We start from the raw sequence: 1,153,433 nt of genomic DNA, 5'->3' as shown, positions 1-1,153,433 counted from the left end.
ACCATATAACGTAATACGTTATAACGTTATACTGTATAACGTAATACGTCATAACGTTGTACCATATGGCGTTATACCATATAACGTAATACGCTATAACGTTATACCATATGACGTTATACCAAATAACGTAATACGTTATAACGTTATACGATATAACGTAATACCATATAACGTAATACGTGATAACGGTATGCCATATAACGTAGTACGTTATAACGTTATACCATACGACGTTATACCGTATAACGTAATACGTTATAACGTTATACAATATAACGTAATACGTCATAACGTTGCACCATATGACGTTATACCATATAACGTAATACGTTATAACGTTATGCCATATGACGTTATACCAAATAACGTAATGCGTTATAACGTTATAAATAATAACGTAATACGTCATAACGTTATACCATATGACGTTATACCATATAACGTAATACGTTATAACGTTATACCATATGACGTTATACCATATAACGTAATACGTTATAACGTTATACTGTATAACGTAATACGTCATAACGTTGTAACATATGACGTTATACCATATAACGTAATACGGTATAACGTTATACCATATAACGTAATACGTTATAACGTTTTACCATATAACGTAATACGTTATAACGTTATACCATATAACGTATTACGTTATAACGTTATAAGATATAACGTAATACCATATAACGTAATACGTGATAACGGTATGCCATATAACGTAGTACGTTATAACGTTATACCATACGACGTTATACCGTATAACGTAATACGTTATAACGTTATACCATATAACGTAGTACGTTATAACGTTATACCATACGACGGTATGCAATATAACGTAATACGTTATAACGTCATACCATATAACGTAATACGTTATAACGTTATACCATATGAAGTTATACCATATAACGTAATACGTTATAACCTTATACCATATAACGAAATTCGTTATAACGGTATACCATATAACGTAATACGTTATAACGTTATACCATATGACGTTATACCATATAACGTAATACGCTATAACGTTATACCATATAACGTTATACCATATGACGTTATACCATATAAGGTAATACGTTATAACGTTTTACTGTATAACGTAATACGTCATAACGTTGTACCATATGACGTTATACCATATAACGTAATACGCTATAACGTTATACCATATAACGTAATACCTTATAACGTTTTACCATATAACGTATTACGTTATAACGTTATACCATATAACGTAATACGTTATAACGTTATACGATATAACGTAATACCGTATAACGTAATACGTTATAACGGTATGCCATATAACGTAGTACGTTATAACGTTATACCATACGACGTTATACTATATAACGTAATACGTTATAAGGTTACACCATACGACGTTATACCATATAACGAAATACGTTATAACGTTATACCATATAACGTAATACGTTGTAACGTTATACCATATGACGTTATACCATATAACGTAATACGTTATAACGTTATACCATATAACGTAATAAGTTATAACGTTATACCATATAACGTAATACGTTATAACGTTATACCTTATAATGTAATACGTCATAACGTTATACCATATGACGTTATACCGTATAACGTAATACGCCATAACGTTATACCATATGACGTTATACCATATAACGTAATACGTTATAACGTTATACTGTATAACGTAATACGTCACAACGTTGTACCATATGACGTTATACCATATAACATAATACGCTATAACGTTATACCATATGACGTTATACCACATAACGTAATACGTTATAACGTTATACTGTATAACGTAATACGTCATAACGATGTACCATATGACGTTATACCATATAACGTAATACGGTATAACGTTATACCATATAACGTAATACGTTATAACGTTTTACCATATAACGTAATACGTTATAACGTTATACCATATAACGTAGTACGTTATAACGTTATACCATACGACGGTATGCAATATAACGTAATACGTTATAACGTCATACCATATAACGTAATACGTTATAACGTTATACCATATTATGTTATACCATATAACGTAATACGTTATAACGTTATACCATATAACGTAATAAGTTATAACGTTATACCATATAACGTAATACGTTATAACGTTATACCTTATAATGTAATATGTCATAACGTTATACCATATGACGTTATACCGTATAACGTAATACGCCATAACGTTATACCATATGACGTTGTAACATATAACCTAATACGTTATAACGTTATACTGTATAACGTAATACGTCATAACGTTGTACCATATGACGTTATACCATATAACGTAATACGCTATAACGTTATACCATATAACGTAATACGTTATAACGTTTTACCATATAACGTAATACGTTATAACGTTATACCATATAACGTAATATGTTATAACGTTATACCATATAACATAATACGTTATAACATTATAAATAATAACGTAATGCGTTATAACGTCATACCATATAACGTAATACGTTATAACGTTATACCATATGATGTTATACCATATAACGTAATACGTTATAACGATATACCATATGACGTTATAGAATATAACGTAATACGTTATAACGTTATACTATATAACGTAATACGTTATAACGTTATACCATATGACGTTATACCATATAACGTAATACGTTATACCGTTATACCATATAACGTAATACGTTATAACGTTATACCATATTACGTTATACCATATAACGTAATACGTTATACCGTTATACCATATAACGTAATACGTTATAACGTTATACCATATAACGTAATAAGTTATAACGTTATACCATATAACGTAATATGTTATAACGTTATACCTTATAATTTAATACGTCATAACGTTATACCATATGACGTTATACCGTATAACGTAATACGCCATAACGTTATACCATATGACGTTATACCATATAACGTAATACATTATAACGTTATACTGTATAACGTAATACGTCATAACGTTGTACCATATGACGTTATACCATATAACGTAATACGTAATAACGTTATGCCATATAACGTAATACGTTATAACGTTATACAATATAACGTAATACGTCATAACGTTGTACCATATGACATTATACCATATAACGTAATACGTTATAACGTTATACCATATGACATTATACCATATAACGTAATACGTTATAACGTTATAAATAATAACGTAATACGTCATAACGTTATACCATATTATGTTACACCATATAACGTAATACGATATAACGTCATACCATATAACGTAGTACGCTATAACGTTATACCATACGACGTTATACCATATAACGTAATATGTTATAACGTCATACCATATAACGTAATACGTTATAACGTTATACAATATAACGTAATACGTCATAACGTTGTACCATATGACGTTATACCATATAAGGTAATACGTCATAACGTTATACCATATGACGTTATACCATATAACGCAATACGTTATAACGTTATACCATATGATGTTATACCATATAATGTAATACGTTATAACGTTATACCATATAACGTAATACGTTATAACGTTATACCATATAACGTAATACGTTATAACGTTATACCATATAACATAATACTTCATAACATTATAAATAATAACGTAATGCGTTATAACGTCATACCATATAACGTAATAAGTTATAACGTGATACCATATGAAGTTATACCATATAACGTAATACGTTATAACTTTATACCATATAACGTAATTCGTTATAACGCTATACCATATAACGTAATACGTTATAACGTTATACCATATGACGTTATACCATATAACGTAATACGTTATAACGTTATACGATATGATGTTATACCATATAACGTAATACTTTATACCGTTATACCATATAACGTAATACGTTATAACGTTATACTGTATAACGTAATACGTCATAACGATGTACCATATGACGTTATACCATATAACGTAATACGTTATAACGTTATACCATATGACGTTATACCAAATAACGTAATACGTTATAACGTTATAAATAATAACGTAATACGTCATAACGTTATACCATATGACGTTATACCATATAACGTAATACGTTATAACGTTATACCATATAACGTAAAACGTTATAACGTTATACCTTATAATGTAATACGTCATAACGTTATACCATATGACGTTATACCGTATAACGTAATACGTCATAACGTTATACCATATGACGTTATACCATATAACGTAATACGTTATAACGTTATACTGTATAACGTAATACGTCATAACGTTGTACCATATGACGTTATACCATATAACGTAATACGTTATAACGTTATACCATATGACGTTATACCATATAACGTAATACGTTATAACGTTATAAATAATAACGTAATACGTCATAACGTCATACCATATGACGTTATACCATATAAAGTAATACGTTATAACGTTATACCTTATAATGTAATACGTCATAACGTTATACCATATGACGTTATACCGTATAACGTAATACGTCATAACGTTGTACCATATGGCGTTATACCATATAACGTAATACGTTATAACGTTATACTATATAACGTAATACGTCATAACGTTGTACAATATGACGTTATACCATATAACGTAATACGTTATAACGTTATATCATATGACGTTATACCATATAACGTAATACGTTATAACGTTATACCATATAACGTAATACGTTATAACGTTATACCATATAACGCAGTACGTTATAAGGATATACCATACCGAGTTATACCATATAACGTAATACGCTACAACATCATACCATATAACGTAATACGTTATAACGTTATACTATATAACATAAAACGTCATAACGTTATACCATACGACGTTATACCATATAACGTAATACGTTATAAGGTTACACCATACGACGTTATACCATATAACGAAATACGTTATAACGTTATAAATAATAACGTAATACGTCATAACGTTATACCATATGACGTTATACCATATAACGTAATACGTTATAACGTTATACCATATGATGTTATACCATATAATGTAATACGTTATAACGTTATACCATATAACGTAATACGTTATAACGTTATACCATATAACGTAATACGTTATAACGTTATACGATATGATGTTATACCATATAATGTAATACGTTATAACGTTATACCATATAACGTAATACGTCATAACGTTATACCATATTATGTTACACCATATAACGTAATACGATATAACGTCATACCATATAACGTAGTACGCTATAACGTTATACCATACGACGTTATACCATATAACGTAATATGTTATAACGTCATACCATATAACGTAATACGTTATAACGTTATACAATATAACGTAATACGTCATAACGTTGTACCATATGACGTTATGCCATATAAGGTAATACGTCATAACGTTATACCATATGAAGTTATACCAAATAACGCAATACGTTATAACGTGATACCATATGAAGTTATACCATATAACGTAATACGTTATAACCTTATACCATATAACGTAATTCGTTATAACGGTATACCATATAACGTAATACGTTATAACGTTATACCATATGACGTTATACCATATAACGTAATACGTTATAACGTTAAACGATATGACGTTATACCATATAACGTAATACTTTATACCGTTATACCATATAACGTAATACGTTATAACGTTATACTGTATAACGTAATACGTCATAACGATGTACCATATGACGTTATACCATATAACGTAATACGGTATAACGTTATACCATATAACGTAATACGTTATAACGTTTTACCATATAACGTAATACGTTATTACGTTATACCATATAACGTAGTACGTTATAACGTTATACCATACGACGGTATGCAATATAACGTAATACGTTATAACGTCATACCATATAACGTAATACGTTATAACGTTATACCATATTATGTTATACCATATAACGTAATACGTTATAACGTTATACCATATAACGTAATAAGTTCTAACGTTATACCATATAACGTAATACGTTATAACGTTATACCTTATAATGTAATATGTCATAACGTTATACCAAATGACGTTATACCGTATAACGTAATACGCCATAACGTTATACCATATGACGTTATACCATATAACGTAATACGTTATAACGTTATACCATATAACGTAGTACGTTATAACGTTATACCATACGACGGTATGCAATATAACGTAATACGTTATAACGTCATACCATATAACGTAATACGTTATAACGTTATACCATATTATGTTATACCATATAACGTAATACGTTATAACGTTATACCATATAACGTAATACGTTATAACGTTATACAATATAACGTAATACGTCATAACGTTGTACCATATGACGTTATACCATATAACGTAATACGTTATAACGTTATACCATATGACGTTATACCAAATAACGTAATACGTTATAACGTTATAAATAATAACGTAATACGTCATAACGTTATACCATATGACGTTATACCATATAACGTAATACGTTATAACGTTATACCATATGATGTTATACCATATAATGTAATACGTTATAACGGTATACCATATAACGTAATACGTTATAACGTTATACCATATAACGTAATACGTTATAACGTTATACGATATAACGTAATACCATATAACGTAATACGTTATAACGGTATGCCATATAACGTAGTACGTTATAACGTTATACCATACGACGTTATACCATATAACGTAATATGTTATAACGTCATACCATATAACGTAATACGTTATAACGATATACTATATAACGTAATACGTCATATGGTTATACCATACGACGTTATACCATATAACGTAATACTTTATAACGTTATACCATATGACGTTATACCATATATCGTAATACGTCATAACGTTATAAATAATAACGGAATACGTCATAACGTTATACCATATGACGTTATACCATATAACGTAATACGTTATAACGTTATACCATATAACGTAAAACGTTATAACGTTATACCTTATAATGTAATACGTCATAACGTTATACCATATGACGTTATACCGTATAACGTAATACGTCATAACGTTATACCATATGACGTTATACCATATAACGTAATACGTTATAACGTTGTACTGTATAACGTAATACGTCATAACGTTGTACCATATGACGTTATACCATATAACGTAATACGTTATAACGTTATACCATATGACGTTATACCATATAACGTAATACGTTATAACGTTATAAATAATATCGTAATACGTCATAACGTCATACCATATGACGTTATACCATATAAAGTAATACGTTATAACGTTATACCTTATAATGTAATACGTCATAACGTTATACCATATGACGTTATACCGTATAACGTAATACGTCATAACGTTGTACCATATGGCGTTATACCATATAACGTAATACGTTATAACGTTATACTATATAACGTAATACGTCATAACGTTGTACAATATGACGTTATACCATATAACGTAATACGTTATAACGTTATATCATATGACGTTATACCATATAACGTAATACGTTATAACGTTATACCATATAACGTAATACGTTATAACGTTATACCATATAACGCAGTACGTTATAAGGATATACCATACCGAGTTATACCATATAACGTAATACGCTACAACATCATACCATATAACGTAATACGTTATGACGTTATACTATATAACATAAAACGTCATAACGTTATACCATACGACGTTATACCATATAACGTAATACGTTATAAGGTTACACCATACGACGTTATACCATATAACGAAATACGTTATAACGTTATAAATAATAACGTAATACGTCATAACGTTATACCATATGACGTTATACCATATAACGTAATACGTTATAACGTTATACTGTATAACGTAATACGTCATAACGTTGTACCATATGACGTTATACCATATAACGTAATACGTTATAACGTTATACCATATGACGTTATACCATATAACGTAATACGTTATAACGTTATAAATAATAACGTAATACGTCATAACGTCATACCATATGACGTTATACCATATAAAGTAATACGTTATAACGTTATACCTTATAATGTAATACGTCATAACGTTATACCATATGACGTTATACCGTATAACGTAATACGTCATAGCGTTGTACCATATGGCGTTATACCATATAACGTAATACGTTATAACGTTATACTATATAACGTAATACGTCATAACGTTGTACAATATGACGTTATACCATATAACGTAATACGTTATAACGTTATATCATATGACGTTATACCATATAACGTAATACGTTATAACGTTATACCATATAACGTAATACGTTATAACGTTATACCATATAACGCAGTACGTTATAAGGATATACCATACCGAGTTATACCATATAACGTAATACGCTACAACATCATACCATATAACGTAATACGTTATAACGTTATACCATATGACGTTATACCATATAACGTAATAAGTTATAACGTTATACCATATAACGTATTACGTTATAACGTTATACCATACGACGTTATACCATATAACGTCATACTTTATAACGTTATACCATATGACGTTATACCATATAACGTAATACGTCATAACGTTATAAATAATAACGGAATACGTCATAACGTTATACCATATGACGTTATACCATATGACGTTATACCATATAACGTAATACGTTATAACGTTATACCATATAACGGAAAACGTTATAACGTTATACCTTATAATGTAATACGTCATAACGTTATACCATATGACGTTATACCGTATAACGTAATTCGACATAACGTTATACCATATGACGTTATACCATATAACGTAATACGTTATAACGTTATACTGTATAACGTAATACGTCATAACGTTGTACCATATGACTTTATACCATATAACGTAATACGTTATAACGTTATAACATATGACGTTATACCATATAACGTAATACGTTATAACGTTTTAAATAATAACGTAATACGTCATAACGTTATACCATATAACGTAATACGTTATAACGTTATACCATATAACGTAATACGTTATAACGTTATACCTTATAATGTAATACGTCATAACGTTATACCATATGACGTTATACCGTATAACGTAATACGACATAACGTTATACCATATGACGTTATACCATATAACGTAATACGTAATAACGTTATACCTTATAACGTAATACGTCATAACGTTGTACCATATGACGATATATCGTATAACGTACTACGTTATAGTGTTATATCATATGACGTTATACCATATAACGTAATACATTATATCGTTATACCATATAACGTAATACGTTATAACGTTATACCATAAAACGCAGTTCGTTATAACGATATACCATACCGAGTTATACCATATAACGTAATACGCTACAACGTCATACCATATAACGTAATACGTTATAACGTTATACTATATAACGTAATAAGTCATAACGTTGTACCATATGACGTTGTACCGTATAACGTAATACGTTATAACGTTATACCATATGACGTTATACCATATAACGTAATACGTTATAACGTTATACCATATAACGTAATACGTTATAACGTTATACCATATAACATAATACGTTATAACATTATAAATAATAACGTAATGCGTTATAACGTCATACCATATAACGTAATACGTTATAACGATATACCATATGACGTTATAGAATATAACGTAATACGTTATAACGTTATACTGTATAACGTAATACGTTATAACGTTATACCATATGACGTTATACCATATAACGTAATACGTTATACCGTTATACCATATAACGTAATACGTTATAACGTTATACCATATAACGTAATACGTTATAACGTTCTACCATATGACGTTACACCATATAACGTAATACGTTATAACGTTATACCATATAACGTAATAAGTTATAACGTTATACCATATAACGTAATATGTTATAACGTTATACCTTATAATTTAATACGTCATAACGTTATACCATATGACGTTATACCGTATAACGTAATACGCCATAACGTTATACCATATGACGTTATACCATATGACGTTATACCATATGACGTTATACCATATGACGTTATACCATATAACGTAATACGTTATAACGTTATACTGTATAACGTAATACGTCATAACGTTGTACCATATGACGTTATACCATATAACGTAATACGTAATAACGTTATACCATATAACGTAATACGTTATAACGTTATACAATATAACGTAATACGTCATAACGTTGTTCCATATGACGTTATACCATATAACGTAATACGTTATAACGTTATACCATATGACATTATACCATATAACGTAATACGTTATAACGTTATACCATATGACGTTATACCATATAACGTAATACGTTATAACGTTATACCATATAACGTAATACGTTATAACGTTATACCATACGACGTTATACCATATAACGTAATATGTTATAACGTCATACCATATAACGTAATACGTTATAACGTTATACAATATAACGTAATACGTCATAACGTTGTACCATATGACGTTATACCATATAAGGTAATACGTCATAACGTTATACCATATGACGTTATACCATATAACGCAATACGTTATAACGTTATACCATATGATGTTATACCATATAATGTAATACGTTATAACGTTATACCATATATCGTAATACGTTATAACGTTATACCATATAACATAATGCGTTATAACGTTATACGATATAACGTAATTCCATATAACGTAATACGTTATAACGGTATGCCATATAACGTAGTACGTTAGAGCGTTATACCATACGACGTTATACCATATAACGTAATATTTTATAACGTCATACCATATAACGTAATACGTTATAACGATATACTATATAACGTAATACGTCATATGGTTGTACCATATGACGTTATACCGCATAACGTAATACGTTATAACGTTATACCATATGACGTTATACCATATAACGTAATACGTTATAACGTTATACCATATAACGTAATACGTTATAACGTTATACCATACGACGTTATACCATATAACGTAATACTTTATAACGTTATACCATATGACGTTATACCATATAACGTAATACGTTATAACGTTATAAATAATAACGTAATACGTCATAACGTTATACCATATAACGTAATACGTTATAACGTTGTACCATATGACGTTATACCATATAACGTATTACGTTATAACGTTATACCAGATGACGTTATACCATATAACGTAATACGTTATAACGTTATAAATAATAACGTAATACGTCATAACGTTGTACCATATGACGTTATACCATATAACGTAATACGTTATAACGTTATACCATATGATGTTATACCGTATAATGTAATACGTTATAACGTTATACCATATAACGTAATACGTTATAACGTTATAAATAATAACGTAATACGTCATAACGTTATACCATATGACGTTATACCATATAACGTAATACGTTGTAACGTTATACCATATAACGTAATACGTTATAACGTTATACCTTATAATGTAATACGTCATAACGTTATACCATATGACGTTATACCATATAACGTAATACGTTATAACGTTATACCTTATAACGTAAAACGTCATAACGTTATACCATACGACGTTATACCATATAACGTAATACGTTATAACGTTATACCATATGACGTTATACCATATAACGTAATACGTTATAACGTTATACCATATAACGTAATACGTTATAACGTTATACCATATGACGATATACCCTATAACGTACTACGTTATAGTGTTATATCATATGACGTTATACCATATAACGTAATACATTATGTCGTTATACCATATAACGTAATACGTTATAACGTTATACCATATAACGCAGTACGTTATAACGATATACCATACCGAGTTATACCATATAACGTAATACGCTACAACGTCATACCATATAACGTAATACGTTATAACGTTATACTGTATAACGTAATACGTCATAACGTTGTACCATATGACGTTATGACATATAACGTAATACGCTATAACGTTATACCATATAACGTAATACGTTATAACGTTATACCTTATAATGTAATACGTCATAACGTTATACCATATGACGTAATACTTTATAACGTTATACCATATGACGTTATACCATATAACGTAATACGTTATAACGTTATAAATAATAACGTAATACGTCATAACGTTATACCATATGACGTTATACCATATAACGTAATACGTTATAACGTTGTACCATATGACGTTATACCGTATAACGTAATACGTTATAACGTTATACCTTATAATGTAATACGTCATAACGTTATACCATATGACGTAATACTTTATAACGTTATACCATATGACGTTATACCATATAACGTAATACGTTATAACGTTATAAATAATAACGTAATACGTCATAACGTTATACCATATGACGTTATACCATATAACGTAATACGTTATAACGTTGTACCATATGACGTTATACCGTATAACGTAATACGTTATAACGTTATACCATATGACGTTATACCATATAACGTAATACGTTATAACGTTATAAATAATAACGTAATACGTCATAACGTTATACCATACGACGTTATACCATATAACGTAATACGTTATAACGTTATACCATATGACGTTATACCATATAACGTAATACGTTATACCGTTATACCATATAACGTAATACGTTATAACGTTATACCATATAACGTAATACGTTATAACGTTATACCATATGACGTTATACCATATAACGTAATACGTTATAACGTTATACCATATAACGTAATAAGTTATAACGTTATACCATATAACGTAATACGTTATAACGTTATACCTTATAATGTAATACGTCATAACGTTATACCATATGACGTTATACCGTATAACGTAATACGCCATAACGTTATACCATATGACGTTATACCATATAACGTAATACGTTATAACGTTATACTGTATAACGTAATACGTCATAACGTTGTACCATATGACGTTATAACATATAACGTAATACGCCATAACGTTATACCATACGACGGTATGCAATATAACGTAATACGTTATAACGTCATACCATATAACGTAATACGTTATAACGTTATACCATATTATGTTATACCATATAACGTAATACGTTATAACGTTATACCATATAACGTAATACGTTATAACGTTATACAATATAACGTAATACGTCATAACGTTGTACCATATGACGTTATACCTTATATCGTAATACGTTATAACGTTATACCATATGACGTTATACTATATAACGTAATACGTTATAACGTTGTACCATTTGACGTTATACCGTATAATGTAATACGTCATAACGTTATACCATATGACGTTATACAGTATAACGTAATACGCCATAACGTTATACCATATGACGTTATACCATATAACGTAATACGTTATAACGTTATACTGTATAACGTAATACGTCATAACGTTGTACCATATGACGTTATAACATATAACGTAATACGCTATAACGTTATACCATATGACGTTATACCATATAACGTAATACGTTATAACGTTATACTGTATAACGTAATACGTCATAACGTTGTACCTTATGACGTTATACCATATAACGTAATACGCTATAACGTTATACCATATAACGTAATACGTTATAACGTTATACCATATAACGTAATACGTTATAACGTTATACGATATAACGTAATACCATATAACGTAATACGTTATAACGGTATGCCATATAACGTAGTACGTTATAACGTTATACCATATGACGTTATACCGTATAACGTAATACGTTATAACGTTATACCTTATAACGTAATACGTTATAACGTTATACCATATGAAGTTATACCATATAACGTAATACGTTATAACGTAATACCATATAACGTAATACGTTATAACGGTATGCCATATAACGTAGTACGTTATAACGTTATACCATACGACGTTATACCGTATAACGTAATACGTTATAACGTTATACCATATAACGTAGTACGTTATAACGTTATACCATACGACGGTATGCAATATAACGTAATACGTTACAACGTTATACCATATGACGTTATACCATATAACGTAATACGTTATAACGTTATAAATAATAACGTAATACGTCATAACGTTATACCATATGACGTTATACCATATAACGTAATACGTTATAACGTTATACCATATGATGTTATACCGTATAATGTAATACGTTATAACGTTATACCATATAACGTAATACGTTATAACGTTATAAATAATAACGTAATACGTCATAACGTTATACCATATGACGTTATACCATATAACGTAATACGTTATAAGGTTACACCATACGACGTTATACCATATAACGAAATACGTTATAACGTTTTACCATATAACGTAATACGTTATAACGTTATACCTTATAGCGTAATACGTTATAACGTTATACCTTATAACGTAAAACGTCATAACGTTATACCATATGACGTTACACCATATAACGTAATACGTAATAACGTTATACCTTATAACGTATTACGTCATAGCGTTGTACCATATGACGTAATACGTTATAACGTCATACCTTATAACGTAATACGTCATAACGTTGTACCGTATGACGATATACCATATAACGTACTACGTTATAGTGTTATATCATATGACGTTATACCATATAACGTAATACATTATATCGTTATACCATATAACGTAATACGTTATAACGTTATACCATATAACGCCGTACGTTATAACGATATACCATACCGAGTTATACCATATAACGTAATACGCTACAACGTCATACCATATAACGTAATACGTTATAACGTTATACTATATAACGTAATAAGTCATAACGATGTACCATATGACGTTGTACCGTATAACGTAATACGTTATAACGTTATACCATATGACGTTATACCATATAACGTAATACGTTATAACGTTATACCATATAACGTAATACGTTATAACGTTATACCATATAACATAATACGTTATAACATTATAAATAATAACGTAATGCGTTATAACGTCATACCATATAACGTAATACGTTATAACGTTATACCATATGATGTTATATCATGTAACGTAATACGTTATAACGATATACCATAAAACGAAATACGTTATAACGTTATACAATATAACGTAATACGTCATGACGTTGTAACATATGACGTCATACCAGATAACGTAATACGTTATAACGTTATACCTTATAACGTAATACGTTATAACGTTATACCATATGAAGTTATACCATATAACGTAATACGTTATAACCTTATACCATATAACGTAATTCGTTATAACGGTATACCATATAACGTAATACGTTATAACGTTATACCATATGACGTTATACCATAAAACGTAATACGTTATAACGTTATACCATATGACGTTATACCATATAACGTAATACGTTATACCGTTATACCATATAACGTAATACGTTATAACGTTATACCATATAAAGTAATACGTTATAACGTTATACCATATGACGTTATACCATATAACGTAATACGTTATAACGTTATACCATATTACGTAATAAGTTATAACGTTATACCATATAACGTAATACGTTATAACGTTATACCTTATAATGTAATACGTCATAACGTTATACCATATGACGTTATACCGTATAACGTAATACGCCATAACGTTATACCATATGACGTTATACCATATAACGTAATACGATATAACGTTATACTGTATAACGTAATACGTCACAACGTTGTACCATGTGACGTTATACCATATAACGTAATACGTTATAACGTTATACTGTATAACGTAATACGTCATAACGTTGTACCATATGACTTTATACCATATAACGTAATACGTTATAACGTTATAACATATGACGTTATACCATATAACGTAATACGTTATAACGTTTTAAATAATAACGTAATACGTCATAACGTTATACCATATAACGTAATACGTTATAACGTTATACCATATAACGTAATACGTTATAACGTTATACCTTATAATGTAATACGTCATAACGTTATACCATATGACGTTATACCGTATAACGTAATACGACATAACGTTATACCATATGACGTTATACCATATAACGTAATACGTAATAACGTTATACCTTATAACGTAATACGTCATAACGTTGTACCATATGACGATATATCGTATAACGTACTACGTTATAGTGTTATATCATATGACGTTATACCATATAACGTAATACATTATATCGTTATACCATATAACGTAATACGTTATAACGTTATACCATAAAACGCAGTTCGTTATAACGATATACCATACCGAGTTATACCATATAACGTAATACGCTACAACGTCATACCATATAACGTAATACGTTATAACGTTATACTATATAACGTAATAAGTCATAACGTTGTACCATATGACGTTGTACCGTATAACGTAATACGTTATAACGTTATACCATATGACGTTATACCATATAACGTAATACGTTATAACGTTATACCATATAACGTAATACGTTATAACGTTATACCATATAACATAATACGTTATAACATTATAAATAATAACGTAATGCGTTATAACGTCATACCATATAACGTAATACGTTATAACGATATACCATATGACGTTATAGAATATAACGTAATACGTTATAACGTTATACTGTATAACGTAATACGTTATAACGTTATACCATATGACGTTATACCATATAACGTAATACGTTATACCGTTATACCATATAACGTAATACGTTATAACGTTATACCATATAACGTAATACGTTATAACGTTCTACCATATGACGTTACACCATATAACGTAATACGTTATAACGTTATACCATATAACGTAATAAGTTATAACGTTATACCATATAACGTAATATGTTATAACGTTATACCTTATAATTTAATACGTCATAACGTTATACCATATGACGTTATACCGTATAACGTAATACGCCATAACGTTATACCATATGACGTTATACCATATGACGTTATACCATATGACGTTATACCATATGACGTTATACCATATAACGTAATACGTTATAACGTTATACTGTATAACGTAATACGTCATAACGTTGTACCATATGACGTTATACCATATAACGTAATACGTAATAACGTTATACCATATAACGTAATACGTTATAACGTTATACAATATAACGTAATACGTCATAACGTTGTTCCATATGACGTTATACCATATAACGTAATACGTTATAACGTTATACCATATGACATTATACCATATAACGTAATACGTTATAACGTTATACCATATGACGTTATACCATATAACGTAATACGTTATAACGTTATACCATATAACGTAATACGTTATAACGTTATACCATACGACGTTATACCATATAACGTAATATGTTATAACGTCATACCATATAGCGTAATACGTTATAACGTTATACAATATAACGTAATACGTCATAACGTTGTACCATATGACGTTATACCATATAAGGTAATACGTCATAACGTTATACCATATGACGTTATACCATATAACGCAATACGTTATAACGTTATACCATATGATGTTATACCACATAATGTAATACGTTATAACGTTATACCATATATCGTAATACGTTATAACGTTATACCATATAACATAATGCGTTATAACGTTATACGATATAACGTAATTCCATATAACGTAATACGTTATAACGGTATGCCATATAACGTAGTACGTTAGAGCGTTATACCATACGACGTTATACCATATAACGTAATATTTTATAACGTCATACCATATAACGTAATACGTTATAACGATATACTATATAACGTAATACGTCATATGGTTGTACCATATGACGTTATACCGCATAACGTAATACGTTATAACGTTATACCATATGACGTTATACCATATAACGTAATACGTTATAACGTTATACCATATAACGTAATACGTTATAACGTTATACCATACGACGTTATACCATATAACGTAATACTTTATAACGTTATACCATATGACGTTATACCATATAACGTAATACGTTATAACGTTATAAATAATAACGTAATACGTCATAACGTTATACCATATAACGTAATACGTTATAACGTTGTACCATATGACGTTATACCATATAACGTAATACGTTATAACGTTATACCAGATGACGTTATACCATATAACGTAATACGTTATAACGTTATAAATAATAACGTAATACGTCATAGCGTTGTACCATATGACGTAATACGTTATAACGTTATACCTTATAACGTAATACGTCATAACGTTGTACCATATGACGATATACCATATAACGTACTACGTTATAGTGTTATATCATATGACGTTATACCATATAACGTAATACATTATATCGTTATACCATATAACGTAATACGTTATAACGTTATACCATATAACGCAGTACGTTATAACGATATACCATACCGAGTTATACCATATAACGTAATACGCTACAACGTCATACCATATAACGTAATACGTTATAACGTTATACTGTATAACGTAATACGTCATAACGTTGTACCATATGACGTTATGACATATAACGTAATACGCTATAACGTTATACCATATAACGTAATACGTTATAACGTTATACCTTATAATGTAATACGTCATAACGTTATACCATATGACGTAATACTTTATAACGTTATACCATATGACGTTATACCATATAACGTAATACGTTATAACGTTATAAATTATAACGTAATACGTCATAACGTTATACCATATGACGTTATACCATATAACGTAATACGTTATAACGTTGTACCATATGACGTTATACCGTATAACGTAATACGTTATAACGTTATACCATATGACGTTATACCATATAACGTAATACGTTATAACGTTATAAATAATAACGTAATACGTCATAACGTTATACCATACGACGTTATACCATATAACGTAATACGTTATAACGTTATACCATATGACGTTATACCATATAACGTAATACGTTATACCGTTATACCATATAACGTAATACGTTATAACGTTATACCATATAACGTAATACGTTATAACGTTATACCATACGACGTTATACCATATAACGTAATATGTTATAACGTCATACCATATAACGTAATACGTTATAACGTTATACAATATAACGTAATACGTCATAACGTTGTACCATATGACGTTATACCATATAAGGTAATACGTCATAACGTTATACCATATGACGTTATACCATATAACGCAATACGTTATAACGTTATACCATATGATGTTATACCATATAATGTAATACGTTATAACGTTATACCATATATCGTAATACGTTATAACGTTATACCATATAACATAATGCGTTATAACGTTATACGATATAACGTAATTCCATATAACGTAATACGTTATAACGGTATGCCATATAACGTAGTACGTTAGAGCGTTATACCATACGACGTTATACCATATAACGTAATATTTTATAACGTCATACCATATAACGTAATACGTTATAACGATATACTATATAACGTAATACGTCATATGGTTGTACCATATGACGTTATACCGCATAACGTAATACGTTATAACGTTATACCATATGACGTTATACCATATAACGTAATACGTTATAACGTTATACCATATAACGTAATACGTTATAACGTTATACCATACGACGTTATACCATATAACGTAATACTTTATAACGTTATACCATATGACGTTATACCATATAACGTAATACGTTATAACGTTATAAATAATAACGTAATACGTCATAACGTTATACCATATAACGTAATACGTTATAACGTTGTACCATATGACGTTATACCATATAACGTAATACGTTATAACGTTATACCAGATGACGTTATACCATATAACGTAATACGTTATAACGTTATAAATAATAACGTAATACGTCATAACGTTGTACCATATGACGTTATACCATATAACGTAATACGTTATAACGTTATACCATATGATGTTATACCGTATAATGTAATACGTTATAACGTTATACCATATAACGTAATACGTTATAACGTTATAAATAATAACGTAATACGTCATAACGTTATACCATATGACGTTATACCATATAACGTAATACGTTATAACGTTATACCATATAACGTAATACGTTATAACGTTATACCTTATAATGTAATACGTCATAACGTTATACCATATAACGTAATACGTTATAACGTTATACCTTATAACGTAAAACGTCATAACGTTATACCATACGACGTTATACCATATAACGTAATACGTTATAACGTTATACCATATGACGTTATACCATATAACGTAATACGTTATAACGTTATACCATATAACGTAATACGTTATAACGTTATACCATATGACGTTATACCATATAACGTAATACGTTATAACGTTATACCATATAACGTAATAAGTTATAACGTTATACCATATAACGTAATACGTTATAACGTTATACCTTATAATGTAATACGTCATAACGTTATACCATATGACGTTATACCGTATAACGTAATACGCCATAACGTTATACCATATGACGTTATACCATATAACGCAGTACGTAATAACGTTATACCTTATAACGTATTACGTCATAGCGTTGTACCATATGACGTAATACGTTATAACGTTATACCTTATAACGTAATACGTCATAACGTTGTACCATATGACGATATACCATATAACGTACTACGTTATAGTGTTATATCATATGACGTTATACCATATAACGTAATACATTATATCGTTATACCATATAACGTAATACGTTATAACGTTATACCATATAACGCAGTACGTTATAACGATATACCATACCGAGTTATACCATATAACGTAATACGCTACAACGTCATACCATATAACGTAATACGTTATAACGTTATACTGTATAACGTAATACGTCATAACGTTGTACCATATGACGTTATGGCATATAACGTAATACGCTATAACGTTATACCATATAACGTAATACGTTATAACGTTATACCTTATAATGTAATACGTCATAACGTTATACCATATGACGTAATACTTTATAACGTTATACCATATGACGTTATACCATATAACGTAATACGTTATAACGTTATAAATAATAACGTAATACGTCATAACGTTATACCATATGACGTTATACCATATAACGTAATACGTTATAACGTTGTACCATATGACGTTATACCGTATAACGTAATACGTTATAACGTTATACCATATGACGTTATACCATATAACGTAATACGTTATAACGTTATAAATAATAACGTAATACGTCATAACGTTATACCATACGACGTTATACCATATAACGTAATACGTTATAACGTTATACCATATGACGTTATACCATATAACGTAATACGTTATACCGTTATACCATATAACGTAATACGTTATAACGTTATACCATATAACGTAATACGTTATAACGTTATACCATATGACGTTATACCATATAACGTAATACGTTATAACGTTATACCATATAACGTAATAAGTTATAACGTTATACCATATAACGTAATACGTTATAACGTTATACCTTATAATGTAATACGTCATAACGTTATACCATATGACGTTATACCGTATAACGTAATACGCCATAACGTTATACCATATGACGTTATACCATATAACGTAATACGTTATAACGTTATACTGTATAACGTAATACGTCATAACGTTGTACCATATGACGTTATAACATATAACGTAATACGCCATAACGTTATACCATACGACGGTATGCAATATAACGTAATACGTTATAACGTCATACCATATAACGTAATACGTTATAACGTTGTACCATTTGACGTTATACCGTATAATGTAATACGTCATAACGTTATACCATATGACGTTATACAGTATAACGTAATACGCCATAACGTTATACCATATGACGTTATACCATATAACGTAATACGTTATAACGTTATACTGTATAACGTAATACGTCATAACGTTGTACCATATGACGTTATAACATATAACGTAATACGCTATAACGTTATACCATATGACGTTATACCATATAACGTAATGCGTTATAACGTTATACTGTATAACGTTGTACCTTATGACGTTATACCATATAACGTAATACGCTATAACGTTATACCATATAACGTAATACGTTATAACGTTATACCATATAACGTAATACGTTATAACGTTATACGATATAACGTAATACCATATAACGTAATACGTTATAACGGTATGCCATATAACATAGTACGTTGTAACGTTATACCATATGACGTTATACCGTATAACGTAATACGTTATAACGTTATACCTTATAACGTAATACGTTATAACGTTATACCATATGAAGTTATACCATATAACGTAATACGTTATAACGTAATACCATATAACGTAATACGTTATAACGGTATGCCATATAACGTAGTACGTTATAACGTTATACCATACGACGTTATACCGTATAACGTAATACGTTATAACGTTATACCATATAACGTAGTACGTTATAACGTTATACCATACGACGGTATGCAATATAACGTAATACGTTACAACGTCATACCATATAACGTAATACGTTATAACGTTATACCATATTATGTTATACCATATAACGTAATACGTTATAACGTTATACCATATAACGTAATACGTTATAACGTTATACAATATAACGTAATACGTCATAACGTTGTACCATATGACGTTATACCTTATAACGTAATACGTTATAACGTTATACCATATGACGTTATACCATATAACGTAATACGTTATAACGTTATAAATAATAACGTAATACGTCATAACGTTATACCATATTATGTTATACCATATAACGTAATACGTTATAACGTCATACCATATAACGTAGTACGTTATAACGTTATACCATACGACGTTATACCATATAACGTAATACGTTATAACGTTATACCATATGACGTTATACCATATAACGTAATACGTTATAACGTTATAAATAATAACGTAATACGTCATAACGTTATACCATATGACGTTATACCATATAACGTAATACGTTATAACGTTATACCATATGATGTTATACCGTATAATGTAATACGTTATAACGTTATACCATATAACGTAATACGTTATAACGTTATAAATAATAACGTAATACGTCATAACGTTATACCATATGACGTTATACCATATAACGTAATACGTTATAAGGTTACACCATACGACGTTATACCATATAACGAAATACGTTATAACGTTTTACCATATAACGTAATACGTTATAACGTTATACCTTATAGCGTAATACGTTATAACGTTATACCTTATAACGTAAAACGTCATAACGTTATACCATATGACGTTACACCATATAACGTAATACGTAATAACGTTATACCTTATAACGTATTACGTCATAGCGTTGTACCATATGACGTAATACGTTATAACGTCATACCTTATAACGTAATACGTCATAACGTTGTACCGTATGACGATATACCATATAACGTACTACGTTATAGTGTTATATCATATGACGTTATACCATATAACGTAATACATTATATCGTTATACCATATAACGTAATACGTTATAACGTTATACCATATAACGCCGTACGTTATAACGATATACCATACCGAGTTATACCATATAACGTAATACGCTACAACGTCATACCATATAACGTAATACGTTATAACGTTATACTATATAACGTAATAAGTCATAACGATGTACCATATGACGTTGTACCGTATAACGTAATACGTTATAACGTTATACCATATGACGTTATACCATATAACGTAATACGTTATAACGTTATACCATATAACGTAATACGTTATAACGTTATACCATATAACATAATACGTTATAACATTATAAATAATAACGTAATGCGTTATAACGTCATACCATATAACGTAATACGTTATAACGTTATACCATATGATGTTATATCATGTAACGTAATACGTTATAACGATATACCATAAAACGAAATACGTTATAACGTTATACAATATAACGTAATACGTCATGACGTTGTAACATATGACGTCATACCAGATAACGTAATACGTTATAACGTTATACCTTATAACGTAATACGTTATAACGTTATACCATATGAAGTTATACCATATAACGTAATACGTTATAACCTTATACCATATAACGTAATTCGTTATAACGGTATACCATATAACGTAATACGTTATAACGTTATACCATATGACGTTATACCATAAAACGTAATACGTTATAACGTTATACCATATGACGTTATACCATATAACGTAATACGTTATACCGTTATACCATATAACGTAATACGTTATAACGTTATACCATATAAAGTAATACGTTATAACGTCATACCATATGACGTTATACCATATAACGTAATACGTTATAACGTTATACCATATAACGTAATAAGTTATAACGTTATACCATATAACGTAATACGTTATAACGTTATACCTTATAATGTAATACGTCATAACGTTATACCATATGACGTTATACCGTATAACGTAATACGCCATAACGTTATACCATATGACGTTATACCATATAACGTAATACGATATAACGTTATACTGTATAACGTAATACGTCACAACGTTGTACCATGTGACGTTATACCATATAACGTAATACGCTATAACGTTATACCATATAACGTAATACGTTATAACGTTTTACCATATAACGTAATACGTTATAACGTTATACCATACAACGTAATACGTTATAACGTTATACCATATAACGTAATACGTTGTAACGTTATACGATATAACGTAATACCATATAACGTAATACGTTATAACGGTATGCCATATAACGTAGTACGTTATAACGTTATACCATACGACATCATACCAGATAACGTAATACGTTATAACGTTATACCATATAACGTAATACGTTATAACGTTATACAATATAACGTAATACGTCATAACGTTGTACCATATGATGTTATACCTTATAACGTAATACGTTATAACGTTATACCATATGACGTTATACCATATAACGTAATACGTTATAACGTTATACCATATAACATAATACGTTATAACATTATAAATAATAACGTAATGCGTTATAACGTCATACCATATAACGTAATACGTTATAGCGTTATACCATATGATGTTATACCATATAACGTAATACGTTATAACGATATACCATAAAACGAAATACGTTATAACGTTATACAATATAACGTAATACGTCATGACGTTGTAACATATGACGTCATACCAGATAACGTAATACGTTATAACGTTATACCTTATAACGTAATACGTTATAACGTTATACCATATGAAGTTATACCATATAACGTAATACGTTATAACGTTATACCATATGACGTTATACCATATAACGTAATACGTTATACCGTTATACCATATAACGTAATACGTTATAACGTTATACCATATAACGTAATACGTTATAACGTTATACCATATGACGTTATACCATATAACGTAATACGCCATAACGTTATACCATATGACGTTATACCATATAACGTAATACGTTATAACGTTATACTGTATAACGTAATACGGCATAACGTTGTACCATATGACGTTATACCATATAACGTAATACGCTATAACGTTATACCATATAACGTTATTACGTTATAACGTTATACCATATAACGTAATACGTTATAACGTTATACGATATAACGTAATACCATATAACGTAATACGTTATAACGGTATGCCATATAACGTAGTACGTTATAACGTTATACCATACGACGTTATACCGTATAACGTAATACGTTATAACGTTATACCTTATAACGTAATACGTTATAACGTTATACCATATGAAGTTATACCATATAACGTAATACGTTATAACGTTATACCATATGACGTTATACCATATAACGTAATACGTTATACCGTTATACCATATAACGTAATACGTTATAACGTTATACCATATAACGTAATACGTTATAACGATATACCATATGACGTTATACCATATAACGTAATACGCCATTACGTTATACCATATGACGTTATACCATATAACGTAATACGTTATAACGTTATACTGTATAACGTAATACGTCATAACGTTGTACAATATGACGTTATACCATATAACGTAATACGCTATAACGTTATACCATATAACGTAATACGTTATAACGTTATACCATATAACGTAATACGTTATAACGTTATACGATATAACGTAATACCATATAACGTAATACGTTATAACGGTATGCCATATAACGTAGTACGTTATAACGTTATACCATACGACGTTATACGGTATAACGTAATACGTTATAATGTTATACCATATAACGTAGTACGTTATAACGTTATACCATACGACGGTATGCAATATAACGTAATACGTTATAACGTCATACTATATAACGTAATACGTTATAACGTTATACCATATTATGTTATACCATATAACGTAATACGTTATAATGTTATACCATATAACGTAATACGTTATAACGTTATACAATATAACGTAATACGTCATAACGTTGTACCATATGACGTTATACCTTATAACGTAATACGTTATAACGTTATACCATATGACGTTATACCATATAACGTAATACGTTATAACGTTATAAATAATAACGTAATACGTCATAACGTTATACCATATTATGTTATACCATATAACGTAATACGTTATAACGTCATACCATATAACGTAGTACGTTATAACGTTATACCATACGACGTTATACCATATAACGTAATATGTTATAACGTCATACCATATAACGTAATACGTTATAACGTTATACAATATAACGTAATACGTCATAACGTTGTACCATATGACGTAATACGTTATAACGTTATACGATAAAACGTAATACCATATAACGTAATACGTTATAACGGTATGCCATATAACGTACTACGTTATAACGTTATACCATACGACCTTATACCATATAACGTAATATGTTATAACGTCATACCGTATAACGTAATACGTTATAACGATATACTATATAACGTAATACGTCATATGGTTCTACCATATGACGTTATACCGTATAACGTAATACGTTATAACGTTATACCATATGACGTTATACCATATGACGTTATACCATATAACGAAATGCGTTATATCGTTATACGATATAACGTAATTCCATATAACGTAATACGTTATAACGCTATGCCATATAACGTAGTACGTTATAGCGTTATACCATACGACGTTATACCATATAACGTAATATGTTCTAACGTCATACCATATAACGTAATACGTTATAACGATATACTATATAACGCAATACGTCATATGGTTGTACCATATGACGTTATACCGTATAACGTAATACGTTATAACGTTATACCATATGACGTTATACCATATAACGTAATACGTTATAACGTTATACCATATAACGTATTACGTTATAACGTTATACCATACGACGTTATACCATATAACGTAATACTTTATAACGTTATACCATATGACGTTATACCATATAACGTAATACGTTATAACGTTATAAATAATAACGTAATACGTCATAACGTTATACCATATGACGTTATACCATATAACGTAATACGTTATAACGTTGTACCATATGACGTTATACCGTATAACGTAATACGTTATAACGTTATACCATATGACGTTATACCATATAACGTAATACGTTATAACGTTATAAATAATAACGTAATACGTCATAACGTTATACCATACGACGTTATACCATATAACGTAATACGTTATAACGTTATACCATATGACGTTATACCATATAACGTAATACGTTATACCGTCATACCATATAACGTAATACGTTATAACGTTATACCATATAACGTAATAAGTTATAACGTTATACCATATAACGTAATACGTTATAACATTATACCTTATAACGTAATACGTTATAACGTTATACCATATGACGTTATACCATATAACGTAATACGTTATAACGTTGTACCATATGACGTTATACCGTATAATGTAATACGTCATAACGTTATACCATATGACGTTATACCGTATAACGTAATACGCCATAACGTTATACCATATGACGTTATACCATATAACGTAATACGTTATAACGTTTTACTGTATAACGTAATACGTCATAACGTTGTACCATATGACGTTATAACATATAACGTAATACGCTATAACGTTATAAATAATAACGTAATACGTCATAACGTTATACCATACGACGGTATGCAATATAACGTAATACGTTATAACGTTATACTGTATAACGTAATACGTTATAACGTTATACCATATGACGTTATACCATATAACGTAATACGCCATAACGTTATACCATATGACGTTATACCATATAACGTAATACGTTATAACGTTATACTGTATAACGTAATACGTCATAACGTTGTACCATATGACGTTATACCATATAACGTAATACGCTATAACGTTATACCATATAACGTAATACGTTATAACGTTATACCATATAACGTAATACGTTATAACGTTATACGATATAACGTAATACCATATAACGTAATACGTTATAACGGTATGCCATATAACGTAGTACGTTATAACGTTATACCATACGACGTTATACCGTATAACGTAATACGTTATAACGTTATACCTTATAACGTAATACGTTATAACGTTATACCATATGAAGTTATACCATATAACGTAATACGTTATAACGTTATACTGTATAACGTAATACGTCATAACGTTGTACCATATGACGTTATAACATATAACGTAATACGCCATAACGTTATACCATACGACGGTATGCAATATAACGTAATACGTTATAACGACATACCATATAACGTAATACGTTATAACGTTATACCATATTATGTTATACCATATAACGTAATACGTTATAACGTTATACCATATGACGTAATACGTTATAACGTTATACAATATAACGTAATACGTCATAACGTTGTACCATATGACGTTATACCTTATAACGTAATACGTTATAACGTTATACCATATGACGTTATACCATATAACGTAATACGTTATAACGTTGTACCATATGACGTTATACCGTATAATGTACTACGTCATAACGTTATACCATATGACGTTATACCGTATAACGTAATACGCCATAACGTTATACCATATGACGTTATACCATATAACGTAATACGTTATAACGTTATACTGTATAACGTAATACGTCATAACGTTGTACCATATGACGTTATAACATATAACGTAATACGCTATAACGTTATAAATAATAACGTAATACGTCATAACGTTATACCATACGACGGTATGCAATATAACGTAATACGTTATAACGTTATACTGTATAACGTAATACGTCATAACGTTGTACAATATGACGTTATACCATATAACGTAATACGCTATAACGTTATACCATATAACGTAATACGTTATAACGTTATACCATATAACGTAATACGTTATAACGTTATACGATATAACGTAATACCATATAACGTAATACGTTATAACGGTATGCCATATAACGTAGTACGTTATAACGTTATACCATACGACGTTATACGGTATAACGTAATACGTTATAATGTTATACCATATAACGTAGTACGTTATAACGTTATACCATACGACGGTATGCAATATAACGTAATACGTTATAACGTCATACTATATAACGTAATACGTTATAACGTTATACCATATTATGTTATACCATATAACGTAATACGTTATAATGTTATACCATATAACGTAATACGTTATAACGTTATACAATATAACGTAATACGTCATAACGTTGTACCATATGACGTTCTACCTTATAACGTAATACGTTATAACGTTATACCATATGACGTTATACCATATAACGTAATACGTTATAACGTTATAAATAATAACGTAATACGTCATAACGTTATACCATATTATGTTATACCATACAACGTAATACGTTATAACGTCATACCATATAACGTAGTACGTTATAACGTTATACCATACGACGTTATACCATATAACGTAATATGTTATAACGTCATACCATATAACGTAATACGTTATAACGTTATACAATATAACGTAATACGTCATAACGTTGTACCATATGACGTAATACGTTATAACGTTATACGATAAAACGTAATACCATATAACGTAATACGTTATAACGGTATGCCATATAACGTACTACGTTATAACGTTATACCATACGACCTTATACCATATAACGTAATATGTTATAACGTCATACCGTATAACGTAATACGTTATAACGATATACTATATAACGTAATACGTCATATGGTTCTACCATATGACGTTATACCGTATAACGTAATACGTTATAACGTTATACCATATGACGTTATACCATATGACGTTATACCATATAACGAAATGCGTTATAACGTTATACGATATAACGTAATTCCATATAACGTAATACGTTATAACGGTATGCCATATAACGTAGTACGTTATAGCGTTATACCATACGACGTTATACCATATAACGTAATATGTTATAACGTCATACCATATAACGTAATACGTTATAACGATATACTATATAACGCAATACGTCATATGGTTGTACCATATGACGTTATACCGTATAACGTAATACGTTATAACGTTATACCATATGACGTTATACCATATAACGTAATACGTTATAACGTTATACCATATAACGTATTACGTTATAACGTTATACCATACGACGTTATACCATATAACGTAATACTTTATAACGTTATACCATATGACGTTATACCATATAACGTAATACGTTATAACGTTATAAATAATAACGTAATACGTCATAACGTTATACCATATGACGTTATACCATATAACGTAATACGTTATAACGTTGTACCATATGACGTTATACCGTATAACGTAATACGTTATAACGTTATACCATATGACGTTATACCATATAACGTAATACGTTATAACGTTATAAATAATAACGTAATACGTCATAACGTTATACCATACGACGTTATACCATATAACGTAATACGTTATAACGTTATACCATATGACGTTATACCATATAACGTAATACGTTATACCGTCATACCATATAACGTCATACGTTATAACGTTATACCATATAACGTAATAAGTTATAACGTTATACCATATAACGTAATACGTTATAACGTTATACCTTATAACGTAATACGTTATAACGTTATACCATATGACGTTATACCATATAACGTAATACGTTATAACGTTGTACCATATGACGTTATACCGTATAATGTAATACGTCATAACGTTATACCATATGACGTTATACCGTATAACGTAATACGCCATAACGTTATACCATATGACGTTATACCATATAACGTAATACGTTATAACGTTATACTGTATAACGTAATACGTCATAACGTTGTACCATATGACGTTATAACATATAACGTAATACGCTATAACGTTATAAATAATAACGTAATACGTCATAACGTTATACCATACGACGGTATGCAATATAACGTAATACGTTATAACGTTATACTGTATAACGTAATACGTTATAACGTTATACCATATGACGTTATACCATATAACGTAATACGCCATAACGTTATACCATATGACGTTATACCATATAACGTAATACGTTATAACGTTATACTGTATAACGTAATACGTCATAACGTTGTACCATATGACGTTATACCATATAACGTAATACGCTATAGCGTTATACCATATAACGTAATACGTTATAACGTTATACCATATAACGTAATACGTTATAACGTTATACGATATAACGTAATACCATATAACGTAATACGTTAAAACGGTATGCCATATAACGTAGTACGTTATAACGTTATACCATACGACGTTATACCGTATAACGTAATACGTTATAACGTTATACCTTATAACGTAATACGTTATAACGTTATACCATATGAAGTTATACCATATAACGTAATACGTTATAACGTTATACTGTATAACGTAATACGTCATAACGTTGTACCATATGACGTTATAACATATAACGTAATACGCCATAACGTTATACCATACGACGGTATGCAATATAACGTAATACGTTATAACGACATACCATATAACGTAATACGTTATAACGTTATACCATATTATGTTATACCATATAACGTAATACGTTATAACGTTATACCATATGACGTAATACGTTATAACGTTATACAATATAACGTAATACGTCATAACGTTGTACCATATGACGTTATACCTTATAACGTAATACGTTATAACGTTATACCATATGACGTTATACCATATAACGTAATACGTTATAACGTTGTACCATATGACGTTATACCGTATAATGTACTACGTCATAACGTTATACCATATGACGTTATACCGTATAACGTAATACGCCATAACGTTATACCATATGACGTTATACCATATAACGTAATACGTTATAACGTTATACTGTATAACGTAATACGTCATAACGTTGTACCATATGACGTTATAACATATAACGTAATACGCTATAACGTTATAAATAATAACGTAATACGTCATAACGTTATACCATACGACGGTATGCAATATAACGTAATACGTTATAACGTTATACTGTATAACGTAATACGTTATAACGTTATACCATATGACGTTATACCATATAACGTAATACGCCATAACGATATACCATATGACGTTATACCATATAACGTAATACGTTATAACGTTATACTGTATAACGTAATACGTCATAACGTTGTACCATATGACGTTATACCATATAACGTAATACGCTATAACGTTATACCATATAACGTAATACGTTATAACGTTATACCATATAACGTAATACGTTATAACGTTATACGATATAACGTAATACCATATAACGTAATACGTTATAACGTTATACCTTATAACGTAATACGTTATAACGCTATACCATATGAAGTTATACCATATAACGTAATACGTTATAACGTTATACCATATGACGTTATACCATATAACGTAATACGTTATACCGTTATACCATATAACGTAATACGTTATAACGTTATACCATATAACGTAATACGTTATAACGTTATACCATATGACGTTATACCATATAACGTAATACGCCATTACGTTATACCATATGACGTTATACCATATAACGAAATACGTTATAACGTTATACTGTATAACGTAATACGTCATAACGTTGTACCATATGACGTTATACCATATAACGTAATACGCTATAACGTTATACCATATAACGTAATACGTTATAACGTTATACCATATAACGTAATACGTTATAACGTTATACGATATAACGTAATACCATATAACGTAATACGTTATAACGGTATGCCATATAACGTAGTACGTTATAACGTTATACCATACGACGTTATACCGTATAACGTAATACGTTATAACGTTATACCATATAACGTAGTACGTTATAACGTTATACCATACGACGGTATGCAATATAACGTAATACGTTATAACGTCATACCATATAACGTAATACGTTATAACGTTATACCATATTATGTTATACCATATAACGTAATACGTTATAATGTTATACCATATAACGTAATACGTTATAACGTTATACAATATAACGTAATACGTCATAACGTTGTACCATATGACGTTATACCTTATAACGTAATACGTTATAACGTTATACCATATGACGTTATACCATATAACGTAATACGTTATAACGTTATAAGTAATAACGTAATACGTCATAACGTTATACCATACGACGTTATACCATATAACGTAATATGTTATAACGTCATACCATATAACGTAATACGTTATAACGTTATACAATATAACGTAATACGTCATAACGTTGTACCGTATGACGATATACCATATAACGTACTACGTTATAGTGTTATATCATATGACGTTATACCATATAACGTAATACATTATATCGTTATACCATATAACGTAATACGTTATAACGTTATACCATATAACGCAGTACGTTATAACGATATACCATACCGAGTCTTACCATATAACGTAATACGCTACAACGTCATACCATATAACGTAATACGTTATAACGTTATACTATATAACGTAATAACTCATAACGATGTACCATATGACGTTGTACCGTATAACGTAATACGTTATAACGTTATACCATATGACGTTATACCATATAACGTAATACGCTATAGCGTTACACCATATAACGTAATACGTTATAACGTTTTACCATATAACGTAATACATTATAACGTTATACCATATGACGTTATACCGTATAACGTAATACGCCATAACGTTATACCATATGACGTTATACCATATAACGTAATACGATATAACGTTATACCTTATAACGTAAAACGTCATAACGTTATACCATACGACGTTATACCATATAACGTAATACGTTATAAGGTTACACCATACGACGTTATACCATATAACGTAATACGTTATAAGGTTACACCATACGACGTTATACCATATAACGAAATACGTTATAACGTTTTACCATATAACGTAATACATTATAACGTTACACCTTATAGCGTAATACGTTATAACGTTATACCTTATAACGTAAAACGTCATAACGTTATACCATATGACGTTACACCATATAACGTAATACGTTATAACCTTATACCATATAACGTAATTCGTTATAACGGTATACCATATAACGTAATACGTTATAACGTTATACCATATGACGTTATACCATATAACGTAATACGTTATAACGTTATACCATATGACGTTATACCATATAACGTAATACGTTATACCGTTATACCATATAACGTAATACGTTATAACGTTATACCATATAACGTAATACGTTATAACGTTATACCATATGACGTTATACCATATAACGTAATACGTTATAACGTTATACCATATAACGTAATAAGTTATAACGTTATACCATATAACGTAATACGTTATAACGTTATACCATATGACGTTATACCGTATAACGTAATACGCCATAACGTTATACCATATGACGTTATACCATATAACGTTATACTGTATAACGTAATACGTCATAACGTTGTACCATATGACGTTATACCATATAACGTAATACGCTATAACGTTATACCATATAACGTAATACGTTATAACGTTTTACCATATAACGTAATACGTTATAACGTTATACCATACAACGTAATACGTTATAACGTTATACCATACAACGTAATACGTTATAACGTTATACGATATAACGTGATACCATATAACGTAATACGTTATAACGGTATGCCATATAACGTAGTACGTTATAACGTTATACCATACGACGTCATACCAGATAACGTAATACGTTATAACGTTATACCATATAACGTAATACGTTATAACGTTATACAATATAACGTAATACGTCATAACGTTGTACCATATGACGTTATACCTTATAACGTAATACGTTATAACGTTATACCATATGACGTTATACCATATAACGTAATACGTTATAACGTTATACCATATAACGTAATACGTTATAACGTTATACCATATAACATAATACGTTATAACATTATAAATAATAACGTAATGCGTTATAACGTCATACCATATAACGTAATACGTTATAGCGTTATACCATATGATGTTATACCATATAACGTAATACGTTATAACGATATACCATAAAACGAAATACGTTATAACGTTATACAATATAACGTAATACGTCATGACGTTGTAACATATGACGTCATACCAGATAACGTAATACGTTATAACGTTATACCTTATAACGTAATACGTTATAACGTTATACCATATGAAGTTATACCATATAACGTAATACGTTATAACGTTATACCATATGACGTTATACCATATAACGTAATACGTTATAACGTCATACCATATAACGTAATACGTTATAGCGTTATACCATATGATGTTATACCATATAACGTAATACGTTATAACGATATACCATAAAACGAAATACGTTATAACGTTATACAATATAACGTAATACGTCATGACGTTGTAACATATGACGTCATACCAGATAACGTAATACGTTATAACGTTATACCTTATAACGTAATACGTTATAACGTTATACCATATGAAGTTATACCATATAACGTAATACGTTATAACGTTATACCATATGACGTTATACCATATAACGTAATACGTTATACCGTTATACCATATAACGTAATACGTTATAACGTTATACCATATAACGTAATACGTTATAACGTTATACCATATGACGTTATACCATATAACGTAATACGCCATAACGTTATACCATATGACGTTATACCATATAACGTAATACGTTATAACGTTATACTGTATAACGTAATACGTCATAACGTTGTACCATATGACGTTATACCATATAACGTAATACGCTATAACGTTATACCATATAACGTTATTACGTTATAACGTTATACCATATAACGTAATACGTTATAACGTTATACGATATAACGTAATACCATATAACGTAATACGTTATAACGGTATGCCATATAACGTAGTACGTTATAACGTTATACCATACGACGTTATACCGTATAACGTAATACGTTATAACGTTATACCTTATAACGTAATACGTTATAACGTTATACCATATGAAGTTATACCATATAACGTAATACGTTATAACGTTATACCATATGACGTTATACCATATAACGTAATACGTTATACCGTTATACCATATAACGTAATACGTTATAACGTTATACCATATAACGTAATACGTTATAACGATATACCATATGACGTTATACCATATAACGTAATACGCCATTACGTTATACCATATGACGTTATACCATATAACGTAATACGTTATAACGTTATACCATATAACGTAATACGTTATAACGTTATACGATATAACGTAATACCATATAACGTAATACGTTATAACGGTATGCCATATAACGTAGTACGTTATAACGTTATACCATACGACGTTATACGGTATAACGTAATACGTTATAATGTTATACCATATAACGTAGTACGTTATAACGTTATACCATACGACGGTATGCAATATAACGTAATACGTTATAACGTCATACTATATAACGTAATACGTTATAACGTTATACCATATTATGTTATACCATATAACGTAATACGTTATAATGTTATACCATATAACGTAATACGTTATAACGTTATACAATATAACGTAATACGTCATAACGTTGTACCATATGACGTTATACCTTATAACGTAATACGTTATAACGTTATACCATATGACGTTATACCATATAACGTAATACGTTATAACGTTATAAATAATAACGTAATACGTCATAACGTTATACCATATTATGTTATACCATATAACGTAATACGTTATAACGTCATACCATATAACGTAGTACGTTATAACGTTATACCATACGACGTTATACCATATAACGTAATATGTTATAACGTCATACCATATAACGTAATACGTTATAACGTTATACAATATAACGTAATACGTCATAACGTTGTACCATATGACGTAATACGTTATAACGTTATACGATAAAACGTAATACCATATAACGTAATACGTTATAACGGTATGCCATATAACGTACTACGTTATAACGTTATACCATACGACCTTATACCATATAACGTAATATGTTATAACGTCATACCGTATAACGTAATACGTTATAACGATATACTATATAAAGTAATACGTCATATGGTTCTACCATATGACGTTATACCGTATAACGTAATACGTTATAACGTTATACCATATGACGTTATACCATATAACGAAATGCGTTATAACGTTATACGATATAACGTAATTCCATATAACGTAATACGTTATAACGGTATGCCATATAACGTAGTACGTTATAGCGTTATACCATACGACGTTATACCATATAACGTAATATGTTATAACGTCATACCATATAACGTAATACGTTATAACGATATACTATATAACGCAATACGTCATATGGTTGTACCATATGACGTTATACCGTATAACGTAATACGTTATAACGTTATACCATATGACGTTATACCATATAACGTAATACGTTATAACGTTATACCATATAACGTATTACGTTATAACGTTATACCATACGACGTTATACCATATAACGTAATACTTTATAACGTTATACCATATGACGTTATACCATATAACGTAATACGTTATAACGTTATAAATAATAACGTAATACGTCATAACGTTATACCATATGACGTTATACCATATAACGTAATACGTTATAACGTTGTACCATATGACGTTATACCGTATAACGTAATACGTTATAACGTTATACCATATGACGTTATACCATATAACGTAATACGTTATAACGTTATAAATAATAACGTAATACGTCATAACGTTATACCATACGACGTTATACCATATAACGTAATACGTTATAACGTTATACCATATGACGTTATACCATATAACGTAATACGTTATACCGTCATACCATATAACGTAATACGTTATAACGTTATACCATATAACGTAATAAGTTATAACGTTATACCATATAACGTAATACGTTATAACGTTATACCTTATAACGTAATACGTTATAACGTTATACCATATGACGTTATACCATATAACGTAATACGTTATAACGTTGTACCATATGACGTTATACCGTATAATGTAATACGTCATAACGTTATACCATATGACGTTATACCGTATAACGTAATACGCCATAACGTTATACCATATGACGTTATACCATATAACGTAATACGTTATAACGTTATACTGTATAACGTAATACGTCATAACGTTGTACCATATGACGTTATAACATATAACGTAATACGCTATAACGTTATAAATAATAACGTAATACGTCATAACGTTATACCATACGACGGTATGCAATATAACGTAATACGTTATAACGTTATACTGTATAACGTAATACGTTATAACGTTATACCATATGACGTTATACCATATAACGTAATACGCCATAACGTTATACCATATGACGTTATACCATATAACGTAATACGTTATAACGTTATACTGTATAACGTAATACGTCATAACGTTATACTGTATAACGTAATACGTCATAACGTTGTACCATATGACGTTATACCATATAACGTAATACGTTATAACGTTGTACCATATGACGTTATACCGTATAATGTAATACGTCATAACGTTATACCATATGACGTTATACCGTATAACGTAATACGCCATAACGTTATACCATATGACGTTATACCATATAACGTAATACGCTATAACGTTATACCATATAACGTAATACGTTATAACGTTATACCATATAACGTAATACGTTATAACGTTATACGATATAACGTAATACCATATAACGTAATACGTTATAACGGTATGCCATATAACGTAATACGTTATAACGTTTTACCATATAACGTAATACGTTATAACGTTATACCATATGACGTAATACGTTATAACGTTATACCATATAACGTAATACGTTATAACGTTATACGATATAACGTAATACCATATAACGTAATACGTTATAACGTTATACCATATAACGTAATACGTTATAACGTTATACCATATAACGTAATACGTTATAACGTTATACGATATAACGTAATACCATATAACGTAATACGTTATAACGGTATGCCATATAACGTAGTACGTTATAACGTTATACCATACGACGTTATACCGTATAACGTAATACGTTATAACGTTATACCTTATAACGTAATACGTTATAACGTTATACCATATGAAGTTATACCATATAACGTAATACGTTATAACGTTATACTGTATAACGTAATACGTCATAACGTTGTACCATATGACGTTATAACATATAACGTAATACGCCATAACGTTATACCATACGACGGTATGCAATATAACGTAATACGTTATAACGACATACCATATAACGTAATACGTTATAACGTTATACTGTATAACGTAATACGTCATAACGTTGTACCATATGACGTTATACCATATAACGTAATACGCTATAGCGTTACACCATATAACGTAATACGTTATAACGTTTTACCATATAACGTAATACGTTATAACGTTATACCATATGACGTTATACCGTATAACGTAATACGCCATAACGTTATACCATATGACGTTATACCATATAACGTAATACGATATAACGTTATACCTTATAACGTAAAACGTCATAACGTTATACCATACGACGTTATACCATATAACGTAATACGTTATAAGGTTACACCATACGACGTTATACCATATAACGTAATACGTTATAAGGTTACACCATACGACGTTATACCATATAACGAAATACGTTATAACGTTTTACCATATAACGTAATACGTTATAACGTTATACCATACAACGTAATACGTTATAACGTTATACCATACAACGTAATACGTTATAACGTTATACGATATAACGTGATACCATATAACGTAATACGTTATAACGGTATGCCATATAACGTAGTACGTTATAACGTTATACCATACGACGTCATACCAGATAACGTAATACGTTATAACGTTATACCATATAACGTAATACGTTATAACGGTATGCCATATAACGTAGTACGTTATAACGTTATACCATACGACGTCATACCAGATAACGTAATACGTTATAACGTTATACCATATAACGTAATACGTTATAACGTTATACAATATAACGTAATACGTCATAACGTTGTACCATATGACGTTATACCTTATAACGTAATACGTTATAACGTTATACCATATGACGTTATACCATATAACGTAATACGTTATAACGTTATACCATATAACGTAATACGTTATAACGTTATACCATATAACATAATACGTTATAACATTATAAATAATAACGTAATGCGTTATAACGTCATACCATATAACGTAATACGTTATAGCGTTATACCATATGATGTTATACCATATAACGTAATACGTTATAACGATATACCATAAAACGAAATACGTTATAACGTTATACAATATAACGTAATACGTCATGACGTTGTAACATATGACGTCATACCAGATAACGTTATACGTTATAACGTTATACCTTATAACGTAATACGTTATAACGTTATACCATATGAAGTTATACCATATAACGTAATACGTTATAACGTTATACCATACGACGTTATACGGTATAACGTAATACGTTATAATGTTATACCATATAACGTAGTACGTTATAACGTTATACCATACGACGGTATGCAATATAACGTAATACGTTATAACGTCATACTATATAACGTAATACGTTATAACGTTATACCATATTATGTTATACCATAAAACGTAATACGTTATAATGTTATACCATATAACGTAATACGTTATAACGTTATACAATATAACGTAATACGTCATAACGTTGTACCATATGACGTTATACCTTATAACGTAATACGTTATAACGTTATACCATATGACGTTATACCATATAACGTAATACGTTATAACGTTATAAATAATAACGTAATACGTCATAACGTTATACCATATTATGTTATACCATATAACGTAATACGTTATAACGTCATACCATATAACGTAGTACGTTATAACGTTATACCATACGACGTTATACCATATAACGTAATATGTTATAACGTCATACCATATAACGTAATACGTTATAACGTTATACAATATAACGTAATACGTCATAACGTTGTACCATATGACGTAATACGTTATAACGTTATACGATAAAACGTAATACCATATAACGTAATACGTTATAACGGTATGCCATATAACGTACTACGTTATAACGTTATACCATACGACCTTATACCATATAACGTAATATGTTATAACGTCATACCGTATAACGTAATACGTTATAACGATATACTATATAACGTAATACGTCATATGGTTCTACCATATGACGTTATACCGTATAACGTAATACGTTATAACGTTATACCATATGACGTTATACCATATGACGTTATACCATATAACGAAATGCGTTGTAACGTTATACGATATAACGTAATTCCATATAACGTAATACGTTATAACGGTATGCCATATAACGTAGTACGTTATAGCGTTATACCATACGACGTTATACCATATAACGTAATATGTTATAACGTCATACCATATAACGTAATACGTTATAACGATATACTATATAACGCAATACGTCATATGGTTGTACCATATGACGTTATACCGTATAACGTAATACGTTATAACGTTATACCATATGACGTTATACCATATAACGTAATACGTTATAACGTTATACCATATAACGTATTACGTTATAACGTTATACCATACGACGTTATACCATATAACGTAATACTTTATAACGTTATACCATATGACGTTATACCATATAACGTAATACGTTATAACGTTATAAATAATAACGTAATACGTCATAACGTTATACCATATGACGTTATACCATATAACGTAATACGTTATAACGTTGTACCATATGACGTTATACCGTATAACGTAATACGTTATAACGTTATACCATATGACGTTATACCATATAACGTAATACGTTATAACGTTATAAATAATAACGTAATACGTCATAACGTTATACCATACGACGTTATACCATATAACGTAATACGTTATAACGTTATACCATATGACGTTATACCATATAACGTAATACGTTATACCGTCATACCATATAACGTAATACGTTATAACGTTATACCATATAACGTAATAAGTTATAACGTTATACCATATAACGTAATACGTTATAACGTTATACCTTATAACGTAATACGTTATAACGTTATACCATATGACGTTATACCATATAACGTAATACGTTATAACGTTGTACCATATGACGTTATACCGTATAATGTAATACGTCATAACGTTATACCATATGACGTTATACCGTATAACGTAATACGCCATAACGTTATACCATATGACGTTATACCATATAACGTAATACGTTATAACGTTATACTGTATAACGTAATACGTCATAACGTTGTACCATATGACGTTATAACATATAACGTAATACGCTATAACGTTATAAATAATAACGTAATACGTCATAACGTTATACCATACGACGGTATGCAATATAACGTAATACGTTATAACGTTATACTGTATAACGTAATACGTTATAACGTTATACCATATGACGTTATACCATATAACGTAATACGCCATAACGTTATACCATATGACGTTATACCATATAACGTAATACGTTATAACGTTATACTGTATAACGTAATACGTCATAACGTTGTACCATATGACGTTATACCATATAACGTAATACGCTATAACGTTATACCATATAACGTAATACGTTATAACGTTATACCATATAACGTAATACGTTATAACGTTATACGATATAACGTAATACCATATAACGTAATACGTTATAACGGTATGCCATATAACGTAGTACGTTATAACGTTATACCATACGACGTTATACCGTATAACGTAATACGTTATAACGTTATACCTTATAACGTAATACGTTATAACGTTATACCATATGAAGTTATACCATATAACGTAATACGTTATAACGTTATACTGTATAACGTAATACGTCATAACGTTATACCATATGACGTTATACCGTATAACGTAATACGCCATAACGTTATACCATATGACGTTATACCATATAACGTAATACGTTATAACGTTATACTGTATAACGTAATACGTCATAACGTTGTACCATATGACGTTATAACATATAACGTAATACGCTATAACGTTATAAATAATAACGTAATACGTCATAACGTTATACCATACGACGGTATGCAATATAACGTAATACGTTATAACGTTATACTGTATAACGTAATACGTTATAACGTTATACCATATGACGTTATACCATATAACGTAATACGCCATAACGATATACCATATGACGTTATACCATATAACGTAATACGTTATAACGTTATACTGTATAACGCAATACGTCATAACGTTGTACCATATGACGTTATACCATATAACGTAATACGCTATAACGTTATACCATATAACGTAATACGTTATAACGTTATACCATATAACGTAATACGTTATAACGTTATACGATATAACGTAATACCATATAACGTAATACGTTATAACGTTATACCTTATAACGTAATACGTTATAACGCTATACCATATGAAGTTATACCATATAACGTAATACGTTATAACGTTATACCATATGACGTTATACCATATAACGTAATACGTTATACCGTTATACCATATAACGTAATACGTTATAACGTTATACCATATAACGTAATACGTTATAACGTTATACCATATGACGTTATACCATATAACGTAATACGCCATTACGTTATACCATATGACGTTATACCATATAACGAAATACGTTATAACGTTATACTGTATAACGTAATACGTCATAACGTTGTACCATATGACGTTATACCATATAACGTAATACGCTATAACGTTATACCATATAACGTAATACGTTATAACGTTATACCATATAACGTAATACGTTATAACGTTATACGATATAACGTAATACCATATAACGTAATACGTTATAACGGTATGCCATATAACGTAGTACGTTATAACGTTATACCATACGACGTTATACCGTATAACGTAATACGTTATAACGTTATACCATATAACGTAGTACGTTATAACGTTATACCATACGACGGTATGCAATATAACGTAATACGTTATAACGTCATACCATATAACGTAATACGTTATAACGTTATACCATATTATGTTATACCATATAACGTAATACGTTATAATGTTATACCATATAACGTAATACGTTATAACGTTATACAATATAACGTAATACGTCATAACGTTGTACCATATGACGTTATACCTTATAACGTAATACGTTATAACGTTATACCATATGACGTTATACCATATAACGTAATACGTTATAACGTTATAAGTAATAACGTAATACGTCATAACGTTATACCATATTATGGTATACCATATAACGTAATACGTTATAACGTCATACCATATAACGTAGTACGTTATAACGTTATACCATACGACGTTATACCATATAACGTAATATGTTATAACGTCATACCATATAACGTAATACGTTATAACGTTATACAATATAACGTAATACGTCATAACGTTGTACCGTATGACGATATACCATATAACGTACTACGTTATAGTGTTATATCATATGACGTTATACCATATAACGTAATACATTATATCGTTATACCATATAACGTAATACGTTATAACGTTATACCATATAACGCAGTACGTTATAACGATATACCATACCGAGTCTTACCATATAACGTAATACGCTACAACGTCATACCATATAACGTAATACGTTATAACGTTATACTATATAACGTAATAACTCATAACGATGTACCATATGACGTTGTACCGTATAACGTAATACGTTATAACGTTATACCATATGACGTTATACCATATAACGTAATACGCTATAGCGTTACACCATATAACGTAATACGTTATAACGTTTTACCATATAACGTAATACGTTATAACGTTATACCATATGACGTTATACCGTATAACGTAATACGCCATAACGTTATACCATATGACGTTATACCATATAACGTAATACGATATAACGTTATACCTTATAACGTAAAACGTCATAACGTTATACCATACGACGTTATACCATATAACGTAATACGTTATAAGGTTACACCATACGACGTTATACCATATAACGTAATACGTTATAAGGTTACACCATACGACGTTATACCATATAACGAAATACGTTATAACGTTTTACCATATAACGTAATACATTATAACGTTATACCTTATAGCGTAATACGTTATAACGTTATACCTTATAACGTAAAACGTCATAACGTTATACCATATGACGTTACACCATATAACGTAATACGTTATAACCTTATACCATATAACGTAATTCGTTATAACGGTATACCATATAACGTAATACGTTATAACGTTATACCATATGACGTTATACCATATAACGTAATACGTTATAACGTTATACCATATGACGTTATACCATATAACGTAATACGTTATACCGTTATACCATATAACGTAATACGTTATAACGTTATACCATATAACGTAATACGTTATAACGTTATACCATATGACGTTATACCATATAACGTAATACGTTATAACGTTATACCATATAACGTAATAAGTTATAACGTTATACCATATAACGTAATACGTTATAACGTTATACCATATGACGTTATACCGTATAACGTAATACGCCATAACGTTATACCATATGACGTTATACCATATAACGTTATACTGTATAACGTAATACGTCATAACGTTGTACCATATGACGTTATACCATATAACGTAATACGCTATAACGTTATACCATATAACGTAATACGTTATAACGTTTTACCATATAACGTAATACGTTATAACGTTATACCATACAACGTAATACGTTATAACGTTATACCATACAACGTAATACGTTATAACGTTATACGATATAACGTGATACCATATAACGTAATACGTTATAACGGTATGCCATATAACGTAGTACGTTATAACGTTATACCATACGACGTCATACCAGATAACGTAATACGTTATAACGTTATACCATATAACGTAATACGTTATAACGTTGTACAATATAACGTAATACGTCATAACGTTGTACCATATGACGTTATACCTTATAACGTAATACGTTATAACGTTATACCATATGACGTTATACCATATAACGTAATACGTTATAACGATATACCATAAAACGAAATACGTTATAACGTTATACAATATAACGTAATACGTCATGACGTTGTAACATATGACGTCATACCAGATAACGTAATACGTTATAACGTTATACCTTATAACGTAATACGTTATAACGTTATACCATATGAAGTTATACCATATAACGTAATACGTTATAACGTTATACCATATGACGTTATACCATATAACGTAATACGTTATAACGTTATACGATATAACGTAATACCATATAACGTAATACGTTATAACGGTATGCCATATAACGTAGTACGTTATAACGTTATACCATACGACGTTATACCGTATAACGTAATACGTTATAACGTTATACCATATAACGTAGTACGTTATAACGTTATACCATACGACGGTATGCAATATAACGTAATACGTTATAACGTCATACCACATAACGTAATACGTTATAACGTTATACCATATTATGTTATACCATATAACGTAATACGTTATAATGTTATACCATATAACGTAATACGTTATAACGTTATACAATATAACGTAATACGTCATAACGTTGTACCATATGACGTTATACCTTATAACGTAATACGTTATAACGTTATACCATATGACGTTATACCATATAACGTAATACGTTATAACGTTATAAATAATAACGTAATACGTCATAACGTTATACCATATTATGTTATACCATATAACGTAATACGTTATAACGTCATACCATATAACGTAGTACGTTATAACGTTACACCATACGACGTTATACCATATAACGTAATATGTTATAACGTCATACCATATAACGTAATACGTTATAACGTTATACAATATAACGTAATACGTCATATGGTTGTACCATATGACGTTATACCGTATAACGTAATACGTTATAGCGTTATACCATACGACGTTATACCATATAACGTAATATGTTATAGCGTCATACCATATAACGTAATACGTTATAACGATATACTATATAACGTAATACGTCATATGGTTGTACCATATGACGTTATACCGTATAACGTAATACGTTATAACGTTATACCATATGACGTTATACCATATAACGTAATACGTTATAACGTTATACCATATAACGTGTTACGTTATAACGTTATACCATACGACGTTATACCATATAACGTAATACTTTATAACGTTATATCATATGACGTTATACCATATAACGTAATACGTTATAACGTTGTACCATATGACGTTATACCGTATAACGTAATACGTTATAACGTTATACCATATGACGTTATACCATATAACGTAATACGTTATAACGTTATAAATAATAACGTAATACGTCATAACGTTATACCATACGACGTTATACCATATAACGTAATACGTTATAACGTTATACCATATGACGTTATACCATATAACGTAATACGTTATACCGTTATACCATATAACGTAATACGTTATAACGTTATACCATATAACGTAATACGTTATAACGTTATACCATATGACGTTATACCATATAACGTAATACGTTATAACGTTATACCATATAACGTAATAAGTTATAACGTTATACCATATAACGTAATACGTTATAACGTTATACCTTATAATGTAATACGTCATAACGTTATACCATATGACGTTATACCGTATAACGTAATACGCCATAACGTTATACCATATGACGTTATACCATATAACGTAATACGTTATAACGTTATACTGTATAACGTAATACGTCATAACGTTGTACCATATGACGTTATAACATATAACGTAATACGCCATAACGTTATACCATACGACGGTATGCAATATAACGTAATACGTTATAACGTTATACTGTATAACGTAATACGTTATAACGTTATACCATATGACGTTATAAAATATAACGTAATACGCCATAACGTTATACCATATGACGTTATACCATATAACGTAATACGTTATAACGTTATACTGTATAACGTAATACGTCATAACGTTGTACCTTATGACGTTATACCATATAACGTAATACGCTATAACGTTATACCATATAACGTAATACGTTATAACGTTATACCATATAACGTAATACGTTATAACGTTATACGATATAACGTAATACCATATAACGTAATACGTTATAACGGTATGCCATATAACGTAGTACGTTATAACGTTATACCATATGACGTTATACCGTATAACGTAATACGTTATAACGTTATACCTTATAACGTAATACGTTATAACGTTATACTATATGAAGTTATACCATATAACGTAATACGTTATAACGTAATACCATATAACGTAATACGTTATAACGGTATGCCATATAACGTAGTACGTTATAACGTTATACCATACGACGTTATACCGTATAACGTAATACGTTATAACGTTATACCATATAACGTAGTACGTTATAACGTTATACCATACGACGGTATGCAATATAACGTAATACGTTATAACGTCATACCATATAACGTAATACGTTATAACGTTATACCATATTATGTTATACCATATAACGTAATACGTTATAACGTTATACCATATAACGTAATACGTTATAACGTTATACAATATAACGTAATACGTCATAACGTTGTACCATATGACGTTATACCTTATAACTTAATACGTTATAACGTTATACCATATGACGTTATACCATATAACGTAATACGTTATAACGTTATAAATAATAACGTAATACGTCATAACGTTATACCATATTATGTTATACCATATAACGTAATACGTCATAACGTCATACCATATAACGTAGTACGTTATAACGTTATACCATACGACGTTATACCATATAACGTAATACGTTATAACGTTATACCATATGACGTTATACCATATAACGTAATACGTTATAACGTTATAAATAATAACGTAATACGTCATAACGTTATACTATATGACGTTATACCATATAACGTAATACGTTATAACGTTATACCATATGATGTTATACCGTATAATGTAATACGTTATAACGTTATACCATATAACGTAATACGTTATAACGTTATAAATAATAACGTAATACGTCATAACGTTATACCATATGACGTTATACCATATAACGTAATACGTTATAAGGTTACACCATACGACGTTATACCATATAACGAAATACGTTATAACGTTTTACCATATAACATAATACGTTATAACGTTATACCTTATAGCGTAATACGTTATAACGTTATACCTTATAACGTAAAACGTCATAACGTTATACCATATGACGTTACACCATATAACGTAATACGTAATAACGTTATACCCTATAACGTATTACGTCATAGCGTTGTACCATATGACGTAATAACGTTATACCCTATAACGTATTACGTCATGGCGTTGTACCATATGACGTAATACGTTATAACGATATACCTTATAACGTAATACGTCATAACGTTGTACCGTATGACGATATACCATATAACGTACTACGTTATAGTGTTATATCATATGACGTTATACCATATAACGTAATACATTATATCGTTATACCATATAACGTAATACGTTATAACGTTATACCATATAACGCAGTACGTTATAACGATATACCATACCGAGTCTTACCATATAACGTAATACGCTACTACGTCATACCATATAACGTAATACGTTATAACGTTATACCATATAACGTAATACGTTATAACGTTATACCATATAACGCAGTACGTTATAACGATATACCATACCGAGTCTTACCATATAACGTAATACGCTACTACGTCATACCATATAACGTAATACGTTATAACGTTATACTATATAACGTAATAAGTCATAACGATGTACCATATGACGTTGTACCGTATAACGTAATACGTTATAACGTTATACCATATGACGTTATACCATATAACGTAATACGCTATAACGTTACACCATATAACGTAATACGTTATAACGTCATACCATATAACGTAATACGTTATAACGTTATACCATATTATGTTATACCATATAACGTAATACGTTATAACGTTATACCATATAACGTAATACGTTATAACGTTATACAATATAACGTAATACGTCATAACGTTGTACCATATGACGTTATACCTTATAACGTAATACGTTATAACGTTATACCATATGACGTTATACTATATAACGTAATACGTTATAACGTTGTACCATATGACGTTATACCGTATAATGTAATACGTCATAACGTTATACCATATGACGTTATACCGTATAACGTAATACGCCATAACGTTATACCATATGACGTTATACCATATAACGTAATACGTTATAACGTTATACTGTATAACGTAATACGTCATAACGTTGTACCATATGACGTTATAACATATAACGTAATACGCTATAACGTTATAAATAATAACGTAATACGTCATAACGTTATACCATACGACGGTCTGCAATATAACGTAATACGTTATAACGTTATACCATATGACGTTATACCATATAACGTAATACGCCATAACGTTATACCATATGACGTTATACCATATAACGTAATACGTTATAACGTTATACTGTATAACGTAATACGTCATAACGTTGTACCTTATGACGTTATACCATATAACGTAATACGCTATAACGTTATACCATATAACGTAATACGTTATAACGTTATACCATATAACGTAATACGTTATAACGTTATACGATATAACGTAATACCATATAACGTAATACGTTATAACGTAATACGTTATAACGGTATGCCATATAACGTAGTACGTTATAACGTTATACCATATGACGTTATACCGTATAACGTAATACGTTATAACGTTATACCTTATAACGTAATACGTTATAACGTTATACCATATGAAGTTATACCATATAACGTAATACGTTATAACGTAATACCATATAACGTAATACGTTATAACGGTATGCCATATAACGTAGTACGTTATAACGTTATACCATACGACGTTATACCGTATAACGTAATACGTTATAACGTTATACCATATAACGTAGTACGTTATAACGTTATACCATACGACGGTATGCAATATAACGTAATACGTTATAACGTCATACCATATAACGTAATACGTTATAACGTTATACCATATTATGTTATACCATATAACGTAATACGTTATAACGTTATACCATATAACGTAATACGTTATAACGTTATACAATATAACGTAATACGTCATAACGTTGTACCATATGACGTTATACCTTATAACGTAATACGTTATAACGTTATACCATATGACGTTATACCATATAACGTAATACGTTATAACGTTATAAATAATAACGTAATACGTCATAACGTTATACCATATTATGTTATACCATATAACGTAATACGTTATAACGTCATACCATATAACGTAGTACGTTATAACGTTATACCATACGACGTTATACCATATAACGTAATACGTTATAACGTTATACCATATGACGTTATACCATATAACGTAATACGTTATAACGTTATAAATAATAACGTAATACGTCATAACGTTATACTATATGACGTTATACCATATAACGTAATACGTTATAACGTTATACCATATGATGTTATACCGTATAATGTAATACGTTATAACGTTATACCATATAACGTAATACGTTATAACGTTATAAATAATAACGTAATACGTCATAACGTTATACCATATGACGTTATACCATATAACGTAATACGTTATAAGGTTACACCATACGACGTTATACCATATAACGAAATACGTTATAACGTTTTACCATATAACGTAATACGTTATAACGTTATACCTTATAGCGTAATACGTTATAACGTTATACCTTATAACGTAAAACGTCATAACGTTATACCATATGACGTTACACCATATAACGTAATACGTAATAACGTTATACCCTATAACGTATTACGTCATAGCGTTGTACCATATGACGTAATAACGTTATACCCTATAACGTATTACGTCATAGCGTTGTACCATATGACGTAATACGTTATAACGATATACCTTATAACGTAATACGTCATAACGTTGTACCGTATGACGATATACCATATAACGTACTACGTTATAGTGTTATATCATATGACGTTATACCATATAACGTAATACATTATATCGTTATACCATATAACGTAATACGTTATAACGTTATACCATATAACGCAGTACGTTATAACGATATACCATACCGAGTCTTACCATATAACGTAATACGCTACAACGTCATACCATATAACGTAATACGTTATAACGTTATACTATATAACGTAATAAGTCATAACGATGTACCATATGACGTTGTACCGTATAACGTAATACGTTATAACGTTATACCATATGACGTTATACCATATAACGTAATACGCTATAACGTTACACCATATAACGTAATACGTTATAACGTTTTACCATATAACGTAATACGTTATAACGTTATACCATATAACGTAATACGTTATAACGTTATAAATAATAACGTAATTCGTCATAACGTTATACCATATGACGTTATACCATATAACGTAATACGTTATAACGTTACACCTTATAACGTAAAACGTCATAACGCTATACCATACGACGGTATACCATATAACGTAATACGTTATAAGGTTACAACATACGACGTTATACCATATAACGAAATACGTTATAACGTTTTACCATATAACGTAATACATTATAACGTTATACCTTATAGCGTAATACGTTATAACGTTATACCTTATAACGTAAAACGTCATAACGTTATACCATATGACGTTACACCATATAACGTAATACGTAATAACGTTATACCTTATAACGTATTACGTCATAGCGTTCTACCATATGACGTAATACGTTATAACGTCATACCTTATAACGTAATACGTCATAACGTTGTACCGTATGACGACATACCATATAACGTACTACGTTATAGTGTTATATCATATGACGTTATACCATATAACGTAATACATTATATCGTTATACCATATAACGTAATACGTTATAACGTTATACCATATAACGCCGTACGTTATAACGATATACCATACCGAGTTATACCATATAACGTAATACGCTACAACGTCATACCATATAACGTAATACGTTATAACGTTATACTATATAACGTAATAAGTCATAACGATGTACCATATGACGTTGTACCGTATAACGTAATACGTTATAACGTTATACCATATGACGTTATACCATATAACGTAATACGTTATAACGTTATACCATATAACGTAATACGTTATAACGTTATACCATATAACATAATACGTTATAACATTATAAATAATAACGTAATGCGTTATAACGTCATACCATATAACGTAATACGTTATAACGTTATACCATATGATGTTATACCATGTAACGTAATACGTTATAACGATATACCATAAACCGAAATACGTTATAACGTTATACAATATAACGTAATACGTCATGACGTTGTAACATATGACGTCATACCAGATAACGTAATACGTTATAACGTTATACCTTATAACGTAATACGTTATAACGTTATACCATATGAAGTTATACCATATAACGTAATACGTTATAACCTTATACCATATAACGTAATTCGTTATAACGGTATACCATATAACGTAATACGTTATAACGTTATACCATATGACGTTATACCATAAAACGTAATACGTTATAACGTTATACCATATGACGTTATACCATATAACGTAATACGTTATACCGTTATACCATATAACGTAATACGTTATAACGTTATACCATATAAAGTAATACGTTATAACGTTATACCATATGACGTTATACCATATAACGTAATACGTTATAACGTTATACCATATAACGTAATAAGTTATAACGTTATACCATATAACGTAATACGTTATAACGTTATACCTTATAATGTAATACGTCATAACGTTATACCATATGACGTTATACCGTATAACGTAATACGCCATAACGTTATACCATATGACGTTATACCATATAACGTAATACGATATAACGTTATACTGTATAACGTAATACGTCACAACGTTGTACCATGTGACGTTATACCATATAACGTAATACGCTATAACGTTATACCATATAACGTAATACGTTATAACGTTTTACCATATAACGTAATACGTTATAACGTTATACCATACAACGTAATACGTTATAACGTTATACCATATAACGTAATACGTTATAACGTTATACGATATAACGTAATACCATATAACGTAATACGTTATAACGGTATGCCATATAACGTAGTACGTTATAACGTTATACCATACGACATCATACCAGATAACGTAATACGTTATAACGTTATACCATATAACGTAATACGTTATAACGTTATACAATATAACGTAATACGTCATAACGTTGTACCATATGATGTTATACCTTATAACGTAATACGTTATAACGTTATACCATATGACGTTATACCATATAACGTAATACGTTATAACGTTATACCATATAACATAATACGTTATAACATTATAAATAATAACGTAATGCGTTATAACGTCATACCATATAACGTAATACGTTATAGCGTTATACCATATGATGTTATACCATATAACGTAATACGTTATAACGATATACCATAAAACGAAATACGTTATAACGTTATACAATATAACGTAATACGTCATGACGTTGTAACATATGACGACATACCAGATAACGTAATACGTTATAACGTTATACCTTATAACGTAATACGTTATAACGTTATACCATATGACGTTATACCATATAACGTAATACGTTATAACGTTATAAATAATAACGTAATACGTCATAACGTTATACCATATTATGTTATACCATATAACGTAATACGTTATAACGTCATACCATATAACGTAGTACGTTATAACGTTATACCATACGACGTTATACCATATAACGTAATACGTTATAACGTTATACCATATGACGTTATACCATATAACGTAATACGTTATAACGTTATAAATAATAACGTAATACGTCATAACGTTATACTATATGACGTTATACCATATAACGTAATACGTTATAACGTTATACCATATGATGTTATACCGTATAATGTAATACGTTATAACGTTATACCATATAACGTAATACGTTATAACGTTATAAATAATAACGTAATACGTCATAACGTTATACCATATGACGTTATACCATATAACGTAATACGTTATAAGGTTACACCATACGACGTTATACCATATAACGAAATACGTTATAACGTTTTACCATATAACGTAATACGTTATAACGTTATACCTTATAGCGTAATACGTTATAACGTTATACCTTATAACGTAAAACGTCATAACGTTATACCATATGACGTTACACCATATAACGTAATACGTAATAACGTTATACCCTATAACGTATTACGTCATAGCGTTGTACCATATGACGTAATAACGTTATACCCTATAACGTATTACGTCATAGCGTTGTACCATATGACGTAATACGTTATAACGATATACCTTATAACGTAATACGTCATAACGTTGTACCGTATGACGATATACCATATAACGTACTACGTTATAGTGTTATATCATATGACGTTATACCATATAACGTAATACATTATATCGTTATACCATATAACGTAATACGTTATAACGTTATACCATATAACGCAGTACGTTATAACGATATACCATACCGAGTCTTACCATATAACGTAATACGCTACAACGTCATACCATATAACGTAATACGTTATAACGTTATACTATATAACGTAATAAGTCATAACGATGTACCATATGACGTTGTACCGTATAACGTAATACGTTATAACGTTATACCATATGACGTTATACCATATAACGTAATACGCTATAACGTTACACCTTATAACGTAATACGTTATAACGTTTTACCATATAACGTAATACGTTATAACGTTATACCATATAACGTAATACGTTATAACGTTATAAATAATAACGTAATTCGTCATAACGTTATACCATATGACGTTATACCATATAACGTAATACGTTATAACGTTACACCTTATAACGTAAAACGTCATAACGTTATACCATACGACGGTATACCATATAACGTAATACGTTATAAGGTTACAACATACGACGTTATACCATATAACGAAATACGTTATAACGTTTTACCATATAACGTAATACATTATAACGTTATACCTTATAGCGTAATACGTTATAACGTTATACCTTATAACGTAAAACGTCATAACGTTATACCATATGACGTTACACCATATAACGTAATACGTAATAACGTTATACCTTATAACGTATTACGTCATAGCGTTCTACCATATGACGTAATACGTTATAACGTCATACCTTATAACGTAATACGTCATAACGTTGTACCGTATGACGATATACCATATAACGTACTACGTTATAGTGTTATATCATATGACGTTATACCATATAACGTAATACATTATATCGTTATACCATATAACGTAATACGTTATAACGTTATACCATATAACGCCGTACGTTATAACGATATACCATACCGAGTTATACCATATAACGTAATACGCTACAACGTCATACCATATAACGTAATACGTTATAACGTTATACTATATAACGTAATAAGTCATAACGATGTACCATATGACGTTGTACCGTATAACGTAATACGTTATAACGTTATACCATATGACGTTATACCATATAACGTAATACGTTATAACGTTATACCATATAACGTAATACGTTATAACGTTATACCATATAACATAATACGTTATAACATTATAAATAATAACGTAATGCGTTATAACGTCATACCATATAACGTAATACGTTATAACGTTATACCATATGATGTTATACCATGTAACGTAATACGTTATAACGATATACCATAAACCGAAATACGTTATAACGTTATACAATATAACGTAATACGTCATGACGTTGTAACATATGACGTCATACCAGATAACGTAATACGTTATAACGTTATACCTTATAACGTAATACGTTATAACGTTATACCATATGAAGTTATACCATATAACGTAATACGTTATAACCTTATACCATATAACGTAATTCGTTATAACGGTATACCATATAACGTAATACGTTATAACGTTATACCATATGACGTTAAACCATAAAACGTAATACGTTATAACGTTATACCATATGACGTTATACCATATAACGTAATACGTTATACCGTTATACCATATAACGTAATACGTTATAACGTTATACCATATAAAGTAATACGTTATAACGTTATACCATATGACGTTATACCATATAACGTAATACGTTATAACGTTATACCATATAACGTAATAAGTTATAACGTTATACCATATAACGTAATACGTTATAACGTTATACCTTATAATGTAATACGTCATAACGTTATACCATATGACGTTATACCGTATAACGTAATACGCCATAACGTTATACCATATGACGTTATACCATATAACGTAATACGATATAACGTTATACTGTATAACGTAATACGTCACAACGTTGTACCATGTGACGTTATACCATATAACGTAATACGCTATAACGTTATACCATATAACGTAATACGTTATAACGTTTTACCATATAACGTAATACGTTATAACGTTATACCATACAACGTAATACGTTATAACGTTATACCATATAACGTAATACGTTATAACGTTATACGATATAACGTAATACCATATAACGTAATACGTTATAACGGTATGCCATATAACGTAGTACGTTATAACGTTATACCATACGACATCATACCAGATAACGTAATACGTTATAACGTTATACCATATAACGTAATACGTTATAACGTTATACAATATAACGTAATACGTCATAACGTTGTACCATATGATGTTATACCTTATAACGTAATACGTTATAACGTTATACCATATGACGTTATACCATATAACGTAATACGTTATAACGTTATACCATATAACATAATACGTTATAACATTATAAATAATAACGTAATGCGTTATAACGTCATACCATATAACGTAATACGTTATAGCGTTATACCATATGATGTTATACCTTATAACGTAATACGTTATAACGATATACCATAAAACGAAATACGTTATAACGTTATACAATATAACGTAATACGTCATGACGTTGTAACATATGACGTCATACCAGATAACGTAATACGTTATAACGTTATACCATATGACGTTATACCATATAACGTAATACGTTATACCGTTATACCATATAACGTAATACGTTATAACGTTATACCATATAACGTAATACGTTATAACGTTATACCATATGACGTTATACCATATAACGTAATACGCCATAACGTTATACCATATGACGTTATACCATATAACGTAATACGTTATAACGTTATACTGTATAACGTAATACGTCATAACGTTGTACCATATGACGTTATACCATATAACGTAATACGCTATAACGTTATACCATATAACGTTATTACGTTATAACGTTATACCATATAACGTAATACGTTATAACGTTATACGATATAACGTAATACCATATAACGTAATACGTTATAACGGTATGCCATATAACGTAGTACGTTATAACGTTATACCATACGACGTTATACCGTATAACGTAATACGTTATAACGTTATACCTTATAACGTAATACGTTATAACGTTATACCATATGAAGTTATACCATATAACGTAATACGTTATAACGTTATACCATATAACGTTATACCATATAACGTAATACGTTATACCGTTATACCATATAACGTAATACGTTATAACGTTATACCATATAACGTAATACGTTATAACGATATACCATATGACGTTATACCATATAACGTAATACGCCATTACGTTATACCATATGACGTTATACCATATAACGTAATACGTTATAACGTTATACTGTATAACGTAATACGTCATAACGTTGTACCATATGACGTTATACCATATAACGTAATACGCTATAACGTTATACCATATAACGTAATACGTTATAACGTTATACCATATAACGTAATACGTTATAACGTTATACGATATAACGTAATACCATATAACGTAATACGTTATAACGGTATGCCATATAACGTAGTACGTTATAACGTTATACCATACGACGTTATACCGTATAACGTAATACGTTATAATGTTATACCATATAACGTAGTACGTTATAACGTTATACCATACGACGGTATGCAATATAACGTAATACGTTATAACGTCATACCATATAACGTAATACGTTATAACGTTATACCATATTATGTTATACCATATAACGTAATACGTTATAATGTTATACCATATAACGTAATACGTTATAACGTTATACAATATAACGTAATACGTCATAACGTTGTACCATATGACGTTATACCTTATAACGTAATACGTTATAACGTTATACCATATGACGTTATACCATATAACGTAATACGTTATAACGTTATAAATAATAACGTAATACGTCATAACGTTATACCATATTATGTTATACCATATAACGTAATACGTTATAACGTCATACCATATAACGTAGTACGTTATAACGTTATACCATACGACGTTATACCATATAACGTAATATGTTATAACGTCATACCATATAACGTAATACGTTATAACGTTATACAATATAACGTAATACGTCATAACGTTGTACCATATGACGTAATACGTTATAACGTTATACGATAAAACGTAATACCATATAACGTAATACGTTATAACGGTATGCCATATAACGTACTACGTTATAACGTTATACAATATAACGTAATACGTCATAACGTTCTACCATATGACGTTATACCGTATAACGTAATACGTTATAACGTTATACCATATGACGTTATACCATATGACGTTATACCATATAACGTAATGCGTTATAACGTTATACGATATAACGTAATTCCATATAACGTAATACGTTATAACGGTATGCCATATAGCGTAGTACGTTATAGCGTTATACCATACGACGTTATACCATATAACGTAATATGTTATAACGTCATACCATATAACGTAATACGTTATAACGATATACTATATAATGCAATACGTCATATGGTTGTACCATATGACGTTATACCGTATAACGTAATACGTTATAACGTTATACCATATGACGTTATACCATATAACGTAATACGTTATAACGTTATACCATATAACGTATTACGTTATAACGTTATACCATACGACGTTATACCATATAACGTAATACTTTATAACGTTATACCATATGACGTTATACCATATAAAGTAATACGTTATAACGTTATAAATAATAACGTAATACGTCATAACGTTATACCATATGACGTTATACCATATAACGTAATACGTTATAACGTTGTACCATATGACGTTATACCGTATAACGTAATACGTTATAACGTTATACCATATGACGTTATACCATATAACGTAATACGTTATAACGTTATAAATAATAACGTAATACGTCATAACGTTATACCATACGACGTTATACCATATAACGTAATACGTTATAACGTTATACCATATGACGTTATACCATATAACGTAATACGTTATACCGTCATACCATATAACGTAATACGTTATAACGTTATACCATATAACGTAATAAGTTATAACGTTATACCATATAACGTAATACGTTATAACGTTATACCTTATAACGTAATACGTTATAACGTTATACCATATGACGTTATACCATATAACGTAATACGTTATAACGTTGTACCATATGACGTTATACCGTATAATGTAATACGTCATAACGTTATACCATATGACGTTATAACGTATAACGTAATACGCCATAACGTTATACCATATGACGTTATACCATATAACGTAATACGTTATAACGTTATACTGTATAACGTAATACGTCATAACGTTGTACCATATGACGTTATAACATATAACGTAATACGCTATAACGTTATAAATAATAACGTAATACGTCATAACGTTATACCATACGACGGTATGCAATATAACGTAATACGTTATAACGTTATACTGTATAACGTAATACGTTATAACGTTATACCATATGACGTTATACCATATAACGTAATACGCCATAACGTTATACCATATGACGTTATACCATATAACGTAATACGTTATAACGTTATACTGTATAACGTAATATGTCATAACGTTGTACCATATGACGTTATACCATATAACGTAATACGCTATAACGTTATACCATATAACGTAATACGTTATAACGTTATACCATATAACGTAATACGTTATAACGTTATACCATATAACGTAATACGTTATAACGTTATACGATATAACGTAATACCATATAACGTAATACGTTATAACGGTATGCCATATAACGTAGTACGTTATAACGTTATACCATACGACGTTATACCGTATAACGTAATACGTTATAACGTTATACCTTATAACGTAATACGTTATAACGTTATACCATATGAAGTTATACCATATAACGTAATACGTTATAACGTTATACCATATGAAGTTATACCATATAACGTAATACGTTATAACGTTATACTGTATAACGTAATACGTCATAACGTTGTACCATATGACGTTATAACATATAACGTAATACGCCATAACGTTATACCATACGACGGTATGCAATATAACGTAATACGTTATAACGACATACCATATAACGTAATACGTTATAACGTTATACCATATTATGTTATACCATATAACGTAATACGTTATAACGTTATACCATATAACGTAATACGTTATAACGTTATACAATATAACGTAATACGTCATAACGTTGTACCATATGACGTTATACCTTATAACGTAATACGTTATAACGTTATACCATATGACGTTATACCATATAACGTAATACGTTATAACGTCATACCATATAACGTAGTACGTTATAACGTTATACCATACGACGTTATACCATATAACGTAATATGTTATAACGTCATACCATATAACGTAATACGTTATAACGTTATACAATATAACGTAATACGTCATAACGTTGTACCATATGACGTAATACGTTATAACGTTATACGATAAAACGTAATACCATATAACGTAATACGTTATAACGGTATGCCATATAACGTACTACGTTATAACGTTATACAATATAACGTAATACGTCATAACGTTCTACCATATGACGTTATACCGTATAACGTAATACGTTATAACGTTATACCATATGACGTTATACCATATGACGTTATACCATATAACGTAATGCGTTATAACGTTATACGATATAACGTAATTCCATATAACGTAATACGTTATAACGGTATGCCATATAACGTAGTACGTTATAGCGTTATACCATACGACGTTATACCATATAACGTAATATGTTATAACGTCATACCATATAACGTAATACGTTATAACGATATACTATATAACGCAATACGTCATATGGTTGTACCATATGACGTTATACCGTATAACGTAATACGTTATAACGTTATACCATATGACGTTATACCATATAACGTAATACGTTATAACGTTATACCATATAACGTATTACGTTATAACGTTATACCATACGACGTTATACCATATAACGTAATACTTTATAACGTTATACCATATGACGTTATACCATATAACGTAATACGTTATAACGTTATAAATAATAACGTAATACGTCATAACGTTATACCATATGACGTTATACCATATAACGTAATACGTTATAACGTTGTACCATATGACGTTATACCGTATAACGTAATACGTTATAACGTTATACCATATGACGTTATACCATATAACGTAATACGTTATAACGTTATAAATAATAACGTAATACGTCATAACGTTATACCATACGACGTTATACCATATAACGTAATACGTTATAACGTTATACCATATGACGTTATACCATATAACGTAATACGTTATACCGTCATACCATATAACGTAATACGTTATAACGTTATACCATATAACGTAATAAGTTATAACGTTATACCATATAACGTAATACGTTATAACGTTATACCTTATAACGTAATACGTTATAACGTTGTACCATATGACGTTATACCGTATAATGTAATACGTCATAACGTTATACCATATGACGTTATACCGTATAACGTAATACGCCATAACGTTATACCATATGACGTTATACCTTATAACGTAATACGTTATAACGTTATACCATATGACGTTATACCATATAACGTAATACGTTATAACGTTGTACCATATGACGTTATACCATATAACGTAATACGTTATAACGTTATACCATATGACGTTATACCATATAACGTAATACGTTATACCGTCATACCATATAACGTAATACGTTATAACGTTATACCATATAACGTAATAAGTTATAACGTTATACCATATAACGTAATACGTTATAACGTTATACCTTATAACGTAATACGTTATAACGTTATACCATATGACGTTATACCATATAACGTAATACGTTATAACGTTGTACCATATGACGTTATACCGTATAATGTAATACGTCATAACGTTATACCATATGACGTTATACCGTATAACGTAATACGCCATAACGTTATACCATATGACGTTATACCATATAACGTAATACGTTATAACGTTATACTGTATAACGTAATACGTCATAACGTTGTACCATATGACGTTATAACATATAACGTAATACGCTATAACGTTATAAATAATAACGTAATACGTCATAACGTTATACCATACGACGGTATGCAATATAACGTAATACGTTATAACGTTATACTGTATAACGTAATACGTTATAACGTTATACCATATGACGTTATACCATATAACGTAATACGCCATAACGTTATACCATATGACGTTATACCATATAACGTAATACGTTATAACGTTATACTGTATAACGTAATATGTCATAACGTTGTACCATATGACGTTGTACCATATAACGTAATACGCTATAACGTTATACCATATAACGTAATACGTTATAACGTTATACCATATAACGTAATACGTTATAACGTTATACGATATAACGTAATACCATATAATGTAATACGTTATAACGGTATGCCATATAACGTAGTACGTTATAACGTTATACCATACGACGTTATACCGTATAACGTAATACGTTATAACGTTATACCTTATAACGTAATACGTTATAACGTTATACCATATGAAGTTATACCATATAACGTAATACGTTATAACGTTATACTGTATAACGTAATACGTCATAACGTTGTACCATATGACGTTATACCTTATAACGTAATACGTTATAACGTTATACCATATGACGTTATACCATATAACGTAATACGTTATAACGTCATACCATATAACGTAGTACGTTATAACGTTATACCATACGACGTTATACCATATAACGTAATATGTTATAACGTCATACCATATAACGTAATACGTTATAACGTTATACAATATAACGTAATACGTCATAACGTTGTACCATATGACGTAATACGTTATAACGTTATACGATAAAACGTAATACCATATAACGTAATACGTTATAACGGTATGCCATATAACGTACTACGTTATAACGTTATACAATATAACGTAATACGTCATAACGTTCTACCATATGACGTTATACCGTATAACGTAATACGTTATAACGTTATACCATATGACGTTATACCATATGACGTTATACCATATAACGTAATGCGTTATAACGTTATACGATATAACGTAATTCCATATAACGTAATACGTTATAACGGTATGCCATATAACGTAGTACGTTATAGCGTTATACCATACGACGTTATACCATATAACGTAATATGTTATAACGTCATACCATATAACGTAATACGTTATAACGATATACTATATAACGCAATACGTCATATGGTTGTACCATATGACGTTATACCGTATAACGTAATACGTTATAACGTTATACCATATGACGTTATACCATATAACGTAATACGTTATAACGTTATACCATATAACGTATTACGTTATAACGTTATACCATACGACGTTATACCATATAACGTAATACTTTATAACGTTATACCATATGACGTTATACCATATAACGTAATACGTTATAACGTTATAAATAATAACGTAATACGTCATAACGTTATACCATATGACGTTATACCATATAACGTAATACGTTATAACGTTGTACCATATGACGTTATACCGTATAACGTAATACGTTATAACGTTATACCATATGACGTTATACCATATAACGTAATACGTTATAACGTTATAAATAATAACGTAATACGTCATAACGTTATACCATACGACGTTATACCATATAACGTAATACGTTATAACGTTATACCATATGACGTTATACCATATAACGTAATACGTTATACCGTCATACCATATAACGTAATACGTTATAACGTTATACCATATAACGTAATAAGTTATAACGTTATACCATATAACGTAATACGTTATAACGTTATACCTTATAACGTAATACGTTATAACGTTATACCATATGACGTTATACCATATAACGTAATACGTTATAACGTTGTACCATATGACGTTATACCGTATAATGTAATACGTCATAACGTTATACCATATGACGTTATACCGTATAACGTAATACGCCATAACGTTATACCATATGACGTTATACCATATAACGTAATACGTTATAACGTTATACTGTATAACGTAATACGTCATAACGTTGTACCATATGACGTTATAACATATAACGTAATACGCTATAACGTTATAAATAATAACGTAATACGTCATAACGTTATACCATACGACGGTATGCAATATAACGTAATACGTTATAACGTTATACTGTATAACGTAATACGTTATAACGTTATACCATATGACGTTATACCATATAACGTAATACGCCATAACGTTATACCATATGACGTTATACCATATAACGTAATACGTTATAACGTTATACTGTATAACGTAATATGTCATAACGTTGTACCATATGACGTTATACCATATAACGTAATACGCTATAACGTTATACCATATAACGTAATACGTTATAACGTTATACCATATAACGTAATACGTTATAACGTTATACGATATAACGTAATACCATATAACGTAATACGTTATAACGGTATGCCATATAACGTAGTACGTTATAACGTTATACCATACGACGTTATACCGTATAACGTAATACGTTATAACGTTATACCTTATAACGTAATACGTTATAACGTTATACCATATGAAGTTATACCATATAACGTAATACGTTATAACGTTATACTGTATAACGTAATACGTCATAACGTTGTACCATATGACGTTATAACATATAACGTAATACGCCATAACGTTATACCATACGACGGTATGCAATATAACGTAATACGTTATAACGACATACCATATAACGTAATACGTTATAACGTTATACCATATTATGTTATACCATATAACGTAATACGTTATAACGTTATACCATATAACGTAATACGTTATAACGTTATACAATATAACGTAATACGTCATAACGTTGTACCATATGACGTTATACCTTATAACGTAATACGTTATAACGTTATACCATATGACGTTATACCATATAACGTAATACGTTATAACGTTGTACCATATGACGTTATACCGTATAATGTACTACGTCATAACGTTATACCATATGACGTTATACCGTATAACGTAATACGCCATAACGTTATACCATATGACGTTATACCATATAACGTAATACGTTATAACGTTATACTGTATAACGTAATACGTCATAACGTTGTACCATATGACGTTATAACATATAACGTAATACGCTATAACGTTATAAATAATAACGTAATACGTCATAACGTTATACCATACGACGGTATGCAATATAACGTAATACGTTATAACGTTATACTGTATAACGTAATACGTTATAACGTTATACCATATGACGTTATACCATATAACGTAATACGCCATAACGATATACCATATGACGTTATACCATATAACGTAATACGTTATAACGTTATACTGTATAACGTAATACGTCATAACGTTGTACCATATGACGTTATACCATATAACGTAATACGCTATAACGTTATACCATATAACGTAATACGTTATAACGTTATACCATATAACGTAATACGTTATAACGTTATACGATATAACGTAATACCATATAACGTAATACGTTATAACGTTATACCTTATAACGTAATACGTTATAACGCTATACCATATGAAGTTATACCATATAACGTAATACGTTATAACGTTATACCATATGACGTTATACCATATAACGTAATACGTTATACCGTTATACCATATAACGTAATACGTTATAACGTTATACCATATAACGTAATACGTTATAACGTTATACCATATGACGTTACACCATATAACGTAATACGCCATTACGTTATACCATATGACGTTATACCATATAACGTAATACGTTATAACGTTATACTGTATAACGTAATACGTCATAACGTTGTACCATATGACGTTATACCATATAACGTAATACGCTATAACGTTATACCATATAACGTAATACGTTATAACGTTATACCATATAACGTAATACGTTATAACGTTATACGATATAACGTAATACCATATAACGTAATACGTTATAACGGTATGCCATATAACGTAGTACGTTATAACGTTATACCATACGACGTTATACCGTATAACGTAATACGTTATAACGTTATACCATATAACGTAGTACGTTATAACGTTATACCATACGACGGTATGCAATATAACGTAATACGTTATAACGTCATACCATATAACGTAATACGTTATAACGTTATACCATATTATGTTATACCATATAACGTAATACGTTATAATGTTATACCATATAACGTACTACGTTATAACGTTATACAATATAACGTAATACGTCATAACGTTGTACTATATGACGTTATACCTTATAACGTAATACGTTATAACGTTATACCATATTATGTTATACCATATAACGTAATACGTTATAACGTCATACCATATAACGTAGTACGTTATAACGTTATACCATACGACGTTATACCATATAACGTAATATGTTATAACGTCATACCATATAACGTAATACGTTATAACGTTATACAACATAACGTAATACGTCATAACGTTGTACCGTATGACGATATACCATATAACGTACTACGTTATAGTGTTATATCATATGACGTTATACCATATAACGTAATACATTATATCGTTATACCATATAACGTAATACGTTATAACGTTATACCATATAACGCAGTACGTTATATCGTTATACCATATAACGTAATACGTTATAACGTTATACCATATAACGCAGTACGTTATAACGATATACCATACCGAGTCTTACCATATAACGTAATACGCTACAACGTCATACCATATAACGTAATACGTTGTAACGTTATACCATATGACGTTATATCATATAACGTAATACGTTATAACGTTATAAATAATAACGTAATACGTCATAACGTTATACCATATGACGTTATACCATATAACGTAATACGTTATAACGTTATACCATATGATGTTATACCGTATAATGTAATACGTTATAACGTTATACCATGTAACGTAATACGTTATAACGTTATAAATAATAACGTAATACGTCATAACGTTATACCATATGACCTTATACCATATAACGTAATACGTTATAACGTTATACCTTATAACGTAAAACGTCATAACGTTATACCATACGACGTTATACCATATAACGTAATACGTTATAAGGTTACACCATACGACGTTATACCATATAACGAAATACGTTATAACGTTTTACCATATAACGTAATACGTTATAACGTTATACCTTATAGCGTAATGCGTTATAACGTTATACCTTATAACGTAAAACGTCATAACGTTATACCATATGACGTTACACCATATAACGTAATACGTAATAACGTTATACCCTATAACGTATTACGTCATAGCGTTGTACCATATGACGTAATACGTTATAACGTTATACCTTATAACGTAATACGTCATAACGTTCTACCGTATGACGATATACCATATAACGTACTACGTTATAGTGTTATATCATATGACGTTATACCATATAACGTATTACATTATATCGTTATACCATATAACGTAATACGTTATAACGTTATACCATATAACGCAGTACGTTATAACGATATACCATACCGAGTTATACCATATAACGTAATACGCTACAACGTCATACCATATAACGTAATACGTTATAACGTTATACTATATAACGTAATAAGTCATAACGATGTACCATATGACGTTGTACCGTATAACGTAATACGTTATAACGTTATACCATATGACGTTATACCATATAACGTAATACGCTATAACGTTACACCATATAACGTAATACGTTATAACGTTATACCATATGACGTTATACCATATAACGTAATACGTTATAACGTTATACCATATAACGTAATACGTTATAACGTTATACCATATAACATAATACGTTATAACATTATAAATAATAACGTAATGCGTTATAACGTCATACCATATAACGTAATACGTTATAACGTTATACCATATGATGTTATACCATGTAACGTAATACGTTATAACGATATACCATAAAACGAAATACGTTATAACGTTATACAATATAACGTAATACGTCATGACGTTGTAACATATGACGTCATACCAGATAACGTAATACGTTATAACGTTATACCTTATAACGTAATACGTTATAACGTTATACCATATGAAGTTATACCATATTACGTAATACGTTATAACCTTATACCATATAACGTAATTCGTTATAACGGTATACCATATAACGTAATACGTTATAACGTTATACCATATGACGTTATACCATAAAACGTAATACGTTATAACGTTATACCATATGACGTTATACCATATAACGTAATACGTTATAACGTTGTACCATATGACGTTATACCGTATAATGTACTACGTCATAACGTTATACCATATGACGTTATACCGTATAACGTAATACGCCATAACGTTATACCATATGACGTTATACCATATAACGTAATACGTTATAACGTTATACTGTATAACGTAATACGTCATAACGTTGTACCATATGACGTTATAACATATAACGTAATACGCTATAACGTTATAAATAATAACGTAATACGTCATAACGTTATACCATACGACGGTATGCAATATAACGTAATACGTTATAACGTTATACTGTATAACGTAATACGTTATAACGTTATACCATATGACGTTATACCATATAACGTAATACGCCATAACGATATACCATATGACGTTATACCATATAACGTAATACGTTATAACGTTATACTGTATAACGTAATACGTCATAACGTTGTACCATATGACGTTATACCATATAACGTAATACGCTATAACGTTATACCATATAACGTAATACGTTATAACGTTATACCATATAACGTAATACGTTATAACGTTATACGATATAACGTAATACCATATAACGTAATACGTTATAACGTTATACCTTATAACGTAATACGTTATAACGCTATACCATATGAAGTTATACCATATAACGTAATACGTTATAACGTTATACCATATGACGTTATACCATATAACGTAATACGTTATACCGTTATACCATATAACGTAATACGTTATAACGTTATACCATATAACGTAATACGTTATAACGTTATACCATATGACGTTACACCATATAACGTAATACGCCATTACGTTATACCATATGACGTTATACCATATAACGTAATACGTTATAACGTTATACTGTATAACGTAATACGTCATAACGTTGTACCATATGACGTTATACCATATAACGTAATACGCTATAACGTTATACCATATATCGTAATACGTTATAACGTTATACCATATAACGTAATACGTTATAACGTTATACGATATAACGTAATACCATATAACGTAATACGTTATAACGGTATGCCATATAACGTAGTACGTTATAACGTTATACCATACGACGTTATACCGTATAACGTAATACGTTATAACGTTATACCATATAACGTAGTACGTTATAACGTTATACCATACGACGGTATGCAATATAACGTAATACGTTATAACGTCATACCATATAACGTAATACGTTATAACGCTATACCATATTATGTTATACCATATAACGTAATACGTTATAATGTTATACCATATAACGTAATACGTTATAACGTTATACAATATAACGTAATACGTCATAACGTTGTACCATATGACGTTATACCTTATAACGTAATACGTTATAACGTTATACCATATTATGTTATACCATATAACGTAATACGTTATAACGTCATACCATATAACGTAGTACGTTATAACGTTATACCATACGACGTTATACCATATAACGTAATATGTTATAACGTCATACCATATAACGTAATACGTTATAACGTTATACAACATAACGTAATACGTCATAACGTTGTACCGTATGACGATATACCATATAACGTACTACGTTATAGTGTTATATCATATGACGTTATACCATATAACGTAATACATTATATCGTTATACCATATAACGTAATACGTTATAACGTTATACCATATAACGCAGTACGTTATATCGTTATACCATATAACGTAATACGTTATAACGTTATACCATATAACGCAGTACGTTATAACGATATACCATACCGAGTCTTACCATATAACGTAATACGCTACAACGTCATACCATATAACGTAATACGTTGTAACGTTATACCATATGACGTTATACCATATAACGTAATACGTTATAACGTTATAAATAATAACGTAATACGTCATAACGTTATACCATATGACGTTATACCATATAACGTAATACGTTATAACGTTATACCATATGATGTTATACCGTATAATGTAATACGTTATAACGTTATACCATGTAACGTAATACGTTATAACGTTATAAATAATAACGTAATACGTCATAACGTTATACCATATGACCTTATACCATATAACGTAATACGTTATAACGTTATACCTTATAACGTAAAACGTCATAACGTTATACCATACGACGTTATACCATATAACGTAATACGTTATAAGGTTACACCATACGACGTTATACCATATAACGAAATACGTTATAACGTTTTACCATATAACGTAATACGTTATAACGTTATACCTTATAGCGTAATGCGTTATAACGTTATACCTTATAACGTAAAACGTCATAACGTTATACCATATGACGTTACACCATATAACGTAATACGTTATAACGTTATACCATATAACGTAGTACGTTATAACGTTATACCATACGACGGTATGCAATATAACGTAATACGTTATAACGTCATACCATATAACGTAATACGTTATAACGTTATACCATATTATGTTATACCATATAACGTAATACGTTATAATGTTATACCATATAACGTAATACGTTATAACGTTATACAATATAACGTAATACGTCATAACGTTGTACCATATGACGTTATACCTTATAACGTAATACGTTATAACGTTATACCATATTATGTTATACCATATAACGTAATACGTTATAACGTCATACCATATAACGTAGTACGTTATAACGTTATACCATACGACGTTATACCATATAACGTAATATGTTATAACGTCATACCATATAACGTAATACGTTATAACGTTATACAACATAACGTAATACGTCATAACGTTGTACCGTATGACGATATACCATATAACGTACTACGTTATAGTGTTATATCATATGACGTTATACCATATAACGTAATACATTATATCGTTATACCATATAACGTAATACGTTATAACGTTATACCATATAACGCAGTACGTTATATCGTTATACCATATAACGTAATACGTTATAACGTTATACCATATAACGCAGTACGTTATAACGATATACCATACCGAGTCTTACCATATAACGTAATACGCTACAACGTCATACCATATAACGTAATACGTTGTAACGTTATACCATATGACGTTATACCATATAACGTAATACGTTATAACGTTATAAATAATAACGTAATACGTCATAACGTTATACCATATGACGTTATACCATATAACGTAATACGTTATAACGTTATACCATATGATGTTATACCGTATAATGTAATACGTTATAACGTTATACCATGTAACGTAATACGTTATAACGTTATAAATAATAACGTAATACGTCATAACGTTATACCATATGACCTTATACCATATAACGTAATACGTTATAACGTTATACCTTATAACGTAAAACGTCATAACGTTATACCATACGACGTTATACCATATAACGTAATACGTTATAAGGTTACACCATACGACGTTATACCATATAACGAAATACGTTATAACGTTTTACCATATAACGTAATACGTTATAACGTTATACCTTATAGCGTAATGCGTTATAACGTTATACCTTATAACGTAAAACGTCATAACGTTATACCATATGACGTTACACCATATAACGTAATACGTAATAACGTTATACCCTATAACGTATTACGTCATAGCGTTGTACCATATGACGTAATACGTTATAACGTTATACCTTATAACGTAATACGTCATAACGTTCTACCGTATGACGATATACCATATAACGTACTACGTTATAGTGTTATATCATATGACGTTATACCATATAACGTATTACATTATATCGTTATACCATATAACGTAATACGTTATAACGTTATACCATATAACGCAGTACGTTATAACGATATACCATACCGAGTTATACCATATAACGTAATACGCTACAACGTCATACCATATAACGTAATACGTTATAACGTTATACTATATAACGTAATAAGTCATAACGATGTACCATATGACGTTGTACCGTATAACGTAATACGTTATAACGTTATACCATATGACGTTATACCATATAACGTAATACGCTATAACGTTACACCATATAACGTAATACGTTATAACGTTATACCATATGACGTTATACCATATAACGTAATACGTTATAACGTTATACCATATAACGTAATACGTTATAACGTTATACCATATAACATAATACGTTATAACATTATAAATAATAACGTAATGCGTTATAACGTCATACCATATAACGTAATACGTTATAACGTTATACCATATGATGTTATACCATGTAACGTAATACGTTATAACGATATACCATAAAACGAAATACGTTATAACGTTATACAATATAACGTAATACGTCATGACGTTGTAACATATGACGTCATACCAGATAACGTAATACGTTATAACGTTATACCTTATAACGTAATACGTTATAACGTTATACCATATGAAGTTATACCATATTACGTAATACGTTATAACCTTATACCATATAACGTAATTCGTTATAACGGTATACCATATAACGTAATACGTTATAACGTTATACCATATGACGTTATACCATAAAACGTAATACGTTATAACGTTATACCATATGACGTTATACCATATAACGTAATACGTTATACCGTTATACCATATAACGTAATACGTTATAACGTTATACCATATAACGTAATACGTTATAACGTTATACCATATGACGTTATACCATATAACGTAATACGTTATAACGTTATACCATATAACGTAATAAGTTATAACGTTACACCATATAACGTAATACGTTATAACGTTTTACCTTATAATGTAATACGTCATAACGTTATACCATATGACGTTATACCGTATAACGTAATACGCCATAACGTTATACCATATGACGTTATACCATATAACGTAATACGATATAACGTTTTACTGTATAACGTAATACGACATAACGTTGTACCATATGACGTTATACCATATAACGTAATACGCTATAACGTTATACCATATAACGTAATACGTTATAACGTTTTACCATATAACGTAATACGTTATAACGTTATACCATACAACGTAATACGTTATAACGTTATACCATATAACGTAATACGTTATAACGTTATACGATATAACGTAATACCATATAACGTAATACGTTATAACGGTATGCCATATAACGTAGTACGTTATAACGTTATACCATACGACGTCATACCAGATAACGTAATACGTTATAACGTTATACAATATAACGTAATACGTCATAACGTTGTACCATATGACGTTATACCTTATAACGTAATACGTTATAACGTTATACCATATGACGTTATACCATATAACGTAATACGTTATAACGTTATACCATATAACGTAATACGTTATAACGTTATACCATATGACGTTATACCATATGACGTTATACCATATAACGTAATACGATATATCGTTATACCATATAACGTAATACGTTATACCGTTATACCATATAACGTGATACATTATAACGTCATACCATATAACGTAATACGTTATAACGTTATACCATATAACGTAATACGATATATCGTACTACGTTATGAAATTATACCATATAACGTAATACGTTATAACGTTACACCATATAACGTATTATCATATAACGTAATACGATATAACGTTATATCATATAACGTTGTTACGCCGGGCGACTCTCTGCCTGGCAAAGTTCACACACCGCGGGCGAGACGGACACCAGATGTCCGCTCTTCCGTACGGCGTACCCTCAATAGCCTTAAGCACCCGTCATAAACCCGAGTCACTTGCTTGCTAAGGACCTTCAGACCCAACAAATGTCTTTTCTAAAACAGTTTCCAAAGACTATTGCTTACTACGGCTTGACACGGGAAAGTTAGTTTTTCGCACGTACGATGCTTCCTACTAGCAACTTTCTATCGAGGGCGGTTAAGACCCTTCCTAGTCCACCAACCTTCGTTTGTCCAATCCGAGGCAATGTATACTGCCCTCACTTCCAGCCCTAAAATGGCATGAACAAATCCGATGATCCCGTGCGCTAGACACACCCATCACTAGCTTTCCTCCGACACAGCATCGTCACTCAACTTCAATTCTTCTACATCGTTGGAAAAGTCAACTACTAAGTCTAACGCTAATACCTATCGGGGCAGTCTAAGCATAACGCGAGAGTCGGTCTCGGTATTGCCGAGCATACATTTTCTCTCCTAAATATCTGTCGGAGATAAGAGGACACCGATGCCTTCCGTCTGAAACCTCGGGTAAATCCATAGAAACATTGTAATTAAAATGCACAGCTGTAATTAAACGATTTGCCGTCACTCTACCCAATTGTATTCGTTTGAGACTTGTGACAATGAGCTTGGGCTCAAGGCGACAATTAGTCGCCGAACGTGGCCGCGGTCAACGGGACGAACTCTCCATCTAACAAAGGCATTGAGTAACCCTATAGCTCTCCTTAAAAGAAAGATTTATAGCGGCACGTGGCAGTAAACATTCCAACGGTTTCTGTCCCGTAGCTCGCCACACGCAGATCCTATTCTCCGGGCAGGATGTTTACCAGATGTCAACGCCTCTCTGCAGTACGTGATCGGCTAGCCCGAGGACCGTTATAAACACTAATATCTAGTTACCTAGAATCCCTCAACAGATACACAGTCTTTGTCCCAGTTACAGGAAGACAGGAGAGACCTATTTTTCCACGAACGACGTCTCCCACTAGCAACCCTCTCTCAAGGGCGGCTAGCATCCTTTTCTAACTACCGATATGGAGATTGGCCAATTAGCAGCAACGTCAATTTCCCTTACTTTCCGAACGTGTGATATCCCCGACGAATCCGATGATCTCGTGTCCTTAGACACACCCCGTCATAGTTTTCCTCTGGGGTATCACCGGAACGGAAAGTCATTCTCTCTTGCGACCTCACCGACAAAAAGAGACTAACGCCTTACGGCCAGTGAATATCAATACAGAATCCGACTTAGATTTTTTTGCGAGTGCGTACGATTACCGTCCCGTTGTCCGCTGACTCGTTATCGAACCTAAAACCATTGTCACTAGCATCGCGAGTGTGTGGTCATTGTGAGTTTGTGTCAACTCTGTAACAATTTCGTGTGTGTCAATAAAAATAACTTCAGTGTAAAAGAAAACATGGATAGCTTCAGTGAGGAATCCTTACCTGTCCCAAGCCCCCGCAACGAGGACGACTCGGGCCCAGACTCGGTATTTGACACGACATCAGAAGGGGGATCCGAACATACGTTGTCGATGCGGGATCATAAGAGCATCGTACGTGAGCTAATCCGATCGCTAACGGAGAAGAAGGGACACTTGGTAGCCAGGGTAACGTTACCGCGCTTTAACCCCGAAGCCGAGAACGCAGATCCAGCCGCCTGGTGCGCAGCCGTTAGCCTGCTTATGAGAGATCACCCTCTGAAGAACACTGCGTTATATTCTGCGTTGAACCGCGCCCTGGAGGGTCCGGCAGCGTATTGGCTTACGCAGATAATGGATGGCGAAGAGATCACATGGCCAGCTTTTAAAGAACAATTCACCGCGCAATTCGGTGGCCAAGAAACAGCAGCTTCATCGTTAATCAAAGTATCCAAGGAACTACAGCGGGAGAACGAATCATCGGGGGCGTACGGAAACCGTCTTATCTCCCTCCTGTATTCGAAGTGGCGAAATTCGACAATGGAGGAAGTAGCTACCGCCACCGTTCTCTATCTAATGGGCTTACGCGATAGACGCTTTAGACGACTAGCACTCACAGGTGATATCAAGTCGGTGAAACAATTTCAAAAAGAAATGAAGCCTTTCCTCTACGAGGAGAGGCGGACATCTCCGCCACGGAGACCATCATCGGGCCCCGGAAATAAACGAAGCAGGTCACCCACCCCCCGGGAAAAGTGCCGCCACTGCGGTGCCTATGGACATACGATATCTGAATGCCGCAAAAAGATGAGGTTGGAGTCGAAGAAGGACCCCCGACGCCTGGAGGAAAGCCGACCGGCCGCATCGCCAAAAACAACGTGCTTCAAATGCCATAAGTCAGGACACATCGCGCCGCATTGCCCGCTGCTGCGAGAAGGGAAACGCCGTCCCGAGGAAGAGCATCGTGTCGATGCCTGCGTGGTGGAAGCCCCCACCGGTAGATTAAGTCAGCGGGGTGAGTCGTTCCCATTCTATTTCGATTCTGGAGCCGAGTGTTCGCTAATTAAAGAGTCCGCAGCCTCGAAATTGTCCGGCAAAAGAACGACGCACGTAGTAACACTGCGAGGAATAGGAAACACTTGTATTAAAAGTACGTCTCAGATTCTGTCCACCGTAGGTATTAACGGTTTTACATTGAAGATAACTTTTCACGTCCTTGCGGACAGCAACCTAAAATACGATATCATGATTGGTCGTGAAATTTTAAGCCAGGGTTTCGACGTAAACATTACACGAAACAGCGTTGATATTTGCAAGAGCAAGGTGGTTAACGTTTGTAGTAAAGTCGCGGAGGTTGCGGTCGATATTAACGAGGTCGACACCGACGTGATTGGCAACGATAAAGATCGATTGATTTCCGTTCTCGAAGGTTTCAAAGAATCATTCATTACGGGCTTCCCGCGTACTCGCGTAAGTACGGGCCAGTTAGAAATACGGCTAATTGATCCTAACGTCACCGTGCAAAGAAGCCCTTACAGGCTTAGCGAGGAAGAGCGCAGGATAGTACGTGAGAGGATAGGCGAATTAATTAGAGCAAAGATCGTAAGGCCTAGCAATTCGCCATTCGCGAGCCCCATGATACTCGTGAAAAAGAAGGACGGCACGGATAGATTATGCGTAGATTTTCGAGCACTAAATAAAAACACCGTCGCGGATCGATATCCCTTACCCCTCATAGCAGATCAGATCGCGAGATTACAAAACGCGAGATACTTTATTAGCCTGGACATGGCCAGCGGGTTTCATCAAATTCCCATTCACCCGAACTCGACAGAGTATACCGCGTTCGTCACCCCCGACGGTCAATACGAATACGTAACGATGCCGTTTGGATTGAAAAACGCACCCTCCGTTTTTCAGAGGGCTATTCTCAAGGCCTTAGGCGACCTTGCTTATTCGTACGTTGTTGTTTACCTGGACGACGTCTTAATTATTGCCGACTCGATAGATCAAGCGCTAGAGAGATTGCACACCGTGTTAGATACTCTCGTAAAAGCCGGATTCTTCTTTAACTTTTCGAAATGTTCCTTTCTAAAGACATCGACACTCTATTTGGGATATGTAATTCATAATGGAGAAGTCCGCCCAAACCCGGGTAAAATACAAGCCCTGAGTTCTTTACCTGCACCGTCGACCGTCACACAGCTTAGGCAGTTCATAGGTTTGGCCTCGTACTTCCGAAAATTCATTCCTAGATTTTCACAAGTAATGAAACCCCTGTACGCACTTACGTCTAGTAGCAAGAATATAACTTGGACAGATAGGCACGAACAAATAAGACAGAAGGTAATCTCCGTCCTGACTGACGCGCCGGTGCTAATGATATTTGACCCCAATTACCCCATCGAATTACATACGGATGCCAGTTCGGAGGGATACGGGGCTATCTTAATGCACAGGGTCGAAGGTAAAAATAGAGTGGTGGAGTATTACAGCAAAAGAACGAGCCCCGCGGAATCTAGGTACCATTCGTACGAATTAGAAACTTTAGCAGTTGTAAACGCCGTCAAGCATTTCCGTCACTATCTACACGGACGAGAATTCCTTGTTATCACCGATTGCAATTCTTTGAAAGCATCCTGTAATAAGGTACATTTAAATGACAGGGTCTGCAGGTGGTGGGCTTACCTGCAAAATTTTACCTTTGACGTTATGTATCGGGAAGGTAAACGAATGGCCCACGTAGACTTCTTCTCGCGGAACCCCGTAAACTTAGATTACCGTGCGACCAGCAAAATTGTCGAGAAGGAAATTAACCTGGCCGAAATCTCCGGCGACTGGCTACTAGCGGAACAACGTCGCGACCCACAGATTTCTGAAATCGCCAATAAATTACAGAACGAAGAGCTCGCGGAAGACGTCGCGAACACGTACGAAATACGGTCCGGTACCCTTCATCGTAGAATACAAAGAAAGGACAGAACTCTCTGCTTGCCCATTGTCCCGCGAGGCCTTAGGTTATAAGCCACGTGCACCAGTCCATTATGCACTTAGGGTGGGATAAAACGCTGGAGAAGCTCTACGAGTATTACTGGTTCGAAGGAATGGCGAAGTATGTTCGCAAATTCGTGGAGAACTGTCATGCTTGTCGAGTTTCAAAGGCAAGCTCAGGAAAAATACAAGCGGAATTACATCCTATACCTAAGACCAGCATACCTTGGCATACGATTCATGTGGATATAACGGGCAAACTAAGCGGCAAAAACGACTCTAAGGAGTATGTCGTTGTGTTAGTCGACGCCTTCACCAAATTTGTATTGTTAGAATTTAATCTTGGAATTAGGATTAATATTCTGTGGAAGACACAATGTTTATGTTGAAATAATACAATGTGATATTTATTAAACAATTATTTCGAGAGTTATAAATGTGCGTTCTGGAATGTAGACAGTTGGCTAGTTATTCACAGACTGGCTTAGTGACCCATGGCCCTTGAAAAGGTTTAGATCCCCACTTTCTATGCAGTAATGAGTGTGACCTGTGTGGGTGTCTGTGTGGCGTCACATGTGCCACAGAACCTTCTAGTAGCTTCTCGACGTGCTCGTCTAGAATGTTCCATCCATATCCTCACGCTTCTTCCGGCGTCCTTTTGAAAAAGCATGCACGTGCTAACTGCCGTGGTGCATCTCACGAACGCACGCTGGTGGGGATGGCGCTGGGCAACAAATGGAAGAATCTGTACGATCAAACACTCTATCCGCATGCGACTGATATCGTTGTATTCCAACACCCTTCCTCAACGATATTAGTCGCTTGATCATTGATTCTGCAAATTGCACTTCTGTAACAGAAAATTCAATTTAGTTGCACTTAAACCTTTCGCTCTTTAGGTGGAATCATGAGGTCCCAAGTCTTGTTATTCTTCAGCGAATCCATTTCCTCATCCATCGCCTTTATCCACAATTCTGCATCTGGCCTTGATAGTGCCTCCTTTCGATCCTTTGGCTCTTCTAGGCTAACTGTCATGTTTAGTGCTCCCATGTACCTATCAGGAGGAATTCCTTTATTTAGTCTTTTTGATCGCCTTGGCTCTGAACCTTGAATATCTTCGGATTCATCTTTGGGTCCTTTTTCTTCAATAATTTCCTTATTGTTATCTCCTGTTTTATTTGCTGTACCTTCAGTAACGGTCTGTTCTTCAAAAATAATTTCTTCTGTCCCGGGTTCCTTATGAGTTTCAAGAAAGATCACATTACGGCTTATCTTTACTCTATCTGTAGCTGTATCGAGTAGTCTGTATGCCTTTGATTCTTCCGAATATCCGACAAACCTTAATTTTTCTGCTTTCCCGTCTAATTTTTTTCGACACTCTTGAGGTATATGTGCATATGCCATAGTACCAAAAGGACGAAGATTTTTGACGTCAGGTAGTTTAGAATACCATAATTCATACGGCGTCTTACCTGTGTGCTTTGTGGGTAGGACATTTTGCAGGTAGTTGGCTGTGTGTATTGCCTCACCCCAGTACTTCTTGTCAATGTCGGCGTCAATAAGCATACATTTAGCCATTTCTATTAGAGAGCGATTCTTCCTTTCAGCGACTCCATTTTGCTGCGGTGAGTATCCTGCTGTATATTGAATCTTTATACCTTCATTATGCAAGTAATTCCTCAGGTTGTTGTTGACGTATTCCCTTCCTCGATTTGATCTTATTGCTTTAGGTACCTTATTTAATTGATTTTTCATTGATTGCACAAATTCTTTAATATATTTCGTGGTTTCATGTTTTGTTTCCATCAGATATATTTTTGTGAATCTACTGAAATCATCAATTATGGTTAAAGCATACCGTTTCTTACCTGGAGTTGCAGTCTGCATTGGGCCACAAACATCTGTATGTATGAGATCCAGAATGCTACTCGTCCTTGTCGTTGATTCTTTAGAGAAAGGTTTTTTCGTCATTTTCCCTTTTATACAGCACTCGCAAATTTCCCTTATTCCGCAGTCCTTTATCTTTATCCCGGTCGCAAGGCCGTTTTCTAATTGCTTTATCGCGTTTATATTTCTATGCCCGAAACGCTTGTGCCAGGTATGTTGACAGCTTTCGTTGTGTTGCTTTTCTTTCGTTGTACATGCGCTTTCGATGGTCGGCAGTAGGTATGAATTGCTTGAGGCTTTAGCGAATATTTCCACTACTCCATCTTTTACAATACGACAACCGTCATTCTCGAAGCTTACTTTATAGCCGTCACCCGTTAGTTTTTTCACCGAGAGTAGGTTTGAGCTTAGCTCAGGTATGTACAACACATTGTCAATATGCATGTTTGTTATCTTACCGTTACTTGGGTGCTTTATGATACCTGATCCTTTGCCCTTTATTTGGACTGCTCTAACTTCGTCTGCTAGTAGTACAAAACCCTTTTCATCTGGATTGAAGCTGCTGAAAAAGTTTCTGTCTGCCGTCATGTGACTCGTGGCCCCTGAGTCAATAATCCATACATGCGTACGTCTTGTATCTTTATCACTCATTCCGAGGCAAAGTTCTTGGGAAATTTTCTCAGATGCTCTATGTTCTGTACTCACGAAAGCTTGCTGTTCTTCATCGGATCTATATTCCATTACCTTATTCACTTTATCCTTCTTTGTTTTCCATTTGGCGTATTTACGGCAATCCTTCTTCACGTGCCCGGGTTTTTTACAAAAGAAAAATTTCGTATTATTGTTTCTACCATCACTTGCTTTCATTGCCGTTTCATTTTGGTCTGTTGTCCATCCTGAACCTCTGCGCCGCTTATATTCGTCGATGAGCTTTCCTTTGATGAATTCCATAGTGAGATCTGATTCCGGTCTACTTTCCAGGCTGCTAATTAGGGGACTGTATGACTCTGGTAGACTACGTAGAATCATTGCTACCGATATCTCCTCATCCAAGGGTTTTCCTAATGCTGTTAGCCGATCGAACATGTTCAACATTTCTGTTAAGTGTTCTTCCAAATTTCCGCCTTCAACTAAGTTCATTCGACATATATCCTTGAGCAGAAATACTTTATTCGATAATGATGCTTTCTGATGATAGTTCTTCAGGGCCTCCCATGCTTGCTTCGCCGATCTTGCGCCCCGAATGTGAATAAGCTGACTATCCTCGACAAGTAACCCTATTGTCGCACGAGCCTGATCGTCTTTATCTAGCCAATTTTGATCCATCTTGTCGGGCGCTGGAGTTGGATCTCTGATCACTGTCCAAACTTTATCTTTAATTAATAACAATTCGAGTTTATCTCTCCACGTCTCGTAATTGCTACCGTTAAGTCTTTGAATCTCGAAACGTGCACTACCTGCCATTGTTATTTTGCTTTAGTCCGCACTTATACTCTTATACACTTATATCTCACTGTAATACTTTATGTTAATTGTTTAATATTAACTTTAGTCACGAACTTATTTCAACACTAGCACATTGGGTCTGGGCCCATAACCTGTTAGAATTTAATCTTGGAATTAGGATTAATATTCTGTGGAAGACACAATGTTTATGTTGAAATAATACAATGTGATATTTATTAAACAATTATTTCGAGAGTTATAAATGTGCGTTCTGGAATGTAGACAGTTGGCTAGTTATTCACAGACTGGCTTAGTGACCCATGGCCCTTGAAAAGGTTTAGATCCCCACTCTCTATGCAGTAATGAGTGTGACCTGTGTGGGTGTCTGTGTGGCGTCACATGTGCCACAGAACCTTCTAGTAGCTTCTCGACGTGCTCGTCTAGAATGTTCCATCCATATCCTCACGCTTCTTCCGGCGTCCTTTTGAAAAAGCATGCACGTGCTAACTGCCGTGGTGCATCTCACGAACGCACGCTGGTGGGGATGGCGCTGGGCAACGAATGGAAGAATCTGTACGATCAAACACTCTATCCGCATGCGACTGATATCGTTGTATTCCAACATGTATACTTGTACCATACCCGTAAGATAGATTCCTTAAATACCATTAAAGCATTAAAGTCCGCCATATTTTTGTTCGGCAGTCCCTGCCGGATAATAACGGATCAAGGAAGATGCTTTACGGGTAAAGAGTTCCGAGATTTTTGCCAAGATAGGAACATCAAACTCCACTTAATAGCAACCGGTGCTAGTAGGGCCAATGGACAGGTAGAGCGTACTATGAGTACGCTAAAAAATATGTTCACGACGGTAGAAACGACCGGGCGGTCTTGGCAAGACGCGATCGGGGAAATACAATTGGCTTTAAATTGCACCACCAACCGTGTAACTAAATCAAGCCCGTTGGAACTGCTGATCGGGAAAGCAGCAAGGCCATACGGCTTGACGCTACCCGATAATATAGAGGAAAAGATAATAGATATCTCCGATGTAAGGCGCCAAGCCATAAAAAATATAGAGGCTAGTGCCAAGTACGACAAAGACAGATTTGATAAAACTAAGGCGAAAGTGGTTAGGTTCAACCTCGGCGATTTTGTGCTACGGAAAATTGAAGAGAGAAACCAATGTAAACTAGATCCGAAATTTAAGGGTCCATTTAGGATAGCGGAGATTTTGAAAGGGGACCGATATATTCTAAAAACGTTAGACGGCAAACGCTCTTACAAGTATAGTCATGACAGGTTGAGAAGGATGCCAGATAGTCGCATTCCTGCGGATTTGGACGTTGTTAGTGGTGGCGAGGACAGTGACCCGAGCGATATGAGTACCCCGACCCCCGAGGGTCATTAACGCAACGCCAGGAGGCCGAAGCGGTCGTGTATTCACATGCACCGCTAGCGGCAACGTCAGGAGGCCGAAGCGGTCGTGTATTCACATGCACCGCTAGCGGCAACGCCAGGAGGCCGAAGCGGTCGTGTATTCACATGCACCGCTAGCGGCAACGCCAGGAGGCCGAAGCGGTCGTGTATTCACATGCACTGCTAGCGGCAACGCCATGAAGCTGAAGCGGTCGTGTACTCGCACGCACACCCAGCTGCAATGTTACGAACCTCAATCGGTCGTATGTTCCCACGCACCGCCAGTGAAACTCTGTGCGGTCGTGCGATCTACAAAATCAAGGTTCATCTGGGTGCAAAATCGCAAATAGTCCGTCACGCCACTACGACCCAACTGATAAACCACAGGATGCAACTAATATTTCGAATACGAATCATAATGTTAATAATTCTGTCCTTTTATTTTTGTTACCGAAACCTCTGGCAAAATCCTGTTGTCGAACTGGACCCCTGGTTTATTTGACATTTGATTAAGTTGTAAATAATGTTGATTGTACCAAATCTAATATTAGGAAAACCCAATATTTTAGCTACACCCGAGGACGTGTGATAGTCAGGATGGCCGTGTCGGAGATAAGAGGACACCGATGCCTTCCCTCTGAAACCTCGGGTAAATCCATAGAAACATTGTAATTAAAATCCACAGCTGTAATTAAACGATTTGCCGTCACTCTACCCAATTGTATTCGTTTGAGACTTGTGACAATGAGCTTGGGCTCAAGGCGACAATTAGTCGCCGAACGTGGCCGCGGTCAACGGGACGAACTCTCCATCTAACAAAGGCATTGAGTAACCCTATAGCTCTCCTTAAAAGAAAGATTTATAGCGGCACGTGGCAGTAAACATTCCAACGGTTTCTGTCCCGTAGCTCGCCACACGCAGATCCTATTCTCCGGGCAGGATGTTTACCAGATGTCAACGCCTCTCTGCAGTACGTGATCGGCTAGCCCGAGGACCGTTATAAACACTAATATCTAGTTACCTAGAATCCCTCAACAGATACACAGTCTTTGTCCCAGTTACAGGAAGACAGGAGAGACCTATTTTTCCACGAACGACGTCTCCCACTAGCAACCCTCTCTCAAGGGCGGCTAGCATCCTTTTCTAACTACCGATATGGAGATTGGCCAATTAGCAGCAACGTCAATTTCCCTTACTTTCCGAACGTGTGATATCCCCGACGAATCCGATGATCTCGTGTCCTTAGACACACCCCGTGATAGTTCTCCTCTGTGGCATCATCGGAACGGGAAAGGCATTCTTTTTGGCGACCTCATTGACTAAAGAGTAACGTCTTTACAATCAGCAACTATTCAGACTTAGATTTCGTGAGAACGTTCATCTATCGTCCCGTTGACCGCGGATTCGTTATCGAACCTGAGATCATTGTCACTAGTACCGCAAGCGCTTAATCGCCGTGTTTGATCGTCGAACCTGTGTTACCCATACTTGTGTTAATAAACCGTACTGTTACTATACCGCAACAATGGCTAATTTCAATGAAGAATCATCTAACGCTCCCAACCCCATCCTCGACGTTTCTCCGACATGTATATATGAATAATGTTACTAGTCACATTTTTAAAAACACTATTATATTTTTCCTACTTCCTTCGGTATTCTTTACAACTCGGGCATCTTCTTCTACGTTGTAAGTTGTGTCTAAAATTTGTTAATAATTATTTTCTACAAATTAACCGCTATCATCCGATTTCGGATTGTTCTGTTATATATCAAGAATGAGAAGCAAGTAAGATACAACTTACCACAAGTTTAAAAAATAGAAGTTCTTTTAAGTATTGTCATATTCAGTATCATTTTGATCGTAAGAATCTCAACAATCCAAGTAAAACAATCTTATAGCAATAAAGTAAAAAATATAGAAACATCATTTTTCTTCTTCCTAGTTGCAAAAAATTATTTTTCCCTTTTTTATTTATCAACCATTGTGTTGTAGCGTAAAATTAAGATAAAAATAAGAAGCTTGTCAATTTCCGAACAGGAGATCGAGTTCTTTTTATTTTTACTCAATTTGTACGGTATTATTTTCGGTTCGCGATGATACACTTTTGATACTTGGGTTAGTTAAGAATTTTTCAGACTGACTGGATGATTTTGAAGGGAGCATTTATATTCTTTTATTCGTTGGAGTGGGAGAAGGCTTTGCTCGTACTTATCATATTTCGGAGAACGGCTGGAATGACCGAATGCCACCCAGGCGGCTGAGAACGGGTGCTGACCGGACAGTCACACGTGATAAGGCGCTCGGAATTTTGGTTTATCATATGGCTGCTCGAATTTCACCTGTGACAGTGTCATTTCCGGGACATATCATAAATAACATCGGAAAATGTTCCCAGTGAGTAATAGAAATAGCTCATATCCATTTGAAGGGACAAATTCGTTTATTTAAAAGAATTTTGTGCTGACTATACTTTGTTCAACGAAAACAACTAAGTCAGGAGCGTATTTATAAATTTCGGATACTGTGCCACTTTTTGGACGAAATTTTTGTAATGAGTATGTCGGAGATGAAAGAACACCGGAGTCTGTAATTGAACAATTGTAGTTATTCAATCCGATTGTAATTGTTCGAGAGTTGTGATAATGAGCTTGGGCTCGAGGCGACAGTCAGTCGCCGAACGTAGCCGCGGTCACGGGATGAACGCTTTGCCTAGCAAAGGTATGGAGTAATTCTATAGCTCTCCTTAAAGGAAATATTCGTGGCGACACGCGACAGTAAACATTCCAACGGTTTCTGTCCCGTGGCTCGCCACACGCAGACCCTATTCTTCGAGTAAGATGATTGCCAGATGTCGATGCGTCTCCGCAGTACATGTTCGGCTAGCCCGAGGGCCCGTTATAAATCTTAAGGTTTAGTTAACTAAAGTCCTTCAAACAGACAAACAGTCTTTGTCCCAACTACGGGAAAATAGGGGAGACATATTTTTCAACGAGCGGCGTCTCCCACTAGCAACTTTCCCTCGAGGGCGGCTAGCATCTTTTTCTAACCACCGATATGGAGATTGACCAATTAGCAGCAACGTCAATTTCCCTTACTTTCTGAACGAAGGCTTTTCTCGACGAATCCGATGATCTCGTATCCTTAGACACACCCCATTATAGTTTTCCTCTGTGGCATCATCGGGACGGGAAAGGCATTCTCGTTCGCGATCTCACTGATGAAAGGAGTAACCCTTTACGACCAGTGAATATCACGCATCCGACTTAGATTTTGTGAGTACGTTCATCTATCATCCCGTCGACCGCGGATTCGTTATTGAACCTAGGATCATTGTCATTAGTTTCTCGAGTGCCTAACTACCACGGTTACTTGTCCGGCTCTATAATAATCGTATTTGCACTAGTCAATGTCTTCTCTATTGCATAACGACAACGTGTAACCCAAACGAAGATTCGTTTCACGCCCCTAACCCTAATTCTAATGTCCGCTCCGACAAGTATAATAGACACAAAAGTGCTTTGTTAATTTCTTATATGTGTATATAAAACAAATAATGCAATAAATAACATATACTTACGACATATTATCTCGATGAGTATTCTCATCAAGATCTCAAAATCACATTGTTAAGGAAATTCGAGGATTTGGGAATACAAATTATTTACTATATTTCCCACACAACAGTTATACATCTATATTACTCTCTGAAGAACGTCTTGCACGCACGCTGGTCGCCAACCGACTATCCTAGATTCTTCTAACATCTGGCAACAGTCTTTTGTCTCCACTAAGACCTTGACGCCCTCTAACCCTTACACACACACTCTCATGTACAGTGTAAATGTATCACTTCCCTAACACGCCTCCTTACATTTATACTGTACACTTAATTTTATTTACATACTTGTCGAATTAACAAAATATTTAACATTTATCGCTTTATTTACATTTCTCTTATTTTACATTCATCCATGACCTAAACCTTTCAAATTTCTCTCTACACAGTGCCTTCGTAAAAATATCCGCAGTGTTTTCTTCTGTACTTACTTTTATTATGTTTATCTTATTTTCCTTTACGTACTCGTGAATGTAGTGGTAATGAACTTCGATGTGTTTAGAATTTTTTGTAAAAGTTCCGTATTTTGCTATACTCATTACTCCAGAGTTATCCTCATAGATTTTTACAGGGTTATCGTCTACATTTACATCGAAGATTTTCATTAGTTCTCTGATAGTCATTACTTCGCTCACCGCTTCCGATAGAGCAACATACTCTGCATACGTCGAGGCTTTTGTCACACACCTTTGTTTTTTAGACTTCCATCCAATTACATTTCCATACAATCTAATTACATACCCAGAAGTCGATTTCCTATCTATATGATCTCCTGCCCAATCAGCGTCCACATAACAATCTATCGTTTCGCACTTTTCATTTCTTTTATAATGTAGCCCTAAATCTCTAGTCCGGTACAAATATTTCAATATTCGCAAGGCATATTTAAAATGTGTCTCGTTACAACAATCTTGAAATCTACTCAGATAATTCACACTATAACTTATATCGGGTCTGGTATTTACACTAATATACAGCAATGCGCCAATTAAATTCTTGTATCCAATGTCCTCTCTATTTATCTCAGCTTTTTCAATTTTTAAGTTGGTCTCCATAGGTGTACAGTACAATTTGCTGTTATGTAATTTATATTTGTTTGCTAATGATTCTATGTATTTCTTTTGGCTTAATCTCATTTCATTTTTTAAATAATCATACTCTATATTTATTCCAAGATATTCTTTTACTTCACCTAAATCTTTCATTTCAAATTTATCAGTTAATAATTTTTTTACACTTTGTATCTTCCCTTTGTTTTTACTACAAATCAACAAATCGTCTACGTATATTAACAAATAAACAACATTTTCTCCCTCTCCATAAGTATATAGGCACAGCTCTATATTGTTCTTCTTAAAACCTAATCTCGTCACATACTTATCAAAACACTCATACCAGTCCCTCGGACTTTCTTTTAACCCATAAAGCGCTTTCGATAATTTACAAACTCTATTCGTTCCGCCCGCATATCCCTTTGGTTGATTTACATATACCTCCGAGCTTACTTCACCATTTAAAAAGGCAGTTTCTACATCCATTTGCTCAATTATTAATCCATTTTGACAACAATATGATAGCAATATCTTAAAGGTCTGATTACTCGCCACTGGAGAATATATGTCATCGGCTACGTTTCTTTGTTGAAATCCCCTTACCACTAATCTAGCCTTATACCTGTCCTCTGATTTTTTCGTGTAAACCCATTTTACATCTAATACTTCTTTGCCTTTTACCCTTTCTACCAATTTCCAAGTTTTATTCTTATAGAGACATTCTATTTCCTTATCCATAGCCTGTTTCCAAACTTCATTATTTTCGCAACAAATCGCCTCCTCAAATGTACGAGGGATATCTACTTTACAATAATTTGCATGCATCTCGCAAATATTTTCCTTTTCTGGATACCTTACTGGAGTTTTCTTAATACGTGTAGATCTCCTAGGAGTGTTTGAGCTTTCAATACTACTATTATTTTCATCTTTCCTACCTTCTAACTCTTCCTTATCCATACCGACCAATGAATAGTTATCTTCGCTATCATTTCTATCTGCCTCTGATGAATTTTCCTCAAAACCGATACATTTAGTGTCTGTCTCTATGACCTCTACATGTCTAGCTATTGTTATTTTCCCACCTAATAAGACTCTGTATCCTACTTCACTATATCCTAATAGAATTCCCATATCTGCCTTCTTGTCCCATTTGGAAACTCTTTTTTGTTCTGGCCTTCTTACAAAAACTTTACTTCCATATAGATGTAGATTTTTAACACTTGGTTTTTTCCCGAAGAATATTTCAAAAGGTGTCTTTCTTTCTATAGTATTCGCTAATATTCGATTTTTCAAGTATGCCGCTGTACAAACTATTTCCGGCCAGTACCTTTTATGTACTTTCGCTTCCGCTAACAGGCAACGCGCCATGTCCATCACTGTTCTATTATACCTTTCCGCTGTCCCGTTTAATTCATGTACGTATGTTGGGCAATTATTTATTCTTATACCTTTATCCCTAGCAAATTTATAAATTCGATTATTTAAATATTCTTTACCATTATCGCATCTTAATATTTTTAACCTCTTGCCCGTTAAATTTTCGGCTTCATTTACGAACTGTACGAAAGAATCAAAGACCTCATCTTTTGATTTTATACAATAGATCCTAGCTATTTTACTATAATCATCGATAAATGAAATGAAATATTTTTCTCCATTGAATCCGGTGGTCTTAAAGGGACCACATACGTCCGTATGAATAATTTCCATTATTTCCCTAGCCTTAGTTCGATTATTTTTGAAAGGTAAGTTATGCATTTTGCTTTCTATACACACCCTACATTTCAAAAGTTCCTTTTCAAATTCATTCGGTATGCCAGTCACTAGCTGCTCTTTACCCAAAATCTCTAAATATTTAAAATTTACGTGTCCTAGCATCCTATGCCATCTTTCCTTTTTACTCATACCACTACGTTCGGCGCTGTTTACTAAGTGCTTCTTCCCTTTCAATATACTTTTTATTCTATATGTCCCATTCTCTTTGAACGCTACAGCTGTAAGTTTATTATCCTCATCTATTACTTTCGCAATATTTCCTTTGGAAATAACCGTATTCTTATTGTCTGTTAGTTTACCTAAACTAATCAAATTTGCGGACATTTCTTTCGCGTAAAATACTTTCCTCATATTTATTTCATTTTGTTTTCCGAATGCTTCAAAATAACTTATAACATTCCCAACTTTTGTCGCTTTTATCGGTCTATTATCGCCTAAATATATATTTGCCGGTTCTTTTAGGTCGATAGATTTATCGAAATAATTTATATTATTAATTATGTGATCGGTACAACCGCTATCTAATAGCCACACTATTTCGTTCTTACTTCTTTCATTCGTCTCACTGCTGTTTGCTGCGTGCGCCGTTGCTGTCCATATGCCTGCTCTTGAGTTTCCATGCTCGCCCGTGCCGGTTGTTGATTGACGATGAAAGTTTCCACGTCCTCTGCTCGTATTGCCTTTGTTCCCTCTTCCTCTGTTTCGACCACGTGTTGGCCCATGCCAATAGCCGTTACTGCTTCCCGCTTGGACGCCATTTTGACACTCTCTCGCAAAGTGTCCTAATCTTCCACATCTGAAGCATCCTTCCTTTTTTGCAGAAAAGGCGTTGGTTTGCCTTTCTCCTCGATTGGATTTATTTTTCTTCTCTGCTAACTCTATTTTATTTTTTACATACGCTACCGTTTGATCCTCTTCTTTCAATGCGTCTATTATGTCCGCTATGTAGCTGTATTCTTCGGGTAACGTATTCAGCATGTAATTCAGCTTTTCCCTCTCACTTACTTGTGCGCCCGCACTTTTTAATTCATTGATTAATTTCTCAAAATCGTTAAAGAATGATGCTGAATCACTGTAGTTCTCCAGTCTTATGTTTTCCAATCTCCTTCTGCATACGATCTGCAGTGCCGTCGACTCTTTCAAGTACATTTCATCGAACCTTTTTATTATATCATACGCCGTTTTTCCTTCCCTAACATACTCCAATTGTCTGTTCGATATTGCACTATAAATTATATTAATCGCCTTCAAATCCTTTTTGTCCCAGTCTTCATCGTCTCTTTCGTTCTTCATTCTAGTTGTAACAACCTCGCATTCCTTATATTTGAGAAACATCGTGATTCTTTGCTTCCACATTCCATAATCTTCACCATCGAATATAGGTATCATGATTTCCGATCTCTCCATTTTAATTGATTCTTCTTTTTCTTCTTTTCTTACTCAAGCGTTCCTACGTGCTCGAAGTATATTTCTTTTTTTTTTTCTCTGAAAGTTTTTTTTTTCTTTACTGAAAACTCACTCGCAAGATCGTAACCACGCACTAAATATCTTGCAAAACTAGTAACCACGCTCTGCTACCATGTTAAGGAAATTCGAGGATTTGGGAATACAAATTATTTACTATATTTCCCACACAACAGTTATACATCTATATTACTCTCTGAAGAACGTCTTGCACGCACGCTGGTCGCCAACCGACTATCCTAGATTCTTCTAACACCTGGCAACAGTCTTTTGTCTCCACTAAGACCTTGACGCCCTCTAACCCTTACACACACACTCTCATGTACAGTGTAAATGTATCACTTCCCTAACACACATCATCATTCACATCATCTCAAAAATAATAGAGTTTTTATGTAGGACCACTCGGTATATCGATCGCAAAATTGTATCTGATAAATCAGTGAAAATACTTTGCTCAAAAAACAATCTTTTTTTCAAACGATAGAATTAAAGGTAAATATATCTCCATGCTTCGTAATGTACTTACTTGACACTGCTATCGTCCATATCATAAGTCCGAGAAATCAAAAGGAATTCTAGTAATGACCTAGGGTAAATCTGCTCCTGAACTCATCATCCTCTAGTCAATACCTGGCGCCTCTTTTGTCTACATGTGATCATTCTGTTTACACATCTCTGCTGACTCTTCTGATTGAACAGAATATAGGTATGTACGGGTATGCGAAATTATAACTTGGATGGACTTGGAAAAAGTCGGGTAGTCTCACTCGAGTATCTCTACTCTTTGGCAACGCCGTGGACCTTTTGTATTTTGACAACTTTTATGGTACCAGAAGTTATTTTTAAAGGTCTTTGTAAGCTTTTGCAAGCCAAAAAACAATGAAAATGCATTACGTTGTAATATATTGTTTAAACAAATGGCTTTTTAAAAAATCTGTCCATTGATACCATTCCTCTATGTCCCTAAAATATTTTAAAATTTAGCTGTGTGAATAACTTTTAAATGAATTTCATAATGCGACTTGTTATATCTCACTTGCTTCTTTGTTTTTCATTCTCGACAAATTTATAGCAGACCGATCAGTCAGATAATAGCAATCGGAGAGGAAATTTCCTCTCTGTAGCTATCAATTTGTAGAAAGTTAACAAATTTTAAATTACAACGTAAAAGAAAATGTCGAAATAGTTAAGAATGGAAAATACCGAACGAAGTAGAGAGAGATCATGATGTTTGTAAAAATGCAAGTAGTGGCATTGTTCATATATTTTTTCTTATTCAATTCAAAGGTTATGGGTTTATTCTAGCTCATACCCCGATTGTAAACAGATTTTACGAGTAAACATGTGCCATAATGACCGGTGACACCAAACTCCCTCTGCGTTCTTGTCTATAACTAATTCTAGTTCTAGCAGCAACGTATAGATGGTGCGTATCATGTTTTGATTGGAGTAATAAGTGTAGGAAGTATGGTCTTATACACATGTTTGAAAACTCCAGTGGAAGGGGTAAGATTACTAATGTCAAGCGTTGTGCTTTACAAATCGGCCACCATAGAACGCTGCTATTGAGAAGTTAGGATTCCGTATGTAATGCCATCTTTCTGTGAAATCATTGAAGGAATTTAAGAAATTTAAACTAAGCCATTAAGATTACTCAATGACTAAACTAAACTAATTTTCATAATTTTTTACCATCTATTTAAAGTAAGTATGTACATCCATAGTATTTCATTTGATACAGAAAAATGTTGTTTAAATGAATATTAATTATGAATTATTTTATTATGAAATGTATATTATTATTTCCAACAAAAACGTTTAACAAAATTACAGCTTCCAAATCAATTACGTGCACATGTTTGACGTGTATATTGGAAAGTAAACTTGTTTTTCTATATTTTTAATGCATTAAAAAATTGTATAACTATTAACACTATCTATAGTATATGTAAATAATGTCATCATCAAAATATTATTCATGATTGAAACATTCCAATATAATGAAATTTTTTATTGAAAAAGCAAAATTACTGTATAATTTTAGAGTTTACGAAGATTTTTAATAAGAGGAAAGATTTTATATTATATAATATTCATTAGACAATAGTTAGATACAAAATAATAATAATATAATTATGATAATCATATAAACCGCCGTTTCTTCCTTCCATTTGCGCTGGTACTTGGTCCGCCGTGAGTCCAGTTCACGACAGCATTAAGGAAAGAGAAAAAGAGACAGAAACAATCAGATCCGGGCTATTTTTACATGATGACGTTAAACTACGAATCCTACCTTCTCAATTGAAGCGCCTTGCTGCAGACAAATTGACCAATATCGTCCGATTATTAAGAGCTTTACCCCCATCCCGGAGTTTCCAGACTTATATATGACCGTGGTATGAAGTGTAGATATATGTGGCCATTTCCTAAGTTCTCGCGAACGCGGGTTTTGATCTAAGTGAATTATATATGTACATAGAATTAACAAAACATAAATATTATTTGAGATTATCGTCTTGAAGACAAGTAAGTAAAGTCAGACAAATGAAATAAAGATAAATTTATGGATGTCAATTTCAAATATCTTATTAATCAGGTAGTGGACTTTTTTGTAGAACTATTAAAGAGCTAGAGCTTTTTGCAGTGCATTTAGTTTTCTATGTACTTTTTCCCCAACTTGTCGCGCTTTTATGTTCATTCCTCAGCTTCATAAAAACTAATTTTAACCAAACAGCCTAAAATTTGACAAAAATGATCAGATTCCTACATAGGAAAGAAAACTGCATAAAAATCGGTTCAGCGGATCTCCAGTTATAACATAACAGACAGACGTTGCGTTTTATGTAATATAGAGATAAATATGTAAATAGATGGTTATACGCGTATGATTGCGAATTCATTACTTAAACGAACTTAATATTTTTAGGTTATGTAATCTACTCATATTTGTCCTTTGTACTTGATTGTCTTCAGCAATGATGATGTCTTATGTGCATACATATGTGACGCTATAATCCGAAATGATGGATTTAATGAATTATTATGACATACTTGGTTGTACCAAGGAATCAACATTTGAAGATATAAAATGTGCATATCGTGCATTAGCTTTGAAATTTCATCCAGATAAAAATGCAACAGAATTTGATAGTATAAAATTTCAATATGTGTTAAAAGCTTGGCATGTTCTGCGCGATCCAAAGTTGAAAGAAGAGTATGATGCCATACTAAAGCAAGAAGAATTAGATTTGGAAAATATTTTAATATATGCAAAAATATGGGTGAATGAATTGGAAGAAATGGATAATAATAAAGACATGTTGTCTTATCAATGCAGATGTGGGGGATTATATTGTATCGAGAAGCAACATATTCAAAAGAAAAATCAGATGATACACGTTCCTTGTTCAGAGTGTACTCTTTTTACTATCATTGAAACGTAATACTTGTATGTAACAGCTAATGACATTAGGACAGACACAAGGTGAAAAACATATAATTTAAAATGCAGCAACATTTTCTATTTCTTATAAAAAATGATACAACAGATAACACATCATTACAAATATAAACTATTGAGCAATATACAAATAAAAACACGATTCTTAAAATATCCTAGGTTCAATAATAAAAATTGCATTTACACAAATTGTGTCTTGCATTAATAATTGAATTTACAAGACTTATTGTCAATCAGAATTAACTGTTTGTATAGCTTATGTAATTTCTGTAATGATAGAGTTTGTATAAAAAAACTAATTTACTATAAAAATCTATAAATTTGCAAATTTACAATACAAATTTCTTAATATTTCTTGCTTTGGAAAAATTTGTAATTTAATTATGTTTATTCTTGCATGATAACTGATTTTATGTTATTCAGTTGATTCGTGCATATTGCACAGGATAAATTTGCAACTCTTATTATTGCACCATGGCAAAACCAGACTTGGTACTAATGTCGAAATCAATATTTTATTTAAATATAGACAATCCAATTAAATTACTATCACGAATATTCGATTAACCCTGGTTGTTTAATCGGCGAACAATAAATAGCGAATGATTTTTGAACATGTTACGCATGGAAAATTAATCAAATACTATAGTGGTAAGTATTTGACAATAAGCAGATACAGGCGCGTAAACTTTTTTGTATTATTATATTATAATCATTCTTCTTAATTATATTTGTAGAATGATTATAGAAATAATAAAACATCTATATTGTTTTACAATATAGAAAAACTAAAAAGAAGTTTAATAAAATTTTTTTATACAATAATTTCATCTTGCATGTATGCTTTATACATTATGAACAAATTATATATTATTTTCTTCTTGCAACGTATATGTAATTGTATTTATAAGATTCAAAAGAGAGAGAAAGAGAGAGAGATGCAACATATTATTCTGCGTGTATCTTTAAGAAATCTCTATCTTATGTTTTACAATTCAAGGACCCTTGTAACGTGTATAATATAACTGATTACTGAAATTCTCTTTTATACCTGAAGTTAAAACATGAATAGTTGTTTCCTCTACGTAACACGTTCCCTGATATTCCGATTAACGAGTAACATAAGAAACTGGTCCAAGTTCCAATGTAATATAACATTATTATTAATAATGTAGTAGAAATCGTTATGATTCCTCCAAAATATACTTTTGAGTTAAAAAATTAATTGTGATTTATATAATTGTATGATTTTGTACGAACAATTTAGATGATAGAATAAAAACTGATACAAATAAAACAAAATGAATAAAAAGCAACAGCGTTCATTTCGGTAAAAAGTCATTAAATATTGATTATATCATCCAATAAATTATGCACAATTCCCATGACTAATTTAATTAACATAAATGGAAAATTTAAATAAGCTATATAAAGTACAGCAAAGAAGAACTTATTGTACAAAGGATATTTTTACCATTATTTTCTTTTCTTTTTCTCTCATCTTTTCATTCCTTTTATTTAGATCTTTTATTTATTTTTTTCTTCCTTTTCTGTTTCTCTTTTTTTTCAAAATGTGAGATTCTTTAAGCAATTTTTTTGTCTATAAGCTTGACAAATATGGTACGAAATTTTTCTTTTTCTGTAATTTAAAAATACTTTCCTAAACGCCCATACAAATCGTTATGTGGAGTTAATGTTCATAGTGGGCTACCTCCCATGTAAATTACTAGCGATTTCTTTTAAATTTTATAACAGCAGTAATACAGTAATACATTTATAAGCTCCTCGTTCTCCGTAATTTGTTGAGTCTTTAAAATCTCATATTTGTACACCACGATTAATACACTCCATAATTAATATAATTAATGCCTTCGGTTTAAATGTTCTACCACTTTGGAGATCATTTATAACAACTACCGATTCAGCGTCTGACTTTTTACGATCTCTCTTCAAATTTTCGACATACATTCTTATCACAATCACACCATGTAATACATGTATCATTGTACAGTAGATTGGTTACGCTACCTAGTTAGAGTATGTACAGAGGTCGTAGAAGAGGGCAGTTTTATCCACTGAAAAGTACACTATTTTACCTCTACATCAAAATCGAGAACAAGAAGTTTGGTCTCCTCCGTTCCGTTACGGCTACCTACTGCACACACCAGTTTTGTATCACTTGCACGTATCCTCCACACAACACCACCACTTCCGCCGCTTTCCAAAGCAACCAAGTTTCTGATAAAATCACCTAAAAACATGATAAAAACTTTAGGAATTCGTCAAAGGAATAATTCAGGAAAACAGAAAGAAGAGAAAGGCAGTAATGCAGCAAGGAAAAACGCACCAGTTTTAACATCCCACAGTTTAACTGTACCATCATCAGATGAAGTAATTACAAAATGGCTGTTGAACTGAAGGCAAGTGACAGCAGACTGATGCTTATTTGGACCAGACAAGGTTTGAAGGCAGTGACCACTAACAATATCCCATACTTTAACAGTTGAATCTGCATTTCCAGATACTAAGATATTATTACGCAATTCCATTCCCGAAGTGAGCGACTGATGTCCCATTAATGTATGTCTACATGCACCAGTTTCAACTTCCCATACTCTTATGCTTGTATCCAAAGAACCGCTAACAACATGTACACCATCAAACTAATAAGAAGAAAGAAAGAAAAGAGTGTATTAACACTTCTTCATATATCTATATTAAATAAATTTAGTGCTGTCCAAGGTATGCTTGCAATGTAAAACTATTTGTCCAATGAAATGACAATATCTAAAGAAAACCAAAATTTCATTACAAATAATTATTTCAATTGTGAACAGCATCAATTTAAGAAATATTATAAATTACATATTTTTCTTAATATTAGATTGCCCGAAAAGTTTCTTTCATTTTATAAAGAAATAATATACGCACAATGTTTTTTATTTTATATTAGTTTATTCAATTATTCACGAACATAATAATAGGAATATAACGAAATGGATCATACCTAATTCAATAAAATAATATAAAACAGAAATTGTTGTTCATCTATTATTACCTTATGAAACGAAAGAAACTTTTCGGACAATCTAATATATATTGTATATTATTGCAATATATTGTATCGCATTAGTTTGTGTATTACTTTTATATAATTCGTATATACAATTTAATTAACGCTTACTTGGAGAGAATAAACACGATTTGTATGTCCTTGTAAAGTATGAAGGCACTCCTCGCGTTCCGGATTCCAAACCTTAACCATATAGTCGTAGGCGCCACTGACTACTAATTTTCCATCATATTGCACACATCTAACAGCTGCCAAATGGCCCACAAGCACGTGTAAACATTCGCCAGTATCCACTTGCCACACCCTTAAAGTCGCATCTCTACTACCACTGACTACTTTATTACCATGTAGATGCATACATCTTACTGTTGATGTATGTCCATATAAAGTATGAATGCATTGACCAGTTTCAGCATTCCATACTTTCAAAGTACGATCTGTACTACCACTAATTACAGTAGTACCGGACATTTGAGAAGACCATACACCACCAGTATGTCCAACTAATGTTCTTAAACACTGCAAAAAAAAATATAAATTACAAAACAATGTTATATGATAATTTTCTATCTTATTTCCATAATTATATTCTTCAACTTACCTTGCCTGTAACGGCGGACCATACTTTAAGAGTATTGTCATCAGAACCACTTACTATACGATTACCAGAGAACTGAAGACAAGTAATAACATGGTCATCGTGTCCTTTTAAAACCTTTGGTGTACGAATAGGTTTCGTTCTCCAATTCATTTTTATATTATGTTGTCTCATATATGCTTGTTTCCATGGGGATGAACAATTACCGGAATTTCTACCATTCTTACGTTTTATTTGAGGCAGATCCTTCAAATCTTCTATACCAGCTGCTCTGCATTTCTCTTTCCATAGTAGATTATCATCCGCGAGAAATCGCCAATTACGGCATGTTTGAGCAGCACGTAAAAGATCCCTGGGTTCTAGGAAAGCTAATACCGACAAAGCCAACTCTTTTGGCAACAACGATATAAAGTCCCTTTGAAATTGAGGTTCAATAACCTGCATCATATGTCGTACCTGTGTTGGTTCACACCGTTCAATTAATTCATCTATAGCTAGCATTCTCTCTGCATTTGACCATCTCTGAAATTAGAAGCAATATCTTTAGTATTTAAACAATTAAAAAAAAGAACAAAGAATTTTCTTAATCAAACTACTTAAGTTTCTTATACCTGAAACTGAAGAAGCCAATTACTCATTTCTGGCGGAGGATTATCTTTTGTTGGAATAACACATCTCATATGTTTACTTTTATCATCCAATTTCTTAACAATCCTGCAAATAAAAAAACTCATGTACCACAAGCTATCTCCTTTTGAAAATTCAAATTGCATTTCTCAATGCTCTTTTTTAATTTATACTTACATCGAATGGGATTTGTCCTCTGGGTTAAGTTTTTTACAAGGTAAACTAGATTCAGTATCACTTTTGCGCTTCCTTTGTGGCTGAACAACATCCAAAGGAACACAGGTATGTAAAATGGGACTATGTACTCGTTGTGGAAACGACTGTGGTTGAGATGATGAAAGCGAACATGTATTACTATCAAGGTCCGGTTCACATTCTGCATCGCAAAATATTCCTGTATCACTGATCTAAAATTAAATTAACCTGGCTGTATTGAGGTGTAAATCTTTTATAATGTGCTGTAGTTCACATAAAATAACTCACTTCACTTTCTTCTTCACTACTGTCATCTTCATCTTCTTCCTCACCATCTTCCCCGTAATCTTCTGATTCTTCATCTTGTGCTAATAGAGAATGCATAGGTTCTAAAGAACTAGGTCCTGGAACACCTTCAATGCCCTCTATAGGACTTGGACTTGTACCACCTGGTTTATTATCAGTTATTTTATTAGACGATGAAGAAGGGACAGACATCACTGGCTTATGTCCAATATATATTATCTGGATATAAAAAAAATTGTTTTATCTTCTTTTTATAACAGAAGTAATTGTATTACTTCTAATGTACATAATAATTTAAAATCAATTATGTATAACATAAAAATTTATGGAAACAAATTATGCATATCGCTTAAGATTTGTGGTATTTGTATTTTCATAAAAAATGATTTTCTTGTATGTAGTATCTCAAATTATATTTGTAATACTTTATATGTATAAGGAGTTATGTTAAATATTTCCATTTAATAGATTATGACCTGTGAATTTGAGCAGCCTGAAAATTGATTAATTTTTGTAATAAAAGATTGTCTCAGTATATATCTAAGTATATGTTACATTATAATTGACATTTTATCAATTGTCTAATATAAATGAATGTAAATTTGAAATACAAAATTACCAAGAAATTATAAATTATAGAACTTGGGGGAAGAGAAATTAAATGGAAACTATATTGGTATTTTAATGTCTTTTTCATAAGATTTTTTAATTGAAGAAGAAATTTAAACAAAGTATTAATAGCATTTCACTATCAATTATGTTCACGGAGAAAAAAAAATAATATTCGAAAGTATGCAAAACTCCTAACCTTAGACGAATCCTAAAACCAAGTTACATTTGGAACATAGCCTAGAATAATAAAAGGAAGGACCGGTTAGCCACACCCTTAATTTTCATTAGATTTTCACAAGAAGCAAATAAATAAAATAGAAAGTTAGGGTTGAACAAACAATTCATACTTAGATCAAACGTTTCTCCTCAGTGGCTTCCTTATTGTAAAACTACTATACGACGATGATCCAAGTTTCTTAGTTTCGATTACTGTTTCTATCATATGGTGGCGGTACGCATTTTTCGTATGTCGGTATTTTGTTAGGTTAGAATAGAATAAAGTTAATTTTTGGGCTAAAGATTTAGGCCAACACAAATGTTGAAACAAAAATAAGTAATAGGTATAAACACAGAAAAAGATCCATCGGTAGCTCTCGGTAGCTCCGAGGTTTTTATCTCTTCGGACTCGGTGCTTCGTAGACAGGTAGCTGTTGCACATGCGTTCCCGTTTATAAGCCGCATATTCATTGCTGTCCTATGATTCAGTTCATACGTATGAATCATACCATATTTTTCGCAAACATAAAAATCCAGAATCTAGACAGTAAAGTTAACAATCAATTCCGGTACCTTTTCTTCTCGTCTTCAGAATCTTCAGTGATCAAGGAAAGCACTTTCAAATTCAAAACAATAATCAAGTCAAATACTTATTTATTTTGAATTACTGACCTTTTATCTTTCGTTTATAAAATTTTCATATATCTATACAAAACAATTCGTTAAAATTCGTTTGAAGGTATTTATAACAATTTCTATAATATTATTTGCATATTTTACATATATACATATGTACTTAAGTAAGTACGTAAGCATATTGTTTCGTATATTGTATTTTATGTAGTATCGTAACTATATCTTTAATTGATTCGGTAGAACATTCTGTGAACGGGACATTATTTAATGTTCTGTATGATTAAGAGTGCGACGGTTTAAACGGTGTGGAGTGTAGAAGATAGTCTACCTTCAAGAATTTGTTTAAAAATGTGTTAGTGAGATATGTGATATGTCAAGCAGTGACGTTGGACAACCTAATTTTGAAGGTTATCAAACGAAATAGAATATCTTTTTGATGCGGTAGGTCGCCGTCTCGATCGCTGTTTCTTTTTTCTTTATTGAGACGCTGCGTCCCATCGTGACGGTGAACTACCGTGTAGCAAAGGTTAGATACAGCTTAAAGTAATATTAGAATGGCTTCAAGTACAATATTGCAGGTGAGCTATTTAAACATGTTATTTTCATTGTTTTTGTTTCATGACTAAGTTAACAATTGTAATTACAAATGTATTTGGTGTGTTATAGAAAGCTATAGATCTGGTGACTAGAGCTACTGAAGAAGATCGTAATAAAAATTATGAGGAAGCACTTAGGTTGTATGAACATGCTGTTGAATATTTTCTACATTCTATTAAATGTACGATTGTTATCAGGTTTCTTTTATAATATCATTTTTCTTTTTTCCCTTTTTTATAATAGTATTATGACAAAAATGAATGTGAAGTTATGCTATTGTTTTTATTTTCTAGATGAAGCACAAGGTGACAGAGCTAAAGAGAGTATAAGAGCAAAATGTACGCAGTATTTGGAAAGAGCTGAAAAATTAAAGGCATATTTGAAAAAAAGTAAGAAGAAACCTGTAAAAGCTGGTGAAGATAATTCTAAAACTGAGGATAAGAAGAGCGATAGTGGAGACAGTGATACAGATAGTGATCCTGAAAAGAAGAAACTTCAAAGCAAACTGGAAGGTGCGATAATTATTGAAAAACCAGATGTTAAGTGGAACGATGTTGCCGGTCTTGATGGAGCCAAGGAAGCTCTAAAGGAAGCTGTTATTTTGCCAATACGTTTTCCCCATCTGTTTACTGGAAAACGGATACCATGGAAGGGTATCTTATTATTTGGGGTAACTTTTACATAAGTACAAAATAACTTTTAGGTAAAAATTAACTATAAAACATGACTTATCAGCAGAAGGATTTTGCAATTTTGTCTAAGTAATTTACAATCATTTTTTTCAAGTAATTTCAAGATATTTTCAGCCACCAGGTACTGGTAAATCCTATCTAGCAAAGGCTGTTGCAACTGAAGCTAATAATTCAACGTTCTTCTCTGTGTCATCCTCGGACTTGGTAAGCAAATGGCTTGGAGAATCTGAAAAACTTGTCAAAAATTTGTTTGAATTAGCTCGTCAACACAAACCCAGTATCATATTTATCGACGAGGTGGATTCACTCTGCTCGTCACGTTCCGACAATGAATCCGAATCTGCAAGAAGAATAAAAACAGAATTTTTAGTTCAGATGCAAGGTAAGCGAAATATTCGAATAAATTGTTGATTTGTACATATGTTGACATATGTACTAATTTCTCCGGATACGCGTTGTTATGTACATAAATAAAATATGACATGGTAAATTGATTCATTAGGTGTTGGATCAGATAATGACGGTATATTAGTATTGGGAGCTACTAATATACCATGGGTGTTAGATTCTGCTATTAGAAGAAGATTTGAGAAGAGGATTTACATTGCCTTACCAGATGAACAAGCTCGTGTTATAATGTTCAAACTTCATTTAGGAAGTACTTCTCATTGTCTAACAGAAGAAAACTTTAAAAAATTAGCAGCTGCTACTGATGGTTACTCTGGAGCTGATATAAGTATTATCGTACGAGATGCTCTTATGCAGCCAGTTAGACTAGTTCAAACTGCAACACATTTCAAGCGTGTAAGAGGACCATCACCAAAAGATCCTTCTATTATTGTGGATGATTTATTGACACCATGTTCACCGGGAGATCCAGCCGCTATTGAAATGAACTGGATGGAAGTTGAGGGTGATAAATTGTATGAACCACCTGTAACTATGGTAAATATAGAATGTTTTTTATTTCCATTGAATTATTTCAGTCTTATCTTATAAAATTTTTAATTGTAATCTATTATATGGTATAATTTACTTTTCATATTTAGAAAGACATGTTAAAGTCATTAGCGACTACCCGTCCCACAGTGAATGAAGAAGATATGGCTAAATTAGAAAAATTTAAAGAAGATTTTGGTCAAGAAGGTTGATACTAAAATTTTTTTAATCAAGTTGCTATATACTTCCAAAAGTATCTTTCTGTTATACATGCACTTGCCTTATGTCTTGTTTGATTATCGACATTGCGATACGTAATATTTATACAAAAAGTTCAAACATACATTGACTCAGGCTTTTATTTTCAAACTTTCTTTTCCTTCAACAGTCATTACACGATAGCAATGCCAACATTGCGAGCTTGATGCTTATTTACAAATACTGTTTGTTAAAATATAAAAATCGCAGAATGAACGATATATATTTTGTGATGAAAATTAGTTACATTTTAATCTGCAAAAAAAAGAAAACAATAGACTATTTTTTATTCAAAAGCGCGAGAAAAAGTTAAAATGCTACCGATCCATAACGTAATATGTAACGAATTCTGTGCGTTTTTAACTTATATAATTATTGCTATACTTGTACCTAACAAATTAATTGTACAATACATATGTAGGATTAATAAGTATTTCTGAACAATGTTTATGATTGTAGATTAGCAATTCATTTGTATGTTTTGTAATTTTGATTTTGCTTAAACATCAGCGACACGTTATCAATGACATTTGCATTCATTTTCCTCAGTAAGTATAAATTATACTAATAATCAATTTGAAACGATTCGTTAAATTACGTGAACGCGATTACATGTAGTATGTGATATACATATGTGTACGTATATCAAATAAGCAAAATACCATTTCCATGTGTAAATTGTTTTTATTGTTAATTAAATAAATAACAAGCTGTACACAATAGAATTTCAGTTTTTCCTTCAAGAAGCCTAGAAACAATAAGAATTGTGAAAGATCTTATAAATGTAACAAGAAAGTTTTCTACTGATTCACGGAGGGCAGTGTCTTAAAAATTCAGAGTTCATATAAACCACTGTTATTGTAATATCGTCACGAAATATTCGTACAACTTCTCCTGGTAGTGTCAATAATTGTGACAATTTAACATGATCGATTCCGTATTCCGTACCACCGAGTGCGTTTCTCAATAAATGTGTCGCTGCATTACTATCAAGAGGTTTCTTTTTCAAGCCTTCTTTACGTTGCAACAACATTTTATGTATTTCTGATAATTTCATATTTTTACGGGGCAGCTTCAATGGGCTCAATGTTACTTTTCCACTCATATGCTCACCTACTAAACGTACAGCTTGTAAGGGTGACATTAAATCCCATAGACCATCGCTAGCTATTATAAGAAATTTATCTCTTGGTGTTAATCTATGATATCTAACTTCTGGTTTCGCTGTCAAGTATGGAGGAGTATAATAATTCGGTGGAATTGCTGTTTCACCGAAATATGGCACCACTACTTTCTCTAAGATTTGTTTGCTCCATTTGTAGCGAAAATCACCTAACGAACGAAGGGGCGCTAATTGTCCAAGTAGTCGTTCCAATTTAATTACAGTTGATTTTTCGTTCGATGGATGCTCTGATAGAATTCTTTCGACTTCTGCACGATTGTCGGTATTATGTTCGACGGTCATTAATTTTGCAGACCAATCATCATTTTCTATAATGTAAGATAATAATACTAATAACAGTGATGATAATGATGCAGATATTAAGTAGTAATGACAACAATAAGAAAACTGTATATCCATTTCTCATAAAATTACAAAGTCTGATAATTACATCTCATACCAGAAAGTATGCCGAGTACTGCTTGGCAATCACCCACTCCAGTGACATGAAGATGTGGACCATCTATGTGTGCAACAGCTGCTACAGCACCAGACATTGCAACAGCAAGAGTTGTAGCAGCACTGCTTTTACCTAAATTTAAAAGTGCTTCGTTCGACAAATCATTATCTAATCTGAGAAATGCATTCTCTAAAGCTGTTTCCATTTGAAATTCTTTTGTACATCCCATTTCTATTAAGTCCTTGACAAAAGTTAAAAAACTTGCTTGATAAAGATCTCTAATTTCAGAAATAAATTCCACTTTATCATTGAACATTTGAAGAAGTTCTAATTTATTGCTGGAGTTAACTGTGTTGAGATACTGTTTTAGTAATTTTGTGGGCAACAAACATGCTGATATATAATGAAAAAGTCTCTTTGAGATAATTTGTGCACATGTACGACCTCCATGACCATCAAACACACCTAACAATATTCCTAAAATAAATTTGTGCTTTTGTTGTACATAATATGAAATTCGTTGTGTCACTAATTGTAAAAATATAAAAGTATATCGAATAATTTGTGTATGTATAAGTTGTTTCCAATGTTTTATACAACTTCTGTACCTTTTGTAAGTAAACATTGAGCCTCTGATCGAGTATCTTCCATAGGATTATTGGATGCCAACTGATTTGAATCGTAATATTTTATAGAACTTTCACCATCAAATTCTTTGGTATATTCATTAGCTTGCAAAATTGCTGTAACCTACAACATATTTATAAAAAAGAGAGTTTGGAAAGAGTTTGATAAGACTATATTACCTCTTGTGGTGTAAGCCGTGGCAATGCCATATATAATCTGTGAGCACATTTGTTACTACTCCATTCATTATGTCTAATGCATACATTACTGACAGTTTTAATTAAATTACTGCCAACGTTTTGTAAAACCATTCTATTTCTGCGGTTTTGCAGTATATTTGTACTAGCACATTTTCGTGCTTTTACTTCTACAGCACATTTTGTCTGCCTCGCACTCGCAGGTTATGTTAAGCTCCTATCTTTTGCAATGTCTTTCTAAGAATAATTGTTGTTATAGCAGCCGCATATACGATATATGCGCACGCGTACAAATACGGTCATGAACAAAAGTATTAGTATACTCTTTAAAACAGAATAACTTTTTTAAAATGGAACCAAATGACTTAGAAGAAGTTAGAAGGATTAATTTATTTAGATGAAAGAAGTTTTTCTAAAATTGCAATTCAGGATTGCGAAGAAAATAGTGAAGGTCACTCTTTACAATTTTATTATTTGAGGCTGCAATAAAAATTAAAAAAGTACATTTTTTAAATTTATGTTAGTTATATGCCTAGATAAAAAGATTGTAAAAGCGACTCTTCGGTATTTTCTTCGCGACTCCGACCAACTGTAATTTTTTAATTTCATAATTTCATAATATCATAACTTTTGAACCAATAGATTTCCCGTCTTAAAACTTCTATTCTTGGATTCTACACGTCGAAAACTACACAAGTGCAAAAAAAGCCAATAATTTTTGGTTTCCTAAAATAAAATTTAGCCGAGATTAGTATTACGCTTATTTTATATGTATGTATTTAGTATATGAATCTGCATACGTTAATAGACAAGGACATAAGAGACCTCTATGCAGTGTTTTCTTTTTCTTTTTACATATATTGCTTTCTCAGCTCGCTTACACATTTTATCTTTATATGTGTCTTTATGGTCAATATTTGCGGTATTAAGAATCTAGAGGTGATTATGACTAATGCAGGTAGACTGCGCGTTCCCAGGCGTAAGAGGCAATAAAGAGAATACAAGAGGCAGTAAAGAGAACACAAAAGTGAAAGTGTTATATTCAGGTTATCCTTTTTTCTCTTTAATGAGTGTTTAGTGAGAGGAAGAAAAGAGAAAAGAGAGGAAGAGCTTGTGTAGTGGATGGCGGATCGCCCCACTATTTGTATTCTCCTTACTTTTTGCACAATCTGAGAGAGAGCGCAATACCTCGACACTCGGCACCACAGTCGTATGTCGTGTGGCACTATTTCTGTCCTTCAATATAATCTTCAGCTTACCTGTAAGAACACGCTATCTATCTGTATCAGTTATGAGAGAACCACACTGTATCAATGTTATGTTGAGGTTATGTGATAGAGGAACGCGTGGATGAATTTATGATAGAAATATATATATTGAAGTAAGCATAAGTATAAGTGTATGCTGATCTAAATCCTCATTCTAGCAGTGTTACATTACAACAACTGACATTACTAAAAAATTAACCTTGGTGTGTAACTTTAGCTGAAAGTTACAAAAAACAGCAATAAAAATTTACTTATGGCTCTTCTGTTTCTAGACATTGTAACCCAAAAACAACATTCATATTCAAGGGCACAATAATATGGACCTCTCCATTTTTAATTTTTTGCTTCAGTAAATTTTATTTTCTTCGTAACGGCCGTTTCCAGGTCACGGGTATACAAAAGAGAAAGATTTGGAGTTTTCCTAGAAGTAATTATTTCAACAATATATATATAGTATTTTTCTCAATATATATATATAGTAATACTATATATATATAGTAGTATATATATAGTATTTTCAAATTTTAATGTAGAAGACTTATATTAATAATTATGTTAATAAAATCAAATGTATCATTTTAGTGATTATTTTTATTAAAAGCAGTTAATTAATTAACCGTTTTAGTGTCAGGGGTTTTTAAGAATTCGTTCGGATTGTCCCATGCAGCGCGATAGCGTTTCGTTTATTTATTTGCGAGAAATGCCGATCGACGCGATCGCGCTACTCGTTTTTTTCGTTAAAATATTCGCTCAACGCGCTCGCGTTTCGTTTCATCAGTCATATCAGAAACGTTATACTAAACATTCAAAAGGTTGCGAAATATTCGTGCTTTACGTTTTGTTTGCGTGATAACATTCTATAATATAGGATTTGGTTTTTCAATTCAAGAGGTAATTTATACATTAGTTTTTTTTAATTAACACTAAACCTACCGACACTTTGTATATACCTAATCCTGCCGTGTACAGTCAAAATGACCAGTGATTAAAGAAGTAATAGTTTTTATGATTTAACTTAGATAATGGTTAATTTATAACTGAATGTATATAAAATGATGAACTTTCAAAAAATTTCGGCCAAATTTACTTTTGTTTAATTTCAACTATAGACAAATAAAATTACACTTTTGTGTATATAGAGATATATCTTATTCAACTTCGTTGCATTTTTTACAAATTATCTTATTATCAAATGTATATTTGCCGCATACATACTTCCCGCATCTTAAACAAATTTTTATAATTTTGTAACCTTTACAATTTTTTACTTGACAAATCTTTTGTAGTAATGAATCTGAACTTGTTGATAGTTTTATTGCATGGTATTCTCCCGCGATTTTTTATACAAAAATAATGTGTGCAGCAGGTTTATAACAATTTTGTGAATTCTCTGTAAATCGGCCCCATACCATTGCAAATTTATTGGTTCATAAATGCTGGCTTCTTTCGCTCTTCTTATCAAATCGTATAAATCTCATAATTTCAGCAAAATCATTTTTGTTCATTGTTTTTGAAAAAATGCAGATCTCCAAATTTTATTCCATAAATATGAGACATCTAAATTCTTTGCCTGATATGCACCGCGGGTATATATCAGAGCAATAAATGCATCTAGTTTTGTTGCATCTAGCTTCCTCTTAGCCTCCAATACTCCAAATATATACGGTGATCGATGATAAGATAAAATGCCATCTTTACTTGTCCTTTCATTATATGCCGTTTAAAATATTCCTAGAAATGTTATGAACTGATGTCCTGCCAGATTTGGGACTTGCATCTATTTCTCTTCAAACTATCCCATCGGGCCCATTTTCGTTACGTTGGTTCTTTACATCAGTCTCACTCTTTGCTGTCAACGATAATTTCTTTCCTCTTTTCTCTGGACGTGAACGCTTATTTACTAATGATATTCAATTCTGATTCGATTGTAAATAGTTTTCATGTGTTTCCATGCCGTTTTCAGTTGTTGAAGTTTCTTGTTCATCGCACGCTGAACAGTCTTCTTCTATGTCTGTTATTTTTTTTTTACAATTTTATTTTGAGAAGTCTTGTCATTTTTAGGGTAAATATTTATCACAAAATAACGCTATGTACGGAATACAAAATTATTGTCAAATTTGATATGCTTTACTTTTCCCTTTATAACAGCTTTACACAAAATGCTCTGAGATGCTTTCTGTTTGAGTTTCAGAGATAACAAGTTTAGATGTCGACTGATTGACTAACAAACTGAGATGTATTCTGGTCGAAAGGATGATAGCAAGTAAGAATATGGTCTGTGACGGCGATATTTATACGAAAATATTGATGAATATTGGCCGTTCTCCACCAACGGTTACTCGAGGGTGGAGTTGAGAAAACCCCGCTTTTCCCTTGTTTTATCGCAATGAACAATAACCCTAAGAAACTTCTCAACTTTTAAAATGTTTATAACAATGGACTGTAAAAAATGCTAAATTTTATGGCGGTTCCTTAGGATTATTATGGGCCTGAATTGATATGTCTTGACAACTGGTGGTCATCTTAATCGAGGGATGCGATTATGTTTTATGACAAGATTACAGGTGTAATAGCTATTATTATTTGTTATTACTGATTTTGTTTGTCATCTGACTTTGAGATAGTCTTTTCTTTGTACTGATTACAAGGCAGGATACAAATTTTTCTTAGAAAATAAAAGAGCAAACTAAAAGTAAATATCGAAAAATATATTGTATGTATGTTTTAGGAAAAGTCAGAAATTATGAAGCGATATGATAACGTTTAAATATGGTTAAATTTGTGTAGAAGTTCGAGAGCGGTCAATTTAACCGACGCTGGTAGGCTTAGTGTTAATTTGATTATTCATTATTCGTGTATTCCTTGTAGGGCAATGGATACGAAAAAGAAAAGAACGAAGTCAAGTTGGAGACCTAATTCAACTTCTGAATCTGACGATAGCAGTAGTAAGATCGTTCCAGTTTCAAAAAGAAGGAGAATAGACGTTTTTGATACATCTAGTAGCGAAGATAGTATTCCATGCAGTTTTATCTGTTCTGCTACATCTGCAAGTGCTTCTATTAATGATATAGGTGAACAAGAGAATTTATTTTCCTTTACTGAAGGCACTGGGCCACAGCCATCGCTAACTAACAAATCTAAACCTATCGATTATTTTAATTTGTTCATCGATTCATTCCTGCTAACATTAATGGTTCGCGAAACGAATAAGTACGCCGAACAATTAATAAAATCACGTAAAATCACCCAAAGATCTCGAATGAAACTATGGAAACCAGTTACTTTGCTCGAAATAAAGGCGTTTATAGCAGTTTTATTGGAAATGGGGATAACGAGGCGACCAACGATATTTTCTTATTGGACCGAAAATTCAAGGAGCATACCCTGGTTTTCAAAAATGTTTTCGCGAAATAGATTCCAGCTTATTTATCAATGTTTTCATTTAGTCGATAATAAAGAATGTTTCCCACCAGGCCATGAAAAGTACGACCCATGCCTAAAATTTATGCCAATAGTTGAACACGCGAATAGAGTATCCAAATTAATTTCGACGCATGCTTCAAATGACAATACCATAGTAATTAAAAAACGAAATGAAAACGAAAGAAGTGGAGCAAAACCATACATAGGTTATGATAGTTATATGAGGGGAGTTGGCAAATCGGACAAAATGTTATACGTCTATCTTGATGAACGCCGCACGGTAAAATATTGGAAAAAAATTACGTTTCACATCATTGCCCGTATGGTATTAAATTCCTATCTATTTTATAAGGAAGTTAGCAAAAAGAAGCCAATGACTCGATTGGAATTTACATCAAGTATTATATCTGAAATAGAGCATGAATGGATGCAAGTCAAAAAACAACATATGGTAAGTGATAATGACAGAATATTTGGCTTAATGAAACTACCAGGTAGAAATTTAAGACAGTGCGTAGTTTGTAGCAGTAAAATTAACGGTATAAAACGATCGAATTTAATTTGTATGCAGTGCAAAAAAGGGCTTCATCCATTATGTCTTCATAAACATGTCTGTTTTAAAAATAATGAATGTCATGATCCTGTAAAACCATGACTATAATTTTAATGTCTTTGTGTGTTTACATCTTTGTGTTCTGATTTAATATATATTGTTTATTTGTTTCATTTATCATCCTAATGGGTGAACTAAATAAAAGACTTACTTCTAAATATGACAATGAACATTAGTAATCTAGTTTTATATCTACTATAAATAAAATATTATATTGTTTTTTTATATTTTCAAAAATTTGTACTATGCAGAAGTATATGTAAATAAAAATAAATTCAACAAAAACAGCTTATTTATGCAGGTGGTTTACGATTATTTGAAAAAAAAGTAATTACGAGAGGAAACTCTGATATGACTCGCAAGGAGCTACATTCGGAACCGAGCGTGTTGCGAACTGACGATCGTGATCAAACATCGCGACACATTTCACCACAGTACGCGAATAACGCGATCGCGCTACGTGACGCTAAAACGGTTAATTTAATAATAGCAGTTAATCTCATAAATTTAACAATAAGACAAATGTATTTTCAGCATTGCCAAAGAGAATAAAAATTGAAACTATAGAATAACCGAACGACTGTAGTTTATAAACAAGATAATACTTTGGGTAGAATAAGAAACGTATATATGTATCTTTCGTATAGTTAAGTGGTGCATATTATATATACAAATGGTACTCTGTGCATGAACAACAATGAAAGCATAAGCAATATATTTAATTTTTTTACGACAATGGTTTTCCCGAAATATATTCATATGAAATTAATTCACCAAATACAATTTTATTTTCTGTAAGACGGGAAGTATCATTAGCATCCACCACATATATGTATGTAAACAACTTCTCTTTCTTAAACAATTTACAATTAGTTTAACGAACAGGTTTTAATTATTAGTTTAACAAATTTTACACTTTTTAGTGTTTTTCGTTACAAGACATATATAGTACAAGTGGAATAATAGCACATAGACAGAAAGCACTGCATCACGTAACGTTCCGTTAAGGGCCGTATCGAATTAGCAACTGTAGGACAAGTCACCTAGAATCTTTGGAAGAATCTAGATTTTCTCGAGATCTTTTCTCTTTACCAATTCATGTAAACTTTTCTAAGTTTAAGTGTCTTCCATGTCCATGGGCTCAAGAGCGGATGAATCTCAAAGATAGTACTTCGACGAGCAATTTCACCCATCAGGGTAAGCAAGGAAGGATATCCAAGAATAGAGAAGAGTGGACAGGCGTCGAAATTGCGATCGAAGATGAGTTTTTTTGAGCGGATCAATTTTATCTATTTTTGAGAGATAATTTTCTTGTATTCTTGACAAGCTAACTTCTGAATAAATCTTAGCTTTAAAATAAAAGATTTTTCAATTTTCGCGCACTCCAGAGAGCAGGGCGGTTCAGAGCTCCACGCTCCAACTCACTCACCATTTTTCCCCAAAACCGCAAACGTAACATGACAATTCAAAGTTGAATTTTTTTTTTTGGTGTAATATTAATGTAGATAGATATTTGGGAAATTAACACTAATATACTGAACACAGCCACATAAATAGGTCTTAACACTAATATACCGAAAGCATAGAAAAAACCATCCGATAATTGAGTCGTGAAAAATCGACATAGTAGATAAGAGGTATCGTTCTGTCCATGCATAATATGTACTGAATTTATCAGACAGAACCAGAGACCCTCTATTTGTCCCTGTTTGAACAACAACGAAAACTTAGTTGCCTTCCATGTTGCTTTTTCATGACCCAATTTTCGGGCACGTTTGATCTCAGCACGGCCCATAATGTGACATGAAGTGGACAAAAATCAAAATAATTATTATTCGATTTTGATCTCATTATTCGATGATATCATCAGTCTATAAGTAAGTAATATAAGTAATACTGAAAGAAAAATAAAACAAACTCAAAGTTGAATTTCTGTTTGGAAAAATTCCCTAAAATGTCACTATAAATATGTTTACTATTGTCAAAACTGTCTTTGAAGAGTTCAGGATGCAGAAATTTAAATTTGAACACTTAGTTTACATTCAACGGCCAGTAATGGATGTTCGTATGTAAGTTAGTAAAGTTTACTATGGTGTTTAATAAAAGAGATTTGGCGAAAGCATTTTCGCCAAACAAAGTTAAAAAGTTGCCAAAGAAACGAATTTCAAACAATTCAACAAAGCCAAGCACAAGTGGAAGCCCAAGTTTATCCATACAAACTGAATCTGGTTCACAGACGAGTATTAAAGTAATCGTAAGAATACGACCGCAAAATGAGCACGAACAGCAGGGCAATTGTAAAACTGTTTTGAAGATCGTTGACGATAAAATGCTAATTTTCGATCCTAAAGAAGAGGAGAATCCATTTTTTTATCATGGTGTTGCTCAGAAAGGTCGTGATTTGCTTAAGAAACAAAATAAAGAATTGCAATTCATCTTTGACAAAATATTTGACATGACGTCGAATAACAGTGATGTATTTGAAGGAAGTACGAAAGATTTGATTTGCAATCTTTTGGATGGTTATAATTGTTCTGTATTTGCATATGGAGCAACTGGTGCTGGAAAAACTCATACTATGCTTGGTAGTAGCAATGATCCTGGTATCACATACAGGACAGTCGCAGAATTATTTTATCAAATAGAACAGCAGAGTGATCAACGTGAATTTAATTTAGGTGTAACGTATTTAGAAATTTATAATGAAAATGTGCAAGATCTTTTACATAAATCTGGTCCTTTGCATTTAAGAGACGATGGTAGATATGGAGTAATTGTTGCTGGTCTTAAAATAATTGCTATTCAGAATGCTGAAGAATTATTGACACTTTTAGCAAAAGGCAATAAAAATCGCACTCAACATCCTACTGATGCAAATGAGGAAAGTAGCAGAAGTCACGCAGTTTTTCAAGTTTATATTAATATCACCAACAAAATGGATGGTCAAGTACGACAAGTTAAACTGTCTATGATTGATTTAGCTGGTTCTGAAAGAGCTTCTGCTACAGGTTGTAAAGGGGCAAGGTTTAAAGAAGGTGCAAATATTAATAAATCTTTATTGGCTCTAGGCAACTGCATTAATAAGTTAGCAGATGGTGCAAAACATATAACATACAGAGATTCTAAATTGACTCGTCTCTTAAAAGACTCATTAGGTGGAAATTGTCAGACAGTTATGATAGCTAACATAGCACCTTCTAGCTTTAGTTATGAGGATACATACAATACATTGAGATATGCAAATAGAGCAAAGAAGATCAAAACTCATATAAAGAAAAATATTCTATCCTGTGAAATGCATGTAACTGCATATATAAAAATGGTTGAAGAACAAAAGAAAGAAATAAATTATCTAAAACAAAAGCTATTAGCATTTGAAAATAGTTCGCAGCATGTATTACCACAGGGTCAAGGTAATAACATTAATGAGGAAATAGATAAAGCTGCACTAATTGATAGCAATAAATTAATTGAATTACTTCAAAAAAAGAGAATTCTGAATGAAAAAGTCCTTTCATTAGAAAGCGCAGACAAGATATTATGCTGTAGAATTCAATATAAGAAAGCAGCAGATGAAAGATTGCATAATCTAACAGCAGCTGTTGATACTTTGACGCTTGAAGAACAAAATGCAAGTGGTAAATCAAGAGTTAATAAATCACTGCATTACTTTGAACGACAAAGAGATTCGTTAAAGATACAGATGGAAGCAGCATGGGAAGAACTGTGTTCAGTAGAAACAGAAATACAAAAACTGTATGCGGAAGCAAAGTTAAAGAAACTTATAAAATTAGAAGATATGTTTGCACTACAAACTAGTGAAATAGAAAATTCTAGATTACAACAACAGTATGAACATGCAAAGAAAGTAAATAATCTTCAACAATGTGAAATAGAGTCTTATTATTCAATGATTAAAATGATGAGTACAACATTACAAAATTATTATAACATGATGAGAGGATATGGAACCATGACAGATACAATGAAGGAAGAATTTAAACAGCTGATCAAATTATTGGAAGGAGTGAGAAATATAAAATGGTCAGATATGGAAACAACTAAACATGAGGAGTGTTTTTATAACTTGACATGCCTTAGTGTACCCCATTTAATGGATCCCCTTAATAGTAAGATACCTATATATGTATTACAACCTTTAAATGATCAAGATGCATTGGATGCAACTTTCAATACATTTTGTTCTGAAAAAGAAGTGTTTGATACACAGAATGTAACTATCACATTGGAAGAAGAATCAACCATGGATTGTAATACTGATATGAAAGTAATAAAGGAAAATACAGAAGAAGGACAAAATGTAAATTGTATACAAGAAAAAGTTAAAAAGCGTGTCCTTTCAGATAAAAATAATATGAATGTAACAAAAACTCCTATCAAACAAGCAAGGAAGATATCCCCTAAATGTAAGGATATTACAATCTGTACAATAGGAATTCAAGATAAAGAAAATAAAAAGTATATGCAAAAGCCACATGTAACAATGAGCGCTAAAAGTATAACCATATTAAATAAGTTAAAAGCAGATAAACTCAAGAAAGAAAATCTTGATATAAATACATCAAATAGAGGATTGAAAGCAGTAAGGGAGAAAGAAAGAAGGAGATTAATGTCAACGCATCCCTATCAAAAACTAAAAGAAAAACAAAAGTAAGTGTAGGTTTTAATAAATTGCAATACAATTATTGGCATTGTTTAACAAAAAAGACTCGATAAGTCTTACTAAATTAGTATATTAAACTATAATGACAATGGTCCTAAATTATTAAAACAAAAATTTTTTGACATTGTTTAAAGAGATAAATTTCCAAATTTTTACAAGTAATTCAATATTTTTCATTTGGAATAAAAATTATGACATTGTTGCAGATTCTGTCCAGTTCTACCTTCGTCAAAAATTCCATGATAGCGATAGTAATAATATGAAAAGTAATTTAACAACAAACAAATGTATATGTAATCTTTTATGTTGGAGCCAGAAAGACAATAGATGGAGGTCTGACTAAATATTTTATATTTTTAGTGACATATAAGTACAAAAAATTTATAGCATAAAGTAACATTATAATAAGCATAAAAATGACATTGTAATAAGAAAAATAATAATTATAAAATCTTGAAGATGTTAGTTATAAAATTGAAATTATATAAAATTATGCAATGTTATAAAGGTGCGAATGTACCTTCCAATTGTATTTGTTTAGTAAAAGTATTTGTGGATTTATGTTGCTTTTTAATGATATTTTAATAAATGATCATTTATAGACTGAATATCGAAAAAAGAACACAGGAAAGTAAAATAACATCAATTTACATTTATCTTATAAGGTAGCATTTACATAATGTTTCATATTGTGGTGCAATAGTCAGAAACACCTGCAGGAGAGAAACTAATTTGTGGAACATTGTTGGATAAGAATGTATGGTTACATCAATGAATATTGCAAATGAAAATTGTTTGCCTCTTAGTTGTGGTATGTTTAATGCATGACTATCATAGGTCAGAAATGAGATATGCTGTAATTTATGAACTTAATTGCTTTTTAAGTTATCAAAGATGCAGAAGTATTTTTAATTTAAATGAAATAAACGTAATTGAACTTAAATTTTAGGTTTTTATTTGTAAATATCCTAAATTTATTTTTTCTTTTTTGTATTGCATAATGCAACCTGTATTCCAAATATATGGTATAGCACTTAACGATATGTCTTTATATACCATAGTCAGTGTCCGGCGGTAAACAATTTTGTCGAAATAAAAAATTATTGTACAACTACTTCCATAATCCTTTAATTTTTTATATAATAAAGTATAAAAACTTACCTTTTCAATTACATTATATCACATTATCACAGTTTTATGTTTTTTTTACACATGAACGTTCTATAACAGTTAATACAGTTAAACTAGGAATGACAAACATTACAAACTCAATATTTTTATTTACTTATTCTTTACTTATTTTTAAAATCATAAGATTTTAGGTTTAACACATTTTTAACAGCTTGTCTGTATTTATTGATTGAAAATTGATCTTCTCCTTTATTTATTAAATCAGAAACTGCAATTTTATATTCTGTTACATGTGGGATGTATTCATAGTTGGAATCAGTTGGCATGTTTGGCCAACTATACATAGATGTTAAAGATTTTCTGCTTTTACTTTTATCCCAGTCATAATATTCCATATCTACTTCAGATTTTTCTGTTTCCCATGGTTCAAAACGCTAAAAACAATTCTTGTTTGATTTGCTTTGCTTGTATGCTATATTTATCAGAAAATTGATATAATTAATGGGAAATGACTTACCCAAGATACATGAAACAATGCAGTTAGTAGGTACTTTACATAATCTAAATTCTGTTTTCTAGATGGACATCTGTCTGCAGTTATTGTTATCATATCTGTGTTAGGATTATACCTATCACCCAGTAACCTAAGTATTTTATCTTTAGCATGAGTATTTAAATGCAAAGAGGATAGTCTTACTCTCAAATTAACTATTCTAGCAAGAGGTTCTCTTATTGTAGGAGAAGAATAGCAATAATCAGATGTAATTATTTCAACAGGAAAGTATTTTACACATGCTTCATTTGTTTCCAATTCTTCTGGCCATCTCGTACAAAATTTTTTTAATGCTTCGCAATGTTTTTTAATAACAGGTGGAGTAAGGTGTAAGAAGTTTGGAATTTTCATTAACTCTGCATTTCCATATTTATTAGGACGTATACCTTTTGTATTTTTATATCCCTGTTGTAAAGGAAATGGTACGATATCAGGATGAAATGTTCGTGCAGCAGGCCAAATTGTCTGCCAATCTTGATTAGCTGACATTTCACTTCTTTTTTTAATTACTAAATCCACAATTGCGTTTCTTTGTAACTTTTTGTTTGTAACTTTCTTTTCACTTGGCAGTAATTGCAATACCCGAAATTCTATGAAAGAAAGTATATATAAATTAAAAATGCGCACGAGCACTACATAATAAAAATATGTTTATGCTTTTGTAAAAAATTATATTTAATAGGAAGTTTGGTTAGAAGAACGTTATAATACCTATATCATCATCGATGCTCGCAGAAGATGATAACGAAAGTTTCATGATTTTTAATGGCGTTATAATATTTTGGGTTTCGTAACGTCTTATTAGCGATAACATTTTAACAATTATTTCTTGATACTTTGCTAATAACCTTAAATTACGTTTTACGGTTTACACAGCGCAGAGACCTATCTAAGAAAATAGTTCCTAAACGGCTCAATTCTGTATATACATATATGCGCATGTGCATATTGTTTTTAACTGTATAACGAATGTTGTTATAATATAATACATAATTAGATAGAAATTTAATTTTATTTATTTTTTATTTAACTTCAAATACAAAATCCGTTTAAGTAAATGTAAACGACATTTTTGTGTGAATGATAATCTACTCTATAACAAATAATCTTTCTTTATTTACATATAATCTTTACATATATCTTTTTTTATATGATCTGAAGTTCTGAAGAATATCCGAGGAAGTATGACATATTTTAAATGAATTAAAACATTTCTAAAGAAAACCACGATTGAAATGTATGTATATGCTACAGTAGATGTTACTATATGATTTCTATGAATTAAGATGTCAGCATGTTTTTCGAAATAGTTTTACTTTTAAGGATATGTGTAAAATAATTAAAGATTACAAAAGTTGATAATTATGAATCTATGCAACGATAAAGACGTAAATGTACTTAAAACTGATACTTGCAAAGTTTGTTTCAACATAGATGCTCAAAAAAGATCTGAAGTACACATGCATATAATATAATGTATGCATATACAATCGATGTTTGTAAATGTGGTTAAAGGTTGGTATTTCGAGAGATGACATCCTTCATTCTTCGGATTATTTTTGATGAACGTTGGTGTTGAATATGTCGTCTCCACGTCCAAAATCTCCACGACCTCCTATTTCTACGAGGAAGGATGAAAAAGAAGAAAGTTTCTGGGATAAGATTGGGACCTTGGGTCGAAAAAAGCGTATCAAAGAAGGTATCATACTGCGTTTACATTACGTTGTGACAAGTTAACTTTGCTTATGCTTCTTTTACGAGAATTTACGGGATATATTTCCTTATATGGTACGAGTAGCTTCAAACTTTAAAAAATGATATTGTTGGTAATGTCGATGTTCGATTTGTATTTTGTAAATGTTTTTTCTTAAAGTTACTGTTTATGTTTATTTTGAATTTGTTTGATATAGTGCAAGAAGTACAGGAGGAAGGGAAGTATGCAATTGATTCACCAGGATTTGCAGCCAATCCAGAGATGCCACCAGAAGAATATGCATTAGATGAAAACGAGGAACGTTCAATGATAGAGCCTAGGTCTTTGGAAGATTCTAAACTCAAAGAATTAATATTTGTCCTGATTGAATGGATCAACGATGAATTAGCCGACCAGCGGATTATTGTTAAAGATATTGCAGAAGATTTGTATGATGGACAGGTACTACAGAAACTATTGGGTATGTTATATAATAGCAAAATTGAATAGAATTCTTCTAATACATGGAGTCTAAGTAGGCATATTTTTTTTATTAATTTTAGAAAAGTTGACGGGAAAGAAGTTAGATGTACCTGAAGTGACTCAATCAGAAGAAGGTCAGAAACAGAAATTAGCAGTTGTGTTGTCAGCTGCTAATCAAGTATTAGGACGCCATCCTCCTTACAAGTGGAACGTAGAATCTGTTCATTCGAAAAACATTGTTGCCATTTTACATTTATTGGTTGGTTTGGCAAGGCAATTCCGAGCGCCTGTTAGATTGCCAGAAAGAGTAGCTGCTCAGGTTGTCGTTGTGCGTAAGAAGGATGGCCAGCTAATACACAGAACGGTTAGAGAAGAAATTACATCGACGTACGATGATTTGGGAATGCGTTGCGAACGGGACGCTTTCGATAGTCTTTTTGATCATCCGGCTGATAAATTAGCTGTAGTTAAAAAGGTGTGTTGTTCATTTGTGTTATAAAAAATTATATGCTCTCTACAATGCAATACATAGTTCTATTTTCTAGTCATTGATTTCTTTCGTCAATAAACACTTGAGTAAAGTTCATTTGGAGGTGACAGATTTAGATACGCAATTTCATGATGGTGTTTTTTTAACTCTTCTACTTGGACTTCTCGAAGGTTTTTTCGTACCTTTAGGTAGTTTTCATTTGACACCTAAAACACATGATCATAAGGTACATAATGTTTCATTTGCATTTGATATTATGCAAGATATTGGTCTACCAAAACCCAAGGCTCGCCCAGAAGGTTGGTATTGTTGTTAACTGCAATACTTATGAAATATCGGAACTAAATGAATGTGACTGGTGACATTATATTTTGTTTGCAGATATTGTAAATTTGGATCTAAAATCAACTCTACGAGTATTGTACAATTTATTCACAAAATATAAAAGCATGAATTAAGTTAATAAATAATTTAAAGGAGGATAAATATAATAAGATTTGAACAAATTAATGAGAGTTAATTAGTGTTGCTAATGTTACTAACGTTACTAACCAAAGAATATGGTTTTCATAATTGGTACGCGAGCAATGTACTTTTGCATATGATAATGAACAACGGACAAAAAAAGTGAGGAATAATAGATGTAGTAGAAGCGAAATAGAAAGGATGTTGTCATGTCTTTAAAATCTAATATTTCTTCAAAATTATAATCCTTATGTTATTATTCAAATTTATTCAAGTTAAATATAGTTGTACGAATTTTATACATTCTTATGAAGATTCTAAGAAATATAAAAATTTTACTTTTTAAATCTATCTGATATTTTTTATCCCTGATTATCCCTGATAAATTGTTTTCATCGGCGCCTAGTACAAATTTTAAATTCTTTTTCTTTCCTTTTTATTATTATTAATGCTCGTACAAGGAAATGATTCTTAGAAATTTTACAAGTTTCAACGCACATTTTCAAAATTGCTTTCGTAACGTTTAATTTAGCTATGCTTTACGCGACAGAGGATGCGAAAGAACAAGCGCATAAACTGTTGGATAAAATATTTAGCATTGCTGATCAATTTCAAGCAATTTACCAACTTCAGAAGATAAATTATACATTGTTATCAAGCGGTCGATTGATATATAATGGCAAAGCAGAACAGCGTAATATGTATCGATCGATCGTTATTCAGATGTAACTTGTCTTGGGAATGATGCTTATGCATTGATTCAGGTAGAATTGCCGTCGCAATTTCAACGATGTCGAAAGAACTAAAAATATATAGAAAGTATGCTAGTTTCGTAAAACGTTTTCTCCTACTTAGTGGGATGTGTCCGATTACGAAGAAGCGGGATGTATTTTATCGGTGCATATCAATTTGGTCGATATTTTCCTCTTTCATTTCACTCTGCGTCGTAGGAAATTTTTGCTCACAGAATGTTCAGAATATCGCTTTGCTTACCGCTTCGTTTTCCCTCTTCTGTGCCATATTGAATACAACTATGAAGGTTTGTAAGTTTATCTACATATATTTTAAAAGAATCCATTTCATTCATATAACCGAATTGTCACTTCTAATATTTAAATGTGTCATACGTATCCTGCCTTCAAATTCAACGAATCCGAGTTGTAGGCAAACAAAGATATTCAAGATACGTGATTCAATTTATGTAATTGAAACATGAACGATCGAAATTTTTTATCGACATTTTACAACAAGATACTTTTTGCTTTTTTAGGCTTGCTGCTTTTTCATCTACCAAAATAAACTGCAACAAGCAAATGATATACTCAGTTCTATGTTGGAACAAGCACTAAGCGAAACAGATATAGGATCAATAGCTTTTTCCTGGGTTCGAACGTTTTATCGATTGATTTATCTACAGTTTACGTTAATGGCAATCAACAGCACTATACACGCATTTAAACCGTTGATTACGAGAATACTTTACAACGCGAATAATACAACAAATCTACAATATCCTTTACTCTTTCCTGCAAGTTATCCTTGGACGATTGATTCAATGTTAGTCTGGCAATTGCATTATCTCTTTGATTTGAATATTGTTTGGAATATAATCTCTGTATCTACCGGTGTAGATGGATTTTTCAGCTTTTGCTTATTTCGTATATCGGTAATGTTACGTTTGTTGGGTTTTGAGTTCGAGATGAGATTTTCAACTGACGAGAAGAATAAGGCGAATAAAGAGTATGAGGAGAATCGTAAACGGATCTTTCAAGAATGCGTCAACAAGCACGCTCTGTTACTGAAATGTCGAGACATTGTTCAAGAAGCTTACGGACCCGTCATACTATTAACGACAATAACGAGCGCAACGAGTCTATGTACTTTAATATTTCAGGTTTTGCAGGTGAGAGTCCCGATAAAGATAATCGAGAAAATACTTTGCACAACATCTGTTTACTATTTACATATTTAAGCTCAGTTAAATTTGAGATTCTATCGATTTTCATTTGGCCTTCTTTCTATGCATGCGTAAATATCTATAATAACTAAAACGATTACTTAACGGGTTGGTTGTTTGACAGGTTAAAGGACAAATTATGGGTAAAATCATAATGTGTACTGTTTTCATTTTTATGAAATTATTACAAACGTTCCTGTACGCCTGGCCTGCAGACGTAATTCTTATTGAGGTTCGTAGATGTACTTGCTTGTTGTCGTCTCGAGTTATCGTCATCTCAAATTGTTCCTTAAACTAGCGAACGTCGATTATACGTAGACTTGCAATCAGCCTCCTTAATCTTCGTTTCCTTCGTAGAGCGATCGTTTTCGTCACAAGGTTTATTTTAGCGATTGGTACAAACACAAGGATACTAGTTTCGCAAAAGGCTTTACGCTGATATTAGCACAGAGATCGATAGTTCTGAAAGCGTGTGACTTGATGCAAGTTTCATTGGATCTTTTTGTTAAGGTAATCTATCTTTCGATTTAATCATTTTCAATACACCTGTCTCGTGTATATTTCCAGGTTTTGAATACCGCAGTATCCTACTATTTCTTGTTAGAAACCATTGATAAGGATAAATAATATAAATGAAATTGGTACTGATATAGTATCACGATAGTAAGAGTACCTAATAATGATGATTACGATGATAATAATAGGGGAAAAAGACATCGAAAAGAAAAAGCATAATAGCTTTGTAAAATACAGTTTTCGACGATCTTTAAGCTGCAAAACGATTTGTACGAATTGTGTATTTGCCTAATCATAAGTAGAGCAATAGTAAGCTACCAAGTCAACGCTGTTTTTTCTCTTCTTTCTTGGTAGATGGTAAATAAAAGCAAGATAATGCGTATTGCAAATATATTTCAAGTTTGTAGTCTATTCTTTGAAAGTTTACAATCAAACCTAATCCATTTTTTATATTCTAAATGGATTAAGATAATAAGTAAAAATATTTTCTTCCGTTCATTTCGTTGCTTGCTTTCTTTCTTTCTTTCTTGCTATCTTCCTTTCCTCCTTCTCCGTTTTTTCTTCCTCTCTTTTCGTAATGATTAACAAATTTCACCTTTATGATTATCGTTCTAGAAATCTGCAAGGATAGGTTCAAGTTCGTACCAACAAGTACGTACCGTTTTGACATTTATTGGTCTGTTTGTGACATGTTGTGCGACGCTCCAGTTATCCATTCGGTTATCTACAAACATATATGTACATACACGTATATAGTATATATCTAAGTATACATGGATATTTGATAGAGAATGTACGGAATAAATGGGGTGATGCACGGAAGAGACACGAAACAGGCTGAGAAGAATTGCCGAGGAGGTCGACTTATCGTGATCGGCTCATTGCGAATTGCGATTTTCGTTTATACTCATGTAAACTGATAGACGCGATATCGAGAAAGATATTACCGAATCACGCGACGTTGCGGCGCGGGACGTTCTTGTACTTTCTTTGTTCTCCTCTTTAAGGCCTGTGGTATTCGACCGCGTGCCCGCCATACCATATCTCTCGTTCTACACTTAACCTGCGTTTTCTGCTCTTTTTCGCCTTATATTTTTTCCATCTTCCGGTAAGTTAATTGACGTTATTATTATTATCTTTATTTCTATTTTTCAATCTCTCAATTGTGTTATATTACTTTATGTATGTTTTATTCTCTTTTACAATCGTCATTATTATTCCTTCTCCCTCTTTGCTAACTATTTCTACATCTTTTTCCTCTAAACTCTTGGTCCTTTTTTTAATTCGTCACACATTACATATTTACCTTTTACTTCTAAGTATTACAGTTTGAGACTGCCAAGACTTAAGAAAGCAGGGATATTTCGCATAAAAAAGTAAATTAATTTTCATCGTTTACATTTTCTCGTTAAAAGGAAAAGATCGTTTCTAACGAAGACGAGAGACTCGTACAGTATGAATAATAAAGAGGACGATGAAGATGCGAAATTAGACGGTTGTTTAAAGCTAAACATCTGTTCTCGCAAAAGGAACATGTTCGAGGAATACTCTAAGATCTTTCGTATCTTATTGGCAAGTTGGAAAGAAAATTACGGTCAACTTCGCAACGATGAATTTAACGAAAACTTAGAAGACCTGATTTTACCGAGCAACGAAGACTGGCGTTACCGAGTCTATTATCGACTGGTTGAACTGCAAAGAGAATGCGACGTCGATTTTGTAAAAAGAAGGTAATGAAGCTATCTTTACGGCCGTAAACGATGAGTTTACGAATGAGTTTTCACTTGAAAAGGATCGTCAAAAACGCGTGCACATCGATCAGTTACTCCTACTCGAAGAGGTTGCTTCTACTTATAAATAGTTGTTAATCATTTTATGGCCTTAGATACGTAACCTGCGCTTTGCAAATTCAAATAACGATACGAATGTCGCTTTTCTTTTCCAACCTGAATTCGTTCAATATCGATCGATCTGTTTCTATATTTTGTCGATTTAATTTTGGACTGTGCGCATTCGACTTGATTTTCCTTTTTAACCATTAATCTTGACACGCTCATGTTCGTTCCGTATGGCTGAAACTGTAGAGAGATTCGAATTAATCGGACCATGTCGATAGTACGTTTTGATCTTTGTACAAAAGTACAAACAAACGAAAACTACAAATAATGGAGAAGTAAGTAAGACGCGTTTCGCGAAACCCTGTCGTGAACCTAATTCAATGACAATAAGGGAATGGTGTATACATAAGTAGTAATGAAACCGAAGGGTCGAAGAAACCGGATTGGGGACGGAAGTGGAAACGAAGTTGGAAGCGGAAAGGAATCGAAAGAAGAACGATTGGGAATGGGAGCCAAAGAAGCATGGACACAGTTTGACGATGGTTAAGCCTAGAAAATATGGAAGCGAAGAATCGAAGGGAGGATCGTTGATGAGCGTCGATAGGATCAGTGGTTCGATGATAGAATCATGCGTTCAACCAGGTTGGCGCGTTAACGATATTCTGTTAGCCGCGAAAGTTCTTCGGAAAGTGCAGCCTTCTCCTATGTACTCGGACGAGGCCGAGATGCGTCGTGTGTTTGGACTTGTCTACGACGTTCTCAGATGTAAGTCGAGGAACGAGTCCACGCGTTCTCATCCGATTACGAATTTCACGTTCGAATTTTTCTCTCGTCGCATTCCATAATTTTCTGTTCTTTCGTATAATTTAGACAAAAAGATATTCGTTCGTGCCTTGGAGGATATAGGATTTTGGCAGCACAATAACGCGATCAAAGATCGAGAAAAGATCGTTTGGTTGTTGCTGTACGATTTACAAGGAAGAAAATTTGCGAAGCCACAGTTCGAGACCGCCAATTTCGAAGAACGCGAGAAGATCTTTGAGGTAGGATTTCTTTTTTCTCCTTTTGCTTCGTTTCATTCTCCCGCGCTTTTTCACCTTTTACTCTACTTGTCTCTCTGTTACCGATCTCCACCCCTGCATATGTACGCGTGTATTGAAAATGTATTCGACACGTTGAAATTGTACGTATCAGGCTGCTGGCTTAGCGGATGTCGAGAACGCTCTTCTGAATGTGAAGACTCGCCTCGCGGCAAGTATTTCCAGGCTACGGATCCGCGGCTCTGCCCTCAACCTCGGTGAATATTTTTCCTCCGACGTGATAGAACTTTGGTAGAGACTGACAATGAGTATCTAGCTAAAGAAAACAGCGTCTATGTATGTATTTATTATTACTGTTATATTCCAAATCTGGAAGATGAATTGTTGCCGAGCCGATTGCGCGTCATCGAAGGCGTCGCTTGGGGTGTACAAGCTAGGATCGCTTCCGGATGGATAAACAGCATGAAAATCGTCAACAAGATAGAATTCCTGGAGGAAATGTCGAAACTGAAATTGACGTATTGCGAAAGCAAAGGAGCGAAGGTAGAACTTGAAGAGAATGAGTATGCGTTCGATCCTATTTGTCCGAAGATGGTTCATTTACACGAAAGCATGCGGGAAATGCTGGCTGTTTCCAGTATCGTTCGTGATCACCGTTTCGTATTTCTGGTAGGTAGCCGAGAAACCAAGAAGATGCTTTAACTTTAACGATGGCTCGTTCGAATGAACAGGAAAGATCATTGTGTATTGGCGCTGCAGCGTTGGTACAGGCGATTCGCGTCGGTCGAGTCTACGGCCCGGTCATTTTAACGCATTCCCTCGCGCCTCGACACACTGGATATCTGGCTGGTCTTTTGGCCGATATCGAGCACGCTGGTAAACTCCTGGCCTTTGGAGCTGGCGATCGTCGTTGCGAGTACGAGACTTACCTGAAAAACCTCGGCATCACCTTGCAACGGTGTCGCGTCTTCTCCGAAAAGTATCTTTCCAATTTCTTTTTATTGAGTATGAGTTTTATTAAAAGTATCTTTTTATTCATTCGTAGACTCGATATTTTCGAGTTAACACGTTCGTCGCCCAGCGTGTTTCGGCTATGTTTCCTGCGGGGCCCAAATCCGACCGTGGCTACGTCCAGTGACCCGCTATGTCACTTCGAGCCCGAACCCATCGTCATAAGGCCAGATTGGAACATTAAAACTATTTCTTATTTTTATTACTTAAGTGTAGCTATGGTAAAAGTCTGGACTAGGGTATTGGGTCTTTTCCCAACATTCCAGATGGGAAATCTCGATGTTCTTTCATCTCCGACAAATATATTTAGTTCTGAAATGGAGAAAGCGATAAACTTTCCAGCTAGAGTATTCCGAAGGATCTCATGGCAGATATCTCAGATCTTTGATTTAGTCGAGAAGCATACTTGTGAGACGTACATCAGTGATTTTTTCATCCTTAAAATGTTCAGTAAACAGTGTGAAGATATATATGAAGATATATTTGAAAGTGAGGAGAGTAGTGATGACGAAGTAGTGAATTTTAGAAAAAAAATTATAAATAGAATTTCATCGAGTTCGAATATTGAGGAAGCCACGGTCGGATTTGGGCCCCGCAGGAAACATAGCCGAAACACGCTGGGCGACGAACGTGTTAACTCGAACAAGAAGAGCGTCACCATACCCCAACCCCGTTGGTAACGGGGCCCCCACGGAAGTATACCCGTCGCACGAATATGTGCAACGTGGCGACGAACGTGCCTCGTTCAGTGCGGACATGACTCAAATACACGCGTTTCGTCGATGTATAAAACTTCGCATTGGATCTGTTAAACGAAACGTTTTAAGACACGAATGATTTATATTTCCTTAGATACGCGTCTCATCTGACGACGAGCGAATCAGAGAGGGCCACCGTAGTGTTAGCGGTGCCATCGTGTACCTACACAGGGGTCAGAGATATCGTCGATCTTGCAGTGGCACGAGGTGGAGACGTGGATCTTCTCGAATCGTTAACGGATGGCCATACTAACAGCCTTCACGACGACATTGACGACAACTACGAACGACAGGATAACAATTGCGAGGACGAAAAGAATTATAACGATCATGAACAGTGGCGTACTTTCTTGACCGATCAAATGTCCACTTTGAAATATACTTTGACCAGGCCGAATGTACAATTCGTCGTATACGAAGTGCACACGATTTTACCTTCAGAGACAACGGAGATGGTTCGGCAGGTGGTAGACTGCGTTAATCGGATGGCCATGGAGAAGTATATTCGCGAACATCCGGTAAGATATCCATAAACTCATTGCTTTTAGCTTGCTAGTTCGTATCGGTTATAACGTGCTTCGTTATTTATCGCAGAGGAAAGCGCCGAAGGAATCATCGAAATTGGTCAAGATGGATGAGGAATTGCGAAAAGACGATCATACCTCGACACTGTCCGCGAACATTACCGTAAGGTTTACCTTGATGTAATATAGCAGTACGATAGGTTCTATCCGCGCTTCCTTTCATAAGCTCGTTGAAAGATTTTTCTTAAAATATAAGATCCCAGACAGCGATCTCTTCGAAGTGAGCAGCATCGACGATATTTACGGAGAGAACGTTAGTGATATGTTAAATCCAGGATGCTTTCTCGTGGTAATAAAACGAAAAGAAATGGTGCAATTCGACTCGCTGTTTATGATCAAAGTAGCAGAATCGAAGGGTTTGTTCGGCGATCCGAAAGCGCAACAGCGATCGAAGCAGGAGTCCGTCATCGATCAGTCGATTCGGCAATCCTTGCAAACAGGCGCACAAAAACGAGCAAAGCGTGTCAAGGTTGGTTTCGCCTTTTTAAATATTTTTAACTCGACTACTCTATCTTACTATATCTTCCTTTTCATTTCGAGAATCTCCATCGCAACAAATATACGTATACAATCAACTGTGCGTATGAACTTCTTAACATTTGAATTGGAAGAATACTTCACGCGCTCTTGGTTTCTCTTCTCTACTTGTAGGTAGAGATCGAGCGTATAATGGCACATACGTACTCCTCGTTATCGAAAAGCGTACAAGAAAATCAGATTTGTCCACGGCACAAACGATGCGCCAGTTGGGAGGAGGCGACTGGATTGCAGGTAGAGGAAGCATGCTCCATTCACGATGATGGATAGAAACAGAAACGTTTACGTTCGCGTTTTAACCACGCATGAGTTTGCAGTGGTAATCGCGTATTGGTAGAAAGCGAAATTTCAATTTTTCAATATGCTTAATTTATTTAAATGTACAGCTACTCATCTTCCGTTGACTCTTTTTGCTTAATACGCAATTTCACATCCTGATTTTATCGTTAGCCGATACTTTAACCGATATTGTACGTCCATATATCTACAGGTATTCGAAAATGCAAAGTTGGACGTTAAAACGTGGCGAAAGCAAAAGAATAGTGCGAATCCTTCGAACACACCTCTATACGCAACTTTGTCACGGAAAAAGGTAGCTAACTATTATAAGTATTAATATAAGTACTTGTAATTTTACATTACAATACATATGATCGCTATTTTGAAACATCCAGGAATTAGAAGCGATACGCTCGATCTTTTCACCGCAATCCGAATTCAAAGCGTCCACGTTGCATACAGAGCCGAAGCAAAAGAGATCTTCGTCCACATTGACTAACTCGCTCAACATCGAATCTCTGCCCCGGTAATTCTCATCTCGTTAATTCGATTTCTTCTTCTTTAGATCGATTTCTTTTTCTTTTCGTGAATCACCTAAATGTCTTTGTCATTCTCATTAAATTGTTTTATACTTATCGACATATAGCGAGGAATGGAGCCATGCTACTTCGTCGATTTTGAGGTCACCGATTGTTGCTAGAGCGGCGCGTCTTATTCGTCTGGAGGATTCCATCGATAGCGAGAATTACGAGGAAGCGAAGAAGCAGACGCGATCAAAGACAGGCCACCGATACTGGGCATCGAGGAAGACGTCTCGTCTATTACATCCTGTCGGATCACCATCCAATGTGTACAGCTCGCTCTTTGATATCGTTTAAGATAATTACCGGGACGCTTACACATGTTCGAGACGTTGTTCGCTCGAAGATATATCGTTTCTGACCTTTTTTCGAATTTCTAGCTATTTAAAATCAAGATTGTACGAAAATATCCAACACGAAATGTTCAAAGCACACCGGTTGCGGTCAAACATACAAAATAAATCAATTATTCGTAGTATTGAAAGTTTAATAAAGTCGCAGTAATGGTTCCGCATATTATACATATTATATTTATCGGTGACGATAATCTCTTTAGATATTCTGAATATGACAAATCAAATGGAAAATTTCGCAGTATGGAAATAAAAGAAGTTAGAAGAATAGCGTGTGGCGTGCTGTTATACGAATAACGAGAAAGGAGAGAAAGTTGACAGCAAACAGAGTTTCGTTTTCATTGAGAGCCTGTTAGCGTATAATTTATACGTACAATTATATGTAATGTTGGTTGCTATGAGATCCATGGTATTTATGGAATCTATGGGAATGGAATTGAAGGATGTAAATGTGGATATATGAACTATGCATTTGTACGTTTGGATGCGAGTTAAGGAAATTGCCACCAGTGAATCGTCTTCTAGCGTCGAATACGGCTGAAAAGGTGTTGCAAATGTGATTTCGAAAGTAACCTGTTTGGAAAAATGAAACTGAAACAGAAGAACTACCAATAAAAGAAAAAGTTACAATTACGTTTCGCATTTGTTTCCAATCTTCTTCGATCCGTAGAACGATATTTACGATGATACGAAAATTGCAATTTTGATTAATGTTTGAGAAAATTACGAAATCATCGCTTGAAACTTTCATCGATGTTTAACACAGGAAACATCGGACGGCAATCTTAATCCAAATCGATGAACGACAAAAATAATGAATCTCGAATTAAATCTTCGGCATATGAAACAACGAGACGTTATAACTAAATGGTAGCTAAATAGAAGAAGAATGTATCTCTTGAGATTATTGAGAAGTCGTCTGAATCTTCGATATCTCTTTTTTTCTCAACGAAGAAACGTAACTAAAAATGTGGTGTCGGAAACGGTAAAAAATCGCAATTTGCAGTTTCTATACTCTTGAATAACGCCAATAACGAGACAGCAATTAGGATGATTTGGTGGAATTACTGGGGGCTCCTCGTTTTCCACTTCACCTAAGACAATAACAATCGTTTGATTTTATTCGTCAAATAATGCACATGCATACAAACGATTAAAAGAAAACTTACGAAATACATATCCATATATTACATAATATACATATATATAGTATAGTACATAATATAGTATATAGTATATATATATATAGTATAAAGGTGCCGTCAGGCTATCAATATATATTGTCAATATTTCAATGTTCTCAATTAGAAGACGAATCGATATGTATTGTCAATACAATATTGTCAATATTTCTTGACAGACTACGTCTTTGTTGAAAACATTGGAATATTGACAATATTACGGATTGTTCAAGGGAACCCAAAGTAATAGATGAAAGTAAAAGTAAAATCGCCTGGAATTCAGGTGAATTTCTGTGCCCTGATTGGGGTTTGGTTAGTTGGCAAATAGCAGCTCTGATTCGATCTGCAAAAATTGTATAAAAATGGCGGTAATACTTTCGAGTTGATCCTTTTGTTGTTGCGTCTTTTTTAATAATTATTCGTTTTTTTTTTAACCGATAAGAAAGATCTTCATTTAGACACCGGTTCAGACAACAATGGAACGAACACGTGCTTTTCTTGTGTTGCTTAGAAATATGAATTGTATCGTTTGGAGAGCGGACCCTCGGAGAAAATGACAATGAACGAAGAAGAAGCAACTTACGCGTTGAAAACGATGATCTACATCAGACGAATGGAAAACAAGGCGGCGGAATTATATAGATTGCGCTTGATCAACGGTTTCCTTCATTTATATTCTGGTCAGGTAGAATTTACGATTAGCCGGATTAACCGGACGTCGCGTCATCGCGAGGGCGACGATAACAGAAAAAGAAAGGAGAAGAGAGCGAAAGAGAGGGAAGAGAGGAACCATCTGTAAAAAAGAGAACTATGTGTTTGCGCAGGAAGCAGTAGCCGTTGGTACAAAGATGTCGATAATGGAAAAGGACAGTTTGATCACAGCTTACCGATGTCATGGTTTCGCAGTGGTATTCGGTGTATCGGCACGAGAAATATTCGCGGAGCTGATGGGTCGTAGGACTGGAATTTCGAAAGGAAAAGGTGGATCTATGCACATGTACGGGAATCAATTTTTCGGAGGCGACGGGATCGTCGGCGGTCAGGTAGAGAAGTGTAACGCTTGTCCTTCTTGATCGGCAAATTAGCGTCTACTTGATAGATACCGGTTGGCGCTGGGTTGGGATTCGCTCAAAAATACAATGGCACGGGTGGAGTTGCTTGGGCATTTTATGGGGATGGTGCTGCGTCTCAGGGTCAAATCTACGAAGCATATAACATGTCGAAATTATGGAATCTGCCGGTGGTATTTGTATGCGAAAATAATAAGTACGCGATGGGAACGGTAGTGCAGAGGCATTCGGCTAACACCAACTTCTACACGCGAGGAGATCTAATTCCAGGGGTGAAGGTAAGGAAGAGTGGAGAACAAAGAAGAGCAACGCGTTCGTTTCTTTCGCGTGTTTTTCTTATTTCAGGTAGATGGCATGAGAGTGATGGATGTTCGCGAAGCTGTGAAATTTGCTAGAGACTACGCTCTTAGGAACGGTCCGATTCTTCTTGAGATGGTCACCTATCGATACTTTGGTCACAGCATGAGCGATCCTGGCACCTCTTATCGTACCAGAGACGAAGTGAAGAAAATACAAGCTGAACGAGATCCTATCGAGTTATTGACCAAACTGCTCGTGGAGAATGGTGTGAAAACCGAAGCGGAAATTCTTGTAAGACCGCACGCGCGTGTCCGCCTCACCTTCCGTCCGTTACCCCTTCCTCTTCTTTTCACTCTCGCTTGATCCCAACCCACTCCCTGTGCATTAGGAAATTAGGAAAAGCACGTACAAAGCAGTGGACAAGGAAATGGAACAAGCTAAAGCCGACCCGTACCCGGAGATGTCAGAAATCGCAACGGATCTTTACGTGAAACCATTGGAAAAAACGCGCGGCAAAGCACCTTGGGAAACTCATTAAAAACGGAATCAAATTTTTCCTCTATACCCTTTTTTGTACTGGTTCTAGATTTATCAGTAAAATAAAGTAATATCGAATCGAAGCATTTTACGTCACGAAATTGGTCGAAATTCATAGAGAAAAAAAAAGAACACGTCGTAGAGTATGCTATGCGAGTAGCTATGTTTGTTTCTCACTGGTTTTCTTACTCCGCCAATTGGAATGATCAATTAAAACATATCGCGCTGCGTCAAGTCACGATCGAGAAAAGGAAAGCATGAAGCAAGGAGAATAAAACGTGACGAAGACAGAAGGTTATTACAGCAAAAGGGAACGGTTGAAATAGAGTGAGTCAATCGTTCAGAGGAACATTGTATGTATATATGTATGACAGAACGAGAGTAAAAGAAAGAGAGGGAGGAAAGATTCCAGCGAGTAGCGTTAACGAACGACAGCGACAGTCAACGAGACAGTCTTTGCGGGAGCCGCCTTCGGTTGCTCCCACGTGCAGTTCAGCTCGTTGAATCTTAACGAGCTTACATCGAGAGGTAATTGTACATTTTCTGCGTCCAGAAGATACTCTTTAAAAAGATTTCGTTTGGGCAATAAAGTTGTCGATTGATAATAGCGATCGAGTCGAGCAGCACAAGTGAGAAAACTTAAGAGAATCTGCGTAATGTTTATCGCGAAAAATGAAGCAAAATCAGATAAATATCAACCGTTCCTCGATACGACGATTTGAAACGATTTAAGATACGGCAGTAGACACAGCAAGAAACTTACAGGTGAGATTGTTTGACCATCGATTCCGTCATACGATAACCACGACTCAGGATTTGCTTATCATTTGTATTTTATTCGAATGTTAGAACAAACGTAAATGTTTAAGAACGTCATTAAACGATGTTGTTTCGTTTGCTCGATCAATGACATTGGGATTAACGTCACTAGTCCTTTAAAAGGGAGAAGGTACGGCAAATCATATCGAATCAGATCGAATCGATCAGAAGTCCTATGCTACAAAAGTGTCAAACTCGAAATCATAATTAATGAAAGCAAATTCCGTTGAACATGACACAAAATTATTATTCATTCTTCCTTTCTTATCACTTATCTTATTTAACCACATTTCCTGATGAATTTCAGTAGGAGTGATGGTTCGATAACTATTACATATACTGAAAGAGTCGATGCGAAATCGTTGCTAGGAAACATATTTTTTTATCCGAGAGATCAACGATCGAGAAAGAGAGGAAAATCGAATAAGGAACGAAATTACGATGGGGCTCAACGCGGAGCTTACTGCTATTCTTCGAGGTAAATGAAATGTTAACAGACGTCACATATATATTATGTATATATATATTTATTACTGTAATCGTTTTAATCAACATCGACCGGATCGACATGAAACTACATACGTATATTTATTCACGATAGATGTAGTGCAATTTTTGGAATGTCTCCACGATGTAAAACTCCCATTGAAATTAGAGAACATTCGAGACAATCTATTGGTACGTTCGAAAGATACGCTAACGATGTTCGTAATAGAGAGAATCGGAAGACCGGCATCTCCAGAACCGTATTTAAATATGAACGCAACCGGATCGAAAGGTTTGATGGCAGCTACACTGAAAACGGAAACCGAGCTTCAAGAATACGTAGGAGCAGAGGAATACCATGAGATGCAAAAGCCACAGCAACAACAAGATTATTACGAGACCTTTCAGGGTGTCGAATCGACGAATAATACTATTGTACTCTCGACTCATGAAACGATCGATAATATTCAAAGTAAAGGAGAAGAGGTTGAAAATACGCTGATGGACATTTACGCGAATTTCTCAGCAACGGAAACGAAAAGTAAATGTAAGATGTGTGGCCCTCTTTATAGGAAGGAAGGAAAGAAATTGTTCGTTTTCGAACAATATCGAGCTTGTTGGGTTGGTAAGTTGAATTCTCTCGATGATCGATATCGATGTGATCAAAACATTGCATGTAACGGAGCAATTTCTATGCAAATGCGATAGGTTTGGTTGGATTGCATCTATTAATTTACGGAAACGATCGTGACAATCGGCCGTGCACGATTTTGCCAATTCAGGGCTACATGGCACGAGCTGCTCCAAATGCGATTCCTCGAGACCAACGTCGAAGCGAATCTACTTTTGAGATTTTCCGTCCTGGTAATAGAACTTTCCAGGTACTCAAATATTTCTCATAAAATATACTATAGATATAGAAATGGAAATAAATGAAAAGGTTAATAAATTGAATGTAAAGTTCAACGTTATTTCAGTTTTCTGCAAAAACTCGGAAGGATATGGAACAATGGGTAACGAAAATTTGTGAATTAGGAGGCGGGAAGAATGATTATAAAGAGACAACAAAACAAATGGACACGAACATCGTCGCAAATGGTGCTACCAAGCAACCGAATGACCAAGAAGACTCGAGTTGCAGGCAAGAGCTTCCCGATAAATCTTCGACCGATCCAATCGTTGATCGATCCAATGAAGATACTAATGAAGGAAGAGGACTGGATGATTCTCACGAATCGGCCAATATTTCTATTCCTTCGCCTGCCACTGGCCCTTCCGAAGCTATTGTTTCTATTTCTTCTCGCCCACATTCCTCAACTCCTCCTCCGTTACCAGCTCGAATCTGCCGAAAATTACCGATACCGTCCCCTCAACATTCGTCTTACGAACTTCCTGACGAAGAGGAAGACGATATTTACCATAAGATCGAAGATTTTAGAGAGACGATACAATACGCAAACGTCAAAAACAAACATGAATCTGATGAAAAAGGGAAAAAAGGAAATTTCGAAATTGTTACGAAAAAATCAATTGGCTCGCGAAACGAATTAACGTATGACGATACCATCGATAACATTGCAGCGTTGAAAGATAAAGTTGTAGATGAACAAAGTAAATTTCTATCGTACGATCACGGCGAGGTGATTATAGTATATTTTGCACACATTTATTTCTTTATTCGTTTTTTTATTCTTACCTGCTCTGTTACTCGTTCTTTCTTTTTTCTTACTCTATCATCTACATTTTTATATTATATTTATGTATGCATTTCACAATTACATCATCTTCCGTATATAGACTGTAATTCGCAACTCAAAATCGATCAAGGTTCGAACAACGGAGAAAGTGGAGGAATCGGCAAAGTCACCGCAAAAGAAATCGTTTTTGGACAGAGTGAGAAGTAAAAAGGAATCTCCGAGAAAAATTGAGAAAAAGACGAAGCATAAAACTGCGACCTCTCCATCGCAGCCGCCGGCGCCGCTCTCGCAACTTTCATTGTCATTGGCAAACAATCACGAATCATCGAGTTACTACGATGACGTATCTGAGTTGATAAATGTTGAGCAAGAAATTAACCGTTTCGAAGAAGAACAATCAGAGTATACTTGTCCACCTCCTCCCAGGCCGATCTATGTGAAACCACCGATAATCGAAAATGTAACCGATGCGGATGAATTTTATGATGACGTCGCGTATCGCGATAAATCACATCAAGTAAGAATTTTCTATCTCTTAATCTTTCCGTTTTATTTTTTTTCCTTTAATGTCGCTTGCTTCGATAGCATTATTTTTAAAGACATGTTCAATGAATTTACAGCAAATTACAAAGAAATCAAATCTCTTTCACAATCTCGTTCGCACGGATGCTGATCGGCCTGCTTTCTGCGAGAACTTAGACGTCTCGCAGCAATCATTCGAAGATAACGAGCATTATAAAATGCCACGACCCGAATCGCATTATCCTAGATGTCTTCCTGTTGATCAACAAGTTGACGATTTGTATGACGACGTTGCTATACTCGCAGAATTTACGGCACGACAAAAGGAAGTTCTACATAACAGAGATAACGAAAACGCAACAAGATCTCAAATCAGTCCCGAAAAAAAGGCGTGGAATCGATTTGTTAGCGGGAAAAGATCAAAAACGGTTGATTCAACGGTTACCGAAACGAATAGCCGAGTTTTAAACGAGACAGAGGATTCATCGGATGACTTTGGCGAACAACAAAATACTTCGAGAATGAATACCTTTCAAAAATTGATTAGTAGAATGGAAAACTCTCTTGGCAAAGCACCCTCTAGGACAACATCGTCGATATTATTAAATAAAACAAATCTCACAAAATATGTGTAGCATAAATAATAATTCGAAAAGAAACGTGTATTCGCAGTTCACGTATTCAAATATATGACCAAAGAAATAATACGTTAGTATATTTAAAAGTAAGTAGTATATTTCAATATATCTGTATTGATAAGAATCTTTTATTTTTTAAAATAAATAACATTCTTTAACTTGCATATGTAATCCTAATATGACGTACCGTAAATATTCGGATACACGATCGAATTTATAAGTTTCAACGATGATAGATTTCATTCGTTATTTATAAGTTGTACTTCAAAAAGTAATTATGCCCAATACATTTGATCGTATCGTTTTATCTTATAAAACGCTTATTTATTCGCTGGAATGTCCATCTCTGTTTTAAAATTTTTCTCATATGCATGGTATAAATTATCGCAAATATTAATCACTGCTTGTATAAAAGAGTCAAATACATCGGTACTATATTTCTGAAATGCTTTTAAATGTATACCTGTCTTAGATTCTATGTACTCTATAAACAATTCTGACTGTTTCGAATACAATGGAAGAATCACAATCATCAATGTGAGTGCTAAACCAAACAAAAAAAGCCATGAGATCATGGACATAAAAAATCGATGTGCATTTCCTAGAACATCAATCAAAATATTATAAAATACTATTTGCATTTCTAAATTGTTCGGTACAACACATCTTGTTAGGTACGTTACCTTTAGTTTCATGTGTTTTATCAGCTTGGTTTCTATTGTGCGTGATTATCAGAGGTTCTATTTTGTCTTCATCTATTAGTGATACCTCGCTCGATTGATTAGATCCATTTTCATCTAAATTTTGCTTATTATTCTTATCCAATATCTTCTTCTTCTTTTTCCTCCCTCCTTTTTTTGTTGGAACAGTACCTGTTTCCATATCTGCTATAAATAAATGTGTTAATAGCGTCTAATATGTAGGAGCTATTTTAAGAGACTGGTATATTTTAATTTTGAACATTACCTGTAATGGCATTTAATCTCCGTAATTTTTCTTCTTCGATAGTAAGTTTCACACTTGACAAATAAGTGACAATGTTACGAGCACAAGCTTGGCATTCACTCAAATTACTACAAGGACCAGCAACACTAGCCACAGCAGGAGTTAAAGGATTTTCCTTTAAATCTAACCATCTTAAACTTTTTAATTCGCTTAAACTAAGTGGTAATCTGCTTATCTGTAAGATCATTCTACTATTATTTACATGCTTAACATTGTTGTAACACAGTTTAACACTGTTCCAGTCTTTCAGATAAAAACCATGTCCTAAAGGAATTTCTTTCCGATGTTTTGATAGCATTGCAATTAGTTTCTCCAGGGTCTAAAAACTGAAACTGAGTTTTAGAGAAAGAAATTTCTTTTGTCACTGCTTTTATTCAAAAGCTTCAAACAATATATATGGAACAGTCTCAAGTGTGACAATTCAGGCTGTGAAAGCCTCAAATCTCTTATTATTTACATGATCTAGATTTATTTAAAAAATTTATGATGTAATAGTTTTGATTTACTTGATTTGCATAAAGATCTAAATGTTTCAGTCGCTTCAGTTCTCCAAAATTTTCAGGGATTTCTGTCAACATGTTTCTACTAAGATCTAGTATGACTATTTGCTTAAGGTCAACAAAAGTACTCTGAAATAAATTATTAATAAAATTACTTTAAAAAGTAATATTACACTAAGTGAAAGTAACAAAATTAAAAAACTTACAGATAAAGAAGTTAAAAGATTATTTGATAAATCCAAATGTGTTGCTTTTTTAATAGTTGCCTGAGAAATATAAGACACACATTTTAATACTTTAGTTTAATGTATACAGTGATGTACGTTTTACAGCGTAAAACGATTTAAAGTTATCAAATAAAACATATAAATGAAATTTAATAATTTATCTGACATTTGTTAGATTAGGTAAAATATGTATGTATAAGTTTTTGAACGTACAATTTCTCGAATAGGCACTTCTTTAAGGTCACATAAACTAAGATCTAGCTTTTCGTCTTTTAATCTACTTTTAACTTTCTTTAAATTCATTTTGGTACTGGAAAAAAATTAATTACACACAAACGTCTGGTATTTATGATTTTTTGTGGCGTCACCTTCTGGTAAAGGACATATTGTCTCAAAGTTGAGGAAATTTAATATCACATATTAAAACGGTAAAATATTTTTTGATCTGTCAACTGAATGATACAAAATTTCATACTATTAGTAATGAACAAATTTTTAATAAATATGTATGCACACACGTGGCTAATAAAGACCAATACAAAATGACCACGCATATGTCATTTTCAATTTTCGACTTTTATCTGACAATTCAGCAACTTTTAAAATCACACGACTGTTGGCAGAACTTGTTAGCGATTGTAGTGAGTTTAGAACTATCATGAACGTAACATGACTCATAACGTGACGCGTCTAACAATCTTGCAGTAATGGTAATGAATTCATTTCTATACATTTATAGCAGTTATGCTTATACTTGAAGGGAAAAATTGATAAGTGAGGAGTCAGGACAAGTTCAGATTGTAACGAGAACTTTTGGCAGGCAAGGGGGAATTAACAATCACGATTTACTTGATTCTTAAGATTCACAGAATTTCTGATTTAATCTGAACAGCTTTTACCTCGATTTGTCTACTTTTAGGTTAAAAATTAATTCTATTCAAAATGTCTACACGGTATATGAAAAAAGTATATGGGAGTGATGTATTATTCGAGAAGGGTAGTGAAAATGAGAGTGAGATGGAAAACTCGATAATTGGCAACGTTAAACCAAAGACATTCAACTTCTTTGATGTAGTATGTGTCCAAATACTTTAATAAGTATCTTTCTGTTTAGCACTTCCATTTTGTATCATTATCATTTAAATGATAATGTAATCAAATTTTTTCCTAATTTTTTGGATATTTATTATATTACTTAATGTTACTATGAAATTTATTTTCCTTTCTTTTAGTTGAATCAAAATTCTGAAATTAATGAGGAAGAAAATGAAGAAGAACAAGCAGCGGATGAAAATAGTGTTGATGAAGCTAAGCGCAAGAAAAAAAAGAAAAGACGAAGAAAATTAGAAGGTTGTAAAGCCCAAATTGTTGAATCAAAAGAAGAAAATATAGATGAAATTGAAAGAACAGTGAGGGAAGTGAATAAATTACTTGGGGAACCACTTCCAGGTTGTAGCTCTCAAAGTACAGATAATTTTCAGTGGAGCCAACAAAAGTCTAAAGAAAATATTTTGTTAGTGCAACATAAGCACTTAAATCCGTATAATGAACTTAAGAGAATTTTTGGTAGCAAAACAGTGCAAGCAGAACAAAAGTATGTTTTTAATGAAACGTGTGTTATGTAAATAGATATAAGATAAATAGTGTAATTAGACCTTGTATCATAAATAGTTACTTTCAACAGCAATAGGAGAAATAGAGGACGTGTGGGCCATTTAAAGAAAACCTGGTTGGTTTCTGCTAGAGATAATTGGCCACCAATTAATAAATTTGGCCTTTCAATGTCTTTGGATCATACTATACAAACAACCAATAATGTTCAATACTTTGTGTATGACCACAGTCCATCATACAGACAAGTACAATTAAAATTTTTAGAAGCTGTTGAAAGCTCAAATCATGAAAATATCCTTGTATGTTATGTTTCAATTTAAATACTATATTTATTATGAATACATAAAAAGTACTTGAAATAAATCAAATTTTCATGTCTTCTTTTAGAGTATAATCAACATGCATTCTTATCATGTAGATGCATTATTACAATTAGCCGAACTGTGTAAACACAATGATGATTTAGCAATGGCTGCACAATTGACGGAACGAGCTTTGTACTGCTTAGAATGTGCTTTTCACCCACTGTTTAATTATACAACTGCTCTTTGCAGACTAGATTACAGGAAACAACAAAATCGTGCTTTATTTATAACTTTATTTAAACATATTAATTTTGTTGGTGGACGTGCATGTTACAGGTAAAAAAGCAGAACTTCTTTAAACCTCTAATAACGCTTTCTTTAATTTTCTTCAAATTTATTTATATTCCAGAACAAGCTTGGAGTTTTGTAAATTACTTTTGTCACTTGATCCAGAAGGTGATCCATTAGCCGTGGTTCTTTGTCTTGATTTCTATGCTTTAAGAGCAAAGGAATACGAATGGTTTATAGAATTTTGCAATCTTTGGGATAGTACAAGAAACCTAACACAGTTGCCAAATATAGCATACAGTTTAGCTTTAGCCCATTTTCATTTAGGCAACACAAGTATTGCTAACGAACTATTACAAAATGCTTTAATAATGTTCCCGGGTGTTTTGATGCAGTTACTAGAAAAATGTGGGATACAACCTGATGAAATGGTATTTTCATGTTATTATAGTGATGAGCAAATGTTTCAATAAATTTTTATATGAAATTAAAGAAAAATTAGAACCTATTATACGAAATTGTTTTGCAGATACGATCCTATGATTTCTTTAACACTAAAGCAGTAATTTCAACTTCACCACCTCTAGAGAAGCTACAAAATTTATATGTCGATCGTAACTTTCGCCTATGGAAAGATGTAGATCTTTTACCGTGGCTACGTGAAAATGTACACACTGTACTAAATCGTGTTAATTCACAAGATGATTACGTAAAGTATTGTGAGGTAAAACGAAGAAAACGTTACCAAGGGAGATTACCAAAGAATATTTTACGATATATTATATTGTCTGATATAAGAAATATCAATGTGAACTTTCATGAGGTATAAGCACTTTTATGTTATAATTTTCAAATTTTTTCATCTGTACTACATTCTTGTATGAAATACTAGGTACAAATTGATGGTTCCATTCTTTCGCATGATCCTCTACCACCTGTGGATAGTATTGATATTTACAAACGACCTGCCACAAGTACAAGATCAAACAGAAATAATGCCGGTTTTTTATCTCTCTTTCTTTCATATTTATCCAGAGATATTAGTAGAGATGTTGCGGAAGTTCTTGAAAATACAAATTTATCGTAAGTATCTAATAGTATCAGTTTTAGTAATGGTGATAGTAATAGAAGTAATAACAACAACAACAACATCAACAACAACAGTAATAATGTTTAAATTAATATAAGCGGATAATTATTACAATATATAATGTTATGTAAAATTTTTAGCTATGATAATGATGAAGAAACATAAAATTGATTTCAACTATTGATTACTGATTATATCGTGGAATAACATGTCAGAGTACAGGAAGTTTGCTTTCAATTAAATAACATAAAAATGAAGTTAATATGTGTATAAATATTTTTCAAACAACAGCTATTTTTATGAAAATAACATACATTTCATGGCAGGTAATATATATAATATTTAGTAATGAACACTACAAAAATTATAGTCCTTTTCTATTATTATAACTACTTTCATCATCATCATTATCACTATCATAGTTGTATAATATTTTATTATATGTACTTGAAGCTTGATATACTCTGATTATATTTATATATTCATATGTAGTATGAGGTTGTATACATTGTACAATCCTGTATGCTGTATTGTAATTTTTTGGTACTTTTGATGCAATTATTACATACCCAATTTTTGCGAAGTTTTAAATAATAAAAAAAGAATAAATATATATATATATATACATACACATACACATATACATACGTATATATACACATATATTAATAAATAAATTATATTGTTGAAATACTTGTATCAAAGTGTTATTTGTCAATTATCATTTATATTTTGTTGATACATAAGCTCATTATATATAGGATAATGTAAAGCACATACTCTGTGAATGTAATTCATTAAAAAAGAATTATTATTTTCAAGTTGTCTTATGTTATGTACAGATCTATACAATTATTTTGTATTATCATTTTTATTAACTATTCCTAGTCATTGTTTCTAATGCAGTGTTACCTTCATCTTTTTGAGAGATTTTCCCTGTATCTTTATTACATATAAATATCGTCATATATTATTGTAATAATTAATGAGCATAAAAACTTTTGTGTGCGTTTACTAGTGCAATACTGGGCGTTCCTCTGTAATTATTTCAGTTAGCAATTATGTAATAAAAACACCCATTCCATCTAATCAAGTACATCATCATTTAAGATAAAAAATTAGAAATTCATTAAATTGTTGATACATCATTTAGCGTTCAGAGGGACCATTGGTCCATAATAATGTAATTCCTTTTAATTCCACTTGCATTCTTATTTATTTTATACCATACTATGGAATACGGGATTATAACGACAAATTCCAGGTCCATATTCTTGATAAGCTTTTTTGGTATGACAAACTGTATAAAATTCTGGATCGCTAGCTAATAACGCACCTCCGTACCATACTGCCCAACGTTGTTTGTGATGCGATATAACATGAACATCTATAGGTTTTGGCTAAAATAAAATTAAACATAAATATTAAGGTTACTCTTCTTCTTTTTTCATATTGAAATATATAAAAATACATATTACCGTAATTAGACTTCCACTTAATGTTTCGCTAAGTTTGAGACGTGCATCGACAATTCGTTTTATATCACGTTGTAATCGTCTGCCAAAGTCCTTGAACATCGTAGAACCACCCGATAATACAATATTACTATATAATGGTCTTCTAACGTCTATTGGACAATTTTGAATTACATCATCTACGATTTCGCTTAGTGGTGTCGTGAAATCTGGATTAGAGAACTAAAAATGTGATAATAAAATAAAATGTACATGTAACAAACCTTTCATGTTTTATAACTGAATTTATATGCTTAAATTTAAATGGACATACCTCAGGATGAAAGAATATCTCTGGTCCAAGAAACCTTTCATATCCAACATCTACTACAAATGGTTGCTTTGTAATACTATTGACACCTTCATATTTTTTTATTTTAGTAGGGTCACTATCGTATTTAGCAAATTCTTTTGAAATATCGGGGCATATATAGCAATATTTTTCTTTTATTGCTTTAGCTGTTTCTAATGATTGTTCAGGTGGAATTCCGATTTCACGTTCTCGTAACAAACTTTGAATGAAATATGTAATATCACGACCGGCAATAGGAATATGCTTTATACAACTTCCTATAACAAAACCTTCTGCCTAAATGACAAAATAAATTTGTTAATTGCAACAGGTTACAATTTATGTTGTATGTTCATTTTATAATTTTATATTCTTCTTCTTTTACACATACCACTGGTATTACGTGAGTTACGCCATCTCCACTATCGACAACAACACCTGTTAATGTCCTATCCTCTATTGTTTTAGCTGTCCAAGAGGCAGCTAATGCTAATACTGCTTGAACAGCAATATAAAGACCTGGCACATTAAATGATTCAAACATTATCTCTGCTGTATATTCCCGATTTTCTGGAGTATTTAATGGTGGTTCTGTGAGTAAAAAGTAATGATCTTCAGGTTCTGCCCTAAGATATTTGAAAATACATTGCTGTAGGAATTTTTCCATTAAATCCCAGTCTTCCACTAATCCATGTCTAACTGGATACTAAGCAAAATTGAGCGTAAATTATAAGGTAATTTGAAAAATATGTATTTTAATAAAAATATAACCGCATACTGATGTATCTACATACTTTCACAGAATAACCAGTAGCTTCAAAAGCTTCATCTCCAATATAAGCATCCAAATCTTCGACTCCTTTAGTAACCCTTCTGGCATTATTATCTCCAACCTTTGCAGTTTCTTTAATAGCAATTGCAGAAGGAATTATAAGCTGAGGTTCCTTATTGCCTGCAAACCCTAGCTTTGTATATCTGTAAAGTTACAAATAATAATGAGAAAATATTTTTTTCTTTTTGATAGAATAAATAAACAAAATATATAATTACTCTACTATTAGTACATGTTTGTTTCATTAACTACTATATATGTACATATTGAATTCAAATTTTGTTAGAAATAGTGCTTTACTAATGTAAATTTATAGCTTGTTATTACTGAATGTAAATAACGAATATTAGTAGCTGTGTTTCTAACAACTAACTATCAATTGATAAGACAGAAAAAGGAATAGTTAATTATGTTACATTTTTTTAGTATAATTTATTTAATACGTGGAATGACATGTGTCATCAAGTCACGCTTCAGCTCATTTATTTTAGTTGAGATTAATTTTTTAAATTACATACCCTGTACCCACATCGATTACACATGCAGGTAGACGACCAAGCATTGTGCCCTTTTCGTTTCTGTTTTTGCTTTTATTCGAAAGAAAAATATCTTCTCTACAATACAAACTGAACACTCATCCGTTCCAATTAACCACACCTCGCTTTACAGATAAAGCAGAAGTGCACTTTAAGCGGCGTGTTCATTGAGCGAAATTTTCTTTGATAGATTGTCAAAAATGGGAATTTATAGGGAAGATCATCACAATATCTATAAATAACCGATTTTATCGTAAAGTTTATTAAATATATCTTGTTTTAAATTTGTTTTTTAAAAACAATCGAATATTATAATTAACAAAAAATCTTGTATACTTAACGAAATAATGTATTATATATTGATCCGACGCGAACTGGTATCGAAGTACACAGTCTAGCTGGTTACTACCAAAAGGTTCCGGATTCGATTCTCGGCGGGCGTACCGGTCTTTTTAAAGAATTTATTACGTATTGTAATATGTAATAGCAAGCCTGCGGTTTAGGCACATAGTTAACTGACTCGTGGTGGGTGATCATGTGGTGTTGGTACGAGTAAGAGAGAATGAAACTAAAAAAAGAGAAAATTTGAAAATGAGAAAAAAGAAGATAACGAAATTCCGAAAAGATTTTTCCGTTGGATAAAATAAAGAACAATTAACCCCTGCACACTTCATCTCTTGACCCCAAGAGAAATTTTAAACGATATATTGATGCGTGTATATACAATGTACCCACGAATTCTGTCTACATAGGATTTAAAGGAATACATAATATTATGGTAGTTAGCGGTTTCTTGATAAGTGATAATGCATACAGGTTAAAAGTCATTTTTGTTTTTTTAAATGGAATCATATGTTTTTTATTACGTTAACTGACTAATCTCGGCGTTTTCTACAAAAAATTACTAACCTATTTACATATGTTGAAAAACTATTAGTTTTCATGCGTTTCCTTGTCTCTCATGTGTTAAATATGACAAATTAAAATATCACTAAACCAATAGTTTTTCGAGATAGATTAATACTTTTTGATGGATTGCATTTTGAGATGGATTGACTAGCATATTAAAATATATATGATTCCATGCAAAAAAACAAAAATAACCTTCGTGTCTCCTCTATGCATCCATTTGTCAAGAAACCGCGATTATCATATTATGTATTCCTCGAAATTCTATGATTTTTATTAGAAATATTTCTGCTTATTGTTTGAAACAACAAAGATATTCCAAATGGATAGAGTTCATGCGATTTGCATATTTACATGTATGGTATAATGTGTGTACATATGTTTATCAAATAGACATATATTTTCAATATTAGTGGTTATATTGAATGGCTAATTGTTACATAATGATAATTTTATTCAATTAATGATAAATTGCAATGTAATACAATTGAAAGAATCGCCCATTCTTATTTAATATTGCAGATAAAGAAGAATATTTATTGCTGGAAAAAGAGGAATTGGATGTAAAAAAAGAAAATGTGTGTGTGAATACATACACTGAAATATACATATACACTATGTATTATAACATATATGTAGTATCAATATATAAATACAAACAAATTACATAAAAAAGAAATACAAAATATTATTTGAATCTCACACATTATATGTATCACTTTCTGCACAAAGAATATTCTTGCAGTATAAATGCAAATGTAGTATAAATGCAATGTAGTAAAAATGCTTTTGCTAAAGCAGAAGAGGCTACTTAAATATTTCTTATATCTATTTGTTTATGGCAGTGTTTATGGTATTCATAGATCTTCGCGTTTCGATTTATTTATATTTTGGTCGTTAAATATAGTCGTAGAATTTTCTGTATCGCTAATGTATCCTTGTTCACCAGTGTAATGCGTCGGATAAATTAATAAAGGATTTGCGGAAAGTAATATTAAATTTCGTTTTGTATAATGTACTTTCCAATCATCCCTATATATAGAAAGAATAATAATAGTAAAATATGATTAAAGTATTACAAAAGACTTATTTAAGAAAGGAGCATGAGAAAATATTTTAAGTTTCCCTCCTTTTACCTAGGATGAACATCAGATAATATAGGAAGATATTCATCGACGGGTAATAATTGTTTTAACGGCATTGCTTCTATTAGTTTCTTTGCACCACTTGTAGATAAAATATATCCTAATGTCCAGTAACTGTAACCAGCATGTACCAAATATTTTGATCCATCGATCCAAGATTCAGCACTTTCTGCTAATCTTTTTCTTCCCAGATAACTAATATATAATAAAATAGAATTTCATATTTAATCAAACCAAATTTTATAATTAAGTTTGGTATTAAAGAAATTTTCTATATATTAAATACGTACACCAAATCCCACTCAAATTGAAGGTCTTCCAATTCTCTTAAAATGTAATTTACTTTTTGACGGAAGAACGGTTCAAAACGAACGTCGTCTTCTAAGACAATAATACTTTTAAAGCCATTTTCTATTACCTAATATAATTTTCCAATTGTTTAATGTAATTTTAGCGTACTAATAACTTGATTACACAAATTTGATGTGCAATTACCTTATTCCAGATATTGTAATGGCTTAAAAAACAACCAATTTCACCCATAGTCATTGGTCTATAATTATTTTTCTTATCGTTAATTGTTTATATTAGTTTCAAGGTATTTTTAATACCTTATTTTTCATTGTAACTTACCGATTATGATAAGGATCAGTGTATCCTGCCATTATCTCTATTCCCAATTTCTCAATAACAGACTGGTTTAATATCCTGAATAGACAAACGCGTAAATTATAATATAAAGTTATTTATAATGGTATTGAAAACCAACGACTTTCAATCATTATTAACAAGAATATTCTAATATAAAAATGAAAGAAATATACAAATATATAAATTGCTAACGTGTTCACGACTTACCTACCGTCAACAGCATCATGTGTTTCTACTCGAATTCCAAGTTCTTTAAAAAGTTTGTGCATTCGCTCGCGTCTTTCTGGTCTTCTTAAAAGGTTTATCATATAAATATTGTCCACTTGCAACGTATCCTCGGTAGGATATTGTACAAATCGCTCGAGATGCATTGACAATGGAAGGTAATTATTGTCGGCTGAGAAAAAATAAAAATTTCACGATGTAAGGTATAATTCAGTTTCCTTTTTCACGATTGGTTTAACTTACATAATATTTCTGTCTTAATATTGGTCAATCTTTGTAGATCTTCAGTGACCGTTTCTTCTTCTTCCAACGGAACCATGATGAAGCCATAAATATTATCGTTACAAATAAATAATGGTATATCTAGTATAAATAGAAGGAAGAAAAGATTACTTATGGAAAGCGCCCAAAAATGAGAAAATTTTATAAAAACTTAAGCATTAGTTTACCAGAATTATTAGCACCGACGGCAAAAGTTATAATGTCGTCGATAGGACCGCTGTACTGATTCAAATTTTTTGGATCATATGTTAAAAGGTCCGAAATATGTTTTCTTAAATCTATAAGGACGGCGCTATGAATCATAGGCACGTTGAAACATCCTTTTATTTCCCGAAATAAGATAGGTTCATACTTTTCTGTTCGTAAATAGTAGAAATCACTGGTCATTCCAGCCCAAAAATTGCTATATAAGCCATCAGACTTCAATAACGGGGCAACTACAGTTTCGTTTTTCAAGATTAATTCGTTAAGAGTATTCGGGTTTGTTAGAAAAACATCTGCATCGAGCATCTAAAATTGAATATAAAGAGAAGGAGAGAGAGAGAGAGAGATTCATACTAGACAATCAAAAAGATAAGTTTTTTAAAAACGTTACTCAATAATTGAAAATTGTAAAACCTTATCAAAATTTAATAAAAATGAAAAAATGAGTTTTTACCCAAATGAAATCTGCCCAAATATTTCTTCCAGCATGAAGTGCCTCTTCGCGTAAATTTATCACATGTAAAAATCTTTGTGGTGACCAATGGGAAATTTCATTTTCGTCCTCGAATCCGTTTGATTTTTCATCAAAATTTATTTCAACTCCATGATACTTGCTCTTTTCATTTTTTAGCCAAGCTGATAATATTTCGATTGAGTTATCAATATTATTATCACTACATATCCTTAAACAAAGTATGTAATCTTAGTTGTTACAGCTTAAAAATAATTCAAAAGTATTAAGAAATATATATATATTAAATAAGTGAAGCATCCATAATATTTAAAAAGAATTTAAATATGATATATCGGTATGTTTCAACTTCAATTATTGCTTCTGCATTAACATATTTTACATAAAGTGATCAAAAGATATTAAAAATATTTATGACATTCAAACGCATTATTGCTATTAAGCAGTATTTGCCCATTAATTTAAAATTTGATCTAACTGAAATGCTTTATACTCGAAGATAATATAATAAATATACATTTATTTCTTTGTGAAACTAAAAATTATTCTTTGTTACTGTTCTGGTATTGTAAAAAATTGCATTTACTTTCAATTTTGCTCATTTGGTTAATCAAAGATATAATTCTACTCCCCTTATCTATGTAATTATATATTATGATTTCTACAATTGTCGTTTAACAATTTTGCTGGAATAACAAGGTTAGAATATATGTATACTTACCAGAGATGTATTCGTTCTTTAGGATAAGTCAGTTGTTCCAAGAAGGTTAAGAAATATGGTAATGTATGTGCTTTGTTACGTACTAAAATTGTTATTAAAACTGTCGGATTTTTTAAATTCTGCCCAGAAATTTCAATAAACACGATAAAACACACCAAGGTAACACAAAAAAAATTCACTAATTTCATCTCCGTTTCGAAATTTATTAATATCTTCTACCTTTGATTGTTTAGTTATTCACGATAACATATACAATAAAAGATACAGTTCCTAAAAGCGTTGTCTTCACCATGTTATTCATTAGATTAGTTCATCTCTTCTGATATAATTTTACTACCCACATGTGCCCACGTGAAAAACATGTAGTCGGCAAAGCAGAGAGTTGCTGTATTTGTATACACATCCGATTATCCGTAAAAACAAATACATATAACTACTTAGACGTGTTCACGATACTTTAAATTTACAAGTAGGAATACAGAAAGTATGTACAAATTAATTTGTAGGAGAATTTGTAGAAAACCTACTTCGATCCGATGATTTCTAAATATATTGTAAAGTTCAACATTTTGAACAACTTTTTTCTATATATAACCGGTGATCGACTTTAGTTTCCGAGATATTTGCAAAATACTGCCGATATCACTATAGTGTATTTCTACTTATAGTTGTGCGTCTGTGACAGTGTATGCGCCAGTTAGATTGCCGGATGCCGGCTGCTTATCTTTTGTTTATAAACGAGGTTCCGGCAAGCTTAAAGGCCCTGTGACAATGTTCATATGCGAGATTACAAGAAATGTCTATTATAACTTATAACTCAATTAAAAATGAATATCATCAATGTATTTGGTCTAGTTTTGGGTTAATTTTTTCATCGTAGCGATCGGCAACGCTTGCGTGAAACAATAACAATTATTCTTTTCGTAAAATAATATCAATTATTCAATCGCCTTCTATTCTTTCAATTAACTTATTATTTAATGCAAGCGTTGCCATCAGGCAGCTGGATTGAAAAAATTAACATAAACCCAAACCCAATATATTGATGATATTCATATTTAATTGAATTGTAACAGACATTTCTTGCAGCCTCCTATATGCAATCGTACACGGGACCTTTAAGCTTATAAACAAAAGATAAGCGGCCGGCATCCGGCAATCTAACTGGCGCATACACTGCACAGACGCACAACTATAGGTAGAAATACACTATAGTGATATCAGCAGTATTTTGCAAATATTTCGGAAACTAAGGCCGAAAAAAAAAAAATAGGAGAAAGTTGTTAAAAATGTTGATTTCTATAACATATTTCAAAATCATCAATATCGAAGAGGAAGTAGCTTTTTTACAAGTTTACCAATTCGTGGAATAACTAATTTTTGTACCACTATCTTCCTCATGTTTTTCTCTAGATTTTTCATTCATATCGATATGATATGATGACGGTAAATATTAATCTGATCTAAAACTTTAATTGCAACATTCACGTATGTATCGTAAACAAAAGATTGAGAGAGATATTTTTTATATGACCCAAGAAACTTATTTGCAGTAGAGATTATTTCTGATCATATTAAAACCCACAATTTTCTCTTTAATAATTTTGCTATATAATTAAAAAGAATAAAAACATTTTCAACGGACATACTAAATTAAACGTTGATGTTTGATAAACATACACATGAAAGCATCTTCCACAATAATCTTTATTTACTGTTTCCTTTGTTGACAAATATTTAATTTTTCATTACTTTTTTCCTTACCTTTTAATCTTGATGTATAACTAAGCTTTGATTTATCAAAATCTAATACCATAACACCTAAATCACCGCTGTATCTATTTTTAGCTATCTACAAATATATGTACACCTTCAGATAATTAATTTTCTTTGTTATACATATTTTGTTTTTATATACATACTTGCAAATATTTTTTGCCCCGAAGAGTGTTGAGTCTATTATCTTGAATAATAAGCACGTTATCTGCCTCTTGACTTGCTTTTGCACTCCCAAAAATTGATGAAGTTGTTAATTCTTCGTCGGAACGTTCTTTTCGCGGATGTATTATCATGGTTACATGACAATTGTACATGGTAGCAAAATTTCTAAATTTCCCTACTATTTCATCTTGTTTCCAAAACCTAGAGTATAACTTTATTATTTTAAATGAGTGAAAAACATGTCTTACGTGGATGTTATTCTATAATACCTATCCATGTATTTCGAATCATTACATGTTCCCATCATAAACTGAACGTTATCAATTACGACATGAGCTATGTCGTGTATGTATGTTGCATGTTCAACTGCCTATAATAAAAAAATATCATAATTTCCAATTTGGATAAAGAAAATCAATTTGTACAATTATATTTATACTCACATCCATTACTACTTTGATGTTTTGTTGGCCATGAAATGTCATAAAATAAATTGGCAACTTTTCAAACGCATTTGCATATGAATCAAAATTTTCGAGGTTTTCATCTAAAGGTACTCCTGCCATTTGTTGTAGCATTGTTCTTGCTAATCGTGCATTTCTTATTTCAAAACTGCCCCATAAAGTATTAACACCTTGCATTGCCAAATCTAAGGAATATTCACTCATAAAGGTTGTCTTACCACATCCTGGTAGGGACAAAACATTCACTTATACAAAAATATTATAGTAAAGATCGGATTTATAAATATTACATTATACATATATTACCAGTTGGGCCAGTCAATACAGTGAATTCACCTCTTCTATGACCTTTCAATATACGATTTAAAGTTGAATATCGCTTCCATTTTACTCCTTGTACTTTATCATTGTTTTGCAAATCGCATAAAATTTCTTCTTTAAGGTCTTGAAAGGTAATTATACTTTTGTGCCATAGAGGTTGAGCATTTCCAAGAATATTGTTGAGATTATAATTCATTTCGGCAGCCAATTTTGGTCGAGGTTGTGAGTCTGTTGGTCTGATGAAATAACATCGCTTTTCATTAAATTTTTTTGCAAACTGTTTAGCAGTATACCAACTTATTTCATCATTCCCAAACCATAAAATTAATTTTTTAAAAGATTCCATGTATGGTAATAATTGTTGAGGTAGATTCTTTAGATTATATGGGAGACATATAATTAAACTTGCAGATTTCTTTGATATTAAAGCTAGCAAATCATCTATCGTTCCTACAATTACAGCACTATTATCATTTTTACTATGGTATTGTTTGTATTGTATACATCCACTAACACCAGAGACAGGAACTGTTTTTTCTTTTTCTGGATTGATTGAATGTGTTTTATATCCAACTATAGAATTGTTTAGTCCTACTAATGGAAAATATAATACATTGGTGGCCTTGTTGTAGAAACAGTTTAGCTGAGACAGGACTTCTTGTGAAATGTGCTACAAAAAAGTTATTTAAAATATCGTTATAACTAGGAATATTTGGTAATTTACTTTATTTTATTACAGGAAATGAAAAATTGTTGAGAACAGTTTTATATTCTTCAGCAGATAAATCTTTAATGCTTTGGCAATCATTTATTACATCTTTCCAAGTCCGTTGAAAATTTTCGTTCACACATCTATCTTTTAACATATTGAATTCATTGACATTTTCATCTGACTTTTGTATTGATAATAATCTCTCTAATATATTCCAAGAACCCATAGAATTACATTTGTCACACATAAAAAGACCTATGATAAAATTTTTTAACTACTTACTTGGAATTTTACCATAAAATTAGTTTCATAACTTTAAAATTCACATACCTGTTGTTTTATTTACATAAAGCTTTGACTTTCTTTTTGTATTGCTACATATAGGACAGTCTGTTATAATGCATGTGTATCCTTCTATAATATTTGAACATTGTTGCTTGAGAAAGTGTTTTAAATGTGATACAGACATATTCAATAAAGAGTTTCCACTGTTTATATGTAAATGCTGCTTATTGTAATATTTAATACATTCTCTTTTTCTAATACAAGTACACAATAACTTAAACATTTTAAACATACAAAACTAACTACTTACTAAGTATTTCCCGAAATAGAAAGTAAAACTTATATCAACTAGTTGCTTTTTTTATTATGTCCATCTGTGCATAAAATTTATAATTTATATTTGTGAAGAACAAAATTAATCATACAAATTATTTTAAGTAATTGTCAACATTAATAAAAATTTATAACTTGAAATTTTGATTGTAAAAAATGTATGAAATTTCTTTATTATTTGAATAATATAAATTTAAACTCTGATTATAAGAGAAAGAGGAATATAAAATATTTAATATTTTTTAAATATTACATTAGCATATTCTTATATTAATATTTTTTTGTTTTATTTACTTTCTATCTGTATTTCATTTTTTAATGATTATATATGCTTTCGTATATGTAAAATTGCATACACTTATGAATTTGTTGTTTATTTCAAGACAATATACAATACACGTGCTTACTGAAGCATGCAGAGACATCTAACGGGAAAATAACGAAATGTCTATGAAAAATACTACATATATGTATAAAATATGTATAAAACCATTGTTTGAATTCATAAAGGATGTAACACAACCTCTAATTTGTCTCAGTTCAGATAACATAAGATCTGACAACTATGTTTATGTTTGTTATATTTTTGTTTATCATTGTATGATGATCATCAACAAGAAAATGTATTTAAATATATATGCGTATATATGTATACATTTTTTCTACCCTTTGCTACTACTTGTATTAGGATATGCATCACGTGTTAATATCTGAAATACTTAGTTTGATATTTGAAATATTTCAGTTTCTTGTTGTGTGTCGTGTGCGTGTGCGTGTCGTGTGCGTCTGCGGAGGTGTGTTTCTGCGCGTGCGTACATTTGTGCCTCCTTTTCGTTCTTAAATAATACTAAACCATATTTAACTAATTACAAAGAGTGTATTTCTTATACATATTTTATTCTGTGGCAGAATATTGTTTTATTGAATATGCTATTAGGAATGTAAAAGCTTATTGTATTTCTTTAACATTAAATTGTTTATTACAATGAAATGCGCGTAACGGTGTATAGAATTCTATGATATATAAGAGGAGAAAGTTTGTTTTACATTTATGAATTAAAGTATTAGTTTCTTTTCAAATATCCTATACTAAATCAAACAAAGAAAAATACTGTACGTGTGAAATCAATTACAATTAAAATGTAATCTTTTTAAAAGTATTTATTTGTTATACTTCATTACATATATTAAAGTAAAACTTTATTAACAATTAAATTTTCCTACAACAATTACATTCTTTGATATAAATTTCATTCAAATGTTGATGTAATATCAATTTGAACTTTTAAAATACATGAACAATAGATGACAATAGATAACTTATATCAATGATAGATAATATCCTTCTATGATGATCCATTGTCCTCGATAGGAGAGTTATAAAATGAGAGTTTAACTTCTTGCCTATGAATAAAACAAAATAATATAAATGTATGTTCTTTGTAGGTTAAATAAAAAGAAGAATTAATGTATGATATATAGTATTAAATTTAAAATTAATATAACAGGATAATCTTGTTTTGTATCATTTTTCAAGGTTTAAGGTGTTAATTCAGACCTTTTAAGATTAAGAACTACTGGTATTCATTTTGATATTACCTTTCAGTAGTATCGTTAGTTGCATTATCCGCATCCGTTAATATACCAATTTCATATACCATTGCTTTTATGACATATCTGTGGTATAAGAATAAAAGAAAGAGAGTAAGTAGAAATTAAATAAATAAGTATAAATACATGCAAAGAATTCTTAATATTATATGTAAAATATTCTTACAAGTCATCACCAACTGGATTATTTGATGTAATATTCGTTAACATAGTAGTTGTTGCATTATAACTCGTATCAGACACACATGACGTTAACTGTACAGATATACAAAATAAAAACAATGATAAGTACAATATTTGAGAAGTTTTAGAGCCTCGATTGGTTTCACTGTTACACAACATTTTTAACAGCACCTTCGTATTTCGAGCAAGAACTTTTATAGTGAATGTTAGAGCCTTGTTAGCACCACCCCCTCTACTAAAGTTATGACTACAAGATACGTCATGATATATATTTTCATCTTGTTCATAAGTAAGAGTGGAAAATTTGTAAGACAAAATTCCTCATAAATCATGAACTTGAACCATATACATGTATGTACATGAAATATAACAGATATTTAGTATTTGTGCATTTGAAAATAAATGGAAAACAAGGGTCAATTTAAATAAAATCATAAAAATATTACTTTACAGGATAGATTATAAGAAAAATTTATACACAAATTATCAATTATAATAATCTAATTAAATATTTAAAAATGTAGTTTCTGTACAAGTTATGGATTTCTTGTATGAATGATGAAAAATATATTTTTAGCAATTATATGATCATTTAGTTATTAATTTTTAATATTAATTCAATATATTATCTTTTTAATATATATTATAAAAAAAATTATTTTTACATTCATAATTATATTAAACGAATATTTATTGTATGTGAATAGAACAAAGCATATGGAATATTCTTATAGCAAGTTGCAATGTAATGTAAGTTTCCATACTTATTAAATTAACACTTGGATGTAAATAAAGTGCTTTATGCAGTGCATATTATAGATACATATTTGAATTGTCAAAGAAATAAATTTGTTTAAAAATAATAAAGTATAAAATTAAAATAGAATTTCTAATATTTATTTCATTGCAGACTCAATTTTTAATATTCAGATTTATTCATATTCAAATATAAATGATGATAAATGTGTACTCATTATGTGGTAACATTATTCAGCATTTAAAAAATATATTTAGCTGTTCTTTGCTTTTAGAAATATATCAAAGTATTTGATTAGAAAAAGGGATGAATTTCTATTTAGAGTAGAAGAGACAAAAGAAAAAGAAAATTTTATTGAAAGAAAGAAGGCGGAGGTGTTGTAGGAATAAGTGGAATGTGGAATGCGTGAATTAGTATAATATAAACCAAGTCCATTTCACAGCAGGCGAGGCCGAAATAAATAAATAAAAAATAACCAAAGATATTTGATTTAAAAATATCACATTTAGTAAATGCTTTATATAAAATACAAAGTAATATTCGAATAAATAGTATAGTAATAGTAAATAGTATATAATAATAGTATATAAATAGTATATAAATAGTAGTAAATCGAAGTAATATCGAAAAAATCGATATACAGATTTCAAATTACATTTATACATCTTGATTATGTTTGAATTTTCTAACAAATTACATATCTTTAAAATAGAAGCAATGAAAATAAATATATTACAAAAAGAACCATGACTTTTAATGAAATGACTAAATGTTCACGTACATAATTATTTTTATTAGGCGTTTATTTTTCAGATTTGACATTATTAAACTAATCAGTTAACTTGCCATAGATAAAAAAATATAAAAACTGTCAATTATTAGATAAACAAGTTAAATAATGAATTTTAGACATTTAGAATTAGGTATATACATAGATATTAACGGACATTTTCTTTATTAGAGGAAATTTCCTTTATTAGAGGAAATTTCCTTTTTGATATTAGTAAGCAGTTATTATAATTTAAATCCACTTCCATACATATTTCCTCTAAAAATCACATTGTTGTGTTCGTTTAGTGAACTTGGAAGAGTATCATTTAAAATTACCCGCTACTTATGATATACTAAAATGGTGAAAGCACATTGTGCTTAATTTGCCGGAAAAATATTACCCATGCAGTTAAACAAAGTTGTATATAAGGAATGATGTATAATGTTTGAAAGTAGTCTATTGTTATCTTATTGTATTAAATAGTATCAACTATTGTTGGACAGGCAATCAGTCATTATTGTTAACATAATATATGAAAGCTTTTCCCTGGTTACTCATTTACTTTATTGGCTATGATTTTTAAACTCTTCAGTTAGGTTATACGGAAAGTATACAAATAATCTATTAATTTTATTAATGATACGTAATTCGGTATAAATTATGAGAATGTCTAGAGGAAACGAGGAGGAAGAATTAAAAATGTTGCAAGAATTGGTAAGTACTTAAGTTTAAAAATTACATAGCTATTAATCATTATACCTAATCATTATTCTATGTTTCTAGTTGCTGTTTAAAAATAATATTTATGATAAGATTACATTTTATTAAGAGAAATTTAATAATTTTTATATAAAATCAGGATAAATATTTACTTATAAATCGTAGGTTCCTAACGCCACACCAGAATCATTGCGAATTTTTCGAGACTGTATGAAAAGAGATGCTTTTTATAATGCTTCACTTCCTTATGGGATTTTATCCGCAGCAGCTGCATATATATTGATCCCTAAGACACCAGGAATGCTAAAACCTATTGTAACAACTGTTATAGGTGTAACAATGTCCTTCGTTGGAAAACTATTTTATACACCAAAATGTTATCATAAAGCATTCGGTAATAGCATCGATCCATTTCCAAGGTGTTGCTTTTTTTTGTTTTGTGTAGAATTATATAATATATTGGCTTTTCATAATGGGTCAGTAAAACTAGTTATATAAACTATATTTAGGAAGCAATTACATCAAGGTGGCAATGTTAATCGACAAGAACAACAGAGTAAATATCTTGTATCTTCCGTTGATAATTTACAGGAAGAAAAACCAGTCTGGGATAATATTGATACCCAATTTGAGAGCTATCGTAAGTTTGTTAAGGGAATAATTGATAATCTTTCGATGGTTAAATTAAGTTTATGAATTATGTTTCAAGCAAATGAATTCGATGATATAAGTGGTAATTTACAAGAAGAGTCAACAAATGAGCAACAAGGAAAGAAGCGTGTGACATATGATGACTTATGGATGCAGCACAGAGAACAACAAATGAGGAGCCAGTATAGTGATATTCAAAAGTAAACTTTTTTTGTTTAGTAGCCATTAAATTTAGGTTCTATATGCATAAACTTCTCTTCAATTTTATAAAAAAATAACTGTTTCATTTTATGGAATATAATTTCATTTACAGTTACTTCTCCACAAATAACACAAGGAGAGAGCCAGTTCAAAGGCAACAGACAAGGCATTCACAAAAATCAGCAGTTCCTGAAACAGAATTCGATGAGAAAGAAACGTGGAATTGAAGCCAAGAATTGAAACGTATTTTCGAATACATATGGTTATGGGCAATTGTCGCATAATAAGAAATTTTGATAGTAATAAAGATAGCAATAAAGTTATAAATGTTGAAATTCTTAGAATGCTAACATTTTTTAAATATATCATGCACGCTTTCCTTTTTTGGGTATTAAAAAGTGACATATAGGCTTGAAATAAAAACTTACAATTTATTAAAACAATGTGGAGCAATTATATGGAGAATCAAATAAGACATTGCAAGCTTAAAATGTGATAGTATCTGCTATAAAAATATACTTGAAATATGATATTATGTGAAAAGTACTATGTATAAATATAAGTATGTACTTAACTCAATGAAAGTAAAAAAGTGTTTCATGTGCATTTCTGGAGGCCATAACAAGACAATTTCGTGATGATTTTCTTATCTCTTTGGTAAATTATTGTTATCTTTCTTTACATTTAACGTTACTGGATTTGATACAATATTTACTAGTCTTTTGTCCGCGATGTTACTACCTTTTTTATCGACAATGACTGACACCAAACCTATCACATTTACACTTTCTTGCATGCATAAGTTCCTTTCCTTTTCATTATAGTGTATTAATACCTCTGTGAGCGTATTGTTGCATACATATATATAAAAATATATATATACATATATGAACGTTCTAATTTTAACACGTTCGTATTCCTAGCTAGAATTATTCATTTGTTATGAGTTTTAGCTTAAAAGATCATATTTACGCAATATTTACGGTCCGAAAGAGAATGATATTCTGACACTTGAATGTACACATACATATATTATGTATACATTATACATGTACTACCTGTCATTCACTTATAGCTTTCTGTTCTATTATCAAATTTCATCTTTCCCGACAGCATAAAGAAATTAAAGAGAATAAGTAACGGATGATGAATTGTATTTGGATTATCCCGATAAATGTAGGTAAAACATGTTTGTTGTTCTTTTATGCCAGAAGACGATCATTGAACACATACGATGTATTTGACTAAGATAAATATAATGCATGGGAATTTAGGAATAATATTGCTTTATATATATAATTATATAATAATATATAAAGCAATATTATTCCTATATATAGTATATTCAGTATATATATATATATAATATAACATTACCTGGCATAAAGTGTGGATATCACGCTTTCCACGCCTGTAGCTGGAAATTTTGTAGGTTGCTTTTGCATATCGAGACAATAGATATAAATAAGACGAAAGATAAGTACAAGAACTAATTTAACTATCTAGTATGAAATCATTTGACGGTCACGTCATAATAAATGGCAATTCCAACATGGTCAACATAGTTGCAGAAACGAACAACAGTAAAGTGATTATCGAATCTACGATATTTATCCCTTCTTATTGTGAAACGCATAGAATATAGCTGATTATTACATATAACGATAGTATATGTGCTCTATCAGACGAACAATAAACGACTGATCGAATAAACGAATTGAAATCTCGTCTTTATCCTTACTGTTAGTACTAATTCTTTCTTATATGTACGGTTTATAAGTGGCAATACACTTGCGTTATGAAGTTGAAGAAAAAAATGATACATTTTTAAATATATTCGATCTGTAATGTTGGAGGGTTATTCGACTTAAAAATTTGTCGCTAAAATTAGGATCTTTTCATTTGTTCGCAAGAGATTAAGCACCCGATAGGAAATCTTTAATACATGGTAAGAACTAAATGACAGAATATAGATAATTGAATCAGATCTTTTTGTGATACGTTATTTACGTTAATTAATTATATTTACCATAAGAAACGTGGATTTATAGCTCGCAATACTCGATATAAGCAATAAGGAATAAAGCGATTATATTACAATAACTAACTGCTATTTTTCTAGCAGTAAGAACACAGTTAATTACCAGAAGCTAAATACGATACGATAATCGGAAAGGAAAGAAAGATGTTTTTTCGAAGAAATGTGGAAAATATTTGTCAAAGGAAGTAAGAAAAATCGTCTTTCGAGATTTCGATATAAATCGTAAGACATTATAGGTGAGGGTCAATGAATCGAAACGTTTATCGGTAGTCGCTTGATACGCGTTAATCTGACCGAGAAGTTGCAGAAATCCACGGGGAGTCGCGCAAAGAGGGCCGCGCGTACAGCCAGCCATTGGCTATCGAAGGCGACCAATGGGCGAGTACTCCCATTCATAAGTAGCGTCGCTTCCGTCCTGATACTCTTGATAGTAGGGGGTCTTGTCTGTGATGCAATACGAATTCTAGCTGTATGTATATGTACATACTTACATGTATAAATATACGTAGTACGTAGCTGCTTCCATGATCCTGCGGACTGACCCTTGACTCCCGACTCTCGACTCGCTCGTTCCTTCATCCTACCATATTTTCTTTTCTCCTGCTGCCACATTTCTTACTCCGTAAGCAAGTATACACATACTTATATACTTGCTTACTTAAGTACTTTGTCGTTTTCAACAGCTATTTCGACAGGATCTCGCTAGTTTGTCTTCGACAAAACTATACCAGACTCATGTAACGATGGCCGTGAATCGTTATGATTTGTTGGAAGATCGGAGCAATTGAATAGCATAGAAAGATCGTGGAAAGATCATCGAAACATATTTCTACGCAAAAGTTATACCTTTGTTGTCTTATATATCTGCGATCCATTTACTTGTTCGTTTCGTGTAGAGTTCACGCGTTTCACCAACTAGTGTATAAATACGTATGTGATTCGCCGAGGACCGGAGAAAGGACGAAGAACGGGATGAAACACGAACAACGGGACGGAAGTTAATTTGTGATTAACAAGAATACATATACACAGAGCGCTGACATATACGTATTATATACAAGAGAAATAATATCGACATTATCGAAAAAAAAGCAAGGAGAAATTTCATTTGGTAAGATTCTGTCGCACGTTGGTTGAGCTGAACCGAATGTTCGATTTCGTACATTACCTAGTTGATTGTGACTTAAAGACGAAGGAATTACGATACAGAGGAGACGCGGTTCCCGGTTGTGATTCACGTGTCTGCTCGGTTTAAATGATCGCGCGTAGAAAGGGGAGTCATGCAGGTGCAGGTCATGTGAAATATTTGCACTTTGTCGTAATTTGCGTAACCCGTTGCATATATAATAAATCCGCAAAGCTAAAGCGCCACGATAGAAAATCGTTTCACAATCTAAAGAGAAAGGGAATCTCTGGTTCCGTGGGAGGGGAGAGATTCGAGATGCCTGTTGTTGCATATAAGTATCACCTACAGACATATCTCGCCTTGTCCTCTTCATCAAAATCGATGGAGTTGCAAGTTTACCGGTCGAACATACGACATTTTTCTTCATTACCCCCAACCGATCGATACTTTTTATTGCCGAAGATGTCGGTACATAGATACTCTTTTCTCCAAGAAACGAATGGATCAGGCCGGTCGATAGGAAAAGAACGTTTCTCATCTTTGTTCGTTGTGAAATTCATCAGACTCGGATTCATATGTATTTTTTGCAGAGATGGTGTTTGGCGAAGATTATCTATTATCCGCGTATTTACGGGCGACGGATAATATACGAAAGACGACGTAGAGACGAGACACGACGCGTCGCGTCGAGACACGTTAGTAGTCGTAATACGATGACGTCAGACGAGCGTTGGCGGAATGGCTATGGCCGTTCCCGTTCTCTAACGAGGAAGATCGAGAGAAGGAGATGGAGACGACGAAGGATCGCGCGACTACCAGCGCAACGGGACTCGAACAAATAAAAGAACAATTTCTTTGTCATGTATCCGCGTCGACTTAAAGACCTAGCATTGTCCCAACTTTGAAATCGAAGTCGCGTTCGAACAAGACACGGAGATCCTTGACGAAGGAATCAGACTGAAGAATCAGAATTTACATAGGTACCGGCGATTAAATGCAATCGTCACGATATCAAATCGGTACGAAAATATCAACTACGATCAAGACAAGTGAATTTGATTCTGTCTCGTTTCGTATATTACCAGAATACTATATATATATATCATAATCGAACGTCTCGACGCGTCATCGCCGAGATAAGGACTATCAAAATCGTTGAAAGTAGAAGTTTTCCGCTACTTCTTGGTAATAAATCGTGCCGTTTGATCAAGGTGACACGGAGAACGAGAGCGCGCGCGATTTTTTGCGCAAGCCGAAGAATGAGAGAAAACGCGAAACAGCAAAGAGGGCGGTTACGTGTAAGGATGTAGAGTGTAGAGAGTCAGTGAGCTAAGCTAGACAGCTGGGATCAGTCGCGCTTTGGGCGTGAGCCAGTCATAAGCAAAAGGCAGAGAGGTTGATACGAGGGTAAAGAAACAGGGAAAACGAGCGAGCGAGCGAGTTGACGAGGAAAACAGAGATCGAGCGTCGTTGGTGCCGGAGCGGGGTGGGGTAGAGATAGAGAGCGTGAGCGAGAGGAGGAGAGAGCCAGGAGCATGGTCTGTGGACTGTGGAGGGCTGCGTTCACCGGGCAGTTACTCCGGAACCGTTGCCTTGACGACACGCATCCGCGCATGCGCGTATGCAACGCTACGGGTGCACCACGATCGCGTCACGAGCACCAGTTGCGTTCGCCACCCTCACTTTCCTCGCTATTACAAACTTTTCTCCACCTCTGTTGTTATCGTCCGGCCCGCTGGAACCACCGCTACCATTATATCCGTTACACCGCTAGTGTCTCGCAACCATTGCTCGTTGTCTTGCCCGCTGCCATTGTTCTTCCTTCCGTTGTCATCGTTGTTACTGTTGCTACCACCACCCACCATCGCGTCACCACCACCTCCACCACCACTGGCACCACTCTACCGCGTTACAGGTTGCCACTTTTGATGCTGTTATCGTCGTTTCCCGGTCTCTCGTTATCTTCCTCGTTATCATTCGCATCTTCCGTGATCAATTAATTCATTCAGCGATATTCTACGATTTTCCTATTCTCATTCTCAGCCTCTTTCAACGTTAGCGTTCTTTTTTTCTCGTAATTGCACGAGCAAAGAAAGATATTACTCGAAGGGAGAGCACCCTGTATTCGTATTAACCGAAGGGCATGCGTACCGTTCCGAACAGAGAACGTTGTTTACACATGTCTATGCGTGTTTTATTACGTCGCACCGTCGTCGCGGTCGTCGTTGCGTTTTCTTTGAATAGTTCGACACGGATAGTTTAGAAGCTACTAGGTACCTACTGTTCCATTTCGAGATTACCCTCTACCTTCCGGTGATTGCATAGCTCGACCTTCGATTCCTCCATTTCACCGTTTTCTCCTTCCCCAGCTGCGCCGCCGCCACCACTACCACCACCTTCGTCGTTACCACCACTTCCGTCACCTCCACCATTTCCACCACCATCACCACCTCCGCTACTACCACCTCCAGCTTCATCTCCACCTCCATTTCCTCCTCCTGCCGATTTTCCCTCTCCTATTCTATCGCATTCTCCACCTCTTCCTGTTCCTTCTGCGCGGTTCGCGCATACCCTTACTACGAGCGGCTGGCTGTCATGCGTCGACGGTGCTTCTGATAAGGCGCGACCGTATCGGACCGTTCTTGTCGATAATCCGTGATCGACTCGTCAACGTTCTGTTTGCTCACGGTTTGCGTCGACTCTTTCGTATCAAACCGCTTGATTTCAGTGATTTTACGGTGAGACCGTGAAATTTTTCACGAGGCAAATTCTCCGATAGTTTCTGCTAGTCGACTGGTTCGCGGGACAAGCAGCGTAGAAATTTACTCTACGAGCGTTGCCCGATCGATTCGCAACGTCGATGCTCTATTTATCGTTTCGTGCAACGCTGTCGTCCGATCGTTCATCGTACGTTCCTCAAATTTCGACCAACGATCGAGTGTGTCGCTGTCACAGCGATAGGAAGAATCGGAAAACTAAGACGGAGAAAAGGTGGTTTGAGAAAGAAGCAAGGGAAAATCGAAAAGTGAGAAGACACCCCTGGGTGATCGATTCGGCTGTTGATGTATGGTGACCGTGACCGAGAGCGGGACCGGGACCGGGACCGTGACTGTAACCGTAATTGTGACTGTGACGTCAAATTTTGGTGTATTTCGATCGAAAAGGAAAATACAACTGGCTGGTGTTGATCGATGTTTCAGCGTGAACACGTTACAGCGAACGATCGTAAGAATATTAGCGATAGTTAGTGGAGGAACCACGAGTGCACTGCCGTTCGATGTTTTGCTGTCGTCGCGAAACCTGCCGCTGTACTTTAACGTTGGAAAAAGCAGCGGCAGGTCGTCGTCGTTTTCGTTTGAGTTTCTTTCGGAGAGCATGATGCGATATTATATAGCAAACTGTGGAAACTCGAGCCGAATCGATTCGTCAACATAGTGCACACGATAGCAGAACGAAAGGTCAGGCCGTACCTACGACCGGAGAAACCAGAAGGAAGAGAAAGAAAGCAAGTGGGATTAGTCGCGTGTAGTTAATTCGAAGAAAACAATCGGCGAAAACATGGAATTCCTTTGGACAACTCGACACGATTACTCGTTGCTCCTGGAACGCGCCGCATTTGCTCTCTACTTTCAAATCAAATAAGATTAATACCTTCGCTGTCTTTAATTAAAAAAGGTTACAAAGACGAAGGAGATGATTCTTTGGGAACGTTGAAGTCGACGTTGATCGAGAAACACGATAGACTGGACACGATCTCGCCAAGGGTACCGCGAAAAATGACGTTGCGTGTGATTACTCGAAGCGATTGTCTAACTGTTGGATTCGCGACAGAGGTGAGAAACGGATGATCGTTTTCGATGTAGAACCGATGCGACTCGAATAGCGGTGCGAGTTGCGTTTGCATTTCGTAGGAATAGACGCGATTCACGCGTGTATAGCAGTCGAGGGTGAACCGAAAGGCGATCCGAGATTAATCGCGGAGCATGATCGTCCAGGAGGAAGACGCAAGGTTAACTACGCTAACGCATTTCAAAAGTTTCCGAGCATCGTCGACGACGTCTGACGAGGAACTCTGTCGAGAAATCGGAACGTTGCGGGATAAACGAGAAGAGCGAGTCGCAACGTTTCGTTGATCGGCTGTTTGTTATCGGACGAGAGGAATCAGCACAAAGGAAAGAAACAAGGCGTTTGACCGGCGCATACACGACGGTTTGTTCCCGTGGCTGTTCCTCTCTATGTTGGATCGAATCAGGGCGCAAAGCCGCGCGATCGTCAGGGCGAGAGGTTCCTTGATTCGCTTTAGTGTCGTGGGCACCGAATAATCAACGTCGTTGTCTTCAAGAGAAAGAAAGGAAAATCGACTGATAGCGAGGGAAGCGTGGCGTGACAATAGTTGGTGTTTGTCGGAAGCGAAAGAACGAATAAGAAGTGGAAAAAGGACGTTGATCACGAGGTGGATGGTTAAACCTCGGTAGGTCGCCAATTCGGGAACAGACACAGTTTGGAACCAGAACCAGGACCAGAGTCGGAGCCAAAGCCACAGGAAGAGACGAAGCTTGAGTCAGAGTCTCGAAGTTAGAGTCGGAGTCAGAGTCAGAGTCAGAGTCAGAGTCAGAGTCAGAGTCAGAGTCAGAGTCAGAGTCAGAGTCAGAATTAGAGTCAGAGCCGGAGCAGCAACGTTTCTACGATTCTCCGCCACCACGAATGGACGTGAGCGTGTGCTGCTTGCCCGCCAGTGCCGGCTCGGGGGCCCAGCACCCTCATCCAGCGAGTTTGCCTTCCGGCGGACAGCCGACGATTCAACCACCCTATCAATATGCCGATCAGATAGTACCGGATCGGGGTCAACCCGACGGATTGCCGGTACTCGGTTGTACCGGTCAGGATAACTGGCAGCAGATCTCATCCGCTTCGAACGTCGTTGGTGCTGTCACCGCTGCCGCCGCCACCACCACCACCACCACCTATATCGATTACTCCTGGTTGCAGATGCAGGTGAGACGATCATTTTTTCCCCTCTCCTCCCCTTTCCTTTTCGTTCCTTCCCTTTGCTTCGCTTTGCTATGCTTTGCTTCGATCGCCACGCGGCTCACAATTTTATCATTTTCTAGCTTCTTACTCGATCACCCGCGTCGTTTACAATTCGCTTCGTAACTCTTTTTCCCTGGATCTATTTCGTCGATCGTTTGAAAGAAACGCAGGGCTTAACGATCCTTATCTCATCGAGACGATGAGTCATGGTATCGATGACCGACTCGCGGCGATCGTAACCGTTCGTTGTCTGTCAAAAAACTGTCAACAAACGACGAAGAATCTCGCGGAATTGATCTCGCCCGTGATTAACGAAGAAAGCAACATCGCGATGTGACTGCGGCGATGAGGATACCGCGATCGGATATTTTCGTGGAATACGGTTTTTTCGCTGTGTTTCACTGAACGCCAGGCCGCATTGCCTCGTAAAAGAATACGTGGACGCGTGTTTGCAGATCGATCGTGTCGGAGAAGGAGTACGAGATAGCGTATCGATTCCGAGCCAGCGTTAGATCGTAAAATAATAGAGCGAAGTAATAACGGCCATTACTATTATCTTGGCCCGAGTAATCGTTTTTCCCTTTTAGACGCAGAGCGGTGTTTCCACATAAAGCCGCGCGCGTTGTTGACAGGGCAAATATCCTTTGATACGCCGTCCGTCTGGGACACGCGTCGCACGCCTTTCCACCTTACCGACGAACTCGATGACTGTACGAGTGCTCCCTCCCCGGCTCTTTGCTTCGACCTTCGTCTCACTGCTCTATTTACATAAACCTACGGTTCGACTTGTTTCGCGAATTAGACTATCTCATTAATTTCTACGTTGGGATTGGCTCGGCCTGCCTAGATTCGATTCCATTCGATTCGACGCGGTTCGATCGCAAACCGTTCTCGCTTGTTCGTACCGCGTACAGATTCTCGGCAAGCGAGCAGACGTTTTCAGCGACGTTCCAGCTGCGCGTTACTTACGTTTCTAACGTAACGTCCACCTTCCAAGGCAAAGGAATTCGACCGATCGAAGAATAAAATGACAAACGACGGTGGAGTCCGGGTCGGGTTGCACCGTTTGGCGATTTCGTTTCGAAACGGCTCGTCGATGGTGTTCGGTGCTCGAATAAGACTAGAATAAAGCTATACGAAGCTAATTAAAATTCGGGAGCTTTTTCTTTTCGGTCGTAGAGAAGAGTGACGAAGACCGATCGGAAGCAAGTCAGTTTTTTCGACTGACTTTCGAGCGCCAAACGTTCCTCGCTTTTTCTACGCGACGACGAGAATAGACACGCGTCCTGACTACAGTAGGAAACCGGTTCTTCGTACCGTTATCGATACTAAGTTTTGGTAAGCGAAATTTGCACCGACCAATCGTTCGACGATCGTGCACAGGTCGGTCTGCCGCATATCCGCTGATCGGCAACCTCTACGTATCAGTATCGTACATATTCTTCGGATTGTACGGTTCGATCTCGAAACAGAGACAGAGAAAACAAGGAGAAAAGAAACTGTAAAAACGACCGGACCGTGGTAAAGAGCAAAAAGTCGCGGGTGCAGAGAATGGGTGACTGTACGTTTCTAATTAGCCATCACCGGAACGCAATCTAAACGTATTGTGACGCGCGTAAGATAATAAGCGGACGGAAATCCACGATTATCGTGGTCAGGCAGAAAGGGCATCCCGACGACGAGCACCGGACGAACCATTTCCACGGTTCACCGCCCTTCGTTTCAGTTCTGCGTATGATTATCGTTCCAGTGATTATTTTGCTCGATGTTCGAGTAGAAAACAAACGCAATTAACATTAGGCTCGAAGATCGCTCGACTCCAGCTAAAATGTAGTATGTGGACGATCGTGTTTGCTCGAAGGGAAACTCTCTCACGCGTTTAACGTTACCGAACCGATTGTTCGTTCGCTTGTGCTTTTTTACTCGTGTACACGTGGGCGGTTACGGAAGTTCCAATCCTTCACCGATCGTACGCTTCAACGTGTCTGCGTTATTACTTTTCGTAGGTTACGTGGTTCGCTCGCACGTCGCCCAATCACGACACATCTCTACCTGTAAAAGATCTATAGAAACATGGTTGAACGTTTGAACGGTCGAACGTCGGGACACGTTCGAAAATAAACAGAGGAAGAGGGAAACGCGTCCGATATCGGACGTATCGCGAACCGCGAGTACGTATCGGACGAGCATCGAGTCGCTCTGTTCTCTTCCACTGGTAGTTCGCAGTTCGCAGCTCGCAGTGAGTCACAGCGAATCGCGGACGAATGCGCGAGTGGGTGGCCGTGCGGTTACTCGCGTCTTATGCGTTAGATGTATCTGCACAGGACAACTACGGTCGGATGAGAAACCTTTTTATTTTTTCCCTAACAAACGTCTCTCTTGTCCTGTTTCTTTTTATTTCCGCGTATAATTAGCGAGAAACAGCCAGCTAGAAGGAAAGAGGTATTATCCTCTGGCTATGGGGACAGTCGCGTTTCGATCGTTGGATCGCCGAGATTTACGCATTGTCAGGAACATTGGCTTCCTTCGTTTGGCAACCTCGATTCGTCGTCGTTATATTTAGTTACGTTTGAACTGCACCAAACCAATGTTACGGACAATTTACTCGCGAAATTAGTTACAAAACGCTCGACCTATCTACCCATCAGTCACTTCCTCTTCCTTCACGTTAAATAGATGGACGGCCATTAAACGCCGAGAGTGGAGGAAGAGTTATTGTTCGCGAGTTACCATAATACATTCGAACGCATACACCACGAATCGTAGGCTGCACGTCCGTTCGCGTTTCCCCCTCCCTTTTTTTCTTCCAATTCTTTCGCGTCAACTATAAAGAAACTATAAAGAAAACCAGCCGCACAGGACGAGAAAAGAAGGTCTTAACGAATCGATTCGCGTTCGACGAAGAAACGTCTTCCTTCTCGCTATCGTTCGTAATATCGTTTCACCGTTTCGGTAGCTCCAAGTCACGGGCTACGATCGCCAGGAAACAGATATGACGCGCGTCGCGAAGCGTGAAAAGCTCGAACGCACCCAACGATTACGTTCAAATGCACGTGGATATACGTATCCCTGCGTAAATGGATACATATAACCCGAATGGTGGGAACAATCGGCCGACGATTTACGTGCCGTCCGATCACTCGTACGATAACGTTGCAGCTTTTCTGGGTATTTATCGACGACGATGGTCAATCTCGATCGAACGTGGAGGAAATGTCTCGTGGATCTTTTCTTGAAATTACGACGATGACCACGTCAGCGACCGATGTGTCGCGACAAGAATGACCGACGATCGAGAAAAATCATTTCTAGGAGAGATAGAAATTAGCGATTGGTATAACTGCAAGAGAGGGACGTATATTTGTTGATACACTCGGCAGTGATCGGCGCGGTGTACGGTGCGGTAGGCCGAAGGCGACGGCGCGGCGGCGTGGCGCGGCGTGGCGTTTCCGCGTAGAGACGCGTTCCAGTCGAGAGGATCGAGAGGGCAACAGGTCGATCGAGAAGGCGCTGCTTGGCTGGCCGGTGCTGGTATTCCGGTACGGTTCGTCACGAGCCGTATCGCGCCAGTCGCCGCGAATCGTATCGCGAATCGTTCGATTTTCTATCGATACGCGCTACGAGAGGTCCGAGGTGCTTCGCACTTACCGGCTGTTTCATCGACCACGTGGAAAAGGAATATAAACTTGCTACACCGTTATTCGTTCGACATACGCTCTGGTAATTTACTCCCTAGAAGCAGCACGAAACCAACAAATTTCCCGTTACTACCTGTCGAAACGCTTCGATGATAATTCACAAATAGAATCATTTTCTTTCACTGCCGCGATTGACATGCTACCGTTTAGTCCGCTCGCGGTTGCAGGCGAATTACGTTTTACGAGATCGTTGGAAAGAGGAAGGGAGATGGCGCGAAGAGGATCGACGAGGATCCACGCTCGTATCTACGTTCGAGTATCGTAGTTCGTAATCCGCGAATGTCTCTGCACGACACGTCATTCGCGAGGACGGTCGGAACGATAAGTTCGAACAGCGTGTTCGTTTCAACGCTTTAAAAATATCGTTGATCGAACGACGAGAGAATGGAAGAACTTCGACCGCCATACCGACGATCGGTTATCCACGAAAACGGATAATCGAAGACGCGAGAATGATCGATTAGAATGGAACGCGACAAGAGGAGGGGAGTAGGATAGAGCGTATAGAGTGTGGCGGATCGACCGATGGCAGTACAATAAGGGTGTTGTAAGTAAGAAGCAACGAAGACCTCATAGAAGGTAACCTCGTGGCATTGCATACCTGATGTTCGCGAACAAGCTCTTTGTAGCTGGTACGGAAGTCTCGACTATATAACACATTAGCATTACGAACTAACACGGGAGACGGATTGTAAAGCAACGGTGTATCTGCTGTAATAACTGTGAAATGACTTTGCGCTCCTCATACCAATGAGATGGATTTTAATGGCTCGACACACGACCGTGTCTTCCTACTTCAAGCGCGTGCAAAAATTTGACTTTTCTAGCCGAGAATGGAGTAGCTGTTGTCACTTTCGTGTTCCTTCGTACTTTCTTGCCCGCATATTTTATGCAATCTCATTTGACAACGTCGTGACGACAACGTTATCGATCGATTCGATCGCTGTGTATCTTAAAAAATCGTCTCGTTACGCCAATGTCTCGTAACGTTATCGACGGCTAGTTAGTTTTAACGGGGAAAACAATCGACAGAGGGTGAAACAGAGGCGACAAGGCAGACGAAAGAGACGCGAATCGTTTTCGGTTGGGCGGATGCTAGTTGATTATCTGTTTCTGTTGCGCTCTCTCGCCAAGTACCGTTATACTTGCGGCGCCCGGGGCCTCCAAGATCCCTTCTTTCCTCCTTTCCTCCTTTCTTTCTCCTGTCTACTCTGCTCTTCTCTGCCTTGCTTTACCTCACTATACTTTACCTTATCGTTATCTTCTCCCTTCTCTTCTCTTCTCAGGATCTTACTCTGGCCTAGCTTGGCCTGTCTTGCCCTGCCCTGCCATGCCCTATCCAGCTACCCGATTAATCGCGCTACGCGGAAACAGATTTCTATCCGGTGCAACCAAATTTCGAATAATAGAACGATATGTAAACACACATATACACACACATACACACACATATATATATATATGCGGTTGATTCATCGTTGACACATCGGTGTAATTTTAACTATGTCGTGTTAGTTATTTTTTCAAAACTCGTCGAACAAATCGTCGTTAGATGTGATCGAGAATGAAAAAAAAGAAAAAAGGGCGGGCAATAGGAAAGTTTGGCTTATTTGCATAATATCGTCACGAGTCAGAATTAAAAGATCGGATCGGTGGAAAGAAAGAAGCGCAGTGGCGGTGTTGTTGAACGGCTGATTTATCGCCGGCAGACTTTGGGCTACTTTCTCGAGTCGGTCATTACGTAAAGGTTGCCGGCCGTCCGAACGTTTCGCGCTGCTTCGTTTTCGCGAACGTGTCGCTTCGATAAAACCGCGAAACGTCCCACCTCGTCTGGCTGTGGTGTCGCGTCGTTCGCAGCGTAGCCGAATTTGCGACCGATCGGCCGAATTGAAATCGAGATCGCGTTAACAAAAAGAATACCATCGTGACTCAAGGTTCGCGCGTCTTCGTTCAAGGACAGGATTCGATCGCGGTTTGCTATCCAATTGGAATAGAAAGTTGAATCGCGTTGACGCGAGCGTGCGCTCTCATTGGTACCGATCGCGTGCATAGTATAGTCGCATGTTGGCAAGAGAAACAGAGGGAAAGAAAGAGACAGACATATATATGGAGAAAGAGAGAATGAGAGAAAGAGGCAGGACAAGGAAAGAGGAGCGCTGGATGATGAGTCTGACTGGAATCCTTTCTGAACGTTGACCTACGCGGTACTGAAGATCAGGGAAACGTAGGTATATCTCTACGTCGTCGTTTGCACGCATCGTGCATCGCAGCCAACACCAACACCAACCAACAACGCTTAGGTCGGGTCGGTAGTGAATCCGTTATGAAATATGAAGTATTAACGATGATTATCGATATAAACCTATAATCGTGCGTCACTTGCAGCGTTGAATACGAAACGATAGCTCTCGTGTATGCCACGACGCGTGAAGCTTTTAATCGTTTCTCTTTCAACCGTCTGTCACAGTATCCAGAGAGATTTCGGTGTTGGCACGGAATATCAACGATATCGTTGATATTGGCGATCTCGTAAACCGAGCACTGGATATATCCGAAGGAATGGCGAGGAAGCGGCAGGATAAAACACAGGAATTGACATTCTAGGCAGGGTTTTAGCGAGAAAAGCTAGCTGCTCGCAAGGTCTGTCGATTCGTGATATACGTGATATACGTTATTAAGAAGTTCCGAAAGGGGGAGCGCAGCGTGTCGCGAGTCGGCCGATTCGAAAATAGTAGCGGCCGTTCGAACGAACCGACGAAAATCGTTTAGTGGACGATACATAGATGGATACGTAATAGAAGAGTCGCGTGCTCCAGGGGCGTTTCTCGCTAGTAGAAAAGTTCCGAAGGAGGTCTTTAGCCTTCGGCGCGTACTGTGCGGCCTGCAGGAAGACCGGTGAACAGCAGTGACTTTTAAGATGCGTACCGACACGCATTCTACGTGTCTCTCGGCTGCGTGGCAATCGTGTCAGCAATGCCGGGAACCGTGAAACGCATGTAAATCCTCTCTTTGCACAGTCAGGGGACAAAAGTCGATGTAATGCACGTTCGCTAGAGTACTTTCGAACCAGCAGGTACCACGCTACTACTTTCAGTCAACATTCGACCGAATTTTCGAACGCGATCGCCCGCCTCTTCTTGCTAACGAATCACACTTTTCCAACCACGCAAGGAAGATGACGGATACAAGGGAACATGGAACGTGGGACGAGTAAAAAGTTCGCTGCCTCTCGTTCAGAGACGTTGCATTTTCGAAGACACCTTTCCAACGTATTGCGCAACGCCGCAAAGGCGGATATAGGTCAAGAAACAAGATTAGTATCTGCGGAGCACGACGTGCAAGCATAAACCGCGGTCTCCGTTCGGTTTGTAACGCCGCCGTTCGGAGAGAGCACCGGAGACTTTCGCGATAGTGTTCCATTCTATTCCATTCCATTCCGTTCCCAGTCTCTTATAAAGCGATAGCATTAGAACGACGTATTGGATGCGACGCGATACTCGGCCGGTAATTCGGCAACGATTCTTATCGAAGGAGCTGACTTTTTTAAAAGAATCTGGAATATCAGGCTTAGTTCGGCCAGATCTATGTACGTTATAACCGTGATACTACCCGAAGAACGTTCGATAGTTAGGAAAGATAGTTGCAACAGTCGATCGAAGACCGTTCTTATTACGCAAGGTATAACAAATCGATAAAATTATTGGCCGAGCGTTGGCAAAGGTCACGACCCGTCTTCCGCGATTTACGTTTTTCGCAAAGGCGCTGTAATCCGTCGTCTTGTACGATAGTAAACACGCGTTAGCTATTAGGTGGAAATTTAATGGCTGGTTACGTAATATTCAGAGAAATCGTCGATGTGGGACAATTTATTTTCGATAAGAAGTTTTTGACGGATTCTTAAACGAACACACAAGTCGTATCTTTAGATAGAGGAACGGAACGTGGATATCTATTTGCGGTGAAATGATCGCGTGCATCGATTAGAACGACGCAGACGCAAATGTGAGAACGACACCTGAAAAGCAAACGGACGCGATATTTGCTCGGCCTTTTTCATTTTTTCTCTTCTTTTTTTTCGGCTTGATCCGTGTTTGACTTCCGATGACGTTTGCGAACCGCTTCGACACCGATACGGCGTTTAACGTAGCCGTTATCTTCCTCCGCGAATACCGGTTTGTATCCCTTTTCTCACGGTTTTCGCACAAGCTGCGATATTTCGCGATTCTGCGCGCAGGCAAAAGCCGTCGAACGCACACCGCGACGTTCCGCAACCAAAGTACGTAGAGCCGTACAAGTTACGTGAGAAAAAATGACGCGTCGCTCATACAGCGTCAAAGTTAAATACGAAATACAACGAAACGACGGGTTAGATAGTAATAAGGTAGAAACAGAGTAGAATAGGTCACGTAAATAAGCAATTAGTTGACTGGTAGAGCGGTAGCAAGCTATGACAAATATGGAAGAACGAACGAAAAGAATCGTAGAGCAAATCTGTTTCTAAGCTGGTGAGACCGCGATTACATAAATAATAATAATAATAATAATAAGAGAAGAAAACGACAATCGATCAAAGGATGATACAGCAATGGGGAAACAGAGTGAAATCGAAGAACGACGTATGGTATTTTGGTGTTGCGAATCGTTGTCAGGCAACGAGAGTAGGTCGGAACGAAGAAGGTAGGAAATGATCGGCGTTCGTTTACAGAGAGTGAAGCGTCCGCGAATATAGAAGCGTGAATTATGAAATACGCGGTTGGCTGGGCTGCGTTGGTTTTCTCAGTTTCCCTCGTCGCTCGTCGAGCGTCTTATCACCGGTAAACACATTCTTGTAAAAGGTACACATCGTTGCAGGTTAGATCGGCACTGCGGCCAATGTCACATTGAGATTAGATTGTTTGCAATTACTTGCTTTTCGTATTTACACGGATTATCCTTTCCTGTCGTTATCACCAGTCGTCTCGAAAATCGAACGGCATCGGCTTTCGAACGAACCGTGCATCTTCTTACGCAACGTGCGTAACGTCTTCTCGAATTTGATGGCGCGAAACTTCGAAACGGATCGACGCTGCCCTTCAAACGACAATCGAAACATACGATTTCAAGGTGAACATTCCAGGCAAACTAAACCCTAAGCGTTCACCATTACGATGAATCGGTTGGCCAAATTCTCGAAGAACACGCGATCCCCGTCGAAGAAGAGACATATATCGGGTGTCGAACAAATTGCACGAGCAGCTGGTCGAGCAGGCGCGGCCGCTCGTGATTTCTTCGGCGCAACGGTTTATACAGATTATTAGCCAGACGATGCGTTAGAGCGGATTATCGTCGTGTTCAGAGGCTATAGTTCTATCTCCAGAGAGGATGCAGATTTCTCGTAGTGGTGGAAACACGAGCGAGAGGGAGGAAAATCAGGATAAACGGAACAGGGAGGCGTCTGAGCGGCGCAGGACGACGCGACGAACGTGGCGTGGCATTGAAATCGAGAATGTCGTCTGACTGCGAGCGGCTGTTTTCACTGTCGCTATTCGCGCGTGGCGCGTGGCGCATGGCGCGTGGCGCATGCCGCGCCACCTCCGGCAGAACCAACCGCCGCGCCACGCCAGTTTCACAGCCAGCGAGAAGAACGTGGATGTTGCTCGCCGCTTGGCTACGTTTAGGCGACCACTGTCGCCGACGTCCGATCTATCGTACCTTCTCTGGGCCGAATATTTTTGGAACGCGCGCTCTGCACGCTTGCCGCGGTTGGTCAAGGTTGATCACTGTTGCGTCGACAGCGCTTATAACTGTAACGATAGTTGTTACGATTTACCGCCGGTTTCCTTTTACGGTTTTGCGGTTTGCCTTAGACGAGTCGAATCGCCGGCTTATTCTTTAAATCCGTTTCTTCGATTCCGAGCAATGCTTTTGCCTCGTTTTCCGTAGAATCGTTCTCGAAGGGAAGAAAACGGCGACTACGAAATTGCGCGTACGGCCTTGGCCCTCGCGTGCCTCCCAACGTTCCCGCGTGCTTCCTGGAGAACACGCGCTCGGTTCCACCGGCCATCGACGCTGTTCGTCACAGCATCGAGAGCGAAATGGTTATCCTGACGTTTAGACGCGACGGAAACCGCGCGAAGAAGCAAAAAGACACGTAGCGGTTGATGCAGTCGCACGAACCAAGTGCAGCGCAAATTGTATTCGGTTGTTACGTAAGTTTGCTTAAACTCCATATTTTTTTTATCTTCCCGAACTTATCTACGTTACAGCCCGATACATTTATGGGCATGCGAATTTACATAGATGCTCGGTTTCAAGGTCGTGATTTACGGGAACAGGTATACGTGTCGCTTATCGTATTAGGTTATGCCAAAAGTTTCTTTCGTTTCATACGGAGATAACAGACGCACAACATTTTTTGCTTTACGTTATTTTACTGAATCGCGTATGATTCATTTTGTTCTATTGGGATCCGGAATATTCTTCGAAGAGAAAGCCGCGATTTCTGACCCGCGCAGATGGCATTGGTCGAATGATAGAAACTTGTATCGTTCGATGAAAACGTCGAGTACATTGTCAAAATTACGTGGTTGCCAAATTTACAATTTCGGCGCGGACACTGTTGAATTTGTCACGCTCATTGTATGAGATATTAGTATTACAGAGTATCTTATTATTATTATTAGTATTAGAGGTATTATACTCTACCTTCCTACGACATCTACCTTCTTCCCTATGACTCGCCGCGCTCATAAATTGCCGTCAATTATTCGTTTTCGATTACAAGTTGAGCCGCGTTGCCTCCTTCTACAAAACTCGTCGAATCGATTTGAACATAGCGCTCGGACAGTCGCGTGCGTACAGATCCGCGCGCTGTCACTCTCATTACCATCCAAAGATGTCTTCATGCGATAACATGCGATCAAGCCAGCGCATTGCTGTTCGCTGCTCCTCGCAAATACTCCATAAACACGTTTCTGTTATTCCTTCGTTCTGTGACTCAAAATGCGTTCGCATTCTCCGATAATACTGCAATGAGATACGTCCAAGTATACGTACGTACATTCAAGCATATACACGGACGTCCAAATATATGTACGTACGTCCAAGCATATATACGGACGTCCAAGTACATGTACGTACGTCCAAGCATATATATGGACGTTCAAGTATATGTACGGACGTTCAAGTATACGTACAGACGTTCAAGCATATATACGGACGTTCAAGCATATTCAAGCATGTATACGGACGTTCAAGCATATATACGGACGTCCAAGTATACGCACGTACGTCCAAGTACACGTACGTACGTTCAAACATATATACGGATGTCCAAGTACATGTACAGACGTCCAAGTATATGTACGCATATTCAAACATATATACGGACGTCCAAGTATACGCATGTACGTTCAAGTGTTCATACGTTCAACTGATGGTTCTGCTCGCGATACATTTTTAGAAGGCGGAGGCGCGTTCGAGAGGAAAGCTTCAACATGATCGTTTTAAGAGGAGGGAGACTCCTTTTAACGTACAGGTAGACGCGACTTTGCACGCTTCTTATAGCAATTGAGAAAGAACCGTAGGAAAATAGGTAAGGTAATGGAATCTTCGTACGTTTTGCTGTGGTTCTCTACAGCAACAGCCACTCTACTCGAATATGTGTCTCCGCCATTTCCCCCGCCTTTTTTGCTCGTTCTTTCTCTTTCTCGGTTTCGCGTCAGCTCCTTGTCCGCAAGAGGTTTGCCGATCGTGAAGTTGACTTTAAACGATACTACGTTATCGCATAGCGTCGCGTCCTGTGGTCGCGTCGACCCGAAAGGTGGTATGCGAGGAAAAAACGAAAGAAAACGTGATCGTTGGCATGGGACGTTTGAAAGGACGTTGGCGAAACTGCGCGAAGTAAATCGTCCCGTTGCGGGAAAGAAAAAAAGAAAAATATACGAGTCGTTTAATGCAAAAGTGGTGTAAGTCAACTTTTTGTCTATTTGCTCGAACCGCGCATCTCGAAAGCATAAGCATCGTTCTTCCGTTTTCCGCGGCAACCGTGTAAATATATCTTCATTAGTTGGTCGCTGATAATAACGTGATAAGCGAGAATCGGCCACTCGTCCTCTTACGGAATTTTTAGTTTATCCTACGTTAACGAGTAATCAACTTTTTCGACTTACACCACTTTTGCATTAAACGGCTCGTACGTGGTGGAAGGAATGAAACAACGTCTTGTGAGAATGCAAGAAAAGGGGAAGGCAAGAGAAGATGTACCCTGGTGCGACGGATCGGCGAGGAAAATCGGAAAAGGAATTGGCAACAGCGCCAAGCAAGAAGGAACTTTGAACGCGTGTTTCCCCGAGCGTGCGCGTGTTCTTCGTCGTTTGTCCAGTGGCCGTGCTGCTGGTGAATTTGCAGCGGTGCAGCGCACAGGCACACGGGCGAACGTGTTCACGCAGGTGAGTCCCCGTGTCATAGGTAGCCGTGTTCGTATAGAGGTCCGCGACGTACGTATACATCTAGACGCGAAACACTGCGATGAGGCGAATGTACGTGTCAGGTACACGCGTACGTGTTCGTTATACAACTTTTCCAGCAGTCACGGAGGCGTAGAGGTGAGCCGGTGGCTTGTGGACGATGGAAAGTGGGGGAACAGAATGCGGAATAGCCTAGAATGTGATGTGAGCGCTCTCCATACCACTCCTCTCACTCTTCCTTATTTTCCTTCTCTTTCTTTGCCTCTCTACCATTTCTTTCTCATCCCTCTCTCTTAAACGCACATACACACACACACACAATCCCTATCTTTCTTAGGACACCACTCGTCCGAATCACTCGTTGTTTGCGTTGTTTCTCCGTCTAACGCTTGAACAAATTCTATACAATTCTATACAATCGTTTAGTCGTCGTTATGTTCCACGAAGAACATTGTACACGACAGTGGCACCTTGGAAACATCGGTGAAAAAGTCGGTTGAACAGCCCTTTATTACACGTTGTATACTTTCTGGTCGATGTGACCAACGTTTCCATACGACCTCTTAAACCATTGCGTTAACTTACGTAACCCAAGCAAGGGACAAGTGTCAAAGATTGACCGATCGTCGTTAAAGGACTACCAGTTTACCGATAGGAAAACGATAATCGGCTGATCCCTTCGGGCCAACCTCGACCCCAGCTTCCACTCGAAGGAAATTGTATTCTCTTCCTAGAAGCATGAGCATCGCAGGTCCGGTAGAAATGCATGACTCGGTCGACAGGTGGGCCACCTGCCAAAATTCCAGGACAAAGGGAAGCTTCGGAAGATCGGGATATCGGGATAACGCGATTACCGATCGCAACGTAGCACGCATATATTTATATATATATATATATATATTAGAAACCACATAATAAGAACCGCTAATACTCTACCTTTACGAAAGATTTATTTCGATCTAAGTAGTCTTTTACTCTTTTTTTTTTTGTTAATTTATTTATGGAATGTAGTTATCGGACGCAGAAAAGTAGGAAGAAGAGAAAAGAAAAGGATATTTTGAATGAAAATTTTGCGCAATACAGATGAAAAGATATGGTTGAACAGTAAAGCTAGGATCAAGATAACACCTCATAAATCGCACGCTTGAACGACGCATCACTCACGGAGAAGAAATGTACGCGGCTGGAAAAACTGTTAGCTAGATAGCAAATACGATTCAGGGTATCAAGATAGGAATATTTAGATTTACAAGCATGACAGTGAAATGGTAACGGTTTTCTTAAAGATTTAACAAAGCAATGACAAGAACTGCGAAATCTCGAATGAATTGGTTGTATGTACGTTCGATGCTTTAGGTCGATGGTAAAGCAACCCCAAATGGATTTGCGCGCATGGTTCTTTATTTTCGAGAAACTAATAAGTATTTTTTATACTTTACTTTATAAATTCCTTTAATCAATTAATTAATATTGCGTTCCTTTTAACATTACATTTTTACAGTTTATTTTCATAAATTTTTGATTATTTTTATTTATTATACTACCGCTACGTGTTTTTACAAATTTGTGGATCGAGATAGCAATCAAAACATTCGAAACGCAAGAGGTTGCTTCACCAAGAACGTAATTTCTCCATTAATTTCTCGAAAACAAAGGACCATGCGCTCAAATCCTTCTGGGGCCACTGCTTATTTTACCTAGCAAACACGTATCAGCGACGAATCTACGTTCATCCAGAGACTTTAGATCGAGCAATAACGTTATCGATGAATAATCATGGCACGTTCCGCTCATGGGTCCGTGCGATCCGCTGTTTGCGAAGCGTGTTGAATTCTTTCGGAAGTTGTAAAATAATTGCGATCCTAAACACGCAACGTTTTACCAATCGATGATAAAACGATATTTGTCAAGATGCCGATTACCGGTGGCGCATCGATATACCAAATTTCGCTTTCGTTTCGCGTTCACCAGCTTCGCTTCGCATTATTCCAATCATTCGCAAGTTCTTAAACGATAGAATTAGCGCGTGAGCGTCGGCGAGGAAATAATTATTCGCGATAGAATACGCAAAGCGTGCGGGCGAGGGCACCTTCGCTCTTTCCTTTCTCGTCTCGCAATAGCGATGATACGACAATGACGATAATACGGTAATAGTGGTGACGCTACGATAATTATTTAATGACATACGTTGAACATACGCCGCTAAAAATCGACGCTGAAACCTTTCGCTAAAAATGACTCGCTTGACTGAAGCATTTTTACCGTCCAACGGTTACCAGCCTTTTGCCGTACAAATTGAACGTCCGTTCGCGTCTCGTAAACGCCGTTTACGTTAAAAATACATCGCACGGAATAGATCTAGTGGACAGAATGGTTGCAGTGGAGATAGAAGACGATGGAAGTGGGCAGAGCGAACGAAGGGAGGCGGATCGGGCGGATCGGGCGGACAGATTTTCGGTAAACGCTGGTGAAGCTGAAGAGCTAGTTATTCCGAGGAAGAAGCGTGTTAAGCGCGAAGAATGGGCAGCATCTATGGATAGGTCGGTGGGCAAACGCGATATATCACAGGATACGGGTCGCTGGTTTTCCGAATGACCGTCTAATGGCGTCGAGGCGTGGTGGGTCGAGGTTGCGCCGGTGTCCGAACAGAAAATTAGTGGTCACAAATCAACCACCGTACGACCGCCATTGTACAGCATGGTGCGCGCTAGGTAGAACGTAGGAATCTGATCCTTCCGAAATTCTGACCTTTCCTATTTCGATGCGCTCTTTTCTCGACTGGCGCGTAAACTCGGCAGATCGGAAAGCTACGACGAGCAGTGAAACCCGGTGTTGCTAAAATCCTCGGCGAAGGATTCTGGCGACCTGGCGGCGCGATAGTTGCGCAATGTGGTTGGCATGCGACTTGACGCACATGCATCCGTACGAGATTCAGTGACGTACGTAGGTATACGATGACAGCGTTCGTGAAACCGGCTCGCGTATTCTTGAAAGAAAAGGTTATGGCTATGAAATTCTGACATTTCACGATTGTTTCGCACCTAAAGAACGACCGACCCGCGGCCATATCTGCGACGGTGGTTCGACACGCATCGCGTCGTAGATGGTTTGGCGACGCGACGTTTTGACGTTCCACGGGAGTCGATTTTGCTGCGGCGGACTTCTCGCCAGCGGTTGCCAGCCGAAAAGCCAAAGTTGAACGTTAACCGGAATGTTGAGGTTCCGAGGCGCGCGTTTAGATTGCGCTGGAATTCGGACAAGTTTTTGCATCTCTGCTGGATGCGGCATGGCACGAAGTGGATTGGAAAATAGTGGCGCTATAAAATATCACGTTGCCGTTTCCAGAATCAACGACGCGGTGAAATGTGTATCGGCTTTGCAAAAACGTCCGGTTGAACGACATCTCAATGACACAAAGACGAGGTATCGGCGCGCGTACTTTCCATGCGGCAAAGATTCGTCCTTGCGAGAATTTCGCGAAAGGGATATTCCGAGCAGCGCGCACGGAACACGCAGTCTGACGATAATTTTATCGAGCCGTGTACATTGATAAATTAACCGAGAGCAAGCTTTTTGTAACACAGCGTTCCTCGATCTTTGCCATTGTCGCCATTGCCGATACGATACTTGTCGCTTCGTCGTAGCGTCTGATCCGATAAGATCGATCACGCGTGGTTCTTCGATCGGGCGAACATTGGTTTGAGAGAGAATTAAAGGAGAAATCAAGCGAAACGTATGGATTCGCGTAGGATCGCGCGGTTCTTTGCGGCGGTGACACGCAGTGACGAGAGTATTTCCTTTTAAAGAACTCGCTCCTTTTACCTGCTCTGTCGATCTTATCAACGACTAATCTATACCGTGAGATTCGGCAGAAGCGCGCGAGGAATCGGCCGTTTTATCGAGAGAACACGAGTCTTGGATATTAATGTCCTGCTGAGATTCCATTCTTCCTGTTCGTTTCGTCTTGCCTCGTCTCGCCACGCATCGCGTCAAATTTCTGTGACTGCCGATGGGACGCATCGACAAAATTCGTTGCCCATTGGCGTCGAATGCACACAATTTTTCTTTAGCTGCCCCTTCGCTTCGCCTTTTACTTCGTTTCACGCGAACCGAACGACGTACGAACCGTATGCACTGCGATACTATGATACGATTTACGTATATTAGAAATAAATAATGGAAACAAAATCTGGTATATTTGCTATGCAGAGTGTAAAGCGCTCGGCAACGAATTCGACGTAAAATCTGTCGCAGGTGAAAATATCATGAAATCTTGGAAAGACAGCGAAAGAGAGCGAGAGATTCGATTTGACGTTTTTTGACGCACTGCTCGGCCTTTCTCCTTCTACACCGTTGGATGAGAAAATGAAATGGAAGGTCGACAAAAAGCTGTCCATGATAAATACCTTGGATATTCGTTTGCGAGTAAACACTGATTGGAACCTGCCGGCCTACCGGTGGGCTGTCGTCTAATCCGTTTCCTATCTTTTCCTTTATCTTCTGCCCGTAATTGTCTCATTGTATTCGGTTAAGCCAGGAAGAGATCGATCTGCCGACGAATTCCTATTAGGCGAAGCGAGTCAATTTCTGCTTTTCCCAAGAAAACAACCACCAGACGAGATATAATTTCTTGGCAAAGTGAGAAGCTTGCCGATAATTATTCGAAAAGCAGGCGGACAAGCGTATGCTTGCCATAGCGAAGTAAGACAAACACCGTAAACACGTCGTTTGTACGTTGTAGCCTCTCGAAAATCCTCCATTTGCCGGTTTTTCCTCTGTTTTTCAACTATTTTTTTTTTTTAGCGGAGATAACCAGCTATTGGATTGGCAACTAAGTGGTTGCGGATTTTGTCAATACCACCTAATGACAAAATCCGCAATCACTTAGTTGCCAACCCAATGTAACATACGTAGCTATGCTTTGCATTTTCGCGTGCTCTGTCATATCGCGTCCAAACCGATAGATCCACCGTCTGAAACCGTTTGAGTCTCTGTTTTCCCTTTTCGCCGGTGCGAACAGAGGGGGAAAGGTGAGAGGAACGACAGAGCGACGGATCTACGAAGCCAGGAAATGAGAAAAGGGCGAGAGGATACAAGACGAGACCAGATCACGGGGGACAAAGCAAAGAAAATTGAAAGAAAACGGGGGAGGGTGACGGGACGAAACGAAAAGGAAAGGGAAGAGGAAGAAGGCAGAGACGAGAAAGAGAAAGGCTGACTGAGTCAGATGGAAAGGTTGGTAAAGAAGCGCACGTGTGCGTGTCATACGAGTCCACCCAGTATGTTAATTCGCGCTGATGACCCCATCAGGAAACATGCTCACCGCTGAGTGGAGTAGTGGAGGAGCCGAGTTTTCGTCTCGTCCATGGCTCGTGTATGCGCTTACCGGCGCACACACGCGCATCCCTACACACGCACGTGGATATACCTTGCTGCCTCCGAACAATCGTCATCCCCGACCACGTTTCACGCCCACGCACTTGCTCAAACATTCCAGCCGCACAAAGCGCGTCAGGCTAATCGTAATGGAATTGCTATCCGCTCGTTAGGAACCATTAATAGCAACGAATTCATGAGCAGCAAACGTCGTTACGACGAATACAAGTCGATCGTCGTACGATCTGCGAAATCGGCGAAAGTGGCCGTTGCGTGAACTAAAAATCCTACCAAGCAATTGGCCGAAAGGTAGAATTTTGCTGCTGGTATCTTACCAGCATTCCATCGATCATCTTTATCGACGTTTTTCAATAGACAAGTTTTCACGAAATACACCGCTTTACGACCGTTCCACGACCTGGATATTTGAAACTTGTAGTTTGATCGACGGCAGGATCGTTAGGGGGATGAAGCGAACGAACAGTTTATATCGATGAATACGCTGCTTGACGCAAGGATCACGTTCCACGTATTGTGATGCGACACCGTCTTCGCCTTACCGAGATATCATCGGATTCTTCGTAGTATTAAAACTTTCCGATCGCTACCGCCTCGACCGAGATGTTGATCCTGCAGATGGCTGGCTCCCTGGGTCGCCAGCTAAACGAGTAGCGAATCAGGGGTGGCGATTTCCCGTGGCCAATGAAAATCACTATGTTCCAGCTTTCATCGGCTTTCTTCGTTCTACGTGTTTCGCTCGCGTTGCGAATTTCCGCGAAAAGTGTGTCATCCGTTACGGCTACGGGGCAGCTTGAGAGACGCGCGTGCGCACGGCTTTGCGAACGTTCCGCCGAGATACGAGATACGGTGTCGTTTTCCACGAAACTACGAATCCAGGAACTGCCGTATTCGAACTCGATCGCGCCATTCGACGAACACGCAGCTGCCTGCAAAGTGGCGAATGATCGAAAACAGCACGCGATTCGATCGGTCGGAATCGACGTCGTTTCGCCGATGCGAAGCCACGTAGTTTCCTCGTATCGAGAACCGAACGAGTGAAGTTTCATGGGCCGGTGTCGTTAGCCGTGTCGTGGCGAACAAAACGAAGGCCGCGAGTGCGGAGGTCACAGGCTAATAAATTCTTAGGCGAATCAATAAAAGCGACTGCGATAATTAGATCCGTCTGAAAGCGGTGCAAGGGCAGACAGGCAGAGAGAAAAAGGGACGACGAGCTGGAGGAAGGGGGAGGGCAAAAAGGTAGAGGAAAAAAGCAGGCTCGTTCGAACCGTGTCAGCTCGTGGCTCGTTTATTTTCGGTGGACACGAACAAAGCCGCAGCACGGCACGGGTCGACGAGCGGGATCGGGCACGAGCACAAGCGCGTGCACGGCCGAAGGAACACGAACCGAACGAAGAAGCGGCCGCTGGATCAGCATTATTCGGATAGGCCGATGTCGCGACCGTGAGCAGTAGGTTTTAGATTAGCCACGGTTAAAGGAGAAAACGGGGCAAACGAGGCTCGCGAGCACATCGGAGAGAACCGGCGAAAGGGAGAGCTGTGATGGTGAAACGATGCACGGGATGCGGAGGTCCACGGGATCGGTGGTCCCAGGTAGCGGTAGGACGAGCTAACCCGAGTCCACGTATTCCGCGCCTCCTTGCACCTCCTTACACCCCCTTGCGTCGCGCCGAGCCGCGTCGCGTCGCGTCCGTTCCAACGAGCAACCTGATTTATGGCGGCCATTCATTCTAATCGTCTTGCATCTCGCAGCCCCAAGCAACCCTATCTACCGTGTATAGTCGCGCTTTTCGAGACATCGCCCTCGGCGACCCGTAACTAATTGAATGCAAAGATTCGAATATTTAGTCAAGCTTATAAACCATTTAATTAACGAGACTGTAACGGTCACCTCTCTCTCTCTCTTTCTCTGTCTCTGTCTGTCTGTCTGTCTGTCTGTCTCTCTCTCTCTCTCTCTCTCTCTCTCTCTCTCTGAGCCGTTCTCTAGCCTCGTAAATATCGTCGTGTCTTTCGATTTCGATACCTACTTTGTCGATTGTTCGTCGCGCCATCGTTTCCTTCGTTCCAAGAAGAAGACGCAATTTCTTCGTGAACGGTCGCGGTTAACAGCCGCGAGTCTTTCCGGTTGGAGCGTGGTGTGGGTGGAGTAGGCTTGTAAATAGCGAGGAAAATCGTTGGGAAAAGGAAGGATGGTTGGCGAATCGTGTTGCGAGCAGAGACCGGCCTACGAAACGGATTAAATCGCATCGTTTAATTCAGCTTGAAATACATGTAATTAACTTTAATAACCGGTTTATAGCCTTAAACTGGCAATGATCGTAATAGCGGCGATCGCGGTGCTCGTAAACTAGGCACAAGGTGGATAACGATCGATATTCGAACGTAAGATTGCGTTAACAGATTCCAGGCTTTTGTATAGGTTAACACTAGAACTACCGATAGTAACACTTTGACTGCCACGCCGAGATCACATGTTTCGCTGAGGGCGCCACGGGAGTATTCTTATCATACAAAGCATATAATGGTACAATAATAATAAATTGATGACGTAAGACAACATTCTTCCCAATGGACCGTTTATCTTATTGGTGGGTGATCACTGTGGCGCCTTGCTAACAGTTGATAGCGACATATTATAACAAGGCTTCGTTTATTTCAACAAACTATTCGCATTCGTTATTTCGTCGTAAGCAAAACGTGCAGAATATATTGTCGAAACGTGTAGAAGATATTAGTAAACAGTATTATGATTATTTTTATGATTTCGACGAAACATTCGGCTGAAATGGCAGCGGTCCGGAAAAAAATTATGTTTGTGATAAAGCAATGGTAGTTAGTGGTAGATTACAACAGAGGAAAATGTGCTGTAGATTTATCAGATCGAACGATAGCATATTCCATACTACATAGAAGAAACCTCGAGTGGTATATAAAATTAGCTTTAGAGTTATTATTAAATACATCAATTTCAAACGCGATGATACTCTATAATCAAGCAAAAAAAAAACAAAAATCGAGGTATCAGATTTTAGAATGACACTCGCAACGCACCTTACACAGTGCCGTTCACCAGAGCTGTCAAATATACTTATTCCACAAAGATGGCGATACGAAACGCAGAAGAAAGAAGGGCAAGCGTACCTGGCACGAAAATTTTGCAGAGAGTGCTGTAAAAAAATGTTAAACAGTTAGGACGAAAAATTGCTAAGAATCGGACCAAAAGGATGACCACCTATCGTCCAGATTGTATTGACGAGCCACATTTATGTTTAAAGTGTTTCAACACAGTGCACCGTTAGATGCAACATTTGTTCTCATTTTTTTTTATCGATGTTCTAATAAAAACGTTTAATCGTTCAATGGGGCACTTTTTATTTCAAAGTATCTTCTATTTATCGGTTATGTTCAAAATACCCCAACTGTCAATTTTCATACAATTTTTACAATTGTAAGAAGTTCAAACGCACCGGCCACCAATGACCAACGTAACAGTCAAAGTGTTAACACGAAGCTGTTTCTACCAAAACCAGTCGAAATGACTGGTCCTGAAAAAATACGTAGTAATAGAATATTTGTATATTTATTGATTTATTACTTTCTTGCAGAAGGAATTCCATGTTATGTAGTACGTTATGTTTTTAACGAGGGTTGACACATTTATAAAATTGTAGAATCAGTCGTTTTGATTACTGTGGTATTTCTAGCGTTAGCATCTAGCGATCTAGCGATCGATCCGAAATTTTCCTGACAACTGATATCGTCACATCGAATGATACACGATAAAAATTGTAAAAACGCGTGGGAAGTTGTACAAAACGAGGAAACTGGTTAATTGGTGTTCGATAAACAGATTACAGTACCCTTTTACACTTCGGCAAACACCAGTCATTTTGTCTGGTATTGGTATAAGTAGCCTTGATACAAAATTATTTTCAGTTTGAATGCATAGAAACCAAAACAAAAATTCATTATATTATTCATTTAATTATTGCGAAAGTCATTACATCATTGCGGAAAAAAGATATAACATGAAGTAGGAATTTAAAAATAAACTTGTAAAACCAGTCAATTTGACTGGCGTGATAATTCTAGTGTTGAAAAATATCGGTATACCTGTACCCTTCTTTTCTTTCCCGTTTTCTTTCTTTCTTTCTCTTTCCCAGTCAATTCGAAGAAACGAGGATTGAAATTGATATTGATACGCGCGTCCAAATCGAACACGAGCGGACACGATAGCTAGGAAAGAAAAGGATCCACGTGATTTGGAAGAGGATCGCGCGGCTCGTTTGTCGGCTAAAAGCTTTTAAGCTAGGGTTATATCGGGCAGTAACGGAAGCGCGAGGACAGTTTGAAAGAGAATGAAAAAGGACGGATCAATGGGGCAAGAGGGTGGGAAAGGGAGTTCTCTCTCCGGAGGGATGAGTTTGCACCTAGAGCGGACAGTCGACACGCGAGGTCGGCACGAGACTACGAAGGAACAGGGGCCGCCCCATTGGCTCGTTTAATTAATTAAAAGTGCATTAGCGGCGGGGGTTAGCAGCCGAGTTTACGTGAGTTTCTACACACAGAGCGAGCGAACGAGCGAGCGACAGAGAGAAAATATAAAAAGAGGGAGACCATAACGATGTTCTGAGCGGAAAGCCGCGATATAGCCTTCGTCAACGCAACAACGCCTTCGTAATAGTCGATCCTTGTAACGTATACGAACGAACCGCGAGCCGACAAGATGATTAAACGGTTTCTTCCATTTTTTGATTTATAGCATCACCCGTACCTGGCTGGCCGGCCAACGCGTTTCCTTCTGTTTAACCGAACGATGAGAAACCGCGGTAAGAGAACGCGAACGAAGGTAGCCACAGCGATCGTGCAACGCGAATGGAACAGCGACTATGGAAAAAGTTGGCGACCGCTTGCGTCCCTGTGTGTTAACAGCTTCGAAGCGGGGGTGGTATTATCGGGATTACGGCGCACAGAGTAGATAGAATCAAAGCACCAGGTGCAAATTACAAGGGGGATGGCCAGGTAGCACGGAAGTTGAACGCGCTACCAGCTGACTCGTCCGCGAGCGAAGCGTGTAATCACGCTAATGCGGCACGTCGTTGCCAAGAGTGATCCCGGTTTTGCCACAGGGATCACCCTGCAACGACTTTTCAGTGACTCATGCGCGTCATTGCGTAACTGCTCTGGCTCGATAACGATAATCTTCCTCCTCCGAGCGACCATGATCGTCGATCATCGTGCGCGTGGAGCAGCGGCGATCGTGATCACAAGGGACGAGCGAGACGGCGAATCATCCGACCGCTGCACCTGGAAATTTAATAAGGTACGATAATGAAACGGTCAGCGCAAAAAGCACACTCGCTTAAAACGCACGATGCCGGCCGTTTAATCGCCACGGAATTATCGGCGTAATGCCGCCTGATTCTGCGCAACCCCTTCAACTTGAAACGATGATCCTTTCGTTGCTACTATGGCGCGCGTACGTCTCCGAAAGAAAAACCGTACGGTAAGAATCATGGCAATCGACGCGATTCGAAAGAAACAAGACGAGTTTTTCTTAGCAGCGGCGAGGTTTCGTGGCCGAGCGAGGAAAGCCGGTCGCTTCGATTTAATGGTTCGATTTAATGGCAATTTGTCCTTGCGCGTAGATTTATGCGTTGGCGAGTATGCGGCATGTTCGTGTAATATACGACGCGTGGTTCCTAACGAGGGGAGTGGATTCACAGGATGCGCGAATCGCGTGAGACGACCGTCTAACAATGAGATCGATGATGAAGCGGCAGGCGAGCCAACCGGCCTACCAGCCGTGCCGTAAGCCCTAACGATATATCCAACCGGAGATCAGCCACGCGACTTGCGCAAATTATCGATAGAAACGTTCCACATCGATCGGGCCACGTTTTTAAAAAGAAGCAGCGTGTAGACGTTCCAGGCTGAAACAGCCGTAAAACCGGGCCAATTTAATTTGGGTGTTTCCTACGACCAGAAGGCGTCAACGAGAATCGGGGCGGGATAGTTGACCGATCGAGCCGAAAGGGGAGAAAATTCGACGAGAATTTGATTACGTTCGAATGATTGGCAGAGGCAGGTATCGACGGCCGTGGTCGATTCCAAACGTGGCCCCCCTTTTCTCGTAGGTAAACAGCGTGAAATGGTATCTTGTGTAGCGCGGTTAGGCTTGCGCGCGACCCTTCACCGCTCCATGCAAAGGTTAAGGGAAGAGAGGGGTGCGTTGGTTCGTCGCGCGTTGACTAACGCAACGCAAACTGTCGGCTGTCAAGCAGCGCGATGGGAGGGCACGAAACAACGAAGATGTGCCCACGCGCGCACGTGCGCACGTGCCTTTTAATATCCCATAATGCGTTGCATGTCCATATTCATTAAGTAATTTTCTGGTCTGAAAGTCACTGTCCGGTCGACCATCGTCGTCGTTTCGTATCCGACGTCAAGGATATCGCGATCCGCTTCGCTTTTCCTCCCTTCGTCTCTCTAATAACGCGAGTATTCGTGTGGTATGCGCAGCGTGCAGGCTGAGAAGTAGCCGGAGAGACATCGCTCGGTGCGACGTATTATTTCGTCCGGCGCATTGTCGCCCGAACGTCCTTTCGTTTCCTCTGTTTCATATTTATGATACGCTTAACGGCAGGAGAGCGCAGTGGGTCTGCGCGCATAAATTTTCCTGCCCTGTGGTTACGGTGAAATCGTGAGCGAGCGCGTCGAGACGCGGCGCGTCGTGTCGCGTGATTTTCTTCGACGCGATTGTCTCGCGCCGTTCAAAGCAAAAACACCGGCGAATAATTTCGACCACGGCAATTTGTCGGCGGCCTAACGGTAACGCCACGTATACGCCAGGTCAGCGTTACGGGGCGTGGTAACCGGGCTAGTTCAATCCGCAAAACGCGCGTATTTCGAATTTCCTTTGCATTTGTAGGAGGTGTAGTTGGAGCTAGGTGAAAAGGTTTCGTCCTGGTACTACCGGTGGACTCGTCAGTAAGGCTATGTCTGGTAGTCCCTGTCTTAGACGTACAGGGAGTCTCGCTAGATGCGGTATTTGTATCGTGACATCGTATATTCGACCGCTAGCGAGATAGACAGACTCGTCGTCGTAGTAGCCCTCTGGTGTTGGCGGTTGGTACCCGCGGATCGCCCGGGAGGTGTTGCGCCGCGTTGATGTCTCGACCTGTCGGCGTCCTGTTGGTACCGATCCGCCACACATTCTTCCAATAAGAGACGCATTTTTCCGGAAATCGAGTTCTTTTGCTAAATTGCAACCGATAGGATTAACAGATCTCTACCATCGTCGCGGCCACTGCAACCTAATTTATCAACCCTCCTATACACCTAAATACGGCCACACAGACACCATTGGTAGAATTTGCAACACGGATTTGCGCAATCATTTTGATCTTTCCTGCGATACTGTCGGTGAAGTTAAATATCCCACGTATTGCTTTCCGCACTAATTTCACTCCGCCTCGATGTATTTTAACCGACGTATTAATTCGCCGTCACCGCCGATACGCTAACGTTTAACTTGCGTAACCTAAGCGTAACGCGCATGATGCAAGTGCGCTCCCTTGCGAACTAGCCACTTGTGCTTCTCATCGAGCGAGGCATTTCGTTTCCGTATCGTGCGTTGTGATTTGTTCGGAAAGAGCTTGGTCCGTTTACTGCAACAAGCAAACGGAAACTTTGCTCGCCTGGTGGAGTCGCGTCCGCGAGGATCGTACACGCGAGATAGTCGGAGCCTTCGATAGCGTGACGACGATTTGTCGAGACGCGATATCTTGAGGCGGCGCAGGTTCTAGGAAAGAAAGAATAACTCGATTCGAAGGTGATTTGTCGATCGGCAGGTATCGGAAATCGCGCAGTTCCAGGCCTTAATGCTCTTACACTTGGAACACGGAGCGTGTAGACAGGCGCGTACACCACCTAACACGTAACACGTAGTATCAAGTAGGTGAACGAGGCAACCGAGAAGCCGAGTTCTGAGATCAAGTCACGCGTAGCCTAAAGAAAGTTGTTTAAAGGTCAGTGTAGCTCGACTTGCATCAGAAATGCCAATCTAGTTACGAAATATGTATAGGGAACAATGATACCCTCGTGGAAAGCAATTCGTTCGCTCGCGCGCCGTCTCCTTCCAGTTGTCGTCCGTACGTCTCTTCGTCGTTTCCAGCGACCGCGTGGAACTCGAGCGAGACCCTCGCAGAGAAAACAACTTTCTTTCTCTTCTTGCTGAACTTTTGAAAATTTAGCGAATTATACCGCCTATCGGTGGGTCGTATCTCTCGCGTTATTCATATCCGCGGAATAATGCTGAATAATTTCACCATAAATACGTGGCGCGTCCACGTGGGCGTAAAGTAACGATAATGCAAGTAAATAATGGACGCGAGAGTTTTATTACCTAGGCGGTTGAATGGCAAGATAGAATCTACGTGTCCGCGGCAGTACAGCCCCCTCGAACACCGAACGCCAAGAGGAGAAAGAGAGGAAGAGGAGAGAGCCAGGATGAGACCAGGCGAGAGACGCTTCCCTTTTTGCACGAACATCGAATCCGAAAATTCCTACATAGGCGAATGAATGGTATTTTCCTTCTCTCTTTGCCAAACGTAGTAGCCTTCTCTAGCCGTTGTTCCGCGTTTCGCGATACCGTTCTTCGTCGACCGCTATCGTTTCTCCTCTTTCGTCGTTTGGATAAATCCTCACCTTGCCTCGCCTAGCTCCGCCATCACTCGAACCACGTAGCTGTCTTCCTTTACGACTTTGTACGTGCAGACTCCGCTCCTTTGTCCGTAGCACGAAGCAAATTCACGTTTCCCGTGTTCCAACTACTCAAACTTGCGAAATAAGTAGTTGGCTACTCGATATGTAGGTCATCGGTCTGACTGGCAGCTTCCTGTTCTTTTCTACGGTCGCGATCTTTGGTTATCTTCCGAATGGACGTCGCCTCGTTTCGATATCGCACGCGACGATATCTGAGGTGGATTATTATACGCGTTGGTTTGTTAAAGAGACGAGTGATAAAATTGCAATAGTCAGTCGTAAGTTCAAACGTAACTCCGGATGAATTTTACAATCAAGTCTCATTGAGAATTATAAGTAAGTTTTTGGTGGGGCATCCAGCTACGCTCGTTAAGGCCCAGAACTGAAAACGACGCGTCGCGAGGAGTTCGAATCCTCGGCAAGAAGAACTTTTAATAAAAGGGACGGAAAAACCAAAATTTCTCTTACAAGTAAGTTTTTCTCGCGTGGTACTATGTCGTGTTTAATAAGTGTTTATCGTGTGTTTGATTCGAATTGAATCTAGTGCTTGAATCTAGATGTCTTTTTAGCCTGCGGATCTGATCCGACGTGTCGTGTAATTGAGTAGCTAGTGGGTTTTCGTGGTTGTTGACTCTTATGCTATATCTATTACTGAATTTGCATATTTCTTCTTTGACTGTGGGTATCTTGAGGTGGCGATGTATTGTTTCGTTGGTAACATACCCAAGGTGCATCTATTAAGGATCTTAGAGTTTTCCATTGGAATCGTTGAAGAATTTCTATGTTGGAATTACTTGCTGTTCCCCATAGTTGGAGTAACTCCGGCGATAATATTTTGTCCGGAGTCTACCTTTAAACCTAGCAAATCGAAACAACGTTGGCACTCCGAGGCACAAGAATATGAGTCTCTACCGATTCGAATCTTCCATCGACTCATGTGCCGCTACATATGAAATTTGTGAACGTGATGGACGAAAGAAGGACGCGGGCAGCTTGTCGAAACTGCAAAGTTGGCGAACCGGAGCCGAGGGATTGATCGATTTTCGAGGGAGGAGCCGTGGCAAGTGGCATTCTCGAGAAACGTAAATTTGCATCTGAACTTAATCCTTGATTGTGCCACGCCCCCTCAGTTTCTTTCTTTTCGCCTTGGTCCCAAAACTTTCTTTCTCCTCTTCTTCTTCTTCTTCTTCTTCTTCTTACTCGAATGGTAGGTTGTTCGGGCCACAGGCGTCGCCCATCTCGCGCCATCATTTAACTAAATTACCGGCTTGCCGTACGAGAAAGGACACTGTTGTACGGTCACCATTATTTTCGTACAACTTGCATACGCATTCCTCTTTCTCGAGTCCTGGTGACGCGATCTTAGCGGCAAGTTGGCTGCGGAGCGAAGTCACAGACGAGCTGTTCCAGTCGAACGTAGCAGCCACGTGCACGGATTTTCCCTGTGAAGTCAGATATTTGCGCGTCCCTTAATTTCCATCGTGTTGGCTCCTAAATGAAGCTTCCTCGAGTTCGATTCGTAGCGCCATTAAGCGCTGGTCGACCATCGCGTTGCTCGTTCGCTGTTTCGAGTCCTAAGAAAGCGACGCGAGGACGAGACAGCGGAGCGAGCGAGCGAGTAATCCGCGTGGCGATAGTCGAGGACGCGAGTACGGTCGCGCGAGGTCGATGCAACGATTTTGGCAGGTCGTTCGTCGAAAGCTTTGGAGAAAAATGGCCGACAGTGCGCACGGCTGACATTTACCCGCGCATTTATCGCGATAATACGGCTTTAGGTCAGAGGGTGTGGCCTCGCCAGATTGATTCGGCGAGCTCGCTTCTGCGCGCTACGCTTCGTTACCGCCAACGCTATGGCCGCTTTCCTGCTCACGGCTTTTCATTCATCTTTCGCCTTCCATTTGCCTCGGCACTCGATAAATACACCGAACGATAAACCTGTCGATACACCGTTGCCGATCTCGTTCTATCATTCGTTTCCCATAATTAGAATATACGACGCGAGAAACCGGAAAACCGCGCGTTTCCCTCGTTCGCGCCTTCGTCGTATCTCATAGGTTGGCAACTAAGTGATTACGGATTTTGTCATTAGGTTGTATTGACAAAGTCCGCAATCACTTAGTTGCCGATCCAACGCATCTTTGCGTCTTCGATCTCTGGAACCGAGCCGATCCTGCAAAATCTCGTATGCGCAATGTTTTTCCTCGTGAAGGAGCTGCAAAATGTCAGAAGATCGAGGCTAACGCGGTTCGATTGAAGAGCAGATGTTTGAGTTTAGTTAGTCGTTACTCTGCGGGAAACTCGGAACAGAAAGTGCGCGAATTGGATAATTAATCGTGGAATCGCGGTAAATGGGGGCAGAAGGCGCGCGTGCGCTTGCGCGTTCCTTTGCGAGTCGCGAGGCCGCGAAGCTGCGATTGGTCGGAATAAAAAATACTAGGCGGCACGAGCGAACGAACACGGATGCAAAGGTTTTTCATCTTACACGCCAGCTACGATGACGACGCGCTATCTATCGACTGCGTGGGTGTTCGTTCTCGCTCTGACAGATTCGAAAACGCATTATTAACACCGACGGCCCTGACTCTATGATTACGCGCATTAATAGCCGGATGGACGAACTTTGCTCACGCTCCGCACTATCATTATCGCAACGCGAAAAAGAGACCGACGCGACGCGACGGCGTGAGTCAAGAGACACGCTCGGACCGACCTGAACGACCAGAGAAAAAGACGAGAAAACCGAGAGCGCAGAAGGGCGGCACTTGAAAAACAATATCAACGACTATCGAATTCCTCCTAATAGTCTCATCAATAGTCAATCTCAGCTTCGTCGCTCAGCGTCGCACTCGGCGCATTGTCTGTCGAAGATTCTGCAAAATTTGTATCCAACGTTTTTCTTAACTTCGTGTGTCTCGCTAGGTGCAGGCAAAGACGACGAAGAACGCGAGACGAAGGAAATTTGACGAGGATCCATCGACTACCGTTTCACCAATTTCCCCTCTCTCTTTTTCTTCTCTTTTCTACCGTTTTCGCCGTCGTTTCCTTTTACACGCGATATAACAATACGACGACGAAAGCAGCAGTTTGCGATCGTTGCTGGTTATTTTATCGATGAACGCGCACGAGAGCCCGCATCCATCCTGGTCGAGACGATATGGCATTTAAATATAATGTTTCGCGCGCAAGCGCGCATATCGTACCTCGCTACAAACTCCTTTTCAAATTGCATATCAGGTACGATCGAGTGTTGCGAGTATACCAATCTTCCGACGATGAATAATTCATTGTGTAAATAATTCATAAATCACTATATAAGCTTGCCGGACGGTGAGCCAGAATCGTTCAAAAATTTCCAATGAGATTTTTTTTCATCCATTCTTCCATCATCGAGATCTTCTTTTATCTTCTACCTTCGATATCGTCGTAAAAGGGCTTCGGCTGTTTATCGCGTCAACTTCACCATAGATCTTGCTTCGTTAAAACATGCAGAATTTCCCCATTTGCCAAACAACAGTTTCCCACTTATCCGCGATATTTGCCAATTCGTATCTCGTTGATACTCTTGTTCCGTGTGTAGCGCGCGCGATACTCTGTCATTTGCGACGAATCTTTCCGGTTCTACGTCGCTCTTCGTAATTACTTAATCGCGGTAAAGTGGTAGAATCGGGGGCAAGTTCAACCTGTTTTATCTGCGATCTCGCATCGGTGTACCGCGAACGCTATGCAATAGGAATTCTTTACGCCTCGATAACAAATCCGACCCACGAGGATGACGCTTAAAAATTCACCTTACGTATTCCATACCGTTTCTTTCGATCCGCGTCGTAACGGAGCCTGACGGGGTACTTCGAAATTCTTCGAGCTGAACTTTCAAAGTGTACGCCCGCCTGATCTCGTTTCTATGCATATGGAAACATATAGGTAAGTACCTACCTACCTTGTGCCTCGTCCTTCGTCCACTTTCCGAGGCATCGTATTTTATCGAACCGGCGTGAAAATGATAAAGCCACTGCTCATGCACGCATCCAGGTGAAAGGAAGAGGAGAAAGAGAGATAGAGGGGGGCGCGAAAGGGGCGTTACATATAGCGATTGTATAGCGACGCATTAAAATATTCGGAATGTTATGCGGTCTGAGCGAGCAGAGTACGAGCAGTCGTCGAAAGCGTGGAGAGCACGGCGAGGCAAGGCAAGGCAAGGCAAAGGCAAGTCGAGGCACAGCATGGCCCGCACAGAACGGCGCACGAGGGCGGCGCGCGTTGCGCGTGTACAAATCATGCAAAGAATGACGCGGCATTGGCCCGCTCCCTCCCATCTTCGAGACGAAACTGTGCTGTCTCTACTCCCCTTTCTTTCTTTTCGTCTCCTCTTCTCTCCCTTCGGCTGTGCTATACAGTCGTTATATGCATCATAGAACTGGCATACGAAGGCGTGCAGTGTGGGAGACCTCATGCTGCACAGCCCTCGATGCGGTCGTTGCATATTAACCGAGAACAACGTGCCGCATGCGCTTTCGTGAATCAGCATATCGCAAGTCACCCGCTTGTTTACCTGTTTGCTGCTTGCTTAAGCTACACCGGCTCCGACTGGCCCCAAATATCGTCCTTCCCGACCCATCGCGCTATTTGCTTGTTCGGCTTTCGATTCGCACGAGCGACGATCCGACATTGCCAGGCGAAGACGGAGCATCGTGATGGTGCAAAATCGCGCGCAAACGCAACTGAAACTCTCCACTCGTATTCTCCACTTTGTCCGTCTTCTATTTCCAGCAGGCATCGGACCTGGACACTTTGCTATGTAGACAGGATCTCGACCGACTGCAGAAGCTCGACGAAGATGACCCGGAGAAGGAGCCGAGGGAGTCCTCGGTGCAAATGGAGGACTTCTTCGAGGTTGGTGGGCCGGTGTGTCGACCGCAGGCGAGCTTCGTCTCGTCGAGGAGTCAGCCCGCGGGAAACGACGACGACGTGTTCCTCAGGCCGCCGCTCTGGGAGGATATTACCTCGAGTATACAAAAGCTGGACCCGGAGAACGCCGATATGCTCGGCTCGCAGTCGCACGTCAAAATGGAGACCGACGACGTCTCGTCGCCGGTATTGTCGCCTGTCGAGATCAAAACCGAACCGCTACCTCCGCCACCGACCTTGCACCTCCTCGAAGGACCCGCTTCGAACTCGGTGTCGGGCTACGCGAACGGTCATCCGAACCCTCCAACCGGCCCGCAAGTCGTTCATCACCGGACCGCGCCTGCCGCTTTCAAGACTTTCCCCCCTAACAACAACAATAACAACAATAACAACAACAACAACAACACGAGCGCCAATAACAACAGCACCGGTACCGCCAACAACGCCAATGGCAACGGTAACAACAACAGCAACAACAACGCCAATGCGAACGGTAACAGCAACAGCAGCAACAATAACGGTACCGGGAACAGCAACAACAATAATAACAACAACGACTCGACGACGACTCACCACGGAGGCGGGAGTCAGATCGGTGGCAGCGCGACGTCACCGCTCTACGGCTCGATGACTAGGTTAATGTACATTTCCCCGCTCACGCCGCCGATTTCCGATCCTGGATCTCCGATAGGGGCTCCACCGAGACGGACGCCGCCTCCACCCTATCCACAGCCGTCCATTATGAATGCTCCTCATAGAATTCAGGCTCCGAGCATCACCACGAAATTCAACAGGCGAAACAATCCCGAGCTGGAAAAGAGACGTGTTCATCACTGTGATTTCATAGGTAAGTGTTGCGTTGCTTTGGTAATCGTCAACGTACTTGTATACGCTTCGTCGAGTCTTTTTATCCGCAGCAGATGTATTGGTAACCGACTCCTAAAGGCGCTTAATGGCACACATACGGTACATAGCGTACGTGTATAATATCATAGTTGTGAGAAGTCTAAACGCGCCGAGCGTGCGAGCTACGGGTACGATCGGATGACGCGATGCTTTCATTGTCAGAGAAACGGTAGCAACGCTCACGGTATTGGTAACTATTTCGTTTTGCAGGTTGTACAAAGGTCTACACGAAGAGTTCGCATTTAAAGGCGCATCAGCGGATACACACAGGTAAGTCGACTGCTTTCGCTGAACGTGCGAGCTTGCCGGATAACGGTTCGAGCTGCGTTTTAGGGGAAAACGGCATGCCGATGGAAAAAAGGAACGAGCGTGGAAATTAGATATGTAGCTCATCCACGCGGAGCGAAACGAAACGTTTGAAAGCGCGCGAGGTCGAGCGCTCGGCGTGGGCAGGGCGCGGTTCTCGCAGCCTCTCCTTCTTTCCAGCCTCTTTCTTCCTTTAACCTTCGTCTTCGTTCGTCTCCCTTGTCCCCTCTGTTTTACCTTATCTATCTTATTCTCGTACACAGTGTATATTCGCTTTCGCAGAGTCTCCGATCTTTCTGTGCGTGCGCGCGGTGTCGCGCAAAGGAATCTCTATCATATGTAAACGTATAAGGAACGCACGAAGCGTGGTATGCGACACTCCGTTTCGTAGACTCGAGCTAGCGACCCACATCCTGTCCGTATCCAAACACACAGCTCGCTAACGCGCTCGTACCTACACCTACGTGTATTTGTACATGGTCGAGCATGAAAGGGGTTTCTGGCTGTCTGCTAAAACCACGCCACGCGCAATCTTCTCCAAAGCTGTTGTTGCGTGATCTCCCGTCGTCGTCGCTTGATCGGGCATCGATGTTTCTGCATCACCGTCGCCTCACGTCGAGTCTGTTTGTTCAACTGTTTCATCGCGTATCAACGAAAAAGCACATGTATAGCGAAATAAAACACGTTCGATGAGTCTCGTCCGTTTTCTAAGCGAAATCTGCACTCGTTTCAGTTTCCCGGAAGCTGCTTTCTTCGTAACGTTTGTCCTTAACCGTTTGAGTCGCAGGGCTGTTTGAAAAAACAGGATCGAAATATCAACAACAGCGCGATAGCGAAGAGAAACAAACGGCGCAATAGCGCTCGTCATATTTGTTAGGTTTATGAAATACATCTATATTATTATACAGGGTGGTTGGTAATTGGTGGTACAAGCGAAAAGAGGGTGATTCTACGCGAAAAAGGAAGTCGGAAATATAGAATAAAAATTTTTCGTTTGAGGCTTTGTTTTCGAGAAAATCGACTTTGAATTTTCGCTCGGTACGCGTGCGCTTTATCGCGTCTCGTTATGACGGATCTCACTGTAGATCGTTGTCTCGATGAAAAAATTAATAAAAAAAAAGAAATTAAAAAAACCCTTTTCCGCTTGTACCACCAGTTACCAACCACCCTGTATATGCGTACTATTAGTTTATAAATATTTCGAGTTTTGTTCGATAAAAATTATTGAGAAGATAACAATGAAAAACAAAATACTGTGAGTCGTCCGTTCAAATATACTCGGATTTTCCCATACAAAATCTAAACAGCGCGATCGCGCTGCTTGCAACCCAAACGGTTAATACGCCTAATCGAATCTTCTTCATCCTTCTTCATCTACCCCGATATCTACATCGTTTCTCTGCTAACACGCCTTTTCGCGAACGAAACGCAGCAAGTCGCGCGAAACCATCGATCAGAGTATCGAGGGACTTCTAAATTAGCGAATTCCGAGAAATCGACGTTCCAACATAACGATTTGTCGTAAAATACCGATTAAATGGTAAAAAGTCCGCTTTCGAGTACGTTGCTCGATCAGTGGATAGTCAAAATCTCGGCGATAGAGGCGCGTAAGTACGTAACATCAGTTCGAAGCGGGAAAATTGGCGCGCCAATTCGAGGTACGCTCGTCTTCTGTGTAAACACAAACGCGAAAGCGGACGTATGTACGCGCGTACAGAGACGCGTATAGGCTCGCGCGAAGAAGGAAGGACGAGAGAGAGACGGCGAATGCACGCGTGCCTGCTCGACAAGCTATCGCGGAATGCCTGCCAAAGACGTTCGAACCACGATGTACCACTTTCCAATTGATACGTCGAGGTTTTGCGGTAACTCGTCATCGAGTACGCGAATCTTTCAATTGCGTTTCGAACCACGGAACTCGACCAACGCAGCGAAATTTCGACAATCTCGGCCCGATCAAATCGATCCGAGTACGCGGTTACTTCTACCTTCCCCCTCCCTTCCTCCCCACCCTCGTCCGCCTGTCGAATTTTCTGTAGCGCGTCAATTTTACCGACAGACTCCAGAGAGTAGGTACGGTTTATCCTGGTTTACTTTCGTCGAAATGCCGCGCGTATATCTTGACGTTCGTTCGTCGATTTTCCGATTGGAAGAACAGAGATTTCATAGAAATCGCGATGATCGCGTAGCGGAGGAAAAGGTAGCTTGAAATTCGGAGCAAGTAAAAACAGATCGCGAGACGAGGCAGAAGAAAGGAAAGGCGAGAACGCGATCGGTCGCTGAAATCCGAAAGGTGAATCGCAAGGGGTAAAGCAGTGGCGTAGTTGTCGGATTGGGAGCCTCGGGCACGTGGCTCTCGTCTTGAATGAACGAACGCAACGCCGAACCGCTCGCGCATAGGTCTCGGCGAGCCTGGCTTTCACGGGCGCTTGTCCTCCGGTCCGATGCACCTCGACACACACGCGCGTGTAAATACGCGTACACGTGCGTATGCGTTTCTCTCGTCCCGTCCCGTCCCGTTACCGTCTCATCTCGTCCCGTGGCGTCTGGTCCCGTGCTATCCCGTGCGTCCAGAAAAGAATATCGGCCGATCGCTCGTAAATTATATACCGTTCACGATGGAACGTCTATATTCGAGGATTGTTCGACCGGTCGTGAACGAACAGCGCGTCGCGTCGCGTTCGATTCTTCGATCAACGCGAAGGTATTACGATATTAGTATTCTACTAATGTATTCGAATGCGTTATACCGCGTGTAAGCTGTACACGTTGCGTGCTTGTTAATAGGAAAATTTCGTGCTCGTTCACCGATTTCAGGGTTTCGCGCGAGACAACCTTGAACAATTGTTCGTTCTCGTTCGTTTGCAATATGTGTTATCAAAATTACAATGTTCTGTACCGCTATAGGACGAGCGAACGAGACGTTCTCAAAGATGTTCTCAAAGTCATTCTGAAACGATTCGATCGCGCTCTTTGAAAATACCATCTGTCGCAACGAAAATTCTAGTCTCATTGGACGAGGTATGCATAAACTCTGGAAGGTTCGAGAAACTCTCGTAAGACGAGCCACACGTAAGTAAGTACGTGGGATGAAACGTGCGCGTACCGTTCCCCGCGATATTCGCAGCCGATCATTCTACTCGTATAACGTTCTCATCGGTTATATCTGTTAGATAAAGGTTAATTTCCTAGTTTGCCGACAAATGCGGTCATCTTCTTAGCTAAGAAACTGGAGGAGGAGAGTGTGACGATATTCGAAATGATATGGACGCGCGCTGCACTTATACGCGTGGATACGTTCGCTGGAGGTCAGAGTGTTGGTTGCACGTCGAATCGTGGAAGGAACACGCAAGCCAACGCAAGGCAACGCGACGCGACTTTACGCGCGTGTATACATACTTACCGACCAAGTACCAATACGTGGACGGTAGAAGCACTCACGCGTATGTAGAGACAACCGATTGGCACGTATGCGAGGCTAAGTCTCACGGTGTAGGGTGCGCGAACACGAGGCGAGCAACATTCCTGCCTCATCCATGCTTTCAACTTTGGCAACCTTCTAGCCTGCGTGTTTGTCCGCTGTCGTTTCGCCGCCTCTAAAACCCGACGATCGGCCTATTGCAGCGAAACGTTCGCGATCGCCGCTTCTAACGGTGTTTCTCGATCGTGAACGAGCGACCGACGAAAATCGAACTTACGAGGAAACGATAAAGAGAAAGAGAAGCAGAACCGCTGCGCGGATATATACGGGTTATACCGTACGAGTTTCGAGAACGAGACCGTTGGGGATCGTGAGACGCTGCGAATGCCAGACACCGTACCGCGGTGAAAGTGATCCGAAATTAACGGGGACGCCTCGAGGTTCGTAGGCGTCGTCGAGCCAACGGGCACACGCGATTCAACGATACCTTCCATCTGGAACGTTATCAACATCGTAAAAATTCGTACCGACCGGGTAGGCACACGGATACGATGAACCGATCGAGTCTCGAGACGATCGCTGTTTCGTTTCCTATTTCCATTTTGTTGCGTAGAAAGTCGCGGCAACGATGCTGCAAAAAGACACATAAAGTAACGCGACGAGTATCTGCTCTCGAGATGGAGCTCATGCAGTGAGGCGGGAACACGTCTCGTTGAACATCGCTGAGAAAAACACGATCGTCGGACAAAAACGGAATTGGCGTTAAACTCGTGTTATTCGCTGAAAGCGCGAAAAACTGGACTCAGTCCCAACCACGATCCGAGAGTAATTGATCGAATGACTTAATACGAGTAACTTGTCGATTAGATGACGACACGCGTGCAACGCGTATCGTCCTTGTCATCGTCGTTGTCATCGTCCTTCGATCGCTCTATTTCGTTTCTCTCGATCGCCAGTACATTTTCAACGGTACGATTAATTCTCCATTCGAAGGATAAACGCGCGAACGCAGGACCAAACGATAAATCGATTGCCACGAATCTCGCAACGAGACTCGTGTCGCCGAAGATGCTACGATACGAAGACACGGCACGCGACAGACACGGCTAGACGACGAGAGAAAAAAGCTATTACCGGAAAGCTGGTTCGGGCCTTTTCTCTTCGGTGCAGCCGACGCGGACACGATGTCTCGAAGAAATCGCCGCGGAATTCTCATGAACGAGCAATACCGTGAATGGATGCCGTTCGTGGTGGTAATACCGATTATTGTATGGGAGTCGTGCGTGTGGCTAAGACCGGTTGGGGTCGTCTCCATAGCGAGACCGAGCTGTGTTCCATACGGCAGAACGAGTCACCGGCATGCGTGGGCGTATTTCTCAGCTATCGAGTCTTCTCGCTCGTTATTTTCCGATGCTTACTTCTATTGCCGCCCCAAACGATTTTCTCGATTCCGTGCCGAGATTCCACGTGTCTCCGACCACTTTCAATACGGCCTTACCAAAATGCCTTTTATCGCCTTTCGTCCAATCCTGTTTGGTTTTTTCTTTGGTCCACTTATCAACGTCGAATTCCGAATTCGTGAACGTTCGGCATAGCTCGCGAGAACTATCGCCGGAATGCGCGAAAGCTGTAAAATACTCGAGCGACCAAGAGCGATCGTGGGATCCTTGTCTGCGAGTTCCGAGCACATACCTGTTTGTTGACAACAGACGCGGCTCGGAGAAACTCGTCTAAATAGCGTTTCCCGCGTCAGCCGTGAAAGGACACGTTCCGCCAAGTTAATTAGCACGGATAATTGGAATGCGAATAAATAGAATGATTATCGGTCGTACAATCGGCATTTACACGTTTACAATTTACTCGACGGATTCGCTTGCTTTCTGTTCGTTTCGACGACTATCGGGGAAAAATTGGTCGATCGATGATTAAATGTAGAATCGTATGTAGAAAAGGCAAGTAAGGGTAGGGCGTACGTGAAAGAGGACACGAAGGAGGAAGCGTGGCGCGTTGAATGATATCGATTGAAAGGAAAGAGAAGAAAAGGGGGCGAAAGGGAGACGACGCGATGGGTTGCAAGCGCACGGCGAAGAGAATTCCAGAGATTCGGAGAGAGGAAGCGCGAGGTAAGGGGGCGAGATCGGTCGAGACAGCAGCGGTGGTGCACGATTCGTCGGTAGTTGGGCCAAGGAAAGGGACCTATTAAAGAACAAAGCGGTGCTCTTTGCGACGGCGATAGATGTACGAAGTACCTTAGGCTACGGGAGATGCCGCGTTGACCTTTAACTGTACCCGCATGCCGCAATACGCTCACCTGTATTCTAGCGCAATCCGTTCGCGTTCTCGCTGCGCCGCGCCGATCCTGCTTCTGCTCCTGCTCCTGCTTTTGCTCTTCGCCTCGTCTCGTCCCACCTCGCCTCACCTCGCCTCGCCTCACCTCGCCTCACCTCACCTCACCGCGCCTCACCTCACCTCACCTCACCGCGCCTCACCGCGCCTCGCCTCATCGCGCCGCGCCTCTCCTCGCCTCACCTCACCTCACCTCACCGCCGCGCCGCGCCCCGCCCTGTCCCAACTGTCTTCACCTCTCTTCATCTGGCCTCGCCTAGCTACAGTTCGTTCTATCTCACCTCACCTAGCTTCGCTTGGTTGCAACCGAGGCAACGGTCTCAAGATGCATACGCTTCGAGTCCAGTTAACTTTTCTCCAGCGCGAAAACCGCGCTTTCCTTCGAACGAAATCCCGCTTCGCCCCGTTAACCCGGAAAGTTACGCTAACCTAACCAATTACATACGCGGTATTCGCATATTAAAGGGTCCAGTGTTTGAATCTCATCGCGTTAATCTAGCAAATTTTAATCGGTCATTCGCCCAACGGTATAGAAGGTCGTTTTGTGCCGCGTTACAAACGCAAACGCAAAAAATTCCTTAAATTACGCCCCTAGCAAAAGTTACGAAGCATCGATACGCATTGTATCCGTTTTTGTTCCAGGTGAAAAACCGTACCAGTGTCAGTGGCCAGAGTGCGAATGGCGATTCGCCAGAAGCGACGAATTAACTCGTCACTATCGAAAGCACACCGGTGCGAAGCCCTTCAAGTGTGCCGTGTGCGAGCGTTCCTTCGCCAGAAGCGATCACCTAGCACTCCACATGAAACGGCATCTTCCGAAGCAGCACGCCAAGTGACCATACCGCTCTTCCGAGATTCCATCTCCGTCTCCGTCTCCGTCTTCGTCTTCGTCTTCGTCGAACGACTCTTCGAGTGTACGCGTTCCTAACTATGCCGATCTCTTCGAGCCTCTCCCAGATTACCAGGAAGAAATTTGCAAACTTAACTCTTTCTTTTAATCCAGCTCGAATTCGAGTATTGGGCCGAAAATCCTTGGAGAGTCTCTATGCGCGTTTCTCTTATTCCTAATTATATTTTCGTTTGAACTGATTTCGCGATATTCCGAATCGTCATCGTTACTTTCTGTTACATTTTCGTGGACAGTGATTGGAAAGTAATCGTATAAACAAACGAGTGTCGTGGCTAACGAAGAATCTTTGATTGAATCTTTCGCTGACTTCAACGATGCGTGAGACGACGAGAAGGGTTTCGATAGTTTCGATCGCTGCTTTTTACGAATGTTAATCGCTTGTCTCGATACACGATAATCGTCGAGATAATAGCTTATTTACCGCTCGTGATTACGAATACGTTACCGTGTTTGTTCGCCCGATACGATGAAAGGCATACACGCAGTTACGATCGTAGTGGCTGGACCACTACCGATGTACTACTACGTGTTTTCTGCTGTTTCAAGATAGTCGTTTTTAAATAAATGTTAACGATAAATATAAATTGCATTTAGCGCTGAGACTTTAGATTTCGAAAGCTTCGTCGCATTGCGAAGTTTCGTTCGTTGCCCGAACTACGCCATAGACGTAATAAAAACAAACGAAATGTCAGGTACGTAATTTGCAGATTCGTATATCTATCGACGTTGGAGCGAACATTTCTGTCTCAAATTCTCTTGAAATGCAAAGTAAATCTTTAATTGGTAGTGTTCATTGGTGTGGACGACTCGTGAGTAAAATCGTCTAATTTTAATTCGGCCTGCGTTCTATAGTTGAAAGTTTTCGGCAATTCCACCCGTCGCTAACGTGCACGTTCCGATTTACTACGATATAATTATGTAGATCGTTCTACTTTCGGCCGTATAATTTACAATTTACAGAACTCGTTGACGTGTAAAATATCTTCTTCTTGAAATCCGATGTTCGTGCAAAGGTCAACTGAACGCGCGTCGTTCAACCGACGAGACGACATTGCAGCAGAAATGTAATTTTTCGAGAATGTGAGTAATTTTGAGCAACTGTATCGTTAGAATGTTCGTCGGTGATAGATATTAAAATTCTGTCTATTTCGTTCGTGCGAGACGAACGAGTAAATCGAGCAAACGTTCGAACACGGAGCAATCAGACGTGAGAAAGGCTAAATTTTTTGCGAGAACGGCTGCTGCCAGCAGTATAATGGCATCTATTTTGTACTAAGCTAACCACAGTAGCGAGGGAGCCGATTGCAAGAGGACGCGAACGTCGATAAGAATGCGCATAGAAAATTCTCCGCTCCGAAGAAAGCGTTAATTTATTTGTTTGTGTACATAATGAGGATATGTCTATAACGAGTTAAGTTGAGAAGTGGTTTGTTCACTGGTGATCTTTTTATCGCTATTTTCCGTCGCTCGCATTCGTTTGCATCGAATCCCCTCCGTTCCGCAACGAGGAGAGTCAATCTAGGTTTTGTCGAACGATCGCTAGATCCATAACCATGCTCTCGATACGACTTACGCGAGAAGAGTCGACTTATTATAGTGATGCCTTATGTACAAATTCGTTTAGGTACGTTTCGTCTACGTATATGTGTATATTATATGTATGTATATGTATATTGTATACGTGTATATGTACGTATACACATGTGTATGCATATAAATATAAATATACGTATAATCGTCGAAAACTGTCACGCCGCATTCTTTGCGGCTGAAAGGTCTATGCACTTTTATGTGTGTATACGTGTAAAAAAGCGATGCATATCCAATACGTATGTAGTTAGTGTAATATTATCTGTATAATATGCGATTTAAATATTTGAACCGGTAACTTTCGCGTCGATTCTGCGATTTTATCTTATTTACATTCGCGAAAAATGGTACGCGTAATATATACATACGTAGATACGATAGATAACAAAACTACGATTTTCCTTAATCGTGAGTTAAAAACGAAAAAAAGAGATTTTCGCGAAGCAATGTAATATCTTCCCTTTTGTTCCTCGTCGTGTTTTTTTGATCTCTTTATTCTTTTCTTTTTTCCTTCTTTCCTTTCTTTCTTCTTATTCGGCTATCTTAAGTGAAATGTGAAAGGCTAACGCACAACTAGTTGCAAAAAACGTACGTATTATAACAATTATTCTATGATTTACCATTTTCTGCTACGGAAACAACTATAAATGTTTGCGTTTAAAAGTTAAAAATGTCACGTCTCGGTTTCCAATTACTTCCGATAGCAAATTTTGCCTTCCTCTTATATTCGAAAGTACTATTTGAGAAACAACAAATTCACAAACGTATATAAATATTCACGAATCTATGCTATTAATGATGCTAACACTCTTCGAGATAAAGGGTTAAATCTGCTTCGCGACTTTTTAACCCGCATTACCTCATTTTTTCGGCACTCTTCTTCCATGTCTGATCTTCGATCAATCCGTTTGCTATGCCAACATTAATCTTAACACAGATATACCTCATTTACCGAAATAGAAAATTCAAGGCTGTTGTGACGAAATTTCACGCATTTTCCTACACGATTTCCTAGAATTTTGTTCATAATGTTTGTAAATCGCTGTAATTTGTGTGTTGTGTAATTTAAATATATCACGATATATACGTATTATATTATCGCAAATAAACGCGTTTAATTATCCGCATTTATATTCATTATCATATTCAAAGTCTGTTACGATTAAGAATTTCATCGCAGCTATTTCATGAAGTATGTAATAGACAATGATGTAAAAAATTACTTTGCGGCGGAGGTATGTATATACCACTACACTTGATAAGCATCTATTTCTTGCAGCATATACATAAATTCATTTTTTCATTTGCATGCATAGAATAACGGTTTGTTTTTTTCCACAAACAACATTTAAATAACGCGCAAGTCAAAACGAATCTTCCACAAAAACTATATTATGTGAAATTTACATCAATCTGCGTAATACAACTATGTAAATTGTATCATCGATAAACAAACCTTTTGGTTGAAATTTTTGATGTGTTATTCGATTCGATTCTAACCTATATTTGATACGAAACTCGATGCTCGGAGCAGGATAAAGGTAATAAGGTACGATGTCACTCAATGTGACCATATCTGTATAAATAAAATATGAAAGCCCTAGCGAGAGACGTATATTTCTCATTTGGGAATATTTGAAAGCGCATTGCAAATTTCCCCTAGATTTCTAGTTAGTTGCTGGACGAAAAACTCGCAGAATCTAATCGATGAGAGACCTAATGCAGCAGGTGGCGCCATCTGAAAAATGGTAGAAAGATTAGAAAGTATTGTATTATAGAAAGAAGTAAAACATGGATGTGGATACAGCGAGCGATAATACGTCCATCGATGACAAGATAGACGATTTTTGTGAGAATCCAACGAGAGATGCTCTAACAGAAGGTCTTATGAGTCTTTTGAAACCTACGGTGGATCAATTAGACGAAAGAATTCGTGCCACAAGGTATGTAACGTTTTTCTCTGAAATATGTATTTCGGTATAGATGTAAACATTCGACATGTTATTGATATAATGTTCCAAAGCTTTTCGAAATACTTGAGTATTGCATCGGCGTGTACGATCTTTTGACATTTTACTTATTTTGAAATTCATTGATTTCCACAGAATATGTCAAATAGAATTAAAACAACGAATTGAATCGTTGACGGAAGAATTGCAGAGGATCAACGAAGTATTGCAGTGTCCACTGGAAACAGATTCTTATGTTAAAAAGTTGATTAACGCTAAACATAAAATCACAATTGTTAGTAACATTTTACAAAGTACGCAAGAGCGATTGAATAAAATTCACCAAGCAGTGGAGAAAAATACAGTAAAAAGGAAAGCTTTACTGGATCGTAGCTCTCCATATGGTAATGCCTCTAATATTTTAAGTACAGAAGAACAAGTGGAAATAGAAAAAGGGGCTAACGTTTCTAAAGAATATGAATGAGGCACGATAGTACGTGTAAAACAATTGTGATACGTCCCTCTTTAGCTTTGTCTTTAATTTAGAAATATCTAAGAAAGGAACAAATTGTACAAAAATTCTTCTATATATTTTCCATGTATCATGAATACACCAATAGTTAGATTATCGGATAAAGATTTGGAATCAGTTTATGAACCTTCAGAGGATTCCTTCCTCTTGATAGATGCCTTAGAAGCTGATTTAGAGGTCCTAAAAGCTACAAAACCTGTGATGTGTTTAGAGATAGGTAGTGGATCTGGTATTGTAATTACTGCTCTGGCAATGGCATTGAAGAAACACTGCCAGTCTTACCATCTTGCGATCGATATCAATATCGATGCATGTAAAATTTCGAAGAAAACTGCTGCCGAAAATTTGGTAGAGGTAGATATCGTACAGATGGATTTATTAAACTGCATACGTAGCGATAGCGTTTTTGATATCGTGATATTTAATCCACCGTATGTGGTGACCAGCGACGATGAAATTTCTAACGAGCAGATTTTGTTCAAAGCTTGGGCAGGTGGTACAAATGGTAGAAAAGTTATGGAACGAGTGTTTCCTAAAATTCCTGATATTCTATCGAACACTGGAATATTTTATCTGTTAGTTATTAAAGAGAACGATCCCGAAAACATTTTACGTACATTTATGGATTTGAACATGGTAGGCAAGATAGTAGCAGAAAGAAAAATCAGGGGAGAGCATTTGTATATATTAAGTTTTACGAAAATAAAATAGCAGTATATGTGTATATATGTATATCTTGTTTGTGTATATGTTTGTACCTGATTGATTAAGGGAATTCCTTTAACGAAAGAAGTGGTAAAAGAGCGTTTCATTTTTCGTTGTTCCATTTTTTATTTCATACGGTCGATAATTATATGACACATAACACGCATGATTGATGAAATTTTGTACAAATTTATAAAGTATGAATATAACTCGTCGGTTAAGAACTAAAATCTGAACAGACGATAAAGATGTAAACATAAAGTGAGAGAATTATTTGTTACTACGTATGATTTGCATACATATATTATACTTGCCATATTGTATAGTTATTCTTAATCGTAAAGTTTGTTGTACTTGTTAACGATCGGTCATATCTCTAACAATGCGAAGGAAAACGACAGTTCAGCGAAACATGAAAACAAACAAAAAATACTATAAGCGTACAACGATTTTCTCGCTATTGTTATATATATACTTATGTATTTGCGTACCATTGTCGAACGGCGTTTATCGTCAAAACACCGTTGTAAATAACAGGCATATTTGACAATTTACAAATACTATGTTGGAAATTTGCCGTCGCTTCGTGTTTAAAATAAAAAACTTAATTTTAGTTTTATTGAAGTACGGCAGTTGGATATCTGAAACTTCGGCACAAGAGAAATATGGCGTGAAATTGACATTACCAGTATTAAAACGAAACTATGTGATATAACCGATATAAATAAAGTGAAAATACGTGGTTATTACCCCCCGAGAAATGTCGCAAGGATGCTATACTGCGATAAAATGTTTTTCGCGTCATCGATTCTCTCTTGTGTGCAGCTTGTCATTCTAGATTACAAGCGATGAAGATGAAACCTAATACGAAAGACAGGCACGTTAGGAAGCCGATAGCTTGTAACGAAAGATACGAACGCTAACGGATAGTCGTGATCGTAACGTCAGTCGATCAGCCGTGACCATTTGTCGATACCGAGTGAAATTCCTACGAATAGATGACTTTCGATTCGTATACTCGTTGCAACTTGACGTAAAGCGTAACCGCACTGATAGTAGTGACGAGAATGGTAGTCAAGAAAAACGAGATCGCGGTATAAAAGCCACTGTATGTCATGCAAACGTTCATTGAGCTTCTTGCAACTTCCTCAACGGCAGTTTCCTCGAGCTGTTCCAAAACTTGGTTGCTAGCTTTGCTCAAGTCCTCCACCATGATTACTTTGAAGCCACGAGCGACGCGTATCGGATCCGAGAGTGGCACGGCCGAACTGTTCGATGTCGTGTTTGTCGATGTCGACATTATCGATCGTCGCCGTCTACCCGGTTCGATTTGCTGAAAAGACCAAGCAGCATAACGTTTTGATTTAAACTGATAACGAAATAGGTAAGTTACGAGAATATACATAATCGATTATTATGTTTAATTATTACGATTACGTTGTAATGGGATTACCTGATTGGTATTTGAACATGGTTCGCAATCGGTCTTGCACAATTCCACGTTGCATTCGATGAACAGGTCCATCACATCGGGGAATTTAAAAGCTTGAAAGTACGCGTACGCGATAATCGATGCCCCCGTATTTCCCGTATCGTTCGTCTTTTGGAATGCACCGAATAATTTAGGTTTCAATATACATCCCATTTCGTCCGTCAGTTGTAACGTGTTAGTGGAAGATTCGTCGCGAGCGATACAGTCACGAACCTTAAAGCATACACATCCATCAGTACGATTAAGAAAGATAAAAACAGAAAGCGTTTTCGTGCGCATTACGAAACCTGGTCGGTACCTGAAGATCGAAGGCGGGATCTCCTTCTACGGAAACGACCAAAGTCATGGTCTCTCCGATCTTAACGAGGCCATCGGCAGTAGGCGCGAACGGTCCCCTTCCCACTTGTATGTCCAACTTAGCGCTCGCTGTGTCACCGCTGAACGTTACTGTTTCTTGATTCAACATGTCCACGGAGAAGTTAACCGTCAAGGCTTTATTGATGTTTCCTTCCCAGAGGCAACGAACTCTGCGTACCGTGTCCCAAACTTCTTGTATACCTGGTTCGTTCTGAATGGAACGAAACGAAGAAAGAAACATAGAAGGAGAAGTAAGTGACACGAACGTCATCGAAACGATGATAAGGAAGCTTCGCGTCTACGGATCTACCTGTAAGACGAGTACGTTCTCCAAGTATGCTTGGCCAGCTTGCCCCGCGAAATCGTTGATGAATTGGGTGCCGCAGGAATTTAGATTCAACGTGAACGAATATCGAGTTTGTCCGGAATTCTGTGCCACGTACCTGCAATCTGGATTCGTATAGAATCCCTGCAAACGTACATAACGATGAATATCAGGCATCCCGTTGTTTACAGTTTACAGTAAACCATACGTTGCTCACCTTAGAATAAATGACTCCGTCAAAGACGCGGTTGAACTCAATGTTGATAGTCATCATAGTCTTGCCACACTCGACATCGAGAGCGTGAATATGCGGCGGGTGTTTCAAGTCATCGTCTTCCGCGTTTCCCTCGCCCGTTCCAGAAGCGCTCGATTCTACGACAGCGAATGAAATTCGATTACGCTCACGTTATTCCGTGACTCTCGGCGTTTCGCTCTCGTCTCTGTAGTTTCATCGAGAGGAACAAAAAGCAACAGCCAAAGCTAACCCAAACAAGAAAAGCTCACCTTCTCCGCCAGGGCCGGTAGCAACTCCGATCGAAGAGGTTCCAGGGGGTTTCACGACATTGGTTCCGCTGGCTGCACTGCCGGTATTTTGAGGAGGAAACGCTCCGCCAGGAGTAGAGGAAGGGTAGCTACTCGGCGAGGAAGGATATCCAGCCGTGCCACTTTGATCGTAGGAATTGGCCCCGGCGCCAGCGGTCGGATAACCGTTGGTTATGGTATATCCATCGTTAAAAGCTGATCCTTGCGCGGATGGCACGTAGGTAGGACTCGGCCTTTGAGTCGAATAGCCATAAGTAGTGGAGAAACCGGATGGCGTGGAGAATCTACCGGGTGCACTGGTGGTGAAGCCTGGTGTCGAGTAACCGTAACTGGTCGAGATTCCAGCGGAAGCGGAGGGTTGCTGAGGAGTGGAGCTATACGGCGGGAAAGCGGAAGAGCCAGCGTTCGAATAGGACGGTGTCGTGGTAGGACGAGGATTGTAAGAGGATGGTACGTAGGGTGATTGGTTGTTCGGTGGAAGATACGTCGATCTTTGGGTGGAGAACGGCGATGATTGTACGGTCGACTGACCGGATGACGAATCGACGTTCGGTGACGGTCTCTGGTAAGGATAATTCGTCGCCTGGTTCTGAGTAGGAGTCGTGTAGGTTGGTTGCTGGCTGGTCGAGGGCGCTTGGAAAGGTCGAGGTTTCTCCGGTGGTCTTTGCGTGCTATACGGCGGTAGATATCCTGGAGGATCCGACTGCTGACGGGCTGCAAAACGAACGATCTCGGCTGTGAGAATTCTTGATACATCGGTGTGTCGCGCAGAGCATTTGAAAAGCCTCGCGATTCGACGTTCAACGACAACCTTTAAATTCAAATGGTACGAGTCGCTGTATGAATGTTCGGACCGCGTACCTCGATATTTGCGTTTAGTCTCTCGTACTAGTAACACGCGCCTATTCTCTAATTCTAGATGCGTCGTTACACGTGCTTACGAGCGCAACGCTCCTCGTTATTATATTGGAAGTTCGATTAAAATACCTCTATTAGATGTGAGTTCTGCCGTGTGATTCTTATCGGTAATATGCTGTGAAACGGCTAATAAGCGTGCATTAGTGCGGATCCACGTTAAAATGTGGTTAATTGCATTTTCAAAATGACGGTTATTCTTCCGAACGATCTTACTACGATCGTCGAAAGTTTCGCAAGTATCTTTTCAGAGCTTCCGGGTCACTGACTCGTCCAAATATCAGCACCGTTTTCGTTCGCCCTTAAACACAGTTTTAACCTCCTCAGCGTCTCTCTACTTTTACACATGCATATGTATGTCGAAGGTATCCGTAGCAAAGTGACCTAATTATCATCGACGATTAACAAAATCGTAGAGCTGATTCCTCGCGGAGGTAAAAAGCATGATTGGCGTATCAGAAGACTGAAGAGGTCGAAAGAGGATCGGTGAAAGGGTAAAGACTACTGGAGAACGCATTGCTTTGGAAATTGCATTCTTTGTGTTCTAGGGTTTGCCTCTCAAGAGAGTAAGCTCCTTGTGGAGAACGTACGTTTACGTGCGCCCTGTCGGTAGATCCCTTGAATCCACTCTAGGATATTTTGCGCCATCACGTCTGCGGCCGATACCGGGGCAGCTCGCTGGATTCTCGAGTGTGCTAATGGATTTTAAACGATTACTTTGATCAAAACATTCGCAAACTTGTTATCCTACGTTATCGCTTTCTTTCCTCCCGATCTTGATCGTAGTCGAGGCAGACTCGACGATTCGATCTGTATCTTTCTTACCGACTGCGGATGATGACGTTCTCACGAACAACGCATGTCCACCTGGCATGTATTCCTGGCACACGGCTACGGCCACGAGACCAGCAACGGTCAGCAACGCTGCGATCTTCTTCATCCTCTTTACCTGTAACCTGTAACCAATTCTTTGACGACTCGTTTCTTCTCGTTCGTGGAAATATTTCAATGGGAACAAGTATAATCGATAGCTATTCGCCAATCGGAGAAATATCGAACGAGGTCGTTAACGAAGACACGAAATCTTATGTCTTTCGCGTGTACGTTCCAAGGCCGCGAACTCGTTTCCTGCCATACGAGTAAAGACAATGGAGGGCGCAACCGGTTGTTATCCGGTTCGCTTGCCTTTGTGACGCGAAAGGCTAACGAGCGCCGCCCTAATTTACAGTACGTAGCATTTTATCGCGAATATCGCGCGAAGCATAGGACTTTCGCAGACACGATGTCACGTGAACGATAATTTTGTCTGATGCCGTTTGGTCGAATCGACGGTATCTCGGCTCGTTTCCACATAATTCATCGTTTCGACAGAAAGCTTAACGAGAGCATCTCGCAAGGTACAATCGTTAAATAGTTTTCTGGTCCTGAGAAAGGCCGTTTCCACCATTGTTTCGCTCTTCTCACGTACGTGTGCCGGTCTTGCGACGTTTCGTCAGATCAGATTACGAGGAACCGGCAATCTTCTAATCTCCTATCCGTGCTGTAATTCGAGAAATTCGGTCGGAACACGAGTACGACTCGACCCGTGGCTAATCCGCTGTCGTTTGCACGCAAAGGAGAAGCTTTTATACGAAGAGAAGAAGCTTCTTTGTTCCATTCGCCTCCGGGTATATCTCAATACTCTGACACAGTGTTTTGCCGAGTCAAGCGATTCTACGTAACTTTGCCTATTTCGGCGTTTGAAAAAGGTCGGTTTTCTCTTTTTTCTTATTTTGGACGGTATTCAACGACGCAGAGAAAGTAAGCATAATCGGTTCGGATAGGAATCGTTTTCGTGAGAAAATCAGGAACCGTATTACGCGCACGTGTTACGATCGCCAAGGTGACGAAGAGAGGACGTTCACAGCTTCTGTATGCCGGACATCTCGAAAGAAACGAAATCATTAAGATTAACGGGACGTTTCGTTTTCTCCTCGTGACTCGAATCGACTTGATCGCGCTAGTACAAGTTCGTGCTCGGTAGGAAAATTCGAAACACTATCGCTTTTCACGAGTTATGAGAGGAATACCTGGCTGCATCCCCGGATGCTTTCCATCGATATCTCTCGGATGCGGATTCGATTCGTCGCGGCACGACGGTGAAACCGAATCGTGACGGTACCGTGCATACTCGGTCGATCGATCGTGCGCTCGTCACGCTGATAGCGGACGTGTTCCGATCACGACGCGCTGTTCTTCCCTCACAAACACCCGCACGTTGTCCACCGTTCCTTGTTCGCCGTTTCCCGTTTCTCGTTCGGGCAAAGGTTCGAGAATTGAACCGGCGCGCGGCGCGTCGTCGTGCTTCACCGAGGTGAAAGGTGAAAGTCGCGCTAGCCTCCAGGATAGAACACGCCGCTGATGCTTTTGCACAGTCCGCGTGGTCGTCGTACGGCGTCGCGTTAATGCGATACGCGCGCCGTTTCTTCCTTCCATTTTCGTCGATGAAATCAGATTTTCTATTTCAATTTTCATCCGCATTGGTGGAACGCGGTGTGTACGTACGCGCGGGGACGTAGCGCGTGCAAACAGTGCCTTCCCCGCGTCCTATTCATTAAAATAATATCCGCGTGGGAACAGCGTGGAGGGGACTCAACGACGTGTTAGGAATTGCGCTCAAAGTTCGCTAAACGATGCGTCGAGACAACAGACTGTACCGACGATTAGTCGCATAACGCGAAATTAGTAATACGCGCTAACCGATGAGCCAACCGTGTTTACGAATCGATCGTTAAAACACGTGCTTGATCGATTTTGAACTGGCCGTATTGTACGAGGTTTCTCAGTAATTTCCTTACGAAACGATGTCTTGGTGATTGTTAATAGTATAATCAATATATTGGGAAATAACACAGAGGAAACGACAGGTGGATAAATTATTTGATTCCGTGGGACGTTGGTCTGATTCGCTTCTTCATCGTTCTTTTTTTTTTTAATGGAACCTTATGATTTTTGTTCGATATCGTTTTAGATCATAAAAAGGCAAATTCATTGGCTTCGTTAAGCATACCGATCATTTAATCCGAAATTATTGTAGTTGACATATTTCGAACAAAAATTATTTCTCTGTAATTCGTTTGTTGTGTGGGAATAATGTCTCCGGCATTTGAATAAATCCATTCGAAGATTAATACGATTTCGGTACGTTCGAAATACGTACGTCGATCGAAATAACTGCAAGTTAAATGATCGGTTCGTCAGGTTAACGAGATCGGTGAATTTGTTTTTCAAGCTCTGAAATGATATCGAACTAAAAGTATAAGGTTCGATCAAAAGAAAAAGAAATTATAAAAATAACGAAATCTCGAAACATATGAGCACGATAAAAAAACCGAGTCACGCCGTAATCATTTTTTCGTGTTATTAATAATTACAGAGATATCCCTTTGTAACAGGTTCACCGAGACACCCTGTATATCGAACGCATAATTGTACAGCATTGCGCGCTAAAGCTATCGCGGCCGAGTGGAAAGAAATGGAAAATATATGGTAATGATATGTGTGGGAACGTCCCAATTTGTAAATATTCATATAGAAATTAAAAGAAGAGCGTGTTGCACAAATGAGATTGCGATTATATTAGAATAGAGCGGCGCATGATTTCGTGACTAGCTGATCGACAACGAGCGCGATGGCGATACAGATACACAGATGCGATTGTCCGGTATTCTTATATCTCCGATATAAGTACATCTGACAACGTTGTCCAGCGAAATTTCTATCATTTTCCCGATCCCCGGGTAGTTTTTGTCCCGTTCCGCTGACATTGAAAATAAAAGGAACAAGAAGATGATCGGAGAAAGTTTTTCTGATATTCTCTTTTTTTTTTTCATCCAAGATGATGGAGAATTCGGCTAATGGAACTCGTTATCGGATTCGGACAATCTGGGTATCACGTTTCCCAGGCAAAATATTTCAGGAAATTACGACCGCCATCACCCGTCACGAAACTCGTACACACTCGCCTGATGATTCTTTCATGTCATACCTATTAGCAAGGTAATGGGATATTTGATCGGCCTTTCTCTTTTAACGTGCAAACTTAATATCGTATTATCGCGAACGATTAAAATCGATGACGATGCGTCGACTGTTTACATACACATCCTCCGCATGTGTGTAAATAATTTGGCAATATCGTTCAGACGCCATATACGGTACGAGCGATACGCGAACAACGCGGCTGACGTTCGGAAGCTGATTCGTCCAATTCTAAACTCGTCTCGCTCGAGAAACCAGGAGAAGCCTGCGGGGTATGCAGCGCGCGGTAATTGCGAGCAGCGGTTCACGTTGGTAACGCAGTAGCGCGATTATCGTAGGGAAATTTGTCAGGTTTGTAAACAGCGGTTTGTAGAGTTTGCAAAGTTGGTAGGGGCAAAAGTGGTCATTTGCGGCAGCGCGATTGAGCAAGTGTAACGTGCACTTGAGATGCTGTGGTTTCGCTTCTGCGCCTCCACTTTTCGACTGGATGCGCCAGCTTAATAAGATGACGGAACGTTGCTCGTTCATTATCCGCATTTCGTAACAAGCCTCGCGCTAGACACAGGCTGCGCCGACCGAGATCGACCCAACGACCGTTTTTTACGCGTTAACGATACAGCTGATCGACGCACAGTGCACGGAGATCGCCGAATCATCCTCGAAAGCGAATCCTCCAACTTCCCGTTGCGTTAAACCGAGCAGCCTTCTTTTCAAAATACCCGAACGCTTTAGTTTGCACGCCTAAGCGGAAACCATCGGCGCATCGTAAACAAGCGGTGAAAGCGAACGACGTTTCGAAGATTATCTAGAGAAAAAAAATTATTGTAGCGCTATCGGATGCTAATCATGCTAACGAGAAGGGACAAGAGCGGAGAGCAGAAGAGCGTTTGGAGGTAGTTGCGAGTTGCGAGAGATCTGCTAGTGAAAACTGGCAGTTACGTCCGATAGGTCTGGGTTACGAGGACATCGATTGCCTTACGAGTCGTGAAACGCGATGCGCGCGGGTCTTTGTGTGCATGCGCGCGCGCAAATTGTTCCTCGTGGTTTCTACTTCGCAATGTCAGCCGGAGGCGGATCGACGACGAGGTCGCGTCGAACAGCCGGTTCGAACCTTTTTCTAAAACCGGTACGCGAAGGCGTATTCGTCTCTAGCTGCGGTGTGGCCATCGTGTAATTCGATAGAATTCGGAAACGCTGCGGCAAGTTGAGCGTTAATCGAATGTCGCAAAAAAGATTTTCCAGATATCTGACCGAGTCTCTTTAGAAATGACAAATGTTTAAAGCGTAACATAGGTTAGGCGTCGAGCGGAACTAAGGAAACTGTTTTCGTGTTCTACGGAAGCATAGGCTCCGTGGTTTCTCGATCGATAACAATTTTCTCGCCGAGTTGCGACAACGTTCGAATCGTGTTTCGCAATTCGAAGATTGTCTGTGATTTTCAGAGGGAACTCTACCGTCTCACGTTCGCCGTGTTACAACGGTCAAATCGTTGAATCGTTGAAACGAGATATTGCCGGCTAATTAGGGTAATTACCTTCTGTTGGTTCTTACCGGCAAAAGATGACGTACCGTGAAACCAACGAAAGATGATATAACGGAATCTAGTAAAACAGAAAACACGTTCGGATTATACGCGAAGAATTTAATTGTTCTCCGTGAGTATCGCACATATCGAGGAACATTGATTTTTACATGGAAAAAGTACCGAGAAATCGGCCTTCTCGCGACCTTCGTCACGGAGAAAGCCGAGAGGATTCGACTCGCCAAAAGCATCGGCCACGTTAGAAGGCGGCGATCATCCACGCAATTGCGATCCGACAAAATCACACACTCGATTACCCAAATATTTCGAAAGATCTCATGCTCCTTCGTATCGTTTTCGGAAAACTTTCCCTTTCCGCTTCTTCTCGATGATATATGACTTTCTCTATAGGTGTGGACACTTAGGACTTGGGACTCGCTCCCGGCGACGAGAAACGTTAAACGAAGATTGCAGCATCTACGCTTCGAGTTCTTTCTACAGCCAATGAAGTTGCGTCATTTTATTGGTTAAAGAACGCGCGGAGGAATTTTTTCACGTGTGTTTTGCTACCTTCGACCTGGATTCGAACGAGAGATGCCAAGGGTCGGCGAAGGAGGAAAAGCCTGAGTACCACTGATCTAACGATTATCGTGGAGTCGCGGACACATCGCCGATGTATAGCGTAAGTATGCATACAGCGCGCTTTCTTCGGGATGCGGCTACCAAAATCAACCGTCTTCGTTTTGTCTCTCGCTCACGCTTTCGCTCTCGCTCTTACTCTCACTCTCGTTCTCGTTCCGCGTTCTCGCGTTCGCTCGTCTGTCAGATCCTCGCGTTTGCTTATCGTTATCGACACCGCTTTCTTTCGTTCGGTGAATATCGGTCTTGGTGGAACCTGAATTTTGCACATTCTCAAAGGTATGTTTATATCGCGTGCACGCGTCACGAACTCCCTTTTGTAAAATAAAGCAACTAAACCGTAACTAAAGCAACAGCTCCATGCGTTGTGAACGTGGAGGCCGCGCAGTATCGAATCGAATTCGATCTCAGCCTCTGCGAATTCCTCGTGCTGCGACTTGTAACTTTCCCACCGTTTTTCGTTACATCGACGTCGAATTTGTACGAACGACATAGCCGTTAAAAGGAAGAAAAAGCGAATCGATATACTCGCGTTTCGTTTAAAGTTGCGTGTAAGTTTTAACGTAAATAGTCTCGCTCGGTGTAGACTATAGTCACGGGCAACATCGGTCATTCCGCACACGAAACGTGGCTTTCTTCTTCGCGGTGCAATGAATTTGTATCTCTCCTTCCAAGTTCCATGCGTTTTCTACCGTGTGAAAATGCAACGCGTGCTCGTAAACGTCGCTGCATTCGCTGGTCTTCGTTCTAAACATCGATCGATTCGAGCGATTCCTATCGAGAGGAGTTTGCGAATATCGCGGACGATGCTCCGTGCGTTTGTCACCACGACGCTTTCTCCCCAGAGTTTGCTCGTGGTGGCGCGAACCGCGGACGATCGGGTTGAAATTTTCGATGAGAAAAGAAAAAGAAAAAAAAAGAAAAAATAAAAAAAGATAAAAATAGGAAATTGTAAAGAAATGGACGGAAACGAAATGCGAGCAAAGTTCAGACACTCACCTCGCAGCGAAATCCTTTTGACGGGAGACGAACACGAAGCCGATCTTCCCTCGTGATTCGTGCGGAAGATTTGCGTCGTGCACACGCTTGTGAGAAAGGTGAGAGTGAATAGCTGGGAGCATCTTCATTCAAGCTTTATATAGGTATTGTACCCCCTTTCCTAGCCGGTTTGTAGAAAGAGCGTGCCATCGCTGTAGCCTAGCGTAATTGTATCGTCAACAGGAGCAGCGACGAATCAGAAAAATGCATCAACGAAATTACGCTATGCGAAAATTCCTCCAATTTCCAGGATTCGTTTTAACAGCTGAACGAGGTGCGAAGCTGGTTCGTGCGGTCTTTCCAATCGAGTTTCATCGTCCACGGTTCTATTGAGTTGGCAACTAAGTGATTGCGGGTTTTGTCATTAGATGGTATTGACAAAATCCGCAATCACTTAGTTGCCAAGCCAATACATTCGTCGAAATAGTTTTTCTTTTATCTCTGGAACGCTCGCCGATTAGTGGTCTTTGTTGGAGTGCGTGCGACGATTCACGTTTCTCCTTCTAAAATTGTAAAATTGGTTATCGAATAATCGATTATCGTCGTGCTCGGTCTCACGTGTTTCCCATTTATTACGCAACGAACAATTACATTGGCCACTTCTCGCGACGCTAACCTCACATAGAGCGGCAAAAATGTTGGTCGCCTCGTTTCCACTGGTACTCCGGTTAAATCGAATCGAAGGAATTACGGTTGCCTGGCAAACGTTCGCCGGCAACTCGCGAGAGTCACGTTTTCTGGGTTCGCGGCACGCGTATACGCACTTACGCGTGTTTATCTCGCCGACTCTCTTCGATGTCGGGCAAATCCATAAACCATGGTCCGCGTGAACAGACGGTAACTTCGTCGCAGCCGATGCACGCATACCGCATCCGCCGGTATTACCAACGAAAGAAAATATTTTTGTTAATTACGATCGAGGCTAACCGCGTGCAAAATTATGGAAAATGAAGAGAATTTGTCAAAAGTTCAAACGTTCAGTTTCAAAAAATACGAAAATACGCTGCGTAATGGCGAAAGTTTGACAAAGAGAGATACTGTACTTGCCGGATTTTTCGTGTTTAAAAGGTCGCTGTAATCGTGTTATTTTTATTACCAGCTTTCTACCGGTGCTCGTAAGAATTTTAACGTCTCAAAACTTTCATGATTTATTAGATGAGTTACGTCACAACCGTAGAGCGAAGCGATAATCGAAGCGCGCCAAACCTATCGATAACGATTATAGCACCGAAAACGGGATGGACAATGGCGAGCTTTTAAAAAGTCTATCGATTTCGTACTCCTTTCAACGTGAGTATTTTCGTTTAAAGACACGTTTAAAGACAAAGCAAAGAGAAGGAAGCGGAAGAAAGTCAAGTTTCCGAATATCAGCGATGATTGATTAATCGGTATCGATATAACTGTTTGGTGGAAGGAAAAGTAGCCAGAATGCTGAAAATCGTCCTTTTGGATGAGGACTTATGAGAAACTGCAACGATTTTTCGATATATTTCGCGGTATGTTTAATTGCATGATCAGTGACAGACATTTGGATCGAGGGGATTGCGCGGTGAATATTTTAAGCGCAACGATAATTTGATGGCAGCTACGAGCCGTATTAGCTGGATTAGCTGTATTAGCTGGATTAGCCGTATTAGCCGTGTTAGTCGTATTAGCCGAATCGATGAGAAAATTTCAGGCTATTAAATCTGTTACGTCGTGCGGTGCATGAAAACAACGGACGGCGATTTACTGCTTTTCAACTTAAATTTCAGCTTTATATCTACGGTTACGGTCTGTCGTTATTTTTACGACTTACGCCATAGTTAATTTCCCTTTTTCTTCTCCTTTTTACTACTATTATTATTCTTCTTATTATTATTATTATCGTTCTTGTTGTTGCTGTTACCAATATAATTAATTACAATCCGAATTAATTTTGGGATTAAATGGAAGTATATATAGTTCGACGTTTCTTAGTTATATAGCTATTTGGTTTAGACGCACAGAAGAACTACGATTATATGTATTCCGCACCTTGGAACGTTTGAATCATCGAGGCAAACGTAAGAATGAATAGACGAGCGAAAGGTTCTCTTAATGTTCGAACCCAGACTGACCCGTTTGATACTTCTTTAGTTTGTCCGTTACGCAACGAAGAATGCAAATTCGTTGTTGACTAAAGCAACGGATGGTATTCGTCATAAAAGAGTGACCAAGTTTCAGAACGAACTATTTTTTATGCAAATACAAAAGGATAACGAAGGAGAAAGTTTTGCGACGCAGCAGCACCCTGAATAGTCGTGTAACTCGCTTTGGGCGCACATTACGAGGCAAAAAGTGCTAGGAACGATTGATAAGAAAGGAATAAAAATTTAACGGACAAGAAGGACACAGAAGTACATAATTAGCAATTGGAACGATTTGAACGTAGCAGGCTGTGACGGAAGGCAGTGCGGCTGTTTACACAATAGTTGGTAAAGGTGGTATCCTACCTTATTGACGTTCGTGGACTTACCGTCGGTTTCTTCGATCTTCGGAACACCGGTGCCACCTTCGCAGAAGATATCATAAACCAACTATTTCCATTAAGCTGCAACCGATTGATTCGACGTTCTCTTCTTTCGATTTGCTCGTTTGAAAATGTATGTGCACACACACACACACACACACACATATCGCATTTGTATGTATGAATACTCTCGGTCTTTTGGGAAATTTGTTGCGAGTAGCACAGTGTTCTAAACAGAAATCGAACAGTTCAACGAGATTGCGCAAAGCGGTAGCGAGTAAAACACAGATGACAGGTATTCAGCGGCGAAACTACTCGGTTAAAAGTGGAGTTGTAGCGATCTGGTGCAAAGTTAGTAACACGCAGCTAGAATCACGCGTAATTAGATTCGCTTACAGATAACTTTTACCGTAACCGTATCTACAGATTTCAATAACCTTCTCTCTCTTCCGGAAATCTTACTTGTCATAATTTTTCAGTACTTTTCGTTTAACGACTGTTTTATGTATTCGGTGTCCGGCGAACAAGCAGCTTTCTATGTTTCTTTGTGTATTTCGCGCGTCTTGAAGTTCGAGCGCGAAAACTCGATCGTTTTGTATGAATCCTGAAACACGAGTATTGTTTTTCTTTCGTGTGATATTCGTCGCATCGAACCAGACTAACGGTACAGGTGGAATCTCCTACATTGACTATCGATATAATTGAATCATATCAAATACGAGGCGAATGTGGGGGGAAAGAAAAGACAGAAAAAGAGTATGTAAGAGATCGACGAGATAGCGTAGCCATGTCCCATACGAGACTGCAAGTTATCTCTCGTTCACGAGTTGCGGATATATCGGTCAAAACGGAAATCACATCTATGCGTTTCATGCTTCAGCACCTTCTGTGACTTTTTATTTCGGCTCCACGTACTAACAAACGGCGCTACTTCGTTTATCGCGTTTACCATCCATCAAAACGTATATTATATAACGTAAATGAATAAAATAAAAATTGACAAATGTTTTATTATTATTTCAAAAGAAGAAACGAGCAAAATGTAGCGTGGAAAGAGACAAATAAGGTTACTTTGCTAAGTTGTAATTAAAGAGAAGCACGAAGAATACGTTCGAAGGAAATGTACATTGATCATCAGGCAATTTGTTCGTTTGTATTAATATTAATATCGTTGTTGGTGTGTCTGTTTGATCGCGTCTTTACCTTGACAAATATAAATGAAAATATCTTTGACCGTATTTCCTACGTCAATGTCGATCGCATGATTTATACGACTCGGTTAGCCAAAACAACGTAAATTAGCAAAAATAAATATCCTCTGGCTACGTAGGCAGCGATTCGACTCGACTCGCGAGACGAGCTTCGCTTTGTTCTCGCAAGGGTGTTCGGAGAAGAACAGCCTCGCTCGTAACATGTATTTGTAACATAACGTTGTTCAAGCGGAACAGCCAGTGTACAGGCGTGTTTGCGTTTCGTTATGAAAAGCATCGTGAGAAAGCGACGGCGCTGTTCGTGCAGCAGCAAAGGTTGTAAAATGCGTTTGCGTTGTTCCAACTGTAACCAGCACATTCGTTGATTAATTACGTATTTTCTCTTCGCGGTACTTGACTGGAGTTTGCATAATCTTGCGGCTGGCAGCTGGTAATCTCGAGAGCGAATCGGTCCTCGCTTCTATCGAGTTTAGGGATTTTACTCGACAGTCGCGTGTGGTTTCACGATCGAGATTTCGTGCCACGCCGAAACCATAGAAGAGAGAATTTTCCTCAGATCCAAAGACCATAGTTATCGACTGCATCCACGGATACGGATACGAGATCTCGTTCCCTGTCATAAGTAAATATTTGAAAGAAAGGCCTGCTACCTACTATCACTGACCACTCGTCGCGAGCGTTTCTCTCCACGCGTAAAAGTGAAATGCTCCCGTGCGCGAACACGCGCCGTCTCGAGGAGAAGTCGGTTGGTTCGTTGACTTGGAAATTCGTACAATTAGTGGCGATAGCGAACGCGCGCTTGCAATTTGTTTCCTTCTCGGGTCGACGAGGCGCTTAATTTCCCATCGACGAAAACTTGTCGAGGTCTTAATCCGCGAACTGAAATATTTGCTTAGTTTCGTGTAAACAAAGCGAATCTTGTTCTCCATCTCGACACGGATGGTTTGCGTAAATTGCGCAAACTCGGCTGGCGCGGGTTGCCGCTCGTAAATATTGCGCAAGTATAGCCGACGGCTAATCGCGAAACAAGCGCGACAAAATTTAAACGATAGAAAGTTAAATGGTTTACACGTGCATTACGAATGTATATACCGAATAAGAATCTGTACACGTATGTATCCATATGTATCTGTAGATACGTCCGCGGTTTGTACACGTAGGAGAAGAAGCGCAACCAGTGCCACGCGCGATATTTTATTTCTTCTTCCTTCAGACCGACCATCCTGCACGATATTTCTAACGCGATAAAAATTAATTAGAAGCTGTATCATAATAATAATAATAATATAATAAAATAATACAAGTAAGTTGAGACAATAGGAGACTTGCAATCGCAACGAAGGTCATCGCATCGCGTGGAAAATGTAACGCGTCCAATCGCCGTCAGTTCGCTATCAAAAATTTATTCGAAGTCTAACGTCGCGTGAGTACGTCCGTTCCATCGATGGAAGAATTTCGCGTGATTTTCGCTACGATCGATGTTACATTAAAAGGGCGCGGTTGCGTGGAATTTGAAATTAATTAAAATGAATTGCGGCGAAATAAAGGTGAAAGAAGGTGGAATGGAGAAGAGGACAGCGCAGAGTAGGAACCGAGAGTGCGATGTTTCTCGCGGCGAGCAAGCGGAGAAAACAACGTGCAAAACTACTAAGGACTGTACGCACCGCGAAAAGAACGACGAATCGCGGCGATCTGTTTTGTCGAAACAAAAGCGATCGCACTTCTGCCAAGATAGTCTGCGTTTCTCTAAACGCTTTCTTACGATCGTACGCGTTCTTGCGATCCTACGTTCTTACGTCTTTAAGCGTTCGTTCTCGATTGCTCGAGCAACAGCGATCCAATCGGCGAGCCCCCCGCGCCCCGGCCAACGATACATCGCGATCGATCGACGCCGCACCGTATCGGTTTCTCATACAGTTGCTAGCCGAGAATGCCGCGCAATTTGTCGGAAGCCGACAGAAAGAAGAATCAATTCGACAAGGAAGAACGAGTTCATCTATTGGCTATAATGAAGCAGTACGCGCCTCTGTTGGACAAGAGCGCTTCTACCTTGGCCCGTAAAAAGATTTGGACGACCATCGAGGACGAGTTTAAGAAGGCCGGTTTTACTCGCAAAACGTCCGCTCAATTGAAGAAATATTGGCAAAACTACAAGTATCACTGCAAGAAGGCTATGGCGTTTGGCAAGGTATTCTCTTCAGGTTTTCCCTTTATCCATCGAATTCGCGTTAAAACGTGCTCGCTATCTAAATCCCATCGACATTTCAACGAGATCGAAGGTCCGCGTCAAACCTCGCACTTACGCGTTCACCTTCTTCCGTAGCTTCGCGTACCTTCTCCTCTTCCTGAAACAGCTCTGACATATAATGGACACATTGTAGGAAAATAAGAAGTGCATAGAATCGGAGACGAGCGAGTGCCTCGAGTGGAATAGATACCAAGTTTTCGTAGAGAATCGGTCGCCGGCTAAGTTTTCGCAAATTCCTGACGTTGTTCGATCGCTGGCCGATCATTTGCAGAGGTCGCCGACGAAATCAGGTGGCCGGTTTCGTGACAAATACGAAGACAACGCAGCCACCGCTCACCATTCCAACAACCTGGATGCTTTCATTGGTATTCTTCTCATATTTTTACCTCTTGCCTCGGTAGTTGTCCATCTGCCCGTTTATCGTTCGCTCGCGTAAACCGTCTAATATCGTGGCCCGTGCAAAGTCCTTGCAGTTGCATAGTCTTTCGTTCGAGTTGTTTAAAACGGCGATCGAAGCTCGTCGAGGAAACGATGGACAAATAAACGGTTGGCCATTTTAAGATCTGTCGCGAGTCAAAGTGGAGCGGAACGACGACCAAGCGTCTGACGATTCCAAGGCGGAAGGCACGAACGCATTGGAGAATGTAAGCCTTAAAGAGGACATCAATTTGGAGGAGAGAAAGGAGATCCTTGCGAACGAGGATCGTCTGGTGGTATCGACATCGTCGTCGTTGTCGTCATCGTCGTCGTCGTCATCGTCGTCGTTGTTATCGAGTAACGCGACAGAATGCAAAACTATGAATCGGATCGTTGTGTCCAACGCGCGTATTTCCAACAACAGCGTCACCGTGTCGGTGATTTATCCCGAGAACGACAACTCGTACTTTCCCACAAACGCGATCGACGGGACGGTGCAGACGTCTTTGTCTTCCAGGCGGACAGGTAAAAAGCAAAAAGATTGTTGTTTGTTACTTGGAAACAACGGTCAACGCGTCCAACGTTTTTTTCATTTTAGCGGACGCTGTGTGGAACGAACAGCAGGCGCAGCAAGGCGACTGGTTGAATTCGAGAAAAACGCGCGCCACGAACGATGGTGCACGCGCGATGCCATTCGGTTACCATCACAGTTTAGCGGAAAGTAAAAACGACCGAACGCGTTCGAAGGAAACGAATGCAAGTAAGACAGAGAGAAGGGGAATCGGTGCGTGGATCGTCGATGTTGTGGATCCGATGAAAACGAGATATTTTTGCAGACAGCGAGGTATACGGTTCGTTGGAATGCAACGCGAACGACGATTCATCGCGCGATAAGAAAATGGAAAAATCGTCGAAGGAGGATGGCGACCTGATCGCGACGGAGAGCGACGAGAACGAGGTCGGTGGTGTCCGCGCGAGAAACTCGACAACTCGAAGGGACCAGAGCTTCGGAAAGGGCTACGTTTTTCTCACGGATTATCGTAGTCGATTGAAGCACCGGTTGCTTCTGCAACAGCTCGAAGTACGTTGATGGTAATTTTAACCGAGGAAATTGGGCGCAGAAACAGCGTTAGCGGTACAAGACGTTTGTCGGTTCGGTTGGTTGCAGGCGGAGGAGAAACGGTTGAAGATCAAAATCGCGGAAATGGCCATTCAAGAGGTGCAGCTGAGGATAAAAGCATTGAGCGAGGATATGCGACGCACGGAGGAGTTGCATCGGTTGCGTCTAGCGCGCACTGCAGCTGGAAATCGGCAAACGTTCGAGTAGCCAAACCGTTGCTGAAAAGACAAGAAAAGGTGGAGGGCAAGGTGGTGCGTTCACGTGTGCTTCAAATTATTTTTATTAATCACCATCATTATCGTGTGTTACGATGTCGTGGTTATTTAGAAAAAACGCCTGGGACCATACAAAATAACAATGCGCTTAGATTTTCGTGGTAACCGAGCAACCTAGCTATGTATATCGAGGTCACGATGTTCGTCTCGGTTGCTTCCGTCGTCCATTCGTCGTACGACCGTCCGTATCGTCGACGAACCAGCCGTGGATCCTCGATCAACCACGGAACACGGATAACGTGTTATCGCGTAACAACAACGTTTCTTCCGATCCGATCGTAACTGTCTGCCCCCTTTTCTGTCTTTCTCTACTCACCGCAGTCGCGATTATCGCAAACCCGCCGTCGCGTTTATTTACAATTTACAAGCATGTCCGTTCGTTCCCTGCCACCTCGCAACTAACGATTTTCCTCGTATTTAGTGATTGTTAATAATTATCACAGAAAGTTCGTAAAACAATGACCTTGACGTATGTCGGCGTGTACGCGTGTCTGCTGTGTGTTTCGTGTTCTCGTGTGAATGTCACGTGTGTCCGTGTAGTATGTACCCATCGAGAATCGTTTCTTTTTCGCTTTCTTCCTTTCCGCCGCGTATTTTCTTCTCTTTCTCCGTTTTCTTTCTTCCTATTTCTGTCTTCCTTTCTTTCTTTCTTTCGTTCGCGTTTGCTCGCCGAACGGGAGAGTACCGTACGCGTTCTAGACGGAGAAGTTTGTCACGTTGCTGAGTAAGTAGAGTAGAGTAACAGTAGATTAGCGTTTAGTATATAACTAGCGATAATAGCGATACGAGTATAGTGGCACGCATTAGAATAGCCCTTTTAACTTTGCAGCATTTCAAAATATCGAGTAACGCTATAGTAGAATAATTCTTTTTAATCGTACGCGTGAAGAAATTCATTTTCTTTTCATTCGAGTCATCGAACGAGCGAGAGCGAACGAGCGAGCGAGAGAAAAAGAGAGAGAGAGAGAGTGAGTGAGAGAGGAGGGGAGCGGAACCGATCGATAGTTTAACTCTCTCGTATTTTATCTTATTTTTGCGAATCATCGAACGTTGGAAAAGTGATTTTCCTTCGGTTCGATACAACTCGTCGGAAAAACTTGTCGTTTCCCAAACCAAGGGCAGAACGTTGTAAACCTTATAAAGCCGTTTTGATTGTCGCGATAAAGTTGCCCGTCGAATGGAATTCGAACTCGATATCCTAACAGCTGGTCCGCGTCATACGACACGAACGAACACGACCGTGTTTCCATCGCGTTCATCACAATTTTCAATATCCACGTGAAATGTTCTGTTCAAGAAGCCGGAGAACTCTCCTCTTCTCTTCTCTCTCTCTCTCTCTCTCTCTTTCTCTTTTTCTCCCTGCGGATTTACTAATTCGTAAAATATTTATAAAAACGAGCTTTCGCGACGATAAACGCGCGAAAAGTAGTAGTAGTAGTAGTAGATATATCTTGCGGAGGAATGCAAAACTTCGAAGAAGATATTTCAACGCGCGTTACCACGTATTTTTACTTCCTCTTTTCCACTCGCTTCCTTGTGCTTCTTCCTTTCCTCTCTCTCTCTCTCTCTCCCCTTCCTCTTTTTTCTCGAGTTTCGTCGTATCACTCGTTTCGTACCACTGGCAAGTTAAAAGGAGGAGACTGTAGCTCGACGAAGCTTTACTACACGAACTTTACACGGAAAGCATCTACAAGTCTCAGCTAAGCAAAAATCCTTTTCCTACAACGTCTTTTGGAAATGTAAAAATTACTCAATCGAGCCAATTGCCAGTCCATGATTCGCCGGTACACGAACAAGTCGCCGTCTTGTCGAGCCACTTCTCCGATGCACGCGCTGTTACAGCCGCGGCTTCGACAATCCATTTCGAGTAACCGGCAAACATCCAAAACGAATTTGCCGATTCTTATCCTTCGCACGGTTGCTTGTACGTCGGCTATCAACGTCGCTGGATTTTCACGTTCTACGACTGTGTAGCATGTCGGTGGAACGCTTGATCGGAAAAGCTTCGGAAAAGCTTCGGAAAAGCGAAACGAAACGAACTCGAGAATATCTCGGAGAATAAGAAATTGTCGCTGAACGAAGTGCACGAGTAATGCGAAGAACAAAGCGTCGGTTAAATCGCGACAGGATTTTCGAGTATACGCGTCGTCGATTTCTGTCCGATCCGATCGAACAGGTTAACAATCTGCGATAAGAAAGATGGTTAACGTTCGGTCGACGCGAGCAACGGGGATATCCGGATCAATCATACGGATGAAAGAAAGCAAACGTTTCGCAATCATCGAATTGATATAGTTGAGCCGACGACACAGCACGAGTTAACTTGCCAACGATCGATCGGCGTATACGTACGATATGATAGCACAGAGCCGGTGGTTCTCCTGTTCGGTCCACCTCGGTGTACCTCGATTCAATAAATCTGCTTGCGAAGATTTATCGCTCCTTATAAGCTTCTGCTTGGTTTAAAGTCGATGGAATAACGCGAGGATCGCCGAAGTAGCGTTGAAACTCGAAAACATCGGCGTTGACTCGCGGCCGATCTGCTGGTACAGCGAGTGCTGCTGCGAATTCGCTGGCTTTTTACATTTATTCGTCGGTTAAAAAATGTCTTGTCGACAGCGCTAACATAGTTCTTCGATTATTGCTACTGTTTGACAAGGTTCGACGAGTTCGTTCAACAACCTCCGTTCGTTTTCTCGCGTCCGTCCACGTGTTTCCTCCGATCGTTCGTCCAACGATCGAACCTTTGGAACCTTCGATCGGAGAAACTCGGCGATCAGCTGAGATTCGCGCTGTCATCGATCGTACAGTTTCGATTAAAAAGAAAAGGTGGTGGACGAGTTGCCGAACGTAGCACGCATACAGGTACATCGCCTTGTAGTCGCATGCGACTCCATGCGAATCCACATTCTACAATCTACCGGTTTTCGTTATAAATGTAAACCGTTGTTCTTGTGCATTGCACGTGGAACCGGTACGATGCATTGCGTGTAATTTCCAAGGAACAAGAGTAAACGCTAATTCTATCTAAAATCGTTTAAACTTTCTTTCTCGCTACGGATCGTAAAGTAGATGAGAAGGTTACCTTCTAACAAGAACAACTTTGGTAATACGAACGACAAACGGGACGGTTCTTCCCACTTTGATTTAGCTGTTTTAACGTTCTCGTAGCCTGGAACTTGCTCCGTGACAACTAGAAAAAAACCTGTCAAATGTCACGGCTATTGAACTTTTGGCAAATACCAGCTACGTACGTTGTATACGTTGCATCACGCGACAGACGTTCGCAAAGTGTCTCCCATCTCGCCCCTCTTCCCATCGAAAGACGCAGCTGGTAGGTTTGCAAGGGAAGGAGGCGATCTACGGAAGAATTTCGAATTTTTGGCGCAAGCGAGAAGAAGCAGGAAGAGGATCCATCGCAAACCCGCGTTTCCGCGCTGTCGCCGCTATCCTCCTGCTATTCGTTCGCCTCCAGGTTTTATATCGCTCGTCTCCAACTGTGCAAATTGGAAAGGTTTTTAAGCCAAGTAGCGTACGTAACAACGGGAGAAAAGAGCATCGAATCGGAGAATGTGTCGACGCACAATTTGGCAGAGACTTCTCATTGACCCTCGAACGAAGGCGGCGTCGAAAATTGAGCGCAGATCGTGCGTGTTTATCCACGCGAGAGTTTCCTTGCGAAATATTTGTTACACTTGAACGACCTGTGCTTCCCATAGAAATACAGGGTGGTTGGTATCTGGTGGTACAAGCGGAAAGGGGGTGATTCTACGTGAAAAAAGAAGTCGAAAATATAGAATAAAAATTTGTCGTTTGAGGCTTCGTTTTCGAGAAAATCGACTTTGAATTTGCGCTCGGTACGCGTGCACTTTATCGCGTCTCGTTATAACGGATCTCACTGTAGATCGTTGTCTCGATGGAAAAATTTAAAAAAAAAAAAGAAATTTTTATTCTATATTTCCGACTTCTTTTTTCGCGTAGAATTACCCTCTTTCCGCTTGTACCACCAGTTACTAACCACCCTGTATAACACGATCGACGTAGGTAGAAAAGAACGAGCCGTGCGTCATGGATATCGCGCGCCAACGTCTTTTAAAACGTATGCGACGCGCGTCGCACGCACGTTCGGTTAACACTTTTCCAACCGCTAGCGATTCAACAGCATACGCACGTCCGACCGGCAGTTCAGGGGCAAATTCTCCCTGGCGCCGGCTCTGTTTCGGTTTAGACTTTCCAATATCATTCTTTTCGTTCATCGCGAACGGTAAGTTTTTCAAATTGGTATAAAACTGTGGGAGCTTACAAAGCAACGCAACTGACGCAACTGAGCAAGCTACTTTAGTACTAAATAACAAATTACTGCTCAAATAATGAGAAAGATTGTCGACAACGAAAAGTCGATTAATAGGCTATTGATCGGTAAGCGTCGGAGACAAAAAGCCGATTAATAGGCTGTCGATCGGTAAGCGTCGACGATGAGAAGCCGATTAATCGGCTATCGGTCGGTAAAGTGTTAATCTGTTAACGTCGAAATCTATCGCACGACCAAACTACGGTCTGCAGCGAAGTACCAAATTACCAAACATAATACAACGATGTAATTACAATAATAATGTAACAATAATGTAACATAACAGCCAATAGGAAAAAGAAGGAAATAGGGCAAGTTAATCCGACCAAAGTAGATCAATGGAATCGTGGAACGAGAAAAACACGCGTAACTTAAGTAGACGAGCGAATTAGGCGTGAGAGGAACTGGCTTGGATTTATTTTCGGAGTTGTTTGTCTCTGAACTTCCTCGACGACCTTAATCCTGGGGGCGCGTACAAAGGCGTGGTCGTTTAGTCGGTCGTATAATTTTTGCTGCTGCTATATGTGTACGTATATGTAGATATGTGTGTGGGTATAAGCGCCGGGATGGCGACGATAGCGTCGATATAATTTATGTAACAGCACGAAACGAAGGATGTAAGACCGTGGCGTCGCGACGCCACTCGTCGGATGTTAGGCATAGTGGAACGAGTATTTTCATTCTCGGGAAAGTTTTGCGTGTTTTGCGTTCACGTTTATCACCGACGCACCGATCTGTAACCCGTGAACGATCGATCGCACAACGTTTAGGAAAACGTAGGCAGATCTGGCGATTTGTACGCGCGTTTATGCCGAAACGATAGTCGTAAGACGTCTGGAAGAAAGTGAAACGAAATACGTAACTTCGGGCGAAGCTTATTAAAATTCGTCGCTGCAGAGTTTCAAGAAACGAGAAAGGTCAGGGCTACCGGTTTATGTAAATTTGAGTTAAAAATAAATATGATTTATCGACTGAATTCGCATACAGCGTTGTTGCGTAAGGTCGCTTGTTAACCCTTTGCACTCCGAATTTTATTTCAATTTCGTTGCCAGCAGCTCCCACGCTTTTAATTATTTCATTTGAAATTTACTTTAACCAAAAAATAAGACAATTTAAATAAATAAAGGAAGAAAGAAATTCACTTAAATACCAGTTTATTCACACTATTGTTGTATTTTGTAATTTTTAAGTGTACGATATATCTTGAAACAATTTCCAGGATCCAATCCTGCTTTTCTTTCGCACGTTTCACAAAAAGAGGTGGGACTCGACAAAGGAGCTCCTGAAATGAAAACTCATGTCGAGGCACACTCGACATAAGAGTGCAAAGGGTTAATGGAAAAATAAAGTAGGCAGCGGGTCGCGAACCAGCTATCCGCGATCAACGTCGTCAATTTCAGTGAAACACAGCGGAGAAAATTGATTCCAACGATCATCGCTCATCGTCGGTCGCGTCCAGTACGCTCGTCCAAGTCGAAACACGAAGGCGAACGTTTAACGTGGAAACGACGTTGAAACGGGTCAGGTGTTTAGGGAGGCTCCAGGGTAAAGAGTAACGAACCTCGACGACGAGGGTCGACGCGTGCTAACGAGCCGCGTGCTTCAGACTTCGTTTCACGCTTCGTCGTGTCGCGTGTGTTGCATGCCATTGCTTCGACTTTTTCAGAAACATATCGACCCGACATCCACGAATTCTTCGTTTCAATTAGATCGCAGCTGGTTTCTCGAAACGACGCGAGAACTTATCTCGGCCTACATTCTGCTCTCCTTCTTAATTAATGCTTTTTATTTATCTTACTTTTTCGTTTGTCCGTCTGGGTGGAATTCCTGCAAGCGAAATTTTCTGCCAAGCAATTTCAACGATTCGAAATTGTCGGACGAGCGAAAGGGATCGAAGGTTCGTTAGAATCGGAGAACCCGGGCGAACTGTTCCGCGGCGTCGTTCTACCGACCGCGTTTGAAAATTGAAACGAGAAATCGCTTTGACGAGGAAATGCGGCCAGTCGATAAAACGCTCGTCCTTTCCGCTTTCCTCTTATTTTAATCATTTCCTGCCCGCTCTCTTTCACCTTTCCTTCCTTTTTCTCCGGTTGCTTTCCACTCGACGCTCGCTTGCCGCGGTATCGAATCGACGATTCCAAAGTATCGCAAAATTCTCCACGCCCCCGCGTTTGCGAATCCATCGAATTCTCGTTTCGTTCGTGCCACGTAAACTGCGTGTTCGCGAATATCGAAACCTTCCACGAATATCGTCGCCTTCGTTCTACGCGTATTCTTTGCTCTATTGATCATTCGCTCGTTCTTCATACGCTTGGCAGCCTGTGGCCATAATGTTTCTACTGCCGTGGTAGGTTCCACGCAGAGAACACGGCCAGCGTCTACGGGAAAATTAGTTTCCTTTTTGCGTTCCGTCGAGCGTACACCGATCGGAGGATCTCGGCAATGTCGGATCTCCGCCTTTTAACACGTTGACTGCAGCGTCACCCATATTCGGGTGACAGCAAAGTTTCCAATAGAATCGCGTCACCCGTATTCGGGCGACACCAAGGCCTCCAACGGAGCCATGTCACCCATATTTGGGTGACACCAAAAGTTTCTCGTAGGGCCGTGTTACCCGTGTTCGGATAACGCCAAAATTTCTAATAGAGCCGCGTCACCCATATTTGGGTGACGCTTATTTGACTACTTGCGAAGGATCGTCGTAGGTATTTGAAAAGATATTCCACAGAAAGTAATAAAACTATTGAATTGTTATAAAAATAATACGGAAATGGTTTATTAAGAAAATTATTTAGAACGTAAAACTTTAAAGTATTCTATACAAAGCTGAGGTTTGTCGGGACATTTTGGACAGTAAGTTATTCTTTTCTTTAAATTCTCTCGTGTCTTTTATGTGCGTAACATAGCTTGCATGCGCATCTATTGATTCCTTCGAAGACAAGGATTTTTTGTATTCTCAGGCAACCGTAATAATTTTGCAGCTAATAATTCTCTAAATCTTCTAATATTTACATGCTTCCTCGTTGCAATTTTGTAAACCGTCAAAGCGTTTACAACAGAAATTCCCAGAAGGAGTTGAATGCCAAGTTTTCAGTACCATTTGATTCCTTTTCTAATTGCGATGGCATAAAAAAACCATTTGGTCAAAATAATACATACTCGTGGCCCGAAGGAGATTTCATTGTAAACACGCGCGGCAGTCAACGTGTTAAAGTCAATTTCGCGAGGACTCGATTTTTCCTGATTTTGTCGTCCGTCCCTGTTGTCGTTCGCACAAACAAAGTGCAGAGAGGAAGGGAGAGAGAGGATCGCGTCATGTCGATTCGCATTATGTGCTACCTACGTATGCGTGTACGCCGGACTGCGTGCTTATGGTTATCGAGCCGCCCGTTTTCCTTATCTGTTCGAGCGATCGATTTCTCTCTCTATCCGTTTCGACGACCGGACCGAAGTAACGAGACGATCGTCCGGCTTGAAACGATCGACGACGCACGGTGCGGTCTCGACGGGGCTCGAGGTTACTCGCCGCCTAACGACAACGCTTGCACGATTCTAGGATCGGCTTTGCTACCCTCCCGGAACTCTTCCAGGGTTAATTTGTCGTCGTGGTTTTTGTCCATCTGATCGAAGATCTTGTCCACCCTCTTTTGTGGCGTGTTCTCGTCCTCCGCCTGCGGCTGTTGCCCCTGAAACACCAGGCGACCGATCTATTAGAAACAAGCTCGACATTTCTACCGCGCTTCGCCTCCTCCGAATCTGCCAGCTTCCACTGCGAAACTTTCCGCAGAATCGTTGGAATGTTCAGGTCGCGCGAGCTCTGAAAGCAACGCGCTTCCTATCGCGCGTATACGCAGCGTAGGATTACGAAGAAAGGAACCGGCGTATGATTAACGCGCGTCGTATGACGTTACCAAGTCGTAAGAGTATTGTTCCAAGTTCACGTTATGCACGCGCGTTTATCTCGGAAATGGAGAAGATAAAGTCACGGAAGGCCGCTTAATTCGAGTTTCTCGTGTCGGCAAGTTTTCAGATAAAGCGTTTGGAAAAAGCGGTGGATTTAACGCAAATCGAGTCGGTCGATTTTTTCCCTCTTCCGCTGCTTCCACCGAGTTTCTATAGCATCGCGTCCTTTTTCCATTTTAATATTTTCTACGAAATGTACGAACTCGGTGTACTTTCTCTTACGTTTTTCCACAGTCGCTCGCAATTTCATCTTTTTCATATCGCACGTGCGTAATCTGCAACCGTTTGAGTCGCAGGGATATTCGAAAAATCCCCAACAGCGCTCGTCGTATTTCTTACTTTTATGAAATACATCTATAATATTATATTTGCGTACTATCAATTAATAAATATTTCGAGTTCTGTTCGATAAAAATTATTGAGAAGATAATAATGAAATTTACCATCTAATGACATTACCATTACCATCTAATGACAAAATCTGCAATCACTTAGTTGCCAACCCAATGCAAAATACCGTGAGTCGTCCGTAGCGTTCAAATGGCGCTTTTCCACATGAAACCTAAACAGCGCGTTCGCGCTGCTTGCGACTCGAACGGATAACGAAGAAAGAAAGGGACAAAGCGATGCGTACGATTAACGCGCGTCGTACGACGTTAGCGAGCCGTGGGAGGAAAAAGCACGAACGACGAGAAGCTTGTAAGGCGATACTTGTCGATGACGAAATTTTTTGAACCGCGTCGGCTGTAGCATCGACGATCGTGGAAATTTTTCCGCTAAATTTTTCATGCGCCGATCGCGATAGCGGTAAACGCTTGCACAACAATGCACGCATTACGTATTCTGCGAGCAAACCTATCTTGGATCTCGCGTTACGTTGCCCCGACGAAGAAAAATACGTGCATTGCAACGATCCGTGTACCATTTACATTAACCGTAGCAGTTTAACGTAGCAGCCATTTAACGTGCTTTACGAGAAAACGCAACGTATCGCGCTGAACGTTTATTTCTGGTGTATAGTACACGGTGTTGCGCGTCGGCTAAGAGAAATCATCGGATTAAAATGTTTCTTTGTTGTCGGTGTCCCAGTTTCTTCGCGGAGCTCGAGCTCGCGCGCGTCCGATTTGCGGAGGATTCGAGGCTCGCCGTTTCGTTTAACGCGAATGAAAATTACGTCGGTCGCAGTGCATAGTCTTTCGTCGACGTGCGTAACTCGTTTATCGAACGCTCAACTTCGTTTGTTTCCGTCGTTTCCTAGATATAATCGCGTTTTAATAAATCGCTCCACGCATTCCGCGTCACGTAAACCGGAGACTTTCGTTCGTCCGCCTGCCTGCCGTCTTTCGTAAAATCAACTCGCAACGAATCGAGTTGGTTGGACGAAAAAGTTGGCGAAATGGTTGGCGCGCTAAACACAAGCGCAAGCTAAGATACGATGCGATAAAAATTCCACGAGTTTCGTTGATCACCGATAAGGGATGCGTTTACGCGCGGCACAGCTGTCGTTCCGGTTGCATACGCTCCAGGCGACTAGTTATTAATAGTAATTAATGCGTGAAATATTTCTGCTGGTGAACTTTCGGTGGTTTAACGATAAAATTAGGCCGTGAAACATAGGGTCATTAACGTAGACTCGCGACAAAAATGCTCGAGATAGGGCCGAAAGCACGGAGTTGGGCGCCTGGTAAATGCCAGACGCGATTTCGTTCAAAATGAGCAGGTTGCCGTACGCAGGCGTTTTTACTCGCTATGTGCTCTTAGCATACGGATACCACGCGCATAATTTAAAGCTGGGGTTGAAATAAAAGGTGAATAATGGCCGGCCGTATGCTCGATATCTCTGATAAGAAAAATAGCAGTGGTCAGTGGGCATAGTACGCTTTTCTTTCCTTTTTATTTTATTGTCGGCTAACGATTGCCTGTATCGACCTCGCCTTTTGTATATCGTCCGTGCAAAAAAAAATTTAGCTCAAATGGTCGTTGAAAATTCTCGATCGGTTCTCGAACGAGAATCGAGCTGATCGGTGACCGATTCGAAATATTAATCGATTCGTAAGCAACGAGTATTCATCGACGATTGTCTCGCAGGCTAATTGCAGTATTCTTGTAGACAATGCTTGAAATGGGAAAACCTACGTGGCAATGGTATTGAATTATAATTAAATAATATATAGCATAATATGATAGAATAAAAGTTACAATGGAATAGAACGGTATAAAATTTGAGATTTTTCATTCGTAAAAAATTACTACTGGCGTTAAATGATGATAATACTGATACGTCCAAAGTTTGTATGTATAATTATATAATATCCAAGCGAATGTATGGATATTAAATATCATCAATTATAAAACAATTCTTACTCCGAGCATTGTAAAATACACTTTTGTAATAAAAGTGAAAAGAACATCTTGGAAAAATATATTTTCTGTTTTTATACGATTTACTTAGTGAGAAACAGAGTTGATACTTTCAGTGCTTTCAAGTTTAACCGAATGGCGCATTTAGCTTTCTCTACAATTAAGAGTTGGTACATACAAGATTTTCTAAAAATATAATTCATTTTTCCATGAATATTGACTGTATTAGTATGTTATGACGCATTTGAATTATCGCACACTTAGCATCTTATCTTCAATTATTTACTTAGTTATTGGTCATAGACCTGTAGCGGTACTTGATAGTAATCTTTCCAACGGTTTCTGTCCGGTGGCTCGCTACGCAAAGACCTTATTCTTCGGACAAGATAATTACCAGATGTCGATACATCCACACAGAATATTTTCAGGTAGTCTAAGGATCCGCTATACATCTTATGATTTAATTAGCTAAGGTTTTCCAAAGGAACAAATAGTCTTTGTCTTAACAATCCCTAAATCTATTATCTGCTACGGGAAGATAGGGGAAATCTGCCTTTTTCACGTACAATGCTTCCGACTTTACAATGCGTCCGTACAATGCGACTTTCTTTCAAGCACGGTTAGCATCCTTCTCCAACCCCCAAACAGAAATTAACCAATTAACATCAACGTTCACTCCCCTCACTTTCCGAAACAAGGCTTTCCTCAATGATTCCGATAATCTCGTATCCTTAGACATCTTTGACAATTATACGTAACGGCGACACCTCTGTAGCATCATCGTAACGGAAAATCAGTCGTTAAACGCGAGTCGATAGTTGGTAGTTAGCAGTAATAATTGATCCGAGTTTCTTGACATCTTAAGCAATCATCATCCGCACTTGTATCATGCGTCATAACGCATCGACCAGAAGTCGAACTTGTAATTGCGAGTCCTACGCATAGTGTACACATAGAGTATATGTTAATAAATATACAGGGTGGTTGGTAACTGGTGGTACAAGCGAAAAGGGGGTGATTCTACGCGAAAAAAGAAGTCGAAAATATAGAATAAAAATTTCTTTTTTTTAATTTTTTTTTTACATTTGTAGGAAGTGTAGTGGAGTAGTTGCTGCCAGGTGAAAAGAGAGTCGTGCGTTTCGTCCCGGGACTACCGGTGGACTCGTCAGTAAGGCTATGCCCGGTAGTCCCTGCCTTAGACGAAGAGGGAGTCTCGCTAGGTGCGGTATTTGTATCAATCGCTCGTATATTCGACCGCTAGCGAGTTAGACAGACTCGTTGTCGTCGTAGCCCTCTAGTGTTGGCGGTTGGTACCAGCGGATCGCCCGGGAGGTGTTGCGCCGCGTTGATGCCTCGACCTGTCTGCGTCCTATTGATACCGATCCGCCACAAATTGTTCCATCGAGACAACGATCTACAGTGAGATCCGTTAGAACGAGACGCGATAAAGTGCACGCGTACCGAGCGAAAATTCAAAGTCGATTTTCTCGAAAACAAAGCCTCAAACGAAAAATTTTTATTCTATATTTTCGACTTCTTTTTCGCGTAGAATCACCCCCTTTCCGCTTGTACCACCAGTTACCAACCACCCTGTATATTGTTAAATATATTCAAGTGTTTCTTCGCACCTATCACGACCTATCCACCTCAGGCTTTTCACTGTCGGATGAACGAGTACCTAATGAAGCATGAAACGAAGTATAAAAGAGCGAGCACTAACTTTAAGACACGATTCGTGCAGTTTCTCACATCTCACTGAAAGTAGATGTTTCAAAGGAGGAGCATTTTTGACTTTGAGTTTTGAACGAAAAACTCTAACCGTTCGTCTATGCAAATACAAAAATACAAAAGGAGTCTAATAAATTAAATTTTTAAAGTGTTATTTCGATCTATCAGAGATGCAACCAAATTATTGTCAGAAGAAATATCTGGGACCCGTGAAAGAAATCGATGATTTTTCGCTAACGTCGCTCGGAATTGAGCAGTCTATCGATACGATCGAAATTTTATAATTTCAAAAGTTCAACAATTTTTAGACAATCAACGAACTGATCGAGGATCTTAAAACAAACGTCAAGTCCGCTATGGTTCCACGCTATTCAGGATTTTTTTTTTTTTTTTTTTAGTTATTTATTTAAATTTTACAATTTGTCCAGTACGACATTTGGTAAAATATTATAGCTTAGTGGTATAATAATATAACATGTGGGTGCCTACCCCCAGCGGGGTACCATCTTCGTGTTTGTTAGGTTATATCCTTTATGAGATCTGCTGGGTGTTTCCTTTCTAGTCTTCTTTCTATGCTTGATGTGTTGATCGTTTCCGCTGCTAGCCGGTTTGGGTGCGTTGCTATTCTTTCTCTGTCCTTCTTGCGCATCTGCTAATCTCCTCCTTGACCGTTGGTATTCTCAGGTCTTTCCGAATATCTTTGTTTCTAACGTACCATGGGATATTTACTATTGTTTTAAGAATTTTAGCTTGCATTGTCTCTATTTTGCTTATATGGCTCATTGCTGCTGTTCCCCATAGTGGTATTCCGTACGTCCAAATTGGTTTTATGATCGTTTTGTATATTTTTAATTTATTTTTTATGCTTAATTTGGATTTTCGACTTGTTAGCCAATGCATTTGTCTCTGTTTGGTGATATCTGTTTTCGCAGTGTGAATGCAATATGGAGGAGTGAGCATATTCACATTATTGTCATAATTATAGCAAGTTTTGAATATCGGTTTATCAATTTTGAGAACGATGTGTGTGAGAAATTCCTATTGCACGCTTTCAAGCAATTTCATGATATGCGACTGCGCTGAATTCTATTTTTCAAATGCGTATTCCAGGTGTGACACGATTAGAAACGAGTATATTTTACAAATTTCGTTGTAAACATATCATTCTAAACGTTTCATTGTGTGGTTTTTTAACGAGATCCAGAGATTTTGAGGTGTCGTTTTCTAGAAATTTGTAGAAGATAACGAGGAGGAAAAAATACCGTCAAAATAAGTTTTTGTTTTTGTTTATCCGGCGGTGTACCATTTATGGAGTTATCATTGATCGAGTATTGTTTCATTTTCCACGAGAAATATATAGCATGACATTTCGAGATAGGAACAAATCACTTCAATTGTCCAAGTCATCGATTAAGGATTTCTATTGAGATATGTGTAATTTTGTGTGCTACACTAGATTAGCCACATTTAGTAACACACATATATGAGTATGAGTGTGTGAGAGTATGTGCGTACACAGCGTCTCGTAAAACAGACGAATGCAACTGTTTCGTTGGTAATGCGATATAGAAGATGGCGAGAGAAAGAGAGTGCTGTGACGCGTGCAAATATGCATCGATAAATATCTTGAAAATCACATACTAAATAAATCTGAAACTATTTTGATATCAATTCTAAGTATAATCTAAGTATTCCTATACATTTATTTCGGCGATTAAGATCCACAATTCTCAACAATTTCATCCTGTTACGAGTTTTTTAATCATAAGAACAAACGATAAAGAGGTTACCGTGACGCAAAAACTTTCGATATTTTATCTTTGTTACTAGTTTCACGGGGAAGAAAAATCCCTTTAGCGAAAATGAAAAGATACAGTGTACGGAGTGAAGGAAAGATAGTAAAACGCAAAATAATTGTTAGAAAATAGATGTGTGTACATCTGTATTGTACGAGCGAGGAATAAAAAAGGGGAAGACAAAAGGAAAACGCCATGAGACGAGTGCATCGCGTATGTGTCGAATGAATGAATGTGCAATAAACCAAATTCATTTCTGTTTGAGATGTATAAGAGAATAGGGCGGTGTTCGTTAATACTTCAATTTTTTATGTTACATATAAAATAGTTATTCTGTTATTTAATAAAACCTTATATATCATTACTTTAATAATAATAAAAATAAAAAAAAGATAACAAGTAACAATTAAGAAGAAGCTAAAATTAAGGATTAAGATAAGAAAGTTATAAAATCCGTCCTGAAGAGAATCTTGGAGATTCCATAGATCGACTAAAATACATCAATTTTGTGGTGGACAGAGTCAGTGAAATTCATCGTCCTGTTAAAACAGTTACGACAGTCGAAACGGTTGCAGTTGTAAATGTTGCTTTAACAGCAAGTAATTTCGCATTCTTCTGGAGATTACATTTACGTTATTACATTTACCTTATTATATTTTTCGTTTCGAAATATTTACAGTCGCCTTAGCTAAATTCTGTATATAACTCCGTAATGATCAACTCAATCCAATCATTCAACTTCTACCGTTATATTTGCAAACATGTCAAATAAGAGGTACACTCGTTTTTACTACATTCTTGACTTAGGACAGTTTCATCGTCACGGGCACAAGCGTACGGTCGAGGGACAAGTTATGGAATCTCTAAGAATTTCATATACGAATGTAGTATCGCATATGATTCGCCTATCGAATAGAGTTTGAACATTCAACCTCCTAATAATATCATCGCGATTGTGGCGATTAAACGATGTAAAATTGCCGCAATGTTTGGTAGCCAATTTTAACAATTTATGTTGTTCTAAATATGAAACATAAATGTTATTTGAAAATTATGTTTATCTCTGATGTGAGATTTATAACAAGGAGATAATCCGAGATAACACTACTATATTATTGACAAGGAGAATGAAGAGAAGAGCACCAAAGTGGGATTCTCGTGAATTACCAACTTAACCTTAAATGATTTAAAAGAATGATAATAGAATTTAACAACCAGGTGACGACCTTAGAGATAGCTAGCTTTCCAGGCGATGCTTCCGGAGAAGCCTATAGCTCTCAGTTTACGAATTAGAATACCATGGTTTATTTAGCCTTTTGGTATACACCGAATCAACCTGGTAACCATTGTTAAGCTCCTCTGATAAATAGCGACGATACATCAGGAGATTTGTCACAACGAATCTTCCTGAAACGAAACCACTTTGCTCAGTTTGGTATAATGTAATTTTCGATGGGCAAACGGGGAAATTTGATCTACGTATTAGCCTCTTGAGTACGATGCGCCACTATAGTGGCTTTCGCGGATGTCATCTTAGATTACGACGCGCCACTATAGTGACTCACTGTACTATTCATTATTCGCTTGCCGTTTGAACTAAATGATCTTTTACATTTGTCTTGCTTCACACTTCTTTTGCCCTCACAACATTTTATAACTGTAGCGGCACATGTGTCATAGGACGTTTCGATTCGAAGATGCCTCATGTAGTTGTTTTGCCACAGAGGATTAACACAGTACGACGCACAAAATGTAACAAACTCTGGACAAAGCAATATTGTTGCTACGTGCAATCGTCAACCAGAGTCAAGTTCAAAATTTTCGGTACACTCGCGACCAGTATAAATAGACAACCATGCTTTCCAGACATGAGTCGTCGAGATTATCAGTCGAGCGAATAGGTATAGCGAATCAGTCTAAAGAATCAGCATAACGAGTAGTATCGAGTATGCTTGTAACGAATTGCATCGAGCGAGCGACGTTTACGCCTAGCTCCGTATTCCACATTTAAATATACTTGTAAATACATTTGACGAAATCAACTCGTCTTGTTATTAATTTAACCAACAACACGTCTCACCGTCCATCACATGCCTTTTTTTAACATGCCGATCCGTATTTTTCTAATTTTTTAGAATCTTCAGCCTCAAAATGTCGCTTGAAAATAGAAAACGAAGAACAATTTGAAAAACACTGTCGCGTTATGAGTGTGAGAATTGTGACGTGGGTCTGTGTCGTACCGTGCTTTAAAATATATCACATGCACTTGTATTGTTAATTATTAAAGTAAATTATTCAGGTTCAAGCATATACATCATATCTTTAGGAAAAATTACAATTTAGATATCAAACACTTCGTTCCAATGTGATTGGTACAATTCAACCGAACCTGAGAGGTTAACTTTCCTGAAATTTTGCCCACGACGATGAACACACAGATTGATCCGCAATTAGAGATGGCGTTTCTATCAGCGGATTTAATTATAAGCGTAACGATACCCGTTTTCTGAAAGTGCGAAAAAATACCTGCCTTCATAGAATAATATTATAAAATATATAATAAGAATATAACAATTCTGCATATTATGAATTTGTAGAATTCAAAGAAAACGAGAGACGATCTCTGCCTCTCAGTTAGATGATCGATGAAGCGTGCTGAAATGACTTTCTCGATCGACGTAATCCGCGTCGCGGCTGCAATTTTCCCGCTTTATTGCCGCCAATGCGAAGCCGACGTTATCGATAACGTCCAGTGGTTGGCGTCGCAGCGCCGGCGTCGGTGTTCCGCGAGGAAATTCGGCTATCGATCGGCCAATATTTTCCACCAGTTTCGATCAGCTAATCGTGCGATTAATCGCGTTTCGCGGATCAGGCCAGAAAAATATGCTCCTTCAATCTGTCCAATGGGTGGAACTTCTCAGCGGACGTTTCACGCGTTTCACGTCGAAAGCGCGTTGCGTCGGCGGTTCCAACGTCGTTATTATTCGACCGCGCGTATTCGATCGACGACTACGCGCGTACTATGTAACGCGTTAGCGCAATGGATAATTATCGACTATGTTTATTCGATCAAACAAGGGATGGCGCGACAATTACGAAATTTAATTTATATTGGATGTAACGCGTATTCTACTTGCAATAGAATTAACCGAAACAATTGTTCCGCGTAATAAACGACGCTGCGTTCAAGTAGTGCGATTCTCGGTCGGAATCACATCAAACGTCCACGTTCGCAACGCATGCGGCGAAGAAATAAATTTATATAGTCGACGATCGTTACGGGAAATGTTTGCAGCTCGATTCAGGTACGTTTTTCCAGCTGGCGAAGATAGAACAACGCGCAAGTACCTGCTACGAGAAGGTATAAAGCGACAGTGATGTACCTACCACCATCTCGTACATCGCATCGACGATATTGTACATCTCCTCCCTCGTGATGAAACCGTCGTTGTCCACGTCATACAGCCGAAACGCCCCTGAAAATAAGAAACAAAACTCATATGGTAACTGCCGCGAGATTACTTGGTGCAGCGATTCCAACGTTTCGAGTGCCTACGTCTAGAGTTTTGAAATTTTCAAAGATTTTCCGAGAGACATTTCAGCCATAAACCATTGCCATGGTCGTGCAAGTTATTCAAAACGTCGATCTCGAAGCTTTTAATTCGAAGCTGCCTATCATTGTATTCGTCAAGTTTTTTCAGATGCCAACTGGCTATGCTTACTTACAGTGAAGTTTCTCGTCCAGGTTGCCGCGCGACGTTACCGACAGCGCCCTTATAAACTCTTCGAACTCTATCGTGCCATCCTGAAAAACAATCGTTCGTGCAATTTGCGTTACAGCGGATCGGAAGCGGGATACGTTGGTTCGGCTTTCGATCGTTGAACAAATTTCGTAGCCATGTGTACGCTGTATGTGGCGAATTTGTCACGGAATTACCCAAATCGTGGAGGCGATTGCTTGCGTGTGAAATCTGGCCGATCGCGTTGGTCGTTTCGGAGCGACGTTCGCCTCGGAGAAAGCGAGATCGTAGCGTCGGGAAGTAGTACAAGCGCGAAATTAAGGAAACAACGGTCGCGTGCTGTCGTTTAGTATGGAAATGATAAACATGGAAATTCGGCTAACGGTAAATCTAAAACAACAAGAATATCTAAGAAGTGAAATCTAAAAAGAAAACGAATTACCATCAATCGATAAACCAATGATTAATGGATATTCTTCGTTCGAAATTTCTTGGTCGCTTCTCTTTTAAGGCCGAATTTAGTTATTCTGATTTAACAGCGAGAAACGGGAACCGTGCATAGGTCAAAACCATTTATAGAAAATCGATATTACACAAATGCTTGAGAAAAATGAACTCGCCTCGTCTAGCGATATATTCGAATAGAGACGATAAGTGTTTGCTTCTTTGTCGCTTGTGATTTTCGTGGTCAGAGTAAGGTTCGTAGAAGAGTAGAGTTACCGATAGCACTCGAACGAACACGTTAAAGCGCGCGGATTAAAAAGGCGTTACGAAACTTACGTTGTTCTCGTCGAACACTCTGAAAACCAGCGTGGCAAATTTCGATGGATCGCCTTGTGGAAAGAACTGCTTGTAGATCTTTATGAAACCCTGAAATCACGCAACAGGCACTCTTATCTTCAAACTTTCTCTTATCTTGGCGTACATATTGATTTTCGTTTAATTAACGTGCCAGCTGAAACCAGGTCATACCTGTTCCGTCAGCAGGCCATCGGGACAGTCTTTCAGGAATCCTTTGTGCCTAAACAAACGATCGTCAAAGTTATCGAATGTACGTTTACTCGCTCCCCTTCCAATCTCACTTTTCTTTTCCACGAACGAACCAGCAAATTGATAAAACATTACCGCGAAAGCCGGATAGACGAAGCCACGTATCCGACTAACGTAACGTTACTCTGACTTTTTCACCATCTGACTACGCGTTCTATTGGGTTGGCAACTAAGTGATTGCGGATTTTGTTATTAGGTTGTAATGACAAAATCCGCAATCACTTAGTTGCCAACCGAGTACCTATATCGGTCACGCAAACGCTAGTAAATTATCTTCGAACACGAGCAAAACATAATCGACCGGAGACGAGGAAATTTACTAGAAATTTTCGAAAGCTTTCGTCTCGTCGATGGCTTCGTAAACCACCGAACACAACGTGTACGTGTAATCTTTTCTTCTCATTGTCCACTGGACGTGCTTGTCGCGCCTCGAAAGCTTCGCGGTTTTATACATATTGACTCGTGACGTCGATTTCCATAGAGCGTCTCGACAGGACGAGCTGGTTCGATCCGAGATTCCGGTCGAAACGCTTGATCGTCGGTGACTCACCATTGTCGAATCTCCTTCTCGGTAACTGAAACAGAAACGAGCGAAAACGCTTTTAATCGAGTGCGGGCTACAGACAGTAACGAGGAGCAAAGGTTGGTGGAAAGTGTTCGACAAACAGAATGGGCAAAGCTCGAGTGGAAATTGGAAACTAAGGGAGCCGAAGCGAGAGGAATTTCGCAGCAACGTTCGCTACTCTCGTTACAGATGCGCACTCGGTTAACTTGCTGATAGAAAAATCCTTGGGATCGTTGATAGCGGGAAATTTGAATACACAGTTAGCTAATTATTATTTATCTGTTTGTCAGGTTCAATGAAATATCTATTATTTATGTTTCAACGGCGTTGTAAGCCCCGATGTCTTGTAGCTTGTTCAACTTAGGCACATCTCGACCCTCTGTTAGACGTCGCCCTTTTCTAAAACGGGAACCGCGCTGCACTTTGCATGGCCAACGTAACTGGGTATAAGACTGCTGATCGTAAACGTGAATCTTTACTGCGAAGAAAGTAACTTTTTCCGTACTTCGTACACCTTCGGGCGTAATTTGGTTTCTGTTCTTCCGAGATAAGCTTTTACTTCTTTTGTAACCATTCGTATGGGTACTATAGAGAGGTGAACGCATGAATAAATAAATAGATAGAGAAAGAAAACTTTCCGAACAAACACCGTTTCACGACAGTGGAATATCTGTTTAAATGATAAAAATGAACATATTAATCAGCAAGCAATAAATTACGTGAATCGTCGTTGGAAAAGCTTGAATGAAAAGCTATGAATCTGTTTAAATTTGCTCGTTACAAACAATTAACTACTCGATAACAATCGAAAAAGATTTTTTCATTAATCGAAATCCAGATCTTAATAGCTTTATATTTCACATTTGAAATTTTACCGAATTTATACCGAATATCTAAATATAAAATAACATGGTATGGAAATAACATGGAATTACGATAAATAATATCCTAAAATATAAACTGTACATTATTCGAAAAAAGTGTTTCAGATAGAACTTGTCCTATTTCGAGAGGGACACCTGGCAGAGGTCGCAAATCTTATCTAGGTGGACGCACCTCCGAGACTTGAGGATGGTCTTTGTTTTTCTAAATGGTATGATACGTTTTTTAGACGCCATTCAATACAGTTTTTAATTCTCTACAGAAGAGTATACAAGTACCTGATTCGAAAAATGATTAGTTTAAAAGATATTTTAAATTTAATATTGTAAGACTTGAATGAACAGCAAGGAAAAATAAGCCAACGTTTATGTTTTTAAGCTTTTATTAAATAATAATACTAATACATATATATAAAAATGAAAAAGTATACGCAAAATCACATACATATAAGAAATAAAAAAAGAGTTTCACAGGTGTAGCGATTATTCAGGATCGAGGCATCCCAGCCGCAACCAATGTGCTCCCAAGTCTCTGGGCGGTTTTCCTTCCCTCCAATCCAACAACAATCTTGCGGACATTGTTTCTCCTGGAGAAGTGTCGATGTTGAATAGGCGTCCTGACCGTTTCTTCAACGTGATAAGTCGCGCCAGGCGGTGTCTTAGTGTTTGTTGCCGTTGGTCCCGCACGCCTCGCAGGCGAATCCTTTTCACCCATGGTGGCGTTATTCTATATCTTTCTGGTAGCAAACGGATCGAATCAATGGTATAGTGGGTTACTACCGCCCAGTCTATCAAATATACGGCGTAATCCGTCGGCGTTCGTTCTAAAATAATTCCTCTGTCCCAAAAACTGGTTCTTGTAAAATTCACTACGACAGCGACGAACGTCCCTGGTGTCAAATCTCTGGTCTCTGGCAAGTACGTCAGAGGACGGATCAACATCTCCCAATTGAGTACTTCCGTCATTCTTGGCCACCCACGTATTCGTACCCATATCGTAGAAAGCGACTCGACACGAACAATTTTGACACGAACGCCTTCTTGAAATGCTTCGTTTGTTCGTAGCAAAAGCTCCATCTTTCCAGGTTTCTTCAGAAATCTCAAATATCAGTTTTTGACTACTGCGGCTACCTTACTCTCTCCTCGAGCAGAGACGACAGATTGAATTTGCCGGAACTCGGCCGCTCTTATATAGGGGGTGCATGTCATTGTCTATTGGGACGAAAGTAGGGTTACAATGGCGCATTCTCCTACTTATTTGCTTACCGTTTGAACTAAACGACCTTCCTCATTTGTCTTGTTTGTCAATCATATTCGAAGATGGTACCTCACTGGGGGTAGCCATCCATATGTTATATTATTATACCACTAAGCTATAATATTTTACCAAATGCCCTACTGGACAAATTGTAAAATTCAAATAAATAAATAAAAAAAAATTTGTCTTGTTTCACACTATTTTTGTCCTCGCAACGTTTTATAACAGTGTTAACAATATACAAACAGAATATATAGTTTTTGTTTTTGATACGCCAGTATCAGATATCAATTGTTGCTTTTTATTAAAATAAATATACCATTATTAAATGCTCTCTTTAACGAGCATTTAACGAAAATAGAAAACGAAAAGCAATTTAAAAAACACTGTCAACGATTGTGACGTGGGCCTATGTGTCGTAGCGTTATATCTTTAAGAAAAATTATATTTTTTATTATCTTGTATATATCTATTATAAATTTAATTATCAAAATACTTCGTTCCAGTGTGTTGCAACGCGTGAGATGGTCCTCGCGCCCTCCCTCATTGTCTGCCTGCCAAGGGTCCGCGTACCGTTATTCAGACCCTCATTAAGCCTCAGGCCCCATCATTAAGTTAAAAGATTCAGTATATGCATCTCTAATCCTGAAACTATTTTCGGTTTATGAATAGTCCTTAGAAAAATCCTTAGACTTATTGCACGCTCTTATAAATTGGTTTATGAATGGTCCTTAGAACAATCCTTAGACTTATTGCACGCTCTTAAAAATTACGGACAAAGCGGATATTTGTCTAACGGAAAGGCGGATTTTTCCCATAAACAATGACACCCTCGAGCTAAGTTGGCAGGAGATTTCCTTCTCCTATCTTCATTTATTAACAGTAGAACTATCGGCATTTGAGACGTAGCTATCTCTACCAAAGCCAGTCGAAATGATTGGTCTTTAAAAAATACGTAATAGTAGAATATTTTTATATTTATTGATCTATTATTATCTTACAAGAAGAATTCCATGTTCTGAGATCATAAAAACTGTACAATAACAACTTTAATAATAACAGTAAGTACAATAATGAAGAATATTCAGTATCAAAACGTTTGGTAAAAAGAATGTTAAAATAAATTTCCATTGGTAAATATAAGAAGTATAATAATACAGGGTGGTTGGTAACTGGTGGTACGAGCGGAAAGGGGGTGATTTTACGCGAAAAAAGCAGTCGAAATATAGAATAAAAATTTTCTTTTTTTAATTTTTCCATCGAGACAACGATCTACAGTGAGATCCGTTATAACGAGACGCGATAAAGTGCACGCGTACCGAGCGAAAATTCAAAGTCGATTTTCTCGAAAATAAAGCCTCAAACGAAAAATTTTTATTCTATATTTTCGACTTCTTTTTTCGCGTAGAATCACCCCCTTTCCGCTTGTACCACCAGATACCAACCACCCTGTATAACAGTAAGCGTAATAAGCGTAATAGAATAAATAAAATACAAATATGACTTATTAGGTACAAAATTTATTATTCATCACATTTCTTATAAACGTAAACTTTCTTCTGCCAGCATTTTCCGCATACATATTTTTCACAAAAATTGCAAATGGTGGTAGTCTTATTATTATTACAGTACCGTATCTGACACTATTTGCGAGAATAAGGTGAGTTCTTTGACGTACTTCGGATCCCATATGTTCTATGTTCTATCAGTGATTTTTCATTGTCAGCGGCAAGTTCATCTACTAATTGAAACATAAAATCTTTTCTGGATATCTGCTGACCTGTGGTTTTCTTATATAAAATCCAGGCAATTATGCCAGCTAAATCTAAAATATTAAAAAATATTTGAAGTGACCATCTCCTTGAACCCGATTTCACGCTATATTTTTTTGTCATTTGGTCTGCTATATCTACCCCAAATTTTGTTTTATTATAAAATTAGACCGTTTCAGGTAGGCCCTTTTCCCTTTTTCCTAAATAAGGAAATCCATTTGCGACATACTTTGTTTGAACATCAGATGCCAGCCAAAATTTAATTCCGAATTTGTCGGGTTTATTCGGTAAATATCGCGTAAACCTGCATCTGGCTTTGATTGGGAAAAGTAGCTCGTCTATTGTAACATTTGCAGCAGGTTTATAGCAATTCTGACTGTTTTCAATAAACTTATCCCATACGGATGATATTAGTACAAATTTGTCATTTTTCAAACGTTGATTTCTATCATCTTTTTTGTCAAATCCAATAAATATCAATATTTCAACACACTCATTCCGACTCATTGTGCTGGAAAAGAAGCTTGGTCCCCATTTTACATTCCACAAATATGAAAGTTTCAAATTTTTCGCTTCGTATGCTCCCCGTACAATATTTTAAGGAATGTTTTCAATTTTTTTTCTTCAATTTTGTTGTTCAAAGATCCATTTTTTACCCAAAACTCGAGAGGCTTCTGATTCGGTGCAAGATGTACGTTGCAACATACACCTGTCGATCAGTAAGGAAAATGTGCTAATTACTTTATCTTTCATGATACTTTTTTTGCATATCCTGTGAGCCGGATGTGTCTTTGAATATATTGTGCAAGGGTAATCTCCCAAAAGCTGACCCTTTTTGAATTCTTTCCCACTTGGTTCCATTTACGGTAATTTCATTTGGATTAGCTTGTACATATGTACAAAAATTCCAAAACAAAGGCCCCTATTCGGAATTTTAGTTGGCCGTCCGTTTATGGCACGGACAGGCCTCTTTCTCTCATTAGGAAATTCCGAATTATCGGTCCTCCCAGGGCTGTAATTCGGAATTTGAGTGGCCGTCCGTTTATGACACGGACAGGCCCATTCCCCCCGTTAGGAAATTCCGAATTACATGTTCTCTATTTTATTCTGTTGACGTATTTCTTCGAGTTCTCGTCTCTCCGTGAACGGTCGAGAAATACAATATATTTGCGCAGAGAGCAACATCGCAGTGCTGTATCGTTTACGCATAATTCGCGTCAAACTTTACAGAGAAACAGCCCCGCACAAAATTCATTCGCATCTAAGAGATTAAGGACCGAACTATTTACAAATGACGCGCCCGGGCCAGTGCAACACGAAGAGAAGGAAACGTCCACGTTCCGAGTTCGACGAATTGGAAGAATTCGGAAACGGCGGAGAGTTCGATCGCTCGATCGATAATCCAATAAATGAAAATTCTTATGGATGAGAGGAATCGAAGGAAGTCGATCGGATCGAAGGAGAAGCAGAAATAAAAGATAAGTAAATCGGATTCGCTGTTTCAAGGAAAATGAACGTGCCTCAAAGGAGAAGGTTAAGTTGAATGCGTGGCCCGCTTCTTTCGTTTGTAGGCCGCCGAAAAACTAACCTAGATTTATGGATGGACATTATCGGATGCACGTACGTTACAGCAATGGCTCAGAGAAATTTCTGTCGCGTTAAAAGACGATCGATGACCCGAAAAAGGATGACGTTTTCCCAATTTTCGGTCGGATTTAGTCAAACAGTTTAGCGTGACACGACGCTCTTGACTATTTCTCGTAGTTCATGCGTGTTGCAATCGTCAGAGTGAAAAAAGAAGGTTGTCGATTCGTTTGCAAAAAAATATACATAATTTTGTGAAGGCCTAGGCTAGCTCAACGTACCATACGAAAATCGTCGATTTCTTCGATAACTATTTAAGTTTTCTTTTGATAAATCGCGCATACATAATGTTTCTGGTAGGTCGGTTTGGTCGCAACTGACTTTTATAACCTTCGATAAATTTGCGCATGGTTTTCGAGGTAGCACGCAGTGACCGAGACAAGGCCAACCCACGTTTTCGTACACGGCTCGCGTTCCACCTTTTCTTCGCTTCTCTCCGTACCGTATAACGGATCGCCTCGCAATTATGCTCGGAACGCCACCTACGCAATTTTATTTCATTCTAGTCCTTTGAGTTTCGCTCGATTCTTGCAATTTATTACTCGAATTTCATTCCTATCGTCCCTCTCACTGCCGAGATCTTTCCACAAGACTGGAAAGGAGTGTTGCCTGCAACGTGGCTCGAGAAATACTTTCATTTCGGTGCTTTCGTGCTGCAATGCCCTTTCGTTGCACCGTATCGTACGTACCAAGCGCTAGTACCGAGTTGCTACATACCGGGTGATTTGGCCAAAAGCGATGAGAACGTGGCGCAAAACAGACGTAATTGACAAATTACGCGATAGGAAAAGCGCGTTGACATTTCGATATCCGATTACAAAATGTTCCCCTGTCGTCGTTATCGTCCGCCAACGTACGCGTTCCGTTCCATTTTCCAGAATCGACCTGCTCTGTAAAGTTCGACGAACTGCAAATACAGTCGACCCTCGCATAACACGGTTAATTGGTTGCAAATTGGCGTTGCAACGAAACCGTGTTGTATAAGAATATCGCGTTAGTCTTCAGTGTACCGTGTCGTAAGAGGGTTGAGCGTATGTGAATATCATCGACGCAAGCTACGCGAATCAAATAAATTCGAGGTACGGTTGCTTCTGGTCGCGAAATGAATTATCGTTCTATTTCGTGGTTTCGTGATTCGCCGATGCGCTCGATGTTCATCGACGAGGAAATGGAGTAACGAGAGGGGAAAATGCACGTAATATATTTTTCATTTCGTTGTTTCGCTATCGCTGTGACGATCTTGATCGCTGGCAGCGATTAGATGCGCGATCGCGTTTGCCTGTTGCTGTATCCTCGAATACGATAGAAATGTACAGAGAAGGCACGCGTCGAAAATTTGCATCTTCACGGTGAATAGGAAACGACCGAAACCTGTTGAGTTTCGATATCGTAAAATCTGGTTACGCGTGGAAAGTAATGACACGGCGAGGGAAAAGGCGATTAAAACTCTGAGAACCGAATGCACGAGCATGGTACGTTCCACGAGTCGAAGAACAACGTCTTTTCTCTCTCGCAAACTTTTCTCTTTTGCAAATTCGTTTACTTGCAGATTTTTCAAATGGACGTGAAGTTTGTCCGTGAACGGAACACGCGACAAGCAAAGCAAGGGAGCACAGACTGAAAAACGAACGAGTTTACAAAGCGGGGCGCTGCTGTTCTGCAGTGTCAGCACGTTCGAACGGTATTTAAGGTTGGCAACTAAGTGATTGGAGATTTTGTCAATGCCACCTGATGACAAAATCTGCATTCACTTAGTTGCCAACCTAATAGCTGCAGCGGAAAAAATTCGACCCTGCAGCCCCATTATGTTCTTGTCGGATCTACGACTGCTTGAGAAAAGAAGGGTCAAGTCTGACTTGTTTTTCCTTTACAAACTTAACAGTAATGTTGTTTTTTGTCCTCGACTCCTTCAGTTTATAAATTTTTATGCCACCAACAGATCGTTTAGATAGTTTAGGTTCTCCAGATCTTTTCTACCGCCGTGACTCCTTACTTGTGAATTCACACCCAATAAAGTGTGTCGATGTTTTTGGCGTTGGCATCGGTAGCTTTAGAAATTCGCTTCGTGAAATTTTGTGAGGTTACATGCTGTTACATGTCTTTTGTACTTTATTTGTATCTTTCCTATGCACTCTACGTAGCTCCTTTGGTTCTAGCATCGCACGTGAATGGAGATTTATCGTTTATTCATCCTGTCCCATTTATTTTTAGATAAATAAAAAATACACGAATAAACAAAATTTGAAAAAGAGCGTAATCAGCCGGCGCAGGAGACTCGTTGTTGGAAACGCTACGAAATCTATCGATTTTCTGGACGAACGGCTGACGCGTAGCGGAAATTAGCCGACTACGATTCGACGTTGAATTCGAGACAAATGGAAATTTTATTTCTCCGCTGACATCTTACGACGAAGCACAAGTGAAAAAATTGTTTTAGAAGAAGATTTAATATTACGGAACTTCTTGTCGCAAGGTGGCGCAGCGCGTATTTCTTGCCTGTTGACTATTAATTATGACGCGTGCACAGCTTGACAGCTAATTACGAAGAAAACGTCCGGCGAAGCTTGAAACGCTTTTTAAGACGCGTAAAACCACCAAAGCCTTTAGCAAAAGGACGTTGAACGTTTTAACAGCGCTGTTTCAACCTCACCAGCGTGTAATGAGGCGGAGAGAAAGTGAATTACGCGCGTCATGAATCGTCTCACAGTGTATAACGTTGATGTAATAAGGTGTATCATGGCGGCTGCTTCGAGGTAAAATTTCATCGACGAAGAGAGGCGCATTTGTTGCGGAATACGATTTCGTGGCTGATTGAAGAAAAACTGGAGCAAAAAGAGGCCGGCCCGTCGAGTTCTCCCGTGGACAGAAGAAATGATAGGCCGTAATTCAGTGGAAAAGTGGTAGTTACGTCGACGACACGACGTATTGAATAAAAAAAGGGATTATCCCTGTGCAAAAGACGATACGACGAGCTAACGCCACCTAGAAAAGCGTCAGCGGCTGGAGAATAAAGCATGGGAAAGATATTACAAGCTAACGATAATTTCAGCCACGTGGCTGCCACTTTATTGCTCGACGATGTACACCGCGTCGTCACACCGAACGAATAATTTATACCACCACGTATACGCGACAGCTGACAGTGTCGGTCAACTTCCAACTAGCTTTCTACCGAATGTTGTTCGCGTGTTTATCCGCTCGACTCTTTTTTTAACAATTTTAGTACATACGTTGTTCAACTGTACACGGTTGGGTAAAAGTAATCGCAGCACAGTCTGGTGGAGAGTGATTCTGCGTGAATAAATATGTCGAAAACGTGGAATAACATTTTTGTATATCACGCTTGGTTGCTGAGAAAATCGGATCTGAAAATTCGTCAAGTATATTTCAATTTGGCTAATTATCGACCAGGTATGAATAAACAATCGGCAGCAGGTTGTTATACACGCAGAAACGAGTAAAAAATGTACAATAGAATTTTTCCAGTGAAGGCCACGCTTTCAAAGATACGAAGTTTGAACGCGTTTCATTGAAAACGAACTGGTCTGCCGTGCACCTGAAACAATTTCAAATTTAATTTTCTCGGAAACGGAGCATCTTATGAGAAAATTTCATTCTACGTTTTTCACTTGTTTTCTTGTGTAGTTTAAACCTCTGTTGATTATTCACTCTCATTCGGTCTGGAATTAGCCGAATTTACGTCCACTTGTCAAACTTGCAGGTCGATTTTCTGGGAAACGAAGCCTCAGAGGAAAACATGTTTTCTTCAAATTCATTTCTTATTTTCTCACGTAGAATCGCCCGCTGCTCGGCTCTACTACGATTTCCCTCCTATTTATTCGGATCCTTCTGTGCGAAATATTCTCGAAATTCTAGTGCAGTTGTCAATCGTGGATGGCTCGCGTTATCGCTGCTCGACGCGACGCTTTCTAATCTCCGCTATACGACGTTTCGATCGGTCGATGGATTCTTTGGTCCACGCGATTTTATCGGGTTGGAAACGAAGGAAGAATCTGTGGGATCTACGAAAAATTGGTCGATTACGTAGAATAAATAAATACGCATCGGAAATTGGAAGACCGTTGGTGAGGAAGAGAAAGCATGACAAACGTGACTATTGCCGAGTTTCTGTTAGCCGAGTTTGCAGGACTACGCGCGTTGTTTATCGAATCCGCAACGTCAAATATTTATCCGAGAGAGGAATAGCATAATGGTTTCGTAGATAACGCATTGACGAAAACAGCCTGGAACCAAATGCCTAATTAGCTTATTAGTTCGATCGTTTTAGCGAACAATTTTCACAGTGCTCGGAGGAAGTTTCACGCTAACCGTTAGGACTTGGCGGTTTTCGTTGCGATCCAGCCGATATGTCGTGTATCTCACGGCGTATCTGCCAGGCTTCGTAATTGGTTCGAGGCCAAGAAGCCTTAATTAGAAACTTCGCGTCCATTTGTTTCCCTTTCCCAGGCCCCCTTCTTCCTTTCCCTTCCATCATCTCCAACGATCTTTATTTCCGTATATTACATTAAATTCAATTAAATGTTCATTTTCCCTGCGTTCGTCGTTTCTGCTATTTTTCACCTTTGCTTTTCGAATAACCGCGCTCGTGAATATTTCCCAGGATCTTCGCATTTCTCTCCCTTTCTTTAATATCGCGCTCGCTCCTTTACTCGAATTCTTCGATTCTCCAACCGTCTGCCGATTTTCTCCGACGTTCGCTCATCTCATATCCGACATTTTATCCTATCCATTTGGTTACATTATTTCGAGCGAGTTTCCTTGAAGCTTTTGGCAACGGTTCGGCTGGCTTTTCGCGTCTCTTCTTTCTTCGCGTAACGCAAGAGACAATACGATGTGTATAAAATGTAACGTAACAAAATCGGACAATTCAGAGTAAGAGTTATTTTGAACAATTCTTGGAAAAGATTCATTGAGTAAAAATTAACATTCATTTTGTAGCGGCACATGGCCGTAGGAAAAATTTCAAGTTGAAACGGAAAATTCAAATCTAGGAGAGGCCCATATTATTGTGACTTTGAATACTAACGTTATTTTCGATTGCAAGGTCTAGAAGCAAAAGAACTTTGAATAGATTGTTATTGCTGTTTCTTGGAATCTTCAGCCAGAGTTACATGAGAAGGTTAACTTTTTGTGGTAACGTCCGTCGATATAAATGCATGAAGGTGCTGTCTATAACATTAGTATTATTATTCTTTCTTCGGTTGGTATAGTAACATTGCGCGAGCGATGATTAAAACCTGCATATGCTATCTCTGTACTTGTATTTGTATTTATTTTAATACATCTGACTATTAGAAATTCATTCACTCGTTACTTTATTAAATACACATACACGTTATAATCATCTCAATTTAAATGGGAGGCGGTTATCGACGAATTTTTTTTTTTATTTAATATTTCACATTCACAATTTGTGCTATTTGGACATTTGGTAGAATTTTTTAACTGTTTGATTATCATGTGGGTAGCTACCCCCAGCGGGGTACCATCTATCGACGAATTTGAAGGAAATTTGTCAGAAAATGAAATGATTAAAAGATATCAATTTTTGTATTGTTCCGATTACGGATAACCACAATTAGAGTGATTACTATCTTTTTCTTTTTCGCTACCTTTTTTCGTAATCATTATTGCTGGCGGAAATTTCATTTTCGCTACCAGTAACCAATAAAATAATTTAGTTAGTGAGCATTATTATCGACAGCCAGAATTTTATTTTCGTTACCGATAATCATCGATGGCTGAAACCTTCTTTTTGCTTATCTCTAACTGATATCAGCGACAAGAATTTTCTCCGTTCGCATTTTATTATTGTCAACTGTTACTAACATTACTCGTGATTAGTATTCATTGGATGAATTTCATTACTTATGATACTTGTACGTTCTATCATTTTTTGCTAAAAAATGATATAAAAATACGTTATATCAAAGGAAGGATAGAACAAACGATATTATAACAGTTTTATTAATTTATCGTACCACAATATCTTTTATTTTATTTTTTCTTTCATATATTCTCATGGCGTTTCTTTTTTGCTTAATAAAATACACGTTTCACAATTCATTTCCTTTATGTTGTCAATGAACATATACTAATTACCGATAATGTTGATAACAACTATCAATATTCGAACGTAACCAGGAAAAATATTTGCCAACGAATAATCGTCGATATCTAAAATAAAATTCGGGCTATCCATAATATTTATTGGTAACCAAAAGAAATTCCGGACGTTTATATTGCTTACTATTAACCAAAATTAAACTTGCCTCGTCGATACTGCTTATTCGCAAGCGAAATAAAATTCCCCTCGTCGATAATGTTTATATCGATGATCAAACAAATTTTAATCATTTATATGATCGTCTGAAACCAAAAGTTTTTAATTAAAGATATTAACTCGTATATTAAAAATTTAAAAATTTGTCTGATATAACTGTTATGGTGTCTGAATAAAATATAATAAAAGCGCTTGCCAAAAGTATACTACACACAGAATGTGTCTCGACTGATCAAGTACGTGAAAATGTTTGGTTTAGCCGGCAAATCGTCAGATTTATCGGCCAATGTCGGTGTAAGTCGGAGATATTATGTAATCAATATTTTCTGCTTTTACGGAAATTGATTGGCAAGTCTTAAAGTTTGCTACTAAGTTGCGGTAAATGTCATAAGTTTCACAGGGACCCGTACTCGCACCCGCACCGTATCACAAGTCTTTCTGTTTCGATTTGCACATTACCGCTGCTCTTTTCTGCTACTATCGAAATAAAGTGAGCGTAAAGGGAAAGATTCTATGAATTACCATTCGAGTCAATGCAAACTAAAAACAGCAAATTTCACGTTGTCGAATAGAAGCGAGTGGAAGGAATCGACCGTGTCGTTCGCTCAAAGAAACAGTCGAAACCAATAGAAATTAAAGGGAGGGTGGCGATTTTCGGTGAAAACGAAGTTTTTTTAAATTTACTCGCGTGTGGGATTGGTATCGATTTGGACTAGATTTTTTCGTGCGAGCAACGCGTATGTACGTTTGTCGCGTCAATGTTGCACACGTACGGTCAAAAATAGTACAAGCGCGTTGCATATAGTACAATGTATAGCTTAGAATGCTTCCTTTACACTCATTTTGTGTCGATAATAGCAGAAACGAAAGCACTTTGTCCGTGTCTCTTACACTTTTGTACGCGAAGCTTTTGACATTTAGCGTAGCCCAGTAGCAAACGTTAAGATTTGCCAATTAATTTCATTAAAGCAGGAAATAAATATTAATTTTATAATATTCCGGATTTATATCAACGATGACGGTAAATCTTAAGATTTGCTGTAAAAATCTAACATTCTTCGATATTTTACAAGAACATATGAGCGTGCTACAGAGCCATAAATTAGCAATAGAAAAACCAAGAGGGCGTAACGAACATCTCGCAGGCCATCGAAACAACAACGTAGACAGCGTCCCAGTGTGAGAAAACAAAAAACAAAGAAGTCTAAAAATTATTTAAGTGGTTAATTACATTTTGCGCTAATGATTTTATTTAACGATTTCACATATTGTGACAAAACATCAAATTAAAAGTATACAAAAATATAGGTAAAATTAAGAACATTAAAAATGACTAAGGATAAATAACACGACTTGAACGTGAAATTAAAAATTCATAATACATTTTAATATTTTTTTACAGTGTGCTGTCGTTCGATTATAACTTCATTTAGTCATAATCGATAGCGTAACTTTTTCATTAATTTTAACAACACTAAATTGGTGTATTTTATTCTATTGGGTTGGCAATTAAGTAATTACGGATTTTGTCATTAGGTGGTAGTTGCCAATAGAATAAAATACACCAATTTAGTGGTTTCAATTCATTAAAATTAATGAAAAAGTTACATTATCATTAGGTGGTATTGACAAAATCCGCAATCACTTAGTTGCCAACCTAATATACTGTACTTTATAAAAGCAGAAAAAGTGGCGTGATTAGTTGCCAACAATTCCAAGTAAACAATAACTAATAATAACAACAACAAAAAAGAAAAACAAAAAGTGAAAAAGGGCGATCTCCCTGTTCGGTCACGCAACGATGTTCTTCACACAGGGCAGGCAGATCTCCCTATTGGGTTGGCTAGTTGTTAAACGTCAGTCTGTTGGATTCCCATAATAAACTCTGCCAGTATATCTAAAGTCTGTTTTTCGACTTTAAACTTACGCGAAATTATTCGAACGATCAGTGATTTCTTAATCTCACCACTCGCTGTGTCTTCGACGGGACAAGTGCATACGTGTCTCATTTATACTAAAAGAGTCGAATTATCTCAATAAAAGGACTTCTCTTTGTTTTGCGAAACGCGTCGTTTCACGACGTATGTTCCATTCGTCTCGTTATTTACATTTGGTAATGTCTTGTTGGTGTTGCTTTGTAGGGTCGTTGGACACGGTACATATCCCGTCGTCGTTCTGGTAATAAAGCTGGAAATCTCTGGGTTTGAGGAGCAAACGCCGTGCCACTAGAAGCACTGGCTTCTCTAATCCTCGCCTCGGCTTGTTCAAGAGGCAAAGAAGACGAAGAAGGGGCGTTACTGGCAAGGGTTTTGCTCAGAAAGCCGCCTAAGATGAAGAGGATCGCTTGGAATATTCACCGATATTGCCGTCACTGGTATAACACCGTCTTCCTCCGTTTTCCAGCGTGGTAGAATAATTTTCAAAATACAATGAGCACCTTGGATGAAGAATAAACCAACCATTAAACGAATGTGATTTTACCATTTTATTTTATTCTTTTGCGTTTGATCGAGAGGATCGCCGGCGTTCGAAAGAAGGAAACTTTCGATAAATTGAATTCGATGTCGATGCGACGCACCATGTGACGTTTGCAACGTTCATTGACCACCTCGAGTTTTCGAAGCAGAAACGAGGCAGCTGATTGGTCGTTGATTACAGTAATTTAGGAAATTTCATCGATCGCAGCTAAAGGCGACTGGAAATTGTCTTTAAACTCGTCTCGTTTTTCCAGGGCTCGACATGCGCGGTGTAACCTTGAAAAAGGGAGGAAAACGACTAGTTCGTTCGACTGCAAGCGATGCAATCGCCATCCTAAGATGTAAAACGGACGGGGCAGGAAAAATCGTCGCGTGGAAGGTCTATCGATTTGCAAAGTACCGCGAAAGAGCTCCGGGTCGCTCGAAAATCCGGCCGGACGTCATTGAAAACGGCCGATGTGACTGCAGCTTTCGGAAGAATTTCTAACCGGAAATGCGAAATGCAGCGCACGAGCATAAAACTGGAAACGAAGGAAGAAATAATACGCGGTTCTTCAGGCTGTATGCAGCAGCCCAGGGAGAAATGAGGTAAATTCCTCGAGGGGAATACGCAATCGCGAGAACCGTGCGAACTCCACGAGTATTGCAGTCGTCGTCGTCGTGCAACCTGCAACGTTTAAACGTGTCGTTAACGCGCTCGTGCACGAACGCGGTTCGCCTCTTTTCGAAGGTCATTGTTTGCCGACGCGGCAACGGAACGAAAGTTTCAAAAGCTACAGCCATCGAAACGTCGAACACGATATTTATCGCGAGCCGGAGAACGTAACGTAGTAACGTTATGCGAGCGAATTTCGCGGCGCAAGATTTAAAGGCTCGCAGTGTCGTGTTTCGCGGAGTACAGCGTAACGACCACGGCCAATTTAGCTGCGTTGTTTCGAAGCCAGCAGCGAGGAATCCGAGAGAGGCGCACGTTCGTGAAAATATGGTTATAGCTGGGAAAAGTTGAGCGCATACGGTCGAACAATACACGCGTTAAAGTTGGAAAATGCAAGTGGAACGACGCGCGACGCCCAGCACAATGACGTTCGTAAAGACGATCGCGCCGTCCTGCTTTTCTTTGCTGCATCGCGCAAAACATCATATATATGTCGAGTTATCGTTAGGTTTACGGGCGTGTAACGAATCTTCATTCGAACTAGCCATCGTTGTTGTACAATAAAGATTATATCTACTGAACTAAATATAATTTTTACAGAGTTTGACAAATAACCGTGGTGATTAGACACTCGAGATGTTAATGACAATGATCTTAGATTCAATAACGAATCCACGGTCAACGGGGTAACTCTTTGTTAAACGTAGAATATACGTAACGTAAACTATACGAATAATACTACACGTAAATAGGATGTGATCCTTTTGAATATGTGAGTGAGGAGAGTGATATTATATTTCCTGTAAGAAAACGTGCACGAAGATTAATAATTGAAGATGACTCCGATGATGAAGACAGTGAATATAGGCTTCGAATAGTTGAAGGAATATTACAAACCGTACCATCGCAAAATTATAACAGACAAGGATCATTATCGAACGAGGATATACCAATGAGGCTAAAGGCGCAACATTGTGGTCACTTTCCGAAACATATAGATCCCACGCCATTGAAAAAAAATCCAACAAGAGCTTGCAAAGTATGTACGAAACATAAGAAAAGGAGTGAAACAACGTGGGAATGTAAAAAGTGTCGAGTTGCGTTACATGTACCTAATTGTTTTGAAAGATACCATACAGTTGAAGACTACTAATTTTCATTAAATTAACTAAGTATTAATTTACAAATTGCTAGTGATTCATTATCCACTTTGAAATAATAAATTGTTTTTGTTAACTGATCAATTGATCATGATTACGCCTTAGACGTCCTAAAAACACTATTTGTTCTCAAACGTTGTTTATTATTTCACAATTCCTTTTGTAGCCTCTAAATATATATGTCATAAGAAGTATACATCTAGCGCCAGTTCGGGCACACGGCTGAGCAGATGGCACGGCACGCGACCGAACTTCTTGCTTACTATGGCTCGCGCGATCGACAAATGGCGTGTAGGCCAAGGGGTTAAATAATAAAACTTAGAAGTAGTTGTTTATGATTTAATCCAATTATGTGTGCCCGAGATTTATGACAGTAGGTTTGGACTCGAAGTGATACATCTGGTCGATAAACCACGGTCGCGAGATGGATGTTTTTGCCAAAAAGAGGTATGACGTAATTGCATAGCTCTCCTTAAAAAGATAGTTGAACCAAGGGGTACAGAGAGATACATAGAAAAGTACATAAGTTCAGTTTTGACTTGGACTTTGGACAAGTAAGTAAGCGCATTTGTTATCCTGTTGACTGTGTATTCGTTATTGAACCTAAGATTATTGTCATTAACATCTCGAGTATCTAATCGTCACGGTTAATTGTCAAATTCTGTAATAGTCATATAATCACCTTGTGAATTTATTATTATATTCACTGAGTGACTAAGTAATCATTGTTATTACAATGTAAGTCTTTAGTGAGAACTTACTCTTGTGTAGTGAAATGGTTTATTGCTAGTGAACTTTATTCTGTAATAATCGTATTTGTACCATTAACTGTCATCTATATGGTATGATACAAAACAGCTAATGCAAATGAATGTTCGTTAAACGCCTCTAACTCCATATCGGCTCGACATATACAGAGTGGGTGGTAACTGGTGGTACAAGTGGAAAGGGGGTGATTCTACGCGAAAAAAGAAGTCGAAAATATAGAATAAAAATTAAAAAAAATTTTTTTTTTTACTTTTTCCATCGAGACAACGATCTACAGTGAGATTCGTTATAACGAGACGCGATAAAGTGCACGCGTATCGACCAAAAATTCAAAGTCGATTTTCTCGAAAACAAAGCCTCAAACGAAAAATTTTTATTCTATATTTTCAACTTCTTTTTTCGCGTAGAATCACCCCCTTTCCGCGTGTACCACCAGTTACCAGCCACCCTGTATATATTGATATTGACAAAATCCGCAATCATTTAGTTGCTAATCCAATACATTAGGTTGTCCGGAAAATATCTTTCTTTCGCAAACGTGTTGTTTACAACAATGCACCTTCATACAAACGTGAAACCAAGTCTGTGAAATGTCTCAGTGTTTGTCTCAACAGAACAAAATGGATCGTACGTAATTCGACGAAATAATATAAAACAAAAAACGTTGTGCATCTATTATTTCTTCATAGAACGAAAGAAACTTTTCGGACAACCTAATATATGCTGCAGGTTCTACGGTGTGTGAAATTAACACACCGCGCTGAGTAGGTGAACTTCTACAGAGTCCGACCGAGTAAAATGTGAAAGCGGCCACGACGTAAATCCTTGTAGAAAATGAAGGAAAAGATATGCAGTAAAATTTGTTCGTTCTCGACTTAGTTTTCGAGAAAATCAAATTTGAAAACGTACCAGGTGTACTTGAACGTGGCTAGTTTCCGGAGTAAACGGAACTAAATAACCGACAGGAAGTTGTTGTATGTGTGAAAATAAGTGGAAAATGTAGAATAGAATTTTTCCACTTAGGGCTTCATTTTCAAGAAAATGGAGTTTAAACGCGTTTAGTTGAAGACTGGTTGTATAGAAAACGTCAAAATTGAAAAACTTTTAGCTTTGGTTGGGGAACGTTCTACGTACCGACGAGAATGCTGTAGCATAGAATTTAAGCGCAACTTCTCGTTCTAGATAGTTTCTAATAACGCCAGACGATGACTTCGCAACGTCATCTTTATAGAAAAAAATATAACTTCCAACAAACATCATTAATTATCCTTTGGTTCTTGCCTACACCATCCATCTAAATAAATGGAACAGTTTTCGTTTCGACTAAGAGGCGACCCGTGCAGGCTTCCCTACAGGTACACTTTTTTTTCTCATTCATTTGGACTACATTAACGCGTATCTTCCCTTTTCCTCCTGAGAAACTTGTGCCCTGGTATTTACAACGTTTCGTACGAGCGCTCTTCGGTTAAGAATGGACTAACTACGCGAGATAAACCAAATTTACTTTCCTCGGGAGCAAAGCGACTTGTGAAAAGACGTTATTCTACATCGTCGACTTATTTTCACACGTAGAACCACCTCCTGACGATCGTTTAATCCTGTCCAGTCAGGAATCAACCATTTTCAAATCTACCTGACATACTACTGGCTTGGCAACTAAGTGACTGCGGATTTTGTCAATAGGTGGTATTAGTTAGTTAGTTGCCAACCAACACAAATTTCGAAACTCGATCTTCTCGAAAACCGAGCCAAGAACGAACAAATTTTATTCCACGTGCGTTTGTCATTCTTCCGCAAGGAATCGCATCGTAATTTTACACGTTGTTCAGACGGATTCATTATACTAATTAATCGATAGTAACATGGTCCCAAATGAAACGATGACAAACGTGGACGCGTAAAACCGATTGGCCGTGTTCCGGATTTTCGAACGTGGTCTGTGTGGTAATTCCAGTGGAACAATGTGATTCCTACGAACGATTTGCACTGAAATTTTGCCAACGATTACGAACGCTCGAGAAAACTTATCGAGCGGCGCTTCGAAATTTTCCACCGCCTCGGGGAAAGAGCAGCAAAGTGGAGAGTTTTGCAGAGAAGTTTGAGTCGTGCGGGCTACTTCAACACTGGCACGATATTTCCGCGCTCAACGATACCTTTCAGCGAAAAAAGTCTGGCCCGTTTAAAAGGACAAATGATCCAAACTGACTGAATGCAGCGATATTAATTATCCGTTGCAACAACCGAGTATTTTCAATCAGATGGTATCGCGGAACCGTCGTTTATCGCAACGCTGGTCAATGGCAATAGTCACTGTACCAGTCATTACTGCGATGTAACGCGTCGTATCGATGTATCGATAAATAGGGGCGTACAGTTTCGTCGATAGCGTCGATATATGGCTGATAATCAAATTATTTTCATTTCCCGCGGTTCGCTACACATGAGAAGATGGATTGGAAAATGAAGTACCAGCAGATTCGATACAACGTGAAATTGCTTTCCCCTCGAAAGCGCCTTGTTTCTCCATGTATTTATGTATTTACGTATACCGGCATCGTATGCACCGGAACCAACCGGCTGCATCGAACGATGGCGAGTGAGTAAGCAGTCGTTTAATCTTCGAGTGCCGACATGCCTCGGATGTATCGTCGATTTATAACGCCGTATCCGGTGAAGACGACGCACGTGTTACTCTGCCCGTTCCTATTTCCTCTTCTCACCGTAGCTTCTCGGTAGTCCAATTACAATTTACAATTACGCTTATAATAATTTACAATTAGAAGGGCGCGCCTGCACGCTACCGGAAGATTACGTGGGAAACGCGGTGGTCACGAAACGCGCGGCGACTCACCGCTTTCGATCAAACGCGATTTAGCGAAAATCGATCCACTTTACGCGGCCAAAGAATTCTACCGCTTTTTTCCATCTTGTCGATAAAATCGAGCGAACGCGATTGAATTTTACGTGAAAAACGAGAATTGGAAAAACAGCGGTATCGACGATGCAACAGTAGCGACGACGCTTTAGCAAACCGAATGTCAACGCATCCATCGATGTCGCTACTTGGCGATTTAATTTCCCATCGATATACAGGGTGGCTGGTAACTGGTGGTACACGCGAAAAGGGGGTGATTCTACGCGAAAAAAGAAGTTGAAAATATAGAATAAAAATTTTTTGTCTGAGGCTTTGTTTTCGAGAAAATCGACTTTGAATTTTCGATCGGTACGCGTGCACTTTATCGCGTCTCGTTATAACGGATCTCACTGTAGATCGTTGTCTCGATGGAAAAATTAAAAAAAAATTAAAAGAAAAAATTTTTATTCTATATTCTCGACTTCTTTTTTCGCGTAAAATCACTCCCTTTCCATTTATACCACTAGTTACCAACCATCCTGTATATCGCGAGAGTTGCTAATAAGAATGTGTGGGTTACGTTTGGTCGCGTTGCTGCGTTTCTTGCGCATCGCAGCCGATTAGGCAAAACACGCGCACGAGTATTGCAGCTTCTTCAACGGTGATGAGAATTTTCGCCAAGTTTTCTTGCTTTTGAAAGCTTCCGATGGTTATTTGCTCCTAACCAGCGTCGCTCTCCTTCTTCTGTTTACTGTTGCACACGTTCTTCCATATTGCACGATACGTCGAAAATGTCATTCTTATTTTACTATATCTTTGTCTGTAACACAGAGAAGTCTTGGCTATTCGACTGCCGCTTAACCGAAGTTCCGTATTATCCGAGATACTTTAGACTTTGCAAAGTTTAATATGAAAGAGCAGGAAAAATAATAAAATGTAAATAGTTAGGTAACAGTTGCTCGAACTTTCGCTTAATTTTTCGAATTACACTGAAGTACGCGTACGGTATTATCGAAATGTTTTTTACAATTTTATTGCACGATTTATTAGCAGCCAACTATCGGATTGTTTGAGATAGCTTCGGAAATTGAAACTCTACTGTACCCTTTTCGCGCGAATGAACCGCGTACTTAGTTCGCTAAAGTGAACTATACGCTGCGCACAACAAACAAACAAGTCTAAAAATTACTTAAGATTAATTATATTTTGCGCTAATGATTTTATTTACCGATTTCACATATTGTTTATACAAAGCATCAAATTAAAATTATACAAAAATATAAGTAAAATTAAAAACATCAAAGACGACTAAAGATAAATAAGACGACTTGAACGTGAAATTAAAAATTCATAATGCGTTTTAATATTTTTTTACAGTGTGATATCGTTCGATTATAACTTTATTTAGTCGTAACTGTTAGTGTAACTTTTTCATTAATTTTAACATCACTAAATTGGTGTATTTTATTCTATCGGATTGGCAACTAAATGATTGTCAATACAACCTAATGACAAAATCCGCAATCACTCAGTTGCCCAACCCAATATACTGTTCTTTAAAAAAGTAGAAAAAGTGATGCCAGGTAAGCAATAACTGATGGTGACAACAAAAAAAAAGAAAGGAAAAAAAGGAAACGCGTTGCGAAAGTCAAAAAGGGAGATCTCCCCTTTCGGTCACGCAACGATGTTCTTCACAGAGGGGAGATCTCCCTATTCGGTTGACTAAGTGTTAAAAGGATATCGTCGAGTAATAAATTTTCGCGTTTGCGGCCAAACGCCACAATAATGCGGCCATCATCGAAATGAATTTTCAGTGATTCGCTGGAATCAGAGGGACGGCGACAAAGACGAACGCGGAGCGATTGGCTTGAAATGGCACGGAAAGGAGCAAAAGCAAGCGCGTGGAACGGAAATTCGGTTGGCAGAATAAACTTTTGGTTAGCGGGAATTAGCATTCGCTCGCGTTAGTTTCCATGAGCGTAATTGCGTTGTGGTGTAGATGGAAGGAGAAGGTTGGTCTTAGGTTTCGGTGGTTGCGCTTCAGCGGAAAACCGGATGCCCTCGCTCACATGTCACACCGATCTTTGTACCACTGCACTGAATTAATGGACCGACTGTAACGTCGTTGTAACGCGATTACCTGCAAGTTATGCTAGTCGCGTTCTTCGCGAACAATAAATCCTGCCACTCCATTGTTGGAGATTATCCCCATCGCGATTATTTATTTAACGATAAATGGGATAAATTCCCATTGATAATGTACGATGCTGGAACCGAAGAAGCTACGTAGAACGCGTGGCAAACCTACAGTAACAACGGGCCATTACATGTAACGGCCATTACAAAATACAGCGCAGCAAATCTCTGAAACCATCGATGCCAACGAGGAAATCGGAGCAGGTGCGGTAAGAGTTGGGTGTATCGCATACGTGATTTATTATATTCGAGTTCACCAGGAAGGATCTGTAACGGTGTAGGAGAAAAGACCTTGTGAATCTAGACGACAGGCATAAAAATTTATAAATTGACGGAGTGGTGGGCAAAAAGCAACGCTATCGATAAGCTTATAAAGGAAAAGCAAGTCAGCGCCGATTCTCCTTGACTCGAATGATCGTAGATTGAACAAGGACACAACAGGGCTGTGAGTTATTTTTCACGTTGCATGACTTGAGCCTTCAGTGACTTCCCACAGTTCTTAAAACGCGCACATTCTGCGGCGCAATTCGAGCGAGCGAAAGAGTCGTCGGTGTTCCGGTGACCATCCGTTTTTCAACCGCGTGAACAGTTTCGAAGAAAAAAAAAAAAAAAATGCCGAGAGGTGGCGCAAATATTTTCGTAAATGCCGTAAACGATGGGACAGTTTGCCGGAGAGTGGTAGAAAATTTAGCATTCTGGACGAATTTATTCGTTCGATATGTCAGCGTCTCAATGCCTAGGGCAAAGGGTGGGGAGGGAAATTAAAGCGAGCGTAGCTTACTCGGTCGAATCGAAAGATCGTAATCGCGTGCAGAAGAGAAATAGGAAACGGCGAGGAAACGAGGCAGAGAGTGAGGAGGATTTGATCATGGAAAATGTCGAAAATCCGATTGCTCGAGTCAATTAAAGCCCATTAACCGGATCGAGCGTCGATTAATCGACCCTGACAGTTTTGCAGTTTCGACGATGCGCGCATCCCAGCCGTGTTTCGTTAATTTGTTCCGCTCGCCTATTTACAACTCGTCCGCATCTCCTCGTTACCTCGTGCCACGGATATTTCATTTTCTCCGGGATAATTGCCATCTTACTTCCAATCGATATTCGTATAGCGAGGCGAGGAGATTGAGAACATCGTTGAATTTTCGGGTCAGCCCACTCCATGATCGAACGATACGTGGCATCGACGACTAGAACCTTTTTCGGTCGTCGTTGCTGCGTCGATCGTCGATCGATAATTCGCGCGCGTTACCGACGATGATCGGAGCGCTACGAGTTCTCGGACGTGTCGCAAGCAAAGATATTGCGCGATTTTCCTACGGTTATTGCCGTTACTGTCTTTATTTCGATATCGTGACTGTGAGAAATTTGGGCCGGGAAATTGATTGTGAACGTTACTCGAACGCGTTGCGTGTCACGGTACCCTCGAAACGGAGATTTCTGAATAAGCAATCGGCTGGTTCCGCGTGTCACGAAAACTTTCGTTCGATCGGTAAATGCGATGTCGAGACGAAGGGCGCACCGCGAAGATAAAATCTTTGCTTGGTGAATTTTAACGATTTCCTTGTGCTATATGTATAGCAGGTAGCTGTATCGACGCGTGGTGTCGCGACGGAAACGGCGGATATCGAACGCTTGTGTGTGTGTGTATGTGTGTGGAGCGGCGCGTTTAATAGGACAGCCACCAACGAAACGAGGAAATGCGATTCCACGGTCCCGTATGCCCGCTAATCCCTTTGAATTTCGAGATTTCGCTTGCTCCAGCCACGGGAAATAGGACGGAGATGTTTTTCAAGAGCAGACCGCATCGAAATTCCCGCAAATTCCGATCTCGTTGATTCGTAGCGAATAAACCGAACGCTAATAACTCTGTCGATAACTTCCACCAATTCCAACTTCCATGGAATCCCATCGATAAGCTGGCAACGTTATCGCGTTACAACGATCGCTCTGTTATTTTCTCGAATTTACGTTTACACTGTCTGTCCCGCCTCGACGACGAACGATCGGCGATGCTCGACGCCAACTGTCGTGTTCCGCGTCTCGTGGATAATCTCGTCTAGCTTATACGAGAATAAATTGATCGACGATAGTAACCTTCTTACATACGCGTTAGTAAACTGCAGGTCACTGGCCTAGAAATTAAACGTTGCACCAATGGACTCGTACCGCTGAAACCGACGTACACCATCGGTGAGAAAATCTCACCGGATATCATCGAACGATAATTCTCGCCAGTTTGTTCGTCTAATGAAAAGTTATGCCTCGTGCAAACGATAGATCACACGAGACTATGGCCCGAGTAACGTAGATCGTATCGCGAGAGCGCTGACAGATAGAATCGGAATGAGAGGAATGGCGGAAGGGTTGCCAGCCGGGAGAAAATACGCGCAAAGCGTGACGGAGCGTGTCGGTAAGTGTGCGTGCAGCGGCCAAAAAAAAAAAAGAAAAAGAAAAAAGGCGAAGCGCGGGAAGCGGAAAAGCATCGAAATCGATTGGACCTACAACGTAGAACGCGCGACGAGACACCGCGTCCAATGTCGATGATCAAACGAATGATTCCTCTTACGGTGCATTTACGCCAGGCGGACGAATCCTCGTTTACTCCGCGTTCTGGTATATTAAGACTTTATCTCAGAATAGAGAGAGCAAATGCGTGGATGAATGTATTATAGAAATTCTTTATTCAGGAATGTTAGGAATTAGGATTTCCAGTGGTTTCTATCCTATGTGATAATGTATTGATTTATTACAGTGGATTAAACAGAGAAACGTTGATTATTTAACTTAAACTCAATGCAGTAGTGTGATATCACAACTCTCGATTAACGACTCTTCACTCTTCACTCTGCGGCTAACTGAAGACGAGCGGCTGCGGTGCCGAAATATATTGATGGTTGTTAAGTTTTCCGACCCTTTTGACTCGTCGGCGTTTGCGCTTTATCGTCGAGATTGTCGGTATTATTGGATCGACAACTAAGTGATTGCAGATTTTCTCATTAGGTGGCATTGACAAAGTCCGCAATCACTTAGTTGCCAACCCAATATAACAGAGACAAAAGAAGCCGCTGTAAAGAGAATCGTTGTGCCAAAAACTAAACACTAGAGGAGATGTAGAGTTTTCTTTGAAGCGAGACCCACTTCAACGTGGTAAAATTAAAAACTGAATGTGCGCACGTGTATTAGGTAATGGCTTCAGGACGTAGACGCGCGGACGTTCGCAGAGATTACACCGAGCGTTCTTGGATGCTTCGAAAACGCTTCGACAATTCTCGTCGCGGAAAGAACGGGCGAATGATCTCGTAGCGTATTCCTGCGAATGTTTCGCTGGCTTTAAACGACGTTTATCGACTATTGTATACAATAAGGATCATCTATACGCGTGTCACCGAGCGAGATAAATTAGCGATAGAAAAACCAAGGGGGTCTAACGAACATCCCGCAGGCCATCGAAATGACAACGTAGAGAATGTTCCAGTGTCAGAAAACAGTAACGAAAATAAATCCAGTCAAATAACCTTCACGCTGTGAAAACAATCCTGCCCACAGGTGACCATAAACAATGCACAATTACAATTCCAAACAAAAATTCAGTCAAATATTTGGACACGATTCTGGACAGAAGAATGACATGGAAACGACACATGGTAGACAAATCCAAGCAGCTTAAATTAAAATTAAACAAATTCTACTGGCTCGTTGGCAGAATAATTTACTTATAATTCTCAATGAGAATTGATTGCAAACTACTTCCAAATAAAAAAAAAAAAGAAAAGGAGACAGTAACAGCACGGCCACCTCTGACCTGGGCTCCGGCGACATTCCATAGGAGGCAAACCCACAGTATATAAATCCTCCTAAAATCAGCTCTCGAGATTCTATGTTCTAACATTCTTAACTGTCACTCTGTTGGATTCACGTAATAAACTCTGCCAGTATATCTAAAGTCTGACTTTTCTTCTTACCTTGCTCGTGAAACGTTTAAGCTTACACGAAATCATTCGAACGACGCGAGAAAACGACCAGTGATTTTCTTAATTTCACCATCGCCCGTGTCTCCGACGTGACACGCTTGTAGAAATAATACAATTTACTTTATTTCCACTGATTATGTGCACGTTCGTGCGGCTTAAAAATCGCGTGCAACGTTGCACGTTGTTGATATCGACGATATCAGCGAAGAACAATTATCCTGCTGTGTAAACGCACCGTTACACCCTTGTAAAATGCCAGTCGACAAAATCCAGGAACCAACCGCGGATTTGTATTTTTGCGAATTGATGTACCGTGTGAAAAAAGGCATACTCGATTTTAAATGAAAGATGAAACACTGGCGATCCAATTACAATTAACTATCTCTATATCGTTTTGATTTTCACTGTTCTGTTTCGTTTTAATTTCCACCGTTCCCCTTCGTTAGAGCAGAGAATCGGCCACGAAATGGATAAATATTGGCTTTAGTAATATGTACACGAGTCACGGTGAATATAGCGCGGAGAAGTTGATATAACGTGGTTCGATTACCTCGTGTTGTACTTACGCGTTTCCACGTTCGAATAATCGCAATTCACACCGAGTGCGTTGAATGTTAGGGCAACTGGCAGCAACGCAGTCTTGAAAAATGCACGTTTCCATGGGTCCGAAAGAAGGCAGCGATCAGAGAGCCATTTCCTTGCGAGCCTCGATAACGATAATTCCAAACTTGTTTCGCCCGAAGGCACTCGTATTTTACGGACATTTCGAAAGGCAAGCAAACCCCAACAAATGGAACAATATTAGATTTACACTACGAAAACGGAAACCACAAATATTCAATTGAATGGCACGCACATAACACAAACAAGGCAAGTTAAATACCTAGGACTCCACTTAAACACACAACTTACACGAAAACAATATACTAAATCAATTATAGACAGAATACGGATAAAATGTACTGACCAACTAATCGAGGCTCTAAACTGAGCATAGAAAATAAAGTAAAAATCTAGAAAACGATAGTAAAACCAATTTGGACGTACGGAATGCCACTATGGGGGACAGCAGCAATGAGCCACATAAATAAACTAGAGGCGCTACAATCGAAGATACTAAGAACAATAGTCAACGCCCCATGGTATGCAGAACCGAGGGTATACGCAGACTTAAAAATACCAACGGTCAAGAAGAAACCGACAGGTACGCGGAAAAATATAAGGAAAGAACGGCAACACATCCAAACCAGCTGGTTGCTGAAGCGAGCAAAACTCTCATAGAAAGAAGACTAAAAAGAAAACACTCCACTGACCTCACTAAAGAAATAAAATAGTCAAACTCGAAAACGTATTCCGTTGGAGGTAGCCATCCACGTGTTATTTAGCAATTAAACCATAAAAATTTACCGAATGTCCAACTGGACAAATTGTAAAGTACAAATTAAATAATAATAAAAAAAAAATTTCGTAAGGATCGTAGCGGCCCATGGCTGTAGAAAAAGTTGAAACGAAAATTCAAATCTGCGAGAGACTCATATTATCGTGCCTTTGAATACTAACCAAACTAAATTGTTTGGTTTGCAAATGAACTCTGAACAGATTGTTATTACCGTATATCGATATAAATTTATGAACGTGCTACCTATGAGCAATTAGTATTATTATTCTTTCTTCGATTAGTATAGTGGCATTGAGCGAGCGACGATTATAATTGGCATACACTATCTCTTGTACTTATACTGATTTTAATACATCGGATTATTACGAATTCATCCACTCGTTTCTTTATTAAACAAATCTACACGTTATAACGAGCTCAGGATCGAACAATACTAAACTAAAGGAAAGTTTGAGGCAATTCGTGGCGATAACGAAGTCGTAAAAACGGCGCTGATAGATAACGTTCTCGTTAATGGCGAACGATAATTACGTCGCGGCAACGTTCGTAAATCAATTTACGTTTCGTAGACGCAAGAAAAGAAAGCAGCTAACTTGATTTCGTGCGGGGATGTGTATCGAAGCTTCGATATACAAAAATTGATAAACCATGCGATACACTGCGACATTAATTACGCGCCGCGATCTACCGACCAAGATAATTGTACGAGCAACTGTCTATCAGATGGACGTTTATCGTGAAATCGTGCGATAAATTCCTATCACGTAACCGATTCTACGAATCTTCTTGTTCTCGACGTATGGGGCACCATCCATCAATCAGAACGGTTCTGTTTTTCTTCCAGCTCGCTCGTTCGATTTTATACTTTTACGGTTATTTCCACGTTTTAGTTTTCCAACGAATCACCGAAAATACATTGCGACCTGTTCAGTGGACCGATCGGTTTATCGCGACGCCGTTTTCCATTCGAAACGTCGATATTTCTAACGACACTTGAACGAAAGTAGACGACTTTTAGTGGCGACAACATTCTGGGCCAACGGTATCGATTTTTGCAACGGTGCCGTTAACAGGACCTTTTCTTTTCGAAAGTTTCCCGGACTCGCGTTGCGCGATGGTACACGCTCCAGATTGATGAAATCTTACGAGAACGCTATTTACCGAGCCAGCATGTTCTACCTCGATACTCGCACTCGTAGTTCACGAGTTGCTTAACCGTTTCAGTCGCAGGGGTGTTTGAAAAAACAGGGACGAAAAATTGCAAACAGCGCGATAGCGCTTGTCTTAATCGATTGCGAAGAGAAACAAGCGGTGCAACAGCGCTCGTCATATTCGTTGTTTCTATGAAATACATCTATGTTATTATACAGGGTGGTTGGTAACTGGTGGTACAAGCGAAAAGGGGGTGATTGTAGGCGAAAAAAGAAGTCGAAAATATAAAATAAAAATTTTTTTTTTTTTAATTTTTCCATCGAGACAACAATCTACAGTGAGATCCGTTATAAAGTACCGCACGCATACCGAGCGAAAATTCAAAGTCGATTTTCTCGAAAACAAAGCCTCAAACAAGAAATTTTTATTCTATATTTTCAACTTCTTTTTTCGCGTAGAATCACCCCCTTTCCGCTTGTACCACTAGTTATCAACCACCCTGTATATGCATACTATCAGTTTATAAATTTTTCGAGTTTTGTTCGATAAAAATTATTGAGAAGATAACAATGAAATACAAAATACCGTGAGTCGTCCGCAGTGTTCAAATGTACTCGCACTTTTTCACATAAAATCTAAACAGCGCGATCGCACTGCTTGTGATTCAAACGGTTCAAACACTTTAACTGCCACCCCGAAATCAGATGTTTCGCTCAGGACGCCACGAGAGTATTTTTATTATTCAAAGCATATAATGGCACAATAATAATAAATTGATGATGTAAGACAACATTCTTGCCCAATGAACAGTTTATCTTATTGGTGGCCACGGGTGACCACCATGGCGCCTTGGTAACTTTTGATAGCGACATATTATAACATACATATTTCAACAAACCATTCGCATTCGTTATTTCGTCGTAAGCAAAACGTGCAGAATATAGTGTTGAAACGTGTAGAAGATATTAGTGAACGGTATTATGATTATTTTTATGATTTCGATGAAACATTCGGCTGAAATGGTAGAGGTCCGCAAAAAAGATTATGTTTCTGATAAAGCAATGGTAGTGGTAGATTGCAATAGAGGAAAATGTGCTGTAGATTTATCAGATCGAACGATAGCATATTCCACACTACATAGAAGAACCCTCGAGTGGTATATAAAATTAGCTTTAGAGTTATTATTAAATACATCAATTTCAAACGCGATGATACTCTATAAACAAGCAAGAAAAACAAAAATCAAGGTATCAGATTTTAGAATGGCACGCGCAACGCACCTTACACAGTGCCGTCACCAGAGCCGTCAAATATATTTATTCGACAAAGATCGCGACACGAAACGCAGAAGAAAGAAGGGAAAGCGTACCTGGCACGAAAATTTTGCAGAGAGTGCTATAAAAAAATGTTAAACAGTTAGGATGAAAAATTGCTAAGAATCGGACCGAAAAGGTGACCACCTATCGTCCAGATTGTATTGACGAGCCACATTTATGTTTAAAGTGTTTCAACACAGTGCACCGTTAGATGCAACATTTGTTCTCATTTTTTTTATCGATGTTCTAATAAAAAGTTTAATCGTTCAATAGGGCACTTTTTATTTCAAAGTATATTCTATTTATCGGTTATATTCAAAATGCCCTAACTGTCAATTTCCATTCAATTTCTACAATTGTAAGAAGTTCAAGCCACCGTGGCGTCACAGAAGAAACCGTGGCCGGTCAAATATGACCAACGTGGCATTCAAAGTGTTGATAATTTAAAAAAAAGCTCGATATACGCGAGCAAACCGGAGAAGGAGAAGATCGTGTGGTATCTGTTACGAACGAACCCAACTAGGGACGTTGTCTCGGTAACAATAAGAAAGCTGACGTTGGATTTTCACGTCCACGGTATATACGTGAAATTCGTCGTCGCTGGATTACGTCTCTGTCATAGTCCTGATACGTAGTGGTATTTCCGCGATCATCCTATCCGCAAAATTATTCCATCCTCCTAAATATTATTATATCAAGGATAGCTTACACTGTAATCCTACAATATTGATAATAATATAATAATAATAATACCTATGCTGTTAAATCGTAATCGCGATTGTTTCTCTCATGAGTGCGCTCACGAGTGTTTTATTTGGATATTCCATCGCCAAGAAGATTTCTTCGCCTCGTAAAAATAAAATTTAACGACCGGACCAGACCAGTTAAAACTTTAATCGCTGATCAAACGTCGAAACTTTCGATCTCATCGATAATTTATATTGTGTATTTTTTTTATGAGGAAGGGGGAATGAAAGCCAAGCGAAAGCTTCGCAAACGAACTCTAGGCATTTAATCACGTGCATCTTATCGTTGTCCCTTTCGAAATACGATTTCTTCGATCGAAATTATCTCCGATCTCGGATCATTAAATGGAACGCGACACCAACAGTCTGATCGTTCTCATTGTCCGCTGATAATTCCAACGGAGCAGCGAAACTTCCATCAAGGATTTCCTTTATTCAGAGGTCGTCCTTGCATCGGCAGGCCAATTTACATATCTATTCTAACGTTGTTGATCGTCGTTGATTGAAAGCTCGTTGCGATCAACGAACCTCCATTCTTTGATCGCTCGTTTTATTAAGATTCTTTAACGATCTAGCAGAGAACGCTTCTTAACGATTTAAGCGAACCCGTGCTTTGACGAAAAAACGTTTCGCCGATGAAACGACTGTTTCCCGAAGATATAAGGATTTGTCGATTCCGTGACTTTTCATTTTTCCGATAATCGCTACCCGCTTAAACGGCATCAAACGAAAGCATTGCAGAAAGATCTCGGCTTCCAGCAACGTAGAATTATTAAATCATCAAATTATGAAAAATACGTAGATCTAAGCTAGCGAGTTGTTCGTAACTCCAAGAACAGCGCGAGTGACTCGGTACGAATGACGTTCAGATCCGATAAATCGTCGTTTCCTCCGGCGATGAAACGTCGCGTTTCTCGTTAAACAGGTGGATACGTGGCGTGGCGTCGCTAGAAAGGGCTGCGGCTGTCAACTGGGCGGCGTGCTCGGGGCGTGTAAATATGCAAAGGATGCGACGTCGAAAGAGAAACGACGTGGCGGAAACGAAACGTTGAAGGGGGATCTGTGACGGGTAATTTTGTAAAAAGCATGATATAAGCGGCTACAGTCTGTCTTTGCAACGAAAAAGTAACAACGATACTCACAATACGTGTCATTGGTGAGTCGATCGATGGTATCCTGTTTCAGCTTGCTGTTCTTCTTCCCCATGTTTCTCCACAGACTTCTTTCGCTTCGCGACGATCAACCTTGCTCGCGCTGTAGCTTTCTAATTTTCCTCTGTATCTTCCAACACCGAAACCGTCTCACCGCCCGTTTTGCATCTTTCGCGTTGTTCAAAGGTCAACCGGCCGAGTTTATTCCAAAATAATTTAAACGTGTCTATAGAAAGGAAAGAAAGCGCGAGAATGTCTGTCCCTTTGTCCACTTTCTCTTTTGCGGATCAAGCAACCAACGGTCTCGTGGGAAATCCTCCACGTTGTCTCAAGGTCGCTTCGAGTTTGCCGGCTCGCGTTCGTCCGCGAGATTTTTCTCTTTGAAAATGTAGCAGCTGATAGTCGCTCAGATTCGTTCGCAAGCGAACACCACGGACGAAACTCTGTTCCGCGTTGAAAGGCTCCTGATTCCGGATTCACCTGGTTTATATTCGGTTTATAGCCGAAGGAACTCGCGCGTCACACCAGCTCCAGTAGATGTCTGGAAAAGTCGGTTTTCGTTGGTAGCGTTGCAGACAACGGTTCGATGCGATATCGTTCTACATATTCGTTTTTCTTCCGCCGCGCCGCGCCGTCGCATCTCTTCGAAGCGAGACGCGAATCGCCAGGGACTCCTACGTTCGTCCTTGAAAAATTTACTTTGCGGACAAAACAGAGCAGACCAGCCGGGAGCGAAATGGATTTCTGCTCCTTTCGCGTCGCGTCGGGACAACCGGCGAGTGGATTTTCTTTTCAGTTACAACGAGCTTTCGAGAATTTATATACCGATCGAAATGTTGGGAAATCCGCAAACTCGTTAACCTACTCGTTAGAGAAAATATCAGGTCGCGTTTCGAGGCTTTTTTTCTCTCGCAGATCGTCGAAAATACGTACGTGACCCAGAAATGGCGATGAAAATAGGAAAATGGTTTTTAAACTGCTTGGACGAAGTATAGCGAGAAGATCTTCGTTTAACACTCCGATGAAATCACTGTGCCTGGTGCAAAGAGAAAGTACGTGTTGAAAGTGGAATGATCTGAGCGGCTGTTTATAGTCGCAAGTCGTATGAAACGATAGGAAAAATAGCGAGAAACGATTGCGGTTGTTAAACGACGTTCACGATTATTTGCGAATAGAATGAAACGATTAAATCGCACGACGATCGTTTAATGCGTTCGGTAGATCGTTGACCCGATCGTCGCATCGTTCCAAGATTCTACGCAGGAATTTTCCCTTTTTCTGTTCGTTCGAGAAGCATCGAGCAAATGAATTTCGATTGAAGTTCATCGAATCGGCAAATGCGTTCCGTCGTGCAACGTAATTCCCAACTTGATGCGACAACAGCTCGCGCACAGACTGTTGTTTTCCTATTCGCTTTCCGTTATTGCGTTATCCTATCTGAGAATAATTGCTTCGTTGTTTGTTGCATTATTCACCAACGTTTCCTTAGGTAAAGGATAACAGACTTACGACGTTACGTAAGTTATAATCCCCGGATAATTTGCATGATTCGACTAACGACCGATCTATTTCCAGTCATCGATACCGCAATCTCGACGAAGAAGAAAAAGTGTTGCTCGACACAGGGGCAACGGTTGTTCGTGATCGCGGAACACGATGTTTCGCCGTATCGTGACAACTAGGCGCCACCGTGTCCATGTAAACGCTAGGAAACGTTTTCAGAAGCGAGCATGCTTCTTGCCACGCTTATCGAGTTTCGCGAGAAGGTTTAAAGTATAGCCGTGCCGCCTTCAATTATTCACCTCAACCTGCAGGGTCAACCAAGACCCGGCGACTATCCTTGGCCTCGGCTCACACCGTCATGTGGTCGCGAACAACACTCGGAATGCGCGTTTTTCTCTCGTTTCCTACACTTCACTCGCTTATCGCGAAGCATCGGGAAACCGAAAGTATCGAGACGCCGATCTTCGTGTCGCGTCGCTCTATGCGAAGTTGCAACTTTCGATTTTGTTAGAAAGTAAATGAGAAATCACAAAGATCGAAGTGTATTGGATGAACGCGCCAGTCCAACGAAATAAACGAAGGCTTCGCGTATCACGAGCAAAGCCCATTCATATCGGAAAATGAATTTTCCTTTCGACGAAAGCGTAACGATACTCTTGCGAGGAAGAAATCCGATTATCGGACAACAGCGTGGCGTCTACGGTTCGTAGTTTATCGTTAAATTTTCGAATCTCTATCAAGTGCGCGACTAATTTCCTTAAGCGCGGACGAGATATCTCGCGGGCTGCTTCTCCGACGCGATATATCTTTGCAAAGAATCGATGGTAATACGATAGCCGACCAACTATTCGCCTGGAATTTAAACGGCAGAATTTTCTGGCCACTGTGGATCGTAAAAGTTATATTTGCATACGAGTGGCATCCGGCGTGCGAAGGGTCGCACGGTTACGATGCAAAAAACCAGTCGCAGACGCGTTAGGAAAATTAAATTGGCCGAGGGGACGACTGATCGAAGAGAAGGAACGTGCTCGAAGAAAATGGGAAAAAAGATAAATTGATAAATTGGAACGATCCGGCACCGGGACTGCAGCGTTATCGAATCACCGTGTATTGCCAGAAGTAGACGACGCGACGTTAGCTGCGCGCTCTCCACGCATTGTTTCGGCCACGTCGTTGTGCTGCGAGTTTCGCCGATATCGTCGACTAATTTTAATCGATGCGTATCGAGTATCGCGTTTCCGCTAATGAGATGACCAGCGGAGAAGAGAAGAACGCGGTTCATCGCATTCGCAGTTGGTTGCTGTCGAAACCACAGCACGAAGAATCTGACAGACACCAAGGATCTTTCGTTTTTATTAAAAACTCGATTGTCATTGCTGCACGATGATCGTTTACGACGTATAACGCGCGTATAATCTAACGAAAAGAGTATTCTTGCGCCGATCACACCGATCTATCGAAAACGAGGTCCGTCGCGCACCATCGTCGCTGGAAACTGCGGTGCAAGACGCGAAATTACTATACGCATACTAGCGCATTTGCGATACCGAGCGCGAGAAACTAAACGATCCCTCGTTCGAAGAAGTTTCGAAGAACAGACTGTGTCAGTCGGACAAGCTGTCGCAGAGAAGACAGAGATAAAAACGAAGGAGAGGCAATTGGAAGTTTGCTGAACGTTTTCCCGCAGGAAGAGAGAAAGAGAGCGCAAAGAGGACAACGCGTATATGATCGAAGTGGAAACTCGCGTGGAAAGACGAACAAGTGGCAGGTTAACGAAAAGGCTGGCAGCCGCACAGGTGCTGGCCGGTGAAGGAGGCGTTGCGGAGATTTAACTGGTCGCAGCACTGGGTCCGTTCCATTTCGCGTATCTGGTCTCTCGTGCAACGAATCGAGAAATCGATCGACGCGGTTGATCGTCGGTGGCACGAGCGGACCACGATTTCCCTGGCGATTCCACGTACGGCAGGCTCGTGGATGCACGCGAGGTTCGACGGAAGCCTCCAAGTTAGCGGTTTTCATTCATGAATTCTCACCGCTGTGGTGAAACGATCGGTGGAAAAACGCGGACCAGTGACGTCATAGCGTCGCGGTGCCTGGCGTCAGACTGGCTCGCCGATGGCATTACGTACCAGTGCGTTGCTACTGATTCGCGCAAGCGCGAGCCACCGCTCAGACCGGAGAATTCTCCATGTTCCCCTCTTTCTTTCCTTCCGAGCTGCTCCGTTCGTTCCATCTCGTTTCATTTTCCATCTCGTTCCCCTCGCAACCCTTCGCGCTGCTCCCACTTCCTTCCACATCTCCTTCTCCGACTCCACTCTTCCTCTCTTCCTCTCCTTCTCATCCCAGATATACCACCTTCACTCTTTGCTTTCATTTCTCTAACCACGATAGAATATCGCGAGATCTGTTCACCTCTCTGTATTCCTTCTCCTCCCTCCTGCTCCCTTTCCTCTCGTCTGTCGCTGTATTTTCGTCTTTCTTTTCACTCGCGGTCGAAATACCGTCGTCGTTTATCGCGAGACACTTCGCTTCCTTATTTTCCGTCTAATCTACGATTTTCCACTGTCAAGTCCAGTCAAACGTTGCGTCTATCCGAATCCGCAGATATTTCATCTCGTCTGTCGCTCTGCTTCTGTCTGTCCGATTTTTCTTCTATTTATTCGGTTGGCAACTAAGTGATTGCGGGTTTTGTCATTAGGTGGTATTGACAAAATCCGCAATCACTTAGTTGTCAACGCAATAGTTCTAGCAAATGTACGTTTATCGAAATCGTTTGCAATTCTCGTTATATCGATACTTGCGTTGCTGGCTCGAGTATTTTTCCTTATCGGCCGAACGATGTTTCAATCGAGCAGCGAATGCACCGTCTATCTTGTTTCCTGTTTCGTAAACGGATAATCGAATGTAGCGCGCGCGTTTCGCTGGTTTCTTTGAAACGAACCTTTGCCTGTAACCTTGTGGCGGAATAGTTAACGTGGTTTCCACATCTTGTGCGTACAGGCGGCGAGAAAATTTGACGACACATTTGGAATTCCGTGGTTGGTACACGAGAAACGGCATTGATAAAAATACCGCGTATTTCTGTCGGTGGCGACACCGAACGAATGATTTATTCGCACGGTGTGCTCACACCGAACTCGCGTTACCAACCGAATTGATTTTTCCCATTTTACGTTCAATGGATTTTCGCTGTTCGCGTTCGGTTATTCTAACGACAGCAAATCTGTTTGCGTTAAAGCGGCAAGATTCGCTTTATCGCGGTGAAGGAAACGACGCCAACAGTTGCTAGAAAATCCGGCCCTGCTTTAACCATATGCAAATTACGGCCGCGCAGCAAGATGAAAGATTTTCGAGTCGATGAACGATCAAGTAGCGCGATCGATATCGCGTCAGACTCGGGTCGCCACGTGTTCCACTTTCGATACGCTTTTTCTATTTTGCACGCTCTTCGCGCACTCGCGTTGCAGTGTCGCTCGACGCGAATGTACGCGTGACGATAAATAAATAAGTGAATTAATTAACACGTTGGCTAAATAATTCGGCTAAGTTCCCCGCGGGGTCCAAATCCGATCGTATTCCGAGGGATCTCATGGCGGATATCCCAGATCTTTCATTTAGTCGAGAAGCGTACTTCTTGTGAGACGCACATCGGTGATTTTTTCATCCTCAAAATGCTCAGTAGACAGCGTGAAAATATATTTGATAGTGAGAAGAGTAGTATAGAATAATGGAAAAACTGGTATCGACAGAAGCGACCAGATGGTCTCGTATGTCACTACGATACGGAAAAGCATCAAGTGGTATCCGAAATTAGCACTACATTTCCTCTTAGAAACAACTATAGCAAATGCTCGTATTGTGCAGCAAACAGCCACAAGCAAAAAAACACGGATAAGAAAATTTCGGGAAATTCTCGTTTCCGAATGGTCGGATGTGTCGTGAGAAAATACCGCGCCCGACACCATCGCAAGAAAACGAAGAAGGCGTCCCGCCATCTGGAGATTCGTAAGAATCAGCAGGACAAGCCTATAAGAAGGATGTGCACCCTATGTTACGAGAAGAAGAGGCAAACTGTCGCACGCCAAGAGGTGAGAAAAACGTAAAAAAGCCCGAAACATATTGTTCGAAGTGTCCAAAATCACCCGAAACGTGTTTGGAATGTTTTAACGAATACCATGCGACATAGCATAATGTAATATTTCATCCAAAATATAGATTGATAAAATGTATGGTACAATGTGTTTTTGATATTTTTATATTGTATATCCTACATTTAATTAACTCGAACAAGAAGAGCGTCACCCGTATTTGGGTTACGGGCCCCCACGGAAAGATGCCCGTCACATAAATATGGGTGACGTGGCGACCAACGTGTCGACGACCAACATGTCGCGTCGAAATTTTCCTTCTGCATTGCTTCGTCTTCTTCCATCGCGTGTATTCCTTGTTTCTCGAAAAGATATCGAAAAGATATTGCGAAAAAGACATCGTGACGAGCGTAGCTTCTTTCGGTAAATAAGAACGACGATACAGTAGAACATACGGACATACAACAGGGGCACGCGAGTTCCTGATGCATTTTCCCGTGTTTGATGAATTAGTAACAAGGAATAATTAGCGTCGCGCGTGTTCTATCTTACAAATTACGCTGTCTGTCCAGTTGTTCGTAGTTTACCACGAAATCGTTACCTACGGTGTATTGCTACGCATCGCTGCCGATGACTCACATCGGCAACTTTTTCAACGGTTGATTGTGATTATGGAGTGCGTTTTACCCTCGCCAAATGGAAAAGGGAAACGTGCTTCATTTTTTATCGCCGCTGTAAATGCTTAAACTGGCACGCGAGCGCGATCGATTGCTTGGACGAAGCGACGAAAAATTCGATTTGGTGTTATTTATCAGTACTCGAACCCTTTGGTATAGGAAGATATAACGTGAGAAGAAAGAACGCGATATATTCGCGTGTGAAAAAGGCAGAACAGTATAGTCTAGCGAGGATAAACTACTAATAAATAGTAACATGTGCGTGGTAAAAAGTGTTTCAAGGACTCGACAAAGAGATCGACCAAATGGAATAGAGTTAACGTGCTTAGAGATTCGATTAAAATATTCGGTGTGTCACGCGTTGCTGTTCCAATTTCTATGTCGGAGCTTGCAGAAAAATATCCATCTTGTGAATTCGATTGCGGATAAACCAGACAGTCTGGTGGCGAGTACGTAATTAGCCGCAAAAGGAAAAGCAAGTGTACGGGGTAAGATAGAAGAGGCCAAAGGAAGAACACGGTGAAGTTGGATAGCGGCAATTGTGGTGTGCACGATTTAAAGAAATACACGTGGCGATTGCATTTCCTTGCGGTAACGTAACCTAGCTCTGACGTAACGTGGACGTAACGCTATTCGCACGCAATAAAATTCGCTGGAAAGGCAAAAATTTGCTGTTTCACGCGATGCCTGTCGTTATCGACGTTATCGAGGAAATTACGAGCGAAGGAACACACAAGCTTGTTCGTTCTTCCCAGCAGACAGTTAGACGCGGTGTCCGCGGAAAATTACGTCTTTCGTCGTTGCATTTAAACTTGCGTTGCTCGCTGCGCTCGTAACCACCGCGTGCTTGTCTCAAGCACAGGCCGAGAGTCGTTGAAACGTTGTGCAAACGACGTCGACTCGCCGGCGACCATGTTCCACGGATTTTCTAACGAGCTTTCAACGATATCTCCGATGGAAAGGCATCGCGCACTCTCCGCTCAAATTCCAACGAGACTGTCGCCTTAAAAGAAACGTACTTTCCTGTGTTCCGATGGTTCTAATCGGACTCGGCTCGGGGTTTCCGCTGCAGCGTTTTTCCCCCAAAAAGCTGAAGCGATTCCTACCGTCTGCTTCTGAACGTCTAAACGACTAAAAATCGAGCGGACAAGACTGCGATCCAGGGTCGTAACAGGCGACCAATTTGGCCTCCATCCTCGCAAGTACGGAACACTGCTAACTCCGAGTACGTGCTTACACTCGAACGTTTTGCAGTTTAATCTTCCTCGACGAGTTGGGGATAGTAACGATCGTTATCCGTCGACGCGATCGAATCACGCGAGTCTTAAACGTTGCGAGTATCGTAAACGTTTGTTAGCGGGAAACAGCCTTCAGTACGTTAAATACGAAGAACACGGGACGAACAGAGCAATCGGAGAACGAAGATAATAAAACGAGATAAAGAAACTAATATTTGACGAAGCTAATTGTCTTACTACAATTAACAACCGCTAGCGATGGCTCGCTTCGAGGATGTTACACGACGAATGAAAAATATCAATTGCATTATCATGTTGACTGATATACACATTCGGTTAATAGGATTAAATTTCCCCTAAGAGGTACCGTATTGTTGCACAGAAACCACGAATGGGATTTACAGACTCTGCAAGGAGCATAGATTCCAAACGATTCGACAATTCCCGCATAATTTATGGCATCGCTTAAGATACTACGAACAAAACAATGGCACACCACATGCGACGTCTTGTTCGTTCGTAGTATCTTGAGCGATGCTATATTTAAATTAAAATGTCGCGAATGTAACGTAAGGGTCCGATACTTCTTTATCCTTAACGTATGTACTTATTTACGTATATCTGTCGGAAAGGATTATCGGAGCCGACGAGGGTCCGACGAACAAAGCGGACGACAAACCATGTTAACGAGCGCCGCGCGTTATTTCGTTGCTAATCTATTGGGATGAACGCGAATAAAACGAGACAGTGGTATCGGAGTAATTAACGTTTACCGATAATCGACCGCACGCTTGTCGCATAGTCCCAAAAGCGTCAGTAGTGCGAGTAGTTAGCACGATAAATTAAAGAGGAGGAGCAACGCGAAGGGCGCAGTCAGTTCCATTCGTCATGTCCCGTTACGTCGAACACAGCATCGCTCGAGAATATCGGTAAAGCAACGCCAGAAGGTGCTTTCCACTTTTCGTTTTGCGCTGTTCGTTTTCCGCTCGCCGCTACGAGCTCAAATAAACGCTGGGAACTGACTTTGCGACTCAACGTTCCCAAAGTGAAATTACATCCGACTGGATCGCTTTAAGATCATCGATTTCCTAATGCAACGCTGATTCGTTTCAGACGACCGTGTCTCTCACGTTATTCGAAATGAGAGCGCGTAGCTCGTCATTGATCGGCTGAGCGTGTTTCGCGACGCGAAAATCGAAACATTCGAACGTTTAAATCTGCAACGATTTTATTCATCCGAAGCTCGCGCGCCGTGAAGACGATGACCATTCTCTCATCCGTCTCGCTGATTGTCGATACCGTCCGCGATTTTTACGCAGCGAGACTGGCGGAATTTTGGGAAAGGCAAATGAGAAACGGCGAACGAGTATTCGTTGCTGGTCCCGTCGCCGGCCCGTTGCGCTTTCCTTGCGAGCGGCGACGGCGAAGCCACCCTGTATCGACCCAGCAACGCCCACCCAAACAGTAACCCCCACCATAGATGACCCTGTCTACTATCGCTCGCTGCCATCTCGCGTCCTCCAAAAATTTCTCGACGCGGTGCACGATATCCTTTCTTGCTCTCCACTCCCTTCTCTTTCTGTCGGCTTCTTGGACCACCCAAATTTGATCGACTGCGGACAAAAGAGGCTTCGGACAGGATACGTCCGTCCGCCCCACGTCGCACACAACTCGAAAGGGACGGTTTATTCGATGTGGACGTGGAACGTGACGCGTCGAGTATCGACTCCGCCGAAAAGTCGTCGAAACGCTGGATGACGAGCGCTTAGGAGACGAGCGAGTCAGGAGATTTACGCGGAAAACGCGACCGCGCGATTTCGTTTAAAACCAGATGCGCTTTCCGATCGAAATTTAGCGTCTGCGTATATTCGTCGTACAGTTTCAACGAAATCCATTCTAAGGTCCATGATCGTCCTAATAGGATGGATGAAAACGTAGCAAACAGACACGTGTTCTCTGTTTGCACGCTTTTTATGTTGGTCGATTCAAAGGGAAAACATCAAATAGAAGGTGGCAAATAGAAGAGTGGAATGGCTTTAATAGGTACGAAACGAATACCTGGCAAACAATAAGAAGATATTATTTAGCTGGAAATAATCGTTTCGTCGCGACGAGGACGAGTCCACCGAACGAGTTTGGCGCTCTTCCGCGTTGCGTAGGTTGACGCGATGATATGGCACATTCTTAAGAACGCGTGATTTATTTTCTTAGTATATTCTCTGAGCCAATTCCAATGGAAATATACGAATATTTTTATTTATGATCGTAGAATCCATTCGTGAATTAATCTTTCGCCGTGCTTTCTATAGCTTCGACTTCGGCAATACACAGGTTCCGTGGTAAACAGCGTGTCCTCGACAGCCATGTTTGCAGCTTTGTACGCGTTTTGTCGTGTTTTGCCGTGTTAAAAAAATGGCTGCTTTTAACCCTCTGCTCCTCTTCTACCTCTTTCTTCTCTTCCACTAGCTTTTCAAACGCTTTTGTCTCCTACGATAATCACAACGACAGTTGTTCGTTGCTCGTTGAACGAGATGAGAAACGAACTAGTGGCGCTTCTTTTTTTATTTTTTCTGCTTCTCTCCCGTAACGTCGACTGACTTTTATCGTTAATTATCTGCTGACTCGCTAAGCAGAGACGCGATATCTCGATCCTTGGTCACGCAACTTACCGACATTCGAAATTATCAAGCGAATTTATCAACGCGAAGCCTTCGTACGCTCGACTTTACCCACGCGGCGCAGACAAATCCGAGTCATGTTCTCGATATAACAAAAGGCATGAAGATTGTGAACACGTTAGTGTTAGGAAACGTGAGAACAGGGGAAACGAATTTTAGCCAGCCTTCGAGGAACTAAAGATGGAACCAATGCACGCGTTTAATTCGAGCTGTCGCTGAAATAGGGAGGATCGATCCTGCTCTTATTTTAAAATAAATCGGCGTTTTCGATATTTTCGGAACGTTGGCAAATACCTTTTATTAAATCCGTTCTCTTACATTTCGAATACATTTCCGCTCCATTCTTGACGCATCGCTTTGTGTTCAGAACTGTTCTATCGCGGAAGTATCGAGCTTGCTTGTCGCACTTTGCGCGTACTCTTTTTACCATCGTGTCATGTATAGAAAACAAGATATAGAAGCGCAGAATCGTCTGCACCTTCGTCGTAGAACGATCGGAACGAAATTTGATTTGAATCTCGACAAAATAGGTTTGCTTTCATAACAGAGCGTAGGAAAGTCTCCTCGGAAATGCGGGAAGATCTCAGTGACAAAAAATGGCCGCCAAAATTTTAATCTATGAATCGGTAGCACGTGCATATATTAGATTGGCAACTAAGTGATTGCGGATTTTGTCTATACCATCTAATGGCAACATCCGCAATCACTTATTGCCAACCGAATATAATTCGGGAAGGTAACGGTTGTAACCAACGCGATATCTCCGCTCTGTTTCGTTCCGTTTCGTTCCGTTTCGTTCCGTCTCGTTCTGTTTCGTTCCGTTTCCTTTCGTTCCGCGTCGATATTAGCACGAGCCGATCTCGCTAGCGATTGACAAGATCGTGGAAATATCAGTCGGAACTGTAAATTTGTGGTTCGGTCGCCGAACCGATAAGGGTGGAATGCATCACAGTGAAAAATTGGTGAATCTTCTTGTTGGAGAGCTTCGACGGCAGAAACGATAGTTCGATATCGCGTTGGTTCGAGTTCGTTCCATAAGCGAAACGCGAGTCGCGATATACTAATATCTGCCGATGTATCCGATATCGCGTTATGATATTTAACAACCGCGGGATGCTTGTTAAAGCATTGCCGGAGGAAGTAGACTGATATACCGCGTCGGAGTTTTGCGGTTGGGAAAATTCGGTTTCGCGCGGTTTCTCTCCTTTTAGATGACTTTGATGCGGATAGGATAGGAAGAGAGAGACTAAACGCCAGTAAACGCTGGCACGCGTTAAATGACCAGGAGTCGCAACAGCGGTTGTCGGTAGTGTGGTGGTGGTGATGGTAGTAGTGGTAGTGGTGGTGGTGGTCGGTCTCGGTATGGAGGAACGTTTCATCGGAAGTCCTCGTCCCTCGTGGCTGGTTTTCCTGCAGGGCCACTGCAGAGTGCGGATCAAGGTGTTTCGGAAATCCTCCGAGAACATGCAGTAGATGTAGAAGGTAATCGAGTAATTAATTACCTCTAGCAAATTGGCCAGAGCGCGAAACACCTGGAAGACAGGATTGCCATAAAAATGGAGATCGGTTTCCGAGCGAAGTGAATGGAACCGTGAACGGTTAGCGAGCGTAGCCTGGAACAATTACCTGGTAAGGATAGTGACTGAGATTGCTCTCCCTCAATGTGACATTCAGAATTACCATAGGACTAACGCAGACCAGAAACAATATGCTGGTACTGCCTAGAAGAAGCACGAGTCTTCTCTCTTCCGCGAACGTTCTCGGATCTTCGTCGTTGCTCGCTGTCCTGGACAGTGTCATTCGCCGACGACGTTCGCAGGATCGCCGATAGACTATCATTATTCGAAGATTGAAGCCAGCCAGAAGTATCGTCGGCGCTACTTTGAAAACGATCTCCAAAATTACCTTGTATACCTGCGCAGAAACGACGATGGACAAAATTAGGAAAGGTTACGATTGCGAAGGCCAAATTACGCGAGTGTTAAATACCTGATAAAACATCGAGTCGAGATACGACTGATTTTCCCTCTTTTGATAAATAACCGGTCCATCCGGTGCCAGAAGACAAGTGGTAATTTCTTCGCGAAACACACTCGGAAGATAAACCAGAAACGTTGCAAGGGGAATGAGAGCCACCGTTAAATGCGGAGGCCCACAGAGCGGACGAGTGTGCTGACCAGGCCGACAAACGCTAACGTAACGTTCCACCGTCAGTGCTAGCAGCATCATCACTCCAACCCCTGGAAGAACGATCGATTCGTAACCGAACGTTTAGCGATAAGACATTTTTCGTTTACCATCGAATGATATGTTGTCGGTAACTCGATCGATTTTTTCAAACACCAACGTGTTTCGCTTATAGATATTACGTATATATCGTATTCGTTTATAGATCTACTATGTGTACATCGAAAAGACTAGATCGCTGCAACGAAGCATTTAAAACGTTACAAGTTCTTACCTAAACAGCCATTCCCTAAGAAAAGTTCGAGATGAGTATGATAGAAAGCTTGCATCCAATTTCTCCATCGGCCTGTTTCTTTATGAATAAGGACCCTGAGTGCGAAAGGGATGCAGAACAAAATTGCGAGAAGCGCGGCTGCTGAATAACCTGCAACAAAAGGGTAACAACGTCTTTACAAAACAAACAAGTACTATAGCTGGAAGTAAAGATAGACTATCATCTATGTGCGTTATTACTTCAAACTCTGCGCATTCTATGCACGCACTGTGTCAGATAATCTATGAACATCGTCACAGCCAAGATACGCGATGATCTTATTACCCTACGGAACTTAGCGTCCGACGTTCTGAAATACCGATCGTTCAAAAACACCAAAGCTTTTCTTATGCCCTCTATGATTTAAAGCGGTGAACAATGAAAATACATGACATACATACATATGTAGGTACATGACCTACAACGTACATTTCCATGGATCCATTATTTGATTTGAGATATACACGCAGTTGCAAATTACTTAAAAAGCACTGTGATAAAAAAGTATTATACGTACACTATATATCGATCACTGAAACCAGATATAGAAATAACAATTATTCGCTAACAATAATTAACAGAATTGTTCTACTGACAATTATTATTTCTATCTAATTCGTTCATAGGAAGTCAACGCACTTCAAGCATTGTATATATCGCGTTTTAGAATCACCGTATATAGCATACGGCATGTTTGCTATGAAAATATTTGCTAAAACACTTGACTTCTCCGGGAAATCGCTTGTTCGCGTGCGTCCTCGAGTCTTTCGCCGAGCAACAGGAAAAATATTGAAACTTCCTATCTATCTAGCAATTTTCATATTTCATTTACCGAGAAAATTTCCATGACGTACACTATACAAATCTGAGTGAAGCTGTGATCGTGTCGTTTCAGCCAATCGGTTTCGTCTGCAGTTGTTAGACAAACCAGGGTGGTCGATTACGTGGATTCGCACGAAATGAATTTCGCCTTCGAAAATGAAAGAGAATCACGTCATAAAAATCATGGTCATTCGGACATTTCGATTCGACAGATCTCGTCTGCGCCATCGTCCACAGGTTTGTCCAAGATCTCGTTTCTTTAATCGGCCGCGATTGATTCAATTGACTCGATTGAACGTCGAAAAATAGGATAACGGCGAGAAAGAGGAAAGTCAGATAAAAAGCGAAAGACAGGGAAGATTCCGAATTTCCATTGTCCGTTCTTCCAGACCATGTTTCCTGTGACAAAAAGCGAACTATAGGGGGTGGATAGAAAAAAGGGAAAATACATAGATCACAAGAATGTTCCCTCATTGTCATTTGAGTTGCCAACTCAATATACCAAAGATACAAAAATATACGAAATACCCAAAGAAAATACTTGTTATAATATTTCTCACACAAAAAAGTATAAGTCAAATTTTTGTCAAGACAGAATACGTTTATATATTCTATATAATTTTCTTTTGCTTGCGGTTCTAATAACATAATTAATAATATGGTTCTAATAATATATTCAAAATCCAACAGTTGATGTTACATCGCACTTTACATATTTTAAGTGCACTTTTGCAATTCTGACTTATATTGTTTCATCTGCTGACCACAGATTTAGTAGGTAAAATAAGGAGCCCTATTTAAGTTTCATTTCTCTGGTTACATTTCTAAAAGTACGAAATTCCATAAACATCGATTAATATTTATTTATAGTATTATTTTTCTTTTGTCATAATAAAGACTATGCGTAATTCGCGATTACATGTGCATTCTATAATTAGCATATGAGCATTGCCATTCCGAAATATGCTGTTCCAAAAATCACAAATCAATGATATGTATGTAAATCATTGAAAAATTTTGCTGCATTAATAAATTTTCAATATCTTGTCCATTAATCGTATGAATAGAAAACTAAATCATTACATTATTATTTAAAATAATTATACAATAAATTGCAAAAAGAAAGAGCTTTAACTTTAAATTGATTTTCAACGAGAGAAATTCGAATGAAAAAAGTTATACCAAACCGCGAGTTTCGAGTGAGGTTATCTTGATAAACTTTATTCTATGACTATGGATGACAGCATTGAGTAGCGTGAAATGGTGTTGAACGATTATGCGCGTGATCACGACCGTTAGAAAATTGCGCCATTTTTTAGTTGTAAGTAAGATCATTTTCTAACATTTTTTGATATCATAGTGAAACATTCATGATATCCTGAGAGGTGAGACACGTGTGGTTTAGTGATAGTGTGAATTTTCCAATTGCACGACTGCCTTTGGACAAAACTCGTCACTTCATAGAAGTAGCTAACAAGAACTTCGCGCACGAGGCAACATTTTCTACTGGGTTCTTTTGACAAAAACCGCTTTTTGACTGTAAACAAAATGTCGGTGGATGCCCTGAGCGATGCGGAATTGCGTAGCAAACTGATGAAGTATGGATATCCAGTGAGCCCGGTAACACAAACCACTAGAAAGATTCTAGAAAGCTAAAAAATCTCATGGAAATTCGAGGCGGTACAGAGTCACGACATTCATTGGCTGCCAGGTACTTTTATTTTATTGTATTCCTTCAATTATTTACCATTTATTATTATTATTTAGTATCTTTGCAATATCTTAATGTTTCTTTAAATCATTTGTTTCATTAAATTTTTCTATTATCTTTGACTTAAATGTCGTAATGTAATAATATCAATAAACATAGAACATTTTCAATTTGTAATTGCTTTTGTTTACCTTCACTGTATTATTCTTCCAATGAAAATACACTTTCCATGCCACTATACCACTATACCATTTCATATATATATTATTCTTCACATATATATATTATTCTTCACATATATTATTCTTCATGCATCTTTATATGGTTATGCATTACTTGAGATAATGGTTAAGCTTATGAGTTTTGTAATAAAATTTTAGGTACAGCAGTGAGGATACAGATGATGACAAGTACAACGACTAGTAAAAAGAAGAAGCTAACAAATCCTATAGGTAATAGAACCGGGACGATTAGATTCGACGCTCGTACATATCGAGCGTTAGGAAGGATACTTGTCAAGGGACAGACAGAGAATGAGACAGAGAGAGAGAGAGAGAGAGAGAGGGAGGGAGAATTTGCCAGCAGCGTTTAAGATTCTGGCGGTAGTCGAAGCAGCAACGAACCGGAACGTCGCGCGTCTTTCTTTACGACTCGTTTCGCCCATTTGTCGTACTTACTCGAATTCACTGTGAGAATGTTATTCGCCGAGTTATTGACAACGGTATTCCAGGTTCGGGGGCAAACGCACGCTTTAGACGACGGACTTCGTGACGAACAGGTAAACCGGTAGCTCCGACCTCCGTGACTTTTCACCTTTCACACGGTGCCATATATCCGTAGGAAATCGAACCGTTTCAAGGAAAACGCAGCAAGACAATAGCTGCGCTCGGTGGAGATTCGACAGCGAAAATCCAAAGGTGTCGTATGCACAGGTAGAAGAATCGGAAATTCACGAGGAACGAATAATTCGGACAAAAGAGGTGACCGAGGATGATAAGAAAAGGGAGAAAAAGAAGATGAATCGCAGAGACGTTCTTCTCGTTATCCTCCGATACCAAGGACAAAACTTAAGATCGGGGCCACTGAATCTGCTTAGCTACCAAGGGAAACGCAACGACGACGGCCCCGCCTTCGCTCCTTTCGTTCCTCTCGCCTGCCGCTTTGCGTCTCGCCCTCTTCCTTCCCGGTGTCATGCAAATTCCGCTTCATGCTCCTGATGAACATCCATTGCATCCGGCGAAAACGCTGCAAACCACGGTTTTGCCTGTCCGTTCATTCGCGATTTTCTTTCGCCGCCAATCAATTGTACTTATAGGCAGATGTATTTAAATATTTCGAGCGTCGCGCCACGTTATCGAGATGTATGGATAGAATATATCGCATATGTTTGTCATTGTGAGAAGGACATTCCGAGACGAGAAGGGGTTGATGATCGATTTCGGGCGTCGTTGTTCGCGTTTGCACCAACAACGACACCTTCGACAACCCGATGACAACTTGGTTCGCGAATACGGAAAATTATTCGTTTCGAAAACATCAGCGAAACCGGTGACAAAATGTCACCGCGGGACAAGCTGGGGACAGTCGACCTACTTTTTCAAACTATCGCAATGGCCACCTGATTCCTATTACTATAAAATCATACGACCAATTTCTCGTGCAATTCGGATACGGCCAACTATCGAACGACGCTTCCCAGACTACCGACTAGGGACCACATCCTTTTATCGTACTATCCAAGCTCTTTGCGTTTTATCGTTGCGCACGTTTCCCAAGTAGCCGACCTTAATTCCACGTATACTACGAGAAAACCGGATAGAAATATTCGAATGGATAATTCGTGGTTACGAGCGACGCGACGTTACACTTTAAAAAGCGATTTTTTTCTGGTCGATTGGAAGAAAGGGAGGAATCGCGTCGCAAAGCGTAGAAACGCGATGCGACGCGAAGTAACAGGGCAGCAACGTCACTGAACAAGGCAGAGGAGATTCTAAGCGCGTTCGTTCTCACTTTCTGGCGACAAAGTTGCGCAGAAAGCGGCTCCTTTATTATCGAGAATGCTTTGGTAATGCGAACTGCTTTCGATATCTGGCGCTTTGCGTGCCTTTCGAACCATCTTCTCGCCACAGCTATGCGCCACCCAGATCATTTGATCCTTCCGCTCGCTTTGCTTTCCGCGATAGGCAGACGAGTACATCTGTCAAGATACTCGAAAATCGCCTCTATTTATAATACGTAAATACGGGTAAGAAATCTAGCGCGGTAAAATACGTCGCTGAAACGGACGCTACGAAGTAAACAACTTTTCGAACAGCTTCGATAAACAACGTGTTATGTAGGATCGTTTCTTGCTTGGCATCTATCGCCTCGAGAGACGACAACCGCCTTTGCAAATTCGAGTTTCATTCTATAGAGAAAATAACCAACACCAACTGTAGCGATGGATACGAGGCTCGGCCGGTTTCTTAGAACGACGACAAAATAACGCAGGGGTCTCGAACAACCTTCATGAATATTTATCCGTAATGTTCTAATAAACCGACAGACGCTATACCAAATTCGATTAAATAGCAACGATAAGAATAATTGACTGGTAATTGGAACGAATGTTTGCCAATTCACATATTTCCGTCTTTTTCTGCAAATTTCGTATGTCTGTTATCGTGTCATAAAAAAAAAAAAGAAAAGAAAATATATAAAGACAGCCGCCGCAGAATTTTCGAGACTCAAATTCAGGAGTAAAGGTCGATATTATCCGCGACGTGTTACTCAGTCTTGGCTTGGACGGTTGTACGTAAGCACGAGCTACGTAGGAGAGTGAGTAGATCGTTAAATCTACCGCGTGTCCTGGCATCAAGTTGCTCGTGTTCGAGACGCAGACGTTTCGAGACGGTGGCAAACTCGATTAAACGCGCGCTCGCTGCTTCCGATTTTTCCAAATATTCGGATTGTTGACGTTCTTCGCGCAAGATTTTCATCGACCACGAGTAATTACATAGATATCCAATTGCATACGTAGTGTCCTCGCAATTTCTTTGGTTCAACGCTCGGTCCTAATGATAATGTGCCACCTGCTAAAGTTAGCCGGAATAGCTTATCGTCCGAACATGTTTCGCAGTTCCATCTAACAGTAAGTTGGGCCAAGCTAAAAGAAGCTGTCAGACAATCGTAATTCACTGGTTCGCAAGCCCAATTGAACCGTCATGTGCAAGCGACTACCTTGGGTCAAGGAACCGACTGTCCCGAATCCTTGCCAGATGCTGCCAGAAGACGATGTCCATTTTAACTGCGACTCGAATGCGCTCGAACTTTGACCAAGTTTCGACTATTCCTTTAACATTAGAACTACCGATAGTTAATAGAAAGCAATTTCTATTAAAACAATCAAAATGGCTGGTCTTTAAAGAATACGTAATAATAGAATATTTGTATATTTATTGAGTCATTACTTTCTTACAGAAGGAATTCCATGTTATGTAGTATATTTTTGGTATTATTAATCCATCTGGGACCATGATCCCTAAACGAGGGTTGACACATTTATAAAATTGTAGAACCAGTCATTTTGACTGGTGTGGTATTTCTAGTATTAGCATCTAGCGATTAATCCGAAATTTTCCTGATAGCTGATATTATCATATTGAATGATACGCAATAAAAATTATAAAAACATGTGAGAGATTATCCGAAACGAGGAAACTGGTTAATTGGGTTTCGATAAACAGATTGCAGGACCCTTTTACACTTTAACAAATACCAGTCATTTTTGGTATTGGTATAAGTAGCCTTGATACAAAATTATGTTCAGTTTGAGTACATGAAGAACAAAATAAAATTCATTATATTACATAATATGAAGTAGGAATTTTAAAATAAAATCGTAAAACCAGTCAATTTGACTAGTGTGGTAGTTGTAGTCCTAACTATTATCCTACTTTCGCTGTAGATGGCGAAATGATTGAACAGTTGTGTCCACCGAGCGATGCCATAATACCTGGTCGACCTTTTAAATTAAGAGCAAGTTGTCGATAGTTTCGTAATGGTGGCTAATGGTGTCGGCGACAGGTGTGATGACGAAGCAGTGACATGTTTGAGGAGGCTAGCGTTCGAAACAAAGTGACGATGGAATAATCTTCGTCTGATTTATCGTGTTGGTAGGACGTGCAGCGATAAAAACGTTGACTGGGAATTCGATCCGCCAGTGGTTCGCAATTCTCAATACGACCGCTTTCTATATATCGCGCGAAGAGCCGCAATCGAAATCGAAATCGAAGATCACGCCGTCCCGTATAACCGAGATTATCTACGAGTTAGTCTAATTTGCATAAAACCGAAGCCCGTTTCCCATTTCGATTCTCTTTCGATGAAATCGCGCAGGCTGCATACAGCCAACGTACAACTTTTTCTCTGTCGCAGACGCTAACTCGATCTATCGCTCTGATATACAGGTGTTCGGGTAGAATGGCCAAGGAAGCAATTTAGCTGTCCTTTTGAAAGCCGGATCGTGGAAAACGAACTTCCAACACGATTAACGATAATTTGTGATCGACAGTGCAGTTGCCGAGATTTTGCGACAACGTAACGGCGCATGATGTAGGTACGTGGATTTTTATCGTTGAAAGGCTCACGTCCGAGGAATTCGTCGAAACGTGTGACGGTTTATTTAATGATAAGAATAGAACAACTTGATATTGTTATTATTATAACAAATCTTTTGTTACAGCATAGATCACATAATCATAAGATACGTAAGTGAAGAATTATGCGAATATCTCGATTGTTTCGACGTATCGCTTTTAGGCGCTGTCATCCGCACTTTGCATCGAAACACACATCGCCTATGATCGTAAGCAGTTCGTACGTTAAAGGGTTTTTAACTCGTCGATTTAATTAAATTGAAAAAGAATTTAACCCTTTGTACTCGAGAGACGATTCTCAGTCGCTACGTCGTAACCGTGTGGTAAATCAAGAGGAGAATGGGAGGCAACAGTCCCTGTTTATGAGAGCGCAGTATTAGTTCATCAAATAGATTCCTTAGCTCTTTATATTGTTTGTTATGAAGTGTGAAGCGTTACAGTTTAAGATGCAGGTGAAATATTTATGCTCAAATTCTTCCGAAACTATGGTTCTGGCAACGTTAGTTCACACTCGACGACCGTGGTACAAGTATTATAATTTCGTAAATTTAGAAGTTCCAAAAAATGGATTTGGAAATTTGTTTAATTAATTCATATATCCTGTAAAAAAGCAAAAGAACGAAAGGCCACTTAACCACCTGTGATTTATAAAAACTTTTTTTTCAAAAGTAGACCAGTTGGAGATATTCGACAACCGCAAGATCGAGCTTCGACGTCCACTGCTAATTGCGATGAAATTCGGTTAAATGAAAAGCTGCGTGTAATTTTAATAGGAAGAAAAAAGGATTAAGGCGTGTTCTTACCGAAACAAAGCAGGAGAAAGACAGGAAGCAACTTATTATTGCGATACTTGTGCCGACAAGCCAAGAATGCATCTTGCCAGATGTTTTACAAATTATCGTAAAAAAAAGTACAAAATAATATTAAAAAATGATATGTTCAAAGATGTAAATATTGTAGTATGGTGGACAAATGGCCGAAGAAATATCGGGTGAATTATAAACAATATTGCGGGAAGGCCAAAGTGCCGTTAGGCTAAAAAGGCCTGGCAGTTTTACCGGGAAGTCGAGTGGTAAGAAGTTGAGTTGTGAGGAGTCGAGAGTTGAGTTGCCGAGTTGTTATGAGTTGTAAACTATTAGTTGTGAGTTATGAATTAACTATTTAGTTATAGCACATTACTGTATTTAGTTGACGTTAAGTAACCATCGTTTCCTGTCTAATCCATTGTAAATAGATCTATCGATCAATAAACTTATTATATAGGATAAATAAAAAAAAAAGAATCCTATAATATATATATAACTTTTTTTAAGTTAATTTTTGTATAAAATCATTTTACATTACCTACAAGACACTCGTCACATACGCGCAAAATCACCTCGAGTTGCTGCTAGTCGAGTGCAAAAGGTTAACAGAAATTGAAATTAAATGTAAAAGGAAGTAACCTAAAATACGGTTACAGATAGCGAAACAGAAACAGAGAAGTGGCGCGAGATGGTCGCGAGGCGAACGTTGCAGATAGAAATTCAGTCGAGCGATGGATAAAGATTGGTGGAAGGTAGGACGCGTATCTTTGTACACGCGAATATGCCATCTAGATATGTATTCGAGTCTGTTTTACATATGTATACACGGCGTTGGGCCGTAGCTTTCGTCGTTTCCGAGCACGTCTCAAATTGCATTTCCTTACGCACAAATTCTTGCGCCCCAATACCCTAGGATTCGCAATATTTCCACGCTCAAAGGCACGTCCTTTTAGTCCGACCTCATCCTAATCCTCGATCTCACCCACCGCGTGTTCCACATCGTGCATATCGATAGACTTGCGAGAGTTGGTGCGATGCGCGCCATCCGCCACCGCCGCACCTTCCTTTCCCTCTTTCCTTCTCACCTGCCACCCATTCCACAATCTCTTGCTCGCTCCATCCTCTGCCTTTCTGCCCTTTAACCGATTCCTACCGTTTAATCGCACGTCTGGTCGCGCGTCGCGCTGCATCGCAATATGCAGTCGATATACTTTCCAACTTTTCTCTGCTCTTTCAAACGAATCGAAAGAGAAGCTTTTTTCAATATCCACCGACTTAACGAGAATAAGAAGAGAAGAGAAGAAAAAAACGTTTGCGAGCAGTTTCGCGTTGATTACTCGCGCCCGACGAAGGTAGACGTGGAACGTGAGGTCGTTCTTTTCGCGGACAAATCAGTCAACGATTTAGTCGCCTTAACGGAAAGACGGATCGAAGCAAACTTGTCGATGAATGCCGATGGATCGATCAAGCCGCCACGAAGCTTCGAAAAGACACGGTGGACAGGACGAGGAAAGGAAAGATACTCGCGAAAGGGGACGGAGACGAGGAAAAAAGTAGAATATGAAAAATGAATGCGCACAAGGAAAAAATGATAAATGAGAAACCGGGAGGCTGAGAAGGCGATTACGAACAGCAAGGGCGTAATCGTTTAGCGACGAGAAAAGGGGGAGAAAACCGAAGGTAACCGCTCGTTAACCGCATCTGGTTATCGAAACTTGGAAGCTAGGGAAGCAGAAATCAAGTAAGAAAATAGACATTGGTGATGAAGAATAGAACGAGAGAGCAGCTTTTTTCGAAATGGAACGGTAGCGAAAGCTATAAATCGAGGACGCTGGACGCGCGGCTCTTCTTTTCTACTTTGCTACTTTTCGCAGTTGGGTTAAAGCGATGCGCGCAGTTTCAACGTCTCGAGGAAACCGAGTAAACCTCGAAGGAATCTCGATAGAATTTTTCGCATCCGGAAGCAGCGCAGCAGACATTCCTCCCACCGGGTGTCGATGTCGCGCATCTGATTGGAGGTCCTCTCTTGCTGATTTACTCGATTTCCGGCTGATTTGCACGTGTTCTCGAGGAACAAGCAAGATAATTTCTCGCGGTGCCTAAAGTTCTAGTGGCAGCTAAACACGCTTCTCGTCGCGGTATTAGATTCAAGTTCGATCGGGTGATTAAACTTGCAAAAGCTACGTTCACTGTACAAATTTTCCGAGTAGCGTAAATTGGAGGAATTGCAGGTGGACGCGCTTTCATACAGCCACGGTAATTGATCCGTCGCGAACGCTCGTTTGCTCGACTTTCCGTAAACATGACGCAAATTAATGATCCGTCAACGTCCAAAAGCAAAACGTAAACTTGCCAGGGTTACCCTTCTGATACTACGCGCATATCTCCTTACTATGTATTCGAAGATATTCCGTTCGATCGCGTACCAAATCGTTGGTAATATCGCAGCGGTACATGAGTTAACAGAAGGTTTGAATCTGGAGAGACTGATATTGTTGTAGCTTGGAATATCAACGTTGTTTCGGTTTACTAGGTCTAAAGGTAAACGAACTGCGGACAAAATATTCTTGCCGTTATTTATAATCGTCAACCGAAGTTGCATTCGAACTTTTTATAATAACACCTGTCGATATTGTTGAAGTTTTAGGTTAGCGGATTTTGTCAATACCACCTAATGACAAAATCCCCAATTATTTAGTTGCCAACCTAATAATTACTTCAAGAAAAACTCTACACCTTTTATTTTATATATCCGTCACATGAAGACCACTGTTACGAAGAGAATAGAATTTAGTGAAACAAAAAGTTGGAAATAAGGAGAGGTCCATATTATTGTGCTGTTGAATATAAATTTTGTTTTGGACTACAAGGTCTAGAAACAAAAGAACTATAAGTAGATTTCTATCACTGTTTCTTACAACCTTCAGCTAGAACTACAAGATTAACTTTTTGGCAATGTTCTTTGCTATAAATATATGAACGTGGTGCCAATCAACCTCTTCTTGGTGCCTCTTCCTCTATTGTATTGTAACACTGTAAGAGCGAGGATCTGGATCATCATACACTATACTTATACTTCTTTCAATATATTTTTCTATTATTAGGTTGTCCGAAAAGTTTCTTTCCTTTTGTAAGGAGATAATACACGTACGATGTCTTTTGTTTTATATTAGTTTACTGAATTATGCACGAACATAATAATAAAAATATAACGAAATAAAATAATATAAAACAGAAATTGTTGTTCATCTATTATCACCTTATGAAACGAAAGAAACTTTTTCGGACAAATTAATACAAATTCATCCTTTCGTTCCTTTATCAGTTAACCTCAACAAATATAAATAGACGAACGCGCTGCCTAGGACAGTGGAATAGTCGAGTAGTTAAAGAGTAGATGAGTTGAATTGTTATAGGAGTTTCAAGCGGCATACACTGCCTCTGTACTTGTACTTATAGTGATTTTGATATAATTGACTATTACAATTTATCACTCGTCTCTTTGTTAAATACACCAAAATGTTTAACACTTAACGCTCCAAGTGTGCCTCTCGAGCACCATCGATGTGCGGTGCTCTACTCCAAATGTATTTTTGGGTCGTTATCGATAATTGTTTACAAATGAAAAATAATACTCCTCAGTGAATAAAAATAATCTTTACAAGCGATCAGTAAAGACAGTCAGATCTGAACCTGTTTTATCGTAAACCCATCTATTTGAATTATGTCGAGAAGAAAAATGAATTATCTGTGTGAGGAAAACGTAGATAGTGACGATGACAATTTTGATTTTCGTATCTATAACGATGTAGCTGTTTACTTGGATAGCAGTTATAGTGAGAGCAGTGATAGTGATATTCTTGTTGCTGGAAGAAGAAGAAAAATAAGAAAACTTTCATCGAGCGAGAAAAGTGCAGATGATGGAGAACCACAGGAAGAAAATCTAACCAAGAGTATTTGTAACGTAAGATCTTCTGATTGGCAGGAATTTTTTAACGAAGATATCATTCCACAACGATATAAATTTTCGACTGGTAGAAAAACTCCTGGTCCGCGGGTACACAACTTATGCGAACCTACTCAGTACTTTCAATTATTTTTTATTAATGCCGAAAGGGAAAAAGAAAAAGTGTCTTGTTTGTTTACCAAAAGCAAGTAACGCGGTAAAAAAACAAACAGTTTTCTACTGTGAGACCTATAAACGCAAACCCGGTTTGCATCCCGATGAATTTTTTAAAAAATTCCACAAATTACTCAATTATAATTAATATAAATATTGTAATGAAAATTATATTACTTCTCAGATGTGTAAAGATTGTTTTCAATAACTTTAATGTCATTATTTACGTCATTGTAGCATTTCAAATCTGACGCTTAAAAACTTGCAAGTCCAAGTATGATGAGAATAAGTTGAAGTTGCCGATCGATATTCACAATTAAAAATCGGACCGTTAACCCTCTGCACTCCGAATTTTATTTCAATTTCGTTGCCAGCAGTTCCCAACGCTTTTAAGTGTTTTATTTGAAATTTACTTTAACTAAAAAATAAGACAATCTAAATAAATAAAGGAAGAAAGAAATTCACTTAAATACCAGTTTTATTCACACTATTGTTGTATTTTGTAATTTTTAAATGTATGATATATCTTGAAACAATTTCCAGGATGCAATCCTGCTTTTCTTTCGCACGTTTTACAAAAAAAGGTGCACATGAAAGAATGTCGAGTGGGAATCGACAAAGGAGCTCCTGAGGTAAAAACTGATGTCGAGTCACACTCGACATGGGAGTGCAAAGGGTTAAGTATTAATAAACCACCTCAATGTATTTCGCAAATATACGCGCAACTATATATCTAGAGATTAAGAAAGAGGCTTGCCGGGAATGGATGGTAAGTATCCCGCGGAGCTTGGTGAATTCGAGCGTGGCCGAAAGGACAGAGTGCCGGAGAAACGAGGAAAATATCGAAATTGAATTGTCCTGTAATTTCCTCCTAATGTATCGACCTCGCCTGATCGGAAACGAGCGTCTACTCGAAGGATACACGTCGCAAACCACCGAAACCTTCGATACGAAATTCTTTCTGTAGACGAACTTACACGACGACCAACGACTTGTTCCACTTCTATCGTCGATTCGAGATACGGTCGTGAATAAATTTTAGCAAGAAACTTAACGACCGAGGCTGGATCCAGTCGATAAGCTACTAACGCAAACATGATTTTAGCTTTACGAAGCGAACGATAGCCCTAAGACGGCCGGCGAATATAACGAGAAACGATAAACAGATCTTGCGAAGCGTCGCCGAACGAAATAGGACATTTCTTGAAAAATGACGACCTGTGTGGCCGATGAGTCACAGTGGCATCAGGTCGCACAGTCATAGGTCACAGCACAAAGTCTCCGATAAAACAAACGATTATGATTCCCCTTTGCGGGATTCCTCCGAGAGAACGTCGCGACAGTCGGTCTCTTATCTACAGCTGTAGCCTGTAACGAGAAAAATTAATGAAATTACTGTAGGAAAATCGTGCGCGAGTCTGTCTCTGCTCTATTTCTCCCTTGTTTTCTATCGCGCGCCAATTGCTAAACGAATGTCCGACGGAGAATTTAGTTTACAAGTTGTTCGGGAATTATCACAGTCGCTGTTATTTTGGCCTAGTATCAAGATGATAAAGCCGGGCGTTCCACTTGGCAAAGGTCTGGCGTCCTTTATCAAGCTAGTTAAACGTCCACGAGTTATTTCGTTATTTAATTAGGTAATCGTATTTATTTCGCCAAATGTTCGGGTCACGTGTTTCTTTACGATAAAACTCGAGCAACGGAAGATATTGGATGGAAGGTAAATCGTAGATCTCGTTTAACAGTGACGCTCGTGTACGAATGGTTGCCGTCGACGAGGCGTTCGAAGATCGACGTGGCCGTACCTTTCGCCCCAATATTACGTAAACATGGAATAACTTTATTTCAAGATATCGCGTCTCGGTTGGCTAATGATCTTACTTGTCTGCGCTTTTTCTTTATCCTGTTGAAACTTGGTCACGATCCACGATAATTACACTCCTCTTACACATTATTCCTCGAAACGTTCGTGCAAAAGTATAAATCACCTTCTGTCTTTTTCTTTTTTTTTTTTGTTTCTTCTCTTGCACGCCAACACGTGCCGTAAAAACGTAAATACAAAGCGTTAGAGCGTCCACGGAGAACGACTTACCTCTCATGTAGATGTAAGCGGTTCCTCGCATATTGCGTCTGGTAAGCACTACCAAGTTTAAAATATTGCCGACAATTCCAAAGCAACAGATGGTAGGCAGGATAATGCCGTAGCTGATTCGTCTCAAAGACGGAGTTCGAGGATCCTCCGATACTTCGAAATCTTCCACTAGGCATATTCGTGTCCCCGCGCCTGTTACGTTCACTGTATCCATCATTTTGCTTCTGCCCCTCTCTGCCACGCACTCTTTTCCTCGCTGTTTCTCGCATTTACAGCTGCCCCAACTTCGAACCAAATCGTTCATTTCATCTTACATCTGGTGAATCTATACGTCGAACATCGAGCGTTGCACGTGTTAGCCGGCTTGGTCGCGGCTTCCGTGTGTCTCATCGGGTGTTCTCCTGCGGGTTCGCAAATCTCAAGCCAACTATCGTGCAACTGGATTACGTAGAAAATAGTTGGCGATGCAACAGGTGCAACGGTGACTCGCGATTCATTACGAATAAGCACTCGGACATTGGAGGAATCCGCACGCGTGATTAGTCACTGCTCGCACCTACGATAATTCTCTCTCTTCTTTATTTCACCGAGGAATCCGAACGTGCTCTTCCGGACAACTTATACGCAGCCATTTTCTATCCGCCGCCGAATTCTCTCATCTTCTCACCTAAAAACAAAGAATCGTTGTACAGTGGGATATTTCCTATTTTATTAGGTGGAACGTCTATTTTCTCACCAACTTAATCGGAAACGAGGGGAAGAGCGGACCAACGGTGATGGAATGAGATGCCGGAAAAGGTCTGACGGTGGTTCCCTGCCGCGGCAAAAAGATCGTCACGAGTGGCGTTCGTGAAAACGGGTAACGACGTAATAGAAAAGGGAGAAGAAACGGCCACACCACATGCAAACGGATATAATTCACGTTTCGCCGTAATGACAAAGCTGTGCGTAAGAAAAGAACCGGTGGCTTCGTATCTCGACTGGCAATTGTACGTTTGCAGCGGTTTAGGTTTACAAGCAGCTACGTCCGTCATCCTGCGATCCGTGCGCTATCAATTCCAAGTTTGAACTCTTCGCACTCGAGAGGCGACTCCCTCTATTTATGTTAGATTTTGATATGTCCAATTGATAAGAGTGCAACATCGGTTCGTAAATTGGTTCCTCCGCTCTTTGTGTTCTTTGTTAGGAAGTGTAAAGTGTTAGACTTTAACTTTAACATAACACAGCGAGCTATACGTCTCCACCGCGCAATTTTTCAAATATCGAGGACTAATATTCGCTACTCGAAAAAACAGAGAAGTCTAGAAATTGTTTAAGTGGTTAATTATATTTGCGGTAATGATTTTATTTAACGATTTCATATATTGTTTGTACGAAACATCAAATTAAAAGTGTAAAGACATATAGGTAAAATTAAAAATACTAACCCTTTGCACTCCGAATTTTATTTCAATTTCGTTACCAGCAGCTTTTCCCAACGCTTTTAAGTGTTTTATTTGAAACTTACTTGAACTAAAAAATAAGACAATTTGAATAAATAAAGCAAGAGAGAAATTCATTTAAATACTAGTTTTATTCACACTATTGTTGTATTTTGTAATTTTTAAATGTATGATATATCTTGAAACAATTTCCAGGATGCAGTCCTGCTTTTCTTTCGCACGTTTCACTAAAAAAGCTGGACATGAAAGAATGTCGAGTGGGACTCGACAAAGGAGCTCCTGAGATAAAAACTGATGTCGAGTCGCACTCGACATGGGAGTGCAAAGGGTTAAAGATGACTGAAGATACGTAACGCGACTTGAACGTGAAATTCAAAATTCATAGCGTATTTTAATATTTTTTTACAGTGTTGTATCATTCGATTATAACTTTATTTATAGTGTAACTTTTTCATTATTTTTAACACCACTAAATTGGTGTATTTTATTATATACTGTACTTTATAAATGCAGAAAAAGTGCAATTATTTGACAACAATTCCAGGTAAACAATAACTGATAATAACAACGAAAAAGAAAACGCGTTGCTAAAGTCAAAAAGGGAGATCTCTCTATTCGGTTGGCAAAGTGTTAAAATGTCTTCAACGTTAGTTCGGATTCGACGATCATGGCAAAAGTTAGCATCATGGCAGAAATTAGCTGAAATGAAGAAGAACTTAATCTTAAACTGTTGAAAAATGAGATCAATTATATTCAAGAATGTATCTTGGTGAGTGTTTTATAAATTATTTTACAGCAAAAATACAGAAATTAATATTACAAAATTCTATTTTCAAAGATGTAGATATAGATAAATTATTAGAATATAAAGGTTTGGTAAGTTAATTTGCATATAAAAGCATTTCACAGTAGCTGTAAGACACGCGTCGCGTATACGCTGAATCACCCGGAGTAGTCGCTACGTCCAGCCGAAAAAGTCCTCGAGTGCAAAGGGTTAAACGAACTCTGGGAAAATAGTTAAATGTATATTGTACGAGGACGTGCGCCGCTATTGCTGTTCTTTCTTTACGCTTGAAGATATTTCTACATGGCGGGAATTTTGGTATCTGTTCGCTTGTACGATCGTTCGATTCGGATGCAGAGAGCAACGCGTTATAAAAATATTTCACGAGTATGTTTACGCAAGTAAGTCGACAAACTTTCCTTGCAACGCGGAGATTTTCCGCGAGAAACGATTCTAAGGAGCCGAGCGAAGCGCGAGATGTATCGTGACGGCAGAAAGAGTTAGAAAGATAAAATATGAAAAGCAACGAGGCAACCGTAACTTTACGTCTTTCGTAGATTTCATAAAGATTCTCGTTTGTACAAGATCTCCGCTTCTTTCTTTACACCACCGTAAACGCTCGTATCTCCTCCACTTGCTCCATTCCCTAGGTTCGTAAAATTACCCTAATAATTTATTTACCAATGCCCTGAAATCTAATCGCTTCTATCGAACCGAATATACGAGTACCGCATTAATAATCTCCGTGACATCGATACGTTTTTCCCTGGTGAATGCGCAATTTTCAGAGGGATTCCGATGAAAGTTCGTTCGACCGCTGTGTTGGGTAATGTTTCCTTTGAGCCGATCTCGCACGATCGTTAACCGAGGGAAGAGCAGAAGAGAAAAAGTGTGGTAAGTGGACGATAATAGCGGTATTATACGACGTGGAAAAATAAAGCTGTCTGGAAGAGGAACGTAACGTAATGTAACGTAACGTACGACGTATACGTAACGTAATAGACGAATTTTCGAGAAAGTAAAATACATGGCTTTTCTTACCAACCGACTGTCATCGATCATGCGTGTTCCATAGATTGTTATCCACGGTTAACATTTTGACTGCCACGCCAAAATCACATGTTTCGCTCAGCATGACACGGGAGTATTTTTATTATTCAAAGCATATAATGGCAAAATAAATTGATCATGTAAGATAACATTTTTCCCCAATGGACCGTTTATATTATTTGTGGTCACGGGTAGCGCCTTGATAACTGTTGATAGTGACATATTATAACAAGGCTTCGTTTAATTCAACAAACCATTTGTTACGCCCGGAGGCTCACTATAGGCCGTGTTCCCAAACGTCTCCCTTGGTACTACAATGTCGCAGACAGATCGTCTTACATGGCCGTCGAGATATACACAAAGTAGCGATAAACACATAGTTGACGTCAAGCAGTGAGTTCTAGAAACATCGATACGCCTTCGGTCCGTTATTTTATCTACACAAAGAAGGTGACATACGTGATCATAGGCGCGAACGGTTGCAAGAGCCGAGCGCGGTGGGGCTCGTCTCGCAGAGAGGACAAAGGAAAAAATCAAAGGGCAGTCAGTATCATTTGAGGATTCAAACCGAATGTATCGAGAGGTTCAGAGGAATAAAATCAAGGTCGAGGAATATCATAAAGTCGAGTTGGATTATAATAACAAACTAATTGGTATCATCGTTAAATCATTTGTAACGTGTTAATTCTAATTTTAAATATTGTTAAAAATACAAGACTATATTAATCCTGTTAATTCAGTGTTACAATCATTTGAACTACCTCTGTTATCCTAATCGAAACAGGGGAACGACTGATCCGCGGCGATCGATTATCAGAATCGTAGCGAGAATTTACGCCTCTCGTTGACGCGTTTCCTCGCGATCGCGTCTCTCCGCGAACGGTCGTAACACCATTCGCATTCGTTATTTCGTCGTAAGCAAAACGTGCAGAATATATTGTAGAAGATATTAGTAAACAGTATTATGATTGTTTTTATGATTTCGACGAAACATTCGGCTGAGATAATAGAGGCCCGGAAAAAAAATTATATTTGTGATAAACCAATGGTAGATTACAACAGAGGAAAATGTGCTGTAGGTTTATTAGATCGAATAATAACATATTCTACACCACATAGAAGAATCCTCGAGTGGTATATAAAATTAGCTTTAGAGTTATTATTAAATACATCAATTTCAAACGCGATGATACTCTATAAACAAGCAAGAAAAACAAAAATCAAGGTATCAGATTTTAGAATGGCACGCGCAACGCACCTTACACAGTGCCGTTCACCAGTGCCGTCGAATATACTTATTCGACAAAGATGGCGACACGAAACGCAGAAGAAAGAAGGGCAAGCGTACCTGGCACGAAAATTTTGCAGAGAGTGGTGTAAAAAATATATTAAACAGTTAGGATGAAAAATTGCTAAGAATCGGACGAAAAGGTGACCACCTATCGTCCAGATTGTATTGCCTAGCCACATTTATGTTTAAAGTGTTTCGACACAGTGCACCGTTAGGTGCAACATTTGTTCTCATTTTTTTTTATTGACGTTCTAATAAAAATATAACATTGTTCAATGGGACACTTTTTATTTCAAAGTATATTCTATTTATCGGTTATATACAAAATGCCCTAACTGTCAATTTTCATTCAATTTTTACAATTGTAAGAAGTTGAAGCGCTCCAGTCACCAATGACCACCGTGGCGTCACAGGAAAAACCGTGGCCGGTCATATATGATCAACGTGACAGTCAAAGTGTTAAGTTATTACCGTAGTATCGCGGACGTTTGTCTATCTCGAAATGGCGTGAGAAACAATTTGTACAAATGTGGAAATATCGTAAGACGCGCGTACCTCTTTTCCATTGGTTATGGCTCTGCTTTGATTTTGTCGGAGACGCCACGACCGAATGAATTACATTTTGATTAGTTTCGCGACGCGACCACTTGGTCGTAATGTTTCTCATACTCTCGGTAAGATTTCTCTCGATTTAAAGGCGAAATATCTACGTTACTTAATTACGTTGCAACGAGTCGACAACTTTGATCGATTATAGAGGTCAGCCGCTAAAAATTGATACACTGTGGAAAGTAAGGAAAGAAAGTTTGCAGCCACGTGCAACATGCCTACCGAAACTCTAACGAATTCTTACGAGTTTTCTCCACAAATCTCGCTTCTTCTGCGTCTAGCCAACAGCTGTGTGACTTAATGCCGACCCTGCATTATACATTCCTGTCCCTTTCGAGGATTTATCGAAACGCAAAACCTATGTAATAATCGACATCTCGTACGTTTATTCAATTCAACCGCAACGTTTATTCAATTTGACTGGACGAAAAGGGGAGGTTTAGTAACGTGCACGTATTTTCCCAAATAAATCTCGTTCTGTGGACTAACACCACACGTGTTCGTTTGTAGTAGCGAAATGTGCGCGGGTCGTAATACGAAACGCGCGTTACTTGATTTTAATCCGATCAAATTGAAGAAATTTCTCGTAAATTCCTTCGACCACGATAAACCAACGTTCGTAGTATTCGCCTTGAAAGCTTCGGTATATCGCTAGCTACTTCTCCTTTCTCTCTCAACATCCTTGCGCGTCATATATTAGCGAAACAGCAGTTTACTATACTGTGTACTGTGCGCCATGATCATCGTGATCTAGAGATTGTCTCTACGTTTTTTAGTGCTCTTTGTACGGCGTCGGTCGTTGGAATCGCGAGTAGATATCGAAAGGATTTCTGGAACGTTGAAACTTGGGCAAACGTATGTGGCAGTTTTAAAAGTGGAAATGCTTCCCTTGGACGATGCCACGCCACTGGTCACCGTACATTTGTCTTTCATCCACGTCCCAGATGCATTTAGCAAATATTTACGACTTCGTCTTAGGCTCTTTACATTATCGAGGACGCAACGTCGAAACGAACGCGACGTTTCAGTGATAAAATGATTGCAAAAGTGCGTCCTACCGATGATGGTATTTGCATCGCGTTTGCACAGCGGAAATACCACGAACTTAACGTAAAGAGTCGAAGATTTTTTTTAAGTTGTTCGAACGATTAGAAACTTCTTCCTGGTCTAAAGATAAAACGAGTTTATTTTCAAAAATAAATGAGACGCGCACAGTTCTCGCCAGTTCGTACAAGCGTTAATCCAAAGAAACGGCGAAGGAACGAACAAAGGAAAGACGGTGTCCGTGATAAATTCGAGATAAAAATGGAGCAGATTCGTTAAGGATCAATTTCAGCGTAATTTCCAACAAACCAGGATAAATAAGTAGGTACAGGTTACTTTGCGAGAAAGGAAGAACAGCAAAGTACTTCGAGTCATCGGAGCATAATCATTATATTGGGTTGACAACTAAATGATTGCGGATTTTGTCAATACCACTCAATGACAAAATTCGCAATCACTTAGTTGCCAACCTAATAGACCTATCTGTGTCTTCAAGCACATGCTATATCGGATGAAAAAACATTTGAAAGCTGATTTCTAACAGATTCGAGATCCTATTTGTCACTTTTCTTTTTACACTCGACGCTTCTCGGGTGCTTTCAAAAGCAAAAGAAAAAAAAGAGAACGACGTTCAGCCGAGAAAAGCAGCCCTGGAAATTACTTTCAAGATCGTAGCTAATGAAACGCGACTACCGCGAGGAAGCTTCCATATCGCGACTGTTTCCAGTTCGGCTTTTCCAATCCTTAGCGCGTCACGATCTCAAAGACCGATTAATTGTTGGAGATTTGCTTCGCGATGCGTGTGGCGGTTAACTGTGGCACGAGTTCCATCTTTTGTCAATGGCTCTGCCTTTCATTTAGATTTATGCGTTGAAAAACGCGACGTTGAGATTCAACAAGGCAGAGAAATTAATTAAAGGAGGAACGAGATTGAAACAAAGCGATAAAGAACGAGACGTGAGAAATGTGCAGCCTGTAAAAAGGAGGCAAGATATCGTTGGTGGATGATATTAAAGCGATGAAATCAAACGTGGTGGGATCTTCCTGATCTCTTTGGAATTTAGAAGGCTGCGTCTCCTTCGTGTCGCTTTGAAACGGATACGCAAATCGTACGAGATCTCATCTTACAAGGTAATTTGCCGCTCGTAGAGCGTTGAGAAATAAATTCGAATCTGGTTACGGCGGTTGCACTGTTTCTTTTTACTAAGAAAACGGAAACCACCAAATATTCAATTGAATGGCACGCACATAACACAAACAAGGCAAGTTAAATACCTAGGACTCCACTTAGACACACAACTTACACGAAAACAACATACTAAATCAATTATAGACAAAATACGGATAAAATGTACTGACCAACTAATGGAGACTCTAAACTCAGCATAGAAAATAAACTAAAAATCTAGAAAACGATAGTAAAACCAATTTGGACGTACGGAATGCCACTATGGGGGACAGCAGCAATGAGCCACATAAATAAACTAGAGGCGCTACAATCGAAGATACTAAGAACAATAGTCAACGTCCTATGGTATGTCAGAACCGAGGATATACGCAAAGACTTAAAAATACCAACGGTCAAGAAGAAACCGACAGGTACGCGGAAAAATATAAGGAAAGAACGGCAACACATCCAAACCAGCTGGTTGCTGAAGCGAGCAAAACTCTCATAGAAAGAAGACTAAAAAGAAAACACACTACTAGCCTTACTAAAGAAATAAAATAGTCAAGCTCGAAGATGGTATCCCGCTGGGGGTGGTCATCCACATATTATTTAGCAATTAAGTTAGAAAAATTTACCAAATGTCCAGCTGGACAAATTGTAAAGTACAAATTAAGTAATAAAAAAAAAACTGTTTCTTTTGCCCGGACGAAACGTGTCACAGTATGTTAGACGTTGCTGGAATAATCGTGGCGAGAATCTCGGCGGACGAGTTGAATCTCTGCAAAACTAGCGAGAGATCGCGGCAATTCGAATGAAATAGCCGATGAAAGGATTCGCCAGGACCATCCGGCATCTGAATTTGATCTTTGAACGCGGTCATTTCGAATTAGCACATTCACGTTCCACCAATCGTATCAGCCATATTGCGAGCGAATTTCCTTCCAGGCACCGACTGCAAGAAGATTAACACAGCTCTGTCGTCTGTCCTTATTTTCCATCCAGATTTTCCAGAGAAAACGAACAATCGAATCGAACAGTATCGGGCTAAAGTCTAACACGGTTACCGATCTAGTTGATCGTCTGAAATTCTGCTATTTCCAACTTTCGAAGTAGCATACGAACTTTTCGCTTTTGAAAGAAACAGTACAATTTTGAATTTCCATACTTGGCAATCTTTTCGGGTTATGGACACGATAATATTCACTGCGATTGGAAAAACGTTCGTTCCAGTAAATCGTCGTTGGATTAACGTTGATAGATGTTATCAACAACAGACAGATATCGCTTATATTATAGCTATGTACTGTATATGTACGATGAGAAAGCTTTACGGAGAAAGTTTTATGAAACTACACTGCAAATTCTCTTCCAGTAGAATACAGCCTTTTTTACTCGATTTCTTTGGCCAATGCGTTTGCAAGTTGGCCGGGCGTGCATCGAGTTTTGTCAAGTTTCGCCGGTCTTTGTGCTCGTGTAGCCATAAATATTAACTGTAATCTAGTCAGCGATGTTCGAGATATCGTAAGTTCGCTACTCACTGGTTATTTCCATTGTAGACGGTCTGATTCGTTTGGATTAGAATTATTCGCTGCACGTCGCGCGCCTGCAACATTTTTAATTTAAGTTCGACGAGTGCCCGTACTGTTTTTCCTCAGACACGTTACTCGTGAATGGATTTCAAATGGGATCGAGACGCATCGGTAATAACGGTGCCGCAACAAGATCACGTCGTTTCATCGAATGAAAGAACGTCGTCGATAACGTATGAATATTAAAATCGAAATTTCACTCGCGTCACTACAGTTGCCGGTGCCGTGACCTGCTCTCCGCAATGGCTAAACGTTCTACTCCTCGGAAGATCGGAAACACGGGATTCAGAGACAGGGTTTACAGACAATTGCAGGAGGATCAGGGAAGAATCGTGCCCGGAAACAGCAAACGCGGGTCCTGTTCTTCCCATTCTGTATAATAGAAAACACGACAGCGTGTCAGACAAAATTAGAAATATCGCAACGCGGTAGTTACGCGACAGCGTCAATTTTTGTTCCTTCGTGACACGCATACACAGTCGCTAATCTCAATTACAATGAAATTATAACGTCATCTTCCTTCTACCGTCAACGCTTTTCAATCCGCTTGTTCTCATCAACGTCTTAACTTTTGCAAATCTATGTCAATTAACGATTCATAGTTACCGATTCGTATTTATATATATTGGGTTGGCAACTAAGTGATTATGGATTTCGTCATTACCACCTAATGATAAAATCTGCAATCACTTAGTTGCCAACCTAATATATACATATTGTATATATATTTATTTGTTATATGTTAAATATATATTTGTTCGATTATATCAGCGAAATAAATCCAAACTTCCTAATCCTAGACACTAAGGCAGATATGGTTGACAGACGTTCGCAAATATGCTTGAAAAATGTAATTTCTAGCGGATTCATAACCGAGTAAATGCTTCTCGCCGAAAGTAGCTGAGGTATTTGTGTGGCGTTTGACATCCACTTGCGAGAGAGAGCTAGAACAGATAGACGCAGAATAACGAAGCACGTTAGCGAAATACGTTAGCGCGGATCAACGGTAGCCGGTATTTGTTCGTCGTAGAACTGCAGCCTCTGCATTCTTAATATTCCCGTTTAATATTCTCTTCGTTTTTGATATTAATATGAAGGCGAGTGGAACGTGCGATGTAAAACGACCTGATATCGTAGGGGTAAATAAATAAGCTTGTACGTAACAAACAATTATAGCGAACGATCGCACGTTATGTTTGTAATATGATCGTACGTACCTTCGGAGACACATTTAATAGTACGCTTTAATAGCACGTGATCGTTACAATCGGAAACAATCGTTAACGGCACAGTTACAGGTAAAAATGTACGCGTATTGAAAATTGTGCAAGTTGTCGATCTTGTACCGATTTCCAGTCGAACGAACGAAAAGACGTTTGCAACGCGTCGCGACGCTGACTGAAGAGTTCCGCGACGAGTTTCGTAGGCACGTCGCTTGGATGCCGGGACGCCGCGCCGCGCTGCGCTGAGTCGGGGCGACGCATGCTCCAGGATATCGTTCACGACAAAACGGATGTACTTTAGAAAAATACGAGAATTTAATAAACATCAAGTTCGTTAACACGATCGATTTCAAGGGAAGCGTGAAGTTCTATCGAACTATGTGACGCGGCCAAAATCCTCGAATCGTTCTTAAAGGTTATGATAAGTTAAAGGAGAAATGTTTTTCTGCAACGTTGAGTAAATATTTTCAGGCGGATCAGACAGTTATTGTCGGCTATGTTGTCTCGCGTACTTGAGAAATATCTTCGTAAAGAAGATCGGGAAAACGATACCAATGGGAGTAAACGCAGGAATATTCAATGATACGAATGCACTTTGCGACTCGGAGAAACTAGAGATCGTTGAGAGTCTCATCGCATCTTCCAGAGATCCTCCCATTGCGCCACACTGGACTAGGACAATGGCTATGTCGAGCAATTTATTATTCTCACTCTTACTTGGATTAGTTTGTGATTCAATGGCATTTTAGTAATTCAAGATTAACAAACCGATTAGTTAACGCAACGTGTACGTCTAATAGCCGAATTATCCGAAAAGTTGTTACAATAAACACAACTTTGTTTTAGAAATCCACATTTTTATTTGTAATTATCACCTATCCATTCGATATACTTTCGTCGATGTAATACAAAGATATTTATATTAAAGAAAAAGCTGTCCTAGACTAACATATTTCTGTTTAAACATTTTAACACTATCGTCTAAAATGGTTAAAACTATTCGAAGGTTACGGCAAAAATCTATCGAGATTATTTGGAAAAATCACACGCGATTACAATTATCGTTGGTTTTCCTTCGCTTTTGATCCTAATCCTAACTATTATTACCGCAAAGTTGAATACTTACTCGTCGCACTTTCTTATCATTCGTTTAGGTAACAGCAATTTTAACGCGCTAAACGATACTTTGTTTCGTGTGTTTGTTATCATGAATTTTTAATAAAGTATTTATCGTTATTTGTTTTTGTAAATGCGTAACTTTGAATCGTTTGTGTTCAAGACTGATACGACGCGATTTTATGGTTAAACAGCGTTGTTTAACGTTTTTTAACGACAATATAGTAGACGCATTGTTGGTGGAGGATTTGTTTGCTCGTTCAAGATAATCAAAATTTATAAACGTAAAAAAATGTTATATAAAGATTTAATGTTATCGGGAAAAATGTTCCACAGTAATTCGTCGATGTTACTGGCTCGATGCCATTAATTAATTTATTATTCAATTTAAGGTCGATATCGTAGGGGTAAATGCATTTCTTGTCATAATTCGTCAACCCACAGTGTTCTACTCTGTAAATCGGGCACATCCATGCGTGTGTAATTGTTCGATATTGCATGACGCGTGATAGTCCGTGTCGCTGCTATCCATAGCTTAAAATTACGTCATTAAGATATTATTCATCGTGAACATTCACTATATTCGCGTTGTTAGAAAATTAGAAATAAACTATCAAGTTTCAGCTTTGTTAGTTGCTGCTGCTTAAATTACTTTGTAATTCCGTGTTCTTTTTTCTTTGAATTAAACTCACGGTAGTATAACTTCCTGCTCAAAATACGAACATATTAACCGATTTTTTGAGAATCCTATGCTCGTCACTGAAGTATACTAATATTTGCTTATATCACCGACGAAGATTACGCTAGAACTTTTAGTACAGTACGTACTTACTAGTTCTTATAAATGCTACTCGAAACAGAACGCAAAGAGTAGTATAAGACATTAAAAATCATAAAATCACAAATTTGTGTGGTATATGTATATATATAGAAAAGAACCTAATAAACCATTTCATGGAATAATTATTTTATACCTCTCTGAGTCTAAAAATACCATTTAAATTAAACTATTGCACAATAATAGGGAAAAGTATAATAGTATCAAGAGAAACGAGACATTTCATAAAAATATCCATTTTATTTCTCAAACCTCGTTTCTTGCGTGTCCCTTTTGTTACATATAATAAAGTACTAATAGTAACAGACATAACGATAATTACTATAATATACATTACGGAGAATAGTAATAATAACCACAGTATTTCGTAATGGGACACAATAGATGTTTTAAAACATATGACATTTTTTTTGACACAATAATTATTTCTATATAAAAGGTTATCAAGTGCTTTACAAAAATGGATCATGATACACCGAGTTTGATGCATCAATTATCACAAGATTGCTAAAGCGCTGAAGCGCGACTCCTTCTTTCGAAGAAAACTAAGTTTATTGTGGGAAACATAAATGGAAATGTCTCCCGTTTTGCTAAATGCCTAAGAAAAATCAGCTACAACAAGACGCATATCAAAACACGAATTTACTCTCATTGAGCTTGCATTCAAGTATGATTCTAAACGTATAATCACATTATATCGCGTATCGAAAACATTAAACTTTTAAAACCACCTAGATTAGCTCTGTCCAATATCTATAATACTTCTCTACCAGTATTTGTGAATTACGTTAAATTTTAAACTCCAATTTGAAGTTATATATTGGAAAACAGATAATGTTGTACACTTGCGTATACGCAGAACAAATTCTATTGCGTGTTAAATAAACAAAAAAGACGAATAAGAGACAATTTTTCGTTAATTGTTGAACCCAAAGGTTCTCGTGTAATATTAAATACAAATTAAAATGAATTAAAAATATGTTCTGCAATTCTAGGACAAAGAGGAATAAAATGTGTAACCATTTGATAAATAAAATATCGGTTTCTCTGCTATAAAAAAAATATATGAAACAAACAATAGGATGCTACCTTTAACTACATATTTTTGTTTTCGTTTGACAGCTTTCAAATGTTATTCACGATAAGTGTTATTGTTGACTGCTGGCACTCCTTTGAAGTATCACACGACAGAAAAGTAGTCTTTTACGTTCATCCATACTGAATCATCGTTGCATTACGACCAACTCCTACATCGTAGATAGTTCAATCATAGTCGTGAGAAGATTCTGTCTTATTAAACAAACAGTCTCTTTCTTCCTGAGTGGATGGAACATCCGAAGTAATGGGCTTCAAAACTTTCGGCACCTTGCTCACTTTACTGAGACCTTCGGTGACACCGCTACCTCCGGAAACACTGGAAAAAAGACTGAGATCGTCACATTAGAACTGGCCAAAGTATAAAATAGTTAATAGAGTAAAAACTGCTAAAAATATTTGAAAATAACGAATGAAAATAGCTTCTTTTATATGACGGTAAGATTTTTCATAAGTAGGAGAAAAATATCAAATACGTGAATACTCACACGACATCCATCTCGTCGTCCTCGTCAGCCTGAGCTGTTTCATCGTTAGTTAATGTAAAATACGGATTCGCAGATGCTGCTCGGAACTTATACCCGGTAAGAACAAAAAAGACGTATGTAAACATTTCTCGGAACATTTCATCTAACCATTCGTATTGGAAAGGTACTGTAATCTATAAAACAGAATAACAGAAATGAAATCTCTTTTGTACAAAGTGGTCAAAATAGTGGTAATGTAACGAAAGCTATACCTTAAGTAAGTACACTATGATTCTGGTAAAGTAAATGTAAGAAAATATCATAATATAGAAATGCTTAAAAAGCTTGAGCTTGCGTAAGTTGATAGCTGCCTTGCCATCTATGTGTGCAGCTTCCTCTACGTGCTTAATACTCCAAACTACTGGAAATATAATAGCACCGCAACAAAGCAAGTCCACGAGAATAAAAACATCTCGCCACGTTCTATACTCGATATCTCCTTCTTCGCTTTCTTCGATTATTATTTCTGCCACGTTTGCCAATACCTGACAGATGACAATATGTCATAATGTATCTACCTATATCGATTCTTTTTTTCTCCCTGTGTCTCGTATAAAAATACTAACCTGTAATGGTATTGCTATCATAAAGAGCTTCTTATCTTTATCAGCTAAAATATGTTTAATAAATGTCCATCCAGTGCCAATTAATACAATGGTGATAAAAAGTACGGCTCCTTTCAATAAATGTGTGATATAATATAGAATTGCCCAAGCAGCAACATGCTCCCCTTTTGTTTGAATAAAATGATAATTAATCCCATGGAAGAGTAATGACATGGATTTCAGGTACACCAAAACCGCCATTAAGTAATGAATCTTAAAAACAGGGTGCCTAAAAAAAAACATCCATGAGTTTCGAAGGAGAGAAGGACATTGTCATATTGGTGAACCTCTGCTGTACAAATGTAGACAAAACTCTTACTTGCTCTTCTTAAGAATAAATACCCAGAAACAACCTGACAGAAAGAATAAAAGTGCCATCATGAAATATAGAGCTGGTAAAGGCATTTCACCTGCACTGAGGAAATTTCCATTGTTAATTTCCGATATTTGTATCTGTAAATTATACATCGTATTTATCACAATGTCACATTCAGTAAATTAAGATTGCTACAAAAAAAGAAAAAACAAATTCTTACCGTGAAATCAAATGCTACCTGGGAATCATATTTATAATTCGGACAATTATGGAAATAAAGAGAATAGAGACCTTCTTCTTCCGCACTGGCAATATACATAGAAAAACTTGTATTGTAATACTTTTCTCCTTTCACGGTCTGTACGGTCATCGCGAACGGGGTCGTTTGACCAGAACAAATGTTACCGTCTGACCCCGTCTCAGATTCATCTTCGATATTAGTTCTTTCGTTGCCTGTGGAAAAATTACGCTATAAGTGATACGTAATAGTTTCAGAGATTACCAGAAGGAAGAATATATGAAAGAAATTGTTATTTTATTTGGAAATCCATTAAAACGGTTTAATTTAATATTAGTCGTAAGTTTGGTATAATCCAGTTGAAATATTATTGGCATGAAATGTAATACTCTAGAAGACAGTTACCTAACCAAACCCTCAAAAATACTTGAGTTTCGAGGTATTTATAACATTGAGGACGAGTCACGTTAATTATAGCGACTCTCATCTTAGTGGTGTTCGATCACCGATGTCGCTTCAGGTCCACATTCCATAACATATCGATCACATTCGTTTTTAGTTCTACGACCATGCGAAACTAAGTTAAAAGTTTGCATTGATAGCAATGCAAGTTCAAATTTCGTATCTAAATTTTTATTTATCAATTCTTATAATGAGTAAGAAGCAGAAGTCTCTTGTTAAGATCGAAATCAATCTAACATTGAAACGTTACAAAGTGCTGTCATATTTCGCTATCATCATCGAGCGATCAATTCGTAGAATCAATTCGACAACCAATTAAACATGTTAAATGTCAGATAAGATAGATACGCAAGTCCAATGTTAAGCATGTATCAGTACAACTGAATGAAAATATCTGATGATTCGTAGTGCTATCTTACCGTTAGTTGGGTATATATGTACACATACAATACATACATATATAGTATGCAGTATGAGTAAATGCGTATACACAGGAGCGAATGATCTAGTGGGTTAAAATGTAGAGTGAACTCATGCTGGTATCAAGAGAATGCATACGTCTATTATATGCAAACAGTATAACAAAAATTCAAATAACAAGAATAAAAAACATAGCAATTAATGGCAGATGGCATTCGATTTACGTCATTCATAAATTATCGCAATAATATAGGTTCTTATGATCGTTACAACTATAAGCTACAGTATAAATAAAATTATGCGATACACACGAAATATTTATATATCGTATACATCGATAAAAATTTCTTTGTAAAAGAAATGTTACATACATATATATGTAGCGGCACATGAGTCAGAGGATAATTCAAATCATGTTGTTGTTTTGCCTCGGAGTATCAAGACCGCTAGGTTACGAGTAATGTAAGAACAAAATTGATTCCGGGCAAAACAATGCCGCCGCTACAGGCAACCGTCGAATGAAGATGAATTTGAATTTTCCGACTCTCCCCCGACCAGTATAAATAAATGGACGCGATCGCGAGCGAGAGAGTATCGCAGAGTATCGCAGAGTATCGAAGAGTATCGAATATTATCTACAGAGTATTTATCGAGTTACGCGATGAACATTAACGAGTATTTATTCCGCGACTTGTATTTTATACCAACGTATAAACGGCTGTAAATTAATTAATTTATTTATTCGAAATATATTTGACGGATTGCGACAGCAATATCTCGCTCTCGTTATTTCGCACTATCTATCCTCGATCAATCCTCCACATATACATACATATTCTAAGGTCGCGATCAATGCAATTCATGCCAACTTGTTACTTTCCACCTGTTAGTCTGCGTTACGATTGAATCAAGTTTCTAATATTAGTAGCAAACTGTGTCAAAAATAACTTGTAACAAAAATAATATACTATTTAAGTTCGTAGGTTGACGTTGTTTAAGATTATTCAGAAATTTAAATCCTTCCTTTCATTGATATGTAACAATCTTTTAATTGAATATTTCTAAATGAATAATAAAAGGAATCGTCATACTTATTGTAAAATTAAAATCTTTAGATAATTATGTGAGATTGATAATTAAAATTAAACACAAATATTTTATCGATCGGATAAGAAAACAAAATTAGATAAGACAAATAAGAAATTTGCGAAAATTATGACATACTACGAAGTAATACTTCATCCATTTAATGGTATCTTTCCCGCAACTACTATAAACATACATACTTACGTTTGGATGCTTGCCAAAAATAACAGTGTACTACAAGATCGACATATTAAATCCATTTATCCACTTTTGAACACTGTTCATTTTTTACAACAATGTACCTCTCTTTTCCGAAAAGAAGTAAAAAAATACAAGTTTTTTCAAGAAATCAACGAAATTTTGTTAATTTTCCGAAACCGAAGAAAGAAAGATTTGTTTGATAGGAGGAACAGTTCCAAGATCTTGAACTTTTAACTACAATGTTATTTTAAATATTCTTATAACATAGTTAAATATAACTTGACATTCTGTTTTCAATTCAAATATAATATCTTAGAGTTTTGTTTGACAAAATACTGGATTAACGGCTGCAATGGTTACAGCGGTTGTAAAAGCAGTGTTTATTGCAATAAAATTCTATTATAAATTAATCGATAAAATTAAAATAATTGGAAAATTTCAACTCACCCGGAAGACCGTTATCGCTGAACCTGGGTGGAAAAGAATCTCTGCTTTCCCGAATTAGAAACACGTTGCTGAAATCTTTATAAATATGTGCGATGTGTAAGTTTCGACTACAGTTTATCTTCAACCTAAAACACGTTTTCTCATACATTTATGTTATCGAATTTCCGAAATAAATGTAAAGTATCGATACTTACAAGTTGTTCTTGAGGTCCATTGTGAAATATATTACGGCGCTGTCATTTCTTTGATCGAAATCGGGCCTGACGCTCGAAATGTCTTCGAGTACACATCTTTCCCAGTGACTGTCTAAATATGGATTCATCGCATCGGTTAGGGTACGATCCAAGGTGAACCCAAACTAAACCATAAAAGTATAGAGTGCACAATTATAAGAAGAAAAACAGGTTTTGGATTTTTTCGAAAAAGCATTTTGTAATTAGAAATGGTAATCTTTATAAAATAGGCTGAAAATACGTTAATAAGCGCTGCTGTATTGTACCCTTGAGCATGAACGTAATCAGGATTATAGCCCCGAGAGCATGTTAAAGAACTTGAGTTTACCGGGTTTAATCAAATATTTATGAAAAAATGTACATATTACGAACGTTCACATTTTGTTGTCTGATTATGGCTATGCATTTAAATGTTATGCGACGGCAACCTAATATTCGACGAATTAGCCGATATGATCCTATACCATATATCGAGACGCACCAACTGATTGATTAGATGAAGTGCGTATCACACATGTGCGCATTTTTATTGACAGTTACATGCGAAGCATTCTCCGTTGTGAATAAAGCACTGACGGCAGTGCAGCAATGAGAATGACGGAAATGGAAACAGGTGTTTGTGAATGAATGACGCGTGAATATATTCACATTGCGATTACTTACCACGGCATTCTCGTCAAATGGGTCAACTTTGAAATTTGTTAAATTTACATCGAGAGTACCACCTTTGTAGAAACCAAAGGTACTTAACGCAATGTATCGCCGTACGTCTTTCTGTAACATACAATATTACAAGTACATATGTATAAACATAACAAAATTCCGTAACCTATGATTAATCGACAAAAGGAAAGTGTTCTCTAAAGACAATAATTTATACAATTAACGCAACTGGCTATAACCTATATGCTGCAACTTTTTAATAAAGTCTTTGCGGGAATCTTTTATATTGTTTACTACGTTTGCAACCATTTAGATAATCGTAACTATGAACGTAAATGTCAGTACGATATTATCGTATGTAATATATCGTTCGTTTACATAATTAACTTATTTTATCTCAGTTTAATGTGATTATCACTTTATACGTGTAAACCGAATAACAAAGTTAATTTTAGTGGCCGGTTGAAATGCGATTGACGTAGCAAAGGAATTCTAATAAAATAATGGGTAGATATACAGATATACACTACACGGGTTATAGCTGAAGATTCCTTGAACTAACCCGTAATTCGAGTTTGTGAATTCTACCCGCTGCTAATACGAATATTGACATAGCCCAGAAACATCGTATCACTAGTTGCGTCGATTGCATCTTTGCTGCTTTTCACCAGAAAAATGTCACATCACGAAAATACAAAATAATCATATCTGCAACACACAACCTGCGGTCATCGATACACGAGCAGAAACTGAGCTGGAACAGCAGGAATATCAACGTGATAGACGGAACGGATGAATTGAACTACGCGCGATTTTTTAAATCTTCTTTATGTATCTTTAAAGCAGAAGTAAGATTATTGTCTTATTATTATAACAAACATAATATACATATGAATATATGTATATATATGTCGTTTATATCACTTAAACTCAAATAAATTATTTTCTTTCTTAGTAATGTAATCTATAACAAATATAAGTTTATCAATGTTTATAATTTCCATGTAATTTGTTTTTAAAATAATGATTAACAATGATTTAAGATTATCGACGAAATAGACAATCTCAAAATCGTAGTGTAATACATAAATTGTATTAATTTGTTTACGTTCCTTTAGCGGAAATGTTTTGAATTTCAGGTTATGTTTCATTTGCCAATGATATTGTATAGAGTGATTTGAGTTATAAGTATTGGTATGGAAAAACATTTTGCATCATTAAAATTATTAGATTCGGACACTGATTGGAAAATAACAGAAGATGTTAATTATTCGCAAACACCATCTTCTCAACGAATCTCCATAAAACAGATGTATCAATCTGAAACTCAGCCTAACTTGATTAGACAATACAGTTACGACCACATTTTTAATGAACATGTAACTGCAAGGTAGATATTATTGTGTAGATTTGATGACAGCACGAATAATTATTTTTTTAATTTTAGACCAGTGGAAACGTCCGAAATTAAGCGAACCGATAATAAAACTTTTAACGAGCATCAGATGATAACAGAACCTTGTTTCGACTCGTTTACATCTCTTAATAGGCAATTCTGCAAAAATAGCAATATATTACAAGCACCAAAATTTATACCAAACAAACCATTAAATGAGATACTATTCGATGAAGTTGAAAATGTAAATCCTACAAATGTATCCCGATTTTCATTGCATTGCCCAGCAGCAAATGCAAATACAATAAATCAAGAAGATCATTTTCCTTCTGTACAGCTGAGAAATTGTGAGAAAACAACTGCTGAAATTAAACCAAACAGTGATACAAAAATTATAAATAAGAAGACATATCAAGACATAAAAAATAAATGTAGGCCACTAGTATTAAAAAACAAAATTTCTCCAAAAAAGAAGATAAATATGTGTTACTGTGGTTGTTTAACTTTGAGCATATTACCAATAATTGCAGTAATAATTGCAATGTTTTTAAATTTGAATATACCTACAGTTTGTAATCGTGAAACGTTTTTCTTAAATGCTACTCAAGAATTACAGCAAAAGATAAATGGACAAAGAAATGCAATGTCACAAATTACAACTCATTTAAATCAGGATATTTTCTATTTAAAAGTTTTATGTCTTATAGGTGGAACAGGTGTTGGGAAATCTTACACTGCTCAAATCATAGCAAAACATTTTCCTCTGAAAGAGAAAATTTTTATATATGATATATTGTTGAACCATCATACCGATGCATACTTGTCAAATTCACTTGATTTGTATCAGTTAATTATACTGGAAAATTTAAAAATGCAAAATTTAGATATTTTTTCTAATATAATAGATGTATTAAATCAAACAAAACCTAAATGTGTCACCGTAATAGCAATTTTCAACATAGAAGAAGTGAACAATAATCTAGAACGAAAAATAGATTTAACACAAAGCATAAATACGATTCGCGAAGCACTGGTCCATAAAAAGATTGATAGTTTAATTGTTCCTTATGAGCCTTTAAACGAAGAAGCATTACAAATGTGCATAGTTGAGGCGGCAACAAACAGTGGTTTGACACTTACATTGGATCAAGTAAATGAAGTCAAACAAAATTTATTACTTTTTGGCAGTGGCTGCAAAGGGGCATATGCTAAGGTACAAGTTGTTGGTAGACTCTAAATTTAATGTAATAATTTATTTATCTTTACATATATGTTCCTTTTTCTTTAAAATATAGAAAATTTTCAAGACTAAAATATTAGCGTTAATTACTCAGAAAAAATAAATGTACAAAATTATAATATCTTAAAAGCTTATTATAGGTTTCAATGTGATCTTAGATTTAGTCTTAAATATTACAGATGTTATTGAGATATTAACCTTTTTAAACTAATTATTATATGATCAGTGATATTTATGTCAACTATTTTCGCTAGAATTTTATACAAAGTGTAGCATTATCACATCTATAATGGTTGATTGGAAAAAGGAAATACTATAAGAATTGTATAAAAAATAATTATTTTGATACACTAAATACAAATATGTAAATCAACAATTAAAATAATATAATAAAAGAGCATCAAAGTAACTATAATATTATAAATTATAGCATAAATATACGTATGTTATAAGAACAATTTTATTTGAAAAGCAGAGCCAAATTTAAACATTTCATACTTTTAATAAACTGTCATTTTTATCATTATATTTTATTATAACATTTTTTAATACTTCATACATTTTTAAATAATAAATCATAGTAAATACCTTCGATCACTTTTTATTACACATATACATTCCTTAGTTTTCAAAATACATTCAACACAAACACCAAGTTTACACAGTTTAAACTGCTAGCTAAAGCTGTTATTTAGTTTATTTAAATACCATCTTGATTTTGTTCATTGCATTTCTTTCTTACACTTTTCCCCCCTTGCCTCATTAAAAAAATTGTTTATCCCTCTGCCACAACCACTGCCAAAAAGAAACTAATATTAAAAATAAGAAGAGGAAAATAATATGTGTTAATAAGATGAGAATTTGTGATTTAAAAGATATATCTCCAATATAGTTATTATTGTAATCCTTTGTATTTAATCTGCTTTATTCATTCCTTTTTTCATTCATTAATCAATTAAGAACGCCAACGATACGTATAGGTGTTTTATTTTGTAGAAATTTGCAGTACATTACATATATTGTACATAGTATGATATAAAATATTATTTATTTTTTTCATAACTTGGCGCTGCAGATAATACCGTTCAATTATTGCTCAAATCTTAATATACGATGGATAACGCGAATTCATGTCTTTTTGAGATAATATAATGTTGATTTAAGTGTATTACGAAAGTGTAAAAATAAAATGTTTGATAATAATTCATATAGGGGTAATTAGAGAATGAAAATTCGATGTGCGTCAGTCTAGTTATTACTTTTTACAGTGTACGTATTTTATTCTGCACAACGTGGCACGTTGAGTATTTTTTACACTTTTCTTATGAAATTACATAATATGTTTACGTCTGTTATATGGTTCGTGATATAATCTTTAAACTTATCCTAAATCGCGAAGAACACAACAAAACCTTGGATTTTTTCTCCAAGATCGGTACTTTACACTTTACGTGACACGATATCCCATAAGATGTTATGCCTGCGCTACATTTTCTATATCAGGACGCTTCTTCACGTATGATCACATTTCACTTCCTGATAGTAAGTGCTCGAACCATTGCATGTCATAGCTTGGTAAATAAACAGCATCGAAACAACTATTACGTACACTCATGTGAGTACGACCGCTAGCGTTATGCAAAACCATAACAATCCATGTAACTCGCTATACATTTCCAATATATTTTCATCTTTGTTAATTGCTATAGGAATATCTACATATTTAAGAATTTTTTAGAATTGTAAATTAGCTTTAAGTTTGAGTATAATTATTAGTGATGATATCGACAAGAAAATAAAATGACAAAATAAAATTGACAAGTGTAGCGTTTGTTAATTGTCAGTGCGTAATACTAACGTAGTATAGCGTCCAATATAATTCGTCCTGGTTTTTTAAAAATATATATATAATTAATCTCGATGCGTAACTGTAAGACATATTCGAGATTAAGAGTAGGAAAAAAAGAAATTTCCTAATTATTTGTTACGTAGATCGGTGATGTAAGATAGAAACAGTTACCTGGAATACAGTGATTGATTAGAAAATAAGATATGATTATATATTTTTAATAAATTTGAACAATATTGTCGATTAATAATTCACTTGTTGTTCGAAATATTACACGATGTCATCGTGTTTGCTTTACTAATGTTAAATTATTGAAAGATAAGAATTATTTAAATTTCCAATTAATTAATTTCTTCCAACTTATGTATTTATATTGACCGTGGACTTGTAATATAATTATCATTTGATGAATTACCAAATTTAGGATACGAACTGTAAGGGAGAATATGTAGAACTTTCATTTCTATGTGGAGCCACAATTTTCGGGACGTTTTGTAAGAATTGTAGAAAAGTAACATAGTAGAGAGAAAAAAAAAGAAAAAGTTGTTACGAAATGTACTACTACAGTGCATCGTTTAAGTTTAAGCGAACGATGATATCAACCGACGTACCTATAAAAGACAAGCAATTAGGTGAACCATGGTATTCGATGGTTTGCTGCAAAGTGACGGAACAGTTTTTTACGTATCTTTCGTTAGGCAATTTATTCGATCCATTTAACAAAGAAAAGTATTTAAAAAAGGCGAAATTCGTCCCTGAAAGGGACTTTGTTTCTTTGCTTTGAGTCTGCTGGTATAAGCCATAAGGCCCATAAGCTACCGCGTGAGTACCGAAGGCGGAGGTAGAAGAAAGGTGCAAGTGGAAATTATAAAAGAGCGGTCGCAAGCCAAGAGGAAACAGTCTCCTCCAAGTGTTCACCTGCGCAACTACAACTTGGGTATGTTACATGGCTTTCCATTAATTCCATAAGTTATTAATAAAATTGTTTCGTTTGGAGACGCAAGAATTTATTTAGTAAGAATCAAAGCTTGAAATATTGTTGAAAAATTGAATAACGTGTGCTATCGGCTAAAGTCAGAATCATATCATTGAGAAGTTAGCAGTTCTTGAAAACAAAAATTTTTAAACAAATTATATCAATCGCATTATCATGTATTGCTTAAATTTCATATTATATTAATTTCTTAAGAAACATTTTAATACGATCGACTTGGTTTTTAAATTCTAGAAAATTAGAAACTTTATTAGTTTATCACAATTTTACTATCTCAATTTACTATCTCAAATATATCAATTTTGTTCGTCACATTAGTTTATCTCGTAGCAACAGTATGCCAATAACTCATTCCGGATACCTTCAAATGGATCTCCTTGTTTGTACGATAATTCACCAAACTTATTATAAATTTTAGTCGCGTCTGAAGGAACTTACATTGTTCTTCTCGTTGTACTTCATCGGACCGATGTCAGGTGAATACTAAGTACCAGTAATTGTATCCTAACCTTGTTTTCAGAGGTCAGGAATTTTGGAGGCCAAGGCCTCGCATACAACAGATTTAATTTGATTTTGAATGTGTAAAAGCGTAAATATCTAAACGTGATGTATTTTTCTTTTTTTTTTTTTCTTTACTGCAATTCAATGTCATCTGACTTTGATCAACAGAAACCAATAGCCAATAATGTTGCATGTAACCGAATTAATATACGAAACAGTGTTTAGTTGACGCGCATTAAGGTAGAGTAAATTGTATACTTTACTCGATTTGATAATTCTTCTGTCTATATTTGATTACACAGACTGTTTATCCTTGACAATTTATTGGGTTGACAACTAAGTGATTAGGTGGTTACCGCCTAATGGTAATGACAAAATCCGCAGACTTCTTCCTTTTTCCCTTTATCGTTCTCCTCTTATAGCATTACCACCTAATGACAAAATCCGCAATCACTTAGTTGCCAACCTAATATGTCATAGGTACTGTTCGATACGAAGTCTAGTTTTCGGTACTTGAACTCGTGAGAAACATAAAAACGTAACTATAAGAGGAGAACGATAAAGGGAAAAAAGAAAGAAGAGGACGCGGACAAATCTGTCGACATAACTGACGTAATGCTTTATAGCAAAAATACTTAGATTGCTAGATATAGGGTGAACGGCAGTCGATATTCGAGAAAGAACTTGAGTAATAATAAGACGATAAGTGGCACTTTCTACACGGAAGATAGTTACGTGGTTTATTCCGCCGGTTGCTCGATAACCCCATTCGTATTATGCTAGTTCATGTTAACGTAGACGTAAAAGAAACCTTCTGCATCCATAAATTTGCCTTGACTGTTGAAATTTCCCAACCAATAAGAACAATACGTTGTAGCTAGTACAACGAAGAGACGCTGAATAGGCACAGTCGGCAAAAATGTGGCGATTCTAATGATTCAATTGACTTATCTTTGTTTCGTCCCTTTCTATCCGAGTTTCACGTTTCAAACCTGTTGATTCACTAAAAGCGATAAAATAAAAGCATCAGTCTTGTTCTGTTTACCAACGATCGTTTCCTAACGAACGTTACAAACTCCACGTCGATCAAATAACAGCAGAATCCTTTTACGCGTAAGGTTATAAGAGGATGATGAACGACAAATGATTGATAGAAATAATCCGCTTTAGAATATGGAATCGAGTGGACCGTTAGAAAGGTGACAAACAAAAATGATTGTTTACGATGATGATAGTGAGATATTACGCGAACGATGTTAGTCGGTCGTACAAAATTCGAGAACAAAGATGGGCGCACAAGCTGGTCGATTACGTAATCGGAGAAAGTGATTGCGAAACAAGTCACTCGCTCACAACACGGCACATGTTGCTATCACGGAACACGTAATACTTAGCGGTATTCATACTTGGTCAAACATTATATCATAAAACGACGAAATTGTTATGTCACAAAATCACTGTTAGCTTATAATTGGCTAAGTTCTTACGAAATTACGCAAGACGTGGCGTTACGCGATCGAAAGAAAGTGTTTCAGGCGTGTTCTTTCTCACCACGATGCTTTCATTCATGCCGTGACTTTGAACGATATTAGGGAACTGTGTCAGCGGTCCACTAAAGAAACGAATCGCTCGACGATCGAAAATGTGAATGCAAAAGAATGCCGTTTCACTGAAAACAAAGATCGCGATCAAACTTATTTCGAATATCGCGCGTCAAACCTGTAACTATCGCGGTATATTTACCGATTAGGGAACGTAAGATGGAAAATGGGACGATAGATGGATCGTTGGTAAAGAGGAACAAATGATTTTTTAGAATTTCCACCGATCCGTTATACTTTGGATATCGAAAATTTAAAACTGCCTGTTGTTGGAGACAAATCAAAGTAACGAGATGGGCGCGATCGAATGGGTAACCGAGGGCGATGACTACGAATGCAGCCTGTCGACGGAAACGCAGAAACTGGCGAAGGAGGAACTCAGAGAAGATAAAAATACGAGAGACCAAGCTCTTGAGCAAATACGTAATTGGATAAAACTGAATCCGCGTATACAAAACTGTCGCCTCGGTGAGAAATTTTATTTTCGAGTATAGCGTTTGCACAGTTAGTACATACATACGTACATGTAGGTATAGTCACGCGCGAAATTATCGCGCGTCGATGCTACTGACACACGATCTCGTTCGACAGATGCGCAGTTTTTATTAAGATTCCTAAGATGTAAAAAATTTAACGTTCCGATGGCGGAAGAGGCGATCGAAAGGTATTTGCTACTGCGCCAAGTTTACCACCCCGCGTTCAATAACTTGGACATTACCGAACCAACTATGGACGAGCTATTATCTTTGGGGTGAGATTAAACAAAGTACTAACTAAGCGTGATACGACCTGATATAACGATCGCATAACTTGTGCTTTTCCAGATATATATTCGCTGCACCTGGACGTGACGCCAAAGGCCGCCGTGTTATAATTGCCAGACCAGGTAAATTAATGTCGGTTTACCCTTAACGCTCCGACTTTTAATTGTGAATATCGACCGGCAACTTATTCTTATCATACTTGAACTCGCAAGTTTTTAAGTGTCAGATTTAAAATGCTACAATGACGTGTAAATAATAATATTAAAGTCATTGAAAACAATCTTTATTCATCTGAGAAGTAATATAATTTTGATTAGAATATTTATATTAATTATAATTGAGTAATGTGTGGAATTGTTTAAAACATTCATTGGGATGCAAACCGGGTTTGCGTTCACAGGTCTCACAGTACTCACTGAGGAGTATTATTTTTTATTTGTAAACAATACCGATAACGACCCAAAAATACTTTTGGAGTAGAGCGTCGCACATCAGTGGTGCTTGAAAGGCACACTTGAAGCGTTAAGTGTTAACACGTTGATTGACCCAGTCGAGTTTCATTATATGCTGGACAATAATTTTCATACGCGCCTTATGCAAAATATTGTGAAACTCCTCTTTCACAGTTTCGCAATTTTAGGTTTGCGCCATTCATTCGAACCGATATTATGCACATACCCTGAACATAGCTGCTGACGCGGGGTACCGCGTGTGTCCTGTAACGTCGTTCAGGCGACACGGCGAACGTGTCAATTTCAGCATTGCCGATTGTCATTGCGAAACTTGATTATATATTTGAACGTGGATAATTTGTGAAAATACGCGCATAATAATAGCTATCTTTGCCAGTTACAAATGTTTCCAGGCGAACTTCTTAACAAATCCAAACAATTGCAACGGATGTGTTGATTACCTGTCATTCCGTGTAATTTTATTCCGCTATTAAATCGTCGCTTCTACTTTCAGAGCAATTTCAGACAGCATGCACGTCGTTTCGTTGCAACTGTTATTATACGGTTTTGAAAAGTAGTTGCGGAAACGTGTAACCGTAATCTTACGAATGTTTGTTTAAATGTTTATGAATGTATATTTACTTTCTATAACTGCGTGGAACGTGCACTTTCAGGCGTCTTTGATCCCCATAAGTATACCAATGCCGACATGTGTAGAATTCACGCGATAACATACGAGTGTCTGATGGAAGACGAGGAAAGTCAAGTACGGGGTTTCGTTCATTTCGCCGATGGAGCCGGTGTCAGTTTCCCCCATTTGACGCTTTTTACACCGAAAGAGGCGGTCCGTATCGTGAAGAACGGCGAGGTACGAGTTTTATAAACCCTATGTTTTTCCATAATTTCAAATTGTTCGACGAAGGACGTAGAAAATCTCACGACTGTTTGTTTCACATTCGTTGAATATCCTTACGCGATGTTTTTCATTCACAAATAATAACAAGTTGCAACAGCTTCAAGCGAGACAGAAGGCTGCAACTATCTTTATTTTCGTCAAATTATTAATAAAGTCTAGTTATATACGCGTTCTCTAACAAGTTGGATAACATTTTACTCGTAAGGATACGCAACTTCTTACGAAACAGTCGGAGAATTTCTGATATTGCGTAATTCCGAGAATGTTCTCAAAATGATATAATATATTCGAAATTTAATATCTCGTATAGTAAACCAACGAAATGATGGTTTTAGCGAACTATACCCATGCGGCATAAGGAAGTTCACGCGATTAACACACATCCTTCTTTGAAATTCGCACTTGACTTTGGTATGTCATTGATCTCCGAAAAGATAAAAAAACGCGTCAAGATCTACACCAGTCTAGAAGATGCTATCAACCATAAAATGGATACGAGTATGTTACCTAAAGAGTATGGCGGTACGATGCCTATGAAAGAAATGATTGGTAAGTACAATTTGATAAATTGCGAAATTAAACGTGCTCCAAATTAAGTAACAATGTTCCTTTTAACGTACAAATCGACTATCTCCAATTAAATGAAACTGACACGTGCTTACACCGCGAAACGAAGAAAATAAACTTTTATTTGCGCAGAATTATGGAAGAAAGAGTTGCTAGAAATGAGACCGACGTTATTGAGCCACGATAAGATGAGAGTGTGTTTGGATTTATACTCGGAGAAGGCTCGGGAAGGTGCGGTATCGGCCTTGAAACAAGGCTTTGGTTGTTCCGATATCGGTTCCAGTGATTCCACCATGTACGGTATCACGGGTTCTTTCAGAAAGCTCGAAGTCGATTGATTAAGCCGTGTTATTGATAATAATAAACTTCATAACCGATATTTACCATATCGATAGGATAAAGTCATCGATACTTTTTTTGTAGCGAATTATCAGGGCTACAACAAGATACGTTATCCTAGCGATTATTGTAGCTGTAAGAGCTTATTAAGATATTATTCAGAAATGTAAAAGAAACAGCAATGAAATTTCGATCTCGATCGACGCGACTAAGTTTTGTGCTCGATGAATCTCAATATATAAATGAAATAATTGTAGTCCTCAAACCTTAGGCTTACGTTCGATAAAGTATAAGTTATATGTCGTTTTATTTTCGTAATTTGTAAATAAAATCATATTATTGGAAATAAATATTTTCTTACGCATACTTTATTTAATAACAATTTAACAAACGATTAAGAAGAAATCCAAGTCCCAATAATTTTACGTACTCTTGCTCTAGCTCGAATAAGATCTTCAACATCCGTATCCAAATCGCTGTACAAATCACGACAGTGCGATGATCCTGGGGACAATGTGGATTTATTAGATCGATCGACGTTTGTCAATCTCCGATTTTTTTAACAATACCTTTGATGAGTATGGCGGGAGAGAATTCATTTAAGTCCTGAAGAACAGAGAGAGCATGCCACGGATCGACGTCCCCGTTAGTAAAAATGACGTTTTGCAAATCTGGTCGTAAACCTCCGTACATTGTGTTCGTTCTTCCAATTCTGGTATACAAGAATCTGTTACCGTAGCTGTAAGACAAACGAGTTTGTGTACTATTTCTCGAGAAAATATCAAACAATACATTTTACAATACGTACTAGTACCCGTATAAGTCGGTACAAAGACCTGTAAAATAAGGCAACGGGAATAAGCTTCCAAAAACCGACTTCCTTGAGTCTGTTGTTTGATAATAACCGTATTCCGTGCATGTCTGGTAGAACCATAATCTCACTGGAAACACCGATATGTGAAGATTAATAATAAACAATTCACAAGCGCGAAACCTCCTTTTAATTGCCGCAAGTAGGAAACGTACTGATATCAGGTTGCGAGTCCCATATTTCATTTTTGTAAACTTCGACAAATTTGTTGTAATTATTTTTCAAGCATTTATCTTTGTTCGACACGAGATGCGCCAATCTCTGGAGAGGGCTACCCAGATACGAAGCAGTCATGTTTTCGCAGCAAGCGGCGATTTTTGTTCGATTGTTCTCCACTTTATCGTATTGAACGATGCTAGCAAATTCCTGATTAGAAAGATATTGATAACTATGATTAGAAGCAGTTACTTATCTTTTATTCAAGATGCAACAGCGTATTCTTCGAAAAACTATACCTCTGCTAGAAGGTTGCCCAAATGAGCCAGATCCTTGAAGGAATGTACATCGGGCACATCGCACAAACTACGACAGTTTCAAGTGTAACTTAAACAAATATTATACACGGCGAATTATGTTAATTTCCTACGAACGATAATTACTTGAAATACTCTTTTAATTTCTGTGCGCCTCCTTGAATGGCTAGTAACTCTTCGACATCGTCAAAAGCAGCTTTAACTTCGTCCATGCATTTCTGACTGTGTCTACGGAGCGATTCCGTCACGACTTCGTAATACTCTAAAAAAGAAGCCTCCTTTTCTATTTATCTATTTTTTTTTTTAATTGATAGGAATTACATGGAACTGCAAAAGAGTTTATTCCTCACCATAGAAATCAACTTTGGCGAGAACTGGCGCGCTACTAGCTAGCGCACCCTGAACGAGGTGAGGGTATTTCAATCTAACCCATGTTGCCACATTTCCAGCATAAGATCCACCGAAAACAATCACTTTACTATTACAAAGTTTCTCGTCCTTTTTCCTCGTTTCGATGAAATATGCCAAGTCCGCCAGTGCTTGATCTACGCTTAGATATTGCAAGTTTCTTGAACTAGTGTCTCTAAAAGATTCGAAAGGTAATAGAATAATAGAAAGGTTGTGGCAAACAAAAGTAAAAATATACTAGCGCTTGAGAAGAAATTAACTTACTCGGTCGGTTTACTTTTGCCGTAATACCGATGTTCGGTATAGTACATGATCGCGTTATAAGCGGATGCGAGCTCGTACATTAAACCAGCCTCTAAGAAGCCTTTAGATATTGCCCATTCTCCTCCGATCATAATCAAAATCGGTCCGTTTTCCTTGAAATATCTTGAATTTTCATAGTAACGCTGTCGAAATATACGATGCATAATACGATGTACAATACGATCGAGATATAAATAAGCATTTTGTGTTTTTAAACGGCGTAATTCCACTTGCAACATACCATCAACCAAGTGCGATTGTCGCGGACATTGAAATGATCGACGGGTTGTCGAATCCATAATTCGGTTATATTTTCACAAGTCGATTTGTCCAAAGAACGTGGCTCTTCCAAACCGTGAAAATGAAATCCATGGAGACCAACGCCATGGCCGAGGCGACAGGTAAAACATAATAACACGAGAAAACTTAAGATCATATTCGGTTTTCGGAACCAAGACAAGTTCTATTAATTTTCATTCGTTCAACGAGTTCCACTAGATTGGTTCGCAAGACAATGGTACATAACATTTTATAGCGAGATATAGAACGAAATTCTCTTAATACTATATCATATTAAACAAATTTATCTGATAAGTTGATACAAATTGTCCCTAATCACCGCGGAAGGTACACATTCTATACATTAAAAAATATCAAATTGTAAATACGGATATTAGTGCTAGAAAGATAATATCTACCGCTTGATTGATTCCAATAATATTTATCTTATTTATTGAATATTTCAAAATCAGCTTTGTATTACGTAACTCTCGAATTCGAGAGTAAAGAACTTTAGAATTATTTTCAACGACGATTAAAGAGTGAAAAGAAAATAGAAAGGATCTATTGCGATAAGTATGTAACGTTTTATTATTAAATATATTTTGGTATGAAAAAGTACATATTGTTCACATTATATTTGGTTTCCTTATATAGCTTTCAACAAAGTCACGATGAGACTTTACACAAATTCAACGTCTATTACGTCAATTCTCTTTGATCTTTATTTCGTTTTCAGAATCAGTCGTAGCCCACTCGTCGTCGGATATTTTTTTAGGAAGTTTCCACAATGTTTCCGATTTGTCAACATCTTTGTCTTCGACAACGCCAGAGACCTCAGAATCGGAAGAACCCATACTTTCGGAATCAATTTGTTCCGAATTTTCTTTATCCCATTTAGATTTTACGCAAGGCAGATTTATCGCGTCGACTATTTCTTCGATATTCGACTTTCCGGACGTGCCCTTTGATTTTCTTTCCCAAGAAATTTCACACGACTCACTATGACTTTTCAATCTGTATCTATCTTTCTCGACATCCTCTTTGTCTCTTTTAGAATGTTTATCTGAAAACTTATGACTTCTCGAACGATAATTTCGATCGCTGCTTTTCAAGTGTCTTTTATGCGAACGCCTCGGCGACGTATCATCATCCTCTTCTGTCCTTTTTTTGTATTTCTTTGAGCGTCTTCTAGAATAGTCGCGATCGTTTGAAACATCATCATCTCTGATCTTCTCATCTATGTGTTTTCTAGATCTTGTTCGATGACGTTTGACCGGCGGCGAATACTCATGATCGATAGATCTATTCTTGTCGAGTTGTTCGTATCCTTTGTCGCGAGTCGATTTCTGTCGAAAGTCCCTTTCGTCGAAATAATGATGGCGAGTTTCAACATTCCTCGAACGATGACCTATCTCGGGCTCGGGGGATTCGGACCACCTCCAATTTTTATTATCTTCCACGTCGCTAACATCTTCCCATTTTGATTTATTTCTAAACAAAAGACATCAAAACAATATATATCAATAATATATGGTAACGATATAATCTATCATTTATAAACAATACCTGTGTTCGATTTTTTTATTGCTCGTAACTTCCTGAGCAGACGAAGACAATTGTTTCACCCATCTCGGCGGGCTTTTGATGTCATATTCGTCGTGTGGATTTTTAAAAGTATGTAAAAAATTACATGCCCTTCCTTTGGGACATTTCGACATCCCACAGACAGCACTCCTCCATGATCTTAGGTTGACAAATTCGCAATTAAGCTGTCGGCCGGCATACCATCGACCTTTCAGTCTCCTCAAAGCCCTAGCAGCTTCCCTTTCGGTGTAATATTCGACATATAAGTTGCCCCGCAAGTGAACTTCGGTGTTGCAACAATATTTTAAGGTTTTTATTTTTCCAAACGATTCCAGTTCCGGGACTACATCTTTGTAAAATTCGCGGAAATGTTGTCGTGTTTCCGAGCTTTCGAATTCAAGGGCAATATCAGTGTCGTATTCCGCAGAATTCTTCTCCAGAGAAAAATGCGTATAAAAACCAGGTACTAATATGACTTTACTTAAACATACCCTGCGATGATTTCTCGAACAAGTGTCACCGTATCTGCAAACATATACGTATATGACTTGTTGGATATCATACTTTTATTTAACTGCTTACCTAATAAAGATTGAAAGGTTAAGATTTATTTGCTCACCTGCAAGCACCTGTCTTTGTGAAAAACGGACAAAGCTCTTTACCAGGTTGACTATCGATAACCTCACGCAAAGCCTCCGGGGTTTTGATTCCATTATCGATGTAATCGTCGATCTCTTTAAGTAGCTCTTCCCGCCTTTTAATTTCTTCTTCTCTCCTACGTTTCTCCTCTTCCTGTTTTTTGCGAATAACCTCCTGTTTCGTTTCAAATTCTTGGCGAATTTTCGCCTCTTGCTCCAATTGTAACTGTCGAGCTTTTTGCTTTTTCTCCTGCAAAATTTGCCATTCTTCTTGGGCTTTCACCTAGGGAGATGAAACATAGTGTTACGTATTATCTATATATTTTACTATTAAGGCTTGACTGTTTAGTTTATAGGAACCATGTAGTAACTAGCAGGCTTTGGTATCCACATTTTAACATTATTTTCAGGGTTATAACTCATGTGGAAAATTCTTGCGAGTAACTTTATAATTAATCGAACGTATGCTATCGATTCCGAAAACAAAATAATTTCGACATATACGTTCGTTAATCAATTGCTTGCTAATAGATTCCATAAATTAAAACGACCAAATAAAAGAAATAGAATGTACACTTTTAAAAAGGAAATTCACTAAGGTTGCATAAATAGTATGTTTCGCTTTTATTATATATTTACCTCTTCCTCTAACCATAATTTTTCCCGTTGATCGTGTTCTTCTTTTTCCCGAGCTTCTTTTTCTCTGTCCTCAACTTCACACTGTTCCAGCCATTTTAAATATTCCGCACTTTTTTCAAGTGCTGCCCTCAGCTGTTCCTCGGTCGCTTCTCGCTGAGCGGCCGCTTTGCGACGCAGACGTCTCCGACGTTCCCTTTTTGCTATATTGCGCCACTCTTTGTGACTATATTTCGTTAAACGACTTCCTTCCATTACTGTGCATTTTCCACAAGAAATTGTACTCATGCTACTTCCGGTGATATTACAGTATCACAAATTTTTGGGAGTTGTGAAACGTATTTGTCATGCGTTTGACAACCATTTTCAATGAAGAAATGCAGACAACATGTACGCGCCGCCATGTTGAATTTAGAACGAGAAGCTCTGATCTGGATTATCCCTATCTGTTGAAAATGTACGAAATTATATAATAAAACACTATTTTTGTTAATATTTTTACATCATTGAGTGATAGACTGGCGACGCGAAAATTTTTAATATGTATAAATGAAATTGAAAAAATAATTTGATTTTGTACTAAAGCTAACTAAACATTTCGGAGGAATTGTTAAAAGATAGTTCACCGTTTATATCGGCCATTATATTACCATTATAATAATATTAAACAAACGAACGTATGAAAAAATGCAGTTTGATGTGTGGTGAAGTAAATCATATAATTCTCGACAGTTGCTAGGGGAAACCGTTCGAAAATTGAGTCGTGAGAAATCAATATGGACGACGACAAAGTTCTCGTTCGTGCGAGACAGATAGATGTCGCAGTCAGGTTGGAATTTTGGGGCGTTCGATGAACCTTTACTTACTTTACCGTCGCGAATGTAGCCAATATTTATCAGTACGAATATGGAAATGATGGTGACAACGAATTCAGGTTCGATAACGAATCCACGGTCCACGGGGGGACAAGTATCAACGTGCTACTCGATTCGGGTAACTTCCCGATAACTCAATCGGCAATTCGTCCAACGACTCACTAACAAACTAACTAACTCCGCTAATCCAAAAGAGGCTGCCCTTCTCGGGTTAATCTTTGTTTTTAAGGAGAGCCATATATAATCATTTCATACCACTGTCAGATACGTGTCCCTTCCGGTGACCGTGGCTATGTCCAGTGACCTGCCGTGTCACTTCGCGCCCAAACTCATCGTCATAAAATCAGATTGGAACATTAAGACTATTTCTTATTTTTATTACTTAAGGGCGGCTATAGTAAAAGTCTGGACTAGTGTATTGGGGTTTTCCCAACATTCCGGATGGGAAATCCCGCTGTTTTTCCATCTCCGACAAGTAGAATATGTCTGTCTCTATCTGAGACATTCATAGTATGTTACACATGCGCAGAACGAAAACCTTGTCTTCCATATTTAATTCTCACGACTCAATTTTCGAACAAATTTTCGTATACTTCGGTATAAAGTGTCAAGACTTGTTTATATGATTGCGACTATAAGATAAACATTAGGTATATAGGGAATTTATTACTGACATAGGGAATCACTTCTCTTAGGGATTTTTATTTCAATGTCATGGTCACGTTTGTTTATTCAAAGATGGAATTTATTTGTGAACATGAATGCTCGTGAATTACACACTCCGTTTCTTCAAATGTTTTATTTAAGTTATACCCATATACAAAAGGAATTTTACGAATGTACGTAATGAGTATTTTACATGTAAATAATCAGAAAAGAATAAATTATATAGGGGTATGCTTAATATACTGAACATATATAAAAAAATATCTTCGTTTAATTTGCATAATTTCACTTAACAAGCAGAATTAGTATCGAAAGTAATATCTCGGATTGATTGTTTCATTTTTAAATAAAAGAAGTTGTTTCTATCCGTCGATAAATAAAAGGTTCGATAACATAATAAAAGGAATTCTCTCTCTCCAGCTTACTGTATCAAAAGTTGATCGTACAATTATATGTTACATTCTATTTTGCGATTCTTGTTAATATTTACCGTAGACATTTGGTATCATGAATTCTTGATATGAATTAAAATACATATTGTACATATATTCCTGACACCTACGAGAAATACAAAAAAGACATATTAACAAAGGAGATACATTAAGCTTTCGTTTAATCAAATCGAGCCTTTTACATAAGTGCAATAAATAAGAATCTTATCTAATTTAATAAATACATTTTATTTATATGTTATATATTTGTTTTTCTATTATTTACTTTATACAAGACGACAAAGCTGCATCATTCTGAAAATAAATCATTAATTACAAATTGGTACGTATCTGAATTCGTAATCACTCTATTTCTAATCGATTTCAATCGATCATCTGTTACGATTGCTAATTCGCATTGTATCCATTTGAGGTTTGGGTTTGCTTTCATTGCTACGGTCCTGTTAAAGTACCGTTATATCTGACAGAGCGTTGAACTACAAATGGTACGCATCAGTGTAGTAAAGCCACCTGTGGTATTTTTCGAAACGATATCGACAAATACACTTCAGCCAATTGTTTTATTTTTACAAAAGAAACAATTAAGTTGAACTAATTATCGACAGACACAGTAAACGTGTAAAAAATCGCTATTGTTTTAACTATACTTGTTATTCATGTTGCGAGAATAATGAGGAAGTACGTGATAGCCGATGATACCAGGATACGTTGCAAATAATACACACGTAGCTGTTAGTGCAATCGTGAAACTCAAAGCCGGTAGTGTAGTGTTACCCGGCTCGTCAATGTGCATCTAACTCTCAGGTATTTTATTTAATACCGGTGTGTATTAATCGTTAAACCGTGTATAATGTGTAACTCGATGCATAATTAGATTATAATGCAAGGAATAAAAATGGATCTGAAGAATGGTGGACACTTAGAGGAAAAAAATAAAAAGTTAAAGAAAAAAGAGAAGTCGGTATTTTGGACGTACGTGCTGTGGATGTTTGGAGGTTTAGTTGGTGCGCATCACATATACCTAGAACGAGACGCACAGGCTTTCATATATTTTAGCACTTTGGGAGGATATCTTGGTCTCGGATGGCTTCGAGATATCTATCGGATTCCCTCGTATGTCCAAGATGCAAATGATCATCCTAACTTTCTGAATGATTTTAAGCAGAAAGTTCGAAACAATCGTAGGGTAGGTACATTAAAAACTATCGACGATCGATTTTAGGGATTCTTTGAATAAGCATTCAGAAGTACGGTTAATCGTAGGGACAAAAAAGAATGCATACTTTTGTTAACAGTCGAGGCATAAGAAATTTTCGATTGTATAAGCATAATATTAACGCAACGTGTCATTTGATTTCAGCCGCCATTCTCGACAGTGCGATTCGCTACCGAAAATGCGGTTGCATATTTTTGGGCGGAAATATTTCGCAATGCGATTCCAGAGGACGAAGTGTTTGGAATAAATTTTAGGCATTTACTAATTCTGACACCATTGGTCATTGCTTTAGGTAAACGGTTGAAATATTTTAGAACATCAACGATAAAAGTATTGCGGTGTATTTAAATTTCGTTCGACTTATCATTCACCACACATTTTTCGCCTTGTTTTCTTCGCATAATTAGTCGATAAGGTTTTTTTACGAATGCGAGTATCGCATTGGAAACATGTTTAAACCGATGCACTATTATCTAACGAAATAATTTTACGAACACAGTATTTTATATTATATTGGTAGTTAACGATTCTCTAATCAAACCAACTTTTCTCTGTTACTTTAATTGTATTTAAAATTGTATTTAAATTGTATGTAACCAGGTGTCTGGATAGTTGGGAATATAGGCAGGGAGCAGGGTTCCATATGGATTGCTCTTTGTTCTGCATATTTATTATATCCAACGCTATCCTATATCGGAGACGACAGCATGTGGATATTTTTGATGGTCGTTGCTGCTAGTTTAGGCTTCGATACGTTCAGCAAGCAATGGAGGTTAAAGCCAAGAAAGAAAAGACACTTCGTTCAAAGGATTTTTTATCTCACTATAGCTGTCGCAATTTACGTGTCTTTACTAGGATCGTTCTTATACTTTAATGCCGTTGTCACCGACAGCGAGGGTGAAGAGATTAAACTATCGGAAGCTATCCAACACTTCTTAACGTCTCCTATATGGCTGGATCTTAAGGTTAATTAAAATCACGTAGAACGTGCTTAATCGAAGCAACCCACTGGATGTTTTGCAAAATTTGAAATTTTCCAGGCCAGTCTTGAAGCAACCTGGAATCAGGCGGTACATCAAGGCTTTTGGGCAACATGGGCACAACTGATAGATCTCACAGATCCTCGGGGAGAAATAAACGCCTACAAGGTACGCCTCGAAGCTCGTTATATGTAACTACTACATCTGAATGCAAATTTTGTAGATTTTAGGCCTTTCCCAAACGGCTACGCAAACAGAGGTAACGTCTCGTTGGAGAGCTCTCTCGAGGGACAATCATCCCGACAAGATAAAGGGCACTGAGAAGGAAAGGAGACAAGCTCAGGAGAAGTTTATGGAAATACAGCAAGCGTATGAAATTCTTTCAAAGGCTAAGAATCGCAGACAACGTCGAAATAGAAAATCCGAATGACTCGTTTATTAACGTTACCGTACACTTTGACTTCAAAGATCGAGAAGAATCGTTGTAAATCAACTGAAATTATTGTGACAATCATTTTGATACTTCGTAGATTAGCGATAAACGAAGGTTTGTCGTATTAAGAAGATGTTGCGCGCCTCGTAAATGTTTATTCTAAAAGATACATTTTTTACAATATTCCACTAACAATAAGACGAGGTACGACGAGACAAACCGTATTTATTGATCATACAAACCTGCGTTGTAAAGCGTTCCTTTTACCATGTTATTTCTTACTATAGCAGCGTGCTCTTTTGTCCAAGGCATTGCTGATTCGGAAAATTTGGCACTACGCGTTCAAATACGAAACACATAACGTGTACATGTATAGGTAAAATTTTGCACGATGTGTTCTATCTTTGTAATACGAATACTGTATACATACATATATGTACTTACGTAAGTACCTATTGTACTGTATTGATTTGCCTTAATAAGAAAGATTGTTTTCGCTCTTAATAGTGAAAAAATATCGTACAAATAATACGAATCTTTTTATTCAATATATTTATTTATAAATCTTTTCGGCGATCATCGCGTAATTAAAAAAATGTTACTTTGTGCTTTACGATACGTTTATATCTTATAAATTCAAAAACCGTAAAGTGAATCTTTCCATCGCTCTCCTTCTCTCTCTCTCTCTCTCTCTCTCTCTCTATAGAAGAATATTTAAGATTATTTAAAAATTATCCCATCGATTCGACGAATGAGTGTACATAATTCTTGTTGATCTTTTGATGTTCGTGACAGTCAGTTAAAAAAAATTTGTCTATCCGCACATGTTTCCAAACTCTGGTAACGTTTACCCAGATCGTAAGCCAAAAATAAGTTCAAAGTAACGTAAGAAGAAAGATATATATGTATACGTATAATCTACAAAAGGTAGCAATCCCTTTTCCGCAATACGGTTTCTATAAACAAGTTTACAAGGTGAAAAAGTTGCACTTTGTATTTTGGTCTAATAGAAACGAGAATGTCATGTAGGATTTTAACAGTATAGATAGTATTAGAATTAGAATGAGCGTTGATCGATAGGAACTGTAGCCAGTGGATGAGTGGAAAAAGATCGAAGATCCTATTGATGTACGACGATCTAAAATACAATAAAATGTATTTTTTTCGAGGAGGGAAGACGCCTGCGATCTTTATCCGCACGTTTATCCGCAAAATGATTGGCAAACGAGATTTATACATCTATTTGTTTTTATTCTTCGATCGCGAAGGCTTTCCAACTATATTCTCGATCTTTTCTGTAAAATTGGGCCCATACTTGTCCTTTGATTGTTCAAGAATATCTTGCGGCGAAACTAGAGTCACCCTGAAACAGTCGGAATACGAGAAATAAATGCGTCTGTCATTTGCAATGTATGCAACGTGAAATTTGCAAAGAACCAGAGCCATCACCTTAACTGTGGAACGCTTAAAGGTCGAAGAAGACTTTTAACCACGGGTGGAACTTGGCTGGATTTTGGTAGAGCTGGACTACTTGCACAAAGAGCGGCGCTAGTTAATTGAGAGACCAATGAAAAACTTCGGTCTGGGCCGGATGTCGTGCGGAAAACTTTTCTTATCTTCGACTTGAATCCCGAAGATGGTGGCGACAGGGGTGCGGTCGGAATGGGCATCACCTGCGCATTAACCAACATTTTTCGCTATCCTCCATGATGTTCCTACTCGATCGTAAGAGACGTCTTCGTTAGAAGTATCTTTACCTTTCCTTGGAGTACTTTCGCTGCCAGTTCGGGTTCACTACCCCACCGACAAGAAGTTGACCTCTCCAGGAGCCGATGTCTCGCGAACCTCTCGATTACTTCAGCGCACACGTACCTTCCACAAAATCTGGCCCACTGTTCCGCTCTCAATCCTCTCCCTTGGTCTCTCAATGTCGGATTCGCACCTGAAAGCCAAGCGTCGATCCGTATGCTCTTTTCTTAACTCGTCACCTTTTGAAAAAAAAAAAAAAAAGGAAGAAAGATGACTCTGTTTACCGGCGAATAGGAGAATTTTGGCGCATTTGGTTCTTCCTTGAAGTGCTGCCTTCATCAACGGAGTAAAGCCCGATGCGTTTCTCGCGTCCACTTCGATGTCCGGACACCTCTGCAGCAGTATGTTCAAACATTCCGTTTGCCCTAGATCAAACGAAACGAGACGGTCATTAAGTCGAATACGAAACAAGCTCGCGTCCTTCGCGACGTTGCAAGAGTTGGCGTATTTCGAGTAACGTATCGTTCGACCATGTTTTGGCTTGAAACGTCCGTCGGCGTACGTCACTGTAAACCACGCGCGTTTCAAGTACTCCAACACTGGGTTATTTCTGGTATCGATGACGCGGTAGAACCCTTACGGCTTACGGCATCACGAGCATAAAATTTGACGTCCGTTTATGTATGTATACTTGTATTACATGTAGATATATATATATATACATATATATGTATATAGTAGTGGAGATTTTCTAACGATGGGAGAAGTGTTGTGAACTTACAAGATTTATGCCCACCACGTGGCTGCATTTTTCCGATTACGTACAGTACGAGCACAGACAGGATGCTGTCCTTGAAAGATTTCAGCGTAACAGATTTTATTTTATCTTTTTCGAATATCCTCGTTCGTGGAGGAAATCGCTGAACGAGAGCCGATTAATTTGAATTTTCCCGTACGAGCCAATGTCATCGTATGGATCTCGATAAAAAACCGCGACGAGCGAAAAATCGCGACCACCTTCCCTCGTTTTTTAAAGTATAACGAAATTACTTACCGGCCTGCGCGGCAAAATGTAGAGGCGTGTTACCCTCGTTGTCCGGAGTATTCGGGTCCACCCTTTCGTACGACAGAGCTAGCTCCAACATGGTCGCGGCACCGTTTCCCGCCATGTAGCTGATGGCAGTCTGGCATCGTAAAGAAATAATCGAAACTGATCGATTTATTCGAAGAATAAGTTGAACTTGTCGAAGTGGCCGTTTACATAAAATTCTTTCTCGCGCGAACGATCACAAACGCGCGTATTTTACTTTTCAACCGCAGACGTGAACATCCTCGCCGCGCCGGACGTCTCGTTCTATCACTTTTCATTCTTTCCCTTTTTTCGCTGATCGCGCACGTTCACCGATATTGGCTTCCGTTTTCCGCAACGCGTTTATCCACGTTATTCACGTTGGAAAAAGGATTGCAAAACTGTTCTTCTTTCCGGAAGAAAATGAGATTTGCCCGGCGACTGTCCTACTCGCGGTATTCTTTGCCTCGGAGAGGCGCACAAAGGACTGTGCGGTAACAGTCAATTTATTAAATGGTTACTGACGTTGACGCGTTACCTATTACTTCGTGTGCGTCACCATGGCAAACACTGTGCGAAGCAGCACTCGCACGTGTTTTCGTATAAAGAACGTACGATGCTCCTCGAGCTGGCGAAAACAGTGCGATCTGTTTACCGCACGCGCGTTCAGAAAATATTTCCTTATAAAACAGTAGCGATTTAGTGGTATATGAAGCTTCGTTTTGCTAGCAATAGCGCGTCAGCGTTGAACATTTGGTAACTAGAAACTTGATACGTATCGATATGAAAATCTAAGTTTAAAAATACAGCGATCGAGATCGATGTTAAACACTGGCCGATTTGATTATTTGCTAACGGAATACAAAAAGCAGCAATCCGCTATTCACGCCATTGGAAATCACAACTCGATACAACGATCGTTTTTAATTTAATTTTAATTTAAATATATTCGACCGGCCGCAACAGCAAGTTGTCGTTATTCTAACCTAACCTCAATCCTCCACAAGTCATCTACAGTTCTTAGTTCCCTCCGAAGTAAGCTGTTGCTTTTCGAAACTATCTTTACGACAAAAATCTATTGTTCCGTAAGCTTAGTATCGTTTTACATCGTGTAGATATCTCATTTGCTGTCTATTCGCTACGAATAATTCCCACTGAAGGAAAAATTGAATTTTCTTTATGATCTAACGCACTGCATAACTTGAGTATATTAAATTGTACTTAAACGTCTTGAGATCGTAAAAAATCGCACGATTTACATATATGTACGTATGCTTAAGAGCAACGAGCGTCACTTCTTTCTAACGCGTCACGTCTCACATATCTAATGAGGAAGCTCTTTTTTCCGCGACCTTCAATCAATGATCCCGTCTTTGCCATTTGGAAAAGAACATATACGAGATAACGAAGTGCCAAAACTTTTATCGTGCCTCTGCAAATACATTGTTATTACCGATAACCAAAATTCAACGAGATACGTTGATAAAAGCTGAAGCATGTAACTAGGTAAAAAAATGTTTACTTAATTACACGAATATCATCTGTTTCGTAATATTTCTAGCGAAATAGCGAGATCAAACCCGATTGGAAATAGACGTAGAAATCCTGAAGCTTTACAAATACTTGAAATCTTTTTCACTAAATTTCACTTTTTCTTGTAAATTGTTAACGAGCCAAATACGACGAATCTTTTTTGTTTTTTTATTACAGACGAGTAACTGTTAATAACTTACCCTGCCGCTGCTATCAGTCATATTGACGTCCATGTCTCCGAATCCAAATTTTCGCACATGGGCAGCGATTTCATCGAGGGCTGCGTCGTCGGCATCTCTGGCTGCCCTGAGAAGGGCCGATGCGCCCTCGGACGTTACTTCCCACGAGGACGGCACTTTTCTGACGATATTCACCTCGGCCACGCTACGATCTGCGAAACGAGTCGAATGTTTTACATCTGGTAAGAAAAACTTGTACAAACGGCTCGTTTCGCAAGATGTGAAAATAGAAAAGATAATAAATAGGCTGTCGGGTAAGCGTTGCCTCGATAGTTTACAGCCACGACAGACGTATTTGTAATAAACTATAGTGGAAAATATCGGTAACATTTTCATGAAACCAGTGCTAAACAGAGAGTTAGTTGTTAACATAATCATTTACATAGTAGGTAGAGTTCCGATAACAAATCGATGATTCTACGTATATCCGGTGTATTTTTCATCGCGTCGTATTGTCTGCATTTCTGTTTTCTCCTTTCGTTTATTCGGTGTATCGCGCGTGTGTGCGCGTTCTTTTTGACGAATTCCCAAAGAAAACAGCGATAGTTACGACGAACGAGCTTCGAACTTTGAACGTATCTGCTAAAGATTGGAAAATCGGAAAGTCCGTACCGGTCGGATGCAAACAAATTCGAGGGAAATAAAACGAATAAGACGAAGAGAAGGAAGAGATAGACGCGTACCTTGCAGAACACCCTTGTGATAGACCTTAGCCTCGTGTATGGCGGCTCGTTTGTAAGGTTCGCGTTTCTCTTCGAAACTCGTATCCGAACTGAAGGACACCGATTTCTTGACGCGCGCGCCGCCTTTCTTCCTCCGTTCCACCGGCAACGTTTGAACTCCTGACGAATGTTCGAAAGGATCGAGATCGTTGGCGACTCTACTTAAAATCGAAAAGTATCCCCTTAGAGTTGGATGCTTGGCCGAACAGCTTTTCTCGGTGCAATGATTATTTGGACAAAGTGTGCGCTCTTCGGGATAGTTTCCGCTTAGCTTTCTCTCTCTAAATTTATTCGCAGAATGGGCGAGATTCGACAGGAAAGTGGAAGATCTTTTGAAAATGCTCTCCTCGGTTCCTCTGCGATCAACTTGCCGCGTCGCTGGAAAACCTGCAAAGACAGGAATTTCGTAAATATTTCCTCCACTTTGTACGCGTTCGATGACGATAGACAATTATCGATTCGATCAAGCGGAACGTTCGAATAAACGAAACTATACGCGCATCGTCGATCGTTTGAAACACGCGTTTCTAAACACTTTTTTAAACACTCGGATTAAGATATCTGAATATCCGATTGATAATAGAACATAGAAAATCCGATGGATTAGATACGCAAGTACCTTCTCTGAGATAGTCCGGGACGGAAAAGGATTTGCGAATAGGCCGCTGAGACTTGCCAAAGTCCGTGGGTCCTGCGAAATCCTTGGACAACTGTTTGCCCGAGGACTGTTCTTTGAGCAAGTCGTCCCGAAGTTTGGGGCGAGTTTCGCTACCCGCATTCACGGCCGTCTTGTTCCTTTTGACAACGATGCACTGCGCCGACGATGTCTCTCTCACCGCATAGTTATTTCGAGCGAGCTCTCCTCTAGATGCGACGATGCTGTAGTTGTTCACAGGACAGGTATTGCCCTTTAGCAAACAATCGAACTTTAACCGCGCGGTCTGCACGTCGTTTGCCTACCAGTGATCTTCCGATATACGGCCAACGTCCTATTTCGATCATTCGCGCATTAAACGAGTCTTTGTACACCGCGCGAACGTTGCTCGCAGCATGCAACATTCAGTGTACGTGCGATATATCGAGGAAAGAAATTGAAACTCATCTTAACTAGCTGCACGTCCTAACAGGTAAATAAAAACCACAAGAAAATGAAGAGGAGACGAGCCGAGTGCCCAGCACGTAGACATGTGCAACGACAATGTCGATACACACGTATACGTTCGTGTAACATTGACGCGATTGTGGCGATATTTGTTTGGGTATAATATTACCAGCTTAACGTTCGTAGTTCATCGGATACTACGAATATCGTTCGCCGAGCGAATACACGTACGAACGTACGTAAACGTTGTAACGATACTCGCGAAAAAAAAATTCGTTAACGAAACGGTGAGAATTAAAAGCGTGGTTTCCCGAAAGAGAAATCTAACGAGCGAGAATGGTTTGAATGGAAACGAGAGAATAAGAAAGGTTGAAAGACTTACGAGAAAATGGAGAACTTTTGTTTCTGTTTAAGCCGACATTGGAAGAAAGGAGGGCGAGAATGAGTTGGCGTGTTGAAAATCGATCGTTCCCGCGGAAACTCTCGGAAATCACTGACGGTGTCGCGGATCACGGCACAGCGAGTGTCAGTACTCGGAGTAGGAGAAGTTCCTTGAAAAACGAATCGTGCCTTCCGGATCGCCCCGTAAGACGTGCACGCGAGTTCTACCGCGTCCGTTTCAACTAAACGCTATTTATATGTCGGTTAAGTCGTTACGTCGGTCGGTCTGTGGCTCGTCGACGCGTGTACGCGCACTATCGAAGGAGCTGTGCGAGAGCAATACGCGTGTAGTACTTTTGTTCGTTCGCGCACATGTCGTCAACCTGTCGCCTCTGGCCATCATTACGCCTTCTCCTTTTTTTCTCTCTTCGATTAACCGGCTGCGATCTCTCGGACGAACGTGTTTGCATTTCATATTTTCGCATTTAGTCGCGCTCGTGTTCACTTCCAACGTGTAAAGGTATAAACGAAACGATGACTCTCGGAACGAAACTCGCGTAAATCGTCTGGCGAGATTCGGGCGTAAAAAAAGAGGAATCGTTTATAAACGACTCGTAAATCAGTCGATCGCTGATTACAGTCGGTTGATTTTCGAAGACGTGCGAATAGACCGAAACACCAGAAACCTATGCTAGGTGGCACTCGAGTTTCGTTGCGTGGAACAAGGCGAAACATAAAAAAGGAAGCAAGGACAAAGAGAAACCGCTCACCTGATTGACGTTCCGTCCTATATTGGATATACGATGAAACATAGTGTCTCCGACCATGCAATTCATTCCACTGGATAGGCAGACTCTTGTGGAGTAAGTCGCGTTATTCGTTGGCGATCTGTTTCCTTCGTTCTTTGTCATCGTCGTTATAGGCTGCATCGTAAAAGCAGGTTATCGATGAAGGTACGTCAAGTCGATCGATGGTCTTTGATTCCACGTAACATCTCGCTACGATGCTCCGTATTGAAAGCTGTTATATTTACGTGTATATTATTTACGAGGTGAACATTTCAAAAGCTACGGGCAAACAATTTTCGAGAAGAACTGGTATGGAAACTTCAACTATTCGTCGACACGTTAGTTTCGTTTTTTACGTTTTCGAAAGCGGCATTCGTAAGTTTAAACCTGTCGATCGAAGATGCTGTTTTGTATCGGAGGGGCAAGCGGCGACACTCTCGTTGAGCGAACTTTTCGCAGTCGTGTACACTGGTTCTTTTGCTAGGAGACCGCGTGCTTATTTTGGCGGCGTTACATTTACCCGACAGGCTTATCGTCGTCGCCTCTGGCGTTAAGCCAATATTTTGAATTCTCTTATGCACGAGAATCTATCGATTATCCGATGGTCGAAAAATCGCTGGGCTCCGAACTGTTTATCGATTTTACAAAATTATTGCCCTATCTGCCGTTTGAAAGAGCGCATATGGCGGCCAAGTTATTTTAGCACAAGTACCAGATTACAAGGTTTTTTTACGTACAAAGTATCGGAAAAATGGAATGGTATCGAGGGAATATTTACGGCCCGTATCTGGCCTGCATGTTAATAATTCAGCCGATTCTTTTATACCACGATTCAGGTGAATGCCTAACAACGATAAGAAAATGCATACTAATTAGAACAAAATACACCGGCGAGTAACGATCGTTGCTTGCCAGTTTCGGTAATTTAATCTCGCCGACGGAAATATAACACATAAATGTTAGAGCGACACGAGCCCATCTCATCGAAGGATTTCAGAAGATTCGTGAAACGAAACACTCCGTCCGACTACGACCTACCTATCAGATATTTTAGAAACAGCTAAGTGGTTTTCATAAACAGCTGTGTTGAGGATCGAACTTTCTAAATATGTGCAACGCTCGATTAATGAAAATTCATAGGAGAACTCGGTAAACCGACGAAGGTTGTCAACGTCGACAGCATGCACGCGACATAATCAAAAATTATGATCATGTTTCGTTGATAATTCACGCGCGACATTGTGTCATTGACACATTTCGAAGACGATAATGACCTCGCTGACGAACCTTTGTCAACTCTCCTGTGCGAGTCTTAACGTATCGCTTACATGCATCGGTTTTCCTTTCTACGCAACAACATTCTTTTCCATACTCTACTGACCGGCTTCGGTTTAATTTTAAACCAGATTGACATCAAACTGCCGACATTCGATAAATTTCTTGCTTGATATCGCAACTGTGATTTGTTAACCGATCTTTGGTCCACGACGAAGTGCAGCAAATAGACGAGCTATTTCGCGGCGAATAATTTCAGTATCTGTTTACAAAAACCAGGAGAACTCTAACGTACGATCGGTAAATCCTGTATAAATCTGTAAACTTCGATTTCCCGAATTCTCGTATACTCCAATTTTTTATCGTATCTATCGATGGTAAGAGAAGAATATATTCAGCTGCGCTATATCTTGCGTTATCTAACGTCGCTCGTGTAACAGCGAATTTACTGGTTCTCTGTGCCATTTTAAGAACCGTTTCAAATAATATTCACCTACCTGTGTTCATCCGTGCTTATCGATTTACGGTATAAGCAACGGAGATCTTCTCGCTGTTTGAAATTCAAGCCCCTCGCCGTATACCTTGTCTTCGCTATTAAACTCCGTGGAAAATATTTGCACATCTTCTTGGAAAAAGTTCGGCGAACGTGGAGTAGTATCGCGTTTGTAGTGGTCGATCGCGTATGGAAAGTACAAGAAGAACGATAATCCGCGGCGCCGTTAATCCCATCGAGCAACTTTTCAAACTAATCTGTTCGCATAAGGGTTAATTGGATACTGGGCCAAAGTTTAATTCACACCCTCACCCTGAAAGTATCACGGCAGTCGTATCGCACGTTGCCTGATCCGCGCAGCCGCGGATTTAGGCCAGGTGTTACTCCTCGATGAATAATCAACGAAATATAATGGACCAATTGTGAAATAATTTTTGCCAAATATTTCCCTGTCTTTCATTAATTAGTCGCCACCTCCGAGCGTTACTGGCTGCAAAATTTTCAAGATGAAACGAAAAAAAGTCCGTTGGAAGTTTCCTAGCTCCTCGTTCGATCTATTTTCGTACGTACGGTAACGCGCGGCCATCCGATGGGACGCACACACGTGTTCGCAACTTCAGATGATTCAAGTTCAATTAGAAAACCAAGACTGCCAAAAATAGTATTTACGATATCCTATATAAGAAGTTTGGCGACTCGCGGTAAACCTTACGTACTACACGGATATAATTCCAAAATGGTCTGTCGCGAACCGATGTTTTCCGGTTGAAGCGCGCGCGCGCGCGCGCGCGCGTTCACTTTCAAATATCTTCCTACGAATGTAAAATAATCGCTTAACTAGCAATACGTGGTCCTAAAATGTCGAGATAAAAACATCTCGTCTTAATATTTTTTAGATTATAGACAGGTCATTAGGCGGTAATAACAAAATCCGCAATCACTTAGTCGCCAATCCAATACATTGAGACGCGCTGAAAAACAGGAATCGACAGAGATCGATGCGCGAAAACGCAAAAGTTTGCATATAAATATTCATGAGAGGATTATGCTATTGACCGGCGATACTGATGGCCAACGAACAAACAGCATTTTAAAAGAAACTTATATAGTACGATGCGCAAAAAGGAGAGCGTTTGTGACTGCATATTCGTGACGCCGCGTCTTATCGATGAAAAGAAAGGAATTATCCGCATGCAATTTATTCGGCGTAGTTTACGTCCTAATTCGTCATTTCGTAGATTTTTCCTGGATTTTAATGTCGATACTAGAGTTCTTGTTTTCGTTATTCCAAAGCGGACAGATGCCTTAACTCTTTATTTTAAAGACAAAGCCATCTTTCACAAAGGTACTCTGATTTTTGTCTGTAGCATTAAAAAAGGCAAGCTAATATACATATATTACGTCATCGTTACATCATCGACCGAAAGATACGCGCAAAATGATCTTGGAAATGATGAAAAATGGGGAAAAGACAATACTACGTACTTGAAAGTGTAATGCTGTATTTCGATAACATATAGAGTTTACATCGAGGATGAACTATTTGATGCAACGCCAGTAGAGTATAGCGTGCATAAATCTTGCTCATGCTCTGGCAGCCCTTTAATCATGAAAAAAATAGCAATATCGTGGCAATGCTGATCAGGTGGAAAATACAATAAAACTTTAAGGTGATTCTCATCATGTTCTAGGTATACGATACTTATTTGGCAATAATCAACAACAACTGGGATCAAAGGTCACGAGTGGTGGCAACAATTGCTTAACATTTCAAAGTTTCGATTTACCAAATTTCGAAGGAATTTTTCGACTCGTCACAGTGAGGTTTACCATTTATAATCGTTGATCCCAAAATTACATAATAACTTTAACACTGTTTCACCCATTTCTCTCTTCAATAGCCTTCTTTTAAATTTCCCCGTAGCAATGCTTCCTCCTTCGCCGCGAGATGCTTTCGATTCGTGGCAGTAAAAATTCTAGGATCGCGCATCGTGCCCGATGATACGTTAGAAAACAAGGTGGAAAAATGATTAATTCGAACGCTTAAAAACGAGATCGCTGCAAAAATATGAACGACTTTCTCCTTTCCAGTTACGTGCTACGTACCGGTTGCGGTGTATCTACATATATCTATACGTACGTATAATTCGAAGAACAAGTAATATTCCCGGATAGAAAAAGGAGAGAGAAAACAATGTAATAAACAAGACGAGCCGAGTTTCACAACTATCGACGCGTATCAAACACGTATATAAATATCTAAGGGCAAAAAGGCATCGATATTAGTCTCATGGAGAATACGCGTCAATTCGAAATGCTATAGAAGAGGAGGAAGAAGGGGACGCGCTTCGCTAAAAAAGTACAGCTTGGAAAATTTGGAGAAAAACATCCGCCGAACGTCGTGGTATCGAACGTGCAACGTTCCCAAGGATTTCTTCTGTTTCTCCGTGAACCATCGATTGAAGCGAAATTTATTGAACCCACGAAGCAGGTACCCAAAGCGGTTCCGACTCGACTCGATGAACAGCGTTCACCAGTTGCTCGAACGCCATTGAGAGGTCGGCATTTACGATCACTTCGTCGAACAGATGATTGTAAAGGAATTCGATTCTCGCAGCGTTGTACAAGATTTCGTGAAATTCCTCGTCCTGCAAACGATAGAACGATAATCCTATGTTGATTCGGTGAAAACGTAGGATGCACACGATTGCCAATAAGATTTTTTAGTTTACCGTGAAGCCCCGAGAGTTGCTTTCGTCGAAAGTCGATCTTGCTCTAACATCGTTCCTCGTTTCTTTCAATATCTCGAACTTTGGCGGCTTTATATATATCACATATGGTTTTGTCTGCGGAGTTCGAAGCATCTTCAGGGCTTGATAATGAGAATTCAATAGACACACGTATCCGGCGTTTATCAACGAGCTAACGCTCTCGGAACTGGTACCGTACAAGTTGCCTTTATACTCGCCGTATTCTATAAGCTTGCCAAACTCGATATACTCTTCCATCTTTTTTCGAGTAACAAAATGATACTCTACACCGTTGATTTCACCTGGTTTCCGTGGTCTCGAGGTATCTGAAGCCAGTCACGAGAATTTCATCAAAGAACGAACGATTAAAGTAAGTAACGCTACTTGATTGTTTGCTGAGTAAAGTTACTTTTAAAACAAGGAAAGCAAGAAGCGCGTGGATATAATGGAGAAGCTGAATGGAAACTTACAAGGAACAGGTGTCTTGTACTTATCGGGATCGGTGGCTATAAGCCGTCTCTTCAGCTCGTTCCTGCCTACACCCGGTGGCCCGATCAGAACCACCGGTCGGTAGTGGCCCGGTCTCGGATAGAGCTTTGCGACCTCTTCATAGGTCAGTATTTCTTCCCGGTCGAAATCGTCGTTCTCTGCAGCGTCATACATGATTTTTTTAGTTTTTACTCCCTGCAAGTTGCACTTTGTTGACGAGGCGTGTAAAGAGGTACTGGGACGGGGGCACAATGCGGGCAAAGGCACTGGAACAGAACACAAGCCTAACCGACGGTTAGGTCGTCAGGCCAACATTCGTTAAGAAGAGCAGCCGAGATCAATTCATCATGGATTGTTTCCGTGTTAGAGGCGACGATTCTTATTTAACGCTCTACTACGATGGATTGCGATCTATCCTCGTCTCGAGTTGTTTCGCCATCTTACATCGTACGTGGTTACCAAACACGTGTTGCTAACAGATGGCGTGCGTCTTAATTACGATGTAACAAAATAAGATGTAACTTTCAGACGCGACGATGAGATCAAAGATTGCAAATAAGATGACAGAGATTATGAAATGAAATTACGATGGCGATAGTAGCTCAGCATACGTCGGAATTTCCGAAACGCTTTCACCAATTGCACTGCGTTTACATGGATCACAATCGACAATCGATGACGTGATCCGATCGCGTTTTGGAAACAAGGACAGTATCGTATTTTAAAGCGTTGTATTTTATCTATACTCTGTTGCAAACGCTATCACTTACTTATATTGTCGTCGTCGGTCTTCTCTTTTTGTTGCCTCTCGAGTATAATTCGTGTTTCTTGTAAGGCTCTGCTGGGGATCAAGCCAGCTCTCATATTTCGGTCACCCTCTCGTCTAGCTTGCCACCTAATTTCAATAAAAAATAATTTAAATGTACTACGTATGGATTGCATGGTCAAATGAGAATTCCAGTCCTACCAATAAGCATCATCCTGACTGACGATGTGGAGAACGTCGTTCTTCGAAAAATCTAGTCCAGCCTCCTTGCAAGGTATGTACGGATCTTCGGCAGCTTTATACGAAAAGTGCGCTCTAACTCGTACCTATTAAAATTGCAATAACGATATTAAATGCACATAAAATTGTCAGCAACTATATTAAACGATATTAGAAGTGGAAATCGCCGGTCAGAAATTCCTTCCTATTTGACCAGAATCGATTATCGATCGAATAACCTAGCATTTTAGGACGTACCTTGCTCTCACGAATTCCCCCTTTACTATCGGCAGGCACTATCTTAAAAGTAATCGTACCCTCTGAATTTTGCTGAAAGAGAACATGTCTTTATACATATATGTATCTTACGTGCGATATAAATGGTAAGAGCGATAAATCTCGATGAGGAATCTGCAGCGTACAGATCGATCGGCAAAGTAGTACACGTCGCGGGAATAAAATAGAAGCTGCGACCTACCAATATTTTAAGAACACAATTCGGAGTCTTTCCCTCGACGCTGATGCCGTTGACCTCGCAAACTTCGTCGCCAACGTGAATGAGGCCGGATCTATCAGCTGCACCGCCATGCATTATTCTCGCTATCACGATCTTGCCGGTGACCTCGCATGTTTTTATGGTCGCCCCCTATTGTCAACGTGTAAACTAATATTTTGATTGCGGTTGCGAGGTGAGCGTGTTAGGTAGTGCCTTCGTTTTTCTTAAAAAAAAATAAATAAAAACAAAGAGAATTCATCGCGAAGGCATAAACACACATTCGATCGAAGCAGTCGACGCTTATAACGTTGTACGTTCCTTGTACATGACTGCGTTTCAAGCGTTATTCAACGGCTACGCTCTGCGTCTTTTAAATATCTCGAGATAAATCGACAGCGGAAGATCGTTCACGATCGTGGAAATGCAAAAATACAGATTAATCTTTCAACGGTATGCTACGCGCCGTATCGTTGAATTTTATCTCGAGAGATTTTCCACATTCAACACAAGGGCATGCGGGACAATAACACAAGGTACAGTTGTTATGATAGAGAAATTGTTTTATTCACAAGCAAAAATAACAAACAAAAAAACATAAATCAACAAGGATTAAAACGGACGCACGGTGTATAAAGTAAGGTATAAGCAAAATTAATAAATTATGTGTAAGGAAATGAACAGCGTTCTATTTACAGCCTAGTTTTACAGGAGCTCTGTTCACTTCGGTGTAGAGGGGAAATCGCAGAGTCAGAAAATAAAAATTTTTCTAGCGACTAGATGTCTGATAAGTTGAAACGAAAGAAACAAGATTAAACGAAACACTACGAAATCGTTTTGCGTATCGCTAGATACGCATGGAACGCATTACAGGCCTGTACATGTTTCGGCTTGAAGTCGACTTACCACGATCGGTTCAACGCCGGCGCCACACTTCGAAGCAAGTTTGACGATGAAAGAAACACGTGATTACTTAAGAAACTGTATTGAATATCGCGCGAGCGATACGTATTCGATACTACGATACTTGTTACAGGAACACGAGGTATCTAAGTCGATACAAAGGATTAATCAAGATCAAGTCCCATGCAAATTGTTGTAATTACTTCAAAACAGTTATGTTCTTACTCATTCTTTGTTTTCTGCATACACAGGCAGTGACCCATTATAGTACTTTCGCGTAAATACAAGGTAACTTTCGAGAAAACAGAACTATCCTTCTTGGAGGTCAAACTGCACTGGAGGTCAAACAATAGACTGCACATCTACCCGAAATAACGAATAGCGCGAAAGATATTCGTGGGAAAATATTACGATGTGTCACCCTATACCGGTATGTGGAAACTGAGAATGAGGAATATAGTTATATGTATAATATATACAAAATATTATACATATATATTGTATAATTATACGTATGTCTATATATAGAGACACACAACCTCTTTCCATTAGATATGAGTATCAATTTGAACTACGTTATCAAGCTTTCCTCTTTTCTTATCGTGTTAATTGAGCAAAAAACTTTAATATAAACATTAAACACGGAACACGTGCGACCTGTCTGACGTACCAGAGGTTCGTTCGATTTCACCAACTGTACGATCTTGACCGTCTCTTCGTCTTCGTCGACTTCCAGAGGAATCTCCGGTAATCGGGGATAGTAGTCTTTCTGGGCGACCGCGTCATGAGCGCACAACAAGCCCTATGACAAAATATCTCGATTTCTTTTCGGTTGACTATACTGCTTTTTTAATTGCCGCGAGTACGCTACCTGTATGTGTGGTTTTTGAAGCAAATGGAAAAGTTCCTTGCAGTCCTTGGAAATGTGCGTTTTTGTTGATAACAGATCGAGAACTTCGATGTCGATATCCATGGAATTGGAGAGTACAGGAAAAAATTTGTCGTCCTTGACATTGTTCAAAATTTTATTATGAACATTCACTAAAGCGTTCAATTCCTTCGATTGCAACAATTCGCTCAAGAATCCGAATTCCTCGTCGGTACAACTTGGTATTTCACTTTTGCTCTCCTGTAGAGAATTCAGCAGCTTGGATAACGCTGGAAAAGAAAAAAGAAACAACGATCGTTCAACGAATACCGGCAAGGTTTCTATTGACGTGACATAGAGAGATTTGCAGAATTCAAATATGAGGGCCTGCGCAAAAAATGTCACGTTTAGATGTTCCTTTCGTGAAATCGCGCCACGATCTTTCAACCAGTACCTATATCTATGTATTTCGATATTTTTCTGGAAGTATCGAATTTACAAGACGTGTATTCTCCGATCGATCAATGAATTTTCTGCAAACGCCTTCATGCGATAATCTACCGTTTTAATAACACAGCAGCAAGTCAACTCGGACATTTTGTCGAAGAAGTTGCTGCCAGGTAAAAATAGACGTAGTGCAAACGGTACAAAAACGGTACGATTCTATTTTTCCCAAATATCGCGTTTATCAAGCCGGTGAAGTTGTACATCCCGAAATCGCAAATATTATTGTGATTATTGTAATTCATGACATTCTAGAAGACAATGCTTAAAGACTGAAAAGAGAGAACGATATAAACTATAAACGAAAGGACAGGCAGATCGTGGCAAAGCACACGTAAAGTAGTCTACTCACCAGAATCCCAATTTGTGTTTTCCATGACGAGCGCCGCTGTCATAATTTATCAAAACGCGATCCAATATTATTTTCCAGCGTGCTGGATTAGAAGGTAGCAGGGTGTATATACTCGAACAGTCGCGTGGTACGATATCAGAACGACAGAGAATAAGTAATCAGGTCAGCCGCGATGCGTATTTCTAGCGGATTGGTGCGCAGCGCCGCGAATAACCCGGTAAAACAGTTTCTTGTTTCGCATTCGCGGCTGGAGTATCGTTATCATAGCGAGAATAATCGTTACGTAAGCCACTGTCACTCGACACGGGGTAGGATGACTACCACCGCTAGACAGATCCGTTCGTCTCGCATCTTGTCAACCTTTCGGTTTTCAATTAACCAAACACTCTGCAACACCAAACATCTTTCCCGACAGTCACCGAACGATCGTACCAAACGTCTTTCTGATCACCGTACGATTCGATTTAGTCAGTATGCGTGATTCGATAAGGGTTTTCGATCATTTTTCGACATAGACGCGACACGGCGCGTTGCGTCGGGTGGCCATCTTTAAAGGCAGCACTGTTTCTTCCACCGTCCAACCTAGAGGTTCTCCCTCTCCCTCGCCCTTCCATTTGTGCATTGTACTTCGTATCTATCTCACCATCCCTGTTTTCCCAAGTACATACTTTGCTTTTCGAGATATTGCTTCTACGTTTTTCTCACATTCATTGGTTTTTCTCGATTATTTTTTCCATTCTTTCCTTATTAGTCCCTTCCTTTTCGATCTCCTCGCTTCTTCGTCACAATGTTCAGAAAAGAGACAAAAGATAAAGCATAAAGAGCGAAATAGGGTGAGGGAGGCGGAGAGGGAAGAGGCTACGTAGAAAATATCCTAACCGTTCTATCTTAGCCAACGAGTTATTTTCTACTTTTAACGTTTTATCACAAGAGAGTTACATAAAACGGGTGCCGTCTTGATGTAGTAAATAAATGAAAAAGGCGAATGTAACAAGTTTTTATAAAACAAGTTATTATAAAAGCTGTTGTACGCAATTAAGAGGAACAATAATTACAACACGATCGTTTATAATTTGTAGTATCGAGTTTCGATAGGAATATTCGTAAGACGATTCGAAAAAGCGCGGTCGTAAATTTGTTTCTGGTGGTTGGCGTCGTACCGAAAGCGGCAGCACCGTCAACTGTGTATACATGCAGTTGTCCACACGAAACATCTCGCCGCTAGCTTCGGAATATTTTGTGAATTTTGTGTCGTTTTTCCCTTGTGAAATTTTCATCGAAGATTACTATAAACAGTCTGTAATCCTCTCTTTGAAAAGTTTTGGTAAGATCGTTGATTTCTTTTTACTTTACGCAAGTAACACTAGTTAAAAATTTGACATGGCGTTGACACACGGATTTCGGTCGAAATTTCTATAAAAATTCACAACCATTTAAGATCGTTCGATTCAGTATTTGTTTTCAAGTATCGTTGCACGATGATATTCGTTAACGTCGAAAGTTTATCGGTTTGCAGCGGGTGCAACGAAACCGCGTTCGCTGACGTTTACACATGTATCTCTCGTGGCTACGATCCACAAGTGGTTGCGTACCGCGAATTGTGCATAAACTCGATCTTTCCAAATTTGACGATGACCAATTTATTCTCGATTCCCTAGCGATAGATGATTATTTCTGAATTCTGGCCGATACGTTTGTACATTTCGATCCTAATCTGTAGTAGATTTACGAGCGTATTATAAACGAAGACGTATTCGAGAATTTGTAAATATTTTTGGGTAGAATAAAACCAAGTTTTAACAATTTTCGGTAACGTTCATTGAAACCGCCAACTGCAACCAGTTTCGAGTCAATTTAAAATATACTCTTTGCAGAAATAAATTGTATATCACGTCAATTAAGTGTGTTTTTATCGATAATATTATTTCCTAATACGATGTGTAAATAATTACGCGAAATATGTTGGTAATAAAGAAAGTTGTATACAACAATTTAATATGTTGTATTTATTAAAACACATCCACGTTGCCATTTATATTTTATTTGAATCACTTTTTTTCATTTGTTACAGTTACTTCTGTATCCCTTGTTTATTTTCATTCAACGTTCCGGTAAGTTCCTTGATTTTTCGTTCTTATTTTTACCCAATTTTTCCCTATTATTTTTCATTTGCTATTGTATATGTATGTATGCATATTTTAAAACGCAATTAATTTGTACAAAGATAGACGATGGTCGATAGGAAACACTAGTCGGTTACCTGCATTATCGGCTGCGGTTGAAATTGCAATTATTATTCGAGACGACAGGTGGCGATAGTAGTTACTCTCTAACGCATTCCACTATACGTGATTTTTAAGCAAATTTCGAGAAAAAACGTCGAACGGTACAAAACGTAAAACCGTCTATCGAATCTAATCGGTTCGAAAAGGAAGTCGAAAGCTTCGCAGGGATATCTCCAGTGTGTAAATACAACAGATATCCGTGATTTACTCTAGGATTAGTATAGAAAGCGTAGCAGAACGACAAAATTCAAATACGGTTGAAGATCGAAAACCTGGTTAGTCTCGTCTTTGACAAGTAACAGGATATCGACTAACGATACAAGTAACGACGCGCTGTTAATCCAACCTTGTCCGGGAAGAATACTTAACATTCGCATAAAGAAACGTCATGAAGTTACAAAGAATCGTCGAAAATAAGGAAGAGAGTAAAGAATTGGCGGATCGGCGAATCGAGCGTGCAGAAGAAAAGCACGTTAGGCGGTTGTCGAAAGCGTACGAATCGACGAGAAAAGTTAGCGAATAGCATATCGTTGGCAAGTCATATGTAATGCGTTGGAAAGTTGAATGTCGAATGTCAAGCCGTAGTCGGAGAGAGGGTTGCGAGGGAGGTAGAGTATCCGTGGGGTAGGTAGGGAGGGGGTAGGGCAAGGGGTGCAAGAGATGTCAGGAAAGTGTTTTACTAGCCTTAATTTCGTGTGCTTTCGCAGCCAATATGTCGAGCAGTAAATTCCAAAGTTTGCAGCGGGTTTCGCGTTTCCATGTTGCGCGTTTTAGCACTCGCGGTTTTAACGACCTCGTCCATCCTTCGTCCCGCATCCTCCGGCTCAAGGAACGCTCGTCGGATATTAATCCTGTAAACAAGCACGCTTCTTGCCACGCTCGCGGAATCGCTTGCTTTTTCGAAAGCATTTTCGTTCACGCGCCACGCTCGCTCACGACAACTCTTCCCTCCCTCTCCGCCATTGAGCGCTCGAACTGCACCAAACCGACTACAGTTATCCGCCGAGCAGACCATTCCGCCATCCGCGCGATATTCTTAGATGGAACGTTTAACGCAAATTGCGGTGCAACGAGAGCAAACAGAAGACGACGATTAAATATTCGAGGGGCGGCGTATAAAAATTTACGATATCCAGAGAAGTCGGCACGTGCGAGAAAGTAGAGGGAGATTATCGAATAAGGCGGAGGTTATCGAAAGAGGAAGGAGAACGAGACGGAGAGAGCGAGAAGACGGCAGAGACGGTAAGAGAGGGACGACAAATCGACCGAACCAACGTAAACGCCGAAGAACTAATAATAAAAAAAAAAAAAAAGAAAAAAATAGTAATTTAGTTAGTAAAACATAAAGCCACGTTGGTGGCCGGAGAGAAGGAAGGCAAACACATTAAACATTTAGAGGGCATAATAACCCGTGGCATACGTAATGCGGCTGGCGCCCTTTTCACCGATGGCTATGAATAATGTACATACGCCAAGGTATGACGTAGGCTCGCCGAGCTGTGTGTATTTCACGGTGGGGTAGATCGACCAGACTATTTCCAATAACCGCCGCGTAACGTTATCGCGAGACCTGGAGAACCCTTTTGTGTCGTTCTCCGTTTCTGTCCTCCTCCCTCGTTGCCCTCGTTTCGATTCTACTTTCTTCGCGGGAGCACCGCGATCACCGAAACTTCTGCCTCTCCTCTTTCTCTCTCTCTCTCTTTCTCGTTTTATCGTCTCTGAACGTTCGACTGGAACGAGCCACATGTAGATACGAAGGAGTCTTACGTCCTGCTCTTGTTCGTCTCAACGACGGAATCGCCAGTTCAAACAAGTTGCGGCGGATTCGAAGCTACTACGGTTACGCGAACGAGGCGATTAGGTTGAAAGGAAGCGGAGAATTCAGCGAACCACGTCGGATAGGATGGAAATGACGCGATCGCCGATCGATCTCTCGCGACAAATGTGACATTTACGCTCGCAGAGGGCAGAATTTCTACGAAACGAAGAAAGACGTTTATTCTCCGCGCGACGCAACCAGTCGTGCTCGGAATACAAGCGGCGCGCGGCCAGCGCGAGCCTTGTTTTCACCACCGGACAATACCAGCGGAATTCCTGCCACTTTAAACAAATACGCGATCGCGATTACCGATTATTGAAAGACAGGTGGACGATGTTGATGAAACAGCGCACAGGCGTTCGCCATTGGCGTCGAACAAAGTCCGCCGTCGTCGGCGACGATCTCGTTGGACGAGTGGCAACCAGCGTTCGTATGCAGCGATCTCCGCCATCCATCCCGTTCAACTTGCCAAAAATTAGACGTTACGAAACGATGGAAACGCGTCAATCCGCGGCAATTGGCGCGTGTCCTTCGGTCGGTCGCGTTCACACGGTTGACACGAGCGTTCGAAACGCTTGAAAATCTGTCGGAAGAAGGACGTCGCGCGTTGGCGGGAACCGCGCGCCGCCTCCGGCTGTGATCGCGCGACGAAAAGGTAGACGGGCAGGCGTCACGGTTTCGATGACGGGCTATGACCGGACCGAACGAAAAATCGCCAGGACACGCGTTCGCTGTCCGATAAATCTACTAGAGACGTTTAGGGAGGCGGGAGGGGGAGGAGGAGGCGGGATGGGGAACGGATTCGAGCGCTGGCGCATTCGTTGGCGCAACGAATATCGCCATAAAGGCCAGCTCAAAAGTCAATCAAGCGGGCCGAATTACGTGGAAAAGCGCGGAGCGCGTGCGGGGCGAGCGCGCCCGCCACCGATATACAACAAAATGAAAGCTATCAGAGGTGACAATCCGCGGACGACAAATCAGCGTGTATATTTAATGCCCGTGGTGCCACCCTCGCCCCCGGATAACCTGCCGACGCTCGAGATGCAACGCGTTCGCACCCTCTCTTTCTCGCCTGTCTGCCCATCCTCCCTCTGTACTATCCTTTCACCGTTTCGCTCGCTCTCTCTCGCCTGTCTTGCTTGCTGTCGTGCCGACAGTCCCGTGTCCGTTCCGCTTCTTTCTCCTCCTCCGCTTGCCGTTTCGTTTTTCTCTGTCACGCGTTAGAATCGTCGCGCTCGGATATGTCGCTGTGTAACATAACGTAGAACGAGCTCTGGTCGCGCCTGTTCGCCCTTCGTTCGCCTCATCATCCCTCGTTCTCCACTGTCTCCACTACCGATGCGTCGTTTGTAGTTTTTCTCCTTCTTAGCATCCACCGTGATCTGCTACAATTAACAACGATATTATATTAGGTTGGAAAGTTTCTTTTGTTTTGTGAGGAAATAATAGACGCGGAATGTTTCTTGTTTTGTATTTGTTTATCGAATTTGCAGGAACATAATGACAGAAATAGAACGAAATGGATTAAGATAATGTAAAGGGGAAATTGTAGTTCATCTATTGTCACCTTATGAAACGAAAGACACTTTTCGGACGACCTAATGTCAACCCTGAATTTTTTAATATACACAACTGCAACTTGTTCTCGTCATACTTGGACTTGCAAGCTTTTAAGCGTCAGATTTGAAATGCTACAATGACGTAAATAATAATATTGAAGTTATTGAAGACGATCTTTATTCATCTGAAAAGTAACATAATTTTGATTAGAACATTTCTATTAATTATAATTGAGTATCGTGTGGAATTTTTGAAAACGTTCATTGGGATGCAAACCGGGTTTGCGTTCGCTGGTCTCACAGTAGAAAATTGTTTTTTTACCGCGTTACTTGCTTTTGGTGAACAAACAAGGCACTTTTTCTTTTTTTCTTTCGACATTAGTAAAAAATAATTGAAAGTACCGAATAGGTTCGCATAAGTTGTGTACCCGCGGACCAGCAGTTTTTCTACCAGTCGAAAATTCATATCGTTGTGGAATGATATCTTCGTTAAAAATTTCCTGCCAATCAGAAGATCTTACGTTACAAATACTTCTGCGTAGATTTTCTTCCTGTGGTTCTCCATCATCTGCACTTTCCTCGCTCGATGAAAGTTTTCTTATTTTTCTTCTTCTCCCAGCAACAAGAATATCACTATCACTGCTCTCACTATAACTGCTATCCAAGTCAACAGTTACATCGTTATAGATACGAAAATCAAAATTGTCATCGTCACTATCTACGTTTTCCTCACACAGATAATTCATTTTTCTTCTCCACATAATTCAAATAGATGGGTTTACGATAAAACAGGTTCAGATCTGACTGTCTTTACTGATCGCTTGTAAAGATTATTTTTACTCACTGAGGAGTATTATTTTTCATTTGTAAACAATTATCGATAACGACCCAAAAATACATTTGGAGTAGAGCACCGCACATCGATGGTGCTCGAGAGGCACACTTGGAGCGTTAAGTGTTAAACGTTTTGGTGTATTTAACAAAGAGACGAGTGATAAATTGTAATAGTCAATTATATCAAAATCACTATAAGAAGTACAAGCACAGAGGCAGTGTATGCCGCTTGAAACTGCTATAACAATTCAACTCTTCTACTCTTTAACTACTCGACTATTCCACTGTCCTAGGCAGCGCGTTCGTCTATTTATATTTGTTGAGGTTAACTGATAAAGGAACGAGAGGATGAATTTGTATTAGGTTGTCCGAAAAAGTTTCTTTCGTTTCATAAGGTGATAATAGATGAACAACAATTTCTGTTTTATATTATTTTATTTCGTTATATTTTTATTATTATGTTCGTGCACAATTCAGTAAATTAATATAAAACAAAAGACATCGTACGTGTATTATCTCCTTACAAAACGAAGGAAACTTTTCGGACAACCTAATAATAGAAAAATACATCGAAATAAGTATAAGTATAGTGTACGATGATCCAGATCCTCGCTCTTACAGTGTTACAATACAATAGAGGAAGAGGCACTAAGAAGAGTTGATTGGCACCACGTTCATATATTTATAGCAAAGAACATTGCCAAAAAGTTAATCTTGTAGTTCTAGCTGAAGGCTGTAAGAAACAGCGATAGAAATCTACTTACAGCTCTTATGTTTCTAGACCTTGTAATCCAAAACAAAATTTATATTCAACGGCACAGTAATATGTACCTCTGTTTATTTCCAACTTCTTGTTTCACTAAATTCTATTCTCTTCGTAACAGTGGCCTCCATGTCACGGATATACAAAATAAAAGGTGTAGAGTTTCCCTTGAAGTAATTATTAAGTTTTTCTTATAATCCTCAATGAGAATTGATTGTAAAATTCATCTAAATAAAAAAAAGATTATCAGGTTGACAACTAAGTGATTGCGGATTTTGTCATTAGGATTGATAAAACTTCGACGATATCTGAGGAGTATTATTTTTTATTTGTAAACAATTACCGATAACGAACCAAAAGTACATTTGGAATACTTTAAGGGTAACTATCCCCTCGTTTGACGTAGAAACCTAGCCATTTGGCGATCAGTGATATTGTTGAAAAAGTAGACGTCTTCGAGTCGACTATCGTTGGTTTTCCATTAGCTTGGCTTCTCTGCGCCGATTCTCTCTACGCTATGCGATCTCTTAGCGCGAAGAGAGAGCGATCGCGCGAATATTTTGTATAACATATTCGTTGGCCTTGCTCATAGACGACCTATTTACGTAGTATGTAAATATATGCGCGATAGATTCGATTGTATGTAAATAGTAATAGGCATTCGGATGCTATGCGCAACAACGAACATTCCATCGCTTTTCTTTTATTTGCTTGATCACGCGGTTTTCACGATGTCGCGTGTCGCAACGGCAACCAGTTTGGTTTTCGGCCGATTACTCGCGTAATCGAGACACATTTGCCTTTGTCGCGTCGCCAATCCGATTTATGCTCGTTTCGTGCTACGCGAAACCTTTCGTTCGGCTTTCGGTCGACGATTGATCGGAGAACCGGCCCAGCGATCCATCCCTTAACCGAATAATCGCGTTTTCCTCTTATCCACCGGGGTTCCAACCACCCGTCGATTTGCTCCCCGGGGAGGTTCATTCTCTCGAGTAGCGAGTGAAGCAGCGACTCGCGTAGCGATAGTCGTAGATACCAACTGCGATCGCGAGCAGTCGTCTCATCTCGAAACAACGTGCCTTTCAAAAGTGAAAACTAGTTGCTTCGTTTGCGTTCGCGAACGTACGCTTGCCGCGTGCGTTTCGTCGGATTCGTCGACGAGTTGGTGCGATGTCCCGTGGCGCAAAAATTGCCGCCTAATGCGAATCGTAGGTTAGATTTCTGCGGGCGGTGACGAGGCTGTTTCATCGATCGAAATTTCATTTCCGATCTGCGAAATTGCCCACCCGGGGCTCCCACCCCATTCGCCGCGCTTTCTCTTCCTTTCAAACCAACTTACAAAGATAACCGCGTACATTTCATTGTGCGCGTAATAAGCGCAAATATCGGGGGGTTGTCCCCTTCGACCGGGCGAGAAACGCCCAGCCGGACCGCCGATCCTGCCACTGTAATCGTCACGTTTCTCCGCCTCTCAACGACGCACCACGTCTCGTCGAACGTCGCGATAGATCCGTCGATCGAATCCCGCGAGACGACGAAGACCAAGCGCCAGTTAGAAAGCGCGCTAAAGAAGAAGAATGGGCGACAGGGAAAGGAAGACGCGAAACCGGTCCGCTTCGACGGTGGATGATTTTCGTGATTTCGTGGTATTGGCGATACCACTGAGAGCATCGTCGGTAACGAGTCGATCGTGACTCGCCACTTTCGCGCTACGCGGCACCTTATTCGCGGCTTGTTGCTGCAGCAACTGCAACTGCAATGGCAATAGCAAGCGGAGCGAGCGGCAGCGATGCGGTGAGTTGTATTGGCTGGTTGTGCGAGCGCAGCAACTGCCACTTATCCAGTGGTTGGCCGGTAAATCGGTCGAACGATAGAACCGAAACGGTTTTAATGCTATCTAGACGCAACGAAGCCGCGGGAGAACTGTGCGAACAAGCAGATTACCCTTCTCTCCGGTTTCCTTTCTTCCGTTTCTTCCCTAACTCGCTCTCTCTCTTTCTCTCTCTGTTCCTCTGTCTCTGTCGGTTCGTCCCTCGAGCGCGAACGCAATGTTCCCCTCTGTCCTCTTTTCTGCCTGTTTACACACTGCAAAGCAAACCTGAGAGGCCGCCTCGTCGGCCAACGATGCCTACGATGCCTACGATCGATCGGTTCTCGTGCAACGTGGAGGATGGAAAAAGAACGCAGCAGCGTCCGCTGGAAGAACGCGCCGTCGCGTCCGTCGAGGTGTTGCTGGAGTTTCGAAAGAATTCGTTGGCCGATTGTGCTTTCCGGTGTTTCCTCGATGGCAAGGGACGCGCGGCAACGGACGAAACAACGATTGTTTCTTCTAGATCGACAGGGCTGATGATACGTTGTTGTTCGGCAGGGCATCGGTAGGGAGAGCACAGGAAATCGGATCGCATGTCTGCCTCGAATCTTTCCGCCATCTTGCGAGAATTCTTTCCACGGTAGCGAGCGACGAGCGGCGAAAACCGAGCTCTGCGATTACATTCCCTTATAAATATGCAAATATGGCGGCACGGTGCACGTAGGGAGAAGAAACGGAGGAGGAGATGGAGGGTGGAGGAGGAGGAGGAGGAGTAGGAGGGGTGTAAGGGGAGAGAGGGAGAGAAGGGGGTGGAGGCGGAGGAGGAGGAGGTGAGAGAGCGGCGGTGGGTTCGCGGTCTCCGGCAAACGAACGTTTCGCCGGTAGAACTGGCGAAGGGGGCCAGGACGCAAAAATAGAGAGTATCGCGGTAATAATTATTGATTAGGTATTCGTGACCGACTCGCCATCGCGAGAACCATACGGTGCACAGGACGGACCAAGTACTTACACGTACCACGATCTTTCCCTTTCCCCCCTTTCTTGTCCATTTTCTTCTGCCACGGTAGAGCGATCAACGGGCTCGACGCGCCGACTAAGTTCTGCCAGCGAACCGGTCTCCGCTGTTCGTATCATCGACTCCACCGAACGATTCTTCCACTCGAGAGTGGCGCACGATTTTCCTGTGGCTATCAGGTTGGCAACTAAGCGATTGCGGATTTTGTCATTACCGCGTAACGACAGTTAGAAGAATAGTTTCCCAGCGCCGTCCATTCTCATCGAGAACGCGACAGTTTTCGTATTTCGAAGCGGACGAGACACCGCTGGCCTGGTTCTTTCTTTTTTCTTTTTCTTTTTATACGCGGTGGCCCTTAAACTCTGTCTGTAAGGGGTGATCGAGTAAAGAGAAAAAAGAAGCAACAGCGCGATACGCCTCTCGCCTCCCTGCCACCGGTGCATCGTGTCCATAATTTTCGTAATTCTGGGGTTTCGAGAAGCGGCCGGCTGTATTCTGGCTACCAGTCTTTGCTCGCCGCTTCTTGTTGCTCGCGTTATCGGATTTCGGATATCTGAATATCAAGGACGCGCGTTCTCACTCCGGCTAAAGTTGCAGCGAATCGTCGCAGCATCTCGTAGGAAACGTAAGCGCGAGCGTACGAAGAACAACGAGCACGCTGTTGCGAACAGCCTCTAGAGTCTAGAGAAACGCGATGCGCAGGAAGCTACAATGTGCACGCGGCATTATCATTCACCCTGGCCATTATCCATCCTACGGTACCACCACCGCCGCCACCACCATCGGCGACCCAACCCCTATCCACCGCTGGTCCCTGCTACTACTATCCCCTTTCGCATTCGACGAGATGGAAATTTAGCGGAATCATTCGCGATTTACGACGGGGCAAACGCGCCAGCAGCCCACCCCTCGGTACTTACCTCGGTTTATACGCGAGAAAGATGAACGCCGTTATCTCTCGCTGCCGCTTCTCGACAATGTTACCCGACATCCTAGTTTATTCGTCGAGCATAGTCTCCTTCTATATCTTGGAGCTTCCCCGACGATGATTATCGCGATAATCCTGGACTAACCGAACGAACGAAACGAGTCTACTCTGTGGCTTGTTACCCCACTCTCTTCCGTTTCCGGTCTTTGTCTGCCGCCTTTCGTCTCCTCTCGTTCCCCGGCCGCGTTCTCGGTTCATGCGGCAATAATCGCGCCACGATACGTAATAATTACGCAACGATTTATAAGGTATCGACGTTTCGCGGCATGCGCGACGCGATTCGGAAAATTGCCCGAAATCGTTCCGCTGCAAATTCGTAAATAACCCAGCCGATGAATCCTGTTGAGCCGCGCGAATCGATTCGTCACTGTGCCGCTATTCAGACGATTCGTCGTCGAGGATCGTTCGGCTCTTGTGGCGAGAACGCGAGCGAAGCGACGAAGACGAGGCAAAGCGCCGGTTATCGCGAAATATTTGGTTGCTCGCGTTGCGTCGCCGGTGAAATTCCGACGCGGTTAAATAAGCGGCTCGCGCGGATTTCGACTCTCCTTTCCCTGGCGTGCTTGCGGTGTTAACGAGACGAACGATCGTTGTTTCGTTTGTTCGCGTGCTCGAGCTCGTGCCCGCGTACCCTTGTCGCCAGCGACTCTTTGACGCGCGAACGAGACACAAAGACCAAAAGTGTAAATTAACGCAACACGACGTAGCGTAACGCGTACCGCGGTGAAAAGCTCGTCCGGTCCGACCTCTCTCGACCGAGCTTCCGTATTTTATCGCGCGGTTTACGCCGCTGCGTGAAGCGCAAACACACCCACGAATCGCGTCTATTGCCAGCGCGGTTGTTAAATTTAATTTACTCGCTTATTTGTCTACAACTTTATATTTCCCATTAGCTTATCCCGCTGGATAAACTGACCTAATTCCGCAGCCGCGTCGCCTGGATAAAGGCGTACGCGTGGCTCGCTTTCCACGCAGAACCAAAGACGATGGAAAGAGACCGCATGCTTGCTCCACTATCGCCCCGATCAATTACGCGTCTTCTACGCGTCTCGCGGAACCCAGCTTCAGGGTACAGGTACACACCTCCTGCTTGGTCGCCGTGTTACGCCACGCGACCACGCTTGCAATACGACGTTGGCCAAAAGCTTTGTGGAAAAGACAATCGTCTGTCTTCCACACGCTCGGTTCCACGTTGATGTTAACGTTAATAGCGTTGTAACAATGTACGGGGACGCGATTATTTACCTAACTGGATGGTTTAACACCAGTCAAATCGACTGGTTTTACAATTTTATTATAAAATTCCTACTTCGTGTTATATTTTTTTTACTTTCGCAACGATAACTAAAAGGATAATATAATGAATTTTATTTTGTCTTTTATGCATTCAAACTCAAAATAATCTTGCATCAAGGCTACTTATATCAATACCAGTCAAAATGGTACTTGTCGAGGTGTGAAAGGGTCCTGCGATCTGTTTATCGAACCCCAATTAACCAGTTTCGTCGTTTCGTACAACTTTCCACGCGTTTTTACAGTTTTGACTGCGTTTCATTTTATATGATGATATCAGTTATCAGGAAAATTCCCGACCGGTCGCTAGATATACCACAGCAGTCAAAACGACTGGTTCTACAATTTTATAAACGTGTGAACCCTCGTTTAGGGATGATGGTCCAGCTGGATTAAAAATACCAAAAATGTGTTACATACACATAATAAATCAATAAATCTACAAATATTCTATTATTACGTATTTTTTAAAGACCAGTCATTTTGACTGGTTGTGGTAGAAATAACTTTGTATTAACTATCGGTAGTTCTAGTGTTAAAACGTCGATAGCGACGGCGGCTGAACAGGTCTGATTTTCGAGAACCCGAGATACGAACGTTTGAACGAATCCTCTTGGCTGACGACGAATCAGCAAAAAAGGTTTCCAAAGTCTTTCACGAACCTACCGGTGAAAAGAGCACCGCGTTTTTCTTTGAGTTTCGACCAGTTCGCCTATGTTGCCTATATCGTAGTTATCAGGATAAACAAGGATTCTCTCGTTACGTTTCTAGAAACGACATGGTTGTGTTGAGATCGAGTAAATTTTCGATAGTAGCCATACTGTTACAAGGTTTTACAAGGTTTAGCCACGATGAATTTTTTATTGTGCGATACATATAATGTTGAAATATTACCTACAAGAGATATGTTACGATGTATAATCATCATTAATGAATTTATCTTACTGGGGTCACCGATGACCCCCATCGCGCTCTACTGCAATTTCGCTCGATTCACTTATTTTTTGCGATTATCAATTATCTCGTATTGTTTGTTCGCGTTGCCAAATAATTGTCCTATGTTGTTACATCCTGGGACCTACCATAAACTATAATCCATCCCTTGGTCATACTTATTCGATCCCCGCAATAATCTTAAAGAACCGTCACAAGATTTGGCATGTTTTACTTTACTGTCAAGGCTATTAATTGCCATCAAACATCTTTCAAGTCGAAACGTTGCCTATTGTTTGTTCAGGTAAAACACGGGAAAAGCGGGTTTTCCCATGTGCGACAGTCACTGGTGGGGGACGCACATAATAGATCTATATTCCATGTATAAATAAAACTATTTTTGTATGTTTTATACTGCAATAGTTTCGTCGCACCATTGTAGTAACGATGGTAATAATAACAAATTTATAACTATTGACATTTGTTCAAATTATGTATTTCTACTAATCTGCACTTGGTGCGCGGATCATCGATGACCCCCACGGCGCCAAGTCGAGTGCCGGTCACCGGTCACTCCGATGGTATTCAACGTGTTAAGGTTTTATCTCGTAATAGAAAGCAAAACATGAATGTATAACAGAAACATATTTAAGTAAGTTTAAGTATTAGGTCGTCCGAAAAGTTTCTTTCGTTTTATAATGGATGCACAACATTTCCCGTTTTATATAATTTGTATCGAATTATGATCCATTTTGTTCTATCAAAATAAAGATCACAACGTTCGACAGATTAGGTCTCATGTTTGTATAAAGATGCGTCGTTGTAAACGACGCTGCAAAAGAAAGACACTTTCCGGACGACCTAATACAACGTGCATGCTAGTGCAGATCCGTAGGCTGGCAGCGTTACTTTACGAAACAGTTTCGAATTTTCGAAAAAAAACAGCCTGTTTGTACCTCGCAGGGCACGTTCCTAGAAAACTACGAGACTGAGAGGCCCTTCAAATAGATTTAGCGCTCAACGATACTCAATGACTTCGAGTACTAGTTTTCCTAAATTTTCCTTCAAATGAGACCCGCTTCGACAGATACAACAGAAGAAAGTAAATCGTGGAATCGTTGGAAGACGAAACCGATGCTGATTAGAATTCCTGTCGTTGGTTCCGATTGCTTGCGTGAAATCAACTGGCTGGTTGGAGCGATGCCACGATGAACGTAGTGTGTATGATAGACGCGTGCACGGGGCAAGCACGACGACCACCATAGCGCCAAGGACAGTTGTGTCCAGATACCGTTTTGGCTACAAGTGCGAGACCGGCAATCCGATCCGCCTTTCGTCTTTTCCGCGCAACCCGTTGCCGGTATCGACATTGATCCGTCTTTTATCCGAAACCGTTGGCGGCGTCAACAGGATCCTCGTGCTGACCGAAACAGCTACGAGTATCAGTATCGCGTACAATGGCGAACGAGACGAACCTCGTATTTCATGCGTCGCCGATCCCCGTTGAATCGCGTAGTAACGAGAAACGGCCGATAATAATTACACGATTGACGAATGGAAGTGGCGTAGGCGCGCAAAAGTAGGTAGCTTGGTCTGTCCGGCTTGGGAAAAGATCCGTAACGCGTCGTCGCGTGTGCGTGTATAAGCGTACGCGTGTGCGGTGTAGGTGCGCGCGTGGCTGACACAGGCGTGCGAGGTAATTAGTTTACATCGTGCGAATCGTGTAAACTTCGCTACGCATCGATTAAATGCCGCTGCTGGTGGCGTTGTCGAAGCCACGGCCTATCGTTCGTATAGATTTGCCTCGATCGACCTCACCGCGTCGCGTTTCACCTTTGCATGCCGATAGAAATTGGCAGGCCGAGCGACGCCCGAAACCACCTCTCGAAAAGCCATCGATGTGGCGCTCTCCACCGACGACCTGGTATCGCGTCAGGTTCTATCGAACCGCCAAAACGATCGCAGATATTCTTCTTTGCCGGCAAACCGTCGTCCAGACTGTCGCCGATTTTCCCCTGCCGATCGTTTCGTTCCGGTTGCCGGAAAGGCAATTTCGAAAATTCACCAAGCGAAACAAAGTTGGACTAGGAAAGCGCAAAAACCATGATTTTCCATTACAGCCTTTGCGAAAGATAGAAGCTGACGTTTGTATAGAGAAATATAGACGCGTAGACGCGTGCACGTGTAAAAGGGGTGCGAACGAGCGTGAACAGGAATAGGCGGGGCTGCAGATGCGTACTCGTGTGCATGCCTGGCTTTCTAATCAGGCATAGTAGTTCTCGGAATCCCTCTGCCTATAATCGATCAGTCGGGTTATAAATTTTTCCTGAACCTTCTCTGCTCTGGCTGTGGCTCTGCCGACCGATCGATCCTTCTCTCTTCTCGTTCGTCAAATGACGCGTCTCGATCGAACCAGCTTACACACGTCGTGCACACCGAGGCCTCCGCTCTGTCCACTTTGTCTCGTACGATCCACGTTTCCTTATCACCTCGCGATAAGGCGACGACAACGAGCGCAGCGGGAAGCGCGAACGTTCGACGCCTGGAAACGCGTAACCGTGAAACACGGCTGGGATATACGCGAGGAAAAGTTGGACGCGGAAAAGACAGTCGGGCGGCGTGAGACTGGCGGTGCGCGCGCTGTAGCTTTAATTAAATTCCGAGCGAGCGAACGACTGAAAAGGCGGCTACAATGCCGCGTATAATTCACCGCAAAGGTAAGGGTAAAGGTAGGTAAAGGTTCCTTTTGGCTCGCTGTAACAGGAGAGCGGCAAAGTGCGACTGTACGTTCGCGAGATACGAGTGGAGCGGTGGCGAGGCGAGGCGAGGTGCGAACCGCACGGTCCGCGGTGTTTACAGCCGCGCGATTAGCGGCTCTCGTCGCGCACTACGCTCAGCTCGGCTTCGCTTCGCTCCGGTCGGCTCGTTTTCCACTCTTAGTTATAACCCCGTGACGTTCCCATGGCATAAACAAAGCGTAACCGCCAATTCCGACGATGAAATATTATAAGTAATAACATATATAGCTATAGGGAGAGCAGACTACGTGTTCTTGACCACGGCTTCTCGCGGGACTCGAAGAGAACGAGATAATAACACGGCACTAAACTATACGCTCGATACGCCGTACCTACATGTAATTGTATAATTATTATTAATGATATCGGGTCCCTTACCGGCTTAAACGCGCCAACATAGCCGAGGTACCGATCGAGCCATACTTGTACTTGCTCGCGTCTTACTTTGCTGCTCGTTCCGCCTCCCTTACGCTTTCTTTTCTCCCCTATGAGGAGTCGTTTCGTTTCTTCCTATCACCGCGCTCTCTGTCTTTCTCCTGTTGCCTGTGTCTTTTTCCTCGCGAGTTGCCGGTCGCGCCTACCCTCGCCGACCGGACCGCTGCGATTCTCGCGCAGCGGCAACGAGCGACGATTATCGCCTGGAATCGATCCGAGAGACATTCGATGCTCCGTGCCGCGATATCTTTCGCGAGCGAATCAAAGCGACTTTTACCTGTTCTCGAGACGGTATTACAATTACAGATCGGTTTACCGAGGAAACGGCGCGGCGCCGTGCATCCTCGATATATCACGCGTCTCGCTAACAGGCAATCACGTAATTCCTCGCTGTTATTTATTGGCATCGGCTGACGCATCGCGTTTTTTTCACTATCGCAACGTTTTTTCGACACGGGCCAGGGCCAACGGGAAAGTAGGCGGCGCAAGCCGAACCTTCTTCGAAAGGCAATTTGCGAGGCATCGAGAGCGTGTGCGTGATGCAACTGGGCGAACGAACGGGCTACGGAGAATGCGAGAGAAGACGTTTCGGCCGACGAACGAACGAACGAGGCAACGTGCACGCGCTACGACGCGAAACTCGTGTGAGGACGCGTGACTCGTGTCAGCGCCGCGATTACCAACACCTTGCGAATAAAGAGATCGTCGACCGAAGTCGCTCGTAACATCGCCGCCCGAACACTTTGCTTTCCATCAAAGATTCGCAGTGGCCAACGTTACCAAACACCGTAACCTGTCGCGGTGCAGTCTATTCGCGAAAAGCGAGTCGATCGGAGCGTAGCGAAAAAAAGAGAGCGGCCAACCAGTGGACAGGTAGAAAGGGAGGGATGGAAGGGAGAGAAAGAGTAGCGCGGCGGGCAAAGGGAAAAAGCAAAAGGCGAAGACGAAGACGACAAGGACGGAGGAGGAGAAAAGCGTGCGCGTGGAATATTAAGAACGGATTAACATAAGGGGACAGAAGCGTGCGTGTCTTCGCGATCGTGACGACGTTATCGATTGTCGTGGAGTTCTAGGTTCAGGCACAGGTATCGCATACACGCACTCGCGAACCGACAATGAAGACGACGAGGTTAAAGACACGCGCTCGCGACGAGTCGGCGTTTCGGGAAGGGGGTACCTGGCAGGCTGAACAAAAAGAGAATCACGCGTGCAAAAGAATCGGAGAAAGGAACGAAAGAAGAGGAGACGCTCGGGGGACCACGGAGAGAACTCGCGGTATTGTCAACCACGAGGCCATATGCCGACGACGCGACGTACCGCGTTACTGGTAACCATAACTGTACCTGCATTCCGATCTTCTGAATAACGCGGTGGAATAATACAGCTGGAAAAAGGATGCCCCGGCACGAGTTTCTACGATAACTTTTTCCTCCACCTTCTCCATTCTCTTCCTTTCGTCTCGTCGTTTTGTCCCACGAAACGTCTAATTACGTTTACACCGTACACGTCAGGACTCGTTTCGCTGGGAAAGGAAAATAGAGGAGGAAAAAGTAGCAAGAATCGCGTGGATAGAAACGAAAGCGCGAATATCGGCGTAGATTCGCATCGATTTGCAGACGTTCACCGCGTTCTGCGAACGCGTAGCAGAACGGAAGAGATGGAAACGACATTGGTAATACGAAACGGAATGAAACGAAACGCGGGTCGGACCACCGGCCAGGGTGCTCGAGGCATCATTAAGACGGATTTTCCGGCACGCAGTCGCCTGATTGCCTCACGTACAACGGTTACGCGCGATCATTTGCTTCGATGATAATCCCTTGGGTAGTCTGGCGTGGCACGTCTGTCGGAGCGTAGAGAGCGCGGCACGAAGCGGGACGCACGAAGGAAACGGACAGAACAGACGGTTGCGGACCAAGGGAACGATCTCTACTACGATCATACGCAATTACATGCTGAATCTTTAATGGAACGTTTCGAGGCTGGAATTACTCGAGCACCGGTGGAACGCCATCGCCACGTAATGCAAGCATTGCCGCGACCAGAGCACGCGGGTCCCGCGCTTTCTTCCGTCCAACTGGTCGTGTTCGACTGGCGACCGACCACTTCGCATCTTTGTGTCCCCGTGTTCGTCCCGCCACGGTGTGTCTGCTCGGTGCGTGCTCGATTCTTCTCTAGAACCGATATTTCGTGCATGAATATACGTACGTTATATGTTTATCGACGTATATTTATCGCCACGTACTTACGAATTGCGTCCGACCATGATTCGTCCATCTGTGCCACGTGTAATCGTGCGAATGGCAGAACGCGAGCCTTCGTCACAAGCCACCGCGGTGCCATTTAGTTTCGAAGGAATCGGACGAATCCTCTGATCTCGCGCGAGATCATCGAAAGCTGTTCCGCGATGCGTGTTATCGTGACGAACGTTAGGGAAACGACCGGTCGTCGAAGAACTGACTGTGAGAAAGAGAGAGAAGGTGGTGGAGAGCCCGAAGCGAACGTAAAATGACTTTCCAAAATTCGAAATTCTGGACGAGAACCGAGCGATAAAGCGGCCCGTTTCCAGCGGGCACTTAGATACCACAATTTGCTAGATGGTCGCCCAGGGCGAACCATCCACTCGAGCAACCTTTGCTTTGTGTCTCCGCCGGACGGGACAGCGAGAGAATTCGATTTAACTACCACGTGGCCAGAGAAATGCTTGGTGTGCGTGAGCACCGGTCTTCCCACGACACGCTCCGCGTCTATAGGGTGCGCGTGAATTCGAACGTCTTTCTTTCCGTTGTTCCGTGCTCGTCTCAAACCTTCTTCGTGGCGATCTCTGACATCGTACGCGAGCCAATCGTCGATTCGCCCGAACAGCACGGTGAAATCGCAGAGACGCACAAATGGAAATTCGGTCGGCAGGAGATCGGCGGCAAGACAGCGAATCGAAGGGCGAGTTTGACCGAAGGAGAAGGCAAAGCGTAGATTCGCGAGTACGCGTTCGCGAAGGGACACCCGTTACGCGGTTTTGGCGCAGCGCGTCGGACAAAGGAACGGTATGCATATGCACCGCGTCCCTCGTCTATTCGCCATGGAAATACGATGTAATTTAATGCGGGACTTTTGACGTCGGCACTCGATGTCTTTGCGACGCGCGCCTACACTCGCACACGGCCCCGTTCTTGCCCTGTTCTCAACGCACAAGTTCTCAAAGGGTCTCGGTAGATCGAAATTGCGTTAACTCGTAGCGAAAAGGGTAACGGCGAACGCTGCGGCCAGCAGAAATCGCTGGAAGGACGGCGCGGCCGAGGAACGAGCGAGTTCCAGCTCCGAAGATGTCTAACGTGTCCGGGCAAGACATATAGAAGGGGGAAAGGTTTGGTCGGGAGGCGCGACCAAAGCCGTGCTCGAATTTATAAAATATCATTAATCTTGGAGCGTTCGGACTGGCAACGTATACCCGAGGCCCGATCGAAACGTGTGTTTATGCCATCTCGCGGCACCGTTTAGACGTGATTTATCGTAAGAAATTATCGGAATGCTAGAAATACCGTATCATTATCGTGCATCTCGCATCGTGCGGCATCGTCTCGCGCGTACACCGAGAATTTACAGCTAGAAGACGAACGATTCACGGATCGAGAATCGACCGTGACGGAACAACACGCGGTTTTCTCCTAACTTCCAAATTCCTCTTCGAAATAGAAATACGATCGTACGATTCTTTCTTTTATTTCTTTTTTTTTTTTTTTTCTCCACCACCGACCAACTAACCAACCGACCTACGGAATAGTCGGCCGCGCTCTCCTTCCATTCGAACCATTTACCGTGAAAAGAACGTCCGGTGGACCGATTAATTCCGGGAGCGTTTAAACACGCGTTGAATCGGCGTTTTCCTTCGTTGAAAAAACCGTACAGTCGTGTAAAATTCACGGCCCCCGCGATATTTCTAAAGGTACAAGCCGGGAAATTTCCACGGAACACGGTTTGGTGAAAGGCGCGGTCTCGCGATTCGCAAAACACACTTGCGTACCGTTCGTTTGTTACTGGCACAGCGACGGGTGAGAAAGGGCGAAAAGTTAATTTGCAATTTTAATGGTTGACTTTTTGTGTGGACAAAATTGCGAAGAGGTAGTTGGCCGGGGATTTAATGAAACGATGTTACGTTAGGAAGAGAGAAGCGGGGCCCGATACAAGGCCCTGCGACACCGTATAATACTCTACCGTTGTTGTCGCAATTGTCTTGTTACAAGTAACAATACGCCTCGACTGACCTAGAATTCCTACCGGTGTCTATTGAAATCTGCATTCGCGAATCGAGCCGCAATCGCGGCAACATGCAAATGTTCCTGGTCGTCGACCAGCTTGCGAAATTCCTCGGATCGCAATTAAGGTTGTCCACGCTGTTGCTCGTTCGCCGTAACCACCGTTCGATCGAGAAAACGTTTCGACTCTCGCGAAAACCCTCCTTTCTCCAATATCAAAGCATCGTTGTCGTAATCGACCCGATTCCATCCAACCGTTCGTTCCAACTCTATGCGCGATCGTTGATCCTATTTCTGTTCCGTTTAACCCTTTGCACTGTGAATTTTATTTCAATTTCGTTACCAGCAGCTCCCAACGCTTTCAACTGTTTTATTTGAAATTTACTTTAACCGAAATATAAGACAATCGAAATAAATAAAGGAAGACAGAAATTCACTGGAATACCAGTTTTATTCGCGTTATTGTCGTATTTTGTCATTTTTAAGTGTACGATATATCTTGGAACAATTTCCAGGATTTCAAAAAAAAAAAAAAAAAAAAAAAAACTGGAACTCGACAAAGAAGCTGCTGAGATAAAAACTCACGTCGAGTCACACTCGACATAGTGCAAAGGGTTAAGCGTTCCCGTGTTCTCGTACGCTCGTTTCCAACACATCGTTTACGATTCGCAAACAACATTTTTTAGACGCCAGCGAGTTGGAACGCGATCCGACTTCGTCGAATTAACAAAACCGAAATCGAAGGCAATTTTCGTGGAAAGAACCGTGATGGTTCTTGGTCCAAGGGGCGTTCTTTTCGAATCAAATGGCTGGCAGGAGTACGCGATCCCGAGGACGAAGCATCACTTTCCCCCTCCGTCGACCCCTCGTCAAAGGGCACCGTTCGTGCCTCGTCTTTTCCGCGACCACGTCGAACTCGCGTATCGATTCGTTGCCGCAGGTGAGAGACCGATGATTATATCGATCGAGTCTTAGGTCTTTAGAGGTTGAAAGGAGAAGCGAAAGAAATAGACAGAGAATCGAAGTGTACGAGGGAGATGGCAATACGAAGGGTGAATGGTAAGAGGGCGGGCTAGGAGGGGAAGTAAAAGAAAGACGAGGAGAAAGAGCAGAATAGAAGGGAAGAAAGAGAAAGTAGCTCGTGGAGCAAAGAGGAGAAGTTTAGGGGGGTAATTTCGATATTCGGTGATTCGGTACCCGGTAGCATGATCGGCATAACGCTTATACACAAGGTCTGGATGGTGGTTGCCTCGAGGCACTGATATTACCTAGCCCCGTGATCAGCGCCTACATCGAAAATCGCAACGCGCTACAGCGAAAGAGCGCGTTTTATTCCAACAGTCGACGTCGACATTTTTTGCGTCTAGCCGGTAGTAAATGCAGGGTGTGTGCCTTTGCACACGCCAGTAGAGCGGAGTAGAGCGGAGTAGCGTAAGGGGACGGAGGATAGTATCGAGAAGCTACGTATCGTTGGGTCGAGAAATTCGGAACCTTGAAAAAAGGGGCGAAAACGTCGGAAATTGCACGTTTCGAATGCAAATCTCAGCAGCGGCCCCGTCTTCCTTCTCAGCCGTCGCATCGCGTCGCGTCGGTCCGCCGGTTTAGGCCGCGCGTTCTCGCGCCCCGTTCTTGCGCTTCTCATCCGTTTGAGACGGTCGCGCCGCGTTCTTCTTTGCTCGCAGCGACGATACGATATCGTTCCGACGCAGACACACGGATGCGTAGACGTTGGAATCTGGCGCATCTATCCCATTGCGATAGGTAGCCGGCTACGTGGATGTAACACAGTCATTAACTTTTTGTTGAGCCATCGTCGAACCTGCGATCAAGAATTCTACTTTTTTCGTTCTCGCTGTTTCTCTTGCTCTTGGAAATTTGAGATCGAGCGTGCCGTGCCGTTGTTTTACGACGCGCACGCTTCGTCCGGTTGGCCGCGTTTCGCACGATTCGCACGTTTCACACGCGACCTTGAAAACATTCGGATATAAACGCGCCTCTGGATATATAAATTCCGTGACGCGGAGTTGTACAGTCGCTTGTACGATTAAATAGGCTGGTGTGGGTGCGCGACCGCGCGCGCGCCTGTGTATGTAAATATGTATAGGTATAAATATATATTCGTTGAGCGGAGGTATGGAGGGTAGGTAATGCAACAAGTGGCGGTTTTCACGGGTTTTCCAGGGGATGAAACGGAACGGGCCGGTGGTGGATGGAGTCCCACGCCACTTCCACTTCCACTTCCACTTCCACTTCCACTTCCACGGCAAAACCGCCGACACTTGCACCCCCTCTGTACCTATGCCACCCCTTAACGACCACAGAGCTCCTGTCGGGAATTTAAGGGTGGAAACCCTTACGGCACTTGGTCCCTTCGTTGTTCGCGTCACGAGTTGAGATAGGTCGAGCGACGATCGAGCCTCTGCACTCGACCTACCTACCTCGCGATCAGGGGATCACCGAGCGTCGATAGAACCATCCACCTTAAAGGAAAATTCCAGACCAGGAGAAAATCGTAGATGCGATAAAGGTTATGTTTATCGAGAAGAAGAATTGATCGTGTCGCGCGAACGAAACGACGCGAACGATACGCGAACCGATTTCGCGGAAGCGAACGAAATCGTGATGGATGGTTCTTGCGAGCAAACGATCTGCTCCAGACTCGCAATTTTCTCCGAGTAATTCAAATTCTCGCTGAAAGATTGGCAGCGTTTTTACGCTCGGCCAATCTGCTCGGTTTTTTTAATTTTCTATTTAACGTCAATTCCACGAATACGAACGAGTAGCGAATCGCTGGTCGAAAGCAGTTATAGTTTCTTCGAGCGGCTCCGTGCCAGTATGCATTTCCGAGTTTAGTGCGGTGCCGGTGGAAACCATTATTTGAAATCGGCTGACGCGATTGGCCGGCACGAAGGCACGGAGAGCGGTTCGCATGATTAAGATCATCCAATGATTCCTTCTCTATAATGATAGGCTCTGGCGCTGCTGCTGCTGTTTTCTGGGTAGTGGGGCAGCTCGCGGAAGGGGGAGGCATTACGCGAGATTACTAAAAAGAATCTTATGCTAATGAAAATGCCTCGCATCTCTCCCCCGGCTGCTCTTACTCGGGAATCTCGGTCCTCGTCGTTTGCTGCTTCGTTTCACTCTCCTAACAAATGACAACCTTTGCGAGTACCTTCCCCTTTGTCCGGTTCTTTGGACGAACGGAAAAAATCCTAGCTAAAGCCTTCGATTCTCTGCGGCTATCAACCGCCAGATTGGCTTACCGAAAAGTCTTTCTTCGTCGCGTTGTTCGCCTTTACAAGATAACGTTACCTCGACTCGATTCCATTTTCTTCCTCTTTTTCCTCTTCCACGAAGAAATAATAATCACGCGTTAAGCGAACACCGCGATACCTACGTGCATTTCGGACGAATCGTTTCAGTTAGAGAAGCAAGGCAAAGAAAGGAAGAAAAATATCGGATAGATAGCGTAGGCAGAAGGTCAGGACGGTTCTTATTATTTTCATTACGTGGTTATAATGAAACATTAACGGCGAGGTAGCTAGAAACGGACCGAGCCACACGGGTGCAGCGGATCCGAGCCAGCGGATGGCGAAGAAAGTAGGGAGGAGAAAGGTTGGTCGTGGAAAAAATCATTTAGCAACTGGCTATTATCATAGTACGTGATTCGTTTATCTCGTCTTCGTACAGTCTCGTTCGGTCGAATCAGCGCGCCGTTCTGTCCAATGTACCCGACGCGTCTCTACGTTTCGATCATCATCCACGCGATCTTTCCACTGTCTTCTACATCGCTCAAACGTTCCTACCATTCGACGCTGCTTTCCTCTCTTCTCGTTGTCATCAGCTCGTCCGTCATCGCCCGGCGAAGCTAAGAGAGTGGAAACGAAGAAAGGTCACACGTTTGTCCCGCACAGGTTAAGATCGCGGACACGAAGATTGGAAAGTGGCTGTCGGTGTGGAAACGAAGATACAAAGTTGGCGTAGTATATCGTTGGCTGTCGCCGTGCGGATCGAAGCTGCTTCCGTGGGTAAGTTGATTTCGTGCTGGAAAGCATGATCACGGAAGTATCGTGCTGCTGCCGCGGACTGTACGATAATGCGGCAGGATGGATACCTCCGCATTACAATATGGACTTGGATCGCTTCGGTCACGTTCGCTGCATGTGTGTGTGGTCCACCTCTGGTCCCGTCCTTTCCTTCCACCTTTTTTCTGCCTCTTCTTCTCATCTGCCTTTGCCTTTCCCCTCGGGTTCTTTCCTCGACTATCGGTGGTACCTTCCCTCTGTTAACCTTTCTTACTCTTCGTCCGACTCGATTCCTGTTGCTCGCGTTGCACCGCAAAACGACGGAAACTCATTATCCATACGAGATTTTACGACCGATGAATTCGCCTAGCGTTCCCCAACCATACGGAGAAAGCTTCTGCAACGAGAACTCTGTTAGAAACTGACAGCGAGAATCGTCTGACCCGTAACATGGATTTCGCCACACGAATCTTTCGGGATCGGACGAACAGCCAAGTTGAGACGGAGAACTCGGGCTTCTAAAAGTTTTTTCAACGATGAAATTGTGTTACGTTGGCTACGGTGCTGGTTGATATTTAATTGAACGGCGAACGCATCGATATAAATGTTGAAATACGTCAGGAGGTCGCAACCCGATGGGAAAAGTGAATCAACTACTTAAAAACACGCTCATTATATGTATGAACATCTAATATCGATAAACTGCCGAGTAATTTCCGATTTCGAATAAATTGAAATTGCACGCTATTTGTTACCGCTAGGTTGTCCGGTCGTAGCTGCTGATACGTCGTTTTCGTGCTAATAGCCGTTGCTCCGTTACGTCCACCGATGATCGTCGTCGCGACCATCTTTTTGCCAACTGCCACGATAAACAACTGCGAGAACTCGAGAGTTTTTTGTCCCCGTGTGCAGCACAACGTTCTACTCGGAATATCGAAACCTAATCGAGATTTACGACGGCCAACCGAAGACAGATGGAGCAAGAGGAAAAAATGTAATCGCGTAATGACGGTTCGCCCCGACTGACACCTCGTGATTGGCGACCCTCCGCTAGTTTCCTACGCGTCGTTGCCTCCATTTTCGCCCGGTGGTAGTCAGTTTCACCGTGACACCCACTCGTCGGTCAACGGCCAACGACTCCCTCCGCCGTGTCCTTTCTTCGTCTTAGTTTCGACTCGAAGGCTTTGCTGGCATCTTTGACCGCAGTTAGTCCCGCAACTAGAAACATCGTGTTTCTCGTGTAGTCGATCAGCATGAACAGAGTGATGGACTTTGATTCGCTGATCGATACGAATCAGGCTCTCTGTGGAGATAGAGAGTCGAAGGAGCAGAGCTGAACAAATGGTTGCGAGCTCGTAAATACGGAAGCGTGTAAAAGTATGGTAGGGCACGGCATGGATTAAAACGCGCGTGCTGGGTTACGGTGGTTGCGCTGGGGTGGTCCGCCGACCCCCGTTGCGAGTAATGTCGATGAATTATACCCATAAGTCTGTGCCAATGTGCGTGACGTGTCCTGCGGGGAGAATAGCGAAGCGACCGGTGATGTCGATTCGTCCAATCAGGCTACGCCCTGTAAATGGAAATCCAAAAGTTCCTCTTCCTATCGCAAATCCACCGATCTCGAATCTCGTACGCATTTTGTATTCGAGCTGGCCACCCGAAATTTACATCCGAAATGATATTTCGAAGATGGACAATCCCGATGTACCGCTATCGCGCCACCGTCCCGATATCCGCGAAACTGCCTTCCAGGATTTCGTTTCCGGGTTCCGACCGTGTTCTATCGCCGTGTCGTTTCGAAGCTGCGGCGCGACAAACAACGAACGAAATTCAGGCAATCGCGATTTCTGAAAAGTTCTCGCCGCGAACGTTCTCGCAAAGCGAACAGGCAACCGCGATGTTCCAACGTTCTATTCTGCCGGTTAAATTTGTAGCCCGAGAAGTGTCGCGCCGTGAAGAGTAACAGAGAGAGAGAGAGAGAGAGAGAGAGAGAGAGAGAGGAGGAAAGAAGGAGCGAATTCGAGGTATACGCACCCGGTAACCCAGTGCCGTGACCCACCGTTGAAAACGCCGAAACCCTCCCCTGTTTGGAATTGATTCGACCGACTACCCCTCGGTTTTTCATCCCTCGGTCCTTGGGGTGCGGCCTTTCGAAAGGGGAGAGCAAACTCTCGAATATTATTGCGGTAGCGAGCGGAGGAACGGTTCGATCGAGTCATAAAACGCTTCGCCACCGGTCCAAGAATTTCGACCAGTGTCCTGCCGTTCCATCCGTGGACCCATCGGATTCGTCAACGTTGTAACCTGTTCGTGATAAACCGTTGAGAATAGAAGACGATGAAAGTAGTTAGAAGGTCGTACGGCGAGAGCAGGTTTAGTTGCGCGGCGGGTGACGTCGCGACTGTACGAATAAAAGTGATTAGCGTTTCGTTCTATCGAGCACAATGAAGACACTCGGACACTCATTGCCCTTTATGATTTCCCACATGCAGAAACAATCGATGCAATGACGTGTGCGCGTACTGGCTTCGGTTATCAGATTAGAGACCGAGCGGGAATAATTCGTCGGATCTTTGTCCCTAATCACAATTGATACACCAACAACGTGGCAGAATGGAGGCGTACACCCGGTATACATACATTTTACCATTCGCCGCGTAACACGTCGGGCCCGGTTGTTTATCGCTCAAATAGCCGCCTATAGGCGTGATCCCACACGGTGGCTAGTATATTTAGGCTTTCGTTAGGTGTGTGCATATAATATAAACATTCGATATGCGTTATACGCGCACACCCACCACTTGCCCGTGTACACGCACACAACACCGCTACGTAAATACCTGTACGAACTACGTGTCCAGCTGCGTACGCGTATCATGCGCTTGCCTGTTATATAGCCGCGCGCCTACACCGATATCGATGGACGCCGGCTCGAAATCGATGGCCGCTTTATTACGACGAACGATGTATAAGCGGTATTCCAGCGCTGAATCCTATTATTATACCGGACAATTATAATAATTATTTGCCTTTCTCGTCGTAACAATTAATACCGCGCGGACTGGACGCGATATCGCGTGCGTATGTGCCCAGACGGTATAGACGCGTTATACGACTATACCTCGCCACCACTACGCTCCCAACTTCCTATCTATGAGAGCTCGCGAGCGCGCTTCTGCCACTGCTCCTGTCCTATTCCCGCTTGCCGATCCGTCGTCGTTGCACTAATCGCGCGCACGCTTCTCTACTTTTTACCGTGGACGCGCGGATACGCGTCGAGTTCGTAGCGGCGCGTTCTCTTGACGCGCGTAAACACGTACGCGGTAAGTTACAGCGGCTTGTGCACGCTATCGGGCGAGTGGTTTGCGCGCGCGTCAGGCGAACCGCGCGACCAACGCTCATCAACCAGCGCAGCATCTACGTATTACTTGGTCGTTTGTCTAGACGAAGTTGCAATATTATCGACGGTATTAATTAATATTGCCGAGGCATCGGTAATTAGCATAAATCGACAGAACATCGTAACAAATTTCCGGTGTGCAGGGAAAAAAAGACTCGTGGCGGCAATTAGGATTTCAATTAGATTTCAACGATGCGCGCGTATCGTGCCGATTTACGTTGACAAATTTGGCCGCGGTCGTCTGCAAGGGCGAAATTTTAGAGGCACGTGCAGCAGCGCGCGCACTAAACGGCCCGTTTATTTACCGTTATTTACGAAGTAAATTTGACCGGTGTCGGTATTAAATTATACCTTGTAATTTCGACGATCAACTCGTTAACTAAATACCTACGCGAAAATTAATCGGGATACCCGGACTGCCTTTTTTCGTGTCGCTTCAGCGCGAAAATAAATCGAATTTCACCCGAAGCAAAGAACCGTCCGGTGTCCTCGTCTATTGGCGTTCGCCTGGTAGATCATGTAGCAAGCGGCGATACGCTCGTACGGTTAGTCACTCTACGTTTTTTCGGCCACCAAGAAAATATAAGGTGGATATTAGGGGCGATAAGCTAAGAAGAAACGTTCGCGGCTGGTATACGAGGTAAGTGGCGGTGAGTTTAATGGTAAAACGGATAGGGGAGAGCGCAGGCAAGAGGCAAAGCGGAGTGACGGGAACGGGTAGCAGCGCTGAAGCAGGCGTGTAAATAATTTCTGATATAATACGGTTAAAAATTACCAAGTTTAAAATTAAATAATTCATTTTAATACTGGCTGGCGGCTGGCCGGGGGTGGAGACTGCCGCCGCCGCGCCGTGGAGACGGTGAAACCTAGAGGCTGAGGCGGTGGGAAGGGGCACGGGGCAGGAGCGTATCTACTCGCAGGGGGTCGACGGGGCCCGCGCCCAGGAGGCATCTATAAATTTCTAAACTTAATAAATACCTAATGGCCAGACCTGCTTTGTAGCATAGCGCACTGTAGATTTTACTTTACTGTAAAGGTAGCGGTCTCTTCCACCTCTGCTCACCCCTGGTTCACCCACCCCTTCGCTCCTCGTACCCATCCCCATTCCCCTCCCCCGCTCCCTCCCTCCCTCCCCCCCTCTCTCTCTCTCTCTGCCTCCCTCGTTTCTCGTCTCTTTTCGCTTCACCTTTCGTCGTTCCTTCGCCGTTTCCTCCTTTTTTCGTTTCTCCTTTTCTCGCCCAACGTTGGATTTCTCGATGTCGTAAAACTTTTACGAGCGAAATTTCGGCCGTGCGTGTCTCTCGCTGCTTGTCCGTTGACCTTTTCGCGTGTCTTTCGTCACCCGTTAATCTAAGCAGCAGCGTACGATGACGACGTTCCGTGAATCCGATTTCCATGGAATACCTTTTGGCAGTCTGAATCCGTTTGGCTAGGCGAATCGACCCGAGGACGATTCGAATCGCGCCGCGACGGCCAACCGCGCGGTTTGAAAAGTCTGTTGCAACAGCTCGGCCAACGATGTCGCACTTCCTCGAACGATCTCGCCTGTGAAAAAGTGGAAATATGCAAGACACGCCAAGGTTTCCGTTTCCAAACGAATTCCATGTCTCGAGTAACGACGGAACGAGGAGGGGTCAATAAAAATCAGGCGAGCGCGAATGGAAGAAGAAAAGAAACATTAGTTGGCATTATCGCAACAACCGAGGCACGGTCGAATTCCTGGAAAAAGAATGCAAGCACCGTAGCATGTATTACGATACTACACGGTACACGCCGCTGGACTTCCATTGTTGCACCGAGTAATATAAACAATTGGCCCTGTCCATCTCCTGGTTTCCGGCCGTCACTCGGAAGCCCCGACATTTTTATGGATCGCGGCACCGTGCCCACCCGCTTGCCTACCTACCTGCTCCCTCTTTCCTTGCCTGCCTGCTTACCTACCTACCTGCTCCCTCTTTCCTTGCCTGCCTGCTTACCTACCTACCTGCCTGCCTGCCTGCCTGCCTGCCTGCCTGCCTGCCTGCCTGCCTGCCTGCCTGCTTGCCTACTTGCCTGCCCGCCTGCCTTCCACGAGTTTCTTCTTCCTTAAGACCTCCGCGAGCCTGAATATTAATGCGACTCTCAGTTTACATATTCCCCTCCACCCACACGATGTATTCGTATCCGAACCGCACGACAAAATCCTTCGAGATTTCAAACTTCTCGATTCGCTTCCTCCGCGTTAGTCGAATTTCGTTATTTATTATTCAGCGATTCTTAAAAAGTTTCGCGAAATTAATCGTCAGAATCAATATTGATTCGTTTCGAATCGATTTCGTTTTCTCCCACCCACTTTTCTCCCCCCTTTTTTTTCTCGCCGCAAACTATCAAACTTCTTCGTGACAAATTATCCCGTAAACCGTAAACCATCGCTACTAGAGTCGGTTCATTGATTTTTCGATGCTAGGCGTATCACCGATAGAAAATCCATGTGTACGTAGGTCTAGCGTTGGACAGAGTAGACCGGCGGCTAAAGCACGTCTTTCAGTTTTAATTCGTAGTTGCTTCTCGTTAACGAGGAATTTGCCTGTAACGTTGATACCGATGGTATAAATTGTCGGCGAAGCAAACAGGAGTGCAAAGAATTATTCCCAGTCTTAAATTTCACATTTTTCTTCCCATGTAGCCAGCATCCATTCTCTCGATAGTATCTACATTGTAAGCAAGACTATACGAGCCTCGTGGATAGTAATCATTATAATTAATTTAGCACCACGCGTTAAACCAACGTCAACCTTGTAAACGTGCAGCCGTTATCCGGTAACACTCGGCTGATTTTAATCTATGAATATCAATTCATCGGTATACCTTATAACTATGAGTATCTAGACAAAAAAAAAAAAAAAATCTGTAATCTGTGTTCCAGTATACAAATGTATGTAAAGTCCGTATAAATATTCTATGAGTATCGTGTGCGCTATAATCTAACGAAGAAAAACGTCGCCCTCGATCGATTGACATTTTTTCTGCGTTATACGAGCTGGATAGCGCAACGATAAAACACGTCCGAAGAAGATTCGCCAGCAGCTATCGCTCTTTTCTATTTTTCTCTTTTCTTCGTCGTTCGTCCAAGAAAAGTGCTCGACGAATTTTCCCTGAACCAGAGCAAAAATATCGAAGAGGTATCGGCCCATTCGGTCGATCTTGACGCGCCGCCTTAATTCTCTCCGCCACGCAGCAGCTATTAATTTCTGCGTAGGTTACATGTACGCCGCTCGATATGTAAACGCATGTTTCTCGATAATTAATTCCCGTTTCTCGGCTGCAAGCCATTTGAGGACACGTAACGCGCTGCAACGCGATACGAAAGATCTTCCCGTCCATCGCGAATCGAAGCTGCGGTATCGATCTACGAACGCATTGCCGGAACCTCGAAGGTTTCGTCTCTGACAGCCTAAAATACAGAACGCGCGTACGCTTGCACAGACACGATGTGTAATCCACGATCTCCGAATTTGAACGTACCGGGTGTGCCATTAGCTACCGATTACCATTCTCGTTTCGCGATTAAATCGATCGGACAAACGGCCCTCTTGGTTCGTCACCACGCTTTCCTAAACGTATTAAATTTAATATCTCACCCCAACTAATCTCCACTCGACTTTCTCCAATTTCACCTGCTGTCCGATCGAACGTCAAGAGCCGATCGGCTCTCGAAATCTTCCAAATTTCAATAAAATTATTGGAATAAAATCGTTCGGCGAGAAACTGGCTACAATTGGCAAACAGCGTTTTATACGCGTGGCCGATGGATTAATTTGTCGTGGATCGAGCAGAGGCAGGAAGAAGTAAGTTGTGCCGGTCGATCTCGGCCTCGGTGTTTTCTTTCAGTGTCGGTCGTTCCCGCGGCTACGAGTCAATCACGGAGTATACAGGAACCTCGCGCATTGCCGTGGAACAGGCTGCGGCATACATTAATCACTGATGCTAATGGTATCATAGCCAGCATAGGTGTTTCGTACTTGCGCGCACTCTCGGACACACGCAAATTCCGTGCACCCGGCTTCCAGAGGAAACAGGAGAAAGGGAGATAGCACGACCCATATAAAACGCGTGCATGCGCCCAGTCGGGCTTTCCTATCTTGACTCTCGGCTCAACTTTCCTTCGCGCGCACACCTACACAAACACACGGATTTCCACATGCGCCAGCGAGCTTGAACAGTTGCTAGATGCAACGCGAAATGGCAGCCAGTCGAATGTTGCGTCTTCATTATTTCGTGTTCTGGCTGCGATTCCTTTCAATGGTAACAGCCAAGAGGATAAGTGGCGTCGCTTTTTTTCGCATTTATCATCTTCTCGGTTACAACATATATATATATATATGCAATATATATATATATATATGTGTGTACCGTGTCTTCTTTTCTTTAGACGATCGCGCTCCGCGGTAATTGTTGCTCACTCGTTGGTTGGTTGCGAGAGGCGATAGAAGATACATAAATAAAGCGACACGCTCCGGTTCGCTTTAGCTCTGCTTCAGCGCGGTTTCGCCATCGTAATCAACTCCGTTCGAAACAAACGAAACGTCGATCGTGAGTTACGACAGCGACGACGCGGAAGGAAGGCAAGTTTATCGCAGTCGCCTCGTTGACGACCAGGAGAAAGAATCCGGCGCGTTCGAGCGACGGGACGCGAAAAACGTTGGTCCCATTGACGCTTTCTGCTGGCAAAGCGTGAACCGAATTTCAAGAAGAGGCGAGAGTGATTCGTTGGTCCTGCGCGAGAAGAAGGCGAGCGCGAAAAACCGCGAGAAAGGAACGTATGTCGAAAGAGACGAAAGGAGGTTAGAAAGGGCATGGCATGGCGGCGGGCAGGAGGGGGAGGGGGAAGAATGGACAAGAGAAAGTCAGAGGGGCGCAATGGCCGCACTCTCGAGGGGTGGAACGTTCCAGGTTTCGAGGAGGCACTGGCAGAGATGGATGCGGAGGCGGTGGCGGTGGCGGTGGCGGTAGAGGCAGAGGCAGAGGCAGAGGTACAGGCACAGGCAGAGGCAGAGGCAGAGGCAGAGGCAGAAGCAGAGGTATAGGTAGAGGTAGAGGAAGAGGAAGAGGAAGAGGAAGAGGTAGGGATTCGCTAGAGGGTCCGAGGGGTAGAGGTGGCGGGGGTGGGGGTGGGAGGTTGTAGGAGGTTGTACGAGAAGGTAGAGATGGAGGTGGAGGTGGAGGTGGAGGCGAACGAAGAGAAGGGACGGGGTTCGTCCTATCAATCACGGTATTATTATCGAGTCCGTGATTAGCAAGGCATGCTAACGATATCTCTGGCCGGAGGCAGAGGGCAACGCTAGGCCGCTGTGCTCTCGCGTATGCGCGTGTATGTACGCATCGTTCGGCGAGTTGCTCCGGCTGGATGGATATGCGTGCGCCGTACGTATTTCTCCGGTACATGTGTCGACGAGCCGGACCCTGTGTTGTGTGCGGATCGGTGTTGGCCGCAATGCAACTGGAGTGGCCGCGATGCGATTCCAGAGTAGTACCAGAGTGTACCGTGTATACGGTGCTGCTGCTGATGGTACCGACGATGGTGGTGGTGATTTCAACGACGATGGTGGAGAAGGTCGATGAAGAGGGACGAAGGAAGGGAGGAAACGAGGGCCAGAGAGGAACCGAGAAAGATAGCTAGACAGCTGACTAGATAGGTCGGGGGACATAGGGGAAGGCAAATGGAGAACGACGAGGAGCTAGCCACTGTTACTAGTGCTTGACTGCTGTCTAGCTACTACTAGCTACTAACTACAGGCTGCTGTTGCTGTTACTACTACCACCCTTGCTGCTGCTACCGCTTGCCTGCCTGCCTGCCTGCCTGCCTGCCTGTCCAACGGCCTACCTAGTTGCCCGTAGCTCCTGTCCGTTGTCTGGCTGCTGCTTGGACTGCTGGCCTTCTCCTACCGTCGATGACGTTGCTACTCCAGCGTTTCCCTCTTCGATACGGTTGCTAACCGTGGCCAGCTAGTGGCCAATATTTCGCACAGAGAACGAAGCCTAGTCGTGGTAGACTGGTGAAGTCTCTAGGATGGTGAGTCTCGTTGCTCGTTCCATGGACCTACCTTCGATGCACGTCGATCGAAGGTGACCCTGCCCGTATACCGGCGTATCGACCATGCCGGAATTTCTGAATCGAGAAAACCAAGCAAACATGAAAAGTACTAATCGAGAAGCGGCAGGAAACGCCGGAAAGCGATATTTTTCAGCGGTCGTTCAGGTTAAAACGCAGTTTGCCGGTTGCGCACGAAAGAATATTTGCCGAACGTTCGATAGGATGGAACTCGGAGGGCAAGATCGATGATGAAAATGGAGTGCGAAGTCTCTCATCGATGGGTGTAATGATCGTTCCTGGACGAATCCCTCGGTCGGTCGGTCGGTTGGTCGGACGGTCCTGTCCTATCTCTGGCGTGCGGCCGATATTCGGGTTATACGGATCGCTCGCAATGCGATTCGCGGCTAAACGCGTTACGGGGAACGTAATTTAGTCCCGGTTGCATAGCCCGTCGTACACCGTGTTCGCACACGTCCGTGTGCAAGCTCGCCAATGTGTTTTTCGCTATACGTACACGCGCGACACGAATCTACCGGTCGGTTATTCGTCTCTTTCCTTCTCTAGGCTTCCTCGTGTTTCCATCCATCTCTCCGGGTCGGTTCTCGTTGCTGTTCGCGGCTCTCTCTCTCTCTCTCTCTTTTCGTTCGTCGCTGCTTCTGTCTGTGCGGGTAATATTCGCGATGCGGGGAGTCACCGGCGGCGAATTCACCAGGGATGGAGACACGTGGGGTGTGGGGTGGGCTCGAGTGGCGGAGGGTGTCGCACAGGCGGCAGGTAATGATATTTCGCGCCCATTATGAAATATTCGAAATGATTCGCCGGGATTGTGCATTTTGATTTGACGTACATCCGCGTAACACACAGCTCTGCAACGTGTGTATGCCGCATCGTGTTAGAATGCCGATCGTTCGCTCGCTCGATCGTCGACCACGCTGCGCTACCCCCTCGTTTATCGCTTTCTCATTCGACCTTGCTCCGCCCCCTCTTCTCTTTCACCTTCTTCCGTCTAATCCGCAAAACCGAGGAAGGAGAAAGAGCAGAGAAAGTAGAGAAACGTCTTGGTGCTATTCTCTTCGAAAGTTGCCCTGCATTGGTCGCGATCGCCTGCCAGGACGTCCGCGTTCGATGAAATCCGGTGAAATGTGAGTCTCCGGGGGGTCGTTAATACCGTATTTGATGCAATAACAAAGCAATAAATATTTAATAAAGTATTAAAACGTATAATAATAATGTAATTACGTGACAATGCCCAAGTCATAATAATACTAATTTAAATTGTAATTTCACGCAGAGACGATGTTATTCTCGTTATCTTTCGCAGCTTAAATGTTTATTCCGTACCCGATCGATGCTCTTGTCGTGTAAATCGCCTTCCTTTTTCCTTTACGTGCCACTTCTTCTTGTCACATAAATGTTGTTCAACATGAGACTTCTTCTCGTTCAGGCCGCGAACGTGTTCCTTTTCACGTTGACGGTTCCGCCGTGGTTTAGCATGCAACGAATTCCTCGTCGATGGCCAAGAGTGGCAAAGACGTTTGGTGATCGCGCGAACGGAATAGCGGCGAACGAAGATAAGAGCAGGGAAGATGGCGATTGGTTGGAAGGAGAGTGGCGAGAAAATGGGAATTAGAGGGAGAGAAAAGCAGACGGTAGAGGATAGATCGGAGATAGTTGGTTTAAATTCTCTTCTGCTACCGCAAACATGCATAATGCAGCCAGGCGGCGCGTGTAAACGCGTGAACGCCGGACGGTGCCAACCGCTAAATACAAAAATCCCCAACCACCTGTGAAGCACGCCGCACCGTCCGGTGCCGGCGGTATGTGTGCGTTTGCCCGGGCGTTGGTGTGTTTTTGTTGTCGGTGTGAGCGAGCAGCCGCGCGCTCGTGCTCGCTCTCCAACGGGTTACACGTTTCCGCGGCTCTGTCCACGACGTAGCTGAGGGGATTGTGCGTGCGCCCGTACGCGCGCCTGTATGTGTACGTTTCCAAGTTAATTACAGCATAATTGCGGTCGACATTTTGTTGTTGGTCGTTCGTCGCAGTTGTCGGCCGGCTGACCCGCGGATCGCTTTCGGATTTTCTCGCTGGAAAATTCTTGCGATATCACGCGCGCTTATTAGCATTGGTCGTCGTGCGCTCGAATTTCGGCTCGTTACGCCGAATTACACTCGTTTGCGAATTATTCGCGCCATCCGAAGCCTTCGGCCGCGCGTTCTTCTTTTAATTCTACTCTACCCTCTATCCTGGTACAGTAGGGTAGCGGTACGATACAAGTCAGCCTTCCCCCAAAGAAATTTCACCGCGATCCCATCCTGTTGTAGGATTTCCTTTGTCGCGTAACAACGGAACGCAAGGTTTCCGCTCGGCTCGAGGAGATCCTCGACTCGATCGAACGATCGAGGGATCGGCGTCGCGTCGCGGTCGAGGTCGAAGCACTCTTTGAGATGGTTCGCGGCGAACGACCAGATGCGAAACGATACGAGGCACACGCTGAAGAAGAGCGGAGAGCGGTATAACGCGAGACAGAAGAAGACGAGAACGGAAGGGAAGAGAGGAGGAGAGAAACGCGGAAGAGAAAGCATACGCAAGAAGATAATGGGAGAAAGGGCCGGGAAGGGGGTGACGAGATGAGACGAGGCGAGGCGAGGCGAGGCGAGGCGAAACGAAGCGAGAGTGGCGGAGGCTCGTTGAGAGAAAGACGAGCAGAGATGGAAACGAGGAGGTGTAGATGGGCACAAAAGCACGAGATATTCAACCCTATCGGATCGTATATATCTGCTGCACCCTCCCACCCCATAAATTGATGCCAATGTACCTACGTGGCCCCGGTACGTTATACGTTATACGTCTGAATATTACGCACACTCGGCCCTATGGACATCAGGGGTGGTAGCGAGGGGGCAACGGGTGGGACTAGGGTAGCAGGGAACAGGAGGAAGAGGAAGAGGTGGAGGAGGAGGAGGAGGAGGAGGAGGAGGAGCAGCAGCAGCAGCAGCAGCAGCACCACCAGGAGTACGAGGCGGGGGGTGGTGACGAGAGGGCGGCGAGGGTAGAGGAGGGTGGGCGTCCGGGGGGCGAGGTGGGACAAGGCGGGGCGGGGGAGAGCAATGCTCCGAAGGGTGGCCAAAGCGGCGAGGCACGGTAAGAGGGGTGTAGGCAGCCGCGTACCTACACGAGTCGCACAACATACCTCGGTTATACCGAATAGAACACAATTAAGTAAATGAGCACGGGTTGCGCGCGCTATAGATACCCTCTATTATGTGTATTGATCTCTAGCACGGACTCCAGTTACACGTAATACGTGTTTTGTCATTTGCGCGTTCGTACGTACCTACCTGCCGATCCTCTCTTTCCCTCTCTCTCTCTCTCTATCTCTCTTTCTCTCTCTTTCTCTTTCTCTGCACGAGAGACCGTGCGTGCAAGAACACGGAATAGACAGGTATTGGGTAGGAGAAAGAGAGAACCGTGGAGAATCGGATGGAAAGGACTGAAATCGGTAGTCGAACGGCGAGTACTCCGAACGCACTCCTTACGCAACGTAATGCAACGCGATGCGACGCAACGGCTTTCCGATGTGTAACGTCTTGGAAGTAGCTTGGCAGCCAGTCGGACCGCGAACTCGATTACTTTGTTTTCGGGAACGAGGACGCGAACCGTGTCGCTGTTCTCAGTTTTTACGACTTCCGAGCTCGTCCGCGCACGAATAATTTGCGTTAATTCTCGCCTAGAATGCTGAAACGCAGGATATACGCTCTCCGTAGCATCGTCCGATTCTTCGACACTTTTGCTGCCACGCGTGAAACTTCTTCTTCGGAATCGCGTAACCGAGTAGCGCTAGACGATCCGACGCCAACTTTTTTTCAACGCACGTTCACAGTCTTCGCGAGAACGTTGCTACTTGATAGAGAAACGTCGACCAGGAAACTGTAAACAAGGAAAAATGGAACGAACGTACGTACGTTCGTTCGGCGCCGTAACCTACAGGTTGTTACCTGTCGGTGGAATGAAATCGGAAATCGTGCCGAGATAATCCAATGATTATAATTATTTTTGAACAGGTCGATTTTCGAAAATCGCAAACACACGAACGGTTGATCGTCTTGGGGAGAAGGCCAGGGATCGTTTGCTCGATTCTTTGTTCCTCGTAGCAGTGGCACGATGTACGTGGATATACGCATAGTTACCGCGACCCGTCAACAGGAAACGGAAAGATAGTTATCTAGCGAATAGGTAAAAAGAGTAAGAGGGGCGAAGAGAGGTGACCATGTAGACGCCGTAGTTATTTATTTTCACGAGGCTGATTATAATATTACGCAAGTCGGCGGTATACACGGTCTCGTAATGCGGATGCAAATGCCGCGAAGAACGACTTGGCGACTCGGCAAATCTTCGGCTAGGAACTGTATTTTATTCATACGTTCGTCCACCTGCGGAAAAATAGTTGCACGCATTTGCACGCGATAGTTGAGCCTACGCTTAACAGTCGATTCCTTTCGCGCGCCAACCTCCGCCCAACCAACAACGGGATAACGATACATTTACAATTTAAACGTTGGCTGTCGAATCGAAAGAGAATCGCGTCGAAGTTGAGGAGACCAACCATATAACGGACAGAAAGACGGAATAAGGGAGAAAGGAGACAGAACCGGGAACGTAACTGCCGCGACGTATCGGCAGAAAGAGAATCCAAGCGATCACGTTTTCAGACACGTGAGAATTAAAAGGCATTATGCGTGCTAACATTCGCCGCGTACCATTGCAAATACGCGGAGTTTCCGTTGCGAGATCGATGTTGTAGGATACGGATCGTTGGCGAAACGAAATCGCGCGACGAGATCGCCAATTGAAATAGAAAATAAGGCGGAACTTGGAAACGCGTTTGTCCAGCGACGATCGAGAATCGGCGATGCGTATCGTTTACTTAGAGAGTAAACGAATAAGCAGAAAGGAGCGCGATACGCGGAAGTGAAAGAATTACGAGCGATGCGTCGTGCGTTGGAAACATCCCACCCACGCGCTAACGTACACGCAGGTGCGGACACTCATACGCACGCACACACCTTTACAATTTCATACGGTGTCTTGAACATTTTCCAACGAACATTTAGGAATGTAAATTTTGATTGATACTGGAAGCGATGCGTAAGATGGCAGAACGCGGCGAGTTAATGACGGAAACGTAGCCTCGTAAAAAGGAGAGTTAATTTATGCGCTCGAAGGAATGGTAGTTACGTCGATAGAACCTATTCTTATGTCTGTATTATATTGTATGTATATTGTGAGAATGTCGCGCACCGATTTTCCTAATAACGGATATGCAATGTCCTCGCGCGAATTTTATTTCATTTAAACGCTATTCCACGGATAAAGATATTACTCTTTCGCAACGATTCGTTCGTCGATTTACTTAACAACGGAAGACAAGCGTCACGAGACCATCTTATTTAATTCGTACGTCGCATGGAATACCAGTCATAACGATAAAGACATTATAATACTTACTATTCGTACAGGCTGTGCATCATGAGACCGCTATCGTGTGCCGATTTCCTTCCAAGTTGTGTACGTTCTACTCGTATTCACCTACGTATATATCGGTTATCGTGTAGAGTGTACGGGATGCACTTACGTAACTTGCTGCAAAGACACGTGCATCGGACACGGACGAGCCCCATCTCTCCTCCTCTCCTCTCTTCTTCTCGCTACTCGCTTATGCGCTCTTTCGCATAACGATATATTATTTATATAAGCGGAGCTGTCCCGGCAAATCGTTCTACTCTTGCAAATTACCGCCAACGTAAACCGCTAACGCGAATAATGGCCATCGTTGTAGCTCGCATCGAAATTTCCCAAAACCATCTCTTCTTCTTCGTTCGATCCGACCTCTCTACCATTCCACGCTACGTTCGATCAAACGTCTACTTTTCTATATCACGCGGCTATCTTCCGCCACGGAAGATACAAATTATCGAAATAAAGACGAGATCGCGAATATTCAGGGACATGTTCGACGATAGATTTTGGGGAAAAGAAGATGAAAGAGAGAAAAGAGAGGGAAAAGGTAGGACGAAGGTTCGCATAGTACACGGTAGGCACGAGCGACATCGTGGAACACGTATGTAAGTACTTGGTGGAGCGGTTCGCGAGCACATTCCCCCCGTGCACGAGCTGTCCCTGGCGGAAGTGCGCGGCCTCGCGCGCCGTAACGTTATTTTCTGATTTCCCATTCATGGTCTACCGTTTAGTTTCGATTTGCCGCTTCGTTACAACGGCCGGAGATTTACACCGTCAGATAGGATTGTTACGGGCTCGCATCTCCCTTCCGCTCACGATCGCCTCTTCCTCTTTCGCTAGCCGCTAATACGCTCTTCCTTTACGCCAATTCGTTGCTCCTGCTGTTGGTCGAATACCGGTACCGCCGCCTACCGCGGTACGCTACGATGCGCCATGGTGCGCCACGGCCACGACACGCTACGATACGCCACGGTACGTCGTATACGTACGCGTACACGTTTCTCTATCTTTTATATAACCGTCTGTCGTCACCGACTGCGATCTCCCTAGATATCTCGCTTCGTAATCAGGTTTTTTCCTCCGCCGGTTGGCCGATCTTTCCTGTCAGATAATCCGCTTAGCGTGTACTTTGCATTTCAAATAGCCCGGTCGAGTCGATCGCCACCGTTCGCTCTTTCGGCTGTTCATCCGTTCGACCACACAACCATCGAACACGCGTGACTATTTTGGATCGATGGTCGGGTCGCGTGGTCGCAATTACGCGCCGCTTTTCCTCGCGTTACCCTTACGCCTGGCAAATACCGAGAAACATTGGGCAGGATAATGCCGTATGAAATTTCGCGCTACGCGTAGATATCCGCCACGTTCAATGGAAATTTTCATCTAGACTGCGGTAGGAGGAAAGCCGGTCGAAGGGTAGAACGAACCGGTCGGCAAGGTGAAGAGAGCGAAAGGGGAAAATAGAGAGGGAAAGAGAGGATATGCGTACGCAAGGGGCCGACGAAGCGGGAAGACCCGAGCGGAGAAAAAAGGAGAGAAAAAAGGGGAGAAAAAGGAGAAAAACGTAGAGAGCGTGGTGCACCGTGCCCAGCAAGTAATAAGTTAGTAATAATATTTTCACAATATCTCTCCTGGATTGGATGTTATTTCATTATATTTTATTGCCTCTTACTATTACTCTTGCCGGTGTGCAACCCCCGCACCCTCGCCATCCCTCGTCCACCAATACTATCGCAACTACCGTTACTACCACCGTCGCTCGGTTGCGTCCCAGTCGCTCTGTTTTATTATCTCGAGCCTCTCCGTGCCGAGGGAATTCACTCGCGGAACTCATTATTGAGGAGTTTATTCTGCTGTAACCATTGCTACTCGTACCTCCTTCTTTCTTTCCGCTAACTCCTGCCTCCCGTCTTTCCTTCTCCTTTCTTCCCTTCGATTTCTCTTTGCAGCCTAAAATCTTGCCAACTCGAACCTCCGACGTCCTCTCCTTCTGCCCCGTTTCTCTCGACTTTTTCTCGAGATCGCTAGATCGCTAGATTATCCAGGAAGTATTTGTATTTCACTGGAAATCGATCGATCAGAGGGCAATCGGCGTTTCTTCGACTACTTAGCGTCCGCGCGATCGGACATCTGCGAAATAGCGGACAATGGAAAAGGGTTGGTTGCAGCTTCTGCTTCTTTAAGAGCGTCGTTAACGCGGCGATAACGCGCGTTCCAGTTCGCCGTTTCTATTCTCACGTTCTCCGTCGATCGGTCGACCCTTTTCCACGTTAATATATGCGAGAAAATTCAAGGATGGAAATTGCATCCGCCGGCTATATGAGCCAGCTTCTTTCTCTTCGACCGTCGTAAAAGCCGTTATTGAATTCGTGTTTCGCGCTCCTCGGTCGCTACCCTTGCTTTTTCACTTTCATCCCTCCTATATTTATCCCTATCGTTAACTCGCGTCGCTCGCTTTTCCAAACAGGGCGAACTATCGCAGACGAAAACTAACGATTGGTCGTTTCACGTTCGAACAGGTGATCGAGAAAAGGCGTCGCGCTGCGAATGGACCTGCAGCAGAGCGATGTACCTGTCATGGAGGAAACGCGACGTCTGTTACCAACGGTATCGACGACGCTCGAAATCGCGTAACGCGCCTACAGGTAAGTCGCGGAGTCGATCGTGCGTTGCAATTTCGGCGAAAGAATCTGCGTATTCCCGGCGTCGATGAGAAAATCGATCGTAAAATCGGCGAACGAAGACGTTACTCGATATCCATAGCTCGCGATGTAACGACCGTTGCATATACAAAGCCGACGACCGAAATAGCAAATGTTGTCACCGATAAATTGCAGCCAACGATCATAAAAATATTACGTCAGACGGCTGTAACGCGCGCACACCCATACGCACGCACTCGAGTTCGCACACGCGTCGTTGCTGTGCGTTCTCTCGTGACGTGTCGCAATTCCGATTCTGACGCGATCTCGATTTGTCGCAGTGACGCGATTAAACGCACCGATTATTCGCGTCCTTCTGCTCGATCATCCGCCGCTTTCCACCGTTTTACGATCGCGATCACGTTCCCATCGCGTTATTCTTCCAGGCTTTCGCCTCGAGCAAACGTCCGCGCAACGCAACAGAGTTTAAGCGGCTACGGTCAGACGATAATAATAAGCGGACGGTAGCCCGTGGATGACTCGGCAACGAAGTAAATTCGCCATCGGCCGGTACAAACGTGCAGGAATATTGATATAAACTTGCCGTGACTAATACAACAATTTATCCAGCCGCGAGCATTTAAATGGTTACAACCGGCTCAACTATCCGTCCGACCGAGTCGACCCGAACGACGATTCCGTCGTGCGTTAACTCGCACGCGTTTAATTCGTCTCGCCGCTTTCGCGAATTAACTCACTCGCCCACATTTCTCCTCGCTTTTCTCTCATTATCGACGTTACGCTCTCCATTCTTCTTCACCTTCGACGATCGCTCCTCTTCTCTGCCTCGTTCGTGTCCCTCCCTCCTTCCTTCAATTCGACTCGCTTTAATCTAATTTAATCTAGTTTATTAACTCCGTGCAATTTAATTTCGTTTCATCTAATCCCACTCGGCCTATTTTTTCCCTCCTCGGCATCTTCGAAAGCGAAACTCTGTGTTTAGACTTCTCCGTTGATTACGCATAGACGCTCGACGTGGAAATTCTACGTGGTCCTGGCTTTGCGGAGTAACAGAATTACGTAACGTGTGTGTCAGGTCGTGTCAAAAGTTTCCTTCGTTTCATAAGTGAAATAATAGACGCGCAAGATTTTTTGTTTTATATTATTTTCTCGATTTATGTATGATCGATTTTGTAGTAATAGAATTAAATTGGATCAACCGTAATTCAATGAAATAAAATAAAAGAAGAAATATTGTGCTTCTACTCTACTTTCTTGTAAAGCGAAAGCAACTTTACGGGCAACCTGTGTTGTTGGTTAAATTAATAACGAGACGAGTTAATTTAATGAACTATATTTACAAATATTTTAAAATGTAAAATACAAAGTTAATCGCAAGCTTGATGATACTGCGGTACTGATACTAATTGTAATGCTGATTCGTTTACTTATTCCCTCGACTGACTGACTCGATGACTCGATACTGATATCGATTCGCGCGACTGACTGACTTCTACAGAACTTGATCGTCTATTTATACCGGTCGACGGGTACCGAAAGGTTTGAACTTGTCGTCGGTCGTAGATTGCACATAGCAGCGAAATTGCTTTGTCCAGAGTTTGTTTATTACATCACGTCGTACAGTGTTAATTCTCTGTAGCAAGACAACTATGTGAGACATCTTCGTATCGAAACGTCCTGAGACGCATATACCGCTACAAACCTGATAAAACGACGGATAACAGTTATGAACGTTTGAATTTTCAATAAAATTGCTTACGTCAAGCGTAACTCGACTCTATAAAACGACGATCGCGCGGTAAACAAATACTTTTGAACGCGTTTTCCCGACCAATTCTCTTTCGTCCGATGTTTAGGATGCCATTCTCGTGTGGATCGGCGCAGCGATGTTACGTGCCATCTCCTCTCACGATCGTCTCCTCTCTGTCCTATCGCTGTCGTCTCTGTCGTGTCGCGACCCTCATATTTAATTATTGTTATATTTATAAAGGGGGCCAGGCTTGGCGTGCACGGCGATACGTGGAAGGGACACCGGTCCGACGACAGTTTTTCGGACAAGAGAGGACGCGCAACCCCTCGGTTCTACAGATCGATATCAAGCCGAAACGAATATTATTCGATTTTGCCGCGTACTCGATACCAGACAATGGCCAAGGTAGCCGCGAGTTCGCCTTTGATCCAACGTGCTCCGGTTGCTCCGAATCTTCGCAACAGCCTAACAAACCCAACTATCATTTCGCCTTAATTTTACAACGTTATTATTTTTTTCCATTTATTCCACGAAACGAACGTTCGATGGACGAGCGAGAAGCTGAGCGGAAACGGCACCGCCACGACCATTCAAAGATCATAGAGAAACAAGGACGAGCGAGAGGAAGATAGGTTTGCAGAGTAGGATGGATCGAATATTGGACAACTAATCACCTAATCACTCATTATCTACCGCAAGCTCGGAGACCGGTAGATCGGCGCTACATACGCGACTAGAGGTTGCTAGGTCGTAGAATAGGTTGCCCAGAGGGCCATTGTGATACGCGAAGCAGAATCATGCAGGATCGTATATTATCGATTGGAGGAGGGGTTCAGGCCAGTAGGCCCTCAACCCTTAACACCCCGTGTCTCCGTTAGCGACGCCGATACCAGCAGACAGATTCAACGACGCTGAAGAACGCGTGTGCAATACCGCGGCAAAACACCGAACGATCTTACCGATCGTCTAATCCCACCGCGCTCGTACCGGCTACTGTATCGCGAATTTCTTCATTTTCTAACTTTTTATTTTCCATCGGATTCGACTTTCGTCGCTCTGGCTGCTGGATATCGGTTACGTAACGCAATACATCGAGCTTCTTTCTAATAGAAATCGAACGGTTACTAGCTTTCGGAGTACAATGTTCGCTATTACGATAACGACGTATAACGGCCGGTGATTTATCAATATAGTATAGAATTGTGTCTAGCGGATCGGTTTGCCGTGGATCTATTTTCACGACGGTGGAAATCGACTATGCAAACTGCGGTGGTTCTGAAACACGGCCCTGTTTCAGAAATAGATAAACGTTCCGTTCGAATCGCGTGCTTGCTATTTTAATCTCCTAGCCGACGATCATTTTCCTCTGCACTTTTGATTTTTCGGTTATCGGAGAATCCGTTTGACGAGTGTCGCGTGCTCCTGGCTACGATTATACGATAAATACGTAGTCGTTTTCCGGACTTTCGAATGAGATTCAGTGATCTGACTGTAATGAAATTCAGAGTACAGGACGACACAGAATCTTTCTGTTATTTGCAACAATATTCGGCCGATGTTCGCCATCTCGAGGTCTCGGTCGCGTGTGATGTGATCACCACGTCCCACCGACGACGTGGCTGCTCCTGTCCGATACAGCTCCGTGACCACCCTTAATCCTCTTACGTGCAGCGTGGCACGACTAAATATCAATAGCCATTTCGACGTGTGTGCTTCTTGCGAGTCGATCAAAAGTCGCTGGAAATCTGAAAATTCCTTCGATATCGCGCGTAGTCGCGCGACTTCTTTCAACGACGCGACGCGTCAGCTGCTTTCGACCCTCGATCCGCCGTTCTATCGATCGCTCGCAGTCTAACGTCTACGACTTATGCCTGGTAATTGTACCTGTAAGCGTGGGGCTGGCCGAGGAACCGGCGACCAGACGAAAAGTAAACAGCGTGTAGCTGGAAAAGGGTACGATTTAAGGTCCCGGCCGAGACAAAGGCCCTGTTCAAGCAGTTACATCTCCACTGTCGCTGACAACCAATCTCTCTAGGTATTTCTCGTCGTATTAACCTCACACGGTTTGCTTGTTTCCTAGCGACGCGCCAATCGTCGTCCGTTGCCTCCGTTGTATCGCAGCCGCGCGAAAGTGGAAATGCGTTCTCCGAGCGGTGAAGAAATATATTTCGCTTGGCAACTAAGTGATTGCGGACCTTGCGATTAGGTGATATCGGCCAAATGCGCAATCACTTAGTTGCCAGGCCAATATAAGAAAGAGAAAAAAATGAAGCGGCGGAGAAGCAGCGCGAATAGAAGAGGAGACGGCCGAGCGATCGGAAATAAGTGATACGATCGGGCTTTCAAGCTTTCTTGTAGCGCGTTTCGCCCCGACACGGGGATGACAGCCGCTGAATAATAGAAGCAGCCACGTCGAGGTTAGATATTCTTACGATCACCGAGAACCCTTCTCTTCCGGCGATACACAGCTAAATCGTTAATAATTCAGTCTTTGGCTCGAGCATTATCCCTGTTTCCGATTGCATACAACTATATACGATATTTGTGTAGCGAGCTGTGCGTCCACGACGAAACTCCGCCGCTCGTCGCAATGCTTTTCCACCGAAACATCGATCGTCATCTTTCACTCGGCGATCTTCACTCGGCGATCGTACGTCGTCGCGTTTCTCTCCGTTCATTGCGCGTTCTTACGCGTTACAGCTTCGCGAGAGAAGCGGAAACCAGGTAAGAAACTGGAAACGTCGCGGCGAGTTCGCTTCGATCCGCGTAAGATTCGTTCGAGTTGCGCTCGCCGGCCGACCGGGTTAACGAGATCGACAGACATTTTAAAAGGATGGAACATCGCTGTCGAGTAGCGACCGCCTTCAATTATTCAGGCGCAATTAACACGTCAATAGGTCCGTCGCACCTGGCTGCCGGTGCCGTGTTGCGCCAAATGCGTAAGCGTGTACGTGCGTTGGTGAAATGGTAGCCCGCTCTTATCTCGTTTTCTCTTTTCCACCTTTCCTTCGTTCTTTCGGTTTCTCGAGCAGGACGAGTCGCGCGCCAACATCCGTCAGTCAGACGATCGTGCGCGTTCGTCGAATGCACGGTGCAAAGTAAACCGGAAGGAAAGCCAGAGAAATTGGCATTTCAGCGAATTCACGCGCAACGATTTGGTATTAACGCGGTTTGTATCTGGAACGAGCAGGCAAAGCGCGAGAGGAAAGGTCGGCTGGTTGGACAGCGCGAAAGTGTACTTGTATCGATAGCTGTGTGTAGCCGTTTGGCTATGTACGCGTACCTAACGAACGTAGACGCGTAGGTATAGTGGATCGGTACAGGTATAGAGAATGGCGCAAGGGAAGGGGACGAGGAGAGAAGTGAGACGGGGGATGAAATGCGGGGTCGCAAGTCGGTATTGTCGTCGGTTACAAATCAAATACCCGATATCATTGTTTGGTACAAGCCAGCCACCCGACCACCCACCCACTCCCCTTTTATACCACCCCTTTCTGCAACGTTAACCTCGCCCACAACCTGTATGCCCTGCCGCGACTACGACTAATAACTGCTGGTAGAACGCGTTGTCTCTCGCCCAATTATCGCCCAGGCATCGTCTCTTGCTTCTTACGTACGTCGTTCGCGTCGTCCACGCGCTCCTTTTTTCTCTCCCATCGTCGTTCGAAATATTTTTCTCTCGCGTCCAACTCGCTGCCTTGTATTAACGGAACGTGCTTCGCTTTTAACATTTTCACCGCCACGCCGAAATCACGGGAGTATTTTTATTATTCGAAGCTTATAATGGCAAAATAATAATAAATTGACGATGTAAGACAATGTTCTTGCCTAATGGACCGTTTATTTTATTGGTGGTCACGGGTGGCCACCGTGGCGAATTGGCAACAGTTGACAGCGACTATTGTAACAAGGCTTCGTTTATTTCAACGAACCATTCGCATTCGTTGTTTCGTTCGTAAGCAAAACGTGCAGAATATATCGTTGGAACGTGTAGAAGATATTAGTGGACAGTATCATGATTGTTCTTATGATTTCGACGAAATGTTCGGCTGAAGTGGCAAAGGTCCGGAAAGAAAATTACGTTTTTGATAAAGCAATGATAGTGGTAGATTGCAACAGAGGAAAATGTGCTGTAGATTCATCAGATCGAACGATAGCATATTCTACACCACATAGAAGAATCCTCGAGTGGTATATAAAATCAGCTTTAGAGTTATCGTTAAATACATCAATTTCAAACGCGATGATATTCTATAAACAAGCAACAAGAACAAAAATCGAGGTATCAGATTCTAGAATGGCACTCGCAACGCGCCTTGCACAGTATCGTTCGCCAGAGCCGTCGAATATACTTATTCGACAAAGATCGCGACGCCAATCGCAGAAGAAAGAAGGGCAAACGTACCTGGCGCGAAAATTTTGCAGAGAGTGCTATAAGAAAAATGTTGAACAGTTAGGATGAAAAATTGCTAAGAATCGGACCGAAGAGGTGACCACCTATCGTCCAGATCGTATTGACGAGCCACGTTTATGTTTAAAGTGTTCCGACACAATGCATCGCTAGTTGCACACGTTCTAATAAAAACGTTTAATCGTTCAATGGGGCACTTTTTATTTCAAAGTATCTTCTATTTATCGGTTATATTCAAAATGCCCCAACTGTCAATTTCCATTCAATTTTTACAATCGTAAGAAGTCGAAGCGCTCCGGTCACCAACGACCAAGTGTCAATACGATGATAGGAAGAAACGTGCGCAGAGCGTGCGTTTCGAAGCGAGTAGAAGCAAAAACGTAGCAACTTGCGAGAAGAAACGCGTCGCGTCGAATGGAAAAATTGGTACACCGTGTCTCCGAACGACGTCGAAACTGCGCAAAGTATCGATAACGTTTTATTACGTCGCATGGCGAGAGACCATGAGAGAAAGGAAGCTCGAAACGGTCCAGAAGATACACGACGGAGGCAGTTTTCCAGAGAAAACGGAGCTTCTAGGAAATTTTAAAACGCAATCTTAACTCGCCGAGATTTTCGTACGGAAGAGGAAACGTTTCGATCGAAGAAGAAGCCAGCGACGGTGGAGTGTAGCTAAACGAACGACATCGCGATCTTAATCGTAGAAACGAGAAAGGGTAGCTAATCGGCTGATTAATTACAGCTTAGTCGTCGAGTGTACGACTAGGCTTGCGAGGAGCCGAAATATCCAGGCGTTAGGATGGTTTTCTAGTCTCGCGGAGAGGAAGAGATGGAGAGAGAGAGAGAGAGAGAGGCGCGAAGAGAGAAGAGATGGTGTGTAAGTGGTACGGGGGAATAAAGAGGGTGGTGAAAGTAAAAGGCAAGAGCGAGAACGAGAGGAAAATGAAAAGGGTAGGAGGAAAAGGAGGCGAGACTCGGCTAGGCACCGCAACGGTAGGCGATTAATGATTCAGGGGCAGAATTTCGCAATGCTAAAATATTAAGCACATAACTCTTTCTCTCTCTGTTTCTCTTCTTCCGTTAACTGGTCTTCTTCTCCTTCTGTCATTTCCCCCTTGCCGGTTCTTCCTGTGCACCCGTCCCCTTCGTCAACCACCCCTCCTCCATCTTTCTCTTCGTTATTACCCTCGTACTCGCTTCTCTGTCTATCCGTCGCGTCGTTGCGTACCTTCTCGCGTTCCGTCTGCCTCTTTCTTCCTCGTTTGTCTACGGCTCGATGTGTACGCACGGTCCTTTCACGTTGCACGTGCGTACACGCGCGCACACGCACGACCACTCGTTCGCTCGCACGCTTAGCCACACGGTAGTAGCATCATCAATATTTCTCTTTGCTCACAGTTCTTGTACAATACGTACAAGGCTGCTGCTGCCGTCCCTGTAATTCCGCGAGAAACGACCAGAGACCTACCAAGCAACTATTATCTACCCTGCAAATGGCTAACTTCGAGTCACCCTGTACGCAGCGCCACTCGTCCCGATCTTTTCCACGGAAAAACTCGCCACACACTTGCTGCTTTTTTACCACCGGCGTGTTTTTTCGTCAAACGTCGCTGCAGATCGAACGCGATCACGAGATCGCGTTCTTGTTCGCCGACGGTGGAGAAGATCGCGGCAGCCGGACGGAAAGGTGAAAAAGGCGGAAAGGCGGTGGAAAAGGATCGCGCGAATGATTTTACGCGGCGCGGCGTGAGGCCCTGGCAAGGTAACGGGGAATGAAACCGCGGAAATCCCAACACCGATACTTTACGGGTTTATTTCGCAGTACGCTGCGGCCTGGCTCACCCGTTTCCGCCCATTTTTTTCATCTCGTATTTTTTCATAACTGGCCTGCGAGAGTGCGTGTTGCCGTCGCGAAAGTACTGTCGGCTGTTGCGAATCGCGCGATCCCGTCTCTCCCAAGGCCGCCGTCCGGTTTTCCCGAAGATTCGCAAGTCGTTGGCGAACGACGTACGGTGGCCAATCTCCGACCGATGTTTCCCATCGCCAGGAAACCGTGTCGAACGATTCGAGTTTTCTTCGCTGGCGTCTCGCGCTCTTTCAGTCGAAATTTTTCCATTCCGCCGGAACGTAGGCCGTTAGTATACCGTTTGCAGTTAAACAATATTACGTAGTAAAATTTATGGCTGTGCCCCCTTGCCGTAGCCAGCTTCGCACACCCTTACAATCCTCTCTCTCTCTCTTTCTCTCTTTCTCTCTCGGTGCGCACGGCTGAAAGTATCAACGATATGAGAAATACGAGCGTTATAGCCGCTGCTACCCCTGCGTTACCAGCCTACGATGATCCACGGCTTAACGGATACTACCCTAAACCAGCTCGTTCCCTTTTGTTTTTTCAAAAATCTCCGCTCGTTCGAATGGCTTCGTCGTTTCCTACCGAATATCTCGTTCTCGTGCGGCGAATTTCACCATCTCGTCTTTCTCGCCTAGAGTCCTCGTTTAGAATTGATCGACCGGTCGTCGACGATTAGCCGCGTGTTCGTCGCCGGCGCAAAAGGAAGCTACGACGAACTAACGCGTATTTACGCTTTTATCGCGACGCAATCTCGCGGCATAACCGTAAAAACCGAACGATATTCTTCTCCGGGAATGCCGCTAGTATCGTTGCTCGCCAGGCCAGGTTCACGCTTTTAATATGGCGGTCGTACTCGAGCGACCGACTCGACGACGAAAGTAACGGCGGAAAATCGTGTTTCTAGAAGCTAGGACCCGGTATCGAAGTTATTAGCGGCGAGTCGAAGGTTCGTACGAATAGGAGACGGAAAATTGGTCGTTAAAGGCGGGTTGAACGAATACGGAAGAAGAAATTGCGTGGCGATCGAGCGATTTTCAGGAGGAAAGTAAGGGCAGAGACGAGATAGTCCCAAAATTCGCGTTAATAGCCATTTAGGAGTGTCTGGTGGAGTCGGAGGGACAGACGCGAACCGTCTCTTTGTACCCTTCTAATTTCATTAGAGCGGCCATCTCTCCTTTCTACCGACGAACCGTAACTCCGTTATCGGGAAGCAGGACTCGCTAAATACGACCGTTAATATTTTTGCTTGTCTCGAGGAAATGCCAGGTTTCGTCGCGTCCTTGTCGTTAAATAATCATCTGCTCTGTCGCGATCCAATTAGGCCGTTAGCAAGCGTGCACCGACCGAGACGCCGGCGTATTCTCTTTCCTTCTTAATTCTTACACGCGTCGTTATTGCCTCTTCGTCACCGAAATCCACGCGAAACATTGCAATCTGTCCCGTGTCGCTCGACACGGAAACTCGCAACGAAGCGTTTACCGAGACCGCGAAACGTTGGGCGAGAGAGCGACGCGGCAGAATTTTGCAACGTCTTGACCGCGCGATCCACTCGTTTAAGTCTCAGAGGATGTCGGCGCGAAACGCGCGATCGCCGCAGCTCTGGATCGCGATCCTTTGTCGTGCGCGTTGCCGCCACTAAACACGAAGCACAGAGAGTCTGACGTGTGGGAAAAAGCGAGGATCGGTAGCGGCACACGCCATCGACGCGAACGTGCACGTCGCGATCGACATGGAGCGCGCGACACGTCCAAAGGAAGAAGAGAGAAGAGGATTGGCTATCGAGGGGGAAAGAAGGAGAATGCGGGAAGAGAGAAGGACACGGTAGGACCGCGAGAACGGGCGCGAACGCGAACCGGAACGGGAACGCGAGCCACGGCGGCGGCGGCGGCGGCGGCGGCGGCGGCGGCGGCGGTGGCGGCGGTAGCGGCAGAGGCAGCGATAGCGATAGCGACCACCACCACCAGCGGCATCGGTGCGGCGTGACCTCCTCTCGTCGTCATCGGTGGATCGGAGTTTCGGGAGGCCGATCGGCGGCGGCGGCGGTGGGCCTCCTCTCCGATCTGCCACGGCAGAATTTCTCTTCTTCTCGGCGAGAGAAGCGAGAGGCCGCTCGCGCGAGGAAGAAAGAAGGAGAGGCGGTATGAGGCGGTCTCCGGGGGCGGCGCCTGTCGGCGCGTCCGATCGGAAGGTGAGCCTCCCGATTGGCCGATGCGACGGCGGAGCGAGGGGAACGCGAGGACGCGCGAGCTACGTTGCTTCCTCCACCCGCACCCGTTCTCTTCGCGGTCTCGACGCGGTCTCCGTCGCACCGCGTCACCGTTTCGCTCGCGCCGACGCCGCCTTCCTTCTTCGTCGCTCGCCAGCCGCTCCACTCGATGGTTCTTTGTTTCGCCGGTGGTCGTCCCTGTCGCTCCGACTAGCCGCCTTGGCCGTTCTCTTTTCGCCCTCGTCTCTCTCTCTCTCTCTGTCGCACCCACGCGCCACTCTCCCCGTGGCTGCCGCGCGTCTCGCGTCTCTCGTCCATCGTCTCTCGCCCCTCGAGCCTCGAGTCGGCGCTGGCACCGCTGCAAACACACGGTATCGGCGCTCGGCCGCCTCACGGACCTCTCTACTGCCGTTCGAGCGAACCGTCGCCGCCGCGAGTCTCTCAGTTGCGACGCGCTCGTCACGGGGTGCAGATCGTGGGCGCTTCGTCGTGTCGCTCCATCGGTCCTCGCAACGCGCGCGGCCACGCATTATCGCGCGTACACGTTTTTCCCTCCCCGTTTCAACAGAGAGAGAGAAAGAGAGAGAGAGTCATCGTGATCGAGCTCGAGGCTGCCGAGTGCTACTTCGTCGATTGTTTTCAGTGCTTTCTGGTGTGTACTCGGTGAGACTTGGTAGAAAATATTAAGTACGCGAGACCGGTGCTTGGAATCGCAACGCTGCTGCGTACTCTCCTTGTCATCGCGATCTTCCGACCGGGACGACCTGTCAACCGAAATACGAAGGACAGCCGCGTGCTACCGTACGTCCGTCGATAAAGGGGAGGGAAGTGGACACTCGGAACGAAGTAAACGCGAGAAACGTTAAGCAGAGTTCGTTGGGTGGCGCGCGCGCGCGGGAACTCGTTACGGTCACCCTGTTTTCGAAAGTCGCGCGCGTGCACGCGCGCGCTGGCGCACGCCAGCCGTTTCTTCGGTTCGAGTCGACGCGACGCGACGCGTAAATCTTTGGTCCGTAGAGTTCCGCAACGATGCGCTCGATGGATCGCGTTCGAACGTAGCGACGCGCGATCCTCTCCGATTGTCCGTGATCGCGATCGAAAGAGGCGGTGGAAAGAAGAGAAGAAAGAGAGAGAGAGAGAGAGAAAGAGTGAGAGAGTGAGAAAAACCGAGAACACTGTGAAACGAATCGAAAGGAAAACGGCGATGTTCGATCGCGAGATCCTCGGCGGAAAGATCGCGGCGGCCGCGCACGTTTGACGTACAGGCGCGTGCGTTCCCACGAGAAAAACAGACGCGTGGTTCGCGCGTAATTTTGCGCGCGTGCTTGTGTACGTGTGTGTTCCAGATGCGGTCTAGCTGTTGATTCGTTCGCGACCACCGATCGGTAAAAGCATCGACGAACAGAGTTTCGTTGATCGAAAAACGGAGGAAAGAGACGCGAAGGGCGTAGAGGAGCGCGCCGAAAGTTGCGAAGAGGAGGCGGAGGAGGAGGAGGAGGAGGAGGAAGAAGAAGAGGAGACGGAGAAGGAAGCGACAGTGGCGAAGAAAGAAGAGGTGGAGAAGAACGAGCACGAGAGCGAGAACGAAGAGGAGGAGGTGGAGGAGGTGGAGGAGGTGGCGGTGGTGGAGGACGCGGTGCAGGCGGAGGAGAAAAAGGTGGAGAAAGGGGAGGAGGAGAGAAACGGAAACGGAAGAGGAAACGATCGAGACGCTACGACCAGATCCTTCGTGGAAAACATGACACAGCAAAGCGGCGCTGGGTCGCCCCAGCAATTTTGCCTCAGGTGGAACAACTACCAGACGAATCTGACCAACGTGTTCGATCAGCTGCTACAGAGCGAGAGCTTCGTGGACGTGACGTTGGCCTGCGACGGACACAGCGTGAAAGCTCACAAGATGGTGCTATCCGCCTGCAGCCCGTACTTTCAGGCGCTTTTCTTCGACAATCCTTGCCAGCATCCTATCGTCATCATGAAGGACATCAAATGGCCGGAACTGAAGGCCGCCGTAGAGTTCATGTACAAAGGAGAGATAAACGTGTCGCAGGAGCAAATCGGGCCGCTGTTGAAGGTCGCGGAGAGTCTCAAGATCCGCGGCCTGGCCGACGTAAACAACGAGCAAGAGCTGACGTCGAGATCGAGCTTGGAGGAAGCGGCGAACGCGGCAGCGATGCACAGAAAGAAACGACGTCGAACGTCGGACGAGAGATCGCCGCCGCCGGCCTGCAGCCCAGACCGGGTCGCCTCCGGAAGCATCCCCGATGATCAAGATCCGAGCCAAGGCGGCGGAGGCGTGATCGTACCACCTGACATTCACGGCATGTTGCCCAGCAGCTCGACTCCGCGATCCCTCGGATCTCCCGGAACTCCCAACGTCTCTGTCACGCCGCAGATCAACCTCCAGGAACTTCCGGTATCGCTGCCCCTGCCGCCACCGCCACCGCCGCCCCCTCAGCCCGGCCAGCAGAGCTCGCACTCGATATCCGCACACCACGTGCCTGGCCACGTGACTTCCGGTCCCCACGCCTCCGTCAACCACCTGACCGTACACGGCCAACAGCTCTCCGTTCAGCAGCAACAACAACAACAGCAACAACAACAGCAGCAACAGCAGCAGCAACACCATCAGCAAGGCGCTGCCGGTCAACCGACTCCCGGGGACGATCTCGAGATAAAGCCTGGCATCGCCGAGATGATTCGCGAGGAGGAAAGGGTGAGTGAGCACGATTTTTCCGCTATTTTTCCTTTCCTACTATCTCCTCGTCTTTCGCGACGCAACGCGTCCACGGTCGTCGACACGACGACGTTCCACTATCGCAGACACCGTGTCGTTCACGACGATCGTTTACGTTCGCGTACGCAGTCGAATCGCGTCGAACGCGAGCGCGCGAAAACTCGACGCACGCGAGCGTCCACAACGGGCATTTTATCGAGCGCGATCGAACCGTTTTATCGACGCCCGATCGAGACGTTGCAGGGAACGCGCGACGTTCCGCGCGAATCTTCGAAACGAGGGTTGACAGAGGAGGGGGGCCAGGGAAAAAATCGATGGGACGTGAAAGCGTTTTTGAAAGTTGTTAATTAGGTTTTGCCACGTTAACGAGATTCGCGGCGGTCGCCGCTTTAGCGGCGAAGTTTCCTCACTGTCGGCACGCGTGGCAGCCTGCATTCCAGCGAATTCGCGAGAAACGACTTTGGAAAAACGACAGTCGACGAGTTTGCCGACTGGACAAAGTCCCGAGGAAAAGGCGTCCTGTTTATAATTGGAGGATGCTGGTCCGCAGAGTTTCGACAGACCAACAGCTACACAGCGAAGAATCGCGCAGGTTAGGGTCGACGAAGCTGCCAATTACGAACGGCCGAATGTTTTTACCGGAAACGTCGTCTAACGGGAAGACCGAGCCTTTGCCGGAGAGGTCCAATTACCCGGCGATCGGCTTCGACAGTGTGCACTAATTGAGAGTATCAATGAACGTCAATGAGCATAGTCAATATTTGGACGCGGAGCATTCGACCGTTTTGTAACGTTCTTTTTGTTAAAACGAATGACAAATATTGACTACGCGCTCGTTCGCGCATACGTGACACACACCGGGTATCGACTGTTCTCGTTAATTACATCGGGACGACGGTGTCTCCTGCATTATTTATCGTTCGCCACCGGCGCAAGTTATTAAACGAACAGCTAGTGGCCGCGCTTCGTTTCGCCACTCGTCCGTGTCGTCTACCTTGCCACGCGCTTCCAACGTTCAGGTCCGCGTTCCACCACCTTTCGCAAACTTCCACGATCGTGAAATCGCTCGTCTTCATCGATCTTTGCCATCCATCCGACCTCAACAACCTATCAATGTAACGTGTTAACGCGTTGACTGCCACGACACTCGTGTTCGGGTGACGGCAAAGTTTCCGGTAGAATCGTATTCGGGTGGCTCTTATTTGACTATTTGCGGAGGATCGTCGTAGGTGTTTGATAAGATATTCCAGAGAAAATAACGAAGCTATTGAATTGTTACGAAAGTAATACGGAAATGGTTTATTGAAAAAATTATTTAGAATGAAAAACTTTAAAGCATTCTATACATAGGTGAGGTTGGTCGAGACAATTTGGACAATAAGTTGTTGTTTTCTTTAAATTCTCTCGTGTCTTTGTTCCGTCCATTCGACGTCTTTTATTTGCATAACGTAATTTGCACGCGCGTCTAATGCTTCTTCCGGAATCATTTTTCCCAACGGCGATACTGTGCTGACTGCGTGGAAGACAAGGATTTTTTATATTCTCAGACAACCCTAATAATTTTGCAGCTAACGATTCTCTAAATATTCTAATATTTATATCCTTCCTCGTTGCAATTTTGTAACCCGTCGAAGCGTTTACAACAGAAATTGCGAGAAGGAGTCGAATGCCAAGTTTTCCGTACCATTTGATTCCTTCTCTAATTGTGGTGGCATAAGAAACCATTTGGTCGGAATAATCTATACCACACTTTCCTTCGTTATATTCAACAACAGCTAGTGGTTTTAACGTTGCAAATGTCTGTTGGCTTGGAGAAACAGCACGAATGCTACGATTTTTTTTTCTACTTGGTACCACGATGGCAGCCTGTTTTGTCGATAAAATTCTCACATCCCGTGTATCTCTCCATTTGAGTACGACGATCCCGTTATCATCTTCTTCGGATACTATCTGCCCTTTACTTAGTTCGCAACGAAGAATATCTTTCGGGAGGAATTTTTGTTATTCCTAAGTGTTGCCACTACGTGCGTCTCGCGGTTTAGTCATAATATCGCTAATTCATAGCTCGTGTAAAAATGATCAGTGTATAATGTTCGTCCTTGGTAGAAAAGTTTCTCTGCAAGCTGTAGACGTACATCGTGTGCCAATGCTGTTTCTCTAACACCGTCAGCTGATCTACCAGAATAAATTTTCATTGCCCACGTATATGCCGTGTTTGAGCATAATTTGAATAATTTGATCGCGTATTTGTGTGCTTTGTTTGCTATATATTGTTCGAAGATGAGTCTTCCGCGCCATGGAATCAACGTTTCATCGATAACAACGGGTTCTCGAGGCGTGAATATTTTTTCATACTTCCTTTTCAGTCTGTCGAAAATTTTGATTACTAAAATATCCATGGGAGTACCAATCAGAGAGCGCTTGGTACCGCGGCACGCGTGGCCCGAAGGAGATTTCGTCGAAAACACGCGTGGCAGTCAACGCGTTAAACAGATTTTTACCTCGTTCGACGACGAACAAATAAATCGGAATATCGTAAAAGCAGGTAGTTACAATCGATAGTGTGCGAAAGCCGTAAGAAGCAACGATTTGTCGATCGATTGGCGAGAAAATACAGACGGATCGATGATAGAGAGAAGGAAAAAAAATGGTCGGTAAATTTCGACGGAGATTCGTGGTTTGTCGAGCACAGCGGAAAATTGAGGCCGAGTATTATTTTTCTATCGTGGCTATACGTATATCGGTGTGGTGACGCAATCGGCTATGTATAATGGCTATAACATTCCGCGGAATTCCATTATGTTAACGCAACCACGTTCCAATTCTCCGGGCATGCCTGCTCGTATCGTAATACGCTAGTGTATCGCGACTGTTCCGCGATACCGGCGCGAAGCCTCTCCGATTAAAATGCCTAATTGATGCGGGTTCGCCTAATAGGAGATGCGTGCGTTTGCAACAAGAGCGCGCGGCCTGCGTGAAAATCCGTCCAAGGGTCGTTCACGACCGACCATGGAAAATTACACGCGATAAAACCAACACCTGCTTACCTTTTCCTCCAGTTCTCGTACGTACGAACGATCTGTGTGGTTGTGTATGGGCGAGCGCGCGCGTGTCTGCACTTGCCTTGCCAACCAACGATGTATATAACATGGTGAAAAATACTCCCTGGCGAGAAGCGCGCCACTCAAGGATGGATTATTAAAGATTTAGTCGCCGCAAAGGATCGTTCTCAGCGTTGCAGCTGGATTTCCTTCGGATTAAGAGCTTTAATGAAACGAAATTTAAATATAAATTGTCTTTTAACTCTGGCCGATCGGTTGGAAATTCGCCGGCGGCAGCGTGCGCGTACCGCACCGCGATACGAGGCAATCCGATCTTTCGTTGGAATTTCGCTGGGCGATCGTCCGACCCGAGTTATCGCTTACCACGGCAAGAAGCACGGAACGCGTGGCAACGGACGGCAGAAACGCGTACACGACGTGGAAAAGCAGCAAACTACGATCACGCGGTCGGTGAAGGCTGAAAAGTCGGGCTGGAAAAAATTTAATCTTTGCTCGCGTTATCCTTTTTGGCAATAACCGCTTCGCCCCTCCTCTTTCTCTTCGCGTCGTCCGTTGTACGCGGTTCGTAAGAGCGAGTTAGAGCGATCGCTGTCGCGTCGAGAGACGGAGAGACGCACGGACGGATAGGCGAAGAGAACGACGGAAAGAGAGGACGAGGGAGAAGATGGGTGGGGAAAAAAAGTGGCAGAACGGTAAATCGTGAATCGTGAATCGTGTAGTAACCGGGCAAGCGCCATTCATCCTGATACGCAACGGATGCGACTACATATTTCCTTCGTTCCGTTTAAATTAGTGTTTTTGCCGTACGGTCTTGATTGTGTTTTCGCGGGCGTGCGGCGCGCGCTGCGACAACGTCCGCGTCTACCTTCGCAGCGGACACCGTCTACGCGCGTACACGTGTACGCACGCGTATCGATTCCGCGTTGATGAACGCGTAACGGCCTAGCTAAGCGATATATCAGGAGCGTCATTTCGACGGGCAGAGAGTGGCGCGCGATACGAGCCGCGGCAAAATTGAAAAGTTTGATGTATTAAAATGCGACCCCTTCTTCGAAACGTGGAGAAAAAAAGCCGCACCATCCCCGACGCGCGTTCACCGTCTGCGCTCTCGCCTACTCGATTACGCCGCCCGTCAAAAAGTGATCGAGAGTTTTCGTCTATCGCCGCTTTCATCTTAAGTCGCCCCTTTCGCTGTCCGTCCAATTCCAAACCCGACGCGCGTCCTGTCGCATAACCGTCCGTAAAATCGAACACGCGTCGTACGAAACTGACGTTCAGGTACTTTGGTTCGCCTTTTCTCGATACCTGCGCCAACTTCTCCGCGATACGGAAATTCCACGATGGTCTTGTCCTCGCTAGCTTCTGGCGATGGCGGTTGGCAAAGCGGCAACGATGAACCTGAAGAAATTGGTAGGTACCTTGGTGCGTGACCAACGGTTATAATTTCGTCGTGCGATCTCGACGAAAGGAAGAAAGAGGCGAGGCCGATGAAGGGAAACCGGGACGCAGTCGAACAGACTGGAAACTCGGACGAGTTGAAACGGACAGAGTGGAAGCGTAGTAGCCGACTCGACTCGTTGTCGGTTCTGTGTTACGTAGCATCCATCCGCACACACTGTTTTATAATAAGGGACGGCATAATGCTATGTGTTTGAAATATTTCAAAAATTGCCTTCCTAGGAAACTCTCGGTATAATGGCAATACTTGGAACGTAATCTCAGGCTAACCGAACCGCATACACTTAACTTTGCCTCTTCCCGTCCTTTCCCGTTGCTATTTCGTCCCCTCGTTGCTGCCTTCTCGCTTAGCTTCGTTGCTCGGTCGATCGGTTTCTCCTCTCGTTTCGTTCCCTTACGTTTCGCCAAATCGGCGACGTCGTCCGAAACCGTTGAGTTTCCGCGAATTTTCCACGTGTTCGTCGGCGACGCGTGTCTTCAACAGGAGGAAAAAATTGGCGATGTTTTTGAGAAACATTGGCTTGGCAACTAAGTGATTGCGGATTTTGTCATTAGGCGGTACTGACAAAACCCGCATTCGCTTAGTCGCCGACTCGATAGATCGCCAGACTACAATCCGGGGTCTTGTTTAATTCACCGAATTCACCTAATTTACTTGCTGAAAGATGGGTGCTTCGATAGGACAATTAAAGCGAGATTAAGCGAGAAGCAAAATACGGACGTAAAGTAACGTCGAAACGCGTAATCGCCGGCGACTATGCGCGAAAAACCGAGGTGAAAGATTGAGCCGCGACGCCTGTCCGTGGCCGCCAACCGCAAGCTGCAAATTCTCCTAAGGAGTCTCGCGTAATAACAAGGTGGAACGTTAGACACGGCGCAAGAACGAATGGTTTATCTGGACACAAAAATCGTCGAAAGAACCTTGCCGCGTACGGACGTCTTCCTACTGGAAACGTGGCGCGACGTTGCAGCGACGCGCGACCACCGAATCGCGACGTCTGACGATTCGAAGGATTGGCGATTCCGAGGCGAAAGCAATTCGTCGGAAAACGGAAAGGGGAGCAGCTTTGCGGTTGTTAGCCAGCGGCGATAAGCGTCGGAGGAAAGGGTGAGCAAGTAGACCGGGCCCGAATGGGCGGAGGGGCTGAAAGGGAGGGTAGAAACGAACGTTTCCATTTTGAAAATGCGACGCAGGATGGATCTGGTGGCGCTATGTACGGCAGGCGACAGCTCCGACGAAGCCGCGGTAAATCAGAAATTATCTTGCGTCGCGTCCGAGTTGCGCGCTGCCTTTTCCCATCGAAACGCGCATAAATATACGAAGCGGCGGGCGACGAGGAAACACTGGAAACAGAGGAGAACCAGTGCGAGAAAGAGAGAGAGAGGGAAAGGGATGGTGGCGTCCCGCGCATCGTGCATCGTGCATCGTGGTTCACCGTGCATCGCGCGTCGGGCATCAGCGACGTACGCTGCGATGTATACCGCGCACCGTGCACCGTGCACCGCCCTATGCCCCGTACGATATTCGTATCGTCCACTATACATCGTACGCGATACACGATACACGACGCACGATGCACGGTGCACGATACACGATACACGACACACGATACAGCCGCAACGCGGTCCGACCGAAGCAGCGTCGACTGCGACGGAGGCGCGCGTCCCTAGCCGACGCGAGTGCGTGTGTGTTGAGCAGCATGCGCGCGCGAATCTCCGCTCCGGCCCGCAGATATATTAATACGTAGACTGTACGTCGCGGTACGCGTGACTTGATGGACGGATGACCGGACCATTCCGCAGATTGCTTCGCTCCCGATTCCGACCGGAAGCAGATTTATAACCTCTCGTCGTTATCTGCCGCGCAACGCCACTCGGGCCCGGACATTCCGGCTCCTCCGCTTCCGCTCGATCATCGATCGATCGTGTCTCGTCTTTGCGAGACTCCTTTTTTCTTGCATTTTTTACTCGCCGGCCCGTGGCAAACGTTTTTCGATGCTTTTGTAGCGGCATTCGACACCAACTAGGGTGGGTCGACGGTAGCGCAGTGGTTAGCGCCTTAGGTTACGAACGTTCGGGATCCGGGTTCAAATCCCGGCGACTGTAGTTTCGATTTTTCTTTCCACGGCATCTAATTGGAAAGAAAAGCAGCGGTTCCTTCCAGCGTTATCTACATCAGCAAGTAGCACTATCACCACAATTACTACAACTAACGCTGCTACACCTCGCTTTTAAGTTTTACTCGGCGGCGAATCGAAAGGAGGGAAACGGCGGGGCAAGACAGGCGCGCGCGGATACGCAGAGGGGAAACTCGTGGCGTCTCGCGAAAGAACGGAAACGGTGGTGGACGAGGGCGAGAGAGAAGAGAGAGAGAGAGGAGAGAGTGGGTCTTTCGATTTGAATCGAATCGTGGAAATCCAGCCTCCCTCGTTTCGGCCGGTACAACATCCCTGAAACGCGACGCGGGCGTCGCGATAAATTAGATTTAATGACTGTCGCAAAAAAGCGCGATATGAAAGTCGAACGCGCGGGACGAACCGATAGAATTAAATTCTAGGATATTCGATTACATTCCCTCTCCCCTCCCTCTGTCTCTCTCTCTCTCTCTCTCTCTCTCTCTCTCTCTGTCTCTCCTCGCCTGTTTCTGTTCGTCCTGCTCTCTTCGCGTCCCGTTCGTCCTATCCTCCTCTCTAGCCAATAAAACGATCGCTGTTCGTTGCTGCACATCCGAGTTTTCAGCGGCGTCGACGTGCAACCGAAAAAAACCCTCGATCGCGTATAATAGGCACGCGCGACCTATAGAAATAAGACACGCGGCGATGACGCCCGTTTAATTCTGACACGAAAGCCGAGCGACGTTTCGTCGAGTTTTCCTCCCTCTTCTGCCGGCGTCGCGCATCCTACCGCTTGTTTTACGCTTCAATGCCTCGAACGTTGAATCGCCGAGCAGCGTTTAAATCCGCTCCCTCGAAACTCGCTACGCTTACGCGTCGATTCCACCACCGGTGTTACTCGGATTGCCGCAGCCTACGCTTTCTCTTCTTTTCTTTCCTTTCCCTTTGTCGTTCCGTCATATTTTGTTTCTTGTATTTTCGCCTGCTGTTGTCTTTATCTTCTTCGTTCGTCCTTTCGAATCTAACGCAGAACCAACGACAGGCTGGAAAATTCGGCTAAACACCGACGTATTCCGCTTGCCAACGTACGTTTATACGAAGCAACAGCCAGCGACGTTCGATCGTGCTTTTGCTCTTGCGAATCGATCAAAGGAGTTTGGAGAAACGCGCGTGAATCTCTTACGCGCGTATATTTGTACATATTACATAGGAGCTGGCTGAGTCACGCGCTCAAATTTGTTTGTCGGAACGGCGTGGCGAGTCGGTTAATGCCGAGCGTTACACTAATAGGAGGTAGAATATAATCTCATTTACGTCGATGACTCACGTCGCGATACTTGCAGCGAATATGATTCATTCGATCCGATTTGTACGATCGCCGCTCCCTCGTTGCTCCAACGCAACTCCGGTTCCATGCGAAAGATATTTAGGCAGATTGGCTGTACAGGTCGTTCACCGATTTTCTCAAATAACCGTGAATTTCCTTGAAAGGATGATCCGTAAGAGATTAACACTGGAATTACCGATAGTTAACACACAGCTATTTCTACCGAAAGCAGTCAAAATGGTCTTTAAAAACTAATAGAATATTTGTATATTTATTGATTTATTTCGTAGCACATTTTTGGTGTTTTAATCCAGCTGGCACCATCATCCTTAAACGAGGCTTCACACGTTTACAAAATTGTAGGACCAATCGTTTTGACTGCTATGGTATTTCTAGCGTTAGCGATCTAGCGATCGATCGGGAATTTTCCTGACAACTGATATCGTCATATTAAATGATACGCAATAAAAATTGTAAAAACTCGTGGGAAGTTGTACAAAACGAGGAAACTGGTTAATTGGGGTTCGTTAAACAGATTGCAGAACCCTTTTACACTTCGACGAATACCAATCATTTTGACTGGTATTGGTATAAGTAGCTTCGATACAAAATTATTTTCAGTTTGAATACATAAAAAGCAAAATAAAATTTATCATACTATTCTTTTAGTAATCGTTGCGAAAGTAAAAAAAAATATAACATGAAGTAGGAATTTTCAATTAAAATTGTAAAAGCAGTCAATTTGACTGGTGTGGTATTTCTAGCGTTAGCATCGAGTGATATAGCGATCGATCGGGAATTTTCCTGATAACTACTATCAGCATATTAAATGATACACAGTGAAAATTGTAAAAACGCGTGGGAAGTTGTACAAAACGGGGAAACTGGTTAATTGGGGTTCGTTAAACGGATTGCAGGACCCTTTTACACTTCGACGAATACCAGTCATTTCGGTATAAGTAGCCTCGATACAAAATTATTTTCCGTTTGAATACATAGAAAACAAAATAAAATTCATCATAGTATTCTTTTAGTAATCGTAATCGCGAAAGTCGTTACATCATTGCGGAAAATAATATAGCATGAAGTAGGAATATTATAATAAAATTGTAAAACCGGTGAATTTGACTGGTGTGGTAATTTTACTGTTAAGCGGATACTCGTCGGTACGGGCGATCGATTTTCGAAAGTCGAGCGAATATAACGAAGGACATCGGGATGGTTAGAAGGAAGCGTTTAACAGCGGAGGAAGTTTCTTCGCGGAAGCTAGATTAGTCGAGTTGCAAGAAAATAGCGGGTCGAGATAAAAGCGAATCGGTCCCGAGAAACCCATTGTCTCGCACCTCGTTTCGTATTCCTATCCGGCCGTTAAAAATTCCGTGTTGCATTGTACCGTTGAGATTGCGTCTCGAAGGAGAAAACCGCGCGTCGATCGTCGACGTCCGTCGAGTAGTAGTCGGCCGACTCTTTCGAGTTTTCGCACCTGTCGCTCTGCCTTTCGACGATCGAAAATTTCGCGCCGTCTTGCAGGACGAAAGCGCGGAACCGGTGCAGCGTAAACGAAACCACGTAATGCTCCGTGTCTGTCGCGTATATCGGCTAGAACTGTAGAGATGGCGGCCCATTGTCTGGACTACAAATTAATCCGGCGATCGATACGTAGCAACGTCTTGGCCGGGTACACGCGGTGTGCTGACTCGCGGAAACAAAGTCGATAGAATGGCCGTGCAGTGCTGTGCTATGGTATGCGGCGTGACGTGACACGACGCGCTATGTTGCGCGATACAACGAGCTGTGGAATCGGTTGGCCGCGAGCAAACCTACGCTCGATCGAAGACGAAAGTCGATCGGGCCGCTTCACCGAACGTGTCCCGTCGACCACTTTCGTCGTCGTTTCTTGCACGCTCCTCGTGGTTCCTTGCACCTTCAACGCCGATGGAAACGCGGTACGGCAAGGTCGAACTGGAAATTCTCTGGAGACGCGATCGGACCGACGCGCGTCGACCTCGTCTTATCCTTCCCCCACCAACTGACTTTCCACGAGAGCCGGTAACGCGTTAGAATATTCAGCTAGAAAATAAAAAAAAAGGTTCCCGGACGATGGAGGGTATTGCATTAACCAAGATTGCTGACGATAAAATGAAAATAATGCGGAATGACGTGCGCGCTGGCGAGGGAGGATGAGAGCGGGCCGAGCCGAGGCTGAACGAGGGGGTGGAAAACGGATAAAGATAAAGTACGAGGCAAAGTAGGTTCGCGAGAGTGTGCCGGCTAGAGAGCCAGGATCATCGGGGTAGGAAAGAGAAGGAAAGCAGGGTAAGAAGGGGTGAAGGAAGTAGGCGCGCGAAGAGTCGGCGGTGAAGGAGGGACGACCCGACTGCCACGCTGTTAGCTTGCAGCGTAGTGGTAGAAGTGCAGTAGCTGGGGCGCGAGAAAGAGACGACGTCGGAGGATGAGACGTTGGGTGAGAAGCGAGAGCGCGAGGATAGCAGCGGAGCTAGACGAGGCGACTGCAAGGAAGCCGCGAGTGCGAGAGCGAGAGACGACGAAGGAGGGCCGGAGTAGCGGAAAGGCGTCAGAAGATACTGATAATTGCGTGAAAACTTGTTTCGCGCGAACAAACGTTTCGGAAAACGCGTTTTCGATCGCTGCGAGCAAAGTCGTCGTCGCTTTATTCATTTTCAAAACGCGTTTCGATTTGGCGGCAGAGGTCGTTTGTCCTCGACGAATGCTCGAAGCGAGTCTGTCTGTTACGTTCACGCGAGACCTCGAACGAAAAGGAAAGGGACACGTAGGTGGTTGATAGAGACGCTGGCGAAGGTGAGAGCTGATCGTAGACAGGAGCTGGGAAAAGTAGACGAAGAGAGAGAGCGAGAAGAAGCGACAGAGACCCCGGGGGTGGCGGATGAGGCAGCGGCGATGACGATGCAGCAGGAGGTTGATGTATTCGGTCGTGGAGCATAAAGCGGCGCTGTGCGGCGTTCGCCACGTAGCGCGTAAAACGTGCAAGTACACGTGTAAAACCCACGTACGTACACGGTTGACACGGTCGCGTGGCACACGAGCTTCTTACCAACGGCAGGTAAAGTACTCGCGAGTCTCTGCCGGGAGAAGTTTCATCTCGCGGATCAATCCGTTTGCCGCGTTCCCACTGCCGGACGAAAGTGTGCTGGCGGCAGAGGAAATTTTTAATATCGCGACCGGACGACGATTAACGAGATTTGGCGTTGGAACGCGCGGCATGAGCAGTGGCAATGGTAATTTAGAAGTTTAATATCGGTGGCATGATTTCTCACCGGCTGATCGATAATCATCGGCTGCGCATCTTTTGTTTCGCGCGGACGGTGACAGCAGCCTGGAGGAACGCGGTCCAGTCCCTCGTTGGTTGGCAAATCGTCCGCGCGCTAGGGAACCGAACGGAATGGTTTCGAGCGGCCAACGAACGCCCACGCGAATTCGGTCCACGAACGGCGCACCGCCGGCTGCACGACGGGTGGCCAATCGGTGAAAAAAACCGGGACTAAAAACAGAGGGCCTCGTACACAGGGGTGGTTCCATAATCCTGCGCCCTGCGACGCGGAGGTGGGGTAAATGCGCGGGTGCGACAGCGCGAATTCCTGCCGCCCCACTCTCGATGCACCTGCACGTGCATCGCATCGACTGCACACACGACTCATTCATCGTCTCCTCCTCCTCCTGTTCCTCCTGCTCCTCCTTCTCCTCCGCCACTCCACCCCATTTTATTCCATCCCATTCCTCCGCCAATCCCACCCCCCCTCTCGCTCCTTCCGCCCCCCGTCCCTGCCCTCTTCTGCCCTGCCCTGCCCTGCGCTACCCGTCCCTCCTCCCCCCTCCGAATGCTTTCCACGGCTCGCCTTACGCCGTTTCGCCTTCTTCTAATCTTTCTTCTTCTTCTTCTTCTTCTTCTTCTTCTTCTTCTTCTTTTTCTTCTTCACCTTCTTTCTTATTCTCGCGCTCCTCTCTCCGATATTCTCTCGCGACGTTGTTTCGCCGATCCGATTATACGTATACGACCGGTAGCTCTCAGAGTATCGCGTTTTGCTATTTGATCCCGTTACATGGCATTCGCCAAATGTTTAACGTTCGCCGATCCGTTTCCTCGGCTCCGATCGATCGGTCGATTTTTCAGCCCGGGCCAACGTTTCCTTTTGAACGGTCGGCATTTGCTTACGCTGAAAATTACGGCCCCTTTACGAAAGCAGCGGTAGAAAGGGTGTAATCGAATTGGAAATCTTTGCTGGTCGTTTGTTGGAAGCAGCGTGAGAAGCAGCGGCGATACAGGCGGAGCTTTAACCAAGAAAAAGGAGAATCGAGTTAGGAAAGTTGGGTTCCGTTAATTTGTAACAGTAGTGGCCATGGATCGTCGATTGCTCGACGACGCACGAGTTGCAGGGAAATCCGAAATTCCTAGCACGAACGGCCGATCCTCGCTGCATTAACGTTTCATCGCGCTCGGTACATACGCCAGGGTGGCACATCGATCGTTACAAAGTTCGGACTCGAGCGTCGAAGAGACGCGCTCTTACGCTAGAAAGAGAACACGTAGTACAAGAAGAAGAAGAAGAAGAAGTAGAAGAAGAAGAAGAAGAAGGAAACGGAGAAGGTGGAAAAGAGATATGACGCGTCCGTGATAGAGGAACACCGACACCGTGTTAGACAGGGACGGTCCGGCGAATCGTCGCGTCGAGACGTACAGTGAAAGAACGAGAGAGAATGGGAGCGGTGAGTGGCACGGACCGGCTGGAGTGTAGAACGGGGGAGGACCGACGGCGACGCTGACGGAGACGGTGAAGACGAAACGAAGACGAAGATGGCGAAGCAAGGAGCGAGAAAGTTGGAAGAAGGTGTGCGAGGGATGGGCAAAGGGAGAGAACGGCAACGAGCAAAAAGAGAAGGCAATGAAAGACAGAGAGAAAGAAAGACGCGTAGAGTGGGACGAGAGGAGAGTAAGTTGACTTTGCATTATTTAAACGGCGTCCTAGCACGGTAACACGTGTTCTTTTGAAGTCTCGCCCCCTTCAAATATTCAGACTGACGTCACCGCCGTCATATTCTTCGCTCGTGGAAACCCAGCAAAGCATATACGCTTGGAATACGCGCGTTCCTTCTATCGTCTTTTCGCCTTCTCTAGTTTGTCTCGCGTCTCTTCCTTCTCCCTTTCACCGCCTCTCTCTCTCTCTCTTTCTCTCTTTCTTCCTCTTTTTTTCAGTCGATCGCGCGTCATCCAGCCAGGCGCCTTCCGATCGTCCAGCTTTCGTCGTCGCTTTCGCCCTTCCGTCAGAGTCCTGGAAAGAGGCCGTGTTTCTCGCCATCCCATAGCGAAATACGGGTTTCCTCTATGTACGATTTTTCGTCTCTGCTTGGCGTTCGAAACCGATGCTTGTCGGGAGAATGGCGAACAAACGCCACTACTCGATCGTTTGCTCGTCGCCGGACCACCGGTTGCCGTTTCTCGGACTTGCCGACGCATTCCGGAAAAACTGAACGCGCCTTGGAAATAAATATTATTACCAGGCACGAACGATAAAAACGATATTGTTTCGCAGACCGAATTATCGCGCACCGGCGAAAGCGTTTTACGCGCGCTTTTATGCTCCGTTATTTTTTCCCCTCGGCCGAACGATCGTTCCGAGAATCGTTGACCGCTATGAAAATCGCTGCCTTCGTTCCGACAGTTTTTATTCGCGAATCTTCGTCGTCGTGCCTTCTCGCTCGCCGCTCCGAATTTTCCACCGTAAGACGCGATGAAATTCCTATCGAAATGTACGCGAAACGAAAGACGCGTGGCGCGGACGTTGACATCGGCGCAACTTGACGCAAGGTCCTGCCCTTGAAACTACGGTCGATTTCGAACGTTACGTCCGTTAGGACGCGCGGCGCTAGATTCACGCGACAGGGTTATCGCGCTCGGTTAACGAGCTCGTAATCGCCGTTCTTCCATCGTTTCGTCGATCATCGCTTCCGTCTTCCCCTCGTCTCCGCCATATCGAACAGTCGAACGTTCGCTTCTATCGCCGAAAAAGAAAGTAACATTGCCGAGGGAGTTACGGCCTGCGACTTAAGGAAACTTGGATTTTTTATTATTTCCCATCTTACGAACAAACATCGAGTTAAGCTAACGAACGTTCGCTGTAGCTAAATCGAAGAATGAAAGCGTTTGTCTGCCGCGCTGTTCCACGGAACAATAATAATCGAATGATTTCATGGCGCATTTCAGCACATGTTTGGCTAAGTATAGACTACGAGTAAAAAAGCTTTTTTTAAAACAGCTTCTCGCTGATCGTTTCGTTCAAACGAGATAGTTTGGTCGATCGTGAAACCGATAGCAGATAGGATAGTTGGTTGGCACTTTCGTTTTATCGTATTCGATTAGAAGGTGGAAAGCGCGAACGTCGGTGCGTAAACCGATCGGAAGAAAGGAAGTGCCGAACGTCGCAGCTTCAACTTACGTCATGTCCGTACGAAACACGCTGTTTATTATATAACACTGGAGAGCGTTCAACGAACCGCTGAATAGACCATTCAACGCGTTTCTAAGGGACCGTTAAGTTATTCCGCGGATATAATTGACGCCGAAGTCCGCGTGGGACTGTGGCTGCGCACGCTCTCGTAACAAACTGCTTGCAAAACATTTCGTTCAGCGTTTACACGCGTCCTCTGTCCTTGTCGCCTCGGTTTTCTTCTTCCTGCTTTCTTTTCTGTCGCGCCACCGTCCCTCGTTCTCTTTCTCGGCGTCGTTTCTTATTCCCTTCCGAGTTTGTTGCCGGCGCGGAGCAACGACTAAAGCGGCGGCTGAAGAAAAGGTACAGGGCAAAGCGGAAGGGAAAGCAGCGCAGGAGAAAGGAAGACGAAAGAGCGCGCGCTTACAGATGCGACGGTGGAAACTCGGCAAAGAGTGGAGAGTCGAACTAAAAAGAGGCAACTGGGCGATACTAGAGCGTAATTGAAACTTTGTTTCGCTCGCGACAATGCCGGAAATTGTTCCTACCAGCGATTCGACGAGGGCTCTCCCGTCTTGTTCTCGGATCGCTTACCGTCCGGCCGACCGTTTAAATCGGAGAAGAGCAAGTAACTCACGGCCCCGCGATTCCTACCTTTTTCTTCTTTCCCCCTCCCTCTTTGTTTTCCTTTTTCCACTTTTTACGCTTACCACCTGCGATTTCAAACGATTCTCGCCTTGCCGCGAGCTCTCATCGTCTCTGGATACTCCAGCGCCAAGAGTTTTTCTCTCTTTTCCTACGTTCCTTCTTGCTCCTCTTTTTCCATCTCTTCCTCGTTCTTCTATATCTTCCGTTTTTCATAATAACGCACGGTTCGGATATCCTGCAGCGGCGCGAATCCAACCGAATAAATTCCACTTCTCCCTCGGGAGGTTTCCTTTCGACGGTTCGAGACTGGGCGCGATTCCCTCGCGCCACGTGGCTTACGCACGATCGGCAAACAAGGGCTTGTTCCGTTTAGTCGTGGCAGATATGATATATGGGAAAGGCGAAGGCAACGTGGTGGGCCGCGTCGAGACGGGGTTGCAGCCACGGCCACGTTACAAAGGGTCGGGTGTTATCGGCGACGCGCGGCCACTCTCACCACTACGCGCGTCAACTTGTACAAACGCAACGACGTGTCATCTCGAGAGAGGGAAAGAGGCGAGCGAGAGAACGAGGCGGAGAAAGAAAGAAGAAGGGCAAAGTGGCGCTCTCGAGAAGCGCCTGTCTGCCGTAAAGAATGCAGCCGGCTCCTCGTTTGCTTAGCTCGCTAGAAACGGCCGGGACTGCGCTTTCAGGAGGAACAGCAAGCAGTGCGAGGCCGCTACCGCGTCAACGAATCGGCGCAGCCGGCCGAAAAACGCTCGGTTCCGGCGAAAACGCGGGCCATCTACCGTCTTCTTAGTCTCGTTTCGTCTTCCCTTAACACGTCGGTCGCCGCGTCACCCATATCTGTGTGACGGGTATGCTTCCGTGGGATCCCTAATATGTGCGGCGCTTTTCTTCTTCGAGTTAATTAGATATAGAATATACAAAACATAAAAATATTAAAAACACTTTGTACTGTTGAAGTGGTCACCACTTCTAAGAAAACTCTACATCTGGTCTTTTTAGTTTTCTCAAGCACCGAAGCCATCGACAGCGCGTAGACAAAAGACCGCGACGAAGTCAGACCATAAACAGTAGACAGGCGACGTTGGCTTCGGGGTTTTCAGTTATTATACAGCCAGCGTGCGGATCTGGACCAGCTGAAATTGTATTCTTACTTATAATTACACTTCTATTTAAATATATTTTCTACCTTACAATTTATCCAAGTGTTTTCTCTGTTTACACATCGAATAACCTCAACATTTACCATACCTTTTATTCATTTATATTCTGGATGAAATATTGCAGCATTCGTTAAAACATTCCAAACACGTTTCGAGTGATTTTGGACACTTTGAACAATATGTTTCGGTCTTTTTTACGTTTTTCTCGCCTCTTGGCGTGCGACAGTTTGCCTCTTCCTCTCGTAACATAGGGTGCACGTACTTCTTATAGGCTTGTCCTGCTGATTCTTACGAATCTCCAGATGGCGGGACACCTTTTTCGTTTTCTTGCGATGGTTGTCGGGCGCGGTATTTTCTCACGACACATCGGAAACGAGAATTTCCCGAAATTTTCTTATCCGTGTTTTTTTGCTTGTGGCTGTTTGCTGCACAATACGAGCATTTGCTATAGTTGTTTCTAAGAGGAAATGTAGTGCTAATTTCGGATACCACTTGATGCTTTTCCGTATCGTAGTGGCACACGAGACCATCTAGTCGCTTGTGTCGATACCATTTTTTTCATTATGCTATACTACTCTCCTCACTATCAAATATATTTTCACGCTGTCTACTGAGCATTTGGAGGACGAAAAAATCACCGATGTGCGTCTCACAAGAAGTACGCTTCTCGACTAAATGAAAGATCTGGGATATCTGCCATGAGATCCCTCGGAATACGATCGGATTTGGCCCCCGCGGGAAACTTAGCCGAATTACGCTGCGCGACCAACGTGTTAAATACCTCGCCTGACAACACTTTCGTGTCGTCTTCTCGCGCTATTTCCATCGTAACGATGCCACTTAATTGCAGTTTCGTCGCGCCGCGAAAACAAAGGGTTTCGCGTACAGGGGCAGGCGAAACTCGACCGGAGGTCGATATCGTTCGACTTTTCGCTTCGCGTTACGGACTCTCGAGAACGCGAATCCAGGCAGTTCGCCGACATCGATCGAACGAGGGTTGCCGTTATACGTGTGTGCGTATGTAAGCACTGAACACGGTGCTGTCCACAATCAAGACGTTTCTAACGACGCGACGACTCGCTCTCCTTCGACTATTCTCATTATTATTATTATTATTATTATTATTATTTGGCTAAATCTTTTGATAGGAAAACGAGAGGAAAGAAATAAAAAAAGATACACAGCAGTATACGTAAAAGTCGAAGTATACGTTCCATGGAGCGGAACTCTCGGAAGAACTGGCCAGATGAATAGACGTCACGGTGAATTGGCAATTCGATTGAACGCGGTTAAAACTCTTTCACTGTCACGCCGAAATCGCACGTTTCGCAAGATTTGTTCTTCCACGAAAATGTTTAATCCTTCGAAGTGTCGTCTATTCATCGGTTATATTGAAAGTACCCTAATTGTCAATTTTCATTCAATTTTCTGAAACGCTCACCAATGACCAACGTGGCAGTCGAAGTGTCAAAACAGCGACAGGTGGTGATGCGCGTGTGGAAAAGAGCAGTTTCTCAGTGACGTAGGAAAAAAGTAAGGACGGAACGGACGATCGAACGATCGGCTGTTTTTCCTACGAACATGACGACCACGATTCTTCCGCCACTCAATGCCAGAAGATTGAGATTATTTGGCGCTGCGCGTCATAGGACCAGCACTGTGTTCTTATGTGAATTTGGTTGACGTAGGAATTACGATACGCAGAGCGGATCAGTACGTTCGTATTATGAAACAGCCTAATCGCTGGATAATGGAACGCTGCAATCGTAAGAGCGTGGTCGGTATCAGCGGAGATTTTAGGAATAAAAAAACTTGGAGGCGTCGAGAGATTACGAGAGACGACGTTACACTGTGTCGTAAATGACAAGTTGGAACTGCAAGTTGACACTTGCACGTTCTTTTCGTTGCTTAACGTGGACAACGGTGTTCCATTTATAGCACGTAGCACGATCGAAGAGTGAATTATCTTTGTTGAGAATTTTCCATCTTAATAGCCGAAATAATGCTATAGGAACACTAAATTTACACTTTGAATTTAGATTGGAATAATTCTACAGGATGGTTGGTAACTGGTGGTACAAGCGGAAAGGGGGTGATTCTAGGCGAAAAAGGAAGTCGAAAATATAGAATAACAATTGTTCGTTCGAGAAAATCGACTTTGAACTTTCGCTCGGTACGCGCGCAATTTATCACGTCTCGTTATTACGTATCTCACTGTAGATCGTTGTCTCGATGGAAAAATTAAAAAAAAAAATTTTTATTCCATATTTTCGACTTCTTTTTTCGCGTAGTTACCAACCACCCTGTATACCCATTTGATAAACGATTTCAAAGATATTCATCGATGCACACTTGCACACGTCTCAGCGTTTTCTTCCATATCCGACTGTTAACCGACTGAACAGTTTACGTTCATTTGTTTTCGAGACACATACTTCCACACACTGATATTCCCATACAGGTATCGCTACTACGCATCTAAGGTAACCTAACACATCAAATTCTACATATTTGAATAATCTTTCTTTAAATCTGTCGAAACGATGCCAAATTAATTGGATACACCGTTGCGGATGCCATCAGAGATTTTCGGATCATCTGCATACGATAAAAGTCTAGTATGGTTATTTTCGAACGGGGAACAGAACAGAGGAGGGAAAAGCAAGAAGGATGGACAGGGAAAGTAACCTTTAACACGGGATACGTGTCGGGTCGGCTGTCCGCGGATAAATATGTATAAACGCGAGACGAACGACAGCGTAAATACGCGTATGCGCCACGACTTTCATTATTCATTACGCTCACGTACCGTTCTATTTTAACATACTCGGTGATGCGTAACTCTCGACGATTTTACGATCCGCCGGTGTCTTCTTCGCAGTCTCGTTTACGAGCGATCCGTTCGATCGAATGGAACGTGATCGGTGCGATGAGAATTTAAGTTTGGCGACTCGCCGCCTCCGCTAACAACGTGCGCGATATTCTCGTTGAAAGTTACTCGTTGCATCGGCATCGGACACTCGGTACGTGAACTTTTGATCGAGCGTCCAGACATTTATTTGCTTCTGAAAAATATATATGATTAGAAGAAATTGAATTTGAACGTCGGGCAGGAATTTCGTATTGGCCGGGTTCGATGAAACCTGGCGTATCAAAATATCAATTATCCGTCCTTTTCCTTTTCAAAACGTACTCGTTAACGGTAATGAAATATCGCCGGCATACGTCGTTAACTCGGTCGATGATCGCGTATTTCTTCTCGGATTTTGTTCGTCCGATCAACCGCTCTGTCCCTTTATACGTCTATGACGTAAATTACCGCGATCTAATAACGATGAAAAACTGGTGACAGATGACGGGGGCTGGGCGGGCCGAGATGCCACGGGGCGGAACAGGGCGGGACGTTGGACTTTTGCTTTACGCTGTATCGATTTCACGCAGCTTTTAAATATTCCATTTTGTCGTTAACCCTGGTCGCGGCCTTGCGTCTTCGCCGTCTCGTTCTCGGTATACGTTGCGATTGTTTCGCACGTTTCATCGATCTGCCTCGTATCGACGAATATTCATCGGACGTTGGCGCGCGCGTCTTCCATTTCTCCAAGCACGTGCTTTGCAAAAGGTGAAAAGCGCGTTTAGTTAGGCGATCAAGACCACTCGAACGTGTACGATAAGTTGGCGTGAATTACTCGATCGAAGGATTGCGGTGACTGGTCGGTGGAACGAACGGATCGCGAGTCTACCGACCTCGAGACAGCTCCGCCGACGCTCTCCATCCGCCTCTCGCCTCTTGGTACGCGCAACTTTTCAAACGATGCTAACGACAGTCTCGTTATTTATATCGGACCTCGTTAGACTATGGTCGGAAAAGCTGACAGGATGCGAGTTGCCTGGCGTCGTCTGCTTCCTTTTCATCGTCGTCTTCGTGATGGTCGTCGGGCGAAACAGCCGTACGCACGGTTTTCTGCTGTTAACCGTCTCTCCGTTCCATTCGTACAAGAGCACGGATTTTATGTCTTCGTCCGAGTGCCAGCGTATTGTAGTACGCTCTCGAACGAATCTGCACTCGAATTACAAGGTGGGGAATAAATTATGACGCTGCGCTGCGCGTTTAATGGACTAAATGGAACGAGTTACGAGTAATGCGAGAAATCGTCCACTCGTTGCTCCTCGACTCGAAGGCAGAAGGACGCGAGGAAACGAATCGATCCGCGCACGAATCCTAACCCGAGTGCCTTTCTTTCTGTCGCGTTTCAGCGTGTGGCGGCACGTGGCCGACCGGGCCAAGCATTTTCCTCCGCCGTTTCCACGGCCATTCATCCGCCTTTTCTCCATCTCATGGTCGCGGTCGCGGTCGCAAGACGCGCGATACAGGCGAATCGCTGCTGGTGTCAGTGTGCGCGACTGTGGCAGGCCGCGTATCCGACCAACGCAACGCTAGCGTGATTACGACTTATTAAATGGGTTAAAGTTGCAAATGCGATAACGATAGTAATTAGAATCGTACGCAGTAGTCGGCGGAGCATCTGTGGTCCTCGCTGTCCACCCTGATTCTCGCTGACCCCGTTGCCATCCTCGGCTATCACCGTTATTAGAAAGGAAAAGAGCGCCAGGCAGTTGCACGAATGCCGCAAGAGCGAGAGCAAAGAGCGCGCGTTCTTTTCTCAACGTGTGTGTGTACGCGCGCGCGAGCTGGAGAGAGAGAGAGAGAGAGAGAGTGAGAGAGCGGAGGGGGTGGCGGGAGGAGGAGAAGCGATAATGAAATTCATTACCGTAGCGAGGCGAGGGTCGGCGTCGTCTGTGCCGTCGTCGCAGGCGATGTCGTCGCTGTCGTTATTATTATCGTAATACGCATATAATGCCGCATAATGCGAGTCGTCGTGACACAACGTGGGTCGTCTAACATCGCTGTTGCACGAACTCGCAGCTCCGCGCACGATTATAAATCCTATTAGGATCCTACGGTCTGTACAGATCATAGCCTACATGCGTCTAGCGCGCCACGTGTTTCGCAGCCGGCTTCTTCGTCCCTCGTCGTTCGTTCGACCGGGAAGAAACGGAATGGAGAACCGTCGATTGCGAAATAAAGCGGCGCCGACGATCAGCCGCGAGAAATACAGAATATTAGGTTGTCCGAAAAGTTCCATTTTATACGGACGCAATGGACGCACAATGTTTTTCCTGTTATATCGGTTTATTGAATTATTCAGCCACATAATAGCAGAAATAGAACGAAATGGATCGCAACTCATTCGATAAAATAATATAAAAGAGGAATTCTTGTTTATCCGTTGTCACCTTACGAAACGAAAGACACTTTTCGGACAACCTAATAAAATTGGCTTGGCGACTAAGCGATTGCGGAATTTGCCGATGCCACCTAATGACAAAACCCGCAATCACTTAGTTGCCAAAGCCAATATATTGTATCATATTGTCTTTCTGTCGCAAACGTGTTTCTTACAACAGTGCAACTTCGTGCGAACGTTGAACCAAGTCCGCGAAATGTCGCGTTGTTTATCTCGACAGAACGAAAGAAACCTCTCGGACAACCTAATACACAAGTGTAACGAGTACGCAGCACGAGAAGGTCGGTTGGACCGAGAGAAGATGCAGAACGAGACGGGGCGAAACGCGAACACGAGGGTAGAAAGGGAGTAGCGGAGCAGCAGGGTGGCGAAGCAGCGATTAAGGTGGATGGAAACGCGAAAGCTCGCATTATGTAATTTAAATGCGTTCAATTTCGCGTAATTAATAAAAATTGAGTTTTACGCGCACGAGTACACCTATCGATTTTTCTGCTTTACGTAATCGTCGATTGTACTTGATCGAGTGCGATACTCGAGGATAATAAAAACGACGCGTATCGGTTCAGGGCCGTACCAAGTTAATATCTGCAGGATGGCCCCATCACGGCAACTTATGATTCTCTAATTGAACCGGTCCATTCAGCCGCCGCATGCAGAATAGAGCTCACATCCTAGACTATGCCGTCGCTATTCTAATGGCAAATTGCATCAATATTATATGCAGATTTCACCGTGCTGCTTTATACGTAGATAAGTACGTACAGCTAGCTGTTTCTCTCGTTCCCTAGTTCGTCCAGTATCCGCTAAATCGATCCTTCGTCATCATCTCCGGTTGCTCTTTTCCTCTTACCAATCGTTGTAGTCATCGATACGGTGCAATCGATCGGACGGTATATCGGCGATTCGACAAATTTCCTGCGCCGGCTCGTCCTTTGGGACATCGACGAACGCGGCGAGTTCGTAGCGTCGAAGGAGTTTCAAAGGATTTTTCGATGGTCGAGCTGTCGCGCGATGCGTAGAACGATCGGAGCTGAGCTTACAGCGAGAAATAGGTTGGATAGGAATACGCAAGTACAAGGAGACTGTTGGTTCGGCGAAGGAAGGAAGGAAGGTGGTGAAGGTTGGACGATGGTGTGACGCTTATACGTCGAGATACTTCCTACCATCGCGAATAATATAACCTAGATTCGCGGCAATAAGTCACATCCTACCGCGCACGCACGGCTGGAACACGCGCGGCTCGTCAGCTACGCACACACAGAGGCAAGCTGGCATATAAAGTAGAAATAATAAGGCGAAGAGTAAATTCGACCCACTTAACGTTACTTAGCGCTTACGCTGAATACGTTATGTTTTGCACAATATCGCATCCTCGAGTGACTGTGCGGCTCGTCTTCGTAACCGTTGCGTAATTTCCCAGTTTTCTCGTTTTCTCGATACTCCACACGACCGAGTAGAGTTGACCGTGGTCGTAGTAGTAGCAGCCCTAGTCGTAGGCATCGCCGCGTTGGTCATCGACGCGGCGCGGCTCATTCGATCAAGCGTATTGTGTCGAATCGACGATAGAAGAAGGAAAGAAAAGGAGAATTAGCGAGCGTTGAGTGGATTCGACCAAGTGCGCGCCGTGTATAAAAAAAATGTTATCGACCATCGGCGTTTATTTATTCAGTAGCCGCACACTGCCTATAGCCGGGCATCAAGGTAGAATTGAATGGAGAAGGAACAGAGGTGGAAGCGTATCGCGAGCGAAACTCGTGAAACGACACGAGCGCGTCCGAGAGGTATCCCTTCTCGTTCCCTCTAAAATTAGAGGTACAATGCCGCGTGTAATTTATCCGGTGCTGAAAGAAGCGCGTCATTCTGGTTATAAAAGAGACAATAAAGAGTATTAAAAGCGGAGAGGCAACAATGCGGATTGCGAAGGCTGCAATAATACGGTAACCTTCGTAACTGTAGTGTACGCGCGGTCCGCCCGTAAAACTTTCGACATAATGCGCGTGTTATTCGTAACAGTATCAATTTTATTGCGCCAGATGTAGGATTCGCTGTGGTGGCCGTAGAGAAATGCAGGTAAAACAAGGAATTATTTATTGTCTGGAACGCGGACGAGATAAGAGAACGCGTTCGAATTCGTGGAATAAAAATATTCTTAAGAAAGAAACGACGCGTCGATGCGACGAAAGATTATTCTCGATGCGACAGGGCTATTGCTCACCGATAGTTTAGAGAACATTTGCAATTCGAAAAATAGAAATACCGGCAGATACGGTGCCTTTTCTTTTCGTTCCGTCGATTGTTTCGCACCTTTCGTTTCCGACGATTTCTCATCGCCGCCTCCTCCGCCCCCGTCTCTCCACCTTTGCTCTCACGAACGCTCCGTAAATTCCGCGAAGCAACGGCGTGTCCCGTCCCATTTCGTTCCGTTCTCTGGCCTCCGCTTTGCGCGCGCTCTGCGCTTCGCTTCTCTGCTTCCCTCTCCTCTCTGCACTTGGCCGGTGGCGGCGACGGCCGCGGCCGCGGCCGCGTCCCGCGTTATATAATAAATTATTTCATAAATTAAGAGCTATTAACGCGTAATTATCCTTCGCGTGTGCGTGTTTTTCCATGACTGCGGTTATAGACCGCGTTACGCGGAATATGCACGCCACGGTAAAACGAATAATATGCCGGCGCGGCGTGGCGCGGCGTGGCGCGCTCACTTAGGGGTGCATGCGAGCACCGACAAGCCCCGGAACATCCGTCAACGTTATTCATCCTGAACAGATAAATTCGGCTTTATCGCGACCTAGCGCAACGATATTTTTTCCCAACCGTCCTCGTTTCCATCGCACCTCGCAAACCCGCTGCTGACTACTCTCTCTCTGTCTCTCTGTCTCTCTCTCTCTCTCTCTCTTTCTCTCTGTATCTGTATCTTGGAGCGAACCAATTTCAAGAGTGTATCGCCGATTTCTCAGCCGTATCTGGCCTGCGCGTAAAAACAATAGAAGAGGCTGTACGATAGACGATTAAAACGAAGAGGAAAAAAAAAATGCTAACCGTACGATAACGTAGAGTGTAAGTGCGCGATAACGATGGAAATGTGTTTACACAATGGCACAGTTCGCTGACGACGTTGCTTGTCCCGTGCCAGCATTTTGTATATTTTGTACGAATAGAAGCCGATAATATTCATCGGTGTTGTAGCGTTTTTTGCTCTTTCTTTTTGCTCCGCGTTTTTTTTATTTTACCACGCGTAGCCAGGAAAAATAACAGCAATGGAAGCAGTCAGCTTACTCGTTATTACGATTATTATTGTTGTTTAAATAATCGGAGCGATTGCGCAATTGACGCGAGTCAGAGCGATCTACGTTGCCGGGGAATCGCATTGTCTGTTTGTCGGAGTCAGTGGTCGCGCGCCGTTCTCTCCTTCCTTTTTGCTTGTTAATTTATTTGAAATACCGGGACGAAGCAGGCCGATACGTGGCGCGCCGCTCATCGTCGCACCGCCTTCCACTCGCCCAGCGGAAATCACTGATTCCACTAGAGCCGTTTACCGGTCGTGTGCCGGTCGCGCGTACCGCAAGACAACGACTCGCAATCGGCTGCAGGCATCGACAGCAGCCTGTCCGACTAGCGAAAGCCGCGCCAGCGTGTGATATGTATTTAGATGTCGTCTGCCGACCGAACTTGCGTCGCGCGATTTCCCCGGCCGACTTTGTTATTTTAATTTTCCCTCTGTTTACCGTTTTCCCTTCGTGTATTTACCCGCGATGCGAGCGCCGCGATGACTGCGGTCGCATCATTTTGTAAATATTGTTTCGCGCGCTAAAACGCGCATGTCGCTCTGCCATTCTCCGCGTGTCACACTCCCACCAGCCTCTCGCCTCTGCCGCCTTCCTCGCTGCTCGCACTTTTTCCCAATGAAAATTGCTCGAGAGCCGAATGATCGGGCGAGGATGATGGTGGTCGCCGCTGCCACCCATCGACCATCAGCGACCAGTACACTCGCCTGCGCTCGTTCCATCATTATTAAATCGCGCAGCGAGCCGTGCCGCGGATACATACGCCGAATAAATTAACAATGCCGCGTTTTTGTCAAAAATAACACGACGTCTCTGGATTCGACCAGCGAGATCTAACCGTCTGTCCTATTCTTATCGGACGGATGTTAGCTGTTTCCTTTCTACTTGCAAATTCGCGACGAAAATGTGGAACCACGTGGATGATCCAAACGCCGCGATTCATAGTCGTTCGTGCGGAAACTAGGCTAAGATAGTCGATTGCGGCAAATAGTCGAAATAGACAAATGTCGGTCTCGCATCTGTTGATCCATCAGCTTGTCCGAAATGTTTCTTTCGTTTTATAAGGAAATAATAGACGCACAATGTTTTTTGTTTTATATCAGTTTGTCGAATTATGCAGGAACATAGCAATGGAAATGGAACGAAATAGATAATGATTAATTCGATAAAATAATATATAGCAGAAATTGTAGTTCTGTTATCACCTTATGATACGAAAGAAACTTTCCGGACAACCTAGTATATTGGCTTGGCAACTGAGTGATTGCGGGGTTTGTCATTAGATGGTATTGGCAAAATCCGCAATCATTTAGTTGCCAAATACAAGATATTGTATCAGGTTGTCCAAAAAATGTCTTTCTTTCGCAAACGTGTTTCTTACAACAGCGCACCTTCGTACAGACGTTTAACCAAGTCTGTGAAATGTCGCGTTGTTTATCTCGACAGAACGAAAGAAACTTTCCGGACAACCTAATATATTGGGTTGGCAACTAAGTGATTGCGGGGTTTGTCATTAGGTGGTATTGGCAAAATCCGCAATCACTTAGTTGCCAACCCAATATGTTAGGTTGTCCGGAAAGTGCCTTTCGTGTCTTTTACAACAGTGCACCTTCGTGCAAACGTGAAACCAAGTCTGTGAGATGTCGCGATGTTTATCTCAACAGAACGAAAGAAACTTTCCGGACAACCTAATATATTGGGTTGGCAACTAAGTGATTGCTGATTTTGCCAATACCACCTAATGACAATCCCCGCAATCACTTAGTTGCCAACCCAACGTATCGTATCAGGTTGTCCGAAAAGTGTCTTTCTTTCGCAAACGTGTTTCTTACAACAACGCATCTTCGTACGAACGTGAAACCAAGTCTGTGAGATGTCGCGATGTTTGTCTCAACAGAACAAAATGAATCGTACGCAATTCGACAAAATAATATAAAACTGAAATTATTATTTCCTCATAAAACGAAAGAAACTTTTCGGACGAGCTAATATTATACGCGATCGGTTGAGTGTCCGACAGACTTCACAGACGACGTTTATTAAGATTATGATAATTATCCTGCGGCCAGTTTGCGATCGCTCTATTAACCTCGTCGATGACCACGATAAAAAAAATTCTGAGTATTCTAACTGCAGATCTGACGCGTACCATCTCAGCCCGAGTCATCACCACTTAATGACAAAATCCGCGATCATTTACTTGCCAACCGATAGATCGCATACGAGAGCAAGTGAGCGATATATTCGCGCCAATCCGACTGTCCTTTCGTTTTCCTACGACGCAACGCGTTGCGAATTGTCGCTGCCGTGCGTTACCGCGCAACGCCACATTTCGATATCGCTAGATTGCTCGGAATAAAATCGGCCGAGCCTCGGTAATTACGCGTTCCAGTCATTCGGAAACCTGAGAATCCAAAGGCCGGCTAATGCGAGCAATGTAATGGGAGGTGTACAACGACTCGATGCTACTCGATGCTTCCATTTAAGATATGGCCGAGCGTGAATCATTGCTCGATATTGCAGCTACCATACAAACGTGTTAGGATCGCGACAGGCAACTTTTTCGAGCATCGCGTTGATATTCTATCGGATTGGCAACTAAGTGATTACGGGCTTAGTCATTACTACCTAATGACAAAACCCGCAATCACTTAGTTGCCAACCCAGTGACTCGACGATTACCCGTAAAGTTTCACGTGCAGAGAAACCGTGCGATTAGAATTTTCGTCGGAGATAGATGTCGTCGATTAAAATCAGCGAGAAAATGAAGCGTTGTCGACTAGCCGGCAAAAGACCGGGGCGATCAGTTCGACTAATCCGGTTCAACGAACGAAAAATGTTCCGGGTTCCCTGGCGACGATACGATAAAAGCGCGGTCGATTCTTTATCGCTGGAATCGAGAACACTAGCGAGATACGGTTGTTAGAAGTCAGGTAACTCGCGATACGTTGTTTGGGCGTGCACGGCGGAAAGCGCACGTACGCGCGCGCTATGCCACGTGTAATTCATTGTAATTAGCTTGCTGGCATAACGGTCATTTAATGGAGAGAAATTCAGCTTCGCTTGGTATCCGTCTTTCCCCGAGACGTCATCGCCGACCTCTTTAACGTAGATTTTTCCCATTCTAAGCTGGCGTGTTGTATGCGCCGTATGGGCCGCCATGGGCCTTTACCTCGAGCCTTTACCTCGAGCTCGCTTCACCGGTATAATTAGCCCTTTCCCTCTGGACAATACGGTCATTGTGTCACGATTTTTTTGATAAAGCGCACACGGATGGTGGAGTAGTCGAAGCGCGTCGGTAGCCCGCGCCGTTTCGCCTGCCACGCACTCTCGATGCTCATTACGGGACGAGCAGCTCGTGCGCAGCTCGCGAGATCAAAGCGAGATGGTTCGTAAAGATTAGCGCACGTACACCAAGTGTATTTCTAGAAAAAAGGATCAGGTTCGTTGCTGAAATCCCAATGACCTTGGACGATGACGACGTGCTTTGTCCGAGCCGAAGGAGGAAACGTGCACTCACGAGAAGCGAGATCGCGACGAACAGAATTCGAACCGAAAGACGAGGGGAAGATTTGTCGTGGCAAACGGCGCAGTTTCGAGATCGAACGATCGATTCGTCGTAAATCGCTGCGTGACGGACCGCGTTGGCCGAAAAAGAGAGCGCACTGGCGTTCGAGTCTATCCGGCTCTCTCGCTTCTTTTCTCGCACGCTGCTCTCTCCCACGCCCCCTTCTCTCCCTTTCTCGATGACTTTGCCCTGCCCGTGTCACGTAGGCGCACGCGAATAAGCCAGCTCGGAACGTGGAAACTCCTCTCCGTAGCCGAAACGACGCTGCTCATGTTCGCTCGTGTAACGTTTCGCCCGTAAACCGTAGACCGATGCTGCCGAGCTACTCGATAACGTCCATGTGAAATTCCGATCGCCTGCGTGGCGTCGGACGGTACCGCGAAGTCGTAAAATCAAAACCGGCGATTTTCTTCTGTTCGAGCGCGAGGGTCAGCGATCGGTCCAAATTTATCCGGCGTCGACGTCTGCCACACGGTCGGCGGTACGAGCCGCTAACGAAACACGAGTCGATCGTTCGAGTAATCCAGCCCGCGCTAAGAAGTTCGTCCTTTGAATCGATCGGCGGAAATGCTTGAAATCGGAAGCGAAATGCTCGTTGCCGATCGTCGACGTGGTTCGTCCGGGTTCTGGAGTAATTGGAAGACGCGCGTGGCGCGGCGCGTCGGTCGAAACGTAGCCGCGTCGAAGCGTGGAAACGCGCGCGGCACACAAGAGAAGTCGGCGGTGCCATAGAAAGGGAAAGAAGTCTGTACAAAGAAGACGCGGCGAGATAGAAGCGGTCGGCGGGTGGAGCGGTGTGGCGCGGTGAGACGAAGCGCGGCAAGGCGCGGCCGTGACGAGCGCGGTCGAGCGGAGGAGCGGAGGAGCGGGCGAACGACGGGCATACACAGGGAGAACGAGGCGCGTTCATTATGATTCGTGTATTTATATAAGGTCTAAAAATATACGCGCGCTGTGCCGCCGGGCCCCACCCGGTATTTCATCTGAGAATAATATTTTAATGTACATACGTCCCCTCTTTCTCCGTCTTTCGCCCCGTCCTTCACCCCGCTCCCCTTCTTCCCTACCCTTTGCCTGCGTCTCTGTCTCTCGCGCTTACTCTTTGCCCGTTGCGCCCCCCTCGGCACCAACTTACACATCATCCCGCCACCGCTGCCACACGCGTTCTTCCTTTCGTTCTCTCTTATTCCTATTTCTTTCGCCACTGCTGCTTCTTCTCTCTAGGACCGTCTCTGTTGCACGATAATCCTACTGCCCTTACCGGCTGTCTACACGCCTCGCTCTTCATCCTTCTCCCTCGTCGTTCCTCTTCCTCTTTCTATTCCAACTTCCTAGCTTTCGCGTCCCTTCGTTTCCCTCTTCGTCTCCTCGCTGCCCTTCTCCATCTCGCTTCCTCTGCTTCTCGTCACGGATGCTCCTCGTCCCTGTACGCGTCGCTTTGTGCTCCGCGCGTTTTTTTGATGTTTCTCCGCGAGCGCGCGTTCGTCGTCGGAATTGTGCACCTACGAGTTTCCGGGCGGCCAGGCAGGCGCGCGCGTCTGCATTCACGCGAGTGTGCGTGCCGCACGAATTCCCTCGTTGCGCGCACACAGCCAGCCTTCCGACTTATCCTGCCTGCCGGCTTACCGACAAGGACCTCGTTTTGTCGCTATTCGGCCGAATCACCGACTTCCTCGCGCTACCGTGGCCGCAACAGCGGCATATCGACGCTCTTTAAATCGCCGTTCGTCCATTCGTTCGCATCCGAAACGATAAATAAGAGATATTGTATGAAAGAAAAATCATTGGACGCGTACCAATCCGACGCATTTGTCAAGCCGATTCTCCCAAAGGGCCGCGGTCGTTTAAACTCGTAAAACGAGGAAATCTGGAAACGCTGGCTAATATTTTTCATTCCGCTCGATCGATCTATTTTTCAGCGTCGTTGCCGTGCGTACGCGTCGGCCAGCGGCCGGCAAATTGCGTTTCGCAATTTTTCCCGCCGCGAGTTTCCGCGAAGCTTGAGAAGAGCGACGGTTATGCGGAAATCTAACGGATGCCCGTGGCAAATTTCGATGTAATCGAAATGGCGCGCACAGAAAATAATATATACACGAAGAAACAGGCGGGGGCCGGAGCAGCGACGCGCTACCGTGCTTCGTGGAAACAAGATCCATCGTATTTCAATTGTAAAGATCCGCTGCCAGCCGTAAGTTTTTCTCGGGCCAATATCCGCGAAAGCATCGAGGTTCTGGCACCTATGTCTCGGCCGTGCCGTTCGCTTCTCTCCGCTATATTTATTCTTTCACGTCGGCCTTCCACGGCCGGATCTAGCGAACGATCGCGCGTATCTTCTGCAAGGATCGTGGCCCTCGCAAATTTACATTCTATCGGAATCGGCAAGTAGCTGGGTAACGCGGAAAGCGGCGAAACGATAGCTCGTGAACGAATCGATCGATTTCAAAGACAACGACCGCCTTCGGTCGTTTCGATCGGCGTCTACAACGTTCGCAGTTTTTCGCCTTCTCGCGCCACTTTCACGAATCGATCTCGCTGCCAGCGGAACCTCGATCGACGAGAGCAAAACGCCAGGAGTCAACTGGCTCGAAAAAAAGATCGATCGTTTCGTCTGTTTCCGCGCCATTCTCCCGATAATCGGAGATTCTCGGGGAAAGAAATTAGCGCGAAGAAACAGCGGCGATTGATTGGTGCAGGATACGAAATACTCGGGACACGAAGGCAGCGGATTCGTTACGGCGTGTGTGCGTTACTTGCGGCCACTGTACGTGGGTGCACGCGTGTGCGTCGAAGCTCGGGTTACGAATGTACCGGTGCACGGTACACGCGGCGTAATATATTGCCTGGTACGAACGGTAATCTATAGGGTTTTAATAAATCTTATTCTTCGTATGAAATACGATAATAATAATTTATAACGTAAACTATAAGCTCACTGTAAACCGCATGGCTGCGATCTCTCTCTCCTGGCCCCTTGTCGACCTCTCGCAGCCTCCTCGCCAACCCCTTCCCTCCGTCTCTTTCACTCGTTCGACGCGCGTCGAGCTTTCGCGTTTCTTTCGGCGTTTCTGTTTCTCTCGTGTGTGTGTGTGTGTGTGTGTGTGTGTGTGTGTGTGTGTGGCTGGCGTGTACCGCACCGCACCGCGTCGCTAACCTATGAAACGCGTAGCCCTGCGACTACCTACGCTACACGGCTCGGTTCGGTCTCTTTCACCCTCCTTCTCGTCGCTCCTTGCCCCGTCTCAGTCCCTTTTCTCTCTGGCGATCGCGAGCGCACTGTTACGTACGCTACATCGTGTATACGAGCGTACGTCTTTAAATAAACTTTTATTTATACGACCAGTCGCCGAGATGAATTTGCGCGATTCCTATCGTACACGGCCGGATATGCACGATGGATTCGAATCGCTTTCGTTCCCACCAAATGTATTCTCCGAAGTCATTGACCGTCGAATGAACGCTCCTCGGAATACGCTGTGTGGCTCTCTGATCGGGGAATTGGCGAAAAATAAACAAGCGGGGAAAAACGAGCCCGGAACGCGCTCTCGCGCACCGCGTTCTTCGCCACGCTTTCCATACGCGACGTCTCGCGACCAACGATCGCGTGAAAATCTCGCCACGCAGAAGAGAAAACGAGGGAAAAATAGTGGAGTTTTTGGTCGCGTCGCCTTCCTCCTACCATCCGTCGTCCGTGCATACGTACGTTCTACGTGATATACGCGAATGTGCGATTAAGAAAAAGGAAAAAGAAGAGAGAAGAAGAAACAGGCAGAAGGAAAAGCGCAAGATAGATAGAGACAGAGATAGAGAGAGCGGCGGTGTCCGATCGGACACGCGGATCCGCGAACGGTGCGCGTTCGCTTTCTGGATTTAGCACAGAGAGCCGCATACGGCATGCAGATTATACATAATATATTATTCGCGCGTATAATATGTAGAAGTGGAGAAGCAAAGAAATGTGTGGTACGTGTGGAGCGCATATGTGCTCGCACGCAGCAACTGGCACGGCCGCCTAGCAGTGTACGCGCTCGTACACGCGTACGCACGCAGGCATACGCACACACGTAGCCACACAAAGGCGAGTAGTCATAAATTTCAATAAAACACTCGGTGTGCGTAGAGAGCGCGGCAGAGGAGAGACGGTGGGTGGGGCGGTCGGAGAGGCAGAGTTGGAGAGAGAACGGCCGGGGAAGGAGAGAGAGTACGTTCGACACGACTCATATACGTTCATTACGAATGCATACGAGCACGTTAGATTGTACGTTAGTGCCTTGTAATAAAATATTGTAATGGTGGCCTACTTCTGCACCATACTGTAGTCGCCGTATAATATCTCCCGCGGCATTCTTACTACGGCGTTATTTATTCTATGCTGTGCACAATGGCGGCACCGTCGGCAGCGGCGGCGGTGGCGGCGGCGGCGGCGGCCGCAGTCTTCGTCCTCGTCTACGAGGTGCTCTCGCGGTGCGTTGCACTCGTCGCATCGTTTCCCTTCGATTCTTTTACATCTTTCGCTCTTCCATTTATCCTGTCGCGAATTGACGAATGAAAGAGGAAAGAAAGAAAAATATGCGAAATGTTTCTTCCGTCATGAACCAAAGACAAACGCTGTCACAGACTGATAACGAATTTGCGATTGGTCAGGATTTATAGGTCGTTGCCGCGAAGCGACCAGGTTTTAGGGCTGACAGATTTTCCACGGATGATAACGATCGCCGATACGCATCGCCATTTCAACGTTTATCCGACCGCGTTGAAATTCCCAGCGCGTAGTGTCCAAGATTTTCAAACTCGCGATGCAACGTGGCAACCGATCGGAACAAGGAAAAAGCGTAGAATAGTGGCGGAATCGACGTTCGCGGGGTTGTTTCTCGAGTCGCGGCTAAACGATCAGCAACGAACGACGCGTTGAAAACGAACGGAACGCGTTTCCATTTCCATTCCCGTTTTCTCGGCTTTGCTTTCCTTTCCATTTCGCTATCCGCCGCTGCTCCTCCTTTCCCGACGTATAGTCGATGCAAGCGAAACGACGTTATCGCGAACTCAGTCAGACATGAAAAAACCTGCGTTTCATACGTTAAAATGGTAATTTGCCGCGATTTTGTTTGATCGACATCGCGTGCTCGCCGATGTCGATCGGCCCAAGCATCGGCATTAACGCGATCATTTTCCACTACTATTCTCGTCTCGAATTACTTTGACACACGGAAAGCGCGGTTTTCGTGCTTTCATCTCCGCGACAACTTTCTTTCGCTCACATCGACTATACGCTTCAATCATCGCCGATCTTCAGCGTTGTCACGCGCGTACAAGTGTTTCTACCGATCGTGCGTTTCCGCCCAACGAACGAATTCTTCTTCCCTCCTTATTCGTTTGCATTCCTCTCTTCTTCTCAATTCGCAGACAGCCGAGTTCGACGAGCTCCAGGAGGTTGCGCGTCGTATTTCGTGGAAGCCGATTCGGTCGTTCGACGAACGAATCTCGATGAAGTTTTTTAAACGAAATAATGGAACCTCCCTCGAGGAGAAAGGGAGTGTGTGTTAGGAGAAAGTGCGCGAGTCTTAACACTGGAACTACGGATAGTTAACGCGGAGCTATTTCTGCCAAAACCGGTCGAAATGACTGGTCTTTAAAAAATACGTAATAATAGAATATTTGTATATTTATTGATTTATTAATTTCTTACGGAAACAATTCCATGTTACGTAGCACATTTTTGGTATTTTTAATCCAGCCGGGACCATCATCCCTAAACGAGGGTTCACACGTTTATGAAATTGTAGAACCAGTCGTTTTGACTGCTGTGGTATTTCTAGCGTTAGCATCTAGCGATCTAGCGATCGATCGGGAATTTTCCTGATATCGTCATATCGAATGATACGCGGTAAAAATTGTAAAAACGCGTGGCAAGTTGTACGAAACGTGGAAACTGGTTAATTGGGGTTCGATAAACAGATTGCAAGATCCTTTCACACTTTGACAAGTACCAATCATTTTGACTGGTAAAAACAAGATAAAATTCATTATATTATTCTTTTAGTTATCGTTGCGAAATTCATTACATCATTGCGGGAAAAAAAAGTAGGAATTTTAAAATAAAATTGTAAAACCTGTCAATTTGACTGATGTGGTAGTTTTAGTGTTAAATGAATATCAAAAGACAGTTTTTTTTTATGAAAAATAATCGCGCAAAATATGATTTTGGATAAACATGGTACAAATTCGATGCATCGCCGATTAGAAACGATGGAGAAGAAGCGAAGGCCAGGGCGCCTACTTTCGCGACACCGCGTACACCGTAGAATGTAGAGGATCGACTGTAGGTGTTCGAAGCTCGCGCGGCATTGCGAATATTTTATTTGTATATCATTATGTGTACATACAGCGGCCTCGTCCTCGTCTTCTCTTTGCAATCGCGTCTTTTCCTCCTCGCCCTTTCGTTCCTTTCTCGTTACAGGTTCACCCTCCTACCTTTCGCGTATTTATTTCTCTTGCGTCTCGACGGATCGCGCGATCCTATCGCGAATTCCGAATCCGAAGGAACGTGTGGCGCACGGAGATTCCGCCCGTGCGGTTTTTCAGAGCGGAACGGTGAAATCGAGTGCGCTTGCCTTAGCCGTGGCAGTGGAGCGCACGGAGCGAACGATTGTCGAGCGCGCGGTTGCAACGTACGGAATCGCGCGTTACGCTAGTCAGTCGTTGCGAACGTCGAGCGCGGCATCGATAGCGGCATCCTGGCGTTGCGCGATAATATCTAGAAAAATATTTCGTTCGCCCGAGGGACCGATATTCAACGGAAGGTATTACGAAAACGTTGATTTACCGCGACACAAACGAAAACGTTTCCCAACGTAACGGACAACGCGCGGCGTTCGCTCCACCGCCCATTGAGAGACAGCGGCGGGGGGATTAATCGGAATTCCTTTCCTCTTACTCGGTGATTCCGGAGCGAAGGTAGCAGCGCGCGTGCTGGACCTCGAGCCACGACGCTCTCCGTCGTGGAAGCGGACCGTGGTTTACGCAAGTAGTAAACAGAGGAGAGTGGAGAGGCGGATTCGCCGCGTCGCATCTGATCCGGCGTGTTAAGCCGGTGGAAAAGGGTCGAGCGGCGAAATTCGTCGGACGGGTGGTTGTTATGGTAAAGCGAGGCGCTGTGCTTGTTGCGCTTGCAGAGGTGTCGGTTTGATCGCGTGGCTTCGTTTACCGACTTTTTATTAACGCGCATTACGTACGGGCCATTTTCAAATTCTGCGTAAACAGAAATTCTCATTGGCATTAAAATGCAAATTTTCCGCGAATTACTCGATCAATTATAAAGTGCGGAAAAAGAAGGGGGCGCGCGCGCGTTTCCGCGCATTCATGAAATAAAAGATCCGTTATGAAATGTATAAAAATTTTAATGAAAATCAATATCGCTTTCAACGCGGCGGCACTGGCCAGAAACGCATAAAAACACGCGATCCGTGCGTAATGCGTTAACGGACGGTGAAGCCTGGCTTAATCCACTGGGACGGAATTTATTTTACTTTAATATGTAAAATACATAAAACGCGACAATTTTCGTTTCCGGTTGTTTTGCGTCGCACACGCGCTCTACCGTTCCTCTGCGCGACCGCATGATTTTTATACTTCAAGTATTTACGACCGACTTGCCTCTCTCTTTCTCGCCAGGCAAATTATTTACGACCTCGTCCCTGAGTGGACGCTCGTAATTGGCCCTAAAATCCTTTGGCAGCTGCCTTCTTTCAAACGGTAGACGGTTTCCACGCTCGTAACTCATCTTTCCGCTACACGCGTCTTCTCCACCGTGTAAGATATTTTCGGTACGCCCGGCCCTTTGTTTATTATAAAGTCGCGTATCCTTCCGATTTCCTACGAGATTGCTTACCCGTCTACGGCGAGCTGTTCCCCGTTTCATCAAAAATTTCCATCGGATTTGACCTGGCCTGCCTCACCTTCCAGCCATATTTATCGTATCTCGTTCTCGTTTCGAAACGAGGACAGGATTCGGAGGTGTTTCCGGGCCGAGCCCGACACACCAAAACATCGCCGCTCTTACCGCGCAGATCGGAACGCGTCGACAGAAACGCGACCGCCAGCCAAGCGAACGCGGCGTCCGAGGGTTTGCAAGGAGAGGAAATCGGCGAACGCAGGAAACGGCGGTGTGCGAGCGCCAGGGTACGAACGAACGAACGAACGAACGAACGAACGAACGTGGAAGGAAGGAAAGAAGAGAGGAGGAGAAGAAAGAAAGGACAGATGGAAGAGGCGAGCCGCGAAACATCGTGAAAGAAATTCGCGGCGAAAAGCGTACGCGCTGCCACGCTTTAGCAGTAATTTCGTATTAAGGCCGGCGTGACGTGTGCCTCGTCGGAAAGGCCGGGGGAGTATTTGCGAGGGCAATGCACTCTGGAATGCACGAGTCGACCAGCCGGCGGTACGACGTAATATTATATATTTTATCGCTTTATTTGTTCTAACTTCTCCTCGTAGCCCCACCTCGGCCTCTCTCGCACCGTGTCCTTCTCGCGTTGCGACGAACCGCTTCGATCGTACCGAGTTTCTTTCATCTGCCCCCGCTCTGCTACTCTGCCCTCGTCTTCTCCATTCTTTCCTCTCCTTTGCTCTTCTCCATTCTCTTGTCTTTGCCGTTCCTCTCCTCGCCTCTTCCGTGTCCGCTTCGGCTCATCGCGTAGCTCGACGTACGTAGCTCGACGTAGCATCGCCAACGTACGCCGCGCCGCGTTCGTTCCTCAGTCTGGTTAGAGACCACGATCTGTTTTCTATTGGATTCGTGAAAGAATCGCGTGTTGGCGACGATTTCGACACCAGGCAAGGTATCGTCAGCTTGTTATTGACCGGACGGTACGCGATAACGCGCGATATTTTTATAGACCCACGGGGTTACGTGCAATAATAAATATCGTGACGCGAGATTAAATAATAAATCTCGGCGCGAGATAGCGCGCGCGCTAGCGTCCGACGACTACGTACTGTACGTACGGATCTCTCGATTTCTCGATACGCGTTCGAGGCTCTGTCCGTCTCTTTTGCTGCCGTGCATCCAAGTTTCGCTAGGAAATTTCACGCTTCGAGAAACACGCCTAGGTCACTGTCGATCGTTTCTCGTTTCGCCGAAACCCAATCGCTTAGCGTTATCGCGTTCGCACACTATGCTCGCGCCTAACTCCGAACTCACACGTCCAACGACCGTTCGGTGTTGCGTGTCTCGTCGAGCGGCCACGGAGCCTGTGTCCGAGTGTCGAAAGAAAAGAAGGATGGTTTTCGCTGGAACGAGGATTTTGATGGATCGCGATCGGAAAAGTTGTGTGGAGGCAGGGGCGCGGCAGCCAACGAGACTGTCATTATGCTTTTTAATGTCTGTTTCGCGAACGATCGAACCGACTAGCAATTTTTTCGGCAACGTCCGGCTCAACAGCGACTGGAAAATGACACGTTCGGGGGAAATTGGAAACAACGGTTTGGCAAGCCGAAAAATCGTGCCGGATGGTGAAGGCACGTACGTGGTCGCACACACGCGTTCCTAGCCTCACCTGGGGTGAGGGCGAATGCTAAAAAGCCGGACCTGAATAAATAAACAGTTTTTAATTGCGGCCCGCTGCTGCCGGGTAAAAACAATAATTATTGGCTTGCCGTAGCAACGTATCCGCGTGTTACGTCCCCGGATGCGATGCGACTCGACGTTCGCTCTGCCGACCCCTTCTACAAGCGTCCGAGGAGAGCTCGCGAGAATCGCAAGCCGGACATTCCGCGAGTTCCCTGCGTCGCCGGCTAATTATCCGCCAACCCGAAAACGCTTGCCAAGGAACTCGAAACTCGGCATCGTTCACCGAAACCCGCACCTACTCTCCCGCTATTCGTCCCGATTCTTTCGTGTCTCGGTAAACTTCCATTCTCGATGTCGATAAACGGGCCGCTGGCTTACAACCTTGCGTTTACCGAAAAGAAATTTCCCGTTTGGAAAGGCGAGCCGCCGTCGCCCGTCCATGTCGATCCGGCCGGGCCATTCCGCGAAGGAAAAACCATTTCGCGAATAATAACAGCGACGTTACATTGCGAATAATTAGGATCCGTCGGATACTGGAGAAGGTAACGGCACGAACCGACTGGTTGGAGAACTTTGGCCGAGGATTAAGCAATTTCCATGAAACGACGAGTTATTTCCAGACCTACCACCTTCTTTCTCCACCTTCCCTCGTCTGCCGTACCTTTTTTTCCTTCTTTTGGTTCTCGGTTGCACCGGTCCTCTCCTTCATTTTTCTTTCTCGCGACTACGAATCTGACGAAGAAAGCGGACGAAATCCATACGACACACCTGTATAGTCGAGCTGGTCGGCGATGCCAGTTCGTAACGCGCGCACGTTTATATTTCCCTCTCGCGTCTCGTTTATATTTCTGTTGGTGCTGGTTCTCGCGAGAGACAACTCGTTCCAAGAACAAGAAAGTAAACGATTTATCTATCTCCGGTAGCTTTTTTCCCTGCTTCCTGCAGGGCTTTTCTTCTTTCTTCGGGTCGGCCGTAGCCAACAACTCGCTGGTTCCCGCGGTATTTCGTACAACGGCCTCCTCTCCTAGCGGGCTCCGTAATAACCGGCGCCGAGTACAGACGAGCGCAGCTATAAATATCGTATAGTAAACACGAGAACAGATAAGGGAGAGCGTGAAAACTTCGGGTATAATAAAATACAGATAAGTCCGCGAACAAATAGTCCTGACCGTAGAATTTTACGGGGCAGAGCGAGGGGAGGGAGAGTGAGAGAGGGAGAAGGAGGGAATGAAAAAGAGGAATGCGGGACCGTGGCAGTAGGGTAGGAGAAGGCCGACGGGGCGGTTCGAGCGAAGGCCGAGCACAGCCGGAAAGGGGAATAATCGTGAAAATTACTTACGGACCAACTTCTTTTATGCATGCGGAAGAAGAAGAAAGCTTCGGTGGAGGGGGAGGGGAGAAGATCGCGCGATATTCTTTCCTCTGCCGACTTTTAATTATTTCTCAACTCGGTCGTCGAGACTGCCTTTGCTCCCGATTCTCTCTTTCTCTCTCTTTTTTTCTTTTTTTTTTTTTTTATCGAGCGTGGAGACATTTTCGGATAGGAAAACGACGGGGAAACGCGACAAAGACGTCGACGATGTTCGAACTCGCTGTTTCATGCGACGAGGAAACGCACGATTGTTCGGCGAATCGGTTTCTCCGCTCGATAGTTCTGCGAAAGAAATTGCGGAACGACTTGGAGATGGCACAAGGGAAGAGAAGGAAAAGTGGGAGAAAAAAGAGGGGAAGGAAAGCGTGCGTTGGCGATGGGGTGGAATGTAACGGCGACGAAGTGAAAGGGAAAGAGAAGAAGGGGAAGAAAGAGCGAGGAACGGATGGACGAGAGTAGAACGGAGAGCTGCGATTAACGCCGACGTTTTCTTGCGCTCGCTCGGCCAGAGCGATGTTTGTTCTGGGAAATGCAATCACGCTGTCATATAAAATATAACTTGCTTCCTTTTCCTCTCTGTCTCCGCCTCCGCCTGCGCCTCCGTCTCCACCTCCTTCCCGACCTCTCCGCGGTACCTCGCGCCACACCGCACCGCACCGCACCGCACCGCGCCACGCCGTCGTTTCTTACTCTGCTCCGTCGACGCGCCTCCTCTCGATTTCCACGCTAACCGGAGAACACTGACATTAGAAGCGGCCGTGCTTCGCAGATTATGCGAGACGTATAGACCTTCGCTGTTTTTCCCGATCGCCCTTTTCCTCCAACAAATCCACCAATTTTCTTCCCCTCGGCCGTTGTCATGGCTTCCTCCTGCCGCTCTTTGTCTCTTTCTGTCTTTGCGTACGACCTGTTAACTCTGTCGACTCGACCCGTTACTCCCCCTTTCTCGAAGCCGCTGGAAAACGCGGTCGCGGCTACACCTGTTCCGCATCCTTTTACCCTTCTTCTATCCTTTGAGGGGGGATTGGCCGGACGTGGATTAGAATTCGCGTTTCTCGTTCGCAAGAGGAGGAGGAACAACAGGGTGGAAGGATCTGAGGACGCGTTCGATGAGTTTGGCGGGTAGGAGAAGGCGAGGTACGCGATAATCTCGGCGAATTGGCAGGCGGAAAACCGACCACGCCAGCGATAAACACGCTGCGAACGATAAAAATCGCAATCGTAGCTCGCGTGAGAACAAGCCGTTGATTTTTCCGCGCGTTAGTCAAAGTTTAGTTCGTTTAAAATTTTTAACGGCTCTCGTACTGGTCTGGTTCTGGTTGCCGGCGGGCAATGATTTCGCGCCGGGCCGCCTGAAACGATGATACCGGCGCGATTACCGTGGCGCACGGTTGCTCTTACTCGTCGAATAAACGCCACGTGGTTACTGGGAACGCGTGCCTCCGCAGAGAAGAAGATCGATTCAGATGCGATTTCGATCGAATTGAAGGAGGCGCGCGCGCACGCTGTTAACGCAGCGTGCACTCGCGTCCGTTTGGCGTGGAGAGAGCCGGCTGCGCGCGTGGTAGGAAGAAAGGGAGAAACGAAACCAGGCAGGCGGTGGGGCTCTGACCGAAGAGAAACATATTTCTTTATTATTACTCCCACCAAGCTTATTTTTCTTACCCACCGACTTGGATTCCAGATGGTTGGCTCGCCTCCTCTCCTCTCCTCTCTCCGCTTCTTCCACCTTTCTCTTCCTGCCTACTCTCCCTCTTTATCTGTTCGCCTTCTTAGACAAGAAAAACTTAACCCCGAACTCGTCGTTCCCTTTTTGTACGCGCGCTGCCGGCAGGCGAGATCCCTCCGCTGCTAGTCAAGGAAGAGACAAGACTCGACGACAAGGACGAACGAAGGAGGAACACATTGGGGGGACGGAGAACGGAAGCGAGTGTATGCTGTGCGTGAGTGTGTGTGCGTGTATGCGAGAGAGAGGCGGCTAACGTACGGTATTCTCCTATGCAACGGATACGGGACAAGGATCGCGTGGTTGGAAAAAAATCCGCATTGCCCCGCTCCCTTCCACAAAATTCGGCCGTCGTGTTTGTTTTGTTTGCTCGTTGGACCTAAAGTGGCCCGAAGGATCGGATGACCACGACGAATATAAAGACGCGCGAGCGGTATGCGTTACATCGTCACGCGACATCGGCTCGAATTCCGGTCAACCCTCGGACTCGTGCTCTTACGACTCTATTAAAGAGCTCGTGGCGGATCGCGGCGGCAGCCTTCCACCAATCGAATATATAGAATTGGCGGGCTTCGGTCACGAAACGCGATTCGAAGCCGGGGCCGCTTTCTCTGTGCGGTGATCCGAGTTGCACGGCACGGCCACAACGAAAACTTTCTCGAGCAACTGTACTGGCGTCAGACTGCCGGTCTGGCTGTTATTATTTGTATATTATAATTTAGATACAATTATATCGGTCTCCTCGTCGCACTCGCTGCGCAACCGATCTATCCTCGTTCCTTCTTCTTTCTCGGTCGCGTTCCGTCGGTCCGTGTCTCTACCGTCCGATTGCTCGTCTCTCTCGTTCCCTCGCTCGCAGCTGCGACGGTCATCCTGCTCGACGTTCGTCTCTCTCCTTGTTCCACTCGTGCAACACGACACGGAACATCGAACGAAGACGCGGCTGCAAGAGGGAGAAGGCGAGCTCGGCGAGATTCGATACGCGTTTATACGTGCGCGCAAAAGAAACGGAAGATCCGAAGGAAACAGAGAGCGCGATACCGATGGTGGGAACGCGGTGGCCGCGCAACGACGAGGATAGAGTAGAAAATGGGCGAGGTGGAGGAGGTGGAGGGGAGGGGGGGGGATCGGAGAACGGCGGTGTCAGGGCGGGAAGAGAGAAAAGAAAAGGGACAGAAAGGTATAATAAAGCCGAAGGAACGGCGAGGGGAGCGCGGAATCGCGTTGCGTAGTGGTGGAGAGTTTCGAGCGAAGGTGTTCGTAGATGCCGCGCGAGCGAGCGAGCGTGCAGCGGAGGAAACGGAGGGGCCAGGGTGAAACGCTTGCTCGGAACGGCGAGGGGGAGGAGGAGTGTCGGCGGTCGGGAGACAGGTGAAGGAGGAGAAGCCAGTGGTCGCAAAAGCGCGGAGGCGAAGGTGGAGATGGAGGTGGTGTTGTGCAAGCGAGGGTGGAGGTGCGGTCGTTGGCAGCGTCGGCGATGGTGCGAGCAAGACCGAGATAGCAATAAAATATATTAGCGGAGAAAAATGATGGCATTGCGAGACAAAGAGGGCCGATGGCATTAGCCGCGGCAGCCTCGAGGAATTCCAACGGCGTTATTCCGTTGCGTTACCTGCAACCTGACTTACCTGCGCCTGCATTCGGCTGAAAACGTATCTTCGAGAGATATTTCTGTGCCGCGGGCACCTGCGCTGCGCGGCCACTTCGTTCTCCACTCGGGCTGCTGCACCAACCCTCTCGGCCAGCCGTCGTTCCCTATTTAACTCCACCACGCAGCGCCACGCTCCGTCATTTTCTTCTCAACGCGTCTTATCCTAACCTTCGCCCTTGAAACGATTTTCCGGTGTTCGCGGCGAACAGGAAATCCATCGTTTCGTTCGTTCTAATCGAATCGCCGCGGTAAAGTCTCGCCACGGTTTGTCGAGTCTAGTCGACTCGAGCCGAGCTGAGTCAAGTACGTAGAGCGGCGTAAAAAGGACCGACGTTTCCTGGAAAGAGGTACGTAGGAACGAAACGCTGGCAGGCGTTAGGGAGAAAAGGAAACGGCCAATGTTGGTCTACGGGGTGACGAGAGGGGAAACGGAGGTTTCGAAAGAGCAGCAAGGAAAGAGAGAGAGAGAGAGAGAGAGAGAGAGGGCGAGGATCGAGTGGAGGCGGAGGAGAAGGAGCCAGGAGGGGCGAGGGCGTTTTGTAATTTCTATAATTTAAACTCCGCGGCAGCTGGCGTGGCTCGTAATTGCTCTAACCCGGAGGAACGCGTGAGCCTGCGTGTTTACTTTTAATTCCTTCTGCTAGCGGCGCAGTCGCTACTGCTGCAGCCTTTTCTCGGTTCGACGTGCTACGTATCAAACGAAACTTCGATCCGTTAAACGTCGGGTTAACCGCCAACTTTCTGTCCCTTCTCGCGGATACCGTTCGTTCCCGCGATACTCGTTGAGCGAGGGTCGGAAAATTCCAAGTGGCCGAAGCCTTTCTTTTTTGCATCTCGTACACGATGATGTATCGACGATGTATCTCGGTGCGTTTCTTGCGACGAATCACGCGCGTGCAATGACGTGTCCTACCTCCGCGTTCTCGCTTCCTTCTGTCGGATCTTTTCCGTGTTCCGGCCACGCCGAGAGAGTGCCACGACTTTTTTACCCCCGTTTCACGATGTGTTCCATCCTCTGCTTCGTTCTAACTCCGTCTCTGTCTTTCTGTGCCGTCGCCTTGGCTAGCCTCCTCTCGCCTCCTCGTGCCTCGTCTCGTCTCGGCTCGTCTCGGCTCGCCTCGCCTCGCTTCGTTTCTCCGACTCGTTGAAAAATCGTCCGTCGTAAACGGGAACAGCGGTTTTATTGTTCCACTGCAGACAATGCCCGGGAATATTATAAAAACTTTCCGACGGAATATATTAATGTTAACTCATCGCTTTACCGTTAGGCAAACTTTTCGGTCGAGCAAGCTTCTGCGTCTTTGTGTCTGTCTCCGTTGCTGTCTTTCTTCGACTCTCGTTCGCGGCCCCTCGCTCTTCCTCTTTCGCTCTGGCTTCCTTTCGACTTCCTAGTCGTTCACGGCCACCCATCCTTCTGCTCTTCCTCCTCCCCCTCCCCCTCCCCCTCCTCCTCCTCCTCCTCCTCCTCCTACTCCTTTTACGTTCGTTCCATTTCGCGACTTTAAATCATCGCAACGCCGCTACGCGTTTTTCTCGCGACATCGCTGTCGATCGCGGTATAATTCACCAACGAATTTTCTAACCAAAGTTTCTCGTCGACGACGAGGACCGTGGCAACGCCCGAAATTTCCATTCATTGGCTCGGTTGGTCGTAGCCGGACGCGGCTCTTTTTACCAGCCAAACATCCACGTTGATTTCTTCCTGTGGATTTTAGTAGGCGATCGATACGATCGAAAGACGCGGCAGCGTGGAGGGAAAAGCACGGCCGCGAAATGGAGACACGTCCTTGTAATTATTCGAGCGAAGCTGCGGGAGCCGAGCGAACCGCTCGGATCCACCGGTTGGAATTCAGCTCGTTTTGGGGCACTTTGCGCTCGAGAAGCGGAACGACTCGACACTGGCCGGCCGGCGATAAACTTTAATGTATTCGAAATTATTAAAATATATTCCCGGCTGCGTGCCGTAGATATTTTAACGAGCCTCGTTGCGCTAGCGTCTCTAGCGTCGCGGTGCCAACCGTACAAATTATACTTATAACGACTTATTTAAATTTATATCGCGCGTAAATCTATCCCATGTACTGCCTCCTACCGCCTCCGTCCAACTCCAACAATCTTCTTTCTCCTGATAATTCCATTCGTAAAATCTTTTTCGCCTACGGAATAACCGTCTCGTTCGACCAACAAGATTTCCGCGAGAAACGTTCTCCCGTCGTGTTATCGAAGAGACGAAAGCGCGCGGAGCTGCGCCGCGTTGTTGATCGAAAAGCGCGCGCAGCTTCTCCTCGTTGTAGATATTCCGCGATCGAGCGATGATTTAGGTAGGTAATTATATTCGGTACCGCGAAGTGGGATTGCTCGCGCGGCAAACAATTAATTGCGAACGAATAGGAAGGGGCTCGGCCCCGCGGAATATTACCGTGCTTATTTTTCATCCGGCCTCTACGGGCGCGCATTTCGCGCCTGTTTTTAATATTACACCGTGGTAGCGAATGTTTCAGCTCGCCCAACCCCCGGTACTTTCGGGAAGCGGTATCGCGTCCGTAACGAATTTACGATATTAATTTGGCGTGCCGCCTTGGCGATTTATTATCTACGCGGTGGCGGTGGCATCGTAGGGAATGCAAAAAAAAAAAAAAAAAAGAAAGAAAGGAAAAAGGAAAAGAACGTATAATACCGAGAGAACGGCGCCGATTTGCCCGAGAATGGACGCTGCAGATCCGCGGCAGTTGGATGGTGACGAGCAACGACTCGCAAGGCAAAGGAGCAAGAGAAGGCGTAGCACTGGAGAGCAAGCGGTGAAAACTGGCGCGCAGCACTCGAAAATGTATACACGCGGTACCGGTATATCTATACACCAGCCACGGCGATAAAACGATAATTCTATAATTTATTCGCATAGTATGCGTGTACGTGCGAACGAGGTTGGATGGTGCGCGCGCGCGTGCACGCGCGTATATGGGCCGCACAGTTGGCGTTAATATATCATCGGACGCATCTGCCCCCAACGACGCGTTTCAATATGTTCTACGAGTGTATAACCGTTTCTATAGAAATATTCTGGCCGCCTCGTGTGCGCATGGATACGCGCGCATCTGGATATAAATACGCACGGCAGACCGTCCCTCGCAACTCTGTTCGCGGCTCTCCGCGCTCTCCAGGCTCACTCTGTTTCTTCGCTCGCCGACGAAATATCATCGACTAGGGCAAGGCGCTTGCTGCGACGGTCCACGTTCTCCGTCTCGTCCGACTCGTCGAAAACCGAGCAGAAATATTTGATCGTGCGAAACGCGATAAGACGAGCGACTGGAATTTTTTGAAGAAGCGTCCGGTCGAGCAGCGCACTCGTCGGACGCAACGAACATCTCTTTGACGTTGCCGAACGACCTTACTCGCCTTTCCCGACCAGCTTCTTTTTCTCGTTGTTTCGTGCTTAGTAGCGGGAATTTTGTATCGACCATTAGCGCGAAGAACTGGGTGTGCGGCTTGATGGAAATTTATGACAGCCACTTGATTGGGTTCAACGTCCCCCGTATTTCATTCTCTCTCGAAGCGCTTCTTTCTTTCGGCCGAGCTTCGTGGATTTAAGATTTAAGACGCTTAACGACTGAGACGGCGATTAAAACGCGTACCTACGCGTATCAGATACGCGCGCGGTTTAACGATTTAACGTCGCAACGATGGCGCGATCCAGCGATTTAAGTCCCTTCTCGGTTTTCTTCGCCTGTTTGCGCCTTCGCCACTCAGATTCCATCCCTCCAGGGATCCAGTTTTCCCATCGTTTCGAAAACATTGGCCGAGCATGCTGCACGACGATCCTACGTGGCTTCGTAGCGAAGCGCAAGACACGGAAACGCGCGCTGGTATAGCGAGACGAAGTTTTGGAGCAACGAGGACGCGGTTGATTTGAATTTGAATTTGAATCGATTCGAAAGTGCGCGTTGTTACAATTATTATTTTTCCAGGAGTTCACGGTCGTAGATTTGGTCGTAGCGGGAAATCGGTCGGCGAGCAGGGGCCGTGTTGTCTGTCGAGAACGGGGCAGGAATTCGCGAGTTTCTTCGGCCGTTAATGGAAACGTCGTTACGGTATTGGGTGGAATTAGCCGATCGAACGATTAATTCTTCGGCGATTTCATTTAATTAAACTCTCTTTGCCGGCCGTCGGAATTAAACGATGTTAAATTATCAGCGGCGTTTTCTTAGCGACGTCTCGAGATTACGTCGTCGCGCGGATTAACGACGTTTGCTCGTGCCGAGGTAAAAGAGGAAAACTCACGACGCTCCGCCGACCAATCTTGTTCCTTCGATGACTCGGCACAGAAGCCGCTTGGACGCCACGCAAAACCGATATATCATCGTCTGCTTAACGCGGGCTGACGATACGTAACAGTAGGTGGTTGTTGGCGTATATTCGCAGGCGTTGGCGACGTATGGAGGATCGAGGATCGTTGGGGTCGATATCGGTGGTCGGGGGCAGCGCGGCTGATCGAAGGCGCGAGGTAGGCAAGGTGCGAGGGGTGGCCATAGCCGGAGAGCCTATACGGAATGTTCCTGGAATCGAAATGAAAACGCGGCCGGGCAAGCATCCATAAAAACCCTTTCGCCCCCGGCAATTAGCAATAAAGTTTTCATCGTTTAATAAAGGTCGGTACAAATAAATGGGACGATAAAAAATCGACATACAATACGCGAGGCTGCGAGAGGTCGGCTGAGCCATAGAGCGCGACAGACATATAATTCTCGGATGTACGTGCAGAGACTGTATCCTGTGAATGTGCAACCGTACCGCCAGATTTCCCGTGTCCGTTTTATTGTAGCCGCCCGGCTTTACGAGATCGACGTTTTATTTCGTTTATCGTATATAAAAAAAAATATATGCCCGTGCCTATGGCCCTGGTTTTCCGGCGTATCGATGGAATCGCTCTTCCGCCGAGAGCAAAATCGATGCGACGTAATCTTCTCGCTGTAGATTACGGGATCTGGTGACGCGCGTCGACCCCAGCCATGTCGATTTATACCGCGCGCCGCTCTCTCGCCCTCTTTTCCAGCGCCGCGGATTCATTTTCCGACCGCTCCGTTCCTTCCGACTCTTTCGCCTATCGTTCGCGAATCTTTCCTTTTCCCTTTCGATCGTCAGACGCTGCGATGTTGTCGTCCGGCGATCGAGGGGATCGCGCGCGTCACCACGAATGCTGGAAAAACGAAGGGGAAAAGCCGTGGACGTTGAACGGTTTAACGAGATAGGGAACGAGAGGGAAATGTCGAACGGTTTGGCAAGAGAAAGAAATGTAGAGGAGAGCGTGCGGTAAGCGGAGGAAAAAAGGTAGAAAAGAGGCAGTGGATGGTGGGAGCGCGGGGTAGGAGACGATATTGCGCCCGAGGCAACGCGAATGCGCGTGCGTCCGTGCGTGCATCCGTGCGGCCACGGCCGAGAAACAGAGGGACGAAGCGAGGAAGCGTGAATGGAAGAGCCGCGGGGCACGCCGGGAGTGAAAGCCGGAAAAATATGTCATCGTTTCATCGACAGTCATCACAAAGAACCGAACGAACGAACCAACGTACGTACGTACGTACGAACGTATGAACGGACGGACGGACGGACGAACGGATCGACGAACGAGCGTAGAAGCGATCCGTGACAACGAAGCACATATATCGCGTGCGTCCACGTATGCGTAGACGCGGTCGTATAAGCCTCCCCTTCCTCCGATTTCTTGCAACGCGTACCAGCACCCTCTCCTGCCCTCTTTTTCCCTTCTGCTGCTTATCCACCTTCGTCTCCGGTCCGCACCACGCTCCACCTCTGCATCTCCGTCGATGCAGTCATTGTGCGCTGCTCATCCCGGTGTATTGTCATTCGAAACAATGATTTCATAAAAATACACGTGAATATGCCTGGCTGGATGGCTGGCTGGCTGGCTGGTTGGATAGCTGGTTTCGTGCCTTCTTGCGTGCATGCGTGCGTGCGTGCGCGCTCTACACTGCCGCCGGCAGAGAGGCAACCCACGGGATGTGCGACTCGCGCACAGAGGAAGCCAAGAATACCGATCGAGGAGCGGTCGATTTACGAGAAAAATATTCGCCCCACTCTGGAGACACGATGCTGCGAGAAACAGAAAAAGTGAGAGAGAGAGAGAGAGAGAGAGAGAGAGGGAGAGGTAGGTGGAGTGGGATCGCGCGCGGCACAGAAGAACGCGGGAGAAAAGGATGAAAAAAGAAGGAGGAAGAGAGAAGGAGTCGTACGGTTGCAACTCGAACGCATACCGAGACGAATGTCGCTAACAGATTTTACCGAATTGCTAGTATCCTAAATGTCGCGTGATTTTTCTTTCTTTTTTCTTTTTTTTTTTTTTTTTTTCGCGAGCCATAGAGCCGAAAGGAAACGGGACACTTGGGAAAGAAATAGCTCGGCGCGGATGTCGCGTCGATTATTCGATCGTTTCGCCGAAAACACGGAGGCCGTTTTCAACGATACATCGGACCTCGGTTTTTTTCAGCTTTTTTCGTTGTGCTCTTTTTATCTGGGAAATGCATCGGCCAGCAAAAAGTAGAAAATGCGAAACCCGGTACGGTGGAACGTGGCCGATAGCTCGATATCGTGAATATCGGGATATCGAGTATCCGACATCGAGAAATTCTTCGGTTTAACACGGTGCCGCGAAAAGTTCGGCTTGACACAGGGGCGGAAGGTTAAGGGGGTGAGTCGAAGGGACGAGGCTAGGGGCGTTTTTCGGGCTTCGTGACGCCGTGTGCAACAGGTTATAGTTTTTGGCACACACCGTCGCTTCGCCCTTTCCTTCCGTTTCTCTCGCTCCCTCTCCTCCCATCCTTTCCTCGCTCTCTTTTTCCGCGTTATTCCGCTCACGGAATTTCCCTTCCTCGTGTCGCGTTTACCCACACGCTTGTCTTCGTGTCTCTCGCGTGATACTATCGTCGCCTCGTTGCCAACCAGTTTCACGTTTACGGGGTTGAACGTGCCACGATCGAGTCGCGGAGCGCCGAGTACCGCACGCTGATCGAAACGTTTTCGCATGCCAAGTTGGATCCGTTTGCAAGACGAACCGAACGAGCGACGATCGAGAACACGCAGGGCCGTGTAATTTGGCGGGTCGGAGCGTCTCCGTTGGGCTAAAAGGACGCGAAACGTAGGTCCATAGGGGAAGGTATGGAAAGCGGCGCTTTTGGCAGGTCCTTGGCGCGCGACCGGGCGAGAACGCCGAAAAGGGGTAGGGGGACGGAACCGCGCGGAACGCGCAACACCGAGAGCTGAGTGGATCGTCGAACCTCGAATAGAACTGGAATTTTCGTTTGTCCCCTTTTCCGCCCTTGCTTTTGCTTCTTTTTTTTCCTTTTTTTTCGCCGAGCGAGCCCTCGCGGCACTGCGCCGCGTCGAAAAAAAAGCCCGATTTTTTCCTCGCTACACTTCTGTGTTATTTGCTTTATGGAACGCCTGTTACAGATAAATATAATAGGCATTCATCGCCGCGTATTGTCCCCGACGAAGCGCCCTGCGCGCCGGGGCTTTTACATTTTTTCCACCCTCCACCTCCTCCTCCTCCCCCCCGCCCACCCTTCTACCCATTTTTTTTGTCTCACCGCCGCCACCACTACCGCTGGCAGCATCGCATCAGCGTCGCACTAGCATCGCGCCGTCACCGCCACCGCCGCCGCCGCGCCGCCGCTGCCACCACGATCGCGGGACTCACACACGCGGTGCACGCGAGCTCTCATTTTTATTATTCGCGTTTTTTGGAATTTTTCCAGTGGCGCCCAGCATTGTTTCACGGTTTGTCATTGTTATACGCCTACATCCTGCCAAGCGAGAGAGAGGCGAGGGCTCTAGAACCGGGATCCACCGAACCCTACAACGCCAAACCCCCATCCTCCTCCCTTATCCTCCCCCATTGCCTCCTGCTCTGCCTCCGCCTCCGCCACCTACTCTGCAACCTTCGCCTATCTCTCACCCCGATCCCCATCCTCCGCCTCCTTCTCCTCTGTACCCTTGCTGCACCCTATTCCACTCCCTTCCTCTCCACCTTCCTCTTTTCCGTCATCGTCCCCGTCCCTCCTCTCTACACTTTCCGTTCCCTCTGCCTAGTTCTTCCTCCCAGTTATCCTACCGTTCAGCTTACCCATACGGTGTACCCAGTACCGTGCAACCCCTGTGTCACGGATACGGCTGTTCTGGCGTTGCTGCTGTTCTCAGGGATCGCGCGGTCGCGATGACGATGATGACGACCGTTGCGAATACAGAGAGAGAGAGAGAGAGAGAGAGAGGGAGCGGCGCGATGACGCGAAACGCGACCACCGAGCACGAGCACACGATGACGAGGTTGTGGATGAGCTGGCGAAGGACGATGACGGGTGTGCGAGGGTGCCAGTCCCTGGCGAGCTAACGGGAGCCTCTGATGACTGTCGAATGACTTGGGGCGTTATCGATTGCGGCACCGTACCGCGGAAAACGATCCTTCCTGCTCGCTACCGATCTCTCTATGGTCGCGTCGTTCTCTGTGCCGACTCGTCTACGCACCCACCACGGACTTCCTTTCGCCCCGTCTCCGATCGCTCGTCGATGTTCCTTTTGTCCGGAACCGTCGACGCGAACCCCGTCCCCATCGCGAACGATCGCAAATCGTCGTTTAACGATCGCTGTTCCGTCGGCCGACGATGAAATCAACGAAAAAGCCGAACGTGCTTTTTTTTCGTAGCGTGGCAACGACGCGACAAAGATCGGAGCGCGGTATCGATAAGCCGAGGAACGAGGACGAAATCGAAAATAAACGATCGAGGCGCGTGAACGAGATCGGTCGTTAAAACGGTCGATGAGCAACGGCCAATTAAAGTGACGATTCCGCGCGAGTAACGCGAGGTACGCGACCCATACCGCGCGGTATCTACGCTCGATGCCCGATGGCCGTATCCAATGTCGAACTCGGTATGGATCGAACGCGTATGATAAATACGATTCGAGCATCGAAGCGACGGTCGAGGGCCGAAACGATAGCGTACGACCCTCTCGCGTCCCTATCGTCCGTAGCCACGAAATACACGCGAGCCGCGCGATAAACGCACGCGCTCGTTCCTCTCGCTCTCATTCCGCCTCGCGCCATTAAGTATTCCCGTTGCGTTTATCATTTCGGCTTTACGTTTACGTCACCCTTTACGTTTACGGTTACGATTACGATTTCACCGGTCACTCGCATATCCCGTTTTTCCGATCTCTGCCTCCCCTCCCCTTCGCCCGCTTTTAAAACCTCCTACCCACTTTACCGACAGAGTTATCGTCCCTCGTCGACGACTCGGTCGTCGATTCGCGATCGCTGCGAGCTCGCAACGATTCCATTCGAGGAATAGGTTTTTGGCCAAAGGGACTCGGTCGCAGCGTGAAACGCTGTTTATTCGCCGCGTGCAAGAATATCTGTGGTCCTGGCTTCTCGCTGATTCTGGGCAAATATCAGGTTGTCCGGAAAGCTTCTTTCGTTTCATGAGGAAATATAATAGACGCGCAATGTTTCTTCTTTTATATTATTTCGTACGATTTATTTTGTTCCGCTGGGATAAACACCGCGACGTTTCACAGACTTGGTCTCACGTTTGTACGAAGGTGCACTGTTGTTAAAAATCGCGAAAGAAAGACACTTTCCGGACAACCTAGTACGTCGTGCAAGTGGTCTTGAACGATATCGCAATTCGGACGATGCGACGACGCGCGTGAAGAAACAGAACGCGTCTGCGTGGAGGAAACGAGATCTACCGTTGCGGAGAAGCGAGCTCCGTCGTGGATAACGCGCGGTCCAGCTCGATATCGATCGACGCTTGGTGCAAGCTTTCTTCTCGCGGCACTTAATTAGAAATCAAGCGGACGAATGTGGTCGCGCGATCGCTAGGGTAACGAGGCGTTGGACGAGAGCAGCAGCTGGATCCTCTCGGAAATGGCAGAGAATCGACGAGGGTCGGCACGAAGAGAAAAACTTTTGTCGCGTAACCGTGCGACCCGATCGTTCGTGTTTGGACGAGATCCGATCGGCCAACGAGCTGGATTTTTTTTCCAGCGGAACTTGCCCGATCGGCTCTTTGTTTTTCTTTGGTTCGGTCCGGATCCATAATTTCGTTGGAAAACGCTTTTTCTCGAATCGAAGCGGGACGAGAAACCAGCGTTTCTCTTTTCTTTGCTTAGAGAAGCGGTCGGACTGCAGCGGATAGTCGATCGAGTCCTCTCGATAAAACTGCACGGCAGAGAAAGAGGCGGAGGATATGCGGTGGCGGCTACGTCCGAACGATCAACGTGCCTGTTAACCAGCTTTTGCTTCCTTGTGAGAGTCAGGGCGCGCGAGCCAACACGGCGTGCTTTTCGCTCCAATTTCCAGCCGTTCGTCTATCGCTCGTCGATTGCAAGTAACGCCGTGCCGTAGGGAACGAGTCGAGAGGTTTGAACAACCAAGATGCGGTGGGAGAGAAAGAACGCGGGGGAAGAGAATCGACCTCGCATTATCGGTCGGCCGATATTTGCACTCCACTCGTACTCTCGCGCGCGCACCCACGCACCGCCGCAGGTTGATTCTCGCCGTCCAGCTGGATCCGCTAGTCAGCGTACGCATTTTTCTCCGGTACAACCTTCCTGCTCTCCTCTATCTCGCCAAACTATCGCCTCGCGTAGTCCTTCGATCCGCCGTCATCGTCGTGGTCGCACTTGTACGCGAAGATGCGGACGCGATATCGCGTTGCTACGTCGCAGCTGGCGGCCACAGCCGTGCACGCTGCCACGGCCACGGCCACTGCCGCCGTTCCGCTACTACCAGTACTTGCTTTCTCTGCTCTCTCTCTCTCTCTATCTCTCTCTCTGTCTCGATCTCCCTATCCTCTGCTATCGAGCAACCGTATCTTTGGCTCGTAGTACGCGCGACCTTCTTCGCCGGTGAGTTACACGCGGCGAAACAAACGAACACATCGAGAGCGAACGGGACAAAGGTTGGCGTGGGTCGCGAGAAATCGGCGATCACCGGCCGACAGACGCTGCACGATGGGAAAGAGAAAAGCGGCTAAAGGGAAGGACTCGCGTCCGTGTTGGTTCGCTGCGTGTTCGTCTGCGCGGGGCCGTTCCAGCTTACGGGTTATTCAAATGAACGGTAAAAATCATCCATAACCGAGGGTAGAAGGCGCACCCTGGTATTGGTTATATTTAAATGGGTTTAATGCCCCGACCGTACCCTCGACCAGCCGGCAACCATCCTGGCTCTGTCCTCTGTTCTCCCTCGCGATCCGTTCTCATCCTCCCTATCGTCGCCACCTCTGTTCCATCGTTTCCTCTCGTGCCCTTTCTCCGCTCGCGGTCCGACCTCCACTGGCACCCACCCCACCCACCGCGCGGCTCGAGGGTTAAAGTACGCCGTCGATAAAAAGCAAGTGTGCCGGCAAGGCGGCGGGGCGCGGGGATGGGAGCGGGGGTTGGGCGATGAAGACGGACCACGGTGGTCGGGACGGAACGGGGTGGTGCAGCGGCGACGGCGCCGCTGGAGAGACGAGACGAGGTGGCTGCGTGCGACCGAGAGACGATGAAAAGGGTAAGAGGCAGAACCGGAGGAAGGGACCCCGTGGCCACAGGGAAAGGGGCAGGGGGGCGTAGAGGAAGGGCTGGAGAGAAGTCGGTGTCATTTTCATTCTTCCGCCTTTCTCTTCCTCTTCTCCGGCACCTTTTTTTTTCCTTCTACGCCGGCTGTACTCTCAACAATTAGGTATATCTCGGGCCACCCTCGACATTGTTTTCGCGGCATCTCGAGTGAGCTTTTCGCTCGAGATTCTTTCCGCGCGTCGACGAGCTTGCATCCCTATCCTTCGCCTCTCCTCTTTCTTTCCCTTTCTATCCGGCCGTGCGAGTGCCGCGGGTATCGCGCGCGCACCGCGCTCTTCGACTTCACCAACGCGGAATCGAGAATCGCGCGACCACGAAACTCCCACCCCCTGGTCCTCTTCGCGTTTCGCTGTTTCAACGAGCTGGATACTTTCCAATTATTTATTCGTTTACGTTTTTCACGGACGTAGGCTGTTTGGCGTGCTGAGTACGTGGGACGAAATAGGTAGAAAATAGCGAGCGCTGATTTGAAATTACGATTTATTGCAATTTCATTTGCTTTGATCATCTAATCTCCGAGACCAACCGGCTAAACCTGTTTGCAGTGCGGCGGAAAGAATACGATCAAAGAGAAGAGTCTTTTTGCGGGATAGAAAAAATGCGGATACGTAGGAAATTAGTGTAAAAAGCGAGAAAATTGTGAGAAATCTGTAGAAATTATTCGTATCGATGGATATGCGGTTTAAACAGATAAACTGGTTATAAAGAGGCCTGTGCTGTCGCTGGCGTAAAAGCTAATTGTGTCTTTGTCGTGGATCTTAATCGCCGAAATAAATGTATAGCAACACTTAGATTACACTTAGAATTGATATCAAAATAGTTTCAGATTTATTTGATATGCGATTTGCAAGATATTCGTCGATACGCATCAGCACTCTCCATGTCTCACCATCTTCTTTGCCGCACTACCAACGGAACAGTTGCGTTCTTCTGTTTTACGAGACGCTGTGCGCGTACATACTCCCACACACTTATTCTCATATATGTGTGTCACTACTACGCGGCTAATCTAACGTTGCACACAAAATTACACATATCTCAATAGTCTTAAAGCTGGCCAAGATCACCACGAGTCCGCAGAAGGACAGAATTTTGGAACAAGTGGTTTTCCGCTGTCACAGCGTCGAACAGTGTGTTCACTGTGGTAAACCATTCAATTCAAACAAAAGGCATAAGTTTAGTAGAGACAGCATCGTTGTATAGTCGAGATCATAGATTAACATACCACAGTCTATATCATAGACAGCTATGGGTAGGAATTTATGATGAACGCTGTTTATCTCAGTGCGTATGTTACGGTGCCCAAACAGTGAAACAGTTTTTTTTTATTATTATTTAATTTGTACTTTACAATTTGTTCAGCTTCTTCATTTGGTAAATTTTTCTAACTTAATTGCTAAATAACACGTGGATGGTTACCCCCAACGGGGTACCATCTTCGAGTTTGACTATTTTATTTGTTCAGTGAGGTCAGTGTGGTGTTTTCTTTTTAGTCTTCTTTCTATGAGAGTTTTGCGCGCTTCGGCAGCCAGCTAATTTGAATGTGTTGCCGTTCTTTATTATTATCCCGCGTATGTGTCGATTTCTTCTTTCGTAAAACTGAACAGTGTGTCTGAAATGTGAGCGAAATAAAGAACAAGACGATATTCTTAACGCGCTTACGTTCTCAAAAAATGTAGATGCTCTGTTTTAATAAAAGCCAAAGTTCTGCAAGCAACAAGGAAGACACTCGTAGAATGTTTGAAAAACGATAAATTGGATTAGAATGTAGCACCTAAGTGACAAATATCTTCTGACGAGCATAATGTAGTATTATCGAGAGTATTATGTAATTGTACACTTGAAGAACAAAAAGCGCATAACAGTTAATTATTGAGTTGGCAACTAAGTGATTACGGGTTTTGTCATTCAGTGATATTGACAAAACCCGCAATTACTTAGTTGCCAATCCAATAGATAAAAGAAAAATCAGAGAAAGAAGCAAAGTATTTCGAGTCATCGGAGCATAATCGTTATATTGGGTTGGCAACTAAATAATTGCGGATTTTGTCAATACCATCTAATGACAAAACCCGCAATCACTTAGTTGCCAACCCAATAGATAAAAGAAAAATCAGAGACAGAAGCAAAGTATTTCGAGTCATCGGAGCATAATCGTTATATTGGGTTGGCAACTAAGTGATTGCGGATTTTGTCATTCAGTGATATTGACAAAACCCGCAATTACTTAGTTGCCAATCCAATAGATAAAAGAAAAATCAGAGACAGAAGCAAAGTACTTCGAGTCATCGGAGCATAATCAATATCATCTTATAACAATATAAATATCCATAATAGGTTGTTTCGCTGTCAAATATTCGTACGAGTTGCTATCGATGATTCGAAGGAGCTGACGGATCCCTGAAAGAAAGTCGACGATTGTGCTCGCAATTGAGCAACGTCTATCGGTACAATTACCCGCATTATAATTAATAACATTATAATTACCCACGAAATTACCTAAGCTAATTCGATATGTAGCGATACGAAGAAAAGTTGCCACCTTCGAATGATCATAGGATCATATAGCGATCATATAAAATATAAGAATTTTTGGACAGTCATCGAACCGATGGAAGATTTGAAAAAATAAGGTCAGATCCGCTACGGTTCCACGCTGTTCGAGATTCGTCGTATTCGAAGCGTTGAGAATATTTTCATGGCTGTGGCAAGTTTTGGCTATCGGTTTATTAATCTCAAAGGCGACGTATTTTAGGAATTTCTGTTGCACAAGCAATTTGACGTGATTCGATTGTGCCGGATTCCATGTTTCAGATGCCTCAAAATTATCCCGCGTAACGCGCTTCTCTGTCCTTTGAGGACGACTGAACGCAGCCGTTTCGAACATCGTCAATTTTTTAAAGCGCGCATTTGCGCGTTCTTACGAGAACCGCCGTGTGTATAACTCGCCTCGTGGACGTTCCGCTCAAACGTCGTTCTCGAAGGAAACTTTCGTCGACGCGGGATATCGGCGCTACGTGGAAATCGAGGTGGAAGAACGCGGTGAAAAAAGGAAACGAGAAATCAAATATTTTTTCATCGAAGCCGTAGCCGGTGCCCGGCAAATCGGTAGCGCGATCTGCCGCTAATCCGGGCTCCGCAAAACGGTATCGGATTTTTGCGCCGTTTTGTGGCTCTGGTAAAAAAGGCGGAAAAATCGGCGCTCGCAAAAAATCGAGAGATAGGCGAAGAGACGCGATCGACAGGGACGGCTGGGAGTAGTTCGGGTGGAGCGGGGTGCAGATGAACGAAAAGCCGCGATCGGACGTGCAACAAAAATTGCGTGTTGTTGCCGGGCGACAATAATTGAAACGGTGCGTAACACCGTCCGAATCCTCGAAACCCATTTTATATTTTAATCGCACTTCGATAGGCTCGTCGCGACCCGCTTCACCTCTTACACCCTTCTACGTCGTCTAGCTATTCTGGCTCGTTGTCCTCGTTCCATTCAACGCTATTTTTCTCTCTTTTTTTTTTCTTTCCAAACTCTCCCTTCGCTTCTTCCAAATTGCCCCACACATCTGAAAATTCTCCATTTTCCACGTACCCATCGATGACTAAGGAGAGTTGCCATTCGAAAGATCCGCGGAACCTGTTGTCCCGGAACCGTGACAACGTGCCGTGCAACGTACGTTGCATGGAAGCATCGTGTCATTACGATTTCAGCATTCGGGTGTCACTCGTATTTGCACGGATCACGGAATTTCGTTCGATCCAGTACACGGTACTCGGAGGTCGGCTATAAATAATCGCTGGCGCCAAGGATCGCTCGGTAATTTATGGTTCGTTCGACGTCAGTTTTTCGTCGATTAATCGCGGCCACGCGATGGCCTTGGAGCGGCGCGCGCCTTTTATCATGTTCCCTGGAATTTTAGGACGATCCTCCTTTCCCGTCGGCGAAAGCTCTCGGTCGAGCGTATCGAGCGAACACCGACGACGAGACTCGACGCGAACGAGAATTCATACAGGCTGCGGGTAATTTGCTGTAATGTTACTGGTCGCCTGTCGATTTCCTAATCGTTGCGTTTAAACATCGAGGGAACTCGTAATAAAGTTGCGCGGGGGAAAAGACGCGAGGAAAAACTCTGCCGGGATTACGGAATACGTTTCGAGGGCCGTTGAAAACGATTTCAATGTGCCGATGATTGCACGCTGGTTGCTGCTAGTTGAGAAATGCAGCGCGTGTAACACATAATTGCGATAATACATATTTACGGCTGTTCGCGACTCACCGTAATTTATTATTTCTGCGCAATATTATACTTATGTATATTAGCCTCGAGGTCGATCGCCACTGTCGAGTTCCGATCGTGTAGGCGAAACTATACAACTCGGTGAATCGTTTGTCCGCGTTTTGCATCGCGTCCCGTAGCCTGTGGCACGTTCGCCGCTAGTATGTCACTGGCACGCCCGTAGTATAAGACGCGGCCGTCAATCGATAATCGTTTAATCGATCGATCGTTTACGTTTTTTGTTGCAGGTGAGTACGCTACGATGGAATGTGTTAGTTGCGAGTGACGCGGCGACCGATCGTCCACGTAAGTAGGAAGCCAGCTAAGGGAGTTTCGCAAAGGGCGGCGGAATCGACAGTTGCCGCGATCCTACGGATTTCGGCGCGCCTTTTCATTGGCGATTTTTAGGTCGCCAAGAATCGCAGCCTGCGCCGCCTATTCACCAGACCGTCCCTTTCTTTCGCCTATGAATAAACATTGAATTTCTCGTTACTCTTTTTAATAACTTTTTATACTTGATATTTTATTAATGCGAGACATTCCGATCGGGTCCCGCTACGGCTGCGAGTTGCGCAACGTGATTTGCGTTTCAATAACGCGCGTACGTAGTACTCGTTGTTCAGACTTTTCTTCTTCCTCGTCTTCGTCTCTCTCGCGCTCCCTGTCCCCCTCTCTGCCCGCCTTCGCCGCGATCCTCCTACTCTTCTCCGCTCCACTTCCCCCGTCCCCCGGGTCCTCTTCTTCCACCCCCGCCTCCACAAACGCTGCTTCGATCTCTGTGTTCGGATACTCGCGGATCTTCTCCCGCTCGTCTACCGAATCGCGTGCCATCCGCAAACGGGCGACGGATTTTCACGCTTTTCTTAAATCGCCACGTCGTCGATCCACGGAACCGGCGGACGATGGCTTTCCCGTGCGAGGTGACTTTCTCGCGAGAAACAAAGGATCGGAGAAAGGAAGAGAAACAGGGGAGAGGTTTGCGAACGTGTAGATGCGTCTTTTATCGAAAGTTGTGGGGGAGGGAGAGAGAATAGCACGAGGAGAAGCAGAAAAGGTGGTGCGGAACAGGGCACAAGCGGCGTAACTGTATTGGCCCTGTACGGTGGCTGGATTTTAATCGAAGCGCAACGTATAAAGTTGCTGAAAATCAGATTATCCCTGCTCGTCCTGTTCCTCGTCCTCCTCCACTTGCCGCGGCGCCCTCCCTTCCCCTCCTCGATCTCTGCTTTCCGGTTGGCCACGACTGCGAACCATTTTTTATTCGCGAGTTTTTTATCTCGCGGATTTTTATTGATTCCTGCAAATCAAACGTTCTATACGCGACGGACGAGCCGCGGAAGCGGCCTCTCCAACCAACTTTGACCATCCGGACTAACGAGAAATCTCTATCGTACGCTATGCGCTTCGCGGTTGCTTCGCTGCCACGTCGCGCCGTTCCACGTTCATCGGGTCGTGTCCGAATCCGCCACGCAGGCTTTAGCTTTTCCGTTTCTGTGGAGAAAAAAAAAACGACTACTGTCGCGCGGCAAAACGAGTACGGGACGTCTCGTTTGCTTTCTCAACGTTGACGCGTGCCGTTTTCTCAGCGCGGCTTCCGATTCAAACGGTTGAGGAATGTCGCGCGTTGTCGTCGACCTTCGCAACGATTCCCGTTCCAATGCGAGGGGAGCGATCGTCTCGAGATCTGCGTTGCACGCTCGATTTGCCGAGCCAACACAATCGCCAGCCGCGTTACACGAAAGAAATACGATCCGTTTCGTTCGATCTGTTCTCTCGTCTGTTCGGCCATCGTTCGCGGACTCGAGCACAGGTTTCCGCGGGACGAGAAACGCGGCGAAGAAGAATGGGTCGTGAAGGCGTTTCCGGTTGTTGGTCCAGGGTAAAGCATTCTCGCGGGTAATTACTCTGGCGTCGAAAATCCAGCAGGCAATAATTTCACGCGAGAACGCGAGAGCACGCGAGAGAGGTCGGGGGAAGCTCGCGCATGAACGTTACAGTATTATTTTTAATAACGGCTGCTGAGAAGTGGGGACCCGTTTGCCATTACGTTACGCGGTAAATAATAAACGTTTATAAGGCCTTGGAAGTTATTATACAATATATACGTTCGTATACGCGCTCGATGCCATTACGGGTATCGTATATTATTAATGCAGCGGCGCTCAACCGCCACCTACCGCCACCACTGAAGCTACAATAGTTGGCGCGCTCGTCGCTCTTTCCGATTCCATGCGATTGGACGCGACATCACGTTCGATTCTTCTTGCACCGGGATTGTCTCCAATTCGAGACTCTTCGTTCCGTGTAACGCGTTCGCCGTGTTGCCGCTGTGTTTCTTCGTTGTGACTGCACGCAGCTCTGTGCTCTGTTTTCGTCGACCACTTGCCACTTTTGGCAGCCACTGCGCTGCGAAGCTTCTAGCGATCCGCGTTCCAACGTGTGACCATCGAATGGCGCGAAATCGCGTTCCACGTAGCCGATAGCTATGATCGGTTATACCGCGACGACTCAGCAACGGAAAATATCCGTCAAGGTGACTCGGCCGTGAAACGGCGCTCGCTCTCCGCCGCCTATGTTCCCTTCCGATGTAATTACCATGCAGTGGCATAATTTCGCTGGCGGATAATGAGACGTTTGAAAATAATACCGGCCGTCTGTGGCTGCGATCGGATGCTTGTGTTGTCGATGCAGCGCGGCGGTTCCGTCGGTTCGCGAAATTCAACCGAGCGGCGTAAAAACTGGACGAGAAGACGGGGCGCCACGGTGTAGAAGAGGCTGGCGGACGTTGAGTTTCGGTAGAGCCGCGGCACACGCTAATTGCGCAGTTATTTCGTCGAGATAAGACTCGCGATTCATGGCCGTTTTCGCTAGACGGAGATTAGGCGAATTATATTATTTTACGTGTAGTATCGCGCGGAGACGATAGCGCAACCAAAGTTTCGTATCAATATTTATTGTAAACGATAAGATTAAAAGGAATTTGTTAATGCGCGGCTCGTATTTATATTGTTACGTCATGTGCCAGTTCGAGCCGACCGTATGGCGAGACACACGCTCTTCTCTCTATCGAATGAAACAAAGCGGTTCTCATTTTATTCTCGAGCTTGCCGATCCTTCTCTGTCTCTCGATTTCCAGCAACCGTGTACCGCGTATAGATCGAGCAACGCCAAGACGCTCGTCGTTCTATCGGGACGATCGAGGAGCACGCGCGTCGTCCCCGTTCGTTTCTCAGCGGAAAGGTAAAAATATCGTGCGAGAAAATGGCCGTATACCTCGACGCTCGTAAAACGTCGAACCGTGCGGCATTATTTAACAAACGTATAGTGTTTCGTTGCGGTAACTATGGTCGATCCGTGGTGTCGATTGTACATAAGCGCGCCACGTTGAGAGTGCGAAACAGAGAGCACGAGAGAGGAGAGAGAGGGAGCATGGTGGCGTGTGAAAGGACAGGAGGGGTGGATCGGTGGCTGGAGTAAGATGATAGAGGGAGTTATATGAGTGTGTATCGGCAGGAAGAAGGAAGGAGGTGGGAGGAAGGAAGGAGGGTTACATACCGTTGGCAGGAACTGGTCGGTGGTGAGACCGCGTCGCGTCGTCCGTCGTCGTCGTCGTCGTCGTCGTCGGTCAATCGAATTCTAGTCTAATTAAAGGTCGGCTGTGAACGCGATCGGAGCAACGTCTTAACGAGGATAATTTTCCGGCGAGTAAATAAAAAAGAAAGAAAGATGGACTGGTAGTTCTGACGCTTTTTCACCACCGAAGAACTTCATCCGGTGGCTTAAAGAGACTGTCGGGCCGGCAATAACGAGGCGCTTATCGATCGATAATAATTTAACGATAGATATTCTCTGTCAGGCTGTTAGTTGTGTGGTGTCGTGGCCCTGCTAAAATATTTTCGTATCGTTCTGGTCGCCAACTGGAAAGTCGGTTCGTCACGACCTCCGCTTAGAAAATATGCTACTTCATTCTCGTCGGAGAAACACAGGGACGAGAGAGCCGCTCCGCGGGAGTCCGTGTACGTACACGCGGCCAGAACGATGCACACACCCCTACACTCGCACACGCGGCTCTACAATCTACAACGACCGCGAAACAGAGGCAAATACGCGAACGAACACCGACGCGGCCAGATCGCTGAGAAAAAAGAAGGACGGAGACAACGAGGGACACCTACGTCTTCGGTTACGCCGCTACGTACGCGGCCGCGCCGCACCGCGCCGCACCGCGCCGCGTTCTTGCTTCTCCGTTTCTCCGTGTGTGAGTGCGTATGCGCGCGCGCGCTCGCCGCCGCGTGTACTTATATATAGAATTAAATATACGATACATTATTCATTTTAAGTTCTTTCTCCTTGCTTGTCCGGAGAACGTATGTATTACCCGCACACTAGCCGCTCCCGCACACTCACGCTCCCCTTCCCTTTTTCTCTCCCTCTTTCTCCCTCTTTCTCTCCCTTTTACCCCCTTCCGGCCCCCTTTCTCCCCCGTGCCCTCTGCTCTCTTTTTCCTTCTCCGGCTCCTTCGACTCCGTCTCCTCTCTTCTCTCTCGATCGCGTTCATGGACGTGCGCGCACGCCTACCGCCGACTCTTCTACCAATACGTATATATGTACACGCTTAAACGCGCACCGTCGAAACTTACGACCGCGGCCGCGCGCGAGCTCACAGTCATAACTTTTTCCTTTTTTTTTTTTTTTTATTTTAAAGATGGCAGCCTCTCATTTGCAATTCTATGCAGCACGTCGATACGCCTGATTTATCGTTACTATACTTGTAACGAGTCCGCGCGATTCTGCCACAATTTATATCGACGTACGTCTCTGCGCGATCCACCTTACGCTTCTTTGCCGGATCGCCACGAGAGAACCACTTCCGGTTGGTCGACTCCTTTATCGGACGATACTATCGGCGATACGAGGAAGCTTTCGTTCGCGTTTCACATCCAGTCGATCGGTTGCCTCGAGTGTCTACGATATTTCGGTAGCGGACCGATATCGCAGCGAGTGGGTGGGGTGGCGGTAGCCTAGTGAGCGTGAAAGCTCGACGATGTTGGCGACTAAGGTGTTCGTAGCGCGGTAGACGTGCAGCAGCAACGCGTTTCGGGTGAACGTACGAAATCGAAAGCGACGAACGTTGGCCGTTACGACACGGTAATTACGTGGTAACACGATGATAAGGATGATTAGCCGCGCGTTAACGTTCCAATGATTCCGCGTGTGAAACGAGTTCTGCGCGCGTGCCGGCACCTTGAAACGAGAAAATCCGGTCGAAGAGTAGCTCGTACCCGGCGTGTCGTTAGAAGGCGGACAGTTTGCTCTAAAGATGAAACGACGGATCTCGACCAACAGCAAGGCAAGGACGAAGGATACGTGAGGTTTTCGAATGCCGGGATCTTCTTCGGCTGAAAGATGGTTACACAGCGGCGAAAGGTGCGTATTTAGCGGGCAAATAAATTCGACCTTGATCGATGTTGGCGAACCGGGCATGCGCCAACTCATAAGAGAAGTAGATCGTAAAAAAGTCAGCAATAAAAATGGTAATGCAGCAAGTAATACGCGCATGATACCAGCCATTATCCACGCGCGTCTTCCTTTATTATCTTCTTTATACTCGATACAGCGCGGATCGTAAAGATCGCGGTAGTAAAAAGTATTATTTTGTACCGTACGGCTCGGTGGGGACACGAGCAACGGATCGCGGCTATTCCAGACGACGACGACGACGACCACGACGACGTAGAAATCGAGGCGAGTCGCGTGGCTCGTTGCATCGTCGCCTGCACGGCCAAGCGCGTATCTCCTTAAAAAGCAACGCGTTTTAATCGCGCGTCATCCTCGTCGGCAACTTTTCTTCTCGGCTTGTCGATGGCTAAGCGAGAGTTTAATCCGAGCGAAAGGAAGAAAGTGTAGCGAAGAAGATAGAGAAGAGAAGAGGGGGAAAAAAGGAAACAAACGAACGAACGAACGAACGTGTAGAGAAACGGGAATACGGAGAAGACTAAATCGGAAATTGCGGTGGGAAGAGAAAGCGAGGAATTTGAACGGGAGCAGAGAACGAGCGTCGAAAAGTCGCTAACCCGCGTCCCGTTTGGCGCGAGCGCACACCCATTGTTCGACTTATCGGCCTCCACCACGTGCTTTACATAATGGTAGTGTCGAAAATGCGGTTTAACGATATCTAAACACGAGTACTCGGCCGTTTTAACTCGAAACGCGCCGCGGCATGGGGTGGCCCTGTTGCGCGAGAGAGAACGCGCTAAGCGTTCGTTGTGTTTTCCACTGGCAGAATCCCCTTTGCTACGGAATATTCTCAACTGGAACATACATACATTCTCTCTCTCTCTCTCTCTCTCTCTCTCAATCACCCTCGTATTCTTTGTCGTGCACACGCTGCATGCCATGGAAAAGGGAGGAGAGACACACACACACACACAGACGAGTACGCGCGGGAATGGGAGAATGCATTTGCAGTGATGCGCTGCGAAAAGCAGATATCGGTTTACATCCGAACAATTACAGCCTTTTGCCTGGCCCAAAACGTTATGCTAATTGATTCGATATTCGCCGGATGGTGGACCGCGGCCGGAGAAGCCTTAGCCTCCTTCTCGCTCCTCCGCCGATGCTCCTATTTAGTTTCTTTGTCATCCGGACGAGTCCTCGCGTCTCTTTCCTCGATTTCCTCGTTCGAGAAAGAAACCGAGAAAACGGCGGAACGCTGTAGCCAAGTACGCGAATATGTGTAGCATTGTAGTAGTGGTACGCTGTAGTTGTATTGATATTGCGAAAGGAGTAGAAGCGTAGCGTTCTTTCCATAAATACGCGATCGCGCGATAAGACGATAAGAAGATAAATATTTTTGTAATGGTGAATTACGGTGAAGTAAAGGCAGTGAAGGAGCGGCTGAAATTGGTTGGACAGTTTCATTTGCGTATCATTAAAATAGCGAGTAACAATAATATCGGTACACGTGCGTAAACATTCGTATAATAATTATTCTGTTTAACATGGTGTCGTTTTGCGCGTCGAGTCGTATTTTTACGACGAACCGAACGACACGATTATAAAGGCAGCGATGGCTCGTCGTCGCGGCGACAACGGCTCCGGATAGTTGCATTTACGATTCATTAAATTACGACATTGCACCAAAATATATAAATATTCATGTAATCGCGAACTGGTGACGCGTAACTGGTTAGCTATATACGTTCTTCGCTATACACATATACGTTACAATGTATAGGAAACTACTAGCCAGCGCACTTCGGCACCGATTTTTCTCTACGTCCGGCTAACTAATATAAAACGTTGATACGTGGCTCGATAAACAACGACAATTAGCCGCATACAAATATTTGTTAAACGATTATCGTGTTAACGTTGCGACCAGCATTATACGCAATTACGTACGAGGGTGCAAGCACTTATCGTACGAAGCAACTTACGTGTAATTACGTTGGTCTCGGGGCCTGTGCGTAGCGTAACGCGTGCGTAACTAGACGCGTTTCAACGTTGTAGAGGACCGGGTCACGCGAGTAGAACTATCGTTCTCCCGAGATCTTTTTGCCGTGACCAGATTCAACGCACGATACGCATCTCGAAATAGTTTCCTAACACGTCCCGTTTTACCGGATTTACCGTATTCCCGTGGAGAGCCACCGCCCGCCCAATCATCGTCCGACGCTAAAGAAACTTACGGCCGTCAAGCAAGATCGATGCACGAGTCGCGTCGTTCAACTTTTCCTCGAAATAACGCGACGATTCTGCTTACGAAGAAATCGTTGCTTACAGACCATAATAGCTACGATTATCATATCCGATGAAATATAGTGGACGACTGGGTGTACACGCGGCCGTACGAATTGCAGCGACAAAACTAGTTTCTCGCGCGCGTACATCGAGCGCACTCGCAATTCTGAACGAGCAATTTACGAATCGGAAATTGCCGAAAATAGGCAACCGTCCGCGATCGTCGCTCTTTTCCGCTCTCGAATTCCCACTTTCATTTTATCTTTCGCCTTGCCCTTTCTACTCGCCTGTCTTTCCCATCCGCAATTCGTCGGATTTATTAGTTTCTAATTAATTATCGGAACGTTGTACGAGCGTATTAAACACCGGATACTGAGACGCGCGGTGTGACGGACGCATGGCGAACAGGAGGACCGACCGATCCAGCGATCGTAAATCTCGTTAAGTCTCGAGTGGGATCTCGAGAAACATTTCGTAATCGATTAGCGGGTCGCCGCACGAGGCGGTAGGGCCGCTTAAATTACGCTCATCTGCCGGCCCGGTCGACCAATTATCTGTAATTTTACGTCGACCCAAATATTACGTTGTATCGGGGCTTTTTCGTTTGTTCGCTTGGATCCGTAGATTCGTCGTTATTACCAAACGCTGTGTGACTGACCCGCGCGTCATTTCTCCTCCTCTTCTTTCTTTATCTCTCTGCTTTGTTCCCTCTCGCTCTTTCCTTGCGTACAATACAGCTGACACGCGATCGCGCGATTACAAGGATCAACGCCGATTCGACCGCAAGACGGAACGCGACCAACGAGAAGAAAGTGTATACGTAACATGTACGATGAGGGAAAACTCGATTATCAACTGCTGCAATACGCGTTCTCTCGTTATCTGCTCTTCTTTAGCACGTTGACTGCCACGACACCCGTATTCGGGTGACAGCAAAGTTTCCGGTAGGACCGCGTCACCCGTATTCGGGTGGCGCTTATTTCACTACTTGCGAAGGATCGTCGTAGGTGTTTGAAAAGATATTCCAGAGGAAATAACGAATATATTGAATTGTTACGAAAGTAGTACGAAAATGGTTTATTGAAGAAATTATTTAGAATGTAAAACTTTAAAGCATTCTATACACAGGTGAGGTTGGTCGAGACAATTTGGACAATAAGTTGTTGTTTTCTTTAAATTCTCTCGTGTCTTTGTTCCGTCCATTCGACGTCTTTTATTTGCATAACGTAATTTGCACGCGCGTCTAATGCTTCTTCCGGAATCATTTTTCCCAACGGCGATACTGTGCTGACTGCGTGGAAGACAAGGATTTTTTGTATTCTCAGACAACCCTAATAATTTTGCAGCTAACGATTCTCTAAATATTCTAATATTTATATCCTTCCTCGTTGCAATTTTGTAACCCGTCGAAGCGTTTACAACAGAAATTGCGAGAAGGAGTCGAATGCCAAGTTTTCCGTACCATTTGATTCCTTCTCTAATTGTGGTGGCATAAGAAACCATTTGGTCGGAATAATCTATACCACACTTTCCTTCGTTATATTCAACAACAGCTAGTGGTTTTAACGTTGCAAATGTCTGTTGGCTTGGAGAAACAGCACGAATGCTACGATTTTTTTTCTACTTGGTACCACGATGGCAGCCTGTTTTGTCGATAAAATTCGCACATCCCGTGTATCTCTCCATTTGAGTACGACGATCCCGTTATCATCTTCTTCGGATACCATCTGCCCTTTACTTAGTTCGCAACAAAGATTATCTTCCGGGAGGAATTTTTGTTATTCCTAAGTGTTGCCACTACGTGCGTCTCGCGGTTTAGTCATAATATCGCTAATTCATAGCTCGTGTAAAAATGATCAGTGTATAATGTTCGTCCTTGGTAGAAAAGTTTCTCTGCAAGCTGTAGACGTACATCGTGTGCCAATGCTGTTTCTCTAACACCGTCAGCTGATCTACCAGAATAAATTTTCATTGGCCATGTATATGCCGTGTTTGAGCATAATTTGAATAATTTGATCGCGTATTTGTGTGCTTTGTTTGCTATATATTGTTCGAAGATGAGTCTTCCACGCCATGGAATCAACGTTTCATCGATAGCAACGTGTTCTCGAAGCGTGAATATTTTTTCATACTTCCTTTCGAGTTTGTCGAAAATTTTGAGCGACTCGCATTACTAAAATATCGATGGGAGTAGCAATCAGAGAGCGCTTGGTACGCGTGGCCCGAAGGAGATTTCATTGAAAACACGCGTGGCAGTCGACGTGTTAGAAACTTCAACCTCTCGGTTTCCTCGATTCTGCATTTTTTGTTACAAACGCAGCCGTGAGTCGATGCTCTCCCGCGACTCGCGTTTACTTTACGAATAATCGATGAGCACTTTATCGCGAGATAACGCGCAGCTTGACGTAACTTGCGAGGATAGGTAGAACAATGAACGGGTTTAGGTAGAGGTAGCGATAAATCTCAATTAGAGAAAGAGAAGAGGAACGCAGCGAGGCGAGGCGAGGCGATCGACGTGGCCGTGCGTTTAATTATTCTTTTTGACGCGGTATCGCATCGTGCCCCTCGCGTTTCCGGCATCTCGGACCGGTCTCGACGTTTCCCTTCGAACGGCCAGGCTCGGCGGATTTTTTCCATCGATATTTCCAATTTCGTCGAACTGGCTGGAACAAACGTGGGAAACGCGAAAACGCCGAAACAAGACGAGTAGCGTTCGAATCGAACTCTTAAAAAATAACCGGCCACCGGGGCTTGTACTCTGAAACCGGCGCGTATTTTCCGCGCAAGCCGGAAACGTTGGGCAACGCGTTTAGCCGACGGCCAGCGAAATCCTTGCGCGAGATCGACGGGTGGAAGCTCTTCGGTGATCGGCGAAACAAAAAATTTCCCCGCCGCGTACCAGTCTTCCCACTGACAGATCCTCTTCGAAGACTCGCGTGCCTGTCGATTCGCCAGATTTAAATCGTGAATTCGTTTAAAACGATCCGCTGGTTGTCTCGATTTCGAGGCTGCTGACGTAGAACCGCGGCTGGCAAAGTCAATTTGTAAAGCAATGGCCACCGCCGCTCCGATTAAGTTCGCAACGAGCAAAAGTAATTCCGAACGGCGAGGCAAGAAAGTCGTTGCGCTCGTTCCCTCGCTGGGAATATCACGCAAATTTCTAAACGTTCGATCGTACGTTTCGTTCCTCGCTCGCTGCGAATAATAATAATAACAATAGCAATAATGATAAAAATAATAATAATAATAATGACGACAATAATAATAATAATAATAATATAAATAATAGTAATAGCTGGAGCAATAATAACGGCAATAATAACGCTCGTAATAATAGCAATAACAATAACAATAACAGTAATAACGACAGAGCGTTATTACGCGTAATAATTTTCAACGGCGTAATCGTTAAGAAAGGACGACGTCCCAGGGTAACTGCGCCTATAATCGTTATCGTTACGGTTTACGTCGCTGTGTTTCCTCCTGCTTTTCCCTATCTTCTCATCTTCCCCCGTCTCTTCCCTCTTTTCCACAGCCTCGTCTTCTTTTTGCTCCTCTGCCTCTCCATCTTGCCGCCACGGATTCGCGTTGTGCCGCCTACAGTTCCACCCAACCAATTCCAACAACGTTCCAAATTATCCAAACTTTCTGCCCTCTGTTCGTCTAATCTTTCCATTCACCCGATCGATCGAAACTTATCGAACCGTGATTTCTCACTGTCTCTGTTTGTCGAAAGCTGCGTCGGCGGTGTGACGACAGTGTCACGTCGGAGACACAGTAAATCGCGAAACCGATAGATCGCCGGCGATCTCCTCGCGTCGCAATTCGAACGTTTCACGAATAAGGTGACGAAATTGAACTTTGTATATGATAATAGAATTTATTATACAAATCCAGCAGAGTTACGGTCCAAAATGTTACAGAATGATTCAAAGTGTTGCAAGAGACTGAGTCAAAATATTTTAACTGACCGATTCGGGCGCTTATTTTGGAGGGTATACTGTGGTTTTGGTCCCTCTGGAGGGGCGATTGTCGTCTGGTGTACCTCAGGGGCGCCTATTTCGTTATTATTTGCTTATTGTTTCGATGGCTGTGGTATGCAGCATGTCTAGCCTATTCTGTTACTGTTTCTGAGCGGTTTTCTTGAACGTGTGTCAACAGCAACGATAGCAGCAGGTTAAACAGCGAGAAAGCTCGGAAGACTAGTTGTGGTTTCGCGAAATTAACTTTCTTCCCTCTGCTCGTCTAATTTTTCCATTCACCCGATCGATCGAAACTTATCAATCTCTCTGTTTGTCGAAAGCTGCGTTGACGGTGTGACGATAGCAACGATAGCAGCAGGTTAAACGACGAGAAAACTCGGAAGATTCGTTGTGGTTTCGCGAAATTATCCAAATTTCTTTCCTCTGTTCGTCTAATTTTTCCGTTCACCCGATCGATCGAAACTTATCGATCTCTCTGTTTGCCGAAAGCTGCGTTGACGGTGTGACGATAGCAATGATAGCAGCAGGTTAAACAGTGAGAAAGCTCGTAAGATTCGTTGTGGTTTCGCGAACCAGTCCACCTGGAAGCAGGCTGCAAGCTCGCGTCTATCCTCTCGAGGAAGACGTTGCGAGAGAGCGAGGCGATTCGTAGTGGTGGCACACGTACTCGAAGGAGAGCATTAGTTTCAACGATTATTAGAGTTAGTTCTGGCCGAATGAGTTTCATAAATGCCCGGGGAAAACTCCAAGCGTATACTTGTATTTATACGAGTAGGTAGACGGAGACGGGAGGGTGCAGCAGAGCGGAGGAGGGCGTAGAAAGAGGGCACACAGAGGGTGAGGAGGTAGTATGGGGGAGGGGGAGAAGGAGAGAAAGAGAAGGACGGTATTCGCGGAGCCAAAGTATCCGTCGTTCCGCTTCGTCCCCAGGGGTTGGGCGCGTGCTCCCCCTTTCTCTCTCTCTCTCTCTCTCTCACTCCGTCTTTTTCTCTTTCCTTCCGTACTCTCCGCTCGGCCTCCTATTATTATTATTTTTTATCACAATATTTGCTTTTCCCACATTCTGTTTTATGTTAATGGTCGCTGCCTGCCTCCCTCCACTCGCCTCGTCCTCGCTCCTTTTTCTCGCTGGTTCCCGCTTCGTATGCATGGCCTCGGGGAACTTTTAGCATTTTGTCTCGAATTTAAAAAGTTTTTCCGCCGCTCTCGTCCTCCTGCCCCTCATCTTCTTCGTGCAACCCCCGCGCCGCGGTTCTCCCTACATTCTCCTCACCTGTGCACCACCTCTGCCCTCTTTCGCGCGCATCTCCGTCTTCCTTCCGTTTGCTTCCTAACGTATTTCCACGTATCTGGCGACGATTCGTCTTGGTAATCGGAGTAGGTGCACGCGGCCGGAACCGTCGCCTTGCAAATAGTTCTCATCCGTCGTGCATCCGAGAAGAACAACGAACGTACACTGGACGCTCGGAGTAAACGGCTAGTGGAGCGCGAAGAAGGAAACGAATGGTCAGCGTTGGACGGAACAAGAGGTTACGAAGTTTCGTGAAACTGATTTCCCGTGCAATCGATCGGTTACGATAGAAAAAGACGCGCACGCGAGGCAAGGAAGAAGAAGAGGAAGCAAGATGATATGCGTTCGCGCATCCTGCGGTTTTGTATCGCGAAGCGGGCAAACAGGCGTAGTAGTTTCTCTGGAGGCCGAAATCCATAAGTTAAGAATTTTTCGCAGAGTGGAAAACTTTCGAATAATATAGCGTTCGGTCTCCACATCCGAGTTTCGCCGCCAAGTTTCGTAATATATTACGCGCTTCTCTGGCTCGTCGTGGCTTTAACGGCGCGCACACTTCCACAACAAATTGGAATTTTTACGTTTGAAACTCGGTCGCCACGTTGTACGCTCGATCGTCGCGTTGCGCTTGCTTCTTCATCGACTTCTTAAACGACCCGTTTCCACCGATCCGACGTTCCCCCGTTGTCACGTATCCTTTAACGCTACAACTACCGATAGTTAACACGAAGCTATTTCTATCAAAACAAGGGAAAATGATTGATCTTAGAAAAATACGTGATAATGGATATTTATATATTTATTGATTTATCATCCCTAAACGAAGGTTGACACGATTATAAAATTGTAGAACCAGTTATTTTGACTGCTGTGGTATTTCTATCGTTAACGATCCAGCGATCGATCGGGAATTTTCCTGATAACTGATATCGTCATATCGAATGATAGCGGTAAAAATTGTAAAAACGTGTGGCAAGTTGTACGAAACGAGGAAGCTGGTTAATTGGGGTTCGATAAGCAGATTGCAGAACCCTTTTACTCTTTGACAAATACCAGTCATTTTGATATACGTAGCCTTGATACAAAATTATTTTCAGTTTGAATGCATAGAAAACAAAATAAAATTCATTGTATTATTCTTGTAGTTATCGTTGTGAATGTCATTACATCATCATGAAGCAGGAATTTTAAAATAAAATTGTAAAACCAGTTAATTTGACTGCTGTGGTAGTTCTAGCGTTAGCATCTAACGATCCAGCGATCGATCGGGAATTTTCCTGATAACTGATATCGTCATATCGAATGATAGCGGTAAAAATTGTAAAAACATGTGGCAAGTTGTACGAAACGAAGAAGCTGGTTAATTGGGGTTCGATAAGCAGATTGCAGAACCCTTTTGCACTTTGAGACAAATACCAGTCATTTTGATTAATTAATTTTGATAAAATAATTTTGTATCAAAAATTATTTTCAATTTGAATACATATAAAACAAAATAAAATTCATTATGTTATTCTTGTAGTTATCGTTGCGAATGTCATTACATCATCATGAAGCAGGAATTTTAAAATAAAATTGTAAAACCAGTCAATTTCACTGCTTTGGTAGTTCTAGTGTTAACGTTTCGTCGTAATACAAAGACTAGCGATGGAAGCAACGCGAGTGCTGAGACGCGTGTCGTTCGACGCGACTAGAACCAGATCGTTTACGCGGTCGTTCTTTTGCCTCGCGTCTTTCTTCTTAAGAACATGAACGCTTCACAGCGATCGGTGTAGTTGGCGGAAATAAAGTTGCCGCGATTTCTTCGGACAAAAGTGACGGAAGGAAAAGTTTTCTTCCTTTTCGGTTCTCTTCTAGCGGAATTATTTCGTTGCTGTTGATTCTGTTGGAACGAGCAAGGGGAGAATCGGTTTCGCGGTGGGTAGAAATAGCCGCTTTATCGACTCGAAATCGATCGATTCGCGCATCGCAGCCTCGCGCGAAATATTAAAAAAAAAAGAGACTCAGAGTGAGAGAGAGAGAGAGAGAGAGAGAGAAAGAGAAAAAACCGGAAAAAAGAGAAAAAGGAGAAAGGGGTAGAGAGGGAGTAGAATAGAATTCCTCGTATCCCCGCTCCATAACTTTTGACGAGTTTCAGCGAGTCGAAACCGTGGCGAGATGTGGATATAATTTTATCCAGTTTTTTATTGCGGACATGTTGAACTGGTAAGGGCTTCGATAGCGGCAGCTGAATCGGAAATATTGCCCATAAATATCGGAGATACCCACCCAGCCACGTGTAACTTCACGCACGTGCAGTCTCGCGCGTACGTACGCGCGATCCTCGCCTGTGTGCCTCCGCGCGAATTCCTACACGCGTGCATCGCGGCACACACGTGAGCTCTGCCTCCTCCTCCGCCCCCTATCCGCCGCGTACCTGCAGATAGCCGATTCGTATCGTCAATCCTGGCTACCCTATACCCTGCACGGTATAGGGCCTACGCCGCCGCGTCCCGTATCTATTCCGCGACGGCTCTATCGCGAAATGGATTTTTTTTCAAAATCGTGAAAGCGCTGCCGCTCCACCCCCGCCGCCACCTCTGCACTCCTGCCGTCCCTCCTTCTCTTCCGCCACCGTGCACTCCTCCACTCTGCTTCGCTTCGCATCGCATCGCCTCGCATACTACTCTGCGAACCGCGGTTACGCTGCAAAAAATGTTTCGAATTCCTCGAATCGCCGCGATTAGTTTCCGTCTCGATTGTTCGATCAGCCGGTCATTCGCGGCCGATCCTCGGTGCACGGTGTATGGTGGCCAAATATAGCGCCGTACACAGCGTTTCATTCGTTGTCGTCCTCCGTCATAGCGAATTCTTCGCGCGAAAAGGAATCTATTGGCTTGGCAACTAAGTGATTGCGGATTTTGTCATTAGGTGATATTGACAAAATCCGCAATCACTTAGTTGCCAAACGAGCCCGTCAGCTCTTCCAGAGCAAAACGCGTGCCACGTACGTTTTTATCGCGACGCGTGTAACGACGCACGGTGCGTGCCGACCAGAGCAGCACGGCTTGCCGCGTGGTTCGAAGCGCGTGCGAAAGGACTCTCGGCGCGGTGGAAGCGCGACAAAAGGCGAAGTGGGTCTTTCATTGGCCGCGGTAGAAAGTGCGAAATAAAAAAGAAGCGAGGAGAACGAAGTGGCTGGATCGAGACCGCATGGGCGCGGGAATCGTGGGGGATGAGCTCTGTACAGTGTGGAGGGAGATAGCAGTAAAGGAGGATTCGCATTATTTTAAACGCGCACCTCCGACTCCCTACCTCCGTACCGTTCGCTCTACCTCCCTTTCTCTGTGGCCGCGTCTCCCTTTCCTCTTCCCGTTGCCGCTTTGCCAGTGGTTTTCGACCGGGTTAGGCTCTGGCGGATAAACGCGGCAGAACAAATCGCCGAGAACAGCACGCAAAAAGTGTCGGAGAAAATTCGTCGCATCGCCGAGACGGATACGCCCGGAACAGAGGAAACGTTTGCCGCTTTCGAGGCTGTCGGCTTTCAGCTACGCCAACCCCCTTCAACCCCCAACCTCTCGAATACCGCGATCAACCATTCTTTTCTTTCTCTCGCACCGTGTCCAATTTTTTCTCCCGATTTTGTCACGAGGAGGTCGCTTCTCGTTTCACTTGCGAGTCGAATCACTCGAAACTGATCGATCTTCTTCCTTTCGCGTAGTCGTCGTCGTAGCGAATAAACTGTCACTGCTAGTCACGATATTTCGGTGAGTTTACTAAATTGGAGCCATAGTTCAACTTGTTAAATTCTGTTACGAATTATCTAAAAATGATCGATGTTACCTCGGAAGTAACTCGAAGGGTTGAATATATTTTTATTTATTTGATTATAATATAATGAGTATTTCTTTAATTTGTAGGAAAAAAAGTAATTTTATTTAAATATATAAATTTGAATAAATTTGAACTTATATTATATAAATATTGTATTATATTTTAAGTATATTGTAGTATTAGTATGTTAATATATTCATAATATAGTTTCGTTTAGGCCCATTACCATTTCTCATGTTTATTTACGTTACGTGTATTGTAAACTTTTATCTTTAGAAAAAGATTTCTTCTCCTTCTCGTTGATCTGCATATACATAGTTTCTTAGATATTTTTATTAAACAATTTAAATATCATTAGAATGCTTGTATTTAGCGATTCGACTGTCTTAATATGAAATTAATAATGAATTTCCATTAAATTTTGAATTATTAGCTCGATATTAATAATAAACTCAGAGTCTTACGTTCATCGTTAAATTATGTAATTTAAATAACAATTTAAGCTATACGTTATTCAACTAGAAGCTTTCATCCAAAGTATAATTTTACTATATCGTTGAAATAGAAAAAGCATATCCAAAAATAAAAATTTGACATTAAAATTTTCTTCCGTTTCATAAGGCGATAATAGATGAACAGGAATCTCTGTTTTATATTATTTTATTGAATTAGGTACCATCCATTTCGTTCTATTTCTATTATTACATTCGCATAATCCAATAAACTAATATAAAACAAAAAACATTGTGCGTCTATTATTTCTTTATAAAACGAAAGAAACTTTCCGGATAACCTAACAAAAGTATGTTCTATCATTACAAAATCGTCAATAATAGAATCGACTGACCTGCTCCTCTTATTCGAAAGAAATTACATGTACCGGGTCAGACTGTCGGACGTTCGAATTTATTTTATCAGCTCTCGTACACACGAAAATACTACACTGTCATCTACACGCCATTGACAGGGCTTGTAATGCGATCAACAGATTTCAAAACCTTGAAATCCGTCTTTCCTCCCCTTCGCATCTTCCGATGCTGCAGTTTCACATTCCTAGACTCGAACAACGGTAGGTTAATAATTTAACGAATCTCAACATTTGCCAGTGCCGTCGATACGTTTTCATCGCAGCAACAACTCTGCCTTCTTTCCATATAAATTATTCGATGTTACCGCCTCAGCGTGTGTTCGTGATCTCTGTGTATTTATTGATAACTCATTATCCTTTGATACGAATGTTACGCGTGCCTCTAACACAGCCAGGGAGCCACTTGGATTGCTCAGAGCCTGCTTGTTTCACATTTAAAAATGCTAATACGTTACACCTCGCCTGTACAGTTTCGTCTGGAAATAAGTCGCCCCATTACGAATGTAGGAACACGCTCGGCACCGGTCAGTTGCCTATTACGAGTCGGCTGTGCTATTCGGCTTCGCTTTGTCCTCGAACGGGACAAGAAGGAACACGGAGGCTGGAGATAGCGGCAAATCATGAAAATGATCAATCGAGAAACACGTAACACATTAGGATCGCTGATATTAAACTGAGAAAGCATTATACATATTTTATTCGTCTCCTACTAAACGACGTCACTGTTCGTTCGAACAGAAAAATTTACGGTTCTTCGCTTTCCTACAACTTTTACGCCTTCTCGGAACTCTCACTGTGTCGGCGACTTCGAATAAAGAACAGAGTATAACGCGTTGCTTGTTTCGTTTAACAAGTTGCTTATTTCCTAGAGGAAATTATTTCTCGCTGGTTCCCCCACGTCCGCAATATGTCTTTACTTTCAAAAATTCCATGCAACTTCTTGCGTTTCCTCTCATTTCAGATTGATACACTCGTGGAGTGGAATAATCACGACTACAATAGCATAATGTCTAGATTCAATCTACACCCCCTATATATCAGTCTATACAATAGACGTACTGTTGAGATCATCTTTCTTTACAAAATCGTTAATAATAGGATCGACTGACCTGCTCTTCTTATCCGAGGGAAATTACATGTACCGGGTCAGACTGTCGGACATTCGAATTTATTTTATCAGCTCTCGTACACATGAAAATACGGTCATCGTACAGTACACCGTCGTCTACACACCATCGACAGGGTTTGTAACACAGTCAACAGATTTCACAGTCGCTTTCATCTTCTCTCTGATCCCATCGATAAAATTAAACGTCCCATGTGTTTTTTATTAGGTTGTCCAAAAAGCGTCTTTTACAACGACGCATCTTTATACAAACATGAATCCTAATCTGTCGAACGTTGTGATCTTTATTTTGATAGAACAAAATAGATCACACGTAATTCGATAAAATAATATAAAACGAAAAATCTTGCTCGTCCATTATTTCCTTATAAGACGAAAGAAACTTTTCGGACGACCTGATACTTGGCTCTGCTATTCCCTCGACTTCTATCTAACTCGCGTGGCGCGCTTAACGCTTTATCGGCCGCTAGCGGTTCAACAGCATACGCACGGTTTAGACTTTCCAATATAACATTCTTTTCGTTCATCGTGAACGGTAAGTTTTCCAAATTGGTATAAGACTGTGGGAGCTTGCAAAGCAACGCAACTGAGCAAGTTACCTTAGTACTAGATAACAAATTGCTGCTCGAATAATGAGAAAGATTGTCGGCGACAAAAAGCCGATTAATAGGCTATCGGTCGATAAGCGTCGGCGATGAAGATCCGATTAATCGGCTATCGGTCGGTAAAGTGTTAACCCCTTCCCGTACTTTAACGAGTCGGACTCGCGATGAAGATTTTGGCCGAAACATGAATATCGCGAGACTGACTCGCGACCAGAGATACTTGAGCCAAACGTAAACATAACAAGCCGAGCTCGCGGCTGTTTTTTTGCCCGTTACGATCGTGACTGAATGTTAGTTTCTGCTTACGAGCATCAGTCTGGTCCGTTTCGTCGAACTAAATGGTACGGGAGGGGGTTAATCGTCTCAGCGGTCGGCTCAAGTCGCGTCCAGTGAATTCGTAGCGCCCTATGTAGGTTCACACGCAAACATTAACGCAGCTAATTCGTAATGTATTCTCCCTTGTGGACACTGTCTGTTTGTTGGAGGAGCAGAAGATTTTACCTGAATCCTACCTTTAACAACGTTGGAAAAGTGCTCCGTCCGTTTATTATATCGAATGAACGAATAAAAGAGTAATTTTGAAATTGGTACGCGTGGAAATAAAGCGGCTGAAATTGGTGCAAAGCGCCGGACAAGTATGTCGGTTGTACCGTGGAAGGCGCAATTGATATGGAACAGTTAGAATACCTGCGAGAGAAATAAAAGGAATCGCGCGGTGCTATGGAGGAAATCGATGGAAACGATTCCGACCGTTTCCACGATATGTACAGGTTCTCGTCGATAAGGTTGCACGCAGCAACGAGCTACGATTCCACGCATTCGACGTATTCCACGCCACTCCACGCCTTTCCACGGTGTTCCACGACCGACGTTTCAACGGTTTCCCCGGATTTCGCGGTTTCTCGCGCCGATATCGCTTTCTTCTTCGAGTAGATGATCACGCGACAGTGTTCGCAACGGTGACAAGAGGATGAAAAGGACGAAAAGGTTAGACCGAAAGCGCGACTCGTTCGAACGATCGGTGCACTATGGTGGCGCGAAAAGGAAACGATAGATGGGCCGCGAAGCACCTGTAGCGACACTCGACAGCAAAACTTTCTAACAATTTCTGTCCCGTGGCTTGCTACACAAAGACCTTATCCTTCGCTGGACGACGGCAGCGCTGTGGTTAGCGTAACTAGTTACAAACGTCCAAGACCCAGGTTCGAATCCCGGCACTCATAGTTCTGTTTTTCTACGATTTTTAAATCAGAAGAAAGAGAGCGGTCCGGATGGTTGGAAGAGGGAGAAAATCCCCCAATACGGATGAAGAAAAAAATCTTACACACCAGCAGGGGTGTGTACCTATCACGATGACCTATACCACCTGACGCCCGACGTGTACCTACCAACTAGGTTCCGATTCCTCGGAGATGCTCGATAGTTTACGCGACGCCATTCTCGGAATCTTTCGAGCCAATGCCTCGTACGCGTTTAGCATCTACTCGATGCTTCCTCCTCTCGGATGCTAAGTACGCCCTCGGATATGAACGTGATTAATTACCAGCAAATAGGAGCCGACGTAGATTGATATATCGAACGTTCTTGCAGCTTTCCCGTCGATTTACGGTCGCATCTATGGGTTATGACAATGGGGACAGGCCGGTCGTGGGAAGGGATGCTGTATGCGGCGGTTGTCGTCGATGCTCGTCCACCCGTCGATAGGCCGAACGAAGAAACGAGAGACGAATAGATAGCTGGATAGATAGGCGTACGCGCGCACGGTTCGTTAAAAGAGGAGCGAGAAGAATCAAGAGACGAAGCAAACGGGGGGGGGGGGATAGTCAGCGAGGACGTCGTGGAAAAAATGCTTTGTGACGAGGCAAAGGGGGAAAAAGGGGGAATAAACGCGCGGAAACGATATCGCGTTTCTTTCGCCAATTTTATTCTACTTGCCACGCGTTTTGCAAAAATAGCACTACGAGAAACGAAAAGAACCATCGGCACAGAAAAATACCACGTCTTCCTAATATTCTTCCGGATATTCTTCGAATTTTCCTCGATGATTCAGAGCAAAGGCGGGGAAAAGCTTCGACCGCGTCACCGTTACAAGAGTCGCAATGGTACAATGATAAGGAGAATTTCTCATTTGGCGTATATGGGTGATCAGGTTGGGCCGAGTCTGGAGCAGCGAGTCTTGAAATTACCGCACGGCGTAGTAGGAATAATAATTAGTGAATTAATTAACGTACACATAATTATCAAGGAAAACGCGGTAACGAAAGGCGTAGAGCGAGGTTGGAAGTGCCAGCTGTCGCCTCATCGCTAACGTTACCACTATCCACGCTTCGTTCGGTTTCGCCTTCGATTAGGAATTATTCAGAAAATTAATTGTGCGTGAAGTCTGCCAACGCGACCCTCTTCTCTCTTTCTCTCCGTCTCTGTTTCCTGTTTCCCGTTGCTCGACGGCCTCTCCTTCTCTTCCTTTCCCTCTTGCTTTCCGCGTGGTTGTGGCTCCGACTCTCTGCCACAGCTTCTGCCTCTCCTCGATTTCTCAGTCCGTTCTACTCTCTTTTCCTGGTCCTCGTTCCCCCGATACACCAGAGTAGCTCTCTCCGACCGTTTCTCTCTCTCTCTCTCTCTCTCTCTGTCTCGGTTTCTCGATCCGAGTCGAGTCGAGTCGTGTCGGGTCGCGAAGCGAGGCGAGGCGAGGCGAGTCGAGGCGAGTCACCCTACCGCGTACCACTTCCGCGGTCTTCCATTCTCCGCAACCACCCACACGCGCTGCCCCTCTCCTCTGTCGGGGTCGGAGCGCACCCGTCAGAAGTGGCACTCTTTTTTGCAATATCGTGCATCTCGAGCCTGTGCGTCTCGAGTCTGGGAAAATATGACGCATCGAATATAAAAAAATATACAACGCTCGCTCCATTATTATACCCCTGAAGCAGTCTCCCTGTGGTTTACCTAATTCTTTCCCTTTCCCCTTTGTCCCGTCTCTCTCGCTCCTCTCCTTTACTCTCCACCTTCGTCTCTACCCTTTTTACCTTCTCTTTTATTCCGCCGTGATTTTTATGACGACGCGGCTGCATCGCCGTTTCGATTCGATCGATCGATCGAAGAGGCCAGAACACGGTAAACTAAGAAGAACAGTCGTATCGCCTTTCGTTCGCCGGTTTCGGCCGCGTTCCCTGTGTCCCAGTACAACGTTGTGTATCGGCAAAGTACGCCGAGTGCGAGGTGGAGATCGCGTGGTTTTTCGACGGTATACCGTTGCGGACAACGAGAGGAGGCGGCGAGAGAGGATGGCGGGGACAGGGGGCGATTGGAACGAGATCGACGAGTCTGTGCAGTACGAATTGCACCTGTATGCGGGCGAATCGGGGCCGCGCTCTACTAATAATTGCACTCATCTATTTATATTAATTATCGACGATTAGCAATACCAATTAATCGCATTATCGTACGCTGGCGCGCGGGCGCCCGGCTACAGCGAGGACACGCGTTTGCCAGCTCGGACGAGTGGACGATGCATCGTCGGATAGAGACGGCGTATTACATAGTCGTTGCTGGTCTATTGCCTCGTTGTCGGGATTGCCGGTGTTGCCGTTGTCGGTGGCGTTGCCGCCGTCGTCGTTACTGTTCTCGTTCCTGTTGCCGTTACTGGAAAGAGGGTGGCAGCCGCGGAGGGCAACCCTCCTCTGTATTAGGGGTGGGATCGTGGTACCGCGGCACCAGCGACGAGTCGCTCCGCCTCGTGAGTAATTTACTGTTATTGGTCGAATTATGCCACGGTCGAATGCATATTTATGCGGTTAATTATAATTTATGATAAAGCACCGTCGCGAACGACGATCGGCAGCAGTTTAACATGGAACGACGTGCTCTCCCTGACGAAGCGATCCTTTGCTAGAAATCCACCGAAATATCAAACCAACCACCGGCTCTTTACATACGCGCGTTTAACCGTTTTCTCTCTTCTTCGCTCGCCATCTTCTTTCTTTTCCATTTCTCGTTACGTTTGCGAGACTCAGCGTGAGCGCGATCAAAGAAACCGCAACTTCGCTTAGAATCGTTTTCTCGTAGATTGGCAACGACGATCGTCTCGATCTGAGGACGGAGTTCTTGGCACGCGCTGTCTCCGACTACCACGCGAGACAGCAGAGTCGTTGAAATTATGGCGACGCGCGGTTCCGCGGAGGGCGCAACGACGGACGAGGGGAATCGTGCCGCGACCTAGGTAAACGTAGTAACGCGAAAATATACGATAAATCCATACGCGTATCCGCGGTGTCGCGTGCTCGAGGCGGAGAAGAGTGGGAATGCACGGCGAGGTAGAGCAGCCCCTAACGGTAGGAGGGTCCGGGGCCTACAAAAAGCAACAACTCGGGTTGCCGCATAATGGGGTTTTCATATTTTCGCCGGTGAATGGCATCGCACATCGCTGAGTCGCGTAAATAGGAAGGCGCGTTGCAAGGTTTCGCGCAGAATGCAGTTGAAACTGCAACAGCAATCGCGAATACAACGGCGGCATCGACAACGAGCACGTCGACAGCGACGCGGTGTACGATACGCAGCGGATGGAGCGGCGTGTCGGGGCTGCAACGACGAGGACAGCGAAGGGATGACGGCTTCGTCGTAGGTCGTAGGCGATTTCTGCCTCGAATCCACCACGCAAGCCGGGATTAATAACTCGCGCGAGTAACCGTGCGCCGGTTCCGCATCGCGTTAACCCACGGATCCTCTTCAACCGGCTTTCACGGTTTACTCTATTTTAATCGACTACGTTTCCGCGAGATTCGCCACGGGAGACGACGCTTTTGTCGCGTCTCGCGAAATCCTCGCCTTTCACGCTCGTTCTTATATTATCGACCGCAATTATACCGACGAGCAAATCATCGCTCCCGAGCAAATTAACGCTCGTACAACCAAATAAAGAATTATCGCGATCGTCGACTACAAAGGCTCGCTCCTTCTTCCTTCGTCAGGCTGCGTTACGACCACGCGTCTGTCGTCGATTAGCACAAACGTTCGAGTGCGATTGGCGCAGCGAGAAGCTTACAGAGACGCGCGACGCTGCGAGTAAAATTCGAGTTCAGGTCGCCGCGTTGTTAAAAGAGGGATTTTTCCTGCGGTCGCGTAAAAGTCTGAGCAAACGAAGAAAAAGCTGCGCAGTAGGCGGTATCTTGGTGGAATTGTGAGCCGCTGTCGTTTATTTATCGCGAGGGTGTCCCGTGTTTCGGACGCGGGCGCGAGTGGATCCTTAATCCGGTTTGCCGCGCAGGTTTCGAGGTACGCGAATTTGTCGGTGAAACAAGAGGGTTGCTCCGGGAAGTTGGTAAGGCGGGTTCGTAAGCTATGTATCTTATGACCGCTCCTTAATATCGGTGGAAAGAGGAGGCGGCGGTGGCGGCGGCGGCGGCGAATGCAAGCGGTAAATCGCGCGTCCTACGACGCTATTTACGCGAGAGAAGCTTTCTCGCCCTCGGCCTCGGCCTCGGCCTCCTCTCCTCGTTCTCGCAACACCGTCGGCTCTCCTACCGCCGCCACTCTTAGTCCTATCCGCCCCTGCCTGCCGAGCTTAACTCTCCGTATCGGTAAGCGCGATCTAATGCGATTTGCATTTATATTAAAATATTAATATAACGTCGTGCGACGATGGCGATAGCTATGGCGACGGCGACAGCGACTACGATGATGACAGAGGAGGAGTTGGCGACTCGTCCGACCGCCCAACGGATCGCGTTTAAAGGGAAAGTGCGATCGCGAGCTCGGAAACGTCTCGATCGTAACGAGTTCGCCCATCGACGAGATCCAAGCGAAACATGTCGGCCAGAAAAGGAAGGAGCGCGGCCGCCTAGCGTTTCCAGCGTTCCGACGTAGGACGGAAGCCGTGTGAAAAAGAGCGTACGCGCGGTCGTATATCGTGCCACGCGGACATTAATTCCGAAAGGAAGGTAAGCCACGCGGCGTACGTACGTAGCCCCGGCACGACTACCTTCCAGCTAATGTCACTTTGATTCTAGGTTAGGGCAACGTGCGCGCGGCGCTGCAAGGGCTTCGGCATGCTCGACCGTTCGTAGTAGTAGCCCGTAGTCAGCTTCTCGAGCTTGCTCGAGGCTCCCATACATATTCATAAATAAGATACTCGGTTTTTGCCCTCTTCGTCCTCCTCCTTCCCCTGCCCTACCCCTCGCCGTCCATTCCACCTTTCTTCTACTTAGTTTCGCGCTCTTTTCTCGTTCGCGCCGTCTTTTCCTCCTCGCGGGCTCTTTCTTCTCTGTCTTACCGGCTCGGCTCAGCCTGGCCCAGCCCGGGCCGCGACTCCCTGCGCTTCCTCGCCGCACTCTCGCCACTCATCCACCCTCGATAGTCGCCGTTTTTCTCCTTTTTCCCGTCCATCCTCGGACGATGGCTTGGCCACGAGTAGAGGAAAAAGAGCAACTCCGGTTGCCCGGAGGAAGGACGAAGGGGAAGGAGAGGAATCGTATTTGCATGGAATCTCTGTTCTGGTCCCCTTCGCCGCGTGCCAAAGGTTTGCGGAATTAAGACGCCGTTGACGAACGCGCGTTCGCCTTCCGCCGGCCTTCCATTCCACTCGCTTACCGGTCTGCCGCAGGCGCGTCTTTTTCTCCTGCTTTTTTTCACCGGCCACGGAAGCCGCGTTTCTCTTTACAACCGATGATTTATCAACGCGGGACCAGCCTTCCAGCCGGGGAAACGTTGCTCCACGTGGTATTCGCTGGACGATTTTTGAAGCCGATAGCGCCACCGTTTCCTCTGCAGCGTCGTGCAACAACGACCATCGAAAGTCGCGTGGTTGCACGGTCCAATTGATCGAACGTTCGAACGGCCAGCACTGCGATTAGTTGGAAACGCTTTTCTACTTCCCACGCGCGGTCGACCTTCACGGTTTCTTCCACTTGTTCTCTCGCATCGATTAGCAGCGGCCTATTAATCTTGCTAATTATTAAACAAATTAACATTTCTAATTATCATTTATGCTTTCATTCTCTCGTGCTCCGCGTTTATTGTTCGCGGTCGTTGCAGCCTCGTTGGTCTCTTTTTCTCTACTACCTCGAAATGTAATTGTTATCGTTTTACGTATTGAGATTAAAGACGCGACCCTTCGAATTGAAACCTGACGCTTCGAACTATTGGCTTGGCAACTAAGTGATTGCGGATTTTGCCAATACCACCTATTCATAAAATCCGCAATCGCTTAGTTGCCAAGCCAATAATTCCGGCAACGTACTCGACCAGAACGACGCGAGAGAATCGAACGATAAACGCGTGACCAGCGCCGGATTTTCCGTTTCCACGAATCCTCTGAATACTAAAGAAGATACTTTCGGTTAAAGCGGGAAAAAGGAGGGTTTGGACGCGACGTGTGCAAAACGGGGAAGATGGTGTCGCGTCGCGCCAAAGTAACCCGAAGGGGAATGATAACGAAACGGGTGTCGCGGTATGGCGCATTAATGCGTCGCGTTGGTCCCCTAGGCCTATGGGGTAGGTCGTGCAGGAGATAAATTTCCAAAGACTCTTCTCATCCATTTGAATGGGACGATCGCGGCAGCGATCATATAGAGTTTGCTCGCTTTGTGATGCTAACGACCGGTGTTACTCGGAAATATGCAATGACTCCGCATATTTTCCACTTAATTGCATTCTCGTATTCGCCATTGTGCGAAGAAGCAGCGCGGTGATTCTGGAAGGCGACGTCACCGTTCGGCGAACGCGTCGTTAGAGCGCCGCGAGGCTGTTTGCTCGTATCAGCTGCAACGGGATCACGTCCAGACATCCGCGCGTGTTATTTATTCCAGGACGACTCTGTGCGACCTCGTGGCGCGTAATCGCGCAATTGGAAATGCAACGGTGGCACGCTTCGTTTCGTCCAGCCTAACGACGTCGAGCACGTTTTTCATTTTTCCTCGCCGCGAATTCCTCGTTTGCTTGCACTCGCGAATATTCCGCCTGCTCGTTAAACACCGAGTTAATTATTCTATCGGTTCCCACTGTTGTGTGTCAGAGCCGAAGCTCGAACCGCGTTTCCAACGAAAGACTCGTTTGAGTCGCGAAAGCTGCTTGTTCTTCGCGCAAGTATCAAACGCGGGTAATATGGTTTGGCGATGAGACAGGGGCCGACCAGCCGGCAAATAAAGCGCAAAGCTACCGAGAAGTAAAAGTGTTTGGAAGGCGGGTCGCGTCAAGTATGAATCTCGAAAGGATACGAGTTTCATTTCCCGATTGCTCGGCGAAAGGTGGCATTATTTCCGGGCGACGCGGAAACCGAATTTTAATTCCCAGCTACTGAGCATAGCGGAGACGAGGACGAGAAGCAGAAGAAGGAGAACGATGGTAACGCATTCGTTCCGTTCGCGTTCTCCAATGATTTCGCGCGCTTCCGCCGGCTCTCGCTCGCTCTTCTCGCCTCTCGTCGCCACTCTCGTCGCAACGACGCCATCGCTCTTCTTCGCACCCTCCTACCGCGCCACTAATTGACGCAGGGTTGGAAAATCAAGATGGCCGACCTATTACGCTTTCAATCTCGTGTTCCCCTGTGTACCTTCCAGGCAACATCCTCCCTAAAAATAAATATCTTTGGCCCGCTCGAACGCTTCGTTTCGACTCTTCCGCCCCCGTCGAGTCTCGCCGAGCGTCCCCTTAGCTAATGCGATCGAACGCCGTTCCTGCGCGACCTAAGGAGAAGCTCGTTCGTTGTATACATTTCCTTCGCTGTTATTTGGCGGCTGTGAATATCTTGGGCCGGTGATCTGTCGCTTTTCCATTCGTTCGGATTGCGTGGTTAAGTTGGCGCGCGTTGCACCGCGATTGCGAAACCAGCGCCGAGCAAAGTGGAAAAACAGAGCGTCGTTATTTCAGCGCGAACCAATCGACCAAACACGCGCCAGCGTCTCGACCGAAAGGGCCATTACAAAGTCATGGAGCGGCATTGAAAATTCCATTTTACAAAATTTGTTAGGGGGTGGCGTAAAAAATAAAATCACCGATGGTCGGTCCGAGGTTGAAAGTGCTCTCGCGTTCTTCCTCCTCTTTCTTCTCTTTCTTTCTTTCTTCCTCTTCTTTCGCTTTATTTTATCGCTGCCCGTGTACGTACGCGAACGTATGTTTTTGTGTTTATCTTCGGAACGGAGCGCGGAAGGAAAACGGAAAATAGAGAGAAACGAGCGCAGCGGCGCGCCGTTTTATTCTCCGAACCGCGATCAAGAAAGCTCGTTACCTTTAGGAAGCACGCTTGCTCGCCAATTGATAAACTCTGCGAGAGTACGCGATGCGATCGTGGGATTGGGTTTATTAGGCGAGATAGGGGAGGGAAACGAACGTGTCGGGACGAAGCGGCAGGGATTTGACAATTTCTCGCCAATGACGAGCGGAGACGAGAAATTGCCGCGGAATCCGTTCTCGCTCCCTCCGGCAGTCACTTATTTCCTATTTACCACCCTTCGTCTCTGCTTCCATGTTGGCCCCACGACGGCCAACCACCCCTTCCTCTTACGCGTAGATCACCCCTCGATATCTTAACTTTTGTCGTGTTTTAACCAAAATGGCGGGCTGTAAGATGGCTGCCGCGATTTCTTCGCGATCCTCGTGCACGACGATGTCGGATTACACGACCCAAGGGCCTGTAAACAGCGATCGACGTATCGTTGTTTGTCGTAACGAGACGGTAACCCGGGCGAACGGATAATTTACGGGAAACAGAGTAGCAAACGTGAATGACGTTACCCGCTGACCTTTTTATCCTCATTTCGAAGAACTCTGGTCGAATTATTACCGACAGTTTCTATTTTCTTTCGCGCCTCTGATTTCTCTTTCCTCTCGTCCATCCGGTTCTTCGTTGCGGCGAAGCGGCCCTCATTGTGGCCGCTAACCTTTTTATCGTTTAACCGGTCGGCGTCCAGCCTCACCCCTCAAGCCGTTCTCCTCGTTCGCGCTTTTACCTTTTTCCTCGTTTTCACGCTCACCCTCCGAAGCTTCGCTAATATTATATTATCTCGTTTCTTCGTCGACCTTTATAATTTTTCAGTCGTTCGACTTATTCCATCTCCTGCCGCCCCGTCCACCCCCGGCTGCGTCTTACTCGTTCTTGGCTCGCGCTAGGTTTCCCTTGTCCTTTCTTTTTTCTTCGAGAGTGTCGTCCCCGTCGTGGCTGCTCCATCTCCTCGGCGACGTCGGTACGTCGAAGCCAGCCGGCAGTTTTCTCAATCAGGCCGTTACCGCGAAGTAATTCGCGGCGCTAACCTCGTTAAACGCTGGTGGTCGGGCGCGCAACTTGCCAACCTCCGTACAACGGCGATTCCTCGCTTAAACCACTTACACTTTAGACGGCCAATGTTTTCCTTCCAAGGAATCTTCGCTTTCCGACCGATCGCGCGGCTAACGCTTTCGCCGCGTTGTTCCGTCAGCCACCGTCGCCGACGGAACTCGAAACAGTTTTAAGCCGCTTGTCTCGTCGTCGTTGAAATTAACCGCCTGGTAGATCTCGCTGGAAGCGACAGAGAGAAGCGTGGTTAGCCAGTTTAGCGAGTCGTGCGAAATCGATACGCGCCACCGCGTCTGATTTCTTGCGTCTGATCCCGTGCAGGAGAGACAGTGGCAAAGTAATTCAACAACAACGACAATTTCGATTTTATAACGGCGATTGGGTAGGTCGCTGGAGGGGGAAAAAATAGTCGGTGCGGTGAAACCGACTGGTGTCGGAGAAATTGCATCGCGTTTCAGTTAATGTTATACATATATTAGTGGGATCGACCGACGAAACCGAATAATTGCGGCTTCGTCGGTGAGTGGATATACAGGGGGTGGTTGGAGACAGGAAAGGGAAATCGTCGGAACGAACGAGGACGCGGCAATTCTCAACGAAGCAACTGCTTGTCGACCAAGCTACGGAGATAATGGAAGTTAGGCGAGCGTTGCGTATCGCGAGTCGAACGACGCATTACGAAATTACGATGGAAAGGACGTTGGACGAACGAGCGATGGGAATATGCGCGACAAGGGATAGGTAGAGGGTGTAGGGTGGTAAAACGAAACGGTGACAGGGGCAGAGCAGAGAGGAGAAGAAACAAGCGAGGCGGAGGGAGTACGCGAGCTTCCGATTTGTCCCCGGCTTTCCAATATTCTTCTCGGTCGGCGATTGGAGATCGAATTGTCCGTTAATTGAAATGATTAATTGTCTCACCTCTGGCGGCCCTGGTCGAACGGTTCGCGTTCCGTGATTGCTTATTTACAAATAGGAAATTCGAAAATGTGCAGAATCGCGCGCGGTCCTGCAGCCTGAGCGGAAAGAGGAGACCTCGAGCGAGAAAGAGAGGCACGCGATGGGCGACGACTGGTTTCTCGCGTGGCGTGTGCCGAACCAGAAAGAGAGAGAGAGAGAGTAGGCGAAACGGCAAGGGTTAGAGGCGTGAACTGGCTGCGAAACAGAGACAGGTTGATCGCACTCGTACGCGAGACACGGCCGACCTACGTGGTGGTAGTATCCGTGGAAAGGGGGTGGTGTAACTCGGATACTCGCTCGCTCACCGAGTTTCCAGCGGCAGAGGGGGCTGGTAGGGGGCACGAGATGGAGGCCATACGAGGGCCGCAATATCGTAGGATATTACGAATTTGCTATTTTCCGCGGCGGCCGAATTGAAACTGGGATTGTTAATTACTCGGTGATTATCGCAGGCAGAATCGAAGTCGCGCCGAAATTGCAGAAATCGAAATTACTTTCACGATCCTTCTTCGACTCTCTCTCTCTCTCTCTCTCTCTCTCTCTCTCTCTGCCTCTTTACATTCATACACGTGCACAGTCCATCGCCCCTTCTCATTGCCCCGTGTCTATCCCGTTGACCGGTCGCGTTTCTTCCTCGGCTACTCGTTTCGCTTGGGGGTTGCAGAAGCCGAGGTCGTTTCCTCCGGTGCAACGTCGTGCGATACGCGGCACGCGCGTCGTCCTTGCCGAGTAGTGGCACTGGCGCGTTGCGGGGGAATGGCCGAAGAGAGAAAAGAGTGTCGGACCGACGATACGAAGGAGCAAGTGGAGCGGGTCGTCTCGGTCAACGGCAGCGGGCAAATTGAAATTCGTAGATGCGGTGCAGCACGGCCGGCCAATTGGAATGCAGAATCATACCGGAAATGCCGAGTAATGCACCAATCAGAATCTGGGAATAGTTAGAGGCCCGGATGATTAGGAATGCGCGCAATAACCTCTGATTAATGTGATCAGTGTATGATATATGCCGTGTAGCGTGGCACGACGGCGTCGGTGGCGTCGGCGGCGTCGGCGGCTCGTTGCTCTATCCTTTGGCTCTGGTACCGCTTACATGAATACCCCTCATCCTCATTCTCTCCACTCTCTCTCTCTCTCTCTCTCTCTCTCTCTGGTTCGACCCGCGCGCGTCTCTTCTCATCTTTCTCTACCGGTCGAATTCGTCGTTGTCCGCTCTCTCCTTCGTTCGATGCTGCTGCGTCTGTCCTCGTCGGACGTACGCGCGTACGATTATACGCGCCTTACGCGCGTCTACGTGTACGTTCACGCAAATTCCGCACACACGTGCACTGCGTGTATATACCGAGAGAGCAGAGACGAGAGAGAGAGAGAGAGAGAGAGAGAGAAGCATACACGTGTACTCGTACGTATTGCTATGTGCACGCGTATAATATATCTGCGTCCACGGGCGGTATAGTTTGTGCAAGAGCTTGCCATCGGCCGGTTGCAAACGAGAGAACGTGGGCCTGGTCGTGGGTTCGTAGTGGAACGTGCGGCGAGAGGCGAGTCGGGGCCAAGGGAAACGGTGCGCGTGTATGTGTTGCACTGGCGTGGGATGGGCGAGTATGCATTTACATAAATACATAACGCGGGTGCATACAATGTTAGTGCTATGCTGTCAATTCTACCCTTGCAGCGAGGCAATTCTGAGTTATGCCAGAACGCCATGCCCTATGACGGGCCTCCCTCCTAGTATGCGGCTGTACCCTTCGCGCGCGCTTACCCGTATGTTTGTGCCTACCGTGTACCGCACCCCGCTTCTTCTCTCGCCCCCTGGTCTCGCTTTCCACCCGGTTTCCACCCTCCGCCTATATCACTGTTCCCTGGTTCCTCGTGCGCTGCCACCCCCTCAGCCAGCCGAGTTCCTTCCGTCTCTGCGTGATTGCAACATTCATCTTTAAAGTTTTCTCGTCGCGCTACCGAGTCGTCTTCCCAGTTTTTCCCATCTACTTTTCCCAACGAGAAGACAAACCGTCTGCTAATCGCGCGTATCCCGGCCGTGTCTCGCGATCGCTTCGAAATTCGAGCGAAGGAGCCGCGAATCGTCGAAAGATTTCGCGGCAAATGAACGCCGCTGCCGTGGCGAGCATTCGATCGAAACACGGGCCGAAAGCAACGTCGCCGCCGCCGAGATCACCGAGTCTTTGCGGCCAACTGCGAGCCCATTAAAAGCCACAGCCACTTACGCTTCCGCTTACATAATAATAACGGTGAATAACGAGAAAGCGTGTTTGTGCCGATGCTTGTTTTTCCATAGTTGGTCGGTCGGATAGGGAAGGGTGGCGGAGCCGCGGGTGGGGGTGGCACCAGCGCGAAATTAAAACTACTAAATCTCTTTTGGCCAGCGTTATAAAGCGATGTCGCCCCCCTCCCCCACCACCCGCTCTATATTTCTCGTTGGTGACGATAGCGAAGGTGGTCCGCGAAACTCCAAGTACGTACGAACGACCGTTTTCACGTACCGTGCGTCGTCCTCCGGTCGACTCGTTCATTCAACGTTTTTCTCTTTTCTGTTTCAGGTGAGTACCTTTTGGTTCGACAAGAAGGAAAGCGGAACGCGTGCCGCCTGTCTCGAAGAACGTGCGTATTCGAGCGATTAGGTAGGTGATATCGTATGGCGTCAGCGGGACTCTAGATTCGTCTGCGGACCAGTTTAAACCGTAACGATGAATAACAAAGAGGCAGAGATTTGTCGGTCGGTCGATACCGAAACAACCGAGAAATTTCAAGCGGTTCAATATTTAATCCACGTTCTTTTCTGTATCTTACGGTTTTAAAGTATTCACGAGAAACGTTCGAATTCGCGGTAGAAAATCCTAAAATATGCTATACTTGCCGCGCTATCGGTCAAAGGTCGCGAGCAACTTTCCGCGATATTAACCCGCTTTTCTTCGTCGCGTCCTCGTTTCCACCGGTTTCGCGCCTACCCCGAACCTTCCCAACCACGCGATTCAACCTACATCTTCTCTCTACCCCTTTCCTTCGACGGGAAAACTCGCGAAACGAAGTACCGCGTTGAATTTTATCAATACCAACTATTGACAACACCCGCAATCACTTAGTTGCCAAGCCAATACAAGCTTCTCGTGCTTTTAATTTCGGACAACGTGCGTCGATCGCGCACGCGGTTTTCCGAGCGACGAGCAACGACCCGACGCTATTTGCACGAGCGAACGCAAACGCATCTCGTACACGTAAGTAGTTCGTAGCAGCGTACGAAGGCGGACACTGGTACCAAGCTGCCAACGAAACAAATATAAAACACAAAATATATATTAATGCTTGGCAGTTTCTTCACGAACGTTGTGCCCGCTGAGATAGCGAGACCGAGGCAGAGTTTGCGGGAGAAAAATATCGTATGAATCATTTATCAGTCTGGCTGCGTCTGGCCGTACGTGTGCTACGCCTGTGGTCGGTGTGCGTGGCGTGGATGCCGCTGTGTTGGCCGTACACACTCGCGCGTTCCTCAGACGCGCGATCTACAGCCAAGAAATTGCTTTTTTACCTCGCTCTAACTGCATATTTATCTTGGCGCTTTCGCACTCGCGCGAAATTCGACCGGATCTTCTTCGCATCGATCGTACGTACCGTTTACCGAGCAATTCGCCAACCGTTTCCCCCTCGAAATTCGAAACAAAGATCGACGCGACACGCGTACCAACGATTTTCCACGCGTTTCCCACGCCGAAACACGGGCCGCGTTTTAATCAAAATTGGAAAACGACGGCTCGCAAGAAATCGACGGAGATTTCGCCGTTGCGGTTCTTACGCGTTCCACTTGTTCCATTGGAGCGAGGCAACGAGCCCGAGGTTTACGGGTCGAGGTTTTCGTCGGCAATTTAAGAAGCGACGTTTATCGCGTGCCTCGACGATATTCGCCGTTGAACGCCAGCCTTAAGCAAAGTGTCGCTTATTGTAATCGCGAGACTGCAGAAATTATTCCAACGCGCGATAATTCCGCTTCTCTCTCGTCGTTTCTTTTTACCTTGCCACTGTGACGACGAAGCGCCGCTTTTCTCGACTTTAACGAAATCGACTCGTCCTCTTCTCACTTTGTTGCGCCAGCGAATGGGACAAATTCGGCGCGCCAAAGCCGATGCGTGTTCGCCAGCGGGAAGAATCTCTCGAATTGGCAACTAAGTGATCGCGGGTTTTGTCATTAGATGGTAATGACTGGTAGTTGCCAAGCCAATACGTTTCGCAGATCGAAACGTCCGTTCGAAGGGAGAAAAGAAAAAGACTACGACGAAACTGGAGCACGCAGGGGGAGAGAAGATTGGAATCGTCGGTCGTAGGACTGGCGAGAGGGAAAAAAACGAAGGCTGGAGTTGCGATAGTAGAATAAAATCGTCGGTATATTTGCTCGTGTCAGAAGGAGAGCAGCACGGTGAATCCCGGATACGGAATCGAAGCATCCCGGCACCGGTAGCGACGCTTTATTGCGATTTTTATATTTCATTCCGTTGGGGTCCAGCCCGATCAAAAGCACTCTGCAGTATGCATGGGGATTCCGATCCACCTTTGGTACTTGGTCGTAGCGCGCACGGTTGTGCCGCGAGAGACCAGAGGCAAAAGCGAGCAAGAGGAGGATATTTGCCGAGAGAGAAACGCCGACAAAACTACTGACAAAGATCGACTGTCTACGCGGCCCGCTGTTGAGAGCAGGTGGCGGCGGGGGGAGGAGGCGGTGGCAAAAGGGGGGTGAGACGGCCGAGTGGGAGAAAGAGGACGAGAGGAAACACCAATTTTTCACCCTCGAATAAAATTATTATCGACGAATGAGTAAGTGGGTTGCAGGTTATCGGGTAGGAGGAGGTGGGTTGCGAGCGTGACGGCGGAAGGGCCAGAGGGGCGGCTCGCGATGTATGGCGTTTGAAAAAGCTCGCAGCGGCGAAGGCGAAAGAAAGAGGGGACACGCGGCGGTTCGCGGCGAGAGAGAAAGACCGCGCGGCCGGCTATTTTTAATATTTAAAATTTAATTTACAAAATGCCACTGGCTGCCCTCTTGCGCGTCCGAGGCTGCTCCCTCGCGCGCGCGTACCCGAACGCAATCGTTACGGTTTCGCTCGCTCCACGACCCGCGCTGTTTCCTACTCTGCCGTTCTCTCCCCGTACCCTCGTCGTTGCTCGCTCGTCACCCTCCGACTCCACCGCCCTACGAGTCTCTTCCCTTTAAACCTCTTTCGCTCTTTCGACACGCTGACATCCTTTTGTCCGTCCGTCCGTCCGTCCGTTCGTCCGTCCGTTCGTTCGTTCGTACGTACGTTCGCTTCTCGCGTCGATCATCCGACAGACGGAGAGAAAAGATGTCGTGCGAAACGATGGAAAATCCGATTGCCCGCGGTCGACCATTCGATCGCTCGTCGATGGAGAACACGGGACAAGGACGAGGAGTCGGAGCAAACGGTTTTACGAGGAGCGCGTATAGTCGGTCGGTCGGTCGGTCGCCTCCCCTCGACGCGTATGCGTCGTGGAAGAAGGGCCGCAGGGCGATTATTTGCGCGCAACATCGGTGTCATTGTTATCGTCGTTGCCGTTGTCCCGGTCGTTATTGCCATCTCACGCTATGACAATTCCACTTTTAGCGCGCGTCTCTATCTTCTTCCTTCGCCTGATCCAGGCTGCGCGTCGCGTCGTTCTGTTTACGGTGCTCGTCGCGAGGGAGATAGCAGGCGCCTCGACGAAACTTAAGCGGTCGTGTACCTTAGGTATATGCGGCGGCTTCGCGTGTACCTACATAATACGATGTAAGTTACGACGCGCCATGTAACTTTGGCACTTTGGACAATAGCTGCGTCTCTCCTTCTCTCTGCATCTGCCTGTGCCTCTATACCGCCTGTGCAGTTCTACTCGTCTTTCCAGCCAGCCTGCTGCTTCCTATAAACATTCTTTGCCGAGAGCGGTACAAACGACTACTAAATACCCGGCGGTGTATCGCGCGCTTGGAAAACCCGACCGAGCGCAACGTACCGATATCTCAGACGTCAGGTAACCAGCGGGGTATGGTTGCGTTAACGACGACGTAACTCGTCGTTTCTCCGCTAACGCGATGCTTCTTTCTTTTCAAATTCCATGCCTTTCGATCGTTTAACGAACGAGAGTTCCGATCAACGTAGCGACGGTACGCTACGACTAAATCGCTGCGATTTTTCGCCGCGTCTTTATCGATCGATCCTCGGCGGAACAGAGGCAACGTGGTACGTACGATGGGTGGACAGAAACGGAGGAGTCAGGTTCTCCGAAAGCTGATCGCCCAATCGATTGCCGATCGTTGACGTGAGAATGGGAGCCGCAGCAGCGAGCGGCGAATAGCGAGTAGCGAGTGGCACGCAGGTAATTCGGACGTGACGACGCGGCGGTGACGGTGGTCAGAGGTCAGTCGTGAATCGCGGTGGCGGTGAGTTAGTCGCGTCAGGAGCATTGACGATGGGGTAGGGGCGGGGGGGATTTGGATGTGGATGTGGATGGAAAGGGAAGCTGGAAAAGGGGTGGACTGACCTGGCCTCAAACGACCGACGTATCTCTAATCCAACGCCATAGAACTGACCGGTGCTATTTAGTCTGAATTGTATCGGATAAAGCGAGTACCGTGTAGCACCACCATAGTAACACCATGCCCTCTGTCGATCTCACCGTTGGTCCTCTCTGTAACTCTGCTGTTCGGTCCTTCTCTTGGTCCACTCTCCGGCTCTCCTTCTCTCTCTCTTTCTCTCTCTCTCTCTCTCTCTTCCGCCCTCTTTCCCCTCGTTGATTCCCTATTTCGGTCCGTTGACTGGATTCTCTCGCTCGCTCTCACCATCTCGAATACCCTTGTGCCGCGTCCCTCGGCCTCGCTCGGTCGTTCTCTCCGTTCTCTCCGTTCTCTTCGGCCGCCCTCACCCCCGTGGAATCAATTGCGGTCGCCATGACTACCGTAATGGAGATCCAGGACCAGGAGGGTGCCTTTTCCACGGGAGGTTGACCAAAGCGTATCCCGTAATGCCTACACGTCAGGACGAAATCAAAGACCGGGATCCGACGCATCGTCGACCCGTACGCGATTCGTACGCGAAACCTTCCCTTCCTCCCCGCTTTTCGTTCTTCTCTTCATCCCTCGTTTCTCCTCTTATTGAGCTCGATCGCGCGGAAAGATCGTCGGCCGCTTTTGACGCGCGACCGGAACGCCGCCGAGGATAAACGAACGAATCTGTGTCGCCGATGAAACGATCGCCGACGATGCGAAACGCGATTCATTCGCTCGAGCCCAAGAGAACGGAACAGGTGTTTCTTCGTCGAAATGGCCGAGTGTAGGTCGAAGAGCCTGTGGGCCAACGGATCGCGAGTCGACAAGCGTCCTGGCGATACGTTGAGAAGGCACGGGGAGGGAAACAGCGAAAGAGTATTTAGCGGAGCGCTTAGGTCGGTGAATCGTAGGGTGGTGAGGCGCGCGCTAGTCGGCCATCGCATCGCCGCGTGTCTTACCGGCTCACGATACGTAACGCGTATCCGACAAAAGGCAGCTTGGGATCACGCGATCGGAACAGGCGGTAGCTAGCGGTATATCAACCCTTTTCTCTGAAATCAAATTCAACTCGACCCTCTTCCACCCTCTTGCCGTGCCGTTTGCTACGTTCTCTATCGGTTCCGCGGTTCTTCCGTTCCGTCTCTCTCTCTCTCTCTCTCTCTCTCTTTCTCTCTCTTCGCTCGTCGTTTCTTCGTTCGTACGTCCGTTCGTACGTTCGTTCGTTCGTCAGCTCGTCCATTCGACCCACCGTTCTAGATGTAATTACATAATGGTTTTACGTGCACCCTTCTCTACTCTTCGTTCTCTCCCACCCCGAGAATTTGCTTTTCTGTCTGTTGCTTCGTCCTCCCCCTTATACCGTAGCCATCTATATGATCGCGTACGCGCGCATATACGCAGACAGGCAAACAGCCAGCTAAGCGGACTGACGGTCAGGCAGGCAGAAAGGCCGCACGCACATACGTACGTACGTACGCACGCACGCATCCACCCTCCTTCTCCCTTCTTGGTGCAACGGTAGAAATACGTAGCTCGCGGTTTATCAATATTGCACGGTTGCTTACACGAGGGAGGAAACAACAGTGGAAAAGGGAAAAAACAGCCTTCTCGTTAAAAAAAACCTGTCATTATTCTTCTAGAGGCGATGGTGCTCGTTGATCGGAAAAGTCGTTCATCCCCTCGGCGATTCTTTAATGCCGGATGAAGGAGAATCGAGGAAACGTTTAACGGCCGACGTCTTTCCGTTTTATCTGAAAAGTCGCCTCTTTCGCGCGGTCGTCGTCAAATCTTGTTCGCGTCGCCACGCAACGTCCATCGTCGGCCACGACGCTCGAACAGCATCGTTGACACGGACGTGAACGCGCGCGTAAAACTTGCAGACTGTGCTGGCTGCAACTATGTACACGGGTACACGCTCGAAGCAAGGAGACGCGTCGCGCTGCTCCATACCAGCGCGGACGAACGGGACGAGGCGGCGGGAGAAATCCTTCCTCCCGGCCTGGCGAAAGGGTTAAAACATAGGGGCCGATGAAAAATTCAAGGGGATTTCAGTGGCTGAAAAACATTGTTTAGCCCCATGGTAGCTCCGGTCCGAGTAACCGGTTCATCTATTATTTCCGCGACACCGAGTAGACGCGTCATGCGAAACGTCCGGCCTCTTCTCTCTCCTTCCCTTCTTCCTCCTTGCAAGTTTGATCGTCCACGGTCTTCTCTGCGCTCGAATCGCCGCGTACATCTCGCTTTTTCGTTCGTTGGAATTTCTTCGAAAATATATTCCTCCCTCGACCGCGTCCATCGATCCATTGGTATCGCTTTGCTGCGAAAAGAAGAACCGAGTCCTACGAAAATCCTCGGAGAATCCAACGAACGACGAACTCTCGAAGCTCGTGGATGTTGAACGCGAGGAGAAAGTTGCCGATAATCGGGCGCGTGAAGGTTCCGTGGCTGATGGAAATTCGATCGGCCGATTCGTTGATCAGCGAAAGAAACGCGCAGTTGGACGTGAGAAGGGAAGGGTGCGTGGTAAGGCGAAAAGAGGGCGGATCGCTCGGTCCGTGGGACGACTCTTAAATCTTTCGCTGCAAGTAGAAACTCTATTTATTCTTCGAGCGAGGCTTCTAAAATTAGGCGAAAGCAGGAGCTAGAATCGATAGCAGCACCTAGTGGTAGTAAGGGTGGTGATGGTGGTGGCGGTGATGGTGGTGGTGGTGGTGGTGGAAGCAGAGGAGGAGGCAGTCGCTAGTGGTAGTGTTGTTGTCGACGATGGTGGTCGTGGGGGTGTATCGTGGCGCGATATAGAGAAGGTCGGAGAGTAAGCAACAACGGCAACCAACCACCCTGCCGCCCAACTAAATTAATCTAAGTAATTCATGTCGAAGTTTGTTCCGCCGCCTAGTGTATGCGTATGCGTGGCTGCTGCATGTGTGCACGCGCTTTATCGTGTATACACTGTGCTACACTGTCTCACCTGCCGCCAATACACGTACACAGGCTACGTAAATACCTAGGACTCGCGCGACTCCTTCCCACGACTCGTTCTCGCACCCCTCGACTCTTCTCGCCAATTTTACGCCGTTTCGCTTTTTCGTCGGCCGCGTCCTTCTTTTTCCTTTCGCCATTTGTGTCCATGCGTTGTTTCGCTCTCTAATAAATCAAAAGCAAGCGAATCACGGAATCTTTCGCGTTTCCTACGATATACTCTCAGCAAATCGCTTCAGCGAAATTCCGATCGGCCGCGAAATCGTCGAACGTCCCGAGAAGCTGATGCCACGTCTGATGAGAAGTTTTCGGTTCGTCTCGGGCCGAGAATTTTTGTTTATCGTTGTCATCGATGAGGTTGATAGAGCGATCGCAAACTGGAAAATAATTGTCGTAATCTTAATGAACGTCGTCTGTGAAGTCTGTCGGACACGCAACCGATCGCGTATAATATTAGCTTCTCCGAAAAGTTTCTTTCGTTTTATGAGGAAGTAATAGACGCGCAAGGTTTTTTGTCTTCTATTATTTTGTCGAATCACGATCGATTTTGTTCTGTTAAGATAAACACCGCGACATTTCACAGACTTGGTTTCACGTTTGTACGAAGGTGCACTTTTCGGACAACGTAATACAAGGTGGTTGGTAACTGGTGGTACAAGCGGAAAGGGGGTGATTCTACGCGAAAAAAGAAGTCGAAAATATAGAATAAAAATTTTTTATTTGAGGCTTTGCTTTCGAGAAAATCGAGTTTGAATGTTCGCTCGGTATGCGCGCACTTTATCGCGTCTCGTTATAACGGATCTCACTGTAGATTTTTAAAAAAATTAAAAAAAAAATGTTTATTCTATATTTTCGACTTCCTTTTTCGCGTAGGACACCCCCTTTCCGCTTGTACCACCAGTTACCAACCACCCTGTATATTGGCTTGGCAACTAAGCGATTGCGGATTTTGTCAATACGACCCAATGACAAAACCCGCAATCACTTAGTTGCCAAGCCAATATTAGGTTTGTTAATTTCACGTCGAAGGACGAATTGCCGTTACTGTGTAAATGGTGGACGAAAATATGGAATTTATCGAGCCAAATGAGACCGCGAAAGTTTTCTCGTTGTTGAAGCTTCGTGGGAACACGGTTTCTTTCCTAATTTGCGTACGATCGTTGAACCGGTGGAGGAAATTTCCAGCGCGCGCTAGAATCCTGCCAACTCGACCCATGAATGGACGTCGCGCGGCGTTCGAGGTAAGTGGCGTTCAGCGGTTCTCGCGATTTCGTAGGAGGCGAGGAATCGAGTTACCGAGTTGAATGGTCGCGTTCACGAGATTTCGCGTGACGCGTCCTCCGTTAGTTGGAGAACCGTTAATTATAATCGGAGATTCGCTGGGGGGCAGGGTACGGTGTGTAGGGTGGCCTTCATGATTTACGAGGACAAAACGACGGAACTGATTTAGAAAATGGTCGATTGGTATCTTGGAGTCGGGCGGTGGTCGTTGCCTCGCCTATAAATAACGTCGTTCTTCTGCCGCGGTAACCTCGAGTTTGTGTGATTAAGCGATTCTCACGAAGGCGCGAGAACCGAACCCGATAATCACGTGACATTTTTGCCATGCCGTTTCTTTCGTCCGCATGGCCGTTCTTTCGCCAGCCAACTTTTCCCACTTCGACGAGTACGCGTTCGAAATATTAGCTTGGCAATTAAGTGATTGCGGATTTCGTCAATATCGCGTAATGACAAAATCCGCAATCGCTTAGTTGCCGAGCCAACAGCTACTTTTAAGCGATCCACGTGTCCACCGGTCACAGACGAATTCTCGTAAATGAAAATCTCGTTGGCGAATCAAGCGACTGAGAATTTTCTCGCGCGGAACGTTGATCGATCGAGAGGTCGCTCGAATTTGGAACAGAATGCATCGTTTAGGTGCGGCGTAACGTATCGATTCGAGAAACAACGTTTCCTATCGTAAACGTTGCGCTTTTCACACGACTGCCAAGCGTCCGGCAATCGCGTCCTACGGCCAATACGGCATACGTAGACAGTTTCGTAGAAGCCTGTTCGAGGAAATAATTGGCAATCGGTGAAATAAACACGCCGAATTCCGCTGTGGTTAGACCCGCGTCTCCATATACCGTTACGCGAGGACCGTTGCTCGTTCTTCTTAAGCAAACGCGAACACGTCTGCACGAAAGAGCAGAGCCGCGATAAGTACGTATTACGTGTTACGCGCGTGTCAGCCGCACCCATCGAGCGAAGCCTCGCGTTTTACGAACGAAAGAAAAATGGCGCTGGAGGAAATAGATATTAGCTAACGGGTCTAACTGCCCTCCCACGGTTATGGATATATAGCTGTAAAACGATTCTCGAGAGCCTGCACCCCGTTTAGGGTGCGGCGACTACGAGCCGAGCTCTTTTCTTTCGCCATCTCACCCCCTTTTTCTACCCTCTGCGTTCGTTCTTTTTCCTCTCCTGCGCAGTCTTCGACGTTACTTTTCTACCTGCGATGTTGCTCGTGGGCCGATTCGCGCGGAATCTCTCGTCGATTCGTCGTCGATTTCTCAGCTTTGAGCGAAACGAGCGGCTCGCGTGACCGAGCGAGAACACGTTGGCGACGACACGAGGTGGTTTACCGTGTCCCGACAACCCTCTGAAAAAGCAGCTACGGTGTCGCTCAACGTGCACGATAAATTGACCGCGAACGAGGCTGCCCTTTTTCCACTCGCGTCAGTCGTCCGCGCTCGTCGTAACGTGGAAAATTATCCGCGCGACGCAACTCTCGCGATCGTAGTTTCGACGCGGCCGTCGAAAATTTGTTGCGAGAAACAAGGGAGTCGTGCGTCGCGTTTAACGAGCAGACGCGTGAAACCGCGGAATCGCGAAACCAGAATCTAGTCCCCTCCAGGCACCTTTAAAGTTGCAGGCGCGCCAACACCAACTAATGGTAGGAAAAAAGGACGAACGAGACGACGACTACTTTCCAGACGAAAGCGACACGCGTTGCTAGATGAACGAATGGGCAGACGAGGAGAATCCGTGAAAATTCTTGTAGCGGCGAATCGCGCCACTATCGGCCGACGCCGGGCATGTTATTCCGAGACACGGTTCGTCCTTTCGGGAATGCTCGTAAGCAGACCTGTGACCAGCGCAACCAGCTCTCGGCGTTGTCACCGACGCGTGCACGAATTATTTTTTCCGTCGACTCGTCTGCAGGAGCATAGGTAGCGCAGGATGCCGGAAAAGTAGGAAATGCTGTCGAAAAGATTAGAACACGGCCGCGCCCGTGTCCAAGTAATACCAGTCGGGTAATATCTCACCATTAGGCATAATCATCCCCTTACACATCCGACGAGCACATCCACCGGAGTCAGCCCGGCCCCCTAATGCCTTATAATTTATAACTCACCCCCATCTCCGCCACCTCGTCTACGCCCATGCTGCCGCATCCACTGCTTCGTCTCCTCCTTCTCTTTCCTTTACCTGTCCGTTCTTCCTCTCCGCTCGCACCCTCTCCTCCCTCTCTCCGTGCAATCACATTCTAACAAATATACGTTTGCACATCGAAGACGTTGGAAATACAAATCGCACTCTCTTTCCGTCGGTCAGCTGCTACGAAGGACGAAGAGAGAGTCGGCCTTGCGAAAGAGACGACATCGGTGGATGTCTGGTGGAGCGCGCAATTATTCGCCAGGGCATAGAGGCGCGACCACGTTGCTATATTACGCTGAAATTTCGAAGGCGGAGGAACAGCGAGGGAGAAGAGGGGTGACAGGGTTGGTTGGGCGATCAGCATTTTAAAATAGAGCTATTTTTAATTATGCCGGCTTCGTCGGTGATCCGCGATACAAGCGGCGGGGAGCGGAGCGCAGGTAGATGAGGACGCAAGGGAAAAATGGGGGTGGGGGTGGAGAAAAGACCGGAGCGACTCTGTCGCGAAGCTGGCCGTGGTCGCGTTCTCGTATTCGTGCGTTTATCCACCTACGGCACGACATATTAAAAATCCGCGCGCGCCGCTGTTCCGCACGCGAACGTACTCTGTCGGATACGGGTTGCCGATCTTTTCCGCAAACACGGAATTATATGTAAGCCCTAAGACATAGACAAAGGGAGGAGAGAGCGATGGATAGATAGAGAGGGAACTAGCTTCGCTTCGAGCATGCTTCCCTCTCTCTCTCTCTCTCTCTCTCTCTCTCTCTCTTTTACTTCTCCCCTGTCTCTTCTCGGATATGCCTACGTTCGCTAGGTTCGATAGAAGCGCGTGTACAGAGGCGAGACCGTGTCATCTGTATGTCCTGAACCCCTTTGCCCCTCGAAACGTTAAGCTTGGCAGCGGTACACAGGCCTTAAGCCGCATCGTCGCCGATCCCCTGGCCCCTTTTAACCAGCCGTCCCTTAGCCCGGCTCTGCGCCCCGTTTCTCTGCCACCCTGTCGCAGCCCCTGCTCGCTCGCCTCCCCTTGTTACCTCGACTCGCGTGTTGCGCGATACATCGCGTCACGAGCTATCCGCCGGGCACTGCTCTTACCGCCTTAATGCATTCGGCAAACATTCGCCAGCGTTGCGAACGGGTCTTTATTTACACTACGGATTCTTTTCGTCGTGTAGAGAGCCGTGGCACTCGTGTGCGTTATACTCGTCGTACGTCTCCATCCACCGCTGCTCCCAGATACGTTTCCTTTTTGCTGCGCTTGTCTCGATTCTCCACGGTGCTATACCATCTTGCCAATCGTTCGCATTCGCCACCTTCCAACCTTCGAAACATTTTTCTTTATGGTCGAGAAGGATCGCAGACGCGAACGAATATTCGCAAGCGAGACTTCCACTGGGGTAAATACTCGGACGAAATTTCCCCTCCAGTTATTATTAGCCGTCGCGACGGAAATACCGTGGCCTGTGTTAGAAAATAACTTCTGTAATCGGTTAGTTTCGCTTAGCGGAGCTTCGATTCGAGTCTTTCTTTCGGTGGATCGCCTTTCTTTTCCACGCACCGCGTGTTACTTGTTCGTCAAAAACCAACTGAAGTAACTGTGAAAAAATAGAAAATAAGATTAAAAATGGAGGATGGCGATGCGCGATCGACGCTGAATCGAGATTCCAGGCGCGTTTAATCGTCTTTGGTGGCAGAATTCGTACGATTTAATCCTTAGCCGGAAACGGCTAATGACTAGAACTCTAATTATTTTCCCGAGAATTATAAGCGGCTTTCCCCGGAAAGAAGCTAACCGCCGCGCAAATGAAACGTTCCGCTTCCTTCTCGAAGAAGCGGCCGCGTTTATTTCTTCGGTTACGCGGTAACCCGCTTATCGGCCGAGCACGGTCGTCCGCGCGCGTCTTTTAAATATAATTAAATAAATACCTGGCCGGATACGCGACGAATTTATTCCTTTTCTCTCTCTCTCCCTCTCTCTCTCTCTCTCTCTAAGATTTCCTATTGCGCTTTCGAGCGAAGCGGTGCTTTCACCGTTGCACGGCGAAAGAGGGAACGAGCGAGGGAGTAAACGAGAGAACAGAGAGGGAGAATACGTTTGAAGCAGCGAATCCGACGCGGTGCGGCAAATTTGACGTATTGCATGCGCGTCAAATTGACGTACGTCAACGTGCCGCTCTGGTCCTCCCACCGAATGCGTTTTGTTCTAATACAGACCGCGTTATAACGGCATCATACGTCGAGCCGGAAAACATTATAGCTTTATCGTTCGTTGAAATTATGCGAGGAATAGTCGTGGTGTGTCTTGTAACACAACGAATCAACGGAGATTTAAAGTCGCGTGGGTAGCGCGCCGCAGGTGACGACGCAGACCGATCGCGAAAGTGGAGGAACCCGGCGTCTTTGCCGACGTCGGATCGTTTCAGATGGAAATAAAGCGGCGCGATTAAAATAATGTCGAATTTGTAATTATGATCGGAGAATGGCCGAAGCTTTTGCATTCGTATTATAAACGATCCCCTAAAAAATTCACCGTTGAAATAATTAAAATCCTCGGTTTTCCTCGTCGATTACATTTTTCTGCTGTTCTACGCGTGCCGACGATATCATATCGCGGTAAATTAATTCGTTTCGATTTAAAAAAAAGGAATGATAAAAGTTTCGCGGCAATGCCGTTGGAATTAAATATGGAAAATTACATTTAAAGTAATTGTTTTCGTGGCGATCGCGATCGTATTTCGCGTCCACGATTTTTCTCCCTATTCGTAGCAGTTTCGCAGCTTCAAAGCGACGGCAGCGCGTAAATCATCGAGCCGAGTAAAACTCGCGTACGTGCAATTCTCCCGTCGAAATTCACGTTGCGACGCTCGCAAGCAAACGTAAAATTTCTTCGAAAGAAACGAAGATTCGCCTGACTGCTGATGGCAAAGGACTCGAAAAAAGCTTCTATCGCGTGAACAGAGCGGCAAAACGAGAGACACTGGTTGCCAGAGACAGACAAAGAGAGAGAGAGAGAGAGAGAGAGAGCGGCAGAGAACATTCCGCTCGGCTGGTCGACTGGTTGGCTGGTCGACCGGCGAGGGATAACGCGATGCAATGGAAATCAAGCGCAACCCCTTACCGCGGATTGGTATATACGAACCATCGGCCGATGGAAGCCATTATCTTGATATGCTGGCCGAGCATCGAACCGCTCTCCTCGTTCCGTAGCCGTATAATTAAAGTTGCTGGCCGACGAGAGCAAACGCGCGGCCGCGCGTATACTCGCGCGTTCGACTACGAGAGGCGCGGAATCGCCGACGAGCCGCGCACTCTGATTCAAATATTTTTTTCCAAAGCGGTCTGCGTATCGATGTTTCTTTTCTTTCCTTCTTCTTCTTCTTCTTCTTCTTCTTCTTCTTCTTTCTCACTGAACGTCGACGCGGCGTCCAGAAGACGCGACGATCGGAACGCTTTCAACGGGAGGAAGAGCCGAGCCGATTTCGAACGTTTCAGTGTCCGTACGTAGACGACGCGTAAAGTAGGACGAGGAAGAAGGGAAGGGTGTCGCCTAATAGCGGCAAATTACGCCTTCTTACTCTTTCCGTGAACGGAGAAGAGGGTAAGAGTGGCAGGTAGGGCGGTTGCCGGCGAGTAACTCTCTCGTTTTTATTTCCACCGTTTCGACCGTCCTTCCACCCTCTCCCCTCTTTCTTCCTCTTTTCTTCTCTTTCCTTTTTTTCTTTTTTTTTTTTTTTTTTAAGTATTCCGCTCAAGAAAAACAGCCATTAGCGAGAGTTTTCGCTTTTCGCGCAAAACTTTTACTCCGTCCCGTAAATTCTGCCTTTCTTTCTCGGCGAGGCTGGTGCCGCGAGAGCGCGAGGCAAGAAGGATGACGAAAGTGTGCGGCGAGGGAGGACGAAACGAAACGGCCGGGAGGGGTGCGCCAGAGAAAGGAGAAGGAGCACTAGGAAGCGAGGGAAGAGAGAGATTGCCGTGGAGGAGGGCGGAGACCGAGACGGTGGATGGGAAACTCGAGCGAAACTCCAACTTTCGTCCGCATTTTTCATCGTCTATAAATTCTTATTTATATGCGACGCCATGTTTCCTTTCGATTAGAGCGCGCTACAGCCTGCCAGCCGAGTTTCCACAGATATCGAGGCAAATTTGTCAAAGCGTTTTGCGGCGCGGATCGCGAATCCGCCGTCCGACGCCGTTCGAACGCACGCGAAATTGCCAAAGTTGCGAATATTCGTCGCTGTAAAATTAATGCATCGCGCCCCGTCTACGTAAGTGCGCCGTGACTGTTCCGTTTCTCGCGATCTCCCTCGGTCGGTCAATTCTCTCGCTCTTGCCGCCTCTGTATGCTCTGCCTGCCTCGGTTCAACCCTTCTCGGCCTCTCCACCCGTCTCCGAAGCGCACGAGAACCAGTAGATAGGCGCATTTACGCCGACGAGCCAGGCTTACGTTCCCGTACGAGTGTATTTACGTAGAATTCGATAGTACGCTCGATGCGAGGCATCCTCGCACGAAGGGTAGAGCAGGGCTATCGAATAGGTCATTAATCAAACCACACCCTCGCGAATAGGCACACTGTGTATACCGGGCGTCTTCCATGGAAAGTATTTCCTGTCGACTTGGACGTTCCACGTGGAATCGTCGCTCTTATCGCAGAATATAAAGTAGCTGTACACGCGTACCTTGCGCAAAGTGAATTTGTCTATCGTCTGGAAGCTGGCGAGACAAAAGCACACGACGATTCTTATTGCCAAGTGAATTAGACGAGTCGCGAATCAAATGGCTTTTTCCCCGGACTTGTTCGCCAGTGCACTTCGCGCTGCTAAATTTAGCACGCGTTCCACGTCGCAGTGGTTCTAGTAGGGTTGCGATCCCCCTTTGGCCAGCTCGCTCGAGCGCCGTGGTAGACAGCGCAGAGTGAAGAGGGTGTAAAACACCGTGGTCCTCTAGCCTCGCGAAAACTCGCCGTTTAAAACGGCGAAAGTTCGCAAGACGAATTTATTTATCAGCCGAGATGTTTCGAGTGTTCGCTCGGTTTCGAACGAGCTGAAACGGTGGCACCGCCACGCGAAAGTCTTGGAGATCCGTAGCGACGCGCGTAACCGTACCACGAATGGGGCGATGCGGTCGTTGAGGCAGGGAAGGGGTTAAACGAAAAAGAAGAAGCACGATTCCGATTGCGGTGCAGGGAACGCACGAGGGGTGGCTTTCGAATTAGCGTATTTGAAACTTGGTATACACCGCTCGATGGCGCGGCACAGTTGCCAAGTGACGTATTATAATATTTCATCCCCGTGGTGCGCGGTTACGCACACCATGCCGACCGGTAAAGTGTGTACGATTGTGTGCGCGAGGCCGCGCGCGCGGGTAGGCTGCTCCACCCCTTTGCGCGCGTTATACGGCACACCGTATACCAGCCGCGTTTTATGTCTCTCTCCGATCTACGTAGACAGTAAGCACGCGTACGTACGAGTAATATCGTTAATTTGTATGTGTTTGAGTTCCAAGGGGGAGCAGAACCACCCTAATATATTCACGTGCGCGAATAGGATGTACAGTCGGTGCAAAATGCATCCGCCGCCGTCGCCGTTCCCGTCATCGTCGTTGCCGTCGTCGTCGCCCTCGCCATCCTCCTCGTGCTCCGTCTCGCCTCCTCCCTCTTCCACCCTTTGCCCTTCGTCCTCACCTCCGGCTCTTCCCTCTCTCCATCGCCAAGAAATTTTACCGCCATCGCAGACAATGTTTCGTTGTTTCGGCCTTCTTTCATCTACGGCCAACACCTGTAACTTGACGAGTTCGGTGGGGGATGTTGGCTCGGCAACTAAGTGATCGCGCATTTTGTCAATACCGAGTAATGGCAAAATGCGCGATCACTTAGTTGCCAAGCCAATAGTAGGAGTTATTTATGCTCGCGCCTCCGCGAGTCGTGCAACACGTCGAGATCGCACGTTGCCACCTTCTTGCGCTCCTTCTTTCCACGTTCCACGCGTGGAAGCCGATGGAAACGCGAGTTTCAGCCTGAAAGCGTGAAGACGCCGCCCGGCCCGCGTATCTCTTGGCAGCGTGGGACGACGACGAAACGATGCGCCTTCCTTCGATCGATAGCGAGGTGGCAAGTTTCGCGGCGAAACGAACACGCGCCAATTTTCGCCAACTTTTTCCTGCTCGCGTTTTTCCCATCGTTAACCGAGTTGTTTCGCGGGTTGCGCCGCGACTTGCCGGCTGCTTCGCCGGAGTCACGGTTTTTCCCCCGTTCGTCGTACTTTTGTTTCGCCGCGGGCTAACGCGATTAGCGTGTGATCGTTATCGCTGCTGCGATTCCTACGCTACGTTCGACTTTCAACCACGAGAAAGAAACACACACACACACACATGCACACACACATACAGAAAGAGAGAGAGAGAGAGAGAGAGAGAGAGCGTAGCGCGACGATCGATGAGCGAAAAGACGAGAGCACGGGAAGACAAAGGAACGATCGAAGAGGAGGAAGACGACGCGTGTTTCACCGAGCGCGTTAAGCGGTGGATAAGAGGCGGTTATAGAGGGTGGCAGAGGATGGACATGGACACACAGGGTAGGCAGAGAGTAGTGGATAGGTAGGTGTAGGTAGGTGGGTAGTGGGTTAGGAGGCAACGAGTTAAGGCTGGTAGGGGTTGCGAAAGAGGCGATCCTGGCGATCGTGGACGGCGGTGGAGCGAGCGGTGGAAGGTGGCGGTGGAGAATAGTCGAGGAGACGCGGTCGGGGGGAGCTGGGACGTGGTGTAGAGGACGGGGGGGAAGGGGGAGGTGGGGGCTGGCAGGACGAGGGGATGAGAGAACTCGGAGGGTCGGGGTGGTACCAAACACTGCTCGCTAGCTCGCGTACTATTGTGTATACTATTGTTCTGGTTGGCTAATATCCAAGATGGCCGACCAGTTATACTCGCTTCCGCGGTGTGCGTGTCCTCACGTCGTGCACGCGCGCGCTCCTACGCGTTCGTACGCGTTCGTACGCGTGTAGGTGCGCGCGAGGATGTGGCGTGCAGGAGCGAGTGGCGACGGGGCCGCGGGGTCGGAGGTATGCGCGTCGGTGCGCTCAAGTAACGCATAGGCATACGTGTACGTACGTATTTGTGGACGGGGAATTCAGTGTACCGAGCAATGCACGGAGCGATGCATATATACGCGTGAGATAATAGCCATTGGTGGAGCCTTAGTCTCCTCGAGGTATATCGATCTGGCGTCGTTGCCGAACACCGAAGATTTCCTGTTGCGGCGGGCGGCGGCCACCGCGAACCCGGTACCTTGTCGCCGGTCCTCGTCGTTTCGCCCTAGCGCTATCGCCCCCCACGATCCACCTTGTTGTTGCGTCAACGTTACCGTTACCGTTACCGACAGCGACGCGCGTTCACTCGCTTTCGCTTCGCGATATCGTTATCGTTATCGTCGCGACTGGGGAGTCTCGCGGTTTCGCTAGAAGGATCGGTGGAAAGGTGGAAGCGAGGGTGCGTCTGGGTGGCGATGAAAATTTCGAGAAACGCGTGCCTTCTCCTCGGACACGGTGGAGAGCGGCAGCGTTTGTCTGTCGCCGAAGACAAAGAAACGATTACGGCGCAGACGCTCGGCCGCTCGTCGATGTAAATTATTATCCAAGTTTTTCATCGCCGGTACTTTCTTCGTCGCTTGGATAAAACCCGTGCTCTCGCTCTAGTCCTTTTTCTCCGCCGAGGCTGGCTCGTTCCGCGCCCCAGCCTCCCCTCTTCCCCCGCTTTCCTCTGTCTCCTCGTCTTTTTTCCTCGTGCCTCGCACGCACACACTCCATTCGCAGAGCCGCGTAGACGCTGGCATAAAATGTAGATTAATATAAATATTCATAAACACCATAAAGTTTATGTCTCGGTAGTAGGAGCGCGGCCGAGCGCCAGGGCGCTAGGGTGAGGAACGAGCGGCGCGTTTCGCTCGTCGTAAAACCACCCCAGCTACCTTTGCACGCCTCCACCCGGCTCGGTCCCCTCCGCCGTGAAAAGATCCACGGGGAAAGAGAGGGTTGCCAGAAACGCGCACACAGCCAAGAAAACTGCGTCGCAGTTCCGACTTCGTTCGTTTCACGTTTAACCTTCGAACCAGCCGTTTCTTCCACGCAACCAAACGCTCCTCCTTCGTTTCGTTTTATTCGGCGAGTTAACGAACGATCCTGTCGCACGGTCGCCACCAGCGCGATCCTCTCGCGCGCAAATAAACGAACGCACTGGTCCTGTCAAAGTTGAAATGAAAGCTCGTTCGATCTAAAATCGCCACAGCGCGTCCTTTCGATCGGAAGGTCGAAGACGTCGGATAGGTTCGACGATGTATTTCCAGAAAGTTGTCGACGATACGAAACTCGTAGGGCAGAACGCGTGCTGGGCGTCGAATAATGGAAAATACGGGGAAAAAGGGAAAGGCGAGAAAAGGGGAGTGCCGTTTGCGATTCAGCTTTGAGCGGCGTTGCATGGTCGCGACACACGCGTGCCCTTATAATTAATGAATTAATGGTCGACTAACGCGATCCTCGACGGAAGCGTGGCATTTTTAATTTTACGACCACGCGACCTAGGCTGCCGGTGCTTTGCCTCGGCTGGCGTGTTGTGATTTTTATCGGGCAATTAACGCGACCGTACACGTGTTGCGCCAACGTTTACGCCTCGTTGACCGGTCGTCGACAATTAAAACGAACCCGAAGAACGACGGATCTCGTTCACACGCGCGCGTGCCACCGCCGGCCAACGACTAAACCGACCGCTTTCGTTTTCCCGCAAACATCGTCGCCTCCGTCTATCTACCTGTCGATCGCCGTTTCCCTGTTCTTTCCACGCGGAGCTCGCTTACCTCGGTCCGATCAACCAATTTCCATTCGTCCTGATCAGTTCCCTGCAACACCACGAAAAATACCGAAAACCGTGTCGAGGTGTCTCACATTGCTCTCGTGTCTTCGTGGCTCTGTTCGACTCGTAGGTCGCACAGTGGACTCTTGGAAAAGAGTGAAATCTTCGGCAATCGCCTCGATTTTGGAAGCTCAGAATTGGCGAGAATTCGTATCGGTATGTTCGAGCTTCCTCCAAACTGTTCCAAGCTTCCGTTGATGATCGTTCTATTTGCACGCTCTCGTCTTTTAATCGCGAATGAGTTTTTTAAACTGCAAAGAAGGCAGGCATTCGGCAAAGAAATAATTGCACAGCTTAGGTAGATGCAAAGTTATAAGATTTAGTCGTAAAGAAAATTACGTTTAATCGTTCTCTTGACAGTACCGTTGCACGGTCTCTTAACTCGATGCAGAATCTTGGAATTCTTTCCTCCGTTAACCTAAATTTCGCCCAGCACTGTAAAAATATAATCCTTCGTGCCTTTAGATCCTTGCAACTTATTCAAACAACATGTGCATTATTGAAGGATACAGCCGGCCCCGGGTTACTGTATTGTTTATTCGTTAGGCCAATTCTGCAATATGATTCCATGATTTGCTCTCCTTACTGCAAAATACATATTCATTCTCCGGAAAGAGTTCGCAGCGTGTAGCAACAAATAAATAAATAAGTAGGTAAATAAATAAGTAGAAATCGGGATGACGAATCGTTTGCCGGGAAACTTTTTACACGCGGCTGCTGTAAAACAAATGTTAATTATTCCTCAACACTTTGCGAGTACAAGCCACTGTAGACGCGTTTTTGCCCGCTCGCTTTATGACGTTAAGTCGCGAATAACAGAATGCGAGAAGAAATATTTAAAAAAGCAGTGCGGCCGCGCCACCACCTGCAAACATACCGCCGCTGCCTTGCCAGTCGCATTTCCCTCGATCTCTCATTTGCACGCGCACACGCGTGAATCTTCCGCCAGATTTGTCGCCATTCCGATCGACAGCTATAGAGAAGCAGAGAACAAAATGCGAAAGATAGGAAACGCGAGCGAGTTAAACGTATCGCAAGCCGCATCGAAACTAAACCGAAACGGTGGCGATAATCCCGCGAGTCGCGCGCGGTATACGCGTATCATCGTTGCACAGCAACGTGTCAATGGAATTATCTAATTCGCAGCGTAAATTCGCCAGCGTTCTCGATTCGTTATCGGCAACACGCCAGTCCTTTCTTTTCCTTTCATCCTGCAAGGTCGCAGATCGACCAGTCCTGGCAATCGCTTGAACGTTTTCTTCTCGCCGGGTCGCTGAACTTTGATCGACGTTTCCGAATTAGCGCGACCGCTTTGGTCGAAAGAGCAATTTTCCAACGTATGCAACGCATGCAACGACGATCTCGAAAGAATGACACGAGGAACGAGTAATATTTATATCGGCCTGGCAACTAAGTGTTTGCGGATTTTGTCGATACCAGCCGATGCTAAAATCCGCAATCACTTAGTTGCCAGGCCAATATAATCGAATAGACAGCGAGGGGAGAAAAAAGTGGAATCGACTAGAGGATGCAATATTAAAGAATTTGATTGCATCGACGTCTGACGGATGTAGGTCAGTGCAGTAGATAAATGGCACGCCGGCAAAATCTTATTTATTAACTGGTTCGGTTAAATACGTTATTTTACTTTCAAGGACGAGGCCGATTTACTCGCCAACACCTCTTGCAACATTTATCTCGGATCTTTCCTCGGAAAAATGTAACGGGCGCGCTTTAAAGCTCCATTCATTTTTAAAACATCGCCTACGAAATTGGAATACATCGACGGCATTAAAGGAATAGCTGAATTTTCGGCCAACCTTCGTCCCATGGCTCGATCCTTTCCGAAGGAATAAAAATACAGCGAAAACGATCTTGCATGCGAGCGCAGAAAATCGAAGACTCGTCCGATGCGAGGAAAAGGAAGAACCGGAGCGGCGAGGACGCGGAATGCGTGGGGAAACTCCGCAGGAAAATCGCAGCTCCGCGGAATGTCGGTTTCGACGGTCGAGGACCAACGAATGGAGCGGGCGTCGCGTCGAAAGGGTGGAATCTGGCACGCGCCAAACTTGCCTCGCGATTACAGAGAAATTAAAACGCTGGCGCCAACCCCTTCGTTTCCGCGGATTCTTTCGCAACAGCGTGTCACGCGTCTCTCGTTTGCCTCGCACCGCCTCTGTCCTGGCGTTTCCTGCGTCGTCGCATCTCCGTTTTCTTTCTCCCAATTTCTTCCATCTGCTACTCTCCGCAACCACGCACCTTCCCCCGCCCCTTTTTCCTTCGTCGTTCGTTGTAATCTGGCGATTTTCAAGAAAAACAGTGAAACGCGAAGAGAGAATGAGAGGCGCGACAGAGCCGGAGTCGACGATTTTCGAGGATTTTGCGTGAACGCTCGTAACTGCAAATCCTTTTTGGAGACAGGCGTGCGCGAGAACGAGAGAAAATGACGGGCAGAGGTGACGAACAGCAGCGAGAGCGAGAGAATATGGAGAAAGAGAAGCGCGGAGAGAGAGGAGCCGCGCGAGGGCAACGAGGCCGCATAATCCGGCCGCAAAATCCGGAAGCGTTTAACATAATTAGGTATCGGGTGTCGAGTATCGGGTGTCGGGGGCGTCGAGAGAGAAAGAGAGATCCGCTGGAGGGTGAAAGAGAGGCCGGCAGAGAGAATCGAAGAGAGGAAGAGGAGGATGAGGTGGCGTTGGTGGAGGAGGTGGAGGAGACCGATGGCGCACAGGAGTGGCGAGATACAGAGGATTGGGCGAGGGCGACACGCTTCGGCTGGTGCGAAAGAGACGATAGACCGAAGAGAGACGAAAATCGAGCGTGCAAACCGGAGGAGAGAAAACGAACGATCGCGCGCTGGTCTGGCAGAGTGAGGTCGCGCGAACCGTAGACAGAGACGCGAAGCGCGTTTATGCCGGACAGTGGCAGAGATCACATGCGAATAGAGAGGGAGAGAAAAAGCGAGGGAAAACGAGAAGGTGGAAGAGAGAGAGAGAGAGAGAGAGAGAAGGGAGCGTGTACGCGCGTATACAACGTAGTATCGCGCGCGGTATGACGATACGTGTGCCGGGTGGGTTAATCGTTAGCACGTTGTCGCGGTAAAACAGTTTGGCGTTTTAGCCCGTTTGCGAGTTCTGCCGTCACGAGTCGGAGCCGAAGCTTCCGGTCTATATACCGGCGCGTATGTACACAGCTGCCACGATAACGCGCCGCCGTTAATTCGCCGTTAACCCTGTGCCGCGTCGCGTCGTCGTGCGCTCGTCCTTTCATCCCGCTCGAGTCTCGATTAACCGGATTTCCACCGATTTTCACACCTACGCCAGTCGTGACGCGTTCCGCGCCGACGTTTCTTACGATCGTCTTTGCCTCTGTTCGATTCGACGCGCGTAGAAACCAAGTTTTTGCGAGAAATGATCGAAGAGAAGAAGCTGCGTTTGTAAACACGCGCGATTTAACGGACGGACGAGAAGCGAGTGGTGTCTCGTGGGCCGCACGTTTCCCTCGGTTTCTTGCACGCGTATCGCCATATTCGTTCTTTCGCTTCGTTCCTTTTTTGCGGCCAATTCGCCGCAAATGACGACCAATTACGCTGCTCTCGATAGCCATCGAAATCGCTGGTTCGCCGCGGCCAATGAAATAAATAAAATGCGACCGGGCGAGAAAAAACGGTCGCAGCAATAGCGCGACGCTCGATTTTTCGTGCGAGGCGCGAACAAAATAAAAAAGTTTATCGGCCGCTTATAATCCGGCCGTTTTATCCAACTGCGATCCTCCTCGCGACAAATCGCCGTGCCCCGACTTCTGCTAATCCGCCAATCATCCGCCAATAGATGGAAAATAGAAAGACAGAAATGTACGTTTGGCGTCTCATGCGAGCGGGAAGCTTTGCGAACGATACGACGATGGTCAGGCTGGCAATTTCGCGTCGCCGTCGTTTTCTCGGCGATGCAACGGTGGAGAAGGTAGCCGCTGCAAGGAGCAGAGGGGAGTGACCGAACATGAAAATTGAAAAGACGATCGAAGATAGAGGCAACAATGGTCGTATCGATGGAGCTTTCGTCGCTGGGGATTTCGCGTAATGCAGACACACTCGGCTAGACGAATCGGCGGGGTATCGCGCGCAACCGGGTGGTGTGAGTAGCGGCACGCTCCTTCTCAGGCTGCGGTCTGCTTGGAAACGGGCGAGAAGTCACGGGACAAAACCTAGCTTGTACGCATTGTTTCGTTGTTTTCAATGGCGCGTGTACAATGCGGGCCGATGCGCGGATGGCGAAGTTGCATCCATCGGACGTGCGCGCATTCGTTCGCCGGTCTCTGCTCGCACACTCGTATCGCAACGTGCGCTCGGTCGTTCGGCTGCTTTTCGTATCGTCTGTTCTCGAAGGTTTACCTTCGCTTTCCACGTCTCGCACACACCACACCCGCTCGCTCTCTTCCTTTCACCCCTTCCACTTTCCTGTTTTCTCTGCTCGCTGCTCTCCCTATCCTTTGCCGTTTCGTTTTGTGAAACACGCGTGAGAACGAAGGGCGGTGCGGCGTGTGCACCGTTTCTCCTGCAACGCACAGAAACCTACCAATAGATACGGCCGTTCCATTACAAGTTGTTAATGAGACAGCTCTGTTACGCGCGGCCTCCCTTTCCGCTATCGTCCGACATTGTCGGATCGATGTGTATCGGCTATTGTCTAGCGCGGATAATAACATCTGGATAACGACCGAGCAACCGTACCACCTCCGCTTTTCAGTTTCTTCGTTGTTTAAGACGCGTGCGTTGCGCTGTTCCCTTCGGCTGTTTCGCACACTCGGTCAGCTACTCGCACGATCGCCACGTACAAATCGGTCGAGTGTCTCGGAGATATCGCCGGTTATTCTTCAACCGTTCGCGGAGAAACGGTAGTTCGAGCCAAATTCCCTGTACGATTTGATAACACTGTGACTGCCACGTGGCTCATATTTGACCGGCCACGGTTTCTCCTGTAAAGCCACGGTGGTCGTTGGTGACCGGAGCGCTTCAACTTCTTACAATTGTAAAAATTGAATGGAAATTGACAGTTGGGGCATTTTGAATATAACCGATAAATGGAAGATACTTTGAAATAAAAAGTGCCCCATTGACCGATTAAACGTTTTTATTAGAACGTCGATAAAAAAATGAGAACAAATGTTGCAACTAGCGGTGCACTGTGTCGAAACACTTTAAACATAAACGTGGCTCGTCAATACGATCTGGACGATAGGTGGTCACCTCTTCGGTCCGATTCTTAGCAATTTTTCATCCTAACTGTTTAACATTTTTCTTATAGCACTCTCTGCAAAATTTTCGCGCCAGGTACGCTTGCCCTTCTTTCTTCTGCGTTTCGCGTCGCGATCTTTGTCGAATAAGTATATTCGACGGCTCTGGCGAACGGCACTGTGCAAGGTGCGTTGCGAGTGCCATTCTAAAATCCGATACCTCGATTTCTGTTCTTGTTGCTTGTTTATAGAGTATCATCGCGTTTGAAATTGATGTATTTAACGATAACTCTAACGCTGATTTTATATACCACTCGAGGGTTCTTCTATGTGATGTAGAATATACTATCATTGGATCTGATAAATCTACAGCACATTTTCCTCTGTTGCAATCTACCACTACCATTGCTTCGTCAGAAACGTAATTTTTTCCGGACCTCTGCCATTTCAGTCGAATGTTTCGTCAAAATGATAAAAATAATCATAATACTGTTTACTAGTATCTTCTACACGTTTCAACGATATATTCTGCACGTTTTGCTTACGACGAAACGACGAACGCGAACGTTTTGTTGAAATAAACGAAGCCTCGTTATAATATGTCGCTGTCTTCTGTTAGCAAAGCGCCACGGTGATCACCCGTGACCACCAATAAGAAAAACGGTGCATCGAGGAAGAATGTTGTCTTACATCGTCAATTTATTATTATTTTGCCATTATATGATTTGAATAATAAAAATACTCCCGTGGCGTCCTCAGCGAAACGCGTGATTTCGGCGTGGCAGTCAAAGTGATAATCCACGCCGATTTCGATTAGGATAATAGAGGTGGTTGAACTGATGCTAACGCTTGGTTAACAAATTAAAATATACACTTTATTGCAACAACTCTTACGTGCACACGTATTCTCAGCGACGTGTAAATATTAGGTTGCCGAGAAAGTTTATTTCGTTTTATAAGGAAATAATAGACGCACAATGTTTTCTGTTTTATATTGGTTTATTGAATTATTCAGGAACATAATAATAGAAATAGGACGAAATGGATCATACTTAATTCAATAAAATAATACAAAACAGAAATTCTTGTTCGTCCATTATCACCTTACGAAACGAAAGAAACTTTTCGGACAACCTAATAGTAAGTTAACCACTTGTGCTAGAAGCACGTGCCAGATGCTTTTGTTCCAAAATCGCCGGCGACGTGTGTATCGCGTCAATAGAAATTTGTCGCAGGAATAAAAATGACGCGCGTTGCACGTCGGCTAACAATCAGATCGTTCGTTTGTCGAGCTACGGTTCCAAAATGTATTCGAATCTGCCATACTGTAGTAAATTATTAATAAATAAAATACTATTATTGCCCTGAGTATTTATTCATATGCGTGTAAAATTCTCTATGTCAAACCCTACCAACCCTACCAGGCGCTGCTTAAAAGATTGCACTCGCAGACGCGCGTTGTATCGTAGCGCACGGCACGCGCAACCTGAGTTTATTGATAGCGCAAGTGGTTAAACCGATCGCCGTATGAAAAACCAGTGAAGACGATCGCTTGTCGACGGACGAGGAACCAGTGAAGTTTCCACCATAATCACATCGAACATGGGGAAACCCGACCATCCCATTTTTCATCTAATTGAACGATCACCATAAGCAACGTCTTAAGATATTAGAACTTGAAGATCTTTTATAACAATTAAGGGCGATAAAATAAAAATGCTTAGTTTTATCGCTGCTCTTTAGCATCATCGCTGTCCGATTAATTATATTTGCACAGCCAGTGACCGTGTTGATGGATTCTGGTTTATGCAAACAGTCACCGGACGTAACACTTGGGTTTGTCGGACGTTGGAGATAGAAAGTAGGCGCCTCGTAGACTACGAGCAACTTGCAATAGATGTACCTGCGAACTTATTGCCAGGTTGAGATTTCACGTAGAAGCACAGGGTGGTGAACTGCGTACGCGAAGGCAAACTAAGTTAGGAGAAAACGACGAGAAAATATGGGAATCGGATTGGAACTGGGTCTGGGTTAATTCGATGAAAAGCAGACCGAATCGGCCACCGTTTGTAAACTCGGATCGCCTGGTTTCCGCAAGTATTTCGCGCACGGCATTCGATAAATATTCTACGAAGGATACCTGGATGTCCGTTACTGGGCGCGCAGTCGATTACGATCGGGATCGCGCATATCGATCGAATCGTTTCGAAAACGGTTAAATACCTATACCGCGTCGGCTTCTCTGGAATCGAATTACCTGGAAATACTATCGCCGTCGACGCGATACGCCTGTACTTTTCCGATTATTAACGATCCGGATCGTGCGCTCTCACTGTACTTGTCGATCGGGCTTTTAAGTCCGTCGCGTCGCTCTATCGATTTTATCGGAATCGAATCGCGTCTCGCGCGATTTCAACTTTCCGCGGCGAAACGAAAAAGAATTTCGTTGGGAAAACGTAGCGCGTGTACTACACATACGATAATTTTATCTTTGGTCATTTAACTTGCCGGCCAGCGAAAATAAAACTGACCGTGCGTTTATAGCGACTCTACTTGCTCGCCACTTGTCCAAACGGTACGATCGAGTTTCGCATGGAAATCGTAACCGACTGGGAAAATCAAGCGTTCCGTAAGCTCGAACGTAGTCACGCGCGCACACCCAATCACGACTAAACTTTCCACCGATTTTCTACCTTTTATATTTAAAACGCGTGCAACCAGCAAGAAATATCCGTGACTCGGCGTAACTGGCGAACTCGCGAACGCCGACTTCCAGCTAACTTTGTACGGTTAATTTGAAATACGAAGAAGCTAGCGTGACGACCATTGTCTCGATTCGAATTATACCTTGGACGATAACGTGGTTTCTCGGCTTCTGTGGATCGAAATTTCCACTCGACGCGAGCCTCCCAAACGAAATGTACATCTCGCCAGAGTCACGTGGACGACGTGTAGCGGCACATCAGCTACAGGACAATTCCAATCGTGTCGTTGTTTCGTCTTGGAGTATCAACATCGTTAGGACATACGTAATGTAATAATAAATAAACTGCGGGAAAAACAATGTCGCCACTACCTACAACCGCGAAACAAAGTGTAGTATCGGCGAGAAGGGCCTAAGAAACGTCGAGCTAACTATAGACAATGTCGCGAGAGCCGAGGCGCTGTCGGCTCCATCAATGCGTTATCGGTCCTTCGAATAAATAGTTTCGCCGAAAAGACCTAAGTGACCCTGGCTACGAGCGTCCGCGGAACACGTGTGCGGTGGGCCTAGCAAAAGACAAAAGAATGCTACAACGGCCAGAGAGTTAGTTGAGAAGCAGAGTGCGAGTTGAGCGGACACAGAGTGTGAATCGACGTGCGACGATATTATAATCGGTCCTTTTGTTCTTGAATATCGCTTATTTAAACTACACTGAACTCTATTTATGTTCCTTTTGTCATCGAATATTGCTTATTAAAATACATTAAACTTTAAATCTACCATCATTACTTGTCCTTACTCCAAGAATCCATCGGTTACTACAAAAGTGAAATTTCAATTTTCAAAGGTTTTTTTTTTATTTAAATTGTACAATTTGTCCAGTAGGACATTTGGTAAAATATTATAGCTTAGTGGTATAATAATATAACATGTGGGTGGCTACCCCAGTTTGTTATATCCTTTGTGAGATCGTAAGGTAACCAGTTTTTCAGGCTCAGTCTCGAGCGATTTTATTAGCGATCAATACGCAGTGTTTAGCGAATCGGTTAGTACCGAGCGTCTTAGCGAACATTCTTCGTATTAATTAATTATTTTAACACTGGAACTACCGATAATTAACACGAAGCTATTTCTACCAAAACCAGTGAAAATGACTAGTTTTTAAAAAATACATGTTAATAGAATATTTCTATATTTGTTATTTCCTTACGGAAGCAATTGCACGTTACGTAGCACATTTTCGGTATTTTTAATCCAGCTGGGACCATCGTCCCCAAACGAGGGTTCACACATTTATAGAATTATAGAACCAGTCATTTTTACCGCTGTGGTAGATCTAACGATCGATCGGGAGTTTTCCTGATAACCGATATCGTCGTATCGAATGATACGCAGTAAAAATTTGAAAAACGTGTGGCAAGTTGTAGAGAACGAGGAAACTGGTTAATTGGGCTTCGATAAACAGATTGCAGGACCTTTTTTACACTTTGACAAGTACCAAGTCATTTTGACTGGTTTCATATAAGTAGCCTTGACACAGAATTATTTTCAGTTTGAATACATAAAAATCAAAATAAAATTCATCATATAATTCTTTTAGTTATAAGTCATTACATCATTGCGGAAAAACAATATAACGCGAAGTAGGAATTTCAAAAACAAAATTGTAAAACCAGTCAATGTGACTGGTGTGGTAGTTCTAATGTTAAAATGTATTTAACGGTTTCAATATCGACTGATCTCGTCAGTTAAACCATACGACCAACCATCCTCTACAGACGTATCCGGCAAAAGCCGGAGGCGTACGGTGAGGAAGGCGCGAGGTGATCCGTAAAGTTGCGTGGCGATACAGCGTTGGTGCGTGGCCGGCGGAATTACTTTGCATACGATTTCGCGCAATCGTGAGATCTTAATATCGGCTGTAATTTACAGCCGCTCACCATCCCTCGACGCCTCCGTTTCCATTATTTCTACTCGCCTATGTATACCAGATGCCTGTTCGATTTCACCGATTCGTTTCGCAGAACCGCGAATCTCGTTCTCCTTCCGCTTCTTCTTTTTCTTCCAGCTCATCGGTGCGTTAACCCCGTAGCTTGCAAATCCCATACGTTCTTTCTTATCCAGGTACGATCAGTTTTCGTTTAGGACGGTAGCGTGTGACGAGAAACGACGATATCCTCTTTAGCCTTAAACGCGTAACCGTCGAGTGTTGGATTCTCTTAACCCGCTTGCAGTTGGCGCAACGAGAAAGGAAAACGCGAAGGGGCGATGCGCGCGAAGACGGTGACAGTGGGGCGGCGAAAGGTGAAACGCTGCTGGAGGACGAAAGGGCGGTGGAAAGAGGAGACGAGCCGGTTGCGTTGCAGCAAGGTAGTCAGCAAGGTCGTAAAGAGAGTCAGTTGGCGTATTCGAAGCAACGAAGCGGCCGTCTGTATTTTTATATAAAATACCGGTGCCAGTCCCTTTCCTACTACCCTTGCTTCTCTTCTCGCACCACCGCCGCCAGCAACGGCAACAGCACCGCCAGCATCGTATCCGCAGCCGCCCCGCAACACCCGTTCCTCTCGGTACGCCCGGTGCATTCAGGCATTTACATCAAGAGACTGCGCGACGATGATAATTAGTATATAAGAGGGTAGTTGAAACGCGAAACCCCTAGACCACGCTGTACTGACTTCTGTAGACCACTAGAGGCAGGTTTACCCTGTCCTGTCCCTCTGCCGCTATCCGTCGCGCAGCCACGAGAATAAAAAGACGCGTAGGCACGTACGTATACTTAAACGTACGCGCGCGTCTCTGTATCCTTCGTTTGCCGTGTTTCGCGTTTCGTGTTTCGCGTTTCGTGTTCCGCGCTCACCTCTCTTCCTCCACCTTTGCTTCTCCTTTTCCCTCTCGTCGTACCATCCTCTCCACCGTTCCCCTCTCGTCTTTTCCACCCTTTCTTTCGTCCGTCAAACCTTCTTCCGTTGCCAGCCTACTCTTCACAGGCTCGCCGCAAATTTACCTACGCTCGGATATATGAATTGCGCGCAATTCAGCCCGAGTATCGTAATTACGATTAATTAAGGCGAGAGAAGCTGAAATCCGTGTGTGAAAATTCGTGACGGGTGCGCGCCGATCGTCGATCATCTGGACGATTTTCTTTCGCACTGGTCCTTAGCTGCGAGCTGGTTGTTGGCGAAGGTGCTCGTAAGAATTTTGATGTTCAACGGAAAAGGTTTATTAAACTATTAACGATCAACAATTTACGCTCAACGATTAACGATTAACTATCAACGATCAACGATTCGGCCATTTGCATCCAAGCGCGGATTAATCCGCGCGCTGCGGCTGCTCTTTGATATTTCCATCTTAATCTAAATAAATTTTGTTTAAATAAATAATTCTTACCTTTTTTCTCTGTTATAAAGAATGTAAGATGCGACGTTTGCGAAGTAGCATTGTCTACCAATCGTTCTGAACAGTAACTGTTCGATAAACTCCATGAAGAATTCGTATGTCATTTGCTGCACCTACGATTGATCGCACGCGGTGATAAGGACCAGTCCTCTTAACACGTTCGTCGCCACGTCACACATATCTATGTGACACGGGTATACTTCCGTCACCAAAGTATGGGTGACGCTCTTTTTGTTCGAGTTAACTAAATATAGGGTATACAGCATAAAAATGTTAAAAATACATTATACCATACTTTTTATTAATTTATATTTTGGACAGTATATTACATTGTTCTATGTCGCATGGTATTTGTTAAAACATTCCAAACACATTTCGCGTGATTTTGGACACTTCGTACAATAGTTGTAGACTCCGTCATCACTACTCACCTCACTGTCAAATATACAGGGTGGTTGGTAACTGGTGGTACAAGCGGAAAGGTGGTGATTCTGCGCGAAAAAAGAAGTCGAAAATATAGAATAAAAATTTTTTTTTAATTTTTCCATCGAGACAACGATCTACAGTGAGATCCGTTATAACGAGACGGGATAAAGTGCGCGCGTACCGAGCGAAAATTCAAAGTCGATTTTCTCGAAAACAAAGCCTCGAACGAAGAATTTTTATTCTATAATTTCGACTTCTTTTTTCGCGTAGAATCACCCCCTTCCCGCTTGTACCACCCTGTATAAAGTTGTAGAGTAAAGTGTAATTTATACGTGTCAATTCAGTGTACACTCAATTGTGACTATTAAGTGCGTAATAAAGTGTAATAAAAAGAAAGTTAATAGTTGCGTTACGGTTCGATCTTCTTGTTTTTCTAATCCGAGTCACAAGTTTACGTTAGGCGTCGGCCTTACGCTTTGAAGGTACAGCGCTTTGCGTCGCGATGCCGTTGGAAAGTTCCGTGGTCGAGTGCCGCCACAACTATTTTCCAACAACATGGAAATATGTGGAACGTTGCGTGGATCGATGACGGAAGCCTCGCTGCGATTTGGAAAAACGAAAAGATCGATAGCCCCGCTACGGTGATTTTGTGTACGGGCCGTTTCGTCTTTCGCAGCGGCCACCACCGGCTCCTCCGGCCGTTGCTCTTGCTGCAGGCAGGCTAACGGGAAAATAATACCCCGTTGATTGGCAATTTAGCCTGAGATTGCACCGACGGGAAACTCCTCGAGAAGAGCGAAAGAAGGAACGGAGGGACGGAAAGCGAGAGAAAGGAAGGGCAAACGGCGATGGCGACAAGCTAACAGCGAGGAAACGAAGATCGGCGCCGTTTCCTCACCATCGCCGCTCCTTCCGTTTTTAAACGCTATCCCGTTTCTTTGAATTCGCTTTACTCGATTACGGCGTATTTTAATTCACCGTCTTTATCGTTGCTCCTCGCCACGCTGGAAACCGTGCGCGAGACCCGCTTTCAAGTAGAATAAACGGTAAGCCAGTTTCTGTGTCGAACGTCGCCGTCAACTTTCGACGATCGAAACGTTGAAAATCAAAACCGTCTTCGACTTCTAATCGAGTGTTTTTTTAATCCCAGTGTTTCCGGATCTTCCAGTCGTACGAGATAGTCGCCCGGCCGTCGTTTCTTCTCGTCAAACATCCTCGAGTCGTCAAACACTTTTGTCCAGGTAAATTGCTAAACGGAAGAATCGCGCGACGAGTTGGCGAGAGACGCGCGGGACGACGACGGTACAAGGCAGGAAAGGTCGCGCCGGGTCGTCTATCTGAGATCGAGAGGGGTCGAGATCCTCCGAATTGGCTCGTTTATTAGAGCTCCGCTTCCATTTGTTCCTTGTCGGGCGACAGCGCTCGAAAATTTCGGGGCTAATTCACGCGCTTTAATCGCTCGGCTCATTTGACGCGGCGCATGAAAAACGGCTGCCGATAAATTTTGACAGTATTCTGTCCATTGCATTGCAATAATACCGGACCATATATTAGGGTGGTCGCGGGACGATGTCCATCGCGGGCGAGGGTGGCCGGGGGTGGCCGAGGGGTGTACGAGGGGAGGGCTGGCTGGAGGGGAGGCAGCCGAGAGCAAGGGGGTGGGCCGTGGGCTTTCGTATAGTTTGCCGGTAACATATTACGAATTAATACCAACTGCTCCGGTGAAATATTACTGCAAAATACTGACCGTTATTTGCGCTCGCGAGCGCGCGTGGTAGGCGCGCGCGCGCTCGAGCGCGTTCCCCAGCGCCAACCAATTGCCTCGCACTTTCGCATTTTTGTCAGGCCGTCTATATTCTTCCGGAATTTATTTCGCGAGAGCGCGAGACGCCGCCTCTCGGCCTACTTGGCGCTCTGCACCGGGCAATACGACTTTGAAACCTGAATTTCCAACATATCGCGACGCACGCGCTCGCCTCTTCGTTGCTGCCGTTAACCGTAAACGCACCACCACCGGTTCTTATTTTCGCATGTACGCGAACGCGAATTGCAAAGGTAAACGCCAGCACGTCGCAAGATGTAAATTCACGCGCGGTAAAGCAGCCTCGTAAACGTCGATATAATGGAAAAACTGGACTCGTTGCGTAGCGTGGAAGCGACGTGAAATTGCTTGGTGGATCGTACACCGTGTCGTATAAAAGGACGTACGGTCAACGGCGAGCTTTCTGTTGTCGAGGGATCGGCACAGTTACAACCGATTACCATCTACTACCGGTGTTTCTGGTAATCCGAAGAACCAGCGGGTCCGTAGCGTTCGCGTTTTCGCCGCGCCTCCGTTTTAACAAAGCGTATAGTGGCGCGTGTACGTGTAGATAGGAACACGACGTTGGAATATATCGTCGGAACGCGAGCATAAATTCACGAAAAATCCATCGAAGGCTACTCCAATTAAGAACGTATCCCTCGTGTCGGGTCTTTGCTCCGGTCCCTACAGCCAGCCTTCTCGAGATCAAATTCTCTCGGGCACCTACTGCGGGTACGCTAATGACTTTCGATGCGCGTTTAATTGGCGCGGGAAACGAAAAAAGGAGGAAAGGAAAATAAGAAACGAGGGTGGAAGAACGGGCCGGACGAGAATCGCTTAGGCTTAATCAATCCGCTCGTTACGGGCCGCGCGCCCGCCCGATTGAATAACTAACGATTTTCACGCGAGTCTCGTTAAAAATGCTTTTACCCTGATCACCGTTAGCTTTTTTTCGGCCCAGCCCCCATCGCCGCCAACGTCGCCGCAAGCCCTTGCTTTCCTTCCAGGTTCCCCTATTTTCTCGTACGAGTCTCGCGTGTTCCTCGTGGCCATCGAAAGTCTTACAGCCGAGAGCTTCGTTAATTCGATGTCGGCTCTTCTCTTTCGGAAGATCGTCGAAGGGACAGTGGACTGCGACAGATCGGCGAGGCTGGAAACGAGCGGCGGATTATTGCAGTTGTTTTAAGAGGCGGTTGTATTTTCAATTTTCAGGAATAAAAGTTAATTTATTTAGGAAATTTATATTGCAAATCCTTGGTTGGCGTACAAAACGCGCCGGTATTTGAGTAATTAAAGGGGCGGAATAAAAATTCTGCCAACTTAAATCGCGCAAATGAATCAGCGATGCATAAATATAAATTACATGTTTGGCGAAATACCGTTCGGCCGGTGGTGCGCGATATAATTTTAAATTTAATTAAAAATAATGAACCCCATTGTATTCGTAAAACCCGCGTTAAATGATATACCGCCGTAAGTGTATTATACCCGTAAACCCATAAATTTTCAAAGACAATTTTCCAAGCTTCTTCGGGGCGTTATCGATCGTTCGAATATCCAACTGAAAAGGAAAAAAAGAAAGAAACAGAGAGGAACAGAGGGGGGAGGGGGGGGGGGGGAGCAGAAGCCTAGCGGGCAGAAACGGCAAGAGAAAGGAAAAGAACGCGCGCACAGGGAAGGAAAAGTAGCGTCGAGGGGTGGCAGAGTGGCCGATGAATTTCGCGAACACCGCGAAGACGAATGAAACGAGATTTTGAGAAAGGAGACGATTTAATCGAGCGTGTTGAAAAGGTGCGATCTCTAGATTGCAGGATCGTTGCGTGTCGCGGCATGCGCCGGTAATTATTACTAAACAAACTCATTAAACCGGGACGATCTGGTCTGGGTGAACGGCGACCACGCGTGAAACTTTGATCATGCCGCGAATCGAGCGTAGGATCAGCGATCGCAGGATCGGGTAAACGCCAGGCTGACGTTAAATTACCGCATCGGTAAGCGTGTCATACGCCAATTAAACGACCGCTATTTTCTGCACCGAAATTGATAATCGCGATTAAAAGCCGAAGGGCCGGTGACACGTGTGAAAGAGCGAGCCGCGCAAGATCGCAATTACACTTTTTCGACGTGACAGCTCCGGGCTGTGTAAAAATACCTTTTTTTTTTCCTCTCTATGAAGCGGCGTCGTTGTTTCGATGCAATGACAAGTTTTATGCGATCGCGCTTCACCGCCTATCTTCGTAAATACATTTAAACGTCTGTCCGCAAGGGGAGAAAAATCTGGGCAACAGGGAAAGGGACAGGAAACGACCTGGCAGCGACAGGGAACGAGAACAGGACGACTAGAGAAGGAAAGAAATGGAACGAGATAAAGATCGGAGTATCCTCTTTTCCTTCGATGTTCGAGCACACAGAGAGAGAAAGGGAGAGAGAGAGAGAGAGAAAGGGAGGGAGAGAAAAATCGCGAGACGAAGCCAGTCGGCGATTCGCAGATGATTTATTCCGGTTACACCTGATTCCGTTCAGGCGCCATGAATATCATCCGGCGGGCTGCCTACCGTCGGTCGCTTCGATTAAGCGAAATTATTAACGCGGCGCTCGATAAACTAATTTTCATTTCTGATATTTTAGCCAATTATGAAATGTAATTATTTTCGCACCGGCCGTCGTTTTAATATCGCGCCACGGTATTGGTGTCACCGACAACCACTGAATCCGCGTGGTTGTGTCGCTAAATGTGGAATGACAATTTGCGCGTCGGGCCCGATCCGCTTCCTATCTTCGCACCTTCCTCCTGTTCCGTCCTTTCCTTGCTTCGATTCTGCGAAAGGAAAAACGATGGCGCGCGGAAAAAAACGTCGTATCGTCACGCTCGTTTGCCAACGAGAAACAAAGTGACCGAGAAGGAGGTGCAGCTGCAGGTTCGGCTGAAGCAACCGAGGCTGGGGAAAGTGGAAAAAAAAGGAGCGTAGAATCGTCGATGCGGCTAACTGGAGATTCATGAATATAATAGGGTCCGGTTCGATTGACCTCTCTCTTTTTCCCTTTCGGTATCCCAGCGAGAGAGAATGTTTTTTTTATTTTGGAAATCATATCGAAACCCCATACGTTTCGGGACTTTCACAGGCACCGGACGTTTGCAATGGTAATTCGTGGCACCGTGGAAAAAAAAACTACGAATGGCGATGGAGGTTGAAACGAGGGGGAGGGGGAGGGGTGCAGCCATCGATCACGAGTCTGTTTACCGATTTTTCCACAGGCGCCATGTGGATATTTGTAATTACAGAACCGAAGCTGCCACGGTCAGTTTTTATTCGCGATTCGAACGACGATTTTTAATTTCGGGTAATGAAGCGCCACCGGCCCCGCCGCTGTTGATATTCGTTATTAATTTTTAATCGCCGTTCCGTTCGGTCCAGATGTCGAATATTGTCTCGCGGTGAAAATTCGCCGAAAAAAAGAGTCGCTCTATTTTTTCCACGGCCGGCGTACTCTCCTCCTCCTCCTCCTCCTCCTCCGCCGCCCCTCGTTTTTGTCTTCTCTTCCGTTCGCGCGCCCGTTACGCTCTCCGCCCCCTGCCCCTCGCCCTTCGCTTCGGTTCTCTCGCGATTGCTGTGTAAATTTCAGCATAGCGGTAGCACGGTTCACCTTCGCGTCGATGCTCCCTTCTTCTTTTTCGAAACGAAACGGGACCGTTAGGTTTTCGCGCGTTTTTCCACACACTAGATTACACCGAGTAGACAGAGGAACGGACTCGAGCAATTTGTCGGCGTATCAAAACGAAATCAAGCCGGCAAGATAAACGTTTCGCTGTCGACTCCATGCATATTAATTTTAAGCCACGAAAAAGCCAGCTTTTGCGTCCTCGCTCTTTCCCTCTCGATCCGCTGCCTCGCACCATTGCCACCGCCCCACCCCCGGCGTTTTCCAATGCGCGTCCGCGTACTCTTTTCCTCTGCAGCTTTTGCCGGACTGTAGCTGCATCTAAAACGCAAAACAAGGCAATCCGCGCGATCGGCAAACTCGAAACAATTATTTTTCGATCGGTGGACTTGGCGCGTAAAAACGGCGCGCAATTACGAATTAATGCACCTGGTCGGTGGAAAAAAAAATAGAGACAGCCGGTGATCATCGGCGTACAGCTCGCTCGTTTCCGATTGGAATTTAAAAACAACATTATTCTTTGGAATTAGCGGCGGACCATGGCGGCCGGCCGGTGTAGCCCGCGCTCCTCTCTGGTATCGCGAAAACGGATTCGAGCGCCGACACAAGCGTCAGGCTGCCGCTTTTAAAAGCGCGTTCGGCGAAATTAAAAGTTTATTAATCGAAACGGGACGCGGACGGAAAGAACGTAAGCGAGCGAACGAGCGAGCGAGCCGCCGCTTGAAAAGAATCGAGCTGCAACCACCGAGCGTAATAATAAAAATTGCCCGAGCGAAGTTCCAGCATCGTATAAGCCGGAATAATACCGGTCGTTACGGCGGTTCGCGTAACGCGATATAATATAATAAACAAACCGCGGTCTCTTTATTATTACGTTGGAAAACGGTTCTCGAGCGCTGCTAGCCGTCCACCCACCGCCCACTCGTCGCGTCGTCGTCGAACCGAGTCACGCGGCCATCGACTTATCCAGCCTCGTCGACCGTTCACGGAGAAACTCGTCGCGTCTCTGGACGGAAACGCGGATCTTTGGCCGTGAACCAACGATTTTCCCGCTAAGAAGAAAAGCGTCGACACACGTGCTACGTCTATCAGCCGGCAAAGTAGTCAACGCACAAACCCTTCGAGGTAAAAAGGTTGGTTGCGCGACACAGTCGCTTTAAGGCGGCTGCCTTATTGCCTTCTCGACTGAATGACTCGCGGTGGCGTGGTGACTTTTTCCGGTGCATGCAAAAAATAAGAGAGCGTTTTTGCTCGAGAGCGGACAATAGAACGGAGGTCATCGGTGAGAAACGCAGAGAGGATGATACCTTGGTGAGGGTGGGTGGCGCTCGCTCTCGGCCGACTACGAGGAAGAACCGGCGGTAAAGAGGAGGCGGCGGCTGCTGCTGCTGCTGCTGCTGCTGCTGCTGCTGGCACGGGGTCACGGGTTGGAGGGAGCGGCCGAGTCGGTGGAACGGGCACGGAAGAGAGGGGGCGGGAATCTCGGCTTCAAGTATTTCGCTCTTTGATGTGCGACCTGCCCCAAACTCGGCAGTCCGTGCCACCCTTTCCAAGTGGCTCAGCCGGCTTCAAAGAAAGTGCCTTGGGACCACCCGCCACCACCCCGTTCTCCTGCACCTTCCTACAAAACCCTACCGGTATTCCGTATTATACCGCCACAGCCAGCTAACTTTCTTTCCAGAGAGACTCTCCTTTCGGCTTTCCGACGTTTGCTCGGAAAGAAGGAACGCGCCAGGGGAGAAAAACCCGAGGTTAACTTCTCTCGACCAGGAGAATCCAAAAACTTTGGCGAATTACTTTTCGATCGGCCTTTGATTCGCCGGACAAATATTTTCTTGGCTGTTGGCGTGTCGTCTCGCTGTCGATACGCCGAGCGAGACGCGCGTGGCCAAAGCGAAACGACAAGCGGAAATCATCTCGGAATTCGTCGAGTCGCTTAAACGCGGTGTCGTTATGCGATTTGCCGTTCTCTCCCTGGGGAACGAGGCGATTTACGCGTAAAGTCGCGGGACCTTGTCGAAGCCCGAGCAGCAAAGTTTTCCAGGGAAAGCGTATCTCGGCTCGGAACGAGCCGGTAACGTCGTTTATTCGGCGTTTCTTCCGGAAAAACAGCGCCGGGTCATCAAGGATCCGCTTTACGAACTAAACTTCGTTGCTTGGCTGTTCGCGCCTGCTTTTTCTCGCGTAATAAGCACTCGAGATGAGTTCATCCACGCGACGTCGATGGAGACGGTGAAGAGATGCAAACGCGAAAGCAACGAAGGAAGACGCGCTCACCAACCGCTGCTCGTAATAATTTTCAAACGGTTAGAAGGTCGGTCGATAGATACCGTTCACGGTTCGATCTCCTCGTCCATGGACAACTGATTTCGGTGCAATATCATTATTATATCTATTAGCAGGCACTCGATACTATTAATAATTAATCACCGGCTAATATACCGCATTTGCCTACGCGCATTTTGCACCGGCGTCCCTCTGTCCTCTGTGCGTCGAACCTTCGCACTCCGCAGCCCCTCTGGCTCTCGTAGCTGCCACGATCTTCCATCCTTCGTTGTCCACGCTGTTTCCACCTGCAGTTGCCAATGATCTAGGATCACCGGATGCATGGAATACCTGGAAAATATCTGTCCTTCTGATAAAGCGTATCGATGCGACCACGTATCCTGCAGTTAGCCGTCTCTCTGCGCCGCTATCGTTCGTCCAGATATTATCGCTGCTGGAAATTTCCCATCAAGGGTATTCGATGACGCGCGGCAGGATCGCGTTTTATCTTACGCCGAATGGCGATGTACGCGAACCCGAAGGTGAACAGTCGACGTTTGGCATCGTGCGGATCGAACGATCGTTACTTTCGCTGGCGCCCAGCCAATTCCACCACATTTCTTGCATAACTGATCGCCGCACTCTTCTACAAAACGGAATCTTGCTCGTGATAATATTAATCGTCCGCGGAATAATCGACGTCGCTCGACGATCGTCCGCGTTCGTCTACACTGAAAGTTGCTCGGGCGAGTAAGCTACTTTGCGCGTCTAGACGGTGAGACGAAAGCTCTGTCTTACGAGGATTCGGAGCTTTCGATCGACACGACGAGGGGAAGAAAAAAAACAAAAAGAAAAGAAAGTTCGTCCGGCATGGAAGTTGTTCACGGACCACGGCTAGAATCGGAAATCCTGCACGCCGAAGTTGAAGCGGGGAAGAGCGGAGGAACGAGCGAGCCACGAGAGAGGGACGCTAGCTCCATATATATTCACGGGGAAAACACCTGTGGCTCCGCTCGTTAGATTCGCGCGACTTTTCCAAAGATAGTAAGAGCTATCCTCCTCGCTCTCGGTTTCTCTCTTCGTCGCACCGCCCCCAACACCCGCCATCCTCCGCCCTCGGTTTCCAACAAGCTACCTGTTCGACCCGTCGCGCCGTCGTCTCCTTTCCCGACAGTCTCGTAAATTCTTTCGCCCTCGAAAATAGTTGGCTCGGATCCTATAACGGAATCTCGATCCGCAAGAATAGAGATCTTTGCTTCGACTCGCGATCGCGCCTTCTTCGCCCGCGATATCTATTTCCAGACGAACTCTTGGTGTTCGTGCGAGTTTCAAGACCACCTAATACCTCGGAATAAGTAAGCGCCAGCATATTTTACGCCCTTATCGGCATCTATCTTTGCCGAGTTATTCGCCCGAATTTTCACGTTACACCGCTACGAATAACACGGCCGCGAGACGGAATAAAGACACCGAATATAGCGGATGGAACGTAATTAAACGATGCGAAGACGCCATGGATGAACGCGACGGTTAACGACGTCGATTGCTTGCTACGAGACTGTGGAATCGCGAGTCGTAGCTGGCCGAAGGATGGAGAAAGAAACGCGTAGACCGTGCGAACGATCGGAAGGCGAGTAAATGGCGACGAGTGAAGGAGGAATCGATGAAGAGTGTAAAGCGGGAGACAAGCGGAGGAGGCGAGATTAGACCGGGGCGAAGGGAGATTGTCGGTTAGTTTAGACGGTGTTTAACGCGGGTTTACGTGGCGATCGGTCGATGGGAGAAACAGTGCCGGTGGCTAGTTCAGGATAGTATTTAGGCGCGGTCCTAGGCCGGTTCGCGGAGATACCGGCCGCTAATGCGCCGGAATAGATTAATACCGACCAATAGGAACGTCGATCGAACGGCCTGGAGCACATTACTCAATTATTTACGCTTCATTAAGTATATATCCAATAGCGGCGAGTGTAGAGCGCGCACGAGCTTCACCGACACGCCGGGGACGAGGTAGGAAGAGGAGAGCAGAGGAGTCGCAGAGGGTGGACGTACGAAGCCCGATACACCAGCGTTCGTGCTGTCGTGCCGGTGTGCGCAAACATCCCGTCGCAGCGTACGCGCTTACCTACGCGTAAGTACGCGTTCCCCAAAGCGTCAGCTAGGCCCAGGAACACGAACACGAACACGAGAATCGCGTTCAACTCCGTTTCCACGCGTCGATGGATACAGACGCACAGCAGCACGCTTTATCTCTCTCGGTCTCTTCATCTTCCTTTCTCTTTCCTTCCCACGCTCTACCATTCCGCTTATACTCGTACACTGGCGTGTACGAGAGAGAAGGAGCGCGCGCGCGCGCGCGCTCGCCATGTACCACCACTTGTACATAATGTATGGGAGTATGTGTCGGTAGGTAAGCGACCACCTCTAGCTCACCGAGGTCTAACTTAATTATTCGAGAAATTCAGCGATCCATTCCTGCACCCTCCGTTCTGCCACTCTCTGCTGTTCGGCCCTGCGCCCCTCGGCCGCGTCCACTTGCTCGCACCCTCCTGCGATCCCTTCGAGAGCCTGCTGTGTTGCCGACCATTCGACAACCAGACGAGTCCATGAAAATCGATCTCGTCCGTATTCGATCCTTGTTGCGTCGCGACACCGCGTCGCTGCCGAGCGATCGTCCGCCTCTCGATACGCGATCGGAGGTCGCACGCGCATTGTTCTCCGCCGCCTCGCACGCACCACCGCCGATATTTAAATGAGTTGCAGCTCGCGCGGAACACCCGTGGAGGAGGAGTAAAAGCAGAGGAGCAGGGAGGGCTACGCGTATCGGTATACCGGAACAGATAGATCGTCGGTCCCGATAGCGTCCCGGGAGACTTTAATTATCATCGCGTATGGAGTATTTATATGGCAGGAAGCGCTTAAATAATATTTCTTCGAGTAGCGAGGGACCGCGAGACCGCGCAAGCAGCGTGTTGTAGCAGACGGGAAGGAGCGCCGCGTCGTTTGCAGATGGGAACGGGATATTGCGAACGCTCCGGCTCGCTTCTGATCCAAGCGGCCGATAGGGACGCACGGTGCACGGGCTGCCCAGTGGGCGGAATCGACTTTTATCGGCCGGAAGTCAAAAACAATAAGCGCGAAAAACGGTTCCAAGTGTCCCGGGATACGAGAGATATAGAGAGGAAGACAGAGATGGAGGGAGCGAGCGAAAGAAGCAGACGAGGAAGAAACGAGACACGCGATTCTTCCGTTCGGCCAGCAACTTTTGCACGCGTCTTCTACCCCCTTCTCCTTTCTTTCCTTTTCTTTCATTCCGCCGAATAAACAGCGATAAAATTTCCCTTGTTCGCGCGATCGTCCGCCGGGACCACAACCCCGGCCGGTCGTGTCCGAGCGTCGGATCATCCTGGCTTCGATCCCGGAACGGATCGATCGTCGAGTAATTAGCGCGCACGGCCAAAGGTGCCCGCGGACATTATCGTGGCTCAGAAACGAGCCTCGACACCTATTAAAGGCGGAGCACGTCACGGTAATAGCCACAACACCATTAGCATGAGAGTAGACCGACCGAGAAGAGAGCGAGGCGCAGTAGAGAGGAGAGACAAGTGAGACTGGCGGAAGGTGGAGAGCAAAGATGGAACGAGAGAGAGAGAGAGAGAGAGAGAGAGAGAGAGAGAGAGAGAGAGTCACAGACGAACTCTGACTGTAGAGCCGAGTCTAGAGGAGAAGGCAAAGCGGGTGGTGCGCGGCTTGTAGAAGAATGCCACGCGTATAATCTCGCGCGGAAAACGATTCGGTAGTCGAATTAAGCCGATAAATTGATTCGACCCCTCGGGTCGTGTTCTCGCATCGTAATTACGCGGATTAAGCTGAACCGTGCGTTGGCGCGAGCGCGCGCGCGCGCGCATCCCCTCCACACGGCATTTCTATGGGAAAAATTACAACGTTAGGTTTTCGTAAATAATTAGGCCATTCGGTTGTTGGAATAATTGTTGAGAATTGGAGAGAGAGAGAGAGAGAGAGACACGGCAAAGGAGGATAGAACGACGAGCATAAGAAATACGAATCGCGTTAAACGATGGAAGATTTGCTGGTTGTTTCGCAAGCATAGTCGTACAATCGAGGAAGTGACTCATTAACGAACGATCAACATCCGCGAATAAAATAATTGCTCGAGATAAAGTTATCGGTTAGCGATCGCGGCAACGCGCGTTACGCTAATCGCTCGGCGATACAGCGCACCGGTTAAAAACGCTGTCGTCGTATTTTGCCTGGCGAGTTTTTACGACGTGTACCGCGACACGCTCGTCGAGTGCTTATCGGTAGGCGAGGAAAAAAATAGAAACGCGACACGCTAAGCGTTAAGGCATGCTCACGCTCTCGATTCGCGATCAAATCGTTTTTCATTTGGCGATGGGGCGCGATCGTGGCACGCGCCTCCAACTAGGTGACAAAAGCCAGGTTGATTTTTTTTAGATTCCTATCGGACTTGTTCGACTCCAACCAAACATCGATCTTTCTTGCTTCCCTACGCCGCCGAGTAAAACAACGTCGCTTTAAGGTCAAAGCTCCGGCGGTTTCATAGACGCTTTCGTTGTTTATCGCACGCACCGTTTAAGGCAGCTTGCACGACTTTCAAAGCGGAATTACAAAGCGACGGACACTTTTGTAGGATCGCGGAACTACGTCCGTGAACAAAGTTTCGCCGTGAGGTTGCACACGCGAAAGAAATGCCTTTGAAGGTCGAGAGAAGAAGTCACACGGCTTAACAACATTGTCGAAAGGAAGCGAAAGAACACGAGAATGAAGAGATTAGGACTGTAGAGTCTCGCTCGAAGGCTTCCGCTAATGATCGAATTCGTGCACCGGCAGAGAACGCGCGGCAATGCGTTAAATTTATACCTAGCGAGTTCACGAGAGGAACGCGAGTCGCGCGCTCCGACGTTACTCCATTCGCGCTTCTCCCCGACTAATCGCCTCGCTGATTCGCCCGACCGTGCACAAACAGAGAGGAGACCGTGAAACAAAGGGTACCGAGATACCTTCGGTCGACTCGCAGCCGAACGCTCGAATCGACGCAAGGCTAACCGATAGACGGACGGTGGTGTTGTTTGGCGTACGAGGGCCAAGTAAAGAGGTTTGCACGATCCTACAAAACCAAAGCATATGTATATATGCGCACAAGCGCACGGACCCGTCAGCTAGGTAGCGGGTATACCGCGTCGCTTATGATTCAGCCACGCTATACATAGAAGTCCGCCCTACCCCTTGGCTGTTCGCTATATTCGATCATAAAGTGCATTGCCTTTCCTCCTGTCTGCCAGTCTGCCTGCCTGGTTGCCTGGTTGCCTGCCTGGTTGTCTGCCAACCAGCTTACTCTGCTCGCCTGCTTTGCCTGCTAACTGCTAACCTATCTACCTTGCTACCAAGCCAGCCTTCTCACTGGACAATCTCGCCACGGTTCGCTTTGTAGATCGCCGCCCCGACTCGACTACCTCCACGCTGGCTCTCCACGTCCATTGTTTCTGCGACCTGCTCCTTTCTTTCTTTGCTCGCTGCTTCGTCGACTTAAAACAGGTAGAAGATTCCGTGGCTACCGGACTTTGCGCGAATGTGCTATGCATCGATATGGACGCGGTAGCAATTAACAAGAATTAGCGAGCTCGTTGTTTGCGGCCCCGTTACTCGCACACAGTCACAGGCGTTCCCTTTTAAGCGGGTCAATGCCAAGGCGAGATGTCTATATATTTAAGTAGCGGCGACCGCGAGGGCGCGGCGAGAACCTAAAGATTTCGTGTAATCGATAACTGGTGCTTTAAAAAGGCAAAGCTGATTCGAATACGACGAGTAAAAACGTGTAGAGAACTCGACGAATTTCGACATGCGAGAAGTTTGGAAGGTGCGGCGATGGTTTCGGCCGGTAGAGAGTTGTAGCCGGATCCGTCGTCCCGTTAAATTTCCGTGCGAGTCGCCGTGATACAGCGGTAATTACGTTACTTCCATTACTTACGTTCAAACGCGATATAACCTCGGCCGTAGCGCGCAACGTTTTAACGTCTCGAGACTTTCGCGACGCTCGAGATGTATCAAGTACAAAGACGGTTGGACGACTCAGGATTTTTCAAAGTTTCCAGCACTGCTAATTTCGCGCAACGAAAGTTTCGAAAGGCTGTGTGCGTGGAGATGGTCGCATCGGCTGGACACGAATCGCCTCTTCCTTTGCGGCTATCGTCGCTGAGACGCGAACTCGGCGTGGCGCGACATCGCGTCTTTCTTCTTTTTTTTTCCCCCCCTCTCTTTGCTCCCCTTTTCCTTCTTTTCTCGCGGCTGCACTTCAACGTCGTCGCACAGACGACTACGAATATAAGTAAATAGCGTTTCTCTCGGAAAGACGGAAATTACAAGCATACGCAGCCTCCGCGTACGTACAGAAAGAATACGTTTGTATTTTCCTTCTAGCCGTAGCAGAGAGATCGCGGACGATATTTCATTCGATATTGCAGTCCCGGCATTATTTCTCTATTTCAGTAGCCGGCGAGTTCCCCGTCCCCTGGTCCCTCATTCCCCTGTTCCCTGTTCGCCGTACCCCTCTGCTCTAACACGGCTGCTCGCCGCCGTTGCCGCGGCCCACCCCCTCTGCTGCCGCCGGAAAATAAATTGTTTAATTTATATTAAAAATAAATAGAACCACGGAGAACGAGAGCCCGATTCGAGCGGCGCAGCGCCGCGGACGGCCCGAGAAATATTACTTTTAATATTAGCATTCGCCCTCGCGCTACCCCTGCTACACCCCGTCCCCTCCTTCTGCCTCCGCCGTGCCACCCGTCGCCCCTTCGCCGTTCCTCTAGGTCGCTCTCGCACAGCCTCCTCCCACCTCCAGCTCTTCCTGCCCACCCCCGTGCTCACCGGGTCCCGCTGTCGACAGTCTCCGTCAACCCCCTCTCGACAGCCCTTACCATCGCGTTCTTTTCGCTCCTTCTGTTCCGTTTCCCCTTGGCTGTCCAGTCTCTCTCTCTCTCTCTCTCTTTTTCTCTCTTTTTTCTTTCTTTCGAATTGGCCGGCTGCACACCGCGTTCTCTGCTCGGACGCGAGCTTCTGCCAGACCACGCGTGAGTTACGCGCACGGGAACAACGCGACGAAAGAACCGGATGAAAAATTTATCGCGACGTTTCCAAGATCGATTCGTCGTTCGCGCCTGCAACCGGTTCGTCGCCAGCGTATATTCCAGGTGATTTTTCAAACGCTTCGAGACAAAGGCGGAAACTTCTCGATGGATAATCGATTCGAGGAAACCGTTCGACGCGTGGCAGAAACTTTTAACGAAGCGAAATATCCGGTCGGCGAAGGAAACGCATGCGCCCGTAGATGCAAAGATCAAGCGATGATTTCAAAGGGTCGCGGTGTGCCGGAGTGCGCGATCCAGCGAGCGCATCACCGCGTCCGATGCAGCAGCCTGACAACTCGCAAGACGCGCTCGACGTTCTATCGGATCCTACTTGGTTTCGCTTAGCGCGCTTTTTTCACCATCGATTAACGACTTACGAAAGACGTTGGAAACGCGGCGGTGAAACGTAGCGGTGAGTGGATGAGATGCGTCGATCGCGATCCGGTCGGTTGGCGAAACTCTGGGAGCCGCGAGGCGAAAGAGTCGGCGGTGCCGGTGGCAGCGGCGGCCGAGGAGGACGATGCTCCCCTCGGTCGGCCTCTGCTCGCTTTCCTCGCTCTCCCCTCGGGCCCTGCCTCACCCTTCGCTGCGAAGCCTCCTGCTGCAGCTGCCTCCGCGCTCCTACCCAGCCACCCCCGTACCCGCGCCCGCGCCCTCTATATAATGTACGGAGCGCGAGCGAGATGAATGGCAAGACGGCGACGAATATTTCATGAGACGCATTAATATTGCAACGTCTCATCTCACGGATGTATCGAGGTAACATAATGCTCCGCTATAGATAGCTCCTTATTAAACCACGACGCCGCCGCGTTGAGCAACCTTGCGACTATACGGTTCGCTGGAAAATCCCGCCTTTCCGCCAGCCTCTCGTCCGTGTCGCGCGATATGTCTGCTGGTTTGCCTGGCGTTGCCGACCGCCAGGCGATTTCCAACGAATCCATTCCGAAACAGCGGTCTGTTTCGTTGAAAAACACAGCCAGACGACGCGACGGTGAAACCGTAGTAGGACGGGCGATCGCGATTCGACGACGCGTCCAACTACTCGACCGGTCATCCTGACGGATTATCGGCGTAGCTAGAAGCAGCGCGCGCGGCCAAATTCGCCTGCAAACTATTGTTTTGCGTCCGTATCGGCGAACGGGGCGACCGAACTTTGCCATTAGCGCGCACCCCGTGTCCCGAGGTAAAATCCAGCCGCGTAATGTATTACCCGCGGAAATAGATTATTGGGAACGTTATCAAAGTTATAAACATTCCTTGCCGTTAATATCACCATCTACCGACATACAGCAACCACCGACGCGCCTCTCGCTATTAATAGCCGTTTTTCTTTCTCTCATCGTTGCTCCCTTTTCCCTCTTCTCTCTGAATCCTGCGAAGCCCGCAGATGCTCGCCGCGAACCACCGCTAGGTATAGACTCGCACGTGATAGATGCCGAGTCTGTCTTACCTTTCTTGCGGCCTGCAAAATATATGGAGGATCATCCATCAGCCGTCTCGGTGAAACTGCGAAAAAAAAAACAAGGAAAAGAAAAGAAGAACGATTTTGCCGTTGCCGCCGACGCCGACGCTGCCACCTCCAGCGCGTCTACCAGCGCGATACCATCACCGACACGATCACCGACACCGTTGCTCGGCCTGCGTCTAATGCCATCGAATTAATTACCGACTCTCGCGCTGCCAAAGGCCAAAACGAAATCGAACCGTTCCACCACGCTCCTTGCACGCTTCTTGCGCGCTCTTTGCTCCCCGTTCGTTTCGACGATCTTCGATGCTGGGCGTGTCATTGTCGCGGACGTGGACGAGCGACGTATCGCGTGGCAGATGGAAATCGCGAGCAGGAAACGGGATCGAAAGAAATCGACGAAAACGGAGGAGGTCGGCGAGAGCAACGGCAACGAAACGACAGGAAGAGAGGGAAAAGTAGTGGGAGGGCAGGGTAAGAGAGGAACGCGATATAAAGTGCAATCAAACATCGATCGCGCGATGCGGAGACCTCTTTCCTCTTGGTAGCTACCTACGTGCGTATCGAATGCATACCATGGGGTTGCATCGCGCATGCATGCGAGGTCCTGTGTTTGTGTTTCGAGGGGAAACGTTACTACCCCCGGCAAGCGACCAAGGAATCGATAGCCCGCGTAACCGAGGCACAGGCACGTACGAATAATGCTCGAGCCTATCCTCTAACCGCTAAGTCGATCGAAACCGTTTCGCTGTCCGAATCTGGCTCGCTTCTTCCGCCAACTCGCCCACCCAACCCGCTCAACTAGGAAAAGCGGTTCCACTTTCCTTCGCTACGCCTTTCTTCCGCCTTTGCACGCCCAGTGCAAACCAATTTCGACGCGTTTTCTACGCTTTATCCTGCACGCGCCGCTATCCTCCAAGGGATAAGCCGCGAACTCGTGACCGATAGTCGTTCTTTGCTGATCAAGTGGTTGGAACGATCGAGCTATCGGACGATTGGTCTCGCGCGTCCGTAGCCAGGTGAAAAGTATGAAAAGCGCAGGCAAAGATGGAAAATCGGCGTCTTTATCGGAGGAGAAAAGGCAGAGCGGTGTGGATGGTCGTGCAAAGAAATTTGATTTGCGTGACTGAAAACGAGCTCGCGATGCGGTCAAAGCGGGCCGCGATCAAATCGAATCCAGTGGAATCGAATCGAATCGGATCGAATAGGTTGGAGTCGAACTGTTGGCAGGAGAAGAGCGCCGCGCGCTCCTTTTCTCCAAGGGATGGTATCATCGAGTGCTCTTCGAGGACGATTGGAACGTCGATGGAGCGGGATAAGCGAATCGGGTTTGAATACCGTGCCAGTGATGCGGCACCGATTGGTATCACCGGGAAACGACAACGCGCGGTCGGGAAAAATCCTACTCTCCCCCGTTTTGTTCCCCAAGGGCTCGAGAGTTAATCGCGTTATTTCCGATGACTTGGCGCGATCTAGAGGAAAAAAGCACGCGACCAGAGACATCGTCGCCGCGTCACTGATGCGCACCGCTCTCTGCCCTTTCTTTTCTTCGTTTCATGCTTTTTCTTTCGCAATTTTTCTCGGCACGCGTCACGCCATTTCCGATACGTTTTTCCCTTCTATCGTTCCTTGTCCTTTTTCTCTTCTTGTCGCGGACAGTCGCGCTTCGCTTCGCTTCACGTCGGTACAGGCGAGTGCGCGTTTCCCTTTGCGCCAGTGTTCTCCCTTTAACGAACGAAAATCGGTGGAAACGCTGAGAGCACGATGCGTATCGGTTGTACCGAAGAGAATTCGAAAATAGGCGCGTAATTATGCGGGCTTATAGAATTCGAGATCGATCGTGCGCCCAGCCGTGGAATATGACGGTTGGGCTCGAGGCACGCGGTAAGAGAAGCATAGAAGATTCATAAGGATGGAATTACGTTGCCTCCACGGTGACTTTTGTTCTCGACTCTTTAATCGCGGTACTCGCTCCACTAAAAAATATATAAAGCTACTCGCCAGAGGGCAACGTCCTCGTCCACTGATGAATTTAGAAATCCACCCCTCGCGCCCGCTACCCTTTTTCGCCACCCTCCACCCATCGCCCTTTCCGATCCCACTCGTTCGTACAACAGATGCGTCCGTCTCGCCGAAATGAATAATGAATCGACGGTTTTGCGAATCTACGCACAAAACCACGCTCCCAATTACCGAGAAACGCTCGTCCTTTCCTCTTTTCTACGTCTTCGCTGTCTGCCGTATTACTTCGCCTCTTTCGGATATCTTCGACAACCAACGAACCTATCGTTTTCGAATGACAACTCGTCGTCCCGACGGACGAGACGAATTCGCGACGTCTCTAAACTTCCTACAGTCGACTGCGAATGTAAAGTTTCGTCGCGATGAAATTCAATGGCCGTTGACGTCGCCGACGACGGTTACTTGGCCCGAGAACGAGGTTAGAATAATTTCGACCAACGAATTAGTTTTTGTCGAATTAATCGGCCGGATTAATGCAATCGAGTGGCACCGGAATCGATTTGGATTGAATCGAGTCGGTACCCCGGCATTAAATTAAATCGTTCGAACGATATTGCCGGGGCGTCGCGGTTTTAATCGGCTCGAATTAGAATCAGGCACGTTAATTGGCTGGGAATTCGCGGGCCGCGACCGGAACTTCCGAACAAGGACGTCGCGATCTTACGCATTTTCCACGCGTCTGTCGTTTCTCTCGTCGTCGACGTTCGGCTCCTTCTCGTTGAGAACGTTTCAGCCTGTTAACTGCACTGCCTGTTAAATTACGTTTTTATTTTACGCCACCTTTTTTCCGAAATGTAAAAAATTTTTCCTCGCTTTCGACAGCGATTTCGCGTCGCACATATTGCCGTTGCCGCCGCATGGCGGTGGTCAGTGAACCTAAACAAGAGAAAAAAAACTTGGGAAAGAAAGGATAGCAAAAAGCTGTGTGTCGATCAGCACCGCACAGCCATTTCGATCGATTTCCAAACGAACGGAATAATCTACATCGTCGCGACACGGTTATAGAACTTGCGAGCAGAATGGAGTTTCAAATTTTCATAAACAACGCTGCTAGTCGCTCAGCCGTCTGTTTCGATGCGTCATCAATTGTGGTAGTACGGTAGGTAATGTACAGGATAAAGGGTTACAAAGCAATTACAACATAGCACGATACGATACGATCTGATTCGCGGGACTCGAGAAACCGAGGGAGACGTGTCCGCGTACACAGGCACATAGAAATAGGATAATTTATAAAACAGTCGTCTCAGCGATATGTTCGTGTAAATAAAAAAACAGATCTCGTCTGTGACCCGTTTGCTGACCAACCAAGTATCGACTAATCGTCGAGCGGAGAAAAAGTTGCAGCAGACGAGCGCATATTCAACCGAGTCGTTTGCTCGCTTCGATGTGTCCTTTCTTTTCTTTCTATCGCGCAACTTTCGCCGAAGAAACGAAACCCAAGGGGATTACCGACCACGCGATAAGTAAATTTGCGCTGCTTTAAGATGTTTAAAGTAACAGGCGGCGGATTCGTTCTCGATATCCGTGGGAAAAAGTCCGACTATAGACACGGAACAAAGCGAACGGTCGACCGAACGAAGCTATAAAAAAAAGGGCCAGCCATCGAGACGACATATAACGTGGATTTTCGAAAGGATCGTCAAAGTTTTTGTGCCCGAGCCTGTAGCGCGTCGATCCGATTAAAAACGGTTAGGATATTTGAAATGTTGAAACGGTTATGACACGATTGGCGAGGATCGAGCCGGCTATGCCCGAAATAGACGCGAACGTTATTGTTGAGTTTAGTGAAACCGGAGTTTAAATATCTACCGGATGTTTGGCGTGTATATCACTTCGTAAATTTAAAGTTTACGGTCGTTCGCGCCGCTACGCCGTTCTCGCTTCTTCTCCCCTCCTTCTCCCTTCCCTTTTCCCCGTTCCGCTTCTCGATCCTTCTCAACCTTCCTATCGTCTCTATGGGTCTTCTCGTTCTCTTTGCTCGTGCTTTTTTTTTCCTTCTCCCTCTTTGCTTTCTCTTTCTTAACGTAGCGCGGCTTGCCCGATACGCGGAACCGAGCGTATTATTTCTTCTTTCCCGCCTTTGTTTTTCTTGCGTTACGAGCGTAACCCTCCATTGTGTCCTCGATTTTCTCTCTCTCTCTCTCTCTCTCTCTTTTATTTATCTTAATTATCGTTGGAACCGTCTACGATTCCCGGATTCTTCGGCCTTGCCTCGTTCCATCAGTGTCCCGAGTCGATCAGATGCTGCCGCCGTTGCTCGTTCGTTCTCTCTCGGCCGGTTTCCACGTTCCCCTCGGTTTCCGCTCGAAGAAGAACGTTCTGCTTTTTGAGCGTCTTTCGGAGCATGATCGTCGCCGAGTGACGCGGCGCCGCCTCGGTAGGTTCTCGCGTTAGCGAAGCACCGCTCTTTACATCCACCCGTTTCCTTTCTTTCTATTCCTTTCGCCTTTGTTCCCTTTGTTTCCGCTCCTTACCGCCGTATTTTCATACTACGCACTTAGTTTACGAGTACTTTCTCCACGCTCTTCGCCATTTATCCGTTTCCGTATCGCTGTTTGCGCAGATTCGTCCGACCGGCTATCCGAGCCGACGAAATAAATTCGTTCGCTCGTTCGTTCGTTCGCTGTCCCCGCGATGTGTACTTTTCGTCGCAGAGAGAGAGAGAGAGAGAGAGAGAGAGAGAGAGAGAGAGAAACAGAGAGAGGGTGCACACTTCCAACCGGAAGCAAGAAAATTTGTGAAATTTACGAGCATCGCCAGGCATCGGTTAATCCCCGATAGGTGTGGAGAGGAGCCAGCCGGCGTAGCGACAGAGCAGCTTTCGCGGCTCGTAAAGTATCGTTTAGATGTCGCGAGGTACACGTGCGGATTTCGAGAGCACCCGTTGTGCAGGATTTCAGACCGGCTCCGCCAATGGCAAATCTTGTACTATACAAACCCTGGTATATCTATGTGGAAGGTACACGACTCTAATACATAGTTCAGTACTCTATCTACATACGTGCGAGCTAACATCGCGCTAACTCCGTTCTCTGGCCAGCTCGACCTACCTTTCCTCCCCCCGCCGCCCCCTTCTCCATTTCTCTCTCTCTCTCTCTCTCTCTCTCTCTCTTTCTCTACGTTTCTCCTTTTCTGCTGCCTCCGGTCTAGCTGCCTACCGCCGCTCTCGCTCCTTTCTCTTCGCCATTCTACTCTACTCCGATCTACTCCGCTTTGCACTGTTCCACATCCCCCTTGCCATCGTCGCCGGTACACGTTTCTATCCCTATTCCTAACGGCGCAGCATCGAACGCACCCCGATCCGGCTGAAGAGAGGTAGCTTCATCGCAACACGCGTGATTGCGTGCCTATACGCCTATATGCGTGTACACGGTTACGCATACACGGGGCCGTGAGTCGACGGCGATTGCAGCTCGACGCACGTATGCGTGCCCGTTCGCCGACCACCGACGTTGCTTGCAGCTCAGCACAGCTCGCCACATTATTCAACGTATAACCCATTCCTTATATGTTAACACTTCACCGACCGATAGCCGATTAATAGGTTTTTTGTCGCCGACGTTTACCGACCGATAGCCTGTTAATCGGCTTTTTATCACCGACAGTCTTTCTCATTATTTGAGCGGTAATTTGCTATTTAGTACTAAGGTACCTTGCTCAGTTGCGTCAGTTGCGTTGCTTTGTAAGCTCGCACAGTTTTATACCAATTTGTAGAACTTATCGTTCGCGATGAACAAAAAGAATGGTATCGCAGGGTCCAAACCGAAACAGAGCCGGCGCCGGGGAAAATCTGCGCCTGAGCTGCCGGTCGGACGCGTGTATGCTGTTGAACCGCTAGCGGTCGGTAAAGTGTTAAAGGCCGAGAACGATCCATCGCGAGAACGCCGAATGAGCTGCGCGGCGGACGAAATTAGCCGAAATGCTGGCGGCCGATGTTTCCCACTTTCGGCGCTTCTTTCGCGCGCGCTGCATCAGCGAACGCCGACAATCAGTGGAAACGGTAACGCGGCGTTTCTCGCGAACCGCGCGATCCGCCAGGCCACTCAACCTCCTTACGATAATATACACAGGAAACGTATTTAAACCGACTAGATTCAGACGTTATGTTTGGCTGGCGAGAAGTCAAGAACACCGTTCAGTCGGAAATAAAGGTAGCCACGTTACGAACGCCAACGCATCACCGGTGATTCCCTCGGCGGCTAACCGATACTGCAAGGCATTTAACAGGTACGACAGGATTCCGCAGCGTTCTGTAATCTTGTTCCCGCTGATAAAAAGCATCAGGGTAGATCGATCGACGTCGAATCGGAATAATAAGTCGAGTCGATGAGAGGAACTGGATACGCGGCGGATCGGGGGACAAACGATTTGGAGAAAGTTGGCGTTAAATTCGTAGCACGGTGGCGGGAGAAGAATGGAAGCGAGTGGTGTTTCGCTGGATGGCAACATATTTTGCCGCGTCCACGCGACTATTCGAGAGGATTTATCGGAACGGTCAGTTCCATCGACCGTCGCCCGTACGTGACTACCTGTAGAGTCTGGCTGGAAATAAAACGGAACGACGAAAAAGCAGTGACCGGCAAAGAGCGCAAGAGACTCGTGAAAACGAGTAAAACGGCTGGCAGGGTTGGCACAGAGAAGAGAAGTGGGAGAGAGAGGGACGGAGGAACGTTTGCTCGTTGAACGACGACTGTCCACGGGTCGGACACAAATAAAGCCACTCGCTAAAAAGCGTCGTTCCGATCGAACTGGACGATTCGTTGAGCGATAATGACGAGTCAATGCGTCAACAGGACTCCATCCATCCTCCTACCGTTCTCTTCGCCGACCTAGTCGCTTCGATTGCCTCTGTAAATTGTAAACAATTCCAACTACGCGCTCGACCTCTCTGCCGCCCGTCTCTCGTTGGAAAGCGAACCTGATCTCCGCCCTCGTCTGTCCCTGCCCTCCCCGCGTCGGTTCCCACTTTTGACGATCCGAAGAAAGCGAAGCTTACCGATCTTTCACGAAGTACAACTCCGAGACAGAAAGATGGCCAGTCGACGCGCGTTTCTCGCGTTTCCGTGTAATTCGACGCGACGCGCAACGATCCCCATGTTTTTCGCGTATCCGACCTACCAGATGAATAAAATACGCGTTGTTTGCGTTCGGTTACGCACGACCGGCAACAGAGAGGGAAACTTAAGCGCGACAACCGGCTGACTATCGGTGGAATAGTTTGCGCGCGATATCGCTGAATAAAATATCAGCGCGTGCGTGCGAAAGAGGAGGAGAGGCTCGCGTGTCCTAGATTACACGCGCGTGGTGCCTACGTGCGCGCAGATTCACAGGTGCCGCGTGTTTTCGCGCGAGCCGCAACGCGTTTCCACGACAATCAACGCGCGTGCTCCACTCCCTCTCCTTCTTTTCCTCTTTATCTCGTCGTCCCGTGCCGCTGTTCCAGCGCTCGCTCGCACCGTGCCGTCACGTGCGTTTTCCCGGATTTCTCGCCACGAACGCAGCGCATAGCCAACAACGGTTACAGGTGAAATTGTATTTTTCTTTGGGATCCGTGCGAAATTGATGTCACGGGTAACGCGAGCGCGATAATCGAATAGCAGCGAAAGAGAGAAAAAGGGAGAGAGGGATCGAAGGATGGTTCTTGAACGTGCAGTCTGTACACCGATTCCCCTTCGTTCCCTCGCTACCCTTTTCTCCCGATCTCGGCGTGTTCCTCCTCAGGCGGCGTTCCCTCTTCCGACGTTAATTTAGACGAATTTCATTAGAACAAACGAACTTTGCTAATCCGCGCTAATCTGATTAGAAATTTGCCGTGGCGCGGTGCATTCTGCCGCGTGAAACTCCAGCCGGTCGACGGCAGCCTCGACGACGTCAACGGCGTCGGTGGGGCGTCTGTAGAGCGTCTGTGGCACCGGTGAAGGAGAGAACGAGCCTGCTCACCGACTAGTCTTCGTCCTCGTCCTCGTCCTCGTCCTCGTCCTCGTCCCTTCGCATTCACTCAAATCCCCGTGCATACATTCACTCTTTCTCTCTCTCTCTCTCTCTCTTTCATACTCTCTCATCAGGTCTCCCCTCGCGTCCTTCCGACGCCTATTCATTTCGCGCACGCCTATATCCTTGCCCGGCAAATATTTGCAGGAATTAGCAACGATAGACGACTAGCTGGCAAATCCCTCGCGTTGCAAGGTTCACAGGATTTTCCGCGAGGATGTCCGGAAAACCGGAAATTCCAAGCCTTTCTTAATTAGGCCGCCGTCGCTCGTCCGCGTCTGTTCTCACTTTTGTTTATCATTGTCCCTTTGGATTTAGGCCATCCATCTTCCGTCAAGCCAAGTCGGCGCACGTAAGCGCTGCTGAACGCGTGGAAATCGAAGTGACGCTTCGCTAGTCGCCGAGCATCACGTTGCCGGCATTCGACCAGACCGTTTCACCGAAAGTCGATCGCATTTCTAAAAACGAAATCTTTTTTCAAGTTCTTCTTTCAATCTTCTTTCAAGAACAGCGACGCGACTCGTAACGGATCGGCCGTACACGCGTCGAAAGCTCCGACGCTTGCGATGATGAAAATGACGATGAAAATGAAAAACGAGAGAATTTATTTGCCAACACCTTGATTACACTAATGACAGTTTAGTTCCGAACTCCAGCCGTGACTTTCCAAGACTGAAGCTCTCGCAATTCGGTCGCATCCCCACACAAATGGTTATCTTATGACATAGGGAGGACCCCCGGGTGTTGGGTCTGAGTCCTGCACCTCCTGCTGCCGCGTGCACTCCCTTGCCGTCTGGTGGGTGCCCGTCATCAGCCCATCGGTTTTGAAGTGCGTCGGTCGTGACATTAACGACGCGAACCCAGTTGCAAGGTTCAAGAGTTTAAATCTTCTAGAAGAAAGCTATCCCTTGGAGGCTTCGTTTCAGACGCAGGATTTTCTTCCTTAAGCTGTAGGTTGTTGCAACGCACGTTGCGAACAAGCTTCGTCCCGGCGTTCGGACGGACGTAACAAGCCGGACGAGTCTCGAGCAGAGATTCTTTGCGCCGAAGAAGGTCGGCTCGGTCTTACGAGTCAAACGAGACGAGCAGAGGAGAGGAAGAGAAAAGGTCGGAAGAATGCGAGGAGCAATTTTCTCGTTAATGCAGCGGTCGAGCGTGCGGTACGACGTGTCGCGTGCACCGCGACGTGCATTCTTGAAGGCGCAGCCCGCGACAGCCGCACGAGACGATGAAAAATGCACGCATGACAGGATGCGGCGTGTGTGCATTAGTGTGCAATGGACTTGTTCCCGTGGTAAACCCGATTTCCCTGTCGCACCGATACACGTTTTGTGGTTTCCTCGAGACGCGTGCACGCCCGGCTGTCCTCTTCTTTATTACCAAACCGCTGGATATCGTTTCACCAGCGAATCTTCAAATTATTTATCCGCCGCTATCGAGACACGATATAGATTTACGTGTTAGAGCATCGTCTAGTCGGGTTTCGCTGTGACGCTCCTATCGCTTTGAATAAATTAGACACCGTCATCTTGCAGCAACGTTGAACGAATCGCAGGTCTTATCTTCTCGTTCAAGGTTACGAGTCGCTACCCAGCCGCACCTACCGCTATTATAAGCATTATTATTATTATTATTGTGCCGACTGTTTCGTCTCGACACAATGTCTCTCCGGAGATCGGATTTGAACTCTTAATAGAACCTACTTTATCTTCCCTTTTGTCGTCTCGTTACGTTATTATACCGTTGTTATTTCCGCTTTCATTGTGTCAGTTCGCAGAGGAACGCGCAAACGTACCAACGAAAATTCGTTTTCTCCAAGGTAAACACGCGGCGGATGGTTCGAAGGAATGCTCGTTGTCTCGGAAAAGGGCAGGTTTATCGCCGGCTAAAGTTTAGAGTCTCACTCTCGTCGGTAGCATTCTCGCGGCGTTACAGCGATAGCCACGATGGACGCAGAAAGAGAGAGAGAAAGCACGGTGGAGTTGCGAGTTTGATCGAGGCGCGTATCAAACGAGCAGCGAAGCCCTTCGACCCTTAAAAATTCATTTGCAAAGTCAGCCGAGTGGTGTGGCTCCTGCAAGTGATTCGGTATATGAGAAGTCCGGCGTCGGTAGGCCGCGCGGTCCGATCTCTCGGTATTGCGGAAATCGCGGACCGAAACTTTTCAAATGAGCCAACTTTGCGTGTGTCTTGCGCTTTTGCCGCGTCTCGCAACCCCTTTATAGAGACCCGGAAAAACTCGCATATTAGTAAAGTTGTGGACAGAGACGCAGGCTTCGCTTCTAGGGAACCCGTACGCTCCCTCGGTCTCCGCCGAGCATCTTCCGACCTCGTCTCACTTTTTTCACCGGCCGCCTCCACGCGTTAACCCTTCTGCGTTCTCTCGCGAACCTTGCGATCCGTAATTGTTACGTCCGGTGACTCTTCACGTTCGAGGAAACCACCGGCTGTACACATTGAATTAAGCGGATCGCAATATCCCTAAGGAACTGTCATAGAACGAGAATCTTTGATGTACCGTTAAGTGGCATGAAACATCTTCGAGTCTGCACGTTCCTTGTGGTTACCGCTGCATCAGGTGAAAATTGGGAAAACGTGGGGTTTTCCATGTTTCCCGGACCAGTGGTGGAACCGGAACAGTAGTTTTCCTTTGCAACAGCATCGTCACCGGACTTCACTGATTCGTCGACTTTAGAACAGTCAACATCTCTTGACCGGGTTTTCAATCATTCGATCATTCACTTACTTAACTTATATCTACGCACCAGCGTAACTATCTTCTCTACGAAGTTGTTGCAAGTATATGTCGAGTTATCATTAGGGTTACGGACGTGTAACGAATCTTCATTTGGATTAGACGTTGTTGTTATGCAGTAGAGAAGATATTTGCTGGTACAAATATGACTATTACAGAATTTGACAAGTAACCGTGGCAATTATATACTCGAGATGCCAATGGCAATGATCTTAGGCTCGATAACCAATCCACGGTCAACGGAGTAGCAAATGTGCTTTCTTCCAAAGTGCAAGTCCAACTGAACTCACTGGTCCACAATTCAAGTGTAGCTCAACTTACTCGTCCACGAGTAGAACTCAACTAACTTCCTCAGTCTAAATCGAACTGCACTTATGTACTCTTCTCCGTACCTCTCTGTACTCCTCGGGTCGACTATATTTTTAAGAAGAGCTATACGGTTACTCCATACTTGTGTTAGGTAAAAACGTCCATCCCGTGACCGTGGCTACGTTCAGCGACCCGTTGTGTCACTTCGTGCTCAAGCTTATTGTCATAATTCTCGCGCACACATAATCGGATTACAGTTACTTCTAAGTGTTATTATTCAAGTACCGCTATCATGAAAGGTCTGAACCAAAGTATTGGGAGTCTTCTCAAAAATTGCAAAGTTGCAATTGACATATATAATATCTGAGGTGGATAGGTCGTGATAGACGCGGAAGAAACACTTGAATATATTTAACAATATACAGAGTGGTTGGTAACTGGTGGTACAAGCGGAAAGGGGGTGATTCTACGCGAAAAAAGAAGTCGAAAATATAGAATACAAATTTTTCGTTTGTGGCTTTGTTTTCGAGAAAATCGACTTTGAATTTTCGCTCGGTACGCGTGCACTTTATCCCGTCTCGTTATAACGGATCTCACTGTAGATCGTTGTCTCGATGGAAAAATTAAAAAAAAATTTTTATTCTATATTTTCGACTTCTTTTTTCGCGTACTTAGATATCATCCCCTTTCCGCTTGTACCACCGGTTACCAACCACCCTGTATATTTATTAACATATACTCTATGTGTACACTATGCGTAGGACTCGCGATTACAAGTTCGACTTCTGGTCGATGCGTTTCGATGCACGATACAAGTTCGGATGATGATTGCTTAAGATGTCGAGAAACTCGAGTCAATTGTTACTGCTAACTACCAACAACTATCAATGGCGCTTCGAAATAAATGAAAATAAATCCAGTCATATGACTTCCACGCTGCGAGAACAATCCTGCCCACGGGTGACCGTAAATAATATTCCAATTCCAAACAAAGATACAGTCAGATATCTGGGCATGATTCTGGATAGAAGAATGACACGGGAACGGCACATCGTAGATAAATCCAAACAACTGAAATGAAAACTAAAAAAATTCTACTGGCTCATTGGCAGACGCTGCAACTTAAACACACAGAGTAAAATAATGCTACATAAGGCCATATTAAAATCTGTTTGGACCTATGGGATCCAACTATGGGGAACAGCAAGTAATTCCAACAAAGAAATTTTCCAACGATTCCAATCAAAAACTATAAGGTCCTTAATAGATGCACTTTGGTATGTTGCCACAGTCAAAGAGGAAATAGCAAAATATAGCGACAGATATAGCAAAAGAGTCAACAAACATCGAAACCCCCTAATTACTGGATTACTTGATAGTCGGACCAGATCCGCAGGCTGAAGAGACACTACCCGTTAGACCTAAACACTAGATTTAATTAGATATTTATATTAAGTAATGTAGTATCGGGGAGAAGGGCCCAAGAAACGTCGAGCTAACCACAGACAATGTCGCCAGAGCCGAGGCGCTGTCGGCTCCATCAATGCATTACCGGGTCCTTCAGGTAAATAGGTAAATAGCCGAAAAGACCTACGTGACCCTGGCTACGAGCGTCTGTAGAACACGTGTGCGGTGGGCCCAGCAATAGGCAATAGAGTGCTACAATGGCCAGAGAGTCAGTCGAGAAGCAGAGGGCGAGTTGAGCGGACACGGAGTGTGAGTCGGCGTGCGACGATATCGTAGTCTGTCCTTTTGTTATCGAATATCGCTCATTAAAATACATCAAACTTTAAACTCTACCAGCAATCACTTGTCCTTACTCTAAGAAACCATCAGTTACTACAGTAATATTTACTTATTTACAATACTTACTTATAAATTATACTTATCTATAATAAGTATTAACTTATTATAAATAATTAGCTATGTCACTGCGCCACGCCAGAGAAAATTACTGAAAATTCTCAATGCGAGAATTGATTGTAAATTTTAATAAATAAATAAAAAAAAAACCTTGGTATGTTGCCAACGAAACAATACATCGCGACCTTAAGACACCCACAGTTAAAGAAGAAATATTCAAATTCAGAAACAGATATAATACAAGAGTTAACAACCACCGAAACCCATTAGTTAGCCAATCACTTGACACGACGGATCAGATCCGCGGACTGAAAAGACAATACCCTTTAGATCGAAGCGTTAGATTCAACTAGAATCAAACCTACTATAAACTCTTATAATCCAAGTTACAGTACCACGCCAAAATAACTTACTTATAATTCTCAATGAGAATTGATTGTAAAAAGTCTACCAAATAAAAAAAAACTACCAACTATCGACTCGAACAGGAGTCTAACGACTGACTTTCCGTCACGATGACGCTGCAGAGGAAAACTATGATGGGGTGTGTCTAAGGATACGAGATTATCAGAATCATTGAGAAAAGCCTTGGTTCGGAAAGTGAGGGAAATGGACGTTTCTGTTAATTGGTTAGTTTCTGTGTTGGTGGTTGGAGAAGGATGCTAACTGTCCTTGAGAGAAAGTTGCCAGCGGGAAGCATCGCGCATGAGGAAAGCAGATTTCCCGTATCTTCCCACAGTAAGTGATAGATTTAGGGACTGTTAAGACAAGGACTATTTGCTCCTTTGGAGAACCTTAGCTAAATAAATCCTAAGATTTATAGCGGTTCCTTAGGCTACCTGAAAATATTCTGTAAAGACGTATCGATATCTGGCAATCGTCTTGTCCGAAGAATAGGGTCTTTGTGTAGCGAACCACGGGACAGAAACCGTTGGAAAGTTTACTTAAATTCAGTAACAGATATAATACAAGAGTTAACAACCATCGAAACCCATTAGTTAGCCAATCAATTGACACGACGGATCAGATCCGCGGACTGAAAAGACAATACCCTTTAGATCGAAGCGTTAGATTCAACTAGAATCAAACATACTATAAACTCTTATAATCCAAGTTACAGTACCACGCCAAAATAGTTTACTTATAATTCTCAATGAGAATCGATTGTAAACAGTTTACCAAATAGAAAAATAAAAAAGTTTACTGGCGAGTGCCGCAACGTATCTTTGAATAGTTAATCAAGTGTCATACTAATTAAACGACTTCTATTATCCCAACCGAAATAGGGGATCGATCATTTCGATTGTTTAATCGTAACGGGAATTTACGACTCCGCGAATGGTCGAAAAACAGTAATCGTGGCGGCTGGTTAGCGAAACGCGATCGAGATATCGAGATGGAAAGATGGCTAAAAATTCTAACGCGATATGTTTCTTCTGTTTCAGGCCAAGTTGTTGGAGTCGTCCCACGCTTGGCTCGGAGCCTCCACGTCCAGTATAGCAGGTAAGTTGTTCGCCACATTCCACGTCTACCTAATCCGCTCGCTGTCTCGACAGCACATTTCAGGAAACTAGAACGTAACTGCACGTCGAACCGATCGTTCTTCGAGATTCTCTACGAAAACGTACATAGAAAGAAATGGTGCGCGCGATGACGTTTTTGCCGCGAGTTTTCATATTCTCGCGATCGCGGTTCCTCCCTTTGCCGACTCGATCATCTTCGTCCTCGGTCGATGGTCGACGAACGAAACGACGAGGATGCCGATAACAACGGAAATGGACTTGGACGAAGTGGCGAGAAGACGAGGGAGGAAAGAAACGGAAGTGGAAAAGCGGAGAATTACGGTGGGAGACGGCGCGGCTCGAAGAAATCGGGAACACGTCGGTGAAGGAGAACGCCCAACGAAAGTATAGACGGAGGAATGGGCGCGAAGTTCTAGCAGTGAATGAGAATACGAGGAGGAGGGTAGAGGACGAAGGAGAAGGGTGATATAGCGGTGGAAGAAAAAGGCTGTGTCGTTATCTTGGCAATAATAAAGCGCAAGAATCCGCGTTACTTTAATACATTATAGAAAGCAATTTAGATAGAGGAGCAAGGGGCCAGCCGTTAATGGCACCAATAACGTACTCGCGATTTGCAGCCAGTTCTCCCACTTGTGTGCTACGTATCCCTTCACCGAACTGTGTCTGGTAAAATCTTCTTCTCTCGCGAATCAACGCGAACCATAGCTCGGTTCATCGACGGTTACCGACGCGCATTCGCATCCTCCGTTTTTATTTCCACCTAATCTCTTCGTTTATGTGCTTCTCGTCTTTTTAGTGGTATCGTTGGTAAGTCTCGCGCGATATCGACGATGTTGCAACGGAACGTTTTATGCGCTCGCCATTAGTATCTTCCAATGATTTCACAGCCGACACAGCAGACGATCTCCGTTGCTTTTACAAGCATATTTCATGCCGGTTCTTCTTCTCGGTACTCGTTCCGATTTTTCTGCTTTCGTGGAAGGTGTGGTGGAACGGTGGCATTCGCGAAACGTCCGCCGCGATTAAACGTTTTATCGGCGATTCGTGCCGCGTCTCATCGTTCCGCCGCTTTGTCTCCGTTTCTTTTCCACCCGTCGCGCGCCACTGTTGTTCGCGGGTCGCGCGCGCGATAAATCTTCACATCTTCCGCCGAAACGTTCTCGCAATTCACGGAAATTCTCAGAAAAAGGATCACGTGGCCGACGAATAATGCGCAAACGGAGCAAAGAGAGACGACGAAGGAGTACAAGACACAAGCGATGCTTGTGTGTAGGGGTGGGAATAGGGGATCGAGGAAAGGGGCAAGTTTGGATGGTATTTGCGGGAAAGTGTAGCAGCGAAAAAAAAAAAAAAAATAAAAAAACGAAAAATATAACGATGTATCGAGTCCGACGGCCAGCTACCTCCAAGATCGTTCGATCTGGGATAGGTGCAGCCACAGGGTATCACGAAAAAAGTCGAAATCCCTGACTATTTTCTAGCTGACTATTCCACCCTGCTGAAGCTGAAGGCGCCCACGTGGACGCGGCACGATCTCCAGGAAGCGATCGAGGCTGTGGTTACTCAGAAGATGCGCTTCACCCAGGCGTCCACGAAATACGGAATACCGAAAGGCACATTGTACGACAACATCCTGGGAAAGACGAAGAGAATGATGGTCCTGGAGGAAGCGGGTCTGAACTCGAGCGAGGAAACGGCCGTGCTCGAATTCTGCTGCGACATCAGCGTCAGTCCGTACAATCGTCGGACGAAAAAGTCGCTGAACGCGATCCTCAACTTCGTGGAAAAGCTGAGGCGAAAACGCGACCCTAACTTTGTGTTTAACGGTCTCTCTGGTTTCCGTTGGTGGTGGGCTTTCTGTAAAAAGCACTCGATAGTATCGCTTTACTTCAACGACGAGAACGAAAACGATCAGTAACTGATAAATCCGTCTTCCTCGAAAGAGCGTGCTGCTTTCCGCGTCTGTGTCTCGCCATTGCGAGCAACGCGAAACCGTGCAAGCCTTGTAAAACTGTGCCTTTTTTCCCCCGAGAGTCGACTTTCGGCGCGTTACGCTCGAACGTAATCGCTGGAAACGCAGACGACAGACGATGTTAGAATACTCTGCAACGTTTGTTTCGAACAACGAAACAGCGAGTCTTATCGCGTTCCGCGATTCCCCTTCGATCGATATTTTTCACATTCCATGCGCATTCCATTTCTCGTTCGCGAACCAAATTCTTTCCAAGCCTGGCGTTCTCGAACTGACGCGTATCCTTTACAATGGGACCATAATAAGCGATAGGAATTAATGATAACGGTAACGTTTAGAACGTTAGCAAGAGCAATAATAATATATTGCGTTATCGCGGCTAACGATTGTTCCAGCGATAATCCAGTGCCTTCTGCACCACGTCTTCCAATCCGCGTAGTTTAACGAATTCGATTCTTACGTTTAGTCGCTGCGACTCGAGCCTCGTCGTCACGAATATCGGATAGATCGATAAAAACGTCGAGCTCTTAATCCTAGAAATCGCAAGATGTTTCTATGGAATATCTTGTTCGATCGCAATACCAACGAATTTATTATCGTTGAAATTTACGTAAGAGTTATTTTATTAAACCTGCTTGTAAATCATAGACCCTTGACGGGAACGTTTAATCGGATTTCTTGCGATCATTCCATTCGTAAAGACAGGAAAGTTGGTCGTTACGATTTGTTAAGAGCGTTTGTTACGACGAAATTGCGTCAGGCTGTCGTAGAGGTTTCGTTCGATGCAAAACCATGACCATGAACGTTCGCATCGCTTCTGTTCTACGTTCCATCGATCGGAATTTCATTCTGGTCGTTTTAATTTCCACATGGTTTCTTTGGTGTTTCGAAAAAAAGAAAAAACGACGATGACGTCGAATCGTTTGCCTCTTTTTTTTTTTTTTTTTTAACAATTAGTAACTATAGCATGGTGTTTGCAGTGGAACACCTGCTAATAATACAAAGCAAACATTTGGGATGCCGATGTGAGTGGCATAGCGGCTATGGTCCGACGGAACTTTTATAACAGCTTGATATTTGCTTAGTACGAATTTGCTTAGCGTTGGAAGCGAGCAACTTTGCTCGAGCGCAGGCTCGCGCCTGTCTCGTCGTCGATTGTTTTCTACGTTGAAAATCGTTCGAATTTGTTAACCGCGCTGCTAAGGTATTCCGACGCGATTAGCGAACGTTGCGCAATAAATGCGGTTCGATGACATTTAGCCTGCGTTGTATATTTTTGTATGCAAAAAAATTGCTAGAATACGAAAAATACTGCAACTCGAGAACGTTGCAACCTTATGCCCGACGGACAACTTGCGTCTTCACGTTCTAAATATACTTTCGAAACTATGGCGCGTGCCTTAAGAAAGTTGAAGATATTTTCGAAAAAGATGTTGGAAATTCTCAAAGCGCCGTGTACTCGACCAGCATTCGCCGTAATTAGCGAATAAGCGACACTTTGCAGCGTAACGTAACACGAGGCACGTCCTTTTAACGTTTATCGCGGAACGCCCGGTCAGGCCGTGGCTCCGTTGGTAAATATACTCGTCGCGCTAATTTTCCACCTGGTGTTCGTGCATCGTTTCGCTTTAATTACGACGGAAATAGCGTTAAATCGATCTCGGCCGATTACTTTTGTAACACGGACCCGTTGTCCGATCCTCGTACAATACTCGTCGCGAATAGACCGCGTTTCTCTCGACGAACCGTCGAGATTTCAAGGAAAAACCGTGGCTCGTATTATTAGCGCTACGACGATGTTCGTTTCATTTTCCCTTTCTACGCTCTGCGTCGGTTACCTAACGTTAATTGATTTTTTGTTAACGTTAACGCGATTCACGACCGGCGTCGTCTCTTCGTTACGAACGATGGGAACTCGGCGATTCGGAAAATCGACCAAAATACCATAATCGCGGTTACCATAAGGTTACTCGTTGTTCACCGATCTCGCTGCATCTTTTGAAAACGAAGCCGGACGACTCGCGGTCTGGATCGGACACGCGTGCGCGTGTACCGAGGCGCGCACGCGCGCCTTCCTTTCCAATTAATTGTATTAATCGTCAAATTGGAGGATGCTCAATTAAACCCAATAAGTTAACTATTAAATAATCGTTGCGAATTGAGGCCAACCGTTCGTGGCGTAGCCGGTATTCGAGTCGTATGGTACTCGCGCGCTCCAAGGCAAACGGTTGCGAGCCTGCGATTAACGTTTAAAGTTAAGAAAAAAATATTTTCTATCGACGATCGAGCTTGTTTCGTTAAGAACTCTTTCTTTCTCTCTCTCTCTCTCTTTCTTTCTTTCTTTCTTTCTTTCTTTCTTTCTGTCTTTTTTATTCTATAACGATTGTACGCCAACGATAATACAATCGATACGATTAACGTACACGACACGCAGCGTTTATTCCCCGTTCCCACTTTTCCCCGCCCGCAACTTGCCTTTCAATACTTTGTTCGCAGGTACGCTTCGCCCAAGCAGCTACAAAGGAACCTAACTACACGATACTCGCACCTTCGCTCGACTTACCTACGTCTGGTTATTTACCCTATTTATATGTCGTACGCTTGCATCGTTTCGTCGAATTCGAATCGTCGCATTCGAAACGATTCGATTCAATTCGATTCTTTCGATGCATTTGCATTGGTTCACGCGAATCGACGAGCGTCCGTTTACACGCTCGCGTGACAGCGAATCAGCTTTTCGATCGATCGATCGATCGATCGCGTTAACGAAACCGATGCGTCGCAACGACGCAACGAAAATGCATAAAAGTAGAAATAGAAGAGAGAGAGAGAGAGAGAGAGAGAGAGTGAGAGAGAGAGATGGATCGAAAGGTTGATCTCGCGATGTTAAAATTCACCCATCTTCCTTCGACCAGTGAAAATCCCGACACTTACTAATGCCGTGCTTTTTCTGTTTTCTCTTTTTCCACGGGGGGCGTAAACTAAACAGACAGCTACCAGTATCAGCTGCAATCGATGTGGCAGAAATGCTGGAACACCAATCAGAGTCTGGTGCACAATCTGCGCTTTCGAGAACGCGGCCCGCTCAAGTCCTGGCGACCAGAAACCATGGCGGAGGCGATCTTCAGCGTGTTGAAAGAAGGATTGTCCTTGAGTCAAGCAGCAAGGTAACTATATACGTATCAAGCTCTCGTTGGTCGCGAGTTCGCGAAATTTCGTTCACGGTCGTTCGTTTTCCCCTTCCGTCTGGCCATCACCGAAACCAAATTTCTCGCGTTAACCAAATAAAGAATGGCGTCGCGTCGCTGCTCAACCAGATGGGTGGTCCGAATTATATCTGCATCAGACGTTCGCCCTGCTAGCTGGAGGAAAGTGGCGAGAAGAATTTCATTATCAGGCGGATATTCGTGGCGCGACGGGACAAATTAAACTAAGAAAGTTCATCGGACCGTTCTAACGAAACGCCGAATTTTTAATGAGATTTTCGATAAACTCGATTACACAGGCTGCGATTATCGCGGTTGTGGTTTCGCGAGGGCCATCGATGATATCGCTCGCTTTTAATCGTTCGAGACGAAAAGTATCGGTTTACCGGTTTTTCCAGATGATGTTTCGCGCAATGGTTGAGCGAAATTAATTTACAAAGGTTGCAATTTGTTTGGTCGCGACTGAACAATCTGCGGCGAAAGTTTCGAGCGATTCGGTGGAAATGATTTAGTTGCGAGAATCGAACGATAACCTGCGTCGGATGTAAATGGGTTAAAACAGAGAGAAAACAATTGGCTGTTGGGTTCGGCGAGCGATCAACTTAAGAACTTTTACAGCTTAGTCGTAAAACGCGCGTATCGCACGCGCGTAATAACGCGTAGTCGTTAAAGGCTGTTTCCCTTTGTGCGAACATGTGCTGCCCGATCGAGCAACGTTTCGCGGAACGAGCCCGATAATCTTTACGAGAATCGATCGATTTCGCCGTGCTGCCGCTTTCAGCTACAAACATTCTCTCGATCCTACCATACACCACCGATCCAACAGCTCTTCTCATTTTCACACGCTTCCCGATACTTTGTTGCAGGAAATACGACATCCCATACCCGACCTTCGTATTGTACGCGAATCGAGTACACAATATGCTGGGTCCGAGTGCCGATGGAGGAGCCGGTGAGTATTAATCGGATACTCTAAGATTCTTTCGCTCGGATGACAAACTTGAAAAAACCTTTGCGCGCCAAGGCGAAACTACTCGCCTAGGTTTTTGAAAATCAGCGTAACTAGAGTTAGCGATGAAGCGGACGTTGTCCGGAAATACCGAGACATCGGTATACCCATTGGTTTGTTTTTTTGCCTGGTCAGATCTTCGTCCGAAAGGCAGAGGCAGACCGCAAAGGATTCTGTTGGGTGTTTGGCCCGACGAGCACATTCGCGGTGTGATTCGAGCAGTGGTGTTCCGCGATGGACACTCGCCGCACATGGTGAAGGAGGAGCCGACTTCGATGTATCCGAGTTTGGCAAATTACGCGGCTTGCAACGGTCCCGAAGGCGCGGTCAGCCCCGGAGCGGCAGCCGCGGCCGCGGTTGCTGCGGTCGCTCAAGGTAACGATAGACTACCATGTATATGTGTTAGGTTGTCCGAAAAGTTTCTTTCGTTTCACGAGGAAATAATAGACGCACCGAGGCTTTTGGTTTTATATTATTTCGTCGAATTACGTACGATCGATTTGGTTCTGTCGAGACAAACAGCGCGACATTTCACGTTTGTACGAAGCTGCATTGTCGTAAAGGACACGTTTGCGAAAGAAAGACACTTTGCGGACAAGCTGATATTTATCTTTCTAATTGTGTTGGTGGCGCAGCTTTCCATCGAAAGAAAGAAAATGAAAGAAAATTAATATTCGGGGTTGTCGGTTGACGTAGGACTGCGACATCAAATGTGCAGCATGGTAGCGGCGGCGCACTCGCAGCAACACGATATGATGGCGACAAACCTGTCTACGAATCTGTCGACGAGCCTCTCGTCGAATCTACAGGCAGCGATGCAAGCCAGCCAGCATCACCACAACAGCAACAACAGCGGTACACCGGTTATCGGGAGTAACAACGGTAGCGGCGGAGGCGGCGGGAACAACGGAAACTCGCCGCTAAATTTGGGCTTGGCCAGTCCAGGCTCCGGCGGTCCACCAGAGAGCCCGATGGAGAGTCCTCTGGCGAGTCCGCTCGGCCCTCTGATGGATCCTGGACACATACCTAGCAGCGTGGAAGTCGGCATCGGCGTGAGTGGTATGACGTACAAGCCGGCGCGAAGTTTCGTCAGCCCACGACCGGAGAATCTCTTCCAGGAGGACATCGCGGATCTCGTAAAGAGTCCTCACGGACTCAAGGACAAAGACAAAATTCCCGTTAAGCTGGAGCCGCTAACCGACTCGCGTTGCGAATAGTAAGCGCGACATGCTCGAAATCGAACGAGCTGATCGTTGCCCGTTGGATCGGCAGAACAGCGTCTCACTTCCATCGGGATCCTAACAAAAGGCTTCTCGTCGACGCTTCTCGCAGAGGCGAATCTGCGAGGAGGCGACGCTCGCTGTACGGATTATTCGAAAGTATAACCGCGGTGATCGATTCGTCGGAGCGCGATCGCGTAATCGACACGGCGGCGGCGAATCGAGCGCCGTGCTTCCAGCCTCGAACGGTCCGTATTCCGACCATTCGTCCTCGCGACGATACCGCAGTATACCAGAGCGATCTCGCGCGAAGATCGTTCGAGTTTTACAATCAAAACGGGGAGGGGAGGGGAGGGGAAAGGGAAATGATCGAGAGAGAAGGAGCCATGGGAAATGCGACGCCGAGTGGAGCAGCCACGATCGATGCTCGATCCCCTGATCCTCGATGATTCTCGATCCTCGATCCTCGATCCTCGATCCTCGATCCTCGATCCTCGAATCTCAAGCCAAATCCTCCCTACCGACCTCGAGCATCGATCGTGATCGCTCGACCGATTCCGACGCAGTCTCGAAGGCCGCCTATTTTAAGAAAACGTTCCGTAGCTAACTTTGCTCGATCGGAGCTCGTTACGAAGCATCCGACTGCGCGCGAAAGCGTGGACGCGAGTGTGCTGCACGGACACGCGCTTACACTCGAGATTTATATATCTATGCATATACGATAACCGTACGTTTAATATGCCAAATGTATAGTAATTGGGAAGCGATCTCGTGGCACGAGCCAGTATTCGCGTGGGTCGACATATACAGCTCGTCGGGACTCGCCGAACGTTGGAAGCAACTTGGTCCGTACAGACGGACTGAGAAAATACCGTGGATTTCTCGTAACGCGGTTCCACGTGTAGATCGCATCGAAACGCTGCAAAGCAAGACGAGACTGGTGGAATTACAGCCGTTCGTAAAACGGACGATCGATTCGAGAAACGTTGCGCTTCCGAAGTGAAAAAAAAAGAAAAAAGAATAATGAAAAAAAAAAAAGAAAAGGGAAGAAGAGAAGAATAAAACGGTGAATAATCTTACGAAAGCGAAAGAGATGTACAAAATTCGCTTTGCGACTGTTCGTCGATCGAGACAACGTCGACGCTCTAAATCTCTACGGAACGAAAGAGAAACAAAAGTTGTTCGACTAGTGCGTACGCGTTAGCACGCAAAAGGGAAAACAAAACCGATTGCTGTACTTTATTAAGTGTAATGATTGCCTTCCTGCCATATTTGGGGTATGCCAAGTATAAAAATTATAAGGTTTAGAGATTAGGGAACGAAAAATTAATGACGACACTACCGTGAAATTCATTGAATTTGGAACAAGAGAAAATGTGGATAGACGCGCGAGCGCCGTGTGTGTGCCTGTGTTAACGTTGAAAGCGGACGAACGCGAGCATCTGACTGAGCGAATCGAACGTGTGAGCGTGATACGTGCGAGTGAATGTTTTTTTCGGAAAGATCGTGCTATTTTTCAAAATTTTACATGTTACGCGTACGACTTTTCGCGAGAACACCCTCGATCCTCGACAATCGAAGAACGACACGAGTCGAGTAGTCGTCGAAACGAACCGATTCCTCTACGGAATCGTTCGAATTCTAGCCGGTCGATCGCACGCTGTCAAGCCAATTCAGCTCGGAATTTCTTTCACAAATGATTCGCGTCTACTCCTCGATCGTTCTAGCCACGAACCGCCGTTCAGAGATTTCGTGCGACGTCTAAGTACGAGCGAGTTCGTATCGAACCTAGTCATCCTAGGAACAGAAAGAGGGGGAAGACAGAGAGAAAGTGAGAAATGAACAGGATGGGGAAGAATGAGAGAGCGAATGGAACGGAAGAGACAGAGAGAAAGAAAGGAGCGCGTGTGACAGAGAGAACGAAACTTTCTAAACAAGAAAAAAAGCAAATTTTTTAAAGTTGGCACACTGGTTCTGGAGTGACTCTTTGTAAGTATTAAAAAGTAAACAAAACAAAAAAAAAAAAAATTCGAAGTGGCCTTCTGTAAAAGGAAAAGACCATCGCTTTTCGCTTTTGCTCGAAAAAAAAGAGAATGGGGCGTATAGGCTGTCCATCGTGTTATACGTTGTTTAGGCAACTTTTTGGAAAACGTTGTTCTCGCGCCACTCCCCTACGAAAGCTTTAAACGGTTCGTACGAAAGTTTCGGGAGGAATCGATTAGCAAGTTAATTATCGGCGATTAGAAAATTAATTCGGGAAAACTCTAAAACGCGTTATTCTTGATACGAAAGATTTTTGGGTGAAAATATTCGAGCGCTCGGTCGACGAGAAAAAGTGCGATCGGACGCGTTTTATTTTTCGTGAAAATCGGAACGACGCGCGAGAGAGCGATCGATTCAGGGGGAAAAAAATGAAACGGAAAAAGAAAAGGAAAAGAGGATCGCGAATTTAAAAGATTTTATTACGATTTAGGCTTAATGTGTTCAACGAGAAGGTAAATTTGAACGAAACCAGCGGCAGGGCGGAGCAAAAGAAATTCGTGAGTCAAAGCGAGGAGATGGGATTGGAAGAAGAAAGGAAGAAATATAATTCAAAGAGCCGCGAACGAAATTGCGAGAAAGAATTAGCCGAAAGACAGAGGGGTTAGGGAGAGAGTGTGCGAGAGAAAAGGATGGGGCATGTGAACAGGCGAGAATGTGGAAAAGATTAAAATTAATATTGTATAAAAAAAAAAGTAGCAAGTGCCTTCCAAACAAAAAAAATTTAACGTGTCCCGTAGACCGTGACCACTTGTACGTGATGAAAAGTCATTCGAAATTTCGCATCACCAAATGAATCATTTGCGACAGAAGTGGAAAAGAAATGCAAAAGAGAAAAAAAAGACGGAACAAAGAAAACCGGAAAACAAAGTACAGATGATAAAGATACAAGGAATTATTTGTGGGGACGTTGCGTAAAATAAACATTTCTTCTTAGTACGTACATATTCTCTTCGTCTCGTCTCGAAGTCTTGGCGACGCTGCGCGATTTCTGCGAAGATTAAACAGCACGGTTATAGTCGAGGATAGAATCAAAGGAGGAACTCGAATATTTTGCGAAAATTTTTCTTTTTACTTTCAAACTGTACGATCGATCCGATCTCGACCGATTCGTATCGATGCCGACCGATGAAATTGATTCGGATCGAATCGGATCAGTTCGGATCGGGTCGGGTCGGATCGGATCGGATCGGATCGGATCGGATCGGATCGGAAATTTTTCCTGTCGATTACGCAATGTGTCTACGAATCTTTTGTGTGCGTGTAGAGCGAATGTACAGAATCTACAAGCAAACCCGACAAAATTTCTGTTTTGGATCAACCCACCACCGGTAATACCCTGAATGGCATATTCTCGTAAACGTTTCTTTTCGATTCGCTTGTACGAAAGAACGGAAATGGATGGTTAAACGGAGAGTGGGGAGCTGGGGGAGGGGGGGTGAGGGGAGAGCGTGTAACTGAATTATCAGAGGGAACGGATATTTCGAGAATCTTTCGTTTACGCATTTTGATATATCTGTGAACAGATGAAGAAAAACAAAGATACTTATATTACATACATAAGGTATAAGTGAAGAAAAAAAATGCATCTAATACGCTATTATTGATATAGGACACAAAGTAAAGTAAATATATATGAGACAAAAAAAAATATATATATACATAAATTGATATATTGACGCTATAAGATTGCTGCTGGATACGTTTTACGTTGAAGGAAGATATGATGATGCAGTTTTCCGTTCAAACGTCGTCGAGGACGAAACAAAAGTTCACGGGGAGAATTAAGTTAGACAAAAGTAAGGATCTTAGAGTCGAAGACAAAGTAGCTCTTAGAATTTTTATCGAGGCAACATAAGGACGGACGGGCGTGACGCTAGTATACTACTTTCGATAAAAACCTCCACCCATTTGTCCTCGTGGCTTGTGTACGTTTCACTCGCTTATCGATCGATCTCCCGAGTTTTCCATCTTCTCGATCCGTCTTGCGCGTACATGTTTCCCGATTTCCTAAGCGAACGTACGCTTTGCGAATCCGTGTGGAACGATGTAACCGCCAGTAAGATCGATCGAAACGGTGGAAAGTGGCGGCAGATCCGCATCTGTAGAAATACTTATATAGCGAGGATCCACGCGAGTCTCGAGAACGGAAGAGAGCGTGGAAAAGTTGGCGAGCGAGACGCGTTTGGCCGCGAGGCAACCAATACTCGGCTGCAGTTGTAAAACAAATTTTCAACGTTCGTTCTATGAGAGTTAAAGAATATGCGAAACAGGATCTGAAATGTATTACGCACGCGCCGAATCTTTCCTTTATTTTCGCCTTAGCTTCGAGATGTAATGTCTTATTATAATAACGATCGACCCGACATACGCGCCACACTTGTACACGAAAGGAAAAAGGAAACACCGAAGAGAATTCAAGCAAACCGTAAGAGTAAAACGATAATGAAGCGTAGTAATCCCCGTATCCGCGATTTACGACTAGTTTACAGGATGTAACACGTAACTGCGTTTACCGGAGGGACGTTACGACAGCGGAAGGAACGCGATCGAGAAACACCAAGGAACGGCCCGGTTCGATTCGCGTTTCTCTGCTGCGGTAACGGCTAAACATTCGAGACTAAACTAAGTGGCATCCTAATTTACAGAAACTATTAGTCGAACAATAGAAACCGCACATTTTTCGGAATCCGATTATTTAATCGTATACATCCCCGGCCGTGAGCCAATATCCGACACAACGCGTCCACGAACACAACTGCACCCCACCACTTCACCCACTTACATACATACACGCGCACGCACACAGACAGACATACACACAGACACACACGGCCACGCACACACATGACACAAAACACGTACATGTGCTCATACACGTCTACGTACACGTCTACGTACACGTCTACGTACACGTCTAAGAAAACGTCTAAGAAAACGTAGACAGGGGGAAAACGGAAAGAGTTAAGTTATTGAATGATAGGATAAAGAGAAAGTAAGAAAGGAAGGTATAAGAAAGACGAAGAAAGTATGAGAAAAGAGTATGAGAAAGATGTAAACGTACGAACGAAAGAGAAATAGCGACAGACAAAACAAAATTGAAAGCAAAGGAATATATTCTTGGAACAAGTACACTAAAGGAGAACACACAGTATATTACGCGACAAACATGCACAACCGCGCGTTCACTGTAAATAGAAAGGATGCAACATTATTATACGACAAAGTTCATCTTTATTATCGTAACCTGTAATATATTTATTTGTCCGGTCGTAAAGGTATTTTATGTAATTTAAGATCCGAGCCTCTGTTTCATTTGAATTTGCCGCCATAGTGCGCTAACGAGGCATTGGTCGATGCAGTAACAGATAGAAAGGCGTTCTTTTGGTACGATAAATATTTTTGAAAGCGATTGCAAATAAAGTTGTGGAGTGCGTATGGCTTCACGTGACCAGTGTCTCGCGATAATTAGGAGCGAAATCGAAAAGGATCAGGTAATGCGATCTCGCGATCGAAGTTGATCGTAGCAATTTCCGACCAGCTCTTACCTCAAAATTTAGAATGTCTCCGAATCGTTATAACGGCTGTTACATACACGTTTCTATCGCCTTTCAGCTTCGATCGCCTGATTCTGCGAACCGAATTGTCTAACTGTCTTCGTTTCAGTTTCTAATCTCAATCGATTCGTTCGAAATCGTCGCGCAGCTTACAGTAGAAGACGCTCGCTGTCCAAGAACGACGACAAGCGCAAGTTTCTTTGCAGATGGCGATAGTTTGTAGTTACTATTGTTTCTATTTACATTAAAACAAAGTATTTCTTTTTCAGTAGATAGTCGAATTGATTAAACCGACACACTATACGAATAGTTGCGCGCGTGTCTTTAAGAAAACGCTCGAAATATGTGTGTGTACCCGTGACGAATCGCGAAGCGACGTTTGTTTCCGTTTTCTTCCAAACACCTCGGATACGAGGCTTTGGAAATAGTTTTCTTTAGTCACGGATGCAAGCAAAACCCGTCACCAATTACGAATTCCTCTTTTATTTATTACCGATTAGCATGTAAGATGACGTTCTACCAACATATGCTATAATTATAAATACACCTTATATATAGTGGAGTAAGCGTTACATTACCTACCTACCTACCTACCCACCTACCTACCTATCCGTGCTTGACGGGTGAAACAAACAGATGAATCACGCAATCATATATTTAAGTTGCTATTTGGCACATATATCTAAGTAATATACTAACATAAACAGTATGCAATAATAAATATGAGAAATTAAATATGATCTTTTTCACTGAATCGCACAGCAACCCCTCCTATATTCTTTATCTTTCGATGCACGCGATGTTCCAACGATTACATATTCTTGATAAAAACGAAGGTTCTGCACCAAAAAGACAATGAATTATTACTTCGTAAAGTACTAAGGCAGCAAATAAACAATGTTTTTTAATACGTCTATTTTTCTTGGAAATAATTTATTTACATTTCACGATAAGTTGTCCGACTTCCGCGATGAGCGTAATGTGTGTACGATCATACAAATGTTACAATCAGTGAGTAAAATAACAGCGAAAGATATAAAAAATACTCTAAAATGACAAAATTCAATTCTTTAAAAAATTGAAGGCGTACTCTTGTCAAAGTAAATCTTACAGTCTTGCCGAATTGAGGACGCAATTATACTTTCTCATGAACTGAAATTTTATTTCTATTAAGTTCTTGTTGGGCGGGCGCTTGCGCGGGTTGTGAATCTGCTTGATTTGAACTATGTTTTTGTGGCACGGCGTTCGTCTGAATATTTTGTGGTACTTGATTTACTATGTTTTGCTGTTGTTGAAAATTTGGAACTTGAGGTTGTTGTTGAAAATTTGGAGCTTGAGGTTGTTGTTGAAAATTTGGAGCTTGAGATTGTTGTTGAAAATTTGGAGCTTGAGGTTGCTGTTGAACTAAAGGCTGATTTTGCTGCCCTTGTTGAACCGGTACCGCTCCAGGGTGTACTTGCTGAACAGGGATTTGATTTTGAGGTACCTGATATTGCTGATTCGATGGTAGCTGCCCTTGAAACTGTTGTTGCTGTTGTTGAGGAATTTGACCATGTTGCTGAGGAACTACAATCTGTGGCTGCTGTTGATACTGTGGATGACTTTGGTCTTGGAATTGTTGATGAAGCATATTTTGATTTGGATCTACTTGGGGAGGAACTAATCCAGGAGCAACTGGTCCTTGCCCATATTGTGATGGAAACTAAAAGATATCAATAAAATTAATTTTACAATATATTTACATTATCTAATTTTAATTTTTACTAATTGGACATGCTAAAATAATATCTTTTTAGGTTTCTTTTTATTATATTAGATTATTAAGCGTCAAAGAAAAGCTTTAAAACCATACTTTATATTTACTTTAAATAAAACATATATATATGTACTATATATCTTCTTTTTTGATAAACTAAGAATACTTACCGGCTCGGACTGTGCCGGTATACTACCTGGGTGTGGTGGTCGCTAATAACAGCAATAAAAAGTGCACAAGCTAATTATTATCAATTACAAAACACTACGAACAATATGCTTTTTAAAAAACAGACAGATTAAATGAATGAATAAAACCTAATCACTGGTAACGTAATACACTACGGTATATGTATATATGTACTCCTTCCTATCTGTAAATTTAGTTAAAATAATAAGCGGAAATACTATTATACGCATTATACAAATGTTTGTCTACAAATAAAAGCGGATTAATTGCTTACATAATGCTTTCTTTACAATAAACAATTTGTCACATCAACGTATCAACGTATAAACTGCTGCGGCTTCTAAGTTCATTACTCTGATCAAGCAAAAATATATATAATTAACCTTTCTTCTTTGCTTACATTAGATACATTTTTGCAAATACTATGTTATGTAGAAGAGCATTAAAAAATTATATATAGGGTGTTTAGTGAAATGGTATGTACGGTTTTTGAAGCATTTCCGATAATGTAATAAAAAAATGTTTCTAACACAAATTGATTTGTTTTTAATCAGCTACAAATTGCAATACTTAAAATCGCCAAAAAATGCTTCTTTCTATAAAAAAATTTTTAATATAAAAAATAAACAATAAATAATAAATAAATATAAAAAAGATGTGTTGAGAGCACAAACGTGATTGTAAACATCTGATCTAGCGCCTTATTAAACCAAATTTCACATGTTAATGTTCTTATGAATTAATGAATTTAAAATTTCTGACTCAAGGTCATCTAAAGGTCATAATATTATAGATCGTTGTACTCGTCTTGATACTATGCCATTTAAGAAAATCAAGCTGGTCTTAATTTTTTTACAGAAAGAAGCATTTTTTAACGGCTTTAAGTATTGCAATTTGTAACCGATTTGAAACAAATCAATGTTTGTTACAACATTCTTTTTGTTAACGGTAATGCTTAAAAAATCGTGCACACCATTTTGCCGAACACCCTATATATGTATAAAAATGTAGAAGCGATAACGAAATAACTTTGATGCCACTTCAAAATTCCCAAGTGACAAATTCAAATAGCACGATTGCGACTGCTCCCACAACCTCCAATTGACTTTTGACTTTTGTCAACGACATTACTTCAATGGACCGTGCTTTAATCATGCTTCAATGACACCTCCTAACCTTCAATAGCACAACTTTGACATCCGCATATGACTAAGTAACATTATATACCAAAGACAATAGCCTTGGCATTCCCATAATTTTTAAGGCTTTCGACACCACCAATGCAACCATATTACTCTAAGTGCCGAAATTAAGTAAGAATCGATCCAGTTCACTACCCAGTGATTTTTCTTTTGCCGCAACTTACATACATGTACATAATGTATACATATACAATATGTAAGATGCTCTTGCATCACATTAGGTGAAGTACATATATATATAATTCTTATTTTAAAGAAAAATATATACAAATTTTAACGGTGTTCGTTTAAAGCGGAAATTTTCCATATAAACTAATATCTTTTGAAATTATTTTTAACTTTCTAAGGTCATTAATTCATTCATAGTATTAATGGAAGATATACGTTAGAAAGAAACAAGTTAATCAAAAAGGATAAATAAGCATTGACAACGTAAGATGCATAATCATTGCAAAAAACGTAATAGCTGATCATAACAATGATTTTTACTATATTATACTTACCATTCCTTGGGCAATCATTTTCTGTATTTCCTCTTGCTTGTATCTTTCAAAAGCTTCAAATTCTTCCTGAGTGTAAATTTGTTGTTCATCTAATCCCTGCCACCCTTCATCTTGTTGAAAATTTGGTTTCTTTGTTTGTTCCAAAAATTCTTCATAACTACAACAATAACATGAAGTAACTGATGTTATTCAAAACATATAAAATAAATGTATATATATATACAAACCTAATAAGACCGTCTTTGTTAAGATCGGCTTCATTGAATACATGTTCCCTCATTCTCTCCATCTCCTCAGCTCGCTTTAATAAATCCTCCTCAGGTGCTCCTTGAGCATAAAGTTTATCCAATTCTTTCAAAAATAAAGCTTTAACTTCATCTTGATCCCATACTCCATTACCATCAATATCTAGGGTATTAATTTTTATAAATTACACATAATTTATAAGATTATAAAATAAAAATATAAAATAAAAATATAAAATAAAAATATAATACCATGAAAGAAAAAAAATGTTCTGGGATTAAAGTCTTCGCTTTCCATATGATCTTGTTTTTCCCATACTTCCTCTAGTTGTTGTTTACTTCCTGGATGATGTACCTGTAAAGTGCAAAATGGAAGAGACAATGGAAATACGTGTATATCAGTAGAATACTAAATCACTTATATTTACAACTTACAGGTTCGTGTTTTTTCTGCTTTTCCTTCATTGCTTGCAGATCTTGTTCATACTTCTTTTTTTCTGCGTCGTTCATATCTATAATAAAACAGAATACATAAGAATATATTATTATCATAAATAATCAATACACATTTAATTTATAATAATTACGTTTTATCTTTTCTTGTTCTTCGTATTTCTTCTCCATTTCATGCTGTTTAAATTCCTCACGTCTCCTCCTATCGGCTTTTGCTAAATCTTCAGTAGTCTGTATAAAAGAACAATTAACATATTTATGTCTGATAAACTTGTCTTGTACAATACTAATGCTGCATTACCTTAGCAATTAATTTCTTTAGATCCTGAATCTCAAATGTACGTGTATTAGTATGATCTAAATGTTCAGGTATTTTTAAATGTTCAATATCTAAACCATTCCTTAATTCATTTTCTTTTGTCGCAAGATGTCTTAATCTTTCTAGTTCGTCTCTCTTTATTTCATCTAATCTTGATCTAATATTATGGTTCACAAATTGTAGTTGATCGGCTATCTTTCCTGTCTAATGAAAAAATAAGTTACAAATACATATAGCAACATGAATTGTATTCTTTAAATTCAATTGTAATATAATATTATTTCTTTCAAATTACACGTATATCTGCTTCATCTGCTTTCTCCAACTTCTTTTGAAAATCAGGATCACTTTCTAACACCTGAACTACTTCCATTAGGTATCTGCGATATTCCATGTCTACCTATGTAAAAGACTTTTGCTATGAATATTGTTTATAAAATAAAAAATTATCTTTATTGTAAGAAACTTACCATTGGTTCTATGTCTTCAACTTCATTTTTATTATCATAATCTTTGCTTTTTTGATTAACGGGTGGTGCAACTGACCAGTAAACTGTCACAGTTATTAGAAGAAATAACAGGAAGTACTTCATCTTTCTACCAAAAAGAATTGTAGACCATAAGTAAAAATTATGAAAATATGGTAAAATCTATTAACCGATTGATTATTTACTGACAAAATAAGAATGAAAATAATGTTATAGTATAGTCAATTAAACAATATGTTATCGATTTACCACGTTTCGTTGAAAAACTATGAACCACTAATGTAGCATACGCGCAACAGATGTTTCAATGAGAAAGCTGTCGTAATAGGTATTTACGCGGAAAATATACTGATTAAGTCGAGTCACATACTTGCATCACTAACAGTTGGGATAGCTGATTCAACGAATTAAAAACCAATATGTTTACTCGAAATAACACTATATTCTCTTTATTTCTAATATTATAATTGCACACGCGAAAATTGCAACGTCAAAATACTCTTCACAAAAAAAAAAGCTATAAAAATGAATATTTCAGAAATATAAAAGTGAGAATATTCAGAAACTTGAAACCACACTAATTAAATGAGACCACATACAAAAAAAAAGTGCATATACAGAGAATTCTTCTCAATATTGCTGTTTACTGTTACTTTGATCGCCTTGGTGAAAGTATAAATGTGTAAATTTTCACCTGACACACAACGAAAGATTTTCTATTCTCACTTAAAACTTAACCAATAAATAACCGTGGATCCTCGTGTACAAGTAATCATAATTATGTGTAATTAACTATCAGTGTTGAGATAAAAGTGAGAATATATTGAACATTATATACTTCACACATATATAAAAGTGAAATATATATCGATTATTTGAAAATCCAATAATAATCTCGGCAAATAACAAAAATTACCGTGGTACGTAGTTGCAACGACGGGTAAATGGATAAACGACGTGATCTCGATAGCAGGATTATCACTGATATAAAATGCACTAAAATTCGCTTCTTGCATAAACACAACACGATACTGATAGTTATAACAACAAGCAACAACAGTTATAAGATTTAAACATACATTATATACAGTACATAGATGAGGAAAGACAGACGAACGCAATCGAATGTAGTACCGGTCAGTACCGAAAGGTACTGATTTATTCAAGATTATCTTTTTTCCGTCGATGTCTCATACGTTTACAATTATATTACATTGTAGAAGTCTACAGTTCGTGCGATAGATGGCAACACGAATCCATTTCGTTACAAGGGTTTCTTTCTTGCCTTTACCGATAGAAGTTGTATTTAAAAAAATTTACTTTATTACATTATCACGTGTTCCCACAAATATATACACATACGTACATCAAAATTACCAATAAATAGTTTTTTTTTTCTTTAACTTACTGTTGATTTTCAACTGATGTTAATTCTTAGCAAATTCATTATATATACAAACGCCAACCTAATTTCATCACGCATATATTGTATATCGACAATTTTTCGTTAGATAACAAACGTAATTGTATGGACAATAAAAATCAAAGTACAGAGATTAGAAACAAATGAAAATACATAGATACATAGAACAAAAATAGAAAAAGTTAGTTTAAATATGCAACACAATGACCGTATACTAAATTGGCTTCAATTTTCACAAGCCAGATCTATATTAGCTTTTTTACGTCAGGTAGTAAATAAATTTAACATGTTCAAACATTATATACACTATCAATGACAAATTTATCATCAAGTAGATGTTACAGCAGTTTTACCTTGGCAAGTGGGAACAGTCTAAACAGGCGGTGAAAGGATCAAATGCATACATTGCAATAGAATATGTACATATGTACATATATGCACAGCGACGTACAGAATGTATGCTCACGTTTTGGGGGTCACTTGACCCTCTTACCATTCTCGTGACACATGCGACGTTATCGATTCAGTATAGTACCGGTTTGAATTAAAACCACCCTGTGCTAAGTCAATGGCATATGCTTGTACAGATTATGACCACGCCCCGGTATCGATCGAAGTCCGCTTTGTTTAACAAAATTCTATAACAAACAATATAAAGAATAGAAAATTGCAGGTAATTTTTTTCTTGCTACAACGAGAACAGTAATTATATCAACCGAAAGAGCAGATGCTTACTCACTTATAAGGTAAATCTCCGTCCATGAGATATATAAATATTATTTTAGAATAAAGACAAAACTGAGGTATAAGAAGGAAGAGTGCATGAAATTTGATATATGCATGTATACGATCGAGATGAAAAACGTTAGGAATAGCATTTGGGTATCTGTTACGCAGGTAAAATAGATTGGACAAACTTAAAAGTGGCTTTAGAGCAAGCTCCTAGTACCAAGATTCAGAAATTATAATTTATTCGACAACGTTGAGCAAGATATACTTGAGACCGAGAGAAGGCAGAAGATAAAGTTAAAGGTATGTCGAAGAGAGCTAGCGCCACAGAAATACCGTAGCATGTAATCGTGATCTCGCGCTGGGCTTTCAAGAGGAAAATGGCAGCAGGAGAGCTCGTGAACGATTGTGACCACCCCGTCGAACACTCGAGGAACCGTGAACTTTTGAATTCCTCGAACGGTCATTAGGACAAAAGTATACCTGTGTCTACGATCGTCCAGAGACCTGTTACTTTGGAACAATGCCTAGCCGGACAAGTGTTTTCGTATCTGATTGACCCATCTTTCGACGGAACTTCGACAAACGGCTAATTTTTCTTCCAGTTAACGACCTTGGTATACCTGACGTATCCGCCTTTTCCTTATTCGTCTCTCTTTCTCCTTCGCCCTCTTTATCTATTCAATTCTGTCTCTTCTCCGCCCCCTTCCCCTCCCCCCAGAAACGATCCGCAAGATCGTGCAGTTACGCGAACACTCCGTGAACTAATCCTCGATTTCTTATTCAGCTCGACTTTTTACGGTTCTTCTTTGCCTCGGCTTGACAGCGTTCATTCATTAGGTGCAACTAATTATTTCCTGCCAATACGGAATTTCAACGTTGGCTTTTGTTCCTTCGAACGTGTCTGCTCTACGTGGGCGTTGATGTCTCTCCCTTGCTAAAGTACACAACTTCAGAGTCACGACAAATATTTTACTTTTTCTCCGACAGACGTCTCTTTATCGTTTCGGATCTCGATACTCCTCCGAAAGTGCGTACAGTTCGTTTTAGCGAGTTGGCCGAACGCGACGAAACACAATTTCACGAGCGGTGCTCCTTTGCTAGAGAAGCAGGTTGCAAGGAGCCGTTGTCTTCGGAGTGCGAAAAAATTCTCGCTATATGTTGAGATATGACGGAAGCAGCTAAATGCTTAAACGGTCGAAACGCAGGCTTAAATGCCGTTGATTGCAGTAGGAGGGAAATGAGAGGTTGCACGACGGACTCATATCTCTCGCGGCAACCAGCGTTCCCAAAGACGACCGCGGCTAACGACGCGAGTCCTTCCACGAATCGGCCAACGAACGATCATTCTCCTTTCGATCGAAACGCAAACCAATTGCCAACTCGAAACCTCGCTTCGGCTCGTTCATTCGCGCTCCCTCTAATTCACCGTAGCCTCGTGAACCGAGCTACTTTAGCCGTCGCGGCGTATCATTTTTCACCGAAAAAATTCTCAAGCTGTTTTTTTCGGAAACGAAATAGCATCAGTAGCGAACTAAGAATCGATGGATAGCGTGAACGGAGAGAACGTAAACGAACGTTTCGAGTCTTTAGCGTCGACCGCGTGGCCAAACACCGGTTCGAAAATTTTTAATCACGTCGAGACACGATAAACTAGCAAATACCGAACACCTTGTGTTGTAAACGGACATTTAGCGTATCTCCGACGGATCTGAAATAAAGGATAAGCGATCGAGAGGCTTCCGCTTCCTATGAGAAATCGCTTCCGTTAAGGTGATTCAAAGGAACGAGAGCTACGAGTAGCATTTCCTTCGTGTTCTCCACTCTCAGATGCTTTTTCCTCCAGATACCTGCGATATCTGTGGTACCTGGGTCTAACGATAACTATCGACTAGTGACAAATAACGAATGTGCTCTCCACCTTTCTACTCGAGTATGACATTCGCGTTAAGGGATGATCACATAGCGAAGAGGGGGGGGGGGTAGAAAGGGGGAGAAAAGCGTAGGGGGAAGGGAGAAAAGAGCGAAGAGAGAAAAGTAACATGTAGGAGATCAGGAGGAAGAAGAGTAAGAAGAAAGGTAGGAAGGGAGCAGAGAGGGGAGGAGGATAAGAGAGCGACGGACAAGAAGCGAAAGAGGAAGAAAAGAGACGGAGGGAAAGGTAGAGACGCAGTGGAACAGGTAAAACAAAAAGTCGGGAAAAAATTGAAACCAGTCTCGGTCGGTTGGTAGTTTGGAGTCTAGCAGACTGCGGGAGCGGACTCGCTGCTCTCTTCTCCTTTTCCACCACCATCGCTATCAGTAACCACCACCACCAATGTGTTCGGCAACGACTTACGGTAACAACGGCAGCGGCTGCAGCACCACCACCACTACCAACTCGCTTGGCTACCATCGCCAACACCTCCTTTTCCTCCTCCTCCTCCTACACCTCTTTCCCTTTCCGCTTCTCTGTTTCTCTCGGTCCACGTCCTTCCTTAATTCAGTCCAATGAGAGTCGCTCTTCGATTCGTCGCACCCGTCATAGATCCGCTCGTCTTCATTTTCAGGATACTTTTTCTTCTCCACCTTCCTTCGGTTCGGTGGAATCGTCTGGTTCGCCAGTAGTGTGTACCGCGCTGCCTCGAGCTCTTGCGACGCATCGATTCCGAGATCGGAATATTACGAACCGGTCGGTCCGCGCGAATACGCGACCAACCACGGACAAACATCGTGCTCAGAGAAAGTGTCAGCTAGTGCGAGCAAGAGTGGGCCGTGCGAACGGATAAGATCGATAGATCGTGTTGTTCTCTGGAAACACCGAGGATCCGACGCGAAAAGCCAAGACATTGCAAGTTGCTAGTTGCTGAAGAAAATACGCTGTTCTTACGTTAAGAAGGATACGTTTGACGGAGAGAACATGTTTCGTACCAGTCGCAACGCGAACCGGTTGCGCGTGCTTAAAATAGTTACCCGTGCATAGGTTACCGCTCTACCCACCGCTTGCTCGTTGGAATACGTTTCAGCATTGTCAGGTAAAAGCATACTGGCGAATCTCTGTTTCTGTGGATCTTGCAGCGATGAAAAATAGGAAAGAAAAAAGTATCGACGCTCGTGTTGTTTGTCGTAGCCGTGAGGCTTGGCGCCATGGATCTACTCGCGCAGTTACTATGATTCAAATAGCTTCGATCATCCGACGTGTTGCGGTGATATCGAGTCGATCTTGTCGCGGTTTCGCTATTCTATAAAATTAGCGAGACGCTTGCTTCACCGAGTATGCTCGATTCTATATACATATTTCGTTGCCACGCGATATCGGATTCTTGCGAAACGTTTATCTTGGCCGCGTGCACGCATTTATAGTCGGCCATTTCACGATCGATCGAGTCCCCCTTTTCTATTGCTTCTTAGAACGAGGAAGAAACGACAGGTTAAAAGCATCGATACGAACAGAGCAGCCTTTGGTCCGATGAGATCTTGCATACGTTGCGCGTTCTTCAAGATTCTTAAAAAAGAAAAAAAAAAATCAGCCGAGAAATTCCTGCTAAAAGACGAAACACGTGAAAACCGTTTAAACGCGAAGCAACTGTACCGATAAAGACGAAGATGTTCGTGAATTTTTCAACGAAACTACTATTAACGTACGGTATTTAGAAAACACAGAAAATTACGCTTCTTTCTAGAAATACTCGCGCGGTTTGAATCGATTGTTGATGCATCCGTATGCTATTCGTCGCCTCTTATTGGATATGCGTTTTCGCGGCAGCGACAACGCCAGACAAGTCAAAGAACTGCGAAAGAAAGAGAGGAACGGTGCAAGCAGAGCGAAAAGAAAGAAGCGAGAAGAAAGCAGAAAGGAAAGAGAAAGAAGAAGCTCGTGCTACGCCATTCGCGATCATTTCGATACAACTGCTACCGAAATAAAGAACGGTACGAAGAAATAGAAATTTGAATGGCGATGCGAACGCTACGATACCTTCCACGAAGGCGATTGCTGTTTGTTATTGAAGTTATTCCATTGCCTCGGGCCAGAACAAGGCGAGGCTGTAAGCACGTCTGTCCCTGAATGACGAACGTTTACATTTCAATACAGTTGGAATTTTTCTAAAATTGTTCAGTCTCTAGTCGCGATGCGCGCGGTGCCTCCATCGTGATTCCTTCGTTGCATAGGACATCCACGGCATTTCAATTAGCCACTTCGACGAATAAAATTTGCAGCCGTTTCTCCACGGTTTATCGGTGTATTTACAATCGAGCAGAAGCAACGAGCAGGACGAGGATTTTTTTCTTCCAATATAATGTACGCGGAATATTTCCGAAGGCTACTGTAACGTATTTCACGTTGCTCTGTTGACGAGTGCCGCGGACACTCGATCTTTCGTTAAAACGATTTAATCAAACTTCTTAATCGTATTGTTCACCGTGGCAATAAAATGCTTCGTAAGTCGAAATTAGTCGCGCTTTTCCGTTAGTTCGATATTCCATTACGATGTACTTTACCGAATTCCAAGAACGCCAGGTATTTGCGCATTAAGTATCGTATATGTGTACAGTTGTGCAAAGCAATCAACATCCAAAGTGAATATTTACGCAAAGGCAACTCGTAATGGACACGCTGAGGAAAGGAATTTCTCGAAAGATCTATCTATATATATTTGTTATGAGCCTGTAGAATCAGCGAGCCATTCCATTCGGTGTTCCGACTCGGAAGAAAGCTTAGGTTTTAACGAAGTGGCATTTGTCAAAAGTAGTGCGACGTTACTCGAATCGTCAAGCAACGATCAAATAACCGAAAGGAGTCGTCATAAAACCGCTCCTTTCGATATTCATTTACAACTGCTACCTTTCGAACATTAAAGTGGGGGGTCCTATATGAAAAAGAATGCTTTAATATCCATCCTGTTACTCGGTTAAAGTTCGTTTCACCAAGACGATCACCGTCGAAGGATCGCGTGCGGATATACAGTGAAATTGAGGAATTCGTGAGGAAATCTATCGTGTAATATCGAACGTGTCTTTCGAATACGTTTGTCGACACGTCAAGGAAATTCGTAGCTTGCGAAGAATTTCTTGCACGTAAATAATGATATTAGCGAAGTGTTGAAACTGGAAACTCGTAAACAGCGACAGTAGCCAGGTAATTCTCGAATTAAACGCAATTTTTCTCGGATCCATGCATGTAATAGGTCGTTGGAATGAAATTCCTTTCCGATAATAATTCACTTGAAACATCGTAGGACGTGATTATGCAGAATATAAATAGCTACTTAATTGGGGTCTTTGAAAGCTATAATTATTACGCGTGCAATCATTTTGCATCGAATTATCGGGCATTGCGTCTTTGCAATCATTCCTTCGCTCCTTCTATCTCGCAGAATCACGTACTCGATACGCTAGCTTTTTGGTCTTGCTACGTATTTCGTATACCGTACTTTTCGTTAACGTGTAATTAATTACCATACGCGCTTGGTTAATATCATTATTTGCATATTTAAGAATGAAAGTTATCGATTGATAAATCTTCATGAATGAGAGAAAATCAGTTTTAAATATACAAATAAACTTGAATATAGGGTAGCATCGATCAGTGGATTCCCATGGATGATTTTAGTCGTTTATTGGAAGGAAGGATAGGTGTTTCAGAAACACTGAAGATTAAAAGTTCGTTGTTTCGGCACACGACCCCCTCTTAATGACATCCTGACTCACGTTCATGAATATTCTTAATAACCTTAATCGAGCTTCATGGTCGTAATCAACATATGCGATTCACGGTCCACCGTAGACTTGATAGTAGATGCGTGTGTTCTTGCTCCTTCGCGATGTTACATCATTAGAAGGAAGTGGCGCCAATTTATCGCTTTTTTAATTGATCTCGATAACCTTCTTACAGTACATGTAAACTTGATACCGCTGTTCCTATCGCTATGTACATTAGAAGTTTGACCTCGGAACGTGTTTTATTTCGTTCGATCGACGCAAAGATCCGCCGAGCGCAAAGGAAAAGTTTCGCCTACCGTTGAAACCAGTTGAGCCAGTGTGATATTAATGTCCGCCGATGTACTGTTTTTTTTTAGAACACGATGATGAGTTGGAGCAGAACGCTAGTCGTCGCTATCATTGAAATTTCATTTCTGTCGGCAATCATCAAACACTGCGAAGGATGCAACGAAGCGATTTGCGCCAGTGTTGTCAGTAAGTGTATGCTTACGCAGAGCTGCAAATGCGATCTCGTTACATGTACCTGCTGCAAGGAGTGTTTCTCTTGTCTTAGTTACCTTTACGACGAGTGCTGTTCATGCGTAGGTAAGCCATCGCTTCTATTTCCTACGGTTCTCTATGTTCGCGAACGAACGTTACGAATCACAAGTATATCTGCTGCGTTTCTTAATCGTATATCTCGTTGTCTGTAGATCTATGTCCAAAACCAAACATAACGGACAATCCATTAAGCAAGAAGTCTCACGTGGAGGACTTTAGCGAACCGATGCCAGGCTTGTTCCAAGCGTTAACTGCAGAACCGGATCCACACGAACGTTGGCTCACATTCACATTTCCGGTGGATTTCGACATGTCTTTATTTACACCAAAACACGACAAAGAAATGAAATACCATATGCGTATGTATTTATACTTCCCTTCTTTGTTGTTGTTGTAAAGATACGTTTACATGAAATCCGTTCAAACGAAGAAATTTGTGGTCCTTTCAGATACCGCTGACGAACAGATACATCCATTGAAACCAAACGTAATGACAGTGAATTGCACCGTTGCATTTATGGCTCAATGTAACTCCTGGAACAAATGTCGGGCGTCTTGCCAAAGCATGGGTGCTACAAGTTACAGATGGTTTCACGATGGTTGTTGCGAATGTATAGGAGACACCTGTATTAATTATGGAATAAACGAATCCAGATGCATACATTGTCCTTTGGACAAAGAAGAGGACGACTTAAAAGATCAGTACGATGATTACGGCCAAGACGAAGATGATTTGGTGGAAGATGAGATCGATTAATATTATCGGTACTTTCTTCAGCCTGTTTCTTTCAGTGGACTGTATGTATTAAAATGTATAAAAATTAAAAATGTCATGGGTGAGTGCAATCTCAGTGACGATGATACTTTCAAGAATTGAATTACAAACAGTGACGTCGTTTGTACTTGTTCGTGATACTCATCGTTTCGACATTATGTGAAAACTAACTTTACGACTGACGACTATCTCGTCCTTTTAGAACGATTTTCTACAAAATATGCGATAAGTGATGGACATCGTTCCCTTTAAAAGGGATCCGTTCGTTAGTAAATATAATTTAAATCATTATGTTCTGTAAGGCTGAAAGCTATCGATTGTCGATACATCTAATGGTATCGCGTTTGGATTTAATTAAGCAAACGCAAGAAAACAACAAACAAATTTAATGATGTTTCGAACTGATTGGCTTATGGTGTGACTTCAACGGCATAGCATGTAGTCTCATTCCTCATTCTTAAATGTTAAATATGCATGTAAGTAACTCTGTGGTGTCAAATGTTTTATTTTTTCTGTGCCATATGAATCAAGTTGTACATGTATTGACTCATTCATAATTAATTGACGCGTATCCGATGCGTCAATTATTCAAATAAAACCTATTGTCTGTGTTCCTCTAATGTTTACTTTTCTATATTTCAAAATGTTTTAACCAATATTATGACGATAAGAAGTTCTATGACTATACGATATTAACAAGATGACAGAAGTTACGTATGTTAGAAGAGCAGAGACGACTAATTTTGACCAATGTTATAACGATAAGAAGTTCTATGACTATACGATATTAACAAGATGACAGAAGTTACGTATGTTAGAAGAGCAGAGACGACTAATTTTGACCAATGTTATGACGATAAGAAGTTTTATGACTATAACTATGATATTAACAAGATGATAGAGGTTACGCACGTTAGAGGAGCAGAGACGATCTGTACGATTGATGATATTATGCACACGCGAATAATTAAATTGTAGAAAATATAATTTATACTATATGGTTTAATACTGCATTTGGTTATACCAATGTATGATATTAAGACAGTTTAAGGGATCGAGTAGGAAAAAATGTTCAAGTTTTCAATTTCCAATTCATGTGGTTATATGTAATATAAATAACAACATATTAGCATAATATTGATACTAAAAATTGGAGATTCCATTAAAGTTTTAACATATTGAACTAAGAGTGGAACTCGGAAATGAAATTACATTGGAAAGATACCAATGAGCAATTTTTCCTTGAAAACTATTGATAGACTAGACAGAGAAAACGGAGCCAATATCAAATGATCGTCCATAAATAAACTAGCGCAGACAATCAAAAATCTTACAATCAATTTTTATAAACAATTCTATTTTGAATATATTTCATTCTTTGAACGATTATGTACCGATTTATCGCGCAATATATTGTACAAACACACCCATTCAACTCTAGTTTATATTGAACATCGAATGCCGCGTTTTACGCGTATTTTCAACAATCACATACATTAATTCATATACGCATTATTAACGCGCGTTACTGCATTGCGGTTATAAATACAACAAAAGTTGCAGCACTTGAAAGAAAAACACGAAACATGTTTACATACCACGTATTTATACAGGCGGATGTTCGTCTTGCGTTTCATTGCTTTCTGGCAATTTAATGAAAGGCAAATCACTGCCACTCCACATAGAATATAATTGAGATCTCGCGCATTCCTGAAATTATTAATGTTACTAATGTTATTAAATATTCGATAATCGTTTATGGATCGAAGCTAATATACAGGAACCACAAGTAATAATAATAGCAACAATTGTTTTAAACTGTAATCATGCATTACCCCACCACCCGCGCTCTCGGAACCTGACCGACTATAGGCTGATATGCAAGAATCCGTCGAAGAACTGCTCTTACGTAATGGTAGTGTATCTACGGTACCTAATGGGAAAGTCAAACGTTATACGTGATTGACTTTATTCATTGCACTTAACGCGTATACTTACCAAATTCGATTTCTCTATGATCACTGTGCGAATGAATGCTATCTTTGCTATCTCGGTGACTACCACTAGTTCCACTTTGTTCTGCACAGCGTACAATAAATAATTTATTGCAATTAATAATGACGAATAAATTTTAATATACATCAAATCTCTACCCGAATCTCTGTGTTCTCCACTATGTGCACTCTGATCACTTTCGCGATGTCCTGATTGATCAGAATGGTCACTTGAATGGGAACCTCGTGGCCAATACCTTGGGAAACCACTTTTGCGAGATGCTGGCCACATAATAGAATCGCAGTTTGACTCAAAATTGCACGCTGTTAATGTAACACCTGGGATATGCTGATTTGTATAAGCAGTTAATTTATTTAGTGGCCTAATTCCTATATAAATATTAAAATAATTCGAGATTGTAATAAATCGTTATAACCGACAACGTTTTCTTTCTCTTGTACATACCTGGTTTACAAGATAACAATTGAATTGCCTCCTGCAAGCCATCGTGACTAGCCATAGTAGATGCTTTCCATATTGCATCTGGTGTGGTAGATCTACTTCTGTTTTGATGAGGTATTCTTAATTGCGACATAATATCTTGTCGCGGCCAGCCTGTGATGTTTTTACAATCCCATGGCATAGACCATCTTCTCATAGTATTTCCTAATACTCCACCCGACATTTCCACGGCTGCGGTTTCGGACCATCTCCTCTGAACCTATTGTATAAATGTTACGATACAAACACTATATAATATTAGGAAAAAAAGAAAGTCACAAAAGAGCTGCAAAGTTTGTACCTGCAGAGGAAATAAGGGATATGGTAAAGGTGATCTACGAAAATTTTGTACAGATTGTTGCATTGACGACGAAGATACTAGTGGTTGTGAACTGTACAGTCTTTCAAAACATTGTTGAAGAGAGGCAATATCACATTCAGTTGTACCACTCTGAGAACAGGAGCATTCTGCCATTCCCCCTAAAAAATAATTTCCTAAATCACATTGAAGTAAATAAAAAATTAAATAAGATTTAATTTAATTCTCACCTAAGCATTCGCAACAAGCAACGCAGAATTGATACTGTAGATTTATGAATGACAATAAATTATCTCTAAGTATGTCCTGAAAATCATGTTGCTTAATGTAAAAATCTGTCGTATACAAATTTTTTATGAGATAAGATAACTCAAAATAAATATGTACATGCTTATGCCCTTCATTCTCTCGAGTTTCATGATCCCTTAATGCAGAAATAATGTGATTTTTCACAGTATTGCTGGCTATGCATGTTGCTCTTGTAAGCTCCTCCCAACCGGCAAGACACTGTCCTGTTAACCTGCATTGTGTTAACGTATCATGAGCTGATAAAAGTGTTTGTAATGATTGAGCCAATTTTGTACCCGCTGTGCACAGGCCATTAAGCGTCTGTATTAAAGAAAGTAATTTGTTTTTGCGTACTTTAACATGAAACTCATAAAAAGTACACTAACCTGTAAGTACACTAGCCAATTACCAAGACACTCATTTACCTCCAATTGAAATTTAGATACCTGAATGTTTCTGTGCTTTGGTTTTATTCCACCTTCTGCCATACTTACATCCTATTAAGTTTTATACTTGTATTAGCAAGTTTAATCACCTATTAATATAATAAAATGTAAAATCTATGATTTTATCTTTGTTGCTAGAGATTATCTTTAAAATCTTACTAAAAACTAATGTTTACATGATGTAAGATATTCGAAATATAGTAATTATTCAACAAGAATGAGAGATAGAATAATAATAAACACAGTAATGGTAATGTTTTGAAATGATAATTTTATTGTAATAGAAAGGACTGTAAGAATTAAAACGATAACGATTTTACAACAAAAAGTTTCTCAAATCGATCACTTACATGCTTTTTCCATTAGACGGTGTATTATCAATACTAGATTAGTAGAAGACATACAAATCACAAATTTGACGGTGATATTGAAGCACAGTTACCGGCACCATTGTGAGCTGCCTCGTGCATACCTCATCATTTGGATTCAGTGATACAAAAACCGAAATACGGTTACACTCATCTGTAGTTGTATTTTTCAACAAAACATTTAATACGAAATAACTTGACTAGATGCCGCCATTTGTACTCGTTCCGTACGAAGGATCGAACAACCTCCTAAACCTAGGGAACGTAATGAATTTAGTGACGCGCAACCTACAAAATTTTCTAATGAAAAGTTTAAACCATTTTTGTAATGTTATTTCATTCTTATTATCACCTATTTCCATTTGTATACCTACAATATATTTTTTATAAGAAATGTTATATTTATGTACCATTGAAATAATGAAACATACTGCGAGTAATAATGTCGAATTTTTATATTATATGCTATAGTAAAACATTTCTATAAAAATAATGACAATGATTATGAGAAAAATATAAAAGTTTTTATTAATATTGACATGATAGTGACATGAGATAATTCTGGTATAGTTAGTTAAGATGTTAACTGGAAAAGTTTTTGGACACCACTATCGTAAATCAAACTTGATTCAAGGCAGTTCGGACAGGTAGTATCATGTTTTTAGCACACACTTTCTATACTTATTAATTTTTTATTCTGTTTTTATTAATATACTAATTTTCGTTATATGTAACAGAAAACTCTTATTTTGTTTTTACATTACGAAAATAATTTGAATAAATCATTAAACAAATGTAAAGAAATAGAACAAGTTAATTACTTGATATGCCAATACCTAACAATATGCGAATTGAAATTATATACATATATTAAATGGTTGTTAAGGCAGCATACAATTTTTATAAAGAAAAAGTCGAAGGATTCTCAAGTATTATTTTTCAACGTTCAATCGCATCACGTAAGTCTATGTAAACTTTCTTAAATCCTGTTGCTTATTTTCTTACTGATCATCCAAATTATGCATTATGTCTTTCATTTATTTGAGAAATCGAGAGAAGACACGACGCTTGGCGAGGTGAAAGGGGCCCGAGCGTGTGGTGACGTAGACGTTGATAAAAAAAGAAAAGGATAGAGCAATGGGTCAGAAGGAAGGCGAAAGAAGGAAAGGAAGAGGTGAGAAAGGTTGCAAGGAGAGAAGCCGATCGGAGTGGAAACGCGATCGCGCGCGAGGGACATCGTGACTTAGGTGGGGAGGGTGATGTGGTAAGAAGGATAGAAGGGAGGGGTTTAACGGTAAAGTTGGTGTAACAGTGTAATATTATAGCCGTGTTTTTCGATCCTCTTTTCCTTACTACTACCCTGATGTTCGAATGAATACCCTTTTGCGGTCTCCCGATCTTTACACTGGGGTGTTTCTTAATGTATGGGAACTACCGTCGGTAATAAATAATAGAACTTGGAATCTAGGAAACAATGAAATCCATTTAAACGCGTGTCCGAAAGCACCTGCTTTTGGACTCGTAAATTTATCTTACTTCTAAAAGAAGCATTCATTATATGTAAATGACTACTCTAAAATTGGACATAACCGATTGATATTATTTTACTTTCGTTTTCTTAGTTTATGGCACCGTTTACGTTTGCAACAGCATTGCTGTGTGAAGGGAGGAAGGATAAAAAGAGAAAAGTCGAGGGAAGAAAGAATGAATGGTACATTATATGTATATAATGCTTGTACATGTCAATGTAAACATAATTCAGACAATAGAATTAACAGGAAGGTAACTATATTCTATATTCTTGTGAATTTTTTAATTATGTAGTTCTAATTAATGAACAGGAATAATACGTCGAGCATCGTTCGACAATTTGAGGATGAAAAGTAATTATTTACAGTAATTTCAGATTCATTTCATCGCTAGTAATTTCTGTTCGCGGTTTCTCGAAAGGAGCGAGTCGTAAGATCGTGGGCAGCTAAGACAGGGTTTGATGATTTCTGGCAACACTTGCTAATTTTGGTAAAGTACGATTTTACCCGAACAATATTAAAAAATATCGTTTTACAGTCTGATTCGCATATTGACGAAGTTAACTATCACAATATGTTGATCCTACACGCCAGCTACGCACACGGAAGCAATTACTTCTGAATCAAATCGTTACTCTTACGGAACTATCCCACTAATACATAACTTTTATAATCATGCGCAGGTAAAAGTCGTTGTAGCTGCTCGATCATGCGTTGGCTGCTTCACCTTGGAAACGTTATAGATATGAATAAATGTACAAGTACACAGTCCAATAAAAATACATACTTGACAATCGCAGACAAGCCGGTATTCCTCTCGATCTTGAAGAATAAGTATCAAAGGTGCACAGTGCACATACAAGAATTATCCATGTAAGATGAACAATTCAAACTCTGTATGACACTTAGGTTTATACTATATGCAAGGTGTGGATCGTAAAGCGAAAAGTTGAGAGGAACATAGTTCCATAGAGCATAGGTTCCTTTACAGTAGTCAGTTGGATGCACGGTACATGCAGCACAGTACACTGTACTTTCATAATGTCGAAGGAGTACAAGAGACTCGAAGCCTCTGGCACTCGACGGACAGCTAGTGAAGGGAACGGATCGTCATACTCGGTCGTCATTCGACCAAACGGTCAGCGAAAATGCCGTCGAAAAGTTGCGTTTAACGGTGTTCGGTTAAACGTGAACTAAATTTGCCGCGAATGAACCGAAGTCGTAGTGTGATCTTCGAATTGTATTCTCCGAACGTAATCGTTTTTCCGCCGATTTCCGCCCCGTATTGGTAACTGAAGAAATGACACTAATACCGAGAATATGAAGAACCGAAAATAAAGTTATGGCCAAATATGGAATACGGCGAATAATTCCGTGCAGTGCGAATAACAGTTAAACAAACTTAACGAAACCATGGAAGAACAATTATTTGATCTGCGGATCGCATACGGTGACTAAAAACCTGCTTATTGAACGGTAAAACAGGAAGAATCTTCTGAGTCACCTTTGAACTATACTTTGGCGCGAGTTCGATAGTAGCGTTGCTGTTTAATTTTTGTGAATTAAAGAACAAGCATATTTTGTTATCGAAACTAGTTTTCATCGGTGCCACGCATCGAACAAAGAAACTTCTTGTGAAAGTTTCCGTGGTGCACGATAAAGTGTTCTCTTGTAGCGTATACTCGTACTTGTGAATGATCGCGACCAAAGTTAGTGCACTTTCGATGTGATCCCGGCTTTTATCCACAGCAGAAAACGATATATCGAGGATGGGACGAGAAATTCTCCTATCCCTTTTGGGAATCCTCGTTGTGGGCGCAGAAGGCAAGTATTTTTAACATAACTTTAATTTCATTAATCGATATTATAACATAACTTTTCAGTAACAATTTATGTATAATGGCCAATGTAAAGACTGTTTAATCTGCATGAAGTAACCTTCGATGTTAGTTATTCAAGTAATTTTTAATTTTAATCATTTGGAATCGAACGTTCGTTTCCTTTTGACCGAAAAACACATTTTGCAGTAGGACGTGCGATTCGATGTATCTTGAAGTTCATTGAACCACGAAGAACCGATAAGAAAGGAGCGCTGATCAGCCGTTTCAAAATTTGAAATTCAGCGACTATATGATATTTTCCATCTGTTCTCGAGTTTTGTCCCTGGCACTAAAGAAAGGAATACAAGCGTACAAAACAGGTACCGCCCACTCGATTCTCGTCCACGCGGATTTTCTGGTGTCTCGAGGTCACCCGGTGTATCCGCCTCGTACAAAACGTACAGGTTCCTACCGCGTCGTGTTTTGTTTTCTTGAAACCTTGCGAATTTTTCATACAGGTTTTTAATTACGGCCATCACTTTGCCCACAGATAGTTAACGATAAAAATAGTGTACGGTGCCACCTTGAAACGCTTCGTTCCAACAGCAGATGCGATTCGTAAAATCAGCGGACCATTTAAAAATATTCATCGAACAAGCCGGTCGGAAACAGGACGAATTTGCATTCGTTTTCCTGTCTGGTCAACCCTATGCCAATTCCAGGCAATTTCGTATTAAAATTACGCGTTCTCCGCGATCCATTTTTTTATTCTATTCGATTAAATTTAATGCGAACGAGACTGGTCGCGCAACGTAAGAAACAAGACTCGTTGTGGAGGCAGTCAATCGAAGCGAGTTTTGCCTTTTGTAACTCATTCTCCTGGTTGACCTACATGAAACATCTATGTAGCTAGACATTACACCTCTGGTGTGCGCATATTAACGGCTCTATAATATCACTATGCACGACAATTTTTCGAGAACTACTTGTAATATATCATTAGCTCTACAAGAAACACGTGTGCTAACAGCGAGAACTTTTTTAACGTACCGTCTTCTTTCTGTCATTTCATTTTACCGTACGGCACGAGGCACCCAAGACACTTTCGATTCGAATTTGTACTTGAATTAGACGCGGCAAAGGCCTCGTAAATGTTGAGCCGCTCGGTCCGTTTTTCGTCATCGGCAAGTACCTAAAACAGAAATATTTTCGTCGCGGGTAGCGTTCACGCGAACTTTCATTTGCGCAAACAAAAATGCATAAGAAGGACGTAATCTTTGTCAATCTTACAGACTTCTTCCACTTTCTCGTTTCTTCGCTCTAAGTGTTCCCTCGATAAAAATTTGTCCCGATTAAGAATTTTCTTTAGGCGTTCCAAATCTACGATTAAAACGAGACAAGCTATAAAAACTGTATTAAATTACACGAAGCTGCCTTTCCCATGATTACCTCATAAATAGAATGGTCTACAAATTGATCGGTATAAGTTAATATAAAACGTTGTATAAAGCGAATATACTTAAGAGAGACCAGTTCGCACGATTCTGACCAATCCAATTCGAGAGGCTCGTGGAGATCGTTAGCGATAAAAGTATAGGATAATAGGTCGATCTGCAGGGGAGCGAACCGGTGCACCGCGGTGTGGCTAATGTAGCGCGTTGAAGCTCGTGCTAAGGTGGGGAAGTAAAAGCGTCCTCGAGATTCTAGGCGATCGCTTTTCTTTCGTTCTCGAGAAAGAGGAAGCGTGTCGAACGTGGTGGATTTGCACGATTCTAAGCTGAGACCGACGTAACATTTAGCTGTCGACGATTTAGCTGAACTAAGGCATGCGAAACTCGTGATAACTTGTGCTACCATAAACGCACCTCTCTGGGTGGGGCACCATGCTTCGACAACCAATACAGGTGAAATTTCAGGCGACAACGAATTGTTTTCTCTGTCTGGTGATCAACATGCGCGACGCGGACTCTGCATATTTTGATGGTGGCAGCGTCTACGAAACACGATTTTATATTAATTAGTAGAACGTTTTTCGAGGTGTTGTATCAAGCGTTTAAATGTTTTGAATTATTTCAGATTCGCAAGCGTGCGAACGCTGAAACGAGGATAGGAAAGTGTACGGTCTGCGGCGAGGTTTTCATTTCCTGACGTTGCGAGGTGTCGCAAGTCACCGTCGATCGCGATGACACATACGCCACGTGCTCTGCCACCATGCACAGTAGATTAGGAAACTCACGAAAAAGAACTTTCTATCGTTCTGTATCGATAGAAACTGATAGAACGAACAATCCGTGTTTTTTTACCATGCTGTTGGTCGATTGGAAATTAGAGATTTTAAGCGCTATGAATTCCAAGGTGGTCAGCTCACCATCTGTTCCTCCCAGTGGATCTTTCTTCGTAGAACCGAATAACGATGTTAACCGGTTTCCCGATGCCCTACTGATACCCTCCAGGCAGTTGTAAAATTCGCTCTCAGTATGTGCCGTTTACGTAAACGCGATAACTGGAAACATCTGTTATTACGACCAAGTACTTTTGTCTTTCTTCCTGAGACGCAGCAATATCGATTAAAACATGCGTTAACGATTTCTTTGTATTTCAGATTTAAATTCTAAACGAACAGATTACATTCACGGCGATACGCTTGTTATCTAGCACCAGCTCGAGATTTTACGCAAAATGAGACTTCGAAGAATGATTCGAAGCAAATTCATCTTTCAATAGCCGGCGATCGATCTCTTGCTTTTTTACGAGACACTACTACGTAAACAGCCACGCCTACTTTCCCATTTCCTGACAATCGCTTACGTGCAATATTGTACGAGAACATTTGAAGTATGCAGTTAAAAGCTGCACTCTTGTTCTTCTACGGCCTACGGACATTGAAACAAGTGTAGCAAAAGGCTCGTACAACGCCATCCATTTTTCAATAATTTAACAAAGTATGATCTTCATATTTTGGCACCTGCGATAGAAGTGGAGATAGAATGTTGGAACAGAATAGATTCGTTAAGAATCATCATTATTTGCAAGGGAAGGAAAAGTGATCTCGGATGGGGAATGCGTCAAGCTATATTTCTGCGGGTTAGTTAAACCATTTAAAGAAAAGTCAAGAAAAATGGGTAAAGCAAGAACTGTATCGTGACACGCTTCACCGATAGTAGTCTCGATTCGATTCGAAGTAGCTCCACGTCGTACCGTTATTTCGGCTTCAAAGTTTTGTTACCGCGTGACCCAGACCCATGAAGCGATCAACGAATGCCAAAGACCAAGCTAAAGCTAGCAACGTGTTTACACGTATGCACGCAGACAATTAACCGGGAATTCTCGACCTCTTCGTTTCTTCGAGGTCTGAACCGAGCGTCGCTCTTTCGCAGAATTCCTGCGACCCGCAGTTACATTTAGAAAAGAAGATCTGGAAGCTTTCGAAGGTGTGCGTATATTTTTAACGATTTTCCCAAATATTTGGATTCAACACTATCCTAAAAACATCCGAATTTTAACGAGTAATACGCGTACGCTCGTCGATCAATTTCGAAATACCAAAAGTCGATGTATTCGAAATACCAAAAGTTAATTAAAAAGGAATAACGGCCATTCAGAGTAAACATTCGATGACTTTTAATATACAGTATTCCTGCGTGACTAATTAAGAAGTTTAGGTTCAAATCTTGGTGAAATGACTGTAATTAGATAGAAAGTGAGGAATGAAAAAAACATTCAACATAGTACGAACTCAACACAGTGTGTTTCAAATCGAAATAATCGTGGACTGTAGCACGCGCGAACGCGTTTGTACTCGCTTTAATTAACTCGTTCGCACGAAACGGTAACTCGGTGTTTCTCGAGAGACACCGAGTTCCCGGCAGTTCGAACCGAATAAAGGAGACAACGCTGGCTTTCACCCGGCCATCGAGTACACACGAAGATTCAAATTTAAATTAACGGATTCCCACAGGCGCTCGATTGAAAAGAATCAACGGCACAAAGGCGAGGAGATCGTAAATTAGAATCGTTAAGATTCTCCATTCGAAAATTTAAGGCCATCTCTCGCGATCAGCCTTGAAATATCACCGGAAACTTATTCCATGAGTCGCACGACTGCGCTTCTTTAATCACTTTTACGATTGTATCGCTCGTATACACGAGCACCGTTCGCGCAGTTTATGTTATTCTCCTTGCTTATTTCCATCCTGACATTTCGCATTTTTATGTCGATGTTGCAACGATCAAACGTCTTATCGACCACGAATATGCGTCTGTTCGTACACAATATGTATATCGTAGGTGTGATTCGATGACCGGAATCTTGTCTTGTCGTTGAACCGGCTAGTTCGAAGTTAGTTCTTCCTCTATCGATACTAGACGCGAAGACATGTAAATTAACTCACAGAGATACTAGACACGAAAACATATAAATTAACTCGCAGACTACGACGAACATTTGTTACAATACTCTTTTAATGGTTTAAGCTTTTTCAAGAGAACGTGGAACAGAGAGATACGTACGTAGATAGCTTTTGTTAACGTATCGAAGTTCTATTCTCAGAGGAATGTTCGTACATGTATGTGCGTTAATTTCCATCGTTAGCTTGCAACCATTGAGTTTTACATCGCAAGAATCCTCAAGCCGCATACGGTCTTGCCGATTCTCATACGCTCGTACCTCGCGTTTCCAACCGTCCATAACTTTATGGCACTGTGTCTATTTTATGTTCGTCCTACTAATTTTATAACCTTTTGCAGAAGATAGAAAATCTTTTTCCCGGCTCATAGAATTCGAATAATGGGATAAGCGTGGGATTTTCATCGTAGTTTCACTTTGCATCACTGTGTCATAGCTATTGTTTGTCATATTTTAAGAGCGAGACACGACGGTCTTATAAACTTGAGCGTTATGCGTCCTTGACATGTTCTTTCGAATTGACAACAGGTATATACTTACATAACGAAAATCACGGTACATTAAATGGAAAGTAAGTCGTGTCAATTATTCCGTAATCAGAAATTCCTCTGTCCTATTACCGCGCCGCATTTGAGCCAAAGATATTCGAACAACATATATTCGAAATTTCCTGTTGCTGAAATTTAATTGCTACTGTCCTGATAATGATCGACGTCTCTTTTAATTCTGTCGTACGTAAAGTTCATGGCAAAAGCATGAAAGTTCCGATAATAATCTTCGACAGAATGTTCCTCTCTTTAATAGCCGAAAGTGGTAAGGATTGCAGTTTCACCAAAAGTAATCGTCTTATTTTCCTGAGAAATTAGCTACCTTGCGTCTATCGTAAATAATAGCGTTGAGACTATCAACTTTCTATTTAATATTTGATTTGATGTTAACATCAACACGTTGATCCTTCGAATGATCGACGAATTTATTAAAACTTTACTTTGAAAACGTCACCGCTGAACTATCTAATTTTCTTAAATATAGGATTGAAGTGCGGACATCCGGCAGTACCGATGAATGCCAAGGTGTCACTGTCCGATGAATCCTTAGCAACAGGCACTTTGGCAACGTACACTTGCGACGCCGGATACGAATTGTTCGGGTAAGTGAGGCTTCGCGAGTATTCACATCTCGTGAAATGTTAAGGGGGTGTCCCGAATTACGATGTTCTAGAACAGCGTCTTTTTGTGATTTTTTTTAGACGGAAAAGAAAGAAACGAAGTTATTGAATTTTGAGGTATGTTTTTGTATATATTTAACGAATACAAAAAAATTTTTTTAAAGTAAAATAGAGAATTATAACAGATTTCTAAGCCTATTTCATGGGCTGCAGTCTTCAATCGGCGGGAAAGATCCACCTCGTAATTCTTGACTGAAACAGAAAACCAAAAAAGGATTAGATTATTATATATTTTTCTTCTGGGTGAACTAAACAACAGCAGAAAAAAATGTGAAATTAAAAATTGGCGGGTTTAAAAAGAAATGTGTTTCTTAAAAAAAGAAAATAAACTTTAAGGTGCTGTAAGAATTATTTAAGTAAACCTTTGTTTGTTTTTGCTTAGTTCACCCAGAAGAAAAATATATAATAATTTAATTCCTTTTTTGGTTTTCTGTTTCAGCGAAGAAAACTGCAGCCCATGAAATAGGCTTAGAAATCTGTTATAATTCTTTCTTTTACTTTAAAAAAATTTATTTGTATTCGTTAAATATATATAAAACCATAGCTCAAAATTCAATAACTTCGTTTCTTTCTTTCCCTTCTAAAAAAAAACTCACAAAAAGACGCTGTTTTAGAACATTCTAATTCAGGACACCCCCTTAAAGCAGCGAGCATCGTACTCGAGTAAATTAGAAGAATTTGTTTGAAAAGTAAAGCAAACAGTGCATGGCGAAGGAATCACGGCAAAACGAAATTGGGAAGAAACGAATGCCAGAATGGACGTTACTTTAATCGCATAATATGTACGAATGTGTTCGAGTTACGAGCGAGTGAAACGATCGTTTGTATAGTAAGTACGATATCCGCCGATAGCAACGCTTATTACGGACTTTCTCCGTTTTCTTATAATTTGTATGGTTGACGATATTTGCTCGCGTGTTGGCCTTTTCTTTTCTTGCCGTGCATTGTTTACAAGGAAACGGAGAATTCTGATTTACTTCATTCGACTATTACTCGCTCAGCAGTGGCAGCCTAACATGCAACGCTGGTGGAAAATGGCAAGGGGATCTACCATTCTGCGGTAAGCGTTAGTTTGCTAATCTTATATACAGCTTCGTTCGGGATCTTTCTTATCCAAAATTCTTCACCAAGCGTACCACGTTCGATTACGCGTTTCTCTTGACAACAAGATGGTACGCAGCTTTCTCCTCGATATGTATATCGGCACGGTTTCGCAAAAGAGACGATTGCGCTTAGTGATCGACGAAATTCAACTCTTTCCTCTTAAAATGCAGCACGGAGGTATTACTCTGACGAGCGTACGTTAGAAAGCGATTTTTCGTATGCTACGAGGCAGCTTCGTTAAAATGCGTCGACCCTTGGTCCCGATATTGGTCTCGCTTTTTTCATTCGCTGCGACGTTTCACTTTTACTGGCAAAATCCGTTTGAAACGCCGATGGAAAGAAAGTTTGCGCAGCGCGGTAAAACGTGTATCGGCGGAAACGTGTTACGCAACCAGCGATTTATTCGGTGGCAGTTGCCTTAAACTGCGACACCCGGTTAACAGAGTCGCGTGGAAATTATTTTGATCGAGAATGCGGAAAATTCCTAAACCTCAAATATCTACGACTCGGTGAAACTATCTACGACGCCGGATAATCGTTTCTCTTTATTACTAAACGCATCCTGCCGGTAATAGACGTTTTGTTACGCGATTGTAGTTGGTGACATCGTCTCTCGGCTTTGTTCGGTTCCAAGCAGTTTACTCTGCAACGGTTTGCTTCGACCCGCTCGTTTACTCTTTCCCTTCCCTTTTTCTTTAATTCGTTACTCTCTGTTCGAGTTAGTCACCGTGTCGTGTTTGCTGAAATACGCGTTGTTGCAGGCACGAACGTCGCCTTTCGCAAACCAACCAACCAATCGACCACCGTACGAGGCGGAGACGCCAGCCACGGAAACGACGGCGATTCAAGTACGGAACACGATGGAAAGAGATGCACCGAGACTCAAAGCGAGCCTAGCCCTTGGTGGAAGGTCGACCTTCTCAAGTCGTATTCGGTAAAAGTGGTCAGAGTAACAACCAGAGGTTGCTGCGGTAAATGTCTCCTCTTACTTCTCACATGTTTGCCTTCATTATATATAGAAAGTGGAATAAAGTGGATATCGTTTTGTGAAATTTAAAAACTCGCATTGAAACCTAATACTTTCCTTCTGGAGCAAATAATGTTGTACGCGTGTGCAGAACTTTCTTCGGAGAAATGCTTTTATTCGACCGTCAGACGTCGAATCGAAAATGAGAATAATTCCTCCTTGTGAACAGGTCATCAACCGCTTCAGGATATCGAAATACGCGTTGGTAATAGCAGCGTAGAGCTGCAACGCAATCCCCTGTGCGCCTGGTTCCCTGGCACGATTGGTAAACAGTTGTTTGCTTATTAAAATATACGATCGTAATCGTATTTCTGGTCGATCGCTTAATTCTTACAGAGGAGGGAATCACGAAGACTTTCGTATGCGCCAGAGCCCTGATCGGCCAATATGTGTTTCTGCAGCTGGTCGGCGTCGAGGGAAGCTTGAGTTTGTGCGAGGTGGAAGTGTTTGCTGTTGATGGTAAGCCGAAAGCTGAAAAGTAGGAATTTCTGTCGACAGTCTATCGGGGCAAATTTTTGTACAAAAATTCTACCTGCTTTTCCGTAGAATTCTCAACTGACAGATGCGCTTACACTGGGACGCCAGCTGACGCTGACCTGGCTGCTTTCAATTCCACCTGTTACGAGTTCATCGTGAAAAAGGGTGGCTCCTTTCAAGAGGCCAGAAATTATTGTCGGACAAGAGGCGGTGATCTCGTTCATGGTTTCCAGGTCTCTATAGCAAGCCTCTATAACAAGGGCTCTCTGATATCTTGTTGTTGAATGCGTTCCAATCCTGAACTCTACGTATCTGTAATCTTCGTATATCTTGCGATACAGGGCGCAGCCTCGGTGTATATACTAAACAATCTCGAAAGGCGGAAGGACAAACTGAAAACGCAACTAGTTTGGATAGGTGCTCAGAAGGAACCGCTGATAACGGCGAGAACATGGCGATGGGTTGACGGTGAATATTTTGCTCTTTAGTCTGTTCGATCTGTATCCGAGTCTCGTTTATTCATCGACTGCAGCCAAAACAGATTTTTCCATTCTCACGATTTATCGGCAACGACCATGAGAACCGGGTCGGAGAGGTTGAGCAACCCTGGTTAGATTCGTCGGCACGAACCAATCAATTTGCTTCGCAATTACACGATAATTATAGTTCCGTCGACGAGTTGAATTCGTTAATCCGAAATTCGTCTCTCGACGAGTTATCGTGCTCTACGGAAATCAAAGATCATCTCGACAGGGATTATCGGCGTAATAACACGTGCTAATAAATAGAACGTGAAAGTTACGGCTATGAGGAAATCAACGGAAGTTACACCCGCGAGCGTCTGTTCCAACGTATAATCTCTCTTAATTGTTTGTTGCGTCTGGATCGAACAGACGAAAGGCTTGCTTTAGATGCCGATCTTCCTACGATGAGGTTAAAGACCTTCTTATTTATCTGTTTGGCGAAGCGAGTTTCCTTGAGGCGTGTAAAATATATCGCGTTAATTTCCGCTATTTCTAGGCGAGATTGTGCAAAAACCGTCCTGGGGAAAAGATCAACCAAATAATTATAACGGCGAGCAAAATTGCGTAGTGCTGGACGGTGGTCGTAGCTGGCTGTGGAATGACGTTGGCTGTAACCTTGACTATTTGCATTGGATATGCCAAAGCAGTGAGTAGTAATTGATACGTAGATATACATAAACATATACACATGAGCATGGAAAACTACACAATTAATTCGGTCGAACATTTAAAGGAGAGTACGATGGAAATATGTAATCCATGTACAAGTATTTCGATTATAAATTGCAATGCATAAATAAATAAATAAATAAATATATTTCTATTTATTTATCCAGGGCCACCTACTTGCGGTAGTCCAGAAAAGTTCGAAAACACGACAATTATAGGCACCAAACGAACCATAGGATCAACGATAGAATACGTTTGTCCCGATGGATATATGCTAATAGGATCGAAGAGTAGAACATGTCAACCAAATGGATTTTGGAGTGGCGAGCCGGCCATGTGCAAATGTAAGTTTAATCGCACGCGTGTCGCTACGCGCGTTGCATAATTGCTCGGATAATAATGATGCAGCTGGTGATCGGTAACCATCTTGCGTATACTCAACGTCATCTTTTAAATGCTTCATAGTTGTCGACTGCGGCCCCCTGCCTGAACTGGAAAACGGCGCGATCACGTTGGTCAATAAAAGAACGACTCACGGAGCGCTTGCTGATTACGCATGTAAAGAAAACTACACGTTGCTCGGTGATGCGAGGCGTAGATGCGGAGACGGCGGTATATGGAGTGGACATCAACCTCAGTGTTTATGTGCGAGATCAATTTTACAGTGATATTATCATAAATCGTAGCCACACATCTACATAATTTAGATTATCGTTTATTATTTTGCAGTTGACTGGTGTCCGGAACCACCTCAAATTAACGGCGGAGTTGTGACAACTACCGGAAAGAGAGCAGGCTCGACAGCCACTTATTCTTGCCAAAATGGCTTCATTCTATTCGGAGATAACGTAAGCAACTTTAAATACAATTTAGACTTTTAACTTTGCGCATAATTTGTCCTACTTGCTTTTCTCTCATTTATTATGCTCGCTGCGTACAACCATTTCGAACGTATATTCTATTACGTATATCTTTCACCGCGATTACAACGCTATTATTTAGAAGATTTGCGAAAGATTTGCGCAAGCTGTTTATTTAAGCGATTACACTGCGAGGAGAATAGAATATTAAACATCGATAATCAATTTCGAAAGGTTCTCACGTGCGACGTCGGCGGTGAATGGTCAGGTAAAGCGCCTCAATGCAGATTCGTCGATTGTGGAGCACCGGCGCAAATTGAGTTCGGTTCCGTGACCCTAATTAATGGCACCACCACGGTTAAGAGTTTGGCCGCGTATACTTGTCTGGAAGATTACTGGTTGGTTGGTGAAGCGAAGCAAGAATGCACCAAAGAAGGGAAATGGAGTCACGACACGCCGTCGTGCGAATGTAAACAAATTAAATCTTTTCTCAAAACGCATACGACATTAAACGATACAAAACGACAGGTAACTTGAGAGTCTCGATTATTTCGATTGATACAGTAATCACCTGCGAAGAACCTGAAGTACCGGCTGGAAGCTACGTCGTCGGATACGATTTAAATGTTCACAGTGGTATTGAATACCATTGCGAAGCAGGATACTTACTTCAAGGAGAAACAAGACATACTTGTGGCAGAGACGGTGAATGGTCGGGAGAAGTACCGACCTGCGAGTGTAAGTTTCACCGTTGTTAAATTTGTTAAGAATTCCCTTCAAAGGAATCTCGATTTCTTTGGATTAATTCCGCGGCGATAAAAGTCTCTGATGACAATCTCCTCGACTTTCTGTTTCGTAGATGTGGACTGCGGGAAAGTTTTGCCTGTCTTGAATGGTGCTGCAGAATACGTGAATGGGACGACTCATCTCGGAAGCGAAATCACCTACAGTTGCACGAGAAACTATAGGCTAAATGGAGTGTCAAGAAGATACTGCTTAGACAACGGGCAATGGAGCGACGCGACTCCAAAGTGTGAAGGTGCTTGCACGTTTTATTTAAACACAGTTTAAAGTTTATTTCACATTTCAATAAGGATAATGTCTCTTTCCTCTTTCTCGCAGAAATTCGCTGCCCGGAGCCGATTTACGCAGAGCATGGAATTCTTTCTGTGACTGGCAATGATCGAATGTACGGTAGAACTCTAATTCGGACAGGAACTCCGGAGAATTCTAATACCGGTGCGACTTCCTACAAGATCGGTGCACTTGCAAAATATCGTTGTGAGAGAGGGTACAAGGTGGTCGGGGAACCTCTATCCACTTGCGAGGACAACGGAAAATGGAGCGGCGAGGTTCCGCGATGTGTCTGTAAGGAACTTAAAAAATTGTAGCGTTTAAACCGTTGCGAAATATTCGGTTTCAATAAAAACATCTTTCAGATGTCGATTGTGGGAAACCGGAACACATTCAACATGGAAGATATACTTTAACGTCGAACGCTACCTATTATGGAGCTGCTGCTCTTTACGAGTGTGACGGTAACTTTGAATTGGATGGATTTGCTAGGAGACTGTGTCTCGAGAATGGCACCTGGAGCAGCGACACCCCAGTTTGTAAGGGTAATCGTCTAGATTAGAATTTAATTTCAAATTATAAATGCTGTTTTAAAAAAGTCTTATACGAGGTAATTTCTGTATAGTAGAAAATGTGATGCGTGCGATTACGTTATAAGTGTTGATAGTGTTCTTATTGTAAACTGTATCAACGAATGTGATACATATCTTTTGAAATGTTCAGTAAATATTTTTTACGTTACATTCATTTGCACTTTGTACACACAGAAATTAGGTGCAAAGACCCCGAAAAAGAGGGAGTGTTATCCACGCAAGTTTCGACTCACAGCGTAGGTGGAGTGGCTCATTACAGTTGTCCGCGTGGATTCTACATGGAAGGGAACGAAACTAGAATATGCTTGCAGAATGGATCCTGGAGTGGAAGCACGCCAGCCTGTTTTTGTAATTATACATATCGTTTTAATCTTCTTTAAGTACCTTTAAATTAGTCAACTAGAATACATTAGTACATTAAAATACAAATCTGTATTTATAGCGGTCGATTGCAAACATCCGGAACCTATAGAAAATGGTAGAGTGATAGTGGTAAACGGAAGTACTACTTATGGTGGAACCGCAGAATATCACTGTTTACCACAGTACGAAAGAATGGGGCCGTTTTTAAGAAAATGTTTAGATACTGGTTCATGGAGTGGAGAGGAACCCAAATGCGAATGTAAGAAATACATTCAGAGATATATTGAAAAGAGGAAAAGGGAAATGCATTTTCACTCATAAATATTCGTTATTCGATAGTTATGCCAAATGAAGTAGCTGAAGCACAAGGCGTGGGTACTAGCGTTGGTATTGGAGCTGGAGTTATAATATTTATATTAATTATTCTTGGACTCGTCTATCTAAGACTGTACGTAGAATTTACGAGAACGTTGACGATTAATCTTTAAATAAAAAGTTTGCTAAAATGACGTATCTTTTTAGGAGGAAAGCTACGCCGGTAAAGAACACGGAAAATGTTCAAGCAGCTGAAAGAAAAGAGGACCAAAATGCCGCTGTCATGTCTTATGCCACTCTTAACGATGGCACAACCAACACCATGTACGAAAATGTTCCAGAGGACGGTCTCTACGACAGTCCTTACAGCCTAAGTGGCAGTACATACGGGTGAGTCGAAACAAGTATTTCTTTTAGGAATTTGTCTCGTAGAAAAAAGAAAAGATGATAAATTGTTTTCATTCAATCGAAGGTACGGTACCAATATGAGAAGACATTACGGTAGATCGGGACATTATGAAGCAGAACCAGTTTCAAACAGGAACGGCATTACAATTAATGGAGTATCCGTGCGATAGTTTGAAATACGACAATTAGAACCGAGTGTGTTTCTTAAAGTCAGGTATTATTTATGTACAATGTACAGATAGGAGGATACAAATACGTGAAGCTTTGTTATCTTTATTTATATTATTGTATTCGGCGCATCGCCGATGTATGTAAATAAGTAAAGAGAAGTAACGTGATGATGAAGAAGTGTCTATGAAAAAAATACTTCGATCTTTTCCATACCAATGACGAAAGTGTGTAATATTAACGAACTTTATTACATTACTTCCACGATTCAATTTATGTATGTATTATTATGTATATAGCGTGTTCTCCTAATTTAGAATTACTTGTAAGTTTCAAGCGATGAATTTGTAACATAAATTCGTGTGTTCATTGGTTATGAAAATAAAGAAACCAATGCTCTCTTGTTTTATTTTATATTTTGTTATATCTTTACGGGAAGTACATACCAAAAATATAGTTATGACGTTTTTGTAAATAATTTCAATTCAGATCGATGCGTTTCAGTATCATTATTTATCACATATACTGTAAATATGATTACGAAATGAATGTCAACTACATGTATATATATCGGATTCTTTCATTGCCTTATAAGGTAATGATTTCACCGTCAACGATTTACTCCAACTAAGGTACCTGTAATGGCGTGTCCTTTCGAGGATAAAGCAACGTTTTTAGTACACGCTATTAATTTATTACGTCGGTTCTATAAAATATTTAAATAAATTCGACCGTTTTCAAAACAATATCAAATAACACCCATTGTAATTTGCGAAGGTAAAAATTAAGAATGATTATTATTCTTGTAATAGGAATTTTTATATGTGGAATTTGAAATAATTATATTCATTGCACTAACGGATTTTAAATATCGAAGAAAAATTCGGTCATCGTAATTCTCTTTCTTTTTTCGTTGCATGTGGCCTAATTTTTGGATGTCTAGAAAAGGCTCGTGTAATGGATAAATGATCCTTCACTAGATGGCGTTACTTACCCGGGTGTGGTGAATAACCATAGAGTGACGCGTAACGTGAGTCACAGTGGTGCACGAGTATCTGTGCTGTACGCTTTTTGGAGTTCTTCTCGTTTCGAAGCTGCTATAAATCAGGTTGGTAGAAATTCGTTTGTGTGCTTTAACGTTTCAATGTGAAAACTTCCAATGGCTGATTTGCAGATATGAAAACAATCTGAAAAATACAAAATATTTGACAGCTATCCAACTTTGCTTATAAGAACGGCCATTGTTATTGTGTCGCTTCGAATGATATGCATACGTTTTTTGTCAATTTCTGTAACTTAAGGAAGTTATTTTTATATCTTTTGTCCTTTAAAAACAATGATATTCTTTGTATAGCAATTTTATAAGAGTTCCAATTATAACCAATAAATGTTTATGAAAAGTCAAATATAGCCTGTTCGAATATAGCTGAGCGAAAATTCTGAAACAAAGAGTAACAAAATAGAAATTGTAGCATGATATTTCATTGAAGAAAACTTAACAATGTAAGCGTATTGAGAAGAGCTGAAAATGTAAGGTGTAATATTACTTTACAAATAATATCTATCCAAACGAGTGTGCAGCAGATTTTACTGTCCCAATTTTGTTATTTAAATTATAGTTTAAAATTCAAATTGAACTGTATGACGGATATGTACTTTTATATAGATTTCTATAGATGTAGAGTGTAATGTCCTCTTTGTTGAACCGTCACGTAGACGATCTTATTTTTATCCTGATTTTGGTTACGTCGTGATATCCTAAATTAATTGTCTAAAAATAAATAGTAGCTCAATAAAGACTATCCTTTAGATAGGTCTAGTGCCTATTATCTTTTTTTTAACACTGTTCTAATTCAACATGAGGAACTAACTGGTAGTCAAATTTACATAACCTCTACTCCCTTTGCGATACTATCTCTATGAATTAAGCAATTTATAAAAATACAGCAAATAATAACTAATACATACTTACAAAAAATATGAATTAAATGATGTAATTGTCTTTTTTATTCATAATTTTAGGAATACAAACATGTCTTCGCGTAAAACAGCCGGACGCCGTGCAACAACCAAAAAGCGTGCACAACGCGCAACATCAAACGTCTTCGCGATGTTTGATCAAGCTCAAATCGCTGAATTTAAGGAAGCTTTCAATATGATCGACCAAAATCACGATGGTTTCATCGATAAAGAAGACCTTCACGACATGCTTGCCTCGTTAGGTAAGACGCTAAGCAAGTATTTATCGTATCGCGACGATTTTTTAAATTTTACAAGGTAATTGATTTTTGTTTCAGGTAAAAATCCTACTGACGAATACTTGGAGGGAATGATGAATGAGGCTCCAGGACCTATCAATTTTACAATGTTTTTAACTTTATTCGGTGAAAGACTTCAAGGCACAGATCCGGAAGATGTAATTAAGAATGCCTTTGGTTGTTTCGACGAAGAAAATACTGGACACATAAACGAAGAACGTCTTCGAGAATTACTTACTACAATGGGAGACAGGTAATTTTTATTTCTGCATGTAGTATGCCTTATTATTCTACTGAAATGAATAAGAAATTCATCGTTCATTTTTTGTGTATCTAGATTTACGGATGACGATGTGGACGAAATGTATCGAGAAGCACCTATCAAAGGATCGATGTTCGACTATATAGAATTTACCCGAATTTTAAAACACGGTGCTAAAGACAAGGACGAACAGTGAAAAATTTGAAATATCCCGTTCTTTATATCTGTTTGATTGAGCGTGTAACACTTTTTAATATGGTTGAAATTGTAAAGTTTCAAATATCACTTGTATTTTATATATCCTCTATTAATGAGAACAACTGAAAATCTAGGATTTATATTATTTGTCGAACAACTGCCTTATCTCTAGGTCCTAAATGTACAAGTCCCAAAACACGTGAACATTTGTCATATTCATTTCAAATCAAAATGTTCATATATACAACCTACGCGAACGGAGATAAAGAACAGAAAAATTAATTCACATCTTAATACGAACTACAATCACTGTAAAATCGATAGAAAAAATTCGATATGTAATATATATTATATGCTACATTAACATATAGTTGTTAAAGAGTTGGTATTTATATTTTAATATAATAATGAATTATACATTAAAAACATGACGTTTATCTTTACATCCACTCTATTTGACTTTCATATCCAGCGAAAATAAACAATAACATTTAATATTTAAGATACTACAATTGAACATAATTCGATACAAGACAGAAGAATAGAAATTTAAATAGAAACAGACAACTGCACAAGAAACGTAAAAAAAATTATCTACTTCTATTAATAGACAAGATAGGAAAAAATAAACATTGACAAAGTATTTGACCTTTTGTTCGAATTGACGCGAGACAAAGATATTTTAAAAGTTCAATCAACTTTATTTTATGCGACAAATGAATAATAGAAACCTTTCGAAGACAGGAATGCGAGAAATAAAAAATCATGCATCGATGTATTCGTGACGACTGTAAAGGAAAAGTAAAATTGATGAGAAGGATTTCGGTAGATGACAGGCGCGATTATTCCGCGTCTGCGCATTGGTGTTTAAGTACAGTATATACGGAATGAAGTCTCAGGAAGCCGCAGTATCATTTCCACTGGTGCGAGTGCGGGTTTCGCTTCGTCTCTTGGTTTCGTCTTCCCTACCGCTCGCGTTGGCCTTTCCTGTCGCGTCTTTGCTCAGTGGTTGTTCCATTGAAGTAAATACCTAGACGAAATTTACTGGATCCGCGGTGGTTGACAGTGTAGTCGGGGAGGCATCGGCTTTTGCCGATCTCCTCGCGAAAAGGACTGAATTAATCGTCCGATCATTCACTAACTGTATAACGCAGAGTGTTTACTGTTTGGTGAATGTAGAGTGATTCGCGGTGTGTCTCGTGTATCGTAGTTCGCCCCTGTGAGTGAATGTCCTGAAATCGAAGCAGCAACAAGAGAGATGAGACGAGAGACAGAAGCAGAAGCTGAAGCTGCCAGCCGCGAATTGGGTTACGTCCCGTTCGCCTGGCAACGATATATGACGCAACGGCCACCCTTCGTTAGTATCCGCGATCCTCGTGATCTCTACGTGCCGCTTTAACTGCAACAGGACTTTGAGTTTCACTGGCAAGACACGCGAAAAGGAAACGCCAACTGCCTTCCATGCGATCAGTTATCCCCGCCCCGTTCACTCGATTGCGCAGCTAGTTTTGGAGGTTAGCCGATCACGATTAAGAAACTTGAACGAAAGCGACACCCACAGAGCCAGCCGGATCAGCTGTTTGCCCAGGACGACCTCTCCGACTACCCTCGGTGAGTCTGCTCCCTTCTCAAATAGTTATCCTTTCGTTATCACCTTAATCATCCGGATAATTGTTTTCTCACTCGTTTCGAATACGTATCGCGAATTCGAATTTCTCTGCGACACCATCGCTCATCGATCGTCGATTAAATCGAGCGTGAATCACTTCGATATTTCCTAGCTTCAACTAGATGTTCAACAGATATGCATAGAACGACGTGGGAACGTAATTCTTCTTCGTATTTCTTCCTTCCTTTGTCGCTGAGAAATTTTAATTTTAAATGACGCGAAATATTACTTTTAAAATAGAATAAGTATGGTATCTCAAATTAAACGTGATTGACTTCTGAGTGCGAATTTTCTCGTATTTTAACGCGAATAAAAAAATACAATGTAGGTATAAACGGTGTCGCAATAAACATACGAAGCACGTGACCGTGGATGAGAGCGCTGTCAAAAGGAAAAACTCGGCGTCTTCGCGCGTCTCATTATAAGGGGCTTCTTTATTTCGAAACGTTAATTTCCAAAAGACAATACTCAATGGTATTCTTTCGTGGCTCGGTACGTCGGTAACTCGATTTGTCATCGGTAAAATACTGCAGCTTGAGAGCGATTGAGAATGGCAAACGGTGCGATGAGTTTTCTCAAACCACGTATAAAAACACAATAATACAGAACCGTGCGCGTTGCATATACTCGGTGTAATACGATCCAATGCTCGAACTGGTCATATCACTTTAATATTGCATAACGTGCTTCTACGACTGCATAAGAATATTAATACAAAAATGTAACGAGTCTTGAAATTGAACGAATTTAATTTGCCTCGTTCGACGACGACGAACTTTCACGAGCTAGTTTTATCGGTTCGGTTATTTTATATAATAAGGAAATAAAACTCGTATGCTCGCAACTTTGAAAAATTTATTTTGAAACAGTCGCTTTTAAAACGATCGACTATGAAATATTCGTCAACGATGTTTTAACACAAAAAATAGAAATACCAGATCGAAATACTATATTGTTTCGCGTGCCAAATGCGAAGCGAAAGTTTTAGCGCGCGTAATAAAAATATTACCGATGTGTGCGAGGTGCTACAAAATCGAGTCACAAAAATGATTGTTCTTGCTGAAATCAAGTGTCCATTGAAACGAATAGACATGGAAGCGGTATGATCAGGCTAATTACATACGAGTCAGGGACGTCTCTAATCCGCGGCCATGTTTTCGAACAGGTTGTTCCAGATACACTAGTAAGTAATACGTTAAATCTGTTACGCGATTTCACGTTCTGTGTCGCGAATCCCCGTTTCCTTTCGTGTCACCTTGTTCTTCTACGGTAGACACCTAAAGCCAACATCTGTTCGATACTGCTAATAGCTTTACAAAATTGATCACCTTATTGCGTAACATTCTTCCAGGTTCGTTCGACCAGAACATAACCTAATTCATCGTGCTTAATACCCTATAAAACGGATTTGCAAATGTGCCTGTATATAATCATATAGAATTATTCTATCGAATCTCAAACGTATAATTATACGTATAATCAGGTATTTCGCAAAATCTAGTCAGCGACGTTGAATCGCAAAAATTGCAACTTTCAGAATTCACGGTGTTTGCCAGATCATACTAGGAAACCTTACGCGATACAGTGTCACGTTTTTCCTACAGCCACGATTGTTATAAAACTATTCGATCGCCTGAGGTGTGTTCGCTTCGTTCGTACGTCAGGCATCGACGTTGATTAAACTTTTCGACCGATATTCGCAAATATCACGGTGTAGAGTCTCGATAGGAAACGCAGGGTCGACCCAAGTAAGCATTTACTCGCTGGCTATGTAGGCGAAATTGCAAGCGAAAAGATGAAAAGAATCGCTGGTTGATAGTGTGGGTAAAGTTGTCGAATAGAAGCAATAGTGTGTTGTAACTGTGTCAGTCTACACGCGAACAAACAACGAGGACCACTCGTCGAACATCCTCCTTGAGTGGAAGCCGGTCCAACGTGTTCCAAGATGAGCGGTAAATAAGTCTGGGATCGATGATGCTATTCGGTATGCTCTATCGGAACCGTCGATCGCCACCACACGACGTATAATTACGTTATCTATAAAAGTATGATCCTCGAGTGACGTATTTACTCATTCGCCGGATACGATCTTTCGGTTCGTACGAAACTATCGCGGAGACGATGCTGGACTTGAATAATAATCATTGGTTAAATAATCATCTATCGCTTTTAAGTTGCTTCGTGCGTTTAAAGCGATCACGATTTACGTTAGAGTTTAAGCCACACCGCTTTCATATCGTTGTTGGTTGCGGTGAAGCTGTAGGCGATTAGACGATCGCGTGCCATACTGTCCTTTGTATTTGTACCTGTTCGTTACCGAACTTCGTTATATTTGGTTGGCAACTAAGTGATTGCGGATTTTGTCATTACTACATAATGACTACTACCTAATTGATTACTACCTAATCACTTAGTTGCCAACCCAATAGTTCTAATTGCGTAGTTGTGTGGACCACCGCGATTACGCGATCGTATACCGTGAAATCGAATTGATACATTTGCAAGGACAATCGACATTCCCATCGACGCTGTTTCCGCGTTTCTTTAGCTGCGAAGAAACAAACAGACGTGGCGATTATTGCGAAAACGATGGTCGCACGGTTACACGTGTAAACCTTCGAGATAGCCTGGCAGATGGTCGGCGTTAGTGCAGTTCGGTGTACATAAACGAACGTACATCTATAGATCTAAGCTAACATCTCTTAAACATCTTGAACGGACGTCTAGCAGTGATTTAATCTCGAGCCAAAATATCCGGGTCAGTCGCTGTACACAGCGAGTGGGTTAAAGTTTGCTGTGTCACGAGGACGTCTAGACAACATTAGGCGAACGCAAAAGATCGCAGCGGTCTGCCGGGCAGAAGCTCACCTCTCCCCCACCCCATATACGCACAGCGTATCTACAGCGTATATACCAGGATATCCTGGCATCGATGATTCCTCCCTATGAAGCGGCAGCCGTCGCTCGATGGCAATAAAACGTGGTGAGTTACTGGCCAGGAGGGTGCTCTCCGTTTCGATAACGAAAGCGGTTGGAAGGCAAGTTCGGCGGTAAGGGAGGATGGGAAAAGCGTAGTAGCTTCGAGTAGGACGAACGACGCCGATTCGAGCGGGGTTAGGTGCCACGACGCGCAGGCGTCGTATCGATTTCTTCCTTTGCCTTTGCTTTTGCCTTTGCCTTTGCATCCTCCTCTACCTCTTTGTCGCGTAAAACGGCCGACCTACCGCCCTACGAGCATTTCCTCTTCTATCAACAGACGATCACTATCGCGAGGGATGTTAATCTCCGCGGAATACACATCGAACGTACCATCGACTGTAACGCAGCTACGCGAATTCTGCGATTCCCTGCCTCCGGCTATTTTATTTTTGCTCCACTCGCACAAATAACGACTACCGTAAATGGCTGGCCAGACGAAGCGAGACGGTTTCTGGCCTCATCCCTGGTTGCACCACTTTATGGTCCATCTCCTTTCCGTTCCTATCGTATTATACGCTTAAGCATACGATATATGTATATATATATATATATACACTTGTATAATTAAATTATCTCGGTGGCTAATTGGAAACTGTAGGCGAAGTTAAATTTCTCTGAAGGCATTCGCGACGATATATCCTTCCGGTTCGTTAACCGGACGAATCGGGCTAGATTGGCTGTAAATCGTGCCGCACCTGTCCGTAGGCCGATCGGATACCGCTTTTCGAGGGTGCAGTGACAATGAAATTCGATAGTCTCGGATAACTCGTACCTATTGGATCGGTGCGTTCACGGGTCAGCGATGTTACGACAATACCGAAAGCCGGACAGGGATAGTCGATGAAGAGAGAGAAGTGGAAGGAAGGGTCGTGCCGAGGGAAAGTGTGGCGATCTTTGTGTTAAGTGCTTGAAATTCGATGCATCCTGCCCATCCTGTCTCTCGTCTCGTCTCGGAGACTAAACCTGGATATGTGGTTATCCTTGTCGCTGATGCAGTTACCGTTGCCGTTTTGCCGCTCTCGACTACGCAACCGCTTGGTATCTACGTGCAATGCGATCGGCCGATTTATTCCGCTCGCTCGCTACTCTTCATTAACTTTCATTAACTGGTAATCCTCGGCTCGCTATGGAATCATTGGCTATTTTAGTTTAAGCAACTTTCTCCAGCCACTCGGCTCACCGCGCGTGCCAGCCTTTCGGATCTCTCGATAAGCTTACGTCGTCTCTCGAATTCATTTTCTCGTCCGAGTGCCGATATTATAAGTCGTATCGACAGCTTTTCGAATCGTTAGGAAGTTGTCTGCTTCGTGGTATCATCGGAGATTATTGGAAAGAAGATTCGAAGGGAAAGGACGAACAGTTGGTCGTAATTCTCGCGCGTGGAATAAGCTCGCGGAACGAAGAACGTAGGCTGCGGTCAAAATTAGATTGAAAAGCGAGTAGTGCGACGTGCACGCGGATGACGCGCGTTACATAAGCTACGTAGACGGAAGCGAGCGCAAACGAGTAATCGTACGAAACGATTTCGATGGCTCGATAATAAAAGAGAACAAAGGAAGGAGGGAGAATGCCACTCGAGGCGCACGGTAGCATCGTTAAAACGAGAGTCGAGTGCGGTGCAAGGTATCTCGTTAATAACTGGAAAGAAAATAAGGGAAGGACAGAGAGAAAATAAAATATGAATACGGCCAGAAGGCGGTGGGTTTTGAAAGCAGCGCGACCAACCGGTCGTACGGTCGACCAGCGCTAAATAGCCTACGATGTATATCTAACATTATACATATATGTATATCGAATTTGAAACACCGACGTCCATCATTTGCCAGTACGTTCTAATTCTGGCGAATGACTTAACTCCACGGCGATGTATGTTACATTCGTGTAGGTACGTGGGTGCACGTTGTGTACCCATTTTGCGTCGTACCTCCACGTTCACCGTTTTCCTCGTACCGTTTGTATCGATCAAAATGTTTGCCCTTGACGCCAGAGATCCGCCGCGTGCACGTTAGATGCGAACTCCGTTGCACTGTTCCTGGTCAACGTTTAAACGACGCGCCACGTGCTATGCAACTGGCATCGTTTAACGGACGAATCACGACCTACCCTAAATTACAAACCTTTTCTCTTCGTCCAGCGTTGCGTCATTTCGTTTCGTATCGCTGGTGGAATCGAAGGGCAACTTTTTTACGATCGTCCGATTTCTCATTTTTATTCCAACGCGAAAATGTATTTGCGGCTAGGAATTCCAAAGGAAAGACACAGTCGCGTCGCGTGAAACAATTCCAAAGAGATTTCGCGGCCCTTTTCTCGCAACGGAGCTGTATCCACGGTATATAGATAGAACTGTAGCCATGGGAAGCACGCGGTACCGTACACTTCCGCAACCGTAAATTAAGCACCGCGAGAGTTGAATTAAATCGCTGAACCACGCGAAGCATATTTTCGCTGCAACTCGGTTATTCGATGCGTCGTGCCGCATGGGAACGACGCTATCGAAAGAAGAGCGAACATTGCTGTTGACACGATCGTTCGAGAAATGGAAAAAGAAAAACCTTGCCTCTCGTCTTTCTCGCGCGTTTTTACCAGCGCGTGAGAGGAAGCCGACAATCGTCGATGCTTCGCGCTCGTCACCCCCTTTTTCAGTTCTTTTTGCTTCGAACACGGCGAAAGAATTCCTCTGGTAGTCGGCTCCGGACGACTTCGCCATTCGAACCGGACGTTCTTAAAACTTTGAATAAATTTCATTTTCCACGGTTATGCTTCGTGTTGCTCCATCAAAACAAGTTAAAGATGCGGTTGAAGCGAGAGCGCGTTAACGAGGATAGCTCGTATGTAGGATGAATCGTTCAGGAAATTGTCTCGGTGCGCTGACCTACGTTTGCAGTTGGATAGAAATAACTTTGCCTCGTGTAGCTTCCTGGAAACATCGAAATTCCTCTTTGTCTTTGCCATCGCTTCTTAACTAATTTACTTCGTTGTTTTCCAATTCCTCTGTCTCTTTTAGCCTTTTCTGTCTGCGAGATTCTCGCCTTCGATAGACCACCGCCGCGTGTTCCTTTAAATTCGCTAGCATCCTACGACGAATCGTGCTCGATTTTTTATTTATCACATTCGCGATTCTTTCGTTCGTAGTTGGTCGTTTTTTCAAGCATCGACAATTCGCCGCAGCGATCTTCCAACGTTCGTTTCCTCCCTTCGAACGCAACCTGCAATTTATACGAACGTATCGTCGATGCACCGTAATGTAATTACGCTCGCTCAGTTTTTACGCTAAGTTTTTGTAAACGTTTTCCAAACTTTCCTTTCGATCTGCGACTCGTGTGAATGGGTCGGCGTTCTCGTGCGTCCTTTTTTACGATTATTCCGTTACGCGTTGCTATCCCGACTACGCGATGACTCAGTTCACGTATCTTCCATACGAAACGTATCCAACCACGTGTACATATACACACACGTACGCTCTTACAAGCCACGCTTCTAAACACAATTCACGTACGACAGTTGTGGAACACAGGACGCGATACGTCGAATACGCCTTGGCTTGAATGATCGAGTGCTACGCGCCACGTTCGAAACATCATCGTAGAGCTTGATGTCTCTATTCCATCCACGTTCTACTATTAATTAATCGTTTCAGTGACTGCAGTCGTTTCGGGGCATTGTAAACACCGAGCTGTGCACGAGCCGTGCAGTTCAACTCCCAAACGTTCTTTTTTTTTTTTTTTTTTTAACGTTTCAGTTAAAGTCATTTAACAGTAGAACTACCACGTCAGTTAAAATGACCGGTTTGACAATTTATTTTAAAATTCCTACTTCATGTTATATTTTTTCTCCGCAATGATGCAATGACTTTTGCAAGAATAGCTAAAGGAAAAATAGAATAAACTTTAACTTTGTTTTATTCATTGGACTTCCTTATTCAGGAAAAAGCGAAGAGGGTCTACCTGAAATGGTTGAATTTTATAATAAAACAAAATTTTTTCTCCGCAATGATGCAATGACTTTTGCAGGAGTAGCTAAAGTAATATAATAAACTTTAATTTTGTTTTATTCATTGGGCTTCCTTATTCAGGAAAAAGCGAAGAGGGTCTACCTGAAACGATTGAATTTTATAATAAAACAAAATTTTTTCTCCGCAATGATGCAATGACTTTTGCAGGAATAGCTAAAGGAATAATATAATAAACTTTAATTTTGTTTTATTCATTGGGCTTCCTTATTCAGGAAAAAGCGAAGAGGGTTTACCTGAAACGATTGAATTTTATAATAAAACAAAATTTTTTCTCCGCAATGATGCAATGACTTTTGCAGGAATAGCTAAAGTAATATAATAAACTTTAATTTTGTTTTATTCATTGAATTTCCTTATTCAGGAAAAAGCGAAGAGGGTCTACCTGAAACGGTTGAATTTTATAATAAAACAAAATTTTTTCTCCGCAATGATGCAATGACTTTTGCAGGAGTAGCTAAAGTAATATAATAAACTTTAATTTTGTTTTATTCATTGGGCTTCCTTATTCAGGAAAAAGCGAAGAGGGTTTACCTGAAATGGTTGAATTTTATAATAAAACAAAATTTTTTCTCCGCAATGATGCAATGACTTTTGCAGGAGTAGCTAAAGTAATATAATAAACTTTAATTTTGTTTTATTCATTGGGCTTCCTTATTCAGGAAAAAGCGAAGAGGGTCTACCTGAAACGGTTGAATTTTATAATAAAACAAAATTTTTTCTCCGCAATGATGCAATGACTTTTGCAGGAGTAGCTAAAGTAATATAATAAACTTTAATTTTGTTTTATTCATTGAATTTCCTTATTCAGGAAAAAGCGAAGAGGGTCTACCTGAAACGGTTGAATTTTATAATAAAACAAAATTTTTTCTCCGCAATGATGCAATGACTTTTGCAGGAATAGCTAAAGGAATAATATAATAAACTTTAATTTTGTTTTATTCATTGGATTTGCTTATTCAGGAAAAAAGGCCTACCTGAGACGGTTGAATTTTATGATAAAAGAAAATTTGGGGTAGATATAGCAGACCAAATGGCAAAAAAATATAGCGTGAAGTCGGAATGAAAAAGATGGCCACTTCAAGTATTTTTTGATACTTTAGATTTAGCTGGCATAAATGCCTGGATTTTATATAAGGAAACCACAGGTGAGCAGATGTCCAGAAAGGATTTTGTGTTTCAATTAGTAGATGAACTTGCCGCTGACAATGAAAAATCACGGATAGAACATAGAGCATCTGAGATACAAAGTATTATGTCAAAGAACTCAGCTTATTCACGCAAATGGTGTCAGACAGGGTACTGTAATGATAATAATACCACCACCATTTGCGATCTTTGTAAAAAATATGTACGCGTAAAATGTACGCGGAAGAAAGTTTACGTTTGTAAGAAATGTGTTATATTTGTATTTTATTTATTCTATTACGCTTATTATTATATTACACTTCTTATATTTACCAATGGAAATTTATTTTAATATTCTTGTTACCAAAGATTTTGGTACTGAATATTCTTCATCATTGTACTTATTATCATTATTATTAAAATTGTTATTACATAGTTTTTATGATCTCAGAACACGGAACTTCTTTTTTAAGATAATAATAAATCAATAAATATAAAAATATTCTACTATTACGTATTTTTTAAAAACTAGTCATTTTGACTGGCTTTGATAGAAATAGCTGCAGTCTCAAATGCCGGTAGTTCTAGTGTTGAGATAATCGTTAAAAGTGGAAGCTCGAATGTGTTGTTGTTCGATCGAAATGTTCGTAGATGAAAGAAAAGAAGGACATTACGAACACGCACGACAATTCCCGCGCGAACGTCCGCTAAGGGGAAGCAGAGTTCTAATCGAATAAGAAAAGGGTTTTCGCGAGTAGCTGGACGCAAGGTTCGCGGCAGCTGACAATGAGTTTATTGGATTACTTCACCGCTTGGCACATCGTCGTAACTTGACCCGTTCAATTCCAACGGTTGACTCTTTACGCGCCTACGCTCTTCCACAGTCGACGATATTCCACGAACCTTACCTATGTAACGCACTTTGTCCGCATTCCAAATTATCCAGCTGTTCGAAACGCTGCGCTCGCAACGTGCGAGACACGCGACGGCAAATTGAAGCGCGGAATTTCGATGGCTTTTTCGCTGCCACGTTTAGCTGTATCGCAGGTACACACGAGAGGAGAAGAGTAAAGGGAAAGGTAGGTTCGAGACGATACCACGGATGACCACGGACAAGCGGCTATTCTGCAAACAAAATGTTGACGATGAGCTTGGAATACGACAAGACGTGAAGCTCGTTCGATACTTGAAAAGTCGTTGCCAATGTACAGCAATTTGTTTCGTGTTTTATTCTGTAACTTCGTTTTACGGATCTTGCGAGCTCGCTGCGAGTTGAACGAAGGGCTGTAGCGAGGGGCGTTTCGCGACCTGCGACTCGGCACAGATAAATAACGAGATTGAAAAGCTGTGCCTTTGTGGCGAATAAATCTGCGAAGCGATCCCTCGTTCTCGCGTGAACGCATACGTAAAACGTCGCGTTTCAGTCGGCGACAAAACCAAATGCCACGAAGACAGCCTGCCACGGGAAAAAAAGGAGTGCAGAGGGCTTGATTACGCGAACGAGGGTCAGCTGGAATATCGCGTGCACGCGTCATTATACTGTGCGATAATATACACAGATACGTGTACGTGTGTACGTACACGTACGATCGCGACGAATGTAATCGCGATTCGCATACCAGCTTCGCACTTGGTCCCTCTGTTTCTTCCTTCGTTCCTCGCCATGCCTGTGGAAAAACGTCATTCGCGAATGCGAGGCACGCGTCGAACGTTTAACCGCTTTTCCTCTGGCCAGCCGCGAGAACCATCCTTGCAACTTGCTGTGCAACGAGGAAATCGGGAAAAGAGGAAAAGAGAAGATGATCGATGCACGTACTTGGTCGCTCGCATACGTTCCACGAGGATACAATACGTCATCGTCGATCCGAGTCTGGTCCGAGGAATGAAAATAAGCCGGAAGGTGACAGAGGTTGAGGTAACGAGGCTCGAGCGATTTTCACAATAAGATAGGAGAGAGAGGGAGAGAGACTACGTCTCCGATCGGGCGCGCGCATCTTCCTGGTTATAATACCAGCGGACAACGTCGGAAAGCATAGACGTTAGCTAGCGCTGGCACCCAACCAGCTGCTAGAACCCGTACGGGTTCATCCGTACAGGTCGACCTCGCAACACGGTACAGTGCGCCGAGTAGACGATCTGCGCGGATATTTCACAATTGCCGGGCAACTTTGCTCGGCTCCAGAAGATTAACGTCGAACTCGATGCTGTAACTCGTGCGGCGAACGAGTCGCCGTGAGGCATTGACCAGGATGTTGACAGTATGAAACCGCCGTGTGTCGGACGCGGATACGACGAATATCGCCAAGGAATATCGCCGGAGTTATTTAATAACGCGATAACAACTGATCAACTGTATTCGGGTTAAGATAAGCAGAGCGCGGTTCCAGGCTGACCCACGAGGCAGCCGAGATTTCGCAACGGTGTATCTTAATTTTTCTCATTTGTATTGGACTCGTCGTTGGAGAATTTCACGCGGCAAACGGAAATATAGAGTTACCGATACTTTTCAGGTAATTCTATCTTGAACTTTGTAACTCGGAACGGTATCCACGGCGTCCAGTAGCTGTAAACTTGGTCGATCTTTCCTCGCCACGAACGATTTAGTTGAGACCTTTTGTTCGTCGTTGCGCGAGAAAGCGTTTCTGCTTCGCGTTTCTGTGCTTCCGGAAACGTTGAAACCTCGGCCACGAAACAACAGTCCGTTGTTCGTGCCGTAACGTAAGGTAAACGACGAGAACTGCACTCTCTTTGGCAGGGCGCGGAATTAAATGAAAATCGCGTCGCGTCATGGAATCCGTTGTATCCTTTGATGAATCGCTCTCTGTGTAAGTACATGTACGTACATTAGCGATCATTTTCTCTCTTATTCGCTACAAGGGAGAATGAAGAGCGAACGGCTCTCCCTCGGTGGCGCGAGGCTCTCGCTTCTGTATGCATTTCGCGATAAAAGGGCGCTTGAAAGCTACTACGTTTATGAAATCTGCCGGGATTAAGTCGGCTAATTCTGCCAGCTGGAGAAAGTAGCAGAGCATATTGGCGATTTCAACAACAATTTCGAAGATTAAAAGTTATCGTGACTTGGATTTCTCTTCCTACGTAGAGTTTCGTTGGATCCGGAAAAGGGGTACGTTTGTAAAACGTCCATCGAGAGAGATATTGGGTTGGCAACTAAGTGATTGCGGATTTTGCATTACCACCTAATGACAAAATCCGCAATCACTTAGTTGCCAACCCAAATGTAAAATGTAGAGGCAGAAACGTACATGTTTATATAGATGGAAACAAATATGGATGGAAGGATATGGCGAGTATCGTTGGCGACGAACTTGTATATTGAAATAATTAATAAGCTGTTCGGTGGGTACACCGATCGATATTTGTGTACATACGGTAAAAGACATTGTGATAAAAATTTGCACATTAACAGGCTAAAAACAGAATTTCCTCTATGACTCAACAATCACGTGGAAACTACTTTGAGGCAATACTAAGTAAGATAATTGATAGAATGACGAAGCAAATCGACTGCTATTGTCGATATCATTGTTACATTGTTTCTACGTTGCTACGTTGTCTTTGGCAAAAGAAATCAGTTTACTATCTAAATCGTGGTAGCGTGTGTACTGTATGTTCATCAGGTAGAGCAAAGAAAGCAGAAACGCACAGACAAACGCAGACACGACCGATCTCTGGAGCGCTCAAGGCGAGAAGAAAAGATCGCGCGAGTCAACCACGGAGAACGATATCAGATATCTAATTATCCGACGACTCGTTTCACCGACCTGTGTTGAGAACGGAGTGTCGTGTCGTGCGGACAGCGGCGCGTGTGTGCATACGAAGAATGTAGGTAGAGATAGGCATGCACCGACAAGCAGCGGAGCATCCAGAACACAGACGTGTGTCGCATTCGCAAAGAAATATGTACACGGCATCTGTAATCCTGATGACTTAACTCGTAGCCGAAGATTCTTACGCATACGAGAAGAAGCGCGCGCTCGTATTACGGTTCGCTCGGTACTACAGTTACGTTAATACCCGTGACAGAGACGCGTCGAGCAGGAAAAAAAGGAACGAGAGAAGAGAGACACTCGGCTCGGCTTGGCTCGTTCGGTCAAGCGATGAACCGAGAAAGAGGATGAGAAAAACGAAGCAGAGGAGAGTAACGGACGGATATTTTAACCGATTATTACGTGCTTCCTTATCGGAGAGCAAACTTCCCGCGCTCTTCTCAGCCTGGTTCAGCTTATTGGCCAATCGTCTTCTTCTATTCCTGGTCCGTGATCACCGCGTACACCATTAAAAGCAACACGCGTGGACGGATGTTACCGGCCGAGTTCCGTTACCTTTTCCTCTTTTCTTCATCACGATTCGGATCGTCGCGTCGTGACGAGCCTAGGCTCGAGCCTGCTTCTTTTTCCCTTTGAGCATCCTCGTCGAGATATGCACACTTTGATACTCTCTCTTGAGACACGACTTGGCCCGAGAAAAGGTGTTTGGTCGTTCGAGGAGCACGATCTCGAAACGCATCGATGGGTAACGATAGCGACAGCGATTGAATCGTATTAAAAGTAATCGCGTCGGTAATAAGGATAAGTGGAGTGGAACGACGATACCGATAAAATTAAAGGCAAGGAGCAAGAGAGAAACGTCGAAGGACGAAAATTGGACAGGGAACGGCGGAGGAACGAAATTACTAATACTTTGAGGGCGGTATGCTCTGACGAGCGTATAACCTCAATTCTCGCGTATTTTTTGGAGTGATTAAAAAGATCGGAAATGTCGAAAAGTTCTTCCGATTTACATCTCGATTTGATATACGTTTGTCAAATTATATAGGTGCCGTTCTGTTTCACAATCTTTCTGCGTCTTTCACGCAACTTCAACATTCCATCCTTCCAGAATCTCTCGTTAAAAATTCTTCTTAAAAGAGTTAAGAATTCCTTAAAAATCGGAACGAACATACCGAGCAGCGTTTAATAAGTGTAATATTTTATTAGAAATCAATGAGCATATTAAAGATACTTCTGGTAACGTTTTTTTAGCGTGATATGCTTGGAAACAATTTTACCGATGGAGAGGTACTAAATAAACTGTATTATTTTATTAAATTCCTTAAAAACCGGAACGAACTACCCGAGAGTTAGGTTAGGTTTTCGTATTATATATTACTGTTATATAATTGAGGTTCCGTATTATTCAAGCATGCAATGTAAAAACACATTCGTAACATTTTATCTGTAGCATTCGTTGCTTCTTTTTCTGTTTTACTTAACGGTAGTTAACATTTTTATAGGATACCACGTGAAGTATGTAAGACGCGAATTCGCATCTTCTTCGCGCAAAGTGCTAATTTGGTGTAATTTGTTGTTTCGTCGAGAAACAAAAGAAAACGAGAAGAAACTATGAAATCTATCGTCGACTTAAAGAGCGGAAGATCTTCAGAGGCGAGCTTTTCAATTTACACGATGGTGTAAGATATTATGTATATAATTAACTTATTTAATTAATTATTTTATCAATTAATTAAATCGGACAAAGTATCAAAATGTAAATTGCAAGCAAATTTTAAATCTCATAGAAAAAGGCTCGAAAATGTACCCACGTATACTTCTCCACGTTTCGATACGCCGTTCTTCCCAAGAAAGGCTTCTGGATCCTCCGCTGAATTTACGAGTGAATCGCGTCGGACGTACAAAGTTCCCACAAGTCGTGAGAATCATTTATTTCGCGTCCGTGTTGTCGACAAGCCCGCGTTTAGCGTACAGAGACTTTATCCCCGATATACGTACAATATATTCTACCTAAATGTGCCGAAACACGAAACTTAGCGACAATGATACACACGTGCAAATTAAACGCTAAATATAAATCAAGATCGACGCAGAGGCCGATACTTTTTCAAATGATTTACGTATAGAACAAATTATTCAGCTTGATCTTCACAGCAACGTGCAATCAAGAATTACTGTGACAAGATTTTCCTATCGCAAACTTTGCTATCTAGTATACGTATAAGCGTGAAAGCTATATTTAATAGCATCGGTTTTTTATTTTCCCACTCGCTGCCTCTCGACCGTCTTCAACGTTGAGGAGGCGCTGGAACTGTTAGCAACAGGAAGTCACGGTACCGGAAATCTCGTACGATATAACGTTAGAAGTTCGTGGCCGGAAATAAACATTTTTCAATCGCTTTTATCATCGAAGCATAATCGTTTGGCGTAAAGGGAGTAAGAGGGAGGCGTCAAAGAGTAGCAAACGACGCGTGAGCTTCTACGCTCGACGATTACGATGCGTGTATTTTAGCATAGTTAAAATAAACATCGAACGTGTCGTTACGCCTGTGCGTTTCATGTACAGACTTTTCTATGAAACTGTTATCGTGTTTTCCCTAGGATACGTTTATATGTATATATATTCGAATTTGCCTGGATATTTACGATACACGCTTTATCGATCGTTCCGCGTTGACAGGGATGACCGATTTCAGGACTGAGCAAATTTCCCGCATCACCGACCATTCTAATTACAATTCAACATTGCGAGTAAAACCTCAGAATTGATTAGTATCCAAGGTTGGTCAAAGCATTTTATATTCATACATTGCGACCAGCTTGTAAATAACGCGGTCATACGAGATGAAACGTAGGCGCGCTAACGTTAACGGTGACAAGTTAGAGCCCCCTGTTTACGACAATTCCATTGGAGTCTCGCAATTATGTAAGCATCGCGTGTTCGTCTTACCGAACGTAAAACAGAAACGTTATTTTAATGCTATTCATAATCGATAGCTGTCGCTGGTTGACAAAATTTCATACGCGAAGGATGTTAGAAAACTTTGGTCGAACCGAAAGTGTTGGGGAAGGCACGCAACTCGATTACTACGACACAAGTCGGTATCGTATTACAGCGAAGAAATGACACGCGAGTTGCTTTTTGCAAAAAAGACGATAAAGCAGACAGCGATAGTGCAACGTTCGCGGCCAACAAAAGCAGACTCTCTTTTACCTTGGCCACGGTGGATGACTAGTTTGCAACAATTAAATCGTTCAGCCTTAGTGATGAAAGCGGATGCTCGCTGCGACGAAAGAAATTGCGTACGATCGTCGTAACTGGAAAGGAGAGCGTGATTGCAATCATTGCTGCGTCGTAAAACGACGTTGTCCGTGAATAGCGGGTCATGCAAATTTATCAATTTAGTGGCTCGATGCACCGAACTACAGTGAGTTGTCATGCACCGTGATCACGACGCACGACGCGCGACCCAATCGTACGATAAAAACGCAATCTCGTATCCGTAACTTCGTTCGCGCTTTGCTCGCTTTAAACTAGTTTAAACGGTTGATAAGTTCGTCGACGTCCAGTTTCCTTTCTAATGCCGTTTGGATCAGTTTACACACCACGAACGAAACCCGCATCTTCCAGATATGCGGTGTGTTTGTAGGCAAATTTTATTTCTTGATTTGTTTCCTGTAAATCCATATTTCACGAATCGCCGACTCAGAAACTTCTCGCATCCACGCGTGGCACAATTCGTTTAAATTTCCACCTCCGTTCCTGCAAGTATCAGTTACCGGAGGCCGATAATCCCACGGAAATAAACTCGCAGTCGCAGAGATCGTTCGTTCTGCGAAATACCACGTACGATAGAATTCGATCCGCTCTTATCGTTCTTCGCGTTCGTACGTTGCATACGAAAAGATGTCGCGCGAGGCAGTGGCGCATATCTTTGATAAAACGATGTTTCTGGCCGGCGTGGGAAATGGCGGTGAGAAGGAAAAAGCGAAAGACGCGCACGACTTGGAAAACCCGCATCGTCGAATACATGGTAGGTTTCTCCGGAGGGTTTGTCTGTCGAGTAGACAAGTCCGTGGCAGTTGGCAGTGGAAATCTCGAGCGAGAGGGCTCAGGCAGACGGTCGAAGGTGGTACTTTTTTTCAAGACGTTCGTCTGTCGGCGCACCCGCGCTGTTCTAGCAGTCATTGCCCTCGGTCTATCCCGAGGTTCTCACGCGTTTGCATACAGTGCGCGTTGTACGCGTTTGTGTCACCTGTCTGCGAAAACAGGTGCCTATTCAGCCAGCGAGATCGCTTGCTCCCGCTTCGTCCCGTGCCACGCCTGCTGACAATGTTGACGCATTGCCCATTGAAAAAGAGCGATGCTCGACGGCCAGGGTTGAAACTAACCCAGCTTACCGACAGATTTCCAGGTTCCGCGACTAATGGCATTTTTAGAATTGCCAAAGCAAATGCAGAGCGCCGCTTCTTGCTGATATTTCCTCGGTGATATTTCTTTCTTCTTGTAGCTTTAAATTCCAGCCGAGCAGGCTGCTGATACGCTGGAATGCATGCCATTCGCGTTAAAATACCGCGAGCTTCGACACTCGAAATAGGCTTCTCGTTCAAATTCTAGGCGATGCTCTGACACGAAATATCGCGTTTGTGTTGCAGGTAGCCCAAATGCCAGTCCAGCACGCCAGCCTTTTAAAAGTCACCGACTCGAAGGCTCCTTGGTCACAGCGTAAGTATCCTAAGAATGAAATGCTATCCGATGTCTTTTTATTACTTTCCAATGCACTTCCTCTCTTCCATGAATTCCCTGGCAGAACCGTTCGAGAATACGTACGATGTTTCGCGGTTAATCGCCGCCGAATTTACCGCGCTCCTATATACGGCTTTTACTCGGTCAATTGAATCCGCTCCAACAATGCCGCCGATATTGATTTTATTTTAGCTGTCTGCTTTTTTCTTTTTTTTTCTTTTTTTTTTTCTTTTTTTCGTCATTATTGCGTCTACGACGTTCGGTGAAATCGACGAAAGACAAAGAAAAAGCAACGATCGAGTATACGGCGTACGTGCCGTATACGTGAAATGCATCGGCAAGCCCCGGAGCGCATCGCAAAGCGGCGGGCAAAGATGAAACGAAACGCGATTTGCAAGCTGCGCCTGGCTCGCGCTGGCGGAACAGCCAGTCGATATAGGAAAAAAGCGGCGGCGCCCGGTCCGATATAGACGAGGGAGAGCCTGCTATTGCAGGATGACGTAATCGAAGGAAAGGGGGCGGGAATGGAGTTTGAACGAAGCGCGAGCGAAGAGGTTTGTCCGACATCCTCGTTCCTTCCATAACCTTTCGGTCGTCGTAGGTTTCTAACGTTCTGTCGGTCAGTTCGCGTTATCCGTTTTCTTCGACGAGCGCGCCTTTTTCTTTCTTCCGTCTTTCGCCCGTAGAACTTCTTGTTTCGTATATTTCTCTCGTCTAGAAACGGAAGAGCATTACGAGTGTATAATAGCGATAGTATAATAGCAATAAGAGCATAAGTGTATAGTAATATGTATTAGGTTGGCAACTAAGCGATTGCGGATTTTGTCATTAGGTGATATTGGCAAAATCCGCAATCACTTAGTTGCCAACGCATCGGTCGTAGACTCGCGTGCGCTACCATAGTTTACTTTTTGCTAGTAATAGTTGTTCGTTCCAATGGATCCATACACGAACTCGCCAGAGATGATCGTCAAGATACACGATACGGAAATCTAAAGTGACAAGAGACAATCGGTGAGTCACGATATCCTTGCTCACCGCATCCTTTGAGAGTGAACGGGATCCAATGTGGTGAAGCGTGATCTAACGTCTTGGATTGCCGTCACGGTTCCCGAGATCCTCTCGTTTCTTTCTCCGTTCCAGCCGTACCTTTCTCTCCACTTTAAAATCCGCACGTTAAAGAACCGCTTGAACTTGTTCCAAACCTCTTCTTACTGGAAACCTGAAAAACGTCTTAATCCGCCAATAGATTTCGAAGAACCGTTCGTTTCACCTTTTTCCACGATGCCGGTTCGGAAATTTTCATTTACGATTCGACAACAATGACAGAAGCGTTTCTATCGGATCGCATCGTTTCTACAGTTATAATACCACCAATGTCGATCCGTTAGAGAAAAGAAAGCGTTTCATAGAGATCGTTGAAGCGTTAACGGATACTAACTCACGGCTGATGGTGTAATTAGTTCCAATTGGTAATTCAAGCGCAACCTCTTTCCTTCGTGGCTCGATTAGCACCGGACACGAGCATGAGGATACGCCAATGATTTCCAGCGCAGGGAAATCGACTTGTGCGCTTGTGTTGCCAGGTTGCCCCAGCCATCTGTCCTACCAATTACCATCGTTTCCCTTTTCCGCAAAGTAGAATCGCTTGGTTTTTTTTTTCTCGCACAGGTGAACGGAGAAAGGACAATGTTGTCGTACATGCTGCCGACCGAAGACAAACCACCACCGGGAGACTCGAATCAGGCCAATTACCGTGCTAGTAAGTTGCAGAAGAGTCTGAGAGAACGGCCCCCTATCGCTTCGAAGCCGACAGGCAAAGTAATCACCGTTTCTCCGAAAAAGTACGTTGACACGGGAAAAACAATGATCGTTTCGACGAAGATCGAGGAGCACGCTGGTGACCAGCAGCAGCATCACCGGCAGGACGAGCAGCAGCAACACGGAGTGTCGGCCGAAAGCCCCAAACACAATGGCACTGTGGTGAAAAAATCGACTTTGCACACGTCCAAGGTCACCAAGGATGACAGCCTGTACAGCATAAACAGCGAGGCCAGTACGGTCGGAAGCGATCGGAAGAACAAAATTTTCAACGGAGCCAAGCACACTAGTCTAAAGAGGTAGGGGCAAACGCGACGAATATCCAGGCTAGAGATAGAGATAAAGTTGATGCAGAGAGAGAGAGAGAGAGAGAGAGAGAGAGAGTTCAAAGGTCGTATCGAGATCACCTTTCTAAATTGGTTCATTCGGTCTTTAACCTCTTCCCTTTGCTGTATCATAACTAGTACGAGCGATCGACTTTCCCGAATTCGTTGCTATTTCTGGTAATTCACGGTCATTGTCTATCTTTTTACCCTTGAACACGCGCTATTATTATATCAAAATTATCGTTCGATGTAGTGATAGAAAGCATCTATCGTGCGTCATTGATATTTTTGTTCGATCGCGATATACGTAGTTTTCTCGCATTGTTCTCTCTGCTACGAGAAAAAGCTCGAAGTACACACGTATCGGTGAGAATTGCAAGAAAAATTCAACAGGCAGAAGATGCGGCGGTTGTAACGTTCACGCGAGCGCTGTTTCAATGGCGCTCGCCATCACACGGAAAAGGAGATCGCAGCGAGTCGTTTCACTGTCAAGGTGGAACGTTTGGAAGTGTTGACCGAGTTAAAATTGTATCTATCGCTTTGAAAAACACAAAGATACCTACGATCGCAGCTTTTTATTTCTTTCGCGATTGAATTCGCGATAGGATTTCCTTGCGAGTGTATACGTATGCATATATATGGTATTAAGAAATTTACGTTATCAATTGAACGCCACTTAATGGAATAAACATGACTCAAGCTTTGCGGAACAAGTCGCTGGAACTCCTGTGACATTTATACGTTAAGGTAGCTCACGGTCGTTCCACGTCTCATGGACCGCGTTTGAACAAACCTTAGTATAATACAGGCCTTATATCAGACATTACAGATACAATAGCATTAAAAAATTGTCTGCCTATGAATTTCCTTTTCCGCTTTTATTTATTTAGTCCGCGATATAACGTCTTAAATTCAATTATTTTCAGCAGATAAAAACGTATTATCGAAATGTTTAATTCTGAAATTTCTTAATTTAGTAACGATAGATGGACGGATAAGTCACATATGGTAAATTCAACTATCACGCGATAACACAGCGTTAAAAGGGGAAACCTCCCACTCAACAGTATTTTTAATTAGGTGTTTGCTGAAACTATCCAGTACTTTTAACACATACCAACCTCTTTCCGCTAGTACAGCCATAAAATCATTTTTAACCGAAGGTTGTTTACAGAATAAGTTTCTATTCAATTAGACTTACAGCTTGCATTAGACTTACATTGTTTGCATTAATGTCGTGAAAAAAGAATACGAAAAAAATAATTCGAAAGAGCTATTAGAAAACGATATAAAAGTGGCTACACAAAATTGAAATACGAATAGTGTAACGTATCGTATATTTCCTTTTCTCTGCAAATTCTAGGAAGAATTAATTATATTGTGCATTAATTATAACGCGCTAGAGTATAAAAAAATTGAGGTGAACGCATTTAGTTTTCTGAGTAAGAAAGTAAGAAAGCAACGCGTGGGCGAGCAATTACGAGTCAGTTACATCATCGAGAAAAATTCGGGTTAGTGACACAGACAAGGTAGTAAGTAGAAAGGAACTACGTACGTTAGAGAACAGAACAACGATAGTATTTAGAACGTTACTGTACGACTATGCAACCATGTGACTTTAAGCATCTTTCTATACGATGTATCTCTGTATTACCCTCTCGACTATAGTTTCGTTGAGCAAAACTGTCGTCATGTGGCAGCACCGTACTAACAACCGCTTCAGCCTAGATCACAACCATGTTTCAAAAGAAGATAAAATCGGAGTATATACATAATAGGAAAATTAAATAGACAGGATAAGATACTGGATATTTTAATTTCTAGTTAGTTTAGTTTAGAATGTTAAATTTCGTCATTAAAAATTCTATACTTGTATTTCGACGATAATCGATAGAACTGTGATATACGTATATGTGTGTACAAATTATAGTAATTATCCTCTGATGATATTTTTAAAATTCGGTGCCACCGTGTTTTGCACATTGTATAAGATAGACACTCGCAGTTTTAATCCTGACTGCTCTCGATCCCTGTAATTCGATCCCATGATCGTGGGATTTCGATTTTGATATCGGACCGCCTGCTCCTGCGGTTGCCGAGTGTCCGATTCACTTGCTTCGAGTACTGTCACGCGATAGGAAATTGAGGTTTACGGCAACTATTTTTTTCGGCTTTCCGCGCGGCTAATAATGTTTTTTATGTCAATAGTTCTTCCTCTGCTGTTTTATCTCGTTTATATTCATTATCTTGTTGCTAATACACGCAGTCACATGTATAAGAATAACATAATTCTAAATATTAGAGACTAAAAAAGTATATTGGGTTTTCTAGAGTTTCCTTTGGTTCGAGTAAAGGATCAATGGTAGAAACTTTGGTATACGAGACTCCTGTTCAAGAAGAGCCGGAGATCAATCGGTTTATGGACCACAACGGCCGCATACCCTCTATGATCGCATCTGTACCTGATACCGAGTAAGTAATTGAAATATTCTTTCTCCTTCCGTGCTGCTGCACTTGTACTTACTTATATATATATATATATATATATATATATATATATATATATATATATATATATATATATATATATACACATACATACATGTCGTGTGCCGTTATGTGTTACGTCATCCGATACGTTAAACATTAAATATCGATATGAAGAGTTCTTAGGAACATTATCTTTTTACATAAGATCTTTCGATAAGCGTATAATTTTTAGCGATTAGAATTCTTTTATCGTCACAATACATAACAAGTATGTATTAATGTAAAGTCGACGATACAGATTTATGTAATCCATACCTTTTTCTTTCCACATAGTCATTACAAGCAGTTAACAGTTCGTATTTCTTTCTTTGAGACTGCATTTCATCGATGAGGTTGGAGTCAAGCGTTACTAGCCGTAGTTTGGTAACGTAGACACCTCCGCCCACGCGCGATCTCCCTAATAGACTTCTACTTATTGCCTGGTGTGATCATTATCGTGTTTGATCCGGTTAAACGACAAAGCACACGCACGGAATACTTAATGTCGTTTTTCGACAACATTACGGTCGGGATTAAATTTCGTTTTAGGCTGAATAAACAGGTTTCCGCAGAATCTTCCACGTCTAATTTTCTATGCCATCTGAAGTTACCTCTCACAATAATGCATACACAGATGTCGATTGACAAATTGCGAATTACGGTAAAAAGTTCTCTTAACATATTTGTATGGTGAGTAATTCCTTAAATAACCTGTAGTAGGTTAACATAAAAGGTAATGATATTGACATCATTCGCGAGGTTTTAAAATATTCTCCAACTGCCTTGGGGTAAGGCATGATGTCATCCTTAGAATTTGCACATGAACAAATACGAATTTATGCGCGTCTATATGTGTTATATCTTGTTATGCCACATAAATCTATACAAATAACTATACAATTGAAATAGTATTGGATCTAATGTTATGTTGCATAATATGTATATGCATATCTGAGGAATGCCAACGAAGCATACGCATCTAACGAAGCAAAGGAATTAATGATACCTACGATGCCTTAATGTCGATGCACGCGACGACAAACGTTCAAAAAGATCGAGTTATTTTTATCATGTGAGAAACAGAACTAAATTGTAAAAAAAACTAGTCCGAACGTAATCGAACGATCGGGAGCGCGCGTCGAATAATGGGATGTTTCGCGAAAGCGCCGAGAGAGCATAGCACCGTCGCAGTTGTTCGACGCGATGTCGGGTTGTGCCTTGTGCCGTGGGTCGTCCTCAGTGTAAAGCCAGACAAGGTGGAGCAAGGGAAGCCTATAAACGCAGGCGTGGTGCGGAAGATTTACGATCGATTTCGCGACGCGTAGCTTCGTTTCCCGGAGGCCGAAGTTTAGTTCGTGTCGTACCTGGGCATCGGTCGACAGCCCTGTGTACCTTTTTCGCGAGTGTCTAGCATTACCGAGTGATACCGGTTGAGCTTGATCGAAGTTCAGGGGAAAGAACTTGCATGCCAGGAGTATTTACAGGAGCTTCTCGTCATTGTTCCCGAGCCACGGCCACGGGAAGCTGACGGATTCTCATCTGTCAGGTATGATTCTTTTTTTAGGCTATTCGTTGGTAAACAGAACGATCGTTCGTTTGCTTGGTAGAGCATGACGAATTGAAGCAGTGACTTCGATAAAATTAATCGCTGTTCAAATTACCATTCGTTCGAACGCAGTCGTATCGAAAGAAGATATCTCGATAGTTTTCTTGCAATCGTTTATTTGTTTCTATTTTAAGCACAATGATACAGACTAGTTGTGCGTACACTTCTAGTTCTACTCGTTGACGATGATTACGCGTATTACCGTGCAATCGATTCTCTCTGAAAAGTCTATAAACCGAACCAACCAATGTAGTAAAAGGGGAAGGTGGAGATGGGAGAAACATGGTAGTTACTGAGGGTGAAAATGCAAAAGAGACCGAGTACTCTCTGGCTAGTTACCATGGCGACGAGCCATCTTGACACACTACGGACCCTTTCTTTCGAATCTTTGGATCTTCCTTTTGTTAAACCGGTACCGCCACTCGGGGAGGTAACGTTTTCGCGTTAACCTAGTAGTTTGCACTTAATGTTCATCTTATACATACTACACTACCTCCTTTTTCCGACCACTACTATATTCTAAAGCTAAAGCTAGAGGCGAAGCGTAGTTCGTATACGGTTCAAGTGCGTTGCAAGTACAATCTCTAACAATAATGCACATTTTTATTTTACGATCGTCGATAGATTAATTATCGAACGTCTAAAGATCAGCTTTCTGAAATACGCTGCTAAATTCACTTACGAAATTTCTTGTTCGTTTAAGTTTCTGTTTAAGAAATAGAACATCGTAAAGTAAAACATGCTCAAGTCGTTATCGCCAATTGAAATACAAATTGAAATACATACAGTCGAATCTTTAGCCCACTCTGATAATAACGTTATCTCTCTTTGCTTGGCTATCATTTATTTTTTCTAACATTTATTTTTTTCTATATCTTTACATACGATACGTATACACGTGCTTTGTTCACTCGTTCCAACGATTAACTTGCAGTTTTTTATTTTCCGGATTTCACTAACGAGCGAACTCGATAAAGAAAGCGTGGCAACCGACGTAAAAGTTAGATTTCGTAATTTATTGCGGTAGTATGAAAATTATTCGTTTCTATAGAAAAAAATGGAACGTTTGTTTGCTGGTTTTTATTTCGTGTGTACAATTTAACTTTAGGCATTATATCGAAGCTCAACTCTAGTCGGTCATGCGTGATCAGCCTGTGTAATGTATATCACTGAGCTCACGACGAAGAATCGCGTTTCAAGCGTGTCTCCTTTTACGGATTAAACGGTTAAAACGGTTAAACGTTTAAGACGTGATATCCGTCTTTCGTTCGTTCATCCGTGCCGCTTGGAAAATTTGAGCGGGAAGCACGCGTAAATCGAGCTGAATAAAGCCGGTTTCCAACGAGAAATTCCTCTCAGTTATGAATATAAATTGACGCGGCGTATGTGGGAGTTTGTGCCGCGTCATACAAAGTCTTTCGACGATCCTGTACAACTTTTCACACACTCGTCCATCGTGCACAACCGATCGCATGTGCTATATATCGTTACGTAGATTCTGGCGAGCGTAAGAAGTTAAAAATATGCCGCTGAGTAGAAACAAAATGGGCGTACCCGAAAATGGAAAACACGGGGTAATCTCAATCGAAGCAGTAGCCGATAATTCACGTCCCGTGACGAATCTAAAATATTTACTCATCTAATCATTGTTAAATCTTGGCGCGTCGACCGTTTACCGTAAAGTTTGTCACGGTTTCTTGGTAAAATAACGCATCTATCCCTGATTTCATTTTCTGGAAATATCAATTTTCTTCGATATCACTGGACGCTCTCGTTTGGGTACGGGTATAGAGAAGTCGACCTCGTAGGGTTATAGACGCAGTGGCGCCCACGTATCATTCATCGACCATCCGCCCCTTATTCGTACAATAGTCGATGCCATTACTCTCCAGTGTGTTTTTCGACCAAGAAGACGCCCGTCTACGAAACTGGGTTAAAATTTAATAAGTACCTACTTAATTATAATTTACACGTATTTGGATATAGCTTCGGTTTGAAGTAGCACATGGATCGTACGAATTAGATGACATTAACACTGTCGATATCGCTTAAGAAAATCGAACGTCGAGCTTCCAATTAACGCGTGTTAAATAGTGGCGTGACGATCGACCGGTTGAATATATCGACTGAAATAAAAGGCACGGTCGGAGGGTATTTGCTCGCGGGTACAGTCTGGTGACAGTTACGAAAAACATTTCGACATACCGAGATCATCATCGGCGCGGGATGGTATCACAAACTCAAGGTCTAAAGTTTAAATCGTATAGCGTAGGTGTTTAAATGCACCATGACGTCAGACCGCATGCTACCGTAGGAAACGTGGCGAACGTGACAAACGTGGGTGTCGGGGAATGGGAGGCTAAAGTATAGCAGGCCGAGACGCTCTCGTTGAAATAATCGTAAACACGCGTACTCTCCGTATTTCTATTTTTTCCTGATCGTATTTGCCGCATGCACTCGCGTGCTGTTCGATAGCCTGCATCTACGTATATATACGCAGGTCGATTTCTCTCGTTGGACGCGCGTAACATTCGTGCATTATCGTCGTAAGATCGATTTCTTCGTAACCGGCTGCATCGGGATGAAAAGTCGCGTGACCGTGGAATGGTAAAACCGGTTCCAAGCCAGACCTCGGCTTTGCTTCTCCATCCTTTCGATTTCTTTCGTTTCCCTTGCGTAAAACTGCCTCTTGTTCTTTTCCTTTTCTTTTCCGCTTTCGTTCTTTTTTACCCTCTTCTTCTACCTTTCCCTTCCTTTCCCTTTTTTTCTTTTTTTCTTTTTTCCCCCGTTGCTCCTCTCCCCCACTCGGACGCGAAAGTCGACATGGAAGAACGTGCCGATTGCGTAAGAGGATGACTCGCTACGCTCGGTAACAGGTCGGTTTTTTTCGAGCCATCGCGTCTTGTTGTCATAACAGCAGAGGGTGTATAGTTGGTCGGTAACCGCAATAACATCGAGAGTCATTTTGATATACGTCGCGTTATCGTGGTTTCGATAACAAAATCGTGCTTTTGTAATGCATAGTATTCGAGCACGTTCCATTTACCATAGCTTCATTTTGAAACGATTTGAAAACGAACGTATTCGTTGATTGTTGTTTATACCAACGGAACGTATACTGGCGCAAATTGTCGCGCGATTAACCGCGCATCGATACACAATGTGTTGACGCGATAGTTGACGAACACCGCGTACTTCCGGTAAACGTGGTAATCCGTAATAAATGTGCACAAAAAGATCATAGCTGGCGCAGTAACCATTCGATGCATTTCAAAACATTTGTAGTAATGCTTCGCTCGATAAGATGTTTACCGCCAGATCGTTAAGTGATTAATAATTTATCTAATTCCAATCGTTTTCGTTTATCGCGAGCACAAACGCTCGGTCGATATTTAATTCCGTTCGCCATCTATAAATGGAAACTAGAATTTCCGTAGTAAAGGGACCAGTCGCTGCATTTCTATATAAAGCGTGATAGTTGATTGATAATGAAATAAGAAGAGGAAGCGAAAGCGGTTAGTTGCGGTTGCGAGACATAATCGGAAGCGATCCGTGCGTAGAATTTTCCAGCGTGCAAAGTTTCGCCGTTGAAAAATATCGATTAAACACTTTCTCCGCAATCCGTGGGGCGCCCCTTGAAAAGTGAGAGGGTCACCGTTTACGCCACAGGGTGGTGGCAAACAGCCATTGAACGAATGGGGCGACGATCCGTCCCGAGGCAAATTCCTCGTTTTACCGTCTTCCAACCAAGGTCGCTCCACGTTATTTTACACGCGTTCTTTTTTTCCCCTGACAAATGAAATAACCTGTGGATAATTTTATTTATGGCAAGATAAGAACGGAATTACTTTCAAAAGACGCGTTGCATCGTTTTTAGAAGCGGCTTCGGTGAATTCGATCGTTCGACTAAGCTTTTATCGATTCTATCTGATCGCGATTCGCCACGTTAACGAGAAACAACAATTTTCGATCAGAGTTAACGACATTTTGATGTTTCCGGTTTTAGTATATCTACATACTGGATTGTCAAGCGATCTCACAAATTGGCAAGTGTCAGCGTATCCTTTGGCACGATGCCATTCGTGCAACACGTGAGCCTAACGAAATATTTAACGACCGAAAAACTATCACCAAGGAAGAAAGCATTTCGCGATAAATCACCGTTAACTAATTCGGTTCTCGTGTCGTAGATGATACATAATGAATCGCTCGATGGATACCGGTTATTATGCAGTCGGTTCGTTGAAACGTTCTCTTCATTCAGCGTAATCTTATTTTCTGTCTTCTTCCTTTCCGAAGGAATGAACCTCGCGCTGCCATCGAATCGAAACGGCGAATGTTGGATGTTCTAACCCTGCGAAGGATCGCCATCTTAACCGTTTGAGTCGCGGGGTTCTTCGAAAAAACAGAGTCGAAAAATCGCTCGTCTTTATCGATTGCGAAGAGAAACAAGCGACGCAATAGCGCTCGTCATATTTGTTATTTGGTTGGCAACTAAGTGATTGCGGACTTTGTCATTAGGTTGTATTGACAAAATCCGCAATCACTTAGTTGCCAACCCAATATTTTTATGAAATACATCTATATTATTATACAGGGTAGTTGCGGAAAGAGGGTGATTCTACGCGAAAAAAGAAGTCGAAAATATAGAATAAAAATTTTTTTTTCTTTTTTTTTTTAAATTTTTCCATCGAAACAACGATATACAGCGAGATCCGTTATAACGAGGCGCGATAAAGTGCACGCGTACCGAGCGAAAATTCAAAGTCGATTTTCTCGAAAACAAAGCCTCAAACGAAAAATTGTTATTCTATATTTTCGACTTCTTTTTTCGCGTAGAATCACCCCTTTTCCGCTTGTACTGTATGTACTATATGCGTACTATTAATGTTCAATAAAAATTATTGAGGAGATAACAATGATATACAAAATACCGTCAGTCGTCCGTAACGTTCAAACGTACTGCCACTTTTCGATGTAAAAATCGTATGTTGCTTTCGCGTTACTTGCGTCGTTGTACGACTACGTTTTGCTTTTTTAAGTATCGCGTTCTGCTGGATGCACCGCGATCTGTGTGAGTAGCTCGCCTTAGAATGTAAGATGATCGAACCTGAATATCCGCTTGGACACGATTTTAACGATCTTTCGTTCTGTTTGTTTTTACAGCGAAGGTAGGGAAATGGTACGCGTGTCGTTGTTAGGTCCACAACCTTCACCGACAACGCCCGGCGTATTTCAGGTGCAGCCTATCGCGATATCGAGGACTCAACCGATCGACATGGACACCGTTCCGGCCGAACTGCTGACTACGCACACCGAACACACAGCTCCCGCCTATCACACGCAAATCAGGTAAGCCTCTCTCTCTTCCCTTTGCTTTCGTTTCGTTTCGCTTGGTTTCCTTCGGTTTCGTACCTAGCACCTTCTCGATTACGTCTTCAAGTTATCGATCACCTCGCTGTATTACATTCGTTCAGTCACCTTGATCACCATCCGAGAATGCGATCGTTTTCTCTGATTTAGAGGGACGCGTGTAAGAACGCTATTGCGAAAGCGAATGGAAAACATGGCGTAGTCTGCGTGTATTGGATTGGCAACTAAGTGATTGCGGATTTTGTCACTAGGTGGCATTGACAAATACCAAATATATAAATATATCTGAAAGTTTAGTAGCTGCGAGACGTAAACAAAGAGGACGTGCCGTAGATCACAGTACGTTCGTTCGTTTGCTTTGTTGCCTGCGCATTGGGAACTCGCGTATCTCTTTGTAATACGATGCCCCTGCTGTTAAAGCATCTGGAAGAATTATCGAAAAATCTGGATGCACACGATCAAATGAGAACCACTACCTTTCTTATAATTATAATTAGCTCCCTGCTAGCAACACACCAGTGACCCCCCCCGGTGTTGCTCTTAATGGACCGGAAGTGACGTGCCGTCCCCTCGGTCTCTCCACTTTTCTCCGTCTTTCTGCCATTATCTTTTTCTATCGAACGGTATCGCGCTACCAATTTACGTTTCTTTGCGACTGTTACGCAGACGCAGAACGAAGCTCTCTCGTTATAAACAGACTCGTTGATCGAGTAACCGTTACGCATTCGCTATTCACGCGTGCCTTTATTGCGACGCGATCGTTTTATGAATCATTTGCTGTCCGATCATTCGCTCCCCTATCTCTTTCCTTTCTCTCTCGCGCGCCACTTCGTTTCATTTTAAATCGTAATCCGTCTTTGACGTATCGTTTTACGTTTCGGTGTACATTTTCACGCCGGAGACTGCTCGTCGCGTATCTGTTTGCACGATAAAAATGATTGCTCGCGTGATACACAGCTGATCGCCGCGCCGAGAAGAAAAACGTAAATAGGGGTTAAAAAAAAAAAAAAAAAAAAAAAAAAAAAAAAAAAAAAAAGAGGGTAGGATCTGGAGATCGATAATTCAGGGTGCAACGTACCCGCGCGATACGAAGCTGTATCTTACGTGTACCCTTTTTGCACGACACAACATCCCGTTTTTAAATAACACGATTCTCTTACGCAAGCGACGAACACGCGTAATAAGCGCATCGAAAGTTACCAAGTCATTACGAAGTTACGATCGCTGCCTTGACTTCGATCTACGTATTTGATGATCGCAATTGCTCGTTCGTTCCGCTGATACGTGTTCGATCGCGGTTAAACGAACTGGGCAACAAGTGTTTGAAAAACGAGTTTGCTAGAATACTTTAGAAACGACCGTTGCTGCTACGATTTATTCGCTCGTGATTCCAACAGGGCTCTGTAAATTTAGTTGTAGATGGCTGAAAAATTTTGTCCGACGATTCGACGAAAGGTTGGAGAAGGTGATTAGAGTTGCGCGAAATGACACAATCGTTTCTTACTTTTCGTCACGAGATTCCTTTTCGTTGCACGAATGTTGCGTAACTAAAGTGTTCTGCGTATTACCTGCAAAACATGCGTTGCGTACCGAGAGCCGAAGCGCGCGGCCAACGAGGAAACATTTTGGAACCACGCTCCATCCGCCGTTTCCTTTTCTATTGTTCGCCTTGTCCCACCAGCCGTCTACTACGCCGCGACCGATTACGTAACTCTCCAGTTCTGTTCCTCTCCTACCGGTTTAACGAAATCTCGTTTTCCTTCCTTCTCCCAGTAATCGAGTAAACGTGTTTTCCTCACAGAGCGCGATTAAATCGCCATGAAATCGCAATAACAGGAAGCTGAACTTCACGAGACGCACACACGGAAGTCGCTCCGCCCTTATCGAATCGCCGGTTCGAGCTTAACGAAATTCTTTTGCCCAATGGAACGACGGTTTAACACTTTACCGACCGATAGCCGATTAATCGGCTTTTTGTCGTCAACGCTTGCCGACCGACAACCTATTAATCGGCTTTTTGTCGTCAACGTTTGCCGACCGACAGCCTATTAATCGGCTTTTTGTCGTCAACGTTTGCCGACCGACAGCCTGTTAATCGGCTCTTTGTCGCCGACAATTTTTCTCATTATTCGAGCAGTAATTTGTTATTTAGTACCAAGGTACCTTGCTCAATTGCGTTGTTTTGTAAGCTCGCGCAGTTTTATAGCAATTTGAAAAACTTACCGTTCGCGATGAACGAAAAGAATGGTATTGAAAAGTCCAAACCGAAAGAGAGCCGGAGCCAGGGAGAATCTGCGCTTGAGCTGCCGGTCGGACGCGCGTATGCTGTTGAACCGATAGCTGTCGGTAAAGTATTAATTTGAAAGTAAAAATTTCCACCTTTGCACAAGTGCAGGCAAATCGATGGCATGCAATGTCTGAAACGATCGTTACCCATGTTGGCAACTAAGTGATTGCGGATTTTGTCATTGGGTGGTATTGACAAGTCCGCAATCACTTAGTTGCCAATGCAATAACTAGGTTTTCACGTCGATCGCACCTGTTGTCGACCAAGAAAACGTTGACCACGACGCGTTAGATCGTCTACCAAACCGTCTGCAACGCTAAGAGGGCGATCGGACGTAACGGAGGCTGCAAGTTGGAAAAGGCGAAAGGGCGTATGTGCGTCTGGCCACGACGATGCCAAGGCAGCGTATTAGAAGCGTGGTTGGCGCTTGATAGTAGTCGAATAGCCAATGTACAAATAGCATCTGCGATGCTACTATTAACAGTACCGCCACCACGAGGAATACTAGGTACTAGTACAGTGGCAGAAGAGAGGAAGAGAAGGAAGTGGGTAGAGGAGAGCCAGGGAGAGGAGGAACGATCGATATAGCGTGGGTGGATGTGCAGAGGTGCGGTAGGACAGCCGCCAGTTGTGCTGTCGGCTGCACCAACGAAGAGCCGTGCTCTCAATCGGTTGGTTCACAGTGCACCGCGTTTTCCTTTGTCCGTGGTCGGCAGTGTGCGGTGTACGGCGTGCGCCCGAATGCGTCGGACCTCCTTCCACGGGGATCCCTGGTGATTACTGTCAGGCTGATACGCGCGAGCTTCTTCCTCCACTACTTCAACGTTCGCTGGATTTTCACACGATGACGATGCGATAGCCGTTAAAATCGCCGCGCCGGAACGTGTCACCGTTCGATCTCGATTACGTCCCTTGCTCGTCGTTGCGGAAGCGACGAAATCGCTTTAGATGCTGTTTGCACGTTCGAAAAGGTCTGTCGGTCAAAACTCAGCCGTCACGGGTTTCCTTTGAAAATAGCTGGCGCACGGAATTCCACGGTCATGGAAAATAACACGAACCTTGGAAACGCGCTTCTTAGCGGCTGTTTCAGAATTATCGCGCAATACGATCGACGATCGCCTTCGCAAAACTTCGTAAGCCTCGCGTGCGTTGTAATATATCGGCTCGCTTTCGTCATTCATCGATATAGCATTTTGAAAAGTTTGTTTTGAAAAGAATCCTGTTATTATAAGCTATAAGAGTCCTGTGTCTTTTCATCCTCGAGGAGGAGGAGAGTCGACGCGAATGATGGAAATCGAGCTTTGCTATTCCCGTAGCGCGAAACTAGAATTCCGACAGACTCGTAGCAGAGGTCGGCCGCATAGTTTCGGTAGTCGTAAGCTCCAGAAGCTCTAGCGAATACGGAGCTGCGGCTCCTTGAAAATAGAAACGGACCAGCGTACCGTTGCGCCGTCTTCGTGACTACCAAAGATAGAAAATAAAGAGAAGAAAGAGTTCCCCGAGAACCATGACCTATATCGATCTATTTTCTTTGAACTTGGTATAAATAGTTAACGACGGTACACTGGCAAATTCGTTAGATTCTCTGGTTGCTCAAGGTTGCTCAAGGGAGAAGCCGAAAGGACTGTCACGGGAAGGTCCATTCGTCCAGCCAGTTCGCTTACGTCGCGTGCAGCTAAAATTGCAGCGTTCGTAAGCTTTGCAACGACGTTCGTAAGAGCAGAAAAGTCGCGTACTCGATGCAGTCGTAGACATAAGCTGGAACCGCGTAGTTGAGCATGTAGCGTGTTAGTACGCAGTTTTATGAAATAGATGGTGCAAATTGGATGGAATAACGAGCCGGTGGTCTGTGATCGAGTCAGTGGGTTGCCGCGGAGGAAATCAATTGGTGCGTGGCGTCGCGTCGCGACCAACACACTGGCCTACATGTCGGTATATTGGCGACTCGTTCATGCTCGCGTTTAACGTCCGCGTTTTCTCGCCTTTCCTCCGGCTGAATTTTCCTGGTCCGACAAGAGTATACGACGCAGTCGCGGAAAAACCAACCGCAGCCTTACGCGATGGCGCAGTTGTACGCATCCCATGTACTCGAACACTCGTCGTCGCGATCACACGCGCTCATCCTGATCATCTTTTTTTCTTTTCTTTTTTTTCTTTTTTTCTAAATTCTAAAGTAACCAAGTATTCCGACGTCTCCACTTTCCAAGACTTTAACGGTCGTGGGCGTGCTTTTTTATTTTGGGAATTTCTCGGGAATGATCTCTCACACCAAGCTCCATCCTGCGACTCTGACTACGAGTCCCCTTTCGTTGCATCTATCGAAATCGACTCGACTATCTCGGAAGATGAAACGAGAGAATGGGTCGAGTCGGAGCTCGTTAGAGGGACGCCGGTAACGAGGAACGTGAGTGAAAGCGACTCGATTTCCTTAAAACAATGTCACGCGTTAAAAGGCGTAAAAAAGACTCGGCTCGATCGCACAGCTTATCGTAATATGTTTCGCCTTGGCCAATTTCGCTAATGTATATTCCATTAGCATAAATAATCGTAAACGCATCCACGAATACAGCAAAATAGACTGTTTTCTAATTTTGGCGCTCATTAGCCGCACTTTCGTTATGGTATCTACTCGTGGCTGATCAAAAATCGCCAGCCTTCTAATTTATTTCTTTCGCTTTCTCGCTCGTAATACACTCCAACACGAATAAATTGCAAGACCAAAGGAACGCGCGTCCGTTGCGAAATAATAGACGCGTGGACAAAGACGGTAGTGGGCCAGTGGTGGATGGCGAGCGGAAAACAGTGCGCGCAAGAACTCCGCCACTAGCCATGACCCATATACTCACCCTCGTCGCGTCACCCTTAGCCAACCCCATCGGTGAAATCATCAGCGACCAGACAAATGCGAGGAGAGAGGATGGCGCGTGTATAGAAGCCACCACACGTAGTCGCTCGTCCCTGATGGTAGCACACACGTAGCGCGAGGTCGTGCCGCTCGTTAATCGAGATCTTGAAAATGTCATCGCTTGAAATATGTAACGAATTCGGCCGAGCAAATTGCTTCTGGCGAGACATTCAGCCCCTTAAGGGCCGAGTAATCTCGTCGTTTGCCGAGGGTGAGCTGCATGTCTCACCTATTAGCCGCTGAAGTAAATCAATTCGACGCTTGTTGTGCACGTGGAAATTGCTGGATAATTCGAAAGAAGTAGGTGTGGAGTTTCGCATGTCAGCGCGTTTTCTTGTCATCGTGCGAGCAATATCTCGCCTCTCGTAGGCAAAACATCGTTGTATATTTAATTCGGTGCATCGAACTCGCGGCTATTTATAACGCCAAGAGGGCAAAGGTATCACCCGAGCGATTATTTCGCCCGATGGAAACCGATCAAGGGATAACGAGATGTTTCCACGAGCTCCGATCGAACGAAACTATGGGATCGTCAGGGCACCGATAACTTTGTTATCGCGGCCGTCTGTAAGAATCGCGCATCGCTGAGAATTCACTTCTCTGGAAGCCATACGTGTAGGATACACCGGTTATAAACAGAATCGGATCGATGCCGGCCGCGGCTACCTTCGTACGCCGGTTGCGCAAATAATTGCGAGTAAATAATACAAGAAAACCTATGGTCGTCGTGTGATCTGCCAGGTAGTCGCCGTCCACGCGACGCGCTTCCCCGCCGTGAGAGCCGCTGCCTCGTTCCCAGGGGAATCCGCCAGATAATTTTTCCAAGGAAAAGGAATCAACCGACAAAGGCAAAGCAGCCTCTTTTGCGGCACCCGCAACGGGATAAACCCGTTGACGGGGGCGGGTGGGGGTGGACGACGACAGACAGCACGGGAATCGGAGTAAATAGGTCGAGGACTTTGAGGAAATAGGTCAGCTTCGAGCGAGGCGGATCGATGAACAGCTTATGCGTTTCGTTACGATCGACGTGGAAACAAACTGCCGGCTTTCCATCGGCTTTATTTGCCGTCCGAGTGCAAACTAACGCCGACTTCTCGCGAACCTTCTTTTCGTCCGTGCAAATGCGAAGTAGCGTACGGTGACACGCTCTGGTTTCGAGTTCCGTTCTCGAGAGGACGAGTCATCCCCGAGTTTATTCCGAGATCGAATTCCAGCGGTTCGCGATATCGAAAACGAGCGTCCTCCTCGCGGTCTAAAAAAACTCGAGGATGCGGTTCAGCTTGGAAAGCCACGTTGGAAAAGATCGAAGGATACTTCGTCGAACGCGGACGTGGCTTGAAATAACGGGTTGCGTCGACGTTCCGTGATAAACAGAGAAAGGGGAAGTTGAAGAGAGGGGTGGAAGCTCGATTGGTGGGAGGGGCGGGCGTGCGAGAGAGACAGTGAGCGGTAGTTGCAAACATCTCCCGCCACGAATCCGCTTAAAAATAAAGTCTTACGCCGGTGTTCGAGTTGGTCCGTGCGAAATCACAGAAGAGTTCTCTCGGTGACAGGGTCGAGGAAGCGCTTGAACCGCTAGGCGAAACGTCGACGAGCGAAGAGGAGATCGAGTTCGGTTAAAAGAAGAGACAGAGGGGAGAGAGAGAGAGAGAGAGATAGAGAAAGGGGAGGAAGAGGAAGAGCGATCGAGAGAAGAACGACAATGGACAGTTCCGTGAATCGATATCGCGATCGTTACCACGTCCAGGTGTAATAAAGTGCCTGGTTCGGGGAAATAGCGCGGAAAACCGGAGTAAACTCGTCGCGTATCTCCGATGTTGATATCGAACGACGTGGATTCGCGAGCGCGAGCAAAATGACGACCACCCACGGAGGCCACGTGTATTACGTGATCAAGGTGCCCAAGGAGACGGATGGCAATGAAAGGTAATCGGCTTAAAAGCGAACGAGCTGCGGACCAACACGTTCCACCCACGCTCCTTTCCACCTCAAATTTACGCAATTGGAACGAACCGACCGGAGTAGCTCTCGCTCGTCCAACGGAACTATCGCGCGTAAACCGATCGAACGAAAGACGCGAGTTTTCAGACTCGTTGGAGTCCACCGGGCGTGTGGACCATCGAGAGTCGAAGAGGATAATAGCGCGAAAAGCAAACTGTTTCGTTTTTGCGTACATCGCGTTACGATTACGTACGTTGGCACGCATACGTACGCGCATACAGTCGTTGCCGATACCGCAACGACAGATCGAAGATAAATTCGTAATCCATTGGCTCGTGGCAGCTCTCGATTTTAAATTTTCCATTCGCCGTTCCTTTCCCAAGTTCGTCCGTTTCGTATTTGCCGCGCGATTTACAGCCACTCGGTGCAGAGCAAATACGTACGGCGCGCTTTAACCCTTTGCACTGCTATGTCGAGTGTGACTCGACGTCAGTTTTTCTCTCAGACATTCTTTCACGTGCGCGTTTTCTTGTGAAACGCGCGAAAGAGAAGCAGCATTGCATCCTGGAAATTCTTTCAAGATATATCATACACTTAAAAATTAGAAAATACAACAATAGAGTGATTAGAAACTGGTATTTAATTTCTTTCTCCCTTTACTTATTTAAATTGTCCTATTTTCTAGTTCAAGTAAATTTCAAATAAAACGCTTAAAAGCATTGGCAGCTGCTGCTAACGAAATTGAAATGAAATTCCGAGTGCAAAGGGTTAAATAAGACACACTCGACCATATTTACTAGCTCTGAGTATATTATACGCAGGAAGATTTTTCTGAAATGGAAATTTGCACACCAACGTCCTTGAAAGAAAAAGTTTCTTTGTGCAACAAAAGATTCCTCTCTCAAAGAGGATTTACAGTAGTCGATCATTGGTTTACCTGTCGCGTTGATCAACTTCTTGATAACGATATTAAATAACACGATCGCTTCCTTGTTCCCTGTTGATGTGAAAGGCGGTCGGTTTGTCGCCGCGCGGATCCCCACGGCTCCTCCCATTGTTGTCGGTGCACGATGGCGGAACTGCGGACAAACGCGATGGAATGCAATCTGCGAAGATTAATCGCAGCAGGGAAAGTGAGGGAGAGTCGGCACTCGTTGTTAGTTTCGCAATATCGAACATTATTAGTCTCGTTGGCTGTGGTCCAACGGTTCCGCCGAGCCTACCAACGCTAACCATTTAACGTTACTTTTCCTGCCGAACGAATACTCTCCTTTTATTCTCTTTTATTCATCCTTTACCATCCATTCTCTCGTTTTGTCGATTATATTTCGAACTCGTGCAAGATTTATTTTCGTTGTTTAACGAGATACACCGATATTTGTGTCTGATTTTCTTTGGAACGTTGAACGAGTAAATAAAAAATGTGGAAAGTACAACGAATTGATAGAATGAAAATCGTGAACCTTAGACGAACTGCTGGCGAGAATGATCGCGTGTGCACTCGTTACACGTGCACACCAAAGAGGGGGAGGAAGATAGGCTGCAATTAGATGGAATACGATATCGTGGTCAATGTCACGGCTAACCAGGAGTGGCAATTATAATTAAGCCTAATTTATGGTTACGTTTCAAGCACGAAATAAGAAGGCTAACGAACAAAAATACGTGCACACCTAAGTTGGTCGTTATCGGCGAGCTTGAAACGAGTATCAAACCATTGAAACTCGAAGGTAGATGTTTCCAGTGTAAAAGCGATTAGCTGCGCGAGGTCGTTCGGTATAATTTAGCGTCTAATGGAATTGTACGCTCGTCTACGAACGATGGTAAAAATTTAATGGGAAAAAATGAATTTTCAGTACGGACAGTGGTTGGGATAATCCGTTCAGACCAGACGGCGATCTTTCGAGGGAAGCAGACGAGATAGTTGAATTGATAAAAGGTGGAAAACCCATCACACCGACCCCTGGACAAACCGCTCCTCCGTTGCCAGGGTGCGACGCTGTTACCAGCAATGCGCAGACCACCGTCGACCACGACTCCAGTTCCAGTCCCCTGTTGAAATCCTCAGCGAACTCGACGAATCGACACGCCAACTCGTCGCCGAAGCCTGGCCAGGAAAATGGAAACGCCCATGGTACACCGATGAAAGCTGCAACCGCCAACAACCAGCAATCTGTCAACGATAAGGTAACGATATATTAGCATTTTTAATCGAACATTTCGTGTCGTCGAATAGTCACGCAATCCGCCGACTGTTCAACCGTTAAACGAGTGGTTTCCGTAAAAGTTGCCAGTCACCTGAAACGTTAACGGTGAATTATATTATCATAGCAGAGTTCTGGCTGGAATCCCATCGGTAAACGTATTTTTTCATCGAGAAAAATCATGCACGACGACGTTCGGATACGGAGTAACGAGATGTGATTAAACGTTTTGCAGGTTGTCGCATCGAGAGCAGCTACCGTCGAAGTGGCCAGAATGACGGCACAGGGACCAGGCGACGCTTCGCAGGTCGAACACGTCACCTTAAAGAAGAAGCCTAAATGTAAATGTTGTCTTCTGCAGTAATGGAAAGGATACAAGCTACCGCATGGATGTCTCAGCAGTCGGATGATTCAACGTCGTTGAAGGTGCATCGGGACTTGGTCGCCGATAACTTTGCGGTTCACGTTTTTCGAAATGGTCGCTGTACGAGTGCCGTGGAAAACATTGTAATTTCTTCTGTTGCATCCTACCGTAGAAACGAGTTTCACGGAGATACGGAGGAACTGAGATACGCAGGGCAAATGTGCGATCGCGTGAACGCGTCGTATTCCTATTTCCGAAACGAGATCGACGATTTTTCTACGACGAGGATAAGAATCGGTCGTGTCAATCGTCGAGATCAATCTACTCGTAGGATCGAAGATTCGTACAGAGAACGCGAGCGATGGTTGTCGATACGAATGAGAAAAGAATCCCGATACCGGTTGAAACAACGATGATACCGAGCGAATTGACATGACGCGACACTGAGGAAGATACCTGAACGAGCGTAGAAAAGCACCGAGCCTCTTGATAGCCTTTCAGAAAGACAGTGGAGTGTCTATAAAGTAACAGACTATATAAAAGAAGAGAATAAATAAAAAAAAATTATATATATATATATATACATACACATAAAACTATATTGTAGATACAGAAATGGTAGTTGTATAGCTTATATGCTTTTATTATTGTGGTTAATTACTGTCAAAATTATCGTGATTTCGGGAATATTTTCGCGCGTTGCCGCGTGAAAATGGCGAGACGCGAGCGTGAAAGAAAAAGTCGCAGTTGCACAGAATGTTTCAAAGTTACTGAGTTTAAAGAACGCCATTACTTCGTTGGACATCGATATAATATCACAGATTATTCATAGACTCTCGTTTTTACTAAAACTCAGAATCTCTATAGGCAAAACTTTTACGAAATTTTTTAACATCGCGTAGAATGTGCGCTATCGAAAACTGTACGTACGATGATCGTTGAAAGAGACGACGCAACTCGATGAAAAGAGAAACGTCAAGCCGGCCGTATTTCTTTTCTCGCGATTAAGCATGAGAACGCGTAGTATTTTCTCTTATTGCGAAGAAGATATCGTCTATCGAACCGCTTTACTTTCACACACCAATCTTTTCTTCTCTATTCTGTTGCCATTCTTTTCTACACCTCGCATCAAAGAAACGCAAACCTATCGAAAGAGAAAGCTGTAATTAAGCGAGCTGGCGCTCGCCAGTCTAAACGCGTGAGTAACTATTCAGGATCGTCAAACATGAAATGTGTAAATATCGCGATATTTTTTGAAACAAAGTGTGATTGTCGGCGATCCGAAGAGTGCGAGAACGCGTTACGTTCCATTCGAGTTGGTGCGGACGAACGGATTCGACGACGACGTGGCTTGCTCTCCGCGCTCCAACTCTAGTTTCTCGATTGCTGCAGCGGCACAAATTAATTAAGCGTCGAGAACGCTACGGTAACTCGTAGACGATAGGGCGCACGAATGAACGATTTCTTTCTCGGGACTTGTTCGATTCGATGATCGTGTTACAAATTATTTATTTCATTTTATGCGTTTTACTTTTACTTCGATGTGTCCTTTCACCGCTACGTTCCATTCATTTTATTTAACCATGTATACGTGTATGACGTGTATCTTACAAGGCGAATCTTTCCGAAAGTATAGAGATTTAAAAAGACACTCGTTTAAAATGAGTAAAAGGCACGTTTATGAAACGTATATGCTAAAAATGTTCGTTGGAAGGAAAACCGTTGATCGGTTTTATGCGTATTAATAATAATGTAACAGGGAGAAAACGCCAGATCGTAGAAAACTGCTCGGTTCTTCAACCATTGCGTATACAGATACAGAAAGAACGCAAGGATCCGCCCTGTGTCGAGCGGTGCTTGTTTCGCGTTAATGGTTTTACGTGTGTGCGTGGCTGTGTGTCTGCACGAGTGCCTGTATTTTTTAATACACATATCCGCATATTTTTTCTAGATCGTCCGAGCAAAAGATATTTATGAAAAATATGCGATCCTATGGTGAAGGATGATGAAATAGGGAGCGAAAGAAAGAACGAGACCGACACCAGCGGAATAAGATTTCCTTTATTTTCGTTCATTGTACGCCGTTGCATTGTATGTATGGCAAAGCGTGTAATATAAAGTTGTAAGTAACAGAAGATCCTGAATAATTTACTCGCGTCCTCGCAGATTGTAATTGAAAGTGACGTACCAGCAAGGAAATCTAAACGGAAAGAGTATTAAATACTATGTGTATATCTCTAAAACAAACATACATGTATATTTACGCGTTTGCACACTTGCGTGTACACGCTCACGCACACGCACACGAAACGTGGAGAAACATTGAACAATTCCGAGGACCTTTCCGCGAATTTCGCTCCGATTCGTGTTTCTCAAGCTAATAATATCAAATCTACGTGAATATTCAAACTTTACACTGGAAATCTTTTGAATGTTAATGGTCTTGACGCGTCCAGGGTGTAGGGATTTCGCGCGATTCGACACACAACCAACCGATTATCCGCAAAATGCAAATATTTTCTTATCGATTCGTTCGATTCTATGCTCCGAGACATGCTCGCCGATAAAACGAATATCCGCCTCGAAAGATCGGTCGCGAAAGAACAAACACGACATGTTAACACCACCGGGAAGATGATGAAACTCTCGAAGCTTGGTTTTCTTGTGCCGGTAGTTCCTCCGAGATATCTGGCACGATTAAACGCACCGATTTACGCTCGTGTCGCGTCAAAACTATTAATACTCGTTTTATATAATATATATCTACAGGAACTCTATACGAACATTAGGCTAATTTGACAAACATTTCGGTGTTAAAACTGGCGGAAATTGGAGCGATCCGAGCGAAGCAACGGGCATATCCGTTACGGGACAACAGGACGCGGTCGATTGGAATCGCGTACGGCAATGTTTTGGTCTCTGAAAGCCTTAGCGCGTTTCATCGAGTACCTAAATATATTTTGTATCGAGAGAAATCGGGTGTTCAATCATACGAGTTATACGTAATGCTGAAGAAAGTGAGGTACGAAGGGTGCTGAGTAACGAAGATTAAAGGTATTATTTTACTAAACAAAAATGTAGGTGCGTGTGCGCTCACAGAAATACATATGTACGTGACACAAACGAGCAAACGGTAATTCGTACACATTCGTGTTCAAGAATAAAAAGGATGTAAGGCGCCGTACACAAGTTTGTTCGATTAGCGTCTCAACGTACGGCATCTTTTTAATTTGTAAAAAGTACTATAAGGGTAGATTCAGAGCCTGAAGCGAACACGCGTTCGAAGTCATGTTGACAGAGGACCGATTCTTTCATTTCAACGATCGCTTGTTTACGTGAGAGAGCGAGATCACCTTTAATTTCAACGCAAATCTAAATTTAACACTGCCTGTGATATCGAAAGCAATCTTATTCTCGCGGCCATGAATCATTCCAAACATCTCAATGAGTATTACTACGTAATAGAGGGTCAAGTTAATAGCTGTCTGTGTTGTCCATGGTTAATATCGAGCACGAGAGTTTTATCGTCCTGATACGACGTGATTTCGAGGATGCGTTCATCGAAAATCCTGTCAGCCTCTTTTAAACTCTGAACCTATGCCGATAGCACTTTATAAATGTTAAAAAGAATAGCCTGGTTACAGACGAGCGGTATACTTCGAGGTTATCTCTTTGGCGAAATATTTTGAATCGATCGAGGTGAGTTGAGCGAGTCGTCGAGTTGCACGAGAAGATGCGACGTTACCAACGAGTGGAATCCACCGAAATTCTTAACGTCTGTTCCCACGCAAAATGTTGATTTTGCTGAGCTTACAGATACTGAGCGAATATTAAATGTCTTGTTAAGAAAAAAAAAAAAAAGAACAAAAAGAAAACGGAGTAAAAACATCTTTAGAGATATCAAAACCCAGCAAACCTATCACTCATTCCCTACTTCTATGTTTCATCTTTTACTCGGGGAGAATAGAATTAAAATACGGGTGAAGGATATCGTCTCTGCGAGCCCCTTCCTGTATATGGTTTCTAGCCTTCGTCCGTTTACGTAAGGCGACGATCCAGCCAAGTTCAGCGATCTAACGGCGCAACATGAAAGATCGTACAGTAGGTAAAAACGCGAGTTTTTATTTACGTTGTTGCACGAAATAGTCGAAAGCATTGGAATCCCGTTGGCGATCGAACGGTTGCTCGAAATTGAATTTGATCGTTTTTTCGTTAGCTACGTTTCTCGTTTTAATCGGACACGCGCGAGATAACAGGCGAGAGGTTAGATACGAAGAATCTCGAAGATGAAAGAACACTGGGAAAAGTCAGATGTAAATCACGGGAGATAAATCCGTCGTATCGTAGAAAGTACACGCGCGTGGGTATCTGTTCTCATACGATAACGTACGCGGAATTACGCGATAGCGCGTGGATGCGCGCGTGTATATCTTATTTACAAACGACAAAGTCCTTTCTCTCTCGTACATTCAAAGAAAAAGCAGCTGTTGGATTATGAAATCGTTACGTGGTACGAACGATTGGTGCAGAGTCGCGCATTAGAACGGAAGGTCCCATCGGGACGCTCTTCGAGGTACATAAGATGAGCCAAGTTGAGTCTAGAAAAACTCCGGGTACTTTCAAACAGGGTTCTCGATCGAAACCTGGCCGTTCGCCAGCGATCGACTACGAAAGGCCAATGACCCTCCCTCGATATCGTTCGATTTGTCGTTCATCCGAGTTCGAAGAACGAGACCGAGATGGCGATCCACGTGTCTAGTAATGTAGATTATGAGCAGGATAGGAGAGAGAAGATTCAGGGCAAACCTGACGATCTTTGAACCTAGCACTGCTTCGATCGAGGATCGGAATCGAGATCGGTCGCGAACAGAACGGAATGATGATCACGTCGTGTCGACTGTTGACTACTGGGCACACGGAATGCGATGGGTTCGGTACGAAAGGACCAATGAATAAAAGGATAAAATGTCAGCGCGACTCTGTTGCTACCTACAAAAGAGCAAACGCATCCTATTAGCGGTTCAGAGATCGTATTGTTTGCCCGCGTGCCCTTAAAAGAGCGAAATCTCATCCATCGTAACGACGTTGGCCTTTGAATCGCGTGGCAAACGGATGACGATAAATCCAGCCGTCTCCGCGTCCCCACACGATCGAGAGAAAATAAGCGCAAACCAATACGCGAGTCTCACGCGCGACCGCATATGTCTTATGCGAGCAATTCATCGAGAACGTGCAACAATCCGTGTATCCTAAGAGATTTACAATGCAAAGCGTCCCTTCCGTGGGATTCCTCTATTACCTCGAAACTATGCATTATCGTCATTCGATAACAAATCTCTCGTAGAAAAACTGTAAAACTTCATCCACCCTGTCGAGTAGGCGCTTACGTTTCGAAATACTGTTAGAGGCTCGATTAATTTCCCAAGTAACTTGTATCGCTTTGTAAACACCGTTTCTTCTCATCCTTTGATACCACTTCGTCCTTGTATTTATTTATCTATTTATTATATTAAACTAATCGTCGCTAAGTGATGAAAATGTTGACACTTGGTTGTTTGCAAACCATATCGTAATCATAAAAGAAATTGGACAAAATCTTGAAATCACGCTCCACGTTTCTAAGACAGCGTACTTTTGGATGAAGTGAATTTAAAGAATTGAAAGATCTTCAAAAAGGATCTAATCTATAGAAGAACAGTTCGTAATTAAGAGGTGAGGAGTTTGATGAGGAATGATCGAAAAGGAAGGAGATTTAGATTTCTGTGAGATGCAATAGAAGTTATAGAGAAGAGAAAAATATGAGTACCAAACTGAGTCTGGTTGAAAGGACGTACGAGCGAACGAGATTCGTGATCCCTGTGGTTCCCTGCGACAATCGACAGTCTCAGAGGGGGAAAAAAGCATCGTCCTTGCATAGAGCTAGTGGCGGCTATATAAAAGCGGACAGAGCGAAGATGCACAGACGTTAGTGACTTCTGAAATCCAGCAATATCATCGCGAGTGCCTTGGGGGATGCCATTTAAAGTGTCATCAGTGTGATTAATCTATGGTGATGATGACCACCCGGAAAATTGTGCCTCAGTCGCTGGTATGTTTTCAATTCGACTCAATTCAATATAACCATGGTAAAGTAATTTGAAATTTGAGATCCTAACCCCTTGCGTATCTGAAATTCCCGCGCAAAACATATCTACGTGCGTCGCGGATAATACACCGGCTATTTATGATTTTCATTTTTCCCTTCGAAGCGAATAAACGAAATTCGATAAAAAAGATTACATTCAAATCGATTAAGAGGGAAAGTATTAAATAGAAAGTGTCTTTTTATACGGGTGCACATATAATACGTAATACGTATTAAGAGAGATAACAGATCGTAAAATCGAGAGTCGTACTTTTACTATACGTTCCCATCGGTCAAGAGGTCATCACGAATCGTTCGACACGAAAGTCGAGTTCACCTCGGGTAAGCGTCCATTTGTTATACATCGAAGAGAAAAACGGCTAATTCCTATAAACCGTACACAATACAATCACATCTGAAAAGAACTGAGAATGTCACTGTGATTTGTGTAACGTGTGTGAAGAGTTACGCTGATCTCATGATTCCAATCATTTCCAAAACCGTCCTCGTTAATCGAATTTTACATCATTCCTCTCTGATCCCAGATTCTCTGGCTAATGATTCTCGGCACGTGGCGTTGCACCGGTGAAAAGTTATCACCCGATCAGAAGGCGCCTTTGTTTGCTCGTGGTTCTGGCGGACTGGCTTTAAACACGCCGTTCGAGGATAATAAAGCTAGGAATCGTCCGAATTTGAACGTAAATGCGCCAGTGGACGACGTACAAAAAGAAGAAACGGAAATGCTGAAATTGGTGGACGGTGAGCTAGTGCGAACTGTAAAAGGGAGCTTCTCTTACCAAAGCCCGGAAGGCCTTCCCATCTCTGTCAAGTGAGGGGCAACTTTTCAATTTTTCTTTGGTAGCGGGTTTTTGTTGTTTCGCTTCAATATTTATCCTTACTTTCGTACGCGTTTGAAGGTATGAGGCTGACGAAAACGGAAATAGAGCCAGCTTCAAGTTTGGTACCGGCGACGCAAGTAGTGGCAGTTTGTCCCCGGCTGGTCGTATTTCTGGATCAGGAGGCCAAAATGGACATGGCGGTGGTCAGGAACCGAACGGATCTAAAGGCTACCCACCATCGAAAGGCATCGGCAGAAGTTACCTACCGCCACAATAGAGAAACATCAGAACTTTTTTCGATCAAACATTACTAACAAATCTTCGATGCTCCAATATTATCTCAGTAAAAAATTGTCTCATTATCCTGTAATATAATTTATGGAAATTTATGTTATTAATATTATACTATATATTAATATTAATATTATAATTATATATATATAATTATATACATTATATTATAATTATATACATTATATTATAATTATATATATAATTATATACATTATAATTATATATATTACATTAATATCATAATTAATATAAAAGATATATTTTGTACAATTTCTTCAACATCGTGATCTCTTGTATAAAAGTTTTATCCAGTTATCGTAATTGCATGCTTCCTCCAACTTTATTTGTCTAACTTGTCGATGAATGTATCCTTATTAAGGCAGTTTAGTAGTCTCGGTCTCGATTTACCATTCAAGTAATCGCAAAATAGTTGACAAACTAGTTGATTCGTTTTCGAACATATCAAACTTTTATAAACTAAGAAATAAAATATATTTTTTCACAAATGTTGATATTACAATTTAACAATTCTACCAATGATTATACACCTCCCACTTTTTCATAACATTCTCTCCACGTATAGCAAATGCGGGTACACACACATACAACTAATAATTTCTTTCATAAAATGCAACTAACAGAAATATAAATAAAAGAATATGAATTTTGTCCCTTCTAATTCGCATTACGCCGTTGAATGCAAGATTACAAATGTTAGGTGTATGCGGAAATAATAGCTGTAAATTAACAACGCATGTACACTATGAATGTAAAACTAACGAGGCATTATTATTATCATCGTATACACCTATTAACTTCCTCTGCATGATTGAGGTGTAATAAGTAGTTATCACGATAGTGCTTGCTGCTGCTCCTGCTGATGTAGACATCGCTATAAGATATTGCTGCTTTCTTCTCATTTATGTGCCATGGAAGAAAAATTGGACTATCGGGCGCCGAGATTCGAACTCGGGTTCCGAACGTTCGTAACCACTGCGCTACCATCGTCGGGTAGAAGTTAATGTCGAGTGGCGGTATTTGTTGTCGAGTGCCGCCACAGTACCCCTTTACCAGTGATAACGTTTCTTCTTAGTGTGGTAAAGCGTCAGCCGATTGTTGTCAAGCCCGTGCAGATGTTGTACGTTGTCTTCGATGTGGCGATGGATACCTGCCGGTACGGCGCGGAGCGTTTCCGCGTACAGTCGTAGAGCCCCTCTTCCTCTTTTTATGACGTGCTGGTGGTGATGTCCATGAACTTTGCAATGGCTACATTACTCCTGGCTTGGTCATCGTCTCGTGTTATCCACCAGTCACCAGCTTGCGTGGGCCGGCGGTGAGGCGTCGAAGTTTTGCCGAAGGAAAGGCCGTTCCGTGTGCGTCGTAGCGGTAGATCCAGATTGCCACGGTCTTAGATTCGCGATGATCGAAGTCTCGGATAGCGATATCACGATCGCACACCTCTTTTCGCTGTCGGATCACGTCGGGGTCACCACCAATTGCGTGTTGTCCGTGATGATTGCAGCTGCTGGTTGTAGATGTCGCTGCTGGGGTACTACTCGGTTTTTCTTCTACTTTAGAAGCGTGGAAGAAAAATCGGAACTCCGGTTGCCGGAATTCGAACCCGGGTCCCGAACGTTCGTAACCTAAGGCGCTAACCACTGCGCTGCCGTCGTCCGACACTAGTTAGTGTCGAGTGGTGGTATTTGCTGTTGAGACCGCCACATGACCAACCATATAAGCCATAATAAAAATACGTTTGTTGCGTATTAATCCTAATCTGCACGTTAAATCGTAAAACGTATTTATTTTTACGAAATTTAATTTCTTTACAAAGAAATAAAATACTTGATAAACACGTACTGACTTGATTAAAGTTTATCTTTCGGAACCACGGTAGGTGGTGTAACCAAATGGACTCAGAAGCACTGGTATGTGATAGTGACCAGCAGGGTTTTTTACATCAAAAACAATCTCGATAAACGGATACATTGTTTCTATCCTTCTTAGCGTAAAATATTTATCAACATCGAAGTGAATCTTGTAACGTCCAGCTGTGAAATTAACTTTCATGTTATCCACCAAATCTACGCATCGACCATTCGGGCTCGTATTACTGGAACAAAGGAAAATAGATCTTGCGTACTTTATTGTAGAATTAATAGATTCTGGTGTGATAAATGCAGAAAATATTTGATTTCAGTATTATACCTTTCATTTAAAAAAGTCCACCTCCCATCCATTAACTTATAAAGGCTAACTTGCAAACCTCCAATTGGTAAACCTTTACTAGTGTCCATAACGTGAGTTGAAATGCGAGGCTTTTTAATTGTTGGATTATTAACGGTTTTTAAAAGTACATGCTAGAAGAACCATAATGTTTAAATATTGATAAGGCAAGAAATGCCATTAATTTGCAAATACCAAAAATCGACGTACTCTTTTCGGACTTTGATAACTAGTACTTGCTACATCTAACTGATCCTTGTTTATCTGAGCACCTTTCGCGGCATCCTCTGCTTGATTAGCTACAATTGTAGTTTTTTTATCAGCCATTACCAACGTAGGAAATTTACCCTTTAATTTACTCAGCACATACTGAGCACCAGGTTGGAATGTACCACCTGTCAAAGTCAGAGTTTTTCCACCCGTCGCCAAAGTAATCGTTTTACTTTGCGCAGGTGCAATGGGGATTGTATTCACTGGCTGAAGCACACCGATGGTGTTAGTACTAGGTGCGACCGAGGAACTAATTTGATAAGCTGTACCTAAAATAGGTAACGGACATGCCACCATTATTCCCGAATCTCCTTGCTGTTTGCATTCATCTTGCTAAAACATCATTTATATTTTATTTGGACCTTTTGTTAAAATATCATTTATAGTATATTTTTTATATTGTTATATACATTCACCAATAATTTTGCAGATTTTCTATCTAATTTACTATCGCCTCGTCGAATCGCTCTTCCATTTTCGCGTGATTCCTTTGACGATTCTTTACTAGAATCTTCAGTATCAGGAAGAATCGATACAACTTGCATATCTGAATTACTTTGATCTTCTGATTCTACAACTATTTCCATTTGTACAGTTTCTTGATTATCACTTTCTTCCAAATATTCACTCTGCATATGATCCATAGCTTCTGTCAAGGAATCCTCGCAGTTCTCCTAAATTAATGTAATTAGTTTACAATAATGTGAAATATTCATGAATTTAATTTATAAAACATTTATTCCATACAAATAAAGGAATCACTCACCACCCTCCCTATTTTAATCTTTTTTATCGAATGCTTAACATCTTCTTCATCAGAAGGCATATGCATATCTTCTACATCATCATCTTCCTCATCTTCTTCATCCTCAGCTTCAGCACCAACATCTTCGATTGGATCTTTAATCTGAGCTTCATCCAGCTCATCATCCGTTTCTAATCTCTCAACAACATATTCCACCTCATCTTCATTTTCTTCTATTTCAGTTTGAGTGTGTTCAATAGCCTAATAAAAAAATGCTTCAATCAATTTGTTTAATATTGCTTACCGTAATGTATCCCTTTATAACATGAACATAATTTAATTTTATCTAATTTATTCAAGCAGTATAAAGCTAATTACAAATGGGACGAATATAAACCTCAATTTCCTCGACTTCTTCTATTTCAACCTCTTCTACCGCGTTCGCCTTTCGAGCTGCAGCCTTCTTTTTTTCTTCCGCTTCGTGTGACAAAGCTGATCGTTGATGCTTCATCGTACATGTATGTTTTAACAAAGAAAGTCGGTGCGCATGGAGATTTTTCTTGCAATACAGACAATAAGCTCGTGTTGATTGGAATGGCACGGACGTCAACCATCCTATAGTAAAATATCATGTTAAATATTTCTTTGTTTGTTATTTTAAGCGCACTGTTCTCTTTTTCGAAAGGCTACGAAACATTCTGCCGAATATACCGTGTTACTAAACACATTTTAACTGTATGGTAACATCGAATCGAAGGTTGACTTGGTAATACTTTTACTGGTAACTTATTAACGCTATGCTTCACTCAACGAATCGAGTCAATCAAGGTAAATATAACTACATAAACACATTCTAGTGAAAACAGTCTCGTCGCATTTATAATCTCGATATATTATAAAATGAAAAATCACTTTCTTGTACATTTATATAGCTACTACTCTTAAGTCTTCTGTATCATGTAGAAAACTATCGTGGTCAATTTGTATACATTTAAATTTCATCTTTTAGTACATTATAAAATGTAGTCTTCTTAAAATTGGGTAATATAATCATTCAATTCTTATTTCAGAAACTTCTGTGGTAGGTAACTCCTGGTAGAGGCAGTTATTTTTACTATCTCTGTAAGAACTCTTTCGACACTGTTACTCTTTAGTTCTTTCTTATAGATATTTCATATAACGTTCTTTCTATTTGAACTCATAATTTCACTTGCTTTTTCCAATTAGCGATATCTGAAAGAATTAGAAAGTAGCAAAAAGGATTGTATATCTTGCAGAATACACAATCAAAGCACTGTTTATTTTGTATTGTGTTTTATATAGATTGATGTATCCAATATATCTCAATATAAAAATTATAGAGATCTGAATTTTTCTAAAAGAAAATAAAGTTTCGCTAAAAAATATTCCAGAAACTAAAGGAAAGATATGAAATTTAAATATGCGGAGAGGATGTGACAGTTTTTTTTCTACTATATCTTATACTATATCGAAAGCATAGACAAAAGCATCTATCCGCTAAAAAATCAACATGGTCGACAGAGCTAGCTAGGCGCGTTCCGTGTATGCGCGAGGAATTACGATTTATTTTGAATAATCAAAATTGACTAGGTAGGTATTCTTTTATTCACATTTCTTTTATTATTGAAACAATCATAATAAACCCAGACAATAAAAGCAGTAAAATGAAATGTTATATATTTCTTAAATTAAGAAAGATAAAAAATTATAAGTTTAGTAATAACCTCTAATACAATAGTAGTAAGAAAATACGTATAAGCAAGAAATTTTATGTTGAAAGAGATTATTATTAAAAAAATATTAAAAATATTCTCTTAAATAATAAATGCTATTATAAATGAAATATTTATTGAGAAGAGTATATAACTTTTATACGCAAAAGTGAAATTTTACAATTATACTTATACTAGATTTGTTTATATGATCGGGCGCAAAATGACCCTTACTTCTATCAGCTATGTGGATTTTTTAGGCTTCACTCAATGGGCAATTTCCTCTAGCGAGTGTCCAGGTCTGTTTATATGACCGTGGAAAAGACTTACAAGATTAATGTTTAGAAATGCAATTTTCTATTTTGTAATATATTGAAATTGTATAACCGACCCTAGAATGTTTCCCCTAGAGTTTGATCACGTGGTTTTATTTATCTCGATTGATTCGACTCGTTGAATGGACTACAGTCATGTGTCGCGTACGTAACACATTGAATTTTCCCATTTCTACAAAAAAATCTTGCGTCAAGTGAGAGTTATTTAAGTATGGATGAATTTGACCAGCTATGCTATATATATATAAACGATTATATTTAAATTTTACAAAGATTGATAATGCGTAATTCGAAATAGTGATACACGATAGTTATATACACTTCTAAGTATACTATAATAAGAAAATAAGATACAAGAAGAATATTGTGGCGAATTGAAGATGTTATAAATCGTAATAAGTATCTACCGCTGATGAAATCCAAAGGAAACAAAGTTGATTGTACTATTGCACGTGACAATGATTTCCTCTAAAAATAATTAACCGCTACTAATCAAAAACATCATTGCTTAATACTGTGACGAACCGACGGAGCTACGATTATTAAATACATATGAAGATATTCACCGTAGCACAATACGTTAGAATATGTGTTGAAGTGTTGAAGAAACGTATTCGTTTTAGCCGATAACGTGATATTTCAAAATAAGCAATAAACAATAACAAAAAGTACCTTTAAAATCGGGCATTTGTTCCCATTCTTTACGGTACCGTTGCGTGTAGACACGCGTCTTGGCATGGCTGATTTTGCCTGTTGGAGTAAGACGCTGGCCCGTCGTGGTTAGTAGATTAGCGTGTAAGCTCGCCTCACTGGTCGTAATCATTGTCGGTTGTCTCTTCTCCATTCCTTCCGAACGAAGACCGATTCGAAATCGCCCGGATCTCAAAATACCCAAAATCGTAACACGAAATCACTAAATAGTTTTTTCCACGATGCAAGGGAGAGGGGGGGCACGCGGTAAGCACCGAGATCTTCGCCTAGCCTAGTATTCAAGTTAACTCCCTAGCAATGGCGGACAACTGCAACGCTGCAACGATGCAAGCTCCTAACCCCCTCTGCTCTTCACCATTTTGCTGCCAACGGCGCAACTTACACTACCGTATAAACCGCACTTGCACCCCATCCTCTCTTCTTTTCATTCAACCATAAAAATTTGATTTTACGTCTTTCAAATATTTCGATGATCGTTTCTAATGAATATTTAAACTATATTTACTTTAATTCATATAACATGCACTTTTGTAAGACTAAAACAACTTTTTGTTATGTATGTATTTGTTATTACAAAACCGACGTCCATCTTTATTGAAATATTAATTATACTTCAAATACGTTGAATTCAAACGACAAAAAAGTAACGAAATAAGAAGTTGTCTCACTTTCAAGAGACAGTTATTTTAATAATTTAATGTATATTAATTATAATAACATATATTTAATTTTGTAATAATTAAATATGACGTTCCCGAATGTACTTTTTCTCGATTACATTTACAACTTTATTACTAATTTTATCATACATTATTTTATTTCTTCGCGCAGCATATTATTGGGTGTTCATTTTCTATCTACGATACTGGTTTCAGTAAAATGTACGGAACCATTGGTCAAATCAATATGCGCGCGCATGTCGATATGTACTCCATATTAGGGGGAAAGATATTAATTCGTTAAATCTGGTTAAATATAGAAAATGTACAAACACTTCACCTTAAGAAAGAGCCATAAAATATTTGTTATATATTTATTGTATAAATCATATCGTTTAAAATGAAATAATATGAAATTAAATAAAAAGTAATTTTACATGGAGACTTTAGAACGCCATCTAGATGGCCCTGAATTAATGAATCAATAATAGCGCCCTCTTTACAATAGACTTGCAAATTGAAAATATCTAAATTAGGGGAAACCTTTGAAATAGGTTCAAAAACTACAGAAATTACAAAATTCTCAAGAACTTAGTAATTAATTTGTACAATATTTTATATAAGTTCTATTCAATTTATTTTACTCCTTCCAATAGCCTCAAAGAAGGTAAATTACTGCTAATTAAAATTACTGGACAGTTTTAATATAAAACTTCAAAACGTTTTGATATTCTTTGCTAGTTTTATTTTTGTATTAAGGTACGCCTATATTAGTACATATATGTCGTTGAAAAATGAGTACACTAGTGAAATCTGATATCCTTTTAACATAAAACAAAATCAGATTAAGAGATAAATATATTTTTGCAATAGAATGATGATTTATTTTCAAATATAAAAATTCATTGATATTTAATTCTATGAATAGATGATCTAATTATTATGTTTATATATAACTATAAACACAATTTAATGTAAATAAATACATTCAGTACATGAAATATTCTAGGAACAAAAATTTGTTTAACAAAATATATCTATTTCAGTACAATGAAATAATAGAAATATGAGATAGAAGTTTTCATTACATGAAGATACATGATCTACAAATAATATTAAATAATATTGAGTGTACATATGTGTGTGGTAAGATAAATATTGATACATTACATTATGTTAACAATTATTGAATTAATTTCCTTTTATAATGAAAAATATGTGTAAAGATAAGTCAAATGGGAAATTCGTTAAGCAAATGAATATCTACAGATATGGAGTATATATACTTTCTTTATGAAAAGAATAAAAAAGAATAAAAACAAGAAATATAAGGAATTATTTGATAAGGAAAACAATTGTACATCAATTATTTAATAGATAAGCAAATAATGAAACCATTATAACTTACATGATTTATTATTTCCTCTTACTAATTTATTATTTTGTATACATATAGTTATCTTTAAAATACAGATGTACTTAGAAGACAACTAATATATTATATATAATGTAACATAATATAAAAGTAAATTATGGCCAAGATGGAGGTTCTCCGGGTTTTAATTCTCTTCCAAATAAAGCTGATTTATCACGATAGTCACTCATCATTAACCCAGAGCCATAGTTGTAAAGTTGGCGCCCAGTGTATATTACACACACAAATATAACAGTTGCTATAGCTTGTTGAGCCACTGGTGATAATGCTGGCATCCTAAATGTTTGATTTTAGTTGCTCCTCTGCAGCTAATTGTTTCTTCCACAAATATGTATGTCTCAAATCTGCACAAATAGCAAATATAGTGCACGTCGGAATAAATGTCACAAACCAGTATTTTCTAAAAACTTGAAAGGCTCTGGCTATCTCCATTAAACTAAAAGATAAACATTGAAAATAATATTTTGTCAATTAGGTATAGAACATAATTATATTCATAATATCTCTTATGACATGATAAAAATAAATAAGAAAGAGTACTTAACAAAAAGCAAGTTTTGAGAATAATTTAATAAGTATGGTAAATTTCAAAGACGAAGGAAAAATCGCTACACACATTCTTAAAATCGAGTATGGAATAATGTAAAAGAATAAAATATGAACACAAAAGTAATAATAAATTTTTACCTTTTTGGAGATTGATATGTATGCTTCGCAACTATGCACACTAGTATGATGTAATAACGTAAAATACAGTTGACTGCATTGACTTCAATCTTCCTTCTAAGCTACCACTAACGATAAAAAATATCAATGTTAGCATATTTTTTTTAATGTATATGATTGTAATAGTATATCAGTCGAATAAATATTTTAAATATATACTTATGATTAATAGATTACGAATAAAGTTTAAGACGTCAGCAGCATGAACACAACAACTTCATTTCCGATGTAACTTGATTTACAGATGAAATATGCAAAAGATTAATGACTTTATAGAATTTCAAGGAATGATTATGCTTTTAGAAAACGTTGCTACCGTTTCAGAACACCAGATTGTTTATAAAATTACGTAACTAATGTAAACAAACCTTGCATAAAGATTCTTGTAAATTTATAATAAAATTCCACGTTATATAACGTAATGTATTGGCACTATTTAGAAAGAGGTCTCTAGTGTCTCGAGATTGTGTGATACGAAAATGTTAAAATGCATGGAATTATTAAATCTATTAATCTATCTTATATTTCATACTTTGTGTTAGCATTATTATAATTATTATCTTATGAGAAATTTTGCGGGAATTTATTCAATTTTGAAATTTATGTAAACAAAACTGTTCTATTCAGATAAAATATTTCTCTCAAAGAAAGTGATTGGTGTTGAGTTATTAAATGTACAATGAAAATTCTTAAAAGATAAATAATAAGCTACCGTTTTACTTGCCATAATTAAATTAACAGTGCAAATGTTATTTGTATTTTGAATATTTTATATAGTAAATTTAGTATATAGATTTTATGAACTTTACACGCAAAGTTTTGTACATAAATGTCTGCCTTATTTATTGCTCAATTAAGAAACTTCTTAGAACAAAGTTACAGTATTGCAAGGGTCACATGTAACGATAGAAATAGCTTTCTTCCATGATCATTTTTCTACGAAATTTCAAGGTCATCACCGATTTTTTTAAATAGAATCTTATATTTATTTTTCGATATCCTTGTAGAGCGTGAATAAACAAACTCGGCGACCTTAATGACTATACTGTTACAGTTATTTAATCTTGAGATATTTGCGTCAAAATTATATTTTTTAAATTATAATTACTCTGGATTATAATTATTGCGTCTGAATATTATATACATTAGATATATATATATATAATATTTAATTATGTTTAATCGGTATATGGCAAAATTAGAAAATTCAAATTCTAGAGCTCTGTTTAAGAAAACACTGATGACTTGAAATCTTGTAAAAAAAAATGATCATGAAAAGAAGCTAGTTCTATGGTTACATGCGGTCCTTGAAATAGTGTAACTTTGTCTTGAGAAGCTTTTCATATAACAATAAATAAAGCAGATATTTAGGTGATCCTATTTAGTTGTATGCTCTATATAAGAAACTAAAAAATAAAAATCCTTGTCATTTCTTTTTAAATTCTTTTTATTAATATGAACAATATTATTTGTAATTCATTAAGTTAGAAGCTATAACATTTTCTTGTTGTATTCAAATACTATATTTAAATATGACAAGCATTTAGCATTATCATTGGATTATGATAACATGTAATTTAATTAAATAACTAAAATACTGTTTGTATGTTTTTTTAGTATGTGGTAAAATATAAAGAAATTTTATGATTTTATTTTCTTATTTAGAAATATCTTGATCATGTTTGCAGTACATTTGAGTTATAGCATTTTCCATAAAAATATTTTATAATTTATAAATCAATGAATTAAGATATTATATCAATGTTTTTAATTATGATATATATATATGACATCACAAAGTACGTTTATAATTCTAATATTACATAATAATATGAAACAAAAGTATTAAGAATAATATCTTTTTTTAATTTTGAACACTGCTTATATTTATTACTTATGTACAATATTTCATGTACGGTACTATAAACACATTATTATACCCAAAAATTTTCAAAGCAAACAAAATTTCTTAGACAATTAGAAAACAGATCACAAAATTTTGTTTCAGAAAATTATATACATATTATTGAAAATACAAATTACTTAAAATTTCGATCCTTGCAATTTAATACTATATTTTTTTGGAAGATCATTTTGAGAAAACATTATAGTTACTAAGATTTACTAAAGTTTCTTCTCTGGAATGCAAATGAAAGTACATTCGTCATTGAAATACTTCACTACATTACATATGTATACATTGGATGAGCACTACCATCAACGTAATAAAAATACATAATTTTCTTTCTTGTTCATATCGCATCGTTGCACGAGCAAACGTTTAATCAAACAATAGGCACTGCACGTAAGTACCTTTGCCTTATCGAACGAAGAAGCAAAAGCACCAGTTTTTTTTATTAAATATTATTATTTACGGTGATTCTTTTTAAGCAGCCTCGTATCAGTATCACTTAAAACATTACAATATATGTATGTATGTGTATATGTATGTATGTACATTCACATATATACACACACATCAGCATGTAATACTTTTGTGAGAACAGGTATCGGGCGACCAAGTTAGATTTTCTTGGCATTCGTCGATTTTGTACAAATTGTACTTTATCTACTTCATCATGCTAATATATTATACCAAATTTGCAACACGAAGGATGTGTGACAATTTAATCAAATTTTTGTATTAATTACGTACAAATAACAACCTAAAGAAATTTTTAATAACAATGTCCATTAAGAAAATCTGGAAAATTGTATTTCACGAAGTTGTATTTATAATTGAAACTTTGGCGATCCGAGAACATAAACATATACATCAAGTAATAAACTATTCATAGTTGAGCGTCGGTTAGTCTTTTACTTTTGAATCCATACTTATACCCTGCTATGAGTTGTTACCCAGGCGCCAACGCAATGAAGCACAATTAATGTGATCTAATGAAAATATAGGGACGTAATATATATTCTGATCATTCGTACAAATTTATACTTGATATGACTTTTTGTTGTTCTATTGCAATACCATACTCAACAAATAATTTTTCATTTGGTATCTGTTGACGATAATACAGCTTCCGATGATACATTTTTTAAGTTACATGGGATTTTATAATCGCTCGAAGACTTTTCATTTTGTACCGTAGTAGTCGCAACTTCCGTATTCTGTATGTTCCCTTCACACTTGATTTCTCTAAAGTTTGTAAATATATGTTATATATTTTACATTATATTTTTAAATATGCAATACTTATAAATATATAAATGCTTTTTATTTACCTGCTATCTACAATTTCACTTGGATTTGCATTTTTATCGGCAGTACAACCAGAATACAAATTACTCTCTTTACTTTGATGATTTATATTTGTTTCTATATATGAAGCGGTACTATCAACTGAATCTTCAATTTTCATGTCACCTGCTCCAACAGCTTCTAGAGTTGCTTTACTTCCCAATGCAGTATCCATTTTATTCTCCACTGTTATATTCGACGTTTCCTTTTTACCATCATCACACAATTTATTATCTATTATCACAGCATTCCCCATGTTAAGAGTGTTTTCGAAGTTATCAAAATTTGCCCAGCCAATAGATTCAACTGGTTCTGACGGCATAATGTCCCATGGATTCACCTCAGGAAGTGTAGTATTGGTAGGTAATGGTTCTGTTGAACCCCAAGCTGAGATAACAAATGTTAATGCAGCAGTGTCGTAAATTTAAAAATTAAGTGTTGAGAATTTTTGTATTTATGTAATTATGAAAGTATCGAAAGTAATTATGAAAATTAATCCATACACTCCGTAGAATCAATTTCCATATGCATGTCTCGTGTATCCTCATCGTCTTCATCGGATGAATTAGAATCATTATGTTGCTGCTTTGTTGGCCAGTCACGTTTATCTACAACCGTCTGAAAAGTGAGTTCTCCTTCATCGCCCCATTCGACTACTGTATTACAATCCTCTAGATCGGCCTTTTGCTTTTGCTGACATATCTATATAAAATCGTTAAAAGTTAAAGCTTGAAATATTCATGAACAAATTTTATTAACGTAACTTGTACCTTATTGAACATATCTTCCCTTTTGTCTAGATCTTCTTCGCTGATAGTAAAGCTCATCGTTGTTAATTGATCAACTGAATTACTATAATAACATTTATAAAAAAGAAGAGATATTGTGAAGATATGTGTAGCTTCATATTATGTTCTTTTATTATAGTACTATTTTCCTAATTTTTCTTTAATTGTTTTGCAACATAGAACTTTGTAATCATGGACATATATACAAATACAATAAAGTGTTAGTATTAAAGTATATATTTTTACTTACTGAAGAGCGTCATCGCCATCATTAAATTGATCATCGTGGAATCCAAAATTTTCAGGAAATTGTGTTGTCATATGTTGTCCCAGATAGTTGGTGTAAAACTATTTATGTTGTATAATATTATGAAAAATAATAAAATATTATAACTCACAAATAAACTTTCTCAGTCTATAACAATCTATTCATTTTATGTACATTTTCTGCAACCTTTCTTTTTATTGTCTATATTTACTTTGCATAAAAATATGTTATACTAACCTGTTCGACTCGTTGAACCTGAAGAAATTCTTCTTGGGGATAAGAACTATATTCATCTGGATTTTCACTGGAGCTTGTCATGGACGCTTGAGGTTTTCCACCCTAGAAATTCGAATTATAACTTAAGCAATGATGGATAATTCTAATATTAATAAAAAGATAAATGATATTTATCTAATAACTTATATACGTACTAAAAGAATTTGATGTGTTTTGTTAATTTTTGTCAATTCAACATTCACAAAATTATCCCATTTATTAAGACACTCGGGTGACAAATTATCCTTCAAGAATTTATCTAAATTTTCATTTTTTTCACGTTGATTAACAATGTTATTTGCAATGTTTATTAAATGGCCCATGTATCCTTGCTTATTTTCAATTTCTTTATTTCTAAAATATAAAAACGTCCGTTTTTTTTTTTAAATTGGTGTATTACTGTAAAATATAAACTTATGCAATATTCTTTTACAATTACTATTTAACTTACTGTTTACTGTCATTTTTGTCCCATGCTTCCAAAATTCGATCTATCAATCTGCATTTGTTAAATATCTAAAAATTAATATAATTACATTAATCAAAAATATTTGTACTTATAATATATTATAAAAATAAATATTTTGATTCTTATTGATTGCAATACTTACATTAACATAAATAATGTCATTTGTATCTTTAAAATCACAATTAATAGCTAAAGCCAAGCAAAATTGTACTTGAGTATGTAGAAAATTGTTCCACATATATTTAAAAAATAAATCCTTAAAAAGAGTAAAATTAATCTCTTATTCATCTTTAGTACTATAAAACATTGAATTTTGAATGATTATTAAATTCACTTACAAGTAACGTTTGGAATGTTCCTAATTCTACTAAGGCTCCATAAACCTTTACATTTTCAGTTGCCATTAATGTTGTAAACAACTTTGCAACATGTAAACGCGTAATACCAACTGGACATTCTAACACACCTGTAGTTGTCTTAACAGGAGGTTTCTGTAGTGTAAAGATATGTTTGTGAAAAATTATATTAAATAAAATAATTTTTTGCATGCATCGCGAAGATATTTAGTTTTTACAAAAATATTAAACAATATTATAAACCATATACATTTGTTTAGAGAAAGCGTGTAATATTAATATAATATTTACATAAGGTGGATCGAGTAGAAGTTTATGAAGCTGTTCTAGGTAAGGCAAAGTTGCATTTGATATTTTTATTCGTTCTTCACTGTCCGTGATGTCATCTTCAATACCATTTCCTTGAACGCTATCCTCATTCCTTCCACTGAAATTTCAAACATAGCTGTTAATAAGATATGTAAACTTTCTTGCAAGAGGTTAAAAATTTTTTTAAATAATTTACATCCTTACTTGTTAGCTTTTGGTAAAAGTGTAAGAAGTACCTGAATTCCACCAAGAATACTACTTTCTAGTTTTTCTCCAGTTAAAATAGTCTCTAGTAACAGGCTTACTGTATCTGCTCTGTAATAAAAAATATAATTTAAATATCTTAAATTGTCTTTATATTTCTATTATTTATACTTACGACTCAAGAGTATTTAAAATAGGATCCGGACCAGCACGTGCTGTAGATGTACGTTGATATTCTCTTGCAGCAGTGATCATATCACAAAGTAATTGTGCAGCATTTGCATGCTTACTTGGTTCAGAGTTTGGGGACAATAATTTTACCACTCTTTGCACTAATTGTTGACTATCCAACCACTGTTAAACCAATAAAAAATAAGTACATAAAATTTGAAACACAACAGTATAGTCAAATACAATAAAACAAAACAAAACACTTAAATTTTGCATACAATTAACTACAATATTAAAGATAAAAATTTCAAACTTCTTACATTTAATATATTTTGCCGCATATTTCCTTCAACTTGACTAACAAGTTTCAGTACTAAGTCCATAATTGCAGATGTCTCTAAATGTTGTAAAAGCAGATCGACACATGTTTGACGACTTTTCAAAAACTCTAAAAGCTGCAAACAAGTGAACTGATACGAATACCAGTTCTGGTGGAGAAGATGGAAATATGGGATTTGAAAGTTCAGGTTATGATCAAGGAATAAAAGAAAGGTAATTTGATATTTAATACTTATAATGCAATTATACTTTAATTACAAAAAGTGTTATTATGTAAAACTACTTTCTATATTGTTTTATATATTCAATTTTAATAAATTTAATACATTAATTTATAATCACCTGAACAGTTTTGTGACCAATAAGTACTCCAATAGTCTTGCTAAAAAATGATGCCAACAGAGGATTTAATGGTTGGTCTGTATCAATAAAAGAATAAAGTTTTGCCAACAATGCTTCGTTGCCTAAAATACAATGAATTTTTATTAAAATCCTTTTTCATATTTCAGATTATATATTTCTTACATTATAGAGAAAAAAATTAAATTGTTATAAGTTTATTCAAATAGGTTTATTCAAACCTGCTAATTTTTCATTTAAGACTGGAACATCACACGTTAGTAGCTCACAAGCTACATTTGGATATTTATAGCGCCATCGTTCTTCTATATCTGTTGATGGTTCTCTAGTTGTAATTGTTATTAGCTCTTCCATTACATCAGATCTTATAAGACTATAAATAATATTATATTACGATATGTATATCATTTAATATTTATAGAAATGTGTTTTAATCTTACTTACTAATCTATAAGTTTCTTATTTTGGCTTTTACATTCTTGTAGTATATCCTCTTCATCCATCAATTCATGCAACGTAACATCCTAAAATTATAGAAAAAATTAAATTTAATTTCTTTAATATTAGCATAAAAATAAATATTTAATAAACTGAAATGTAGATTATTACAAGACATCATTATTCCTTTTATAGGCTATAAAAGTATCAAAACCATAACTAAGATAGTTTAAGTATTATATGAAATGATTTACTAAATTATTGTAGAAGGAACAAGGTTAAAAGAAAATATATAAATACTATCAACATAATAGTAAATATTTAAATCTTATGACAGTTATTAAGCATAATATTGCTTTTCAAGAAAGCACTAATCATTTTCTTCATCAGATATTACATACTGTCATAAAAAATTTAATGTTTTGCAACATTTCTGAAAAATTATTAATATATTTTACAAATTTTTATTAAGGAAAAATACTGAAACTATATGAAAGAAATAATAGCATACAAGAAAATAAATAATAGACATAATGTTGAGTTAAGTAAAACAATGAAATAAGATAGAAATATAAGAGTAAAATGTAGATTACATTCGTGGCTTGGATTCTCGACAAATCTTTTTTAATGTACAAAATTTAAATCATGATGAAAAACAGTTTTATCTGAAAAAAGACTTCTTTACCTCTTTGTTAAGAAGAGCCTCGATATTAGGGGATGACACGTAATTATTTGCCCAAAACATGATGCGACCACGTACCTCGCCTTACTCGACCACGATACAATTAATCAGATGTGAAAATAATCACAACATTGAAGTGGCCACTAAAAAAATAATGTAATGCTTCGCGGGACAGAGAGCCAACTAACATTGCATGAACGTATTAGAACGGTAACAATGCTGTGAATAATTGCAACAACTATCTCACAGCGTCACTGTGAGGAATACAGTAATAGAATTTTTTTTAAATAATATGATCTTCAAAATATCACTTTTTCTTCGAAAAGTAAAAATTCTTATTAAGAATTGTTTCAACTTTGACGTTTGCTGCAGAAGCACATACTTGTGATCGACTTCTAACCGAAGAAACGTAACTCATTTCAGAACATTTAGTTTCATGATCAAAATTTAAGCGCGGTTTCCATTGCGAATAGATACTATAATATTTTTTAAAATTTAAGTATTAAAAATGAAAATTTAATGAATATAAATAAATTATATTTCAATCAAGACAAGTTTCTATATTTATATAGATATATACATGTATCTAGATACAGTAGAAATACAGTGGTGGTAAAAAATCGAATAATTATATTAAAAAAAATCATAAAATAATGTTAATAAAAAATAATGTATGATTTTGTGATATTCTAGATAAATATATGTACTTATATATGTAAGATAGAAGTAAAAATAAAATTAAACTTTACTTTAAGGGTTTAAGAATTATTCACTCTTTTATTTGCAATTTTGTAGTTTTCGATGTGTAGAATCTGAAAATCTGAAAAAAATTCCACATACCCAAGTCGGATTCTACACGCCGAAAACTATAAGATTGCAAATAAAAATTCGCCTATAAAGAAAGTAAAATTTAACTTATATATATTGGCTATAATTTTTTAATATACATTTTCAGAAAAATCTGATTAATTTTTCTGGCTAATAAAAAAACTACTAACTATCTTCTTGGTACAAAATGTAAATAAGTTTTAAATACTATACTATACAAGTACATATGTATTTTGATCGCAAAGCATGTAGAGGTTGAGGCGCTCAGACAAATGTATTGACGTCGCGTAGCTCGCCATAAGTGTTTTCTACTCTTCAAAAAACTTATCATATAAGATGGGTAAAAAAGATAAAAACAAAAAAAAGATAAGTGGTGATGCAAAAACTGCACTTAAAACTGAAAAAAAGCTGAATGCTAAACAAAAAAAAAAATTGGCTACACTTGGTGAGGTTAGGAAAATATATACATAAATATAAGAAATTAAAGCATATTTATAAAGCTTCTAAACATTTCTAAAAAAGTCAGATTTTGCGCAGAAATATATTTAATTTAGTATAAGAGAAAAATATTTTTATTGTATGTCATCCCTATTTAACATGTAATTATAGTCTTAATATAATTTATTATCCAAGTATTATAAATGTGATTCATAATGCATAATTCATAGTGCAGAAATGATATTGATTTATTGTCATATATTACAGGAAGATATAGAGAATGTGATTGCTCAAATTGAAAAAGAAGAAACTAAAAGACAACGTGTTATTGAAAAAGCAGTAGATCCACCATCCAGACGTGTAAATTTTACTTTAACAGCACATCCTTCCAAAGATGAACTTATTATGCTTGGTGGAGAATTTCATGATGGACGAACAGTAAATTAAAAAGTTTTATATGTTAATATAAGAGTTTATAAATAATAATGTCTACTTCTCTTATATGTTTCATATTTATCTGCAGACGTTTGTTTATGGAGATATGTTTATATATAATTTAAACAAAAATGAGTGGATGATCATTAAAGCACCTGGTGCTCCTCCTCCACGTTGTGGTCATCAAGCTGTAACTACAAGTACAAATAAAGGAGAACTATGGGTATTTGGTGGTGAATTTTCAAGTCCTTCGGAATCACAATTTTATCATTATAGAGATTTATGGGTTTATCGATTTGGAGAGAAAAAGTGGGAAAAAATTTTGTATGTTGATCATATTTTTTAAATATTTTGCAAGTCAAAATTTTCAGTTGCTTATCTCCTTTAATTCCCTTTTAAGATCTTCTGGCGGGCCATCAGCCAGAAGTGGCCACAGAATGGCTCATATAAAAAAACAGTTGGTAGTATTTGGTGGATTTCATGATAACTTAAGAGACTATAAATATTACAATGATGTACATATATTTAATCTTGAAACATATGTATGGCACAAAATTGATATAATAGGTAAAATCTTAATAAATAAAAATTGTAGTTTACAAGCAGATTATTATATTAACATATCTCATATGAATCAGGTACTCCACCGTTTCCAAGATCTGGATGTATACTGCTGCCAACACCTGACAATAAACTTCTTGTATATGGTGGTTATAGTAAGGAAAGAATAAAAAAAGATGTTGATAAAGGCTGCATTCATAGTGACATGTTCTTATTGACTCCTGAGAGTAAGCAATTTTTTATATAAAATGTTTCATATATTAAAATTTAAATAATATTAAATATTATGTCACAGAAAATGATCAGTCAGGTTTAAAATGGAAGTGGGTGCCTATAAAACAATCAGGAATTAAAATATCACCACGATGTAGCGTACCTGCTACTTTGGTTCAACCAAATTTGGCTTACTTATTTGGTGGAGTTTTTGATGAAGAAGATAATGAAGAGGAACTTCGTGGAATATTTTACAATGACTTAGTAGCTTTAGATTTAGAAAAATTTCAATGGCACATAGGTAAATATATTAATTAGTATAAAACTTCTCTTGATAGAATAATAGAATAAATGTATTACTGTTTACCATCAGTAACACTGAATGGAAAAAGAGATATAACTACACGACGTCGAAGAAGAAAATTGAAGGAAGATGATGGGGAAGAAAATGATATCGAAATGGAAGATGACAATCATATGGATACGCAAGAACCACTCCCTACTTCTGTTGAATCTAAAGTTATTGATGATGATGGAATCTTTACAGTTACAATAGGACCAACACAAATATCTACTATTGATAAAAAAGAAAACATATATAAAGATGTGTTTGTTCCATCCCCAAGAATGAATTCTGGATTAGTTGTAAAGCACAATAGCTTATATTTATATGGAGGCTTATTTGAGGATGAAAACAGACAATATACACTCAACGATTTTTATAGTTTAGGTAATAATTTATATATACGTAATTAATTTGATAAATGTTGTGTATATTGTGCGTTGCTGAAAAGATGACCAGCACAACAGTACAGGGATCGTTCACCGTCACGCATTACTATGTTGTTTTGTTTATATATGTAACATTTATATATTTAACGCTTTTGGCCAATACGCGAAAGTATCGGCGGATACTTATCTTTATGATTGCGCTGAGTCTATACGAGATAACCAATCAGATCCACATTCCTTACTCTAATCATCATTTTAGTACGCACAGTACGTACAATAGAAACTTATAAAATAAAATTTGTTTCTAATTCGTTTCTTTTTATAGATTATCGTAAATTACATGAGTGGAATACAATATTAAGGGATGATTTGTCTTCACAAATTTGGTATGATTCCAGTGATTCTAGTTCAGACAGTGAACACACAGATGACAGTGATGAAAATGAGAGTGATCCTATAGACAAGCAGATGGATGTTGATAAAAATTAATGATTCCATTGTATTATACAATAGAATGCCTTAAATAAATTATGTTTCAAAAAATTATTTTTAATATTTAATCTGATTTTAATCACCAAATTTCATCCTAAAATATTTTTTAACGTAATTTATTTAAATTACATTTCTTTTAAATTATTTAGTTTTAATTCTTCTGTGTAATTGTGTCTTTCAAGATGTTCTCCTTAAATTGTTGCAAAATAGAAGAGTTCTATAAATAAAAAAAGTAATAATCATTAATCATTGTAAATGTAAAATATATATATATAAAATTGCTTAAATTACCTCAGTGATAATAAATAATGTACAATCAGAACTATAATTATAAAAAACACTATTTTTATCTTCTGTATAATCATCTTTTAAGAATATAAAAATATTAAAAATTTTACTTCCACCTTTAATTAAATTTATGACATCATTATAAAATTTAAGATTTTCAAATTTGCTAGTTACAATATGAACTGTAAATAAAAATCTTTTTTAATTTCTTCATGTATCACCATGAAAGTATATAATTTATAAATAATTACCTTCTGGATTTAATTTTTTGCTAACATTGCCGATAATGCTTCTAATTTTTAATATAATATTTAAGACATCATTTATTTTTTCATCTAGAGAAACGTCTCTCCATTCATTATACTGCAATGTACATAAATTTATTGTTTTGAAACATATTAAAATGTCAATATGTTATCTCACCTGTTGTGGTACTGGATATTGTGCTTGCATTAATGACGGCACTGATAAAAATTCTGGAAATTCATTTGATAATCTTTTGTACAAATCATCAGATATATATGGAATTATAGGTGCAGATATACGTAAAAATACTTCTAAACATTTTCTTAAGCTATATGTATGACTTATATGTGCATCTATGTCTTTGCTCTTATATCCCCATTTAGTTGCTTCCTATATAAAATAAGATCTCTAATTATATTTTAAATTATATTTCTCCATTAGTAATTTCAATTTAATAACCATGGTATTACCAAATAAAAATCACAAAACTCATAATATAGGAATTGCTTCATTGATGCAATAGCTTTATGGAAATCTCGTTGCATAAATGAATCACTGACTATATTTATCATTAGAGATAATCTGCTTAGAATCCATTGATCAATAATTGTCATATTTGTAGGTTCTTGATACACTTGTTCGCTTGTCATCAGTAAGACATATTTGCCTGCTTGCCAAATCTTATTTAAAAAAAATTTGTTTGTTTGACACTCCATAATATCAAACTTGATATGTTGATCTATTTAAACAAAGATATTTGTATGTATTATAATTAAAACTGTATAATAATAAGAGCAAATATTCTTAATTGATATGTACTAACTTTTAATATTGTGACTACATAATGTCATACGTAATGCGTCTGCACCATGTTCTGGTATACCATTAGGAAACTGTTTATTATTTGCATTTAACATTCGTTTTAAAACAGATTCACTAATTAAACCTGTATTATAACTTTCTTTCATTTGTGCAATCAGGTCCTATTTACATCACAATATTTAAAATAAAGAAGATACGTTTTTTTCGAATAAAACACCCATATTAATCCTTACATTTAAGGTAATACCGTTGATAATATTTTCTGGAGAAACAATATTTCCAGTTGTTTTAGACATTTTCTTTCCATAAGCATCACATACAAGACCATGCAGTAAAACTTCCTGAATGAACAATTGTTATTAAAATGTTAAATGAATCTTATAAGATTATTATATATCAATTATAGATTATTATATATTATATATCATATATTATTATATATTAAAAGAAATACGTGCCAAAGAATAGAAGATCTTACATTAAAAGGTATACAATTAGTCAATTCCAATCCTAGCATTACCATCCTTGCAACCCAAAAGAAAAGAATATCACTTCCTGTTTCCATTAATGTTAAAGGATAATATCTTTTAAAATCTTCTGTCTAAAAATATGTCTTCTAACATAATCATATTTTACTAATCATATTATTCAATTATTATAGCTTTATACCTTCTTTGGCCATCCCATTACTGCAAATGGAAGTATTGCAGAAGAAAACCAAGTATCCAATACATCTTGATCTTTATATAATTTTACATCTGGTCCATATTTATTTTGTACAATAGTTTTTGCATCATTTTCAGTTCTACTAATTATCCATTCAGTTTTACCTTCAACTGTAAAATAATATGCAGGAATAGAATGTCCCCACCATATTTGTCTTGAAATACACCAATCTCTGAAAGAAATATATAATTAAGAAATAAATGATATTATCAATCTTTTCTATATATTGTTTATATCTTTTTTGTACCTGTTATTATTGAGATAATCATACCACGATTTTTCATAAGTATTAGGTATTATTTTTAAATGTCCCTGTTCCACAGCTTGTAGTGCCTTCTGAGCCATACTTTCACATTTAATAAACCATTGTTCTTTGAGTAAGTATTCTATGACATCATGAGATCGTGAACACAATGGCACGTACATTTCGTGATCGCTAATACTTTTTAGAATACCTTTATTTGACAATTCGTTTAAAACTTTCTCTCGAGCAATAAATCTTGGCAAACCCTAAAATTTATAATAAAAAAGTTACAATAAAGGAATTTACTATATTGAAACGAAGTTTGTAAAAAATGCAATTATTTAAATAAAAAATAAATATACTTTAAATTGTTTGCCTATTCCTGTTATATTTCCATATTCATCAATAACTTCAATAATTTCTAATTGATGATTTATTGCAATCTGGTAATCTAAAGGATCATGCGCTGGTGTTATTTTTACTGCACCTAAAAGAATTATTTTTATAACAATGTGCTATTCAGACTAATAAACGTTTGAAATAATTAAAATGTAATTACCTGTGCCATATTGTCTATCAACTAAAGGATCAGAAATAACAGGAATGTATGTTTCTCTTAAAGTATGCCAAACTTGATGCCCAATATATTTTGTGTACCTTTCATCATCTGGATGAACAGCAATTGCTACATCTCCAAAAAGAGTCTCTGGTCTAGTAGTTGCTACTACTATCTCATGTTCTAAGAAAACAAAAATTGAAATAAATTTTCTTACAAATGGATTACATACAATATGGTAGTATTATATTTGAATAATTATACTTGAATCTTTCACTGGATAAGCTATATATGCTATTTCACCAAATGTAATCATTTTCTTGTATCCTGGAACTTTGAGCTGTGTCTTTTTAGTAATGTATAAACGTTCTACCTCAATATCCGATATTGTACTACGTAGAGTAGGAGACCAATTTATCAAATCTTTCTTCCTATATAATAAATTTCGATTGTTCAATATGACAAGTGCTTCTATCACAGCAACATTATGATCCTGAAATTTCAAATATAAAAGAATACTTTGCTTGTTTAACACTTCAGATACCTTTTATGGAAAAATTCTTATTATACCTTACTCATTGTAAAGTATTCTTTAGACCAATCTAAACTAGCACCCAAAGCTTCTAACTGAGATTTTATATTATTTTGTTTTTCATTTTTCCACTGCCAAACAAATGACAGGAACTGTTCTTTTCCTACATCTGACTTACTAATACCTTTTACTTTAAAAAGATATTTTTCTATCATCATTTGTGTTGCAATTCCAGCATGATCAAAACCTGGTATCCATATTACAGGATGTCCTTTCATTCTATACCTAAATGCAAATTACCTTCTGAATTGTTATTTGATTTAACATTTAAATAATTAATAACTTTTCTAAAGATACCATCTTGCTAATATATCTTGAATTGTAACAGTTAATGCATGTCCTAAATGCAATGTTCCAGTTATATTAGGAGGAGGTAAAAGCATTTTCAATGCTGCTTTTTCATTATTTTTAATAGTAAAATGATTATTGTCTTTCCAAATCTGATACCATTCATGTTCAATTTTTTTACTATTAAAAGTTTTTGGAAAATCTAGAAAGAGGTATCATAATAATAAACTTTATATAGATACTACTTTTTTTTAACATTTTGGTGATCAAAAAATGTAAATACCTGATAACTGTTGAGTAGAGAACTTATTGCAGCAATATTTATTATAGGACTTGAAGCGTAATGAAGTATTACATTGTATGACTTTCATTATATATTAAATATATGTCATATATTTCTCCTTTTATTTTATGCGTTTAAAAAAACATAACCAATAATGCAAGTAACATCAAATTATTCATTCACTGTAATCATAAATGTTAATGGTTGTCATTAGTTAGATATAATTGGATTTATGTTTATTACAGAATAAGATTTATTGTAAATTTTTATTTAAAATTCAGATATTTTTATGTTGTTTTGAATTAATAGCTTTATATTACGTTGGCTGCCCTTAATAGTTTTCAGTAATATGATACTGTTCATTAATTTCTTTTTAACAAATGAGCTATTATATTGTACTATTAAATAAATAATCCTTTTTTAAAAATAGAAAATTAACTAATTTTTAATTGTTGAAGCATTATATATTATGTACAAATAATTTTCTTTCTTATTATGTTTCTTCTACAAATTTTTATAAAAGATTTAAATTAAATTTAAATGTACTTATATACATGTTTCCTTAAAATAAAATTTTACTAATCGTATAAATGGTAAATATATGTATATTTATACAATCGTGACTTGTACTATATCAACTTTTGGCGTGAATGATAAAAAATATTTTGTTAAATATTCACCTATATCTTTTATTTCCTATTTAGTTACTATAGTCATTCTTAATAATGAATTGTATGTAAATACACAGATAAAATAATAAATCATAAAATACAGAGAAAAGCATTTTTTATTTAACGTTAATTTAACAGAGTATTAATTCACATTTGTTTGGTACATAATTAAAAGTTGATTTGTAGTTCAAAATAACATAATATTACATCAGAGATTACATTGAATGCATAAAATTTCTTAATTCTTGATTAGATGCATTAAGTACAAATTTTGTAGTTATAATGAACATTTTATATAACAATGAAATATTTTTAAATAATAACTGGTTTCTATTGTTTATTCTGTTTTTATAGGATCTATATATTGTTATCTGAGTCGCTTATAAAAAAGTTGCAGAATGGAATACTGATATGATTATTCGAAAGTTCATGCCGATAAAAAAACTAAACTTGGGTGGCTCCCTCTGTCTTATAGTTTTAATCTTATCTCAATTCTTGTATCCTGTTTGCTTTCACTTATATTTCATAACTGCAAGTCCAAAATCCCACTGAGGCGTATTAGTTGATTTAGCTAGTACTAGTTGTTACCAGCGGATATTAGTTGAGACTTAGCTAATATTTGCGTGTATCGTTCTATGACACATTTGTTTATACTTCTAACATTTTCCTAAACAATGAACGTAAGTATTAATGATATTATCGCTATATACATTAATATTAATTATAATTACGAATATAAATTCGTGTAGCATAAGAAATCATGCGGAATCCTTTCATTTCTAATAGTATTAACGCTTGTATTACGTACGATGTTGAATTGTTTTGCATACTTGTTATTTTGTACTAATGTTAATGTAATTGTTTATGACTAATAAAAACTGGACTTTGTTTAATTTCAAAAAGCTTATTATATTTTTTCATAAAATTTATTCTTTTCGAGATAATAGGCATTATCTTGAAAAGATGAAAAAATTAGATAATTAAAAAATGTGTTACAATAAACATTCCGTGTATTTCCTAAAATACAATAAAGATAATTAGTTTAAAAATGATTAGTTTTTGTTTGAATGAATATCTTATATTCATTAATTAATGTATTATACATATAATATTATATGGTAGAGAAAAATATTTATATGTAAGAAATAAGAAACTTTTATATATTTATAGTTATATGTATATATTTTAGGGATTAGTTGCTCTTGTAACTGGTGGTGCATCTGGATTGGGACTTGGTGTTGTACGAAAATTTATAAAAGAAGGTGCGAAAGTAGCTATTGCTGATTTACCAAGATCTAGAGGAAATGAAATTGCTGATGAACTTGGAGAGTCTGCTGTCTTTACACCAATGGATGTATGTATGAAATAGGTATCATAAATATTACTATTGCTATTAATAGTAATAGTATTAAAAATTATATAAACAATCTATAGAAATAAAATTTTCCAATTTGTATATTAATAGCGAAATATATTAAAGAGACATCAATTAAGGAAATCTAGAATTATACATATTAACATAATATATTTTTGCTTAGATTATAACATATTTCTATTAGAACTAACAATTTCTTAGGAATGTAAAACTTTATAGTATTAATTGTATACTGCAATTAATAGTATTAGTAACCATTATGAATTGACATTGAATGTTATTAAATTACTTATTAATTAAATATTTGTTGTATATGATTTGATATTATAAATATATAACTTTTGCAAAAGAAATCTATACATTAATAGATAGTTTGCAACTTTGTTTTACAGGTGACATCACCAGATGATGTAAGTGCTGCTTTAGATACAATATGTAAGAAGTTCCAAAGATTGGATGTCACAGTAAATGCAGCAGGAATAGCCTGCGCCCACAAAATATATAATTCTAATAAAGATCTTCCACACAAAATGGACAGTTTTGAAAATGTGCTTAAAGTAAATGTTACTGGAACATTTAATGTTGTTAGATTATCTGTACCACTGATGTATAGGAATACACCAGACAAAGATGGACAACGGGGAGTGATAATTAACACAGCAAGCATTGCAGCATTTGATGGACAAATCGGTCAGGTAGCATATTCTGCGAGCAAAGGTGCGATTGTTGGTATGACTTTGCCACTAGCTCGTGACGTAGCTAAGTTTGGTATTCGTGTTGTTACAATCGCACCTGGAATATTTGATACACCAATGTTGGGAAATTTACCAGAGAAAGTACGTGCGTATTTAACGAAAACAGTACCATTTCCAAACAGATTGGGTGATCCTGATGAATATGCTAAGCTTGCACAACATATTGTTGAAAATCATCTCTTAAATGGAGAAGTGATAAGATTAGATGGTGCTCTCCGAATGCAACCGTGAATACAATTTTTTATTTACTTATATTGTTTATATGAACATGGAACATGGATAAAGGATTTTCAGAACATGGATGTCATAAATAAAAGTTACATAAAATCAGACAAAAATATATAAAAAATGAATAAAACCGTTAATTTTTTTACATGCAACACCATTATAATTCTCTTAGAATGTACACAAACAACTAAAAGTTTTCATCTATTATAGGTATCGACAATTTTCTTTATTACCTTATGACTGTACATTAATGTCTTGTAAATAGGTTGCAAAAGTCGCAACACCTTTCTTTAAATAGTTCACTAGAGTATCATCTAGCAAAAAAGTTGTGTACATAATATCAACATAAAAATCGTTTAGTTGTCCCGTTATTCATTAGTCTTTCTTTGCAATAACCTCTGGAGATTTCCAAAATTTCAGTAAATACTGGAATTTATTTTGATGATTTTTCGGAAGAGCCAGTTTATTTGATAAGGCAGGATAATCAGGATCTCCGAGGTCTAGTCATTCCTAGGCATTCGATTCTTTCAGATTTTGTAGCTTCTCTAGTTGGTCAGGTTGTAATTCGTCTGGAATACTTGCCCTTCCTCCTATTACCATTTTTTCTGGCACGATCTCAATATCTTCTGTTTCTTGTACTTCAATTACGGTACCACGAGATGGTATAGATTGAGAATTATCTGCTGTACTTGGCCCGGATGTTGAGTCCCCTTCACTACCAGAGCTGCTACTAATCGGAAATGGTGCTGAATCAGTTGGTAAGTCATCAACTGTTGATTTCTCTTCAATATCTTCGGTCGTTTCTGTAATTTCTTGTTCTTCTCTTTCATCCATTATTACAGTAGCTTCTTTGCAGTCACTTTCATTTACTTCGGTAGTAGTGCTTGAAGGTAAATCACCATCAGAACTTTCCGTCGATTTCACTGTGTCATCAGCGGTTTCTTCTAATTCCGGGAATGGATGTTCAATTTCTTCCATTGGTGTTGCCGCAGTAATTACAATTTGCGCAACCCCAAGTCCAAAATCGTCTTTAGACTGGTCAATGTTCAGCTGCTTTGTTTTCTCATCATCTACCTAAAAATAGAAAATACATAGTTAGATCTTGCCTAACAATCAATCATTAAATAAATGTTTTTGTACTACAATTTAATGATCTGCTTACCTTTGTTCCCGATTCATCCGATATTTCTACAACTAAGCAGCAGTTTTGTGCATATTGATATTTAAATTAAATAGAAACGCGATAAGTAACAGTAATGATTTGAAACTTACCTACTATATCAGGCCCTTCGGATTTATCGCCTTCAAACTGCGAGCCATATTGACTTTTTTGGTCCTTTGAAAGATTTATTATGAAACCCTCTTGTCGATGCTGTTGTTCAACGTTTGCATTACTAGAGATTCCATCTTGTGATTCTATGCAATATAGCACAATATAACATCATATTAATATAATAATAGCATCATCTTTTTTACGATAATTTTTTTTAAGAAGATTTTTAGAAGAAGCTTGTTTTACCTTTCATCATACTTTGTGTTATTTCATTTTCTAATAAAAATTCTGGAACTTCGGGTGGTGTAAACACTGGTGGTGCAGAGCTCGGCGGTGTTATATTTTCCTAATGATAAAAGACGTAGAAGAGATTGTTAAAAATAAATATATTAATAATTGAAAGGATCTTTGATCAATTAAAATTTAACCTGTGGAGTCAAAGGTGAACCGTCTGCAGCACAAGGTTCTACGATCAAAGATGGGAATAATCCTCGTTGTCCACGTAATTCTCCTTCCCACCATCCATCGTCGACATCGTGTGGTTCTTTTCTTAAAACCTTTAAAATATCGCCTTCAAGGAAACTAAGTTCTTCATCGCATGTGGCATCGTAGTCATAAAGGGCAATACAATATTGTTCTACTTCTGAAAAATAGATCAATACCGGCATTTGATGCTGATAACGTTAATTATTATAAAATATATGTATTACATAAATTATTATGTGCCATAAGCTATACAATTAATATAATGTTTCGTATTTGAAAAAAATAAAAATTACTTAACACTGGAGATGTAAAGTAGACTTACCTCCTATATGATTTTGTACAATGGTTTCTGATGCTGGTAAATTAGCTTGTAGATTAGCATCTGGATCTACTGCATCATGATCATCGATTGTGTAATCTACCGAGGAGAAGGATATTTGTTGTACTAGACCTGGTCCTTGGGAAGTTAGACCGGATGTTGTATCCCTTTCAACATCGAGATAATTCTGGGGAACAAATCCTTCTTCGCCACGATAGTTTCGTGCTCGGAGCCAACCATCACCATCACCCTCACCAACTACTTCCAGTTGCTCACTTTCGACAATCGATAATTCGTCAGGGTTTTGCGCCTATAGAAAATGAATTTTAAGTAAAAGATACTTAAAAGAGTAAGGTATATATAAATATTTTCCTAGAAAAAATGGTCTCTCTAATATACAAATTTCTTGCTAAAACGTTAATTCTATTACAATAAGTAACTGTTTATAAAGTATATAGTGTTCACACCGTATACGAATAAAGCGCGGTACACTTGTATATTTGCTGCGTAGGAGGCATTTCAGATGTTTCACGAATCTCAGTTTGTTCTTCCTTTTCCTCGTTATCCCAATCTACAGTTGTCGGATCGTCCCAACCAACAGTAAGTTGTTCTATTCGTTGCTTCTCTTGCTCAAGTAAAGCTATCAATTGAGAATACAAATAATTTGATTTTGAATGGAATGTTCTGTTTTATATTATGATTTACGTCATATATTATTAATCCTTATATACCATCAACTTCTTCACTATCATGTCTTTGCCTTTCCTTAGTTGTTTCTTCTTCTTGTTGAGAAGCATTTCGTGCACTGCCCGGTCGTTCGACAGTCGTCAAGTCGCTTCCACCATCGCCATCGCTATCATAAAATGAATCTGACGACGGATGTTCCTGTATAACATATACATGATTTTTTTACGACACTTTATACAATTTTTTATATAAGAAAAGATTGACTAGTTTTAAATTAAATATCAGTACCGCCGTTCCCGATGCATCAGTTCTAACAGAAAGAGAGCTAGCTGAACGTGGCATATCTTGGACACTCAAAGTTTCTGCTTCCTGTAGCCATTCATCAACATTTACTAAAAAAGATAACACATATAAAGCGATACAATTACTAATTGTTAAGTTACGATTTGTTATAACAATTGCATTCGAGTAAACAGAAAAATAAATATGTAACAAACCTCCACCATTTCGAAGGCATTCTATTCTTGCTTCTGCCTTTAGCTTTGCTGTCTAATGAACAAGTAAATAGGTAAAGAAGGGAATTGACGTAAATCACGTTTGACCACATATCTTACCTCTGCACGTCGTATCATATGTTTCAGTTCATCGATTTTCGTATCTAAATCTGGACCTTGTGGATCGTTTGGATCAGTCTATAATCATTGTTAAGTATAAGTATTAATAAATCAATTCCGGATATACAACATAAGAGAGATAATTTAATAGACTTCTGTAGCGACTAGTTGTGTTCTTTCGTTAACCTTTTGTCCAGACTCTTTTAGTTGTAGAAGAACTTGTAATTTTCTACTATTTTCTCGAGCGCTGCCTATTTCACGAGCTATTCTCGTCGACCAGCGTCGAGCTTCTTTTCCAAGTGTAGCTGCAGCAGAATGATCAGCCGTTATCCTGCAACAAATCTGTTTTCTAGAGTATCATAAAAATTAACGTTTCAAAGTATATCCATCTGATAAATCATTTATAAACCTCTCTATCGGATCGTTGTCACAAGCTTCAAATTCATATTGTATATGTTGCTTTAAAACAGGATAATACAAACAGCAGCACTGTATATTGTACTCTCTGGTGAGCTGTAAAAGATAAGAAATGAACGAAACAGTTTACATTAATTTATCTATATTATCTATGTTATTCATATTAATTTCTAAGGTAATTTTTCTAAAATTTTTGTGCTCACTTGTTGCGCTTGATCACGAATTTTGCCATAACTATTTTGCGTAGCTAAGCAGGTCAAAAGTTCTGTACGACCCATTAGCGTTAAATATTCCGCAACTTTATCGTAAACATCTTGCTCTAAATACTGTTAACAGAGGAAAAAGGCTTTTTTATTTATTTTAAATGAAAAAAAGAGTTTACATATACATATATATATGTATATCGTAATAAAAGTGACTTACTTGCATAGTGCTTTGTAAGTCGACCACAAAATATCTATTTTGATGTGCATTGGCAGCGGCGAGGCTAAGTAAATAATCATTTCGAGCTCCTGTTGATTTCTCTTCTAAAGCATCGCGTTTCGAGCTCACCTGGAAATAGTCATTTTTTGTTTAAAATATCTGAATTATTACAAATTATTTAATATCTCTCATAACATTTCTCTACCTTTGCACTATTTTTCTGCAATGACGTTATCGATTGAAAGAAGGATCCCTTCTTTTTCTTTAGTCTGTAATTAATCAGTACCAGGTTTTAAGTCTTCAATTCATTGCAAAACTTGGACTGTCTACTAATCAAATCTGTGTAAACACATACTTCTCTTCGATATCTTTTGCTTTATCGCGTACATCATGGGCACTATGCTCTTCATCGAAGTACAATTTCTTTGTTTTGTCTACATCTTGTACACACAATTGTAACTCTTTTTGTACTATCATTAATTGGTCGATTGCCTTCTTAGAGATTTGTAGTTTATGCATCTTTAAACTCTTTGCATCGTCAGCAATTTGTTGTTGAAAAACTTCTACAGCAGCTAGTCGCGCTTTAGCCAATTTTTCGTTTTCTTCTAAGACTGTTCGCCAAACGTTCCACATATTCCTGAAATTAACAATTATTTAAATTCAATCGAATTGTTTCAAGATGTGGAAAAAGGAGGAGGGACGGGGATAATTTCGGCTAAGATAATTTTAATACATTCTGTATAATATTAAAGTGTACCATTTTTCTTCACCACCTTCCACTTTCAAATCCGGAATGTTTGGTATCTTTTTATTCAAATATGCTGAGGATATTTTAAGAAGTGCCTGAAATGATCATTGGTCAGTAACAACGTAAACTTGATAACGTGGATTTTGCAAATACAGTTTTCGCTACGAAAAATGATATTTCTCTTACCTCCGAGTATGATTTTTCAATCGCAGACTTTTTTATTGTAAAGTTGCTGAAAAATATATTTGCACTGTGAATGAATGCTTTTAAATAAAAGATTTATTTGCAAATACAAAATTATAAAATGAGATGCATGTTAGACACACTACGCTACAGAAAAGTTGTAGAGCAAAAATACATATGTAATAAATATCAAGGGGCGTTAACTCATTTGTAATACGAGTGGAATAAGATAAAATTTATTGAAGGTAAAAGAGTAACGTCAAAAAAAAAAAATCGAGATCGGTGATATAAAATGACCTGAGCTTAGGTTGTTTAAAGAGCTTTTATCTAATCCTCCTTTACATAAGTTTTAGACTTACCGTATATCTTCCAGAAGGTCGCATTCATGCTGGTTTTTCGCTTGTAATTTTGCCGCTTGCTCTGCGTGTACATTCTTAAGAAATTTCGTGTAATTTCCCTGCAAATGTTCACATTGTCAATCTGTATTTTTTTATTGTTTCTATCATTAGATCTAATTAATATCATATATGTAATGTCATATGAGTAATAAAATGTAACGTTATAACGCGATCCGATTTAACAGTTAATAAACACAATCACGTCGATATTTCTGTAGTAATATCCCGATTTTGTTACGAGCAGATCTTTGTAATAAATGGAGGCGTATCCTTTGGTTCTTTGCCAGAATGTCGCGCCGAAAAATTGACTTGGCAACGATAACATTAACGAATACTATACATAGGAGGATAGTGAATATACGCTTTAAGAAAAATATATAGCTCGATTGTTCGTACATTTTTGTATGTTGCTACAAGTATTGATAGAGTTATCCATGTACAAAATTTTACAGGCTTCGACTATTGGATCTGTTTAATACTGGTAAAGTTAAGTATTCAATAAAAATAAGATAGTTCGTATACCTCAAATTTTCCTTTATAGTTTCAATCGAGTATGTTTCAAACAAAGCACATAGCTTCGGATACAAAAAAAAACAAAGATAAAATAAATATTTCTGTCCTTTTCTCATACATTGGCGAGGTACTAATTGGCTGGTAGGCAAACGTGTAGGATTAATGAATTAATTAGTGTTAAGATTGCTATAAATTAAGTTCAATTTTGTTGTATATCGATATCTTCTTTAAGTGCCGTCACTCATATTGACTTAATGAACTCTGATAAACAATCTTCAATATCCAGGGGCAATGAAGCTTCCTTTAGACATTGGAATTTTATTGATTTTCTTATCGATCCTACCAGTATTTTAAAAATATATCAAGCTCATAGTCTATGGACAAATATATAGTTATGTATGTGTGTAAGTGTACTACTAATATCACGCATTGTTACGCAGATCGTTAAATGATAAAACCTACTTCATCATGTTCGAGTACAATGCAAATTTTCAAGTCTTTTTTCGCTCCAGCGATTCGACAAACACGTTAATGGAAATATCAAGTAACGACAGGACAGAGCTTCCCGCTTTGTTTCAATCCGTTTGCATCCAAAGTATAAAGGGTGTATAAAGGAGAATTTTCAATAAGTCCGTCAATTTGTCACTTTTTACATGCAAGTAAATTACCGTGTCTTTTCTAAGAACGGAACTTTATCTAATATTACTTGGGAACTATAGTTCCTTCTAATTCAGCTTACTTCCTGTGAGACAGAAAGGTCAGATTTTAACCCGTCTAGGATGTACTTGACGGGATACGATAATAATGAGACGGGAATGAATTCTAAACTGCATCCGTGGGTCGTCAGAAAATCGTAATCGCGACTCCTAATAGGGCGATTTATTGTTAGAAAAGATATCTTCTCGATCGAGCGACTCGGTGAACATTCTTGAAACGGAGGAGAGAAAACGGAAAGAATTCCTCGAAGTTGTGTAAAATTATGCTGCTTCGATCTCATAAATAATTAGTGTAGTTAAAATTTTAAAATAGGAAGCTTGCTCTCCGAGCATTAGCTCTATTCTCGTCAAAGGAAAATTGTCGAGTGCAAAGAAGTGGGTAAACATAAAATTGTGCGGAAGACGAGAAGAGAAATTTCCGGTGCGAAAAGCAAATAGAGAGGAGCATTCGTAGCGAGCTGCAACAAATTTCGCCGAAAGGAAGTATACTTTTCAAACAGTCTTAGGCGTAAAACACGCATTCCCTTCTTGCGAATCACTCTGGATTCTTATCATTTGACTAGCTTTCGGTAGGTGGAAGTGGGTCAGGAATCTCCCGATCTTTAACTACGAAACTTCATTGTCACGAAGCGAAGCGAAAGCCCGATTCGCTACCTTGATAAATAGATCGGAGAATCCTATTGTCTTTAAAGAAATAGAGTTAACTAAATAACGAGAAGACTTTCGACTATTTCCTCATCGATGTCCAATTAATTAATAGACAAATCATAAAACTACGCAATGTCTGCCTTGGACATTTTATTATTCTGCGAACAACACATTAGTCTTGTTTGAGGGCGTGGAAAGATTGCAAGTGCATATTAAATCACTAGCTGTAACTACAATAAAAGAGTACTTTGCCATTCGTTATCTATCGATTCCTCGAGTCATTATTGCACTAAACATTTCATAGTAAAAGGCAGTTACGAACGAAAAGTTAAACATTTTTCTTTTCTTTTTTTTTTTTTTTTCGAACACCACACTGTCCCTTGCTTAATCTTAATTCGTGGTAAACTTTAAATTGCAAGGCGAAATAAATTTTGCGAAAAGTTTCTCGAGAAGAAACATGGCCTCCTAAAAATCGTCCTACATTCAAAATTCGGGATCGATTTCGGCGAGAACATAGTGTACTGTTATATAATAAAGGAGACAGACGGAAATTTCAGGGACAAGGAGATTTAGATCTGCGCAAGAGGATGATAATGGTAGCAGTGTGAAAGCAAGGAATTTGAAGGAGGGTAGAAGTCATTATCGGTAGGATGCACGTTCGTTTCGATCTGAGAAGATATTAACCTGGGTCTTTGGCCCGTTCTATACATTTTGAGGTCAGCTTTTGATATAGATTCGTGGAGAAGACCGAAGTGCGCATCGATTTTCCTATCGTGGCAACGTTCGAACGCCGTTTACGTCAATTTTTTCGTAAAATATCGCTAAAGATCGATACGCGGTCAAATTCATGCATTTCGATCGTATCGAGAACTGTTACCTTCCTTCGATACATATGACACTTTAGAAATGAACCCTACTTTTACGATATCGCGCTGGATCATTTTAACTTGTTTAACGACAGGAAATAGATTTATTAATTCTCGGAGAAATACCAGTAAATGCATTGCGATACAATTGCACGAAATAAAATCTGATGTAAGGGGGGTGCAAGAGAAAAAAGATCGTACGGAGTTGATAGAAGAAAATTGGACAGCGAAGATGTCAAGCTTCTCAAGCGTGTCAAGATGTCAGGCTTACTTTTCTCGGTGGTGGTTGCATGCTGGACGAGCGGCCTGCTCTGCAGCCTCACCGCTGGCAGCCCGTTTTACACCGTCCGCCGGGGAGGGGTGCTTGTTGTTTTCGTACGCCTCACCCGACACAATATTACCACGCGCTACCACCCTCACTGCTTGCGTGTTCGTACGCTACTGATCTCCTGTCCTCGACTGAGTTAGCCTATTTATTGATCGCACACGCGCCTGCGTTCTCTCGATCTACATCTTCGGCATTTCTCATTCTCCTTTTTCCGACTTTTCCCGATGTGTCCGATCTCGCACGATACTTTGAGGCGTCATCTTCTTCTATGTGAATTTCCGCGTGTTTTATCGACTGACATCAACCGAAATTCCCCCCTTTTCGACATATTCGTTTTACTACATATTTCAATATCTTGTTCGAATTTTTTAATTATTTAATCCGTGAAAATGCGAAGGCGCTACACATGAAATGCTCAATAAACAGTGGTCAAAAATAAACTTCTCTCATTTAGGCTATAATGTCTTTAGTTTTGTTATTACGTTGTTCGAAGCGCTTGAGTTAACTTTATTTTGCATAATTTCACACCATGGAAAAGATTTGTAAAAATACATATTGAAATAACATGGAAAAACAAAGAACCACAGTCTCGGAAACAGTATTCAACTTTATTAATTGTATAAAACGGAAATACTCTTCGCAAATCCATACCTAATGAATCATTATGTATTTTGTATTTGACATGTAATTATGAGAAACGTTTAACATTACATACAAAATTGAAAAAGTCACAGCGGACATTTTTAAACTAGTTTAACATCCACAAGATGCGATAACTTCACTATACATCATTTTGACTGAGTCAAAATCAGACTTGCTCAATCCACAAGAAATACATATGTCTTACATATTTTATCCGAAGCGTAATCATATTCAAGCAGTTTTACTCGTCTGCTATTATCTTATAAAAATATGGAAAACACGACGAAATTCATTCTTCGGAAACCAATAATTTAAAGCTTAACTTTTTAAGCAAGCGAATATTGTGAGGTAAGCAAGTCTGACCAGGTTTAAAAATTGACGCAAGAAGAAAGCAGTCCATAAATACTTGGTAATCGAAGTTCATGTCTGTTTGTTCTAACTTCTACAATCGACATTCATGGTAACTCGTCAGGCGGTATAGATCCAAGATCTTGATCAGCTGGTAAACCTATGGCACCCTCAACGTCGGCATCCGAACCGACTGGTAATACGACTTCTGGTTGAGGCGCTGGTTCAGCTTGCAAAAGAGCGATTGCTATCGGATTTCCACCAGCATCTAATACCGGATCGGCAGTAGCTTCCGCAAGATTTGTCACAGACTTTGATTTCACGCACTGAAAATCGACGTGTCGACTTTTCGCTTCTTCTTTCTCCCAGGACATGTGAATAAATGGTCTTTGCACGTAATTATAAATCACTTCAGCACGTCCACCTGCTCTCTTCTTAATTTTTTCTTTATAAGTAGGATATCCTTCGATGCCTAAACGAATCTTTTTTAAACCGCGTTCCTTCATTACCTGCTTAGCTACATCTCTGTTTTCAATGTATTTGAAGAACCGATACATCGCAGTACTGTTAACAGCTGTTGGAAAATGAAAGACACTCTATTAATATTATGCTTTCTTTAATGTGAAATAAATCACAAACTTCTTATTGAAGGCAATGAGTTTTAATACAACTAATAAAATGTTCAAGCCTACGACCGATATGATTATCGATTTTCTATTTTATACATCCAATATACCGTAGCAAGGTCATATATTTTGAACCTTGATATTGTAAAAAAGGCGGAAGTAAAAAGCAGTATCCTTTGCTTACTTACTTTGTGAATATTCTTCTCCCATTTGCGGTGGATATTCTTCATCCCAATCAACGATATCATCTTCCAATAAAACAACGATATGACATTCGCGATCGCCTCTACGTGCGCTGTTTACCATTAGCGGCAGTATTAAATCTTCTAGAAACACTTCAAACTGGCATCGTGCACCTTCGTTAGACAATTCATGTAATAGTCCTCCTATGAAATAAATCACCTTATTTTTAGAATTTCTATTATTTATTAACGATAAGCATTGTGCTTTTTGATAGTTATGAGTTATCATGACCTATTATTTGTGAAACGAGTCAATAATTTTATATAGTAACAAATGATCCTGATTAAAAAATTTGGAAAAATTAGAGGACGTTTTGTTACGCAACATTAACATAATAAATATGTCGGAGTCAGGTTGGCATTTTGGGGCGTTCGATGAACCTTTACTTACTTTACCGTCGCGAATGTAGCCAATCTCTATCAGTACGAATGTGGACACTACCAGACACTACGAGTAATGGTAATAGGATGGTCGAGATGATGGTGACAACGAATTCAGATTCGATAACGAATCCACGGTCCACGGGAGGATTAGTATCAACGTGCTACTCGCTTCGGGTAACTTCCCGATAACTCAATCGGCAATTCGTCCAACGACTCACTAACTAACTAACTGACTCTAACTCTCACTCTAACTCTGTCAATCCAAAAGAGGCTGCCCTTATATACTCCTGTCCCCGCTTCTCGGGTTAATCTTTCTTTTAAGGAGAGCCATATAATCATTTCATACCTCTGTCAGGTACATGTCCCTCCCGTGACCGTGGCTACGTCCGGTGACCTGCCATGTCACTTCGAGCCCAAATCCATCGTCATAAAGTCCGATTGGAACATTAAGACTATTTCTTATTTTTATTACTTAAGGGCAGCTATAGTAAAAGTCTGGACTAGTGCATTGGGGGTTTTCCCAACATTCCGGACGGGAAATCCCGCTGTCTTTTCCTCTTCGACAAATATATTTGATAATTTTATTTGTACTGAATTATACACATTACCGTATAATTCAATTATATTTACTTACTTAAATTTTGACACTTTACTGTATTAGCGTCAAATGGTACAAGAAGATAATCGCAAGCTTCTCGTAATTCTTGAACAGCAACTGCCGGTGGACATCGAATTACGCCACCTTTATAATAATCAAGAATAGCTCTGAACACCATGGCAGATATACCATCTGCAACTTCATATTCACCACGTTCATTTGGTTGAGCATATTCAACACCAGAACTAAACATTCTACCTAACATTGTGTTTGGATGTGCCGTAAAGAGTGCAGGATCAACAATAAATCTAAAACAAAAATTTATCTTGTAACTTAATATAATCATATTAATAGTAAAAAATGTATTGTATAATACTTACCTAGTATTATCAACAATAAGAGTAATGCGTTCATCACTAGCTTGTGGATTGTTTATACTATTAATAGATCCTGATGATGGTAAATTGTCTCTATTTTGACTTTGTTGATTTTTTCCAACACTAACTCCAGAGCAAAGTCTGAAAAAAGATATGTTCTAAGTGACTACTGAAGATCATTTAATATTAATACTTACATAAAACAAAAGAATTATGGGTAATAAACATATAAAGCAATGCAGAGTACTGAATAAATATATAAGTAACACTATTTTTTTCTTTTTTTACGTGGTGGAAACCTTTATAGGCACCCCGCGTCTTCCTAGAGGACGCAGGGTAGTGCCGGATTCTACCGGCTATAACCTCCATGGTGGCCGTCCCTACCGCCTAAAGGGGGGCCCTGGAACCGCGAAAGCATGCATCTCAGGTCCCCTGGCGCTATCTCCGTCCATAAGTAGGGGAGGGTGGATATGGCGCGGTATGCGGCCATAGCACGCCGCGGCCTGTCCCTGGAGTCGCCGTGCAAGGCAACCTAGTTCCCCAACCAGGCAGCTGACAGCCTCGCGGCGTCGGACTGGTCAGCGCCTAGGACCTACCGGAGGACGGGACCAGCGTGAGCTGCGCCTGGAGCTGGCACTCTCACTCGGTCGCCTCCTTACGTAGCATTACTTGCTCGCAGAAGGAGGCGACCGCCCTCCAGCCTCTCTCGCTCGCCAACATAGCCCTCAGCAGCGCTGACGGCGAGAGGTGCACCTTTAATACAAAGGGCCTTCCACGGACTTCCAATGGGCACCTTAGGAATTCCTAAGGTAACAAAATTCATTCCTATGCTAGGGGTTTCTAGACTAAATCTAAGAAAGAATCATTCTTTTTTGGGGCAGCTAGCTTTTCTTAACTAAATAATTTCTTCACAACTATGTCGTTATTCAATCATATTGAAGTTGTTATAGTATCAACCTATCTAGGGAGCGCAAGACCCTGGGCTGTCAGTTAGCAAACCCCCCGAGCAGTTCTTGTTCTCTCACGACGCAAGGCAAAAACTGCCACTGAATAACAAGTGCGACGGATGACTGTACCGATCCAATAACTGTTGAAAGGCGTTGCCGGTTTTGCTATATGGCACCATGTCAACCTTCATCCAACCGTATTAGCGGTATTTGTTTCTCGCGTTGGCTTTCACATGATCATCTTGTATTTTATCTCTACACCACGAAGTGTTCCGAAGACGCGAGCAGTGAGTTTGCCACTTCGTCGTAATCGCGACTGCATGTCACTATCATCAGGGGATGTGACTTTGCAAAATCTGTAGTCCTTTGTTAGTTAATCGTTCCACGTGGTGGCGATAGCCAAGTAAGTTCATAGTAGGCACACTATGGGGTGGAGACATTCCGTCCGGAAGTGGGTACCATGAATCAAGCTGCCTATCTTCATTCTGTTGTACTGTCGCCTCTATTAATCTTGATGTCATAAGAGGGAAGACGTAGCATTCATAACCGTTGATTATTGCACCACACACTTCAAATCCACCAGCTGGTTGTTCAGATACGTTCTCAGTTACTTCAATCCTTGGATTGGGAATTGCGTACTCTGGAATGTTATGCATGGGGGTCTTTCGCATTAATTGTTCTAACGTGATCGATGATTACAACGTTCAAAATATTAGTCATTACGTGCTGAAAAGCAACAAGTGTCATCTCACGCTGGGGATTCGGAAATTTTCTGTTTCCAGATTGGCATACACTCTTTCACGCAGTAGTGCAAAGGTGAAGAAATCGGGATTCTGACTATAAGTCCTTCGCACGGGGTGGATTTTGGAAAAAGGGCTATCTTGCCAAATGGGTTCATTGACAATTACTTCTTTAGAAGCTTTTACCACACCAGCTGTCATTTCAGCTGGATCAACTATCCTCTTAGATGTTTCTTGTACCCGCGGTTTCCCGCTACCAGATTTCCAGACTCTCGTATGTTAGCGTTGATGCTCAATTGTGGCGGCCCAGTGGGTCCCAATCATCAGCTGAATTCTCTGGTAAAAAAGTCTGCCTGATTTGATTCCTTGACATCTATGGAGTTCCAGCAAGGATCGGTACTTTAGTCATCTGACTATAAGAGTTCATCTTCAAATGAAGGAATAAACGCAACACAATGTATGAAACAAAATTGACGTATATGTAACACCTACCTGTTGTATAACGATGCCTGGACTTTTGTATCAATAATATAAGAAATAAAAATACAACTCACAAAACATACGATAATTAAATACTTTAATAAATACTATCAGATATTAACTTAAAATCATTAAATATTTTGGATACAAGATACAACATTATTGTGTTTACTGTCTCCTATTCATTTGTGAATATTACCTGCTTTGTTGATTAACATTAGTGTTTTGTCTGCCAGAATTGAAGGTATGACAGTGCCTTTCATTGCTTCCATCTCTTTGTACCAAACAAGATTTTGGTTTGGAAGAGCCACCACAACTACATGCAAAACAACAACATTACCCTTCTAATGTTTGCATTCGACAACAAGCATAGTGTATTATCTACAGAGTCTAATGTAATAAATAATTTAAATGATGAACAAGTGTATATAAATACAAATTTTATTGTCAAAGTAATATAATATGGAGGCTTCTAGTTGTTTATTTAACTTTTTTATTGTCTCAACATACAAACACGCGTGCGCGCTCTCACACACACACACACACATATTATTCTTTTTAATATAAAATAAATAAATAAACGAATGAAACCAAATACGATTGCAGGAAGCCTATGTGGTATGATTCTAAAACGAAATATAATTACATAATATAAATTAAATTTTATGATATATATCAGTGTGAAATATGGATTGAATTATGTTATTTTTTAATACACTGCTTATTGATTGATCTAGTGTAAAATTATAAAAAGTATAAACTTGTAAATTTTGATAAGAAGATTAACTGACATGCATGACATCCTGCATAACATCCCTTGATACATGCCACATGTAACTGTTAAGTTTCAAGGATACAATAGATTACAAGTGAAATTCTCATACTATTGCTCATCTAAAGTATTTGTTTTAACAAACTAAGAAATTAAGCTAATAATATAAAATATCTAACATATCTATAAATATCTAAAATATTAAAAATATCTATAAATATCAAAATATCTAAAATACCTATGGCTTTTATTTTATTTTATGACAAACATGATACTCATTTGTATCTTTTACGTAGTACCTCATTCTATTCTTATAAATACGATGCCTGCCCCTGCCACCTGTTTCTTTATCTGTTTCAGTATCACTGCTACTATCTTGAACATAATTTAAACGCTCAGCAGGATTTGACATCTTGGACCAGCTGTAAAAATATAATAGGAAATAATCCTAAATTATTTTATGCTTATCTTTAAACAATTACCTAATTTTCAGAAAGTATTACACTTCATGTACTTAATAAAGTGTACCTTATCATTAAATAACTTATTGAATTAATTACAAACATTATTAACAAAATCTTTGTATGTGTTTTCTCAATTTCATTTCTAACTACCTATATCTTCATAATTATATATATTATGAACTACAGTAAATATACAAATACTTAAATAATACAAAGATTATGCAATAAAATTTAAATTAAACATATAGAAAATTCGAATACTTAAAAAATTATTGTTAAGGCTTCTGTTTATTATTTTTGTAGATATAAATAATATTCATAAAATATCCAAAATTATAATTTAGTAGCATATTTTGTAAGTATTTATTGATACTAGATATAATGATGTTGCAGGAAATTTCAAATATACTTATTACATTAACAATTAAAGGGACATGTTACTGTTATAAAATTATAAAATATCTTACTCCATATTTTCGCATTCTTTGCAGAATACTTGCGCATAAGACATATATCTCACATACTTACAAATTAGATATAGACAAATACCATCCAAGTTTCTTCAAAATCCAGCTGGTTGAGGTGCAAATCTCTAAACCACAAGATTGAAAGTTAACCTGACCTCTCCTTTCAACGGAAAGTTGCATTCCAAACTGATGAAACAGATAATACGAAACACCACGGTCATTGATGACAATTCGTCTCGACAGGCGTTGCCCGAACTTTATGCTACATCAAGTTAGAAAAACTTACGATATAGTAACTAAAATGGAATGAATAAAAATTATTTGGAAATCGTTACATCATACTTTATAAAATAATTATGAAATTATTCTGTTTACTGTATTCCATACATTTATATTATAACACGTCTAATGTAAATGACAAATATTTTGAAATAATATGAATTCGCGCCAGGAAACTATCTAGATATCTCTTCGATAGTTTGAACAAAGATTCGTATCTAGGTTTTATAAATTTAATGATAATTATAGATTCTCTACAACTCTGTATATTTGTAAACAAGTGCAAGTTTTTATCAAGATATTATTAACATATTATTCGTGTGCAACTGTTAGGTTTATAATGATTAGAATGTAAAATAATTATACATTATCTTAAGTAATTATTAGTTATTTATAAAAATGTTTGTAAAATGTATTAGTGTTGTTGTTTGTACTATTTGTTTTTTATACACCTTTTATATTTTATGTAATTTGACATATTTTTTATCGAATGTGTCGAATAAAAATAAAGAAACGATTACTTCGCCAGAAAAGGGTAAATAACAGCAATAAGAATTAGTAATATTTTAACTTTGTCGATTAAACAAACAATAAGGTACATAACAATTTATGTTTGCAATTCATACTTTGTTTTACAAAATTATGTTACAGATGAAGATACAGAGTCTGTATTATGGTTGCTAATAATAAACATGTCTCTATTAAGTATTTTCATGTTCCAACATTCACTTATGGCAAGTAATGTTGTGAAACATTTATTTTGTAAATTACATATGGATTATATGGAAAGAAGTATTTATAATGTTACTAGTGCTATGACTCTTCATTTATTATTTAACAAATGGCAAACTATTTCATCTATTGCATTATGGAATGTTAATATATCTTTTGATAATGTTTTGTGGTTTACATTTACTGCTTTACATGTATTGGCTTGGTCAATAATTTATAGTGGATGTTTGATGATGGATATATCTGAATTAGTTGGAATAAAACAAGTATATTATAAGTTTTCATTTAGACCAAGTCCTATGCTAATGAAGTCAAAAGAATTGTTACGTTATTACTCACACATGAGACATCCAAGTTTTACAGGATTTCTTATTATTTTATGGGTATATCCTCATATGACGTAAGGCATATTCAAGATATCAATATTATAGTACTCAAACTGTTTGTAGTAAATAAATAACTGGTTTTTAATATTCTATAGATTAGACCGATTATTATTGGCTTTGATACTTTCAATTTACATGACCTTAATGTGGACTATTGACAAGGAAGATTACAATTATCATGCTAATCTTGTGAAGAGAAAACAAAGAGAATTATTCTGATTTTCACTTATACATAGTAGTTTGCGTTATCAACTTTTGTGTTCATTACAATTAAGTTATATATTCAGTCGTTCTAACATTAGTTTAAAAGTTTTATATTGTGAAGTATGTATATAACATAAATATAAATATATAGAATTACTTAAATTTATGTTTTTAATTATTACATCTCAATCATGAATTAGTATATCTGTTATAACATAGGAAATTTAATTTACAATTTCAATCAAAAGAGCAGTTCCTTTTAAAATCCAGTATGATTGTTCTTTTTCAGAAGCAAGTAGAACTGCAACAACAAAATTAGTACTATGTCCAGTTGTGGATAATACACCTGCTCGAACTGCTGTTTTATACAAAGGGCAAACATATCTTGAATCATCTTTTGGTAATTCTAATACTGGATTTATATGTAAAACTGGAAGAGATGGATTCATTTCACCTAAAATAGATCATTTATTTGCCTTTTGTGATGATATATTATTTAAAGAGTAATATTTTCTGAAATTTTTTTCAAATATTTTACCTATATTTGCGTCTACTAAAAGCATGGATCCAAAATCCCATCTACCGGCATCAATAAATAACCCATGTATTAAAACTCCATCTTCAGGTACTTGTAAGTTTTTATATACCTGTATTACCTAAGATATTATATCAATTATCTGAATGAATCATTCTTTCGTTGTGTAATATTTAATCGTGGTAAAATATTTATAATGATCAGACCTCCTTTTCAGCCTTTTTGTGCTCTATTTCAATATCTTCTTGATCAAGAACAACTTTGGTAGCAATAAAATCCAACTTTAGGTGGTCTATAGGAATGTTATACTTTCTAGCACATGTTTGTAACATGCCAGTTAAAAATCCTTGCGGAAAGGATAAACCCGAAATCCAAAAAGAAATTGGCTTTATATCAATCAACCAAATCTGTAATGTATAATACTTACTAAACTAGTTATTTTTTATATTTTACAATTTTTTTACTTGAATGAAGTCAATCCTTAGCTCTAAGTTCCTTATCCAGCTTCCTAAGGTTTTTAATGATGGATAGACATTTACATTATGCCACATTTGTGGTACCTAATTTGTGTATAATAGGTATTAATAATATAATATTAAAAAAATTGTATAAAAATAATTTAAAGATATTGATATCAATTACACCATTAAAAATATTCTTTGACAAAAATTTAATAGGCCGAAAATTATTATAAAACCTGATTATTGACAAGAGCCACAAAAACGTTTTCTAATTCCTCAGACATAACAACAAAACCTTTGATGGCACGTTGTAAATTTTCTATTGATATATGTATCTTCTTTAGAAGTATATTATACCTATCAACCTCGTGAACAAGAACAGTACTTAAGGATGGAAGTCTTCCCATCGAATCTCTCTGTAATAATTTTATAATGACATCTGCTTTATAATTAATAGTAGTATAAAGTGAACATTGTCGATTACTTTCAAGTGCTCTGGGTTACATTTTGTAATATCTATTTGCAATTGAATTCTATCCTTTATCATGTCAGCAATTTCATATGCTACATCTGAACTAGATTTATCTTGATCTGTGATAGATTCTTGTGGTTGTACTTCCAAAATGGTATTTAGTACAAATTGTGCTTCTTTTAACTAATATAATTATATTTTAATTTATTACAAGGATGTAAAGTCTTTCCTGTTCCTAACTTGACTGTCTTTGATTACCTGATAAGCAATATTTGCATTTTCATGCATTCCAAAAATTTCTGGATCATCAATTATAGGAAAAGTTTCTACAAAATCTTGATACTCTTGTAGGGTATTGTAAACAGGACAGTAATACTTCCCAGATGGCGAATAGACATAATCTGTGATTATTTATAATAATAATATATATTAATAGTTATAGATATTGTAAGTTATTTTTAATTACAATTTGTCTTTAAGTTACTCACTGATATCCAAAGATTTAGGAGAAAAGAAAATAGCTAAGATGGTTTTCATACATCTTAAGTCCCAACTGTCTGTAACCCTACCCCCATAAGTAATTTCACCTAAATTGAATATATAGTGAATGTTTAATGTATTTGATCCTTTCTAACACAAGAAATAAATTTGAAATATGTTTTATACACCTGTAGTGTATATTAATGCATTCCAATGTATACGATCTTGGACACAAAATAATTTCAAATTTAGCAAACAACATTCTCTGTCGCTGTCGTTAAATTCATACAGAATATTCCATCCTAGGGGTCCAAATTTTTTTCGTTCCTGAATAATTGCGTGGAAAAAGCAAATTCCGAATATAATTCGGCGCCAGCTTTCGCCTAAATCTGTACACGAAAAGAAGAAATCCTAAATTCATTAGAATGAGATATATATTTTGCGTTTTGGATATTAATATAAGGAACTCTTTCTTACGATGATGTTCAAAATATTCTTCGTCCAATTCATGTAATGCTCTCTTGATATTTGCCTTCAGTCCTTTTGGTGGCTCATTTGTAACTTTTACGGAATTTTGAAGAACGGAAACTGGAAAAGCAGCACTCGGCATCGAACTCAGAAATAATCGAAAGTCATTATGAATTATTCCCTCTGGTTCCTCAGCAATCTCCAATATAAGTTGCTCCATGTTGATCATCCACGATACAGCTAGATGACAATTCTGTAAAAACACCCATCTACCTTCGATGGTGCCTGCTCGTAGATGTCCTTCTGCAATGGGACCTTGGCCTTGACCTAAAGAAATGGAATCACATCTATCGGAAAAACCCATATCATGTGCGAATTTTTGAAAAGCACTGAAGGGATCTGATCCAGTTGTAAGTATGAAGATCAATGGTATTTTATTTGATGTATCTGCAAATCTGAAAATTTTCGATAAAAAATTCAATCTGTATAATTACGAAGTAATGCGATGTGGAACATAACTTCTTTATACGTACAGAAGTTGCAATGTTGCCATAGGTGATTCTACAAATTTTGGTCCTAAATTGTTCGATACGTAGGCTGTGATTGCAAAAATTAATACCTCCTCCTTCAATGATTTTATCAACATTAATTTTTCAATGTCGGTTAATATCTCATTCCAATTTTGCATAGCGATTGTTTGATTGGTAGGGATTATATTAATTTCCTACAAAAAGAAGAGGTAAAGCTATATACATAATGGAAATAAAAATCAGAATGTAAAAATGATATATTACCTCCTTAAAATATCCAAGAGTTAACGGAATCTTCTTAAATGCGTCGTTTAAAACATTTTTAAATTTTTTAAACGTATTAGCTAAATAATTAATCGAAGTCCACATTTTAGGCGTTAAAGATGGATAATTTGGAATTTCTTCCTATTTGAAACATTTACAAATCGACCGAAAAATATCAGTTACGAGTTACGTAAATAAATCATGAAAGACATAACTTACCACGACAATTCGTGTTGGCCCCCGCAACATAAAATTCCATTGCGCCTGAGACACGATCTGCTCGTTTATATGTACTGCAATATTGAGCATGAAACTAAATATCAACTTGTGTTTCTCAAATAGACCTCGTGAAACATTTGTGTAGATAGCTAATGTTATTTCATTCAATAAGGTCTGCAAACGCCGCTGCAAATCAGCCTCTTTTTCCGTGGTTTCGATTACCGTGTTAAATAACTAATAAAATGTCGAAGAATGTTACAATAATATCGAATTATATATTTGCAGATTCGTAAATATATCGTGCAATTAATTACTTGACTGAAGTACTTTAACGAAAATTGGTACATGGGATCTATGTTCGCGAGGTTTGCAACTACGAAATACAAGACTGATCCACGATTCGCAACAGATCGATATTTTTCGCGCGCAACTGTGATTTTTTTCTCAGTCGCTTCACTTTCAATTAATCTCGTTGCAATAATTGCAGAAGTTTCTTTACTGTCATTTAAGGTTTCTATTAAGTCTTCATTGTCCAAAATATCATCGCCTGCACCATATAACAAAGTCAATATTCTGTCTTCGATACTTTGCAATTGGCCTTTGTCCGCATTGATTTTTATTATTAAATCATTCCTCATTGTTTCCAAGTCTGGTCTTTCGAGACGTACCACATCTCTGTGTGAAGTTTAACGAGGTAGGGGATTTTGAGGTTGAATATATGTGTTACTAGATTAATACTACTAGAAACAGTGTACATACGCGAGTATCTGTTCTTCGAGGCCTGCCATAGTTACGGTAAAGTTAACTATCGTTACTTTAATACAGATCTCTGGTAAATAATGAGGATTCGCGATTTTCGTCGTAATGTATAATTTGAAATTACTGTCATATTCGACGTCTATATCGCCAAATCGTATCAATGTCCTACCACCCTACATAATCGTATCAAATGATATTATTATAATTGTTATCTCGTATCACTTAAACCATATCTGAATTATTTTAAAGTAGATGATGTATCGTATTTACTAGAGTAAAGATTTGTTTAAGTAGGATAGGTTCCAAACTTGGGTCCAACACTTCTCCTACTTCTTGAATTAATACAGGAGTTCCAAGCCTTATGGACGCTTCTAGTATCCTCATTAAATGTGTATCCGTCAGCTTGCATATTTTTAAATTGTTTTCTTGTTCCATGTTCCGTATCCATCTATTTGCCTGAATGCAAATAGAATATTGCTGGGAAACGATATTAGATTCGAATAACTTAAAACATATTAGAAAAGTTGCTGCAGTTACTTGCTCTTGGGGATCAATCATCAAAGGCCAACGACTAGCTTGTGTTACAAAGATCGCATTTTCTGTGCTAACTTTGTCTCGTGGTAAACCATACGTATTCCAGAGACGAATTTCATAAGCATCGACTAATATTGCAATGAGACTATAGTTCTCTGTAGTTTTAATATCGTAGTCTTTGCAACTGGATAACCAAGTTTGTATTAATTCCTCTCTGTACTCATTTGTAAAAGCACCTAGGTAAGCAAGGGCTCCAGCAGCTACCAATGTATCGCCAGTCAAGTTGACAATTTGCTTGTCAAAACCCTGAATATTTACAACATGAAAAGGAAATTGATAATAATTCATCATGTCGTGTTTTCTGAATCCAACTTTTTATCGTACGCGCGTTAATTCTTCCCATCGAACTCGTTCATCCACCAACGCAGATGTCAGTCGTCCAGATCTATTCAATCTTGTTTCCGCTAATTCCATTTCAGCTTCTAATTTATTTAAATTTTCTATCGCTGCATCGTATTGTTTCTGCAACTCTTTGATCTTATTCTCCACCGTAACGAGTTCTTGCTGTTTCAAAGCAAGAACTTCTTCTATCTCTCGCAATTCTTCTTCAGCTTTGTGCAATCTGTGTAATTAATCGTTATTACAATTCCTCGTGTCCCATGCGTTATGAGAATTATCTATTTAGTTTTCTTAAGAACTATGAAGAAATAATCTACCTTTGTCGCTTTGGCTCGACCACCCTGTAGATTTTAGCATATCCATCCATTGCTCTCACCCAGATACACATCGATCTACAAGCTTTACTTTGTCTAGCCACTAAATCTGGTCGAAATTCTGGATGTTGGACATATTCTTGTAACTTTTCTAAAAGTTTATCGCTTATGTCGTCCTTAGGATAAGCCATTAAGCGGTCAAGAAAATGTATGTCACCCAAGACTAATTTTGCGGTTGGCCAATCTGTCCTAAGATGAAAATGTAACGTAACTAGTAGTATCACTTTCAACGATCCTATGAAACTCACTTTTCACCCAACAGTAAATTTACTGCTTCCATGACAAAACGCACTAGGTGAGGTGGTTTATGAAATACGCGAATTTCATTAATATCACTTTTATTTAAAGCTTCTAATGCCTTCTGAGCTTCCAGTAAAGCCGGCATTGCTGCTTCCAAGTCTTGCCTAGCATCAGCTTCTAAAGTCGCCGTTTCTTCGGCTTTTGCCTGATACAGATAAAATTATGTACTCGATAAATAAGATCATCTATTCGTTAAACTTTCTTTTCTTCATTTGTTACTCGTACTTTTGCTACTTCTTCTTCAGCCATTACGACATACTTCACTTTGTCACATTCGACTTGCTGCTTCGCAAGGATTCTCACCAGGTTCGATACTTCGTCGGTACTTGCTTTGAGCTTTGGGGCAAGAATTATCAATTGTTCCTTCATTACGCCAACCATCTCATTGGTTTCTCGCAGTTTCTATCCAAGTAATTGTATTAATCAATTTAATATCCACTGAATTGTATTATAAATGTTAGCGAAGTTACATTCTTTCAAAGAAACCGTTTTAAACATTCGAAGGAATGTGGGATTATATAGTATTTACGTTGAGTCCATTGGCAATTTTACTTTTCAGCAACTCTATTTCTTTCTTCTTCCTTTCTAAAGTTGTTTGAAATAGCTTTAAAAGCTCTAAATAGCTGCTCGGTGTGGTATAATATCTTCGACGCATTTCTATGAAGAATCGAGCTGTTACTTCTTCCACGCTCTATAATTTTACATGATTTTCTTTCAAACCTCATACTTTCCAATGTTATTTTATAGTGAATCTACTATAATGGCAAACGATACCTCATGGATCAAGACGCACATGATACTAAGGTTAGTAAGCTTTCCCGAATCCTTTGGAACGATTGTGGCCAATGAACTTTCTGCTACCGATAAAAGGGCATCATCCGGCCACTTCGTAAACCAATCAATGGTGCAACAATTTACTAATGAAGGAAACATACGACAGCGACGTCTATGAAGATAATAAAATACAATCTATATGATAAAAGATTATAAAATATAATCAATGGCTTCAGTAATAAGTAAAGAGAGCGGTCAGTTATCATATACTCATATACATACAAAGAATAATTGATATTTTAAAGAACAGACCTAAAAGAGTCGCCTATAGGACTCATACAGATCATTAAGTGAAGTTGATTTCTAACTCTTCCAATGAAATATTGATAAATTGCGTCTCTGTTTCCTTCGTGAATCCCTGCTTGTTTCGCCGCAGGCCTGGTAGCTATGATAACTTTTTCAAGTTCATCTGCTTCGTACAAGTTTGGTACTTCGCCTGAAAAGAATGTCTGTCGATGATTATTACAGATTAACGTTATTCAAACAGTCGAATAACTTTTTTGACGGTAATATTATTTGGAAAACGCATCAGAACTGTGTTAAAGCTACCTGTATTAAGTGTATTATTGATGTCTTCTAAAAATTCTTCTAACACAATCTGAGTGTCGGTGAATAAAAACGTTGTATGTTTAGCCTCGGTACCTGGCTCGAAATAAAATCGGCGAAGATCTTCGTGCCATGAATTTTTATCGTACGTACGCGTAACTTCTATTTGATAACATCTTAAAACATTCGACAGTTGTGGTAGGCTCTTTGATCATATTGTTTCTATAGAAGTAATTTGTGTAATTGAATAGTTAATGTTGATACAAACTTGTAACCATTTAAATGAGATGCTAATCTTGTCAGACTTTGCTTTCCCATTCCACCGACACCGATTAAAAGGCCATTGCCTCTTTCAGAACGAAGAATTCTTGCAAGCCTGCAGATGTGTTCTATAGCATCCATGAAGAAAATAATTCTCATGTCTTTTCCCACGGAGAAACGATAATCTTCCAAGTAATCCTGTGATATATATTTAAAGATATGAGTAAGGAAATCAAATTGGTATTAACATGAGCAGGGTATAGTAATTACCTCCAAAGTTCTTCTAACTTTTGAAATTTCCGTAAGCTCTTCGTAAATTCGTTGTTCTCTTGCTGCTCCGAACGACATAAAGTCACCAAATAACAGTATCGGTGGTTTCTCGATAATTTCTTCATCCGGAAGCCGCATCACTTCCATACCGAATGCGTTGATACATATGTTGTTTAGAAGTTTAAGGAAATAGCTCTTATCCTGAACGTTGATCAGTCGGTCGTGGAAAACACGAAGACATTCGTGACAAAAAAGCCTAAAGAATACAAGTAGTTTTATCCTCTTCTTTTCATTACAAAATACTAACAGACATCATGGCTGTTACAGTGTGACGATTATACCTGTACATTTCGATGGGTTGTTTAATGACCGCCGCGTCAACTTGCATGATACCTTGTATACATTTCGACAAATCCCGCAAATTAAAGATGTAATGGCTTTTTTCTGGCGTTGGCAAAAGATCCGTTGCGATTCTTTGATAAACATCGACTGCTGCGTTTACTATTCTATCGCCGATTTGTTTAACAGACTCTACAAAATCTTCCAGAAATCCGTTCATAATTGCCCTAAAAGGAATTCGCCTTATGTCGTGCGTGAAACAATTTTATATGATATAAAGAATTTACTGTTGGAAAGGGTTTACTTGAAAATCCCTTTTAGTGACAGTTCTATAGGGGCTGGGATAAATAGCATGGCAAAATGTCTCACAAATCTCGGTGTTAATGGATTTCTACCTCCTCCAGGAGGAGCGCACGCAACAGTGAAAACAACGTCTTCTATATGCTTCCAGAACAACTTCTCTTTATCGTACATACCGTGGAAATCTAGTAATTGTCTATGCGATTCGACAATTATGAATAATTTTGTGTTGAAAGAAATGTATCTGGCGTTTAATATAATTAGAGTACCGTAACAGCTCGATCGGTGGTTGGGATCCGTATGTATCTAATTTTGGCATATTGACATCGTCGACAAATACACACACTCTTTTTCCAATGGGTGCCCCCAGCACGGTTCTTTTCCTTCTTTCCAGTTTTAGTTCTAAAATCTCTTGCGTTCTGCCACTGCTGGTTTGAGCAGAGAAGATCAAATTGATCGGTACCCAAAGCTGACTATCTTCCAAATTATTTAAAACAACTTTCGTTATTACCGATTTACCAACTCCTATAAATTATTCCTTCAATTAGAGTTATAGATCGTATAGTAAGTAAGTATAAAGGTCGTATAGTATAAGTATAAGTAAGAGAAAGTATAAAGGTCGTTAAATATTGCTAACCAGTATCTCCGGTAAAGAATACCGGTTTATTTATTCCGACTAATTTCTTCATTAAGTAACCAAATCGTACAGTATCGACAGTTGGTACTAGAATATCGAAAAATGGCACTTCACTGTCGTATATAAATTGTGGCATAATATCCGTCCAAGAATCCAATCGATGTTGTTGTACGTTTACATAAATCTCCCATAAATCTATCGACGGCAAACTGCATATCGAAACAAAACAGGAGAATAGTACGCTATTATATGTATAGAAACCAAAGAATACAAACGCTATTTAATTTTAAGATTGTACAATGCATCTTCATCATCTTCAAATTGTTTTCTCACAAAAGCTTCGAACACGTTCCGAGAGGCGTCGTTAACGTTACCGCCAACAGCCCAAAGATAGGCAAAGACGAATGACTGAGCTAAAAATGTTCTAATTCGCGCCTTTTCCGTAGTTCTTTCTATCGCATCTGGTTCGTTTAAAATATATTCCAATATCGAACAAGTCATACTTGCTTTACTAATATCAACCTAATTGGTAGATGGAACGACGCTGTTGGAAAAATTATGTTTCGATCGTCGTGTAAGACGGGACAAATTGTATACCTGTAGAATTGGGCAGACACAATTTTTCCTGCAGAATATTAGTCCTTCTTCGAAATATTTTTCGAAGAGTTCGATGATCTGTAATCGATGTTCGTTTTTTACGATAGCATCAGGAAGCGTGTCTAACCATGATTTCACGTAAGGCATCCACTTTAACTCTGTAGGATCGACATACACCATTCCTTAAAATATAAGAATTAAAAGTTAAGACACGTAAACATAAAATCGGCGATTAAATAAATGATAGAATGCTGGTCTTCGAACCACAACGACTGACGGTAGCAGGCGATGCCTGGGCAAGATCCATAACTTCGAATAACATCCGCATATAAGGAGTGAATTTAATTCTTTCGGAGTTAGCCAGACACAACATTTTATTATCATCTAACACGGTGTTCATATTTTCTATCCATACGGCATCGACGGGTCCGTCGCACACAATCCATTGATGGTCTTCCGTAGTAAACTGATCAATGAAAATGAGATTTATTAACTTTTCGTAAAAGCATTCCTTTGCTTTTGCTCGGGCCAGGATTCCTACTAACGGAACATGCGTGACGAACTGTAAAGCCGATTAAACCATCTTGCCATTCGTTGGTCATTATATCTACTTTTCCATATAATTCACCGATCGTAACTGCTTTCGGATTGATTAGATATACGTGAACTGGCTGATAACACGGTCCAGGTATACCCATTTCATACAGTCGACTGTAAGTATTTGCAAGAGTCTGAAATAAAAAGCTGTTATTTAATAGCTCTTGTGTTTGTTTAAAAAGTAATATATAATATAAAAAAATAAAAATAATATCTTGACAAAAATTATACCGTTTACAATAAAAAGAAGCCAACTATTATTCAACCTACTCTCAGAACTGTCGTTTTTCCAGAGCCAGTTGGACCAACTAACATCACTCCATGTCTCACTTGCAAACATTCATGTAGCTGAGTAATTTTCTTCAAAATGCAAACTTCTGGCTGTAAACCGGCTTCCTTCATTATCTGTAAAAATTATGTTATGTAGTTGGGGCTTGTTATATGGATGTGATTAAAAATATCATTAACTATAAATTACTTCGATAGCTGTGTCCCGTAGGATACCGTATTCTTCCTCTGGAATTTCAATGCCTGGAAAGAGATCTCCTACGATACCTTCGAACAGTTCAGCGTCATCGCGTAAAAACTTCGGTATATTGCTCTCGCGCAAGGCTCTAATTAAAACTACGTCCTCTGGTTTATCAGGATTATTTCGTTTAAGACTACCTGCCATTACCAATACGCTTTTTACAGCCCTTTAGAAATGGGAAAATAATTGGATGTTAATTGATACTAAACAGTATATAGCTATTGAAATTGCAACAACATTAATAGATACCTCATGCCGAAATCATAATGATCCTGCTGGGAAAGTTGTTCGCTGCTAAGTGTATACATCAGAGTCATTTTTTGCGATAACGATTTTGACGATTCGAATCCTTCTGAATACAGCGTAACTTCAGCAATAAGTTCTACGAAAAGACACTAATTTAGTATCGTTTAAAAATATCTAGATCAACAGGAGTTTACTATATTACTACTATAATCGTACTATAATCTGGAACCATCATAGCGAATGGTCGGAACAGTGCTTTTAAATTGTCTGGTAATTCCGTACGACCAGCATATCCTGGATTCATAGTGATGAAAGTTGCGCAAGACATCACCAATTTGATCATTCTTCCTTCGAACATGAATCTAAAAGGTAAAAGGACATTTAGATTTATTTAAACATTATAGCTGAAACAACTTACTCGTTGGCTCTAGCAATTTTAGCATTTCTGATAGTAATTAGTTGCTGAGCTATTACGGAAAGCACTTCTATATCTATTCTATTAAATTCGTCGAAACAGCACCAGGCTCCAGAAGTTGCCAGACCAGAAAAGAATCTACCCATCATCTGTGGGACGCAATTTTCCCGTTGTAATTATCCTTAGCTGTTTCAATTTTCAAGCGACTGCCACGAAAATGAATAAGCGATAATATTTGGCGTACTCTATAATCGAGTCCTTCCGAACAATTGAACACAACGCACTGAACAGCAACTGCTTTGGCTAAATCCTTCGTCGTTTCCGTTTTCCCAGTACCTGCAGGTCCTGCAGGAGCACCACCTATTGAATAATATTTGTAAACACGTATTCTCAGTTTTTTGAAAAGATAACGTGCAATTCTGCTTTGATATTCATTAATACCTAAATCTAACTGAAGAGCGCCCATAAGGCATAAATAACATTTATCCGTTAGAGGAGTTATGACAAGCCTCTTTTGAGCACCGAGATATTCATACCCGTAAAGATATTTAGAGTTACTCATACGTGTTAAACAATTGTCGAGTTCTTCATCCCAGTAATAACGTAACGCTTTTAGCCAATCAAAGCTTGTACTATAATACAAGTAATCGGTTCTTGGAAAATGGTTCTAACATATGGTTCTTTGAATTAAAAAATTGTTACGTTTCAATGTTCACCTTGACATTACTCTATTTTCAACCAAAGTCGTAACGATGTCTCTGGCGTGCACATCTATCGTTACCAAATTAATTATAACATCGCGTATCAATTGTGGCAATTCTTTCCTTACCATTGTCGCCAATTCATTTAAATCCTATAATATAGCAAAAGGAAAGGTTGTCTCATAGAAATTTTTAACATAAGTTTTACAGATACGCATAGGTATACTGAACTGCGAAACATTTCTGTTCGAACGCTTTCATCTTCTCAATCACATTCTCAGTAGAATCTAAGATAATGTGGATATCTCGGGTCCAGAATATTTGGCATACAGCGAGGATTATCTGGGGAAGGTAAGAAGAAAACAAGTACGTAATTTTATTAATCGTATTTTATTTTACGCCTTATTTTACTTTTATTTTCAGTAAGAAGTTTGTGTCGTAAAAAATATTTCGAAGTAAGATTTATTGTAAATTACTGTAGAAATAAAGCATGTAACCTGAGAAGGATGCATATACAGGAATTGCTCTCGCCCTTTCTCAGCCAAGTCTTTTATTCCCTCTTTCATTCTTCTCCTTAATATCGAAAACATAGCTTCCTCGACTCGACCTAGCCAATCTTCGACATTACCTCTTGCTTTTAAACCTTTTCCAAGCGAAACTTTTTCACCTTCCGGTGAGATCATGGCAACTATATCAGTCGTTAGTACTATTTCACCGGATTCATTTTCTTTCATTGCAAATTCCAGTCTGTATATCGCATCAAAGCATTTCTGCAAATGTCTTTGTACCGCATGTGGATTCTTTGTCTACCGTGCAATAGTTGGTATTTTAGTAAGCGTTTCAATGTGAAACATAATGTTGATTAATACTTTTAACTTTTCCCTCGTTTCATCGGTACCTGAGCTAAAATTTCTAAAAGTTCGTCATTCGATAAGAAGAAGAATCTTGGGAACGCCACCCGTTTCGTCTCAAGATATGCTTCCAAACATTTCATTACTTCGTCTAACATTCGGTTATTCTCCTCAAATTGTTCTAATAATCCTGGTTGTGTGCAAGCTGGCATTGCCAAAGGCGCCTAAAAATTTTCGATGTCGCAATCAAACGTTATCAATCGAATTGATGAAATTAGCGACAAACCTTATGAGTCCGTCTCATAAGATCTTTCCAAAACCTGTCAACCTCGATAAAAAGTTTTGCTTCCATAGGTAACTGTCGCTGAATGTCCGGAGCTGAAAATATTGCTTCCAAATACAACCATTGCTGTTGCAAGTATTGCCACGCTTCCTACAGCAAACATATCTCATGAATTAGCTAGATATCTGAAAATTCTATCATATTTAAAAAGATATTCGTACCAAGGTAACCATAAATAAATCCAATTTTTCTACCCACTCTTCGACCACAGGTCGAATGGGACCGACATGACGAGATGCGTTGATAGTTTGTAAATTAATGTTACTTTCGTCCATTGCGGTCTGAATTTCTTCGAGACTACCTATGATGAAAACATCTTTTCCCTCTCTGTAGGGTACAATAATAAATTTAAGATCTTCCCATGTATCTATGACTTTCTTTAACATATTTTCTAAGTTAGCTTCGGAGCTTGCCGCGGCAGCAACTTCCATTAATTCCTGAGGTTTCAAGAAAGCACCGAGCTCTTCCATTCGAGTCCAAGTTTTCTTCTCATCAGGTTTGAAAGTATAGTTCAATATTTCCTCAATCTTCTCCCAATGTCTATCTTTTAAGTCTGGATTTCTCAAGTAACCAAGAATCGGTAACTTATTTCTTATTATTTCAACATTCTCCTTCAAGTTCGGTACAATTTTATTCGGTGGTAAGCCTCTCTCTAACTGAATTATATGTTTCATGGTACGCATTGTAACCGCAGTGATCTCTTCGACGTCTAAGGTATCGAACTCAGCGGTATACCATTCATGAATAGCATATTCCCAAGAAGTTAAGCTTTCCCATAATAAAGTACGTAACTTCAATTCGTTCATTACCTGGTCTAAACTGTCGAACCTCGTTTGTTCGAGCTTTTTGAGATGAAAAAAAAATAAAATATTATCAATTGTATAATGTATTGCACTACAGGAAGCTAATAAAATTTTGTAACTTGACGCGGTACCTTGAATGTCCTTTGATGGGCACGGTATTCTTCCGCCTTAGTTGCACAGGCAGCTAATCGTTTATCGAGTTCTTTCAAAGTATTCAAACAGGCGTCAACGTCGCTTTCATAATCCAATAGCCAAGGTTGCTATAAAAGCGATAAAATAGATAATGGTAAACCAGTGATTGCGAGATATATTTGGTCAGATCGTACCATTATTTCATCGTGAATTTCTGATATTTCTTCGTTCAATGCTGTGATATCCTTCTGAAGTTGAGCATCGAATTTGTTTATTAGCTTTGGCCTCTCTTCTAATCTATTTTCTACGACTAATCGCAAACTAGTAAAATGACTTCCAATACCCTGTTTTCGCAAATACAAAGTTTTTGTTAATATTACATATCTGTAAGAGGATTGTAAAATCATTTGGTCGTTACCAAATAATTTGCCATGTCCATCGACGGTATAGGAAAAGCAAATTCTTCCATTGTATCGTACAGCTCTTTCACGTAATCCAACTGAGATTCCATATCATCTACACTTTGTTGAGCTTGGTCTACAAACTTTATGTATGCAACATATTCTTCAGTCGTCACAGGAACTGTTTCCAGATAATTGATAGCGTCAATCGCTTGCGTTAATAAAGCGTCAACTCGACTTTTTCCTAGTCTAATAGCGTGTGTTAGAACCAATACTATACACTGTACAATGTCGTAAAAATATCTTCTTTACATTTACCCAGGCATAACAGCTTCAATAACACTTAATTTCCCTCTGGGAGCAGTTTCAGCAGCGCCTTTAAATCGTTCGAGTTGAATGAAAAAGAGACCGAATGGCTGAAAATCGACTACATTATTGATCAGATCTACTTCTTTCTTGTAACGGATGCTCCATTCTCGAAATAATTTAACATCTCGATTGTCTCGGATAATATCTTCGTCAAACGTCGTGTCTTCGTAATAAAACTGTTTGATCTGATTGAATCGTTGGCAATAACGTTTTATCGCGGTTAAATTCTTCTCAAAAATTTCCTTCAATTCTGTCTTAAAAGCTAGTGTGATCGGATCCTGTTCCAAGACTTTCTGAATTTCTGGAGGGTAACCGCAAATACGCTCTTCTATCTTATGATTGATCATGGGCCTCGAATAAATGTACGAAATATAAAACCTTGCGATTTGAAGAAACTATTTCATAAATTACTTCTATAAAAGCTAGCGTTTGTACCTCGTGAAAGAATGGAAGAAGGGATCGGACAGCAAAGGTTTAATAGCATATAAGTTCTCCTCCCACATAGTTTGTATAGTTCTTATTACGAAAAGGAGAATACTTTCGGACGGATCCATTATAATTTCTGAAGTTGGTAAAATAAGCAAATCCACGACCCAATATGGCAACTAAAAAACAGTATTTTTAAGTACTTACATGTTACTCTTAATAACTATCGTGTTTTATACCTGAATACGATGCGATGGTGGGCGATTTTCTTTTAATGGAAGATCAATTATATCGTTATCTATTGATTCGTCATTCGGTAAAAATTCCGTGTAAATCTTTAAGAGTTGTATAAATTCTCGATAAGTATTTAATAAAAGATCGTGCATCATATTTGTTTGCATATAATCAACCAAATGAATGAAGCTGGATCATAAAATAGTTTTTCATCGCCAAAATTTATTTTTCATATATATATATATATAGGTACGAAGGATAAAATATTCATGAAAACTTTAATATCATTTTTAAACAATGGCTTACCAAGACAACCTGTAACACTTTTCTCTCTTTCGTGCTTGTTCGATGTAACTCATTTTAAGAATACCATCTTTCGGCATTTTGAATTTCGCAACGCCGAATTCACCTGTTACGGCGGCAAATTAGATAAGATTAGAAAATACATTCTAAGTGATGGGAGAAAATACAAAACATCTACATGCCCCTTTCAAAATACTACCAAGTTTTCCATATGCAGTTTGCTCTATTGTTATATTGGAATCATCGGGAGTATATCCAGCATTTAATAAAGCACCGAGGCAAGCATTATTTACAATATCTATTGCTAATCTTCTAAACTCATCTAACTTATTTCTAAGCAGTTCTAGTTTTGTAAACTGTAAATAAATATTTTAAAGATTATATGATATTTATTACAGATACACACATACGTATACATATATCAGGATGGCTTTCGTTTTCGATATTAACGTTTTCCATCTGTATAAAATCTTATCTGTTCAATATTCAAATAATCAATCATCTATACCTAATACCATCCTAGTGTATATGATACTTTTTTTAAAGAAATCTTTTTTTAAAACAGCCGATATATACCTGTTTTTCTACAAAATAAAAAAGTAAAATCTTCTCAAGAATAGAGTTGTCAAAGAAACTCGAATCAAGAAAAACCGAGCACATTGATTTAATTTCTAACAGTGCCTTACTAAGAATCGAATCCGATACAAACAGATTTTCCTTTAAATAATTCTTTGCCATAACGAATTTCTTATAACTAACTGACTTCTTCCAAACGTACAAAGCTTTCCACATTCGAAACATAATGAATGTCCTTATCTAGAAATATAAATCGTAAAAATATCGAAAAATGAGAGAAACGTTCGGTTATAGAATAAATAAAAAAGATTCAGAAGACAAATGCATACTTTCAATAACTTTAAGTAAAAAATATATTCTCTTTCCCAATGTTCGATAGGAGTAAAACTCATTTCGTCTGGGCTATACTGAGTTACACCACTGGCACTGATGGTCATATAAGTTTTACCTACATCCTTATACTGAACAACCCTAAAAAATATTATTGGGAATTATCCATGCGTTTCTGAAAGTTTTCCGTGACCATAAACACAATAGAGCTATTCACTTTAAAGCGTAAGGCGTAAAATATTTCGATGATCGACCCACAGCGTAGATCATATAAAAAAATCCTACTTTGGGATCCTCTCGTAATTGTCGAATTAACTCTAACTGATCAATAAACCTAGGAGCATCAAAATCTGTTTCCTTTTTATATTTTTGAAAAGCCCACGAAATTGTTTCCTTTGATTCAACACCTATTTCGCAAAAAATGACCAATTAATAGAAATATTTGTTGAAAATAACGTTAGGAGACAAGCCATAAAATTTGTAATGCAACTTATGCCTGTATCCGAAGTGACGTCCTTTATTAGTACCTTCTTCTCTTCTACTTTTGTTAACGAAATACGTGGTTTGTGGATCTGTTTCCTAATTTTTTCTTGATGGGCGCTAAAACCGGTCTACAGAAATATTGTTCGTAAATATCTACGAATAACGATTAACTAAATATAAAAACTTATATAAATCCTTACCAGCGGTTCTCGAATTTCCGGTTTGTACTCGATCTTTTCGAGCAACTTCTTATGTGGTATAAAAAATGGAATTTCATCTTTCCTTCTGTATCAAAATTTCCACAAAATATATCTTATTATATAGAGTAACAAATTTTCATAAAATATTCATACAATACTCATTACGTTTTGTAACTACGTGGAGGTTGTCGACACAATTTAAAGGGTAACTTATTCGCAGAAGACTGGAACACGGTAAATAATCCAGAATTCTTCTCCGATTCTTTAAACGAGGAAACATCTGGCATATTTTCTTCGCTTGATTTATGTTTATCGTTTCTATCCATTTTTTTACTCGCCAGCAAAAATCATAGTTAAAACGTCTGACTTCTCATCGTTCACGTATTGATTAAACAAAGGAAACTAAATAAGAGAAAATTTCCAACTCCCTCTATTTTCACGTTTATGTTGCAATCGTTTATATTTTCGTAGTAATGGTATCATAACTTATCAATACTAGAAAATATTATTAGCTTTATTGACTGTTACATTTATCGTACATAGTAGAGCTTAAGTATAAGTTAACTATCAACTATTTATTAAATATACAAATCTAACAAAGCTTTAATTATCCTCCTCCTTAATATATATGTCACTGAAGTTATTTTTATTACTTCTTAAAAGACAATATTATTTACTTCCGTTAAGATGTAATAAAAAAGTATATTAAATTTTAATTAATGGATGATTCATACTATGTGATATGTTCTCGTTAATGTAACGTCATGGAAAAGAATCGTTCTACGTCTACTGATCTTATTGACTTGAGCGAACACGTTATATTACGTTAAGTACGTCGGCGGTTACGTTAAGTACAGCACGAACTTATCTCTACAAATACTAGAGGATACAACAAAATTTCTATATTTTTTCAAGGTCAGTATTCCAACTCACGTGACGTAAAATCCTATATGTGTAAGATACACGGTCTATATCTATGCTTGACATTAACGGTGACGAAAGTTTATCTATATAAACATTACGAACTTCTTATTATTGACATTACATTACATTTGTAGTTCTTATATGAATGTAAGATGAATATTTAACAAGTTTTTTATATCCGAGGAATGTATATATTAAATACTTCGAAAATGTATCGTTATTTTCACAGGTAGTGACAAAATCGTACATTTCATCGAAACAAATTTAAAGAGTACATGAAAAAGAAGTCGAAAATACGAAATAAAATTTCTTCATACGACGATCGTTCGTTTCTGAGAAAATCTACTTTAAAAATTTGTTAAATACATTTGAACTTGGTTTGAACCGACTCGATACGAGGAAACAACCATCAGGAGAATATTTTACGTGCGAAAATCGATCAAAAATGTAAAATAATATTTTCCTGCTTAAGGCCTCGTTTTCAAGAAAATAAGATTTGAACATATTTAATTACGAATTGGCCTAATATAGGAAAACGAAGCATCTTATGAAAAAATTTTACTCTACCTTCTTGATTTTCACATGTAGTTTAAACTTCTGATCATCTACTCTTGTTCAGTCCAGAATTAGCCAAATTTAAGTATGCTTATCAAATTTTCAATCTCGATTTTCGCTTAAACAGAGCCACGGATGAAGAAACGTAACATTAAATTATTTTCTTGTTTATTTATGCAGAATCACTTCTTACCCGGTCGTACTACGATTTCTATCCCACCCTGTATATAGTATACCCTGCAATAAATTTTTCACTTTAAAAACTCCAAGTATAGATCTGCCATCTTTTTGTTACGTCACTGCAGATTTATGTTAACTTTCTATGAATTTTAAATAACATATCGTTAATTATCAGAATAAAACACGAAAGAAATTACCTTCATTATTATGAAAAAGAACCATGGAAAACTAATATTGAAATATGTGTGTATTATGCTAGCGACTCTTCTGTGATTGGTAAGCACGGCCATCTTCAATTTAGATAGTTACAGGTTATCATGGCATGGCGAACACCTTCAGTTGAATCAGAGATGCGTGAGGAATTGTATGTGCGTTAGTGCTGTGATCGTTACAATATGTTATATTTTATTGCTAATATGATCCTATTTACGTAAATTTTATTCTTGTTTTCCGATATAGTGCAAATTCACGTAATGTCGAAGTGTAAAATTTCCTCCGCGGAACGTAAATCCTCACAAAATCGTAAGTCAATTATGTATCTATTACGTTAGCAACGAATGTACACATTTACGATCGTTGTAACACCTGTATATATGTATGTGTTACTGAATTTTATTTTTTTTTTTTAATTACTATTTCTCAGGTTGATATATTGTTAAACATTCTGGATTTTTAATTTTTTATGCGAATAAAAATGTATTTTTCTTGGTAATTGTAATGTACAAGAATACATTTTTACTATCTTATTTACTTGAATAGAATTTTATATATAGATTAATACCTTCGTATTATTATTATTTATCTAAAAAGCTATACATATAATTTGGAATTTATATATACATTCATTACGCTTTATATTTGACGAATTCATTAATAAATCAAATCCATTAATACCACACTTCTAGTAATTTAATCAAACATTTAAAACATTTTTTATATTATTGCTTTTGTTTATTTCTTTTGGTGTTCGATTTGCAGTTGATCATTTTTTTTATATGCAAAATATATTTGCTCGTTAATACGTTGTTAACAGTATCATAGCATCCATAAATCATATTGTCGACTTTTATATTATTATGAACAACAAATATTAATTGAGGAACAATTATCACTCACAAATCATTATAAGTAATAAGTGGAATTACGATAACATTCTATAATTTATATTATTGTCAAACAATACAATGCTTAAATGTAAATTTTGAAGATTTAAATAAAACTTGTTCGTAAATTCCAACTATATAGCATGTCAATCTCTATGCAATTATAACTCACTGCTATTAGTATGCATAGCTACCATATACTCTATATCTGGAATATTCTCTAAAGAAACACTCGGTATTTTTAATCCAATGTTACTAAAAGGTTTGCGTGTTACCTTTCAATGTTACCGACAGTTTCTTTCGTTCGTAAGCACGATTTTTTCCCCTTTGACAATAAAATGATTCCTTACTTCGTAACAAGTTACGAGTTAATTACAGATTTTGCAACTTTACCGCAAATTAAACGAAACTAGAAATTTGATACGAGTCTTATAAAGAGTCTTTGTACAATGTATTAAAATCCTGTCTTTAAGCCTATGTGTAATCTTTATTCGCGATTGCATGAGATTACATTTGGAGATTAGCCCTTGACGAAAATTTGAGATACTGAAATGTAAGATGTTTGCTTCGATTTTTAATGGTTTTAGGCATTTTATTTTTTGGCTTTAATCATAACATTTTTCGCTATCGTTGTAGTATTTAAAATATAAGTGATATTTTATTGTATGTAAAGTGATATTTTAAATAACAAACGATTGATAACGATATTTTTGTCTAATTGAAAAACTTCATTCGAGTAAAATGCCAAATCAATTAACCTACAAATTCCAGATCAAATTTGAGATTTGAGATATATAATGATATAATATATAATAATGATATATATATAATATGCAATATACCGCAACATGTGCTGTATGCTTGAGTATTTTTGTACAGTTGTGGCAAATTCTTGTAGAAAATGCGGTTTTACTTGGAGTACATGTTTTCAAGACGTGGACGACGACAGCAATTCTAATAACTGGTCTTCCTAAACAAGTACCTAATTACTATTACATACAAAAATAGCATGATATAAATATATGATCTGTTCGATTTTATACAAAAGTTCCAAGCGTGGCTTGTCATCCCTGCAATATTCTACCTTTTAAACTGTTGTACGTCGATTAACTCGGTGTTCTGAAAGGTTACTTGTAATATTTCAAACTTCGCGTGCACTCTGTGACGTGTTATTGTCGTTAACCTTCACTATCTCAATGATGATTTTATTCGGCACTTGCTCGTATTAATTAAGTCCTTAGATGCAATGAGAAATTGAAATTAACAATAAGTGTAATATCTTATGAGTAGTAAATAGCTTTTAAAAAAGTTTTCATTGTTCAAATGTTATTAAATTGCGATGTTATGTCTTCGAAAATACAGTAGATACGATAAGAATCAAAGTTTATGCTTCGCGCGCTCAAGGCAATTAATTAAGTATTGTTCTTACAATTTATCATACGTTCCATCTATAATTGGTACTACATTTATGAATAGAATTCCTTGTAATATATACATAATTTCAATTATCTCGAAGTATAACAAAATAAAATTGTTTTAATAATTGAGAAATATTATATATCTTTTGCAAAACTGTTCATACCTTCTCAATTGATTGATGATATTTCATTTGACCATTGTATGTTTCTAAACGTAGCGAAGTGTGAATACATATCAATATAGTTTAATAGGATAGAATCCATTCAGTTTATAGCATACTAGAGTGGGACAATAGATTTTATGTGTGTTTCAGTTGATACGTTAAAAAGTTGTTAATTTATTTGTTCGTCGTTTAACAAGGTCATTGGACAGTAGTAATAAAAATGAAATTGACATATTAATTATTAATATTATATATTATTATTATCAAATTTGGTTATTTAATAAAAATAATAATAAACATTTAATCGGGCTATTGGATCATTTAATCTGTTTCAGAAAACACTTTCACCAAGTTATCTAATCATTAGAATAAAAAAATCGAGCAAAGCTTTGTATCCGGGAAGTGACCTCGAGGACCTGAGCATATATCCGAATACATTAAACTCTGCTCACCGAATACGGGACTACAACGAATACGTTTTTACGCGCATTCTTTGATATCCTAACATTAACGAGGAAATGGATCGAATCTACGTTGATGAAGAAACTGGTGAGAGTATTAGTCTTCCAGATTCCGACTGTGAGATTCGACGACTCGTTAGTTCGATAAATAATGCCGAGACGGGAGAACCGGAGATCAACATAGTTGGAATAGAAACTACTAAAAGTCGAAGAACACGCTTCCAGGTAATGATTATAAATGATTACCATAAAATACATGTTGAAATGGTAGAATTATGAAATCGTAATGAGTCTATGGATGTAAATTACATAATTTGATGCATTATGTAAATAATCGAAGGAAATTGTGAAAACCTGAAATTGAAATTTTTAATTATATTTTAAATGTTTCTTGCATGATACCGAGGATGTAATTAAGATTAATTAATAAAAATTCTCTAGATTCCGAAAGAAGTGAAGGAAACGTTGTCAATTAAGGATCGCACCTTTAAAAAAAATGGGAATCTAATGGATTTAGAGCCAGTTCCAGCTGGAGCAACGTTTGGTCAAGTAAACCCAGTTTGTTTGTTCTTCCTTGCTGTTCTATGTTTCTGCTGGTTCTTGCCTGTATTAATGTTCCTTGAGATGTCATTGCACATTTGGGCTCATCATAAAAATAAAACGTTAAAGGATGCCAACGTTTATTTCCGTTCTCCATTTCACGGAATATCGTCTGAATTTTGCGCACTATGCCAAAATGAAATGTGCATGAACCGTGTTGGAAAAATGCAGCAAATACGAATGCACAAGTTTTTGCGACAATGCAATTATATGAAAAGAGTGGTAACGTGAAATTTTTGACTTAGAATACTGAAGAATATAGAACTTAAAAATGAAAAAAATGAAAAAAAAAAGCGAAAAACAAAACATTCCAGCCCGCCTTGACAAGAACATATCGTATTATATTTTTATGTTAAAGAGGTGTCAAATTTATTTGCAATTTCTTTTCACTTAGATTTTATTGTCGTAAATTAATTGAATTTACTAACAAAAATACAAAAATTAAATATAACAACGGTGCAGGAACAAAGTTTTATATTGGAGATATGTATAGTATATACTGAAACTAATAATGTACCCATATAAATTTATAATTATTATTGTTACACGTTAAAATTACAACAATGATGGAAGGAAATAATTATCGCATTACCTTTTCTTTAAAAAAGTATTTAAAGTTTATTCTATAAATATAAAAAAAAATAAGTTACTCTTTTTAAGGCACGTTCGAGTAAATATTTTGTATACTATGATCTATATGAATTTTGTCATTTGTTATGGAAACAATAAAGCGTTATATAATCTTTAATCTTTTATGTTTTTTAAAATAAAATTCTCAATGTCAGGAGAACTTATAAATACATAACTCAAACCTCATACATTCAGGGACTATAGAGATAATAATATAAGATGTTTGTAACTTTTAACGTTATAAGAATAGCAGTTACAGTACAGTAACGTTCAAAAAGTCATTAAAAGTTTCTTGAATCTATAGTAGATTCTGGAAATAATCATCCTAACGTAAAGCTAAAATTTCTCTTGTCGCAATTTGACATAAAGCATTAAAATCAAATGAAATATGAGCCCTCCAGAAACGGCATTTATTCCATATATAAGCAGGGTAATTTGGACTTTGTATCCCATGAAAGATTCGTGCGACTGCACGTCCAGTGAAATTGTTGTCACGGTAACTTACAATCAAATTTCGTACATCGCAGGCTACTTGCGCTTCATTTTCCATTACATTCTGAAAAAATACGAATTATGCATGTATTGAATTTTCATAAGATCTGTTATAAGATATGTAACTTAATTTAAAAATATAGGTGTTAAACATCATGAAAAGATTTATACTTGTTGTGTTAAATCGATATCTAATAGAACTTTTCCCTCGAAGTAATTGCGAATAACGTCTTTTAATTGATCAGACTTGTTAATCATTTCATCGTTCAATATAAGGCACTCTTCTACAGATGGTACACTAAACTTGTGTAGCATAACACTAATTGTCTCAAGTTGTTGTAAAGATGAAGTTTCTTGAGATTGAGCGCGGCTGACTAAAGCATCTAGTGCTTCATCTAGTTCCACTTCTGTCAAGTCTCCTGGGGCTTTTACCCTTAAACCAAGTTTATCATATCTTACTGAAATAGCTGATCGCTTCGGAACTCCATTGACTAAGCAAAAGATAAAAATATTAATCAAAGAAGTACAGAGAGTACCACAATATTACAGTGCATTAACATTTAATGTTATTTTTATACATAGGTTACAATTTATTGATTAAAACAAACCTGTTTTCCATTCTAAATTTTTAAGGTGACCTTTTACTACACCACTATCCCAACCAATAGCAGATGCAACATCCACAACCGGAAACTCAATAACGTTATCCTTTTCATGAGAAATACCGTTTTGTAAATCTAGTGCTATTGCCATTGCAAGTGGTGGTGACTGAAAAATTCATGAAAATCTTATATTAGATAAGTATAGTAGATTTCTGTGGAAATGTGTGTTATATATACTTACCGTTTGAGCAGCTTGCTTTAGCGCTTGAGGACCGTTATAACTTGAAACTCTAGCCCTGATATATACAGATGAAAGAACAGTAATAAATCTTTTAGGATGCAATTCGAGATAACACAAAAGTGTTGAAATCTTTTCCTCTGAAATATCTAAAGCCGCAACTGTATCGTCAATCGGAATAGCAACTTCATGACCAGGACACCTATGATCTCCTTTGTTTTCACGTAATTTTGCACATGAACACGGAAGAAAAACTTTTTGAAGTAATCGTCTGATTGTATGCCTGTCTATTCCATTTGCATAAATATGCCGTCGTAATTCTACTTTATCCTTATCTTCCTATAATGGGGAAAAATGTTTACATGATTACAAATCAGTCGCATAGTAAATTTGATTATAGAATAAATTTTAGCACCATTGGATTTAAAAATAAATGACAATGGGCTGGAAGTCCATCTCGACCAGCTCTCCCGACTTCTTGAATATATCCTTCGAAGGTGCCAGGCATGTTGTAATGTATAACAGCACGAATATCTGTCTTATTAAGACCCATACCAAAAGCTACAGTAGCAACAATGATCTTGACTTGTCCACCCATAAATGCTTTCTGAACAATTTTTCGGCGATGAGCCGATAAACCAGCATGGTATGCTTCCGCGATAAAAGATAGTTTGGTGTTTCGTTTCTCGAAATTATTTCCATCCTATTAAAAGGCAGAGTGTATCATAATACATTACTAACGATACTGCTAACGGTACTAAATCATTAAAATAACAATCAAAATACCTGTGAGAAAGCAATTCTTAGAAGACTCGCAATTCTTACACATTCATCTCGACGAGTACAATAAATAATAATTGAGCTACAATTTTTAAATCTTTCACTTAATAATAATTTGATTAAAGCCTGATCTCTATTTTCATCTTTAGAAATTGTAAACAGCAGATTTCTAGGTATTGGAATATCAGAGATAACACCTGCCATTCCTTCTTCTATATCTAAATGGCTTACTATGCTTTCTGCAGTAGCTTTTGTTGCAGTAGCAGTAAGAGCTAGTACTGTTTTGACACCTAATTTTTCTTTAAGAACTCGACAAACCATAAGATAAGATGGACGAAAATTATGAGACCATTGTGAAATACAATGAGCTTCGTCTATACATGCAAAAGCAATTGGTGGAAGCTGCCTTAACAAAGCACCAAATCCAGTTGATTTTTCTCCAGCTACTACAGCTTCTGGAGAAATTAATAAAATATTCACTTTTCCTTGTTTCACCATTTCCATAACATTATCTTTTACTTTTTGCGTTTGATTAGTATGCAGACAAGCTGCGGATAAAAATGAAGGTACACCCGTTACTTGGTCATCCATTAAGGAGACCAGTGGTGATATCACTAAAGTGATACAATTGGAGTATTTAGAATAAAGATATGCAGGTAACTGATAACATAAAGACTTTCCAGAGCCAGTAGATAAAGTTACCAATGTCGATTGACCAGAAAGTATTCTCATTACAGCTTTTTCTTGTCCAGGTCTAAATGTTTCATGACCAAATTTTTGCAAGGTGTTGAAAACTTCAGATGGTGTTTCTGTAATTATAATATGTAATAAGTATAAAAATTAATTAATGAATTGAATTAGATCTTAAATTAATTACCTATGCACGACCGATCTTCTTTAAGTTTATATAGTGGCTGTACTGTACCAATTTCTGGTGGTAATAACTTTTGTACCAAATCTTCGGGAATTTTATAGCCACATAAAATATTCTAGAAATTTTATACAACATAAAATAATTATTATGAAGTTATATAAAGATTAAGAATATAGGAACATACTTCGTCTTCAATAGGTTCCCATAAATCATTATAGTCAGTCTTATCCTCCGTTTCATTTCCTGTCAATTCAGACTCTGTTTCAAGAGAGTATGATGGTTTCTCCGGTAAACGGTCAATTCTATTAGCATGTGCTGTAATTGCATTTTGACTGGCCATTTTCTGAGCTTCTTCTAAGGTTGGAAATTCCGAACATTCATCTATCTCGTTTAACGGAATTAAATCATCGCTTTTTGTATTTGGACAATACCTTGAAGAATGACCGATATTTCCACATTTAAAACAACTGGATGCACCTTTCTTTTCTACAAAATCAGCTACTACTAAATTACCCTCGCTAGATGCAAGTTCTTTCTTTTTCTCCTTCCATTGATTCTTCCTATATTTTGAAAAATTAAAATTCTTTTTACCACGCACAAATATTTTTTTCTTTAAATTTATCCTAACAAAGTTTTCATTTAATTTTCCATCTGCTACTTTCTTTTCCAATTTTTCTCTACTTGTTAATTGTCCCTTTAGTTTCATAGTTGTCCCCTTAGGTTCAAGAGAAGAACTTAAATCATCAGCTTTTGAAGAAATAGATTTAGCAAATTGTTCAATAAGATCTCCTTGGTTACTTTTGCACATTGCAAAACGCGGAACAGCTTCTAAGGTTTCTATTCCATATATTTCAGGTTTCTTATCTTCTGTACTTTCAAGATCTACATTAGAAATTTCTAAGACATCTTCTTCATCTTGTATACCCTTCTTTTTTCTATAAGACTTTCTTGTTGTAGGTGCTTGTTTTATCTTATTTGTTGATGGTGATCCTTTGGTAACTTTACTCTTTCTTGTTGTACTTGTTCTCTTTGTTTTTGATACTTTCTTTTTGCTTCTTTTCTCCTTTTCATCACTTTCATTGAAATCAGGATCTGAGTCATCGGATGAAACACATTTAACTTGTTTTCGAATTTTAGAACTTACTGATTTTTCTTTAGATGATTTTTCTACATTCTCTTCATTATGTGTGTTTGTATCTACAGTCTGTAGTACATCTGTTATTTTGTCCTTACATTTATCAATATTATTAGACAAATTTGTCTGAATATTTATATTATCATTTATACAATTTTTCCTAACTAAATCTATATTAGTTATATTTAAGTTGTTACATTTTTCTTCACAGAAAGTTGTCTTACTTGGTATTAGGCCATTTGTATAATTTTCATGACACCTTTTTTTGATAGGATGATTTTCTTGATCGCTGAATCTTTTTTTGAAATTTCTAATGCGTTTGTTTCTATGTTCTTCTGAATCACTGTTACAAACAAAATCTTCTTCGTCCGATATCTGAAGAGTTTCTTGTGATTCAGACACAAGTGTTTCTTTGGATAAATGAATACTTGCGTCCAGTGATTCAGTTCCGGAATCGCTTGTTCCAGAAAGTCTTTGTAATTCAACTGCTGGGTAAACCAAGTTACTTTGTTTGGCACACCTGTCTAACCATCCAGGATTTAAATTTCTACTAACAGTATGTCCTTCGATTAATTGTTGTATTGTACCAATCGATTGAGTAGCAGGCTTAGACTCCATGTAAGTTACTTTCATAGACTTACCAAATATAGACTTTGTTTCTTCATTAATATCAAAACTATCTTTACTATTTAGTTCTATGTTTGTGTTTTTTTCCAATGTATTTGTACTAACGTCATTATGATTTTCAGATTTATTTTTTACTTTTGTCGCAGACAAGGATTTTCTAGGATTTCTTTTTATAAAGTTTGAACTAGTAAATTTATTTTGTGACAGTTGAAAAGAAGATGCTCTGGCTATAGTTAATGTTTGTTTCTTTTTGGGTATTTGCTCGTTACTTTTACTTAAATGATCACCCCATACACCTTTTACATTTTTATATTTATTTTCCTCTGCTGCCAAACTATTAACTGTATGCTGACTTTGACATTCTTTTGGATCTCTATCTTCATCATCTATTTTGCCTATATTTTCTATACTTTTTAAATCTGTATTTCTTCCATTATTTTCATCTATGTTTTTTGCATCTTTTTTATCTTGTCCAGTTATAATTTCTAAAACTTGTTTCTCTTCATTCCTTAGAGGTTTATTATCATCTTTAATTTTTTCAGATGATGTACACGTTATAGTTTTAGTAACATTATCTTCTGCCTCATCAGAAAATGAAATATCTATAAGAGTTTCTTCTAAAGCACGTGTTTTTAACTTCCAATACATTTTATAAGATTCCTTGATTTTCATGTCAGCCTCTTTAATATCATCCTATAATAATAAAAATATATTTATATCATAGTAACATATAAAATTTTATTCTATTATAATTCATAATACTTGTGACATTTGTCACAATAGTAACTAAATATCTACATGATGTATGTCCATAAATGTACCCAAAGAAACATCAAATAGAAATGATAAAAACAAACGCTCAAATCTAATTGTGAAAGAAATCATATAACTCGTGTAAAACCATATAAAATTGTAAAATCGTATAAAAAAATAGATATTATGTATGAAAATAGGAACCTTATTCCTGAAAAACTTTAACTAAAAGCGATTATTTCAATGACAAAATAAAATAGAGGAATTATCATTAAAGCTTGGTAACGGGAAAATAATTGAAACTGAATTAATTTTATGTCACGACTTATAAAAATGAAGTGTAATACCTTATTCGGCTTACGTCCATGTTTCGCGGTAAAATGACTTTCCCATAATTTGACACGATTTTTATATTTTTGATATTGTGTTTTAAACACTGGGTCTGATAGTATCTCCATTTTTTCATAAACATTGAAAAAATTATAATTATTTATAAAACTATAGGTTAACTTAAACAATTTCTGTAATATGAAATAATATCGCGAAAACAAGATAATTGTTCACAAAATGGGCACATGGCAAATGTAATTGGTGTAACTTGTTTACATTTTAATTCATTTTTATTAAAACGTTCATTTCACAAAGGTAAATATGTTACGATACTTAATCGAACAATTGGTCGAGAATAACGGTAATTCGTGATTCGTGACTGACAAAAAGACTATGGTACTGGTAGGTATTTAAATCAGACGAACTATTCGAAGAAGGAACGTGGATCTGATTGGTTATTTCTGGTAAAACCAATACACGCATAAAAATAAGCACGCATATTGGTCGAAAGTTTCGCATCTACAAATAAGATAATATATATATATATAAAATTGGTTGACGGGGAGCGAAAGAGGGGAGTATTTCTCTTGCCGCCCCGCTGTCAATCTACTTATCTCTGACTTATTCTGTCAACATTTACTTGACGATGAAAGAAAAATGATTAATATTCTTTCGGAAAATTAATAAATACCTCTATTTTCATGACACAAACAGTGAAATACTTTACGATCTAATCAGATTGATATGTAGGAAAGCAAAAATGTCACGAATAAAATGTTCGTAATATTACAATCCGATTATAAAAGTTTATTGCAAAAAATTAACAAAAATATGCGACAAACGATACTCGATCAAGTGTTTTCATGATAAGTAGTGGATGAGCGCGTTATCATAGACCACAGGTAATCGCCAATTGCGGATCGACTGTTTTCCCGATAGGTGTCTAATCGAACGGTGTCGCCAGCTGACGGGAGTTTGTAGTATCAGTGTAAGGCAAGATGGCCGAGCGGTGGTCGTGGAATGTACGGCTGGAGAATTGGTGATCTCGGCGCGGATGGCTTAGTGATGGCCGAGTTCAACATCGACATCGGCAAGCTCCCAGAGGACGTACGGGAGAAACTTGCTGAGCTGGATCTCGAGTTATCCGAAGGTGAGTAGACGTAGCTTTTCTCGATGCGCCGCCGCTACGCAAACCCTTTCTCTGACTCACCCTGTGCATACGAGAGAAAGAATCCCCTAGTCCCCGTTGATAAAATCGATAATAGCCTTGCTGTTGCCATTTTACTCCCCCGTAACTACATACATTACCTTTCGAAATATCATCTTCCGCTCGAGCTACGCTTTTTCTCGGATCCTGTCAAACATTAATAATCGAAAGACGATTGGAATTCCTCGAAGCGAGTCTTCTACTTCAATCGCGATGGACACTCGAATCTCTATCGACCGCGCCTCATTCTATGTAACGTCCTTTACTTTTCGTTTTCGTTTTGGACAATCGATGACCGACATTACCCCTTTTTTTTATTTATTTTCATTTTTTGGCTCACAATCCAAACTTCTATTCTCCTAAACGCTGAAACGAATCTCCTGAAATCTGTTTATACACCGTTCGAAGCGTGCCTAGTTTAGTGTGGATTTCATCGGAACAGGATTCCACATCGCGAATATTCTTTTTCGCAAAAAGAAGGTATTAGAACGTAAATGAATAATCCTGGAGGAATTCATCGGCGTTTTAAAAGGATATCCTCGTTTTCGAAGAAATTCGGGGAACACGTCATTGACATTTTGCATGGCGCACGTATCAAAATTCGGATTCCTAGATATCTTAAAAATGTCTCGATGGTCCATCCACTTGTACGATTAAACGTTTCTAACCTCGATAAAAGCGGATGCCTCGTACGACGTTGAACGGTGATATTACAAGGAAAGCTGCGAGGATGCAACGTCCGGTCTTTTTTCTGCTATTTCATCTGGCAAGCAAACGCAATCCCGTAAGCTTATTTGTATCTAAAGTTCTGTCTTTCATAACAAGCTATCGACCGGTTTCTCGTATCATCCCCGAATACTTGACATTTTATCTGTCATTGTATTCGTCGCTTAATGAGCCATCTCTTGCTTCTCTTTTTACGATTTGGTCATTCGTATAAAATCAAACATTCGTTTCGCAAAACTCTTAGCCGAATTTTGACATTTTCCATGACCTTTTTATTCGTTCGAAACCGTGGAATAAAGCGTACCGTTTCAGACAAAGATAGCGTGTTATCCATCACGCGGATGTATAAAAATTAGCGGGTCTACGAAGTCTACATTTATCTGAATCCAATGGGTGACAAATCATACTCGATCGATTCCTCTCGCTATCCATGATTTTCTATTCGTACGACAGAGGTTAACGTTCGATTTAATCAGGCATTGACTAAAATTTCGTAGGAATAAATAATATGACACGGTAGTTAGAGATCGAGGCCAGGCTAGCGGAATGTTTCGAAACGAACTGACGACTCCTTAATATATCTTTTATAAGTTGTTACGAGTGTATATATATATGTGCGTATATATCTACTTACATGGCTATTCGTTGGGAAGCAGTTGATCACGGTTTGCACGGGTGTCTCGTGGCAGTGTCAGCGCGATTCGACGTTACAGGTGTGAAGTTTCGACCGTTTTGCGCTTCCCTTTGATCAACGACGGCCATCGGTTTGTTTGCGTTCGCAGTTAGAAAGATTTCGCGGCGTTCGTTGTGACTGGTCTTCTTTGCATCCCCTTTGCCAAACGAGCTGGTCACCCATTTACGATTTAAAGGGATCTTAGCCTCATGGCCGTTCACTTTCTCGCGCCGTGAATTTAGCCACTTCACGTTGGAAAAATACAGGATACAAATACGCGCATGATTTCGCGTCAGTTTTTTAGCGTAATTCGCTGCAACGTACCGTGTTGAGGTTTAACGAAACGCGAGCCGATGTCGTGTTAAGGAATTGATCAACTGCGAGAGCCAGTGTATGATAGAACGTAGGATAAATTCGGTGAAGTAATTGGTTGGTAGCTACGACAATCGAGAACTTTTCCTTACGACATCGAGATACGGGCATGGGTTATGATTTATATTCGACAAAGGCAAATTAAATATAGAGAATCATCGGTCGATACTTTTTCGATGGGAAACGGTCTCAGTCGTGGAATCCCGTCTATCTTATTCCGACGATATTCGGAACGTACGACTAGGGACGTATAATATCATTTATAACACGGTGTCCTCGTGTAGCAACGTGACGTCAACTGGATGGGTCACCGTCCATCTTCGCGAAGCTTTATTTGCATGTGAGGTAATTGCGCAGATTACCCGTTCGTGCGTATTTCAATTGAACACGACTATATACGACCGTCTTGAGAGAAATCCTCGACACTATTAGTCCTGACCGTTTCATTTGTATGCTCGGTATGCGATTCAAAACGCGGACACGCGAGCGTTGGTCATTTCGGAAGTTGAATCTACCTTAGTCACCGATAATCCATAGTCTATTTAAGACTAGTACGATATAAAAATTGAATCAATCGTCGGCCACGAGTCGATCGAGTTTATTTGGAAACGCGGTTGTTCGTGGTTTTTCGATCCTTCCTTTCGAAAAATCCTTTCGCGATGTATAGCGACGTAACGTAAATTAGAAATTGGCGAGCAATGTAATCGTAAGAGAGGTTTCGGTGAAGTTGGTGGTAGTCGCGTGTAACGAATTACGGCTCGTGGCTTATTCACACGGTTCCGTTTATCGTCCGAGCTTGCAGGCGTGTTCTCATTTCGCGTATTCGGTAGATTAGTATCGTTTAAATAGAAGGTATTTCGTTTCCAGAATCATGCGCTGCGCGTCGTTGGATTTCAACGTTTACGGTAGCGATTCAGCCTCGGTCGGTAGACTCGAGTTAAGCGTGACTTCTTGCTGCTATGATTAACGGCCACGTATACACCGGCGCAAGAAAGCGTCTAACGTGAAAGAAAAAATTGTCGCTATGTACTGGAGATAATATCGCGATGTCTGATCGTTTCCACGCGTCGAATTCCATGCAAATTAACGGTGGGACCACTCGAAGCACAGTAAAACACGTTCCACTCATAGTCTCCTTTTTTTTTTTTGTTACAGCGCGTAGTATACGTAGCATAGCAGAGACGTTATTAGAGAACGTTGTTTCGCTTTGACCAAGAGCGGCGTTACTTCACCCGATAATTGCTCGATTGACGTAATCGCAATGGAAACTTCTTTGACAATAAAATCGCGAGCGCCTGATTTTCTGGTTTTCCTAAAGCGTTAACGTTCCTCCGTCTTGCTTCTTCCTTTTTCTACGCGTCTGTTCGTTTAGCACGATCTATCTCGATCGGCCCGTTTGTTGATCACGGCTCGATTCATTCAGGGGAAATTAATCGAGCCTGTAATCGACAGCGTTAATATAATGGATATGATGTAACGAGGCGTTGTTGGCTCATTTATTCCACGATAGGATTTCTGCATGAGTCATTAAAGCCGGCTCTAGTCGGCACGTACCCAGCACCTGTTATCTAGCGGTCGAACGATGCACGAATCGGGCTTACGCTCTTTCTAATTCCCGCTAATTGTTTTCTTCGTTCACCGCTTCGTTCGTCAGTGGAATATTTCAATCAGTTTCGTGATCAACGCGTATTTCTCTACCAGACGTAGATGATGCGAAATTGCCGAATGATTTTCTCCAGCTGTGCCAACTAGCGGAATTTTGGATCCTCTTTACATAGATGTAATGAACGACGTATAACGTTCCACTTAAACGATATAGCAGAAACTTTGGAAAATCACTCGATCCGTGAATACCTGATTCGATTAAACTAGCCCTTTAAACTAGACTTTAATCGCCGTAATTGTTTCCTAGCGGTTATTTGTAGGAGAATTTCGACTTTAATGATATTAAAGCGTCACGGGATCGTACGGGGTGTCGCCTTTAAGTTTACCTGGTTGAGTGCCTGCCTTATCGATAGAGCATCGTCTCTTAAAAAGAATCTTTTGAACGATGACCGTTTCGAGGGATATAATGTTTCGCTAAAGCATCGTCCCTTTCTATTTATTTGGTTATGCCATCAGTAACGACAAGGATATCGCGTTGTAGTTAAACGAAACACTCTGTCTGGTTCTACCGACGATCGTTCCATAAATAGTAGATAGAAATTTTATCACTAGGAAATAGGGATTTATTTACCGAAGTTCCGTGGGCAAATAACCAGAGATGCGTTGTCCAAACGTCGAATTCTAGAACAAACGGACCCGTTATTCTCGTTTGCCGATTCATCGATTATTTACAGGCTTCGATAATCCACTGCGGAATAGGCTTGCTTGAAAGTTTCTCGTAAACGAAGTGAAGTTACGCGCCCATTTACTGCGAAACGCGTGTTTTCGTGACGCGCCAATTGCACGAATAACCTCGTAGCGTAAAACGGTTGATTCTTCGATTATCGACGATACGTATACTTGGTCGATACATTCGGAAACTTTTCGAACGACAGATAGCCTGTAGAATACGAGCAGGAACCAGTCGCATCAGTTACGGATCCGTGAAAAGATCGTAGTGTTCGAAATTACCCGTTAGCTAATTGGACGTAGGTAAAAAGAATAGAAAGCGATCTTAACCTACAATTTCATAATAACCATGTTATTATCGTGGTTAAAGGTAAGGTGGACCTTTATCTGTGTGATTTCAATAGTCTCATGGATCGTTGCACCTGTGGTTGCTCAATGCCCCGGCAGCTAATGCTTCTTTCTGTGGATAGAACCGTGATTGCCGATGAATCCGGAAACTGTCCAAAACGGGCGAACGCAAATGAAAAGTTTTCTTTTATCTGGGAAGGTTATCCGGTAGTTTTTTCGAGTAACGAGCAATTAAGTCCTCGTTACGTTCGCGCGCCTTATGAATAATTCGTTGGCTCGTGCCAGGTTAATTGCGTTTAACTGTTTTTACCGATTGCTCGAAATGCGAATCCCCGACGACTGATTAACGTTCCGTGTAATTGGCAGCGAAGGACTGCCGTAGGAAAGGAGGAACCTCTTTGGTTAAGCTGGCCGATCGATTTTTCATCGTTCGAACGCTCACTTTCGTAGTTGTTTCATCGACGAACCTGAACGACCTGCTTCGCGTCTATATTTTTAATCTCGCTTCGAACTTGAACTGTATTTTTAGAAGACCACGGCGGAAAGTTGCTCCGCGTACGGAACCACCAGCTTCTGGATTTATGACTCGATTATGAAACTACTTAGGAGTTCTTTACGACGCGAGTTCAGTAACCTAATAATCCTACTCCAAGTTGTTTCGGCTGAAAGTTAAATCGCCGCTTCTCCTCACATTCTTTCCGTGTCGCTTGCTAGTAATTTTTACATGAAACGTAAACGCGCCGGCCAATGCTTTCGAAATCTCTCAGTTTACGTTAATATTTACTTGCGCGAATTAATCCGGCGAGATTTTTCGTAATACTCGTCTGATCTTAACCCAAAACACGGTATACACGGAACAATAAAAATTTTCTCCGCGTTTCCCTCGATTTACCGAGCGTAAAATTATTTTTAGATATCGTTTGATTTGTCTGACGTTTGACCTTGAATGACCTTGAACCAGAGGGCATCGAACTGGCGGCGCGAAGGGCCACCGCGGCCGTAGATTCTTGGGAAACCGTAATTCCACTTAAGAAAGCGAACGTGAGCCTAAAATCTTGAACCAGTTTCTAGCTAGAGAAAAGCCGTTTTAAAGGCATCACCGCCCTCTCGAGGCCGAGCAACCTGCTCGAAAAGGAATTTCCTATCTCGCGGAAGCCGGTCGGCCCATCTTATACGGTTCGAATTAACTTTGATTATCGTCTCGATCGGCCAGATAACGTCGATATCGGTGAATTAATTGCTCGTAGACGATGGTGTTTTTCCGATGTCGATCGACCGCATAGTCGTAACGTAACCGAACACCGTATAGGATCGATACCTGGCGCAGACACGGACGGACGAAGTATCGGTCGAAGTCGAGGCCAATTTCGCGTCAGATTCGCTGCGAGCGTGTAGACTGGTTCTCGATTACAACTAGTCGACACACTATCGGCAGGAATTCATGCGAATGACAAGGGTACGCGCAAATCAAGCCACCCCTCTGATTTTTCTATTGACGTCAGTTCTCGATTACGACGTCGTTACGAGGATTTACGTTCCCGTTCAACCTGACTTCGCACTCTGCCGCGATTTCCTCGACCTCTATTCGTAGTTCCGAGGTCAGCGCACTTCCGGTCAACGTTCACCGGCAACGTTCGCTACGGCCGATTCATCGATGCCCTTTCTCGTCTTCGTGTATTTCGTGGCCCAACGAACGTTTCACGATAACGAGGATCTCGAACGCGCGTCTTCCATCGTTGGAGCAGCGTTTCGCGAGCGAATATTCGATAAATCAATCGAGAGTCAAACGAGATACGACCGGTATACAGGATTACTGCAGATATTGTTTTCAAGCTACCAAGGTTATCGAGATTACGTTACGCTTGTAGGAAGAACAGGAACTGTGTCTTTCTTTATTACTCGTGAAGCTCAGAGATACACGCTATCTTTATTTATGTACAGCTTGGAATTCACTTATTACATAATCAAAACAAATCTTACGACATTGCCGCTTTTAATCGGCTAATTAGTTTCGCGTGGGACCTTGTTATCGGTCAGCTATGTAACAGCGGCGCTGATAAAACACCCGTGAATAATGCGCTAACTATTCCCAGTCTGCGAATTCGAGATATGTGTGTATCTAAAACGGTAGCATGAGAAAATTGTAAAGCAATATGAGAAACACGATTACAACACAATACTGATAAAAGTACGACAGATAATTGAACAGCAAGAACGTTGTTGCCTCCGTAAGGAAAGTGTAATTTGTAGAGAAAAAGTGCAGGTGGAAAGAATTGTATCGACTACGATTGTCGATAACTTAATCCCGAGGCTAATCAAGCCATAAAACGAGATTGCCGGGTATCGAGCGCGGACCAGAAAAAAGACGGAGAGGTCAGCGAAATTGGTAAACAAGAGGAACTCTCGGGAAGAAGAAGGAATTGTCCGCTAGAAGACAAGAGTGAAGAACGGCAGCTCTGGTTAGGTGGCGCAGGTGCGGCTGCACTCTAGTGGAATGCATCCATCGGTGTCGGTGCAGCTGCTGTCGCAGCTCGTTCGTGGACCGTTTGTAAGATCAAGGTCGCTGGTTTCGTGGGTAAACGTCCTGAAGTCGCCTTGAGTTGCACGTTGCACCGAGCCGCGTTGCATATACTCCACGACCAAAGATCACACGCTTATCGGCTATTATATCCCTCCTCCGCACCTTCCGACGATACCGATGCATCGTAGAAAGCTACGTGTCCAACGTGTCGTCTTTATCGATCGGCCAAGCCGGGCCTTCGAATTATCTTTATCGGTTATCGATCCGAATCTCGTTTCGAACTTGCTCGATTATTTTTCTACTCTTCTTCTTCACTCGCCTTTATTGTTTCTCGCGCGTCTTGTGCGTCGAACGCATGCCGCTCTAGTCGTTTTTTTTTTAAGTCGTTGCTCCTCTGCTAGGGATTTCGAGATAGGGAAAATTTGATCTCCACTTATTCAAAATCTTTTTGTTTTCTACGTATCGAAATAGACGCAGTGGCACAAAGCGTAAATTAATTTAGATCGGATAACTCGTAAGCGTGAAAAACAACAGAGCAATATTGCGAAAAATTGGTTTCCAACAGCAATATTAAAGGATCCCGTTATCTCGGCAATAAGCGTATGACAGCTGGCTCGATGAAAATCATCGTATAATTCTGTATCGTCGATTCGGCGTTTAGTCGACCTATGTCATCGGCGATATAAAGATTTATCTTTATCGACTTTGTTCGAGAACGCGATTCTCTCGTAATTCGCTTGATATTTCCTCGTCCGTCGTCGTACACGATGCATTTTAGCTCCTTCGAAGCTGTTGTTTGCGTTTCACGAAATTCACGACTCGCCGCCTCGTTTCCCAGCCTTTCGTAAATTCCATAAATTCAATTGCTTTTTTCTCGGCGCGCCTTTCGCGACAGCGATTAAACGTTTCGGCTAGCCGAAACGCGACGAAGTTTTATTTAAAGGCTTGCATGCTTTCTATACGAAGCGTTGATTTCGTCGGGATCGTGCTACTTACACAGGATGATCGAGCGTGGGTGTTTCGAGTTGTATTCGTGGAAAGTACGAACGCACGGCGATGCTCTTGGTTCTTTGGTAGTTAAGGGCCGCTGCTAGCGCTAGAGAGTGGGAGGTCGAAGAGTACCGAGCAATCAACCCGTCAATTTAAACCTTTTTTCGTCGTAAAACGAACATCGATATTGCCCGTTCTCTGCCATGGTCGTTGCTTGCGTTCTCTGCAGGGACCACGTTTCCATTCCAATCGAGGAACAAGAGTTCCTCCGGCACTTGCAACAGAAATAAATATTTCTTTCTTAACGTTAGAAGAAACAGACGACTGTTAAGACGAAACTGTTTCTACCAAAATCATGACATGGAAAAAAAAATGACTGGTCTTTAAAAAATACGCAATAAGAGAATATTTTTCCATTTATTGATTTATTACTTTCTTACAAAAGGGATTTCATCTTATATAGTACAGTTTTAATATTATCAACCCATCGAGGACCATGTGATTCCTGAAGGTTGGCACATTTATAAAATTGTAAATTAATTAATCGTGACGATCGAAGGTGAATTCTCAATTCGGAGGAACGACAGACACAATTTTATATTTCGTTTATCGTCTATTATTTTCTGCGAGTAGTCTCTTAAAGAACAGAGTTACGACGTTAGACGATATATACATGCGTATGTATAGAAACTTGAAGTACGCCGGTTACTTACCCCCTCTACGATCTTCGTAGTAAGAACGCGTAATGATCGCGTCTAGCGTTAAACCTCGACTCCGCGGTACCTTCTCACCTGCTACGCGCTAGAATTGAGGCTTACAATAGGCTGTGTATCCAAAGTTGTACATGTACGTCGTATTACGATACGTCTATCGACGCCATGCTCGAAAGCGACACGGCATCCTTGATCCCTGATATTCTTCCGCTGACGACGTATCTTTCAAACAGCGCGGCTATCAGGAAGAAGAAAGGAAGAAATAAAAGTTGCTCTCGATAACATATTCGTGGATCGCATAGTTGTAAGCTATAATACGAGCAGTGATCGACGTGGAAGATTCGATGGAAATGAAGGCGGCGAAGATCGGATAACCCGAGGAAAGGGTGGTATGAAGCGTAGGTAGCTGACGTTGACGGCAAAAGCGTTCGTGGAATCACCCTTCGATGCTATTAATAATAGCGAAGCGTTTCACAAGAGCGGACAAGTTTCAGGGAGGTCAAATACGAAACGTATCGGTGACGAATCGAACGCGTTCGATCGCGATGTGTTTGCATTCGAGCCACGGGTCTCCTCTCCACGCCGTGGAAAGGTGTACACGGGCTGTGGTAAAAATCTACGATACCGCTTGCGAGTCTGCATCGTTCGCATCGCTCGAGGATTCTCTATCCGATTCGCGATCTTTGTGAGTCCGCCTTAAGAACACGCGCATGGGTGGAGGTAGAAAATCTCGCGGGCACGAGCGAGACCGCAGGATCGGCGTGTAACACGAAAATGAGAAAGAAAGGCAGCAGCGTGGTCTTGGGCTCGGAACACGCGAGGCGAGCGTACACGAAAGAAGGGAAAGAAGGGACAGAAAGGGGCAGTGGAGAGAGAAAAGGAGAAAGATTGTGTTGCCGCGGGGGAGGAGCGAGGAGGAGAGCAGCGGGAGACTCGGAACGAAGGGAGAAAGAAGAAGATAGAAAACGCTAGAGGAGGTAGAAAAGGGGTAAGGAGAGTGGGATGCTGCGAGAGAAGCAAGAGAACAGAGTTGTGTGCAGACGAGAGTGGACGGACGGCATACCACCACTACCGCTCCTTACCCCCCTCGATGTTTCTCCGTTTCTCCGTCTCTGTCACGGGGCCCGCTTCCCAGAGGTCGCTGTCTCCGTCTGGCCACCGCGCGGTCCCTCTCTCTCTCATACACATACACACGCTCACTCTTTCTCTTTCTCTTTCTCTTTCTCCGTGTCCGTGGCGGTTCTCTCGTGAGTCAGGGAGAGGTGCAGCGTCGAGAGCTCGCGAAATGCCAGTGATTCGACGCGACTTCAACTACGCGCACTACGAGAGTTTTTCTCCTCGCGAGACGAGGGGGACTGTTCTCGATGCTCGTTCCTCTGCCCTTCGCGATAAGGGTGGACCCGCGTCGCGACGCTCTGCGCCTCGAGTACGCTCCGACGCATTATTTTACGAACACGACCGGCCGCTACCCTTGCTTCTCTACTCGCGCCACGCTGTTACTCTTGCTTGTACTACTAGTGCCGCTACTATCGCTGTTCCACTTTTTTCCCATCTCTTTTCCCTCATAGTCCCCTATTTCTTTGTCGTTATTGGTATTATCGGAGGCCGGAGTTTCTACATTACGTACCATCGCTATTACCAACTGTCGCCTCGCGATCGTTTCTATTTCTTTTTGCTTTCGCTCCGCCTGGCGATAAACGAGACGTTTCGCCGCGCAAAACTAGGAAATTTTCGGCGCGTGCATTTCGAGGATACGATGATACGAGTTCGTGAACGGTGGTACCGCGTCGCGATTAACGCGCCTTCTATGTCGATTCGTTTCCTTCGCAGATCATTTTTCTCCGTTTCCTTGGGCAATCGAAGGACAGAGGCGAGCGAGGCTATCAGCTTAGAATGAATTCCGTAACCCGTCGCGGTTATTTTGCCGGCGGCGCAATGTCGCAAAAAGAATCTGGTCGAGGGAAGGAAAGCTTGTGAAATAGGTTCTCGTGGGCGAGCAGCTGGTCGGTAACAGAGGCGACTAAGTTTCCCCCTGATCTCGTAGGGCTGATCTTACTGTTTTAACCAACGAGCCAACCGAGAAAGATTCACTTGTCGTCAACCGTCAAACCGGCAGACATTGCCATTGTATAGGGTCGGCGTCTGCCTTTTATTTAAAATTCCGCTCGAACAAACTAAATCTTTCTAAATACGTATCACGATCCAGAGCTGACGCGTTGGCGGATCAAGGTTCCTCGAACAACAACAATAACGATTCTCCGAGTTGTCTCTCTCCTTTCACGCTATCGTTCGTTGCTTTCGAAACTGGCGGGTAATTTATTTTTACCGGTGTTCGATTACGTGGCCGTTGCGCTTAACTAGCCGAAGAACGCGAGTCGCTGTTCGATAGGAAGGCAAACGGGAAGGAAAGGAGCGTCGTGCGCGTCGTTGCAGCGAAAATCGAGAGGAAGAGTGAAAAATCATCGTGTTCGCGCTTTCCTTATTTGCAAAAGCGATAGCGGTCGGTTGAGCGTGTTTTCGAGGCCGGTGCGTGACCGTGATTTACCGTTCCAGCGAAATACGCGTATCACGAAATTCGTGACACGGTAGCCGGTGCGCTCTACCAATTAAACAAGATCGAAGGATCGCCTTTCTCGAAACCGATTCGCAACTATAGTGTGTGTGTGTGCGCGTGAGTGTGTGTGCGCGTAGTGACGCGCGTTATCGGTGCGACGAATCATATTACGTCGTTTGGTTCTTCTCCCGCGATCACGTTTCTCGAAAGTTTTCGGACGTTCGACGAACAAGTAACGACTTTGGAGAAACATCGAACAGAGCCTGATTGGCCGAGCGAGTGAATCGGTGTGTGGCAGCGCGCCTACGTCGCTCGTCGACACGAAATAATAAATACTGCGAGATCGTGGAGCGAAGGAAAGGGTGAAATCAGTGTCGTAATCGTCGGAGGGCGGAGAAAGTATCGTCCAATGTGTTTTCAACGATTGTAGATGCTTTCGGACGAGGCACATATATGGAGAACAGTATCGGCTGTTGGGCCGCTGTGAACGGAACGCGTGTTCGGCAACAAGCATTCACCAAGCTCGAAAAATGTACTGTTTCGAAACGTGGAATAACTTGGCGTAAACGTTGCGCGGACGTTGATTCGCGATATTAATCGCGGTTACCGCTATCGAAGCGTAGTTTCCTCCAGGCAGAACGTAACAGGAAGATGGTTTCGCTGGCTAGGTAACGCTGCAACGCGAATTAACTCGAATTAATCTGCTGCCGTTTAACGTTATTTCGCTGACGGCGTCGCGCGGTGCCGAATCGATTTTTGCCGCAGGATCCTCACCGAACGGAGGGGCGACCGTACGAAAAGGGTGAAAGAGAAGGTAGACGCGAAAGAGGAAGAAGGGACGGCAGGTCGAAAAAGGAAAGCCACGTTGATTCGCGACTGGAAGACCTCGGAGTTGTACCTTAAGATCGCAGAAACGCGCAAGCGTGCACGTTCGCCGAGGCGACCGACACGGACCAAACGGAGAAGAACCACGACGATACAGATGAAAGAGAGAGACAACGGGAGAACCAGTGCAGCCTCGCAACCTCTGTCTTTTTCCCTTTCTCTCTCTCCCCTCTCCTCTCTTTCTCCCTGGCTAGCTGTAAGGATGTAAGGACTCGAGGAGGACGCGCGTGGTTCGCTCCTGCAACCAAAACGAGCCTTCTGTTCGCGAGGAATCCTTCGGCCACTCGTTCCAAAGGATATTCGACTCGCAGCACGAGATCGTAACCTCGCCAAGAAACAACAGCGGAAACGACCAGCTACGTTGAGAGGGTAGGGCCGTAAACGGAGAATGATCGTCTCGTTTTTGTTAGATTTTCTTTCCAAGGGCAGGCGACGCGATTCGAGAAAGTATGAAGCAACGCGGTGGATAACGAGGCATGTTAAATAGCTAACGAACGAGAATTTCCGAACAATTGTACACATGAGATCGCGGTATTCGAAGAAGAAGTCTCGCAGACGCGTCGAGGAAACGGCGAAAGGATAATAGAAAGTGGAGGATGAAACGTAAGACGACTGTTTGAGCGGAGAGTGGACGAAGGGCCGAACTCATGAGGCCGTTGTCCTTCGAGAACCTGAGGAGGCTCGTCGGCCGCAAGAAGGACCGCAACGAGCCATCCTTCAAACGCAGCGAGTCCTTCAAAAGGATATCGATAAGAAAAAGTTATTTGGATCGGGGCAAGCGACGTAACAAGCTTCAGAAAAACTTGGAGCCGACTGTCGCGCCGACTGCCATCGAGTCCAACTTGAAGCCGATCGAGAAGCAGACCATAATAAAGGAACAGAAACCGCGAAAGCTACAGGACGACACGTTGACTCGCGAATCGATCAGCTACGACGAATGGCTACAGGGTGTTAGCTCGTCTTCACGCGAGAAACTGGACGAGGCGCATCGCGATCAGCAACAAAACAAGCAACAACACGTTCCGGCAAGAAACAACGTTTCCAAGGTTCAAAAGCAAAACGAAGCCGACCACGTGGCCGAGGACCTGAAGGTTCTCGAGTTGGACGCGTCGCCCGTGTTACCCTCGAAACCGTTCAGAGTCTGCAACGAGACGATCCAAGAGAAGAATAGTCATCAGGATATCCTGCAGGTTCAGGAACCGTCGATCGAAGGACCACCCAGCGTCAGCATCAATCTCGGTCGAATATGGAGGGACGCGGTGCCGATGCCCTTCCCTTCGTCCTCGAGTTCGTCGATACACCACTCGTTAGATAGCGCGCTGAAGGAGAGGAAGCCTCAACCCACCGTAGCGAGAACGGTGTCCGCTCCGGAGAAAAGCGTGGCTGGCAAAGACGTCTCGTCGGCGTTCGGATTTTCTCTGAGGATCGCCAAGCTGGCCGATTTTCGTGCAGGGTTACTATCACTCGTATTTGTTAATTGGCCTTCGTCGACGATGAAATTGCGGAACGTGAAAGTAGTAGAAAGTTCAACTATAAAATGACGACCCGGTTGCGGATGTCCGAGTAAACCGAGAGTCGTATTTACAAATTTTCGTTTGATCGTTCGGCAAAGCTTCACGACTAGACATAGCTTTCGACTAGCGCGTAATCCGCTTCGAGTATCTCGAGTTTCGCCGTGTCGCGTTTGTGCTCGGAAATTATGACGAACGCACGCGAGATACCTTTCACATTTCTGGCAAAGCGATTTTCGGCAATTTCATCGGTCGAAGGTTGCGAAGTAGACGGCAACTCGATAATCGCCTGACTTCAGGGCTACGAGGAATGGTTTCTTTAACCGAAGGACGAGCAAACCGTCGCCAAGCGTGAGCGCCGAGGGTTACTTTAAACGAACGAACAGCTCGAGGCGGTCTAGTTCTCGACGACGTGGAAGGCGGACGTCTCAGAGGACGAAGAAGTCTCAGCTTCAGGTTCAGCCGGTGCGATCGAACAGCCCCGTGTGGTTCGTACCACCGGAAAGGCGGCGCTCGAGACGTCAGAGACGAGTGTGGCGCGAGATCAGATACTTCCCTGAGACCGAAATTCCCGTGATCGAAAGAATCGACGACTGTTCGTCGAATCTGTCGGACGATCAGTTCGACGATCTGAAGCTGTTGCTTTCAGGGGACTTTAACGATAGACGAGAGGGAGGCTTGAACTCGTTGGTCTCGTCCTCGTTGGGTTCCTTTTCAGCAACATCCTCCTCATCGTCGGCTTGTCGGGCACCAAAGATCAGCGATTTCAACGAAGACAAACTGTTCTCCGAGGAGCTACGAACCAGCGGCGTCCTCGCGCGAAGAACCACATGGCGACCCATAACTTCCAACTACTTCGCCAGCAACCAGTTTCTCAGCTTCCTGTCGAAAGGTTCGAGCAACCTCATCGGCAAAGAGAGGACGAGGGCCGACTACAGGTGTCTCTCGTCTACCGACAGCGAAACCGAGGACGAGTCCGATCGTGTTGGTCTTGAGCGCAGGAAAAGCTCTCACGCGATGCATAGGCAGCAATACCTGAAGAGGCAAAGATCGGGACTCAGAAGAAGGCCACTCAGGCGAAAGTCTCAGCTTCGAAAAGCTTCCGGCCAGCCAGTCTTTCTCGTGCGAAAGTGCTCGTCCTTGAGGAAAAGACCCAGTAAGGCTCCACTAGCGACCATCTTCTACGCCATCGATATTCCTAGGACATTCGCTTTAAAGCTTACACCGCATAATCTCGACGCGGCTATTCGACGTGATATAGGCTTGGAAAATAACACGCGCGAAATTACGGTTCGATACAAGCTCTTCCTTCTTCGACTTTAACTTTAACTTTAGGGCGATAGCTGCCAGCGATTAGCGTTTGTCTTATTTTCATCTGGCATTCCGCGTGATCGACGTTAATCACGTAACAGAATCGCCGTTCAAGTTTGGTTTCACCGCTGTTTTTACACCGGTTAAACTCGATCCGAATCCGTGCACGTACGTTCCACTAATCGCGCCTCTTTCCCATTTCTTTCTTGAAATCTTTCGACCGCGATAGCCGGCCGGCTCTTGATTGCCCCTTGCCCATATACGTACTTATTTATTCTGACTGCAACGAGAAGGATTACCATTGTCAGCACTACTGAAATTTCTTATTTACCATTCCTCTCGTTTACCTTCCCATCGATCGAGAAAGCGTCGTTTTCTAATTGTGATACACGACCGGGCCAAGTATTTCGTGCAAGCGATTTTGCTTCAAGCTAAAGTGATATTTAAGCAATTAGCAGGCAGAGGGTGCGTTGGAAGTTAATTAGATACGTGTAGAAAAAAGAAGAAGAAAAAAAACGAACACGAATAGATGTATGTATGTGTCGTGACTGAAGGGTTAATCATCGATGTGAACGTTCTAGCCGTGGGGTAAGCAGGCCGTGCGTGTTTAATAGGCGCAGGATTTGCCGGATGTATCCCCAGCAGAGAAATTCTTGAACCGCGTGCTAACCATAACTTGACCGTGCAATAATTCCCTTCGACCTGTTCGCGTCTATAGGTGCGTGCGCAATATGCACTTTGCCCTAAGGACCAGTCGTTCCGCGTCCTGATAATTTTAACTAGCGGTTGGATAGCCGGAAAAGATATACATTACAATACAATAAGACATTCCATTATCATTCCGGACGAACATCGCTCTTCCATTAAGCCACCAACTTTCTCCTTCTCCTTCCATTGTAGCTCGATATTGTCCTCTGGACATCAATTAAAGATTTGAAACTGAATATTTCGATATGTCCGAAAGACGCGTCCGATCGAATCACTTGCGAACAATCGTGCGATTTGCTTCGTTAGACGCGACAGGACTCAGCTCGCTTTATCGTTCGAAGATTTTTCGTGAATTTTCAACGAGTCGCTTCGTACAGGTGAGATTCGTTCGAGATTAAAATTGGAAGAAACGTTCGCGAGAGAAACGGATCGAGTCTCTCCCGGATCGATAACGATCGTTCGCTGCACCCGCGTTTTCGAGCTGCTGGCGAGCCCATAAACACGCAGGTAATTAGGTAGAAAATGGAACGGCGCGGGTTTGTCGAAAGACTCGGGGTCGTTGAAATAAATTCAGTGATAATATTGCATGACCTAGTTTGGTTTCGTGTCGGTGCTCGTAGCTGGAAAAATCGTGTCTCGGCCGTTAGCCGATCGATTCTATGCATTTTCTCGAGTTACGATGCGTGACGCTAGCATGCCAACTCGTTTCGCATCGTGCGGGACACGTGGGCAAGCTGTGTTGCGACGCAGAAATTTACAACGCGTACCCTTTCTAGAATTTCGCGGACGAAAAAACTCGTCAGACCGCTTCTTCCTTATAAAATTAATCGTCGTCGCTGAAAACAATGCGCCGTTAGCGCCGCTCAAGCGGCTCGCTGCTCACCTATCAACAGTTTTAACGCAGTAAACTACATTGCCTACGATCTTTCATTAAATTCAAAATTAAATGATTTACGTTCGCCAGTTCTCAGCGTTCATTAATTTACAATAGGTTACGTAATTACGTTAAGCTACGGTTGGCCGATAGAACGGCACCACGTGAATCGGCGAACGTGGTTCTAGAACAGGTCTGGGAAATTTGCGTGTTCGAAGCGTTTTAGGAATTCCATTTCTCGATAGATTTCGTTGGTCTCGTTTGGCGAGGTCGCTTTCAACCAGGTGTCTCCATGCTTCCACCTCGTCCCCGCGAATTGTCCAGCCAATTTCTACCGTTTCTTGAACGAACGCATTCACCGATCGTCCTCGAAATTCCACGGGTTGCGTGCCACGAAGAAATTACCTGAAACGAGATCGCGCCACGAGCTATCGAAATAGTACGTCCTTTTTCGGTCTCTCGATGCAACGAGCATTGAGAAATTGATCTCTCTTATTTAGCCATTCGTTCGAGGGTAGGCTGATTCGACGCGCAATCTGCCATCCTCTTATTTACCTATTTTCGTGTACGTGCGATTGGTAATCAAACGTACGAACGTTGCATCGTCGAACCAACTTCGTTCCATTTCACTAACCGTACTATTGGGTTGGCAACTAAGTGATTGTATTAAGTAATAGTATTGACAATGCTACCTATTGATAAAATCCGCAATCATTTAGTTGCCAACTCAATATATTAACACTTTACCGACCGATAGTCGATTAATCGGTTTTTTGTCACCAACGCTTACCGACCGATAACTTATTAAGCGACTTTTTCTCGCCGACGATCTTTCTCATTATTTGAGCAGTAATTTGTTATTTAGTACTAAGGTACCTTATTCATTTGCGTTAGTTGCGTTGCTTTGTAAGCTCCCACAGTTTTATATCAATTTGAAAAACGTACCGTTCGCGATGACCAAAAAGAATGGTATTGGAGAGTCTAAACCGAAACTGAGCCGGCACCAGGAAGAATCTACGCTTGAGATGCCGGTCGGAAGTGCGTATGCTGTTGAATCGCTAGCGGTCGGTAACGTTTTAATACTTTGACTGCCACGTTGGTCATATATGACCGGCCATGGTTTCTCCTGTGACGCTATGGTGGTCACTAGTGATCAGAGCGCTTGAACTTCTTACAATTGTAAAAATTGTATGAAAATTAACAGTTAGGGCATTTTGAATATAACCGATAAATAGAAGATACTTTGTAATAAAAAGTGTCCCATTGAACGATCAAACATTTTTATTCGAACATCAATAAAAAAAAATGAGAACAAATCTTGCATCTAACGGTGCATTGTGTTTGCATCCATATCATTGAGGAGTAATCTACGAATATTATTATAAACATACCTTAGAAAATAATTGTAAATGCTGCTTTATAATCATATAATTAAAGTTAGAAGTGTGAACATACCTTTATATTATATTATATGTAGAATGAGCAAATACTGTTTACTAATATCTTCTACATGTTCCAACAATATATTCTGGACGTTTTTCTTACGACGAAACAACGAATGCGAATGGTTTGTTGAAATAAACGAAGCCTCGTTATAATATGTCGCTGTCTTCTGTTACCAAGGCGCCACGGTGGTCACCCGTGACCACCAATAAGATAAACGGTGCATTGGGGAAGAATGTTGTCTTACGTCATCAGTTTATTATTATTTTGCCATTATATGCCTTGAATAATAAAAATAGTCCCGTGGCGTCCACAGCGGAACATGTGATTACGGCGTGGCAGTCAAAGTGTTAATCGCTGTTCGAAGTTCTGCTTGCGTAAGGCGGCGATATCAGCGGAGATCGCTCGTAAACAAACTCGTACTGATCGTTGCGATTTCTTGTTTCAGGGGACATTACACAAAAGGGATACGAAAAGAAACGGACGCGTCTACTGCAGCAGTATGCGTCGAAGCAGTTGGGTGAGTCGAACGTTTCATCTGGTCGAAAAAAATCATAGCGAACAAGTCATGGTCATCGTGGTTTCATCCTTAGCGAACATCGCGCGTGGACGAGAAGCTCGCGACGGAATCGCAGCCGCGCGGCTCTTTTCTACGTCACTTCCGTGTACGGATTTACGCGCTGTTCCCTAGCCCGAGTTCTCCGACATTTTATTTTTACCATGGACAACGACCAGTGATTTATCGTCTGCTGGTGCGTTTATCGACTCGTTTAAAAGACGCGAATGCGAGTCAGCGACAGCCGCTTCACTCTATCTCGCTTTCTCGCTGCGTCATGTCGGCGCTACTTGCAACACGTTTTACGTTGCTCGAGTAGACGCTAAGCGACACGCGAGGAGTCTCTATTTCAACGTTTCGAAAGGATCGTTAACGATCCGATAAGAAAGAATGCCCGAAAAGAAAGCAGTTGCGACCAATTGCTTGTTTTCTCTCGAGTTACACGTTCAGACTCGTCGAAATATAATATGCATTAACTGGAAACTTCTTACGTACCAGTTGTTACATTCCGATTCGTTGGATCGCGGCGGCATCGTTCGAAAGCTTCTCGTCCTCGTGGTCCGCGTCAGCTCGCGCGATAATCTCGCGCGCGCCTATTGCGTCACATCCATACGCAACCAGTCTCTCATTCTCTCTCTAGTCGTTCGTAATATTAATCACGTTCCGATTCTCAAGAGACACGAGCATTGCTTTGCGCACAATGCCGGCACACGCAATCGCAATGGGAATAAAAGAAGGAACGAAGCGGACAGGGCCGCGTGTTCTTCGCCCCGGCCACCGTTTTCCATTCGTCGTCTTCTACCGGTTTTCCTCTCTTACGCAATCCCCTTATCGCGCGCTCAGGGTCTCCGGTGCTGGTTCTACTCCCATGTCAAAGATATTTCCACCGATTTAAACCAGCGTATCGTTTTTCCGGCAATGCCATCTGCGTTTCGCAATGGAAGAACGCGTTTGCCACGGCATTCTTTCCACTTTGTCTGGTTTTCTCGAATAGGAGAATCGCCCTGACCCAACCGGGGCCTCGTTCGTTTCCATCCGAACGAACAGCTAAGTGGAATTGCCTGTTGCAAAATCGAACGCGTGACCTTGTAACGCGCCAACAAACTCGTTTACAATTAACGTGGAATTAAGTTGGTTGGAATGACACGTTGAAGGGATACGTGAGTTTGGTGTTCGGACGAGTTCGATTTCAAGCTTATCGATAACGCCTTTTTCATCTTTTTAATTGCGAAATAAAGAGCGACCAGTTGAGGTGTAGCAGCGAGATCGCAACGTGTGGACCGGTTAAAGCTTGGCCACGATCACGAGCTCGGCCGCGCCTTCGGCAATGGCTCGTGGCTGCAGCTGCGATCGGTCGGTCCGCAGCGATCGGCCGCAATGTACATACTGTTTAACTGTACTTGCATACGGAAGAGCCACTTCCGCGTTATCCGCTCGTTATACGCGACGTAGGTACTTGTGCTATTGTCGCGCACGAGGCTTCTAAGCAAAGACAATTTTCTCGCTGCTTCGAGTCACGTTTGATTCGTGATTTCCCAACCGTTTTCCTGCACGCGGAAACTCGTTAGGTGTCTGCCAGCGGCGCCGTTTCTTTTTCTCTCTCTCTCTCTCTCGCTTTTTCTTCGTTTTTTAACTCGATTACGATCTCCACGATGCACACCGCTGCCTATAATCCATTCCATTTATCGCGAACCTCTTTCATTGTACCAGTGGCGAACACGACGACGCGAGTTGCCTGGTCGCGTTCAGATCCAACAAATTGTTCGCAGCGAGAGAAAGCAGTTCGCTTAGTGAGTTAACGTCTCGATGTGCAAGCAATCGCTGATAATCGACAAGATCTTCACGGGAATTTCGATACCGGTAGGGAAACACGAAATCGCAAGTAACAGGCGATCAGCAGAAATAACTTATGGTTTTATACGGAAGAATCGGCACGAGGAATTCCGCGTTGTCTCTAAGTACATAAAATATGTGTCTAACGCAGATGTTTCGCACGAGCCTTCTTCTTAACTCGCTTCGTCACGCGCCTTTCTTCCCTTGCGTTATTTCAAATGGAAAAATAGAGAGGAGATTGTAAGGTTCGCGCGTACCAATCCTTCGAATATCACGGATTTATATAAAGTTCGATATTTGATATTTGAATATTAGTTAAATCAAGAAGTTGAGCAATTTTGGAAATAAAGGTGGTTGATCGTTGGAAACTTCGATAAGTGGTAAAACTCGTGGAACTTAGGTGTCTGCAAACAGGTATTGGGTTGTCCGAAAAGTTTCTTTCTTTTCATAAGGTGATAATAGATGGACAACAATTTCTGTTTTATATTATTTTATTGAATATTTATTTTTATATTATTTTATTTATTGAGATATGATCCATTTCGTTCTATTTCTATTATTATGTTCGTGCATAATTCAATAAACTAATATACAACAAGAAAACATCATGCGTCTATTATTTCCTTATAAAACGGAAGAAACGTTTCGGACAACCTAATATTTCCAAGTTGCGATTCGTCCTCCCATTCAACGATCTATCGTCGCTTTTGATTCACGACTATCCTAGCAACTGCGAACAAAAGGTAGCTTCTGCCTGAGGACGTACAATACCTATATATTACGTATAACCAATGATTATCCTGTCACGCCATTGTATTCGCTGCTTCATCGGTTACAGCGACATCTCGTTCTACCTTTTTCGAATAACTTGCGACGATGTAGCGCGGCGGGTCGCAGGTTCGTAGATGTCGCCGCATCTCGTTTTCGATATTCAACGCGTTTGCAGAACTATGCTCGAGCGTACTCTTTTGGAAGCTGCAGGACCGCGGTGCCGTAATACGCGACAATTGGAAAAAAGGAAGGATGGAGATTCCTTGGTTTACAGCGATGGTTATCGATGGGCGTGATTCCATTAGAGAGAAAAATATGGTACACGGCAGCGAACGACCCGAGCTGGATTTACACCGCTGGTTACGATATTGTCACGGTTCGCTCGAATCTTATTAAATTCCACGGAGCGTGACCGTACGCGCAAGCGTTCCCTCCACTCTCATATTCTCGAATATCGTAATCGAAGAAACCGTGACCGTAACCGTAAAACTCGGAACGCGTTCAAACGGCGACGGGATTCTAGAAAAGTGGACATTTGTGTCGGCCGGCCCATTATTTGTCAATCGTTGAAATCCGCTCGAACGTGTTATACACAGCGTAGGCGTTCGCGTCTAACCGATGGTAACGGTGGCGAAGATGGTAAAGATGGAAAAAGGGGTAGCAGAGAAGAGAGGCAGTGAAAAACTAGCCTGCGAGTTTCCCCTGCTTTGAGAATCGGAACGAGAAAACAAGAGAAGAGTCTGGAGGGTGGCTTTTGCATATGCACGTGTGTGTGTGGCACACAGGGGCTGGAAAGGATGGAGGAGGTGTCGGCGTCCTCGGTATCGCAGGGGTCGAGAGAACGGGTTATGGAAGCGGCGGTGGTGGTGGTGGTGGTGGTGGTATTGGTGTCGGTGGGTGCGTCGGCGTCGGCGTCAGTGTCGGCGTCGGTGGCCGACCACAGCCACGTGCACGTCGCACGCAACGCCGTGTCACGCACAACGAGAAGCGCTATCATTCAGGTAGCGCCAACTATTGCACGATTTAACGTATATACATATACATACCATATACGATAGATTTACCTATATACATACATACATACATATATATATATATATATATATATATATATATATATATATATATATATATATATATTTTTTCTTTATCTCGTATCACGCCTAGAGAATTAGAGTTTAGCTCAGCGGCTCGTGCGGAATCTACTTACCTACTAAGCGGAGCAGCATTTAGTCATTAGAGATACCACATTGTTAGTGATGTGTGGATTGTCGTTTCGGTAGGAAACATTATTTTCATTAGTTATCCGATGTTGTTACGTTCACCGAATCAGTGTGCATTTTCGACTGTTCATGTAGTTTTCTCTCCTCACCGATTTTTCGTTTCCTCGTCTGTCTTTACTTAGCGATACCGACCTAATTAATTAAATAGCTCTCTTAATTCCTTCCTAGCTACTTGTGTTTCGTTTCGTCCGATTATCTGGCCCTTTGTCTGATTTAACCGCTGTGCGGTTCGTTATACGAAGGAGCAAGGTAAAAGCTAAGAAGACTGAAATCTGACTTCCAATTAAAACGTTATCGATCTGTTTTTAAGAAATTAATCGAACGTGTAAAAGTGCGCGTCAACCACGTCTGTGTTTGTTTGCGTGTGCCTTTATTTATTTATTTACGTTTTTTTTCTTTATATAACGCCACGTTGTTCGCTAGATAACGTAAAGCAAAGTCTTTGATAGAAATTTCCAGAGGGCTTGGTAAAGCGGCATTGTCGGGCCGTAAAGAAGAGAGGAGAATAGAGTTCGCGAAGGTACAAGAATCGCGATATCCTCCAAAGAGTTGTCTCTATACGCGGAAAAAAATTTACGAGGAACGCAAGCATCAGAAAGGGATCGCTGAATAGCTGACAGGCTGTCGAGCACTCGTTGGATAATTGCGATGCCGTTGGTGCTCGTCTTAATTAAGCGACGAGCCCCTCGGGCTTCGCACTTCACGGCACTGGCTGCGCTTCCACCACTCGTTGGCTTTTCCCGTGAATCCGATCTCTCTGCACCGTGCCATTGCTAACCGTAGAAAAAATCACGTTGTCGCGAACGCGATCGAATTAATCGTTAGGCCCTTGGTTCTCGGTCGATTTGTAACGCGAACGCGTGCAAACAAGCCGATTAATGAATCGTCGTTACAAAGTACGTACTTGTCGATTTAACTGGAAGTCAGATCGTAAGATATCGTAAAATCGATCGTATTGTACATATGAAATTTCCTAATGTTAACGAATTAGCGAGTTTAGTATCGTGCAACGACGCGTGTAGATAACATAGATTATTTTCAGCGAATCCGTGTTGTTCCGCAACACGATCGCTGATGGTCTGTCGTAAGTGTGCACGATTTAGATCTTTATCCACGCACGTAGATATGATGTACAGTAACAGTCTAATTGTGCTTTATCGATCGAACGGAGAATACGTTTAGCCCATTCCGTGTTACTTTGATCTCATCTAATCGATCACGTTTGCTTTTTCTCTTTTTTTTTTTTCTTTTTTTGCCGATGATTTCGATCTCGTTCCTACGCGGCATCTGTTCAGATGAGTCGCAGAGGATCGCCGGATCGAATCATCGCTCGAGCCATCATCATTTCACGTGTCACGATTCATCCGTAATTAATCTTAGTAATCCGTAAATCATCATTCTCATCAGTAGTGATCACAGGCATACACGTGGTTCAACCTCTTCATGTTCATCTTCTCTGAAAGTATGTAATTTAGATAACGTTAAATATTGCCACAACGACCGACCAAAGTACGTTAATTCAATTGTTAGAAATTTAAAGCACGCAAAAGTATCTTATTTTACCATCTGCTATCCGATCCATTGCTATTTTCCAGACCCTAACGGACAGATAATGTCGATGGATCGTAGGATTTAACAAAGAAAGAGAAAAAGGGGAGAACAGTGGAACGATTTAAAGGTGCATAGAACTTGAAGAGGTTATCACGTTCTTTCTTTGATGTAGCTCGCTTGCTTGTAATCCCTCGTACGTACCGATTCGCGCAGAGATGCTTTTACACCTTAGATACCTTTGTAATTCGACTTAGCCGAGACCGGTTGTTCCACCTTCGGGTGACTCGAGATCGCAGCCAGCCATCCGTTGGCATTCTTGCGACTTGCTTCGACACACTCGCGAATCTGCCCGCAACATCTCGATTTTTCCGTATCGGCTATTAGTCGACTCGCTCGAGTATTGACAATTTGTGTGTAAACAATCGCGAAACACCGTGTTTCCGCATACTTGCTTATTCAAACGGATGATAATCCCGGAAATTCGTGATAACGTTCCAAAGATGGCTTACGAGACGCTCTTCTACTCCTTTTTTCTTCTATTTTTCCCTCCCTTCTATCTTTTCTTTTTTTTTTTTTTTTATTATTTTTTCCGATTGCTTTTCTTTTTCAAACTAATAGCCAGTCTTTAAAATGCACTGTTACACGTGTTCAGCAGTTTCTACACGCCGGTATCGATAATGAAGAAAAGTTGCTAAGATCGTTAAGTCGTATGCGACTGCGAGTTGCTGCGACCAACTCGATCGAATCGTTACCGACACGCTGTTCCTACGAAACAGACGAAACCAAATTTCTAGAGACTGTTACTTAACCGAACGACGTTGTAAAATGATCGATCGTTTTAGAGTTGTTTAATTTCCCTGAGCAGAGCAATGTCCTTAGAAACTGTACAATTTGTAATAACAGCAACTCGTGTTCCGCGGCAGATAAAGATAAAGAAGAAACAACGAAGAGAGAAAACACAGCAGTCGTACAATATCCTTGTTTAATGCCTTTGGTCGAAGGAAAGAGACGATTTAAAGAAAATGGTGAATCTGGTATGAAGCTCTACTTTATCGATTTATGGTAGAGTCGGTTGAAAATTTAGCGCCATCGTAGCTGTTAATATGTGAAATTGCACGCAGACCTTTCCGATCGTTTCGCAAACGTTGAAAGATTTCTATCTACGAGTCGGACGAGACGAGACTGGTATGATTTATCCGCATATTCGCCGACAGTAAAATCGCGAAACACGTTGGTCTGGTGCTTAGTCGTCGCGTTGCATTCCAAGCGTCTTTAAAAGCTGCCAACTGGAATTCAAGTTACGTGGAAGTGGTCCCGCCGGCGAGATCGAATCGCGTCACAGCCCACCTCCTCTTCCGACTTCCCTGCGCCACTGCACAGCTGCGAACAATCGATAAAAGTGAAATCGTCGTCGTGGCAGCTTGCGAAGGTGGAACGACCGATCATCGACGGCGCCGTTTAGAACCTGCCCGAACAAACGACTCTCTTCAACCCCTTTCCAGTTTCTTCGTTCAGATCACATCCAATTTAGAAGAGAAAAACCCACCATGGAATAATAACGTCGAGACGAATGGATCGAATTTGTTCGTATGCCGCCCTTTCTTTGGCCAGTTTCGTCGTGCTCCACCGTCGGTCAAGTTGAACAGCAGGCGATGATATTCGGTTGGCAACTAAGTGATTGCGGATTTTGTCGATACTACCTAATGAAAAAATCCGCAATCACTTAGTTGCCAACCCAATAAATTCCAATGGAATTTAAATGCCACACTTGAGGCGATCGTAGCGCGCGCAAAGGTCCATTCGTTTCGTCCTGTCCAAGTACAGCCCTGTCGAGACGCCTGCCCTGCAAAACGAAAGAACGTTGGTGAAATGTGGTTCGTCTGGGTACGGTGGTAGAAGACACACGATAGAAATTTAGCTGATCCCTGCCACTCCTGGTAGATCTCCTTTCTATGTCTATGTGGCGTTGTTGTTGTTGTGTTGCATGCAGGAGGCCGGCTAGTACCTGGCGGGATCGCCAGTCCCCCGGGATCTGGCGGCTCCACCGGAAACACCGGGAATTCGAACTCAGCGGCTGCGAGACGCGGCAATCGCAGACTCACGCGCAATGAGAGCCGCTATCATTCCGGTGAGTACATCACAGCTGGACGATTAACACTAGAACTACCGTACCAGTCAAATTGACTGGTTTTACAATTTTATTTTTTAATTCTTACTTCGTGTTATATTTTTTCCCCCAATAATGTAATTGCAACGATAACTAGAAGAATAATATAATGAATTTTATTTAGTTCTTTATGTATTCAAACTGAAAATAATTTTGTATCAAGACTAATTATACCAATAGTCAAAATGACTGGTTTTACAATTTTATTTTTAAATTCTTACTTCGCGTTATATTTTGTTTCCTCAATGCTGTAACGACTTTCGCAACGATAACTAAAAGAATAATATAATGAATTTTATTTAGTTCTTTATGTATTCAAATTTAAAATAATTTTGTATCAAGGCTAATTATACCAATAGTCAAAATGACTGGTTTTACAATTTTATTTTTAAATTCTTACTTCGTGTTATATTTTTTTTTCCTCAATGCTGTAACGACTTTCGCAACGATAACTAAAAGAATAATATAATGAATTTTATTTTGTTTTTTATGTATTCAAACAGAAAATAATTTTGTATCAAGACTAATTATACCAATAGCAGTCAAAATGACTGGTTTTACAATTTTATTTTTAAATTCTTACTTCGCGTTATATTTTGTTTCCTCAATGCTGTAGTGACTTTCGCAACGATAACTAAAAGAATAATATAATGAATTTTATTTTGTTTTTTATGTATTCAGAATGAAAATAATTTTGTATCAAGGCTAATTATACCAATAGCAGTCAAAATGACTGGTTTTACAATTTTATTTTTAAATTCTTACTTCGTGTTATATTTTTTTCTCCTCAATGCTGTAACGACTTTCGCAACGATAACTAAAAGAATAATATAATGAATTTTATTTAGTTCTTTATGTATTCAAACTGAAAATAATTTTGTATCAAGACTAATTATACCAATAGCAGTCAAAATGACTGGTTTTACAATTTTATTTTTAAATTCTTACTTCGCGTTATATTTTGTTTCCTCAATGCTGTAGTGACTTTCGCAACGATAACTAAAAGAATAATATAATGAATTTTATTTTGTTTTTTATGTATTCAGAATGAAAATAATTTTGTATCAAGGCTAATTATACCAATAGCAGTCAAAATGACTGGTTTTACAATTTTATTTTTAAATTCTTACTTCGTGTTATATTTTTTTCTCCTCAATGCTGTAACGACTTTCGCAACGATAACTAAAAGAATAATATAATGAATTTTATTTAGTTCTTTATGTATTCAAACTGAAAATAATTTTGTATCAAGACTAATTATACCAATAGCAGTCAAAATGACTGGTTTTACAATTTTATTTTTAAATTCTTACTTCGCGTTATATTTTGTTTCCTCAATGCTGTAACGACTTTCGCAACGATAACTAAAAGAATAATATAATGAATTTTATTTTGTTTTTTATGTATTCAGAATGAAAATAATTTTGTATCAAGGCTAATTATACCAATAGCAGTCAAAATGACTGGTTTTACAATTTTATTTTTAAATTCTTACTTCGTGTTATATTTTTTTCTCCTCAATGCTGTAACGACTTTCGCAACGATAACTAAAAGAATAATATAATGAATTTTATTTTGTTTTTTATGTATTCAAAATGAAAATAATTTTGTATCAAGGCTAATTATACCAATACCAGTCAAAATGACTGGTACTTGTCAAAGTGTAAAAGGGTCCTACAATCTGTTTATCGAACCCCAATTAACCAGTTTCCTCGTTTCGTACAACTTGCCACGCGTTTTTCAAATTTTTACCGCGTATCATTCGATACGACGATATCAGTTATCAGGAAGATTTCGGATCGATCGCTAAATCGCTGGATGTTAACACTAGAAACACCACACCAGTAAAACTGACTGGTTCCACAATTTTATAAATGTGTCGACCCTCGTTTGAAGATCATGGTCATGCGTGGAACATGGAATTGCTCCCGTAAGAAAGTAATAAATCGATAAATATACAAATATTCTATTACTACGTATTTTTTTTAAAGACCAGTCATTTTGACTTTGGTAGAAATAACTTCGTGTTAACTATCGGTAGTTCTAGTGTTAAACGATCGAAAGCGACGAAAAGAAACGTTAACGAGTCCTTAACCCTCGCACGACGGCGATACGAAATACATGCGCCACCGTTTATTTATTGAAAGCGTAACGGCGAACGATTCTCTCCGTCCCTCGATACTCGTTCCCTTGTAAACCGGCTTCATCCTACCTTGCTTTCCCGTCTAGTTTATCTTCCTTTTTCCCCGCTATCGTTTCCTCCTTCGCGTTTCCCACCAATCGTAAACGTCTGGTTCTCCCTGTCTCTCCTTCCTCTTCCTTCGTCCACGCTTTTTACGTCTCGATGAAGTAATTAAAATCCGCGTTACCTTTCTTCCCCGGAGATAACACCTGCTTCGTGTCGTTTCGCTGGAACACGACGGATCTTGAAATTCGTGCTCGGTGCAGTGCAGCTCCGCCGGCCAGCCACTCCAACATATTCAAACGTAATGGACGAATTAGTAAGGAGGCCGTCGTCGCAAGGGTTAACCCAGCAATCGTAGAAACTGGACGCGACGAATTCTCGATCAATAAGATTCCACGCTGACGTTTCGCCGTGTTACGCCGCGGCAATTCCACGCGATCCCCGTCTGCTCTGTCTTATCGGTGAGAATCGTATTGATCGAGGGTGCGTCGCGGCTCGATCACACGGTATTATTAATCGAAGAATTAAGATCCGCTGCACTGGACACGCTTGAAAATCGTGACTTGCGTGTAAATGAATGAAAAGCTCGATTAGCTCGGTACACGGAAACATGGTTGGCGAGTGCAAGGAATGCGCTTTCGGTGCCAGTGGTCTCCACTCTGACAAAGCATTCGCTGCGTCTGAACGTGTATGCGGGCAATTACTTTTAAGCAAACTGTAAAACCCGTAGCTACTACGTAACGCTATACGATGTGACTAGCCTGGTATCGTACGATCGTTGGCAAATGTGTCGAAAGAAAGTGTCCTTTGTCGAACTCGTTGCGAAGTAAAAACCGCTTAACGTCGAAAGTAAGCGTCGTCGATGGAACGTGGAAATCGGACGGGCTTTCCGCATGTTGGCGAATCGAAGCCTCTTACGTATACACACGTACGTGTATCTATATCGGTAGTAGTCGTCGGAACGGAACGAAAATCGAACGGTTCTCTGTGCGTTAAACTCCGCGTAGAAACTTGGTTTATACAGAGGAAGAGAGATGCTTGACCGGCACATCCCGCAGCTGGTGCACCGTTAGCGCTCGAAGAGGACCAACTTGGAGCGCGCAACATAAGTCCGTGTCGATCCGAGTAACATTTGCGCGCCTCGTTTACACGGAAACTCCGATCGAAAGATCACAATAGTCGCTGTATGCATCCTCTTCCCCGTTTAGCAGCTATTTTCGGTGACCGAAGAGTCTTTGATTCTTGTCGCGTTTATTGTTCGGCGCGTCGACGCTGTTCCAGGTATTTTTAATTGTATGGAAGAAGGATATTTTTCAAATCTATCGAAAGGCATAACGAAGCGTAATAAAGACGAGTAGATTGGATGAACAAGTCGTTGCATTTCCGGCCGAGCTATACTTCTATCGTTATTACGTTCTAACGTCGGGACACAACTCGTTACGCGGAGCAATTGCGCGATTGCACGTGAGAGTGCAGGCTCGTGTACCGCTAGAAATAAGATAATTCGACGCGCTTGGTTCTTGACAAATTCTCGACAGATTAGCCCAGCAGCCAGCTACGAGAGCCTAGAAACTTCGAATTTGCTGGATTCTTTCGCCGTGGAACGAGTTTGAAAATTGTCGAAATTTCCATGCGAATGCCAATGTGTGTCTCTATACCGAGCAGACACTCGTTAGGAATTGAAAGGACACGCGTGAACGTAGAAAAAAAAAAAGGAAGAAGCATACTGTTATGCAAGTTGCGTAAAAGCTTTGCCGCATACCGACTTAGGCTATGGTGTTGAGCGTTGCAAGATTTTTTCGCGTGTCTTCTTTATTATAGCAGCTAATGCCGATGCGTTATGAAAAGTTCGCGAGCTCGTTCGGTTGATTAATCGACTCTGAATGCCCAGAGGTGCGCCAGGAGGCGGTGCAACAAGCTTTGGCAGCGATGCAGGGTCGTCCGAAGCCGTCGTTGCCGATGCCATCGAAAAGAACCTCCGTGATGGCTAGGAGTCCCGACCGAGAGCGTCGCGACAGCGGGGAGTCGAGTAGCGACGAGGACAGCGTCGTCACCGAAGAGAGTCCTGGTGCTGGTGGTCCAACGGGTATATATCCTCAGATATCGTTATTGTCTTCCTTCGCTTGTCTTCTTCTATCGCTACGATAAATTCCCTTCATCTTGCTCACTGTATAGCTAGCTCGATCGTTTACCTATTTGCACACGGCAAACGATGGAACAGGTTATGCGACTTTTTAATTGAACGCAGCGCTTGCGTTCCGTACGGTTAATGCAAATCCGTTGTGATACTCGAGATACTCGAGACAAGCGACTCGTGGTACAGCAGTTTAGTACCATCGAGAAATAACGACGAAGAGGTGATTCTCATGGCTGTCGGAGTGATTGCATGGGGGAATTTTAGGCACAGGACTGTCGGATACCAGCAGCACCGGTTCGGCGCGAGACACGCCTCCGCCTCCGAGACCACCGGCTAGGAGACCTCCTTGCGCGGACATCACAGATATCGCGGAATACACGCCTCACGCGTACTGCAACATCCAGCCGCCGGACGTGACGCACACCAGCAACACTCCGGCTGCACAGCAGTCGACCAGGCGACCTGGCGCTGATCGAGTGAATCGTTATCACGTGGTCGAGGATCAGAACAACACCGGCACTACCGGCCGCTGGAAAGTATCCGCTAAGATTCAACAGTTGTTGAATACTTTGAAACGACCGAAACGACGACCGTTGCCTGAATTCTACGAGGACGATGACATCGAGCTGGAAATCGCCGCCAATCCCAAAGATCCGAACGCTCCGAAACCGGAAGGCGGCTCTATGACCTCCGCCGTTGGCGAGCCACTTTCGGTCGCCGCGGGATTGCCCAGGTCGCTCGAGGCCGCCATACAAAGGTAAGCAGGTCGGACGAGGGTTGTAATTTTGTTGTGTTTGTTTCTTTTGCTTCTTCTTGGGTCATAGAGTATTCGACGATGGAGAGTTTTGAAGAAAACGTACATTTTTGTAAATTTCACAGGTATGGCTCGGCATCGTATAAGGCGCCAGTGGCGACAGTTCTCGATCCAAACGGCAAGCTTTGCGTAACGCTCACCTATGGAAAGCTTCTGAGTCGTTCTCATAAAATAGCCTACACGCTGTTGAACAAGGCTCTAAGTCGCGGCGGGGATTGTTGTTTGAAACCTGGCGATCGAATCGCCCTGGTTTACCCAAACAACGACCCCATTAGCTTCATGTGCGCATTTTACGGTTGTCTTCAAGCCGGCATTGTGCCTGTGCCGATCGAAGTCCCTTTGACGCGTCGAGACGCAGGCTCCCAGCAGATTGGTTTTCTTTTGGGCAGCTGTGGAATTCAGGTGAATCAACGAGCAAAGTAACAATCTCGCTCTGCTATTTCTACCGAATTTCCTCTCCAAGTATATCGAAAATGGTTTCTAGGTGGCATTAACCAGCGAAGCTTGTCTGAAAGGTCTGCCAAAAACGGCGGCTGGCGAGGTAGTGGCATTCAAAGGCTGGCCAAAGCTTCACTGGTTCGTTACGGAACATCTGGGCAAAACGCCGAAAGATTGGCTGCCACCGCCGCGATTAACCGACGACACTCCGGCGTACATTGAGTACACGACGGACAAGGACGGGTCGGTGATGGGAGTGACGGTGACGAGATCGGCGATGCTGGCACATTGTCGAGCTCTGACGCAAGCCTGCGGCTACACGGAGGGAGAGAACGCCGTCTGCGTTTTAGACTTCAAACGAGAGGTTGGCCTGTGGCACAGCACCCTCACCAGCGTTCTAAACGGGATGCACGTGATCTTTATTCCGTACGCTCTGATGAAAGTAAATCCCGCGAGCTGGATGCAGATGATCACCAAGCATCGTGCCAGCGTGGCTGTGGTGAAATCGCGAGACCTCCACTGGGGTCTTCTTGCCACGAAAGATCACAAGGACATTTCCTTGTCGTCACTGAGATTGTTGTTGGTCGCGGACGGTGCCAATCCCTGGTCACTTTCCTCCTGCGACCAATTCCTTTCGGTATTCCAATCTAAAGGTCTGCGGCCTGATGCCGTGTGTCCGTGCGCGTCCTCCAGCGAAGCTCTCACCGTATCGGTGAGAAGACCAGGCCGTGCTGGAGTAAACGCCACTGGACGAGGCGTGCTCTCTATGTCTGGTCTGAGTTACGGCGTTGTCAGAGTCGATCAAGAGAATTCTCTCACTTCCTTGACTCTTCAAGATTGCGGCCAAGTGATGCCCGGAAGTATGTTTCTATGCCAACATTGCCAAACCGTTCTACTTTAAGCGATTCGTAGAGAACGAAATTGGAAACGTTGCTTTTCTTCAGGTATCGTTGTTGTGATCAAGATGGAAGGACAACCGTTCATCTGCAAAACCGACGAAGTAGGCGAGATCTGCGTGCATAGTTCGGCAACTGGAAACCAATATTGGGGACTACAGGGACTGACGAATAATACGTTTAAAGTCTCCCCGCTTCAAGCCGATGGAAGTCCGCTGGGTGATGTAGAATACACCCGTTCTGGTCTATTGGGTTTTCTGGGTCCTGGTGGCCTTGTGTTCGTTTGCGGTTCGCGCGATGGTCTTATGACGGTCACGGGAAGGAAACATAACGCCGACGATATCATTGCTACTGTGTTAGCCGTTGAACCCATGAAGTTCATTTATCGTGGAAGAATAGCCGTTTTCAGCGTACGCGTCCTCAGGGACGAGCGAATATGCGTCGTTGCAGAACAAAGACCCGACTGCAGCGAAGAGGAAGTACGTTTTTAACGATACTCTCGAATCGTTATTCGCACGACGCGAATTCTACATGTACGATACACATCTGTACGACGTTTATTCCCTCAGAGTTTCCAATGGATGTCCCGGGTACTTCAAGCGGTAGATTCCATTCACGCTGTTGGAATATATTGTCTGGCGTTGGTTCCGCCAAATTACCTTCCGAAAACACCGCTGGGCGGTATTCATTTGTCGGAAACGAAACGACGTTTCCTAGAGGGTACTCTACACCCGGCTAATGTTCTTCTTTGTCCGCACACTTGTGTTACCAATCTACCCAAACCACGCGAAGTCCATTCAGGTAAGAGATTGCACATTCACCTGTGAGTACTATCCCCGAACCAGGTGTCAATTAAAATTACGGACCTTCGATGAATTACATGAATGTCAGCAAGTACAAAGACGTATATACGTTCTTTTTTGTTGTAACATTACTTCGTTTTTTCTTTGCCTATTATAATTTAAGCGAAGACCCAAGAAATTGGTACAAGGTTCGATAGGCTGAACATTTAACGTCGCACAACGATGCTGTATTGATAGAAGGTTTACCAATTTGTCGGATCGTTTCGCTTAAATGTACACGAGAATGATTAATTGGGAGAATGAATGAGCAGTTCTTTTATAATTAATTCGCGGCCACAATATCGCTCTGTTCAAAAATTCTCATTAACGTGAAGGAACGTAACACTTACGCTTTCTTACAAAGTTATCAGTAGGCTTCAATAACTTAGCACAAATGTACAAAGTATATAACTGTCTCTTGCTACATATCATGTATTGTTAACCCACCCAACACTAAAAATATTTAATGCTTAGCATGTTATTCTATTATTTTTGCCCTTCTTTCTTTTGGCTGAGTTCCGAACACCCTAGTAGTAGTCCAAGCCTATAGACGAATTGTTTCTAGCGATGTGAGATTCCTCTTGATATTATTCTCTGTATATACAAGTACTCTGAACTTTCACGCGTGCAGGAAAAGAAAATGCTGCCTTTTTACCTTCGATCGGTTGCATCCATGTTTTTTTTTTTCTTTTTTACACGATGCTTTCCTGTAATTTCACATCGCTACCTCACCAGACGTTCACGTTTCCGAGAAACACCGAATTGATTTTTGTTTGATAAGTATGTACAGTCCATGGAATGCTCAGAGCACGTCGATATAAAGGACGCGCGTAAATCACCTTTCGACAATAACGAACCAGTTCACGTACCTAGCTTTGATTTTCCGGCCTCAGTCAGGGGAGAGTGTGTGAGCTACTCATTATTGGGTTGAGTGTTTGTGTTGGTTTACTAACGGAATGGTGCGGGGGCGTGTAGCGGGGGATTCTGTTGCAGACGTTGGTCCGGCCAGTGTCATGGTGGGCAACATTGTTCAAGGTAATAGACTAGCTTCGGCCCAAGGACGAGACATGGGTGTCCTAGACGAGGATAGTGATAATGCTAAAAAGGTTCGTCTTTGCTAGAAATTGTTTCTTCTTTTCAAAGATAATTGTTACTAAAATTTCTCCGTTTATTTAACTTTATATCCTCGTTTTGCCATTTACATTCTTATAATTTTTGATTTGCAGTATCAATTTATTTCGGAAATACTTCGATGGCGTGCTGTCAGTACCTCCGACCATGTTATTTTCACGTCGCTGAATGCAAAAGGAGCCGTAGCAACTTCCTTGTCATGCTCTCAGTTGCACAAGAAAGCCGAACGGATCGGCAATCTGTTGTTAGATCGTGGAAGAATCAATACCGGAGATCACGTGGCATTAATATTTCCTCCTGGTACTGACTTGATATGCGCGTTTTATGGTTGCCTGTATGTTGGCGCCGTGCCAGTTACGATTAGGCCACCTCACCCGCAAAACCTCCAAACCACTTTACCAACCGTTCGCATGATCGTGGACGTCAGTAAGTCTGTGCTCGTGCTCACGAATCAAAATATCCTGAAACTGTTGAAAACAAAGGTACATCGATACGTTATGATTCTAATGTACTCTACGTAACACGATCAGTATCTTGTGTTTAACCCTTTAACTGCTCAGCTTGAACGGGTCATGACGATTAACTTTTACGTTCTACCCCCCGTTGCTCAACAAATATCTTCCTGAGTTATCCTTGGATTTCTACTAAAGCGGTTAAAGTGTTAAAATCTATCTCACGAATAATTAATCTGGCTATTTTCCTTGCTATTGTACAGGAAGCGAATAATGTTGTCGACATTAAGAGTTGGCCGACGATTCTCGATATGGACGACATGCCAAAGAAGAAGCTACCTGTTATGTACCGAGCGCCCACAGCGGAGATGCTGGCTTATTTGGACTTCAGCGTCTCGACGACGGGGATGCTCGCAGGAATTAAAATGTCCCACGCAGCGGTGACGTCTCTTTGTCGTGCCATGAAACTTGCCTGCGAATTGTATCCATCTAGACACATCGCTCTATGCTTGGATCCCTACTCTGGATTAGGATTCGCTCTTTGGTGTCTGAGCAGTATATACAGCGGTCATCATTCCATACTTATACCACCGTCGGAGGTTCGTTTCCATATCGTAAACGTGGGAACGAAAAAGAAGCTTTTAATATTCTTGTTTGTAGGTGGAAGCTAATCCGGCATTGTGGCTGTCGGCAGTTAGTCAATCCAGAGTAAGAGATACATTCTGTTCTTACGGTGTGATGGAATTGTGCACGAAAGGTCTCGGTTCTTCTGTTCATGCTCTGAAAGCGAGAGGCGTTAGTTTGGCCTGTGTTAGAACGTGCGTCGTTGTCGCTGAAGAAAGACCGCGAATCGCACTTACTACGAGCTTCAGTAAACTCTTCTCCGCTTTGGGTCTGAGTCCCCGTGCGGTCTCGACCTCGTTCGGATGTAGAGTAAACACCGCTATTTGCTTACAGGTTCGATCGCTTCCAAATTTCCAAAGATTATTTAACATTTTCCTAAGGTTTTTGTTACTCGATGTTAAATAATACGATTGACACGCAGGGTGCATCGAGCCCAGAACCTTCTACGGTATACGTTGATCTCCGCGCATTGCGCAACGACCGAGTATCCCTGGTTGAAAGAGGTAGTCCGCACTCTTTGTGCCTGATGGAATCAGGCAAATTATTACCAGGAGTGAAAGTAATCATTGCCAATCCAGAAACGAAAGGACAATGCGGAGATTCTCATTTAGGCGAAATTTGGGTGCAGTCTGCTCACAATGCCAGTGGCTATTTCACGATATATGGCGACGAGAGCGACTACGCGGATCATTTTAACGCTCGCCTCGTAACAGGAAACACGAATGAAGTTTACGCCAGAACTGGTTATCTCGGTTTCCTAAGACGTACCGAAAGCGTTCAACAGTCGGTTATCAGTGACATTCCCGGTGACACATCTACCGAGGCGGATCTGGTTCCTGGTGATTCTGAGTTACACGATGCTGTGTTCGTGGTTGGCGCCCTCGACGAAGCCATTTTACTTAGGGGAATGCGATATCACCCGATCGATATCGAAAACAGCGTAATGAGGTGTCACAAGAAGATAGCAGAATGGTAAGCAGAATAACAATGTGAAAATAGACATCACATTTTCAAACATAGTTCTCTTTTCGGTTGTGATAAAAATTATTTGTACGTTTCACAGTGCCGTATTCACATGGACCAACCTCCTAGTAGTAGTGGTGGAACTCGACGGAAGTGAAAGCGAAGCTTTAGATCTCGTGGCGTTAGTTACCAGCGCTGTACTAGAAGAACACCATCTGGTAGTCGGTGTGGTAGTCGTAGTAGATCCCGGAGTAGTTCCAATAAATTCGCGTGGCGAGAAGCAACGAATGCACTTGCGTGATGGTTTCCTAGCGGACCAGCTCGATCCGATTTACGTAGCGTATAACATGTGAGCGATATCAGAGAACGCAGAAAATGCATTACATAACGAACAACAAGAGACTGGTATCGTACTTTCCAGTCATGTCCTTACTACCATGCCGACGCATAGGTATTCTCGACTCGAAGTCGCGAACTGCATTTCAAATTTTTGTCCTTTGTTAAAGGAGGTGATCTCTCTACGGAGAAGTTGGAATATATTGCGAGGACTCGACGTATTTTTAAAGCGAACATCGTCCCTAAACAATTTATATCCTTCGTTTGAAAGAATAACGTGTGTATTCAAATTTTTTATCTCGTCGATGTATTAAAAGGAGTAAGAAAGTTCGTCACACTTTGAAATTTCCAACCGCTTGGTTATCGATACTTATTACTTATGAGAGGAAGCATTACTTTCTGCGTTGTGAGTAGCAAGTGTGAACGCTCGTTAGGAGAGAAGGAGAAACAGGAAGAATATAAAAGAACCGCTGTAGACAGGAAATGTCGACAAACGATTACTTTATAAAAAGTAGTCGACCGAGAATTCTACTTAAAACGATGAAGAATGTCGAAGGATATGCTGAAAGCATTATGAATGCTTACAGAGTTAAGGAGATTTACGTAACCATTCGTATAGCATCAACGATTCTCAACTCGCAGCGAAGAAGCAAAAATGCAAAATTAATCTTGAACATCTTCGAACTTGAGACTGCCACGGACAAGTATATACAGCTCAGACATGACTCAGCTGTTTTTGCTAAAATTATGCTTTTATACATTGTATTACCTGAATATTAAAGTGACGAATAGTACCAGTCATTATTTATCAACGACATCAGAACGGTAGTGAGCTTTTTTATAAGAGGAAAATGGAAGAAGTTATTTTAACGAAGATGTAACTTTAACGAGTGAGTTTCATTGAGAAATCGCACTTCATTAAAAAAAATGGACGATTGTTCCGCGAACTAGGTACAGGTATATACAATTATCTGATGTCTATTAGAAAAAGTAAAAGAATTTGATACACTTTATCGTAGACTCGTGTAGCTTGACAATTTTTTACTACATAAAGTAACGGTTAGCTAACGTAATCACACTATTGTAACGTAAAAAGTTTTAACTGTCTACATTTTTTCTAATATATCGTTGCTGGAAAGGCATATATACATAGTTCGCTATCGCTCTGACTATCTAATTTTCGTTCGGGGAAGTTTCTACGTTGTTGGTGTCTTACAACGATTTTTAGATGAATCGATTTGGAGACATGGCCGAGTGGTCGTAACTTCAATTCGATAAAGGTTTCGTTACATTTAGCTGCGTTGCGCACAACATCGCTCTTTTTATACGTTAAAGTATTTATATTATATTTCACAGCACGCAGTAAACCCTGAATACGGTGTTACATATGTTCTGAAAGTGTACTTTTTTTATACTCACGTCCATTGAAAGTTTACTCTCTTCCAATTTCGACGAAAACAATGAACACAAAGTAGTGTATATGTATTCTTAAGTTTGTAAAGTTTGAATGAAAATGATTTATTGCGTGCTGAGAGGGTACACTTTGAAAATCAGCCGAATCACTTAGACAATTTTTCCATAAAAAAGAAAGACTAAGACGACGTTAACGCAAATTTGCATCTCAGGGTTTTACATCATTTATGACAAATGATATGATATAAAAAAAAGAAGCTATTTAGAACAACTCTTTTTGGATGACATTTAAAAAGGAAGACAAGGAATATGATAGCACAAAGAATTCAAGCAAGAAAGTAGTCGAAATAAGTAGCGCCGATGCGTCTGACCCTGCAGTTTTTATCTCTCTAGCCGATATGGAAAAGTTACCCTCGAACTATAAATATCGGTCAACGTATACGCCAAAAATTTAAATATACGCCAACTTTCCTCTCCTTTTCTTCTTACCTTTTTATGCACAAATGCGTTCTTTTCGTAAAATTGGTCTTTTTGATCAAAGCTCAATCTACGTATATCAACAACGCTACGACAATAATCGACTTTCGGGTTAAAATCACTTATTTTCTTTCTTATTCTTACATTCGATTAAATTTACGTTTAGTTTTATTTGTTAACCGACCAGAGTTTCAATCGAGCGTCATAACTGAAAGTTCGATTACTTGGAAAATTGTATCAATTTCCATAACAGGTTCAAATGACAACGAGCGAGATATTGGCAACGTATAGATCATTGTTGGCCTATCGATAATTATTTGCAAGCGCAGAGATCTACTCATGCATGTATGTACGTATACTGTCTACGCCATTTTGCTCAAACATTGCGGAGAAGTAGAGAAAAAAGCAAAGAAGTAGATGGGAAGAATTACGATTAAAACCCGAAGGTCGATCGCGTCCTTTCTCCTCTTATTGGAGTTTTATTATTTTTGAGATGTTTTCTATCGATGTGTACATTTGTTGATAGTTTTATAATTTTATATTCTTATTTTAATATAATGGCATACGACTATGAGGCGTGCACCGACCCTCGAGGTACCGTGCATCGGCTCTTGCCAGAAACGTGTTGCAATTTAAACGAAGCGGACTTGTCAATTTCATCTTTTTTCTTTGCGTCGTTAGAAGGCTCGTATTAAACTTCGTACGAAAATAGACGCGCGTATTATCGTCGCTTTACATATTGTAATTTTCTCTTGTATCGCGCACTGTAAAAACGTAGGTAGTGCGATGCAACCTGTTCCACAACTTGGTTATGTTTACAACAGAGATATAACCTACGCTAACAATATTGGCGGTTTCTACAGAAAAATGAAATTTCACGCGAAAGAAAAGAATATCAAGGCCTATTTTTGAACGGAACAATATTTTGCGCAATGTTTCTCCCGGCAACAATAACACTCGTATATATTGATCTAATTCAGAATATTGAATCGTTGAAGTGTAAGAACGTAAACTATTTACGTTATACGTGAAATGAATACGAGTAGACTAAGTAATCGCACAAGGCGTGTCTATAATAAATACGAAGTAGTAGAGTTAAATACGAGCCTCGTAATTGAAGAAGCCCAGTCTATCGGGAACCGACTCCGATCATCGACGATAACCTCGTTGACGCGATATGCATAATTCGCAAGTTATAATAATAATTAGTTATCCCATATTCCGGGCGCCAATTTACAGGCGCCAAAATGTAAATACGTATAGAAACAGACGAGTTAGGCTCCTTTTCTTCGATACGTCTTACATTTCTCACGGTTGCTGTAATCGCATTGGACACAATGTTTATGTTCGTTTGCGATACAACGTACGCGAGAATATCGAATTACGAGCTCTTGTTCGTTTCATCTGTTTTGTGTTGGTAGCAACGAAACAGTGACTATCATCGGATACGTACAACAGTAGGAAAATGTAAAACGTTTCAAGCGTAAAGGGTGTTAAATACGGTTCTATAGACCCTCTCTTTATTACTTTTTCTTTTTTTTTTTCTCTCTCTCTCTCTTTTAATGATTAAGGTATCGTGCCATGTCATCTTACGTCCTTTCGCGCTTTTACGCACGAAGAGACACCGATGATAATAATAAAGAATCGCGCGTCGCCGTTCTACAGGATCGTATATCAATTCACCGGTATTTTATTTAAATAGCTGTACGCCGAGATTCTCGGAACGTTAGGCTACGTAGAAGCGTGCGTTGTGTCTGCGAAGACGAGGATGCGCGCGACGAAACTGTTTCTTCGTGCGTAAAAGATCCGGAAACACAGCGGTGCACCCCGATCACGGTAGGAATGTGCAGCGTCAGGAAGTTTTTTATCGAGTTTGACTAAAAACACACACACACACAAAAAAAAAAGAAGAAAAAGAAGAACCCCGTCTTTTTATTTATTACATAGCAGTAAAACTATACTTTCGCTTTTCGTTCCTGTTAACCTATCTGTTTAGAAAATGTGTTCGTCTAATTTTCAAGTACAAACCGAAATCGTATTCTCACTTTTGACTGGTTCGTTCGTTTACTGTGTAATGTCCATTCAACGATCTGTACAGATCTGTACATCTTCAGAGTGTTTCTACCGAGCTATAACTGAGTGAGAGGAAAAGAGCGATTGAGAATTTTTTCACGAAAGTTTCATTATCGAGAAAGTATTTTCATTGACGAGTATGTACCGCGCTAGAGTCGCGCGCCGATTTGTTTGATATGCGTATACACACGAATCCACGGACCATGCAAATGGGGTCATCGAAGGATCGAACGAAAAGAGAAGGAACGTTACGCAATCCTACGAGTGGGGCTGAGAGTGCGTGCGTGCGAGCAACCCGATTGTATTATGTATAAATGTTGATAACTAGTTGATAGAAACGTGAAGATACTTGTCACGCCGTTAACGATCGCGTATTATCACGTTCGATTCGGAACAAAAAAAAAAAAAAAAAAGATAGGTCGATCGATTGTGAAATCTTAGGATCTCTCTGAGAAACGGTATCGCGTAATCCTGGACCCTGGTTTAATGGTCCTAGGCTGTGTAAATACTACCCTTGTACCCATTGCGTTTAGAGGTTACTAAGGTACAATATAGTTTGTACGTTGAAGTATATATATATTATATATATATATATAAATATTACCACACAGAGTAATAATATAAACGGTCGCTGTCCTTACCAAGCCGTAGCATTTTGCCTGTATCAGTCGGACGAGAATATTAATATTTCGTGTATCCACCCCTCGTACCAAGTATCAGCCCGTTTTCATTCCTTCTCGTCTCTTCGATCGAGACGCGGAAGGATTGATAAAAAAAAAATACAGAAAAGAAAAGAAAAAATAAACGGGATAAACGCGAGAAATCGAAGCACAGGAATTATAGGAACATCATAGCAATTTCTCTATGGTCCGTAGCGGACTTTTTCCTTGTTTCAAGTGAGCAAAAAGGAAGGAAAAGAAGGAGGGAACAAAAGGAAGCAATGAAACAACACAATCGGTCGTGTATCGTACCACGTGTTGCATCGTAAATTACTCGAACCTTTAAAACCAAGCGCCTCTTTGTAACCCATTCGATATTCACGAGGAGCTTCGCGAGCTACCATCAATAAACGTAATGTACATTTTTTTGCAACGAGCCGCACTGTTTTACGCTGCCCCTATTACTCTCCTCGTTATATAGAATAAACATTAAAAAAGTGTCGCGTATTATTCTCTAGCGGAACTCCTATTCTGTTACGTTTGAAAGTTATATTTTTGTTGCGTTTTTTTCTCTATTTACATTTTATTTAAATTTAATCGTCCAGATAAAAAGTATTTACGTAAAAATTGAAATCTTACTACCTAAGTAAGTTTTTATCGATGACGAATATAATTACATTTTCGTTATCAATCGTACCAACGTGAAACTTTTTCGCACGCTTTTTACTTCGATGTCTTTTGCACTCTAACGTATGCATAATCGCCTGTCGCCTTACATAATAGCGCATCTGTATAAATTTTTCGAGAACAACGTTATCGCGTTATTTATACATTAATTTCACCCATTGAAAGAAAATCCTTGCAAATATCTCACCTCGTAAATTAAATCGAAACACCGTGTACCATTGTCTTAATGATAATCGACTTCTCGAGTTAAATGTTAACGAGCGAAAGGTAAGTGCATACCAACCTGTTCAGTTGCATATAGATAAACGCACATTTCAGTGAGCATGAAACTAACATAAAATCATAGATTAACAGTGCATCAAACAGCATTATGACTATGTAATTCAAATGCATTTACATAATTTGTACATAATTTTAACGTCAGTTAGGTTTCATTTCGTGTACAATTTACGATATTTCCAAGTTGAACATCAATTATATTGCTTGACTATGATATTGAATGACTCAAAGTTTTAAATTGTTTCTTCCGAATGGCTTCGGTATTTACGATTGAACTATAACATTTACCACTACATATTCATTCGACCATCCATACAAGGACAAATAATACGCATGGTAAACTGAAATCTGACGAATGTAAATCAGAAATAAAATTACGGATAACGATCCCCTAATAATTATGTGGTGTTTCATCGATTAAGATATACATTTGGATTATGTAGTCTGAATCGTATGAATTACCACGTGTAACAAAGTCTGGAGGAATGGCAGTGTTTAAAACTACACAACTTGTAAGGTTTTCGCGCGATAAACAACGGAGCGCTGCGATTGGTTGGCGTACAAATTTGATTCCGTTTCGTTCTTTCCCTTTCTTTCTCTCTATCCCTCTTCTGGTTTCGCCGCGTCCACCGGTCGTCGCGTTGAAGAAAGACCGAGTAACGTTTCCCCAGGGAAGTCGTAAACGACTTCAGTCCAGAGAGCCTCGAACCGAGCAGTTCCGAACAGTCTGTCAGTGACGGTGGTTTCGTGAACACGATCATTGTACCAGTCGCTTGGTAAACGTGTGCGCGCCGGTTGAAAAAAGTTGTTACACGCAGCCTCTACTGGCTCTCCTAGCAACGCGGTGTCGCCTAAAGACAATGACTCCACGTTCCAGTGGTTAGAAGTATCGAGCAAATTACCGACAACCGTTCGAACCGTCTTTTTTTCTTGATCGAGGCCAGACGGCCACACTACCTCTAGGAACGGCTCGACGTGTATCGATCTCGAGCAAGGGTATGTAAACATTTCGATTTTTCTTTTCCCGATCGATCATTATGTATGTTCTCGGATATAGGGTTCCTTCAAATTCCGAAAATTCCATCGATATTTCGGTGGCAGTCGTCCGTTCACGTGCAACGTCGTCGCTAATTTTTAAATCTCATTAAAATATGTTGTTTTATCTCATTTGATAATACGTATTGGTGACTGACTAATTCTGTGGCCATTTTAGTTTTTATCATTAACGACGCTTCGTCTGTTGATAAACCTCGTTGCATTTGTACGGTGACATTAATTACTGTGAAACATTTCCTATTTAGTTTTAGCAACTGTCGATTGGGATCTCGTATTATAGAGCGTATCGTGTAATTGCTTAAAATTACTAGTCGAAAATACGGTTAAGAACGAACATACATAACATGTGTATGCCGGTGCACGATTAACAGTTTCCGAGGTTTCATTGATTGTCGCATCTCTGATTCCGTTGGTTATAGGACTGTTATACAGATGTTGTACGCGTTGTTTCTTTCCAAAAAGGAGAGAGCGTTCGTAGTCAGATTTTTGTGGCGTTCACTTTATGAAACATATTCTTTACGAAAGGCTATGTCGGAAAGCGTCGAGAGACGACGCTCTTTTGCTTATTTTTCAAACTTTGAAGCGTGACATGCGCTGATGTCTACCCGACGCTGTAATATACGTAGACGTGCACATGTGCAAAACTACAGCTATATCCAATCTCTATGCTACATTTTTTTTCATTTTCCACGCGAACATATGCACTTTCATATAAAAACATACGCACATAATTAAACGATACACCAAATTACATATTTACTACGGCAATATGTATACGAGAAAGTATAAGCAGAATGGTCGATTTAACGTATTGTTGACAGAGCCGGTAACTGTACTGAAATTTACATAATAATATGTACGTATTTTAAAGCTAACCGTTGAAACGGCAGGCGTTTCCCGTTCTGCGACGTTTACAATTCTGTATATCGAATGTGGCTATGTGTTGTTTGGTTCGTTATACTTTTTTACATCTAGACTAAACAGTTATGAATAAAATGACCTGCGCTGTGAAAAACTAACCTGTACAGCGACAATTACATCGCTGTAATTACATCGACGATTATATATATATATATAATCGATTATATAATATATATATATATATTCCATGCTTACAAACCTAAATTTTATCCCGTATTCGTCGTTAACGTTTGTTAGAAATTTCTTGAACATTCATCCGCGCGTAGGTTACAAAATGCATTCTTACGATATTAAACAATTCCATCTACGTGTTTTATCTTACACGAGGATTTGAAATTGATCATTAAATCGACTTTGTATGGACAAAATACTGTGTGAAAGACTTTTATTTGCTGAATCGTCCAGTTATATATGATACACTACATCGACTGCGCGAAAACATCGAAATGTATACTGGTCTCGTAACGAATCGTATAATCAAGTATTTCTTGCTTTCTATTTTTACATTTTACTCTTAGAATTCAAGCTACTTACGATATTTAGACAAATATACTGACTAACTTTTTTTATCGAATTTACATAACAGAAGTAGTATAACAAACAAATATTAAACAAAATAATACAAACATTATTGTGATCTAACGATCCAACTTAGAGACTGTGCGCCATTTTAATCTAGACACACATATGTTCGTTTTTTTCTAGCAATATGGTAATTCTAAAAATATATCGTCCAACTGCTAGAAGCAATTGTAAATATTTGAAATTTCCTTCTTTATCACAGTTACCAAGTAACCATCGATAAAATGTCAATGTTCCAGTCTCTTGTGAATGTTCCCAGCCTGATATTTTGGCAATTTTCAAGCACAAAAGTTCCTCGACATTAAAAATTCACAACTCCAGATACAAAATACAAAATTCGCACACAAGGTAAATTCGAGTTTCATAGACTGATAGACTTCAAAAACATTTGAAATATTTGGAGCTTTAATCGCTAGACAAGTTTTGCTACGACAGGTGTGCGAGTCCATTAAAATACAGTTTTCCAGTTTTACGATTGTTGAGACCTTTCTATCCCGACGGTTGATGCACGTGGAAAGGCAGTGAATAATCGGTAGTCTAAATATATCTCTCCCACTGCCATAAAGTACCCTTTTCATTTCGCATGCTGCGCAATGGAAAATAATAAATGACACGCTTATTGGCGAATATTCGATACGCGCAACGAAACGATTGCGACAAATCATTCGGTATTCCCGGAACGCGCGTTAAGGTAGATTTAGATCGATGCTCCGCCAGTGAAATTGGCCATGTGGCCAATGGCCTTGGGAAAAAATTCGTTGGCGTAAATGTTACTCGCAGTTAAAAAAGTAACGTTAAAGGTTCGCACTTTCGCAATGGCAAGAAACATTGTTCGAATCGTTGCTCGATTGCATGACGCTTAATCACAGACGCTTTGTCTCTTGTTTATATAAAAATCAAGAAGTCACCGGTGGACGATTACTTCCGTCGCACGAGCACAAACAAAATAGTACACGTGGCCTAACGCCATCGTACAATTAAGTATGTTTTTGTGGGCAAATTGGCTGGTGGCAGCTTTACCGCCGCCGTCTTTTATTGCGTTCTCTACCTGCTCTCGACAATGAATCCGAGATTCCCTGTGCCAAAGGAAGGGTAAGCCAGATAATTAACGAAGAATGTCCTTACAAAAGTCTATGCGCAGGATGTGCTATTGAAATTTCCAAGCAGTAGCGTAGGAATGTTAGATTGCTGCAAGCTTTTAAAAGCTTTCGTTAGATGTAAAACAGAACTATGTTTAACATCTATTAACGACAATAAGGGCAGCCCTCGTTTCTCTCGAAACGTTAAACCAACTATAATCGTGGTTGTTCGGCAAAGAATAATCATAACGTTCGATATGCCGTGTAAGTTATTCGGAACGCGGTGCACTGTTGCGCATATGTCTATTATGATTTTATTCGGTCGAGTCCTCGACTCTTTGACACACATCCGTCGTAATTTGTTTGAGTTACAGCGAAGCGCCGAATTCGTGGCCATAATACAAACGTGCACGCGAAACCTGAAACCGTCGAGTAATTTACGGCAGCCGGCGTTCGTAAATACAAATTTCTCTTTCGACCAAATCTCGTCGAACGAAACGAAGTATTCGATCGACGTGCTTCGAACGACTTCGATTATCTTCGGATTGCCGGAAATTTCGTTAGTTTCTCCTAGTTACTACGGCTAATAGAACGTTCCGATCGCTTTTCGGTTAGCGACGTCCTACTCTCTTTACGCCAGCAAATTCATATTTTCGTGCGCATTCTCGAAATTGTTGAGAATTGTGGATCTTTGAAGCCGAAATAATGTTATAGGAACGCTAAATCTATACTGAGGATTAATATTAAAATAATGAAATATTTATTTCATGAACGATTCCTTATATATTCATCGATACACACTTGCACGCGTCTCAGCACTTTCTTTCGACTGAACAGTTTACATTCTTTTGTTTTCGAGACGCTGCGGACACACATACTTTCACACACTGATATTCACATACAAGCATCTCTACCACGCATTTAACCTAGTCCAGCACAGAAAATTATACATATCTCAACAGAAATCATCAATGGAAAAATGACTATACGTTTCGAGCGTCGACGACAATCTGTTCTCTGCAAATTAGATTTCCATCGTTTACAGAAACCGAAAAATTCAATCGGATCTCAGTGGAAAGACGAAGAAGCTTCTACGGTCAATGCGATTTCGCTAGCTCGGAACGCAGCGATAAATCACGCGAGTTCGAGAACCGATTTCGGCTGTGTAGTTGTACATACTTGTATGTACACATATACCGTAAGCTGTCCCGCAATGTTTGCCGTCGCTAAGTAGCCGGTGGAGTCGGTTGAAAGAGGCGCGACGATTCTCGACAATTTGTCGACCGAGGCACGAGCGGAGCTAACGTTCGCGTCAAGGGAATGATTATCGACAATAATTTGTTTGATTCGAGTTTTATAGGTTCGCGTAGTCGGCCGTAGTCACGAGTTACGAACTCGCTTTCAATGAGCTTAATCGAGCGGGTCAACACGCGACATCTCGTTCGAATGAATCATCGCAGCGAATCTTTGGAATTCGTTTTGGTCGAGAAGCATCGCGTCCGTTCGATTGAATTGTAAATTAAACGACCTACCTCGCAGTGTGTATCTTTTTATATACGTGAGATGTGATTGGAAATGTAAACATGGTAATCAAACGACACGGTAACCGTAACGTAATGATAGAGCTGAACTTGAAATGTATGGTAAAAATCAATGCGTTATCGAGTTGTTTCAAACTCGTGAAACATTGATTGATTTCTTGCACGATCGATGTTTTACCACGTGTGAACTTGATTTATCCTGTTATTATAGGAGTTTCCGTGCGTTTAATGAGAGCGCTTATCTGTCCGATAGCGGGGCGGATTTATTGCACCGCCGATATTACGTACGCGTATCTATCATTATCATAATACACGGCCGATCGTACAAATTTCGTAATAATCGCAGGGGGGAAAAATTGTCGCGCTTGGCTTCTCGCGATAATCTCAGTCTCGGTGGACTGACCGATCGGCATTTGCTCTCGTTATTTCTATTTTTGTAATTATCATCTCGCCGGCGGATTTATTCGCCGAACTTACTACTCGAGAAAATGAAGAGCGATACAAGCGCGTATATCGAAATTTTATCCTATTCAACCGATTTCAAATTCTTCTTTACGTTTTGATTTACATGGTCGCGTGTACCCAGAGTATAATCAGGTGCCAATGCTTGTCACGTAAGATGTATTAATAAAACTCGACAGCGTGTATTCTTGCGCGCATAAATTTCCTTTGTAAACCGGAACGCGCGTGTTGTTTTTGAATCGATCGAACGAACTTTATCGAGTAACGTACCCTCGTTTTCCCATCGAAGATTGTGGAATATTTGTACGGCACAATCACGTCGTTTCGAACGATTACGCTTTTTTCCGTTTCCGTTGATTCACAGCTTAATTATGGTATTTACATCGCCTCCTTGTCAGATCGTTATCATGCGTGGAACAACAAAAGACTACGAATGGAATAAGAGTTCATTCCTGGAATGTCTGCATTGTCAATCCACCAGATATTTTATTACCAATGCTGTTGCTTCTTTCTTCGGCTGTTTGTTTTGCATCGGATTTCGTAGAACATCGGACAGATCGGAGGTGCGCACTAGGCAGCTGTTAACACTAGAACTACCACACCAGTCAAATTGATTGGTTCTACAATTTTATTTTAAAATTCCTACTTCGTGTTATATTTTTTCCGCAATGATGTAATGAATTTTATTTTGTTTTTTCTGTATTCAAACTGAAAATAATTTTGTATCAAGACTACTTATACCAATACCAGTCAAATTGACTGGTTTTACAATATTATTTTTAAATTCCTACTTCATGTTATATTTTTTCCCCCAATGATGTAATTGCAACGATAACTAAAAGAATAATATAATGAATTTTATTTAGTTCTTTATGCATTCAAATTTAAAATAATTTTGTATCAAGACTACTTATACCAATACCAGTCAAATTGACTGGTTTCACAATATTATTTTTAAATTCCTACTTCATGTTATATTTTTCCCCTAATGAGGTAATTGCAACGCTAACTAAAAGAATAATATAATGAATTTTATTTAGTTCTTTATGCATTCAAATTTAAAATAATTTTGTATCAAGACTACTTATACCAATACCAGTCGAAATGACTGGTTTTACAATATTATTTTTAAATTCCTACTTCATGTTATATTTTTCCCCTAATGAGGTAATTGCAACGCTAACTAAAAGAATAATATAATGAATTTTATTTAGTTCTTTATGCATTCAAATTTAAAATAATTTTGTATCAAGACTACTTATACCAATACCAGTCGAAATGACTGGTTTTACAATATTATTTTTAAATTCCAACTTCATGTTATATTTTTTCCCCCAATGATGTAATTGCAACGATAACTAAAAGAATAATATAATGAATTTTATTTAGTTCTTTATATATTCAAATTTAAAATAATTTTCTATCAGGACTACTTATACCAATACCAGTCGAAATGACTGGTTTTACAATATTATTTTTAAATTCCTACTTCATGTTATATTTGTCGGGTTATCATTAGGATTTAAGGCGCGTAATGATTCTTCGTTTGAATTAGCCATTGTTTTACAAAACAGAATATATTTACGCGAATAAACAAGATTTTACAAAATATTATGAATAATGAGTTTAATAAATGATAAGATTAACAAACGATAAGTTTAATTAATAATTAGATTAAAGAATAATAAGTTTAACGAACAATAAGAGGAACGAATAATATGTTTTACGAATAATGAATTTAACGAATAATGAGATTAACGATTGATAGGTTTTACGAATAATGAATTTAATTTACGCTATTAACAATGTTCCGGGGTTCAAACGAATCCACGGTCAACGGGATAACTCTTTACTATGCGTAGAATAATTTTAAATACAAAAATACGATTGCTGAGACACTCGGTAAATTGCTCGATGTATCACTTTCCAAGGCGATCACACGAATGAATATCTGATGAAAATCTTTTTCGCTATACGACTGCATTTGTTTGTTATATGCTCGCTGGAAACATCGAGAAGGTTCCAATCGTTGTTGCTAGGCAATTTCTGTCAAAAGTTTGTTGTATACTCTTTGGAAACATCGAGAAAGATCCAAACGCCGTTACTAGGCAGTTTCTGTCTGGAGATTGATTCCTAATACAACGTGTGTCCCATTATATCGACATCTCTAAAGTACAATTCTATGTGATTTCTAGGGAGAACAATACAACCGATCCACACCTTCGTCAGGCAAAACGTTTATCCCGTGACCGTGGCTACGTTCGGCGACCAGTTGTCACCTCGAACCCACTTTCGCTTTCACAAATATCAAAAAATTACAAATGACAATTGCTTAATTACAGTTATGATAAAATCTAGGCTAAAGCATTAGAAGGCTTCCTCAAAATTGCAAAGGGAAGGCTCCGGTTTTCCTTCCATCTCCGACATATTTTTCCCCCAATGTTGTAATTGCAACGATAACTAAAAGAATAATATAATGAATTTTATTTAGTTCTTTATGCATTCAAATTTAAAATAATTTTATATCAAGACTACTTATACCAATACCAGTCGAAATGACTGGTACTTGTCAAAATGTAAAAGGGTCCTGCAATCTGTTTATCGAACCCCAATTAACCAGTTTCCTCGTTTTGTACAATTTCCCACACGTTTTTAACATTTTTACTGCGTATCATTTAATATACTGATATCAGTCGTCAGGAAGATTCCTGATCGCTCGTTATATCACTAGATCGCAACACTAGAAATACCACGCCAAATTGACTGGTTCGACAATGTTATTTTAAAATTCCTACTTTGTTATATTTTTTTCTCCAATGATGTAATGAATTTTATTTTGTTTTTTTATGTATTCAAATTTCAAATAATTTTACATCAAAGTTATTTATACCAATACCAGTCAAAATGACTGATACTTGCCGTAGTGTAAAAAGATTCTGCAATCTGTTTATCGAACTCCAATTATCCAGTTTCCTCGTTTCGTACAACTTCCCACACGTTTTTACGATTTTACTGCGTATCAGTCGTCAGAAAGATTCCGAATCGATCGCTAAATCGCAACACTGGAAATACCACACCAGTCAAAATGACTGGCTTTACAATTTTACAAATATGTCAACCCTCCTTTAGGGATCATAGTTCCAGATGGATTAATATTAAAATGTACTACGTAACATGGAATTCCTTCTGTAAGAAAGTGATAAATCGATAAATATAAAAATATTCTATTTTACGTATTTTTTAAAGACCAGTCATTTTGACTGGTATTTGATCAGAAATAGCTTCGTGTTAACTATCGGTAGTTCTAATGTTAAATAGGAAATCGCGTAGTAAATCACCGCCGAGGCAACTCGTTTAATACGCCAGGTTGTTAAAAGTCCGGATCGCCAAGATTTAGTGGACTCGTGTTTATTGACGTTTACAGTGGCCCCAAAGCCTGCGTATATTTCCATTGTAGCTAGGACTCGTCGATCCTTCAACGAGAATTACCAAAGCGTGACGGGCAGCGTTTCAAGGGCAGTCTGCTTGCCGAAAAGTAAAAGGCGAGTGGACCGTTGTGCATTTAGAAACGGCTTCGTGAAAATTATCTTCGAAACGGGAACACGGCTGGCTATACTGTTGCTTACGGCTCTTGCCAAGGCCTAAGAAAGGTAAACTAAGATTATGGGCAAGACCCATGTCGCCTTTGACATCCTCTTTCTCTGCAACCTTCGTCAACCGACTAACGTCAGCCTGGACGAAAAAGGCAAAGATATTGCATTCTTGTACAGTTTTCATTTAGGCGAACCATTTTCCACGTACAGCGAAATAGTTGGCCGGTAGAAAGCAGCGCATCGATTAATCAAATACACGTCGGTGTAAGTATACACAGGCGGCAGCCCGTTTAAATTGCACGTGCCTTTCAACCACCTTTCATCGGCCGTTTGCTAAACGATCCTGCTCTATCATCATCGCGAGGGACAAACCCGTGCAAAAACGCCAACTTCCTTTCATACGTATACAAGACGGTTGCACGTTCTTATCGTCGAATTGCAAAATAACGAACATCGCTGATCGTCGCGACATTGATTGATTCTGTCCCTCGTCGCAACTGAAACTCGATTAAAATTAATCCTGCGGCATAAACGCTATTACGTACCCTGTTCCGTAAGCTTCTTTTCCCTTCGACCATCGATCTGCCGACCAGAGACTAGAACCTAGCCATTAGCGGAATTGCTAAACCTTCGAGCTTTAGGTAAGAACCACTGGCGAGTGCTGAGAGTCACTGTGTGGCCGGTGCATAAACACAAAGGTGTAGCGATGTTCGATCGTTGTACGAGCGACTAATAATCGGCAGACTGGTCACAGGTAGTCGATTCAGCCGTGAAGTAGAATGGGCCCGAGTATCTGCCCAAGTGCATATTTACTATCCGAGGAAGGGGAGAACAGTACTTTCTACTCGCGAGTCAACCGCGCGTTTCGTCGCTGTCGCCGTAAGCATCACCGTTGACGCGCGCTGTCATTCCTTGTGTTAGTCGGGTCGTGTAGTCGGCTACGTGTGATTCACGAAGAGGTCGTGTATCAGGTCCGATAGATTGGCCGTTCTACGCGCTGGCGTTCTTCCTGCGCAGGTCTACACATCGAACCGTGGATAGGAGAAAAGCAGTGAAACGCACCCGGAGAGCCGTGTCTCCCCAGGTACGTAGCCAAGGGTCGGTCTCCAGCTACGCTGAAAACACAATCTTTTGGAGTCCGCTTCGCTGCACCATCTTTCGCTCTTTGCTTCCGTACTTTTGATTTTTCTCTGATTTTCGCACGAATACGCTTCGAAGATGGTACTTCGACAGGTAAAGGTCGATCCAGATTCTCGAGGATCAGCTCGGGTCATCGGTGAGAAATCTCGAACTCGACGAAGCTTGAAATTGCAACTCGTAACTCGGAAGCTTTTAATTTAGGCAGAGTTGTTATTTTCGAATATATAGAGGACAGAATAACACGCACAAGCGGGTACGAGGCGATTCCTTGTGAAGAAATAAGAGGGAAACGTGGGATCAAGTTTTCTCATTTAAGGCTTAGTCTTCGAGAAAATCGAGTTTGAAAATTTGTCAAGTATACTGAATACTTGACAGGAGTTTGTTCTACGTGTAAAGATAGGTCGAAAGCGTAGAATAGAATTTTTTCGTTTCCAAGATAATAAAGTTGGAACACTTTTGGATCAATTTTCAAATTTATTTTTCTCGGAAACGAAGCTTCTTGAGAACAATTTTTATTTCGAATATTCCACTTATTTTCACACCTAGAACGACCTCCTGTCGATTATTATATTTAGTCCTGTCCAGTTCGAGTATACACGATAAATTTTCAAATTCGATTTTCTCGCAAGCTGAGTCTTAAATGAAACAATTTTACTTCATATTTTGTTCTTATCTTTTCATAACGTATCACCTGGCACCTGCTTGTACGTGTTATTCGGCTGTATATACATGACAATAATTTTATTTTAACCACCACATGCTACGTGTCGTATCGAAGTATCACTAAACGCTTCACTGTTCTTCGTATTTTCTAATTTATTTAAGAATACATATTACGTATATATTTAGTTATGTATTATTTTTTGGGGTCGAAAAGAGCGAGTGTACGCGTGTATCGACATTGGCAACGATTACAGGTTACCAGAGGCGGCAACCGAAAAGAAAAAACATAGCCGATAGAATGAGAATCGAACATCGTTAAACGTTAAAAGAGGCGCGTGATGTAACAGAAAAGATAGCTAAAATTAGATCGTTACGATGCCGAATTGTCAGCGCTTCTTCGTCTATTACGTATTTCACAAATTTTCGAACCCATCACGAGCCGATTAATCTATCAAATGTATTTGTATCAAAGAATGAGAGCATCCATATGAGATAAATGGTTTGCTTGCAAAGAAAATAAATGTTTGGCTTTGGATTAAAGCAGGCGAGAGCGCGAGTAGCGAAAGAAAGAGAATTATTGTCCACTGCTATTTATATCCGAATTCGAAACGGAACGTAATGGATCTTTAAACCGAACGATGTTTCATCTTACGGCAATCTTTTTACCATTCGAACGCATAATGCAAAGCACGAGAAAAGAGTAGAGTGGAATTGTAAAAGCGACGCGAGCGTTACGCGTGACAGTTATTCGAGCGTTAGCAATGCAACGTATTTGCAATTCGAATCTCCGATCGGTCGATAACAGCTATTATTTCGAGTATGGTGGTTCGTATTGCTTTTCGCAATATTCGATTCGAACGGACTGCCGTTAAACGGACGTTGTATGTACTTTATTTGTCGCGCGGCTATCGACGACAATGCACAAACGATTTTATAATCCTCAATTATCGGTATGTTCTCCATTGAGTTTCCCATTGAAATTACATAGAACGCAGACTCGCTCGGTAAACAGCGACATGTTCGTTCAGCGTCGATGAATTCGTTTACGTACCAGGAATTTCCTGATTCACGATCAAACTACTTTTACGATTCTCGAGCAACTTTGGGAATAGGAAAAAATTTTTGAAACAGGCGTTAAGTGATTTTCATGGACGAAATATTCGGCTGGTTTAATCGCAAGGAATTCGAGCGAAGATAAGGAAGGGAGGGCAGTTTTATTGTTACAGTTGTTATTACCACCTAATGACAAAATCCGCGATCGCTTGGTTGCCAAGCCAATAGAACGAATAGACCAGATAGTCGTGCAAACAGGTACGCGTACACGTTTTTAGGAAACGCGGGGCGAAAGCCTTATGCAAATTTGTTCGTGTCACGACTCACGTTCACGACGGGGCCATTACACCGATCGATATCACGGTCCCGTGCACCGTCTCGTTTCAATGCATGAAAACGCCGGCGCTTCTCGTCGCGTGCAAAAGTTTGGTTACATTTATCGTCACGGCAACTTCTTCGAGCGGATCTCCAGTGATTTATTAAACGGCGCGAGATTTCTTTTAGCCAGCGCTCGCGCTGCCAGCACGCACGAAAAATGCAAATACACGTCGCTGCTGCCATTGCTTGGTTGTGCAATCGTGGCGATCTGATTGCCATAAGCGATTTCCGATAAAGCGTTAATGGAGATTTATCGGTCTGCCGATGACTGCCATTGCTCGATCGTTCCATCCGACGAACAATTTCGGTGGATGAAGTGGAGGATTGTCGTGCGTGCCGTTGTCAGGTCGATCGAAGAAAATGCCAGTGGAAAGAGAAGGTAATTGAATAGTTTTTTACGATATTTGCTCGAGCACAACCGCCCGAGCAAAAGCTGGAAAAAAAGCTGCTAGTCGTGTTTGGCTGCTTAAATCGGTTACGTGAGGCGGGTCGATGATTGAGAGCGCGCTTGCTACAAGTTCAAAATTATCCGGATAACACGGTGGATGTTGTTTCGTTGAAAAGCTTGGCGCATGCGTTACGTTCTTAACATAGAAATATTTACGGATTACGGTGGAGGAATCGAACCGTGCTCGTTTTCCTATCTTCCTGTTTCATCCACCTATTCGCTGACGCTATTGTTAAATATCGAGAACAGCAACCTTGAATAGAGATGGTCGATATTTTTAGACGTCCACGTCTAACCGTGACTCAAAACGTTCTGACATTTCGTAAAAGTTACAGTTTAGTAATCGGTTACAGTTTAGTACAGTTTAGTAATAGTAGTGATCGGGATCACGTGCTTTCCCTATGATGGCGACGACCGATCAGCTGATCGTTTAAAATTCTATGTAGCCGATGATCGGTGATCCACGAGAGGAGGAGGGCAAGGTTACCTTTAAAGAGACGTTAAAAGACGGCAGGTGCGTGCACCGTTTCTTCGATGAAATCTACACCACGTTGAAACGTTGCTTCCATTCGAAACGTCTCTTCTACCTGGAAAACGTTTCTGAGAATAGAGAGAAAAGCTCGTGGGGACAATGTCGGAAGGGAATGATTGAACGGTCGAGTAGCGACAGGTGGAAGTAAAGGTGTATGCACAACGTTGGATCGATGGTAGCCTTAGCATTGTCAGCGCCCTTAGCATTGTTTGGTTCGCAGAGCGTCACCGTGCACGATCATCCGATTAGCCCTGACCTAGGTGCCTCGATGTTATTTGTGTCGCCGTTACGATCCCTGCGTCATCTCGCCTTCTTCTTTCTCATCTTATACTTTCTGCGTAAATCCTTGTTTCCCATATTTTTACCACGCGCAATTCCTTCGTGTGCATCAAATTGTTTACGAGCTTTAAGCCGCAAGTGGCTCGCTGCTTAGGGTAGTAACGTACGACAAATGGAAGGGTAGGGTGGAAAACAATGGACGCAACTTTTTCACACTTTCTACCGGATAACTAGGCTCTCGGGCAACGTCGTGAGAACTGGAATGCATGACGTTCAACGAGAAAGTATATATACACAGCTGATAGAAGGTGAGGACGCTATATCGGGAAACGATTGGAAAAAGGAGAGTAGGTAGAAGGTTGGACGCGAACGATGCAGAGAACCATACGAATGTCAAGTTCTAGGAATGAAATTTTTATCGTGAAATTTCTGCTCTACTGCCTGGCTGGTTATAGGTCGGGCTCGTGACCTGAAAACATAGGAAATTGTTGAGAGTAGGAGCGCGATATTACGCGCGTCGTTACGCGCCGCGTCGCGTCGCGTCGCGTCCCTGGATCCCTTGGAAGCGGCGCGCTGGCACACCTGCATACACGCGACGCGTCAAGGACGTTATCGAAGACACAAAAGCGCTATCATTTGCATTGCACGCGCCACGTCTCCGGCGATCCAATTTTCACGGAGATACTACGTTGTTTATGACGTTACGATTGCGAGCAAAGATGTTTATTCTTCCCAGTAAACGTTTACTTCTCGGTGACACACCTGATTTACCGCTTATGCAAATGAAACTTCCCCGAATCTTTTAGACAACCGTTAAGCACGAGTTCATAAATTTCCTGCAAGGTTATTTACTTTACCGTTGCACGAACGTTTATTATCTGGATATAGCATAATTGTTAAATCAAAAAAAAAAAAAAAAAAAAAAAAAAAAAATCGAAATGTCAATAAACGAGAGAATGGAAAAGGGGAAGGAAACTCGGCGTGAAAACCGTATCGTACGCCGCAGGTAAAATATTCGACTTTTTCCTTCTTGTACGCGTTAAAAAAACGGCCATACTCTACGTTTTAGTTTCTATTGGGTTGGCAACTAAGTGATTGCGGATTTTGTCATTAGTTGCTATTAGTTGCCAACCCAATGTAATCGTCGAGTGGTAAGACGTGCCGTCGCGCACCGACCGGACAACATTTTTAGACGAATAGGCGTGCAATAAACGATCGTTGCGTTCCGTTTACGACGCGACGTGTCACGTCGCCTGGCGTCTTAAACGTTCCCACTGTTTGTCCGTTTAACGCGCGTGCATCGACGCACCGCGTTTGCCCTCGATCGTAGGACAACGCGGTCTCATGTGACACGATTAAGCGTCATCGGCGACGAAGATGAAGCAGCACGTGCACTCGCGACAATTGAGGGTGAAAACCGCGAAAGACTTGTGGCCACGTGACTGGAATTTCTCGCCGCGGCTAATACACGCATTCATTCGGTTTAATAACGACGTTGATCACGCCCATGCTGTACAGTTAATTGAACCAATTAAGTCTCGTGTTCTGACGTTGCTTTGGTCGAAGCGATTCTTCACTGCGACGAAAATTTCAGCCTCATTAGATCTTCCGTTCGCTTTGCACTCGTGGGAAGTTCGCCGCGCCGATTTTCCCTTATTTTCCTATCGACCACACACCAACTCGCTCTTTCTCCAATATTTTTAATCCTACAGATAGGTCGCTGACGTGATCGTGCAGGTTCCTATATTTGTCAACACGATTAAAGAAGCGGAACCTAACTAGAGATTTGTTTATAATTCTTTTATCGAGATTGTTAAATAATTCTTTTCTACTATTACAAAATGGATTCAGACATAATGGAATGTAGTATAGTGTAGTAATGAGACAATGAAATAATATAAAAGAGAAAATGTTGTGCATCTGCTTATAAAAGGAAAGAAACTCTTGAGACAAACTAATATTCCTCTTTATATCTGTATATTTCCTATATTTTTCACCGCGCAATTTTCCAAGTATCGAGTACTAATATTCATTACTTAAAAAACAAGGAATTCTAAAGATTATTCAAGTGGTCAATTATATTTTGCGGTAATGATTTTATTTAACGGTTTCGCATATTGTTTATACGAAACATCAGATTAAATGTGTATATTAAAAGCAGGAAAAAATATAGGTCAAGAGCATCAAAGATAACTAAAGATAAATAACACGACTCGAACGTGAAATTAAAAATTCATAATGCATTTTAATATTTTTTTACGGTGTGCTATCGTTCGATTATAATTTTATCTAGTCATAACCGATAGTGTAACCTTTTCATTAATTTTAACACCACTGAATTGCTGTATTTTATTATATACTGTACTTTATAAAAACAGAAAAAGTGAACAATTTCAGGTAAACGATAACTGATAATAACAACAACAAAAAAAAAAGAAAACGCGTTACTAAAGTCAAAAAAGGAGATCTCCCTATTCCATTGGCTAAGTGTTAATATATTTCCCATAAATGCTGAAGCAGCAGCGGTCTATTTACGCGAACGGTATGTTCAGAATTAGTTCTCTGTTTCGTCAAAAGGGCAGTGTCTCGATGCACGATGCTTGGTAAATTTCACGACTACAAACTACGACGAAACGCCGGATCCTGCAGCGTTCGTTGGTCGAACGTAATGGCATAGATGGTGGTCCGAGTTGGGATTCCCTTAAAGCACAAGCAGCTGCCTCGCTTATCTTTTAGAAAAAGGTTAGGTCGATTTTGTACAATGCCTGGTGAGCCGTGACGCGCCAGGATATCGATAAGTCTCGTGGAAAGAAAACTATTCGAGTCGGCCAGAGAGAAAGGAGCACGTTGGTTTCTCCTCTAGCGTGTCTTTTATGGCACAAGGTTATGCAAGAAGCAGGCAGATTCGAGGTTTTCGACCTGATTTTATAAATCTTCGATATCTCGCATCATGCAAACGCGTGTGTCTGTATGTCCTTTCTTCTCCGTACACGTGCTGCACTGCTCCGGGCGACCTTTTTTATTCTCTCTTTCTCTTTCTCTCTCTCTCTCTCTCTCTCTCTCTTGCTTCTCCTTCTTTCTGACTCCTGTTCCCTGTCCTTCTTTTACGCTACAGAGGGAGAGAAACAGGTTTCTCCGTTGTTGGCCGACGATTTATCGTGAGTCACGCGAAAATTTTCCATAGCCGTTACCACCATAAGCTCTAAATTCACGGACGCATCCTTTGTACCGAAACGCTTAGCGGTCATCTTAAAATCTCACGCTTCTCCGAGACGCGGAATATTTGCGCTCTTTCTTCCGCTGAAACGTGTGAGAGGTGACTACCATTACTTGCTTAATCCTCGTAATACTGCAGCATCGTGGTATTTATCTTGCCTTGTTTGGTTAGCAAACTGCCGGTTCGATAGCGCACCAGAGATTCGTGGGCGCGTTCGAGTTGAATCTCGTAGCGCCAACTCGTAACCACGCGAATGACGAATGACTCAGAATGAATGAGAAACGTTCACCGAAATTATTTGCTCCTTCGATGGCAAGACTGCGCGTCGCGTCTTCCGTAACGAGAACAGCGCCATTTCGTATTCGCAGCGGCTCGATCTTCAGATTAGAAGGCGGTATCGCGTGCGAAGAGAACGAGCGATGATAAACAGTTCACTATAAGACGAAAGTCGATTGCCGGACACAGGGAGGAGACATGAAGCGATTCTAGCGGACAAAATTTCAAGTACATTCGCCATAAGAGAGAAGCGGCTTTTGCTTCGATTTTGATACTCGTGTCTATACTATTCGTTCCACGACATTTGAATATTTCAGACAAGTCGAACTATGAAAGTTGACGGTGCGCACGAAACATACTTCCGACTGTCATGTCGCTACGTAATACGAATTTACTTATTCATCGTCCTTTACTGGGTCATATTTATCCGCGTGCTGAATTATTTACGAATATTGTATTGTAGTACGCTCGCTTTAATTTCCTCCTAATATCTAATGGTAATCGCAGTGTTCCTTCGTTTATATGGAAATCTAATTTCTCCCGATCCACTGTATAACATTTAACTTGCTTCGTAACGCGTCGTTCCTTCTAATTTTCTTCTTTTTCTTTCCCTCTGCAACTCGGCGCTACGTATTCTCGCCATTAGGAAATTAAACGAGATATCGCGTTAGATATTAAGTTGCACGTCGATCCGCATTACGCTATATCCACGCGTTAACCGTTTAATCGTTGTCACGAGAACTGCAACACACACGAAACAAAGTTCAAGGAATGGATATCGTTACGTAAGAGAGAGGAGAGGTTGGAAAAAGTCTGGTTATCGTGTCTTTTACCTTGCCAAAAAATGAACAAAGAATAAACAAGAATATCCGATCGTGTGAGGTACAAGAGTCTGTGAATTCTGACAACCTACCTTCCTTTAACGTTTCCCACATCATCCTCGTAATTTATTATCGATTCGAGACTCGTTTGCGTACGAGGCTTTCCAAGCAAATTACACCTCTCTTGTAACTGCGAACGGAAGAGAGGTTATGTTTTATACCTGTCGTATGTATACACGAATAGCCTGGAAACAGGTTTGGTGGCGTGAAATAAGGATTTGACAATTCGCAACGAGTCACGCTATGTAAACAAGGTTAAATTATGTCAGCAGCGGGTTCGTATCTCTAGTCAGCTCGCGAGATACTTTCACTGCTACGTTCGTAAACTTGAGCATCGGAGAAGCAGCGACGCGCGTGATACGCGAATATCTCTGTTAGCCGGTAAAGCGTGTTGTATTAGGTTATTTGAAAGGTTTCTTTCGTTTCATACGGTGATAATAGATGGACAAGAATTTCTGTTTTATATTATTTTCTTGAATTAGGTATGATCCATTTCGTTCTATTTCTATTATTATATTTGTACATAATTCAATAAACTAATATACAACAAAAAACATTGTGCGTCTATTATTTCCTAATAAATGGAAAGAAACATTTCGGACAACCTAATACATAGAATATTTCCAGATGCGTATTTCCATGGAAAGATAGAGATAGCGAGGTTTTACCGGCGCGCAAAGAGGCAACAATGGCGGCTGAAGGAAAAAACGCGTGACACAATGGCCGGCAGGAGTCTGGTTGAGTGATTTCAAACTATTTCGAACCGAAGAACGATAAGAATGCGTGGCGACGTGGTGAGAGATGCTGCGACGAGTTGGCAGAAGCGAGAATCGCGCGTTATCAAGCCGTAACATAAGAACACGGCATTTGAAAAGGCCAATTGTCGCGTTGTTACCGACGACAGATGGTTCGATGACAAAGGACAGCCGTACAGTGAAACAGGCGCGAATGAAGCCTTGGAGGAGACTTGCCTGAGATCTTTTTATCCCGACAGCTTCGAGATACTTGCCTATCGGATGACGTGACGTTCGTCCGTGAACAAGTATTCGTCGAATAGATCGATAAACGACTAGCCGGCTAGTCTCTTTCCTAGTAGTTTAATCGCGAGCTACGAATTTTCATTGTGAAACCTCCTACCTTGTGCGATCCGGTCGCACCATCAGCGCTATATAATTCCGCGGTCGCGCAGTCTCTCGCCAACGATTATTCGACAAAAGAACAATTAGACGCGTATGTCGGTGATCGTGGAAGATCGGAAAAGTACCGCGTTAAAATAGTGCAACAGGAGTCGTGGATGGGACAGCAGGTATCGAAAGTTTCCGTGACAATTAATCTCCGAGTGACTGGTTCGCTGTTCTCCTTGGCAACTGGTAGTTTTAGATTTCGTTCGTTTAAACATCGGCGACTTACGAAGCAAACGAAACGTGCGCGTAACATGCCGATCGTTCGATATCGGATTTCTCTGTTATCTGCCTTCGAACTGTATTTATATTACTCAACTTGCTGGTTTCCAATTTCTAGAAATTCCCTCGTAATCCTGGCATACAGGAATTCTATACTTGCTCGTGTCATAAGAGAACATTCCCCGACGTTTCGTCGCAACTAGTCGCTTCGCTTAGTCGGATAAACACGGCGAATGAAACCGTTCAACTCGTTTTTCAAGCTTTGCTTGCGTGCGAGCGCGTCGCTCGGCTGCCGTTACCGCTAAGGGCCGAAAATTACGTGCTTCGATCTGGCAACGTTTCACAGCGATCAGCCATTTCTCTCGTTCGGAGACGCGTACGCGCGACGCAATAGCACGACCGTTACGAAAAATTGCACGGCCAACGAGAAAAAATGCTCCGTTTTATTCGAGAAGCGATGGAAGCTGGTTCCCTGCATGCAGGCACTTTATTGCCCGGTGAAGATTTATCTGATAGACAGCGTGGATTAGAATAGCGTAAAGATAAAGAGTAGGATCGACGGTTCATTAAAGAGCGTCGTAAATCACTGGGTCGCGTGGTAAATCGACTCGCGTAGCTGAGAAAGTGCGGTCCGAATGAAACCTTTCTTTTTCTCCATATACCTCGTAATATCGTTAACCGGAAAATTCGTTGAAATACGATGCAGCACGTTGTAGGAAACTCCGAGGAGGATCGCTAACTCGGTGACGATCCGATACAAACGTAAGAAGTCGATTTTGCCAAGTCGTCTTTTTTTACTTTACTCGTCGGACAATTGGCATAGAGAAAAAATTCGGCCACGACGAATCGGCCGGTAAAATCGCCGCTAATGCCAGTTTTCCATTATCCATGGCGGACGTGGAAGATGATCCTCGGCGGAAGAATACACCGGGAATGTAGTTGGAACGTGCGACTAAATTTCCTAGGCACCAGGTATCACGCGCGGATAATCGAACAGACGACAGGCATTTCGTTGCGTCATTCTATCGGAAGCGAGCCGGTAATTAGAGACGAGCGACGCTGGCCCCTCGTATTTCAATTCCATCTGCGCTCTTTAAATTGTCGTCGAGAGGAAGAAGATCGATTCAACGCGGTTAGTCGCACGCTTGTACGTTTCTTTTTTCTTTAATCCGACTGTGTCTCGGCTCGGTGAGTACGGAACAAATTAGCTAGCAAAGAAAAACGTAAAAGTTGTTCGATACACGTTGCGGAAGATGTTCCAACGACGAACGAGGGTTGATATGGAAGCAGCTAAACGATCGAGAAGAAGGCGTATTTCGGTTTATTTGGTTGTTTATGCCGGCAAGGTTACGCCATGCCGGCACCTTATTTGTCAAGTTATATTAGAATCGTTGCCTGTGGATGGTCGTCGCGTTGCTGGTAGCAGTGGCAGTCTGAAACGAAGTCAGTCGGACGGTCACTGTCGTCGAGTCACGTCTCCTTCTCGATAGTAGTTCAGTCCGCTGCACTGATCTATACTATCCTTAGTTCGCGAACAAGTGTTCTCGAGTTCGCTCGCGATTCTCATCATCGTCGCGATCTCCGTCCTCGTCACGCCACACCGTATCGTCTCGCTCGGTGTGTACACGATCCTGCTGCCTTCTTCGTCCGTTTCCTTCTCCCTTCGTCTTCTCGCCCGTGTAATCTCTGCCATCGTATTAACTTTCCATTTTCTCGCTTCTTCGCTAAATTCCTCTCGCCGTGCGTTTTAACTCGATTGAAGAAAGCGGTTAATGTCATCCCTCGTGGAATTCAATCGAAACATTTCCGTTTCATCTTCGATTCTTTTTTTTTTCTTTTTTTTTTCTCTCGATAGGAGGATCTTAGCAGAAAGAATTTCAGCAAAATCCTCGCTCCTGTTTCTCGTTGTATTCTTAATCGCACCTTGCTGCTTTATATCTCCGACATCGCCGCGTAGTAATTTCGCCGGTCGCTGTATTTCCGTATTTTTATCGCCCTGACGAAGGGAGGTAGTATAAATAAATCCGTTTTAATCGCTCTTGGACATGGTGAAAAGAGAAAGAGAAGACACCTTCTGATCGATAAACCGACGATATTAAATGACGTAGGAATTATGAAAAAGGCGTGACCGAATGAGTTAGAGTAGCGTAGCACGTAATGATCGATCGACGACGTTTATTTAGAATGTAGCATAAAGATATCCGATAATCCGACATGGAATTTGCAAAATTCTGGCTAAAGGTATGCTCGTGTTTGCACAGCTAGCAGAACGGAGCTGCCATCTCAGCGACTCCTCCACATGTGGACATCGCCGTCCCGACTCAGGATCGGCCGAGCACCCAGGAAAAAGACGACACCTTAAGCTGATAGCTGCCGCAGCAGCTACCGCGACCGGTGAAACATGGACAACACCAAGAGAAAGCTGTCTTTCCTTGGCTTTGGTAAAAGGGTATCGGTAAGTGTTGCATTCTTCTTCGCGCGATACGGCTCTTCTAGCTATACGATCGGATCGTGTTACGTCCTTTACAAATTCATGGTCGATTAGACGTCGTCAAGCTGCTATTATATACTCGAACGGAATGGAAAATCTATACTATCGGAGAAAAGCAGAGCCGTCGCGTCGCTTGTCAAATTCTCTGCACGTTCGATGATTACGCGACGGAAATAACAAACGTTCAACAACCACGACCACGATAAAACAGATAGATAGATAGATAGACGTGGAACAATACGGACTTGCCGATAGCGCGTTTTTTAATTCCATACAACATATTGCCTTTGATTTAAGTTTCGCGTCTAAACGTTTATCAGTGGGAAAAATCGGCGATTAGGATTTTTATTTCTACGTAGCAGCATCGAGCTCGCTACGTTCTAAACATAGCAGATGATAGATAGCGGATGAAAGTAACAGCATTTTTCTGCTATAGCGTCGAGTCTGTAGACTTTATTAAACGACGAGTAAAAAAATATCGTATCGTTCGTGAAAGATTGCTGGTGGAATCCGTTGATACTGCAATACATCTTTTCTTTTTCCTTTTCCTTTTTTTTTTTTTATATACCTATATCGTCCTTGACAATATACGTATTGTGCACGTTCCACGAAACGCACTTACCGTATTTATCCAATTATTATTTGTTGCGCTCTTAAGCAACTCTTCTATTGATTAAAGTCGTGCCGCTTCTCGTTCTTCCGACACGCCGTAATTTCTCGTTAATTTATTACCGGTTTCCATCTTTTATCCAATTTTCCCTCGTTGGACAAAATGATGTGAAAACAGGCGCGTCTCTCTCGTTTGTGCCAACGACGTGTTGAAGCAGGCGCTACACCACGTTTATTGCGATTTAAATTAACGGCGATTAATGGTCGCGTTGATCGTTGACACCGATCAATTGAAATGCGTTCCCCTAATGAGACATGATCTGATTACGATGGAACGTTGCAAACGTAAAAATATCGCTGCATTCGGTTGTTCCTGTCGCTTCGACGAACGCGAATTCAGTGACGTGAAAGCGCGATGCTGCTACGCCTTCCACCTGCCTTTGCGTGATGCCCGAATTGTTCGTTGCTGGCGTCACAGCTGCTCAATTTTCCATTTGCGAACAACTGCACGTCGAATCCGTCAGACGCACGAATTTTGCGTGCGGAATTGCGCGCCCCTCGTTGTTGCTACGACGCGCGAGATGAACGCGGATTTTGGTGAAATCGGCGAGGACCAGCGAGAGGAAAGTGGAACGCGTTTCTGCAAAATATAGGAAATTGGCGGGGCACGTGCGACGAGATCGCTTAACGTCAACCGTCGCTTCGTCGAAACGACGAAAGTTGTTCGACCGTTCTTTTCATTTCCATGCGGGGCAGTTGCAAAGTTAAGCTCTGATTTCACTCTCCTTCGAGTGTTGTTGCTCGATGGATTAAAAAGTTTGACGCGCGTCGTTCCACTCGTTGCAGCGTGCGCGGTACAGCAGCGGTGGCAGTTCGCTTGGTTCGGCCGTCGGTGAAATTGCCTCGCAAGAATCACAAACTTTCGATTGACTTTTCAAGGTTCCGAATTAAGCGTTTAGCGACGGAAGCGCGCAAGTTGGCGAAGGATGGCGCGGTGCAATCGCCTCGCGGTCTGCCGTTGCCGACGACAGCTACGAAGCTGGCGACTCAACGTACCACGTGCGCAAGGGAATTAATTAACACGTCGCGCGTGATTGCTCACGCGTTCGTGCACCGTATCCTACCGTGCAAGTTCACGGTGTCGTTAAACTGGTCGTTATCGAGCCGCAGAGATCGCGCGTTTAACCGGCTCTCGCTCGATACACGTCCACACCTGATGGATTTTCATTTTCCTCGTAGCATCTAAAATCAGTGCGATCGCGTACGACCGTTGCCGATAGGCACGTGGCGCGTTACGACGCGCGATTCCCGCCAAATGTTGTCCAAATTTTCAAACAGGCCACTTTTGAACGTTTTATCGCGTGCGTTAACGTCGCTCGAGACGAAACAACGCGACGAAATTCGGAATAGAAAATTACTACTTTCCTGGTGCAGAGTGGGTCGAAATTAATCGTTTTGTCTTAGAAGATGCGTTGTGTAGCGTTAAGCCGGTTAAACTTAGATTCAGACGAAATTACCCTTCGGCTATCTTCGAACGAGAAATAGTTCCGAGAACGAGACGATAGAACAACGCTGCGATTTCATTCGTCAAATGCAGCTAGTATTATCGCGGTATTTTCGGATCAAAGGAACGACTATAAGCCGGAAACTCTTGAGAAAAACAATGGAAAAGAACCAAGTTCCGTGGATTGAAGCTTCAAGGCTGATAAGATTAAGCCTATGAATTATACTGGCTACAAAAGAGCTTTCCTCGGCATGAAAACTATTTTATGGATGATACTAATTCGAGGGAAAGACCATGATCTTAGAGTCTCGCTCCTCGCGGATATTAACACTTTGACTGCCACGTTGGTTATATTACGAGCGGCTACGGTTTTTCCTGTGACGCCATGGTGGGGTTACGTTTTGTTTGGCCCGTTTTGGTTGTGTTGCCGTTAATTTTTGAATTCACATTAAATTGTAGTATTGTCTGTTATTTAATGCGATTGGCAATTAAACTCCACGTTTCGGTTAACCTGCTACGCGCAGTACTGGCACGGGAGAGGATCAAAGTTGGTGAAAATAAATTTTCGCTTAATCCTATTATATTATTAGACAAATATTCTTAAAAAAAATGTTTATTCGTATTCTAAGTGGATATTGACAGAATTGTCGTTGAAATTTCGAATACTCGGAGTTACAATCGTTCGCAATACGTTTTCACTCTTCTTAATTCCAAGATTTTAATTTTGATAGATTTTCGATAGTTTACAAATTGACAAATACAAACACGTCGATTAACAAGACTAACAAAAACTGGGAACTAATGAAACAAAGAACTAAAAGCTAAATAACTAAAGGACCAAAGAACTTCAAAGCTGAGAGCAGAAAACTAAGAGCTAAAGGAATTAAGAGCTGAAAAAACTAAGGAACTAGAGAATTAAAAAGCAAAGGAATTGAGAAATTAGGAGCTAAAGGAATTGAGAATTAATCGCTATGAACAAGAAATTACTCGCCAAGAAATGGGCAACTGATCGCCAAGAACCAAGGAATTAATCACCAAGAACTTTCTTTTTTTTTCTTTTTTTTTCTTTTTTTTTTTTTCTTTTTTTTTTTTTTTTTTTTTTTTTTTTTTTTTTTTTTTTTATTTATTTATTTATTTATTTATTTATTTGTTGAAATTACAATCAATTCTCGCGTTGAGAATTTTCAGTAATTTTTCTGGCGTGGCGCAGTGACATGGCTGTTTATTTACAATAAGTTAATACTTATTATAGATAGATATAATTTATAATCTATAAGTATTATAAGTAAGTGCATATGCTTGATTTGGATAATTAAATGAATCTAGCGTTTAGGTCTAGCGGGTAGTGCCTCTTCAGCCTGCGAATCTGGTCCGTCGTATCGAGTAGTCCAGTGATTAGGGGGTTTCGGTGTTTGTTGATTCTTTTGCTGTATCTGTTGCTATATTTTGCTATTTCCTCTTTGACGGTGGGTATCTTGAGGTCGCGGTGTATTGTTTCATTGGTTACATACCAAGGTGCGTCAATTAGGGATCTTAGCGTTTTCGATTGAAAGCGTTGGAGTATTTCGATGTTGGAGTTACTTGCTGTTCCCCATAGTTGGATTCCGTAGGTCCAGACAGGTTTTATTACGGTCTTGTAGAGGGTAATTTTATTCTGTAAATTTAGTTTGGAGCGTCGGCCCGTGAGCCAATAGAGTTTTTTTTAGTTTGTCCTTTAGTTGCTTCCTTTTATCTGAGATGTGTGTCTTCCACGTTAGTCTCCTGTCCAGGGTCATGCCCAGGTATCGGACTGTGTCCCTGCTAGGAACTGTTGCATTGTTGATGGTGACCTGGGGGCAGGTTTGTTTTCGGAGCGTGAAGGTTACATGAATCACCAAGAACTGAGGAACTAATCACACAAAACTCAGGAATTAACTACTCTGAACTAAGGAATTATTTTTTTCTTTCTTCTATGTCGCTACGCTTATTTATATTTAGGTTTACCGTGGAGGGGTCGTCATGTGACGGATTGTTCCGTGGGGGTTGCGAGGCTCGAATTTGGTTTCTATACAAATTGTTAAAATTTATTTAAATTTCAAATTGGAACGCTCACTCGCGCTATTGGTAGTTTCAATCTACGTTACGGCGCGTGCGCAGCGCGGGACGTGACAGTGGTCATTGGTGACCGAAACGCGTCAACTTCTTACAATTGTAAAAATAGTATGAAAATTGACACTTAGGGTATTTTCAATATAACCGATAAATAGAAGACACTTTGAAATAAAAAGTGCCCCATTGAACGATTAAACGTTTTTATTAGAACATCAATAAAAAAAATGAGAACAAATGTTGTATCTAACGATGTACTGTGTTTGTTACGTCGCGTAACACTCTACCTAGCCCAGGCCACACACCGCGGGCAAGATGGCAACCAGATGTCTTCGGATACTCACTGCGTACCCTCGATAGCCTCAAGTACCTTCCATAAATCTCATAGATTTCCTAGTAAAGGTCCTTCAAACCAAACAAACGTCTATTTCCGAAGAATTTCTAAAGACTATTGTCTACCACGGCTTGACAAGGGAAAGTTAGTTTTTCTCACGTATGACGCAACTTTCCTCCCACTAACCACTTTCTCTTGAGGGCGGTTAAGACCCTTCGTTTAACCCATTAACAACGAAGCCTATTTCCCTCACTCTCTTAACTAAAATCGTCACCAACAAATCCGATGGTCCCGTGCGCTAGACACACACCCATCCTTAACTCTCCTCCGACACAGCATCGTCTCCCAAGACAGTACTGATTTTACATCCTTCGAACGGTCAACATCCTTTAACCGGGTATACACACCCGTAGATCAGTCACTCGCTCATCTCGTACATACGCACCAGCGTAACTGCCTTCGTTATAAGTTGTTGGAATAAACGGTGAAATATAACTTACTCTGCTGTGTCATATTCATTTAACCATCTCTGTTATCTTAACGGAAACAGGGGAACGACTACTTCGCGGCGTCGATTCACCGAATCGTAGCGAGAATTTACGCCTCTCGCTGACGCGTTTTCCTCGCGACCGCGTCTCTCCGCGAACGGTCGTAACAGTGTTGAAACACTTCAAACATAAATGTGGCTCGTCGATACAATCTGGACGATGGATGGTCACCTTTTTGGTCCGATTCTTAGCAATTTTTCATTCTAATTGTTTAACATTTTTTATAGCACTCTCTGCAGAGTTTTCGCGCCAGGAACGCTTGCCCTTTTTTTTTCTGCGTTTCGCGTCGCGATCTTTGTCGAATAAGTATATTTGACGGCTCTGGTGAATGGCACTGTGCAAGGTGCGTTGCGAGTGCCATTCTAAAATCCGATACCTTGATTTTTGTTTTTGTTGCTTGTTTATAGAGTACCATCGCGTTTGAAATTGATGTATTTAACGATAACTCTAAAGCTGATTTTATATACCACTCGAGGGTTCTTCTATGTGATGTAGAATATACTATCATTGGATCTGATAAATCTGCAGCACATTTTCCTCTGTTGTAATCTACCACTACCGTTGCTTATCAGAAACATAATCTTTTTCCGGACCTCTACCATTTCAGTCGAACGTTTCGTCGAAATCATAAAAATAATCGTAATACCGTTTACTAATATCTTCTACACGTTTCAACAATATATTCCGCACGTTTTGCTTACGACGAAATAACAAATGCGAATGGTTTGTTGAAATAAACGAAGCCTCGTTACAATATGTCGCTGTCTTCTGTTACCAAGGCGCCACGGTGGTCACCCGTGACCACCAATAAGATAAGCGGTCCATTGGGGAAGAACGTTGTCTTGCATCATCAGTTTATTATTATTTTGCCATTATATGCTTTGAATAATAAAAATACTCCCGCGGTGTCCTGTGCGAAACATGTAATTTCAACGTGACAGTCAAAGAGTTGTTCATTCTCTGCGACTAATATTTCCCACGATAGCATAACGCGCCTTGTTTGTCTATCGTTTAGGCGATCAACGGTAACGAAAACTTGAAATCATCGTCGAGGAATACTTCTTTCGTCGCTCCACGTGCTCGTTCACGCGGTCGTCTGCGTTCCTCGAGTCTCATCTGTCCGTAGCGAGCAGGTCGTCGTGAAGAGCGAGCAAGTCAAATAGGAAAAACAAAACGACACTTGTGACTCGCGTCAGAAATAAATGCGCGATTTCAAAGAGCAATAAGCGTCGTCCTTGAAACGTTGCGCGGCTCTTTGAGGGACGTGGCCGCCGATGCGATGGTGTCTCGAGCACGGGTCGCCAAGTGAACGAGCGTTGCGCGAACGCGCATTTTCCGCTTGCCAAGAAAAGCAATAAAACAACGCAACGAATTTTTGGTTGGTAACGAAGAAATTTGGTTTTTTCATGCGATTCGAGGCGAGTGTCGTGCGATTCAACGGACTGCTCCACGTCCTCGTGTTAAATGGTTATTGACCTGCGACCGTCAGCAATCAGGCCAATCAGCCGGCACGAGCTTGTCCCGCTTTTCCAATCGATGCCGAAGTTCAACGTAAAACCGCGGTGAAACGATAATCCGCGCGCTTCTATCTCTTCGATTGCGAACCTAATCGGTTTAAATTCGTATATTGTACGTTTGTACGTTTGCAGCGGTCCAGTGGTATTTCCAAAGGAAATGCCTTCGTTCAGATAAACACTGGCAATTATGGAAATCGTGTGCAAGTCAAAGTCTTGAACTTTATTCTTTGCTTCGAATGGAAAGCGTTGGAGCTTACGAAGCGAGAATTCGCGATCGAATGAGTCGACGTCCGTTATCAAGGATTTGGTCGTTTCTCGGAAAATAAAACGCCTATCTCGGTTCTCTGCTGGCTGTCGCAGCCACGCCCGATGCGAAATCTCTAATTTCTCTGGAACGTGTTGTTCGACGCGAGCGACAGACACAGAGTGTTCGTTGGATGCGTTGCGTAAGCCGGCGAGTTTAAATGTAGACGCGCGTTCATCATCTCTGCTGACGATTTCCATGTTTCACGGACGTAAATTCCGAGTCATGGGATCGGCCGTAGTAGCTACCGAGAAACGTTTTGCTACGCATTAAGATAAACATTTCTGCACGTTTATTTTGCATCTGCGACGATGCCACCCGTCGACGATGGAAAAGAAAAAAGAAAAGGACGAAATGCGACACGTCGACTTTGGAATTTCTGCTGGAACTCCATCGGCGTCAATCGATATTCGCGTTAACGGTCGCTGGCAGGTAGCGATTTCACGCGATCCGTCTCCAATTACATACCAACTAAGCCGTCGAATTTATCAGCAGTCGATCAACAAACCCAAACGAACATCCCTCTCGTTATCTTAACCGATACTCGCCTGCCAGTCTGGTGATATTCCTATGGAAATTTGAAGTCGACCAGTGTTTCTCTGTTACGTCGAAACACGAGGAAGATAAAAAAATGTACATTTTATTTCGTTTGAAATTGCGTGGAGGGCGTCGTTCAACCATCGTTTGCCTGTATTTTCACGCAATGGTCGAAAAACAAATCGATCGCACGCACTGGTCCGTGCAAGCGAGCAATCACTACTCTATTTTCTTTCTTTTTTTTTTTTTTTTGATAATCCCTAAATTACAGTAACAATTATGACAACGACTTTCCGATGAAAGATGAAAATTGAATAGTGAGAATTGAATAGTTTCAGCGAAAAATGAAAATCGATGAGGGGGAGAGAATTTAACGTTGCCGAAACGCGACATTTAAACGCGTGTAAAGTTTGAGAAACGGACAATCGATAAGCCGATAAAAGTGAAGAAATTCCATAAGCAGCAGTGCGGCGATCGAACGTTAAAATCGTTTTAACGCGGTAAACGATAAACCGAGCGAGTTACACGTGGTCCCCTTTCGTCCCTTTTTAAGTCTCAGGCGGCGCATTGCTCGATGGATAGATCGGTGCCGAGAAGCACTTACGCAAGGCCAGAAGCCGTAAATTCGATTACAAGACCGGTGTGAATCGTAGGCGCAGTGTCATAAAGGTCGATCACGCGGCAACGTGCCTCGGAACGGTGGTCAGCTTTTATGGCAGTATGCTGCTGCGTATCTGTCTGCCGAAAGAAGATCCATTCGATGGTAACAGCTCCCGCAATCATCAAGGTGACTACTCTTTTATTCTTCGTTTTCCCTGCCATTCGAAACGGTTTGCAAACGTACCGAGGTTTCGCGCTTTGCCTAACACTAGAACTACCACACCAGTCAAATTGACTGGTTTTACAATTTTATTTTTAAATTCCTACTTTATGTTATATTTTTTTCCACGATGATGCAATGACTCCCAACGATAACTAAAAGAATAATATAATGAATTTTATTTTGTTTTTTATGTATTCAAACTGAAAATAATTTTGTACCAAGACTACTTATAACAACACCAGTCAAAATGATTGCTACTTGTCAAAGTGTAAAAAGGTTTGGCAATCTGTTTATCGAACCCCAATTAACCAGTTTCCTCGTTTTCTACAACTTCCCACACGTTTTTAACATTTTTACCGCGTATCGTTCTATATACTGATATCAGTTGTCAGGAAGATTCCGGATCGATCGCAAAATTGCTAGATGCTGACACTAGCAATACCACACCAGTCAAATTGACTGATTTTAGAATTTTATTTTTAAATTCCTACTTCATGTTATATTTCCCCCAATGATGTAATGACTTTTGCAACAATAATTAAAAGAATAATATAATGAATTTTATTTAGTTCTTTATGTATTCGAATTTAAAATAATTTTGTATCAAGGTTACTTATACCAATACCAGTAAAACTGACTGGTTCTACAATTTTATTTTTAAATTTCTACTTCATGTTACATTTTTTCCCCCAATGATGTAATTGCAACGATAACTAAAAGAATAATATAATGAATTTTATTTAGTTCTTTATGTATTCAAACTGAAAATAATTTTGTACTAAGACTACTTATAACAACACCAGTCGAAATAACTGGTACTTGTCAAAGTGTGAAAAGGTTTGGCAATCTGTTTATCGAACCCCAATTAACCAGTTTCCCCGTTTTGTACAACTTCCCACACGTTTTTAACATTTTTGCCGCGTATCGTTCAATATACTGATATCATTTGTCAGGAAGATTCCGGATAGCGCGCTATATCACTAGATCGCAACACTAGAAATACCACGCCAAATTGACTGGTTCGACAATGTTATTTTAAAATTCCTACTTTGTTATATTTTTTTCTCCAATGATGTAATGAATTTTATTTTGTTTTTTTTATGTATTCAAATTTCAAATAATTTTACATCAAAGCTATTTATACCAATACCAGTCAAAATGACTGATACTTGTCGTAGTGTAAAAAGATTCTGCAATCTGTTTATCGAACCCCAATTAACCAGTTTCCTCGTTTTGTACAACTTCCCACACGTTTTTAACATTTTTACTGCGTATCATTTAATATACTGATATCAGTCGTCAGGAAGATTCCTGATCGCTCGTTATATCACTAGATCGCAACACTAGAAACACCACACCAGTCAATTTGACTGGTTCGACAATGTTATTTTAAAATTCCTACTTTGTTATATTTTTTTCTCCAATGATGTAATGAATTTTATTTTGTTTTTTTTATGTATTCAAATTTCAAATAATTTTACATCAAAGCTATTTATACCAATACCAGTCAAAATGACTGATACTTGTCGTAGTGTAAAAAGATTCTGCAATCTGTTTATCGAACCCCAATTAACCAGTTTCCTCGTTTTGTACAACTTCCCACACGTTTTTAACATTTTTACCGCGTATCGTTCAATATGCTGGTATCAGCTGTCAGGAAGATTCCGGATCGATCGCAAAATTGCTAGATGCTGACACTAGCAATACCACACCAATCAAATTGACTGGTTCGACAATTTTATTTTTAAATTCCTACTTCATGTTATTCCCCCCCCCCCCAATGATGTAATGTCTTTTGCAACAATAATTAAAAGAATAATATAATGAATTTTATTTAGTTCTTTATGCATTCAAATTTAAAATAATTTTGTATCAAGACTACTTATACCAATACCAGTCGAAATGACTGGTTTTACAATATTATTTTTAAATTCCTACTTCATGTTACATTTTTCCCCCAATGATGTAATTGCAACGATAACTAAAAGAATAATATAATGAATTTTATTTAGTTCTTTATGCATTCAAATTTAAAATAATTTTTTTATCAAGGCTACTTATACCAATACCAGTCGAAATGACTGGTACTTGTCAAAAAGTAAAAGGGTCCTGCAATCTATCGAACCCCAATTAACCAGTTTCCTCGTTTCGTACAACTTCCCACACGTTTTTAACATTTTTATCGCGTATCGTTCAATATACCGATATCTGTCGTCAGGAAGATTCCGAATAGCTCGCCTAATAGCAACACTAGAAATACCACACCAGTCAAAATGACTGGTTTTATAATTTTACAAATGTGTCAACCCTCCTTTAGGGATCATAGTCCCAGATGGATTAATATTAAAATGTACTACGTAACATGGAATTCCTTCTGTAAGAAAGTAATAAATCGATAAATATAAAAATATTCTATTATTAAGTATTTTTTAAAGGCCAATCATTTTGGTTAATTGTGGTAGAAATAGTTTCTAATATATATAGCTAATAATAATAATAGCTAATCTCTATCGAACTGTTCAGTTTTCTTCGTCTCTTCTGTTATTGTTTTCGCGCCTCCTGTCCTTTCTGCGTCCTCCAAGGACTTTAGTCGTCAATTTCGCTGACACTTGATATTTCCATCTCTGTTTATTTATTTATTTATCCTGCTTAATTTCTCGAGTATGTTTCTTTGCGATTGCGAATGGTTTCCTGGTGTCATCGCGGGTCTTCTATTATCGTCACAGGCCTTGGTAAAGTCCAAGGTCTAGAGGCTACGTACATAGATTTAGGTGTGTGGACCAAATTCCTTTCGCAAAGGCGTATCTTAAAACGCCACAATTGCCTGCAGCCAACCAATCGCCAGGGTTTAAAGGGTTAGCTCGATACGTTGCGCTGGCTCGTCGCTTTAAGCCGCGAACGTTCTCGGTTACCAGATATTTTCCCTCTCGTCGTCTTAAGCGGACGAACACGATACTCGCCTGCTATCGAATATTCCAATGGAAATTTGAAGTCGACGAATGTTTCTCTGTTCCGTTGAAAGACGAGGAAAATTAAAAAATATACATTTTATTTTTATTATATTAATTAGATGTTTGGAAGAAATTTATCGCAAAGAGGTTCCGTACCTTCTGCTACGACTACGTCGGTGAAATCAGTGAGAAACTGATTGCGATAATCGAGCCACAGACTCTATGTAATAAAGGTGCAGCACAAAAGATTGTTAAGAAGGTCAGGTCGATAAATGAGAACACGGATGGTCGGAGAAACGTTATTTTTAACTGCTGCTCCAGCCGGCTCTTTCGTACTCCTTGTGTAGGATAGGAAACGTCTAGTCGACGACCACGAGGAGAGTCGGGAAGGCGCCACAAAGGAAACAAGAGTAAGCCGAGCCGCGAGATTAGCCGCAGCTTAGAATTATTAACGCGTTACGTTGATCGCTGAATCGGTCGAACAAACGTATGGAATTACGCTGACTGTGCCAGCTTTCGTCCACGTATCGGAATACAAGGAATGCCACGGTTACCGTGCGAACGTTCAATCGCGAAGCAGGCGTGACATAGGTCAACGAGCTCTCGAATCGAGTCGCTAGTTATTTTTAAATATCGACGTCCACCGAACGTACCTTTGCTCTGGCCGACCTTCGCGTTCGTCCCACGAGGAAGGAAACGCCTCCGTCCGGCTACTGTCGCCTGCACCAAGCTAACGCGGCTTAAATCGTTGACGATCGGTAACTCGCACTATCCACGGTTAACCTCGTGGACGATCGGTAACTCGTAACGTCCACGGTTAACCTGGTGGACGATCGAGTGCGTGGTCGAGGACGTCAGTCGGCAGACCTGACCTATCGGAACGCGATAACGGCGACCTATCGATCGCAGCTCGATGTCCGGCGAGAAATTGAACTCGCCTTAGCCGAGCTTCGATCATGCCAGCGAGTTAAACTTTCTATCGATCGGCTCCTCGCGCCGAATCCTATCGAGTCGAACGTGACTCTGGCTTTCTCAGTGGTCTCGAAGTCGACTCTCTCGAAATGGCAAGAATTCTTTCTACTCGCAGAGGGGAAGAATCTTTCGGAGGGGAAGAAACACGCGTTCCCCGAAGCCACAAATAACAAACGCCGCATCGATTTTCACGCAGCTTTTCTCTGTGCTTGGAGAGAGGTCAGAGAAGAGGGAGACAGAGTGGTGCGAGTTTGTAGGTTCAGGTTCAAGGTCGCGGCAGCAGGAACCAAGATACGTGTGCGTGCGAACGTGAGTACAGGCCGTAGCGAGCGGTGGACGAGGAGGAAGCCCGGTCGATGCTGGAAAACCTCTTTCCTTCCACTTTTCCCGACGACGATGGCGCAGCGCCACCTCGGCCACATGCCAGCCACCCCTTTCTCGCTTCGCGGCGCCTCGTCTCCGCGATCCGCCGCTATAATTCCAACGTTTCCAATTCTCCGTAGACGAACACTGGATAACCGATTATTTCTACCGCTTGCTACGTCCTCGTGGTAGAGGCGTGCAATTTTTCGCGCTACGTACGAACCGAGAATTCGTATTGTACGCGTAACACTTTGCCATTCTCTGTGGTTAAATATAAATTGTTCGATGAAATCGATGTTGATTTATTGCTCGGTAGTTTCCTCGTCGCTGACGCTCGATGCACGGATTTTGCAAAAGCGTGGGCTCGTTCCGGAAATAACGGGAACCTTTCGAGGCGGAACATCGAGGCAGATTCTTTGATCGGTCGTAATTCACGTCGCGATGTCTGTCGACTTGATAATTTATCAGGCCGTGGCTGTGTAGCCGATGAGATCGATCAATAATGCAGCCGCTGCTTTTCGTTAGCTTCGGTGGCCGACATGGACGCGCCTGACGAACTCTCGTCGAGTCTCCTTGCGACTCGCAACTTGTTCGATACTTGGGATGGTTCGCGACCGACGAACCACGCTTTCGAATCGAAGCGCCATTCCAGGCGACTCGAATCGACACGCAGAAGCAGGTTGTCGGGCAAACTCGTGGCACACGAGATCGAGCTGACATGCCCCGTTGGTCGATAAGCTGCCGCTACGACCTAGGCCTCGGCGAAGTTGCGCTGGTCCGGTTCGCGTCTCCGCCAGCTGCACCGCCAGCTGACAGCTTCTCCTCCCTCTCTCTTGCTTTCTCTGGCCGATCGGCTGAAGCTCTCCGCTCCTCGGCCACCCCTCCATCTTCCTCCCTCTCGCTATTTCCTGCTTCTTGCCATCTACTTTCATCGGTTCGCGGAGGAGCCCCTTCAGGGCTACATTTCACGGCCGACTGACACTTGTTGCATCCACAGCGTCCACCAATGGCCGGTCGTTTTTCCGTACGCTCCTCTCCGAAGCTGGCCGAAAAATCCGCCGCCTCCCGGGGGACGTGGCGAACCTACTGGCTTGGCAACTAAGCGACCGCGGGTTTTGTCAGTACCGCCTAATGACAAAATCCGCGATCGCTTAGTTGCCAAGCCAGTAGTTCCTTCATTCCCAAGGTCAGCACGACGAAACGTCCATCATCCGACCAGCGCTGCAACTGTAGGACGCACGGTAGCTCGCCTAAGCAACGAACAAGCGGAGATCATTTTACCGCGGAAACCACGACCTTCTTAACGCGACGTTCTCGAGCGACGATCGAAACGACACCGTTTCCAACCCGCGGCCACTGGCTCGCAGCGTGGCGTGTGGGAATTGCACGTAGGATCGCGAGATCGTTGTAGCCGCCGTGGTCCCGTCCCGGGAGCAGCGCGCGATCCGAGTCGCAGGGAGAAGGGTAACCTTTCGAAGGATCCGTCGTCTGGCCGCGACGTATGGGGTAGATATCGACCGGCGGAGATACTCCCCGCTGCCCACCCCTAACAGCGCGGGCATCCCCTCCACGTAGGATGTGCGGCTCTCTGTCTGACGGCCGGTGGTTGCGCTACCCTCTCCGTCAGTTTGGATTTTCGAGCTGTAAGCACGAGCCGAGCGAGCGAGTGTCACTTCGGCCCGGAATGCCATGCCCGAGGCCGCCGCTAATTCCTCCGGGAAGTCGTTCCTTCAACGGGCATCGGGCAAAGTTCTCCGTTGGTTACGCCGCTCCCTGCGGACCAGCCATCAGGTGATATCTGTGGCACGGTCGTGCCAGTGTCTGCGTGTGGACGCGAACCAACCGGTGCACCTGATCGCCGACACTCGGCGTGCACCAGATCTCGTCGGTGAAATCGTTTGCCTTTTCGATCGCGGCGTTCCCTCCTTTCAGACGTGTTCGTTAGAACGCGAGATCGACGCGTCGTAAGTGCACTCGTTCGCCCGATACATTTTTCCCTCGTCCAGCCACCCGATGCCAATGCTTGGCCGAACATCGTTGCAGCATGTAGCAATCGTCGGATCGAGCTGTTCCGTGACGTGTCTCGACCAGTCGGGCTGCTTGCGAATTGCCCTCTAACGAACATAGTTCCGAGTGTTGCAACGACTCGATCAACCGCCACCGACCATGTTTTAGTGCTCTCGAGTGGCGAGTTTCTTTTCTTATGTTGCGTTGCTGGATTATCGGAGGTAATTCGAGCGTAGCAAGACCCGGGCAGAGGCTGGGACAGAAACGGCGCAGCATCCTCGGCGGAAACAACCGTTTCGCTTACGTGATTTACGCAGTGCACGAAACGCGTGCATTGAATCGAACGTCGTTGCCAGCTGCGGCTCTTCGCCATACGTTAGCCGATGTTGGCGGTCGTTAACGACAGCTGAGCGCTGCCTCGCTGGCGGAATTAATTTCACGTTTCTCCGTTAATAGCCATTCCGCCGTTTCCCCGCTTTAATTCCTCGCACTCTAATTCCCATTATCGTAAAAGGGTTCGAGCATAAAGCAAACGAAAGGAAGACGAGGAAGAGTGGAAACCAAGTGCACCAGTGAAAGGGAATTTCGCTCTGCCATTCAAATATCTCGGTTCCGTCCTGAAAGTAAATCGCTTGGTACGCGAGTCGCCAGCCAGCCAGTTTCCTCCGTATCTCACTGGTAATCGGGAATAAACTTTTCGTAATCGCGACTATCGTTTTCCAACGATGTGACGCTGTGTTGTTTTCGGAAGAATCGCGCGAGAAACAGCCGTCTTTTTCTCTTTTTTTTTTTTTTTTGTTCTTCTTTTTAAGGAACATGCATCGAAAGTAAAAGGGTGATTCCTGTTTCGAGACACGAGATCGATGACATTAGGTTGAACCGATCCGATCGTCAACGTGATTCTTTTCTTAGACGCGCGTAGGTTCGATCGCTTTGATGGGAAACGATCAAAATTTTGCTCGCGCCACCAGGGTCTTTGACACAAAACGATTTCGTAACGGCGTTGACGAGGGATGAACTCGAGTGCATCGTTTATCGAAGCGTTCGCTCGAAAAATTGCAAACAAAGTTTTCACGGTTCCGCCTGAAACCGGTTTTTCAACTTGATCGATCGTTTTTTCACCTCGTTCCTACACACCACACAGTCTCTTTCTCTCTTGTTTCCCTTTCGCAAACTCGGAATCGTTTTGCCGGCTGGATCCGTCCAACGTGCCGATCTCCGTCCCTTTCGATCGACCCTTTCTTTCCTCGTACGTACACGCTGTAACGACGTTTAACGTGTTGCAAAGCTGTCACGGTATTAGCTCGTTGAGAGTAAACGTCGTTACTGGAAGGTGTTGAGATTCTCACCTTCCGAATAGATCGATATTATGCAACTACCTGTAACGAAAGCAACGACGGGCTGGTCGTTCGTTGAACGTAGCGAACTCGTTAAAAAGAAAGTTCGTCGGCAGCAAGTTGATGAGAATTTGACGAAATGCGATCGTCTACCTGTTCAAATAGAAATCACGTTCGACGTTGTATCGGATAGAAGCGAACTCGGTCGTGTTTTCTCGGCTACGGTGAAAAGGCGAACAGACGATTTATTGGAAACAGCTGGATTTGAAATAATATTGTTGTTGTTTTTGTACCAGGTCGACGGCCATGGCGCGGAAACGGGACCGGAGCTCGACGAGGAAATGGAGAAGGTTTTCGCGATGGACACCGGAGAGAAGTTCGACGTAGCCCTGCTCGGTTCACCCTCCGAATCGGCTGGATCCGATCGAGATCGAGAACGAGGACCATCGTCGCGATATGGAGATCGCGACTTCAACCGTACGTGATCCTCTAAAACCTTCGTTCGTGTCGAAATTCCATTTATTGGCTTGGCAACTAAGTGATTGCGGATTCTGTCGATACCATCTAATGAGGAAATGCGCAATCACTTAGTTGCCAACGGAATATTTTACGCTGCCACGATTTCACCAGCGAAACGTACGCAGCTTTTGTAGCTTTTGCACGTAACTCACGATGGCAATAATTCATCGTTTCCGATTCCGGCACACAGAAAACAGTTACGTAAATCAATTTTTCTCGCGGTCCAAGGTTAAAACAATACTGCTACACCGCAACATTATTTATACTTTTATATAATATTGCCAACGAGATTCTTGCGTCTTTCTAGTCCTATTTTATTCCCCGGTTAATTCGTACGTGTGTCGTAAATCAAAGATGTTATACGTATATTTTACGGGGATTACGCGACAGTGGGATGTTAGGGCAATCGCTTAACCAAACTGCCAACACCTTTGCTCGCGTAAAAGCGTATTCGTTCGATGGTTTTATTGCAGAGCATCGGAAAAGAAGCTATCCCCATCCGCACATGCCCTTGAAAAGCCTTCATTCCAGGTCTATGCGACGACACCTTTCACCGTAAGTCATCCTCCGATAAGAGAAATCGAATTGCCTCGTTGATAACGACGGCGTCTTACGTTTACGTACGAATCGTATTGCGAGCTTCGCGATTTCACTTTGAGTTAAAATAGCAATTAAATGGCCAAGTAAAACAGTGAAGGAAATGGCGCGTGTTTCGTGTCTACAGCGAAGGATCCACGACGGAGGTTGGCCCGGAAGAAGAGAACGGCCAGGTGTTGACAGGAAATGGCGGTGGACAAGATACGGACACGATGGACAACGGATTGTACTCGTCGAGTGTGCACAACGTGGATGAAGAGACGACCGAAGAAACGGAGAACGTAGCGAGCAGCGAGAGCGAGGCGCCGATCTCGGAGAGGGCTGCTTCCGGTATCAGCGACAGTCCCACCATTGGCAGTCCGCGAGTACAATTCGAAAAAATCAAGGAAGAGGAGGTGCCTACCTTCAAAAGGGACGAGGTACCGAGCGTAGGTGTAGCTGTGAACCACGACGAAGATCGCAAGTGTCGCAGGCATCAGAAACACGAGCACAAGTAAGTCGTAAGCGTGGAATATCGATGAGTTTGCAAGGTCGCAATTGTGACACAGGTAAAAGAGGCTGGTAGAAAGTAAAAAGGCTGGATTTTGTGGAAAGACGAACAGAGAGAAAAATCGACAGGGATCATCCGTTAAAACGTCGGACGAATTGACGATAATTTGCTCGTAACGACCGATCCGGACGTTCCTGGCTAATTTTCATACGGCACGAAAGCCGGTTCAACGTCGTCGTGTACATTGTATTTCAGCAATTACGTACACGAAAGCATCAACCGCGATGGTCCCGCGTTACCGCCAAAGAAATTAGTCGGAACGCAAACGCGACGATTTTCATATCGCATTTGTAAGCTCGGATTAGTCGGTTAATAACGACCATATGTGTCATGTACTCGATGTCAACGACCAAACAAACGCTGTCCGTACCGTCCTATTTCTGTATTCTTCGGCACAGTTGCGTAGTTGTCTAGGCGCGTGCAAATTGCCGCATATATTCGCTAACTATGTACCGCACGTGTCTTTCGAATCGAGAGAAAAACCCGCGCACGTTAAACGCTATTGATAGGAGCGGATATTCGATTCTTTGATTAATGTACCGAGAAAGAGAGGACGCGAAGCGAGCGAGGGTGGGGACATTTCGGCGCGCTTTCAGCGTTAGACGGTTCTATGACATAATATTTAGCGGAAGGAATCGCGAACCAATTTGCAATTATTGTCTAATGCCATGGCCTTCGGCCAGAGTTTCACGCAGACTTTGCGAGCGCCCAACAACAGTCTGTTGCTTGAGGCCACTGTCTTCGTGCTGTTCTAATTAATCCGATCGCGTCTCCGTCTCACGGTGACCGCAGTGCTACGTATGTAACGATCTCTTCTTTCTTCCGCCATGTCCTTGGGTTTCGATTATCGTCCGGACCGCTACACCCTGCACATCGGTCATGTGGAACAAATGAAAAAGTACTTGTTTGAGTTTCCCTTAACATACGATAGACGTGCGTGCGAACGCTTCGGCACATCTCATCGATTTTCTAGTCAGATCTCATCGATATATATGTGTATATATGTATATATAGTGCAGCGCTATTAAAGATTCGCAGCGTTTCGAATACTCCGCAGAAACGCAGTTTACACGTGTCACAATCACGCACCCACTCTTTAAATATCAGGTGATGAATAATTGTCCCGCGGCTAACGCTTGCTCTTGATTTGTGTCGATGACGAGATAGACCAACTGCCAGCACAAAGCACGAAAACAGTTCTGGCACGCGCACTCCGAGTTAACGAAATAGACGTTATTCGTAGCTGCGCTCGTCTCTTGACGAAACATAAATCACATTTGCTCTAACCCTGACCGACGATCGCGATATAACAGCAGCGCACATGCGACGCAGTCGTCATCGATAGCGGCAGAACGCGTAACAAATTGGTTGAATTGTACGTTGCAGAAGACACCATCACAAGTCGCGCAAGTACTCGCTCCAAGAGGATCCGCAATGGAGGAAGCGATCGGGAGCCGGCCTCCCGGATGGCTCGAGCGTCTTCACCAGGAGAGTGAGCGTGCAACCGGAAGAGGCGAGTACCCTGCAGGAATTGGACATCGACGACCTGGAGTCGCACAGAAGCGACGATCCGCGGGGAATGAGGCGGCACAAGGCCGCCCATTCGACGGTGCAGATCGGCCGCAAAAAGGAAGGCGGCATACCTCACGATACTTTCAAGAAGATGTACGACCATTCGCCTCACGAGGTGTTCGTTCAGCTGGACGAACTGTACGGAATGGGCGAGGAGAGAGAATGGAGAGAAACAGCTCGGTGGATCAAATACGAGGAAGACGTGGAGGAAGGCGCGGACAGATGGGGCAGGCCCCACGTAGCCTCCTTGAGCTTCCACTCTCTGCTGAACCTACGTAGATGCCTGGAGACCGGCGTGGTCCTTCTGGATCTCGAGGAGAAGGATCTGCCCGGTCTGGCGTATAGGGTAGTCGAGCAAATGGTAATCGAGGAGCTGATTCTAGCGGAGGATAGGCCGGTAGTGATGAGAGCTCTGCTTCTCAGGCACAGGCACGTTCACGATCACGATCGTGGCTTCCGATTTGGCGGCAAACGCAACTATTCCAGCTACACCAGTCTACAGGTAATTGTTCTTGCCGCCAGAATCTCCTTTTCACGTTAGACGAGCTGCTCGAACACGGTCGCTCTCGAACGATACGTAACAATAACCGTGCGCCGTGTCTCTAGTATCGAACATATCGTGTACGGTTCTCGATGTTCGTTTCGTTCCGTGATCGAGACCCGAACGATCGTAGCTATTAGGAAAAAAGAGAAGATGCTAATGGCAACGTTATCGTGCGAACGCGTGTTCCAAGTCGATAGACTGCTTCTAGCTGCAATATTAACGTGCTCGCTCGATCAACTTTAAGCTGTGATATTACTAAAGTTTCCGCTATATAAATAATTGAACGATGCTAAAGAAAACTTTATATCGTGAGAAATAATCAATAGAAATTCGTAGAAGCGGCAGGCCTGACTGACCGTGTGCCCTAATGTTGTTTCCACAGTCCGTCTGTCTGGAGGAAGAGGACGCTGAACGGGAAGCCTCTGAGAACCATGTAACCCAACATGTAAATCTCTCGTTTCCCGACTTACAAACGCAGAATTTTCAACCTTTATCGCTAGTTTACGGCTTGCCCACCATCGATCATATATATGATATATATATATACATACATATACTATACTTTATATTCTACGTACCGATATTTACGCATTAACATCTTTCGGCATGAACTTACAGGGGAAATGAGTGTGTCTTCCCAATTTTTTCTCGTCGCTTCCCTATCTTCTCCCGTCTGATCGTGTGCATCGGGAAAACGTCTCACACGCGGATGCACATGTACATTACGCGGGAGAAATCGTGTCAATGTCCATTTTCATAGATAGAAGAGTATCGATCGCGGTAAATAGCGTTTCGTATTGTTTACGCGTATAAGCAGTAACGCGAATTAGTTTTAGGGAGGATGTCGTAGGAGAATGGCATCTCGCCGTTTAACTCGTAGAACTCTACCTTATTCCGTGCGATTTGTATTTAGCGCAACACCTGTAAGTCCATGGGTATATATGTCGTCCCACCATTGGCTTGCGATTCTTTCTTCTTTTTTTTTTTTTTTTTTTTTTTCACACTTACGTTCGTCGTTCACAACGAGCTTTCTCAATATCCTTCTTTTGGTATTTTCGAATACCAAACGTGGATACACTGTTGACACACACAGAGCCAGGACGGTGTAACCATCGTACGCTTGGTCGTTACGTACCGATTGCACTTTCATTCATTGGCATTTCACTTTTCAGATCGATGCTGTTTCTCTTTATTCTGTTTTCATCCTCTTTAGTAATCTTTTCTTTATTTGTTGTTTTTTTTCTTTTTTTTTAATTCTTGCCTTCTTCGTTCGGTATGTGTTTCCTTTGTGTCGTTATTGCATTACGTAGAACTGTTTAATGGTCCCTTTTACGATTTTGTTCGTTTCTGTACGGATTCTCGCTTAGTATAATACATATACCTGTTGAACTTTAAGTAGCATTTTATCCTGCGGTATGTATCTCGGACTGTCTGTCAGGGTGTCTGCGATTTTTCCTCAAGCTTAAAACAGAGGCGGAGGGAATGGAACTCGGTACGCGATCCGACAGATCGTTTTGTTAATTGGATAAGGAAAGGACGATCGCGTAGAACACGTCATCCGCCTCTGCGCGAGGAAAATTCTCTCTCGCTTGTCCGATTAGGGACGGAAATCCTTTTTTGAAAACCTCTGCCTGGTCCAAACGCATCGTATGCATACACTGCAAGTGGCCGGGACGTTGTTCGAACGATTGTAACTTGTATTCCTGTTCTATGTAGAACCTGAACGACACGAAACCAAAGATCGTATCGTCGAACTTGGCCTTGGACAGCAACCACACGGTGGTCGATATGAAGGAGGAGCTGACGTACACGAGCAGCAACGAGGACTTGAAAAAGAGTCACAACGACTACATCCTGAAGAGGATCCCGGCTGGCGCCGAGGCGACGGTCGTGCTGGTCGGCGCGGTCGACTTTCTGGACCAACCGACGATCGCGTTCGTCAGGCTCGCCGAGGGTGTGTTCATTCCATCAATCACGGAAGTCACGATACCAGTAAGATTCATGTTCACGTTGCTGGGGCCGAGGAACGCTGACCTAGATTATCACGAAATCGGTAGATCGATCGCCACGCTGATGGCCAATACGTCGTTCCATAAAGTCGCGTACAAAGCAAACGAGAGACGCGAGCTTCTGTCCGCGATCAATGAATTCCTAGACGACTCGATCGTTCTGCCTCCTGGAGATTGGGAGAGACAGGCGTTGTTACCTTTTAACGAGCTGAAGGCGAAGAGCGAAGCCATAAGGAAGCGGAAGGCCAAAGCGCTCGAGGACAAGACCAAACAGATTCAGAACGAGATGGCTGTGAAGAAAGGTAAGACGACTTTAACGTTCGACCAACGAGATCCAGCGAAAAAGAATAGGCACGCGTGATTTATCCGCGTCTTGTTTGCCACAGCTCTTCTTGCCGGCGAAGAAGAGAAGAAACCTCCCGATGACGACGATCCGCTTCGAAGAACCAGACGTCCGTTCGGTTGCCTCATCAACGATATCAAGAGACGCTATCCTTACTATCTGTCTGATTTCACCGATGGCTTGAGTTCGTCTTGCCTCGCAGCTGCTATCTTCATGTACTTCGCGGCCCTCTGCACGGCCATCACGTTCGGTGGCTTGATGAGCGACAAGACGCACAACGTTATCGGCATCTCCGAGACATTGATTTCTGGCTCGTGGACCGGGGTGGTGATGGCTTTGTTCTCCACTCAGCCACTGGTCATCATCGGCACGACCGGCCCCTTGTTGCTCTTCGACGAAAGCTTGTACAATTTCTGTCTCGCGAACGGACTAGAATTCCTGACCGTGAGAGTCTACGTCGGTATATGGATGGGCATCATAGCCTTGGCGATTGCCTGCGTGGAGGGATCCGTGCTGGTCAGACTCTTCACCCGGTTCACCGAAGAGATCTTCACGGGCTTAATCTCTATTCTTTATATCGTTGAAACGTTTATCAAATTGTACAATTACTTCGTGAAGAATCCGCTGCTAGACGAGTACAGTTTCATCCCCGAGACGAACGAAACGTTTTACGAAGAGCTGAACGTAACAGAGATCAAGGTCGTTTCCCCAAAGACCGGCGAAATAATTAGCATTTCATCGGACAAACCTCAAACTCTGATACCATCGCATAACGCCGCTGGCTTATTAATGAACCAACCAAACACGGCCTTGATGTGCACTATTTTGTGTCTCGGTACTTTTCTCGGTGCTTATTACCTGCGTATCTTCCGCAACAGTCATTACCTCGGACGAAGTGCTAGAAGAGCTTTCGGTGACTTCGGCGTGCCCATCAGTATTGTCGTATTCGCGTTGATCGATTATCTGGCCAAAGTGAAGACGGAGAAGCTACTGGTTCCGGAGGGTTTAACACCGACTATGCCCGATAGGGATTGGATCGTGTCACCAGCTGGCATACATAAACCTATTCCTCTATGGATGGCTATGGCTTGCATCGTGCCGGCATTGTTGGTTTATATTCTTGTTTTCATGGAGACTCAAATCTCCGAGTAAGTAGTCGTCTTCGTCTTCTTCCAACAGATCCGTTATAAACCCCTTGCCTTATTAAATATTCCCTCTTGTTTCTTTTTTATAGACTCATCATCGATAAGAAAGAACGTAAATTACGGAAAGGTAACGGGTACCACATGGATATAGTGGTAGTGTGCTTAATGAACGTCGGCTGTGGTTTAATGGGCGCCCCGTGGTGTTGCGCTGCCTCGGTTCGATCGCTGACACACGTCTCGGCGGTGACGGTTATGTCTCGCACTCACGCTCCCGGAGATAAACCGCACATCGTCGAAGTGAAGGAGCAACGAGTGAGCGCCCTATTAGTCGCCGTGTTGATCGGCATAAGCGTGTTGATGGCGCCGCTTCTACGACGCGTACCAATGTCCGTCCTTCTGGGGGTGTTTCTCTACATGGGTATCTCCTCGACGAACGGTGTCCAACTGTTCGATCGTGTGAAATTGTTTTTCATGCCGGTGAAACACCATGGCACGGCTAATTACGTTCGGCGCGTACAAACGTACAAGATGCACATCTTCACCCTCGTACAAATTCTGTGCCTGGCTATACTGTGGATCGTGAAAAGTACCAGGGCGGCCTTGGCGCTTCCGTTCTTCCTGATTCTCATGATACCTCTACGAGCTCAGATGAGGCATTTTTTTACCGCCGCAGAGCTAAGGGCACTCGACAGCAAAGGATCGGAACACGAGAGTACCGAGGACGAGCCAGATTTCTACGAGGAAGCTCCGTTACCTGGTTAGATAGTGCCTTATTCGACTTGTCCAACAAATACTTCCCCTCTTTCCTCCTCTATCCCCACGCCCGCATCGTTTTCTTCTTCTCCCTTCTGTCCAAAGGATCTATTCGTGCTTTCTGTTACTTCCAATTCCTGTCACGTATCAGAGCGACTCTGAATACTATCGCGAATTCTTGAAAAAAAAAGAGTCTATTTTCGTGAAAGAGCAAATATGTATGTATACCAATGAATTAAGAGGGAACGTAGATAAGAGATAAATAAGAGGGGTCTGATTCCCAACGGTGGTGTTAACTCGTTAAATTCGTAAAGATTATTTTGTACTACAAAATTTGTAAATAATCGAGGATGATGTGAACAAGATGAAACGAAAAGATGTGTTATCACGCCTGCGTCGGATATGTGTAGGTACTTGAACAACTAAATTTTATCAAATCACAACCATCGAGAGTCATTGCTTCAGTTTGGATACAAACTAATTAGAATCGGTATAGTTTGTTGTCGAAGAAAGTTCATTTATTACGGAGTAGGAAATAAAATGCAAGCGACATTCGATACCTACATACTATCTAACATAATCGTAGTGGAAACTTCAAGATTCGTTTCATCTTCTTTTCGACTTGGTGGGAAAAAAGGTGCCTCTGAATGCCTCTACACAGGACGGTGATGAACGACACGTTGCTCAGGAAAATTTAGGCGTAAAGGCACGAGATGCGAGAGTGCCAAATCAAAAGGTCATAAATTACAAAATGGTGCTGGTCCGTCTATGCAGAGCTAACGTAGACGAATGAAAACTAAATCTTTTATAAGGAAATGTTCGAATAGTTGTCATTAGTTGCTCTCATCGACCGATATTAAAAGTCTTACATTACAATTTGTTTAGGACCGTATCTCGTTAGCACGACGTGCGAAGAATTACAATCATTTAGCAATATCCGTTAAATATGTGCTCCAATATTAATCACTATTCCTAGATGAAAACGATATTTTATAAATAACTTAAAAACGAACTTGGATGTTACAAACGTAAATAACGACAGATTTCATTATATTTCGACTATATGTACTTAAACGTCAAATTTATTGTTCTGCCAATTACAAATCGATTCTTTTCCCATGGAAAATTTTCTTCTTTCGTGAAAATGTTTCCATAAATATGTAGTTTCTTAGACAGTAGAAGTTATATTCGTATGCCATTGGCAACACTTTAAGTCAATCCCTCGTATTATAAATAAGAGTAAAAATGCGGCAGTAGATTTTTACGCAATAAAAAATATTTATACATTTGTCTGTATTGCATGATTAGTTCTATTATAATTCTTTTTTACTATATTTTTGAGTGATAATGTCGTACGACATTGAAAATTTTTAATATCTTTTTCATATTTCTTGTTCGCTGAATATATTTGATTCTAAAAATAGCATAAATTTATTTAAGCAAACAAAGAACTACTCCAAACACACATCTAGAGAAGCATCGTGTAACATTGTTAGATTCAGGAAAAGAATATTTTGATTAGTAGAGTAGGGTTAAAAGAACTCTACATATTTCTGAGAAAGCTTAGATCGACTTTAAGCCATTTTTACATATTTCAAACAGAGTTTGTTTAAATTTGTCGTCGTATATTTATTTAAAAATAATATATAAGCAAAATTAACATTGACGAGACCTAACTGCGCCAGTGGTGAAGTCTTTAAACGTTCGCCTTTACTTATATACTTTATTTCATAACTGATCAGTATTGGCAATTATTTTGTGGTGATTGTTAATTTTACAATAATAGTTGATGTTACAAATGAATAATTTTTAAACTTTAAACAAGACCAAGCTATAATAATAATAATAATAATGATAATAATAATAATGTCATCGTATGTTGAATACATGCAATAAAAAGAAATTACTAAAATTAATATTTTAGATGCTGTTATAAAAAAAAGAAAGACATTCTATTTTAATCGGTTAAAATATTTTGCTAATCCGCTGAAGTACTTTATTAAATAACACTCAGACCTAATCTTAATATTTCCATAAAGAAAAAATATATATAATCGCATTACTTATTATTTGTTTATACAAAAGTACGAAAGCTACGAATCAACAATAACATTGCGCTGCATAATTGTGATAGAGGGCCAGAATTGTAAAAACACACGGTAGTAGTACTTACGAGCATGTACTATTAGCATGAAATAACACAGAATTTCATTAGATATGTCTAGACATTAACATGTTATTATATACATACTACTGATATTACCTATATTGAAAGATTATCATGATAAGTATGAATTGTTATGAATTCATAAAAGAATTGTAAATAATCTAGTTGTCATACAGTATTAAAAAGTAATAATTAGTAATAGGCTCCTATTAGATGGTTTATGCCTTATATTAGAAAACAAACAAATAAAACATCTTATTTCCCCTCCATTTTGTAGCCTTTTAAAATTACGTCCTTGCATTTCAAATTCAAGTTTGTAATCGTTATGATACTACATTATTTCTATACTTCCATGCTTATTCATTGTCACTCGATTGTTGTTTATTCTCTTAATGTTTACTTAAAGTTCATGACACATTGGAAACAAAAAATATATACTTTTATTACTGTATTCTCAAGTATCAAGAAACTAGGCGACTATATGTAATTCTGATGTACAAAATGGCTTCACCTCAAAAATTGGCAACGAAATTTTGTAACATATCACCCCAGATATTAAAAAACGTGGATGGAAGGTAGTACAATACTAAAGCAACACTTCTTTGCAGCACTTGTATAAAGCATTCACTTGTTTAAAGAAAACATTTCATGTTGCATTATCATAGAACTTTGCTAAGTCCAAAGACTCCTATAAAAGAGACATATAGAAAAGGTATTGAAAAGAGAAATCAACTGTCTCCTTTTAATATCGATACTCCCAATAGACAAAAAATATTGAAAAATGGTCTACCCGCTAAAACTGGTACATGTCTAGGAAGTGGAGGATTTGGTACTGTGTATAAAGCATTGTATAAAGGTAAAATGTCATTAGTATTTTTCTCTAATTAATTATTATCAGAACTAAACACATTTGAATACTAAATTCTTGATAGGTGATCAAGTTGCAGCTAAAGTGATGCAAACAGAAAAATGTTTCAATACATTGAAGGGTGAAGAACATGCTTCTTTGTTAAGACATTCTAATATCGTGAAAGTGCTAATGATAGAACAAGGTGCTTCTCTATCTTTAATAACAATGGAGTTATGCGGCCCTACTTTACAAGAATATCTAGAGGAAACGGTCTTAACTAAAACCAAAAGAATTTGTGTATTAAAGGACATAACTTGTGCTTTGCAATTTTGTCATAACGCTGGTGTCATTCATGCAGATGTCAAGCCTAAAAATATATTACTCTCTGCAGACGGTCAACCAAAACTTACAGATTTTGGTAGTTCCGTATTAATAGAAGAGTCAAATGGAATTAATAAATTTCACGTATGTTTTTACTATATAATCATTTATATCGTTTATTAAGAAAAAGATCTTTTTTCTTAGGGTACACCAGGATATGCTGCTCCAGAAGTAATAAAAGAAAATAAACTGACTCCTGCAGCAGATATTTACTCTTTAGGAATTGTAGCTTGGCAAATGTTATTTAGAAAACTGCCATTTGCTGGATTACACAGTCATACGATTATTTATCTTTCTGTGAAGGGACATCGCCCTGCAGATGATAATATCGATGATGAATTTCAAGGTGTCTATAAAACATTGTATAGACAAATGTGGTCACAAAATGCTACTGATAGAATTACAACCAACGAAGTAATAACCAAGATCGATATGCTACTTTGTTCTTAATATTTATTTGAATTATTATTCTTAATCGACAGATATTTTTAATATTCTGTAGTAGATACGCGTAAATTACAGATCAAATTTTTATTGTACAAAATATACCAGAGAAAGTTACTTTTTTACGTGTCAGGCATTTCTCCACCAGGTACAAGCTGTAAAAAAACGGTTTGTTATATAAAACTAGCAAACTGATAAATAGTTTTAATAATAATTGTATTCAAGAAGGTATTTTAAATCGTTAAAAGTAGAAAAATAAATTAACCATTGTGATATTGCTTCCGTTAAGCAGTATTTGATCAAGCTTGGTGACTCTTCGTCCCTCGGGTGTTGCTTCGCTTTCTGTCACATCTTCGAGCAGCATATTTACAAAATCATCAAAACCTAACAAGGTGCCGACAATTTCTTTATCGTTTTTCATAATAATATGTATCCGAGAACCGATACATTTGTCAACTAATTCTGAAAATTAATGAAAATTAATTATTAATAATATGATAACCAAAACAAAAAAGTGAGGTTAAATATAAATTTGTAAACAAGGCGCATCTTACCTAAAGGCAATAATGTTGATGGATTTGTACTGACAGAACTCGTCATAATGTGAAAGCGTTAGTGAGATATAAGATAATTAAAAATAAAAATAACAGCACAAGTTATTCTTTATTTCATCGAGAAATAGCGGGAATAAGATAATACCTGAAAACACCACCGAGGTGCCATCTATGCTATAAGCAACAATACAATCAATGTTCCAAAATCTAGAACATGTGTAGGCGTAGGCAAATAATATCTGTTAATCATAGTAAGAAAATGATAGTCTTATATGTATACTATCGTTTGATTAAGTTAGAATTTTTGCGATTATCTACCACCGAAATATTCCATCACACATCCTGAATGAATTTTTCACTTTTCGAATTTTCATAAATTTCGAATTTAGTATCAACTTGTCAACTTGTAAGTAGGTAAGTAAAACCGTATTGTACTATAAATCTCGTAAAAGCACAAACAGATAGCAATGTTTACTCCACCTTTAGATTATTTCGATATTTGTACGATATTTTGTATTTGATGTAGTTTTTACGAATTTCTACGTTCATAGATCGCCTTACCATGAAACCACTGTTTACGGTAGGGATTCTTCTGTCCGTGCAAGTACCAGAGATTTCCTCTCTGTAAGTACCAATTGCTAACGCTTATTCTAGGAAATACATATATAGGGAAATTACATGCATAACTTTGCCAACCATGGAAGTCGGTAAAGCAACATCAAAATTTTGGACGTTGACCGGAGTATTGTAACCTGTATAACTTTTTATAAGTTTGATAATCGCAATCATGATGAACATTCATAGTATTATATTGTTACAGTATTGTTTGTACAAATGATTGAACGACTCAACAATCTCATGCTTTATTTTCATCGCAGTGTAACATATTTTTTTTCACGAGACAATGCAAAGCATACGCAATATTTAAACAGAGACTAACCTCCCTTTCGTTAAGGCCACATTATATGCAAAATTACGGGGAAACGAAGAAATAGAACGTTTAAAACGATTGAGAACACTAGATGTCATGTCGTGATCATTTCAATGGCTTTAATGAAATTGCGCGTCATTTTTGAAAAGAACGATCATAAAATCACAAGTTATCTACCTGGAAGAAAATTAAAGGGAGAAGGTTGAAGGATTTTGTACCTGTGACCCGTCATGTGACCTGTTTTCCTCAGAGGGACGTTTATTGGTCAATGCCAGCTTATATCCCTGACGAACGCGCAAGAGCGCAGGTATATCCTTTCTCGTATGCCCCTTCTTTGCGAAAGGATAAAGCGGCTTCGTCGGTTCCCGTTACGGCAGACTTTGGTCGTAGCTCGCGAAAGAAAGGTGGAACGGCAGAAAAATCTACGAACGAGCACAGTGTGCGGAAGAATCGTGTGAAGTAAAATTGTTATTGTGCAAAGTGGACGCTCCCAGGTACTTGTGTGCATCGTGTTTACCGCGCATGGTCCGTCCAGAAGAACCACCCTTCTTTTTCTAATTACTTTAATTACAAAGAGCAGAATAATCGTCGTGTACTGTGTGTCTGGTGTTTTTTTAAAAGATACGATACAACAATATTCATAGAATCGAGTAAAAATGGCGGCTTGAATCTGATCGGCGATTAGATTCGTGGATTGTTTCGTGACCGACAGATCTTTGCACGATCGTCGAAACGTGGATTCGTCCATGACGAGGATACGTCCTGTTGATCCTGTTAATGGTATCTCGACGTGATACCTGGCAACTCGTAGGGACACGTTCGAATGCAAGTTGATCGAAGGAAGAGAAGAAACCGAAAAAGTGGCGCGATCGTTGATATGTTCGGTAATGCGCGTACCAACGTGCGAATATACGTAACGGATAGTTGACGCAAAAGTCCGTTACCCTCAGTGGTATTTGATGCTTGGCCGACGTGCGCGTGTTCATACTGGAGATCGAGAAAGTGTGTAGCGGCGATTTAAAGTTAGACGAGCGTTATCTTTTGCTTGGACGATTATGCTATCCTCTTGTGAAAAGATTGTAGAAAGGAACGTCGAAGAGAAATCACTTGGTGTGAAAGATCGAGCGATGAACTAGAACGCAAAGAAGACGATAGGAATTCTGGTTGGCCGCGAACGAAGAAGGAATCGGAGGACGTGCGCTCTCGTGGAAGTGGAAGAGAAGCGCGCCAAGTGGAAGGAGCAACGGTGGCGAAACAGGAGCGAAAGAGAGAAAATATCTCGGAGATGAAAATCGGTGAATCGCGGTTCTCTAGGAAGTCGACTAAAAGGTAGTAAGAGGAGGCCAGTCCGGATAGGAGTAGCGAGAACTAGATCGTAGTCGGTTCCTTCGGGCTGTCTAGGTCGTCGTGGCAACGAGAACGAAGGAAAAGAGGACGACCACGTGTAACCGGGTCGCGGTCGTGGAAAAATCGAGCGTGTTACGGTGATTCGGTAGAAAGATGACGACAACCACCGGAAGATACGGTGCTATGGAAATGAGACATTCCAGGAGCGAGGATTTACTCGGTGTGATCTCCGGCTCGCGATCTCCGAGTCCAAACGTGCCTCTACCTAGTACCGCTTCTGAAGACGACCTTATTGCGGCCAGCGCCCTCCACGAGGCCACTGACTCCACCATAAAACCACCGTGTCCCTTGTTGTCCTCGAGGGTTGCCAGACCGGCGGGTTTTCCAGCGGATCGTATCGATCCAGAGGATTCCATCCGAGACATCGTCACTGAAAATGATCTCTACAGGTTCGTACACGTTTCTCATTTTCTTCCTTCGATCCTTTATTCTGTGCAATTAGATCGGGTAAGGTTGCTGGTCGCTATCGTGCGTGACAATTTATATTAATGCAGAGCTAGCTTCCTGCTAGAACATTCTTTGTTTCGTTTACGTAACTTAAAATAAAAAGAAACGTTTCAGAATGATTCGATCGATAGTCGACGAGGCAACTTCTTTCCGAGGTTCCTTCCCAAGCAAATTTTTCTTTGAACACTTTCTGTACTTTGATATCGCTTTTCTCGCCGGTGCGGTGTTTGCACATTTTTTTCTTTTTTTTTTCGTCAGTCGATACTTCTATGCCACATGTATTGATACGTTTCGTGAACATCGATCTCTCGACTTTACCTATTGACGTACCACGCTGTATATTTAAGTCAATGATATCACCGATTTTTATCTTTAAGCTATTGGTTTTTTGTCGAAAGTCGTAAATAAATTGTTCGATATCGGACGCATGTTTTTAGCTTGCTATCTTTTCCTGAAACGAGTCGCTTCGATTCCTACTTTCCTCGACCGAAAGATAGAGGTCGTGTACGAGCGAATACTCGAACCGTATAATAAGCGCACCGATAAAAGCGATCGAAATGGAAGAAACCAAAGATTCCAATGAAATACTCGTGTACCGGCTTCTCGATAATTTACGACCCGAGGAGCTCGTTTCGAAGCTGATATTACTAGATTTGCAAGTGCCGCGGGCGCGAGATCCGGGACTACGGGATATGTATGTTAACTATAAACGTAGACGAGCTTTACGAGATATCCTATGCTTCGCAACGATGTCTAAAACATTAAATGCGTAACATCCGTATTCGTGTTAACGCCGATGTTCGACCCCAGCAAACTATAAAATTATTGCTCTGTTTATCGGTAGACAAGAGAGAGTTTAAAACTTGAAAAAAGTGATGTAGCTGCGCGATTCAATTTCTTTTTCGATAATTAATCGCACAGATTTCTACATCGTTAGTAATTTTCCACTACCCGTAATTAATACGCTTTTGTCGAATTCTCGAAACACGGGATTACCGATTTAATTTGGTTGAATATTTTCGATTTCAATCTACGCGATTTGGAAGAATTAGTTAAGGCAAGATTAAGACGAGTTAAAGCGGTTAGATGTTTTTACGACAGAAACGATTAAAGCATATCTCTTCGCGAATAATCAAAATACTTAGAAACGTTCTCGTGAATTTTGCGAACGTGCTTTTACGAAAGGCAGCGACGACGAATTTGTTCGATTTATCACGAACAGCATAAATCTTAAATCGTCGATCGGAACGCGTACACGTAAATGCGCGCGGAAGAGGAAAGATCGTTTCCGGTTCGCATCGTCGCGTCGCGTCGCGTCACGTTGTGTTATGTCGCATGTAGTTCGATTTAGTCGATGACGTCGAATCATTGACAAACTATTCGAGCTATCTGATTCGTAGACGCGCGCACGCAGCAGACACGCAACGTGTTTAAAAACGGAAAGCGAGGAGCGTTTCATTTTTAATGAAGAAGGAGCGGCTTCCGTAGAATAGCGCGAGACGGTCTCAATGAAAACAGCTTCGAAGGAAATTACGAACGACTCCGAAGTGGAGCCAGCGGGCGTCCACTTAAAACGCGATTTAATCAATGCAATTAATCAGCTCGCCTCGGTTTCAACAACTTCAGTAATTTTGTCTGTAATTAGAGAGATAGCTGCGCTTCTTTTACCCTCGTTACTTATAAGACAAACTGCGATGATTAATCATAAGCGCGAGCACGAATTCTTTTTTTCTTTTCCGTTAGGTATTTCTTTTTTTATCGCTCGGAAAGAAATTTATTCTCCCGAAAGATGCTTGGAAACAGATACCGAATATTTCACGCGCAATGCACGTTCAATGGTAAAAATACGAATCGTGAATAGGTTAAAAATAACTTTCATTTTTGGCAACACGACGCCCCATGCTAACCTCCTATCACGGTCGTCATTTGTATATGCTACAGAATATATATTCACGCATTAAGCGATTCGCATACGTACTAAAACAGTACTGTCAGCCATTATGATTTGAAACTCTGGCATGTCTCATTGATATCTGGTCGATGATATAACCTCTTAAATAACGATACAATTTTAATAGTGATATTAACGTGTAATATCGCACAAAATTCACACGTATTTTCATTAGAGAGCTGTCAGCCATTATGATTTTAAACTTTGGCATGTCTCATCGATATTTGGTCGATGACCTAACCTCTCAAATAACGATACAATTTTAATAGCGATATGAACGTGTAATATCGCATAAAATTCACACGTATTTTTATTTGAGAGGTTTCCTCATTGAGTTGACAACATTGAAGGAAAAAGCACGAGTTCCAGTTCTACCGGTATCGTTTCGATCAGCTAAATATATGTAGATATCGGAATCGACGATCAACGAGTTCTCCGATGCGTAACCGTTGACTCGTGCCCCTCCGATGTCGAGCGCCATCGGTTGGCTTTTCAGGCATTGTGCAGAAAAGAACAGAGCTAAAGATAGCGATATATTTGAGAGCAGTTTCTCCGTCTTCGTTATCCTTCCATTGTGTATCATCCACGTCAACCGAAATACATACGTACGTACGTATTACAATAAAAATAGGATCGAGTCCCGGAGAAACGAATAAAGTAAAAGCATTCGCTTTCTAATTCCATTTTCTTCGAGCTTTTGCAAACCCGTTTTTCTCCATCTCTTCGATTTCCCATCGATGAAACGATTGCGTCATTATATTGTAAATGTACCAATTAAGATATATAAGTCACAGAGACCAATTTAAGAAATTAGTCTGTGGTCTGCAAAGGGGTAACCTTGTCACTTGCGAAATAAAGAAACGCGGTGTGAGGTTATCTTTATTTAGATTTTCGAGATATCCAACGGCGATCGTTATATACAGGCGAATTGCTTGGAAACTTTGCTCGTTAACTTCGAGATTAACGAAAAGAAGCATTGGAATCCGGTTTCTTCTTTTTTCTTTTTTTTTTTTTTTTGGCAAGATTTATTGATATCACGGTATTTACTTGTTTATTCGTGAAAAAAACGTGGCTAGCTAACTACTGTGTACGTGGTTATTTAATTCGTTGCAGAATAGGTACATACCGTGAAAATGTACTGTACCATTTAGAGTTTAGTGTATTTTAAAGGAACGAGGCTAGCTTCTAGGTCTTGGCGGGTAACGGTCGGAAAATAATTCCGCCTTGCTGTTGTGTTTCTCTCGCTGAGTTGGCTAGCGTTAATACCAATTCCATATACATTTCTACGGTTAAATAATTAACCGTGCGTAGTTAAGCTGTTAAACCGCGGAGTTTGATCTAAAAAAATCCCATTCGCGTTGCGTAGTTAAAATCAAACAAGGACACACATCGAACGTACGGCAAATGTTTCTATCATTAATTTTTGCGAAGAAACGATCCAAACGATGTTGAAAAAGGCATCGCTATTAAGAACTTAAAAATTGCCAAAAAATAATAAAGTACACGAATGGGGATACATTGGGAAAAATAATCAACTCAATTTAGAAAAAGCGATACATTGTACACAGCAGAGAATAATCAAATGATTTTTCATCTATAAAATACATAAAGGGAACATACCACTAAATGTCCTTTGTATTACTTTTCACCGAAATTTTCAGTTCTTACAATAAGTGGTAATTTTTTCTTTCGCACGGCGAGTATACACGTCAACCGCAACGAAATAAACTTGTGGATTGACGCGTATACACGTCGAACGCAGTTAACCGGCTGAGTTAGTCGTTCCACGTAGACGATTGGAATAGTTGCAATTAACAAATCGTTGGAAATTAAACGGCACGAATGTAGTTCGTTACAGAGCTGCATTTAGTGTCGTGTTCCATGGTTTGTTATTTATTTATTAATTCCATTTTTATATTCTATCGATATATTTTTATCGATAAACGGGAAGTACGAATTACTCGAGAACAAATCTTTCGACAAATCTTTTTACCAATGTCGTGACGATAGTACGATGTTTCGTTCTGCTTGCTTCATAAACAAATTTCACCAGAGTTCCCGAAAAGACGCGTCTCTTCGCTTTCTTTCGCTAACGCACATCGCGAAGTAGAGTAGATATTCGATCTCCTAGCAAAAAACACACACCGCTCGGGGCAAAAAAACGACAAGAAACGAGCATAACACGCCCTTTTGTGGTTGCTGCGCCATTTTTGGTCGCGACGATACACATCGTCGTTAACCCTTTCACTGGAATACTTGGCTTAGAAAGTCGCTGGAAAATCGTTATTATGCAAACTGTTCGAAGCGCTGCTCGTGATAAACGGTAGTCTAATTCGTACGCCAATTTCTCCATCGACGAACGACCCGATTTACGAGCGACGCAAGTCGAACATTTTTTGTTGTCCCAGCTTTACCGGGTCGCTTCGCTTACTCTCGTGTTATGCAACACGCGTGTTCTCGCCAACAATACGTGCAGTTTCCCTTGTCGGCCGAATGTCGCCACGCGAATACGCGTCCAGATTTCTCGCTTCTTTTTGTGAGCTGCGTATCGACGAAAGTTTCCATTTGAATAGACGTGTGGCACATTGGGCTGTGAGCCAAATTTGCAATTGTATGGCAGCCTCTGGTCGCAAGATGTATCGAGATCCTAAATTAAAACCTCGTGTAATATCCATCGATGGACGAGACAGAGACTCGTACAGCGAGCAGTGTTCTTTGTAATGGCCACTGATCTTTTCGATAAGAACTGAATCGAGATTTGCTGTGTCACCGCGACGAGAGAAGGAAAAGAGAGAAGAATAGAAAAGGAAGGGAAAGTGCGTTTCGTCCGGAACAGTTAAGCGAATGCTTTCCAGAATTATGTTTTTCCACGTGTATCTCTGTGTTGGTACTCGTAGAAAAGTCGCCATGTATTTCGTGGGTTGCTCGTTTCTAATATTCCCTTAATATTAACACATTGTTGACCGGTCACGAGTTAACTCGTGTTTTCATGGCCAAACGTTATGTTTCATGGACGAGCGTAAACTCGTGATGCGCTTTTTTTTCGCATCAGCGTCAGACCACGTCTTAGAAACAATAGTCACTGGCAGAGAAACAAAACCGACTATAGCGTGTAGAGTATGCTCTTCAAAATGAAAACGCAGCGAAACTAGATATATTTGCGAAAGCTGTTAGGTACCATTACACGTAGGTGATTGTTACACTGTTTATCATACGAAAAAGAAATATTAAAAGTTGAATAATAAATAAAATTTATATTGTTTTACTTCACAGACAGTGACATAATTCTCAGTAAAATTGCCTGTCAACAATGTGTTAAGGCATTAAATAGATGGTTACGACATTTGCAGTAATTAATGCGTAGAGCGTGCAGTTCAAAACCTGAAATCTGTAAAAATTCTGCTAATCGAGTATGCGAAGGTACGCGGGAAAATATTTTTGCAACCTGGTGGCATTTCAAGTTAACACGTCGAATGGCATGAGGGTCACCGGTCATCTCAGTGAGATAAATTCATTAATGATGATTATAATAATGATTACCGTAACATATCTTTTGTATGTAATACAGGATGGTTGGTAACTGGTGGTACAAGCGGAAGGAGGTGATTCTACGCGAAAAAAGAAGTCGAAAATATAAAATAACAATTTTTCGTTTGAGGCTTTGTTTTCGAGAAAATCGACTTTGAATTTTCGCTCGGTACGCGTGCAATTTATCGCGTCTCGCTATAACGGATCTCACTGTAGATCGTTGTCTCGATGGAAAAATTAAAAAAAAAATTTTATTCTATATGTCGGAGAAGAGTCAGGAACAGGGTTGTGGGAGTTTGATAGACCTCCCTTGGAGTTGGCTATCGTTGTGTGATAACGAAGATACGGCCTGATGCTACGAGTATGGACACCACCGATTCGACAATCAACAGCGGTGGTTGGGCACTTGCGATGTTAGTGACGTTGGTTTTAGGTTCGATGACGAATCCACGGTCAACGGGATGAAAGATATACTTGCTCTACCTCAAGGACCTCTGATCTCAAGAAGGAAGGAATTTTCGTCCCAATGATGCCACAAAGGAAAACTACGATGGGGTTTGTCTAAGGACACGAGATCATCGGATCCGTCGGGTATACCCCTCGTTCCGAAAGTAAGGGAAATTGACGTCGCTGTAAATTTGTCAGTTTGAGACAAAGACTGTCTGTCCGTTTGGAAAATCTTAATTGCCGGAAAGATCCGGGTTTTATAGCGGGTCCTTGGGCTAACTGGACTTGTGCTGTGTACGTGCCTCAACATCAGGTATTCATTGTCCGAAGGAACCGTTGGAATGTTTTACTGTCAAGTACCTCTATTGGTATTTCTTTTAACGAGGGTCATACTATAATTCCACACCTTTGTTAGGCGAAGCGTTGACCGCGGCTACGTTCGGCGACTGATGGTCGTCTTGAGCCCAAGTTTATTATCATAAATCGCAAACAAGTACAATTGGGCAGGACGACGGCAAATTGTTTAATTACGGCTGTAAACTTTAATTACGATTTTACGGATTTTCACGAAGTTCCAGAGGGACGGCTCCGGTGTCTTTTCATCTCTGACATATATTTTCGACTTCTTTTTTCGCGTAGAATCACCCCCTTTCAGCTTGTACCACCAGTTACCAACCAACCTGTATTTCAACATAGTCAAACCTTGTAAAACTGGCGTCACATTCAACGTGTTAAACATCCGTCATCGTAAGGTTCACAGAAGAACGTATCACGATCGGTATATCTCAGGAGAATTTTATTTAATTTTTACGCCTATGGTCGTTACAAGCGCTGAGGTGTCTTAAACTGTGTGCCAACTGATCCTTGGCCTTTAACCAGTTAGCTGTTGCGACCTCTTTGAAAAGTTTTTTTTTTTTTTATTTATTTATTTACATTTTACAATTTGTCCAGTGGGACATTTGGTAAAATATTATAGCTTAGTGGTATAATAATATAACATGTGGATGGCTACCCCCAGTGGGATACCATCTTCGAATTTGATTGATTTATTTCTTTAGTGTGGTGAGTGTTTGTATGTTAAGTTATGTCCTTTGTGAGATCTGTCGGGTGTTTCCTTTTTAATCTTCTCTTTATGTTTGATGCGCCGACTGTTTCCGCTGCCAGCCGGTTCGGGTGCGTTGCTATTCTTTCTCTGTACCTTCTCGCACTTCTGTTAATCTCCTCCTTGACCGTTGATATTCCCAGGTCTTTCCGAATGTCCTCGTTTCTAACGTACCATGGCGCGTTTGCTATTGTTCTGAGTATTTTAGATTGCATTGCCTCTACTTTGGTTATATGGCTCATTGCTGCTGTTCCCCATAGTGCTATTCCGTATGTTCTTTGAAAAGTGTGTACCTAAAATGTATGGGGAAAAGTAAGCGATGACGAGTATACTCGTCGAACACAGTGTGACTGTTATAATATTTTTTTTTTTTTATTTATTTGTTGAAATTACAATCAATGCTCGCGTTGAGAATTTTCAGTAATTTTTCTGGCGTGGCGCAGTGACATGGCTATTTATTTACAATAAGTTAATACTTATTACAGATAGGTGTAATTTATAAGTATTATAAGTAAGTGCATATGCTTAATTTGGATAACTAAATGAATCTAGCGTTTAGGTCTAGCGGGTAGTGCCTCTTCAGCCTGCGAATCTGGTCCGTCGTGTCAAGTAGTCCAGTGATTAGGGGGTTTCGGTGTTTGTTGATTCTTTTGCTATATCTGTCGCTGTATTTTGCTATTTCCTCTTTGACTGTGGGTATCTTGAGGTCACGATGGATGGTTTCGTTGGTAACATACCAAGGTGCGTCTATTAAGGATCTTAGCGTTTTCGATTGGAAGCGTTGTAGTATTTCGATGTTGGAGTTACTTGCTGTTCCCCATAGTTGGATTCCATAGGTCCAGACAGGTTTTATTACGGTCTTGTAGAGGGTAATTTTATTCTGTATGTTTAGTTTGGAGCGTCGGCCCGTGAGCCAATAGAGTTTTTTTAGTTTGTCCTTTAGTTGCTTCGTTTTATCTGAGATGTGTTTCTTCCACGTTAGTCTCCTGTCCAGGGTCATGCCCAGGTATCGGACTGAGTCCCTGCTAGGACTGTTATAATATGGAATTAAATTGTAACGAAATGACTGTTTTATTTTTTCATTTTATTATCGGCAGGGCTCGTCATCAACACGAAATATCGTCATTTCTTCGTGACGAGTATACTCGTCGAAGATGGCTGACTGGTTAATACTACGGTCCACGCGACTTAAGCTCAGAGAGGGTTAAATCCGGCAACATATTGACGATACAAATGTTTTCGCATAATGCGATTAGGAACGATATTTGAAAGAAAGTAAACAACTTGGAAACAATTTTCCTTCGATGTTCCATAAACAAAATATCGATTAGACGAAAAAACACAACTTTTTCTTACATTTCGTTTTACGTCCCAGAAACTGTCTGTAAGACTGCAGAAGTTTCAGTAGAAAGTTATGGCTAATAAAGTTTATTATCTGTAAAATGAAACCTGTTACGTTATAATCGTTAGCTTGTAAATTAGCAACAAACGCGAAGAAATCCTTTTTTCTCCAATCGTTTACAACTTTAATCAAAATTGTCGATACAATGGTATGATCGTACGATCTCACACTTTAAATAATGTTCAACAATGAAACAGATGATACCAATCGTTTCCTTTATTTTTATACTTTTTCCATGAGTCACAATTTTTAGTTTCGTAAATATTTTTCCGATCAAAAAAGACCCACATGTAACGCAAACAATAAACTGTAAACAGACCTATTTCATTTCTTGATGTTTAATAGTTTAGAGAAACGCTTTTTTTTTTTTAAATTGACTGCAGCAATCTGTAGAACAAGTTCCACTACAATATAGTGAAAAATGCAAAAGTTGTATTTTACCATTTGAGTGACAATATTTTTGTTTACTTATATATCAAAATATAGGTCTTCCTATATAGCGTGTAAGCTCGGAGAATAAGAGAAATAAGCTTTTTATTGCAAATAAAAAATTTTCCGTTTGTCTTAGTATGAGTAGTACTCGTTTGTCACAGAGCCTCGACGGTTTGTGCGACTGTGTACGATTGCATCATTGTACCACAAATCTAACCGGAGCTTTACGACTGAGAGAAAATGGATTTCTTCGCGCTTTTTACTAATTTCCAACCTAACGATTGAGCTTATAATAACGTAGCAGGTCGCATTTTACAGATAATAAGATTTATTAACTTCCCACCGAAACTTTTTCACCTATGACAAATAGTTTCCAAGACATAAAACGAAATGTAAGAAAGATTGGTGTATTTCTCGTTTATGAAAAATGTCGCTTATTTTGTACTACGTATCGTTCTGAATCATATGATACAAAAACACTTCTACTATCAATTTGTCTTTAAAAAAATATGCATTCGACCAGACTACTATTTACTACTACTACTACTGCTACTATATTTCTGCGGCCATCGTGGACTATTTTGTGGCCGGACGAAGGTTCACCAATAGTAACTTTCTCTAAAATCATTTCTACCAGGAACATTTTTCAGAATTCTCTTACAGTAGCTGAATTTTTACCTGCCGTTACTTAGCCACATCCGCGAATTTTGTTGGTTCTGACTTAACAAAGAGCAACGAACGACCGTTCCACGATTCTACCAACGAAACCAAGAATCGTCGAAAACAATGTTCCCTCAGTGTGTGTTATCTTCGATATTTGATATTCGAACTTTCGACCAAATGGACGACTATCGTCAACGATCGAATCGTCTTGCCGAATATCCTGGAAACTGACGTATAGTTCAGCTGCTGAAGTGAATCTGACTCGGTTCAGCAGCTGAATCTGAACTTTTGTCCTCCGCTCGGTATATGCTTCGAAGGTGTGCGAGTTCGAAAGGCAGAACCGAAGATAATCGGTGGCTCGTATTGCGATCGGTACCTTCGACACCTGGCTAGAATTACATTGCGATATTTCAGTTTCACAGGACGCTGGAGATTCGGTCCGGAAAGGCGTGACGGGCGGATTCTTGAAGAGCAGAGTAGAGACTGGCTGCGGGCTGGTTGGCAGGCAACCCGGAAGACAGGCAAAGATCGTTGTTGGATCTCGAAGCGGGAGCACCGCGCGTCTCGAGCAATCGTGAAAGCGAAAGTCTCGGAGAGAATGGACGAGCCGTTACACGGCAGTGCGAGTGTCAGTGAGTGAAGATAAAAAGAACCGGAGAGAGGAAGTTTCGGTGGAGGGCAACAGATTCGCAGCGATCAATAAGAAGAGGGAACGAGAGAGAGAGAGAAAGAGAGAGAGAGAGAAATCGATTGGCGAAGCAACTGCAAGCAGCTTGCAACCGACGAGCGCATCGGGTCGCATCAGACCCGACCGGGCCACGCCATGACCGAAAGGTCGGCTTCCTGCTCGGCTAGCTTCTCGATGTCGCGGCGAATATCGCTCGTTACACGTGCAGCCTTCGCGTGGGACCTGAGCACGCTTCCGGTTTCCAAACGGCAGATCTCTAACGAGAGATCTCGTCGACGACGAACTCAATCCGCTGCGGTTGATAGGCCAATAAGATTGTTGCGCATTCGGTGATACTGAAACGGGGCTGTCTGTCTCGGAATCATTGTTCTGCCTGTGAATTATGTCGGCTTTTAATCGCCATTCGAATCTTCGTCCACGACAATGATAGAGTCAGACTTGCTGGGTGAAACGTCTGAAATGTAGAGTTTCGTTTGATACGAATAAATGGGAATAAAATCGCGGACAGATGTCAGGCGATTGTATCGTACGACTAGCATTCTTCCACGAAATTTTTCTGTCTTCTTCCATTTCTTTAAACTTACTTTCACTCGCATCATTGTTCTCGGAAAATGATGAAAAATCAGCTACTCGAGATAATAAATATTTAATATACTATCTGCTTTCAGGTTCGTGCTGTTCAAGCGTCACTATGATAAATATGTTGCTTTGGCGGCGAAATATGAGGAAGCCAAAGGTACCGCCTACTACTTGGAAGAACGTTATCACGAGGTGAAGGTAAGCGTTTTTAATTAATCGAACCTTGTCAAATGCAGATTCAGCCGATGATAAACGATAGGAATCGTCGGTGTTATTGTAATTCGAAAAAATAGACAAATTTGCTGTTCCACATGGTACGATCGTAAATGGATGTAACGGAAAACGATATATATCTAGGTCGGTTTATTGGAGTAGTCGGCGAATCTAGTAAAAATATAACGCGTAGCACATTAAATATCGGATACGCGGAACTGCTAACCAATGAAACGTAACGAAGCCAAAGAAACGCCGTCGATGGTTTTCTCTATCGCGTAAAGAACGTACGCAGCATAATATACGTCAGAGTTTCGTAGATTCGATCCGAGTTCGCGCTACTTATCTCAATCTCGACAATTACGGAACTCTAGAAAAATCTACTGTAACCTTCGTTTTTTCCTAATACTGTAGTAATCTATATCTCGATGAGAATAAAAATGGTTTCGCACGATAGCGGGCTGCTATCGAGACTTGAGCTTTGAGAGCCTCTGGGATAAGCAACGCGTACGTATAATTAATTCTCGAGACGGTTGCAACAAAGATCAGAGTCCTTCCGCGATCTTGTTAGTCTGTGCTCGATGGTATCTGTGGCCCCAGGCAGCTTGTACCGCGAGTGAAATCAACTTGCTCTCGCCTGTTGCAATATTATCCGTAAAAATGCGCGAGAGAAAACGGTCTTCTTGTACTACGCAGCTTATTTAGTATTTACAAAAATGTATCGATAGATGTCACTGTCGTCGTTCGCCGGATGAGAAACATTTCGAGCGAGTTCCTGCGTTCATAAAAATTCTACTTCCCAATGAATATCTTGGTCCGCGATGACTGTTCAAGCTCCTTTTCTTTCTCTTTTTCTTTTCTTCTTTTTTCTGTCTTTGGGACGGTCGAATATTCCTGACGAAAAAAGTTCTTGCGTGTGATTGTCGTGATCTGAAAAAACCGTACGCGGTACAGCTCGACGCGTTCCATTCTTTACACGTTCTCAATCCTGTTTGAATAGCCCCGATGCCAGTCAGGCAGTCACTGTAACCGTAGACATTGACAGACAGGATTTCCCATGTCGAGTGTCCGTTTGGCGTTCGTTTATGGCTCTCGCACGCTCTTTGAACTTTTCGAAGAAATTTGACGGCAGCTCTGTGACGAAACCTTCTCGCGGGAACGATGGGGGAACGGAAGGGGGACGTTCCATCTTCGTGCGTACAGTGTTTTATCTAATCACGTGCTCCGGATTCGCGTTCCTCGAAATATCGACATGCAATTAACCGTCGCCTACAACTTCAACTGGCACGCCAAGGTTTAATTCGACTGTCGAGATTTGACCTCGATCGAAGGAAAAATAAGCGGAATGTAGGCTTCGTCCGACTAAATATGTACCTGCGATTAAATCGTTTCTAGAAGAAGTTACGAAGAAACGATAAACTGAACCAGCGTAGCGTGATTTTTCCGTGACCGGTTGTAGAATCCAACCAGTCTATAATATCGGGCAGGAAACAAAGATAGGAAAGAAAGTAAAAGGAAGAGACGAATCCGCGAAGCCTTTGGAGAAAAGAGGTCTAGGAAAGAGCGGAGGCGTCGTGTCGTGTCTATAGACGCAGAGCAGGATAGCCGGAGGAAGGCCGTGTAAGTAGTACTTAGGTCGATTTCACCCGTGGGCACTGGTTTCCCCTTGGCCTTCTAGTGGATGCGCGTCAACTTGTACGTCTGCTTATGCACTGGCCGCCAGAGAAAATTGACCGTGGTAAACCGTACAGTGGCAAAACCGCGGAGACAAAGCCGAGCAACGACGAGCGAATGGCAAAAAGTTCATCGTGGAGAAGAAACGGTTACATTTCGTTACTCCGCTTTTCCCTCTGCGGTTTCGTATCTTGTCTTTCAACTCGTTCCTGCAGCGCCCCTCGTCTTCCTTCCTCTTGACTTTCTTCGCTTTCTTTCCAGCCTGTTTTTTCCGTAACCTCTCTTTTCGTACCTTTCCTCGTTTAGTTTCGTTGCAGTAGAAGCTGCGAAACGGCCTGCCCCGAGCTGAGCTGGCTCGTACTACCGTTCATCAACCTCGTACCATCGACAGTCTAGTTTGGCCGCCTAAGCTGACCTACAATGTGGCATCTAGCGCGATGCTAGATGCCACTCAGCCGTAGGAGGGAGGTGCGGCCGAGGCGGCGTTATCGGCCGGATCACGTCATACCACCGGCTCAGTTACCGATCTTCCACTCGGCTCGACCAGCAACGTCGAAACGTTCAATGACGAACTGGTCGTTCGTATGCGAAGCAACACGGAGAATCGATGATTTACGATTTAGTCGCACTTACGCAATCGACCAAACGGCGAGAATAGATTTGCCACGCGTAGCAACGCAACGTAACGCATAGTCTAAGTACCGTGTTCGATCTATAAATAGCGTTTCTGTCGATGGTACCCTTGATACACGAACGTCATTTCGGTCGTATTTTAGCGGTAAACACGTCTTATCGAACTAATGTACGCTTTCAATATCCGTACATCCTACCCCGAGCACGGTAGATTCGAATCTGGAGCTGCAAAATTGGTTCCGTAATAAATACCGATGATGTTTGCACGTAGCCGTTTGCGGGCGCAACAGAGGCATCCAAAAGCGACGACCGTGAAATTAGATGCAGTGCTGGAAGCATTCGGTTGCATTCTCTTTTTTAATTAGAATTATTATCTCCGTTAACGCTTGCCTGCGGACTCGTTCGCCTTATCGGTTGACAACCACTGCTACACGAATGTACCTCGTTCGTATTGTTCTCTAATCTATCTACGTTAGTTGTACAGACTCGAAAACAATCGTGACTCAGTCGATAAAAAGATATAACTCGAAAGATAAGAGTTACCGAGATGACTTATCGAGTAAATATCAACGAATTTCTTGAACGAGCCGACCTTAATCAAAAGTTGAATTCGAGTTACTATTGAAACGAATTGGAAAGATCGGATTACGATAGAAACTCGTGTAATACAAAATTGTCCGGTTGTTTCAGGCTGAAAGGGACAAGTTAGAGGAGACTCGACGGTCGTTGGAGAAGCGACTGGAGGGTTGCGAAGCAGAACTGCGAGGCAAGGAGGACGAGCTGTTCCTGCAACTGGAACGAAGCCTTCGTCTGGAGGAAGAGGTGGAGAGAGCTAAAACCGAACGCGACAGTTGCATAGCTGCTAAGGATCGGCTGGAGAGGCAACGGGAAGTAGCTTTGCGCCGTCTGCAGATGCAACTGGCGCAAAACGAGATTACTAGGCAAACTCTTGAACGAGCTCGCCAGGACGTTGTCAAACAGGCTACTGTTATTCGTGCTGAACGTGATGCTCTTGAAAGAGAGGTAATGATAATTCGAGCAACAGCATCTGTTTCGATGAAGACGATCTATGCTATAATGTCATGTTGTGTATATTCTGTGTCTCTAGAATGAAGTTTTAAAAGAGAAGCTGCGTATAGAACAGGGAGAACTGGGAGAGGAAAGGCGTAGACGAGAGGAAGGTGTCGCAGCGCTGACTCGAGAAACGATTACATTGAGACACGCCGCAAGACATCTTCGTGCAGCGACTCTACACGCTACGTCTTGCCGCCGTCGACGACGGTGTTCCGTTTGTTTATACGCGAGGCGCACTTTTGCCGAGATCGATGATTATCGCGACGAGTAAGTGAATCGAACCTAGAAAAAACACGAGTATCTGTAAACAGACCAGCCCCGATAGTCGATAACGAAGAAAAGGCTTTTATCTTTACACTTATCTAATTTCCAAACGTTTCAGTGGAAATCTTTTCAAGTGCCTTCAAGCGCCGCTGCAGGATTTACGTACCTGGTTCCGACCTAGCACAACGTCCACGACATCGATGTCGCGTGGACAGAGGACCAGTTCACCGTTAGCCGATCGAGAAATAAGTTTCATCGACGATTCCAGCGTCGACAGTAGCCCCGGTGGAAGCAATGCTAGCAGCAGCAGTACCACAAGTAGCAACAGCGCGTCCGACGATGAAGCATATCCGAGTACTCTTGTTGCTGAAATATCGCTTTCATCGGCTAACTCGAGCGCTCCAGCTACGGCTAGAGCCTTTTCATCCGATTCAGGGTTCGTCTTGATATTTCACCAAGTTCGTGTACCTTCTAGTTACGTAAGAAATAGCGAAACATTATTCGCATTGAATTTTCTCGTTGTTCAGGTTTTCTTCGGAAATCGGAGATCGAAGATCACGATGTTATGAAAATGGAGGTAGTAGCACCAGCAGCAGCAGTGGCAAAAGCAGGAAAATTAGCGAGTCGCTTAGTTGCAGCGAACCGGACGAACAGAGCACGACAGGAATTAGTCGATCGAGGTGGACCTCCTCGTTTCGCAAGTTACTTGGACGAAAACCAAAGACCAAGCCCACGCCTGACCGTTCCTCGTGAAAAGGCCAAGACTGAGAAGCACGTTGTCGTGCTTCGAACACGTAGTGCGAAATCACCGTGAAATTTAGTGCTCCCTCCCTTTTTCAGCTCCGTCATTGATCTATCGAGATTGTTCGCTTGATCGGTAAAACATTCCAAACGAATTTGTTTACTATTAAAAAAACAATTCGATACTGCCAGCATATTGATAGTAATACAATCCTGGATTTCTTCCTAGTAATAACATCGAATTAAAGACCACAAATTTCGAATTATATCGATATAGAAACTTATCCTCGCAAATGATCATTACGGTCATTTTACTAGTAGTTCACTTTCTCATATCTAATATACCTTGGCTGAAGTTTCGGCTGTTAATACTCGTCACACTATGTAGGAATTGAAATTTCAACGATTATTATTGCGAACGATCGATCAAATTCAACTAAAGCGTACGATATTAGGCAAAAGAACTCTGTTTACGATTATTGGAGTTGGGTCTGAATTTTCTAGGCATTTTGTTTTTTATTGGATTGTGAGTAAAATAACGTTATTATTTATGACGCATTGTATCATCCTTACATTGTTATTGTTAGGGCGATTGTTGTTCTGCTAGTCAAAGAACGTATATATCGTAGACATAAATGTATATAAATATATGTATGCATAACATACGTATATCCAAATCGATCGATCGCAATGTTATTTCTTAGTTCGTAGAATTACAGATGTTCAAATCTGCAACTCACTTTAGTATCCAATGAAATTTTCAAGATGTTTCTAGCAAAACATCACTTATGAAATTAAATATGTTTTTGTATACAATAATACATCAAAACCAAAAAGGCAATGTTCGCTTGGATAACGAGTTTCTTTTACGGGCTATTGTGTAACGTATACATGATAGGAACATTTGAATGAATTAGATTGGAATCGATAATACGTAAATGCATCCGATAATATATCATTAATAATCGATTATCAAACACGTAACAACTTCGTATTCAGGGTAACAACAAATTTCTCTTAGAAACTTCATTTTAATTATTAAACGAATAATTCAATAGCAACTATTACTGAATTTCTTCCTAAATTTTGCTTGTATGAAGTTATCACATATTCTATATATATTTTCTATATGCTATTTATGAATTTCAATTTATAGTTTTTTTATGAATTCACGGAATAAGTAAAATTAGATATCTGATTCATTGTTACGTTAATGCAAAAATCGTTGAAGTTTATAACGAATTAAAAAATGCTAATTCAATGGAAAAACAATAGATGAATCAGTGCTTCTCAGGAAGACATTTATAGCCAGTTTAAAGTTTTACTGTTTATCACACAAATTCTTAAAATTTTTGCATCAACTAACAAATCAATGATTTTAATTGATTTGACCATGTTTAAATTTTTACCAACGATAGATAAAGTCGTTTGTTAACCAAGAACGATTATATGTTAAATAAATATGAAACCAAAATAGAAAAATTTTAAGGATTATCTGTTTAATGAATTAACTGCAAACATATATTTTCTTGTGTATTTTTTCACTACCCGACTTTTTCTACAATCTTTTCCGTTTTTTACGAAATAAAAATACAAATTAGTAAACCGGAAAGCAGTACGTCTTTTTTTACCACGTTAATTAAAGTATCTCACTTATCATTCTGATAAAACTATAGATAACTTACGTATCTTTTGACGTTTTTCGTAGAATCTCCCACCTTTACTGTTCTGATAGGTAATATATATGTGAATTTAACGCCTATGAATGCCAACTTGAACCTCAGTAGTTGGGTGTCAACGTTATATATCGATCATCGATTAGTGATAAATTGGGCGTATATCAATAGTTGCAAGAGGTAAGTACGTGTGTACGTAATTAGAAATGAATTAGCATATCTACACACTCTTAGTTTAGCGAGAAATAAAACATTTCGTCACGAAAAAATCAATATCTTAAGAGTATGAATATTTACAAAACATTGGAGTGGTCGTTTTATCGTGATGTATGATTTAGCGTAATTTTATTACACTAAATATATAATATCGATCGGTCGATAGTTTAATTTTTTGGTAATATAATCAACCAATACATTGGTTCAATTTTATTACATTTTTTTGTAACATATAGTGAGGATGTTTATATGGAAACTCGTTTTCATAATTAATAATTTTATCAGTGCCTTATGGCATGTAATTTGTATAGCAAATAAATTGCTAGAAATCGCGTTTAATATGTTTTCCCAGTTGATTTAATCGATTTCGGTATTTAGAAATTTCTTCAAGTTTGATAATCCAATCTTTTTTTTTTTTCTTTTTTTGTTAATATGACACGTATACAATGAAATAAAATAACTTGAATACTCGCATTCTAGACACCGCAACTCATTCGGTAATAACTTGCGCAACATTAGATTATGGTTACGAAACCTTCTGTATTTGCTGTAGAACTATTACAATATAAATTGTTGTGTCATTAAACAATTCTTAGAAATTTTAAGTAACTCCAACGAGAAAATAAAAGGCCACTATATAGTAAATATTTTTCTGTTTATCAGGCACATTATATAGTATTAAGTATATATTTAATTTTATATTATATATCTAATTTTAAATTATTATATTATATTATATTAGTTCCTCCAACATCAATACGGTCAGATATATACGAAACATAATGTTAAAATATCAAATGTTCTCATTCGACATATCTGATTTCTTATAAAAATTCTCAATCTGATTGGTTACGAGGATAACTGATAGTGTTTTTTATAATTAATAAAGTTAACTCAAATATATTCTATTAAAGAATCAATTCTAGTCGATTCACATCAATTTCCTGAATAACAACTAAAAGAAAATGGATTTTTATGATTGATGCAATGTTTTTCAGATAAGAATTAAAATATTGTCATGGAAAAAAGTGCAACAATGTCGCCACCACCACCACCACCACCACCTGGTTTTATCCCACCACCACCATGTCATTCTGTCCCACCACCGTCATATGAGCAACCACAAGGAAGTACGTAAAAATATATAAGTACTGAAATGATAAGATCATGCAATAACTTTCATTATTAGATAGCATCAGTAGGTACCCTGGAAGCCAAGAAAATAACAATATGCATAAAGTGATTTAATGACTAACATTTAGAAGTGTTTGACTATTTATGTATACGTTAATACCGCTGCAACTACCACCCTGATATGGAAATTGCGGTTTACCAGTAATAAAATGTAACAAAATTTATTAGGACAATTTGCTAGTTGCTTTACAACTTGGAGACTGTTAAGCAAGCTGCTTCCCAAATAGGTAGCTGCATTTTGTAATAATTCCAGAACAATATTTTTCCATGTTGTGTACATTGCAAATTGTGATGCACATCTGTTCTGAAAATGGAATCTAGAGAGAATATTTTCATAAACAAAGTCAATCTAAAGTAAAAGCTCGGTATGCATTACAGTTAAACCCCAACCATATATAATAGATTTCTCATACATACAAAGTACTACAGACCATGCTGTTTGCTTCTTGAAGCATTTATTAAATATTAAGATATATAAAAAGTTGTTCTAATATTTATTAATATTTTCCATCTATATACGTTTTGTTATTATAAAATAAATCTTGATTGTTACATAAATGTTAGTGATTATTATTGAATATTGTTTTTCAAGAATATAATTTTACAGCTCCCGTTATCATAAGGAATTTAAATTTTGGTCCTGAACAACAGCATATAATATGTCCTTCTTGTCATGCAAATGTGCTCACAGTAATTGAAAGGGAAGCAAACATGAAAACTCATCTCTTCGCATTAGGACTATGTATTTTAGGGTAATTATAAATTATGATTGATCATTGATTTTTGAAAAGAACAAGATGTAATTATATTTATAATTATTTCTAGGTGCTGGTGTTGTGCTCCTTGCCCTTACTGCATGGATAGTTGTTTGGTAACAAAACATTATTGTCCTAGTTGTAGATCATATTTAGGACAAAGTGATAATTAATTCTATGGTAACATTGTCAAAACCATTTCCTTATATATATATATATAATATAATATAATATAATATAATATAATATAATATATATTATTCTGACTTTTTATAAGGCATAAACAATATTTTGCGCATTTATTTTATAAAATTACTTTTTTTTAAAGTGTTCATAATCTTGAAAATATGACCAAAAAACATAGATTTTTTATATAAGGTTGTAGATGCTTATTCCAACTTAAGTTAATTGGTTAATTAACTTAATTTTAATGATTAGAAATTTAAAGTTGTCGATATAATTTATAGAAAGGTAACTTTTAAATCAATTTTGTAATTGTATTAATATCTCGTTTTATACTTTTTAGCACTCAATTGTAAATTTAAACACTATTTTAAATATGACTGCTAAACAAGTACAGATGTTCATTTTAATATTATACATATACAATATATATTATATACAGGGTGGTTGGTAACTGGTGGTACAAGCGGAAAGGGGGTGATTCTACGCAAAAAAAGAAGTCGAAAATATAGAATAAAAATTTTTTTTTTTAATTTTTCCATCGAGACAACGATCTACAGTGAGATACGTTATAACGTACCGCACGCGTACCGAGCGAAAATTCAAAGTCGATTTTCTCGAAAACAAAGTCTCAAACGAAAAATTTTTATTCTATATTTTCGACTTCTTTTTTCTCGTAGAATCACCCCCTTTCCGCTTGTACCACCAATTACCAACCACCCTGTATATAAACAAATATTCTAAAATTTATATTATAAATTTTTATGAAAATTTTTTTAAATGTAAGATCTAGAATTGTAAATTAAAAATGACTATACTACTACCATCAATAATAAGTTTTGTATTAATATACTGAAATCTTTTTATTATTTAATTACATACATTTATGTATAAATCTGATTTATTGCTTCTCAATCAATCTTATGTATAAAAAATCTTTGATGTTATAGTCAGAATGAAGCACATGAAAGAATAGGTATTGCAATAAATATTTTTATTGAAGATTTCATATGTTTTATTCATATACCAAGCTTTCTGACCAAGATGCCCAATCAATAACTTCCTTTTCTTCTCCAAACCAGAGTTTGATCTCTCTATCGGCAGATTCAACAGAGTCGGAGCCATGAATAATATTGCGTCCAACGTGGATACAATAATCACCACGAATTGTTCCAGGTGCAGAATCCGCTGGATTTGTTTGTCCTAACATAACACGGCCAGTTTTTACTATGTTTAAACCTTCCCATACCTGAAAAACAATTGTTAAATTTAATTAACATACAAATAATATCTTTTAATTGTATTATACAAAAAACAACTATGTACCATTGGCACAACTGGTCCTGAGCTCATGTATTTAATTAAACCTGGGAAAAATGGTTTGGATGCCAAATCTGCATAATGTTTCTTTAATAAATCCTCATTTGGCTAAAAAAAAAAAAGAAACTTTAATAATAACATAATTTTAATGCAAATAACGAAAACTATTGCACATCAATGGTATATAAAACGAATATAATACAAGACTCGTAAACTAGTATTTCTGCTAATTATCTTGACACAAGATAATACAATGTCACAGAGATTAGTAATGAAGGTCACGACAATTATCATTTATTGTACAATCGATAAAATACGATAAGTACTTACGAAATGAAAATTTTTAATCACGTGGTTGTTAGAAACTAAAAAATGCATATTTTTTCTGGAGTGAATCGGATACGTAAGCATATGTAGAGGAACTTACCTGTATCATTTTCATTGCTACAAGTTTAAAACCTCTGTCTTCAAAACGTTGAATTATTTTACCAATGAGTCCACGTTGAACACCATCGGGTTTAACCATAAGGAAGGTACGTTCCTTATTTCCTGCCATTATTAATCTACAAAATAAACGAAGTAAAACTAATACAGAGCACAAAACCATATGACGCCGGCACCAGCACCGGAAGAATGAGAACGAAGGAGAGAATCAGGTCTTCGGTTATTCGAATTCTTTCAATGTGGTGGGGAAGCCATTCTCGAACTCTTACCGTACGGCGCTCGTGTATCATCGTTCAGGAGTGGTAACAATAATTTCTGCTCAATGTTTTAGTTCCCCTTAATCTTTTATAATATTTCTGTAAAATAAACATATTATTTCTAGTTGCAAATATTTTTATTTTAAACTATACTATAATTAGTGAAATAGGATGTAATTTAAAACGATAATATGATTAAATATTGTAATAGTTACACAAAGATAGAAAAAAGAATCGATGCAATCAAGAAATATTTTGTTTCATTGATTATATTTTCGAACAAGAATTTTTAATTTGAACTGTTATTATGCTAAAAAATTTCACACAATTATTAATTAATTCTAATTTGAGCTATACATCAAATTTTCTTACGTTATATGACATTTAAGGCATATATTATAATAGTTTCATCAATCAAAAACGATTTTTACATTAAGAATTTGCAGGGTTCGTGAAATACAATAGCCGCGTGTGCACAAGTTGATTATCGGTTATATTAATATGACGTATTTCCCGCGCGTAGAACGCAACGAGTTAGAGACTCGGAATACGTTCATCGATTGGTTTTTCGTATCAGACTGTATTACGTTCGTGGTTCGAGTTATTATAGAATTGACAAGCCGTTGTTTGTGAAGAACTCAGCTATCGTGATAAAAACGTATAGAAAAAATACTTTTGAATAACAAAATAATTGATCATTATATAATTTGTGTCTTATGTGATTTGCATATTGTCTAGTAATTCTCGGTTTAAGTAAAGTGCTTGAAAATCCATAATGGCGCACGCTACAAGATCGCGCTAGTGTATACCAATGTAAGTGCCGCACGTTTTTATTTCCGTTTTCCGGAAAGTAAAAAGTCCTTTTCAGATTTCATTTATATACAACTTTCGATTTTGATACTGGATTTTGGCAAGAACAGTGGCCCTTGATTACCAACTTCTTACGCCGTTCTTGTTCATGTATCATTTTTTATGGTGGTCGTCATCATGCAAGCACAGCAGCAGCCACAGCAGCAACAGCAGCAGAATCATCAACAAATCGCAGGCACCAGTGTCATTCTCAAGATGAACGAGATACAACAGCTTTCGACAGTTGGTACGTAGTCAAATGATTTTTAACTACGTACCATTCCATTTTCACAATCAAAATTGTATTCGCGAGGTGTCCGATCAGATGAATAATGAGTTTGCAGATATTGATTTTGAAATGTTCTGATTCGTGTTACTAAAAGTATATCATACAAATTTCTGCTTAATATCGGCAAGTAAAGATTATACAGATTTATTTATTGTTATGTATTTTATTTATCCATTTATTTAATGTATTGATATGATTTGTAAGATTTTCCACGATATGTCCGCGATTTGGTTAATCTTAATAATCTGATTGGAATTAAATTTTAATTTAAAAAAAATATTACCGAATAAAATTGTACATTAGTAGAGAAACAATCATCATCAATATTTCGTTTAATTTATGTGCATGATATATGTATTTTATACATCATTTAATTTATCGCAATGTGCCGTAATAACATAAAACAGAGGTATATACATAACTATGTGCAAATGATATTTATAGGTATATAATAAAAAATAGAAAACGTCATATAAGCGGGAACCTAATAAATCTATGGCAGGTATATATTCTCCTTTTCTACAAATCTATCAGAAATTTATTATGATATATGTATGTATATATTATTGCTGTCTTTAATATTATTCGGTAATTTTAGAATTCATTTTACTTTCTTTACGAATCGAAGCATTATTATTTTGTCGTTGTTGTGTGTGGTTTTCTCCCGTTTAGAAGCTTTCTTAAGCTACCTACTCTTCCCTCTTACTCTTCAGTCGCTGTTTCCGCTTCATCAAAGTGACGGTGGAATATTCCACTCGGTATCGGTACCTATACCATCTGCTTTCCGTTCGAAAGAGTGGGGATGACCGTCCCTTCGCATAGCGCCAGTGGTTCTTTTTTGCTAGTTAGTGTAATAATTTTGCAATTAAACGTTTGGTTACTGTATCAATTCATATATCAAAATTTCATGATATCTCTATTTTATTTCTCTCTCTAGAATCAATATTATTTTAAATCTTAAATTAGGTGATAATATGTTTCGACTTCAACAAACATATGTTATACTTTTTGTTGAATTTTCTGTATGAAGTTTCAAGAATCAATATTGCAATACTACAAAAGTTACTTCGACCTTTGAGATGTAAATTTTGATATTAAAAATAGGCAACCGATTTCAAAAGTCAGTTTTATTTATGCAGGTTGAGAACCACTATTGTAATTTCTTTGTGTGCCCCCAGCCACGTACTATGTACACGCGCCTTAGGAGTTACCGAATTTTTTTTTATATTTGTTATAATTTAGTTTTTATATTCGGCTATGTCATTATAAAAATTCGGCTTCCATGTCATTATAAAAATAATTTTCACTTTGAAATTAATTTTTAGTAAAAGTTGATTGCATGTGAAGAAGATGTTTGGTTTCGTTCATAAATTGAAAATACAAATTTTCTGCTCTTTATTAGATTTTGCGTTGATTTTCTGATTATTAGTTGTTATTATTGATAAGTAAAATGTTATAAGTTGAAACGTATTACATGTTTTTTTTATAACCATACTTTCATATATATTCGATACATTTTTTCATTAATAGAAAGATTGTAACAAGGATAAAATTAGCAAAACAACGATAACATAGATTTATTTGTTAGATCAGATAGTTTACGTTTTCGTTACTAAAAATAACTTAACATTAACTCTATAAACGTCTATTAGTTATATCAGCAATGATAAAAAAGCAAAATTATCAAACGCAAGAGACAAAATGTAGAAGGTGAAAATCATGGGGCACCGAGCATAATATCTACGGTGTTGAGCCGGGTGTCTTCCTTACCCCCATCTCTTGATTTTACCCAGCGATGCAGGAGTCCGCCATAGTCATTGAGTTGACCAATCAGGTTGCTTCTTGGTCTATCAGAGACCGGGGATAACCTGGCCAAAGCATAACTTGTATAGAAACACAGAGGCCACGGTGTGTACAGAAACGAGGAAATAATAGGTACCGTTGCGTGACTTGAAATAACGAAGGAATAGTACACACAAAGAAAGTGAATCTGAAGGATAAAATTAATTTAGAATTAGCTAGCAGATACTACCGAAGAAAAAAATTGAGTTACCAATATTGAAACGTGGAAAAGTCTCGAATTTGTATCAGAGGTGATTGTGTGAAAACAGTGTGCGTATCGGAATTGGGAAGAAGAGAATAACGCGTTTGGAACAATTTCGTGGACAAAATGAGTATAAAACTGGCAGAGAAGAAAGAAAACGTAATAAAAAATTCGACCGGCATAATTGGAAACGTGGTCAATAGTTCGGATGACGTTTGTAATGGAACCGTCGAGTGGCAAAATGGACAGAATCTTCTAGTTGTTACACAAGATACGCAAGGCAAAGAGCTAATTGCAATCACTGATAATCAAACCATTAACGTTGCAGTTGACTCCTATTGTTCGTATTTTTTAATTCTTACTTTCTTTTCTCATGCTATTTTAAGTTTCCAAAAAATCGGCTAAACAAATTGATATATTTTATTCTGCGCGCGTGTATAGGTATATTTTATTTATGTAAACTTTTGTGAAGTTTATGATATGAAGTAAGCACTTTGAAATTAAAACACTTAAATTATATTTTTATTTATATACAATAGATCGTATTAAGTACCCAGACGTTTTTCAAACAGGAATATTCCATGTAAATCATCTACAATATGCATATTTCTTATTGGTGTAGTGATATACTAGCAGCACTTGTAGTTCAATATATACATACATATATATATATATATATATTTAAATATGTGCAAAAATAACTAAATTTACATGAAAAATTGATAAATATTATATTCTGTAAAAAGTATTATTTTACACATTATTGCATTTTATATTTACGTGAATATTGACAAATTTTATTTTTATATAATTTTTAAGATTACTTAGATATCCATAAGTTAATGTTTTTCAGGGCTACTGGAACTTGCTCATAGAGAATATCAGGCAGGAGATTATGAGAATGCGGAAAGACATTGTATGCAACTCTGGAGGCAGGAAACAAATAACACAGGAGTTCTTCTATTATTGTCTTCTATTCATTTTCAATGTAGAAGGCTAGAAAAGTAAGCGACCTGTTCCACTTATTATGTAACTTTTAAATAAAATACAGTACTAATAAATTTCTGTTCTTGCATTTCAGATCTGCACATTACAGTAGCTTAGCAATAAAGCAGAATCCGTTATTGGCAGAGGCTTACAGCAATCTTGGAAATGTTTACAAGGAACGTGGCCAACTACAGGAAGCTTTGGAAAACTATCGACATGCTGTTAGATTGAAACCAGATTTCATTGATGGTTACATCAATCTAGCAGCTGCATTAGTAGCTGCAGGAGATATGGAACAAGCGGTTCAAGCATATGTAACTGCTCTACAATATAACCCTGTGAGAAATCCACTCTGTTATTAATACATATTTCTTTCTAGTCCTTTACATATAGTTTAAACGCTACTACATTATGTTAAATATAGTTTTGACTTATTTTCTAAAGATTGCTTGTTTACTGCTTGTTTATAGGATTATTCAATATAGATTTTTACGTTTTTATATGTTCTTATATGTTCACAGGATCTTTACTGTGTGAGAAGCGATCTCGGTAATCTTTTGAAAGCATTAGCAAGACTTGATGAAGCCAAGGTAGGTTTTCTTTATCTGCTACACATTGTTGTAAATTAATTTAATTTAACGTGACATGCACATATTCGGATGCATCAATACCACAATCAAATACTAGGATATTGACTTTTGCAGTCTCATTTTGACAATTTTTTTTGACAAGGTACAGATGCATTTCGTAAAATGTGCGCAAGTACTAGTTGGCAGCTCTATAGAACAACCAGGAACAACTGGTATCCATATACTAGAGGCGAAAAGCTCTTTCTCTTTGCGGTGAAAAAAGATATGTGCGCGACGCATGGTGGCCTACTATCAGAATTAGCTTTTAAAAAGGCATGAACAGAAAATTTAAGTTTTGGTAGTAGATTGCCCATTGTGCGTGTTTTTCCATTTAATTAACTAATCACTGCGTTTGGTGTCTTTGTTTTTATTTGCCTTTTTATTGAGAATCAACAAAGATGCTCGGAGCAAAATAATGTTCTTTTCAAGACATCAAACGCAGCATGAGGGTTTAAGTTTAAAATTAGCTGAAAACTATATAGAATCCCTCTTCGCATTGCGCGTTTTGGAATAACACTGATAAGAGTAACAACAAAATTTCTTTACTTGGTGTTATTGCAAAGTTTAACTTGCCGATCCTATTACAGCAGTATCTTTTTTTATTATTGATTAAGTAAAAGATATTAATTTTTTTCTTACAAGCTACAATAGGATCAGCAGCGCGCGAATGTAGCATTTAAGCTCATCTCATTTGATTCAACTCATTCTGAATGTGTATTTACTTTAGGTATACTGATCCGTTACATATACGTGGACAAATGCGACCTTTCTTTTCCACTATCTCTACTCTTTCCAATTTTAAAAGTAAACAAGTTGTGTGTACAATGATAATTGCGCGAGATCACTTGACCATTTCTACACCTATCGTAATGTCTAATATAAAAAGTTGATAATTTTTTATGAATCTATGTAAGCCGTTTGTGCATCAAAATATTTTTTAATTTGGAAACTCACGGGACTTTTCTGACTCCCACAAGTTTCATTTGTTGCAATGATACATAGAAAAATAAACAAGTCAAGTGGTCTACTTCATAATAGCAGCGCGGCGCGGCGATAGTCGACGAGTAGAAATAATTGCAGACAGTATAAATTGCTGACAATTTTGCTTTATCTACATTGATTACCCATTGGTGTCTTTATTTAATATTTTGTACTTTCTGCAATCAAACTCATCGACAGAACTTACTGCAGCAAAGAGAGAAGCCTTCCGTTGAATTTCCTGTCGTTCTTAAGCGCTCTCTAGTTCACTTGTTCGTTTTTCGCTTAGTACGTTTTGCCACCAATAATGTTACATTTACAGAATGATATCGGTTCGAACTACTGGTCTATGGGACTATAAAATGAAAGTTGATTTTAACAGGAAAATGGTTTTTTAAATTTATCTTTCTTGCTCATAGCTATAAAAAGCGACGTACACATTCATTCGTGGTCTTTATAATTTTTTAAAACATCGTTAATGTATTGAGATCGAGATTAAGACGTTTGTTGTACTTTATATAAGGTGATTTAATTTGTTCTTTCCTTCTTGTTAATTGGGGAATCTATTTTCAATGTAATTGTTAACGATCGATATTGAGGAACTGGGATAAGAATTGCACGATTATAATATGGTGGCTGACGAGCTCAGCGAAGCGTGTCTTTCAGCGGCACGCATAACTAGGTACCTCTGTATACGTATTTAAAAAAGAAAAGAAAATATAAAAAAAAAGATAAAAAAAATTAAAAAGACAAAGTTGAGGCGAAGAGTATCAGTGAAGAGACATTAACGCAGCTGTATTGTTGTTGTGGATGGGATGATCAACTCTAGGAGGGGAAGTCGGAGCAATGTGATTGGTCGGTTACCATGGGTTCCTTCGTCAAAGGGTGAACCTGAATCTGGTTATTCAGTAACACACTGTCTCTCGGTCTAAGTTTATTATGAGAACTTGCGAGCCGTACCTACCGTCAACCTACCAAAGGGTACACTGCAGGTAAAGTAATTCCCAAGGCCGATCTCTGAACATTCCATCAGACCAATTGGCTCCGCTGTTTCGAAAGAGATTGAAAGTTGGATCATTTTAACTCGGGATAGAAAGGTTTAGCAGCATCTGTGTTTACGACGTTCGTATGCGATTGCAGATACGGAAGCACGGAAATACGGATGAAGATCTTATGAACGACTCATTTCTGTTTCTCCATTGAAACGAGAATCCTCTGTTAAAGCTCATCCAACTTCAACGTTTCTATCCATATCCGGTTATCCCGATGCTACGAATCCTATTCGTTTCTATCATCCAGCCTCTCTTTACCGCTTCCCATAGAGATCGGCCGACTGTAAATGCCCTTTTTACTTATTGTTTAGGTACGGATTACTCTGTTTTTTATAACAATGCAGCCCGCCTCTCGGCACGCGCGATGCACATCCCTGCTTGACCCTTAGGAGCGTCGTCATATAAAGAAGATTTTCGACAAATATTTTCCTAGGGATAAACGATAATATAAATTTAATTGATGGTAAATGTTGATCAAGGGAACATATGGGTAATGAAGAACAATGTTTGTTTAAGCTCGTCGACTGAGAATGGACAATGTTGGAGGTGAATTGGCCAAGTGAATTGAGCAGAACTGAAGTAACAATGGCGAGGGGCGTACTACGTGCTGTCGAGTCCACCGGACGCATTCCGGAGAATCGATAGACACGAGACAGGACACCCGTATCGCTTATTTTCTACGATGACGTTTCTAGCGCGCACCTAAATCCTTTTCTCCTGTTTTCACACTAGATTCCAATCCACTTACACATTGTATGATTTGCAAAATGGGTCTCGTTCTCTCTGTTTCTGATTCTTTCTCGTTTTTCTTCGAAAGAAGTCATATCCCAAGTTAAAGCAAATCTTACACAAAATTCTATAAATCTCTCGCGTTAGCATTTTACATGTCATTAAATGCACCAAGATACAAAATCGCGTAAAATTATCTAATGTCCAAGCGTTTATCAAATTTTTCTTCATCGCCAACGAAGTTTCTATTCTTTCATCGAATATCGATCGCTAATAATGAATATTGAGAATGTAATAAAGAAATAATCGCGCAATCGATAAACGTGATAAAGTTCATCACGTAAAATTGAATACAATTGATTCTTAAAGGTATTTATATCAACTCTGTTACGAACAAAATACTTGGCGCGGATGATTTGCATTAAGAATTGTTCGAAGTAAAGGGATGTAGAACAAGGAAAAAGGAGATAACGAAGCAAGACAGGGAGGACGAATGTATGAAGAGATAATTTTATTCTCTGAAATTTCTCGAAGGTGGTGAAATGTGTGAAAGCTGCGGCGCGGCGAGGAGAGGCCGGGCAAAGCGCGCGGCGCGTCTCTCACAGTACGGGAACATCTTCTCTGATCCTCTGTTTATGTCTATAGGCTTGCTATCTAAAGGCGATTGAAACGCGGCCAGACTTCGCAGTCGCATGGAGTAATCTTGGCTGTGTATTCAACGCTCAAGGCGAGATTTGGTTGGCGATCCATCACTTCGAGAAGGCCGTAGCTTTGGACCCAAATTTCCTGGACGCCTACATCAATCTTGGCAATGTACTCAAAGAGGCTAGAATCTTTGATAGGTGAGATTAAATCATTGATTTCTAGCGGCTCTATATTCGTACATTTCGTTAGAACGTTTGAATTGGCATTTTATTTGAAATAAGGTAGATACTTGCATGTTCAAATAGGATATTAACATACATGACAATTTTCACAACAATTTGTTGAACTGGTTTAAACGGCGAAATAATGCAACAACCGTTGACAATACATAGAATGTTTATTCATAATTCTGCGTTAGTAACAATAATTTTATAATTTGTGATATTGCTTTAAAATACTAGTATTTTCAAAACTTGCAATTGAAACGTTTAACTTCTCGGTCGATAGTACGTGAAACGGCCAATGTTCGGCAAGAAAATAAAAATCATTCGATATGCGAGTAGATTTATATAAAAATTATATAAAAATCTTCTTCTTTTGTTGTTATAATACGACAATACAAAACTTCACAGTAAGACGTATAATAATAAAGAGAAACATGAGAACACGCCTTAGCGATAGGGATAGAGTCCCGGCTTACCAGCCGGAGGCCCTAGGTTCGATTCTCATGAAACCTCTTTCTCGTTTTTCGTCGGCTCCTACAATATTTTAAAATGCACAGTATGATCGATCGTCGTCTCTTCAATTTCTCATAGACGACGGTTTATAAAGTCTGTGCTAAAAAAATCTGACTTACAGTTATACCATTAATGTTCAATACTGTTACGTTAATTGGAGAGTCACAAGTCAAACAATATATTTTTGTGCCAATATAATGGGACTGTTTTCACGAAAGTTCTTTGCTGTATTTTCGGTACGAAAATATTTCGTGCTCGAACGAGAAATGTGCTCTATTTTTACTTTTGCCGCGCGAAAAGAGACGAACGAGGTCGGAAGGTTTCACACGTTTTCCGTTTCTGAAACACGTTTACCAAGAATTCGCGAGCAAAGCGCATGAGCCGACGTGTAAACACCGAATCGATATTCATACAGCGTCCTTTGAAGTTCATCGTCCTTCGTTTCTCCAGAGCGATGCCCGCTGGCAACCTTCACTCGTGCATTACGCGAATTCCTAATTTCTTGCCTATAGGTGTGTTAGCGGCTTTCATTATTTTCTATTATTTTGGTAATGTTACGCAGCATGTGTAAATTTGAAAACGATCCATTTATTCTGGATTTTCCGTATTTATTACGATATTTGAGATATCATCGGTTCTTATCGTAAGATATTTACATTTAAAAATTTAATGAAAAAGAAACAACGATAATACGTAAAATCGATGTATAAACAAGCATAGAGATGATTTACACATGTCGCGAATTCATGTCCTGTTCGCCTTCCGAGAATCTCGACCTTCTTGTCATACGTACGTATCCACACAGCCTCTTTAACGGAGAGAGAATGGGGCTTGCTTGGCAACAGATGCGAAATTACCACTGGAATACGAGCTGCATTTTCTTATTTACGAGTGTTCGGAATCCTTGGAATCTAAATTCCAGTTACGCACAATAGCGGGAGAAACTGGAGGGCAACTATCGATTTCAAGGATCGCTCCGCCCCTACGATGGAGAGAGAACCCCTTTTATTCTCCGTGGGAGGGTGTATAAGTTCTTAACGGATATGCCAAAAACGCGTAGCTCGTGGCGAGTTTCACGGCGGAAAGCTGCTCGTGGTATCGTGTCTACTATCTGTCGAGGAAGTTGTTGATTTTGTTTATTGATATTTAAAAGATACATACACGCATACACATACACACACACACACACGCAGACAAATTAATTTATTGAGATATGGAAATGGAGAAGGAATGGACTACCAGTGTGTTGTCGTGTATACAGTGATCTCGCCCTCGACCACGATCGCACCCTCGTTACGCGTGCAATTAGAACGAGCTCTCTCACGATCCTCAACCCGTGGATGTATCTCGTGGATTAAATATAACGTGAAAAGGTTAATTTATAACTATTTTCTGTATAGCGTTACCGGCGTGACACGTCACCGTATGGCGGTGTGCGCAGCACGTGTGCAATTTATCCAAAGACCGTGTGTCGTCGGGTGTGGTATCATCAACCATTGTTACCAAAACCGAAACCAACAAAGAACTTTCTACGCAATTCCACGTATACTTTGATGCGACACTATTGATTCAATTGGAATCGATTATATTGTGATTCATCGTCCGTTCGTTCAGAAAACGACCTAAATGTTTTCTTTCGTTGTGTGATGAATTTTAACGACATACGAATTTTCTGTTTGTAACAGAGCTGTAGCTGCTTATCTGCGTGCTTTGAATCTCAGTCCTAACAATGCAGTCGTACATGGAAATCTGGCGTGTGTCTACTATGAACAAGGGTAAGGGGGAATATACTTTGTTTATTTTTTTATCGTGCGTTAACTTATTCTGTTTTACAGGCTTATCGATTTGGCCATTGATACGTACCGTCGTGCTATTGAACTACAACCAAATTTCCCAGATGCTTACTGCAATTTGGCGAACGCGCTCAAGGAAAAGGGACAAGTGGTCGAGGCTGAGGATTGCTATAATACGGCTCTCCGCCTCTGCCCCTCACATGCCGATTCCCTTAATAATCTGGTACTTATATTTATATTCAAATTCCGTGGGAAAGTTTAATGAACAAGACAATAACGTGTAACGCGTTTCTGTCTTCACTTTTTATTATTATTACGTTTCTTCTCTTTGTTATTCGATGTATTCCGAATTTTAGGCCAACATAAAACGTGAACAAGGATACATCGAAGAAGCAACTCGATTATATCTGAAAGCGCTTGAAGTATTCCCTGAGTTTGCCGCAGCTCATAGCAATCTGGCTTCCGTATTACAGCAACAAGGAAAATTAAATGAAGCACTAATGCATTACAAGGAGGCTATTCGTATTCAGCCAACTTTCGCGGATGCGTACTCGAATATGGGCAATACTCTGAAAGAAATGCAAGATATACAAGGAGCTCTTCAATGCTATACAAGAGCTATTCAAATTAACCCCGCTTTCGCTGACGCCCATTCCAATTTAGCTTCGATTCATAAGGATTCTGGAAACATTCCTGAGGCTATTCAATCATACCGAACTGCGTTAAAGCTGAAGCCCGACTTCCCTGATGCATATTGTAACTTAGCGCATTGCCTTCAGATCGTTTGCGACTGGACTGATTATGAAGCTCGAATGAAGAAATTAGTTTCGATCGTTGCTGAACAACTGGATAAGAATAGGTTGCCTAGCGTACACCCACACCATTCCATGCTCTATCCGTTGTCTCATGAATTTAGAAAGGCTATTGCTGCTAGGCATGCAAATCTTTGCATCGAGAAGGTAAATGATATTTTTTAAGTACACGGTTTATCTGAAGCAATAAAAATGCAAATACGTTTGTTTCACGACGGTTTTATATCTGTTACAGATTCATGTGTTACATAAACAACCATACAAGTATCCACGTGAGATCGGTGCTCGCTTAAAGATTGGATATGTCTCGTCAGATTTTGGAAATCATCCTACTAGTCATCTTATGCAATCAATCCCAGGACTGCACGAGAGACAGAATGTTGAAATCTTTTGCTACGCCCTCAGTGCGGATGACGGAACCACATTCCGAGCAAAGATTGCCAGAGAAGCTGAACACTTCGTAGATCTATCACAGATTCCGTGCAATGGGAAAGCAGCTGATCGTATTAACGCGGATGGAATTCATATTTTAGTAAATATGAATGGATACACGAAAGGAGCGAGAAATGAAATATTCGCTCTGAGACCAGCACCTGTTCAGGTGATGTGGCTTGGATATCCAGGAACATCAGGAGCTAGTTTCATGGATTATTTAATTACGGATGAAGTTACATCACCATTGGAACTTGCTAATCAATACAGCGAAAAACTTGCTTACATGCCACACACGTATTTTATTGGAGATCATAAGTAAGTCTACAAGATATGCGGTTGCATATAGTATTTTCTCTATAATTGATTGCCACTATGTTTGTCATAATTGATCAGTCGTCATCCCTACTATTGAGTGAATTCTCCTCAAGAAATTATAGTATTCCCTTTGACATACAGCGGAGTTCGACAGCTGAGTAATGTAACTTAATCAAATTCAATTCCAGTTCTATAAAACAATACTAATTATTCAATGATGAAACGTTCTTATCTCTAATTTGCTTTTAATTAAAATTTTACTAACGTATTTATGAGAGTTTTCTGATTAAAATAAGACCAAACACGATATAGTTCAAATCATATTTACATGTATATATAATAGAAAGAAAATAAGTTAATGTTAGTAAATAAGTAAATATATTTCAAATTATTTCGTGCTTAGTTTTGTTTTAATCAGGGAAGCCTCACAATTACATTGGTTAAAGCTTTATTCAATAAGGATTGAAAATAAAAAAGTTCCGTTGTTATTGCTACGTTACGATTGTCTAACCAATACGTTTTTCTTTTATCAAATCCACTCGCGGACTTCTTCCTCTTTCATTCGCCCTTTTTTTATAAGTTGAGTAAAACGGAGGATCGTATCTGTTACATTCAATCAACTCCTATACATGAAAATTCATCTGAGGACAGCCGAGTAGTCCCGACTTTCGATCAATTATGGAGAAAATACGTACTATACATGAAATTTAATTAACATTTTTTTCTATCTTATATATTTTCTTCTCCAGGCAAATGTTCCCACATTTAAAGGAACGTCTCATCTTAACGGACAAATTGAATATGAAGGGCAAGGTAGCAGATAACGTAGCTGTAATAAATGCCACCGATCTTTCTCCAATGATTGAAAATACATGTGTCAAAGAAATTCGCGAAGTAGTTGTACCGGATGCTGAAAATAAACCAGTAGAAATTTCGCTGAAAGTTGCAGAACTACCAACCACTACTCCAATCGAAACTATGATTGCTTCTGGACAATGCCAAATGTCCGTAAATGGTGTTGTAGTTCAAAATGGTATGGCCACTACACAAGTGAACAATAAAACAGCTACGGGTGAAGAAGTGCCTCAAAATATTATGATCACAACGAGGCAACAGTATGGTTTACCAGAAGATGCAGTCGTTTATTGCAATTTCAATCAGTTGTATAAAATTGATCCGCTCACGCTTCATATGTGGGCACATGTAAGTTCATTCATTTTTTCGTAACGAACTTATTTTATTAAAATTATTACGTATTTTATATTTATAAACCGATACTAAATTTCAGATCCTAAAACATGTGCCAAACTCTGTATTGTGGCTGCTACGCTTTCCGGCCGTTGGTGAACCAAACTTACAAGCAACAGCTCAACAGTTAGGCTTAGCTCCCGGTAGAATTCTGTTTAGTAATGTTGCTGCGAAGGAAGAGCACGTTAGACGAGGGCAGTTAGCCGATGTATGCTTGGACACACCACTTTGCAATGGTCACACTACTAGCATGGATGTTTTATGGACCGGAACTCCGGTGGTTACACTACCAGGTGAAACGTTAGCGTCTCGCGTTGCTGCTAGTCAGTTGAATACTTTGGGATGCCCTGAATTGATTGCACGAACACGACAAGAATACCAGGATATTGCTATTCGTTTGGGTACTGACAGGGAATAGTAAGTAAATCGTTTTCTTCTATCCCTTGTTTTCAGTTTTTATTATCATTAGTTTTGACGTGAATTAACCAACTGTTTCTTTTTAAGCTTGAAAGCAACGCGAGCCAAAGTATGGAAAGCAAGATCTGAAAGTCCTTTATTCAATTGCAAGCTATATGCAGTAGGCATGGAAATGCTGTACAAAAAGATGTGGGAACGTTTCGCGAGAGGCGAAAAACCTGATCATGTGTCAGCAGTAGACAAAACTGAGATGCAAAAATTACTAGCAACTGCATCTTAAGAATAGTTCTCGAATGTTTTTATCTATACAACTTCAATTCCACATCTGTTTTTCTCTCCCCCCTTTTTCGAAAACGTAGCATTTGAAATAGATGGTCGATAATCTATTTCACAAAAATATAATTTTCATATAAATTCCGTTTATTCTGGTATTTACTGTTTTGTATGATAAATTATCGAGCTTAGATTACACAGGATAACGTTATGCGCGTACGTTCAATTAAACATTTGATGTCCCAGAGAAAGAAAAAAATTGTGGATTGTATCATACGAGTCATAAAAAATAATTATGTTATGCCATCGTATCTTTCACCTTATTTATATATATAATACAATTCTCATAGTCAGGTGTTTATACCTTTCGTTCATCTTTGTGGTAATATCGTATGTAGCCTGAATTGGAGTGGGATTATGTACAAGACTAATTTCTTTTTTTTTTTCATTGTATAAAGTACACAATTGTATGTATACTGATGAACGTTTGTATTATTAACGTGAAATATGCAGTTGGTATTAGTATTTTTATTCGATTTCCTTTATTTGGAAGGTTTCTGACGCGTGGATTGTTGACAATGTTAAGAGGATATGAAGATGTTCCCTTGATTATTTTTTATGCTATTGTAGTAATATTCGTCGTTTACTTCGAATATGATTGGCTCGTAAAAGAAGATTGAAACACAAAAAAAAAAGGTTCAGGAGCGGATTACTTACACCAATCTGTTATTGCTAGAAATCGCTGATAGCAAAGAGTGCAAGTTGTATTATATACAATTGGTTAATGAGATAGACGTGTAAATATGAAAAAGGTAATTGTTAGTTATTGCTTTAGTTTGATAGTGCGTAAGTTAAGATTAAAGAAATGTGTGAGGTAGCGAAAGACGTTGACTGTAGCAAACTTTGAGATGTACGCCTATAGAATAAACAAAAAATGATTAAAAATATAATTCGAAGGAAAGTGGCTGTTACGTTGTGAGTGTGTTCTGATGAATATGCGATTAGTAAGATTGATTTTTTCTTTGTGAAATTCTTTACTCAGTCTTTTGATATACCAGTTTCACATAGAAAAATACAGGTAATGCTTGAACGAAGAACTTGCTTGAATTTCTTATCTTTATTCAAAACATGATTATTCTATGCAATTTATAATAAAACGAGAAAGAAGGTGCATTTTTAAGTTGAAATAAATTTTGTTTAAAACTCGAGAAGTTAAGATAAGTAGGAAGAACAGCTTGTAACGTCTCGTTGAATTTATTGTATGTATGACCTCATCCGCCCACTATGTGTATTATCAACATTGCACATTCTCGATAATGAATAATTGTCCCCATTACGCACAATTTACATCGAACATACAGATGTAAAAGTAACCATTAAAAATCTCTGTTTCTTAATTACTATTCCGGATGTAGCTCGAACAAATACATCGCACAAGAACTAGCAGCTGTAGAGTGAAACGTAAAATTCAAATATCAAACTTTCATTTCTATAGACGGTAGTAACATATTTGTGTAGATTTACATTAATTCAACATTTGAAGAACATTGAAATAAATTTACCAAAGTCAATAAATTATTAAATTATCTCATTATTGAATTCATAGTTGAAATAATTTAACTATCACTTTGAAATTGTACGACTACACGTACACTTACATACCATTGATTATATAATTACGTATTTAATTTAGAACGATTGCAAACTCATAGGAAAATTGATTTCTTTATTATTTTTTGTAACAAATTGTTTTCGGATTCGTCTTTATATCGTAACTCATGACGCACTATTTTGACGGTTTTATCATAATTCTTAAAAATATGGTTATTTTGCATTCAAATGGATGCAAATGATGGTACATTATAAACACTCCGTGACGAATACGTAAAAGGTACATTGTGAATGTACGTATATAATGTACCAAATAATCATCTTCATGTAAAGGTACGGCATATTCAAAGTAGCAGTAACAAAATTTTTACATTATTCTCCAATCATACATTTATTAACACGCTAAAATTATAAATTACCCGACTTTCAAGAAACTATACGGTAAATGGCGAAGATGCCTGTTATAGGTAACGAGTATATTACTGATTGTAACGAATAATTAACTTTAATAAACTGTATATCATCTTGGCAAGGAAAAGAGAGAGCGCAAGAGAAAGAGGCAGTATTTTAGAGTTAAATTATTTTTTTAAACTAATAGTCGAATATTACAATCTAAAAATTAGGTTATATTGGCAGCCGCGGAGTTAGAAAAAGAACTTGTCGAAAAAGGAGCAGAGAGAAGTTAAAAGAGAAAGATGACATCATTTTACTCGCGTTTAATTGTCGTTTCTACGCAAGGTAGAGCAATATCTCTCATAATGATAGAGCACGACGTCGTGGCTCTTGACGCAGTATCGATTGCTCATGACGGTTCCACCACCATGGAAGGGTGAAACTGGGTCGAAAGCATCCTTCCCAACAGTAATACTTCCCTCTGCGTATTCTACTCCGTCCTGCTCGCTCTAAAAAGAGCACCGAAGCTCCATCTCCAGTCGTCACTTGCCATTAATAATAACCATCATTTAAATGCCAACTAATCTTCGCTTCAACGCATTTAAGACGATTCATTAAAAAATTTACCGGTGGCTTATGATCCTCCAATCCGATAATCTTATTATCTCATTTCTTACAAGAACCCCTATTCCTTTATGTTATCTTTTTTACTTTTTGTAACGTTAAAGTTCTTTTAAATTATGGTTGAATAGACATAACCTATCTCTTGGGTTACGACGTACAAATTCGTATACTTTTATTTATCTGGACGATTAAAGCACTGAAAATTGATTTACCAAAAGTTTAGGAAACTTAGGGATTTCGTAAAAGAAACAAATTGCTCGATAACTGATAGACACCGATCTTAGAGACCATATAAAATAAATATGTCCGTTTTAGTCACGTCTTTCTTAAAGCTCTTTCATTGTAAGAAAAAAACGAAAGAAAGGAAAAGTTCTGTGAAACCACTTAAATCGAGTCATTAACTTTTATTGGTTTCCCGTGGCTGTTGAATCGCTCGAAGAAACCCCGTTCTGCTTCTCGAGCTAGATTTCGCGAGACGTTTTTCTATCTACATGTATACATATGTAGTTACATACATAGATCACAAAGTTAGCAACGCTAAAAAATTGTGTAAATAGTATAAGAATTCGCATTTAATTTAGTCGTAGTATCACTAAGCTATCGATCCATCTAAACGAATTATTCTACGTTTTCGATAACATCGTACTCGATTCAGTTTGGAGTTTTTAAGTACGAGACTTTATCGTTCGCCTGATTCGTCGGTAGGAAATTTTCGAAGACGAAATTGAAAATAAGATTGATTCGACAAAGCGAATTCGGGTTTCTAGGATGAAAATTGAGTAACGTTCGCAACATGTAAACTCGGTGTGAAAAAATTGTTGGAAATCTTGCGAGAGGGAGACTCGAAAGACCATCGCCACTCCGGTTAGGGTGATTCGCGTTTCAGTTTGCGCTCCGAGCTTCGAAGCAGGGAGGGATCCTTGACATAAATAATCAGTAGTAGAGCACCGCGGTACTGCCCTGTAACCATGGTAACAGCATCGATCGAGGCCTACTACAAAGTCGAAACCAGCTACCCTTCTCGTGCCATGCGTTTCTTTCTGTTTCCCTTCGTTTCCTTTCCTTTTCTTTACGCCCGCGTTTTTCCTCTCCCCCTTCCTTCACCCTTCGACTTCCGCCTCCCTCGCGCTCGCTTTCATTCCACTTTGTCGTCGTCCCAGCCCTTCTTCCCGCAATTTTTTTTCTCCCATTTTCTCCCTCTCACTGCATTTCCTCCAATTTCCCTGTGCTCTACTTTCCCAGACTTCTTCGACCTAACCTCTTTACGCTCATGCTCATCTTACTCGACGAGTGTTCTGTATTTTCTTCTGCTTTTTAACTACAATCTTTTTTTTCGAAAAGACTGTTCGATGATTGACCATCTTGTTTATATCAGAACGAATCGTATTTGCAGATATACGTATATTTTTACAACGTACTTGTACGTACATACAAAAATATAGGGCGCGTCCTTAGCAAAGCCTGGTTTCAACATTGGTTCCCTCGATTGTGGATTAAGAAATAAGTCGTGCACGTTCGACAAAGCAAACTGCTATCGAAGCATTGAAAAAAAGTCGCTTAGTTTTTGCTTTTGCTTGCGCGCAGCACGATTTTGCAACTTTATACGAAAAGTGTCGTATATGCATACCGTTGATTGCACACTGTTTTCTTTCACACTCGCGCTCTGTTATCTTTCCACCAACGCAACGCGACCACCCTGTCTTTTCTTTTCACCTCATCGTTACGAAAGATAGTCGAGCTCGTTCGATCGACGTATACGCGAGGAAGAGAGACGGTTATTGAGGCTTTTGCAAGCGACCTACGAACTCTCCTCTTCGTTATAAATGATAGTTCAGCTTTCTTATTTCGACGAATTAAATATGCGACACGCTGCTTGGGACAGAAATGATTAAATATATACCTATCGATTACAAATGGGAAATACCCTTAACTTCGGTAACATTGTACCAAGGTAGAGATAGCAAAGAACAATACGGAAACCACGTAACCGACGCGATAATTCGGTTGGTTAATGCGTTTCCATCAAAGCATTGTCATCTAGAACGTGTTTAGGTCAGTACGGTTGCCGTTCATTCGTTGAACGAAACCTTCGTTTCCTCGGAGTTACACGAAACTGCTTTTAGACATAACGAGGCGCATCGGTGCACTCGTGACCCTGATTGACGAAAGCGTTCCCAGAACGCCAACGGGCCACCGATGCCGTCGCTTTTATCTATTTTTATCTATCGCGGTACTTCTCGGAACTTCGCATCCGATGCTCTACGGAGAAAACCTAGTCGCGACCGCGAATATCTTACAAGTCAGGTTGGAAGATTGCGAAACGCACGCGACAATCGGAAAACTCGAAAGAGATCGCCTATGGAGGATTCCCAAGCGATACGCTCCTTATCGAATTGATGATATACGCATTCAGCCGATTCATGGTTTCCTCGATAAATTTACCGGCGGGCTATTCATTCCCGATACCATGGACCAGATAAAACTGTCTGGAACGATAAATTACGTTATTTCAGGTACGTTAATGGTTACGGTTACCGTTGTCAGAAAGTTGCTTTCGGTTTGATCTAAGACTTGATCGAGGATAGCGGAACGTCACGTTTAATTTTTAACTTGCTTTCTAATTCGTACGCGTTTCGCATCGAAACGAAAACCGAGCAATACCGTTTATCCAATAGCTATTGTTCGTGCAGCTATCGCAGACGATAGAATTCACGGTATATACGAATTAAAAATCGATTCACGTTGTCTCGAAAGTGTCGAACGGCGCGCGAGGAAAAAGATAAAACGTGTGTAAAATAGAAGGTAACGCTGCTCGATCAAGGGAACACGAAAATCCTGATAGGACGGGCAATAGTAACGGTACCAGGTGGCACGAACAACGGCGAGCTGCCGAGACGTGGGAAAAAAATCGGAAAAAACGATTCGACACGATCCGCGAGTCGGCGTTCGTGCACGGAACTCGCGACGAAGCCGCTCGCGGCGCGTTTCAAGGCTGAACCGTCTCTTCTCTGCACTCTACCTACACTCTACGTTCTACGTTCTACACTCTTTTCGTCCTCGCCAAAGACGAAGCATCTTCTCCTTTCCCCTAACCTCGCGCGCTCGCCATCTCTCTCTCCTTCTTCCTCTCTCTGGATCTATCGGTACGTCCGCACGTCCGTTCGTCTTGCTCGGTTCGTTTCCTCTGTGCCGTTCGTTTCTCCTCGTTCCTCTTCGTCCACGTTCGTGCACGTTCGACCATGTTCGTCCGTGTTCGTGAGTCGCGCCACGACAGTACTATCCTATCGCATGACTCTGCAGCGTTACGCAACTAACAGAAGGCTAGATAGGCGACGCAAGCCGCGGGGGTTGGTTGCCGTAGAGCTGGAAGAGCGCGCATGATCGCCCTACAACAGTGGTACTCACCGAGCTATGCTCACTCTTTCGCTGCCATGCCGATCAAATTCTCGAAAGTTTGCTCGTGCCACGGTCAAAGGGATTCTTCGAATATCGTTTCTCCTCCGTGTGTACATCGCACGAACGAACGATCATGGAATGTGCACGCAATATGCGTTAACCGCAGTTGGTAACAGTTGGTTTTTCCACTTGGAAATCGGTGTCGTTCGAGACAACGAACGCGCGCGTCTTTCTCGCTGAATCTTGGATATTTCCACTTGCTCGACCAATTGCTTTCCGTAACGACGCCGTCTCCCTCAGTCGGTTCTTCCTACGAAACCAATGACTTTCCGATGTGCATACTTGAATTTTAAATTACGTATATACTTCAAAGGACGGTCGTTAGTCGAACGAATATTCAAAATGTTATACTTAATTATTTATTCGGTACGTTTACCGTCTAATTTCGAATACGAAGACAATGGAAATCGCACACCGTGAAAGTCTTTGCATTCCGCTTCCATGAACGTCAAATCGTATTTTAGTATCAACGAGTCTTTCATTTCCCAGAAAACGCTGACTCTTATTGTTACTAACGCGACGGATTAAGACGTAGAGTAGCAACGGATAATTTTCGCGGTGAGTACCACTGTGTTACGCTACCTTCAGAGGCGGGTGTATACACGCGTATTCAATATACATACATACATATATTCCCATTGAATACGGCGCACGTAGTCGTGTCGCATCTATTTGGAATCGTATTAATTTATGATCACAAAATCAGCAAACGTAATTGTAAGCGTGGTCTCGTCGTTCCAATGTATGTATTTACGCACGAACTCGTATCTATTTAATGCGTATGTAGGTATGTGCTTGTAGTAGGTATGTAGTAAGTATGTACTTGCATCATGACTGCAGCGCTATGTCAGGACATCTTTGTGCGAACAATTCGACTATTTTTCTGTCCAGGGTCACCTGTCTTTTTCAACAGCGAACAATTTCTTCTGTCGATGATTTGTTCCTTGGTTTCGAGATTATTTATTACCCATACGTACACCGAGACAAGTAACAAATATAGTAAATTAGAATGTTTATTACTAAAGGGCAGGAAGATCGAATGGAAAATTTTTTATAGCAGAAACCGGTGGTGATCTTGATCTTATGTTCTTCGCGTATCCTGTTACAACGCGATAAGAATCTTTTTTGCTTATCGTGCTCGAAGTAAGGTAGTGGCTTAAGCAAGTTCTAATCGGACGAACGATTCAAAAACAAACCAGCAACTCAGCACAGTGAAATTTATCTGATAAAATTATATACTTGGATTTATTTAGCGACAATATACCTATACAAGTAAGTAATATTTCATCGTTATTTTCGATTCATCGCACGGGAAGTTCGTTCGAACACACGTATACTTACCTATATGCCAGACGCAGCATTTTGAGAATCGCTTCTCCGATCACGACGTAAAAACAGCTCGAGCGTTCAGCGGCGTTAAAAGAACGAAATATCGCTAAGTCTATCTTGCGATTACGTAAGAATCGCCAGAGAGTACCGCCTGTGTATATTTACGCGAGTGTATATGTGTGTACGCATTCACGTCCAGGCAGAGAATTAGTCCGAAAAGGTCCGACGTGGCCGGAGCAAAATCGTACAAAAATCTTACCACGTCTCGGTCGTTGAAATATCTTCGTTGCGAAAACATACTCACCGTAGATATGCTCATCGCCACTCCGCCGCAATTCCTACCTTTAAAAACCAAATGAACGACGTGCGTCGTATTTTTGAAACATTTAGAATTCCAAATATTGAAATTGAAAATTAAAAAACCTAAGCGCCACGTCATTCCGCTAACGCATAATACGAGTTCCTAACGTACGTGTATCATATTTGTTTACTGTAAGAAAACAAAATATCCTTATCGATAAGTATAGATCCTCAAGAGTAATCATTGTTTAACGAGTTTTCACCAAGGACGAATACTCCTCCAACGCGAAGATTCCTCTCAGACACGCCGAATAGTATGCAAAACCAAAGACCAGACCTCCTCGCGTGAAGCGACGAAATGCCGACGCATACACGGTATTTAAGAGACGGCTAGAATCAGGCGTGTTTCAAGAAATAAGCGTTTTTAGCGGAAGTGCCACGGTAATGGGGAGCCAGGGTTAACGAAGTCGATGCGCGTTTAATATCGGCTAGGAAGTTGGTCGAAGGACGGAGGAAGAAAAACCGAAAGGTGGAATAATTACGACGAATAGGCAGCGAGAGAAATTCGTTCCCATCGATGCTCGTTAAAAGAGAGACCGAGCTGTGTTGCTCGAAGGCCGCTGCTGCCCTCTAAAATTAACGATGATCCACCGGTGCGCGAATTCACTAGGGCGAAAGTCCGCTTCCTCTGAAAGGGTCCGCGCTTCCGTGTAGCGGCAGATTCGCAGCTTAGAACGTTCGTTACGAACGCTCGCGGGTCGGCCTATCCCTGCACCTGTCATTCTCTCGGAGAACACGCGAATGTTTTCACAGTCGATGACGTAATGCATCGTTTTTACCTTGCAAACGCGTGCCTTTACGAAAACTGTCAGGTATATAGGTTAGGAAACTCGAAACTAACGACACGTCTTTCAACTCGATTCGATGTGTTTCATCTTGCAGAAGGTAGAAATCGTTGTTCCTTTTTTTGCTACGAGATTCTATCGAGACCGAAGACACTGGTCTTAGCAACAGAACGCAGAGAACAATCGAGGATGAGGAAAATAAATGTTTCCAGCAATTCCTGCGAGGAAAATCTCGGAAGTACGAGTAAGCCGTAATTACACCGGATCGCAATAACGATAGGAGGTTTCCTACGCTACGATTTCAAGTCCCGTGTCAAGGGAGTCTGAAAGTGTTTTCGACGCAACAACGTAATCGCCCAATTTCTCGCAGGTGTTTTGTCGTGATTCAGATATTAATTCTCGAAGCGAATCTCAAACCTAACCCCAACCTAACCCTAATCTCCACAGACAGTATCGTTTTAGGCGTTCTGAGACGAAGTTTCCTTTAAACTGTGTAGAGATACGCACACGCAGGAGAAACGAAAGAAGAAGCAGAAGAAGAAGAAAGAGTTTCGATGACAGGCACCAACCGTCGTGGCATCGTTGAACGAAAGAATATTCTAGCTAGATCGGTGTACCATTTATGATTGGTGAGGCACGGTGATAAGGGTGAGATAAAATAGCGGGCGGTCGATCGGTGAAAAGAAAGGAGCGAGCAGTAGGCCAGCAGACTCGCGACGATTAGGCTTGCGCGGTATGACGGCCGAGTCGTTCGACCTAGTTCGTAAAATAACGCGACGGAGGCGTACTTACCGAAATGTAGGACAACGGTATTCACGCGCAGGAAGCGGCGCAATTATGGATACGCGAGAGAACGCGAGCGGTCGCGCACGCGTGATTCTAACCTCCACAATTGCGCCTCCTGATGCGACGCGACGGCACTCTCGTTATGGAAAAATACGGCTGCAACGCTGCTCTAGCCACAACGGACACCCAACAGGTCTATCCGCATGCTCTGAAATTTTCATGGCTCGATCGGCCAGATGAATGTGTCTGTTCGTCTTCGAAACGATCTTCGGGACGCTTGGCGATCTCTTCTTCTTTTATTACTCGCGTTTCCGTGCATCGAGATGCTCGTTCGTTTCGTATTTTGTATATACGTTACGTGCATTATGTGAGGGTCAAAGGTAAAGAAATACGCGTGGAAGGAAGAATTTGGCCTCGAAATTACAGAGCACGGCAGATGGGAACATTGAGAGGAGGAGGAGGAGGAAAAAGGTAGTGGAGAAAACGCCGCGGCTAGCGAGAAGCGAGGAACGCGACCCTAATATTTAGCTCTGCGGAGATGAACGTTAAAGTTGATCCAGTAAATTTACGCGTCCGTTTCATAGATGCACTGGCCCAGTTTGCAGCGGCTATGAAAGCAAGGGATATTGCGAAGGGGGTTGGAGAGAGGGCGTGATATCTGTGTCACGGCACAAGCGCCGTACTCCGGCCGAGTACGATTCATAGCGATGTTGTTGGCCTGCTTAGGAACCGCGCGGCCATCGGCGGAATGCTCTACCATCGACGATACGCGTCGTTCGTCTCGATATTGCTGTTCCTGCCTCGATTCTTCCGGATTGAGCGTTTCTTTCGCAAGATTAATCGAGTCGAAGAACGAAAGGAGGAAGTTCTCGGCCTTGACAGTACACGATGAATCGCCCTAGGTTTGCCTCATCGTTCACGCCGCTGATCAATAAATAACTAGACATCGTTACGTTTCATCGTTGGTAGACCTGCTAATCAACCGGATTGCCTACCGACGCGTAGTCGATGAACAAATTCGAGCTTTCCCTTCGAAATAGATCTGTCAAGTCGATTCGAATTTTCGAAGTTAAATCGATCGCCTGGAATATCACAGATGGTACAGCAAAACGATTCTCTTCGATCTTTCGGAAGAGCGTCTAACCTCGTTGAGAAAGAATTCGGTCGATGGATCTCTGGAAATCTGTTTCTCTGTGTCGATTCATCTGTTCGACCCTGCCACGATAACTCGCTCTCTAGTGGAGCGCTTACGTAAGAAAGCCGTACCTACCTTCCAACCCACCTCCTGGCTATTCAAGGGATCAAGGCAAACCGGTAGGCCGGCAGCCTAGCAGGCAAGCAGCCAGGCAGGCCAGGAGAATCGAGCAACCAGAGAGCAGCTAGAGAGGAGGCTGGCTGGCAAGCAGGCAAACTAAGATGCAGGTAGGTAAGTAAGTAAGTAGGTAGGTGGGCACATGCGAGCGCGCGTGCGCGTCCACATACCCTTTGATAAACCTGCCAAATGGATAGACTCTGCAACAACGGAAATACCTCTGTCCCTCCTCCGACACTAGCGCGCCCTCTCCTTTACTATCTTTTACGTTTCCTGCTCCACCTCCTTTCGCTCGATTCAAGACTATATTATACTCGTGCGTCGTCGATCCCAAAACGGTCGGTTATTTCGTTAGTTACATCGATCAGCGAATGACTTTTCTTTTCTTTTCTTTTCAGAAAATCTTAGAAAACAGCGTTCAAGTATCCTTGAAATTTCTGCTTACCGACGATGAAGCAGCGCCGCTCGTTAGTCCAGCGCTATTTTTCCTTTCTTCCTCTTCCAACTCCTCGGTTCTTAAAAATTCTATCTCACACACACGATAATCGCGCCATTATAGCACGCATTACGTAACCCGCCTCGGTTTCCGAGGATAACGAGCAATCCCGGCGAGGGAAGCCAGAGATATAATTGAAAGACAGGTGAAGACGCACAGCTCGTAGGGGTACTAATGAGGGATATCTCGGCAGTGTCGCTCGGGGGAAGTTGTTTGCGAAATAAATGACGCGGGTACTATCGTACTTGGAAAATATCGCGCGTGAATATTCGCCACGTACCATGGGAGCAATATCGAAAAAAACTCGGACGATATAGAAAAAGGAGAAGAGAAACGAATGTATCATCTACGTCGAATGTACAGGTGCAACTTGCACGTGTGGAAATGCACTTGCTATTAAACACGGTTGTAACCTGTTACTTACGCGAGGCAGAAACAGTAATATCTTTTGCCGTTCATTAAAAAAAAAGGACACCGGTTGGTTGCAGTTGAATGAATGAATCCATACATATTATTTATCGTTCGATTCGTAGTGCGTATACCGGATAGCGCTGTAAGCCAGTTAACATGTCGTGATGGTAGATGGAGGGACTGTTTATCGGGAAACATTTTAGTGGCTATAGCGAGTAAATTGTGCCGTTGTTCCGCGAAATCAAGTTGCTCGACATTTATTGTCTCATTTTCGCGGAACGAGCAACCTAGTAGAGGAAATAACGTTGTCTAAGACGTATCTGCGAGAAATTCCTCGTATGATGTTTAGAGAGATAGTCGCCGTGAAATTTTACAAGGCTACGTTCCACTAGATCGCGTGAGCATTATTCGTTCGACCATCGATTACGCGAGCGTTGCATCTTTCCGTTTGGCGCCACTATCTTCGTACTCGGACTTGGCGATACACTTTGCCAATTACTTATCTTTCGAGATTAGCGAGCGTAAATCCTGTTCTCTTTTGTCAGAGTGGAGAACTTGGTACATACAGACACACTCACGTTTGCCGCTGTAGTGGAGTTTGCAGAGCGTATCAGAATGTACAGAGGCGGCAAGTTTACACGTACGAGAACGAGAACTCCGGCGGTAGAACGTCGACCAGTAATTAGGCCAGTGAAACAGGTCGATCGATTTTGTCCCGAAAAAGCTCACGCTCCAAAAACCTATTTAGTTCTAGACAAGAGAAGGGGGAGGAGGGGCTCGCGATACGTCTCGGTGACTCAGCCCGCCTCTCTGCGCACACGTATTTCTTTCGATAACCAGTCGTGTTCCTTTGAATTCCGTAATTATTCGTTACGCGTAACACACGTATCTGTTTGACCGTTGAGTTCCTTCAACGGCTGCCATGTCCCATATTTGTAACAGGATCTCGTGAAAAGAAAGGCGAGAGATCGATACCGCTGATAAACGTCTTCTTCCATATCTAATAAATATAACGAACGTCGGACATCACAGGCTACGTATTCCAAACGAAAGTAACATCAAAGAAAGATATGAAATCGCGAACGCTTCGAATTGAAAACTTGGAAACGAAGTCTAAACGGAAAGAAGAATTTCGTAGACCTAGCGAAGATGGATAGAAGGTGGTACTTTCCATCGTTTCGCGAGAATAACGTGTCACGTAACGGAAAACGAGGAAGGCCGATTAAGAAAGACTACACCAAGACGCTAACGAGCGGCGTGATTGCGCAATTTCCGGGAAGAAACAATCGCAGCGAGGGAGCTACGATTTTTCTTCAAGGAGCAGAATGGCATTCGTCCTTGAAGCGCCCTTGATACTGGCTGTGGAAGCTAAATCGGCCGATGGAAAGCCGTCGGGTTTGGCGAGTGTAGGGCGTGGTCTAGCGAGGCACCCGGTGACCTCCTAGCCAGCTAGGCGGCCATCTTTGAGCATCGAGTCGTCCGGGCGTGCTGCGAGGGTGAAAGTTGGGGTGGGTTTTCGGTGAGGATAGAAGCACGAACAGGCTGCTTCGTAAAATCCTCTCTCCACTGCGTGGCCTCGCTCCGTCAAAGGAGACGCCCTCTCCCACGCCTCGCAATACTTCCTTCTCTTTGCTCTCTTCTCCCTCGTTCTTTCTCTCCCCACCGGAAGTTCTCGCTTTCGTTTTCCTTTTCCTCCGTTGCTTCGTTTCGCGCCGCTTCGATCACTCATCTCGTCTCCTCAAATGCTTTTGCCTCTGCGTAGATACCATTTTCATTGTACGACTATTGTTTTGAGGAACGTTTCATCGGTTCAAACAATTAGAAGATGGTGCCGATTTTTCAACCTTCCGAGGAAACATCTTTGCCGATACACCATCCGGTTTATCGTACTTTTCACTTTATCAAAGTGAAGATCTCTGTTTCAGCTGTTTTCAACATATTTTCTCGAGTTTACGAAGATACGAAGTTGGGGATAAATCGAATCGAGATTTATATGTTTCTATACGATTGGATCCCGTACTCGCAGAGGCGGCATCGAAAAATAATTTACCCGTCGACGTAGAATTGTCGCTTCTATAGGTGTCGCATCGTACACAGTCGCAGCTTGACGATAAAGCCAGGATCTAGTCCCAGGAAAACGCAAGGGGACAGCAGGAAAGGACTTTATTTCTGCCGAGTTCGAGAGACAAGCTATATATCGCGATATATCGACGATATTTAAAATTTAGCTGACCGATGAAAAATGTATGAACTTCGGTACGGACAATCGTAAAGTTACACGGTCGATACACGGTCACGAGGATAAATGTAATCGTCCGGATAAAACGTTACGAGCCTAGCAACCTTTGATGTAGCGATACGTGTTTCGTTTGACGTTCGTAAATATCGTGACGCTAAAAGGTAAGACATTTTTCCTTCGCTTCTCCCTTTTTCTTCCTCATTTCTGTTCGCGACGTAGGTAGAAAAAGTTTCGCGGCTACGATGACGCCCAATGAACGGAAAACGCAGACGTTCGTCGAGTGTCTCAAAACAGGATACGAATCCCGATGGCGTGTCAACGGTTTGATATACTTGTGGTTATACAACGCGTTATCGAATTTCCGACGATAGCCATACTCTTCTTATTTTTCTGTTTCTCTTTCTCCTCGGGCCATCCTTTCTTCTTCTTTTTTTTTTTTTTTCTTGCCACTGCCGTTCTATGCATTGTCGGTATTCTACTGACGCACTTCCGGAAAAGTTCCTGCAACGTAAATTCCGATGAACCGTACTGCGAAAGCTCGATGCACGGCGAACCTCAGCGCACGTAGAAGCATGGAAATGTATACTGACATTCCTCGATGAGTAAAATACGAGGAAACCGATTTCTTCGATAGAAACGTTATCGAAATGCAAAATCCAACGATAGGCGGACGATAGCAGAAAGAACTGTAGAAAAATCGCATGTAACGCGTCACGTTTACCTTATGATTCTTTATGCGCTCGATCATTGTTCCAGTGTCGTAGAAACTTAGCCTGCTTTTCTCGATGGTTGCTTACTTGTAGAAGAAGCATCTCCCAGTTTTGAGCGACTATATCTCGTTACGACACTTTTAGAAAGCACACTTTTGTGAACGAGGCTGGTTAGGTCGGTCTTTCTTGCGTAACGCCAATTTTACGGATGCGTGCACGATCATTAAAATTCAAGTTCGCTCCGTGTAACGCTCGTTTCAGGTAATCAAAATAGAAATTTCGCGTGGGCTTAATCGCCTCGGATAATCCCACAGCGACAGCTTATACAAACTTCGAAGTAGCGATGGTTCGAATTTAACTCTCGACTTAGCCGTTTTAAAATTATGCGCGTGATTCGAGTCAAAAGGAACTTGGACGTGTAACTTTCTATTTCTGGGCATGTCTTTAGTTTTCGTAACGAGACAACGTCCAAATCGTTAAAAATCACAGTGACGAGACGTGCAAACGGATTGGAAACGACGATTTGGTAACGGAAGATGCGGTAGTCGATTTTCGTGCAACTTTATGAAGCGGTAGTTTGTGTAGCGTATTGTAAAGGATCCGAAGCTTTCTGTTCTTTTTCGCTTGTTCAAGGCCTGGTTGCCTGGTCTACCCCACCGCTGAATTCTCATACTTATATCACATCACGGTTTCGTTCTCCTCTCCCCCCTCTGTAAGTTTTCTACGTAGAAAGACCTCGGTCGTTCTCTCTTCGCTGTTCTTCCATTCTCCGTTCCTCCCACTTGCTCTTTAGCCGCCCAGGACTTCTGTGCGTCTAGCGTTGGTCGTTCGATTCTGCCTCTTAATTTCTCTAACAACTTGCATCTGATATCGTTCGTAAGATCGATCGAGAACTGTACAAATGTTCCCCTTTCTGCTTATATACGAACGAATAAACGTAATTTACCGTAAGAAACTACAATGAACGAGACGCGTTATATAATTTCTTTCCACGTGGTTTCAGCTCGATAGATTTATCACTTTCTACCAAGGTTGCGCACTACGTTTCTTCAAATTTACTACACGTCGCTGTTTGAACTAATCGAGAACTTGTACCGTTCCGCGTGGCGGAAAAAATTCGAAGCGTCTCGAGGCCATCGCTAGCCATGTCTTCCTTTTCATTCTCGACCCCCCTCCTGTCCGCCACGCAACACACTCTTCGTCTTTACCCGCTCTTCGTGATGATCCACGATCTTTACGGATGCCCCTTTCCCCGCCGTTCAACCGTTTCGCAATGATGTCATCCACAACATTGGCGCAGGCAACGAGAATTTTCAAACGACGGAAAGTAGAAAATGAAGTCTGACGCCTCGACGATGTCGCTATGGAACGAGTGCTTTTTATGTATATTCCACATATGTATATAGATAAACAGATGTGCGACTATCGTAAATGTTTCGCCTAAAAATTGTGGCAGTTAAAGCCAGTTGGCGTACATAGTGAGTAGCGTGGAATTTTCATCGCTGATGTTATAGAACGTGCGAAAGATGCAGCGAGGACGGAACTCGTATTTAGCGGATTAAGTCGAAACCCGAAGAAGACGAGCCAAGTCACTAGCCGGCATTGTTTCGGATTATGTATTTGATGCGCGTAAAGAGGTTTAATCCTTTACCGAAGCGGTTAACGAGATTACCAAGGCGAGGGTATAAACGTTCTAGAAATCTGTATAACCTTTTACCATGTTGATACGTGAATTACCTAAAAAAATGTTAGCCGCAGATTGAATTAGAGTGGTGTGGTCTTTTAAAAGAAGCAAATGAAGCTTTCTGATTATATATATATATATGTGTTTATTCTTAATATTGTTGCAGAAGATTCAAGTTTATAAAACTAACGCTTTATTACAAAAAACAACTGTTTTCTATCTTACATGCGCATGCATAGAACATCTTACTTTACATGTACGTATATATTTATCGTATTGCTTATAACAACAATCTGTATACGCCTACGGATATAAATATAAACAAGTAATTACATACACGTATATACAGTCGTATTACTTCCGGTGAAATCGCTATATTTAATAACAAGCGAATGATATTAGACAAATTCGGTACTTTGCCAACATCGAGATGCACTACGGGTTTGTGAATAAAAATAATCGTTATTAGATTGAAAATTGTAGAAATCAATAGAAATAGCAATAAATCGGGAAGTTCAACTATTCGAACGACTTTGATTGCAAGCGTGTTTCCTCGGACTCAGGTAGAACAGCACGCTATAGGCCATGGCGAAGCGGATTCGAGGCCAACGAGTAAAATTAGATAGCGCGTGAATGGAATTCGAGCCAATCGAGCAATCCCAAATGGAAATGGAAACGTTTCGGTTACTATACAAAAGATGGCCGAAATGCGGTGGCGTCTATAAAATGGCGGTTGTTGACCACCCGCCACTTGCGTTTTTGCATGGGTTTTAACCAATACTTACGGCTTAGGATCCTTCTTTCCCAAGGCCATTTTCCAGTTCCTTTTACGACCCTCCGAAGTCGACCAATGAAATTATGTACCTCCTTCCGCTACCATGTCCGAAACGAACCAATCATGCTCGAGTTATGCTAAAGTGGTAATAACCAAGTGATCGAACGAAAGCAAAAGTTTCTTTGAAAGTTTTGTAAAAGGAGGAAAGAAGGTTCAAGTGCAAACATTTAAAGATTTATAATGCACATTGTTCGGTAATAGCAATGATTCAATGTTGATGGTACTGAAAGAAGGAACAAATCTGGTAAATATTACGATATCGGTACAAAATACATATCGATACTACAATCTCGATAGCGGTACGTGTGTACAAAGTAGCACAAGGCAAGCCAGTCCCACTTCCCTTTCCTCCTAGCATGTACGTGCGCACACGGTATATCTCGTTCGTTCCATCATAGTCTCCTACCTGTTCATTCTTCCTAAGGAGTGGTAACTTTCCAAACTTTTCGCTTGTATATGCATACGCTTTTTACGTGAAAATCGTGACAAGATATGCGATAGTCCCCTTCTAACAACTCTGATCCGATAAAAACATCGTAAACACTTTTTTCTTTCACGATCTTCAAGAAAATAATACATTTTAAAATGTAACGAAACAAAGTGTTTGTTTATCTACGCAAAACAGTTAAACGTTCAAACTATTTTCTATGATTTTTCATACGAGAACTACACGTTGGAGATCTTTTTAAACAATTATTGCATCGTACCATTAAAAATATGCATCCAACGAATTTCTCAAAAATAAAAGAAATAATCGGTACGAGGAAGCAATAAACTTGTTCAACCTGCGAAGAAGCATCCATAAAGAGTTAAAAAAGGTACGCTCTTATCCACTTATTATGTATATGAAAAATGACAACGCAGAGCTTTGCGAAGAAAGAAAAAATGTAAGCCCATAATCACCATCAGCAATACGGTACGCGGTACGAGGCCGACGGTGTTTGCTAAGTTACGAAAGTAAGCGGTTTTAGAAAGTACAGAAGGCTCGAGGTGAACGGCGCTCTAACGGCAGGGATATTGCACAGCAATTACAAAGTGGCTTTGCAACGACGATCGAGACCACGTTACTCAGCTGCTACGTAAGACAATTCGACGAAGCAGGTGTACCCATTCGATTTACTACATATTCATCTAAATCCTACCGTTAAGAGAACGTGCGTGATTTTAAACGCTACAATATTTGAAAAAATTCCACCACGCTTCTACGTAAGGATGAACGCGATTTTACGAATGAAATTTTCCGGCCGACGGATGTGCACTGTACTTTACGCTTCAAACGAGCGGAAGACTAATTTGCGTACGCTCACGGCTGCGTTCGACTATACACGCAGCTGAAAAAAGACAGAACGATGGATAGGAACGACGATATGCTTGAAGAATGGTCAGTACTCGCACAGTGTTTTCCATGATCCCAGAGCCTTTTTAACAGAGTACATTACAGCTGGGGGAACACGGTTTTCACTGCTGAGCCCACGAAACCAATGAATAATCCCACGCACGTATGCAGAATCTTCGTCGTTTTCCTGCAGCATACCCTATCGTTTCCGAAATCTTAAAAAGTATATAAAGGTGCGAAAGGAGAAAGTAACGTGATATCTTCTTGTAAAAGTGGAGCGTGTTCGATTGACGTTGATAGAGATGTGTCGCGAGGTCGATAGGAGAGAGAAAAAGACTGACTATCGTAGCACAGAGAGCCAAGCCAGTTTCTCACCCCCACTGACCTAGCGACCGAGAAAAAGATCAAGGTGTTGTTGCGTCGGCAACGGGCGAACCATCGAGAGCAACGTCGAAAAAAAGTACTCCTTCTTGTCTACCCTGCACTCTCCAGACGTTATCTTCCACCAACTGCCGTAACAAACGTTAGATCACACACTGGCCCAGCGAGAGCAGAGCCACGGTTTGATCACGTGACGTTAGGTTGCGTCACAGTTGCCCCTCTCACCACTCAACCAACGAACCAACCGAACGACGAGACCGCCATCTTTACCCACTGATAGACCAGAGGAATACGGACACGAGCACCGTCGACGTATGAACGTTTCCTTTCTTTCTTTTTTGTCATATGCACGGAAGATAAGTTTCTGATCGTCAGATCAATATTCACCAAATCAGTAATATCTTCTCGCATCGTTCCATATTTTTATTTCTCCTCGGAGGCTCTCACGATTAAGTCCGCGAGAGATCTGTTGGACCCTCCATGTGCCGCGCTGGCATTTATTGGAGCTCACTGCACACGTCGTACGTAAGTGTGTATGTATGTATGTATGTATATACGTAGAACGATTGGACACGAACGGATCTAATCGGACAATCGCGCGTTCAAACGTTTTATACGGTAAATTATGTACGGCGTATTTGATTTTTTTAATACAAATACGAAAGTGAAAAACTGCAAATTGCGAGCAAAGAAATATAGAAATGCGGATTAAATAATGAATTAAATTATTAGTTGATAAATTTTTAAACAAAATATCCGGAAAACATTTGTCGAATACAAATGCGCATTACCACGATAATTGACCTTTAGAGATCGCGCGATCACTTATACAGACAAATAGTAAAAAAGATATAAAGTGGTGCACAGTGACGGTCCAAGGCAGTTACTTGGTTCCACAGTCGATCATTTGGAATTCGGTGCTCGTTTCCAGTTAGGCTCGGTCTCGGTGAAACGCCACGCACGCAATTTGCGGACCACGCCACGGCACAGCAAAAATCAAACGGATACGCGACACGAGTTCTATTATCACGACGATGCAGAACGCTTTATATTTCAAAGAACCAAGGCCGACAAAGTAGCACAGACCGCGGTTTGATCCGAACTGACGACGAGAAGCAAAGACGAAGGAACAATGCCGTGGTCGTTATCGATGGCAAACGTGGTAACACCACGATAGCGTCGAGTCTCTGGCAAATGACGAGAGGTCTCTATCTTCGAGTTCGGAAAACTGCCGGAGAGAAGATTCGAGCGTTAAACACGACCGACTCCGATGGCGAGCAGCGACGAACGAGGATGCGCTCGAGCGCGTAGCCTGTGCCGCACTCTCAGTTTATCCCCACTACCAACTATGATCGGCATCCGGTGGTAACTGAGGCGCGCATTCGCAAGCATTTCTGCTCGCTGATTGGTGCATAGCCGTTGCTACTTGGCCTGCTATTGGTCGATTGCACACCACGAATTCCCGCGGCGTTCACTATCCATGGGACACACAACACACACGTAGGAAGCACACGAGGCCACTCTCGATCTTACACGAATGATATTCAGCGAGGACACCGCGCACACGACTATCCACGTACACATACACAAACACACACAACTGTACATGTTTGTATATTGTACACACGTGCATGTATATTACTACTTGCGAGCTTTTGTACGCACACGTATAGACGGCACCGACGTATTTTTGCGTGCGCATGTATTGGAAGATTCCGCACGCCCGCGCTTCGCTACGGTCGTATGATGGTCGAACAGGAACTGGCTACAAGCCGCGCGGAAACGCGCTACTTATGCTGCCGATGGGAAGAAAACCGACGAATCAAGGCAGTCTTTATACCCGCCGCCTTTGGACTCCATGCTACAGGTCCAAAAGGCCATCGTTGTAGTATAAGCTTCTCAAACGTGAATACGGAGATGGACGTCAGCCAATCCCTTTTCCTGCTATGCGCAAAATCATGAAAAATATTTAGCCTAATAGCGTCTATGCGAATTTGTCTTTTTTTCCTTACCAGTGTTCGCTCGAGGATGTTCCAACAAAAGTAACCAGGTTACCGCGTTTTGCTATTACTACTTACGCTGAAAACACCGTCGAACCTTTGACCCATTTTTCTATCGATCTTCCATGTTTCGCATATAGGGCACACCGTAATGGCCTCCGATCATCAAAGATTCGTTCCTCCAGGTATTTCAACTCCTACACATTGATCACGTGTATTATCCATCGCCTTTTTTATTCGAAAAGTAAAACCATTAATCGCGTAATTCTAATTTCAGAGATCTACGTAACCATTAGACGCACGCACGATCGTTGATGTTACGTAACGCGCGATATTCCTTAAAACGACTGGAATTATGTAAATAATGTAATGTTTTTTCTCTTCGTTTGAAACACAACAGATCGACAATTAAAAACATAAAAGCGTAATATCGTTATACGAATGGAAAAGTCGATGATCACATATTATCCGAGAACACGAGAAATCGGAGAAAATAAAAATTTGCCAATTGACGTTAGCAAGTGCAAAGAAGAGAAGATTAGACATGTTAAAAATTGAGTCGATCTTTACTATCCAAACATTAAATGCGAGAGAACGGTGCTACGCGAATAGCGGTTAGTCGATTAACGAAACTCGCGCGCACAGGGAAGAGGAAGGGGTGGTGGCTCGGTAGAACATTGGAACTCGACTTGGTCGTCCTATTTCTACGCTCGGGAAGGTTCGTGCCGCGAACCGATCGCGCACGAAGCAACGGGGATATAAGTAGGTCGTTTCAAGCGCACGTGTCGTCCTTGACTCACATAGCATGGCGCGCAGGCGCTCACCGTTGCCGCATTGCTGGTCGCTAGGGCTTTTTCTTTGTTCGTCGAGCGCGCGTGTGTTCGCGCGGAACACCAAGACGCGCTCTCTTATGAATACACCGTGTGCGTGACTATTGCTCACACGCACTACTCTATGCACTCTGCAAAATGAGCCAGCGGCTTCACGTCATCTATCTATCGCGTCCAATGTTCTCTACTATGCTTTTACCACATGAATTTATTTGTTTCGATTAATTATTTCTAGAAGCTCTTATCTTTTTATACGTTAACTCGTTTGAAAAAGGGACGTTAACCATACAGTGCAGCGACTGAGATAGGTACGTTAAAACGTTCGATTCTTTCTTTGCATCGTTTCTTTAGCGAGACTGTTCGCATACAAAATTTATTTCCTCTTACGTAACGCGGCGATAGAAGGTTCAAGAAAGTGTCACGATAGAGGTAAGGAAATTATATACCTGCGTGGATTCTCGAGAGAAGGGTTAAGGCTCCAATAATCTTGCTCTTTGATCAAGCACGTAAAGGATTCTGTGGATGGACGAGCGATACAGTGCGAGGTCGAGACAATGGTAAGGCGGCGCGTTGTGCAACTTTCAAGGAGAATGAGCAGCACGCGTGTCATGCGTTCCTGCGTGTTCGTGGACGCATATGCGCACGCTCGATGATAATCGACAGAAAGAGAAAGGTCATCGGGGGAATGGAGTTTCGCTTCCTCTTCCTCGTTGCGATTACGAGTAGGTAAGCGGGTATCCGAAATTGCGGAGAGTGACGCAACGCGCAGCTGTATGTATAAATTCACGTACATACGAGCATTCACGGACACGTAGTGCTTGCGAGTGTGTACATTTACGTGCGTGTACATATGTAGATAAAGTACTGGATATGCCGGCGGAAGCACGGTACTGCACGACAACGAACTACGTTTTTCATGCAATTAAGAATTCGTCCAGCAGCTGCTTTCGTTTAAATTAAAATATTCGATAGCTTTTATCGCATTATAGGTTCAAAAAATAGATCGCCTCTGGGAAATAAAGGCATTACATATATATAAGAATTTGCTATAGGTCTTTCGATTCTTCGTATATGAAATTTCAATGAAATTCGATCCGAATGGGATATGTAACTTGCATTATTAACGCTGCGTTAATCGATACGATCATTTTTTCTTCGAAATTGCATAACCGTGCGGCGATTACAAGGAATTCTAGCACATTCTGTGGTAAGTTGGTATGTATCGCGCGGTTGATGGGAGAGCAGACTTCGTGATTCGCTGTATAGCCAAGGACAGTGACGCTTCACGATGAGACCTGTGTGAGAAGTCGGTAGTCCGCGTTAGCTTTGGCATCGTGGGTATTGATCGCAACGGGAACTCAAAGGGGAGGACACCACGTTAGGCTATTCGAACCCCAATTGGATCGACCTATCTCGTGGTAGGGAACGAAGGGGAGGGTGGTTGCATCGTGGTCTATGTCAACCAAACACTTATATTTTAATTCCGTTCTTATACGTGGAAATTATCGAGTGTTGGTTTACTCGTGTACGACCGAATCGCGACGCATTCTTGTCAGATGTATTTTTGGCGTGCGCGTTTCGCAGAAATTTATCGAGGATTTCAGTGCGATGATTGCCGTTACTTACAAAGACCTTGGGCGTTCATTTTTCTCAACGGGGAAATAAACGATAGCAGTGACCCAAATTTTTTCAACAAACGACCGGGTTTGTGTAATTTCTGCCGACACTTTTCGCCGCGTTATGGAAATAATTAGCGCGAGAGACGCGAAGAATTCACGACCTCCTCTTGATAAACGCTGGACACGCCATCGTGCGTGGCTATTGCGCAACACGATTCTTTAATAACAATACATCGTCTCTACAATGAAGCAATTATGATGAAGTAAATGCGAGGAGAAACAAATTAGGAATTATATACATCTGATAAATATGTACGTTGTGTATGCATGCCGTGATCTACCTACGCGGAGGATGTTCGAATGTTACTGACAAATATCTATCGTGTGTATAACCTCTGTGAATAACCTATGTTAAAGAAAGAAAATTGTCTCGGTCGATGAATTAGGCAACTATAACTCGAGAGAATATCCAATACGGTTCCGAGATACTCTACAAATTAATTTTCTTCGAGGAGTTTACATTTTCGACGAATTACTGACGATGAAACGCAAATAAAAATATACTTATGAGCGGGAGACATGCGCGAAATAGTTCGCCATTTACAACGGCCAATAAAGTTCGGAGAAGTCGCGTCGCGGTGTACCGATCCGATTTAACGCACATACTTTTCTGTTGTTAGAGGTAGCTCGCATGCCAACGTTCTTCAGATAAGCACATTCTTATCTGCGTACGTACTTACGTAAGCAACGCCTCGTGTAAACCTTTGCTTGGCTTCGCGCCCCTTTTTCTTCTTCCGTTCTCTCCCTGCATTTGCAACTTTTTCTCCTTCGTTTCTCTCGCGTTTTGTTTCTTTCTGCTTTCCCTCTTTCGCGTTCCCTTTCACCCTCCACGTTTCAATCTTCTTCTTCGGTACACTTCACTTCAGAATAGTATTTCACTGTGAAACGTAGCTCCTTCTCCCACGATTTCTTTCCACTGCTTCCTTTCTTTCGAATATTTTCCTCCATTTTTCTCTCTCGTGACAGTCGATCGTTCGCGAAAGTACGCGTTACGTCTTTGACAAGTTCATTACTTTAAAAGAGGTTAGGAATCGAATCGGTTCCGAGCTCAGAAGATTTAGATAGCGAAGGTTTGGTTAGTGTATTCTGATGCGGAATAGTCACGTGGACTGACGCGTGCTGGAAACAGCCAGAAGATGCGAAAGGCGTGTTCTTATCGAAACGGTAAACTGCATCTTTTCATGGACAATTGCGTCATGATTCATACCGTCGTTAAAAACGTAAAAAGGTTACACGATGGCGATCGTAGTTCCCTTCGTTCGTATTACTCGTGGTTAGGTAGGTTACACGTAGTATTGCAAATATCGTTAACTTCGAATCCAATCGAAAATTTCGAAAAATACGAATATTATAGAAGCGAAAGGATGCAGTTTCGTCGAATGAAACGACGTGTTATCGCGCATGATATCGATTGACCCGTTCTAACTGCAATATTCTGACGCGTAAAATGGTCGTTGCGAAAGACAGAAGGGTAACCGAGCAGATGGTCGGAATGGTTCGTCGCACGATCTCGCCGTTATCGGTGGATTGGAAATGAACCACGCGCAAGTAAATACAAGTTGGAAAGTGACGATCGTTGCTGATTTATCAGCGGAACGCCGCGCATTCGAGGAAGCCGAGGTAAATCGACGAATGAACCTTGGGGCTCTTGTTACTTGCTTCGTTCCTTTGTTACACAACCGGCTCTCTCGCCAACTCGGCCAACTATCGACCCCACCAACTTTGTTCTCGCTCTGCTCCCCTTTTCTTCCGTCTTCTAGTGCTCTCTCTTTCTCTCTCTCCGTCTCTTTGTCTCTTTCTCTCTCTCTCTCTCTCTCTCTCTTCCTCTTTCTTGGGTGAACACTCGCTCTTTTCTCTCTCGTGCTCCCCTCAGTCTCTTTTATTCCAACCCCATCTTTCTATTCCTTCCTTCCTTTTTTGACAACCTCCATCCTCCGTCCTTTCTGTTGTCTGTCCTTTCTCTCTGAACCTATTCCCCTGTGTCACGTACTCACTGTCAAAGTTAGGCGTTATTGAAAGAAACTGGCGTACGGACAATTATGAAAATAAAGCTTGCACGTTGCGCTTAATAGAATATTTGGTGCCCTTCGATCGATCATCTCTAGGATCAAACGATGCATAGGAAAAATGAGAATTTTCTATTGAAATTTCATTCGTTCAAGTGAAGTGCCGTTTTGAGGTCAGTGTGACAAAGGAGATATCAAGATCGTGTTCTCTTTTCAAGATCGTCTGTATATTTTTAAATACATAAATGCTATCTTTAAATACATGAATGTTTAATTTTCTGGCACTCGGATTGAAGAAAAGCCAAGACTAAAAAAAGTGTGTTCCGCAGTGCGGCTGTCGTATCCCACGAAATTTGTCAACCTTTGTACGTACGTACATAGCTTGGACGCTATAGCAGGAGCGTGAAGAGTTCGATTATTAAATTATTTGAATACTCGTTATCTTGGTTAGCGTGTACTCGTTACGTGGTTGGACAGTGACATGAAATACGACATTTTTCTGTCTCGTTGCGACATTACCACGATAAGTGGAAGTTTTCAAATCCGAGAACGAAGATACATTCATCTCCGTTATTCTGGCAACCAAAGCGTAATTTGTAATTAGCGCGTAACAGCGGCAACACGTTTAACGTTACATTTCCACTTCTCTATGGAAATTCCAATTTTCATTGATCATCCGATTTACTCGAATATTTGCCTGAGACGCGAGATATAAAAAATCCCACATGCTTATATAGAATTCTGTGTTCTTCGTTCGCGCTGAAAAATTCCATTCTTTTTCGCGATTCGCTCGAGCTTCCCCTTCGCCAACCCTCTGCATCTTGCGCGTCTCTACCCTCGCTATCTATTTCCGTCCCTCTCCATCGAGTTTCTTCTTTACGATTTCGTCAAGTTGCCACCCATTCTTCCCGAATTTTCTTCGTTGGCCTCGAACGTGTCTCTCCCCCTAGGTCGGCTTTTCTGTCCCTCACGGTAATCTACGTCCGTCTTTTTTTCGTGAGCGTCTGACGGACCCAAGGGACGCGTGGTGGGGGGCCACGTGCTCCCGGTACCTAGTCACGCGAGGATAGGACACGTGGTACGTACGTATGTCCGTTCGGATGCATAGGCGTGGAAACGTGTTCTTTGTTGGAGCCGCGCAGCCGCCTCGTCTCGCCTAAGTACACGCGTATATACGTACACGTATCTAGATCACGTGGGATTTTCCACGAAAGTTGATGCAGTCGGAACGCGACAGCCGAAAAACACGTCGAAGCTTAAATGTCGCATTGCGAAAAAAAGGAACATGAGATGGTGCTAGCACACTGCTGCCTGGGCTACGTACTTCGATTGTACGATCTCGCGTGCCGAATGCTTAAGCTTGAATTTTCAAAGAAGAAGAATACGTTTTACGGGAATTATGAGATATTCTCGGTAGCTTTTAAGGCTACCAGGAAGAAGCGAGTTTCTAAACATTTGCAATCCGATATCAATTTTTTCTACAGATATGTACATTTCGTACCAGATAGATCGTCACATGCTCTTGAATGTGTCACCTTTTATCTTATCACGGGCAACACGTGTATGAGTATAAAAGCAAATGTTGTAGTTTTATTCGTGCGTGCGATCGGTTTACACGTGCGTCAGCTACGAAAAGAACGTTCTACGCGGTTATCACTTTCATCGTTTCCTGCTTTGCCATTATACATTCGAAACATCGATGCAGCTTAGCGTGCAGCTTAAGCTCTTCAAAATCTGATGAAAATCTTTCTATGTTATTTCGAACGTCGCTGCAAGATTCGACCCTGCAGGAGCTTGGAGAAAGAGCAAACTATATGAAAAAAGAAGAAAAAAGGGAATAGTAAAAAAGAGCGACGATAGAATTCTAGTACTCGATTGTTAATCGAGTGGTTGGTTGTCGGCCGTGCACAGCGGCTGGCTGGCCAGCTGCACTTGACTCTCCTATGCAAGATAAATAGGTGCGGCTGGTTCCTATTAATAGCGGGTGGTTTACGCGGCGATTGCAGTGTACTGGCTTACAATTAGCGTAACTCGCCAGCGGTTCGCACTAGATTAAAAATCATTCGTGCTGTAAATTGCATCCACTTATGTAATGATATCCGTGCAAGTATAAAAGAGTTAGCGAACATCTTACTACACAGTCCGTTCACTCGTCCACTGGTTACGGTACGGAGGGAAAAACCGTGAAACGTTGGAACGCAGTGGCAGCGCTTTCGAAACGATAATTTACGACGATGGGTGGTAACTCGAGGACCTATAAAATCTCGCTAAAATTCTAAAACTGGTCCCTAAACACCTGTTTTCTATCTCTGACACTCGATCTCTGTTTCGTAAATGTCGATGCTCGTTCGGCTGACGATCGAACACTGTGTCAGGAAGTAAGTTGTCCATGTTGTTTCTATGTATAAAACGTATGGCGAAATTCAGCGCGTTAAACGGCGGCACGAAAAGCGGATAAAAGGCGGGCGAGGAAAAAGAGAGAGGGACGGGATTAAAGGCGAAGCATCGAGTACGTGATAATGTGCGTTTGCTCGATAAATCTTTAATCGATATATGTGTTTCGTATGTGCATTGTACTATTCGAGCTAGAACTAGGCAAAGAGCAGAATGTAGGCGAGAAACGAGGAGGAGGCGAGGAGGTGGGGATCAAACAAAATCCGGTATAGACGGGCAACGACCTTTAGGCACGTGCCCCGTGCCACGTGCTGCATTCGACAAACTGTCGAACGGCCTTTTGCCTTTTTTATCTCTGTTCGTTTCTGTTTTCACCTCGTTTCGCTTAAAATTTTCGTCTGGCTCCGTGTTATCTCGACCGCGTCGCGATTTCCTTTTATCGACTGTACCGTAATACGAAACAGGACCGGTCCAGATACTGGCATTCGCTATTTATGGCCGTGTCAGTATCGAAGAAAGAGGTTGAAACTGCGTCCGGAGTCTGTAAATAGTCAACTCTGACAATCTCCTTGCCTCTTGTCCCCCCCCCCCCTCTGTTCCTCTCTTTCGTACGCAATACTATCGCGTACTATTTCTGCACTGCTCTTTGTTGTGATAGAAGAGAAAACGAAGGAAAAACGATAACCGAGACGTAGAAGCGGAAAAATTTGTCTTGCGATAGGTCGAACGTAATTGGCGTAATCGAGTCGTGCGATCGTAAGATCGTTGCCAATCGAAAAACTGCGATACTCCGCTCTTCGTTCGTAGTATACGCGTACAGCAAACTTACGAAGGCTTACGAAGATGCTACGACAAGCGCAGTGTTATTAATTTATTATTAGCAATAAGCGCGATTAATCATGGTTTTCAGGCTTTTTCACGGTTTCTTTGCTTTTGCTTTTATGGTCAGCCTTTTATGGCCCGTTTATTCCGTGCAACGCGGATCAAAGGATCGACGATATCTCAGCTACTCGGAAATCGCTTTCAATTTAAAATATGGAGAATGTTATCGTTTAACGAGCGCTAGACGTGCATGGTAAATTGCAGACGATGAAACTAGTTCTCAAGTTTTTCATATCGTTATCTTTATGTACTGGCGGATTATATGGGCGTGAGTTGCGTGAAAGATAATAGCTCATTTTCCAATCTCGCGATGCGATAAAAGATACAAGCAATTAACATTACATAATTACACGTGCAGAGGGATTAATTCATAGGTGTAATATTTCTACGCTCGGTTTTCCATCTAACAAACACGTTTCCAACCTACGTAAATAACAATGGAAACGAACGAAGCTAAGAAAAATCCTCCTACCAAGGCAAGTTTGTTTTCGAGATTTAAAAATAAGCGCAAAAGGAAAAAAAAAAGAAACAAATACGTTACGTAGAACGATATCGCGATTTAGCCGGAGACGCGCAATTATTTGATATCGTTGATAAAATGAACGTAAGATTAATCCTTTCCTATGGCTATATGTGTTTTTATCTTGTGTTGTATAACGCCTTGTTTGAATATTATTCGAGCGACAGATGGACTTTTTAACGACCTGAATGGCGTGCAAGAGCAAAGGGACAAGATTTATGTTTGAGCAACGATAATCGTTAGAGATCAGCAACCATCGTATCGCGCAATTCGTAGTACGTTTCCCAGAATTATATCTTTTCGCATGTCCATCCGAGGATTTCGTTTCTTCTTTCGTTTCAATTTACACGCGTTGATCGTGCAATTAAAATACATTGACCCGTTAATATCGCCAATAACAAGAATTTCTCTTACGGACAAACGCGATCCTCTTTTCCATTACGCGTAACGATTGCAGTTAAATGTGACCGATTTTAGAACAATCTATATCTATAAATACAAAGCGAGTGAGTGAATTAGCGGCACTGTCTATCGATCGATCATCCAGCTATTTAACACGGACACATAAGGCTCGTTCGCCGATGGAACGAGTCGCTCGTTTAACGCTGCAACTATCGCACCAGTCGAATCGACTGGTTTTACAATTTTATTTTAAAATTCCTACTTCATGTTATGTTTCTTCCGCGATGATGTAATGACTTTCGCAATGGTAACTAAAATGAATTTTATTTTGATTTTTATGTATTCAAACCGAGAATAATTTTGTATCGAGGCTACTTATACCAAAACCAGTCAAAATGACTGGCAGTTGTCAAAGTGTAAAAGGATCTTGCGATCTGTTTATCGAACCCCGATTAACCAGTTTACAATACCAGATTACGTACAACGTGCCACGCGTTTTTCACATTTTTACTGCGTATCACTCGATACGACGATATCGGTTATCAGGAAAATTCCCGATCGATCGCTGTATCGCTGGATGCTAACGCTAGAAATACCACGGCAGTCAAAATGACCGGTTCTACAGTTTCATAAATTTGTCGACCCTCGTTTGGGTATGATAATCCCAGATGGATTCGTAATACCAAAAATGTACTACACAACATGGAATTGCTTCTGTAAGAAATATAAAATATACAAATATTCTACGATTACGTGTTTTTTAAAGACCAGTGATTTAGGAACAGCTTCGTGTTAACTATCGGTAGTTCTAGTGTTAAGCGTTATCTGTTCGACAAAGTGTACCGATGCGAATTTGAAAATTGGAAATTGTCAGCGAGCGATAAAATATGCACCAGCAAACGACGATACATTTTTCCGCTGGTAATTTGAAAGGAAAGAGGCCCAGTGACTGTGGCAGATGCTCTCTCATGCGAGCTAACTTTCATTGAATTACTTTTACGAGACAGCAGGCTCGATAGGATGGCATCGGTCGCGAAACAATAGGAGAGGAACGGCTGACATAAGATGAGCAGCTCGACAAAATATGTATGTAGTTGGCCTGTGTCGGTGGCCTCGCTCTAGAATCACTGTAGATCGCCATCTAGGGCGACGAGGACGCGGGCAGAAGAAGGGCAAGGAGGGCTGAGGTCAGCAGTACAACGATGTAGCTGCTGTACCAGCTCGATACGAGCTCTGACCCATTTGGCAAAGTTCCCGAGTTCGGGCCACGGGATTTCCCTCTATGAGATCACCAATTTAATTTTTCCATTTTTTATTCTACCCCACTCCCCACCAAGCCCACCCTACACCATTTCTACTTTCCTATAATTCACGCACGATGAAGCATCGTGGGAAAACGATCGCGCGTATTGTTATCGTGGAGCTGCTACTTCTGTCTGTGTGTGGCCATACGTCGAAGACGCTTTGAAACAGCCTGATACGCAAGCAGGCTTTTGCAGGCTATGTAGGTTGCTCTATGACCGATGAGTCTGTAAATATCAGAATTGCTAGCTTCCAAACTGCTGCTGCAGTCTGTTCGCTATCATCGTCATAGTAGACAGCGTGTTCTTGTCGAACATCGCGTGGGACGACGTTTTTGGCACGCTTCGCTCTCCAATTAGTCCGACACACGAGGCAAGAATTATGCGAATATACCAGGTATTTCGTAATTGGATAGCGGCTTAATAGGCAGCGGATATTTAGAAAGCCGCATTGCCACGGCAAACGTTTACTCGATGCGCCACGAGGTATCTCGTCCACGTAAATCCTCCAATTCGTGGTATTTCGGGTAAATGGAAAAAATTGGCGAACTTTGGAGATATCTTTGTCAAAGGACAAAAGGCAGCAGCTGTACGTTGGTAGAAGCGGCTCTAATTAATATTCTAACGTTGCTTAAATACCCGGCTTATCCGCGTCCTCTTTAACGAAGGACGCTACGAATGAAATTGGAGCATCGAAGCCACGTTGCACTGTTGCCAGAAATCAATCGCCGTTTCAGCTTTAATTAATGGAAATATGGGTCAGCCGCGTTCGTAGAAAATTCAACGGTGGGAAAAAACTGTACAGCTATTTTCTTCGCTGTTTCTTTCGTGACCTCAGACCGAAACTAGACCACGCCAAGTTTTTGGTAAATGTGTCAACCACCCAGGCTGCGATCAATACTTGCGCCCTGGTTTCTCCTCTTCTTGTTTCCCCACTCCTTGCTCACCCTTACCCACGATCCTTCGTTCGTACGTCCTTCTTCCCTTGCTCTCTTACACCTTCCACCTCGATCCGGCTCCTCTCGCAACCCCTGTTGCAAAGCTTCTAGCTACAACGTTTCGTCTCACTTTTCACCGGGATATAGCTTCCGCGACGCGTCTTTAATCGCCGATACTGTCGTCAAGCTGATATGATCAACGGATAGTCGGCTAAATTACCATCGATTTTCCCTCGCAACTTTTCCTCGTCGAACCAATTTTAACCACGTCGAAGGAGAATCTCGTTTCGTTCGACCTGTTCCAACGTATCGCGTGTCACTACCGTGCTACGTTATTTCCAAATTTCTCGATAAAATGCAGATTGTCGTGATGTGGACGTAAACTTGAGGATATTTGGAACTCTCGAACCGCTTTCTATTTCGTCGACTGATTTCCTATCGAGCCGGTAGAGTCGCTGAACCGGCCAGTGTTTTCCTGCATTGGCAAAATAAAATCATTCTGTTTGCAAAAATAACAATTTACTGTTATCCGTCCCCTGTTGCCTGTGTTCCTGCTGTTTTCAGCGTATCCCTCGGTTACGCTGTATCCTCTCCCTCGACGCCACCTGCCTCCTGCGAGGGGATAAATAGCGCAGGGTGGAAGCTCAATAGAGAGATGAGGAGGCAAAGGGAGCAACATTTCAATGGGGGCAAAGGGAATCGAGCCCTGGATTCATCGCAACCGAGCGCGCATGCTTCCGACCGAAATTCTCTTCGCACCCCGCAGCTACCTACTCTTCTAACGTGCATCTCTCCTCTATTCTCCTTATAGAGCGTTTCAAAACCTGGCGTCCAAGTTCCTTGCCCGCGATAAATGATCTCGCACTGTCGCGACCTGTACACCTCATTTACCTCTTTTTGTGTCTTTTACTCTTCTTCGTTGGAGATTCGATGTATCGTGTTTGATGCTCGTGTTCGATCCCTTGCGTATCAGATCGACGCGATGGCGAAATGAGAAGATCGATAATTCACGTTGCCTCGATGATCGCGCGTCGATGTCAGAAAACTTGGTAAAAATTGTTCTACAATGAGAAGACAGAAAGAGCGAGTGTTTCGTCCAAGATCTGCTAGTGTGGACCCTTCGATAAGGTTGTCACCTAGCAGACCTATACCTTAGACACAACGAGAGAAGACAGAAAGAGCACAAAGAGGAGAATAATTGCGTTTAAAAAGCGCGTGAAATCGACACGAGGGATTGGCGTGAAATTCGCCTGGAAATTTTACTTTTGAAAATCGATGAAATATGTACGTGTGTAGGTATTGCACTGTGACATATTGGACTTGGTATTTCCAATTTATTAAAAATGCAGCATAGAAGAGCGTCTGACGCGAGATAGCCAAATGAAAGATGCAAAGTCTCTTCGTTAGTCACCCGCTGCATTTTGTCTGCAATTTTATATATAATAATGTGACCCAGATGAGCAAGTATCCGTGCAATTTGCCTATTTTTATCCTTCGAACGTTCTTATCGAGGATAGACTTCTTCTCGATGGCGACTATACAAATGGATTTGCATATGTTAGCAAGAATAATTTCTCCGCTCGATAAAGCCTCGATCTTGACATTTCGCCGTATCGTTTTACAATCGATACTTTTATTTGCCCGTGCTGGCTTTCAGACCATCGTAACCTGACGTTCCGTACGTTATCGCGGTGACTCGAGTGCCGATTTTATGTAAAATGCAAGGAATCGCGTAGTCAACAAGTTTTGCTGCAACCGATAATGAGGCTCGTTATTTGCCGGATTGTATATTTCAAGACGTTGAAATTCGAACCACGATACGATAAAGAGGATCGCGAAACAACTTGATATTTCATTTGATATTCCAGCGCGATACACGCGAATACGATGCAAATCTTACGAACGAAATCGTATCGAATCATTGGCGGCATATCGTTAACTTCTCATCAAAAATATCTAAAAGTGGTAATCGACCTCTTCGTAACGCCTACTCTTCGTCTTTTTCTTCCTTTTTCTTTCCTTTCTTTTTCAAGCGCAAACTCGTCGATTTCTGGTTTCAAACGAACGCGATACACAATGCCATTTCCACTCGATAAACGAGCATCGCTGCCTTAAGAGCATTGTACGATACACCGTCGAACGATAACGTAGCGAATCTTACCGATAGTTGCTAATTAGAAGTGGAACGCGACAAATACGAAAACGTTGGCTCGCTGACCGGAAAGCTGGTGGAAATGTAATTGCGATTGGATATCCAGCACATCCAGATCGATCGAGGTTGCAGTTCGTAAACTAACCGGCGCACCAGGTTTCAGGTCACTGGGTCAACCTTTCCATCGATCCAACCCCACCATTGAAAATTTAGTTGCTTCGGGTACGCTCGTCCTCAACGCTGAAAGCTGCACTCTTCATCCTATATTCGCGTCATACCTTCGCGTCATCACACCCACTACCACGCCTTCGCTCCTCCTCTGTCTCTTCTTTTTACTTTTTACACTTTGCCGGCCAATACTAATTATTTACGTGTCGCTCACCGCGGCCAACTCATCCTCCGACACCGCCGATATTTTCGTACCAGCCGCCAGTACAAATTTGGTAGACTATTTTCCGCGTCTCTGACATCGAACATTTATCGAGGGTTGCTTCGTCTACCGCCAAATAGCGAGCGACACACTTGTCGTTTTAAACGATCGCCGCGTGTCACGACACTTTTCGATTTCGAACAAATTTTCTGCTCTTTCGGTAGGAAATTGTTTCACGGTGTTCGACGTTTCCTACGGATCTTGTAATAATTAGGCGCGTTTCCATGTTAGATTTTGCGATTGTTGACAATCTGCGATAGGCTAATGAAATATTAACACTTCGACTGCCACGCGGAAATCACGTGTTTGGCTGAGGACGCCACGGGAGTATTTTCATTATTCGAAGCATATAATGGCAAAATAATAATAAATTGATGATGAAAGACAACATTCTTGCCCAATGGACCGCTTATCTTTTGGTGGTCACGGGTGACCACCGTGGCGACTTGGTAACAGTTGATAGCGACATATTGTAACGAGGCTTCGTCTATTTCAACAAACCATTCGCATTGGTTATTTCGACGTAAGCAGAACGTGCGGAATATATTGTTGAAACGTTTAGAAGATATTAGTAAACGGTATTATGGTTATTTTTATGATTTCGACGAAACATTCGGCTGAAATGGTAGAGGTCCGGAAAAAAAATTATGTTTCTGATAAAGCAATGGTAGTGGTAGATTACAACAGAGGAAAATGTGCTGTAGATTTATCAGATCCAATGATAGTATATTCTACACCACATAGAAGAACCCTCCAGTGGTATATAAAATTAGCTTTAGAGTTATCGTTAAATACATCCATTTCAAACGCGATGATACTCTATAAACAAGCAACAAAAACAAAAATCGAGGTATCAGATTTTAGAATGGCACTCGCAACGCACCTTGCACAGTGCCATTCACCAGAGCCGTCAAATATATTTATTCGACAAAGATCGCGACAAGAAATGCAGAAGAAAGAAGGGCAAGCGTAACCGGCACGAAAATTTTGCAGAGAGTGCTATAAAAAAATGTTAAACAATTAGGATGAAAAATTGCTAAGAATCGGACCGAAGAGGTGACCACCTATCGTCCAGATTGTATCGACGAGCCACGTTTATGTTTAAAGTGTTTCAACACAGTGCACCGTTAGATGCAACATTTGTTCTCATTTTTTTTTATCGATGTTCTAATAAAAACGTTTAATTGTTCAACGGGGCACTTTTTATTTCAAAGTATTTTCTATTTATCGGTTATATCGAAAATACCCTAACTGTCAATTTTCATACAATTTTTGCAATTGTAAGAAGTTGAAGCGCTCCGGTCACCAATGACCACCATGGCGTCACGGGAGAAACCGTGGTGGGTCGGATATGACCAACGTGGCAGTCAAAGTGTTTCTAACAATCGCGCCTATGATGTATTCGTTCATTTTGACGCTCGGCACGTAAATATTTATAACGTCGGGCGATCGAAATGGAAGTTATATTTACAACGTTTGATAATTCCGACGGACTAGTTTATTTATTTATTTATTTATTCACACGGGTAGAAGCCTGAGACTGAAGCGTGATCAGCGTGAACGAACATGTATCAAAATATGACAAAATTACGACATTGATCGTACACGATGCGCAAGTGAAAAGGAACGTAAACCGCGTTTGATAAGTTTCTCCAACGTAGGCAAATTCGATTTACGGAAAAAGCCTAGCTACCGTGTGAGTGAATTAGCGCGTTTACGTATACGATCAACACTAGAACTACCACAGCAGTCAAATTGACTGGTTTTATGATCTTATTTTAAAATTCCTACTTCATGTTATATTTTTTTCCACGATGATGCAATGACTTCCCCAACGACAACTAAAAGAATAATATAATGAATTTTATTTTGTTTTTTATGTATTCAAACGGAAAATAATTTTGTATCGAAGCTACTTATACCAATACCAGTCAAAATGACTGGTACTTGTCAAAATGTAGAAGAGTTCTGCAATCTGTTTATCGAAGGCCAATCAGTTATCAGAAAAATTCCGGATCGATCGCTAGATGCTAACACTAGAAATACCACACCAGTCAAAACGACTGGTTCCACAATTTTATAAATGTACCAACCCTCGTTTAGGGATCATGGTCCCAGATGGATTAATAATACCAGAAATGTACTACATAACATGGAATTTCTTCTGTAAGAGAGTATTAAATAAATAAATATAGTGTTATAGTGTTGACACTAGAACTACTGATAGTTAAGACGAAGCTATTTCTACCAAAAACCAGTCAAAACGACTGGTATTTAAAAAATACATAATAATAGAATATTTTTATATTTATTAATTTACTACTTTCTTAAAAAGGCAATTTTTCATTTCAATTTAGTATATTTTCCGTATTATTAATCCATCTGGTACCAGATCCCTAAACGAGGGTTGACAACTTTATAAAACTGTAGAACCAGTCATTTTGACTGCCGTAGTAATTCTAGTGTTAGCATCTAGCGATCCAGCGATCGATCCGGAATTTTTCTGGTAACTGATATCGTCATATCGAATGATACGCGATAAAAATTTGAAAAACGCGTGGCAAATTGTAGAAAACGAGGAAACTGGTTCATTGGCCTTCGATAAACAGATTGCAGACAAGTACCAGTCATTTTGACTGGTGTTGGTATAAGTAGCTTCGATACAAAATCATTTTCAGTTTGAATACATAAAAATCGAAATAAAATTCATGATATTATTCTCCTAGTTATCGTTGCGAAAGTTATTACATCATCGCGAAAAAAAATATAACACGAAGTAGGAGTTTTAAAATAAAATAGTAAAACCAGTCAATTTGACTGGTGTGGTAGTTCCAGTGTTAATACAACTATCAGAGGCGTCGTTGGTGTTCAACAGGGACGTATAAAACAAAGGAAAAATATTCTGAAATATCGAGCTTTAATAGCTGCAAAATTTCCCAGCGACCTATACATACAATTTTAAAAAGCGAAATTTTTTAAAAAAAGCAGTTTCCACGTAAACAGTGTGAGAGATGTGAAAAAGTGGATCGCAGTTGTGACAAAGATTTTGCCATGGGTTTGCCAATTTCACAGGTAACAAAAAAATCTACGTTGTATTATTTCCAATAGAATGTAATTGTGACATTTAGAAATATTTAGATTGGTCGGAAATTATTTTTACCCGATGTATACGCGCACGCACACTGACAGATTAACAGGCCATATCAGTCGCGTTGCGAATACGCCTTCTTCTCCGTATCGATCCTTTGTTTCATTTCTTTCATTTCATGCACGAGCTTCCACTATCATTTCCATGCGACGCGTGCGACGTTTCGCCTTTCGTTTCGTAGCATCGGAGAAAGCGATGCAACCTGATTGAACAAAGTCTAATCTCTTGAGACGAGCTGCTCTTCCTTTCTCACGATAAACCAACGCATCTGTTATTATTCGAATGGAAGAAATATCGCAGAAACACGGTAATACGAGCCCCGTACAAATACAAATAAATAGAAACGAAGAGCCTGAACGAAGGTGAGGTGATTAAGAAACGCATGGCAGGTAAGAAATCACGGCGGAAAAGAGACACGTCCAGTAAGATTGAAAGTAGCGTAGTAAATCGAGCATTGACCCTTTTTGGGATTCTTCCGCTCACCGAGAAAAGTGGATGGACGAGCGTAAAGTGTACGGACTTGCTCGTGCTCAGCTCGGAAGACCAACGTGTACGCGTGTACACACGTACGCGCGGTACGTGTGCGTGCACATGATTCCAAGGTACGGCACCGCGTTACGTTCGGCGTTTCCCAACTCTGTTGACCCGAGCCTGGTTTGTGGCACACGAACAGGATACGTCTTCATGAATCTGCCAGTGTTCCGCTCTTTTTTTAAACCGTACATCGGTCTGACGACTTTATATAAAATTACCACATCGTGTACAGGTAATTTTTAGCTTACTAAATTTAGTCTAAAGGTAAGGGTGATTTTAACTCTTGATACGTAGGCGTAGGAAAAAAAGAGCCATCTAGAAACCGTGAACCGCGCGATAAATTCGTAGAGGTCGTTCGAAAACGTTCTACGTCGCTAAAATTTCCGTCTATATACGTTAACGATAACACGACTCGAGCAACTTCGATCGAAAAAGCTAATTCGTTACGAACCGAGAGGCCGAGCGAGATGGTTTTTCGAATAGAAAGCGGCGATCCGTGGAACGAACAATGGACATAGTCGATCTGCTATGTGTTGTTTTGGTCGATGCCTTTGTTACGTAAGGAGTTTTAGTAGATGCGAAGAGTAGCAGGTGCGTACGCACGATGTTTGCCCGAGTCAGAGCTACCCGCTTATGAGCAATTCTAGTAAACGAGGAACATTTAGTGTAAGACAAACTTACGCGATCTCTTCGGTTCGTCCTTCGATTTTCTACGTAGGTTGCTCTATCGAGGAACGCAGAGCGAGCGCCCTTCTCTGAAAACAAACACATCGTTAAGCTTCGTAGTTTCGCATAAGTCGTAGTGGCAGCACCGTAAATACGTAAGAGCAATGGTAAGCTAAATACGTGATATTCTCGTACAGAGAGAAAATTGTATATCGGCTTGCACGTGGCCTAATTGGAACTCGCTGGACAATAGCAGCGGACAGAATGAGGTAACGAGAATACGACTGAAAACTAATTTCGCAAAATGAAAACAGATACTGTTTCCGTTGACTAAACATCACTGCCCTACGTCGCTCAATAACCTTGTTTCTCCCTCAATGCTCTAGATTGGTAAATTCTCATATGCAAAGTGCAACATTTCTTTTCGATAACACCGAACCCTATTTTGTTTATCACTTTAGCTTTTCGAAAAACCTACAGAAATTGCAGTTACACTGTACGGTTCGTACGTTAAATCGAACGTTCGAATATCTTCCCCGAAAAAGAAAAAAAAAAAAAAAAATTGGAAGGTAAGGCTGTAGTAAAACTCAAGGATGGAATTTCGCTTACATCATCGAATTAGTTTACCTGCAGAGGTTCGAGCGTATTAATTTTCCTATATCGACGTTTACGATCAAGGGTGAATCGATGTACGAAGAACGACGAGCAACGCCAATTAGAGAAAGCTAGGCTGAATTTGAACGGAGAAGGAAAGTGGGAACGAGGACAAGGTAGAAAAAGAGAAGAAGTGGAAGAAGAAGTGGAAGAGGAAGTGGAAGAGGAAGAGGAAAAGGTACGGTTGCAGGAGGTGAACAGGGAGAGAGAAAGAGAGAGGAGAGAGAGCCGGATAGGTGGGAATTCTGGCTGGTGGTTGGGTTGGCAAGGGAGGGCCTGTGGTGCTAGAGCATTTGGTATCCGTGGTTCTGAACGGTAGCGGCTAGGCAAAAGGGGGCTAGAGGAGAGCAGGGTCGATGACCCTTGCACGTGGAGTGTTCGGAAGTAGGCCACGCCGTGACATCACGCAAAAGCAAGATGGCAGTCGGGAAACGGGCACATTCTCACAAGTATGCTCGGCATACGACTCGACGGAGACGTGCCGACGCCTGTGCAATCGAATCTTTTCCTTGGGCGAGGGTGCGTTCCGATATTCAACGCCATCTCTCATCACGACCTCTTCCTTCTTCTCTCTCCATCTTCCTCCTATCGGTCTTCTGCTCTTGTCGCGTTTCAAGCATCGCGGTTCGATGCGTGCCAATGTTTGCGGTGACTATCGGAAATCGGAACGCGTAATTTTCATGCAGCTGCCGGCCGAGTTGCATCAGCGTCTCCCAACTCGCGTGCATCGAACGTGTCACGATAGCTGGAAATTTTCCGACTGTTTCCAGCTAAATCCGCTACATCTTCTAATAAACGTTCGCTCGAGCAGCAATACGTTACGTTTCACGAGTTTGCTCCGCTAAATTTTACATCGTGCCTTGTTAAGGTCTCGTGATAACGTCTCGTGATATTCGATGAGAATGTTGCGTCTCGTTCAACGACCGAACGCCAAAAAAAAAAAAAAGAAAATAAAAAGAAGAAAAGAATCCAAAAAAAACCAAGTTGTCAGGAGGAAAAAAGACGAGCGCAATTACTCGGTTGGTATCGTCGCGTTCGAGTGAAATAATCAGTGCCGACGGGAATTGTCGTACGATTACGCGTTATACAATAGCGAGACAAACAAAAACTTTATTACCGGCGAATAATCCCGAGCGTGATCGTTGCAAGCGATTAGACAGATCGTACGACGTTAGAACGAAACGGACAGCGAATCGTGAAAATCGCGGGTTGCACGGAATCACGAACATCGAAGGCATTGCGCGCGCGCCATCCGTGTCCGTATGCATTGCGTGGAGTCGCGTTGCGTATTCGTCGTGCGTGTGCACGGATGCAGCCGCGGATAGCGTTCTTTATTCGGAACGTGCGAGCGCGAGAACGTGAGCAGGTATATGGCACCGTTGAATATTGGACGAAAGTCAAATTCATCTTACATTATTTTAGCGTCCGCGGCAAGCCGATGTATTACAGAAATACGAGCTCGTCTGTAGCGTGCGTGCGAGCGTCTATGATTTCTGTTTGTATTTTAATTGCGATGATGTAAGCTCATGCGGATGCACACAGCAAGTTTTTCTTGCTCCACCTACCGCTTAGTCTCTTTCGATTTCGAAATTTTCGATATGTATATATTTAAAGTCAAGTTTCGGCCAGGCGTATAACGTACGAAGAATCGTATTTATGTAAGTACGTGTACGTAACGCGTATATGGTCGTTATCAGGTATGCGTAGTATGATAGGGAATTTTATAGGGAATTATAAAATATAACGCGAAGACGAAAAGTGTTTCTTTCCTACAAAATCTATTGCGTTTGTAACAACGAAGATTCTTTAGACGGTAGAACCTGGCAATTGTTCGACGGAAAGTACAAAGTCTAGTACGAGTTGGTATACTACAGACATAGAAGTGTACCTACTTGCGATGCAATTACGGTGATGTAACGCGCATATCTTATCGGAAAATTTTATTTCTAATTCCATTTCTATCTGTTCATAAAATAAACGTTTATTTCAGAGTTTGTGCTTTGTTTCACGCTTCCACTTTAGACGTTAAATAACTGTATGCGAATGTAATTAAGTTATTTATAAACGTATTGAACAACATTTAAAAAGAAGTTACGTAAATAAACCGTTTTCCATGAAACGTATTTCATTTTTCCCTCTTTTTGAAACGTATTATAATGGCTAAATATTATTATTCAAAATAAAAATTTTAAGGACTCAGGTTCTAAAATGCTGCATAAGTGTGTTATTCAACGAGTAATTTAAGTTAATCGTAACGTGCACTAATCCTAAACAAACGGATATGACGTCATGGCAGCCATACGATCGAACTTATTTCGTACCCTCAGCATGTTGTACACATGCATTATGATCAATCAAATTTCAAACTTGTACTCACATTTGTTAAGCCTCTTACGTGTTGTTCTATGATTCTAACATCGAACACTTTGTTATTGAAAGAAATAAGGTATTTTAACTAAAATTTACCAAACGACTAATAATTAACCCGCGGAAATGTAAATGTCACAATAATAATGCACTGTTCTACCGTTTGATGTCGTACCAAACGCTGTTTGAGCTATAGGCGGCGCTATCTTGTGGCTGATTTTAAAATGTAAACTGTTTATCACAGCAGAACATCTAGTGTTTCACGTACAAACAGAGGCATCTGGAGGAATTTCTGGTAAATATTAACTAAATAATGAAAATACCGTCATTTAAAATCTTAAATATCAATATCAATGATGGCGAATATCATATACAAAATATACTCAAGTGTATTTTATGATGTTGATAATGTGAAAAATAGTTTTTATATAATTAATTGTATTTAATTTATATAAGCATGGCATGAATCTAACATCGTATAGAACCAGAGATGTCTGATATAACTCTGTGCTATATTAACTGTCTTATTGTCTTTGTCATAGCTTATGCAGAATATGTGTGATCAAGTAATGTGTAATCAAAATATGTGTAAACAAAATTTGATTGCTGCGACTGCAACTATCGGCTATCGACTAGTGACATTCGAGTTCCACTAGTTAGCAAATGACATGCAGCTTATAATAAGTTTTGAAAACAACACTTATTTTACTTATATATTGTACACTTGAGATTTATCCAGTAAGAAAGTTAATTGCGTTGATGGAAATCGAAATTTTATTGCTTTTTCTTGTATAGTTCTGAATATCTTATTAGTTGTAGTTCTGACTATCGATTGTATCAATGATAGTGAATGAAAAGAATTAGTGATACCATTTGTGGTGAAATCACTGCAGACAATATCGCAACAAGAAAAACCCTGTTTCAAGATCGATACTATACTATTACTATTTCGACATTGCCTAGGACTTTTTGTCTGCGAAAGAATTTCATATGTATGTTTATTTTCCACATGGAAGTTGAAATATTTCTCTGTTCATCATTTTACATAATACAATTTATCATATATGTCGATGAAAAAGCAATTTTACGTTCTTTTCAGATGCTCTAATATGCACATGCGCGCACGAGGAATTTATATGAATTTCACCTTCCCGTTTGGTTAGAAAATTACTAACTTGATGAAGGCGTCTATTCGTAGTCTGTGTTCAAGTTTAGTAGTAACCATACTCGAACGGTAGGAATATTGTCGCCATTTTGGGGTGTTGTTTGAGACGAGAAGATGCTGTTTGTTTCGCTATTTTACTAAAACTAGTATCATACTTTTCGTGTACCTGAGAAAATGACGCAATTTCTGCCTCCAAATTTGTTAGCACTTTTTGCTCCGCGTGATCCAATACCTTATTTACCACCGGTTAGCAAGCTCCCGCATGAGAAGAAAAATGGAGGCTATATCGGCGTTGGAGGTTTTCTTAAATATTTCGAGGTAACAAAAATTGAAATAAACTTTCATATTGTATGCATACGGGTATTGTGGAAATGTTTTTTTTGTTCAAAGATAGCCTATCAATAGCATTTAATGATTTATGAAATGTAATAACGAAGTTATAACGTACATTTTTTATAGGAACCTAAAGATACACCACCACCAGTGCGTGTGGAAACGAGGGAAGAACGCCTTGAACGCAGAAGAAGAGAACGCGCAGAGCAAGTGGCGTATAAATTAGAGCAAGAAATCGCGGTATGGGATCCTGCTGGTATTCCAAATGTAACTGCAGATCCTTTTAAAACTCTTTTCGTAGCTCGGATAGTGAGTATTTCCTATGAGTAAAGACTAATTTTCATACAACTATGCCAATAAACTTTTACTTAAAGTTTTACTTCCTATTTACGTTCTTATCACATTGTTTCTAGAACTATGATACTTCAGAATCTAAACTTAGAAGAGAATTTGAAGTATATGGCCCAGTAAAAAAGGTACGTAAATAAAAGTTAGTTCGCTTTGAATTGTACAGATTACTAAGATTTCTATTCAATATTTCAGATAGTGGTAATTCATAATACAATAAATGGCAAACCTAGGGGATATGCGTTCATTGAATATGAGCACGAACGAGATATGCACTGTAAGTAAAACGCAAGAAACATCAATCCCTTGTTGAGAACCTCAGTGAGTCCATAGTCTGGAATTTCACTTTACTTAGCGTCACTTCCAGCTAGTTATAGTGGGGCAGGGCTATAGTTAGGCTACCCATTTTCATTGGTACTAAACCAGACGGTATGGGGGGTCCCGCCATACATCCATGCAGGATTACCATTCTGTAAATGCATATATGGTAAACGATCAACTGAAAAAAGAAATATTGGCTGTCTTGATTAATGCAGTTTTTATCTTGTTCTTGGTACAGCGTGGTGGCCGCTGCCGGCAACTAGTGCCGTTCACTATTCCATGCAAAATCCCTGAACCTGCCTGATATGATAGGTTTGTATGTGTGGTAAGATCCAACATACAACAACGTTTGTTAGCGTCTATGCTTACCCTATTTATCTGATTTTGTTATATTTGCGGTTTTTGAGTACCACCCCTCTGGGGGTTGCTGATAGTTATACTTTTAAAATATTGGGAGTCAGGACTCTTTTCCATTTGGGCTGAAACTCTTTTATTTTTAACTACACGGTTTGCAAAAGTTAGCATTCTACATTGAAATTGATTGGTGGGCTTTTAGGAGAAAGGTTCAGGGACACGCTCTGCAAGCAGTTAGACTTTGCGTCTGTACATAAAGATAGATTGCAAATGTGATAACCAAACTATCTATATATATTATATAAAAATTATATGTATAATATATATATATAGGCATGAACAGACAATGTTTAAATTTCTTCGACTAAAATTTAACCGCATTCTCTCTCAATAATACATTAACAATCATGCATCATTGGGTAATACAATACACTTCATCGTGTCTTGGTTGTAGCACCTACTTTTTTTTTTCTTGTAATGGGCATATTATCATAAGTACTTGTAGGTCAAACTGTTCTCTCTTAAAATTTAAGTAGAAACGTGTACCAAGCGAATGTCGGGCATCATAAATGGACTCTATGACAAAAGATATTTTCTCGTTAGGTCTAGTACCAAATTGCATGTTCCAAACTAAATGATTGTTCTGTCTCGAGCATCTTATTTCGTCGCTGTTTTCGTTTTACTAAAGTTTTAAATTAGTTAGTTATCATCTTATTTGGAAGGTCATCTAATCATTCTTTCTCAATCAATTGTTTACATTTAAGTCCTTGAACATATCAATTTCGATATAGAATACTAATTTATTCGAAAAATCTGGCTTCGGATTTTCATCTCGAATTAGTTAATTCCTTGGAAAGCGTGCATAGAAAATAATACGTGTATGTTCAAAAGGTAAACAAACGTTTTTCGTGAAGGTAAAGTTCCCCTTGTTAAACAAGAGAAAAACACAAGCCGTTTAACGTTACGTTAAATTTAATATATGATTAGAACACAGTATAATATATAAAGTATAAAGCATACGATACTTGCGCACGGTTTGGTCGTAAGTAGAAAAAAAAGCGCACCAGGTAAATGCAAAGTAAACTTCTTCGGAGATTGAACGAACATATGAAGACTGGGCACCTTCCCAATGAATAGCATACGCGCTGGCCTACTCTATGCTCGCGAGTCTCTTACAAGTTCATTTCACGATTAAACGTACTTCTAAGATTTGTGTTAACTTCCGTACGTAAGTAGCCGCGGTAGGTATTTTTGTATCTGCTATACTTTTTGAACTTTACAAATGTAGATTTAAGGTACCGAAAAATCCGTACATTTTATTACTGATTCATGCCCCGCGAATATAACGTAGACTCGTGATTTTATACGGTAAAATGATCATTACGGTACGGCATCGGACCTTCTTCTAGAAGCGTAGCGAACATGATCTCGGGATATTCGACTCTTTGTACGCTTTATACATAAAGAAACGCAATCTCATCATTCCTGTATATATATATATATATGTACATATACATCTCGTGAATACAGAAATTAACCAGTCTCAGATTCGAGGATTCTCGTTTCGTGATGGTACGTACATTTTACTTTATAAAAGAACGCACGTTATAATTGGTACGTGTATAATCAGGAATAATATGTGCCGATACCTTACGACCTCAATCATTTCTGAAAAAATAGTAACAACTATTAGTTTGGATAATATCGTTGAGGCAATAATAAGAAATCTGACGGAAATAGAAATAATATCGGGAAAAAAAAAAGAATCATGTATAGGTAATATAGTGAATGCATCGTTCGATACTCGATTTATTATCTCTTTTGTATTTTCAGTATCGCATTCTCAGACTGTTCTTGTATTCGTGTCTGTATATTTTTCATTTGTACTTAAACGAGAATTGTTGAAATTTCACGGTCCGTGGAAAAAAGCCTTTTGAAGAAGATATTTTCTTAGTTGCGATATTCGCACTGTCAAGTCTAAAGATTGAAGTCTTTTTAGAATAAAAATCTTTTCTGCCACCTCAGATTTATTTCCTTGGGACATAGAAGTCCCATAGTTTACTAAATAGTGAACGTGGGATCGCGAGCAAATGGTAATTTTCAATCGGTACTTCTAGCTGCTTATAAGCATGCGGATGGTAAGAAAATAGATGGTCGCAGAGTGTTGGTGGATGTCGAACGTGCCAGAACCGTGAAAGGGTGGCTTCCGCGAAGGCTGGGTGGTGGACTTGGAGGAACGCGAAGAGGTGGTCCAGACGTAAATATTAAGCACTCTGGTCGGGAAGACAATGAAAGAGAACGAGAACGGTATCGTTTGGAACGAGAGAGGGAGAATTCTGGACGCCTTGATAGAGACAGGTAAACGTTCATACTGTATACACATTTGTAATATTTTGAATAGAAATGTACTAAATTCTGTTATGTCTTTATATTTTGTGCAGAGATCGCGATCGTTTGGATAGAGAACGTAGAAGGTCTCGCGATCGTAAAAGAAGGACAAGAAGTAGGTCACGCGATCGGAAACGTAGACGTAGCCGTGATCGCTTACCTGATCCGGATATTGAAGAGATTCAAAGAGACGAACGACCACGTGACAGGAGAGATCGTGATCGTGATCGTGATCGTGATCGAGATCGTAAGAGAAGACGTTCCAGGAGTAACGAACGCGATCGCGATAGAGACCGTAAGAGGGACAAACGTGATCGTGATCGCGAACGTAGAGATAGAAAAGATCGGGGTGATCGTCAGGATGAAGATACGAAAGAAATCCGAATCAAAGAGGAACCTCTGGATGGTATATTTTTCTTAATCTATTGCCAAGTCTCATTTAAATCAGTTAATTCGTTGGAATATTAATTTTCATACGAAAATTTTTCAGATTACCCTGACTATAGTAACACTTTCTCAACGTCTGGATCATACTTTACCGCTGTAAAATACGAAGATGATAATGACCAAGAAGTAGAAGAGAAATACAGAATTCCTGAAGGTCGTCCAGATCCCCCTCCCTACAATAACTATGATTCCGTACAAGACTATTGATCTCGATGATATCTCTTATATTGTTCTTTTTCGTTACCACGCACGGCATGATGAATTAGCGCAATTGCCAATAATATATTGTATTTCCTACTGATATTAGTGTAACATCGAATCGACTACATTGAGTATTTAGTTTCTGTAGAATCTACAGCGACCAGATACTCAGTAAGGATATTGCAAGGTAAGCAGATTTGGATTATTGATTTATATGCAATTATTTTTACTTTGTTGATTCGGACTTTTGTATATTTACGATTAGTACCAAGGTAATTTCGGTAAATGAATTTAGGTACACATTAAATGTTGTCAGAATTAAGTTTATGAATTTCAATTATTATAGCAGTTTGTGTGAGACCTCGCAATATGGAACTGGTAGGTTTATAGATATCCGAACTTTTTTGTGTCTACGATAATTCCAATATTCTCTAAATGTGTACATACCTTCACGACTGCTACATGTATATTTATATTTATATATATATACAAATAAAACGAATTACCACTTACGTTTATTGGATATCCCCGTATTTATTTCTGCTTTTCATAATTTGTGAAACTGAAAAGTAAATATTCGTATAAAGACAATTTATATACACGATTTTAACATTTATATATCTGGTACGTTTCGATAAACTTAACTGATAGTTGAGCAAGTGTAGTAGATTGTACTTGTTGTTTAGAACATTTACAAAGATTTATGAAAGGTGAAATATGGCGTTTGGTTAATGTACCTATGTAGATATATGCATGTACCGGACGTTGAGGTATCGAACCAGAGTTATCTTTGGTTACATCTACCGTGAGTGACCGGATCATCGCGTATTAACTGGACCAAATCATTCCGGTCTCTTACCTGTGTATACGATGTCGATACCAGGGTTAAAAATAGTGAAAACTTCCAAGAAAATCAATTACAACGATAAAATTACTGTACTTTGAATAAATTTGTTTAGGGTAATTGTATTGTAGGTATTCTATTACGAGAAATTGTATAGCTTTTTTTTAACAGTATGTTATTCTTAAACTTCACATCAATTGGAAAAATCAAATCGTAAAAGAAATACCACATGCGTGAATGAAACAGATTTCACCTTTATCTATTGCTTACTTGTCTTCACCTCCATTTTCTTATTATTTTTGTATTCATTGTAACCGTTATTCTCGTATTTTATTGGAGAAAGCGTTATACAAATTATTAAATGTTAAATGTTACAACTTATGGAACTATCTGCCATTCAGAATTGGCGCCAGTGGTTGATTGTCAAACTTCGATGCATAGCGCTACCGTAGATGTATGGCGCTTTTGACAGTTTTGAAGGAAGCTTTTTATCTTCAAGTACAGGTAAATATATTAACGATCATCGTTGTGAGAACGTCCTTCACACAAATTATTTTAATCTATCTTGTATTTCCTTGGCTTCGAAACTCTGACTTTAATACTTATATCAGAAAATTAATTATACTTAGTCCAGAAAATTAATCGGTGGTCAAATTTCTTTGTTAAATGTAAATCAACTTTAAGTCTACTTTATAGAAAATTAATTAATGCATATTCGAAAACAGCGATTTATTTGATGATGTAAAAATAAAGGACAAAGCAAAAAGAGACGTGTAATTCATTGAAATAAATATTAATCAAAAGCAGATATGGTAGTTGTTCAGAAACATCGGACTAGAGAGAGTAGAAATTCCTTATCCTATTTGCGTGATGTCACAGTCTGATGCCAACTAGCCCCGCCACATTAAGCGAACGTTACCCGGAAATTACAATTCCCCTGCAATAACTCCGAATTGCTCCTGATTCCACATCGTCGCCTATCGTTCACCAGTCTAAAAATCAGCCTGGCAAATTGTGTCGATTTTATGATGTTATTCTATTCGACAGTTGCACGAGATTTTTCGATCTTTCTTCGAACCTGTCGATAATCGAATACCTACAGGAGCTCGAAGCAGAATAACGCCTGATCTTCGGTTCGATTCTATCGAATATCGCTCGCCACTTGGGCCAACAAAATCTTGGAGACAGCTATATAATATCTGGTATTTTTTCTTCTCTTTTTTTTAATTATGTAAAAATGTATAAACGTTACGTACGAAATTTCAACGATCGAAATGTACATGAAAGTTAGCTTATTTTTTCGTAATTAAAATTTTGTTCGAGAACGACAGAGGATGACGGTGACAGCGGGGCACGCAATGAAATAGTTTAACAAGAAACAGTTGGTTGAATTAACCGCATATTTTCTCCGGCCCAATAAATTGGAAAACCGCAGGCGTAAGTAACTTAAAAAGCGGTTCGCCTCGTTTCTCAACTCAGTGCCTCTTACCCTCCGCCGTAGAGTGCTTAATTATTAGCGGTTCCGAGTTTGGATCGGTTTCTTGTGGTTGGCGATAACGCCACTAACGAATGCCACTTTTCTACCGGAGCTGCTGTTCTATTAATAAACTTCGTGGTAACGTTTCAACGCGGGAAAAGTTTATTTAGTCCAAATAATAGATCTCTAAAATTGTGTTGCCTTTAAGCCGTATAAAGGAAATTAAAATTATTTATAATCAAGGTCAATGCACATTTCGTTGGTTTTAATTATTGAATCCGAAAATGTCAGATAAAAAATTTCAATTCAAGAACTTGATATTGATCTTCAATACTCTTTCCAACAATATCTCTGTACATGAAATTATTTTGCTTTGAAATTGCTTAGTAGAAAAATAACTTCCCGTTTTCGGTATGTCGAAACAGTTTGTTACGTAGTTTGCTACTAAAGCAGTATAGTATTAATAGTATGTTTGTTGTATTATCATTGTGAATTATTCGCTTGTGCCAAAATACCTACACAAAATGTTCGACGCCATCAAGCGGAATAAAACGTTCGCGATTATGTGGCGATAGCCGTTGCTTCTCCGGTACCGTTAAATTTCATTAATTTTTTCGGTCCTTTTGAGAACTGGGGCAAAGCACACGTTTGGCGCATCGCTCGTATCCGTGATCCACGATCCGGCATCGTAAACCGAATACGACTTGAAGCTCCACCGTAATTCTGTTACATATAACTTTAAAGTCGATTCGATTGCACTGCACTGCGAGTTTATTCCCCTTATCGAGCTTTTCGGATAAAAATTGCTTGCCGATTAATCTTTCTAAACGGTATTACTTGGAGAAGATAAAGCACCTCTTGTGAAAGGTACATACTAGCTTTGAGCGCGCCCTCTATACTGTTTCAATTCAACGCTGCATAAAGTTATGACGTCCGTTTTGCTGTTTGATCAAAGACAAAAAATTTTCTTTTAGGAACCGCTGTCTTCGAACGTTCAACGCGTCTGCGCCGGAACAAAGCAAGGAAAAAGCTTCTTGGTTTACTTCGTTTCTAAAACAGCGAGCAGATAGAACGTCGGTTCGCCCTGAACACAATTCAATGGTTGGGCAAATTATCACACATGAATTATCGGGTACGAGATTTAAACAGATGCTGCGACAGAACAGCATAGCGGATCTTTTATCAGCGTCTGTACGAAGATTAATTATTCGCATTTACGATCAATCTGACTATTCTGTAACGACTACGAATATATATATATATATATATATATATATATATAGGATATACCGGAGTACCAGGAGGGAGCGCGAGGAGAGACAAAACGTGAAATAGGAAAATGGTAAAAGCAGAGCTAACGGAAGAGATATGGTAACGGTGTTAACAGAGCTACGATATGTGAGAATATCTTTGAACGTGTCAGGCATAATTAAAAGCAATTTCTTAATTGCGCGAATTCGTATTATCCGAGACGGCTACGTGGGAGAATGTGCAGGGAGCTTCCTACCGAGAATAATTTTATTGTTCTAAAAGAAGCACGGAGAACGTAACATGTTCGTTAAGATAACGATGGAAAGAAGGAAGAAGGGTAAAAAAAGCGATAGGAAGATGAAATCAAGAGCTAGCGAACACTTGTGGATGAAATACGCCGTGGGCATCGGAGAGGGGTGAAACGAGCAAGTGAAAACGAAGAGAGAGCCAAAAGGTGAGGAAGAAATCGGTGCACCTAGCGGGGTGAGGAAAAGAAGAGGAAAACTATAGAAAAGAAGCATAACAGCACGAGAGACGGTGAAAGATGATCCGAGGGTGAGAAGGAGAGAGAAACAGAGAAAACGTGTATGGTGTTCAGAAGGTTTTCGGTGGTAGAGGGGAGAGAGCACTGCACGGTACGGCACGGCGCAGGTGTGCGCCGGTAGCCCGGTCGCTGGCATGGTATTCCGCACGCCTTAGGTGCGCGTGTGCGCCGAAAGAACGACAGTATGAAGATCAAAGCGTGTGTGGGTGCGCCTGTGCGGCACACAGGCACGAAACCCTCCAGTTTGATCGCGAAAGAGCGACGAGAGAACGCCAGTACGGGCACACTAAAAGGAGATAGGGTTGGTACTACGAATCATAGGGATGGAGAGAAAAGGAGAGAGTTAGCGACATAGGATAAAGTGTAGTTTGGGCCGTGTGGGCCGTAGGTGTTGAGATAGCGAAGAGTAGGGATGAAACTGAGAGAAGATAGGTAGGCGAGTAGATAGATAGATAGGCAGGCAGGCAGGCAGACAGGCAGACAGACAGGCAGGCAGGCAGGCAGGCAGGCAGGCAGATAGGCAGGCAGGCAGGCAGGTAGCGATGCAGGCAGCGAGCCAGATGGCGAGGGTAGGAAGCAAGGTGGGCGGTCGAAGGGGTAGTAACGGATAGTAAGGGGAGTCGGGGGTGTTCGGTAGGGGATGCCGGAGGTGGCGGCGTACAGGGGGCGGCAGGCTGGTGGTGCGTCAGAGCCTGCAGTGAGCCCGGCAGTGAGGCGAAACGTTGGGCTCCGCGCGGGAGTCTCGTGGCCGCCCGCCTTTTCTTTTAAGTCGGGGTGCCTTTTTCCTTACACCCACCCCCGGCCCTCTTTTCGTCGCCCTCGCAGATCTACGGACCCATTGTCGCTCTATTTTCAAAGCACGCGAGTACCTCGCTCCGACTCATCGCCGTGATCGTTTCGCGTACGATCTCGTCACGGTTCGTTCTTCTGGTTCCGTTTCTTTTTTTCCGATCTCTTTTTTTTTTTTTGCCTTGATCTCATCGGTTCGCCATGAGATTAGCCGTGGAGAGATGGTCCGGGATGCGATTTGCAGGCTGATTGCATCGCATTTGCAAGAGCACGCACAGAAGGGAAACTAGAGGGAAAAAGAGGAGAGAGAAACGGAGAAGGGGATAGAGACGGGATACTCGAAACGGGACGGTGATACTCGCGGAGACACCGTGAACGGCAGTTCGCTGCGGTACCGAAGGATCGTAGCAAGAAGACCGGTGGTGCGTGACCTCCGGCTCTAGCCACATGATACCGTGTTCGGTGCGTGCACGATCTCGTTACGGTTCTTTCAACAAGAAGAGGATATCGTGCGTTTCCCTGGTGATCATTGCGACGTATTGGTGGTATCGGTGGGTCGGTGCCGGTGTCGTTTGTCGCGGCAATATAATTCGGCGCTCGGTGGCAAAAAAGCAAGAATCGCGTTTCGTTTAGTGGCTGTTCGATGTCCCGAGTGAACGAAGAAAGGGAGAGGTGCAACGTGATCCGGTAGCGCACCGCGACGTTGCCAATGTCAATGTTAACAGTGCTTGGAAGACGGTCACGGTGATATCGCTGTTGTACATACATGTATTTACGTCTATGTGTTTCCCTTGGCTCGACAACAGAACGGTTGCACGAGTGGATATAAAGAGTGTGAGAGGTAAAAAACGAAGAAAACAAGGTGCCACGAGCGTAGCACCGAAGGGCGGAGAACAGTGGGACTTTTGTTAGGGTATTCGGAGGAATGGTCGCGATCGAAGAGTTCGGGTGGATCGAGGAGGATCGAGAGGTCGAAACGATTCGATTTCTTGAAAGCAGAGGAACAGAGGTGCCGCGTGTGCTTCTCTTGCCCGCGACCTCTCTCACGCACCGCCAATGCGGCTGAGATCGCGCGATCTCATTGGCTGCAATCGTGCCGTGGTGTCGGCGATGGGTACGTCCAAGTTCGATGTTCGTGTTTGACCGAGGGGTACGCGTGTATTTTCTCTGTCACGCTTCTTCCTTTCGCTCTCTTCGAGTTCTTCTCCTCGACGAACGTTCCTTTGTCTTCTGCAGGTTTTCCCAATCTTCGCCGACCGTTTCTTCTTCTTTTTCTCCTTCGATGTTCTCCCGCAAATTTAACGCGTTCCTCGTGTAATCGTCTCTCGGTATACGTTTCGCGAGAACCGGCCTCCCAGTTTTCGTTGGAACGCGATCTCGAACGCGTAATGCGCCGTGTTTATATTTCTCCGTCGTTGGTGTTGTGCCTGTGTGTCGTATCGTGCGATTGCGTGAACGGTAGAACGATTTCTCTGTGTAAATCATTCGGACGATAGCGATCGAGTGTGCGGAGAGACCATCGCAACTCCACTCTGTGAGCGTTTCAAGACGTATCGGGTATCGTTATTCGCGGAAGCAATATACGCTCGAGTCGCGTTGAACCTAGACGTCGCGACCTAAGGAACGATCATGGTTGACTATCGCCGCTCACGCGACCGTCCAACAGTTTGAACTTTTAAACATCGATACACGATGTCGACGTTTGCTTAATGGTAAAACTTAGCCTTGTTACCGAGCATCTATCGAGCAATTCCAACGCGGCGTTTCATCGTCACGAATCAAAAGTGCGGTATTTCTGTTTGTTGTTCTGGTCGCGAAGCTTTCGTTTAAAACGTGAACCCGTTAGATATACGTGATAGCAATCGAGTGTGGTTATCTCGGCCGGGAAAAGGACGTGGCAAGGGAAACAAAGGGTAGGAAAGGGAAGGCATAATCAAGGTCGTTGATTCCTGCTTTGCTTCACGCGACCACTTACTTCGCTGCACCGGCAGTTTTTCATGCCACGCGAGCCGATAGTTCTCGTTTGACGATTTCCACACGTGTATATCTCGCTTTCACAATCAATACACTGTTATGACTATTTGCTAAGTGTCGTTAAAGCGCGTCGTGTGTGATTCTCCCGCAACGCTTACGTCTCTCCTCTACTTTCTCCCGTCTATATACTTCCGCTTTTTGATTCTCTACATTACCTTTATCTCTGCTTTATCTCGTCACGAACCAGATGGACTGTTACGCGGTCACGAGACCAGTTTAAACGCGAAGAATGAAATTCTCGTATAATCTTTACTACCCTGGCCAATAACCTTGGCTGAGATTGTACGTACACATACACGCACACACACACACACACACACACACACATACACATATATTTTTTATTCCTCTTTACGGCTCTATTCGGCTCGCTACGCTTATTTACTTACCCTTCGACCACTTTCTGCACTCTGTTCACCTCCTTCTTTTTATATTTAAGGGGCTCTGTTACGATGCTCGCCATCGCTTCCTCTATGTAATTTTTATATTTATCCGTTTTAAATTTCGAGTCAGAACTTTCCGAGTTCGTCTCGTACGCTGGATAGCGATATTGCCGAAAGAGCGATATCTCGTAGAAATTTCTCGGCCATACGTACACGTACGTTCGAGGAAGCTTGGATACGTTTTTGGACGGGGGAACGACTTAGGCTGTTCGTTTATAGCGAAATGCCATTCGCATTTAAGTATCTCGTACGGAGTTTCGAAATATATTCAGCCAGAAGACGAAGATTCATACATTCGCGTTCGTCCTTTTTCAACCTACCGAGCAATCGTTATCTTCGATAGAGCCTATCTACTAAGCACAAGCCATAGTAGCGCGATCTCTGTAACACCTCTGACTGTATCGCGCGGTTAATCGACCTTAATTCATTAATTTGCCAATTGGACGCGAACGACGTAATTCCGCCACAGTTAGGGAAAAGATATTACTCGGTTTGGATTTGTCACTTTGTTTATTAATTAATTATTCAGTAGGGGTGGCTCTATCGCGAGCATCCAACTCTTGACAGAAATCACGATCCATCATCCTCCTGGCACGTAGTAGCTGGTTTTTTTATTCCACAGGCTGCCATCTTCCCCTTCGCGCTTCTTCGTCTCTTTGCATTTGTCTCCGTGTGTCTCGGCCCGTGGACGACGTTAGGAAACGACCTGTGGCGTTTCTAGCGATGCCAGTCACGCTGTTGTTCCTTCGTGAAAGCGATAATTACTGAGGCGGCGTCGGGAACGCCACTTCGAACGCCACTTCGCAAAGAAGCTTCCTATTCTTTGGAACGCGTGATAATTCTTCCGTTTCCTTCTTCCGAATCATACGTTGCGAAAATTTTCGTACGAGTAGACTATTGTTTCGCCTTCCCACAAACGATAGACTCTCTGGTATTGTCGATTCGCCGTTTTCTCTCTCCTTCTGTCCCTCGAACACACGAGATTCGTTTACGCGTTTACAAACGATTTTTCTGCAACGATTTAGCGATATCCTGTTAGAGGAAAATTAACTGAAACGTAGGATACGTGCGAACCGACTACTTTAACTTGCTTCACGATCCCGCAGATGGCAGTGGTTCGGTCGAGGCGAGCAGCGGGCATCGTCGCAACTAATCGGCAGTAAACTCGCGCGGAAATGTCGATCCGAGTCGAGAGGCGAAGGAAGATCGAAATCGAGCTTGTGCGTGGCTACGTATCTTCGTCGTGGAGAACAACGACCGTGTGGCTGGCTTCAGGCCAATACAAATCTAGCTAAAGGGTGAACGTGAAAACCAGGTGGAAGTGGAAGGTGGAAAAACAGAAGGCAGAGAAAGGGAAGACAGACAGAGGAAGTAAGGAAGGAAGACCGAAGACGTTTCATAGTGAAATATTCGTGCTTTTGATTATATTCTCGTGTGCGGTGCAAGATGCGCTCGCGACGCCGTGACGGCGGCTGAAGGACGAAGAAACCGAGTGGCTCGTACAGCAGCCCTCGATTCCACCTGCCGACTCTCTTTTTCTTTTCGTTCTCCACGTCAACGAGACGCCGCACCACTCAGTATTCTTCTTCGCTTCGTCGCTTATCTCCTCGGCTTCACCGTTTCGCCGCCCGACAAAGGTGAGGAGAATCCCACGTGAGAAACAAATCAAATCGCGAAATACTTGCATTGTTCGTAGATTTTCGTTCCGTGTCGTTTCTTTCGAGTTGTTGCCGTTCTTTTAGTATTAGAACGTTCGCGAGAAACAGACGTTCGCGAGCATCTCGTTCTCCCAGCAACCGATGGTCTTTGAATTTTTTTTTTTTTTATTTATTTATTTGGATTTTACAATTTGTCCAGTAGGACATTTGGTAAAATATTATAGCGGTATACTAATATAACATGTGGGTGGCTACCCCCAGCGGGGTACCATCATCGTGTTTGTTAGGTTATGTCCTTTGTGAGATCTGTTGGGTGTTTCCTTTTTAATCTTCTTTTTATGCTTGATGTGTCGACCGTTTCCGCTGCCAGCCGGTTTGGGTGCGTTGCTATTCTTTCTCCGTACCTTCTTGCACTTTTGTTAATCTCCTCCTTGACCGTTGGTATTCCCAGGTCTTTCCGTATGTCCTCGTTCCTAACGTACCATGGCGCGTTTGCTATTGTTCTGAGTATTTTCGATTGCGTTGCCGGTCTTTGAATAGCGTGCAGTTGTTTCAATAACACGATCCAGTTTCTTCGAGCATCCGAGTCGCGTGTTTCGCGTTAATCTAGAAAAATGTATCGTCCTTTTGGTTGCTGGGAAGAGGAGAACTCTGCGTCTAATTCTGCGGCAAATTTCGCAGATCGCGATGTGAAATAATTGCGCTGTCTCGAGTCGGAACTTGCTGGAATACCGATCCGTGGATGTCTAATCGCCAAAACGTTCCGTTGCCACCGAGAAATCTCATCGATCTTGACAACTTTCCCGCCGGAATTAGACCATAGTTTGCCCGGGATTGTCTTACACTTCGCTTTGTCTTCTGCTCGTTCGATCGATAGCAGCGTCGATGGAATTGGAATTCGTCGCGGCTCGGCAAATCGAAAGTTCAGCCGGTTCGTTGGCTGGTCAACCGTGCTACCGTAGTTTCCATCCGCCCACAAATTGATAGTTCCCCCTTCGGCCAGATCGTCGTTCCTTTGTCGCGCGACAAGAAATCTCTGCATATAACGAGATTTTTCCCGTTCGTGAAAATAGGAGCGGTCAGTGGCTCGTAAATTCGGTCTGGCCATTTCCTCCGCCACGTTGTCCCAGCTGAATTACGACTGCCAGAAATGACATTAATTCCACGGAGAAACGAATTAATTTCGTCGGAACCTGGTTAGCGTTTATATCGCGGTACAATTGCTTGTTTTCGCCTTCGTCGATTTTGCTATATTTCATCTACGCGGCCAATTCAACGCGAGCTGATGTAATCGATGTAATCGAGCGAGTCGCATTCCAAGACACGCTGGCTGCCTGTTAATTGAAAATCTTCAATATTTCCTGGTTAGTCGGACGCGACAAGCGCGTCGCGTCCACGCAAAATGCCCGTTACGATATATTCCGAGCAGAATTCCTATTACAGTGCAAAAAATAAGCGAAGCAACATAAGCTGTAATTTTGATTATTATCGCGCGAATCTCTGGATATTTTGCCGAGTGCGAAACACACGCGCCTGATTCGGAAGCTTTTCCTTTCGCGTGTTTCAAACTCCGCTTTGTATCGTATAATATTTCGTATTCGAACGCGTGCACTTCTGATCGATGCGCGAATATTTTTGTTTAATTGGCACATCTTGTGGCAAGTTTGTTAGAAATTTTTGAGAATTATCGTATCCCTGATTTCTATTGTGCGAAAGTAATTAGCGTCGATTATGGTACACGAGATGGTACACGAGGCAATCCCGTTTACAAAGAGGCTGAAAATTTTATGAACGCTCCTCGTAGGAGTGTCACTCAATAGCTTCTTTGTCTTCGAGGCTTCTATTTTATAATGAACGACCTTAGGTAAATAGATATAGCTAACCTTTGTCTGTAGCCTGGAACTCGAGTTCGTCACTTGCATTGTTTACGGCTTATAATCTCCAGCCTCGATTTTTGTATCTCTGCGGAAAATCTGAAATATTACGCACGCTCTTGTCAAGAGACACGCGTCGCGAAGTAGCTTCTCGACTGATGAAAATTCATGGAATCGAGTGCGGGTTCGGCGTCTTGTTTCGTTCTTCGTTCTCCTCGCCTCTCGGGTTTGTCTCGTGTTCTCTGCAGAAACCGTAAGATCCAAGAGCAGTTTGTCGACTTTCGATTGCGATACGATGGCATACGGTATGTAAAATTGAATTGCCGACCGTTACGAAGTTTGACGAGCCTCGGCGAACGATTTGGCGTGATGGTTAAACAAAGTTCGAAAGTGGTGTATTTCGGCGACGCGAGGCTCGGCTGGTAGTTAGACGAGCTGCGCGACTAAGGCAGAAGTCGGACTCGATATGGTTAAAACTTTGTTGCATTCGCTGCAACGTACTTTGCCTAGACTCGAGAAAAGCAGGACGCAGGGATAAACTAAAAAGCGTGTTTGTGTTCGCAGCGAAGGCCAGGCAAAACACGTGAGAAAAAACCTGAGGCGACACGGAGCCACGAAGAAACGTAGGATTGGAAAAGGAAGGGAGGCGGAAGGGAAGAGGGAACGAGGCGAAGCCGAGAGCTAGCAAGTGGAAAAAGAGAAGAAAAGGAGTAAAACACGGAGGAAGGTATCGTCGGAGGAAAGCTGCACCAATAGCAGAAGCAATCGAAGAGAGAAACGACCAGGTGGTTCGGCAACGAGCTTTTTCGTTCGTGGAATGTGGATCGGGCAAAGGTGGTGCGGGGCCGAAAAAGCCTTGTGAAGAAACTAAGGATTAGATGGTGGAGGTGCTGGAGAGGCGGGCTAGGGAGCCTACGGGGCCGATCAAGGCACCTCGCACCTACCCAGGGCCTGGCAGCCCTGCGAACCGCGTCCTCGCTAGAGTGCACTCGCAACCGCGTCGGCGGCTGCGTCTCTCCTACGTTCTTTTCCACCATGATTTCTTAATTTCAAGGCTGTTCGCTCTTCTTACCGATTGTTATTCGCCGCGGCAGCAGGCCAAAGCAGGCGAAGCGGCGCAGCTTGCTTCCAATTTACTACCCGTCGAGGACATTGGTCGCGCGGACCTCTTCGGCTTGCAGAGGAGGCTGGAGATCGAGGTCGAGGCGCGTGGCGCCGCGAGTGCAGTTGTCGGCGGCGGATACGAGCACGCGGAACGCTCGAATTCTGAACGCGGCGGTGGCGTATCGGATCGGCTACGGATCGAGAAAAGGTGCTGCGAGCAGAACAAGGTGACAAGGGGGGAGGATAAGTGGTGGTGGGAAAAAGTGGTGCCGCAGAAGAGAGCAGTGGTTTCGGCCGGGCCAGAAGATCGTGCGGAGCCCAGGAAGGGCTCCTTAGCAAGGAGCGAGACTGGCGAGCGCAATGTGGCAAAGCGGCGGCATGGGCGCCCATGCGGCCAACAATCCATGGATGAAATTAATGGGCATTGTCCACAAGGAGAGGAGGCATCACGATTCGGGCTCTGCCGCTGCCGCCGCTTCCGGTGTTCAGGGCTCTGCGACTACTGGCAGCAACGACCGGACGCTCAATCAGTGAGTCATACCACTGCTACGCTTTTCTTTCTTCTTCTATCTTTTTCTTACCTCTTTTAGTTTCCTTTTTATAGAGCAAGTTTTTAGCGCGCGCGATCAACTTTACGCCGTAGAACCGACTCTAGTTTACGACCGAATGGAGCGGGCTTTCGCCCGAGGTAGTTCGTATTCAACGAGAGTCCAGCATACTTTTTCAGCGGAGAGTACTCGAATGCGCTGCGTTTGTTGGTTTACTCCGCTTTACGAGTTCGAATTCAACAGCCGTTTTACTTCCGCACAAGCGCGACCATATGGCGCTAATCATTTTTATAAGGAAGAAGGGAAATCGCGTTTTCCAAATTAGCCATCGTAGTTTCCAGGCCTTTCTCCCCTCAAAGGTTTTAAGCGAGAATCGAAATTACGAGGAAAATCGCGGTGATAGCTTTCACGGCTAGAAGAATACCTCGACGTTTCTTACTATCAGGCGATGATTAATCGAAAGCAAATGCGGATAATTTAACATTAGTTTTCCACTCGTTTAACTGGCCTCTTTTTATCTCCTCTCGCGGGGATTGCACAGCCTGTCGCGGCAATTTAATAAATTACAACTCAATCGCGATATCAGCATCTGCTACGGGATCGAGCTTCTCTCACCCTCTGCTTCTTTCGTCGATACAGCCGCGCAATGTTCGATTCAAAGAAACCAGCATCCTGCTACGTGTTTCGTCCTTGTTCAAGAGAATCGTCTTTAGACGACGATCTCGAGCAAATCTCTCTTCCGTTTGCTCACACGCGTTCGTAATATCGATTGCACGTTTGGTCGCTGGCTACCGAGCTTGGTCCAGCCGTGTAATGAAACCGTCAAGTGAAAAAGAGCACACGAGAGGGTAAAGCACTGCTCTTTGCGTTGACGAAGAGTTCTATGCACGTAGCTTATCGGCGGTAGCCTGCCGCGTTGATCGCACGGAAATATTTCTCGTGGTCTGGCATCGGACAGCAGATTAAAGGTGAATCGCGCAGGGAAGGGGTGGCGAAAGATATCTCCGATATCGGAAGCGTCTCGAACAAAGCTGATAACCGCGTACAATGGCTTTGGCTTTATTTGCCCGAGCGACAAAACTCCTGCAGGATCTTTTGATGGTTCCACGTCCTCTGCCTCGATACGCCCATCGGGGCATTGTCGATTTTGAAAAATCCGCGGACAAGCATCGGCCTCTTTGTTTCTCTTTCGCCTGGTTTTCAACGATGCCGAGTGTTTTCCTCGGCACCGCTCTAACAATGCCACGTCGCTTGCTGCTCCACCACTTTCGCAACCGCTGCTGCATACAAACGCAGCCCGTAAACGTCGTATCGTGGCGCAGCGAGTCCGCGTGCCGGAGCGAGTGTTGCTACGATTAAAAACCACCCCTACGCTTTTTCGCTTTTCTTTTCTTCTTTCTATTCGTCTGTTTTTCGTTCTCCAAGGGTTTAGGTTGCCACCAAAGCAAACAACAAGCAAGGGGTACGTGGGAGGGAAAGGGACACAGGCATCGCTCCTCCGCCATTCACAATGCTTCCTCCCCTTTTTCCATTCAGCTCCATGCGCCAGACCTACTTGTTTTCTGATAAATACTTTCTCTTTGAATTTCGAGCCTGTTATTCCGACTTCGTCGCTCTGCGACCGATCTTTCCATTCGATAGTCCACGCCGATCGTATTCGCAGAAGCCGTCTACCGAGTCGTAGCCAAAAATTTCCCTCGCGTTCCGCATTGGCTCGTCTTCCAACCTGAACGTCCTTTGGAAAGACTAACCCATTGTTAGCACGCGACCTTCTTCTCGCGGATCTCGATGCTCCTTAACACTAGAACTACCGACAGTTACCACGAAGCTATTTCTACCAAAACCAGAGAAAATGACTGGTCTATAAAAAATACGTAATAATAGAATATTTTTATATTTATTGATTTACTACTTTCTTAAAAAAGCAATTTGTCATTTCAATTCAGTATATTTTTCGTATTATTAATCCATCTGGGACAATAGTCCCTAAACAAGGGTTGACACATTTATAAAATTGTAGAACCAGTCATTTTGACCGGTTTGGTATTTCTAGTGTTAGCATCCAACGATCCAGCGATCGATCCGGAATTTTCCTGATAACTGATATCGAATGATGCGCGGTAAAAATTTGAAAAACGTGTGGCAAATTGTAGAAAACAGGACCCTTTTACACTTTAACAAGTACCAGTCATTTTGACTGGTATTGGTATAAATAGCCTCTACACAAAATTATTTTCAGTTTGAATACACAAAAATGAAAATAAAATTCATTGTATTATTCTTTTAGTTATCGTTGCGAAAGTCATTGCACCATTGCGGAAAAAAACATAACATGAAGTAGGAATTTTAAAATAAAATTGTAAAACCAGTCAATTTCACTGGTGTGATAGTTCTGGTGTTAAACGCGGAGAAATACCAACGAGGTATAACAGGTTCGCTTGGTCTAGAGTTTCGAAGAAATGGCAATTTTCCGCACGATAGATTAGAATTCTAATATTTTTTTCTAATAATAATTCTTCAAGGTGGTTGTCGTTAACCGGTTCGAGTAGCTTCTCGCATTTTACGATATACAAATCTTGGCTGTTTTCGTTTAGCACCTGTTTCGTGAGGATGCTAAGGTACGCTCGGTAAACTCATTCCGGACGGGCCATTAAAGGATAGCTAATTTCCTTTTTCGAATTTGCTGCAAGTGGCAGCTGCGTTTCCTATGCAAATTCCACCCTGTACATCCGCTACGCTTTGGCTAATTTTTCTAGTACTTTGTTCTGGAAATATTTATCAAATTTCGCTTAGAAGAATACTTCGTTTATTTCACGATACTACGCGAACTGTATTTCGATAAAATGGGAAATATGTTCTCCAGTTGCCTACTTTAATTAGGAATTCCCGATTAGTATGATCTTCCGGAAGAAGCAATATCGCTTTAAAGAAGAAGTAACCGTAGCTTCGCTATCCTCTTTCCCGTTTCCGTACGACCTTCCTCTCTCGCCTTACTGTCCGTATCGTTAGCCAAGTCGAGTACTGCGGTCAATTCTCTTCGCGAATTCCTTTTATCACGTATTTATTATTAAAAGGAGCTTGAAAATTGCAGTTTCTTCGATCCACCGATTCCTACGCGTTCCTACAGAAACTTGATTTTTCACTCTCAATACAGTTGAGAATATCTTCTCCCTGCGGATAATTCAATACGCGTCGAGTATCGAATTATACATTCGCCGATTCGATGCGAACTAACACGTGGTGATTTTTACGCTATCGTATTGTAACACGTCAGTACGCCCTATCTATCGTTACCTGTAATTCTCTGAGTGCAATTATTCGTGCATTTACTTTGCATTGATACGTAGCGGCCAATTGCCTTAGGAAAAGTTTCAAGTTGAAACGGAAAACTCAAAAACTGACAAAGACCCATATTATTGTGCTTTTTAATACTGACGTTGTTTTCAGTTACAAGATTGTTATTGCTGTTTCTTGTAATCGTCGTCTTAAGGTTTTATCTCGTAACAGAGAGGGAGAGAGAGATAGAGAGAAAATGTGTGGATGATTGTATAATAGAAAAATATATTTGAGCAAGTTTATGTTTAAGTACAATGTGTATGCTAGTCCAGATCGCAGGCTGGCAGCGTTACTTTACGAAAGAGCTTCGAAGCCATGGGTCTATGGTTATCCATAGTTATCCATGGTTATCATCCGTGCAACGCGTGTTCCTAAAAAACTATGAGGCTGAGAGGCCCTTCAAATTGATTTATCGCTAAACAATTTTCAATGGCTTCGAGAACTAAGAAAGCTAAACATTAGAAAAGATTTTTTTTTTATTATTTAATTTGTACTTTACAATTTGTCCAGCTGGACATTTGGTAAATTTGGATTAAAAAAGGTATGGAGTTTTCCATTTCAACACTTTAACTGCAGTTATACAGGAAGGTTAACTTCTTGTGGTAACATCCGTTGATAGAAATGTATGAACGTGCTTCCTATGATGTTCTTTTGGTATTGTAGCTACGTTCGAAATCGGCATACATTATCTCTCTACATATACTTGTCTCAATATATCTTGTTATTACAAATTCATTCACTCGTTCCTTTATCAAACAAGGCTACGCGTTAACCACCTTAGATAATATTAATCTACGCGAAACTCTCTGTTGAGAATTATGGATCTTAATTGCCGAAATAAAAGTAAAGGAACGCTAAGGTTACACTTAGGATTCATATTAAAATAGTTATAGATTTATTTAATAAACGATTTCCAGGATCCTCGTCGATGTAAATTTGTACGCGTCTCAGCTCTTTCTTTGTCTCGCCATCTTTCATACCACACTGCCAATGGAACAGTCATATTCATCTGTTTTTCGAGACGTCGCGCACACACATACTTCCGCACACTCATATTCACATACGTGTGTCGCTACTACGCGGCCAATCTAGTCTAGTACACGAAATTATACATATTTCAATACTCTCCTCTTCCTTTCTCACTGTCTTTTGATTTAAGAAACCATCGTTCTATCACGAGTGCATTGTCGTACACGTCGTATGGAACAGTATATTACTTTTTCACGTTTGGACAATGAACGTAATTAATAATTCGAGAAATGTTCGAATATGATTTATCCTGGTCAAATGACTCGATCAATGAATTAGGTTAAGGGGGAAGAGCGAGCCTGGCGCCCTCCTTGCATCTTCGACTGTTATTTTGATCCGTCTGTTAATTACAAACTCGATATTCCTTATTGGAATTCGATATCGACTGGCAAATTTTGTTTACTAAAGTATTTGATACGCACGCCAACACCGACATAAGCAATTTCGTTTTATAACGATGGAATGTTCGTATGAGAGGCGACGCGTAAATACACGTTTGATGCAGCCGGGTTTATACAGTTCTATTCGACCAATTACACGTTCCCGATATCGTGTGCCGACGCCGAGTAAAATCGTCTGGAAATAATTGTCGCGACCCGATATCACGATGAATCGAGCCACTGGAATCCGCGAGCTCCTCGAAACTGTAAACGAAAATGTTATCGCGATGGCGATCCGGATTCGGAGAAACGCATTAACCCGCTCTAAATCCTACGTTATCGACCGAGTGCTGGATAAATCGCAGCGAAAGTGGGATTCTTTGGGTACAGGCGTGGTCGCGCGTCTGGTCATCGAAATCGAGAAAATCGGTATCGCGTCGCAGAAGCGATCAATCCGAGCGTTGGGAAGAGAAGTTCGCGCAATTGTACAATTCGCGAGGATCTTGTCGCACGCGAGAAAGAGGACCAGAGAGCTGCGTAATATTTGTCTGGCAAACGCAGTTTCGATTTACGCGAAGCCAGAGTTCGTGACATACAAACGCGACGAAACACCTTTCGTTGCTGTTAATTATGCACTGCCGCGGTTACTAATTACGCGATATTGATGCGCTGCGATTCAGGACGCGAACCGCTTCTTTTAATGACATCACACTTGCCCTGCTGAAAATATTCAAGTGACGGGATACAAGACCGTTCGGCAGAGGCGTTGCGAATATGCAGACGAGCGCTAGGGTTTCAAGCGAGGAAGGAAGATTTTCTATTTGCTTGTTAAATCGATCGCTAGCTAAAACGCGAGAGAAGATCGCGCGTAAAATTTCTCTTATTGTGGCGACGTGAAGGCGATCCGAAGTTGAATCCGAATTTTCATTCCCCTCATTTCGCAACGCAAACTCCCCCTCCAGCGATATTCGTTTTTCCGGTGAATGTTTTCCGATGCAGATTGCACAATCAACCGCGAGAGTTTTAATTCCGAACTAGATATCTCAAAAACTTGAGACGTTTATTTCAGTTAATCCTTATGGCCAGCAGCTCGGTTATGCTGGAAAATTGCAAATTTTCGTTATCTCGTACGTAAGAGAATATGTAAGAGGAAACTCGACTTTTGGTAGAGTAATCAGATCTTCCCTTTTTTCTTTTCTTTTTCTTTTTTTTTTGATTTTCTACTCGTTTTCTATAACAGGATGAAATAAAACAAAAGGTGATAATGATTGTAGAAACAAAAGACAGACATCTCGTTAGGCTACAAGATAAGGCAAACGTTTAATATTTAAACAAACGACAGGTATATCGGTAGATGTATGGAGATATAGATCTTTCAGTAGTGTAACAGCACGATTTCTAACTCTAAATATATTTACATGGATACTGTAGACGCAAATAAAAGCCAGTTGTATTACGGCTAACTCGTAATAGCTTTGTGTATTGTTTGTGGATTGAAGTTAACGATAGGATAGCCGGTGGTCGAGGTGCATTGTCATTGAAGGTTATCAACGATATCGCTCGTCTTTGTAACTTTCACTCGCTTTAAGGCTATATTTATCCTACTAATCCTAGTCCCGTGGCACAAGTTACGTCGTCGTTTAAATATTTCACCGAGAATCGCGAAACTGGAGGATTACCTCGAATCCATCGTGCCAGCAGGAAGTAATAGCCCACCGGGATACACTCGTCGATTCTATGGTATACTGTCACGCTATAATTGTATTTCTAATTACGACACTGTTTGCTCGTCACATTGCTCGTTTTCCCGATAGATTTAGCCAAACGATACGTACTTTTTCTCATTAATCTAACGTAATTAAGGAGCATCGCTTCTTAACGCGTTAACCATTACCCAGTTATTAGCTGTTTCTGACGAATATACTCGTCATGAAAAGACGGCAATATTTAGCGTTATGACGAGTATACTCGTCATGAAGAAAGTGAAATATTTTGCGTTATGACGAGTATACTCGTTATGGAGAAAGTGAAATATTTTTCGTTATGACGAGTATACTCGTCATGGAGAAAGTGAAATATTTTGCGTTATGACGAGTATACTCGTCATGAGGAAAGTGAAATATTTTGCGTTATGACGAGTATACTCGTCATGAGGAAAGTGAAATATTTCGCGTTATGACGAGTATACTCGTCATGAGGAAAGTGAAATATTTTGAGTTATGACGAGTATACTCGTTACGGAGCAACGGCAATATTTTGCGTTATGACGAGTATACTCGTCATGCGTAAAAAGTAGTTGCAATTTGCTGTTTAAATTGCGATTTTGCAATTGCGGTAAAACCCAGTGATAAAATTGAAAAGTGAAACGGACATTTCGGTACAATTTAATTCCACGTTACGACAGCCACACATACCCTGTGCTTGACGAGCATACTCGTCATCGTTTACCTTTTCCGACACATTTGAAGAGGTCGCAACTGATTAATATTTTCAAATACAGTTTTACGCGATATGGCAAGATATAGTTGCTGACGATCGCGCTAATTTCTCGCTAATATAAGTTTCAACAGATTGCTGAAGTCGCGATTTAGTATATAAAAAAAAAAAAACAGCCGAGTGGAGCCAGGGTGAATCGCGCGGACATGACAACATGTTGACCGTAAAGGGATTAATGGGCCATGAATACGCGATACAGCAATCTGCGTATGCCAGCAGCACAGAAAGTAAAACCGCACAAGCGGAACTGGAACGTGCTGCTTCTTTCTATTACGGCGTTCCGTAGCATCGACGCTTTCGTCCGGTAGATGGTTTTTCGTTCTACGAAAGCGGCAACCTGTTCCCAAGCGGCAGCATTAATTTTATTAACAAATTAATCGACTGACGTTCGTAAAGTCTTACGCTTTTTGTCGGCGCACTTAGCGGCGATCGTATTCGATATGGGAGGTTTTTAACGGTGACGCGGTGGCCCTGGTAAGTCTGACGAACGGCCAAACTTCGCTTGGCCTGACCCTGTTTTTGCTTCCTGTTCGGCCCACGGTCACATTCTACATGGCGTTACGCGTGCCAACTAAATCTATTCCCAGGCAACTCGATTGGGATTTGCTGCGTCACGCTGTGCCAAAAATTTCTTTTATTATCTCTGTTACGTACCGCTTTGTTACGTTTCGTTGGTTATATCTTAAATTCGTTCCTTCTCTACCCGTATCTCGTTCTTGCGACTAATAATTCTGCTTTTGTCAGCGCGTTTATGTCGTTCTCGGCCAAGAGTTTGTGGCCAAGTTTGTCGGATTCGGGATACTTCATCGGCGAGAAGGTCAGAATTATTTGCCCTAGTTAAATTCATTTTTCGACTTTCGAAACGGGTTATTTATTCCAGACGATTCCATGCCAGCGTGTATTTCTTTCTTATCTACAAGTCTCGCTATTCGAAAAATGATCAAATCCCTCGATAGGAAAATTAAGAGAAAAAGGGAAATCGATGAATCTACGAATTCAAGGTAGACGTTAATAAAGGAATAGGTCTCTTATGGCTTGTGGCATTATTAACCATGCCACTTTATAGAGAATTGCACGACTAGTTATTATACCAACCACTTGGTCGTACACACTTCTCTAACTAACTCATACTAGCAACAAAGTTTGTAATTAATAACTACGATCCGTTTTGACACGTCGAAATTTACCTATTTTCTTCGATGCGTATCGTACGCCATTAACGACAACGGATTTAATATTTAAAATAGCCAGGAAGATTTTGTTCATCGTTTGTTAAATGCATTATGAATCTAACACGGAAAGCAGGCTACTCATTGATCGTAACATCGATCGACGAGTTGCTCCTGTACGAAGGTGTATCGAGTATCGGAGCCATTCGTTAGCGATTCGGTCATTCGTTAGCAACAGATGTCGATCTTCTGTTTCCTGCGCGCAGCCAGGTTTCCATAAATCTTCCTTAAATTAACCGAATTAACTACCGCCTTGTGATCGCACCGAATAGCTCGTTCATTTCTGGTATCGCGAATTGCTGCTCCCTTGCACGAATACCTGTACATAATTCGATGTTCCATACGATTGATACGTGCAACTAATGTTTCGTTTACGAACCAATTGCGTCCAGACTAATATCGCGAGAAACAGTCTGCATTTGCAGAATTTGTCGAACATTTTAAATACCACTCGCTCGTCCATGAAACGGTCGATTTAATAGTCACTTTCGATTATAGAAACAAAGCATATATTTTTTTACCAGATTCACCAGATATTAAAGTTAGCTGAGAATCGTCTAAGAATTTTTCACAATTTCAATTTTTTTTATCGACGATCGATCCTTCCAGGAACGTTAGAATATTAATTCCCAGAGACGAATTAAAGAGCTCGTACGAGATTCGAACCTAAAAGCTCTTGAACTAAAGATCAGGTACTCTAATCGCTTCTTTGAGAAACCTCTTACATTTTATCTTCGTGGTGCAGGTATTTTAGCAGCGCAGATACATCGCCTGTGCTTTAATTCCCCGTTGCTATCTCGTATATTGCTCGTATTGCTCGTGAAAAATGAACGATATTAATATTTCCAGCGATCTTGTCCCACACGATAGTTGTATCAGTTATCGCGAAATATAGCACGTGTGTCTAATTGGTTTCTACCATTCCGTTGAAATATAAGTCTAACTCTTTTAATGGACGAGTTTTCGACTATTTTGAATAATACTCGAACAGCTTTATCGTGGAATCATCGGGGCTTGGTAAACATAAGATGGTAGTTTGCGGTTTATTCGCACGGTTGGTTACTTTGCGAAAATAAACTTGAAATTTCCGCGAGAAAAGGTTTTCGAGCGAGGAAAGGCCAGCGAGCTTTATTTCCTCGTAGGAATTTATACCTCGACGAAAGAATCGGCGAGGACTGTTTTCCCTGTCTCGAGAATTCTCGTACGCTTGTTTGTAGCGATTTAAATAATAGAACAAACTCTTCGCGGATATTCCCTCCGATTTCTCTCTTTATCCTCCACCTTCTGCCCCTCTTTAACCTTCCAGAACGATACATCCACGTACATCGCGGCAAGTACATGTTTGCCGGACGTAAATCGGAAATTTTCGCCCACCTGTGCAAAATAGATTTTCCTAGTTCCCATAGCTGCGAAATCCATCCAAGAGATTTTTGTCCAGACGTCCCATTTCGATACTCCGATTGAATCTTGGCAACGAGACGCCGAATATCTACGAACGTAGCCGAATAGAAAATCGCTGGTAGCGCGATCGTTGAAGAGCTACCGATCGCCTCGTTGGTTAAATCGGCGTGCGTTGCGTCCGAAGAGAAAGAGAAGGTTATTTGCTGAAAACGACCATCGGCGGAGAACGTAAAATCGGCGATTACGATCCGCCTTTTGTTCGCCTGAGGAGCATCTTTGCGGCCGAAGATGATCTCAAGGATCGAACGATTCTCGGCTTTGTTTCACCCTTATCGATGATAAGAGGTATCAAAAATGGTAGCCAGTTTAAACGGATGCAATATCTTTCTAGCTGGTGTTTCCTTCGCCACGACATTTGCATACTTGGTATCTGCTGCGATTCTTATCTGTCGCTCGTAGCTTACTTAGTTTTATATTATACCGCGGCGTTCCGTTTTCGCACCTTCGACGAAACTCCGTCGTTCTTCGTCGTAGGAACTTTGATCGACGAGCTTTCTCGATATTATCTGCCAACACGATACCTGTATAGGTGAAGAGCCGGTGGAGGGAGTAAGAATCAATGGCTTGCGGTCAATTTGATCGAGCACGTCCGATACATTGGTGTTAAGGGAAATAAATGATAATGGAAGAAGCCGAGGCAGCGTTGCTTTCATTGTTCTTTCTACTCGCGTGTCGAACACTCACCAATACCCGGACTATTTTCCAGGTTCGCGTTCCAGACGAGTCAAATACATTTATTTAAGCCGCCAGCTTCGTTATAGAAATTATGCGTTACACCATATCCCTCTTAATCGAATCGAATATTTCACCTTGTTACGTCGCGTAACACTCTACCTAGACCAGGTCACACACCGCGGGCAAGATGGCAACTAGATGTCTTCGGATACTTACTGCGTATCCTCAATAGTCTCAAGTACCTTCCATAAATCTCAGGAATTTCCTAGTCGAGGTCCTTCAAACCGAAAAAACATCTGTTTTCCGAATCATTTATAAAGACCATTGTCTACTACGGCTTGACAGGGGAAAGTTAGTTTTTCAAACATACAATGCAACTTTCCTCCTACTAACCACTTTCTATCGAGGGCGGCTAAGACCCTTCCTAGTCCACCAACCTTCGTTTAACCAATCAACAACGAAGCCTATTTCCCTCGCTCTCTTAGCCAAAATCGTCACCAACAAATCCGATGGTCTCGTGCGCTAGACACACCCATCCTTAGCTTTCCTACGCTATAACATCGTCTCCGAACAGCACTGATTTTCCATCCTCCGAACAGTCAACATCCTTTGACCGGGAATACACCCGTGGATCAGTCACTCACTCATCTTATACGTACGCACCAGCGTAACTGTCTTCTTTACAAGTTGTTAGAATAAACGGTGATATATAACTTACTATACAGTGTTACATTCATTGAACCACCTCTGTTATCTTAACCGAAACAGGGGAACGACTATTTCGCGGCGTCGATTAACCGAATCGTAGCGAGAATTTACGCCTCTCGCTGACGCGTTTTCCTAGCGACCGCGTCTCTCCGCGAACGGTCGTAACACACCTCAAGGTCGGTGACTCTTTACGTTCGAGGCGGCCATCAGCTGTGCACATAGAATTAAGCGGACCGTAATAATCCTAAGGAAGGCTTTTTGATTTACTGTTAAGGCCGTTAATTGGCATAAAACATCTTCGAGTCAAGAGCTTCCTTATGGTTATTGCTCCATCAGGTAAAAATTGTGGAAACGTAGGTTTTCCCGGGATTCCAGTGGTGGGGCGATCACCATCGAATAATAGTTTTCCTTTGCGACAGTATCGCCACCGAACTTCACTGGTTCATCATCTTTAGAACAGTCAACATCTCTTTACCAGGTTTCCACTCTTAGATCAGCCACCTATTTTGCTATCTACGCACCAGCGTAACTATCTTCTCTACAAAGTTGTTGGAAATATACAGGGTGGTTGGTAACTGGTGGTACAAGCGGAAAGGGGGTGATTCTACGCGAAAAAGGAAGTCGAAAATATAGAATAACAATTTTTCGTTCGAGGCTTTGTTTTCGAGAAAATCGACTTTGAATTTTCGCTCGGTACGCGTGCACTTTATCGCGTCTCGTTATAACGGATTTTACTGTAGATCGTTGTCTCGATGGGAAAATTAAAAAACAAATTTTTATTCTATATTTTCGACTTCTTCTTTCGCGTAGAATCACCCCCTTTCCGCTTGTACCACCAGTTACCAACCACCCTGTATAATATTAGGTCATCCCATAAGTTCGTGCCGACTTTTGTGTATACATTTCATGTGTCGATTTATAAACATACGGCGATAAGGGACCAATGCACTTGAGCTTAGCTGATCGAGAACAGGCTAGAGCAGATTTTCGTGAGTATAAGATCGTAATATAGCGAACAGAGTGACTTCTAACAGTAAAAAATCACGAGTGAAATGCGTATCCATTTTCGACATCTCGTGTTGTATGAATTTCGGAAAGGAAGTTCTGTAACAATTGCCACGAAAAACATATGTGCTGTTTACGGAGAAAATGCGCTTTCATCTCGCACCTGTAGGAAGTAGTTCCAACGTTTTAGAGCTGGGAATTTCTGTTTAGAAGACGAGGAACGCTGCGGGCGTCCTCCTCGGACAGACGAAGATAAAATTCGGGATCTTGTTGAAAAATCACGAAGTTCGACAGTTCAAGAGATGTGAAATGTTCTGCAAATACCTAGGACAACGATTCATAGGTGTTTAAAAAAGATAACATATATAACCGCTCGAAAAACGGCACGAACTTATGGGATGACCTAATATCTTTGAACTGTTAATCAAGCATTCTACTCATTAAACTACCTCTATTATCCTAATCGAAATAGGGGATCGGTCAAATCGTGTCGTCGATTGTCTCATCGTAACGGGGATTTACGACTCCCGTTGGCACGCTTCCTCGCGATCGCGTCTCTCCGCGACTGGTCGAAGAAACATCGGTTGTATGTGAGGTGGTTGATGGAAGTGTCCACAAGAAATACTCTCGTTCAACGAAAAAGGTTTATTATACTATTAACAATCAACAATTTACGATCAACAATTAACGATCAACAATTAACGATTAACGATTAACTATTAACTATCAAGAGTTAACACTAGAACTACCGATAGTTAACACGAAGCTATTTCTACCAAAACCAGTCAAAATGACTTATCTTTTTAAAAAATACGTAATAAATATTACTGATTTATTACTTTCTTACAGAAGCAATTCCATGTTACGTAGTATGGTCCCTAAGCGAGGGTTGACACATTTATAAAATTGTAGAACCAGTCATTTTGACTGGTGTGATATTTCTAGTGTTATCATCCAGCGATCTAGCGATCGATCCGGAACTTTCCTGATAACTGATATCGTCGTATCGAATGATACGCGGTAAAAATTTGAAAAACGTGTGGCAAATTGTAGAAAACGAGGAAACTGATTAATTGGCCTTCGATAAACAGATTGCAGAACTCTTCTACACTTTGACAAGTACCAGTCATTTCGACTGGTATTGGTACAAGTAGCCTCGATACAAAATTATTTTCAGTTTGAATACATAAAGAACGAAATAAAATTCATTATATCATTCTTTTAGTTATCGTTGCAAAAGTCATTACATCATTGCGGGGGAAAAATATAACACGAGGTAGGAATTTTAAAATAAAATTGTAAAACCAGTCAATTTGACTGGTGTGGTAGTTCTAGTGTTAAGAATCACGTATCTTGAATTGTGTTTGCTTCGCTATGACGCTAAACCTTTCGCACTTCGCAGCTCAGTGCAGAATGAATCTTTTGTTCGAAACCAAGCGGATTTTTTTCGATATCCCTACTACGCACGCGTTTATTAGATGTCCGCCACAGTATGCATTCCTCCGAATATTCGGCGAAAAAACCATAGGGATATCGATGGTACCATTAGGCATATCGACCTTACGCTTTAAAGGTATAGCGCTTTGTGTCGCGAAGCCGTTGCAAAGTTCCGTGGTCGAGTGCCACCACATATGTATCTTGAATGACCATCGTATTCATTCATAAGCAACGAATACGTAATGGAAAAATATCGTAAAAAGTATTCAATTCAGGTCTGAAAGCTGGAAGGTAGTTAAGCGACACCGGGCGCGTTCCAAGAAATAGCCTGTCGCATGGTTAACCAATGAATTTGTTTCCCTTCGAGCGTATCGAATCGCGTACGATGCTCTCGCGAGGAAAAGGCCGTTAGATGGGCCGACGTAAAACACGGCCGGCGTGGAAATGCGAAAGTTTTTTCGACGCGACGCGACGTTTCGTGCCTATATGCGATGTATTTATAGATCACGCGAGCTACAGAGCCAACAAAGGCACGGTCCTACACACGCTCGGATCAACTATGAATAGTCGTCTGGTGCCGAAAGTCGGCGTGATTTATGGGGCCTGCCACGCTGTATTTTTCCGCGAACATGCGGCAAAGAAATGGAAAGAAATATGCTGGCTGGTCGATATTAGAAAATAGCGAAAATTAATTTGCACAGTTGTATTTTAATCGCGTGACTCTGCCGGCTAAACGACGCGGGGACAGCTTTGGTAGCACGTGCTTCGGTACTCGCTGCGTCGTCGCCGAGGAACGCTCAGGAAGGTGTGAAATTCAACGGCGAGAAGGGAAAATAACGCGAGAGGTGAAAATTGTTGCCATACGCAACTTACGTGTTCGCGTATCTTGCGGAGAGATGCAGGAGTCGGAAAAAGGGAAATTTGCTGGGAAAATTAGGGGCGGGACGAGTTAGAAGGAAAATATGTTTCAACTGCGAGAAGAAAATACCGGCGAAGGGTTTTTCATTTTCACAATGTACATGTCCGCGCCTACGAGCTCAAATTCCCCGAGTGTTCGTCCTCCCATAGTTTACCCTCAATTAACTTTTGCGAACCAGCCACTTTTACTTGTGTGGAAAAATGCGAAAGCGTGTGCATATTCGTCCATTCTTTCACGAAGACTAAACTTAGATTAAACTTATCTCGTGATTAAATTTCTCGCGGTGAGAAGTTTGAAAATATTGAAATATCCACTCAATTTTGGAAGCTGTTGCCTTTCAATTACGAGCACGTCCCTTTTATTAAATTTTGAAAACCCTCATTAGCCTCCACGTGTTCGTCTTTATTAATTTCAAGTAAAAAAAAAAAGATATACATTTTTGGATACTTGGTTCGGTTTATAGATTTTCTTCTGCAAACTGCACCGCCAAGATTTTACGTAATTCCCTTCCGTTCCGTTCATTTTTATTCTAATAACGTTGACGGCTGGGCCGCGGCGAATTAATCTCGATGGGAGAAACGGAAATACCGATGGAAAGTGTGCCCGTGCTTCTGCATCGTGCGCGGTTTCGTAAATCATCCTGACGAGCTAATTACATTTCAGCTTCGCTGGGAAAATTGATATCGAACGCGCTCGGTTCATAATCGGTTGATAGTTTCGAGGCAGGGTTACACGCGCTTCGATAGTACGCGCTTAAAAAATATTTGCAATATTTTCTGCGTGATCGTTTCGTCATTGAATAAATATTTGTCGTTAGATAGCGCGCGGTAATGCTCTAAAACGATTGAAGGTAATTATAACTTCGTTGTCGTTAATAATCGCAGCGATCAATTAGGCTAGCTGGCAGTAACGCTGATAACGAAAATGATTTAATTATTGGAAATATACTACCGCGTGATTATCATTACGAGTATTGCACGATAGGACAGAATATTAGATAGAGAAATTTTACTCTCGCGTAAGCTATACATTTTCAGAATACACAGCTACAGGAAGATATTTCACTAAGTTCTCTCTCTAAACAGTTAGACATACGTGTGACAATTTTTCTCTCTTAACACGTTCTGCTCCTTAATACTCTTTCAAACCTCTCTTCTTTGGCTCTCGCTTTAAACACCCTCTCATCATGTAGCTACCGTTCATCCTTCACAACACTCACCCCATCGTATACGCTCTCGTTGTCGCCCAGCCTCTTTCATCTACTTCTAGGGTCGTTTTTCGCCGCACACTGTACCATACTTGGTTTTACAACATTTTCTTTTTTTCCTGTTCAACTCCACACGCTACTCGTTCTGTTCGCCCGAACGATCTCTCATGGTAGGATTAAAAAATTCCATCGTTGATCGGCATATTTAGTACATCGGTAAGCCGCGACAAGTTAGGACGCTTGCGACCATTACGCTAAATTAATTGTTTGTACGACGATGCGCTTACGAGTACAGTTTAGTTTGGCGAGCAAGTTGTCAACGCTTTTCTACGGAGACGAAGGAACGATTTCACTCCTGTTCTGTATTAATATGCTACATCTGCAGCAACTGTCGTCATTCTTGCATCGTATATATATATAGCGTGTCTAGTTAGTCAGATTTATTAGCGGAGACATAATGCGGAGTCCGTCTGTTTAGGCAGTAGTTTGTCCCAGTTTCGGTCAGACGTCTTGGGACGTTTAAAGGGATGTCCTGAATTAGAATGTTCTAAAACAGCGTCTTTTTGTGATTTTTTTTTTAGAAGGGAAAGAAGGAAATGAAGTTATTGAATTTTTTTATGGTAAAAGAGAATATTATAACAGATTTGCGAGCCTATTTCATGGGCTGCAGTTTTCAATCGGCGTGAAAGATCCATCTCGTAATTCTTGACTGAAACGAAAAACCAAAAAAGGATTAAATTATTATATATTGTTCTTCTCGGTGAACGAAAAAAAGGCAGAAAATAGTGTGAAATTTAAAATTTTGTCGAGTTTAAAGACAAGATGTGTTTTTTAAAAAGAGAAACTAACTTTAAGGTACTATAACGATTATTTAAATAAACTTTTTGACGAACTTTTTTAGTTCATCGAGAAGAAAAATATATAATAATTTAATCCTTTTTTGGTTTTTCGTTTCGTTGAAAACTGTAGCCCATGAAATAGGCTCACAAATCTGTTATAATATTCTCTTTTACTTTAAAACAAATTTTTTTGTATTCGTTAAATATACATATAAACCATACTTCAAAATTCAATAACATCATTTCTTTCTTACCCGTCTAAAAAAAATCACAAAAAGACGCTGTTTTAGAACATTCTAATTCAGGACACCCCCTTAAGTCGCAACCGTTCGGCCTCCGTTAGCCCGTGCGTTTCATTCTTATGTTCCATTCAAATTCTCTTGCAGTTCACACGCAGAATCGCTCGAATAATTGTTCCATCGTACACCTGCCCTGTATAATCCGCTTTCAGTGACGAATTTCGGCATCTGGCGATCGTTACTGATTCAGAAACGACGTCATCGTTACAGTTCAAATGTTGCTCGCTGCTTGGTCGATATCGCGCGCTATTTTTTCCTTCGAATATGAATGGAGGATATCTTGGAAACGTAGAAGACTTCTAATTCTATCGTGATAATTATACGATCGGTAAAGAGGTGAGAAACTCACGGAGAGGCTGCTGAAACGAATTGAAAATTGCGATTGCATTGCGAAGAGATGGCAAAGGCGAGCAAATTATTTCGCTCTCGACTTGCTACTTGCTCGGTCATCCCAGTTTCCTTCGATTTTTCAGCGGCGCGTTCAAGCTGTTCGCCGATGCATTTATCAACGTGCTGACACGCGCCATTCGTCCGTCGTGGAAACACGAGTTGGCCGGTTGCGGATTTGCACGATAAAACGATTGGTCAGGATCTGTCCGATGGAAAGCTCGTAACGCGAACTCGATAAGTTCTACGTTCCGTTTTTTTCATTCCTGGTTTTGCTTGATCGATGATTTACGAGATGATTTACGAGACGCAAGGAAAACATCCGAATCTGGCCAGCGATTAAAAACGCCGCAGCCACATTCAAACGCGACTAATTCGTTTCGTCTGACGTTCTAGGAATTCTACTTGGCAGTAGATCGTGGCAAAACAGTTCTCGCGAACCTGTGCAGAGTTCTACGCTCCTAATTACCGTTACAGGTAAACATCAGGTTCGGTAATGGAATTAGCCACGTTAGATTTGCCACAGCGTCGGAGTTTTATATTAGGTTGTCCGAAAAGTTTCTTTCGTTTCATAAGGTTTCTGTTTTATATTATTTTATTCGATTAGGTATCATCCATTTCGTTCTATTTTTATTATTATGTTCGTGCATAATTCAATAAACTGATACAAAATATTGTGCGTCTATTATTTCCTTACAAAACGGAAGAAACTTTTCGGACAAACTATACGGGGTGGTTGGTAACTGGTGGTACAAGCGGAAAGGGGGTGATTCTACGCGAAAAAAGAAGTCGAAAATATAGAATAAAAATTTTTCGTCTGAGGCTTTGTTTTCGAGAAAATCGACTTTGAATTTTCGCTCGGTACGCGTGCTGTACGTTATAACGGGTCTCACTGTAGATCGTTGTCTCGATGGAAAAATTAAAAAAAAAAAAAGAAAAAAAATTTTTATTCTATATTTTCGACTTCTTTTTTCGCGTAGAATCACCCCCTTTCCGCTTGTATTACCAGTTACCAACCACCCTGTATAATCGCGCGTGGAAGAAAAAGTGAGAGCTGCGGGGACGAAGGTTTAGCGAATTCAGAATTCACGAATTCGGCTGCAATTGCCAATTCCAAACAAACAGCTCCACCGTCGGTGAACCATTCGCGTACTCAGATTCACCCGAGCAGTTTGCTCGAGTCTGCGAACAGATTTCGATCTTCCTCGTCGTACGATGTTTCCTCCAACGCGCGATATAAGATAAAAAAAAACAGAATAATTGCAAATGAAAGGTTTGGTGTCGATAGAAGCGAGCGTGACGTTTCAACGCTCAATCTCACGTTCCTTCTCTTCGATTCTCCGCGGTTCGTCGAGCAGCTTTGTAACCAGCGTTTCAGCGAATGGCAACGATTTTGGCGAAATAGCGCGCGTGTGTGTCAAAAGCGATCGTAAATTCGCAGGACGCGTTTCTTTCGAAACAAACAATTCGGAGCGACTGTTGTGAAACGCGAGAATCGAAGGTCGAACTGGTGGATCCGCGAGCCTAGAGGATGTGTCCCCGGCCGATAAGCGCATCCTCGTGTTTATCGGACTCAGGATACATCGCAAGTACGACGTGACGTATTGATCGCAATAATAGAGCGATTAATAGTTGGCCACGCAACTCTCGTTCGTTTCGTGCTATTATTAATCGGACATCAATCGAGCGTCCCACTTAACGTTTAATTGTGAACACGCGTGCTGGCTTTACACCCAACGTGGCTATATATTTCACGCCAGACCCTTTCACGCCGTCCACGCTATTGTTCCACGAGTGCTTCGCTTTTTGCGGGTCGAACATCGATTCGCGCCGCGGTCCTTTTCTTCCCTTTCTTTTCTATTACGTTTTACGAATACTCGCGCGTTACGTTGCGCGCACAGCGTTTCTCCGTGGAGTGGCCACGTTCTCGGACTGCTGGGATCGCGTTCGAAGTTACGCTTCAACGCAATGCAAAGAGAAGAATCCCGCGGAAGGGAAAGTCTGTCGCGCAGCTCGACGGTGAAGCTTCCGTCCGTACCCGATCCCTCGTTACGTCCATCACCGATGCGAAAGAAAGAAGTCCTCGGAAGTTGATAGCGCACCGTTAGACACTATCCTTTGTCTAAGCACCTGTTGCAAGCGACGCCTGGTTACAAGCTCGCGCCACACAGAAACACGTAAGAGCAGACGTGGGACGAGGCGTAGCTGGTTTCGGCTACTTTGTCCGCTTGCAGCGGACTCGTTCGCCCCTGCCGCGGCTCACCGTGCAACGCCTTGCTCCTTCATTTCTGTCCGGTCAATAGGTGGCTTTTCATTACTCGAAACGCTCGCTTATCTAGCCTTTCCAGCCGTGTTAAATCGTAACACTTTCTCTCTAACGAGATCCATATTTCCGTGCCGTCCTGTACCTTTTTTAGCCGCCGGACGTGTAATTATTCGCGGTAAAATTGGCTCGCATAAACGTACTACCTTCTCACTGGCCGTACAATCCTATTGCTTTATGATTTACAACCATGTCAACGTTTACACGGTATATTTTTAAAGTGACCACTGAAACGCCCATTCTATTTATACAGATTGTCACGCGCCGATCTGCGTTTCTTTTTTCCTTGGAAATGCAAAACTCTTTCATTTAAATAAATCAGCATGTAAACCGTGCGCGTTACGATAGTAGAAATAAAGATATTAGACGTATCTCTGATGCAGGCTCCCTACCCCTTTCCTTATGTACACGCGTCATGTTATACGCGCTATGTACACATGTATGTGGTCAGATACACATACAAGTACGTGTACATACATATACTTATATCCAGAAGTGGCGTAAGTTCGATGGGCGATACGAACGACGAAGTCGGATTTGTGTCTGCGAAGGCCGAAACGACGTCGCTTCTTCGGTCGATTTGGTGTCAGGGCGACGTGACGCGTCAAATGCGAACTCACGTTGGCAGAAAGTTCAATAACGCGGCGATCGATCTTGCTTTATGGTCATTTTTTTAGCTCTATTCCACGTTTAACATTCTTGTACGCTGCTCGCATGCGTTCAAACAAATTCGCATCGAGTAAAGATATGTAGCGGCTTATGCGTTAAAAGACGTTTCGATACGAAGATACCTCACGTAGTTGATTTGCCACAGAGAATTAACACTGTATATATACGCATATAATGTAATAAATAAATTCTGGACAAAGCAATTTCGCTGCTGCGTGCAAGCCACAATCGGCGACAAGTTCAAACCACCCGGCACCTCCTCTCGACTAGTACAAATAGACGACTATGTTTTCCAAGTCAATATCAATATCAGTATCGAGTCATCGAGTCAGTCAGTCAGTCAGTCGTGCGAATGAATATCAGTATCGAATCAGTGAGTCAGTCAGTCGTGCGAATGAATATCAATATCGAGTCAGTTAGTCAGTTAGTCAGTCAATCAGTCATGCGAATGAATATCAGTATCGAGTCAGTCAGTCAGTCAGTCAGTCAGTCGGTCAGTCAGTCAGTCAGTCAGTCAGTCAGTCAGTCAGTCAGTCAGTCAGTCATACGAAGGAATATCAGTATCGAGTCAGTCAGTCAGTCAGTCATGCGAATGAATATCAGTATCGAGGCAGTCAGTCAGTCAGTCAGTCGTGCGAATGAATATCAGTATCGAGTCAGTTAGTCAGTCAGTCAGTCAGTCCAGCGAATGAATATCAGTATCGAGTCAGTCAGTCAGTCAGTCAGTCATACGAAGGAATATCAGTATCGAGTCAGTCAGTCAGTCAGTCATGCGAATGAATATCAGTATCGAGTCAGTCAGTCAGTCAGTCGAGCGAATAAGTATAACGAATCAGTCAGCGAATCGGCATAACAATTAGAATCAGTACCGCGGTATCGCACAATCTCATAACGAATGTCATCAAGCGAGCAACCCTTGCGATTAACTTTGCATTCTACATTTTAAAATATCTGTAAATATAGTCCATTGAATTAACTCGTCTCCTTATTGCTTTAACCAACAACACGTCTCACCGTCCATCACAGATACAAGAAAGAAGGCTATTCGACGGCGTATAATTAACAAAACAGCAAAGAAATTCGCGTGAAAAGGCAGTCGCTGAACGAGCGACGATTTTAACAGGAGATTTCGCGGCGCGTTAACGAGATACAGTAGTTTCGCGATACGCAGATTCCGCGTGTAATCGCGGAGAAATAACAGCGCGAAGCAAAGATCGCGCGGCGGAATTGAAGGCCATCTCGGACTAAAGAGACGGCAGAGGCCAGGCAGACGATGAAACGCCTTTCAGAAAACGCTATGTCGTGGAATAGAAGTTTTATTCGGCGGAAAAAAAGCGAGCACATGGGGCGGGGAGATGAAATGGCGACAGCCATTTCGCGCGATGCAAAAGTGTAGAAAATGGGAGGGTTTGGCGGAGAAGAGTGCAAGTGGTACGCGTAGATTCGACTGCGGTTGCAACGACGTTAAGAATAACAAACGAGGACGAGGGCAAGAGCGAGGTTGTAACCCGGCACCGGTTTTCCGTTGTCCCGACGTCCCGTTATTATCGTCTCAAACGTTTCGTCACGCTTTCTCGGCCGAGCAAAAATTACGTGACACTGAACCGACACTGTTTGCCCTCCGCCTAGCGCCATTCGGCACACCGTTAACTTTACCAAATTTCACCGCGCTGCTATCACGATGACTGCCTCGTCACCCATATTCGGGTGACGCTTATTTCACTACTTGCGAAGGATCGTCGTAGGTATTTGAAAAGATATTCCACAGGAAATAATAAAACTATTGAATTGTCATAAAAGTAATACGAAAATGGTTTATTAAGAAAATTATTCAGAATGTAAAAGTTTGAAGCATTCTATACAAAGCTAAGTCTGGTCGGGACAATTTGGACAATAAGTTGTTGTTTTCTTTAAATTCTCTTATGTCTTTGATCGGTCCGTTCGACGTCTTTTATCTACATAACATAGTTTGCATGCGCGTCTAATGCCTTTTCCCGAATCATTTTTCCCAACGGCGATATTATGCTTTTTTGAGGATTTTTTTGTATTTTCAGACAACGCTAATAATTTTACAGGTAACAATTCTCTAAATTTTCTAATATTTACATACTTCCTTGTTACAATTTTCTGATACAAGTAAGTTTATTATTTCGTCGTCAACAAACAGCTTAAACACATCATATGGATTAACATCGCCGGGTAATTGCCTAATGAGGCCGTCTGTCTCAGGAAAAGAAAATTACTTCTGCCGACCACTGGATTCATTCCATTCACCAAACTGAATTATACTTTCCTCGGTATCATCGGTTCTTCTTTCTTCCTCAATGACCAATTTTTGTCAAATCTCGTCAACAGTACCTTCATTACTTTCAGTATCACTACGATTTGCACTTATCAGTATCCGAGTCAGAATCAGACGGTGTAATTCTTTTTATATTTCTGTTTCTAGGAAATCTGATTTCTTCCTCGTTGCTACTATCCGAATTTCTGCAAGCCTCGTAAAAGCTTTCTTTTTCACTGCTATTTCGCTCACTAAGAAATAAGTTTTCCATTTTTCTTTTCGACATTTTAACGAATTAGACCAGAGATTTTAAGTTATCTAAAATATCAGCGGCAGTCTAGCGGAGTACGCTTGGTACAGCGACACTCGTGGCCTGAAGGTGATTTCATTGATAACACACGTGGCAGTCAACATGTTATATCATTAGTTCGGTATTTTTTGAAAACTTCCCGCCCGGAGATCGAGTACATTTTCGAACGATTCTCGAGTTTCCCTCGGCCAGAGGAAAATAGCGGTGTACCGAGTTTCAGCGGCCCGCGGGGTAGACGGTTTCCTTCTCGTTGCTTCGATTACGAAGTTTTCACCGTTTTATGAAATATTTCCACCGAGGGAATTTATGGTAACTGACCGTGGATTATTCCCAGCGACATGTTTAACGATCTCAGCTAGCTTTCTACGTTTCCGCTGGTAGTTTAATCGATCGATTTAGCTAGATCAGCCTGTTAGTTGGGTAATTGTCAAAAGCGATTATTATAGCGCACAATGGAACGTCGATAGGGGGTTTGGTTATTGAGTATCGACGCGTCTGGCCTATCAAGAAACGTTAACGGGAAGCGATGAATCTACTTTCGGTAATCGTTAGGTCGCTTTGGAACGATTGGACGGATGGCTGGGAAGATTGGCGAGTTAAACGAAGAAGAGATAGCGCAGATTATTGCTGGCGTGTATTTTTTTTTTTTTCTTCATCGGGAACGAGAAGGAGAACGCGAGAGGAGAAAAGTTTGCCGACCATGGCCGCTGCGATGCTATAAAAATAGACGGGGTAATGAAACATTAATGTGGAAATATGGCACGGACGTAAGCGACCGGATAAACAATTATAGCGCGACCTGTCGCGCGGCGGATTAATTTAACGAGAACAAATTAAAAAGAGAAAGGAGAAGCCATCGAAGAACGATAGTTATAAATCACAGCGGGGCTGGAAAATCGGTGATTCGATCACGAAAGGTTTGCCAGATGGGTAAATACATAGATGTGCCGATTTCCATTTCCCCTTTAAATCTTCCTCTGCCTCTCCTACAAATACTTTTTTTTTTTTAATCCGTTGATATTTCGTAAACGTGTTTGATAATTCGTTGAACATTATTCGCTCACCTTTCGTTGTTACAAAGCTTGCTTTGTCCGCGTGAAATTTACACAAAGGGTTGCTGTATTTCGGGAAAATGGCTTTCAGCGTTCCTATCCGTTTCACAGGAGCGTGTAGGTGTGTGTTATAACGATCGCGGAATTATCATACAATCGAAGCATACAACGATCATTTCCTCGAGTGCTTCATCGGCTCGTAAGCAACGTCATTGAACTTTCGCATCGAGTTAAGCGGCGATTAAGATGGCGAAATAGCGTGTAGGCAAATAATTCGCGTGTTGGCAAGTGACAAAGCAAAAATTTCCATAAAGCCCACAGACGACGCGGTGCAGGGAAATTTCGCGTAAAAACATTACCGAACGCCACCACGTTGCGTAATAAAACATAACGACGCGACGTCCAACGTCCGACCATGTCGCACAGGTAAGCGAACAGGTAAAAGTAAATATAGCAGCGAGAAGCTTGCGCATCTGACCTGGGGCCGCAGTTTGTTCATCCCTCGTATAGCCCGCACAGGTTCAGTACAGGTTCTGTAGTGTCTGGTATAGCGGTGTTCGTAGCTTAGTACGCGTGGAGGCACAGAGAGTGCGAGAACGCGAGAGGTAGAGGGAGAAACCGACAGAGAGAGAGAGAGAGAGAGAGAGAACGGCGCAGCAAACCCCTAACACTTCCCCACGCCGATTCACGGCAATGCGGTACTCCTATCTATGTTTAATAGACTGCATAGGCGGCGGTAGCAGCACGTTGTCGGTCGTTTCAACGCGCCGCCTTTGCAGCTTTTCCTTTTTCTATGGATCAACTCGTAAGGACTCGTTATCTGGCTACGCTCGCTTCCCAATTCCCGCCAGTTCATCGATTTCTTCGCATACTCCCTTATTAGTTCTTCAATTATTTTTAACCTCTTCTCAACATCTTCTTCTTTCTGTATCTTCCCTTTGTCACATCCGTGCGAGATATTGGCTTGGCAACTAAGTGATCGCGGATTTTGTCGTTAGATGGTATTGATAAAGTCCGCAATCACTTAGTTGCCAGTCCAATATTTCACTGCAAGGTATTTGTTTATTCGAGCTAAGGTTCGAGCTAGCAAGACTTTGTAAATATTTAAGACCTTGTTTGTTGTTGTTGTGATTAGGTAGTATTGATAAAGTCCGCAATCACTTAGTTGCCAGTCCAATATTTCACTGCAAGGTATTTCTTTATTCCAGCTAAGGTTCGAGCTAGCAAGACTTTGTAAATATGTAAGACCTTGTTTGTTGTTGTTGTCATTAGGTGGTATTGGCAAAATCCGCAATCATTTAGTTGCCAGTCCAATATTTCACTGCGAGGTATTTGTTTATTCGAGCTAAGGTTCGAGCTAGCAAGACTTTGTAAATATGTAAGACCTTGTTTGTTGTCGTTGTCATTAGGTGTTATTGGCAAAATTCGCAATCACTTAGTTGCCAGTCCAATGTTTCACTGCGAGGTATTTGTTTATTCGAGCTAAGGTTCGAGCTAGCAAGACTTTGTAAATATTTAAGACCTTGTTTGTTGTCGTTGTCATTAGGTGGCATTGACAAATTCCGCGATCACTTAGTTGCCAATAAACAAATATCTTGCAGTGAAATATTGGCTTGGCAACTAAGTGATTGCGGATTTTGTCATTAGGTGGTATTGGCAAAATCCGCGATCACTTAGTTGCCAGTCCAATATTTCACTGCGAGGTATTTGTTTATTCGAGCTAAGGTTCGAGCTAGCAAGACTTTGTAAATATGTAAGACCTTGTTTGTTGTTGTTGTGATTAGGTAGTATTGATAAAGTCCGCAATCACTTAGTTACCAATCCAACATTTCACTGCAGGATATTTGTTTATTCGAGCTAAGGTTCGAGCTAGCAAGACTTTGTAAATATTTAAGACCTTGTTTGTTGTCGTTGTCATTAGGTGGTATTGACAAATTCCGCGATCACTTAGTTGCCAATAAACAAATATCTTGCAGTGAAATATTGGCTTGGCAACTAAGTGATTGCGGATTTTGTCATTAGGTGGCATTGGCAAAATCCGCGATCACTTAGTTACCAATCCAATATTTCACTGCAGGATATTTGTTTATTCGAGCTAAGATTCGAGCTAGCAAGACTTTGTAAATATTTAAGACCTTGTTTGTTGTCGTTGTCATTAGGTGGTATTGGCAAAATCCGCGATTACTTAGTTGCCAGTCCAATATTTCACTGCGAGGTATTTGTTTATTCGAGCTAAGGTTCGAGCTAGCAAGACTTTGTAAATATGTAAGACCTTGTTTGTTGTCGTTGTCATTAGGTGTTATTGGCAAAATTCGCAATCACCTAGTTGCCAGTCCAATATTTCACTGCGAGGTATTTGTTTATTCGAGCTAAGATTCGAGCTAGCAAGACTTTGTAAATATTTAAGACCTTGTTTGTTGTCGTTGTCATTAGGTGGCATTGACAAATTCCGCGATCACTTAGTTGCCAATAAACAAATATCTTGCAGTGAAATATTGGCTTGGCAACTAAGTGATTGCGGATTTTGTCATTAGGTGGTATTGGCAAAATCCGCGATCACTTAGTTGCCAGTCCAATGTTTCACTGCGAGGTATTTGTTTATTCGAGCTAAGGTTCGAGCTAGCAAGACTTTGTAAATATGTAAGACCTTGTTTGTTGTTGTTGTGATTAGGTAGTATTGATAAAGTCCGCAATCACTTAGTTACCAATCCAACATTTCACTGCAGGATATTTGTTTATTCGAGCTAAGGTTCGAGCTAGCAAGACTTTGTAAATATTTAAGACCTTGTTTGTTGTCGTTGTCATTAGGTGGTATTGACAAATTCCGCGATCACTTAGTTGCCAATAAACAAATATCTTGCAGTGAAATATTGGCTTGGCAACTAAGTGATTGCGGATTTTGTCATTAGGTGGCATTGGCAAAATCCGCGATCACTTAGTTACCAATCCAATATTTCACTGCAGGATATTTGTTTATTCGAGCTAAGATTCGAGCTAGCAAGACTTTGTAAATATTTAAGACCTTGTTTGTTGTCGTTGTCATTAGGTGGTATTGGCAAAATCCGCGATTACTTAGTTGCCAGTCCAATATTTCACTGCAGGATATTTGTTTATTCGAGCTAAGGTTCGAGCTAGCAAGACTTTGTAAATATTTAAGACCTTGTTTGTTGTCGTTGTCATTAGGTGTTATTGGCAAAATTCGCAATCACTTAGTTGCCAGTCCAATATTTCACTGCAGGATATTTGTTTATTCGAGCTAAGGTTCGAGCTAGCAAGACTTTGTAAATATGTAAGACCTTGTTTGTTGTTGTTGTCATTAGGTGGTATTGGCAAAATCCGCAATCATTTAGTTGCCAGTCCAATATTTCACTGCGAGGTATTTGTTTATTCGAGCTAAGGTTCGAGCTAGCAAGACTTTGTAAATATTTAAGACCTTGTTTGTTGTCGTTGTCATTAGGTAGTATTGATAAAGTCCGCAATCACTTAGTTACCAATCCAATATTTCACTGCAGGATATTTGTTTATTCGAGCTAAGGTTCGAGCTAGCAAGACTTTGTAAATATTTAAAACCTTGTTTGTTGTTGTTGTCATTAGATGGTATTGACAAATTCCGCGATCACTTAGTTGCCAATAAACAAATATCTTGCAGTGAAATATTGGCTTGGCAACTAAGTGACTGCGGATTTTGTCGTTAGGTGGTATTGATAAAGTCCGCAATTACTTAGTTTCCGGTGCAATATTTCTCTGCAAGATATTTTCTCGCGCGAGCGATGACGAACGACGTTAGGAGCGGTGGTTACAGCGATTACACTCTCGGGCTAACGAACGTTTCCAGGTTCGAGCTAGCAAGATTTTGTAAATATTTAAGAGCTTGTTTACCAGCGGTGATTAGTGTGTAGCGGAGCTAGTCTTTCGACGGGGATTAAACGCTGTTTGCATTTTTATAAACGCGTTGCCGCTGCTTAACGCGATTTTAGCAAACGCGTTCTCGCGGTTCCACGTAGTACGCTAGTAGTATGGATCGGCATAGGTCAGACGGTCGTTCGTTCATTCGGTTGATTCTTCAATGTCAAATACATGGAAAGTTTTGTGACGTTGTTGAAGAGAGACAGGGCTGATCAGACGACCATAGAATACGCGACCAAATAAAACTGTGCACGTTATAATCCAAAGGATGAGAACGCTTGCTATCTGGTCGTAGACGTAACGAAACACGACGATCGTAGTACGCCCTGTTTCCCTCTTTTCCCTTCGTTTTCCTCTCTTTCTAAAGTACTTGTTCGCGTGTAGCATTAACAAGTCTTACCAGCTTTGAGGCACGTGGAAGAAGAATACATTGTGAAATTCCAGCGACGTGCCAGCTCGCATAGTTACGCTTGCAACACGATTCTTGCATGATCGTCTCGTACTCCGTGCGAACGTCCTTTCGTAAATAATTCCTCGTTCATCCGGAATAATCTACGTGTACTACGGACCAACCTGGATTAACGGAAAATACGGCTACGCAAAGTGTATAAAGTTTTGAAAATGTTGAGAATTGTGGATCTTAATTGCCGAAATAAAAGTAAAGGAACACTAAGGTTACATTTAGAATTCAAATTAAAATAGTTTTAGATTTATTTAATAAACGATTTCCAGGATCTCCGACGATGTACATTTGCTCGCGTCTCAGCACTTTCTTTGTCTCAGCATCTTCCATAGCACACTGCCAACGGAACAATTACGTTCATCTGTTTTCGAGCACACACATACTTCCACACACTCATATTCACATACGTGTGTCGCTACTACGCAGCCAATTTAGTGTAGCACAGAAAATTATACATATTTCAATAGAACAATTCCCCATAGACGGCTCGATGCGCCAACATAGAATCGAGTTGGACGAAATGTAGAAAGATTGGACAGAGATCTGTCATCCCCGACTAACGCGCGTAACTCGCGTTCCAATGGATTCTCTGACCTACAAACGTTCATTTCTCCACGTTTGCTCGAGGAAATCGTTAATCGGCACGTGATTGTATTTTACTTACGACAACGAGACGGAACGAGCTGAGAATCGTTCGTTTTACTGGGAATCGAAGAAACGCGATAATCGTGCACGTTCTATCGGAACACTTTTGCCAACTTGTGTTTCGGCAACTGGCAGATTCGAAGGCTCGAGCAAATGCGGTATGGTCGGTGAACGCTAAAGCAATTTTCGCTCGAATAAAAGTCCATCGAAGCGTCGCGTCGCTCTGGTTTCCACGACTAGACGCGCATTCGATTATCGGCCACCAAGTACCGACTGAGAATTTTTCGGGTCACAAGGGGGCGTGGTGAATACTTTTTCACCCGTAAATGCTCCTATGTAATCTCTTCTCGGAAAGAGGTTCTTGTAGAGTCGATACGGCCAACTGCATTCACGTCAACTTCTCTTCTCATCCAAAAAAACTGCCTTCTCACGAGGAAGGAAAAAAAAAAGCTTTCAACCGATCGAATTCGCCAGCTTCTCCTCGATTTTCCATCTTACGTCGTGTCTCCCGTATTTCTACGATACGTTGACTCTGATTTCCCCCGATGTATCTCAAACATCTTCCTAGACGTATTTTACGTTGGCTCGAGTTTAGCCTCGTACAACGTAATCGTTGCGGATTATTGCGAGCCGAGATCGAGTCTGTTGCGATAAACAGATGCATTGCGTCACGTTCTTACGACGTAACAAACAAATTTATTCGAACTGAGAAACAGAAATGAAATCGCAAGAGGTTCGAAGACCAATGGCAGAACCCTCGTATCTTCGAATAGACTGTGAACGCGGTCCAATAACGCGTATGTAATAACGTTCACGGTCGAACAGTCATTTTCCTGCGACACGTTCGATATTCCACGTTCCGATGCAGTTCGATTTACGCGCTGCTGCGGAGACGGATTATCGTAGCAGCAGAACCACGTTCTAATGCATTCAGGTGTTAAAGGACGTTTAAACAGCTCGTATCAAGTAACTAGGCGATGGCCGGATTTATGTCAATATTTATTCGCGCAAGTACACAACCAACGATAAGTACGTTGCAAGCGAACGAATATAAAAGCTGTTGGATATCCGATGGTTGTACCGCGACGAAACGTTTGATCCTACGTCTCTGCTGGTCGTCGAGTCGCGTTTAGGTGGTCGGGACGTTCTCAAGTCTCGTCTTTGCCGTCTACCTGGTGCTCTATCGGCTATCGAACCGAGCTGGACACCTGCTATTTTATAATCTGCGGAATTTTTAATCGACTATGATACGGAAAATGACGCGTGCCACTTGGGAAATATCGGTCGAGTTATCGCAGGAATATTTCACGCATACGTCGATGCGCGTATTTTCAATGGCAGATTGAAAGTTACGATCGAGAGGAAACGCGATCGATGTTTCATGAAAAATTACTATCGTGTGGAGCATCGGCATCCAAAGTTAGTGTCCAGGATCGGTGCGTTCACCGGAGCCCCATCCACCTCTCTACGAAAATTACCCAATTAAAAAACACCGATTTTGATTAACTTTTTATGGAATGATGATACCATTAACAGATGCGACACATTTGTTTAGTAGCGATGATGCGGTTTAAAGGAGTAAGAAAAATCATCAAAGTTCGGTGTAACTCGTTAAAGTGCTCGTATTAGGTCGTCCGAAATGTTTCTTTCCTTTTATGAGGAAATAATAAACGCACAACGTTTTTGGTTTTATATTTTGTCGAATCCGTACGATCGATTTTGTTCCGTTGAGATGAACACTGCGGCATTTCACGGACTTGGTTTCACGTTTATGTGAAGGTGCACTGTTTTAAAAAATAGGTTTGCGAAGGAAAGACACTTTTCGGACAACCTAATACTTTAGAGAGAAATCCAGACGCTTTCAGAGAAACTAAACTACATGAATAATTTTTTTCAAAAATCATTTTGTACTTTCATTGAATTTTTCCCCCTTGAAAGCGAATTATGGCTGCGAAAAAATATTCCTTATAAAAGTATATAACATGTAACAATATTTGTAAATAAATAATTCCTCGCTATAAAATTTAAGTGTAGCATTTGAATGTGTATTTAAGCCCAGGAAGATTTCTTAACCCGGTCCGGTAGAAGGTCACGCCGGCCCTGCTAGTGTCATTCGACTGTCGTCCATTCCCTCGAGTGAAAGTCGAAGCGGAATTGTAAATTGCTGAAGGTGGCGATGAAACGCGAGAACGAGACGAAGCAGACAGGTCCGATAAATCGAAGGGTAGAAATAGCGCGCGATAGGTGGGGAGAGCGTGACGGGAAGAGCGAGTCGCGGGTCCGGATTAAGATGTCTCCTGGGCATCCGACGTGGTGGACACCGAGAAAGAGACGCCAAAGCGGTCTTAAATGGATTTGAATGTAGACATCCATTGAAGCTGTCGGACGCGTGGATGGGTTTGACAAACACCGGTGGAGTTCGCGAGCAGCGTCTTAAAGCAAATCGGGTTAGCTTTGATTCCGCTTAAACGCCACCGACCACTTCTTTTTACAAGCTAGACCCGCACGAGTGGCCACTTATTCTAGCCGATTTAACGAGCTTCTATCGATTGATTTTAAGCGCCGATCGGATCGCTTCTTGACTAACACTCGACGTGACCGGATCCTAGGTACTTAGAATGGATTTAAGCGCGCCAGTGTCCGTTCACGTGAAGCTCCAGCGGCGGAAAGGAAATGAAATTTATGGGGAACTGCGCGGAGCACGGCGATTCTGCTAAATTATCGCCCCAGTCGGTCGCCATTGAATTATAGGTACAAGCGTTTGCTCGCAACCTGCGGCCAATGGGTCTTCTACACTTACGCGTATCTATTTCCCGATATAGCTTCCGCAGAAGCTAAAAGAATACCAAAGAGCAGATACTCGATAATTCACGAACGTGTAATTAATATTTAGCCTGTTAATTGCTGCTGCGAAAGTACTGGAATCGAGATTGTGCAAGTAATAGCAGTGCATTGCTCGCGTCGATGTTCTTTGTTTTCTGAGCAAATGAGACGCGGCGATGCAGAGCATGACGTTCGACAATTAACCAACTAATTGATCGCCAGTGATTACGCGCGTTCTGTTACTTGAACAGTCCGTTTGATTAGCCGCAAGCTGTGAAAACACTTGGCATTTCCCGGTGACGTTCGACTCTGATAAAAATACCATCGATTCGTTAAACGTGCAAATAAAATTAGATTTATGGTAATATGGGGCAAACTACCAAGCGACAGAGTTTGCCTGCACGTGACACGCGAAACACACACGTACGTGTTTATGCAGATTTTTCTGTAGAACGCGGTTCGCGGACAACAGCTGGTTGGCAAAGTCTTAAGTTTAGGGCGAGCCGCAAGAGTGGCGGAACCGTAGCCGGAACCTTGGCAGGTTAATCCAATTACTCGCTATCCTCGTTCGTCTATTCCTCGGCCTTAACCTCCTGCGGAGTTTAGATCGTGCGCCATCAGCGTCGCCAGCGTTCCCAGACGTCGAACGAGCTTGCCAAATCACTGCTCGACCCAAACTCCAACCCTCGTACACGTTACAACCTGCCACGTGTTGCTGCCGTGTTCGCGTGTACACAGGCTCTCGTGCACGCGCTTCCACGCGTTCTGTTATTATCGGTTTTTTCTCCTGCCGATTATGGCTGCTCGTGAAATAAAATACTCTATCGACGTCGACGTGAACGTCGCTGCGACCAGCCGGCTCGATTCCTAAGCAGCTCTCGACACGAACGCGTCTCGTAACTACGCGTCGCGTTGTCTCCTTCCGCCTCGTGTCGTATCGATGCTTCGTTTCGAGTTCGTTCTATTCGCGTCGAACACTTCGAGTGTCTTGATCCTCAGCGAGTCGTTGTTCCTAGTCCGCTTTGCAGATGTAATATTTCTTCTCTGTTTTGCGTCGCTCTTTCGCGAGAGAAACGATCGAACAAGTCGAACAAACTCTATCAGATCGCATTTGGCGAAACGATCGAGCGTAGTAGGAAGATGGAAGATGAAATTTGCCGATGGCAAATGGAAGAACGTCGATCATTTCCTATATTCATATACCTGGTCGGTACGACATTGATTCGCGAGGCGATTGTGGCTTTGAGACGCGAGAGGTGGACGCGTGAAAATATTCTTCTTGAAAGCCAATATAAAGGACCTGTTCGCGTGGACTGGCTGCGGCCGAGTATTTCAATTTTCGTTTTGGATACTTTCCAAAACAGCGACGCGGATCTAGTTGCTTCTGGTCAAACGAGAACGCGAATTAAATACCGTTTTCGTTCGTTTCGGATGCTTTTTCACGAGATAGGGGAACGAGCGTAATAAAACGATCATCGCGCGAACTGCAACGTAGATCACGATCATTCGTCGTTTGCTCCGACGGTTAACACTTCAACTACCACGCCGAAATCACGTGTTTCACTGAGGACGCCACGGGAGTATTTTCATTATTCGAAGTATATAATGGCAAAATAATAATAAATTGATGATGTAAGACAACATTCTTGCCCAATGGACCGTTTATCTTATTGGTGGCCACGGGTGACCACCGTGGCGCCTTGGTAACAGTTGATAGCGACATATTGTAACAAGGCTTCGTCTATTTCAACAAACCATTCGCATTCGTTATTTCGTCGTAAGCAAAACGTGCGGAATATATTGTTGAAACGTGTAGAAGATATTAGTAAACGGTATTATGGTTATTTTTATGATTTCGACGAAACGTTCGGCTGAAATGGTAGAGGTCCGGAAAAAAAATTATGTTTCTGATAAAGCAATGGTAGTGGTAGATTACAAGAGAGGAAAATATGCTGTAGATTTATCAGATAGAATGATAGTATGTTCTACACCACATAGAAGAACCCTCGAGTGGTATATAAAATTAGCTTTAGAGTTATCGTTAAATACATCAATTTCAAACGCGATGATGCTCTATAAACAAGCAACAAAAACAAAAATCGAGGTATCGGATTTTAGAATGGCACTCGCAACGCACCTTGCACAGTGCCATTCACCAGAGCCGTCAAATATATTTATTCGACAAAGATCGCGACAAGAAATGCAGAAGAAAGAAGGGCAAGCGTACCCGGCACGAAAATTTTGCAGAGAGTGCTATAAAAAAATGTTAAACAATTAGAATGAAAAATTGCTAAGAATCGGACCAAAAAGGTGACCACCTATCGTCCAGATTGTATCGACGAGCCACGTTTATGTTTAAAGTGTTTCAACACAGTGCACCGTTAGATGCGACATTTGTTCTCATTTTTTTACGTTTAATTGTTCAACGGGATACTTTTTATTTCAAAGTATCTTCTATTTATCGGTTATATTCAAAATGTCCTAACTGTCAATTTTCATACAATTTTTACAACCGTAAGAAGTTGAAGCGAGCGCTCTGGTCGTTAATGGCCACTGTGCCGTCACGGGAGAAACCGTGGTGGGTCATATATGACCGACGTGGCAGTCAAAATGTTAACAGTTTGAGCTCCAGGTGTCATTGAAAAAACAGGGTCGAAAGAGCGCGATAGCACTCGTCTTAATCGATTTCGAAGAGAAACAAGCAGCACAATAGCGCTCGTCGTATTTCTTATTTTTATAAAATACATCTATATTATTATATATGCGGACTATTAGTTTATAAATAGTTCAAGTTTTGTTCGATAAAAATTATTGAGAAGATAACATTGAAATACGAAATATCGTCAGTCGTCCGTATCGTTCAAACGTACTGGCATTTTTCCACACAAAATCCAAAGTGCGCGATTGCGCTGCTTGCGACTCAGACGGTTAAGATCGTTTGTTGGCGACGAAATTCTGGCATTGCCGATGCATTTTCGTCAGATAATGCTCGGTACATCATGTTTCCTGTAACTTTACAAATTCGTCTGCAGATTTCTCAGAAATTTGTCTACGTATCTCATCGTTTTACTCCTCAAGTCGAAAATGACGATCTCGTAAACTTCTTACGATTTTGTAAACGATCTGTACGATTGTAAATTTCTTACGATTTCCGGAAGGACGATCATCGAACCGAGCCATCAGAGATCGCTGTTTAAAGGCACGCGGATTGAAGTGGAAAGGGTCCGCGTAAGGTCGGACGTGAACCAATGTACACGGCGGGAACAAGCGCCTCGGCCGACGAAGACAAACCGAATACCTCGCCAGCGACAAAATCCCCTAAAAGTCGATAAAGTCGGGCAACCGATAAGATGGCTTTTATCGGTGATATAGCAGCAAGAGATTGCTGGCCTGAGACGCGTATATAGAGCGTTCCGCTTAGGTCGACGCGTGTCACGTTCCTTTGACCGGTACAATGGGCGCGCGCCGTCGCACCGGTGATCCGTTGGAATTCAGAGAAAATGACGCGCGTTGAAAGGTTGCCAAATGGAATTCGCTGGCGGGACAAACTCGTGAACGACACTCTTGCCAAATTCGACCGCAACACGCCACATATACCCGATACTTCCATAAATCGGCCAATCGAGTTTCCTGTCTGTTTCTTCCGTTTCGCTTTTTTGCCCGCTACTCCAACGACTTTCGCAACTGGAGCTATCCTTTACCCGACTGAAACTTTCATCGTCGTGGGAAAACGCGTTCCCTCGTGCATAGTCGATGGCCGCGAGTCGCTTTGTTGCTCTAAGTCGAGTCGTTTTGTTACTCGGAGTCGAGTCGCCTTGTCTCCAGAGAGCAGAACGTTCCGGATTTCGCGAACCTTTGATGGCTCCCAAGGAAGCGACTGTGAGGCGAGATCGAACCAATTTTCCTTACTTTCTCGCTTGTCCGGCGGATTAGATCGCGATCCTACATCCCACGCTACTTTCATTTTCCCTGATCGACTAGTTGTTGCGTAGGAGAACATCGGTCGATGATCGAGCAAAGTTTCGCCAAGTGGCGATACGTTCGAATTTCTCTTTCCCTCGCATTCCTCGCTGTCTCGTCATCGTGGAAACATTGAACTCGCGACAGCCTAGATTTTGCTACATCTGTTACCAGATCCTGTCGTCTTGGACGAACGACTTGGCTTTGTTACATTTTCAATTTGTCTTCGCAAACAATTTCCAAGCGGCGGCGTCTGATTGATTCTCAAGACAGCGGCAGCTATGCTATTACTGTACTAATGCTACGTACCGTTACGTAGATTTGTCGCGGAAAATGCACATAGCTTTGATTTATTGGCCATTGACACGGCGGAGCGTCCGGAATCCGCAAGTTGCAAGTTCAAAGTCTGATCGGATCTGAGCGATGGACACGGAACGCGCACGATCAACGTGTCCCATCTAACCGTGAAACGTATAATAGGATCGTTGGCTGTAAATTATAGTAATTCCCTATCTACTCTACGATAGATAGGCTCGTGCTCGAGCCTCGTGAAGTTTAATCCCTCTTTCGGCCCGGCTTGTTCTAATCCGTTTAATCTCGCGCGCCGACTGTGTTGACGTTAACGAAGCAATAATGTGACGATTATGCAAATCGGGCTAGCCTTTCGTGCCTTGTTCACTTCGTTTCGTGTAATTATTTTACGTTTCGCGTTTACGTAACGATCTCGGACCCGCCCAGTGCTGGGATATGGTTTCCTCCACTCCTCAGCAATGGCAATAGCAATAGCAATAGCAGTCCTTCGAATCGTTCGTTGAACTTTCCTTTCACACGTTTTCTTTTGAATTTCGTTTTGCGAGAAACGAAGAGCAAGTTAGGAAAATTTGTCGGTGGGTTGAGATCAACATCTGACGAGGCTGTCGTGTAAAACTGACGGGATTCGATCGTCGTTCAATCATGGCACAACGAACCGGCATTGCCGTTTCATTGTCCTCGTTACCAACATCGTCGCAACAACTACCCAGGGCTGGTTTACTACTATTAACTGGATTTCGCCTTTGCGGACTACATGCGACATGCAGATGCATCGTGACGCAGCACCGGCTGAGGCTGTTCACAGCTAACGCGGAAACCTTTCTCGTTTGTGCCACTTTACTCGACTGGTATTCCTTTAACACCAAACGGCGGGTAGATCTTCCTTTTTGACTTTAGCAATGAGTTTTCTTTCTTTTTTGTTTTTTTGTTTTTTATTTGTTGTTATATATTGTTTACCTGGAATTGTTGACAGTTAATTGCGCCACGCTATATGATAAAATACACCAATTGAGTGGTCATCGAACGGCCAGATCTCCCTTTTTGACCTTGGCAATAAGTTTTCTTTCTTTTTTTGTTTTTTATTCGTTATTATATATTGTTTACCTGGAATTGTTGACAATTAATTACGCCACTTGTTCTGTTTTTATAAAGTACACTATATGAAAAAATACACCAATCGAGTTGTGTTAAAATTAATTCGAGAGTTACACCATCGGTTACGACTAAGTAAATGTATTATGAATTTTTAATATCACGTTTAAGCCGTGTTATTTATCTTTAGTCATTATTGATGTTTTTAGTTTTACCTACACTTTTTATACTTTTAATGTATATCTTCAATTCGATGTTCCGTATAAACAACATGTAATATAATAAAATACACCAATCGAGTGGTGTTAAAATTGATTCAAAAGTTACACCATCAGTTACGACTAAGTAAATGTATTATGAATTTTTAATATCACGTTCAAGCCGTGTTATTTATCTTTAGTCATCATTGATGTTTTTAATTTTACCTACACTTTTTATACTTTTAATGTGTATCTTTAATTTTATACAACAACATGTGAAGTCGTTAAAGAAACTCATCACAGCGAAATATAATTGATCACTTAAATAATTTTTACATTTCTTTGTTCTGCAAGTAGCGAGTGGACAGCGTTTAGGTTCGTTAAACAACATGTGGTATAATAAAATACACCAATTTAGTGGTATTAAGTTAAACCATCAGTTACGACTAAGTAAATGTATTATGAATTTTTAATATCACGTTCAAGCCGTGGTATTTATCTCTAGTCATCTTTGATGTTTTTAATTTTACCTATACTTTTTATACTTTTAATGTATATCTTCAGTTTGATGTCCCGTATAAACAATATGTGATATAATAAAATACACCAATTTAGTGGTATTAAAATTAACTCAAAACTTACACCATCAGTTAGGACTAAGTAAATGTATTATGAATTTTTAATATCACGTTCAAGCCGTGTTATTTGTCTTTAGTCATCTTTGATGTTTTTAACTTTACCTACACTTTTTATACTTTTAATATAAATCTTCAATTTGATGTTCCGTATAAACAACGTGTGATATAATAAAATACACCAATCGAGTGGTGTTAACATTGATTCAACTTGTTAACATTGTTAACATTGACTGTTACACCATCAGTTAGGACTAAGTAAATGTTTTATGAATTTTTAATATTCCGTTCAAGCCGTGTTATTTATCTTTAGTCATCTTTGATGTTTTTAACTTTACCTATACTTTTTATACTTTTAATATAAACCTTCAATTTGATGTTTCGTATAAACAACGTGTGAAATCGTTAAACAAAATCATCACCGCGAAATATAATTGGCCACTTAAATAATTTTTAAACTTCTTTCTTCTTCAAGTAGCGAGTGGACAGCGTATAGGTTCGCTAAGTGTTAATATTGAAGCAATTACTTCAAGAAATACTCTACACCTTTTCTTTTGTATATCCGTGACCGCTGTTACGAAGAGAATAGAATTTAATGAAAGAAAAAATTCGAAATTAAGAGAAGAGGTGCATATTATTGTCGAATATAAATTTTGTTTTGGATTTCAAGGTCTAGAAACAAAAGAGCTATAAGAAGATTTCTATTGCTATTTCTTGTAGCCTTCAGCTACAGCTACAAGGTTAACATGTTTGATAATGTCGTTTGCTATAAATATATGAACGTTCTTCTCCCTATCATAACTTCTTCCTATTGTACTGTAACACTATAAGAGTGAGGATCTGGGTCAGCATACATTATACCTATACTTATTCCAATATATTTTTCTATTACAAATTCATCCACTCGTTCCTCTATCAGTCATTCTCAACAGTTAAGACACGCCCGGAGATTTCTTGCGAAATTGCGAAAATTATTAGACGTGCGTCAAATCGATCGAAATTACGCGTTACATTTTCACAAAGAATATTTTATTCTTACAAATACGTTGCCGCGTTTCTTCGCCGCGCAGGCTGCATCGATCTCGTTAAAATTCGCGAGCCATTGAGTTATGGACGTATTAATTGCGTTAGACGAAGGGTGTCAGGGAAACCGAGTCTCCAGTCTGAATCTGCCTTCTCGCGATTCGTCTCTTTCTTCCCCCTCGATCGACATGCGCATCGGATATTCTTCGAGGAATTCAGCCAGGACGATCGGCGCGGCTTTGATCCTCTCTAACATAGGCATTTTCAAGATCGCAGTTGAACATCTAAAATAAGACGTGTCTTGGACGATACCGGCAACAACCATGCTGCCCCTTAAGATAGCTTCCGTGGTAACGGCCTCAGTCGCATCGTTCCGTATAAATAGCTCGGTTCGTCATTTATAATAGCGTATTGCAGAAAGCGGGATCTTTTTTTATCTTTACAGCATTCCAGCTTTCTCTATGCGACTCGAAGATTCGATTAAAGATACCCGGTCGAGTAAAGAAGCTCGTGCACGGAATAAAGTTAGTCGATGGAACTTTCAGCTTTCCAACTTTTTTCATGATCCTATCTTCGTGTTTGACTTTCGCGTTCCCCGTCAACTTCCAACTGTCATTTCACAGCGACAGCGAAAAGAATTCTCAGGCTGCAAAGTTTCAGGCTGATTCGTGTATCTGTAATATATAATAATAATAATAATAATTATTATTATTATTATTATTACTATATATTGTAGTATCGTGGACGAGGGGCCTGGGAGGGGACGTCGTGCGAATTATAAACAAGGGATTGTTGAGCATGTGCGTGATGCGGCTAAGACAAAAGACAAGGGGTTGCTAAGGGACATAAACGAATTAACAGTCATTGCGAGTTGAGACGTCAGAGAGTGCGAATTGCGTTGTGGACAGAGTATTGCTAGCGTTATCGAGAAGGCGTTGGATCCGTGATGACGAGAGTTTCAAATTAACTATCTAGTTGTCTTAATCATAATACGTTGTCGTGATTAGTTCGCGTTAAACGACCGTCGTTTCCTGTTTAATCAACATCTGTTTAATCCGTTTATTGTAAATAAACTAATATATACTACTATATATATATATAGTAGGATTTTTACTACAATTAGTTTATTTACAATAAACTAATATATACTACTATATATATATATATAGTAGGATTTTTACTACAATTAGTTTATTTACAATAAACGGATTAAACAGATGTTGATTAAACAGGAAACGACGGTCGTCGCCATATATATATATATACGAGCTATAGATGGTTTATATATAATAATAAACTAATTGTAATAAAGATCCTACAATATATATGAACCATCTATAGCTCGTCAGACGTATATATATATATATATATATATATACGTGATATATATATACTTACGGATCTTTACTACAATTAGTTTATTATTATTTATAATTATATATATTATATATGGAGATTGGTATATATATATATTGTACGATCTTTACTACAGTTAGTTTATTATTATTTATAATTATATATATTATATATGGAGATTGGTATATATATATTGTACGATCTTTACTACAGTTAGTTTATTATTATTTATAATTATATATATTATATATGGGGATAGGTATATATATATTGTAGGATCTTTACTACAATTAGTTTATTATTATTTATAATTATATATATTATATATGGAGATTGGTATATATATATATATTGTATATATATATATATATGAACTATCTATAGCTCGTCAGACATATATATATATATATGCGTGATATATATATACTTATAGGATCTTTACTACAATTAGTTTATTATTATTTATAATTATATATATTATACATGGAGATTGGTATATATATATATTGTAGGATCTTTACTACAATTAGTTTATTATTATTTATAATTATATAAATTATACATGGAGATTGGTATATATATATATTGTAGGATCTTTACTACAATTAGTTTATTATTATTTATAATTATATATATTATATATGGGGATATATATATATTGTAGGATCTTTACTACAATTAGTTTATTATTATTTATAATTATATAAATTATACATGGAGATTGGTATATATATATATTGTAGGATCTTTACTACAATTAGTTTATTATCATTTATAATTATATATATTATATATGGGGGAGGTATAATATATATATATTATCCGAGCTATAGAGTACGTATTATACGAGTATATATTATACGAGTATTATACGTATAATATATATACATTATACGAACTATAGATGGTCGTAGAGGCGACGACGACATTGATCCGAGCGTACTTAATCTTGGAAATATCATTGCGGAAATTGGCATCGAGCTTGTCGGACCCGATAATTGCATGAATACCTGCTTCCGACGCCCGGTTACGAGTATCGACTCGTTCGTTGTATTTCGTGTGACTGGGAACTGGCGTTTTAGCAAAAATTGTTCGTCTAACGACGACACCGTAATAGCCACCTCTGGAGTATAGATATCGCAGATACGATACTTTCATTCAGCATTGCAGGCTGAATGGAGGGAGCGTTAATTGACCAGTCGATCTTTATTCTTGCGCGCACAATCGCCACATTGCGAGCTTTACGGCCAGTTACTTGGTCGAACGATTCTAAGGGCAAATTGCGAAGGGAAATCAGTTCGAAGCTTGTGCTCGTATCGCTGGTCGGGAACAACGTGCAAAGGCAAAACCAGATAACTTTTCTCGCCGAGTGTACGCATGAACGATCTGGCAAAGCATTGAAATTCTAACGAACAGCCGTGGCTGTTGATTACGAGTTTCAGTTACTATGGATTCAGTTCACGAACTCGTATTTTCCTTCGAACGTGCAAGTACCAGAAATCCATCTACGAAAAGTTCGAATCGCTGAAACTATCGAATTAAAAGTTGAATGGAAAATGCGTTTAAAAGTAAAAGATACGCACGGTTACTTAATACACTTTGTACTCGTTAGCGATCTGCAATCGAAGAAAGGTCCTTAGTTTGAAAATTATCGAGGTAATTTATAGCGTGCTCTTTTGTACATCAGAGGAGACATTTATTGGGCAGTGAACTGTTTCGGTTTGGTAACGATGCCGGTAAAGAAATGCAAAGAACAAAGCTAGCGACGGGATAAAAGGTGCAAGAGTGTGAACTAGAATCCCAAAGGGCTACCTAAATTTAACTCATTGCCGTCCACAATCGAAGGTCATTTAAATCAGGGCTGAATAGATTAAGCTCGCCGTGTCCCAGAAACATCGCCACGCTCCTGACCTTCTCCTTAAGCGACGGCATGATTTTTCATCGTAATCGTTTCGTCCAACTATGCTTCGTTAAATCTTCTAACTTCGTGTCTCCGTCTGAAATTCTAAACGCCAAATTCTGTCAACCAGTAAATTGCTCTTGACATTCCTATTCCGTTTAATTATAAATATCAAACGATACTTCCTCGTGCACACTTTGATTTATCTTTTAATGCGATTAATTAGTCGTACGAAAATGTTCAATGCCAAAGCACTGAAATTCCTAGGAGAATTCAAACGAATGTTTCTGGTAGGCTACGCTATCTTCGAAACCTTTTCGTGTTTCCTTATTCGTTTCGCAAAATGCTGATACTGTTGCCGGGCGAGAAACCAAACTGCATGCTCCGCGTCGAAGGGATTACGTTCATTCATGATTTTCACGATGAATCGATGGAACGTGCGCTCCAGACGCTAGGGTTCAAGTGTAGAGAAACGAGAGCGCGCGCACGCTCGCCTCTCTATGATTCTATGCGGACTTTGGCCAAGGCGTCGCAGAATTTCTCCTCGAAATTATCTCGTTTTCTCGACCACTCTTCGTCTCTCGTTCTGTAATGTACGCACAATCGACGCTGTTTGATTAGAAACACGATTATCGTTAGTTACATGTTTTTCAATGTAAAGGATATCGGATATTGTATATGTTATATCTACATGGTATTAGACATTTTGGCAAAAATTGAAAGGCAAGATACGGAAACGATGCTAATAACACAAGAGGATAATAATAAGTGGAAGAATAGTAATATGTAATTTGTCGGGGGAAATAAACATACAGAAAGAATTGCGGATAATTATCTACATCATTTGCAGTATTATTCGCGACACGACAGCGAAAACAAGTATCCCTTATCGGTGTGGATCGGTGAACACGAGCAAGTGTTTAGCTTGAGAGGTATAATGTATCTCAATAACGAGGATCGTGAGGAGACAAGCATCGTATTAAGCAGCCGCAGTAGTATGAGTCCGTTTAAAGCGCGGCACGTCGTGCTTAAGGATACACGTGTATCGAGTCGGCGTGGCTCATACGAGTGGAGCCATCTACTGGTCTCGATAGGAAACTTTCGCAATGCATTCGGTAAACTAATCTCCACGGCTGTCTATAATTCTGTATTATCCGCATACGGGAGCGTGACTGCCTCTTTTGTGCATTCCTCTTTCGTAATAGCTTTCCGCCCTTTTTTTTTTTTAAAGGCAATAAACGAAAATCAACTCTAGATTCGTTTAAAATTGCTGTCTCTACGCGACGTTCCAAACAAAAAGCAGCGAGGCATATCGACGTTGTTCGATCGGACGATCGGCGTGCTAACAGGCTTTGTTTTTTAATCGCAACGCGGACAGCAACGTTAGAACGACAGATCGATAGTCGATTACATATCTATGAATTTTTAGGGATCTTACCGACGAGAATGGCGCTAAGTTATTTTTGAGATTTCAGTTAGTTCGCGACTACGGGCGACGCTGGTTATTTTTGTTTCGCGCGACTGTGACAACGGCGAGTTACGGAGCCATTTGTTGACACTAAAGGAGGAGCGCTTTTTAAAGCCGCGTGAAACACGAGCGGTCATTGGTATGCGATCTAAAGGCTCTTTTCCGTGCCTGCTTTGAAAGCGGTGCTCGTCGATATCGACACGCACCGGTGAATCTATGCTCTCTTATGAAAGTTATAAACTAAAAAGTATCATCGGTGATATAAAAAAGGGCGGGAAAAACGAGGAGAAAAAGTAGAGAATATCGTCGGCAATTGAATCGGAGATAAATTTCTCCGATAACGAGGTAAATCTGCTTACATACGTTTTGCAGATTAACGACGTGGAAAAAATTATTTTTAGAAACGTTACCTCGACTCCGAACAGTTGCAGCCGATTCTACTTTAAAACGTATTCGAAGTCGCGTCGTACAACTTTTTTTAAGCTAACGACAAGAATAAATCATTTTAAGAAGAAGCTCTCCTTAATTTCAGTAGAAGATTACGCGGTAATAACAGCGGTGTTTGAACGGTGTGGAAGCAAGAGCCGGCACTCGACTTTCACAATTTCGAAAGGTGACGCGTATAGCCGGTCGAAAGGTCTGTGATTACTTTCCGACGTAACCATCGTTTCGCTGCCTTTAATTGGCACCGCTACACATACACACACGTGCTTTTCTTTCTTGAAATTAGACCGGGATGCGAGTGGCAATTGTCATGCCAGAGAGAGCCCAATTACCGACGGACAAAGACGTAAAGGCCTTTAAAAAGAACATAGACAATTTGCGCCGGAAATGGGTTACTTTTTTCCGCTCGACCGTACGCTCTTTCATTATTTCCGTGGAATCGAGATCGTACGAATCGTCGGGTATCGATCAGGCTATTAACGGCAACGATGGGCCAATCGGGTGGAATATTCAGGAAATTGTATCGTTTCTTAATCTTCCATCGAGGCGATAGGCGTTTCGCTAACGAACGCTTCGTTTCCTCTCGATTATTTAAACGCAACCGTCCGGCTTTTGTCAGCGCGAACATTTAATTACCGACAGTTCAGAGAAATCCTCGGCCCTTCCTACCGATTGCCGCGCGTTCAAGCAAGAAGTACGAATTAATTAATAGGTTTTTTGGTCGCGAGACGCCGCTCGTGCTTCGAAACCGATCGTCGATAACCGTCATCTGGTGGGAAACGAGCATATCGAAACGAGCTCGTATAACTTGCGAGCGAAAAAGTTGAAGGGTTCTCGGCTTTCGTTCTTGTTGGATCTGGAAACGTAGTTAGGAGCCGACTCGTGACACACGAACAGATTTTCGATGACGTTCGATGGCGCGCTCGCGCTCGCGCTGCCACGACGGTCGCACACACGCGGCCGGAAACTCTCCGCGACGCACGAGGAGTAACCCCGATTCTCGGAGGAAAGAAGGTCGCCACGGAAAGTTCGCAAACTTCTCATCTCGGACGTTTATACCGGCTAGAAAGGACGGGACAAAAATAGCCTCGTCTTTTAAGGTCGCGATGAACGCCCTCGCCGGCTTAAATTCCCTTCGCCGGAAGTTTCTAAGCGACGAGAAACCGACGAGATCATCGATCTTCTCCGAGAATGGAGGGAAGGGTGGAGAAGGAAATGAGGAGAAGAGAGAGGCAGATACGCCAGACATTATCGTTCGAGCGGAAGGTTCGAGAGAACAAGTAATTTTAGTGAGCGTCCTTCATAAGAGACGATAATAATTCACTTGGATCAGTTTTTCGGCCTACATGGTCGCCCTCGTTCAGGATATTAGGCCCAAGATGAGATTAACGGAATCACAAGCTCGCGAGCTTCGCGAAGATTTACTGGATGTTTATCGCCTCGCTGGAAACGCGCTGTCCCAGGAGAGCCAAGGAAATTCGTTAGCAAGTTTCGCCGAAAATTACTCGGTTGCACCCGTTACATGGTACATCGCGTCCCTTAGAATTACGAGCTTGCAATTAGTAACGCGGTTGAAGCAGAATCTTCGTGTAAATCTCGTGCTGGTTGAAGAATTTACATAGTCGGTAAGCGAGGCAGCGGCCGGCTTCGAAATATTCAGGTGAAAGATTCCAGAGCCGGTAAATTAATGTCGGACGCGCGAATCGTCTCTCTCGTCTTGTGTGTCAAAGGCTAACTAAATATAGTTGAAAATTCGAAATCGTTCGGCGCTCAGTTAACGTCGCGCCGAGCCCTGTGAAATTTATATTTATCCGATATCGTTACACGCTCTGTTCGTTTCTATCCCTTTGACTTCGACTCACGGCCCGACCGACAGATTACGACGAGGCGCGTGTGTACGCGGTAAACGTAAAGTGGAAGTAATTCACTGCTATTTCATGGCTGTGAATCGGCGACCTTACTCTCCTTAGGCGTTTAATTCGTGTCATTAAACGCTTTTAACCACAATTTAGACGACCGATTTCGTATATCGTCTATAATAATAGATAGATCAATTTGCGTTCCGCCACAGAGCATAAAGAAACTCCAGCAAAGAAACACGTATTACGTTCCACTATCCCCTTGAAGTTTATTCGACAAAATTTCATGGATCTTCTTCCGCGGAATCTGATTTCCATCTTGGTATCACCTCGTTTCACCGAAATTACTAAAAATTAATACCAAGGGCTGGGGCGCGTTCGTGATTGCAATAGGATGAATGAAAGGGAAAGGTAGCGACGACCGCGGCGAGGAAACGGCAGATCGATAAAAAGGATCGGTCTTATCAGCGAACGAACTCGTGACTCGGTTGTCAAGAGTTCTCGACAGATGGCGGGGTTCGTAGCGGCGTAGATGCATCGGGTGCACGTGCATCCGTTCCTCCCTCTTTCGTCCTGTACCGCCCCGCTGCAGGCCGATCTACCAGCGAATCCCACCAACGACGTCCCACCGGTGACGTCAAGACGCATTGCGACATATCCCTCTGCCCCGCTTTCCTGCTTGGCCTGCACTCGCCTCGCACTCGCCTCGCCTCGCTTTGCTTCTCGCGCGTATCCCCGGTAAACAGTCGGCACGCTCTTTTTTCTCTTCTCTTTCGAGTGGTCGAGCACCCCTCGTCCACCACGGACTTCGTGGTTACCGCGGAATCGATGGATTCGCTTTTACGCCTCTCGTGTCTTTAAAAAGCTGCTCGGAAAGATTGAGAATTCGGCGTGCTTTAGGAAAGATCGTCGATGATTTATTTTTTTGGAAATGTAGTTTCGTCTCCAAATGCAAACGGCATGAAATGGAATACGATAATACAGATTTGATTTAGATTTCGAATAATTTGGAGAAGGGCGACGCGTTTCTAAGTAATGTAACGTAACTCGCGACTATGCGAATTGAACGCGGTTTCGTTCTTAGATGAAAAACCACGAGGAAGAGGATTCGCGGAAGAAAGCGGGTAATGCCTAGGCTGAAACCGCTTTACGAATAGACGCTTGACAACGAGCGAGTTTTCCGTTCTGACGTTTCCACTTGCTGTTATTACGGTTTGCCTACCAACGCTCCGTTGAATGTGTTCTCGCTTTAATATCCCTTTCCTTTCTAGCGTGGGGAGGCAGAGTGCACCGGCGCGAGTGCACGTGCACCAGCGCGCTCGTGTCCTAGGACGCCCCTTTCAAGAGTGCGACGACACTAAACCGCGTTCACTCGGTCTCATGAATTTTGACTAACAATAATGGAAATCGCCGTAGAAAGACCATTGAAATTCCAATGCCAAACAATCTCCCGAAAAAGACGCCTCTTGAGGCGAGAAATATCGAAATAAAGGATAGCTGTCGGTAAATAGAGAATAAAATCCGCACGAGCGAATAAAACACTCGTATAAGAACGATAAATTCGCAGACAGACCGGAAAGTGGGTATTACCAACTGTTCTTTCAGTGCAGTTATCGGAAGAGCCCGTTTCATCTGGCTGCCGATAAGTAAACGAATTCAGACAGGAATTCTGTAGAAACCAATTGTAAAATCGTCCGATAGTACTGGTCTCGGAAAGAATCGGTTTTCTCGGTAGGTAAAGTCTTACTCGTTGATCGAGTCAACGCGTCATAACAAGGAGAACGTAAAATGGTATCAAGTAGCTATTGACTTGCGAGGATTCGTTTCGTCCTCGGCGTCGTTCTAACGCTGCGATTATGTCCGATTACGTAACAAGAGTTTAAAAGGTATTTCGTCAGATTCAAAGTACCACCACTCCTTTCTCCACCCAATCCTTTAACTCCACTGCTGTCGAGAAAATTACCTAATGAATACTTTATAACCGTCAACAGTAGCGTCTTACGCTTCGCGCTGCAGTTAGATGGTCTTTCGCCGATCTCCAGCTTCTCTGTCTACGAATCCGCGATTAGCCTGTCACCCAGCGTTGACCGACCTCTTCCGGCAGAGAATACCGACGTGACTTTTCACGTGGCACTTTCAATGTTCGAGGCAAGCGATTTGCGGCGTGGACGTCGCGTCAATGACACGACTAATTAGATGTATACATACATACTACATATTCGCTGAAACGAAGGCGCTGGAATCGGTCGAGCGAATGGCTGACGTTTTGTACGTCGCATCGCCGACGATACAGCGGCATTCTTCGCGGGCTGCAGATGTTTTTAAAACAAACGAAAAATTTCGAGGCAATGGCAGCGATTTTCGCAGTGCGGCCTGGCCGCGTGATCGATCGTGCAACGACTGCATCCAGTTAACGTCATTGCGCGCACCTGACGAAATTTCGGTCCCCCACAGTTGGAAGAAAGGTTCAGCTAGCTATCCGGTGGATCGCTGGCAATCGTCGTTCAGCAACAGGAATCGCGTGGCTTCGGAACGGCCAGCACGCAGCCAGCAACGCGTCCCTGTGTCAGAGAATGGGAATTACCTTGGAATTTGGCACGTGGAGAATGCGCAGAATGGAACGTCCACCAGACTCGGTCTCCGGCTGCGTATCTCTCTGCCGCGGAGCTAATTAGGCTGCCGCCATGCTCGATTATCGCGTCGAATGTTACCTGACCTCCGCTCTGTTATTACTACCGTCTATCGGGAAACTTTGATCGCTGTTAACGGGTATTGTTATTATTTATTATTACCAAATTTATTTATTTATTTATATACTTATTCATTACATATAAATATACGTTTATAATAGGCGTTGCAATGTCGCAGAATTTTGAAGGTTATGTTACGAGCGAAACAAAGCGAAGTAGGACTACGTCGTTAAATAGAGAAATATGTTACGTTCTAAATAATTTTACATATCGTCAACACCGAACGTCTAAAATTATGAAAAGATGCAGAAACGCGATGAACGTGATCCGATAATGCGTTAACACGTGTACGTGCCCTGATAATGGAGTTGCTGTTTCTGATATCGTACGCGAAGAAAGTAACCCGGAAAACCATAGCATTACGCAAAGACCGCGAACACGCGCTAAAATTTATAAGCCGGGAAAGCTGAGTGCGATCGACGAAATTATGTAAAATTTTAAACAAGATAAAAATGTCGGCAATCTGTCTCCTGTTTTCCAGCGATAACCATGTTCAATCTACGTAGTACGGGGTCGTAATTATGATCACGAATATGCATAAGGCGAATAAGAGAACGAAACGCAAAAAGATTTACGCTACGTTTTTTCGACAGCATTGCTCTACTTGCATCGACTATACACTGGTATATTTCGAATGGGATAAAACTAAAAAATCGTAGAGGGTTCTAAGAGCGCCAGGATTTCTAAAATCCTTACACATTTAATTTTCTACGTCTTCTGCTCATCCATATTCATGTACCTTCTTGTATTTTATCTTACGAAATCTATCCTTTGTCTTTAGTCGTTTATTTTTTCAGACGTTGAACCCTCTGTCTCATTTCCGCTGGAAAGTAATCTTCGATCAGAGCCAGGGCTAAACACGGCTTCCACGTTGTTCTCTTAACCCGTAGACCAGCAGGCGAGAGAACGGTTGTTTTTAAATTAGCCCTAGGTAGAATCGTATGTTTGCGTACGCTTAATCACGAGCACGTCACTCTGTGATAGCGGGTTATTTTATGCAGCGGGTCGTTGCACGGAACGCAGCTTCATAAATTCAAACGGGAACACGTGGAACGTACGTGATAGATTTACAAATTTGATCGGTCGCCCGTGTAAAAGTACTTTATGCCTCTTCCCTTTATGTTTTTTCTCTCGTTACCGGGGAATTTCGGACGCAGACGAGCGTAACGGATCCAATCGCTTCCGTATACCGTAAACGCTTACACGGATCGCAATTAAACGCGACGTAATTGTTTTTAAAGCTTTCTCGCGGCAGCTTGTAAACTGAAATTCTCTTAAAGCGATGATTTCCCGCTAAACCGATCGAGCGGCTGAACCGAGTTATCAAAATGGTGCGCGTGCATCGCCATCCTTGTCTAATCCGTTTAGGATTATCAAAGAATGCCACGTTAAATGGGAATAACTTTTCTGCACGCGTATCGAATGTGAAACTTCCACACGATACTACGTTATTATACCTTTGTCCTACCCGCTAACTGCCGATCGCTCCGGCCGCAGTAAACAAGAAGGTCGGTCACGCGTCGAGTCATTTAGCTGTTCAGTCGTGCGCTCGATCTTGCGCAAAATGTATGCGTTTTGTGACACACGAAAGGAATTGTGAAATGATAAACACGTTTGGACACAATTAATACTTTGAAGATGTCTGGGAAGTAATTATGATCGATTGATCGGTGAACAAAAATGATTTATTATTTGAAAGTGGGCAATGTATCGGTAAGAATTTGTAAATTAATACTTTGTTTAAATTAATAACGTTTTGAGAAAATTAGTGATCTTCAACTGTATGATATTTTTCGAAACAATGAAACACAATGGTAAACACAATATCGCTACCGTCACATTATCGGAAGGATCTATCGAATCACTGTCCGCGATAATAACATACTTCGCACTATTATCAACAATATTAGATTTTCCTTTCACTTACACGATAAGTATAAGAGTTTTTTCATTCTTTTAGAGAATTAGATCCTAAACGTGTGAACGTAACGAAGAATTACACGTAACTAAAGTAAGAAAATATTGAGGACAACTGAGTCACCCAGATCTCACAAAGGACATAACCTAACAAACAAACACTCACCACACTAAAGAAATAAATCAATCAAATTCGAAGATGGTATCCCACTGGGGGTAGCCATCCACGTGTTATATTATTATACCACTAAGCTATAATATTTTACCAAATGTCCTACTGGACAAATTGTAAAATGTAAATAAATAAAAAAAAAAAAAAAAAACTGAGTCACGAGCCAGGCTCGTGTTGTTTACGTTTGGTCCGAACGAAATACGAGTCAGGCTCGTGTTTATTGTTTTTCGCCGAAATTTCTTACCACGAGTCTCACTCGTTGTAGGACAAAGGATTAAATTAAGGAAATATTATTTAAATAGAAAAATACGCGTATTTGCCTGTACAAGAGGTCTTCCCATTTTCACGCGATGTATCGCATTTGTTCGAAAGTTAGATTGCAATCGGCATTGCTTAGATCGTTTTTGAAAAGAGCGTAACTGGTAGCGGTTTACTTTACTCGGAGACAGGGAAAACGACTCGAATCAAGTGAGTCCGCGTTTAACAGATTAACAGACTGGGAATCTAAACCATTCACCAACGATGCTTATGAATCGCAAAACCTTGAAACGGGGTCGAATCGTGCCCGTTTATCAATGGCGGCCGTGGCTACGCCGCGTCTAGTGTCTACCCTATTTACCACGGGAAATGTAGTTTCTGGCGTTTCGCCCGTGGCCATTCCATCTTGTCGTTGCCAGGCAGAGCGCTACCTTCGTTTCCAAAATATACTGGCTCTTACTCTACCCACGCTCTGTCACATATTCAAATATGTCAGGAGCGTAACGATGCCACATCGACACCCCTCTATGCCTCTCCTTTCCTTCTCACGATAAAAGTCGCACGAAAAATCTCGATGAGCCACCACACCTGCGAGTGTCTGGAAATAGACGCGACTGTCTTTCAACGTTCATTCGTTCTCCGTTAATTCGGAACTGCGGCTTTTTAAGGAATCGCCAACCTTTTCTCTTCCGCCGATTCAAACCTCTGCACGAATAATACAGAAATTGGGAAGAAATTGGAAAAGCTATCGTCTTTGAGAAGATCGCGCAGAGGTTTTATACAGAGGAGTAATTTTAATCATCGTTTAATCATCTATCAGAGCAGAAACCGGGTCAGAAAAATTTTTCATTCGTCCCGTTAAATCGCTACATGCGACGATTCGTTCATTTTCAAGAAAGCACTTGCTCGTTCAGGCTGCTTCCGATCGCTCCGCTAGGCGGCCGAACCTATCTACGTATATACGCGTAGTATATGCAGGCACTGTAATTTATAGGCCGTCGCCGCGACCTCTACTACATAGACACCTGGGACGTTAAACTCCTCTGTTCCTCTCGCGGAAGATTAGCAGAGTCCATTAAGATTGTTATCTGGCCATTAAAATCTTAACCGCCGTATAACCTGCAGCCTATATAGTTTACACTGTAACTTGGCGGTACTTGAGAATGTAGGAAAGCAAACGTGTCAATAATATTTCGTAAATTATTAGGTTAATGATAATAGAGCGCAGATGACTGACGTTCGAATGGGTGAAAACATTTCATCAATATTTTGCCGACGGTTCGTGCCTCAACGGTCCCGTGAGTTTTACGTCACGAACGATTTGTTCGAAATTGCGAGGATTATTAAACGTAAACGATCAACTCGGTCAAATATTTATTCGTTTGGTAAATATTTCCATATATACGTACGTGCATAAATATGCAGCAGACCGTTTGGAAACAACGTTCCATTAAATCGTGTTGCTTATCTGTTAATTAACATAAAGCGATGGTTGTTGCTGATACGAATGCACGGCGAGTTCGTCACCTGCATTGGTAACTATGCTTAGAATAATAAAACTTGTGCGCGGAAACGAGTGCATCGGAGGGGTCACGGCAATGCGAAACAATCGAAGCGTTATTTCGCATAATATTCGTCCAGTATCGTGTCATCGACTAAGAAAGATCGTTATTCAGTTTCAATGGTTATTCGTTTTCCGTTTGTCTCTCCCTCGTAAATTAAGTACGTGGATATCGTTTTAACACGAAGGGAAGCACTTTACTTTCACCGAAATCTACATTTTGAACTGTGCGATTCCCGCAACCGGGCACGCGATATTTTCGAGACTCTGTTGCTCTTTCCCCCCCTTTCAACGTATAGTTGCAGCCGAAAGCAACGGACGACTTTGGACCTCGGACGATGTGTCGTTCAAACTATCATCCAGTGTCGAACGATTTCTTCGTTTCACTGGACCCTAATGGCTGCTGCCGCGAGCATCGCCTTTCGAACTCGGCTTTGCTCGATTGAAAATGAAAGGTCCTGTGTTTCGTTGACGCGTGCAGTAGTGTCGCCGATTACGAATCGAAAGCGAGATATATAAAGACAGGATGGAAAAATAAGCAAGCGGCGAAGGAAACCCGATCGGCAATGCGCAACAATCGGAATGGAAAAAAAGTCTACCCGAAATTTGTCATCGTTAAAAATTGGATATACAGAATACACTGACTGTAGTCTACAAAGTGTATACTCGTGAATAAAAGAAAAGAACTTGGTGTCGGAAGTCGTATGGTCAAAGAGTGAAGGATTAGTGAGTCATTGATGACAATCGTACGGTGAAGAGATCGACGGTAAATCATATTGAAAGTTTGACCCTTTGAAATCATAAAGCTGGTTTCTCGATTTCTCGCTCGGTCGGTCTTAAAGGGTCGTTTTCGGCAAGTAACGAGTACACGAAGTAGAGATGTGTTTCACGAGTCGTGTTTCTATTCTTTCAGCGAATTGTCCGAGAATATTTCATGGTATTCCAGGCCGCTTTGTCTGTGAAATGTCTTTGCGACGTCACAGATCTACGAAGGCTTATTTTTTTCCGTCTTACTAGCACTCCTTGCTCGTTGAATTGTGCAAATTTCGTTGAATTTCCGGTGTGTGTAACTAAATGATTAATCACGATGCATGCTGGCATGAGAGGCGCTTTCATCGGCATGAGGATGTTACCGCGACACCGACGGATATCTTCGGAAAATAAAAAAAGGTAACGATCGGCTTTTGTTTCCATAAAGTGTACACTTTGCGATGACGCTTCCTAAGAGTTTGAGAATAATCGTGTGAATTGTCAATCGGTCGAGTTTGCCAATATCTTTGATTTCGTAGGAGCAAAGATACGCTAAAATATCATTTAAAGGTTTATTCATTACAAGACAGATATTGATGGCTTCCGAAAAGCTTCGAACCTTGATTTATACGAGAACCCTTTCCGCTGTTCAATGAAATGGTACTAGCTAATATTATTCAAATATCTTTTGTACCGTAAGCAAGGAATTCAAGGACACTTGTTTCCTCCCACTTACATTTTCATTATCAGAATACTTTAAAGTTTGGGTAAATATAGATTGTCAGGGAAGATAAGTGGTACGGCGATTATTCTTGGGAAGCTGCTGCCATCTAACGCAAACTTTAGGAAACCGATAAAGGACGCGCCCGACCTTGTCGACACTAATGCAGGTGCCAGATAACAATTGCAACGTGTTCATTCGCCAAGCATTTGGACGATACTTGGCGATACTTGTTTTTCATTGAAAATCTCAAAGAAAAAATATAATCGATCGACTTTCAATGACCGACTCGTTAATAACTTACCCTAATTTTTACTTAAAAAATGAGACCGTTGCGTCATCTCGTTTGCAAGAATCGATATATACGTCGATACAAAGAATCATAGAAAAACGTACGCCCGGATTGGCAAACAAGCTGGAACGTTTTGTCCAACTGTGTGCATATATCGCCTCTCGGCAATCGAAACGATAGAATCGCACAGGTCGTATAATAGATCCGAGTATACCAGATACACCGTGACAACCGCTATATAGGTTGTTCAACTTGCATACAGGCTGAAATTGATTGGATAGTTTGCGGTCAGTTCAGGCTGTGTACGAGTGTACACGAGCGGCGAGGAGGATCGCCCTTCGAGATGAACAAGGCGTATTCGAATCGAACGCCAACCGGTCGAGAGTTTCTATGCGCTTTACCGAGAATTTGGCAAACAACTTTCGCGTTCTGGCAGCTCTACTGGACAAGCTCGAGTACATCGTTGCTTTCGTGTAGATCGTTTCGCAAAATTACCTGCGTCAGACACCTCGGCGTCACGGTGGCCATTAACATAATCGCTATGCAGTTCTTTTAGACTACTCCACGCGGTTCGACCTACGGATATATATCCTTCGGCCGTAAAAGTTTTACGAGCTACGAGGTAGGCTTTGACATTCGCAAACAATGTTATTTGCCTCTATCGCGGCGCTGCGTTTCGCCCGAAATCTGCTAACTTCGTTCCAAGAATAACGCGAAATGCTTGCAGCCATTCAGTTGAGCATATTTTCTTTACGTTTGTCGTTCCTTCGCTATTCTTCTTATTATCTTAGCGGTCGAACTAACGCATTGCCGCATGCGATTTCACGGTTTCTACATTATCCCGGTCGGTTCGAACAAAGTCGCGGCCGGCAATTTGACGAATGCCGTTTAAGGAAAAAAAGGGGCAACTGAACTGTGCACTATTGACCCAGGTCGAGAATCGCCTGCAAGTAATCGCATATTTCCCCCCTCGTGCACCGCTGCAACGAACATACCCGTGCATTTATTCTCCCTACGCATGTCACGTACATATTTACCCTCTTGCTGCTTATTATATTAATCGCTGCTGTGAAAATATCTTCGACAATCGTTCAAGGCGCGTTGCTTTAATCAACGTACGCCAGCTTAAGCTACCCGACTTTCCCGTAAAAAGGATCATTTAACAATCGCGCGATAACCTTCGGAAATTGAACGCACAATCTGTCAGAATAATCGAACCAAAGATATATTTTCATTGCTTACTGTCGGTAACTGGTTATTCGAACAAGTTCCTTTGTAGTAATAGGTTTCGATAGGCGATCTTGAATACCAAGCGGCATGTTTGTACATTTGAAACCCGACTAAGCTATAGAACTGAAACGGCTTGCGGGCCGACTAGCAACCCGTCCAATAGGTCGTCGTACGCGAAACTGTATACGACTTGTCAACCGTTTCGTGTCACCTTGTTAGCACGTGTTCCACATGGCACGAGGTCGGCCAACATTTTGCTTTTTGTTCACTCGCCTCCATTGACGATTATGAAACCGTAAACGCCACTGCGACCAGTGAAATTGGAACGTATGAAGCCGAGCTATTTCCACGTTTATAGTCGGGCAGGAATTACATGCCAACGTATGGTGAACTCGACGCAAATAGAACGAAACGAATATCTTCTTAAACGCTATCGTGGAGTATAGTGGCGATCGAAGAAGCAAAAACGATATTTGCGGCTAGGTTGGAGGTGGCATGCGTCTTTTAATCGGAATCTTTTTAATCGCCGGCTGAATCAGCATCGACGCGCAGAACGTGTCGTGCATGTCCGGTAAACTCGACTACTGGGGCACGGCGCGTTAAACAGGTGAACGTGGGGGTCGGCGACATGCGGTATACGGTTACGGAGCGTCACGACGCCCTGCAGGCCACCGTTCCACAAACCACCGCCCCCAGGGTAAACTTTCTGTTACGTGGCGACGATGGTCTATAGCGTGTTGTTCGCTCTCTGTGTACGAGCCTTTGCCGTTTTGCTTCAAATCCAACGGTGTGCGCTACCCAGCGGCCCAGATTTTTTAACATTGCTCCAAGTGAAAAGAAAATAGCGGGAACGCTTTCTGCTGGATCCTCTGCACAGCCTTGACAAACAAACCCCTAATTGACCTTTTTAGAAGAATCGTTGTTTGAACATTGTTACGTCAGTTCTCTGCTGTATACGGCAGATCGTGTCCTCGGATTTGCATTTTAAAAATTGTTCCTCAAAAAAAAAAAAAAAAAAAAAAAAATCAGGCTGTCGAAAAGCGTCCCCTTCTTTGATAATCGTAAAAATAATGTGAATTAGCCAGCACTCGAGAGTGGCGTCCGCAGGTTCGATTTCGTCACGAGATTCTGTGAAGCGGAAGAACTAGCTGGAAATGGGAAAACGAAACGGCAGTAATTGAAACGAGTTGCTTGAGAGCATTCCTGGCGACCTTGTTCGGGAATCGATGTTGCCCCTGTTTGGAACAACCGACCTAATTTCCTGGATACGAGAGTAACACGCGACATCGGCGCAAGCGACGAAAGCAAATTCTTAATGATACCGATCCTGCAAGGAACAGCGTGTGCTATTGCGAGAGCCCATGGTATGGAACGCACGCAAGTCGACAGACGTGTCAAGCGGGTTGCGGGCAGCGATGGGTCCAAGTATCATAGAAGCGAAGTTGCCTCCGTCATAATAACTCGAATCGAATTTAATTTCCGATGGTAGAACAATTTCACAGAATATCGTTGTTACCAACCGAATGAATTAAATTACTATTCCAGCTTAGGGAGAATTTATACCAATAAAGCGATGTACGTATACCAGTGACTTTATGACGCCAATAAAATGAATCGTAAGATAAAAAAAAAAAAAAAAAAAAAAAAAAAGAGAGAAAAGTTTTAGGTTAAAGGATAAGCCATAGTTTATGGAAACGATCTCTTCCTACCGGGATATTTCGCATGTATCAGCATACGTCAAAAGAATATTCAGGCTTATTTGAATCGTGAACGGAGGGGTTGGCCCCGCGACCGAATCGATCGCGACAGGGAAAAGTCGGTAATCGGATCAAGTCCATCGCTAGCAAACGGTCTCTACCGGCTGACCAACCACGGATACGCCTGCTACTTGCTTGCTTGCCACAAGCCAGGTCGTGTACGCTGGGTCAGGAGAGAGAGTCAGTTATACCGACGCCGTGCTACCATTCGCGTCACTCATTGGCCGAATCCTGACGACAGCTTCCTCTCGAACATACACACCGTTCGACCACGCAAACCCGATCTACCACAGAATCGGTCTGCAAACTCGTCTTCGTCTTCTCGGCAATTCTACTCTGCTTCTCATCTTCGTGGATGATAGCCACGAATATCACTTTCAACGCCGATTTCTCCGTCACGGGACGACGGGTGGGTAGAGACGATCGTCTGCAAAGAGAAGACTCGAGTTTCGAGAGAATTAGCTCGGTGACACGGCGGTACGAGTGTAAGATTGCGCGTAATTTCGAATCCGCTCTGCTTCGCTCGAGATCTTCGAACAGGAGAGTGCGGAGTTTCTTAGAAACAGTCGTCGATTGCTTCGGATCTCCTTCTTAAAATGTGCTGTCAATTTTCAATCTCCGCGTAGAAACTGAATGTAGGACAAAGTTTTGAAAATTGTTCCCTTGGGAATCTGCGAAAATTCTTGCAACTTCGTATCTTCTTGAAGACACTGGAAATAACCAGTTTCCGGTACAGTTCTTAATTTCGATGATATGGTTTCCTCGTTAGTTTTCGCCGAATGATTCGCATGATCGCACCGGGTCTGGTATTGCAAGGGAATCGAAATTAATTGGATCGGCGCTTTGACCGAGCGAAACTCGTAGGTGCGCTATGTGCTACGAGTTTAAGAATTCGATTAGGGTAGAAAATGTGGCAAATGAGGGACACTTCGAAAGTTTCGTTCTGCAAGTGGCAAGTGTGTCTATAGTTGGAAGGGAACCGATTTCGAAGTGGGTTGCTATGTTCGTGGCAAAAGTAACGAGGAGTAGAAAACTATTTTTTATTACGCGACCTCTGGAATCGAGTTAGCGCGATCGCGGATCGATACGCGACTGGTTCTCGACGCGTTTCGTCCTCTAATTAAACAGCACGTTAACGGCCCGCTTCATTTCTCTTTATTCCTCCCCTTTTTCTATTTTTTCTCCCGTCAAAACGCTCGAACAGAAGACTGCCGTTTGAATGCACGCGCGATTAGTGCGGGTGAAATTGGTGATCGGATCACGCTTGTCATTAGCAACCATCGAACCGTACCGTATGAGATTTAAACGTGCAAGTGCCGATGGCTTCGTGACAGACCCTCTCTTTCGTTCGATATCCGAAAATAATCCGACACCGTTCCGTATCCGTGCATTATCGCGATTAAATTAGAAAAACGGGTCGCTACGAACGGAGAAGACTACGCCGTGCGATTTTGAAAAACGACTGACGGCGAGAGATCGATTTCGACAGTTTGCTTAGTTGCGAATGTAAAGCGACGCGATGACGAATCTTGTAAACGCGTAAAGATGGTTTAAAAAGTTTGCCGCGCTCAAGGCCACGGGCTTGGCGTATCGATCTGCAGGTTCCCTGGATCGGGAGCAAGAACGCGGCAATAAAGAATTGCGGCAGTGGCGCGCCGTTGGAATTGAGGTTAGCGTGCCGCCAAACCTCTGGATCCTTTCTTCGTTTTCTGGTATTGACCGGGTGGGCGCTCGTGGCGTGCTACGCCGTCGCCATCTTTCGGAGCTTCGACTCACCGTTCGGAAAAATGAGTTTGGGCGGGAGGGAGGTGCACGACTGACGCGAGTGATTGACGATCGGGATGTGCGTTCCCATCGTGAGGAACTCGGCTTCGTAATCGCTTCAGCGAAGAAAAGCACGCACCAGTAATCTACAACCGATTGTGTGCAAAGAAATTTCGCGACATCTCGCGAGGTGAACGAACGCTGACAATGTCGAGGCGAAGGCGCGACAACGGTGTTCCGTGCACTCGAGTGGAGAGGATTGGGCGAATCGAAACAATAACGAACTCGGATACGTCGCACGACTCGTCTGATCGACGCGAGGGTGAACGATCTCCGTGAAGGCAAATGTCCGAGATGGTTGGATCATCGGTCTCGCGGTGTCATACACACGAAGGGAGACGTTTGTAATCGTCGCGAGTGAGTTCGTGCGAGGCTGGATGGTCGCCAGCTCGATCGACACGGTAGGTCGAGCACGTGGTGTAACCACCGACTGGTTCTGCTCGCCGCGTTGCACCATGCCAAACGAGACTCCTTTCGTCGTCTGGCTCGGTCGTGTGTATTCTTCCCCTTTTTTCCGTGCTTTCGAATTTTTTCAACTCGAAATTCCTCGCTTATCTCCCGATGCATCTGTCTCGTGGGACGTTTTCGGTGCTGCCGCCTCGCGGCACTCCCTGCAACTATATCTATTTTGGTTTGGCGGTGAGGAGGGCGTGGATAGCGGGTTAATTGGTCGGACGTGTGACTGCGTGAGATTGAATGTAAATGGATGTTCTGGTTCGAGTAGTCCTCCGCCTCGTGCTCACTCTTTCTCGCGTTTAACGATCGACCGTTTAGGTCGCGTTCCACGACCAGCCGAGTAAGGGAGAGGAAAAGGCGCGAAACCGCTTAAACGTAATCGTTTAAGAAGTTGCGAAGTTTCGCTCTACTTTTCGAACGTTCCACCCTTTCGTTACAAATTAGGGAATGTCGTCGATAGCCAGACTAATGGGGGAAAGTTGGCACGGATCCAGGGATTCGCGAGGGCGCGAACATAGCCGAGCATTGGTCGGAATGCCTATTAGAATTCCGTTGGCGTTTCCCAAGTGAAGCGTAGCACGCCACACCGGAGATTGGTTCGGGGCGCGAGGTCGCGCCGTGTCGAAGGGTCGCTCGATCGGATACGCTCGATGGCCGCTTTCCAGCTCGGCGTATCGGTTAGCGGGATCCGATCGGTATCGGGAGCACACGGTGGCCTTGCCACCTTCCGACCTTCCTCCTCCCCGTGATTCTGCCAATTTCTCGCGGCTCGCGCACCGGTGCTGCCACCAGGTGGTATTCAGCGAAAGCACGAGTCGTACAGGGCGAGAGATTCGTGCGATGTGGTGCGCGAAGTGAGTCGGCGTGATCGCGGAACGGAAGGAAGACCGTGTTTGGACGTTGCTGTGTACCCTATTGTACACGCGTTGTCACGGTTTCCAGCCTCTTCCCGCCTCTATTCTCCTGTTTCTTCATCGTGTTACTCATCGTCGTTCTGTCGCCAATTATCCCCCTTCGCTCGCTTTCTGCTTCGTTTACCGTGCGCTGGCACGTTTTCGTCGGACGCTTTCCGTTGCTTGACGAAAGACACTCGTCGCGTAAGTGTGAGTCGCGAATGGGGTTGCACGTGCGTGAGTCTGTCGCGAATGGGCGGCTCGCCAGTGGCGGAGCTGTGTCGATAGGCGGAAGGTTAACCGAGGAATCGGTGGCGTGCGTGCACGAGGTCGGCAGGAGTTAAGACAACCGAGTTATCTTCGTCCTTATCGAATGTGCCGCGTCTGCAGGACATCGGACGGCGATTGGACCAGGAGCGTATCGTTCGACGGAAGCAGAGGAATCGGAAAAAGTAGGATATCGAAGGGCCGAGAAGACGATAGACGAGCGACTCGCCAGATCAAGAACAGCAAGCGAGAGGAAGAAGAAGGAAGAAAAGAAGCGAAGGAGAGAAAAACACACAGAAAGAGAGAGAGAGAGAGGAAATCGGAACAAAGCGTGGCCGTGTGTGCGAGAGGAGCTCGCGGCAGGAGCAGCCACGGAGGCAGAGCGAGAGAGGTGGAGTGAACGGGCGATAATCGAGGATTTGAATGGGTGGGCCGGGAGCCGGTAGGGTTAGCAGGCACGAGCTGAACGCGGTGCCAAAGAGCGACGTCGGTCACGGGGATCGGACCCTCGTAATCGGCGAGCCAGCACCACCACCACCGGCCTGTCCGTATCACCCGACTTCGGCTTCGAGTTCGGAACGCGCGATCTCAGCATCCGGCCACCTGGTCCCCGCCCAGCTGCCGCCTTCGCCGCCGCCACTCGCCTCGCTGCACATCACCGTCAACAACTGCACCTCCATTGGCAACAACAATACTAGCGCCAAGCCGGACGCGATCTCGAACGGTACCAAGGCTGCTGCGACCATGTCCTCGCCACCCAAGCATCGAAGGGGCTTCGACCCCAACGACGTAAACGCCACAGACTATCGCCGTTATCGTCGCGTTAAAACGACGAAACGGTGAGTTTCTCTCGCATATTGCCTTTCTTCTATTTTCTCCGTTCGAGCGGAGCTACGTGTTCACCTTGCCGTTTATACAGTTTATATACCTTGTCTCTGTGTATGGAACGAGAACGGTTCTTGCCACGGCTTCCAGTATCTTCTGTCTCTAGAGGATAGACGATTACGTTCGAGCCAAGTGGCGGCTTTAACGTGGCTCGTTTCACTGATCGAATAGACAAAAAATGATGAAAGCTTCGCGAAGAACGTTCGACGCTCGGACCATATCGTTCAGAACGGAATCGTAAAAAGGTTAGAGCTCGTCAAAGGCTGATCTTTCTGCTTTTAACGAAGACGATCCAAGCCGTGCAAGCTGCGTAACTCGTTCCGTATGTCTTTAACTCACCCGTACCTTATTTTCATGTTCTGCCTTATAACCCGGTGCTGCAAAAATCCTGGAATCCTCGTGTCTCCGCGACCAAATTGCCGTTCCGTTGGACACCGGCCGGCCCTGGCCGTTGACCGTCGTCTACCGTCTCCGAACGTGTTTGCCATTTCTTTTCTAGAACCGGTTCATCTTCAATGATTTAGACGTCTCTGCTCGTGCCGAGATTCGAATCCGCGTGATGGCTTCTTGATTTCCCGCTCTCGAGAATCCCAACGTATCCGATAAACGTGCAGTGGAAATAACAGCTTACTGGAAGTACGTGTAACAGATATAATTATTTCGTTTCGAGGAAATCGTCGTGGCCCGATACGTAAAGACAATGACTCACGAATTTCCCCGACGTTATTTCCGCTGCACATCATAGATTCGTTATCGATTGGCTGACAGTAGCGGCATTGTTCAGCGTAGCTGACTGTTCTTTTCGTCCGGTTGAAATTTAGCGAGAGATAGCGTTGGTAGTTGGAAATTTGTAGGGCGCGACGCGATCTCGAGAGCGCCAAGCGGAAAACACGAGGAACTTGGACGAAGCATGATCCCAGCGTAACCTTGATCCCTGATTTCCTTCCGGAACACAGCGTTCCAGCCTTTCACACAGCTTCCACTGACAGCGAATGCACAATGTTCACAGAGGCTTTGTATGTTCCACACCGTGACCTTGGGCGCCGGACACAGACCTCCCCGACATCTCCCGACATATATCTGTCAGCACGAGGCATTAAAACACACACAAGCTTGCGATGTTCGATGTTGGATCGCTTACTGGTTGTACCCCCGTCACGAACGAATGCGCTGAAAATAAATAAAAAAATAAAAAATAAACAAAATTATAAAACGAACGAACCAAAAAGTAACACGATAAGACGAAAGGCTGCGTGGCCTATGCTGCATGTAACGCAACGCGGCTAAATCGATGCGTTGCATCCTCAGTCGACGGTTCCTGTCGTTCGATCGGACGAACGAATGCGTCGTCAACGAGTCGCCACGATAGATCGCATAGATTATACGATTATTGTAAAGGAAAAATAAAAGAATAAATAAAAAAAGAATATATATATATATATATATAACAAAAATATACGCGACCAGCATAATATCAGGTCTCGTCAATGTCCCGATGCTTTCGAAGCTTGGAATGCGATGCAATGGAATGGAATGAAATGGAATGAAGAGTCTTGCACCTTGGACGATAAAGCTTTCACGCACTACTCGATTATCGGCGAGGACCGTTGGAGAGATGACGCGTCTCTGTCCTCTTCTCGTTTCTCGCCGCGAATATATCTGAAATGCTTTGTTCGATGTGCCGACCTGAAAGAAATTCACTTGCTCTCGAGAAATGTGCGAGGAAATGCAGGAAATCGGAATCGAAACGTCCCGGAACCGCCCTCCTTTCCATCGTTCTAATCGCCTCGTGTACTGAGAGAAACCTTGCCACTCCCGTTCCAACCATCGCGATCTGTAGATTGTCCCTTGATCGTACTTCCATGCAATCAAATAAATCGGCACGATGGTAATTTCACTCGTTCGATCGTAGGATCGAAGAGTCGAGACGTTTCGACGTGGATAACGTCACACGATTCGTTCAAGGGCGTGGGAAAAATCGTGCGCCGGTCTTCGGCGTCGAACGACGCGACGCTAACGAAAAATTGGCTGTAAAATTCTGTTGCTTGAAGGGAAGCTTGCTACTCTGGAGGAAAGCGACGTTCAAAATTTGCACACCGCCTGTGTAATTCGATTTCACGAAGAACTACGCTTTACATCATTTTTCACGAAAACGAGTTCTCCCAGTAAACACGGTTACTCCACGGTTTTTCCTCATCCGAGAGAGAGAGAGATCGTCGTTGTCTGTGCACGATTTTTCACACGATTCGTATAAATTTCGAAACGAGACACGACAACTTTGTATGTTGCGTTACACGAGAAAAATGAAAAAAAAAAAATAATAAAAGAAAACTAATATATTTTTAGGTTTCTCTCTCAGTGCGCAATGGAATGTTTCACCCTATGTTTAAAGCGTTTGGAGTATCGTGTCGTCAAAATGTCACCTTCTCTTTTATTTTTTTCGTTGCGTTCGTTGCTCCGACCAGGTCGTACATGTTTAATCGTTCGCTGCCACGAACCGTTGCATGCGTTGTTTTTTTTATATCAAATGTGCACGTGTGCTTCAAGATGGATGATTTTGAAATGAGGGACGAGTGTGAATTTACGCGTGAAAACTGTCACAGGAGATGGTCGACTCGGATGGGGATAGGCATGAGAATGGGGGTTGAAACAGGGTAGGCACGGTATGACGACTGAAGCGTCCACCTACCCGTCACAAATGTCGCCTACGAATTATAAATTCTACACGGCAGACGTTGTTAATATTCCCATGGACAATTAATACTTTTTGCCGTGTAACAACTCGCCCATTGTTGTGACGTTCGTGGCGAACTTTTAATCAGCGAATCGTGTGATCGAGTACGCTTGGTTCGGTGAAAAGAGTTGGCCTGGAATTTTCTATAAGCTGGATCGTTCGATTTTCTACGTGTATTTGCATCGAACGTCACGAGAATCCTCTTACCGTTTGAATCCGTGTACCGTTGTTGAAAATATTTCAATAAATACCTATCGCTTTTTTATCGACAGTACACGCGTACTTGTGCATCGTTGAAAATTCTTTGCGAATTTCTATCGTGTTGATATATATCGCCCGATCTCGACACCCGTTATAAAATTGCAAACAATTTTTGCTACTAGAATTCCCGACTACAATTAAATATCGCATGTCGTATCTCTAGTGTACCACTTCTTCTTGCTCTTTATTCGTATACGGTGGCGCCAAACGAGAATAGGATACCGGTGGTCGCAATGGAGAGTCTCGAATCGGCCGATCGATCGAGCATTCTCAGTCAGTTACAGAGTTTGGTAATTGGAAGTAAGGGCAGCTTGATCGATAAATATGAATGAGCTATTCTTCTCTCTTTAATAGCCTTTCAACTTCCACCCACGTGTTTCTGCAAATACAGATATTTCGCGAAATCGCGGATGTTTCGCCAAATGTGTGGCGAAATGAAACCGAACAATTTTCCTATACGTTTTGTAATGTTTTATCCGAAAATTTATTAGTTCGTTTCGTCGAGAGCGAAGCGACGAGTTTCTCGAAAAACGTTACAGATAGCGCGACGTTCGCAGGGACGAGGGAGCGCGCTGAGTCGCGTGAGCGACAGATGACGAGTTAAACGTTCCCGGGATTAATAATACACATCGCGTGAAGTGGAACAACCGTACTCTACCGACTATAGTCAGTCGTATTGTCGCCCGCGATTCACGGCAGTCGGTTCGATGGGTGGCCGACTTCTGTTCCGTAACGATAAAGTAGAAAGGTATGTAGCTCGCGTTGGAGATTTAATTTGCTGCTTGTGCTGGAGATTTAATTTACAGCGCCGCTCTCGAACGGCCGGGATCTAGCGAAAAGAAGGAAATGATAGAAGAAGGACAGTGATAGCGGGAAGAAAATCCTCGGTTCGTTGAAGCAGCGAACGCTTCCGATATCGAAGAACATCGAGTCTCTCTCGGTCGTCGTTTATTTCCTCGCTTTTTCGTTTGCTTCGGACGTTCGATAACTAATTCTTTCGGAGAAAGAATTAGCAAGGAAGGAATACCGGATGATATATCGTAAGACGAAGCAAGCGTACGATTAATAGCGCGGCAAGTGAAATATTTCTCTTAGCACGCACGTGCAAAGTTCTGTGAAACGCTTAGAGATCGACTCGAGTTACAGTCGTTTTTAACAATTTACCGACCGCTAGCGATTCAATAGCATACACACGTCCGACCGGCATCTCAGGCGCAGATTCTCTCTGTTTCGGTTAGGCTCTCTAATACCATTCTTTTTGTTCATCGCGAACGGTACGTTTTTCAAATTGGTATAAAACCGTGAGAGCTTACAAAGCAACGCAACTGAGCAAGGTACCTTAGTACTAAATAACAAATTTCTGCTCGAATAATGAGAAAGATTGTCGGCAACAAAAACCTGATTAATAGGATATCGGTCGATAAGCGTCGGTAACAAAAACCGGTTAATCGGCTATCGGTCGGTAAAATGTTAATTACGGTGCTATCATTTACGAAATGTATCAATTGATGGTAAGATCTGGATTGTGTCGTTCAAATACATTCGGTTCTATCGTTAACGATAGCAAGATATAACGATAGAGAGATAGCAAGAAGTATCAGAGCTGAGTGTATGTGAAGGACATACTGTCATTATGTGACTTGAAAACGTTCAATCGTCTTTGGCCCTCCTTTGAAAGCCGAGTAGTTGACGAAGAATATTGAAACTCGTGTGCTTTGTATGCCTTGGCTTTACAAATGTGGCAGAAGATTACCTAAAATGGTATCATTGTGAGATTCATTCGGCCATTTTTCTGCATTTATAGCGCATTCCTGGCGTCCCGTGGCCCATCGTAATTGGTGCTAATTTCGAGTCAAGGCGAGATCTAATTTGGCGTTACCTAACACGTTTCCACAAGCCCATTTTTTTAACACGATCCTTCATTCACTCGTGGTATTTCTTCTCAGTGGTTACAAGCTTTCTGAAGCCTTTTAAGCGTTTGTGTTGTAAACTATTGCCTTCGGGCCAGGCTCGTCATTCTTTCCTACAGTCGCCCCTTCTTTCTTTCGCCATTTCCAGCCAACAACTGCAACAAAAGATCGTCCTATATTTACGAAAAGAACAAATTCTCATCGATCTATGTTTGTCTTCGATCGTCGTACCACACGTGTCACTTGATACTGTACCACATTTTCTCCGAATTCGTCGTCTCGGTTTAGTTCGTCGTTGCATCCAATGTTTATCACATTTATGGAAAAAATTATCGTTTGATCTATTTTACCGGAACAAATGTGTTCTCTGTTATTGTAATTAACCGCGTTCGAATCTATGCTGCACGCATAAGGAATATGTAATCAATCGTCAGTAGTATTGTTACGTCACTGAAGATACAGCGACGTAGCATTGAACAGGCTAACGCTATCTCGAGCCAATGCTGGCACGATAGTTAGCGATTAGTCGTATGCACGGCTTCAGACCGTCGTTGGTGAACATCAGTCTCTGTTCGCGTGTACCATGAGTCTTTCGCGAATTTCACGATCGCGTTCGTGACGCGCGTTTATGCATCGGAGCTCGCCGCGCTTCAGAAATTACACGCTCTCTCTCCATGGCAGGTTTATTAGTTTAAATATGAAAAGAATGCGCCCGCGGCCGTGATATTTCGTTTCCATCCCTGTCCGACCGATTTTGCCAGACTTGGCGTATGAGCGCATTTTTGCGAAAGTCTTCTCGAAAAATTTATTTACATCGGACGAAATTTCGATCCTCGTCGCACACGGTAAAGTTATGGCGCAATGAAAATGGGCAGAAAATTATGCGGCAAAATAGAATTATTGGGTTGGCGGATTTTGTCATTAGGTGGTATTGACAAAACCCGCAATCACTTAGTTGCCAACGCAATATCATGTACGTAGAGAGGAACTGACAGCACGCGCAAGATTCGTGAAACAGTTTGCAACGATATTCGCGCTTCACTTAGTGTTAACTTTTAATTCGAACAGATTCGTCGAACTGTTAAATCGAATCAAGCGATCGTACACTCGAATAATCTTTCGAGTCATTTTGCCCGGGAATCGAGTCTCGCATTTTCGAATTAAAAATCGTTGCCATTCCGACTGTATGAATCTTTAATTTCGATCGGCGATTTTTACTCTTAACGAAGGAGGAAGAAGAAGAAGAAGAAGAAAAAAAAAGAAAAGAAAGAAACAGAAATGTGCTTAACAGATTGCGAGCTCCGAGCATAACAGCGGATTTTTGTGTTGCGACGATGTGTCGCTAGTGTGATATGGGTCTGGGACTCCTCGTTTTACATTCTATGGTTTTGTTCATATTTACCAACATCGTTCTACGATCTATCGGAATTTGTTCCCTCTGCCTGCCATATTCTCTGGTTGTAACAGTTGTCATCGCCAGCACATTACACTTGTAAGTATCGTTCTTGTAGTTTTACACACCAGCTAATATCGGCTAGAATTCCACATGGTCGAGAGTTAGTTACATGTAACATCAACCAGCTCTGTTCCTATGACTCTATTTTTTCTTTTTCCGCGACGTATTTCGATCCCTAAGAGTCCTTGACCTTGATGTATTTTCGATCGTAAATTGATCGAAATCGAGATCATTAGCGAAGCATCGGCGAAAGTGCAGAGTCTTAAAGCGAATGCTCCGACGTGGAAAAAGAAAGAGTTGGCTGGATCCAACTCTGCACGAAAACGCAGACGAAAATGCAGATTAGATGGTAGCCGATAATCGAAATGGAAATATTGGACATTGAAATTGGATTTTCTGGTTCGTGCTGTCGTAATCGAATGAAACGACACCAGACGTTTTTCTTTATTAAGCGGCGAGCATTGGCGAGCGACGATCGAATTTCGTACGATTTAAAACCGAGAACGTAAGTCGACGCGGTCCCGTGCGACCGTCGTCCAGTTACGATCCGCGGACAAATGTACTTATTTCTCGAAATGGGCTGCACCGGATTGGCGTCTCGTCATTCGAGTAGATTAACCTTTTGCGGTCTGACTACTTTCGATTTCACTCGAATCTGCTCGCTGGTTACGCGCCTTTATTATTGTTTATTCCCTGGGTTAATTAGCTTTCCCTCTTATTAACCTGCCTTTCGTCGTAAACAGAACGACGCTGTAAAAATCTGCGAACCGTTGCCTCTTGTTTCGCATTGTACTTGGATGAGGGAATGTTACTGCGCGCATGGTCTGACCATAACCGGGCGAAACTACTTTCTGTCACCGGCCGCCACCAAATATCGCTGTAATCTCGTTGGTCTTGCGTCTGACACGAACGACCGTAACTACTTTCCTCGTAATGGCACGTGTCACGGTTATTGGCTGGGCAAGGACAATAACGTATTGTTGGACCGCGGTTAACAATGGGAGACTCGAGGTACGCGGTCATATTATTAATATGTATAATATTAGCGTGAACGAGGAAACAGAAAGTAGTACGAGCAAGTTATTTGTCCGGCCAGATCGTATCGAAGTAAATCAAATCGCAAAGGGTTAAGTAGCGACTGTAGGTAAACAGGTTAATTACAGTTTGCATTTATTCCGGCGAAGAAGTACATTTGGCGGTGTGTTTCTAAGGATTCCTCTCTTAATCTAGGCTCTGAGGCAAGATGCTGTTTGCACGAAAAACTTTTACGCGATGTCTTACCAAACAGCAACTACTGGGAAAATTCGAATGAGCCGCAGAAGATGACGATGTGGATCGAGAGATTAATGTTCTCGTTGGTGATACTTCCGGGTGGACAGGGCAACCATCGTAATCAGTTGCCTCGACGCAAAAAGCGGTGACAATTTAATGCTGCGCGCTGTCCGACTTTATCTTCCCCTTGCCTTGTACGCTCTATTAGACGCTCACTATTTTCAGTTTGCGCAAAGCTGGAATTTTATTGCATCGGAAAACTATGAATCGCGTTGTCCAGGGCTTCTGCTTGTAAACCGCGGCCGTGAACCTTTCTATAGCAACATATACCAATCAGTGTCACTTTATCGTTCGAAAGAAACTCGACCAAATTGACAATGCCACCGAGCAATCGGTGTGCAAATACTCGTCGTCGCGGTTTACGCGCGTGTTATCTTCCGAGGAAGATTATAACGAACGCTTCGTCTAAGTTTTAAATGAAAGAAGAAGAAACCGAAAATATCGATGAAAATTCCTTCTTTTGTCACTTTTAATTTGTATCATTTTTCTATCGTTGTAAATCGATTGAAGCATTCGTCCAGAACGTAGCTGTTGCTCGTCGTTTAGAATTCTGTATCGGTAATTAAACATCGATTGCGAGTAGTTTCTCATTTGGAAAATCTGTATCAATTATAAGTAGTCCTTGATTTGAGTAATCGGTTATTTCGTAAGTTATTTCTATTGCAAACTTCATTGGTAGTCGACTGTAGCTAGAAAGAATCATTTTGACCGAGTAATGTAATCATATCGTATCGTATCGCTTTAACACGAGTTGTATCAATCGATAAAAATGGTAACTTTGGAATAGATGTAGATACGTTTATCTTCCGCAGAAGAATTACGACGCTTGTGTTGTACTCGTAGTCTGTCGATTCTCTGATCGATCACAATATGCGATAAAAGATACCAAACGATGCGAGAAAGCTTATATCCAAGCACAGCGGATTCGCGTCGCACGTTCTTGCCGAAACTGCTTGAATTCAACGTCAGGTTGGTAATGCAGGTATCGACGAATGATACGAAAGCTTTCTTGAATCAGAGCTCACGAGCTCTCAGGTCGAATGTGCCAGTTCAGGAGCTTCTCGCCAGGCGGCGTCTCAATCAATTTCCACGTTCGTTGTCTACGACGCTATCGTTGCAAGATCGTCAGGACCCTTAGAAAATTCGTTAATCATTGCGCGCTATCTGACCTTTTTCTTCGTGCTTTGTCTGATTTTAATTAAAGGGCGGCTCAACCTTCCATTAAAGGCTTCCGCGAGGAAGATCGGATCGAGGTCTTCGAGAGTCCTGATAATTCAAGGAAGAAAACACTTATTTCTTTTTCAACGGATTCTATTCGCCTCACTGGAGAGACAGAAAGGAAAGAAAGGGGAGGCAGATTTTTATCCGAACAGGCTACACGTCTTGTGGAACGTCGTTAATCATTGGACTTTGTAAGGCAAGCTTGACGCGCATCGAGATCACTCGATTAGGTCAAACGATATCACGGTCAGCTGCGTTGGGAATTACGACATGCGTTAGTGTAGAGTGTAGGTCGTGGCGAGGATGCAACTGCCAGCGGGCTCGAAAATTGCCGCTAGTTCATCGGTCAGGATGATAGAAACGATTTGGTAGCTGTCGATTAGTCAGATATCGATCACTGCCGTGAACTAGATGAGAGGGCTGTTAGCGTTAAACCGCGCTATCGAACCAACCCGGCGTGTGCAGGGCTCTGATTACCGTGGATCCTGAATTAGGTCTGGGTCAGTGCAGATAAAAGATTTTCACGTGTCCTAGATTCCCTCGTGGCCGACGCTAGTTCGAACCTGTTATCATCGATATCGAAGATTTCGACGCACCGATCTATACATTATGCGCCATCTCCAAGATGAACGTGCATATTTTTTCCGCGGGTGTGTGTCGATCTTTTCAGTCGACTCGTTTCGACCACCATATCGATCTCGATCGTTCGATTTATTCAGCGAGAAAGAGAAAAACAGAAACGAAACAAAGTAAGATAATTGGGATGGTTTGACAGTTGATCGCGTTGTCACGTAATTTTTTAAAGAACGCCACTTTAACGAGTAACGTTTATTCGAGGGGAAATTGCTACGCCCGTACGTATCGAACCGTCGCATCCTTCAGCGCTCGCGCAAAGTACCCTCGTTTAAGGTTCAATCGAGAAAGTAATATCGAATAGTTGCGACGCGTGCATAACGATCGCGTGGTCACGTCCTTTCGCAAGGAGTTACCGCCGCTCATACGAATAATATTCAGCCTGATATCTATTCAGTCGATCACAAGTCGTTATTTGGCAGATTGAGAGTTAAATCAAATGGTTAGAAAACTTTCTCCCATCTTTTCGATGGCGAAAAGAAATTATCGTTCCGAAATTCGAGGTCGTTTAACGTGTTGTTTGGCGCTTGGCAAACTTACGATTCTCGCGATAAAGTTGGCAAAGCAATTGCGTCTGAAGAGCATCGGGGCTTTGACCGAATCTATCGAGTCAAATAAACAACGAGAAACGTAACAGGCAAACGTTTGATTATTCGTTATCGATCGCCATATATCGTCATTCCTGCATTATCGACTTCCCAACGACCAAGCTTATCGCGAAATAGTAAATCGTCGCCACGTATTACGAATTCTACGTATATTCAGTCGTACGCCAGATTTCAAGATTTATCTCTTTTCGTCTCTACATTATCAAACAAAGCTTGTCGCGGGCCTAGCAGACGGATTACGTGTTTTCGACGTTCTGTTCGTCGATTGTATCGCAAGGCGTCGCAAAAATTACATTTGCAGCTGCTCATTCGAATTGAAAATAGCACACGACACGAAGAAAGAAGTATGGTCTCTGAACGAGTAGCTTATCGAAACTTCCGATGCTTTTATCCAGTCGAACTTTCTCAACTGCCTCCTTCTCGCACGACTTTCGAGTCCTTTTCGGCGATCGATGTGAAAATGCGTAAGACAGCGAAGATTTACGAGAACTGCCGGGCGTCTCCTCCGGGCAGAATTCTGACTAAGTTCTCCGTATCGTCGCTAGTGGATTGCACGGAGCAACCATTTTGCACGAAGGCTACACTGCTACCGTTGCTTCTTACGATCCATTCATTGCGCGTTGGCCGTAGCGCCGCGCGACCTTCCAAATCCCTTCATCCCGTCGAAGGGAGGATTGGTCCGTTTCGCGCAGCGGGCTGACCCTGTGGCGTTGCGTCACGTCGTGTCGCGTCGCTTGATCGAGAGGCCGAAGCAAATAAGGCTATTGCGACGGAATAAATCGTGGCAAGACACTCGGAAATCCTGAAGGGCGGTTGGGAAGTGTTCGAGGATAATACTGGAGTCGCCGGTGTGGCTAGATATCGACTTTGGAACTCCACGCACGAGCAGCAGCGGAGGCGGTGTGGCGGGGACGAGGTGGATAGATGGTCGAGTGGGTGGCCGGTTGGGTGGGACGGTGAGCGCGCGGCCGTACATTCTACCTCGCCGTTCATACATTCACGCGCACCCACGGGTGCGCACGAACCCGTTTCGGCATATACAAACGCGGTGAAACCCGGTCTCAAACACAGCCACGAATCAGCGACTACGAGCGTAACGGGGATCGAGCGTGAGCGTGTGCCGCGAACGCCAACAGCCACACGTTGCACGCCCAACTAAACCCCACCCTTCTCCATTTCGTACTTCTCTTCGCTTGCTCTTTGGAAGCTGACCGTACGACCGAGCGAGACGCAACTATCGTCGTAACAAAGACGCTGCTCGAAAACTACGAACGCATGGTGAACAGAGAAAAATAGAGAGAGGGAGAGAGATGAAAATAGCGAGAATAGCGAGGAGGCATAGGGCGGCTGAAAGATAGAGCCAGAGAAACATAGGATAGAGGCAGGGGCGAGGAAAGCGAAACGTGAGGGAGAGATTTTGCAGCGGCGGTGGCGCCGCCGTGCAACGCCGCCGCGCCACGGCGGTTCCAAGCAGCAAGCCTGGCACCTCCACCGTCCTTTACCGCCCTGTCCCACCAGGTCCAACCTACTACGTCTCTCTGTCTGTCCGTACCCGTAAACGCACAAACACCTCACCGTTTTAACTCGACGGAGGCGCGGGACTGTCTCTCGTACGCGAACCTCTCATAGCCGCTTAAACGCCTGCGGTCATCCTTCCTCGTAGTTCCGCCACTTTTCACGCGCTTCTTCACCGTTTTCTCTTTCTCATTGCAGCTGCTTCTTCCAGCTACTGCTTTCCGTCGTTCCACCATCTTTCCACCACCGTTTCCATTCCTCCATCCTCCGTGGTTGTTCCTTTCGTACTCCTCGGCTTATACCATCTTCCCGCTGTTCTCCCTCCCTTTCCCATCTCCCGCCCGCCCCTCAATCCCTACCCCTTCACCCCTACCCTGTCGGTCGTTTCATCCTTTTCTGGTATCTACGAGGGTCTCGCGACACGCACGTCCGGCTCGACGATTCAGAAACCTACGAAACGCGGGGAAACGTGGTTGTTCGAGGTGAATTTGCCTACAGGTCGTCGCGTCGCGTCGTCGTCGTCGTTGTCGTTGTCGTCGAAGCAACCGTCTCTCTGTGTGCGCCAGTGTGTGGTGTCTCGCGGTGCTCGAATACTCTACGGTCCGCTGCTTCTACCGTCCCTCCTCTTCTTCCTCTTACGTTTCCCTGTTTGTCCTGTGTCACCTGTGTTCCGTGTCGCGCGTCCACGTTTCTACCCTCCTGCCCTCCCTTTGTTGTCAGCTCGGCTCGGTGCCGACAAACCTTCGTCAGTGTTCTCGCGACGCCTACACTTACCTCGACGATATTGGTGGCCGCGACACTTTATCGCTACCGTTCGACCCGATTTCCACGATTTTCCAGATTGGCCAGGATCACGCGCCAAAGTGGACCCGTCTAGCGTTCGCGCGGACAAATTAAGAGAACGCGTGACGCCACGCTGTGACCTACACTGCACTCGGACGCCAACGTACCTTGGCGTTTTTCGTCTGAGCGTCAGCGTGCTTCGTTCGACTCGTGGAAAACTAACGGGGAAGGGGTGGGGGCGAAGGGCAAGGGGGAAGCAGGCGAGAAAATTTCGCGGGTGTTGAAACAGCGAAAAACACGGTTTAACGGAGCTAATCGAATCGACAGACCGCGTGGCAGTGGTTTTCTCGGTGGAGAATGTGACCAGCGCTTGCCAAATGTTTTTGTGTCCGTTCCTTTTTGCCCTTGCCCCTTCTCTCTGTTCGCCCCTTCCACTTTTTCCATCGGATCGCGTTCGCCTTCTTTCCGTATTTCCCTCCGCTTTAAATTTCGATCGAGAAGGCGGTGGTTTCGCGGTGTTCGTTAACCCGACCGAGCGGATAGTGGACGAAATCGAGGACGAGGACGAAGCGAACACGGTTACACGAGGCGAACTCGTGTCCAGGACGCGATTAAATTAAATGATTGCGTGACGGTGCGCTTTATCGGTGTTTTGCAGCTCCCTTGCCTTCGCCCATGCCATCCTTCCGCCGTACGGTTCACCCCTCGCCGACTACCCGCTGTCAGTCGCCAACGTCTTCGAATGCTTTCGCCGTCCTTGAGAATGCCTTGCACGACCGCGTTCGAATTTCCTGGAACGTCCTTGGTCGAGGTGGACTCGTCTAGCGCGACGAAACGAACGGACTGGCCGACGATGCCGCCGCGGTTCGATATCCACTGAAACCGTTTTTCTCCCACTTTGTCGCTGCTCGTTGGTCAGGTTACGCTGCCAAACAATTGTTCCCGTGGTGCTGGGACGCTGGTTGAAACGTGGTGCAGCGGTGGTGCGTGCGTGTGTTGCTGGAGAAAGTTCGAAGCGCGCGCGATACGCCGCGTTGAAACGATCCGTTCGCTGGCGCGGAGAACGCGGTGCGAAGCTGATGGTCGGTCGCCGATCAGCTGACGCGGGGAACAGTGATTGCGCCGCTCGGCTCGATACACACAGAGACACGGCGCGGCGGCCACAGTCTCGCCGAGTTTTCGCGTTCCGCTCGCACTTTCGTTGAAACAGGACCGCCGTGTTTCGCGACTGCGTGGCGACCACCGACGCGTGTGCCAGTGAACACGACCGACGACAGTCACGGTCATTCTTTCTCGCAACCTGCTTCTTCACTCCTCGCGTCCTTTGCCATCCTTCGTCTCGAAACTCCATCGTGTATCGAGCAAACGAGCCACGAGTTCTCTGAAACCGATAGACCGACCGTTTCCACCGTACGAACGACTCTGTGGATCTTGTGGACTCGCCTGTCGCGGCATAATGAACGTTGTGCCTGGTCGCCGACGATGAACAGGCCAAAGGATCGCGCGTTATCGAACATCGTCGTCGGGCCATTCGTGACCGTTGTGCGGCAGTGTACGGTGTGACAGTGGTTGAAGAATATTCGTAAGTGGCACACACATAACACACACACCACCGGCTGTCCTAGGACGTGCGTGGGACACACGGGGGTTCGTGGTAATAAACGCAACATGCGGGAAGGTACAATAGTGCGGGCTGCCACGGCGATCTGCTGGGCCATCGCCAGTTAGCCACTGTACTTTTCTCTTCTCTATCTATCTACTTTACGCTGTTACGCGTTTACACACACACACACACACACACATTTACACACGTACAGGCACACATCCACGCGCGTGCACTGCGTGACACGAAGCATATAGTTACACACAGAAGGATCGTTCCGAGTCAATTTGAAAGCCTTTCGTCGTTGGTCGTCGCGCGAGTGCAACGAGAAATCGCTCAGGCTACCTTTACGTAAGATCTCGAGATCCTACTTGTGCTCTATCGTCTTTTCCTTTATCCTTGCAAACTCTCTTTCCACATCACTGTTCAAGCATCTTTTACCTGGACGATTTCCTTCTTCTTGGCTTACCAGCTGCATTAATCGAACCACGGCACTTTTATTATTCGAAAACTCTGTTTTATCGCGTTGCCTCTGTTACTGGAGTTTATTTCGTCCAGTGACAGGAACTAATTTAACAGCGCGTGGAAAATGATCGCATCTACCTGTACAATTAACGGAATTTCTGTTTGTCCGGCGATAAATAAACAGCACGGTAAACACAACACGGAGAATCTGGAACATGAAACCATGTCGTTCGAAAACGTTTCGATCGAGGATTAATACGTAAACCTTCCGGATCGTTGAAAGTTTTAAGGAAACAGTTAGACGAAGTGGGAAGACCGTAGCACGCGTATCGACACCAACGAGCCGTGAAAAAAACGTTATTTCAAGATAACGGCGGATTCGGGTTTCGCGTTCCTGTGCCGTTAGCTCGAATTACCGTTTCGCTGTAAACGGTCTTTTATCGAAAGGTTACCGCGAATCTGGTTCTCGGTCTTCGTTTCTCAAACGAGCTTCGTTCTACGAAAAATGGCGAAAGTTTCGCGCCGTATTTATTTCGGTGCACGGTCGATCTCGTCGACGAAAGAACTTTGTTGGCAACATTTCTGAACGATTTCCTCGTTGACTCGCGAGGACGGCCAACGAGCCTCTGGTTTCAAGGTTGATCCGTCACGGAACAACCGACACGACCATCCCTTCACACGTAATTATTACTCTACGTAGAGAGTTTCTCGTTTACTTTCACTTCTTTCCATTTCCATTGCTCTCGATATCTTTCTCTCGCCACTATCTTAGACCGTATATACCTATATACATATACATATACATATATATATATATATTTATGTATTATATATTTGTATACATATTGGGCTGGCAACTAAGTGATTTCGGATTTTGTTATTACCACCTAATGGCAAAATCCGCAATCACTTAGTTGCCAGCCTAATATAATATATAATATATAATATATATAAGAGTATGTGTATCATATACGTATATATCTATGTATATATATATATATATATATATATATATATATATATATATATATTTTAGCGAGTATTTCTCAACTTTTTTCTCCATACTTGTCTATCTTTCTTTCCTTTTCTATCCCTGCTTAAAATATACGATGGCTTGGAAGTTGGCGAAAGTTGGAGAATCTCGGCGGCGTTCTCCCGCGAGAAATGACTAAATAGATCAAGGGACGGTAACCGCGGTGCTTTCAAACTTTCCGTAAACGTTGTCTCCTCGGTTTCACAAGATCTCGCCGACAACCGTGAATTTTTGATGGCCGCGAGCGCCACGCTGTCCCATCGATGGACACGGAGATGCATCGCGCGCAACACGATAAGAGATCGGATACTTTAAGCAGGACATCGACTTTCTTTTCTTTTTCCGTCCGTCTGTTTGTCTCTAGTTACCACTCTATAGCTATATTCTGTCACCGCATGCGAAACTAGAGGACTCACCGCTGCGGACTGCCCCCTCTGCGAAAAAGCGACAAAGAGGCCGCCTCCATGCAACATGCAGATGATCCTGGTTGCTGGCGGGTGAGTCCACCATAGTCTCCCAACGAACGCACTGTCACGCACAACATCCTACGTGTACCCCTTTACCTTGCCTCTGCCTTTCCCTCCTATCTGTTTTATCGCCAGCGCTGTAATACCCTCACTGTCGCCAATTTAATCGGAGCTCTCCGATCCGCCAGGCTTCTCTGTGTTTGTGTCGTACATCTGTCTGTCCGTCCATTCGTACGTCTGCCCGTTCGTTTGTCTACACGTTTGTATGTTTGTTTGGTGTTTCTGTTGTTTTGGCCGTTGATCCAACTACCACGAAGCTTCGCGTTATAAACGTCATCGACCACGTCTCGAAAGGCTGCAGGTAGAAGCGGCCAGATATCTGAAACATGCGTGAACCAACTTGCTATGGTCAGTGGATCGCGTTCCTTACGACAAGAATCTCGTGCAACGCGTTACCCGCGAATCGAATGACCGATGATTCTGCATTCCTCTGCGGTCGTTCCTGTTAATTAAAATTCATCCATCCAACCTACAGCAATCTCTGGCAAGAGGCAGAAATTGCTCGATCGAGACGCGCGTGCAACGAACGACCCGCGACAGTCAGAGACAAAGGGAATGGCGAAGCTTGCGAAAGCGAAAATTCTTTCTGCTTGAACCCGATGACTGTCGACGAAGCGGCGTATCGTCGGAATTACGCAACTGCCGGAGGATACGTGTCCTGTAGGACAACGAAGGGAACGAAAGATTTAAAAAAATTGAAGGGTAATTGGCGCGCCGTTTGCGAAATTCCCTGCGCCGTTAAATGTTGCATAACGTCTGAGGAAATTGTTTGCCGCGTGTCCGCTGACACTCCCCTAACTTTCTACATTTGAATTTCAAATGCACTCGCTCGCGACCTAATAACGCCAAGACGAAGAACGTTCACGATGCTCGTATGATTTGTTAAGCGATCGAATCTTTTCCATGTTTAGTCATTTGTACGTCACGTCGCCTTATTTCTTTTCACGCAGAGGCATATTGCCTGCGTCGATTTATCGGTAAGCCATATATCGTCGTTTACGTCGCACGTCGTCACGTTCGTAACTGTCAAATCCAAGCGATCTTTGCACCGTTATCTTTCAGCAATTTCTTCTCGCATTTAGTTGTACCTTTATCGTTTGGTTTAATCGTTTCGTTAGGTAAATCGTGTGTGAAGATCGATAAGGTTCGAGCGATATTCTGTATATATTTCACTGGGAATTGCGAATTCAGATCGGTGAATAACAGTACACGTGACAGAGCAATATCTACTGAATATCGGATTATCGTTGTTGCTGTAACTTTTGCCTTTTTTTTTTTTTTTTTTTTAACAAACTCGTGCAACTTTCGCACGACCTTGAAAGTTGTCTTGTTGCCACGTCGTCTCCTTTAGGTTGAGACGAAACGATCCACGCGAGTTTCGCGTTATTCTGGCGAGAAAGGCATCGCTAATTCGTTTGCGAATCAGCGCCGCGTGCAAACAGAACTTTGTACGTTTGGTTGAGGTCCAAATTCATATAGTTATCAGCAATCGTACATATTCCACAGTAAGATTAACTAGTTCAAGTTCTTAAGTCGCTGCAGATCGTAAATAGGCCAGAATTTGATATACGAGAAACGTTTATGTTGCATTCGTTATCGATTGCAAGGGATCGCGGAATAAATTTGGAAACGCGTCTTCTTCTCTTTTTCCTCGAGTTAAATTCGGGTTACACGTGCCGCCGTTCATCGCCCATTCCATCGTTTCCTTTTAATCGCAGTTCGCTGCCAAAACGAGCACGAATCCAGTTTATCGGTGTAAACTGTCGTTGTTTAATCGCGTCTTCTTTCTTACACTCGTCTTCGATCGCTGTCTCGTTTTCCTCGCGAGCCTTTGTTTTGCCGCCTTCGAAACGCCTGTTCTTGGCATGCGATCAGAGCCCGCTGAAATATCACCTCGCACAGCAAGGGGTAACGCGTACAGGAATTTGTCTCGTACAGCCGCACGTGTCGCCGGCAAATACGACAGGACCTGGCTTACCAAGCTATCAATCGTTCCAGTTACACCAACGCTGTTTCATAATTCTTGACGGTTCGACCAGGTGATTGGAAACTTTTGCATATGAACGTTTGGCGGAAATTAATCGCTCGAACGTACGTACATCTCGATCGCAGTCCGTACAAAAAATGCGTGGATCTTCGATCGATCAAAATGGAAATAAGCGATTGGCGTTAAAATTGCATGAGTTAAGGAAATATTTTTTCCATTCCAATTTCAACTTTCGACGTGACAGATGAAGCTAGGTGATCGGTGTAAATTAAGAAGAAGCAATTGTATAGAGGAAACGCGGAAGGTAACAACGCGTTAATTATCGCTATCCGACGTAAATTGTATACAGTGCCTGGCGTAATTTCAATGGTCGGCACGACGATTCTTTTTCCCTTTGTAAGCGAAGGCTGATGCGCGCTGTGAGCTGCAGCCAGCTAACGCGGTGAACGGTCGTTTGATTCTTTTGTTGCTCAACCAGCCATCGAGGAAACTGTACATTTTTCCGGAGTCGTCGCGTCGCGCTCGCGCACCGTTTACCGTCTGGTTGCTCGAAATTTGTCCATTGTTTTGCAACGGTGCTGTTCGTTCACCGTAGCAGCTTTCGCTCTTCAAAGGGATCGAATATCGGCATTGGAGAAACGATTTTCCTCAGATTACGTTCTTCGCAGGCGTTCAAGGTTATCGACAGCGTTTTGTGAATCGAGCCTCGTAACTGAAATTAAGACGAGTACATCGACCTACGATAACGCGATTCCCGTGTTCTGCACGAATACACAGATTCTATTTTCGTACTTCTAATTCGGAACATCGATTGCGTGCTTGCAATTAGCCGACGGGTAAACGCTTTTAGCGAAACACTATTTTTTCGCAGACAATCCGAGCATAGTCGCTCGCTTACGATAGTCTCGGTCGTTCGTCCGAAACTAATTTTCTTCACGAGCGTAGTCCAATTACAAAGACATTTCGCTTATCGCGATGTATATTTCGAATGTTTCTTTGCCACGGTGCAAAGATAACAAAGATACATCGAACGATAACCTGATCCTCCTGGTCCGTTTTGAGGAATTTCGCTCGGCGATGAGATGCCGCGACTCATCAAGAATTAAGTTCAACCAAATCGCTACGAACGAAGTATCGGCCGTTTGTCGCGCGATTAACGAACTTACGTAATCATTTTCGATCGCGAGCCTGGTTCGTCGTAGAACTTCGTCCACTCGTTGACCAACCGAGTCGTCTCGTTTGTAGGAGACCGAAAGATTGGAGCAGTGCGACGAATAGGCGAATTTGCGTGTGATAGCCGCGCGCTTGTATAATCGCCAACTGTTTCAGCCGGATCTAAAGGGTGGAAAATAGGTTGAAAGGCGTATAATCCGCGGCGGTAATTGAGAGACGGAACGCGCGTTAACGTGGCAGGATCGCGTGACAAACATGTCTAAGGGGAATTCATAGAATTATTCTTGTATGGTGAACGGGTTGCTACACTCATCCGATATGGCTCGAACGTGAGAGTGCAATTAGGGGTGTGATAGTGTGTATCGTGAGAGGGGAAACGGGGCAGGCAGCTCGTTCGTCAGCCTACCTCGCCCCTTTTTTTTTCTCTCCCTGGCTTATATCCGTGGAGAGAGGAACGTCGTGGAATTCTGTTCCTCCGGCAAATGATATTTATACCCGTGAAACGTATCGTGCTCGTATTAAATAGGATCGCGTTCTTGCGCGTGTTTCCAGTACACCGATGATACCGGACGAAACTCTTCATAATAATAAATTCCGATAATAAATCGGTACGGTGTATCGTGGTGAATTATATTTCGTGTCTGTCGAGCAAATAATTCGATCTAGCGATAGAGGTTGGCGAAGGTTGAATATAGCAATTGTGCTGTTCTGGGATGGAATCTGAAAATGCTTTCAACCTGGTTATCTAGGGAGCGTTACGTAATACACCAAATTATACATGCTACTATTAGATCATTTTTTGAAAAGAAGGTTATTAATAACCACGTGGTTCTCGCTGCCAATCGCTCAGATGTATGCTATATTTTTTTGTTTCAAGCAGCTACGTCGTGAATAAATTACGAGTCGAATTAAACGTTAGCTCTGAGCTTCCAGCGATGGTCCGACGAATGGTTAAACGATCTGAGCGAATCGAGCGGTAATCCGACGCGTTGCGTCGCGTCAGCGGTATTGACAAGAAGACTGAATATTCGAATGTTTCAGTCTCGGTAAAATTCCTTCCTTAGCCCCATAGTTATTGCCATGGTTTACTTTGCTCCTCGACTTCCTGCGAGATCGTACGATTTTACAGTCGCTCGTTCGACACGGTATTCCGGTACTTCGCGAGCGTGATATCGCGATGAGAAACCTCGGCTCGTACGAGAAAAGGTTTGTTCGTACTCCTTTTCGGTTTTCGGCCACTGGGAAAAATCACACAGTGCATCGATCGCAGCGTATGCGACTGCGTCCGTCTTGAGAGCGAAAATTTCCTTCGTGCGCCGGCATCGATGACAACGAAAACGGATGCCATTTATTCGGCAGCCTGGAAGCGAGGACGTGGCGTTCGAACAGACAGGGAATTCGTTTTTCTACCCTCGTTATTTCTAAGTCGACGGGCAGGATGTTTGGTCGAGATGCGATTTATTTTACCAGGGGCCGGTAAAGCGCCGGGAAAATTGTTTACCGGGAAGCTGCGCGATCGAAGGGGAAAAATGGATTGACAGAGCGGAGTGTTATGCAAGCTTATTACCTTGCACCGATTTAAATATCGCCTTCGCGTGTTTCTAAGGGGACTCTAATCGCTCGTAATCGCATCACACGATTCAAGGCGTGCTTAACACGCTGAATGCCATGGGGGTCACCGGTGACCGACACTCAACTTGGCCGTGGCTGTGTGGGGGTCACCGGAGACGGTACTAAAATCGGCCGCGACGCCGTGGGGGTCACCGGTGACCGGCGCTCAATGTGGCCGTGGCTGATCGGGGGTCACCGGTGACCGGCGCCCAATGTGGCCATGGCTGTATGGGGGTCACCGGTGACCGGCACTAAACTTGGCCGTGGCTAGTTGGGGGTCACCGGTGACCGGCACTAAACTTGGCCGTGGCTGTATGGGGGTCACTGGTGATCGGCGCTCAACTTGGCCGTGGCTGTGTGGGGGTCACCGGTGACCGGCGCACCAAGATTAATAGAAATACATAATTTGAACAAATGTCAATAGTTATAAATTTGTTATTATTACCATCGTTACTACAATGGTGTGACGAAATTAATGAAGTATAAAACATACAAAAATAGTTTTTTGATACATGAAGTGTAGATCTATTACGTGCTCCTCCGGCCAATGGCTGTGAAACATGGGAAAAACCAGATTTTTGCGTGTTTTACCATAACGAACAATAACCGTAAGGAATGTTTCGACTTGATACCTGTTTGATGGCAGTTAAGGACCTTGACAGTAAAATAAAACACGCTAAATCTTGTGGCGATTCTTTAGGATTATTACGGATCCAGACATGTATGATCGAGGGATGGATTATGGTTTATGGTAGGTCCCGCGACGTAACAACATAGAATAATTATTTAGCAACACGAACAAACAATATGAGGTAATTTATAATTGGAGAAAATAAGTGAATCGAGCGAATACAGCGCGATGGGGGTCACCGGTGATCTCAGTGAGATAAATTCATCAATGATGGTTATACACCGTAGCATATTTCTTGTAGGTAATATTTCAACATTGTATGTATCGCATAATAAAAAATTCATCGTGACGCCACTGTCAAACTTTGTGAAACTAGCATGGCATTGAACGTGTTAATGGTCGATGAGAATACGCGTTCGAACGAGTGGTCGAATTGACTGGAAATATTTGACTCGAACGTGGAATACGGATCAGCCAGGCAAACCAACGGGATACTACGAACGATGACGGCGATTCTACTTGATTATTCGGAAGTGTGCCGGGTTGCTATGTTAGGATCGTTTGGCATTTCCAAAGGACAAATCACGGCCGAACACGAACGAACGCGTTCCTTCGGAAGTATGAAGAGCGCAAAGGGCGTTTTTCCCGAGAAGACGTCTCGATTATGCCGCATCGATCGCGGGCAGCTGCCTTCCGCTTGTTTTCGCGTTTCGCGTGCCTAGATAGGCTCTGATGCCGCAGCGGTGCAGCTGTACTTCCGCACAACTTCCGCTCAACTCTCGCACACGCTTCGATTTTTACTCGGAAATTTGTTTACGCGACGCGTTCGACCGGCTCGACGCTTCCCTTCGAGTTTTCTTCGCGGCTGTCCACGTACTTGCCCCTCTGTTTCTTGCGCCAACGACGCGTACTACGTTGGGAAAAGTTGGAACGCGAACTCGTGGACGCGTGTTTACGCGCGTACACGCATGTTTTACGCACGCTGACCGCTTCTGTCTTGCGAAGTTGCATGACCAACAGACTGCTGTATCGTGTGTGATAGGTTTGAATATGATACGCTTGCTCGCGAGCGCCACTCTGTCGACATAGGGTTGGTCAAGTGTGCTATATATTTTTGTAGAGTTTCTCGTGCAACAGTTTACCGTTTCACCAGCGTCACTTTATTTAGATAGCGAGCGGACGGATATACGCGCGTAAGCATCGGCTGTCAGGTGAGAAGTTTATTGATTCTATTTATTCGTTCTTGTTGCACAAATCGAAGCATGCCATTTTAGAGAAGATCGGTGTTTACCTGAAACGTGGATGGGCTGGCGTCTAAAATCGGTGGGGTTAAAGGCGCTTTGCGCGCCGTACTTGGGTCGTTCGATGCTTAAAATATCAAATGCTGCCTTTCAGACGAACGAAAACTTCGCACGGCCACGCTGCCACAGAGTGCATCGTTTCTGCGCGTAAGTGTACTTTTAGAGCAGCTCACGATCTCCGCTATGAAACGTGATGCGAGCTCAAAGCATAATGGCAACCGAGAGCAGTTACCGTCTCGCTGTGATTTTTAACGTTTCCACGTCGAAACACCTTCTTCTAATTCGTATCGAAGCCTTTGCAAATGGAGACGTCTGAAACCGTCGACCTAATTACGATGTAATTAAATCCACGCTCGCCAGAAACCAGGCGATCGCTCAGTTCGTTCTCCAAATGATAGTCGAAGCTGCACCGTTGAAAACGCTCGATCCTCGAACTGCTTGCCCGAGAGTCTCGAAACTCGCCGAGTGGGTGGAATTGATCGTTTCCAACGATCGACCAAACCACCGCGACCAGCAGCTCCTGCTGCCTCATATTCCGCTAGCTCGGACATGGCAACCTTCTTTTTCTCTCTGTTTGTTTTGCACGCAACGGACGATGGCCGAACGATTTACCGTCCACAAGGTCCTGATCGTACCTGATCGTATCGAAACTTGTTCCGAAACAGTATAACTCTGATGAAAAGTTATTTCCCAGACATATCTATTTCTTCCTGTTGTCGTTCGGCGAATGTATTTATTATTACGCTAACGACGCATCGGAATACTTTCGTTCTTCTTACTTTAATTTCCTGATGATTTGACATTGTTTCATCTCTGTCAGACGTGTACTTATACGGCGTGATCTGTTCAACTTAGAATCATAGTGCTGTAGAGGATGGTTGATTTTTTTTAAGGAGATTTAAAGTTTATTGAGTCCAAGAATACAGTTTTAGGTACATATTCACAATAAACGGTGAATTTTTGTAACGATATGTTAGGCAAAGGTAACGATACGCGGCGGTACGACGTAGCCATGCTGTATTATGTGTCGGCGCTTTACATTTTTCGTTGTATAATACAATTTTTGGGTTTAAGCCGCTGGGGAGCGGAGCTTTTTTACATATTTTTTTTTTTATTTCTTTCTGTCCTGAAAACTTGGTCGCAAAACAGGACGCTTCGGTAGTTTGCTGTTTGGGTGCTGTGTAACTTTGGAGAGGGGTGGGATGAGAGTGAGGGGGCGGGGGTGGGGGATGTCAAATAGGTTTATTTACAAATATTTACAGTATATACATTTTACACCTGTGTTATGCGGCGTCAGAATTGAGTTCTGTCGGTTTAATGTCCTCTCTTATTTTATTATGGGTTCTGTATCCACCAGTATTTTTTTGTGTTTTTTCTGTGTTTGTCTTTGGTGTCTTTGCGGGGGAGGACCATGTTGTATCTCCATCTGGTGTCTAGAGGATGGTTCATAGTGTGGTTAGAATGACGAGATAATTCGAAGTTAAAATCCGTCGAGTATATTTTAAAATAATAAATAAATAAATACAGACAATATTCGATAAAGACAGTGTACAAATTGCTCATAAGATCGTTCTAGACTGACTGAGAAAACTGGTCACCTTACGATCGCGTTCGTCTATTTTTACTGGTAGGGAGAGAGGCGGGAAATTTAAATTCGTGTTTGTTCGACGATTGCACGTAGCGGCGACATTGTTTTGCTCGGAGTTTATTTATTATTACATTATGTGTATACTAACGATATTGATACTCCGAGGCAAAACAATAACAAGATATAAATTGTCTTCCAGCTCATGTGCAAACTGACAAAATTAATCCAAATGTTTGGTTATCCTTTTCTCTCACTTGAGAGATATTTCCATATACATATATATATTATATTCTTATAATTATGTTATAGTTATACGTTATAAAATATAGTTATATCTTAAGGGCACCACTGTGGCCTCTATTAGCACTGCTCGACACCTTGCAGTTATCAGCTTATCTTACGTTGAAGTAATCACTTCAAGAAAAACTCTACACCTTTTCTTTTGTGTATCCGTGACCTGAAGATTGCTGTTGCAGAGAAGATAGAATTTAGTGAAAGAAAAAATTGGAAATAATGGGAAGTTCATATTATTGTGCTGTTGAATATAAATTTTATTTTGGATTACAAGGTTTAGAAACAAAAGAGCTATAAATAGATTTCTATAGCCTTCAGATAGAACTACAAGGTTAACATTTTTGGTAATGTTCTTTTGCTATAAATATATGAACGTGCTCCCTAACATAACCTCTTCCTATTGTATTGTAACACTGTATGAGTGAGCATCTGAATCAGTATACTTATTTCAATATATTTTTCTATTACAAATTCATCCACTCGTTTCTCTATCAGTCAACCTCAACATCTTAGTCCATTTTTATCTTTATTATAATTTTTCATTTATACTGATCTCATTGTAATCTGTATTGTCATATTGATCTATATCAAAATTGCTGATACACCGTTCAAAGTGCTTAGTTTCATTTATGGTAGTTTCATGTAGGTACTCTAAGAGCACAGACACTTTAAGGATCACATATTACTATAACGCTATAGCGAGGAGTATCGTTCTATTGTTTGGTTACACTGTTATCGAAATATTTGAGTTACACAAATAATATTTTTCAAATAAGTTGCTTGGGTATCCGCCATGCCCTACGATAGCCATAACTACTCATCTACGATCTTACGATGATCCTGCTGTTTGCACGTGAAATACTAAACGATACGGTTAGAAATCGCGAAATTTCATCTTGTTTCAAATTATATTGTTTCTCGACGCAGCTTAAACCGTTTTAAGTTTCCTCCCATAATAATCGCATCATAAGCTTTATGCTCATTTTATTCAATTTTAATGAATTTTCCCAAGTTCTACACTTTCTTTATTCACACGCCACCTGCGATGGCTGCATATTTACGTTGTACACCGGAGGCTTCTTTCTTTAACCCGTTAATAGATAAATAAATTACAACTATACATGGAACGGGCTGTATAAAAATGGCCAAACTGATTTCACGAGAGAAATGGAGGTAATCGATGCGGACATCGCTGAGACATAATTCCCAATACAAAGGTTGCAGGTTACTCGAGTAGTTTCCAAAGATTAATTTGCTTTCGAATGTAACGTAGAGATCGATCGAACGTCTCTAAAGTACGCACACTGCATATAATTTTGAAATAACGAAAGCTAAATGCCAATAACGAAACGAACGACTGTTCGCTGTTGGAAAAGCTGCTGCCAGTGTAGGCAGTTGCAGTGATTCGCGTTTGGTTTCAGCGTAGCTGACTTGCTAGGCGACGTGGCATGTTCCCGAGCTTTCGCTGATGCTGCAACGAAGCAATTGACTCGGCGCGCTACGCGCGGAGAAACGTCAACTCGCAGCCGATAAATTCGCGTCCCAGGCGACGTGACGCGACGCGACGCGACGCGACGCGACGCGATGTCTCGGCGCGCGCTCGTTCGAACATACGCGAAGCCGCGGCCGCTTTAATACCCAACCGTTTCATTATTGCCGGTCGTAGAAAGTTATAATTATCCTTAAAACTTCCGAACAGCCGGAGCATTATTATATAATTGGAATTACTCGGGCTCGTGTGGAAACGAGTTGTACAACACGAAACTTTTAACAAGTGACCATTCAGAGTTACCCGATTGCTGGAGCGCGATATTCTTTTTCTTTCTTTTTTTTTTCTCTCCTTTTACGAGGTCATCCCCGAACAAAAACGTTCGATTGTTCGATCTCGTCCTCCGTTACTTGCGATTCCAGCTTACGGCTGCAGTTTCATTTTTACCGCCCCGTTACCTTCTATTTCGCAGCGTTTTTCAAGCATTTTTGAAACGTACGACCGTTTCTTTCAATTTGACGATTCGCGTCCAATTGGTAATTAGTCGAACATTTTCACAATGATAGCGCAAATAATCGCCGCTTTTTGCGCGCGAAACAACCCGATGAACCTGTAATTTGTCGTACTGCTCGATTGCAACGCCATCTCTTTCACCGACTGCAGAAGGTCGGTAATTACCATTGTTTCCGTAAACAATCGCGTGGCAGTCGTTAGGGAAAGACGATGGATAACGAGAATTAGGTCGTAGACGTTGTTCGGTGGAGAAATGATGGCGCACGTTTGTCGCGTTTTTTCGAGAACGCGTGTGCCAGCGACACGCGAAAATTGAATTCTTTTCGCTGGAACGATGATTCCAGTAATCAATTTGCGCGCCGTTGAAAGTCCACGGAGACGATATATTATGCAACCGCGTTACGTAATCCCGAGTCTCCTCGCAACCAAAGTTGATCTCTTCTTACGTAAGCTCGGCCGTTTTCCACATTTCCGGTTTGAAATTACACTTACTTCCGCGTTTCCAGTTCAATGATTCAACTTTCGTTCGTTCTTGTTTAATAACGCGCACGATCGATAATGTCACCGCGATTTTTCAACTTCTTTCAAACAGATCGTTTACCTAAAAATGTCAATATAAAACGACGTCTGCGTTTACGTTCTCGGTGATTTGTTCGGTCTCGCGGTTCAAGTCGAAGAATCCGAACTTTGACATACTCCGGTGGAAATACGCCGGATGATACGTCGTATGTTTCTTTCAGCGACAAAATCCTCGTTCATCTGTTCATTTATACATCGGATTACACTGGCTTTCCGCCGGTGTCATGTTTAGTACTCGAATCGATCCTTTCGTATCTTGATTCATCGCTGTGATTTTTATGCTTTAAAGCTCGTTTCTGTTCCGACGTAAAGATTCGTGCTATCGCGTCGAGCGCGAAACAGCATGAGAAATGCTGGGCTATAGACAAAGGAAGTTTCAGTTTCACTTTGCAAGAAATTTACCAAATGTCCAGCTGGACAAATTGTAAAGTACAAATTAAATAATATTTAACGGCACTCGACAGCAACGACGATAGCGCAGTGGTTAGCGTCTTTGGTTACGAACGTTCGGGACCCGAGTTCGAATCCCGGCGTCTGTAGTTTGATTTTTCTTTCCACGACATCTAAATGAGAAAAAAAGTAGCAGTACCCTACCAAGCGCCATTTACACCAACTATTATCACTGACTACACATTACATCTCAAATAATTAATAAAAAAAAACTTTGCAAGAAGTCTCAGACGCATGAAAACTCTCCTCTTCTTACGGATACCAGATTTGTTTGTTTTCGTAAATATCGTTTCCTAACACGCGTCAAGTTTCGTAGAAGCGGTGTATAACCGCTGCATCGAATTCCACGTGGATCGCTTCGATTATTCAGAAATTCCCGTTGGTAAAAATAAAGTTTTTCCCGAACCGCAGTTCTATTTTCATTTCATCGAAAACGTTCTTTCGTCTTTTGCACGCGAATGCTCGAGACCGTTCGACCGAGCACAATAAACGTTCGTTTCTACGAAAATTCCGCTCGTTTTGGGTTCCCTTCGCCGTGAAAAACAAAGTAAAACGTTTTTCTCTGGCAACGGCGATAGTCTTTCGGCGAAGAGCTCGGTCGACGTTTTCGTTCCTGCTCTACTACAAGCGCGTCATTGTTTTGAAAGCTGCGGGGCGAAAGTACTTTGCTTCTTCGGACTCGATTGTCCTCGCGGACCGCCACTCGCAGACAATGGTCCCTTCCGGTTGGTCTAACGACAGCTTAAGCGAGGTACGCGCTGCCTCTCGAGATACTCGAGCAACGACCGTCACCTGTTCCTCTCGTTTCCACTTCTGTGAACTGTGTGTAGGGAATTTTCGCGCGGATCAGTTAACACGCACAAAAGACCCATCGCGAGCTGAAGTGAAATTCGCGGTCAAATTACGAGCTGCGTGTTTCGCGAGATAACGCGCGATCGAAGGAATCTTCCGTTAAACTCTCAGGTACGACGCGCCACTATAGTGGCTTTCGCGAATGTCATCTTATATTCCGACGCGCCACTATGGTGGCTCACTCTACTCGCTCATTCGCTCACCGTTTCAACTAAATGATCTTTTTCAATTGTTTCGCTTCGCACTCTTTTGTGCTCTCGCAACGTTCTATGACAATGTTAACGATATACAGACAGAATATATAGTCTTTGTTTTTGCCAGTGTCAGATATCAATTTTTTGCGTTAAAATAAACGTACTATTATTAGATGCTCTTTTTAACATACCGATCCGTCTCCTTCTAATTTCGTAGAATCTTCAAGCTGAAAATATCGCTTGAAAATAGAAACGAAGAGCAATTTGAAAAACACTATCGCGCTATGAGCGTGAAAATTGTGACGTGTATGTGGTGCTTTAAAATATATCACACTCGATTATACTACCGATTATTAAAATTAATTATTCAAGTTCAAGCATACGCATCGTATCTTTACGAAAAAGTATAATTTAATTATCGAAAACTTCGTTGCAATGTGCTGGCGCAGGCAACACCATGATCCGTCACACGTTGCAGTGCCGTATCGCTTACGCGTAATTCGCGTGTATCTCTGCACAAAATTCAACCGTATCTAATAGCTTAAAATAACCATTGGAAATGTTCGACAAAGGATATCACACAAAAGATAACTTCGACCAGACGATGTTGTTGCGTTTATTCGCGTGGAACAGCGAGGTTGCCTCTTTGGTAAGAAAACATTTGACCGGGTCGTTCAATGACGGCGAAATGTCTTTAGCAACGTACACATTCGACGACCATGCTGCTGCACGAGTTAAAAAGACCGTCCAATCTTCTGGTGGAAAATGAGGCGGAACGGGCGGTCGATTCGCCTCTTGTCGATGCTGCAGGCAACCGGAATGTATGTCAACGCGTTATTTCCTGTCGTTATTGGCTACCGACTGATATATCATTGCTGCGTAAAGTGGTCGTTTATTACTCGCCATCGTATCCACGCCATTTTATCCCTTCGATAAACAATCCCTTGCTTTTGTTCTGCATTCACGCGTAAGTAATTTTTTTAATGCGAGGTACCGGCGATTCCTTCTGCAAAAGCAAACCTACCGTTCGAGGTTGAACGTCAATTACGAGGGAAATAAGATCCGGGTCAAAACGATCGGCCGCTTATTCGTTCGTTGACATAAACTCCTTGTCTGATCGAAACCGGCACAGGTATCGGCCGGCTTAAGCGGACGAATCAATTACTCGCCGCGCCATTGAAAATATTTTTGTTGTCATCGCGACTCCGACCGCGTTCTATTTTTTGTTGGTCGAACAGACAGAATGAACAGCGCGCGTCGATTACACGCCGCCCTGTCAACCGACTCGCGAGTTGCTTGCGACGACGAATGGAAATTTATTTAGCGTGAAATTACACGAAAATATTCCCACGGATTGTAGGCGGCTGGAAAATTCTTCTGACAGACCGTGGGACCCGGCTAGCGAGCGGAAAAATAGCCAGCGGGAGGAAGTTGCGGGTTTCTCGTTGCCTCGCAAGCTGAGAAATCGCCTCAACTTTGGCAATTTCCTCGCTATTTACGCTGATTTACGTGGCATCTCCTCCAGGGACCCGCAACGAGCCTACGTTCCTACGAGCTTGCAGCTTTCGTTGCACCGCGTCCTTCTCGCTTCCAAGGTCGTACAGTGGTTAGGAATTCCTCCAAACGAACAAATTTCTCTCTGCATTGGCTTCTGTCCGCGAATGGACAGCGTGGGCTGGACAGCGCCAATTTTCCCTTCCATTGCCATTCAGTCGGATAATTTTCCTAGGAAAAATGAAGCTTCTCGTTCGGATAGACCCGGTAAATTTATCGGCGTTTGAACGATCGAACGAGATTCGAAGGTTACAGAGCGAAGGTGATGTACGCGGGCTGAGAGCGTCCACGTCGCGTTTCTCCTTGGCCCTGTACGAAACTAATGGTCGCGACGTCTCCGCTGCTAGAATAATTCGTGCAACGATACTCGAAGAGGTGGCAGTTGAATTCGTAAAAGCAGAGTACACGTAGGAGGGAGGTAGGGGGCGGGAGTAATTTTTCATGCGGCATTAATGGCCGCTGCGTCATTTTCATTGCCGTTGCTTTTCACGTGAGGGTTTCTCGTCCAATTTTCCTGCCAGAACCTCTCTGCTGAGTTATTTTTACCGACTAGGTTCCGTGGTACAACACGAAACAACGGCGAAGAAGAGGAAAGAGGCGATGTTGCAGTCGCGACAGCTCTTTCGATTTTTCAGCGTTCTCCATATGGAAATATTTGGATGAGAAAAACGATGGGTTTTGCGCGATCCTTTTAGGGGTAGGAAGGAAGTATCGACGCGGTGATACTTTCGGCAGGCTGTATTTTTAGTCGGCTGCGTGACTTTCCTGTTCTGGGTACACTCGATTTATTTTCACTGCGAACGCGAAACTTCCGTTTCGCTCGCGCTAATCCAACTTCTGGATGCAACGAACGCGCGTCCACCTGTTTTCTGCGATTTCCACGGGCTGCCAACTGTTCCCGCTGCGCTATTTATTTATCCATGCATTTGCCGCGCCTAGTACGCAAAACGGGACTAAGAAAAGCGCGACACGCGCCCTCTTCGCTGTTCCGTTGACTCGGCTAACGATTCGACCGAGTCGGGTCGCTGGATCGGGCGAAACGCTACGCCCAGGTCGAACGTATCGAAGGTAATCGGTTTTCAAATTATCGGGCGTTTTCCAGGCCGAGTTTCTGCAAGGTCACCGGTTAGCCTCGACGAATCAACCGGACGAATCGCTTGGTTCGGCTGCTGAAACGATTACGCGGCGAAATGATAACTTGGTGAAGCCGAAGCTTAATTCGTCAGGCCGTGCGGACGAATCGACAAAGTTGCTCTGGAAATTCGTCTCTGCTGCCTCTTTCCACGTATTCTCTCTCTCACTCTCTTTGAAATCGATGCGAGCGGCGTGACGCGGACCGCGAAATCACCGCGTCCGTGTCCCGATTTTCCAGTATCGCCCCGATGCACGTATACCTACGTCAGGAAATTCGGTCGATCGATTTTCCGGAATAAAGAGGATTTCGGCAAGGCAGAGTTTCCGCAGGACGACGGAGAACAGCTGGAACCGGGTCGATTTCACCGCTCCCTGCGTTATCCTTCACAACGTCCAACACGTCGTTTCAACAGCCTTTCGTCGTTTCGTCAGAATTTCGTATTCACGTGATAGGACGCGACACCACGCTCGTACGATAAAAACGTGTGAGACAGGTTCGAACGGTGAGAACGCAGCAGCAGGATCCGCCGGTTCCTCGGGCAAAAGCCAAGTATCGGCCCGTTGAAACGAAGAACGACCACGGATCCGCTCGTGAAAGCTTTCTCAGCCGGATTCGAATATAGGTCAACGACGAGTCCGATCGATAAACGATCCACTAGCGGCATACTGTACGGTAACTGCATTATCGACGATTACCGAAAGAAGATCCCGACTGGAAAGCTCGAGGTTGCACCGTTTCTCGTACGTTCGCATTCTACTTGTGGCTTGACTTGCTCGGCATAATGCTTATTGGAAGTGGATAACGGTAATAATGGTAACCAAGCCAAGATGAATTTCCCAGATAGCGACACCGGTAGGAGGGTGGGGGTAAAGAGGGTTACTGAGCCGAGTCGATCGCGCTAATATGCGATTCGAGCTGCTTAACGTTTACCATCGATGAGTGGCTGTTTTATTCAGCCGAAAGTGGATGAAAAGCAGCATACGCTTCTATTCGTTTGCCGTGTTGAAGGTCCCTACGCTTATACAGAAAGTTTACCGCGAATAAACGTATTGCAAGCCAGTTTGTTACAAACGCCGGATCTTCTATTTTTTATTTGAATATTGTATGTAATGCAAGGTAAGGTTTGAATCCAGCAAGGTTCTATCGAAGCTCCTTCCTTTCCATTCCAAAATATCGTTAAAAAAATGGTACATTTGCATGGAACTGGCGAAGAGGTGAAATATAGAATAGCAGCAAGTATGGCCTAGCGGTACAGGAAAATTAGTGTAGTTTGTGGGGAACGAAGCGAAATAGTCTTTTGTGCCTGGTTTTTTCAAAAGCGATTCGCTCGACCGCGAGTCTCGATAATTTTCCTGCCGCTGCAATTTGCGCGTCCGCAACCACTCACGTTCCATTTTACGAAACTACGTTCCCCTAGTGTTACAATCTACGCGGATAATAATATTTCACGATTCTTCTTTATGTGTTTCAATGGAAGTTTATTGATGGAAATTTCGGTATCCCAAATCCTAATACAACGGTGTCTTAATATCAGTCTGCGAGGAAATCTCATATCGAACGAGGAAACTCGTAAAACTTGTGAAATTTAACGTGGTTCTTTGTCACGGAAGATCGGCTACTTTTTGGCAATCGCATCGGTTTAAATTTCAAATTTCAACGAATTATTGAAGTTGTTCGTAGGAATCGATAGCCGCCGTAGGTGGGAGGCGTATTCGCGTACGTGTAAAACAGATAGCCGTAAGCACGAAAGGTTTGATTTACGCGCAGAACTTCCACTATCTTTCATTTCGGCATTTGCACTCTGCTTGCAGTCTCGCCAGAATCAAAGACAAAACCGCTGTCGGTTATGATTTCTGAGGAAATGAAAACTAAGGGAATCAATTTATCGACTGAAATCGCTTATCGACTAGCAAAGCATTTATTTTGATTTTCCTGTTGCTCTAACAACTCCACATGTCATCGAACGCTTACGCGTACACTGTACGTTAGCCGAGCGTAAGGAAAACGCGATTTACGCTACAATTTTTATTCAACGCGATAATAATTCGAACCGTGTAAACATCGCCCCTGATATTTTAATCGTCTGTTTTCTCAGAGAACTAACACCACAACATTAACATTAACAGAGAACAAGAAGGATTATCGTAACAGGCTTTATAAATAGATCTTGGCAAAAAAATAAAGCAGAGTGAGAAAAGGAAAAATGATAATAGCGTTACCCGCGAATTAATCGTCTTAAAAACATCTCGGGTTAATTTCATTACAAAACGTTCGATCGTTTCTCCCTTTTGATTTTCAGCGGCCGACAGCATTTTGTTTATTCCGCCTGTATAAAACGGTTACAAACTCCACGGCGAGTAATCATTATTATTACACAGCGGATGGCCACTGTAATGAGCTTCGCTGGAAAATGAACGGCACGCGAAACGTTAATTAATTCACGAGCCGGGTCGAGTCGATCCCCGCGTTTGCTTATTTATCGCGGCGAGGATCGCGTGAAACGCGGCCCCGGCTGCTTTCCGTCACGGTGTTACCTCACCGTAACGCCCCGAAAAAACCCATCGATAAGCGGCGACTTGTTTCGTGGTAAGTTGACGTTGCGCTTCCGCTCGTTCAAATTCAATTCATTAGACGATCGCGACGTTTTCTTTTGCGCGCCGTTTGCCCGCGGTGAAACAGGCGCGCTCGATACCTCCTCGTGCACGCCATTCGCGCCCATCACGTAACTCGCAATAAACACGATCGTTACAGTGTCCTCCGCGAAATTTTATCGACACGCTGCTGTTCGCCTGGAAACGCGAGCGACCGCGAGTTTCGCGCGTCGGATTTTCGAACGTGGATGCGCGCGCACGCGGAACTTGCTGCCACGCTGATTCGTGAAAACGATCGTCCCGATAAGGTTAATTTTTCGATGCTTATCGAAATAAGCTGGGAAAAGTGAAGCAGGGCCGGCGTGACCTTTTGCGGGGCCAGGTTCAAAAATTTTGCGGGGCCTGAATACACATTCAAATTCTACACTTAAATTTTACAACGAGGAATTATTTATTTACAAATGCTGTTACATATTATATATTTTTATAAGCAGTTTTTGAAACATATCCAGGTAATAATTTTTCGCATCCATAATTCACTTTCGAGGGGCAAAAAATTCAATGAAAGTACAAAATCTGTAATCGTGTATGACTTTTGCAAAAAATTACTGATGTAGTTTAATTTCTCTAAAAAGTACATTTTTCTGAAAGCTCCTTTAAACTGAATCATCGCTACTAAAAAAATGTCTTGCATCTGTTAATAGTATCATCATTCTGTAAAAAGTTAATCAAAATCGGTGTTTTTTAATTGGATAATTTTCGTAGATCGCGGGTTCCGGGGAACGCGCTGAACCTGCCTTGCGCCGGCCCTGAGGTGAACCCTATGTACGTTTGGTCGTCTATAAAGTAAAATATTTCGTGTCTGAACAGCTATCCGCACGAAATGTTGTAAAACGCGCTCAAAATGATCCATTTTCATTTAAAAAAAAAGTCCTCTTTTTCGGTTGCCCCGATTCTCGAAAGGTCGAAAGAGAACGAAACGAGCATCTCTTTACGCCAGATTTTAACGCTTGACGTAAGACGACACGGCTTGTCATTAATTTAGTCGGAGTTACGCGAATGACGTGTACTTTTCACGTGGACAATTACTCGCAACCAGCCAGACAAAGCGAATCACGACGCAATTACCGGAAGGAGAGAATAGCTTGGAAAGCAAGACGAGATAGCCCACCTGCTCGCTTATCAGACGAATCGAGTCTCGCGTGTCGCGAAACACTCTCTACATTCTCCGTTCACAATTACGAGTCGACGTATATCTTACGACGTTTGTTGGTTGCTGCAAGAGACACCCGTTTCCGTTTAAACGTCAACCGAACATCGTGTTCATCGTGGATGGAATACCGAGCACAGGGATGCACGACTGTTCACCGGCAACATACCTCACGCAAAGAATTGCTGATTTTATGCACAAGCAAGTTTGATCGATGCCAGTGCAAGCCAGCAAACTTCCGCTTTCTATACTGTGATCCAGCTGATTTCTAGAGGCGGAGGGTAGATCAAGATCGAATACCAATCATATTTCTATCGATGATCTTCATCGATAAAGAAAGAAAATCGGAATTACGATATCTACGATTATACTCGATAAAAGCACAGTGCTTTATTTTGTCAAAAATATGACATTCGACAAGCAAGAATCAATGAACCGTTGCTTGATAAAACGTCGATCGGCTGTACACATCGATTGGTTTTACGAAGAGATGCAGATGGCGCCACTAACGCAAGCCAACAAACTCCTGCTTTCTATACTGCGATCTAGTTAATTTCTAGAGGCTGAGGGTAGGTCAAGATCGGATACCAACCACATTTTTATCGATGATTTTCATCGATAAAAAAGAAAATCGGAATTACGATATCTACGATTATACTCGATAAAAGCACAGTGCTTTGTTTTGTCAAAAATATAACATTAACCCAGCAAGAACCGTTGCTTGATAAAACGTCGATCGGCTGTACAGATCGGTTGGTTTTACGAACAGGTGCAGGTGGCGCCATTAACGCAAGCCAGTAGCACGATCAGAGGACATAAAAGAAACATAGGAGGCAGGGACTGGTCGGAACGGTCGTTAACACGTTAACGTAACCATAGGAAAGGTAAGTTCGCTTAGGTAGGTTAACTTTGTTGGTCGACGCGACGGTAGGGACGTGTGCAACGACGACGACTACGGCAAACGCGACTCGGTCGTGGAGAAGCTGGTGGGAGAGCAAGAGGAGTAGATTGCCTCGTGGAGCGAGTGGCGCGCACCGGAGCGGTTGATCGTGTTCCGTGCAGGAGCGCGGAAAGAATATCGAGCCGGTGGTGGTTGCGATGGAAAGTAGCGAGGGGTCTCGAGCGAGCGGAAAAGGGAGGGCGAGTAGAAGAGCAGAAAGGCGGTTGCGGGTGGCCGATGGCAGGTGACCGAGGGGTGGGCTACCTTGTCGCGCGCGCTGCTTCAACAAACTAAGCGTAAGAGAGAGGAGTTTCGAATCGAAGGATGCCGCGGCACGCGCCTTCGCAAACTAACCGAGTCACGCTCTTAGCTTTCCGCTTCCGCGGAAGCGCCGCGTAGCCGCGCTCGTCTTCGCTTTCGCCAAACGTCGCGTCCGCGAGTGTACCACGACGGTTTCCTCGTTTCTATTTTCCACCAACATCGGCTATCTATTTATGTGCGCGTCTCGCTAATTCCAGCTCCTGTCGCATTCAATTTTCTATTATTTTCGCTCGATCGAAAAGAAATCGCGCCGATTGCTCGATCGTCGAAGCTGCTATTTCATCGAGTGTTCACACCACGCTGTCCTCGATCGTCTCGCTCGTACGAAATTGCGAATCGAGCTAGTGAGTGTTTCGTGGATGTGGCAGAAACGAGGACGCATCGTGTTTGCAGGATTAAACGAGTGTCTCGGATACCGTGAATTTCAATGGGGAAAACAACGTCTGTAATTTGCGCGGCCGATCGTTGCGGGAAAATTCCTTGCTATTTCGAGTTACTCTACGTATCTTGGTTTTCTTCGTCGAAGTGAAAAAAGGATTAGTTTGTAACAAAATTTGTAATTTTCACAGGCGTACGAGCAATTCACAGTTGGTTTTCATTCGGTTTAGTAGCAACGGTATCAGGCATTGCGAGTAGAACAGTCTAGAGACGAACGACAGATCGAAACGTGGACACGGTAACAGCATGTCTCCAGGTCGTCTCTCATCGTCATTGGCTTGTCAAAGTGGAGTTCAATCGTGGCTGGAATTCGTTATATTCGGCATTCCGGCTCTGTCACCTGGCAATCACCGATATCGAAGCGATACATCGCTCTGATAATCGCGTCGGTATCGCCGATGCCTCCAGGCTCGGCCTTCGTCACATCGATCGTAATCGTAGTCGTAGTATCATCCAGTTAATAATTAATCATTTTATTTCGATGTTGTGGTGCGCCGCCCCTCCCCCAAGGGTCGTTCTAAAATTCCGGTTAACTGGAACAGTGAACTTTTCTTTTCGCCGAAAACGCTCGGCGTGAAACGCTCGTGCACGAGCAATGTTTTCCCCAATGTTTAAAATATCGCGAGGAATAATTGAAGAGGCGCGATCCTCCGAGCTATTTCTACGCTGTATCGCGTGCTACATATTTCAAAATATCCATTGAAATTCACCCGTAAGACACGTTGGTCGTTGCGATCGGTACCGTGGCTGACTAATAATTAATCATCGTTTTTCCTATTTTCCATGTTGCATGGCCTTCATTTACAGAATTAGACGAATTTAGGGGACGATAAGAGAACCGCGCGGCTACAAGGAAACAATGTAAGGTAGAAGCTAGGTTATACTAACCTTCGTTATTCCATGAACGCTTACTTTTTTAACACATCACCGGATATACGATTCGTACAAATTCGTTCGGACGAGATTCTCTAAACAGCGTAATCGATGACCATCTACGAATTACATCGAGAGAGCGGAAGTTTCAAACTTACACGCGATACATTATTTCTGTACTCCGGCGAATCATAAATATTTCAAGCTATCCCCATTGCCGCGACCGTACGCCAACCTCTGCACAACGTCCTCGAACCACCCCCACTCCAACTGCCTTGTTGTTTGACAAGTTTTCCTTTCACGGTCAACCGACTTTCCCTCTGTTCGCGATGCGGCGCGGCTCGTACGTTTTCCGCGCTTTCGTCGCAACCAGTCGACTTAACCTACCAACGATATTTGCGAAAACTCGCGCTTCAGAATAACCCGGAGCCGTAGCTGGACAATCGACGTAAGCGACGGATTTTTATCGAACGACTAAATCGCGCCGACGTAGGACCGCGTTTTTCGCGCTCGTGTTCATCTTTCCGACTTTTGCTCTTTGCTGGCATTTTCGCGCCGATGACGCGGCTACCTTTATCGACGCGAATCGATGACAATCGACTACGTGTTCTTTCCACTTGTCAAAGTTTCTAAAGCGAAGCAGCTACAAGATAAATATTCACGTCGGATTATGAAGGATCCGGGCTGCTTCCTGCGTTTTTGTCGATGCACGAAGCTTTCAAATCCGGCTCAATTAAACATTTCCGTAGAATCTTGCAAACGTATCGATAGACTTTCGCGGGAAAGTCGATCAAAATCCTTGAAGTATGTTATCGATAAAAATTTACTTCTACGTCGAGTGTCGCGTTACGCGAATGTATTTTCTGCATCTTCGAGTGCCAACTTTACCACCTAATGACAAAATCCGCAATCACTTAGTTACCAACCCAATAGCACGAAAGTGGAATTTAATAATTGAAAAATTCCAAGCAACTTGGAGTCAACGGCACTATTACGACCGTTCGCAGAGAGACGCGATCACGAGGAAACGCGTCAGCGAGAGGCGTAAATTCTCGCTACGACTTTGATAGTCGACGCCGCGGATCAGTCGTTCACCTGTTTCGATTAGGATAACAGAGGTAGTTCAAATGATTGTAACACTGAATTAACAGGGTTAATATAGGCTTCTATTTTTAACAATATTTAAAATTATAATTAACACGTTACAAATGATTTAACGATGATACAACTGGTTTATTATTATAATTCGACTCAATTTTATAGTATTTCTCGACGTATTTGTTTGACTGAGCGACCTTGATTTTATTTCTTTGAACCTCTCGATGCATTCGGTTTGACTCCTCGCGTAATACTGATTGCCCTTCGATTTCTTCCTTTGTCTTCTCTTGGAGACGACCCCCACCACGCTCGGGTCTCGCGACCGTTCGCGCCTATGATCACGTATGCCACCTTTTTTGTGTAGGTAAAGTAACGGACCGAAGGGGAATCGATGTTTTTTAAAACTCGCTGCTTGACGACAACTATGCGTTTATCGCTACTTTGTGTATATCTCGCCGGTCATGTAAGACGATCTGTCTGTGACGCTGTAGTACCAAGGGAGACGGTTAGGAACACGGCCGCCTATAGTAAGCCTCGGGGCGTAACAGGCACGTTTAGAAACGCGAAGGAGCGCGACTAGAGCGGAAAAAACCGTTGGACGTTTTTTCGTCGACCGGAGGAGTCGTTTCCCACAATTCGCCACGTTGTTCGTTCTTTGGACAAACGACCACGAATCTCAAGTAACGGTATGACGTCACGACAAAGTGTGTCGCGTACTCTTTACAAAGAACAATTGATCTCGAGAACAATCGCGACCATGCCGGAAGGCAGCTTGCATTCTCACTTTCCTGCAAAATTTCGGCCAGTAGACGTTGTTGGTCTGTTGGTTTCTCGATTAATTGAATCCTCAGCGTGACAAAGCGAGAGAATGAGACACAGGCTAAGAGGGGAGTGAGAAGTAGAGAAAACGAGATCGTCTATTGACCATTCGTAGCTCGTTGAAGACGAACGCAAGGAAACGGGATGCAATTGCCTGTGATATTGTTTTTCCCCTCGTGCTTCCTGCTAAGAGATAACATTGATATTCAGCTTTGTATTCCTCCGTTCCTCGTTTCTCCTTTCACGTGTTCCTTGCATAATACCCGGCATTCGACACTGGAATAGACACTTGTTCGAAGGAAATTGGTGTACGAGAGATAAGGGAACGGTTCGCTTCTTTTCAGATGAAATTTAAACGCGACGCTGCTCGAAACTAGTCGGTGTGTGTGTGTGTGTGTGTGTGTGTGTTCCGTGAAGTATGGAAATTTGTTGCTTGTGGATCGGAAACTGCGTATTCTCATTGGCCAAGAAAAATCCACGTCTTCGCGAACGATTGCTCGGTTTCATTAACCTTGACATGTTCGCTGCCGTTTCCCAGCCAACTTCTTTACAGCGATTCGTAGAAAAGAAGCGATCGCGGCCAACTGGATTCGTCGATCCGAGACATTCCACCACTTTAATATGCAAATCCGTTGTGATCACCGTCTTTTTACGTCTCATGTTCGGCGTTCTAGTTTCATCGACAAACCCACCTTTCGTATTTCGCCGATGATATACTCGGTCGATGAAACAATCGAGGAACATACGAGGAACATATTTCTTCTCTGAACTAACACTAGAACTACCATACCAGTCAAATTGACTGGCTTTGCAATTTTTTTTGAAAATTTCTACTTCATGTTATATTTTTCTCCGCAATGATGTAATGACTTTCGCAACGGTAACTAAAAGAATAATATAATGAATTTTATTTTCTTTTTTTATGTATTCAAACTGAAAACAATTTTGTATCAAGGCTACTTATATCAATACCAGTCAAAATGATTGGTACCTGTCAAAGTGTAAACGGGTCCTGCAATCTGTTTATCGAACTCCAATTAATCAGTTTCCTCGTTTCGTACAACTTCCCACGCGTTTTTATAATTTTTACTGCGTATCATTCAATATGACGATATAAAAACTATAAAAATATTCTATTGTTAAATATTTTTTAAAGACCAGTCATTTTCACTGGTTTTGGTACAAGTAGCTTCGCGTTAACTACCGGTAGTTCTAGTGTTATGGTCCGCAACCAACGAATTTACGTTGGTAAGCGAGCCATTAGACGGTCGTTGTCAGTGCATTTCAAGAATTCACGATCATCAGCAGTCTTGTTTTCTACGAAGCTCGATAATGGCTCTCGTCTACCAGCCACTTGGTCGTTCGATGTATGAATTTCCCTGGCGAATTTCTGATTGCATTTCGCAGTCGTGATCCTCTCTTCGACCACCAAAATTATCACGTCGCCAATGAATTAGTCGTAACGAGACGAAGCGGGCTGCCAAGTCTCCAGTAGGAGAATCCTCTATAGTAACTGTCGCAGTGTTTCAAATTTAAAGAACTCGGCCTGTCGGTTATTGGGAACCGCGTGCACCTCGTATCTCGAGTCTCGTTTAAAATGCGGTTTCTGTAGTTGCGCAGCAACGTGCGCATTCGTGTCGCAGTTTGAAGCAGTCGCTTTCAATTAAACGCGTTCGAATTTCGCTACGGTTTTCTTCCCGGGCAAGAAATTTCGCTTTTATCGGTTCGCTATATCTCGATACCGCGGTCCAGCACTTTCCTAATTAATTTACGCTCTGTTTTCCTCCACCGGAAGTAAATGAAAATGCAAGAGAATTTCGTAGATCAGAAGCTATTTCCACTGGGTGGCCACGTTTTTGCATCGATCCGAGTCTTGCGACCAAATTGAACGATAAAGACACGTCGGATGGAAAACAACAGCGAGAATGAATGTGATGCAGTGAAAACAAATCTCGGCTTTTCGCTACGCGCAGAAACTTGTAATTCAACAACAGTTTCGCTCTTCACGCGGCTTCGCTCCCCTCCACTCGCACACATTCGAATTCCAACCGTCACGGGATTCTCGCGATTCGTTTTCTAATTGGTTAACAACGCAACTATCGCCGAGGACGACGCGATTTCAAAAAGGCCACGAGACTTGATTGGCGGAGCAACGCTGGGGTAGTTACATTTACGCCCCATTTTCGTCACAATCATTCCTCGAAGGAACAATCGTTAGTGGTGTGGCCGTGTAGCGCGACGTGCACCAGAACGAGGATGTGCCTCAGTTTGGGGGCGGACCTTGGTGCAGGATGATATATCTGCAGCAGCGGACGAGACCAGCAGAAACGTACTTACGCGGTACGCGGTCCGCCGTGTCCTCCGACCGTTCTTTCTTCGTTTCTACATCTTTGTCGCTGCCGATCGTTTCTTCTTTTTATTGCGCTCGCGCCTTGCTCGCGGCTGCGACCGCGGTGCTCGCGTTGCGCGCACAAAAAACCAGTGTCGTGCGTTCAGCCTGGTGACAGTGACGGATCACACGGGACGACGAGCTCGCATCGTATCGCGGCACGTGATCGTAAACTTTACGAAATCGAGAATCGTCGTCGAACTCGTGCGAGTTACGGCCGGGCCAGTGTGAGATTTTTTTCGAACAAACCGTGGTAATTCCGGTCGGTGACGTTTCGTGGAAAGGATTGACTTGTGCAGGATCGAGGAAACTGATCGAAGAGTTTGGTAGAATTAACATTCTTTGTGATCGAAATGTGACCGATTACGCGAACGACACTCGGCCGAGAAATTATTGGAGACGACGGTGAGCATCGGCCAATAGGATCGCGACCACGATAATCCCGGCAGATATTTTTTCACTCGCCGATTGAATTAAACGGCGACTCGCATCGATCCGGGGCAACTGCCAACTGCTCCTTCGGATCCCTTGAAATATTCCCGCGTTGCTCCTTAAATATTCAGGCCGCGTACGTGGCTAACTATTATTAAAGAGAAAACGAGGATTCGATCGTCGGACCGAACGTCGTTCGATGGTTAGTGGCTTTTTTCAAACCGCAGGCTTGACCTTTCGTGCTGTTTTAACGTCTCTTTTGTCTCCTCGGTGGAGGAACCGAGCTCGAAACAGGGAAAATAAGAACGCGCCTTTTCTATTCTTTTTTTTTTTTCTTTTTTTTTATTTCCAGCGACGCAGAATTCCCGCCATACGAGAGCGTAGAGATTTCACTTTACGTTGTTTTGCGTGCGTAAAAAGCTCCTAAAATAGAAACACTGGAGATAGAGTGTACGATACAAGAAAAGTAACACAGAAGAACGATACTTGAGAGCGAGTAAACAGAAACGCAACAACTTTTTATTATCGCAGAGTAGTAAATAGCAGGTGTAGATATTCTTAGCTGTTAGAAAAGTCGCGGCTGTAAATATCGCGCACACGTCAGGTGTACGACAATGAAACTTCTTCTGACGAGTCGTAAATTTTTAAATCTCAAATCGTTTCCTTTCATTCCTCTTCTTCCCCGTTTGTATAGAATTTGCCAGCCTAGTTCGCGAACGAGATATGGAAATCTATCGAAACGAAGGCTAACAACGACGGGGAAAATTCGCGACAGGATAAAGTCTGTGCCTTGACACGTTGACTGCCGCGTCACCCATATTCGGGTGACGGGGAAGTTTCTGATCGGGCTGCGTCACCCGTTATTTGACTATTTGCGAAGGATCGTCGTAGGTATTTGAAAAGATATTCCACAGGAAGTAATGAAACTATCGAATTGTTATAAAAGTAACGCGAAAATGGTTTATTAAGAAAATTATTTAAAACGTAGAACTTTAAAGCATTCTATATAAAGCTGAGTTTAATCGGGACAATTTGGACAATAAGTTGTTGTTTTCTTTAAATTTTTTTGTGTCTTTGTTCGGTCCATTCGACGTCTTTTATCTGCATAACATAGTTTACATGTTGATATTATGCTGAGAATTTTTTGTATTTTCAAACAGCCCTAATAATTTTCCAGCTAATAATCCTCTGAATATTCTAATATTTATATCCTTCCTTGTTGTAATTTTGTAAACCGTCAAAGCGTTTACAATAGAAATTCCCAGAAGGAGTTGAACGCCAAGTTTTCGGTACCGTTTGATTCCTTTTCCAATTGTGATGGCATAAGAAACCATTTGGTCGAAATAATCTGTAGCACGCTTTCCTTCGCTATATTCAACAACAGCTAGTCTAAATATAACGATTTGTGTAAAAATATCGATACCTTATAACGTTTTTTAAGAAAATAACTCGAAAAAGGTCCTCGGTCTCTTCGAACCGGTGCGAAATTTTTCTCAGTCCCTACGTTCCGGTCGTATCGGTCCGTAGTATACAAAATTTTTTAAACTTTCCAGGGATCAAATAAACGTTTAATTCGACTGTATTACGTCGAAATATAACGATTTGTATAAAAATATCCATACCTTATAACGTCTTTTAAGAAAATTACTCGGAAAGGGTCCTCATTCTGTTTTAATGTTGCAGATATCTGTTGGCTTGCGGAAACAGCACGAATGCTACGATTTTTTTTTTTTTTTTTTTTGTACTTGGTACCATGATGGGAGCGTGTTTTGTCGATAAGATTCTCACATCCGGTGTATTTCTCCATTTGAGTACGACAATCCCGTTATCATCTTTGGATACCATCTCCCCTTTTCCTAGTTTGCAATGAAAAATATCTTTTGGCGGGAATTTTTTGTTATTGTTACTAAAATAAGCGTTAAAAAACTAAGTGTTACTAAAATATCGGTGGGAGTACCTAGCAGAGTACGCTTGGTACAGCGGCACTCGTGGCCTTTTTTTATTTGCAAGACTATTTACAATCAATTCTCATTGAGAATTATAAGTAAATTATTTTGGCGTGGTACTAGAACTTGGATTATAAGAGTTTATAGTATGTTTGACTCTAGTTGAATCTAATGCTTAAATCTAAAGGATATTGTCTTTTTAGTCTGCGGATCTGATCCGTCGTGTCAAGTAATTGGGTAACTAATGGATTTTGATGGTTGTTAACTCTTATATTATATCTGTTACTGAATTTGGATATTTCTTCTTTAACTGTAGGTATCCTAAGGTCGTGATGTACTGTTTCGTTGGTAACATATCGAGGTGCATCTATTAAAGATCTTAGAGCTTTTGATTGGGATCGTTGAAGAATTTCTATGTTGGAATTACTCGCTGTTATCCATAGTTGGATCCCATAGGTCCAAACAGGTTTTAATATGGCTTTACATAGCATTATTTTACTCAGCACGCTTAAATTGAAACTCACTCGTGTGTGTGCCTGAAGAAGATTTCATTGAAAACAAGCGCGGCAGTCAACGCGTTAAAACCTGTAAAATCTACTTAACGATCGAACCATCATCTATGCTGGTCACGACGACACGCGATTAATCTGATCCTTAACGAATCTTGCGAGACCTCGCTGCGATCTCCTTTTCCAACAGTCGATCACATCGTTAGGAAGCGTCTGTAGTCGAAATTTAATTGCACCCTCGACTCAAGCTCAACCGAGATACGTGGCGGTGCATTAATCCGATCTTTCCGAATTAGGCGAATTAGGGGACGTGCGAGCACATAGATTATCCGCGAGGACTTTTAGTCCTGTCGGGCTTCTCTTTCTCCACACAAATAACCGAAAGCATCTGCCGCATCCTCTCGGCCCACTCTTTTCGTCTCTGCGTCCTCCACTGTCCCGTGACCGGACCGTTGTACCGGGTGACCGGAAAAATTTCCAAGAATTTGGTCGCACCACTCTGCTAAGCTTTGGTCGTGCTGTTAGCATTAATTGAATTCGAGGTTGGTTCGTCGAGTCATTCGATAGACGGAGAAACAAAGATTAATTATTCCTTGCGATTAGACTGGTTTTTTCTTCTTTTTTCTTTTTGTTACGAATTTAGCCTTTTATTTTAAGCGTTTTATCGACGTGACGAGATAGTTGCCGGTTGGGATAAAATCGGAGAGTGAACGAGGCGGATGATAATTTAATCTTACGAACGGGTGCAGCCGAAATGTGCGTCCGTGCATTAATTCGCGCACGCACGCGCAACAATAGAGTCGGCGACGCATGCACGCCTCGCCTTCTGTTCTATCAGCAACCGTTTAATCCGCGAAATTTATCGGTGCCACTGGTTCCGTTTAATGGGACACAGGTCGACAACGAAATACGATGCTCTTCCGATTCTATTTGTTTATGCAACTTGCTACTTTCGATCGGTGTATTCGACTTTCGCATAGTTCCGCTTTCTCCCGTGTAGATTACGAGTTTTCCAACTAAACTTCGCCGGATTGCCACGATAAAGACACTGATACTGTTTAGTCCGATCGCGGAGGAGTCGCGTCAACAGGAGTCGTAAATTCGATAATTTACGAGTAGATAATCGACACCACAAACTGATCGATCCCCTATTTCGGTTAGGATAATAGAGCTGGTTGAATTAGTATAACACTGAGTTTAACAGGTTATAATATATACTTTATTCCAACAACTTGTCTCAGGATTATAGAAATGTTTGGAGAAACTCGCGGGGTAAGGTTACGATGTCGAGTTGTAATGTCGTTTACAATAAGGTTAGAAGTGTTCGACTCGAATAGTTATTAGCAAGATCACGTTGGTAACATTTTACCGACCGATAAGTTATTAATCGGTTTATTGTCGTCGACACTTACCGACTGATAACCTATTAATCGGCTTTTTGCCGCCGACAATCTTTCTCATTATTTGAGCAGTAATTTGTTATTTAGTATTAAGATACTTTCTTCAGTTGCGTCATTTGCGTTGTTTTGTAAGCTCCCACAGTTTTATACCAATTTGAAAAACTCGCCGTTCGCGACGAACGAAAAGAATGGTATTGGAGAGTCTAAACATAAACAAAGCCGGCGCTAGGGAGAATCTGCGCCTGAGATGCCGTTCGGACGTGCGTATGCTGTTGAATCGCTAGCGGTCGGTAAAGTGTTAATTGTAGTAAAAGTGACTTGCAAGTAGTGAGTTACAGTATCGCGAGAGGTATAAATCGTAAATAAGATGTGAACCGAGAGATGGGTTAAGCGATTTAACGACTAGGCGATTAGTAGAGAGATGTTGATTTATGGTGGGTACTTAAGACTATTGAGGGTACGCAGTAAAGGTGTGTGGACATCCAGTTGCCATCTTGCGTGGGGCCTGGTTTGTGTAGAGAGTCACCGGACGTAACAGATACGGATAGCGATGCGAATGTTTCCGGATAAACGTACGACGTTGCGTCGGGTGGCTCGTGACAGTAAAAAGCACGAAAAACACGCTCGCGTGATGGAAAAACACTCGTTAGCTGTTGTAAATGATAATTAGGGACGCATCGACCGCGACCCATTTCGAATCCTGCAAGTACGTTCGTCGAAAAGCGGTAAAAATGTAGCAACTTATCGAGATAGAAGGACGAACCGATCGTAAATTTCTGTATCGCGCGTCAGCTACGATGTTGACCGAATTCGTTTCCCTTGTATTTTATACTTAGCCCAATTTCTTCGGGGCTCGAGCTTACGGCGATAGAAAATTGCCGGTGCCAGTTTGCAATTTCTGAACGTTAGTCGGGAAATTTATACGCGTATATAGAGATAATACAGGCGATAATGGCGGGATCGTTGCAATCATTTTAGCGTTGCTTACGTGTGGCTTAAATGTTGCCAAAAAGGGAGATTGCCAACTATGATCGATATTATATTTTTATGGAGATCTGTATTAATGCTCGAATAAATGATTCTACAGACCTTGATGTATTTTTATGGCGATCCTGTCGTTAAGAGTGGTCGACTAAATAGCGATCAGTCAGTTTGCAACCGATAGGTTGATATCGCGAACTTTCGACGAGATTAACCCTTCGCACTCGAAATTTTATTTCAATTTCGTTAGCAGCAGCTCGCAACGCTTTCAACTACGTCCGTCATCCTGCGATCCGCACGCTATCTATTCCAAGTTTGAACTCTTCGCACTCGAGAGGCGACTCTCCCTGTTTATGTTAGATTTCTACATGTCCAATTGATGAGAGTGCAACATCGGTTCGTAAATTGGTTCCTTAGCTCTTTGTGTTCTTTGTTAGGAAGTGTAAAGTGTTAGACTTTAACATTTAGCCAACCGCGCGCGCCACAGCGAGCTATACGTTTCCATCATGCAATTTTTCAAGTATCGAGGGCTAATATTCACTACTTGAAAAATAGAGAAGTCTAAAAATTGTTTAAGCGGTTAATTATATTTGCAGGAATAATTTTATTTTACGATTTCATACATTGTTTGTACGAAACGTCAAATTAAAAGTATAAAGAAATATAGGTAAAATTAAAAATATCAACCCTTTGCACTTTGGAATTTTACTTCAATTTCGTTAGCAGCAGCTCGCGACGGTTTTAAGCGTTTTATTTGAAATTTACTTGAACTAAAAAATAAGACAATTTAAATAAATAAAGGAAGATAGAAATTCACTTAAATACCAGTTTTATTCGCACTATTGTTTTATTTTCTAATTTTTAGACAAAGCAGCTCCTGAGATAAAATCTGACGTCGAGTCACACTCGACATAGCAGTGCAAAGGGTTAACGTTCAAGCTGAAGGTAAATTAAATGTATCGAGTGGTAGTACGATTTGGTTATTTATTTCCACTTTTTAATATACACGAAGCGTATAGTATAGTTTAATGAAGTTTGGATGAAGACAGTTGTAAGATCTTGTTGACCTGTTCAATTTCGTGTGCGTCTATAGGAAGGTCATGTTGTATAGATATTTTGGAATCAGGACGAAGGAAATTTGCTACGGTTGATTTATTATGTCGATGACGCATCCAGGAGAAGCATGTCGTGAAAAACCAATTAATAACTGCGTCATCTCCTTCCAACGGATCAGAGGAGATACAGAATACTTCGTCGTTTCTTTCAGCACTTTTTCATACTCGCGAAGAACGTCAGAGAAAGCTATCAAAAAGCAAATAAATTATCTGTGAAGCAGAGGCGACTTCAGCTTCGCGTGTTTCCTTACGAGCTGAAAATCGCCGTCTCTTTCCAGCGTGTTATAGCGAACCTGGCACGGAATTTCACGCTGGCGCAATAATTGTCCTTAACTCCGCCAACTTCTCGTCATTTATTGATGACGTTATCGTCGGCTGTAGCTACAGTCAGCTGTCGCTGCTGAAATCTCGTCCGTCGAATTTTCCTAACGCGATGCCCAGTGCACCGTGCATTTTCCTTCAGGCACAGCCGCAAGCGATCGCAGCGATCGACGGCCGAGCTGATCCACGCGACAAACCGTCGCCAGAAATTTGGAAATTCGCGTCTAACGATGAGTCGATAAAACAGACGATAACTCGTTGCGATCGATCTAATACGGTCCAACGTGGTTTGTGAATTATATTCGATGAGTTGTATGCTGCAAACTTTTGCCCCCCCCCCCTCCCCTCCCCCACCATTTTCGCTTTTATCGTCCCCCGTAAGTTGCCAGCGAGCTTCTACCAAGGCGTTTATTTTCGGTGGAAATACGAGCTCTCGCAAAGAGGTGCCTTTTAAATAAACCGGTTGAGAAATCTAATGGAGCTGTTCGCTCGTTTGCTCTACGTTAACGGCTTTGGACGTAAAGACAGATGCGAAGGTTTTACGATACGTCGATGACGATGTGATATGCCTGCTGCAACTTAAGGGAATGTACATCGGCTGTTTTCACGAGTGCAGCGCAGGATTTTGGCGACTTTAATTACACGCTGATTTAATTATAAATTGATTGACAATCAGACGATGGCTGGCTTGCAGACTCTAACGTTGTATTGGGTTGCCCGAAAAGTGTCTTTCTTGACAGACGCGTCTTTTACAACGATGCATCTTTATACAAACATGAAATCTGATCAGTCGAACGTTGTGATCTTTATTTTGATAGAACAAAATGGATCATAATGGATCATTCGATAAAATAATATAAAATGGAAAATGTAGTGCATCCGTTATTTCTTTACAAAACGAAAGAAACGTTTCGGGCGACCTAATAATTACGTGTTTATTTCTACAGGAAAATTTTACACTGCAACTAAGTTTCTTCTCCGCGGTGGATAAGAAATCTAACTTTTATACATAACTGCATTCTTTAATGAAGCCAAGGTGGATTTTTTCTTAGCTCATCAAGAGGTTTAATTTGATTCTTTCATTCTCGAAATTAGCAAGAAAAGTTCAATTTTTCCGAAACAGCTTTTCATCCACAAATTCACGTGACGTAGGAAGAAAGAACGATATTTTCTCCTTTTTATTTTTTTCCCACAATACACTAGTTTGTCAGCTGTTTCAGGCAGGTGTGAACATAACCCTGTTTTCCATTATTTCCTTATAAAACGAAAGAAACTTCTCGGACGATCTATTACCTATCACCGTTGCAAATCGACAAATCGCTCGAGTCAAGCCGCGCGAATTGCGTCCATGTTAAAATGTACACAGATGTCCCCAAGGAAGAAGCTTGATGAGTTTACCGATAGAGGGATATTGCGGAAAGAAACGTTCCTGGAGCTTTTAACACTTTGATTGCCACGCTGAAATCACGTGTTTCGCTGAGGGCGCCACGGGAGTATTTTTATTATTCAAAGCATATAATGGCAAAACAATAATAAATTGATGATGTAAGACAACATTCTTGCCCAATGGACCGTTTATCTTATTAATCAACGGGTGACCCACCGTGGCACCTTGGTAACTATTGATAGCGACATATTATAACAAGACTTCGTTTATTTCAACAAACCATTCGCATTGGTTATTTCGACGTAAGCAGAACGTGCGGAATATATCGTTAAAACGTGTAGAAGATATTAGTAAACGGTATTATGATTATTGTTATGATTTCGACGAAACATTCGACTGAAATGGTAGAGGTCCGGAAAAAAATGATGTTTCTGATAAAGCAATGGTAGTGGTAGATTACAAGAGAGGAAAATGTGCTGTAGATTTATCAGATCAAATGATAGTATGTTCTACACCACATAGAAGAACCCTCGAGTGGTATATAAAATTAGCTTTCGAGTTATTGTTAAATACATCAATTTCAAACGCGATGATGCTCTATAAACAAGCAACAAAAACGAAAATCGAGGTATCAGATTTTAGAATGGCACTCGCAACTCACCTTACACAGTGCCATTCACCAGAGCCGTCAAATATATTTATTCGATAAAGATTGCGACACGAAATGCAGAAGAAAGAAGGGCAAGTGTACCTGGCATGAAAATTTTACAGAGAGTGCTATAAAAAAATGTTAAACAATTAGAATGAAAACTTGCTAAGAATCGGACCAAAAAGGTGACCACCTATCGTCCAGATTATATCGACGAGCCACGTTTATGTTTAAAGTGTTTCAACACAGTGCACCGTTAGATGCGACATTTGTTCTCATTTTTTTTTTTATTGATGTTCTAATAAAAATGTTTAATTGTTCAACGGGGCACTTCTAATTTCAAAGTATCTTCTATTTATCGGTTATATTGAAAATACGCTAACTGTCAATTTTCATACAATTTTTACAATTGTAAGAAGTTGAGGCGTTCCGGTCGCTAATGACCACCGTGGCGCCACAGGAAAAACCATGGCCGGTCGTATATGACCAACATGGCAGTCAAAGTGTTAAGCTAATCGTTCGATCGTGAATAATATTTTCAATCTGTCTTGAAACCGTCTGGTCGCGTGAGGTCATCGGAATCGTGTGACTACATCGAAGTAGCTACGTTTAATTCGTGCCATAGTAATATATTCGTGGCTACTATAATAGTCGCGTTGTAAATGAAGTCAGTGCGGAAGTTGCGCATCGATACTGCACTTAGATCCTGAACCGAACCGGTTGTCGCTGCAGATAGCGATAAAGGAACATGGTTGCACGGTATGGCTGACGCTCGGTTTTTTCCCCCGGACACGCTAAAAACCTCGTCGATAAGCATGGCGTGTAAACCTACGACCGTTACCACCGTTTCTTGCGTGAACGCTGTTCGATACGGAATTCGTTGAAAAAATTCACTCGATCGGCGATTCTTTCTCCGCTCGATCATAAAATACAAAGCTGGAAATTATCGGAGGATCGAGGGCGCTTCTGACACTGCCCGCGCGAACACAAGCTTCAGCGCGTCAAACCATGGCGGCAATTGCTAGCCACAATTCGTTACGCGTCACGTGTACATTTTTAAAGGTGGCGTGCGCGATTGCGAGACTAATTGAGGCCTTGATACCGCCAGGAATTACCTGCACTTTCTGGGGGAACTCGTTTCTTTCCACGGAACGTAGTATGGATTTACCCTGCGGCTTCCACGCTGCTCGTGTCGCTCCTTTCAGTTCCAACTTTTGTTTTCTGCTCTTCAGCAGAAATTCCACACTTCCGTTCGGAAATACCGATGGTTCGCGCGATCTGCATTTTCAACAGGGACTATAAATTCACTGATTCACGGCGCACGTCCAATTAGGATCGAGGGTAACGATGAAAGATCGGCTTTAACAGAAGCTGCTTCGTTATGGATTCACGGCGGTTTCTTTGGCCGCCAAGCGACTGGTAGGCGGAGCCAAGTGAGCGGAGCACGTGGCGCGCGTGGTACGCTGCCTCGAAGAACTGGACGTGCCGCAGTTACCTTTCGACCTGTCAACAATAGACGTAGCGCGTCGCACGCGCCACGCCACTCATTTTCTTCCACGCTTCGACCGCGAAAACACTGCCGCCACGTTCGTGTGCAAAGAAAGTAAAACTTTCAATCGACACAGTGCTCCGTTTTCTTTTCCCTCGTCGTTTAAACCGTGCGTTTGTTTCATCGCCGAAAAGTGCACCGAGTTCCATCGAGAAAGATGGAAACTTACATTTGCGCTGGTGGTTCCGAAAAATACTGAGACGGTGTTCGATTTCATAGTGACGTGACGAATTGTCCAGCAGCTTTAGACGAGGCGGGTAGTGGATCCGAGTGAGGAGCGGAACGATCGAAAGTGAGAGGTCGAGTCGAGGCGAATCAACCGACAATTCTTCGTGACCATGGCTGGCCGCGTCGTTTCGAGTTATATCGCGGAAAGAACTTGCATCGAACAGTGCGACTTCCGATCGAATATCGTCGCGAGTTAGAATCTACTCGCTTTCGATTCGGTGATCTTGAAAACATCGAAAGCGATAAATAACCGCTCAACGTGTCCTACTGTTTGCCACGCAAGTGGCCGTAGAAACAGTAGAAATATGTTTCGTTCGGGTATCACGTTTCCGCGACAAGTTTTCTGCGAAACGATGAGCTGTTCGTTCGAAATGTTATTCGTCAGAGCCACGGCGAAAGTGTGTGCTGTAGTGTCGTACGGAGTATCGATTACCATTTCTGGAGTAGCTGGAACGATAATAGAGGCATAAATATTACTCGAACATTGCGGTCTGCCGCTTTAGCCTCTGACGTCACGCTCTCCGGTCCAGCGAGTCGGTGTCGTCCTTACACAAATTTTTCAAAGATTTTCGCATCAATCGTCGATCGCACGCAGTGAAAAGTGGTTGGTCGAGTGTGTTTAGTGAATTGTAGCTTGGACGCAATTGCATCCGATCTGACGTTCGATTACTTTACTTTCTTCGCGAAAAAGGCTTTGGTTTTGAGTTGCGTTGCGTTAATTTTTTGTAATTAAATAATAATTACAAATTAATTGATAATTAGGTTTCTAGTCGCGGTAACGAGGTGGTGTGGCGGTTCAGTGGTTTCTTTGTCGGGAAGTTGCTCCTGGCTGATTTTTTGCCGACGATCAGGCACGTTCGAGCTACGCCTCCAAAGGAATAGAATTTCCACTCTCGAGTACCTGTGTATAAACAACGGGATGTCGTGATCGTTAAGAGTCGCGAGAGCATCGCTTTGAATGGAGTACTCGTTAAGCGTGAAAACGAGAGAAGGTCCGCCAACGACTCGAACTTTCCTATTGCGGGATACTCCCGTTAACCTCTTAGGTACAACGCGCCACAATAGTGGCTTTCGCGGATGTCATCTTATATTACGACGCGCCACTATGGTGGCTCACTCTACTAGCTCATTCGCTCACCGTTTCAACTAAATGATCTTTTTCAATTGTTTCGCTTCGCACTCTTTTGTGCTCTCGCAACGTTCTATGACAATGTTAACGATATACAGGCAGAATATATAGTCTTTGTTTTTGCCAGTGTCAGATATCAATTTTTTGCGTTAAAATAAACGTACTATTATTAGATGCTCTTTTTAACATACCGATCCGTCTCCTTCTAATTTCGTAGAATCTTCAAGCTGAAAATATCGCTTGGAAATAGAAAACGAAGAGCAATTTGAAAAACACTATCGCGCTATGAGCGTGAAAATTGTGACGTGTATGTGGTGCTTTAAAATATATCACACTCGATTGTATTATCGATTATTAAAGTAAATTATTCAAGTTCAAGTATACGCATCGTATCTTTACGAAGAAGTATAATTTAATTACCAAAAACTTCGTTCCAATGTGCTCGCGTAAGCAACACCATGATCCGTCACACGTTGCAGTGCCGTATCGTTTACGCGTGACGTGATGTGATGCTTTAAAATATATTACACTCGATTGTACTATCAATTATTAAAGTAAATTATTCAAGTTCAAGTATACGCATCGTATCTTTACGAAAAAGTATAATTTAATTACCAAAAACTTCGTTCCAATGTGCTCGCGTAGGCAACACCATGATCCGTCACACGTTGCAGTGCCGTATCGTTTACGCGTGACGTGATGTGATGCTTTAAAATATATTACACTCGATTGTACTATCAATTATTAAAGTAAATTATTCAAGTTCAAGTATACGCATCGTATCTTTACGGAAAATTATAATTTAATTATCAAAAACTTCGTTCCAATGTGCTCGCGTAGGCAACACCATGATCCGTCACGCGTTGCAGTGCCGTATCGTTTACGGGTGAAACTCTGCCGTACAAAGAAACGGCCCATGCAAAATTCAGTACCTAAGAGGTTAACGAACGTCACCTCTCGTCATTTGTTCAAGATCGTGACATTTTTCGTACACCAACCTCGGCAATATTACTCGAACTGTACCAGTGCGGATAGTTGCATACGTCGTTGGAGAGAAACGATGGTCGTTGTTCGCCGATATTGTAACTTCGTTTTGCATTCGGTGGAAGGGCAGAAAAATATGGTAACGGAAATGAAGTAAAGAAAAGGTAAATTCAGCGAATAAGCAATGGCGGAAGATTGACTCGCGGTGCGGAACGCGAACGTTCTATTTCGTTGAACGAGGGTCGCGTGACTGAAATCGATGGACGAAAAGTCGCGTTTATCGCGATCCGCTCGGTAACGGAGGCTGCAACACCGCAATGCTGCATCGTGCGACTCGCTCGACAGAGAATGGAACAAAGCTCGGCAAACGAATTGCTCTTCGCGTTCGTCCGTTTGAAATCGTCGGTGCGGAAACGTACGTTTCGTACGAGCTGCTTTTTCCTTCGTTTCGAATCGAATTGGAACGTAAGGGGCGATCGATCGTCGTCGTTGCTGGTGAAATCGCGATTAGAATTTTTCAGAAAATTCGCTCGTAAGACGGTTAGACTAGGGAAATTCTTTTCTCTCCGACAAAGGGGAATTTCTTTTATCGACGGTCTTGTTGGGTTATTATCGGTTGGGTTAAAATTGAAATAGTAACGCGAAACACGTAATTGGTAAACAGGTCACGGCGGGTTCTCTCGACGAAGCACGGGACGCAAAGAGTTGGAATTTGTAACACGTGCGAGACACTCGATTAATTTTAGCGATCACGCTGCGTATAAATCAATCGGAGCTCTTTCGCAAAATGGGACCTCGTTTTTCAGTTTTCGCCAGATACACAGAGAATGCGAGACTAGCGGATCTCGGACACGCGGTGCTGCTTCTTCCTTAACGGAGAACTCAATCCCCTTAAGTAACTTCCTTTCAACTCGACTACTACGCTTAGTTCGCAAAAAAAAAAAAAAAGAAAAAAAAGAAATCCTTCTTGCAGAAAGCTTGCAACGAAAGTTTCTTTGTAACTCACCGGCGTTAAGAGATACCATTACTTTTTATTCGACGAAACGAATCGACGATAGATGTTGCACGTTCGTCTGCCTTACGACCATCTGCGATTCGCCAACCTAAGGTGACGTTCGTGCTGTCGAGCAGTTGGCGGTTTCTCGTGTACGAACCAATTCCTATTCAGTGTAATCGTAACGAAGAATGTGTGAAAGAAAAGACGAAACGGTAAAGTGATAGAAGATTAAAAAAAAAAAAATAAATAAGTTGAGTCGAGGAAGGTGTGAAAGTACAGGCGATCGGCGATAAGCGAAGGGGATGCGCGACCTTGGTCGATGCTGGTCTCGAGGATTATTTTAAAAGAGGGACAAGGCCACTTATGGAGCGGCACGACGAGCGGTTCCTACGGCTGAGAACGAAACGGGCAGACGGTCGATCGGGAAGCGGGGCTGAAAATAGAGAGCGCCAGGCTTCACGGAGATACGACATGACACCGGACACGGATCATCCACGCTCGTAGCTTCGGCGAGGTATTATGAAACTGGAATGGCCATCGAGTTCTCTGTTGCCCGTGGAGATTGAGGTATGGCCGCGGTAGCCGGCATCTATGGCTTCTCAGAGGACCGACACGTCAGATATTCCGAGCATCGGCAGCATCCGTGAGTTTCACGTGAAAGACGAAAGCGAATCGATAGCCCCGAACTATCTTAGACTACTTTTGCTTGAACGTTTCTCGCTTACGGTTACGTCACGCGATCCTTTTGTCGCGCTATTTTGCCGTGTCTTTTGGGAAAAGGAACAAGAACCGTACGAATTATTCCGCGTTATCGCCGTCAACATTTGCCGCGGATGAAATTTTGCTCAGATTCCTAGCGAAATTCTACGGATCGTTCTTTTTTTTTTCCCCGAAAGACCCGTAAAAAGCGGACGGGATGAGAACTTCCTTTGGGACGTGCTGCATCGTACAGGGTTTCTTTCATATTTTTTCCTCGCTTTTCTACCTTCGTACTTTCCATGGCTGTAAATCATTTGAATGCGGGTTACGTTGCATGCACTGTATTAACGAACATCCGAACTGTCTTCCACCTGGAAAAATAGCGCTTCCGCTGACATCTACTTCAATTAAAACATTCGCCATAGTACGTTCAACCTTTAAACGTTCTTTATTCAAATATAGCCGTCGTATCGTAAACGCGAATCTTGCGAACTCGAGTCGACGGTAAACGATATTTCGCGCGAGTTCAGGACGAAAGCTGGACGATTGGCGTGCAACTTATTAGCGCAAAACTTCTTAGCACGGATGAAGGGAATCTCGTTGAGGCTGGTCGAAGCAGTTTTAATTGCGCTGCAGTTTGGTCCACGGATATTTGTAGAGGATGTTTAGTCGTGTTCAACTCACGTCGGGGTTACCAATGTAGAGGATGGTTTGTTGTTTGAATAACGAGATAACTTGCTGTTGAAACCGTCAAGTTTATTTTAAGATAACAAATAAATAAAAACGGACAATATTCGCTAAGATGCTGAGGTGGGTATGTCGTGTTAGGTGCGGAAGAAACACTCGAGTATATTTAACGACATATATTTATCAACTTACATTTTGCTTAGAATCCGCGATTACAAGTTCGACTTCGGGTTCAAGTTCAAGTTCGGATGATGATTGCTTAAGATGTTGAGAAACTCGAATCAATTATTACTGCTAACTACCAACTATCGACTTGGACAGGCGTCTAACGATTGACCTTCCGTCAGGATGATGCTGCAGACGAAAACTATGATGGGGTGTGTCTAAGGATACGAGATCGTCGGATTAGTTGAGAAAAGCCTTGGTTCGGACAGTGAGGGAAATTGACGTTGCTGTTAATTGGTTAATTTCTGTGTTGGTGGTTGGAGAAGGATGCTAACCGCCCTTGACAGAAAGTTGCTAGCGGGAAGCATCGTACGTGAGAAAAGCAGATTTCCTGTATCTTCTCGTAGTAGGTGATAGGTTTAGGGACTGTTAAAACAGAGACTATTTGTTCCTTTGGAGAACCTTAGCTAAATAAATCCTCAGATTTATAGCGGGTCCTTGGGCTAGCTTTTTTTTGTTTTTATTTGGTAGACTTTTTATAATCAATTCTCATTGGGAATTACAAGTAAGTTATTTTGGCGTGGTACTGTAACTTGGATTACAAGAGTTTATAGTATGTTTGATTCTAGTTGAATCTAACGCTTCGATGTAAAGGGTATCGTCTTTTCAGTCTGCGGATCTGATCCGTCGTGTCAAGTGATTGGGTAACTAATGGGTTTTGGTGGTTGTTAACTCTTATACCATATCTGTTACTGAATTTGGATATTTCTTCTTTAACTGTGAGTGTCTTAAGGTCGCGATGTACTGTTTCGTTGGCAACATACCAAGGTTTTTCTTTTTTTATTTATTAAAATTTACAATCAATTCTCGCATTGAGAATTTTCAGTAATTTTCTCTGGCGTGGCGCAGTGACATGGCTAATTACTTATAATAAGTTAATACTTTATTATAGATAAGTATGATTTATAAGTAAGTATTGTAAATAAGTAAATATTACTTAATATAAATATCTAATTAAATCTAGTATTTAGGTCTAACGGGTAGTGTCTCTTCAGCCTGCGGATCTGGTCCGACGTATCGAGTAATCCAGTAATTAGGGGGTTTCGATGTTTGTTGACTCTTTCGCTATATCTGTCGCTATATTTTGCTATTTCCTCTTTGACTGTGGCAACATACCAAGGTGCACCTATTAAGGACCTTAGAGTTTTTGATTGGAATCGCTGGAGAATTTCTATGTTGGAATTACTCGCTGTTCCCTATAGTTGGATCCCATAGATCCAAACAGGTCTTAATATGGCTTTATATAGCATTATTTTACTCTGCGTGTTTAAGTCGGAGCGTCTGCCAATGAGTCAGCAGAATTTTTTTAGTTTTCATTTCATTCATTGTTTGGATTTATCTACAGTGTGCCGTTCCCATGTCATTCTTCTGTCCAGAATCATGCCCAGATGTCTCACTGTATCTTTGTTCGGAATTGGAATATTATTTACGGTCACCCGTGGGCAGGATTGTTTTCGCAGCGTGAAGGTTATATGACTGGATTTATTTTCATTTATTTTGTAGCGCCATTTGTGGGGCCACTTTTCCATAGAGTCGAGACCTCGCTGGAGAGTCGAGGAGGCAATTATCGGGTCTCAGTGGGATGCTAATAAAGCTGTATCATCAGCAAATGTCGCTGTGGCTATCTCTGTTAAAGTTGGCAAATCGACAGTGTAAATGTTGAACAGCAGAGGTCCAAGGACACTGCCTTGGGCTATGCCAGCTTCTATTGGAAATGTTGCGGTTATAGCGTCTAAGTATTTAATCATGATCAGCCTATTCCTTAGGCTAACTGAAAATATTCTGTGCAATCCGGCAATCATCTTGTCAGAAGAAAGTTTACTGTCGAGTGCCTTTACAACGCTCGTACTAACAGATTCGCTAAAGACAGTGTACAAATCGCTAATAAGATCCTTCGAGACTAATTCATAACTGATAGATACTAATATTGATTTGCACGACTGGCTGATAAACTGGAGAACATGGTCATCTATTTATACTGATCGAGGGGGCGCCGGAAAATTCAAATTAGTCTTCTTCTTATTTTCTTAGTCGAGTTTATTTATCATTACATTGTGTACGTCCTAACGATGTTGATACTCCGATGCAAAGCAACAACATGATTCGCTCCATGTACCGCTACATATTTGACGATTTCATTTCAAACTGATTTCGAAGGAGGAATTTTAAAGGCGATAAAAAAAAGTGGTAAACGAGAGAGACAAGGCACCGGTGATGGGATTAAAAAAGAGTTGGCTCGTAAAATGCGTTCGAGTCGAACGGGGAATTACAAAGGGAGAAGAGTTCTTTGGCGTCGGCGGATGCATGGTATAACTCGCATTTTCCAGCCGAGCTGCCTTCCCGTAACGCTTACTCGCAACTTGGTAATTGAATAATGCAGATGCGCAATAGGACACGTGGTTCGAGTCACTTGGTTACGCTGATCCTTTGTCAATCACTTTGCGCCTATACTCGCTGCGTTCGAAGAACGAAACACCGCTTCTTGTTATGTACACGTTCAATCGATCCTCCTACTCGGTAAAACCATATAAACGCATATTGTTGTGAACATAAACTTTCCCTCACTTTTCCCCTGTATTTCTTAATCGAATCGAACCGAGCTATGTTTCCGCATAGAAGAGATTTATCTTCTTCTTTTTCCTCTTCTAACTGTTTGCAACGAAACTATTATTCGTAGGGTTTCTCATGGGCCGAGAGGGATCGCAAAGTACAAATGACAGAGTCAATTTGGCCAGGAGTTAACTTTACGAGCGATATATTTTATTGGCGTTGGAAGAAAGAAGCTGGAACAGTTTCGAGATATAAACGCGGATGTACTTGTTCCGCTCTGCGCGCTGATTTTCTCAAAATTGGCTATGGACTAGCACCGACCCAGTTGCAAAGTTTTTACCGCCACGAGTCGTAGAAATTGGTCGTTGCATTTGCATTCTCCGTGTGGCAAACTACGCAACGTCCGGCTATCTCTTCCCGTACTTTTCGAACGTTTCTCCACCGTCGCTGTATCTTTCGTTCTGCAAATACCGCCAGGAATGTTACATTCATTTACAAGGACACCCGTTACGTAATATTTCGATTAGACGTATAAATACGCGAAAGTCACGGTCGATGGGAAGAGAATGGTCGATTATGATCGTGAATTGACAACTACGTTAACAAGCAGCAACACGACCCCCCCCCCCCCCCCACCCACCCACCCGAAACACCTATATTTCATCGACTTTGTCAGCAATTAAGGCCGAAGCTCTTAGCAATTAAGATCGGGCTGATTCTCATCCACCTCCGCGAGCCATGAAAATTTCAACTTGGAAGAAGCGTTTGCACGCGTAAATCGGGAAATCGCGACCGGATTAATCACCGGTGTCGATGTTTTCTTCTCCAGCTATTGCTCGCTTGTATATCGATAATCTCGGCGGTGCACACATATGTACGGAAGGGCGGTCGCGACAGTGCAGAGGAGTAGAGTTGAGACGTGCCACGGTCGTGGGTTAATTGATTTCCAATAGCTGGCTGACTGACCGGCCTTCGGAGCCGCGTACAAGCGCAATCCTGTGTCCCCCACACAATCAACTACCGATATGCTAACTGCGGAACGGATTGTACCGATTAAACGGCGATTGAGAATTCATAGGTCCGTATCGGTGAATGGCGCCAGTTAATTGCATTTTGCAACCACCTTCTCTCCTCTGTTGACTTTATCGTTTCGTTTCTTCTTTTACTTACCTGGCCGCATTTCGTCCTGCCTGCGGTTAACGCGAGCACTTAGCCAGCTGCATTTCGTGGTTACCGATGAGGTGGCCCGTTTAATTCTGCTAATCGAACGACGCATTCAAAAGGCCGTGCGGTGCAAGCTCGAAACGAAAATTCGATTTCCACTGCAATTTCGTTCAACCGTCTGCTGTCCTCTATCGATCGAAGCTACTCTCACCAGGCGTTCAAAACGTTCGTTAGTTTTTGCCATTTTTGTAAATCGTTAAATAGACGATAGATATTGTACGTTTTTCCTTAGGTTTTCTTTAACACTAGAACTACCGATAGTTAACACGAAGATATTTCTACTAAAAGCAGTGAGATTGACTGGTGTTTAAAAAATACGTAATAATAGAATATTTGTATATTTATTGATTTATTGCTTTCTTACGGAAGGAATTCCATGTTATTTAGTACATTTTTGGTATTATTAATCCATCTGGGACCATGATCGAAATGAACGAGGGTTGACACATTTATAAAATTGTAGAACCAATTGTAGGTCTTTTGATTGCTGTGGTATTTTTAGCGTTAGCATCTAGCGATCTAGCGATCGATCCGGAATTTCCCTGGTATCTGATATCATTATATCGAATGATACGCAGTAAAAATTGTAAAAACGTGTGGGAAGTTGTAGAAAACGGGGAAACTGGTTAATGGGAGTTCGATAAACTGCTCGCAGGACCCTTTTACGCTTTGACAAGTATCAGCCATTTTGGCTGGTGTTGGTATAAGTAGCCTTGATACAAAATTATTTTCAGTTTGAATACATAAAAAACAAAATAAAATTCATTATATGAATTATATGAATTATGATCCCTAAGCGAGGTTTGACAAATTTGTAAAATTGTAGAACCAGTCATTTTGACTGATGTTGGTATAAGTAGCCTTGATACAAAATTATTTTCAGTTTGAATACATAAAAAACAAAATAAAATTCATTATATGAATTGTGATCCCTAAGCGAGGTTTGACAAATTTATAAAACTGTAGAACCAGTCATTTTGACTGATGTTGGTATTTTTAGATTAGATTGAGGTTAGGTTAGTTCTAGTCTAGAACTACCACACCAGTCAAATTGACTGATTTTACAATATTATTTTAAAATTCCTACTTCGCGTTATATTTTTTTCTACAATGATGTAGTGACTTTGGCAATGATAACTAAAAGAACAATATAATGAATTTTCTTTTCTTTTCTTATGTATTCAAATTGAAAATAATTTCGCATCAAGACTACTTATACCAACACCAGTCAAAATGGCTGGTACATATCAAAGTGTAAAAGAATGCTGCGATCTGTTTATCGAACCCCAATTAACCAGTTTCCTCGTTTTCTACAACTTCCCACACGTTTTTACAATTTTTACTGCGTATCATTCGATACGATGATATCAGATATCAAAACAATTCCAGATCGATCGCTAGATCGCAAAATGCTAAACGATCGTTCGTTCCCAGTATGACAATGGATCTCCTCACACTTGCAGGTTTCTTCAATACGTTTCGATTGAACAGAATGCAACGAACACATTCGACTAGCTTCCCATTTACGCGCTGCTCCTGTCAGACGCGATACCAACGATCGGCAAGTTTCGGGTAGAATTCGCGCGTAACAGCGACCTTCGCCACGGTATGCGGAAAGTTAAGAGATCGGCGGTTTACACGGGACCGATCGCGTTTCCCTTTTGTCCGCTTTCGACTGAGCGCGATGGGAAGTGACTGAAGTTAGAATCGGATCGATTAAAAGTGTGGAAATGGCCGAGCTGCCAGTTGCACGTGCGTGTCCCGGTTGAAATTTGTCAGGCTGCGAGTGTAATGGCTACGGGCAGCTTTTCTGTACGCGTATAGGTGCGCAAATGAATTTCAGTTAGGCGCGTTGTGCATGGAACGACTGGTCGTTTGTTCGCCGGTGATTTTGACGTATTAATTATCAGGCTGCCTTCGAGCCTCGTTTGTTATTGTCTTGCCAGCCGCCACCAGCCATTTGTCTAAAAAATCCGCTCGATTCGATATTAATGTGTGGCCGATCCAACGACCAAGATTGATAAACGATAACGAGGCGACGGAAGGTAACTGCGATCGTGCACCGTATCGATAATTAATCGTAAACAGTGGTTTTAAGCGTCGTTATGACGATTTCACGCTGTTCGTTGCAATTAATTTTGACACCTAATTTTCAAATAGCAGACACAACCGATGTCGATTTTTCAACGACTCGGTGGTAAAGATCGATCGCAATCGAAAGATTTGTTGGCGTTTGGTTGTATCGATGAATCGACAGTGTCGTGAAAAAGTTGGGCTATGGTGCGCGAACGTGCTCGAGAACGATCATCGATGCAAAATGCGAGCGATGCAGAGTTGCTCTGCAAAGCTGGCAGAAACAAGTTTCTGCTATCGTTGGTTAATCCGATACGGATACAAGAATGGTTTTTCCTGTAAAATGGTAGACAATGGTAGGGATAATGCAACGCCGCACGTCGTTGTTGGAGCGGCATCTCTGAATACGGTACAGCAGTGTGGCAAGTGCGGAACACGGGTTTGACTTTACCGACCGTCTGGATATCCGCGTTTGATACACCGATACGGCACACGAGATGAACGCTCGCGATTCAAATCTTCCTACTGATCGGACGCCTCCGACGAAACGCGGTTCTGATCGTCGAACGTTGTCGTTGTCGTCAAACTTTCACGTGTATTACATGAAACTTTGAATCTTCGCATATTTTTTAAATTGCATATATTATACTTATTCAAATTATGTCTCTTATATATATATTTTTCAAAAATCTCCTATATGTTTCTTCTAAAACGAATTTTCCAAAAGAAGCAGGAAATTATTCTCAAGTGGAAGAACGCGTTGAATAAAACGCGATTATAATCATCGAACGTTGCCATTCCTCTTCAAACGTTCACGTGTATTACATGAAACTTTGAAGCTTCGAATATTTTTTAAATTGTACAAACTTATTAAAATTGTGTGTTTCTTACATACAAACTTATTAAAATTATATGTTTCTTATATACATATTTTTTTTAAACTTTTTTAGAACTTTCCGAAAGAAGCAGGAAAGCATTTCTGCGTGGAAACATACGTCGAATGTAACACGATTATGATCGTTTAAGACTGTCATTCTTCTTTTCAAATTCTCATGTGTATTATATGAAACTTTGAATCTTCGCATATTTTTTAAATTGCATATGTTATACTTATTCAAATTATATGTCTCTTATATATATTTTTTTCAAAAGTCTCCTATATTTTTCTTCTAAAACGAATTTTCCAAAAGAAACAGGAAATTATTCCTGCGTGGAAGAACGCGTTGAATAAAACGCGATTATAATCATCGAACGTTGCCATTCCTCTTCAAACGTTCACGTGTATTATATGAAACTTTGAATCTTCGTATATTTTTTAAATTGCATATATAATACTTATTAAAATTATATGTTACTTATATATATATTTTCTCAAAAATCTCCTATATGTTTCTCCTAAAACAAATTTTCCAAAAGAAATAGGGAATTATTCTTAAGTGGAAGAATGAGTTGAATAAAACGCGATTATAATCATTGAACGTTGTCATTCCTCTTCAAACGTTCACGTGTATTACATGAAACTTTGAATCTTCGCATATTTTTTAAATTGCATATATTATACTTAGTAAAATTATATGTTACTTATATATATATTTTCTAAAAAATCTCCTATATGTTTCTCCTAAAACAAATTTTCCAAAAGAAGCAGGAAATTATTCTTACGTGGAAGAATGCATCGAATAAAACGCGACGTTGTCACCAGTTGCTTGGTAGCGCAGATTGATCAAGATCTGTCGAACTTGTCGGTTGCCTCAGTAAAAGAGGAACGACCAGCCGGAGGATTGTCCAACGACAAATTGGCAATTAGCATTTTCCATGCGGTTGAAGACGCCAATTAAAATGCCACCTTCTTATTATCAGTTGCCACCCCTTTCACTCATCTCGAAGGAAAGTGGCACTTTCTGTTCTTTGGCAAGCACCTTCCACGAAACCTCTTCTAACCTGCTAAGCGTAACTATCCACTGAAGATTCCGAGGAAGCTGAACGATATTCGTATTAGGTCATCCCATAAGTTCGTGCCGACTTTTGTATATAAACATACAGCGATAAGGGACCAATGCACTTGAGCTTAGCTGATCGAGAACAGGCTAGAGCAGATTTTCGTGGGTATAAGATCGTAATATAGCGAACAGAGTGACTTCTAACAGTAAAAAATCACGAGTGAAATGCGTATCCATTTTCGACATCTCGTGTTATATGAATTTCGGAAAGGAAGTTCTGTAACAATTGCCACGAAAAACATATGTGCTGTTTACGGAGAAAATGCGCTTTCATCTCGCACCTGTAGGAAGTGGTTCCAACGTTTTAGAGCTGGGAATTTCTGTTTAGAAGACGAGGAACGCTGCGGGCGTCCTCCTCAGACAGACGAAGATAAAATTCGGGATCTTGTTGAAAAATCACGAAGTTTGACAGTTCAAGAGATGTGAAATGTTCTGAAAATACCTAGGACAACGATTCATAGGTGTTTAAAAAAGATAACATATATAACCGCTCGAAAAACGGCACGAACTTATGGGATGACCTAATAGTAGCGTGTTTCCATCACATTGTGTTCCGCTACAACGTGGCGGAAACGCGTGCAAGAACCGCATGAACGAAAGTATCGGTTTGCTATTTCACGCGGCAAGAGATTGCCTTCTTCTTCGATATTATCGTCATATCGATTCGAATTACGCAATTAGATTGACATTAACTATAATCCACTTTCGTTCCACGTAAGATTAACGCCATAACCAAAGAGCTATCTTTACTCTCCGCTTCTTTCTCCCTTTTTGTCGCTATCCGATCTCGATATTTAACTCTGTTACGCTACGAGGTTTACCACAGGCTGTATTTTCTAACCGTCGCTCGCGGTCCTACAACGTCGCAGGCAGACCGTCTTATCTGCCCGCCGGATCATATACAATATATCGACGAGAGCATAGTTGTCGCCAAGCAGCGAGCTCTAGAAACGTCGATTTTTGACCGTTACGTTTTTTACACAAGAACAGGTATACGTGATCATAGGCGCGAGCGGTGGCGTGACCCGAGCATGGTGGGGGTCGTCTTCCAAATGAGACAAAGGAATAATCGAAGGGCGTTCAGTTCCTTCTGACGAGTCAAACGTGACACTTCGACAAATCTGACGAGCAAACGAATTTATCTAGAGATATCGCAAAGTCGAGTCAAATTTCTGTAACATCTTCATCATATTATTGTAAAATATATTGTTCTATGTTAACCTGTTAATACAGTGTTACATTCATTAAACCACCTCTGTTATCCTACACGAAACAGGGGAACGACTATTTCGCGGCGTCGATTAACATGATCGTAGCGAGAATTTACGCCTCTCGCTGACGCTTTCTCCTAGCGACCGCGTCTCTCCGCGAACGGTCGTAACAGCTATATCATTTATTAATTTACCTACAACAATTAATATTAATTACTTATGAAATTTTGGATCAATACTTGGAATATTTTTAATAATTCAAATTATCTCAGGATTATTTTTATCAATAAATTACTGTCCAAATATCAATATTGCATTTAATAGAATTTTAAATATTATAAAAGATATTACCTCAGGATGATTAATTCGATTAATTCATATAAACGGAGCATCATTTTTTTCATTATATATTTACATATTTTATTTAATTTTATTTTATTTACATTAATTAACTTACAAATACCTTACATTTTAGGTGATCCAGATAATTTTAAAATAGCAAATCCAATAATTACACCAATTCATATTAAACCTGAATGATATTTTTTATTTGCATATTCAATTCTACGAACAATTCCAAATAAACTAGGAGGAGTAATTATACTTTTTATATCAATTTTTATTTTATATTTAATTCCATTAATTAATTTAAATAATTTAAAAAATAACAAATTTTATTTTATAAATAAAATTTTTTATTGATCATTTATTAATATTTTTATTATACTTACTTGATTAGGAAAACAAATAATTGAATACCCATATACTAATTTAAATACATTATATACATCATTATATTTTATACATTTAATTTTCTCATTTTTTATAAATAATATTTGAGATACATTGAATACAAATTAGCTTCAACTTATTAACTACGAAAATAGGAATGGGGAAGTATGAAAGAAAGTAGGAAACTAAGAAGTATGTTTCCATGCGCTCATAAAATTTGGTGGGGTATACAGCCAGGTATAATTCCTTAGGAAATTTTGAAAACAGATGGGGGGGTGCAAACCCTTGGAGGCGGAGCAAAAGATATTTTTGCAATGTCCGTCTGTTGCGATTCTGTACTGCTTCTGTCGTCCTCTTTCTTACAACTCTATAATTTTCACTGCTTTAATACTTTCCTTGAACTATCAATATTATATAGCAGCGTTCTATATCCAATTAATAATATTAGTAGGATACACTGAATTGAAATTAGTACGTACAGTACATTGAGAATAATAGTTTTAACTCGTTAACAACGAAAATAGTAATGGGAAAGTATGAATGAAAGTAGGAAACTAAGAAGTACGTTTCGATGCGCTCATGAAATTTGCTCGTGTATAAAGCGAGGTATAATTCCTTAGGAAATTTTGAAAACAGATGGGGGGGTGCAAACCCTTGGAGGCGGAGCAAAAGATATTTTTGCAATGTCCGTCTGTTGCGATTCTGTACTGCTTCTGTCGTCCTCTTTCTTACAACTCTATAATTTTCACTGCTTTAATACTTTCCTTGAACTATCAATATTATATAGCAGCGTTCTATATCCAATTAATAATATTAGTAGGATACACTGAATTGAAATTAGTACGTACAGTACATTGAGAATAATAGTTTTAACTCGTTAACAACGAAAATAGTAATGGGGAAGTATGAAAGAAAGTAGGAAACTAAGAAGTACGTTTCCATGCGCTCATGAAATTTGCTCGTGTATAAAGCGAGGTATAATTCCTTAGGAAATTTTGAAAACAGATGGGGGGGTGCAAACCCTTGGAGGCGGAGCAAAAGATATTTTTGCAATGTCCGTCTGTTGCGATTCTGTACTGCTTCTGTCGTCCTCTTTCTTACAACTCTATAATTTTCACTGCTTTAATACTTTCCTTGAACTATCAATATTATATAGCAGCGTTCTATATCCAATTAATAATATTAGTAGGATACACTGAATTGAAATTAGTACGTACAGTACATTGAGAATAATAGTTTTAACTCGTTAACAACGAAAATAGTAATGGGGAAGTATGAAAGAAAGTAGGAAACTAAGAAGTACGTTTCGATGCGCTCATGAAATTTGCTCGTGTATAAAGCGAGGTATAATTCCTTAGGAAATTTTGAAAACAGATGGGGGGGTGCAAACCCTTGGAGGCGGAGCAAAAGATATTTTTGCAATGTCCGTCTGTTGCGATTCTGTACTGCTTCTGTCGTCCTCTTTCTTACAACTCTATAATTTTCACTGCTTTAATACTTTCCTTGAACTATCAATATTATATAGCAGCGTTCTATATCCAATTAATAATATTAGTAGGATACACTGAATTGAAATTAGTACGTACAGTACATTGAGAATAATAGTTTTAACTCGTTAACAACGAAAATAGTAATGGGAAAGTATGAAAGAAAGTAGGAAACTAAGAAGTACGTGTCCATGCGCTCATGAAATTTGCTCGTGTATAAAGCGAGGTATAATTCCTTAGGAAATTTTGAAAACAGATGGGGGGGTGCAAACCCTTGGAGGCGGAGCAAAAGATATTTTTGCAATGTCCGTCTGTTGCGATTCTGTACTGCTTCTGTCGTCCTCTTTCTTACAACTCTATAATTTTCACTGCTTTAATACTTTCCTTGAACTATCAATATTATATAGCAGCGTTCTATATCCAATTAATAATATTAGTAGGATACACTGAATTGAAATTAGTACGTACAGTACATTGAGAATAATAGTTTTAACTCGTTAACAACGAAAATAGTAATGGGAAAGTATGAAAGAAAGTAGGAAACTAAGAAGTACGTTTCCATGCGCTCATGAAATTTGCTGGTGTATAAAGCGAGGTATAATTCCTTAGGAAATTTTGAAAACAGATGGGGGGGTGCAAACCCTTGGAGGCGGAGCAAAAGATATTTTTGCAATGTCCTTCTGTTGCGATTCTGTCCTGCTTCTGTCGTCCTCGTTCTTACAACTCTATAATTTTCACTGCTTTAATACTTTCCTTGAACTATCAATATTATATAGCAGCGTTCTATATCCAGTTAATAATATTAGTAGGATACACTGAATTGAAATTAGTACGTACAGTACATTGAGAATAATAGTTTTAACTCGTTAACAACGAAAATAGTAATGGGGAAGTATGAAAGAAAGTAGGAAACTAAGAAGTACGTTTCCATGCGCTCATGAAATTTGCTCGTGTATAAAGCGAGGTATAATTCCTTAGGAAATTTTGAAAACAGATGGGGGGGTGCAAACCCTTGGAGGCGGAGCAAAAGATATTTTTGCAATGTCCGTCTGTTGCGATTCTGTACTGCTTCTGTCGTCCTCTTTCTTACAACTCTATAATTTTCACTGCTTTAATACTTTCCTTGAACTATCAATATTATATAGCAGCGTTCTATATCCAATTAATAATATTAGTAGGATACACTGAATTGAAATTAGTACGTACAGTACATTGAGAATAATAGTTTTAACTCGTTAACAACGAAAATAGTAATGGGGAAGTATGAAAGAAAGTAGGAAACTAAGAAGTACGTTTCCATGCGCTCATGAAATTTGCTCGTGTATAAAGCGAGGTATAATTCCTTAGGAAATTTTGAAAACAGATGGGGGGGTGCAAACCCTTGGAGGCGGAGCAAAAGATATTTTTGCAATGTCCGTCTGTTGCGATTCTGTACTGCTTCTGTCGTCCTCTTTCTTACAACTCTATAATTTTCACTGCTTTAATACTTTCCTTGAACTATCAATATTATATAGCAGCGTTCTATATCCAATTAATAATATTAGTAGGATACACTGAATTGAAATTAGTACGTACAGTACATTGAGAATAATAGTTTTAACTCGTTAACAACGAAAATAGTAATGGGGAAGTATGAAAGAAAGTAGGAAACTAAGAAGTACGTTTCCATGCGCTCATGAAATTTGCTCGTGTATAAAGCGAGGTATAATTCCTTAGGAAATTTTGAAAACAGATGGGGGGGTGCAAACCCTTGGAGGCGGAGCAAAAGATATTTTTGCAATGTCCTTCTGTTGCGATTCTGTCCTGCTTCTGTCGTCCTCTTTCTTACAACTCTATAATTTTCACTGCTTTAATACTTTCCTTGAACTATCAATATTATATAGCAGCGTTCTATATCCAATTAATAATATTAGTAGGATACACTGAATTGAAATTAGTACGTACAGTACATTGAGAATAATAGTTTTAACTCGTTAACAACGAAAATAGTAATGGGGAAGTATGAAAGAAAGTAGGAAACTAAGAAGTACGTTTCCATGCGCTCATGAAATTTGCTCGTGTATAAAGCGAGGTATAATTCCTTAGGAAATTTTGAAAACAGATGGGGGGGTGCAAACCCTTGGAGGCGGAGCAAAAGATATTTTTGCAATGTCCTTCTGTTGCGATTCTGTCCTGCTTCTGTCGTCCTCTTTCTTACAACTCTATAATTTTCACTGCTTTAATACTTTCCTTGAACTATCAATATTATATAGCAGCGTTCTATATCCAATTAATAATATTAGTAGGATACACTGAATTGAAATTAGTACGTACAGTACATTGAGAATAATAGTTTTAACTCGTTAACAACGAAAATAGTAATGGGAAAGTATGAAAGAAAGTAGGAAACTAAGAAGTACGTTTCCATGCGCTCATGAAATTTGCTCGTGTATAAAGCGAGGTATAATTCCTTAGGAAATTTTGAAAACAGTTGGGGGGGTGCAAACCCTTGGAGGCGGAGCAAAAGACATTTTTGCATTGTCCTTCTGTTGCGATTCTGTCCTGCTTCTGTCGTCCTCTTTCTTACAACTCTATAATTTTCACTGCTTTAATACTTTCCTTGAACTATCAATATTATATAGCAGCGTTCTATATCCAATTAATAATATTAGTAGGATACACTGAATTGAAATTAGTACGTACAGTACATTGAGAATAATAGTTTTAACTCGTTAACAACGAAAATAGTAATGGGAAAGTATGAAAGAAAGTAGGAAACTAAGAAGTACGTTTCCATGCGCTCATGAAATTTGCTCGTGTATAAAGCGAGGTATAATTCCTTAGGAAATTTTGAAAACAGTTGGGGGGGTGCAAACCCTTGGAGGCGGAGCAAAGGACATTTTTGCATTGTCCTTCTGTTGCGATTCTGTCCTGCTTCTGTCGTCCTCTTTCTTACAACTCTATAATTTTCACTGCTTTAATACTTTCCTTGAACTATCAATATTATATAGCAGCGTTCTATATCCAATTAATAATATTAGTAGGATACACTGAATTGAAATTAGTACGTACAGTACATTGAGAATAATAGTTTTAACTCGTTAACAACGAAAATAGTAATGGGGAAGTATGAAAGAAAGTAGGAAACTAAGAAGTACGTTTCGATGCGCTCATGAAATTTGCTCGTGTATAAAGCGAGGTATAATTCCTTAGGAAATTTTGAAAACAGATGGGGGGGTGCAAACCCTTGGAGGCGGAGCAAAAGATATTTTTGCAATGTCCGTCTGTTGCGATTCTGTACTGCTTCTGTCGTCCTCTTTCTTACAACTCTATAATTTTCACTGCTTTAATACTTTCCTTGAACTATCAATATTATATAGCAGCGTTCTATATCCAATTAATAATATTAGTAGGATACACTGAATTGAAATTAGTACGTACAGTACATTGAGAATAATAGTTTTAACTCGTTAACAACGAAAATAGTAATGGGAAAGTATGAAAGAAAGTAGGAAACTAAGAAGTACGTGTCCATGCGCTCATGAAATTTGCTCGTGTATAAAGCGAGGTATAATTCCTTAGGAAATTTTGAAAACAGATGGGGGGGTGCAAACCCTTGGAGGCGGAGCAAAAGATATTTTTGCAATGTCCGTCTGTTGCGATTCTGTACTGCTTCTGTCGTCCTCTTTCTTACAACTCTATAATTTTCACTGCTTTAATACTTTCCTTGAACTATCAATATTATATAGCAGCGTTCTATATCCAATTAATAATATTAGTAGGATACACTGAATTGAAATTAGTACGTACAGTACATTGAGAATAATAGTTTTAACTCGTTAACAACGAAAATAGTAATGGGAAAGTATGAAAGAAAGTAGGAAACTAAGAAGTACGTGTCCATGCGCTCATGAAATTTGCTCGTGTATAAAGCGAGGTATAATTCCTTAGGAAATTTTGAAAACAGTTGGGGGGGTGCAAACCCTTGGAGGCGGAGCAAAAGACATTTTTGCATTGTCCTTCTGTTGCGATTCTGTCCTGCTTCTGTCGTCCTCTTTCTTACAACTCTATAATTTTCACTGCTTTAATACTTTCCTTGAACTATCAATATTATATAGCAGCGTTCTATATCCAATTAATAATATTAGTAGGATACACTGAATTGAAATTAGTACGTACAGTACATTGAGAATAATAGTTTTAACTCGTTAACAACGAAAATAGTAATGGGAAAGTATGAAAGAAAGTAGGAAACTAAGAAGTACGTTTCCATGCGCTCATGAAATTTGCTCGTGTATAAAGCGAGGTATAATTCCTTAGGAAATTTTGAAAACAGATGGGGGGGTGCAAACCCTTGGAGGCGGAGCAAAAGATATTTTTGCAATGTCCGTCTGTTGCGATTCTGTACTGCTTCTGTCGTCCTCTTTCTTACAACTCTATAATTTTCACTGCTTTAATACTTTCCTTGAACTATCAATATTATATAGCAGCGTTCTATATCCAATTAATAATATTAGTAGGATACACTGAATTGAAATTAGTACGTACAGTACATTGAGAATAATAGTTTTAACTCGTTAACAACGAAAATAGTAATGGGAAAGTATGAAAGAAAGTAGGAAACTAAGAAGTACGTTTCGATGCGCTCATGAAATTTGCTCGTGTATAAAGCGAGGTATAATTCCTTAGGAAATTTTGAAAACAGATGGGGGGGTGCAAACCCTTGGAGGCGGAGCAAAAGACATTTTTGCATTGTCCTTCTGTTGCGATTCTGTCCTGCTTCTGTCGTCCTCTTTCTTACAACTCTATAATTTTCACTGCTTTAATACTTTCCTTGAACTATCAATATTATATAGCAGCGTTCTATATCCAATTAATAATATTAGTAGGATACACTGAATTGAAATTAGTACGTACAGTACATTGAGAATAATAGTTTTAACTCGTTAACAACGAAAATAGTAATGGGAAAGTATGAAAGAAAGTAGGAAACTAAGAAGTACGTTTCCATGCGCTCATGAAATTTGCTCGTGTATAAAGCGAGGTATAATTCCTTAGGAAATTTTGAAAACAGATGGGGGGGTGCAAACCCTTGGAGGCGGAGCAAAAGATATTTTTGCAATGTCCGTCTGTTGCGATTCTGTACTGCTTCTGTCGTCCTCTTTCTTACAACTCTATAATTTTCACTGCTTTAATACTTTCCTTGAACTATCAATATTATATAGCAGCGTTCTATATCCAATTAATAATATTAGTAGGATACACTGAATTGAAATTAGTACGTACAGTACATTGAGAATAATAGTTTTAACTCGTTAACAACGAAAATAGTAATGGGAAAGTATGAAAGAAAGTAGGAAACTAAGAAGTACGTTTCGATGCGCTCATGAAATTTGCTCGTGTATAAAGCGAGGTATAATTCCTTAGGAAATTTTGAAAACAGATGGGGGGGTGCAAACCCTTGGAGGCGGAGCAAAAGACATTTTTGCATTGTCCTTCTGTTGCGATTCTGTCCTGCTTCTGTCGTCCTCTTTCTTACAACTCTATAATTTTCACTGCTTTAATACTTTCCTTGAACTATCAATATTATATAGCAGCGTTCTATATCCAATTAATAATATTAGTAGGATACACTGAATTGAAATTAGTACGTACAGTACATTGAGAATAATAGTTTTAACTCGTTAACAACGAAAATAGTAATGGGAAAGTATGAAAGAAAGTAGGAAACTAAGAAGTACGTTTCCATGCGCTCATGAAATTTGCTCGTGTATAAAGCGAGGTATAATTCCTTAGGAAATTTTGAAAACAGATGGGGGGGTGCAAACCCTTGGAGGCGGAGCAAAAGATATTTTTGCAATGTCCGTCTGTTGCGATTCTGTACTGCTTCTGTCGTCCTCTTTCTTACAACTCTATAATTTTCACTGCTTTAATACTTTCCTTGAACTATCAATATTATATAGCAGCGTTCTATATCCAATTAATAATATTAGTAGGATACACTGAATTGAAATTAGTACGTACAGTACATTGAGAATAATAGTTTTAACTCGTTAACAACGAAAATAGTAATGGGAAAGTATGAAAGAAAGTAGGAAACTAAGAAGTACGTTTCGATGCGCTCATGAAATTTGCTCGTGTATAAAGCGAGGTATAATTCCTTAGGAAATTTTGAAAACAGATGGGGGGGTGCAAACCCTTGGAGGCGGAGCAAAAGACATTTTTGCATTGTCCTTCTGTTGCGATTCTGTCCTGCTTCTGTCGTCCTCTTTCTTACAACTCTATAATTTTCACTGCTTTAATACTTTCCTTGAACTATCAATATTATATAGCAGCGTTCTATATCCAATTAATAATATTAGTAGGATACACTGAATTGAAATTAGTACGTACAGTACATTGAGAATAATAGTTTTAACTCGTTAACAACGAAAATAGTAATGGGAAAGTATGAAAGAAAGTAGGAAACTAAGAAGTACGTTTCCATGCGCTCATGAAATTTGCTCGTGTATAAAGCGAGGTATAATTCCTTAGGAAATTTTGAAAACAGATGGGGGGGTGCAAACCCTTGGAGGCGGAGCAAAAGATATTTTTGCAATGTCCGTCTGTTGCGATTCTGTACTGCTTCTGTCGTCCTCTTTCTTACAACTCTATAATTTTCACTGCTTTAATACTTTCCTTGAACTATCAATATTATATAGCAGCGTTCTATATCCAATTAATAATATTAGTAGGATACACTGAATTGAAATTAGTACGTACAGTACATTGAGAATAATAGTTTTAACTCGTTAACAACGAAAATAGTAATGGGAAAGTATGAAAGAAAGTAGGAAACTAAGAAGTACGTTTCGATGCGCTCATGAAATTTGCTCGTGTATAAAGCGAGGTATAATTCCTTAGGAAATTTTGAAAACAGATGGGGGGGTGCAAACCCTTGGAGGCGGAGCAAAAGACATTTTTGCATTGTCCTTCTGTTGCGATTCTGTCCTGCTTCTGTCGTCCTCTTTCTTACAACTCTATAATTTTCACTGCTTTAATACTTTCCTTGAACTATCAATATTATATAGCAGCGTTCTATATCCAATTAATAATATTAGTAGGATACACTGAATTGAAATTAGTACGTACAGTACATTGAGAATAATAGTTTTAACTCGTTAACAACGAAAATAGTAATGGGAAAGTATGAAAGAAAGTAGGAAACTAAGAAGTACGTTTCCATGCGCTCATGAAATTTGCTCGTGTATAAAGCGAGGTATAATTCCTTAGGAAATTTTGAAAACAGATGGGGGGGTGCAAACCCTTGGAGGCGGAGCAAAAGATATTTTTGCAATGTCCGTCTGTTGCGATTCTGTACTGCTTCTGTCGTCCTCTTTCTTACAACTCTATAATTTTCACTGCTTTAATACTTTCCTTGAACTATCAATATTATATAGCAGCGTTCTATATCCAATTAATAATATTAGTAGGATACACTGAATTGAAATTAGTACGTACAGTACATTGAGAATAATAGTTTTAACTCGTTAACAACGAAAATAGTAATGGGAAAGTATGAAAGAAAGTAGGAAACTAAGAAGTACGTTTCGATGCGCTCATGAAATTTGCTCGTGTATAAAGCGAGGTATAATTCCTTAGGAAATTTTGAAAACAGATGGGGGGGTGCAAACCCTTGGAGGCGGAGCAAAAGACATTTTTGCATTGTCCTTCTGTTGCGATTCTGTCCTGCTTCTGTCGTCCTCTTTCTTACAACTCTATAATTTTCACTGCTTTAATACTTTCCTTGAACTATCAATATTATATAGCAGCGTTCTATATCCAATTAATAATATTAGTAGGATACACTGAATTGAAATTAGTACGTACAGTACATTGAGAATAATAGTTTTAACTCGTTAACAACGAAAATAGTAATGGGAAAGTATGAAAGAAAGTAGGAAACTAAGAAGTACGTTTCCATGCGCTCATGAAATTTGCTCGTGTATAAAGCGAGGTATAATTCCTTAGGAAATTTTGAAAACAGATGGGGGGGTGCAAACCCTTGGAGGCGGAGCAAAAGATATTTTTGCAATGTCCGTCTGTTGCGATTCTGTACTGCTTCTGTCGTCCTCTTTCTTACAACTCTATAATTTTCACTGCTTTAATACTTTCCTTGAACTATCAATATTATATAGCAGCGTTCTATATCCAATTAATAATATTAGTAGGATACACTGAATTGAAATTAGTACGTACAGTACATTGAGAATAATAGTTTTAACTCGTTAACAACGAAAATAGTAATGGGAAAGTATGAAAGAAAGTAGGAAACTAAGAAGTACGTTTCGATGCGCTCATGAAATTTGCTCGTGTATAAAGCGAGGTATAATTCCTTAGGAAATTTTGAAAACAGATGGGGGGGTGCAAACCCTTGGAGGCGGAGCAAAAGACATTTTTGCATTGTCCTTCTGTTGCGATTCTGTCCTGCTTCTGTCGTCCTCTTTCTTACAACTCTATAATTTTCACTGCTTTAATACTTTCCTTGAACTATCAATATTATATAGCAGCGTTCTATATCCAATTAATAATAATAGCAGGATAAAAAAATGAATAAAATAATTTCATCAATTTATAAAATTCATATATTAAATTTACCTATTGTTACGCCACGAGGTTTACCAAAGGCTGTATTTTCGAACCGTCGCTCGCGGTCCTACAACGTCGCAGACGGATCGTCGCGGCTGTCCGGCAAACAATCATTGTAGTGGCAAGAGCATGGTTCATTAAGTGGTCGCCTTCCAGAAAAGACGAAAATAATCGAAGGGCGTGCAGTTCCTTCTGACGAGTCAAGCGTGACACTTCGACAAATCTGACGAGCAAACGAATTTACCTAGAGATATCGCAAAGTCGAGTCAAATTTCTGTAACATCTTCATCATATTATTCTAAAATATATTGTTCTATGTTAACCTGTTAATACAGTGTTACATTCATTAAACCACCTCTGTTATCCTAAACGAAACAGGGGAACGACTATTTCGCGGCGTCGGTTAACATAATCGTAGCGAGAATTTACGCCTCTTGCTGACGCGTTCTCCTAGCGACCGCGTCTCTCCGCGAACGGTCGTAACAAACTCATTCGCTGATATTCTCGCTGAATTGAAAAGATCGCCGCGCAAAGATAGAGAAACGCGAAATCTGTGTATTTATAAACTTGACGTGGCATCGGACGAAGCGACCGTATAATTCGCCAGATCGTTTTCATCGCTTGGCGAAATTTACACGAGCGTGAACAAGCCCAGAGGAACGCGTAAATGGTAAAATACGAGCAGCGGTTGTAGACAGCTTGGCAACGTGCACGCACGATTCATGGTGATTCCCATGTGACTGGGCGTTCATCGATCCGGCTCGGAAATAGGCGACTGACCTATAACGTGTGGATTTCAACCGGCTTAAAATATTGTACGTCTATCTTTCTCTCTGTTATCGTCTTTTTCTATATTCCTTTTTCTTTTTTTTTTTTTTTCCTGATCATCGGTCCTGATTCTCTCCGTTGAGAACTCGACGTGTTTCAGTGGAATTTCACGCACAGCGCAGACCCGGTCGACGCTAGTTTTCGAAGAAAGGCGAAAATACGCGTAGAAACGGGCTCCGTAGAACGCGATTATTCAGCAGACTGTAGCTTCTTATCTCTTTATTTTCTCTGACGTTGAAACGCTCTATCCAACGAGCATTAGGAAATACGAGCCTCGTAATTACGATGCAATTACCAGAATAAGCTAATAAGAGGCTAATAATAGTAGAGTAGTTGTAGGTAGAATTATCCGGAAATCTTGTTAAAAAAGAAAAACGCTTCATTGTTCCAAGAATAGCGATGGTTGCGAACGGGCGAGAAAAAAGAAAAAAAAAAAAAAGAAAGAAAGGAGCGTGCTGCTCGGCAAACAACGATAATAATATTTCACGACGATTGCGCCGCGTGACTCGGCCACGTAGTCGACCAATAGTTTGTCCTATTAGCGAAGAAAATTGGATGTAACTGGCAGCAAGTGTAACGTTTGCGAAAGAAGCTTTTAGGAAACTCCATTAAGGTTCGGGTAATCCCGTGCTGCATGGAAATCCCGTAAAATGTCAGTCGGCCTCTCTGCCAACGCCTTTACGTAATCGATAATTCGAAACGATAAATATTCATCTGCGTGGATTGTTCGCAAAGGATAGGGAAAATGCGTTTGCCGTGCAAGATTGCGTGGGATCTGGTTCTCGACGCGGCAGAAAATTATCGTCCGCCTTTGATCTGAATTTCAATCGGGTTCTCTTTCAATGTAGTCGAGAGACGATTCAGACGATTTTCATTAAAATTCAATCGTTGGGAATTTCTACCTTCTATTATTTCCAAGGTACTGTTACGTAATAATTATGACAGCGAAATAGAATGGCGAAGAATGCGATGACAATACAGCGTAATGTTAAAAATATCTCTGGTAACTATGTTTAAAGCTACCCACATTCTCGAAACCTACTGCAGAATTTTTCTCCAACTTGCAATTCAACCTTGTTTTAATCCCAACTTATAATTCAATCTCAAAGCTGATCGTTACGACGAATATTTCTAACAGCTTTAATAGTATCTTCGTGTTTCTAAATAAACGAATGAAACTTCGAAACAGATCTATTTTTATAGCTGTAATATGTTACAGCATGTACATTGCTTCGGTTTATTTCTACATCTTTTTATATTATATTATCTTATTATATTATTTTCTATTATATGTAATATCTACTTGCAGTTTCTAATTTGTAGTTTTAACAGTCGTAAAACATACGCAGTCCAGCGATTACATCTTTCGTTACCAAGTTAAATACGACGACAAACGTTCGGAACGCGCGATTAGCTTAATCCAAAAATCTGATTAGGTTTGCTCGGCCGATAAAGCAAATAGATAAACAGGTAAATAATAATATTGTTATTATGGCGATCGTTGGAACATCGCATTGAAGTACGTGCATGATTCGTATCGTGCGACGACGCTCGCAAACCAGCGAATAGAACACAGCGTGGATCGATCCGAGTGACAATTCACGACACCTTTTCCATGTGCGTGTGCACTGTGCACCCTGCGGCTTCCGCGCCTTTTCCCACGGGCCTTTCTGTCTTCCTGGTTTCGCCTCGTTACGCCATATGCCGTGAATACGTGTCACGTATGAACGCGTGCATCGTTAACTCTTGCTGTCGTGCATGTGCGTACACCAGCCACAGCATCGCGCAACAATAGGAACAAAGAAAGGAACTGGCGGAACTGTTCGGCTAATAAACCAACCCATCGATCCTGTGACCGTGTCGCTCTCCTTCTATTCCCGGGAGATCAACGTTCCGAGTGTACGTACGTTGGTTGACGATCCGCGAGACGGATCTTCCTGTCGATGGAGTGGCGCATACGGTGCATTGTGTCGACCCGTCAATTCAACTTGAATCTTTAGACTTACGGACGTGTAACATTGAGAAAAGACGAGATAACTTAGTCTGTCTCCTGTTGGAGAAATTTTTATCAGCTTCTTCTTGTATTTTTATGTATTGGGAAATGTTTCTTTCGTTTTATGAGGAAATAATAGACGCACAACGTTTTTTTGTTTTATATTATTTTGTCGAATTGTTCTGTTGAGATAAACATCGCGATATTTCACAGACTTGATATCACGTTTGTATGAAGGTGCATCGTTGTAAACAACACGTTTGCGAAAGAAAGACACTTTCCGGACAACCTAATTTGCTTTTTTATACATAAAGGTTGAAGTTGTGTCTTGTAGAAATTGCCGAAAGGAAGGTGTATCTTTATAAAAAACCACGTCTGCGAAAGAAAGACATTTTCCGAACAATCTAATTTGTTTTTTTTATACATAGAAGTTAAAATTTTTCCTTGTAGAAAATGCTGAAGGGAATGTGCATTGTTGTAAACAACACGTTTGCAAAAGAAAGACACTTTCCGGACAACCTAATTTGTTTTTTTATACATAGAAGTTAAAATTTTTCCTTGTAGAAAATGCTGAAGGGAATGTGCATTGTTGTAAACAACACGTTTGTGAAAGAAAGACACTTCCCGGACAACCTAATACATTTTTTTTTTATATATAAAAGTTGAAGTTGTTTCTTGTAGAAAATACCGAAAGGAAGGTGCATTGTTGTAAAAAGCACGTTTCCAAAGGAAAGACACTTTCCGGACAACCTAATACATTTTTTTTTTTTTTGTATATAAAAGTTGAAGTTGTTTTATATAAAAGTTGAAGTTGTTTCTGATAGAAACTGCCGAAAGGAAGGTACATCGTTATAAAAAACATGTCAGCGAAAGAAAGGCACTTCCCGGACAACCTAATACATTTGTTTTTTTTTTATATATAAAAGTTGAAGTTGTTTCTTGTAGAAATTGCCGAAAGGAAGGTTCATCGTTGTAAAAAACACGTCTGCGAAAGAAAGACACTTCCCGAACAATCTAATTTGTTTCTTTTTATACATAGAAGTTAAAGTTGTTCCTTGTAGAAAATTCCGAAAGGAAGGTGCATTGTTGTAAAAAGCACGTTTCCAAAGGAAAGACACTTTCCGGACAACCTAATACATTTGTTTTTTTTTTTGTATATAAAAGTTGGTTGTTTTATATGAAAGTTGAAGTTGTTTCTGATAGAAACTGCCGAAAGGAAGGTGCATTGTTGTAAAAAGCACGTTTCCAAAGGAAAGACACTTTCCGGACAACCTAATACATTTGTTTTTTTTTTTTGTATATAAAAGTGGGTTGTTTTATATAAAAGTTGAAGTTGTTTCTGGTAGAAAATGCCGAAAGGAAGGTGCATCGTTATAAAAAACACGTTTCCAAAGGAAAGACACTTTCCGGAAAACCTAATACATTTGTTTTTTTTTTGTATATAAAAGTTGAAGTTGTTTTATATAAAAGTTGAAGTTGTTTCTGGTAGAAAATGCCGAAAGGAAGGTGCTTCGTTATAAAAAACCACGTCTGCGAAAGAAAGACACTTCCCACTTTTATACATAAAAGTTGAAATTGTTTCTTGTAGAAAATGCCGAAAGGAAGTTGCATAGTCGCACCGTTAGTCTTGCGTTAGAAGAAATTTTCTAAATTTCGTTGGGATTTACTGGAGAATGGTAGGATTATATTCATGGACCGATTTATTTCATCTGCAAGCGTAATAGGGCAGCCACACGTTACGGCCGTAAAAGGCGAAGACGCGGAGCCATATTAATTTAACGTTGCGTCGTAAAACACGAGCGTTCGACCAACATCCCTCGATGCAAATTTCATAAGCGCCACACGAACGTAGGGAAAAATAACGAGCCACTTAGGATCTTCGAATCTCTGCTTCATCGAAACGATTTCCATTCAATGGCGATCGAGCGGAATGGTTATTATCGAGGTATAGCGCGAACGACGTAAAATATCGCACGATCGATGCCTAAGATCCGCGAATCTCGCTTTAGCATTCGACAACGAATAAGCGAAATCCTTCGAATCGGGTCTGCCGAGGCAGACGAATTTTTCGCGAAAATGTTTCACGATCAGTCGCCTCTGTCGATCTAGCGATCGTGGAAAACGCGGTTGAAAGCGCATTCTGTTCGCCTATAGCGACGCTGTTTCCGTTCATCGAGATCGCATCCGCTTGTTTGTTCGTTTATCGAATTGCTGTTTGCTCGCGTCGATCAATCGACTGCTCTTTCGTCAAATTTTCTTCTATCCCGAATCCCTCGACATTTTTGTTCAAATGCTTTTTCCCATTTCAACCTGTGTATTTGAGATTTCCTGTATCTGGCGGAAAAGCTTCGCAAACACGTTCCTCTGTCGATCAAAGCAATCGTACGGTTGCTCCAGTTATCGAACCACGTTCGTCGTCGGCAAATTTTTTTCTTCCTTTTTATCTCACAATTCTCGATAGTTACACGTCGCGGTGTTTAATCGAAGCTAACGTTATTCGCGAATATGGGATTCGAGCATGGAAACAAGTTCGTTAAGCAAGATCACGAAATACGCTGGAGGAGAAGATTCGAGAAGCCAAGTAATCTTCGGAGAAGAAATAAATGAGAAAACGCGTGCTCTTCTCTCGAAGCTTCCAGAACAGAGTAGTCGTGTGGGACGCTAACCTCTTCTCTTTTCCTCCATCGTTCTTTGTCTTCCGCAATCTTCGTTTCTCCTTTCCTTTTTCTTCTTCCATCTTCGTCGTTCCATTTGTACCGGTCGCTTTGGCTTCTTCAACGCTGCACCAACAAGTCTAACTGCGATATCGTCGACGCCAGTTCCGAGTACTTTCTTTATCTGCAGCGTTAACCGTACAACGAACGAACAAGTTCGATGGGATCACCAACCGAGAAAGATGGAAACTGCTTTCCATGTGTCCAGTACTCTGGCGGTTTACAAATTTCCTAAGTTTCTGCTTAACCTAATTGCAGCTACGACTATAAGTGTTACGGTCGTGTTATCGGTTCACATTCCATGCATTTTAGCCGTGACAGCAGCTTGGAAAGAAATTTCGATTGGCATAAATTCAGCACTGCATAGATTTTGCGCCAGGACCAACGTTCCAACAACGCGGTTCAAGCGTTTCGATCGTCTTTCCGCGTTAGGCCAGTACGCGATCGAGTCCGCTTAACGAAACGTGTAAATATTGGGTTGGCAAGTAAGTGATTGCAGGTTTTGTCAATACCACCTAACGACAAAAACCGCAATCACTTAGTTACCAATCCAATATTACGCCTGGTCGTTCAGAAAGTTAAAGTATGGAACAAAGTGTAGATGTCAGGTGACGAAGATAAGAAAGACGAATTCGATCGACAAAAGCGAGCGCGTGCTAGAGAATCGGAATCGACGCAGTTGGCGCGCGACGAAACGTAACCCTCTTTTTCCGCATTGTATTCGGTCGCGTTTTAACTTGACCCTGAAAGGATTTCCGGCTTGGCGAAAATCGTGCTGGATGACGACTGGTCGACCTGCTTGGCAGGCCGACTGACATGTCGAAATATTTTCCGCCCTGCGCGTATGGTTTGTCGGGGTAGTGGTATGCATGTGCTCTCGGCAGTCGGCACAGGATCGCTTGACGCAATAGAGTCGATAAGGGTAGCGAGGATGCCGATGGCTGGCGCCATCTAATAATCTGCCCTGGCATTATCATCGTCCGACTCGGCAGGGAAACTGCACGCCAGCGCGCCAGCTCGCAGGGCTGTGCAGGGTGCGATGCTTTGTTTACGCGAGTGAATTCCAATCCTTCGGCACTCGGACGATAGCGTCCGATTCTTCGCTAACGCGTCGCATTCCGCACGGCTGTGAGTCGGCTCTGCTCGGCTGGGTTCGGCTCGGCTCGGCAACCGACCAAAGACGCGGCCACTTGCCGCCGCTTCATTACGGTTCAACGATTTAAAATGCTGTCAGAAAGGACCATGTGGATTTGCTGACGGATGTGGATGTGGTGTTGCCTGGTCGGAGTAAGATGGGGTGAGAAAGGAAGTAGATAGAACGGCGTTGATATCTTCGAACGCCAGCTACGCTTTCGGTGAGCTAACATTCGCGCGGAGCCGCTTTGATAAACATCGAAGAGAGGAGAAACCAAAGAAAGAAAAGGGAACGGTGTTACGCGACGGCAAGATCGTCGTCACGCTACGATTTGCAATCTGCGCAACCGATCGGTTTCAACCGATGCTTTCGCTTCGTCGAACGCTTTATCGAATGCTTTGCAACGTGTTTTCCCGTAAACCACGCTGCTGTGAATTCATTGCGTGTTGCGTAACACCGCTAACTTTTCACTCGAATTGTCACGTGGCGTTAGAACGTCTGCATGCCTAGAGTATCGCGTCCGTTAGTCGCGATTTCCGTACGTCGCGACGTGACGCAATTGGAACGCGCGTTCAGATACCATTCGCTGAAGCTTTCCTCGTTCCTTCTTTCTTTGCAGAATTTGCACGATTATCGGACGACTCTCGCCGGATCGATCTTGCGAAAGATTCTCGTGTTCGTATCGCGAGCTTCTTATCTTCGACGAACGAGACGAGTCGCAACAAATTTTCGAATCGACGCTCGGCTAACACGTGAAACGCGAACCAATTAGCTGGCATGGTCGGTTCACTTTTGTTTACTTCGATGCGTATCGCACGGCAACGAAGGACCAGAAGGTTTTCAGCTTTCGTCAGTTTCGTTAACGGGTCGTGACTTTCCGATGAAATCTCCACGCGAGTAAAACGTTCGAAATCTCGAACGGGTATTTCCTCTCGGAATCTGACTGGAAAAAATGGATTTCCGATCGTACGCTTTCGTTTATTACGGCGATTCTATTGGAAATCGTATGGACACGCGATTGGTTGCCTTAAACTCGACAAGTAGTTGGGTCACTGGGTTGAAGCTTAAATAGCTCGATGGACAATGCTGCTTTACGTACGCTGTTGCGTACTCGGAGTAATCGGCTAAGGGATTCTCGAATCGAGAATCGACTTACGCTTCCAAACAGACGACTAGTTTCCGCCTCGAACGAGCCGTTTAACGCTCGAGCGCGCCCCACTTACCCTCTAACATCTTTGTTTCCTCGCTATTTCGTCCTGTTTTTTCTTTCCGTTTCCTGTATTTTCCCGAACGAGAACCAGACACCAGTGGAATTGAGCCGTTTAACCGAGCCGTTTATGGATCAAGAGAACTGGGACAGTTACTTTATAAGCTCGTTAAAGCGGCCAGAGGACGCGAACCGTTCCCATGGGTAAGGTCAGTAATTCGATGCACGTCCACGTCACTCGTTTCCGCGTTTACGTGGCTAGGCTTCCTCCTTATCGACGGAAATGAACGTGCCGCTTGTAATAACCGCGTTACACGAAGCCCCGCTGACCATTTCCACCTCCGAACGCTTTCCACTTCAATTTTTCCTACGGAAACTTCTCCAATTCCTTTTCCCTGCCGATCGTTTCCCCTTTCGGGAAGAATTTCCAGCGAACTTGCTACCGATACGACGTTTCGACAAATCGAATCTACAACCGAAGATATGCGATCGGATTATTCGCTGGAAGAAGAATTGCGTTCGGACAACTGCGCGTACATGGAAAATTATTATCACCTTTTTCCTTCGTTCTTTCGTTCGCTAAAAACCAGAAACGAGAAAGAGACGTGGAGGTGGAAAAAGAATTTCTCAACGATGTATCGACGTTGCTTGCCAGGTGACATAGAAATCGCCGGGCATATCGACTGCAGTTGCGGGCTTGTTACTGGCAATTCGTCGGATCAGGGTCATTCTGGACGTTTCATTGATGCCTCGCACTACATTCACGGGGTAACCAGAGTTAACCACTCCCATCGAGGCCATGAGAAGCAGGGAAGCTGACCTAGATAACTATGCTCACGACCCGATTCGCCCCATCTTCACCGAAGCCGGTGAATGGAAACGACATGACGCACACACCATACTGCTCTCTCCTTCCCTCCCCCTCTAACCGTCACTCTGTCTCTGTCTCTCCTTTTCTCAATCCATAACCTTATTTCCTTTACGTAACCGGTCAGGATTCACGTAAGAGCATCGAGAACGCGGCCCTCTTACCATTCCGCGATCTCCAATTCCTGTCGATCGCCGTATGTCCTTTACGTTTCATATTGCCCAGCGATCATGTGTGTGTTATGTTTACTGCCGTGCCTAATGGCGCACTGGTCTCGAGGTAATCACGCGTGAACGTCTTTGGCAGGTTAAGAACGCACGAGAGTAACTAAGACGACCGAGAGGAAGCGAGAGAGCAGCTTCAAAAGGGGAAGCTAAAAATTCCTGTTGAAAGTCGTATGGAGATTATGGGTTGATGCTGGTCGAGCGAAAAATTAGTTTAACGCGTAGCTTGTCGATTTTCGCGTCGCGGTTAACGATAATCGTGTCTCGTCCTCTGTCGTACGGTTACAATGCGAGTTATTCTCGGATCTGGTATCTTGCAACGTACGGCGAAAATATTGCTCCACCGACGAAAGTTTCGACCCATTAGATTTATGACCGTGTACGCTACTGCAAGAAGACAAACGTGGAAACGGAGGTTGTCTAGAAAAATCGACAAGTACGCGACGGCGGATTCTCCGCGAGTATTTCTCGAGATTTTTTTTCCAATTACCGTAGACGGAAACGTGGACAAAAAATTGCAAGATTTTTTTACCTTCTCTACCGGTTTTTCGTTCAACACGGCAGATTCGCTCGTGTCGTTAACGAGGAAAGTTTTACATCCCGCGGCACGTCTGCTTCCATCGTTGCCATATCCTTCAGGATCGTAACAAATAAAAGGATTTATTTCTAGTTTCGGGTATTCTGCTGGCCGGATATTTTTCTCTGGCATCAGCTTACGGACGTACACAATTGCCTGCTTTCTATTCAAATCAAAATTCTTCCATTTGCTCTCACAGAGGAGTTTCTCGAGTGAAACGATCAAGTTTCTCGAACTAAAGAAATAGAAATAAAATTTCCAAAGCGATATGGATCCCGTGTCAACCACTTTTTTACCAACCGATAATAGACACGTTCTGCGCGATATTACGAACGTGCGATGCACAGCGGCCGATTGCCCGACACAAGGTAATAGGAAACAGCGAATTGGCAAAAGTCAATTCGCGAGCTAACGCATGATTATCGACAAATGTAATTTGCGAGACGCGGCCAATAATAGATTTCCAATTCGCTAGCTAGCAGGTTTCCATTAGACGGGCTATGGGAGGCGGGCCAACGTTAATTCGAGGAACAAATGGCGGTGGAAGGAGATCTCGGCATAGTCGCGAAAGTAGAAACGTCGAACGTGATGCAACGCTTTAAATTATTCCGTCTTCTCGACGATCGTCTTTCTCCAAATCCCACGAAATCCAACAACCAGACGCTGTGATTTTTTTTTCGAAATAATTGGTGCGATAAAATATCGACGAGTAAGTAGGCAAATTCAAAGTGAGAAGAAACTCTATTTGACCATCGAAGATGTTTCCAGAGGGAAAAAGTTAGAGGAAACTATCGGAAGGTGGAGCGGTTGTTTAAAACTAACTGGTAATCGACAAAAGGAATCCTTAGCGAGTTGCTAAAGTTTTTAACAGGTTGTACCCCTCGATATCTCGACTCGTTTAATCTCTTGTTGCTCCGAATGTGGATCTTGCGGGCGTTCTCGTGGTGAAAGAAGCACTTGGTAAGATCAATCACTGAGAGTACCCACTGGTACGCTTCCCATTGTCTTCTTTGACGCGAGGTCTCCTTGGTGGTAACGCTTTGTCACGATGAGTTTAATACCTCGGCCGCAAGACTCTCGAGTGGCGTAGCCGGTGTGTGCGGCGTCGCCAACATCCCCATCGGCACATGCACAAACTTTTTCGCTTTATCTGCCCATCCGCAGGATCAGCTGCGTGATCGCGTGTTTCTTTTTCGCTCGATATCGTGGCGCTCGCTAACCTGCTTTACCGATCGCAACTTCGATCGAGGTAGCTTCGTTTCATCTTACGTTTACATCAGATCATCTTACGTTTCCTCTCAGCGAGGCTCACGCTCTTCGTAAGCTGTGCGTTTCGTTTATCGAATTTCAGTCGATTCGATGGTAGCACGCGCTGCGATCGAGTTTCTCGAGGATCGATAATTTGTGGACGGTTGGCAACATGGCGAGAATTCGTGCAATCGTTGAATAAGCAGAAACTAGAAGATGAACGTGTATAGAGGTTTTCGGTGCGATCGGATGGCGACGATGCGGCTAATCGATGTATCGAAGATATTGGGAGACGGTGTGGCGGATAGGAACGTCGTGTATCAATTGGCCGTATTATTGCAGCGGCACAAAGAACGAATTTCGATATGAAAACTTGTGCGGTGTAATTGGAAATAGGGCGGCCAGGCTGCGGATGCGAGCCGCGTCGTTGGCTTAGCTCCACGTCGCGTTGCGGTTGTATTTCGCTGGCCCATATACACAGATATTTATTGGCGTGTCTTAACTTTCGACTTGGAACTTCGCAGGATCGCGAGGGGAAACTTGCCTCGAATCGACTCGGCTGCAACTTTCATCGCGAAACTACGAGAAAAGTCGCCTTTGTCGCGCAACTTTCCTTCTATCGGCCACGTTTTCCATGGGCTGCCGATTTTCGTCGTGGCCACCAATTAGTCCGCTACGTCCCTGCTTTCTCTCTAATTTCTCCACCGAAATCGTTCTATACAAGAGATTCGTTGTTAACACTTTACCGACCGCTAGCGTTTCAACAGCATACGCACCTCAGGCGCCGGCTCTGTTTCGGTTTAGACTCTCCAATACCATTCTTTTCGTTCATCGCGAACGTTAAGTTTTTCAAATTGGTGTAAAACTGTGGCAGCTTACGAAGTAACACAACCGAGCAAGGTACCTTAATACTAATAAGCAAATTACTGCTCAAATAATGAGAAAGATTGTCGGCGACAGAAAGCCGATTAATAAGTTATCGATCGGTAAGCGTCGGCGACAAAATACCGATTAATCGACTATCGGTCGGTAAAGTGTTAAGTTTTCTGCGTTGAATCCCACGCAACGTGACGTGAAATTCGATCGGTATCATCGATCGGTACATCGTCTCTGTTCGCGAGATCTTCTTACGCTATCTGTCTTTACATTTTTCTTCCCTGTCGCATCTTGCTCGGCCACATTCGACTCGACTTTATCAACAGCTGCGTTCAACTTGGTGTTGCCGCGAGCGTTCATAAAGTTCATTAATTAACTGAAATCGCGGATAATTAACGTTTAAAACACACTTTAGCTGGAAGTAATTAGAAGGTTCAAAGTTTAACGTTAAAAGTTGACGCAGTCTCGTGTTGCGCGTAGCTTGTGCTCCGCGCTAGAACTCGAGCCGCTTTCCAGCCACGCTTCAATCTTATCGTGTCCTTTAGCATAGTAATTGTGTAGCGTCGTATCCGGCCGCGAAACGAAGCTGCTTCCAGTGATCCCGCCCCCAAACAAACAGAATACACCCAGTCGGAAATATTTACCTGGCCGAATTATTCTCCGATTTCTGTAACGCGAAACTCTAATCAATCTATTCGCAGTTACGCAAAACGCCCGTTTCCGGGTGGAAGCCTGAATTAGATCGGTTTGTCCAACGATCTGACTAACTGTCGTAACGCACGCGACGGAACTCGGATAAACTTTTGCGCGCGGTTCTTTTGCTCGCAGAAATACGTAACGAACAACGTCCACCTTACAGCAAACTTTGTATCTCTGACAATGGGAAGACGTGGAGTCTATGGTATCGTTTGAACGTATTTGCAAAGGTCAGGATGTTGCAGAAGAATCGTGGAATGAAGCATAAAGGCATAGTGCAAGAAGTTTCGGAGATCATTTTATTATAACGACGAAACGTCCTTCTTGGACCATCCTTGCCATTTTTTTCTTCGCTCTTTCCTTTCGTCCCATTCCCACTCTGTGATCCTCGGTCCAATCATGGTCAATCGCCATGGCGAAAGTTTCAAACGTATAATTTCAAATTCGTGGCAAGGTCGTGATATTCTATTTATTTTAAAATGTCAAATGCGCCTGATGAATTGATCGGCGAATTGAAGTAGCGCAGATCTGTACAAGGTGTGCCGCCAGCCACGAGGCAAGTAGCAAGGTCTCCATGTGTAGGGTCCGACCTGGATAGAGAAAGAAGCTCGGACCGAGGGAAGTGGCCGACCTGAATTTCAACGAAACTTTGCCAATTTGTAAGAGGGGCGCCCAAGGTACCGATAAACTCTTTAATTCGGCTTTTTCTGCCGCTTCTTCGTTCGTTCGCAGCGGTCTGGCCGCTCGACATCTCGGACCTTCGAGGACGAAAGAATCGAAAAATTAGAATTGACGAAACTTGGCATCTCGTTAAGGGGGTTCAGGTTGCGGAAACCTTCAGTTTATTCGTATTTTGCATCGGTTGCTTCTTTCGAAAGGTAGCTTCTCTCTTACGTTCGTTATCTCGCTTCGAGGTTGGCTTGAAACTCTACCTCGACTCCGAGTATCGCAGCGGATTTCTTCGTACGAGTCTCACAGGACGAAGGAAGAAACGATCGGAAGATGAAAATGCGCGCGATGATTCAGTGGGAGAAACGCTACGCTTCGTGTAAGTAGTAGAGCGCCTTCCATGGTCCGGCACGCGCTGCTGCAACATGCACTGACCTTGGCTTTATGGTGGTCGAGCACGCTGTCGGTAGATGGATCAGCTGACGGGACATGGCGGAAAAGGAGGAAGATGGAGCTTACCAATGGTAAGGTAGAAAGCGCGTGGAAACGAAAGCAGAGGAAAAAGATGAAAAAACGAGAGAGAAAGGAAGAGACAAGGCGAAAGGGAGGATAGGGGCAAATGAAAAAGGAGAAACTGGAAAGTGGGAGTTGCCGGTGAAGGGCCAGGATCAAGAGTAGCTGTTGGGGTGACGGCGGGGTGGCTGGTCCCTCGTAGAGGGGGGCGAGGGTCGGCAGAGAGGGATGTATTGATTGCGTGCGGTTAGTGCGACGAGGAGGGTTCTTCGTGTGTTGGACAGAGACAAACACAGGCTGAGTAGAAAGGGCTGTAGGAGAGAGCGAAAGAGAGCGAGAGAGACGAACAGCGCGAACACAGGCTGGTGGGTGCAACGGGGAGTTTCGTACAGGTGCGAGAGGGAGCTGGTAAGGTAAGACGGAGGAGGGGGATGAGGAGGGGACTTGAATTATAGCAGAAGAAACAGACGCGGAGATAAGGAGCGAGGCGAAAGGTGGACAGCGAAGGTAAAAAGGGAAGAACGAGAGACGGGAAGACTAGGAACCAGACTACGCTCGTGGTAGCCAGGGGGCATTTGCATAAAGCGAGAGGAGGAAATAAAGAAGCCGGAAGAAACGGTGAGCCGGGTCACGTAGGGAGAAACGGAAGTGGCCGGAAAATAGGAGATGATCGCGCGACGGATAAGACGTTGGAAACGTAACGAAAAGAAAGATAGACCGGCTAACAGCGTTCGGACGAGTAGGCTAAACGTTCGAAAGGCAGGAAGCGCGATAATAGCGCGCGAAGAGAAAGAACGACAGAGGAAGATACCAAGCGTGGTAAAAGGTATCGTACAGAGTGCAAGAACGTTCTTCAAAGACGTAATCCTTTTCGATTGCCGCTGTTGGATGTTGCTGGTATCTGTTATGGCGCGGCATGACACGCGTAGCGAGGAGAACGAGACGAGAAGTGGCCGGTGACGCAGCTGGCAATCGCATAATCTGGTTATTGGGATTCTTAACGCGCGCGAAGAGGAGGGAAGATGGAAAGAGAGAGAGAGAAAGAGAAAGTGAGATCAATGCCGTTACACTGCAATGCTGCCACATGCTATTCCATTTCCTTCCGGCCGGGTCGAGCGCGACCCGAAGTTTCACGGAGGGTTCGTCTACTTACATGGAACGGTACGTCGCGTCGCAGCGATGTAGGTCGGCACGATGGTGTCATGGAAGTCACGAAGGAGGAACGGGCGAATTCCAATGACCGACCAGCCGAGATCGAACCGCCTCTTCGATCAATGGGCCGCCGACATTGATTTCCACCCATTTACCCGACCAGCTGCACGCCTTTTTTTCTTATTCGATGAATGAACCTGCAGCATGGACTAGAAACTCGTTACACGGGGGAACGCCGGCTTGAAAAACGTTTGCCGGGGATTAATTAAGCGTCACCGATCGTTAGGCCGAGTTCGAAGTTGTTTTTGTTACGCTATCGATTGGAAAATCCCTTCGGAGGATAGGCTTTCCGGAAATGATTCAGGGACGCTCGAATTCTATTTTCACGACGGAACTTTCCAGTTGATTCGTATCCCTTTCGTGCCAGATATTAACCAGCCAACGAGGCAATTTTTTTCTCTGCCTGAACCACCAACGGACCGTTTACTCGCTCGTTATTCGTATTTTTCACTCAGAAATCTCGAGTCCAAACTACCTGGAAAATATCTTTTGTCAGAGACGCGAGCCACGATGCACAGCGATGCTGAGGTTCGCTTCGCGTTCCGCGATCCTCTACGGCCCATCTCCTCTGTCTCGAATCGTCGGGCGAATAACTCGCGCGACCCTGTAAACCAACCAACCAATTCGTCCTCGGATGCTCGCTCGTCTCTTCTCTCGAGACTTTGCGAACTTGTCCGGCCGAGTTGCTTCAAGTCGCAGCCACCGATTCAAGAAGAACGATCGTTTGGCTAAAGTTCGTGTTTACGCGTTAAAATAGCGAAAGGCGCAGGGACAGGAAAATACAAGAACAGCGGCGATCAATGAATGGGTGCGATCGATCGAACGAACGGATAGCCAGCGAAAGCGTGTGCGTAGGTCTGCTGGAAATCGTCAGGTATTAACACGTATCTGGCTCAGCCACTTTTAACCAACGGTATGGTAGCACTGTTGGAGAAATGTAGATGGCGTGGCAGGTAGTACGAGACAGAATATAGCAGTGGTGCACGCGTGGGCCACTCATTCATAATCCGACATGAATATGTAGCACCAATACCTCTTACTCGTTAGCGAGTAACGCGAACTGCGAAATATCGTGCGGCAACCGTATGAAAAGCTAGCGGAGTACGTGGCCAACGTTATCCGGTGTCACTACGACGTACTCCATCTTGTAAATCGATGCGAGACCGTGCAGGCGAGGCGGGAAAAAAGTAGAGGGACCACGGCAACCAAGGATGAAACACGGAAGAAAAAAAAAAAAAAGAGAATCCTGTAGATTCGCCAGTGTGGCCGAGTTCGACTTCATTGATCGAGCCAGGCGGCCGCGTTGTAGATTTCAGTCGTCGATTTCTGTCGCATGGAAAATCCGAGAAAGCAATGGAAACGAAACGGCGAGATTCATCCGCGCGACTCCGCAGCTTTCCGATCGATCGCCACTGGCGTTTTTCTCCGCGTTCTCGTGTCGCTCTATTCGCGGCAAATAACGCGCCAAGTCGCAGATGAACTGGCAGATTGTCGGGCCGCTTTGTAACCCTTCCAGGCGCGCGTTGCTCGCGCGACTTGCGAGCCAAAGGGGAAACCCGATCGGGTTTCGTAATTTCAGGGGAATCGCGGGCTGCATCGCCGGGCCGAAAGAAATCGACTAATCGAGAGGCTGGAGCGTCTGCAAACCGAAATATCTTACGTGCCATGTCTTCGCTGACGTCAGCGTTATACAATTTCCTTGGAAATATCGTGCGAATTACGGCTTGCGATTCGTTACTGTTCGCCGATGCTTTGCGCTGGAGCGCGATCGTCCTCTTACGTAAGCCACGTTCGTTCCGCAATTCCATTTTTCACAGCCAGCTTTTCTACATTCGTAACTTATCGATATTCCTTGGGAACGCGCTTACGGTTATGCGTTTAGCTACCAATACATGTACAGTTTTACATCTGACATTAAAATTATCAAATTTCCACGGCCACGCCAAAAGCACGAGCTTTCGTACCACGAAAAGCAGGAAAGTGTGGAATTCGCGCAGCCAGTCGTTGCCCGCTAAGGGAACTAATACAACGCCTGTATCCATTAATGATACAACTTCGTATTTCATCGTTAGTACTCTTAATGAACGGAAATATCGATTAGACGTTCGCTTCTCGCCGAGTATTGCTCGTAGCGTAGGCTAAAATGCGTGCTTCCAACGTGACGGATTAAGCTGATCGAGCACGTGACACGGGCATACGTTCTAAACGATACACAGTCGTTGTTCTACGTTCGTGTAACTTTTTCCAACACAACTCGAAACCAGGTTAAGAGATCGGTATGTTAACGTTGCTTTGAAGATAGTCGCAAGTCCTTGAAATTCCGAAAGATACAACAATCGTGAGAAATCATGGAATTGCATGGTCGATGAGGAAATTCGAAAGCGAGCAGGATCGGGTATCGTCGGTGTTTGGTTGGGCGAACAGAGAAGCGCGACTACTATCGATCAACGCTAGCAAAAGTCCCCTGGAGAAATAGCGATCGCTGGCAGGAGAGAAGGATCGGGCGCAAGATTAAGTGGTGCAAAGGGAAAAAAGTCAGACAGCAGGAAAGAAGAAAGGGAACGGCGCGGCGGTGGACTAAGTCGGCACGGGAGGAGTGCGCGCGCGGTCGTGTTTGAGCGCGCGCGTTGAACAAATGGCGCATGGCCGACGAACGGATACGAGAACTCACGAGGACGAGCGTCTTTATCGTTGTCGATGTCGTCGTTGTCGTTGTTATTGCGAACGTCGTTAGGCTACGAACGTATCTGCAAGCAGCCGGATGACCTGCGGCCCGATTTGTCATGGTCGTCGAAAGACCATTCGAAACGAGTACTTTTTGCCAGCGTGCTCGATCGCGACCAACGGTCTGCCTTATCCGCAGAGGGGGGAGAAGGAGGACCGTGAACTGGGGCTGGAGGCCGAGGTGGGGTTGCGGAGGGTCGCGAGGATGCTCGAGGGGAGGGTGGCAGAGGGTACACCTCGTTGCCCAGCATGATTACGCAACAGCCATTGATCTCCTCGTGCCTATAGTCGAAACCTCGTGCTCCCCACGATGCCGGACTAAGTCGCGTTCCTCTCCAGGGACAGCGTATCGCGCTTCCACTCGCTAAATTTCACGCTGCCGCGAGGCTGGCTGGTCGTCCAACGATCATCGCGTAGCGAATTTTCCTTTGTTCGTCGTGTGATCGGACAGGCGTTTCTCGTCGCACGTTAGCACAGGTCCGACAGCGGGCCAATGCACGCGCTCGTCAGTCGCACGTTGGGTGCTCGTCGAGGTTGGCGGATAAGCGCGTAATCGGCGCGCGATAGTCCGCCGACGAACTTCGTTGCCTCGCAGATGCGTATGGTTTCGTGAGACGAACGACGAAACAGAGAGAAAGAAGGCGAGCAGGCGGGTAGTAGGGGCGGGCGAGAGGGAGAGGAACGGTAGGTGGGGAGCGTGGTGGGGTGGGACGATTGGAGCGAGCGAGAAAGGAGAGTCGTGCAGGTGAAAAAGTGAGAGTGAGAGAGCGCGAGGGGGAGGGAAAGAGAGGCAACGAGGTATTTGTGGAAGAGCGCAGGTTTGTAAGCAAGTGGAGGGGAGGAGGAATAGAAGGGGAGAACGCGTAGAGTCGGGTACAGGGTGAACGGAGAAAAGAAAAACAGCGGTGAAGAGAAAAGTAGGCATAACGGATGTGGCTGGCGTTTATAGCGAGCTTTTGTTGCAACACCGCGCCTTCTATTCGCGATATTTCTTTGTCGGGTAGTTGCCAGCAGCAGGGCGATCTCTTCTCTGCCACCACCACCACCACCACCACCACCGATAGCAGCAGCAGCGGCGCGACCGCCACCACCGTATTACGAACGAGGCCCACCTCCACCGGCGCCAACTTCCACCGCGTATCCTCCACTGGCGCTTCGGATACGACAAAGACAGACAGACAGAGCTAGAGCGAGAGAGAGTGAGAAGGGAGAGAGGGAAGGAGGAAGGGAGCGAGGGAGGGAGAAAAAGAAGGAGCGAGCGTGTGCGGAAGGTAAAGCGGTGGCGGTAGGTTTCTCAGACGAGTTCTCGTCGGCGTAGCGCAAAGGTGGAACGGAACGGAAAACTACTCTGTCGGTCGGTCCGTGGTCCTCGTGGTCGGGTGTGAGGCGCGCGTGCGAGCGAGGCCGAGAGCGAAAGGGGGCAGGCGCGAGCGGGGCGATCGGACAGAAACGGGTACGTGCGTGGCGATCCGAAACGGCGAGCGAGAAGGAAAAGAGGAAAGAGGCGAGAAGGAAGGAGGAGGGAAGGAAGGAAGGACGGAAGGAAGGAAGGAAGGAAGGGAGGAAAGAGGAGGGAAGCGAAAAGGAAGGAGACCCGCGGAAAGATCGCACAGTGTGTCAGTGTACCGAACGTTGCGTTCAGATGATAGGTGCCTCCCGGTGGAGGCGCTTCAGTCGGCCGGCCGCGATCCGTTTGATCGAGATTTTCCGCGCTGCTGCGACGACGAGACGCGTGTCGCGGCCTCCGTTCGCGTCCTTCCGTAGCTCGTCGTCCTCTTTATGACCGTCGTCGTGGTCGTCCCCGTGACCGAAGGCGTTGTCGTCCTTGACAACTCGGTCTCGTTCGCCTGGCCGTAGTTACGCGTCGAACGGATCTCGATGGCTCGTGCGCCGTGGATGCCACCGTGCTCGACCCGCCTCTCCACTCTCGTACCTTCGTTCGTCGTCGTGGTCGTCGTGGTCGTCGCCGCCGTCGTCGTCGTCGTCGTCCCCGCTTTCGTTCCGCTCGCTTCTCCCGTCCACCGACACCACCACCGTCAGTGATCGCGAGTGAACGATGCGTCAGAGTAACGGAACGTACCGCGTCAGTTAACGGTTCCTGTATGTCTTCTCTTCTCGTCTCATCTCTTCTCTTCTCGTCTATTCTCTCCTATCCGTTTGCCACGTCGCGTATCTCTTCGTTCTTTTTCTTTCTCCTCCCTTGGACAGTCCGCCGTTGCTCTTTTCTCTTTCGATCGAAACGCGGCGAGCAGACTGGCGAACTGTTGTGCGCGGATAAAAAGAACGCGCCGTCACGGTAAAAGGGAGGATCGAGCGAGAAGGGTGCGTGTGCAAGCGTGCGAGTGCGCTGCTGAAAGAAGGGTGCCAGGTATTATTATAGCGAAGAGGAACGAGCGTGTGAGCGAATGATAGGCGATAAGAAGCGAACCGAGTGCGAATGGAGATGTAAACGTTAAACGACTGGAACGATAGAAGGGAAACACGGGAGAAAGCGAGAGAGAAAGAGAGAGAGAGAGAGCGAGAGAGAGAGAGAGAGCGAAAGAGAGAGAGAGAGAAGAAGGAGAACGGCGAGTTGAGAAAGGAGAAACGCAGGAGGACGGTCGAGGAGAAGGGAAAAAAAAAGAACGAAGAGAGAAGGGAAAACGGCGGAGAATGGATTTTCGGTGGGATTGAGGAAAGAGGAAAAGAAAGAGGGAAAAGGAAAGGAAAGAGAGAGCGAGCAGCCATTTTGATAGGTGGCTGTGTGTTGTGCGCTGCTGCCGCTACTGACTGCGCTGCTGGTGCTGCCTCTTAGCGTCGCTGATCATTGGTGTTCGCGTCACAGTGATCGTTTTTCATAGTGCTCGTGCTGGTTCCTCGTGGTGGATCGGTCTCGTGTCGGTGTCCGTTGGTGTTGGTGCGAGAGAGCAAACAAAGTTGGACAAGGCCGAAGCGAAAGGGAGGAGGGAAGGAGGAAACGAGAGGGACAGAGGGAGGGTAAGAGAAAGAAGAGAAGAGGAGGGTATGCGATAGACAAGGCAAGGGCGGGTTGGGGGCGGCGAGTAAAGGAAAGGTAGAGGAGCGCGAGGGAGGTGGAAAGGGAGGGGAGAGGAGGTGGAAAAAGGCAAGGGAGAACTCGAGAGGAGCCAAGAACTACCGGTGTACCGAAACACACGTACTACGGGGTTGCGAGTCGCAGAGTCGTGAGTTGGTAGTGGTGTGCGGAGAAGAAGGAGGTGGCGGAGAAAAGGAGGAGCAGGAGCAAGAGGAGAAGGTGTAGGAGAAGTTGAAGGAGAAGTAAAAGGAGAAGGAGGAGAGCGAAGTGGAGAGGAGTGGAGAAGCATCATCGGGTGCGTGTTGTGCGGGGGTGCACCGCTCTTCGGGGGCATGGGGCTCGGGAGGGGGATCCGCCCCCTCTCGTAACCGCCGCGAAGCGCCAAGATTTCCCGCACCGAGTTCATCGAGAAATGGGGGCTGACCCCTGTCCTCAAACCGAGGCAGGACCTACGCCCCCACCGGAATAGTGCGGAGGAACACGGGGACACGAGGTACGACCACTAGCCATCCACGTCTCTCGTTCTCTATCTTTTCGATCGGTCGATCGTCAGAAGTTACCTTTTTTTGCATGCGGACCTGCGTTATTAACTTCCAAACAACACCTTACGTTCTTTCTATCACTTTGTACTATTCTGTACCATTCTCTACTGTTATATACTGTTACTATGTTACTGTTAAATATCGTTACTATGTTACACGCGGTATGAAAAACCGCCGATCGTCCGCCGCCGTTCAATACGGTGCATTTGTTCATGATCTAGCGTAGTGCAGTTAGACTGACACGGTTTAAACGTTGTACGCGATCCCTTTCATTTATTAAGCTCGCGTAGCCACTTAGCGATAGCTCGTTAGTCCACAGCTGCTATTTTAGACACTACCGATCGCTCGAACGTAGATGCGAATGCTTAGACTAGGTTTCTTTAGATCTTCTTCTCAGCGAGTTTCTCTTACTACACCGAGATCCATGCGCCTGCCGTAGCGATCGCGATTCCGCAGATCCAAGAATAGGAACGTGCGCGTGATCGCCACACAATAATCGAACGTTTCGCTTTCACGCGATGGCTACGGTCGGACAAAACGAGGTATCCGAATGTCCGGAACGTGGCGTGTTCTAACGTGTAACTCGAGTTTATCTCGGCAACGGGACGTTGCGCAGCTATCGCCACTAAAATACGTTTACGACTCGTGCTCAAGTGCGGCACAAGCAAACAGACGGAGAAGGCGATGGCGAGAAGGAAAAAGGGTGGATACGGCCGCGATACCGACAACCGTATCTCCATCCGCTCGTTTCGTTTTTCTACGAGAACGTGGTCGTATCTATTCCTGTTTACGGTTGGTGGCATGATTCGCGTGATCGACGGCCCGTGTTTCACGCCTCGTTTGTGCCCGCGTTCTCGCTCCTGCCTGTGTACGTGTCCGCTACCGTGCACACGGCAAAGGCTGATGGCCGAAGGGAGGCGAACAAATGACCAACGATCCGGAAGCGTAATACATGTAACAATTTTATACCCGGCAATGCATATTGACATTCGATATTTGCTTTCTGTCGTCGCCTCGTTTCTCTTTTCCATTTCCGTAGCACGCCAGAATTTCTTGATATTCTATTTCGTTCGATTTTTACACCCCGTTTTTCTTTCCGGTTCCCTTTGCCTTCGTTGGTGCGCGTAATTGCGCGACAAATTTCCACGCTCCGTCGCGATATTTTTCGACAACGCGTCCACGTCACGTACTTCGTCATAGCTCGTTTCAACAACGACAGACAATTCCACTTTCCGTATCGACTTTTGCCAATCGAAATTCGCGAACGGTCCATCCTTTCGTTAAACGCACGCGTTCCTTTCGTACAACGCGCTCGAAAGTTACACAAGAGTCGGACTCGTGTTCGAGAAAATAAACCTCAGCTATGTAGCAACGCCTTGCCGCTCCTTCGACTCCTCTTCACCGAGATCCGAGACGCGCGAACCAATTACGCTAATACTTTCGCCAGAAATTATCGACTGCTGGAAAGGTCGGCTGTCTCTAAAAATAATCGGACGTTGCTCAGCGACGTTCGGACACCGCGCAAAGCATCCGTTGCACGCGCAACGCGCGTTAGTCTCCGCGTGTCGCGTATACGTGAGAACTCGCTTTCCGTCCTTCTCCAAAGACAACACGGTAATATTCGAGAAGCTCGACTGGAATTTACGTGGCCAGGCGGCTATTCTTTGTCGGATTTTCAACGCGCCGGCATTTCTAGCCTCGAAGCCGATTCCTACGTTGAATATCGAAGAGCGTGGAACGTCGTGGCGTTCGCTGTAATTGATTACGATGGACAAACGATGTTAACGAGAGCTGCCGTCTATTCGACGTGTTCGCTGATGGGTCCATTACGACCACTACTTGCATAAATATTTATGAACGTAACCCCAGCGGTGGGGCGCGTACGTGTAATGGCGTTTCGATAGACACCGGGGCGGTGGCTGTTTCGCTAGATAATTTTGGTCGCGATCGCGTATCGCGCTGCATTCACATCGTTGCAGTAGGATGGATCGCCATTTGCCTACGAATCTCTCACGCGAAGACGAACTAACGAGCGAGAAAGCGACGCCAGGTGTTTGCGTGTAACCGAACGGAAACTCGCGAAACTACTTTTTCAAGCTCGCGCGAGTTTTGCGTTCGAAGGAAAATTCGCAATGGAAAAGTCGGACACGGAAGGAGCAGATGGGCGGGGGGGGGGGGGGGGCAAGAAGAAGACAATAGCGAAAATTACGATCGACCAGGCTAACTCGATTAACGGAATCGATCAAAGTCCACGCTTTCTCAAGTAACAGGACGAATTAAATCGAATTAATTTACGAGGTAATTTTGACTTTCTCTTGGAACCTGCGCAAGCTTCCTCGAAACGATCGCGTCACCACGAATTTCTTCGACAAACGCTCTACAAACGTAAGAAATGCAACGTACGAAGGTAAAAAAAGTTCCAGCAACAAATTACACGACTTTCTATCCGAATGGCTGTGGGCCAAATTGCCGCACGATGACAATGTGACAACGACTGTGATTGTCAGATTTATTACAGCGTATTACCTTCGTCTGTTTCGCCCGTGTGTGACACACGAAGTAAGAAAGGGTTCGGTCCGGAAACGAAGCTAATGTCGCATACGGAGATCTGCTTACTCGAACGAGATTCGTGCGACGAACCGCGAAAAGGAGGGGAAAAGGCTGAAGCAGCGGGGAGTTTTTTCAAAGGAGAAGGTGGATGGCGGACTTGCGAGGGCATCACGGTGGAATGCACGCGGCAGAAAGTGGCTGCTGCGGCTGTTCTCGCCTTCGGTCGAGTGACGGTTTTTTGCTCGGTTTTTCGCGTCGTGCGTTAGAACGCGCGTAGGCGGGCCACACTCGCCAATGTTTGCCCTGTGACAAGCCTGTTCCAGTGGTCGCGTGCTTCTGCAGAGGCACGTGTGTGCTGCCCTCGCCGAACCAACCGCCCTGAAGCTCTTGGAAAATGCTCGCTTGCCTCGCCAGTCTTCAGCTTCCGCGGACCGTGCGAACCGCAAAGTGGTTGCGATAAATTTTAGGCTGCGTTCGTGCTCCACGACAATACGCTACTGCTTTTCAGCTAATTCAGGTAAACGAGAATAAGTGGCGCAATTGACGTCGAAAGCGAGGCTGGCACGTTTACGTACAGAAAGTTGCGCAAAGAAATGGCAATTACAATTTTTCGAAAAACTATGGAAATATTAGCCGCTGGTTCAAACATCGTTTTTGCTCGTTTCATGTACGGTTTTTCTGTAAGCTGTCTACCGAAACTGTCGTGTATGTTATTCTTGGTTAACGAGACGGCGAATTTTGCCATTGAAGCGCAAAGACAGATGACAGACAGACAACGCATCGTTAAACGCGATTTCATTCCGGACAATGGTTCGAAATGGAACGAATTCGGCGATTTAAGTGTGGCGCATGCAAAATCCTGTCGGCGGATCGATCATTCGCGTTTGTTCGTTTTGCCTCGTAAACCTCGTTACGATTACCAATTATTCTACATCCTCGTACAGGTTTCCAACAAAAGCAAGTGTTCTGCATTCCCTAGCCTTTGACTTTCTGCATTAGCCGAGTTCAGCATTGCTAATTACGTTGAACCAAGCTACAGCGTATCCAGCGTCTCCGTCGAACGAATGACGACGCTCTGCCTGCTCGAAAATTCCACCCTCGTCCTCCCTCGTTCGAATTCGGCAAAATGTTTGAAAATTGGGAAAAAGAAAGGAACGACTTCTTAGCGTTTGGAAAGCTGAAACGAGTGCAAGTTCGATGATGGATCGAAGCACTGGTAGGGCGCAGATCACTCGATGGCGTGGAAAAAATGTGCAGCATCGAATTTTCCGCCGCTCTTGGCAACGCTCGATGCTCCAAGTAAGTGCAGTGCTCGAGGAAATCAGGCGACGCGCGGCGGGAGGCCGCCTTTTCGTCTAACAGCTAGCTCGAACCGTTAATGACTCGAAGCGAGCTGACAGAGTATGCCCTCGATGACCATCGCGGTTCTCGAGAACGCACGATCTCAGGGGTCGACGAAGACGTCGTTAGTACCTCGATTCATCTACCTCGTCCGCTAGGGAACGTTAGAGCGAGCCTGGGGGATGCATGCGATGTCAGCTTTTCTCTTCGTCGTTCTCACAGTTTCGCCGCTGATCTCTCTTAATGTGGGTCAACTCTGTACTGGATTATGCTGCAGCACGAATGCACGCGCACGATTTTCAAAACGAGGTCTCCGCCACGGATACTCGGCAACAGCGACGGAAGGTCATCGGGAACATGGGGCGCGTTTGTAAATTCGGCGAGCGTACAATTGGTCGCACGGGCTTCAGAAAGCGAACAGCCGATAAAGAAACGTTAACCCATTGCCGTAACATTAACGCTTAGACTACCGCGTGGATCATATATGACCCACGGTTTCTCGTGGACGCCACGGTGGTCATTGATTCAACTTCTTACAATTGTAAAAATTGAATGAAAATTGACAGTTAGGACATTTTCAATGTAACCGACGAATAGAAGATAATTTGAAATAACAAGTGAATAATTAAATATTTTTATTAAAACATCGATAAAAGAGAAATGAGAACAAATCTTGCATCTAACGGTGCACTGTGTTAAAACACTATGGCGTGCTGAGCGAAACTTGTGATTTTGGCGTGGCAGTCAAAGCGTTAACGCGTCACCCGTATTCGAGTGACAGCAAAGTTTCCGGTAGAGCCGCGTCACCCGTATTCGCGTGACGCTTACTTGACTACTTGCGAAGGATCGTCGTAGGTATTTGAAAAGATGTTCCAGAGGAGATGATAAAACTATTGGATTGTTGTAAAAGTAATAGGAAAATGGTTTGTTAAAAAAATTATTTGGAATGTAAAACTTTGAACTCGCAAAAATCGGGGCCCGAACGTTGCGGCCGAATGGTCAGGAAAAGAGTCGAAGCGACGCAGAGTGTCGGAATTTGAAACGTGAGATCGTGCGACTGAGTAGATAACCGCGGCCGAGTTTAGAAAAAAGCAACATTCGATACGTTCATATTTGGCCCGAGGCTAACACTACGGGTGAGACTCGAGATATTCGCGTTTGACATGAGATTAGACCACGAGCCTCACTCGTTTCGCTCAAATTTCTCGTTACGGCTCACACACGTAAAAGTATGGCAAGAGGTTGACGTGGTAACGCGGCTAGCTACGAGTTTCTATTGTCTTGGCAACTAAGTGATTGCGGATTTTGTCATTAGGTGGTAATGACAAAATCCGCAATCACTTAGTTGCCAACCGAATAGGTTTGACGTTCGCCGTAACGTCCGTCACGCTTGCGTGTTCCGTTGCTGAAAAACGTCCGCCACGTTTGTCAGCATCTCCTTCTTCGGATATAATTGTAGCAGCGAATGCACGCTTTAATATCGAGGACGCTTGTATTCTATTTTTGCTCGGAACGATAGGGTAGCTGTTTACCAGCCAATGAGTAAACGAAGGAGAGCGCTTCCGCACTTGGAACGCACATCACGCGTACATTTTCTCAAAGAAACGCATTATAATTGGATGCAGCAATGGCGACAGCTTCTCTGAACGCCCGACCATAAATTCCTTAATATCAGTTCGCGTGCATCTAACATTTTCCGCGCTCCAAGGGGCACGACCATTCCGCAGGCAAACGTGCATTTCGTGTACGTCGTTCAGCGTACGCAGCTTCTTTAACGTGGCCGTGAATCGCGATTCAACGCGGCTCATTAATTGCCTGGGACGTGCAGCGAATCAGACGAGAACCACGCAACATCCAGCTAAGAAAATAACGAGCGTTTACATAAGACGGCCATTCGGGGCGACCGTGGCGGCCTGTAGCGGCAGAAACTATCGACGCTTCCGATGACCGGCAATTTACGCGCCACCCTATTTTCGCGGACGAGGTGTCCGTCGACGTTCCTCGTGCAACCGCGACTAAAATATTACCTACTAACTTCTTCATTTTTTAATCTTCCAAGCACTGAAATTCAGATTTTCGTCTTAAAGATCGCAACAGCATCGAACCCATTCAACGCGTTCAACGAAAGCCTCGTTGTGCTTAACACTTTACCGACCGCTAGCGATACAACGGCGTACGCACGTCCGATCGGTAGCTCAGACGCAGATTCTCCGTGGCGCTGGCTCTGTTTCGGTTTAGACTCTTCAATACCATTCTTTTCGTTCATCGCGAACGGTAAGTTTTTCAAATTGGTATAAAACTGTGCGAGTTTATAAAGCAACGCAACTGACGCAACTGAGCAAGATACCTTAGTACTAAATAACGAATTACTGCTCGAATAATGAGATTATCGACGACAAAAAGCCGATTAATAGGCTATGGGTCGGTAAGCGTCGGTGACAAAAAACCGATTAATCGGCTATCGGTCTGTAAAGTGTTAACCGTGGCGCTGTTCGCGTATTGTGGCGAACCGTGTCGCTATGTTTGGTAACTCGTCGCGAGGTATATCAGGCTTTTCTTCTCGTAATTATTTTTACTCTTTCAAATAATCCTAAACCACCTGCATAAAGGAAAAAAAGAGCAGCGCGATCGCGTCGATCGGCATTTCTCGCAAATAAATGATGGCACAATTCGACACGAATTCGTGAAAACCACCGCCACTAAAACTTCTTCCTCAGTCGATGTCTCTGTTACTCGTCGTTTCCCTCTCATCCGGATATCTTCACCGACAGGCGTCCTGGGAAAATATCCTGCGGCACAGTCGGCACTCGCGGTCCAACGCCACCAATTTTGCCTGTCACTGTCCAATTTATAGCGACTCGACGATATTCCTGATGTTCTGTACGTTGTGTAATGGTAACGTTCGATGCCTATTAAGGCGGACTGCAGTCACCGGCAGAAGACAAACGTCAGACGTGTCAGCGTGTAATTGATAATACCTGAGCCGACCATCACCTTCAGCCGCAAGTTAATTCTATTTGCGGCCTCCGTCTGCAAGTGCGCGGAGAAAGCTCGGGAACTTGCGTTTTCACGGCACGAGTTTTTTCTTCTTTAAAGTTTTACATTCTAAATAATTCTCTTAATAAACCATTTTCGTATTACTTTTATAACAATTCAATAGTTTTATTACTTCCTCTGGAATATCTTTTCAAATACTTCCGACGATCCTTCGCAAGTAGTGAAATAAGCGTCACCCATATTTGGGTGACGCCGCCTTAATAGAAACGTTCCTGTCACCCAAATATGGGTGACAAGTGCAATTTCGTAGGTACGCTGTAGCTTTGCAATGGAAGCTAGGCCAATGGTTATCGAGGCTGGCTTTTAGAATTTTTCCACCCGACCTATGCCAAACCGTATCCGAATTGCGACCCTCGCGAATGTCTCGTCGGTTTTCATAGGAAACCTGTCGGCTGATTTCCACGAAATTAAAGTGTACGTACGTGTATACTATTAGGTTTGCAACTAAGCGACCGCGGATTTTGTCATTACCACCTAATGGCAAATAATTGACAATAACCGAAGCGGGAGCGACATTGGTTTGCTCGGAGGATTTCTTCTCAGATGTTCAACAGACCCGAAACGAGACTACGCTTCCGTGGAAAGAAGGCGGTTTCAGGTATCTCGCAGTCGATGATTTCCTGAGGCATTTGTAGCCTAACAATTGTACCGGTTTCCACGGCGAGTAAAGAAAGGCCAGGTTGTAACGTTATTACGTCGGACAAAAAGCTGCAGAAAGTCGGACAAATATGAGAAGCCGATTCTCTGTTTCGCTACGATGCTCGTTGATAAAAGCCCCGTGTAAGAAGAATCCAGACTTTCGTCGTTTCTCATTTCGCCGGATGCCAACAGACCCGTGTTCCACGTAATCCTACACGCTGCCGTGGGGTCATTGCTGACTCGCCCAGTGATTACAACGTCTGCAGCGAAAAGTAGAATACCAGTTGGCAAAGGTAGAATCTCCGTGGATTAACTCGGCCGTGTTGTCGTCTGACCATTCGAACTCGCGAGCAGAAACGACGAAAGAGACTCGGTCGATGTAATAGGGCAAAACGATATGCAACGATCTACGTAAAACGTATGGCAGTTAGGTGGGTCGTAAGCCGCGTGTATTCGATTTCTCCATCACGCGACTTTTGCCCCGGTTAGGCTAACGAACAGAGTCGTTACTCGCCTCGATAGCTCGCCTATTCCCAAAGATACTACTCGGCTCGTAATTTTGAAACAGTATTCGTGTATCGTGGAGAGGATGAAGGGCAATTCGGCCGTATTTCCGATCGACTGACCGCGGCCAATCTTTCGTTGGCGTCTGCGAGATCGCGTAGTTACGTGTAGTGCAACATCTAATTAAGTGTTCGTTCGATCGATGGTGTGGAGTATGAGTGCGAAGTAAGGAACCGATAGGACTTCGGAATGTCGAAGAACATCTCGAAACTATCAGAAATCCGCTCAGCTATAATTGAATTTTTCCATCGGTCATCGTGTCATTTGAAATGACAGCGGTAGAGCTGCCACGTTTCAGAATCCTTCAGACAGACGTTCGATGTAATTTCGAGAACAAAGCGTAGCCGGGTTCGGGATGACTGCGTCCTGTTGGTTGTTTAATATCGATCTGCGAATTGTTGCGAAAAGTAACTCTTTATCGGCCGTGTATCTTCGGAACGGTGTTTTCCTTTCAGTTTCGAAGATAGAAACGTTTATGGCACCTTGGCGGTTATACCGCGTGCCCTGCCTTTCAAATACAAAACACGCGTCAACAAACACGCGAAGCTTCGCTCGTTAAATATCGCGCTATTTCTGACCAACCGATCGCACCTCGTTCGTACGACGAGTTGCGTCTAAAAACGGTTCTATCCAGTCACACGTATCCGAGTAAACGGACGAAAATATAAAAGGCGAGGACCCCGAGTGACGTCTTGACATTTACAAGCTTTAAATCCGCCTAGTGAAACTAGCTGGATTTCCTGCAGCCGAGCAGGATCCAGTCGTACGCAAACATATCGCATTTCGAAACACAACAATGCTGCAGAAAATAAAACAAACTTGCCAACGTTCCGTGCTCTTTCGATTTTCACGAGCTGTGTTTCTATTAATGCCGAGGCTTCCGGATGCGAGGCTCGTCCACTTGAAATATACCTGCAACGTTTCGCCAGATGTTTCGCCACTGACGCCTGTTTTCACGACCTGCTCATCTACATTACGTAGTTTCTGCTTTCGTCGCGGATAAATGATAGCCGACCGATCACCGTTTCGGATCGGAAGGGCGCGTTACGCGTGCAGTTGCAAAGCCTTCGTCGTGTAACATCTATTGAGTTTGGCAACTAAGTGATTGCGGGTATTATCATTACTACCTAATGACAAGATCCGCAATCACTTAATTGCCAGACCCGATAGTGTTTGCCCCGACCAATTTTTCAACGCGCGACTTAATCAACGTCGTATGATTCCATTTAACGTCTAACGAGCGTGTGATCTTTTTTTCTCTCCGAGGACCACCGTGCGTTGTGGGAGGACGCGATCGGGAAACGAGGAAACGTGCGATTAACTTCGCGATACGAAGGCGACAGACAGAAATTGGAATTTTCACGGGCACAGAATGCGCAGCGCGCAGCCGATCGTGAAACGAGGACGGTGCGTGTCTGTTAATTAGCCGTTCATATTCTCGTGGTGGGACGTGGTGTCGTTGCACGCGCGCTTCAGCTCGCTGGACAACGACAGAGCACATGTTTTCTGGGTCACGGTACAAGACGTCCGACTCGTTATTTCCGCGAAGCGACGCGCTATTTTCAGTCGCTCTTCGGATACGTGGGCTTCGAAACGAGTCCTTTTCCCCGCGGTCTCTCCCTCGTCTCTCTTTCTCTCTCTTTCTCTCTCTCTCGCTCGCTCGCTCGTTCCCATTGACGACTGGAAATAAACTGTTCTTCGCGACGCTGACAATGCGAATGGCTTTTCATTCAACCCGCTGCACTCTTCCTTGTTGCTGCATCTTAACGGAAATACGATCCGGTGGATGGGAAAGGGGACGATGAATACGGTTGTTCCCCCAATTAGGGAACATCAAAGTTGAGAATATTAATTGCGGTCCCTTCGAGTGCTTGTTAATTGACTTCTATGGACGATCGTCTGACAGGAACAATAGCGTTGTAACAGCGCGGACAACAATGATTCGCCGAGCTGGATTTTTATTTTTATTTTTGTCTCGGTTGATCCACCGCTCGGTAGAATGCCTCCATTGTGCTGCGTATACGCGCTGCGTATTAACGAGCGGATCCGAATTAATCCTTTCAGCAAAATATATCTGCACATCGCGTGAAAAGCGTCCACTATGAAATTCTTCGAACACAGTGTCGAAACGACTACGGTCGCTTTGCGAATTTAGCATGTTCGCTGTAATAGCGGGGACCCGCCAGTGGAGATCGGAGAGGTTTTTAAAGAAAATCCTGTCGATAGGTGTAGAATCGCGAAAATAGAAAATTCCTTGTCGACCGGGAGAGTCGCGTAACTACAAAAATGGAGTGACGTCTTTTTTTTTTTTTTTGTTTATTGAGTCCAAGAATACAGTTTTAGGTACATATTCACAATAAACGGTGAATTTTTGTACCGATACGCGGCGGTACGACGTAGCCATGCTGTATTATTACATTTTTACATTTTTCGTTGTATAATACAATTTTTGGGTTTAAGCCGCTGGGGAGCGGAGCTTTTTTATGTATTTACAAATCGAGTGACCAACAAGGCGTATCAGTTTTAACCCTTTGCACTGGACGACTTTTTCGCCCGGGCGTAGCAGCTACTCCGGATGATTTAGCGCATACGTGACGCGTGTCTTACAGTTAGTGTGAATTGATTTCATATACAAATTAACTTGCAAAGTCATTATATTTTTGTACGATATTTTTTCCATTTTATTTATACCATAACTTATAAAGCATTCACCAAGATGCATTCTTGATATAATTAATCATTTTTCAACATTTCTCAACAGTTCAGAATCAAGTTCATCTTCGTTTGAGTGAATTTCACTTCCAAAAACCACTTCTTTAGGGTTTCTAAACTATACAATACTTTTGCCATGATCGTCAAATCCGAACTAACGTCGCAGACGTTGTTTCGACACCATAGTTGAACCATAGTTTCGCAGGGATATGGGATTAAATATTTTATCTCCATTTTAAAGTCTAACACTTTACACTTGCCAACAAGGAACACAAAGAGCTAAGGAACCAATGTACGAACCAATGTTGCACTTTCATCGATTGAAGATGTCGAAATCTAACATAAACAGGGACTATCGCCTCTGCAAAGGGTTAATCGTTCGAATTAAAGTAATTCGACGAGAAAATAAAAATTGCAAGCAACGCCACATCGTTCATTCACTGGTTTTGGTTCTCCAAAGGATCAGCTGACGTGAACGGACTAAATGTTTTTTCGGTCGGTTCTGGTAACCGAAGAACGAGAGGAAACACGTGCTCGTGGATGCATCGTGGCGGCACGGCGTATCTATTTTTGCGACACATCAAGCTATTCTCAGTTACGCTCCGACTGCACAGAGTGCATCGACTGTCATCGGTGCTCTAGGAATAAACCATATCCATCGCAATGAACTAATTCGTACGTTACATGTGCGGCTCTATATTTTCTTCTGTGTTGCGTGGAACCGCAGCGTCAAGTTTCCCCACCACTTACATCATCGACAAACTTTGATAAATAGTTGGCTGTAGTGGCAGGTAATTAAACGACAAAATTGAAATATCGATATTTTATGCGGTCGCAGGCCGCATGTATCGTCACATCGATCGCCGTTACGAGGCTCTTCCTTTTTTTATTCGAGGAAACGTTCGTGTTTTGTGTCTCATCATTGTCGTGTAATCAGAGCAGTGTCAGGCACGAGCGTCTGACGCCAATTGACTCAATCTACTCGCAAACCCATCCACGCTACGCAGTGTATTGGTTGTCCGAAAAGTTTCTATCGTTTTATGAGGGAATAATAGAAGCACAATGGTTTCTGTTTTATGTCGAATCGCGTACGATCGATTTTGTTCTGTTGAGATAAACAGCACGACATTTCACAGACTTGGTTCCACGTTTGTATGAAGCTACGTTGTTGTAAACAACACGTTTGCGAAAGAAAGACACTTTCCGGACAACATAATACATTTGTCCTTTTTTGTATATAAAAGTTGAAGTTGTTTCTTGTAGAAATTGCCGCAAGGAAGGTGCATTGTTGTAAAAAACACATTTGCGAAAAAAACACACTTTCCGGACAACCTAATACATTTGTCTTTTTTGTATATAAAATTTGAAGTTGTTTTATATAAAAGTTGAAGTTGTTTCTTGTAGAAATTGTCGAAAGGAAGGCGCATTGTTGTAAAAAACACGTTTTCAAAGGAAAGATATTATCCGGAAAACTTAATACATTTGTCCCTTTTTGTATACAAAAGTTGAAGTTGTTTCTTGTAGAAATTGTCGAAAGGAAGGTGCATTGTTGTAAAAAACACGTTTTCAAAGGAAAGATATTTTCCGGAAAACTTAATACATTTGTCCTTTTTTGTATATAAAAGTTGAAGTTGTTTTATATAAAAGTTGAAGTTGTTTTATATAAAAGTTGAAGTTGTTTCTTGTAGAAATTGCCGAAAGGAATGTGCATTGTTGTAAAAAACACGTTTTCAAAGGAAAGACATTTTCCAGAAAACTTAACACATTTGTCCTTTTTTGTATATAAAAGTTGAAGTTGTTTTATATAAAAGTTGAAGTTGTTTCTTGTAGAAAATGCCGAAAGGAAGGTGCATTGTTGTAAAAAACACGTTTTCACAGGAAAGACATTTTCCGGAAAATTTAATACATTTGTCCTTTTTTGTTTATAAAAGTTGAAGTTGTTTTATATAAAAGTTGAAGTTGTTTCTTGTAGAAATTGCCGAAAGGAATGTGCATTGTTGTAAAAAACACGTTTTCAAAGGAAAGACATTTTCCGGAAAACTTAATACATTTGTCCTTTTTATATATAAAAGTTGCAGTTATTTCTTGTAGAAAATGCCAAAAGGAATGTGCATTGTTGTAAAAAAACGCGTTTGCGAAAGAAAGACACTTTCCGGAAAACTTAATACATTTGTCCTTTTTATATATAAAAGTTGAAGTTGTTTCTTGTAGAAAATGCCGAAAGGAAGGTGAATCCTTCTAAAAAACACGTTTACGAAAGAAAGACACTTCCCGGACAACTTAACATATAGGTTCACGTGCTCACACACGTCTCACCTGATAATTAATATTTTCCATATTTGGCACGACGTATGTCACGTGTGGTACAGTTCGTAAATTTCGCATCTCTCAACTCGTAGCTACGTTACGTTCTGAGAAGTCAACGTAGACAGCGGCGAGAAAATCGTATTTTAATGGAATAGTTGTGGTTCCATCGAGATAGTTAGCCGGAAATTGCGTAAACTTACCGGTTTGATATTCATGCAAATGGGTTTCTTCGTCGAATCTCCTCATCGAAGAAATATTCTCGTCGATCTCGATGAGGAGACAGCTAGGCGATACCGTGGATAGAAAGCGTGGAACACTTGGACGAAAGCTGCTTTGAGGAGGAATTTACGAAAGGTCCGAGAACAGCATCTGGCATCGAGCAGCGACCGCAGCTAACTAACAAAGCGCTTTCAACCCGGAAAATTCGTCCGACCAAGCTCGCCTTTGTTCGGCGTGGCGCGATGCCCGTAGACGATTCATTACTCTCAGAATCGTTGCGTTTCCTCAGCTAATCTGTCCTTTATCTCGCGCCGGAATCGCTGCCGACCTACGACGAGTAGTGCGAGTAAGAAACATTTGTCTTTGAGCACAATGCTCGCCTGTGGCGAGCGATAAGAACACCGCCATCGTCTTCGAGAACTCGTCCGTGGCGCGATAACAATTAAACAAGTTAGTTTAACACCAACGCTGTTCCGTGAATGTGGCAATGAAAAAAATCGGAGAATTCCAATGCAACGAAACGATTTAAAACAGAAGACATTTCAAAGGAAAAAGCGGTGCGCAACAGCGAGAAGAATGTCGGGAATCGACCCAGGACCATCGCGACCCCGTCAAGTGGAGCGTGGAGATGCTGTTTGGCGGCACATCTCGCTCATACTTTCCGTTTTCTTTCGCTTTTATTCTTCTCGCGCCTTCCCACTTTGCTCGTGCAACACCTCGACGCCGCCTCTTCACCATCCTCGCTCCCCTTCCACAAGGAAATTCAGCGAAAGCTCGGTGATTCTTTTCCGAAACGTTCGCTCGTTTCGCTTACATCGTCACATTCGTTTCAACTTAATCGCAACGACGCATATAGCATTCTCTTACGATGGTTGTGCGAATGCAACGAGACAAGTGCGATCTGCTCGATGCTACGAAAGCTACGTAGAATCTCGTACGAAGCGGTAGATCGAGCCGTAAGTTTCACCATATCTTTACATTTTCATTTCACCCGAATGGAAGGTGGTTCCTTGGAAAGAGGAAAATTTTCAGCTAAAGGTTTCCAGATGATCTTTTTTGTAATCGTATAATCAACGATCATCCGTGAACCATCGTATCATCGAACGATTAAAATCACCGTGGAAGCAGCGAAATAAGGAAACGTGATCGCAAGCTTTTTCGAAGCTCGAGATAGACTTAACTTTGAACGAGGTAACCGAGCCACATGGAACTTCGCTCGCGAAAGATTCGTCACACCTGTGTCGCAGTGAACGACTGAAAAACAATGATTGTCGAGTAACGCGGATTCCTGGCTCGCAGCCTGACACTCGTTATTTCAATTGCTCATGGGCGAGTGTTGATTAAGATTTGCGTAACCAACTGGCGCGTTGCCTGTCGCACGACAACCGGTCCTCGAACTTCCGCTCGAAATGGATCCGCGGCTTTCTTCCACGGCGTGGGTCACGCGAAGTTCTTTCGAGAAAAGACGGTGAACCGGACGATCCGGCCGATTTATGGGGCAAAAATTCCCCGCGTCCTGTCAACGTTCCCTGGAACATCGCGTGAACCCGTAAGCGTAGTCGTTCGGATTTCGTTCACCACTGCAATTACGTGCGTCTTTCTCTCTTTGTCTCTCAGTCGACGATCTGTCGAATCGCATTAGCCCTGGCCCCTAGATTTTCCACTGCAGTAGACGGCTAATTAACGAACGTAGGCCATCGATAGCCGATGTTACCGACTTCCTGTTCTCTATGTCTGTGTGTCTATGTATTCCATTGATCCACTTTAGCGATCGAGTAGCTCGATCGGTGTTAATTCTTGATCGATCTGTCACTTTGCCGATCTATCAAGCTATCGCAGTCTACTAGGCTGTCGACCTAGTGGCTTACCAGTCTAGTAGCTCATTAAGAGAATAGCTGGGTATAGGGGCTGTTAGCAGTGCAGAGGTAGCGCAACCTAGTTTTCGTTTGTACGTCTTATATACAAGCAGCGTGTTTCGTGTATGTACATATGTATTTATTATCGCTGGCCGTGATCCGCGGACACTTTAACCACGCGGCTGTCTTTGTTTTTCAGATCGCTGCCGAAACTCAGCAGCCAGGACGAGGATGGGCCGAACCCACACACCCAATACACAGGCGTCACGCAGTTCGAGCCCATACCGCACGATCATGACTTTTGCGAGAGGGTCGTCATTAACGTGAGCATCTTTACTCTTTTAACTGCCTCTTGTCCACCTTGTGGCGACTGCACGTAGCACTCGCTTACGATTCCACTCGGATTCCCCTCGGATACACTGTTACAATGTGTTTCCGCGACGAGTGTCGAACGTCTGTCGCGTTTCCCTCGCGAAGATCAAAGGAATATCAGTGTACGAAGAAAGATGAGCAGGAACGATTCTTGACGAGTAACGATTTACATTTTGGCCAATTTCTTTTCCATCTTCCAATACGATTAACGCTTTGACTGCCGCGTGGACCATATATGGCCCACGTATATTCAACTTTTTACAATTGTAAAAATTGTACGAAAATTGACAGTTAGGGTATTTTCAATATAACCGATAAATAGAAGATACTTTGAAATTAGAAGTGCCCCGTTGAACAATTAAACATTTTTATTAGAACATCAATAAAAAAAAATGAGAACAAATGTCGCATCTAACGATGCACTGTGTTAAAACACTTTAAACGTAAACGTGGCTCGTCGATACAATCTGGACGATAGGTGGTCACCTTTTTGGTCCGATTCTTAGCAATTTTTCATCCTAACTGTTTAACATTTTTTTATACCACTCTCTGCAAAATTTTCGTGCCAGGTACGCTTGCCCTTCTTTCTTCTGCATTTCGTGTCGCAATCTTTGTCGAATAAGCATATTTGACGGCTCTGGTGAATGGCACTGTGTAAGGTGCGTTGCGAGTGCCATTCTAAAATCTGATACCTCGATTTTTGTTTTTGTTGCTTGTTTATAGAGCATCATCGCGTTTGAAATTGATGTATTTAACAATAACTCGAAAGCTAATTTTATATACCACTCGCGGGTTCTTCTATGTGGTGCAGAACATACTATCATTTGATCTGATAAATCTACAGCACATTTTCCTCTCTTGTAATCTACCACTACCATTGCCTTATCAGAAACATAATTTTTTTTCCGGACTTCTACCATTTCGGTCGAATGTTTCGTCGAAATCATAAAAATAATCATAATACCGTTTACTAATATCTTCTACGCGTTTCAACAATATATCCCGCACGTTCTGCTTACGTCGAAATAACCAATGCGAGTGGTTTGTTGAAATAAACAAAGCCTTGTTGTAATATGTCGCTATCAATAGTTACCAAGGCGCCACGGTGGTCACCCGTGACCACCAATAAGATAAACGGTCCATTGGGGAATAATGTTGTCTTACATCGTCAATTTATTATTCTTTTGCCATTACATGCTTTGAATAATAAAAATACTCCCATGGCGTCCTCAGTGAAACGCGTGATTTCGACGTGGCAGTCAAAGTGTTAACTATCATAGCGACTATGAAACTATACCGAAGAGCGCAAGGTATGGAAGACGCGGCTGAAACTCCGGAGATTTGAACGAACCGATCGAATTAATGTAAATTTCGTCGCGCTTTCTTCTGCGCTGTGTTTGCAACGTACAGTGACAAACGGCGCCAGTTACCTTTCACGTTTCTTCCATTCACCGGTTTATCGGATAATTGCAGTCGAAATTCATAGCCTCGTAACTACCAGCTGCAAGTCAGCCTCACAGAAAAATCTTGCCGCCCGTATCTGATCGCAATTGTCCGGAATAACGAAACGTACTTGTCGCGATATGTCAAAGGAAAGAAATAAAAGCGTAGACGAGAGAGAAAGAACGAAAGAGAACGATGTAAATGGTTTCTGGATTCGCTTCCACAATCGTCGTGATAGGATGTATCGTTAGTTGCGATGTGATCGTTAACCAGCCAGCCCGGGCCGCATTCAGATCGATTTCCACGCGTTTTTCAGTCAACGACTGGCGCCGTTTGCTCGCTGCGCGTTCCTCCGTATACTTCTTTTCTTTTCGACTAGGCAAGATTATCTGAAGACACGAAGTGACCTACAGACCGTATTTTGGCAGTCGTCCAAGTTCGTCTTGGAATCAGGGGCAATATAGTACCAAGGTCGTATTGTGTGAACGAAATTATCTGTCCTCGTGGATGACACGACTGCATTGCGCCAATTACAGTAAAACCGTTCGATCGTCGGTGGAAAAATCCGCCATGCCGATCGTTCACCGGCCTCGTCCATTCCTTCCATATTTCTCGTCTCCTTGTCGCGTGTTGCGAACGCGAATTGACAGCGCGTGCGAAATTATGAAAACCCGATTTATCGACTATCGCTCTTTGTTTCGTCGGGTATTCTACGATCTTTGTTCTCTAAATTACCAGCAGACCGTGCATCATATCTTTACCGTTTGTTCATCCTCGTCGGGTTTCGTTCTCGTCGCCACGTAATTGCAAATTGGAGACACGCGCGGAGCACAGAAAACGATCGCCGTGAAAAATCGTGACCACTCACGGACGTTCGATAACGCGACTAAATATCGAACGGTGCAGTCGGTGGACGATGCACGCGCGTGTGTTCGCGGATCCAATCCAATTTCTGTTCTCGACGGGCCGCTCGTCATCCTGATGCACCGCGGTCCCGTCCTTTCAATCCAATCGCACGCTATCATCTTCAAAAAGACTAATTGCACTTTCGAAATAATAGATTTTTATGCCCCGCCTAAAGCCCCTACGCCCATGCAACTTTCCTCCCTCGAATCCGTGTGTACCGGCGCAAATGCAGCTCGCGATTCCATCGATAACGATAAAGCAGGTAAATTTCTCAGTCGATACAAAAGATCCTCATTACCGATACGAAAGGGAAATCACGGCAGCTCGTTCTCCTCGATATTTAACGAAACGTCTGTTCGTGCAATTTCAATAATTTCGCGAGACACACGCCTTCGCCTCGCCAGAAGCCAAGAGAACTATTGGCAACTAAGTGATTGCGGATTTTGTCATTAAGTGGTATTGACAAAATCCGCAATCACTTAGTTGCCAATCCTTGGACGAGATGCGATCGTTGAACAGCGACGGTGTAGCCGTGCACTGGCGACGCTGGTCTTTCGACCGACATTATCGATAAAGCTGGTCGTTCCGCGACAGTTATAACCGATACTTCTTCTTTTTCTTCTTAATCGTGCTAATGGCAGCACGCAATTAGCCTAGTTTCGTTTATTAGTTTTCCGCGGCGGCCAGCAGCATCGAAAGAAAGTGGTTGGTTTTTGAGCCAAAACAAATCAGCCGCACCCGAGCTGTCCTTTTCCCCCTCGTAATTGACATTACGTTGCCGCACACTGTCTAACCACGATCATCGTTGAATCGTGGTAGTATCGGCCGGTCGTCACCGCGAACGCTCCGCAAATCTTCTCGAAGAAGGTGTTTGAATCGCGTTAACGAGCTGTTTCTAGCTCGCCTCGTCCGACGCTTCCAAGTTGTACGATTTCAAACAACCACTCGTCAAACGAAGCAAACTATTCCGAGAGGGTTCACTGACCCATCCTATCTATCCGCTCTCCTAACATTCTTCAAACATAGACTCCCACGCGAGCTGATCGCTCTCCGGGCTACTATAAATAGCTGTGCACCGCGAAACTTATTCAAACTTTATTCAAGATTAAGCGAAATCAGATGGATTTTGTTTCGCGTACAAGACTAGCGATGTGCAATGAACAGGTTGGTAAGTTCGGTGACCTGCTTAACTCTTTACCGACCGTTAGCGGTTCAACAGCATACGCACGTCCGATCGGTAGCTCAGACGCAGATTTTCCCTGGCACCGGCTCTGTTTCGGTTTAGACCCTCCAATACCATTCTTTTCGTTCATCGCGAACGGTAAGTTTTTCAAATTGGTATAAAACTGTGGGATCTTACAAAGCAACGTAACTGAGCAAGGTACCTTAGCACTAAATAACAAATTACTGCTCAAATAATGAGAAAGATTGTCGGCATCAAAAAACCGATTAATCGGCTATTGGTTGGTAAAGCGTTAAGCTGGTCGGCAAGGCGCGTCGTCGTAATTAGCAATGCACGAATGATCGAATGAGGATTACGGTTAGGGATAGACTGCGGTGTACCAGTGTACCAATAATCGATTCTGACGATCTCGACAGGTGAGCGGGCTACGGTTTGAGACGCAGCTGCGTACGCTGAACCAATTTCCGGACACGCTGCTTGGCGATCCGCATCGGCGGATCCGATACTTCGATCCGCTTCGCAACGAGTACTTCTTCGACCGGAATCGGCCCTCCTTTGACGCGATACTTTACTACTACCAGAGCGGTGGCAGGCTGCGTCGCCCGGTCAACGTTCCTCTCGATGTCTTCTCCGAGGAAATCAAGTTCTACGAACTGGGCGAGCTGGCCACCAACAAGTTCAGGTACGAACCGACATCGTTCTCGTCGATCAGTAAATGACATATCATAAGGTAGCGTGATTCTAATAAAATGTTATTCGAAATTCTGCAATTAAATAGTGTCTTGCCTAAAAAGAAGCAAATATCTCTTTTAACACTAGAGCTACCACACAGTCAAATTGACTGGTTTTACAATTTTATTTTTAAATTCCTACTTCATGTTATATTTTTTCCGCAATGATGTAATGACTTTCGCAACGATAACTAAAAGAATAATATAATGAATCTTATTTTGTCTTTTATGTATTCAAACTGAAAATAATTTTGTATCAAGGCTACCTATATAAAAATACCAGTGAAAATGTCTGGTATTCGTCAAAGCGTAAAAGGATCCTGCGATCTGTTTATCGAACCCCAATTAACCAGTTTCCTCGTTTTCTACAACTTCCCACACGTTTTTCAAATTTTTACTGCGTATCATTCGATATGACGATATCAGTTATCAGGAAAATTCCAGATCGATCGTTAGATCGCTGGATTGCTAGATCGCTAGATAGCTAGATCGCTAGATAGCTAAATCGCTAGATAGCTAGATAGCTAGATCGCTAGGTCGCTAGGTCGCTAGGTCGCTAGATCGCTAGATAGCTAAATAGCTAGATCGCTGGATCGCTAGATAGCTAAATAGCTAGATCGCTGGATCGCTGGATCGCTAGATCACTAGATAGATATATCGCTAGATAGCTAGATCGATAGATCGCTGGATCGCTGGATCGCTGGATCGCTAGAATGCTGGATTGCTAGATCGCTAGATCGCTAGATAGCTAGATCGATAGATCGCTGGATCGCTGGATAGCTAGATCGCTAGATAGCTAGATCGCTGGATAGCTAGATCGCTAGATAGCTAGATCGCTAAAATGCTGGATTGCTAGATCGCTAGAATGCTGGATTGCTAGATCGCTAGATCGCTAGAATGCTGGATTGCTAGATCGCTAGATAGCTAGATCGCTAGATAGCTAGATCGCTGGATAGCTAGATCGCTAGAATGCTGGATTGCTAGATCGCTAGATCGCTAGAATGCTGGATTGCTAGATCGCTAGATCGCTAGAATGCTGGATTGCTAGATCGCTAGATAGCTAGATCGCTAAAATGCTGGATTGCTAGATCGCTAGATAGCTAGATCGCTAAAATGCTGGATTGCTAGATTGCTAGAATGCTGGATTGCTAGATCGCTAGATCGCTAGAATGCTAGATCGCTAGATCGCTAGAATGCTGGATTGCTAGATCGCTAGATAGCTAGATCGCTGGATAGCTAGATCGCTAGAATGCTGGATTGCTAGATCGCTAGAATGCTGGATTGCTAGATCGCTAGATAGCTAGATCGCTAGATCGCTAGATAGCTAGATCGCTGGATAGCTAGATCGCTAGAATGCTGGATCGCTGGATCGCTGGATCGCTGGATCGCTGGATCGCTGGATCGCTGGATCGCTGGATCGCTGGATCGCTGGATCGCTGGATCGCTAACACTAGCAATCCCACAGCAGTCAAAATGACTGGTTCTACAATTTTATAAATGTGTCAACCCTCGTTTAGGGATGATGGTCCCAGATGAATTATATAATACCAAAAATGTACTACATAAGTACGTATTTACGTAGTACGTATTTATAATTACGTATTTTTTAAAGACCAGTCATTTTCACTGGTTTTGGTAGAAATAGCTTCGTGTTAACTATCGGTAGTTCTAGCGTTAAACGATAGCGCGCATATTCTCTACAAGATGAAACGCAATAATTACAAAATAAAAACATAAAAATTGCAAGGTCGTCGAATGACCCGCGTACTCGAAGCAAGTTCAGCTTTGCTCGAAGATGTCTCGCTTGCCGAGCTTAGTCAGCTTTTTGGTTAGAAAAACAGAAAGGAAAGAGGACAGTTGTTCGTTCTCATTCAGTGCGTTTCATCTTCCGTGGCAAGACAAGAGGCGACGTACGTAGTAGACGTACGCGTGTGCTTAAAGGCGCGCCATTAAACAATTACGTTTACGCGTGCAACCGTAAACGTTAGACATGCGAGCGAGCAGACTGCGAAAGATAATGTTGATGAAATGAACAGGGAGGACGAGGGCTTCATCAAGGAAGAGGAGAAGCCGCTGCCATCGCATGAGTTGCAGAGGAAGGTTTGGCTGTTGTTCGAGTACCCGGAAAGCTCGCAAGGCGCCCGGGTAGTCGCCATAATATCCGTGATCGTGATCCTCCTGTCGATCGTGATATTCTGCCTGGAGACCCTGCCGGAATTCAAACACTACAAGGTCTTCAACACGACAACGAACGGCACGAAGATCGAGGAGGACGAAGTGCCGGACATTACCGACCCGTTCTTCCTAATAGAGACTATTTGTATCATCTGGTTCACGTTCGAGTTATCGGTGCGCTTCCTCGCCTGTCCAAATAAACTGAACTTCTTCCGTGACGTAATGAATTTCATCGATATCATCGCCATCATTCCGTATTTTATCACGCTCGGTACCGTGATGGCCGAGGAGGAGGAGGCGCCTGATGAACCAAAGGCGCCGGTAAGCCCGCAGGACAAGAGTACGAACCAGGCGATGTCCCTGGCGATACTCAGGGTGATCAGGCTCGTCAGGGTGTTCCGGATATTCAAGCTGTCCAGGCACAGTAAAGGCCTTCAGATCCTCGGTCGTACGCTCAAGGCCTCCATGAGGGAGCTCGGCTTGCTCATCTTTTTCCTCTTCATCGGTGAGTTACCTTTTTCTTATCTTCTATCCTTTTACCATTCTCTGCATGTTTCTTTGCTTTGTCTCTTCGTTTACTAGACTTCTATAGGAGACCAGCTCGGCAGCAGCAACCTATCGATTAAACGACTCTTTCACTTTCCGTAATTCCAAAAGATGTAGCTATTTAGTTGGCAACTAAGTGATTGCGGATTTTGTCATTAGGTCATATTGACAAAGTCCGCGATCGCTTAATTGCCGACCAACCAATGCATCGTCGCTGGAACGTTTAGACGTCGGTTTCGATAGATCAGGATCGATGCTCGATCGAGCAACGATTCACGATAGTCGCAAGCAAATGAAGTAGTCATGCGTGGTTTTTTCAAGCGTATGGAAAGTTCTGAGCGACGATGTAGTGGTTCCCTCGCGTCGAACGTGTTTACGTGGTCCATGGAAGTTTAGTCGATTTCCGAGCGTCCCAGCAACGACACAGCCGTTTATTTGCACGGTGGATTCTAAGAGCGTGAAATTGAGGGGCCGACCGGCAGCCAGAAATTTGCAATTTAATCGGCCGAATCTTCGATGCTTCTCGTCGCCGCGAAAATAACACGGTAGTCTGGTATCGTCTGGTGAAAAGTATCGTTTCGTCGAAAACCGGAAGCGTATTCTCCGAGGTTTTTCAGTTTCCGCTGACGAGGATTTCTGTGTGTTCGGAGGGTGGCCTGCCACCAGCAGATTTACAGGCTCGTTCGCCTATCGATTCGTAATTCGGGTCCCGGAAGAGTTCTAAACTCTGTGTTCGTCGATTTTTCTAGAAACGTGTCGGTTTTCCTTAAGGGACGACAAACGGTTACGTAAGTTTTCCATATTCGTGATCGCACGAATGCCAAAGATTCGCTGGCACTCGACGAGTCGTTGCCCGGATGTGTGGAAAGATTCGCGTCCAATGTTTGAGCGAGGGAACAGACGAATCCTTTGAAAGTGTATTGCTGCAGTCGGTGGAAGACTGCGCGAAGATATCTCTAGGTAACGAAAAACGATGGCCGATCGTGGCGTATCTGCAAGAAGACTGGAAATCCAATCAACGTAATGGAAGCAGACCCATAAAGACGTGGATCTTGGTCGATTGAGCGGAAAAAGAGGAAAGTTGGAAGAGAATGGCGCGTGGCGTGGCAATCGATCCATCGGTTGATCGGTCGATGGATCGGTTCGTGTATGCAGGGTCGTGAGGACGATACGAGAACACGAGAAGGAGTCACGGCAGTGGACGTAGACGCGGATGGAGAGGACTGCTAAACGGACTAAGAGCTAGAGGCCGGCAAAGTAGCGTGTCTTGAAGCGTCTGTTCCTCTTGTGTGCGTTCCAGGTGTGGTGCTGTTCTCGTCGGCGGTTTACTTCGCGGAGGCGGGCTCGCAAGACAGCTTCTTCAAATCGATACCGGACGCGTTCTGGTGGGCGGTGGTCACGATGACGACCGTGGGCTACGGGGACATGAGGTACAGAGCCACCGGGGGCGTTAAACCCACTGAACCGGTGTTTTCTTCCTTGCATTGCAGGTGTGGTGCTATTCTCATCGGCGGTATACTTCGCGGAGGCCGGCTCCGAGAATTCGTTCTTCAAGTCCATTCCGGACGCGTTCTGGTGGGCCGTTGTCACGATGACGACCGTGGGCTATGGTGACATGACGTATGATGTACTCACTTTCACTTAAGACTCTAGTTAATGCCCGCCAAACAAACGAACACATACTACTTACTCTCCTCCGATACTTTACTTAACTACTTTTAACTACTCGATTTATTCTTCTCCCTGTTACGTATCCCTTCTCAGCTTCTTCTTCCTTACAGCACGTCCCCTCCATTCCACGTCCCCTACTCTTCTCAATCCTCTCACTCTGTTTGATCGCTTTCTTAGTTTTTCGTTTGAAATTTGTCAACCTACTTGGCGCTTGATAAACTTGAACACGCTAGTTTTCAGTCTTTTCGATTTTTACCACCGCATCTTTTCTTCACAGCTGCTCTAACTTCTCTCCATGCAATCGGAATGTTTTCATTCTCTTCCCCCCCCCCCCCCCACTTATTCCTACATCGACAATCTTTTTTCTTATTTTTCTTCATCTTTCTCTCTCCTTTCTCTTCGTCGTCGTCTATTTCCTCCTCGTCGTCCGTTCGCTTTCTTCCCGTTCGTATTATCATAACGAAGAATTCGAGATTCTCCCACGAACACGCTCTCCGTCTCAGCAGCAACGCAGCCACGGGAACGTCTCTCGTTGTCTCATTTTCTCGAGAATCGTCTTAAAATACAGCCTCTTGCGATCATTCGCTCTACTAGAACACTTCATATCCCTCGAGCGTGTTCGCGCTGATTCAGTCGCTCGCCCGGCTTTCCACTCCCATTTTTCTCTCCTTCCGCCACTTCTCGTTATCACATAGCCGACGATCACTCGACTCGTCGTTCGTCGCCCCGAATTCTGCCGAAATTTCTGTTTCCCGTTCGCGAAGCCTCCGGGCGATCTCGCGGAGGAAAAAGATGAGAAGCGGCAGCTGCGAGTTGAAACGTCTGTGGATCGAAGCGAGTGACGCGTTTAACGCGCTTAAATTACCCTTTGCAAGAATAATTGACGGCTGAAGAATGCGAAGAGGGTGGTACGCGCGAGTCAAAGCGACGTTGCAAACTCGATTATACCGGAGAATCCGAGGAAAATGCTGTGATACAGTTCTCGTTCGGTTCCATTCTCCTCGCCATTCAGCCCGTCAAAGAATTTGTACGTTACATTTTATAGAACACGATCTGTTGACGATACGGACCAGCGTCATTCACCAGCCCCCAAGGCTTCCGTCTCTTTATTCGCATCTGTTTCACGTTACCGATGATACAGATCGATAATTCATCCGACACGTATACCGTGTTGTTGCTCGCCGCTCTACTAGACGCGTGCCTTTTCCACTTGGTACTTGGAATACCAAACGAGGAGACAAAATAGCGGAGGAAACAAATGGCAACGCACTGGATCGCACTTAGCCCGCGATTATCACATCGATAGCGTAGTTTCGTGGTTCACGGTAGACTCTCGAGGTTGAAGAGCCCCGGTCGAGAGAGACTCGAGATCTGTGGTGTTGCGACCGAAGGGGCTTCTTCAGCAATTGCCTGCCGTAAATCAATAAGTGTCCTCGGGCAACCGGTACGGTTCGTTTCTTGGAAACGCCCTCGGCCCAAAGGGCCGACAGATCGCGACGATTCGGATCTCGCAGCGATAAACGCGTTACGGCAGCGAAGGGTAGCGCGGCGTTTTCACCGGAAACACTGGAGGCGGAGATCGGTACGACGCGTTCGAGGACGAGCGATTGGTTCGACCATTGGTTATACGTATGAACCGAGGATCGTGATTACATGGCACGTCTATTGTTCAGCTATTACAGAGACTAGGTGTACGCTCGGTTCTTTGCAAGTTGCAGTCTAAGGTTGAGCTAGTTGTACTTTGACGCTGACGGCGAGGTAGCCGACACGTTTGTCCCATTGAAATTCAACAAATGGGAACGAAACCGAAGCGACTGCTGATTATTCTCGCATATAAATACCGTGTCTGCGTACAGGGTGTCCTATTTAGCATTGTCATTGCTGGTATGCCTCGTTCGAGTGAAATTCAATTACATATTTCCCACCCAACAATTTCAGGGTTTATCGTTTCTTCTTTTATTTATTTTTTGACGATGTTATTCTGAAACGAATATAGCGGATGCGTGCGTTCCGATAAACTGTCGTCTATCAAATGTTAAGTTATCAGTGTACCAAATATTAAATGAAAAATATACGCAGATTCTTAGATACGATGTTCGTGTGTTTCATTCGTGGCGAAAGGAACGTTAAATTCGTGCGATAAAAATAAAGTTGCAAGTGTCTTCTCCCTTTCGAAAGGCACATCGTTATTTACGGGAATGCGACTAGTAAATCTTTCTTTTCGCGTCGCTAATAACCGCACAGGTGCAATGAACGCGACGTGGAAACCTGTGTAAAAGAAGAAACTCGTTGGGAGCTTCGTCCACCTATACCGCTGACTATAGCGTAAGGCGATAAATACGCAGCGTTTGACGTTTCGCAGGTTGCACACCCCAAAACTATTTGTAGAAACGACAGCTAAAATATTCTTTACTTTGATCAAAGACCGCGTTGCACGTGGATCGGTGTGTTTGCCAAATCTGCGGAAGAATGCAAGCAAAGCGAAGTAACTCGATCGGCATAGCTCAACTTCCTGCCAAGGTGTAACTACGATGTTCAAAGGAAAATCCTGATATTTGAGTAGAGCACCCGGTATAAGAGCAGTGTTCGTTGCGCGCGGCACACGCAAGAGGCCCGTTCTAGTTTCCCATTGCGATACACGCATCGAGTTCGACTCCTTTGTCGAGACACCGGCGTCACTCGCTTCCTCTACGTTTCTACATCGAAGCTGGTTTCTCGTGTCCAACCAACTTGCATCGTTGAGTGTTCCACCCTCGGCTACGTCGCGTCTCGTTACGTCGATTCTCGCTTCCCATTACCGCGATTGATCGCAGTTTCTCGTTGAAACCCTTCGCCTGTTGCTACTTGCGCCCGCTTTACATCCCAAGGTATCGATATCGGTAGAAACGCGTGGCTCCATCTGCGTTTCGAAACCGAAACGATCTCGAAACCACGTTCTACGCTCTGATCAGATTTTCATAACAATTAACACGTGCAACAATTCCGTTTTCTAGTTAGGAACATCAGGCAAGGCAGAGCTGACGTTCCAGCTCTTCTATTTCTTTTCTAACATTTGTCCCGAATTCCGATTTCCCGGATTACTCCCGATACGTTTTTGCATGGCTGTCCACGACCAAACATACTCCATGTTCTTTTCATCGTTACCAGCCCGGGAAGGCGAATCTCTATTTTCGCTCACAACGCTATCATTACTGCTACTACCATCAGTCATGGATCACAAAGGCCCATAGTACAGTGACACCTGCATAAGAATGATTTGTTATTTTGCAACTAATTCGATATGATATTATATGACTCACTAAAACTAGAGATCACACTCGGACTTACCGAGGTCGCTGCCGTATGGACGTAGCTCGCGCGAGACGCGAGCATATCCGCGTGATTGCAATCGACGATTAGGCGACGCGACGTTTGACGGCGCGGCAACAGCCGCGGTCCGAAGAATTCGCATGCTCCGAAACAATAACGACTCGTGTACGATGGCTTTGAAAGAGAGAGAGAGAGAGAGAGAGAGAGAGAAAAGAAAGAAAAAAAGGAAGAGAAAGAGAAGAAAGAGAAGACGAGAGGAAGATTTGTGGTAAAACGTATTCATCGGGCGAGCGTGAATGAGCGTGACGAGCGGCGAATTCTTCTTTACCGCCTTTCAGCTCGACCGGTATTGTTCGCGTATACAGCGACAGTTATTCAATTAGACTCGGCCGCAAAGAATGCATCATTTCGCAGCCATAGATTAGCCGGCAATAACCGCGCCATTACGTTCTATAATCTGGTAATTGAGAGAGGAAAGCTTTTTATCGTTCTACCATTTAAACGATTAATTGGTATCTCGTTGGAATATTTTTGTCACGCGTTAGAAAAGATAGTGTGCATAACAGACGCGTACGCGTGGTATTGAATTTCAACGTCGTCGAAGGTCGTAAACAAAACTCTAGTCGGACGTTTTTTCCTTCCTTTCGTTTCCTTCTCTTTTTCTCTTTATCGCGTGATAATCGAATAGCCGAACGGTAATTTCAAAATTTCGTTTCGTCGCTGGTTTGCCGAAGGATGCGGAACGTTCGAAGACCACGAGGAGATCGAAGCGGCCGGCTCTCAATTGGACGAAACGCGGTCTGATCGTCGCTCGGCTCTTTATGTCTCCGATTCGACGCGATAATTTTCTAGTCACACGTTTACAGTCGTCCCTCAGCCACGTGTTATTGCGGCCGCGTTGAAACGCAACACGAGATGGTGCGAGCATCTCGACGGAAGGCGATGCAAACGATCGCGAAATTCTATCCGCACCTTCGAACTCGAGTTCGATTACAGACAATGTGTTTTAGTCGACTGTTATGAGAGCGAAAACGTAGAGAACTGCATGCCGTACCGTTAGAAAATTCGATCGGATCTGAGCAACGGAATGGCATCGATGCTTGTTTGGAACGGTGCATCGGCACACGAAAGAAGAGCCTTTTCTTAGAAAGTCACGTTAGTCCCCTAGTCTAGCCTAGAGAGCCCGCTTCTTATTAGACACGCGAATCACTATAAGTATACACGGTTTTGCGGTTATGCAGCGTTCGACCAACGTACGCCGGTTTCATGTGGTTTGAGCAAGCAGCAAAGAACGCGAGGAAAGATACAAAAGAGCCGTGTAAAAGTGTAACGAACGAGAGGTCGATCGAACATTTTTCTTTCCGATCATGGCCAATGTCTATTTGCGACGCGGCAGAACGCACGCAGACGGTCCGTGTATATCTATAGGAGCCTCCAGTACCGCATAAGTAGCGCCACACTCGACTCGACACGGCAAAACTCACACAAGATAGAAACACCACACCTAGCACCGAGTTTCTAGACGAGGAACGAAGCTATCGACGTTCGAGCCAGTGGCTGGCCGCGAATAAAACTCTTCGTTTGCCTCTGCTTCAGGCCCGTCGGAGTTTGGGGAAAAATTGTGGGCTCTCTGTGCGCGATCGCTGGTGTGTTGACAATCGCCCTGCCTGTTCCCGTCATCGTCTCCAACTTCAACTACTTCTACCATCGTGAGACTGACCAGGAAGAGATGCAGTCGCAGAACTTCAATCACGTGACCAGCTGCCCGTATCTCCCTGGTACGAGCTTCCTATTTTATCCTCCGAGCAAACTTCCAGTCACATACTTTGCCGATATGATTTTCGTCTCTCAGGGAGCGTCTTTCGAACAGAGTCACAGGGACTAACTACACTATCGATCGATGGCTAGGCTGCACCGATTAATGTTACCGTGACGGTATTTGAATTTTAAAAGGGGCGATCGTTCCCTGACAACGCGACCTGACGTGTTATTTGTTAAGGCGGGTGTCGGTCACGAGACACGAAAGTTCCTAACGTTCTGTCGTGTGCAACAGATCTTTCTTTCGGTCTAATTTAATGGTTCACGTTCGTCGATTACCGCAACGTACGTGCTGCTCGTGAACTCGATAACGCGATACCCTAACGATTCACGCGAAACGGTATTTAAAGAGAAAATCTGAAGTTGGTCGATTGCGAAGCGAAGCTGGCAAGATTTTTTATTTATGTAATATTTCGTTGGCCGAAGAGATGGTTCGAGATCAATCGGTAAGCGTAGCGAGAAAGGACAGCGTTTGCTGGGAATTCTCGGCCGTGATTCTGCTTTCAAGTTGCCGGCAGGCTGGCAAATCCCAACGAAAGTCTGTACCGACGTCGCGTGTCTGTTCTATCGCTGATAGTTTACCGTGACTTTAATCCGCTTAGGAGCAAGCTCGCTTGGCCGGTAAATTTTTCGCGCCTTCGTCGACGAAAGACGATTTACCGAGATTCGTCTCGAGCACGTTGAACGCAAACGATGAAAGAGAAATTGATAGGTCGGGGAATAGCTCGGTCGGCGCTACAGCTAACCGAGAACACACTTGAGCAGGATTATCTGGAAAGCACGCAGAGGCGATTTAAGCTCCACTTTCAGAGTTTACCCAGTGCTGGTGCAGCGGTTTTCGCAACTAGCGGAGGATGCAACTCGTCGAACTGTATCTCGTGTGTTTCGCAGGTCAACACTTGAAGAAGAGCTCGATGTCGGAATCGTCGTCGGAGATAATGGAGCTGGAAGAGGGCATACTGCTCACTCATCCTGAGATTACGAAGAAGCCCAATTGCAACCCTCGCCATAATAACAATATTAATCCAGCCTGTATGAGCATCGAGACTGACGTCTGACTACTAGGTGGGTGCTTTGATCGATCATCGGTTTTCCGTCTCGTCCTACCGTTTGAGATTTCCCTAACCATATAACAGTCTGAAGAGTCTGATTTGAGAAAAAAAAAAAAAAAACACGATGGAACGGGTCACCATAAACGTTAACTATAGTTTGCATACCCTAACGATACTTTGACGGTATTTCGCGTTGCACGCTAGACGCGCTATCTACGATCGAAACGATTGGAAGAAGGATGAGAATATTAAAAGAAGGTTCGTGTGATTACAGTGAAGGAGACGGTGGCAACGTGGTGGCCAATGCTGGAACGGTTATCGAGAAACAGCTGCAGCTTGCTACGGTGCCTGACGTAGGCCTCCTTCACACGTCGTCGTAGTCGCGCTAGCTGCGAGCGCTAGCGATAGCGCGTGTACGCGTGCGCGCTGGCTGTTGGATTGCACGCGGCTGCGCATGCGCGCACGTGCGCGCCAACCCGCCGTCTGTCCATAGTCTGTCAATACGAGGGGTGCTTCCAATCCATTACCACGTGTCAACGAGAGATAAGAAAGGACGAGAAATAACGGAGAAATTTAACGACCAAGAATCGGCTGACTAATACGGCTGCCACGTAATTTCTTCCATCGGCGTAGCGCGAAAATCGAAGATACCCGTCGGCGGAACAAGAGAAAGATAAGAGAGAAACGTGACAAGGCAAGGAGGGAAGAGAAAGGGAAAATGTGGAGGAGCGAGTTTAAACGAGTATCTGTAGGCGTAACGATGAAAGGCCGTGACAAGGGTGGAAAAGCGGTGAACGAGGAAACTGATGGCGATAGTTTTGAGGAGGAACCGTGCGTGGAGAACGAGAGGACAGCCGTTTCGGAGGTGTTCACGATACACACGCACCCCGCGTAGGGACCTACGTGCTAATAAGGGGATGGAGCAGGATATTTCAGTCGCGCGTCCACTCCCCACACCACCGACTCCAGTGTTCAATACAAATGGTAACAAATAAATAAAAAGTAACAAATAAACGGTATAAATGAAACGAAGGGAAGAGAATTAAGTCGCGGCGGCTTCGCGAATTAAGAAAGAAAAAAGAAAAAAAAAGGAAAAAAAAGAAAAAAAATACATAAGAGAACGTGGTCGAGCCCTTGCCTCCTGCGATGTTCGCGTACGCGCCATGCCAGCATGGCGGATCGAAGGGGGATCGGCCGGCAACGAAACCAGGGGAATCGTACCAGATAATACTAATTAATTATATTATCGATGTAATTATATCGAGTACACGTAGGCGAAGGTACGCTAAACAAGCAGAACAAGTAAATAAATAAAAGATATTCGTTTTAATGATTATAACACTGCGCGAAAACGGACGAAGCCACGATCGAGCGGAAGAGGAGAACAAGACAGGGGAGAGAAGAACGGAAGGAAAATGGCGATGGTGCTCGCGGTGAGAGGACAGACTTTTGAAGACGATATCGGTAGGTGGTTGCACGGCGAGCAGCTAAGCAAACAAAGTGTGTTTCACAGCGGAGAAACAGTATTTTTCACCGAGGACAAATATTCAAAGTACAGCGGCATTCAGTCGCACGTACTTCGATCCGAGAGACCGTTGGAATGCAATTCGTTTTTCGGAGCGTAACACTCTACTCGTACCTGCATACGGATAACACATACACGAACATGCACGCGCGCGTGCGCGCACACACACACACATACAAACACGCAGATATATACATGTACGAAGTTAGTAGCGCGACCACAAGCCACGTTTGTACAATTTCGGAGAATAGGCGCGCGTTGCTCTCGTTCAACCATTAAGTAGCCGTCGATCGTGCACGATTTACGGGCTAAGAGTAACAACACACACACACACAGATAACGCGGAATAACTGCGCCATACGAAGAGATTCGAACGGTGGGATCGTTTCAAGTTTTACGCTACATCGGTGGCCGCGCTTTCCAACGCGATTGCATCAAATTGTCGTAGCATTTACAATGGAAAGATAGTTGCACCGATGTTCCTCTAAAGCTTGCGGCGAACGAATCGTTCACCTTCGTGCACGTTCGGGATACGCGCGAATCGGAGAACGAGTCGACTAAAAAAGCTCCGCGAACAATTATTTTCGTATGGGCGAATGAGGGATTCCGCTTTGTCGTAGGATGTCGGTGACGCGACGAGTTTGCGAAACCGATAGCTCGAAACGATAGCGCTTGCACGAAGAAAAGCGACTAGCAATAGGTGGAAAGTTTCGACGAATGGCCGGAAACGTGTCTGCCGATGGTGCGTACTATCGTGTTCATGGTGCCGATCTCGCGACGAGTGTCACCAACTGTGAAGGGACAGAGAGAGAAAGTGGAGTAGTATCGAAAGCAGTATCACGCAGAGATTCAGTTTTAGCGAGGCTAATTCGCCAACATTTTGTAATCGAGTCGCCAATTCGATTTTGTGTTCAGATTAGGGGGCGGAGGAAAATAAAACGCAAGACAGAGACAGCAGATAGTGGTAATTGCGCGTTAATGGTTCGATTAAAGCCGATAATTTCCGGGTTTCGTTTCTTTTTCTGTCGCACACGCAGATTTGCCGACTCTCTCGTTTGCGTTCCGGCAAGCAAATTCGCTAAAATTCTTGCCCTTTCGGTCGAGCGCCCAGCTGTAAAACATAGAATTATAGCACGGTGATAAAGTCCGCCGTTACACGTATATCGAATAGTTTCGATGAATGCCAAATTGCAAAGCAGTATTTCAAGTTATCTTTACAAATATCGCTCCACTTACGAAACGAACAGACGATCGAAAGGGACGAAGAACGACGAGTAACGAGAATCTAATCTCGACGATCGAGATTGTTTTCTCTTGCTGGCTTGTTTCGCCGTTATCTTGCTATTACAAAAGTGGCAAAAGTATGAAGCGATCAAGGGATTAAAGGACAGTGGCTAGGATAGGAATGCGCAAAAGAGAGGGGGAGAAATAGAGCGGTGCGAGAGAAATCGGTACAAGTAGGAAGGAAATAGCGGGGCGAGTTGGTGAAAAACGAATTGATAGGCCAGTCGGTGCTCGATACGAAGCAACAACACTTTCCCTATCTCTTCGCTGTCGTCTCGATGTTTCGCCTCTTTCCCGGTGGAAAAAGCGCATCACAAAATCGCAAAGACTGCCATTTCACCATTCTCAGTAAAAACGAAATAAGAAGAAAAGAACATCGCGTAACGATATCCACGATTATTTCGAGAACATCGTCCATGCTCGAACATTTTCCGCTTAGATCGACCCTTCCAACTGCCGCGTCGTACAACGGGCCGTATCCTCGTGACCGAACGATTCGAGAAACGGTCACGATTGTTTTTGTAAGTCGCGATAGAACCCGTCGATTCGTCAGAATCTATCCGCGTTGAAGTCGTCGCGCGGATACACTTACGTAAGTTCGCCGTTCAAGGAAACGTGACGTTTCGATGCCATTAGTGTCCGATTAAACGAAAGGACGAATCGAAAGGTTAATTTCGACGATTCTCTCTTTAGCGGCGAGTAGATCGCAACGCGCAATTTTCTCTCTACGTTGAAAAAAAAAAAATATCTCGGCTACCGTTGTACGTACCAGCTGACGGGGCGATATCGTTAATTCTAAACCGATAAACAAAGACATTTCTTCGAGAAGTCGGAACGCGACCCACACTTATCTCTACGGATAATCGACTACGATGAAGGAGGAAGTCTGACGTTGCAACGCAAAAGTGAACACATTAGATGTAAATTAAAAGCTAATTAAAAAAAGAAGAAAGGAAAGAATAATATATCGTAACGCGCGATCTATCAAAACAAAATGAACAAAGTAATAAGACGCAAGTAAGCAAAGAAAAAAAAAAATAAAAAAGCGATTCCATTACTCGATTTATTAGATCTTAGATGCGAGTTTTACCGAGGAATATTTCATCTATCTTTTATTAGACGAAACGAGCAAAGGCTAGACGAAGCGAGACTTTCACGTTGTGTACGAAAGGGAGAAAGAGAACGCGAGAATGGCTATGAGAAAATGACAGTGTAATTGCACGTGAGTTTTTAAGGGAAAATCGAAGAGCGCGTGTCGATGATTCAAAATCGGAAATGCGTGTGAGCGAAGTTCCGTGTGCGTGACGATGAAAGCGAATGATCGAGGAGCGTGTGTAACGAGAAGAGTGAGACAGATTTAAAAAAAAAAAAAACAATAATTATACAGAGATTTACGTTACGAGCCTTTATTACGATACTTGAACTTTTCGCCTCGCTACTTTAGTTAGAAAAAGGAAAATTTTAAGACGCGCATTATAAATTACCAGCCTAGCTAAATCCAACAAGTGAAAAAATGCAAAATAACTGCGCGGAAGATAAATTTATTATTATTAAAATTAGTACTACTGTTATAAATCTATTAACTAATACTATTACTACTATTACTATTATATTACTACTACTACTACTACTACTACTACTACTACTACTACTACCACCACCACTACTACTACTCCTACTACTATACTACTACTACTACTACTACTACTACTACTACTACTACTACTACTACTATACTACTACTACTACAACTACAACTACTACTACTACTACTACTACTGCTACAACTACTACTACTACTACTACTACTACTACTACTACTACTACTACTACTACCGCTATTACTACTACTAGTACTACTACTGCTACTGCTACTATTACTATTACGACAACTACCGCTATTGGTACTGTTAGCACTTCCATTTCCTACTGCTGATACTACTACTACTACTGTTACTACCAACATTACCACTACTACTGCTGCTGCTAGTGTAACTACTATTATTACTCTTACTATTACTATTACTACTACTATTACTATTGCTATTACTACTACTACTGCTGCTGTTGCTACTACTACTACTACCACTACTCCTACTACTACTCCTACTACTACTACTACTACTACCACTACTACTACTACTAGTACTACTACTACCACTACCACTACTACTACCACTACCACTATTACTACTACTACTATTACTATTACTACGACTACTACTACTACTGCTGCTGCTGCTACTACTATTACTACCGTCATCGTTACACTACTACTGTTGCATATTATTGCTAACTATCAACAGTAGTGTGGCCATTATTTCCGTTGTTATTATTATCTACGTCTGTTATTATTATTACTACTATTATTGCTGCAACTGCTGATACTACTACTACTACTACTACTACTGCTACGACTACCAATACTGTACGCTGTTACTATTACTATTACTACTGATACTAGCACTAAATACGACTACAACTACTACTGTTACTATCGACGTGAAGAGAAAGATGAATATGGCGAAATGATATTTAGTTAACGAGATGAGAAACTACTCTGTTAGACGGTCATAGCTGTTAGAGGTATAAATAGAGCATAGATAGGTAGCTAGGTAGTTGGTACGGTATCAAGGTATGGTATCGTTACAAGTGGAATTATCGAGTAATCGTTATGAAATTCCCGATTCCTTTTTAGATCAATATGCGAAAGAGGCTGGTTTTGTATGTTAGACTGGATCGGTGATATGCCAACACATATACACACGCGCACACATACATACTTTTACAAATACACGAGTTCGAGAAGCCAATGCGTTGTTATTCCGTTCGGTTGCCATCGGCAGACTTTTGTCGTCCGTAAAACTAAAACTTGACGAAGAGGAGGATGAGCTTTCACCTCGATCGGGGTTTCGTCGTCGGAGATCGCGGGCCAAAACAAACCTTTCTACGATCGTTTGTACGTTTTCTTAAGAATTTTCAGCTTTTTAACCAACACTCTTTCTCCATTTTTGCTTGAATACGCTCGAGGCTGCGTTTCTCTTGAAGCGAGATAACCGCGTCTAGCAAACGAGTCGATTCTCTCTCGGTATGATCAACCACTTCGGCACGTGGTCGATATGGAAAATTGATCGATCTCCGACATCAAGCGTCCCACCTGCCACAAGTCGAACAAACAAACAAACAAACAATCTTTCGAACTTCCATTGCATTCCGTTGCGTCTAGTAACTAATTTGAGAGCCGAAAGACCGATCGAACCAATCAATCCACGTTTAACAACAATAAACAGAACAGAAGAAGAAACGAAGCTAATCAAATCCGTGTTAATTAAGATCCTACGATATTTACACTGCGTTCCATTTAGTATTGCACAAGAGTGGCGATGCAACGTAGCGATTCAGCGAGAACGGTATGTCGAGTGCAGGTGGCCGCCGACACCTCGCCTTCTTTTACCTTCTCGGCGTAAGCGTAAAAGTCGTTAGCGAGAATGCTGTTCATTTTGTACAACAATCCATGTATATTTCCTCGCGTAGAATAAATGGATGGTATCGCTAGCCGGCAAATGCGAACGAAACGAACGAGCGAAAAAAAAACAACAAAAAAAGAAACAGCAGCAAAAAGAAAAAACAAGAAAAAATAATGTTCCTTCGTGCTAGAACCTGCGTGCTTGCAAAGGGATGCCAACTGTTGAACTTGTCGCTCTGCCAAATTCACATGGCTCCACTCCGGCAAATCTTGCATATCGCTGTTAGTCGGATCGATCGCTGATCGTCGCTCGTCCAACCGTTCCTCTTCGCATCGTCCGGCTTTGGCAACCGGCTGCTGGTGCTAGGAAAAATGTAAAAAGGCAGAGCGAGACTGAGAACGAATGACTGAGAGAGAGAGAGAGAGAGAGACTCAGAAAGGGTGAGATGAAAGTGAGGAGGAGCGTGAGTTGTGAGAAAGGAAGCGTGAAACAAGGAGGACGGGTGACTGAAACGATCGAGACAAAAGAGTCCAGCATGCATTCCAATGTAACTAACTGAAAATTAATCTAGAGAAAGAGAGAGAGAGAGAGAAAGAGCTAGTCCGCTATGAAGCTAGTTACCTATATTCCGCTGTCGCCGCGTCGTGCCGTAGAGAACGAACAATTTCTTATTAAACTTAACGCTACTTAACGCGAGAAACGATAGATATGCACACCGTCACGTTCTCTTTTCGCAGCAAGAACGCCGAGTAAGCCGTGGTTTCGCGATCAGCCTGGGCTAGAGCTTACTAACTTAACGAAACAGTTGTACGAATAATTAGCGATGACAGGTTCGTCGAGCATCCCCTGTTACGCTGCATTTGTCACGGACAAATCTCCATCGCTTTTCCATTTCATATTCCTTGATAAAATTGCTCACGGTTACGCGAATAATCGGCGATAAGTTTAAAAGAGTTTGACGGTTTGTAAAAAGGAGCGTAGCTCGCGGCAGGGAAATTTGAAGGAAAACAGGGGATGGTCGAGTGATGGTCGCATGGCATATGGCGCGTATTATAGTTTAAAGAGGAAGAAGAATATAGAAAGAAGACCACTCGTAGATCGAGCGAATCACGCTTTCCAGTGGTATAGTTAGATATTACAATTGGCGCTAAACGAGGCAACTATCCGATACGCCGTGATAATTTTAGAAACTGAAAGATTAACGTTCGTTGTCAGCGACAGTTCCATCGACTTCAGCCGGATCGTGCGCTGAATTGCTCCAACGAAAACGCCGGATAGCAATTCGTTTCTGCGTTACACGCGCGATATACGTCTATCCGTGTAGAATGAGAGGAAGGAACAAGCAAATAGGAATTATGTGCACGTATATCTAAAACGTAACTTGGACGGAGATGGGAACGAAGGCCGAAGAACTAATTGGAGGAGAAATCTCGCTCGCGACTACATACGAGCAACTGAGAAATCGGTTTTTAACGAGAAAGTGATAAAGTAACGTTGCTACGTACGTTTACGAGCGCATACGTAAATACGTGGAGAGACAAACGGACGAAGAACCAGACACCAATAGCAACACGAACAAACAGGAACACATACATACATACACAGACACACACGAAACATGTATACACACAGTGGGCACGAACGATACTTTGATTAAGCTATATTATAGTAGGCCACGCGAGAAACCAGGAAAGCTGAACGGACGAGAAAGAAAGAAGGGAAAGAGAAGAGAAGAAATGTCCATTGGAAACGAGGGCGGCAATGCGGTGGCGGCTGCCTCTGCCACTCTAGTTGATCGGGATTTGTTTTATTAATTAATTAATTACTCAATTAATTAATTAATCGAGAACTCATTTATATAGTGTGGAGCACTGTTTTAAGTGCTTTTCATTTTTTGGCTGTGTGAAGCTTCAACCGAAGTAATTCAAAGGGGTGGAGAGAAAACAAAAAAAAATGATGTAATTACCGTATTGGCTTTGCATAATCACTCTCGACAATTTTTCTGACGCAAGGAAAATAAACTAAATAATGAATAACAATATTAATAATAATAGAAATAATAATAATAATAATAATAATAATAATAATAATAATAATAATGATAATGACTTCATAAGTAAAACCGTAAAATACTAGACACGAAAGCCGAATAAAAATATATCTACACGCGCAGAGAGTGTTATTCAGCAAAGATGAAACCATGATTAACAATAATGAATAATAATAATAATAATAATAACAACAACAACAATAAATAAGAAGTAATGGGAAATAATAATAATAACAACAACAACAACAACAACAACATTAGTACTAATATGTAATAATAACGCTAATACTAACAATAGTAATAATTAATGTGTAATTAAATAACAAGTAATAATAACAATACTAATAATAATAATAAAAATAATAATAATCGATAAGTAATGAACGCTACATCTCCCTCGGTACGTTATACATATTATAATTCCGTATCTCCGTTTGTACGCATTTTAACAAATGAAAACAAGGATTACTACAGGATATATTTAAACGAGCAAAGAAAAAGATGTATAAATAACAAAATACTATACTCTTAACGGTACTAGTTCAGATAAACATCCTGCCGAGTTGCCCCGGGTTACGCTAAGAGCCACCTGGCCTGCATTAAAACAAAAAAGAAAAAGAAAAAAAATACTACGTTTATAAGCGCTAAGAAAAGCTAAACCGATCGCCTTACAGAGTGGGACACGATAATAACAGACAACATAAGGAAGATATTTAAAAAAAAAAAAAACAAAAAAAGTCGATTAAACGCGTAAATACTACCGTAAAGTCTCAGTACACAGTCGGCATACACGCGCGAACACGTACACACGCACACGTTCACACAGGATATAATATACACACATGTACTCGTACGAAACACAAACGCATATAAAAGTAACTCGTATACATACGCGAAAAGGGTATAGAACGATAAAAAAAGACAAAAGAGAAAAGCCAAAAAAAAAAAAAAAAAAAAAAACGAAGAGAAAGAAACACATAATAATCTATTTTTCGCCCGAGCAAAGTGATTCTATAACGTAAATTGTACTGTATCGTTAACGAGGAGGAAACGAAAGAAAGAATGGCTAATTTTTCTAACGAACATACCGCAAGCCTCGACAGCAAAACGGTGTCTCTTTTTTTTCTTTCTTTTTTTTTTCCCCTAATCGTCCTCCGCCGACGACGAGAGTTTTGTAAATCTAATCTACTATTTCTATACATTCAAGCGTTTTGTAAGGTGTCGCGCAATTGCAACTGCGAAAGGGTCAAAATACGATAGCACAGCAGAGACCGCGGTCGTCGGCCGATCTCCGCACGAACCTCGTGGCTCGCGTCGACACACCGAGTACATACCGAATGAAAAACAAACGTGTTGTTGAAAGCTTGGCGACATTTCGTCGGCCGCGAACGCGAACTCAAAACACCACCTCTTCGCTTTCCCCTGCATCTAATCCGAATTTTTGTCCAGCGCGCGACCCGCGCGCCCACGCACACCCACGCGCCTCACACTCGCATCATTCTCGCACCGGAATTCGCTTCAACGAGCTGTCTGATTCGACTGCCACTTTTTACTCGCGAGTTGACAGTTTCTCCGCGAACGCGCTCGAGCGTCCAGCCGAACCGCATCCCGCTCGTTCATTCAAATCGCCAATCGACGATGCGCTTGCACGACGCATCCTCCTCTTTGTACAGTTTACAAATACACTAATTCGCGTTCACTTTTTCGCGTGTGGGAAGAAAGAGAGAAAGAAAGGGAAGAAGGGAAGAGGCAAGGGAACGGAAGGAGGAAGGAAAGAACGAGACACAGGCGTGGTTCAGCTCGACGATCGGATTTCGAATTGATTGCCGTCGATTAATCGCCGCGAACCAACGAAATGCCACACGCTTGTTCGATAGAGCGGCGGATGGCGCGAGATCGGCGGCCGATCGACGCGTTGCGACGCTTAACAATATTTCCTTTAGCTGCTTCTAAAGTGGAAAACAATGGCATAATGGAAACGGTGGACGACAGGAGCGCGAGGAACCGGGAGGCGCGTTTACGCGAGAACGAACAGGATAGCGGGAATGGTTTGAGGTTCGAACGTGCTTAACGAGACACGGAAACCGAGTTCCGTTCGCAAGCCGGGTACCAAGGCACTCAGGGCAACGATTAATATCGATCAACTTATTTGTACGATGATCTAGGCTATTTACGTTGTATGTCCATGATGCCGGAAAAGATATAAACGATGCATTTGTAGGCATTAAAAAAAAAAAAAAAGCAAAGTAAATAAATAAGGCGACGCGCGTCGCCTTCTCTAAACGAGATATAACATTTTGAATAAAAAAATAAGTATATAAATATATATATATATATATATATATATGTATATGTATATGTATATATATATATATATATACAAATATAGAGATTACGGAGTACATAGGTGGAAATGGAAACTTATTTCCCCCGTGGCTGACTGCTGCGCGCGATTACGAAGCTAAAAGAGCGTGATGTTCGGTTACTTTTCTACAAAGCAATTTTAATTTTCATTCGCGAAATTGCCTGTATCGTTGGAAATCTGGCGATAATATTTTCGTTGGAATGCAAACGAAACGCTTGGATCTCGTGACACGAGCTTCGCGTTATCGGCGAATCTTCTAAACGCGACGTACTTTCGATGCGACGCTATTTGTCTTGCAGCGTGTTCGCGTCCACTAGCCAGCCCTATCGTCGTTGCATATACAAGTTTCTACCGTAGTAAATGGAAGCCCGTTTGTCACTGAAAGTAAAAATCACAATAATTGGTTTCTCTCGATAAAGCGTGGAAGAAATGGGCCGTGGGGAGGGAGAAGGTAATAGACGACGCGAACCGCGAAGAGGAGATAAAGGCGCGGTAAAGGCGAGATAAGCAGACGCGAGGAAAGTCTTTGAGAAACGATCGAGATACCTGCGAGTGTGACTCGTAAGCGAAGATTAATTATATCGGGTGCTCGAAACGAGAGAAGAGGAAGGAGAAGGCGGTGATCGCGCGTAATATTTTTAGAAGCTCGCGCCAGATAGGAAGGGAAACGGCGTTACGGTAGTAGGAGGAAACGACAGGAGGGAAGATAGAAGAGAAATAGGCATTCAATGATAAACAGAATTTACTATCTATTTGTCGATTAAAATTCACCAGTCGAAAAGGGAAAAAAAAAGCGGAAACAATATGAAGGAGAGAAAAAAATGATTACTACTTATCGATTAGCTATAAAACATTATTAAGGGCAGATATGTAGTACTCATATAGTCTATTTGTTAATGTTTCAGATATTTTATTAAATGTTGATATAATGTACTACGACATTCCTTGTTTGTGCCGGAATCCCCGCAATCTAGTGTTTAAACGAAAAGTAAAAAAGCAAAAAAAAAAAAGAAAAGAAGAAGATGAACCGAGAAGAGAAAGAGAGAGAGAGAGAGAGAGAGACGATACGTAAAAATGAAACTAAAAGAGGAAGGCAAATACAAACGAGAATGCTCCACCTGTGTCAACCGATGTACTTAAACGTTACTCGAATATCGATCGATCGGTTAATCGTTCGTTAAGATGAAAGCAGAATGAAAGAATGCAAAGGAAAAAAAACATCATTGAAACTACGTATATAGACGTACGCATAATTATATTATACATCTCAATAGTTCCCTACACGATGCCTTCGTACAATCGAGTCGGCAATTCGCGTACACACAAGAGATGCAAAAATCGCGCCGATTTACGATAATGGAAGGATAGAAAAAAAAAGGAGAATAGGGAGGGGGGAGGGAGGATAGCGAGCGAACGAACTAATTTCCATGAAGAAAAGAGCGGACAAGAAATATTTTATTACGTATATAATGTATACTAGCCATAACGCGCCCGTCAACGAGATCCCCTAACTACTTTTCTATTGGCATGCATTATCTTCGAAATCATCGAAACATTCCTTGAGAAAAATTGTAACACGCGACAACGTCCTTTATCCGTTCAATTTTTCACGCGATCGGCGCCAAGAGTTTAGCGGATCGTAAAATGTAAAAATAAAATAAAAGATCGTAAAACTTAATTCATCGGAAATTCGATTAAACTTTAAATCGTTACGGAATCGTTTGATTTCGATTTCTGTTCGAATCGCGCGTATACCATTGCGTTACATCGATCTTCAACTAAATCTAATTTCATGCATAACGTTTCTTATTTATTTGATCTTGAAATTGTAGTCTGCAGAAAAATCTGCGATCATTTGTTGCTGCGATTTAAAATTAAGGAAATTCACTATATTGTGAAGATCCGCTAAAACACCGACGAACTTTCCTATGCCTTACTCGATACGCGTTGATATCGCTGAATAGGTTCGTTGGGTTGGCCGGTCGTGGAAACGCGATGCACAAAGTGAGACAAAGAAAATTGAACGGATGTACGCGTACGGAGCGTTTCTTTTCGCATGAGGGGTTGACTGGCGTTCGTAACGTTAAAATCGCGAACAAAGGCAGAGGGATGAACGAAGAGAGAAAGGTGGAGAGAATGTGCGAGAGCGATGAAGTTGGAGAGAGCGTTGGAAAGATCATAGGAGGCTCGACAGAGGTACGAGAGGTGTTTACGATAGAAAAATCTTGGTCCGTTGCGCAGCAGGAAGGCAACAGCGATTATGAATATATTTATAGGAACGCGAGACTTTCGTATATGTAGAATCGAAAGGTCACACGGCTGCGCTCACGAATAATTTTGTAACGTTTTATAAATAAATTGGCATATCGACTTTATCAATCGGAAACGAACGAAAGAGAGGAAACCTTCCCTCCGGAAATAAAAAGGAAGAAAAGTCGGAGAAGGGACGAAAGTGGGAGCGAATGCTAGCGAGAGGAAAACGAAAGAAAGAAAGAAAGACGCGTAAATAAATTAATTCTCACTTCTCCATCGATGAACGCTCTGCTGGTTTGGAGCTGTAGTCATATCGTTAGTGTATAAGTCTGTATGTGACGATGTTAATTATTGTAATATAAAGAAAAGAGCAAGATGAAAAAGATAAAACCAAACCATTATTACTACGTAGGAGCATTTCAAATGAAAATTAACGGATGGTGTTTAAAGGAGAACAGAGAAACGGATAACGACGCTATTTGTCTGGTATTACCGGGCATGCCTCAAAATAGATTTTTTATAAATCGCAAAAATCTGTTTCCGACCTTTTTCATTGAATATTCTCATATTCGAGACTTGACTCTCTCCGTTTCTGTTTTTCGCAATGTGGACCGCATTTACTTGAGAAAACGAACGAACGAACGAAAGAGGAAGAGAGAGAGAGAGAGAGAGAGAGAGAGAGAGAAAGTGAGAGAAAGCAACAGAGAGAGAGAGAGAGAGAGAGTGAACGAAACAGAAAGAGTGAAAGGCGGGGCGAATGAGAGAGAGAGAGAGAGAGAGAGAGTGATAAAATTGGTAATATATGAAGAAGAGAGCGTGAAAATAAATATGAGGAAAGATAAAGTGCATTAGTGCGATCAGAAGCAAAGATGAGGAAAAAATGAATACAGAAAGGAAATGAATGAGAAACAGAATGTGTGTGAAAAATGATAAGACGAGAGAGAAGAAAGAAAACAAGAGAGAGATGAAGAAGCAATCGCACCTCGACCGAATTTAAACCTATAATTTCCTCTCACACCTTTGCGCAGTGTTTTGGGCCTTTCCGTCCAATACGCAATGTACCACTGTCATTATTTATTTAATTTTTGCAATCTACGTACAATAAAATTGTTGTTGCTGAAACGATAAGTGTAAATGTGTATACTGTACATTCAACCTTCGTTTTAAAATCATCATTAAGATCTCACTGGACCAGGATTCTTGCCGTCCTGGCGTGTGTTGTAATTGTACATGTACATATACATGCGTATTTTTTAATATCAGACGGTAATTTACTCGATAATTAGGATCGCTTATTAGAGTATATATGTATGTATATATGCATACATACGTACGTACATAAGATATAATATATATGTACACATATGCATTCGTACATGTGTGTATGTATATGTATACATATATGTACACATATATGAAAAAAAGAAAAATGAGAGCGGCATTCCCGACGCCGATGTCTGCGATGAACGATCTCCGAAAGGAATAAAGCACTTTCACGTAGTATCGTGTTTCTCTCACTGTTTCTCTCACTACCCTTGTATTCCTAATCATCACAGAGATTGATTTCTTAAATGGTATCCGCAGAAATCCAGCTAACGACAAATTCTATTCTTACGAAGTATCGTCGAAAATGTCAACTACTCGTTTAAAAGTTATAAACTACTCTAAAATCTTTGAACTTTGATACTCGTAACTATTACATTCTTCTTTCAATTACAATGCCTTCGTAATGCTTTGCGCCTTTTACGTTTTAAAGTTTTTATAATATTCGTGTAAATGAATCACATTTGATATGAAATAAAATTATCGTACGACAGACGAGATACGTTAGTCAATGATTATACTCAGCAAAGCTTTGTATCGTTTCTACGGTTGCCGATACAGTAGAAAATAATATTATGATGCCATCTATACTCAGAATTTAAACTATCTATGATTAATTCCTGTGGAATAAAATTCTATAAGATTTCCTATATTTCCTATATTCGGCTACGATTATACCACAGATGAGATATATATAGAGTAGACGTGACCATTGACTTCTGTAGATGTGACTGATAGACATGATCGATGGACGTAACCATTGGATGTGACATTGTGACATCATTGACTACCTTGTCGGTGTGTTGATATCATTAATTAAGGACAGAATAGACGTGACATTAAGTGGGACTTTGTATCCCAGGTTCTGAAATACCAGTTTGGAAAAAATTTGAGTATTTCCTACGCCCTCTGCGATTTGCTACAGCCAACACAGTAAATATCACAGATAACTTATTTTTAATTTCACAGGAAAATTTAGTTTCAATTTAAACCATTACCATAAACGAGATACAGAAATAGACATGATATTCAATGCTTTCTCAAGCTCCACGTTTTGGAGATCATCTGATCACCCATACCATTTTCGTATCGCATGCGACTTTACCGATTCGGTATAGTGCTGCTTTGAATTAAAAATACATACTCTTGCACGTATGAAATTATAAATAAAATATAGAGTAGGATATTCCATAATATAGAATAGGATATCCTACAATCGCAATGGAGTATAGAATTCTATACTTCTACAATACTTCAGAAAGTATTACACACCATTAAAAAATAAAAGACTGTACACTACACATATGTATACGTTACACACTATCAAAATAATAATAGTTAATGATTCGTTTAACTAGTTCCAAATTAAATTGTAACTTCATATATCTGAAACAAAAATGTGAATTTTTTAATCTTTTCTATTTTCATCTTCGTATTCTCAAATCAATTATTAATTACATATTATCAAGTGTAGGTACTGTGACTCATAAACTTGCAATACAATTTATCGATAACCTAAATAGACGAATTACGCCAAATGGAAAGAAGAAAAAACCAATAAAAAGAATAAAAAATCACCAAAATCTTGCTTCTGTGGATAAATACATGTACAGTCTATATCAATCTGGTAGATCGGACTTTCATATGGACCAGCGAGCGCAGACGAACGGAACAACGAGTATGAGAGAATGTCTCTTTTTACCTAGCAACAAAACAATACTTCAACCTCCCGTAATAGTCATCCGCTCGATCATCCCTACAAATAAGACTGTACCACTTACTACTGAGGAATCTGCCATTGATATTAAACATATGTGAGAAACTGTTAAATTTATCCTAAAAACTCTAGAATCTCAACGAAATATTCAGACACTTCCACCATATGTACAATGTATTTTTTATATATACTTCATACAAAAATATTATACTCTATAAAAAGATAAACATTGCAGTAAATATAGTAAATATAGAACGATATTTATTAGATTTAATTTTGGAAATTGATATCTGCCGATGTTGATATTATATCTATAATAATACTCAAGGATAGAATTTATAAGTTATATTTCCATCGCTATATTGTGATGTCATATCTTGTCCCGAAATTGGTTAACGCTTAAATCTTTGATAGTCATTTATTCCCTTTTTTCAATTTTTATCTTCTTAATAAGAGTGCGATTCACTAACATTAATACATTTATTTAGATGAACGTTTTTAAATTTATTTAGAACGTATATTTTGTGCATTAATTAATGTAACATCATTATGACTTATCTAGCAAATTTTGGAATGATTTATGAAAAATTTCGGGCAGTAATCGCAAAAACAAGAAATCGTTAAGTCTATTTACGAATGAACAAACTTGTGATCATTTCTTATTCTACGCAAAGTATAATCTTGTTTGTAAAATACTTTCCTTCGGTTATTCTATAGTTTCAGTTTTTATTCTCTTTGGCAATGCTTAAAATATATTTGTCTTATTGTTAAATAGATATATGAAATTAACTGCTATTATTAAATTAATTAATTAACTGCTTTTAATAAAAATAATAACCAAAATGATACATTTGTTTTCATTAATATAATTATTAATATGAATCTTCTACATTCAAATGTGAAAATAAATTCTGAATATATATAGAATTCTAATAACCCTACATATGTATGTATTACAAGTAACAATAGAAAGAGAATATGTAATAATTTTCAATAGGAATACTTTCTAAAGAGTAAATACTGTTTTCGGATAAGATAAGATCATTCTTCTAATATTTTATAATTTTTTGATTGAATATAACAAACTTTCATTGGCTATATGTTATATTTCAAATTTTTCAAACAAGAATAGATTCATTTAATATTGGGCAAAGCTATTATACAATGAAAGATAACTCTTATGCAAGTACAAATCACATAAGCCAATATTCATATACTTACCATTTTTCTCCATTTTTGTTAACTTCAATATTAATATCATGCCACATTCATATTTATTACAATTTTAACAAATACTTTGACAAAGTTAAAGCAAACTTTAAACGAGAAGCTTTTGTGTAGTATTTAAAACGATACAGAATTACATACATTATGTTTTACACAATTTAAAATTAATAAACTTTTACAGCACGTTTTATCTTTATTTAATTGGGTTAGCAGCCTGTAATATGCACTTATTATTTTTGTTTAAATCGGAACAATTCGAGCCTACAAAAGATATTTACACGTGGTTTCTCGCATGGAAACAGGATCTGCGCATGCGCGAGAAATCTTCAGAGGGGGCAAAGCCCTTCGTCTAATAAAACCGATAGACAGTAAGAATGGAAACATTATTTTGTAGTTCTCATTTAACACATTTGTGCCAATTTCAATATTTTTACGTGGTGTCATGTTAATATAAAAGTAGAATTTTATTAAATATTGTATGTGACATTTACAATGCTACAAGGATCCAATCAAAAATTAATTTTTATGATATTTTACTTTAAAACATAAGAAAGTGATAGATTCGAATTCTATGTGATTTATATGAATGAGCACCGACAAGACTGATTATGAAACAAAATATATTACTCTAATTTATGTAATTACTTCATTACTAAATGCAAGACAAGATTGTTATTGAAATTAACAGTATTATTGTAAACAATCGGTTACTTGCTACTAGTTTTATAAAAGAGATTAAAGGACATAAGTGAAAGTAATTGCAATGTTATACTAGCATGATCTATAAATAATGCAGAGGATATTTATAGAATTATGACTTATAATTGGGTCAATCATTAAGAAATTTAGAAAAGCCGAAAGATTAAAAAATTTATAATACATTTTTGAGCAGAATCTTATTAATGAAATACATTAAAATAAATAGTGAGAGATCAAGATATAAGTTTATTTTATTTCTATATGTACCAAAGAATTATTGCCAAGGTTTTTACATTATCTCACTTCACAATAATTTTAAAATACTGTGTACAATGCAGATGTTATATAATTTATTTACTTAATACGAATTATAAATAAAAATTATTTAATAAAAAACCGATTATGAAATGATTGCTAAGTATGTTCTTTTAACATAAGTGAGTTTCAATGTGAATAAAAGTTTGTACATATGGGTGTTCCAAAGATATTAAAACGTATGCTGTATGCAAATTTTGCATCGTGCAGTTCTAAAATATTAGGAATACTAGCACCATTAACAATCCCACCATTGCATATTGCATTTTTGTACTACTTTTGGCAAGAATATTCAAGAGACGTAGACAAACAGTATTGTTCTTGTTCATGTTGGGACACAGTATTTAAGGGTAAGTTAATCTTGTTTATATATTTTATGTGACTAGTTATAGAACTACATTCAATTAGTTTTCAAAAACTATTGATATATTATTGCAGGATCATATGAGTCTGGCATTGCCTCTTATAAACATATGTATTTTAATGCCACATCGAATACTTTAAAAATATGGATTACGATTGTAATTGGAATTATTACTTTCTATGAAGTAGTGAAACATTTAACATGGCTAGCTTTTCATAATCGCCTTAGACTTTCTATGATGATCCTTTTTTTAACTGCTATTTTCTCACATTACTATACTTGGTGGGTTTATATGAATTATTGGAATGATGAGTTCTATTCCCAATGGTACCATCAATTGTTTTTCTCTGTCACTGAGCTGATTTCTACTTTCCTGGTTGTTCATCTGGCAGATAATAAAAATCCAGTAACTCATAGAAAAGCATTTGGTATAGCTGCAATAGCTATTTTACATATTTTAGCAGGTGGTTGGGATCAATTTGTTGCCAATGTTTTCAGAGGAGAAGGACATGCACATCAGGTAATAGTATTTAAGGAATCATGTGTCATAATCATAATAACTATATGCAATTTATAATGTAACATATTACAATCATTTGCATCAATTCATTTATATATGAATGAATATGTATATGTGTACAATATGCAATACATAATATGTATATACAAATTATAATGTTTAGTTAGTAATTTTTTATGTAATAGGTTGTACGTGATCTTGGATTTATGATCCCGGATATTCTTCATGTTGCTATTCCATTATGGACAGTTAGGTGGAAACATATTTATAATCTTCCTGGTTCTGCCAAACGAGATCCTAGTATCAAAAGAGATCTAGCTTATATGTTGGGAATGATATGTATAGGATTATGCATTTGTGCCATATTGTAATTCAGTCATTATAATGCCTAAAAATAGTATCTTAAAGATGAAATGATCGTTTAATTTAACTTATTTTCTTATACCAAGTTTTGAAAGATGTACATCTATAAATGAATATTATTGAAAAAATATATATGTACACATATACAGGAAGTGCAAAAGGTTGGGGAAAAACTTCAGGAGCATATAGCACTCATCAAAACAAGCAAAAAGGTTTTAATAAGTGTAGGTCCAAAAACTATTAGTTTTGGAATTACGAGATGTTTTTGCCAATAAGATATTAACTCTACAGCATATGTTCAATATGCCACCTGTTTATTTACATATGCAAACACACACACACTTGGGCACATTTTTTCCTATCACATCAATTACTGACATTTTTCTTATCCCTTACATTGGTTTATTATAAAACTGTACTATTATACACTAAACATCTCATAATTCCAGAACTAATAGTTTTTGGATCCATGTTTAGTAAGACTTTTTTTACTTGTTTTGATGAATACTATATACATACTCTTAAAGTTTTCTCCAACTTTCTTATACATCCTGTATTTATAAACCTTTATAATACCTTTTGTGGTGCTGATACTTTTGCTGAAAGAATATTTACTTACAATTAGTCAATTTAATTTAATAGATTCCATTACAGAGTGGTTTCCATTATTACTTAAACAATGTTACACATTTGAAGAGCTTTTATCTTTCTGTGTTCTATTTCATTTTATATATTCTTAATATATTATATATGTATATATATATAGTTGAAAATGCCTACAAAGTACAAGTTGCTTACAATAGGAAGACTATCCTTTTAGGTTGTTCGTGTCTTTTACGTTTGCAAAGTAGCAAATTATTTATCTTATCTACTAAAACAAAATATATTTTAGGTATTAACAAAAAAGTAGTACATGTAGGTAGAGAAATTATGATTAATCACTTATATCTTTTTAGCATTGAAATAAATATATTTATAGTTATTCTTTTTCGATAATAATTAATAGTTAATTAGTGATATTGATTAACTATTAATCTTTGACATCAGTGGAATGTATACTGTAACGATAAGCGAACAACGATAGTTGTCTAAAGATGAAATTGTGCACATTTTTTTGTCACAAAAATTGCTTTTTCTTGCTATATCGATAATAATTAATCAATTTAATAACGAATTATTTAGATCAGAATAAATTCCAAAGTAAGTAGTAGTATACATTACCATTTGAAAATTGCCTACTTTTTGATATTAACGAATGTGTTCTTAATTTAGATATATTAGTCAGAATAGTTATAGAAGTTTAGTTTAGATGCAAGGATAAGATCACTTTCTCGTTTTCGAAATATTTATCGATATATTTTTGTGATTATTGTTTGTGTATATTGTGTATACCAGGTAATTACGAAATACTGTTATAGCTTTGCAATTTTTTGCACATTTATTTAAATATCGTGATTAAACAAACGAGGAACATTCAAGATTATACATATAAATTATATCAACGAAAGAAACATATCATACACAACGTTCGCGATACGTTTCTTAAAAATAAAAATAATTATAAAAGAAACAAGGAATGTATAATATAATTATTGGCAGTTTTGAAGAGCAGTGCTCTTGTTAAGGAACAAGGCCACAACAAAGTGCCTACATACAATGTGAATTATTTTCGTTAATATCTCATTGAATTAATGTTATTATAATATACGAATTGATTCTACAGGTGATAATAGATATTGTATAAGACTTTAAGAATCTTTTACGGAAACCAATAATGAAGTAACTAATTTAAGAATTAGTTTATTTCAAAGTAAAAGCTTTTAATAGTTGGCACTATTCATTGTTTTATTGTATTAGAGAGAAGAAGAAATATTTCAGGACTATAAAGGTATAACTTAATTTAGTCCAGTACCATCCTCTCTGCTTGTATGTTGCATATTTCATATTTCAAAAACAAATTAATATTTGAATTACTTCAGAGACTTTTATTTCATTTTATTTCTGTATAATGATAACATTGTACACAATAAACGTTTATTATCGTATTATCTAGAATTTAGTAAAACTGTTTTTGAATATATACAACTTTGACTTTGTTTCAGTAGTAATTAAACATTCATTAGTTCAATGCTTTATGCTAACTAACCTGAGTGATATCTGCTACAATGATAATTTTATATTTCTGCGTGTATTATACAATTAAGGAAACAAATTGATTTTTTAATGATTAAAAGTAACTCTTACTGAAAGTACTTACTGAAATTACCTGTTAGTATTTATTTATTCTCGTCATATCAAACATTTGTGATCATATCTCGTAATATCATTGTTAATGATGCGGCCTATAATATGAAATTATATTTCTAATAGTTGATAATTTATTGTATTAATTTTAAACGAGAGTCTAATTTATTTTATTCTTGTGTACCTTTTGTAAAAATTAGATCGACCCAACATTTATATTGTATTCGAAACATATTAGGAATACTATGAACGAAATGTAATATCGTATTTGAAATTGTGATTGATGGAACATGTATAAAGAAAATAAAATTTACCCGAAAGTTTGTTGTATTTATATCTTTTTTACTTCGATCTACGAAATAGTATTTTATTAAAACAAAAACATGAGACCCTTTTCGCAGTTTACACCATTAATAATTATTTTAACGATTGAATTTTTCATGATTTTGTTATTCATAATTTTCAGAATAAACATGATAACGTAATAACGGAAGGATTCAAAATACTTTTGACTTATACCTCAAATGAAAAAGATGATTTCAACCGTAGAAGCATTTCACTCGTATACATTTAAGTTCATTTAAATTTATTAACTTAATATATATTATTAAAATTTAACTTCAAGTGAAAAGACATAAATAAGACTATAAAAAACATTATGATAGGTTAATTATTTTCTATCAAAGTATTTTCTATAAGGACTAAAAACTAATAAAAGCATCTTAATAATTACAATATTGTTTCTTTAAACAAATTTTTAAATCCAAGGTGTATATCATTGGCACATTTTAATCAGTATAATTGGAGTTTCATACGAACAACCTTTATAAATTGATATATTTAATTAATTAAAAACATATTTTTATACTGCAGGAAGATTTTATATCCAAATCGATATCGTATTCGGAGGAACAGATTTATAACTTATTACGTATTAGTTATTATGCTTTTCATTTTTCATTAGTAAATGTAACGTATGTAAAATGATGAACTCTGTAATCATCATCCCCTATTTAATAATATTTTAACATCATTTTCGTACAAAAAAGAATTATACCATAAACTAACATGAATTGTTTATTCCACTAATTACATCCAGTAATGTGTAGAATTATCGAATTGTAGATACATACATTAACGCTGAAAAGTATTTTGTAATTTTTAATTACAACTGTAATGATTTTATTCTTTATAATTGTCATAGCTACATATAGTGGAATATTCTGACTACTATTAGTTCTTAAAAACCAATAGGCAATAATAAAATCAGTATCTGCCTGTAATTTTCAAATCATATAGAATTGCAATATTTTGGTACTTTAATTATTTCGATTAATTTTGATATTCATATTATTATCGTACTTTTGGCTATTTAACCCTGTGTATACTGCAGATGATAGTTTCACAGTACAGATTCAGCTTTTTATCAGACTTCTTGCAGTGTCCTATCTAATTAAATGAAATAATTAATATTAAATTTTTTCAATAGGATTTAGATTAAACTAGAGACGTGAAGGTGCGTGTCAACGTATAATTATTACAATTTACTATGTTACGATAATTTTAAATAGTTGTAACAAATTTCTGTTTTCTACGTATATTGGATCGCAATCTTACGTTACATTCAATCATTTCCTTGGTAGTTTAAGATTAGATCGTTACATTTCCTAGAAAACCAGCGAGTGTCGTAACGTTTACGAACAGGAGCGTAGATAGTTTCTTAAGTAAAAGTTCCTTACGGTAAGTCTCAATGCGTTCGTTATTGCCATATTGTTAATTAATATTTACAATCTATAGGCTTCACTATAGCG

General features: G+C 41.5%; 65 protein-coding genes and 11 long non-coding RNA genes across 205 annotated transcripts; 41 read left to right on the top strand and 35 right to left on the bottom strand.

Moving 5' to 3' along the window:
* Nucleotides 1-96,094: 96,094 nt before the first annotated feature.
* On the top strand, nt 96,095-97,939 carry LOC126866233 (dnaJ homolog subfamily C member 24-like). 4 transcript variants are annotated; one of them, XM_050619571.1, is made up of 2 exons: nt 96,095-96,326; nt 96,857-97,939. In XM_050619571.1, the coding sequence occupies exon 2, from the start codon at nt 96,951-96,953 to the stop codon at nt 97,371-97,373; it is 423 nt and encodes a 140-aa protein (XP_050475528.1). In that variant the 5' UTR covers nt 96,095-96,326; nt 96,857-96,950; the 3' UTR covers nt 97,374-97,939. The 4 variants fall into 4 exon arrangements, with proteins under 4 accessions (XP_050475528.1, XP_050475516.1, XP_050475538.1 ...); XM_050619559.1 differs by having other exon boundaries at nt 96,098-96,456; XM_050619581.1 differs by lacking the exon at nt 96,095-96,326 and adding an exon at nt 96,566-96,773.
* Nucleotides 97,430-103,495, bottom strand: LOC126866109 (F-box/WD repeat-containing protein 7). 4 transcript variants are annotated; one of them, XM_050619272.1, is made up of 9 exons: nt 103,149-103,495; nt 102,998-103,038; nt 102,172-102,408; nt 101,866-102,095; nt 101,673-101,775; nt 101,065-101,583; nt 100,575-100,982; nt 99,738-100,053; nt 97,430-99,641 (listed from the first exon to the last, which is right to left on the bottom strand). In XM_050619272.1, the coding sequence occupies exons 3-9, from the start codon at nt 102,379-102,381 to the stop codon at nt 99,478-99,480; spliced, it is 1,950 nt and encodes a 649-aa protein (XP_050475229.1). In that variant the 5' UTR covers nt 102,382-102,408; nt 102,998-103,038; nt 103,149-103,495; the 3' UTR covers nt 97,430-99,477. The 4 variants fall into 4 exon arrangements, with proteins under 4 accessions (XP_050475229.1, XP_050475245.1, XP_050475237.1 ...); XM_050619288.1 differs by having other exon boundaries at nt 102,172-102,332; XM_050619280.1 differs by lacking the exon at nt 102,998-103,038.
* Nucleotides 103,496-103,854: 359 nt separating this feature from the next.
* Nucleotides 103,855-106,864, top strand: LOC126866182 (vacuolar protein sorting-associated protein 4). The gene is made up of 6 exons (XM_050619460.1): nt 103,855-104,231; nt 104,320-104,431; nt 104,544-104,920; nt 105,057-105,324; nt 105,445-105,887; nt 105,992-106,864. The coding sequence occupies exons 1-6, from the start codon at nt 104,208-104,210 to the stop codon at nt 106,091-106,093; spliced, it is 1,326 nt and encodes a 441-aa protein (XP_050475417.1). The 5' UTR covers nt 103,855-104,207; the 3' UTR covers nt 106,094-106,864.
* Nucleotides 106,804-108,710, bottom strand: LOC126866175 (pyruvate dehydrogenase [acetyl-transferring]-phosphatase 1, mitochondrial). 2 transcript variants are annotated; one of them, XM_050619436.1, is made up of 4 exons: nt 108,568-108,710; nt 108,370-108,511; nt 107,762-108,238; nt 106,804-107,630 (listed from the first exon to the last, which is right to left on the bottom strand). In XM_050619436.1, the coding sequence occupies exons 1-4, from the start codon at nt 108,697-108,699 to the stop codon at nt 106,948-106,950; spliced, it is 1,434 nt and encodes a 477-aa protein (XP_050475393.1). In that variant the 5' UTR covers nt 108,700-108,710; the 3' UTR covers nt 106,804-106,947. The 2 variants fall into 2 exon arrangements, with proteins under 2 accessions (XP_050475393.1, XP_050475402.1); XM_050619445.1 differs by having other exon boundaries at nt 107,762-108,226.
* A 1,117-nt stretch (nt 108,711-109,827) lies between these two features.
* Nucleotides 109,828-119,134, top strand: LOC126866036 (kinesin-like protein KIF18A). 14 transcript variants are annotated; one of them, XM_050619128.1, is made up of 7 exons: nt 109,908-110,056; nt 110,126-110,280; nt 112,045-112,116; nt 112,330-112,417; nt 112,722-113,727; nt 115,005-118,560; nt 118,780-119,134. In XM_050619128.1, exons 6-7 carry the CDS (start codon nt 115,949-115,951, stop codon nt 118,814-118,816), a joined length of 2,649 nt encoding a protein of 882 aa, XP_050475085.1. In that variant the 5' UTR covers nt 109,908-110,056; nt 110,126-110,280; nt 112,045-112,116; nt 112,330-112,417; nt 112,722-113,727; nt 115,005-115,948; the 3' UTR covers nt 118,817-119,134. The 14 variants fall into 14 exon arrangements, 13 of the variants coding, with proteins under 13 accessions (XP_050475158.1, XP_050475141.1, XP_050475150.1 ...); XM_050619137.1 differs by having other exon boundaries at nt 112,039-112,116; XM_050619172.1 differs by having other exon boundaries at nt 110,126-110,744; nt 112,045-112,417; nt 112,722-113,556; nt 113,633-113,727; nt 115,011-118,560.
* A 690-nt stretch (nt 119,135-119,824) lies between these two features.
* On the bottom strand, nt 119,825-121,297 carry LOC126866200 (28S ribosomal protein S35, mitochondrial). Its single transcript, XM_050619525.1, has 3 exons — nt 120,969-121,297; nt 120,222-120,847; nt 119,825-120,138 (listed from the first exon to the last, which is right to left on the bottom strand). The coding sequence occupies exons 1-3, from the start codon at nt 121,069-121,071 to the stop codon at nt 119,866-119,868; spliced, it is 1,002 nt and encodes a 333-aa protein (XP_050475482.1). The 5' UTR covers nt 121,072-121,297; the 3' UTR covers nt 119,825-119,865.
* Nucleotides 121,298-121,344: 47 nt separating this feature from the next.
* Nucleotides 121,345-123,735, top strand: LOC126866193 (beta-parvin). Its single transcript, XM_050619511.1, has 6 exons — nt 121,345-121,494; nt 121,773-121,956; nt 122,168-122,431; nt 122,514-122,908; nt 122,979-123,222; nt 123,305-123,735. The coding sequence occupies exons 2-6, from the start codon at nt 121,839-121,841 to the stop codon at nt 123,379-123,381; spliced, it is 1,098 nt and encodes a 365-aa protein (XP_050475468.1). The 5' UTR covers nt 121,345-121,494; nt 121,773-121,838; the 3' UTR covers nt 123,382-123,735.
* A 48-nt stretch (nt 123,736-123,783) lies between these two features.
* Nucleotides 123,784-126,260, top strand: LOC126866187 (odorant receptor 24a-like). 2 transcript variants are annotated; one of them, XM_050619489.1, is made up of 5 exons: nt 123,784-124,427; nt 124,659-125,291; nt 125,470-125,577; nt 125,703-125,855; nt 125,913-126,260. In XM_050619489.1, the coding sequence occupies exons 1-5, from the start codon at nt 124,179-124,181 to the stop codon at nt 125,970-125,972; spliced, it is 1,203 nt and encodes a 400-aa protein (XP_050475446.1). In that variant the 5' UTR covers nt 123,784-124,178; the 3' UTR covers nt 125,973-126,260. The 2 variants fall into 2 exon arrangements, with proteins under 2 accessions (XP_050475446.1, XP_050475454.1); XM_050619497.1 differs by lacking the exon at nt 123,784-124,427 and having other exon boundaries at nt 124,805-124,945; nt 125,020-125,291.
* A 111-nt stretch (nt 126,261-126,371) lies between these two features.
* LOC126866267 (uncharacterized) lies at nt 126,372-135,055 on the bottom strand. Its single transcript, XR_007689826.1, has 2 exons — nt 134,911-135,055; nt 126,372-126,585 (listed from the first exon to the last, which is right to left on the bottom strand). It is a non-coding gene; the product is annotated as an uncharacterized LOC126866267 (long non-coding RNA).
* LOC126866258 (uncharacterized) lies at nt 127,163-133,475 on the top strand. Its single transcript, XM_050619609.1, has 13 exons — nt 127,163-127,591; nt 128,127-128,464; nt 128,570-128,742; nt 128,894-128,996; nt 129,116-129,408; nt 129,471-129,718; nt 130,603-131,026; nt 131,103-131,195; nt 131,289-131,561; nt 131,744-131,863; nt 132,120-132,221; nt 132,304-132,434; nt 132,555-133,475. The coding sequence occupies exons 1-13, from the start codon at nt 127,317-127,319 to the stop codon at nt 132,784-132,786; spliced, it is 2,805 nt and encodes a 934-aa protein (XP_050475566.1). The 5' UTR covers nt 127,163-127,316; the 3' UTR covers nt 132,787-133,475.
* LOC126866262 (uncharacterized) lies at nt 134,541-136,105 on the top strand. The gene is made up of 5 exons (XM_050619624.1): nt 134,541-134,708; nt 134,848-135,066; nt 135,123-135,371; nt 135,439-135,684; nt 135,782-136,105. The coding sequence occupies exons 1-5, from the start codon at nt 134,577-134,579 to the stop codon at nt 135,929-135,931; spliced, it is 996 nt and encodes a 331-aa protein (XP_050475581.1). The 5' UTR covers nt 134,541-134,576; the 3' UTR covers nt 135,932-136,105.
* A 191-nt stretch (nt 136,106-136,296) lies between these two features.
* On the top strand, nt 136,297-140,256 carry LOC126866094 (uncharacterized). Of its 4 annotated transcripts, none has more exons than XM_050619260.1 (7): nt 136,297-136,695; nt 137,057-137,227; nt 137,351-137,860; nt 137,944-138,116; nt 138,213-138,875; nt 139,063-139,449; nt 139,532-140,256. In XM_050619260.1, exons 2-7 carry the CDS (start codon nt 137,191-137,193, stop codon nt 140,087-140,089), a joined length of 2,328 nt encoding a protein of 775 aa, XP_050475217.1. In that variant the 5' UTR covers nt 136,297-136,695; nt 137,057-137,190; the 3' UTR covers nt 140,090-140,256. The 4 variants fall into 4 exon arrangements, with proteins under 4 accessions (XP_050475217.1, XP_050475197.1, XP_050475187.1 ...); XM_050619240.1 differs by having other exon boundaries at nt 136,361-136,695; nt 137,060-137,227; nt 139,033-139,449; XM_050619230.1 differs by having other exon boundaries at nt 136,362-136,695; nt 139,033-139,449.
* On the bottom strand, nt 140,199-142,394 carry LOC126866205 (leucine-rich repeat-containing protein 59). Of its 2 annotated transcripts, none has more exons than XM_050619537.1 (6): nt 142,038-142,394; nt 141,804-141,863; nt 141,604-141,726; nt 141,059-141,272; nt 140,776-140,979; nt 140,199-140,693 (listed from the first exon to the last, which is right to left on the bottom strand). In XM_050619537.1, the coding sequence occupies exons 1-6, from the start codon at nt 142,125-142,127 to the stop codon at nt 140,413-140,415; spliced, it is 972 nt and encodes a 323-aa protein (XP_050475494.1). In that variant the 5' UTR covers nt 142,128-142,394; the 3' UTR covers nt 140,199-140,412. The 2 variants fall into 2 exon arrangements, with proteins under 2 accessions (XP_050475494.1, XP_050475503.1); XM_050619546.1 differs by having other exon boundaries at nt 140,776-140,976; nt 142,038-142,387.
* Nucleotides 142,395-142,398: 4 nt separating this feature from the next.
* Nucleotides 142,399-145,942, top strand: LOC126866151 (transcription factor 25). Of its 2 annotated transcripts, none has more exons than XM_050619387.1 (9): nt 142,399-142,534; nt 142,744-142,898; nt 143,057-143,418; nt 143,509-143,737; nt 143,826-144,079; nt 144,153-144,462; nt 144,561-144,854; nt 144,924-145,114; nt 145,262-145,942. In XM_050619387.1, exons 2-9 carry the CDS (start codon nt 142,767-142,769, stop codon nt 145,284-145,286), a joined length of 1,797 nt encoding a protein of 598 aa, XP_050475344.1. In that variant the 5' UTR covers nt 142,399-142,534; nt 142,744-142,766; the 3' UTR covers nt 145,287-145,942. The 2 variants fall into 2 exon arrangements, with proteins under 2 accessions (XP_050475344.1, XP_050475334.1); XM_050619377.1 differs by having other exon boundaries at nt 142,483-142,644.
* LOC126866183 (actin-related protein 3) lies at nt 145,910-148,468 on the bottom strand. Its single transcript, XM_050619474.1, has 6 exons — nt 148,278-148,468; nt 147,722-147,902; nt 147,319-147,633; nt 146,910-147,224; nt 146,600-146,818; nt 145,910-146,521 (listed from the first exon to the last, which is right to left on the bottom strand). Exons 1-6 carry the CDS (start codon nt 148,319-148,321, stop codon nt 146,342-146,344), a joined length of 1,254 nt encoding a protein of 417 aa, XP_050475431.1. The 5' UTR covers nt 148,322-148,468; the 3' UTR covers nt 145,910-146,341.
* On the bottom strand, nt 147,735-154,005 carry LOC126866158 (glycosyltransferase 25 family member). Of its 4 annotated transcripts, XM_050619409.1 has the most exons (12): nt 152,905-154,005; nt 152,166-152,394; nt 151,675-152,017; nt 151,469-151,588; nt 151,208-151,397; nt 150,983-151,057; nt 150,845-150,902; nt 150,640-150,767; nt 150,341-150,544; nt 149,908-150,236; nt 148,637-148,863; nt 148,368-148,527 (listed from the first exon to the last, which is right to left on the bottom strand). In XM_050619409.1, exons 1-10 carry the CDS (start codon nt 153,090-153,092, stop codon nt 150,062-150,064), a joined length of 1,710 nt encoding a protein of 569 aa, XP_050475366.1. In that variant the 5' UTR covers nt 153,093-154,005; the 3' UTR covers nt 148,368-148,527; nt 148,637-148,863; nt 149,908-150,061. The 4 variants fall into 4 exon arrangements, with proteins under 4 accessions (XP_050475369.1, XP_050475366.1, XP_050475359.1 ...); XM_050619412.1 differs by lacking the exons at nt 148,368-148,527; nt 148,637-148,863 and adding an exon at nt 147,735-147,902; XM_050619402.1 differs by having other exon boundaries at nt 148,368-148,863.
* Nucleotides 154,006-154,592: 587 nt separating this feature from the next.
* LOC126866131 (mitochondrial DNA helicase) lies at nt 154,593-157,952 on the bottom strand. Of its 7 annotated transcripts, XM_050619346.1 has the most exons (9): nt 157,317-157,952; nt 156,938-157,001; nt 156,673-156,756; nt 156,368-156,597; nt 155,616-156,300; nt 155,289-155,533; nt 155,115-155,215; nt 154,827-155,046; nt 154,593-154,756 (listed from the first exon to the last, which is right to left on the bottom strand). In XM_050619346.1, the coding sequence occupies exons 4-9, from the start codon at nt 156,587-156,589 to the stop codon at nt 154,616-154,618; spliced, it is 1,614 nt and encodes a 537-aa protein (XP_050475303.1). In that variant the 5' UTR covers nt 156,590-156,597; nt 156,673-156,756; nt 156,938-157,001; nt 157,317-157,952; the 3' UTR covers nt 154,593-154,615. The 7 variants fall into 7 exon arrangements, with proteins under 7 accessions (XP_050475303.1, XP_050475294.1, XP_050475310.1 ...); XM_050619337.1 differs by lacking the exon at nt 156,938-157,001; XM_050619353.1 differs by lacking the exons at nt 156,938-157,001; nt 157,317-157,952 and adding an exon at nt 157,255-157,307.
* Nucleotides 157,953-158,103: 151 nt separating this feature from the next.
* LOC126866254 (uncharacterized) lies at nt 158,104-160,205 on the bottom strand. The gene is made up of 3 exons (XM_050619594.1): nt 158,738-160,205; nt 158,560-158,637; nt 158,104-158,364 (listed from the first exon to the last, which is right to left on the bottom strand). The coding sequence occupies exons 1-3, from the start codon at nt 158,911-158,913 to the stop codon at nt 158,307-158,309; spliced, it is 312 nt and encodes a 103-aa protein (XP_050475551.1). The 5' UTR covers nt 158,914-160,205; the 3' UTR covers nt 158,104-158,306.
* Nucleotides 160,206-160,666: 461 nt separating this feature from the next.
* LOC126866219 (uncharacterized) lies at nt 160,667-162,199 on the top strand. Its single transcript, XM_050619555.1, has 5 exons — nt 160,667-160,997; nt 161,169-161,422; nt 161,513-161,643; nt 161,713-161,854; nt 161,968-162,199. The coding sequence occupies exons 1-5, from the start codon at nt 160,944-160,946 to the stop codon at nt 162,080-162,082; spliced, it is 696 nt and encodes a 231-aa protein (XP_050475512.1). The 5' UTR covers nt 160,667-160,943; the 3' UTR covers nt 162,083-162,199.
* Nucleotides 162,200-166,556: 4,357 nt separating this feature from the next.
* Nucleotides 166,557-211,865, top strand: LOC126865988 (putative uncharacterized protein DDB_G0277255). Of its 3 annotated transcripts, none has more exons than XM_050618998.1 (4): nt 166,559-170,017; nt 201,129-202,110; nt 202,380-202,439; nt 208,885-211,865. In XM_050618998.1, the coding sequence occupies exons 1-4, from the start codon at nt 169,727-169,729 to the stop codon at nt 209,076-209,078; spliced, it is 1,527 nt and encodes a 508-aa protein (XP_050474955.1). In that variant the 5' UTR covers nt 166,559-169,726; the 3' UTR covers nt 209,079-211,865. The 3 variants fall into 3 exon arrangements, with proteins under 3 accessions (XP_050474961.1, XP_050474955.1, XP_050474949.1); XM_050618992.1 differs by having other exon boundaries at nt 201,126-202,110; XM_050619004.1 differs by lacking the exon at nt 202,380-202,439 and having other exon boundaries at nt 166,557-170,017; nt 201,126-202,110.
* LOC126868685 (uncharacterized) lies at nt 166,717-168,455 on the bottom strand. The gene is made up of 3 exons (XM_050624439.1): nt 168,422-168,455; nt 167,330-167,634; nt 166,717-166,923 (listed from the first exon to the last, which is right to left on the bottom strand). Exons 1-3 carry the CDS (start codon nt 168,453-168,455, stop codon nt 166,717-166,719), a joined length of 546 nt encoding a protein of 181 aa, XP_050480396.1.
* Nucleotides 211,784-213,220, top strand: LOC126866028 (SNAPIN protein homolog). Its single transcript, XM_050619087.1, has 4 exons — nt 211,784-211,977; nt 212,059-212,291; nt 212,406-212,685; nt 212,848-213,220. Exons 3-4 carry the CDS (start codon nt 212,534-212,536, stop codon nt 213,173-213,175), a joined length of 480 nt encoding a protein of 159 aa, XP_050475044.1. The 5' UTR covers nt 211,784-211,977; nt 212,059-212,291; nt 212,406-212,533; the 3' UTR covers nt 213,176-213,220.
* A 75-nt stretch (nt 213,221-213,295) lies between these two features.
* On the top strand, nt 213,296-213,949 carry LOC126866010 (methyltransferase N6AMT1). The gene has a single exon (XM_050619028.1). It carries the CDS (start codon nt 213,296-213,298, stop codon nt 213,932-213,934), a length of 639 nt encoding a protein of 212 aa, XP_050474985.1. The 3' UTR covers nt 213,935-213,949.
* A 557-nt stretch (nt 213,950-214,506) lies between these two features.
* On the bottom strand, nt 214,507-227,215 carry LOC126865966 (uncharacterized). Of its 5 annotated transcripts, none has more exons than XM_050618946.1 (10): nt 225,371-227,215; nt 224,741-225,282; nt 218,386-218,516; nt 218,151-218,255; nt 216,607-217,359; nt 216,320-216,474; nt 216,088-216,246; nt 215,719-215,988; nt 215,382-215,633; nt 214,507-215,261 (listed from the first exon to the last, which is right to left on the bottom strand). In XM_050618946.1, the coding sequence occupies exons 2-10, from the start codon at nt 224,866-224,868 to the stop codon at nt 214,917-214,919; spliced, it is 2,298 nt and encodes a 765-aa protein (XP_050474903.1). In that variant the 5' UTR covers nt 224,869-225,282; nt 225,371-227,215; the 3' UTR covers nt 214,507-214,916. The 5 variants fall into 5 exon arrangements, with proteins under 5 accessions (XP_050474903.1, XP_050474910.1, XP_050474919.1 ...); XM_050618953.1 differs by having other exon boundaries at nt 225,396-227,215; XM_050618962.1 differs by lacking the exons at nt 224,741-225,282; nt 225,371-227,215 and adding an exon at nt 221,702-221,998.
* A 65-nt stretch (nt 227,216-227,280) lies between these two features.
* LOC126866006 (uncharacterized) lies at nt 227,281-238,561 on the top strand. The gene is made up of 6 exons (XM_050619014.1): nt 227,281-230,669; nt 230,863-231,094; nt 231,291-231,671; nt 231,745-231,906; nt 231,983-232,227; nt 232,315-238,561. The coding sequence occupies exons 1-6, from the start codon at nt 230,412-230,414 to the stop codon at nt 232,471-232,473; spliced, it is 1,437 nt and encodes a 478-aa protein (XP_050474971.1). The 5' UTR covers nt 227,281-230,411; the 3' UTR covers nt 232,474-238,561.
* On the bottom strand, nt 237,436-287,440 carry LOC126866014 (frequenin-1). Of its 4 annotated transcripts, XM_050619053.1 has the most exons (9): nt 285,602-285,843; nt 284,733-284,835; nt 283,791-284,340; nt 252,081-252,105; nt 251,453-251,501; nt 251,261-251,350; nt 250,467-250,545; nt 250,128-250,216; nt 237,436-240,578 (listed from the first exon to the last, which is right to left on the bottom strand). In XM_050619053.1, the coding sequence occupies exons 3-9, from the start codon at nt 283,852-283,854 to the stop codon at nt 240,411-240,413; spliced, it is 564 nt and encodes a 187-aa protein (XP_050475010.1). In that variant the 5' UTR covers nt 283,855-284,340; nt 284,733-284,835; nt 285,602-285,843; the 3' UTR covers nt 237,436-240,410. The 4 variants fall into 4 exon arrangements, with proteins under 4 accessions (XP_050475010.1, XP_050475001.1, XP_050475020.1 ...); XM_050619044.1 differs by lacking the exons at nt 284,733-284,835; nt 285,602-285,843 and adding an exon at nt 287,336-287,440; XM_050619063.1 differs by lacking the exons at nt 284,733-284,835; nt 285,602-285,843 and adding an exon at nt 287,264-287,391.
* Nucleotides 245,321-250,121, bottom strand: LOC126866034 (uncharacterized). Its single transcript, XR_007689760.1, has 2 exons — nt 248,353-250,121; nt 245,321-248,147 (listed from the first exon to the last, which is right to left on the bottom strand). It is a non-coding gene; the product is annotated as an uncharacterized LOC126866034 (long non-coding RNA).
* A 6,806-nt stretch (nt 287,441-294,246) lies between the features above and the next one.
* On the bottom strand, nt 294,247-322,908 carry LOC126870300 (probable G-protein coupled receptor B0563.6). Its single transcript, XM_050627879.1, has 6 exons — nt 320,866-322,908; nt 310,672-311,338; nt 296,445-296,594; nt 295,973-296,223; nt 295,610-295,897; nt 294,247-295,515 (listed from the first exon to the last, which is right to left on the bottom strand). The coding sequence occupies exons 2-6, from the start codon at nt 310,973-310,975 to the stop codon at nt 294,874-294,876; spliced, it is 1,635 nt and encodes a 544-aa protein (XP_050483836.1). The 5' UTR covers nt 310,976-311,338; nt 320,866-322,908; the 3' UTR covers nt 294,247-294,873.
* LOC126870380 (uncharacterized) lies at nt 296,701-311,589 on the top strand. 6 transcript variants are annotated; one of them, XR_007691316.1, is made up of 6 exons: nt 297,574-299,016; nt 299,397-299,794; nt 299,857-303,613; nt 303,740-303,862; nt 305,116-305,211; nt 311,387-311,589. It is a non-coding gene; the product is annotated as an uncharacterized LOC126870380 (long non-coding RNA). The 6 variants fall into 6 exon arrangements; XR_007691313.1 differs by lacking the exon at nt 311,387-311,589 and adding an exon at nt 296,701-297,542 and having other exon boundaries at nt 298,666-299,016; nt 303,740-309,943; XR_007691312.1 differs by having other exon boundaries at nt 303,740-305,211.
* Nucleotides 322,909-323,045: 137 nt separating the features above from the next.
* LOC126870251 (protein GPR107) lies at nt 323,046-329,870 on the bottom strand. 2 transcript variants are annotated; one of them, XM_050627791.1, is made up of 10 exons: nt 329,681-329,870; nt 329,119-329,229; nt 328,417-328,580; nt 328,223-328,347; nt 325,589-325,821; nt 325,372-325,505; nt 325,014-325,281; nt 324,660-324,932; nt 324,409-324,581; nt 323,046-324,251 (listed from the first exon to the last, which is right to left on the bottom strand). In XM_050627791.1, exons 1-10 carry the CDS (start codon nt 329,768-329,770, stop codon nt 324,089-324,091), a joined length of 1,734 nt encoding a protein of 577 aa, XP_050483748.1. In that variant the 5' UTR covers nt 329,771-329,870; the 3' UTR covers nt 323,046-324,088. The 2 variants fall into 2 exon arrangements, with proteins under 2 accessions (XP_050483748.1, XP_050483755.1); XM_050627798.1 differs by having other exon boundaries at nt 323,046-324,239.
* On the top strand, nt 329,822-333,855 carry LOC126870323 (uncharacterized). The gene is made up of 3 exons (XM_050627910.1): nt 329,822-329,966; nt 330,258-330,508; nt 330,566-333,855. The coding sequence occupies exons 2-3, from the start codon at nt 330,315-330,317 to the stop codon at nt 331,749-331,751; spliced, it is 1,380 nt and encodes a 459-aa protein (XP_050483867.1). The 5' UTR covers nt 329,822-329,966; nt 330,258-330,314; the 3' UTR covers nt 331,752-333,855.
* Nucleotides 333,856-334,276: 421 nt separating this feature from the next.
* Nucleotides 334,277-340,103, top strand: LOC126870358 (clavesin-2-like). Its single transcript, XM_050627988.1, has 7 exons — nt 334,277-334,540; nt 336,915-337,167; nt 337,291-337,450; nt 337,524-337,585; nt 338,590-338,783; nt 339,167-339,380; nt 339,531-340,103. The coding sequence occupies exons 2-7, from the start codon at nt 336,993-336,995 to the stop codon at nt 339,734-339,736; spliced, it is 1,011 nt and encodes a 336-aa protein (XP_050483945.1). The 5' UTR covers nt 334,277-334,540; nt 336,915-336,992; the 3' UTR covers nt 339,737-340,103.
* LOC126870316 (putative serine protease K12H4.7) lies at nt 340,103-342,570 on the bottom strand. The gene is made up of 9 exons (XM_050627905.1): nt 342,034-342,570; nt 341,754-341,935; nt 341,432-341,664; nt 341,208-341,343; nt 341,064-341,130; nt 340,764-340,974; nt 340,546-340,678; nt 340,307-340,476; nt 340,103-340,241 (listed from the first exon to the last, which is right to left on the bottom strand). The coding sequence occupies exons 1-9, from the start codon at nt 342,226-342,228 to the stop codon at nt 340,132-340,134; spliced, it is 1,437 nt and encodes a 478-aa protein (XP_050483862.1). The 5' UTR covers nt 342,229-342,570; the 3' UTR covers nt 340,103-340,131.
* Nucleotides 342,571-342,644: 74 nt separating this feature from the next.
* Nucleotides 342,645-347,115, bottom strand: LOC126870211 (U2 small nuclear ribonucleoprotein auxiliary factor 35 kDa subunit-related protein 1). 2 transcript variants are annotated; one of them, XM_050627715.1, is made up of 5 exons: nt 346,063-347,115; nt 344,936-345,378; nt 344,278-344,579; nt 343,641-344,183; nt 342,645-343,565 (listed from the first exon to the last, which is right to left on the bottom strand). In XM_050627715.1, exons 2-5 carry the CDS (start codon nt 345,218-345,220, stop codon nt 342,779-342,781), a joined length of 1,917 nt encoding a protein of 638 aa, XP_050483672.1. In that variant the 5' UTR covers nt 345,221-345,378; nt 346,063-347,115; the 3' UTR covers nt 342,645-342,778. The 2 variants fall into 2 exon arrangements, with proteins under 2 accessions (XP_050483672.1, XP_050483682.1); XM_050627725.1 differs by lacking the exon at nt 346,063-347,115 and adding an exon at nt 345,799-345,945.
* On the top strand, nt 345,825-350,172 carry LOC126870341 (dnaJ homolog subfamily C member 22). 2 transcript variants are annotated; one of them, XM_050627953.1, is made up of 6 exons: nt 345,825-345,925; nt 347,800-348,111; nt 348,286-348,433; nt 348,742-349,106; nt 349,182-349,289; nt 349,345-350,172. In XM_050627953.1, the coding sequence occupies exons 1-6, from the start codon at nt 345,839-345,841 to the stop codon at nt 349,549-349,551; spliced, it is 1,227 nt and encodes a 408-aa protein (XP_050483910.1). In that variant the 5' UTR covers nt 345,825-345,838; the 3' UTR covers nt 349,552-350,172. The 2 variants fall into 2 exon arrangements, with proteins under 2 accessions (XP_050483910.1, XP_050483920.1); XM_050627963.1 differs by lacking the exon at nt 345,825-345,925 and adding an exon at nt 347,583-347,729.
* LOC126870220 (uncharacterized) lies at nt 350,075-359,383 on the bottom strand. Of its 2 annotated transcripts, none has more exons than XM_050627738.1 (10): nt 358,910-359,383; nt 357,120-357,369; nt 355,486-355,774; nt 354,828-355,253; nt 354,106-354,296; nt 352,358-352,487; nt 351,588-351,728; nt 351,312-351,496; nt 351,004-351,227; nt 350,075-350,917 (listed from the first exon to the last, which is right to left on the bottom strand). In XM_050627738.1, exons 2-10 carry the CDS (start codon nt 357,276-357,278, stop codon nt 350,794-350,796), a joined length of 1,869 nt encoding a protein of 622 aa, XP_050483695.1. In that variant the 5' UTR covers nt 357,279-357,369; nt 358,910-359,383; the 3' UTR covers nt 350,075-350,793. The 2 variants fall into 2 exon arrangements, with proteins under 2 accessions (XP_050483695.1, XP_050483704.1); XM_050627747.1 differs by having other exon boundaries at nt 357,120-357,272; nt 358,910-359,373.
* Nucleotides 359,384-360,390: 1,007 nt separating this feature from the next.
* On the bottom strand, nt 360,391-366,822 carry LOC126870232 (MAGUK p55 subfamily member 7). 4 transcript variants are annotated; one of them, XM_050627760.1, is made up of 11 exons: nt 366,250-366,822; nt 365,397-365,683; nt 365,196-365,327; nt 364,529-364,555; nt 363,608-363,775; nt 363,388-363,459; nt 363,112-363,236; nt 362,915-363,039; nt 362,126-362,428; nt 361,638-361,981; nt 360,391-361,553 (listed from the first exon to the last, which is right to left on the bottom strand). In XM_050627760.1, exons 1-11 carry the CDS (start codon nt 366,290-366,292, stop codon nt 361,377-361,379), a joined length of 1,803 nt encoding a protein of 600 aa, XP_050483717.1. In that variant the 5' UTR covers nt 366,293-366,822; the 3' UTR covers nt 360,391-361,376. The 4 variants fall into 4 exon arrangements, with proteins under 4 accessions (XP_050483717.1, XP_050483724.1, XP_050483719.1 ...); XM_050627767.1 differs by having other exon boundaries at nt 362,126-362,302; XM_050627762.1 differs by lacking the exon at nt 364,529-364,555.
* A 53,809-nt stretch (nt 366,823-420,631) lies between these two features.
* Nucleotides 420,632-583,223, top strand: LOC126870190 (protein bric-a-brac 1-like). 4 transcript variants are annotated; one of them, XM_050627686.1, is made up of 6 exons: nt 420,641-421,644; nt 575,265-575,322; nt 580,304-580,481; nt 581,387-581,472; nt 581,665-581,904; nt 582,226-583,223. In XM_050627686.1, exons 1-6 carry the CDS (start codon nt 420,670-420,672, stop codon nt 582,744-582,746), a joined length of 2,058 nt encoding a protein of 685 aa, XP_050483643.1. In that variant the 5' UTR covers nt 420,641-420,669; the 3' UTR covers nt 582,747-583,223. The 4 variants fall into 4 exon arrangements, with proteins under 4 accessions (XP_050483644.1, XP_050483658.1, XP_050483648.1 ...); XM_050627687.1 differs by lacking the exons at nt 580,304-580,481; nt 581,387-581,472; nt 581,665-581,904; nt 582,226-583,223 and adding an exon at nt 576,824-579,736 and having other exon boundaries at nt 420,632-421,644; XM_050627701.1 differs by lacking the exons at nt 575,265-575,322; nt 580,304-580,481; nt 581,387-581,472; nt 581,665-581,904; nt 582,226-583,223 and adding an exon at nt 480,524-480,767 and having other exon boundaries at nt 420,632-421,644.
* Nucleotides 583,224-589,244: 6,021 nt separating this feature from the next.
* LOC126870292 (nucleobindin-2) lies at nt 589,245-594,574 on the bottom strand. Its single transcript, XM_050627872.1, has 11 exons — nt 594,418-594,574; nt 593,484-593,610; nt 593,309-593,413; nt 592,996-593,217; nt 592,829-592,925; nt 592,677-592,753; nt 592,494-592,596; nt 592,224-592,404; nt 591,997-592,153; nt 590,273-590,314; nt 589,245-590,048 (listed from the first exon to the last, which is right to left on the bottom strand). Exons 2-11 carry the CDS (start codon nt 593,604-593,606, stop codon nt 589,482-589,484), a joined length of 1,674 nt encoding a protein of 557 aa, XP_050483829.1. The 5' UTR covers nt 593,607-593,610; nt 594,418-594,574; the 3' UTR covers nt 589,245-589,481.
* A 7,141-nt stretch (nt 594,575-601,715) lies between these two features.
* Nucleotides 601,716-603,288, top strand: LOC126870361 (twisted gastrulation protein homolog 1-B-like). The gene is made up of 3 exons (XM_050628003.1): nt 601,716-601,938; nt 602,046-602,252; nt 602,343-603,288. The coding sequence occupies exons 1-3, from the start codon at nt 601,716-601,718 to the stop codon at nt 602,648-602,650; spliced, it is 738 nt and encodes a 245-aa protein (XP_050483960.1). The 3' UTR covers nt 602,651-603,288.
* On the bottom strand, nt 602,284-606,809 carry LOC126870333 (uncharacterized). Of its 3 annotated transcripts, XM_050627939.1 has the most exons (11): nt 606,568-606,809; nt 606,158-606,268; nt 605,871-606,092; nt 605,714-605,789; nt 605,466-605,644; nt 605,129-605,384; nt 604,822-605,052; nt 604,667-604,747; nt 604,504-604,601; nt 604,267-604,378; nt 602,284-602,427 (listed from the first exon to the last, which is right to left on the bottom strand). In XM_050627939.1, exons 2-10 carry the CDS (start codon nt 606,257-606,259, stop codon nt 604,274-604,276), a joined length of 1,350 nt encoding a protein of 449 aa, XP_050483896.1. In that variant the 5' UTR covers nt 606,260-606,268; nt 606,568-606,809; the 3' UTR covers nt 602,284-602,427; nt 604,267-604,273. The 3 variants fall into 3 exon arrangements, with proteins under 3 accessions (XP_050483896.1, XP_050483887.1, XP_050483876.1); XM_050627930.1 differs by lacking the exon at nt 602,284-602,427 and having other exon boundaries at nt 603,636-604,378; nt 606,158-606,306; nt 606,568-606,808; XM_050627919.1 differs by lacking the exon at nt 602,284-602,427 and having other exon boundaries at nt 603,636-604,378; nt 606,568-606,808.
* Nucleotides 606,810-608,841: 2,032 nt separating this feature from the next.
* On the top strand, nt 608,842-623,563 carry LOC126870161 (sushi, von Willebrand factor type A, EGF and pentraxin domain-containing protein 1). 2 transcript variants are annotated; one of them, XM_050627644.1, is made up of 22 exons: nt 608,842-609,938; nt 615,372-615,489; nt 616,569-616,627; nt 617,433-617,642; nt 617,868-617,963; nt 618,035-618,157; nt 618,245-618,408; nt 618,517-618,643; nt 619,196-619,345; nt 619,536-619,712; nt 619,834-620,013; nt 620,098-620,216; nt 620,463-620,697; nt 620,793-620,966; nt 621,088-621,267; nt 621,351-621,596; nt 621,668-621,847; nt 622,070-622,243; nt 622,338-622,517; nt 622,598-622,706; nt 622,781-622,963; nt 623,046-623,563. In XM_050627644.1, exons 1-22 carry the CDS (start codon nt 609,884-609,886, stop codon nt 623,149-623,151), a joined length of 3,345 nt encoding a protein of 1,114 aa, XP_050483601.1. In that variant the 5' UTR covers nt 608,842-609,883; the 3' UTR covers nt 623,152-623,563. The 2 variants fall into 2 exon arrangements, with proteins under 2 accessions (XP_050483601.1, XP_050483608.1); XM_050627651.1 differs by having other exon boundaries at nt 608,890-609,938; nt 616,572-616,627.
* A 557-nt stretch (nt 623,564-624,120) lies between these two features.
* On the top strand, nt 624,121-626,310 carry LOC126870365 (myosin regulatory light chain sqh). Its single transcript, XM_050628017.1, has 4 exons — nt 624,121-624,257; nt 625,172-625,371; nt 625,447-625,660; nt 625,745-626,310. The coding sequence occupies exons 2-4, from the start codon at nt 625,182-625,184 to the stop codon at nt 625,863-625,865; spliced, it is 525 nt and encodes a 174-aa protein (XP_050483974.1). The 5' UTR covers nt 624,121-624,257; nt 625,172-625,181; the 3' UTR covers nt 625,866-626,310.
* A 465-nt stretch (nt 626,311-626,775) lies between these two features.
* On the top strand, nt 626,776-667,681 carry LOC126870351 (uncharacterized). Its single transcript, XM_050627974.1, has 7 exons — nt 626,776-627,478; nt 644,100-644,169; nt 645,862-646,310; nt 648,669-648,809; nt 655,639-655,824; nt 664,835-665,165; nt 665,418-667,681. The coding sequence occupies exons 3-7, from the start codon at nt 645,880-645,882 to the stop codon at nt 665,544-665,546; spliced, it is 1,218 nt and encodes a 405-aa protein (XP_050483931.1). The 5' UTR covers nt 626,776-627,478; nt 644,100-644,169; nt 645,862-645,879; the 3' UTR covers nt 665,547-667,681.
* A 150-nt stretch (nt 667,682-667,831) lies between these two features.
* On the top strand, nt 667,832-673,061 carry LOC126870373 (uncharacterized). Its single transcript, XM_050628028.1, has 3 exons — nt 667,832-671,634; nt 672,216-672,499; nt 672,588-673,061. The coding sequence occupies exons 1-3, from the start codon at nt 671,593-671,595 to the stop codon at nt 672,784-672,786; spliced, it is 525 nt and encodes a 174-aa protein (XP_050483985.1). The 5' UTR covers nt 667,832-671,592; the 3' UTR covers nt 672,787-673,061.
* Nucleotides 673,062-673,271: 210 nt separating this feature from the next.
* Nucleotides 673,272-679,128, bottom strand: LOC126870264 (uncharacterized). 7 transcript variants are annotated; one of them, XM_050627849.1, is made up of 9 exons: nt 678,785-679,128; nt 676,442-676,659; nt 676,066-676,305; nt 675,710-675,973; nt 675,425-675,632; nt 675,240-675,328; nt 675,012-675,163; nt 674,664-674,937; nt 673,272-674,580 (listed from the first exon to the last, which is right to left on the bottom strand). In XM_050627849.1, exons 1-8 carry the CDS (start codon nt 678,954-678,956, stop codon nt 674,679-674,681), a joined length of 1,602 nt encoding a protein of 533 aa, XP_050483806.1. In that variant the 5' UTR covers nt 678,957-679,128; the 3' UTR covers nt 673,272-674,580; nt 674,664-674,678. The 7 variants fall into 7 exon arrangements, with proteins under 7 accessions (XP_050483806.1, XP_050483815.1, XP_050483764.1 ...); XM_050627858.1 differs by adding an exon at nt 676,967-677,277 and having other exon boundaries at nt 675,240-675,632; nt 678,785-678,930; XM_050627807.1 differs by having other exon boundaries at nt 675,240-675,632; nt 678,785-679,127.
* LOC126870400 (uncharacterized) lies at nt 677,284-678,167 on the top strand. Its single transcript, XR_007691320.1, has 2 exons — nt 677,284-677,655; nt 678,038-678,167. It is a non-coding gene; the product is annotated as an uncharacterized LOC126870400 (long non-coding RNA).
* A 485-nt stretch (nt 679,129-679,613) lies between the features above and the next one.
* Nucleotides 679,614-681,116, top strand: LOC126870395 (uncharacterized). Its single transcript, XR_007691319.1, has 2 exons — nt 679,614-680,149; nt 680,529-681,116. It is a non-coding gene; the product is annotated as an uncharacterized LOC126870395 (long non-coding RNA).
* Nucleotides 681,117-684,333: 3,217 nt separating this feature from the next.
* Nucleotides 684,334-689,974, bottom strand: LOC126870181 (serine/threonine-protein phosphatase 6 regulatory subunit 3). 2 transcript variants are annotated; one of them, XM_050627684.1, is made up of 19 exons: nt 689,560-689,974; nt 688,881-688,960; nt 688,658-688,809; nt 688,419-688,540; nt 688,058-688,225; nt 687,742-687,920; nt 687,567-687,677; nt 687,345-687,480; nt 687,036-687,188; nt 686,840-686,953; nt 686,680-686,744; nt 686,384-686,582; nt 686,190-686,291; nt 685,935-686,032; nt 685,667-685,748; nt 685,400-685,598; nt 684,881-685,283; nt 684,627-684,794; nt 684,334-684,538 (listed from the first exon to the last, which is right to left on the bottom strand). In XM_050627684.1, exons 1-18 carry the CDS (start codon nt 689,617-689,619, stop codon nt 684,647-684,649), a joined length of 2,571 nt encoding a protein of 856 aa, XP_050483641.1. In that variant the 5' UTR covers nt 689,620-689,974; the 3' UTR covers nt 684,334-684,538; nt 684,627-684,646. The 2 variants fall into 2 exon arrangements, with proteins under 2 accessions (XP_050483641.1, XP_050483632.1); XM_050627675.1 differs by having other exon boundaries at nt 684,334-684,794.
* A 467-nt stretch (nt 689,975-690,441) lies between these two features.
* Nucleotides 690,442-693,309, top strand: LOC126870307 (kelch domain-containing protein 4-like). Of its 2 annotated transcripts, none has more exons than XM_050627889.1 (8): nt 690,442-690,834; nt 691,090-691,260; nt 691,346-691,581; nt 691,658-691,824; nt 691,896-692,045; nt 692,114-692,332; nt 692,405-692,761; nt 693,089-693,309. In XM_050627889.1, exons 1-8 carry the CDS (start codon nt 690,721-690,723, stop codon nt 693,250-693,252), a joined length of 1,578 nt encoding a protein of 525 aa, XP_050483846.1. In that variant the 5' UTR covers nt 690,442-690,720; the 3' UTR covers nt 693,253-693,309. The 2 variants fall into 2 exon arrangements, with proteins under 2 accessions (XP_050483846.1, XP_050483855.1); XM_050627898.1 differs by having other exon boundaries at nt 690,442-690,983.
* Nucleotides 693,310-693,355: 46 nt separating this feature from the next.
* On the bottom strand, nt 693,356-697,734 carry LOC126870170 (valine--tRNA ligase-like). Of its 2 annotated transcripts, XM_050627660.1 has the most exons (16): nt 697,301-697,727; nt 697,027-697,219; nt 696,708-696,954; nt 696,402-696,630; nt 696,141-696,320; nt 695,944-696,068; nt 695,585-695,847; nt 695,281-695,509; nt 695,090-695,212; nt 694,845-694,952; nt 694,613-694,772; nt 694,260-694,528; nt 693,967-694,179; nt 693,795-693,906; nt 693,547-693,725; nt 693,356-693,472 (listed from the first exon to the last, which is right to left on the bottom strand). In XM_050627660.1, the coding sequence occupies exons 1-16, from the start codon at nt 697,386-697,388 to the stop codon at nt 693,407-693,409; spliced, it is 2,784 nt and encodes a 927-aa protein (XP_050483617.1). In that variant the 5' UTR covers nt 697,389-697,727; the 3' UTR covers nt 693,356-693,406. The 2 variants fall into 2 exon arrangements, with proteins under 2 accessions (XP_050483617.1, XP_050483626.1); XM_050627669.1 differs by lacking the exon at nt 695,090-695,212 and having other exon boundaries at nt 697,301-697,734.
* Nucleotides 697,735-698,501: 767 nt separating this feature from the next.
* LOC126870023 (3-hydroxyacyl-CoA dehydrogenase type-2) lies at nt 698,502-700,538 on the top strand. 3 transcript variants are annotated; one of them, XM_050627332.1, is made up of 3 exons: nt 698,502-698,651; nt 699,161-699,325; nt 699,739-700,538. In XM_050627332.1, exons 1-3 carry the CDS (start codon nt 698,646-698,648, stop codon nt 700,330-700,332), a joined length of 765 nt encoding a protein of 254 aa, XP_050483289.1. In that variant the 5' UTR covers nt 698,502-698,645; the 3' UTR covers nt 700,333-700,538. The 3 variants fall into 3 exon arrangements, with proteins under 3 accessions (XP_050483289.1, XP_050483308.1, XP_050483298.1); XM_050627351.1 differs by lacking the exon at nt 698,502-698,651 and having other exon boundaries at nt 699,184-699,340; XM_050627341.1 differs by lacking the exon at nt 698,502-698,651 and having other exon boundaries at nt 699,184-699,340; nt 699,719-700,538.
* Nucleotides 700,539-700,761: 223 nt separating this feature from the next.
* On the bottom strand, nt 700,762-709,073 carry LOC126869917 (protein nervous wreck). Its single transcript, XM_050627113.1, has 21 exons — nt 708,892-709,073; nt 705,839-705,936; nt 705,483-705,528; nt 705,306-705,391; nt 704,904-705,185; nt 704,754-704,817; nt 704,549-704,677; nt 704,329-704,451; nt 704,118-704,221; nt 703,895-704,039; nt 703,709-703,786; nt 703,592-703,643; nt 703,383-703,486; nt 703,139-703,292; nt 702,875-703,047; nt 702,411-702,717; nt 702,031-702,245; nt 701,849-701,948; nt 701,602-701,745; nt 701,492-701,523; nt 700,762-701,403 (listed from the first exon to the last, which is right to left on the bottom strand). The coding sequence occupies exons 1-21, from the start codon at nt 708,910-708,912 to the stop codon at nt 700,840-700,842; spliced, it is 3,021 nt and encodes a 1,006-aa protein (XP_050483070.1). The 5' UTR covers nt 708,913-709,073; the 3' UTR covers nt 700,762-700,839.
* A 462-nt stretch (nt 709,074-709,535) lies between these two features.
* On the bottom strand, nt 709,536-716,304 carry LOC126869995 (BTB/POZ domain-containing protein 10). Of its 2 annotated transcripts, XM_050627290.1 has the most exons (7): nt 716,097-716,304; nt 715,404-715,526; nt 714,532-714,648; nt 712,169-712,306; nt 711,825-712,096; nt 710,753-710,950; nt 709,536-710,512 (listed from the first exon to the last, which is right to left on the bottom strand). In XM_050627290.1, the coding sequence occupies exons 1-7, from the start codon at nt 716,213-716,215 to the stop codon at nt 710,046-710,048; spliced, it is 1,434 nt and encodes a 477-aa protein (XP_050483247.1). In that variant the 5' UTR covers nt 716,216-716,304; the 3' UTR covers nt 709,536-710,045. The 2 variants fall into 2 exon arrangements, with proteins under 2 accessions (XP_050483247.1, XP_050483256.1); XM_050627299.1 differs by lacking the exon at nt 714,532-714,648 and having other exon boundaries at nt 716,097-716,303.
* Nucleotides 716,305-716,544: 240 nt separating this feature from the next.
* On the top strand, nt 716,545-718,117 carry LOC126870029 (nurim homolog). Of its 2 annotated transcripts, XR_007691087.1 has the most exons (4): nt 716,545-716,849; nt 716,966-717,446; nt 717,528-717,756; nt 717,926-718,117. XR_007691087.1 is itself a non-coding variant. In XM_050627371.1 (3 exons), exons 1-3 carry the CDS (start codon nt 716,714-716,716, stop codon nt 717,649-717,651), a joined length of 741 nt encoding a protein of 246 aa, XP_050483328.1. In that variant the 5' UTR covers nt 716,545-716,713; the 3' UTR covers nt 717,652-717,798. The 2 variants fall into 2 exon arrangements, 1 of the variants encoding a protein (XP_050483328.1); XM_050627371.1 differs by lacking the exon at nt 717,926-718,117 and having other exon boundaries at nt 717,528-717,798.
* Nucleotides 717,846-736,068, bottom strand: LOC126870076 (dynein axonemal heavy chain 6). The gene is made up of 62 exons (XM_050627524.1): nt 735,320-736,068; nt 735,155-735,239; nt 734,968-735,082; nt 734,689-734,878; nt 734,471-734,612; nt 734,142-734,381; nt 733,765-733,921; nt 733,569-733,671; nt 733,268-733,451; nt 733,038-733,207; nt 732,552-732,953; nt 732,251-732,482; nt 732,027-732,176; nt 731,832-731,960; nt 731,059-731,739; nt 730,841-730,987; nt 730,602-730,778; nt 730,201-730,509; nt 729,935-730,045; nt 729,719-729,855; nt 729,444-729,634; nt 729,247-729,362; nt 729,006-729,151; nt 728,804-728,949; nt 728,591-728,723; nt 728,291-728,507; nt 728,083-728,217; nt 727,761-727,946; nt 727,480-727,681; nt 727,216-727,397; nt 726,917-727,140; nt 726,619-726,827; nt 726,251-726,506; nt 725,986-726,177; nt 725,684-725,908; nt 725,343-725,598; nt 725,080-725,270; nt 724,815-724,987; nt 724,518-724,701; nt 724,206-724,377; nt 723,961-724,122; nt 723,657-723,833; nt 723,380-723,576; nt 723,075-723,320; nt 722,743-722,980; nt 722,362-722,664; nt 722,095-722,280; nt 721,825-721,997; nt 721,380-721,740; nt 721,066-721,299; nt 720,847-720,987; nt 720,586-720,776; nt 720,062-720,507; nt 719,773-719,973; nt 719,593-719,691; nt 719,363-719,505; nt 719,117-719,287; nt 718,869-719,048; nt 718,636-718,731; nt 718,378-718,578; nt 718,175-718,292; nt 717,846-718,090 (listed from the first exon to the last, which is right to left on the bottom strand). The coding sequence occupies exons 1-62, from the start codon at nt 735,478-735,480 to the stop codon at nt 717,861-717,863; spliced, it is 12,252 nt and encodes a 4,083-aa protein (XP_050483481.1). The 5' UTR covers nt 735,481-736,068; the 3' UTR covers nt 717,846-717,860.
* Nucleotides 718,115-718,618, top strand: LOC126870155 (uncharacterized). The gene is made up of 2 exons (XR_007691142.1): nt 718,115-718,261; nt 718,389-718,618. It is a non-coding gene; the product is annotated as an uncharacterized LOC126870155 (long non-coding RNA).
* Nucleotides 736,069-737,103: 1,035 nt separating the features above from the next.
* Nucleotides 737,104-741,307, top strand: LOC126870041 (uncharacterized). Of its 4 annotated transcripts, none has more exons than XM_050627434.1 (5): nt 737,110-737,177; nt 737,273-737,335; nt 738,815-738,894; nt 739,834-740,184; nt 740,401-741,307. In XM_050627434.1, exons 4-5 carry the CDS (start codon nt 740,017-740,019, stop codon nt 740,788-740,790), a joined length of 558 nt encoding a protein of 185 aa, XP_050483391.1. In that variant the 5' UTR covers nt 737,110-737,177; nt 737,273-737,335; nt 738,815-738,894; nt 739,834-740,016; the 3' UTR covers nt 740,791-741,307. The 4 variants fall into 4 exon arrangements, with proteins under 4 accessions (XP_050483371.1, XP_050483381.1, XP_050483391.1 ...); XM_050627444.1 differs by having other exon boundaries at nt 737,111-737,181; XM_050627414.1 differs by lacking the exon at nt 738,815-738,894 and having other exon boundaries at nt 737,104-737,177.
* LOC126869881 (ATP-dependent DNA helicase Q4) lies at nt 741,074-747,176 on the bottom strand. The gene is made up of 9 exons (XM_050627031.1): nt 747,038-747,176; nt 744,360-746,630; nt 744,179-744,290; nt 743,308-744,110; nt 742,937-743,224; nt 742,525-742,860; nt 742,290-742,449; nt 741,853-742,172; nt 741,074-741,745 (listed from the first exon to the last, which is right to left on the bottom strand). The coding sequence occupies exons 1-9, from the start codon at nt 747,146-747,148 to the stop codon at nt 741,515-741,517; spliced, it is 4,632 nt and encodes a 1,543-aa protein (XP_050482988.1). The 5' UTR covers nt 747,149-747,176; the 3' UTR covers nt 741,074-741,514.
* An 851-nt stretch (nt 747,177-748,027) lies between these two features.
* On the top strand, nt 748,028-790,227 carry LOC126869855 (disco-interacting protein 2). Of its 11 annotated transcripts, none has more exons than XM_050626928.1 (17): nt 760,838-761,796; nt 762,154-763,010; nt 766,639-766,710; nt 770,136-770,351; nt 774,175-774,312; nt 778,428-778,622; nt 778,938-779,430; nt 779,553-779,889; nt 779,972-780,785; nt 780,870-781,300; nt 781,391-781,622; nt 782,657-782,769; nt 782,890-783,276; nt 783,510-783,845; nt 783,907-784,203; nt 784,292-784,842; nt 784,934-790,227. In XM_050626928.1, exons 1-17 carry the CDS (start codon nt 760,991-760,993, stop codon nt 785,184-785,186), a joined length of 6,528 nt encoding a protein of 2,175 aa, XP_050482885.1. In that variant the 5' UTR covers nt 760,838-760,990; the 3' UTR covers nt 785,187-790,227. The 11 variants fall into 11 exon arrangements, with proteins under 11 accessions (XP_050482926.1, XP_050482936.1, XP_050482975.1 ...); XM_050626918.1 differs by having other exon boundaries at nt 782,639-782,769; XM_050626969.1 differs by lacking the exons at nt 760,838-761,796; nt 762,154-763,010 and adding an exon at nt 748,028-748,170 and having other exon boundaries at nt 782,639-782,769.
* On the bottom strand, nt 754,589-759,676 carry LOC126870160 (uncharacterized). Its single transcript, XR_007691174.1, has 2 exons — nt 756,905-759,676; nt 754,589-756,827 (listed from the first exon to the last, which is right to left on the bottom strand). It is a non-coding gene; the product is annotated as an uncharacterized LOC126870160 (long non-coding RNA).
* A 1,232-nt stretch (nt 790,228-791,459) lies between the features above and the next one.
* Nucleotides 791,460-839,114, top strand: LOC126869890 (band 3 anion transport protein). Of its 3 annotated transcripts, XM_050627045.1 has the most exons (10): nt 791,460-791,753; nt 812,523-812,716; nt 828,943-829,123; nt 829,639-829,720; nt 829,890-830,255; nt 831,699-832,386; nt 832,811-832,873; nt 834,145-834,739; nt 834,824-835,928; nt 836,015-839,114. In XM_050627045.1, exons 2-10 carry the CDS (start codon nt 812,663-812,665, stop codon nt 836,685-836,687), a joined length of 3,807 nt encoding a protein of 1,268 aa, XP_050483002.1. In that variant the 5' UTR covers nt 791,460-791,753; nt 812,523-812,662; the 3' UTR covers nt 836,688-839,114. The 3 variants fall into 3 exon arrangements, with proteins under 3 accessions (XP_050483002.1, XP_050483000.1, XP_050483011.1); XM_050627043.1 differs by lacking the exons at nt 791,460-791,753; nt 812,523-812,716 and adding an exon at nt 826,922-827,093; XM_050627054.1 differs by lacking the exons at nt 791,460-791,753; nt 812,523-812,716; nt 832,811-832,873 and adding an exon at nt 826,922-827,093.
* LOC126870159 (uncharacterized) lies at nt 798,587-801,075 on the bottom strand. Its single transcript, XR_007691159.1, has 2 exons — nt 800,200-801,075; nt 798,587-800,130 (listed from the first exon to the last, which is right to left on the bottom strand). It is a non-coding gene; the product is annotated as an uncharacterized LOC126870159 (long non-coding RNA).
* LOC126870157 (uncharacterized) lies at nt 806,710-810,164 on the bottom strand. The gene is made up of 2 exons (XR_007691143.1): nt 808,891-810,164; nt 806,710-808,718 (listed from the first exon to the last, which is right to left on the bottom strand). It is a non-coding gene; the product is annotated as an uncharacterized LOC126870157 (long non-coding RNA).
* A 155-nt stretch (nt 839,115-839,269) lies between the features above and the next one.
* Nucleotides 839,270-840,675, top strand: LOC126870079 (serine/threonine-protein kinase mos). The gene is made up of 4 exons (XM_050627538.1): nt 839,270-839,420; nt 839,511-839,701; nt 839,778-840,160; nt 840,221-840,675. Exons 1-4 carry the CDS (start codon nt 839,338-839,340, stop codon nt 840,524-840,526), a joined length of 963 nt encoding a protein of 320 aa, XP_050483495.1. The 5' UTR covers nt 839,270-839,337; the 3' UTR covers nt 840,527-840,675.
* On the bottom strand, nt 840,510-841,629 carry LOC126870069 (U6 snRNA-associated Sm-like protein LSm5). Its single transcript, XM_050627510.1, has 4 exons — nt 841,393-841,629; nt 841,075-841,313; nt 840,786-840,982; nt 840,510-840,675 (listed from the first exon to the last, which is right to left on the bottom strand). The coding sequence occupies exons 2-4, from the start codon at nt 841,118-841,120 to the stop codon at nt 840,643-840,645; spliced, it is 276 nt and encodes a 91-aa protein (XP_050483467.1). The 5' UTR covers nt 841,121-841,313; nt 841,393-841,629; the 3' UTR covers nt 840,510-840,642.
* LOC126869973 (myosin-7B-like) lies at nt 841,342-860,772 on the top strand. 5 transcript variants are annotated; one of them, XM_050627248.1, is made up of 8 exons: nt 841,342-841,488; nt 841,626-841,698; nt 841,953-843,801; nt 854,741-854,849; nt 857,862-858,194; nt 858,280-858,512; nt 858,628-858,945; nt 859,037-860,772. In XM_050627248.1, the coding sequence occupies exons 3-8, from the start codon at nt 843,506-843,508 to the stop codon at nt 859,260-859,262; spliced, it is 1,515 nt and encodes a 504-aa protein (XP_050483205.1). In that variant the 5' UTR covers nt 841,342-841,488; nt 841,626-841,698; nt 841,953-843,505; the 3' UTR covers nt 859,263-860,772. The 5 variants fall into 5 exon arrangements, with proteins under 5 accessions (XP_050483205.1, XP_050483197.1, XP_050483216.1 ...); XM_050627240.1 differs by having other exon boundaries at nt 841,895-843,801; XM_050627259.1 differs by having other exon boundaries at nt 841,626-843,801; nt 858,628-858,967; nt 859,037-859,227.
* Nucleotides 860,773-860,932: 160 nt separating this feature from the next.
* Nucleotides 860,933-864,278, top strand: LOC126870061 (lipopolysaccharide-induced tumor necrosis factor-alpha factor homolog). Of its 2 annotated transcripts, none has more exons than XM_050627488.1 (4): nt 860,933-861,106; nt 862,141-862,272; nt 862,944-863,088; nt 863,162-864,278. In XM_050627488.1, exons 2-4 carry the CDS (start codon nt 862,161-862,163, stop codon nt 863,262-863,264), a joined length of 360 nt encoding a protein of 119 aa, XP_050483445.1. In that variant the 5' UTR covers nt 860,933-861,106; nt 862,141-862,160; the 3' UTR covers nt 863,265-864,278. The 2 variants fall into 2 exon arrangements, with proteins under 2 accessions (XP_050483445.1, XP_050483453.1); XM_050627496.1 differs by lacking the exon at nt 860,933-861,106 and adding an exon at nt 861,302-861,782.
* Nucleotides 864,248-865,282, bottom strand: LOC126870051 (nucleoside diphosphate kinase). Its single transcript, XM_050627458.1, has 3 exons — nt 865,022-865,282; nt 864,601-864,702; nt 864,248-864,523 (listed from the first exon to the last, which is right to left on the bottom strand). Exons 1-3 carry the CDS (start codon nt 865,199-865,201, stop codon nt 864,290-864,292), a joined length of 516 nt encoding a protein of 171 aa, XP_050483415.1. The 5' UTR covers nt 865,202-865,282; the 3' UTR covers nt 864,248-864,289.
* Nucleotides 865,283-865,727: 445 nt separating this feature from the next.
* On the top strand, nt 865,728-880,058 carry LOC126869906 (UDP-N-acetylglucosamine--peptide N-acetylglucosaminyltransferase 110 kDa subunit). 4 transcript variants are annotated; one of them, XM_050627090.1, is made up of 13 exons: nt 865,728-866,108; nt 866,216-866,391; nt 869,331-869,481; nt 869,559-869,802; nt 869,986-870,054; nt 873,498-873,694; nt 875,920-876,009; nt 876,070-876,250; nt 876,384-876,986; nt 877,075-877,589; nt 878,339-878,792; nt 878,878-879,254; nt 879,342-880,058. In XM_050627090.1, the coding sequence occupies exons 2-13, from the start codon at nt 866,268-866,270 to the stop codon at nt 879,532-879,534; spliced, it is 3,198 nt and encodes a 1,065-aa protein (XP_050483047.1). In that variant the 5' UTR covers nt 865,728-866,108; nt 866,216-866,267; the 3' UTR covers nt 879,535-880,058. The 4 variants fall into 4 exon arrangements, with proteins under 4 accessions (XP_050483047.1, XP_050483037.1, XP_050483057.1 ...); XM_050627080.1 differs by having other exon boundaries at nt 866,164-866,391; XM_050627100.1 differs by adding an exon at nt 866,878-866,935 and having other exon boundaries at nt 865,728-866,391.
* LOC126870131 (uncharacterized) lies at nt 879,959-921,470 on the bottom strand. Of its 3 annotated transcripts, none has more exons than XR_007691134.1 (3): nt 903,465-915,752; nt 885,561-900,472; nt 879,959-885,436 (listed from the first exon to the last, which is right to left on the bottom strand). It is a non-coding gene; the product is annotated as an uncharacterized LOC126870131 (long non-coding RNA). The 3 variants fall into 3 exon arrangements; XR_007691119.1 differs by having other exon boundaries at nt 879,959-893,830; nt 894,051-900,472; nt 903,465-915,645; XR_007691127.1 differs by having other exon boundaries at nt 879,959-900,472; nt 903,465-921,470.
* An 877-nt stretch (nt 921,471-922,347) lies between these two features.
* Nucleotides 922,348-927,247, top strand: LOC126870007 (U1 small nuclear ribonucleoprotein 70 kDa-like). The gene is given in 9 exon segments (XM_050627311.1): nt 922,348-922,661; nt 922,803-922,985; nt 923,090-923,152; nt 923,220-923,301; nt 923,584-923,628; nt 923,631-923,657; nt 925,817-926,057; nt 926,141-926,493; nt 926,578-927,247. Coding segments are annotated over 9 exon segments (1,302 nt in total). The 5' UTR covers nt 922,348-922,517; the 3' UTR covers nt 926,742-927,247.
* A 3,766-nt stretch (nt 927,248-931,013) lies between these two features.
* Nucleotides 931,014-1,131,222, top strand: LOC126869923 (potassium voltage-gated channel protein Shaker). 14 transcript variants are annotated; one of them, XM_050627166.1, is made up of 10 exons: nt 931,014-931,152; nt 935,224-935,754; nt 938,214-939,283; nt 1,114,900-1,115,023; nt 1,119,021-1,119,286; nt 1,121,372-1,122,015; nt 1,123,547-1,123,676; nt 1,128,633-1,128,814; nt 1,129,746-1,129,919; nt 1,130,181-1,131,222. In XM_050627166.1, the coding sequence occupies exons 3-9, from the start codon at nt 939,114-939,116 to the stop codon at nt 1,129,910-1,129,912; spliced, it is 1,683 nt and encodes a 560-aa protein (XP_050483123.1). In that variant the 5' UTR covers nt 931,014-931,152; nt 935,224-935,754; nt 938,214-939,113; the 3' UTR covers nt 1,129,913-1,129,919; nt 1,130,181-1,131,222. The 14 variants fall into 14 exon arrangements, 12 of the variants coding, with proteins under 12 accessions (XP_050483123.1, XP_050483113.1, XP_050483094.1 ...); XM_050627156.1 differs by lacking the exon at nt 931,014-931,152 and adding an exon at nt 931,565-931,768; XM_050627137.1 differs by lacking the exons at nt 931,014-931,152; nt 1,123,547-1,123,676 and adding exons at nt 931,822-932,754; nt 1,123,357-1,123,486.
* On the top strand, nt 997,306-1,002,348 carry LOC126870055 (G-protein coupled receptor moody-like). Its single transcript, XM_050627474.1, has 2 exons — nt 997,306-1,001,116; nt 1,002,172-1,002,348. Exons 1-2 carry the CDS (start codon nt 1,000,701-1,000,703, stop codon nt 1,002,194-1,002,196), a joined length of 441 nt encoding a protein of 146 aa, XP_050483431.1. The 5' UTR covers nt 997,306-1,000,700; the 3' UTR covers nt 1,002,197-1,002,348.
* Nucleotides 1,131,223-1,134,331: 3,109 nt separating the features above from the next.
* Nucleotides 1,134,332-1,146,739, bottom strand: LOC126870087 (uncharacterized). 17 transcript variants are annotated; one of them, XR_007691094.1, is made up of 2 exons: nt 1,134,480-1,146,739; nt 1,134,332-1,134,446 (listed from the first exon to the last, which is right to left on the bottom strand). It is a non-coding gene; the product is annotated as an uncharacterized LOC126870087 (long non-coding RNA). The 17 variants fall into 17 exon arrangements; XR_007691099.1 differs by having other exon boundaries at nt 1,134,332-1,134,443; XR_007691093.1 differs by having other exon boundaries at nt 1,134,332-1,134,437.
* Nucleotides 1,146,740-1,147,459: 720 nt separating this feature from the next.
* Nucleotides 1,147,460-1,151,966, top strand: LOC126870016 (uncharacterized). The gene is made up of 3 exons (XM_050627317.1): nt 1,147,460-1,148,481; nt 1,148,570-1,149,015; nt 1,149,201-1,151,966. The coding sequence occupies exons 1-3, from the start codon at nt 1,148,286-1,148,288 to the stop codon at nt 1,149,384-1,149,386; spliced, it is 828 nt and encodes a 275-aa protein (XP_050483274.1). The 5' UTR covers nt 1,147,460-1,148,285; the 3' UTR covers nt 1,149,387-1,151,966.
* The last annotated feature ends 1,467 nt before the right edge of the window (nt 1,151,967-1,153,433 follow it).

The sequence above is a fragment of the Bombus huntii genome, chromosome 1, assembly GCF_024542735.1.
Source record: "Bombus huntii isolate Logan2020A chromosome 1, iyBomHunt1.1, whole genome shotgun sequence".
Taxonomy (NCBI): domain Eukaryota; kingdom Metazoa; phylum Arthropoda; class Insecta; order Hymenoptera; family Apidae; genus Bombus; species Bombus huntii.
This window is presented reverse-complemented; position numbering and strand designations above follow the sequence as displayed.

Coding starts and splice junctions, on each gene's coding strand:
- LOC126866233 (XM_050619571.1), top strand. CDS start 96,951: ATGATGGATTTAATGAATTATTATGACATACTTGGTTGTACCAAGGAA.
- LOC126866109 (XM_050619272.1), bottom strand. CDS start 102,381: ATGTCTGTCCCTTCTTCATCGTCTAATAAAATAACTGATAATAAACCA. Junction 101,776..101,865: donor GAGGACAAATCCCATTCGAT/GTAAGTATAAAT, acceptor TTTTATTTGCAG/GATTGTTAAGAAATTGGATG. Junction 100,054..100,574: donor ATCGTGTTTATTCTCTCCAA/GTAAGCGTTAAT, acceptor TCTTCTTATTAG/TTTGATGGTGTACATGTTGT.
- LOC126866182 (XM_050619460.1), top strand. CDS start 104,208: ATGGCTTCAAGTACAATATTGCAG. Junction 104,232..104,319: donor CTTCAAGTACAATATTGCAG/GTGAGCTATTTA, acceptor GGTGTGTTATAG/AAAGCTATAGATCTGGTGAC. Junction 105,325..105,444: donor ATTTTTAGTTCAGATGCAAG/GTAAGCGAAATA, acceptor TTGATTCATTAG/GTGTTGGATCAGATAATGAC.
- LOC126866175 (XM_050619436.1), bottom strand. CDS start 108,699: ATGGTTTTACAAAACGTTGGCAGTAATTTAATTAAAACTGTCAGTAAT. Junction 108,512..108,567: donor CACGGCTTACACCACAAGAG/GTAATATAGTCT, acceptor AATATGTTGTAG/GTTACAGCAATTTTGCAAGC. Junction 108,239..108,369: donor TCAATGTTTACTTACAAAAG/GTACAGAAGTTG, acceptor AATTTATTTTAG/GAATATTGTTAGGTGTGTTT.
- LOC126866036 (XM_050619201.1), top strand. CDS start 115,949: ATGTTCGTATGTAAGTTAGTAAAGTTTACTATGGTGTTTAATAAAAGA. Junction 118,561..118,779: donor AAACTAAAAGAAAAACAAAA/GTAAGTGTAGGT, acceptor ACATTGTTGCAG/ATTCTGTCCAGTTCTACCTT.
- LOC126866200 (XM_050619525.1), bottom strand. CDS start 121,071: ATGTTATCGCTAATAAGACGTTACGAAACCCAAAATATTATAACGCCA. Junction 120,848..120,968: donor GAGCATCGATGATGATATAG/GTATTATAACGT, acceptor TTTCTTTCATAG/AATTTCGGGTATTGCAATTA. Junction 120,139..120,221: donor CATTGTTTCATGTATCTTGG/GTAAGTCATTTC, acceptor AATTGTTTTTAG/CGTTTTGAACCATGGGAAAC.
- LOC126866193 (XM_050619511.1), top strand. CDS start 121,839: ATGTCGTCTCCACGTCCAAAATCTCCACGACCTCCTATTTCTACGAGG. Junction 121,957..122,167: donor AAAAAAGCGTATCAAAGAAG/GTATCATACTGC, acceptor TGTTTGATATAG/TGCAAGAAGTACAGGAGGAA. Junction 123,223..123,304: donor ACCCAAGGCTCGCCCAGAAG/GTTGGTATTGTT, acceptor TTTTGTTTGCAG/ATATTGTAAATTTGGATCTA.
- LOC126866187 (XM_050619489.1), top strand. CDS start 124,179: ATGTCGAAAGAACTAAAAATATATAGAAAGTATGCTAGTTTCGTAAAA. Junction 124,428..124,658: donor TATTGAATACAACTATGAAG/GTTTGTAAGTTT, acceptor TTGCTTTTTTAG/GCTTGCTGCTTTTTCATCTA. Junction 125,292..125,469: donor TAATATTTCAGGTTTTGCAG/GTGAGAGTCCCG, acceptor GTTGTTTGACAG/GTTAAAGGACAAATTATGGG.
- LOC126866258 (XM_050619609.1), top strand. CDS start 127,317: ATGAATAATAAAGAGGACGATGAAGATGCGAAATTAGACGGTTGTTTA. Junction 128,465..128,569: donor TGTCTACGACGTTCTCAGAT/GTAAGTCGAGGA, acceptor CGTATAATTTAG/ACAAAAAGATATTCGTTCGT. Junction 131,864..132,119: donor AGGAGGCGACTGGATTGCAG/GTAGAGGAAGCA, acceptor ATATATCTACAG/GTATTCGAAAATGCAAAGTT.
- LOC126866262 (XM_050619624.1), top strand. CDS start 134,577: ATGACAATGAACGAAGAAGAAGCAACTTACGCGTTGAAAACGATGATC. Junction 134,709..134,847: donor TTCATTTATATTCTGGTCAG/GTAGAATTTACG, acceptor GTGTTTGCGCAG/GAAGCAGTAGCCGTTGGTAC. Junction 135,067..135,122: donor ACGGGATCGTCGGCGGTCAG/GTAGAGAAGTGT, acceptor TCTACTTGATAG/ATACCGGTTGGCGCTGGGTT.
- LOC126866094 (XM_050619240.1), top strand. CDS start 137,191: ATGGGGCTCAACGCGGAGCTTACTGCTATTCTTCGAG. Junction 138,117..138,212: donor CTGGTAATAGAACTTTCCAG/GTACTCAAATAT, acceptor ACGTTATTTCAG/TTTTCTGCAAAAACTCGGAA. Junction 139,450..139,531: donor ATCGCGATAAATCACATCAA/GTAAGAATTTTC, acceptor TTATTTTTAAAG/ACATGTTCAATGAATTTACA.
- LOC126866205 (XM_050619537.1), bottom strand. CDS start 142,127: ATGAATTTAAAGAAAGTTAAAAGTAGATTAAAAGACGAAAAGCTAGAT. Junction 141,864..142,037: donor AAGTGCCTATTCGAGAAATT/GTACGTTCAAAA, acceptor TATATTTCTCAG/GCAACTATTAAAAAAGCAAC. Junction 141,273..141,603: donor TAGATCTTTATGCAAATCAA/GTAAATCAAAAC, acceptor ATGATCTTACAG/ATAAGCAGATTACCACTTAG.
- LOC126866151 (XM_050619387.1), top strand. CDS start 142,767: ATGTCTACACGGTATATGAAAAAAGTATATGGGAGTGATGTATTATTC. Junction 143,419..143,508: donor ACAGTGCAAGCAGAACAAAA/GTATGTTTTTAA, acceptor TACTTTCAACAG/CAATAGGAGAAATAGAGGAC. Junction 144,463..144,560: donor GGATACAACCTGATGAAATG/GTATTTTCATGT, acceptor ATTGTTTTGCAG/ATACGATCCTATGATTTCTT.
- LOC126866183 (XM_050619474.1), bottom strand. CDS start 148,321: ATGCTTGGTCGTCTACCTGCATGTGTAATCGATGTGGGTACAGG. Junction 147,903..148,277: donor GTAATCGATGTGGGTACAGG/GTATGTAATTTA, acceptor GTAACTTTACAG/ATATACAAAGCTAGGGTTTG. Junction 147,634..147,721: donor CTACTGGTTATTCTGTGAAA/GTATGTAGATAC, acceptor AATTTTGCTTAG/TATCCAGTTAGACATGGATT.
- LOC126866158 (XM_050619412.1), bottom strand. CDS start 153,092: ATGAAATTAGTGAATTTTTTTTGTGTTACCTTGGTGTGTTTTATCGTG. Junction 151,058..151,207: donor CATGATGCTGTTGACGGTAG/GTAAGTCGTGAA, acceptor TTGTCTATTCAG/GATATTAAACCAGTCTGTTA. Junction 150,545..150,639: donor CAATTTGAGTGGGATTTGGT/GTACGTATTTAA, acceptor ATTATATATTAG/TTATCTGGGAAGAAAAAGAT.
- LOC126866131 (XM_050619307.1), bottom strand. CDS start 156,919: ATGTTTAAAATGTTTAAGTTATTGTGTACTTGTATTAGAAAAAGAGAA. Junction 156,598..156,672: donor TTATGTAAATAAAACAACAG/GTATGTGAATTT, acceptor ATTTTATCATAG/GTCTTTTTATGTGTGACAAA. Junction 155,534..155,615: donor TGTATTGACTGGCCCAACTG/GTAATATATGTA, acceptor TGTCCCTACCAG/GATGTGGTAAGACAACCTTT.
- LOC126866254 (XM_050619594.1), bottom strand. CDS start 158,913: ATGTTGTGTAACAGTGAAACCAATCGAGGCTCTAAAACTTCTCAAATA. Junction 158,638..158,737: donor AATCCAGTTGGTGATGACTT/GTAAGAATATTT, acceptor CTTATACCACAG/ATATGTCATAAAAGCAATGG. Junction 158,365..158,559: donor ACTAACGATACTACTGAAAG/GTAATATCAAAA, acceptor TTTTATTCATAG/GCAAGAAGTTAAACTCTCAT.
- LOC126866219 (XM_050619555.1), top strand. CDS start 160,944: ATGAGAATGTCTAGAGGAAACGAGGAGGAAGAATTAAAAATGTTGCAA. Junction 160,998..161,168: donor TAAAAATGTTGCAAGAATTG/GTAAGTACTTAA, acceptor TATAAATCGTAG/GTTCCTAACGCCACACCAGA. Junction 161,644..161,712: donor TACCCAATTTGAGAGCTATC/GTAAGTTTGTTA, acceptor TTATGTTTCAAG/CAAATGAATTCGATGATATA.
- LOC126868685 (XM_050624439.1), bottom strand. CDS start 168,455: ATGTTGACGAATCGATTCGGCTCGAGTTTCCACA. Junction 167,635..168,421: donor ATTCGGCTCGAGTTTCCACA/GTTTGCTATATA, acceptor GCGCCTTATCAG/AAGCACCGTCGACGCATGAC. Junction 166,924..167,329: donor AGCTATGCAATCACCGGAAG/GTAGAGGGTAAT, acceptor GTAACGCGGTAG/AGTGGTGCCAGTGGTGGTGG.
- LOC126865988 (XM_050618992.1), top strand. CDS start 169,727: ATGGACGTGAGCGTGTGCTGCTTGCCCGCCAGTGCCGGCTCGGGGGCC. Junction 170,018..201,125: donor ACTCCTGGTTGCAGATGCAG/GTGAGACGATCA, acceptor TTCTATTTCCAG/CAGGCATCGGACCTGGACAC. Junction 202,111..202,379: donor TCATCACTGTGATTTCATAG/GTAAGTGTTGCG, acceptor TTCGTTTTGCAG/GTTGTACAAAGGTCTACACG.
- LOC126866028 (XM_050619087.1), top strand. CDS start 212,534: ATGGATGTGGATACAGCGAGCGATAATACGTCCATCGATGACAAGATA. Junction 212,686..212,847: donor GAAAGAATTCGTGCCACAAG/GTATGTAACGTT, acceptor TGATTTCCACAG/AATATGTCAAATAGAATTAA.
- LOC126866010 (XM_050619028.1), top strand. CDS start 213,296: ATGAATACACCAATAGTTAGATTATCGGATAAAGATTTGGAATCAGTT.
- LOC126865966 (XM_050618946.1), bottom strand. CDS start 224,868: ATGAAGATGCTCCCAGCTATTCACTCTCACCTTTCTCACAAGCGTGTG. Junction 216,475..216,606: donor TACCGGCCCTGGCGGAGAAG/GTGAGCTTTTCT, acceptor TCGCTGTCGTAG/AATCGAGCGCTTCTGGAACG. Junction 215,989..216,087: donor AGAACGTACTCGTCTTACAG/GTAGATCCGTAG, acceptor CGTTCCATTCAG/AACGAACCAGGTATACAAGA.
- LOC126866006 (XM_050619014.1), top strand. CDS start 230,412: ATGCCGCGCAATTTGTCGGAAGCCGACAGAAAGAAGAATCAATTCGAC. Junction 231,672..231,744: donor TTTGTCTTCCAGGCGGACAG/GTAAAAAGCAAA, acceptor TTTTCATTTTAG/CGGACGCTGTGTGGAACGAA. Junction 232,228..232,314: donor TGCTTCTGCAACAGCTCGAA/GTACGTTGATGG, acceptor GGTTGGTTGCAG/GCGGAGGAGAAACGGTTGAA.
- LOC126866014 (XM_050619044.1), bottom strand. CDS start 283,854: ATGGGGAAGAAGAACAGCAAGCTGAAACAGGATACCATCGATCGACTC. Junction 251,351..251,452: donor ATGGCCTGCTGACGGAACAG/GTATGACCTGGT, acceptor GCGTGATTTCAG/GGTTTCATAAAGATCTACAA. Junction 240,579..250,127: donor ATGCGATGTACGAGATGGTG/GTAGGTACATCA, acceptor CTGGTGTTTCAG/GGGCAACAGCCGCAGGCGGA.
- LOC126870300 (XM_050627879.1), bottom strand. CDS start 310,975: ATGAACGATTTGGTTCGAAGTTGGGGCAGCTGTAAATGCGAGAAACAG. Junction 296,224..296,444: donor CTTAGGGAATGGCTGTTTAG/GTAAGAACTTGT, acceptor TCGTTCTTCCAG/GGGTTGGAGTGATGATGCTG. Junction 295,898..295,972: donor TCGACTCGATGTTTTATCAG/GTATTTAACACT, acceptor GTTTCTGCGCAG/GTATACAAGGTAATTTTGGA.
- LOC126870251 (XM_050627791.1), bottom strand. CDS start 329,770: ATGCAATCGACGCAACTAGTGATACGATGTTTCTGGGCTATGTCAATA. Junction 325,822..328,222: donor CAGCGATAACGGTCTTCCGG/GTGAGTTGAAAT, acceptor ATTTTTCCACAG/GCAACGAAAGAACTAATATC. Junction 324,933..325,013: donor TGATAGCAATACCATTACAG/GTTAGTATTTTT, acceptor GTCATCTGTCAG/GTATTGGCAAACGTGGCAGA.
- LOC126870323 (XM_050627910.1), top strand. CDS start 330,315: ATGGAAAAACATTTTGCATCATTAAAATTATTAGATTCGGACACTGAT. Junction 330,509..330,565: donor AATGAACATGTAACTGCAAG/GTAGATATTATT, acceptor TTTTAATTTTAG/ACCAGTGGAAACGTCCGAAA.
- LOC126870358 (XM_050627988.1), top strand. CDS start 336,993: ATGGGCGCGATCGAATGGGTAACCGAGGGCGATGACTACGAATGCAGC. Junction 337,168..337,290: donor TATACAAAACTGTCGCCTCG/GTGAGAAATTTT, acceptor CTCGTTCGACAG/ATGCGCAGTTTTTATTAAGA. Junction 338,784..339,166: donor GTATCGTGAAGAACGGCGAG/GTACGAGTTTTA, acceptor TGATGGTTTTAG/CGAACTATACCCATGCGGCA.
- LOC126870316 (XM_050627905.1), bottom strand. CDS start 342,228: ATGATCTTAAGTTTTCTCGTGTTATTATGTTTTACCTGTCGCCTCGGC. Junction 341,936..342,033: donor ACAATCGCACTTGGTTGATG/GTATGTTGCAAG, acceptor ATATTTCGACAG/CGTTACTATGAAAATTCAAG. Junction 341,344..341,431: donor CGCCAAAGTTGATTTCTATG/GTGAGGAATAAA, acceptor CTTCTTTTTTAG/AGTATTACGAAGTCGTGACG.
- LOC126870211 (XM_050627715.1), bottom strand. CDS start 345,220: ATGAGTACAATTTCTTGTGGAAAATGCACAGTAATGGAAGGAAGTCGT. Junction 344,580..344,935: donor AATTATGGTTAGAGGAAGAG/GTAAATATATAA, acceptor TCATCTCCCTAG/GTGAAAGCCCAAGAAGAATG. Junction 343,566..343,640: donor AATAAAAAAATCGAACACAG/GTATTGTTTATA, acceptor TCTTTTGTTTAG/AAATAAATCAAAATGGGAAG.
- LOC126870341 (XM_050627953.1), top strand. CDS start 345,839: ATGGAAATGATGGTGACAACGAATTCAGGTTCGATAACGAATCCACGG. Junction 349,107..349,181: donor CTATATGGCTGGATCTTAAG/GTTAATTAAAAT, acceptor GAAATTTTCCAG/GCCAGTCTTGAAGCAACCTG. Junction 349,290..349,344: donor GAGAAATAAACGCCTACAAG/GTACGCCTCGAA, acceptor CAAATTTTGTAG/ATTTTAGGCCTTTCCCAAAC.
- LOC126870220 (XM_050627738.1), bottom strand. CDS start 357,278: ATGCAGCCTATAACGACGATGACAAAGAACGAAGGAAACAGATCGCCA. Junction 355,775..357,119: donor TAGGACGGAACGTCAATCAG/GTGAGCGGTTTC, acceptor TGTTTGCTAAAG/GGCAATACCTGTCCTGTGAA. Junction 354,297..354,827: donor TCACAAGGGTGTTCTGCAAG/GTACGCGTCTAT, acceptor CTCGTTTCGCAG/ATCGTAGCGTGGCCGAGGTG.
- LOC126870232 (XM_050627760.1), bottom strand. CDS start 366,292: ATGACAGCGGCGCTCGTCATGGAAAACACAAATTGGGATTCTG. Junction 363,460..363,607: donor ATTGTGTTCTTAAAATATTG/GTAGGTCGCAGC, acceptor GTTCTCTTTCAG/CAAAATTCAGAGGGTACGAT. Junction 363,040..363,111: donor AGTCAGGATGATGCTTATTG/GTAGGACTGGAA, acceptor TATTGAAATTAG/GTGGCAAGCTAGACGAGAGG.
- LOC126870190 (XM_050627686.1), top strand. CDS start 420,670: ATGACACAGCAAAGCGGCGCTGGGTCGCCCCAGCAATTTTGCCTCAGG. Junction 421,645..575,264: donor TGATTCGCGAGGAGGAAAGG/GTGAGTGAGCAC, acceptor CTTCTGTTTCAG/GCCAAGTTGTTGGAGTCGTC. Junction 575,323..580,303: donor CTCCACGTCCAGTATAGCAG/GTAAGTTGTTCG, acceptor TAAACTAAACAG/ACAGCTACCAGTATCAGCTG.
- LOC126870292 (XM_050627872.1), bottom strand. CDS start 593,606: ATGAAGTACTTCCTGTTATTTCTTCTAATAACTGTGACAGTTTACTGG. Junction 592,926..592,995: donor TAAAGAAATTAATTGCTAAG/GTAATGCAGCAT, acceptor TCTTTTATACAG/ACTACTGAAGATTTAGCAAA. Junction 592,405..592,493: donor AACATTTTTTTTCTTTCATG/GTATTATATTTT, acceptor TTAATACCCTAG/ATATTGATGGTAATGGAGTA.
- LOC126870361 (XM_050628003.1), top strand. CDS start 601,716: ATGATGAGTTGGAGCAGAACGCTAGTCGTCGCTATCATTGAAATTTCA. Junction 601,939..602,045: donor CGAGTGCTGTTCATGCGTAG/GTAAGCCATCGC, acceptor CGTTGTCTGTAG/ATCTATGTCCAAAACCAAAC. Junction 602,253..602,342: donor AGAAATGAAATACCATATGC/GTATGTATTTAT, acceptor TGGTCCTTTCAG/ATACCGCTGACGAACAGATA.
- LOC126870333 (XM_050627939.1), bottom strand. CDS start 606,259: ATGGCAGAAGGTGGAATAAAACCAAAGCACAGAAACATTCAGGTATCT. Junction 605,645..605,713: donor TGCTTGTTGCGAATGCTTAG/GTGAGAATTAAA, acceptor ATTATTTTTTAG/GGGGAATGGCAGAATGCTCC. Junction 604,748..604,821: donor TGGAGAACACAGAGATTCGG/GTAGAGATTTGA, acceptor TACGCTGTGCAG/AACAAAGTGGAACTAGTGGT.
- LOC126870161 (XM_050627644.1), top strand. CDS start 609,884: ATGGGACGAGAAATTCTCCTATCCCTTTTGGGAATCCTCGTTGTGGGC. Junction 609,939..615,371: donor CCTCGTTGTGGGCGCAGAAG/GCAAGTATTTTT, acceptor TCTTAAATATAG/GATTGAAGTGCGGACATCCG. Junction 622,964..623,045: donor CTAAGTGGCAGTACATACGG/GTGAGTCGAAAC, acceptor ATTCAATCGAAG/GTACGGTACCAATATGAGAA.
- LOC126870365 (XM_050628017.1), top strand. CDS start 625,182: ATGTCTTCGCGTAAAACAGCCGGACGCCGTGCAACAACCAAAAAGCGT. Junction 625,372..625,446: donor CGACATGCTTGCCTCGTTAG/GTAAGACGCTAA, acceptor TTTTTGTTTCAG/GTAAAAATCCTACTGACGAA. Junction 625,661..625,744: donor CTTACTACAATGGGAGACAG/GTAATTTTTATT, acceptor TTGTGTATCTAG/ATTTACGGATGACGATGTGG.
- LOC126870351 (XM_050627974.1), top strand. CDS start 645,880: ATGTTGTCGTACATGCTGCCGACCGAAGACAAACCACCACCGGGAGAC. Junction 646,311..648,668: donor AAGCACACTAGTCTAAAGAG/GTAGGGGCAAAC, acceptor TGGGTTTTCTAG/AGTTTCCTTTGGTTCGAGTA. Junction 655,825..664,834: donor GCCTATCACACGCAAATCAG/GTAAGCCTCTCT, acceptor ATGAATTTTCAG/TACGGACAGTGGTTGGGATA.
- LOC126870373 (XM_050628028.1), top strand. CDS start 671,593: ATGGTGATGATGACCACCCGGAAAATTGTGCCTCAGTCGCTG. Junction 671,635..672,215: donor AAATTGTGCCTCAGTCGCTG/GTATGTTTTCAA, acceptor CTCTGATCCCAG/ATTCTCTGGCTAATGATTCT. Junction 672,500..672,587: donor GGCCTTCCCATCTCTGTCAA/GTGAGGGGCAAC, acceptor ACGCGTTTGAAG/GTATGAGGCTGACGAAAACG.
- LOC126870264 (XM_050627807.1), bottom strand. CDS start 678,956: ATGGAGAAGAGACAACCGACAATGATTACGACCAGTGAGGCGAGCTTA. Junction 675,633..675,709: donor CTGCAAAATTATTGGTGAAT/GTATATAACAAT, acceptor ATGATGTTTTAG/CAAGATGAATGCAAACAGCA. Junction 674,938..675,011: donor TGGACTTTTTTAAATGAAAG/GTATAATACTGA, acceptor AAAGTACGCAAG/ATCTATTTTCCTTTGTTCCA.
- LOC126870181 (XM_050627675.1), bottom strand. CDS start 689,619: ATGTTTTGGGCAAATAATTACGTGTCATCCCCTAATATCGAGGCTCTT. Junction 688,961..689,559: donor AGGCTCTTCTTAACAAAGAG/GTAAAGAAGTCT, acceptor CTATAATTTTAG/GATGTTACGTTGCATGAATT. Junction 687,921..688,057: donor TGCGGCAAAATATATTAAAT/GTAAGAAGTTTG, acceptor TTGGTTTAACAG/TGGTTGGATAGTCAACAATT.
- LOC126870307 (XM_050627889.1), top strand. CDS start 690,721: ATGGGTAAAAAAGATAAAAACAAAAAAAAGATAAGTGGTGATGCAAAA. Junction 691,261..691,345: donor AATTTCATGATGGACGAACA/GTAAATTAAAAA, acceptor ATTTATCTGCAG/ACGTTTGTTTATGGAGATAT. Junction 691,825..691,895: donor GCACAAAATTGATATAATAG/GTAAAATCTTAA, acceptor CATATGAATCAG/GTACTCCACCGTTTCCAAGA.
- LOC126870170 (XM_050627660.1), bottom strand. CDS start 697,388: ATGAAAGTCATACAATGTAATACTTCATTACGCTTCAAGTCCTATAAT. Junction 695,848..695,943: donor GAATAGGCAAACAATTTAAA/GTATATTTATTT, acceptor TATAAATTTTAG/GGTTTGCCAAGATTTATTGC. Junction 693,726..693,794: donor CAAAAAATTAAATCCAGAAG/GTAATTATTTAT, acceptor TTTTATTTACAG/TTCATATTGTAACTAGCAAA.
- LOC126870023 (XM_050627332.1), top strand. Junction 699,326..699,738: donor CTGTCTTTACACCAATGGAT/GTATGTATGAAA, acceptor TTTGTTTTACAG/GTGACATCACCAGATGATGT.
- LOC126869917 (XM_050627113.1), bottom strand. CDS start 708,912: ATGCAACCACCACCGAGAAAA. Junction 705,529..705,838: donor GACCTTCTGGAAGATATACG/GTAAGTCTAAAA, acceptor TATATTTTTCAG/CAACTTTACAATAAAAAAGT. Junction 704,222..704,328: donor TTCGTGATCAAGCGCAACAA/GTGAGCACAAAA, acceptor TATCTTTTACAG/CTCACCAGAGAGTACAATAT.
- LOC126869995 (XM_050627290.1), bottom strand. CDS start 716,215: ATGCAACTTTCCGTTGAAAGGAGAGGTCAGGTTAACTTTCAATCTTGT. Junction 712,097..712,168: donor CTTATTGTTGATAATACTAG/GTAAGTATTATA, acceptor TTTTTGTTTTAG/ATTTATTGTTGATCCTGCAC. Junction 710,513..710,752: donor GGGAGAAGAATATTCACAAA/GTAAGTAAGCAA, acceptor ATTTTCCAACAG/CTGTTAACAGTACTGCGATG.
- LOC126870029 (XM_050627371.1), top strand. CDS start 716,714: ATGTTTGTAAAATGTATTAGTGTTGTTGTTTGTACTATTTGTTTTTTA. Junction 716,850..716,965: donor GATTACTTCGCCAGAAAAGG/GTAAATAACAGC, acceptor ATTATGTTACAG/ATGAAGATACAGAGTCTGTA. Junction 717,447..717,527: donor TGGGTATATCCTCATATGAC/GTAAGGCATATT, acceptor AATATTCTATAG/ATTAGACCGATTATTATTGG.
- LOC126870076 (XM_050627524.1), bottom strand. CDS start 735,480: ATGGATAGAAACGATAAACATAAATCAAGCGAAGAAAATATGCCAGAT. Junction 734,382..734,470: donor TTTACTTAAAGTTATTGAAA/GTATGCATTTGT, acceptor TTATATTTCTAG/ATAAGGACATTCATTATGTT. Junction 723,577..723,656: donor CTGAAGAAGAAGTAGCAAAA/GTACGAGTAACA, acceptor TATCTGTATCAG/GCAAAAGCCGAAGAAACGGC.
- LOC126870041 (XM_050627414.1), top strand. CDS start 740,017: ATGGATCGAATCTACGTTGATGAAGAAACTGGTGAGAGTATTAGTCTT. Junction 740,185..740,400: donor GTCGAAGAACACGCTTCCAG/GTAATGATTATA, acceptor AAAATTCTCTAG/ATTCCGAAAGAAGTGAAGGA.
- LOC126869881 (XM_050627031.1), bottom strand. CDS start 747,148: ATGGAGATACTATCAGACCCAGTGTTTAAAACACAATATCAAAAATAT. Junction 744,111..744,178: donor AGAAGATCGGTCGTGCATAG/GTAATTAATTTA, acceptor TTATAATTACAG/AAACACCATCTGAAGTTTTC. Junction 743,225..743,307: donor TAAGAATTGCTTTCTCACAG/GTATTTTGATTG, acceptor GCCTTTTAATAG/GATGGAAATAATTTCGAGAA.
- LOC126869855 (XM_050626918.1), top strand. CDS start 760,991: ATGAGGCCGTTGTCCTTCGAGAACCTGAGGAGGCTCGTCGGCCGCAAG. Junction 770,352..774,174: donor CGAGAAGCGCTATCATTCAG/GTAGCGCCAACT, acceptor TGTTGCATGCAG/GAGGCCGGCTAGTACCTGGC. Junction 781,623..782,638: donor ACCACGCGAAGTCCATTCAG/GTAAGAGATTGC, acceptor GGGGGCGTGTAG/CGGGGGATTCTGTTGCAGAC.
- LOC126869890 (XM_050627043.1), top strand. CDS start 826,992: ATGCCCGAGGCCGCCGCTAATTCCTCCGGGAAGTCGTTCCTTCAACGG. Junction 832,387..832,810: donor CCAGCTACACCAGTCTACAG/GTAATTGTTCTT, acceptor TTGTTTCCACAG/TCCGTCTGTCTGGAGGAAGA. Junction 832,874..834,144: donor AGAACCATGTAACCCAACAT/GTAAATCTCTCG, acceptor TGTTCTATGTAG/AACCTGAACGACACGAAACC.
- LOC126870079 (XM_050627538.1), top strand. CDS start 839,338: ATGTACAAAATGGCTTCACCTCAAAAATTGGCAACGAAATTTTGTAAC. Junction 839,421..839,510: donor TTAAAAAACGTGGATGGAAG/GTAGTACAATAC, acceptor GCATTATCATAG/AACTTTGCTAAGTCCAAAGA. Junction 839,702..839,777: donor GTATAAAGCATTGTATAAAG/GTAAAATGTCAT, acceptor AATTCTTGATAG/GTGATCAAGTTGCAGCTAAA.
- LOC126870069 (XM_050627510.1), bottom strand. CDS start 841,120: ATGACGAGTTCTGTCAGTACAAATCCATCAACATTATTGCCTTTAG. Junction 840,983..841,074: donor ATCAACATTATTGCCTTTAG/GTAAGATGCGCC, acceptor ATTAATTTTCAG/AATTAGTTGACAAATGTATC. Junction 840,676..840,785: donor ACGGAAGCAATATCACAATG/GTTAATTTATTT, acceptor GTTTTTTTACAG/CTTGTACCTGGTGGAGAAAT.
- LOC126869973 (XM_050627248.1), top strand. CDS start 843,506: ATGACGACAACCACCGGAAGATACGGTGCTATGGAAATGAGACATTCC. Junction 858,195..858,279: donor GTGATGCTCTTGAAAGAGAG/GTAATGATAATT, acceptor CTGTGTCTCTAG/AATGAAGTTTTAAAAGAGAA. Junction 858,513..858,627: donor ATCGATGATTATCGCGACGA/GTAAGTGAATCG, acceptor CAAACGTTTCAG/TGGAAATCTTTTCAAGTGCC.
- LOC126870061 (XM_050627488.1), top strand. CDS start 862,161: ATGGAAAAAAGTGCAACAATGTCGCCACCACCACCACCACCACCACCT. Junction 862,273..862,943: donor ATATGAGCAACCACAAGGAA/GTACGTAAAAAT, acceptor ATAATTTTACAG/CTCCCGTTATCATAAGGAAT. Junction 863,089..863,161: donor TTAGGACTATGTATTTTAGG/GTAATTATAAAT, acceptor AATTATTTCTAG/GTGCTGGTGTTGTGCTCCTT.
- LOC126870051 (XM_050627458.1), bottom strand. CDS start 865,201: ATGGTTTTGTGCTCTGTATTAGTTTTACTTCGTTTATTTTGTAGATTA. Junction 864,703..865,021: donor TAGCAATGAAAATGATACAG/GTAAGTTCCTCT, acceptor TTTTTTTTTTAG/CCAAATGAGGATTTATTAAA. Junction 864,524..864,600: donor CAGGACCAGTTGTGCCAATG/GTACATAGTTGT, acceptor ATTGTTTTTCAG/GTATGGGAAGGTTTAAACAT.
- LOC126869906 (XM_050627069.1), top strand. CDS start 868,604: ATGAGTATAAAACTGGCAGAGAAGAAAGAAAACGTAATAAAAAATTCG. Junction 873,695..875,919: donor GAGGCTAGAATCTTTGATAG/GTGAGATTAAAT, acceptor TGTTTGTAACAG/AGCTGTAGCTGCTTATCTGC. Junction 876,010..876,069: donor TGTGTCTACTATGAACAAGG/GTAAGGGGGAAT, acceptor TCTGTTTTACAG/GCTTATCGATTTGGCCATTG.
- LOC126869923 (XM_050627166.1), top strand. CDS start 939,114: ATGTGGCAAAGCGGCGGCATGGGCGCCCATGCGGCCAACAATCCATGG. Junction 939,284..1,114,899: donor AACGACCGGACGCTCAATCA/GTGAGTCATACC, acceptor TTTGTTTTTCAG/ATCGCTGCCGAAACTCAGCA. Junction 1,119,287..1,121,371: donor CTGGCCACCAACAAGTTCAG/GTACGAACCGAC, acceptor TGAAATGAACAG/GGAGGACGAGGGCTTCATCA.
- LOC126870055 (XM_050627474.1), top strand. CDS start 1,000,701: ATGGGTGGGCCGGGAGCCGGTAGGGTTAGCAGGCACGAGCTGAACGCG. Junction 1,001,117..1,002,171: donor CGCGTTAAAACGACGAAACG/GTGAGTTTCTCT, acceptor CAATGTTCACAG/AGGCTTTGTATGTTCCACAC.
- LOC126870016 (XM_050627317.1), top strand. CDS start 1,148,286: ATGGGTGTTCCAAAGATATTAAAACGTATGCTGTATGCAAATTTTGCA. Junction 1,148,482..1,148,569: donor TTGGGACACAGTATTTAAGG/GTAAGTTAATCT, acceptor ATATTATTGCAG/GATCATATGAGTCTGGCATT. Junction 1,149,016..1,149,200: donor GAGAAGGACATGCACATCAG/GTAATAGTATTT, acceptor TTTATGTAATAG/GTTGTACGTGATCTTGGATT.